General features: G+C 41.9%; 5 protein-coding genes across 10 annotated transcripts; 1 reads left to right on the top strand and 4 right to left on the bottom strand.

Moving 5' to 3' along the window:
- Positions 1 to 215,473: 215,473 nt before the first annotated feature.
- SORCS3 (sortilin related VPS10 domain containing receptor 3) lies at positions 215,474 to 802,158 on the bottom strand. Its single transcript, XM_072739947.1, has 27 exons — positions 801,400 to 802,158; positions 630,571 to 630,638; positions 551,300 to 551,399; positions 497,122 to 497,280; positions 424,228 to 424,301; positions 377,839 to 377,903; positions 359,688 to 359,806; positions 329,382 to 329,471; positions 321,141 to 321,320; positions 311,371 to 311,517; positions 309,816 to 309,918; positions 304,086 to 304,162; positions 300,864 to 300,955; positions 290,870 to 290,977; positions 265,303 to 265,420; positions 264,159 to 264,292; positions 254,934 to 255,047; positions 251,738 to 251,909; positions 249,203 to 249,389; positions 243,743 to 243,876; positions 231,662 to 231,785; positions 230,152 to 230,264; positions 226,485 to 226,616; positions 224,673 to 224,772; positions 223,576 to 223,681; positions 218,168 to 218,328; positions 215,474 to 217,436 (listed from the first exon to the last, which is right to left on the bottom strand). The coding sequence occupies exons 1-27, from the start codon at positions 802,030 to 802,032 to the stop codon at positions 217,372 to 217,374; spliced, it is 3,675 nt and encodes a 1,224-aa protein (XP_072596048.1). The 5' UTR covers positions 802,033 to 802,158; the 3' UTR covers positions 215,474 to 217,371.
- Positions 802,159 to 964,659: 162,501 nt separating this feature from the next.
- On the bottom strand, positions 964,660 to 1,064,201 carry CFAP58 (cilia and flagella associated protein 58). The gene is made up of 18 exons (XM_072738157.1): positions 1,064,015 to 1,064,201; positions 1,059,042 to 1,059,323; positions 1,056,784 to 1,056,932; positions 1,052,409 to 1,052,565; positions 1,051,185 to 1,051,379; positions 1,048,750 to 1,048,887; positions 1,046,420 to 1,046,579; positions 1,042,483 to 1,042,565; positions 1,039,052 to 1,039,243; positions 1,028,119 to 1,028,280; positions 1,027,194 to 1,027,340; positions 1,020,608 to 1,020,748; positions 1,019,634 to 1,019,857; positions 1,016,505 to 1,016,616; positions 1,014,360 to 1,014,464; positions 972,430 to 972,549; positions 969,241 to 969,374; positions 964,660 to 965,367 (listed from the first exon to the last, which is right to left on the bottom strand). Exons 1-18 carry the CDS (start codon positions 1,064,021 to 1,064,023, stop codon positions 965,256 to 965,258), a joined length of 2,622 nt encoding a protein of 873 aa, XP_072594258.1. The 5' UTR covers positions 1,064,024 to 1,064,201; the 3' UTR covers positions 964,660 to 965,255.
- Positions 1,064,202 to 1,079,664: 15,463 nt separating this feature from the next.
- On the top strand, positions 1,079,665 to 1,114,119 carry ITPRIP (inositol 1,4,5-trisphosphate receptor interacting protein). Of its 6 annotated transcripts, none has more exons than XM_072739943.1 (4): positions 1,079,666 to 1,079,879; positions 1,085,940 to 1,086,125; positions 1,098,873 to 1,099,097; positions 1,100,740 to 1,104,414. In XM_072739943.1, the coding sequence occupies exon 4, from the start codon at positions 1,100,753 to 1,100,755 to the stop codon at positions 1,102,409 to 1,102,411; it is 1,659 nt and encodes a 552-aa protein (XP_072596044.1). In that variant the 5' UTR covers positions 1,079,666 to 1,079,879; positions 1,085,940 to 1,086,125; positions 1,098,873 to 1,099,097; positions 1,100,740 to 1,100,752; the 3' UTR covers positions 1,102,412 to 1,104,414. The 6 variants fall into 6 exon arrangements, 5 of the variants coding, with proteins under 5 accessions (XP_072596047.1, XP_072596046.1, XP_072596044.1 ...); XR_003234188.2 differs by lacking the exons at positions 1,079,666 to 1,079,879; positions 1,085,940 to 1,086,125 and adding exons at positions 1,106,991 to 1,107,106; positions 1,112,849 to 1,114,119 and having other exon boundaries at positions 1,086,155 to 1,099,097; positions 1,100,740 to 1,103,037; XM_072739946.1 differs by lacking the exon at positions 1,098,873 to 1,099,097 and having other exon boundaries at positions 1,079,665 to 1,079,879.
- On the bottom strand, positions 1,113,083 to 1,131,810 carry LOC112915906 (glutathione S-transferase omega-2). The gene is made up of 6 exons (XM_025993353.2): positions 1,131,412 to 1,131,810; positions 1,131,031 to 1,131,139; positions 1,128,047 to 1,128,269; positions 1,127,003 to 1,127,104; positions 1,114,491 to 1,114,597; positions 1,113,083 to 1,113,376 (listed from the first exon to the last, which is right to left on the bottom strand). Exons 1-6 carry the CDS (start codon positions 1,131,440 to 1,131,442, stop codon positions 1,113,217 to 1,113,219), a joined length of 732 nt encoding a protein of 243 aa, XP_025849138.1. The 5' UTR covers positions 1,131,443 to 1,131,810; the 3' UTR covers positions 1,113,083 to 1,113,216.
- A 7,361-nt stretch (positions 1,131,811 to 1,139,171) lies between these two features.
- GSTO1 (glutathione S-transferase omega 1) lies at positions 1,139,172 to 1,149,189 on the bottom strand. The gene is made up of 6 exons (XM_025993344.2): positions 1,148,846 to 1,149,189; positions 1,148,480 to 1,148,588; positions 1,144,136 to 1,144,358; positions 1,142,045 to 1,142,143; positions 1,140,553 to 1,140,659; positions 1,139,172 to 1,139,399 (listed from the first exon to the last, which is right to left on the bottom strand). The coding sequence occupies exons 1-6, from the start codon at positions 1,148,877 to 1,148,879 to the stop codon at positions 1,139,246 to 1,139,248; spliced, it is 726 nt and encodes a 241-aa protein (XP_025849129.1). The 5' UTR covers positions 1,148,880 to 1,149,189; the 3' UTR covers positions 1,139,172 to 1,139,245.
- Between the last annotated feature and the right edge of the window lie 4,244 nt (positions 1,149,190 to 1,153,433).

Below are 1,153,433 nucleotides of genomic sequence, written 5' to 3'. Positions count from 1 at the left end.
AGATCTTGGAAACTAGCTCTTTATTTGATACGTCATTTGCAAATATCTTCTCCCATTCTGTAGGTTGTCTTTGAGTTTTGTTGACTGTATCCTTTGCTGTGCAAAAGCTTCTTATCTTGATGAAGTCCAAATAGTTCATTTTTGCTTTTGTTTCTTTTGCCTTCGTGGATGTACCTTGCAAGAAGTTACTGTGGCCGAGTTCAAAAAGCATGTTGCCTGTGTTCTCCTCTAGGATTTTGATGGAATCTGTCTCACATTTAGATCTTTCAACCATTTTGAGTTTATCTTTGTGTATGGTGCAAGAGAGTGGTCTAGTTTCATTCTTCTGCACATGGATGTCCAGTTTTCCCAGCACCATTTATTGAAGAGACTGTCTTTCTTCCAGTGGATAATCTTTCCTCCTTTATCGAATATTAGTTGACCATAAAGTTGAGGGTCCACTTCTGGATTCTCTATTCTGTTCCATTGATGTATGTGTCTGTTTTTGTGCCAGTACCACACTGTCTTGATGACCACAGCTTTGTAGTACACCTGAAATCTGGCATTGTGATGCCCCCAGCTATGCTTCCTGTTCCAGTTTTGGTAGTTTGTGGCTTTCCAGGAATGCGTCCATTTCTTCTAGATTGCCTAATTTATTGTCATATAGCTGTTCATAATATGTTTTTAAAATTGTTTGTATTTCCTTGGTGTTGGTAGTGATCTCTCCTTTCTCATTCATGATTTTATTAATTTGAGTCTTCTCTCTCTTCTTTTTAATAAGGCTGGCTAATGGTTTATCTATCTTATTAATTCCTTCAAAGAACGAACTCCTGGTTCTGTTGATCTCTTCCACAGTTCTTCTGGTCTCGATTTCGTTGAGTTCTGCTTGAATCTTTATTAACTCTTCTTCTGCTGGGTGTAGGATCTATTTGCTGTTTTTTCTCTAGCTCCTTTAGGTGTAAGGTTAGCTTTTGTATTTGAGTCCTTTCCAGTTTTTGAATGGATGCTTGTATTGCGATGTATTTCCCCCTCAGGACTGCTTTTGCTGCATCCCAAAGATTTTGAATGGTTGTATCTTCATTCTCATTAGTTTTCATGAATTTTTTTAATTCTTCCTTGATTTCCTGGTTGACCCTTTCATCTTTTAGCAGGATGGTCCTTAACCTCCACGTGTTTGAAGTCCTTCCAAACTTCCTGTTGTGATTTAGTTCTAATTTCAAGGCATTATGGTCTGAGAATACGCAGGGGACAAACCCAATCTTTTGGTATTGGTTCAGACCCGATTTGTGACCCAGTATGTGGTCTATTCTGGAGAAAGTTCCATGTGCACTTGAGAAGAATGTGTATTTAGCTGAGTTTGGATGTAAAGTTCTGTAGATATCTGTGAAATCCATCTGGTCCAGCGTATCATTTAAAGCTCTCGTTTCTTTGGAGAAGTTGTGCTTAGAAGACCTATCGAGTGTAGAAAGAGCTAGATTGAAGTCACCAAGTATAAGTGTATTATTATCTAAGTATTACTTCACTTTGGTTATTAATTGATGGATATATTTGGCAGTTCCCACATTTGGGGCATATATATTGAGGATTGTTAAGTCCTCTTGTTGGATAGAGCCTTTAAGTATGATATAGTGTCCCTCTTCATCTCTCACTACAGTCTTCGGGGTACATTTTAGTTTATCTGATATAAGGATGGCTACCCCTGCTTTCTTTTGAGGACCATTTGAATGGTAAATGGTTCTCCAACCTTTTATTTTCAGGTTGTAGGTGTCCTTCTGTCTAAAATGAGTCTCTTGTAGACAGCAAATAGATGGGTCCTGCTTTTTTATCCAGTCTGAAACCCTGCGCCTTTTGATGGGGTCATTAAGCCCGTTCACGTTCAGAGTTACTATTGAAAGATATGAGTTTTGTGTCATCGTGATATCTATTCAGTCCTTGTTTTTGTGGATTGTTCCACTGAACTTCTTCTTAAAGGGGAATTTTGAGAGTCCCCGTTACAATTTCTTGTAGAGCTGGTTTGGAGGTCACATATTTTTTTAGTTCCTGCCTGTCTTGGAAGCTCTTTATCTGTCCTTCCATTTTGAATGAGAGCCTTGCTGGATAAAGTATTCTTGGTTGCATGTTCTTCTCATTTAGGACCCTGAATATATCCTGCCAGCCCTTTCTGGCCTGCCAGGTCTCTGTGGAGAGGTCTGCTGTTACCCTAATACTCCTCCCCATAAAAGTCAGGGATTTGTTGTCTCTTGCTGCTTTAAGGATCTTCTCTTTATCTTTGGAATTTGCAAACTTAACTATTAAATGTTGAGGTGTTGAACGGTTTCTATTGATTTTAGCGGGGGATCTCTCTTTTTCCTGGATCTGAATGCCTGTTTCCCTTCCCAGATTAGGAAAGTTTTCAGCTATAATTTGTTCAAATACATATTCTGGCCCTCTGGCCCTTTCTGCACCCTCGGGAACCCCAATTAAATGTAAATTTTTCTTCCTCAGGCTGTCATTTATTTCCCTTAATCTATCTTCATGGTCTCTTAATTGTCAGTCTCTTTTTTCCTCAGTTTCCCTCTTTGCCATCAACTTGTCTTCTATGTCACTCACTCCTTCTTCCACCTTGTTAACCCTCGTCGTTAGGACTTCTAGTTTGGATTGCATCTCAATCAATTGATTTTTAATTTCTGCCTGATTAGCTCTAAATTCTGCAGTCATGAAGTCTCTTGAGTCCTTTATGCTTTTTTCTAGAGCCACCAGTAGCTGTATAATAGTGCTTCTGAATTGGCTTTCTGACATTGAATTGTAATCCAGATTTTGTAACTCTGTGGGAGAGAGGACTGTTTCTGATTCTTTCTTTTGAGGCGAGGTTTTCCTTCTAGTCATTTTGCTCAGTGCAGAGTGGCCAAAAACAAGTTGTATTGGGAAAAGGAGAAAAAGAGAGGAGAGTTGAAGGAAAGAAAAGAGAAAAAGAAAAAAGAGAAAGAAGAAAAAAAGGAAAAAAGAGAAGAAAAAGAGAAAGAAAAATTAAGAAAGGTGAAAAAAAAGGTGAGGGGGAAGCAATCAGAAATCAAAAAGAAAGAAAAAAAACACAAAACAAAACAAAAAAACAAAAAACACGGGGCAGTATCTTCTGTTTCTGTATACTTTAAGTCCCTTGACTTCCCCTGGAACTGGTCCGTCTCACTGGGCTTCTGGGGGAGGGGCCTGTTGTGCTGATTTTCAGGTTTTAGCACTTGGGGGAGCTGCTCTGCCCCCTGCCTGGTGCAGGGCTCAGTGGGGGTTGTTTACCCTGTGAGGCCCCTGGAGGAACAACCGCAGTGGCGGCAGCTCTGCAGCCCTAGAGTCAGCTCCCGCAGTAACTCCGGGGCTCTCTGTCTGCAGGGCCTGGAGGCTCCAGGGCGGGGCCGCTGATCTGCTCAGCTCGTGGCAGAAGCGTCCTTGCTGTCCTGGGCCCTCCCGGCCTCTGCCTGTCCCGGGGGAGGCCGAATCCTGGCCTTGTCCCGGCGCCCTGTGCCCGGGGCCTGCGCTGTTGGATTCGCGCTCCCGCCCCGCAGCCCCCTCCGCGGAGCCGCCGCCCGAGCCCCTCCGAGCTGCTCCGGGTCCCGCCGTGCGCGCTGCAGCCCTTAGGGAGCTCGGCGCACTCTCCCCGGGGCGCAGGTGTCTGTTAGTGTCCCCGGGAGCCCAAGGGCATCCCCGCCCTCCTGGGTCCTGCTCTAACTCCCTGGGAGGCCTTTCCGCCCGGGAAGGTTGGTGCAGCTCCTGCTCCTCCGGGACGGGGCTCTCCTGTCCTGGGGACACTCGCCCCGGCCTCAGCCCGGCTCCTTGCAGGCCCCTCCCCCTTGGAGGCCTTTTGTTTATTTATTTCTTTTTCCCCGTCTTCCTACCTTGATAGAAGCGCGAACTCTTCTCACTGTAGCGTTCCAGCTGGTCTCTCTTTAAATCTCAGGCCGAATTCGTAGATTTTCAGGATGATCTGAAGGTTATCTAGGTAATTTGGTGGGGACAGGTGACTTGGGGACCCTACTCTTCCGCTATCTTGCCCCTCCTCCTAAATAAAATCTTTTTAAAAAAGAGTATTTTAACTCTTGATTCAATGTTTTTAGTCTAAGATGGTTGGGGTGTTTTTTTTTTTTTTTTTTTTTTAAAGATTTTATCTATTTATTAATGAGAGACACAGACAGAGAGAGGCAGAGACACAGGCAGAGGGAGAAGCAGGCTCCATGCAGGGAGTCCGACGTGGGACTGGATCCCGGGTCTCCAGGATCGCACCCTGGGCTGAAGGCGGTTCTAAACCCGGACTGCAGTGTTTTTTTTTTTGTTTTTTGTTTTGTTTTGTTTTGTTTTTTGACAATTAAATCCTTCCAGCACTTAGATGACTTCTGGTCTGTTTCCTTCCAAGTTATTTCTTAAATCCCCAGATAAGCTGTCTTTCCTTACTTCCTCACATATTTGGTGACGTTAGAGGTACTTACTCATAGTGAAGCTTAGCAGATGACACTCTCAGGCCATACCATTAATCTGATATTTACTGCAAATCTAGGTCTTAATAAGTATTTGTTGTATCAAGTTTCTCTCAGTATTATTTGCTGATATACTGTCTATCAACAGTAGGTTTGTTTGTTGCTGTTTCCGAAACGTAAAAGTCTCAAATTTCTGCACTTTCTATATTCTCCTGTATTTTTCCGTGCAAATAAGCCACTTATTTCCTGAGTTAATTTCTGTCTTAGAATACTTTGCAAAGAAAAAAAAAAGTAGGTTGCTAACAGACACTAAAAATTTGGTTAATTCCAATCCCTTCTTATGCTGGAGCTTTCAATTCTATAAGCATATGACCTGCTTCCCAAGTGTCAAAGCTTCAATTGTACCAAATGTTTTGCTACTGTAGTACATAGATCCAATCTTTACAGCCTCTGATATGTTTCCTCCCTGCTCATGGAACAATCATTAAGCCAATGAGATCTACTTAAAGATCTCAGTTTCTGTTAACCCAGAATAAGTAATAGTAGGTACTAGTATAGGCAACCTCAAATACTCCAAAGCAAATACAAGGAAGTTTTAGGTCTCTCTTATACTTCAGTCTAATGCAAGTCAATAGATAAGTAGACTCTGCTTCACTCTGAATGATTTTTCAGAGATCATGAGGTCTAAGACCATCACTTTTAGATTCTACTGGTCAAGAATGTCTTCTACACCATGGCTCTGCCATTCTCAACACATTCTCACATGTGCCTTCTTATTCATCCTGCCATACTTTAGATAACAGGTATGTATGTGGAGGGGTTGAGTGGTGGAGAATTTGGAAAAGGTACACCTACTCATAACTGCCTTGGGCTGGATGTGAGACATCCATTCACATTCCTCAGGCAAAGACTACACAAATCATCTCATCTAGATAGATGCAAGAGGTTTTGGGAAATTTGGTTCAGCTATGTACTTGGAGAAAGGACACAGGGTGGTGAACATCTATCACAAATTGTATGCAGGCATTTTTGTTGTTTATAGTAGAATAGTTCAGGGTACTAAGTCTGGATCACAGAAACAAGAATGTATTTTAATTTTCATCATTCTTTAAGTAGTCTGAAATTGTAGTTTTAACTCCCTCATGAACTATGGTTTCATAAAAGTTTTTTTTTTTCTTTTTGAAAATCTCCAGGTAATAGATTTTTTCCTTTTGTTTTTATTAAATGCTATTTTTACCTCATTGTGAGAAAAGAAAGTGACCCATATAATTCATGTTATTGGGAAATTAATGAGGCCCACATTTGGCCTAATATATGATCATTAAAAAATAAATGTTACATGTACTATTGAAAATAAGGTAAATGAGAAAATGAGAGACTTAACAACCTCCAATTACTTCCTATATCAGTTAAATACAGTTCAACTTCTCATAAAGCTCTGAGTGACCCAGTCTCTGCTCACTTCCCCACAGTCATCTTAGCCACTTTCCTTCCCCTTAACCATGGTGCTCCAGCCACACTGGCCCCGTTTATTCCTGCCTTGGACCCTTGGACCTGTTGTTCCTGCTGCCTCCAGATATAGGGCTGTACGTCCATTACCTCTTATTCAAATGTTAGCCCTCTACAGCATCTCTTAGGCCAACACTGGTGAACACATCACCAGTTTCATTATTTTAGAGCCTCCATCGCTCTCTGAAATTGTTAATTTGTTTATGCATTACTTGTTCTCTGCAACTAAAATGTAATTCTGTGAGAAGGACTTTGCTTTTCTCATGAATGTTTTATTCTTCATGTTTCTAAGAGTGCTATAATAAACACTAAATACATATCTGTTAAATGAATGAACATACATTATCTCACTTTCTCATTCATGCCTACTCCAAGATGCAGAAGTTATGAAGTTGAATCATTCAGAGATGGTTCCTATTCCTTATCTTTCCCCCAGCCCTCTCTTCTGTCCCTCTCTCTCTCTCCTTTCCCCTCTTTCCCTTCTCTTTTTCTTGTTTGTGTGAGTTGTGCATTCAAAAATATATTTCTTAACATAAAACATTAGACTGGGATTTGGTAAATGACTTTCTTTATTCCTTATTTATGGTCCTATTTCCAAATTTTATCTCCTTATGTATCTTTATCTTTTAGTTTGGTAGGAGTGTGGCAAGAAATGTCTCAGTTATAGTGAGTCATTTACTATGTTTTTTCCAAAAAGTCTAGCAGAAGTTTTATCTGTGCCCTGTTCTTCAAAAGTGTTTTAAAATAAAGAAAGCCTATATAAGATCTTGGGGACAAATTGAAGGTTTTTATGCAAATATATTTTTCAAGTGTTTTAGCAGCATTCATTTACATGAACTCTATGGGCTTATAACAAATCTACTCTTAATCTCTTTATGGAAGCTGCACTCAAGAATCTTCCCTTTGTGATATAGCGTTGCATTTGCCTATGGTATCGGGTAAAAACAATTTGATTCCCCTTAAAACTCACTTTTAAATTCAAGTTTCTACACTCTTAATTATCTCCCTATTACTTCAAATGAATGTTTCATTTTTATTAATTAGATTAATATGATACTAAGTCCAGTTCACTTGACATAGCATATTTCAGAGAAGAGACAGCTGTAGTGTGTGTGTTTAAGTAATGGAGGTGAGGGAGGTGGCATAAGGGCTTTTTAGAGTGAAGAAAATAAAATTAAATTCAAACTATGAGCTGTGTTTTGTATACATGTCTCATGAGTGAAGGGTGGTGGCCCAGGGACATTATCTCGTTATTCAGGTCCCTTAGGAAACGGCAGGGTTATTTTCAGGATAGTCTGTGCACAAAGGGCCATGTAGCAGCCTTCAAACTGATATTCATTAGGAATGAAAAATGCCAAAGCAGTTTATGTACATCCTATACCATGTCCTGGTTGGTCTTGATTGCTCTGTCCCAGGCAAGCTATCTTGAAATCTGGGAAAAGTTCAGAATACAAGCCCCCATGTCTTTTTTGTAAGAAGCAGCTCAGCTTAAGGAGTTGGTTGGTTTGGGGCTTCTACAGGATTTTTATAGAACTGTCTTGCTTTTTGAAGAGGAGAACTATTCAATAAGTTGGTGATTTCCTCTTATACCTATTACGTGAAAAATAATTAAGGAAGGGAGCTAGTTAGCTGATTAATTCAAATTTGAATTAAATAACAACTATTACTTTTAACACTAAGTGCTTAACTCTGTTCCTGACTCAGTGCTAGGAGTTTTAAACTCTTTAACTCCCTAATTCAATATGAGGAATCTCTGGGGCTAAGTACTATTATTCCCCTCATTTTATATGGAAGGAAACAAAAGCTTAGGAAAGTTAAATCATTTGCCCAAGGTTGTTGTTACTAAGTTGAAGTTCAAGATTCAGAAACCAGGCAGCATAGCTCCAGGGATGATGCTTTAAATGACCAGTAATTGGATGGATGGAAGGATGGATGGACAGTCAGATGGATAAGTGGTGATTGGTGGATAAATAGATGAGTTGGTTGTTAGATGGTGTCAACTAAAAGTAGGAGATTCAAATGCATTTGAAAAGTGTTTCTTTATTCTAAGCTATTTGTAATGAAATCTAAAAAAATACTGATTTTTCTCTAAAGGGCCAGTTTTTTTTTTTTTTGATGCTAAGCTGATTTTAATGAAAATTTTAAAAATACTGATTTTTCTTCAAAGGGCCAGTTTAAACAATGTCTCCTACTACAGCATTTGCATCTCATGGAAATTTTGGACAGCCTAATCTCTCATTTGTATCTAGGAACTTGCTACACATGGAGTCACCTGTCCCAACTGAGAAGAGCTGGCGGACTGTGCTGTTCATTCATTAGCACCATCTGAGTGCCAAATTGATGTTTTACATTATTTACTTGCCTATCATTAGGAGCAAGGCCAGAGTACTATTCAATTCTCAGAGCAAAACACCCCAGAGTTTCCTCACATACAATTGCACATCATATAATGGTAAGGTTTGTTAAAATGCCACATGCTTGCAAAAATTTTCAATAATTGCTACAAATATTCACCAGAGGGGGGAATGTTTATTCATTTGCTTAATTTCTAATAACGTTTTCTGCTATGGTAATATTTCCTTAGTCTCTTACATTTAATTTGGCATCTGACCAGTTGAATTTATGCTTTTAAGCAAATGGTACAGGCTTTGAATGTTTAGCATCTCATTCATGTTATTTGTTCTTAGATTTGGTACCCATACAGCCTGTTGGCTGTGTTATTTTCTAATGAGAATTTTGTAAAATGCCTTGGAGGCTCATTACAATTTGAGCCTCTTTCTTTCCATTCAAATGAGCCCCATTTTAAAATATAGCATCTCTTGCCACTGGGTGAGTGTTGGCTCTGGAGAACACAGGCTCTTTTCTGCAGAAAACATGCTGCTGCTAAACCTGGGAATATCAGTACTGTGTATGATGCTAAAGCTTGTCCTCCTAACCTAAGAAATTCTTTCCCCACTTTCTAGTGGTTCTTATGTAGCCACACATTATATCTTGTATTTTTTTTAACTTTGTTAAGAAACTTTCTGATTTTCTTTTGGATTTTACTGATGTATAATTGACAAATAAAAATGAAATATATTCCAAGTGTTCATGTGATTATTTGGTACACATATACACTGGAAAATAATTCCTACAATTAAATCAGTCAATACATTCACCATCTCACACAGTTACCTTTTATTTACTTTTTAATGAGGATACTTGCTGTTTAACCTCTTAGTGATTTTCAAGTTAGTGAATTTCAAGAGTTACAAAGTGTTAAGTATAGTCACCATGTTGTACATGAGACTCACAAAACTTACTCCTCTTGGAACTATACCATTTGAACAACCTCTCTCCATTCCCCTCCCTATATCTCATAATTCTTGTATGAACCCTGAGAGTGTTTCCAGTACTCTAATAAGGAATACTGAAGCTCGGAGACATTAGGTGACATATCAACCATCACCCAGTTTGAAATTCTAGGTTCTACCTTCAAACACATATTCTCAGACTCAAAAAATCCCTTGCTTTCTCTCTACATCTTCCCAAGGCACACTAATACCTCACTCCAACGCACCCATGCAACAGCTTTCACTAAACAGCTTTTATTGCTAAAAATTTGTCTCTCCAGTGACTATCACCAATTGTTTTTATTTCTATGGGCTGTACCTCACAGAATGGCTCTTAGCTATCTTCCATTTGAACTCCTTCAAGTATTAGGATATAAAACAAATAGCTTAATTTATTTCCTTTTTATTCCCCAAATAAAAATCTTCCAGTTCCTTTAACTGTGACTCTTTATCTAGTATAATTTATAGTTTGCCCAGCTACCATGGCCACTCTTCTGTGATCAGATTCTGCTTTTGGGTACAGAGTAGAACAATATTAGCATCTTCCTATTTCTAGATACTCTGCTCTTGTTAATACTACCCAAGGTAGCATTGTTGGAGTTTTGTTTTGTGTTTGTTTAGCAGACTTGTGACAAAGTTACGTCACTTTCACTGTGGGCTGACTCCAAGTCATGCTTATGTATTTTGCTAATGAGGCACCCCCGCCCCCCCTCTACCTTGCATCTGTAAGTTTAGTGGGGATGGGGGGACACTTTGAATTAGACACTTTCTGTGCTACATCAGACATTCACTGCTGCCAAGCACTGCTGTAGAGACCAGCTCTGTAAGGTTCTGTTCATCTGCATGCAGAGGCAAACTGTCAGTGACTCCCCTCATTCCTGTGCCACCTGTACCCCTACCCCAGGGCTTCCCTGCAGATGTGGAAGAAAAGGGTACTGCAAGATTCCCATTGGTTTCCCTGTCTGTGCAAGTCAGGAGTGTGAGGAAGTCATCATCTTAAGGAATAAATTTTGACCAAGAAGATATGGGTGTGATGGGCAAATCCTCACCCAAATTGTTTGAGAAGCAATTCATGCAGCTTTTCAAAAGATATCTCTGCAACATCAGTCATTTGCACTGGTGCCCATTCAATGAACTACCCTTGTATTAGCTTTCCTTTCTGCCTGGTTCCCTCTCCTTTTGTTCACTTCTGTCTTTCCCTGATTTTGTTTCTTAATAAGATAGTGATATGTAAGCCTCGGGCTCTGGCTATATTTTCTAGGCATCCTGGATCCAGGCATCCAGGCTAAGACCAATTAACAGAATGTTAATATCTCTCCCTTCGGTTGACTCTATTTTACACTTTAGGATTTCAAATTTTTAAAAGATTCCAATTCTTTCATGGAGAATATTTGTTCTTATTTTTGTTGTCATACTTTTCATTCAGAAAGTAGAACATTCTCAGGCCCCCTGTGTGGTCCGTCAGTAAAGTGTCTTTGCTCAGGTCATGATCCCAGGGTCCTAGGATTGAGCCCTGCCTTCGGCTGCCTGCTCAGCAGGGAGCCTGCTTCTCCCTCTCCTCCCTGCTTGTCCTCTCTTTTGCTCTCTGTCTCTCTCTCTCTCTCTGAAGTAAATAGATAATATCTTTAAAAAAAAAAAAGAATGCAAAACATTCTCAATTATATAGTAAGGCCTTGGCCATAATGATGCTAGTTGGAAGCTAAATAGTTTGGCTATTATTTTTAGCATCAAGATGCCTTTATAACCAAAGGATACTTTTTTTTGTGGAGGAAAGAGGAGAATGGAGGAATAGTAGTTCCATAGAGTTAGTACTTATACTGATGGAAGGAACAAGGGAGATATTTTCATTGCAGGGATTCCAAATTAAAAAGGTGCATGCAGCAGGATTCAAAGGCCCATGGACTCTGTTCTGATAGGTATCATTTGTCATTCTTCAGATTGTACTTGCCAAACCCTATCAACGTCCAGAAAATATACTAATTTTAGTAAGAAAACTACATCAATGACCATTTTCAGTCTGAGAAAATACATCTGATCAAAAACCATGTAAGTATGTTGAAAATAAACCTTACAGCTTATGGAAACTAATCATTTGCTTAAAGAATGTAGCTGGAGGGAACTTTAATATTTTCCAATTCTTGCTTTCCATTCACTTTTCAAATAAAAGGAAACTGAGGTCCAGAGGAGGTAAAGCAGCCTGTTCTGGGTCACCAGGAAAAATTAACAGCAGAGTTTAAACCAGATTGCTAAACCCAAGGACTTTTTCACAACACTCGTTTTTGAGCTTTAAAAGAGTAAGGGCTTTTTATTCTATTCTGAGGAATTCCCACTGGGAATATTCCATTAAACTGTGGAAATGTGGCTGAGAAGAAAACAGTTTGTAGAGCCTATTTTTTTGTATTTTCACATTTTTAAGTCTCTTTTTAACCCTTGAATATAGTATTTCTCTCTTATTCTCAAATACCACGATCCATTTACTTCCCAATCCTGACAACTGCAGCTTCAAGAATATATTCTGAAGCTTATATTTCACCTTTTCCATCCCTAAACCATTGTCTAAAAACTTGCCATATCCTAAAATAGCTCTCAGTTGGTCTCCTTTCTTTTTCCCTCTCACATCCTATACGGATTATCTACATAGCCATCAATTTGATCTTTCTAAATGTAAACATGACAAGACGATTCATTTTTCTCAAACTCTCCCAATGACTTCACACATAAATTCAAAGATGGCCTCCAAGGCTCTATATGGTCTGGCCTTTGCTTACTTTTCCAATTTCATTTTCTAGAGCTATCTCCTAACTCATTTTACAGTAGCCAGTTTGTTTAGTATTCCTCAAACAGACCAATCTTGTTATGTGTGGTGTTCCTTCTTCCCAGAATGGTCCTCTCCCAGATTTTCATTGTTTTTTTTTTTTTGTTTGTTTTTGTTTTTTTGTTTTTTTGTTTTAGAATTCCACTCAATCAGATTTTCATTGTTTGTGCCCTTGCAATACTCAGGTATCTGCTCATGTTATTTCCATGTAGTTCTTACCTAACCATGTATCACTTCCTTCCTGCTCTCTCTATCCTTGTATTGTGCTCTTTATTATAGCAATTATCACCATCCAAAGTTAGATGGCAACATAGTTAATACATACATCTTGTGTCTTGCTTACTGTAATGTAAACCTCAGAGATCAGGAAATTTGTATTGCTCATCTCAGTATCTGCAGCACCTAAAATGATGCCTAGTACAGGGATGGTGCTGACTAAATGTTTATGGAATGAATGAACGCATGCAGAAGGTTATAAATCTTTACTACAGAGAAGTCATTTTCTGCAAACATATGCCATTATGATTTTACTTCCCATTCTCTAGCAGTTATCCTGTTAACTAACTAAGCAATTCACCATTAATAAAGAGTCAATCAAGAAAGCGAGTCTCCAGTTCAAGCTATTAAAGTGCATTGAATTATCCCATGCATTAGAATGCCTGGAACCTGAATGTCAAAGCCATTTGGCTGCAAGATATTTACTGCTTTTGGACCATAGAGATGGTTGTATTCAAATGATCTCATAATAGCAGAAGAGCTCCTGGATGGCCTATTATCAATTATATTATTACTCTACACTCTGTGGGCAATATCTAATTAGTCCCCACAGCATTGCTGGTTGAGAGCAGAAGCAACTAAAAGGACTTGGGGACAGACATCATCATGGGTGGTTTTAACGCATGGATGAAACCAGATTCAAAGAGTAAGCGTACAGCCTATTCTAGTCACTGGCCAAATATCACAGTGTATCCTCATCTATATGTATTTTATTCCTAAATTTCTTCCTTAAGGAACTAACATTTATCAGTAGGATGTTGCATGATACAAAAGTTTTCTAAATGTGCATTAAATGATACATTGCCAGAGGGTGGGCATACAAGAAATTTAGAGGCAACATAACACACAGGATCATTGGAATCAGTCAGAATTGGATTCAAGTGAAGGACCTGCACCTTCATGGCTGCACATTTTGGGGGCAACTTTGTGAACTTGTCTGAGATTCATTGTCCTTATCTGGAAAATTGAGATGACAGAGGTACCCACCTCATAGAGTGCTGTGATGACTAGTAAAAGCAATGCACAAAAAGCAGTCAGTACAATGCCTGACAATGCTTTATATGTCATTTATCATTATCACCGCTTTTTTTTAAAAAAAGATTTTATTTATTTACTTATTCATGAGAGACACACAGAGAGAGGCAGAGACATAGGCAGAAGGAGAAGTAGACTCCCTGCAGGGAGCCCGATGTGGGACTTGACCCCAGGACCCTAAGATCACTACCTGAGCCAAAGGCAGATGCTCAACCATTGAGCCACCCAGGTACCCCATTAGCACTGCTTTTTAAAAACATCAATCACAGGTATCTATCAAAGGAGTTATTGCCTTCATATAATGTAACTCAGACTGTAGGAGTGAAACAGTGACTCTGCCTTATATGAGCTTATGATCACTTTGGTGAAACAAAGTGTGCCTTCCATGTAATGACAAAATGAAATATCATGATTAAAAACTGCAAATATGGTAAAAGATGTAGTCAGGGATGTACAGCACAATAGAAGTTTTTTCAGCTAAAAACTTCATCTGATTTGCCTCACAATGAAGGATGAAATTCAAGGAGTACTGAAAGAAGGTGGAGATTCAGAAAGTTAGAAATGGAAGTAAAGAGATTTTTCTGTGGAAGAAATTATGCTGATTTCAAGTTCCTATTGTCTAGGTTCATTGTTGTTTATCTTGTGATTATTCCTGTGGAATACAGGCCCCCTAGGGACTTTGACTTCAGAAATACTTTGATAGCCTCATTCTGGTGCCAAAATGTACCTGAGAATAAGAGAATCGTATTTATTCAAGGACGTTATTTGACACCAACATATCTAATACCTTATTTTTACATATATTAAGATTCAAGTGTTCCCTACAGTTAGTTGTTTGTTCTTTGTATTATAGTCCTTGATTGAGTGAATGCAAAGAACGAAAAATATTAGAGCTATGGGTAAGTAAGCTTATCTTCTGATGGGAAAAATGACCCTGTTTCTAGACCACACAAAAGAAGTAAAAAAATGAGTGGATGAAATGCTTTTTCCCCAACATTTCTCCTATATGCACTTTTTCCCCTAGTTAAAGACACAAATTACATTGCATTATGATTGTTAAATATTTCAATAAAAAGTGGAACTCTGATACAAAGTGACTGCCCTACATTGGAAAAGGGACTTTTTACAGGGCTTTTACGGAGTGTGACCTCATTCCATTATTAATAATGCACTTTGTGAGTTTTCTTTCATCCATTGATCTTGCTGGAGCTTTGCTAACATTAATTAATCCTCTTGTCATCTCCATGAACAAGGTAAGGCATTTATTGAAAGGCTTGCTCTGCCATGATGAAACTTGGGCAAAAATCGCTTGACGGTGCTTGATGGATGTGTGGCGCCCAGGTGACAGTGTAGAGCTGACTTTTAAAAGAAAAGGGCTGTTTCAACTTTTCTGGCACAGGCTCCTCCATCTCAGGAGCAATCTGACCACTTTCTCTATCTACGTTTATTGGCTCAAATGTATCCCCATCTGTTTGGAGGGCATGCTGCCGAGGCAGGCACTGGTCAGATCCTGGGCGCTGATCTTGGGAGATGAGCACTTTCTGGGCAATATGTGTCCCCCTGCTAAGTTGCATCTGTTTTACCAGATGTCTCACCTCTGGATCCATTGGTATGCCAGCCCTGTTACTATGTGTCTATTTACAGCACATCTGCTACTGTGTAAATGCCAGGCTTCAAAGTAAATGGTAGGGATGTACGTGGGATGTGTGTGTACGTGTGTGTATTTGTTGGGATGGGGGTTGGTGAAACCTAGAGTACAAGTTGCATTATGTACTTATTTAGCACTGCCTCCACTCATGGTAGTGTTTGCTGTAGGCTATAGCTGGGGAGCCTTAAGACACCTGCCTGTAGCAGTCAAAGTGGATGTCTCAAAGTATATTGCTTCCAGAATCAAACAGCATATAAGTGTTCTGTGCTAGAAGTGTGTAACAAAGTTAAAAGGACTACAACATCTCCCCCAAATAGAAGCAGTACTAAGACATATTGGAGCTTTTCGTAGTGGTTTCTGCATGTCATCATTTATTCATTTATTCAACAAATATCTATTGAGCATACGTCTGAGCTATCCAAGGATGAGCTATCTTCATCCATTGCACATGAATAAAGAACTACCAGGATAAATTAGATCTAAGCATCTAAGATGAAAGAGTTGAGTGACCACACAAGATAGTCAGTGGTAGGTGTCCAAGGGAGTCCTTTCTGTGGTTTCCAAGGAGAAGGAAATGATACCTAATGGTGATGGTGAATTTCCATTCCACTCCCTCTACAAAGAAACAATGAAAGTATGCCGGACCCAAAATGGCACTAGGGTCTGTGTTATATTGTCTGCATGGTAATTTACTTTAAAAACAATATATAAATGGTGAAACATATGTTTTCACATTGTTCAACACTAATCTGTACCCTAGGGTCAGTTAAATGAAAACTGCACTCTCATCAGAGATGTGTATGCCAGGGTACGCCGAGGGTATTTAACTAGCAAATGAACTACTGCAAGCAGGAATTGACACATCCAGACATGGTTATTTGGCACTTCATACATCTTTGTCAAAATCCACACCAGAGGGTTTTTTAAATTAGCCTACTGATGTTAGGAATTAGATTTGTTAGAAAGATTGCATGGGCTTTAAGAAGTTTAGGAAGCCAGTAAACTTTGCTATTCAGTGACAGAGCATAACACTTGAGTTCTGGAACATTCTTGGTTTCACATTCCTGTGTCTCCTCTATGGCCCTGCCACTTGACTCCTTACAATGCTAGCTGATCCTGCCACAGAGTTTATTGTTAGAAAAAGCTTTCTAGTGATCCCTGGATGGCTCAGCGGTTTAGTGCCTGCCCGGGGTGTGATCCTGGAGTCCCAAGATGAAGTCCCGCATCAGGGTCCCTGCATGGAGCCTGCTTCTCCCTCTGCCTGTGTCTCTGCCTCTCTCTCTCTCTCTGTGTGTGTGTCTCATGAGTAAATAAAATCTTAAGAAAGAAAAGAAAAAGAAAAAGCTTTCTATGCAAGGTTCTTGTCAGAGTGCCTAAGGATAGAGAGTAAGAATTTCCCAAACCATAGTATAAGTCATATTTTATGCCAGTTTAGTGATGCACGTCTGTACACTAGATTTGCTCTATAAGTTGCTTTCATTGTAATATACAAACTCGTACGAGGCATTATAGTTATCCCATTCACTCCCCAACATTGAAGTTTAACTGTAATTACCGAAAGGACTTGATATTGGCTCAATAGTAAACTGGCTTACATGAGTTCTCTGATGTGAAGAATGGTTAGTAGTTGAATTTATAGCCAACAGGCAGAGGACATGAAGATGAACCTTAAAATATAAAACTCTATTATTCCCTACAAATCATGGTTTACAATTATTGACACGCAGGACAATTAAACCGCTATCACTAAATCAGCAGAGCTTGTGTACAATCTCTTTCTTTCTCCAACCTCTCCATTCTATCTTGTTTATATGCCTGGTGTGAACATTTTATACTATTCAGAGCCCTGAGTTCACTCTTTTCTTGATAAAAAGTTATCTTTTAGCAAAGTTATGGCTGGTGTCCTGACATTTAGAATAGAAATCGACAGATTTCTGAAACAATAATGGTGCCCTCTTCCTTCTGATTCCTACCAACAGATAGTGTTTTAATACTTTTAGGCTAAATTTGAGTTCTCCACACACCTCTTTCATTTACATTTTAGTAATCTTTTATTTTTAAGAATGAAAAATTCAAATGAAAATCACAAGTACTTCCAGATTTATTTATAAGACTAGGTAAACTTTGACTTTGGATATATCGACTCCAGCTTATAAATTCTAGGATTGTTTTGCTATTTCCCTCACGCTTTTCACACGGCGCATTTCTAAACCCAAGGGAATTGGTACAAAGGCTAAATCCAGGTGAAATATTCCCATATATCAGCTCCTCCAGTAATTCTCCCCATGTTTAGGAGAGTTCTATGATAATGCATCAATAACTTCATCTGTAGGGGAGATAGTTAAATCAGTAAATGCATGAGAAACTGGTTGTCAATAATGTAAATCAGGATTTTTTTTATCTTGTTTACTTTCCACTTATTAAAAAAAAAAAAAGAGCTATGGCTCTTTTTCCAGCACAAAATCACAGTACACATTCACAAGACATTTTGTAAGGATATTAACTGTATATATACCATCACTGCAGTCTTGAATAAGACCGTGGCTGGTATTAGCTCTTTTGACAATAGGCCTGTTTGAAATTGTCAAATTAGGTTCAGTCGAGGGACAACCATGAAGATATTTTGGTACATGGCATATAGTCCCAGAACACATCATTTAAGAAAATCCCAAATTCACAGAACTGAGACACATCTGACCCATTTGTTGATTCCATTCTCAAAATGTTAGTCTCTGAACAGTGGCTAATGTAGATGATAAATGCCTTTTTCAATGTGACAATTTTGACACCTATCCTGGTCATATTGAAATGATAGTGGGAAGAAATATTAATAGAACATGCACTTAAGCTCCAGAAATGATCAGAACAAGTAGCAGGGTAAAGTGAAAGAAATACAGGTTTTGGACTAAAAGATTTTCTTGTTCCAGTCCCATCTGATGGAGTCTTAGTTTTCCCATCTCTAAATAGGAACCAAAATACCTGTCTTACAAAGTTGATATGAGGCAAAAATCAGATATAATATGTAGGGGACACTGCAGAGTAAGTGAACTATTCTAAATCTTCTCCGGCAGGCTACCTATTTTGTAGAGCTAGAAAACCCAAAACTTTATTTCAGAGACTCCCTTGCAGGTAAGCCTTCAGTTGCAGTTTTCATTCTGCCACATGGGTCCACTTGCATAAGATTTAGAAAGAAGAAGCAAGAAACAGGCATCAGAAGGCATGCGGAAAAGACAGTACAATGAGGAGGGAAATAGTGTTTGTTTCTTGTGGCAATGGTGGTGAGGGTTCCAGTCATCTGATCTAGAGCACTGCAAGTTCCAAGAAGTAGTCTGAAGCCCAGGGGAGCTTTCCAAGAACCTATTTCTTCCAGTTATTCTCCCTATCTGTGTATCATCCAAGAATAATCCCCTAATCCTCCTGGAAATTGTTATAAGCTATTTAATGTCACTTGACTGATCTCTTCCTATTTAAACTTATGGAAATTAATTATAAGGACTACAGATAAGATCTCTGAGACCATATCTGAAAAAATATTTTGAGAAAGATAAAGACTTTAGCTGTGTTTTTGAAAGAAAGAATTGTATCACACTTATGTTAATTAATTTCAAAATATAAGATCCTCTTAGGAAACAAAGTCTCTAAATCAGATTATTGAGCAGCTATTATATGATCAGTACAGACATTTTAAGGAGAAGGTCTATTTTCTGGGTAGAGGCTAGAATAAAAAATCTTACTAGGTATACATGAATTAGAATTCATAATTCCTACTAACAGTCATTTTCGGTTGTATGCCTTCTTGTCAAGTGCCCTCATTCTGCCCCACTCTCCCTAATTCATATCTCATGTTTGCAGTTAAAACAAATATGTATATACAAGATATTTTAAAGTATCAGTGTGTAAGAATTATAAAAACATATGTACAGGCATTCAGTACAGATAATCTCTCTAAGAAATTGATTACTCAAGACTCTTTCAGTTGTAAGAGAGAGATTCAACTTGAAAGGAGAAAAGAGTTGACTTATTTTTTGTAACCAGGATTTATAAAGGAAGACCTGGTTTCTGGCACATGGGTATAGAAAACTCAGGGCTGATCTTCAGCCCTCTTCTTCCTATGTGTTTATTTCAATTCCAACTGCTTGTGGGAAAGATGATTTCTGCTAGTCTTTTATTCATATACTCCCAGAAACATAATCCTAAAATCATGTTGCCTTTCTTTAAGCCCCAAACAAAATCTACTGGGGAAAATACCACTTGCTAACTTGAAGCATATGCCCACCCTGCAGCCATCATGGTGGCCTGGGTGTGGTTTATGGCAGACCAGCTTGGTTCCCACAAGTACCAGCAGTTTTGAAAACTGAATTGGGAGCCATGTGATTGGAATGGAGCAGAAGAAAATTCCCCAGAGAGAGTTAGAGTGCTACATAGGAGAAAAACAAAGGTCCATTTCAGGCTGTTCCTTGATTTAAAAAAACAAAAAGCATAAGGCATCCCTAGTGCTCCTTTTCTTATAAATTGTAAAGTGCATCTCCAGTCATTCCATATTCTGTACCTTCCATCTGCACCTTTTTTATCCTAACATGCAAATTTCATTTCTCTGAATGAGATAGTCAAGATGTAATCAGATACTCTCCTATAAAAGAAAAGCTATATTATGAAGAACCACTAAACAAAGGGACAACACACACTCTTGATTGTATTCCAGCACCTTTGAAAGGCAGAGCAATAGGACCTGGGAATAGCTCTAGCATATAACATTGATGGCCCCTTACAATTGAAAGCAATTATCTGATCTCATTTAGTCTCCATGATGGTGATGATTTTTACCTATTTTATGAGAATGTAATATTATTATTATTTCTGACTGTTTTATACCTGAGAATACACTTAGGGGAAGGCAAAATAGCTAGCCAGACTCAACATAGAGTCATTGAGTGATAAAGAGAGGATTTTTATCAAGGTAATGACATACCTCAATAATTTGGTCTTTCCATTTTACTCAAATCAGACCATTAGGGGCACCTGGGTGGCTAACTGGTTGATATCTGCCTTTGGCTCAGGTCATGATCCTGGGGTCCCACGATCCAGTCCCACATAGGGCTCTCCATAGGGGGCCTGCTTCTCCCTCTGCCTGTGTCTTTGCTTCTCTCTGTGGGTCTATCATGAATAAATAAATCTAAAAATAAAAATAAAACAACAACAACAACAAGAAATGACTCATGGGCTAAAAACTATGGAAGATAAGCTGTTTAGGTCATTTTAATGAATTCTGGAATGCCTTGAGAATTTAGTATATGGCATCACTCTTTGGGGTAGGGTTTTGTGCTCAATCTAAAGAGGATGATGTCCAGTGGAAAAATTCAGGGAACCTACAAAACTATTAAGTAAGTGCTGAAATTATCAGATTCCTATGGTCTACAGGAGGGGGAACTCCAAGTCTCTCCTATGTTTGGCTTGTAAGAACAATTTTAGGAATCAACTCTTAAATACTGTCAGAGTCAGGAATCCAGAGATCTTCACTGATGTTCTCATCCTAGCTAGAAGTAGAACCTACCCATTTTCCACTGAGAAAGTCTTACCTTGTCCTTAGATTCCTGGAGATATATTTTCAGCATAACACACAGATTCTTCAGCACTGTGTATTTAGCCACTACAGTGCACCAAACTTGCAAAGTAAGTTGTTTTCCATTATTATTTTTTTAATATCTAATGTCAGCTTTGCCACTAATAGTGCCTTCTCTCTCCAGGGATATCTAAGTGATTTTGGTCTCCTTAAAGTTTCCATGTTGTAAGTCATGTTTATGAGAAAAAAGGGGGGAAAAAGTCTTGCATTCGTGTTGTGCAAAATACTATCAAACTGTCCCATTTCTGAGTTCTCACAAAAAACATGTAAGACATTCAGGGTAGATACGGATATCCCAGGTGGACAGATGGAGGAAATGAAATCCCGTGGAGTGAGTGACTTAATGAACAGTCCCAGATCTTTAGGGCGAATTAAGAGGGCAGTCAGATCTCCCCCATCCCATACCTAAGGTTTTTCTATAAGGCTTGTGGCTTCCATATATATATATATATATATATATATATATATATATATATATATATTTACTCTTGTAAGATTTTTATTTATTTATTTGGGGGAGGGAGAGTGTGTGTATAGGTGGGGTGTTGGGTAGAGGGAGAAGGAGAAGCAGACTCCTGATGAGCAGGGAGCCCAAGGTGGGGCTAGATCTGATCTTAGGACTCTGAGATCATGACCTGAGCCGAAGGCTGTTGCTTAACAGACTGAGCCACCCAGGCACCCGTCAAATATTTCTTAATCTTTCTTTTAAAGAAAATCTGGCATTTATATATTGATGCCCAACATATAAAATAAATAATAGGGAAGCTGTTTTATGGAAGTGATGGGCTGAGGCCAGCTTCACCATGGAAACCCCTGGAGCATCACTTCAGAAGTCCTGTCTTGGACACAGTTTGTGACTCACAGAACTAGCACAGGTTCCTGTCTCCTCTCCTCTTTCTAGTCTTTATGAAAATGTGCTAAAATGTTGATTCCCTTCATCCACCAGAAAGGCCCAGGAAGCGTGAGCTCTCTGGGACTGATCATCTCCATATCCAGATAATTGTCTAGGTGGGAAGCATTACAGAAAGTTTAGGAGTTTCTTCATTTTATAATACTACAGGAAGGTAATCAGCTACACCTGAACGGAGGAGGAAATTCCAAAGAATTCAAGTCTTTCTACATAGAATTTGCAAGCAAAAAAGAAAACTGGAGAGGGGTTGTTATAGAGCAAAGCAAACAAATGCAATGTTTAAATCCTTATTTGAGTAAACCAATATAAAACAAAGACATTATCAAAAACCCAAAGATATGGGCAGCTCCGGTGGCGCAGCGGTTTAGTGCTGCCTGTGGCCCGGGATATGATCCTGGATCCTGGAGACCGGGGATTGAGTCCCATGTTGAGCTCCCTGCATGGAGCCTGCTTCTCCTTCTGCCTGTGTCTCTGTCTCTGTCTCTGTCTCTCTCTCTCTCTGTCTCAAATAAATAAATAAATAAATAAATAAATAAATAAATAACTTAAAAAAAAAACAAAGATAAGTATTGGTGAGGATGTGGAAAAAGGGAAATCCCTGTACACTGTTGATGGGGATATAACATGGGCAGCATCTATAGAAAATATTATGGAGCTTCCTAAGGATACTGAAAATAGAAAACCAGAGAATTCAATAATTCCAAAAGATATATACCCAAAAAACTAAAAGGGGGAATCTTAAAGAGTTGTGTGCACTTCTATGTTTACTGTAGCATTATTCACAATAGCCAAGTTATGGAAACAGCCCAAATGTCCATCATTGGATGAATGAATAAAGCAAATGTCACATACACCCATAATGGAATATTATTCAGCCTTAGAAAAAGAAAGAAATTCTGCTGTATGTGATGCTATGAATAAACCTGGAGGTTCATGCTAAGTGAAATATGCCAGTTAATAGAAGAACAAATACTGCATGATTCCACTTACAGGAGATACCTAAATAGTCAAACTCCGAGACAGAATAGAATGGTGATTGCTAAAGATTAAGGAGAGGAGAAAGCAGTGCATTGCTGTTCAAGAGGTATAAAGTTTCAGGAATACAAGATGAATTAGGTTTAGGTATCCTCTGCACAATGTAATTTTTACAGTTAACAATATAGCAATTCATTTGAATATTTAAGAGGGTAGATCTCATGTTAAATGTTCCTACTACAATTTCTTTTTTTTTTTTTTTTTTTTTTTTTTCCTACTACAATTTCAAGATCAAAAAGCTGCTTGATTCAAATAGAAAATTAAAACATTCATTTTTATTTTAAAAACACATTTATAACCAACTGGTGAAATTTGGACACAGTGTAGATATTAGTTGAAAGCTAGTGAAAATAGTAGTAAGTTAATATTAGTGATTAGATAATGGTATTGGATTATTAGGAATCATTGTATCTTAGAAGTATCATCAAATTACATGTCTGTATGATGAATATAACACACAATCTAAGATAGATAAAATAAGATTAGTTATACATTACTAATTAGTAGAGCTGGAAAATAAACACATTAGGGTTGATTAATCTCTATTTTTTTAAAATTATTTATTTATTCATGAGAGACACAGAGAGAGAGAGAGAGAGAGAGAGAGGCAGAGATACAGGCAGAGGGAGAAGCAGGCTCCACGCAGGGAGCCCGACGTGGGACTCAATCCCAGGTCTCCAGGATCACACCCTGGGCCGAAGGCGAAACTAAACCGCTGAGCCACCCGGGCTGCCCATTTTAATCTCTATTTTTGAAATTTGTGTAATAATATGTTAAACGAAAATAAACACAATTCCCAAAAAGAAAATAGGCACAAATTGCTAATACAGCAATAGATCAATGAATTTACCAACAGTCAGCAAAGTATAATTTGCAGGTCCCAAGAAGAATCAGGATGGAGACCAGAATGTGTATATATACACATACACATACACATACACATACACATACACATACACATACTGAATTAATAAACTACCTTTGTGACCGAAAACAAAGGTGGTAATGGCAGCAGCAGAGTAGAGAGTTTTGGGAATCAAACTTAATCAGAGAAAGTGCTTTGAAGAAATAAAATTGCAAATGGCCATATAGTCTTATAATTAACAGTGCATAGTCAGTTTGGAAGTTAACCATAAATTGTTAAAAGGATTTTTTTTTAAATCCTTTTTTCCCTCAAAGGCAGTTTGTCTTCCATGCCTTATTAAAATTATTGTCTGTAGCTCTTTGCCCCCCTTCCAGTGGTAACTTTGTTAGACAAGTCGCAGGTTTTACTCACTGTACCAAGAAATGAAAGCCATGATGTGGAATTGGAGTTGGCAGCAGTGATGCTGGGACGGGTTCAAATGAAGCCCATCACTTGAGTAAAAATTTATAGCCCTGCTTGTGCCGTGCTGTGCTGTGCATTTCAGTTCAGGGCCAGGAAAAAATTTGTCAAGGGAACGTAACAAGATGTATGGAAGTAGCAGGTAAGAGTTTTGAAAGCCTTTATAAACTAGAGTAAATCTTGAAACTTTGGGCTTAATTTCTGAAAGTTGGGCTTCTGGATATAAGTACAGGTCAACAGATGACATATTGTGCAGGGGAAATAAAAGGAAGGCACTTAGGAAACCATGTCCCTAGTAAACTAAGAGGTTTCCATTACACGGCACATACGTGTGAATACCTACGAGAATCAGGCAGGTACCTTTACTGGAATGGCAATCAGCATTGGGCATTGGAAAAAGCTGGATCATGTGGGGTTTTTGTGTTTTTGTTCCTGTATTTGTTTTTTGTTTTTTGGGGTTTTTTTTCCAAGAAAGTGCTCACTGGCTCACTCCCAGCCACTGGTTATTACAATGCTAAAAGCAAGGCTTTTGGGTACAGCTCTTCAGATTTTTTAGGAAGAACCAGAAATTTAGATAAGTATGTGAAATCTTCTGTTTACATAATGTTGGCAATATGTCCAAATTTATTAAGTCCTTGTGGGCATGCCTACCAGACCAAATCCAACTACAGCACATTCTACCTGAAGATGGTAAGTGTGCAAACTCTGGTCTGTGTTCATTCATTTTTTAAAAATCTCTGTCCTTCTATTTTTCCCCCATATTTAACTTGGTTCAGGACCAGCTTTAATATTTTTCTCACACTGAATTTGGTTTTTTGGACCTTTCCTGTTGTTTCAGCCTTTGAAAAATGTCATTTCTGAATCCTCCTTCATTTCGTTTGTGGAATATTGTTCCAGAGAACATAAAAGAATGAAAATGAATGGGTTGAGAGTTGGTGGGAGAAAGTGGGGACTAATCTGTAAGCTTCCTTTTCTTGGGCAGGTAAGACCTTGGTGCTTAGAAAACCCATGTGAACAGTTTCACTTTTATGCAAACTTGCAAAGAATAAACAATAGGTTTCTCTAACCACAGCTGAAAAAAATTGTGAATCACTGTGTATAACTTATACTTCTGAAAAAATTAAGCTAAACTGATTCTTCCATTGGTTAGCTAATGCTGTACTAACATAAGATGGCAACACGGGTATCTCTGATTTTAAAGTGACTTAGCGATGCATGTAAGTGAAGCGTTGGAAGTACTTCTGGCAATGCCATGGTGATTATTTATGGAGCCTTCCAGGCTACAAGGATATAAAGTGGGGCACCCACAGATGCAGAGGGGAGACAGGATGTTACAGAGTGAGGGTTGGGCTGGGAGTTGGAAATTAGGACCGAGTCCCAGCCCTGCTGCCAACAGAGCTGTAAAAACCTCTCTGCTCCTTCATTATTTATTTACTATTTATATCTTGCCTATTTTCAAACAGATTGGAGGTGGCTTTCAATGAAAACCACTAATGTATCTGAACTCTTTTACAAGGTAATAACCTGAGATTAAAAAAAATTACTTACAGCAGCAAATCTAAGCTAAGGGAATATAGTGTAATGAGCACCAAATGCTGCAGTGAGCTCTATGGTGAAGGAGTAAAGCAGGAAACAGATTACAATCCTGTCATCATCTATGGGTCTGACCTTTCTTCTTTACCAAATGAGTAGGAAAAGAGGGTTGGATGACGTCACTTTTTAGGTATTTCCCAGGTGCAGTTGTTTCTGTTACAAAGTGGCACATACATTTCCAAAAAGGATTCCTCATATTCTGCACAATCAGACACTACAGGACTTATGGGAAAATCTGGGGTCAGGTACTTCAGTCATAACCTGTGTACCTTTGTAACCAGAGATCAATAAGAATAAATACCAATGCTAATGGAAATCCTGGCATGGTTTAAAAGAAAGCAAAATCCCAAATAAATAGGTACTATAGTATTTAGAAGACTTTATCAAGTGGGGTCCTGAATATAGGTTCATGTAAGCCTATGTAAAGAAATCTTGAGACTTATGGGTTCAAAGACAAAATGCACACAGATAAGGTAAAATGTAAAATTAGATTTCAAGAGAGAGCAAAGACCATGGTACTCTTCTCCTCAGCAGACTGCTCATGTACTTTCAGTTCAATCACAGAGAAATCTGTGACCAGAAACTGGTCAGTCTCAGATGGTATGTATTTCTAAGCAGATGTCTAAGAGTTTCTGTACTGGACTAGACACACCTGGAAACTTTAATTTCACACAATATTGATTTGGCCAAGAGAAGACCTGGAAGCTGGTTAAGTTGAAACAACACAAAAGCTGTAGGAAAGGATATGGCCACAAGAAGATTACCATCTAAAATTGCAACCTAGAAAGATTGTGAGAGAGAATGTAAGAGAAGTTTGAAAAATAAAACAAAACAGGAGAGGCATGAAAAGTCATTAGGAAATGGAAGAGATAGTGAATATGTGCATGGTGGATGAAGGAAACTGAAACAGGAAATCTTGTTTGACCAAAAGAGAATTCATGGAAGCATTGAGAAAAAAAAAATGGAAGGAAATTATCCAGCCATTCCCATGTTGGAGAATAAAATTCCTTTAAATCAACCAGGGATAACTTTGCTCCCCAGGGGAATCTGGGAACGCCTGAAGTGGTTTTGGTTGCTCCAACTGGAGAGGTGCTACCAATGGGTAATGGAAAAAAGCCAGTTACACAACACAAAGAAAGGCCCCACAACAATGAATTATCTAACCCCAAATGTCAGGAGTGCCACCGTTGATAATCCCTACTTTAAATAAAGATAGGGCCACTTTTGCAGTCTGGAATCAATGCTTTAAATATAATTAATATGTTTCCTTTATTAAGGCAATTTTCCATGACCTATTTTGCTTTCCAGGACCTACATGAAGTTGTACAGATTTTTTTCAATCTCTTATATGATAATCCTTAGACACATCTATTCCCACCAACCTGATCCATAAAGCCTTAAAGAGAAGCTCGGCTCAACCCTAATCCATGTCTGAATGTCATTTAAAATGTTCCCATTTAGATTATTATCTGCCCTTTGCTATAATTTAGTTTCTTTGACCTTGAACAGAGCAGTGTTTTAACTCATAGATAAATGACCTTCTGGTCCTGATTATGACTCTTTCTCTTCCTTCAGTTTGAGCCTCTTCTGATATCCTGAGTTTTATCACTCGCAAGTGACATTCATGAGAGTCAATTAAATGGTGGTGGTGGGGGCACCCTCTAATGTTAGCATTTTCAGTGTACAACCAAGTTTCTGAATATTTGATGGCCCCTCTGTGCTTCCTTAAGACATTACCTTCATGACAAACATAGTTTTAACTGCTAAAATTATGAAAACAGCCCTTAGAATAATAATACTCAGCTTGAAGAAGATGAAATGAATCAGAAGGAAACAAAAGAACTAGAGTCAAAAGCATTGCTTCTAAGAAAGCAGAAGAACTATGTTCTTACAATTATAGGAGGAGAAATAGAGCAACACAAACAATTGACATTGGCATCTCTTTCTCAGGGATTTAGAACAAATTGCTGAATGGTTGAGGTTTACTTAACCTAGAATCTTTTAGTTTGGAAGTCAGTAGAGAACTCACTTGAACCTTTTGGGTGACCCTCTGTGCCCATAGTGGATCTGATTTGAATGGAACACTATTATAGAAAAATCTGCCCTTTTCCAGCTGTTTCAAATGCCAATTGCATCTGAGGCTTCTTCTATAAGGGGACATTAATGTCTTTTTCTGACATTTTTCCTAGTGATTGACATTCACCAGAAATTCCTCCTCAGCCATTGGTTTCATTAACATTATTATTGCTTTTGGTTGGCACTCTTCCCTCCACCTAATCCTGTAAAAATCAGAAGACATTTTTTCTTAAAAGATAAAATTCTCATTCTCGTACACATGCATACCACACAAGAAGCCCCAGGAATACAGGCTATGTAGATGGAGCAGATGCCAAAGAGAGTGCGCTCCCAAACTCCAGGCAGAGGAAGATGTTTACAGTTATAGCCTATACTTCTCACTAATGCTCCAGAACAGGACTGAAAGAGAACATGTTTCACTTCTGTGCAGTAAATATTCCTCACTGAGGACAATAAAAGGCCATTTCATGGACATCACATCTACCCTTTCTGTAGCCCAAATGGAAAGCAGCAATATACAGTGAACTAAAGATATGTCTAGAAAGGTTCACTAGAGCACAATGAAAGGAAATTATAGTAATTCCTTTGCTGTTTTCTTTGAATATGGGCATATGTGTGCAAATGCATGCAAGTCTGTCTGCTTGCAAAAATGAATGCATCTCACTTTTTTGCTCTTCACAGTGGATCCTGAATTTTAGGATTTATGAGCTGTCAGAATTTCAATAAGTGAAAATGTCATCTTATTTCTAATGATATATTTGATTAAGCCATGCGGATATGTAATAGAGATTCTTCAGGAGTTTATTGAAACCAATCAGTATGTTAAATTCTTTCTGTATTGGTAACCAGCATTTACTGAATACCTCCTCTGGGCATCAGACACTATGCCAAGGGTTCTTTCTACACATGTTTTTTTTTTTTTTTTAATTCTCTTGTGTCTTAGAATGATATGTTCACCAAATCACCCCTTTTAAGAGAAATTTATTTTTCAGCCCCCTTCAATTTAGGTGGAGCCATGGGACTGTTGTGGTCAATAAAATGTGGGTAGGAGTAATGCATGCCATGTGCAGAGTTTGCCCTTAATATCTGTCATGTGCTCCTTTGTATACATGCTCTTTCTTTTCCCATTGCAACCTCTGGATGGAGAATATCCAGGGGAGGATTCTGAGGCCTGTAAGAGCACTAAATGAAGACTTCCTGAACTCTATGAAGGAAGACCATTCAGGAAAGCTGGTGGGGAGTATAGTAACTGATGAATCTTTACAAGGAATAAATAATGCTAAGCTACTAAGATTTCATTGCTGTTTCTGCAGCAGCTAAATTATTTGACCTAATATAGCAATTTTTAACTGCAAAAAAGTTGCTGCTATAATACAAAACTGAAATATGTAGTTTTTGCTTGTAGGTTGGATGATAGGCAGGAAGGAGACAAAGAAGAGAGGCTCAAAGGATGGGAACCCATGTCCTTCAATGGCAAAATATTTGGTATAACTCTCTTCAGTCATAGTGTAGAAGGTAAACCACATGTCTACTGAACCAGCAGCTAGTGTGTGTTGGATGCTATTAGATGCTTTGATAAGGTTTTATAAAAAAGAGGTGAACGTGGTGTGTGAGTAGAAATGAGATGGAAGAGAGTCAGAAAGCAATTGCCGTGTTTCTAGAAAAGCCATCTGCTTTTGACACAAACAATAAGAGATGGAACGTTAAAAGGTTTAAGTGTCAGTGGTCCACTAAAACTCAGATGAATAAAATGTCTAAAGAAAACTATTAAATTAGAAATGTGGCTTCTCGGGCAGCCCTGGTGGCTTAGCGGTTTAGCGCCAACATCAGCCCAGGGCCTGATCCTGGAGTCCCAGGATCGAGTCCCATGTCAGGCTCCCTGCATGGAGACTGCTTCTCCCTCTGCCTGTGTCTCTGCCTCTCTCTCTCTCTCTCTCTCTCTCTCTCTCTCTGTGTGTCTCTCATGAATAAATAAATAAAATCTTAAAAAAAAAAAGAAAGAAATGTGGCTTCTCATTTAAGTCTGGCAGCCAACATTATATTGAGAGAGAAAGGGACAATAATAAGCAAAGGTCAAATAAAGGAAAATAAATAAGGGAAAGGAAAAAAATAAAAGTGACCTGAAGGTAAGTTTAGAAAAGAATGTGAGTAGGATGTTTGCATGTGGAACTAACTAATCAAAAGATCATGTGCACATGATCTAAAAACCATAATGAGATAAACACCTATTAGAATGGCTAAGTTTAAAAAGACTGACCATACTAAGTGCTGACAAGAATGTTCAGGGACTGGATCTCTTATATACTGCTGTTGGTGATGTAAGATGGGATAACTACCTTGTAAGTCACTTTGGAATTTCTTAGAAAAGTTAAATGTATGCCTACCATCTAATCCAGCCATTCTGCCCGTAGGTATTTATCTAAGAGAAAAGAAGGCTTATGGCCATATAATGACTTATAACAAATGTTCATAAAAATGGAAAAAAAAACCCAAGTATCTATCAGTGGATGAAGAGATAAATAAAAGTATCAAAAAAAAGTAGGCTGAATAATAAACAGTAAAAACAAAAAAAACATACACAGTGTTATAGGTTGAATTGTGTCCTCCAAAATTCATCAGTTGAAGTCTTGACAGTAAACTCAGAATGTGACCTTATTTGTACTGGATGTATACAGAAGTAATCAAGTTAAAGTAAGGTTATTAGAATGGGTCCTAATCTAATATGGCCAGTATCTTTATAGGAAGAAAATACTTGGACACAGACTCATATAGAAGAAAGACCATGTATACACAAAGAGAAGCAAACCAAGTGAATTGGTTCTATGGTTTCTCTATGAATTCTCTATGCTTTCCTCTTTTAATTTTCCAAATGGCAATATCACTGTGATTAATTTGTCCGTCCTTACCATCATATATTAAGTATGTGAAGAGGAAGGAAATACCTTGTCTTTTAAAGTCATAGGTATTAAATCAGGAAGAGCCATATCTATGATATGAAAAAAGTCACTAATTACCCAGAAATGCTGCTGAGTACAGTGCCCTCATGGATCTTTGAGGTGGCACTAAGAATGATCTGTGCATGGGAAGAGCATAGCTGAGACACTGTTCTAATCTCTCCATACCTTTTGATCTCCTCTTGGGCTCTACTATCTTTGTACATTGCCTTACAGGTACTAAGACAATGTAACACAGGTATGGGGGATGGAATATCAGTAAACTAATGTACTGATGGTACTTCTAATAGTGGCCTCCAAAAATATCTTTCATATCTCTTACAAAATTTCTCTCTTCTTCTCTCCTTCCCCCTCTTCCACTTTGTCCAGACAGATAGAAGGGATCCAATGAGTAACTCCAAGGACTTTTGGGAAGCCCAAAATTTCTAGAGTAGATGAAAGGAGCCCAAATCCCAGAGATACTGCTTTACAGAGCCAAGAAAAACTGCCCATTTGAAGACACTCATAAGGAAATTTATGGGAACAAGGAGTAAAAAAAAAAAAAAAAAAAAAAAGATTTTATTTGGTTAAGCCAAGAATTTTCAGGGTTTATTTGTTAATGAAGCAGCTGGTATTACTTATACTGACTCATATGGTTTCCAATAATCTAGAAAAATAGTTGCCCAATTTTGTACAGTAAATTAGCTAACATGTGGTGGCTTAATCAAGTCTTAGTTTAGCTTTAGCCCAGAAGATTGAAGAAACTTAGATATTATGTCACTGTGGAAATGCATAGAAAGGGGATCTTTCTGAGCCATGACAGCAATATGCATTTGATCTGTCAATAGTGTGTGCACACATGCACATCCACATCCACAATTTGTATGAAATTCTTTCTGCAATCATGTGATGAATCACAGCAATTCAAATGAGTTAAGAATGAGGGAAAAATCACCAAAATCAGAAAAACATTAGTTGACCCTTATCCTTGCCAATTTACAGCAGGTATAATGGATTGTGAACATGAAAAAAGGGGGGGGGGGGAGTCATTGCAATGTTAAATGGCAGTTGCTATAGAATATGTCTGAATAGAAAAATTACTAATGAGGCGGCCCAGGTCTCAAACCAGCCATCCAAATGCCAAGTAGAACTGAAATAGTGCTGCAGAGCAAGAAAGCAGCAACAACACAACCCCAACCAACAGACTTGCCAGCCCATAGAGAGAGCTGAATGGGCAAAATATTGGGTTACCTGGAGGCAGGAGCATTAGACAATCACAGTTCACATAGTGCATTAGTGTCCTAATGAGAAACCTAATGCCAAGCTACTTGCCAGTGATTATTTCCCAGGAAGACTAATCACAGAGGGAATTAAGAAATGAAAGACATTAGAGTTAGCATCATTATAGAAATCAAAGTGTACTTGTTAAGGGGTAGGGAAGAGGAACAACCAGAAGATTTTTTTTTTTTTTTTGCCATGAGTTTGCATAGATTTACTACTTTTCTTTGAATGGTGGCATTACACTCAATTTTACTGCCTGTGTATTATGATCAGATAGAATTGGACTTTTCCTTTCTATGCAGGCATGATTAGGTGCTGACTATAGACATGAACAATAGGCAACTGGTAACGAATGACCCCAGTGTCACAGGAGAAACAGATCTATGATTGTACTTCTCACAGGTATTCGGCAAAGCACGATTTAGTCATTGCACAAGGACTAGTGCATATATGTATCCTCTGTGCTTGCCTTTACAGGGTATTTCAGCCATTATTAATGATACCATGAACAATCTGGAAGGGTTTTATTGGATCTTCCTCTCCTTTCATCTCTCCCTCCCTCCTTTCCTTTTTAATAGATGGAGCTTATATTGTAGTTGATCTTAAAAATACTTTACGTTATCAGAGACGTTGTGAACACCTCTTGTTTTGCAAAGATGAATATCATTGTTGGTATAATTCTAGAACAAGAGTAAACAACATATGACACACAAAAGCACAAGAAAAAAAAAAAAACTTGAGACTTCTTCCCTCTAACGCCAGTATCATAACCTCCCTTCCCACTTTGATCCTGCGTCCTTCCTTACTCTTCTCCACTCTCCCCTAACATGTCCTTTCTACTCCCATTCTGTCCTTGTGCTTCCAGTGACACACCTTGGCAGTTTCTATTTCTTCTCATAAATTCCCAGGGAGTTAGCAGGGGATTTATTTTCCCTTTTAATTTAACTCCTTTTTGGATAAGTTTTCTCAAAGCCCCCTCCCCCCAGACTAGGTCTCTTTTGACTTTCAATGGTCTTTTGATTATGTCTTCATAAGATACAGAGAATGTCTTCCCTTATGCCCAGTGTTGCTCTTCCTGACTTCCTGGCCCCGCAAAGGTAGCTAGTGTGCTGAGATGGGCTTTGATGGATACAAACCCAATGGATGGATAACCACAAGAGCTCTCCTTTTTCAAACCCAGGGTTAAGTCCCAACTCTGCCATGAATTCCCTGTCCTCCAAACAAATCCTTTGACCTCTGAACCTCCACTTACTCAGCTATAAAACAAGGGCAATAACACCTATTCCTCAACTGAATATCACATTACAGATCTCTACATTACAGAATATAATACACTCAAATTACCTAGTCCCAGATTGTGGCATATTGTAGGCCTCCAATAAATATTAGCTTCCTGGCAACTGCAGCCTTTCTTCTTAATCTTGCTATTAAGAACCAGCATGCAGGTTTTTTCGATCTTTTTTTCTCTTCTTTTTTTTCCCTCTTAACTTTCTACTTAATCAGTTGGGGATTCTTCTCTGTGTGTTCCCTTAGATTTAGATAAAGACTCTTGCAGGCCCAGGATGGTTGGTAAAAACAACTTCCCTCTATTTGCCTGCCTAACAAGGATGAATGACTCTATCTCTGTGGTTTATGTTGAATGCCTGATAATGCATCTCCAAGAGAAGCACTTAGCAAGAATACCCATAAATATGGCTATAATGTTTATTCAAACTACTCTATTTGCAAGGCCAAGTATACAAATGAAGGATGAAAACAGACAAAATGTGTCACTAAAATTAGCCTGCACTGTTTGTGAGGTGGATAACAATAATACAGTGTGTTGCTTTTACAGCCTGTGTTCCAAAGAGCTTTAGTTACATAAGAAAGATTTATTGGAAGAATGAGAAATTTATTCTCTTCCATCTTAATGTGATGTCTGCTGGTCGGGAAATGCAGGTCACAAAGATGTATTGCTAAAAGTGCACTCTGTGGAAGGTCCTTTGCCTCCCAAACCTTGATATTTGAATATTACATAAAGTCGATTTATATTCCTTAATCATACAGAAGCATTGCATCTCTTTCCCTTAGCACCATCACAATCATGTCCTATAGAACTGGAATAAAACTCAGAAGTTATTTACCATTAACAAGAGAAAATAAAAGAGAAGAGAATAGCTGTCTGATCATGAAAGAGCAACTCAACTTAATCCATATTGATTCCAGAGCTGGATGGAAGATAAATGGTTGAGACACAAGAAGGCTGATTTTGCCTCAACAGAAGGAAGGAAAGAAGGGAACAAACTAAAAATATTAACTACCCATTATGTATGAACAGCTGCACCTAGAATTTTCATATTTTATCTCATTTATTTGTCTTTACAAGTTGCCAATTTACACTTGAGAAAAAGAACAGACCAGAGATGTTTATGGGGCTTCTAGCGGCCACACAGCTAGTGAAGAGCCTACCTGACATTCATCTCCATGTATGATTGATTCAAAGCACTTCTCATTCTACCATTTTGTCTCTATAACCTCAGAGAACACTTTCACACCTCAGGCTGCTGAAAAATTCAATCAGTGACTGAATGGGTAAGCACTCTCAATCACTAGAAATAAGTGCACGGAGCCTGGAGCAGAGCATTGAAGAAAAGCTCCCCCAGGGGATCCCTGGGTGGCGCAGCGGTTTGGCGCCTGCCTTTGGCCCAGGGCGCGATCCTGGAGACCCGGGATCGAATCCCACATCGGGCTCCCGGTGCATGGAGCCTGCTTCTCCCTCTGCCTGTGTCTCTGCCTCTCTGTCTCTCTCTGTGTGACTATCATGAATAAATAAATAAAATCTTAAAAAAAAAAAAAGCTCCCCCAGTAGGTGGAGATTGGACTTCCACTAGGTTTAATATCTTTGAATATCTTTGTTTTTGTGTTCGTCTCTCTTCTTGCTATTATTCTTGTAGTCAGCCTGTTAGATCTGCATCTTTTTTTAAACAGCAATAATAGTTGTTGTTTCTACCCTCTGTTACTGGTATCTTGCCAAGCACTTTATAAACATGGCCATTTTCAGTCCTTAGCACTTACCTCAAAGGTTGTTTCCTTGTCCTATTTTTTCAGATAAGGAAAGTTGATTTCAGAGAAGGAAAGAAACTTGCTTGAGGACATGCAGGTAAGACATTTGAAAGCTGGGATTCTAATCTAGATCTATCAGATTTGAATGAAGTTTCACACTCTGACTGGGCTGAAAGATCTCAAAATTCTTTGGAAAAAAATTACAGTAGGAAAAAAATCAACACTTGCCATGTGAAGGATCTGCCTCAAAAATTTAGAAGGTCTGAACCTGGTTCAGGTTTTCAGGCATGAGATTAGTTTTACATATTCTGCTAGTGCTTAGCTATCCACAAGAGCTCTCCTTTTTCATTTGTCAGTCTGTCCAGGTTTCTCTTTTACTATTGGAAAATATGACAGGGAGTTAACACCCTGTATCTGTTCATCAAGCTAAACAAACTGGTTAGAACTACTGAAGGAAAACAAGGGACTTGTCTATCCCTATACATATCCTTACCACCCTCCTGATCTCTGAGAGAATGGGCATCATTGCTGCATTCAATTTCATTTATATTTGGTTCCTTAATACATAAGCAAATGCATAAATACATGAACAAGTAAATGAACAAATAAGTAAATAATCAGAACCTAGAACATTTTCTTTGTTTTCATCCCAAAGCATACATTGCTGGAAGGAAAGCATAGGATGCTGCATGGAAACTTCTGCTTGACGTCTATACTCCCTAGGTTTACAGAGAGAGGTGAGTCAATGCACCACAGCTGGGACTAAGTAGGACAACACTTCAACAGGGATCTGGCTTTTTTATGGGAGTCTTCATCGTCACTTTCAACCTTCTTGCTGCCTTCATCCCATTTCAAATCAAAAGGTCTGGAAAGGAATATCTCATGTCTGCTCTTCTTGCTTTAGAAAAGAGTGGAGGTTGGTTCAAATCTAGCAAAGCTGTGCATCTGAAACATCTTTAAGACCTCATACTGGATGATTTTTATATCTTAATTGTTTGTCTGCCAGTTAATCATTAACTTTCTATATGGGAATGAGCTATGACACTATATTAAGTAAACTTACGATGAATTAAATGTATCTTCTTAGTTTTTCCTACTGATCTGTCTACCGTCAGTCTATGTGTCTTAAGTAGTAACCCAAAGGTAACATTAGAATAATTCAAGGAGAATTTACTAAAGAGACTATTTACAAAGTGTGGGTAGAGTTTAGGGAAATCACAGGGGATAGTAACACCCTGCCACATCTCTGTCACTTCTAGGCAAAAGGAGAGAAGGGAGGAAGTGATACTGAGAGCCCAAAGGAGGGAGAGTGGGAAGGGAGTCCCTAAAAACAGTTTTCTTCTCTGCCAGAGGAAAGCTACCAACAATAGTCTCAACAGGAGAAGTGAGATGCCTCCCCAGTTTACATTCCTTCTCTCTGGTCTCCTGGAGCTCCTCATTGGACAAAAGTGACAAGAGGCTGGAAGGCTAAGAACTCATTAATCTAATCCAAACAAATCAGCTTCTTGGAGTAGAGTGATAGATGAAGGACGGTGGAGAGTGAATCTGTAGGGGCCAACAAGATGCCCATCACACCATGTACTCAAATTATACTCCGTAGCCTCACACATACCCCAGGCACCCTTATTGTACTACTGGAACAAAAGCATTTCTCCCCCTCAATTGTTTCTCCCCCTCTAATATTGGTTAAGTATTATCTCACTCCCTAATTGCTTTTGTTTCATATGTGGCTGATTTCTGTATTAGAAATATGTGGCTGATTTCTGTATTAGAAAGCCCTCCTAGTAGGGCTAGTACTACATCTAATATCTTGGAAAGTCTAGTGTTGGGGTGGACCAAGGTGCAGACTGTTGAGGTCAATGTAATGTAATGTGAGATAACCAAAACCTGTACAAACTTTACTTTGAGTGTATAAATGAAATGTCAGTGGATTTAAGCAAATTGACCAAAGTCTCTCACAGGGAATGAAGTTGAGAAAACACTTAGATTTATTCCAATTTTATACATTTAGGTCTTGTGGCTTTAATTTGCAATCAGAACATCTCTCTATATATATCTCTCTATCTCTGTCTCTAGAACACATACACAATTTGGGTATTCTCTCTCTGGGTTAAGATCATTTTGGAAAGGCAATGTTCATCTTCTACAAGAATTCACATGAGGGAATTTGATATTCTACATGAATGTAGCAGGAAATAATAATCTCCTGCCTTTTATTTTGAGTCTCCCTACCGTCTCACTCCCTCTAAATCACCGTGTAATCAATCTGAAGCAGCAACATGCAACAGCATTAAAATTAGGGATGTTTGGAGAGGGAATTAGTCTACTCACTCATTATTCTTGATTAATAGAAAATTATCCTGCTAACATTTACTGTGCTATTCATTTGTTATTTGGAAGTGATTAGCCACAAATAGCAGTTAAGAACAAGTCAGTTTTGTAGTTCCAGCCCCAGCTATAATTACCTCCGCAGTGCCTCTTCCTTCAAACATGCTTTCCTCACTCTGAAAAGAGCTCATACCCTTCCTTAAACGCCACCTCCTCTCAGCCAGTGTGAAATCAGCAGCTTGCTCATATTCACCCAATTTATGAAGACCCAAAAATCATCAGGGAAGAAGGTCTATGGCCCAAAGCTGGGAAAGCTCGGGGTGCAGATGATTCTCTTTTCCAGATTTCCCTGTGACCTGCTTCCTACATCTTCAGCTCTCAGCACATCTCTCATTCACTGACTTTCCTCTGAGAAGGAAGCTGAGGGGGCCTAGGTCAGCCAGGGACCTCGCAGCCCAGCAGGTTTAGCAATCTCTGCCCTCTTTCCTTACTTCCCCTTTGAAATACCCCTTACCTGGACATTTCCTTTCTCTTCCTCAGGGTGTCCTCATGATAAACAGTGTTGCCCTAGGCATTTCAGATTGCTCACCTTGAATCTCCCACTTAAATTTCCTTTTTCTGCATTTTGCTTCCATAGGGAACTAGCTGCACCTCGCTGAAGGTTACTTGAGAAAGAGCAAAAGAACTAATTTCCCAAAAGATGTTAATAATGACGGAAAATTCGGCTTTCTAAGGTGTTCATCATCCTGAGATATTTACATTTTTGTCACTTTTTGGGCCCTAACACAGTAATTCTCAGCCCAAACTGCTCATTAACATTAAGTCAGGAGCTTTTTAAAACTTTCAATGCCTGGGCCCCATGTCAGAGTTTTTCCTAATATGTAGGTTGGAGCCTGAACCTAAGAATGGGCTCTTGTTGGAATTTTTGGAATTTGTAGCAAGATAATGAGAGAGAAGCATCATGCTCATCTATTGTATGAATGATTTATTTATATAACTGATTCCACTAGATTGTGATCTAATTGGTAGCAGAAAACATGACTTATTCATCTTTGTCCAGTACTTAGCAGACCACCTGGCAGGTAGAAGGTATATAATACATGTTTGTTGATTTGATGATTATATTGCAGTGATTAACAGCCAAACCGACCAGTTTGTATCCTGACTCTACAGTTTGATACTGGTGAGACATTGGTACAGTTATATAATCTCTGTGTCTCAATTTCCTTGTCAGTAAAATGGGAAAAAAATAATTTTCTAATACTATTTCAAGTACTATTTTTAAATGTCAGTGGGGCTGATATAAAGATACAACGAGTTAATACATGCGAAGTGTACAGGAGTGGGTCTGGGGCATTACTAATATTTTTATTAGTAGTAAAATTGGATAATATTTCTTCCCTACATCATTGTTCTTAGAATTCATTTTATTCCACCACAGCAGGTAGAAGTGCTTGAGCAAGTGGCTGGTTACACATGCATCTGTGACACCTTATTTTGATATAGGACTTCCATTCTCAGCACTTAAACCTTTTATGGATATTGCCTGGCATCACTATGTGGCATTAGCAACTGACATAGAGAGGTCTCAGGTACTGTCACAAGTCACGCAGTGAGTCAACAAAATAGACAAGACTTTATACGTTTAGGTCAATGCCTCCTACTCCCCTTCTAAGGATTGAGAAGTTTGCACAGCAGTTCCTAACTTCTAAACTACATGCATCCCAAGCAGGTACAACCCTGAGGTCAATTTTAACTTTCTACCCTAATTAATGCAATTTCTCTCAGCCTGGGAGATTGTGCAAATTTCTAAATGTTTCCTCTTCCTTTGCTGAAGAAAAGGTTTCAAGCAAACTATCATAAACTGTCTTGTAGAGGGCACTGGTCAGTCCATTGCTTCAACCTTAAGAGCGGTGACTCTACCTGGGATAGTTTTGCCCCTACCTGGGGACTTCTAGCCATATCTGGAGACATGTTTGGTTATTTCAGCTAGGGGATGCTACTGGCATCTAGTGGGTACAAGTTAGGGATGCTGCTAAATATCCTTCATGTGCAGAACAGCCCTGGCAACAAATAATTATGTTGCCCCAAATATTAATAATTCCAAGGCCAAGAAACTGTTCTCTAGAGTCAAGTCACTACCTGAGCACAGGTTTAAAGAAATAGTGTATTTAAATTCAATTTGCCAACATATAAAATAACATCCAGTGCTCATCCCATTAAGTTTTAAACGAATGTTCTACAAACTGCCAAATAAATTCGTATGTTTACACATTAAAAAAAAAAAAGAAATGGTATAAATTTTAAACATCCCATATACTGGCTTCGTTTATGGTAAGTAAAACTCACGGGAAGAAAAGAGTAGACAAAGTAAAAAATGAGGACAATACAGTAGGACAAAGAGAACTTTGGGCGATAGCATGGACTCCATTTTGATGCTTCAAGATTTCTACATCCCAACAACACAATTTGCTGCCTTTTTCTGACAACAGATATGCTGCACAGTCATTTGACCATTGGCTTCTATGGTAATGATACCCAGCAAGAACACTGAGCCTTAAGAGCAGCTCTGTGGATTCTGTGGTCTGACCTACTGCCCTTCAATGAGGCTAAATTCCCTTTGTGACTCTCAGCTGGCAAGGATTGGGGTCCTGGGAGCAAAAGCCTCGTTTGATTCATTTTACCCTCTAGTTTTCTTTAAAATTGCACACGTCATATTGGAGGGCCCCAGGTGAGAAGAAAAGTAGCAGGCATCAAATTGGATAAAATAATAAAGCAACTGGAGTCACAACCTCTCTCCTCCCCGGCTGCCTTCCTGTGATATTCACTGAGTTTTCTGTCTATAAAGCAAAATCATCTGATGGTCCCTAAACCATTCCAACTTAACATGCATGTCACACTTTAGTAATTATTGGTCGTAATTACAAGTAAGCTATCCTATCTTTTTGTAGGGAGATTATTTTAGCCTTCTAATCCCAGAGCCAATGAGTGGCTCTAGAGTTATGTGGATAAATTATTTGTGTTCATGCATTAGTGCTTCAAAGGAATTTGTTAAGAAGAAAAGATAGAATGTTTTATTTTTTGCAGGTAATTTCTCCTCAATATCCCAAATTTAAAATATTTAAGGTATATCTAGTTTAAAAGCTTATTCAACCTAAAATAAATTAATACTTCTCAGCTGTAGTCAAATTTGACTCTGGAATTTTGGTTTTAATAGATCATTGAAGGTATGAATTTCCATAGATAAATTCTGATCTTCTATCAAGATATATTTTTTCTCTTGTGATTTACCTAGTGTTCTATGATTCTACCTCATAGCTACCTGTTTGGAGGTTTCATCTGCCAAAAGGATTGCAGATGTTTAAATGTATTTCCTTCCTACAAAATCATTTTTCTGCCAAGTTACTGGGAGCAGCCTCAGTGGAGAGAGCCATGAGCCAGCAGTCTAGAGGCCATTGCAAATATTTCCCACTGTTATTAAAGGTTAACTCATTTGCTCCTCAATCTCTTTCAAATCCCAGGACCAAAAGCTTGTGCTGCTGAGTACAATCAGAGACACAAGACAAACAACCCTGCAACATACCAATTAAAAAGAAAAAAGAAAGAAAGAAGAGCAGTGTTTAAAACATGGAGGCAACCTCTTTTTAGCAATGATTTAGTTTTGGGTCAAAAATCATATAGACAAAGAATGTCTTAGTTAAAAATGTTTAATGTATTATAAGTGGAAAAAGACCAGCTCATGTTTTCCTAATCAAAGAAACAGAAAATAATGGCTTCTAAAAGTGGCCCTGTTAAAACTTAAACAGCTCATGTCATTCCTTTGCTCAAAATGATCCAGTGGCTTCCTAACACTGTCAGAGTTAAGACAGAATAGGAGAGCTTATTGGGACCACCATCTCTCTGATCTCACCACCTAATAAACTTCCTCCTCACTCCCTTCAATGATTACAGGTAGACTCCTGCACTTGTACTAGCTGTTCCCTCTGCCTGGAAAGCCCTTTCTCATTACTTGAAGTCTATTCCATTCACTTTACTGAAATTTTATCTCATCACTGAGATTTTAACTAGCCAGCTAACCATAGTTGAACCTCCAGCCATGACACTTCTTAGCATACTTTATTCTTCTCTTAGCAGTTACGACTATTACACTATGTATTTTAATTATTTATCTTGCTTATTTTATATTTCCCACATTTTCATATAAGCATTATAAGGGTAAGGGTCTATGGGAATGGTTGGTGGAATGTATTCCAAGAACAAGGGAGGGGGTGAGTAGCCTCCAATTGTCCCTGTGTAGCTCCTGGGTCAACTGGTGATCAAGTCCTCTTGATGAAAGAAGTTAATCTGGGTTTCACAAAGGACCAGGAAGCTGTTAGAAACTTTGAAAGCTTCACTTATCAATTCAAAGATTCCTTTAAATTGATCTTCTTTGTTTTGTATCATACTTCTTCCCATCCTTGCAGCCTCACTTTCATTGATTCAATGTGTAACCAATAGATTCTCATTGCCTCAGTTCCAGATGAGAATTCCATTAGATTCTCTAGACCTTCACATTTCTGGAAGACCTTCACATTTCTGGAAGACCTTCATTTTTCTGAAGAGAGAATTCAATTGGCCAACCCTGGAATAAGGTGTACCCATCTCTTGTGGCCAATCAACGGTAGCCAAAGAAAAGTGACCATGTAAGGCAACAACAGAGCTATAAGGGGTTCATGCCTATCGATGTAGGGTAGAATTTATTAGATTTTGAAGTATTTTCCAACTGACATTTATACTCTTCCATTGATATGTAAACACACAAGCAGCAAATAAAGACAAGTGTAATAGGAAACGGAGATGGTTCTTTCTACTCTGGCCCTGTTTAAATGAACAAAACCCTGTGTTATGAGAAAAAAATTCAATTCTGTATAGGCACACCCTGCAGGGTATCAGTCTGAAGGACCTGTAGCTATTCCTGGTCATCAATTTTCAATGTCTTAAGAGAGTATTTTTCAGCTTTTTACATGTGTGCCCTTTCTCCTTTAATGCTCAGGAACTTTATCATGGATAATCCCCAAGACAGAGTCATAATCATATTAGCCATTGAATGGAAAAAAATGACAAGGAACTATTAAGATTTAAGTAAAAATTTGAACAGTTTTATATTTCAGAAATCGTAATAGTATCTATATACAGTTAAAAAATAGTATGTCTATGTGTGAGACTTCCTTCTTGGTCAGCAGACATTGTTTTAACAGATCTCTTAAAATAGATCTGCTAGTCCTCAGGGCCCATGGTAAATGAGTCAGGAACTACAGGGCTATATCTACTACACTAAGACCTTCAAAAATTTTGTTCTTCATTGAACTAATATATATTTACACACTTATTCTTTTCTGGGTACTACATTAGTGGTACACAAGATAGACACAGTCTCTGCCTATAGTGATATACATGATTTGCCATTATTTGCTGGTACTCTTAGGCCCTTGGATGAAAATAAGTATTTGAGCACTTATTGAATAGAAAGTTCTGTATTAATCTAATTTAATTATTCACAAAAAATCAGGATGTGGAAACTATTATATTTCTGCTCTATATAGAGAAGAGTGAACTGTCCAGTTATTGGACAGAATTGTCCAATAATTTGGCCAACCTTTTAAAGCTTATAAATGATGTAGCTGGGACTTAGAGCTCCAAAGTTTTCAAGGGAAGCAGGCAGTTATGTAAAGAGAATATTTAAATAGAAAGCAATGGGTTTTCCAATATAGGATTTGACAAAGTTTTATGGGAGCTCATAGAAGAGGTGACAATCTGTGAGTAACTGCAGTAGATTAGGGGCAGGGAAAGGAGGACATTTGAAGACAGAAATGGGTTTGAGCTTAGTCCCTCCACAAATAAATTATACCAATTACTCAACCACTGAACTTCCTGTTGCTTTCATCAGAAAACTGGAAGTAATACACACACATATTTTGTTGTGGTAAGTACCTGATAAATGATAAATATCAAATATATTCCAGGTACTATGTTTGAGAATTACAAGACTATACATGGAAGTTCTGCAACATAGTGTATATTCAATACTATTATTATCATTCCTTATTTTTTCTCTTTCCTAATCACCTCTGAATGTGTACAGATAAGAATTGGGTAAAAACCTTCTCGTCTATTTCAAGAACATGTAATTCATTTTGATGTCTCTGGGACAAAAAGCAGTTTTGACTCATTTCTGTGTTATGGCCGTCTTTAGTTCACTGGTCTGTAACAGTCATAAATATCACTTTGGCCGGGTGCCCTAGAGTCATAAGAAGTGAGGGGCTAATTTTAGGTCTTGACTACTCTGTTGGCAACAAAAGCCTTAATTGGCAATCAATGTGTGTAAGGCCATTTAGGAAAGAATGAATGGGCTGTACGTGGACACTGGAAGCTCATTCATTGGGATCATAGAGAACTTGTTCTGAGAATCTGGTCTAAGAACATGCTTTACATTTCCTAACCTTGCTGAAAGGAGAGCTATGTTTTTACAGAACAGGTGAATCACTGCCAATTTTAGCATTGCTGTCATCCCCAACTTTGTTATTTCTTACTAAAGGCATAGTGGGTTGAACCATGAAAGAGTTCTGGGTTCCAGGCTCAGTTCTGTGTGATTGGATAATTCATTAGCATCTCTGGGCTTCATTTTCTCCCTTCACAAATGGAGAAAATGTGTATTGGAGCATACTTGATCTATGCTAGTTGAGAAAGCTTGTGTACAACAATGAATAGGGACATTCATACATGGACAACTTTCTATATGTAGAAGACAGGCAGGACCTAGGCATACATTTATATTGGCACTTTCTCATTAATTTTCCCTCATTCTCTATTTTAGGTCATGCCATGGCATTGTACTGAAGAAGAAGGGAAGGGGTTTATAAACAAAAGGAGACACATATAACTTGGTATGAAAATCTTTTAAATGTTAGAGAAAATGAGGGTATAGGACTTCAAGAGAACTGGGGATTATGTTGATTGTGTTGTTTTTGCACATATCTATAATTAATTGGCAAGTCTTCAAGAAACATATCTAAGGATTTAGGCTAGGTGTTAAAAGGGGGAAACAGACTTCTGTCCCTTTCTCTCCTCAAGGGACTCAGATTCTATCTAGCTTGAGAAATAGAACAGAACTGCCAAGGTAAAAATAATAATAATAATTTCCTCCATGACACAGTGTATTCTCAAACCCGGTAAGTGACATGGACATTGAGTTCAGATGTAGGAGATATAGAATGACAAGGGAAAGAGTCTGAGCAAATCTAGACATTGGAGGAAAGTATGATTTAGCTTGTCAACAGATGAGGAGAGGGAGCCTGCCTACCAGGTTGAGGAGTAAGGTGAGCCAAGATGCACCATGAGATAAGCATGACTGGATCAATAAATTCTTATGATGAAATAGCAGACAATGAGATGGAGAGGTGTGTATTAGTCACTTTGGGAATGATTTTCAACATCAGATTGAAAGAAATTCAACTGGAGGTCAATGAGAGTTATTTATGATTTGTGGCTGCAACAGATGAGCCCTGGGTATGAAGCAGCCAATGATGTGGGCTTCAGCACTGACTCCTTCTTTGTTCTCTATCCCCACCTAGACAAGGCTGATGTACATGACCACAGCTTGCCTTTGGAGAATTTGCCAGTAGGCCATTGGCCATTGGCCCATTTACCATGTTTACCAAGTTTGTTTTTTCACAAAAATATTTTATTTACTTATTTGAGAGAGAGAGAGAGAGAGAGAGAGAACAGAGAACAGCAGAGAGAGAGGGAGAAACAGACTCCTCACTGAGCAGGGAGCCTGATCTGGGGCTTGATCCCAGGACTTCAAGATCATGACCTGAGTTAAAGGCAGATGTTTAACTAACTGAGCCACACAGGCACCCTGGTCTACCAGGTTTGTAGTGGCCTCTGAGCACTGTCCCATATTTCTGTCCTTTTTCACCTGTTGAATTCCAACCAAACTTATCTGTCCCGAAGCTTCCATTTGGCCTCCCATTCTGTTTCCTAAGAATGGGAAATTGAGTTGGTTAAATTGATAAAATGATTGAGTGAATGGCTAGTAATTGAAAAGCAAAAGACTTCCACAGTTTTTAGACACTGGATGTCAGGTTTGATTCTAGTCAGTAGAAGTAATTCCTTTGCACATATCCAAAGGAGTGATCGTAATAGTGAGAAATGCCTGGAAGGGCAGGAGGAAATGAGAAAATATACCCTCCTTCAGCTTTACCTGCTGCTGAATACAACGGGTGCTCTGTTCACATTGTAGCATCTTCGAAAGTGTTCTCACAACTGTCTCCCTATCAAAAACACTACTCTCTTTCAAAGGTCAACTAAAATATCACCACCCCTGAAAAGCCTTCTCCGATTCTCCTTTATAAGGGTAACACCTAAAAATAATTGGCTGCTGCTTTTTCTCACCATCTTTAATAAAACTGTTTTTCTTATTATCTTTGATTTACAAATGAGAAAACCAAGGTTTAGAGCAGTTAGGGAGTTGTTCAAAGTTATAGAATTAGTGAGTGGTTAGGTTAAAGGTTAAAATTCTTAACAACCAGCTAATCCAGAAAGATATATTTCTTCCTCCTCTATACCCTCTTAAGAATTTTGTTTGTGTCCTTATTATTACAACAACTAACAGAGTCTGCTTTGTACTTTAGTAAAGTGTGTACCCCACAGTTGGCCTTGATAAATTATAGATTTCTGAAGTTTATTTATAACTTCCTCTTATTCATTCTTTTATTACCATAGCACCCAGTGAGTGCCTAAGGAAAAGAAAGTGCTTAGCAAATTTTATTCGAATTATAAAAAATAAGTGAGAAGAACGTATGCTAAATAGGTCCTTAAAAAAAAACAAATTATTTTTGTTTATATTTTTTTCCACTTTTACCTGGTGTGTATGTGTGTGTATGTCTGTGTGTGTTTGTTTATGTGAAGTTCAAGGAAAACTTATCAGCCTAAGTTCACATTGGATGCCTATTATTTTGCCTCTTGTGAATGGTGTGGAGGTGGGAAATATGGCAGAAATAGGTATAGGAAGCCACTGTTATTATTTTACAGAAGGAAAAACCTTGAAATATCTATAGGCTATGTCCACAGAACTCCCAGAGAACAAAGCCAATGAAATTTCTAATATGCATTCCTAACAGAATCACCTCCACATTTATTATTTAGTGTAAATTGTTTGGTAATGATTTTTTTTTTTTCCAGCTTTCTCCCTTCTGGCTTTAGCTTTTAGATAAAAAGCATTTCATATCCCTGGCTCTAGTAGCTCCCAGCAAGCGGTAGGGGTTTTAGAGGAATTTTATCTCTCTTTCTCTTTCCCTAGCCCTGAGGACTATGCAGATTGGCTTTTTATGGTCAGAAACTTCCTGGTCCAGGACCAAGGGAGTGGTGCCCCTCTTCAGCACTCAACGAAGGGACGCCTAGGTGGTTCCGTGGTTGAGCATCTGCCTTTGGCTCAGGTCATGATCCCGAGGGGTCCTGGGATCACATCCCACACAGGCTCCCTACAGAGAGCCTGCTTCTCCCTCTGCCTATGTCTCTACCTCTTTCTGCGTGTCTCTCATGAGTAAATAAAATCTTAAAGAAAACAATCTTCAGTGAAGAAAAATCACCTTGAAAGGAGGTCTAACGCCTTTTTTTTTTTTTTTTTTTTGGCCCAAATCGCCAATATAGATATATAGGCACTTTGTAGGATAAAGCCCTGAACCAAACACTATAGAGCAGCCTCTTGGCTGGATGCTAAAGTGATTCCATGACATTCTTCAGCTGGAAAAGTTGTTCTGAATTTGCTTCTGGAAGTATAATTTTCCCTCTTTCCTCAGAAATTATCTGACTCTTCTCTCTATTCCTTAAAAAGCATAGCATTATGCATGGCCCATTGTAGATTCTCAGATTAGTTGTAGCTACATTTTATTTCTCCTTAGCAGGTAACTCATGCACCCAATGTGTGTCACCTTCCAGAGAGAGTAAAAAGGAGGCCCAAATCAGCTTTGTATTAGTGCTACACTCTGTCTCTGTCCAATTCACAACTTATGCATCCTTGGCTCATGTATCACAGGCTAATAAGCAACAGGGAGATGGTCTAGTGCACAGAATCTAAGGTCAAATAACTTGGAAAAAATCCTAGCTCTGCAGTGTTAGCTCTATAACATTAGACAAGTGCTCTGACCTCACTGAATCCAGTTTTATAAAATGGGTATACAATAGTGCCTACCTCATGCAGTTTCTGTGAGGATTAAATGAAATGACGGCTATAAAAGCACTTAGCATACTACTTAGATAAATTTGAGCTGTTGCATGGTGTTTTTATTACAATAATCAAGTTCTTCCCATTGCCATGTCAAAGTGAAGAGGTAGCATGGGCTGGATTTAATTCCTCATTTAACCACATATCAGATGTGTGAGCTTAGACAAGTTCGCCAATATCAACAAAATTGTTTCTTATCTTTCTGTCTGTGAAATTAAGCTAATAATAGTAATCACTTTATTGGACAGTTGTAAGCATTAAGTACTAGTGCAAATAAAATCCTTAGCATAGAATTTGGCTCTAATAATGCACTTAATAAATATTATAATTTAAAAAATCATAGGAATATGAGCATTATTATTTATTGTTATTATCAGTCAATTGTATGCTTTTTGAAATAAGAACAAGCTTCTCTGGAGCAATCTATCCTTGGCTCTCCTTAAGCATTCAAGTGGTTTCAGCCAATCCAGATGCTGAGCTCCTAAAGCAGCAAGCCAGGTGGCATTATTTCACCACTGGGAAGGAGATGCCAGTGTGCCAGCAGAGTGGCCAGCCATTTGGCTACAAAGAATACTTTCAAGGAAATTCACAATTGTGCTTCTCAGTCCTGGGACTTGTTTTTCCTCCTCCCTTCTTTACTCACTGGATACATGGGTATTCATTACTAATATTAAGAATTTTTTAAAAAGGCTTTATTTATTTATTTATGAGAAACACACAGAGAGAGAGGCAGAGAGATAGGCAGAGAAGTAGCAGGCACCCCCTGGGGAGCCTGATGCCCACATCGGGACCCCGGGAGCATGGCCTGAGCCAAAGGCAGATGCTCAACCACTGAGCTACCCAGATGCCCCATTAATATTAAGAATTTTGATTTTAGGTTTAAATAACCTCCATTGATCTTTCTTTCAGTGTCTCTCTCTCTTGAGTTTTGTTGGGGAGGACAGCTACCCTGCTCTGACTATGAGCCTGTAGTAGGCACCTCTAGTTTATTACATGTCACTTAGAATTACAGAGAAAAGAGGTTTGTACTCACTCTCTCTCCTCCCTCCTGTTCATTCTTCAACAAACAAATGTCTTACAACTCCTGCTCCCAAAGTGTATGCCCCCATGTAATCCTCTTTTTTTCAGTTATACCATTTTTATTTTTTTATTTTTTTATAATAAATTTATTTTTTATTGGTGTTCAATTTGCCAACATACAGAATAACACCCAGTGCTCATCCCGTAATCCTCTTTTCTTAAATACCCTCTTCCTTATAGGCTGTGACAGTAAGTTCTTCTGCTTTACCTCTTGTCTCTTTGGCTGTTCCTTCTCAGTTTCTCTTGTGAACTCCTCTTTCCCTTCCTAGGGAGATTTCCTCAAAGTTTTTATAAAAAAATGAATCTCCCCACAAGAAATCATTAAGTTCTGTTGAGTTTTCGGTCTTATCATTTCTTGAATCCATATATGTTTATTTTCCCTACTTCCACTCCCACAGTTCAAGCCACCATATCACTTACTTGAATTACTGCAGTAGCTTTTTAATCCCCACATGCCAAACTTGTTCCACATCCTTCAAATTCATTGTCTGCACTGTAGCTAAGATGATCTTTCTAGAATATAAGTGTGATCATGTCAGAGCACCACATAGGACCTGTCAATACTTCCCTTACCTCTCTGATTTTATTTATCTCTTCCAAACTCCATGCTCTAGCCATAATGGATTGTGTCTAGGTCTCAGAATGCTAGCGTTGACTTTTTCATACACGCTATTTGCTCTTCTTTTAAAATCTCCTTTTCCTCACCTTCACACACAACTTATCTTTGTATGATCCTCTGAACTTGAGTGGAAAAGTGGCTTCCTCTAGGAAGCCTTTCCCATACACTGAAGTTTTGATCTGGTAACTCTCCTATAATGCTCATTGACTTGCCTCATGAGAGCATTCATCTATGTTGTAATTGCCAATATACTTCCTGTGTCCCTGTATGTAATTATTCACGGCCAACAGGCAAAGAGGAGCTGTAGCATTCATATTCATCTCCATGTCTCCCACATTGTGACTGGTTCCTCCTCAGTAAAGGAAGAAAAGAGGAAAGAAAAAAAGGACACGGCGGAAGGAATGTAACCAACCTCACAAATAGGAAGAGGGGAAGGATGCTCTAACACCCTGCCAGCACAGAATATCTCCAAAGTAATTTACTGGCATCTAAGTGAGTTTTACGCCAGGAAATTCACTGTTTCTTGGGTTACTTTATCACTGCCATGTTTTGATTTTCTTTTCCTGTTTGTGTTTAATTGCCTATTGGCTGCTTTACTCCAAACAAATAAGTAGATTTGCAGTTGAAAAAAGTTGAAATTTCAAGCACTGAAATGCGTTTACCGCTGTAAACAGCATTGAATGCATTTTTGTTTACAGAAAGTAGTATGAGCCTTCCTCCCCCTCACAGTACTCGCATTCTTTGATGCTTTATTCAACACAGCAGCACTGTCCAAACTCTAAACCAAATGTTCCAATTATCCTGTGTTTATATCTCAAAAAACACTAACTCCTACCTGTTAAATTGCAATTATATCCTATTAGCGTAAGTGTCTTAACTTTGAATCGCTGTTTTTTCATTCCCTAATTACAAAATTGGGGAGAAAAAAAATCCACCTAACAGAAAGCTGAAAACAATTTGAATTAGAATATAGCCATCCTCCAGAAATTAATACACATCATCACAGAGATGATCACTGACAAAAGTTAGTTGCTTTGGTGTGTTTAATGTGAAAAGGATTATGACAAATAGTGACCATTCTGATGATGAGTTTGTCCATGTTGTAAGCTCCTGCAACATGGGTATGGGTGGCAGGCTCAGATACCTTTTCAGGGAATCACCTTATTTAATCACTATCCTAAGCCCAAAGGGTAGATACTATTAGCATTATCATTTCTATTTTACAGGTAAGAAGACTAAGGTTTAAAAATGTTAACTTATTTGCCAAAGGCCCTGCCTTTAATTGAGTGAGTGGGCCAGAATTCTAGTTCAGGCTCTGTAACACAAAAGGCCTGTGCTTAACCTCATGCCAAGTGAGATTAATACTCCTGAAGCTTTATCATCTATTATTTAGGTTTGCACACTTCAGCAGACATACTACTCACTTTCTATTTGAGTATTTTGCTCATGATAAGGAAATAAATTAGTTGTCTCCACTCATTGATTTCTTATCTCAAATATCAGAACTCCTCACTTAAAAATCCAAACATGATTTTTTCAAAAGTTATTTTATCAGACGTATATTTTTACTTAACTTTATTTGAGAGAGAAAGAGAGAGAGAGACTGAGCATGAGTGGGGGAGGGGCAGAGGGAGAGGGAGAAGGAGAAGTAGATTCCTTTCTGAGCACTAAGCCTGTGTGGGGCTTGATCCCAGGACCCTGAGATGACGACCTGAGATGAAGTCAGATGCTTAACTGACTGAGCCACCCAGGTCATCCTAGATGGCATTTTAATCTATATGATAAACATTTAGACTTTTAAAATATATTTCAGTATAATTTAGTATTACCTACAAATTCTTAATTTGTAAAAACAAAGTCATAATTTCTCATCAGTCTTCTGCAAATTACATAACCTCATTATGTCTCCATATTCTGATTTGTATAATACAATAATAATATCAAATTCATTGAGTTATTGTGAATATTAACTGATAAAATTTAAGTAAAGCACTTAGCATAGTGCCTAGGACATAGCAGGTACCCAGTAAAGGCCAACTGTTGTTATTATTAGAGTTTACAAACTAGGGGCTGCTTTTACAATTTACCTTATATAGAGTCAACCACTCTATAAAGTGGTTTCAAAGCTAGAGAGCAGCTTGTCAAAATAATTCCTTTTGATGGCTTACCATAAATCTCAACAAGCCACCACAAGTTGTTTCTTTAGAAGATTCATAAGTTTATATAAAGGATAAGTCTGACCTTGCTATCCTAGTTTCTAATTAATTATCAAGGTCTACTTTTCTTTCTGCCTACCTTGCTTATGCACCCACATAGCAGCAGAAAACCATGTGTAGACAAAAGCAGCATGAATTCCATAACAATTTTTAAAAATGAGTTTCTCAGTCACTTTTTTCTTTCTGCATTTTTCTGCCTCATCTGCCAGAGAGTGTATATCTATTTCTTATAATTAGTTGGCATAGGACTCACTCATGCACACAAATACACAAGCTTCTGCCTTTTTGGGTGCCTACGGGAACCAGAGTATGTTTAGGCTTCAGCCTAGCTGGGTCCTGCCTTTAACTGATTTTATCACAAAATGTGATCTTTGACTCCTGATTTTACTAGCTGATGCTTAGCTTCCCTGTTATGCTGTTTTCACATGGATATTTGATGCCTACAGAAAGTCGGACGTGGTAATACTCATCTACATTTTTCTTACAGTTAGGTAGTTTGTGTCACTAGTTCTTGACAGCATGCAGCAAGAAGAAGTGATGTGTCACTACCAGGCTGACAAAGTGAGAAGCTCGTGCTCATACCTCCCCAGCATTGTCTTACCTGCAACACTGACAGAAGAGACCATGTACCTAGATGGCACAGCTCTTTCACGAGATGTTTAATCAGATTGTATACACAAGTCACCACATGGGGAATTGCTTGAAACAACAGTAGACCTTGTGTGAGATGAATACAGAATAAAATTTTTGATGTGCTATTCTAGTGATTTGGGGGATCTTGTTACTGTAACATTACCTATCTTGGCTAAAATAATGAATATCAGTTTTACAGCTCACAAATCCTAGAACAAGAAAATGTTTTTCTCAGTATGTCTGGCAATGTCTTAGTGAGGACTGTCATAGTCCCATTTGAGTTGACCATTCCTGAAGCATCACTCTGACCATGTGATTGAGTGATCTGGTTGGCTGGTCCTATATCATGATCCACACCCTAGATGGAGAAGAAAGGAGCAGAATACACCTGACATCATCACCTAGACTGAATAGAACTCTTATGGAAGAACAGAGAACTAGTTCTCTAAGGCATGCTCTATCTATAATGTAGGGCACTGATGGTTTTTGACCCCCATCTCTGTCCGACATACAATAATCTTTGTATAATAATGTTGAGGGGAGTGATGCACTTGCTTTTTCCTAAAATGCCTGCATGACAGAGTTTGGATTTTTACTTTTGTGGTCATCAAACACTTTACTAAAAGGTAAACACACACAGTTGTGAGTGGAGAAAGTTGTTGAATATGAGTTAGATCTACTCTTTTATTTTCTTCTATTAGCTATATGTAATGCGGCCCTTTCGATTTAATTCAACAAATCCACACAGAGAACTTGCTGAGTAAAAGATATTGTGCTAAATGCCATGGAGGGCACATGCCAGTAGGACAAGCATGGGGGACAATCCGCCTAATATAAGGAGGAACTTGGGACAATGAGTTCCGATTTTCAAAAGCAGGAAAAAGTGAGAGAATAAAGCAGCAATTAGAGTGGGCCTTGAATGATTAGGAGGATGTCGATAGTTAGAACATGGATAAAACGGCATTGCAACCTTGGATACCAGCATGAGGAAAGGAGAGGAAGTTTGTGTTGTTGCTGGAAAGATGAGTTCATAGTTCCAGAGGATACAACCATGGTCCTAACCATCCACATATGGATGATTACAGAAAGTCTAATGAGAACTTTTGCAAGGCACTAAGGAGGGCTAGTGAAACTCAGCAAAGGCTTGTGCAACATGCCATGACTATCAAGAGCAAGAAGCAGCTAAGACATGAAGAGGCAAGGGGAAGAGGCCATTACAAAACCTGAAGAAATTGACAGCTGTAGGAGAAGGCCACTGATAGGATTGTTGGATTTTTGCAGAAGAATGAACCCATTGCCAACATGGGTCATAGGGGGGTGAAAGGGGGTGAGTGCCCAGGAAATGAGGCCAGGATCCAGGCTTATTACCCTCTGATACTTTACTGCTCTGTCTCATTGGCCAAACCCATCTGGAAACTCAGTTAAAATCAGCCTCTTGGATCACAGAACAAGACACACAAGATGCAGATATGCAAGGACAAACAACGCATGGCAGCACAGATGCACAGGAGTAGAGTCACAGATGAACCTGGAAAGGTAGCTTGTAACAAGAACAGGGAAGGCATTGGACTGAAGGGAGGTAGCCTGCATATTTGGGGAAAGAAGCACCCTAGATTTTACAACTCTGGAAAAAGTACAAGAGATTTATTCCATGCAGTGCCTCCGAAAAATTCTCTTGGATGACTCATCACTTTCTAGAATATTATCAGGTATAATACATGGAAAAAGACCCCAGAGTCAGATAGCCTGTGGCAATGCTGGCACTCACCAAGTGAAACTAGTGATTATAGGACAGAGTTTTTGGGGTCTTTTAGCACACTAATGTACACTTGGAATCTGAAGAAGTGAAATATAATAATGTAATATTTCCTAAATGCATTTGATTGTGTAACTTTTTAAATAGAACATCTCTTGATATTATATAGAGCTCAGTGGTGATAATTCAGTAATTGTCACCTGGCATAAATTTGCTTATTCTATTTCATTTCATGATGTATTTTATACTTATCCAACTATATTTTAAGTTACTGGGGAGCAGGTAGGTGTCTGCTAATCCTTTTCTCTTCTACAGCAGGCTGCTTATTGCTAGTGGATTGGAGATGGTGAAGAAAGAAAAGGATTAAAGAGTCAAAGTAGGAGCAGTGCTTGATTGGCTCAGTCAGAAGAGCATGTGGCTCTTGATCTCAGGGTTTGTGAGTTTAAGCCCCACATTGGGTGTATATTACTTAAAAAAAAAAAAGAGCCTACATACATATACTGTACAAGAATGTAGAAAGTCAAAATAGGGAACTTAGACACATGGGTATCTCTAGAGTGTAAGTAGGGGTGCTATGGATGAACAGTAGTCAGAGAGGTATGCAATACTTTTAGAAAGATCAAGTCTCATGGAGGAATCAAGTTGGGAATAATAGTTGTAAAGACTTTCAAAATGGTGTGGGAGCCGTACACTAGGGAAATGCGGCCAGTTTGCCAAAGATGTAAGCAGCTCAGTGGGACAAAGAATGAAAACATCCATGAGGTTAAATGGAGTTTGTCCTCACAAAGCGTGTGTCTTTTCATGTTCCAGGCTCCTCCTCCCATGATCATTTATTTTTCATTCTAAGTTGAGTGTTGTGCCTGGAGCATATTTCCTGGAAAAAAAATTAACCGACCAGAGATTCAATAATCATTTTTCCATGGATTAAGGAGTGATGTAATAGTTCATCAGTATGTCATTCGATATTCAATGAAGAAATGCTTATGGAGTACCTGCTATTTACACAAGATGGTGTTATCTATTCTCTTCCCCCATGTTTTGTAAATGAAACGAGTAAAACAGAATTTGCAGAAAGCCAGAAAAGTTCTTAAATGGGAGATCCAGAAGGTCAGTGAGGAGAAATACTTTTTGGGATACGTATGATTAGACCAGGCCATGCATCTTTTGCATGCTTATGCCGCATGTGCGGCATACATGCAGTTTGCACACAGTGTGCTTACAGCCAGCCAATATCTTCTGTGTCTCATCCCTCAGCCTGTTCCATCCCCAGCTCAGGGAATCTGCTGTGGGCCAGTCCACAGCTAACCCAAAGAAGTAAGAGTTCTAGAATGACCATTTTAAGGGCAAAGTGACAGTGCATTTGGATTATAGCAAAACGTAAAATTCATATTAGAAGAAGCTTTCTGCAATTTTCTTTTTTGTGGGGGAGCATAGGGGAGGATATTGCCTGGTGAGCATACAAGTTAAAAAATCATGCCAATTTCACTAGAATTGCTTACAACCTCAACTCTGGTGAACCTCAGATGAGAGTATTTTAAACTACACTGTTAACATTATAGGGGGCTTCCTTAGAAACTGCAGTGACCCTGAGATGACTGAAAATTTGGAGTAAAAGCTTTGATGTAGTTCATAAAATTGGAATCAAATGAAAAGGCTAATATGGGGCCACTTGAGTATAACACAGAGAGCTTATCCCTGAATTCAGAAAATAAGGCCAGGGAAATGTGCCAGACACAGTGACAACCAGGTTTATGGGTGGGAAAAGTGAAAAGGAGAGTGTTTTGTTTTTGTTACGTCTGTTTTTCTCCTCACTAAGGAATAGAAGGTGGATGGCTTGATGTCTGAGGTAATGAAGTGTGTTTCATCAATTCAGAAATGGTCATCTGTTCATAGTTCAAATACAAACATCTCAGAAATCAGTGTGAGATCTTACATTTCTATAAGTAATGGAAGGTCACAAAGTGGTGGTTGTCATTGCTTGGGCATGTACAAACTTGGTCGTAAATCCTGATGGCCTGACTAGACTCCTTGACACTTTGATCAAAAAACCATTTAGGGATCATTTGAAGAAGGAATACACGGTTGTTATCTTTCTAACAACTAGTTATTGTCTGAAAACCTTCCACTGTCACTTTCTGGTAATGCACTACCACCTGGGTTTGCTGATAGGGCATTGGCAGCATAGAACAAATCTGGAAGAGAATAATGGTGCACTGTTCAGAAATGCTGTGTCATCAACATGATCAACACATTTAAGGTCACAAAGGAAGATACTGTAGAGAAAGAAAATATGGATATTGAGGACTCTGAGTCAGAATGATTCCTGGAGAGCTGGCAAAAACAGACAGGCTTACCCAAAGAGTTAATTTTGTTATTATTTGAAAGGTTTCAGGAAAAAACATATTGATATCTAGAAAGGAAGGCATGTGTCTGTGTTTAATGCTTTTGGTAAAAAATGGGAAATTCAGCTGTTTAGTGTTATATCACCAGCAACTTTGAGCTTCAGAGCCTTTGTGATAAACAATTTTTATGCGTTCAGTTATTTCTTCAACATATAGGTCAGCAATCTGTCTTTTATTGCATGTCTCTTAGGATAGAGTGATCTGAATAATTAAATCTTTACCTACCAGAAAAATAAAAACCATTACATATCGTTGACCAATGGGGAATTAGTGAAAGTATATTAACATGCCCCTAACAAAAGTAAGAGTTTAAATGGGTCATAATTTCAGTTTTCTTATTTTTTAAAGATCTTATTTATTTATTCATGAGAGACACAGAGAGAGAGGCAGAGACATAGGCAGAGGGAGGAGCAGACTCCATGCAAGGAATCTGAGGTGGGACTCAATCCCAGAACTCCAGGATCACAACCTGAGCCAAAGGGAGATGCTCAATTCCTGAGCCACCCAGATGTCCCTATAATTTTGCTTTTCAATGATGATAGCACCATTATGATAGTATCATCATTGTATGTTCAATGATGATAGCATCATTATGATAGCATCATTAGTTATTGTTTATGCTTGGGGAAGCCGCTCCCCTCTGCTAGCCTTTAGTTTCCTCATCAAGGACAAAAGGAGAGAAAGGGTTAAATGGATAATTTTATGTTTTGAGTGTCTAATGCTCCTACTGTGGTAAAAGCATTAACACTTAGGCTGGGATAAAGCCATTACGTTTCTGCCTCTACATGAAGTGTGTGGATTTTTTTAAAGACTTGTTTGTTTGTTTGTTTGTTTGAGGGAGAGAGACAGAGAGAGAGACAGAGAGATTGTGTTAAGTGTGGGGAAGGATAGAGTAAAAGGAAAAGAGAGAATCTTAAGCAGGCACTATGCCCAGCTCAGAGCCTGACATGGGGCTTGATCTCAGGATGCAGAGATTCTGACCTTAACTGATATCAAGAGCTGGTTATTAACTAACTGAGCCACTGAGGCACCCCCAAAAGTGCATTTTCATTACAGCAAAAACAACATAGCTAGGTTTGGCACCTAGGTGACCGTGGACAATCAATCAGTTCTGGGTTACGATTAAGAGCATCCATATGAAAGGTCTATGAGACTCCAAGCTGCTATGATTTTTAACAATATTAAGTTTAAGCACACAAGGTTTAGTGGACAACTTGAAACAAGATATCAGAATCTTTGGCTTTCTCTTATGGAAAACAATTCTGAAGTCAAATCTCAAGCAGTTTTCTAAGCCAACCTCAACTGTAGTGTACACGCACAGAGTAAAACTTTTGTCGTTGTGTTCTCTACTGCCCTTTCAGTGGCTGCCCAACTGATGGACTTCTCCTACTACCTGCATCAATAGCCTGGTCCATTAGTAACTAGATATCAAGTGCCTATTTTATGCAAGGTAGAGTTTTAGAAGTTGGCTTACCTAACAGAGGGACACAATCTGATCAACTTGTTCAAACTAAAGTTAGAGACTTCTACAAAGTGTTGCAGGGTACTCTCTGTAGGAAAACAATTAGAAACATAGATGACCCTTCTGGTAGTCTGAACTCTGTTTCCTCTGTGATTAAGAGTCCAATTAACAAGGCTAGTTTAGCAGTTACAGTAGAATTACTTGCAGGTGCAAGTAATTGTGAAGGTAATTATCAGCTGGCTCCGTTTTTGCCTAGTCAGTAATAATCATACATATGTATTTTTAAGTTTGTTTTATGGGACCTTTTGAGGCACAAAAATGTTACCTATGTTCCCAGGATATTTGAAACCAACAGACAAAAGAGATTTCTTTTAAAAATACAACATCCAAACTTTTTATTGTGTTCAGATCAAAGGAATACTTAGAAAATTTCCACTAATTGTCATTTAGCACTTTATTTTTTTTCTTTTCTGACCATATATAAATATTCTAAGTTATAATTACCTTAAATAAAAAAATAATAATTACCTTAAATACCGATATTCCTGCTTCCATGTTTGAGTTTAATCATTTAGTATTCATGTGGCACATAGGATTTGTAAATCACTTTACAATAATTAATTTGTTGAAGAAAACACAGATGGATATTTTGGTATTCAAATTATATTGCACCCTGGAATTTCCTTTAAATATGTATAAATATATATGTAACCAAAATGTTTTTATAATTATGAAAATCACAGTGATTTTTTTTTTCAAACTGACTTTCTATTTCTGTCTTCCAAAACTACCATTTTACTCTTTTAATTGTGATGTCTTTTGGCAAATAAATAGCAACAGTTCCTACTGTATAAATTTCTTATTATCAGAAACTTTGATCTAAAAGCATTTGGATATAACCCTGAATGAATGGTTTAGTGGATATTTAGGCAGACTCTCCCAAACCAGTAAATTAATTAACAAGTGCATTATTTTTTCTAACATTTTCATTTTTATATTGCTTTGTGTTCCTATGGACTTTCCCTCCACATCCCTCAACCACCCTTTCCTGATCAGTAATAATGTTAGGCCTCCATCTGTTTGTCCCCTCCATCCTTTCTTTCTTCGTAAAATACAGATATTTAGACTAAGAGAAAATAATACTATTTAATCTTAGTTTATTAGAGACACCAAAAAAGAGAAAATGCACACAAAATGTTTGTTAAAAGGCAAAAAGATTTTAAAAATTGAAGTAGAAATTAGTGATATTGGGGGTACCTGGGTGGTAGGGTTGGTTAAGCATTGGACTCTCAATTTTGGCTCAAGTCATGACATGGGTCTTGGAGGCAGCCCCACATGGGGATCCCCACTCAGTGCAGAGTTGGTTTAAGATCCTCTCCCCCTCTTCCTCTGCCCTTCCCACTTGTGCACACGCTCTCTAAAATAAATAAATAAAATTAAAACAAAAACAAAAACTAGTGACATGGATTAAATATTTCAAAATAAAGCCAGTAAATTTGATCAACCCTCCAAAACAATAGTTGAGAAGGGAAAGGGAACACAACACAAAAACAGGAATATACAGACAATATGACTACTGATACATAAGCTACTTGAACAATTATCAGTATATACTGAATGATATTTTATAAGGCTAAGCTAGTAAATCTAGAGGATCTATTCACAATAGAAGTTAGAAATCTAAGTGGGTAAGTGTAAAGATAAATAGAGATGGCTATAGACTTAGTGCCCTCCCCCAGAAGAAACTAGACCCACTTTGTGTTACCAGAGACCTGCAACACACCATCAAAGATAACATAGGGGATCCCTGGGTGGCGCAGCGGTTTTGGTATTGGCGCCTGCCTTTGGCCCAGGGCGCGGTCCTGGAGACCCGGGATCAAATCCCACGTCGGGCTCCTGGTGCATGGAGCCTGCTTCTCCCTCTGCCTGTGTCTCTGCCTCTCTCTCTCTCTGTGACTATCATAAAAAAAAAACAAAAAAACAAAAAAAACATAGTTGTTATATTATTTAAATTATAAGAACTAAGCAAAATACAAAAGTAGCTCAGTCAAAAACAAAATATGCCTGAAAATAAAATTGAACAGAGGGAACATGTGCATTCACACATACACATGCAATACATGGTAGAAAGTTTCTCAGATTTTAGTAACATATGAATTCCTTTCAAGAATAATAAGTCTTATAGAACCCCATTTTGATTTATGTATTTATGTACAACTATATGTGTACAAAAATTAAATTGAAAGCCCATATTAATTACACCTGTTTTACCTAAACCTCCAACACAGAAATACACAGAAATTAAATGCGTACTTTAAAAAAGATAGAGTATAGAGCAAAACTTCTTAGCCACTCAATGTCAACCATTATATTAAGGGGGATAGTATTTAAAAGAGGAAAGGTCTATTTTTTTATATTTTTAAGTTGAATAAAACTGATAATGAGTATGCCTGTTCACATAAATATACTTTTTAAAGAATTGCTAATTTCAGGGTTTGATTTACTAGTTACAAATCATCAGAACTCCTAATTTTCCAAAAACTGCTAATGAGCAATCTTGTACTCTTTAAACATGAATTTTAATTTTAATCAGGTGCCATATAACAGATCTGTAGATATGCCTAGTTCACTTGAAAATAAATTAGCATTGTGAAAATATTAAAGCAGGCATTAAATAGCTATTTTACTTTTTATTGCTGGAATAGGAGTAGACAAAACCTTCATCACTTATTTATAATTTCATTTATTTTTACAAATTAATATATATTAGGGGAAAATATACATCTGTTCTTCTCATTTCTGGGTGCATATTAGAATTATTTGTAAAGACTAAAAAATATATATTGATACCCATACCCCAACTCCATAGATTCTAATTCATTTCATCTAGGGTGAGGTCCAAAAATGTGTATCAAGTGCCAAAGACTTCTGATCACCACGCACACACAAGTAACTTTAATAAATTATTAACTGCCACAATTAAACTCTTCTGGGCTTCATCTGCCCATCTTAATATGTTCTTTAAGGATGACCCAATTCTCTCACTTTTTTTCTACCCATTGTTGTCTGTGTACCTTGTGATTTTCTGTGGTTAAATGCTCCACCACTGAGCTATATTCCCAAATCTTGTCATTATTTTTTTTAATCTATCCTTGGTGAGAAATCCATCTTAAGCACAAAGGCAAAACAGGACCTTGGACTCATATAAGTTCTCAGTTGTAGGGTGGTGACCCTCATTTTCAAGATTATGCTTAAATATAGAATATCATCAAAATATGACACAATATGGAAGTATTTTACCATGAATACAAATACCACCTATAGAATACTTGGGTCCATGTATCTCAGTTGAGAAATATGATTAGAAACCAAAATAATCTATAAATATGCAAATATTCTAGGTAACTAATAAAAAATTGAATCCAACTACACTTTAAAAGATGAATGGCATATTATGATCAATAAGGATTTTTACCAAGAAGGTAAATATAGCTTATTATTTGGAAATCTATTAATACAATTTACAATATTAATGATTTAAAAAAAGGAACTTAAGACAATCCAAATAATTTTTAAAGCATGATGAAATTCACACATTTTTAGTAAACTAGGAATAGAAAAACTCCATTAACTTAGAGTTTCTTAAATCTAGAGCAAGTCTCCTGTTTAATGGTAAAATATTAGAATCATTGGAATTTAAATTAAATACAATATTTTAAATGCTCCAAACTACTATCATTCAAAAATAATGGTGTTGTCAGTAAAATAAGAACAAAAGGAAATGTGAGATGTTTTTTGGAAATTAAGTAACAATATTTGTATTCTACAAGTGATATTAACTATCACCCTAGAAAATCTAAGAGAATCATTTGAAAAAGTTATCCAAATATAAAGGTAACACATGAAAATTAATAGTCTTCCTATATGCCAGTAATAACAAATCAAGGAGCCTAATGGGAAAAAAAAGTTCTATGAGTTCTTTATAAACAAGAGCTATAAAGTAACTGACAGCTATAAAATAACCACTTAAAGAAACATTTAAGGTATTTAAAATAAAACAATAAAATGTAATCCTGGTTTCTGGCCAAGATAAAGTAGGACTAAATTTACCCAATTGTCTTCACCAAATAGAAAAATGCAAAAAACATACATAAAATAGAGATTTTTTTAAGATTGGAAAATAGTCAAATGTCCCTCAGCTTATACCTTGAGAGGGTTTCTAGGCTGAGGTGCAGGGAAGGGGAACCCAGGTGACTGTTGGTATCTTCCAGTTCAGTATGGATACTGGGTTTTCTTTCTTTCTTCTTTCTTCTTTCTTTCTTTTCTTTCTTTCTTTTCTTTTCTTTCTTTCTTTTCTTTTCTTTCTTTTCTTTTATTTTCTTTTCTTTTCTTTCTTTCTTTTCTTTCTTTCTTTTCTTTCTTTCTTTCTTTTCTTTCTTTCTTTTCTTTCTTTCTTTCTTTTCTTTCTTTCTTTCTTTCTTTTCTTTCTTTCTTTTCTTTCTTTCTTTTCTTTCTTTCTTTTCTTTCTTTCTTTCTTTCTTTCTTTCTTTTTCTTTTTTTTTTTTGATACTGGGTTTTCAGGAAGCCTCTATAGTTAAATTTATAACAAAGAGTACCAGAGAGGAGAGAGAAAGAGCACTCTGGGGATATGCAGAGGCCTGACTTCCAAGTCTTCAGGTGAATACATATCAGAGCAGGTACAGGAAGCAACCACTGAATGCTGGGGAAAGATCAGTAAAAAGCAGGCAATTGGGGATTATGAGTATTAGACACATGGTCCACATTGACACACGATCCCCTGTTGAGCATGCAACATGTGGGGTGCAGGTAATAAATGAAGTTCTGGCCTAGATCTGGTTCACAATGGATCCACTGCATCCACAGACAAACTTGATGAACATTTTATTTTCTTGGTCTCTTAATATGTGTTCATAATGGACATGCATGTGGTTGTCAGAATCCTAATATTGCTTCCTCACTAGGAAAAGAGCGATTGTATTGGGCTAGATTAGATACTTTCGAAAGTCCTTCTCCCTAAATAGAGTAGATAAAAAACAATGATGCATCTTAAGTGAAATGATACATAGAGTGTCACTTTCAAAGATGCAAAGGATGGAGGGAAGTAATTCCTGTCCAGTCTTCATTGAATTCACCACTCTGGCCCCTAATATATGATATGGATCACAGTATAGGAAAGACTGTTAGTACAGAATTAACCAGGTATTAACTCCAACTGCAGATTGGTCGTATCCACCTGCATATGGAATGTGACTATGCTGCTGGTGAACACCTATTTCACATTCCTATCAGGAAGGAGAATCAGAAGCAACTTACCTTATGTGAGCATCATATATTTATGATGTTAGCAGGATTATGTTAACACTCCCAACGTTTGTCATAATATTGCCAAAGATACTTGGATCATCTGCAAATTCTGCAGAACAGTACACTGGTAAATCATATCAAGAACATGAATCCGATAAGACTAGAAGAACAGGAAGTAGCAAATCGGAGCCTGTGATCAAACATGCATGCTCCAGAGGTTGACATGTGTGGAGATTTTACCAGTCTAGTGATCTAGGGCATGTGAGGACAATCCCTTTCATAGGAACAGACAAGGTGTATTTTGTAACTCTCATTAGTAAAAAAATAAATAAATAAATAGAAAAGAATTGATAGGCTTCCTTAGGTTTTGAAGTAGCATACTCCATGTTTCTTGGAAACATCCGTCTCATTCATTTACTATAAGACATGTTAACTCTCCAGTAAGAATGAGGCTGAAAATAAATAAATAAATAAATAAATAAATAAATAAATAAATAGCTCCACACAAACTGGCTCAGTTTATGAGAGGCAATCCGCCATGTGGCCTGTATTACCAAGATCCTGATGCATTAGGGACAATGATGCCTCATGCAGCTTATGGAAAGTCCAAAAAGAAGAATCACAACATAGACTTCTATGGTTTGGGGACAGGTTCATCTGCAGCAGATAACTACACGTTATTGGGAAACTATGACATATGCTATGAGGTCCCCACAGACATTAAGCTTTTGAGCATGAGCCATCAAATGACACATGGCCAGAGCTGCCCACTAGGAATTAGATTCTTTCAAATAGCCAAGTCATAGGTCAGGTGGGCTAAGCAATAGTCTATTGTAATATAAAAATGGTGTAGGGGGATCCCTGGGTGGCGCAGCGGTTTGGCGCCTGCCTTTGGCCCAGGGCGCGATCCTGGAGACCCAGGATCGAATCCCACATCGGGGTCCCGGTGCATGGAGCCTGCTTCTCCCTCTGCCTGTGTCTCTGCCTCTTTCTCTCTCTCTCTGTGTGACTATCATAAATAAATAAAAAAATTTTTTTAAAAAATGGTGTAGATTTCCTAGAAATCTACAAAAATAAAACTCCTAGATAATAAGGTCACAGAATGTGATATTAATATACAAAAATTGTTTATTTCTATGTACTAAAAATGAACACGTAAAGACAAAATTAAAATTAAAACCTATTACCAATTACAATCACAAAAAAAAACCCCAAAATACTTGGATGTAGTTCTAGCAAAATATGTGCTTGTATGGTAAAAACACAGCAACAAAATGATTGAGCCAAGAATTCAAAGTTAAATAAATGCACAGACATACTGTTTATATAACTTCTTCCAGGTTGCAAACTGCTGACTTCTTATTGAATCCTCACATGGCAGAAGGAGACCTTATTAGCTTTTTGGCCTCTCCTTAGAACAGCACTGAATCCCTTTCATAAGGGCTGTATCCTCATGACCTAATTATCTCCTAAAGGCCCCATCCCCAAATACCATCACATTGGGATTAGGGTTTAAACATATTTGGGTTGGGGCTCAAACATTCGATTCATTGCATATGTACATACAAAACCACATATACCTATTTCAATCATAAAAAATTTGTTTGTGCATATATCTGAAGTAGGATGATGATTTACCAATTAGTTTATACGCATTGTCCTTCCTCACACTTACAACTTTTCTTTTGCCCCTGGGCTTGGCTTTCTGGGTATTTGGCTGGGAATGAGCTTCTAATGGACCAACTTTCTGTGACAGACACAGCACTGAATGCAAAGTTTTACCAAAAGGAAAATAAAGATGGGGGAGAGAGGAAATCATTGTCTCATTAAGCAGATGATAATTGCAATTATTCACCAAGAATTATGAATCACAAATGAGGATTGCAAAGTCAATTGGGAAACAATTTGGCTATAAATACTCTTATTAAACAGCTTAATGAAATCCGCTTTGCTTTAGAAACTTCCACTCTTGTTTTCATCAAGTGCTTTGCAGAAGTGCAAATCTTGATAAATTATTCCTGTCTCCTGCAATGCAGGAAAAAGGAGCAATGTACTATAATAATCATGTTGATAGTTGCAAGATCTTCTGATGGTAATAATATCCCCTACAGTTCAATTGCACAGGGTTTTTAGTTTTCTCACTCCAAACCATCATTTCATGTGGTCTCACAACACCATGTAATATCAGTCAAGGACAATATTCCATTGCAAATGTACAGCTAAGGAAAATGTAGTATAGAAAGGCATAATGATTACCCTGAGGTCATATAGTCATTGCTGGAGTAGAATCTGGGTCTGCTTATTTCCTCTAAATCTTGCCCCTGAATCACAATACCTCCACCATCAGTTTCAATGCCTTTGGTTTCACATAACTGAAAATCGAGCTCAAACTGACTTCAACATTAACAGAATTCACTGATTTATGTAAATAGGAATTTCAAATGTAGATAGGTAGATATGACAATTGATTTCATCTAATAGTTCAGAAGTGTCATCTCATTTTTTTTCCTCTCTTCATTCATTTTCTGCAGTGCCCTTTATCCTTTCTTGCCTCAAGAACAGCTCAGGCTGTCACAGCATAACTTTCAGCAGCTTCTCCAGAGAGATAGATAGTGGCAGAGAGACAGAAAGAGAACCAATTACAAACATAAGTGTGGACTTAATTCTGATGGGCCAATGTAATTTAAATGCCCTTGCCATATCCAAGTGCTATGACTAAGGCAAAAGCATGTACTGATTGGCTTCAACTAGTGTTTCTGTCTATTTCTTTACCTATTACCAATGGCAAAGAGTTGAATTAATGCTGATTACAGGAAAAATCAAAGCCCAGTTCCAGAGCCAGCGTAGAGTAAATCATACCCAAATTCAAACCACAGAGACGCTACATAATGATGTGGGGAGAGCATTCCCCAAAGGAAAACTGAGTGATATTAGAAAATTCAAGTGGATAGAAACATGAGCTGGGAAAGGAATAAATGAATGTCTACTTTACCTGCAAATGTACCACTCATTGGACAAAAATGAGCAAGCCTGGAGGCTAATATGTATGAATCTAGACCACGGAAGATGCTGGTTAGAGCTAGGACTAAGAGGGCTATAAATGTACATTAGTTCTCATATAAACTCAAGATTTGAAATGGGATGGAGAATGGGATTTTAGGCAAAAAGTAGTTTCAAATAAATCTATGAGGCCAATGATACATGGTCAGTGTCCATGTTTTACCTACATCCACTTCCTCCTTATTTTGCTCCATTTATTGAATCTCAAAGCTTTCTGCTAATATTAGATTGTGTTGGTAGTTGCAGAGCTCACTGACTATTGAACTTATCCAAAGCCATCTGGCTACAGCCCCAGCTGTGTGATCTTATAAAAATGATGTGACTTCTCTGGGCCTCATTTTACTCTTTTATAAAATTAGTATTTTTCTAAAGTTGGTTATAAAAAAAGAAAACTTCATCATCTCTAAGGTACCTTCCAGTTTTAATATCCAATAATGTTCCTGCTCTAGAGATGGGTTCACTTACCTTGAACATTATATTTGGTTCTATACCAAACCAAAAATATTCAGGAGAAAAGCTGAATACCCGTATTCTCCATTTTATCAAACATTAGACTGATTTGCTTGGCTGGGGGGAAATCAAAAGAATCCTTGTGCTTTCCAATTGACCCTGGGCTTCCTATCCCCATTTGCTGACAGGAGGAAGATTATTTACAAATAGGCTCCTACTTTCTTATCCAGGACTTTGTTTTTTATGGTACATTTGGTAGCTGAACCTAAACCATAGTTGCTGTTTTAACTGAAACTGCTGCACGAATGATACTGGATGTTTACTTAAAAAAATTACTGAATTAACCATAACTCATCACCTCCAAACTTGCATCTAGTTTTTTGTTGTTACTAATAATCCTTCAAAAATGTGATTTGTATTTCTCTCTTTTTAGTGTTTGCAATAGATTCCTAAAGTGGGATCAGCAGGTCAAAGACAAAATAGAGATGTTATTTTGCTAGAAGTTGCAAACTTTCTGACCATAGATATTGCATTACTTTGCATCCACAGCAGCAAAGTCTGAGAGTACCTGTTTCCCCATCGCCTCACAATCAGAGTTTCCAAAAAAACAAGAAAACAAACAAAAAAAACTTTGGAATTCTGGTCAATAGATAAGAAACTGCATTGCATTGAAGTTTTAATTTGCATTTTCCTTCATGTAAGTGAGGGTGAGCATGGCTTCCTATGATTAAAAGTCATTTATAATTTTTCCTGTGAATTCTATTAAGCTCTGTAACTTGTAATCCTATGGTATAGTTGAACTTTTTCTTATTTTTAGAAGTTCTTTAAATTTTAACTTTTGTCTGTGACGGTGCACATTTTTTTGCTTGGCATGCCATTTGTCCTTCCTCTTTGATTATAGTGTATTTTTTGGAGATATTTTTGTTTCATTATGATAAAATCAAATTTACATTTACTTATTCAGAGAATACTTTAAATAAGGTGCTGAGGGAATGTCAGAGGATATATTAAGTATGAGAAACTGGAAGGTAGGGTGACAAGACATCCAGGTTTATGCAGATCAAGGGATTTCTTGGGAATGAGACTTAAAGTGCTAAAGTCACAATAGTCCCAGGTAAACCAAGGTGAGTTGATAACTCTATTCAAAAGTTGAGATAGGGATCCCTGGGTGGCGCAGCGGTTTGGCGCCTGCCTTTGGCCCAGGGCGCGATCCTGGAGACCCGGGATCGAATCCCACATCGGGCTCCCAGCACATGGAGCCTGCTTTTCCCTCTGCCTGTGTCTCTGCCTCTCTCTCTCTCTGTGTGTGACTATCATAAATAAATAAAAATTTAAAAAAAAAATAATTGTAAAAAAAAAAAAAAGTTGAGATAAATTTTCCATCTGGGAAGGCCAGGAAAGAGTATTTGGGGTACAGTGAACAGCAGCGACAAAGTTTAAAGCAGAAAAAGCCCAAATGTTTCCTAAGAAGTGCCATAGGACCACTGTAGAAGGAGCATAGCAGTGGAAGAGGATGGTAACCTATTAAAATAATGAGATAGAAGGGTCTGATCATGAAAGATCATTACACCATGGTGAAGTAGGGGTAACTTGCATTTATTGTAAAAGCTTTGGGATGTTATTGACGGGCTTTAATAACAAGAGCGGCATGATCCATTCATGCCATTTGGAACTTGTTCATCTGTCATTGATTGAGTGTTGGCTTTTGGTTTAGTTTTTAATCTTTGCATTCTAGTCTCTCTATAGAAGACCCTTTATCTGCTATACTGAATCTTTTCCTCCTCACTTCAACATACATGTTATCTACTGCCAGAGCCTGCACAAAGAGTGATGAAAAATCCTTGCTGGATAAACAAATGGCAGAAGAATTGAAAAGTGGCCCATGTTCACCTCATATCAATCCTATGAAGTGCCTTTTCAAGGAAAACAACTGATGGGAAAGCTTTTAAAGGCCAGAAAACCCTCCAATGTAATACATTGTCTTTAAATTTACAGCATCTCCGTTTTCATATGTTTCTTTTCTTATGGCTCAAGGGGAAGTATTTTTAGGTTAACCTGATAACTAGATATTTCCCATTTAATTGAACATTGTGAACTTTAAATATAAAAATGGAATGGTTTAATTATCCTTTTTCAATTCCTGTGTTCAAACATATTCTCTCAGACCACTCCTTTCAGTCCCTTAACAGTATATTAGGTAGATTCTGTGATTTAGCCATCACTTTAGATTATTGGAAGATGCACTCAGCCCAAACTGATATAAGTCCCAAATGCAATTCAAATACTAACTCCTCCTTCCCCGCAACAGCCCCCTGCAGGGGATATCGGTTGTGAACAGAATGTGTCATTTTATCTTAGACCCTCACATCCTAACACCTTCGAGGGATGTGGATTGTGTGGTCTGGTTCTAGAACACCTCCTCTCTCCACCCTTCATCTCTCCTCCCACCTCTGTGTCAAGCTCCTCTCCATAAAAGCAGCGGAGAGAAGAGAGTAGGAAAGGAAGAGTGGCAATGGCTGGAAGTATCTATGTTCTTACTCTGAGTCAGGCTAATTCCATTTGTTGTTGATGCTATCCACCAATATGGTGATTTTATGCAAACACAGGAATGGTTTTCACAAGGTAGAAATTGTTTCACTCTGGCCCCTTCATTGTTAGGGACTCCAAGAGGAATAGCTGTAGTGTCTTACAATCTTGAGATTTCCACACATCCAGTCCTCTCTCTCAGAAGCCACATGGGCAGCCATATGGTTCTTGCCCATGATCAATTCAATAGTTTTTCACTTCACTTGAAGTCACAAGTGACTGCTGAGATGTTGTTTCACACTCTACAAGTACATCTGGCATCCATTTTCACCCATATCCATTTGCTAATGTCACTTAGGTCTCCCTTCAGAGAATGACTCCTCTTCCATTGCTCAGTGGCATCTGTGTGGTTGATTTGAGTTTGCTAGGCTTTGTTGTGCCTCTGCTTCAGAACTGAGATCTCATTGATCTAAGGCCATGATTTCACTCTTTGCCTGAGAATTAGGTTGGGTGTGAGTTCCTATCCCCTTCTTTCTAAGCATACTACAAAATGATTCCTGCTTGCTCTGTTGATCTGAACAATTCTGTCTTCCAATATCTCCAGATGAGAAGCAGATCTTTGTCTCTTTGGGAACTTGTCCCAACTCTGGGGAACAAGGGTCAGCCCCCAGCCATAACCTAAAAAACATTTCTATTCCTTTGCAGTGCCTGCAGATTCTGCAACTGAACAATGCCAGGAAGCAAGTGATATGCCAGTGTGCCCTTACCATAGATACTCCAAGCTCTCCTTCTTTGTAGAATTTGGGGTCCCTCTCACTTGGCTTCAATGAAGAGAAATATCTCTACCTTCTATAGGGAAGAACAGTGCTATAGATTCTCTCTCCTCTTCTTAGTTCAGAGACAGGTACAGACAAAAAAGGGATGGGAAAGAGATAGGGCACAAAGGGATGGGGTGATGTGAGACACTAACCGAGATGCTGGTAGTCCATATGGCCCCTTCTCATTAATCAGAGCCAGGCATTTTCACTCTGGGAGGATGTAGCCTGTGTACCCACAGCCAGATTAGCATGATGCAGGCTGGATTTCGGTTCTTATTACCCTCTTGGCTATGTATATTAGAAGCATGAACAACCTACACAAAACAACTATGAGCCATGGTCCCAACGCTTGCAGTGATAATCAGGTATAGAAGGTCTGGTTTGACTACTGCTTAATAAATACTGAAGAAGGGGGTCTGGCCTCAAGTGGCATTTGCTCTGTGTCAGCTATGTCATGAAAATGAAAGGCCAAAGAAAATTACCACCCGGCTTCCTCCTTTTTTTTTTTTTCCAGATTCCTTCTGAATAAGTTTAATTAAATTCTGTTGGACATTGTGCTCAGTGACTTGTACTGATGCTGGAAAAATTGTTATAAAATCATATCCAAGGGCAATTTGAAAGAGAAGCAATTGCTTGTAATGATTGAGAGGAACTAGGCACTTAAGAAAACTAAACTATACTTTAAACTATACTTTAAGGTTAAGTCACATTATCTTCATGTAACATACTCATAATAGCAAAAACATATTTCAGTTAAAAGAACCAAACTCTGGATCCAAATATGAAATGCATTAAGAAAATCATGAAAAGAAAATGTAGTCTTACACCTCGTAAGAATGGAGATGTGGCCCAAATCCCCTTAGTATTGTTTGTTTGTTCATTTAAAAGAGTTTTTTTCTCTTTTTCTTTTAAAACAACACAGATGGAAAGTTACTTACAGCCCTTAATTCAGGACACCATCATTATTGGTTCTTCTATTGTTCACTTGTTTATTTATTTATTCTTCTCATGTGTCTCCATTGTGAATGGTGTTTGTCTCCCAGCCACAGGCCACTATAGGTTTTAATAGGTTCTAAATATATCTGTGAATCTCTACATATTCTTGTACAGGACATGCATTCAGGAGGTATTTTTAAGCTTTTAATTTTAATTATTGTTGAAGTATTCTATTCTTCTATTTATAATTTTTATTCTTAGCACTGTTTTTAAGATAATTCATTTTTATTATGTATGTATGATTATGTGTATGTGATTTTTGCTTCTACTTGCAATACAATATTCCACATCATGGTCGTCCTGTCTTTAAATAATGGGTTGCCTCCAGCATTTAGTATCCTGATCCATGTCTCCTTACGAACCTGTGTAAGACTTGGATTGCTGTGTCATAGGGTTCTGCACACTTAATTTGACTAAGTACTACTATGATGCTCTCTAGAATGGCCACACTGTTCTACACTCTCACCCCAGTGAATTATGGGCTCTCTCCTTTGCCAACAAATATCACCTTTACAACTGGCTTGCCTTGACTCTGTCAAGGGGACATGCAGAAGACTGAATCTACTTAATGAATCTACTTAAACACATATTCTATGCTATCAGAGAAGAAACTGGGATGGAGATGGCTATAAGGTGTGTGAATGGATACAGAGGGAATATTGTAATTATTAATGAAGCTGTTGCAAATTGAATTGGCTAAATAGATGGTGAGTTGATAGCATAAAGAGAGCCCCTTTGCCTTTCTCTCTCTCTCTCTCTCTCTCTCTCTCTCTCTCTGTCTCTATCTCTTTATATTAAAAGTAAGTTTATGGCTAAACATTTAGAGAAGAAAATATGTCAAATGGCCATGAAAAAAAATTTATAATAATACCAAATATAAAACCCTCTGGAAAACTTCTATTTTATATTTCTTTTCAGGTCATGTGTGTATGTGTGTGTATGTATGTGTGTGTGTGTGTATATATATATATATATATATATATATATATATACACGCACATCTTTACGTGGTGGGTTTTAAAAAATTTTTTATTGTTATGGTAAGGAAAGATATAACATGAGATCTACCCTCTTAACAATACCACACCACATACTTAAAAACTACTTAATTATAAGCAAATAAGGTAACTATGAGCAGCTCTCTAGAACTTTCCCATCTTGCATAACTAAAATTTTAAACCCAGTGAACAGTAACTCCCTGATTCCCACCACCTGAATCCCTAGAAACCCTATTCCACTTTGTATCTCTCTCTTAAAACTATTTTCTGATTATCACAGATATATGCACAGATCTTAATCTCAAAATCACTTTTGAATTTATAATTTGAAGTTATGGTGATGATTATAAATCCTTGCAAACACAAATTTATCACAGAAATTTCAAAACAAAAAATAAAGGAGACTCATACCATTTCATATCACAGCCTGATATCTCCCTTGATCCAAGGATAGAAACAACATGAATTCTTAACCTACATTTTAGCAATCCAGCTCAAATATTTGATATTGAGATGGAATTTTTAAGGTTTTCTTCTAGGGAAAATATAATTTAAAAGATCAGGGTATTATGTCAGGTATTGGGGAGGAATCCTTAAATTTTACCTTATAGCATTGTTAGGAAAAGTCATTACAGGGGGGCAGGGGAGCAATTGAAAGAATCTACAAGGACTTGTACACTTTCCCTTTGGCAATGCAAAGGGGACAGGGATGTCAGCTAATTTGAGTTTGAACTTCTCAGAGAGAAAAGCTAAATTATTTGAACAACAACAACAACAACAACAACAACAAAGTGGTATACCTTTTTGAAGTCACAGATCTACCAAAAAAGTGAGAATTTTTAGAACTAACATTCCAGAAAGCAAGGAAGCCCTAAATGGTGAAACCAACATTTGGTACTGTTTCTCCCTTTGAGTATTTGCTGGTCTGAAAACAGGAAGTGAGAGGCTAAAAACCTAAGCATAAAATAGGAGCTAAAATGATTGGCAGTCTATAGGTCTGGGTGTAAAAAGCCATAAAAAGGAGGGGCTCTTTGCTCACAAATGAGACAAACTGGGGACTTGATAAGCTGCATTGTAAATCTAAGTGTGAACTAGATGCAAACTGGCTCCTGCAAGGACTGAAGAGTAGCTTTGAATCAGCTCAGATCCTGATTAAAAGATCTCCCCTAGCAAAAGTCCAAGGAGGACTTTTGGACTTTTGTCTCTAAATTGTGTAACGCAAAATGTCTAGCATCCATTAAGAAAACAACGAAGAGTATCACTGAGAGTCTAGTCAGGAAGCAGAAACCATGCAATGTATTTAAATAGAAATGATTTCATATAAAGAATTTTTCAGTGGAAATTGATAAACTGAAAGGCAAAAGGTAGGACACTAAAGTGTCACTAGGTAGCAAGTGCGGAAGCAGCTACCTTATTTACAACTGAAAGATGAGAAAGAAGATGGAACTATTTTAGTGAAGTTTGGAAGAGAGGTTTCTCAGAGATAAAAATCAGGATATTAAGAAGGGATTGATCAGTGGTATCTCTGATCTTACAGAAGGATTCTTGGGGTGCTGAGACCCGGACTTCTCAGTCCGGATTACTTCTGGTAATCCTGTCTGGTTGGTGCTGGACTCTGTAAGCAGTCACATTAAGGCTGGTTCTTTACCTAAAGAACTGGAAACTGGATTCCATTGGTGCTACTTAAACACCTGCTGTGGAGTGAAGAATCACTGGGAAGATAGCCATAGGAACAGGAAGCAAACTTGAAAGATAAAGTACCTTCTTTTCCCTCCAACCTTCCAATCTCCCTCTAGTACTTCCCTCCAACCTTCCAATCTCCCTCTAGTACTTCCCTCCAACCTTCCAATCTCCCTCTAGTACCTTTATGGTTAAAGCCTCATAGGAAGTCAGCAGGCAAATCCAAAATGTTTTTTGCAGATTCCCACTCTAAGAGCAAAGAACAGTGGATTTTGAGGCTGAGAAGTAATAGCTCAGCAACTGTTTCAGCAAGCATGTAAAACAGCATGATTGACCAAGAGCCAGTGAAAAAGTAGACAATTCAATAGAATCAGAAGGGATCCAGATTTTGCGGTTGTCAAACAATTATTTTCAAATAATTATGATTAATAATATGCTCAAGAAGTAAAACGACAAGATGGAGAGAATTCTGGCAAAGAACTGGCAACTACAAAACCAAATCAAATGGAAGCTAAAAACCCTAATAACTGAAATTAAGAACTCAATGAAAGTTCAACTTATGATTAACAAATAGAAGAATATAAAAGATCAAACTGTCAGGAAATAACAGAAAAGAAAATCACATTTTTCTTTAATGCCATTGAGACCTGAGGGCAATAACCATCTAGAAAACTGAACTCTATAAAGTGATAAAGCTTTCCTAGTGTTGCCTCAGTAATAGGTTCTTGCCCCATTCAATAGCATTCACCAAATATCCAACTAACAAAACAGTATTTGATGGCAAGCAGATAATTTATTTGATGGCCAGAACATGGAGAAGGGGGACTCGTGCTCTAAAGTCATCTTCTCTCCATTAGGTCTCATGGTCAGTGTTTTGTGGATTTAGAGTAATTAAGGGGCTGATAAGCAAGATGGTGTCAGGGTTTTTCAGGGAATGGGGAGGAGATTTCTTCAAATTAGAGTGCCACCTCTTTTCTTCCCTTAAAGGGGCACAGTCAGATCTGTCATGGCTTGCTAGGTGTGTTGTTGTTGTTTTTTCATTTTGACAATTAGATGGTAATAATCTTGAACTCACCTGGGGGTTACCTCATCTGAACTGGATCAAGTGGGCCAAAAACTGGGTCAGGAGGACTTAGTTGGAGCTTGTGGATTCTGACATCTGGCTTCACTTTCTGATAGTAAGCAGCACCTGCAAGCAGGGATGGAAAACTGGGTTATTGTGGCTTATTTGGAGCTTCTTGGTTAGTCCCTGGTGATACTAGATGAGTAATACAAAAGAGATTTTCATGCTTGGGGCCAGTTGCTAATGTTGGAACTGAAGGAAAGGCAAATCTATAGCCAATTAAACATTTTTTTTTTTTTAAAGTTTGTGTTAAAAGACAGAGAGAGCACAAGGGGGGTGGGGGCAGAGGAAGAGGTAGAGAGAATCTCCAGCAGATTCCACACTGAGTGTGGAGTCCAATGCAGGGCTCGATCCCATGATGCTGAGATCATGCCCGGAGCCAAAATTAAGAGTAAAATGTTTAAGTAAGTTACCCAAGCACCCCACCAACTGAACTTTTGATGAACATGTATGTATATTAGCTTGTAGATTTCGAATAAAATGCAAAACTATTCTGTCTAGTAATTATCTTACAAGGAAACTTTTTAGGGGTAAGCAGATATGGAGGCAAGCTGAAAAGCAGATCTTTTAATTTTCCAGTACAGAGCTTCAAATTCTCATAATCTCAAAATCTTGTAGTCTTGTGGATTTACACTCACATAACCTCAGAATCTCATGGTTCTACAGTCATACATTCCACAGTATTGCAATATTAATGTTTCCAGAAATCATAGTCTTACAGTGTCATAATCCCCAAGCTTTGCAAACTCATGGTCTCAAAACCAAAAAGTGTCCTAAATACCTAAGGTCTAGACATCTAAAAATCTAGCAGTTTCACAGTTTTGAAGTCTATAAAACTTGAAATATCACAGTCTGAGTATCTAGAAAGCTTATGATCTTTGGTCCCAAGGCCCTTCTTGAAGAAGTCAAATACATTTAATGAACTTAATCTAAGGATAAAATTTGTCCAATCAAAACTGTAACCAAACCTCACTCAAATTCAATGATTTATAAGATGAACGTTCTCAGTGTATGACAGTGCAAGAAATTGGGAGTTGGACTGATAAACAAAAGATATATTTTTTAGACTCACAACACTCAACTTCTAAGATCTTGCAAAGATTATTGAATGTTGAATGTAACAGCTAAAAGCAATAAAAACGTATTATGGAGCTGATAACATATAGAATTTAAATACATGAAAACAAGAGCATGAAGCGTAGGAGCACTGTTGTAGTATTGTAATATTGTTTGCATATTATCTAAAGATAGGGTGAGAAAAGAAAAGTATATACACACATATATATACTTCAGAGGAACCACTAAAAATCAATGCAAACTATATAGTAATACACAAGATGGGCACTTTGGTGGCTCAGTCGGTTAAGCATCTGACTCTTGGTTTCAGCTCAGGTCATGACCTCAGGGCCATGAGATCAAGTCCCACAACAGGCTCTGCACTTAGCGTGGAGTTGACTTGAGATTCTCTCTCTTCCTCTCCCTCTGCCCCTCCTAGACATGTGTATGCTCTCTCCCCCTCTCTCTCTAAAGTAAATAATCTTAAAAAAATAATTTAAGGGGTGCCTGGGAGACTCAGTGGTTAAGTGTCTGCGTTTGGCTCAGGTCAAGATCCTGGGGTCCTGGAATTGAATCCCTTACTGGACTCCCCATGAGGAGTCTGCTTCTCCCTCTGCTTGTGTCTCTGCCTCTCTCTCTCTGTATCTCTCATGAATAAATAAATAAAATAAAAAATAATAATTAAAAATTTTTCAACAATTGAGATTAAGTGATATGCAAAAAGCACACATAATTAGCCAAAAATTAACAAGGAAGAGAGAACACAAATAGGACAAATAAAAAATGAATAGCAAAATGGTAAATAACCATATCAGTAATTACATTAAATGCAAAGAGACTAAATATTTTATGTGAAAGGCAGAGATTATAAGACTGGAAGGAAAAGAAAAGACCGACTATAAAGGCAAAGATTCTTAGACTGCATAAGAAAGCAGATACACATAAAATATGACAGAAGCTGAAAGTGAATAAAAGAAAAACATAAACCATGAAAGTACAAAGCATAAGAATTTGGATATACTTCAAGATAAAGAGCATTACCAGAGACAAAATGAGACATTTCAGAAAGACCAAAGTGTCAATTGATCAAGAAGACACAACCAATCAAAGTGAGTATACATCCAATAGAGCTTTAAATCCAAAAAGCAAAAATTGGCAAAACCAACGGGAGAAATAAGCAAATCTATATTATAAATAGAGCTGTAATATCTTTTCCTCTGTAATTGATAGAATAATAACTCAGTGAGAATATTGAAGTTTTGAATAACCCCTTCAACTAAAATGAGCTAATTGACATTCATAGATTACTACATGTAAGTCCTGAAAAATAAATACTCTTTTTATATGCACATGAAATGTTCACCTATAAAGACCAATAAAGAGCCATAAAACAAGTCTTAAAATTTTTCAAAGGATTGAACTACAATACTGAACATTGACTACACTGAAATTAAATTAAAACCCAAGAACAAAAAGATCGCTATAATATCTCCAAAACTACAACAAAGCAACACACTCATTCATGGTCCATGAATGAAAGAAGAAATAAAAAAGAAAATTAGAAAGTGTTTTGGACTGAATGATGACAACACAATATATCAAAATTTGTGAGGTGCATTTATAATAGTTCTTAGAAGAAAATTAGAGTTGTGATGATTTTATCAGAAAATAGGAAAGAGCTACATTCAGTGATCTAAAGTTCTACCTTAAGATGGGGGGGGGGGCAAAGAAAAACAATTTAAACCTAAAATGAATAAATGAAAAGAAATACACTTTAGAGCAAAAATCAATGATATGAGAGACAAACATCAGGTAAATTTAAAAACCAAGTTGTTTTTGTAAGAAGGTGGATAAAAATTGCTATCCGATAGCTAACCTGGTCAACAAAAAATAGATAACATGAGTTAGTCAAAATCAAGAATAAAAGACACATCATTATCCATTTTACAGCCATTTAAAGGAAAACAAAGTAATATTAAGAACAGTATTATGCCAATAAGTCTGACAACTCAGATGAAATAAGAAAATTTCTTTCTTAAAAGCAACTTTATTGACATATGGCTGATGTACAAAAAAAGCCTGAGCATCTTAAACATATATGATTTGATGAGTTTGGACATATGAAAACACATGTGAAACTACCTCTACAACCACGGTAATAGACATACCTGTCAATAAAAGTTTTCTTGTGCTTCCCTAAGGGTTTTTGGATTTTTTTTAATAAGAATACAATATGACATTTTCTCTTTAAAATAGTTTTAAGTACACAACACAATAATGTTACCTATAGGCACTATGTTGTACAAGAGATCTCTAGAATTACTCATCTTGCATAACTGAAATTCTATATCCAGTGAGTATGGATTTTTGGCATATTTTGCTTAGATTGTCAGGCATTTTTATAAGGCTTTATGCCTCCTAATATAGTGACAGCATTGCTGAAACAATAAACAAGTTTATTCATTTTTGTTTACAATCTCTCATTTATTCTGCCAAGTAGAAGTTTTGGCTCAAGAAAGCATTCAATAAAGATTGGAACTGAGTACCAAGTATTGAAATAGAAAGATATTTTCATTTGTACACTGGTAATAAGGACTATAAAGAAAGAGCTGACATTTTTGAGGACCCAGGAAACATCTGGTACTGGGCAAGGTGGCTATTTCCATCACATGTTTTGGAGTTTTATGAGTATTGAATGACAATTTATTTCTCACATCTGAAGTCAAAGGGGGAGTATAAACAGTACCAGTGAACTGACATTGTAAAATGCTTTGTAGTTGCACCCTGTACTTCTTTCTTCCTCTAATGATAGAAAGGTAACAGCATGATAAAAGGGGTGTTGACATAATCCTTTGTGACACCTTCATCTAAGTACCAATCCCCATGTAGACTGATGATGTAACCTCTCTCTTCCTCTACTTCCTCCTCTATAAAACCATTACATTATAGAGTGACAGAAAAATTGAGATAACATATGTAAAGTACTTTTCACAGTGCTTGGCATCTAAAACATTCTCAAAATATGGTATATGTTAGTATTAGTACTAGATTAGTATTAGGTTAGCAGGTAAAAGCAGCAAAGGACAATAGTAGTGTGATCTCTAGCAAAGTATGTGGCCCTCTCATGACATTGGTTTCCAGACAGATGAAGAGAAGGTCTTGGCTTTGACTTCTTAAAAACCCATCCAGGAATCCCTGGGTGGCGTAGCGGTTTGGCGCCTGCCTTTGGCGCAAGGAGCGATCCTGGAGACCCGGGATCCAGTCCCACGTCGGGCTCCCGGTGCATGGAGCCTGCTTCTCCCTCTGCCTACGTCTCTACCTCTCTCTCTCTCTCTCTCTCTGTGACTATCATAAATAAAAAATTTAAAAAAAAAAAACCCATCCAGTGCTAAATCTTATATAGTGCTAAAGCTTAAGTATAATGCATGCTTTTACACCAAGGTGTGTACATATATACATCACTGGTCTTTATCTTAAATGATACAACGTGCATTTCTGTTTTCCATTTTCATGTATTTGATTGTCTTCATAGTACCTTGTTACTGGATCAGCACAGTAAAGTTTTAGTAAAAAAAAAGAGGATGTAGGGATACCTAGGTGGCTCAGTGGTTGAGTGACAGCCTTTTGGCTCAGGTTGTGATCCTGGAATCCTGAGATTGAGTCCCACATTGGGCTCCCAGCATGGAGCCTGCTTCTCCCTCTGCCTGTGTCTCTGCCTCTCTCTCTGTGTCTCTCATGAATAAATAAATAAAATCTTTTTTTAAAAAAGAGGATGTACATTAGAAGAGACATGGTTGATTATCTATCTATAGATAATCATCTATTTACACAATATATAATTATTAATTTGCTTTGTCATGTAGTTTGCAAACTCAATCTCATTAGAAATGTCTTCAGTACCTTCCAATGTACATTCCTACAAACTTTTACTTTTAAAAATATTTTTTAAAATTTATTCATGAGAGACACAGAGAGGCAGAGACATAGGCAGAGGAAAAACCAGGCTCCCTATAGGGAGCCAAATGTGAAACTTCGAGCAGGATCCTGGATCCCCACCTAAGCCAAAGGCAGATGCATTGTCCCCTGAGAAACTTTCAGACCAGGTATCTGCCCCAAGCCCACTGAGCCACCCAGATGCCCCAAAATTTCACTTTTAAATCCAACAATTTCTATGGGCTCCCAGTAGCTTTGCACAATTAGAACTTAGTCATATTTTTGCACAGAAGATGGCAAAGTAGGAAAATCCTAGGCTCACCTTGTCCCATAGATACACCTAGAAAACACCCTCACTGGTGTAAATAACCCCCAAAATGACCCCAAAACTGCCAGGACCAACTCTCCACAGCTACATGTAAAGAAGAGGCCACATTAAAGAAGGTAGGAAGGGTGGAGACATGACTGGGCACGAAACTGACCTGTGAGACTGTCTATAGGAGGGAGGGATGCCAGGGGCATGAAGAGAAAGGAGCAGACCCCACATCAGGTACACCAGGTACTCCAGCCATAGAAGACCCATAACAGGAAGCTAAATCCCATAATATTTAGCTTTGAAAACCAGAGGGACCTAATTTTGTGTGTTCTTATAATCAGTGGAGCTTAATATGTGGAACTTTAAAAATCAGCAAGCTTGGCTCTGGGAAACCCAGAAGGGTGGAAAAAAACTGAGTCCCTGTCCTTAAGGAGACAGTACAACAAAATAATCCCACTGAGATAGAGCATAAGAAGCAGCAGTTTCAAAAACTCCTGAGGTATACAGGATGGAGATTTTTTTACTAATCTCAGAACATGTCCTAGAGGGGCAGATATCTTTGGGAGACTTCTCTAAGAACAAAGGAGCTGGAAGGTACCATTTCTACCTGCCCTGGCCTAGATATACAGACACCTGCTGGAACGAGCATGCAGTACAAACACTTTTCACCTAGCTTGCTAACAACAAATCCCTGCACACTTCTACAAATTCACCCTCTTCATCCAGGCCTGGGCAGAAATTTTCCCAGGCAGCTACAGATCTTCTGCAACTCACTGGTGTGGAACTTGCTGGCACCACATGCCCCAACCCTGTATTCTCCTGTGAACTCCCCACTCCCAACACACCCCTAGTAGGAGTTCATCCAAAGTGGTGCCACAAGCCTGGCACTGTGTAAGTAGCCCTGACAGAGGCGAAAATCCCTTCAAAGTGACTGTTGCTCCAGCAAGAGGGGAAGATAACCACACACACATCTAAATGCAGCCCCAGCAGTGGGCTGGGGGCAGATACCTGGTCTGAAAGTTTCTCAGGGGACAATACAGGGAGAGCATCCTGCAGTTTGGAGCTACTACAGCTCTGACAAACACTGGTCTGACTCACCTCAAGCAAAAAGTGTCCCCAGACTGGCCCACTAACAACACAGGGAGCAAACCGTGCTCACAAAAGGCAAAGAGAGCCATTGTAGACAAGTGGACAGAAGGTACACATGGGTTAACCGCAACAGTAGGAGGAGACACCCCTGAAGTGCCAGCTTCTGGGGAACAGAGGGCATTGTACTACAGAACACACCAGGACCTCTTCTTCATAAGGCCACTATTTTTTTTTCCTTGAACCAAAGTTTTTATTTTTTTTATTTTTTTATTTTTTTATTTTTTTATAATAAATTTATTTTTTATTGGTGTTCAATTTGCCAACATACAGAATAACACCCAGTGCTCATCCTGTCAAGTCCCCCACTCAGTGCCCACCACCCAGTCACTCCCACCCCCCCCCTCCCCTTCCACCACCCCTAGTTCATTTCCCAGAGTTAGGAGTCCTTATGTTCTGTCTCCCTTTCTGATATTTCCCACCTACTTCTTCTCCCTTCCCTTCTATTCCCTTTCACTATTATTTATATTCCCCAAATGAATGAGAACATATAATGTTTGTCCTTCTCCGATTGACTTATTTCACTCAGCATAATACCCTCCAGTTCCATCCATGTTGAAGCAAATGGTGGGTATTTGTCATTTCTAATGGCTGAGTAATATTCCATTGTATACATAGACCACATCTTCTTTATCCATTCATCTTTCGATGGACACCGAGGCTCCTTCCACAGTTTGGCTATTGTGGACATTGCTGCTAGAAACATCGGGGTGCAGGTGTCCCGGCATTTCATTGCATCTGTATCTTTGGGGTAAATCCCCAGTCCCCAGCAGTGCAATATGTTTTCTGTCCCATTTTCTCTCTCTTCATATTCTGGGATCACTATAATGTGAATGATATTAAGCTGGATGGTGTCTTTGAGTTCAAACTTAAGTGGCTATCAACTTTGTAATATAGACTACTATATGTATAAGCTATTATATATAAACCTAATAAAAACCTCAAGTCATCCTCTGTGAGATTTCTCTTCATGTCATTTGCCCATTTCATGATTGGATTGTTTGTTTCTTTGGTGTTGAGTTTAATATGTTCTTTATAGATTTTGGAAACTAGCCCTTTATCTGATATGTCATTTGCAAATATCTTCTCCCATTCTGTAGGTTGTCTTTTAGTTTTGTTGACTGTATCCTTTGCTGTGCAAAAGCTTCTTATCTTGATGAAGTCCCAATAGTTCATTTTTGCTTTTGTTTCTTTTGCCTTTGTGGATGTGTCTTGCAAGAAGTTACTGTGGCTGAGTTCAAAAAGGGTGTTGCCTGTGTTCTCCTCTATGATTTTGATGGACTCTTGTGTCACATTTAGATCTCTCATCCATTTTGAGTTTATCTTTGTGTATGGTGAAAGAGAGTGGTCCAGTTTCATTCTTCTGCATGTGGATGTCCAATTTTCCCAACACCATTTATTGAAGAGACTGTCTTTCTTCCAATGGATAGTCTTTCCTCCTTTATCGAATATTAGTTGTCCATACATTTCAGGGTCCACTTCTGGGTTCTCTATTCTGTTCCATTGATCTATGTGTCTGTTTTTGTGCCAGTACCACACTGTCTTGATGACCACAGCTTTGTAGTACAACCTGAAATCTGGCATTGTGATGCCCCCAGATATGGTTTTCTTTTTTAAAATTCCCCTGGCTATTCGGGGTCTTTTCTGATTCCACACAAATCTTAAAATAATTTGTTCTAACTCTCTGAAGAAAGTCCATGGTATTTTGATAGGGATTGCATTAAACGTGTAAATTGCCCTGGGTAACATTGACATTTTTACAATATTAATTCTGCCAATCCATGAGCATGGAATATTTTTCCATCTCTTTGTGTCTTCCTCAATTTCTTCCAGAAGTGTTCTATAGTTTTTAGTGTATAGATCTCTTATTAAACTCAACACCAAAGAAACAAACAATCCAATCATGAAATGGGCAAATGACATGAAGAGAAATCTCACAGAGGAAGACATAGACATGGCCAACATGCACATGAGAAAATTCTCTGCATCACTTGCCATTAGGGAAATACAAATCAAAACCACAATGAGATACCACCTCACACCAGTGAGAATGGGGAAAATTAACAAGGCAGGAAACAACAAATGTTGGAGAGGATGCGGAGAAAAGGGAACCCTCTTACACTGTTGGTGGGAATGTGAACTGGTGCAGCCACTCTGGAAAACTGTGTGGAGGTTCCTCAAAGAGTTAAAAATAGACCTGCCCTATGACCCAGCAATTGCACTGTTGGGGATTTACCCCAAAGATTCAGATGCAGTGAAACATCGGGACACCTGCACCCCGATGTTTCTAGCAGCAATGTCCACAATAGCCAAACTGTGGAAGGAGCCTCGGTGTCCATCGAAAGATGAATGGATAAAGAAGATGTGGTTTATGTATACAATGGAATATTACTCAGCAATTAGAAACGACAAATACCCACCATTTGCTTCAACGTGGATGGAACTGGAGGGTATTATGCTGAGTGAAATAAGTCAATCGGAGAAGGACAAACACTCTATGTTCTCATTCATTTGGGGAATATAAATAATAGTGAAAGGGAATATAAAGGAAGGGAAAAGAAATGTTGGGAAATATCAGGAAGGGAGACAGAACATAAAGACTCCTAACTCGGGGAAACGAACTAGGGGTGGTGGAAGGGGAGGAGGGCGGGTGTTGGAGGGGAATGGGTGACGGGCACTGAGGTGGACACTTGACGGGATGAGCACTGGGTGTTTTTCTGTATGTTGGCAAATTGAACACCAATAAAAATTAATTAAAAAAAAAAAACTCAAGTCAAAAACCAGTAATAAGTATGCAAAAAATAGAGAAAAGAATACAAGTATATCACTAACGCAAGCTAGCAAACTATGAGAGAAGAGAGTAAGAGAAGAAATGAATAGAGAAGAACTATAAAAATAATCATAAAAAAGTAATGAAGGGCAATAAATACACACCTATCAATAATTACTTTGAATATAAATGGACTACCATGTCTAATCAAAAGACAGGGTGAAAAAATGGATTAAAAAGCTAGAAACATCTATCTGCTGCATATAAGAGACTCATTTCAGACATGAAGACACATGCAGATTAAAAGTGAAGGGATGGAAAAGCATTTATCATCCATATGGAAGTGAAAAGAAAGCTGAGGTAGCAATATTTATGTTGGACAAAATAGACTTTAAAACAAAGACTGTAACAAGAGACTTAGGACATTATATAATAATTAAGGGAACAATCCAACAAGAAGATATAACAATTGTAAATATTTATGTGCCCAACATAGAGCACCAAATATATAAATCATCTAATAACAAATATAAAGAAAGTGATCACTAGTAATACAATGATAGTAGGGGACCCTACTTCCATCAATCATTCAAACAGAAAATCAACAAGGAAACAGTGGCTTTGAATTATAGATTGGACCAGATGTATCTAACAGATATATTCAGAACATTCCATCCTAAAATAATGGAATACACATTCTTTTCAAGTACATAAGGATCATTCTTCAGAATAGATTACATATTAGGCCAAAAAACAAGTCTCAACAAATTCAAAAAGGTTGAAGTTATACCACACATCTTTTCCAATCACAACATTATGAAATTAGAAATCAAGCACAAGAAATAATCTGGAAAGAATACAAATACAAAGGTTAGATAACATGCTACTGAGCAATGAATAGGTCAAACAAGACATTAGAAAGTAAATTTAAAAATACATGAAGACAAAAGAAAATGAAAACACAATGGTACAACATCTTTAGGATGCAGCAAAAGCTATTCTAAAGGAAAAGTTTATAGCAATGACAACCTAACTCAAAAAAGAAAAAATAAGGGACGCCTGAGTGGCTCAGTGGTTGAGCATCTGCCTTTGGCTCAGAGCATGATCCCACGATAGGGGTTGAAGTTCTGCATCTGGCTCCCTGCAGGAAACCTGTTCTCCCTGTGCCTATGTCTCTGCCTCTTTCCCTTTCTCTCATGAATAAATAAGTAAATATTTTTTAAAGAAAAATAAAAAATAAAAAAAAACTCAAATAAATATCTTAACCTCATATCTAAAAAGGCTAGAAAGGAACAAACAAAACTCAAAACAAATAGAAGGAAAGAAATAATAAAGATTAGAGCAGAAATAAATAAAATAGAAACTAAAAAAAAATAATACAGATCAATAAAACCAGACGACAGTGTTTTGAAAAGATCATAAATTTTATAAACTTTAACCAGACTTATCAAAGAGAGAGAGAGAGAGAGAGAGAGGATTCAAACAGAATCAGAAGTTAAACAGGAGAAATAACAACCAAAAATACAGAAATACAAATGATTGCAAGGAAGTATAAAAATTATATGCCAACAAATTGGACAACTTAGGAGAAATGGATAAATTTCTAGAAACATATAACTTCCCAAAATGAAATCAGGAGGAAAAGATTTGAACAGATAGATTACCAGCAATGAAATTGAATCAGTGGGATGCCTGGGTGCCTCAGCAGTTGAGCGTCTGCCTTCCACTCAAGGCGTGATCCCTGGATCTGGGATCCAGTCCCACCTTGGGCTCCTGGCGGGGAGCCTGCTTCTCCCTCTGCCTGTGTCTCTGCCTCTCTCTCTCTCTGTCTCTCATAAATAAAAAAAAATAATAATAATAAATAAAATCTTAAAAACAGAACAAAACAAAACTAGATAAAAACACCACAAAAAGTGAACTATAAGCCAATATCTCCAATGAACATAGATGCAAAATCTTCAACACAATATTAGCAAACAAAATCCAATAATACACTAAAAAAATTATTTGCCATGATCAAGAGGGATGTATTCCTCATATGAAGGGTTAGTCAATATCCACAAATCAATCAATGTGATATGTCACATCAATCAAAGAAAGGATAAAAACCATATGATCATTTCAATAGATACTAACATTTGTATGGAACCACAAAATATCCCAGATAGCCAAAGGAACCTTCAATAAAAACAAAACTGGGGGCATCACAATCCCAAATTTCAAGATATAGTGCAAAGTGGTAGTAATAAAAAAAAGTATGGTTCTGGCACAAAAATAGACATATAGATCTAGGAAACAGAGTAGAGAACCTAGAAATGAACCCATGATTATAAGCTCAATTAATTTTCAACACAGAAAATAATATCTAATGGGAAAAACAGTATCTTCAACAAATGGTGTTGGGAAAACTAGATAGCTACATTCAAAAGAATGAAACTGGACTACTTTCCACACCATACACAAAAATAAATTCAAAATAGATTAAAGGTCAAAATGTAAGACTTGAAATCATAAAAATCCTAGAAGAGAGCACAGCCACTAATTTTTTAGACATTAGCTGTAGCAATATTTTTCTAGATTCATGTCCTTAGGCAAGAGAAACAAAAGTAAAAATAAACTATTGAAACTACATCGAAAGAAAAAGCTGCACAGTGAAGGAAACAACAAAACTAAAAAGCAATCTACAGAATGGGAGAAGATATTTGCAAATGATATATCCAATAATGGGTTAATATCCAAGATATATAAAGTAGTTATAAAACTCAAAACCCAAAAAATAATCCAATCAAAACTTGGTAGAAGACTTGAGCAGACATTTCTCCAAAGAAGACATGCAGATGGCTAAGAGAAACATGAAAAGATCCTCAACATCACTCATTGTCAGCGAAATGCAAATCAAAATTACAATGAGAGGTCACATCACATCTGTCAGAATGGCTAAAATCAAAACTACAGGAAACAACAAAGGTTATGGAGGAAAAGGAACCCTCAGGCACTGTTGGTGAGAATGCAAACTGGAGCAGCCACTGTAGGAAACAGTATGGAGGTTACTCAGAAAATTATAAATAGAATTATGAATAGAATACATAGATTATTATCATATGACCTAATAATTCCACTACTGGGTATTTAGCCAAAGATCACAAAACACTAATTCAAAAGAATATATACACCATATATTTATTGCAGGGTTATCAACAATAGCCACAGTATGGAAGCAGTCAAAGTGTCCATAAATAAATGAATGGATAGGGATGCCTGGGTGTCTCAGTTTGTTAAATGTCAGACTCTTGGTTCTGGCTCAGGTCTCAGAGGTGTGAGATCAAGTCCCACATCCAGCTCCATGCTCAGTGCAGTCTGCTTAAGATACTCTCTCCCCCTCTCTATCTGCCCTTCCCATAGCTCATGTGCTTTTTAAATATATATATATATATTTATTTATATATATAATATATATATTTATTTATTTATATATATTATATATATTAAGTATACATATAAAAGATAAAAAATAAAATAGATGAATGAGGAAGATGTGGTATATGTATATATATATACATGCACACATATATATACATATATACATGTATACACACAATGGAATATTACTCAGCCATAAAAAGACTAAAATCCTGCCATTTGCAACAAGATGGATGGATCTAGAGGGTATAATGCTAAGTGAAACAAGTCAGAGAAAGACAAATACCATTTGATTTTTCACATATGTAGAATTTAAGAAACAATTAAAGAACAAACAAAACAAAATAAAACAAAACAAATATAGAGAACTGATAATTATCAGAGGAGAGGTGGGTGGGGTGATGGGTGAAATAGGTGAAGGGGACCAAAAGTACATTTACTATGATGAGTACTGTGTAATGGATAGAATAATCAATATATATATATATGCAATATATATATAATCTCTATATATAATCTCTATATAATAATATATAATCAATATATTGTATACTTGAAGCTAATATAACACTATATATTAATTATACTGGAATTAAATTAATTATACTGGAATTAAATTAATTGTACTGGAATTAAAATTATTTATCTATGTGTATCTATACATGTATAACATGTAATTAATTATACTGGAATGAAATTATATATATATATGTGTGTGTGTGTACAAGCTTAATCATTTTTAAAAAAATTTTTAAAGATTTATTTATTTATTTATTTATTTATTTATTTATTTATTTATTTATGATAGACACACAGAGAGAGAGAGAGAGAGAACGGCAGAGACACAGGCAGAGGGAGAAGCAGGCTCCATGCCGGGAGCCCGACGTGGGACTCGATTCCGGGACTCCAGGATCACGCCCTGGGCCAAAGGCAGGCGCCAAACCGCTGAGACACCCAGGGATCCCTTAATCATATTTTTAATGAGATATCTAGATCCAAAGTTGTTCACATATACCATACGTCTCCATACCATTTGTTGGAACTCCACTTCTAAACGTTATTTAGGAAAATTTGCCAGACTGCAAGTGTTAGTAAACAAATGCTATTAAGTCTACTCTAATAAAAATAAATTATTGTAAAACTTCAACAGTTATTCTGGATCATAAATTACTTGTGATGTATATTCCAGTTGAAGATGAAAGTGCAAGATTTAAAACACCACCAGTAAGAGTGATTATTCTAATGAAGGAAAAGAATGCTGGCACAAGCTTCAGAAGTAAATTTACTATATTTACACCCTGGATTCAATACTTTCTAATTACATGATCTTGTACATGTAACATAACCTCGTTACTATTCCATTTTTATATGTGTAAAATGGGAATTCTTGAAAATGGTCAATACAAACCAGAAGCTTATCACGGTTTCCATGGCAAATTCTGATTAAATACATTTTTTTCTTAGTGAATTATCAATTACTAAAGTTTGAAATAATTTGTGTGGTTTGTTAGTTATAACAAGGATGTGAAATATGAAGGAAGACACTAGGAATAGAAGTTGAGAGAGTCCCAAAGGGCTGCCGTTTGCACTAACAAATAGTTTACCACTATCGCTAGGCAGTTAGTTCACCAGTCAATAAGTTTTCTAGCCCTGATTTCAATTTTTTTTTGTTTCAGAGCCTCATCCCTAACCATTTCTCATTTTTCTATGCTCCCAGGCAAAGACAGCTAAGCTTGATTTCACACTTTCATTGCACTTTGTTCAAATACCAACTGCTGTACATATTCTACTGATTTCCTTACAGATTATTTTCCCAGGAAAACTGAGTGCCTCAAACATTAGGATCACTACTTAGGGTTTTTCTATCAGTTCCACTAAAAACATGGATTGTGGTTTTTTGTTGTTGTTGTTGTTCATTGCTATATTCCCAGCACTTAACACAGTGCCTGGAACATAATATTTATTGATTAACACAATTATGATTTCAGTGCCTAATAAATGTTTGTTCCCAGGAAACTTTTGTGGAATGTGTTAGTGACGGAAGAAAGGGGATGAAAAGAGATGAATGGCTCAATTGAGTCAAAGCTTTTACATGGAAAGAAAAATCCCTCACCCAGATCTATACAGAAAAGTTAAAAATGTCCCAGATGTTACAAAAATCAGAGTTCAAAATAGAATATCATCCTTGGGATGATTTAAATAATATCAATCAAGTCTCTTGTTTCATTTAGGTTATTTTATGATATAGAATCTACACTTCTAAGCATTGCTTTAAAATCATTACTCATTTCTTAGCTGCATGGAAATAGAGGATTTGCCTTTTCTGTTTAGCTCGGTACATGTTAAATCAAGTAGTTTCAGAATGGCATTGCATGCAACTTTAGAAATAAGAACTCCCTGAAAACAACTAATAAGCATCATATTGTCTATGTTTCATTTATCTTGGATACTACATATGTCTCATTAGGGTCAGGACCAAATATTCTTAACATTTTGACTAGCACATTATAGATGACTGATAAGTATATGTTAAACAAACACTACAGGAAAAAGTGAATGCCACAGATGTTTTGATGTGTGAAAGCAGAAAAACACACAGCTTATATTTTGAAAATAATTCTGATATTTTAAGAAAAATGCATATATCATCCCATTAAGATATATGTGGCAATAGAAGTTTCCAGTGTCCAGATCATAGAGGTAAGTAAGCTCATTAATATACATTGTAAAGCTTGGGTCACAAATCAAGATACTACTTTCTATCTTTGTCCATACTGTCTACTGAGTGAAAGGAGCTTGGGTCAACTAGTATTCGTCTATCCATCTGACCACGAATCCATTTGCTGAATAAGTATTTGCTGAATATTTATTAAGGTAAAGATTAAGAACTAGACAGTATTTAGTATCTACTAGTATCTGGTATTTATCTATATATATCTGCCTTCAGGGGCTTAACGGTAGAAGAGAAATAAATTAATTAAATTATTAGTAATAGTAAAATATGATAAGTGCTATACCAGGCACATCCTATGGAAGAGTAGGAACATGTCATTTATTCTAGAGATGATCAAAAAGTGGTCCCTAGAGAAAATGATGTCTGAGCTAAGATCTAAAAGATAAGTAACTTGTGAGAAATTGTTTCAGATAGAAGGAATTCAGTTGATGGTATAAAGACAGTCATTTCAAACTGAAGATAAAGTCTTTCTCTTATTTGCAAGATAGGGAGAGGCTATGGTCACCTCAAGACCTGACTCAACAAATGGAAAAATGGATACAGCAGGTTGGAGACTATTTCACCTTCCTATTATTTATGACTATCAAAAAGTCAGAGAAGTTAATTGTAAGCATGAACATTGACAGCAGTACTCTATCAAGGAAGACAAGTGAAAACATGTGAAATGATTGAATACCGTTTGTCAAATGAGAAGTCAAAAAAAATTGGGGACAGGTCCACAGGTTCTTTTATGCAGAGGAGAATTATCAGGCAAAAAAAGTCAAGGTACATAAAATTCAAACCCAGGGATAGGTGGCATTTATTTTTAAATATATAATTGAGCTTTCTAATTCTTCTAAGTGTCTGAGCCAATGAACACCCTATAGATAGTACTAGTAGAGGCACGCATAAATTTATTGGCCAGCAACGTTCCTTGGTGCCTCAAGTATGTCTTCAACATATGTATCAGGAAAAGATACATTATTCTGAGATATTTTCCAGTCCTACTGATTTCAGATGACAACATCAAAACTCTATGAAATTTTTATTCTCAAAGGCTTGCAGCTATTCCTGGCCTTCTTAGATAAAATAATCCAGTGACCCAAGACTTCTGCTTGCCTCAGAGCTCTTCCATTATCTCTGAAGACTTTCCTTGTAAGCATAAGAATTATGGTATCATGTCGGGAATTATTTTCCCAAATTGGTTCAGAGTCAGGCTATGCAACTGCCCTGGGCTCTATGTTTTGCTAGTATTGATGATATTCCAGGAAAGCTTTTCTCTAGAATAGACTTTAAGCCACCTTTATACTCATTGTATTTATTGCCCAATTTGGGGCTTCAATATTTCCAGACTAAAAGATATTCTCACTTAGAGGTATCTATTGAAGAGAAGATGGTGCCATAAAATTCTTTATAAATGTGTAGCTGATTCTGCAATGCATTCTTGGTCTCATCATTTTTTGGAAAAAAAATTCGTCTTAACCTAGTTTTATTGAAAAATAACTATTTTCCAACAAAATAGATGAGAAGAGCAGCATTGCTTTACATTTTTGCCAATTTCTTTTGTGCCCTGCATAATAGAAGACAGCTGGATTCTCATAATATCAGTTTCTGTATTCAATGTATTGTGATTTATGTTGTTTTGGCTGAAGTATATGAAGAAATTATAGCTTTACACAGATAAGTAGAGAAGACTTTATAGATCTTCCAAAAGATTTGAGGGACCCCAGAATCCTAAGAGCACACCTGACAGGTACTAATCTAACCCACAGTAGGCAGTGAGTCTTTACTGGGTTCAGACACGAATTAAATAAACTGTGGAAGGAGAGGGAAAGAAGTCACAGAGAGAAAAAGATTTAATTGTAAAATTTGGTTAACATAGAAGCACTTCCTCTTTATATTGCTATTTATTACTGGGGAGGAAAATTATGCCTCCATCTTGCCCCCTTTATCTTAACCATCTAGTGGTTTTCTTACTAAAGGTTCCAGTGAACACACAACATCATTTATTGGACAAGACTTTTTAGGGCACAGGTTCCATAGTATCCTTTATAACATCTTTTCTCAGAATGGGGCAAGTCTATCCTTTGATTATTTAGAGTTAAATGAATTTGGCCAGATTTTAAAATATATGTGAAACATTTTATCTGTTCCAACAGGTTGGTACATTTGTGTGTGTGATACTTTAATTTTTTTAAAAAATTATTTTTGCATTTTTTCATTAAGATATAATTGACATAATATTTTGTAAGTTTAGGATGCACAACACACTGATCTGATACATTTAAATATTGCAATAGGATTACCACCATGGTGTTCGCTAATACCTCTATTATGTCACATAATTATCATTGCTTTTTTATGGTGAAAAGAATTAACATCTAGTCTTTTAATAACTTTGAAGTTTATAATACAGTATTAATGACATATAATTACTTTGCTGTGTATTAGATCTGCAAAAGTTATTTAGTGACCACTTATAAATTTACACCCTTAACCATTTCCTGAATTCCTCCACTTTCCAGGCTCTGGTACTCACCATTCTATTCTTTGTTTCAAGGAGTTCAGCTTTTTTAAATTTCACATAAGTGATATTACACAATATTTGTCTCTCCGTCTGCCTTATATCACTTAGCATAATGCCCTCAAGTTCCATACAAGTTGTCACAAGTGGCAAGATTTCCTTTTTAATAGTGGCTGAGTTAAATTTCATTATGTATGTGTGTGTACAAACACACATGCACACACACATCATATTTTTATCTATTTACTTGTTAATAGACACTCAGATTGTCTCAATATATCTTGGCTATTGTAAATAATGCCACAATAGCTTGGGAATGCAAGTATCTTTTTGATATCCTGTTTTCACTTCCTGTGGGTATATACCCAAATGCAGGATTGCTGGATCTTACTGTAGTTGAATTTTTAATTTGATGCAGGACATCCATACTATTTACCATAGTGGCTGAACCAATCTACATCCCACCAACAGTGCATAAGGATTCCCTTTTCTCCACATTCCCACCAACACTTAACTCTTGTCTTCTTGAAGGCAGCCATTCTAACAGGTGTGAAGTGATATCTCATCGTGGTTTTGATCTGCATTTTACTGATGATTAGTAATGTTAAGCATCTTTCCATGTGCCTATTTGTCCTTTGCATACCTTTCTCTGCTCATTTTTAAATGATTTTTTGTTATGAATTGTATGAGTTCTTTATATATTTGGGATATTAATCCCTTATTGGATATATGGTTTGTCATTGTTTTCTTCTACTCTGTAGGTTGCCTTTTTATTTTATTGTTTCTTTTGCTGTCTATTTTAGTTTGAAGAAGTCCCACTTGTTGATCTTTACTTTTACTGCTTGTGCTTTTGGCATCACATCTGAAAAATTATTGCCAGGACCAATGTCAGGGAGCTTCTTCTCTATGTTTTCCTCTAGGAATTTTATGGTATCAGGTCTTAGGTCTAAGACTTTAATACATCTTGAGTTAGTTTCTGTGAGTATTGTGACATAGGGAACCCCAATTTGATATTTCTGCATGGGGTTATCCCAGTTTTCCAACACCTTTTAGGAAAGTTTAGTATATTAGTATGTTTTTTTATTACTTGTTGACATGCATGGATTAGGGATGAGCTGTGAGCTGTACTTTTCATCTATCTTCTGTTGCTACACCAAATAAGAAGATAGCATGGTAGAAATAAGCATAGTATTCAGTAAATATTGGTTGAAATGGAAGATTAAAGGGTTGATTTGAGATGAATCTCTCTACCCAAACATTCTTTCATACCTAGTTTAAGCTTAAACCTTTGTCTGGAGTTTCCTTGTTAGCTTTGAATGAGTCTAAATAATGTGGCGTCCAACCTTGCAGCGGGGGTGAAGACTTCAGGCTCTAGTTCTTGTTTCCATTCTGAAGTGTTGTGAGGTTTATTCTCTCTATATAGCCAATAGCTTCAGGTCTGCTGATATTAAATAAATATAACAATAATTCCCTAGGGACACTGAGAGATAGAGATTTAGTATTTTGAAAATATTTGAAGTTTTAAAAAGAGATATAAGCAGAAAATATTAATAATAAAATTGAAAAAAGAGATGAAACATTTCTAAATAGCACAGCTCCCTTGAGCAGGTTAGTTCAAACCCACTTCATTTAAAAATATATTTACCCCTTATTTTCAGAGCACTTAGTGATATTAAGTGCTACTTTCTTTATATAAAAATAAAAATATTAAAGCAATTTTACTACATTTGGGGAAATCAAGGACACTAATCAGTCCTACTGACTTCACTACAAGTAAAACAAAATGATTTAGGGTATGGTACTTCAAAATACACCTGAAGGCTTCTTTTTTTGGTAAATGTATAAAAGGGTGTTAGTCAAAGATAAGACATATTTCCTAGCTTTTTCACTTACTTGTTAAATATCCATTTATTTTTTTCCAATTCACTGCTTCACCTAAAATCGTTGAGTCTATCTTTTCTGTCTCTTGTTAATTGAATGTTTGGAGTATTACAATAATGATATTCTCATTTTTGGATTTCCAACCCACTATTATGGATGAAAGTTATAACCTATTTAGCTTCTTCAATCACATAAATTCCTTCCAATACATCCATTTAGCTCCAATAATAATGTTTAGTTACTCCCACAGTATCACTGATTTTTTGAGGCAGAGGCATTGGCAAACGTTTAGATAGATAAAACCTAGTTTAAAAAATACAAGGAAAGATCTGTTGACCCACAATGCCCCAAAAGGCATAAAATACAAATAGATACAAATTTGGCTAGAAATAGTGTTCCAGATTTTCTAGAAATCTTGACATATGATATGGAATTAACCTACTTAATCAGCCAACAGCTATTTGCTGGATTAATATTCTAGGTATGCTACTGTATTGAAAATTGTAGAAATTACAATGGATCATGAGACTCTGTCCTAGAGGGACCTGCAATAAAGTAGAGGGAAAAAACACAAATATTTTAAAAGTTAAGAAAACAAAACAATATAAAAACCCAAAGTCACAAGGCTTCGCGGAATGTTCAAAGTACAAACTTGAAAAGGTGATATATTGCTTCCCACTCTTACCTCTATGATTAAGAATGAACAAATTCAAAAGAAAATGCCTATTTCTGAGCTTTTAATTTTTTCTAAGGTTGTGTTTCCTTGGACATCTGTCTGCTCTAACTGTACAAAACTCAGATTCAATTATCCTCTAACATTCTACCATTTAATAAACATGTATTTTTACTTATATTTCAGGTTTAATACAAGCCTCATTTTGATCCATTTACAAAGTGCTAGCACCCAATGGGGGCATTTGGCGAATGAATTATACATCCATCAACTGTCATTTCCTTCATAATTTTGACCAGAAAGAAAGAAAGCCTAATGATGATTTAGAAGTAGGTATAATATTTTGAAGAAATACCACAGAAGATGAAGAAAGAAACAAAAGAAGAGGAAAGATTTGTGTTCAACATTTGACAAGCAGATTCAGGGAACAGTTTACTACTACTCTATAGACAGATATCATTAAAGGAAAAGATTCTATGGAATTACTCAGAAGTATTTACTGACGGACTTTCATGTGGCATTGTACTAGGCATAGGGACAATTCCTGAAGAATGAGCAGTCCTAAAAATGAATTTCTAACAAAAAACTCATCATGAGAAAAATGATTTCTCAGACACCTTTCAACTTAAGATTATGTGACTTTCAAATTCTTTTTTTTTTTTTAAGATTTTATTTATTCATTCATGAGAGATACAGAAGAGACAGAGGCAGAGACAAAGGCAGAGGGAGAAGTAGGCTCCATACAGGGAGCCCCTTGTGGAACTGTATCCTGGGACTCCAGGATCATGCTCTGGGCCAAAGGCAGGTGCTAAACCATTGAGCCACTCAGGCATCTCTCAAATCCTTTCTTAAATAAGAAGTCCCCATTAAATGGAGAAAACATTGTAGATCTCTAAGAACTGGAAATTTCCCAATGCATTCTCCCTCAATAACTTATTACCTATACCAGAACAATGCTTCAAACAAATATCAATGTAAGACATGGTCAACATCACTAAGTTTCACTCGAGATAAAGGTTATCTTACTATAAGTATTCACAATCAGTTCTTTCTTATCTGCATGAAGCTTCTCTGGAACAAAATGTTAGGGCTATCATTTTCAGTCTTTTCTTTTTTTTAAGATTTTATTTATTTATTCATGAGAGACACAGAGAGGCAGAGACATAGTCAGAGGGATAAGCAAGTTCCCTGTGGGGAGCCTGATGCTAACTGGATCCTGGGATCCCGCCTTGGCCAAAGGCAGATGCTCAACCACTGAGCCACCCAGGTGCCCCTATTTTAAGTCTTATATTTTGAATAAAATAAGTATTGTGTAAAATTTGGAATGCATAAAGAATGTAAACCATAAAAAGAAAAAATATACATAACATGTATATCAAAAGATGATGTGTAATTTTACTACATCACAAATATGTTTGTGTATTTTAATCAAAAATAAAATAGTAATGTTGCAATGTATGTCATCTATACATAGGTGTAATAGGTTTTATGTATTGTTTCACAACTTTTTAGGAGTATAACTAGATATTATAAATATTTTTCTACTTTATTAAGATTATTTACAAAATTACATCATGTAGATATAACTTACTGACTCAGTACAAGATATAATATGACTTATTGACTGGTTAATCTACTATTGAACATTTAGGTTGTCTCATCATTCTCATAACTGAGAATGATCCTTATATGAACGTCTTAAAGCATTTGGACATCTCTCTGAGGATTTTATGATTAATTTATAGATAGAGTATTACAGGGCTAAAGGGTGCGAACACTTCTAAAGATTTTGCCGTATCTTGGCAAATTGTTCCAGAGAAGAATAGTCTTGTAGTCTTTCTCATCCTTTTTAGGATTGCTTCCTTCCTCATATCCCAAATAGGATTTTTTTTCAAATTTATGGGTAAAAAATGTTATTTTAGAATTTGTATTTGTCTAATTACTTGTAAGGCTGACTAGATTTAAGTATTGGCTATTGTATGAAGATTTTGGTTTGTGATTTATGAATTGTCTGTGATGATCTATACTTCTTTTTCATCAGAGAATATTTCTCTTGCATGTTTGAAAGAGATATTGGATTTTTTAAAAAGATTTTTATTTATTTATTCATGAGAGACACAGAGATAGAGAAAGAGAGAGAGGAGCAGAGACATAGGCAGAGGGAGAAGCAGGTTCCTTACAGGGAGCCTGATGTGGGACTCAATCCCAGGACTCCAAGATCACGCCCTGGGCCAAAGGCAGGTGCTAAACTGCTGAGTGGCCCAGGGATCCCCAGAAACTAAGGTTTAGAAGGATTAAACAATCCAAATATACAGTGAGTAAGAGACAGATCTGGCTTTCTGAGCAAGGTGTGTCTGAGGCCAGAGCCCTGATTCTTGGACTCTACCTTCTAGCACCACACCTTATATATTACTACAGAGACTTTCCTTACCCAGAAATCAGATAAACATTGATCCATATTTTCTTTTGGTTCTTTTGTGGGTTTATGTTTATTTTCAACTTTCAAAAAATCTGGAATATATTGTTAGAGGTCTCCCTAATATGTGTGTTTATAATTTGATAATCAACTGTCTTATAAATATTAATAGTTCCCTACTGATATGAAGTGATTTGCTATTTTTTTTATTACCAGGTTAGTTGCCCCACCCCTATTAGGATCTGCAGTCTAGATACAGGTATATGTTCTGAGAAGATAAATTTTATTCAGAATCTGAACTAACAACCATAATGACAGTGAAATATATTAATACATTAAGGTCTAGATCCAAAGGGAAATCAGCTGAAGACAGTCTGTTCTTTTAGAGGCTGCCACCAATAACAAAGGGTTGACTCTTATGGTTTTGGACTATAGAAAGGTGAATATAATTCCAGCATTTATTAGGTGCCTGGCATAGCATATATTCCTGAGTTCTAAAGAACCTGACACCTAATTTATCATGTTGAAAGAGAAATACAGGGACTGGGGGGAGAATGCGTTAGAGTTCCTCTGACCTAGAAAGATAAGGTAAACTGAGAGACATGAGGTTCTCCCGTATTGGCTGAATTATCACAAGGGCAGTTCTCACATGCCTACAGAAATCACTCATTTCTAAGGCAAGATCAAGTTCAACTGCTGTAACCAGAAGAGACTGAGGCAAGCCAGGCTTGTCAAAGGGAAGGCCAGAGTGTAAAGGGAGGCGCTCTGAGCTAGCTTGACCCATACTTTGACCCTACAGCTTTTTGCAGCTTCCTCACTTCCAGGCTCTTTCAGGGATTGCTAATATAGAATGTGTTTATTCCTTTTTAACAAGCTATGATTACTCCAAAAAAGAGGCAGATTTCAGAAGGAAAACATGTTAATCTGAGAGGATGGCACATACATATCATGGATCATTGTTTAGAGACCTACCTAGTTGGATCAACATTTAAGTTGAAAGTGTTATTTTATTCAATGGCCAAAATATGGCAGTGATAAAACTGAAAGCTTATATATAGAGTCTGAACATGGTTAAGAGATTTAAATCATTGTCCTAATGAGGGAAGCAAGCATCTGTGAGGAGACAGAAGAGAGAGATGGATCCAGAGAAGGGCCATCCTGTTTACAAGTGTAGGGCAAGCAGAGAGGATCAAAGAGAAGTCGCCAATGAGATGACATCTGGGTCACTAAGGGGTGCACTAACAAACTGGTCAAGCTGAATTGGGTTCCATGGATAGGTAAAATTAGTATCACTAGCAGAATAGAATCTTAAATCAGTTTCTCTCTGCAGTGGGTTTCCCAGACTCCTGTTCCAGCAATTACTTAGGCAATGGGCTACCAGAGACCTTGAGGAAGACTGAGTTCACTCTATGAGGTGCAGCCAGCCTGGTGTTTCTCATTTTTTTCTGGCCCAGCAAATATATGGAGACCTGAGCAGTGGCTAAGAAGCTAGTTCACCAGGGAAGTGAGACCCCTGCTGGCCATATATGAGGTCCGTTATGGGTCTCATATAAACCTGGCCTGGAGTCCCTGTTTGTACAGGCTCCTCTTTGATGGCCTGGTATAACTGTATAGTTATATTGCTATTTGCTTAATAGGACTAAGAAATACTGATTCTGCAATGATGGTGGTCAAATAAGTTGCACACAGTACCTTATATAAATAGATACTTGCATTAATTGTACTTAAAAATATCTGATTGGTTGCAATGGTGATGTACCATATAGGAACTGAAGTGAGTATGGCTGCCTTTGCTGAAGTCTTTCTGGAAGGTTTCCTTGATGGCTATCATCCTTAGCATCTTCTTTCTCTGAACTCATACTACAAAAAAATCATCTAAATAATTAAAATGTAGCATTTGATTACATTTTAATTGCTTCTTCCTATTGTTGCTTTAATTTTGTTGAAATCTGGTTTCCATGACTAGACTGTAATTCCTTTCAAGAGTAAGGGAGCCCTCGCCTGTCTTACTCATCTATCAAAGAGCTCAGCATAGTGCTGGACACCCAAGGCATTCAGTGAAGAACTGCTGAATCTTGGGAACTAGCTACTTACTATCTTCTTTCTGGAAATTAATAGCAACTAGTTGATAAAGCAACTGAGACTGGAATCTCCAAATCTTTTCAGTCTTTACATGAAAAGAAAGGCCTTCTAGGGTAGGCAATGTAAATATTAAATTAGACCAACCTCAAGTGGAGCTTTTCTGCTTAGGAAAGCCCAGCTACCTCAGGCTTCTTTGTCTGGAAATTTAGGGCTCTTTCTTAACATACATGGCATATATAACATGAGTAATGAAAAAGGAATTCTGTGGCTTTGAAAATGCCATCTGAGAATTTGGTAAAACACACCAGAAAAATTGCAAGCTACTTTTGTGTTTGTGTGAATGGTGTGTGTGTGTGTATGTGTGTGTGTTAGAGAAAGAGAAAAGGAGAGAGAGAGGGAGGGAAGATAAAGACAGTAGAAGAGACAGAAAGAAAGTAATAGGAGTGGAAACTATTAACTATATAAACTATATAACATGTATAGAAACTATATTACACATGTGTAAATTATACTTACATTTACAATATAAATATAATTATATATTTATATATGATACATGCATATACGATATGTATAACTTTTTTTCCTAGTACAAAGGCATCCTATGTAAAGGTAGGTGTATAATTAATAGTTTCAATTGATAGGAAGATTAGCCTGTACTTACAACCCCAATAATGCAGGAATACCAATTCAATGAAGAAAAAAATGGAAACTATATGATCATTAATACTTTCAAATGTCAAAATTGTCCTGGGGAAGCTTAGGTCTACATTGTCCTTGTTTCAGTTTATTTTATGGTTTGGTTTTATTTTTGTTTTGAATTACAGATGGTTGCATACTCTTCTCTATACTTGCGGGACCTGAAGATCTAAACAGAGTCCTGGGAAGGTGAGGAATTACAGGTTAGCAGATGGGAGAAGGAAGAGGAATAGATACTTGCTCAGGCCATGCATAATGAGTTTTTATGCTGGATCCCAATTTTTTTTAAGTTTCTTTTTTTTAAGATTTTATTTATTTATGAGAGACAGAGAGAGAGAGAGAAAGAGAGAGAGAGGGAGGGAGAGAGAGGCAGAGACACAGGCAGAGAGAGGCAGGCTCCATGCAGGAAGCCCGAAGTGGGACTCGATCCTGGGTCTCCAGGATCTTGCCCTGGGCTGAAGGCAACGCTAAACCGCTGAGCCATCTGGGCTGCCCTGGATCCCAATTTTTTGATCTAATACTATCACATATGATATGACACAAACCAGTCCACATTTTGGAGCCTTTCTTTTTTAAGCAGCAGTTAAATGACAATAGCAATAATGGCTCTCTGTTTGCGGGAAAGTCTTGAGATCAAAACAGAGTAGAAGTCAAGAATTATTATTTGAAAAGTTAAAGGTTCTGTACAAACAAAGCCCTTGATGACTGATTGGACATGGGAGTCTAGGGAAAGAGAGGACCTGAAAAGAACTTTGTGTTTTTCTACTTTAATTGTGGGAGGAGAACAATGTCATGACATTTTTTTTAAAGATTTTATTTATTTATTCATGAGAGACACACACACACACAGAGAGAGAGAGAGAGAGAGAGAGGCAGAGACACAGGCAGAGGGAGAAGTAGGCTCCATGCAGGGAGTCCAATGTAGGACTCGATCCCAGGTCCCCAGGATCAGGCCCTGGGCTGAAGGTGGCACTAAACCACTGGGCCGACAGGCTGCCCGTGTCATGACATTAAACAAAATAGAGTGCTCACTATAGAGAATTCAGAGAACTGTGCTGGACTGCAGGTGATAGGTTATACCCAGGTAACATTCTGAGCTCTCTACACAACTTATGTGTCTTTATTATTCCTAGAAACCCATCAATAATTACACACTATCTCTGCTACTTTGGAAAGCCTTTTGATGGTAGAGATAGTCTTATATGTATTTTTGTACTTTGGTGCAAGGCCTCGAAATGTACAAGATTTGGTTGGGTTTGGGTATTTTCTCATCATCTTAGATGTTAGTCCCTTTCCATCTTTCTTTCTTCTGGATTCACTATATTAGCATAGTGCTTGGGCTTCTGGTTTAGCCAAGGAGGCAGCTATAGTCTCCTTTTCTAAAGGAGATCCTATCTGTAAAACATTTATATAGTGCATAGCATATAGTAAGTAACATAAGTATTAACTATTATTACTTTTTTAAGAATCAAGTGCTAAAATTATAGGACTATGAATTTTCCTCTGAATAAATTTTTGGCTGCTTACTGTTTGGCTGCATTTTGAATCATGTACTTTCACATTTTTAGTCTGGAAAGGTTATATAGACCATGCTCAGTTTTTAAGAGAGAGAGAGAAAAAAAAAAACATAGCCAGAAAGTGACTTGACCAATATCAGAGTAGTTTCCAGAGTATATATATGATTAGGCTTGCTGAGAATATATTAGTAAAAAAATAAGTAAATCTTCTTTAAATTGCCTTTTGGCTATATTTTGCAGGATCTAATGTGTAAATATCTGAAATTATAACCAACTTTACTATTGGTATTTCTAAGGAAGTTCTTCATTAACCAAAGAAAAATGAAAAATCAAGCAAGTGAAAAAGTGAATATGGAAAATCTCACCCCCATGGTGTCCAAAAGGGTATTAATTTTGTAGATTCTTATAACAAAACCAAAAAAATTAATTACTTAAATAATTATTGAATTTTCAAAACTATTTTAGAAGTGCAGATCTAAGCCTTCCTATGTTATAGAAGCAAGGAAGCCTTGGACAGTTTTAGTTCTTTAATTTCATTCTTGAACATCAATTATAAGGAGAAACTGCTGCCTGGCTATAAAAATTCATAACTAAAGATTGGTTTTGAAAAATCTTCATCCACTCCATGGCAACTCATTCCTTTTTTCTTATATAATCATTATCATTATTATTGGCATATCCAGGGTTTTCCCTTTGGAAAGCTAAAAGAAATCACGAAGAGGCTAGCTATGTACAGTTGACATGCCCTTTACAAAATCTCCATTAGGTGTCTCATTTGGAAAATATGAACCAAATGAACAAACTACAGGTTTAATTTTGTTTCATTAGATTGTGAAGAGACCAACATGAATTAATTAGTGTTAACTACAACACGCTTCACTAATATCCTGCCAAAACAAAGATTTCCTACAGTGCCAAGATGAGAGACATGTTCAGGATGATAAGAGAGAAATGTAAGCCGGTTGGTGCAATTATTATTACAATTACTGCAGCAAAGACTTCTAATTGGAAGGGGATTTTGCATGGGGAGGGGGTGGTAATAAGCTCCCTTAAGATCCTGAGCTAGACATTTAATTTAGGTTTAATGGCATAATTTTATGTTAAATGGATGCAAATTAATTATTAAGGCACATTTATTGTGATTATTCATACAGGCAACAACATTTTATAATGACAGGGACTTTTGAAGGGTAACCCAGTTACTTAGCCCCCATTGGGTTGAACTGATAGTAAATTGAGAAGTTTTGGGCATGGTAAGTGTCCATTTATGTGGTGAAGGAGAGGCTCCATCCATATCAGAGATATGCCATTGGAAAGGTGCTGCCTTCAGGTTATGGCTCTGGCCATTTAAACTTGAGCATCTCTGGTTATTAGAACACCTATTGTATAAATGATGAAATTTTGTAACACTCTGAAGGTTGTTCTCACTCTCTGTATTGCAACATAAATCACAATAATGTTAGCAAATTAGTGGTAACATTTTGTCCTCCAGGCTTCCTAGAGAGCAAAGTACACACACCAATGGAACAAAAGCAGGATGCAAACTACCCGCAATGCTAGACAATGTGTACTTATGTGTATGCACATACAGAAATTACACATTGCAGTGATTTCTAATGATTATCCTGTGCCTTGTAACTATACCAACAAAGTAATGTAATTCAGCTTTTACATCTGGCAAGTGTTCTCTGTGATACTTCTAGCTGTCACTCAGAACTGTCAATGACTTAAAATATTTAAGGTTGCAGAGAGAGTTTATGTTCTCCACCCCCACATACATCCCACATAAGTATACTATACACACAAAGCTTTTAAATATTTCCTGATCGTTTTAGTATTTGCCTAACACATAATTCTTTGAAAGCTGGGGAAGATCTCTATGGCTTGGCCCTTGCTCTTGAGTTTCTAAATGATAAATTCAGAGACACTTAAACACATTATTATAAAAAAAAATAATTATATGCTAAGCATTTCCATGATGTGAGTTAACAGTCACCATTGACTTAGGCAGTTTGGAAAATCATTAATGGAGAATTAAATTATAGGTATAGGAATTAGATAGGCAGAGAGATGAAAGGATGTTCCAGGGCAGGAAATGATAGCAAGGTTGGAGGGGACTTGGACATGTTAATGAGGCAGTGAATAGAAACAAATCTTCACAGGGGGATGTAACCAATAATAAGGTCAGATGGGTGGGGTTTAGACTTTGGTTTAACTTGCTGGCAGATAGGAGGCACCAATGTAAGAGGAATGATATGCATACTGTGACATTTTTTAAAAAGACTTTGTCTACTGTCTCATGTAGAGACACAGCAACTTCCTAGGAGGAGTGAAGCTTTACTAAAAGTAAGCCACTGCTGAGACAGATGGACTTCCCAGGCACTGAGATCTCTTAAAGTAAAATATCCAGGAGTTTTCCCTCTCAATTTAGGAGTAAATTTCCAAACCTGATTTCCCTAAAGAAGGGTGACATAGAGTTCTCCAAAGTTATGCAAAATAAAAGGATTCTTTATGAAGAATTGTCTGCAAACCAATAAGGATTGTACCTCATTATAGAAAGAATTTGTTAAGATCTGACTTGACGCTGCTTGGATAACAGTAGGGGATTTCCAATATCACACCACACCACCACAACTGCCCTTGCTTTACAAAACAATTATCAACATTGTAATTCTATCATTTGGACAATGGTCACCTGCGTGAAACCATTTATGCCCACAGATGCTTATAATAATGAAACAAGTCTTTAGCACTAAGATCCTAAAAATTCTAAAACATGAGATGGCTGCCCTATGGAAAAAGAACTTTATTTCCACAGCTGTGCATACTTTAGAAAACTTCACAGAATGGGAAAATACATTGTCCCTCTTTGGAAGTCTGAAAAAAATTAATTAAACATATTTGGATATTTTAAATTCAGAGAAAAGTTAAAATATGTTTAAAATAAGTTTTGACAAAAAAAAATAAGTTTTGACAACATCTGTTCTTTTCGTATGCTAAAATTTCACTTATTTTTACTTTGTTAGTTGAAGTAGTAGTTTTTGTTCTTTGTTTGCTTTCCCTCTACAATAAACGGGCAACATTATACTAGTATTAGATATTGAGTACTATCTGACCTCTGGCACTTAAAACTTTGAAAAACTTCAAGATTGTTTCTTTGTTTGATCTTCTTTCTCAACTCAACCCTGTTTTCTATCGTCTTCCTTAGTTGGTCACACTTTAGAAAAAAATATTTTACTTTCTTTTTAAATAAATGTTTACATTCTTTACTGTATAGTTTGAAACTGATGATGAAGTGGTTAACATTTTATGATCTCAAAAAGTGAAATAGGGGCACCTGGATTGCTCGGTCAGTTGAGTCTGCCTTTGGCTCAGGTCAAGATCCCAGGGTCCTGGGATGGGGTCCTGCATTGAGTTCCCTGCTCAGTAGGGAGTCTGTTTCTCCTCCCTCTGCCCCTCTGCCAGCTTGTGTGCATGCACACACTCTCTCTCTGAAGTAAGTAAATAAAAATATTTAACAAAAAAGTGAAATAATTGGCTATTTACCTCTGGAACTACCTACTTGTTTTGCTCCCCAGTTTCTCCCTTCTAGCTTGCTTAGTTCTTAGTAGAAAAGATATTTATTTCTGCCATTCTTATAACTATCTTTTTAACCAAATGATTCATGGTAAGTGTGTGCACCCCATGTGATATGTAAGCATGTTTCATATCCTTAAGACTTCTGACTGACTTCCACATACAGAATAGGCACCTGCCTAGAACCAACTCATTTTGATTATTTATTACCATCCCTATTTAGAGGGGGAAGGGGTTTTCCTATCCTTTGTGTGTGCAAATGTAAGCTGACAGAGTCAGGAAATGGATATGAGTTCCCAGAATTGCCATGTGAAGGGCAGACGGGGGACGCAGTTGCCATGTCTGCTGCTGTCCCCTTTCATTCTAGCTGTGAACTTCCTTTGGCTGTTTGCAGTCACAGAGGGTCAGAAGCTGAAGTTAGCTTCTGAGTGTAATGTCTGTTTACAACATTTCACTCACCATGACAAATGGGACCCGGTCAGGCTCACTGTATTCTGAACCCATTCCTGGTGGGTTTCATCATTTTGTTCTTTGACCGCAAGTACAACTCTGAATATATATCTGTCAGGATACAATTCTACAGAGATACTGAAAATTTAACCCTCAGTTAAAAGTGGAACCATAAGATAAATTAACAAAATGCATTTTATGATGTTAAATTCTGATTTTCCTCCTTTCAGAGAAATCATTGACCTGTCAGTCTATAAGCAGTATATTTATGCCTAAATCCTCATGCCACTCAGATTGCTCTCGGTCTCTTCAACAAGAGTCCTCAGTCCATAATCTACTAATTTATACGTGTTTTTTTCTGCAGTGTATTCACCATCTTTCTGCCTATATTACAAGCTATTATCAGGCAAGTTGGGGTGTCTGGGTGGCTCAGTCAGGTTAAGCATCTGCCTTCAGCTCAGGTCAAGACCCTAGGGTCCTAGGACCAAGCCCTGTGGGGGGCTCCCTGTTCAGAGGGGAGTCTGCTTCTCTCTCTCCCTGCCACCCCCTGTTTATGCTCACTCTTTCACTCTCTCTCATACATGTGCTCGCTCTCTCTCTCAAATAATGCATAAATAAATACATAAATACATAAATAAATAAAGTTTTTTAAAAACAATCTATTCTAGGGTAAGTATTCTCTTAATTCACTGCTGTATATCTTCTGATTCCCTCATCCTTAACTTGTTCCCCTTCCTTTATCTTGTGGAAGATTTTGTTTTACTTCTCCATTCAATAAGCATTAATTGATCACTTCATTTCTTTTGTTATCAAGTGACAGTACTTCTAGTTATTTATTTGTTCACATAGCTGAAATTCGGGCCATGGAAAAATCTCATATATAGCTGCAACCAGGATGTTGGAGAGAGGGTCAAAATAACCTTTTCTCTATCTGTCTCAATTCCATCCCTCTTTGTGGCTGCAGGCTCTGCTTGATTTGGAGCATTGGCCTCAGTCTTATTAAAGATAATTTTCTCCATTCAGAAAAGGAAAATAAACATGAGATGTTCAGCTCAGGTGTTCTTAGAGCTTTGGACTCTAGAAGAAGAAAATGTATTTTCCCAAACCCTCTCAAAATAGTTTGGGGGAGGCTTCCCATTAACATGATCTGTTTTTATGCCTATCACTAGATTTAAATGGTCCAAGATCAGACATAGCAGAATCGCATACAATGATGCTTATATGATTCCTGACCAGTTATTATATTAGTCACTGGGGATGCAGAGGTGAAAGACATGTCTGTAAGGAACTTGTAGTTAGTGAAGGAAACAGACCAAACAAAACACAACACAACACCACAAAACGCAGTTCTAATTTGGTGTTGTAATTACTGAATCTCCTTATGCTCAGGGTGTTCTTGGAGCACAAATGTAGGCAAATCAGAGGAGGTGTTATCTCCAAGGATTCCTGGAGGAGCTAAATCTTGCAGAATGCTTAGGGGTTGGGCAAGTAAAAACAGATGATATGCATGGTGCAAATAACCATTAACAGCATGAGGAAAATTTTGCAGGTAAGACTGCCTGACACAGACTAGGATCTGTTAGAAGTCCTGGGGATGAAGAGGAAGGAATGGGAGGAAAGAGATGGAAATTATTAAAAGCTATAACATAATCCTATGCCTATATTAGTAGACACAAATCTAAGAACAGTAGGAAGAATGAACTCAGAGGTAGGGGAAAGGAGGGCAGAGAGAACTGCGGGAGGGTGGCTGCACCGAGCTCAGTGAAGTTGCATAGGGGAGAAGAACAGCAATAGGAAAGGGACCTGAACTGGAGAGCTATGGAGGAGCTCAGAGGGACAAAACTGAGTGACAAATTGGATAGATGGGAAGCATGTTCAAGTTGATTTCTAGGTTTCAGATCTAGATGAACAGAGGGATGACAGACTAGAAACAAGATCTGGAAGGCTGAAAAAGGAAAAGTATTAACAATTATTTACTATACTTCTACAAGCCAGCTGGTCTTCAAATATTACAGAAGTTCAAGGATCATCTGCTTGAGATGAGTTATCTCATGCTTTTTTCTTTGTCTTCTGAAATGATGAAATTCAATGTTTTTGGCCCACAAAAAATCTCAATTTCTCTAGACTTAATTTAATCTGAAGGCCATGGGGAGGCCCCCAAATGCCACCTGAAATGGTATGACCTGTAAGTGGATTGAATCCTGGGTATGAAGAAGGTCTTGGCTAGAGAGAGCCTGGCAAGGATTGCTGTACACAAGAAAGAAGTGATGATATGCAGGAGTTCCAGGGGCTGATAGAAGAGCCCTGACAATGTAAGTGAGCTTATAACCAAAGATGCAGAAGGGCACTAGTTGGCTACAAAAACAATTAGAAAAATATGGTTTCTCTTCAGCTCATATAAATCTTTTGACTTTTATACAAGCAATTAGAAAATGCAAAGCCATCTACCTATAAATTGTGGTTCTGCTTGTTAATCCACTTTACCCTCTTCAACATACATTCCTGTTTTCTTTCTTTGAAAACTTCTATTCATCTCAAAACTTCTCAAAGCTTATGGCTTCTGAAGGGAAAGTGAATATGATACATCCACCTCTAGCTCAATTTTCTTTAAGAAATAAACATGCTTGAAATAAATATGCCAAGAGTCTGTCAAACTTTTCTTTTTCTCATTGTTTTTATCTCTACCTCTCCCATTCTTCTCTCTCTCAATCTCCCTCTTGTTTTTCTATATCACGACATTTGCTTTCTTTACAAAATAAACAAACTGAAATCTTCATCGTCTGACATCTTACTGACATTCGATAGAAAAAACAAGCTGTAAATCAGGGAGCTGAATTACCTCAAGGCGAGTAAGAGTAAAAAGAAAAATTTATAGGATGATAGATCATTGTCACTGATTTCTGTCCATGGGGGCAGAGAATCATAGGGTCCACATGAAATATCATGTGAGCAAAGGCTGCACAGATAAAGCTAATCTTCAGGTGACATTCTCAGAGCTAAAACTAAGAACCATAAGGCAAATCAGCATTCTTAGCCCCCACATCTAAATAAAATCTCCCTCCAGACCTTTGAGTCTGTGGTCCTCATTCTTATCTTTATTCTATTCATACTGAGTTCAAACTTTCTCCCACAGATTGTATCAACTGGTCCCTTTATTCTAACCATATCCCCTGGTCAAGGCGAGGCTCCATATGCACCTCTTCCAGGCAACAACCCCAGAGTAACTCAACCCTATAAAAACTTTTCCAATCAAGAATATTTTGAAGTTGTATAGATAAAACTACAACTTTCTATGCCCACCTGTTTGTTAACCATTCTGCATTATTCTTCTAGCTCTTTCATTCAGCAGCATTAGATCAAGTGTTCATACATGTACTCAAGCCCTGTGTTGATCACTGATGATATAGAATATGTTGAATGAGACATGCTTTCAGGTCTCATAGAATTTTAAGGAAATTGACAATGGCTATTCAGTAAGTTAAATTTTAGCTGGAGATATGAAGAGAATGCTGTAAGAGCACAGAACAGACGCGGGGCTTTCAGGCTAGGAGAACAAGAGGCTTGCTGGAAGGTTAAGAGGCCTCAGCTAAGTTTGATAGAGATACCAAGTGTTACCTGGGTGGAAGATATGGTGGGACATCCCAGAACACTTGGAAAAAAAATGTTTTGAGGGAATTTTAAGTAGGTCCGAGTTATTGCCACAGGGAATGCAACCAGGGGTGGGAAACAGGCTGGAGGAAATCTTAAATAGAAGGTCTCAAATATTGCTACACAACTAATTCAACTTGGAAACTTACTAAGGGACGGAATCCTGGGGGGGGGGGGGATTGTGGGGGGGAACAAGAAATCTGATTCCCTGGGCCCAGTAATCTACATCTTTAACAAGCTCTTTTCCCCTGGTATTGTTCTAGGGCATGACAAGTCTTGAATGTTGAGCAAAGACATTTGAAGGGGATCTTGAAAGATTCAGGGAGCTTTGTAGGGTCTTAAGTAGTACATCAGATCCAACTAATTAAGCATTTGCCTTATCGGGGGGTGTTTTTTTCTTCTTTTTAAAGATTTTATTTATTTATGAGAGAGAGAGAGAGAGAGAGTAAGATGCAGAGACACAGGCAGAGGGAGAAGCAGGCTCCATGTAGGGAGCCTGATGTGGGACTCGATCCAAGGTCTTCAGAATTGTGCCCTGGGCTGAAGGAAGGTGCTAAACTGCTGAGCCACCAGGGTACTGTGGCTGTTTCAATGGCGATTGCAGTGATTCACGTATTAGATTTATACACAATGGAGATTATGTCATACTGTTTTTTTAATTTTGTTGTTGTTGTTGTTGTTGTTTTCCATTTTCCAATCCCCCAAAGCAGTGTTTCTAAACCACTAATCAAATCACAGTGTCCTGTAATATTGAAAAATAAAAATTCCTGGCCTTTATTCCTTACATACTAGATTCAATCCCCCAGGTTGGGATCCAGTATCTACATTTTAATAAATTCCTTAAGCAAGTCTCACATGCCACACAGAGCATAACATCTCCAGAGCATCTCAAAAGAGTAAATTTGTCAGGACCTTTCAGACCAGCCCTTTAGGTGACCACAATGGGTTCTAATATCAACACCTTTTAGCATCTCAAATGCAGAAATCATACTACACTGCATCATCCTTTAAGGTAATATTTACAGCAGGGGTTACAGCAGGGGTTTTAGTATTTCCCTGAAGCACTTAATTCCCCTCCCACAGCAGTTACAAAACAACACGAAACAAAAAGTGCTCATGCAAACTTTTTAGGCTGATACTGGAGGAACAGCAACTTCTAAAAGTCACAATAACCACCTATTAAGATGTATCTTTGAAAAGAGTTGCCAATGCTTCTGTGAAGCTTAAGGAGCTTTTCCTTAAAAGAAATCAAGTAATTCATTTTGAATTAAAGTTAAGCACTTGGCTTAGTTCTCTTTCATTTTTCTTCTTGTAAATCTCTGACTAAATTAATTAAACTGGTGTTTAAAACCGGCAGCCAACCTGACACAGGGGGCCATGAAGCAAGAGGGGTGAATTTAGAATAAAAGTTAGAATCTGCTGCTGGGAAAGAGATGCCTGATTTTCTGTCACCCCTCTCCACACTTTCAGTACACACATGACTGCCTGCCAAGACCTCCCATGCTGAATGCTCCCACTCTAAATCCCACAGCTGACTTTTTCCTCTGTTATATATAAGGGATGACAAATGCGTGAACAATAAAAGGAAGCTCAGAAATTTTCCACTCTCAAGCTTAACAGCGCGAACAGTGGCCATTAATCCCGTAATCCAAAACCGGATTAAGACAGAATATTCAGCCAGATGACAGCAGACAAGTCAGCCCCTACCAGACGTATAGGTGGTCCTGAAATTTTATTCACACCAGATACGATGACTAACTTGATACGTCAACCTGACCAGGATGAGGTATGCCCAGAGAGATGATAAATATTATTTCTGTGTGTGTATGTGAGGGTGTTTCTGGAAGAGATTAGCATTTGAATCAGTAGACTGAGTAAAGATTACTGAGTAAAGAAGATTGCTCTCATCAAATCAGGGTAGTCATCATCTAATCTGTTCAAAGACTGAATAGGATAAAAAGGTAAAGGAAGACAAGTTTGCTCTTTTTGCTTGAGATGGGACATCTATCTTCTCCTGCCCTTGGACGTTGGTGCTCCTGGTTCTTGGACCTTCAGACTGAGATTGAGACTATACCATCAACTCCCCTGGTTTTCAGGCCTTTGGACGTGGACTAAGTTATGTCACCAGCTTTTCTGGTTCTCCAAGTCATGCAGGGCAAATTGTGGAACTTCCTAGTCTCTAACATATAATCATGCAAGCCAATTCTTATACTAAATTTCCTCTTGTAGATCTCTCTATATCTTTTTTTAAAAGTTTTCTTTTCAGTTCCAATTAGTTAACATACAATGCAGTATTAGTTTCAGGTATACAGTTTAGTGATTCAACACTTCCATACAACACCGCGTGCTCATCGTGACAAGTGCACTCCTTAATCCCCATCATCTATTTAACTCATGCCCACCCACCTCTTCTCAGGTAATCATCACTGTGTTCTCCAGTTAAGAACTTGCTTCTTGGTTTGTCTCTCTCTTTCTTTTTTCCCCATGCTCACTTGTTTTGTTTCTTAAATTCCACATATGAGTGAAGTCATATGGTATTTTTCTGTGACTGACTATTGTGCTTAACATGTTACTCTCTAGCTGTAGCCATGTCATTGCAAATGGCAGTATTTCATTCTTTTTTTTTATCAGCCAAATTTTCTCTCTTTTTTTAAAAGATTTTATTTATTTATAATGAGAGGGAAGGAGAAAGAGTGAGAGAGACTGTGTGCACATGAGTGGGGGAGGAGCATAGGGAGAGGGGGAAACAGTCTCTGCTGAGCATGGAGCCTGATGCAGGGCAGGATCCTGGGACTCCAAGATCATGATCTGAGACAAAAGCAGACATTTAATGAACTGAGCCACCCAGGCAATACCCCCCCCTCCAAATTTTATTTTTTATACCTAAGTAAATGACATCTGATAAAGAGTTAGTATCCAACTTATAAAACTCAATACCCCCAAAATGAATAATCCAATTAAGAAATGGGTAGAAGGAACATTTTTCCAAAGAAGATATATGGATGGCTAACAGACAAACGAAAAGATGCTCAACATCACTCATCATCCTGGAAATACAATTCAAAACAACAATGAGATATCACCTCACACCTGTCAGAATGGCTAAAAGCCACAACGTGAGAAACAATAGGTGTTGGCGGGGGATATGGAGGAAGGGAACTCTCTTACATTGTTGGTGGGAATGCAAACTGGTGCAGACACTCTGGAAAACAGTATGGAGTCTCCTCAAAAAGTTAAAAATAGAGCTACCCTATGACCCAGCAATTATATTACTAGATATTTACTTAATATAAAAATACAAATTCAAAAGGATACATGCACTCAATGTTTATAGCAGCATTACCTACAATAACCAGATTATGGAAATAGTCCAAATGTCCATCAACTGAAGAATGGATAAAGAAAATGTGGTATAGGGACGCCTAGGTGGCTCAGTGGTTGAGCGCCTGCCTTGGCTCAGGGTGTGATCCCGGGGTCTGAGATTGAGTCCCACATTGGGCTCCTTGCAGGGAGCCTTCTTCTCTCTGTGCTGCTGCCTCTGTGTGTGTGTGTGTGTCTCATGAATAAATAAATAAAATCTTAAAAAAAGAAAAGGTGGTATATATATATACAATAGATTTCTATATATAGCCAAAAGTGTTTCACGTTAATTTCTCTTCCTTCCTACTTCCTCCCTTCTCATTGTCTTTCAGCTTTCCTTTCTCTCCCTTCCTCCTTTCTTTACTATTGTCCTTCCTTCCTTTCCTCCTTTCTTCCTCTTCACTTAATCAAGCCCCTACTTTGTGGGTGGCATGATAAATCAGTAGTGACAATAGAAGCAAAATCCCTGCCCCTTTAGGGGGCTTGAATTCTAGTGGGGAAAACATATCATATACAATTAGAAAATTAATGAATACAAATAAATAAAGATTGGGACACATGCTATAAAGTACCAGAACAGAATGCTGTGGGAGAGGATAGCAGAGGGGACTTTCAACAAGGTGGAGATGGCAAGGAGTATCTTCAAATGTTGCCATGCAGCAGGGGAGAGAGCCCAGACGGTACAGAAAGTGTGTTCCTGGTAGAAAGGGGCAGTGGCAAAGGCTCCTGGGACGGTGCTCTGAAAATTTGAGTGGAACTTGTTTGTTTCTTGGAGGCCACACACACTCTCTCTCTCTCTTTCTTTTCAATAAGAAGTCACATTTTTTTCTAAGAGTTCTAAATGGAAATTTCACAGGGCTCTGTAAGGGAAAGGTTGCTTTCAAAGTGAATTGCTTACCCTCTTTCCTTGTAAGGTTAAGACATGAGTAGCGTGAGTGCATGTGGATCAAGGCACCAAACAACAACAACAAAACACCATGGGGAAAGGGCTCCCTGTGAGCAAAGCTGTTGCCTTGTCATAATTAACCTTTGTCATAAGCTCTCCATTCAGCACAGTCCTTCCTATAGAGTTGACTACTGGGGAGGGGAAGGCATCTTGTCATCTGCACTAATTATATGGGTTCAGTTATTTGGGTCCCTGAAATTTATTTGACCCGAAGATTAAGGCAATTTAAAGCAAAGTTTGTTTTGGTTCTAGAGTGGGACAGGCAGCAGGGGATGATGATGGGGTGTTCCTAAATGCAAAATAGTAGCAGCTTTGAAATGCCAGCTGGGTCCTGATGGGGCAGAGACTGGGCTGACCCTCTGCCTGTCTGATTTGTGCCTGTCTCTGCAATGTAGGTGATGTGATTCGACACCAATTAGCTGGCATGCACAAAAGTCATCCGTTTCCCCAGTTAGCAGTAACCGTAGAATATCATGCACCTCTTCAAACATGACAAGTCATTGCCTTCGTTAATGCTCATCAGGGCTGACAGGCAGTGAGTTTCAGAGAGATGCTGGAAAAGCAGAAAATGTGATTGGCCACACACAGCATCAGGGAGGACAAAACCTCCTGATGTTTGGACCAGGTGAAATAACCAGGCAAAATTTAAGTTTATTACTGCCCCAAAGCATGAACTCAGAAAGTGTCTGTAAACATCCTGTGCATCTCAGGGGACTCGTTGGACCAGTAAGAGGTAAGATGCTTCCCACAAGACTCCTGACCTCCACACTCCTGTGTAAAGTCTGACATGTTAACTAACTTCCAGAGAACATGGAAGTTTGTAATGTTCCAGTGTCTTAAAAAACTGTGAGCATTCTCACAAACAGGGAACAACAACTTCAGTGCATCATTTTATAATTTATATAAACTGTGTTTGTTTGTTTTAAATCATGACCCTAATGCCTAAAAAAAAAAAAGAACTTTCATAACAGATGTTCATTGTGCCCCTCACTGCCCAAACTCACCTAAAAATCTGCCGTTTCATGCTTTTTGCCAGCATAAGAACTATGGTGGTCCCCATTTCCTCTAAAAGCCCCCAAATCCTCAACCCAGAATTCTCTCAGATTCATATCTCTATGAAAATTTTTCCTTATGAATTACATGTTATAGTTATACTGGTCCTCTTTTTATCTATGATCCAAAGAAAGAAAGAGACAAAGAAAAGATCCACAGGATTTTTTTTAAGATACAGAAATCAGGTATAAAAAATATGTATACCATATGATGCTGTTTTTTTTTTAAACTATATATTTATATATTCAGTTAAAGAAATGGGCTGAGAAATTACAGGCCCAATGAGAAGGAAATTTTCCTTTCTACCTTTCTCCTTTGAAAACTTTAGAATTTGGGACTTTTTAAGATAAGCATGGATATGCATGTATGGATGGTATAAACTTACATGCTATATGTCAGTAGTATGAATACTCAAGCAGGAATGGGGTGACCTCCAAGATTTGTAGACTCCACCAAAATACCAGAGAACCAACACCCAGGGAACAAAGTGAGTTACATATCTGAACAAAACCAGTTTGTTGGTCTAAAATAATATAAATTGGGACGCCTGGGTGGCTCAGTGGTTGAGAGTGTGCCTTCTGCTCAGGGCATGATCCTGTGTCCTGGAATTGAGTCCCGTATCAGGCTCCCTCTGTCCATATCTCCACCTCTCTCTGTCTGTGTGTCTCTCATGAATAAATAAATAAAATCTTAAACAAATTTTTTAATGAAATGATATAAATTAGTCAATGCATATACCCTTCAGTCCCTTCAATATTTACCAGAGAATGTCTAGCTCGTCTTTCGAGTAGGCTAAGAAATGACACATTTCACTCAAGTCAGACCATAGCTGCCCTCAAACTCTAAATTCAAACTCAAAAACTCAGTTGATAGAAACAATATTTATGACCAATTGCCTAGAGGAAGTGCAATTCTGTTACTTCCCTCAATCAGCGTTTCCTAAATGTGTCTCTTGGGACATAAATTGCACAAGATGTCCTGTTCAGTGAAGAGAGAATTCTTTAGTCAATCAAGTTTGGCAAATGCTGCATATTTTGTCCCCCTCTGGAAATTCAGAATACACCACAGAGTACAAAGAGCTCTGAGAATTCAAGAAGTCAAGAAAAATCCTTCCGTTTACTATACTAGAATTTTCCGAACCTGTTTTTTGTTTGTTTGTTTGTTTGTTTTTTGCAAAAGCCAGTGTAACGCACTCAGGGGAAGTGCCAGCTAGTCCTAAATGTACTCCCCATTTACACCCCAAACCTTCTTCCCCAGCCCCTGGGTGTGTTCCATCCTCTGGATCCTCCGTAGCATTGCAGTTACGGAGCTGAAATCCTTGATGCTATCGCTTTATATGTATGCACTTCGAAACATGTTATTTTGATCAATGGGGAAATTATTGTGAAAATTGTTTTTCTTATATCAGGATAGAAAGTCGCTAAATTTGAGCTACTATTAGGAATGCTGAATTCTTTCACAGACTCCCTAAGATAAGCCTCAGAAGGATCCTATAAAGTGAGCATTGTTATTCCCAATCCGTGACAAGGAGAAGAGCCCAAAGGAGCTCCTGCAGCCTTGCCCAGGGTAGCGCAGAGGGTAAACTTCAGAGCTTGGATTCGAACCCAAGCAGCTTGGCCGCTCAGCTCACACTGTAACCTTGTTACAAAAGTGATGCCTAAGGAAGCCCACGAGGGACTGTTCTTAGTGTTTTCTCTACCAGAAATATACTGATTCCTAAACACTTGTTATTGTGTTTTTAAAATATATTGTTCACTGTATGTCACGAAAAAGGCGGGTTTCCTTTTTCCCACTGGTGCCCAAATACCTACAACCTCAGACCTACAGAACTTCAAGGCATGTGTGCAGTGGACCAACCTTGTATCAGCACCATATGACGTTTTTTTACTCTTATTTTCCCCTTGCCTCATTTTACCTCATTTTGTTTCTCATCAGCTTTAATTCATTTTTTTATTGTTACACTGCGCATATGCTATACAAATACAGGCTGACAAGACAGAAACACATTGCATCTCTAGTACCTCCTATACATCTTCTAAGTGCCACAGACCTTTTCTCTCCAGCTGCATCATCATAAAATATCATTATGAAAATAAGCCACGATTGAGCTTCACTCATAAACATACGTTCTTTACTAGGGAGCTTTAACCCAGCCAGTCAATTAGCATACAGTGCATCACACAGGAGAAAATTTATCAAGAGCCCAGTTTGTCATCCATAGATAAGGAAAAGGTAGTTAATGTAAATTGCATTTCTAAAATTCATTCCACTTACGGTTCAGGAAGGACCTTGAGGATGCAATCTAAAGATTGCAATAAGAGTGAGTAACATGTTGGCGACTCTCCGTTTATGTGAGCATCTTTCTCCAGAGAGCACTTTGCTGTTGTCCTATTTACTCCTCCTCGTTACACTTGTTTGGTTGCTCTGGTGTGTTATAAGAACATTGAAACCTGAGCGAACATTAGTGGCAGTTTCCCAGAGCAGTTGCTTAAACTATGTTAAGATCTGGTTCAAACCAAGCTCGTATAAGTATTGATTGCCCCTGTGTGAGGAAGGTGGTTGACCACGCAAGGTGTCGACTTTATTCACCTGGGTAGTAGTAGCGCCAATGACCACCACACGGCCCATCTGTTTCTTCTTCTTTTTCTTTTTAAATATTTAAATTCAATTTGGCAACATATAGTATAACGCCCCACGCTCATCTCATCATGTGCCCTCCTTAGGGCCTGTTACCTGGTTACCCCATCCCCCCACTCACTTCCCCTTCTGCAACCCTTTGTTTGTTTCTCAGAGTTAGGAGTCTCTCATGGTTTGCCTTCCTCTCTAATTTTTCCCCATTCAGTTTCCCTCCTTTCTGTTATAGTCCCTGGCCCATCTGTTTCACTTTCCAGGATAACAGAACTAAACATCGGGTTTATAATTCAAATATTCAACCAGTTGTTTTAAAACAACAAAATAAGGAGCACCTGGGTGGCTCAGTCGGTTAAACGACCCATTCTTAGTTTTGGCTCAAGTCATGATCTTAGGGTCATGATCTTAGGGTCATGAAATCGAGCCCCCTATTAGGCTCTGCACTCAGGTTTGCTTGAGACTCTCTGCCCCTCCCCACTGCTCTCTCACTAAAATAAAAATAAATCTTTTAAAACCCCCAAAATAACATTTTGTTTCATTGTGAAAATTTAAAAATATATAAATATATATTTTGTATATAAATATACAAAAAGAAGAAAATATACAGCACCAAAATGGTCTTCTGGGCCATGGGAATGTGAGTGAATTATATCCAGACTTGGATTCATACACACATGTACACACCATACATACACCATATGATGTAGGCACGTGTGCATGTATGTATGTGTATATGTGTGTGTGTGTGTGTGTGTGTGTGTGTGTATGTGGTTTCACAAATCAGGCCCAACACTCAGGAATATAAACTTCCACTCAACTCCCCAGTGGACTGTATTCCTATGTATGTACCATCACCCAGTTTCTTGTTCTGTGGAAGTATTTTATTTTCCTGCCACCCTGCAGTCTGGCTTGACTGTGTCACTTCTTGCCTTAGCCAATGAAACATAAGGAAACTGATGTGAGAAAGGTAAGAGCCAGCACACAATTCACCACATTCTCTCTTTTCTCTTTTCCATGATTGCTGCCCTGTCAGCCTGCACTTCAGGGTGATGGCAGTGACAAAGCTGTAGCTGCAGACCCAGCTGAGGCTTTCTGGATGTCACGTGACTGGAAATCAACCTTCTCAGGTAAAACTGCTACCTTTGGGAGATCGTTTGTTATTACAGCATCATCTAGCCTGTCCTGGTTGCCATACTACCTTCACAGAAACCAGTTGCAACCAACTTCAAATGCCCATGGCAAAGATATAAAAGTTAGCACTTCTTAAGAAGATCAGACTAGGGGCTTTTGGGTGGCTCAGTGGTTGAGCGTCTGCCTTTGGCTCAGGTCGTGATCCTGAGGTTCTGGGATCGAGTACCTCATTGGGCTCCCCATGGGGAGCCTGCTTCTCCCTCTGCCTATGTCTCTGCCTCTCTGTCTCTCTGTGTCTCAAATGAATAAATAAATAAAATCTTTAAAAAAAGAACAGACTAAATAGCTACAAATATCCACACCAGAAATGGTGCTCACCAGTGCTTTAGATGGTTCTCATCGAAAGCTATAGTTTAAGGTAGGAGCTTGGTTTTTGCTTCACCTGTGACATAACCTTGAGAGAAGTAAAGGTGATTCTTTCTTGTTAATACAATAATATCCTGCTATACTTTGGTATCCCCAAAATTCATATAAGATGTGACATTGTGTTCTTGCAATGATTTGAAATGATCAGGCTTCAGTTTGATTTCCATGTTCCCTCTCCCTCACTCCATAATAAGAGAATATTGTTGCACGCACTGCGGCAACACGATCAGGGTCCTGAGGATAAGGGGATGAGGAAAATAAAAGAAAAGTAAAGAGATAGGGACAGGAGGGACACAGTGGATGATGTCCAAGCAGTGCCAGCTTTATTCAAGGTTTTACAACATTTTATAGCATGAGCAAAACAAAGCCAAGAAGGTGTTTATTTTTAGCAGGTTTGTGAAACCCTCCAAAGTTCCCCTTTCTCAGCATGCAAGACAGACTCACAGGTGCCAGAAGACCTTGGTAAATAGATAAGCTTGTTGCTCCAGGTGTGCATACTTCAAAGGAATATTAGGTATGGTAAACAGACCAGCAAGGACAGACAGACCCTTATTTACATTTATGACCAGGTCAGAATAAGTTGTATCTATTGTGTTATGTGGGCGATCACGTACAAGCGAGCCCTGAGAACCATTGCTCAAGCCCTTTCTCAAGCGTCTACCAACTATTCACCCTTTAGGCTCTTGAGCCTTTTGAGTGAATGAGGGACACAAGTCCGGGCCTGGTTTGGTTCAGTTACTCCAGCTAGTTCGTGGTCGCCCACAAATATTTGACCTTTTCTCTCTGGGAATTAGGACGTACTTGCCAGTTAAATCTGATGTTGTACAATCATGACGTTTGTGGAATTTCTTGGTCTACTGAGATGCATTCAGGTTTATTCCAGATTGGGTGGTCTGATTTATTTTTCTGTGATTCCCATTTTCTACCATTCTACAATATTATTGCTGGGTACGGTGATAAGGGGGAATTTATTAAGAGGCTCTCTGGGGATTCATATAACGAAACCCTCTTAAATAGAGCTTAAAGTTAGATAGTTTTATAGTGGACTTGATACTGTTGTTATAGTAAAATTTGACTTTAATCCACACCCAGTAGTTATAGGAATAAGGGTAACCCAGCATAGGCTAATTATGTCATCCACCACCTGAGATCGTTTTTAAATGGAAGCTGTAATACCAAGAATAATAGTGATCACATAATATTTATTATAATGTCTTGTATTTATGTTAAACCATTATTTTCTGGTGAATGAGACCATATGATGTTTTAGCAACTAACTCAAAATCACATAACTAGCATAGGCTTTAAATACATATCTCTGTGACCCAGACCTGTCATCTTATCTTAAACTGACCTTCAGCTACCCAAAGCGGGTTAAAATAACTTACAAATAAAAGAAGTATGATTTCGGTAGTTTCAGAAAGCTTGTGGTATCACCAGGCATAATAGCCTTTAATAGATAAATACTTGATAGGATGGATGAGAAGGGATAAGATGGTTCATTCACTTAATGTATCAGTCAGGAAGTCATTAATCCCAAACATTTATTGAACACCTACTATCTGCTAAAGACTACGCTAGGAACTGCAGATAAACTGGTTGCCAGCAGATAACATCCTTTCCTTATAGAATTTAGTCTCATGAAATAGAAGCTAAATTCAAATAAATAAATGAACAAACACATAAATAAATACTGTTTCTAAGTTTGTAAAGGAAGTAAGCACAGTGGTGCCCCGAGGATATCACACTGAGGTGAATGGATGTGGGTGAAGGCAAATTTTAGAAAGGGTAGTGACAAAACCTCTCTGAAGAGACGACACTTGAATAGAGACACTTGAGGGATGAAGAGCTAACCACGAATTGCCAGGTGAAATAAAATCTGCAAAAGCAACATCCAGGGCCTGAAGCAGGAGAAAAACCTTGAAGGAGCATGGCTGAGGGGGAGCAGGGGCATCAGATAAGTCATAAGGGTCAACAAGGCCATGTGATGTGGGGACGTCAGGCTCACGGTATGAAGCATGATCTTCGTTCCTAGGGCCATAGGAAGCTATTGACGTTTTAAGTGAATATGAGATTAGTGTTTCTCACATTGAGAGCACAGCACCCAGAGGCATTGAAAGAACCTTCGGAAGTGTTTGACTCGGGTGTGGGGAAGCTAGTTATGGCCAATGAAATCAACCAGATGATATATGCCACATGTGTAGACATAGCCCAAGGCTTCAATGCTGCTTGCCTATTCAAGGTCCTCTTCCCTTCCCCGCTCCTCCTAACCAAGCAAATCTCTCCATCATTTGCTGAAAGCTCCCATGTGAGGCCTGTGCTCCCTACCCCCCACCTTCAAATTTATCCCAAACATCCCAGAATGCTATCTTTGGATTCCTTGCTAGTCTAGTTTACAATTAATTTGAGCCACAGTGTTTGCATGCATCTGGCCTATATCAGTAATCTTTCATACAAACCAAAACTGTGTTAAATATTTAACAGTTGCACAGAAAAATATTTATAAGGATTCATCCCCCTTAGCATAACTATTTACATCTCTCTATACACACATAAAATTTCACATAGTTGTAATCAGTGTTTACATAAAGTTGTGTGGCATTTTTTTATTTACATCTTTTGTAGGCATTTTTCATGCTTCTATAATTTTGATATTTATCATTTTTATGGGTGCATACTACTAACAAGTTCATGTATCATAGTTTAATTAATTCTTACTTAAGAAATAAATATATTACCCATACATCTTCCTAGTCCAAATTGGTTTCTAAACCCTTCTCAGTATGTTTCATGGTTCGTGCATGTTTCTAGAGCACTTAGGACTTTTAAAAAACAAAATAAAAAAATTAAAAATGATCTTTTAAAATGATTATATATTCATGAACATTCAAAAAGTTTTTTCTCCTTGATTTTTAAAATATTTTTTACAAAGTGTGTCATACCACTTTAATTTTTTTAAGTTTTATTTATTTGAGAGAGAGAGAGAGAGCACAAGTGGGAAGGGCAGAGGGAGAGGGAGATGGAATCTGAAGCAGAGTCCACACTGAGCTTGAAGCCTGATAATGGGCTCAATCTTATGACCTTGAGATCACGACCTGAGCCAAAACCAAGAGTCAGAGGCTTAACCTACTGAGCCACCCAGTTGCACCCCGTTTAGCTTTTCTAACTTTATTCCTATAAACCTCTACTGTTTCTTAACCTTTCTCTTTAATCTTAGCTTTTTCTTTGGTTTCATTCCCTTTAGATCAAAGGCCCAGAATGCTTAACACACTCCATTGTACTCCCTCATGCTTCTGTAGTTTGACTCTTTTTCTCTAGGGCTTGGAGCTTGCTTAGACTTCTTCCTTCTGAAAAATAGACATGGTTTTTGTTTTTTTTGACTTTTTTGTTCATTTTGGGGAGGTCCTTTTGGGTGATGGCTTGGACTTTAAAGAAAATGGAAAATATTAAAAATCATGAAAAGGAAATATATATGAAGTTCTACTGCTTCATTACACTAGATTTAATTTATTGGTGGAGTTTCATACTTCTCTCTAGGCATAAGTCCTACCTCACTGTCACTATAATTTGAACATCATGACCTAATAAGCATTGTTCCTACTATTTCAATTTTTTCATGGCCAACATTTTTAATGGCTACATAAGCTTCCTTTGATCATATCACAGCTTTGTTAAGTATTTTCTTATTTTGTATTTTCTAAGTTTTGTTAGGCTTCTTGTTAAAAATGCATTCTTTTCTAAGAAGAAAAGCTCATCCTTCAGGAGTCTTTGAGCAAAGTTTCTACTATTTCATCACCTGATGCTTTGATGCTTTTTTCAGGTGTTTGCATTGAATTTATTAGACTGCATTTTCACCTTCTCCCAGCTCTTCCCTTCCTCCCATGCCCTTTCTGCCTTCCTACATAGCTTGGAATTCCCTATGACAAGCATTTGATTTGATTTTCCCCTGGTTACAAAGCACCTTCTAATCTGTCAGGAAAGCTCATGCCTTACATTGCTTACCCCAGGAGTGATGCCTGGCGAGGCATCAATGATTGTCAAAAACATCACACACACTCTCAAGATGAGCCCAGAGGGTGTTCATTCAGGGAAAGGGAGGGAGGAGGAAGACACACGTCCTCTGTGAGAGAGATGATAAAGTGACCTGGAAGGGCAGCTTTGGTTTCTAGGAGAAACATTCTGCACGGAGAAATGCCTCAGAGGGAAATGGACTTCCCTGATGGATCATTCCACATTGATAAGGGAGACCTGGAAATGGCATTGGCTAAACACCACTACCCATTCAGTGCATTAATGAGACAGCTTTCAGAATTCCCTTGTATAAAGAGGGCCATCAATACTGGAGAAGACCAGAGGTACTGCAGCGGATTAGAGCATGATGAATGCTTGCTGAGGAGATGGGGGTTTTTCATGCTGTTCCTCCTTTTCCTACACACCACTGTCAAAATGCGGCAATACCCAGAAGTCTGAAATCCCACCCCATGCTTGTAAATAATTGTGTAATTTCATTGTAGTAAGTGTGCAAAATATTAGTGGATCATTCACACCACTCAGCTTTTGAAGCTAACCTGACATTCTGATGATAGAGCCTCCACAAAGCTCTTTTAGTCAAGACATTTTATTGCTCAAACAGATGTCCAAAGAAAACACTGTTTTAGATACCATTTTTTTTCTTGTTACTGCCCTATGTTAATAAACAACAAGCATTCATTTACTGTTCATTTATTCATTCATTTATATACCCTTCTACATATTCCACAAAGGATTTGAGGCAGTTACTAGACTAATATTAGAAAACCTTAGAAGGTGAAGGTTTATTAATAGTGAAATTGTATGTACTGTGATCAGGTTAATTTTATTGGTAGTGGCTAGACCATTCTTTCTACTAGCTTATAATGTATCCTGTTCCATAGGATATAATTAATATCTCCTATAAGAATAATGTACATGTGGCTGGCTAATTTTGTAACATCTGACAATTTAGAAGTAAGAAAAGTTTAAAGACTTCCAATTGTACATTGTGAATGTCATCTATGAATTAATCTTTGTACCCATATGATACCACATTAAAATATAAGAAAATAAATAAATATGAGCTATAAATATATAAAAGGAATAGACTAAGAGAGGAGACTTCAAGATGATTTTGGAATATAGGAAGATGAAAGGATGAGATTTTGCTAAGAAACCTGAATGCTTGCTCAGTGGGAAGCCAGCAGAATGCTAGCCAATTAGATGCCCAGAACTTTGGGTACCAATACGCCTGAAGAAAACAGCGAAGCACTAGAGGAAAAATAAAGGGGGAGACATTGATAGTACCCTGGCCTATTATCAGTTCCACCCAGCCATGCAGCTATGCTTTCTCCACCGCAACATGAGGTTTATAAAATTACTTATTTTATAAAACATGTAAGCCAGCATTGTTCTGTTCTAGGGGACCCTAGACACAAGACATCATGGGAGAACAATGATGTGATACAAACAATATGATTGGGTTGAAGTTATCCTATCCACTGCCCATAAATTTTTTAAAACTTTTGCCCCCAAGAATACTGGTACTGACTCCCCCAACAATGACCACCCACCCCAAAATCTGGACCTGGACTTGGCTGCAGACAAAGCTTGTTGTTCTATATTTTTAAAAAAGAATAGGTAAGAGAAAAAGTCAAAGATACAGCCATTGGAATCCCACCCCCACTGCAATTATCAGGACTAACCAAATCACTCAAAATTTTCTATTCATATAACAGACCTTCTAATCAGCTAGTTAGTGCCGGATCTGCCATATGAATCATAGAACACCAAGGCTAGAAATAAGTTTCTAAAATATCCTAGAAAATAAATAAACAAGGTTACACACAAAAGAATATGTATTAAAATGATACAGGATTTTTCAGTAGCATTACTTGAAGCCAAATGAAAATGAAACAATGCTTTCAAAACTCTAAAGGAAAATTCGTTTCTGATGTATGGCACCATAAATGGTCAAATCATCAATCAAGTGCGAGAATAGCAAATTCTATTTTCAGAAATGCAAGGCCTCAAGACTCCCCCTGGCGTATCATTCTCAGAAAACTACTTGAAGTGGTGCCTCTCCATAATGAGGGTATAGACCAAGAAAGACAAAATAGACCACTCATCCAGGAAATATCAGATCAACCACAAGAGAAGTGTAAAAAAAGTATTAAGAGGCTAGATACTCAGTTTAGAAGGCAACCAGTCTATAGTAGAAGTGGAAGTTAGAGGGCCCAGGGTGGAGGATGGTTTCAAAGGGAAAAAATAAATAAATAAATAAATAAATAAATAAATATATATATATATATATATATATATATATATATATATAAGCTCAGTTGCTGTGGAAGAAGGTACTCTAAAGGATTCTCTACTTCTTTTGTAGAGTTTGGGAAAAATGATTATGTATTAAAAATTACACACATTTTTATATAAAGGCAATGATAAACTCCAATATAAAATGTGGTTTTGGAAAGAAAAAGTAGTCATAGTACCCTACTATTGAATGATACCTATGTAGTCATGTAATGTAAGACAGAGCTAAGGGCTAAATCCTCATCTCTCACACAATAAAGTGAAAAAGTGATGCTCAACAGTACAAATCAACAATTGCTGATAGCATATTACTTAGAAATTTGGAAGTCAAACCAAATTGATAGAGATATATGCACCTATATTATTGATAGTAACTGATTCAGATGATCAAGGAATTCAGGTATAAAATGGAATGGGGGGAGGCAAAGAGAAGTGTTTTGTGGAAGCTTAATAGTACTGATTGATTTTTACTTTGCATGTTCTACTTTCATAAATAATTTCTGGGGGAAAAAACATTCTTTTTAAAAGGGGAGAAAACAGTAGACATCTTCAGGTCTTGAAGGTTAAGACATTTACATGGGAGACAGAAAAAAAAGACATTTGTGTTGGTCACAGTATTCCTGTGCATTTTTGTGTGTTTAAATTGTTTTGTAATTAAATCCTTAAGAGTTATAATGGAGGTCAATTCTACAGAACTTGTTGACTGCTTGATGAATGGTTGGTGAGAGAAAGGAATAAATCAGTCCCTTGCTGTGAGGATGAAAGCAGTGCTGTTTGAAGAATCAAACTCAGGAAAAAAGAATTCAAGTGGTAAATCTGTTATTTTATCCAAAAATTCCTTCCCACTTTAAGGTTTTTTCTTGTCCATCTGACTTAAGAATCATTCGTGAGCCACTGTAGCTCAGAACTCTCAATCTTTCTTGAAACAATGGGTCCTCTGTCCCCATCTTTGGAGATGAACACTATATTCTATCTGGCTCTCCTTTGCTCTCTGTGTCAGTTACACACCCAAGTGCGTCTCTCTCTCTCTCTGTCTCTCTCTCTCTCTCTCTCAGGCTTTTACATTCTCCCTCCACACAATTAGACACACAAAGTGTTCTATTTCAGATTTCTTCTCCAAAGATTCCAGGGACTAGGAATAGGGATCTTATCTTTCTCAATAGACTATTAACAAACAAACAAACAAACAAACACCACCTGCCCCTGACATCAAGGAACTGGTCTGTCACAGCTAGGCCTCAGTGTTTTTAGAAGCTGGCCTATTGCTCATAGCAAGGCTATTATTGTCCTGGACAAAAACATTCTTACAAAACACCAACACTAGGCAAAGCCACTGTGACACCAAGCTAAAGTGAGACAAAAATAGGGCCGCTTCGTAACCTCCCATAAGCACAGACAAGAAAAGGTCAATGTGCAACCCACCAAAAGCCAAACTCCTCCCAGCCTGTGTATCAACTACACCTTTATCCTAGCTCTAGGTTGCTTCCCTCAAAAATTAAATTGAGATACCACGTCATGGGATTGTCCCCACTTCCTAAAAGCCTCCCATTCAGGGTAAATCTTTGCTTCCTTTAACTTTAAAAAACATCACTCAACCAAAGCCCAGATCTTTTATCAGCTTTTTAAAAGATTTTATTTATTTATTCATGAGAGACACAGAGGCAGAGGCACACACAGAGGAAGAAGCAAGCTCCCTACAAGGAGCCTGATGTGGGACTCAATCCCGGATCCCGGGATCACACCCTGAGCTGAAGGCAGACTCTCAACCACTGAGCCACTCAGGCATCCCAAGCCCCAGGTCCTTTAATAGATTCTTTGTAGCACTGTCTTACTGAGACTTTCCATTTCCAATAGTGCACGCTCTCCCTTGTTGCAATGAGTCAAATACAAGACTCATTCCATACCGTGTGTTCAGGATGAGCTTTGGCTGCAGGGCATTGATACGATGGAGTTCTTTTGTCCATGGAAGCTTCCTGGTCCAAGTAGAGACGATTCTTCTTGTGAACAAGAATCCCTTTTCCCTTAAACTAGGCCTGGTGTGCCTTGGATGAAATCTTCAACTCACACAATATGCCCAACACAGTTCAGGTACATTTGCTTCTTCCTTCATGACTAAAAAGTGGGGTTTGAATTCAGATGATCAGATTTCAAATGCTGGCCCCACTGCTTACTGTTTCTCTAGTTATATCATTTCTCTGGGTCTCAGATGCCACATCCTAAATCTTGAATAATTACAGTTCTACCCACACTGGGTTGCCATGAACACTGGAGAAACAAGGTTATATGTAATGGGCCAAACATAGTGCCCAACCCATTCCAGTGCTCAACAACTGCTCATTACCTATGTCACCATTTCCCCCAGTGAAATTATTTTGCATGAAGGAATTTAAGATTCAGTTGTGGAAGAGAGGATTATTTTAAGATCTTTTAAAAATGTCTAGCACATAGTAGGCATTCAAACATGCTTTTGAATGAATTGGCTACAACTTAGTTTGTATTTTTTCCCCTGCAGAGCTGAGTATCAATTCCATTTTTACAAAGTGAAAGCATACTAGGCTTATTCAAAGTTTCCTTCTGGTATATTTTTAGTTAGTGTGAATAAACACAATCTTGAGATTGACTTTAAGTTTAGAATTTCTTTCACATGAAGGGCATATCTGGAGTATGGTCAACCACTGAATTTTTTAGAGCAATGATGTATCACTTAAGTTTTTCAATACAAACTAATACTACTTTTGCCTAAAACTGGAAAAAACTCCCACCCTGATGACATCCTACAATGATGTATCACTTAATTTTTTCAATACAAACTAATACTACTTTTGCCTAAAACTGGAAAAAACTCCCACCCTGATGACATCCTACAATCATTTTTAATGATGAAACTCCCGATGAGATTTTTTTACAGATCTGACCAGTAGGTGGAATATTTTCACACAAGCCCACCCACTAAAGTATCACTTGTTTCTAAATATATTTCTTGTTTACCCTTTGAAAAGAATGCATCCATCTATCACTCTTTTGAAATTTGGGAAGGAAGATGCAAAAGTCAGCAAGATCCACCCCTGGCACCCATGATTTAGAACATATTGCAACAATCACATTTGACATTGCTAGCAGTTTATCTGGCTCAACCTTAATTCTGATGTATTGACAAGTGAAAATCTGGCAACATAGAAGCATGGTGTGCAGATTCCTTAATGCTTCAAAAGCTCAATGGAGCTTCCTTCCAAACTATTTCAGCTTCAGCCTTTGCCTTAACTCTATCTTGTAACTCTGTATTTCACAGGCTTTCAACTTTGTTTTGTTATTGTTATGCAAGACCAAGTTCGGAGTTAAAAGGATTTAGATTGATATATATGTCTGTCTGTTTGTGTATATATGTGTGTGTGTATGTGTTTACATTTCCATCTGTCAAAATAACTCTAGTAAAATCTCAATGATGGATTTTTTAAAAATCATGATTGACATAATGTCCTGATTGAAATGCTACTTTTGAGATATGTATGAAAAAAAAATCCCAAGCAAATTAATCCACAGCAGTGGTTCTCAAACTTTTCTGCATATTAGAATAAACTTTAATTTTAGAAGTTCTGATGCTGAGGTTGCAGTCATTACAATGAAATAACAGAGTGGAAACTAATCATCCATATTTTCTGAAACTCCTTGCTAGTTGATTCCAAACTGGCTAGTCATGGTGCTGATTGTGGGTTAACAGCACAGATACTATCTGGAAGCTTATCAGAAATACAGTTCTCGGTCCCTTCCTAGATCTACTGATACAGAATATGATCTGGACCGGCGCTTCCCAAACTTCAATGTGCCTTCCAATAATCTAGGCATCTTTGTCAGAAGACAGATTTGGATTCAGTTGTTAAGTCATAGAACCTGAGACTCTGCATTTCTAATCATCTAGCAAGAGCAATTATGCCTACAGCTATTGCTCTGATAAGGATAATTATGGCCATGGCTTTTAAGTAACTGCTACATGCCAAATGATGAGCTACAATGCAGGATTTTTTTTACAAGCTGTATATAGAAACTATGATAATTTGTATTTAAAAAATAAGTTTGAAATAATAATAAGATAATCTGTATTTAAAAAATAAGTTTGAAATAATAATAAGAAAGAAATGAGGTTCAGAGAGGTAAAAAAGTATGGCTCCAAGCTGCTCAGATTACTCTATGTTGAAGACTCTCATTGCTCAGAGGGATTATGAGTCACCCAATGTGTTCATTATATATATCAGTTATGAAATATTCTGTTTCAGTGTGGTTGAGGTGAGGAGAACCAATAATCTATTATTACCCCAGGAGGTGGTCTGAGTCTCTTCCTTAGTTTCAAGTAAAGGCACCAAGGCAACAGGATGTAAAGTGATTCTCACAGAACATGCCAAACAAATCCAGGAGGATTTCTACTTAGTAATGCTTTATCAGTATTGGTAATATATAGTTAACTGTATGTACTTAAAGTAACAAAGCATACTATTGAAATTAATTTTTCAAGGGATGAGCTTCTTATATTTTTAATAAATGGCAATGCACCATCATTGTGCTTACCACTCTGGGACATTCAAAATAAGTGTAGTACACAGCATGTCCATGAAAGCCACTTTTACAGGAAACAGATATAAGCCCATAAAGTAGTTCAATAATAACACAAGGTGGCATATGGTAGATGCCAAATGAGCAATAGAGGCAGTACTCATAATGATAGTGATACCACTTATTGAAGGACTATTATGTGGCAGATGTTTTACATAAATTGCCTCATTCAATCACTACAATCTATGTAAAGTTATAATTAATATTTCTATTTTACAGATAAGATAAAGGAAGCTCAAGGAGTTATGTGATTTTCCCAAGGACTTACCGATATTAAATGCCAAATTGGGATTGCAAACCTAGGTCTGTGCGACTCCAAATGAAATTCTATTTCTAGAATGCCTTATTGCCTCTTCTATACCATACTACCTCCTCCATATTCGTGGAGGTCAGTGAAGGAAAATATGCAGCAACAAAGAAAACTTTGTGGGGAGATTTTATATGAGCTGTTTTCATAAAGACTGCTGGGATTTAAATAAACAGAGAAGGGGCAGGAAGAGAAATTGAGCCAGGAAAAGAATGATTGGGGAGCAGTATCAGGACGCAAGAGGGTATTCAAGTTTGATATGAATAGCCTGTTTGGGGAAGAAATATGGGAGTGGAGTGCATAAGCTAAGTTCTTTTTTGAAAGACCTTAAAAATCAATCTCAAGGATATTGGTCTAAGAACAATGTGGTCTCAGAAGTTTTCAGGAAAGGGAGAGAAATGACCTTGGAGTTTCCATAAAATGCATAAAACCCCAATGTGATGGTTTATAGGGTGCAAAAGGAAGGAATTTGTGAAGTACTCTATTAAACCACATTGAAGCTCTGATGGAATAATAAGACAATCACATCTTCAGAGTAGAGGGTTTCTTTATGGAAATGGAAATATAAAGCAGTATTGTCTTCATAGTTCCAAGTTGTGGAGATCTAAGGGATTTGGAATCTTCTCTAGGCAGTGGAAAGTCATTATGAAAGTCCATCTTTGAAACAAAAAGACCTTTTTGAAAACAATGAAGTTTTAAATTGAAGTGTTGGCTGTAGAAACAGGAAGGAAAGTACAAATAATGGGAACCAAGAGTCTATAGGAGATCAGAAGGTAAAGGGATTCTGATCGGAACTTTGGTTTTCAGAGAGAAGTCAGAATGACCAGAAGATGGTAACGCCTAGAAGACTGTGAGCTGTTTACCTATTTACTTATATTTTAAATCTAGACTTTGAATTTATAATGTACAGGAAATAGTACCAAGTAGAATGTATTTTTCTTAAAAAAAAATCCATAGTAATAATAATAATGGTTTGTATATTTTCTTGTTTTTTATTTATATATTTTATTTATTGTCATGTTCAAATAACTCTTACATAAATCACCCCACTGACATATTACTTCTCCATAGAATCAGGGTAGAACTTATTACCCACATTTTATCTGTGAGGAAAGTAAGGCAGAGAGAGGTTGAGATATTCACTTGAGCTTACTCAGCCCATGAGTGGCCAAGCCAGAACTGGTCCCATGTGTTATGTCTCCAAGTCTCAGATCAGTCTCCTATAGCAAAGATAGCAAATCTTAGGCAAGAGGAGGCAGGGCTGGATAGAATGAGCACACACATTTCTGTAGCAATGTGTCATTCCTTCAATTAGTCCATAAAAGAGAAGACAATTCAATAAAAGTAGGTAATGGCTTTGCACTTTGTCATTAGATTTAAATTATAGAGGTACTTCTCATCAGTTTCCAGAAAAGGAAGAGAGCAGGAGAAGTGAAAGTTGGATAAAGGTGTGGGGTTTTTTTTTCCTCTTCTTTTTGAAGTGCAAGTAATACATATCTAAATGTGGAATTGCTTTGCATGAATCACTGACCCTTTAATTATTGAGCTCCAAAGCTATTCATCTCCCTGGTCAGAAGAAGTCCACTCCAAATGAAGGCTCTTGGGGTCAACAACTCTCAGATTCTGGTCAGGACCCATTTATGACACCCAAGCATGGAGGTCAATATCACTCAAAACTTGAATTTTATTTAAACTTTCTCCAACTCCAGATGGGCAACGAGATGACAAAACTTAAGACTGTATATGCCTCTGCTTACATCTAACATGGCTTTTCTGGGAGGAAACAAATAAATCAAACAATGTAATTCTGGAGACCTGGATACGTCATCTATAAATTTTATACACCTGAGCAAGTCATTTAATCATTCTATTTCAGTTTCTTATCTGTCAATGGACAATAAAAAGCAATAATTCCTAAATCTATTTACTGATTTATTTCATGCACTGAAGACCTTACTATATACCAAGGATTAAGTTTAGTGCTAAAGAGGAGCATGGAATAACACAAATTGTAGCCTAGATGAAGCTTAGGGATTATTAGGTGAAAATATAATCAAGCAAAACAATTATAAAAATAATCCTATTTAATAACCCTAAGACCTCAATGCTTTAGTGAGCTTTTCTAGAGTGAAGGGATCTCTAAACATAAGACATGATGATTAAAAAAATAAAGCAATTTTGGGGTACCTGGGTGGTGCAGTCAGATAAACACCTGATTCTTGGTTTCTTCTTCTTTTTTTTTTTAAGATTTGTTTATTTATTTATTCATGATAGACAGAGAGAGAGAGAGAGAGAGGCAGAGACACAGGAGGAAGGAGAAGCAGGCTCCATGCCGAGAGCCCGACGGGATCCGTTCCCAGGTCTCCAGGATCACGCCCTGGGCCAAAGGCAGGCGCCAAACTGCTGAGCCACCCAGGGATCCACTGATTCTTGGTTTCTGCTTGGGTTGTGATCTCAGGGTCGAGAGATCAAGCTTGGTGTCATTCCATGCTCAGCATGGAGTCTGCTTAAGAGACTCTCTCCCTCTGCCCCTCTCTCCACTCCATTCTCTCTCTCAAATAAACAAATAAATCTTTAAAAACATATATTTAAAAAATTAAGCAATTTTAAGGTCAGAGGAAGAAAGTTAAATTTTATTGAGCACCTACTAGGTAGGTAGAATGCCAGGATCCTTATATGTATATTCTGATTTAATTGTTTCCTCAAACCACATACTATTTGCAATTATATATGTTTTCCCATAAGAGAATAAAACCTCAGGAAAACTAATTAACTTGCCCAGATTCATCATATTTTGGTGCTTGAAAACCCAAATTATGAAGTTAGACAACATGGGTTCAAATCCTAGCTCTGTCTCTACTCTCTGTGAACCTGGAATGTTACTTACCTTTCCTATATCTCAATTTTCTCACCCATAAATTGACGATAATAACATTATCTCTGTCATATAGCTGTTGTGAGAATTAAATGAGTTCATTGTACCTGACAAAAAGTAAGGGTTATATAAATATTAACTAATACATTATTGTTAATATTAGTTGGTTTGATAGTTAATTTCATGTATCACCTTGGCAAGGCCATGGTGCCCATTTGTTTCATCAAACACTGGACTAGGTGCTGCTGTCTAGGTATTTTTTAGACATAATTAACATCTAAATCACTAGACTTTCAGTAAAGCAGATTATTCTCCATAATGTGGGTGGGCCTCATCCAATCAGTTCAAGGCCTCAAGAGGAAAGACGGAGTTTTCCTGAAGGCTAAAGGAATTCAGGTTCAAGATTGCAACATAGAAACCCTGCTTGAGTTTCCAACCTGCTTGGCTTACTCCATAGATTTTGGACTTGCCAGTCCCCACAATAGAGACTATCCTCTTGGTTTGGTTTCTTTGGGGACCCTGATGAATATCGCTATACAACCTGAATGTAAATCCCACTCAGATTGCAAAAGTTGGTTCAGGGTTTCAATGGGCTTTCCTGTAGTTAAACTTGAAGCTATTCAGTTCGTGCTGCCCTCTTTTACCAATCTGGTTTTCAAAAAAACAAACGAAGATTTTGATGAGTTTTCACTGAACAAGTTAGTGGCAGTCAAGTCCAAAGAGACCTGACTATAGGTCTGTTCTCTTCATAGTCCAGAATGTTCCTTCCCCGAGGGCTTTGTCACTGTGAATGGGAGCACATGTGACAAGTTGTATTTCTTTCATAATAGAGAGAAAAGTTTAAAATGAGATTCTAGACTTTCATTAGTTTTTCTGCTGCCCTAATTTCTTTTTCTCCTTTGCTTTCACACCAGCTGCAGACTTTAATTAAACTGTGGCAAGTCTCCTAAACTTGGCGGGCTTTCCAGAGAAAACAAGGGCATCTCCTCCCAGGGCAGATCTTTCTCTGAGCTCTCCAGCTTGCATTTATTTTCCCAACTGTCTGGATTTGTATCTAGAAACCTTGCACGACCTCACATCTCATTTCCTCCACCCTTTATTCTCTTCTATTTAGCGGATTTCACCAGAAGTTCCTGAGCTGTGTATTACTGCCACGACTAACTCAAAGTAATATTTCATTGCGGTAATTATGGTAAATTACTACACTGGTTTATCATTTTGATTCTTTATTTTAAAGAGCCATTCATACCCACAGGATAAAACCATCATATCTGTATTTATGGATTAAATTAATGCATCCCTTTATTATGGACAATGATAAAATGAAAGGTGGAAAGGAAGCACAATCTTACTATTACTAGGCTGTAGACAATGACAAATATATTAGAGACCATCTCAAAATCTTCTGAAACTCAGTGGCTATGTACACTGGGCTGTGTTTTCCATACCCATTTTGTGATTACCAAACTGTATAGTACAGGGAGCTGAAACTCAGCCCTGCTTAAGTGCCAAGGCTACTTAAATACACCAGTATATGTATATTTTTATTTAAAAGACCATTTTCTTCTGCAAAGTTTATTTTGAAAACTGCATCACTGGACTCCTTCTACCTTATTTTATTTTATTTATTTTTTTTTAGAGAGAGAGAGAGAGATCAAGCAGGAGGAAGGGGTAGAGGCAGAGGGAGAGAGAGAATCCCAAGCAAACCCTGCTGAGCTTAGAGCCTGACTCAGGGCTCAGTCTCACAACCCTGGGATCACGACCTGAGCTGAAATCAAGAATCAGATGCTTAACTGACTGAGCCAACCAGGCACTGCAACGTCTACCTTTACATAATAGTGACAATTTATAGGAAAATTCTAGAAAATGGTTATGTAAAGATACTACCACCTGAATAAATGAGAAGTTTCAATGACTGGACAAATGATGGGAAGAAGTAAGTATACATACCTTCTGCTGAGGAGTGACAAAACTGGGAAATGGTGAAGAGAAGATTTTCAAACCCAAAAAGGTAAAATCAGGAGGTCCAGGAGAGCAAGAATAAAAGAAACTTAAAACTAGTCTTGTTCTAACACCTAACCAGGATTTGCCTAAATTAAAGGGCATTCTTTACCAGATAATAATCTCAAGTGATTGGGCATCAGCTTATCCATCCTGGTTAGGCACTGGATATAAATAATTAAATAAATAGTCATTGAGACTCTACCATGCCTCTGGCCCTCAACTAGGCACCGAATATAACTGTGAACAAGAGAGAGATGGAGCCTACCTGTATGATGCTTATAGTTTAATTAGAAAGGGACACCTTAAATCAATAATCTTTAAATAGCTGATTATATTCAGAATTTTTAGAAGTTCTATTAAAAACAACAACAGCAACACAGGATATATATACCTGTCAGGGGAGATATAATTATCACCAGGGTGGTTTTTCCAGAGTAAGTCTTACCCTCTGTACTGCCAATATGCTGACCTGTAATTTTCCAAATGGGGGAAAACCCGACTGCAGAATTTGTGGTGAGGTGGGAGGACTGTGTTCATACTTTCTCCTGTTTTGTTCTGGCCAAGGAGAAAAACGTCCCATTTTCTGTTCTGGTGTAGGTTTTCTTTTAAGCCTGAGCCCTTGGATCATTTTTTAAGGAAATAAACATGTTTTGAAAAACTGAAAACAAACAAACACAGGATGGAGGTTGTTTTGGCTGGCCAAAAATCCGAACACCCCCCCGCCCCCAGGAAGTTAATTTTCAAGCCAACAAATGAGTAAGGCTTCACACAGACTTTTCTCTCTACCTGGAACTCCTTCTTCCCCTACACATGGCCTAAGATGGGAGGAAGCCTAAGGAAAGTGAAGAGCAGTGATCTTGGAGGACAGTGATGGAGGAGGAAAGGGGTGTGGGGTGAGGGGTCAGGAGAGTTTTAGGAAGACTGTGACAGGGACCCACCGACCACATGACGTTTGAACTCTATTTTCAGAACAAAGAGAAGCAACTGAAATATTTTAAGCAGATGAATAATATGATTAGATTTGCAATTTAAAGACGTGCCCTCTTTCGAGAATGGGGCACTGGTAGAAGAGGTTTCAGACAATTTGAAGATAACCTAGTTGGCAGGGAGAGCCTGCTACATGACAGGCAGTGCAGTCTGTATAGCCTTTGCCTCCACTCTGCCAGGCTGGGATTCAGGGCTGGTTTCATGAGCAAAGGCCCCACACTCAGCTCAGTCAAGAAGCGCCTGATACTCAGAAGGCTCTGCATGAGGGGCTCAGGGCTCTGTGGTATCAGTCTTGAAATTCCTAGCAACTTGGTTATTGATGATATTTTGTAAGCAGAGTTCAGTGCAGTGGAGCATGCCCAGGGGCTGGAAGCCTCAGCTCACATATGGTCCTGACCCACCCCTTCCCCCAGCCTCTCTGCCTCAGCTGTCTGCTCCCAACACCCCGGGCCACACCAGACCTTCCCAGCTCTATCCCAACCCCATGACACCCTCTGCATTCTGGGCAGTGACTAAGTGGTACTGATCTGGAAAGACCTGCATCCCACCATCATCCTTTGTCCCCAGCAGGGGCTATCCCTCCTTAAAAGTGTAGAATGGGGCTCAGGCACATGGTGGCAGTTGTCCCTGCTCACTGCCTAGGGCTGGAAGCACCACATGTGTTTGATGGCTGACCTCAAGGACAATTTTCTCACCCTAATTCAGGTACCCAGAAATAGTTTTGATTTAGAACTCCATCTAATGCCTATTTATGAAATTCTGACCTATAGACAGATAGGTAGATTATAGATAGATAGAATTCTAAATCTAAATTATGTCTCACAAGAAAATTCTGGGCGCCAATTCACATGTCAAGAACTTTGGGGATTGGGTGGCTTAGCGGTTTAGCGCCTGCCTCCGGCCCAGGGTGTAATCCTAGAGTCTGGGTGTTGAGTCCCATATCAGGCTCCCTGCATGGATCCTGCTTCTCCCTCTGCCTGTGTCTCTGCCTCTCTCTCTTTCTGCGTCTCTCACGAATAAATAAATAAAATCTTTAAAAAAAAAAAAAGAAGAACTTTGGGGATTTTTTTAATGGGGGTGATCACATTAATAATAAACATATTGAACACTTACTACATGGTTGACCTAAATCTAAGCTCATCACATGCATTATCTCTATTTATCCTTATAATTAACCTTAAAATCTGTTATCTCCATTTGGCAGATAAAGGATCAAGTCCTAGATAGTTAAGTAACTTGCCTGAGACAAAATGGCTTCATTTGCAGAAATAAGGTTTAACACAAATATAGGTAAATTCCAGGCCACATCTCATTACCAGCCTGGACACCAGTACCAATCAGTCCAGCCTGCCCTTTTAACCAGTTGGGAAGAGCAAAGCCAGAGAGGCTAGAAATTTTCCTAAAGGTCTTATAGGGTAATAATTGGACAATCAATACTGGAACCCGGTCTGCTTCTTAATGCAAAACTCTGCTTAATAAATGATAACATTTCCAAGCCCTCCATAGCCATTGACCTCAGCTTTACCTGAGAGCATTTCTGCTAACAGGAGTTAAGGACTCACTTTGTCTGTGTCCACAGCTCTCAGGAGTGTGAGGTGGAGCTGCTCTTCACTAGTTCACCTTGGGAGGAATGAAGGCATCTGTAAACCGGCCAGTGAGTGGTATTTCCCAGAGTCCTCTGGGTCCAGAGCAAGTTCCCTGATGAGTGGACAGCTGAGCTCTCCAATACTCTCTGGACACTGCCTTGGCCCAGAAATTGCTGGATGAGTATGATGTTGCTTTCCTTTTCAGTGCCATGTTGAGGTGAGTACACTGATGAGGAACCTTCTACTTCTCTGCCCTCCTATTGAACACCCCCCCTTCATGTAAACAAGCAAGAATAAACACAAAGGAAACACACACAAAAAATACAAAGGATATATATACCTGTGTTTATGGACCTGGAATAAGTTCCAAAAAACTCAACTAGTAATAATCATTCATTCATGCATTCATTGATTTTAAAAAAATGTATTTATTGCCTTTCTATTAGGTATCACACCCTGTTCTGGATATTGAGGATTACATCAGGGAACACAACAGAAAATGCAATGCTCTCCTGGATCTGATATTCTACTTGGGATAATGACATGGTACTTAGATATAGAATACATCTAATGGTGATCAATGCCAGGAAGAAAAATAAGCAGCTAAACACAAAAAGGAATGCAGGGGAGCAAGCAAAGTGCTATTTTCATAGGGGATCAGGGAAAGCTTGTCTGTTTTATTTGGGCAGAAACCTGAAAGCGGTAAAGGGCTAAACTACATACTTACCCGAGGGAAGAAAATTCCAGAAAGTATTCCACCAAAGTGCAAAAGCCCTGAGGCAAAAGTTCGCTTATCATGTGCAAGGAAATGTTAGGAGGCCAGTGTTCCTAGAGCAGAGTAAACAAGTACAGGGGGAGGAAAGAGGCCAGACAGGTGGTAGGGGGTGGGCAGGGGCATCACATAAAGCTTTGTAGGCCAAAGCAAGGACTTCGCCCTTTACTTAGAGATGGGAAACCACCAGAAGGTTTTGAATACAATGGTCACATGATCTGAACAGCCTGGACCCAGCCAATGTGCTGGGGGGAGATTGAACCAGGTTGGAAGGGATGAAGGCAGAAGCAGAGTATCCATCCAGTTTAGAAGTCATGGTGATGACTCCCATAAGAAATGATGGTCCACAAGGGTGGTGATGGAAGAATTGAAAAGGAGATATGTTTGGGGTCTATTTGAACACCGAGCTAAAAGGAATTGCTCTGAGGACTGGCTGTGACGAGTAGGAGGAAAAAGATGATTACACAATTTTTGACCTGAGCCATCAGCGCTGATGGGGAATGGAATGTGAGAGCTCAGTGTGGAACTGTTAAGCTTCAAGTGCCTACTAGATATCAAAAAGGAAATGTTGAGTAGACAAGTTTATATATAGTCTGTGGTTTGGGACGGACATCCTAGCTAGAAACAAAAACTTGTAGTTTTTACCATATTGATGGTATTTAAAGCTATACCACTGAATAAAATCACGTAGGGAGAAATATACTCAGAAAAAAAAAAACATAATTAAAATGTGAATACCATGCTATATATATTATATACATTAGGATACAGATTACATGTATAATGTATATAATATATGCATTAGTTTAAGGAATCTTGTAATATCTCTGCAAAGTAGGTAGTATTCATCTCATTTCACAAATGGGAAATGCAGGAAGGTTAAGTGGCTTACCTAGATTAATTCAGGTAGCAAATGACAAAATGGGACTCAAATCCAGGACACTACACTCCTTTAGTACAACTTCCTTGATTACTATAGGCTCTGGACACCACAGTTTATCCTAAGTATATGTTCTTTTCTCACCTGAGACTGAAAGTATTCTTAGGCACCAGTTCCCTAAGTGCAGAGCATCCGAGAGAGGCTGCTGATGGATAATGATCACTGTTTTAGCATCCTCAGCCCTCCTTACAGGCGGAATCCCGCCTTGCCAAGTAGCCAGCAGGGACCTCAAGAAAGGAGGCAATTGGAACTGAATGATTTTGTGGCAGAGGAAAAGGACCACGGAGTTCTATGCACAACCCAAACCTAAATGTTCCTATAGCAGGCTTTGCCCTAGGGGCTGCTGTGAGCAATGGGAAGCAGGGCTGGTAGGAGAACGTGTCTGACTCCCTGGGGGGCAAGACCCCTGGGCAGCTGGGCAACCTCCAGCCCAGCCTCTCCAAGGGTGGTGCTCTCTGCTTCCTAACTTGGACAGCCTGGTGGGATTCTTGTGTTTGGTTCATTTTAACTGCCTCTCCTGAATGCACCAGCTTTTACAGTGTTCACAGCTGTTAATTAATGTAGACCTCTCTTCCTGAATAGCCGTTGGCGTCTTTAGTGAAGTCATGGATTTTCTTTCTCGATTGCTCTGGAGTCACCCCGAGGCTATTAATTTGGGCTATTAGCTGTGGGTGATTTCAAAATCCATATTGATAATGCTGAAGCTGTGGTGGCTGGCGGCTCCATGGGCTGTAAGTAAACAAGCAGTAGCCTCCTCTGTCACCTCTGCTGCAACCGGAGTTTTCTGGGAGCTAAGCTGCTTAGGTCATTTTATAGGAATCCTGCTCCATGGATAACCCGGAGATAATAGCTGGCTTTTGTAAAAAAAAAAAAAAAAAAAAAAAAAAAAATATATATATATATATATATATATATAGCAATATCATGACAATAGTGATAAGTTTATATAATAAATTAACAATATTTTATAGCTAATAATGTTAATTCTCATTGCCTAATAACTTATTATTTAGATCAAATACCACTATAATAATTTTAATAAACAATGATGATAGTTCTTTTTATGATAATTCACTTATGGAGTAACTACTACTTGCAAGGCATTGTACTAAGCAATATTTTTTTTCATCAAATCCTCATACTCTTCTAAGAGATGAGAAATCTGAAATTAGAAAGTTTATGCAGTTTATCCCATCACACAATGAATGGCCCAGGCTCCAACATTTGTCTAAGTCCCAAGCCAGCACTCTTGGGTTTAAATATTAGTTCTACACACTGGCTGTTTTCCCAAGCACTTGAACGCACTTGTTAACACACAGATTCCCACACTCCTCTCTAGATTCCTTCGGTCAGGACCTCTGTGGCAGGACCCCAAAATCTACAGTAGTAACAAGCTCTCCAAATGATACTCACATATGCCCATCTGGTAACTTTGGTTTAATGGCTTTTGGCCACATTTTATGAGTAGGGGGCTCTTGAGCCAGACTGCTTGACTATGAAGCACAAATTCATCACTTATTGACCATATATCATCGACAAAGTTACAGGATCTAAACTATACCTCAATTTCTTCACCTTGTAAAGGAAGGATAATAATAGTATATACTTTAAAATCTTGTTCAATCCCACATTTTGAGCATTTACTTACGTATTAGGCTGAATGTGGTCAGGATGAGATGAATTAACGTGTATCATGGTTCTCTGACAGTGCCAGACATGCAGTGAGTATTCATTATCATACACTAATCTTTGGCATTGTGGATTAGAGACCACAGCTGCCTATGGGCTTAAAGCAGTGCCCCTATATTTTTAATTCTTGAAGTTTAGGATTGGCAATTCAAAGACCTGAGTTGGAACTTTATTCTACCCGTTTCTATCTTGTGACTATAAGGTCACATAGCTCTTTTTAACTCAGTTGTAAAATGGTTAGTAGCACTTACCATGCACCACTGTGAAGAGACAGCGGATATGAACATGCCCATCTTGATCTTGATGGTGCCTAAATGTGGCATGTGAACAAGTGTTGACTTTAAGAAGCACTAGAAAGGGCTCCTCTCTCTTGTAAACCTGTGCCTCCTTGCCATGCAAAACTTGCTCTATTCCCTTGGGAATCCAGCATGGAGAATTTATTATTTGGGGTTAAGGTATTATTTCAGGTTAAAATGTAAATACTGCATATATTTTACAAAGGAGCTCCTCCTCATTGAAATGAGCCAATAGCCAGGCATGGATTGCAGGAAGGATCAGACCTAGACTTTGCCTGATGTAGTTAACATTTTAGAGAAATATTAGTGTAGACAGTGTGCACAGCAAGAGTAAGCATAAACATTCTCTGGCAGGTGTTGCTCAGTGAATAAACATGCTGAAAGTTTTTAAAGCAAGAAATTAACTGTCCCACTCTCCCCCTCCCTTACTTCCTGAGATTATCATTTTTATAAAAGTTTTTTTATTTATTCAAAAGAATCTATACTTTAGGTGTTCATGGTTTTCCTTTTGTTTTTAGGTTGGCATGGCTGGTGTGGTGTTGACAAGTGAGACTAGAAAATGTAGAAGGAAGACGTCAAAATCGCCCATAAACTCACCACACACAGATAAAAACACATCAGCCTGTTTCTTCTGATTATTTTCTATGATTGTATAATCTTTGCACTGTCAAAGTCTTTCTGATGTACAATGCTGCTTTCTTCTTTTTACACCCATTATTTGTATCATGAGCTTTCTGCATCTTTAGAAATCATTTAAACACATCATTTTATTGACAGTCACAGGGTAGATGTGTCATAATTTACTCAAGCAACCTATTATTTGACATTTCAGTACCTTCAGATTTACACTCATTGTAAAAATGGTTGCATTGAATATGATAATGTGTAAATCTTTGTCTTCATCTGCATTTCTAATTATACTATTTATTTAGGAAAGCTTCCTCAAAATAGGGTTCCCAGGTCCATTTCTTTAAGGTTACCAATACCCCAACCTACTTTCCAAGAAGGCGGCCCCAATCTCTACTTCTGCCAGCAGTAAAGTGCCCAATTAATGAAACCTTCCAGGAAACCCTCTTTTTACAAATAGTAAAAAGGTTGAGATCATCATAAAACTCAAACCAGTCAATATGAAGTTAATCTAGCTTTACTATATATTTGTTTGCTTATTATTAATTGTATACATTAACTGGTCTAATTTTAATCCCACCCACAGAATCTCGGATAGAAATAAATGACTGAGAATCAGACTGAAACAACCTCAAGTTCACATAGTGAGAGGATATCCGACTGACCTGATTTATGTGTAGTGTGATTCTCTGCTTCTCTCCCCACTCTCTATTCTATTCACTTATTCCACAAATATTTATTGAACATCTACTAGAATCATCTGTTGATTCAATAAATGATTACTGGAATCTTATTATGACACGGGGCACCAACCAGATTCTAAAGCAACATGGGCAAATAAGGCAAATATGTCCTCAAAGAGCTTCCATCTACTTGAGCAAATAATTACAAGCATGATAACTCTTAGGTGAGATAAGGACAGAATGTCAAATCTATCTGGGAAATGAAGGATGACTAATAATGGATTAGCTGCAATGTAGGTACTAAGAGGAAATAATACACAAAAAAGAATTTGGAAAAGGGAAGCAGGTGACATACCTGAGGAACTGAAAGAACCCCAGTGTGACTATAGCACTGAGAACAGGGGCGAAGCAGAGTGCCTGGTTGCGATGAAGAAGATGTTGGCATAGGTCAGACTTCACAGACCATTTAAAACTCAACATCTTGGTTCAAACACGAAACCGAAAGAATGCTTGAAGTGTTTTATAAGAGAGAAATGAAATGATCAGATTTGACTCCCAAAAGACAACTCCAGCTTCTGTTTAGAGAATAAATTGAAGAAAGAAAAGGGTGCAGACCTAGTGGTCCTTTAGCAGGTTAATGCAATCCAGAAGAGGGATGATGATGTGGACCCCAGGAGGCAGCAGCCCTCATGGATGGAGGCGGGTGATCTTAATATCAATAATCATAGTGGCAAAGCTTTTTGCTATTCTTAATCCCTTACACAGCTGCTGAAAATCTTTCTTCTTGTCCCTTCTCCCTTGCTCAGTGAAGATAAAGGATTGCTGATCACCGTTCGTTCTGTAAGACCTTTCTCCACATAAGATCTGCATTATAACATTTCTCTTGTTCTTTCTTTTCCTTTGGTCACACAATCACATTAACTTTTATCTTAACTCTCAGGGTACATCAATTCAAATTCTTTAAACTGTTGTTTAAAAAAAATACTTTGGGGGGTGGTGGAGTGAGTCCCAAGCTTTGAAAGGTGAACATGAATTCGTCATTTTCCTATCATGCAAGGGGCACTCATATTTTCCTTGGTTTCTGTAGAAACACTGCATATGTTTAATAACCTAGTCATGAAATGCTAGAAGTTTATAGTTTATAAAGCAATATTTCTATTCTGTTTGCTATAATTTGATGAAAATATGATAGGACAGAACAAAGTTGTCTGCAAATGCACTTCTTTTGAGGCATGAATATAGGATTTTTTTTCCTCTGTTAGGCAAGGTGGGAAGCTCAGAATGGTCACTTCTCTGGAACATACCCAGTTGTTGCCATGGAGGGAGGAATAGTATTGATTTCCTCAGACATGTCCCCTGGCTTGATCTTCAATTTTTTGCCCCATTTCTACAGATCACCTCATCTCACAGGGAGAGAAGTAAGGATTAAGGAGATAGCTTGTGTGACTTTATATAGCTCCTCAGAATAAAAGGGCTATATATATTCAATGCATTATGAATCTGATGGTGTTTGCATTCATGATTTTTGCAAACATTGACTTAACCCCTGAGCTTCTTGTTTTCTAATTTTGCATCAAGAGAGGAATCCAGCATTCGACCCCCAAGCAAGATATTTTTGTTAGATCAGGAAAAACAGGAGGAAGGTGGCCTTCAGTCATAGTTTATCTTCTCATGGTCAATTCCTTTCTCTTTTACCAAATGATCACTCTCTGAATCCTTTCTCTCATCTCATGCAGACACAGCCCTACCTCTAAGTGACTTCACGAAATGATTGTGTACCTCCTAGTTACTGCTTGTTACCCTTCCATGATCTCCACACCCAACACAAATCTTTGCTTCTCTGTTAATCATATGCTGGCTTTGGGAATTAAGAAGGAAGAACACTACAGGAAAATCTAAGAGTGATATATTTTCTGCTATTTGCCTCATGATGTTGTACACTGAACCCTTATTGAAGGCTTCTGTATTATGTTTGACGTTTCCTGTTATGTTACGTTTGATGGAAGTGGCAGGCTGAGAGTGACATTTCGCCTAAGTGTGTCAGGCAGTTGGGAGTAGCAAGAGGCTGCTTCGAGTAATTCCATGAAGACGCCTCAACCCTGACCTTTAATTGCTTTCATAGTCCTCAGCCCTGTCTCCTGTGATTTAAAAACCATGATGAGATGGGTCCATGTTCAAGGTAGCTTTGTCAGGCTCGAGGAGTAATCTCACGTTCTCATTTCTTTACTCTTGGCAATCTTTCCTGTGCTGAGCAATACAAGACAATGGAGAAGTCAGGTGTGTGTGTGTGTGTGTGTGTGTGTGTGTGTGTGTGCGGGGGCAGGCAGGGGTTGGAGTGAGACCTCAACTTCTCCAATATTCCTGCCTAGAGCATTATTTATACCTATAATGATGAGGATGGGCCAGGGTGCTACAGACCTGCAGCCACTTGTATCACTTCCCACGACCTGCACTAAAGCTTGAACTCTACCTGTTTAGCCTCCCAGAGGAAACTCTTGTGTTTATTTATTTGTGATTTATGAAATTGTATCCTTGGCAAACTGCTGGTTTGGGGGAGCAAGCACACAATTGGAACCAGCCTGTAAGTCACGTAAAGACCAGTATAGCAATCAACAGCTTTTGTCAGCAGCAGCTGACTCAATGATGCCACTTGCTTCATAGCAATCAGGGCAGGGCTATTTACAAAGATGGGGCCTCCTCTGAGCCCCCAGAGGAAGGAGGTCAGGATTTCTTCTTTTAAGACTCACAAATCCTCTTAGAGAGTTCCATGTTCTTTGTCCTCCTGAGACTTGATTCCTGACAGCCTGGAGAGAAAGTCCATTCCTAAGAACTCTGGGAAAATCTCGGTATAACCACTTTAATATAGAGCCTCCTGTGCCTAGCCCAGGGTGGTGCATGGGGCAGGTGAAGACATGAACCCTTTATTGAATGGGGTCTTCTGTGTAAAGATACACATTGTGTCTCCTTTCGATCCTTGTCTCAAGGACTTTAAAAGGGCAGTTCCCATGGCCTCGTTAGCTGACAAGATGGAGCAGGGGAACCGGCCCCAATCAGGCTGTTGGCTTTGCGAATGAAGGAAAATAGCAAAGCTCTTGCCAGAGAAAGGGTGGTTGGGGAATCTGTGACATTTTGAAAATGTATCTTGCTGTGCTCTTTGTCTAAAACACACTACACAGAAAGTGCCTGATGATACGTCATCTTTATACATAGTTTTCATTATGAATCTCTTTAGAGCTGAAGAATGGTGAAGACCAACCCCCCCACACACTCTCTGCTTTAGCCTCACCACCCTCAGCACCCCCACCAGCCACAAATGCATCTGTTCCCTTTCACTCTCCTTGTCAGAGTGAAGAACGAGAGAATCAAATATGTATTCATTTAAAATTGGGACCACAGTTAATTGAAAGCTGCACTTTCTACCTTATTGACTTTGTTACTTTAGGCATTTCATTGACATATGTGTTGGGCCTGGTGATTAATGAGTGGTGGCTCTCTGTTTTTGCTATTATAATTATGGATGCTACATTCTCTGGGCCTTGGTTTCTTCATCTCTAAAGCAGGTTAACATTTTACCAAGGAGAACTAGTGTGAAGATTAAATGAAATAATACATTATGACTCTCTCTGACATCCCCATAGCTACATAGCAAGGTACTCACCCTCTGTACCTTCATGGGTCCCTCTGCCCCTATGATAGCTCTTTCTGATTTTGATCATAATTATCCATATACTTGTGATCACAACATGACACTAAGCTCTTGAAGGCAGGAGTATTAGTCATCTGGGGCTTCTATAACAAAAATACCATAGACTGGATGGCTTAAACAATATGTATCTCTCACAGTTCTGGAGGCTGAAAAATCCAAGATCATGGCACCAGTAGCTATGGTGTCTGGTGAGAGCCCATTTCCTGGTTTGTGATGTCCATTTTGTCATTTCCTTGCATGGCAGAGAGGGAAGGGTCTGCTCCCTTCATCTCCCTATAAAAAGCACTAATCCCATTATGAAGGCCCTATCCTCATGACCTAATGTAACTAATTGCCTCCCAAAGGCCCCACTTCCAAATACCATCATATTGGAGATTAATGATTTAACATATGAATTCAGGGAGACACAACCATTCAGTCTATAGCACCAGGGAAATTGGCTCTGTCTAGATTGGACCATAGTAATTACCAAGTATTCAAAATTACATATTGTGTGGATGGGGGGGGGGGATGGATGGACAGATGGACAGATGGAAGGAACAGTAAGGTTTTTGGCTCTTAATATAATCTGAATAAAAACAGTAATGTCCTTCCTCTTAATATCACCCCCAGGATATTCTATTAGTATGCTCCTGACAGTGCTTCTCAGATAAGGCTCAATTTCTAGTCTCTTTTTTCTTCTTTCCTAAAGTCATCAGACCCAATATGTGTCTTATTCCTAATAGAAAGCTAATGGCAACTGGCTGTCTAGGTAAGAAAAAATAAAGCAATCTCACAGCCACACTGGCACTAAATTGCTAATGACCAGCACAGTTTAATATATTTTTCCATTTAGAGATATTTGCATTTTAATCAGTGACAGTACCTTAACCAAAGGATGGGTATATAAAGTGGCTTTTCAGGACTCAGCATTTCAAGCTGGATCTTTCTATAGTATCCACCATTACAACCACCACCCACCCACCCATCTATCCTAAGACATTTAAGTATAAAATTAGTTGTGAACCAGAACACCCATGCATCTGCTTTGTTCCCTCCTTGGCCAAAAAGAAGCCTGTCACCAAGCTATAGTATATTCCCAACAACCCGAAATATATACTTATGAAATTATTTGAGGTTTTTTTCCATATAAGGTAAGGGATGGAAGGAGAGCTCTTCCTGGGTGTTTTTTCCTACAATTGAATAGCTGGTCCTCCTCTGACCAGGGCCAGCCCTCAGGCAGCACCATCACTACAAAATGAAGGTAGCCACATCCAGAATCAAACCACAGGGACTGACAATTAGAAGCCGACTTATGAGAGAGAGGTGGGAACATTGAAATCTAGACTCTCCTGGAAAGGGTGGGACATGGGACTCTCCTGTACCTGTGGATAGCTAAAGAGGCTGCCTTTGCCCTCCAGGATTAGCCCCTTGACAAGTCTGGTCATGTGCAGCCAGCTCTATATGAAGCTTAGGACACAAAGGCACTGTCCTGTTCAGCAAACATCTCAGCAAAAGCCATGTAACAAAGGGATATTCTTGCTTCCAATGATGTTGAGTAAGGGAAAGTGAGTTTTACTTTTGTGGCCACTGAAATGATTTGCCCCAAATCACCTATCTGTTAATAAGACAGAGCAGACCCATGTTCATGCCTTAAAAAATTGTATACAGGATTTCTAAAATACTTTTTTTAAAGTTACATTTGATTACAACAAATCAATGTAGTAAGCAGGGTAGAGCCAACACTTCCATTATATAGATAATGAGGATTATAGTGGTTTAGTCACATAGAATTTTCTAGAGGATGTAGTACAAGAGTTCAGTTATGCCAACTCATACTCTGGTGGGTTTTTTATGTTTTTTTGTTTGTTTGTTTTCCTGTTTTTTTGGGGGGGGGCTATTTGTTTGTTGTTTGTTTGGGGGTATGATTTCACACAAAATGCCCTCTATCCTCTTTTTTGCAGTGGGAGAGCAGCGTAAGTCCTGCTCTCAGAAAGTACCCTTCCCTGCCAGCATTTAGCAGGTGATCTTGGGCATTCCAGGTGATGGCTCTGGGCTTCAATTCTCCATCTCAAGTATGGGGAGGGGATGCACCATGTAGTTTTTAAGAAACTTCCCAGCTGCCTTTGAAAAACTGTCATGACCTTTGTTTATATTTCTTGCCAGGCAATACCCCAGCAACAAATTCATACATGGTCTGTCCCTAATCTTCTAGTTGCCCTTACGCCCATTTCCACTTTTCTGATTTCCTACTGTTATTTATGTTTATTTTTGCATCAGGTGCTCACAAGCACCCTGTCAAGAAAGCAGCAGAAGTTTCATGGCCCAGACTTGTAGGTTCTTTGGCACAAGAATTTAGGATATGGGGTCTCAAGTGACAGACCTAAGACTGAGTCCAAGGTTCACTAAGATCTCAGTAGCAGCCTATAAATAGTAGTTCTAGAGCATATTAGTATTAGTGTTCAGAAACCAGGACCTGGGGGGATTAACTGCTCCTCGCTGCTGGCCAGGGCTCAACTTAGTCTAACACAACTATAGGACAGTGAACCCTAATGTAGCAGGGACAGGAAGAGGGAAGGGAGGGAGCATATTCACTATTATAAATGTTACTAGCTTATATTATAATTTAGTATTTGCAAATGTACATTTTGTCTTTGTAATACATAAAGGAGAAACTCTGCCAAATTGTTATGGTTTCTGGGGATGCTTGCACATGCCAGATTTTCCAAAAGGGAAGGAGATTCCTATGTTTCTCCGATGCAGACGTAGGGTTTCAAAACTGGGAAATCCACGTGTAGCTTTGGCATGTGAGACCTGCACAAGTCCCTTCAACTCCCACGGCCTCAGTCTCCTTCCATCTGAAATGAAAGCTGGTCCTCCAGCCTTATGGAACACAGCAGGGGGAGCGAGGAGGCCCTCCTCTGTGCCCTGACTCCCCACCCAGCCCTCTGGCTGCCTTCACACATGCCCTGTGAAGCCGCCCTGCTCCCCCTCTCGTTTGCTGCTGATAGCTGCCCTGCCAGAGGAGGTACTGAGAATTGCTAGCCCTGTTACTTCTTCCCCCACAGCAGGCACCAGGGATGCCCGTCACCGAGCCTTGACCTGGCTCTCTCCGAGTGTTTCTCTAGGCCTGGCTGAGAATAGCACACCTCATCTCAGAGATTTCTGACCTTTTCTCAACGTCTCCTTGCTGGCTGCCTCTGTCCTTTCTAAAAGCTTCATATTGATGTTTGGCCCTAATAGAGAAACGTAAACAAGAGATAGATAAAGGTTAACAATACCCAATCAATGCTGCAGAGAGAGGCAGCACAGGGAGGGATGTATTGAAAGGCCAAATGTAAAGAGAGTTCTATTGACAATTTAATTGCATTTATTCTTTCCCCTTATATGTTGAACTAATAACAGGGCTGCCTGATACCCTTTCATTTTAGCTACGGTGGCTTCTTTTTAGCAGAAGAAAAGCTGACACGCAAATAGATGCAGAATCATTTTATTAATTTTTTCAAACTAACTCTTTCTCAAATATACTCATAGATTGCCTATTTTCCATGGCATTCTAAGGATGGCATTCTAAGTGATTCTCCCAATCCCTGAAATAAACTCCTTTACCTCTTATCTCTTCTTTTTCTGTTATACCTGATCCACCTAGGGAAGCAAAATTCCGCTGCTGGCCCTCCTGGGAAGCATGTCCTGAGGCCCACCTTACAAGTGATGCCCCTGCCTCTGCCCTGGCCACCCCATCATGGCTCCGATTGATATCTGTGCTCCCTCAGTCCAGAACTTTCACCCAAACTCATAAGGTGAGCAAAGTAGATGTTAAACAGTTGATAGAGGAGAAAAGTGAGGCTCAAGTGGATGATTTGCATTTCCTGGGGTAGTACAAAATGTCACAAGATTTGGAGTTAGAAGTTCATCCTTATATCTACATTCTACTATATTTTTCTACTGTGTTACATACTTCTTTTAGTTTCTTATACAAACAGCAGGCAATGAACTAGTCTACCTAAAACACACACACACACACACACAGTAAAAGAAAAAAGGAAGGAAGGAAAGAAGGGAAGTAGGAAGGGAGGGAGGGGAGGAGGGAAAGAAAGAGGAAAGGAGGGTCACTATGACAATAAATGAACCGGTCATTGGCGGGATCCTATGGATGAGGACAAACCTCTCTAATCGATTCCAATATTACTTTTTCTTTATTATAACTTATTTTGCCTCACTCCTTGTTCCCCACACCTCTGCATGTCTATGACCTGGCATTCCAAGAGTGAAAACTAAATATCCTCTTTTTCTTTTGAAGAATTTGGTAGGTTAGAACCTAGAATTGAAAACACAGGGAACAACAGGAGAGTGGCTTAACAATAACAAAGTCTATTATGATAATTCTTCCTTTACTACCTGTTTGTATGATCAGGATTCCCAATATTTGATTTACCAATTTCAAATTATGAAAACACGTATGTGGCAGCATATTGGGATGGCATGGACAGAAACCTGTTTGTTGTTTTGTTTTGTTTTGTTTTGTTTTTTATACCTTGCCCATTATGAGGCTTGACCATCCATGTGGCTTGCAAATAGCACAAGTCATGTCTAGAAACCTTCTATCCCAAGACATGTGTACAGAATAAAGTTTTTATTTGAGTAGAGATCCTGCAGTTCAATAACTACATGGTTCTTTTCAAAAGTAGAGAGAAGGAAATCAAGGTTTCTGCTCCCTCCAGACTGGGAAAGGAGGGCAGAGGGTGCCAACAACTGGGAACCAATCTTTATTCTATGTTCTTCTCCATTTATATGCTGCAGGAAGAGAAACAGCAAAATACTGTTGCATCAAAGAAAATTGCATCAATTTTTAATTATGCACTTAATCATCCTCTTCCAGAAGGGCAAGCTGTCTTTCATGACATTTTTACATATTTGAAGGCAGCACTGTGTGATCACAGGGCAGGATGTTGGGTTTATTAGATGTCACAGACAATTTCAACTGACACTGATGGGTTGATTCAAGGGACAAGAGCCTTTTAAGGGGTGTGAGTGCCAGACACGGAAGAGACATGCAATGCCTGGCCTCAGTATTTTTCTTCTTTTGTTTATTCACTCAGTTAATTTGCTAAGACAAATTCCACGAGGTATCATATTCTAAATGTCAGCAATATAGAAATGAAAGACAGTACCTACTCTGAAAGAACTCACAGTATAATTATGGGTGCAAACATCAATAAATAGGTTAAAAATAAGAGCAATATTAATGGAGGCACAGACAGGCAAAGATTATCTCGATCTGGGCCAAGTAACTGTGAAAGTTTCTGGCTTCCTAGAAAAAGATTTGGCAGGATATGAACAGGGTTTGGGGGGACAGGTAGGAGTTGGGAAAGGAGGCAGTGTGATATTGTGTGTTTGTGTGTGTCCCTTTAGTGCACACTTTGGAAGAAAAGGGGGTGAGCTCCAGTTAGAGGGAACAATGCCTACAAAAGCCTGTAGACATTTTTTAAAAAGGTTAACATTACACCCTACCTGCTAGGGCCGACCAAAAGCAAATATGGTATGCAGATGCTGAATATTGTCCACAGCTGTTTCAATATAGAACCTTTGTTTCTGTAAAGCAATCGACTGCAACCAAGGGAAGATATCAGGATAAAGCTGGGATCCTTGTGGTTGACTCTAGTCTGACTCTTGAAATGTGTCATTTTTTAGAAGTGCCTTAATCTTTTGTTGTTGCTTATAGGCTGGCTTTTTTTTTTTTTTTTTTGCACTGTGGTAAAATACATATAACACAAAATTTACCATCTTGCCTTTTTTTAAATGCACAGTTCAGTGGCAGTAAATACTTTCATGGTATTTTGCTACCGTCCCAACCACCCATCCACTAAACTTTTTCGACTTTGCAAAGCTTAAACTCTATTCACTGAACAATAACTGCCAAGTCCCTGGCAATTACCATTCTAACCTCTTGTCTCTATGAATTTGACTATTTGACTACTCTAATTACCTTACATAAGTGGATAATATACTAGTTGTCCTTTTGTGACTGACTTCTTTCATTTAGCATAGTGTCCTCAAGGTTCATCCATGTTGTAGCACATGTTGGAATATCCTTCTTTATTAAGGCAGAATAATATTTCATTGTAAAGTATATACCATATTTTGTTTATCCATTCATCCATCAGCGGATACATTGCTTTTACCTTTTGGTATTGTAAATAATGCAGCTATAAACATGGGTGTACAAATATGTCTTTGAGACCATACTTTCAATTTTTTGAATATATATATACAGAAGTGGAATTGGTGGATCTTATGGGTCTTTGTTTTAACAGTGAAGATTAGAGTGTAGCTAGGCTGATTTTTGTCTTGCGAGGATCTTTGAATTCCAAGTGAGAAAACAGGGCTCTCATCAAATTTGTATCATTCACTTGACATGTAACCTTGAATAAGTCACTTTAACATTTTGCATCTTAGTTTCCACATCTGTTAAAAAAGGAAGTTGGATTAAATATTATCTGAGCCCATTTTAGCTCTAATATTCCAGTTCTACATTTATGCAGGCTGTGGCTCCAGTCAGACTGATGAAGACAATGAACTCGGTTTATCCATTCTGACCCACTACACACCTATGCCCTTGCCTTGTCCTAGATAGGGAGGAATAGTGACTACTTCTTTTTTTAAAGAGATTTTATTTATTTATTTATTCATGAGAGACACACACACAGAGAGAGAGAGAGAGAGAGAGAGAGGCAGAGACACAGGCAGAGGGAGAAGCAGGCTCCATGCAGGGATCCCAATGTGGGACTCGATCCAGGGACTCCAGGATCATGCTCTGGGCCAAAGGCAGGTGCTAAACCATTGAGCAACCCAGGGATCCCCTGACAGTGACTACTTCTGAGGGCACAACAGTGAGTGGTGTAGTTAGAAAAGTAAATTTAAATGTGCATTATTTAAATCATACTGCATTTTGTTGTCTGGTTATGGGCTAGTACTATATACACAAGGTCTTTTGGAAGAGGCAGTTTATTAATTTGGAGTGAAGTTTCTGGAGCAAGACCATCTGGGTTTAAATCCTGGACTTCTACTTATTAGCTATATGACCTTAGGAAAGTTGTTTAGTGCCCCGTGCCTCAGTTTCCAGACTGTAAGAATAATATACATGTCATAGCATTGTTGTATTAAACAAAGCAGCTAGAACAGAGCCTTCTCCTTGCCCATGGTATTCTCCTTTGGCATTGTTCATATTTATCTCCCTCTTTGGTAAAGTCTGCTTCTCTTTGCCTGGCAAATACTAAGTGTTGGGAATTTATATTCTGGACCTCTCAGATTCTTTGCCTTCACTTTTATTTTGATCCCTGTTTCTCACCCCTTCACTCCCTTACATATGTCCCTAGTTCCTCCCATTAGTGTTATTTTTCTTGATTTTATTCTTTTGCCTCCCCATTTCACCACTCATTCTTCTAATTTATCCTAACACCTTCTGGTCTTTTGCTCGTTTTCTTTATCTTTCTCTGCTCCTACAAGGAGATAAGCTCCTCTCTGCAGGTGAAGCACTTACGATTCTCAAATAAAATGAGGTCACAGATAAGATGCTCCCATAAAGGCCCAGGATACTCCTTAGGGCTCCTCTGAGATCTTGAGGAAAGGAGAAGTAAAGCTTAATTTTAAATAGTTGTACCTGCTTCTCAAATCTCATATCTGTCAATTTTACTTTGTCAATTTATTCTCTTGAATAAGAAATAAAATAAGGGTTTATTCAAGGATCCTTTTTTTCCCCCCAAAGGAATGATTTTATTACATAACAACAATGCCATTTTCAAACTTTAGAGCCATAGCTGTATTTTTTAAATAGCATCTAATATCTATGATTATCCATGATCATCCACAAAATGTCTTTTTATGAGTGGTTTCTTCAATCAATGTGTAAAGCAAAGGTTCATTGTCAGATTTGGTAGCTATCTCTTAAGTCTCTTTCAGCCACTTCTAAAGTAAAAAAAAAAACTCTTTTCCTTTCCTCTTTTAAAAACATTTCTTATGTTTTGAATGAACTGGATGGTCATTGCACATTCTGAATTTGCCTAATTATTTCCTCATAGTGTCATTCAATTGTCCCTCTATCCCCTGTGTTTCCGCCATGGCCTGCAGACTTAATTCCTCCTAAAGGCTTCATTAGATCCAGGTTAAGACTTGGCAGGAATGCCTCACAGGTGGCGCTGTGTAGTGCAGGCTACAATACACCAGGAAACATGTAACGTTTGTCTCACTTTTGGTGATGCAAAGATTGATCGGTGGGTTCAGGTGGTGACAGCCATATCTCTGCATTGTTCTGTGATTTGCCAGCAGAGCCTAGATTAGGTCATTTATTTCAAGTATCATGGGCAGTGACTGTCTAGCCTTCATGGAAACTCAATAAATACTAAATGACCAGGGTGGATAAATAAACACTTCCCTCCTGCCTGGAGCCCACTCTCCCCTTAGATATTAACAATGATGCTGTCATTTACTGACTGCATGTGCAGTTGCCAGGGACTATTCGAGACACTTTACAAATCTTAACCCATTTATTCTCACAACACTCATCCACATTTTACAGATGAAAAACCTGAGATACGAAGAAGTTAATTAACTTGCCAAGTTCACATGGCTGAAAAGTGAAAGCTCAAACTCAGGCAGCCTTCAAAAGCCCACTCTTAACCCTCCCCACCAATTCCTGTCGAGCTCACCTCAAACCTCACTTTTCCCAAAAGCCCAGCCTTGACTGTTCCAGTCCTTTCTATATTCCATGTGACACAATGTAGTAATGAAATTATGAAAGGTTCTATAGCCTGTATTTCTATGCTGCAAAAAGCATACCCCACCTGAAAATATGAGACGTGAAGTCAGGAGGGGAAAACTTATTTTAGGCTGTCACTTTCTAGCTCTTTGTCTTGGGGCTACCTAAATTCTGAGAGTCTAGTTTTCTGCCATAACAATATTTTTCTCTTGAACTTCTTATGAAGGTCCAGTGAAGAACTATGAACTTTAAGGCACTGCCTCAGTGCTTCAATCCTTTCATTCATTCATTCCCTCTCCCTCTTTCATACACAGCCTCCCTATAATTAGACATAAAGTTATCACACTCAGGTGCCACCTTGTCTCTTCCTTTTTTTCTCTCCGATAGCTTTCACAATTATTCTCTGCTTACAACCTTTGCTAGGACACCAAGAGTTAAGCAGACTGCTATTTACTAACCACCAAAGCTTTATTCCCCAATGGACCCTCAGCCCAAAGATGACTCAAGATCCCAACAGGTCTTCCAGCCCTGGAGAGCTGCTACATCTAGCACCCTGACAGTATTAAATAGAAGGCAAAGAACACCATTTCTATCAAAGTCACATTGATTAGGATTCTACTGAGTTACATCATTCAGACATGAGAAATGTGCTTCTCATTCAGAACTAGCCTTGAGGTGCATGATGAGGTTGGCGAGAACCTCTTTGGAATCTAATTTTTTCACTCCTTTTCCCCCTACATGTTGAATTCTCTTGATCCCTGGATCTTCTTCAGTGTAAAACAATCTTTTATTTGTGTGTATGTGCATGTGTTACTATAAAATGAGGTTTACGTTTTATCTATCTCTAGTGCAGATGAGCAATTTGATTGAGGTCTTCAGTTGACTATAATTTTACACAAGGCATTAACTCCAATAGGTAGAAGCCTTAGACATGCCATTGGTGTTAGGGACATATGTGAAGGGAATTTGAGACAGAAACACTTTCCAGAACTCGTCAAAATGATTAAGAATCAGATAACGCCTATTCTACCTATATATAAAGCAATTCCATTCTTAATGTACAGACTGAGAAATTCTGAGTAATGATTTCTCTAGTGAATCTTCAGGAATTGTCCATAAGATGAGCTGATTCTAGTTTAAAGATTATTTGCCACAGTGCAATCAGAATTAAGCTTCTCAAGTCTATTATTTGGGTCTTCAGTTTGCAAAATGACACACCTAATTGTTATGTGTCCATTAGAGTCAATTTAATAAGATTTTTGTGAGCTTCTAGGCACAGTAGGTCACTTAAGCCAAGAAAGACACAGGCTGCCCCTCTCTAGATGTTGCATGTGCAGAACCATGTAGAGAAACAGGAATGAACAAATCTGACCAAATCTTGGCACCAAAACTTACTAATTATGAAATTATTTAACCTCTCACACCTCAACTATTTTTTCTGGAAATAAAAATAATTAATTGAATATCCCAGATATTTTGTTTATTGAATAACTTAAAAGATATAAGAATCATGTTGTAGCCTGAAACTATTGTAACATTATGGGTCAAATACACTAAAACAAAAAGAGAGAGAGAGAATGATATAGACAATGTAAGAAAGTGCATGGCATATCATGGTCTCTCAACAAAGAGAAATTTCCTTTTTGTTTATAATATAGTGCACATTGTGATAAGTTTCATAGCATAAGTGAAAAGTATCACAAACCTATGGGAGGAAATTAATTTAAAGAGATGTTTGTCAGATTGTATCATTATGTCCAATGAGACCCATATGTATAATGCCTTCAAAGACAAATGCCTTCTTCTCCTAGAAAAATGCCTTCAAAGACAAAAGTTTCTAATTGAGACTCTCACCATGTCAGAGAATCTTATGTTTGCCCATGAGAGGGATTTTTTCTCTCTTGGCTTTCTATACCATTCCCTCTCAGCCAGGCAGCCAGCCTATTGGGGTCCATGGACACTATTCCTAAGCTTTACCATGCATCATCCCCGATCAAAACCTATGCAACTTTATGGGCTTGCCACGTTTCAAAGAAAATCTCTCTCTCATCTCTCTCTCTGTCTCTCTGTCTCTCTCTTTCTCTCTCTCACACACACACACACACACACACACACACACACACAGAGTTTTATGGGGTGGGTTTGTTTCATTTTGGGAGCAGTGACCATTCACTCAAACTCCTGGGCTTTTGGTTTCTGTTTACTGTTTTGAAGAAAACATAGATCACACTTTATTTCCTCACTCATTGTTGCTTATGTTTGGGGTTTTTTGTTGTTGTTCTTATTGCTTGATTTTTTTCTTTTCTGTTTTTCCTGTTACTTTTGGAATAAACGCACTCTTACTAAATACTTAAATACTCACTATGTGCTCTGAACTGTTCAGAAATAACCAGACACTTTCCATATTCTGTTGTGTTTCAGAGAAGTGAATAGATGGCTGGTTGAAGCACATGGAAGTCCATATACATCCAAGAAGAGGCTTCTACAAATTTCACATGGATTCTCAGAACCAAAACTACATTGCCAGAAAAGATCCACCTTCATCCTGTCATGCACAACAGTGTTTACTTGTTCCTTACAAGAAAACAGGGTAAGTGAGTAAGTGAATATTTGGGTTCCCAGCAAATGCAAACATTCACTGGTCAACCCTATATGAAGAAAGAGATCCAAGTATATGTACTAGACGGGTTTATCCCATGTTGAAAAGTTTTGTTGGGCAGACCTGAAATGACACTGCAAATTCTGTGCACCAAAGAATGCATCTGTGTCTGAAATAGGATAACTTCATTTCTTTTTAAGACTTAACCTGCGCTTCAGCCATCAGAAAGGACAAATACCCACCATTTGCTTCAACATGGTTGGAACTGGAGGGTGTTATGCTGAGTGAAATAAGTCAATCGGACGACAATCATCATATGGTTTCACTCATGTGCAGAATATAAGAAATAGTGAAAGGGACTATAAGGGAAAGGAGGGAAACTCAGTGGGCAAAAATTAGAGAGTAGGACAAACCATGAGAGACTCCTGGCCCTGGGAAACAAATAAGGTTTGCAGAAGGGGAAGAGAGTGGGGAATGGAGTGGCTGGGTGACAGGCACTGAGGAGAGCACTTGATAGGATGAGCACTGGGTGTTATACTATAAGCTGGGCAAATTGAATTTAAATTAAAAAAAAAGAAAAAACTCAACCTATGCTGCCTCCCATGTTTCTTATCTTCTTATGACTATAAAACTTGCTTTCTGCACATAAAACCATGTGCCAAATAATTGAAAACACAAGTTTATTTGATTACTTATTGCTTTACGAACATATACACATTACAGAATAAAAAATATTTTTCATCGGGTGCCTGAGTGATTCTTGATTTCAGGTCAGATCATAATCTCAGGTCCTGAAATTGCACCCTATGTGAGGCTCCATGCCCAGCTTGGGATTCTTTCTCTCCCTGTCCCTCTCCTCTGCCGCATCCCTGCCACTTGTGCTCACTCTCTCACTCACTCTTAAAAAAAAAAAAATCTGTCTTACCACTTTCTATATTGCTTGCATCTACCTGACTGGTAGCCAACAAGAGCCTTGAGTATGTTCATCTTACCCTACACACCAGAAGAAGCAAAAAAGTACATAATTACACAGAGAACTATACATCTGCTTAGTGTATGTTGTTCTTTTCTCTATCCAACCCCACTGCCATACAAAGACAGATCAGATAAAGTACGAATGGCTTGACATTCTTGAGCAGTAATGTTTTGCTCTATATTTATTAGAATAATTGTTTGTAAACCTCAAGGTTAGATTGAGGATTGAGGGAGAATTTTCTGGTGAGCTACATACAGATCACTATATAAATGTTGGATGATTGTCATTTTCTTTCCCACATTATTTTCACCTATTTTTTTTTATCAAACTCATATATTTTCTTTTCTTTTAAAGACTGAGATCCTAAAGATTTATCCAATCCAGTTATAAACCCCACAATCACAGTCTATAGTCTTTGTGGTCTAAAAAAATAAAATGTAAAGACTTCTAGGGAAGATGGCAGAGCAGGAAGATCCTAGGCTCACCTCATCCCATGGATACAACTAGATTACCTCACATCAGTGTAAATAACCCAGGAAATTACCCAAAGATTGACAGAATAAACTCCACAGCTAAATGTAGAGAAGAAGCCACATCAAAATCAGTCAAGGGACTCAGAGAATAAAAGGATGTAAAATAGGACAGCATATACCTAAAATGTAGGGAGGGGAGGAATAAAGAAAAGCTTCAAACTTAAATGACCATCAACTAAAGATAGATTGCTATATACAGAGGATGTTAAATGCAAACTGAATGGTAACCACAAATAAAATACCAATAATAGATATGCAAAAAAATAAAGAGAAGGGAATCCAGGTCTATCTCTAAAGGAAGACAACTTATCATGAGAGAAGACAGCAAGGGAAGAAAGGAACAAAGAACTACAAAAACAACCATAAAACAAGTAACAAAATAGTAATAAATACATACCTGTCAAAAACTACTTCAAATATAGATGGACTAAATGATCCAATCAAAAGGCATAGAGTTACAGAATGAAAAAAAAAAAAAACAAGACCTCTTTATATGCTGCCTACAAGAGACTCACTTCAGACATAAAGAGACATGCAGATTGAAAGTGAAGAAATGAAGAAGCATTTATCATGCAAGTAGATGTGAAGAGAAAGGGTAGCAATACTTAAATCAGACAGGATAGACTTTAAAAATGAAGACTGTAGCAACAGACAAAAAAAGCATACTATATAATCATTCAGGTGACAAGCCAACGAGAAGATGTAACCATCATAAGTATTTATGCACCCAACATGAGCACCCAAATACTTAAAGCAGTTAATAACAAATATAAAGGAAATAATCAATAGTAATACAATAATAGTAGGGGATTTTAACACTTCACTTACATCAATGGACAGATCAAGCCAACAGAGAATCAACAAGGAAACAGTAGTATTGAATGATATATTGGATCAGATACATCTAATGGATGTATTCAGAACATTCCATCCTAAAACAGCACAACACACACTGTTTTTAAGTGTATAGGGAATATTCTCCAGAATAGATCACGTATTAGGCCACAAAACACATCCCAACATATTATAAAAGATTAAACTCATTCTGTGTATCTTTTCTGACCACAATTCTATGAAACTTAAAATCAACCACAAGAGAAACTCTGAGAAGAGCACAAATGCATGCAGGTCAAACAACATGTTACTAAACAATGAGTAGGTCAGCTAATAAATCAAAGATGATATAAAAAAAATACATGGAGAGAAGTAAAAATGAAAACACAATGGTCCAAAATCTTTGAGATGAAGCAAAAGCTGCTCTAAGAAGGAAGTTTAGAGCAATACAGGCCTGCCTCAAGAAGCAAGAAAAATCTCAAATAAAAAAATCTAATCTTATACATAAAGGATCTAGAAAAAGAAGAACAAAGAAAACCAGACATCAGTAGAAGGAAGGTAGTAATAAAGATTAGAGGAGAAATAAATTAAATAGAAAATTTTTAAAAAACACAACAGGTCAATAGATAGTATCAGGAACTGCATTAGTTACCTCAAAAGTTGCCTTGCAATTACATTCTCTTCTGTTATATTTCTTAATTATGTTATCTTCCAGCAAGATTCTAAATGTGTAAAGCACCATGTATGAAGATTCAATAAGCCAAGAAGGAATATCCTTTTCTTACATATATTCTGCAATCACCATAATGCAATGCTCATACTTGACAAATATTTGACTGCTTAATAAAACCTGAGCATGCTGAAAAGATACACTGACATAATCTATATAAAGGAAAGCCAGAAAAATGTAAATATATATTGAATATTTCCATACATATGAAAAATATATAACATATATAAATATATATTACATGTGTTGTTTTAAAAAAAAAAAGATTTTATTTATTCATGAGAGACAGAGACAGAGAGAGAGAGAGAGACTGAGACACAGGCAGAGGGAGAAGTAGGCTCCATGCAGGGAGCCTGATGTGGGACTTGATCCCAGGACCTGGGATCATGCCCTGAGCCAAAGATGGATGCTCAACCACTGAGCCACCCAGGCATCCCTACATGTGTTTTTATATATTTTTAAACTTTTAATTTAAGTCAAGAACTGAATGGAAGTAAACCATGACTTACCTACAATTCACTATGTTGGGAAGAGGCAGAAGGCTGAAATGAGTGTTTTGGGGGCCAGATGAGAAGGGAAACTCAGCTGATGATGGTCCATCATTCCCATGACCATATCTGAGAGCCCTTACCTAACATGTTTGATCATGAAAAATCTACATACCAGGGAGAATGTAAGATTGCTTCTATCTGGAAAAATGAGGAATCCTGAACTAAGGCAAAAGAAGAAGGACTTGGGAAAGAGGATTGTCCTTCCTTAGTTCACCCTTCCAGGTGGAAAGTGTGCACATTTTGGTTTTGCTATCCACTTCCATTGATTTTCTGAATCTGTCATGGTGTATTTATGATACCATTATAATACATGCCGCATTATTATTTTTTAAACAACATTAAAGTTTAAAAACTGAATAAAAGCTTTGCTCTGTGATTGACCAGATTCTTTCTCAGAATGAAGAAATGGATGAACAAATCACACAGCAAGATTGAGAGTCTATGGGGGACATTTGACACCGTTTCTTTCGAAGGGGGTATTTGTAACAGTATGCTTCCCTGCACAGTTCAGAGCAGAAAATGCTGCTCTAGGTTTTAGAGTTAACTGGCTTTAGTATATTTAAATCTCCAAACTGGGAAAATGACAAACTAAATCAGACTGCTAGTTAGTTGTCTTTGATAGGATCCAGTTTGTACAGTATTGGCCTGTTCAATGTCTTTTAAAAATTGGAGTTAATGGTCAACATTTTAAAATCTGGCATTGTTATATAAGTCTTTGGATTTTTAGTTTTATTTTAAAAATTCAAGATATCTCTAATTCTGTGCAACAATTTGCTGAGTTGAGAAGAGGCTATTTCCTTTAGGTCTCCTATGTTCTTTTTTTAAAGATTTTATTTATTTATTCGTGAGAGACAGACAGAGACAGAGACAGAGAGATAGAGAGACAGAGACACAGGCAGAGGGAGAAGCAGGCTCCATGCAGGGAGCCCGATGTGGGACTCGATCCCAGGTCTCCTGGATCAGGCCCTGGGCTGAAGGTGGTGTTAAACCGCTGAGCCACCAGGGCTGCCCACTCTCCTATTTTCTATAGTTTATCATAGTCTCGTGGGCACTGGAGATTTCCATGCCAGTGGTCATTTAATATAGAGGAAGGTATTTGGGCTTTTTCCAGGATTCTATTTAAAGAAACAAAGCAAAAAAAAAAAATGACTTAGTGTCCATATGTTTCAAGAAAAGTTGGAGACAGCATATGTCTTTGTGGAAATATAGAACACTCTTCCATATGTATAGGTAGGCAAAAACATAATATAATTTGAGTCATCATTATAAAATAAACTCAGCCTACTTCATCCATTTATTATTTAATAGCAGTAAGGACCAGGTGTTTGACTCGTGGATTTATTAGACATTTTTTTAGTTCATTTTTTTGACGTCTTCTAAGTTCAAATACTCTATTTATTTATTCTACAGTAAATTCTAAGTGTGATTTACCATTTTAACAGAAGTAGCAAAATAATTCCCATGTGGACTTATGGAAATGAAGAGTGGGAGAAGATATAACCATACTCTATACTGAGAAGGACATAAAACTACAGAAAGTAAGCAAAGGCTAGAACTCAGATCCCCTAGGTTGCAGCCTAGGACTATTTCTGCTATGATTTCTACCATTTCTGTTCTTTTCCAGATATATTAATCCATGATGGAGGCATTACTTAGTGGTTTGGGTCTCCAAGCCCCCTTTTGCTTAAGAAAAAAAAAAAAAAGTGTACAAATTCCCGAACTTCACAAGAATCTTCCCTTTCATTTTCTCAATGATTTTACAGTTTGCGATGATGGTGTATGATTTTTCTCTCTTCTATATCCCTTCTCAGTTTCCTTTGGAACAGCCTTCTCTCTCTTCTGAGCTCTTAGAGTGTTTAGTTTTTACTGTCACTGAAACTAGAAGTGAACATTTTCTTGGTTTAATAATAGGATAGGCTTGCTTCCCAAGACATGAAGTGATTTTGTTCGGTGCAAAATTGCCTACTGCATTTTGACCATTAATGATTCATGATGCTTTCGATTCTACTTGCAAATGTTGAGTTTTATACTTCCCAGGGAAATCCAGACTTTCTCCCTTTTTCCAACCTGGAAAAGTTACTTGAGCAGAACCCACAAGAGCCAGTGATTCATGAATTTCATAAAAGAGCAGAGGAGAGTACATTTTAGGAGAGCAATATTTCAAAGAGCCCAACGAAGACCCTCCAGAAAATATGTACCCACACTCACAGCACAGAACTAAGGCTCAGAATGAGGTTCCCTTAAGAGAAGAAACATTAGAAAGTTTATTGTTAGAGGAACCAATTCCCAGCCTCTTATTTGTGTGTTTTAAAGTGAAGTAATGCTTTATGAAGCTAGGTAAAAGTGTTTTTGCTCTAAGAAACACTTGTTTAAAGAAATCCTGACCTGTAGATTTGGACTAGATAATCTGAATGCAATTACTCACAAATTTCTCAAGACCAAACACTAGGTATTGCTTTAATGAATGCAAAATAGCTAGATTCATATCTGAATCTGTCAAATGTCTGTCTGCATTTGAAGGAAGTTTGCAAGGTCAAATGGAGCCCAAGATGTTGGGGTTTCTAAATAACAGAAAGCATATATTACCTTTTCTGAGATGGAAAAGTTAGCATGAGATCTTTGACTTCATTTACAAGTTAAGTGGACAATTTCTGTTTCTTAAAATGAATATACTACCTAAGTAAATGATATGTTTCAAAAACTATGTGGAATGAAAAGAATGACTATAATCATATGCAATATATTTAGTAAACAAAAACTCATTAGTAGGGGATCCCTGCGTGGCTCAGCTGTTTGGTGCCTGCCTTCAGCCCAGGGAGTGGTCCTGGAGTCCCGGGATCAAGTCCCGCGTTGGGCTTCCTGCATGAAGCCTGCTTCTCCCTCTGCCTGTGTCTCTGCCTCTCTCTGTCTCTCATGAATAAATAAATAAAATCTTTTTGTATGGTGAAAGAGAGTGGTCCAGTTTCATTCTTCTGCATGTGGATGTCCAATTTTCCCAGCACCATTTATTGAAGAGACTGTCTTTCTTCCAATGGATAGTCTTTCCTCCTTTATCAAATATTAGTTGACCATACATTTCAGGGTCCACTTCTGGGTTCTCTATTCTGTTCCATTGATCTATGTGTCTGTTTTTGTGCCAGTACCACACTGTCTTGATGACCACAGCTTTGTAGTACAACCTGAAATCTGGCATTGTGATGCCCCCAGATATGGTTTTCTTTTTTAAAATTCCCCTGGCTATTCGGGGTCTTTTCTGATTCCACACAAATCTTAAAATAATTTGTTCTAGCTCTCTGAAGAAAGTCCATGGTATTTTGATAGGGATTGCATTAAACGTGTAAATTGCCCTGGGTAACATTGACATTTTTACAATATTAATTCTGCCGATCCATGAGCATGGAATATTTTTCCATCTCTTTGTGTCTTCCTCAATTTCTTTCAGAAGTGTTCTATAGTTTTTAGGGTATAGATCTTTTACCTCTTTGGTTAGGTTTATTCCTAGGTATCTTATGCTTTTGGGTGCAATTGTAAATGGGATTGACTCCTTAATTTCTCTTTCTTCAGTCTCATTGTTAGTGTATAGAAATGCCATTGATTTCTGGGCATTGATTTTGTATCCTGCCACGCTACCAAATTGCTGTATGAGCTCTAGCAATCTTGGGGTGGAGGCTTTTGGGTTTTCTATGTAGAGTATCATGTCATCGGCGAAGAGGGAGAGTTTGACTTCTTCTTTGCCAATTTGAATGCCTTTAATGTAAACTCAAAATGGATGAGAGATCTAAATGTGAGACAAGAGTCCATCAAAATCATAGAAGAGAACACAGGCAACACCCTTTATGAGCTCGGCCACAGTAACTTCTTGCAAGATACATCCACAAAGGCAAAAGAAACAAAAGCAAAAATGAACTATTGGGACTTCATCAAGATAAGAAGCTTTTGCACAGCAAAGGATACAGTCAACAAAACTCAAAGACAACCTACAGAATGGGAGAAGATATTTGCAAATGACATATCAGATAAAGGGCTAGTTTCCAAAATCTATAAAGAACTTATTAAACTCAACACCAAAGAAGCAAACAATCCAATCATGAAATGGGCAAAAGACATGAAGAGAAATCTCACAGAGGAGGACATGGACATGGCCAACATGCACATGAGAAAATGCTCTGCATCACTCGCCATCAGGGAAATACAAATCAAAACCACAATGAGATACCACCTCACACCAGTGAGAATGGGGAAAGTTAGCAAGGTAGGAAACCACAAATGTTGGAGAGGATGCGGAGAAAAGGGAACCCTCTTACACTGTTGGTGGGAATGTGAACTGGTGCAGCCACTCTGGAAAACTGTGTGGAGGTTCCTCAAAGAGTTAAAAATAGACCTGCCCTACGACCCAGCAATTGCACTGTTGGGGATTTACCCCAAAGATTCAGATGCAATGAAACGTCGGGACACCTGCACCCCGATGTTTCTATCAGCAATGGCCGCAATAGCCAAACTGTGGAAGGAGCCTCGGTGTCCATCGAAAGATGAATGGATAAAGAAGATGTGGTTTATGTATACAATGGAATATTCCTCAGCCATTAGAAACGACAAATACCCACCATTTGCTTCAACGTGGATGGAACTGGAGGGTATTATGCTGAGTGAAATAAGTCAATCGGAGAAGGACAAACAGTGTATGTTCTCATTCATTTGGGGAATATAAATAATAGTGAAAGGGAATATAAAGGAAGGGAAAAGAAATGTTGGGAAATATCAGGAAGGGAGACAGAACATAAAGACTCCTAACTCGGGGAAACGAACTAAGGGTGGTGGAAGGGGAGGAGGGCGGGTGTTGGAGGGGAATGGGTGACGGGCACTGAGGTGGACACCTGACGGGATGAGCACTGGGTGTTTTTCTGTATGTTGGTAAATTGAACACCAATAAAAATTAATTAAAAAAAAATAAAAAAAATAAAATCTTTTAAAAAAATAATGAGTCCATAATAATAATAAAGGGAAAATATCATTTACTACCATTGGAGGTGACTATTATACCAATTCCACACTGAAAATTGGCAATTAAGAATGTGGAATAATTCTTTCAACAATAATTTAAAGGGAACAAGATAATAAAATTGCTTAAATAAAAAGTTGATGAGGAATGGAATATTTGTACAGTTTCTAAGTATCACTCCAGACATATATTTGATTTCTGTGGCTGTACAACAAATTACCACAAACTTAGTGGTTTTAAATGACACCCAGTATGCAACATCAGTTCTGACAAGGCTACAGCCAAAGTGACAGCTGGCCTGTGTTTTTCTCTGGAAGCCACCTGTAGTTCATTGCCAGGTGACCTTCTCAAAGACCTCTCACAACAAGGCAGCTTATTTCTTCAAAGACAGCAGAGGACTAAGGGGAGAGAAGGATGGGGAGGCTTCTGTCAATGGGTATAGTTTCAGTTTTGCAAGATGGAAATGTTCTAAAGATCCGTTGTACAAAAATGTGAATACAAGGACACCTGGGTCGCTCAGTGGTTGAGCTAAGCTGCCTTTGGCTCAGGGCGTGACCCCAGATCCAGGGATCAAATCTTGCATCAGGTTCTGAGATGCGAGCAGGGAGCCTGCTTCTCCCTCTGACTGTGTCTTGGACTCTCTCTGTGTGTCTCCCATGAATAAATAAATAAATAAATCTTTTAAAAAATGTGAATATAGTTAACACTACTAAACTGGACACTTCAAAATAATTAAGATGTTAAACTTATGTCATCTATATTTTAGGATATTTTTAAGCCCCAAAAGGAGGAAAACAAAATATCTTTTGATTTTGAGGATTAATATTGTAGAAGTCAATTACTGCCTACCTTTATTAGATGCTCTGGCATTGTTAGCTCATACCAGTCTGGGTTGCAATCAATAGTTCAGGTCCTAAAATACTCTCAATGATGTGACTCAGTAGGGAGGGTTGTGGCTCCTACGTTTTAAATAGAAGCACAAAGAGGTAGAAAAAATTTCCTGGGAGAGAAATGTTCCCAGCCACTGACTGTCCAAGGATAGGTGACAATATTTTAAACCAGTGTTTCTTGAAATTTCACACATATAAGAATCACCTGGAGTCTTGTTAAGTTGCAGATTCCTATACAGGACGTCTGGAGTGGGATCTGAGTTTCTGCAATTCTAACACTCTCCCAGGTGATCTTGATGCTGCTATTTTGAGTCATGAGAACTTAAAGATACTCAAATAATTACCAAAGGTTGAACTAACTATGCAGTATTTACTAATTTCATGTGGTCATAAAAATCACCTGCTACTTTATTAATACCAATGTCTAGGCCCCTACACTAGGGATGATGCCTTAGTTGCTCTTCAGTGGCAGTCTGGTATTTGCGATTTCAACCTCATGATTTTTATGATTAGCTAATTTAGGGAAATATTAAATGATATCTAAAATAGTTTTCAGTACTGACTTCCCACAATTCTGTTTCTCCATATTTCTCCTAAGGGCTAGCTGTAGACTACATTTTCAATGGATACCTCTCTCCACTGCTGGCTTGGTGTGCTGTTTCATCCCAGGGACATTAGAATCCCTATTAAATGGAATCATCCCTCCCCCTTTTATTGCTTAATAACCAAGAATAAGCTCTCTACCCATGAACCTGCTGTCATCATCTAGTTAGATGAATTCACTAAGAGATAGACGTTCATTTTTATAACAACTCTGTTAGGTTTTCATTATTTCCCTCGTTGTGTGGATTAGAAGACAGAAATCAATAGAGGTTAAGTGACTTGCTCAACGTCAACCAGAAGGACTAAGGTGTAGGGTCTGGATTTGACTCTCATCTCAGTCCCGAACCTCATCCCTGAGACACCAGAGTCCCTATCATCTGTGCCGCCTCCTCCTCCTTCATGTACTTGTGAGGTACAGAGCCTACAGGCTGTTTGCATATTCTGCTCTCTCACCTTGATGTCTCCACTTACCTCAGCTTTCTACCTCCTGCTAGGACTTCAACACTCTGACTTTTGCATCTCAGGTCTTCTAGCACTGGACTTCAAGCCCTGATTCTAACCAGTGTCAGATTCAGACTCACTCTCTCCAGTATCTTCCCTTGGTCTTCTTGAACATCCACATTCATCTCGGTCTGGAGGAAAAACCAAACTGAGATGTAATGAAGCTCCTGATGCTCTTTAGAACAGCAGTCAAATATAGTCCCTGAATTATTCTTCACTCAGAACCAGCTGCTCTGTGGAGAGCCTTGAGGTAGGGTTGGTGGGGTGGGGAAATACACACTCATAGTGGTTAACAGAAACTTGCTGATTCTTTTCTATTCCTCAGTGATCATTACTACAAACTGCATGAAATTCTTTGCCTAACTGATATGCTTCGAGCACCAGCCTAGAACTGTTCAAAATACTTGGAGATGTAGGGCTGAGTCCAAATGCCCAGGAATTATGTCCTCATGGAGCTTCTGATTAAATGACATGAGGAAGATACTTTTATCTCTTTTTAAAGATTTATGTATTTATTTATTTGAGAGAGAAAGAGAAGAAAGAGAGCATAAGTGAGGGGAGGGGCAGAGGAAAAGGGAGAAGGAGAGAAGCAGATTCCCCACTGAGAAGGGAGCATGAGGGGCTGAAATCAAGAGTCAGATGCTTAATGGCCTGAGCCACCCAGATGCCCCAAGGAAGATACTTTTAATTAAATAGTCAAAACAATCCATGTTTGACTACAAGTAGAGATCAGGGCTATGAGGAGAAGGAACATAAATTTTGGATTAAAGTTTCAAATGTGTGGTAGAAATCAGCAAAGTTCTGATCAGGTTAATCTCATTTTTCCTTGTATTTTTTTTTTTTTTTTTTAGTGGAGTTGTGATGTTTATAGTTGTAAAAAGAGTTAACATTTATCGAGCCCTTATTAGTACAATTGGTTTCTTCTAAGTACTTGATATGCTTTGTTATATTATATCTGCACAGAAACTATATTAACCCTATAAAATAGCTACTCTCAATCCACTTGAGTTTCTTCATTTGCAAGTGTTGGACAGAGTGGTTATGGAACCCTAAGCATCATACAGCCAGGGAGCAGTGGGTGCAGAATTGAACACAAGTCTAACTGATTCGAATGTTCAAGTTTTAACAATTGTTGATTGTTTGCTGCCTCAGGAAAATATAGTAGACATGGCGTACTGAGAGCCAGGATGGAGAGACAGTGACAAGAATAATATGAGAACAATTAGGTAGACTGCTAATTGGTGAAACGCATAGACCCAAAGGAGATTTTTTTTGATGGATGTCAAAAAGGAGGAAGGGTTTGTAATAGCATCTGCCTGGGGCTTCCTCCTTGGCCCCGTCTGAAATAGTTTGTCTAGTGGACCTAGAAATATGTATGAAGGGGAAGGGCTTATCCCCTGTACAGACAAAAAAATGCCGAGAGAAGGAGCAAATATGCTGATTGACAAAATCAGTACTCACAAAAATCCCCACCAGGTCTGCATCTCTTAATGTGAAATGTAATGCAAATGAAAATAAAGTCTTGCCTTTTGAGTTCAGGTCATCAACGGTTTAAACATAGAACTGGGGAGATGACACTTCACATTTTGACAGAGGAATTTTTATGGGTTGGATACTCTAGATCTAGCAACAGCACAAGGGTACAGGTAAAATCTTTCATGAGACCTGTGCTTCACTCTGAGATGTGTAAAATTTTTAAAAAATCAAATAAAACAAAGGAAGGAGGGAGGAGACAGCATTGCTTTATCTGAGCTGACCATCTATGGAAAGAGGTATTCCAGTATTCCACAGGTTTGGCACCTTCTAGTGAGGTTATATAGAGAGGAAAGAAGCAGGATGGTAAATGCTTGGAAATAATTTACTATGAAGGGAAGTCAGAACTTAAATGAATAAATAAAACAAGGTTGTTGACTGTAGGGCAGATGAGATTCAGGATAGTTGTCAAGTTGTCCTTAGCACTTGGACTGTCTAGCAGAGGTGGCACAACATCATATTGGGGATTGTGGTGGGGGTGTTGATGAGACCTCTGCGCACAAGAAGAGGAAACTATGAGAGAATAATTGATCTCCATTTTACAGATGAGAAAACAGAGGTTTAGAGAGCCAGTAACGTTAGACTGAGTTAAGGGCTTGCCAAATAAATCAAGTGGGTGAAAGATTTTAGGGAAAGCGTCAAAAAGCAAATCAGAAGTCAGTACAAATAGGTGTTCTTTGACTTGGGGGCACCTGGGTGATTGCTGCTTAAGTGTCCAACTCTTGATTTCAGTTCAGGACATGATCTCAGGGTTGTAAGATCAAGCCCCACATCTGGCTCCACAGTGTGTGAGGAGTCTGCTTAAGATCCTCTCTCCCCCGCTGCCCCTGATCCCCACTCGTGTGCTGTCTCTAAACAACAAAAACAAAAAATGAGAATCGTTGACAAAAATAATTATAGATAAAAATGTATTACTGTTATTTTACTCTGTTACATGTTTTCCATACCTAGTCTCATTTCATATTTCTTGCAATCCTTTCTTCATCTTAAAGATGAGAACACTGAGGCTAGGGGAAACTCATAACTTGTGTGTACATGGCTGAGACCCAGCCATATGTAGGTTAAACTCCAGAGCCCATGTTAATAGCCAATCCCTTGTTGCTCCTAATAACATAGAACAGGATCATATCGGAGGTTAGGGCAGAAAGACAAGAGACACTGAGGCCAAGAAAAGAGAAGTATTTGCTCAAGGGGAGAAACTGGTAGAGTCTAGTAAGGATTGGGCTGGAGACACAAGTGGTTTAGATGGAGAGTGATAACATGAAGATCCCATGTCACTAGAATAATCAGGAGTGTGGCAATTTCTGGAAAGCAATGGTTGTAACCAACTCCAGCTAATAATACCCTTCCCTGGGGTGGGATCTTTAGCCACAGCCTATCAATATTGTTAGACAAATGCCTCCCGGACAACCTCATATCCATACCCTTTCAGGGCAGTATCAGTCTGCTTGAGAGGTGTTTTCACCTTCTTTTGCCTAGACAGGTTGTCTGCACTCAGTTTTTAATGAAAAAAGAATCATTAAGGACGAACAGAAGGCATACAAAGTGCTTCTGACAGCAGGGCTATCATACCAATATTGTAATTTGTATTGAGGTAGTGTCTCTCTGCCCAAGCTTTACACAGTTTCTCCCTTGTAGACTTCACACATTTAGCACAATAGACATTATCTTTCTTCCTAGGTGACAGGGAAAGAAAAACCACCATGCATTCTAATCTTGGGCTTAGTTCTAGAGAAACTGAGGCTGATAGGATATGATCTGAGTCTTCAACATCAAAGACCAAACCCTGGAACAGATTCTACTCCTCAAATCTTATATTCTATCCCCCAACCTCCAGCTTGCTGCCTCTGCTACTTAAGCTAGAGGAATCATTTTGTTTTCTAAGTTCTTCATCCCGAATGTAATAAGGCCACTTCTGAAACAGGGCAGGGGCCTATTGGTGGAACAATTGCCCCAAGCCTACCCCGTTGGGTTCTGGCCACAGAGGCCCCTCTTCTCCCCAAAGCGCCAAGTGCCGCATGAGTTCACTTCTTGCTCCCTGGCATCTTGCTGTGCGCTGCTTTATTAAGAGGAATTTACTCTTCAATTTCCTGTAGTGATTTCAAATTCCCAAGGTTACTGCTGCGCCTTACTTTATAGCAACAATTACACACCACTCCCTAAGGTCGTAAAGGATTTGGAAATACATCCTCAGAGGAGCCTTTGGATGTCAGATGCCACCAGCTTGCAACAACATTAACTCTGTCATTAGAAACTCGGGTGTGAGATGCTTGGAGGTGGGAGAAGAGAAGGAGCCCAAAGAGAACAAGGAGAAGGTTCTTTAAATATCCTGGCCTGGTCTCAACGCTCAGGGAGTGCTGTGAGAGGGGGGCTCACAGCGCCAGTAGTAATGAGTGTTGGTTTTCTCTTGCAGAGAGCAGTTTCTGTCTGCAGGGGGTGGGGTTTCTCTCCTCCAGCCTCTGATCACAGAGCCACATGGCTCTCCTCACAGAGTAGTTATTTTAAATGTGTAACATTTTCAAAGAAACTTACTGCTGAGGCTCTTTTAATCTTCAGAGCCAGTTGGCAGGAGGCCTGTATGGAGCTTATTTTATGGTATCCTAACAATGCGTACAGGGCGCATCTCAAGGAATCCCACTCTCCAAATGAGGGTTGAGGACAATGTCCCAGACCATCAGATGCAATTCCTGTGTTTTATAAAGAGGGAAACTGATACTCAGAGAGAGTAATACAGCTCACATGCTGTCACCCTGCAAGTAAACTGGGAGATATTTTTTTATACTTTATTGCTCATAAATCCCACATTCATCACAGAAAGAAGAGCAATGCTGTGACTCATCCACAGGTTCTTTTTTTCTTTCTTTCTCCCCCACCCCTTTTTTTGAATTGCATGTATTCATTAATTCAGCTTGGCTTTATAACAACCCAAATTTAGGAGACTTACGAGTAAAATAAAGCAGGAGTGAGCAGACTCTGGTACTTGGATTAATTTAACGTAAGAGGAAAACAAGATGTGTAATCCCCATTTTATGACAATAGTTGGGGAAAGACCAAGGCTTTTTTGAAGGGCTTAGTGTCAGCGCTGCCAGCAAACATGAGATGAGAAAGTCACACCATGAAATTGTAACCTTCCACGTGGTAACCTTGCCTTTCCCCGATAAGGGGATCAAGAGAGAGAAGGAGCCTCCCCAAATGACACGAGTCAAAATCCCTACATATGTCTTTCTTGTTAGTATCAATGCCTTGTCTCAGTTTGGCTATGAAAGAGTGGTTCATAGAAATGTCTATTAGTAAGTGAATAAATTTGTATTTCAAAGGGCATTTTATAAACAAAGAATATAATTCTTTGCTTCTCCCTCTGGCTCTGATAATAGTAGAGAACAAAGGAGGCTCAGCAATGACTTGAGGTATATATGTCAGTGGCTTTTATTTAAAAAAATAGTCCCTTCTGGAATTTAGATGAGGAAACTTTTGAAATCTAAATCCTGGCCAGAGACTTTACCAAAAAAATTCACTTTTTTCTTTCTTCGAGCAGCTTTTGAGTGAGTACTACAGGCATGGTTTATGTATGTCTCAGTCTTTACATTCAAATAAGAAATGCAGAGACCCAAATTTGAGAGTGGTCATGAAAACGTACAGCACAGTAACTTCTAAGAAATTGAAGAATAAAAGTTCAGGAGAAGATAAGAGAAATGAACATGTGCTGAGCTCCTACTCTGACCAAGGTTTTGATTTGGATGCTCTATTAACATTGCACTATTTTCATTATGAAAGGAATTTAAACTCTGTATATTCTCTGATACAGAAAAGTTTAATCACATGAAGTAACTTTCCTATGGTCTCACCTCTAGAAGGTCAGTCTGGGGTTGGAATCCACGTTTATCTGATTCAAATGCCCAGCACTTTCCATTATTCTGCACGAATTGCTCATTGGTGCCAATATATATATATATATATTGCATTCCCAGAATGTCAAAATTACTTTTTATAGTCTGTCAAAGTAGGCTTTAGTTTATAAGAGACAAGTTAAATTGAGTTCTGAATCAAGTACACAGTTACTGATTTTATAGGGCAGCATAACGTAGTGGTTACCAGCCTGGGCTCTGAAATCCATCCTTGTGATTTGGAGCCTGCTTTAATCCCTTGGCAGTTGTGTGTGGCAAGTACGCCTTTCACCACTCTGAGTCACAGAATCCCCATTATAGTAGTCCTGCTTAGAAAAAGACCGAGGGACTTAATGGGACTTTAATAAAGCAATTTTTTACAAAGGTGTGGACAGGTTCCTGGGAAAGACTTGGTATCTGCAGCAAGTAACAGTACCAAGAGCTGCTACCTTCCCATGGCTGCAAAGACTGATGGAGGGGGAATGTTGGAACCCAGAAGACAAGGGAGAGCTGCATGGAGAGGGCTGTCCAGCAGAAGATGTTGCCTTCAGTTGAGACATGCATCCACCCAAAGGCATGAGGGAGCTGGACAGGAAGTACCCCAACTTCACTCTCATCCCTTTCTATAGTAATCTCCTATTCTATGTTGGTGGAACTGAAGCAGAAGCCAGAAAAAAAAAAAAAAGGAATACCGTTCACATTGGTTGTCTTCCCAAGTATTCTAGCAGGGTGGGGAATGATGGAAAGTTGATGCAAACACAAGCACACAGCCATCAAATGGGGTTAATACAGAACTTACTCTGAGAGTTGTCACCAGGATTTCTTGAATTAAAGCATGTAAAGTACTGAGATTGGTGCCAGTCATGTGATCAGCTCATGTGTAAATCCAGAATTGAAGTGAACTGAGAATGATCCACTCCAACATCTTCATTTGACCAATGAGCACACAGAGGCACAGAGGGAAGTGGCTTGCCCCAAGTTATACAGAAAGACTAACACTTGTCCTCATCTAGTTGCTAGAGACCTATATTTGTCACTTGTCTACCTTAATGGAGGGCACAGACTCAATCTCAAGTCCAAAAAGGTAAACAAAATGGGCTCTATAAAATCTGCACAGCTTGTATCTCCCTGGGACTTCCAGTTTGTTCCCTGTAATGGTGTGCACTCTACAGAGTGGACTGTGATTTCTTGAAATAGTTGTTGAACTAGCTGACTTGAATTTTTCTCTCTCATGGGATTCTCTGTGTAAATAAGAATCTACATGGTAAATCTTAAAGAACCAAAAAGCAAAGTACAGGGACTCCCTATTTCAGACCCATCAGTTTAAACAACAGATCTCTTCTGTTTCACAGTGGCCATCTCAGAGCAGAAAGCAGAGTGAGGAAATTTTTAAAAGCAACCTCTCTTTTCCAAGAACATGAATGCTATATAGGGGCAGCTTTAGCCAAGGTCTTTCATGATAACTTCAGCCAATTATTTAATGACAAACCATTGCCGTTTGCTTGAGATTATCTTGTTTCATTACAGAAAGTCCCTCATCCTGCAACAAGCTTCACCCATGCATCCCACTCCATCCTAACAAGTCCAGGGAAGACCAGGACACTTGGTCACCCTAGATGATTTACAGAGCTCAGATCAGACAAGACCCTTGTGTCTTGGTTCTTGCCTGGTGCTTAATTGTATCATTTTGGAATTTAAATGGTTGCAGTTCTAAGCAATAATCTACATTTACCTCTGGGAATTCTGATAAACATATGCTACTAAATCAAAAAGTAGTCACAAGGACAGGAAAATTAATAGACAGCTAAAAAACAAAACAGGGAGTGGATGCTATTACTACTTTTAATTCATAAAGCACTGAATTCCTTTAAGAGACTGCTCAAAGTGAGCAAGACTGGTGTAGTGGCCACCAGAAAACTGGGTGGGAAATATAGAGGATCTCAGACCCACTACTGACTGGGGCTAGTGACATCAAGAACTGGACATAATTGCTCAAGATGTCCTTTGTGGTATCTTGTAAGGAAGTTAGGCTACTATAGTATACAATATATTAATTCCTGTTGAATTAATGAATAATAAAGGAAGGAGAAAAGTGCCTCCAATGGTATGACATCTTGGAAGGGGTCTTCAGGGTCATTATTTCTAGGTGTTTCTGAACTTAAATTTAAGTAGGTTTCCTTGGACAGCTGCTCTTATCAGTTCCCATCCAGACCCTTGTCCCACATCTGTGTCATTAGGATGCATTAGGCAGAGCTGTGCACCATGAGCATTGTATGTGCAACGTAAGCTTAGTATAGCTCCAGTTAAACTTATAATGGGGGTGAAAATCAAACATAGTCTATGCATATCCAAGACTTTTCTTTTTCCTGAATTAGGTAGTATGACTTCTCAGCCTGCCTTTATTTTTTTGAGTTGTACCATTTGAAGGAGAACTCTGTCATGCCAGAGCAATTAATAGGATTTTTGTGGTTAGATAAAAAACCAGGAGGGTTGATTTTTTTTTTTTTTTTGAGAGTGTTTCAGTAGAAGGGAGAGTGAAATGGGGGAGTTTTCAGAGTCATGAAAGAAACTATGATTCATCTTTACAATATTCTAGAAATATAAATTAGAAAACTGAATTAATTTATGGTTAATTTTGTTGCATGAACTATGCTCTTTTAAACATGGCATCATTATGGGATAGAGACACACAGGTCATGATCTATAAGTTTAAAATAATATTCTATGTGATACTAATTTATACTACTGACAGAGTATGGCAGGGGGCCGCCTTGGGTGGCTCAGTCAGTTAAGCACCAGACTCTGTATTTGGGCTCAGGTATAATCTTAGGGTTGTGAGATGAGCCCTGTGTCCAACTCTACACTGGACATGGAGTCTACTTAAGATTCTCTCTCTCTCTCTCTCTCTCTCTGTCCCTACTCACCCCTTAAAAAAAGGGAATATAGCAGGAAAATAAGCTATTCTGGCGTGTCAATATCAATGCATAGCATAGTTGTTACATCATTGATTACAAAACGCTCTGACACATATTTACATCTATGTAACAGCATACTATTCTGTTATATATTCTGTTCACATTCTAGCACCTAAAATTTTATATGCAATTATTGCATTTTCAAGCAAGTCTACAGTATAAACTAGTCTGGAGAATAAAACAGTCTCATTAATTTAAAGTAAATTATGGCAATTTTGTTTAGTAGAAAGTACAAAGAATAAGAAAACAGAAAGTGTGTGTGGCAATCCCTGCTGGGTCACTGATTTACTGTGTGAATTTGAGAACGTTCATTCACTGCTGTGGGCCTTAGCAACTGAGAGTTACAGTATATCCAGTCTACTCACAGATTTGGGGGATGAGACTTGACCCAAATAAACCCATTGAGAAAAATCTCAAAGCCCTACATAAATGAAAAGTTACTATTATATGCACTGCATGAATGGGGACTTGCTAAAGAATCAAGAAAATACAAGCGTACCTATATCAAACAGACTCTACTTTTAGTCTTCTCATGATGGTGCAGAAAGAACAAAGATAAAGCAGGCCCTACAAACTATAGAGGGCAATTTGGTTCAATGGTAGTGCTTCTATTTTGGATTTGATCATGAAGGTAGTGCTTCTATGTTGGATTTGACAAACATTTTTAATTTGCATTTAAATTTCCTTGAGGTTTATTCTATAATGATTTAGAGGCCATTTCCCATGGCCTTTGACAGCACCTCTATATACCCTAGTCCTTTTTTACTGGGCCCTGAATACATTTAACTGGAGCAACCACTGCATGCAATCTCAGGTCAGGCATGTCTTGGCTCCTTATTTCTGTACCTTTAGCCTCAGAGTTAAACGGCCCTCCAGAATCCTGGCAGAGAACTCCAGCTAGAATCAGGAGGGAGCTCTCTTTTGCACTAAATCCCTAATAGCAGGATTTATTATTCCCATGACAAAATGAAGGAATTACCATAAGGAAGCTTTGGCCTTCGGAGCACATTCTGGGATTAGGTATTAACTTCTTGAGCCTCTAGTTTTGCATCTATGACTGGAGGTAACTTTCTTGTATGGCTGTTTTGAGGACACCATGAGATGACTCATGCTTGGCATTTAGTATAATGTGGGACACAGAGCCAAGCACCAAGTACATATATTTTATCTATTACAATTTTCATCCTTTAGATTAAGTCATTTTCCACAGTCAGAACTCTCAGAGAACTGGATTCCTTTCTTTTGTGACTCTGATAATGCCTTGTAATTACACCTTCATGACTATGATTACTTGCTTAAAAATGTGCTCATCACCTTGTTGGCACCGCATCTGCAGTTGCTTTTGCTTGGTTTCATAATTCCTGCTACCAGCACAGTGCCTGGCACATGGGAGGTACTCAACATATACCTATTAAATAAATACATGAGCTCCGTGGAATTTAATGATCACTGAGGAACAAAAAAATCAGCAAATGTTATTATTTATCATCCACTAGTCCTAATTTTCCCGTCCTAACATCCCCACCCACCCCACCACACAGCTCTGCACAGAATGGCTGGTTCTGACCGCAGAATAGTTCAGGGAATATATTTTACTGCTGATCTGAAGAGCCTGTCATCAGGATCCTCACTGCATCATGATTTGCTTTTCCTCCAGACCGAGATGGATGTGAATGTTCATAAACCACAGGGAGAGACTAGAGCCAGTTAACTCTGAGGTTAAAGGTACAAAAAATAAGGAGCCAAGACATGCCTGACCTGAGATTGCATGCAGTGGAGAGACTAAGTAAGTCTGATGTGACACTGGTCACATCATCTGCTCTTCTCCCCCTAACTCAACATCTTCATTTGTCTCAGTTTCACGTCTCCTGACCAGGACTTTACTTTTGCTTCTGCTCTCTCCAAGTCTTCTAGCACTGAGCATCAACCCTGATATTGACCAGGGTGATTTATAGGTGTACACGTCTATTATACCAGTGGGATTGGAAGTCTAGTCTCTGAGTGACTGGGCTTCAGACTTAGATGAGAATCCAGTACCGACCCCACAGCTTCTTCCATCTGTGCTAACTTAAGCAAGTCATTGACTTCTGTTGGCTTCTGGTTTCTGATCCACATGATGAGGAAAATAACATCAATGTCAGAGTTGTTATGCAACTAAAGTTGTATCTGTTTACAAAACCACTAAATACAAAACCACTAAATAAATAAATAATAAATAAATAAATGTTGAGTGCTGATTCTTGGTTATTCATAATTAAAGGATGTGACACCTTCTGGCAGGAATCTTATTGTCTCTGAGATGAAAAAAAGGGCAAAAGAATAAAGCAAATACCAAACAAATTTTCAGGAAAAATCAATAGCTAAGTTCTGTGGGAAATACAGAGAAATAGCATTGGAAAACTTTCTAAGATCATCATTAGTGGGATCCCTGGGTGGCGCAGCGGTTTGGTGCCTGCCTTTGGCCCAGGGCGCGATCCTGGAGACCGGGATCGAATCCCATGTCAGGCTCCCGGTGCATGGAGCCTGCTTTTCCCTCTGCTTATGTCTCTGCCTCTCTCTCTCTCTCTCTCTCTCTGTATGACTACATAAATAAATAAATAAATAAAGATCATCATTAGTGTTTCCCAAAAATGCCTGATCATAAACATTTCCTCATTAAAATTCACACCCTGGAATTCTACCTACATCAGAATGTCCAGAAGAAGATACTAGAGAGTTAGATTAATAAGGATACCAGGTAAGTTCTTATAACCAAAGTTGGGAAACTCTGCTTTATTTAGTTCAGTCTATTTTGTTACTTGAGCCCTTAGGTGTGTTCTGTGGACCAACAAAATCAACATTACCTGGGGACTTTTTAGAAATTCAGAATCTCAAGCCCCACCTCAGACCTCCTGAATCAGAATCTGCATCTTTAACGTGACCCTTAGGTGAGTCTTAGGGTCACTAATATGTGAGAAACATTGGTCTGAGGTATCACTCCTACTTGCGGACCCCTTCAATGATAGAAAACACCTGCCCTCTCAGGAAAGCTTTTTCTGCCTTGTGGGACCTCCGGCTGTTTGAAAATACAGGAACCATCTCTGAGAGTCTGCACCACCAATAGTCCTTTAGGATCTAAGCCAAAGGTGGCAACACAGACTGGGTGGCAGCTGACATTTCCAGAATACCCAATGACAGTAGGTTATTTTACCCTTCTTGTGTTTCCTGTTATATTTCTTTTTTTCTTTTTATTTTTTTGTTTCCTGTTATACTTCATGATTGGGACAAGATATGCCTGTATCATTTTATTATAAATTAAATGTGTATTTCATAGCCTTATATTATAGCTTTACATAGACTTAAAAGCTATATGATAGGGATCCCTGGGTGGCGCAGCAGTTTGGCACCTGCCTTTGGCCCAGGGCGCGATCCTGGAGACCCGGGATCGAATCCCACGTCAGGCTCCCAGTGTATGGAGCCTGCTTCTCCCTCTGCCTGTGTCTCTGCCTCTCTCTCTCTCTCTGTATGACTATCATAAATAAAAAAAAAAAGAAAGAAAACCAGATACTCTCATTAAAAAAAAAAAAAGCTATATGATAAACATATCACATTTATTCTTCATAATTTAAAAAGATGACTAAGAACTTTCAAAAATACAGGTAAGTTGAAGAATATAACAGTATAGTAAATATTCATATACCTCCACCCATTATATATTTTACTCACTTATCTTAAAATAAGTTACATTCATCGGGCTGGTTAGCCCTTATGGACTTTATCAGGCATAAAGATTAGATAAAGAGAGACACTCAAAAAAAAAAAAAAGAGAGAGAGAGACACTCTTGTACATAGTACAGTGATTATACCTAGAAAAAGTAAAGATAATTCCCTAATATCATCTAATACGGCACACATATTTAAGTAGTCTTAATTTCCACACACAAACACACACACACAAAAAAAAATTTTGTAGCTGGATATCTTTAAGATCCAATTAAGTTTCACACATTGCATGTGGTTGTCTCCTATCTTTAGTCACACTTAATATAGAAGAGTGGTTCACAAAGTTTTAAATCTAAAGACCCATGGGGCACCTGGGTGGCTCATTGGTTGAGCATCTGCCTTTGGCTCAGGTCATGATCCTGGGGTCCTGGGATGGAGTCCCACATTGGGCTCTCTGCAGGAAGCCTGATTATCCTTCTGCCTGTGTCTCTGCCTCTCTCTCCCTGTCTCTCATGAATAAAAAAAATAAAATGTTAATTTTAAAAAAATTTAAAGACCCTTTTACACTCTTAAAAATTATTGAGGACCCAGAGAGCCTTTTGTTTTAATGTTGGTTATATCTACCATTGGTTAACATACTACAAATTACAATTGAGGATTTTTAGATATTAAATATTAATGAATTCCTATAAAATAATGATAATCCCATTACACATTAACACAAATAATGCTTTTTAATGAAAATTACTATATTTTCCTAAAACAAAACAGACTGTAGTAAGAAGAATGATATTGCTTTAGAGTTTACAAATCACTTCAAGTTTTGATTAAACAGAAGACAGCTAGATTCTAATACCTGCTTCTGTATTCTTTCTGTTGGAATATATTGTTTGGTGGAAATATAAAGAAGAAAACATGGCCTCATATAGACAGCCATTTAGGAAATGGAGAAGTTTTGTTTTGTTTTGTTTTTTGAGAGAGAGAGAGAGAGAGAGAGAGAGAGCAAGCACACATGAGTGGACAGGGAAGGGCAGAGGGAGAGGGAAAGAGAGAATCTTAAGCAGGCTCCATGCCCAGTGGAGCTGGACTTGGGGCTCGATCTAATGACCCTGAGATCATGACCTGAGCCAAAAATCCAGAGTTGGACACTTAACTGACTGAGCCACCTAGGTACCCTATTTTAGCCTTTTGAATAATTGTGGATATTCTTCTTTGATACTACACCCAAACCAGAAAAGTGGTAGTTTATTATAGATTAGTTACAATGTAGAGTTTGAGATTGTATCAATGAAAATTCACTACTCTATTATATTATAATTTATTAGTCTATCTTGCATTTTATACCTTTAAATAAAAAATATTGGTTCACTGGCTTACGCAGATATTCCAAATATTGATACATTTCATTATGAAATATCAAACAAGTCATATATATTAATATCACCACTGATCTCATTAGGAAAGTCTTCAAATTTTGTTAATCTGTCAGCGTCATAGTAGCTAAAACAAGTTTTCCAAATTTCAATATTCATAAATTTTTCATTGGTAACAAACATTATCGGTTGTTTTCCATGAAGTGACATTCTTACATTTATTTTTGAAAAGGTTTCTGCCAGATAATTAAGTTGAATAATCCTGTTTTTTTCCTGTCTGTCATTCCTTCAAGTAAGAACAGTGTTCTATGAAAAAAGTGGTTAATTCAGTTTGCAACTCAAACAATCGTGCAAGAGTTTTTCCTGAAAGCAAACACAGTCCTTCCCATGGTGGCAGGCATTCTTTATGCATACCTAATATTTATGCATACCTAATATTTAGAGGTTTGAGATTTAATACATTTATTACTTTTTTCTGCTTTATCAGGACATTTTGAAGTGACCACCCCTCTCCCCCTTTTCCCACTATAATAGCATAGTAGAGAAACACATAGTTATTCCAAGTGTAGTCTGGTGCTACTGCCTTTATTTGTGTGAAGGTATCCGTCATCTCTCCCACCAGCCCTGCTGTACTTTCCACTCCTTCGCGGTCGTTCCCTCATTCTGGACGAGTTCTTCCAATCTAGTTTCCAGTTCACTCATTTTCTTATCAGTTATATCAGATGTGCTGTTAAACGCATTCAGGTTTTAATTTCAATAATTATCATTTTCAATTCTGTTAGTTCTGTGTTTTCGAATTTATTTGTCTTTTATGGCTTTTGTTTACCATGTTTTCAACTCATTCTTTTATTTTTTGAACATATTAAGCTAATTTTACGTTATTTGATCGATAAAAAAAAAAAAAAAAACAACCCGTTAGGTTTTATCCACTGTTGCTTTTTGCACCATGACTGCAAATATCAACAGAGTGAAAAAAAGCAAATAATGTCTTGGTAAAGTTGTGAAAATAGTTTGTCCTTGTGGACCTCAGAGGTCTTCAGGCCACACCTTGAAAATTGCTATACTAATTTGTTCTCTGAGGAGATCTTTTCCCTTTCCCTGCTTCTCTTTCCCCCTCTCTCTCTCACTTTATCTCATCTATTTATCTTTTCATGTAATATAATTTTGCCTTACCTTGATGTTCTGTCCTTCCTCCACAATTTGACTATTATAGGGCTTACTGAAAATATAGATCAGGGTTAAATCATCTCTGTATCTGTAATGACCTGAAAGATCTCAATTATTCTTTACATTTACATCTGCTCTAAAGTCAAGTTTTACCTACAGTGATTCAATAATAGGACATTTCTGTCAGTAACCTAAAATGAAAGACATGTTTGGAAAGATAAAGTTTATACATTTTTACTCTGTGTATCAGATAGGGTACTTCAAAGAAAACATAAGTCACTATATGTATTTAGAACTATATTTTATTTTTTTTAATTTTCATTTATTTATGATAGTCACAGAGAGAGAGAGAGGCAGAGACACAGGGAGAGGGAGAAACAGGCTCCACGCACCAGGAGCCTGACGTGGGATTTGATCCCGGGTCTCCAGGATTGCGGCCTGGGCCAAAGGCAGGCGCCAAACCGCTGCGCCACCCAGGGATCCCTAGAACTATATTTTAATTTAATAGAAGTAGATGGTGACAAAGATTATGGAAAAACTGTAAAATACATATAAATCAGTAGGGAAATCCAGATTTTAGCCGCATCAAAAAGCCATTGCCATTCCTAGGCTCAGGGGAAGGAGGAGGGATGCAGTGCTGTTCTACCCCAGGGGCTGAAATAAGTTCAATACTTAAAAGTTTATGATCCAAAGCAGAAAGTACCTCTATAACCACCAAGAGAAAATGTTCAATAGATTGAATGGATCTGAGAGAAAACAGGTCAAGGATGGACACACCTTGGTTTTGTTGTAATATTGCCATAGAAGAATTTACTTTGTTAGTTTTTTTCCCCCAAAATCATTTTGTAGTAGTTGAGCAACTATTATGTGCTGGTGCCTACTGTGGGCAATGAGGATTGGGTGTACAAGAAAAAGACATAACATGAAGCTGATGATCTGATGAGAAAAGACAGATAAATAACCCCACAAATAACAAGTAATATTAACTATGCAGAAATTTAAAATAAGATGATGTGACAGAGAGTGATTGCATTGCCCTTGTAGATTAGGCATGGAGCAGGGGGTCACTAAGGAGGTGATATTTCAACTGCAATATTGACAAGAGGGATCAGGTCTTGAGGACCTGAGGACATCATTTTTCAGGTCTTAAAGGCAGAAATAAGCTGGACATATCAGAGAAGCAAAAAGAAGGCCAAAGTGGCTGTGATTTACAGATAGAATGGAAAGTAAGAATGAGAGTACAAAAAAAAAAAAAAAAAAAAGGTTAAAAAAAAAAAGAAAAAAACCAGAATGAGAGTGAAGCAGAAGCCAGACTGGGTAAGGTTTTGTCAGTCTACACACCTTTTCATTGTCAAGTTGTAAAATTTTCTTTTATTCTAAATGCGATGAAATGTCATTGGAGGATTTGAACCATGGCCATGACGTGATGTGGTTTATTTTAAGAGGTTCTCTGGAGGGTGAGAATGGTAAGAGCTAACTAAGCTACTCAGGGAATCCTGAGGAAATCCTCTGAAGTCATGAAGAATGACTAAGCTACTCAGGGAATCCTTCAGAGGAAATCCTCTGAAGTCATGAAGAATGGTCTCAAGAATCGAGATGGAAAAGAAGACAATGACCCAGCCACAAGGAAGTTTATGAAGGAATAGGTCATTGGAGCAGGACCTAGGGCAAGGTCTGATGGCATGAATATCCACAGGAGCAGTGGTTTTGAAGGAAGACTAAAGAAGTGGTTTATAAGGAGATGTCTTCATGCTGTTGGGTAATCACATTGTTTCCCATTCAGCTTTCTCTAGAAGAGACTATTATTGCTATTTACAAGGGGACATCCAGATTTCTATTAGGGCAAGAAGGTGAAGAGAAAGCTTAGGGACAAGGGGATCATAAATTAAAAGTCAACAATAGAAAGTTATTCTCTGGTGGAAATAAGAAGTAATTAGTAACTACAGAGAATAGTCTGAGTATGGGGATCCTGGCAATGAAGAGTTTAGGTGCTTTTAGGACAAAGAGAAGAGGGATATGAGGCATGATTGGATTAACCCCAGAAGTGTCCTAGGAAGAGGTAGTAAGTAACCAGGTCAAGCAGGACATACTAATATTTTCTGATGCTCAAGGGGCATAGCAAGCGAAAATTGAGCCAAGGGCCCTTCGGGGTCGGGGTGGGGGGGTGCTATTGGTGGCTGTGATATGGCAGACAGAACAGGCTGGGCTGTGGAAGCTGATGCTTAGTGTTGTTTTAACTCTGAAGATCTCTGGGCTATGACAGCACTTGTGGCCTTAGTCACTGTCTCTCCTCACCAAAACATACTCACGGGGCACATGGCACTGAATGAGAATGAGTGGGTTTCAAACTTTCAGCTATAGAAGCCTTTAAGGGAAAGTTGACATAAAGGCCCAATACAGAGAGTTGAAGTCAGAGTCACCCCTCACTCTGAACCCGACACTCCAGGAGAGCTCAGGTCCCCTGGGCTTGATGCCACATGTTCAACCCACCCCCGAACAGTGCGAACTCCAAACGAATTGCAAATATCAGATTCAGCGTTGGTGTAATTCACACTGCTCTGGCTGACGTCTGCAGCCACGACATATATGGCAAAGCCTCACTAATTTTGAATAATGAGACTAATATGACTCACTAACAAAACTAAATTACAGTCGTTTTGTTAACAAAATGCAATTTTATTACTCTCAAGTAGAGAATGTGTTATAAACTGAGCTATAAATGGATATTATTAAGCTAAATGGAATAAGTTTATGTAAAATTACAACTCACAACAGGCCTGCATAAAGTGGTGATGTATCACAAGCATGTAAATCCTTTAGCGTAAGGGAAATCATTGCTATGGTTGAGAAATCGAAGGCAGAGCAAAAAGAGTCTTTGATTTATTGAGTCCTTGGTTTTCAAAGCTAGTACTCGTAGTTTGAATTCTCCCTCATATATAAGACTCTGAAGAATCAAAGATAAAGAAATTATTTCAATATTTACTTGGAAAAAGTAAACTGTACAAAATTATTGTAAATCTCAAGTGAATCTAGCTGGCGATAATCAAATGCCATTGTATATTAAGGTCTGGGTCCTTGATGATATTTGAAGACAGATCCTAAGTTAAACAAGATCAAATAATTTATATGGGTGCAGGACTCTTCAAAAATTTAATATGATAGCACAGAGCATCTCAAGCTTGAATGTGATTAAAAATAGCCTGGGGGATCATGCTAAGATCCAAATTCTGATTCTTTTGGTTTAAGGAAGGACCTGGGATTCTGAATTCTCCATATGATGCCAGTGCCTCAGGGTCATGCACCATACTTTGAGAAGAAAATTGAGCCAAGGGCCCTTCGGGGTCGGGGTGGGGGGAGAATAGTGCATCTATTCTTTATTTGAGAAAATTGAATAGCTATAGTGTAGCATTTTTGACATGGCATATTTTTTGTGGGAAGACAGATTCTAGAGAAATTTGAAGATTTTTTTAATTCCAAATTTTTGTACACATGGTTTACCTTTACTAAGTAAGGGGATCTGTTAATTTCAGCCCCTTCCCTGTTTTGCCATCTACACTTTTCCTAAGCACTTAGAAGGCGGGGTGGTGGTGGTGGTGGTGGTGGTGGTGGTGGTACTTTCATTATGGGGAATTAAGCAAGTTACATAGGAAAATCAAATACAGAATTCTCTAACCAAATACTCTGATGTTGGCATGGGGGTCCTGTAGTTGGCATGATGTGAGTTTTTAAAATAGTGTATTTTCTTTAGGTAAGCTAATTTTATTTCATTAATGTTGGTTAATCAGTGACCTCACCTAAACATGCGTTTAGAAAATGACTTTGCTTCATTTAAGGGTAAAGCCAGCAATTGCTCTTTGGACTCACAGACTTAGAGAATTTTAAGGTGAGCAGGTTATTAGAGTGTATGTCATCTAAAATTGTTGCCTTTCAGATGAGGAGACAGAGACGCTGCTTCCATTGTGGGCCCAGTACCACCCAGGACATGTCTGGTAGAGCCAGGTTTAGTTCCCATACCTTCAGTCTTCAATGTCAGCCAAAGTGGCTCTTGAATTTAAACTCAAATATTACTGATCTTGTATACTTCTGGCTTATTAAAATAGTTCTGTTTGTAAGTGTATCAGTATAGAATACATGAGTTTTATTTTCCTACTCATGACCTATTCTTTACTATTTTTCAGAGGCTAGAAAATGTGTGTCTTGAATTGTGTTTGGATGAGTAGCTTGAAGATTGAACATCTAGTTGCTTCATCTTTCCTGGCCATGTTCATGTTTGGGGTTTGTATGAGCCCTCCTTCTAAGATAGATTCAACAGAATGGCCACTTCATCCTAGAAAGACACATGTTTAGGGGAAATGTAACACAGGTTCAGGACCATAGACTTACACAGCCTCTGATTATTGTCCACAAAGAGTGCTGAATGTCCCCAGTAATCTGTGAACTAGGCAGCAGGCACGCTCTCCAGCTCCAGTTGCTCGCCACTCAGCTCTGGTGAGCTGGCTGGGATCCCATTCAGGTAATTGCATCCTGTCTGCTCAAATTTCCCCTGCAATTTCAATCAGATATGTTATCCTCCTTAGCGTGGCTGCCCAGAATGATAGTTCAGGATTCCCTTACAGCTGCTAAACAGCTGTTGTGTTCAACCCAAGAGGTGACTACGTTTCAGTCATGGGTAAAATGATTCCTTGTTATTTCTTTTCACATCGCAGAGGCATTCTGAGGCTTAATTAATTAAGATGTGCACAGCTTCCGAGGTGCAAATGATGGTAAAGATGGCAGGCATTCATTATTAAGCATTTTAAAGAGTTGTACACCTGCCTTCATCTCAAAGGAGAATCTGAGGATAATATGTTGCTTGCACTACAATACCTCCTGCTTAAATTTAAAAAGAAAATCTATCAGAAACTGGCATTGGCTGAATTTAGAATTATACAACAAATTTCTTCTTTTTATCATTTTAAATGATCTTCAGGTCTAAAGAAGCAAACATTTCACTTAGAAATGCATTAATAAACTTTCCATTGAGCTTCCACATTACTAAATACAGATGCTACAAAGATATTGAACTTTTTTGTGCTCCATACATCCACCAATTTTGACACATGGCTTTCTATGCATATACCTTTTTTCATGAAAATATGCTGTATTTAACAAAGTATCCCAAAACTTATGGTTTAAAAAAAACCCATCATTTTATTATATCTCATGATTTTGTTGGTTAGCAGTTTGGAACTGCTCAATTGGGAAATTCTGTGCCATATGATATTCACAAGCCTCACTTGTTCGTATTCAGCTGGTAGCTGGACTGTTCTGGAGGTCTAAAATTGATTTATTTACCTTCCCAGTGCCTTGTCAGAGTCAGATGAAAGGCTGGGCTCCATGAGTGACTCTCCATTTAGTTTCTGGGCCTTCATTAGTCCCTCCAGCAGGGTAGTCAAGCTATTTTATGGAAGCAAAGGACTTCAAGAGGCTGAGACAAAGGCTGACAATTCTCTCAGAGTGGACCCAGGAAGGGTACAACGTCACTGTAATTCTCCTTCTTCTTCTTCTTCTTCTTCTTCCTCCTCCTCCTCCTCCTCCCCTCCTACTCCTCCTCCTCCTCCTCCTCTTCCTTCTTCTTCTTCTTCTTCTTCTTCTTCTTCTTCTTCTTCTTCTTCTTCTTCTTTCTTCTTCTTCTTCTTCTTCTTCTTCTTCTTTCTTCTTCTTCTTTTCTTCTTCTTCTTTTCTCTTCTTTCTTCTTCTTCTTCCTTTTTTTTTTATCAAAGAAGTCACAGTTCAGCCCAAATTCAAGAGGGGGGGAAATAGTTTTACCTCCTAATGAGAAGAATGTCAAAGAATTATGAGCATCTTGAGTCTACCATACAGACCATCCTGACAGGGTTCTTATCCATGGCAGTTTCAACACAGAGATCTGAATTTTCCATGAGGGACATCTCTACAGTTCAACAACTAGATGTGAGGATGGACTGGGTACCAACCTCTTAGCTGTAACATTGGCCTAATATACCTTTGGAAGCATAACAAAAGCAGATACTTTATCAGCATTGGCACATAATAAAAGGTGCTAACTGCAATAATTCCTGTATCTGCTCTCTAAAGGATATAATACTGTCCCACGCCTGAATTATCATTTCAAATAAAATTGCAAATAGTTTCAATTATACCAAGTACATTTGCAAGTAGAATTCTCAAAAAGACTTGCAATGTAGATAGCTCAAATATGATTCCTTCTACTTTGTTGCTGAGGAACTTGAAATAAAGAGAAGTAGTTGTTTTGGTGACAAGTCTCCAGGTAATGAGTGCAGAACCACTCAGTCCAGTTTCTCTCCCATTTTCTTCTTTTATGACTTCTATCCACATTTTCTCTCCCAGTTATTTGACTCACAACCTAAAAATCCTTGATGAGGTTCAAGATTCCTGATTTCACTATAATGGAGATGTGTATGCAAGAGGATAAAGCAGTTCTCATGTTAAATCCACATATTCTAAGTTGGACCTACTACTATTACGCCAAGTTTCTTTCTCTGGACATGGAGTAGGAGGGTCTTCCATGGTTGAATGATGTACGGTTTGTCCCACTTGGCCACAATGTAACCAAAGATGTAAGATCATTCCAGTCATCTGGATTTTCTCTTCCTCAAGGAAAATGCATCATCTGCCTTATTGCACTTATCTCTAATTCCTCAGATCCTTCTCAGTCTCAAAGATTCAACTCTAGAAAGACCTTTCCTGCTACTTGAGTCCACATTTCACTCTTTCCCCTGAACTCAGTCTGACGTATGCATTATCACAAATCAGTTACATGCATTCTTTCACTCATCAAAATACACTAAGCATATTTTCTGTATATATTTCTAGGTTAGCTGCTCTGCTAATATTTTTTTTTAATTTTTATTTATTTATGATAGTCACACACACAGAGAGAGAGAGAGAGGCAGAGGCACAGGCAGAGGGAGAAGCAGGCTCCATGCACCGGGAGCCCGATGTGGGACTCGATCCCGGGTCTCCAGGATCGCGCCCTGGGCCAAAGGCAGGCGCCAAACCGCTGCGCCACCCAGGGATCCCTGCTCTGCTAATATTAAACCAATCACATGTGGATCTTGCTTTAAATAGTGAACAGCATTGCAGAGGAGCGTCCTGAAGAGTCATGACATACCATGCATTATGCATTATGGTATAAGGGTATTATATACATTATCTTATGGACACCTCATGACAATCTCCAAGAGCTTCATAATGATGAAGCTGCAGCTCTATGATCCAAGGTCACATTAGTAGTAAGTGGCAGAGACAGGACTTAAGTCCAGAACTGTCTAACTCCAGACACAAAGCTCTTGGCCATCAGGCTATAATGTCTTTGGATAATTGTATTATACACATGCACTTCTATGTATCTGTATATGTGTGTAGACATAGTTTTTTGGGAAATGTATGGTGACATATTTCAAATGTCACATGTAGCATAAAAGAGGCACAGCAAGGTATATGAGACTTTAGATGGAAGCAAAATAATTCCATCTGAAATAAGATTTATGGCACTTGACCTGAGCCTTATCAGGACAGTAGTGAGTAGTTTGGTTTAACATGAGAAAGGGGTGGGTAAGCATGATGGGTAAGAACATAGCAGAACAAACACATGAAAAATATGCTAAGAAGTTTGAACATGGTCATATGGTCATTGCTAAGTTTTTAAAGGTGTTTGATGTGGGTTGTCAAGATCAGAAATGAACTCTTAGAGGATTAACCTGCCAGCATGGGCAGCGGGATGGATTAGAGTAAGGCCATGATATAAATTAAGCCTTGCCCTTTTAATTCCTTCCAAAAGTAATTATGAGTCTATTACAAAAGTTCAAGTAAAGTAAAATTATAGCACTCTATTATATATCTAATCTTGACTTGTTTGTTGATGGTTTTAAAAGTGCATTTCTTGCATTATTAACTATTAATAATAAAAACAGCAACTGACGTTTTTTCAGATACTTTCCTTCTTTCATTAGTCCTTCATATATATTACCCATTGAATTTTAAATGTGCCACTGACTCCATAAAGTTCAGGATTATAGGCTAGCAAAGTGCTGAGGATATAGATGCCATTCAAAAATTTTGGTTAATTTACTAATTAATCTACAAGCAGCCATTCTACCTCTAGTCTCAGAGTAATTCTCCAAGGTGCCTCCACTCATAGTTATCAAAGCACAAATTATAATCATAAAAATGATAATAGTCTCCAATAAACAAGGTATTATGAGTTCTGACATAAATCAAATGATTAAAGCATAATTGTATACGATATATATTATTATATGTGGTTTATACACAAGGAAACTGGGGACAGATAAGGGTATTTACTTGCACTTATCTATCTATTGGGGATGGATCTGAAATTCAAATGCAGGCATACTGATTCTAGAGCCTGTATATACTTACTCATCAAGCTCTCAAATCTAGATTTTCTAGCCTTGGTTCTTGAGTTTAAATGAGACAAGATATTTTACTAAGGGCACAAGAAAGAAAAACTGTATGCTTTTAAAATATATTTTTGGATTCTCTAATCTAAATAGAGATTGGCCATGCACATCTATATCTAGGATATAATTTAAGAACTGTCTACATTGTAAATCACAAGTTTAAACTTAACTGTGTTCTTCCGAGTTTAACATGTCTAGTGGCAAAAGGGGAACTTGAAAACCAGTAGGTGGAAAGAGTCCAAACTCCCTTATCCAAAATGAGACTCAATTTCTAAATCCCCAACAGGTTTTCCTCCTCCTAGCAGCTGGCTGCCAGAAACAGAGTGAGTTCACCACAGCCCTGCACAAGATTTAATGGGGTAATTAAAAAGTGTGCTGAGAATTTGGCCTGAGAATAGGTTCTGTTTTCACTCTGAACATTTTGTGTTGGTGGAAGCAGTTTAGGCAATTCATCATTCGTGCTTGGCAATGCCGGTGACATAAGTCAGTTCTTGGAATGCAGTAGGGGACAATGGTATGGTACCAAGTGGGTAGCCAGGGTTTGACAGCAACCTATAGAAGAAGCTTTAGGGACCTTTCAGCTGTGGCTGGTACTCCTCTCAGATAACTGTTAGCAGCAAGTGGCAGGGGAAAATGGGACTGCCATTCCCCAATCTGCCCAGACTTTGGGGGCTTTTTGTTTTTGTTTTGTTGGCTTTTTATATCCACATGCAGACTCTAACTTCAGTAAGAAAGCTTCATATGATATCCCTGATCTAAGTGATAAATGGTAGCTTTGGAGTATGTGAATGAATAATTGTGAGATAGATCCTCTTTTCAAATGTTGGAGAGCATTTGTATTTCCTTTTCCATGAACTAACTGTCTGTTCTTGCCATTGAGCAGAGATCCACAAACTGCTGTGCTGAGCTATGAAATTGGTGCCCACATACTATGATTGTGAAATTACAAATGGGTTCAGCAATTTGTCAAGATCTGAGAAAAATTTTAAGTGCTTGTTCCCAGCAATTACACTCTTCTGTATTTACCTTACAGATAAACTCACATGTGTGCTACAGGACATTCTTATGACACCTTCATTGTAGCATTTTATATAAAAATAGGAAAACACAGATATTTGTTAATAGATGCCTGGTTGAGTAAACTATGGGAGGACGATATACTTGAAGCCATGATGGTGTAACTAGTATAAGCTTATTCCCCAGCCATACTTATAAGACTAGACAAAATATATGAGGCAATATTCTTCATCTTGGGACAACAAACAGCACAAGATTTTGACCCTGGAGAGAAGTAAGAATAAAAAGCTGAGGCCCACAGTAGTCCAGGCTTCTACTTGGCAAAGATTTCCTGACCATCATCCAGACAGCTGGCATGCATGCAGGCTGTGGCAGTTGTCCTTCTTTTTTAATAATAAATTTATTTTTTATTGGTGTTCAATTTGCCAACATACAGAATAACACCCAGTGCTCATCCCATCAAGTGTCCCCCTCAGTGTCCGCCGCACAGTCACCCCCACCCCCTGCCCTCCTCCCCTTCCACCACCCCTAGTTCGTTTCCCAGAGTTAAGAGTCTTCCATGTTATGTCTCCCTTTCTGATATTTCCTACCCATTTCTTCTCCCTTCCCCTCTATTCCCTTTCACTATTATTTATATTCCCCAAATGAATGAGACCATATAATGTTTGTCCTTCTCCGATTGACTTATTTCACTCAGCATTAATACCCTTCAGTTCCATCCACGTCGAAGCAAATGGTGGGTATTTGTCATTTCTAATGGCTGAGTAATATTCCATTGTATACATAAACCACATCTTCTTTATCCATTCATCTTTCGGTGAATGGGCCACATCGAAAGATATGGCAGTTCTTCGGAGTTGAGGGAACAGTGATCAGAATTTGGGGAGCTGAGATGGCTGGAATTTGCAGTATGGTATCATATAAAAGTGGAGCTGTATTCACAGAAGGTCCCACATAATCTACACAAAAGGTACATTTATACTGGCAAAGAACAATGGAGAATTGAAATTACAATCAGTACTATTTACAAAAGCACACAAAAAATCATGATAAACTTAGGTGTTTCAATATGCTAAATACATAGATTATTTTTATTCTGAAAATTATACAACACTGTTGAGACAAATCAGAGAATACTTTTAAAACATAGAGATATAGCACATTAATGCATTAGAAAGTTAGTAGTGTTAGTGTATCAATTCTTCCATAATTCATAAACAGATCAAATGTAACTCCAATTATGTAAACATGCTAAAATTTATGTGGAAAAACAAAGGAACTAAAATAGCCTAAGCAGTATTTTTTTTAATGAAGAACAAAGTTGGAAGTCCCACATTATCTATTTTCAAGACTGTTATAAAAATACAGTAATCAATACATAGATAAAAAGGACATAAGAGATCAGAAACAGATACACACATATTGATTTTTGACAAGAGAGCTAAGACAATTCAATCAAAAATAGTAAGCTTTTCAATAAATGATGCTGGAATAATTTGACATCCATTCTTTAAAAAAGAAAAAACTGAGTCTGTAGCTCACACTAATTTAAAATTTTACTCAAAGTAAATTATAGGCCTAATATAAAACCTAAATCCATAAAACTTTTCACAATAACACAGGAGAAAAGCTTTGTCACCTTGCATTAGACAAATATTTCTTGGAAAAGATACAAAAAGCATAAACCATAGGAGAAAAAATGTATACATTATACTTCATCAAAATTAAAATTGAATCTCTTTGAAAGATACTGTGAAGAAAATTAAAAGATAAGCTACAGACTGGGAGAAAAATATTGAAAAACATGTATATATCCAATATATATGAAGAATGATCACAATTCAATAAATAGGCAAAAAATCCAATTCAATTCAATGGGTAAAGGAAAAGATTTTCAGCAAATGGTGCTAGATCAACTACGCATCCAAGATATAATAAGTGGGGAGTGGAATTGACTGTCATACCATATGCAAAAGTTAACTTGAAATGAGTCATAGACATAAAACCTAAATCGATAAAGCTTTGAGAAGAAAATATAAGAGAAAATCATTGCAACCTGAAGTAGGCAAAGATTTCTAAGGACACAAAAGAACAAACAAAAAAACATTTTGCTAGATCAAAACTTCATCAAAATTAACATCCTTTGCTCTTTGAAGGACTCTGGTAGACCGAATTATGACCCCCCACAAACATACACCAAAAAAAGATCCCATGTCCAAACCCCCAGGACGATTGTGAATATGTTGCTCTATATGACAAAAGGAACTTTGCAGTTGCTAAATTAGAATACTAATTAGCTAACCTTAAAATAAGTAGATTATCCCAGATTTCTGGGTAGACCCCCATGTTGTCACATGAGCCCTTAAAAGCTAAAGAGGAGGTCAGTAGGGAAAGTTGGAGATATGAAGCATGAGAATAATTTTAATGTTGCTGGTTAGGGGAAACCACATATCAAGAAACGGGACCTCAGTCTTACAACTACAAGGAACTGAATTCTGACAGCAACCTTAATGAGCTCAAAAACATGTCCCCTGCTGGCACCTCTGAAAAGGAACAGACCCCACTAATATCTCAGTTTTGGCCTCATGAGACTCTGCACAGAGAATCCAGCCACATGGTACCAGACTTACGCCCTACCGAGCAGTGAGATAATAAATAAGGTGTTGTTTTCAACCCCCCTGTGTATGGTAATTTCCCACACAGCAATAGAAAACTAACAGAGACACCATTAAGAAAATGAAAAAGCAAGCCATAGAGTGGGAGAAAATATTTGCACCACGTATATTAAACAAAGGACTTGTATCAAGAACATATGAAGAACTCCTACAGTTACATAGAAAAACCTAAACAACCAATTTTAAACTTAGAGAAAAGATTGGAACAGATAATTCGCAAAAGAAGATATGTAAATGCCCAATAAAACCGTGAAAACATATTCAACATCATGAGTCATTAAGATTCAAGTTATACACACATTGAGCTATCTTTGAACACTGATTAGAATGGCAAGGATTTTAAAGATTAACCATACCAGGAGTTGGCAATCATGGTGCAAGTGGAATACTTATGCATTTTTGGTGGGAAAGCAGAGAAGTACACTTTGGAAAATTGCTTGGCAGTTTCTTAAAAATGTGAACAGACAACTACCACGTGATCCATGTGATCCTGCTATTCTATTTTTAGATGTTTACCTCAGACAATTAAAATTGTGTAAAGACTTGTATGCAGATATTCATGGCAGATTTATTTGTGATAACCCAAAACTAGGGGGAAAACCCTAAATACCCATTGAGAGTTGAATGTATTTTAATTTTGAAATTATGGTGTATTTATACAGTGGAATACTATTAAGCAATTAAAAGGAATTGACTACTGGGGCACATGGGCAGCTCAGTTGGTTAAGCATCTGACTCCAGCTCAGGTCATGGGACTGAGCCCCACTTTGGGCTCCCTGCTTAGCAGAGAGTCGGCCTACCCATCTGCCCCTCTCACCACTCATACTTTCTCTCTCAATAAAATATTTAAGATAAAATAAAATGAATGGATTACTGACACATACAGCAAAATGGCTTAGTCTCCAAGGCATGATGCTAAGTGAAAAAAGCCAGACAAAGCATAGTACATAATGTAAGATTATATTATATAAGATGCAAATGAATCTATTGTGACAGAAGCAGGTCAGTAAGTTGCCTGGGCAAGGGGGTGGAGGGAGAGATGTATGACAAACCAGCATGAGAAACTCTTAAGGTGACAGAAAAATTTATTATCTTAACTGTGATGAGTTTCAGGAGTGTATACACATGTCAAAACTCATCAAATTGTACACTTTAAAATTTGCAATTATTGTACTTCAGTTGTGTCTCTCTAAAGCTGTTTTAACAATGATATGGCCCACCAAGTACATCTTCCAGCCAGGGAGGCCTGGCTGTGGTCCAACGGTTTAAATTCTCAGATGTCATGAAAGTCAGAAGGACAGTCAGATAATTAGGAATCTCTCCCAGAATGATCCAAATCAGGGTATTTATGAGAGGCAGGTGGGGAAAGAAGAAACCTTCCTTTCTCTGTCTCTATTGCTGATTTGAGGGAAATTAGCTTCCTGAAGAACCAGATTGTCGTGGCTGACTCTCTTAACCCACCTTGATACAAGCCACTGAGTTATAATCAGTTTGCCAGCACTGCAAAGCCAGGGGGATTTCTCAGGTACAGGACTCAGTTCTTAGGATGCTAGAAGGCTTGATATCTGGCCCCCCATTATTATCAAGCATTGCATTTGAGTTTGTTAGTGGTGGCCAATAGGATTATCTATGGATAAATCTCAGGGACTTTTGGTTTAAAAGACAAAGAAAACCCCTGAGAAATTTTCTAACCAGCCTCAGAGCATCAAGATGACTTTATCACATCTGTGAAAGAAAGAAAATTGTCCTAATCACATCTTTTGAATTTTGTATTCCAGGGCCCGCTTGGAAGCCTATCTATCTGCATTGTAGGGCTAGTTTCCAAGCTCAGGGTTCTCAGGAAGCATAGCTGATTGCTGAGCAGAAATCTAGGAATTGCTAGTGCAGGGGGGATTGTGGCTCCCCCTGGTAGAAGCACCCGCAGCAGAGCGGAGCAGACTGACCTCCATCCTTCCCACAATATGCTTCGGCCCTGGCACAGACACCAGCCAGCTGCAGAGGCTTTGACCCCTTCTCCACTAGCAGAGTCAGTGCCAGGTTGGAAAACAGAAAAGATGTAATCTCTTCTCTGTCATGGTCAGCAAGCTCAGTGAGTACCACAGATAAGAGTTTTCACATGACATCATTCCTATTAGCTTCAAGACAACCCCCTCACAATCCTTATTCTCCAGGAAAAACATTTTAATGCATCTTGAGGACAAATCATTTAACCTTCCTTACAATGCAAGCTAGATATCATCATAAACATTTTATAGTTGACAAAACAAAGGTTAAGGAATTCACCCAAGCCACTAGTCCAATAATTGTCCAATCTGTAATTTGAACACAATTTTAGGACTTTCTCAAACCCATACATTTTCTACCCTACCAGGCACCTTAGTAGATTACTCGGCTTGTTTTAAGTGATTTTTATATGGTGATGCTTCTTTACTTATAGAACTTCAGCAAACATGTTCACACTATTATCTCTGGCACATTTGTAGGGCATTAGAATAGTAAGATGGCATCAGGCTTCACAGGTCCTTGGTGGATTCCCAGGGTCCTGCTTTGGGTTCTCAGTCTTCAGGTTCAGAACTCAATTTTTCCATCATCAGAAACTGATTTACTAGCTACACAGGAATCTGATTGGTAAATACGAGTTCTAATTCATTATTTAAAAGGATAAGTAGACCCAGAAGACAGATTAGAATGTTGGACACAGCATCTCACCCGTTCCACAAATATTTATTGTGCACTAGGTGCCAGCAGAGTTCTGGATGCTTGGGATAAGACAGTAAATATGAGAAAGATCCCTGCTTTCATAGAGGTTACGTTGCCAGTCCTGATAATTTAAATTGCTAGTTGAGCAGGAAGCAGTCATGCAAGCCGTGGGATGTTCAGCTTTGACTATGCAGAATTTGAAGTGTCTATGGGTTAATCAAGAGGGCATTACCAGCAGAGGCAATGGTGTGCTAGTGTTGCCTCATGCCAGCTCTGGAGAGCCAACTGCTAAATTTTCAGTTATTTTGTGAGCTTGTTGATGCCATGGTCAGTGTATTTGTGCCATGGAAACTGGCAAACTTCAAATCAGACCTCCTCTTTCCTTTCTCTATGAGAGCCAGATATTAAAGATTCACTGGTGCATCATTGGGTAGGGAAGCAGAGGACTGAGTATGAAGACCAGGAAAAAGACTCGAACTTCCTTGGATTCTAGAGCCTGTAATTAAGTTTAGGGATTATTACAATACTACATATGGTAGTAAAATTCTTGGGATAGATACAATACCCTAGGGCAGAGTGATAAAAGTAGAAGATTGAGAAAAGAGCTTAAAACACAACAAGCAATGGTAGGGGTGGATCAAAAAAAATAGCCCTAAAAGAGATTTGTTAGGTTTGAAGTATCAGGAAGGAGATTCACAAGGGAAAGCGTAGTAAGACATTTCCAGAAGGAAGCATTCCACTTTGCTTTGTTAATCTTTTAAAAACTCTTGTGTGAAGTTTAGCAAATGTCCCAGAGTTTTGGTAACTGAGGTAGGTGAATTGGTGATAAACTTGGACATTTTCAAGGAGGAATGGGGAATGAAGTCAGGTGCATAAAATGAATGTAGATGCGGACCAAAGTGGAGATAACAAGAAGAGAGGACCAGAGAGCACATGTCTGCTGGTAGGGAGGCCCTCCTTTCTGGAAAAAGGAGAGCAGGCTATTCTTTTCCAAGTTTCACCCCTTGGGTCCCACTTTCTTTGCCTGATGCAGAAAATATCCTTCTATTAGCACTGTCTTCACACGGAGGATGAAGAAGGCAACGGCTTTAGCTCTGCAAAGCAGCCATACCCTCCTGAGACTGATGATGCCCAAATCACTGAACTTAGAAGTTCAACTGCTTATCATTTAGGCTAGGTTTTTCTACAGATGGCTAATCTCATTTCCCGCATGTTGAATTTTTCCTAGCTTTCTGCTCAGAAGGTAATCTAAATTTCATGCTTAGGGAGTACCTTTCTCTTAAACCCATGAACATATGCTCCAAGAGGGAGTATTTTCTCTGCTCATTTTTAACTCATAAAAGATTCAGAAGGCTTGTGGGAGAAGAGGAAGAAGAACAGAGCTGGAGACTTCCGTTGCCTGTTTAGTAACTACCACCCAATCCGCATCTCTCAGAAGCTGCCTTCTCTGCAGATGCACTGAGAGGGATGCTCAAGCTCTGAGCCAGGATATCCCATCTCTGGGTCTCAGCTGAGGGGGCTAGGGATGGACAACTACTCAACACAAGATCATTTCACAGTCTGGACAGAGACAGTAACTTTCTATGACTTTTCTCAAAAAGACAAGCTGAATTAATTAGAATTAATTAGATTTCCTCTCTCTGAAACTTCCCTGTAGGAACCTTAGCTTGAATCCTTCAAGTTGCAGGAGGGTATGCTGGAAGGGAGAGTAAACACAAAAAGGAATAGGAAAGTAGAGGAAATCGGAGATGGGAGATCATGCACTTTTTGAGAGACAGAGAGGGTGAGCCCCATAAGCTGGAGCTTAGAACTGGAAAGCCAGAGACCAAGAACAAAGTCTGATCTAGAGATCATTTATGCAAGACCTCAGTTCATGACCAGAGCCTACTTAACATAGACATGAGAATTTTATCCTAAGACAGTATCTTTTCATGATTGCCACTTGATGCCCTCAACAAACATTTATTAAGAATTTCCTCTATAGTCAATGTTTAAAATTTTTGACGAATCTCCATACTGTTTTCCACAGTGGCTACACCGGCTTGAGTTCCTACCAAATGCACAAGGGTTTCTTTTGCTCCACATCCTCATCAACACTTGTTATTTCTTGTGTTTTTGATTTCAGCCATTCTGAAAGGTGTGAGGTAATATCTCATGGGGGTTTTGATTTATATTTCCCTAATGATGAGTGATGTTGAGCATCTTTTCATGTGTCACTCTTATGTCGAATTTAAGAAACAAAATAAATGAACAAAGAAGAAAGAGACACAAAGAAAGAGACTTTTTTATAAATTAATTTTTATTGGTGTTCAATTTACCAATATACAGAAAAACACCCAGTGCTCATCCCGTCAAGTGTCCGCCTCAGTGCCCGTCACCCATTCCCCCCCCACCCCCCGCCCTCCTCCCCTTCCACCACCCCTAGTTCGTTTCCCAGAGTTAGGAGTCTTTATGTTCTGTCTCCCTTCCTGATATTTCCCAACATTTCTTTTCCCTTCAAGAAAGAGACTCTTAAATACACAGAAGAAACTGATGATTACAAGAGGGGAGGTAGGTGGGGGAATGGATGAAACAGGTGATGGGGATTAAGAGCACACTTACCGTCAAGAGCACTGACTAATGAATAGAATTGTTGAATCGCTATATTGTATGCCTGAAACTAACATAACACTGTAGGTTAATTATACTTGAATAATAAAAAAAGAATTTACTCTATTCCAGACATATAGCGCATTAGGCCCTAACCTCACAGTGCTCAGATAGTTCTCTAGAATGGGAAAAAGAAAAGAAAAACCTCTGTGCTAAGAATTCTTTGGAAAAAGTAGAAGAGGAAAATTTGAAACCATGGCTAAAGCCACCATGTAGGGATAGAACAAAATTGCAATAAGTGAAGGACAGTCTGATTTTCTATCAGCAAGTTGAGGATAGCTCAGACTCCAAAAGCCAACCACAGGGTACTTCGGCTTCTCTGTGTTTATAAACACTGGCTCATCATTTCAGATAGTATAGACCATTTAGTCCACTTGACAGATTGGTTAGTTTCTCTCTGGTACACCATAGTCTGAGCACAACCAGGAGGAGCGTGTTGATTTGGCTTGGCTAATTCCTATAAAATGCAAACACATTTTTCTTGAGAGCCCCAATCCAAGACACAAGAATAATGTTCAGGCCAGAGGCACAGACATTAGTATTTGATAAATGGGAGCTAAGTGGGATGCAATAATTAATTATCTCCTATAATCCTCAAATAGTACCACGAAGTGCATAGTATTATTTGCACTTTGAGATGAAACAAAGTTAAAGCTTAGTGATGTTAAGTCATTTCCCCAAATCACCGGGCAAAGAAGACCCCATTTTGCACCTGCAGTCTTCATTATTACACTATACAGAAGGTGTCATCCAGATTTTTTACCCAGACTAACCCACACCATTGGCAACAGCAAGATGCAGTCTAAGTTCACATTCACCAATGACCTTCAGAATAGCTATGGCCTATGGGAAGGACAATTGTAAAGAATGACCTAGAAAAGGCTGAATGTAATTAAGTAAAAGATAATGTATGGACAGCATAGGAAATATAGTCAATACTATTGTAATAATGACAGATGACCACTACACTTACCATGATGCGTAGTCTAATGCACAGAATTCATGGAAGAAAATCACTATTCTGTACACCTGAAACTAATATAACATTGTATGTCAACTATACTTCAATAAAAGAGACAATATGAGTGGATATCCAGTTGTGTGAATGTGTGACTATGTATTCAGAGTTACTAAAGCAAAAAAAAAAAAAAGCTAGAAATACACAGGACTTAAAGCGATTGTTGGGAATGGTGAGCTGGTCTTAATTAGCAATAATTGAACAAGGTAATGTGGCAGCATTCTCTCTGGCAAACAGAGTTGTTGGAAACTTTTAATTAGCAAGAAAATCTCACAAGTTGTGGCTTGCATCCCTTCCCGCCAGGCAAGCGCAATGGGAAAACAGTTGTGTAGTGACGAAAGCACAGAGTTAAATAATGAAGCAGTTCTCCAGTCCTTGGGAGGGAAGCAGGGCATCCTTTCAAAGTATTCACTTAGTGTTGACTGGAGGGAGAGAAGAGAAAAAAACATATAATCCATTCATACACCAGATGTTCCCACTAAACAATCACTTTAAAGAAAGCTCAGCTTGTACAGATGATAATCATTCTTGAGTTTGGGGGCTCAGCGAACACAAAAGAGCATTCCTGGTAGAGGGAGGCTCGCTGCTGTGACAGGCCACAGTACTCTAGTCCTGAGGCAAGAGGACTCCACTGTGCTGTGTATCCCACTGGCCTCTATGCTGGACCCTGGGACTGCAGCACTCAGCTAGCTGGGTTTGTGGGTGGTCAGAGGACTTGCTTCTCCTGCTCCTTGAGATATTATATTGAAGAAAGTGTAGGTGTCCTATATCTCTTATATCTGTGCAAACACTTTGAATCACAAGAATGGAGATGTCTTGTTTTGTGACCTGACCACCATAGGATTGTGTCTTAGGTTGGGTTTCCAAGAAGGAGAGCTTGAGACAGAGATTTGGGGCAGGTAATTTGTTAAGAGGTTGATCTAAAGGAAGGAAGGAAGAAGGTGGAAAAGAGAGAAAGAATCCAGCAAGGACTTAGTCTCAGATTAGATTTAGTTTTGACTTGATCCCAGGGGGCTGAGGAGCATAAACAATACCACAGGCTTGCCCCATCAATGCATAGGGTTGGGGTGTTGCTTCCAAGAGATATGAGGATCCCTCTGGGGCAGGAGCAGCTGTGATACATTAGCAGCCAACACTCACAGACACTGGTACCAGGTGCACAGCTGCCGGCAAAGAAGTGCAAATACAGGTGTAGGGAGAAGCCAGGAAATTGCCTTCCAACTCATCTCATTGTGGTGGCAGCTCTGAGCCAGTATATTAAATTCATTACAGGATGGGGTATCTCATTTGATACATACAATGACCTGATAAGATAGGCAGGGCAAACACAATTTCTCTTCAGTACTGACTCCTATTTCATAGCGGAGGAAATGTGCCCAGATAGGCTGATTACTAGCCTAAAGAAGCCAGATAATATGAAATGAGTTGGAACTAGAATCTAAGACATCTGCCTTCAAGTTCTGTGCCCTTTCTGCTACATCTCTCTCTGCCTCTTACTGCTCATGGGTAAAGGTGAGAAAAGTCAAATGGTGACAGCAAGCATACCAGAGGTAGCACAAGCAAATGCTATGGAGAGCAGGGACAGATGAGCAGAATTGAGCTGGCTTCACCAGGAAGCCTTGCTGAGAGGTCACATCTGTGCTGAGCCTTTTCTATGGTGGTTAGGATTTAGATGATGAAGGGCCTAGAGCTTCCCAGGCTCAAGTAGTCCAGAGACTAGAATCATCCAGGGTACATCTGGAGTATAGTATGTGAATCCTTCTGGAGAGGGGCTGGATTTGCCTAGGCAGTGTTGGACCATGTGTGTATGTTGGAAAAAGGGTCCTCAGTCCCTGAAGACTGCCTTTGCTCCCATTCATCTCACAGAGTCTCTCCATGAACCACCCCATTCCCTTCTCCAGCTTGTAAATTCAGTTGTAGTTTCTGAGTGTTAATTTCTGAATAGTTGCCTCCAGAGTGTGGAGAGTTGCATGAAATTGCTTCCCATGATCAGATGAAGAAAAATGAAACCCTTTAAACTTAACATTTCTAGCAGTTTCTATGAAGTCATGGTAAGATGTTTCAGAATTAATATGGATGGCTTCAATGAAGTCTAAGTATTTGAATGTCTCATTCTTATCTCAAACACTCCTACCTGAGAGTTTCCCCAGAGTCTCAAGGAAAAAGACAAAGGAAAGCACATTGCCATCTTCTTGTTCCTGAGACCTGGGCCACAAACCCTAGTGCAGAAGGTCTTGTAGAAATCTGAATGATCCCCGTGGCCCAGTCTAAACATTGAGGTTGCCTCCCCATCCACCCTCCCTCCTTCTGCAAGCTCCATTGACATCCCAGAATAGAGTAGTTCAGTCTATGCCATGAAAATATGGAAAGCTGCATGAATTCATGAGGAAAAAAACCTTTTTTTTTTTTTTTGTGGCTGTGGGATGGCCACATCATAGCAACACATTGACCCAAATGACTAGCAAGGGAGGCCTGATCTGTGTCCTAGAATCTGAGAAATGGGATCATTCTCTCTACTCCTTCAAAGAGAAGTGGGGATGTAGGTATTAGTGGGAAGTGTCTTGTTAATAATAAACCATTTAGCTCATGGGACTGAAGGACTTGTACAAGTTATAGTGTCTAACAATAGCTTATAAAAGGCGGACAAGAAAAACAGTCATAGCAGACAGCCTGTATTCACTTTAGAGAGCCAAAAGGACTGGGACATTGACCTGGTAAGCTTTGGGGAAGGAAGAAGTGGATCACAGGGCTTGGCATTGGATGCTGAGAGCTAAGGCCACTAGACGGTGATCCCAACTTTTATTTTTTTGCTTAAATCTTTGTGGGTTTTTTTTTTCCAGGAATAGGTCTATGGTATGAGCTGAAATGATGACCCATGAAAAGATGTATTCACCCAGAACCTGAGAACATGACAGGTCTTTTACTTGGAAAAGGGATCTTTGCAGATAAAATTAAGAGTCTTTGGATGAAATCATCTTGGATTAACTGGGTGTACCCTAAATGCAATGACATGTCTCCTTATAAGAAAGAAGGGGACAGTACACAGAGGAACCCTATGAAGATGGAAGCTACATCAGAGTGATATAGCTATAAGCCAAGGAATGTCAAGGATCACCAGCAGCCACCAGAATCTAGGAGACAGGTGGGGAATGGATTCTTCATTGGAACCTTCAGAAGGAACTGACACCTTGATTTTGAACTTCTAGCCCTAGGACTGTGATGGAAAAAATTCTTGTTTTCAGCCACCTGGTTTGTGGCAGTCTGTTCTAGCAACTCTAGGAGATCACAGCCTGTTAGGTGTACACTCTCAGGAACAACATGTGGATGGATGAACTGCCAGACTGCCTGCAGCCCAGGTACCTCAGCTACCAGGGAGCAAGCCTATCAGCCAGCATTCTAATCTGCATTGAAACATGGGGGATTTCCATAGTCTCCCAGGGCCAGTGACCCCACACAGAAGCTTCTGCCTTTGGCACATCAGCTAGCATCGCTGCTCAAAAATATCCCATTAAACCAGGCTTAAGCACATCTCAGGGCTCCTGGGAAATATGTTCAAATGACAAAGCTGTTCTCCTTTTTGGCAAAGGTCTTTTATCAAGTGATACAGAGTATATTTTCAATCATTCCCATATCACAATGAAGAGACAACCCCTGTTAGCGTGTGTTCACTGTGAAAGAAAAAAAGAAAACAAAACAAACGTAAAATACCGCAGCTTGGTACACCCAGGGACTAGCTGGGCTTTGAGCCTCCATGAATCTTAGCAGTAGCCAGCGAAGTGTAATTCGATCTTTTTAACTTCATGATATATATTCATGTCAGTGGCTTTAAGATAAGGAAAAGACTTTACTGAAAAATGAAATATCTGATGAATGACTTGGAGGACGTTGAATAATACACAAATATTTCTTTCCTCTCAATCAGAGAGATTCCAGATCCTGCTGAGTGAGCTTCCATCCCTGTCACTGCCATTCTTTCATAGGGAAAACAATTTGGGAAGAGGAAAGATAAGAAATCGGGGCACTTGGGGTAGGGGTGAATGTGCAGGGACCAGGAAAAAGTAGGAGAAGAAAAACTCAGCATGTAGTAATTGAAAGATCCTAAAAGATGCAGGAAAATTGGCACATTGTTGATAATAACCATAATAACAAAGTTAATGATAGGCTCTCAGAAGGACCTCCTTGGTCTCAGATTTGTTATAAAGAAAAAGAGCCGTTCAGCTGGCAAGCGTGGCTGAGTTTAGCAATGCAGCATTCGTCCGCCAGCAGCCACCTCGGGGGCTGGCTCCTTGTCTCCTGCATCATCCCAGCCCCCTGTCTCTCCTGCAAAATTATTGGTATGGAGCCTCTTCTCTGCCACTTGACAAAAGAACAGGTGTAAACACTCATGGGATGGTGTGGATGGTTTAGGGGTTGCCTTTTCTAAATTTATTTCGTTGTTTCCTACAGAAGGGAGGAGAGGCAGCACTGGGTTTGTCAGATGGGTTAAAGTAGGGCACAGGTGGCCTGAGGGGTGCAAGGAGCATGCTTTAGGGGGTCGGAGCCTTCCCCTGCTTCCATCCTCCTGGTAAGGAGTCTTTGTGCTCTGCTACACAGGTATCCCAGGGAGGCGCAGAGGAAGCACGGAGGGTGGGCAGAAGAAATGCTGAAATGCTCCCTTTTGATGAACCTGTGATGCTCTGGATGTTTTCTATTTCACTTTCTTCATAAGAACAAAAGAGGAAATGAGGCTTAGGGAGGTTAGAGACTTAACTAAGACCACATAGCTAATAAATACAGAATCCTGACATTGAACCTGGATCCATAGCTCATCAAAGGCAAGATCCTTGTGACAACACCATGAGCCTGTCCCCACAGGTGGAGGTGGTGCCCTAGATCAGTCAGGGGTGAGATGTGAACCCTTAATTCTAAGAGCTGAGTGGGAGAGACTCCATTCAAAGAAAGGAAGTTTGCACGATACATCGATAAACACTCATAAAAAGCGTATATTGTAAGTGGAAAACTGTTTGGAGAACAGCCTCTTTTCCAGAGCTGGCGGGGCCGGTTTGAGCCTCCTCACCTTGCATTCCATGTCTTCCACAGGTGCCCTCACCCAGGCCCATGGCTTCCAGAATTCCAGTTTAGAACCTTGAGCTACCCACCCTGTATCAAAGCATCAGGTGGGTGCTAAAGATCAGGCAAGACATTGGGTTTTTAGGTTCGCTTCTGTTTAAAATGTTTTTCAGCAGCAGGCATCGCCTCCCTCAAGCTAAGTTCTTCATCCCACAGTTCATGCACAATTTCTTGCCATGTTTGATAACCGCTCAGAACCTTAATTGGTGTCGTTTTGTTCCAACATTTGTTAACAACAGCAAATTACTTATGGATGAGGCATCGCCAGTAAAATTGCTAAGCAGAGAAGTTTCTCTACTTTTGTGAAAGAAATAAAAGAGTAGCAGAGGGCAACATAAGAGCCATTTCCTTTGCCAAGAATCTTGAGTAATGATTTCCTGTATCTTTAATACTCATTGCGAAGGAACTAAGTAATTACAGTTTCGTTTTCCATTTATAAAGACCAATAAACCATTCTCCAGCAGATATTATGCGACCATAAGTCTCTTTAGAAGTTATTGTCCATCTTTGACCTATGAACGTCCCTATTTTAACTATGTTTAATAATTAGTATTGCAGAACAGCCTTATCACATTTTTTAAAACTTTATTTAAAAGGACTTGAATAAAATACCTGGAAGCCTGCTAAATCTGGAAATCCATTATGGATATTTGATGTGACTTTTACTTTCTTTCTTTTTTAAATTATGAAATGATCATATGTTCATCATAAAAATTTGGAATAATATAGAAAATAGAAACTGTGCAGATTAGAAGGTCAACATTTTTGTGAATCCAAATCTCTGATTTTTAAAAAATACTATAAGATTTTTTTTAGATAAAGAGAGAGCGAGTGCATGGGGCAGAGGGGCAAAGGGAGAGGGAGAAAGAATATGAAGCAGACTTCCTGCTGAGTCCAACACAGGGCTGGACCCCAGGAACCTGAGATCATGACCTGAGCTGCAATCAAGAGTCAGATGCTTAACTGACTGAGCCACCCAGGTGCCCCTCCCACCAAATCTTTGATTTTTAAATTTTATAGTTGTCCCGTGAGTCCATTTCTCACCATCCCCTCTTTCCTATTCATCCTCCAGTTCCGTCACTCCTTCCACATTCAGAATTCTATCACTGTGCCAGGAGAGAAGGGAAAGGAAGATTCTAGGGGGAAAGGAAGTGTAAACCCCAATATTTGTAAATGCCATTGCCTTTAAGACTTCTTTCTTCACCTCACCATCACCTTTCCTGGGGGTGGGGAGGACGGTATCCCTTTCTACCTCTCTGTTACTTTACTCTAAATGATCCAAGTGCTCTGTCTCCCCCTCCCCCAAAGTGTGACAGAAAATTGAATAAGTATTTACAAGACTGGTCCTAAAATTATAAGTTCCACCAGGGCAGGACGTGGGCCACAAATTCTTACCTGAATTCCCAGCACCTGCAGCAGCATGCACTTTATTCCTTGGTTTATGCTCAATAAATACTGAGAGAAGAGTGATTTTTAAAATGACTTGAATGCTTATCCTCTGTCCCCCATCCATTCTGCCTTCATTACTATCCTCTTATTTTCACTGGTGGCAGAGGAGGGAGGACTTGTCTCCTGGTGTAGGGAGTCCCCATGGGAGAGTAAATCCAAATGCCTCTAAATCTCACTTCAAAAGCCACAGCAATACTTAGAGGTTTATTTCCCCAGATAGTTTCCCTCACCTTTAGTTTTCTAAGGCTGTTGTGTAACAAGTCCCACAGGTGAGGTGGCTTACACAACAGAAATGTATTTTACCACAACTGGGGAGGCTAAAAGTCAGAGGTCAGTGGTCGGCTGTGCTGGTTCTTCTGAGGCTCCTCTCCTTGCCTTGCAGATGGCTGCCTTCCCCCTGTCTTCACGTGGTCAGCTCTCTGTAACCTGTCTGTCTCCTAATTTCTTTTTCTTCTAAGGTTATCTATCAATCAGACTGGACTTGAATTTGCCTTAACAGCCACATCTTAACTTCGTTCCTTAAAGGCCCTATTTCCTGATGTGGTCACATTCGGAGATCCTAGAAGTTAGAGCTTCAATGTATGAATCTCGGGATGACACACTTCAGCCCACGCATCATGCATGGAGCGTGTGACCTAAACTACCAATTGGGAAATTTATCTGGAACTTTGAATTTTCAGTAACATGAGGGTAGAAGAGATAACTGGAGTTCTTTCATTCCATGGGAAACTACTGGTAAGATACTATGTGCCAAGAAAGCACCCCTGCACTTCCTGACCCCCATGCCTCCAAAGCTGTCCTAGCTCCTGTCTCTTTTTGAGTTATGTTCCTCAAACTGGAGTTGATTCCCTGGGCTTCTGATAACCTTCCCGTAAGTTCCCTTTTGCTTGAATTAACCAGGAGCAGTGACTATTTTCTGCAACCATGCAACACAACTGATATAATCTAATAAGTATTTTTATTTTATATATTAGAAAGAGTGTGTGCATGAGTGGGGGAAGGGGCAGAGGGAGAGGAAGAAAGAATCCCAACCAGACTTGAGCATAGGACCCAATATGGGGCTGGATCCCAGCACCTTGAGACCATGACCTGAGCCAAAACAAACAGTAATCTGCCTGACTGAGCCACCCAGGTTCCCCTTAGATATCTTTTTAAAAACCATCTAAAGCTTTGCTCACTGACTTCTGACTATAGAGGGGTTTACCGTCCCAAGACTGTAAAGCTGATAGGGGATCTCCATAAACAGCTTTTGAGCTCAGAGAACTGGGTTTCTATTCCTGGGTCATGGACTGAAAGTGGAAAAAAAAAAAAAACTAGGGTGAATGGAACATTAGCACACCTCTGACTTCATGTCCCCGCTGAATTTTAAGTTATGGTGACCATACATCCTGGTTTGCATGAGACAGTCCTGAATCCATGCTTGGTTTCCCAGAGTAATTACGAATAGTCTTTCTTTCACCCCCAACCGTGTCCCAGTTTGAATTAAAAATGATATGATCACCTTATATTAAGTGTGTTTCGATCATTATTCTCAGTATCCAGGGCAGAGTCAGTGGGAAAGCAAGTTCTCAATAAAAACTTTTCCTTTCAAAGTTATTAAAATTCTAGTTACTTTAACATACAGTGTAATATTGGTTTTAGGTGTAGAATTCAGAGCTCCATCACTTACATATAACACCCAGTGCTCATCACAGTAAGCGCCCTCCTTAATATCCATTTAGCTTATGCCCCCCATACCCCTTACAGAAATCCTAAGAGACAATATATTAACTATAGAGCTCAATAAATACTGTTTAAATGAATGAACAAAAGGGATCTTGCCCGTTATCATCTACAGATACACATTTAATTATTTATTTTTCCTCTACTTGATATCACTTGCTGGGTCTCTATCATTAAGCCAAGAGGTTTTGGAAGGACAGAATCTCGATACAGGGAGCTCTTAGACATACGTTTGGAAGCCTGCCATGTTCCTGTTAGCACCCATGGTAGTGGTGGCAGCCTCTTTAAAAGGGATGCATTGCAAGGCAAGGTGTGAAGCCCACCTGTTGTTAGAAAGTCTGCCAAGATCTGAGCTCCACTGGGCTCAGAATTCTTTTTCCCCCTACCTTCCCTCCCTACTGCCTGGATGAGGCTCCAACTTGATCAGTAGGCAACCAACATGCCACTAATTAGGAGGCACAAGGCATAGCAGAGGATGATTAGCTCATGATGAGCACACACTGCCTAGAGTTGTCTTGTTACCATTATAAATAGATTAGAAATCTGGGGAGCATCTGCATTTTCCCCTCACAGAGAATCTGAAATTGACAGGTTGAAATGAGAATGTGTCAAAGTAAAGCTTCGTAATTGACAAAGATTAACTTTATTTCTCTGGACTCATTTCTCTCCTCTTCCTCCCTCAATGCCCCTCCCACAAAATATCCCAGCTGCCAATGGAAGAAGCCCAGCAATTCTCTAATTGAACCATGAGATTTTGGAAGGTCAGCACATGAAAACTATTCTGGTGCTCCGAGGACCAGGTGTGTGTTTATAGAGACAATTAAGTGCTTCCCAGGTGATTCTACCCAGAAACGAAGGAAGATAGATTAGTGACAAGAACGACAATTCTGTTCTCTGTTGCTTCTGTGTGGCCTCCTTTCTCTTTCCATCTACCATGTTTGGACATACTCTTAATTGCAGCCAGTTCCTGGAGTACTGACAGCAATAGCCCTCTGCAAGAGAGAATAAGCAACAAAAGACTGCAACATAAGAAGAGGCTTCTGGGAGAGGCTCTAGGGAGAAGTAGGATCTTAGTGGGGAGAAATCCTTGGAGCCTAACAGCCTTCAGCTCATGGGACACTTTAGGCATAGATATTTCAGCTCAAGAAGTCTCTGATTTTCAGGAAGCAGACCACATACCTTCTGAGGAGCAAATCACTGAAGGCCCCACTTTATCTGGTTCATTTCTAATAGCTGCAAACAGTGCTGTTCCCCAGATACTGAGCTGTAATGACAGATGGCATGTATGCCTGTCATGATCTATTTTCCTCTGTCTTTGGTTGACATTTCGAAAAGAATCTGCATCTTGTGCTCCCCCTCTGAAAGAGCTCTCCTTGAGTTGTGACCAGAGTTGAAGGCAAGAAACATGTCCTTGGTACCTTCAGATATATAAAATGCATATTTTTTACAAATAATTGTTTCATCTGATTATTTTTCAATGGGTGACACGGAAGGAACTCAAGTCAGTGACCCTCAGAGAAGCTTTGGGAGGACTCTGTAACCTAGAACTGCACACATCTTCACAAAAGCTTTTTAAGAAAAAAGGACAATAAGCAAGAAGCAGGTTATAAATTTTGTAGCCAAAGAAACCATAAACGAGCCTCTAGCCTTTAATTTTATGAGGCATTTTGGGCAGCCCTGATTAAAAGTACCTATTTCTTGCCCCTTCTCCATGGTCCAAGTGTTACCAGAGTCAGGTTCTTGGGCGTGTTAGCAACAAGGCCAAACTCCAACGTCAAAGTTACAAGAAAGTTGGAGCGACAGTTCCCCTCTAAAAAGACACAGGGCTAAAGCAGAAAGTCCTTAGGCTAACCTCCCCAAGAACGCTGGCAGCCTGGCTAATACAGAGAAAGTCCCTGCCCATGTTTCCACTTTGGTCCAATATGTTAATAAGGGGAAGAAAAAAAATGACCTCGTTCTGATTGGTCGATATTGGCGGGCAGCTCCTTGGTGGGCTCTGAAGTCTGGGTCCTCTGTTTTAAACCAGCTTATGTTTGGGGCCTTGTTCTGGTTCTGCTCTGCAGGAGAAGCTTTTTGACAACAACAGCAGAAAGTGCCCCAGGTGCATGATGTTTTTCATTTGGGGTTTACTCCCATGGTCCCTGTCTTAACAAGGAGAATTGGATCAGTTATATATTTTATATATATAAATATATATAAATATATAAAGTCTGCCAATACTTTAATATATAAATATATAAATATATATTTTACAGCTATAAATATAAATATATTTTAAAGCAATAAAAGGAGCTGTGACTTTTGGGATTAAGGTGTAAATAGCTGAGTTTAACTAAAACTCTCTTCCTTCTGAGGGGGAGTTGAGGAGGATGGTATGTATCCCCAGGTAATTCTGATTCTTCCCCTAAAAGTACAGCTATAGGTAAGAGTAGGTGAGAGACTGGCCAGATAATTTTTACAATTTGAGGCCAAGGAGAACAGAGAAAAGAGATCCAGCACAAAAGAACTCCGACCTCTCAGGTTCAATTCATTATTTTCAAGCCCTAGTTATTTTGTCTCATTTGATCTGCGTTCCAACCCTGTGAGATAGATAGATGTCATTATTGTCCATTTATAGATGGGGAAATTGGCCCTGATTATGTCATTATACCTCTCTGGGCCTCAGACAATGAAAAAGTAATGGAGTTTTATTGAGACTTGTAGTCTATGAATAAATTGAACGCTATCTGAGGTTCTCCTCCCGTTTTTGAATACAATGTCCCATTGATTCCACTCTGAATGAACCTATATCTCACCATGATATATGGCCTGAGCACCCGGAAGCAAAAAGCATTTTAAAGGGCACTCTGCTACTGTGATGTTAATGATAATTAAACCAAGTTTAAGGGGCATCAAGATGCAGTAGTACTCAGGAGGTAATTGTTGGGCTACATCTGGTCCCCTTTGGCAGTATAGTTGGAGTTGACGAGAGAATTTGGCAGGATCTAGTATGTGTGTCAGGATGAGGCATCCCCGTTGCTTATGTTTGTTCTCTGGCCTTCTTCTCCCTGAACAAGGCCAACTGCTTTAAAAGTCAAGCAGCATAGCATGTGAAGCTGGGGCCTGGCAATCTGTTGGGCAGCCTTATTTCAGTACAGCGAGTAAAGCGAGGGCGTCAGGCCATGGGCTGCTAAACAAGTGGGTCAGCAGAGCAATGACATGTGGAGGGCTGTGAGCCACTGGAAGATGAACACACTTGGGAAGTTACATTCTAAACTGTTCTGGACACGAGAAATACAAGGGCCATCCTGGCATGACCATCAGGCTTTGTGCCGACGTTCAGTGATGTACTGTTCAGTTTTGCCTCTGTCAGGAGGGTATGTGGTGGAAAGACAGTGCTCCCATATAAAGAAGATATGGGTTCTGTCTTTGGCTCCCCACTAATTTGCGTGAAACCTTAAGGAAGTCACTTTGCTCTCTGTCTCTAGTTTACCCGTCCACAAAAGAATAGAGTTCTCCTAAGTTTGCTTCTACTAACCATCTACCAGTTTTGGAATGTGCTCTCCACACCCCTGTAAATCAAAGGTAGCCAGTGAGGCAGGCCATAAAGTGTTTTCTTTTTGCAAATAGAAATCATGATCCAGAGTGACTTGCCGAAAGTCAGAGATCTCCTAATTCCTGGCTTAATATATTCTTTCCGAGGCACAATCCATCACCACCTTGACTCACAGTGTGCTTTTGTTCCAGATAACTCAATCGGGTGACTCTCTCAGAGCTGCAGCTGTTGCCCAGGAGGAAATGAGCCAATTTGGAAGTGGTTCTCACTTCTGCAAATTAAGGTGCCTCGTATCATGGTAACAGGAGCCAGGGGAGGTGACTTTTCCCCAGTAACTCTCTGGGAGCTGTTTTAGCGGCACGCAGAGCAGTTATTCTCAAACTTCAACAGGAGAATCCTCAGAAGCTCTGCTTAAGGTGCTGATAGCTGGGCTCCACCCTGAGTACTTCCACAGGTGTGCTTATCTGGTTTAGCATCTCCTGAGAGAAGACAATTACTGTGAGAAAACCCACAGAGAAATGACTACAAAGCCAATCACACCCTCTGCCATCTGCCTTTGCCTGTGTGCTATGAGAAATCTGGCAGACCTGGGCTGGTGGTGGACCTACAGGTTCTATTCCTAGCCAATGGCTTAGCCCAAATGAACCAGCTGACTGATGCTCTTTTACCACTGTATTTCATTTTCGTCCTTTTTCATCCAGTGGAGTGATTTTTATCAGCCCTGACATAAACAAACATGGGAAGAACTCAGATCCCATCAGAAAGCAAAAACTATGGCATTTAGAAAAATCACTTCTGACATGGGATACGAATATCAGACATGTTACATTATTGGGAAAGCTCATTATAAACCCCTCCAAGATGTGTAGGCACTTTATGTTGTGAACCACTAGTTAGACCAAAAAATCCTATTTCCTTTAGAGGTACCATAAATGATATCCTCAATATTTGAAGAAGTTACTTATGTAGTATAATTTTTTTAAAGGTGAGTATAACCTAGGAACGTTACACCAAGGATAATACATAATTTTTAAATGCATTCACAAATCAAAAGAAAATTACTTTTGTCTCATCCTACATCTTAATCATTTGAGTTCAGAAAATATGATTCTGGAATGCTCAGCTGGCATCCACAATGTAGGAGCAAATTATCGAACAAAGCTTTCTGGTTTCTTGGGTTTCTGGGATCCGTGGTAATTTATGACATAGTTTGAATACTAAGAAGATTAAAACATGTAACTTACAGCCCTTATTCTAAGTACTTAGTTCAAGTTCCCTTATTATCTAGTGTGTAGAAGGGCCACTCACTCATTCTTCCAAATTCCTTATTCAGCAGTGGGCAAGAAAAGATCTGTTGCTGGTTTGATGCATCAAACAGCATTAAAAAGGTTAAAATAATAATAGTGAAAAAAAGAATATATGTCTTCTCGGTTCCCTTTCCTCTTCATTTCCTCTGCTAAAGTCTTCAAGGCCTGCATGGTCTATCTACCACTCTGGGATCTGATGCCACTTGAAGGCCTTGTGGTGACCAAGCCTTCTGCTCAAAAATCTTGACCACAAATATTGGGTTGGGAAATTTGAAAATGAGCCATCTGATGAAAGCTCCCTACAGGACCACAGCAAATGAATAAGTAGAGTAGACTGAACTATTGTTACTCTTGTTCTCAGTTCGTCATGCCCTCCCCCAGACTGGAATTCTATATCCACACTGTTGTCAGGTATCTTGGTGGTGCCTCATGCCAGAGGAGGCAGAGTCTATTTCCTGGCCTACAGATGCTGGGTGTGGCCACGTGGTGTCCTTTAGTCAACAGAAGGTAGGTGATGGTAAGCACAGTGACCCACAGCCTCACAGGCATGGAGTATTGTGCTGGTCTCACTTGGAATTCTGTAATCAGCCATGAAAAACCATGCTCTGGGTGGCTGCTGGTCCCAGACGATGACAACTCATGGAGGAAACCTGGACCCCAACTGAAGCCAAAATCCTGACTGATTCAGGAGAGCCTGGTCAGTTTTGATGGCAATCATCCAAACCACAACCAACCTGGAGATTCACCAGTAAAACATACATATCGGGGTCATAAGATATTTGTTTTGTTTTGTTCTTGGCCATGTAGCATTACTGCAGTGATAGTTGACTAATAGCACTAGGTGAAGAAAACAGCCCAAAGAGAAAAATCTCAGCCAGGTATGTAGCTTTGATGTACAAAAATACATTTATTTTCAACAATTTCAAAACCACTGTCTTTTTTTTTTTACAGTAGAAATATTCAAATGGAACAATAAAATCAAGAACAGTATATGTACATATACTGTATATATAGACATGACTCATGCATTTGTATTCCAGTATTTAGTACAAGTATTGCAATTGTCTGCCCCATTTAACCCTTGGAACAAAAAAGCAGGATCTTTAGAAACACTCCTCATCCCGATCTATGCTGTAGACGGTCGGATTTCTCTAGGTCGCATTCTCTCAGCATCTCACAGAGAAGAACGCAAAGGATCTCTCACAAAAAATTAACAGGTACAAAATCCGGCCTTTCCTCCCATATATATATACAGTATATCATTTTTTAAAACAAGTGGACTCAGGCTGAGCCTGTAAAGAAAACAATGCTGACGGCATGGCTTGAAGTGACCCTACGGAACAGAAGTGGAGTGTGCGAATGTGTGGAGGGGCTGGGGTGCTGGAAACGAGAAAGCTGGCTTGGAAAGCCACACGCCTCAGGGGCAAGAACTAGCTTAAGGGAAGTGAAGGCAGACATTTGACTGTAAGGAAGTTGTGTACATCTGACAAGCAAATAGCACAGCATTGCTAAAATCATCTTTGACTAATATCGTTAAAGGCTAGCCCCCTATTTGGCCTGCAGGGCTTACATGGACTCATGATGCCACCAATGCCACGTCCCTCCCAACCTCACTGATCATCCTGTGCCCAGATGCACTCACTAGGCCTCGCCAGGTGCCCAGGGGACTTTTCGGAGCTCAAAATAGCCCATGAATTCTCCATAAGGATTATACATTCCCACGGCACCCAACCAGAAAGCAGAAATTGCTGTCACTTTCAGACCTATGGCCAACCTTCTTTACAGAAAAGCATCTTCTCAGGCTGATAAATATCCTCAATGCTTTCCTTTTGGAGGGGAAGCCTTGTTTCCCTACCTGCGTCTCAGTTTGAAGTCTCTGGTGGGCTTCCTCTTGCAACTTCTTCTATGTCACTGATGGCACAAAAAGACCCCTTGTTCTAGGATGTCACTCTAATCCTTCCTTTACTAATTGTCCCAAAGAAGCCCTCCCCCCGCCCCCCTTTATATACATAAGTAGAAACCAGCTATGGCATGGATACAGAGATGCAAGAGTTATGTGTGACAGACAACTGGAGAGCATCCAGAACCCAACACGTCTCGCAGGCCTGGGGGTTGGTCAGCTCTGAGGGTGAGTGCATAAGCCAACACACGCATCTTTCTTTTTTCTGTTTTCTTTTTTACTAAACATTAAATTATTTCTTAGGAAATAAAAAGCTATTTACATTGTAATTATATACAGTAAGCCACCTGTAGCCTCGCTATTGACATGCACGAGGCAGGGCATCTTTCGTAGAGGTGTGCACACTTTCTGCAGCAACTTTCACTCCCCACCAACCCACCTCCTGCAGATCTAGCTGGGAAATGGTCTGTGTTTTAGGTGTGTGTGCTGGGGGGAGGGTGTTAGTGATGATGGGTGGGTGGGTGGGGACATGGGAGTTTAATGAAAAGCCAACCAAACTTAAACAATAAAAAAAAGGGGGGGGGGAAGATAGACCACAAGGAAAAAGAGTCTTCACATGGTCAGTGGCAGAACAAAGCAAGAAAGCCATGGGAAGATGCATCCTTTGCCCTTAGCACAAATACAGCCATTTATTCCTTTTGTCTCATTTTAATCAGCTAAGAATGCCTTTGCCTCCCAAAGCTAAGCATCTGCCTGCTATTTATGGAGGGACCCTTGGTAAACAAAAGGTAAAAAAGACATTTTCGTTTTCCCATAATAATAGTCATAGTAATCATCAAAAATAAAGTCAGAAAGATGGTTGACCACGTGGCTTGTTGGTGTTAAACGCTAGTGCAGTTGGGGATCTCCTTTGTGCTTTCGCTGTTTGCAATGGTGGCAATGCCTCCTGCGGAGGAGAGAAGCAAAGAGGATCAGTTTCACAAGGGCAAGGATCTTCGTCTGTTTTATTTACTGCTAAATATCAAGCTAACTCGAACAGGTGTTTAATATGCATTTATTATAAACGGGACACCTGGATGGTCTATCCTAGCAGCTTGTTGACTTAGGTCACCTGTGTTTAAAGTGCACCAGCTCCCACACCAGCACACAAGGGAGGAGCGATGCCTTGCCATCTCACACACTACTGATAACGACAGTAAGAGGCAACGTGCAGTGAACACTTGTGGTGTGACAGGTGCTATGTTAATGCCGTACTATCATTTCGGTATCACCACAATTTTAGAAGATAGGTACTATTATTCCCATTTGACAGATGAGGAATTTGCCAGAGCCTGTATGCATCTGGTTATTCATTAGGACATTTACTGCTTTTGTTTCATAGAAAAAAAAAATCCCAACAGTAATGGATAGTTGGCCTCATCCCTCCCCTAATCTGACTCCAGCACTTTTAATCTTGGTCTACTTCTAAGGGAAAAAAAAAAAAAAAAAAAGCCCTCCACTTTCATGTAGCCAGAGGTAGCAGACAAATTTTAAAACATGATTGTGCCTCTGTAGTCAGCTGTTTCCCACCCCATCACCTCCAGTCTGGTACTTGCTGAAGGACAGGCCCCGTGGGCTGACTGCCCTTATGTGTGGAGGACAGAGGACACGGGGGCTTGGAGGTACCAGCACACATACCTATGACCCGGGTGTCCAGCTCTTTGTCCAGCAGTTCCTCGGGCTCGGTGAAGTCACTGAGTGTGATTTTGGGGGCGTTCTCACTTTGGCTTACTGACCCAATCATCTCCTGCTCCTTGTCGTGTTGGACTTGGGCATAGATGTTAATCCAAGGGATTTTCCTACAAAAATCAGATTATGATCACAGGATACTCCAACCTTGGGCCATTGGGAGATTCTGGGCCTTCAGGGGAGGAAGAAGCTATTTATAGGATAGGCCAATGTCAGGGAAAGGGGCTGGTCACCTAGACACTGTAGCCATGAGGCCAAGCAACACAAGGCCAGAGACCAGACACCGAGGGGAGATGTAAACCACAGAATTCCCAGAGGAATACACCTTCTTCTGGGGTAAACCAAGCAGGTGTAAACATAAGGCTGATGCCATTGAGCAGGTAGGCACTAGAACCCTCAAAATACTTCTCCATTGTTAAGTTTTTCAAGGAGCTGGACTTTGAGACTCATCAGATCATACCACTGTGAAAAGACATCTTTTTCTAAGATTGTATCAATTTAATCAATTCACATTGGTTTCCCTTATGAAGAGCCAAGAAAGAAAAGGCCTCTAGCCATTGCTACTATTTTTGGAACACTGTCCATGGGCCAAAGATCTGAAATACTTGGGTACTCAGTTTCCTCATCTGCTTGATGGGAATAACAATAGCTTCCTTGTAGGATTGTGGAAAGGAGAAAGGCAAGGTTTAAGAGAAGCTAAATAATCTCCTTCAAAGACACAAAGGTTGTAGCTTTGGAAACAAGGCAGAAAGACTTGAGGTTGGAGGAGTGGGCGGTTGAGACTGAAATTTTCTAGGAGGATTCATCTTCTGACGCCTTTCTGTATCCCCTGACCTACTGGGTCCCAGGTCTGTAGCATCCTGTGAATCCCTCTAACCCAGTGCTTCTCAGACTTTAATGTGCTTCTTTCTCACCCAGGTTCTTGCTAACATGCATTTGTGACTCAATAGGCCTGGATGGATGGGGTGAAATGGTGCATTTCTGCCAAGCTCCTGGGTGATGCTGAGGCTGATGGTCTGATCCCCAAACTTTGAGTTGCAATAATCTAGGACATCAAACTCAGCCCCCCTCATCCTTCTAGTCTTCTCAGGATGGTGTCCTTTTTTTTCCTTCAGAGCATAGCTCTGAGAGGCCTCTCCTGCCCACCCTACCTCTCCTGTGATAAATATAGAATTATGGGACAATGTTTATGAAAGAAATGAATAGGGTGCTGGGTTTAGGGCTATATAAAAGGTAAGTCTGCTGACTTTGTTTCCCATTACACTAAAAGCCCTATATGTGCTGGGTTCATGTTCTCTGTCTTCTCTGCTATAGGTGCAACTTAGCCCAGTGCTTGGCATGTGGTTGATATTCAGTAAGTATTTGTTGAATGAATGAACAGATGACCTCAAAACTTGTGCTCTTTCTATTTCATATAGTAGATCCTCAAACAGAAAGACCACATTTTTACCTTGGAATATTATCTCTAAAAGAAACCTCTCTTGCCCATTAAATGGTGGGGAAATTGGATTGAATTCCAAATATTTCCTGAAGCTCATCAAGGGCAATGATATTATTAAAACTTAAAACATCCAATACCCATCCCAATCCAGAACATACTGTAATTTTCCAAAGGAGAATCACTCTGTTGCCCTAGTACAAGGCAGTGGTGTCTTCAAGCTTCAACCTTCCTTTTCTCCACTCCAACCCCAATTAGGAGAGTGTGGGGCCATTTAATAAGGTTTGCTTGTAGCTAATTAGCTTGTAGCTAATTCATTTGGAAGGATCCAAAAATAGGTATGAAACATGAGTGGTTTCTACCACTCCTTTACATTCAGTTTTTGTTCCTTTACTGGTCACTTTTCATACATTAAGAGAGGTGTCCTTGTGACTCCTACTGGTCTAAACCAGCTCAATATAATTTACAAGGACCTTAAATGAATAGATTCTATGTGAGGCAGCAAATCTCAGGCTCTCTAAATATGTATAATTAAAAATTCATGCTGGCCCTTACTTTCCTCTTATCTAAATAGAAATGCAGCCTAATGACTTAGATTTCTTCTAATCATAAAAGTACATATTACTCATGAACGTTGGGATCAGCTGTAATATTTATTAGGTGCTGGAGGCAGTCAAACTATTCCTGATCACACAAGTTTGTGTACTTCAGAAGTAGTCAGAGTTCACTGCCTCCCTCTTCCTGCTTTCCTGGTGATACTTGTGAGGATTTGGATAAATCTGCCCTTATAAAGACTGTTCTCTTTATTATTTAAAGATAATCTTTAATCTCTAAAGAACAGGCAGATTTTTTGAACATTTTTCATAGTTGGGTGGGAGGGAAACAATTTTATGTCATAATGTTTACGTTTTAAAAACCTGTTGAATTACTTTTCATTTAACATATGTACTTGAAGAACTAATGAGAATATTAGATTAAGCCCAATTTCTGCAGGTAAGAAAGGTGGAAAATAGATTTAGGGAGATCTCTTGGCCTACACATTCATATCAGTTTGATTAAGAGAAGGAAGATGGATCAACCAAGTTACCTATAAAAACCTCCATTTTTATTTGCTCCAGCTCTAAGTGTTAGGAGCCTATAGGAGGCAATTTAGGTCTCTCTATATTTCTCTGAAGCAAGTATGTTTCAGACCATGATGAAAGACATGCTAAAAAAAAAAGGCCAGAAAAATATATAAAATCTCAAAAGTTTTCTTGGATAACCAGAAAAAATTCCCAGATCTACAGTATAGAGAGAAAGTCTTGTTGGGCAGATTTTTCAATAATTAGCTATCCAAGAATAATATCAAATGTGAGAAACGGTGATATTTATTTAAAGGAAGCTTGGAGCTCATGGTAAGTCTCTTCTCCTTCCCCTGCTAAATGGGCACTGGGGGCACTGAGATTTTTCTCAGTGCCTGGCACATGGGGGCACTCAGTAAATGTTTGTTGAATAGATAAGTGGTGTAATGAGTTAATGCTAATGATAACACAGAGAAAAGTATTAGGTCTGAAAACAGCCTGGCCAGTGATCTGGAAACAGAAACAGAACTGCCCTTTCTCTGGATGTACTGAATATTTGCCAGCCAGGTGCAGAGATTTATATTTAAATTAATTAAAGTTAAATAAAATTTAAAATTCAGGTCCTCAGACATACAAGTGGTTATTGTATTGGGCAGGACAGATTACGGTACACTGTCAGCATCACAGAAAGTTCTATGGGACAGCAATTCAAGAAACAAAGGAGGGTCTGGGAAGCACAGATAAGAAGAACCTGACCTTTACTGGTCAGCAGGCCAGGCACCCTACACAGCGCCATCACTATAGAGGTCCAGGTGATGTGGAGAACAAGAAGACCAAAGAAATAAAAGAAGATCCAATAGAACCTCAACCAAAGGGCTCTAGCCCTGGGAGAAAACTTCCAGAAAAGGTAATTGATGACTGGTTATACTTGGTGGACTCCACTGTGCATCCAGTTTGAGTGGTATATGTTCCTTCTGGCCTTAACTACACTATTCACTGCCAGGGACAGAGAAAGAATTGGCTGATACTGGAGATTACAGAGGTAGAAGAATTCAGAGATGTCATTATTACATGGCAGAGATTCAAGAATTCCAATGTACACATTTCGAGATGCCTACATTAATATATTGACTGTCTAGAATGTTTAGCAGCATTGGTAAGACAACAGAAAACCTCCTAAGTCACAGGATGTCTTGCCTTAGTTTGGAAATGCCTGACACAAATACCTTTCTGCAGGACTTCTACTGGCTATTGTCCTCAGCAAGCACGAGATTCTAGAAGCCAGAAGGTGACAAATTTGGTTTAGTTGATCTTGAAGCTCCAGCGACCACTGGGCTTCCCCACAATCAAATCCTTGGATGAATAAAAGTGTACTCTGCATGTAACTGAGGTATATCCATGAGTGAGTGTTGCCTTGACTAGACTGTTTCTATTATAGAATCTTTGTTCTCTACTTGTGATATGAAGGTTTGTTTCCATCTTCAAAGGCAACATAGGCAGGTAGGTTCACATATCTTGATCCAAGATAATAGGGACTCACACACTGGTCTAGTGATTGAGTAGGAAGGTAAAGTTCACTCTGTCCTGATATGGAGAGTGTTGAAGGCTTCCTGCTAGTTTGGTAATGCTGAGATGTATATCGAGGAAAACTTGAAGCCTGAGTTATGCACCACAGGGTAGCTAAGGAGGTCTGGGAGAGAGGGTGGAGGAAGGTACCTTTACATCTGATGGTTATCAAAATCTAAAAGCATTACCTTCAGTGTCTAGGATGACTCCCAGGACCAAGTTTTGCTTTCAGAATAATTAATGACATTTTTACTTTAACCAGTTTTTTTATGAAGCACATCTCCATGCCACTGATATGATTTTTTGAGAGCCTACCATATGCCATGTTATGACACAGAAGATACCTTTGGAAGTCATGTTCTCTGTTACCTGTAGTAGCTTGGCATTGTCAATTATTTAGTATATACCAGGCATAGATAGTATTATATTTACCTTCTATAGCAAGCCTAGTAACTTGTTTTCTCTATTTTACAGACAAAGAGACTAAAGCTTAGGGAGGCAGATTCAGTTGCCCAAAGCTACAGATGTGAAGTTAAAATTGGGTCTGTCTGATTACAGAGCTCATACTCTGAACCAGGACCACCATTTGGTAGAAGTTCTACATTATATAAATAAAGGTACAGAATTATTGATTTCAATTTCATGTTTTAATAAGTATCCTGTGATGTCACTCCTCCTGTGGCCTTCAAATATAATTTCTGAATACATGTGAAGTTTGGTTTTCCTGATCAATTGCCCTTTAGAAACAGGCAAAAGAAGGACAGAGATAAAGGTTGAATATTTTTGGCATGCAAATTTACACAGAGAGACCAGGCAGCTATAATACAAGATAAGAAAATGTGTATTTGTATGTGTCCATGTGGCTCCAGATTTCCGCTGCATTTCATCTAAGTAGATGGTTAAGTAACCACCCTGAACGGGCGTTAGGCTGTAGAAAATCAGCTAAATTTCTAAAAAATTTTTAGAAAAGCTCCTAAAAATCCAAAACCTTACTTTAGAAATTTAGGTGAGGTTTGAAAACTCTTTCCACTTCTCTTGAAGAAAATAAATTGATTTCATAGGTTATCTTTTATTTTCCTAACTCAATATATGTATAAATTGGATAGAGTTCAGATTCTTAAACCCATTTATTCCTTGACCTTCAACCATTCCTGCTTTCCCCCAATGCCAAACAGAGCTTCGAAGATAATTAATTTCACATATTTGGAATGAGTTTAGGAATGTTGGCTATAGGAAGAATCAGCATCCAAGAATCTAGCCCCAATATCAAAATTGAGTGAGAGTAGCCATACCTTTTAAACTTGTAGATCAAAAACACAGCCAGGCCGACAAATACCACTGACAAGAGCATAAGCATGGCCGAGCTGCTGTGCCCAGCACTGGAGTCCACCAACGGAGCTAAGGAGGAAAAAGCAGATGGCTTACTTGGAAGCTACTAGATGGAAGGATTTCCCATTGGAGAAAGGAGGCCAGCTGAGGTTGCATTCTTACATTTAGTCTCCAACTGCCCTGCACTGTATGCTATCTGGGCATAGGAAGTTTGGTTTTAATATGAAAATAGTATTCTCAATCACAGCTTCTGAGGACAAGTAAACCTCTCAGCTCTGCCTGGGGAAACTTATGATTCTTGGTGTAAATTGAGCAATGGGTATCTAGCTGAAGGGAGTACAAGGACTTGAATGCTCTTTCTCTTAGACAGGCTGAGTGCCTGTCGACATAATTATGGGTGGCCCCTTTGCATTAAATATTGATGCAATGTTTCATTTTGTTCCTTTACATTGTTCTGCTAAAACACTGCTGGGTGGGCACATTTAGAACCTCCACATCTGAAAAGTCTTATATTAATATGAGATATTTAGCAAATAGGCTCTCTTAGAGAGAGAGCCCAATGAGACATACACTTAATTCTTTTTATAAATCAATCACTAGAGCTGATCCCTGCATCAATTTAGATTTACCTATTGAAAATCAAAAAGAATTTTAAAGTTATCTCATTTGGCCTCCCAAACAAGATTAATGGAATCAGAGAATCGCAGAATTTAAGAGACCCTGAGGATGACCTGCTATAATCCAGACTGTTGCAGATGAAAACAAACAAACAAAGAAAGAACAATTAAGTCAAAGCCCAAAGAAATTGTAGCTTTTCCCAAAGGTCATCCAGGGATTCAATAGCAAAGCTACCTCTAATTAAGTCTTCTTGCCACCTCAACAGGAAGCCCCAAGAAAGATGTGATTAATCTTTCGTCACCATCACTACACACATGAGCCCTGCCCACAGAGCTATTTTCAGGCATTTGTGGAGAAGTGTCTGCTAATTATCTCCTCCCCTTTCTCCTCAGGATAACAGATCACCATGCCCATTTCTCCCTGTATCCCAGCAGGCACTCACCTAGTGTCAGCTGTGTGACATACACAATGACTTGAACCCCGGGCTTCAGCTCAAACTGAACCAAGTTTTGGTTTAGAGCATTAAACAGCATCTCTACAATCTGGAACAAAAAGAGAGAGAGAGGTGCACAGAAAGACATGGCATGAGACAGCACTCCCTCATGGAGCAAGAAGCCAAGGTCACTAGACAACCAATGACCGAGTTCAGTCAGGAGACAGGATATTGGCACATTTTCATCAATGTGGTTCTCATAGCCCTTGGAGCCCTGTGAGGCCAAGGAAGTAGTTGGTGTTCCTGGCTCATACTGGAGAGCAGAGGGAGACAGAGAAAGGTGCATCCAAAGTCACTTAGTGAATTAGAGTTGATAACAGACATTGATGCTTCACGTAAGCCCTGCTTCAGTGCTTTTTCATCCATGCCTTTATAACTCACCATAGCACAACCTATTGTGGTTTCCAATGAAAGGACATCAACCTATCATTAGTTCTTTAATCTAATGAAGTAACACACACAGTGTAGAGAGGCCCCTGCCAGGATTAAAGTGGGCATGTATGTCCCCATCCCACTCCTCTGCTTTTTCTCTTTGGGAGACAATGGGAAGCAGACATCAAAGCAGAAGCGGCCTTCTTTTTATGGGATAATTTTTCCTCTTTACTTTTCCCCGGCAAGTCTCGGAACACATAACATCGATTTAATCACTCTGTAATTCCCACATGAAAGCCGAGGCCAGCTTGGGCTGTGGTCCCTAACTCTTATCTGGCTGTATGCGCGCCTTAATATCACAGCTGCTATTCATCACCGTAATTACCTATTTATCTAAACGGATGGATATTGTAGCTTCCAAATATAGTTCACACATGCCACTTGCTATTTCAGAATAAAGAGGTCTTGTAAAAGTGATGCATGCATTGAGAAGCTGAATTTATTTCTGGCCAACTTTGATATGCAGCCCTGCAACGCAAGGATCTGCTTTATTTTCCAGGGAAACTAACCCTGCCGGCCTCTGTGCTGTCCGAGGAGGACTGTGGATGGCCATGGGATGAGGTGACAGCCAGACAAGGAGCAGGGGGACACAGAACATGCCTGCACGACTGCCTCGTGTGGGGGCAAATGTGTGCCTTGTGCCGCTGTCTAGAAGCCTCTCAACTCACTTTTTTCTCCCTCTCCTGACTTTGCACCACAGCAAGGCAGGGAAGGGTGAGGCAGAGCAAGGCCCACGAGACCCCAGTAGGAGCAGGGGGTGACAGAGGGAGAATCAGCTCCTTTACTTCAGGGATGGTGCACCGAGCACAGGACCTACAGGCCCCTCCGAGGAGGACGGGAAAGCAGTCCCTTTGGACATGCTTTTTCCTTGGTCAAAACAAGATGAAGTAATCCGTCTCTCATGTTTAAAAGCAGTTCATTTTCTCTCCTGAAGCAGAACTTAGATTGACTGGGAGGGGTCTTTAAGGACAAGAAGCAGGTTTATCCCAGATATGGACAGGGAAACTCAAACTCCTCTCTTTGTCCTGTGTCTCGCCCTAGGGTAGGTCACTGGACAGGAGACCTGAGGAAGCTGCAGGAAAGCAGGTGCGGGAATGAGCACTGCCAGGGACGCTCTCCCTTCTCGTGCAGGGAATGCTGCAGGCTGAGCGCCCCGGTGCATCTTCTGGACAGGGCTGATGGTTCATCGGAGCCCTGGGTGCTGGACAGATGGACAGGCCACTGGGCGGATGGGAGGAAGTCCCCCGCCCCTTCTGCTGTTGGTAAGGCTGTGTGCCCTCAGACGGGGAGGCACAGGCAAGTACCCTAGCCAGGTGTCCCCTCACTTACTTGTTCCAGGTCCTCTTCATTGCCTTTCCTCCTCTCTGTCAAGTTCTTGGGGGGCAGGATGAAGAGCTCTGCTGAAGTGGGGAGGCCAGGGAACACGGCCACCAGGATCTGGTCTTCTGGGACACTGGTTACCTGCAGAGACGTTTAGACCACAGAGTGAAGCCCTGGAGAAGCCAGCCTCCCCGAGTCCACAACAAGGAGTCACACCTGGGTATGAGGCTCATGTATGGTTTTTAAATACAACATGTTAGGCACAGGCCCCAGTATATATTCAGGCTTTCTTTCGGGTTCCCCTTAGAAGTGCTATGACGAGTCTTGCTACCTCCTCTGGCTCTTACATACATTTTTACTGAAACTAAAATACCATAGTGATCTTCAAAATATTGCTTACTGGAAACAATGGCTAAAGCTCCTCCCATATTTTCCATTTTTCTGCACTGAGAGGACTAGAGCTTCTGGCAAAAACATGAACATACCAACCGTAAACAAGGAATACGAGGTTACGAGCAAACGTGGGGAAATGCAAATTTTAAAAAAAGAAGAAGCCAAGCTACATGATTTTTACTTACAAAAGCAGGATTTTTTGTATTAAGTTAAAATTGCTAATATTGGTGAGGCTTCCGTTAAGAGGCTCCCTCATTTGTCGCTGGCGGCACTAAAAATCAATGCACACTGCCGCTTTGCTTTTCAAAAGACCATAAAAATATTCAGACCCTTCATTCAGTAACTGTAACTTGGAGTGTTTCTCCTAAGGAAATGATCCAAAATATAGCAAAAGCTACATACAGGAGGAAAAACATTATTTATAATAGCAAATAAACAGAGTAAAACTCAAATATTCAAAAAATTAAGTAAATAATGGCATAATCACCGGTTAGAATGTTATTTCACCATTATGATGACAATTAGTACAGTCAGCCAACACGGAAAAACACTTATGAAAGCTGCATTCTGATCTATTTCCTTACATTTCTTTGGTTACGACCCTATAAAAACAAAAATGTGTAAGAGTAAAAAAGCAAAATAAAACACTAAAAGTTGTGTTAAGATGCTGAAATCTGAGTGAATTTTTTTCTGTTCCTGAGTGTTTAGTAAAAGGATATTGCTTTTCGATAAAAAGCTAAAGTAAGCTTCTGTCTGGAGGCAAATTCCTAAGGCAAACAAAACTCTGAGTCATCCCCCTTGCCACCCCCGTAAAGAGTCCATACTCTTATTCTTCCCTACGTGCCCCATCGCTGGGTTGACCCTTTTCTTTGTCCCAGGGGATAGTGGTCTCAGGGGGTATCAGTCAGTTAGCAACCTTGGAGGGATTCTGGAGGTGTGTGTCTAGAGTCACTTTATCCCATCCAAAGGGACACCTGAGGGATAGGTTCTTGTGAGATTTAAGGCCCAGGCATCAACCAGTATGGCTGATTATTATTATTGATTAGTATTATTATAATTTCCAAGTCATTTATAAAAAGCTAGTAGTATTTTTTAATAAACACAGTCATACAAAATATACACAACTCTGGATGTTTCAGTCATAGGCGTACAAAAGTAGTCACATTTCCACCCCTTTCTAAAAATAATCTTTTTGGAAAAAGATTTAAGATGAAGATCATCTGGTAGACAACTCCCCACAGGAATGCTCTCTCGCATTATTCTATTTTTCCTCCTCCTTCTTTTCTCTCAGTTGCTTCTCCAGGTCCTTCCCTGGATCATCCTCCTCTGCCTTGGGAGGCATCAGCATTCATGTTGGCCCTGCCCCTCACCTCCCCTGGGTCTAATCACCTCCATAGTCTCAGCTCCCCCACATCTTTGCCCTCAGTAGGAATATCCAATTGACCTTCAGATCCAAATTTTCAATCCCTCCGGTTATCTTCACCCAACTGTTCCTCATGTGCTCCAAACTCACATAAAAGCATCACGTCACTGGGGCACCTGGGTGACTCAGTCAGCTAAATGTCCAACTCTTGATTTTGGCTCAAGTCATGATCCCAAGGTCATGAGATACTGTCCTGCATCAGTGGGCCTCAGCAGGGCCCTCACTCAGCAGGGAGTCTGTTCCTCCCCCTGCTCACTTGCTCTTGCTCTCTCTCAAATAAATAAATATATATTTTTAAAATCACACCATTAGTATCCCTCAAGCATGCTTCTCTGACATGATCCTGCTAAGGGCAAGGCCATCTCCTCCCTGCTCTGGAACCAGAAAGCTTCTCTCCTCCTCATTCCCACTACATCCTATTAGTCACCCATTCTACTATTCAACTTCCCAAGTACCTTTTGAATCTTTCCTCTTTGAGATCTGTTACGTCTGGTCTAGAGAACCGCAGTACTCCTCAGTACTCTTTTTTGTTTTGTTTTTTTTTTTTTTTTTTAAGATTTTATTAATTTATTCATGAGAGACACAGGGAGAGAGAGAGGCAGAGAGACACAGGCAGAGGGAGAAGCAGGCTCCATGCAGGGAGCCTGATGTGGTACTCGATCCTGGGTCTCCAGGATCATGCCCTGGGCTGAAGGCGGCGCTAAACTGCTGAGCCACCCAGGCTGCCCTGCAGTATTCTTTTAACTGGTCATCTATGGTGAAATTTCTCCCCCACCCTATTCACTTCCCACCTCAGGAGCCCGTCCTTTGTACTGTGACCACAATGGGTATCTGAATATAAATCTATTGTCAGCATTTTTTGCTTAACTAAGAAAACATTTTTTTCCAGTTCCCAGGGGCTATTAGGTTTCTGTCAGTCCCCTTTGAGCTTCTCTGATGATTCAAGAGATGCCCTAACCACTCTAGCTCAAGTCTAGAAACACTGGCCTCACAACTTGTAGAATGACTGCCATTTCACCAATATGCTATGCTCTTTCAGTAGTCCATGGCTTTGCACATACTGTTCATTCTACCTGAAAGACACTGTCCTCTGTTAACCATTATGTAACCTTTAAAACTGAGTTCAAGTATTCCCTGCAGAGACCACCCTAATAGCTCACAAGTATCTAATGAATCAGGAATAACAGGCTAAGCCTTCATTTCCCTGGATAGAGTGAATCATATTTTTCTCCACACTCTTTGGAAATCCTGTCCATGCCTCTGCCACTAGTCGCATGTTAGACTTATCTCTACATTTGAAAAACCCATGTTGCATTTGCCATTATCTTCTAGTACCTAGTTCTGAGCAAAGGGATAACAAAACTCTTTGAAAGCTCTCTAAGGCCAGTCTGACCTTGGGTTAACTCTAGAATTCTATTACTCTGATAGTATGTTCTGTTTTCTGGTCTGTATGTAGCCTTCTGATTGTCATACATAGCCAGTGGTGGTCTTGTGAGTCTGAATACCTGGTTAAGAAACCCCCTTGGTGGGCAAAGAACAAGCCCAGTGAATGATATCTGTATAGATTTAATGAGTGTTCCATCTATTATTCGTTAAAGAGGTCAAACTCCTGTATTAGAAAAATTAAGTATAAAGACAGGGCCAATTCCCATCCTCAAACACCGGATCCTGTCTTTCTGTCTTCCCCTGCCCCTTCCCTCCACCTTTCCTTCTCCTTATTCTTGTCTCTCTTTTGACAGAGAGATAATCCTTATATAACTGAAGAATGGTGGTTTTAACCCATAAAATTTTATTCTGGACCAGACCATTTGGTTCTTTTCTTTATACACTAACACATAAGCAGAGATACAGCCAACTTACTTTAACCAGAGCTCGCTTGATGACATTGCCAATATCTTGCCTCCACTCAGGAATGTCAGGGTTGTGGTAATCCAGGTTTGGAGAGAATGACAAAAGTTGGGACTGGAAATACTCTGCAATGACAGAAGATGTATGAGTAGGGCTGAGAGGGGGGTAGCAGGCTAGCAGATGTAAAATCATTGTGCTTTAGGGAAAAGTCCACTCTTCCATGTGGCCTCACCTAAAATTCCTTCCTATCTGTGTGTTTCTTGGCTTTTGAAAGAAGGTGAGACTTTGTGAATGGAAGTAGATTTATGCCCCCACCATGTAGGAGTTCCTAGCAGCTTACACCCTTCTTCTGGTAAAAGATATTACTTGAAATGAAAGTATGAAACCTCCAGAAAGAGGAGTCTTTGCTATTGTTGGTAGTATCATGCCGAGCCAACAACAAAGCATTAAGCTGGGCTCGATGGGATTGGAACCTTGCCTTGTCATCCCCTTGGTTCCTCTTACCTTCCTCCTAGGAACTGTTTCAGGGAATTGAATCAAAATCCCATGTGTAGGGTGTGGGTGATGTTCAGTTTCTTGACCCAGTTAGTGGGTACACAGTCTGTTTACTTTGTGGTAAGTCATGAAACTAAATACTTGTGACATGTGTGCGCTTCTGTATTAAATTTATACCTCACTAAAAGTGTGTGATTAAAGTAAGTCTTACAGGTCCCTGATGAGAGAGCCAGAGTATCAAATTTGCAGAGATGTAGAAAAAGGCATTCACCTGAAGTGAGGCTGAAGAAGTATGTTCTCAGTCAGAGGACTGCATACCTTAGTACAACTTTTTAGAAACCTCCATGTATAGTGGCAGTCTTTAGGGGCCTGGGGGAAGTTGTGTGGGAAGGTTCTAAAAGTAAAGCTTGATTTGAAATAAATTTAATAATTAGGAATGGTTTTCCAGGATTGATAACAGGATGGTGCCCTTATTATCCATTCTTCTTTCTAGTTCTGCCCTCATATTCTTAGCCTTATTCTTGAGACTTTGCAGCCAAGGATGTTAGAATTTTCCAACAATTGGTTATGTGTAGTTCATCTCAGTAACTCAGCTGTCAGTTCTGCAAGGTCAGAAGCCATGACTCCTCTTTTGAAATCACCAGTCCCCATGGTCACAAAGGGTCAGTGCTGCACAGGTGTTATAGATACCTTAGCAGGACATCAGATCTAGATGCTTCTATGACAATCTTTCTAGCTTAGAATCCTTCAGTTATGATATGTATTTGTCTAATGAGATACCCATCAGGCTGTGACGTAGAAATATCTTAGGGGATAAAAAGTGCTTGTCTATGCCCAACTGTGCCAGTTTCTCTCACAGCCTTAGTGTCTATTCAGGAACAAGGTAGAGTACGGAAAACTCTTGTTGACCTACATAATCTCCCCCTGGCCTGGGGAACTTCCAAAGCAGTCAAGGGATGCCAGGAGGGTAGGCAGAGGGGATTTCTTGGGCAGGAGAGGGCATCACAGAACAATTTTCAGTGCTTACCATGCACAGCAATGTCTTTTGTGTCCTGGATAAGGGCATTCCCAGCAGCCACCTGGACAGTGATAGTGTTGGTACCCTCAGCCAGGAATGTGAAGGAAATGCTGCTGTCCAAGGTGATTAGAGGCTAAAAGACAGAAGGAGAAATACCCATTTAGTCCTCTCTGGGATATCAGATTTTCTTCTTTTCTTACAAATCTCAGACTGTCACAAATCTGCATGGTATTTGTGTATCCCTAAGGGATCTGAACTTGAAACAAGAAAAAAGAAAATGACTTTTCATAGCTTCCAAAAACTATGATTATATCCACTATCCAGGAAGAGTATTAATACCCTTGAAATATACTGTAAAATGTAATCCTGAAAAGATACAGATAAGAATGGGCACTCTGGATTTTGCATGTCACTCTGTTCCTTCTCCTGGAGCAAAGTAGAAGCAACATTTGTAACCTATTCCCGCTGGCTCTGGGAATAGATCATTTATTTCTCTTCTCCTCCAATATTGTGTGGCACTTGCATTTCCTCCTGTATTCTCTTGGACTGTAAGACCTTTCAGAGACATGGTCACATTTTATTTACTTCTGCATCACCCATCCTTGGCACATTGCTTTCATATATATGTAAGGTGGATGTATAGTCCAACCACTGGCATTTTCTTTTATTGTATCTGTATATTCCACTTCAAAGCATTCCAACATTTTAAATAGGTTGGAAAATATATAAACACACACATCTGTGACCATTTTAATTCTATTTTTCTTTTTCTGCTTTATTTTCCTGATAGCAACATACAGGGGCTTCCCAAGGATAGAGAAATACAGAATATATTACTTTCCTGAGTATTTGGATCTTGATAAAAGCAGGTGCCTATGGAGAGAAGAATGCAGATCCTGAGGTCAAAGAGTCATTATTCAGTTGTCATCTTAAGGCCTATGCCCTTCCAACTTCCTGTCATTTGCAAGGTATAACATAACAGTAGGAAGCTGCTCTAAGGCACCTCTTAGAGATGCCACAAAAACAGATGAGCAGACTCCTTCTCTTCTTCATGTGTCATGACAGCAATGGGCTAGAGACCAAGAATGTAGCCAGGTGGGGATGCATAGAGCAGCTCTTTAAGGGGATGGGGGTGGGCCAGCACACTCAGGCATTCCTAACTGAACATGGCCTAGTTGTGTGTGCCAGAGCCCTGCAGAGGCTCAAAGATGCAGCTTTCAGACAGTGTCCCTGCTGCAAGACTAGAATTTTTTTCTAGCTCGTAATTTCCAACTGGGCCTCTGAAACATAATTTGATTTCTTCTGCTTTAAAATTCTGGAGTCAGACAGGCTACTATTGCACCACAAGTATTATGCTAAGTGAAATAAATCAGTCCGAGAAAGACAAATACCATATGATTTCATTCATATGTGGAATTTAAGAAACAAAACAAATGAGCAAAGAGGAAAGCAGGGTGTGTGTGGGGAAACCAAGACACAGATTCTTAACTTCAGAGAACCAAATGATGGTTATTAGAAGGGAGGTGGGGGGGGGGTAGAAGGGATGGGTTAAATGGATGATGGGGATTAAGGAGTGAGCTTGTTGTGATGAGCATTGGATGATGTATGAAAGTGTTGAATCACTGTATTGTACATCTGATACTAATATTGCACTGTATATTAACTAACTGGAATTTAAATTTAAAAACTTTAAAAAATAAAATGAAATAAAATTATGTAGCTCTATTATTTTATGACCAGGCTGATAGCTGGAGTTGGGCAAGATTAGAGATGTGACATACTTTCTTCTCTGTTTTCTACATGAAAGAAAGAAGTGAGTATAGAAATGAGGGCACTTGTGTTAAGCACTGAATATTACATGTAAAGGATGAATCAGTAAATTCTACTCCTGAAGTCAATATTACAACATATATATGCTAATTGACTAGAATTTAAATAAAATAAAAATTTAAGAAATAGATACACTCTTTCCTTTAACTAAGAGCAGACACCAGAGTTCAAGTATTCTTAAGGCTCAGTGACATTACACACAAGGGTGTGGTCTTCTGAATTAAACAATGAATGAGTTGTAAGTAGGTTCTGTGATGTACATCAACTCCCATAGTCTGACAGTGGCTGTTGAGTGTCCTGAGTTGAGAAGGAAGCTGATGTCAAGTAGGGTTCAGCATACCAACGTTGGCCAAGGCAGTGGAACAACACGTGTGCCACACAGTTGCCAGTTCTAGTGTAATAAGAACAAAGTCTTGAAACTCTGGCTTTATTCAATTGCTATTATAATAAATTACCTTTAGCAATTATTCAGGAATCAGAATATACAGGATTGATGAATGGGTTAAGGCAAACTTTCTAGTCCCTACTGGTTACCCCATTCAATCTTATCTGTTAGGAGACCTTCATTATCTTCATTATCTAGTCATATTCTTTGGAATGAAAATGAGATACCACAATATACCCAACAAAATGGCTAAATTTTCTTTTAAAATGATAATATAAAATATTATTAAGGATGCAGAGTAACTGGAACTCTCATACATTTTTTGGGGGATGTAAAATGATATAACCACTTAGGAAAAAGTTTAATTTTGCAAGAAACCTCAATAATTTTTCCAAAGTAGATGTACAATTTTATATTTTATATTTTATGACTTAGCAATTGCAGTCTTGAGAATTTAGTCAAGAGAAAAGAAAATGTATGTCCACAAACAAACAAAAATGTTCACGGAAGCCAATTCATAATAGCCCCAAACTGGAAACAGCCCAGGAATTCATCAATGGGAAAATGAATGCACAAGCCACAGTATATCCATACAATGAACACAAAAGCAAAAAACAAATGATATATATAACAGTATGAATAAATCCCAAAACTAGAAGTGAAAGAAGTCTTATATAAAAGAATTCATATGGTATAATTATATATATGAGGTTCTAGAACAGGCAAATCTAATCTCTGATAGAAAAAAAAGGAGTGGTTGTTTTGGGAATTGGAGGTGGGTACCGACAGAGAAAGAGAATGTGAGAACTTTCCAGAGTGATGGTACATATATTTGGTACATATATTTTGACAGGAGTTTGGGTCACATGTGAATGTCTTTGTCAAAACTCAGAAAGTGTACATTCTGGATTTGTGCATTTGATCACTGATACCACCATGGGGGAAAACGTATAAGCAAATACTGAACTCTAGTTAGTGATTTTCAAACTGAAACATTTAGGACAAAGTGTATTGGTGTCTAAAATTTAAAATGAGTGAAAAAAATAAGATTAATTGATGGATGGACTGAAGAACAGAGAGATAATCAGACGTGATAAAACAAAAATAGTAAATGTTAATGGTAGACTACAGAAGGTGGGTATGTAGATGTTCACTGTAAAATTACGTCAACTTTAGTGTATGTTTGAAGTTTTCCATAATAAAATGTTGGGACAGAAAACATGAAATAAATAGTCAATGTGATTTTATTTTCCCTAATTCCATGAATGACTCTCTCTGACCATGGCTGTTTTCCATTGTCCTCCATATTGGATCCCTGTTCTCAAGCTGTCATCTTCCCACCTCTCACTACCAGGTATTTTTCTCTCTTAACAGTTGTCTCTTCATGAAACCTTCACTATTTCCCTGTCATGGAATTTAGAGGTCCATGTGCCCCCCTCTCCTTTCTTTGCATACTCTTGTAGCCTTAGTCTAGTTGGTACTCTGTCAAGCAAAGGCATCACTTTTTTAAAAAAAATAAAAAGATTCATTTATTTATTTTTGAGAGAGAGAGAGCATGCAAGCAAGTGGGGTGGGGAGGGGCAGAGGGGGAGGGAGAGAGAATCTCAAGCAGACTCCCCACTGAGTGTGGAGCTTGACACAGAGCTCGATCTCACAACCCTGAGATCCTGACCTGAGCTGAAATCAAGAGTTGGATGCTTAACCAACTGAGCCACCCAGGTCATCTCTTGTGAGATGAGTGGAATTCTTCTTGTTCCTGCAGATCTGCTCTTCTCTCCATCTGGCTGCTACCCTAGGAGATCCAGGAGCCAAACAAGGGTGCAGGGCTGCAGGACAAAAGGAATGCCATCTGTGGTAGGAGGGAGTGTGCCATCCTATCAGCCATTCAGGGCTCTGAGTCACAGCAAATAGTGCTGAATGGGAACACTTGGTCCCCAGGTGGCAGACCAAAGGCTTCTCTTCCATGCTAGGGAAGAGGCAGGAGCTAATTTTGTTTTCCGAATTGCCTTTGTTTTCATCAAGTGATATGGCATCATGGCTGATTTCACCTTCCTTGCAAAGCTGGATCACTCAATAGGATTTCTGAATTCTTTGTTGGCCACTAATATCTAGTGCGTAATGCTAAATTAAATCAAGTATTGTAAGGTTCATTTACTAAATCTATTAGGCAAGCAGACACATTTATTAAGCCAGACCTCTGTTAATCCAAGCAAATTGGCCTTTCAGAGCCCCACAAATCCAACTGGCGGATGATTGACTTCTCTGTCTCGGTGCTTTGTCCAAGCTGCAGGGCCAGCCCATGGTGAGACTCCTTGGAATAACACCTCATTCCCTACCCAGCTTGTGAGTTGCCTCCCTGCCCACAGAGAACCCTTATGTGCGACAGGTCACAGATTATCCACTGTGCCCAGAAATATATCGACAAAGCTCTGAGTGACTATTTAGTTATGAGATTTCTACTTGACTAATGGAACAAGGAGCTTCAGGGAAATCTTTGGATGCAGCCTACACCAGTTTCCCAGACGCTGTAAGTCAAGTTAATATTGAACATTATAAACCTCCACAGTTTAAATGTATATCTTGAGAAAAGCTGCCATTTCCAAATTGGACAGACTAAGCAATCACTATGCTTGCCTTACTTAAAACCTGCAACAGATTTATATGGTTACATGTAAAAAAGTGTTTATCATATGAAGTGGAAAAGGCAGAATGTATAATTGTGGATATACTATGATTAGAACTATGCAAAACAACCTAAAACATGTACAAAGACCAGAATAAAATAAAGCAAAATGGTATCTATAGATGTGTTACGACTATGGGATTAACGTGAAAATTCATATTTTGGGGAAAAAGTCCCCTCAATCACTCAAACCCTCTCTCTCTCTGTCTCTCTCTCTCTCACACACACACACATACACACATGCACACACACACACACACGTGCACACTCAAGACACATCTAAAAGCTCATCAAAAGTATTTCACTGTATCCCTGGGAAAGTATCTCTGTCCCTGAATCTCGTTCTATCTTCTGTAATCCTATCCTAAATATGGATTTCTAAGACAAACAAAAATCATCATTTCTGCTATTCAAAGCCAACTGTTATCTCTCTTCCCTACCTTTTAGGGTTTTCTCTAAATTTCTGCCCAAATGAATCCTGTGTTTTGTCTGAATCCTTCTACACAGAACACAACCATGTCTTACCTTTCCATACAAATCTCTTTCCCTTTCTCTGCCTCATTTCCACCATTTTTTCAGTGCCAAGTTAAGACCAACTTCATCCATGACTCATTGCATGATCAGCAAGGCGTATATCCACCACCACCTAGGCTGTTTGACTGGGCCGGTAATATTACATCCCTACCACCATACCTTAAAGTATTTATATCTTTATGTTCTCAAACAGATTATTTCTAAATGGAAACAAATGGAATTTACACTGATTTGCATTCCTCACAACATCTGGCACAAAATATGGGCTCTTGAAAAAGATCCACAGAGTTACTGATGCAATTTTGCATCTCCCTGGTAAGTTTGTTGGTTTAAAAGACTATTGCTGGATTTTAGGAATGCTTCTTCTCTTCTATTTGCTTATACATCACACTTGCTCACCATCGTTGCATTTCTGTCCATCATGCCTTCTCTTATAGACTATAATCTCTTTGAAGGTAGAGACAATGTTGTATGTGCTCCTCTATTCTGGAGAACACCAAGTGAAGGGCTAGATATAAAGGCAGGGGTGAATGAATTCTTCTTGAGAGGTTGATTTAATTTAGTTATTTGGGTGAACCCGCCTAATTCTTTTAGTTACCACACACACGCACACGCAACCATAAAACATTACTTTCTGAGGCTATTAGCCTAAGTGTTTTCTCTGAAAAATGGGATAATTTCTCCACCAGTAATGTCCTAATGATTAAATTAAATAATGTGTAGGAAGAGCCTCCTACAAAGAGCAGAAGTAGGAATAAATGCTCAAAATTAGTATTAGCTCCTTTTACAGATCAGTTTGCTATTCAAAGGGAACCAAAATAGCTCCAAAATAAGAGCGCTCACCAGAACACTCAAAGACACTCATTAATTTGCCAGTCAAATATGGCTCATTGGATCAATTATTGGGCAATGACGTCACCTTGATGTGTTTCTGGTATGGTGTTGGCAAGTAGCACTGCAAATATCCCTCTCTCAACTGGACCAAATAACCATTCTTAGAGGTCGGAGAGAAATCTATGGAACAGAGTCAGTTACATCATCAAGATTCTTAGCACATCTAAGTTACTAATATTTATTATTACTAATTCCTACTTGTTTATTATTAGTTACTAATAGTGATTACTATTACTATTCTGACATAATGACCCAAACTAAAGCATAGAGAAATTGCATGATTTGACTAAAAAAATATAGCAAAAAAGAATGTGAGTCTGGTCTGCAACCCAACTTTATCTTATTTCAAAATTACTCTATTCTGGGAATTTGTGCAGCACTTCATGCTCAAGCTCATAGATGAAATTCCTAAGTGAAGGAATATCTCAGGTCATCATCAAACAAAACTAAAACAAAACAAAGCAAACTATAATGTGATTCTGTAATTTAAAATTTACTCTCTCTTAATATGACATAATATAGATCAACTAGATAGATATTTCAAATAATAACTCAGTGATGTTTGTGAATTAGATATTCGTATCCTTGCTCTACATAAAGAAAAAACACTGAGATTTAGATCAGGAGATTTGTCAAAGAGAACACAGATAATCATTAGAGAAATAGAAACTTGGCTTTGCATCACTTTATCCACTTATGTGTTTATTTATCAAAATTTATTAGATACTAATCCAATAAAGGCTTTGAAATTCAGGTCTTATAATACTCAAAGAAAAAAGCACTGAAAGGGGAAAAATGATGCTGTAGAGAAATGCTGTGTCTCTGGCTCCTTGGGAGTTCTAAGTAACTCACTGTGTTGACAATGGCCAAGAACTGCCTCTTTGTGCATAGCAGCTTCAGTAAAGGTCACCAGGTAAATGAGCACTAACAGAAAAGAATTCCCTGGCTGGACAGCCAGAAGTTCTCAGGAGAAAAATGAGCTTAAAATCCTCTGTTTCTAATTTTCTCCTTCCAAAGGATCTTCTCTCTCTCTCTCTCTCTTTTCTTTCAGTTCACCATGTATGCCCACTGTTGATCAAAGCAGGATTTTAGAGTCTGTAACCTCTAGCAGACTAAGAGAGTGATGTCCCTAAAGCATTCTGGGGCTGGGGGTGGAACATGGTAGATGGAAGTTAGGAGACTTGGCTCTATAATTAATCAGATGTTTGTCCTTGGGATGCTCATCTCACACAGGGGACTTTTACTTCTCTAATGTACCAAATAGGGATCTTAATAACTAACTTCTGTATCTCTTGTCCTGGTGAATAATAAGCCCAGAAATCCAAAAGCATCACAACCTATTCTAAAAAACTGATTTGAAAGTATACAGCATGAATAATGTAAACAGAAAAGGGTCCCTTGGGTCCATATGTCTGGTTCTTTTATTAACCCATCCTAACTCCCAGTTTTCATTAAAAGCATCCATTTATTGAGTACCTAGTGTGTGCCAGGGAGATATATAGCATCTCACTTAGTTTTCTTTTTTTTTTCACTTAGTTTTCACAACAGTCGAGATGATATAGGCATTATTCTCTCCAGTTTGTGTTGAGTGAATTAAATTTTAGCTCAAATAACTTCATTAAGCTCACACAGCCAGTATTGTCTCTGTCACTTCAAGGTCCATATTTTCACCACCATATCATGCTGCCTCCCTAAGAAAGAGCAGGGGTGAATTATCTCCCACTCTTATCATGTACAGAGTAAAGTTCTTTTTGGTCACCTCAAACAAACAAAACTATCATTGTTCATTCTTTTTTTAAAAAAGATTTTAGGGGCTCTCTTCCTCTTCGGAGGCGGAGAGCCCGTTTGTGCAAACGTCCAATAAACCCTCTTGCTAATTGCATCTGCCTGTCTGGGGTCTGAGTCTCTGGGGCGTCCGCCGGGACACGCTGGCACCCCTGAGCCAGGGTCCAACATTTGGGGGCTCGTCCGGGATCCGAGACGCACCAGGCTCAATCCTAAAACCGGTAGGAGGTGAAGGCCCCGGTCTTTCAGCCAGGACCCCATGGGCACCCTGATCAGCTCCTGCAGACTCTCCTCACCGCGGAGGAGAGACAGCGCGTCAACAGAAATACGTCCCCGGGGCGGATGGGAGGCCAACCCAGCTGCCTAATGAAATCGAGGATGTTTTCCCCTTGGTTCGCCCGACCTGGGACTACGACACTGCTGCTGGGAGGGAGCGGCTCCGTCTCTATCGCCAGGACAGGCTAAAGGTGCTCCAGATTATCCAGCGCCAGATCTGGAAACCCCTTGCGGCTGCCTACCGCCCCGGAGACACAACCGGCCCACACCCGTTCCAGATCGGTGACTCCGTCTACATCAGGAGACATCAGTCCAGGACGCTTGAGCCCCGCTGGAAGGGCCCATACACTGTACTACTGACCACCCCAACCGCCTTAAAGGTAGACGGCCTTGCTGCTTGGGTCCACGCCTCACACGTCAAGCGCGCCCCATCAACGAGCACCGCTGACACCAGCCAGGACGGACCGGGCGAGCCACCCCAATGGAAGCTCCACCGCACCCAAAACCCGCTCAAGATAAGACTTGCAAAAATTGTTCAATGACAGTTGTTATATTCCTACCTCTCCTAGCGCTCTTCACCTCCGCCAAAGGTGACCCTCATGCCCTCAAAAAGGTTAACCTGGCAGGTACTAACATCTGGGGGTGAGGAGGTCTGGTCTATAACTAAGACCGCCCCCGTGGGAACCTGGTGGCCTAACCTATATCCTGACCTATGCAAGCTAACCATAGGGGCCCCTAGCCCATGGGACCTAGAGGGATACTTCGACACCTCTAGAGCCCCTAACCGAGAAAGCCCTCCAGGGCGACTGGGATTAGACCCATGGGGAGGATGTGGCACGCCTGACAGAAGGGCCATGCTAAGCACTCTTCCCTTTTATGTCTGTCCCGGGTACCACAGAGATCGCAGGCTAAATCCCACCTGTGGAGGAGGGGAATACTTCTATTGTAAAAATTGGGGGTGCGAGACTAGGGAGACACAGGATGAGAGGTCCTCCTCCTCCTGGGATTACATCACTGTCAAGGCTAACTATACTCACCCGGGGTTACCAGGAACTCTGCAATACTACCGCCCCGATTTTAGGGACTGACTCTTACCTGGAGCCCCAGCCGGGAACTTGGTGGGCATGCAACAAAGGCCTCACCCCCTGTGTGTCAGCTAAGGTTCTAAATAGCTCAAACGACTTCTGTGTCATGGTGCAGATCATACCCAGGGTGTTCTATCACCCTGCTGAAACTCTAGAAAATCAGTATGATGAACATCCCACCTGTTTTTGGCGCGAACCTGTCTCCCTAACCCTAGTCGTTATGTTGGGACTAGGGGTCGCTACTGGGGTGGGTACTGGCGCAGCTGCTCTGATCCAGGGCTCACGACGTTATATAGAACTCCAGGCAGCTGTAGATGAGGATCTACGGGCACTAGAGCAGTCCGTTTCTAAGTTAGAACAGTCCCTCACCTCACTTTCAGAAGTAGGACTTCAAAACAGGAGAGGCTTGGATTTACTACTCCTGAAAGAGGGGGGACTGTGTGCGGCCCTGGGAGAGGAATGCTGCTTCTATGCAGACCACTCTGGAGTCATCAGAGACTCCATGGCCAAACTCAGGGATAGGCTAAATAAAAGACAAAGGGACCGGGAGGCCCAGCAGGGCTGGTTTAAAAGCTGGTTTAATCAGTCTCCCTGGTTGACCACCCTAATCTCTACCATTATGGGCCCTCTAGTTATCCTGCTCCTGCTGCTAACTTTCGGCCCCTGCACCCCTACATCCTTAACCGGCTGCTCCATTTCGTCTGAGAAAGATTATCTATTACCCAAGCTCTGGTATTAACTCAACAATGTTGGGCCCTCCAAACTGAAAAAAATAAATGTTCCCTAAGATTTTAAGATTAAAATCAGCCCAAACAAGAGGAGGGAATGAAGAAACCTCCCCCCTTGTAAGTAGGGCCAGCCCTAATCCAGAGGCAGCCCATCCAGGCGCCTTCCTGAAATTTTAGCAACTAAAAGCATTCTGTTTACAATAAGAAAACCATTTCCCCCCACATCCTGATTGGAATGTCCCTGAATAGGTTCATGTTGACCCTCTGTGAAATCAATAACCTGAATGCTATGCGACTCCCGAGGTTCTTTTGTCTTTAAGAGGTTTTTTTTTCCCTTTTGCCTTTAAAAGATACCTGTAATTGCTAATGGGGCTCTCTTCCTCTTCGGAGGCGGAGAGCCCGTTTGCGCAAACGTCCAATAAACCCTCTTGCTAATTGCAAAAAAAAAAAAAAAAAAAGATTTTAGGGCAGCCCGGGTGGCTCAGTGGTTTAGCGCTGCCTTCATCCCAGGGTGTGATCCTGGAGACCCAGGATCGAGTCCTGCATCAGGCTCCCTGCATGGAGCCTGCTTCTCCCTTTGCCTGGGTCTGTTCCTCTTTCTCTCTCTCTCTCTGTGCCTCTCATGAATCTTTAAAAAAAAGATTTTATTTATTCATGAGAGAGAAGCAGAAACACAGACAGAGGGAGAAGCAGTCCTGCAGGGAGCCTGATGTGGGACTTCATCCCAGGACCCTGGGATCGTGCCCTGAGCCAGAGGCAGATGCTCAATCACTGAGCCACCCAGGCATCCTTGCTCATTCTTTTTTTTTTTTTTTTAAAGGAATTACTACACTTGAACTAAATATTTATTTCTACATTCTAGAGATGTCCAGCATTTCCAAGTCTGATATGATATCATTCTTAAATTATTTTTTTTAAATGAAAGGTCTTGGGGTGCTTGGGTGGCTCAGTTGGTTAAGCGTCCAACTCTTGATTTCAGGTTATGATCTCAGGGTCATGGGATCAAGCCCAATGTTGGGTTCTACACTCAACACTGAGTCGGCTTGCCCCTCTCCCTCTGTTCTTCTCCCTACTAACTCTCTCCCTCTCTCCTAAATAAATAAATAAATAAATATTTAAACAACAACAACAACATAAAAAAAAAAAAACATGAAAAGTCTAAGATGAGCAATGCCAATCACATCAAGAATGGCCAAGGAAAATCTGAAGATAGAATCAGGAATAAAGAAAAACATTAACCTCTTACATTTAGGGACCCTCAGCCCAAATATTCCCAGCTCCTATTTTATAAGTGTGGTCACTATTGACACAAGCGTCACCATTACAAGCTACTGGGAGTAGGAAGGATATGCCAAGTTGACAGTCTGGCCCTCTTAGCTCCCTTCTTAGAGACTTGGCAGCATCTGCACCATCCCACCATCTTAGGTTCATCCCTAAGATGAACCCTGACCTCCCTGGGTCACCTAGTAGGTCTTGGAGAAGGGTTCTTTACACGCATTACCCCATCTGATCTTCAAGTCCTGCATTTAGAGATCTAATTCATATTTCCAGAAGGAACCACTGGATGTCAGAGATGCACTTAACATTATATATCTTGTCAGTGGAAAGCCCAGGATTAAAACAAAATAAGGCAAATGAAGTTTTAAAAATATTGATTATGGAAGCAGGTTTCTCAAGGTACTCTTGCTTCCTTAGGATCGTTTGAACTTTCCCTATTATAATAATGAAATGGTAGAGAGGCGTATGTGGTATTCAATTATGTGGATCCGTAGCTTCATTAAGTACTTCCTACTGCTCACATCCCCGGTGCCCCCAATATCAACATGGCAGCTGGAGCACAGGAGAAATTCAGTAGAGATCTACTCAGACATGGATCAGAAAAGGCCAAACCTTTGTGCTATTGCCGAACCACCAGAAATAGGTAAGGGTCCCCAGTTGACTGGGCCACACAACTGCACTGACGTTGACCTCCTTATTTCTTATGGCAACAAATGGCACTCGGAGATGAACATGCTCCACCGGACCTGACAGAACAAAAAACAGTGTTAGTGTTTATGTTCCTGGAATAAACAAACTTTATCATACTCCCAGATTCTTAATCTTAACCCCTATTACTATAAAATATAATAAAACAAGGATCGCCAACTCACAAATGTTGAGATGTGTGTGTGTGGTGCTTGAAATAAAGCACCTTGAATAATGGGGAACTCAAATCAGGCTTCAGACTTTTTGAGTGACACCCGAGATGCATTTACATTTGATGTGCCCAACCATGAATGCTTATGAACCTCCAATCCAAGGCAAAGCTACTTTCCTAGACACTTAGCCAATAAATAGGGAGATAAACAGCAGTCTTTCATTTCTGACAATTAGTCTGTATTGTGAGGTGGGATCAGTGCATCATATGGAGGGCTCTTCCATTATCCCTGATTGTTAATTGGTCCCATCCTCTTCAACCGTCCACCATTGCGCCTTGTCATCTGCAATACTCTGTGGGTGTCGTTCGGAAGCTGGCAAAGCTGTTTTACAAAGAGGAAAATAGGGCATCCCCCTAAATCAAAGGAGAAACAAATGCCAGGTTCCCAAATAATAAAAAAGCTGCTTGCAAAAAAGGTAACCAAATTTCTCTTCTTTTCCCTCAGAAAACTGATATAAGCAGCAACATACAGGAGCATATCCTACCCATAATAAATGAGGGCTGTAATTTAATGCATTTCCAAAATAAAATGAGAAGAGGAAAGAAAATGTTGATGGGAAATATTACTGTGTCAGTGTCACACTCAGAGGTGGGGATGTGATTTTTCAACTCGGGGAGGTTTTCTCCTCTTCCCATACCTCTTTCCCTTCTTTTCCTTTTTCTCTCTTTGCCTTTCTTCCTTCTTCCTCCTTTCCCTTCCTTTTATCCCTCCTACTTAACAAATCCAGAGATTCTAGTTAGCTGTTCACACTCTGCTAGTGCATCACTTCCTGGTTTCTGCTATGATAGCGCTAATGTGCACAAGTGGCTCAAGGTCAAGACTGCAGTCCACACATCTCCTTAGCCTGAGGGCCCTGAATTCTTCTTGCAGGTGGGACATTATCCTGACCACTCAGGCTTCACTGTTTACATCGTGGGTCATTTGGGAGACAGTTCATTTTAAAGGGAAGAAAACAGATGGCTTCTTCTCATTTCTGGTCTGGTTTAAATTTAGCTGCAGGATCCTTTTCTCTATCCCCAAGAGGCTTGACCCTACACAGAGTATTACCCCATCCCCTGGCTTCCTTATCAGAATAAGAACATATGGATGGGATATGTGGATGTTAAAAGTACCATATCATTAATTAGGGGATGGCACTATTTCTACCGCTACCATCACCACCGCCACCATCACTACCACCCCCATCACGGTCTCTGTGTATCATTGGGTAGAAGTCCCTCTAAGACATGGGAGCTCTTCTGAGTCTCATGGTGTTGTAGGTAAATTTATGTTGGGGAAGAAAGTGTTGGGGCAAAAACTGATGTTTAAATGAGGACAGCAGCCAGGTCTGCTTGCCACTCTCCATATTGTACCCTCTCAGACAAGCAACAAGTATTGGAGGATCTGTGTATCCTGACTGAGAGTACTCTCTGCCTACAGCACTCTGACTGGACCACAGAGCTAGAACCCTCAAGGTTTCTTCCAGCAAATAACTGATTCTAGCAAATCATTTCAACCTTTTTGCTTCAGAAACACATTTGGCTAAAGGTTTAATTATTTCCAATAAGAAGATCTGCTCAATTATTTTTGTATGGCTTGGTTGTTGGTGAAAATAAAAGAAACCACAAGGTATGAGAAAACACTGGGTACTTTTATGACTTTATTGACTCATTTTGAGGATTTTGTCTTTCTTTGTTGTTCATGTTTTACTGAACCATGGGGAAGAGAATGAGGCAGTGGGAAGGAGTCCCTGGCCAGCCATGTCCTAGCAGGGAGGTAAGAATTCTGTGTCTCACGGTAACACCTCAGAGTCTTTCTTAGGCACTCAGGTGCAGAGCTAATTCCTCTCTTGCTGGGAAAGGGGCCCTTACCCTTAATGTCAATGCTCCTGTTATTTCTCACCCTCAAAATACATGTAGTTCATTCCCCTGGGCAACTCATCAGAACCTCGGGCCTTTCCACAGTTAAGTGATGATACTGGTAATGCTTGTGGTCCTGGAAATTCTTCTGTGCTTTCTGTCACTCAGGGGCCTTGGCCCAGCCACACATTGTTGGGTACCCATGCCCCAAAAAATAAAAGGAGATCTCCTTCTTCCTAAACCCGTGCCAAGAGAAGGGATACAGCTTCTATGAATTAACATACCATCAAACACAATCACATTTATTCCAGTTCTAAGATAAGCATGTTTGGCTAAATAGAATCTCAAGGAACAAGAACATCTAACAGCTTTTTAGGGCAAAGAACCCAAGCCAGAAGCTCTAGGCTTCAACCTAGGAACAGAACACCATGGGCCAAGGAGAAGATTGCTAAAGGGATTCAGTAGGGAACACAGCAAAATCCTAAAATCCTCACTGTCAAATAGGGCTCTTTTTGATAAAAATCTAATAAGCTGTGTGAGATTGGTTATTATGGGCGGCTAACAACTACTTTTGTTAGCTAATGGCCCAAGGTGAGGCCAAGAGCAGTTTCCACTGTAATAACTGTCTGGTAAATGCAGCCATGATTGATTTGGAGGGAATTATGAGCATGATAAAAGTTTCAAGGAACATTTCCTCCTTCATGCACATAACCCACAGTATAAATCAGTTCCTTGCTATTGTGTTTTTTGCCCCGAAGATACACTGGTCTTTGCACCCTTCAGGCAAGGTCCACTATTGGTAGAATTAGGAATACAGGTGGGGCAGGTCGTTGGGATACAGGAAAGTAAATTTTCTCTGTCTTCATTTTTAAATGCAGCAGAAGTGTGCAGGCAGAAAGTTAGTAGATAGTCCTTAGTAATTGCTATAACAAGTAACATTCATCATGTGCCAAGCTGGTGCAAGTGGTATTTTGTATACTGTGCAGGAAAATGTTCACATAGGCCTGAAACTGCCATCCTTAGAAAGACTTGTGTGCAAGATTAGCCCTTGCTAGCATCTGGAAACTTGGCTCTGAGACTTAACTGATAAGAGTGGTTCACCACACCTAGACCGTTTATGCCAAAATATTCTAAATATGTATTTTCCTTAGGATGTCTGGAATTTTGGTATATGCTTGGCAGTGGATGCCTACTTGACCAGTCCCCAATAAAAACCATGGGTACAAGTCTCTAAGGAGCTTCCTGGCAAAAAGCCCTTCTTACATGTTGCTAGAACTACTGGTTGGAGGAATTTCACGTCTTACATGACACTACAGGGAGAGGACTCCTTGGAGGTCACAACTGGTTTGCTCCAGGCTTTGCCCCATTGCCCTTTTCCCTTTGCTGATCTTGTTTTTTCTCCTTTCGTTGAAATAAATCATAGTCTGAGTATGCTTCTATGTTGAGACTATCAGTCCTTTTAGTGAATCGACAAACATGAGGAGGTGTGGTCCTGGGGACCCCTGAGCCATACACATAATCCAAATTGATTCTCATAGCTTCCCTATAACCTAAATATTAAAGATGAGGATTTAGAAGTTTGTAAAGAGCAAGAAAGTTGACCATATTTAACAAAGAGATATGATCAGATTTCAAGGAGAGTCCATCCTTCTGCTCTAAACCCTGGGTTATGAATACCTTGCACATCACCTGCCTGGGTCTTTGACGTGGTGCTTCTGACACAGAACGAGTATAGTTGGTGTAGTGTGGTCCATTTCTAGCAGCACCTGCCCTCCCCCAGGGACTTGAAGAATGCCATATGTATATCAACAAACATTTGCTGAGTAAATTAGTAAATAATTGGATGTATTATTTATATTTCCTATATGCTTTTATAAGAGCCCCTTGAGTCAAGGTATCAGTTAGAATTAAGCCATTTTAAAGTTGGAGTTCAGAAGACCCACAGTAGAAATAATTTACCTCATGGTCATGAAGCCTGACATCTTTAGGGATATAACTGATCTGTAATCCGGGTGTCCCCCCATGCACTTCCCCAATCACTGTTGGTCCTTGTGCTACTATTAGGATCAAATGCTAAGAGACTAAGTAGCTTACTGTTTTCTAGAAACCTTTTAAATGTGGGTTGTTTATATAGTGGAGTTTGTTATCATTGAGTTGGAGGCACTCTTTATATTCACTTAGACTTTTTAAAATATAAATTTCACCATAAGTAGCATATTACTCACAAAACATCATAAGGTATGTAAATCAGAACTACAGAATTCCTTAGGCTTGTGAGTATCACTTATAAAGACACAGGAAATCAATACCAAGCCCCATAACAATATGTCTTGATACAATATTTTAAAATCATAATATTTAAGTTTCAGTTTACATGAACTAAGTCTCAGGATAGAAGATACACATATCCAGTACAAAGTACTTTGGGACTTCAGCTGTTGTTTGGTTTGTGCCACGCAATAGTCAGTAGCAATGAAATATGTTCTAGGACAAAAAAAAGAAGAAAGAAGAAAGAAGAAAGAAGAAGAAAGAAGAAAGAAGAAAGAAGAAGAAGAAGAAGAAGAAGAAGAAGAAGAAGAAGAAGAAAGAAGGAAGAAGAAGAAGGAAAGAAGGAAGAAGAAGAAGGAAAGAAGAAAGAAAGAAGAAAGAAAGAAAGAAAGAAAGAAAGAAAGAAAGAAAGAAAGAAGAAAGAAAGAAAGAAAGAAAATTTAGAGAATCTTTAGAATTGTTCATAACAGGAATGAACTTCCAGTAACCTTGTATGTAAGAATTAAGTTCTTTTGTGTGTTCAGTACTACATTTTAAAAAAGCTAAACATGCTTCTTTAATCCTTCTTTAGCTCTTCCAGCAGAGATTAGAAATTTACTTCTTTTTGGGCTACCTTCATTCACAGCAGCTTGAAAGTGAATCTGTGGCCATGAACTGGATGGGTTTCTTCTTCCTTTATCCTTAGGAGTCTCCATAGCAAAGATTACCCAAATATGTGTCTGCAAGTACCCAAATGTGTGTCTGCAAGTACGTAATTCCATCAGAATATAGTGGAACTGAAAAGAAGGAGCCAGTTGGTCGTGTTAACCAAACTTTCAGAATAATCTACTTCAGTATCAGAAACCTGAAACACAGTTCAGAATAATCTACTTCAGTTCCAGAAAACTGAAACACAGATGAGCACACATCTCAGTCTTTCAATGTGGGTCATTATTTGGGGCAGTAGTCACACCAAATGCAGTCTCAGCTCTGTATCCCAGAAGTCTGGACAGTGGGATTTGTCAACTGGAAGGAACGTAAGAAAGGAAATGGTTCATGCTACTTACAAACCACGTGCAGGAAGAGGACAGCTGTGTCTGAGCCCAGGTTGTTCTCTGCATAGGCCGTCACCTGGAAGATCCCCGCACTCTTGTACACGTGCCTGATGCCATCCTCGATGGGGCTGAAGTTAGCATAGGACACCGCAATTCCATCCCCAAAGTCAAGCTGGATGTTTGTCCTTTGGAGATCTCCCTGAAAGCGGGGCATAGCTGTTGGCCGGGGCACATTGCCATGGCCCAGTCTGACTCCTATTCAATGCTTGGTCCTGTGCCTTCAGCATCACCCTCCTGAGGACCCAGAGCCTTTCCCAGGGGGCGAAGCACCCTACACACAATCATCAGTCTCTTAGGTGATACCTACTGGGCACTATGGGCAGGTACTATGGACCTGTTAACCTCAGGTACCCAAGCTCGAGGCAGCCTGAGCTGGTTGAATGGGCAGTGGGGCACTAAGAGATAATGTAAAGCCTCTAGGGAGCTCTGGAGTGGGACAGCCAAGGCATTCTCTAGTTCCCTCAACTACATGGTTTCACTATTCCTCTCCTGTGTCAAAAAATAACAATAGCAAAAATAGTAAGAGCTAACACTTATAAAGTTTCTTTTCAGTTCCAAGGAATTAATCTCACAACTCTATAATGCAGAAAGCATTACTTTCCCCATTTTACAAATGGGGGCAAAAATACATAAAATAAGTAGACCAAAGTCTCACAGCTGGTAGTGGAAGAGATAAGTTTGGAACCCAGGCAGTCTGGTTTCAATACTAATGCTTTCAACTACGTTGCTATAATTATAATTGTTCCTATGTTTTAAGATTTAGTACTGTGTTCAAAGCATTATGCTAATCACTTAACACATACTATATACTACACTTTCAAAATAGCTCTGTGAGGTAGGATGATTATTCCCAGTCTAGACATGAATACTGCATACCAGTCAAAATTTTATCTGTGCTCTGTTGACCTTGGATTTTCCCTAACCTGTCTTAGCCCCTCTACCCTGAAGCCTCTTCCAACCATCCCAGCTCACAGATTTCTCTGCTCGTAGAAGGCCAAGAGCCCCCCCAGGTGCCACCTGGTGGTGTGATGGCATCCGTTCAGGTGAGTGCATCTTCCCATCCCAAGCTGATGCTCGGCTTCTTAAGAGCTGATGTTGAACCCCACCCTTATTCTTCCTTCCTCCCACTAGACTGGGTCAACACTTTGGATAAATGCAATTGAACCTGACCACAAAACAAGGATCCTAGATGAGAAACAAGAATCAGTTCTATTTACAAAGACGGTTGATGGAATAAAAAGGGGTGTAGATCATTTTGGAACTGTGAGCCAATCCCTCTGTCCAGTGAATCTGCACTGATCACAGTTTCATGTTCTACGTCTTCCCCCATGGCAACCCAGATGTGAGTGAAATATTGATACGTGCTCCCCTGCCCCCCACACAATGTTGACTACCCTTGAGTTTATGAATATAAATTGAAGTGGAAATGAACTGGAGGCAATTCAAATGGATAAGATCGTGGCTCTTCATATCCATTCAAGAGAAGGTTTTTATAGCTCTGGTCCTGGAAACTCCCTAGTGGAAATGTGATAATGACCTCCTGTGAATGTTAAAGTCCCTTAATTCAAGTGCCCAGTGTGGGTGAAGGCTGAAGAATCTGTCAACCCAGGATAAGGAACCTTCACCATCCTGTACAGTATGGGCCAGACTTTAAAGGTTTCTGAAGTATTCATGTTTAGAGGAAAAAAAAAAAAAAAAAACTCCTGGCCTGCTTTGGTCTCTTTCCAAGATCTGAAGAGCACAGAGCAATTTGCATACAAATTTGAGGGCTTTGTAAATCAGGCAAGCTTTCTTGCCCCACCACCTCAGCAAGGAGTGCCTGAAAAGCTCCCTGGTTTGGGAAGGAGATGAAATAGCTTATATAGGGAGCAAGAAGCGTAAGACACAGCTATTTCCATCCTGGAATGAATGAATGCGGGCTGATTTTACTGTCCTGATTGCAAAAGACACTAAAAAATGAAATAATGGAGAAACTTGCCGATGGAAAAGCAACTAATGTGACATTCTTTATACAAATAAGTTCAAAGGATTGTAATAATCTTACCCCACATTCACACTCATACTTTCAAGACCCTCTGAAAAGGCCTTGTGGGCCTTTTTAATCAGGAAGGTTAAGGGTTAGGATAAAGCAAAACAGGTTCCTGGGAGCAACAGGATAAATAGGAATTCCCTTCTCCTGTTAGAGTTTAGACTATATGGTCTTCTGGTGATAAACCTTCCACAAAGTAGACCCTAAAGTCTCCTTCCACAAAGTAGACCCTAAAAGGGGACCTCAAAGGATACATCTGCCCAGAGACAAGTGGGCCGGGGAACCTGGGTCTGTGGTATGGGAGAAAGGGACGAGGGTCCCTAATATCTAAGCCTTCTTTTACCCCAGGTGTCTTTCGCCATTGACTCTGGTATTGGGATCTGTGGGGATACATGATCTTTCTTTTCTTCTCTCTCTGGGAAGTGAGTTATGACCTCAGAGACCAGGACAACACCTACCTCCTCCATGAGGATGATGAAGGTTGCATTATGCCCCTGTTCTGCCACCAGGCGGCCATCAGTCGTCACCACGTGGAGGCCTCGAGGGGCTTTTCCTGGACACATCTGGGCCTTGGCTGTGTACTTCTCCCTCAGCCCGTCCGTGCAGTTGTTGGACACGATCCGCCGGTACCTGAGGAGTATTGACAGGTGCCGGTGTTGTGGGGCGAGCACGTGTGCACATGTGTGCATGTTAGAAAGAGGGTGTGGGAAAGCCACAGGGAGAGGTGTTTTGCGCAGCTGCTCCTGAAAACTGAGTCTCAAGGAAGAAAGCCATTTAAGGAGCCAAACAAATGTTGAGGAACTGCTATCCCTCCATCTGAGGAAGAGCAGCTCTTTAAACATTATTATTGATCCTACCTGGTGAGCCATGGATCACATCAGTGTTTAAAACAGCCAAGAAAAAGCAATGTCTGACTCACATGCAAGACAGAAGGAGGCAGACCCACCAGTCTAGTGGAGCAAGAGAAGCGAGAAGTGCTCCTCTCTGTAATAGAGGGACTTGTTTTTATTTCCCCAAGGCTGTCTCCAGTTCTGTGTGCCCAAAAAGCAGCCAAAGGATCAGACTTCTAACTCTGATTTGTCAGGAAGCTTTTTCCTGCTCCCCTTTACCCCCAGGCCATCCATCCATGCTTTAATACCTAATTGTCCTGACTCTGGAGCCCATAGGCTATTTTACGACACATTTTCTCTCCTTACTAATATTTCTCTTCCCACTCAATGCAAATGCCAGATCAGAAGCCCAAGTTTGAAGCTCCTATTCAGTCTTACTGATAAATTAGCTCAGAGAGGAAGCTAGTCTAAGAAACCTCCCCACAAAGCACGGTGGCCTTTTAGAACAAGAGCATCTCTGTGCAGTGATGCCATGCCATCTTGCTTGACCACTGATCCCAGCATGGGAAGCCAAGCCAACAGCTTGTCCAAAGTCCTGACCTGCAGGACAGACATTATTTCCACTATCTATAAGGCTGCATACAATCAGCCTTCTGGTAAAACCACGTAATATAAATGCACCATCATCACGACCATCATTATATCATGTCTTCTTTTACCCTGTATGTCAGGAGTAATTAACCCAACCATCCATGTTGCCTTCTTCTAATAGCCCCTCAGTTGAAAGCAGATGAAACAAAATTCTTTATGAATGATATTTATCTTCCACTATACCTGATATTTTCCCACCCCTCAAACACTGCTGAACTACTAGCCCTATATCTCCATCCAAAGATCTCAGGAGGATATTAAGCAAATGCTGTGTGTAGTTACTTCCTCAGATAGAATTACAGTATATCCCCTTGTAGATACACATTATTTTTAATTGCCAGCTGAGCTCACAATGGGTCTAGAGCTATATCCAATATGCTAACCACTTTTTACCTGTGACTACTGAGCACTTAAAATGTGGTTAGTCTTGCATATTGAAACGATACTATTTTTGACATATTAGGTTAAATAACATATATTATTAAAATCAATTTTGCCTTAAATTTTTTTTTAAATTTTTTTTTTGCCTTAAATTTTTTTTTAATGTAGCTACTAGAAAATTTTAAACTACATATGTAGCTCATACTATCATTCTTTTGGTTAGCATGAGTCTAAGGAATCAAGCTTTTGTAATCAGTTTATACTTTCTTGCTGACTTTTAGTCATTTATAGGATATTTAATTTTTACTTATGGCAGATATTTTGGTGGGTACCATATCCTAATGCAAACTTGATATCCTCTACTCTTCTTCTTCAACCTCAACTGCCCAGCTGGTTGACAACTTGTAATGTAAGCAAACATTTAAGCAACCTAGAGATAAGTGTAGACATTTGTAGTAAATCTTTTGAAAAAAAAAAACTTATCTTTCCCTTTCATCTCCCTGATTTATTTGGCTGGCTATTTGAGGTTTTGTTATACCTAAGTTGCTTAAAATTAGGTATACCTATCATGTCACATGATCATAGGGGATGTTGTTATGCAATCCTCTTCCAATTTTGCCCAAGGTGTGCTCTGGCTTGTAATTTGGTGGCCTAGAACATAGCACTATGTTCTCTGATACCATTTCTCTTAAGTTCATTCTGCTGGATCTACAGTTTGAATGGCTTAAATCCCTAAACCTGATCCCTACAATAAAATAATATCAAAAGTGCTTAAGCCCCAGATCAAGCCCCAGCAACAGTCCCCTAAGAACTCAATATTGAGCTAAAAATTCTTGTGTTTCAGCAGCTCATTCCCCTCAGCACATCTCTTCCATCACTTTTTTTCCCCCTCTGTCAACATCACTTGGGTACCTACCAGTATTCTATAACCAGAGAAGGTAAAAGTACTGAGATGGTGAGTAACTGGTACGGCATGGCAGAGGATCCATTGGATGAGTTGAGAATGGAGTCCAGAACACCTTTGTCCTCTGCTACTCAAAGAATAGTCCCAGGGCCAGCAATGTCAACATCGCTGGGCAGCTTCTTAGAGATGAAGGATCTCAGTCCCACCCCAGATCTACGAAATCAGAAGCTGCATTTTAACTAGAGCACCAGGTGATTCACACCACATTGAAATTTGAAAAGTGCTGTCTCAGACCACCAATCCATTTTCCAAATCTGTTCTGGGCCATGGAGGTGGCAGAGGAGAGGGGAAGACAGCAAGTCTTTGAGGAAATATTTTCTCAACCACCTGAGTAATTGTAGGTGAGCAGAGGAAGAAACACACATAACCTGACAATTACAGAAAGTGTGACTTGACCTTATTCCAGGAAGTCCTCGAACAGGACTTTTGAATTTGCAGTTTCAGTTTCCAGCATCAGTCTAGGAGAGCTTCAGTCCATCCATCCCTGGAGAGTACTATCATATGTGCCTACCACTTGTATTAATTTATTTCCCTCAGGAACCCCCAAAATGAGGTGGCATCTCTTTCCAGAAGAGAAGGCCTGACCAAAACAATAGCTATGATCTGCCAGAAGCAAATGGAAAAGGGTATTAAAATCTGGTAATCTGGAATCTCTTCAGACATTCCAAAAAAGCTGCTCTCAGCTAAAGAAATCCTCAGCTTTCTTCAGAAGCCACTTGCAAACAAAGTATCTATGCTCCATCTTGCTTCAACAGAAATGCTATCTTTGATCCCAAACTAGGGAAACAGGAGAATAGTGAATAAAGTTTCTTCAGGTGTTTTACTTACCCAGTGCTATTAAGGTAGCTTTGACCAAGGCTGCAGTCCTTTGACGGGGATGCTGGGTTGTACCAGAAAGCTGGGACACACTGGCTCTCTCCATGTCTCTCATAGCCATAGTCACTGTCCAGAAAATGAATATTGTTCACTGGTATAGATGCACAAATGCTAACACAACCGCAGACACACACAAACACAAATACATCCCTATAGTCTTCCAAAAAGCTGCAATGCATTCTCTCAAATAATCCCAGTGAGAGCAAGTATTTATACTCTGAGAATGGAGTTTTAGATTTAGGAAAAAAAATCCCAAATCATTGGAAATCCAGTGTGCAGAAGGAATAGTGCATTATCAAATGAAGATTCCAGTTTAAACAAAGGTATGGATGTACATGATGTAGCAGGTACACTGGCTGGAGGTGGGTGTCAGGGATGCTAGAAGCTTAAAAGCATACTCTGGATCACAGTGGAGTTACTGACATAAGTGAATGACAACGAGAAGATGATTTTAAAGGTCAAGATTCATTTCTGGGTAAGATTTCACAGGTGTTATTCCAAAATTAATTTCATAGCTTTTATTTTAATTTTTCCTACAAAGTCTTTCTCAAACAGATACATTTGCATTCACATAATACAAACAGCCAAATTGTCCCAAATACATATAACACAGGTTCTCTGTTTCCCTACAAACAACACAAAACTGTGGTTCTTTTCCATGTTTTCATTAAAGCCTAGCTCTAATAAAATGAACTCAGGTATAATTCCCTTCTCCTTTCCTCCCATTCCAAAACTAAGAAGTAACAGACCAGTGTAGAAAGGAGGGCCCCCATATGATATGCAAATGGTGTTTCCTTACTTCCCGAGTTTCATAAGGCTCCCAGATGCATAAATGTCAGGGTAGAAAAAGAGCAATAAAGAAAGTATTATTGCTCTTGAAACCAACCAGAGGTCAGTGAGGGTGGCTTCACTTGGCAGGAGAATTCATGCTTCTAAGTTAAGCATCCAAGGATTTCCTGAAACCCACAGACCAGGAAGAACAATCTGGACATTTGAATATTGATCCTCTGAGTGTTAAGGAAACATAAAACAGCCAGGGAAGTCGCTCTCTCCAGACCTACCCCTCCTTTCTTTTTCTGCTCCCACGTTCTTTGAGCCAAGATTCAATTAAGGCACAATGAAAATGGAGGCAAATTGTCTATGTGTGTGTGACTAGGACAGGAATGAAAGGGAGAAAGGAATACAGGTTTAATTCCACGTTTACTTATTACTCAATATGTGCACTGTCTTGGGAGAGAAGTGCAACAATCCTTGCCCTCAAGGGCTTTGAGTCTTTGGAGAGAGGGATATAACATGCCTCAAACCCAACCAAAAGACAGAATAATACAGCAGGAAGCAGAACATGATAATACAGTATGAAGCGGTGCAGTTAGGAAGCACCAACTGATTGATGAGATTATATGAACTGTCCTCCCAGTGTCACCCCATCCTACCTCCTCACCATCTTCCTCTACACCAAACTCATACCTCAACAGTCCAGGACAACTTTTCGACCCTCTTTGTTTCCACATGTGTTATTCCTGGGCTTGAAGCACTCCACCTTGTCTATTTTTGGTAGTTTGCTAAGTATCCTTCAACATGTAGGTCAGAAGAGGCGGATTCCCCAGACAACATCTTTGTGACCACAGCATGCTGGAAACACCGAAGCTACAGAGACCTCTGATGGTTTCGTTTGTCAATATAAGAGTTCAAGCAGTACTTAGGACGTTGGAGGTGTTGAATATTTACCGGGTGAATAAATACTCCAATTATGTTTAAAAGTAATCACACTGATTATCCCATCGATTGGGTCTATCTGCAGGGAGAAGTGAGCCCACAGGTGAACCTCCAGTGTGGGCCCCAGAAAGCATCCCCAGGGCTCGACAGATGCCTGAGCAAGAAAGGTGGAACTCAAGACCAGCTTTGATATGGCCATGTTTAAATAAAACTGGAAGAAAAGGAGAAAGGGACATGTCTGTCAAGCGAATGTTTTGCTGTGCCTCCTAATCAATGATTGCAGATCTCTCAGCTTGCAAGTTCACTGCGGACTCAGTGCTGTGACAGCTTGTAACTGTTCATGAGAATAGACTTAAAATTTCAGGATTTTTTTCAAGCTAATTAATGGTTGTTAAACACAGCTATTACCAAAATTAAGTTATATAAAATTTTAATTAAATATATTTGAAAAGTAACAGATTCCTTGTTATTTTGCTAAATTTATTTTAATAGTAATATGTATTATGTTATATATAAAATGTTATATATTATTTTTTTATCTGTGCTCTTGAGGTTATTTACATTTATGTACCTGTGTGGTAGAAATACTGTATAATAGTATTTCTCTATAATAATAATGTTGTGCTACTGCACATCTTTTCTCAATTTTGTATTCACTGATGTCATGTTGGTAGCTAGAAATCAGCCACACTTGGGGAATATTTATAAAAATCAGAAAATACTACTAATGAGAACTTATTTCTTTATTTGTTCCAAGAGAGCCAGTAGTTAAATATTTACCAGCACGGCACTGAATATGTTTCTAAGTATTGCTTATTGGTAGAAACATTTGGGCTACAATGTGTCTGCACTGCTTCTAGAAAATTCCCCAGTTGCTATATGAGCTAAATCTACTGAATGTCCTGCTAACCCTGAGCAATATTAGTAATCTCTGAAGGAAGAGTGCCCTCCTAAACAGCTTTGGGAAGGAGAGAAATGTCTTAATGCTCTTTCCTAAATGTAACCATCTTTAGCAGTTCTGTTCAGCTCTGCTACCTGTTAGCGATGCAGTAATTAAAAAAAGTACATCAGGCATGCCATTTTGCCCCAAAGATAAAAAAGCACCTCATTAATATTTAATAACATTAACAGAAACATCACTGGCTGCCCCTAAGCTGTGGACTTCTTCATTAACTTCTGCTAAATGTATATTAAAATCTCATATTCCCTTCAGCTCTGGAGTTTGCATGATTTCAGCAAACAAGCAGTTCCAGCTGCTGTTCCAACTTTCTGGGGGAAAGGTGTTTTTCTGTTGAATTGTGACATTTGGAGAGAATGTACCAGAAAGTCTCATTTGCCTCAGGGAAGTATGCTGCCACAGCTTCTGCAAATACACAACCAGTTTCTTTCCAGAAATAAGTCACCTCTGCATCTTTGTTGATTATAAAAGGGTTTGGAACTTCTAAAAGTTTAGGGGGAAACTCGTCCATTTCCAAGAGATGTATGTCCTCCAGATCCCATTCAGGAAGAAGCCTTAGACCATCTAAAGAAGTAACAGACAAACTTCAGAAATCACAAAGCTTCTGCATATCAGAACTGGAAGGGGCGCTTGTATTCCTTGGGTCCAATCCACAGCTGACAATGGCAGATGGAGAGATAATTAAGACTCCTGACCCTTGAATCAGCACTAGTACAATCCCATGGAGCACAGACTTATTCATCATAAGGGAGGGCCCTTCTGATCCCCAGGAATGACATTCTGAGACTCTTGGAGCCAGCCCAGAGTCATGGTCTCTGCTTGCCCAGCTGCTGGGGCTGTCCTACTCTCAGACCATGCACAGCCCTATCACTACTTCACTGATCCCCTTGGTTCCTCCATTCTCCTATTTGGCAACTGAAATTCCAGGAACAGTCCTCCACAGGTGTTTCTGTCCCATTTTAGGAGATCAGGAAGACAGAAGTTTTTGGCAGGCGCAGAGTGACCACTCAACAAACCAAAGCAACCACAACAAAAACATCAACACAAACAATGGAATAATAATTAACATCAGCAGCACTTTGTTAAGGTGTAAGCCTAAATATAGGCATGGAGAAAAATGATTACACCCAAAACGTTTCAAAAATTGAATAACCCAGCAATCATCCCTCAGATATTTCTCCTTATCAAACCCCATGCTACCTATCTGCCCTCATCCCTCTGCTAATCAACAACTCATCCCTCTACTCATCAACAGTCTCTGCTTTTTTGGAAGTGCTGCCCCTTTTCCTTGTACTTGGCAGCAAGTTTACACAGCTCAATCATTACCTCCTGCAGGAAGCCTTCCACTCTTTGCTCTGACCACTCTGGCACTTACAGGTAGGATAAGTGCCATCTGAAAGAACTTTCTGCTTTACATCTATCCTATCTACTATGGTAGTCACTAGTCACATGTGACTACCAAACACCCGGAATGTGGCTAGCGCAACTGAAGAACTGAATGTTTAATTTTATTTAATTTTAATGCAAATAACCACACGTGACTAGTGACTACTATATTAAACAGCATAAATCGGGATTATAGAATTTAGCCCCTAGTTATTGTGCTCTATATGCAGAACACTAATTGTTAGATGGATTTCAGATTCACCTGCACTTATGTACGACGGCATCCCTATATCTCTTCCCTCTCTCTTCTACATTACCACATGATAAACTGACTGTGTGGATCTGGAACTATACTGCACCTGCAAGGAAAAACTAAAACACTCCAAGACTCAGGACTCTAGGGTCAGAATATTATTATTTTGAATGAGTTACTTAACCTGTTTGTGTCTCCATTTCTTCATCTGTAAAATGCCTCCAATAAAAGACTCTCCTTCCAGAAGCTGGTTGAGAAGATTAAGTAAGATAATCCATCTAAAGGACTTGGTGCATCGTAGGTACTCAACAAAAGTTACTGCTGAGTGAGTGGTTGGATGAATGAGACAAAAGAATGATTAGGTTCAACCTGGTTCAACCTGGTTCTCATTGAACAAAGGTATCTGCATCTCTCAGAGGGCAAGTCCTTTCTAGGAGCCTCATATGACTTCAGAGCAGGTCTCTTATGCTCCTTTTTCCGACTACCCACTAGTGCCTGACAAACTTAATTCTCAGGGAGGATTTATTTATGGCCCTTTACCAGTGCCACAATGGAAGTGGCTCTCTAGAATCAGCATGAGGCTACTAAGTAGAAACATCATTATTTATGCAAAATTCATGCTTATTATTGACATGCACTCTGGATGGAAGGGTACATATTATTCTACAAATAAATGCTTCTGAGAGTCTAAAACCATTCCTCTTCAAACAAAGAAAAGATACAGAGTGAAAATACCCTCCCTTTGTGGATCCTGGCTATATTTCTTAACTTTTCCACCCAAATCAAGACAGGTAATTCATCCTCCCCAGCCCCAACTCCCCCTTCCACCAATCTGATTAAAGTAGGTTACTCCCTCTCCCTGCTGTCTCTGACACTTAAAAGTTGCCTGAACCAATCAAATGAACATGACCTGATTTGGCTTAGGCAAACAACTATGTAGTATGTACATCATAATTACTTATACTAACTGAGCTGGGCTTTTCAGATTCTTTAGCTAATAAGAGTTCCTGGTAGGAAGGATTATTGAGAAGGACACAGGGCTATGAAATTGTTGTGATGCACTGATTTCTAGCAAGAAAATTGGAGACAAGCAAACTATATTTGATGGAAAAATTATATTTTTGAACCAATACCTATGCTTGTTGAAGTTCACTTAAAAGCAAAACAATTTCAAATACTCAAGCCTATTTTCCATAAAAACCACTGTAGGAAAACAACAGAAATTTCAGAAATGAAAGGTCTCTTCCAGGGATGCCTGGGTGGCTCAGTGGTTGAGCATCTGCCTTTGGCTCAGGATGTGATCCTGGAATCCCTGGGTCAAGTCCCAGATCAGGTTCTCTGCAGGGAGCCTGCTTCTCCCTCTGCCTATGTCTCTTGACTCTCTCTATCTCCGTGTCTCTCATGAATAAATAAAATCTTAAAAAAAAAATGGTCTCTTCCATATGTAAAAGTAGTGCATTTTGGGAATGACTTTTAATGTTAGAATAACTAAACTTGGGGAACTGCTTCTTCTGAAACATCAAGTGAATCTAATAGCAAAGGCTTATTTGATTTCTTAAGAAATAGCATGATATAGTGGAGAGAACACAGGATTTAGCCAGACTTGCACTTGAACTCCAGATTTCTCTCCATTATGTGATCTTGGTCAAGTAACTCCCATTCCAGATGTTCATTTTCTTCTCATCAAAATGCCATAGTACCAGTAATGATATCACAGAATGTTGGATCCAGGTGGTACCTCTACCAGTGCAAGTGTGAGAACCAAAGAATACCTTGCAAAGGCTTCTTATTTTTCCCTGCTTTACTCACAGATGCATTCTGATAGCAGTTCCCAAAGAAGGGTTCAGAAATATTTTAAGCAGTGCCACCAACAATGAATGAATGGATAACACCCAAAGGTATGACTTTCTAGATAGGACTCATTTGGCTGCATAAGCTCTGGTTTACTTGCTAAAAACACCATGGGGACCACTTAACTCTGGGGCACAAGATTAACAACAGCTACCATATGGATACCTACACCAATCTGATGAACACCGTACCTACATTAATGATTAGATTGATTCACTTATTCCTCTCTAGCAACCAATGAGATAAATGTTATATATTTGTATTTTATAAATACAATTGTATTACAATATTGTAATTGTATTACAATTATAATACATTTCATATTACAAATACAATAGGATTTCACTGAGAAGGTGAAATCAGAGAGATTAAGAAAATTTGCCAAGGTCACAAACTATGAATATCAGAGCTGTAAATTTTTCCAGCCTAGTAAACGTTAATGGAATTACTAAAAGAAAAATATCTATGTTACAATTTTTCATTCCGTATTATGAGGTTTCCCAACAGTGGGTGAGGGTCTATTATGCTCAGAGAGACACAGCAGAAAATGTAGCACGGCATGCACACACAGTGTGCCTCCAAGGAGTCAGTCTGCAGAGGGACACAAGGAACACTGGAATTCATATTCTGAATATTCAAGCTGACATCAATATGTCACGCATCATCACTCTCAGGCGCCTACTGCATATATTGCTATGACAATTTCGCTGGATTGTGGTTAATAATTGAAAATTAGTCTTCTTGAGTGTAAAAATATCCTGTTTCCACAGGGTCAGAAGTGCCACAGAGAGGACGCTGACATTCAAATTAAATTCCATTTAGCATATCCCATTTGAATGACTCTCACTGAGGTCAAGCTTCCAGAAGAAGCAGGAGTTCAGGGATGAAGAGTAGGTAGGGAGCAGCCACAGTCATCTACCTGGCTTGCAGTTACGGGTTATAGTCCTGATAGAAAGTGAGGAACCAAAGATGACTTCCAGCACAAAGCAAGCTTCAGAAACAGGTTGGACAAGGTTACTTGGCAGGGGCAGCTGTTCTGCACCCATTTGGATTTACTTCTGTTATTCAACAACAGAAAAGCCCAAATGCAACTCTATCACTGCCCTGCCATATTTATAGGCTGACGCCTGAGCACTCAGCTTTGTCTTTTAACCTGGAATGGGTTATAAAAATATTTAAATTAAACTTCAACTTTTGAGCGTGATGCAGAGAAGGAATTCATCCAGCTGGGATCAGAGTGGGATCATCACCATTGGGATCACCCATGCACAGACTTGGGACATTTTTTGACACTTCTAAAAGGAACAACATTTAGGAACACAGTGCAACTATTTAATTTACCATGGCCAAGGCAATAAAGCAAGTCTGACGTTTCTGGCCTCATGGCACTTGCATTCTGTAGGGGTAAGATGGCAGTAATACGGCAATCAGAAACCATGGTCACTCCATATGGTGACACCATATGAAGACCATGAAATAGGGTGAGAGTCAGAGTGTCAGGGTGGAGGTGAGATTAGGTGGTTTCAGAAAGCATTTCTGAGAAGCTAATATTTTTGCTGACATAGGAGTAATCTAGGGGTGCCAGGCAGGCTGAGATTTGGAAGAAAGCCTTAAACTTGCTATTGTTTCTGCTAGGAATAGGCCTGGGTTGATTAAGGTATAGAAAGAAGATGGCAGTGTGGCTGCAAAATGGTGAATGAGGGGAGCATAGTAATAAATAAGGCACAATGGTAGCAGGCCAAATCATCTAGAGTGGAACAAGCCAAGGGAGGAAGATGACATGATATTTTAAGAGAGAGAAGGAGCCACTGGAGAGTTTTGAGTGTAGAATGATAATATCTGATTTGGGTATGTATAGTCTAATTTTCATTGCTGTGAGGAGAAGTTTTAGGCAACAAGGGTGGAAGTAGAGAGACATAGTAGACTGTAGGAGTGTCTGGGTTGTGGGAGAAATGGGCAGAGGTGCTTTGGATTAGAATGTATTCTGGAGGGGCACCTGGGTGGTTCAATCAATTAAGTGTCTGACTCTTGGTTTTGGCTCAGTTCATGATCTCAGGATTGTGGAATCAAGACCTGCTTTGGGCTCCATGCTCAGCAGGGGTCTGCTGGAGATTCTCTCTCCCTTTTTGTCTCCCTCTACTTCTCCTGACCCTGGTCACACTCTCTTTCTCCCTCTTTCTTTCCAATCAATCAATCAATCAATCAATCTTTAGAATAAATAAATAAGTAAAATAATGTGTTCTGGAGGTAAAGACTTAAAAGGGCTTGTGGATGGCCTGGACCTTAGGGTAAGGGAAAGGGAAAAATCAAGCTCTCCTGGGATTTTGACTTAAGCAACTGTGTACTTTATTGAGTTTGGAAAAACCAGTCCAAAAAATAGCTGAAAAACTGCTCCCATTAGTAAGGTTCACAAGAATTCCCCCTTGGCCACCCTGAGTCCAAAATCCCTATCTGCAATTCCAGGGGAGATGGTAGCTGAGTTTGTAAATGGACACACATGTCTCCATCCTAGAAGTCAGTGAGGTCCAAGCTGGAGGTAAATATTTGGAAATTTGTGAATCATCGGTTAAGAGGTGAGATTTAAAGTTGTTCTTTGTGGTTGTTATTAGAGGGAGAAAAAGGTGATGAAAAGAGAGAGTTCACATGGAAAATCAGCATTTGAACAAATGTCTGGAGGTAGCTGTCCAGTCAGAAGCTCTCCAAGCTCTGTCAGTGCACCACCCAACCTCTCTGATACTTTCTCAGAGATGCTAACTTAAAATGAGAAGAAGTTTCCTTGGACACACTTCCCTAATAGAACAGTGAGTTTATATGTGAAAATGTCTCCTCCTGTTCTACTTCCAGGGGTACAGACTTCCATCTGGCCCAGGGACTAGAGCCCTCAGGCCCATAGGCCAGTAAACACACCTCCCATCTGTGGGTCATGACTTCCTTCCTTATCTCCATCTTCATTCCCATCCCCTAACAGGTAAATGTCTGGCTGAAATTGACAATGAGATGCCAAGGGACTCACCATTCAAAGTCCCAGTCGGCACAGACACATGGTTCTGAGACCACTGTCCCTGAGGAGTCTCGGCCCAGGGCACACTGAGCTCCTGGCTTGCGTTTCTTGAATATTTTCCTTTCTCCCATGACGCAGGGCTCCCCCTTAGAAAGAAAGTCCACAGTGAGAGAGGCAGAAAAACACAAAGGAGGTGAAATAAACCAGATTCTCTATAAGAAATATTAGTCTTTTCATTCTCTTTTGGTCACTGTATGTAGCAATCTCCTTCCCAGCAACCATTCAGGAAGTCTCAAGGGAAAAAGAGCCAATCTTTTCCTCCCACATAAAAGGAACATCACAGAGCTATCCCATCTTGACCCTCCACCTAACCAGGCCAATGATGCCTACTTCATCTTGTTTCTTTCCTACTTTCAGAGAAAATGCAAAGATTCTAAGTCATCCTCAGAGATCTCCAGATTGCCCAAATGATCTCAGTATAAGCTGTAGTGGAAAAGAACTCATTTCTGGCAGAATTTTCACACCACCTTCAGAGTAAAACTGAAGCTAGCCCAAAAAATTCCCTTCTCTGATAAACAACCACATCAAAGTCCTTATTCCCAATCAAAGACAAAAACAAGAGGAGAAGTTGGTACAAATTACATGAATCCAATGGTTCTGAGAATGCGTAAGTCTGGCTATGTTGCATAGCAACAAATATCTGCCATTTCTAGAGCCACTCACTCTCATTGTTCCCCTTTACCTTTAGTCCTGTTCCCAGTGATCTTGGGGCTCTTACTGCAGGGTGGCCTAACAAATGTTCTCACCCTCCCCACTGGAAGGTGAGATGATAGACCATACATAAGTCTCCTGGCTGTCTGAGCTTACTTCTCCCCAGGAAGAGCTAAGCCCCAGCTTATCATTGTCACCTCAGCCCTAGGCTACTTGGTGACCTCAATGGGTAGATTGGGATCCCAGGGTGCACGAGGGGCCCTAAAATATCATCTGTTCATGCTGGGCCTGGATGTGTAGACTCCAACCTTTCTTCTCAAATCCACTATCATCTTCAGATGGCTCACTACCTTCTTCCTCCAAATAGGAAGGCCCAGAGATGACCAAAAAATCTTGTCATAGTTCCTCTTCCAAAAAGCCAGTATGCCCCTAATCTGTGGTGTACCTGATTGAGCAGGTGCCAGGTCTGATAGTCCTCCTTGGTGCAGCGCCGACTGAAGATAGATTTGTAGTCCACTTTCACCAACTGCCATTCGGAACGGAGGCTGAAGTGGCCAAAAACTCTAAGTGTTCAGGGGAGGCATGGGAGACACAAGCAGAGAGAGCCCCCTAGTCAATCACTCATGTGCAAGTACTGGAGAGAGAGAGGACTGAATTGCCACCTGGACTCAACAGGTTCTTTCAAAATGAGGTCTCTGAAGGTCAGCTAGGACAAAGGCCACCATTTATATAACTCTAGCCAACTGACATTCAGTATTCACAGTGAGTTTGAAATGAACTATTTTTTAATTGCAAAAGTAATATAGGTGCTTTATAGGAAGCACTGAAAACATAGAAAGATATATCACCCAATAGTTCAAAATATTCCACCCAGATAAAACTTATTGTGTGTATTTTGACATGTAGCCTTCTTGTTTCTCCTTAATGCAAGCACAACTATCTTATCTACTGATGTCTATTGACAGGGACTCAGTTTTTTCACCTATAAAGTAACTTGTATGTGTGTATGTTAGAAGGGGGTGGATTAGCTCATCTAGAGTATGGCTGCCAGTTCCAAAATTCTGACAAAATCTAAGTGTGTTTTAGTTGAAATCTCATTGCTTAATTCACAGGATTACCACTCTCCTTCCCTTTCCCTTAAAAAAAATCACAGTAGCCTCATAAAAGGAACTCATATTTATGTAAAGTAAAGAAGCACACCATCTGTGTGACTTAGACAATCAATACTGACCTTTCCAAAGCCCAGAAGTTGATGGCCCTATAAATATGAATGATCAGTCATTTCTAGAAAAATAGAAAAAAGGACTAATCATCCATACTCCACTTGGGTGGCATGTCTTAAAATGACAATGCAAGGCATCTATCATAGTGCTGTAAATCGGAGACCAGTCACTCTGGGAACCTACACCAACTGAAGTCTTTCAAGGCATTGGATGGCTTCCATGTGGGCAAGACTTAATCAAGCTCCCGGCCTTGGATTCTCCTCTCCTCACAGTCAGATGTTCCTATGGTGAAACCTAAGAGACCAACTCTCCTCAAGGGACAGTCCCTTCTGCACTCTGAAGGATGAGGACACTTTGGGAGGGGTGAGAGCAGACTCAAATTATGAAGTGGACAAAGAAATAGGATCATCTTGTAGATTGTACAACTTATATTACACCTTGGGAAATGTCCTATTGGTTTAAAAGTTAAATACAACTCTTTGGAGTCTTGTCTAAAAGAAGATTAAACAGACTTTGAGGTGAATAAGTCATGAGGATAAAAGGCACAGCATAGGGAATACAGCCGATAATACCATAATCGTGTTGTATGGTGACAGATGGTAACTGCACTTGTAGTGAACCTAGCATAATGTATGAAGATGCAGATCACTATGCTGTACACCGGAAACTAATGGAAACTGTTTGCCAACTATATTAAAAGAACAAAACCAAAAACGTATTGTCTTTATAAAATTCTTAGCTCAGAACTGAGTAGCAGAAGCCATGAGGCTAGATATCTTGGGTTGTGTGGCCAATACCGTATGGAGCAGAGTGAATGTAAGCACCTCACCCCTGGGTTCTCTCTGTTCTCCATTATTCTTTCTCTATTCAGTGGTCTCCAAATCCAATACATTCATGCCAGGTCACTGAGGTACTTCCACCTTTTTGTCTTAATTCATTTCATGGAGGGGTTAGAAAGCAGTCCCTTTCAAATCTCTAACAAAGCAGTTATATCTTAAAAACTTCTACTTCTTTGAAGAGAAAGTTATATTGAAAGATCACAGGAAGAAACAAACAAACAAACAAACCTACAAACAAACAGTGGGAGGAGACTTTGATGAATGTCTTCTGTCTTTATCCATCCCATCTAAATCCTCTCATGTTCAAATGCCATCTCCTCTAGTAAGTCTTCCCTGATTGGAATACTCTGAGTAGAAGAATATTAGTGATGCCAAACCAAACACTTCTACCTATTCCAAATAGTTTACAGTTAAATTTCATGGATCACAAAATACATCATGTCTGATTAATCCCATTCTTTTCTATGAAAGGGTTACCAGGCAGACAGAAGGAGGAAATAGGAGGCACATGATTTACTTGCATATCAGCAAGGCATCTGACAGTGTTTGCCATATTAGTCTTGAAGAAAAGATGAAAAAATATGAGCCAGGTGCCAGTAAAATTATGTGACTGAACAGCACCTAATTAAAGCATTAAAATCAGCCAGGAGGGAGGCCACGAGTAGTCAGCTACAAGGTTCTGCTGTCTGCTCTTTCCTGTTCATCATTTTTATTAATGACTTGAAGACATGAAAATAATGGTCATCATTGGAAATCACATTTTCTGATGACACAAAGCTGGAAGAAATAGTCAATATGCTTGATGGCAGAATTAGGACCCAAATGGTCTTGACAGACCGAGGGGAAAGATAGAATCTAATAACATGTGGAGTAACAGAGAGATGTCAAGTCCTCCCCTGGCCACTATGGAAGTATTGAATAAAGGAAATAATGCATCTCAGGTTAAATAATAGTAATAGTAATAATAATAATAATAATAATGTGGTAGCTTAAGACTTTTCATACACAATGTAATTAATATAAGTAAGTATTTCAGAGAAACTGAAAATATTTAAGATGATCTTATGCATTAATCAATGCATTTTGCAGACTACCTAGAATGAAAGAGGCAATATCCAGGTCGATTTTACATTAACTAGGTCACAAAGAAAAACTGCAGTTAGCTTTGGATGTCACCATTCAAGGATACAGACTATCTCAATCTAGGGTACACATATGGGTTTTGGTAAGAATTTGAATCTCCTGAAATTTTAAGTAAAAATATGGATTGATCGGCCCATGTAAATTTATTATGAGGAAATTATATATATTTTATCAGATTTTCAAAAGGGGTTAACAGTTCCCAAATCCAAAGGACCACTGAAAAAGAGAGTAATAAGATGATGTCCTGGATTGAATAGTGGCTCCTCCAAGGGTCATGAGCACGTTCTGTTCCCAATTACCTGTCAATGTGATTTTATCTGGACCTTTGCAGGCATAAATAAGTTAAGGATCTTGAGATGAAATAATCCTGGATTATCAAGGTGGGCCCTAAGGACAAGCATCCTTGTAAGAGCTACAAAGAAGTGAGACACAGAGAGAGGAGGAGGTTATGTGAAGAAGCACAGACTGGAGTTACGTGGCAACAAGCCAAGAAACATCTGGAGCCCCCAGATGATGGAACATGCATAGAGGAAGGAACTTTTCCCTGGTGCACTAGAAGCAGTGCTGCTATACTGCCACTTTGATCTTAGACTCTGGCCTTCAGAACTGTTAGAAAATTAATTTCTAGTTGTTTAACCACCTAATTTGTGGTGATTTGTTACAGCAGCCATAGGAAGTTAATACAGATGATGATATGATTCAAAAGCACTTTTCATCTATCTATCCAAGAAATGGTATAAGAACACTGGCTGATAACTGGGAGATGATTTAGGAAGGTGCAAGGGCGGGGACCAACAAGTGGGCACTCTGGGGAGATCTCCTGAGTATAAGAAAACTAACAAAATAGAAAAGCGTGAAAATTTACAAAAAGTGAGAAAACTTTCAAATGAACAAACCTCCCCACAGAGAAAAGGAATGCTCAAGACTTAGTAAACACAGTGTCTCAAGCTCAGGCTTACACATTTCTCAGGGCTGCTGCTGAGGAGGATGAGTGCATCCTTCAAGGGCCCAGCCTAGCTGACCCAGACTCTCTAAGGATGTCCCATGATGTTGGTCTTCTCAACTGTCTGGGTTATCTGTTTCTAGGCTCAGAGAGCTCATTTCAGAACTGCACATAAAAATAGATGCCCAGTCATGACTTGCGGACTAACCCAGCCTCTTCTTTTCTGCAATCTTGCCAGGCACGTTCTTTTGTCTAGATTTCTTTGGCTTCTATCCCAGATGTCCTTACACTGTGATTCCCAGGTCTTTCCCCAAATTGTAAATTGATACGCTAATATTTTTACTTGGGAGTGAGATAGTCTGCTCTCCCATGTGATCACTTTTATATGCCAGATGCAAGATTTTAAACACTGAATGTCAGGATTATGAGCTTTGCTCATTTTCTCATTGGACCCCAACTAAGATTGGGGAACCCAAATAAAGCCCCTTAGCAACTTTCAGACATTAATGCATTCCCCATCTCTGTACCCTTTATCAGTTCTGGGAAGAAAAATGTTCATTGTGGACCGTCTCCTGTGGGGCATAAGCAATTGATACACAGTCTCTCTTTTGCATGTAGCTGGCTTCCCTAATTCTGCTCAATATTGCATTCATTCACAGATCTTCTGATTAGAGCCCATTGAAGCAAGGGAACGACAGAAACACAGCAAACTTAGCAGGAAATAAAGTAAGGACTAATTTAAATTCAAGCATTTCTTATCCCTTTGCATAACTACCCTTAGAACAGATGTTAACATTCACAACAAGATTTGTGAAAGTGAGAACCCAGCAGAGAAACCAGGGTGACCATCGTGAGAAACTATGTCCATCACTTTGGGGAGATAAGCACCTACAAGGCAGATTAGGGATAATCCCTAGATCACTTCTAACTAATAATAAAAAAGTAATAATTTCCCAAATACAAGTTTCTTATCCTTTGGAAATGTTCCTCTGAAGTTATAAAGCTCATCACCAATAAAGCAAGCTCATTCCACTTGTGGCATGTTTTGGGGGAACAATATGGCTTAAATGTCAATTTAATATGAAACCCAAGAGAGGGAGGGTGAAGGAACCAAAAGCATGGAATATATAAAAGGATAATGTGATTCTGAAATCAGGTGCTACTTCTTTTAGAGTCATCTGTAACTGTTTCAGCAATACGAGCTCTTTCTTATAAGCTCAAATTGTCCTATTATCTCTCTACCACAGATTCTCCACTATCTGCATCAGAATCACCTAGAGGGCTTGTTAAATATATATAGTTTCATACCACACTTGTATGTTTTGAGTGCCTGATTGTTTACATTTCTAAAAACTCTTTAGGTGATGCTGATGCTGGTCTTAGGACCATCCTTTAAGAAACATACCTCTAGACCACTTATCTAGAATTTAATTCTCCTATCTCTGGTCAATTTTGTGTCAACCAATTAGGAAGTTTCTTAATCAAAGCTGGGAATGCTCCTTGTACTTCCTATGCCATATGGCCTTTCAATGGTATATGCTTGACAAAGAATAGGTAATTGATTATTGAGGAACAAGGAATTTTAGAGTGTGGTTTCATTCTCCATTCTTTCGCAAGAAAAGGTAATTCCCACCATGACCAAATCCAGTATCATCCAGTAAACTAGCTCTACTGGCTTGCAATTACCAAGATAAACTATTTTAAGTCTCCTCTATGGAAATGCATTCCTAACCCCTCTTCTTACATTGTATTTTCACCAACATAACAAAACCTTATCATGTGAGATAATATATGTGAAAATCTTGAAAATTCCAATGGACAACAAATGTTCATTATCACCATCATTCTTTTCTTTTTTTTTAAGATTTTATTTATTTATTCATAGAGACAGAGGGGGAGAGAGAGGCAGAGACACAGGCAGAGGGAGAAGCAGGCATCATACAGAGAGCCTGACATGGGACTCGATTCAGGGTCTCCAGGATCATGCCCTGGGCTGCAGGCGGCGCTAAACCGCTGCGCCACCAGGGCTGCCCATCACCATCATTCTTATTGCTGGAACCCCCACAGACTCATACCCAAGGTCTTGCTCATCAAGAGCTTTTGGTAGGTTTGGCTCAATATTCCTTTTTCAAGGTACAAACTAACCTCAAGTGCAGGGCTCTGTGTGTGTATGTGTGTGTGTGTGTGTGTGTGTGTGTGTGTGTGTGTGTATGATATTTGATACAGAGCTTTGAAGAAAGTAGATACCACCTACATAAATACAAATCACTGCCTGGAAACAGGTAGCCTTCCCTTTAGTTCTCTTGAAGAAGTTGCTCCCAACCACAGAACAAAATTAATGAATTTTCTAAGCCATTTCTCACTATATGGATTTTCAGGTAAAATCAATTAAAATTTATTAATTCTGTTTTTCTTTTTCTTTTTACCTTGCCACTTGGATTTTTTCATAAGGGTTTTTGGCTTCACTTAAGATTCATCCTCTTGGATTTAAATGTGAGACAAGATTCCATCAAAATCCTTGAGGAGAACACAGGCAACACCCTTTTTGAACTCGGCCACAGTAACTTCTTGCAAGATACATCCACAAAGGCAAAAGAAACAAAAGCAAAAATGAACTATTGGGACTTCATCAAGATAAGAAGCTTTTGCACAGCAAACGATATAGTCAACAAAACTAAAAGACAACCTACAGAATGGGAGAAGATATTTGCAAATGACATATCAGATAAAGGGCTAGTATCCAAGATCTATAAAGAACTTATTAAACTCAACACCAAAGAAACAAACAATCCAATCATGAAATGGGCAAAAGACATGAAGAGAAATCTCACAGAGGAAGACATGGACATGGCCAACATGCACATGAGAAAATGCTCTGCATCACTTGCCATCAGGGAAATACAAATCAAAACCACAATGAGATACCACCTCACACCAGTGAGAATGGGGAAAATTAACAAGGCAGGAAACAACGAATGTTGGAGAGGATGCAGAGAAAAGGGAACCCTCTTACACTGTTGGTGGGGATGTGAACTGGTGCAGCCACTCTGGAAAACTGTGTGGAGGTTCCTCAAAGAGTTAAAAATAGACCTGCCCTACGACCCAGCAATTGCACTGTTGGGGATTTACCCCAAAGATTCAGATGCAATGAAACGCCGAGACACCTGCACCCCGATGTTTCTAGCAGCAATGTCCACAATCGCCAAACTGTGGAAGGAGCCTCGGTGTCCATCGAAAGATGAATGGATAAAGAAGATGTGGTTTATGTATACAATGGAATATTCCTCAGCCATTAGAAATGACAAATACCCACCATTTGCTTCAACGTGGATGGAACTGGAGGGTATTATGCTGAGTGAAGTAAGTCAATCGGAGAAGGAAAAACAGTGTATGTTCTCATTCATTTGGGGAATATAAATAATAGTGAAAGGGAATATAAAGGAAGGGAAAAGAAATGTGTGGGAAATATCAGGGAGACAGAACATAAAGACTCCTAACTCTGGGAAACGAACTAGGGGTGGAGGAAGGGGAGGAGGGCGGGGGGGTGGGGGGGAATGGGTGACAGGCACTGAGGCGGACACTTGACGGGATGAGCACTGGGTGTTTTTCTGTATATTGGTAAATTGAACACCAATAAAAATTAATTTATAAATAAAAACAACAACAACAAAAAAAAGATTCATCCTCTTGGGCTATATAAACCTGAGACCATCTCTTTCTTTAAACTCCTTTGGTGCCAACTTCCTACACTACTAATGTGACTCTAGTCAGTTAGTATCCTTTTATGCTCTTGTATTATTACTTCTAACATACAGATGGTCTGGGCATGGTGGCAAGGGTAGGAGGCAAAGATATAGAAGACATCTTTCCCTAGTTCTGTCTGCCACTAAATTAGTTAGGTGACCTTGAGAAAATCACTGCATCTCTCAAGGCTTCAGTCTCCTTAGGGGAGATAACTTTAATCAGTGACAAATACTCAAAGGATGGGATGCAGAAACAGTCTAGGTAGAATCTGACCATTTCAAGATAATTTCTAAGAGTTTATTTTCTTTTACTCTCTATGTCTAACTCCAGGTGTACAAGCCATCTATCTCCTGGTGACCCCATACACAAAGGATTTATCTATTAGAGACATTCATCTTTGTCTCCACTGGCACTTCTTCCATATAACAGATGCTCATTAAAAAATTCTGGGTTGATTAATGGATAGAATTAATCTATCAAAGTCATTCACTTCTTCCAAAATTGGGGTAATAGCTTTATCTGCCCTTATTTCTGGGCCAAAGAACATGGTTGAGCTGCATGTTCTCTGGGGTTTAGAAAGACAAAAGCAATCTCAAGAGAAAAATAGCAGCTGCTTCTCTTGTCTTTGTTACCCTGGACTGTGATAGGATTTCCACAAACAACTATGATTTTCTGGGACCCTAACTAACATATCCTGCCTAATCTACCATCCAGACTTGAGTGCATATTTTGGGGAGAGGACTGATTAATCTGAGGGAGGAAAGTGGTTCACAAAAAATAAAAAGCTTCGTTAGAATTCCATACACATCACGGGTTAGCTAATCATTAATTAAATGATTTCAAAGGGGATCTTGGTATATAATTGCTATAATTTAGGTGAAAACAATGCCACATTAAATGTAATTAGAGGAGCAGCCACTGTAAAGATGTTTTTCTCTTTACAGGAAAACTACTCTGGGTCACCTGATTCTCTCCTGCACAGTTCTCTTTTCCACCTCCAATTATACCAACCTTCATACATAGTTGTAAAAGCCAAGAGAAGTTTCTAGGAAAGAGTGGTTGATTAGTCCTTCAGAGAGGAAGAAGACAAGGACTCATTACTAGAAAGCCACTAGAAATATGCAAAAGAAAGAACGAATTGTGATTGGGGAGTAAGATTAGGACTTTACCGTGGACTAATTTTTGAGAGAACATTTGATGGAACTTAACTAGGAATGATAGTGTGCTGCCATCGACCTGGCTCTGAACCCCCTTTTCCTTTAGTTTCCTCAGGGACTCCTACACCTGCATCTTGGGCTCCTCTATTCACCAATTCCCCCATTTCTATCTGCCTGAAGAAAATCTTAAGAAAGAGAACAAGGCCAAAGTTGACTATGTCAATTCCCTCCTGACTTTCCTTTCCCTGTGGCTGACTTAACTGAGTTCTCAGTCATGAGGCTAGAAACCTAATTCAACACTTGTTTTTGCCATGTTCTTCACTCCTTCATTTGCTGCCTCTTCCAATCTCATTCCAAATGCCACCTCCTCTTAGAAGCATTCCTTAGATATTGCAAGTCTAAGAATCTCTCCCTCTAAACTTTTGACTTCCTGTGTGAGCAGATGGTGACCTTCTCCCACAGAGGCAGATGATTTTCCTCAGTTTCTCTAGCCTTCTGCTTCAGTGACACCATATTCTCTTTGCCTTTGTCTTACTTCTCTAAGTGAACTTCTCACCCACTTCTTCTTCCTCCCATCTCTTAAGTTGTAACTTAAGCCTTCTTCTTCTTGGTTCCTACACTTGACCTTGGCAATCCTATTCATTTCTGCAACTTCAACCTCTATGTAGAAGACTCCCAACGTACGAACTCTTGTCCTTGAACTCTCATAAGATCTAGTCATGAATATCAGGATAAGACCTTTGAATTTGATTCAAAAGCCACAGTAGCCTCCATCTATCTTTGTAGTATTATCTCCTGCTACTCTCCAATGTTACTTGTGCTCAAACAATTCCATTTGCTCCACCAAAAGCAACATGATTTCCTATGCCTGATTTTCCTGTGCTTGGGGTGCTGTTCCTGCATCTTGTCCAATTCCTACCATTCTGTAAATCTAAGGTAAAATAATAGGCAGGGTGATGAGAAATAATGGGTTATGATGAAAGGAGGGGAAGCACAGCTTTTCAAATCTAAATATTTCACAGTGGCCATTTTGATTTCCTCTTTAAAAAACAAAACTACTCCTAAATAACCCAGGGTTTTGTTTCCAAACATATGAGGTTTTTTTCCTTTATTTTCTTTATCATCATCATTCTATTTTAAAATTTTGATCTAATTATAATATTTAGAGAGAACATGATCTCAATTATATCAGCTTTTGGAATTGGTCCAGTATTTCTAGTGGCCTAATAATTATGGTCAATTAAAAAATTAAATATTTGCTTAAAAAATAGATATTCTCTATTTATTGAGTAGCGAGTCATATACAGGTCTTTTATTTTTTTTTAAAGATTTTATTTATTTATTCATGAGAGACAGACAGAGAGAGAATGAGATAGGCAGAGACACAGGCAGAGGAAGGAAGCAGGCTCCATGCAGGAAGCCCGATGTGGGACTCAATCCCAAGTCCCCAGGATCAGGCCCTGGGCTGAAGATGGTGCTAAACCACTGAACCAACCAGGCTGCCCTATACAGGTCTTTTAAATAAAGCTTGCTAATAGTACAATTCACATCAAAATTATACCAACTTTCTGACTCGCCTATTGGTTTCCACATGAAATTTATTAAAATATTCCCCTATGGTATTGCAAATCCTTCATTTCTCCTTGAGTTTTTGTATGTTTTTGCATTATGTAATCATAACACTATACAGGTTTTGAAATTATTCTATCTTCTTGATGGATTATTCTTTTTAGTTTTAACTCAAATGCTAACTTTTCTATTATGTCCTCCATGATCTTCCTTCATCCTCCATTCCTTTCCTTAGAAAGAAACAATAAATGCCTCTTTCCTCTGAATTTTGGTAGCATTTTTTCTCTATTTTGCATATTACCCTTAATACTTCCAATAGGGATCAAAATTCATAAACTATATGTGATGAATGTTTTATCTTTCCTGATAGATTTTAAACTCATGAAAGTTTGCAACTTACATACACGTGCCTTCAACATCATAGGTGTTTGTCATATATTTATTGTTTGAGAGCCAGTTAAATCAAGTAGTCAAACATAAAGGTGTTGGCATCACACAGGGCAAGATGTGAGAGCCAATCCCAGGCCTAAAGAAAGTTCCTTACATATATTAATTAGACCTCATGTACAAAATGAGGATAATAATATTAACTAACAGAATTCTGAGATTTAAGTGTGTTGCATATTTGTGTTTTGTATAAATTAAGAAGTAAATAGTTTTAAACAACTATTAATATTTTTATATAATAGTATCTAATTATGATAATTTGCTTTATGTCCTTTGTTGAATGCCTGATAACTGTGTGGGCAGATAGTGTGCCATACACTTTTATATCCCAGTGATCTCTACTACAAGACTGTAAACAGTAGGTACCCAAGTAAAAGTCAATCAAATAACAACAATAATACTTAGAAATATCAATAAGAGTGATAATTTACTGAATGCTTACAATTTATTAACTACTTTGTATGGATTACCTCATTTCATTTATTATCTGCATTTAAGAGAAAAGGAAACTAAGGCTCAAAGAAGTTAGATAATGCATCCAAAAAGAATTGTACAGCAAGTAGGTGTTGGAGCCAGTCCAACTTAGGCAGTTGCTACTAATGTAACACAGTTTCAGCACTGTACTTTTAGCAAGGCCCATACCTCTTTTTAAGTGTTTTGTGATTCATTAGCAATCATTTGACTGCACAGTTTGGCACTGAGGTATGAGCACGGGGGTCCTCTTAGCACCAGGTCATTATAGGCTGTTTGCACAAAAAGCAGAAATTCCATGAAATACATAAAGCTGAAAGCACAGTTGGAGGAGTAAAAGAGAAATCTAAAGAGAAGATATATCCAGAGAGCTTCAATTATGACCCAATCTTTCTCAAGTTCTAAAGCATCTACTATTTGAGCAATTATGTATTTGAACTTGAAGTATGACCACTTTTATTGGTTCTACCTCTAGTTGGGAGTCCATGGGGCATGAAAAAGAAAGAATCATAAAGTCTTAGTAATCCAAGGGGCCATAGGGATGAACCTTTGACCTAATCCTTTCACAGGTTGGATGGGGAAAACAAAGTAGTAGGCTGCTTAAGAACACAAAGAAGTAGGACCCAAGTCTCCTAAAACCCAACTCTTCCTCCTACACTGACTGCTTTCATGGGAAACACTTGAAGCATGCAGGCAGAGTCATGGTGCACCATATATAATAGTAGTGCTAGGAGTCACTGCTTGGCGGAATGTAGAGTAGACTAGAGATTGTATCTGGGGCTATGGCAAAAAAAGGAAGTCTTCAATCAATCCTTCCTTCAAAAGGAAGTCAACATTTTGCTGGCTTTTCCTTCAGGCTATCATGTCTAAAGGATGCTCTGGATTTTCCAAACTCTAGCCTGCCAATCTGGAACTATAGATGTGTACTCCAGCTTCTTCTAAGAGAGAGGATTTTCTTTGATTTGTTAAGATGTAGCATGTTTCTCTGTACACTCTATTGAATCAAATGAATCATCAGAATGACATAGACAATGATGTCCTTGGTTTCTGGGGAACTGAGCCTGCTTTTCTCCAAAGACAGCTTAGCTGTTCTCACTAAGAAAGGTGAAGGTCAGAGGTACTAGAGTAATGGAGTCTAAGTTTCGCTTCACAAGTGGCTGGCAAGCTAGAAGGCAGGCATAGACCTTTAATTTATAAATGAGGGAGAAACCCTGTGGGTACCAGGGAAGAAGAATTCTTTCACTGGTCCAGGTACTACTTCCACATTGACATGTAGATAAATGTGCCCCAAATCAAATCTTCTGCAATGACCTCGTCTGGCTGCCTGCAATTTCCACTATTGACACACTGGATTTATTTCTCATTCCTCTAAGTAAACAGTTAAACCTGTTGTGGATTCCAGTGAGTCACATACCATCTTCTCTGCCACCTCCATCCAGGACTCAGAATTAGCCATTGCTAGGAAACCACAAATCCCAACTCAGTCCTTTTACCCAGCCTCAACTCCTTTCACTGGCTGGATGTCATTAATTTGAGAGCAAATTATTAGAAACCTGGAAAACAGTTCTGAAATGCCTGCAGATTTATGATGAAGTCATTTCACAAAAGGTCACAGGCAACCCTGCTATAATTAAATCTTTCATTAATTTTTAAAATACACAATAACTTACAAATGCATCATAAATTAACCAGATGACCTTGAAGAAATTATTTAGAGCACTGCTTCTTCAGAAGCCACTATCTAGCAATTTCCTGAATTTTTATTTTATGACTGGGATTTGTCTATTTTACACTATTGTCTTTGATTGGGTTCCAGTAGCCTGTTTTTTTCAAATGATTTTGTATTAATTCACTCAGAGCACTAGTTAGACTGGAAAGTGATGGTGGGTAGTTAAAACTCTCCCTTCCTTTAGGTCATAGCCTCGAAGGTTTAGTAACTGTGACCCACACAATCACCCAAATATACTTAAATGTAGCAGCTCTTTCATTATCTGGGAGATAATTTGTACATTTTGATAAATGATTTTCCTTTTCTCATTAAAAATTAGAAAACTGGGGATCCCTGGGTGGCTCAGCAGTTTAGCACCTGCCTTTGGCCCAGGGCACGATCCTGGAGTCCCGGAATCGAGTCCCACGTCAGGCTCCCGGCATGGAGCCTGCTTTTCCCTCTGCCTGTGTCTCTGCCTCTCTCTCTCTCTCTCTCTATGTCTATCATGAATAAATAAATAAATCTTTAAAAAAAATTAGAAAACTATAAAAATGTATAGATGAGAAAATAAAAGCCCCATTGGAGGTAATCACTCTTAATATTCTGTGAGGTTCCCTTCTATTCATTCCCAGTGTTGTTATTTCTCAGACTAGGATATAAGTGATCATCAGAAACCAAGTCGGGATTGGAATTGCAGGAAGTTAGAGGTTTATGGCAATCTCTCTCTCTGTCTCTCTCTGTCTCTCCCTCCCTCCTTCCCTCTCTCCCCACTATCATGTGTACCCACCACCACCACCACCATTAAAAGCTCATAATTGGATGATAGAAGAGATTCCATGAACTCTAGACCTGAAATAAAACTCACATAAAAATGTTCTTTCTTCCATAGGATGTGGAAGAGGCTTTAGAACATAAACTTCCCATCAGCAGAGCCCTTAACTATCCTGTGTATGCCTCAGTCTAACTCCTGGAACTTTTAGAACAGTGTCTATCTTGTAGTGTGTATGCAAGGCATCCTTTGAATAAAGAACTAATACATGTTTTTGTAATAGGGGTTTGATACATGTAGATCCCTGAGTCCTTTTCTAAAAATCTAGTTCTCTCTGGAAGGCCAAAGTCCCCCCACACCTCCTTTTGCCTCCTGCTCCATTAGGCTTCTTCTCTGCTTCCATGGAAGATGCTCCTGAGAACCAATTTCAAATCAAAGCAGAAACAGTGGTATTGTGAGAAGGCCAGCCATCAGCAGCCCACAGTTGTCACTATCCGGAAATTCAGGCCACATCCCTGGCTACTGGTGTGTGTCCATGCCACCTGTTTGTTTTCACATTAGGGTATAGATCGGCTTAGCACTAAAGGAGGTCAGCAGATGCTATGGAATTGCATGGAGTGAAAGTGAGACAAGAACCAGACATTCATAGAAATAGGCAGGGGTCAGCAGCGAGGGATCCTGCAAGCAGAACCTGTATCAATGGCAGGATGCTCCGATCCATGAAATGGTGGACAGAGGCAGGGATTAGAAGGTTTGAAAATAAGTCCTAGAAGAGGCAGAGAGCAGAGGGGAGAGTAAGAAAGAAACCAAAAGGCATCAGAATTGACAAGGCATGGAAGAAATCGGAGTTTTTAGGATGAATTTAAAGAATCATTCTATGTCCAAACAACTGCAATTATGTTCTAAAAACTTAATAGATTCCTTCAATGGGTTTGAAAGTTTAAAGTCCCTAACAGTGGGTTAGATACTGTGGACTGCTAACCTGTGAATGATTAGTCAGCAGTTGGGGGTTGAAAGGGGAACCCCAGAGATGGAAACAAGAGGGAGAAGGTGGATGTTGAAGACAGGAGGAAATACATGGGAATCAAAAGAGCTGGAAGAAAAGAAAAGGTATACCACCTGGTTTCCCCATGGCATTCTATTTCTCAGTCTCTGACTCTGCGTCAAATCCTGAAACAAGGGCAGCCTGGGTGGCTCAGCAGTTTAGCCTCTGCCTTCAGCCCAGGGTGTGATCCTGGAGACCTGAGATCGAGTCCCACATTGGGCTCCCTGCATGGAGCCTGCTTCTCCCTCTGCCTGTGTCTCTGCCTCTCTTTCTATGTGTGTGTGTCTCTCATGAATAAATAAATAAAATCTTTTTAAAAATTCTCTAAAATCCTGAAGCAAGAGATAAAAGGAATCTTAAAAAGCTTAAAATTCATCCCTTGCCCTTAAATGTCTTCAGTTCAATTCAACGGTATGATTCACTCCCCATGCACCTGCTGAGCACTAATCATGCATAAGCTTCCATGATCAGGCTCTGAGAGAGGACCAATAAGACCCTATGAATCTCCCAGACTGAAAAAGACCTCACACTCCCATTCTGGAGATAACCAATATATACAACACTCAGCAAACAGTGCAAAAATCAAGACAATGGTAATTCTCCATGACCCAGCAATCCCATTTGTAGGTATGTAGCTCTGAGAATTCTAAGGACATACTGGGAGGCATCTGCAGAGAGAGAATAGTACTGTTTAAAATAGTACAACACTAGAAACAATCGCAATGCCCATTGATAGGAGAATGGAGAAATAGACTGCATATTCCTATCATGAGAGAATGCCATAGAGCATTAAAAGTGTCTGGACCAGATGGATATGCCCCAAGATAGGTAATGCTGAGTGACAGACCCATGTAGGAGAATGGTAACAGTTAGATAAATTACATACTTTAAAAACACATAAAACAATACTACATATATTTCTGTGGATAATTAAGTACATACCAAATGTGTCAATACACTCACTAGCAGGATATACATCTAATTCATGGGCATTCACTGATCTGTGGAGGGAGTAAGGGCAAAGGATCTGAAAAGGGGACACTCATGAAAAGACCACCTATTCTGGGAGTCCCCATATCGTAATTAAAAAAAAAAGTCTGAAGCCACAGCCATGATGTGTTAGTATTTATTAATTCCTGATTGGTACATTGGTGCTGATAAGATTATTCTTTGTACTTATATTTATTCCATTTTTGAAACTTTTGAAAAGAACTGCAAGAAACAATATAGGTATGAAATCGTGAATAGAGAATCTATCCTGCAAACCACAAATTGAAAATCTTACAGAAGCCAGAAGGGCAGCTTAAATGGACCATGAGTGAGCTGAAGCACCGCAGCAGATACATGCATATCAGGTGAGAGGTGGGGCACCACACAGCATGCCCAGTCCAAAGCAGGCAGCTGCCATGCAACTCTAGAAAATTGTTAGACTGTGGGCATTTGGGTTCAATGCTGCCAGATGTTTCCAACTTTGCAAATTTTGGCCCCATTAAGAAAAGCACAGACCAAACTAAATACACCTGGTGAGTCAAACTCTGCAGCTGAAGAAAGAAATTCAGTGAAAGAGAATGAGTAAGAGCTGAAGGAACTGAGGAGGGCTTCAGGAAAGAGGTGACCTGCCTATGAGGTTAGGATAAGAAATGAGGATACTTCCAAATGATATCAAATGATCGGCCTGTTCAATGTTTCAGAAAGGTGTGTCCTGGGAGTTTGTGAGTGGGAGAAGTTTATAGAAACTGGGTCAAAAATTCAAATTATATTTGTAACAAGCCACATACATTAAGCTCCATGTGCCCTCTCACTCAGAGACAACAAATCACAACCTGTGGGACAAATCTGGCCTGCTATCCATTCTAGAAGGCCGACAGCTAACAATGGTTTTTACATTATAAGTGGTTGTGGAGGAAAGGGAAATGAAGAATGGTATTTTGTGACATGCAAAGATTTCATGCAATTCAAATTTCAGTTTCCATTGCTAAAGTTTTATTGGGACACACTGATGACCATTCATTTGCATATTGTGAATGGCTATGGCTCCTTTGACCCTAGATTGGGAATCAAGTAGTTGCATCAAAGATTTTGTGGCCAGTAAAGTCTAAAATCTTTAGGGAAAATCTTTGTTGATCCCTGTCTAGGTGGCCAAATTCTTCCCTGCAAGTGACCCATTTCTCATTCATTACACTACAGAGACTACAAACATCGCTAATGTCCCTCTGTGGAGATTATTTCACTTAATTCTCAACATCCATGACAAGAAAGCCAAACTCAGAGGGAGAGCAGGTAAGGTTTCTAAGGTCACATGGATCATAAGTGGTACCCTTAGCACTAGCCTTGGAGCATAGAGCCCCAAAGTCCATGGCTCTTGACCATCATTCCTTCCCACACAGCAGTTTTTGGTCAAAATAAATCTTTTCCTTCCAGGCTGTTGCCAGCCTCCCATACATCCTAGTGACATCCAAAAGCTCCTATACAAGCACACATTCTGCCTCTGTATTCCCTGGCACAAACAGCAGTGTGCTTCCAGGATGATGGAAGTCGGCTGACAATGTGGAGGATATGAACCCAGCAGCCAGCCTGAGATGCAATGGCTTCAGAGTTCCACTGGATTTACCGATTACTCAAATGACTTACTTTGGGCAAAGTAAAATCAGGCTCCTCCAGCAAACAACAGAGAATTGAAAAACAGATCAATGGAAGCAGCGCTGGTTCATTTCCAGCGACTTTATCGAATGCAGTTACTGAAGGCTAAACAATGCATTTATGCTCAGGGTTGGGCCTCTGCGTTGCGCAAAGGCTATATTTAAGGGCATGTTCCCTGCTAAGCATGTGGTCACAGTCTCTTAAGTGGAAAGAAGATCTTCATTTTTTTTTTGTAACCTCTGCATCTTCAGGTTTTGAATAATTTTCTAGGCAAAATGTTCTCTCTCCCCCTTCACTGTGGCTATTAGTTCTGGTGGTGGAACAATGGATCAGAGATTTATGCCAATTAGAATTGGATTTATACAGGGAGTCAGTGAGGCAATTGGCCCTAGACAATTGGCTATAAGCATCTCTAGCTTTCCTACCACTCATTCTCCTCTCTGCAGGCCAGGGACAGTCTACTATTCCATGTTTGCTCATAATGCTCCCTCTCCTTCTCTGCAGAGCCACAAAGCTGTTTCTAACTATTCTATCTTTAATCCCTTCTTTGATATCCAATGGCAACTACAATTTGCCCTGTACCTTCCGATTTCATTGTGGTCCAGTTCTAGCACATGTTCGGCATCTTTTCAAACAGGTTGTGTTTAAGTGGGCCTACTGTGACCTGACCTCATGTCTAGAGCACAGTGGCCGCCCATCAATACTTAGTGAATAACTAGCATGCTGCCACTTTTTCCCCACACACCATGGTCCTTTACTGAGCAAACCTTGGAAAACTCTAGTATCTTTCCTCCAATTTCAGCTCTGAGCCTGATGCTTGAAATTCACATTCTTTGCACTCAATTTGCCTCTTACTGAATGTGTGAGGTGAGCACTGAATTTGTCTGAGCCTCAATGTCTACATCTGCCCAATGGTGGCAATCTAAAGTACCTGGCATGGTCCTTGGGAGGAATCCATGAAATCAAATTTGAGAAATCCTCAGATACCTGGCACAAAAGAAGGTGTTAAACAGACACGGGTTGGTAAGAAGATACTTCTTCTGGCAAGAAATGTCCACTTTCTTCCAGGGAGGCAGGTTTTCCCTCTTGGTTTCATTGTTTTTGTTTTTTTTTTCCCTGAGAGGCTGCCAGGTTCTCCCTGGCTCCTGTAAAAGATCAGCTAATTCACAGCCAATTGGTTCAAATAGTTCACATCAAGAAAGAATTTCATATGTAGCTTTGAGGATGCAGGAAAGCAGTGTTTTTATTTTTACATCTGATTCCATATCTGAGCCATACAAAAAAAAAAAAAAAAGCTTTCCTTAGAGTGTAATTTGGGGCCAAATAATACACCAAAGAGGCCCAAGTGCTCCAGCAGCACAGGCATCTCATCAGCTAGAAAGCCACTGCCTGAGATAGCAATAGGCCCTCTGGCTTGTCAATCATCCAGCCCTATTCTCAGCCTTAAGTAATAAGAATGGTCACATTTCACAATGAATTAGGCTAGACTAGATGGTTCCTGTCAAGGTTACCAGGGAGATGTTGAAATAATAACATTTGAAAAGACAGTGGAAAAAAGAGCAATAAAAGTAAGCAAATCTCATGCCTGCAACCTTGGGACTGTCTTTCTCACATAAATTCCCCTATCAAGCTAGTGTTGGAAGGTACCATGCTGCCCAAGCACTGGCCTCCAGGAGAGGTAGAAGCTGTCAGAGTCTTCTGAAAGGTGGAGGAAATCAGGGATCACTCCCAGGAGGGGCCTCATTCTCCAGCTGCCCCTTTGTGCCCATGCATCATTCCACCCCTTGCATCATCATCTTCCACAGGACACCTCTGCATGCAGAAGGCTCCAACTCCTACCTAACCCCCAGGTCCCCATAACTTGCAACTACTGGATTCTGATCATAGCACTTCAAAATCTAGGGAAGTCACTACAATCGCAATCACTTACCACTGGGAAAGATCACTGAGGATCATAAAATGGACTTGTTAATTCATTCACTTACTCATTTAATCATTTAATACATGTATACTATTAAATCCTTAGTTCAAGCACAAAACTGATAAACATATGACACCCATTAGCAGGATACACAAAGATCCTCCCTCATAGAATTTAAAAGCCATTCATGTGTTTACACAGATACACGCATGTGTCTATCTGCCTGTTTTAAGAGCAGATAAAGGTGGAGGAGGAAATTACCAAAAAAAAAAAAAAAATTACCATTTTCATTAATATTTATTGTTTTAAGCATTTGAAGGAAAACTACATAGGGCTAAGACAGTGTATGGCAAGGAGTCCCCAAAGTGATCAGATGGGCCAAAGAAGGTGTGCTAGAAGAGCTGATTCTTAAGCTGAGACCTGAAAGATACCTAGAAGTTTGGCTGCTTAAGTGTGGAGTACAAGTAAATTCTAGGTAGATACACAGACAAAAACCTCAGGGCAGTAAGGCACTAGTGAATCAGAGAAAGGTGGTCAAAATATGGGGGCCAGAAGTGAGGTCCCAGGCATGTGGTCAGTGTAGATATTTATAGGCCATTCAATGATTTTGAATTTTATTCTACAGGCAATGGACAGCCTTCCATGAATTTTGAGAAAAGGAGTGGCATTACTATATTTTCAATTCCAAGAGCATCACTTTGAATAAGGTCAAATTCCTACACATAACCTAAGAACCCTCACAGTACCAATCCCTTGACACCCAGTCATATGCTCTTATGTGGCTCTTTCTTTTTTTGTGTTCTTTGTCTTGAATCAGTCATTCTTTCAACAAATAATTACTGACTTCTCACAATGTGGCAATTCTCCTTTCAGGAGGAGTACTGATGTCACAGTACTCAACAAAATGATTAAATTTTGTACTTTCTTTGAACTGACGTTCTATTACCTATTACCTGGCTTTCCACTGGTGACCTTCTATTGAAATTTCAAGACCAACTCAATTGTCACTTTTTGTGTGTGTGAAGCCTTTACTCCCTTTTACTCATATCCTGGTTATACCCCTTGGGTTCTTTGATGATTGGTGTATCTCTCTCCTCCAACACATTGGCCTGAGTGTTCTTTGAAAGTAAAAAGAATTGTATTTACCTCTTTAATTCCCTCTAAGAGAATATGAAACATATTTGAAGCTTATTACATAATTTCAATAATTAACTGTGTATTATTCAAAACTTTCCAGGGAAACAGAACCAATAAGATGAATATGTTGACCCTTGAATAATGCAGGGGTAAGGAGCAACAAGCTTCTGCACAGTTAAAAATCTGTATATTGCCTTTGACCCCCCAAAACTTAACTATTAATAATATACTGTTGACTGGAAGCTTTATTGATAACATAAAGTCAATTAATATATATTGTGTGTATGCATTATATACTGTATTCTTAAAATAAAGCCAGCTAGAGAAAAGGAAATCATAAGAAAGAGAAAATACATTTATAGTGCTGTACTGGATTTATTGAAAAAAATCCACATATAAGTGGACTTGTGGGGATCCCTGGGTGGCTCAGCAGTTTCGCGCCTGCCTTTGGCCCAGGTGTAATCCTGGAGTCCCGGGATTGAGTCCCGCGTCGGGCTCCCGGCATGGAGTCTGTTTCTCCCTCTGCCTGTGTCTCTGCCTCTCTCTCTCTCTCTCTCTCTCTCTCTCTATGTCTATCATAAATAAATAAAAATAAATCTTTTAAAAAAAGTGGACTTGTGAAGTTCAAACTTGTGTTATTCAAAGGTCAACTGTATATGTGTGTGTGTGTGTGTGTGAGTGTACACAGAAATATACAGAAATAGACAAAGAGAGAGAAGAATTTGAGATAAGCATTTGGCTTACACAATTATGGAAGCTGACAAGTCTCAGGATCTGTAGGGTGAGTCAGCAAGCTGGAGACCCAGGAATGCTGACAGAGTAGTTCTAGTCTTGAAACTCAAGAAGAGTAGATTTTTTAGTTGGAGTTAAATACCAGAAAAAAACCATGTCCCAGTTCAAAGGCAGCCAGGCAGGAGGAATTCTCCCTTGTTCAAGGAAAGGTCAACCTTTTTTTTCTATTAATATTTGTAACTGATTGAGTAAGCCTCAAAAATATTAGGGAGGGCAATCTGCTTTGTAAGGTTCACTGATTGAAATATTAGTCTTTTCCAAAAACACCTTCACAGAAACATGTGGAATAATATTTGACCAAATATATAGGTACCCTGTGGCCCAGTCAAGCTGATATATAAAATTAATTACCCTAAACTGATAAATATTTAAAACCTCCAAATGAAGGTAACAAGCTAAACCAATAAAACCTTAGTGAGAATGAGCTAGCCTTTCTTCCTTATTGACCACTGCTGAAATACAGAGCTAGGGTTAACCATGAGAAGAAAATTACAGAATTTAAACAGCCCAAATCAGGAGTAATATTTCGTTAAATGGCAAGAGTAAGCATGTCTATTCTCAAATGGCCCCCAGGCCCTTAACCATTGCTTATAGAATATGTAAAGTTTTTGAACCCCTGCTTCAATCCATGTCATTATCATTCCACAAGGGAAAGCACTGGTTAGCCCTGTTGGATCACCTGGTTTTAAAGTCATTTTCAAATGTAAGGCAAAAAATTATAAATAAATAAATAAACAAACAAATAAACAAATAAATAAATACACACACACACACACACACACAAATCTAAGGCAGAGACAGAAACTGCCTCTTGGCAATCCTTCCTGGGCTCACACCAGTGGCTGCCTGAAGAGGTCTGAGAACATCTGGATCATTTTTATACTAGAGAAACTCTGAGTTTAATAGAAAGTTAAAAACAGGCAGCCTGAATTGCTTACACTTGGTTGAGACAACCACTTCCAAACTCATCTTAATTTCATTAAAGGACAAATACCTGTCTGTCCCAAATCCCATGTAAGACTATTATGCTCTACCCTCATTCCTTTTCTACTTACCAGCATTTAAAATATCTTGATAAAAAAGGTAGAAGAGGGCAGAAGCTTTGTCTGTTCTTGTGCAGTCTTACTGGGGAGGAAAGGAAAATAGGAATGCTATCTCGTCTTTTCAGTAAATGGTTTGGCCCTGAGGTCAATCTCCTCATATCCATGTGACCAGCTAAACTCCATGAAGCTGAGAAAAAAATTATTACCATTTAAGATTAGATGAACACAGAATTTAAACTGTAGGCTTAGACTTGCTAGGGTAGGGAATGCCCAATCATGCAGAGATTGGTGTACATGTGATATTGTTCAAAGTAATGACCAAGAGAAGCATGTGATGAGTCCAAAGAGGCCCCATACAAGAAAATGCAGGATAAATGACATTATGGGATGATGAGAAAGCTAAAGAGAGGGATCAGTATGTGTCTTTCATACAAAAGCAGAAAACACCTGACTTTAGGATCATATATATCTTCACTGACTGACCAAGATTCTAGGACCATGTCAGGTTTGACTCTGATGAGCAGCCACATCTAGTTTAATAAATTCAAGCAAACTATACAACCTTCTTTAATGTGTGTACGTTTGCCTTATGGAATTTAGAATTCAATATTTTAACTCCTTGATGGCCATATCAGAGGAAGTCCTAGAAAAGAGGAAGATTTTCTTTTTATAGCTAGTAACTAAGTAAAGGATAGGAAATAATTTGGAAAAATTAGCTCATGTCAGAGATCTTCATGAAAAAAAGATGGTGGTATTCCCAGGATTCCATATGCTTCCCAGAATTCATAAGAAAGCATTTTAACTCTTGGCAGAATATTCTGGGTAAAATGACACAGTCATTTGTACATCACATTAATTTAATATACAAGCACGCAAAATATGGAGATAGGAATTTCTGATTTGTCATCTAGAACTGCTGTGTCATCTACCGCATAGGTACCAGCAATTTTTTAAACTTTTATTATTGTTATTATTTTATACTAGAACTTTATAAAGGTCTTTCCAGGACCCTAAATCCTTGGGATTTCTCTCTCACTGTATCTCTCTTACCTATCTCTCTGTGTATATACATATATGTATAGAAGTGTGTGCATCTGTATACACATACACTTGCATATACATGTATACCTATATATTTACCAAATCGTTTGTATTTTAGAAATAATATTTATATTATACTCCCTTTAAGTATCCAGAACTTATATTACACATTATATCTATTTATCCACCAAATGATGAAGCTTTAGAGTCTAGGTATCAATAATAATATACTGTATCTTAAATACTGTCTATGCTTGTACAGCTACACTTGCATACAATATTGTTAACTCTTAATAAAGTGACTTCTCAGCTTAACAATAAGAGCCCATCTGTTTAGGAACTTTAATTAGAAATTTCATTGGTGAGACAATTCTGTGTAGGGTGTACTTTAAGAAAATGGGAAGAAATTCCTGGACAAAACTCAAATTTTAGACTTATATCCTATCCTGAGCAACAAATTCTACAGGAAATCCTTGCTCACATTTTACAATAGAACTGCCCAGAGAAGTCTTACCATAACATAGGTTCACAGTTACAGACATCAGTTATTAACACAATATACCCCTTGGGAGGATCATAGCAGCTCTTCATATGGTTTGATATCATATGTTTCTACTTTCAACTACAGAGCTCTGGGATTTAACCCAGCACCTGAAACATAGCAGATGCTCAAAAATGACGGTTCAGTCTTTAAAAGACAAGTTCACCACCCTTGGAGTTAAGAGAAAATATTTCCGTGGCAATTTAGAAAATTCAGAGAGAATTAAAGAAGAGAATTTAAAATCACTCTTTGTTGCACTGTCCTAAATGTTTTAAAGGCATTCTTGTGGAACCACTCAGATTTTCTATTATAAATCTTTTTTTAAATAACGAGGACACTGGGAATCCAAGACTTTTTCTGTACACAAGTCATGTAGACATGAGACCCTTGCAGTGCTTCTACTAAATTTCTAAAAAGATTTTTAGCATTTCAAAATTTTGAAAAGAAGCATACGGAATGATTCAATCTTAGAAATGAAGAAATGAAGATCCAACATGGCTAACTACCAGACAGGTAATCCATAGCTACTGGATTGTACAGAATCTTAACTCAGGTACCCTAAATCTGGGATCAGATTTTTGTCCATTTGTTTTGTTTTCTATGATTAGTGTACCATTTTTTCATCACAGTTGAGTTTTTTCTGTCACTCTGAAATCCCAGAGAACTAGCCAGTCAACACTTTGGATGTGAGAATGGAAGTAGAGGGGTGGGACACGGCAAAGTAGTCAAGTTGGGGGCCAGATTATAACATTTGAACAAAATTGTGTAGATTCAGTTATAACAGATTTTTTTTAACTGATACTCTGGGAAAGAGATAAAGCACAGAACTAGCCATTTGCCCTATTTCTGCCTCCTCCTTAAAGCCCATAAGTCTCATACTGGAAAAGAATGATTCAAACTATAAAGACGTTCTTGAACACAGTTTCAAAGAACAGCAGTGTTTCTTAGAGGAAGAAGACCACTCTTTTCCCCAAAACCAGCAGAGAAGCATCCTGTGAGCCCTTCTGTGCCAACTCCACAACACAGCAGATTCCCTTAATTTTGCCCTTTAGACTCCTTTTATTCCACTCAGTGAAGATTAAGGTGTACAATGTTCTAGTCATTTCAAAGTGAGGGAGGCGAGGGCGGTATTGGCTAGTGGAGGGTTACCGTAACTATCCTCCCACATCCCCCTACATATCCATATGCACACAAACACAGAGGTCATCAAGTTTTTAGGGATTAAAATTAGATAGACTTTGAAAATAGTACCAATTTATTAATATTTTCTTTAAAATTCAGAAAGTACTTGGGATCTTTTTACAACTTTAAGACCATCTATTCTCGGGGTAAAGGAATGTAGGAAAATGTTCACAGCAAATTAATCTGAAGTAGAATGACAACTTTGGGTATGTGGTGTGTGTGTGTGTGTGTGTGTGTGTGTGTGTGTGTATGTGACAGACTCCAGGAGTTTCCCTTAAAATATTCCCTTATTTCAGTATGTTGGCTATTTTATTTGCCGTCCCTGTCCCTCACCTTCTGCGGGACTGTCCTGGAAAGAAAGAAGAGATGTCTAAAGACTGTAGCTTTCTGTTTCCTTGGATAAGTGGAAATTTGTTAGAATATCTTAAATACTGTTATAAACCTTAACTGGTTAATTAGGAGCCTTGCTTCTCAGATGCTGTCAGTAGCCTTCTGAATCAGTGGGTACAAGAACACATATTTCCATTTTACAGATGAGGAACCTAGGGACCAGACTAGAATGCTTTGGTATAGGGTTCCCCAGGAAAATCTGTGGCCTCAGTGGAGCTAGAACCCAGGTCTCAGGCTCCTATGGGCCACAGCAAAAGAAGTACTCACGTCATGATTTGGGTCTCCACTCCTGCCTCCACCAGAGCCCCGTCAACAAAGAGAGGAACCGAAGTGAAGCCATACTTGTCCCAGGAGTGGCCCTCGTCAAAACTCACCCTGGGTTGGGAACAAGTACACAGAAGAGATAGCTGAAAATCATACCACACTCCTTCACAACCATTTTTCAGGTTATTAAATTCTCCTCTGTATCTCACTTTCTGGCAGTTTGAATTATCAATAGGTATTCATCTTCAACATCTCCCCATATTATTATGAGATTTGATCAAAATTGCATTTCCTGGCCCAGGCAGAGACAGTACCAGAGATACAAAAATATTTCAACATATTAGGATCAAAAAACAACAAACAAGAAGAAAAAACAACCCAAGCAGGAGGGCTTAGTTGGTGGAGTATCACATTTCAAGTACTCAGAATGTACCCTAAGGTTCAATTTACAGCACAATCAATTTGGTCCTTGGAGTTTCTGACACAGATAAATTGAGTAGTGTGGGGTGTACTCTAGGGGAGGAGAGGTGTATTGTATGTCTTTCATATCAAACTTTAAAAAAAGCCATTTCCCATTTGTTCAGAATGAATGTTAGGCTCATTTTCCCTTCCCAGTGCTACATTCAGGAGCTTTTAGAGGTGGCTGCTGAGTGTCTAAGATGTTTTGGGCAATACTGTGCCATCTTTCATCCAGTGGTAAGAGAAAGGTCTAGCCCTTTTTAGTTATAGCACCTGAAACTCTTTCAAGGGAAGGTTACTAGTAGAGGAGACTGGGGTAATTTTGAGTGCTTGCTTCTTTCCTTTTCTTGATATTATCAAGTACCTGGTCTTCCACCTTCCCCAAGGCAGCTGTATTTGCTTCATTCCCTGTGATCCTTCTTGGGTAGATTCATTCTTAATTCTTCTTTGACTCCATAACTCAGGATTCTCTGAGTTCAACTATAGTAACTCTGTAGGCTTCTCCACTTAGAGTGAGTGCCGAGTGATAACTTCTTAATGGACCTTAAATCCACCAATTCAAAACTATAATCTTGGGAGCTCACGGGTCATATAGGTCTGGTTCATTCAATGATTCCTTAACACCACCCACATATCTTTATTATAATACTTCTTACCTGATGTTTTATATGTATTTTAATAAATCTATGTCTAATTTTTCCACGGAATTGTGAGCTTTTTGAGGTCAAAGACCATACAATTCATTTTTGCATTCCTAGTATCTAGCAGAAAAATGGGCACCTGGTTAGCACTATATAAATATTAAATGAATAAATTAATGAAATAAATAATGATTTACCACACTCTTCCAATCCATCGATTTTTTTCAAGCATGATTTATGCCGGCATCCATGAACTGGATGCAGAGTCTCTCTGCCCATTACCAGTCAACCTACTCAGCCCATTCCCGATATATTTGCTTCTTTGTCTCTCTCACCCTCTCTGTTTCTTTCCATTTCTGTCTTATCCTTTTTAGCATTTTTTTAATTTTTGCTATACCTAAGTCTATATTCACAAAAAAAAGATTAAAAGCAGTCTGATATTTTTTTTATGATTTCACAAGTTATCAGTGTCTGTCTTGACTTCTTTAAAACGACTTTTTTGAGTTATTTTTGACAAGTAAATATTGTATATATTTAGTGTACACCTTGGTATTTTGATAACATGTATACATTGTGAAAAGATCACCACAATAAAGCTGGTCTTGATCAACAGGAGTGACAGGCAGGAAGGAGAAATGAGGACATGTTAGTTGAAGGATTCAAAGTTTCAGTTACGCAAGAGGAATGAGTTCTGGGGATCTAATGTACAGCATGAGGATGACTGTAAACAATACTGTCTTGATTAATAATACCAATTTAAGAACTTGGTAATTTCAGACTTTTTTTTTAAGAGGCTAAAGGTTACATAAGCATCAAGCTGACCCAGAAAAAGCTGGGCAGAACTGAACTGCATTTCTTGAAAATGAGTTTCTTGCCTCAAAAGGAAAAACCAAAGCATGACTGGGAATGGACCTCACCTTTCTTGCCCTGGACCTACTTGGTTCCTAAATAATCATAGCTGTTTTCAAGTATTTTGTGGCCACTAACTAGTTAGCTGGGAGACAAATTTAGGAGATAAGAAAGCATTTGTTTAGATTTTGTTTGGGCAACTTTGGATAAATTGGTTATTGTATTGATAGGAAGAAGCCAAAGTGAGTTGAAGGCCTCTGTCCTTATCTTCTCGGAATTTCCTGACAACTGAAGGTCATTATTAATACTAGCAGAGTAAATAGTAGTGGATGCCACAGCATCCCAGGGAGGGAGAGCCTTCATGCCACTGCCATTAAGAACAAGGCAGAAGACAGTCATTGTTACTTTGTACAGTAAAGACAAAAAAACATGGCGTAAACAAAGAAAGACCATCACTAGATGTGAGATGAAGGTGCCAAGGAAAAACCAAGCCTAGGATGGAAAGAAAAACTGGAAGATAAGAGGCCTGTTGTATGAACTGAGTTCCTATGGAAGGATAAGCAGCATGGATTTAGATGGAAGAATGAGATCAGAAGAAAAACTAAGAAATGCCAAAACTCAGGTGAGAAAGCTAGCATATACGATAACCAAAGTCCTAGGAAGCCGTTATAATCTATGCTTATAAGCATAAGCAAGAGGGCAGCCCTACAGAGTCAGGGTGAGGAATGGATCCTATGATTTTCATTTATGATCAACATGCTACTTGGAAGCTCAGGATTGTGCCATCAGGTGACATTATGAGATCAGTAATTTCTAACTTGAATATTGTGAGCTGAGGTAAGTATTAAAAGCCAAACAAAACAAAACTCTCTAAACAAGACCCAAAAAATATGACATTAGAAAACTATCTTAGGTAATGGAAATTTGGGTCTGGAGGGCCTGCCATTTCTGAGAACTATTTCTTTTTGATTGCTGGGAGTTTTATCTTTTTTTTTTTTTTAGTGCTCTGAAGTAAAACAGGATTACAAAATCACAATAAAAGAAACTTTCTTTGTCAAATATTTATTGATGCCTACTATGTGCCTGGTCTGGCAGTAACCTCTGTTCAAAGGATCTAGTGGTGACTAGGAAAGGGAATGCCCTAGCTTAAGTGGAACTTACATTCTAACTTTAGGAGACAAACAATATTCAGGCAAATAGATTAAAAAATATGAGTTATAAAAAATATGAGTTATAAACAAGTGTCATGAAGACAATTAAAACAGAATGATGTGATAGAGAGTGACAGCATAGCTACTTGGTATTGAAAATTTAAGTCCTCTTTTATGGGTGACATTTAAGGTGAGATCTGAATAATAAAAAGGAACAAGCTACGCAAAAACCCAGGTGAGAGCCATTCCAGAGTGAAGATCTAATGTGAAAGTAAGTTGTCATGAGGAAAGGACAAAAATATGGTCAGTAGCTATAGATTAGTGGGAAAGTAGGTTAGTAGAAGGAAATGGGAGTCAGAAAATAAGCCTGGGCAGACTATGAAGGACCTTATTTCCAGTTGCAATGAGAGAGATATGTTTGGTTTAAATTTTAAAACATAATTTTCACTTCTTTATGGTGAATAGATTGTCAAGAGTCAAAGTGGATACAGGAAGGTGAGCAGGAGCAAAGAGTTACAATTGTTAAGAGACATAAGGAACGGGACCTGGGTAAAGGTTATAGTAGTGGAGAAAGAAAGATGGAAAGGATATTTTTAGAGGTGAAGTCAATAGGATTTGGTGATAAAATGTGTACAGGTTGCTTGAGCAAAAGAAAGAAATCATGGACAACATAGATTTTTATGGTTAAGCACTTGAGATGGGGAAATGGAAAGAAGAGGAAAAGCAAAGATTTCTGTTTGTTTCTATTTGGTCTACATCAAGGTTTGGATACTTTTTGCACTTCCATGTTGTGACACACTGTCAAGGACACCTTTGGATGGATGGATCCAAATTTCCGGGAGGTAATCAAAGTTGGAAATATAGATTTGGAGATCCCTTATAAGACCAAATTAAAGCAGAATGTTTAATTAGAAAGGGGAAAAAAAAGCCCCGCAGCCAGAGAAAGGAAAAGAGTAACTAATGAAAATCTCAAGCTGAAAAGAACTGGGGTCACTGTCAATCATAAGATACATATTTTCTAGAAATGACACTATTGTGAAAGGTAATCAAGCCACTGTGAGTCGAGTATGTGTTCACAGATAGGTGACATGCATAATAGAAGAAACTATCCTTCTACTAAATCCTCAATACTATGTTTAGTTACAATCATTGTAGAGAAACTGACAATCAGTGTGATTAAAGGTAAAAAAAAAAAAAAAAAAACAAAAAACAAAGAAAAACAGGCTGTTCCAGAAACAGGTTATATGAATTGAAGATAGCTTAGGGAAAAGAAGAATAGAGCTGAATTAATTACCATTGTCTTTTAATTTTTTTTAGTAAGAAAGCTTTAGTTAAACAAGTAAAAATAAATCTATTTGTTGACTACTGCAAAGGGGCAATATCTGTGAAAAAATCAGTTGTTGAATGCATAAAAAATCAATTAAAAATACAGGAGAAAATATTTTCATTCTCATAACTGTTCTAAAGACAATAGTCAAATATTTTTACACAAGAATTTAAGCTCTCAAGTATTTTGTCTTGTTCACTTTTACAACCCAGACCTTAAACTAATGCTAGATAAATAGTATATGGTCAATCAATATGTGAGGAATGAATGCGTAAACTCATACAATCTGACTTGAGTTGCATATCTGATCATTTTCCAGAACTTAGAAATGTTAGACAAAGAGGTCTCTTGAGGTCCTTTCCATCTATATGATTCTAAAAATCATGTACAATTCTGGATCAGACCTATTCAGCATAGCTCTGGGCAGCAGAACAGGTACCAATGGGCATTAGTTACAAGTAGATTCACTATTGCTCAGTATAAAAACAGTCGTTTAACAGCTAAAGCCTTTGTACAAAATGGGAACTCTCTGTCTTGGGTATATGGGAGTTGTTGAGCCTTATGGTATTGTGATGAAGTAGGGTGAACCTCTGGGGTGTCATAGAGGTATCTGCTACACGAGGTGTGAAACCAAACTACATATTCTCTAAGACCCTTCCTTATTCCAGTGTCAATGACTTTATGATATTGAGATGGGATCCACTAAAAGGAACAAAATCTTCCAAGAACAACCAAGTCCTGCCCAGAACTCTCTAGCACAGAAATAGTTAAAATGGTCATTGAGAATCAGTGTTCCCCCCTTTGGTGACATGCATTGCTCCATATTATTTGATTGCAAATGCATAAGGTGGTAGCATTTTAGCCACCTAGAAGTTCTTCACAATAGTACATGCACTTCCATTTTTCAGAGGCAGGTATCGGTTGGGACTATTGCTTGCATGTGAATGTGCCTCTAGACAAGACACAAGTGATCACAACCATCTACAGAAAAACAAAGGAACACAAAAAGCCACATGATGTTTCATTTTCTGTTTCCAAGAACATTCTAGTGAAAGGAGTCACTGACAGCTTGCCAGGGCTAAGGAAACAGTAGGACCCCTGTCTACCTGCCGATTAGTAGCTCTGTCTATTGTGAGTTTTCATTAGAGCACCACATTTCATAAGGTTCCATTATTCATTTCACCCTAATGTATCCATGGTCTAAAGATAATACCGGATGAAGGGCTTACCTGAAACAGCACTTAGGTTCTAATCTCTATGCATCCAAATGTACACGGTCACAAATAGATGGGTTCATTTGTATGCTGTTTTGTCTTCATGCATATCTAGCTACCTATCATTTCAATTTATGGGAAACAGCATGCCTTATTAGTCTAGCTAAAGCTTCCTCAGCTTTTCAATTATGACTCCTCTTTTCTCTGAAAGGCAACGTAGCTATTATTTAAATTTGAGAACCACTATACCCTTGTGTAAGAGTGGGTAGGCTGGTGTGGGTTTTTTAATGCAAATATTTATACATCTTTGTACAAAATAATGTCAGTTTGAGGCCTACACAGAAGATAGCAATGAACTGAAAACTTTTCTTGCACTTAAAATGAGCTGTTTATCTCAAAGGTTTTGACTAAATCAGAAGCTACTGGTGATAAAGAACTGCTTGAGTTTCACAAACTTGCAATTCATATGCAGTAGACAAAAATCAGTCAAGAATTTCATAAGGAAGCATTGATGATAATGGTATGATTACGGCCTTCAAAAACACGCACTTAGCCTTTGAAAGAGAAGTGCAAAGGAGAATTCTTGAATGGGTTGTTTCTTGTTGTGTTCTAATACATGTCTTCAAGAGCTGGTATTTAACCGTTGAAGAGATTATTTCAAATAATGACATTCACTGGTAGGCAAGTAAGCAGAAGTCATGAGTAGTGTCCAAGTTCATGGAAACATTTGTAGCATTTATGAAAAAATGGCAATGCCGACATCCTTTACATGGAGAAAATGCTATCTCCAAAGCATATGTGAAAAATCATGTTTAATACTTTGTAAGCTGGAGTAGTCAAACACAGGAGGGAGGTGGTATTCTCATTATTATAAGAGGAAGATGAATGAGAATGCAGCTATATTTTCTGAGCTTTGCAAACATTTTCTATCAACAAAGAGGTATTTCATGGAGCAAGAGAAAACTCAAACTTTGTACTAGTGCCTTTGAGACGCACAATTTTATCCTATTTACACAGCCATGAGAGAATATTAAATAATTTTCCCAACTTGGATGGGTTCCCTCCAGAAATTCCCAAATGCTCCTTTGGGAAGTGATCAGTTCTTGGGTGAGAAACTACTGCAGAACAGACTGAATGGTCTGATGGAAGGATGGGAAGATTAACCCAAACTCAAACTCTCTCATCCCTTCATTCTATGCCAGATATTCTCTCTTCTCCTATCCCCCACAGGAAACACTACAACCAAATTCCTCTTCTTATAACAAGGAAATATTTGTGCAAAAGGCTCTAGAAATCAACCAATAAGTAAGTACTAGGCTCCTATCACAATGAAGGAGAAAGAGCAGGAGGGTGATGGTCAAGCGTGAGATGGTGTTGCCACCCCCTTCTCTCAAGACTTAAGGGGGAGAAATCTGCTCAGCTGTCTCTGTCTGCAGGGCACTTATCACTTTTCTTATCAAGGCATCCATTGAAGTTCTTAGGACATCATGATAGGGACTAAAAACTATTGCCTTTCTTGGTTAAAACACAAATAAACAACTGAACTTGATTTAAGAGTCAAGTAATCCTCTCTGAGAGTTTAAGTGCTATTCAGTCCTCAATAGAGAAGCTCTTCCCTACACAAGGAGGCATGTCTTTGAGGTAGAAGGAATTACCTACAGGCTCAAGTAGGCATTTCAGTTCTTTGGAGTCCTACCCACTCTATCTTACTCCCATTTTTTATTCCAGGCAAATATATTTCCTGAACACTCCCTCCTTTTCCTGAATCCCAGGCTTTGGTCACAATTTTTCTTCCCTAGGTTTGCCTTATCAGTCCTTTGACTCATGGCATTCTTTTTTCAAGAATGTATAAAATAATGTCAGTTTGAGGCCTACACAGAAGATAGCAATGAACTGAAAACTTTTCTTGCACTTAAAATGAGCTCTCATGTCAGCAGCTGCATGAACACCCCCTTTCACACTAGGCAGGACTCCATCCTGTGCTAAGATCCTAGCAATATACATGGCCAGCATGCTTTAGCAGGCATTTATTGGATTTCTGTGATGTGTGGACTGTCTAAGCTCCTTATCTTGACTCTGATCTCCCAGAGGGCTGGGACCATGTGGCTTCTGTGTACTCATTAAAGTATCTGGAAAATTCAATTAAAACAGAAGAGCATCCATGTGTCCATGTCATCCATGTCTCCCCAACAGAGACCCAACTTAGTGCGGCCAGGTACTAGCTGTGTAGCCTTGAGCAAAGAATTTAATATGTCTGCATTTCAATGCCATTATAAATATGTGATAAAAAGAATAACCACATACATATGGTGGTTAAAGAACTAACTTAGATAATTCATGTAAAGGGTTTAGAATGATACCCGGCATATAATAATTCCTCAGAAACTCCTGACTATCATTCGTATTAAGTAATTCCACTGTTCTGATTCTACCCAAAAAGTATATAATCAGTAGTAAAAGGATGATAAAGAATTACAATGGGAACTTGTATATGCTCATTCTTGAGTTGGTAGAGCACTTTTCCTTACAAATGGCTCCATGCATCTTTTCCAAATTTAATATCATAATCTCTCTGTAGGAAGATAGAGCAGTAGGTAAAACCACTGCACTTTATGTTAGCTTGAGCTCTAAGAAATTTATGATATTTGACCACTTTTGACTAACAAAAATGGCAAGATTATGCGGTTTTACTTAATAAATGGCCAAATGGAGAGAAACCTTAAATTCTTGCCAAGGTTACTGAAGCTTGAATTTGGCACCTGGAAATCCTACATCTTTTCCTGATTATACTCTGATGCTTCCCAGTAAAACTCTGACTTTAAAAGGGTTAGTCAGGGCAGCCCGGATGGCTCAGCGGTTTAGCACTGCCTTCTGCCCGGGGTGTGATCCTGGAGACGCGGGATCGAGTCCCACATTGGGCTCCCTGCATGGAGCCTGCTTCTGTCTCTGCCTGTGTCTCTGCCGTGCTCTCTCTCTCTGTGTCTCTCATTAATAAATAAATAAATCTTTAAAAAATAATAAACATAAAATAAAAGGGTTAGTCTCCCAAAATGAAGGATCTGGGAACTAAGCTAGAGTCCATTCTCCAGCTCTGGCTCATCCCAACAACGGTACTCTAGATAGCATATCCTCTACTACCAAATATTCACTCTCAAGTATTCACTTTACTGTATCTGAAGCATGAAATTCTTCTCCTTTGGCATATAAACACACATAATACTTATTCATCCCCTGCCAAAAGCAAAAACAAACAACAGAATCATCATCATCATCAAAATATCTCACAGATCCTTCTCCTCACTGGAGGGTTTTGCATATACACACTCAACCTCATTACATAATCTACTTTATTGAGAGTTATCCGCTGCCTCCACTTTACTCCATTGCTTTTCATTCATTCATTCATTCATTCATTCATTCATTCATTCGTTTCATTCATAAATCTACTGCAACCTACCTTTCTTTTTTTAATTTAAATTCAATTTGCCAACATATAGCATAACACCCGGTGCTCATCCCATCAACTGCCCTCCTCAGTGCCCATCACCTAGTTACCCCCAACCCATCTCCCCTTCCTGCAATCTACCTTTCAATCCCACTTCTCTTTTGAATCAACTCTGACACAGATCACCAATGACACCCTTTACTCCTCTATATATTGCTTAATCTTAGATTGTTTTTCATGGCATAACTAATTTGGTCTGATTACCCATTTCCTTAGCATCCATGCAAGCATTTCTCCTGTGTTTTTATTGTTTAGTCTACTTCTTGGTCTGTTCCATCATTTATTTTCTGCTCTATGTGCTGGTATTCAACAGGGCTCTGTAGGAATTCCTGGTTTCTCCTTGTTGTACCCACTCTTCTGAGGCATTGAGCCCACTTCTATGACTTTACTTGCCATCAGTGCCAGCCCAGACTCTGTCCTGGCCTTCAGATAAATATATCAGACAAATCATCATCTCTGCTTGAATACTCACAGACATCTAAAATTCAACTTATCTAGAACTGAACTTTTTATCTGCTATATGAACCTAATATTCTTCTTGCAGCAGTTTCCATTTCCCGTATTTTAGATTCTTAATCTTGGATGCTTGGACTCATGGGACCTTCCTGGTCTTTTCTACTTATCTGAGCACCCATTCCTACCACCCCACTCTAATCATCACACTTCCCCATCTAAATTATCTGCCCTACCACTGCTACCTAAGTTAGATGATGAGATGTATATTAAATGGACGGATGGATGAATAAATGGAAGAGGAAATGGGTAAATGGGTACAAAATCATGCAGAAAAATGTGTCCCAACACTTTCCACTGAAAAATTGCTCATTAATAGGGTAGGGAGCTGTCCTTACCACAAATGCCTGACTGGCAGAGGTGTGTGTTTCATGGCCACGAGGGCGCCACCCCAGTCTAGGAACCAGACATTGTACTCTTCATCAAAGATCTGGAACAACAACAACAACAACAATCATAGCAACACCTTACAATTGCACAGTGCTTGACAGTTTACAAAGTCTTTCACAAACATTGTTTCATCCAGGTTCTGAGCCTTCCAACAACCCTATCAGGTAATTTGGCAAGTAGTATCAACCCCACTTAGTAGATGAGGAATGGGCTTTGCAGAGAACCAGTAACTCTCCCCAGGCCACTCAAATGGCATTTCTAGGGCTCCTTTCACTAGTTCTATGAACCTACAAGAAATTGAAACAACAAAATGCCCAGCTAGATAATCCAAAGGAAAATAGGACTTCACAAATGCTTCCTCATCTTTGCATACAAGTAAGTTACTACTCATCTCTTTCTTCTTTCTCATCTATGTAGATTTTTTTTTTGCTAATCTATAAATGGTGTCTGCCTTACAGTGTTGTTCATAAACTATAAATGTAAAGACAATTTCTCTAGACATTATGGTATACATGATGACTGAGTTCTTACACTGAGCCACCACCTCCTAGGTTTCCATACAAGCTGGATGACGGCCTAAGTTTGGCCCTTACAGATCTTTACTCTGAATATGCACTGGAACACAGTGCTTAAAGGGACCTAAATTTATTCTTTGATTCATCCCTTTGAACATTATTTATTCACCCATCCACTCATTCATTTACACATTCAGTGATCCATCCATCCATCACCCCACAGGATTTCCTAAATACCTACTCTGATGCCAGGCTCTGAGAACTTCAGATATAATCCCACATGTATCAATGCTTCTATTTTATAAATTATCATATCTCCAACCTGAAACAGGAAAAAAAATTCCCCAGAAGATAACCAACCTCCTACTTTAGATCTTCTAGAGGAAAGTGGAATTGGACAATTTTTCTAGCTCTTAATCACTACTGGTGGTTCCTACTGCCTAGATGGAGAGGTTTGGGATGGTAGATTAAATGAAACATAGTAGAAAAGGATGTATAAACATATTTAAAAGGGAGGGAATAAGAGAAATAGGGTCTTCTATACATATGCACCAGGAAACACCATAAAGAAAAAGTAAATGAATTCTCAGGCCTAACCTCTCAACTGGTTTCCTTTCTCATATTTGCCTTTTAAGGAATAAAAATGTCCACACTAATGGTAGTCTTATGCAAAAAGGATCTCAGGGCAATTCATTTATATATCAGATATAAACACGGACTCTGAGCCTACAATGCCAGCGTTTTCTCTCCAGAGCTCAAAGGGGGCTCTGTAATAAGCCACTTAATGGAGATGCTGGATTGAAGTCTGAGGATGAGGGGTACAACGAGATTCTCAGCATGAGGAAGAGGGAGACACCATTATCTTTACACTTTCCTCTCTACCACTCTGGCCACTGCTAACGATTGCCCTGTCCATCGCTAGAGTGGAAACTGGAATCCTTAACTATTTGGAAAAAGAAAAACCAAAGTAGTGGAAGGAAGGAATACTGCAGGGGCCACTCAGCCAGGTAAGCTATTTCTTGAGTTGGAGGGACAATAGTTTGTTGTTGGAAGCTTCTATACTAGAAGAGTTGATGTTCCAGTTCCCATCCTCAATTGATACTTAAAAGAGATTATCTTCTATTCTGAAGATAAGTTCTTAATTATGTGTCTGTTCTTCATCTACCTGATTACACCCTTGTGGGTAGGAATCTTAACTTAGTCTTTGTTGTATGACTTATTCTTATTCTTAACTTATTCTATATTGTATGTTGTATTCTTATAGTACTTAAGATAGCTGGTTGTGTCTGGTAGATCCTTGGTAAATTTTTCTTTTGATAATCATAGTGGTGACAGTGGTGGCAATGGGGGTGGTGATGATGATGCTGGTGATGGTGATGACAGTCTTCACTAAGGGATCCAAAGTTGGAACTTGTCCAACTAGGTTGCGAATGTGGCTGCACCTACATCAAGACATTCAATGTCCCTCTGTCGTCTTCCTCAGGCGAAAAACTTCTCACATTTAAGACTTAGTAAAATGTCAACTCTTGTAAAGTCTTTCCCAGTTTCTCCAAGTAGAATCAATTAATCTCTTTTCCCTGCAAACTAAAAATGCTGCTAAAATACAAGCAGGCAGGGGCACCTGGGTGGATCAGTTATTTAAGCGTCTGACTCTTGATTTCATCTCAGGTCATGATCTCAGGATGGTGAGACCATGACCCACAAAAAAATTCTCCTACAATTCTTAAGATACTTTCCCTCTCCCTCTGCCCCTCCCCTCTGCCCATGGGTGCTCACTCTCTTTAAAAAAAAATCACTCTAAACTACAGTAAGTTACTTATGAAGCTTTTTCTCTACTTAATTTTGAACTCATTGAGAAAAGAGACTCCAAAATATTCAACTGTCTCCACAGGTTTGTATTTGACACCTAGCTGACATTGTATAAATCTGTGTTGTTCAATACAGTAGCCACATGAGACTATTTAAATTTAAATTAATTAAAATAAAATAAAAAATTCAGCTCCTCTGTCACACTAGCCACATCTCAACTGTTAAGTAGCCACATGGGATGGTATAGACACAGAATATTTTCATCACTGCACAAAGTTCTATTGGACAGTGTGCTACCAATATTGTAAAATTGAATTAATTTTTCACACAGTCATGTATCTATTAAACTGCTTCACACTTACTGAAGGCTGGGCCTACATAATATTTAATCCACCAAATCGACAGCTTTGTGTTTTTAGTATTCTGACCCCTTATCTTATAGATAAAGAAACAGATCCAGCAAGGCAAATGAACTTATCTTCCCAGGTCCTATGTCACATTAATGATAGGAATCATTTCATTGGTTGTATCCCCAGAAAGCAGCCCAGTACTCAGCATCTAGTGGCTGTTCCTTACTGCTAGATGAAAGAATAGAAAAAAAAAAAAAAGAGAGACAGAGAAAATTCCAGTTCTTCCTATTCCTTCTCCAATGCTTCCATTTTATTCCATTTTACTCTATTGCCTATCTATCAGCAAAAATGGACCAAACTGAATGGCTGCTTCAATGTTGTTTTTTTTTGCAACCATAGGACTCTATAGGAAAATCTATTGGAATCTATAGGGAAATGAGATGTTGGCAGAACTTGCCCTAAATGCCTCTTCCCTGTCCCCGATTCTCCCAGTTACCTGTCTCCATGTGTTGCCCCCATCAGAAGAGATGAACACACCAATATCAGTATATGAGAGCTCCGGGCCAATATTGCCTGAAACATAAGCACATCATTTATAATTGGTTGCAGATTTGAGAGTGGGGCAGGGGAGGTAGCAGAGAGTAAAGTTTTTCCAAGTTATGTTAAATGTTGATGTAGAGCGCCTGGCTGGCTCAGTCAGGAAAGCATGCAATTCTTGATCTTGGGTTCATGAGTTCAAGCCTAATGTTGGGTATAGAGATGACTAAAACAACAATAATAATAATCAACTGTTAAAAATTCCTTTAAAAAATAAATACAGGGCAGCCCAGGTGGCTCAGAAGTTTAGCGCCGCCTTCAGCCTGTGTCGTGATCCTAGAGACCTGGTATCAAGTCCCACATCAGCCTCCCTGCATGGAGCCTGCTTCTCCCTCTGCCTGTGTCTCTGCCTCTCTCTCTCCCTCCTCTCTGTGTTTCTCATGAATAAATAAATAAAATCTTAAAAATAAATAAATAGATAGATAGATAGATAAATACAAATAAAGTTGATGTGTGTAGTGCTTTCTTGGTATTATATAAAAAACCCACCAAGATGAAAAAAACAATATGGGAACTATAGTAAATAACATGACAGGAGTGCATCTTTAAATGGTAAGACTCAAAGACCCAATATTAATGAGCTTGGCTTCCTTGAACTATTCATGCTGTAACCAATAGTCTCTTAAAATTGATCTTGATAGGTGGTCCCTGAAGGTGGCAAAGAGTGGAACAATAGACATGCGTGGAGAAGGTGGGCCTAAGGACACTTTACTCCTCACATATAATTGTAGCCTAAGGAAAACTGGTATGCATGTCTGTGTGTCTATGTATCTCTATGTATACATGTGAGTGTGTACCCAACTTAAAAATGTCAACTGTGTAACCAAGTTTACAGGGTGCCCAGAATAAATGACTACACTCAGCAGATCATGACTATCAAGTATGGCAGGAGAAGGCATCTGGTTTGTTCCAATCTTATTGACTCCACTGCTTTACACTTTTATTCCTTCTTTCTCATTCTTTTTCTTCCCCTTGCACATCATCACCTTGTGATTATGTTTATTAAAAAAGGCAGTGATCAGGATTTTCTAGTCTACCTACATTGCCCAAGGTTCCCCACTACGCACGCCTCCACCTCAGAGCCCAGAACAGTGCCCCAAATGTAGTAGTTTATTGCTCAATAAATAATTGTGGAATGGATGAATGAGTCAACAAATGATTAAATCATGTTTCCGATGCTGATGTGCATTTGGGGAGGTATCAAGAACCAGGAAAGTACCCTAAAGATGTAAGAATTTATCATTTTGGGTGATATTTTTTTTCTTTAAAAATAGCAGGAAGGGAATGTTAGCTCCCACACATCTGTAGCCTAAGTAAGAGCACAATAAAAATGCAATAATGAAAATGTTAATTGAGCTCCTGACATTTAATGCTTCAAAATGAGAAATTAAAGCCAGGCTACAGCTTGTCAAGCTCCCATCAGCACCAGGGCGCACACAGCTAGCCAACTTGTTTTGACACTCAGGCTTCCAAAAATAACCCCAGGGCTCACAGCTCAGGCAGTAGGTGTGAGAGGAGCAGGGAGAGGCACGGTGAGCAGCTCTGTGGAGATTTGTCTGGAATCTGGAATTCAACTCACCAGATACGGTTTTTGGAAGACAAAGATGAAGAAAGAAAAGAGGGATGGGGCAGAGAATGTCAACTCCAGTCGTTTGGTGATGGCTGCCTGCTAAGGATTCTGAAGCCATATTTGGTTTCAATAGAACAGAGCATGGTGAGCCATCAGTAATGTCTACTACCTAGGTGGTAGAGAGTGAGAGATGGGGGCAGGAGCATATTTCCCCGTGAACTGGAATCTGCTGTCCCTGTCACAGCTTCTCAGGGTCTATTGCATCACCTACTATCCTCAGTAGGAGCTGGTTCTGCCAATTTCCTCAGCCCATCTTTCAAAGTTCCATCTGACTTATTTTGGAGGTTTTGTGGTGATGAGAATCCAAGGCTCACAGGGAAGTCTGGCTTTGGAAATATCTTCTGTCAGTTGAAAGGAGCCCTGAAAGAAATGCTGCTGACCACAGGAACCAGAAAGTTGGTTCCCAGAGGAAGGGACAGAAAAGATGTTATCCAGGACAACTGGATCTTAGAACGGGGGCAGTTCCTAAGTGGCCCCATGGGTAATCTCTGGTAGGAAGAATTTGGCATCTGGTGTCAGAGAAGGAAGACTTGATGAACATGCTCACTGGCTGAAGGGATACTGGGAAGCTCCCTGAAGTGGCCTCTGGTCAGGTTGGAAGAAGAGGTACCTGTTCCTCACTTACATGGTGCAAAGAGACAGAGGAAGGAGAGACATACAGAAGAACACAGAGCTTCTTCTCTCACCAGCGGCTTAGCTGCTAAATCCTAGAGGTCCCACTGCCCTTTCTGGCAGCCTTAAATAACTTGCAAAAACTCCCATTTCCTCTCAGGGCTACCTTTCTCTTCTCCTGAGTTAAACATTTGTGCAAAACAAAACAAAACAACCATAAAGAGAGGAAGAGAATTTAGGAGTCCTCTGAAGCAAGAGATGCTTCTCTCACTAGTATAGGTGCCCATTTAGGGGACTAAGGGCTCGGTGACAAAGGAAACAGTACACAATCCACTGCAGGGAGGAAAGTGCCTCCACAGTAGAGAGCATGGGTATGGAGCCTGGGGTAGTGAGCAGCTGCCATGAGAAGGGTCTCAGGACTAGGTTCGGCCGGACAGAATAGAACTGGAGCCAGAGTGAGTGTTGTTGTGGGTCCGACACCTCTTCCTCTTCCTCATCTGTGTCCTCAAATGTAAATTGAGGAGAAGAGTAATCCCCTTTTCCACATCGTAGAGCTGTTGGGTAGTCGAGGCACAGAGAATGCTTTGCATGATGTAAAGCACTGTGAAGACAGAAGTCTTGCTGCCTAGCCTGAAAGCACGGTGGTAAGAACCTTTAGAGCCCTACTGTACCTGTTTGCTAAAAGCAATTGTCAAACTCTCCAGACTGAAATTCCATCTGTCTTCTGAGACAGCCCCAAGAGGTGTTAAAGATGAATCCTTTCCTCCACACAGCTCCCCTGAGATCATACCTCAGAGGAAAGGGGAAGAGGTCGTGAGCTGCGGGAGTGGAGGGGAGGGAGCCCAGGTCACAGACACTCAGAGGCAGGTGACATGACTGGATGTGGGAAAGGGCGCTGGAGAGACAGGCTCCACGCAGGCCACTGAAGACATCCTTGGCTGACTTCATAATAATTTTCCTGATAGTGAACAACCTCCCAGGGAGAACTAGCAAGTAGGGTAAGGAGAAGCTGGGAACGAGGAGGCATTTGCCAGCAATCTGGGTCTGGTTTTTCATCAGGATCTCTTCAGCTGTGTTATATCCCTCCCAACATCCCAGGGACATTTGTATGGCAAGGGGCCACACAAAGTTTTAAGAGTTACAAAGGGGAGAATAAAAGGCAGTAGTAAATTCTGATACACAGTTGATCCCTGAACAACATGAATTTGAACTGTGTGAGTCCACTTGTGATTTTTTTTTTCAGTAAATACAGCACAGAGCTATAAATGTATTTTCTCTTCCTCATGATTTTCTTCATAACATTTTCTTTCTTCTAGCCTATTTTATTGTAAGAATACAGTATACAGTGCATATAATGTGCAAAATATGTGTTAATAGACTATGTTATTGGTAAGGCTTCTGGACAACAGCAGGCTGTTAGTAGTTAAGTTTCAGAAACTCAGATGTTTTATATGGATTTTCAACTACTCAGGGATTGGCACCCTTAACCCCCATGCTGTTCAAGGGTCAAGTGTCTGTGGCCAAAAAAAAAAAAATTCTTTCAAAAACAAATCTTTAACTTGTCTATGTTTGTCAATTTATAAAGACTTAACATTCAACTAGTTTAGGGCACAAGATGATCTCAGGTAATATCTACAACTAATCCTATCTCACTATGGCCCGAGCACTTTGCCGGATCTTGACATCCTCTACTATCTCTAATTTTTACAAACTCCCACAAGGTTGGAAAAAGAGAAATCTGTTTTATTAAATGAAGGAAACAAAGCCCAGTGGCTGAAGAACTAAGCAAAATTCACAAGGCCAGTGTCAGAGCGCAGCTCTGAAAGCAGGACACCAGGGCTCCTGAGTACATTCGTTCAGTCAGCATATGCATAGTGTATGCCTATGATTTATGGATTCTGTTGAAGGAGATGCACAAGTCACAGTCTCTGATATAAGAAGATCAGGGTTAAATTTCTGTAATATCAATGATGGTAAGAGCTAGCGTGTACTGAGCACTCAATATGTCCCAGGTACTGCCCAAGCACTTTAAATCCAATTCTTCATTTAATCCTTCAATTCTGTTATGTCAGTACTGGTAACCCCACTTTGCCAATGAAAACATTGAAGTTCAGAGTGGTTAAGTCACACAAGACAATGTCTGGCTATATAGTTGGCATATTAAGTAATATTAACTTTTATTATTGATTACTGTTTTCTTTTCTTTTCTTTTTTTTTTTTTATTACTGTTTTCCATGTTGCTTCTATTCCACTGCAGGGTGTCCTCTAGGCCTTGAGGAGAAGCAGAGAGTGTTGCAGTCTTTGAGTTGGGAGGTCCAAACCACAAAGATTAGGGAGTATGGGGATCACTCCTCAAGCCAGGACAGCAACAAAGCCTGCCCCCATCTCTCACTAACCTGGGCTAAAGCCTGTCCTGAAGCCAGTGTGCTCAATATGGGGATTCAATCCCTACGAGGTTGAGAGAAATGACTGGAATGCTAGAGGATGACACTCGCTCCAGATCTGATCAGCGTGGTCAGTCACTGACATTTTTCAAAGTTCATGCAGCTGGGGGCATGGAGAAGGAAGTCCTGTCCAGGAGACCTGTGACTCCAGGAGCCAGAGCTTTGGCTTGCTGCGACAAGACAGAATGGACCATCTCAGGAAGTCACTGTGCACTTATCTGCTTTCATTAGAAAAAAAGCCTACCCACCAGAGCCCTAACTTCTGAGATTAGAAGCCCGCCTTGCTTTATGCCATCAATGTATTCCTGAGAAGGTGCAAGTAAATCGAATGCATGCTAATCAGAGCACATTCCCCAGAGGCTTTCATTTTCATTTCAGAGCTGTTTTATCCTCCTTTTTGATTGATGTTCAGTGGACAGTGGCTCCAACAATGCAACCTTAGGTCTTTCTGCCCTTTCCCACCAGGCTCTCGGCCAGGTGGTTAATCATGTGTAAACAAACCTTTACATGCACCAGAGGCCTCCTGATTAAAAACAGCTCTGGGGTGAAAGCCTTTGCAAAGAATCCTCTGTGTAAAGAGAAAGCTACCCCAACTTATATTTGGTGAGCTGGCAAGTTCATATATCAAGGTGTCTTAAAGTAAGAATTCCCTATGACAAACAAGCTTTCTGATCAGTCAGTTTACTTTGAGAGGAACTCTGGCCTCTTGCTAAGCACAGGGAATAGCTCTGTGACTACGTGTGACATGCAGTAACCTTGAAGTTACAAGTGTCTGGAGCTCTTTTCCTGGGTCATGAGATTGGCTCTGGGGTTCCATGACCCTGCCTATTTTCTGGGGAGAGTGTCCCTTGCTTTTACCCAATGCTCAAATGAGTCCAAAGAGGTGATAAATACATTCCAGAAACCATCAGGGAGGAAGAAGCACAAGGAATGTCTTTCTTACCTGTAGCCACCACAAGTCCTGGGGCTGTCTCCTTGCTGGAGATTCTTCCTGAAGAATACGGATTTTCAGAGATCTGCAAGTGCAGGTGTAAGGAGCAGAAGGGCTAAAATGGAGAAGAAAACATCTTCATTCCAGCAAACCTCTGACACACATACCGGCCCCACCAGAGATGAGGCTTTCAAAAACAACTGCCCACTCAGATTTGGGCAGGAGACATTTCTGTCTGAGGCAGCCGGGATGCTCACATCAGAAGCTGACCCCATCACAACTGTAGGCCTCCCCTCCCTTACTCATTCCTGCCTCATCCATCAGGGGCCTGTTCACGGTCAGCCTTGTGAAGCCTCCCTGACCATTCCTTCCCACAGAATGATCCTGACCTTCCCCTGTATCTGATCTTGACCATCACATCCAGTTTTTCAGAGTTGTAGGCAGCCTCTGGGAGGGATGCAGAGCGGAAGCTAAGTGAGGCAGTCTCCAGGCCCTCTACCCTCTTCTTCAACCAGATTGTGTCTGTTTCTCCTTTATTATTTGATTCCTGTTTATAATGTTTCTTGAATTTTACCTAAAATTTACCCTTATTTAGGTGTTCTTAAAAAGGATGATTGATTTATAAAGATATATCCTATATAACAAATAAGAACAAGAGAATGGTGAAATTGGGGAAAGAAGAAAATTAGGTTAAGAAAATAAGAGAAAATAAGACAAAGCCATGAGTAAGGCCTAAGAAAAAAGAAAATTCGTGCTATGACCAGTTGCTAGAGGCAGGCACACACTTGTCTCTGATTTTCCTGGCACCCCCAGCAGAAAACAGGGGGTTATATTGAAATCTACAAAAAAGGAAAATCCCTGTCTGCCCCATATCCCCTGTTTTTAACTTAATGTCCAGAGTGTGGTAAGTTGGTAATAAACCTTTTTAACAATGGCAAAAGCCAACCTTGGAAGACTTTCTCACATAGATCCTCTAAGAATGCACAGAGGGTCATGAATTTCACTGTTAATGATCTGTCTTCCCTCTCCACCTAGAATTGCCACACTTAAGGGCAGAGAAAACCTCTTGTACATCATGTCCTCCAGAGTGCCTAACCCAACATTCCATACACCTGGCACCCTGGGAATGCTGGCAGATTAACTGCTATCCCATGTGGACACACCAGCCTGACCTCTCCTGGGCTTGCAAGGCAACTTCTGCTTACTTTGACATCTATCAAGCACTTATCAAACTGCATCATATTAGTATCAGTTAGCAGGTGTGTTTCTACTCCTGAGCTCTTCCTGAGACCCTGGAATGTAGGCACTGTCTCCTAAACATTTATTTATCTTACTGGGAGTTGGAGCACATAATATATTCTCAGTAAAAGCCTGTGAACTTCAACTGAACCTTCCATCCAAATGGTATGGCAGTCTTGAGTCCATAGATCATCGCCCTGGGAGTTGCAGGAAAGCCCTGCCCAGAACCAGCCAAGTTCCTAACACCTTAATGGAAGAAAGCCCCTGATGCAACATCCCCAGGCAACTAGCTTGCCCAGTGGACTTCATGTGAGACTGGGTGACTGACCAGCAGGCAGTGTACCGGACTTCCACGCAGATCCACATCTGGAGCTTGAAGTAGGCGCCAATCTCTGCCTTTGTTATAAGTGATATATGTCTTCACCTGGTCATCCACCTTCTTATTGGCCAAGAATATCCCTCTGATACCTGCTACCTAGGAAAAAGGGGAAGAGATGGAGAACTGTGTTGGGCCAAATGCTGATAACCTGGGAGAAGCCCCAGCATTTTCCACAGGGCATTGAAGGGAAGGGAAGAGGAGGAACGTGGTGAGAAATGCCATATACCATGTGGCCTTTGAGAGAAGTTTAGGATTATCTCTGTGCCCTCTACCGCCTGCTCCTGACTCAGATGTCCCACTGTCCTTTTACCCATCTTCTTTTTCCCACTTTATATGTTTCTGCATTTTGTTCATAGTATCTTATCCTTAATTAACTACTAACATTCTCTCTGAGTTGCCAGTGGTTGATAATGACTAAAGAAGTTGCCCCTTCGGGGAATACATACTTTTGCTCAGGAGGAGCTTGGAGCCAGATTTTGAAAGCATAAAGGTATTATCCTTAATGCTAGAAGTTTAGGCATTCTGATTAGTAGTGAGGCAGATATTTTTAGGCAGATGACCCAACTTGGTGACCTGGCATCCATCTTTGGCTGTGCCATTGGCTTTCTATGTGATCTCGCACAACTTCCATGTCATCTTTGGGTCTCAGCCAATCGTCACTTTGAAATAGACAGAATCAATCCTGCCCTTCCTCTTTTTCCTCAGTTGGCTAACAATAAACACATGAGATAATGCAGAGCATTCTTGCCAGAGTTCCCAATCTATTGGAATTTGCATCCCCTTGATATTTAGAAGGGAGAAGAGCATGACCACAAAACAAGAAGCTAGAGAATGAAAATAAATTTATAATTCAGAAAAGTTCTAGAGTAACTACAGATTCAACTCAAACTTTTATTTCTTCTATGTCTACATTTTGGGAAATAAGAACAGATATTCTGAATGACAACACTCTACATCAAAGAAAGATTCCCTAACTTCCTGTAATAACCCCAGCATGTTCCAAAGCCAAAAGGCAAGTCAAATCACTTAAAAATATATAAACATGAGGTTGACTGACAGGTTTTCTGAAAATAGATATCTCAGAATTGTAAGTGTATTTATTCCCCATTCTTTGAGGATCATGGTTAGCTGAGATAATACCAGTGGGAAAGAATTTCACAGAAGTGAACTCTTTTATTTTTTAATGACAACATTTAGTTGGTGAAATAAGAAGTTTGTTTTAATTTTTGCTCTTTAAAAAAAATAATAACCTGATTGCCCTTGTAAAAGAATGCCAAACCAGATAAAAACAAACAACAAAAATGGACAAAGAATGTCAAGAGGAGAACAGAATTTATCTGGGAAGGACACCACCAGGGGAATTTGACAAATGGCCAAAAAAGGAATTGATTAGATTTCTAACTTGAACAGAGGGTGGGTAGGGACAGAAGCCAAGGTAGGGGGAGGGGCACGGTGTCAGAGTTCTGTCCTTCCCCAGGCAAAGCCTCCCTGCCCTAACTGCTTAAAATCAGTGCCATTTCAGGAAGACTGGCATCTTCTATGCTTATCTAGGGGCTCTGAGGCTCTCTCATCACCTCAGTCTTTAAAACCAACTGCAGGGGCGCCTAGGTGGCTCAGTGGTTGAACTTCTGCCTTCTGCTCAGGGTGTGATGCTGGGTGCTGGAATTGAGTCTTAAAAAAAAAATAAAAAAATAAAATCTACTGCAAAACTGTTTTTCTTAAACCTGACTACCAATTATTTCTCAGAGACAGTGGAATCTGTGTTCCTTTAGAACCAACTGTCTGATGGATGCCTTCTGGTATTTTCTTTAGCCACAGAGCTAGTACCTTTTCTGTTGGACAACCAGATAATGATTCTAGAGAACTCTCCCCCCTGAGTCAGCTGGCCCCCTCCAATGCATACCAAGGGCCTTGGTGTCTACCTCCAGGAGAAAAATATACAAGTCTGACTTAGACTTCTAAGCCCGCTCCTGTGGGGCTCCTGTCACCCTCATCTACTGCTTCCTAGCTGGATGCATTACAGCATGAATTTACTAGCCATTCAGATGCTTCGCTTCTTGTGTCCTCCTGGATGAGTATCTTGGGTAAATGTAATGGTCACTACCATATTTTCTCATTGAGCACTACACCACCATATTTTTGAGAACAAAATATGGAAAATGGGGTCTGAAAAGACACAGGACTGAGAGATTTCCCAGGAAGCTATCTGCAGCTCTAAAAGCCTTTCTCTTGCAGTTGCACATGAGTCAGGGCAATCTCCCTCCAGACCCAAAGAACCAGAACACTTCCAATTTGTATTTGGATTGCTCAAACTCTTACATTATTACTGAATTGCTTCTTGGCTCCATATCGTGTATGAATAGACTATAAGTTTGGAGGGTACTTTGCTTTTGTGTGCCGTTGGCCAACAACTTTAAACTTTTTATTGCAACCCAAGTATGAGATGTATTTATGTTGCAGCATAGTACTCATATCCATATATGCATGCATGTGTAGACCTGTAGGCACAATATATGTCTCTGATGCAAAAGTATCATGAAACACTACTTACCCCACTATATACAATATAAAGGAATAAAAGAATGAGACACTCATTTTAACTCTTCCATCCAAGGAGTGTAGCTGTTGGCCCAGAGTTCAAAGAGAAGGGCACCAGCTTGGGATGGTAGCCACAGAAGAGGGTCGTATAAGTATAGATCTGAATGGCCCACTTTCCTTCTGGGAATCAATTTGAGGTATGAAGAGAACCTGACAGCAACCTCTTGGCAGAGCACTGAATCCAGGTGGCACGGTCATCTGTTGCTCATCTCTCTGGGCCCTTAGGACAAGGAAACCAGGGCTCTGCTGAGAAAAGCAATTACTGTGGTCTGCCTTGAGCTGTCCCTAGAGTGGGACCTGTGGTGAGGGGCCGACAAAGGTGAGTTTGGGAAAGATGTCCCTGTGGAGGCTATAAGCAGCTGTCCATCTGGCCAACGATGGGTCACTTAAGTTCATGATAAAGGGTGGGAAGCAGGCACAAGGAAAAGGAAAGAAATAGAACATCAAAAAGATGGGCAAAGAAACCAGAATACTAAAGATGACTCAGACAGTCTCATTTTATCCATCCTGGTGAGGTCCACATAGTCATTATGAAATTCAAATTAAACCCACAATAAGGTATCAGTAGGCCCCCTTCACAGTGGCTAAATGCACTCACATACCCTATAATACCAAGTATTGGTGAAGATGTGAGCATCCAGAACTCCCATACATCTCTGGTGGGGATGCAAAATGAGAATACCTCTTTAGAAACAGCCTGGTGGCTTTTTATAAATATATTTTATCATATTCAACCCAGTAATCCTACTCATAGGTATTTACCCAAGAGAAATAAAAACCTATGTTCACGTGGATGTTTATAGAGGTTTTATTCATTATCACACAGAACTGGAAACAACTTACATGTCCTTCAACTGGTGAATAAATAAACAAATCAGAGCACATCCACAAAATGGAATACCACTCAGCAATTTAAGAAAAAGGAATGCGTACAGATACTCAACAACACGGGTGAATCTCAAATGCATGATTGTATGTAAAAGAAGCCAAAATCAAAAGAAGATCTACTGTATAAACCCAATTACATAAAACCTAGAAAAGGCAAAACAGGAGAGAGAAAGAAATCAGACTGGTCTGCTAGTGATTTGGGGTGGAAGAATGGTTGAAAACAAAAAGGCCATCAGGGGCGCCTGGGTGGTTCAGTGGTTTAGTGCCTGCCTTTGGCCCAGGGCATGGTCCCAGAGTCCCAGGATCGAATTCCACATTGGGCTTCCTGCATGGAGTCTGCTTCTCCCTTTGCCTGTGTCTCTGCCTCTCTCTCTCTCTCTCTCTCTCTCTGTCTCTCATGAATAAATAAATAAAATCTTTAAAAAACAAAAAAACAAAAAGGCCATCTGAAGAAATATTGTGGGGTGACAGTTCTCTATCTTGATTATGGTAGTAGCACAAATGCATACCCTTGTCAAAACTCATAGAACTTCATATCAAAAAGGGAAAATTCCACTATACATAAATTACACCTCAATTAAAAAAAATGTGGAAAAAAATGCATGGTGGGAAGAGCCTGGACTTTAAATATATATATATATATATATATATATATATATATATATACACACACACACACACACACTTATTTATTTATTTATTGGAGTTCGATTTGCCAACATATAGCATAACACCCACTGCTCATCCCATCAAGTGCCCACCTCGGTGCCCGTCACCCAGTCTCCCCATCCCCCCGCCTACCTCCCCTTCCACCACCCCTTGTTCGTTTCCCAGAGTTAGGTGTCTCTCATGTTCTGTCTCCCTCACTGATATTTCCCACTCATTTTCTCTCCTTTCCCCTTTATTCTCCTTCACTAATTTTTACATTCCCCAAATGAATGAGAACATATAATGTTTGTCCTTTTCCGATTGACTTACTTCACTCAGCATAATACCCTCCAGGTCCATCCACATTGAAACAAATGGTGGGTATTTGTCATTTCTAATGGTTGAGTAATATTCCATTGTATACAGAGACCACAGCTTCTTTAACTATTTATCTTTCAATGGACACCAAAGCTCCTTCCACAGTTTGGCTATTGTGGACTTTGCTGCTATAAACCTTGGAGTGCAGGTGTCCTGCCATTTTACTGCATCTGTATCTTTGAGGTAAATCCCCAGTAGTGCAATTGCTGGGTCACAGGGTAGCTCTATTTTTAACTCTTTGAGGAACCTCCACAGTTTTCCAGAGCGGCTGTACCAGTTCACATCCCCACCAACAGTGCAAGAGGGTTCCCCTTTCTCCACATCCTCTCCAACATTTGTTGTTTACTGTCTTGCTAATTTTCATCATTCTCACTAGTGTGAGGTGGTATCTCATTGTAGCTTTGATTTGTATTTCCCTAATGAGCCTGGGCTTTTTATTCAAATATACATTGGCTGGTTAAAGCATAGTTCTACCATTTTACTATCTGTGTGATCTGACCCAAGTTACTAAATTCTTTGCATCTCTGTACTCTCACAGGCACGAGAGGGGGTGACACCTACCACAAAGAGATATGGCAAAAACATATGAATCATTTAGGGTTATGCGAACCAATACTATGGCCACTAGCCACACATGGCTACTCACCACTTGAAATGTGGCCAGTGGAACTAAGGAACTGAAGTTTAACTATATTTTATTTGAACCAATTTGAACTTCAATTGAAAAACTGATACCCAAATCTTTATCGGCAAACTTTTAAATATGTTTGGAATAACCTGGGTATGTGAATCTACTTTTCTACCACAAATTTTATGAAATGTAAATACTGATTGAGTATTTCTGAAGAAAATTTAGCATATGAATTGAGAGATGTGGGAAGTGTAAAATAAACCCAGAATTTTGTAGATTCAGTATGGAAAAATATAAAATACCTCATTAGTAATTTTTCAAATGGAGCATATACTAAAATGATAATATTTTAGATATTTTGGTTAAATAAAAATATTATTATAATTAATTTCCTCTGTTTCTTTTACTTTCAACACTGTGAGTGATAGAATATTTAGCAGGGCATCTACAGCTTGCATTATATATTTATTCAATGACACCAATCTAAGACATTACCTGGTACGCTGTTATTATTATAATGAGGTATGAGTTGGATGCTTAATATCCAGGAAAATTTTGAAGAATATGCATCCAACCAACAGCTCAGAACATGTTTCTATAATATAACTGAGGGTGTTGGAAAAAATATTAGTTTCTTGATTTATCAGTGGAAAGCAATGAAGAAGAAATGTAGTTTGGAGTTAGTGATGTGAGGAAACCACAACACAGCTTTATGTGAAAAGAGTATCACAGAATAATGGTGAAAACACATTAACAGATTATATTCATTGTCATCACCAAACTGGTTTTGATGGAAAGGGCTCTGATACCTTAATAGAGAGATTATTATTCGGCGGCCTGCAAGAATTATTTTCTCACCTTATTATGTAATTACAGCCCTGACAACATTGTACTTGGAAGCAGAGATTAAAGAAGAATGAGAAGAAACTCTCTACAACAGGAGACTGCTCCAACAGGCCAGGAAACAATGTCTCTGCTTTATTCAGTTTTAGGGAGTTCAGAGGGGGTGGATTCCTACCCATGGTTTCCAAGATCTTTTAGTGTCAAGACCTTCAAGGTGAATTCTCAAGTAAGTTTTCTATTTTCTTTGTCCTTTCTCATGGTCAAGAAGAAGCTTGAGAGGGCCACATGCAAGATGGAGTGATACAGTACTAAGTAGATTTAAGTGGCTGTGCTCATCCCAAGCCACCTCACATCTGTGTTATGTAAAGGTATCTCTGATATTTCAGACAAAGGTAAACAGGTGTAATACCCTATCACATCATAATATAAAGTTAAATATTAACTTGGGATAGGAGATTGCATCATGCATCCAAGTATCATTTCTAGGTATTAGATGTAGGGGAAGGACAGATAGAAATGTTAGCCCACCAAATAAATGTCCAACACTTCAATCTAGCTCTTTTTTACTACCTTTGTAATATTAATCCCCACTGTTCTGCAAAATAATTCAACATTCCATGAAAGTGGGCATTTACTCATCAGACTCTGGTTCTCATTTCATGCTGGGATTCCACCCGACATGCCTTTCTCCCAGACTCCAATAATTTATCTTTTAAGCCAGGTCATCTCCAAGTCTCTCCAAATTCCTCAAGTTAGAGTTAACCTTCCTCTCTAGTGATTCTACAACATGGAAAATCACAGTTTTAATACAAGTTAGTTTGTGATCCCTAACTACCCAATACGGTCACATATCTTTCCAGTAGATTATGAGTCTCAGGCACCAGCTTCATCTCATCAAACAAAATATACTCTATGAGACTGTATTAATTTAGCTGAATTGAAAATGTGAAAGCTTACTACTTTTCCCAGCTGCATTACTCAAGGGCATTCAGAGTCCAGAAAAATTATGGTCTCTTTGTTAACTGGCCATATGGTACACAATCTAAGTTTCTATGAGAGTCTCTAGTGAAGGAGGTTAAAAACTAATGACCCCTAGAGACCAATTAAATTCAGCTTTATCTCCAAATCACAGAATGCAACTCCAGGTGCAAAACGGCATCACCCTCTAAAAACCTTCAATATGGTCACGGTCTAGATAGTGTCAGGATACAATTTATTTTCTTGGTATTAAATGCCTTCTAGATTCTGAACTCCAACCACCTATCAGGCACTCATTCTTGTACCTGTGAACACCTATTCTATGCAATTAGATTGGCTAGCTCATGGCCTTACAAATCTATACTATCCATCTAGTTCTTGACTCATGACGATCATAAAATATGGAATATCTTCCACTTCTTCCTCCCTAGGGAAAAAAGACTTACGATCAGATTGGTAGCATTGCAAAAAGGAACTGGACATATACAGCACATCTGAATGTTCACTATTTTAGGGATCTACCTGCAAAGATCACATTCTCTGTACCTCATGGCAGTGGTGCATCCAGTTCTGGCAGGCAGTATTAGCAAGCTCACTTGCTCCTACATAACTTTTAAAAGCAATCAAACTGACATTTGACTTCCATTTGTCTCACCCTTTGTCTCAACTGACTCCAGTCTGGGCAGGTAAAAACAAAAAAACAAAAACAAAAAACTTTGTTCACTGACTTCCTCCAAGTCTGACAAACTAGACTGCAAACTTCCTGAAGGTATGAATCAGTATCTCTCTTGTCTTCCTCATGGGCTTTAACATAAAGCAGGGGTACCATGAACCTTGATAAAGATTAAACGGAGAACAGCCTCAATAGAACTGGCTTTAGAGAAGTTGCCTTGCCTGGTATCTCTCTTCTCTATAGATAAGATGAACGTCATGCATTTTTTTTCTCCCAAAAAGAATGAAAATGCAAGACTGACTTCAGTAACACAAAAAGAAATACATACATTTAGGCACATTCTTCATTTCGATCCATGCATGCTTCACTTCAGAGTGTCTCACTATTCACAATGACCAAAGTACTCTTTATTACAAAAGGAACAGCACAGTGCCAAACTCACCCACCTTATCAATAGGATCAGAGACAAAGGGATTTCTCAGTTGAAAGGTCATCTGCAGCAATGTCTATCCTGCTCTACCAAGGTCTGGCCACAGAAGAATGAATAATCCTCTTATCTCTATAGCCTCACTTACAGGAACCTGGTTGCAATGGCCTCAGTCTTAGGAACATTTCATCCAAACCTTCCCACCAGAGGTGACTTACTCCCCAATAACAAACTGTATTTCTGCCTCCAGGTATGATCAGATGCATGGAAATGTAAGCTTCCCAAAGCCCTTTACACATCTTAATCATCAGTTTTTGTAATTCTAAAAAAACAAAACAAAACAAAACAAAACAAACAAACAAAGAAAACTGGGCTATTTCCCACACTGAGGCCTTGTTGTTACAGGAATAGGCATTTGTCAACAACCTCCTAGGAAATCACAGTATTTCTCTTGATTTGTTTTACATCCAGGGCCATTCACTTCTCTCTATCTTTTTGAATGTGCTTCTATTCACCCCAGACCTTTGTGAGGCAATCCTACCTTATAACATAACTAGAATCTTATATGTTTCCAGCACCCTCAGTAACTTAGATACCAATGTGGGGATGCTAGAACTCTGATGGGCACTGCTCAGAAGAGACCACTGTAAAGCAGAAGCCCCTACATGGATCCCTCAGTTCTGAAAGCCACTCTCACTCCTCAAAGACGAAAACTTGTAATGGAGCAGCTCACCCATACCATCTGAAGCTACCACTCATGGCAGACAACTCTTCCCTCCAAGAATGAATGATCTCAAACAGCATAGCAGGTATAGGTTTGACCACCAGTCACTAGTGAATGCTGGATAATGAAATATACCCCTTTACTTGAATCAATCCATCATACCAAGGTGAGTGCAGTGGCCAGGACAATTAGAGGTCATACACTGCCACTAGAGATATAAAAAAGGACCACAGCCAGTTTTTCTCTAATCCCTATGTAGAGTCACTTGGTTTCCCAGATAAATTATTCTTGAACTGGTGATCACATTGAAAAACAAAACCTCAACAGAACTGAAAACTCAGGAAGATGATCATATTAAACAACTCAACATAGATCAAGGTCAGTTCTTCACCAGGCACATATGATGCATCTTGTGGCATCTTAGGGAAACTCTCATCCTTAGCAATGATAGTCACTTTTCTTTCCCTGTAAAATTTGTTCATAAAATGTAATTTCCCAAATAGTTTAAGGTATACAAATAGATACATACCTCCACACAGGGTCCATAGAGTTGAATAAAGGGACTTAAGCAAGCCCATGTAGGTCAAATACCTGTGCGTCTGGCTTGTAGTCATGCTTATACACAAAAGAGCATCAGCTTCAGCTACCATTTGTTCAAGTTTGCTGAGTCAACCACCACACTAGATGCTTTTTATACATTATCTCTCATTCTCACAAACATCTCATTAGGTAAATATTTTTACAGGTGAGGAGATTAAGGCACAGGAAGGTTAAATTCCTTACCTGAAGTCACACAATCGCTAAAGGGTATAGCCATCATCTGAACCCAGGACTGGCTGACTGCAATGCTTGTGTTTATTCCATTAAAACTCGTGGGAAAAAAAAAAAAAAAAAAGGCAGATCCAGGCTCAGGATCATCTTGGCTACATACCTCATACAATTCAATAATAATGTTTCCCATTAGACCTCGGCTACTCTTAATGTTCTCCATGGCCAGGGTGAAGTAGATGCCACGCGTGTCTGAGATGTACAGATTGTACGTGTCATTCTGGTTCCATTCTTGAACGGCTGCAAACACTTGGTTCTCATCGGTACTGATGATGTGCATGTCCTATAAGAAGATGGAAAACCTGTAAGGCAGCAGATCTCCATATCTCTCTGCCCATTGGGACCCAGAGTAATTACCATGACTCATGAATGGTTGGGAAAAAGCTTGAGTTATAGGCAATGTTAAACAATTCTGTGTCGGACCAAGGCTATAAATTAAGAGCTTCGTGATTTCTGTTCCTTGCTAAGTGACAGTAAGATAGGTGTAAGGGGCTTTGGTGGGTATCATTTTCCACGGCTTCAAGGGATTCATCCACTTTCATTTTTTATTTTTATACCTGAAAGTTAGTGTTAGTGCTAACGGAGACATACAGCCTTGCAAGAGGAAACTCACACATGCAAAGAAGACAGGGCTTATCCCTGGCTTTAGATCTTCATTCATGTTTTCAAACTTTTTAGTGTAGTGGTTTTGAAACTTCTCTTTGGGATCTTCAGAGTCATGGCGATTGCAAGAGGGTGGCAGGGAGGCAGAGCCAATGGGTAGGGCTCTGGGCTTCCAACACTGTTTTAACCAGATCGGCACCATTTTAATTTGTTTTATCCTGGACTTCTGCATAATATTTGGGGAATAAAAGGTGAGGGAGGCTCTGCTGCTAATAAGATAATATTTGAAAATCATAGTTGCAGAAAGGACACTCAACCTGGAATTTAGTGTTCTGGGTCATAACAGAAACTCTGCTATAAGTTAGCTATATGGTGTGGAAGGTGTTTGTGTCCCTGAGTTTCAATTTTCTCACCAAAACACTGAAAAGATTGGGCTACCAATGAAAATAGCTAACATCGGAGCACCACTCTAAGTCATCTAAATGTACTATTTCAGTTAAAAATCCAAATAATTCTCCCACAGAGGTAGTATAATTTCCATTTTGCTGAAGAATAAACTACGGTATGCAGAGGTTTGCCAACTTGCTTCATGTTACATACCTATTAAGTGACAGAAGCAGTAGAGCTCTAACTTAATTGTTAGCTTCTAACCATTTGGATACACAGCCTCCAGATTAGAAGCTGCAATCCTATGACCCATGAGATGAATATGAATCACAAATACTTGGTCTGATCACAGCCTCTACTGAATACCTGCTGGTGTAGTCTTTTAGACGAAGTCAGCACTCATGAAACTTCAGCCTTAAGTACCCAAAAGTTCTTATGATCTGCCTCTCACATATCAATGTGATAGGTGATGAACTTTCTAGTCCCTGAAGTCACTTTAGCTTGTATACCTGGACTAGAACATTTCCAAAATCAAATCTAACCAGTTCACAATTCAAAACAGTTTACAAAAGCCAGTTTTCATATGTGGCGAAGCACCGTACAAAGATTATCACAAAATCTAGTTCTTGCCCAAGGAATTCACGCTGTCAGGAGGAAATGTTGACACAGATAAACACTTGACATAATGGAAGTGTGGAGGCCAAGAAAAATTAAGGCCATTCCACCTCAAGTTTAGCATTAGCACAAGTACAGCCATGTTAGGTCCCTGGGAATAAGAACTGAACTTTACAGGGAAAACTACAGATTGTCCTAGGCAGGGAATCCCATATCAGAAAGATAATAAAGCTCAGAATGCCCTCGGCAGAGAATCCCATATCAGATCTTAAGAAACTCTCCCACCTTTTCCCCCATATTGGAATGGAAAAAATTCCTCCACCCCTTCTGAAGATCCCCTAGACCAGCCCATAAAAAACCCAGTTGTAACCCACTTCGGGGTCCAAGTCCCTGCTCTGCTCTATGGAATATACTTGGACCCACGCTCAAGCTTGTAAATAAACCCTCATGTACTTGCATCGGTGTTGGCTCCTTGGTGGTTTCTTGGATTTGCAATCTTGGGCACAATAGAAGCAGTTAAAAAATGTATAACTATACAGGTGTATATGCCAAGGAGTAATGGCATCCTGAGAAAGCAGGAGAGGACCCCTGTCACTGTGGTGGTAAGCACCCATACATAGTACGGGCATGGGGAATTAGAGTTGACAGTAAGTAAAGCACCAGGCTCTTACCTTCTTTAACCAACCTTTCCCAGAAATGATTTCAGCAATAAAAGGAGGTAGCAATGTCTATAATGTCACAACTATGGAGAGTTTCTCCAAGATGTTTTTAAAAAGGAGCAAGCTCATTCGATTTAGACAACGATGAGGTGGGAAAAGTGAGATGTGTTCTGGATCTTTTTATTGGAGAATCTGTCAAACCTTCAGTGTCTGGCCTTGAACTCCCTAGGTCGCCTTGACTAAGACCTCGCTAGCTCATTTGTGCTTACATACCTTATGGAATTACAGGTTCCTGCTGAGCTGCTTGAAAATGGAAATAAGGCTTCCTCTTAAAAACCCTGTGATGAAATTGTGTTGTGTTGGTGTGGAATGAAAGCCCAAGAACCCAGTAGGAGGGGAAATAGCAGCTGCAGGAAATACAGATTAAATTCACTTACCCTGTTAAAAATGCAATAGAAATGCCCGGCTTTTCCCAGATGTTTTGGTTATAAAAATGAATGAGCTAAGTTATTTTAGACTAAACTAATGTAAAAAAGTGGGGAAAAAAACAATTTAAAACACTGGGGCATGGTCAGGATTAAATGCAGCCAGGTTTGCTGTGAGTGTATCTCAGTTGGGAGATGTGCTGGGGTATATCACCTGGTGCTCAGGTATTGCAGGCTCTGAGGGATGGAGTGCTCTTTAGCATCTAGGACTGGGAAGTTTGCTCCAGAGATTCTTAATTTCCCTAGATCACTTAACTAATAAATGATATCACTAAGATTTAAACCCAAGACTATCAGAATCAGGAAGCTAACCTCTGTTATCAGTGAGTGTATAACTCAATATGCACCAAAATGACCTGGAGATCATAGCATGCGGACTCCTATGTCCCACTGCCTGAGGTTCTGATTCTGTATGTCTGGTTGTGAAGCCTTGAACTCTACCATCCGAACCAGCCTTCCAGATAAGTCAGGTGCATGCAGTCTGGAAAATCACTCTTTGAAAAAGATCTGAACTATGTGTCCTCTCTCCAGATAGATCTTATAGTTGAATAGGGATCTACCAATAATAACCAGAATATTAAGTTTTCAAGAACAAATAAAAGCATTATCAGTAATATTGGTCTAACAGGGATCTGAATGATAATAAAGTATATTTCTTAAATCCTGTGATCTCAATCTAACCTCTAAGCATGTGTCACCTCCTTCCTACAAAATTGAAGACATTCTTGCTACTCCTAAGAATAGTTGGGCAAGATATAAGTGGTGATGAAGAGAGAGAGCTTCAAGGGGGAAAAGCGGTAAGCCAGTTCTGATTGGGACTTTACTAAATGGGAATTTGGACAGCATCAGATATAACCACATTCTTGCCTTTATTTGGATAACAATTATAAATAACCCTCCCATTAATTTGGAAGAATTGTATTTGCCTTTCACAAACCTAAATGTGAGACTTCGTCGATAAACAATGGTGAAAATACTTCCCCATGATTGAAGCATTTTTGTGTAATCTGGGCTAAATGTAACTTCATTCATTATAAAAATACATAGGTTATTCAGCACCTGCCATGTGCCAAGCATTATAATAGAAGTACAGAGAGGAACAAGACATACAACCTGACCTCAAGCAGGTGCCTCATGGTGGTGGGGATATCATGCACTCTTGTCCTTCTGTGAACCTGACTAAAGTCTCCAGTACAGTACTGATAGGAATACAAAGGCTTATAGATTGGGGAGTGGGGGGGAGGGTGGGCAGGGGAATCCATGGAGACATATGGAACTTGAGTGGCTTGAAAACAGTTTTTCCCTGAGGGAGGTGAGGACAGACAGTAGCCACACCATAAGGGGCTCCGCATGGCACACTTAAGTTTTACCCAGAAGGAGATACAAAATTGGCACAAGATTTTAAGCAGGAAAAAAGGAAAAATTAGCAATGACCAATGTAGAAATCTGGCTGGGGAAGACCAGCTTCATTGCAAGATCACATTTGTCGTGGAGGCAGCGTGAAGGTAGACTTAGTGGACAAGGAGGAAGGCTTATGAAGTGACTGCAATAATCTAAGTAGTGAAACATAAGAGCCTGAACAAAGGAAGCAGGTTTTCTATGAGAACTCTATGAAATGGGTGAGATATGGAGGCAGAAGCCACAGGGGGATAAAGGAAAAGGGAATATCTTTAATATGCTTGATATCTGACTTTCAAAATTCTCTGCTTCTTTTTAGTGTACACATGCAATCATAATTAAACACCCATAGCTAAAAACTTGCATAATCATTTATCCTATGTCAGTCTCTCTCATTAGATGGTAAGTTCCCAGTTAGAGAAGACACTGTGTCTTTCTTATTTATCACTTCACTTCTAGCACTTACTAAGTATTTAGCACTTGGTAGATATCCAATAAAAGTTTTCATATCAATAAAGAGATAGAGTAAGTAAACAAAGGAGAAGGATGAAATTTTAGGGATATAATATAAAGACACCGAGCTCAGTTCTAGAGTTTTAAAATGGGATCTTTCAAGGGAGCTACTTCAAATAGGCAGTCCAGAGTTCAATCAATATGGGATGAGGCTATGGACACAGGTGTCACCAATATGGAGAGAAGGGATGAAGTCACCTAGGAATCATGCAGAATGCCAGAACTTAGGATCATTAACATTTAAGGGTGGCAGGGGAAGAGGAACCAGAAAAAGAAATGAGAATAAAATATTCCAAAGAGAAGAGTATCAGGTATGGATTTTTTTCCAAGTGTCAAATGGAGAAATGTCTATTGCACTTGGCTGGAGACGGTCCCTGGTAACAATGGCTAGAGGATTTTTGGTGGAATAGTGGAAAGAGGGGTACGGGAAAGCAGAAGATAGCTGGAAGTAGGCTGAAGAGTGGATAGGAAGTGACAAAAAAAATTAGAATTACAGAACATTTTAAGAAGTGCGGCTGTGACACAGCAAAGGATTAAATCAGTATTTGGGGCAATGTAAAAATTAAGGAAAATTGTCCTAAGGAAATTAAGGAAAAGGTTAATATCACTGTCATTATCATTATAATAAATTTTCTCAAGCATATTTCCCTCTTCTCCCCTTTATTATTCAAAATGGGATTAAACATATTCTACTGTCAACTAAAAGCAAACCTAGACTTAGGCAGGGAGAGCCTTTATTTGCAAAGACTATTGCGATAGGGAGAACACTCTAGCTGCCGTACTTGCAAGCCCTCAGAGTAAAGTCAGAGAAAAACTACTTTTCACAGAGAAAGTAAAATAAGGCTAGAGACAACCTGGTGTGGGGAGCAGAGTTAGCAGGTGGCAGGACAGGGGGCCATTGAACAGGAAACCGTCCTCCTTATAGTCAGGTGATTTTCAGAAAGCCTGTTAACAAGGGGTTGTTCTGAGTTCTAGGGCTGGCAAGAGTACCCAGTGCTCACATCTGCTCAAGACTGAGTCAAAGTTAAGGGCTTAGGGGAAGGTGAAAAGCCAAACTAAGCCTCGTCAAGTCAAACGAGCCAGCATTTTGTCCAGGTTGGTCAGTGAGGGCAAAGAGTTCAGTTAATCATTTATGAGATAAAGAATGGGAATTTTATCTTGTCGATGGCAGGCGTCTGCATCTTAGTAGGTGCATGGGGATGAGTGTTTTTTGCAGTGAGCCACATCCAGGAACACAAGAGTAGGGAGTATTTCTTAAACCTTACATTCTCCAGAAGCTCAGGGCTTAGTATAGGTCAATGGTATTGTAATACCCATTTCACAGATAAGAAGACCTGAGCTCATGGGTAAGCAAGTGGCAGAGCTGGAAAGATAGCTCAGGACTTCTTGCTCAAAAGCTCCATTGCCTTTATGCCAGGCTCCTGGGGTCCCTGCCCTGTGCCTCCTTGCCCTCTGGTAGTGTGGGTGCCTCCCATGTCAACTGGACTCCCAGGGACTGGTTATGGAGGACTCCACACAAGGCTCCTAATAATGCCATTCATTATTGATGCTGTTCATTTCATTCTCTGCAAAACACTCAAAGCCACGGAGTGCCCCAGGAGAGTGTATTCTGAACAGACAGGCTGGGAGGAGGGAGAGGTGTGAGGGCAGGGATGACAGGGAGCTTCTCCTTGTTTTTGTTTTTAAGCAAGACACCTAACAGCAATCGCAGCTCATAGAACAGCAACAACTTGCTTAAAAGCCATTTCCATTTTTAAACACTTCCACCCCCTCTGTCCTTACCTCCTCCTCAGCCTAGGCTATGAAAATCTGAGCCAATGCTGGCTAATAAAGGGGATCAATAACCATCCAGCTATTTTCACAGCAGCCCTCATATTAATGAAGCTGCTCTGGATGAAGTTCCATAAAAGGGTCCACACGGATGGTACTCCACCACAATAAATTGCCATGGGGTTGCTGATCGTTAATGGAGTGTTCCAGGGTTGTGATCAATTCCAGGCTTCATTTGTCTCCACCTGCAGCCACACTGCCCAGGGGAGCAAACTGTTTGTTTTCCTCGGAAGGTTAAAAATACATAAAATATGCACATGATGCAGAGAATAGGATTTATGCTGGGAATATGGTTTAGAACATGCTTGAAATACTTCTCCAGGGCCAGTACATGGAAATCATCAAGTTACTACAAGGGGTCTTTCTCCTTCTGAAAGAGCATGACAAACTTCAGGGATCCTGCTTGGGTTTAGAATATCTGATGGGTACATTTTGCAACCACAATGCTATATGATGGCCCCATACTAGTCAGTCACAGAGAGGGCAGAGAAAATGAGAAATTGATTCCCGTGGCTCCTGAGGCTACTTAAAACAGTCCTTGCTCATCTCATTGGCCTCTCCATTTCTCTCTCTACAACTCAGTCTCTGGAGATGGTGTTGTAGTCTGTTGAATGAACCATATTCTCTCTCTTAAAATAGGGCCTATGCATGTCTTTTGGCTTCCCAACTCTTGTTGCAGGGTTAACTCCTTAACCCACTTACATAAGCTTAAACCCCACTCTCTTTAGGAAACTCATCCTCACTGTCCATATAGGTAAGTTCCACCTATTATGTCACAATGGTCCTTGAACTTCTATACCTATAACACCCCCTACACCTACAATCCCTGGTTCAGGGACTCCCTTCTCTATCAGAATATAAGCTCCATGGAGGCAGGGATCATTTGTAGCTTATTTTCTACTCTATCCATAGAGCTTAAATTAGTGCCTGGTACAGAGTAAAAGCTTAAATGGGAGAAAGAACTGTTCAATGGATGAATAAAAGAAGGATCAAATGAATGGATGAATCCATGCATGCCTATGTGAATGAATGAATAAAACAACCCACCTTCTTGTCCCATAATCCCTCCCACCTATGTACTCCTCATTTAGCCTTTCATGATGTTTCCCAGCACCAGCTTACAGACCCAAATCTTTGCAACATTACATTTGATAGGTGGCCAATCAGAGACTTGGCTTTTTCATAGCCTCATTAAGTGATGCGATTGTATCCTGTCCATGTTCAGATTGAGGTTCTAAGATCCATTTCCTCCAAGAAGCCATCGTTCACAAGGGATGGAGTCTATGGGGTAAGTTTTATGATTTTCCAAAAAAGGAGTTAAAATACCATCATTTGATATTAACATTATAGTAAATTATTCCTTTTTAATTGCTCATAGTGGAAGAAGGGAGTAGAAACATAGGCAGTGCATTTACATTTGACATTAAAATGTAGAGAGAAGCATGAACTACACAAGACTCACCTGTGCACCTCTACACACACGTATACGCAGTATCTGGGATCCTGCCTAGGCCATTCTGAGCCCCTACCTCTATTTGGCAGGAAGGCTCTGGCAAGAGGGAAGGACCCCCAGAAGAGACTGAGTACTAGCTCCCTTTTCACTGGGCAATGACCCCAGACTATCCAGGATGTATGAGACCTAGGGAATCCAAGCTCTTGCCTGCATGCCCTGCTGAGAGGGGAACACAGAACCCAGGTTCAGGGACATCAGCAGAGACCAGCCCCCCATGGTGGTAAGTCAGGCTCCATGCCAGCTATCTCCCAGGTAGAAGTCATGCCTCCTCACAGCCCAACATGGCAGCATCTCCCCTTTTGTTTTGTCTGGCAGGACCTGGGACAGCAGGTGGTGTGTACCTTGGGCAGGGAGTACTTGGGTAGCTTTATCTGGGCGAAGGCTTCTCTTCGATAGGACACGTAGTAGCTGGCTCTTCCACCAGTTGTTACCTGGAAACACAAAGAAGTCAGATGGGGTCAGGGATCATGGCCAAGTTGAAAAGTTTTAGCTTCTCCATCAACAGCCACAATAGGTTTGTGATAACTTTTTAGAGAATATCCCTTGCTGGCATTTAGCCTCTGGTCCCACAGCACTGAGCTGCTCTTATGTCATGGCACTTAGACAACAGATGAGCAATCACAACAGTATTTCTCAGTGGCTGACACTTTCTGTGAGAGCAGGGTCTCCGCCTCTGGTCACTATGCTCCACATATGTACACACCTAATAAATATTTTCAACTGGTAACAGAAGCCACTGATGCAGGATGTACCCATAATGGATTTATTCTGCCTTAAGAAATAAGTTTCTAATCTATTGCAATCATGACATGATTGTGAAACAACTTTTTTTCTGAATCTAAATAACTACTCTTGGGTAAAACCTCTTGCTACTTTGAAATTAATTTCATTTCTCATCTGAGCACAATCTTTTTCCCTTCATATTTACAAATCCATGCACTGAGCGGGTATTTTTTGGTCCTTTCCATGTATAAGTTATTTAAAGGAATCAAAGGTCAAAGGAAGAACTCTGGACCAGAAAGTGAGAAATCCTAGGTTTGAGTCCCAGCTCTGCCATCTGAGGGAGTCAAGCTCTGTAATCTCACTTGGCACAGATGGATTCTTATAGGAACCTGGAAACCACTCCAAGGAGTGGTCCTCTGGTCGGGGCTTGTTGAAAAGTCCTGCCAACATGGCACAGCTCTGCAGATGGCTGCTCTCAGCCCAATCGTCCTAACTCAGGGGGACATTAATATTCACAAGAGAATATACCATAGACTGTTCAGAGAAAATAGCAGGACCACAATAGCAACACGGCTGCTGGGCCGAGGAGGCAATTACTGGAGGCACCCGCTCTGTTCTCACCAAGCCCTTGCTGGAGATGGGCCAGTCCTCCCACTCTAGTCCAAACCTGGCGCCCATCCACAGCGGCTGCGGGGAGCAGGCGAGGTGTCACATCTTTATTGAAAGCCACCCATTGCTCCTCACTCCAAGAGGTGGCATCTCCCATGGCTTCCCCTTGCTCTTCACAGACTGGAAGCCCACAAATTCTCAGGCAGAGCAAATATTAGAGTCTGTGTGAAGGCAGAACCTTGGAAAAAACTTGGTCAAAGACTTAAGCTATGAATCAAAAGGAGAGACTGGTTTTGTCCCTAGCGTTCAGCACTATCCCTGCATCTCTATTTCCTACTTAGAGCCGTTCATGTCCTGTATTCCAAGATTTCTGTTTTTTTGTTTTTGTTTTTTGATAAGACATCTGTTCTGAATCTATATCGTTCTGGATTGACTTAGAGGCGGGGCATTCACATATTATGATCAATGAGTTGCTAAGAGGTCTTTTTCTTTCTTATTTTTTAAAGATTATTTATTTATTTATTCATGAGAGACACAGAGAGAGGCAGAGACATAGGCAGAGGGAGAAGCAGGCTCCCCATGGGGATCCTGATGTGGGACTAGATCCCAGGACCTGGGATCACAACCTGAAGCAAAGGCAGATGTTCAACCACTGAGCCACCCAGGTGTCCCAAATCTTTCTCTTTTCAAAATAAATTTCAATTGTATAGAATCAGATTAAAATATAATCTTTGGTACTGAATACCTAGTCACTCCTAATCCTTGCTTCATCCTATAATTTCCTTCCTCTCCTTTCCTTTCCCTTCTCTTTCCTCCCTCCCTTCTTTCCTTCCTTCCTTCCTCTTTCCTTCTTTTCCTCCCTTCCTCCTTCCTTCCTTTTTCCAGTCTAGTTAACATACTGTGTTATGTTAGTTTCAGATATACAATATAGTGATTCAACAATTCTAGATATTCCTTGGTGCTCTTCAAGATAAGTATCCTCTCCATCCTCATCACTTTTTTCACCATCCTCCCTGCCCCCAGTCCCCTCTGGCAACCATCTGTTTGTTCCTTATAGTTAAGAGTCTGTTTTGGCATTTGTCTTTCCTTCCTTGTTCATTTGTTTGTGTCTTAAATTCCACATATGGATGAAATTGTATGGTATTTGTTTTTCTCTGACTTATTTCACTAAGCATAATACTCTCTAGATTCATCCATGTTGTTGCAAATGGCTATTTCTCATTATTTTTTATGGCTGAGTGATGTGATGTTCCATTATGTGTATATATATCCATTATGTATGTATATGTATATAAAATATCTCATATCTTCTTTATCTACTCATATGAGTAGATATATATCTATATAGAGAGAGATATAGATAGAGATATCTCATATCTTCTTTATCTACTCATCTATTGATGGCTACTTGAGCTGCTTCCATAATTCAGCTATTGTCAGTAATGCTGCAATAAACATAGGAGTGCGTAACATCTTTGTGAATTAGTGTTTTAATTATAAATTATAAAACCAACACATGTACACCTGTCAGCCTAAGAATTGGAACAGTGGTGCTTAAACTTAAGCTGCATCAGAATCACCTGGGCTGCTTAAAACTCAGACTTCTGGGCCTCACTTACAGAGCCGTTAAATTGATCAATCTGAGGTGAGGTCCACGAATTGTCTTTTCCCATGAGTTTCCAGATGATGCTGATGCTGTTGGTCTGGGGACCACACTCTGAGCAGCTCAGTACTAGAATTTTAATGACAAATGACATACACTTCTGTGGTTCCATGCCCTGCACCTATCCTGACCCTGGCCTCTCTCTGAGATATAGCCACTTTCCTGATTTTGTGTTGACAATGACCATAAAGTTTTTTTTTTTAATTGAAGTGAAATTCCTACTACATAAAATTAACATCTTAAAATGTACAATTCAGTACAAATTTAGCCCATTTGCATTACACAACTTCTATCTAATTCTAAAAGATATTCATCACCCTCAAAGGAGATCTCATACCCAGTGATAAAATTGTTAAATCCCAAAATATATGCTCTGGTCACTTTTCTTTTTTTTTTTTTTTAAGATTTTATTTATTTATTCATGAGAGACACAGAGAGAGGCAGAGACATAGCAAAGGAAGAAGCAGGCTCCCTGCAAGAAGCCTGATGCAGGACTCAATCCCAGGACCCTGGGATCACAACCTGAGCCAAAGGTAGATGCTCAAATATTGAGCCACCCAGGTGCCCTCTGGTCACTTGTCATATGCTTAAAATGCAGCTCTCTACAGGAGACACCCTGAATATTACCAAACATGCCTTGGGAAAGTAAACTGGCATCACAGAGGTCTAGTCCTATCACTGAATGCTGGTCAGAACACAATTAATTAAAAGAAGTTTCTCCTGAGAAGACTCAGTTGGCTCCATATGGAACAAGGTGAGAGCACCATCAAGCATCAGACCAGTACCATAGAACAACACTGGGTCTCCTGGGGTTTCCAAATCACAGTCAAAGGAGAACAGAGTGGTCCCCTCAATAGGGTGATAGGCCTCACCAGCTTGGGAACTCAGCTGAACCATGCCTGATACAATCCTGCACGAGTACAGACTCTCTCTCACACACACACAAGCTCACACACACAACCTGGAGACTTCGTGCTTGAGAAATCAAAGAAGGAGATTATACTTCAGACACACAATTAGACAATCCAAACTACTAAGGGGCTGATGAAGCCCCAGGGACCCAGAGGTTCTTCCAGTATCTATGATATCAAAGTATCTCCCAGTGATACCAAGCTGGCTCCTGCAGTTCTGCTTTGTCCTGGTTATATCCTTCTCTGTATTTCTCTGAACCATCCAACTGATAGTTTAACCTCATTGTAAGATCATGGGTGCATGGAAGGGCTTTGGATGCCACCAAACCATTACAATTTCTCTCTCCTCTCAATTCTTGAACTTTGTCCTCTCTATTCCTACAGCCCTTTCAACATTTACTCTTGTAGTGCACATAGTCCTACAATTTTCCCTCCATGTCTTATTACAGGATTGCAACCTCCCTGATTCCTAGTCAGTGCTGGACTCATGGCAAGTGATTGGTGAATACATAGTAATAAAAGTAATGACACAATGGTCATTGATTGAGTTCATCTATTATGCTCCAGAACTGCATGTAGCCATTATATAAATTATCTAGTTTAATCTTCATGACAACCCTTCAGAGACTATAAGGTACTGAGTGACTTGCTCAACAGAAGATAAATTTGAACCTAGCAAAATTTGGCTCTAGACCTGTTCTCCTCCTCTTGCGACTAAGAAGGGTCTCCATTCATCTTACTCATCTCACTATAACAACAGTACATTGTCTTGATTCCAAGATGTATTTTAAAACATGTAAAAATCTTGTAGTTGGCATGTGTATCTATGTTTATTTTTGTTCATAAGCCCAGGAAATCTGTCATGACGTTGATGGTGTATCTTAAAAATAACGTCTTTGTAGAAGAGAGAAGGCAAGGGAATAGAACAAGATTAATAATGACTACCATGCAAAGAAAGCTTATTACACAGAAAATGGGACAATAAGCAGTTTATATACCATACTTCATTTGATTTTAATTATATATTAAGTAATATATAGTACCTCTACAGGTCAGGAAATTGAGGCTGAGAGTGGTCAGCTAACCTGCTCGACACCACACAGCCTTTTGTTGTTACAGTCAATCTGTGACTCTTAGCTGTGTCCAAGCCCTTAACTAGGAATAAGTGCATCCCCAAAATGTCATGTACAGAGCAGGGGCTCAATATGCAGTGACTAACTGAATAATGAATTGTGGGGATTAATCCACTCAACCAGAGACACTTTGAGTTTGACTTCCTCCATTGGTTAGTAACTAAACCATGGTGGCACTGAAGAACTCTCCATTCTACCCAGTCCCTAGATGGTCACCAGAATTTATCTCTAGCACTCTTCTTTAGGAGCAGAATCCTCACAATGTTGGGATGATAATCAAGCTGATGCATTTGCTGCCTCTCCACTATTATTTGTATGGCTCTCTGGCAACCACATAAGAAAAGAATAAAGTTTAGTGACTATTAATCTATTTTGATGAACTTTTCTCTTCCTCACAAGCAAATCTGCTGGCATTGTAAATCCCAAAGATTATTACCACTTTCCCTTTCAGTGACACCTTTTATTTTACATATGATGAATGTCATCCAATTATTTGCTCTGGGCCCATCCGTCATGCTAAACACTGAATTAGCTGGGTCTTTTCCTCACTAATGGCTGGCTCGTTAATCTGATTTTCTGGATTTCCATTTTACAGGTTTAATTGGGCTCCTGGCCAGTGAAAATGATTCCTTTGGACAAATGTACTGACCATTAAATACATCTGTCTCTTCTGACTTGTTCCCATTCTTGCCGTAACCAAGTCTAACCTGACATATCTTTTATTTTTTCATTTCTCCTTGCTTCTGGATGATGGCATGTCCTGGGGGAGAGAGAGAGATTTGCCAAAGAAAAAAAAAAGGAACCAAAGCACCTGGAGTCATGTTGAACCTGTTTCTGCCATAGACAGAGGAAAACTCGTAGTATCTCTAAAACTCGTAAGTGATCTGAAAAGAGAAGCAAAAATGAATACTTTCAAGTGTCTACTGTGTTGAGTGCCTTAAATTCATGATATTATTTAATATCCACACTAATTATGATTACTATTATTATTGTTGGTAATATTAGTAGTGCCCTAACAGAACATTCTCTGAGTATTTAGCATATGCCAAGCACCATTCCTCTGTACATACCAGCCTTCTATTTTATGTTCAGGTGAGAAATTGAGGAGTAGGAAAGTTACACAATATACTCAAACACACCAAATAAATGGTGGAGCTGGAACTAGAACTCAGGTTTATCTGACTGCAAAGCTTATGCTGGTCCCTTGGACTATGTTAGGTTTCCAAACCTTTGTGGATAGGAATGGATCCCATGTCATTCAATTTCCAATTTCCCAGGTAAGATGCCTACCAACAAGGCAGATCCTTTTACGTAAGGGATCATATCAGTGTCTTAGTCTTGAGAAATCAATGCTCTATTGTTGCACAGGAGTGAACAGTGCTGCTCCTAGAATTTGTGAATAAGAGGGACCATCGTGGAAAGAAATCTGGCTGACACGAGAAATGCAGAAAATGGCATTTAGGAGATTTTACAGCTAGAGGACCTTGCTGGGCCCAATATGATGTGAATAATCTGCCTAAACAAGAGAAGTGGCCACCTGTACAGGCTTCCGTTAGTGACTCCCACACAAGCCTCTGCAGCATTCCCTCCTCCTCAAAGAAACAAAAGGGAAGAGCATAGTTGTTAGGATGCACAATTAACTTTTCCAATTTCTTTGCTCATTAATTCTATTCAGATTATTTAAAATAAATCTTGACATTGTTAGGCCTTTCTCTTCCTTTCCACCTACATAATTCCTTCAAAGATCACATTTCTCTTTCAAGAACAAAGGAGCAAGATTCAACCGCTGGGCTAGGAAGTCAATAAATAGCCATCAGTCTCATCAGGAAGTTGCTCTAAGTGTCGGGATGGCCCCGGGGGCTTCTGCACAGCACGTTACTTTGCCCCTGCCATCCTAAGGTCATTTGCCAAAAGTGTTTTACTACGGCACCACACTATAGGTTGGAAACAAAACTTGTGGGATGGCATTTGGAACAACATGACATCTTACCAGTAAGCCATCTCCTCTGCTAGACTGTTTGATGTTGAATTTAGTGTTTGTCAAACTGGTGTCTGCTCATTTTATGTCCTGGAGGCTGTGTGATATTAATGTAATATGCAGTTTTATCTGCCTGTTTCTAGAAAGAGTGAGTCTATTACCTACCATGCATACACTGTGCTGAGGCTGAACCTCCTTTGAAACAGATTTGCACATAAAATCTTTTATTGGGGCCCTAACACAATAAAATCTTTTACTGGGGCCCTAACATAACAACCCCCAAATAACCTCACGAAGAGTAGATTTGGAATAAGATGGTTGACACTGAAGCCAATATTGTTCTCTCAATTTGGAGAGACAGAGAGAGAGAGAGAGAGAGAGCATGTGTATGTGTTTGTAGGGGATGTGCTGGAGGGAAGATGAATACTGAGGTTGGCCAAAGCAAAAACATACTGACAAAATACCACCTTCACCCACCCTGCCAAGAAATTTCTTGGGACTTTAACTGTCCCTTGGGAATGGTAATAAGAGAGAGAAAAGGTGGGGAGTTAGAAAAGCATGGGGGGAAGATTTGTGTCTAGACCACCGACAGCTCTAGGAAAGGAGTTAGCGTGCCTGACTCTGAGACTGTTACTTTGAATACAGTAAAGGGTCTGGACTTGGTAAGTTTCCAAGGACATATTTTAAAAAAAATACACCTCCTCTGATTTTTTAGCAGTATAGTACATTGGTTCGGATCCCAGACCTGTGTTTAAATCCTGCTTGGGCCACTTGCTGGTTTGGTGACCTTGAACAGGTAATTGATTTAACCTTCCTAATTTCTTCTGGAAAATGGAGACATCAATACTATCCATTAATGCATTAGTATAAGGAGTAAACATAGTACAGCATGTAAAGAGTTTTAACCCTGATGCTGGCACATACTAAGCAGTCATTGCATATTACTCACCCCTGCTGAGCTAGAAGTACAGTTACCTGCACCAGGGTAACATCTTGGGGCCAACTGGGGATTGACCATGGTGGCAGTTTATATATGCAAACAGGAGGCTTTAGGAAGTGCTGGGGTAGCCACACGGGCTACCTGGTCAGAACTGACCAGGGACAGAGGATTGAAATTCTTCTTGTGGTCTTCAGGAAGGATGACTTCATGGAGAAGACTATGAAGCCAATGTGTTTTGTGCCAGAGACTTGACCCATTTGTGGCTGCAAGCCTTATCTTCGTGTTATGGCTTTCATGACTTAGAGGGAGAGCAAGAAGTTCTTAGGACATGTATCTGCCTCTTCAGGATGAAGGTCCTTTACCTTTCCTTTTTAAGTTCTTTTGGGGGAATGAGGGTGGGATGGGGAGTGTAAAAAGGCAAAGTTAAATGTAGAAATAAAAAAAGAGCAGATAACGGGCTTGAATTGTCATCTTGGAGCACAAAAGTTGGAAGCGGCTTGATACTCCCAATTAATGTAATAACAGCTAAAAAGCTAAAACCTAAACAGCCTCTTTGAGTGTTCTAGATCAGGATACCTGAGTTTCCTTAAAAAAAAAAAAAAAAAGAAAGAAAGAAAGAAAGCAATACCCATGGAAACCCTAAAGTGACATGTTTCCAAAACATCTCCCCCGTCCTCTCAGAAATGTCCCTGTTCCTAGTGGACTGTGAACTCCATATGGCTTTGGGAAAGATGCGACTGAGGGGGTAGGAGCAGATTATAAGGATCCCAGCTTCAACAGTCTTACATAACTTTTCTGTTTGACTTAAGACCTCACAAAGCCTTTTTCCTTACTATAGGTGGATATTATGGGGTCAATTAATTGACTGAAATCTTCCCAAGCCAAACACCAGCCTCTGCCTTTGCTCTAGTATCCCAGAATTTCAGAAAATAAATACAAAATAGTGGGACAGGAAAGGAAGGAAGAAGGGTGTAAGGTCCTGGAATACGTAATATCTGTGTTTCTAGTTTCAGCTTAACCAGTTAACAGATATGCAATTTTGCATGGTAACTAATCTCTTAGAGTTTTAGGGCTATTGTTCTATAAAAAGGGAGCAAATAATTACCCTTCTCTTATAGAGAAGTAAATGAGATAATAAAATGCTTTCATGTAACTGTAAAGTGTCCTACAACTGTAATGATTAGAATGTTATAATTGACCTGTAGTATGTACCTAAAAACCCAAAGATGTTAGAATTATTTTCACTAGAAAATTACTATAGACTGGATGTTTGTGTTCTCCACAAATTTCTATGTTGAAACCTAATCATCAATGTGATGGTATGTGGAGGTGGGTCCTTTGGGAGGTGATTAGTTCATAAGGGTGGAGCCTTCATGCATGGGGGCTCCAGGGAGTTCCAGTGTTCCTTCTACCACATGTCTGTGAACCAGGAAATGGGTTAGCTTCAGCCACCAAATCTGCCAGTACCTTGATCTTGGACTTCCCAGTATCCAGAACTATGGGAAAGATTCTGTTGTCTGTATATAAGATTCTGTTATATGGTATATATCTCCTATAGCAGTATGAACAGACTAAGACAGAAATCAAGCTGTGGATCCAGCTACTCACTCTATTGATCATGGGGACACTGAAATTTGCCAATGAGGCTATAGCTATCTGTAGACTGATGGGCAATAAGGGATGTCACAAGGGAAGCAGGAAGTGGATTGGCAGAGATATAGAACAGAAGTGTATTCAGCCACAGAAGATGAATGGCAGGCGTATATAGCCACTTAGAGAATGATTAATTTTATCGATATGTTCAAGATATTTTACATATCCTAAAAGGGCAAGGCAAACAAAGTCATTAATTTTCTAGAGAAGAAAGGATGCTTCTTTGGGACGTGGGATTTCCAGACGGCCTTGGAAATATGTGTGGGCTGCGAGATATGACAAAACTTCGCCAACATGGGATTTGCATGCTTCATGAGTGAATTTTGGGACAGCAGTGGACAGATTTAAACCATCTGTCAACCTGTTTCTCAGGAAACACTGCCACTTCCCCAAGAGAGCCATGAATATTTGTGAGATGCCAACTGCTACTTGGAGCCTCCCCACTGTACTCTCCGTGTCATTCTTTTCCTGTCCAGAAGCACCGCTGGACAGTCAAGCTCTGTGCTCATACTTTGTAGGTACCGTCTGCTCTCCTGCACAATGGCCACGTGGAGGACATGTGGACATGGGACTTTGCAGCCCCACTTTACTGGTAAGTTAACTGACATGCATAGGATCATGCAGCTCCAAAGTGGCAGAGTGCAGATTTGAACTTGGCTCTCGAACCACATCCACTACACTGTACAACTGGAACAAGCCTAAAGTGTCACCTGCAGAGTCTTTCCAAAGAATGGCTAATTTAGGATCAATTGCCTGGAGGGATTTATCATGACCCAGATCATGAGAAGTCTCCAACATCAGTGAATTCACAGTGACCTGTATCACAAACTACCTCCCTAAGGAAGCCTCCCCACTCCAATTTCCCAGAGGGAATTCATCTTTTCTTCTTCTGATTTTTAGGGCTCTTTGTGGCCCTCTTGCTGCCTTATAAGCTGACATTCAAAATTATTGGGAACTGGGTACATTTTAATTCTCTTGTTGTACTATTTTCTACAGTAGATAATGTGCTAAATTCCCATTTTACCCTTAGTTCCTAGCACCCATGTTATAACAACTAATATTTGTAGAGTACTCTATTCTCTGCCATTAGTTTGTATTATTGGAGTGAATCTCATTTGGTCAGGGCACAACCCTGTGAGGGAGGTCTAATTACCTCCACATTTTAGAATTAAGAGGCCTGACTTTAGGTCATCTTGTTACTAAAAGGTGAGGTTCAAAGCCAACCACAGAACTTCTGACTTGAAACCCCAGGCTCTTTTCATGTTGCCAGGCTGCTTCAGTCTGTGTCTCCTGAGTCAAGATCAGAAAAAAAGACAAAGTGGAGATAATTGCATGGGTTTTCACAAGTGGGTCGTGATTTTACATCAAAAACTCCCTTGAGTGTTTGGCAACACCACAACATGGAAAACCAGGGACGATAAGAGAATGTGCTTTCCTGTGGGAAACAGAGAAGCAGATTATGAGATGTTCTTCTCCACCTACTGCTGAATCTACATGTTAATTAAGGGTTTGGTCAAATTCACATCATTCCTTGCATGCTGCTCATGTTTAGACATTTAATTATGCATACTTGCCCCAATTCTACTCTATGTTGTATTTATCAGTCATTGAGCAAAAACATACTCTCAGCACTCTTGTGCCCAGGCTGCATCAGGTACCATGGGAGTCTTAGGACTATGACCCCATGGAATTTACCATTTCTTTGTAAAAACAAGCGTAACATATAAGATGTACAAATGACAATATCAGTAATAAATGCTATATGGTCCTCTGGGCTGGGTTAAGGCTAGGTGCCAAAGAAATACCCCCTCAGAACCAGAGTACTTTACTCCACTTATTTTCATGCTCCTCCTATAATCAGCAAAAAATCAGTGCACACAACACACACACACACACACCCTGTAATATAGAGTATGTAATATATGTGCATGTGTGTGCAATATATTTTATACACATGGAATGCGACCGGCACTGCCACTGCCTTTGGAGAAGAATGGGTTCTTGACACTAAAGGACTTTCTGTTTGCTGAATGGGATGATGGATTTGAAGATGGAAACAATGGAGTAACCAGGATATGGCTGTGGTGTTCTATATATCCAAGGGAGGGATGGGGAGAACTAATGGGGTAAGGTGGGGATGAATCTTGAAAGAAGAAAAAGATCACAGCAAATCTGCAGAGGTTGCAGGAAGCAGGATCTAAGAGGGTGGGTCACTGGTTGTTGGTGCTTCGGAGGAATGCCAAGAAACAATGGGTGCTTGTAGGTTTTTATTAAGTGTTTTTGCTGTGCGGTATCTGACATAAACACCGTGCTTCATTTTTGCTTGACATTTCCAATAAAAACTTTACACCACATTGCTCAATAATCTTATTAAGATTTTATTTATTTATTTGTTTCTCTTTGCAGAGGCGGTTCATATCAAGAATGTAGATCTGCTTCAAGAAAATGCCCAAGAGTTATAGCTGGGTTATCAGAAATTTATCTTTCTGAGTCTTTTTGGCTACTTATTTAGTTCTTTGTTGGAAAATTAACAAAGGGCCTTGCATCAGAAAGCCTAGACATGGATCGGTACCTCCCCCACCACTACTGGCTATGATGGGTCTTTGGGAAAAGCACTTAACTGCTTCTAGACCTCACATTCATCCTAAAATGGGTGGGCACACTCATAACATATCAGTCCAACACACACCAGAAACAAAGTAGTTTTGTGTTCCTCATTCCTTCACATCTCAGGTCCTCATTTCCTCAGTATAAGGGTCTTCTTCAAACTCTCCAATCCTAAGAGTCTGCACTGTCAGTTTCTTCTATAGTCATTCAATGATTCCACAAACATGTTTTAGGATGCTATTTTGTGTTAAAGTTTCTGCTCCTACTTACTGCCCCCTACACACATGCCTTGACCCAATTGGCTCAAAACATAAGAACATTTAGCTTCTGGCTTTCACTTAAAATGCAGAACAAGTGTACTGGTATCAGACAGCCTCGGTCAAAATCTCTGCTCCATTCTTTACTGGCTATGTGATCTTAGTTTGAAAAGGACTTCATCTCTCTATGCCTCTTCTGTGAAATGGAGGTAAGAGGAGGACTTACTCCATAGAACATCATGACAACAAAATGCATTAATACCATGCCTAGCTCACACCAGCCACTCAGTGTTAGCTATTACTATTATCTGTAATTGACTCTGCAAGAACTACAGATTACTCAATAAGAAAGTTAGCCAGGAGGTAAAACTCACAGAAGAATGCAGAGGACAAATCTTAAATAAGATGCTGAGAATCACAGTGTTTCTTGTACGGAAGGGTCTGTTCAATCAACTTCGCAAGGACTCCTATCAGGATTTCAGAGGAATTAAGGAAGCCACCACTTCCATGACTTCCCTCCCACGCACACACAGAATACCTAAGAAGCAATTACATAGCAGAACGAAATAATAAACACAATCATATTAAGAGCACTTTGATTATTTCTCCATACTGCAATCTGGAAGCAATCGCCACCTGGGGCAGGCAGTAAAACTGCAGGCGTTGATTCCAGAGAATTGGCCAGAAGGCCTTGGGTACAGCAGACTCTCCATTCTAATTGCGTTCCATGAAATCACCACTGCGCATTATAACAAGGTGTGCTTCTCTTCTGGAAACATTTCTCAGAGGAGAAGGTGGAGGCCATTTTGCCTGGCCTCTAGAGGTTACAAGGCTAGAGGGAGAAGAGATGGGGGTAAATTCATGGTCCCATCACATTCAAACTGGATTAGAGAAAACAAGAGAGAAGAGAATGGAGATGAAAGAATCAGACAACTTTAAAGTCTAAGAAGCAGAGAGGGGAAAAGCCAATGTTTTTTTTTTTTTTCTATTTTGCAACAGATGTTTCACTTGCAGACCCAAATCTAATAGCAGTTGGTGTAGTAAAGATGAAATAGTTGGAGGAAGAAAAAGAGAGCTAAAAAGGAAAGGATGCGGGGAGTCAGGCTGGCAAAGGGGAAGTGCCTCCCTCGGCTTCCTCCCGCTAGCCTCCGCCCACTGGGGACAGGTGCAGCGTGTCCTTGTCCTGCTGTCTCACCAGCCCTGCAGCTCTCCTGGGCTCCAGCACACACAGCCCCCTGCCTGCAGGCATTCCTCACCAGGAAGGCAGGGGTAATCAGGCCCATCCTTCAAACATCTTCATTCTATTACTTCCATAATCGGCTTCTAATGTTCTGTTCGATAGATGTGAGGCCGACCAGAGCAAGCGCTTGAACAGCTGCTCGGGCCATGGAGCTATTCTCTGTGTCATTGATCACAAAGACAAAAATCAATCCTGGCTAAGGAGAAAGAAGTTAAAAATAAATTGCTGGGATTGATTTCTGTTCAGACCTTCTGACTCCCAGTTTAGAAAGGGGGAGGGAAGAGTGTGCGTGGATCCACCTGTCATGAAATCACTTCATATGTCCCAATCTCAAAAGCAAAACAAACCAGGAGGTATTTTATGCACACACAGTCAGTCACACATGCGTGTGCGTGCACAAACACACAGGTGCACATGCACATAGTTTCCTCTTAATTTATGCTCTTATTTTATTGTTGCCTCCTGATAACTATCAGAGGTGAGAATCCATGTAGATCATAAACTCCCATGAGAAGAGGGCTGGGATTTTCCACGTTCACTACCAAATCTCCAAAGTGGGGTCCTGTGTTTTGTGGACAGCAGTAACTCCGGAAATATTTGTTAAGGACCTGACAGCATAAATGAATTAATGAAGTCCCTTTTTTGCTATGATTGGCTCTTGCAATTAGGTCTATTTCTTCACTGATGTATCTTCATGTATCAATGTATTCTTCATCAATGTATCACAGCATGTAATTACTTTTCTTCTTCATTATTATGAATATTCTCTCTCACAAGACTACAAACCCTCCTATGGCAGGAATTTTTACTTTTTTTTTTTTTGCTTTTTAATTTTTGATCTATTGCACTATCTCCACCTTGTACCCTCAGTAGATGTATGTGAAAGGGAAGGAGGAAAGAATGGTTCAGTGATTCTCTTAAGGGATTAGCGACATCTTAAATATCTTTGGTTTTGATTCTGCCACTGGAGAAATAAGTTGGGAAATACTTCTAAATAACAGTCCCCTGCCCATCAATGTTTAATGAAATGGAGCATCCTGGAGAGTAAGCAGACTTGTGGAACCATAGGGTCAGAAGGGATCTCCGGAGTCAGATACCCCACTGCCTTCCAAACTGGATTCCATGGAGTTCTGGAACCCTATAGTGATGCCTTGGAGGTGACCATAATGGTTGACAAATGGATGGGTGGGAGAGTTCATACAGCCCCTCACCCTCTTTAAACTAGATCCACTCCAGCTGTATCTGTTTTATAAAGGTGACGGCTCAAGGTCACTGAGTTAGTTAATGGTAGACCAGAGTTAAATCCAGGAATACTGTACTGACCACCCCCTGTCCCTGCACCAACCTGCCCACCCCATCCTGTGGCACACTGCCTCCTGCCAAAGTAGGGTCTCTTCCTTAGAGTACTGGCTGGTCCTAATGTCGGACTCCTCAAGTCAATTCTCCACCTGGAGACCTAACTTGAGCCTTCCCTTCTCCAGGAAAGCATCCCTGATCATACCATGCCTCACAGAGCTTCCTCACCCTAAGAAAGAGCCTAGCACTCTCTCAAGAGTTTTTGAACATTGCTCAGGAAGAGTGTCAGTCCATAGAGTCCCACATCCTCACCTAGTCTGAAACAAAATGAAAACAACAACATTGTTGGTCTTGTTTACCATTATATTCCTTTCATTTAGAATAACAGGGACACGTCGAGTGCTTAGCAAATGTTCGTCAAATGGATGAATGAATGAATGATCAGTCCTGGGCACATAGTAGGTGCTCAAATAAATTAAACTGATCAGCCACTGGCTCTGCCACTAGTAAACTCCAAAAAGACTTTGTTTCTGACTGATCATGAGGGCTTTCAGAGTCAGATTCTTAAAAGTAGCTTGCAGAAATCCAAAGCATTTGTTTACCCCATTTAGCTAGCTATGGAGTTAAAGGCAGGGCAATTAAAATTTTTAAAAGCTGAAACTCTGAAATAAATAGATCTGTATCCTAGTTAGAATGGTAATGGGGAAGAGACTGGACTTAATAGTCTGCTTCTCAGTCCATAGCCCAACTGCCTTTATTATCAGCACTGTTGTTTTTACAATACAATTATCTTTAATAGGAGAAGGCCCCAGAAAAGAGATCCCCCTGGGAGCTATGCTTAGGAGAGCGGGTGTGGGTAACTTGCTGGGACTTAGAATGGAAGGATAATTGGGAGATCCAGCCGGGTCATGATTCAGTAGCTCCTCCACACCCAGGAATGGGACACAAAAGAAGCTCTGCCCAGAAGCACATGATGGAAATTGGATAATTCATGGCAAGAGGTACAAGGTAAGTGGGGAGGGCTGGAGAAAGCAGAGCCCGGATGGTAAGATGATTAACCATGTTCCATGCTGTCACTCCCCCCCCACTCCCCCCTCCACTCCCCCCAACCCCCCCCCCCACCCTAGTGATGAGTGTTTGAATAATCCTCTAAGTGCATCTGAGGGACAACTCTCAGAGGTGCGGGCATGATTACATTGTACTGAATCCCATTAAGCCCTTCTTTGGTTAATGGTGCAGAAAGTTTCTGATCTGAAACAAAATTGAAACAGATCCTGACAAACAGTCCACTGAGCAAGGAGGGAGTAAGGCTTTCCTGGCCCTTAGTGTCTACAAAGACAGGGGAAACAGCTGCCTCTTTTTCACTTTTACAGACATCTGGAAAAGTTTCTGGGAAAACCAGCTATTTAGTGTTAATGTGAAGATCTTCAGGTTGGGAAAATGAAATGAGAAATAGATCACTGTCTTCTTTTGTCATCCCTTATAAACCCAGGCAGCTCTGAGGTCATATCCTGAACCTGTCGTCTATGGAGCTCTATGACAGAGGGATTGTCTAAATCTCTCTGAAATTCAGCTTCTCCGTTAAAAACTAAAGAGATTAATATCCATCATAAAAGATCCTGTGAAAATTTAAGTAGAATTAAAGAAAATAAAATGCACCCTTAGGAGACATACATTTGGCACGAAATAAATGCAAGACTCAAAAAATAAGTTCTGACAATTCTTTCAGTTTGTTGATTGGTGGGTAAAAACTGGTGGTGAGGTCAGGTGGGAAGAACATTCTGAACCACGGCTGCTTTGAAAACAGGAAATTGCACATTTTCAAATAGTGGAAGAGACTGAGTGCCGGTGATCTCACTCCTTCGGGCTGAATTACAGAAACACTTGTGATCCCCTGGACAACATCTCTGCTTTTCAGACCAGAATTCATAGGCTGCATCTAATCATGTGAGGCTCCCGGATAATTAAACACTACGAGTGCCACCCTTCCTATAAAATAGACTGCATAGCATCCAAGCCACTACTCTTCCTTCTCATGCTCATGGAGACACTACTAATTAACAGCAGCAGTTTTTCCTACTGAATCACAACAACACAGCCTTCTATATAGCTATTACTAATTACCCAAAGGTGGTACACAAAATAAAAACAATGTGACAGCCCAGAGTCAGACATATCCCATTCATGGACTACTAGAAAAGCAAATACTTGTGTTATAATATAGGGCAAATTACAGAACAATTCTCTGAGATTAAGGGAAAACATCCCTTGGTATACTGGCCTAGTAAATAACAAATATTATAACTTTCATGGAGTTTCAGTAGATCTCCTGGGGAATAACAAGTCTTCGTCATTCATTAGGGACATGCACAGCAAAGCCCTGAATGCAGTGAAGAGATCACCAAGCCTAAAGGATTGATGAGCATTCTGTAAATAAAGAGCCCCTTCTGGAACCTCTCAGTCTCAGCAGGGGACACCAGGGAATCATCACCATCTGGATGGTAATTGATACCTTGCTGGAAGAATCAATGAGATGGGATTGCTCAGAGACAAAGAGAGCTTAGGAAGTGAACAGAGAAAAGGAACCTAGGAACAAACCATATTTAAGCGGTGGGCAGAGGAAGAGGCACCTTCGTAGGAGGGGGAGCAGCAGATGCCAGAGAAGTAGGAGGAGAAGCTGAACCACGCACTGGAAAAGAAGCAGAGCTGAGTGCACTCAGGAAAACATCAGCAATCAAGAGATCCCAGTGCTGCGGACGGTCAACTGTTACTTATGGAGAGGTGTTGTCTGGGTATAATTCAAAGATATTTCAAGAACTTGGCAAAAGTAGTTTCAACGGAGTGGACAATGCAGAAGTCAGCCTCAAGTAGGTTAAAGAGAAGAAAATGAGAAAACAGGATCATGAATATAGACAGCTCTTAAGAAATCTGGCTGCCAATGAAAGATGGGACATTTACAGGGAGGAACGTGAGGTTTGGAGAAAGTTTTGTTTTCTTCTTTTTTTTTAATTTAAAAAATTTAGTAGAAGGATCCCTGGGTGGCTCAGTGGTTTGGCGCCTGCCTTTGGCCCAGGGTGTGATCCTGTAGTTCCGGTATCGAGTCCCGCATCGGCTTCCTGGCATGGAGCCTGCTTCTCCCTCCTCCTGTGTCTCTGACTCTCTCTCTCTATGTATATATATCTATCATGAATAAATAAATAAATAAATCTTTAAAAAACATTTAGTAGATATTTTTAAATATTTCAGGACTGATGGGAAGCCTGAAATAGGAATGAATATGCAAAAGAGATAGGGGACGAAGGATAATAGGTAAATCCAGGTCCCTGAGAAGTTAAAAGGGATGGGACAGGGTGTTTGGATTGAGAAATTTTATAAGGGCATGAAGATGATTCTTTCTACTTTTCTTGGGTAGTTTAATCTATTCACAATACTGAATACATAGTAGGGACTCAGTAAATTTGAGTCATTTTGTTGCCTTGAGTTGGGTTCCCTCTGCCTGGAAATGTAGAGCCTGATGCAAGGGCTGTTAGGCAGGTAGTTTTCTTTTCTTTTTTTTGGAGGGGGGGGGGTCTTTTGTTTGTTTCTGTTTGAGAAATGATCCTAGGGAACAGAAGTGGCAGAACCAAAAAGTAGGGTAAAGAAGGGAGAAAAAGCCATCCCAAGGAGTGTTACTGAACTGGTTATTACTCTGAGTAATTGGGGCTCAATCCCACTGGGGACCCTATGAAGACCCATAGAGAATGAATGAAGCTCGGTATTGCCCTTCTGACACAGGAAGAGAGGAGTACTTGTCCACTGGCTCCTGACTTCTATCAGTCTAATTGGCCCAGAGGATCCTGACACCATCGTACTTCAAGGTTTGTATCTGCGCCAGGATGGCTAAGGGGTCTCTCAAGAGCATCCCATTTGGGGAGAAATCAGCTCAGAGCAAAAAGCAAGAGGTTCACACTGCAGCTGAGGCAAGGTAATACGAGGTCACCTCTGTACACAGTGAGCAGCTGAGCAAATATGAGCCAGGAGGACGTGAGGCAAGACCTAAGAGATGTTCAACATAGAGATCAACTAAATATCATTACTTCCCAATCAGTTCACTAATTTCTGTTTATTCGTGGAAGTGTTTCAAATATTAGCAGCAACTTTTACATCAAGCCACTAAAATCATTGCCTGTATAGGCAACACATCCCAGCAACAGGCTATTTAAAGAACTTCCATTAGTGCTGGCTGTTGAAAACACCTCACTTAAGATTCTGAAAGTGCTTCAGGAATATTCACCTGAAGATGTCTTTATTGAATTTCTTTTGAAGACTGTCTCCGCAACTCTTTCATTTTCCTTTAAACTCCAGTGTTGTAAATGTGTCCCTAATGATGAAATTGCTATTTATTTAACATTCAAATCTCTCCCATTAAGGCCAAATTAACATCATTTAAAATATTGCCAAATAGTTTTTCTTTGAATAATTACACTCTATTAATTTCTGCCTCAGGGTTTTTTTTTCTGTCAGAAAGAGAACTATTAGGGATACAGTAGCCATGTCAGAGAGGCTTTTGTACCTTCCACATTAGGCCCTAAACCAGAAACTTAAACTATCAAAATCCTGGGGAGCTGGGGCCAACATGCTACTTGAAGGTACTCAAGAGTCTTGAAAGATAATTAAACCCCAGAATATCTACAGTTAACATATCTATCATTAGAAGTTGGTTTCTTTGATAACTAGCACTATGGAAGGTATGTGGGAAGATTTTATTATGTACATATGTCGATACATGAGCTGAATCCATGAATAATTGCAAAATGATTTGGGGAAAAGATTTAGAAATCTTTTCTATGACAGGCTTATAAAAACTCTTAAAAGAGAATGTGCATACACAAAAGTAGTGAGGCTGATTTTTGCATGTGGATTAATCTCTTGATTCTTGCATTTGATAGGGCTCTGTAGCTTTCAGAGCATTTCAAAGCCATTATTACCTCCCTTGATCCTCACAAAAACCTTCCAATTTAGGCAGGGCAAGGGGCATCATTCCATTCTACAGAGATGAGGAAATCAGCATTCTCAAAGTCCAAGTGAGTTGCCCAGTGTTCCCTGCCTGGTAGGTGGCAGCACCCTGACTACAATCCAGGATGTAAGTTCAGGGTCCTTTGCCCCACATCACACCACCGGCTACTTGAGTCATAAACTGCCTGAGAGCAGGGACAACGTCTTCTAGCCCTGCCATGCTCTATTGCACCTGAATACTTCTAGGACCTCAAGAAATATGTTAACTAGCTACTATTACACACTAATTGCTAATACTTCTAGAATTCACCTTTCAACTCTGTACAAGAGCAACTTGTATCCAAATTACTGACTGGTTTCACTGTAGTACTGGAATTATCCTAGGACCCCTCATCTTCATGCCATTGCACCACCGCCCACAGAATTCTTTGCTATAGCAGGGACTTCTTGGACTACATCTACACAACGTTACTAGGAGTTGAAAACGTGGATCTACACACTGATACTGGTCTAGTTGTGGATGTTAAGAAGGATTTGGCAGAGTTGGGATGGCCCTCCCTTTGAATTTTCTGCTATCTCCATGCCTCTGGAGTATTTTAATCTTAATTATGGATCTGTTTATTCTCTTGTGTTTTAGATATCTATATCAGATCTATTTTTTTTAATACAATTGCACTCACAGTGAAATTCTGTTCCATGAGTGAATGAATCTTTTTTACACTGAAGGCCACCTCTTGTGTCATGAAGAGGGGATAAGGCCAGGCTCCGTGTAGGTCAGTAAAGACACATGCATCTCTTATGATGGCTTATTAGGGCTCTGTTCTAGTTTCTTTATCACACTCCCTAATAGTCAGGGTATGGATCCTATCACTGAAGGGATTTTACAGCTACCAGTGCTGAACTACCTACTCTCCAGGATAATCACTAGAAAGCTACTCCATAAGGAGAGGAGGCAGGATTGCCAACCTTCTTGGCTCAGAACACAGAAACCAACTTATCTCTATCCCCCTGCCCCTACAGAGGAAAGCCGATTTCTCTTTTATCCATGTGGAACGGAGACATTTCAGGCAGACACTTTCCCATTAAAACAAGGGCTCTTCTGGGAAGGATTAGCTCCTTTTGATTTCATATGAAACCCCAGGCCCTGGGGCCCCCTGCACAGAAAAGGCATTGACAGATTAACAAATTTCACAGTGTTCTGTACATCTTCAGCTCAGCTGAAAGCATGAGATCAAACACTAGGTCCCCTCAAGCAAAACCATCAAGATGACTACCTTTACCTCTTTGTCAATAGAACAATAAAAGGTGAAGCAGAGCCCCTGGGGTCTCTTCTCACTGTAGGAGCCATGTGAGTAGTATATGGACCCTTCAACCACACACAAGATACAGAATCAAAAATAATCATGTTTAGAAAAAAAAAATAACTGGGCCTGAGGAGCTTTTCCTTAGAAGGGTAAATTTTTTGAGGGTGAATTTTTTATGCAAAATTAATGTCATGAGAAAATTATTATGAAGAGGTTACCTGGGTTTTTGGTTATTTAAACTTTACTCTCAGATGCATATGTTTGTATATGACTCACTCCCAGGTAAACAGTTATGCTGTGTATACCTACATAATATTTCTTAATCCGTAGAGAAAGGAAATGTGACTGCATGTCACCTAAATGCCTCGTGGTTCAGTTGTCCACACACAAAAACACTTGACCTTTGAGCCAACAGTGCTACAAAAAGTCTATAGTTTTCAAACATGTCTTAGCAGTAGATTGCTTTTGTCAAATGAAAAAAAAGTATAAAGACCCTGACATACAAAACAAACAAAAGCTGAGTTACCCTATTTAAAGAGGGGTTAAGAGGGCCAGATATTTTCTTCCATTTCCTGGTAGCTTCTGAGACAACTTCCCTAACATTCAATTAAAAACTGCAAAAAAACACATTTGGAAAAAAAAAAAACTACAGAAAGTGCGAGAGCATAGACAGACATCCTTTTCTGCAAGGGCTCTGAGGGCACTAAAACAAAAGAAGAGATATCAATACTCTACAAAACTAGAAAATTCAAGTGGATAAATCCCTTACAATTATGAAAAAACAAAGCCACCAGAGCCCTTTATCCCCACCCTGTTTATTTAGCTGCTCAGGTTGTAGGCAAAGAAGAAAATAATGTGGCTCTAACAAGGTTCCCCTTTAAAAGTCAAACTCTGGGGCAGCCTGGGTGGCTCAGCGGTTTAGCGCTGCCTTCAGCCCAGAGTGTGATCCTGGAGACCCGGGATAGAGTCCCACGTGGGGCTCCCTGCATGGAGCCTGCTTCTCCCTCTGCCTGTGTCTCTGCTCCTCTCTCTCTCTCTCTCTCTCTCTCTCTCTCTCTCTCTGTTTCTGTGTGTCTCTCATAAATAAATACATAAAATATAAATAAATAGATAGATGATAGATAGATAGATAGATAGATAGATAGATAGATAGATGATAGATAGATAGATAGATGTCAAACTTTGGAGTGACAGCAAGCATCTTTCAGAAAATACATAGTCCTCAGTATCCAGCTCTGCCTTAGCCGGGCTCCCTGGAGATGATGCTCATGAGAGTAGGCTGGACCTAAGTCTTGACACACTAGTTTCTTCTCTTGACATCTTTCTTTAGTAGATTGCTGCAGGGGAGAGAGAATACCACCTACCCTGATGCCCTGATACCTTGCTCAGGTATAAACCCTGGAGGAGAAAATGCACTGTTGGTCTGAGGATTTTTGGCTCTCACAAAAGCCTTCTGAGGCAGCTTTATTTCTATGAACAGAATGAGGAATCCTTCCTTTTCCTTCTCAGATAGACATTAATCATTGCAGTACAAATCTGACCTTCTCCATAAAGCCCTTCCTGATCCCCATCTCAATTTTCAAAACTCATACCCTCCAAAAAAGATTAAAAACCCACACTGATCTCAGGAAATTCTATGTGATGCCTTCCAATAATTAAAAAAACAACAATAAATAACAACAAAAAATTAATAAAAGAAAGCAGCCACGTAATCACGAATGGCCAGTAGGAGAAAGGAAGAATAGTATCACCCAGCATAATGCAGGGAAGTTGCTACAATTGACACAATAATTAGTTCTGAGCTTCTTAGCACTGTAAAAGGAAACATGAAATTATCCCGAATAAATGAAAGGAAATAAAAAAAGGTTCACCTCACCTGGACGAATTTCTACTTGATTTTTCTGCCATTTCACTCCCTCCTACAACTATGGTACCTGTCCTTGGATAAAGAAGTTCTGGTGCATTTTGTCCTCTCACACTTAACTGTATGCCTGCTTCCCATCTGCCTAGAAAGTTCTTTCTCCTTCACCTACCTAACTGGTCCTCCTAGTCTTCCTTTCTAGGGAAGGAAGGTACTGACCCTCCTCCCAAAGCTCTTCCTGCTTACTGCAAGAGCAACACATACTTTGCACTAATATTGCTCTCATCACGCTACATTATAATTGTTTAGCTGTTGTGTTCCCCACTGGGCTGATTTTATTTTAATATATTTAAATGAATGAATATAAAAAGGGTACTGAATAACATAATGGATAACTGTTGGACAGCAGTTTTATAAAAATGCAGAGACTTCCACATATGGTCATTTCTTGTGCAGTGAACAATTGCCAATTACCCTAAGTTGTCTTATATTGTTAGTTGGAGAAACAAGATTCCATTGCTTTAAAAAGATAACTAACTGCATTCCCTGAGAATAAAGACAGTGTCTTATCTTTTCAGTTCAGTTCAGTTCAACAAACATTTATTGAGTACCAGTCATTATGCTAAGTGTAGGAGAAACAATGATGAATAAGACATAGTCTTGTTCCTCTTAAAGTTTACAGACCTGGCTAGGGAAACATAATACACATGGATAAGTAGTCAGCAAAGAAGCTTGGTGCAATCCTGATTAAGAATATCAGGGAAGACTGTCTACAGGCAGAAATGCCTAAGTTGAACCTAAGGATGAGTTTGTCTAATAAAGGCACATTCCAAGCAGGTGGAAATTTTTCATGCAAGAAAGGCATGTTAGGCAACAAATGACATGGTGTATGCATGGATACTGAATGGGTTTATTGTTTTTGGAAGGGTAAAATATAACAAGGAAGGTATACAGGGAGCCATAGTGGTTAAGGAATTCCCATGAAGCTGATGGAGTATGCAGGATCCAGATCATGTAGGACCTTGTGGGTAATGTTAAGGAAATTGGATTTTAACCTATAGATGATGAGCAGCTGCTGAAGGCAGAAACATTGATTTTTGTTTTAAATAAATTACTTTGGAAGTAGTGCTGTGAATGAATTGGGGGTGGGGGATCTAGGAACAAGAAAAATCAGTTAGCAAGCTATTGCGACATTTCAGAAAATACATGATAAAGGTTTATAAATGATTTTAAATAGCCAAGTAATAATGGTGCTTCCTTTTTCCTCTCATAAATCACCCTGGAGCAACATGAAAAACAAGAAATAAAAATACAAATTCTATATTCAATGAAAATCTAACCCTGTAATACAATATATATGGAAAGGAAGCCAAATCGGGGAAGAACAAACAGGATACAGACAGGCACCAGGGCAAAAATGCCTATAGCTACTAATCTTGGATCAAGCTAGAGAAATAGCATTCTCTAAAGAAAATACTTCATAAGGAGCAAAACTAACAATCTATTATTTGGAACCAAGTAATGATGGCCCAGGAGTTGGCAGTGAGTTTAGTCTGGGAACTGAGTGGTGACAAGATGCTGGAGAGGTGCAGCTGGATGAAGAAGCAGCCAGGCAGTTTTACCTTATGCGAAGAATCCATTCATAGACCAACTATCTTGAGTTATGTGAAACCTCACTGAGAAACAAAGAAGATACTCATTAAGCTAAAACAGAGCTCTGGTCTATCACCAAGAGGAACCTCCTCAAATAGTCTTTCCAGGAAGAAGAGCTCATGTCATGAAAAAAATAAGTAATGGTTAAAAACATAAAGACAAAAGAAAATAGCATAGGAATCATAAAATAATACAGCAAATAAGAGAGGGAAAGGGACAGAAAAAACAAATAGGAGACACAGAACAAAAATTGCTTCCATGAAACAAATGAAAATTGTGACCATACTGCTATGATTAAAAATGATCTGTATGATGAAGAGATCACTTCTGTAAGAGAAAAATTCAAAGTAAAATACAAGAGCTAAGGGTAGATAATGTTGAGGTAACAAAAAGTAATAAAATATAAGCTGGCAAAGTTCAGGAAAGAAGTATAGTAGCAGCAAAAAAATGCAAAAAAGAGCCTGTACACTCTGCTAAATACTTTTGCATGGATGATGTAGGTAAGACTTTTTTTTTTTTTTTTTTTTTTTAAATATCACTTTGCTCAGGGAGTTAAAGCTGATTAGGAGAGAAAAAATGATGACATCCTTTGCTTTTCCTGCACATATCCTAAGTGTCCTAGAGGATAGGAGCCAAAATAACGAAACTGAAATAAACTACATATTTCAAAATATAAATCAGAAACTTTTGAGAAATTAAAAAGGAAGGAGAAATTGAACCAACTGAATGAGACTTATATTTCAGGAAAAGGAACTGACACAGTGTGATCAACCACAAAGTAAACAATATTTAAATATATTTTTTAAAAAAAGACTTTAAGGCATCAAGGGCAAAATAAATTAAGACATCTAAAAGGGAAAATATCGGACTGGCCTGACATGGTAACTTCTAGTAAGTTAATGAAGCAAGGTTCTCACAGAAAGCAAATGACACATGCATTTTATAGCCTAAAAGGAGAGATAAATATATTTTCAACATTCAAGAATTTACCTTTCTTGAAAACATTACTAAAGAATAAACTGCAGACAACCAAGAAATAAATAGGAAAACTATAGTAAAGGGTGTAGATTTACCTATAAACTATAATAAAAATAAATGCAGAAACGATGGTTCACAGCAGAATGCAAATGCTTTGAATGATTTAATTAACAAAACTGGAGTTGGATATAGATCATTAACATAAACTATTTTTCTACCTTTGTTCGGCCCTGCTTCATAAAATACTTAAGTCTAAAAGAATCATATTTTCAGATAGAAATGCAAACCAAGAGTTATAATATGGCCAACCAAAATCAGGGGAAGGAATTTAAGAGAGAAGTAAAGAAAGAGAAATGCATGGAAATCCATTAATTGTATCCTTGCTCACAAGAGGAAATCAATAGATATTACCCCAAAATAGAAGATTCGCTATTATATTCATAAAGTAGCTAGAACAAATATTCAAAATTATCAAAGAAACACAGAAGCAGAAAAGTAAGGAAAACGGCAGCCCCGGTGGCACAGCCGTTTAGCGCCGCCTGCAGCCCAGGGTATGATTCTGGGGACCCGGGACCGAGTCCCATGTTGGGCTCCCTGCATGGAGCCTGCTTCTCCCTCTGCCTGTGTCTCTGCCTCTCTCTCTCTCTCTCTCTGAATAAATAAAAAAATCTTTAAAAAAAAAAAAAGCAAGGAAAACAGATCTTTAAAAAGAAGCAATATTAACTAAAAACTAAGCATACACTGTCAGAATTAAGACATATCAGATTGATCAATGCAAAAGGCCAGTATCACCTACGAGAAGGAAAGGACTCGTTAGCTACTGCTGCCTGAACAACACACAACTGTACCTGCTGTATGTGCAGTTGTTCATGCATAATCCACTGACATGCTTTTCCTTTATTTTAAACTTAGCCAATTGATAGTTACAAATAATAGCATTTCATCTCCGTTTATTTGGTGGTTGATGAAATTGCATGTTTTTCTCAAGACTATTGGCCTTTCGCATTATTTGGGGCATTGTTATTCCATGCTTCCCATTGCTCTCATGGTTTACAAAAAAAAATCTTAAAACAGCCTTCGAGGCCCTGTGGGATCTAGTGCCCTAGGTCTTCATGTGGTTATCTCTAAACTCTGCATCTAGGTCTCACTTACTCCTTCTCATCTCCCTAATATTAGGGTACTCTGTGCCCTAGTGTTTGCATTGTTCCTCATTTCTGTCTGTACTTACTCCCTGGGTGACTTCAATTTTGCAATTCAAAACTAATGACTATATGCTGACATCCTTCCAACTTATATCCTCAGCCCTGGGTTCCCCATTACCTCTGCTCCTAAAGCCAGCCTCAAATCTTTACTTATTCACCCCATGCCGTGGGGATCAAGACATTATAGGGCCCAACACAACTGGCTCTATGTCCCCCTCTGACTGCTGACTTCTGCCACCCTCTCCTAGATCACTACACACCAAATGAGTTCTTTTCAGGTCATCCTAAATGAAACAGCAATACCAACAGACATCTAACATTCACATTCTTCATGAATTTTCAGCCAGAGCATTATCATCATCTGATATATTTTGTAGATAGACAGATGACAGTACAAGATAGATAGAAAGATAGAGAGCAACATTTACATAGCATTGTTTTGGCACTTTACAGACGTAATAAACAAATAGAATCTGCCCAGCAACCCATGAAGTGAGTACCGTAATTATTCCCTTTTTATAGATGAGTCAAATAAATGTAGTATAGCTCAAGGTCACCCAGCTGAAGTGTGGCCAGCTGAGGTCAGAATCAATATGGGTTATTGGATTCCAAACTACAGGGTCTCAACCACTACTCTTTACAGTCTTTCATATCTATGTCTATATGGAAATATATCTTACATATACATTTTCCCTGTAAATATAAACACCACTTGGGCAGGAACTTTATTATGTTCACTGTCTTAACCTCAGCTCTTAGAACAGGGGCCTGAAATGTAGCAGGCAATCAATAAAACTTTATTGACTAATGGGAACTCCTATCTCCTTCAAACAAAATAAAAATTGATGCTTATTAAAGAAAAAACTTCTAATGGCTGTCAGTCTAATAATAATAAAAGATATTTCATAATAGAAAAAAATCTGGATGTCTGCCGGCAGAATTACAGAAAACTTTATGCAATAAAAGGAAAAATGAATTTTACGAAATCTGAACATTTTAAATTCTAAGTCGTTTCCCAGAAACGATTCTGCCATGTTCATCATTATATGCAGTATTAGCATTAAGTAAAGGGCAATCAGATTGGTAAATTCATAAATCATCTTTGTGCTTCTACCATGAAAAAATCAAATACAGTTAAAGAAATAATAAAGCCTTAGCCTGGGACCATGGCAATGGGAATGGAATGAAAGGAAACATTTGAGAAATAACTAAGGGTGATAACTGCAGGGGCTTGGATTCACTAAATCTGGTAGAGGGTAGTGCCACCAGTGTGTCAGGTTCAAGGAGGACATGCTGATTTTATTTTAGCTGTGGAACATCCAAGTAGAGATATCAAGATGACTATTAGACATAAAGAGCTGTAGTACAGGGCAGAGGTCACAACTCCCTGACTTGAGAGTCATTAGAACATGGCGAGGGGGCTGTCCGGGTGGCTCAGTCAGTTAAGGGTCTGCCTTTGGCTCAGGTTATGATCTTGGGTCCGGGATCGAGCCCCCTTGAGCTCCCTGCTCAGTGGGAAGTCTGTCTCTTCCTCTCCATCTGCCTCTCTACTCTCCTCCTCTCAAATAAATAAAAAAGAACATGGAGATGGTACTTAAGACCATAGGATCTCCCAGACAATGAGTGCCAGGGACAGAGAGAAGCAGGCCAAGGGCCAAAGCTAGAGAAAACCCAAGAATTGTACCTAATACTGTTTATTTTGCATGCACATGTTCAATAATTACTCATGAATAAGGAAATAATAGTGCCGATGACCTCCCAAGATTTTTTTTAATAATAAATTTATTTTTTATTGGTGTTCAATTTGCCAACATACAGAATAACACCCAGTGCTCATCCCGTCAAGTGCCCCCCTCAGTGCCTGTCACCCATTTACCCCCACCCTCCGCCCTCCTCCCCTTCCACCACCCTTAGTTCATTTCCCAGAGTTAGGAGTCTTCATGTTCTGTCTCCCTTTCTGATATTTCCTACCCATTTCTTCTCCCTTCCCTTCCATTCCCTTTCACTATTATTTATATTTCCCAAGTGAATGAGACCATATAATGTTTGTCCTTCTGCGATTGACTTACTTCACTCAGCATAATACCCTCCAGTTCCATCCACGTTGAAGCAAATGGTGGGTATTTGTCATTTCTCATGGCTGAGTAATATTCCATTGTATACATAAACCACAACTTCTTTATCCATTCATCTTTTGCTGGACACTGAGGCTCCTTCCACAGTTTTGACTCCCAAGATTTAGGAGAAAAAAAAAAATTCTGAGATTCTGGCTTTTACTTAAACTAAGAAACACGGATTTTTCTCAAGCCGCAAAGACTTTTCTTTCCCTTCCTTCTTCAAGCTGGTTTTTAAGTGGTTAGCTCAAGACCTCAAAAGTCTACACAACTAATTTTTAAAAAGAAGTAACTCCTCCATCTACAATCTATCAATACAACAAGTAGTCACTGAGCACCCTGGATTTGCAAAGGCTTCTTGTCAGGGCCAAGAATGAGAAGTAAAATGTGTGTATAAAATATTGTCCCTATCCTAAGAGGGTATAAAGTGCAAGTTAGAAAGAAAACAAATCCACTAAGATTTAAGTAATGATTCCTAATAGTCCACGCGCTAGAGGAGAGGCAGACAAAAACAGATGCCCTTGCAGCTGCCCTTGCCCTTCCTTCAGAGGAAGTGAGGCACACCCAACACAGGGGAAGTGAGGCTGATCTGGACTGAAACACTGGGAGTGGGGCAGAGAAAGTCATTCTGGAGCTTAGGTCTGAGCAAACTCTAGGAGATTCCAAAGATCAAGGGTCCTCTAGGAAACAGTGTGCAAAGGAACTGACAACAGAAGGGTGGAAGGCAGAGTGGGGGAGATGAAGGCTGCTGCCAAAGGTCAAGTTCGATTTCTCTCTCTCTCTCTCTCTCTCTTTCTCACACACACACACACACACACACACACACTCTAAGTCACTTGATGGAATATCACCTTTTGTTTTTCCTCATTTTTACTCTTCTTAGCATCTCCTTCCAGTGAAACTCAACACCTAATACAAGGCTTCCCTTGCCTATCTATAAATAAGTCACACCTAGTTTTCTCTGTGACTCAAGAGTTCTTGGGAGCATAGGATTTTGGACTTGGGATATATCAGGGAGTAGTCAGCACTGAAAAGGGAGGCCAAAATTTAGTGAGTTATAGATTTTTTTTTAGAAAGAAAATCCTAGACCTGCCTCATTTCTTGGGGATTCTCATTCCCATGTTAGACTTTGGATAGAAATGGAAAGGAACTTAAATTATAAGTTTAATATAATTATATCTTAATTATATAAGATAAATTACTTAAAGTCAGATCCCACTGGAGATGTGGTTCTAAGTAACCTCCAAACCCTAGCCCAATACTGGTCATTTTAATACCCCTTTGGTATAATAAGACAGCAACCCAACTGAGGGTTCAGGGGGCCACTAAAGATCCCTGTACATGACAGTGACCCATAACACCTTCACCTTTCACCAGACGTCTCGTCCCCCCACAGAGAACAGATCGCCAAAGCAAAGGAGAGCCCACACCCCAGCTCCACATCTTCACAACTGTGGGAAGGCCGCCTTCATTTTCCCAACTTCACCTAAGCCTCCCCTCTCAACCACTGACTGCATTTTCTGGACTCACCTGAATGAAGATATATTCATCCTGAACAACCAGGGAACTGATGTCAATGGAGCGGGCAAAAGGCCCACTCCGAGTGGTCTCAGCGCATTCTTGGATCCTGCAGGTGAGGTAGTGAGCATCTGAAATGGGAGAGCAACACTTAAACACATGGGGAAATGTTCACAAAGCTCTCATCAGCATCCAAGGCTCTGCCTCATAGGAAACCAATGATGCAGTTTAAAACAATGAGATTTCATTCGTGTTCACAAAACTTGTAATATTTTTTTTAAAGGCAATACCTAGATGAGGCAAGGGAGTGAGGAAAGAGTTAATCTTACATCCTATGTCAAAGGGGTAAACTGGTGTAGCTTTCTGGAAGAACAAATCGGAAATATCTACCAGAATTTTAAATGTGCATATCTTACATCAGCTATTCTAATGCAAGCAATGTCTTCTAGAGAAATACTCAAATATTCTCCCAAAGAGTCAAGGGCAAAGATGCTCATTGTGGCATTGTTCATAGTAGTGAAAAATCAGAAAAAGGCTAAATGTCCCTGAATATTTCAATAAACCAAGGTGCCCATATTACAGAGTGCTAGTTGCAATTAAAAGAACTAAGTAGATACAGACACATTACATGATTTCTCTAAGATTTCTGTTCCTTTTCAAATAACCTTTGACAAAGTATTTGCCAGTATAATAGTAGGATACATTTCATGTCCCAAAAAGCCTTGTCTTTATAAATGTATAGGTTTGTGCCACTGTACACAGAAAAAAAAAAGTTTTTAAAAATATTTATTTATTTATTTATTTATTTTTATTTATTTATTTATTTTGGAGAAAGAGAGCATGAACAGGGGGAGGGGCAGAGAGAGAGAGAATCTCAAACAGATTCCATGCTGAGTAGGGAGCCTGATGCAGGGCTTGATCTCACAGTCCCGAGATCATAACCTGAACTGAAATCAAGAGTTGGATGCTTAACCAACTGAGCCACCCAGGCACCCTTGTGCATAAAGGAACCCATACAAATTAGCTATGATTACTTGCAGGGGAAAAGAATGGACTGGAGGAGAAAGTGTTAAAGTGGGATCTTTGCTTTTTATATAATATACATCTTTATTATTTTTGCCATAAGAATGTATTCACCTATTACTTGTATAAAATCTATAAAAGTTGTATCATTACTTGTCAAATCTTCTGAAGATCTCAGTAGGTGAACAGCCCCTCAAGCTACCCAGGAACATGATGGCAGAAGCTGTAGCTGAATGGGAAAATCTTTGACTATAAAATGCACTTTGATGCTGACCTGAGGGTCATCCAAGAAAGACAATCCACTCAGTTATTTGCTCCTTAAGCAAAAAGTACAGGTAAGTCTCTGTAAAGAAATCTGTGTGCACACTGGCTTTCAAAATGGTTTTAACTGAACAGTATTTAAAAAGTGTAAGCGGCCAAAATGAAAAGTTAGGAATTATTTTGATATTAAAAGCAGAGGAGTCTTTGTTATCACCCAAAACCACATACATTATGACATGTATCTAATGGGACTGTTCCCTGGAATGTGCGCCCAGGTGTTCATAGATGTCATGGGCTCCAGCAGAGGAGCTCACAGGCAGTGGAGATAAAGGCAAAAGTCTTAACTAAGCAAAAATTTATAACAATTGAGTTTAAAACACAAGTACTTAAAATTATTCCTGTTTTTCCTTAATTAATTAATTTACCAATGGTTTCAATGAGTCTTGTGCACACAAAACATACTGGGAATTGCTCAGGTACTAGGGAGACAGCAGTGAGTGAGACAGATCTTATATTCAAGAGGACCTGCTGCCTAGGAGGTGACTCACATTATCTGTGGCTAGCTATTTCACACATTTATTTATAAACATTATGTTCATTTAATAAAGAAACATAGTTGGGTAAGAAATGAATTCATTATGTGTTATATTCCTGCTTCCTGAGCATCCATAGCTGAACAAAGTCTATTTTTGTTGGCATTCTTACTTAGAGCATGTCAAACACCAACATCCTTCTCTCCGTCAGCATTTATATCATCTGCCCACAAGCACAAGCCTCTTCACTCTTTTTACTTTTTTAAGATTTTATTTGTTTATTCATGAGAGACACACAGAGAGAAGCAGAGACACAGGCAGAGGGAGAAGCGGGGTCCTCATGGGGAACCTGATGCGGGACTTGATCCCAGGACCCTGGGATCACGACCTGAGCCGAAGGCAGATGCTCAACCACTGAGCCACTCAAGTGCCCCCTTCCGGTTTTCTTGCCTCCAGGTGCCAAATAACCCAGCCAGTTCTTAGCCCTGACAATGCTGCTCCTGAAGCGCTTCCAGAGTCTCTCCCCTTCTCTCCACAAGCCCTGCCACCAGCCTGGGACAAGTGCTGCCCATCTGTGTGGCTTGTTGCATCTACCTCACCACTGGCCTGAATGTGTGGGATGGACCCAAAACTGGACAGGCCCAAGGCAAGGAGCCAGAGTCATCTCTACCACTGAAATCTGAGCTTCTTTCTCCTGGCTTCCAAACAGTTCTGAGTGCCCTGGGACAAAGCCCAGACATCCTCCTGTAGAACAGAAGGCTTTTTACAAGAAGCTTAATAAAATCAAATGCCTAAGGAGCAAGACAGATGATGGGTAGGGGTAAAATGAACTGAGTATGGCAAATGGCAGCTGGCACATGGCCTCGGGTCGGGGATCACTGTGGAGTGGTGGGGACTACAGCAAAATGGCTGACGCAGGTCTCTTCAAGGAGAAGCTGCTCACTGTCCAGCTTGATGTGTAGGAATAAGAGATTTGGTGTTTTGTAATCAATCTAACTGTCCCTACTTTTTTAGGTGTGAAATTGTCTGATTTTTTAAAAAATTGATGGCTAGGGGCCTGCGGGTGGCTCAGTCGGTTAAGCATCCAACTCTTGATTTCAGCTCAGGTTCTGATCTCAGGGTCATGGGATGGAGCCCTCCATCTGCAGTCATGCCCAGCAGGGAGTCTACTTGTCCCTCTCCCTCTGCTCCTCCCCCGCCTGTGTGTGTGTGCTCGTCCTCTCTCTCAAATAAATGCAATCATTTTTAAAATGATGGCTATTTTAAATTTAAAACAGGGTGCAGGCCAAACACTGTAAAGCCAAACAAAACAAGTCTACAACCAAACAAGCCCCAGGAGCCACTCATTTCCCATCTCTATTCTGTAACTTGGTTCCCACCTACCTCTCCAGAGAAGACATAAACCCTTTTCCCACTCTTTCCTGACCCATAAGCAAGACCAGCTTGTTCACCATTCTGTAAGCAGGGCCCGCCTGTGCCTTCCTCCCTTTGTCTCTGTTTGCAGAGAAAGCCAAGAGTGGGCTGGCTTTCCACTGCTGGCTGAGAGGGCAAGGGAAGGCAAGGAGCCCAGGCTGTGCCGTGCAGCATGTGGCCTGCCCACCAGGAATACTCTTGGATCCACAAAGCCTTAGTAATTTTCTCCTAGAATAAGGCACTAAAACCCAGGGAAAAGCTGTAGTAAATACATATAAAGAAACACAAGTGTTGACAAGACAACCTGCTTCCTTATTGCCAGCCAGTGTCTCAGAAAACTCCTTATACAGCTAATCAAAGGTACACACAGGAGGACATCTGTTTGTCCCCCCACACAGGCTCATTTTCCCCTGTCTATTTACTATTCACTCTCACATTTGGACACTTTGAAAAAAAAAGAATCAAGTGTATTTAAGGCCACCCCAAACAAAATCAAAACCTACCTAAACTTTGGCCCACAGCAGGTGAGCTATTCTGCCAAACTCATCCTACTTTTTGGCTCTCCCCCTGCTTGCAACTGCCCAGCATGGAATGAAAGGTCCAATTTAACAGGAAAGCAGCTCTAAAATGAATTTTTCAAATCCACTTAAAATTCAGGGGCCTTGTAGTCTTTATCTGGACTCAGACATTAGAAGTCTCAATTCTTTTAAATTGTTTAAAACATAGTGACATGATAGTAAGTACTATGACACCCACTGCCTGGTGACAACCCAGAATGGGGGAGATGGGGGGAGTAAATTACCAGGCAGACCTGGCCACCAGATGGAAGTGACTGAGGGTGACAAAGGACTCTAGGTGTCAAAGGTGAGCAGAGGACACCAAGGAACTCACATTTCTGAAAGCTCTCAAATTTGGGCTTTGGACATTATCCTGAAATGAGGCCAAATACAGTCACGGAGATTCGAAGATGAAACTGTAAGACATTTGTCATTTAACTTGAATCCCAAACGAGGCTTCTAACACCTGTGGTCCTTTTATTTTCCTTTAATAATACCAGATGTCTGATAAAATGGCAGAGGTCTGGCTCTTGAGTATAACATAGTGTTTAAGAGCAAAGCCTCTGAAGCTAGAATGGGCTGAGTTCAAGTCCTGAACCCACTACTTGCTGATCACCCTTAACTAAGGAGCACAGCTCTTCATCTGTGAAATGTTCATGAGTTAGCATTTTCCTCCAAGGACTGTGATCAGGATTAAATAAGATTATGTATGAAAAAATGCTTTAACACATTGTTAGATACATTTTAAAAGATTAGTATATGTTACCTCTTTGTTGTTATATGTTACCTCTTTGTTGAAAAGAGAAGGAAATTTAACACTCAGTATCTCTCATACCTTCAAATAATAAAACTAATGTTCTATTTGACTATGGAGAATTAAAGCACCATACTACAGGTCCTACTAGTAAAGTCATATTCCAAATCTATATCACTGTTTAATTTATTGAAGTGCTTTGGGTGTGCAGACAAAAAACAGAAAACAAAATATGTTTGAGCTGGAATAACCAAGGAGGACCTAATGGAGGTGGCAACTTCTGTATTTAACCAAGATGGAATAGTCCATGAGAAGGGAATTCCTAGAAAGGGAGTGAAAACTACAATGATCTTTTATATAGGCAAAGCTCATGTAAGGCACTGTATAATCACATGTTAATGGATTAAGTTTGATTAATCCATACTCACAAACTTTTATTTTCTATATTTTCCTTCGAAACGTTCTCAAATGAAAAACTAGAAAGACCAGATTGAGTGAAGAACTCATTTGGATATCTCTGTAAGAAAATTAGAGAGTGATTTCCCCTGTGGTTGAGAGTCAATCATTACCCTGATGATGAATGTATTTCTAAATGTCAAATGTCTTCCTAATGCATTTTGAAGAGCTGGTGTACTCACTGCTCCACTTAGAAAAGCCAAAAGTCAAAGGCTTTGTGCCCCGCAGTGTGAATAGAAGGATCTACTCAGTAACTTTCAAAATATCTAGCCCTGTTTGAATTAGCTCTAGCACTAGCAGACCCCTTAGCGAAGGGCGTCTCCCTAGGGCACCCAGCCTTGATGCCTTCCCACATAGCAGATGTTGGGCCAAAGGTCTCGCACAGAGAGAAGGGGTGGTCTTTAACTGATTCATTCATTTTTGTGTTGGGTCAAGGTATACAGTGATACTGTGGGTATCAGGCACTCCCTGAAGTTCAGCAAGCAGAGAACATTCTCAGAAGAATCCAAGACCAGTGAGGGACATGGGATATTCACAAGTGAACGTTGCCTTGGGTTCTGCACTGGACAAAGGAAGATCTGAGACCTGGGGAATATGCACAGAGAGAACGAAGGAGATAATGTGGCATCCTTAGCCTTCTTTTCTTCCTAAGGAACTATATTTTTGCCAGGAGTTCTGTAGGGCCTAGGGAGGCAGCCTCTAACTTCACCCATCCAGCAAGGCAAGCTTCTCATTCATCTACATCCAGTATTTCTTTCTCTGTCAAACTTTTCCAAGTGTCACCTCCTTAGAAACAGGAATAAAGTCTTAGTCATTTTTGTTTGCCTCCCAAGCTAACTTTACAAAGCCCCAATAAATGCTGGTTAATTGAGTTACATTAAAAACATAAATTTTTTTTGTTATGTTGAATGATATTGTGACTTGTAAAGGTTTGCCTTTGAGAGTACTAAATATTCAAACTATCCTAGCCATCTGGCCTCTTGCCACCTCAGAGAAAGAAACTTTCCATAATTCACTCAACTCCTATCCCTTTGGGTAATACATATGTTGTCAAAATTTGAAAAAGTACATTAAAATTGTGAACAAAAAGCAAATCATCTTCTTGGGTCTTCTCTTAGAGAAATACCCAGGAGTTATTTATTTTGAATAATAATATTAACTCTGTGATACAAATAAGTAAAACCCAGCAGATTCCAGGAAACTTTGAAAAGTTATTTAGCTTCCATAAGCCTCCTTTTCCTTGATTTAGGAGTGGGGCTTACCTGTGTGCAGGACATCACACTGCTGCAAATGCCTATATAGCTCTCGAGACCTAATAGGTACCAAAACCAAATCAAATAATTTAAAAAGTTAGCTTCCATTCCTGCCTATTATGCTTATGGATGTAGAGTTTTTGTGAAACTTCTAATTGCCCAAAGGAGAATTCTAGTGTCTCCTGCTTTCTTAAGGCACAGGGGGAATCTGGTAGTTATAGATATTTACAAGTCACGGTGATCTTGAGTATCTTAGGACTCCTGATAGTGCATTCAAGACTCCTTTCACTCCAATTGCCAAATAAACTGACCCTGACTGAATATGATGACTAGGTGATGATGATAGTGATAATGACAATGATGAATAGATGATAATAGTGATGATAACAGTGATGATGACAATGATGATAATGATGACTAGATGATGATGAGGATGATGATGAGAATGATGAGGACAATGATGATAATAACAATGATAATGGTGATGACAATGACAATGATGATGATAATAGCAGTGATGACAATAATGACAATGATGATCACAGATATGACAATGATGACAATAATGACATGACAATGATGACAGTGACAATGATGCTAGAATGATGACAGTGAGACAATAATGATGATGACAATGACAATGATGACAATGATGATGAGTATGATGACAATGAGGACAACAATGATGATGATGATGAAAACAATAAGAAGTAACATTTTTGAATGTGCACTCTGTCTTCCAGTATTGCAGGAGCTACATGTATCAACTGATTTAATTCTGGCAACAATCCAATAAGGAGTTAAAATTATTATCATCCACATTTCATAGATGAGGAAACTGAGGCACAACAAGTGATTTGCCTGAGTTTCACAGCTTCCAGGAAATGACAGAGCTGGGATTGATATGCAGGCATATTGACACCAGAACCAACTATCCCAACCATTATGTATTTGAACCATGGAAGAAAAGTCAGTCTGAGAATTAGACTGGAACCCATGTTCTTGTTCAGTCATTGTCCCTGGTTATCTATGTGACATTGGGAAAATTGTTACACATTTTAGTGCTTTTTTGAAAGTGATTCAATTTTTCTATTTCAACTTAAAAAAAAAGAAAACCCTGAAACCTTTTATTAAAGATAATTCTATATTCTCAATACAGAAAGTGTATTTTAGTGTATCTGCTCTAGTTGAATGGATGTCAAGAGTTCTGCAATCCTGCTGACTTAACCCCACACTCCATCCCCATCTTGGCCTCTGAATTCTTAGAACACTGCTAGAGCTTGGAGTTAGACAATTTAAGATTACTGAACTAGTCAATAATCCAAGGCTCTTTAAGAGTCAATATTCTGTGTGTCTAGAACCCAAAGTTTAGGCAGTAGTATTAATAGTTTTGCCTTGTGTGCCAAGCCCATTTGATTACTTATGACTCTCTGGAGTCTATTAAGAAATGCTGGACTTTATCTTGGCTCAGTGAGAAAGTGCAGTGATTGATTAATGACAGGTAATGATGGCACCGGGACAAGAAATTGTGGCATATGTGCTACAGGTTTTGATTCTAGAAATTTCAAGGGTGCCTAGATGTCAAAAACTTTCTGCCTATATCCAGGTTCACTTATTACAACGTCACTATGATATGTTCAGATAGTTTATGCTTGAAAATTTCTAATGAAGAGAAACTTATTACTTCATACAGTAGCCCTTGCCATTCTGGGATACTCTTTTTTTAAAGATTTTATTTACTTACTTGCTTACTTATTTATTTATAGAGCACAAGAAAAGGGAGGAACAGAGGGACAAAGAGAATCTCTAGCAGACTCCACACTGAGTGCTGAGTCCAATGCAGGGCTTGATCTCACAACCCTGAGATCAAATGAAGAATCAGACAATTAACCAACTGAGCTACTCAACGCCCCTTGAGGTACTCTTAATTGTTCACTGAACTGAGATCTAACTCACTGTGAATCTTACTCTACAATAACACCTGTTAGCCCATTGATGAAAAAACTAATAACTAATAAAAATGTTTCTTATATTTGTTATTTTTTTCAAGTATATAAAGCACTGGAAGATAAAGGATCACAGAAAGGTTAAGAAAATTCTCCAAGGGGGACACCTGGGTGGCTCAGCAGTTGAGTGTCTGCCTTCGGCTCAGGGTGTGATCCCAGGATTGGGAGATCAAATCTCACATGGGGCTTCCTGTAGGGAGCTTGCTTCTCCCTCTGCCTATGTTTCTGCCTCTCTCTCTGTGTCTCTCATGAATAAATAAACAAAATCTTAAAAAAAGAGAAAGTTCTCCAAGGTCTAATAGCTTCTAGGTGACTGAGTTAATTCTTCAACCCAACCCTATGGCACCAAGATGATGCTCTTTCTATTGACACCCAATTCTTTTGGATGGAGGATACTAACAAAGGTGTTACTGTGGAGTAAAATTTACAGTGAGTCAGGTCTCAGTTCAGTGAACAATTAAGAGTACCCAGGGAGAGCCTGGGTGGCTCAGTGGTTGAGTGTGTCGGTCTTTGGCTTAGGGCATGATCCTGGAGTCCTGGGGTCGAGTCCCACATTGGGCTCCCTGCATGGAGCCTGCTTCTCCCTTTGCCTATGTCTCTGCCTCTCTCTTTCTGTGTTTCTCATGAATAAATAAATAAAATCTTTTTTAAAAAAGAGTACCCCAATGAGCGCCTAGGTAGCTCAGTTGGTTAAGAGTGTGTCAGAAAGGGGGTAATGGTAGGGAGAATTCACAGGGGACATTCTAAGAAAAATGATTTCCAGAAGACAATGGGAGACAAAGTCATTTGAATCCAGAACTGCGTGGCAGAAATTGGTTTCACACTGTTGTTAACCAAACTAGCTGGCTTTGCCTTGATGAAGCCCTGCCAGGCCAACAGCTAATTCAGTGGCTTCAGCTTAATCTGGAAGTCTGACTTCCAAAAAGAAGGACTAAGACTGGGCTAGAGTGAAGACTCCTACATCAAAACAAGAACAGGGACTAGTTTTACTGGGTTATATCTGGTGTCTGGGAGCCAGATTGAGAGAAAGGATGGCTGATGTCACATATGGTACAGAAAAGCCACCCTCTGTGCTGCTCACCTGCAGTCCCTCTAGTCTAGAGTAGCGCTGTCCAACGGACATACAATGTGAGCTGCAAATAACCTTTACTAAAAAGTCAATAGAAAAGTGAAATTAATTGTAACATAGTTTATTAACCCCAAATATTCAAAATATAATGATTTCACATAGAATCAATATAAAAATTATCAATGAGCTATTTTCCATCCTTTAATTCATAGCATGTCTTTGAAACCTGGTATGTATTTTGCACACATGCCACACCCCAATCTGGACAGCACATTTCAAGTACTCAGGAACCCCTTGTGATAAGGTGGCTGCCACACTGGCCAGCACAAGTCCCCATCCCTCTTTCTACCATCCTCCTGGGGAAATCCAACTCATCTTGCACAAGATGTGATGAGCACTGAGTGTTATACACAACTGATGAATTATTGAACACTACGTCTGAAACTCATGATGCACTATATGTTGGCTAATTGAATTTAAATAAAAATTTTTATTAAAAAATGAAAATCCAAAAAAAAAAATAAAATAAAAAAAAATAAATAAAAAATAAAAAATGAAAATCCAACTCATCTCCCAAGATGAAACTTAACCACAGCCTCTTTTGTGTGGCCATCAGTCTCCTTGGCTGTTGGGATATCCTACCTTTGGGTTCCTGTAGCACTTTCTTCATGAGATCAGAAATCAGTGGCTTTCAGCACATTATATCACAGTAACAATCTGTGTATCTATCTGTGCTCCCCTCTCCTGTGTGCTTCTCAGTCCTAGTTGTGTCCTATTTAACTGTATATCCCTCACAACTTCGCACAGTGCAGTTCTGATCAGAGTGGGGTCCACAGACCAGCCATCACCTGGGAGCTTATCAGTATATGGAATGTGTGTTTTAACAAGCTCTCCAGATGGTTCATATGCATGCTACATTTGGGGAAGCTCAGATCTGGTGAAGTGGTTTTCAGCCCTGCTTGCATTTTAGAACCACTAGGACAATTTTATAAAGGACCAATGTCCAGGACCACCCTCCCCGTGTTGTGTGTATGTGTGTGTATTCTCCCAGTGATTATAACTAATGCTAGGTTTTGAGAACCACTGTCCTCTAAATGTGGATTGTGGATTGAATGTGAGAGAGTGAATAAATAGGAAACACACATTTCTACATTGCTATTTGTATGAATGCCCACATCCCTGTCTTGCTCTGGGGACTACACAGAGTAACATTTAATTGTTGTTTCATAACCATATCTTGTTTCTATTCTCAGAACATCCTTATGGGTTTCAAACCATTTTTTTTCTACTACTTATGAACCTCTCCCTCTCATCTCAACATATAACATGGTTTTAGACACATGGAAGTTATCTTGACTTGGAAAACACTTATAATGAGCTATGATTTATTGTGATTTTTGTCTTGAGAGGCAAAGGGAAAGAAAGGTGGCAAACAAAGATGTGTTTGCCCTCCTTATATGTTCTCACTGTTCCAGCCCTGTGATAGCCCAGTCTCTGCATTTTTCACAGCAGGGTAATTCCAGACTTCAACACCAAGTCTCTTTCTTCATACTTATGAGGATATAACTATGTTGTGCTGTAATCCCACCACCATCTGAGGTCAGGGATCCCTAAAGCAGTGTTTGTGAGTGGGCTACCTGGATGAAAATCATGTCGGGAGCATGCTTAGCAATACACAGACTCCTTAGAGCAGACCATCTAACCCAAAACCTCTGGGGTGGATCCCAGGAATCAGGGAACAGGTTGCCAGAGGATCATGAATGCTAGAAGTTGAGAGAAATGGCCATAGGAACTATGCTGCTGTGGAAAGAAACAGAGAATGGAATTTTACTGCTCAAAGCACCTTTGAGGGTAATTTGCAAAACAGTAATTGGCAGATCCAGAACCTGGGGTAAATGGCCTGAAATAGGCTGATGAAGGAACAGGCTCTCCAACATGGAAAAAAAAAAAGGTAGAATAACAAAGGAAAGTCAGAGGAAGGAAAAGTAACAATTATCTAAGCTCTACTAGTTCTTGTAAGATTCTCAGAGAATTATTTTCCTTTTAAACATATGAATCACAAAACAAAAGGGCTAGAAAATCTAAGTTTCAACTGGCTTCAAATATACCAAATATAAAGACGTAATCTCTCCTGAGTTCCTAACATGTCTTGTGTATAACTACGACAAGGCTATCAGCTATTCAGGAACTGCGGGTCATTCATCTGCCTATTCCCTTTTAGAATACAGACTTTGGGGGCAGAGACCATGTTTTATTCCCTCTTTATATCTCTAGAAATCCATGTCATGATTAGCATCCAGTAGATGCTCAGAAAATATCCTCTAAAAGAATTAGTAAGAAAAATGAGTAAATTATTAATTGTTTCATTTTACAATGAGGGGACAGCAACCTCAGGAATTTTAGTTGCTTCCTGGAAACACAGCCTCTCAGTGAAAAAAAAAAAAAAACTGGAATTAAGATCTAGGTTTCTATTTTCCCAGTTTGTTTGCCTATAAATATCTGAAAGACCATTTCTCGGGTGCCTGGGTGGCTCAGTCAGTTAATTGTCTGCCTTTGGCTCAGGTCATGATCCTGGGGTCCTAGGATTGAGCCTGTAACAGGCTCTCTGCTCAGTAGGGAGTCTGCTTCTCCTTCTCCCTCCTCCCTCCCTCTCCACTCACGCTCTCTCGCTTTCTCTCTCCCTCAAATAAATAAATAAAATCTTAAGAAAATAAAATAAGACCATTTCTCCCTGCTTCTCAAAAGGGTAAACATAAGTTGCAAATATGGCCCCCAAAGAGACAGAGCTGGAGGGATGGTAGTGATTCTGGTGCCTACCCCCACTCCAGGACTGCCTAACCCTCTGCCAGGGCTTGGAGAGTGTGCTCCTTCCAGCACTCTGCTGAGGCCCATCTCCCTGCCTTGGCAGTTAGAAAGTACAAGATACCTCAGCAAGCACAGAGTGACCGGCAAGAAAAGATCAGGACACAGAGCTGCAAGTGACTAATAAGCATCTCTGACCAATGCACTCTCCCTTAGGGAATACAGGGTGCAGGATGTCACTGGTCTCATCACAGATGCCACCCTCTGTTCCTCTTCCCTGTCCCAATTAAGGAGGTCAAACACAAACCAGCCCCCTTCTCTATCTTGTGAGTCAGGAGCCAAGTGGGGCAGGATGAGGGACTTAGGGAAACATAGCAAAGCTGCCTTGTGCTCCAGAGATGGAGACATAGCAGTATCAGGAGAAGGGCTCAGTGTTGTGGTCTAAATAAGCTGGAATGGGTGCTAGCTTTTCATCTACCAGCTACTTATAGCTTAAACATGAAACATAAACAGAAGAGGCAGAGAAAAAGGAACTTGAAACAACCAAGTGTTATTGTCTAGTACAATCCTTACCTAAGGTCACAGCTGGGGAAATCACAATTGTAACTTTCCATTATAAAGGTAAAAATGGCCTTTGATGCGTGGTGTCCAATGTGGATCACGGCTCAGGGAGCTACCTAACCATTCCTTCACAGGAACTCCCCAGCATACCTTTACTGGCCTTTTGTCCCTCTATCTTTGACAGCCATGGACCATAATCAAACCACTCTTCATGGGTGAACACTAGGCACATGTGAGGTTCTCCTCTCTATCCAGAATGTTCTGATAAATACTTTCTAATTTTTGAAGTGCCAGATTTAACAGTTTTGTCTTTCTGAGAAGTTCCCCCCAACTTTCTGAGACTATTAGCCATACTCCCATTTGTAACTCAACATATTTTCAAGTCTATGAATGTTCCTGTCAGATTGTGCTAGAATTTCTCAAATCCTTATCTGTTTCCCCAGCTAGTCTACAACTTCCCTGAGGTGAAGATAATACCACATTCACCTCTATGTCCCCTCAGTGACAAGAATATGCAGATTTTAAATAAATGCTGGTTGAATTAAAGAAGAAATAAGTGGATCAAGAAGTTAAGTAATTAATCAGGAAAGATAAGAACTAGAAGCCAAGAACTGTGTATTCTAGTTTTCCCTCACAATAAGTTATATCAATATAATTTTAAAAATATTTATTTATTTAAGTAATCTCTATATCCAATGTGGAGTTTGAACTCATGACCTTAAGATCAAGAGTTGCATGCTCTTCCAACTAAGCCAGCTAGGCACCATTTAAATATATATATATATATATATATATATATATATATATATATATAATACTAATATAGTATTAGTATTATTTTTCAACATAAGCTTCTTTCAGTTAATACACAGCAATTTTTTGGCTTATAGTTCTAAAGTGTTAATAGATATATGGATTTATGCGACCACCACCATAGTCAGGTAGTCAAATATTTACATCACTCTGAAAAATTCCATCATGCTGCTTTCCTGTGAAATATTTTCCCCACCCTGGAAACCACTGATCTATTTCTCTATTGTTATAGTTTTGTCTTTTCCATATGATCATATAAATGGAACCATATAGTATGTAACCTTTTGAGACTAACATATTTCACTAATTATAATGCCTCTGAAATTCATCTATGTTCTCTTACAGATGTAGCATAGCTTGTTTATCTATCCATCCATTCAAGGATATTTAGGTTATTTCCAGTTTTGGATGATTATTAATAAACCTGCTACAGACATTTGTGTACATGTTTTTGTGTGAATATAACATTTCTCTAAGGTAAATATGAAGGAGAAAGATAGCTGAATCATAAGGCGTATGTAACTTTATGAGAAATTGCTAAAATGTTTTTCCGGAGTGATTTTGTATCCCCACCAGGAATATATGAGAGTCTCAATAGTTTTGCATCCTTGCCAGTACTTGGTATTACCAGTATTATATATTTTAGCAATTCTGATAGGTATGCATTGGTATCTTATAATGGTTTTAATTTGCATTTTCCTAATATCTAATGATGTTGAGCATCATATGTGCTTATTTGTCATTTTTACGTCTACTTTGGCAAGTGGTCTATTTAAATTTTTGCCTATTTTTTTTTAATTGGGATGTTTCTTATTGCTGTTTTGAAAGTCCCTTATATGCTGTGGCCATAAGTCCTTTGTTAAATATACAATTTGCGAAAGATGAATGGATAAAGAAGATGTGGTTTATGTATACAATGGAATATTCCTCAGCCATTATAAATGACAAATACCCACCATTTGCTTCAACGTGGATGGAACTGGAGGGTATTATGCTGAGTGAAATGAGTCAATCAGAGAAGGACAAACATTATATGTTCTCATTCATTTGGGGAATATAAATAATGGTGAAAGGGAATAGAAGGGAAGGGAGAAGAAATGGGTAGGAAATATCAGAAAGGGAGACAGAACATGAAGACTCCTAACTCTGGGAAATGAACTAGGGGTGGTGGAAGGGGAGGAGGGTGGGGGGTGGGGGTGAATGGGTGACGGGCACTGAGGGGGGCACTTGACGGGATGAGCACTGGGTGTTATTCTGTATGTTGGCAAATTGAGCACCAATAAAATATAAATTTATTATTAAAAAAAATATATATATACAATTTGCAAATATGCTCTCCTTGTGTCTTCATTGTGCCTTCAGCAGAGCAAATGCTTTTAATTTTGGTGAAGTCTATTTATCAATTCTTTATTTTGTCAATTTTTCTCTTGGCGCCAACTTATGGTCATGGAGATTTTCTTCTACATTTCTCTATATGTCTTATAATTTTATATTTTACATGTAGGAATATGATCCATTTTTGAATTAAATTTGTATAGTTGCAAATCATAGATTGAATTTCACTTTTTCCCCATATGGCTGCCCAATTTTTTCCAACACCTTTTGTTAAAAATAGCATCCTTTCTCCACTGAATTTGTGCCTACTTATTAGTTCTAGGAGCTTTTTATTTTTGTAGATTTCTTGGGATATTCTACATAGAAAATTGTGTCAATGAGGATAATAATAGTTTTATTTTTTCCTTTGCAATCTGTATGAAGTACATTTGCATTTCATTTTTCTTCCTTTATTGCATAGGCTAGGACTTCGGGCATGATGTTGAATATGTTGGTAAGAGTCAATAAACTTCTTTGCCTTCTTTAGAACCCTTATAAGGAAAGCATTCAGTATCTCATCATTAAATATGATGTTAATTGTAGATCTTTTGTAGACATCTTTTGTTGGACGCTCCCTTCTACTTCTAGTGTATTAAGAATATTGTGCTTTAGTCTTTATTCTGTTACTAGCTAGCTGCACGAATTTGGGCAAATTTTAGTTCAGACTACTACATCAGAAAAAAGGAAATAAAATACATCCTGTGTCTTTTTGTGATGATTAGAGGATGAAGATGGGTGTGTATGTGTGATTTATAAGTAAGAAAGTTCTCACTACATAGCACAAAAAAAAGTATCATGCATTTCATTAGGATCTGTAAAATACAACATTTCCAGGTTAATGCAGCCATGTTATATGCATCTTCTAAATAAACATGGGTTAGACCCAACTCACTAAGTTTAAAGAAGATTAACTATTGAAAAATTGATTTTAAAAAATTGAGGAAAGGGAACATTATATATATATATATATATATATATATACATATATATATACATGTATATATATATATACACACACACACACACACACACATACACTATACTTTAACCTAAGTGTGGCACATGACATTTATCCCTATTATAGTTCTGTCTTTCTTTGATTCTTGATAATGGGCCAGAAACTATGCTATATGTTTTACATTTTTAATCTCATAAAATTTTGCAGCAGTCCTGCACCACAGGCCTTATCCAAATTTGGATCAGAATTTTTAAGCTTTCAGAAAATAGGTTTAAGCTTAATGTAAGAAATTACCTTAATAAAACAAAACATAGGAGCTGTCCAGCAGTAGAAAAGGATGTGTCTAATTAAGCCTGAAGTCAGGGGACCTGAGGAGACACTGTCAGAAATTTTCAGGAAGAGATTCCTACACTAGGTAGGAAGTCAGTCAGTCCTACAAGGTTTTACCAACTCTAAAATACTACAACCAGCATAGATCACATCTAAGGCATAAAAAGGTTCACATGGGAAATAATGCCAAGGCAAGAATTGTACCAAAAACTGGTCTGTGGTCATCTTAGAGCTTCTATCTGCTCTCCTACTGCTGCTCTGCTTGCTCCTTCACATCCCTACATCTCACTCTTCCCCCAGTTTCTTTCTCAGCAGTAAGAGTCAGATAATATAATTTTGAACCCAAGCGTCATTACCCATGATCAGTGAATTTGAATATGTGGTATTATTTTCCTAAATCTTTTTTTTAAGATTTATTTATTTATTTTAAAGAGAGAGAAAGAACATGAGTGAGTGGGAGGGGCAGAGGGAGAGGGAGAGAGAGAATCTCAAGCACACTCCCACTGAGGGAAGAGGCTTGATCTCACGACCCTGAGATCACAACCTGAGCCAAGACCAAGAGTGAGACATGCAACCAACTGAGCCACCCAGGTGCCCCTATTTTTCTAAATCTTAAATAGCTCTTCTTGTTAAAAAAACTTTTTTTTTTAAGAGTGTGGACCATCCCACCTCCTTGCCTGCTTCAGAGACTTACATTTAAGGATCAAATAACAGAAATTATAACACAGAAAAAGAAAGAGAGACAAAAATTGAGTATTCAGCAGCCAGGCATATAACAACAGTTGCTGGCTATCTTCTAACCCTTTTACAAAATAAAAAACAAAGCAAATGAAATATTCTCCAAAATGCATGTTTCTGGCATGTACCTGTGTTTGGTATCAAAAACAGTAGGTTTCTCTTGGACAAAGCACATGCAGTTTTAGTTAATGTATTTGGAAAGATACTCCAACACTCACAGCCAGGTTAAAACTGAACCTCTTTACATTTGTATATTGTAGAATTTCTATAACATCCCTCTCCACTTGGTCAGCCTATAACTCTATGAGGTGGGCAGGGCAAGGATGGATAAGTATTCTCAGACAATGCAGGGATTTAGCACAGAGATCAGAGGACTTTTCCCCAGACCCTATGGTTGGTGGGTAGCAGAATCCAAGACCCCAACTCATAATCAGGCACCTGTTCTTCTGCATTCCCCCATCACTATAGTTTCCATAGATTATTTGGCTCTATTGTTGATTGATGCTGATTACATTTTTATCTATTTCATATTGATCACATATTTTCACATATTTCATATATTTTAAGTTGATTTTAAGCTGATTTTTTTGAGTAGAGAACAGCCATAATTATAGTAATATGATCAACTCTTGGGAAAAAAATGCTTAAAATGGTGCAAAATGATACATCATCAGTCAAATTCCATGCAAGATGTTTGCAGGTGCACAATGTACAAAGGGATCACGTGTTCAAGATCCTGGGATTCTACTGCTTGTTTGTAGAACAATATAGGGTTGCTCACCACTATATCTGCAGGGCCTAAAGCAATGCCTGGCACACAGGGTCCATTCCTACATATTTATGGAATGAATGAATAAACAGTTTTGAAAAAAAATTGCTTTTTTGGTAAGCTTGACTATAAGAAGGGTTCATTTTTAAAGCTGGCAGCCCCTGCAACTCACCCTGTGAATGCAAAATACCGTGATGAGCTATAGCCATCCCTATTCGAATTACACTGAAGATGCCAGGAAATTACTAACAGGAGCCTCAAAATTCATCACATTAACTCACATCCCCAGAAAATTCATTACTGAGGGTTTATTTCCATGAAACATCTCCCCTGGGACCAGAGGCCTCTCCCCCTACTCTGGGAAATAGGATGAATATGGCAGTAATGGAGCTCAGGGCTTTTCATCTTCTCAAGCCATTAAAATGCAAATTGGGGGCGGAGAGAGACCTGCAGGCAGATCTCCTCTGGCCTAGGCTGGCGTGTCAGCACTCACATCCGTCTGCAGTCCGCACCTCCATGTGCACCAGGTCTGCCTCCTTATCCAGTCCAGCCACCGACCTGGGGAAGGAAGGAGACACAGAAGCTCAGTGACCACAGGGACAGCAGATGACAAAGTGGGAAAGCATTCAGGGATGATTGTTACTCAGAAAGCCACTTTCTCAAGAGAGGACCCACGGTGTCTGGCCACTGAGCCTGGCAGATTCAGCAGTCACCTGTAATGCTCACAACTCATGAGTCCTGGTACGGTGTCAGGGAGTCAGGGACTCTCACAAAAAACCATAAAGGAGTCTAGAGTCCACAGCGATATAGGTCTAAACCTCTGTCCTCACCTCTTTCCACCACACGGCACTTAAGTTCCCTCTTCCTCACCATTCTTCTCCCACCACTGACCCTCCCATCTTGCCACACCTGATTCCTTCTGGCACTTTGTCCCACTCCGCCCTCCTGCTGGGACTGCTCTATTCCCTACCCTGTTCTGTCCTCTGGGGAGAGTGGTTTAGCCTCCACTCTGGCTGTTTGCTTCAGGGCACTGTTGTCCTCCGAGTTTGAGGCTGTCTGCCCTTCCTCCCACCTGCCCAGGAAACAAGGAATGTCTGGTGACAAACATTTGAAATCTTGTCTGACAAGAACAAAATTCTCCCAGTGATCAGGGTGGGAAACCTTAAGGGTCTATGGCCAAGAGCCAAAAGAAGGATGGCTGAGAATCCTGACAAACTAATTGTTGTGGGCCTCCGACCTCACACACCTAAAGCCCAGGCAGCCATCTCTTATGTGAGATATCCAGGTCAGAAGATGACCCAAAAGTCAGCTAAAAGAGGCAACACAGACATTAAAACATTCATACTGAAGAGATCACATAATCCACTCTCTTGGCAAGCTCTTACAGTCTATTTACTCTTGTTTTAAACATCCTTCTAAGAGGGGCTTTCTGGTTTTCCAGTCTTCAAGAGGTAAGAAGTGGCAAGTTAGAAAGAAAAAGTAGAATTTAAAACAGTGAGAATCAACAGCTGATACCCAGACAGCAAGAAAATAGAAAAATCTATGAAAAACAGACCTAAGAACTCAAAACCCAATCTTCCACACCATAAATCTCTATACTTCTCCCTGGCCCCAAGGCCATTACTACATTAGAGCAGAGTTCAGTATCTGACACCTCTACTGAGGGAAGGAAGGCATAGAAAACAGGCAGCAGGGGGCACATGGCATCAATGCACTCTCTTTATGAAACTGGGTTGCAAATGATAGATGTTAGGATAAACAAAGTGATTTTTTTTTAATTTTTATTTATTTATGATAGTCACAGAGAGAGAGAGAGAGAGAGAGAGAGAGAGAGGCAGAGACACAGGCAGAGGGAGAAGCAGGCCCCATGCAGGGAGCCCGACGTGGGACTGGATCCCGGGTCTCCAGGATCGTGCCCTGGGCCAAAGGCAGGTGCTAAACCACTGCGCCACCCAGGGATCCCCAAAGTGATTTTTATTTGTCCAAATAAAATGATATTTTGAATGGCTAAAACCTGTTACTTAAAAAGCTCATTTATGATCATTGAAAAACTACATTTTCGTTTTTGCTCACCTGAGTTGATCTTCAGGGCAAACCCCTAAGGCTTGAGAGCAGAATGAGAGCCGGTATCACTAGTTAGGTTTGACTGCATGGAAAACCAAGACACAGGAATGTTGCTGTTTGTCTAAGGTCACACAGGGACAAGACAAGAACTAGGGAGATTTACCGACTCCTCAGCCAAGAACAATTCCTCTCATCACTTCTCGGCCTTTTGGCTAAGATCAAGTGAAGAACAATTCCTCTCCATTTGGCTCATCTCCCTTTTGTTTGCCATGTCCTTCAATATCACTGGTCTCCCTGTCCCCCTTTCTTCTCCATCTAACTCTCTTTCTTCAAAACTCACCCTGCTAACGCTTCCAACAGCCCTTTCACCCTTCATCTTGCTGAAGAGTCCTGTATCTGATTCCACAGCATCTTTACCTTAGTGGTTTTCAAACTTGGCTACTCAGGAGAGCCACTGGAGGAGCTCTGATATATCTAGATGCTTGGGCCCCTCCCCAGACCCATGAAGTCAAAACCTTTGGGGATAAGATGAAAGCATCAGTATTTTTTTAAAGCTCCCAAGTGATCTCCATGTATAGCCAAATGTTTGAACCACTGCTTTGCATGGCTCAATCACATCACTCATGCCATTGAACTTGTCTTCTGTACTTGGATATAAACTTTAACAAAGTAGGATCCTGTCTATTTATCTTGGAATCCCTGGCACTTATGTGCCTTGTGTGTGTGTGTGTGTGTGTGTGTGTGTGTGTGTGTGTATCGGGGGCTACCAATGTGTTTATTAATATATTATTGAATTAATAAACACCCAGGCTCCTATGATAATGCCAAAATTTCAATGTGAAACTCACTTGAGATCAGACCCACAGAGGGCTGAGGGCACCAGAATGGACTTTTATGGACTTCTGCTGTGTTTCACAGTCTCCGCAGAATTGCAACCATAAACAACTAAGCCTAACTCTGATTATCAAGTGCTAATGCTCTAGAACATATAGAGCTGAAAGCAATGCAAACACCACCAAAACAAAACAAAACAAAACAAAACAAACAAACAAACAAAAAAACCAAACCAGAAACTATTCCCTCATCCAGGATTCCTCATTCCCTTCCATCTATATAAAATCTTATATAGATTTTAAGGTTGAAATTATGAATCAAGTCCTCCTAGAAGCCTTCCCTGGTCATTCTAGCTCATGTTGATTTCCCTCCTTTGGACTTCTAGAGAATTCAGAATCCAGATCATGTATCTGCTAGCATTTGTATTTTTTATTGTTTGTTTCCCTAGAGTGGACCATGGTTCACTACCTTAATTGGCTATCTTAATACCCCTCTAACCCTTCCATCTTTTAAAGAACTCTTCTACCCAACAAGTCATGTGCTTTGTCCAGGGAGGTCAATCACAGTAGCCAATCCATGTGAACCCCTAGGATGGTATATGATCCGGCATGATCATGACATATCTTTGCTATGGTGATTGAGACATCCCAGGACAATACAGAGGACTTCCTTGGGATTTCTCTAACTGGAGCTGGTAGGAAAGAACTGCCTTTCCTCTCTATTCACCAGGTCAAAATTGTTGAGAGAATTGTTTCCAGTCTGTTAGGAGAATAGGTCTAAAGGAATGATGTGGATATAATACAGAAAGAACTGGCATTGTGACAAGGAGTCTCACAGAGACAGGGAGGAGAAACAGTGATACGAGGACAGTGGCTGAGACAAAGATAGACAGACAGAAAGACAGGGATTTAGAAAGAAACAGAGATAATAGACCAAAATGGCAGCACTGGAGACTCCTAAGCTCCCTTCCTGCCATGCACACACTCAGTGCATAGCTATATACAGAACAATTCTCTCTGAAAGATAACTAGAAACTAGCTGAGTGACTCCTATGCATTGGATGAATGAGAAAACACCTACATCAAAATAGGTAGAAAAGATTGAGACACACTCTTACCATGAACACCCCCTCTCCCCCCCGCCATACAGTGCTACACAACCAGGAGGGAACCTCTAACTGCCAGCTTCTTATTCAGGAGCAAAGGGTTTGGTCTCCACATCCAGCTTCACCACTTTTAAGGCCTACACCAGAGGGATGGGTCCCCAAAATGCCTAGCTCTGAAAGCCAATGGGGCTTGTGCCTACCAGGCTGTAGCAAACAAAGAGGCAATTCTTCATGGTGCTCGAGTGATCCTCGCAGGGACTGCCCCAGGGCTCAATACACCTTCTCCCCATCTTTCCCTGAGAGGGCTTTATCTGCAGACTTTATAAACTGCTGCCTAAGGGCTAGGCTTCTAATTTAGCAGGCTTCAAGGGGCTTATTATGATCCTCCCCCGAGAGGATCACCTTTCCAATCTTGTCTCTGTAGCCCATTCCAAGTGGCCAGTAGCTCTTTGGAAGGAGCTATGCACATGACCCCACTCCAGCTTTAAGGGCTGCTGCCCAGGGGATGGGTCCCCACATTGCCTGAGAGGGATTCATTCAGGAGTCCCAGAGGACTATAGCAATCAAAGAAGAGTTCTTCACCATCTACTTCCCTAAGGTTCAGTGCAGAGGCAGCAAGCTAAAAACACCTATCTCCCAGTCTCTGCCCGAAAAGTGTTTATCTGCATACATTAAAAGCTACCGCCTGAGGGTCCAGCTTCTAATTTAGCAGATATCTGGGGGCTATCAATAATCCTCCTCATGGACTGGGGAAGCTGGCAGACACTTCCCCCACCAGCCTGCTCCAATAATAAAATCAAATCACCAGTATCTCCCTGAAACGAAGTTATACACATATCTGGCACCCCAGCTCTTGCAGCTCTCACACAAGGGATGGTCCTCAGGATCACCTGGCACTAGTAGTCAACAGGCCTTGCATTAATGAGGCACTAGCAATACTGCATCCAGCAAAGAAACAGTTATTAATGGGCACAAGAGCCCCCCCACCCTTGGTGGCTCCCCACCTGGGCCCAGCATTGAGGGAGCTGGCAAAAAAGTCCATTTCCCAGTTTCTCCCTGAAAACTTAACTATGTACTTTCCCAGCTTGTACCTAGGATGCAGCTTCTCATCAGTCTGTATCCAAATAGTGACGGCAATCAGCACTGGCAGGTCACGGGACAGTCAACTGCTAAAAGCCACTAAGAAATAAAGAAGGAGGCCTCAATAATCACAGAGTTGAGAGACAGCTAAGAGCTCAGTCATGCTGATCTATGAGGTTCTTCTCCTACATGAGATCTGTCAAGACCGGAAAAGGTGGTTCTTTTATCTACTGCTCAGAAACCACCACAAAGGGTCAAGGAAAATGTGTGTGTGGGGGGGGGTGAGAAAAAAATTATGTTCCAAACAGAAGAACAAGATAGATCTCTAGGAACTGATCTTAAAGAAATGGAGGTAATAATCTACCTGATAGAGAATTCAAAATAACGGTCATAAAGATGCTTAACTGAGGTCAGAAGAATGATGCATGAGAATAATGAGAATTTCAACAGATAGAAATATTAAAAAGTACCAAACAGAAATCATGGATCTTGAGTATAATAATTGAAATGGAAAAAAAAAATCAATAGAAGAGTTAAACCACAGACTAGATCGAGTGGAAAAAAGAATCAGTGAATTCTAAGATGGAAGTGGAATTCCTCCTGAGGAGTGAAAGAGAGAGAGAGAGAGAGAGAATAAAAAAGAGTGCAGATAGTTTAAGGGACTTATGGGAAAACATCAAGTGGACTAAAGTTCTCATTGTAGGGGTCCCAGAAGAAGAGAGAAAGGGACAGAAAAGCTACTTGAAGAAGTAATGGCTGAAAACTTCCCTAACTTAGGAAAGGTAATAGACACCCAGAACCAGCAAGCCCAGGGAGTTCCAAAACAGATGAGTCCAAAGAGAACCACATAAGATACATTATAATTGAATCATCAAAAGTTAAAAACGAGTAGAGAATCTTAAAAACAGCCATAGAATAATCACTTGTTATATCCCAGGGAATCCCCGCTAGGACTATCATTAGATATTTTTCAGCAGCAACTTAGCAGGCCAGAAGGGTGTAGGATGATATATGCAAAGTACTAAACAAACAAAACCCCTGCTAATCAACCAAGAATACTCTACCCAGCAAAACTGTGCTTCAAAATTGACAGAGATATACCTTTCTAGACAAGCAAAAGCTGAGGTAGGTCCTTACACAGATCAGTCTTACAAGAAATGTTAAAGGGAGTTCTTCAAGCTGAAACAAAAGGATGCTAATTTGTAACAGGAAAACATAAAAAAATAGTATAAAACTCACTGGTAAAGGTAAATATACAGTTAAATTCAGAATACACTAAAGTAATGGTGGTGGATAAATCACTGATAAGTCCAGCATGAAGGTTAAAAGACAAAAATATTAAATTAACTATAATTGCATTCATTTGTTAATGGATATATGTGGAAACAGATGCAAATTGTGACATCAAAATGCAAAATGTGGAGGTAGAGGATTTACACAAACAGAGAAATGCACTGAGAGATAGAAGGTGGCAACTAGATGCCATTGGAAAGTATTTCAATCTGAATCCATTTGTGTGATGGTTAATTTTGTGTCAACTTGATTGGGCCAGGAGGTGTCTAGATATTTGGTTAAATGTTATTATGGATGTGTCTTCTAGTATGTTTCTGGAAAAATTAACATCTGAATCAGTAGACTGAATAAAACAGATTGCCCTCCCAATGTGGATTGGTCTCCTCCAATCTGTTAGAGGCCTGAACAGGACAAAAAGAAGGAGTAAAGGAGAATGTACTTACTCGACATGAATATTTTCTAACTGGGAAATTGGCCTCCTCCTGCACTCAGATAGAAATTCAGAGCACTGATTCTCCTGATTCTTAGGCTTCAGACTCATATTGGAACTACACCAATAACTATGAATCTCCACTTGTAGAATGCAAACTTTGGGACTTCTCAGCCTCCATAATCACATGAGCCAATTCCTTCCAATAAATCTCTCTCTCTCTCCCTGTCCCCCAAGCTCCTATTGGACTGTTTGCATATATTATTGTTTCTTCCATATCCTATTGGTCTGTTTCTTCAGAGAGCCCTAATACAATTTGTCTATTAGTCCCACCCCAACATCGCAGCCTGTTTATCCATATAAACCCACAGCATACCTCTGATAGTGTGTTTCTGTATTTGCTTAAGCCATGAATTACAGAGACAATGATTCTTATTAATATAAAGCCAATTGGACAGTGAGTTTCCTAAGGACAAGACCCTAATTATCTTTCTCCAATATTTACTACCACACACAGCTCAAGATAAGGCATACCTTCAGATTAAATGTGAGGGTTTCCAAATGTGCACTTCAAAGCTGCTCTGTCTCTGGGTCCACAGGAGAAGATATTAAGCTGCTCAGCTGGTCAGAGGTGGAGCAGAAAAACGTGAGTGCTGTAGGTAAGGAGAGTACTCCTGCCCTTTTCCAACACACACAGGAATGCCACTGCCTACTTTCTGCAGTACTGCTGGCATCAGCCAGAGGGTTCTCAACACTGACCCTGGTGACATTTTGGGCTGGATAATTCTTTGCTGTGGGGGGCAATCCTACACATTTCAGAGTATTTAGCAGAATCCCTGGCCTCTACTTTACTCAGCAGCTTCCCTGCAGGCCTGACAACCAGATCTCTAGAGAATACCTACCATTCCCTAGGGTCAAAACTGGCCCCAGTTGAGAACCAGTGCCATATTGGGCGCACTTAATTAATGTCTGGACTCTATGTTTCTCCTGCTAACAAGGCAGCAACAATCAGCACACAAAGATTTCCCTTTCTCACTTAGGCCTACCACTGCTGAGATGCCCATGAACTACTGCTATCCTGGGCCACAATCACCTTATCAGGAAACTCTCTGATTATCATCAGGTGGAAGCAATCAGGTCCCTAATCTTAAAGCCTCAAAAAGCCCCCACTTCTAAAAGCCCAATGTAAGAAAAGTACACACAAACACAGCAAGCAAAGAAATCCTAGATTGTAGATATTTTGTGATTTTTCTGAGGGTAGGCAGAAGTTGCAAGGAATAAACTTGTGGAAATTTGGGGAAAGTGTATATGGTAATAAGGACATTCGTATGTCAGGCATTGTGTTTGGTGTTTTAAATGCATTATGTAATCAACCCTCAAAACGATTCTTTAAGAAAGGTACCATTCATTTCTAAAAAAAAAAAAAAAGAAAAAGAAAGAAAGAAAAGAAAAAAGAAAGATACCATTCATTGAATATTCATCCATGGTAAAATGGGGATAATAAGAGAGATTAAGTAATGTACCTAAAGTCACATAATAACAACTGAGAGTGAGAGTACTATGTGTCAGGCCTTGTTTTATATGTAAATGCTAATCCTGAATCCTTATATCAATTCTATGAGCCTTGAATCATTTTTTCTCCATACTTTCCATATTAAAAGGGTACAATTAGGCATCGAGAGATTAAGCAATTTACCAAAAGGCACACAGTTGAGTAAGCAGCAAAACCACGATTCAACCAGGCAGGTGGCTTTGAGCTAGGAGTTTAACCTTCCTGGTAAGCTGCCTCTCCTGGCTGGTGAGAGGTCTGCATACAGCTAGCTATCTCTCCCAGAATCAAGGACCAGAACCATCTTGCCCCATTGCCTCCCTCTTCCCTTATGAAGCCCTTTATGGTAGCAATGTAGGAAATATATATGCACTCACTCTGTGGACATTTTCAATACAGTGTCTCAGAAAATGTTGATTCAAGACTTCATGAACCAGGAGTCCCTCCTATTGGTGATAGTCATTAAGAAGAAAATGTTGGGAACAGAACAAGGAGGTTGGGCCAATAATAGAGAAGTAATAAATGGAGATCTTTGCAGAAGCCTGAGAAAGAGAAATACAGTTGAGGAAAAGAAAATGTGTGTTTGGGTTTGAGTCTCCTTCGGGTATATGAGGATGGAATAAGCCAAAACTACATAAGAGGTACGATGGAATTGCCATGAGTATAGGGGAGGGGATGAGAGGCATGCCTGCTCAGGCAGGCCAAGAAGGTTAATCCTGGCCCCCGACACCTCTTCCATCACCACCACACAAGCTCCTTCACATTCCCAGGACCAACATGAGGCCAGGGTGGACTGGAAAGCCAGGTGCTGTACCCAGTGCAGAAACAGCAATGAGAAACATCAAGCTCCCTGCCCTTAATGCCTGCAATAAAGTAAAAATGAATTTGCAAGCATCCCATTGAAGTTACATGGAGGGATAGAAACTACCAGAAAGTTTCTAAAATGTATCAGATGCTAAAAGAGAAATTACCATATGTGTATTGCTACTAATGCAAAGTGAAAACAAGTCATCCGTAGTGCCTTTATTTAGTGACAAGTATTCCTGGTTTTAATGAAGTAATCATGAAACAGAATTTAAAAGAACAAAACCAAAAGAAAAAAAAAAAGAACAAAACCATATCAAGAACAGGTATGGATCTATGCAAACCCTTATAGATATGTAAAAATTCCTCAACAGTTAATTCTCTTATCACAAGGTTTTCCTGAAACTTAACACCCATGACTGGGGACAAACCAATCTTATTCCAGTGAACCTTCCCATTCTTCCTCAAGAGAAGAAGTAAGATCAGGCCCCCTTCTGCAAACTCCCCATCACATACTACATACGTGTGCCAACAATGACTTTTAGCTCCCTCGTCTGTGAAATGGGAAGATCATGACACGGATGTGACAGAATTATGGGATTAAATGAGCTAGGTAGTAAACACTTAGAACACTGCCTAACATAGAAAGCATTCTTCACAATTTAGCTACTATTATTTTTTATTTGAAGGGCAGGATAAACTAATCTGCCTTCCTTCCTGCCCTCAGACCTCAGTTCCACATTTGTGGAGAGCTGAATAATAGCATTGTTCCAGGCACTGGACCTGAAAAGTCCCTGCTATGGAAGTTCAGTGTAAGCACCTTTCCCCCTTTTCAGATGGATCATACACCACAAACCAAGGGACCAAGCCTTGCTCAGGATCCCTTTAACAGCCTGCCCTCCTGTCCAGAATAGAAACCATCATACTGAATTGCAATTGCCTCATTCTGCCCGTGGGACACAATCCTTGACCTCACAGGCTTCTGCTGGATCCTCTCTTGACATTTTCCATCACAGTGCTTGGCACATGGTAGCTCATCAATATGTATTTGATGAATGAATGATTACAATTTCATTCAGTCAGACAAACTTTGTAAGGCCCTCTGTGAGCCTGGAGCTCATGTTTGAGTCTCAAAGACAAACCTTTCTTCAGGCCCAAAGAGATCTCACTTTCCTGCCTGGGCCCCAGATCGTGTTTAGCATGTGGATTGCTCAACAGGTGTTAAAAAGGGAGAAAAAAATCTATACATGCATGAATAATGTGTGAGGTAGTTTCCTCTCAAGGATATTTAATTTTATAATAATTAATAAGTCCAACATCAGCACACAAGGATCATGCAAAACTCTGAGAGGAAGGGTCATGTTATTCTCCAAAACTGACAGTCCTTTTGAGCTCTGAGCAAGGATCCAGGACACATGATACACAGGAAATAAGGAGCAACACCAGAGCCACACGTCCAGAGAAGAACCCACATCTGCACCTAGAACCATATACTTACAGGTGTTACTGATGGAAACACTTGAAAAGGTCAAGTAACCTTCAAACATATTTTTGGCAACTAAAGTGTCTGTTCAAAGGCAGTCTCCATGTCCTAATATATAAGTAGGTCAAATAGGGACTTCTCAGGAACTGTTAGTGGCTCACCCAGACGCAACTGTGCCTGAGAGCACAATGCAGGCACTTTAACACTCTGGTCTCGTCCAACCCCTTCACAGAACACTGAGCCTCACCAACCATCCAAAGACACAGCTGGTTTGTATGGTGTGGCTAGATGCCAATTTGGAACTTCATTCAGCCCAGCCTCTCCCTACACACTTAACTGCCATGGGGAAGTGGCAGGCTAGACTTTTGTGCATTTTTCTCTCCCTGTGGATGTGAATCCCAGAGCAAACCTGTTATTAGAAATAAGAAAATTGGACATTGGGGATGCATGAGAGAGGGATCAAGGATAAAACAGTTGGTAAGGTCAAAGTACAAATGCTTTATGAATTGTTCAACTAGACATTTAAATTTACAAAACAATCTCAACAGACTTCTCCAATTCACACATTTTCCCCCTTTATGTCTTTGCTCAAGCTGACTGTCCACTGGACTTCTCCTTCCATTCTACTCTGCATATTCCCTGTGTATGGCCCAACTCACTACCTACTTTCCACGAAAGCTCCTGACCCTGGATGAATAGTATAATTCTTTGAGAAACTTTCTAAAAATACTAAATACTGGTACACAAGCCTTACCCCAGGAGTCCTGTTTAATTGGTATGAAGCAATGGATTTTATACAGTTTAGTTACATCAGGATCTTCTTGTTAAAACAGATGTTGGAGCTCCACCCTCAGATTTGATTGGAGAGGTGTGGAGTGAGGGCCAAGAATCTGGATTCTTAGGAAATACAGAGATGATATCGTAATATGGTCAGGGATCACACTCTGAGAACCACTAGCCTAGAGTATAGTTCAGGAATCAATAGCTTTTAGATGTTCCCAGGTGATAAAAATGTGCAGTCAGAGCTGAGAATCACTCATTAGAGCTCAAAACACAGCCTCCATGAACTCATCCTGAAACACTGCTTCCTTTGATGTGTCAGAATAGAAATTTGGAATCAGACTCTGAGGTGAAGTCTTGGCTCTACCATGTACTAACTGTGGAATCATAGGTCATTTACTTAACCTTTCTGTGCCTCAATTGTCTCATCTGCACAACGGGGAGATAATAATAGCACCCTTCTCATTATTTTTATGAGAACCAAATGAATTAAATGCACATAAAACATTTTGAAGAGAGAGGCAGGTGTTAACACTTAACACTATATATAGTACTTACTATTATAGTGTTCCCATTATTTTAAGTACAATTAATATTTATTGAGTGCCTAATGGACCAAGAATTGAACTACCAATTTAATGTTATCTCAATATTTAAGCAAACTTTAGAGACTTGGTGTATATATATATATATATATATATATATATATATATATATATATATTTTTTTTCCCCCCCTGGATTAGAAAATGGAGATTTTGAGATGTCAGATTATCTAACCATTGGTGCAGAGTGAGTAGAAGGTGGAGCCTGGATTCAAACATTGTCTGTCTTGTTCCTTCTTCAGTTTATTCGTGGGCCTGAATCTTTTCTCTTTCTTGATTGTGCCATTCTCAAATACAGGCTCTAGAGCTGATTAAATCATATTTTCCATTAGCACTGTGCCTTGCTCTTTCCTTTTTTTTTAAATATCAGCTGAGTAGATGAATAAATACACAAATCAGAACAATAACACAAGCAGCGTATATAAGGTAAATGTTGAAAATAACTCCATAACATGGTAAAGCAGATTTCATTCATTTAATTAATTTCTAGGCAATTAAGTGAATAAAGTCTTCATTTCATATTATTATGCTGCTATTTTTTACCATTTATCCTCAAAGCAATATTGTATCTGTCAAACACAGTCATCTGATTTGCTTGACAAATGTGATCTTCCTGTGAAAATGCTAGGGTAGCAAAAAGATGGATCTCATCCAGCTCAAACGAACATGCCCCCCCAGGGGGCACTGTGGGAGCTTTCCTCTCACATCACCAATAATCCCCACCTCCTCTCATATTCACAGATTTCTAGGTGCAGACTCCCATGCCCATGCCTGTACTATATGGCCCCATCTCTTGTCTACAACTGATTAGACTAGGGGTTGCCCCCCAACCCAAGCTGGGTCAAACATATTTCTCTCTCAAATTTTGGGATTGGTTTGAGAGACTACACATAAAGACTTGGAGCAATTTGTCTTGGACACTTTTAGCTGTTCTGCCAGAAAGAAGACAGGAACAGAAATAAGAGCCAGAAAAAGACCACTCTGTGAGATCTGGAATAGAGTCCCTTGTAGGATCTGAATGCATTTATTTTCCTAAATCCTAATAATTCATTTATTGTCTGTCATTCATTCTCTCTCTCTCTCTCTCTCTCTCTCTCTCTCTCTCTCTCTCTTGTTCTCTCTCTTTCATTAAGCCAACCCAAGTTAGTTACTATTTCTTACAGCCACAGGGTCATTACCAATACACCTGATAAAAGTTGCTCAGCATACACTGGGCCTTCTCACATTTGGATTCACTACTGTCCCTTCAGCATTCTGGTCCTCCCAGCAGGAAGGGCCCTTGACTACCATATCAGTGTCTTTCAACCTATGGGCTATGACCCATTAATGGTTCATAAAATGTATTTGGTGGATCACAATCTCAATTTTTTTTTATCAAATAGAGTGAAATGGGATAGAAAATATCAGAGACATCTCATGTGGTAGACTAAATATTTTCCATGCAAATTTAAGACACATAAAAAGGCATGGGTTTATAATGGATCACAAGCATAACATTGCCTACTAGAGAAATGTTCTAAAAAGGAATAAAAAGCCAATATGGTCTAATTCAATATATTTTTATAAGCTCTAGATGTGTGGAACCAAATCTAGCGGGTTCATGAAACAGTGTCAGGACAAAGCATACACACACCAAGAGGTCACGCCAAGCAGACAAGGAGGTTAACTTAACTGGTAAATCTCAGTGGAACATAGCCAGCACCATGCGACATGCTGGTGGTAGTAATTAGAAGTTCAGCTGTGGTCACTGAGGTTTCTTGATTCTGCTAATGCAGTGACAATTCATGAGGCTTTATCTAAATGTAACTGAAACAACTAGGAATACCTTGGCAAGTACTTACCAAATACCTACTATGTGTGAGCACTGAGGGAGTTGCCAGAAAGCCCACCACTTGGCCCATGTGTTTGCTGCATATGTGTGACTACAGCCTGGCAGAGCTCTAGTGAACAGCCATATACTTCCAAACAAGATGGTGTTAAATGACACAGCTCAAATAAGACAAATGTTGCTCATAGAAGATCAGTTAATCCTATAAAACAGTCCAAGTACACTGCAACATTTTCAGAGTGGTCAGCTAGAATGGGTCAAGTCCTTTATTCTAGACATTTGATTTTGGGACTCCCACCTTCAGACCCCTACCTATCTCCTGAGAGTATACTATCCCTCTAATAGGTATTAATGGGGTGATATATAAAGGAACCTTTGAAAAGGCATGGTGGATCATGAAGGGTTTCATAGAGATGGAGAGACAAGGGCTAGACTTGAAAAATGCATGGGATTGGAAAGTCGGAGAGAAAGAAGGGGTGACATAATGCCAGGCACAGTGAGGCAAATGGACAAGCTATAGGAGTGGAATTCTGGGCAGAGGTCATGAGAGATCACTCTGGAGACAGAATAAGAAAGAGCTTGAAGGCCATAAAAAACCACCATCCCAGGAATTGTGAATCGGTTCCTACAAACCAAAGTGTAACATTCCCTTTATTTTGAGTGCATCATCGAACAAAGCCTGTTTCTGAGGTATATTCACTCTATTTCTTTAGAAATAAATTCATACAGATACAACCTTTGTAAACTGGTTTATTTAGAAAAGACGAGGCTTTTTAAAATTTTGCTCTTTTTTTCAGTTTCTGGGATGTGCTTAAAATATTACAACTTGGAACAAGCCCCAAATGGTGATGATTATGAAGATGCTCTCACTCCATCCTTCACCAGGGGCCTGAGTCAACACTCATGGCCACTAGAGGGTTGCAAGCCAAAGCACACAAAATGCAAACTCAGGACGAAAGTAGTGTACACCAAACTATCCCAAACTACTCAAAGTGTGCCATGTGAGAAGAGTGGGAGGAGGCATTTTGGTTGGCAGGAATTTCAGAAAAACTTGGATTAAGAAGGAATACTTCTCTATCATTCCCAGGGTCACATGACAGGGTCTCTTCTGGGTAAAGCAGCACACTGAGTTATTCATTCTACTATTCATATGCAAATGCTGAGCTCCAACTACAAGTCCAGTACTAAAAAGACAATGGGAGGAAGATGCCAAGATGAGTAAGATGAGGTTCCAGCTCTCTGGAAGCCCAGGATGATATGTGAAAAGAGGTAGGCTAATAGAATTTATATGAAAATGTTCACAGAGTGGCGTGGGAGTCCACAAAGGGGTAGGTTTTTAAAAGTGAGTAGGAGAGGTACAAATAGATGAAGTACAAATAGATCCTACTGGTCCACCAGTGTGGCCCTGTGGCTCCCAAGAGCTCCCTGTGTGTCGAGCACAGACACCGAAGATAAGATGAGGGCTAGGAAGCTGGAGGCAGTGGAGGGATGGATAGAGTGGGGCAGGACAAAACTTCAGAGAAATAGACCTATGAAGGTTTAGAGATCAGTGAAACAAAAGCAATTAAAAATGGATAAAACCCTCAATGCCCTGCATTTCCCAAGCTGTAGTCTGGGATGCCATAGTTATGGTTATTGGGATTCCACTGATCAAACTGATCACTCATAATGTGTTTGGGGGACAAGAACTTGTCTCCTCAATAGTCCAGGGTTAAGACAGGAGCTCTGGAGTCATAGGTTTTAGATCTTAATTCTGGCTCTACACCTATTACCCACGCGGCCTTGGCCAAGTTGGTTAACTTCCCTAAACCTCCTATCCTCCCAAACCACCAGAAATTCCTCATTTGGTCTTGGTGAAGGTAAAATAAAATGACAGATGTACACAGTTTGTGAATGTGCACACCAGGTTCTAGGCATCTTACCAAGCATCCAGGGATGGACACACACATGTACACATACGAGCACAACACAGATGCACAAGTACACTCATTTCGACACGAACTATGTAGCAAGTATCTAATAAAAATTTGCATTGCAATATATCAGAAAGACCACTGGACTGAATCGAGGACAAAGACCTGGATTCTGGTCCTAGCCTATTCACTGACCTGATACATCCCTTGACACCCTGGGCAGTTTCTTGCTCTGCAAATGGAAAGGGTTGCCAGTGGGGCATCCAAGGATCCTCTTGGTCTCTGGACTCTCATTTTGGGTTAGCTCCGTGGCTGAGGAGGACTTGGGCATATGAGTTCCTTCTTTGCACTGACAGCTCAGCTATTTTACCCGACTGTTAGGTTCCTCCTTGTTCACCCTGCCCTGACCCCTTCTCTGAGGAAGGACTTTTCTTTTTCTTTTTAGAGAGAGAGAGAGAGAGGGAGAAGGAGAGAGTGAGTGGGTGGGGGAGGCACAGAGGGAGAATCTCAAGGAGACTCCCGCTGAGCGAGCAGCCTGACGTGGGACTTGATCTCACAACCCTGGGGTTGGGACCTGAGCAGAAATCCCGAGTTGGATGTTTAACTGACAGAGCCACCCAGAAGCCCCCAAGGGAGAACCTCTCTAATCCGGGGAGTTCAGTGCAAGGCAGAGGGAAGTCCTACTGAAGATGTCCCTGAGGTGCCATTTCTCACTGGCAGGGCCCCCAGTTGGGGCTTCTCTGAACATCCCCGTGCTGCCAGGGACAGCCTGCCCTGCACCTCCATGGGGAATGAGCAGGGCATGGCAGGTCAAAGAGCCTCTGGGGATTGGTGAGCAGGAGGTTCTCCACCCTTGACAGTTTGCAGAGCACTTTCACATTGTCACCTAATTTTAATGCCTTTGTCTTGAGAGGTAGATGTCATTGTTCCCATTCCACAGATGAGCAAACTCAGAATGCTGAGGTCACTGAAAATCACCAGCCAGAGCTGGGGCTCCCAGCTGGCTCTGCTGCCCCTGAGCCCAGCTCTGCTGCACTGCGGGCTTTCCCGCTGCCTCTCAGGTAAGCCACGAGACCACACAGAATTAGATGCAGATTATGTGGTGCTGACTGCAAGTGCTCCGAGAGTTAATTAAAAAAGGCAAAGGGCATTAAAGGAGATGACTTGGGAGGATGTTCTGTGGAAGTTCTAGAGAAGAAACAGAAAGGAACCAGGTGTATTTATAGACTAATAATGTGCAGAAGAAGGGAAATATGTGCTGCCTCTGGCAATTCTCATCAAGTTAACGGATGTTGCCAATTATTGTGGTAACATTTTTAATTGTATCTTAGCTCTGAAGAGAATAAAAACAGAATTTCCTAGTCTTTGCCTCGGGACTGTTAGGGGCACACATCCTGGTACATTATACCAATGTAGACATGCATGCCCGGAGTCTGCATGGGAAGGCCTTACTCACAGCTGTCCCAGGCCTAACAGGGGGCGAAGGTAGTTAGGGAAAGGGCATCTGCTTTATGAGTTCCTGAGTACAAATGGGTCTGGAAGGCAACAGGCAAATACAGGAGGGGACAGGTCATCATCTTATCTGTCTTCTCGCAGACCCGGTGAAGAGGACGTAAGCACACAGCACCCCAGTGATGATGTGACACTAGCTAGTATGTATGCACTATGCTGTGTTACGGTGGGCTGGTCCCTTTAATATTTGCTTTGTGTCTATGATCTTATTTAATACTTATAGTAATCTATGTGATCATTTGAATAATGTCTGCCTCCCTTCTGCTTTGTAAGCTTCTGGAAGGATGCGGGCCTTGCCTGCCCACAATGGTAATTTTACTTCCTACCACAAAGCAGGTCCTCAATCATGTTAGTTGAACAAATGATCAAAACTCCTGGGGATCCCTGGGTGGCTCAGCGGTTTGGTGCCTGCCTTCGACCCAGGGTGTGATCCTGGAGTCTCATGATCAAGTCCCAGGATCGAGTCCCACATCAGGCTCCCTGCATGGAGCCTGCTTCTCCCTCTGCCTGTGTCTCTGCCTCTCTCTGTGTGTCTCTCATGAATAAATAAATAAAATCTTAAACAAAACAAAACTCCTACAAAGCAGGGGCACCTGGGTGGCACAGTCAGGCAAGCGTCTGTCTTGGGCTCAGGTCATGGTCCTGAGATCAAGTCCTACATCCCGCTCCCTGCTCAGCAGGGAACCTGCTCCCTTCGCTTCTGTCCCTCCCCCTTGCTTGTGCATGCTCTCTCTCTTTCTCTGTCAAAAAAAAGAAAAATCTTAAAAAAATAGCCAGGAAACAAACAAACTCCTACAAGGGAGGTACAATTTTTATCTGCATTTTAGTAACAGGACTGCAGGCTTGGAGCAGTTAAGTGGCTTGTGTAAGTCACGCAGCTAATAAATGGCAGTTGCTGGGTTCAAGTCCAATTCAGATGGGTCCAGCTCTGGAGCACATCGTGTGATGCACCATGGAGGCCACCTTTCTTCACTGGAGAAAGGGAGGAAGGTGAGAATATGACCAACATGTATTAATTAGCTACTCTGCTCTAGGGACCTTATTTCTTTATATCATTTAATCCTGAAAAGGAACATATGAAACATACATTGCCCACAGATTGTGAAGGCAGAAATAGAGGCTATTTTAGCGATTTCTTCAAGATGACTCAGCAAGGGAGAAGAGGGAGGATTCAAAAGACTCCATAACTTAACCTCCACAGAGTTTCCCTTTACTTCATGGCTTCCCAGAGAGTGACACCACACAGGTGAAATTACATCCCCAAAACACAAGGCATTGAGGGGAAAAAAATAACATTGTATGGCTTCTGGTTCCTTTAAACAAATCCTTTAGAACAAATTAGGGACAAATTGTGATGCAGATCATTCTCTGATGACCCCTCCATCCCTGACTGAACCCCTCTTTCAGTTCTTTGATTTCTACAGCCAGTAGATCCAAGACAGTCCCCCAGTTAAGTCTACCCTTCCTGAGTAATATTCTGGGCTCTCAGATCAGCCACCAGTAGCCCATGGATATGCCCAGGCCCTCAGCAAACAGCAGCTGAAGGAAAGCAATTGAATGAGAAGATCTCCTTCAGTAACAAGCAAGGACTTCTCAGAAGGGGCTACACAACAAACCAACAATAACCAGTTATAGTTACTAGGCTGGTGGCAGGCACTGAACACCTACTGCCCAGCATCACTCTTTAAGCAGGGGACAGATGAGTGAAATGTCCCCTCTGTCTGCACCTGGAAGGGATCACAGTCTAGGTGCAGACATATGCAAACACCCCAAGACCTCCACACTTGGGACCTGTACAGAGAGCTCATGCCACAGGTTTTGAGAACTAAGCCTGGCTAATCTGAGAATCAGCCATCTTCAATTCAAAGTCAGCACTGGTCCCTTCCTGCCTGTGTCTCTTCCTCACTCCAACCTTGTTCAGGGCATTTTACTATGAGGCAGTGACAGAGGGTGGTGGCATAAAGCATGCCCTTCTTGCTCAGACAGACCTGGGTTCAAACCCAGCCCCAAGATCCAACAGCTAAGTGACCTTGACCTGCACTTGACTTCTCTGAACCTCAGAATCCTCAACTCTGAACAAGGAATAATAAAAAAAACTTACCTCAAAGTGCTGTCTTAAGACTTAAATTAGATGACAGAATGAAACTTCTAATGCAGGCTTAGGAATACTCTACAAATGCCAGTCATTAGTGTATCTGGTCTTTCTAATGGATCAGCTTTGACCCCCATGACCATCATGACCCCCTATCACCATATTATACCTGCATAGATGCTGCTGTAGGTACATCTCCTGTAGGTACATTTTCTTGGCTAACAAGAAAAGCAAGTGACATCAGCAGAAATTATCTATGGGTAGAGCTATTTAATTGTCCCCCCAAAATAATCCTCCCTGGGGCCCCAGCACATTTCAGAGGCAACATGTGAAAACTCTCAGGCCCTGGAAAACAGAGTCCGAGATGACAGCATCATCCTCTAAGATACTGCTCACACCTGCATCCTGCCACCCGGAGAAGAGCTGCCCAGGGGAAGAGTAAGAAGTCAGACCCTCTGGGACAATTAAAATTAAACTGAACCAGACACTTTGGAATCCTCTCTTGGGATTCATTCTGCCAAGCCTGGGGCAGGGGCAAGATCACTTAATAGGCCCTTTTTCATCTTTAATTTCTCTGATTCAGAAAGTTTACAAGATCAATTGCTAAGCAGGCTAATGTGAGGAGATGAGGCAGCAAGTTGCTCTGGGCCCAGCATCAGCTAATTCCTTAGTTTCTAACTAGAGTCCCCAGGGACCCACTTATATAAAGCCTGAGAACTCGCCTTACTCAATCACCCTCCCATCCCAAATCCTCCTCTATATAAAGAATTTGAATTGCAACCCAGCAAGAATAGCAGATCAACCCCAAGCCAGCCTGCACTTTTCTAGGCTGAGGAAGAAAACTCAGGAAGCTCCTACCTCGTACACTTAGGCTTCTACCTAGGATAGGGCTCAGGAGTCCAGAGCCTGCTCCTCTCAGTCTTCACACCAAAGATCCCAGGGACCTTGCACCTTCAGAGACTCTGTGATGCAGTGAGACATCATGATCTAATCACTGAGCTCTCAAAGTGCACAGATTTAAATTCCATTTCTACTCTTTCTAAGCCTTGGTTTCCTCATCTAGAGATGGGAGTCCCAACAGAGCTTTGTGGGCATACAACTAAACAGTGCCAGTTAGGTGCTTAGCATGGCACCTGCACTTAATAAATGCTAGCGACCATTCACTGTCCATTATGCTGGGGCCACCAGTCTACCATGCTCATTTGAAAAGCAAGTAAAAATGGACCAGCACTAGGAAGCTCCAGGGTTTCACAAGGAAGGTGGACTGTAACCAGACTTCATTTTAGTTAGCTCCCTAGTAGCTGCTGCATCCCCAGAGAGAAGTGACAGCCTTTTTATTCCTTTTATTATTTTCCCTATCCCCTTTATTCCTGTAGTAAGTTAAACCCTCCCTCCTTCAATCCCTCCCCACAGGAAGCCACATTCAGGAACAATGCTGGCTGATGACAGTGTTGCCAAATGATGCTCTGAAACAGCAAGGGAAGAAGCAATAGCTGCCTCCCATTCAGGAGACCTACAATCTCCGAAAGGAAACAACCCAGAAGGGGAAAAGCTTGTACCAATTGTTCTGGAGGATCCATCCTCCAGGACCCTTCAATTTTCCTAACAGGACACTTGCTTCTCTTCCCCCATCATTGTCTGCATATTTTCCTTAATGACGGCAGAATTAAACTGAACTTTTTTTTTCTGCACAACTGGCTCTGAGGGATTCTAGAAAGCCTGGGAAGGAAGTTTCAATTTGTTCACTTGCTGAGAATGAATTCTGCCTCATATAACTCCTGACAAATTGCCATTTTTAAAGGGTTTGTTAATTTCCAATGAGCAAATGGCACATCAGATATCTTGTTTATTCAACAGATGCTCCTGAGCTAAACAAATGGTTCTTGTTTAACAAACATGGAAACATCTTGTCAGCTTTGCCGAGATCATCCTGCTTAACTATCAAGGGAGGGTCTCATGGCTTTTGGAGAAAATATGAGCAGCCTCCCCCCCACTGAAGGTTCACAACAGGGCTGGGGATGGTGGTGCCACTGAAAGAGATGATGTGAAGCTCCTTGATCATGGGCTGGGAAGTGGCTCTCTGACAAAGGACCTGGGGTCTCTCCCTTTCTCTAACAATGTGGATATTTCTGATTCAGTCTGTTTAATCCAGCAATCTCCTCAGTGATGAATCTGAAAACAGCCTTGAAGGAGATCTCATCTGACATATGGAGATGATGGAGCATTGTGCGTAGATCTCAGCTTTGGAGTAAGCCTAGCTTGGAGCCCAGCTCTGTCACTTACTAACCATGTGAACTTGGACTGCTATTTTAACCTCTGTCCATGTAGTTTCCTCACCTGCAGAATAGGTCTAAGGATGACATGAAAACCAAAGATGCTGATGACACTGATAAATGTTCACACTCTTAATCCTAATCACTTTTTCTGAGAATTTTTTAAATGAAACCGAACCCAGGAATGAGTTGCCGGGCAGAGAAAAGGTTGGGAAGAGCCAGGCTCCTGTGTCCTCCACTGTTTGGAAGGAATAAATGTAGAATGTTTGACAATGTGATGGCTCAATGACTCTAGTCAGAAATGAAATCTAAACAGACAGTGGAGTCTTTCCAAGCCTCAAAACTCCAGCCTGATATCATAATTATGTTCAGCCAGTGAGCTAAGGATCTGGCTAGACTAGGAGGCGGGCTGCGATGGGGAGGGCTACGAAGGGAGGGAAAGGAAGAGGCTGGCTTGCCGAGCGCACGAGAGGACACATGGAGAGAGATGATGACTGACCTCTGTCAAGTCTGAATGTGCAAGGAGAAATCCATCTGCCGATGGGTGCAGCACAGTACGAGGTATTAATTATATGAGGGATGGCATTTCAAAGCCTCCCTGCTGGAAAGTATTACAGAGAACTACCTTGGGACAACATCTAACTTGCTGAAAATTAATTTACTCCACAGTTTAGATGCTTTGGAGAGATGCAAAGTGAGGTTGACCCCAGCTGAGCGTGACATTACCATGTCTTGTCTGAATGAGCTGCAGATATTAGCCAACCCAAATGCACGGAAGGACCAAAGAAGAAGCCCCCAGGCATGGTTCATTTCCTGATAGAATCTCCACACTGACTTTCTGAGGTAGACAGCATTATTATCAGCATTAGCCTGATGAAGAAACTGATGCTTAGAAAACTGGCCCAAAATAATAGAGTTTCTAATGCAGGAGGCCAAGATGTCTGTTTCAGGAAACATGCGCTTAACAACTCAGTTTCAAAAGTAAGGTAACTTCAGAGCAGAACTTGAGGAGATATTAACTAGTTTGCCAGGAGCTCCATGCCCTGTCTCCATCGTCCTGGCAAAGAGGGAGTCATGCCCGAAGACCCACAAGGAAAACAACTATCAGAACATGTATGCAGAACAGTGATGAGTGCAGAGAGTAGGTGGGATATGAGGAGCAGTAACAACTGTGAATTTGGAAACATGTCTGGAAAATGTCTGGTGTGAGAAGGCACTCAATGGCATGCTAAAGGGTTTGGAATTTAATGTCTAGGGTAGTTCTCAATTTGATCCCCCGAAAAAGCTGTGGTGGATGCCACTCACATAAGACACAATCAGATGAGCATATCATGATTTTGAGAAAATCTCAAGTCATCTTTAGTGAAACCCTGAGCAGCAAAGATGGACATTCACTGCATGTCTTTGTGGCCTGTCTAGAAAGGCGGCTCTCTACAGTCAGCAAGAGAGACAGAGGAGGCCAGGGACACATTAGCTGTCTCTCAATTGATTTCTATTCATTTAGGAATGCAAGGGTGTAAGAATGACATAATTTTATTGATAACCTTGAATTGTCTCAGATTTACCAAAGAGAGAGAGAGAGAGAGAGAGAGAATCAGAGGAGAGAGTGCTCATCAACATCAGTTATTTATTATTTTTGTCAAAAAATTTTTGTGACACACTTCACAAGTAATCATGACTCACCAGTGTGTCATTACGCTTTTTATTTAAAATTCTTTAATAGTTCTCTCTGGACTTCAACAGCAAGCTTTCACCAAAAGATAACAACATCATTTAGTCTGCATTTTAGAAAACTTACAGGGCAATACAAAGGACTGACTCAAGTGGTAGCAAAGCTGACAGCAGAGAAGAAGCTGGTCCAAGCAAAGATGATGAGCACCTGGTGTAAGAAAATGCTAGAAGGGACACAAAAAAGGGGGAAAACTTGCAGATGTCATAAAATGGCATGGGGATCAAGTGTGTGAAATGGTTGAAAGAATGAATGATGGAGATCCATTGTGATTTGAGATTTCTAAGTTAGACAAGTACATGGAGGGTGATATTGTCATTGAGATAATCTGTGTAAAAAGGAGAAATAATTTAACAAAGTTGGGGGAAGGAGGAGATTTTTCTGCCTTTGGGGAATGCAATATGTTCTGTTATGACTAGTTTGGACTTTGAGGCATTTGAAAAATATCCCAGTAGAGCTGTGCAGCAGTGGGTGAGCAATATCAGGGTAGAGATGTCTAGAAGGGCATGGGAAGTGTGTGTCTGAAATTCTAAGAGAGAGAAGAGTAGGGGAAGGGTTTGGTGGTCACTACAGGAACTAACAGCAGCAATGACTAGTAGTGGGTATGCTTCTCTGGGAAAATAATGGATCTTTTCAAAACCGACAAGACAATGATGTGAGCACCCTAGAAACATTGATTTGTACAGGGTCCCCAGTTCTGGAGAAGCCAATGAAAGATACAGTTAAAGGAATGGTCAGGAAGACAGAAGGAAGCAGAAGGAAGCAGACAACAGTGAGAACGTCTGAAGTCAGGCAGAATGAGGAATGAAAAAGAAAGTACAGGATTTGGCATGAAGAGGTCCCTGATGATCACAGTCCAAGGAGCAGTGGTGCAGAGACTAGATGGAGGGGGTTTAAAGGTGGTTTGAAGGGAAGAAAGCATATTCATCATAATGATTTCATTAAATTTGGCAAAGGAAAAAAGGAGACAAGCAGGGAAGTCACTTGGGTGGAAAACCAGACGGTTTCCTTTTCTTTCTTTTTGTTTTCAGGATGGAAGAGAACTAACAATGTGTTTTGGTGGAAAGGAATAAAGAGTTTGCATTTACTGGACAGAAAGGGTAACTGATGAAGCAAAACCCCCAAAAGGGGGGAAGAGACAGGACAAAAATGTTACCGGGAATTTAAGTTGACTAGGAAAGGACAGCTAGTCTTCCAAAACAGCAGAGAAATAGGGCCAAGTAGAAAGAACTGTGGGGAAGGAGGGTACAAAGGAAAGTAGGGTGTGTTAAAATGCCGTAGCCTCTTTTTTTGGTGAGACAGAAGGCTCAGTGATCGCTGAAAGGAAGGGACAGGGAAGAGGGGGGCAAAGGAGAGTGGTGAGGGTCCAGTAAGATTGGGACAAACCCATGTAAGGACAGGAGGTGAGCCAATTAGAGAAAAACACTGTGGCAAGAACAAGGGCTATTTGGCTCATCAAATAAGGGACGTGGAAGGAAGCAGGTCGTGGCTGGTATTGGGCAATATGATTCTCTTTCTTCAAGCCTGGAGTGACATGTGGTAGGTGCCCATAAAATAAATGGCAGAGAATGATGACAAATTCAATTAGGTCTTTGGGTGTAATGATCCAAATTCAATGTGGCAAATCCCCAATCCCATACCGGCTCTGCTCCTGGCAAGGAAAAAGCGGCAGCCTTTTGTGGCCAGTGAGGTGGCAGCCCTAGTCTGTTCCTAATTTATCTCCAGCTCTTCCAACCTGTAAACCCAGAGCCTTCTCCTCCCTCTTCACCTCCTGAAGCCCACTGTTTCCTAGCAAGATGAAGTCTAGAATAGGTCCTCCTGCCTGGAGCATTGAAGAAGGGGAAGCCAAGGAACTGTTCACAGGGAAAGACCTCAGCCGGGACAGGATGGGGGGCAAGAGCTGCTGCTTAGTATTAACGCAGGTCTTTTGTGCAACACGGTCACAAAATGTCAGCTGTGGACTGTTCCCCCGGATAAGCCCATGAATGAATATTAATCGGAAAAAAAAAAACATTTTGAATACTGGCTTTTTATAAAGCACAATATTTACCCAAGGGACCATCCATTACAGCAGTTAAACAGAGACACTCTAATTCATTGTATTCTAGGGTCTTGGGAAATGGAAATCCTTTAAGTACCTTTACTCTGCTTCATGGGAGCTACTTTTCAAAGTTTAAATTGCTTATATTGCACGCCACTCACTTCCAAAATTCCATTTATAAATCAAAGTGGCTTTTGAGCAATTTGGTGGGAGTGAAATGGATTAAGAAGAACAAACAACAAATATATATATATATATATATGTAGTCATTTGAGTTTATCAGATATTTCTTTCTTTTGCCTTGTACCTCTTTTATAGAGATACTTTGAGCTAGGTCTGGTGTGTTCACCTTTGGCCCAGAGATCAGGTGTTTTGGCAGAAAAGGACATGTGGCTGTCTTCTTAGAATGACCAACATTTGTGATGATATCATGACTTCTGTGTTCTATCAGTGCACCAGAGTTGATCTGCCTAATGTCTCAGAGACCCAGACTAAAAAAAGAGTTCTTTCCAGAATAACATCTTGTCATTCATAATCACTCAACTCCAGCCTCTAGATCTCACCCTGGGTATTTTATAATGCTGGCCCAAAAGTTTCCATCTCACCCAATTAGAAGCAAAGGCTCTTCATGCTGGAAGAGCTCTCAGAGGTCATCCTGTGTGGTTGGTTTTCAAACCATTTGGGATGAATATATATTTCTCAAACTACTGCCAACTGATATTTTTGTAAATGCAATAAAAACATCACAGAATGTCAAATTGCTCTACAAGTTTCTAAAAAACTCTCAATGGATGTACTTATCCCATCACAGGCCAGTGGCAATTTGTGGATCAGCACTGGTCCCTGGACCACACTTAGCAATGAGGCTGGGACCACCATCTCATTCTTCAGGTATGGAAGCTGATGTGCATGAGGAGGAGGCGATTAACCACAAACACACAGTTTCTTCGCTTGAGAATTAGGTTAGTACCAGGACCACTGATGCCAGCCACAGCTACTGAACCTCCTCGTATTCATTCATGTATAGATTAAGACAGATGGACCCAGCAGGAAGACTTCCTACCTGCACTCTACATATTTTGATTTTGTTAAGTTTATTTATCTGACCAGGTTAGGTTCCGGAACCATACACACACACACACACACACACACACACGCTGTGAAGGCAGGCCTTTCAGACTCCCAGATTATGAAGAGTCTGTCTGTTTTACATTCAGATGGCAACTTTTAATTGTTCTTTATTGCTTCTAGCACAGTTAGCAATCACATCTTTAATTCTCTGATTATTTGGTGACCGTCATGTTTTCCCTACTCAGGGAGCAGAGACCATGTGGGCCTGGCCTATTATTATATCTGGGTGCCTAGTACAGCGCCAGGCTACTAGTAGATGTTCAACAGGTGTTTGTTGAAAGAACTACTGAGTGGAGCAGTCATGTGGGCTAGCACTCTGGGGCCATCTGCAGGCACTGTGGAAACTAGCAGCCTGCCCAGAGCTGCCACTGTGTGAAAGACACCAGCAAAGTCCTAGAGCTGAGCTTGGCTCTTTAGGGGACTGGCCGACTTGCTAGTTTTCTCCAGTGTGGCTCCTCAAGGCCAGCAACGTCTGTGGCCCTTCATCAATACATCAGGTAGGACAGTGCTTCCTTCCCTCCCCCCTTCCTGCCGGTGGTCCTGTCTCCTCCTACTTCCTTCCTGTGGTCCTTCTTTCCCCTCTGGAACTATTCCCCGTCTCTAACACTATGAGAGGCAATGTATACAGAGACAACCTAGCAGGACCGCTGCCTGGGAAAGTTTTATAAACTAGTAGCAGAGAGAGCTAAGTACTGTGGGTAGATGATGAGAGAAGTCAGCAAAAATAAACATGGAGACAACATGAGCTACAGGAGTTGCAACTCCTCCACTGGGACCGTGAGTCCTTCATAATCAGATCGTGTCCAATCTGGTCACGGCTTCGCTGGTGTGCTTCAGAGACCTTGAACTTCTCAGCACTTCCCAACATCACAGTGACTTCTGTCTTCGAACCTCCGGCTCCTGCTGCTGCTCTGCCTGAAATGTTCCTCTCTCCTTCTGGCTTTGCTAGGTCTCACCTTGCCAGACTCAGCTCAAGTGCCACCACCCATGAGACATACGCTACCCTTTGGTCAGTCTCCTATGGCATGGATGACCTGGATCACAGAGGTGAATACTAGGGCCTTTGACACCAATGGTCAGGGCTCCCAGCTGGATTATAAGCTCTTTGAAGGAAGGGACCATGGCTGGGAAATATTCAGTGTCCCCACAGGGCTTCAAGTGTCAAACTGTGAATGCTTCAGTGGAACCAGGCTGCTAGGCCAAAATGATGTAATCTTAGGGCATTTTCCTGGTCTATGGCACCGAGAACATGTGAAAGCAAATCCAGGGCAACAAATACAAATAGTGTCACTGAAAGGTATCACGCATTACCTCCCAGGTGGTTTTGCCAAAGTAACACACAAAAGAGGTTTCCAAGACTTGGTTTGCCATTTATAAAATAGGGACAGTAAAAAATAGATAGATAAATAGATTAATAAATAGAACAGGAACAGTAAGGACAGCTGGGAATAATAAGAAAACTACATAATTACTAGGAACAGCAGCGCAATAGATTCATCCATTCATAGGGCCATCATGATTCTGGGTGAGTTATTCTACCTCCTGGCCTCAGTTTTCTTATCTGTGAAATGAGAGTCCCAGGGCTTCTTTCTCTAGAATTCCTCCCCTCTAATCAACCAGGTGTCTTTTAGAAACCAGCCTGCCTCTCCCAGGCTCCCAAGGTCAATGGCCGTTCCAGAAATGCCTGCTGATTTCCTCTGAGCTGCCGGAAGGAAAAGGCTCCTTTTCATTATACAGCCCCATAAATCATCTGGAGTCCATAGGATGTTTAATATGGAATCACTTAATTTAATAGTCATTTTGACATAAGGAATTGTTTTCTTAAAGCTAGAACTGGCTGTAAAATCTCAAGTGATATTTTATGGCTGCCGTATAATAAAATCATTCAGCAATTAGTGATTAATGACATACACTAGTAAGTTTCTCTGTGGTCACCTCCCCCATAGCTGTTTCTCTCTGGTCTTACCCACCCACCAGGGCAGCGATCATAACTGGAGTGATGAACATCTTTTCATAACTAGGGTAGGTTTCTGAGCCTAAAAGACCATCACCTCCATCAAAAAGTGTCCAACAGAGCCTGGCACTGTAAGGCTGAATGGAACCATCAAGATAGACACAATCTATGGCATGGAGCACAGCCAGAAGGCATGGAGAATCCCTGGACAAACTGCCAAGGATGGGTGTTCAGTAGCAGGTTTTGACTCCCTAGGTTTTTCTGTTCTTATGACAGGGTCACCCTTGCCAGGGAAAAGCATGTCAACACTGTGAGCTTGACAGTCTCCTGCACCCTCCTGCCTAGCACACTTCTGCTCTTCACAGTGCTTTTAGCCCTGACTCTCCCATCTCTCTCCCATCTCCAAAGTACATGACACCCCCTCACTGAGCAGGGTCCCCGACACCACATGCTTCTCTGGCCTACCACCCCACAAATACCAAAAGCCAGACTTGACTGTACCAGCTCTGAACTAGGAAAGACCAGCCCCACTCTTTTCTGGTTCACTTTTAACACTTATTACAACTCTATGGACCACACTACTGGTGTTAATCCCATTGGTGTTAATCCCATTGTTTTATGAACAAAGAAACTGAGGCCCTGGGCCAAAGATCACACAGCTAAGAAGCAGTACATCTATAAGTCAAACCCAAGTGGTCGGTGGCCAGCCCAACACATTGGGCCGCTACCATATCCTACCTGCGTGCTTGTGAACAAGAGCTGCCATACAGGTGCCATGGACTTAGCACATCGTTCAATGGCAAGTTGTCACAGTTATTGCTTACATACATATTTATTATTACTACTTTACATTGTTTTTTATTATTGCACCATTATTAATTGTTGTTATTATCAAAACTCATTTCCCTCCTTAGGAACAAAGGGCAGGATGAGGAGTACAGCTTGCTCCCCCTGCTGAAGTGGACACAGTGGCGAGTGGTCCGCAGCCCTCTCTGTCCTAGGCATTCCCTTCCCATGTTGGATATCTGCGTGTGGCTGATGACTGCCAGCTCAGCTGCTCTCTGCGAATTTTCCACAGCTGATGGCAGCCACCTGGCCAAGGTCACACTCTACCCCGAGTGGCAGCGCTCATAGTATGGCCAGTCAATGCGGAGGTATGAAGGCCCAATCCCTTGGCACAAGACTGGATGTGTCTGTAGGGCCATCCCAGCTGCATGGTAGCCCTACCTCTTCCCTGCCCGCCATGTTCCCTCATCCCTCAAAGGGAATGTTGTACCTCAGAGCTCCCAGCTAGCCTCCTATAAACAACAAACCTCTTTTGTAAAATCTTATTTACCTAGGGAATGCCACCTACAACATCCACCCATGCCAAAAAAACAAAAAAACAAAAACAAATTTAAATAACAACAACAACATAGAAACAAACAAAACCACCCAGAGAACATTGTTTCAGTGCCTTTTTACACTGGAGGAAATCATGCCTAAGTCCAGAGCATGGCTTTCCACCAAGTCTGTAAACATCATGCTGAATTTGAACATCCATTAAAAGATTTATTTCTAACATCTATCAATCTGTGGTCATTATGACTTGTCCATATACTTCCAAGTACAATTTGAGTTTTTAAATATTATGAAAACATAAAACAATACTGAAGAAGGATTTGAATGTATTTTCTATGCTTCAGGAGGTTCTTTTCCTCATTTATTTATTTTTCCTTTCATTTCCTCTTTTAATTGCAAAGCATATTTTCTGGAATTTCCTAGAGTCCTGTCTTTTCTTTCCAGGGCTCGCTGCTCCGAGTAAATAGTCTTTTAACAGGCCACCTGGTCTCCAGTGACTTGCCCTTCATCACACTGCAAGAATGACCTTCCTAAAGGCCAGGCCTGAGCATGCCCTGGCTCTGAGCAGAACCCTTCAAGGTGTGTGTGCAGTATGAACTGCAAAATCTTCCACCCAGCACTTCGGACCTCTCAGTGATCACTTGAATATTCTCTTCCAGCCTCATCACCATCTCTTCTCCTATAAGCACAGAACATGAACTTCCTGACAATCTCAACTATTAACAGCTTTCTTTATTTTTTTAAGATTTTATTTATTTATTCATGAGAGACAGAGAAAGAGAGAGACAGACAGACAGACAGACAGATATAGGCAGAGGGAGAGGCAAGCTCCTCAAGGGGAGCCCGATGTGGGACTCCATTCCAGGACTCCAAGATCACACCCTGAGCTGAAGGCAGATGCTCAACTGCTGAGCCAATCAGGCATCCCTATTAACTAACCACATCCCATGCATCCCCACTTTGGAAGCAATCCCCCTGCTCCTTCCCTTGCCTGAAATTTCTGCCCTCACATCACACTAGAAGCCCCAGGAGAACAAACATTAGATGTAACTGAACCTATCTTTCCATGTTCTTCCCAAATGCTACCTCCTCTGTGAAGGCTTCACTGATATCACTTCCCAGGGCCCCTCTGGCTGTACCTTCCTCTGCCACTTCACCATTGTCCTTTGTATCAATTATTTATCCATTTATCTCAATTTTCCTTTGTCCTACTGTATCAGTTAGACTTTGCTGCAAAATAAGCTATTTCAAAAATCAGTAGCTCACAACAATAGTTGTCTATTTTGCTTACACATCTAAGGGCCAGCTGAGGATTGGTTTATCTAGGCTGGGCTCCATGGGAGGCTCTGCTCTGTGCTAGGAATCCAGCAGAGCTTGGCTCCTCTCAGAGGGGTGGGCTTAGGCATGCATCATGTGTTCCTCCATCATGTGGAGCCCCGGGGTGCAAGATACCATGCCATGGCCCACATAAAACGGCAGGCACTTTAAAAGCTTCCTCTTGTGTCACATCTACTAAACTTGAAGAAAGTAAGTCACATGGAGCCCACAATCAATGGCATCAGGAAGTATCTTCCAGGTATAGTAGAAAGACACCACAAATTTACATGGCAGCAGGTTTGGATGTATAATTCTATTACTTAAGAGGGCTCAGAATTGGAACAACCCACAACTGTTCTTTATATCTCTTTATGTGGATGCACAGTTCACAGAGTTGGTACTTAAAACAATCTCTTGAATGGAATAGCTCAGTAAATACATCTAAATGGACATAGAGAAAAATCAATAATCTCATTCATGCCACAGTGCTTATAAAAACTAAAGGCATTCTTTTTATAATGACTAACATCTAGACAGCATTTTGCAGTTACAAAGCATTTTAATAATGTTTTACAGTTTTCAAAGCACACCTAAATGTATTATCTCATTTAGCATGGACTGTGTGCACTTCAAGAGATGCCTGGAGGTGGCCTTGTGTCTAATTGTGGATGTCAGATGCTGCAGAGAAAGGGGAAGGTTTTTGCTAAGGAGACCCAGTCTGTTCAACTCAAAGTACAACATCTGGTAGTCCACTAATTTGCCTCCCTGGTTTTCAAAATCACTTTGTAAAGACTTTCTCTGGTTTCTAAAACCTGAGATGCAAAAGATTTGCCAGGAGAAAGTACTAATGTGGAGATTCCTGAGGTCCAGGTCTGGAGACTCAGATCAAGAGTTCTGAGGTGAGACCCAAGAATTTGTATTCTTAACAAGCATTTCAGGTCAATCCACTGCAAATTCTTCCTTGACCATCAACTGAGAAACAAAATTCTTCCCCTCAGTCAAAGGAGTGGACAGGATTTCCTCTTACACCACCACCTACTGCTGGAGACCAACACCCAGTCTGCAAGAGGATCACAGACTCCCAGAAGCAAAGGACTGGGCCAAGCCTCCAAGACGTTCTGGTCAGCCTTCTGAATTCTAAAGATGAAAACACAGAGAGCCAGAGAAATCTCTGAGTGCCCCAAGGCCTGGTGCCATTCTAGGGAAGATGTAGAATTTGTACCCAGACACCCTATCCTCTAGTCAAATTCTCTTCCCACTATATATCACAAGTCACAGAATTTTCTCTACCCAATTTATTGAGTTTCTCTCTGTTCTGGAAAAATCCTAGCAAATATCACAGGAAGGAAGGAAGGAAGGAAGGAAGGAAGGAAGGAAGGAAGGAAGGAAGGAAGGAAGGAAAGGAGGGACGAAGGGAGAGAGACAGACAGACAGGGAAGCGCCCCCCAGTTAAGTGATCCATGTTCCAAATCTCTTCTTCCATGGAAGTAAAAAACAGTCATAAAACCCGACTCTACTTGTTCTATTTCACTGTTGCTTACTTTAATGACACTTGTTAAACAGGGGCAATAATGCTAAAAAATGTATGAAGCAAGATCTTGGACCTCTTGTTCCCGGTGTCATGTGGACAAGTGCATGGCCACCCCAATTTAACCCCACAAGTCTTTCGGCCTGGCTCCCTGACAATTCTTGCATACTTTGTTACCTTTTATAGATCAGCCTGGTCCCAGGGACTGACCTTTTCAACACTTCAGTCTCTGTGCATCCATCCAAAATGCTGAGTGGGCAGAGCAGGATTCCCCTAGGGGCACCCTCTCTGCCTCCACTGTGTACACTTCTTCCCAAATTACCTGACAGCTTCCCTTCAATGCTGCTGGAGGAAAAGGTTGGAGAGGATCTGAATAGGATGCACTGGCCAGTGGGGACATGTGAAGGGGTGGGGCCTGCCGCTAGTCCATCATCCAAGCTGTCTTCCTAAAGAGCAGGTGTGAGTGAGATGCCTGAAGCAGGATAACCCATCCTGCCTGTTGGTTTGGAGGAGAAACAACAGATTCTTGAATCAAGATTTTGGTCCCTCATTGTAAGCAAAGGGGATCCAGGCAGTAGAATATGATGTTGCTGGATTCAGGAATACACAAACACGTACGCAAGCAGAAAACTGGGGTCTGAGATGCTGACAGTTCAAACAGTCTACCTGCCTAAAAGGAGTGCCTGTTTTCGACATCCCTTTGAGAACAACGCCAGTTAGGGTGTGACTGAATGAATGATCCTCGGTGCCATTTGCCACCAGAGATGGAAGGACCCATGTCCTATGATCCAGTCCCTACAAGTGGCTGTACTCTGTCCACGGAGCTCTATGAATGAGCACCCCAGGTGCCAAAGCCATGCTTATGTGAGTGTGGACAATTATCTCTTCATCAAAACACAGTGAGCCCATTGACAGAGAACGTCACCAGGTAATGTCCTCCATCAATACAATGGTTCATGTAGTTTTGGCCACCACTTAAACTATGAAGCTGGACTTTTCAGGGTGTTAGAAGCATGGAGGAAAGCTATCCGGAAGACTTCCATCCCTATGCAGCTTGTGTAAAATGTAAAGACCAGTCTCGATCAGTGATCTTGCAAACATTTTGTTTCTTTAATAAATGGTTTTCTGGGGGATCCCTGGGTGGCTCAGGGGTTTAGCACTTGCCTTCGCCCCAGGGCATGATTCTGGGACCCCAGGATCGAGTGCCACATTGGGCTCCCTGCGTGAGGCCTGCTTCTCCCTCTGCCTGTGTCTCTGCTTCTCTCTCTGTGTCTCTCATGAATAAATAAATAAAATCTAAAAAATAAATAAATAAATAAAAATAAAACAATAAATGGTCTTCTATCTTCAAAGGAGATTATATGCAGAAGCCTAATGTATAAAACTTACGCAGAAGCTGAGTAGTTCTGGCTAAAGTAGGTAAAGGAGACCCAAGGACTGGATCACTAAACACTTTACAGGCTTTTCTGTGAATCACATGGTCCCGGGGGCAAGTAATCTGAACCCCCGTAGAGCTTTCAAGGACACTGTCAGAGAAATCACCAAACCACATAACATTATAGGGTCCTTTCCACTCCAACTTTTCCATAATTCTTTAGTCTAAATGAGAGTATATCAAGTCAGTGCAATATTTTGCCATCATTAAATGATCTTTATGAAATTATACACACATACAGAAAACTATTTTGGTGAGGCATACATAAAAAATAAAGCTCTAAAATGGGCACATAGTATAATGAAAACTTTGTGATAAATTGCTTTCATGTGTACAAAAATTCTAAGATGACAAGAATAAAAAAATGTCATGTTAAAATATTAAACCCCTAATTTAATACAAATTTTAAAACTATTTTATCAATTAAGATGTACACAAAAATGTGGTTTAAAAAACATATACTAGATATATGTATTTTCAAAAGTTTACAATTTCATAATTTCTCAGTGGAGAATGGAACTTAGGATCAGGATACTAGAGAAGATTTGCATCTGTCCGGAGAAAAACCAATAGCTTATCTACTGACAGTGAGTTGCACAGAAATGCACTTAAGCATCTCAAAAAAAGTGCCATATGTTAATAAATCTTCATAAAACATGTATATCATGCCATTCACCTACACAAAAGATGAATGCCCTCCATTAGCTGGAGTGACAAGTCTAAATCACTTCCCCAGTATGTGAGGCCCTACACAATCTAAATTAAGTCTACTTCCAGTTTTATTTTTCACTGCCTCTGAATGCAGATCCTATTGTTCTGGCACAGTGGTTCTGCCTAGCAGGGGCTAGCTCGAGAAGGCTGTTATGCTTCTCAGAGAATATTAGGCAATGTTAGCATAGCCAGAGACATTTCTGGTTGTCACAACTTGGGGAGGGGTAATGTGAACATTTATGGAATAGAGATCAGATCCAGCTAAACCTTTTACAAATGCACAGGACAATCATCCAGACAAAAATGACAAATTGCTGAGGTTGAGCAACCCTACTCTAGCAGAACCATTAACTGCTCTCCAAGCATATCATGACCTCTGCTTTGATCCAACCATTCTCTCTTCCCAGGAAAACCTGCCTCCCTTCCTCACAGTTCAACCCACTACTCAGGATTCTCCAATCCCAACTCCTTCAAGAAGCCTTGGCTAAGCATACCAGACTAATCAGAGGCCTGCAGACTCTGAGCAGGGATAACACTTGCTCTAATATTCTTTTGGTGTTTATCATTTCTGGCCGTAATCCGTGGGCAATCCACATGGACTTGTTCTTAACATCTGCATCACATCTGTTAAAACACACATGATCTGATACAGCACCATCTTTAATTTATGGCTTTATAAATTTTATTTAATTTTATTAACATCAAGCCAGAAATAATTTTCTCTAAAAATAATTTTAACAAGTATAATAATAGACATATACTGAGAGCTGGAAAAACAGATCAGAAATGCAAACACCAATGATTAGGCAATGGGATTTGAATGAGAAAAATTAAAAAAAAAAGATATTTAGACATACTCAGCCTTGTTTAGTTTAAAGAGATGCCAAGTTCTATTTGCCACCTAATTAATGAGGATGGTCACTTCTTCCAATTCTCTGCTTTTAAGTTGTTTTATTATTAATTTTATAGCTAATATTTATTAAGTACTTATTATGTGCCAGGATGAGAGGACTGGCATTTAGTCAGGAGGCAGTGGTAAGGTATATCAGCTGGTTCCCCCTCTGACTGATGGGGCTTTGGTCGGAGATGGGGCATTGGTCAGTTTGGTATAATTGTCACACAACTATTAAGAGCAGTGCTCTCCTCCTATGTAGATCCTCAAACCTCTGCAAAAAAATCAATCCCTAGTCCCATCCTATCACATTCTCCTAATCACTTAAAGTTAGTTTAAAGTTTAAAAGACATATTTTTTGTACTGTAAAGTATATAATGGCACCAACTTTGTATGCATGCAGGCAAATTACAGCTACACATCATGGTTACCCAGTTCAATCATGCCAATCTGAAGAGAGATTCTGTGTGCAAAACAGTATTACTATGGCACCGGAAGTGAAAAGTCCTAGGGAAAATGTTAACTAGAAATGTATAGGACCCATATGAAGACAGCTATAAAGCTCTTCTGAAGAACACACAGAAATGGAGTAAAAGAAGAGACAAACCATGTGGCCAAAAATGAAAACCGGATATTGAAAAAGATTCAGTTCTCTCCAAATGAATTCATAGCTTTGCTGCAATTCTAATCAATAGTCTAATTAGCTGCTTTGGTGGGGGTGGGGGTAGATTTGGGAACATAAAGTAATTCCAAATTCATTGGGATAGACAAATGAGTAAGACAAGCCAAGAACAACTTTTTGAAAAAAGAAGTCAGGGTTCTACTTTTGTTTTATTTTGCTAGGTCTTGCAGGAGAGGAGACTTGTCCAGTTAGGCTCTATGCTGTATTATAAACAATAGTTAAACACAGTTAAGGTCCAGCTCAGGGCACAGAGGACCAACCAATCCAGTAGAATAAAAGCTAACTAATGCCACGAACATCAAGGTACCTAACATGACTAGAGCTTCTCTTGCAGTAAATCATCAGAGGAAACGGTTCATGGGCACAGAACTAAGTGGGAACATGTTAATTGGATTTTATTTCACTTTAAAAAAATAGAAATTCTATCAATTCTAAAAAAATCCATCAATATGAATAAGATTATTAATTTATTAAAAAAAGATTATTAATTTATTAAACTGATTATAAAATGGTCACAAGATTATATGGACAACTATTATGAGATTTCTGAAGCATAGTGCCAGAGAACCCTCAGCATTTTTATGCTTGTATATTACCTAATGTATATAACATATACATAGTATATAGTATATGTACTTTATACATAGTATATATTACATACAATGTATATTTAATATATAAAAATATATTACATATATCACTTAATAAAGTTGCATTACAAATCAGAAAACACATAATCACAGTTCAAGGACAGCATCTGACCATGAAATAAAAGAAGACATTATAATGGGAGAAATAAAAAGATTTGATCATTTTTTTTAACTAAGAAGTATGTTAACAATCATAAGGCAATTAAAACCCAAAGAACAAACTGGGTACAATATTGAAACAAAATGAGAATCCATATAAAGAACTCATAATAAAGAAGAAGAAAAAAACAGATGGCCACATAAAAGAAATACAATGGCTAATAAATACTTGAAAACATGTCTAAACTCACCGGTCTGATAAGAAATGCAAATTAATACAAGGAAAATCCATTTTTGCATATTGAATTAGATTACTTTTTTAAATTAAATTTTTATGAGGTGTAGTGAAGTGATGCTTTACTAGTTGGGGTGGAAACTGGCATAAACTTTCTGGAAAACAATTTGGCATGACCACATTATATATATATTGCTTTGGCACTCTAACCTTAAAAAGTATAATAATCAGAGTTTGGACAAATAATTCTTAAAGGTTTTCAAAATAACATTCCAATGCCTTTTATTATAGTAAAAGTTTAGAAGTAAGATCAATGTTAAATGATGAATGATTATGTTACATATCAGCCAATTAGAATATAATGCAGATAATATAAGTTTTAAATTGTATTTGGAAAGTGTAGAGGATGGTACAGGAAAATGTTAAAGTACATTTTTAAATATTTTTAAAAAGATTTTATTTATTTATTCATGAGAGACACAGAGAGAGAGGCAGAGACATAGGCAGAGGGAGAAGCAGGCTCCCTGCAGGGAGCCCAATGTGGGACTTGATCCCGGGCCTCCAGGATCACATCCTGAGCAAAAGGCAGACGCTCAACCGCTGAGCCACCCAGGCATTCCTGTTAAAGTACATTTTTAAAAGATAAAAAATCCTATAAACACCATGATCTTAATTATTATGAAAACTTTGGGATGCCTGGGTGGCTCAGCAGTTGAGCATCTGCCTTTCACTTAGGGCATGATCCTGGAGACCCGGGATCGAGTCCCACATTGGGCTCCCAGCATGGAGCCTGACTCTCCCTCTGCCTATGTCTCTGCCTCTCTCTCTCTGTGTCTTTCATGAATAAATAAATAAATAAATAAATAAATAAATAAATAAATAAATAAATTTTAAAAAAAGAAAACTTAAATTTTTACGTTCAAAATTATATTGTAATAGGGAAAATCTCTGAAGATGTACTTGATTTTTTTTAAGTGGTGTTCTCTGAACAGTGAAATTATAGGTAATTATTTTCTTTTTATTTTCCTGCCTTTCCTTTTAAATGTCTACATAAGCTTTCATTGTGTCTACAATTAGGGGAAAAAATAAGGTAAATGCGTTTGTTTCTTTTTAAAATTATATGTGTAGTTTTGTCATTGCCTCTCCATCTTTCCCCACACACCTAGCCCTTTCTGCTCCAGAACCCTTGTTGGTAAGAGATTCTCTAGAAGGTTTGCATCCTTTCCAAGCTCTTCCAGGCTTTATACCCTATATGGACTGGTCTGTATCTCCCCCACCCAAATTCAGATGTTGATGCTCTAATCCCTAAGGATTGGTGTCCTTATAAGAAGAGCCACCAGAGCTTGCTCTCCCTCTCCACCATGGGAGGGCACAGCAAGAAGGTGACCATCTACAAGCCAGGAAGAGAGCTCTCACAAGAAACTGAGTATACTGGCACCTTGCTCTCAGACTTCTGACCTCCAGGAATATGAAAAAATAAATTTCTGTTGTTCATACTGCCCAGTCTATGGTATTTCATTATGACAGGCCCAGCAGACTAATATACACCCCTAGCCCAAGCTGTAACAGAACATTCCTACAGTTCCTCAATGAGAAAAAGAGTGACTCCTGTCAGAAACCCTGTATCCAACCCGCATTTTAAACAGCCTCCAAGCCTTCAATTTGGTGTTTTCTCCTTGGGTTGCTTGGCTCACCATTCTTCTCTTCCTTTTCTCCTTAGGCCTCTTCCTGACTCACCAATTCTCCTACTCCCTATTAGTGAGGCTGCAGAACAATTCATTACTATCCATATGTACACTCTCCCCACTTCTTCATGTAAGGAGCAAGCCCTGCATGAGCAATCTGGGCTTCAGAGTAGTCAAGGTGCTCTACTTTACACAGGATCTCTCCTGACCTGGCCCTCACAGGACAATTACCATCTCAAATCTCCCCAACTGTGAGGACAATCAAACTTACTCTCCTCTGAAAGTTTATTTAACAGTGAGATTCCACTGTCTCTGAGCTGAATGAATATTCTCATGCCTTACACATAATCATCTGGGTGGAATAAGCATTTGTAAGTCATGTGTCTAATTCCAAAGACACCAGCCAAAGCTAGGGAAAGAAGGAGAAATGGTATTTCCATTGTGTTCTAGAATTTTTCTTATACTGGATTAGGTGAGTACTGTGGCTATCTTTGAATTCTGTGTAACACACACAAATATTTTCAGATATGCCAAGGTCTAGTCAAGTATGATGTCGTCTCCTCATAATAGAGAAGTCATTAAGTACATAGCTCCATATGTCTCCTTATTTCCTGTCTGTCATAGAACACATATGTGCTCAGCATCATTGTCACATGAGTCCAACATATCTTGACTTCATTCAAAATGGTGAGCATTCTATCTCCTCAGGGCACTGGCTGACTACCATGTATAGCTTTTGAGTATTGTGCTTGCTCTTAGCATTAACATAGGTCTTCTGAGGCCAAGATGCAACCAGACATACAGAATGGGCAGCCCCCATCAGCCAAGTAGAAACTGATTTCTGCTTGCAAGCTGAGTTTTCACATCTCCCCTCCTGACCTTGCATGTATTATTTTGAATGTAATGCATTTTTAAATTGCCGCACCGTTTTAAAAATGTAAGGGAGAGCTGAATTAAATATTATTTGTGGCATACCCTGGTTTGCAAAGGGCCTCTAAATCTGATCTCTTATATCAGGTCGATGCTTAAATCCCATTACTTGAGATTGCAAATGACTGTGTTTGCAAAATTGTAGATGCACATTTAGAGGCAGCTTCAAAAATTCAGGCCATGATGTTAACTTTGTTTGAAAAGTCCTTGCTTTTCCAGGAAGCAATCTTACATGATCCCGCCTGTTCCTTAACTCTGTCTCTGTCGTGGACAATGTATTAATAGCCTAAAGATGACTCGCCATGTAGTTCTTCAGGAATTATAGTTTAGGGTCTAAATGAGTTCCTGGATGAGTAAAAGGAGGCCATTTTTGAAGCAAAACATAGGATACAATTTCAGAACATGTGAGATCTACAGAGTTCAAATTGAGGTAAAGGTGCAAGAGGGTTCACACCAACCATGTTATCTCAAGGTAATCACTCCCTATTTTTACCTCCTGCTTCTCTGCCCAATGTCTTCTACATCCACAGCTGCTACTATGCAGAGATGGGGAGGCCTAGGATCCAGACATGAGGGAGGTTTTGCCTTAGGGGAAATTAACACTTCTCCAAAATGGCACGTGCACACTTTTTATGTGACAGACTACCATAAAACTTAGCAGCTAGAAGCAGCAAATATTTATTATCTTCCTGTTTCTATGGGTCAGGAATCAGGATGTGACTCAAGTGGGTTCCTCTGTCTCAAGGTCCCTCACAAGGCTTCAATCAATGTGTTGGCCATGGCTGCAGTCTTAACTGAAGGGATCAGCAGAGAAGGAACTGCTTCCAAGCATGCTCATGTGATTGTTGGCAGGGTTCAGCTGTTCTCTGTTGGAACGGAGCTATTGGGCTGAGGCTCTCTGTTCCCCACTGACTAGTGGCTGGAGACCTCCCCCAGATATTTGCCACATGGGCCTCTCCACAGTGCAGCTCACGACATGGCAGCTTGCTTTGGTCAATCAAGCAAGAGAGCACACTTAAGATGAAAACCACTCTGAATCCAAATCTCTGAAGTAACATCTCAACACCTCACTTGAGGTGCTGAGAATAGTGAATAGAGTCTATTCACTAGACTCAAGTCACTAAATTCAGTCAAACTCAAAGAGAGGGAACTATACAATGGGGGTGGTCCCCAGAAGACAGAGACCACCAGGGGCCATTTTGGAAAATGCTTGCCACAAGGAGGAAATATTAACCACAAATAGACTTATGTTTGCATGTGCTCTTGGTGGGAATGTATGTTAGCACACAACTTTGATAATTTTTGTTTTTGAGAGATAAAGAAAGCACATGTGAGCAAAGGGTAGGGCAGAGGGAGAGGTTGAGAGAGAATCTTAAGCAGGCTCCACACCCAGCATGGAGCCCAAAGAAGGACTCAATATTTATGACCCTGAGATCATGACCTGAGACAAAATCAAGAGTCAGACACAGAACTGAGTCACACCACGTGTCCCAGCTCTGATAATATTTTTAATGACAGGTATTAAAGATACTCAGAGTGTATGTATTTTGATGTAATTACTTCCTTTCTGGTGGTGATCAAGCCAAAAATATTAAGCTCTAACAATTACCAATTCCTTCTCCTCCATGTTCTAAGGGATGTGTGCCTGACAAATATTACACTGCTAGAGGGGTGAGGTGAGAGTGATGGGTGAAGAAGCAAAGAACAGAGGGTAGGTCACCAGATAAAAGAGAAGCCTGTGAATTTGGGTACGGAGGTGTAGATGTGGGGAGGAGGAGAGCTCTGGAAGGGCACCGCTCTGACAATAAGCCCATAGAAAGAGATGGAGAAGATGAGAAAGTAACCCAGGATGATTAGGACTTAGGGATACAAATACAGACAATGGAGTTTTAGGAAGACTCACTCTGTGCTGTGTGATACAATGCTTCTTTGCAACCCATTTAAGAAAATGTTCAGTAAAAAGTAGCACTGCACTGAAATGCTTTCAGTACTGAATTTGGGTCATAAATATTTAAATGTGACACTCTGCTGAGACTGGGAAAAACGCAATCAAAGTTTTCACTTGGGTTACCCAGACACTAGTGCAAGAAAACAATCCTAGATGTTAAAGACATGCACAGGGACACCTGGGTGGCTCAGTGGTTGAGCATCTGCCTTTGGCTCAGGTCATGATCGTGGGTTCCTGAGATCAAGTCCCACATCAGGCTCCCCACAGAGAGTTTGCTACTCCCTCTGCCTATGGCTCTGCCTCTCTCTGTCTATCATGAATGAATGAATGAATGAATGAATGAATGAATGAATAAATAAATTAATCTTTAAAAATATGCACAAAATAGTAATGAAACTGTTATTTATGGTAATCAAATATGTGTAAATTTCCAATGGCCAATAAAAATAAAACACAGTAATATCGTATGTATCTTTATATAATGAAGTATTGCATACACAATTAAAAATGATGGTTATAAAGATTTTATAATAACATAACATTTGCTATAATAGAACATTAAGAGGAGAAAAAGTAGATTGTAGAAATTCACATGTAATGTGTGTAGGCTACATATAAATGAGCATATGCAGACAAAAATAAACTGGGAAAAATAAGGACAATAGAAGCTTGGAAAGATATGATTATAATAAGACTTTTAGTCTGTTGTCTTTCCATATCATCCCTTTCTCCTTTAAAAGGCATTTTCCTTGGACCTTCTATCTGTTTTTCCATTTTTCCTACCCTCCTCCATGGCCTTTCTGAAAACCAGAAGAGAAGCTGCTGGCACAGCCATCACCAGAAATCTACAGTGAGTATACTGGCCTTAAAGTATAATAGACATGTGGAGCCTATCCTAACTGTCCCTACACACCAGCCACTAATCAGCCTGCAACCAGGCATCATAACAGCTCAAAAGACAAGTCCTCAAGGAAATTTCTTGCTGTACCCTCTAAAGTGTGCTGATCTAAACCCAGTTCTACATCAATTGACTCCTTATAGGGTTTCTTACTCTCAAGAGCAGTAGCTGTTGCACCCAAACATTCCAGAAAAGGATTAAGAGTTTAAAGTCCCTGATGCTTTAGGATGTATTACCTCATCAGAATACCCTCCTGCAGTGATGGCAAGAAATTGGAACAAAAAGACTCTGATCTTTCAGGAGACAGAATAATGAATGGCAAGTTAATAAGGAAGAGATATTGGAGATATTCCTTCTCTCTTTCACAATACTATACAAGCAAATGGCATCAGACCAGAGGCACTCAGAGGCCAGGCCAGTTACACGAGAAGAAGGTAAACACCTAGGAAGCGTGAGGGTCCATAAAGGCAAAGCTGTGAACCACAACAAGAATTCACATTGGATGTGCAAAGAAAACAATCTTCCCGCTGCAGAATGCACCTGACTGTTAAATATCTCCCAATGGAAGAGTGGAAATACTATTCATTTGCAGCTCAGTAGGGTATTTTAAAAAAAAACAAAAACAAAAGAAAACACATACTTTTCCCCCATGATAGCTTTGCCCAAGCAGATGAGAAAGGGATTATATTAAGACACACATTCCACTTTTGTGCTCTGCTTGCAAATTATAATTGCTGAAGTAGTTGGGGGTGATAAATGGGAACATAAGACAGGCCCGGTGATCTGCCTGTTAACTAGGTATCAAATGAAAAGTTCACATACAAAGAAAAAGTTTTCATGTCAGTCAGTACTATTCTTTGGGTATGCATCGCATAGCTGAATAGCTCTATAATGTAAGATTCCTAGGTGACCTCCCTTGATGGGGTTAGAACATCTGGAATTCACAAAGAAAATTTTATCTCCAGATAAAGCTTTTATTATTGCTGCTAATGAATATTATGCCCCATGCCCTGCCTAACTCAAAGGCACTGTGGGGCACTAAGGAGAAAATGGATAATAATGGCAGCCCCTTACTATTCCCAACATACATTCACAGCCATTACAGCAAATATGAGGCATGTGTGGTCAGTTCTTCCTCCCGCATCCTTCACAAAAATCACTTCTGGATCACAGTGTTTTTTCCACAAATCTCTTCCAGGTGCTACATTCCATTAACTGAAGGCACCATGGGGAAAAAACCCTTTCATTCACAATGGATCTATCCCTACACAATTTCAAATTTCCAAATTATAGACAACAATATTTGGGTGATATTACTTGTGAATTGCACGTTCACTCTATTTGTCCACATACAAAATAAAAGTATTAACATCATCCTTCATTTCAATGTCTTGTTTTTAATTTAGCATGACTGCACTCCCTCCAGTGTGCCCCACTGTTCCCAATACCACATCACTACACCATCCCTCCCAGAGAAGTATTTTTAGGTCTTTTGTTGTTGTTGTTGATTTGTTTTGGTTGTACCACTTCACAAGAATAATGATTCAATAAAGAGTAGAGGGCAGTAGAGATTAGGCTGAGAAGTGGATCTTTCATAGTAAATTAGATCCAATCAATTGTTATCAGATGTCCACAGTTATAAAAATCTCACCATGCATGGGAAACAAATTTATGTCTCAGAAAAATAATATCACTTAGGTTCCATGGTCTTTGGAAATGCTAATAAGCACAATTTTTAATGACTTATAATGTACAAATTATAAATCTGATATGAAAACGGAAGAGATGAAATTGCCAAATGTCCAATTGATCATATCTGGTCCTTTAAATAACCTTATGAAATTGAAAGAAGAATCATGTTCCCATTACAGAGATGAGGGAACCACAGCTTGAAGAGCCCTTATGTTAGCCAGAGCGGGGCTCTACACACCAGACAGATGCAGGCTTTGTCTTTTCTCAAGGAGGTTCCAAATGAATGTTTCTACTCCTAACCCATATAGGCTATGTCTCTTCTATACACATGGCTTAGAGCTTTATATAGATGTGTATTTTGTCACTGGTAGAAAAATGTCTGTGTAAAATGAGCTCTTCCACTGCAACTCCTATGACACCTAGAAGAATAATCATGGCAATTAAACATCAGAAACGAAGAAGTGATAATTATGAAGATGGAATCTCCAGCTACCACTTGGCTAGCCAGTATGGGCACTAACGTTTATATTTCCCCATGGGGGCATATATGAAAGAATCACAGAGTGCAGGAGAGATGAAATACAATTATCAGGACCTGGGGATTTATTCTTTCTGCTACACAAAGGAAGGGGGAGGGCAGACCGCAGCTGGAACCTTCTCTTCCTGTTCTTTGCAAAACATAGGAAAATGCTGCCCCTCATCCACTTAATTTAATTTCCCTCAGAAATGATGACAAGGCTCATCCAGTCTATTGTACTTTCCTTTTCCATCAACTTGACTTCCTAGTCAGCTTATAGCCTCACCATCTCAAGAATCTGTTCCAGAAATAGCAGAGTGATTTTTTTTTTCTTTTCGAGAAAAGAAATTACCTAGGAAGCACGCATCCATGTGTTTAATATGGAAGCACGCATCCATGTGTGCTGGTCCCTCTAGTCACATAGCTGGAATATCAGGGAAACAAGTATTTTCTTTTTCTGCCTTACTCTATTAATAAATCTTAATAGTTCAAAATACAGACCAAATAAGTATAATAATACTGTAGACCAAATAACAATTGGTCTGAAATGGGCAAAATAAGTGAAGATAGTCCAGGTGTTGAGTCAAGAGCACTAAAATCCCACACACACCCACTTAACTGTGTGTAATCGGTACATGGGTACACAGTGCATTTTCACAGGAAACTTCTGCAATTAGCTTTCTGAATTCTAGTCATAGTTTTGTGGGACAGAAGGGGCTAGATGGAGCCATTGTTTTCAAAGATGTTGGTGTGAATAAAGTACTCATCAACATCCCCCACTACACACACACATACACACCATCCCCACAAAAATGGCTATCTCATGAATCTTTAAGGGCATTGAATTAAGGTGCTTAAAAAGAGATATGAAATAGAGACTACTTTAAAAGATTAATTCTGGTTTTGTTTTAATTAAGCATATAATTAAGCATATTAAACACATGGATGCGTGCTTCCTAATCTCTATTCCTTTGGCCATACCTCTGCTAAAATGAAAGCCAGATATAAGTAAGAAGCGCTTTCACATTGCAGCATGGAAGAATAAAATATAAAATTATACCAAATCAGATTTAGCTTGCTACAGCTAAGGTAAAAATAGCACATTCATCTATAGGAACACCAATTAATAAAAACACTTTCTGATAGGGGGAGGGCTAATTTTCCATTTGGAACATATATTCATTCACTCTTTAAAAAGGCTTTTCAAAATGCGCTCCACAGAAGTTGTTCTAAAGGATTCATCATGTGTGACATGAGAAGAGATTCTGTAGTGAAATAAGTTTGGGAAGCCTCTTCAGTCAGGGCTTCTCCAGAGTCTTAAATATCCTAACATGAACCCTGTGTCTTCCATAAGTCAGAGTTAAATAGTCAGGACTTAAAATTACTTGACCATAAAATGCTTAAGGAAGGAGAAGCATTTTGTGGAACTAGTGTTCTTTAGAGTAAATTTTACAAAATACTATTTTTAGAATGGGTACATAAAATGTATACTCTTCTCAAACAAAGGGAGATTAGCACACAGCTAAGTGCACCTGGTCATGACCTTCTCATGGAGCAGCCTAGCCCAGTGCTTCTCAAACTTTAATGTACACACTGAATCACTAGGGACCGTGTTACATGCAGACTCCCACTCAGGAAGTCCTTCTTGAGATTTCTAACAAGTTCCCACGTGATGCTGATGCTGCCAGTCCATGAACCCCACTCAGCAAAGGGCTAGAACACACGTGTCTCCAAGTGCTGAAGGTGTCCAGTATTATCCTGAGTGTTACGCTCTCTGACAATTCTTTATCCAAGAGGGTAGTGGATATGTGGGTGGAGCTTACCAGTAAAACCTGTTGGGTGTGATACGTTCGTGCATAAGTTGCCACCGTCTTCCAAAGTCCATGGAGCTGTAGAGCTGCAAAACAATGAAGTGAGGAAAGCATAAGTATCAAGGGCACTGTCAACATAAATATATGTGGTATCCCCCTGGATAAGGACATTCCAGCGTACTAGACTGCCTAACACACCCAACTAGGCACTCGTTTTATCTAGATAGAAATCTGCTATGTTTATCACGGTGCCTTCTCGAGCACCAAGTAGGTGCTCAATATATATCCAAACAACTGCTGTTTTTTGAGCTGAGTGTAAATCCTTTCTGATGTCACCCATCATTCAGGAGGAAAGCCATTCATAAAATTCTTATTTTTCTTCAAATTCTATCAAGTCTTTAGCTACACAATTTTAAATTTTAAAACAATTCAGCAAAATTTATTTAAAATTATTTATTGAATATCTCCTACATGTAAGGCACTCTGATGGCTATGAAGATAAAGAAGAGGTAGATTCTGTATTCTCAGGGAAATGAAATACATGTAAAAATACTCATCAGCCAATATTATGTGCAAAATATTGTGCTATTCGAGTTTTATCTCTCCCTGCTCCTATATATAATCAAAACGAAATGGACTCTTCACTGCCAATAATGGTACCACACTTATTTATACTGCCATTTCTTCACAGAGATAAGGTCATGCTTACACTAAGTAAACATTACACAAGTGTGGCTTCCTCCACAAAACCTTTTCCAACCACTTCAATCCACTCATCTTTCTCCCTTCTCAATTCACTGCACTCATCTTTGGTTTCCACTGAGCACTTATCATGAGGTAATACGTGGTTATGCCTTTTAGATTGGTATGTATTATTTAGTTGTGTTTATATTCCTTCAATACATATAAAGTGATCACTAAATATCTGTTGAATAAATCAATAATTAACATAGGCATGTAAGGATGGATACCAACTCATGGTATGAGAAAAAATTCTAGAAGAACCTCAAGACTTTGGAAAAATAAAGAACTCCCAGCATGGCTAATAAAGTCAGATTCTACACTCACTTACTTTATGGATGTAGAGTCTGACCCCTTTTTAACATATAAGGGAAAGGCCAGCATTCCTATAACAGACTAGCCAAGAGAATGGGGCTTATTTTTAATTGTGTACATGGAAGTATAATAGTTCTGAGTGATAATGTAAATAATAATAATAATAATAATAGGTGGACCACATTGCTCATTCACATACATTTGAGCCTTATAAGAACACTGTAAAGAAGGCAAGGTAGTTATAACGAACTTGAATCCTTGTTCTCAAGCATTTTCTAATCCACCAGGAATCAACCATTCCCTGCCCTGCCTTTGGCCCTATAACCACTAATGGCCTTTGGCCTAATCAACCACTCCCTATAAACTAGGCACCATTACTATTTTTACTATCTGCCTCTAAGAAGCTGTTCACACCAAGGCAATCAATACTGGTTGGTATGCCCCTCCCCTCATCCGGCTATGAGTCATAAAAGGGGCAGGAATCATGTCCAATTCACCTTTGTCTAATAGTGGTTATACAATGCCATACAGGTGAGCACACAAACCTTCTATTTCACAATTAAATTCAGTTTTATGGATGTTAAGTTTTGGTCAAAAGAAAAGAACTAGGATTTATGTTTTCTGATATCTAGCTCCCATCTTCTTCCATGGAATCATGGTGCCTAGTTTATAATGAGAATTCTATTATGTTTCTGTTCTTCACACTTGCACAGGTGGGGAAACTGGGAAAGGTAGAAATAGATGGGATTCAAGTTTATAGACATGGGGTCAGATGAAGTATCTTGCCATTATCACATCCCCAGTAGTGTTCACCTACGGGGATGCGCTGTCTGGCACACCATACCCAGGTAACACTGCCACCTCTAAAGTTCATAAAGTCCATAATCTTGCAACCCATACAGAAATAATTTTTGTAGGAAATTCTGGTCATCTCAAATAAGATCTGGGGGGACTTGAAGTTTTAGCCCATTTCAATTTAATTCAAATATTTATTGGACATTGGCACCATGAACTACATAAAAATATCTTTTTGTCCAATATATAGTAGAGAGATGTGTGCATGTGTGATATATTATTACATATATATCATATGTAATATGTAAATATATATATTATATATATATATATATTTGATAAATGTCCTACAAGGTAGTTAAGGAGATATATTAGCATTCTGATTTTATAGATGAAGATACTGATGCTTGGTTCTACAAAGTGACTGTAAGAACTATATGAAAACCAAGATGTCAATCCTGATTTAGCTTATCACAGTTTATACTGTACTTGCCAGCTCTACTCTCATAGTATTTACCCAAATTGGGTTCCCATTCCATCAGTAAGTGCTAACTACTATGTGTATTCAACTCTGCATATGGGAAAAATAGGCAAAATTACCCCTTGTCATCCTTTGTCCCCTTCTTTATTCACCAACTTAATGAAGAAAACATACATAGCTTATGCTATTAAATTGTAGAACATACAGAATTACATTCAGCTCTTCAGAAAACAAAAATGACAACCTTTTCCTGAACCTCAAATATACATACAAAGTCTCTATTTGGTTTTGCCCTGTCCACACCACCTAACTCTACAGGTCTAGATATATTGCTCCAGGAAGCCTCATCATTCCATTTCCACCCCTGTTAATATTATCCATCTCTCAACTTATACACAAATGACTTTCAAATATACGTACACAACACCAAAGGGGAAAGTGGGCAAAAGACAAGCTCTAGAAGTAGAGAAATGGGCAAGATTAACAAGAATGGAAATGGAACAATGAGCCTTCCTGGAGCAATATAGCTAAACCTAGGCCTTTGGAGATAGGTGATGTGGACAGCAGAGGGGTTGGTAGAGATTTTACAGGATGAGGAAAAAAAAAAAGAACAAAGATGTCAGTATGGTCAAGGTCTTGAACTTCGTTTATGGAGAAGCTTTTAAGAGGAAGGAGAGATGTGATGACTGTCACTGGCTAAAAGGAGGTGGAGGTTGTCCATTTTCTTGTCTCTCTTTCTATACATCCAACTATTTGTGACTCATCCTATATTTATCTGTATGTATATTTATACTGGAGATGGTGTTGGGATGAAGGAGAGAGTTGGTGAGGACCAGACTACTGCATTGGAAAGGAAATATCCTTATATTTTATTGCAAACCCTGAGATTTCCATCCAGAGTTTTAAGAAATGGGTCACTCCTTCCCATGGCAGGTGTCTGAGAGACAGATGCTCAGACATAAGACACATGTTTCCCAATTAAATACAGAAGAGACTTTGGTTGGAGCCTTCTATAATCCAAAGATACCAGACTCTTTGTCAGGCCAGATTCCAATCATAGAAGCAAAGCCCCACATTCCTTCCAATAAAACCCAGCATGATTATGTCTTTCTCTGCGGTAAACTCTAGAGACAAGCCAAGGAAGAATCATGAGGGTCACCCTGACACTGCTGGAGCCTCAATCCTCCAGAGAAATGATCAGTCCTTCTGTCACAGAGGATTCAGGAGTAGCAGAATGCCTCCGCTACAGCTCCTGCTAGGACTCACCCTTGGGAGAAGCATGGCTCCTCTCGTCTCCTGCTCTTCCTAACGGAGAAAGAAGAGATCAGCTCCTGATCTCCACATCCAAGCCTGTTCCACCTCCTGCCTTTCTTGTCTCTGGTTTTGCTTTTTCAGCTCTTCTGTTTGACTGATGGGAAAAAAATTAAATTGAATTCTCTGCCTAGAGGCTGATTCAGATGAAGAGAAAGAGCAGGCTTCTATTCATTAAGAGCCTTTGGTTAGCTACCTTGTCTCTCCATCTCCAGTAAGTTTCTGAGTCTGAAATGAATTTTATTCTCCCACACACTGGATCCTTGCAGCCTCTCCATTCGTATACGTGTTCATCCATTTCTTCCTTCCTCCCTTCAGTCACTAAAAGTGTATCAAGCAACCACTCTGCTTTAAGCTCTGAACTAAGTGCTTGAATTACAAAGGTCAAAAACATCATGAACCATGGAAGACAGAAATTCAGACAATTACACTGTCATGCAATGTATGTCACGATGGTATTGCTAGTTATCTCTGTAAGAGTAAGATTGGAGGCCATTGGTATTTTTTCTTTTGCATATCTGGGTCTTTAAAATTATTAGGCACATGTGTTACTTTAGTAATTAAAAAAGCTCTAACACTCAATGAGAAATAAAACATTTAGGGGCAGCCCGGGTGGCTCAGTAGTTTAGCACTGCCTTCAGCCCAGGGTGTGATCCTGGAGACCCGGGATCCAGTCCCATGTCAGGCTCCCTGCATGGGGCCTGCTTCTCCCTCTGCCAGTGTCTGTGCCTCATTCTCTGTGTCTCTCATGAATAAATAAATAAAATCTTAAAAAAAAATTTAGGCAACCATTCGTGTTACAATGTCATTTAATGATATGAAAATGCTTATATTAATTATTTTAAAATCTATTATAAAACATGCATACATTGACACTAACTTTATTTAAAGCATTCTAAAAACTTGAAACATATTAGAAGCAATATGCCAAAATATTAGCAGGGGTTATTTCTGAATTATGGCACTCCGGATAACACTACTTTTTAAATCTTTCTATCATTTTCAGATTCCTTTACAATGGATGCAATATTTCAGTAGTAATATAAGCCAATGTTTTATCCTATTTATATTTTTAGAATTATAAATTCTAATCTTTTTTTAAAAAAGATTTTATTTATTTATTCATGAGAGACACACAGAGAGAGAGGCAGCGACACAGGCAGAGGGAGAAGCAGGTTCCATTCAGGGAGTCCGACATGGGACTCGATCCTGGGTCTCCAGGATCACACCCTGGACTGCAGGCAGCACTAAACTGCTGCTCCACCAGGGCTGCCCTAATTTCTAATCCTAATGTATACATTATATGTACCTTCAAAACTACCTTTTAAAAGGACAAAAAATAAAATTCCAATTTCTTTCCATGAGGGACCTGGAATCAGACAAAGCAATATGGGATTTTCCACAGAATCGTATTACATAGGGATCATCATGAGTAGAGGTGAATTCTTCTTAGGACAAGCAATGTATTAGTTCTTACACTGTTTAAATAGTCCTGCATGGTTTCAACCCAACATGTTTCATGCAACACTAAAATGAAGCAGGTTTTCGAAATAATAAACATCCTCAGAAACATTTCTTATTTAGGGGTGCCTGGGTGGCTCAGTTGGTTAATCCTCCAACTCTTGATTTCAGCTCAGGTCATGATCTCAGGTTCCTGGGATGCAGCCCTGCATCAGCCTCTGTGCTCAGCAGGGAATCTGCTTGTCCTTCTCCCCTTGCATTCTCTCTCTCTCTCTCTCTCTCTCTCTCTCTCAAAAATAAATAAAATATTTTAAAATTTTCTTGTTTATAAAAAGTTACATATATGAGACTGTTCTCCACATTCCGCCTCATGGCGCCCCCTCCTCCCTTCAAGGATGACATTCCTGGACCTTTACCAGAGAACAATCTAGATCTTCTCCCTTCCCTTCTTCCCCTATGTGTCCTGATTTCATATCTCTTAACAAGCACGTATTCAGTGGAAAGACACACACTGAAAGCCCTAAATGAATCATTGGAACAGATGGAAAATATGAAAGAACATGTTCTTTTCCTTATTGATCCAGTTATTAGTTCCCTAATTACATCAGCCTGCCAGGGAAAAGCATCTGAACGCAAAAGAACTAGAGGCAATTTAATCAATGTAATATTCCACAAAAGGAACAACAAGTTGTATCTGGAAAGCTTAAGTCCAAAGAATGATACGACTGCATGAGGAGGTTATTGCTTCAACTGTTTCCCCCCAAAAAAGATATGTTGAAGTCCTAGCCTCTAGCACCTCAGAATGTGGACTTATTTGAAAATAAGGTCTTTGCAGATGTAACCAAGTTCAAATGAGGTCAGGGTGGGCCCTAATTCAATATGCTTGATACACTCATAAGGATAAACTTGGACACATAGACAGGAACAGATGGAAGACAATGTGAATACAGGGAGAGAAAGCCACGTGACGACAGAGGATTGAAGTGAGGTATCCACAAGCCATGGGATGGCAAGGACTAACGAATCATCAGAAGCAAGGAAGAGGCAAAGAATGGCTCCCCTTTATAAATTTCAGAGGAACATGGCTCTGCCATGAACCTGGATTTTGGACTTCTGGCCTCCAGAACTGTAGGACAAAAAATTTCTGTTGTCCTAAGTCACCTAATTCGAGGTACTCTGTTATAGCAGCCCATGTGAAACTAACATAATTGATCCTTGAACAACATGGGTTTGAACTGCATGCATTCACTTATACACTTACAAAGATTTTTTTATTTCAATAAATGCAGTCCACTGCTGTAAATTATTTTTTATTCCTTGATTTTTTTATTTTTTTCCTTATGATTTTAATATTTTTCTTTTGGTTGCTTTATTGTAAGAATACAGTGTATAATATATGTCACACACAAAATATGTGGTCATTGACTGTTTACATCATCAGAGGTTTCCAGCTTACAATGGGCTATTAGTAGTTAAGCTTTTAAGGAGTCAAAATTATATATGGATTTTAAACTGCACAGGGGATCAGTGCCCCTAACCCTTGCGTTGTTTAAGGGTCAGCTGTACAAGCATCTTACACCTACCACCAAGAGTAGTGATGACAGATCTTGCTACATTTCTCTGTTTTTATGTCTCTACTCCTATACACTTAGTTGTAAGACCAGAAGTCTGGTGTATGACCAGATTGTTGAATCTGTGAATAAAAGCCTAAATCTCATTTGCCTATATATTTCTCTTCTAGACATTTTCACCACACCCCTAAGGATAGTATTTCCTAAGAATAAATATGAATTAATAATGACCATATGGTGGTAACCAGACATACTCAGAAGAGGCAACAAACTATGCATTTTATGGAAGCTTTTGGTGATCCAGCCAGATTCCCTAGAGCCAGCATATCATCAAGAGGGAAGAATAGTTTGGAACACATTTATATAAAAGCTCTCCCCTGTAGCAAATTCAAACCTAATGTACATCTGTCCTGATTTTTTTTTCTCAAAACCAGTGGAATTTAGGTAGCATTCTACTGAATTGTGGTCATGATGGTCTTTGTCTTTCAAGTAAAATGAGGCTGGTTTCTGATAAAAATTAGCTTTCTGCACTTGTTTCCTTGGTAGCCATGGAGGGAGTGGTAGGGCGTGGCTGGGCTATGTAGGACTACAGGGAGAATCCACTGGGTTTGGTAGTCTTTATAATAGGCAGGAGAGAAACCCAAGTCACATAAACAGAGTCCTTTCCAACATGTGTGTCTTTGGTTCCTTCCTCAGATATCCCCCCCCCCAAAAAAAAAAATCCTCCCTTCATAACTGGTGGGGACAGTCCAACCCAATGTGGTTCTAAGCTCTGGGTATTTAAGTAAGAGCTTCTGTCCTCAGTAGCTTTTTCCCTTTTCCCTTGACAGATATAAGGTTTCTATACCATAAATACATTTATTTATAAAATAAGCATTCACCTAGTCGTGCCGTTTTTTTGTAGAAGGCAACATTTTTTCTTCTTGAAGATTTCTAACCATAGATGTTTTCTTTCTCTCAAATGGTTTAGATCAGTCATTCCTTTGTCTAACAAATATTGATCAAATGTCTATTAACAACCAAGCACTGTTCAATGGGTTTAGGATACATCAATGAACTAGACAAAAGCCTCATCCTCAGGGATCTTACTTTCCAGTAGAGATCAGGAATTCAAATGCCCTCAAGTCTGTAGTGTGAATATGTGAGGGAAGTGTAAGAAAAATGGTACCATTGTCTGTATTCTTTAGACACATGATCATTTTGCTAACCTTTCACACACTAAGAAACTTTCTTCACTTACTCAAGAACATGATTTTCCTTATTTGTATAGAAACATTTGCCACTTTGAGGGCTATTCTGTTGTTTTCCTGCTTTTGATAAAGACACAAGCTCAAAAATATTGTGTTTTCCTCTCAAATTAAGGAAAACAGGTCAAGTGTGATAAAATGTTTGGTAGATGACATTTTCCCACAATACCAGGGAGAAAAGAATCCAGAAAGCTCAGGTTCCATTTAAGAGGGCTTAGCTATTCCTTAACTGGACAAAGAAAGCGAATCTAGTGTGGTCAGGCTTTATAATTTTTCAAGAGGACTGATATTTCAGATTTTTATGAAAAATCTTTGTATTTTTCAGTTTGAGCAAACATTTAAAAAATTTAAAATGTATTGCTGGGCAAATAAGATGTCTTGATCCAGCTGGCCAGATGCTGCCTGAGAGCCACAAATTTGTCACCCGAATCTTAGCATCATTGTTGTACGAATGCCTGAAGGAGAGAATGGGACTATTTGACCTTGATGTAGGGTTATCAGATTTAGCAAATAAAATACATAAAGCCCAGGTAATTTGATTTCAGACGAAAAATGAATAATTTTTTGTGTATGTCTCATGTAACAGTAGGGATCTGCTGATGTTTTTTAAAACATTATTGTTTATCTGAAATTCAAATTTAGCTGTGTTTTATCTATGTGTCCTTTATTTTATCTGGCAACACTCCCTTAAAGTCTCTCCCATTCCATTTCTAAGCATCTGAATCATAAGACACATCCCCTTACACTATGCATCTCAGTTATTTGACATTGGATGTCCCCAAGTGAACAAAAGAAACTCAAAAGTATTGTAAATACTCCCTGTAGCCTATTAACTCACATCACTTTACTCAACTTATTTAGTATTCCTTAAGCACCTAGCATGTGCTAGGCTCAGTGCCAGGTGTGATGATACAAAGATGAGTAACACCAAGTTCCCCGATCTCCAGAAATGCAAAACTTTGATGAGAAGACAAACATGTCAACAGGTAAGTACCACACAACACAACGAGGCCCATGCCCACAGAGGTGGACGACAGCTGAGGGAATGCATGGAAGGAGTGGTCCGTGCTGCTGGGTCGGGCACTGTGCCATGAGCTGAGTCATAATGAGTGAGTAGGAGCTTGCCTGAAGGATAAGTTCCCCCAAAACACTGCAGCTAACAAAGGTGAAAAATTCTGGTCATTAGGAAAGATGTTGGAAATAAAGCAGAAACATTATCTCATCCTCCTCCAAAAGTATCATTTGCTTGGCCCTGGATCAGTGCACATTGGTCTAACTGCCACATCAAAAAAGAAAGAATAGAGAAGGAAAAGGAGCCAAGAAAGGTCATTTAAAGGATCTAAGAGGAAGAGGAGGAAACAACTGCATGAGACTATGGGTGTGCGTGTAAAATGAAGGCTTCGAGATGAGTAGCAAGAGTGAAGACTGTAAGAGCAGGAAAGTAGAGGTAGATACACCCTCATTCCTCGAATTCTGAAACACCCCCCCCCAAAAAAAAAACCCAAAAGAGGCAAGATTAAAACACTGAACTACTTCTAAAAGCATAAAATTCATTAGTAGGAAGTTGGTAAGAAAGTCACAGGACATCCTATAAACCAGATCAGTCACAAATTAAGACTCCATGCTTCTCAGAGTTGTTCATCAAAAAATTTCTGATGGCCAAAGGGAATACAGCATCCCACCAGGAATCTGAGGCTTTGGTTATAAGTATCTGAAAGAAGGATAAATTTCCTCAAATCTCTAAACTCTTAACTTAAATTCCCATGGATATTTTATAGTCTATGCTACCATATATCTGTGCTTAGAATACAAGACAATTTTTTTTTTTACAAATTTTCAGGTGAGGTGGACCCTCTAGAAAAACACTCTATAACCTATTATACTTACTCCCTTGTGCCACTGCCCCTCAGGGGTGCATTTTTGAGCCAAATTTAAAGAAGCGGGAGAAGTGACACCAAGAATGTCTGGGGCAGGGCAGCCTGGGTGGCTCAGCGGTTTAGCGCCGCGTTCAGCCCTGGGTGGGATCGAGTCCCACATCGGGCTCCCTGCATGGAGCCTGCTTCTCCCTCTGCCGGTGTCCCTGCCTCTCTCTCTGTGTATCTCTCATGAATAAATAAATAAAATCTTTAAAAAAAGAAAAAAGAAGAATGTCTGGTCCATCATTAGGGCCCAGGTGCTATTGATGGGAGTGACTCACCTATCTCAAGTGTGTCTCATACAAGGTGACCACAAAAGGGGTTTGGTCATTTCTTGGTACCTATGACAACTAGACTCTCGGACTTGAAATGAGAAGAAACCCTATGGGCAAGATTTCCATATCCTTAATTATAATGAACAAGGGAGAGGAAAATATGCAGTGTGGGTGATGCCATACTTGCAAGAAAGCAATTCCATCTGACCCTGTCAGCTAACATAGCAAGTCTCACTTTGGGAATGAATGGCTTTTGTATGACTCTTTAGACTTATCCTCCTAACTATGACTCCAATGCCAACTGGACATGCAGAAACTAGCTCGTAATGGGACTAATGTCTATACTCTGTCAAAGAGGTGACACCATGCTCATACTCCACCTGTCTTTCTCTCTAGGATTCTCTTCTCCCTGCTTATTTTCCAAGTTCCAATCATACTGGTTTTCATTTAGCTTCTCAAACATGTCATGGACCTTCCAGTCTCAGGGCTTTTGCATGTGCTGTCCCCTCTACCTAAAATGCTCTCCTCCTACCCTGCATTTCTCCCTCTTTCCATTCATGTACTAAACTGCTATTCAAACGTCAGGTATCAGCAGAAATAACACTTCCTAAAGGAAGCCCTTTTTAGTTACCTCCTGCCCAGGTACCTCCTCCTATCCCCATGGCTCTCTAGTCTCTTATTTCATAATATTCATCAAAGTATGAAATTACAGGAACTCCCAGCTGGCTCGGTCAGCCGAGCATCCGACTCTTGGTTTCAGCTCAGGTCATGATCTTGGGGTCATGAAATCAAGCCCTGCGTCAGGCTCCAGGCTCAGCACAGAATCTGCTTGTTGCTCTCCATCCCCCTCTACCCTCCCTCTCCTCAAATAAATAATAAATAAAATATTTTTAAAAATACTAAAAATATATGAAATTACATATTCATGTATTATATGACTGATTCCTATCTCTCTTTGTAGATAGCAGGGTTTGCTACCTTAAAAACCCCAATGTTTAATACCATGCCAAATACAGGAAAATAAATATTCACTGTATGAATACATAAATATTCCTTTCCAAGTCTTTTAAAATGCTATTCTTTCCACCCAAAAGCCCCCTGCTTCCCTTCTTAAATTTGTCTAAAATCTACCCTTCTTTCCATATTAATTCAAACTGTCTCCCTTACATGATGCCATCTATGGGCATGCATGGCCAAAAGAGGCAAGATGACAACAGGAGAACTGAAGAACTACTTTTCAAACCAAATTCATACAACTCATCACCGTAAGGTGCCACTAAGAAGGGAAAAATACCCTATAAACAGTATCTCTGTTCTCAGTGTCCAACCAGATTCTAACAACAGCTTTCTCTTATAAGTTTTTGAATTGCTTTTATTTAATTCAATCTAACAGTGATCCATTCACACATTTGTTTATACAGCAAAACTTCAAGTAGTCTCTTCAAATTGATTAGAGGTTCCTGGATAACAGGAATCCCCTCTGAAATCTTGAATCCGCCCCCTTCAAAGAAATTGCACCTCAGATGCTAGACAACATAGAATCAGAGAATAGCAAACTTTTGTAGCTGAGACTGAATCATCTGGACTGCTGTCTTTATGCACAGGGAACCTACAGCTCAGAGAACCTCGGTGACTTGCCTGCAGTCCCACACCTAGTGAGCAGTGGAGCTGGAATTCAAACCCAAGGTCTTGACTCCCATCTCACTGCTCTTTGTACTGCATGTGCTGTCTTTTTTAAATTACCTGCATGACTTTAAAAGAAAAACAAGTTAATATAACCTCACAGGAACAGCGGCTCATTTGGGTATGCCATGCATGAATGACACTGTACCTTGAATCTATCCAGCATTTTTATTTACAAGTCATTCTCACAATTCACTTTATCCTCTTTTATACTGAAGAGCATTTTTCTGAGCCAACAGTCATATAAAACAATCTTATAAACAATTTACATAGTATTACTCAAATCCATTCTTTTGTCTCCACAATCCTATTCTCTTGACCATTTTGCTTTGCAATCAGGTTCTATTCATTTTTATATATTACGATTCAGAAACATCTCATAATAAGCAGCGCCCTTTGAACACAAAGGTTGGTATTCCTCTGTGAGTTGACTTTATTGTTCTGACTCACATCCCTCCACCCTTATCTGTGTTTTCTCTCTCCTTAATGATTTTGGTTTCATACCATATCCTGTTATTAAATCCACTTGATTACCTATTTTCATGGCCTTTTCACTATATCCAATTTGTCCTTAATTCCTTTCCAGATTCAGATTTGTTTTTCCTTCCTAAAAGCCTGAGTCTAAAAGAGACATGAAGAACTTAAATCTCTTGGCATTAGGTCATTTATTTAATTTAAATTACCTCCTCAAAAGTATCAAAACAATGATACCTGCCCTCAGTTTGGAAGAAATAAAGACTTCACTATCCCTAACATATGAAATACCATTTAAAACATACCTCTAGGTAGACATTTCAATATGCACATGGTTTTACTATTAATATATAGCCAAAATTTTTAAAGTTCATTCAAATTCAAGATATTCAAGGAAAAACAATGTGTACTTCAAAGGCTATTCTTTCAGAAGCATAAGGGGAAAAAAGAAACTAACATTTATAGAGGATTTGCCCCAACAGGCATTTTTGTATATGCTTTCTAATTTAAATGACACGAATTAAATAGTTTGATGGTTATTTCTGTCCACACATCTGGGAGGAGAACACAGAGGCTTCATGGGTTTTGTAATTTTTTAAAAGATTTTATTTATTTATTCATGAGAGACACAGAGTGAGAGGCAGAGACATAGGCATAGGGAGAAGGAGGCTCCATGCAGGAAGCCCAATGTGGGACTCGATCCTGGCACCCCAGGATCATGCCGTGAGCCAAAGGCAGACGCTCAACCGCTGAGCCACCCAGGCATCCGGGATTTTATAAATTTGATCAAGACCTCAAAGCACATTCCAGAACATCTAATTCCAAAACCACTATTCACTGTTTTTTTTTTTTTTATGTTATTTACTTATTTACAGAGAGAGTGGAGGGAGGGGAAGAGGGAGAAGGAGAGAGATCTCAGGCAGATTCCCTGATGAGGTGGAGCTTAATATCAGAACCCTGAGATCATGATCTGAGCCAAAACCAAGAACCAAACACTTAACCAAGTGAGCCATCCAGGTGCCCCAAACCACTATTTATTCTAAAATACTTGGGTGTCATTGAGAAATGAGTGTTTGCAAGGAAACTTCCTGAAGTGTGATGGAGTTCAAATTATGTCCTAGGAGAAGTTGTAGAAACTGAGATTACTAGCACAGAAAAATGACCAAAAAGCAAAGAGGTTTGTAACTGTTTGCAAATGTAGGAAAACATTCTTCCATGGAAGGACAGTGGAACTTTCTTTTGTGCTGCAATAGAGGATAGAAGTAAGACCAAAAGGCCAAATCTAAATGGAAGTAAATACTGGCTAGATATGGGGATCCCTGGGTGGCGCAGCGGTTTGGCGCCTGCCTTTGGCCCAGGGCGCGATCCTGGAGACCCGGGATCAAATCCCACGTCGGGCTCCCGGTGCATGGAGCCTGCTTCTCCCTCTGCCTGTGTCTCTGCCTCTCTCTCTCTATCTCTCTGTGACTATCATAAATAAATAAAAATTAAAAAAAAATACTGGCTAGATGTAAGAAATAATATTCTAATGGAAAGAACTCTCTGAGCGTGGAAAAGCTGCCTCACAGGGCAACAAGTTCTCTAGGGACCTATGGGATGTGTTTGAATGGAAGATGAATGAGCACTTCGATTAAAGTGATACTATCAGGAAGTTAAAGTGTCAGATGGGGTTAACCCAATGACTTCTTAGGTTCCTTAAGATACAGGAGTTTTGAGTCTTTATCCGAGAAGAGTAATCCAAAGAATAGAACCCAAGAGAATATTACTATTGATGTTCCCTAAACATTTGTAAAAGCTGGCAGATAAATTTTCTTCTAAAGGCACTCAAATGTTGTGGGAAAGGCCCAGGACTGTGGGGCAAGTTTGGTAGACGGATTCAGCCTCCCTATATCTACTGCTTTCATAAAGCAATTCTCAGCCCTTCCCCTCAAGAGCTAGAGTTTATTTCCTCACTCTTTGAATCAAGGCTGTCCTTGTTCCTTGTCCTGGCATCAGAATGCAGTGGAAGCAACAGTGTCCCAGTTTTGAAGGTGGTCTCTAAGAAGCCATTTATAATCCCAATCTTTCAGCATACTGTCACGTCTCTCTCAGTGACACTACCTTAATGGGGATTGAAAGATCACACAGAAGATAATCTAGGTATCTCAGTGGAGGCCATCTCAAATCACCATCCAGCCATCTGATCTCTACAGATAAGAGCCCAGCCAACATCAGTATGGTTACCTACTCAACCATAGGTGACCACAGACACTTCAATGAATCTAGCTGAGATAGTAAAAACCACCAACTAACCCACAGATATGTGATCAATAAAGAATATTTACCGTTTTTAAGCCTGTAAATTTAGGGAAAGTTGGTTACACAGCAGTAGGTACCTGATACACAGAGCAAGATTTAAGTCTTAGCTCTATCAATGACCTCACTGGCCTGTTTTGAGGAAGACTTTAAATTTCCTAATCTCAGTCTTCTTTTATAAGTATGATGAAGGGGGACACCTGGGTGGCTCAGTGGTTGCGTGTCTGCCTTTGATTCAGGGTGTGATCCCGGGATCCTGGATCGAGTCCCACATTGGGCTCCAGCAGGGAGCCTGCTTCTCCCTCTGCCTTTGTCTCTGCCTCTCTCTCTCTCTCTCTCTCTCTCTCTCTCTCATGAATAAATAAATAAAATCTTAAAAAAATAAGTATGATGTAGGGCTTTCTCCAGAATAGTGGATCGCAAATGTCTAAGTTATCCAGCTATCTTTTTTAAAATGCATTATCCAAGCATCCCTCCAGAAATTCTGGAATCAGGAAGTCAAGAGTGGAGCCCAGAAATCTGCATTTTAACATGTAATGGATGACTCTAATATACATGCTAAGGAGCCAAACATTGAGAAACTCTGCTCCAGATACTTCTAAGGAAAGCTTAGACATTTATAACTAAGCTCAGCCCTATCTTCAGCCAGACTCTATCCCATCACAGGTAGACAATGTCCAGCTGAAAATTCAGAGCTCCTTATAGATGGAAGTACCACAAGCTTGCTCTGGAGCCTATTAAAGAAGAATGACTTGACCTCAAGGCAGATATCTTTTGGCTCCTGGGAACTCACTCCTAGCTCCATTACAGAAGCCATGGCCTTGACAAAGGAAATGGCAGAGTGTTTCCACTCAAAACCATTCTGTCCAACTGCCAATACTGAATACAATTAAATAGCAAAAAGCATAGCTTCAGCTAAAATGCACAGTAACAGCTGGACTGTATTCCCTGAAAGTACAATGCATTTATTACAGATAATTAGACTTCCCTCTAGATGCAAAAGTGATATGGTCTGTGCACTAAGCAAAAAGGACTTACCACACAGCCTGGCCAACCCTTGCCAAAGCTCTCAAACAGTGCTGATCCCTGGGTTCTAAAACAGGGTAAGGAGGGTGATAGGATAGGGGCAGGAAGACAGTGACTGTTCATGGCTTTAATGATCCAAATAAATGGTTCTAATTTCTGCAAGAGAGTCACCCAGGAGTTTTAAGCAATACTGACGCCTGTGCCCCATCTGAGAAAAATACAACCAGGATCTCTGAGAATATACCACCGGGGCACAGTATTTTTAAAGCCCTTTGGGTGATTCTAATGTGCAGATGGAGTTAAGTACTACTGGTCTAAAGCAGAGGTTGGCAAACTATGATCCATCTGTTTTTATAAAGAAAGGTTGATTAGAACACTCATTTATTTAGAGTTGAGTTGTTGCAACAGAGATCATATATCCAGAAGAACCTAAAATATTTCCTATTCCATCCTTTACAGAAAGATTACCAACCTTGCTCTTAGGTGCCAATCTTTAATACCAGTAAAGGGGTTCTGACAGGAATTTTATCTTGAGTGCCTCCTGGGTTGGCTTTACATCCCTCTGACCTATTTTTCCAACATCAGGAGCTCAAAATCTATAGTAATTTTAATAGGTGCTTAGTATGTATCAGGCTCTAGGTTAAGTGGCTTGCATCATCCTACCTAATCCCTACACCTACCCAGTAGAAAAATTCTGGTTGTCTTCATTTAATAAACAGAAAACAAAGATTTGGATGAAACTGAGTCACTTGCCTCAGAATACAAAATGTGGAAGTTATATTCAGACCAAGATGCCTGATTCTCTGGCCGACGTGCTCAGTGACTAGACAAGCCAAGAGTCACAACATAGAAACAGAGCTTCTGAGCCACAGTGTAGAGTGAGCTTGGGCAGGACACTTCAATGGATGAGGGTAGGAGGTCCTAAAATGCCTACCATATAGGGATATGGTAAGATATTAGGCATCATGTCTAATAAAATAAGAATGCACATTGAAACTATTATTCTGTCAGATGTTTTTCTTGAGACATTCCTGGTTATGCTTCACTCATTTTTTGCATCCATTTAATGAACTGAGTAATTTAGTGAGTACCTTCTATACACTGTGCATGGTTCTAGGTGCTACACGTATAGTAGAGAACAAGATGCTGGAAAACACAGTTTGCTGACCCCTGAATTCATGGAGTTTACATAGAAGTAGGGGAAATGGGCAATAACCAAACAAATAATTACATATACATAAATAAGCAAATATATATTTATATATGTTTAAATATATAAATTAACAATTTAAATGTATAAATTAAATATATATATATACTTATATACTTCTCATTATCCATAACAGTTATGTTCTAAATTGAATTTAAATAAAAAATTAAAATAACAATAATATTTAACTCATGGAATTGTTTTGGGGATTAAATAAGAGAATGTTTTTAACTGCTTAATAAAATATCTGGTACATAGTAAATACTCAATAAAAATCAACTTTCCAAAAAAAAAAAAAATCAACTTTCCTAGCTGCAAAACAAAAACAAAGGTCACCATAAACACTGATGTAGCAAATACTAAATCACTGCTCCCAGGGGAAAAGCAAGGTTAAGTGCTTGTGAATCTCTGGTCACAATTTCACCAAGCAATCAATATGTAACCTTATTTTAGGTGTGTCTCTACTTAAAGACACATTATTTACTGTATATTGTTCATACACTAACATTGAACTCATGGCCATCATACCACAGGAAGGCACATCATAGCCACCTTCTGTTTAGAAACAGCAGCCAGATAGACCCTCAGCACTACCCTCGTGGGCCATTTTAAATAGCAGAACCACCACAGGAAAGCACAAATACTACAAAAAACATAGCACAAGAAAGACTACAGAGAGGACCATTCTTGCAGCATAAAAACTACAAGGAGGCAGAGTGTCTCCTCAACCTCAGCTGAGAAAACATGCATCGGGTGACTCCACTTTTTTTTGCCACTCTGCTCCTATCTACAGATGACTGTGAAAATAATCTGAGTGTTGATTTGGAATTACAATAAATTTTAACAAGTAAGGAAATTCACAAATACAGAATCTGCAAATTATGAGGATTCACTGTACAATGTCATGCAGAGATAAAGCTAAGGAGAGAATTAAAGCAGGATAGGGGATAGAGCATGACAAGCAGTGCAATTTCTAAGGTAGTCCAAGAAGTCTCCAAAGAGTCAACATTTCAGCAGAAACCTCAATGAAGTGACAGAGCACGTGAGGTGACCATCTGGCTAAGGGTGACCCAAGACAGCAGAAGAGCAAAGGTGAAGGCCCTTAAGTAGCAGCATGGGTATCTGAGGGGCTGTTGGGCCAGTGCAGCTGGAGCGTGAAGGTGAGGGAGAACATGGGGGATGAAGGGAGAGAGAAAATGAGAGACAGCAGCATGTTGAAAGGCATGTCTGCCACAGATAGGCCCCCCGAGCATCCTTCTGTGCACAACAGAAATGTACAGAGGTGTTTGAGGGGAAGGTTGCCAACAATCTAAGTTTTCAAGCTCACTGGCTGCCCACCGGAGGGCAGGAAGTGGGGAGGCAACGGGAGAGCAGGGAGACTAGAGGGATGGTTGCAGGGATCCAGGAAAGAGGGGTGGCTCGGAACAGTATGTTGGCGGTGGAGCTGGGAAGGTAGGGGTGACGCCAGGCAGGTCTGGTCATGGGTTGGTTGTGAAGTCTGAGAGTACAAGAGAAGTCACAGATAATGGAGATTTGAGGCTCTGTCCACTGAGTTGGATGGAAAATGAGGCAACTGATCATACTGGGTACGTTCTGAAGGTAGATTTGCCACCATAGTGAAGGTGGGTGTGAGAGAAAGAGACAACTTCAAGAACTGGAGTGCATGGGAAGTGGTGTCACTGACTGCAATTCAAATCTGAGAGAGAAAGGAGTCTGTGGGGGTGTCAAGAGTTGCACACACCAACGTATTCTTCAGGTTTTGTGTGTGTGTGTGCATGTGTGTGAGAGAGAGACAAAGAGAGAAAATAGGTCCTCACCCAATATTTATAAATTATCTGTTGTACATGTTCTGCAAAGAGCTCAGGATTAGACAGAAACAAAACACGGATGCCCTGGAGGAGCCTTGAAGTTTAATGGGAGAAACAGACAGGTCAACAGGTGATTCTCATTAAAAAAATCTCAGTACAGGTTTTGAAGCCAGAGAATGTCAGGCAATGCCCAACACTGCACAGAAAGAACACTGGACAGAGATCCCAAAATCCTAATGGGCAGAAACTCTAGTTTCTCTGAAGGAAGACTTAAGAAGAGATAACTTTGCTGGTCTCAGAAACACACCACTAGAAGAAGCTTTGAGCCCAGGTGGCTCAGCTGGAGATGCCAGTTCTGCAGGGATCTCTCTGGGAAAAGTTTCTGAGAAAGTCAGCCTGGCAGGCCAAGAGCCACTGTGACAATAAATGCACAGAGATGTTTCCTCGCTCGGATGACAGCCACCAGCCACGGGGACCAGCAATCTGCACAGTCCTTCATTCAACTTGCTGGGTGTGTGTCCAGAGGCGCTTGTTGCGTTCAACATGTAACCAAGAGGAAATCTTGGGTAGAGCGGCCAACAAAACTAAAAGCCTTTAAGCAAGGGAACTGCCTCCACACACAAACAAAACACAAATTCCTCCAAGGTCTGAGCAAGGGAGAAATGGCACTCTTGAGGAAAATCCCTGTTGCAGGCAGGATACTTTTCCCTCCGAGTTTGCCTCTACCTTTCTCTTTGGCCCCAGCACCGACAAAGACAAAAAAAAAAAAAAAAAAAGACAATAATCCTTTACAATGGAATATGACTCAGCCATTAGAAATGACAAATACCCACCATTTGCTTCAACGTGGATGGAACTGGAGGGTATTATGCTGAGTGAAGTAAGTCAGTCAGAGAAGGACAAACATTGTATGTTCTCATTCATTTGAGGTATATAAATAATAGTGAAAGGGAATATAAGGGAAGGGAGAAGAAATGTGTGGGAAATATCAGAAAGGGAGACAGAACATAAAGACTCCTAACTCTGGGAAATGAACTAGGGGTGGTGGAAGGGGAGGAGGGGGTGGGGTGGGGGCGAATGGGTGACAGGCACTGAGGGGGGCACTTGACGGGATGCGCACTGGGTGTTATTCTGTATGTTGGTAAATTGAACACCAATAAAAAATAAATTTATTATAAAAAGAAGACAATAATCCTTTCTCTTAGTCCCCTCAGGATAGCTGTTAAAGACCAATATTTTCAAAAAGAACTTACTCTAGAAATCCAAAAGGGAAATAAAGAATGAAAATATGAAAACCGTAAAAGCACTACAGTCACCAAACAGAGGTTCTTGACCTTACAATAGCTAGAAATGTTACTTACCAGACACACGGGCCCTGCTTGGTTGCACATTCTGTCTGGATGCTTCAGGTCCAGAAGACACCTGTTAAAACCTTAAGGAGGCAGCTTGTGCACACACAGACATTTAGACACACTCCTGGGCTGCTTCTTTTCTAGATAGATGTCTGGAGTGGAAACTTCAACCAGGGGCAGTTTGAGGGAAAAACAGTATGGGTATTGGGGTTACTTAATTCCCCACTGAGCAAACAATACAAAACTCATACTCTTTCAGGCATGGAAAAACAAAGACATGGGTTGGGCCAAGATCTGATCTCTTCTTTACCCCTGTCCCTATTGCATCCCTGTTTCATGAAAATTTTGCAATCCAGAGCTGGGGGGGTCCATGAGATCAAAGCTAGCCTCCCCTTTGAAGCCAATAACCCTAATAGATGGGCTTGTATCTTTGCCTGATCATAGAGCAGCTCTACGACCCTCTTATGTTGGTATTTCATACTCCAAGAACAGTGAAAGACAACAGTCCAATGCACTCTTGGACATTAATTTCATTAATGGTTCCAAGAACAGAAAAGTGTGCATAGCCCTTTGACAAAGACCAGGAAGATGACCCACAGAACCATACAGGGTCTACCAATGAGTTCCCAGACCAAGCTTATTCGGGGCTATGGCATATCACCTACAGGTATACATGCCTCTTCTACCATTTTGCTTTCCATTTGTACTGTCACATTATTGTACAGAGAACACTACGTTCTGATAGTGTTGCCATCCAGAGTCAAAATTACAAAGATAAAAGTAATTAGGCTGGGAAAGGAGAAGCTGGCTTCACCCCGAAATGGAGCCTCCTGGCTCCCTGCCTGCTCGGGTAGGTGCCTTGGAACTGCTCCTCATGAAAATGGCTCTCCCATTTTCAACTAAATTCTAGGAGTTGATAATCTCTTGCTATTTGTCTCCCCCAGTCTATCCTTGTGCACAGCTCATAATTTGCCAGGAAACATAGAATTTATTTTCCATTTCTTCCTCACCGCATTGCTCAGCAACTACAGAGGTGCCTCCAACTGATTTTTCCATCACCCCCACCACCGTCCCCAGGCAAGGGACAAAAGTTCCTATTGGACTCATCACTTGGATGTGCTCACTCTCTGTGGCATGATTTATAGAAAGGCAGCCTCAATTACAATTTCTCTTACTCCTTGCATTGACAAAATGCTGAAAATACAGAATTGCCAAGATGGCACGGTACACAGCCTCCGACTCAAACAGCTTTCTGCCATCAGCCTCAGGCACAAGAAAAGCTGCTGTGCCAAAAACAATGACTTAATCCATCAGTGCCAAAGAAGGCAAGACTGGGAGCTGTTTTCCTAACTCCGATAAGTGGCCTCCCCAGTGCAACTTTCCTCTCCAACCAACACAGAACTCTCCGTTCCCTTTCTTCTAAGGCTGGGGGCTGAGAGGCAGCCACCGCTAAGGGCCAAGCAATTGTAGCAGCAGCCAGCAGACAGCAATATTGGGAGATTAAAAATTAAATCTGCATATGTGTTTCCATTTCCAAGCCTCGTTTATTCATAGTAAAAACATGAAACCAGTAACTGAAATGAAAACAAATACACCCCTTATCTACTGGCCTTGGTTTTACTTTTATTCTGTTGGTTTGAGACTGGGGGGAACCCCAAACTAGTGTTTCACTAAGTGAGGGAGTTTGTGGGAATTACTGATCCCAGTGCTCTGATCAGGAGTGGCAACCCCGGTGGCCCAGCGGTTTAGTGCCATCTTCAGCCCAGGGCGTGATCCTGGGGACCGAGAATTGAGTCCCGCGTCGGGCTCCCTGCATGAAGCCTGCTTCTCTCTCTGCCTGTGTCTCTGCCTCTCTCTGTGTGTTTCTGTGTTTCCCACAAATAAATAAATAAAACCTTAAAAAAAAGTATGAGCCTGGGGTCACCTTATACGTGTCATTTGTGGGTAGAAGTGGAAGCAGGTAAAAAATCAGGTCACTCTTGGATGATCTTCCACAGACATTTGATCTTTTTCTTATTCTGTCTCTTCTAAAGTCTCCTTATTATAGACTTAATGATCCTCACAGCACCTTAGAAATTACTGTTTTAAAAGCTCCTTGTTTGGTAAAAGTGCTATGAGGAATAAACGGTCATTTCTAGCTTGCCCAGAGTGCTTCAATACACTGAACCACAGTCCTCCTGGCCATGGCCTTTCACCAACCTCCCAAAATGTCCAAGATGGTTTTCTGAGTAAAACATCTAAGGAGTCATCTCTTGACAACTGGGATGTATTTTATTGTGTTAATTTTTAAAATGAAAAAAACGTTTAATTGACACACTTTATTTTGGGGGGGGAGCAGTTTGTAGTCTACAGAGTGGAAAGTACAGACTGAGAGTTGCCATATATCCTGTCATCTCTCCCTATTATTAACATCTTGCATTAGTGTGGTACACTTGTTAAAATTCATGAGCCAAAATTGATATAGCATTGTTAACTAAAGTCCATACTTTACATTAGGGTCCACTCTTTGTGTACATATTATGGGTTTGGACAAATGACAAATGTATGACATTATATGATATATAATGACATGTATCCATCATGATACTATGATACTTAATAGTTTCACTACCCTGAAAACATCCTCTGTGCCTCATCTACCCATCCCTCCCTTTCCCTCAACCCCTGGCAACCACTTATCTTTGTGCTATCACCATAGTTTTGCCTTTTCCAGAATGTCATATAGTTGGAAACATATATAATGTAGCTTTTACGAATTGGCCTCTTTCACTTAGAAACATTCATTTGAAGTTTCTTCCAGGGCTTTGGTGGAAGAATTGGTTTTTTATTTTGATTTATTGTTGGTTTGTTTGCTAGAACTAGTAACGTTCAAACCCAGGCCTCAAACTAGTCACTTGTAAAATGTCTCCCAAGTTTTTCCTGTCTTAACTGTAATCCCTGAAGCAGATCAGGGACATCATGAAAAAACACAGTCAAACAAAAGTTAGGTACTTCCTAATATTTGTAAGGGTAAAACCATAAAGATTCATTTTATACTTTCCAGTGGATATTTATAAATATGTCAAGTGAGCCAACCAAAACTATCCCATCTCAGGGAACATTATTATAATTACTAGTTATTAGAATTATTCATTATTAAAATGAGAATGTGCCAGAGTTCAGATAGAAAAAGAAAAAAAAGAGGGTTTGAACTCTGTAAAACAGCACAGAAGAGATATTCATTCAACTAATTGGTTAATTCCATTTTAGTGTATGTACATGCTGATGGATCAAGTACCAGCCGGTGGATGCTATCTGATAATATACTAATGACAAGGCTTTGTACAATGCACTTTGGGCATGAAACTGTCTTGAATATGCACCCTGCGCATTAGCAGCATATGATCTGGAGAAGTGTGATGCTTGCAGCAATTACTACAATGTTAGACATGGAGTGCTGGAGCTGGGGGAGGTACAGATCATGGGTGCCATGGGGTTTAGACAAGGAAATTCTGACGGGGTGATATGGGAGCTCATAGCTTGTAGTTCACCCTGAGAAGGGAAAGCCACTGAATATTTGACAACTTTGGAAGAAACTATCTTTTATGGTCAGTATTTATGAGGCCCTTGCCTTAAAAGATTACCTTTCCATAAAAATATCCAGGAATAGGTAAGTATAGGCAGCCCCATGGATGCCAATCAAAGAGGCAGGAAGGTTCCTGATGCAGCAACAAATGCATACTACATGGTCTTGGAAATTAGACACAAGAATTCTCAGAGAGCAAACTTGGGCTCTAGTTTAGTCAACTGAGTTATTAAGCAGAGTCATAAAGTGTTAGAGCTCTAAGGTCTCAAAATTCAAATGCTTAGTCGTCGGTGCTTCTGTAAAATTCAGGGAAGAGAAAGAAAGGGAAAGGAATGCAATTCTATGGTAACCAGTATCTTTCTGACATAGAACAAAAAAAAAATCAGCTTCCACTTTAGTCAGGAAAAGTGGGGCCTTGTATCAAGTTGATCTTTAATTCAGAAATAAGTACATTCCTTCATTTATTCAATTTTCACTCATTCAACAAATGCCTGTTGATGGTCTTCTGTGTGTAGGGTATTGTTCTGGATGCTCGAAGAATAGCAAAAATGATTAGATGGATTCAGTCCAAACATTCACGGCTCTTGGATGCAAAAAGAGTGCACATCATTGGTCAAGGCGGAATAAGTGCTGAACACAGGATGGGGCACACAGTACACACTTGATAAGTAGCTACTCTTAGCATTAGATGAAAGGAAGAAAGAAATGTCAAGCTTCAGAGGAAGTGTGATCATTTTCTGTTGGATGACTACAGAAAGCTTCAAGGAAAAGTGGCATGATCATGGAAGTACATGAGCGTCTGGGTTGGCGAGGTAAGAAAAGCAGGGGAAGGAGGCAGAAAAATAAGCATTTATAGAAATGAAAACAACCCAAACATGTCTGGAACATGAAGCCTATAACAAAGAGAAGTAGAAATGGTAGAGGGTTCTGGAATGGAAGACCCAAATGCTAAATCTAAGCATGAGCAATGGTGAACAACTGGTTATTGTTCCACGTGGGGATGACATACTACATCATGTAGAAAACCACAGACTGACTGAATGACAGTAAGCAGTTATTTCAATCTTTCTTCAGTCATAGCATCTGTAAAATAAGGAAAGGGATGACATCTGGAGAATGATCAAACGTGTCAGTCTTCGGAATGTTAACTTGGCATAGGATGCTTAGAGAAAGAAGAAACTTGGCGGGATATCCGAATCATATGTAGGAAGCCAATATAAGTGTTGTACAATAAACACAAAAACTGACATGATAACAGTGGGGATGGAAAGAAGGGAAAGTCAGTGACAGTACACCAAGGTACAATGATTTTAACATGGGTGACAGGGGCTAGAAGAAGGTAAAGCTTCAGTGGCAGGAAGAATGGATGGATCATGGGTAGAACTAGGGAAGATGAGAATAAAGACATCAGGCTGGAGCTTGACAGATGAGGTGGATGAGTTTTAATATTTCTTCTGTACCCCCGTGAACATAAGTTTGAGAGAGAGAGAGAGAAACTGACTTTAGAGTAAGTTACTATAATTAATCAAGGGAGAATTTGAAAGAGCAGCTATGGCTTCTTCTAGACTCTCCTGAGGAAAACAATTCAATTAGATCATGTTGAGTCTGTCTTGAATCATTACTGTATATTCTGTTTTTTTAAGACTTTATTTAGTCATGAGAGACACGGAGAGAAAGGCAGAGGGAGAAGCAGACTCCCTGGGAGCCTGATGCAAGACTCGATCCCAGGACCCCAGGATCACAACCTGAGCCAAAGGCAGATGCTCAACCACTGAGCCACCCAGGTGACCCTGTATATTCTGTTTTAAAAGTCAGGAGAGAGGCAAATGAAAATATAGCCTCAAATGCAATAACTTTTAAATGCGGCTGAAAAAAATGTCACATCCATGTTTCTACATAAGACATCTTTATTAATCTTCCATTGGTTTCCTACTCCCTACATTTTGATATTTCCCAGCAAATTCAAACTTCCCTGGAACCATTCCTCCTTGAACCAGTTTCTGAGATTTGTGTGGAACCTCCTCCACTTCTACCTTCACATCAGGGTCAGCATGTGATTCAGGTCTATGCCAACTGCAGTGGCCTTGGCAATTAGTTGAGAGGGTAGGTGGCACAAAGACATTCAGAACCAATCCCATGACTTTTTGCCTCTTTCCACCAAGATAACTAAGATACTAGGACTGAAGCCTGGAGTCACCAGTGGCCACACTTGCCCCTTTCTGAGGGGAAAGTTTCCTGAGAACAAAGACAATGTCTGAACAAAAATAGAGCTTAAAGATAACAAAAAAGAAACAACTGCTAGCATGGTCTGATCTCTCAGGCCCAATCATGCTTGGAGCCAAGTCTTCCCTTAAATGCCACAGCTATCCTTTTTTTTTTAAAGGGATTTTTATTTATTTGAAAGAGAGAGAGATCAGGGGGAGGGGCAATGGGAGGGGAAGAAGCAGACCACCTCCACACTGGGAGCCCAATGTGGGGCTTGATCCCAGGACCCTGAGATCATGACCTGATACTTACCCAACCTGAGCCACTCAGGTGCCCCTCCCCTGCCACAGCTATCTTAACCCAAAAACTCCCCTTCCCTCAATGCTCCTTTGAGACAGGATTTTTATCACTTTCATCCAAAATATTCCCATCATACACAGCACATAACCACATGCAACACTGTGTGCGTCATATAGGAACTAAGTCCAGAGAGAAGCATATACAACAGTACAGGCTGCAGTAGCCAATGAACACTCCATGCAAGAGGCCAGTTCTGGGAGGTGAGTTCACTGTGCTTTAACTAATGAAGTTTCTATTGGGCACTGCAGGGAATATAAAAAATGATCTCAGTGCAGCTCCTGCTAGTCAGGGACCTCATGATTTCTTGTAGGAAATAGCTGCATGCCAAACTCAACAAAAGAGTGAACCAAGTTGAAGGTGATGAACAGCAGAGTCTAAGAGGGAAGGATCCATCTTCTGAAACAAATGAAATTAGGAAGGACTGTTTTCTTTTCTTCAAATGTGCACGTATTGAGCAACATTCTATGGGCTAAAACTTCTCTCATTTACTATCTCTGTAGTTCTGTTTTCAAAAGCACTTGTAATGATAATAATAAAAGCCATAAAGCCCATGACCGCTTCCCCCATTTTTTTTTTTTTAGACAAGACTATATAATCTCAAAGCCCATACCTTAACCATTATACTACACAACCTAGCAACCTCTTGCTGCCTGGCTGATCCAAATGGACTTTTCAGTTAACTGATCTTTGTACTCATCCCTGAATCTGCAGAGAAGGTTCTTTATTTGACACCAGTTGGAAGTAGAAAACTACCTTCTTATTCTTTGATTGCATCTTGGACTGCTACAAATCAGTTGAACAGGACTATTCATCTAAGATAAGGCCTTTCTACTACAGTCACCAGAGCCACCTTTGTGTCGGACTCCCCCGATCCACTGCCCACTACACATCCCCTGACAGTACAACCATTTCATGCAGAGACCTGCAGAAGAACCAGATGGCTCCCTCAAACAAATTCCCCTCATTACAACAACAAATAACCTTGATAATTACCCAGAAGTGGCAGAAAAAAATATTACTAGCATGGGAGAACAAGCAAAACTTAATCTTTAAATGAGACGTAATGGAGTCTTTCGCACTGCATCAAAGTCACTGTTAAAGAATGCTGTCCTCAAAATGAAAACACTGCTCTCCTGATTCCAAGAGTCAAATCAGCTTAAACACATCTTTCCCCCAAGGCAGTTTTCAAGATTAATAATATTGTATATGTTGTTTTAGGAAACTTTTTCCCCCCTACAACTCAGAATAACATTTATTTCATGAGCTATGCCAGCCATCCTTTCCCCACACACATGCTGAGTAGAGAGACATGGCAACTTTGGCCAGGACCTTGAGCAATCGGCATGGCAGACGGGAGTAATACTGATTTCCATCAGGGTGTGTCTTCTAGCCAACTCAGCAGCCTTCATCCTTTGTGATAATTTATACAAGGGGGATCACAAAAACCATGATACCCACTTGAAAAAAAAGTTACAGCTCTAGGAGCAATAGCTAATTGTTTTTCTTATTCAGTGATTAGACTGTAGACATGGTGCTGAATGTTTTTAGCTCTGCAATTTTTCCAATGTTGTGTTTTAGCTTTTTAAAAATCCTCTAATGAGTTGTATTCTTATAATATATATGTGATATTTGTAATATGTAATCTGTAACATCAATTGATGAAACACAACAAAACACATACCTGTAAACCTAGCACCAAAAGTTAAGAAATAGAAACTTACCTATGCCACCAAAGCTCTCTGTATACCTCCTGAGCCCTCAGGGCAAGCACTCACCATAACTGGCCTTCTGTTGACTCCTTGCATTTAAATTAATTCTGCTCCATAGGTTTGTAACTCTACACACAATATTATTAGGCCTTGCTTGTTTCTGAAATTTATAAAAATGCCATATTGGAATAAAGCCCTATTTAGATGGATTTTTTCCACCCAGAATTATTTTTCCAAGATCCACCCATGTTCAATGCAATTTTAGTTTGTTAATTTTTGTGGCTGAATAATATTCCACTGTGTCACTAGAACACAATTGTTTATCTCCTGTTTACCTGTTTACCTCCAGCTTTTTTTGATATAACAAGAACTTATGTATGAACATTCATGCATAGGTCTGCTGGAAAACATTTCCCCCGGATTTGTAGCCAGGAGTAGACTTTTTCACTTGTAGGATTTGCATTTAGTTGGTGTCAAATGTATTGCCAGATTGTTTTCCAAAGTGACTGTTCAAATTTAAACTGTTGCCCAGGATGTACTAAGATTCCCATTAAACCTCAATCTCCCTCATACTTGAAATTACATGGTATCTTAATTTTGTCAATCTGATGGGTATTAAATGGTACCTTATAGTCATTCTAATTTGCATTGCACTGATTTCTAATGAGCCTAAGCATTTTTCTCATGTTGGATTGCAATTATTTCATGTTTTCTCTTAAATCTTATTCCTCTTCATTTATTTTGGCAATTATTTTACTAATTTGACTATATTTTCTTTATGAGTTTATAGTATCTCTTTATACAAAAGAGATCCTTATCCTTTGATAGGGACGTGTTGCAAATATGTTCTACAAGTCTATGGCTTATATTTGCACATATCATTTCTGATGCTTTTTTTAAGATTTTATTCATTTGTTCTGAGAGACACAGAGAGAGAAGGGGTAGAGAGAGAAGGAGAGAGAAAATCTTGAGCAGACTCTGAGCTGAGCACAGAGCCCAACACAGGGCTCAATCTCACAACCCTAGATCATGACCTGAACCAAAATCAAAAGAGTTAGACACCCAATTGACTGAGCCACCCTGGCACCCTGATGGTATCTTTTATTGAACAATCATTCTTCATTAATTATGAACTTCAATTAACATAACTTGAATTTACTCAATTAATATAACTTGAATTTACTCATTAATTATGAACTTCAATTAATATAAGTTGAATTTACTCAATTTATGTCTTATTTGAGAAATCCATTCCTATCATAGGGTATAGAAGTTAGTTTCCAAAACTTTCTTCTTAAAGGTTAATATTTTTCTTTCATATTTAAGTCCTAAAATATATATTAAATTTTACTTTTATGTATCATAAATGTCTTTTGTCCCTACACATAAATAATTATCTCAACATAATAATTAAAGAGTCCATCCTATGTCTACTGTTCTGCTAAGCCAACTTTGTTATTATCAGTTTCCCATATATGTTTTGTCTAGATCTGTTCTGAGCTCTCTATTCTGTACCAATTGCCAATCTGCCTGTGCCTCTGTGTGTATGTGTATGTGTGTGCATTGCACACTACAATTTTTGACATCTGTAAAGTTCTCCATCCCAGCCCAACAACACACACTTTCTCCCATTAAAATCAATCTGCCTTATTGTTGGACCTTTGCTATCTTTTATGCATTAGAAAATCACCTTGGTTAAGTTCCTACAAACACCTATTGCTATTCGATTGAATTGTATTGAAATAGAGCAATTGACATTTTTATGCTATTGAGGCTTCCAGGAAACATATGCATGTTATATTTTTCCACTTAGTCTGGTTTCTTTTTATGTCTTCTCAAAAAGTTTTAAAGCTTTCTCCATAAAGGTCATGTACAACTTTATTCCTTTTGGGTAGTAGAAAAAGTTACATTTTAAATTGTCTTCTAACTCATTATTGCTGGAGAATAAAAATCCATTTGATTTTGCCAGGCTTATTAAGTTTAATAATTTGTAGTTTCATTTGAATCTTATACACAGAGAATCATAGTATTCTATGTATAGAGAACAAAGAACATTCTCTGTCCCCACAGAGAATGATTTTCTTTTTCTTATCTTATTATCATGGTTAAGACTCCAAACACAATGCTGACTTGAAGCTACAGAAGGTATCCTTGTCTCACTCCTGATTAAAAAAAAATGTTTCTAATATTTTATAATTAAAAATAATGTTTATTGTATTTTTATTAATAATCTTTATCAGGTTAAAGAAGCACTCCTCTTTCACTTGTTTGTTAAGGATGTTTTTGTTTATTTCTTTACTTAGTTTTGTTTTGTAAATAACTAGTGAGTGTTGAATTCTATTCAAGAATTTTTTGAGTCAATTGAGATGTTAATGTAGTTTTTATCTATAAGCCTTTAATACAGTGAATTACATTTTTAGATTTTCTAACATTAAGTGATATGCATTCTAGAAGTAAAATCAATATAGGCTCTTTTGCATACATGGCTGGGTTCAATTTATCTCTTTGAATCTTTACATTATGCAGTAGGTGCTTTATAATCTCTTTACAAAGTGTCATTTACTAGTGGTATGACCACAGGTAAAGGCATAGCCTCACCTCAGGGCAGTCTGACTCCAAACTCCAAGATTTTAATTATTTGTTCTAACTCCCTGGGTGCTTTGAATTTGACAACTCATGATAACATCTCAACACACAACACTTCTGTAATGTCTACTAGGTATCTAATCCAGTCTCTTACTATTAGAAGAATAAAATCCCCACCAGTTAATGTAATTACACTTGACTGGTGGACCTTGAAAGTCAATCTTGTAGATCTGTGTGTGTGAAGGAAGGAAAAGAAGGATGGAACTGCTGGTACTAAAATGCTCTAAGACCAGAAGGGACAGGTGTAAATGAAGACTGAAATGTCTTTTAGGGCTATTAGGGGGGATGGCTAGAAGTTTTCAGGTTACTATCTTAATGAGAATGGGCCTCCTTACCTCCTTTCCAGCTAGACTTAGGAATTTATCATGTCTGTTTACCCAGCCTCACCTCTACTTAATTTCAACACTTCCTTATTACAGCCTTCACTACTGTCAGTCATTGAATACTTAACTTTAGGTTGCAAGGACATTTCTCAGAAAATACAAGCAAGCTCTCACTAAACCATCCAATGTTCAAAAGTCCATTCTGATTGCCTCCCAAGGATGGCTCTCATTTTGAACATGTATGTTTTCTCAGCTTGCTCCAGTTTCTGCATATCCTTTTTTTAAGTTATTAATTAATTAATTAATTAATTAATTAAAGAGAAAAGGAGAAAGAATGGGAGAGAGCACAAGCAAAGAGAGGAGCAGAGGGAGAGGGACAAGCAGACTCCCCACTGAGCATGAAGCCCAATGCAGGGCTCATTCTCATGACCCTGAGGATCATGACCTGAGCTGAAATCAAGAGCTTAGATACTTAACCTACTGAGCCACCCAGATGCCTCTCTCCATACAGTTTTCTAACTTTAGCCACCAGAACCAAACACCGCAAAGAACTTAAATGAAATAAGAAGAACACATAACTATAGGGATGCAAAAGGTTTCATCCCTTATGTGCTTTTAAAAAGCCTGTCCACCTTCAAGAAATCATGCTCTGAAAATTCATATTATGCTGCAGACCCACAGCAGTGGGTGGAACCCCTGCTCTGGATCTTTTGTTTCCTCCGATGGCAGCCTAGATGAGTTCTTCCCTGGCCACCCTAAACTGCTACTCTCCCATCATGGCTCTCCCTATTCGCTTCTTTGTGTTATTTTCCTTATAGCACTTATGACCAACAGTATATAATATTGTTATACCAACTATACCAAAAGTTGGCCACCTATATAAAGGCAATTATAATGATAAATGTTATGATTTTATTTTTAATTTCATAAATATGGCAAGCTTCATAATGGGTAAGATTCTAGCTGTCTATGTTTTTGTTTGATTTGTTTCCTGGTATATTCAGGTGCCTTGAGCAATGCTTAGGACATAGTCAGTATGCAATAAATATTGATAGAAAACGGAAAATGGAAGGGAAGGAGAGAAGAAAGGGATGATGGCCTCAGTCTTTCACTGTGCAACCCAGACTAGAAAATGATGTTCACTATTGTTGGTCACTAGAGCAGTCCCCCTACTCCTAAAGTGTGGTGGCAAAGGACCTCAGTTCAGATATGCATAGAGAATTTCCCAGGTACAGAGCTATCAATTACAGCCAAATAATAAAGGTAAGAATTGTGTTAACCTTAAAACACCATAATCAATAGAAAGGAATGAACTACAGATATGCACAACCACAAAGAGTAATGTGAGAATCCTTGTGCTTAGTGAAAGAAGCCAGACACACACACAAAGTACATACTGTATGACTCCATTTGTATAAAGTGCTAATCAATAGTGGCCAAAAGCAGAATAGTGTTGGCCTGGGGCCAGACGTAGATGGAAGGATGATCTACAAAGGGGCATGAGAAATCTTTGGGGGAGGCAATGGATATGTTGTCTATCTTTTGTGGTTTTGTAAGATCTTACAACTGTCAAAACTCATTGAACTATATAATTTAAATAAATGTGGTTTATTATACATAAATTATTTTAAATAAAGTTGATAAGGAAAAAAAGGCTGCCTCCTTCCAGCACAGGCAGAAGCAGATAGCTCTTTCACTCAGTCTCCCACCCAAGGAACAAAAGCATTCACACTTTATACAGTTATCAGGCCAGACATCTACAGCATGCAATCTCAACTCTGTAGTATTTTTTTTCCTGCTCACCCTCCCCCTTTCTCCAGCCATGACTCATCCTCCTGAAACTAAGAAATCCTCTAACAGGATCCCATGCATGCAGTAGTTCCACTCATTCATCCATCTCATTAACTGTGTGTCCATAATGGACATTGCTTGCACCATTTGTCACTACATAAGGTTGACCTAACACTATTTGGTCTATGGCAGCCTAAACCCCCAACATCTCTGTGGAGAATCTCACTTTGACCCTTGCCTGCCCTTCCAGTTCTCTCAGAAGTGTTTAAACATCAGAAAAGTACCACAGAAAGAAAAAAAATAGAAAGTGTACTTCCAACAGAAAGATTTTTCATTTAAATGCACTTTATTGTGTGATGTATTCCTTTAATTAAAGTGTGTGTCTGGGTGCATTGGTTGCTATTACAGTGCAATCCCTCATGTTTATTGAATGCAAGAGTAGCTGGGGCAATGCAGTGGAAACTCACATATTAGCTGGAGTGGAACTTAAAGTGGTAGTTACCTGATCTTTTGAGCTTCTAAGAAGTAGATAATCTTCAAGATGATTTTGGTTAATGGCCAAGTATGATGAGATGCCCTCTATCAATTTGAATAGGTCTGGTCTGAAAAACCAATTTCTTTTTCCAAATGTCTTGCTTGGTTCTGTCTTGTTGTCTATCCCAGATTACATCCTTCATCTCCAGAAACACTGAACTCCAGACAGAGGAACCATGGACGCTAGACATTTTCTACAATCTTCAAATAGTGGTATAGTGAAGTGGAATTAACAATCCTGACCATTCATATGATACTTTATGGTTTACAAAACATCTTTATGCTTCTTCTTGGGCTCTTCTTAAGGAGCTTGGGAAGTCAGTGACATAATCTTCCATAGTGACTTAGAAACTGAGAGCCTGAGACCCAAAGGATAAATGAGGTACCCAGTTGCACAGAAAACCACAGAGATGTGCTAGATCCATGCCTTTGACTCTGAGTCTGGTGCTCTTTCCAGCAACACAGAGCTGACACGCAAGTCTGTTCTGCTTCTGCCATGAGTTATGACCGATTCAGAGACCAATCTCTGGATTTCCGTGTCCCTGTGTGTGAACAGAGCTAATATTTCAACATCCCTTCAATTCTTAAATTCTAAGAGTCTTTTATATATGCTTCCATAAACTAAGGAAAGGAAAACCAGAGGAAAGGGGTTTCATTTCCTGATCACCAGGAAGGCTGGTTAATTTTCTTCCCAGTCAGGGCCCTGTTATATCATGAAGAAAAGCTCACCTTTCCTTTGATATCATTTATGGTTTTTCTCTCAAAAATATGGAGAAAAAAATGTCATCATAAAAATATCAGAGTTAAAAAATCACTCAATAATCAGTCACTCCAATAGATCACTCTTTTCATTTCTCCATGATCTCTGTCAGGTCTTGCCAACTTTCGTCTATACATTTCCAAGTGGATATGTCATCTCACTGCTGTTTCAGAAGGAATAAGATACATCCTTTTGTTCTTCTTTCTGGTTAAAATGTCATGCCCTGCAAACTTTGTCTCTCCACCTGAATTGTAAACCTCTTGAGGACACAGACCTTCAATGTGACCTCTTTGGATGGGCCTTGGCATTTCCAGTTTACTGCTAGAAGCACAGAAATACTAAACACACATTTATAGTATGTTTATCCCCTTCTTGAATTTGTCCTTCCACAATTAAAACTCTGCTGCCTTTTTCAGATTCGCCTCATAGAATTACTTTCTCATTTAGGCTCTGGCCTAGCTCTTGATATAGTGGTCAATTACTTACTTCTCCATGTCATGTATTTTATTTTTCAGTATCCCAATGAGAAAAAAGAGAACCAAGCCTACCAGGTTATCATGAGACACAAAGAACATGGAAGAACTTAACACAGTAGCTGGACTATAGAAGGTGCTCAATAAATACATACTAGATATGAGAATATGAATAATTCATGTCTTTGTTTATAGTCCTCCTTAGAGTTAAAGGGAAAAGGGGAAGAAGAAAAAATGTGCAATCAAAACTTGATTCAATGCTACCTTCTCAAAACCACTCAAAGTTGTTCTTTCAGGAACATTCGGTAGGATGGGCAGCATCCTCTAAAAATACCCTGGGAAGTATCTTGCCACCACCTCTTCTGATAACACAGATGCAACAAAAACCATGGATCAAGCATAAATCATATCTTAAAGCCACATCAGAGAGCTGGATACATCCAGGATGGTGTGACAGCCTTCATATTCAGCCAGGTTTGAAAATATTTTCTTGATCGAGGCTGTTGACAGGAAGAAGATTCCTTCATGGAGAATTTCTAACAGACATTAGTGAAACAGGGGCCTTTATTCAAGAGCTGGTTATTGAGTATTTACTATGTTTTTGGCACTAGGGAACAAGAAAAAACAAGGTGTCTTCTCCACTGTTGCTCACAGAGCAAAAAGTAGTGGTTATAATATGAAGTGGTAGATGCTAAGATGAACATGTGTCTGTGCAGCATTTGGAAGGACTGAGGACAGCCTGGTAGAGATCACAAAGGCTTTCCAGATACTTGAGCTTAGAGAGAATTTGCTAAACAGAAATCATACTATGCAACCAGAATCATGCATGGCCAATGACTTCTCTGTTCTTTCTTTCCCATCCCTTAGCTAGCTAAGATAGCTAAGCTAAGATAGATAGCTACACACTTACTTTTTTCTATTTTGTAGGCCAGCCTAAAATCCTTTTTTTTTTTTTCTAAAATCCTTTCTTCTCTGTGACACAGCCAATCATCTCAGCCCAAAGGGACTTCTTCCCTGGAAGGAGATCTCTATACTTCTAGATTTCTAGCTGCTATCTTGATTTCAAATTTATGTCCTTTTACCTTCTGAGCTCTTTGGACAAGGTCATTGCCTGGGGTTGCTCATCATTTTATGGCCTGCACAAAGCACCTGTCTGGTGCCACTCCTATAAATAGACAACCAATAAAAAATCATCCCAACAATTGCTCTTGTTAGGAACTGATCTTATGCTATATATTTTTTTTTTTGGTCCAGAAAACTTTTTTTTTTTACCACTATGCCACAGACAGGCAGGTGGTCTTGAATCCAGTTTCTGCTGCATCACTCACTGCACCCTCCTCATAAATTCTACTCCAACATTCACCTTGGAAAAGATATTCAGGCCTTCTAGACATCCATGCCCTCACCATTTGTTTGTTTCTTTCCTGGGGGGCTGCAGTGGCAGAGGTAGGAATAATACTGGTACTTTTCTCATAACATCATAAAAATTAAATGATATTCCAAAAGTAAGATTTTGATACAGTGCCTGGAACATAGCTATTAATATTTACTGGCATCACTTGGTATTTTTCATTATTGCTATTTGTGTGTGCGTATATATGTTTATGTGTATTTCACCTCAATTAGAAAACAAAGATCCTTGAGAACAGAAATTATGTTACATATTTTATGGTATCTCTCTTAGCACCCAACAAAGGGCTGCACAGAAAGTTGAATACTAATAATTATTAACTGACCAACTGGTTTAAAAACCCAACCTCTAGTTAGTACTTCAGGATAAATTGGAGCCCTCTGTTCCAGGTTGAAGTGACTGCCCTTCCTTGCTTTCTTTTTTTTTTTTTTTTTTGTTTAAGATTATATTTATTTACTTGACAGAGAGAGAGAGAGAGAGAGAGAGAGAGAAACACAAGTGAGGGGAAGGGGCAGAAGGAGAGGAAGAAGCAGACTCACCACTGAGCAGGGAGCCCAAAGTGGGGCCCAATCCCAGGAGCTTGAGATCATGACTTTACCCTAAGTCAGAGGCTTAACTGACTGAGCCACCCAGGCACCCTATTTCCCTTCCTTTCTTGGGAAGAAGCTGCCAAGGATGGCTCCTTACTAGAGTGAAGATCTTATATAGAACTTTCTCAGGTTCACTCATGCAGTTGGTCAACAGGGGAGTCTAAGACACCTGTCCAGTGCCAAACCTTGTTTGAAGTACTGGAGTCCCATCCCACATATATACGCACACACAGAATGAACTGAAGAGCCCAAGTCCTTGCCTTTCCAGAACTTTAATTTTAGTGGGAGAGACAGACATGCCACCCAAGAATTAACATGCTGAATGGTAACAACTCATTATGAAGAAAAACAAAGCAGGATAAATGGTACCAGTAATGGATCAGAAAGAACTTGAACTTTACAGAGAGTGGTTTGGTAAGGCATTGCTAAGAAGATGGTGCTTGAGCAGAAACTTGAAGGTAGCGAGAGCCCAAGGCAATTGAGTAACGTGCATCCCAATGAGCATGCTAGAGAAGAGGACTGGGACAGGATAGTGTTTAGTGACTGCAGCCAGAGCAGCTGGGTGCACAGTGAGTACACAGGATGGCAGTGGGAGATGGGGTCCAAGCACTGCGGCAAGCACGCCAAGGAAATGACAGATGATCTCATGAGCCATGAAAAAGACTAAAGGTTTTACTCTGAGCAAGATGGGATCTACTAGAAGTTTTGAAAATGATGACATAATCCTCACATTTAAGTAAATAATTTGGGTTGCTTTATGGAGAATTGACAGTAGGTGGACAGGGGAGGAAGAGGTTGTAACCCCAACCTATGAGAGGGCAGGGTGATGATGGCAGGACCCAACAGAGCAATAGGGGAGGGAATGAGGAATGGTGGAATTCCAGATGTGTTTTAAAAATAGAGTCAAAATGATTTGCTTAGGGACTGGCAGTAGAGTGTGAAACAGAGAGATGAGCCAAGACTCCAAAGTATTTTTCCTGAAAAACCAGAAGAATGAATCTGTGAGAGGAGTAAATTTGAAAAGGAGAATGAACAGAAATCAGGTACTTGATTTTTGAATGGAATATTTGGCCTATTTAGGAGAAATCCACATTGAGAGGTCAAGTAGGCATTTGGAGATGAACAAGTGGGGGTACAGAGGAGAGATGTGGGATAATCATTAGGGCAACTAAATGGCACTTAAAACCACAAGCCTGGATGAGATAATGATAACAACAGGAATGAATGAGCAAGGACAGAGATGGAAAGGGTCCAAGAACAGGGCCTATGGGCTCTTCAATACTCGGAGACATCAGAAAGATGGGGCTTCTCAGGCCGAGTATCCTGAGAAGGAGCACCCAGTGAGTGGGAGCTACAAAGGAGAACAGTATTCTGTCTTTCACAGAATTCCCCTCCTCTTCTCCCTCTGCCCCACCTTCTCCTTCTCCCTCTCCTCCCTTTCTTCCTCTTTCCCCTTCTCTTCCTCCTCCTGAACACATTTCATTGGCTTTGCTGGATTGGATGGCTTCTATTCATCTTCCAAATCTCAGCCTTTGTACCAATTTTTCAGAGAGGACTTCCCCAATCTTCAGAAGAAACTACCCACCCACCTTGTCGTATCACATAGGTCTTTGCATCCTTAACACTTTGGGTATGAATCCATGCACATACTATGTGACACATGGCAATTCGTATCACTGCATGTTTGTTCACACACACACAGGCACTGAATACCTGCCTATAACAAGCAGTTGCTACCTGCATGCAAGGGTCTCATGTATTTCCATTCACCCAGGGTGCACCTGGCCCTGGGCTGCATGACCTGTGTTCATTCCCTAATTGCAACTGAAGAGCCATACTGCAATGTCTGTACAATTCGTCCCACTTTACACATATGAAAAATGAAGCTGAGAAAGTTGAGTGAGCGGTCAAAAGAAAAGCCAGGTCTAAGTTAAAGAGATACCCTTTCTATCCTCGCTGTTAATAGCTCAGTAAATAGTGGGTGCTGGACTGCTTAAGGGCAGCTGATTACATACAGTGCACGAAGGAGTCGATAAGACTTGATAAGCTGGAGCCTCACATTCCCAGACAACCCCCTACCTTTCCCCATTCTCTCCCCACTGACTCCATTACTTCACACTCACACCACACGGCTGTCCACATCTGTTTATGTCAATTATTCTCCATGTTTTCTCACTTCACAGCCACTCTCAGCCCTTCTCTGGCCTGTCTTCCACCCCCTGCAGGAGTCATCCACATGCATTGCATCAGTCCACCTGGCTTCCTTGCCTCCCAGGTAGGTTCAGGCCTCCCAGGGAGGTTCAGGCACAGGCAGGAGCTCAGCAGGTGAGAAGAGAGGTCACCACCTGCCTTTCCACCTCTCCACTCCCTTCCTGCCTGCAGGTGCCCCATATTTCTGCCATGTGCTCCCCCTCTACAGTTTCAGCTGTTGCATGCCCCCCCGCCCTCCACTCAGCCACTGGGCTCACTCTGGGAAATCTGCACTGAGTCCTTCAGGCACCAGGACCTCACAGCTGCCTACTGCTGCCCTCTAGCACTGCTAGTCCAGGTGCCTGCCCATGCTGCATTGGTTCCCTTAATCCTGACCATTCCTCTGAAAAAGAGTCCCTTCACTCAGTTCTCACCAAAATTCTCACAAGAAGGCTAACCTTCTTCTCTGGATACAAGGTCAAAGTGCATCCCTTTTTGATGCCATCCTGCTGTGGCCCTGACCTCTCCCAGGGTCCTGCACAGTCCAGGCCATTAGGCAGCCCGCAGCATTGTGCCTGCTTAGATTTTACAGTCATCCACAGTGCCATAAAAATCAATGGAACAAAAACCCAGAGAATCTTTATCACACCTGAGAAATTTCCCATAACTGCCCTGAAATTGTCCTGGATCTCCAGTGGTAAAACTTAAGGAAGGTGCTGGGGGGATGGCGAGGGGTAGGCCTGACAGCCACGTGTGAACTGGTGGTAATTCCCATCTTTTCCCTGATAAAAGAGAAATGAAGTGCCCACGAAGAGCTCAGCCTGTCTGAACACAGACATAACACTGCCTGTGCTTCCCATTCTGAGGGCTGCACAGTTTGCAAAAACATTTTCAAAACCCCAGCTCCCGTACGCAGAAGGGAGCCCAGGACATGAATCAGAACATGGTCAGAATGGCAAGGTAGGGGGCCAGGCACCCAGGCTAAGCTCCCTGCCTCCACGCACTCATACTAGGATGCTGGATAAGCATAATTAATGACAAAGTGGTTTGTACAGTGTATGTAAACACACTAAACACCTTGCTCTGCACATTTATCTGACATTAAGTGATTAACCAGTTGCATAAGCTAATATTTATACACGACCTGCAATTGTGCCATGCAAATTAGGCCCCATTTATCATGCAATCGAAGAATTTGAAAAAGGAAGCAGAGTCCAGGGGCATTCTGGCTCAACCCTCCCATTTTGTAGATGAGAAAACTAAAGCAGAAAAGGGAGGGGGCAGGAAAGAGCAAAGGGTCTGGGCCTGTCTCCCACGACAGTCCTTTTTCTGCCACATTTTGCTATTATCTACTAACAAGGAGAACAAGGGATCCGCTTGTCCTGGATTCTTGAAGAAAATAACAATTTCTCTAACTTCCTTGGAGGCCAGAATAATAACGGCTAACATTTCCTGAGCTTTCTCTCTATGCCAGGAAGATACTAAGATCTTAATGTAATAAATGATTTAATTCTCCCAACATCACTGTGAGATTGATGCCATTATTAAGGAATTGTGATAAAGATTGAGGGCATTGATTCTGGATCCTGACTGTCTGGGTTCCTATCCAGCTCTACTATTAATGAGCTGCATGAGTTTTCTGCTGTCTCCACAGCTATGAAATGAAGATAACAATAGCATTTATCTCATGGGGGTGGTTGTAAAGATTACATTAATTAATATACATAATGCATTTATAATGATGCCTAGAACATAGTGAGTGCTCTATAAGATATTCCCTAGTTTGTTGTTGTACTATGTTCCCTATTTTGCAGATAAGGGAAGAAAGGCAGGCATATAATTTTTAAGCCTGTTCAGGAACTCACACAAATACACAGCTGCGAAGGGACAGAGCCAGGTTCCAACCCAGGCTTTCTAATTCCAGAACCAAGGCCTGTTCTCACTGATGCTGTCCAATAGAACTTTCTATAATGATAGAAATGGTCTATAACTATTCTAACCAATAGAGTAGATATCAACCACATGTGGCTACCAAGCACCTGAAATGTGGCTAGTGTAACAAAGAATGGAATTGTTCTGGGTGCCTGGGTAGCTCAGTCAGTTGAGCATCTGACTCTTGATTTCAGCTCAGGCCATGATCTCAGGGTAATGAGATCGAGCCCCATGTCCAGCTCCATGCTCAGCAGGGAGTCTTCTTGAGATTCTCTCCCTCTGCCTCTCCCTCCACTCATGGGTGCACTCTCGCTTTAAAATAGATAAATAAATCTTTAAAAAATGGCATTGTTTTCTTTGTAACCAATTTTATCTTATTTAAATATAGCCACATGTGGCTAGCAATTACTGTTATCAGACAGCTTGCCCCTTCACTACCTTATTCAGTTTGCTGTCCTTATACTCTAGCTCAGTGCCTGACATATGGTAGACACTCTTGTCTCACCCTGCAGTATAGAAACCCTCATTCCCATATTTATGATTTTATTGCCTTCACAAGTCTGTCCTCAATAAAGGGTTATTCACCTCAGATGAATTCATAAATGCCTGAAAGATGAATGGATAAATAGATGAATGAAACTCTCATCTCAGCTCAGTTGAGAAATGGCTCCATATGAAGTAGCTGGATCTCCTGATATCTCCTCCTCTATCATGATGCAGACTCCCCTCCACAGCCTATAGCCTTCTGGCTTCTGGCTTCTCTTAAGAATAGACCAGTGAGCCAAAGTCGGAGGCCATAAAGGTCCTGAATCACTTGTGACCTAAGTCCTACCTGGGCACACATCGTAGTGTCTAGAAGACAACTTGGAACTCGCTGATCTCTAAATTTGATTCTGGCAGCCACAGGCCCCCATGTGTCCATGGAAATTTCAAGAACCACTTGAAACAGTTCCTGCTCTGGTACCTAAAGCATTAAGATGCCTCACCATGGAATCTGACCAGCTACTGTTTGAATCCCAACTCTGTCATTTCTGGCTTTTTACTTTGGACCACATCAATGTTCTAAAACCTAAGCTGCCTCATCTTTAAAATGGGACTAATAGTGAGTATCCTTTTCCAAAGGGTTGAGACACTGAGTATGAAGAGCTTCATGCAATGCCCAGTGTGTTGTTTGTGTTCCTGAAAGAATGTTCCGCCTCTCCCTACAAGGCTATAATGACTGCATCCACCTTTTCTAATTGGCCTGTCCTAACTAATCCTTCCTCTCAGTGATTCTCCCCTGAGGGGGTTCTATAGGCAACTTCCCAAAGAAAACATGTATTCAAAGGGTGAGCAGAAAGCTGGACCTGATCCCACGTTTTTGCATACATTTTTCAAATGGGAAGAGCAATTTCAAGGAAAATGTTGGATAATCACCATCATCATCAAAAAGCACTTAAATGCCTATTTGCAAGTGGTGCTGAAGGTAGAGGACAGAACTACAGTTCTGCCCTGCAGGTCTACTTCAAAGAGTCCCTTAAACACAATCTGTTCTCTACAGAAAATTGCTAACCCCAATGATTTTTTTATTCCTTACCCCTCTAATAACATTTGATTCTTCTCCAAACCTTGAACCATTCTCCTTCCCTAAAGTCCACGGCACTGCTCTTTCCTAGTTTTCTTCCTGCTTCTACCAACATTCTTCCTTTGTCTCCTTTGCTGGCTGCTATACATCTCTATTTTAATACTTATTGGCTATATAACCTCTGAGAACTTACCTAACCATCCTAAATCTCAAGTACCATCGATGAAATCAAAGTGGTGATACCTACTCCTAGGGTTAAAGCTTGAAGATTATACACGAGACAGAGAAGCCACAATGAATTGGACCCCACCTCTTAACAAACATTTTGACACAGTAAATAAAGAAAAATTCAAAATCTCAAATAATTCCTGAGTTTGAAAGTAAATTCCTGTATGTCAAAATCAAACTGAGAACCCAAAACCAAAGTGATAAACAGAACTTTATTCAGTCATGATCCATGGTATTTTGTGAAACAAATATAGGCTCTGAGAACCAAGGGAAGGGTTCTAATATCTGCACAAGGAAAAGATTCTTGTCTTTATGCCCTACAAGGCAAAGAGCTGGAAACAATGCCTATATAAAGTTTGAAGTGTTATCAGCTACATGACATGGAGCCTTGAAATATGTCGGCCACTCTCCAGGGAAGCAGAAACAAACTGACTTCTGATCAGAGCCTTAAATTAGGCTGGGTGAGGTGGGAAGAGTCACTTGAGAGAAAACAAAACCCAAGGCTAGCTACAGCTCTGAATATGAAGTTTGAATGCACATGACCTGCATGATGCAGAAATCTACCACAAACAAATATATATTTAAATTTGTTTATGTCCACTGATACTCCTAGAGCTCAAGCAGAAACAAAAGAAAACCACCTATGGAGGATATTTTATAATCCAGGGCATCTTGTAACAAAGCAGACTAGGCAAGATGAACCGACTCTTAAAAGACACATATAGTCACACCCACACATAAACCAATATAAGGTTTGAAGTTAATAGAATTAATGAATGAATCAGCAGGAGGCTAGCAGGGATCCCTGGGTGGCGCAGCGGTTTGGCGCCTGCCTTTGGCCCAGGGCGCGATCCTGGAGACCCGGGATCGAGTCCCACGTCGGGCTCCCGGTGCATGGAGCCTGCTTCTCCTTCTGCCTGTGTCTCTGCATCTCTCTCTCTCTCTGTGTGTGACTATCATAAATAAAAAAAAAAATTTTTTTTAAATTTAAAAAAAAAAGAAGGAGGCTAGCATAGTAAAACTAGCCTAAGTAAAAACACTTAGCACCTTAGCATGATGCTTAGTATATGTCAGGTGTTCAGTAGTTCCTATTTTCCATTCTCTTTTCTTCTATACCATAAATACTGATTCTAAGATCCTTTCCTTGTCTCTTCATTGGTTTTAGACATTTATTTTTGTTTTTGTTATATTTCATTGATTGATTCATTCACTCATTCACTCAAAAGGGGAGCGCATGACCAGAACTGAATTTTAGGAAGACTGCACTTTATGCTACCACCATATTTATACATTCACTATTGTAAAAAAAAAAAAAAAAAAAAAAAAAAAAACAATTAAAATAATCAGAAGCAATAAGAGACAGGTAGTTGGTCCAAGAGATGGGTAGTTGGTCCAAGGGAAAGGAAACTCTTCTGCCCACCACAGGAGTGTGGCCATGTGGTTAAAAATTTTAAAAAAGGATGAGAGAAGGAGCAGAGGGGGAAGGAGCTGGGAACCACTTAGGAATACCCAGCTCCACCAGTGGACTTTAGTGGGCTGTATCCGTGACCTAAAGCCAAAGTTTAGGCGCTAAAGGTATTCTTCCAAACTTTGTGTGTGTGCTTTAAAGATCAACAGCTGGACCACTGGAGCATGAACCATCCAACCTTACACAAACAGGGCCACAGTTCAGCATTTTCAGACGTTACCAAGTGGAACAAGAAACAACAGCTCTGGAAAGGAAAGGAGTAAGACAACAAGTAGGCTATGTCACCTACTTGAAGGGCTTTCTTAAGGAGATGGGGGGACTTGTGGGTTTCAAAAGAAGAGTGTTTGAACAGAACATAAAAAGAAGCTATTTCCAGTGGAAAACTAAAAAAGAAAAAAATTTAATTTTTAAAAGATTTATTTATTTTATAGAGAGTGAGAGAATGCAATGGGAGAGTGGCAGAGGAAGAAGCAGAGAGAAACCCAAGCAAAGACTGCACTGAGCATGGAGCCGGACTTGGGGTTTGATCCTACGACCCCGAGATTATGACTTGGGGTTTGATCCTATGACCCCGAGATTAGCTGAAACTAAGAGTCAGACTCTCAATCAACTGTGCCACCTGGTCACGCTGAGAAAATTTTAATTTTACATGTAAGGTCTGAGCTAGTCATCAGAACTCTCCAACACCAGAGCTGGCTCCTTTGAGGAACTGATCTCCCTGAAACTAGAAGCATATAAACAGAAGCTGAGTGGCTGGTGGTCGAGCTAAAATAGCGAAGATTGGGGAGCTGGACTAAAGACTGGTCCAGCTCAAAATTCTATAGGAATTAATTAAGACAACAAAAAGCAAAGAGGTTAAAAGAAGCAAAAACAATTATAAAAATATTTGCCACTGAGATTATATACAATGAACTCCATACCAAGAAGTATTCATAAAAACAAAATAGTTTAATAAAATAAATGATAAACATGGCTTTTACTCTCTCCCCATTTCTTTTTTTTGTATATTTTTTAATTGGAGTTCGATTTGCCAATATATAGTATAATACCCAGTGCTCATCCCATCAAATGCCCCCCTCAGTGCCCGTCATCCAGTCACCACAACCCCCCACCCACCTCCCCTTCCACTACCCCTGGTTCATTTCCCAGAATTGGGAGTCTCTCATGTTCCATCACACTCTCTGATATTTCCCACTCATCTTCTCTCCTTTTCCCTTTATTCCCTTTCACTATTTTTTATATTCTCCAAATGAATGAAACATATAATGTTTGCCCTTCTCCAATTGACTTATTTCATTCAGCATAATAACCTCCAGTTCCATTCACGTCGAAGCAAATGGTGGGTATTTGTCCTTTCTGATAGCTGAGTAATATTCCATTGTATACATAGACCACATCTTCTTTATCCAGTCATCCTTTACATGGACACCAAAGCTCCTTCTGTAGTTTGGCTATTGAGGACATTGCTGCTAGAAACATCAGGGTGCAGGTGTCCTGCCGTTTCACTGCATCTGTATTTTGGGGGTAAATCCCCAGCAGTGCAATTGCTGGGTCGTAGGGTAGCTCTATTTTTAACTCTTTGAGGAACCTCCACACAATTTGCCAGAGCAGCTGTACCAGTTCACATTCCCACCAACAGTGCAAGAGGGTTCCCCTTTCTCCACAACCTCCCCAATGTTTGTTGTTTCCTGTCTTGTTAATTTTCCCCATTCTCACTGGTGTGAGGTGGTATCTCATTGTGGTTTTGATTTGTATTTCCCTGATGGCAAGTGATGTGGAGCATTTTCTCATGTGCTTGTTGGCCATGTCTATGTCTTCCTCTGTGAAATTTCTGTTCATGTCTTTTGCCCATTTCAGGATTGGATTGTTTGTTTCTTTGGTGTTGAGTTTAATAAGTTCTTTATAGATCTAGGATACTAGGCCTTTATCTGATATATCATTTGCAAATATCTTCTCCCATTCTGTAGGTTGTCTGTTAGTTTTTTTGACTGTTTCCTTTGCTGTGCAGAAGCTTTTGATCTTGAGTAAGTCCCAATAATTAATTCATTTTTGCTTTTGTTTCCCTTGCCTTCATAGATGTATCTTGCAAGAAATTGCTGTAGCCAAGTTCAAAAAGGGTGTTGCCTGTGTTCTCCTCTAGGATTTTGATGGATTCTTATCTCACATTTAGATCTTTCATCCATTTTGAGTTTATCTTTGTATATGGTGTAAGAGAATGGTCTAGTTTCATTCTTCTGCATGTGGCTGTCCAATTTTCCCAGCACCATTTATTGAAGAGACTGTCCTTTTTCCAGGGGATAGTCTTTCCTGCTTTGTCGAATATTAGCTGACCATAGAGTTGAGGGCCCACTTCTGGATTCTCTATTCTGTTCCATTGATCTATGTGTCTGTTTTGGGGCCAGTACCACACTGTCTTGATGATCACAGCTTTGTTGTACAACTTGAAATCTGGCATTGTGATGCCCCCAACTCTGGTTTTCTTTTTCAATACTCCCCTGGCTACTCGGGGTCTTTTCTGATTCCACACAAATCTTAAGATGATTTGTTCCAATTCTGTGAAGAAAGTCCATGGTATTTTGATAGGGATTGCATTGAATGTGTAAATTGCCCTGGGTAGCATTGACATTTTCACAATATTAATTGTTCTAATCCAAGAGCATGGAATATTTTTCCATATTTTTGTGCCCTCAATTTCTTTCAGAAGTGTTCTGTAGTTTTTAGGGTAAATATCCCATACCTCTTTGGTTAGGTTTATTCCTTGGTATCTTATGCTTTGGGGTGCAATTGTAAATGGGATTGACTCCTTAATTTCTCTTTCTTCAGTCTCATTGTTAGGGTATACAAATGCCACGGATTTCTGGGCATTGATTTTGTATCCTGCTACACTGCTGAATCACTGTATGAGTGATTTCTATGTACAGTATCATGTCATCTGCGAAGAGGGAGAGTTTGACTCCTTCTTTTCCAATTTAAAGCCTTTTATTTCTTTTTGTTTTCTGATTATTGAGGCTAGGACTTCTCATACTATGTTGCATAGCAGTGGTGAGAATGGACATCCCTGTTGTGTTCCTCATCTTAGGAGAAGGGCTCTCAGTGTTTCCTCATTGAGAATGATATTTACTGTGGGCTTTTCGTAGATGGCTTTTAAGATGCTGAGAAATGTTCCCTCTATCCCTACACTCTGAAGAGTTTTGATCAGGAATAGGTGCTGTATTTTGTCAAATGCTTTCTCTGCATCTATTGAGAGGATCATATGGTTCTTGTTTTTTTCTCTTATTGGTATGACCTATGATGTTAATTGTTTTACAAATGTTGAACCAACCTTGCATCCCGGGGATAATTCCCACTTGGTCATGGTGAATAATCTTCTTAATGTATTGTTGGATCCTATTGGCTAGTATCTTGTTGAGAATTTTTGCGTCTGTGTTCAGCAGGGATATTGGTCTATAATTCTCCTTTTTTGGTGGGGTCTTTGTCTGGTTTTGGAATTAAGGTGATGCTGGCCTCATAAAATGAGTTTGGAAAGTGTGAAGGTATTCCATCCCTTTCTATCTTTCGGAACAGCTTTAGTAGAATAGGTACTGTTTCTTCTTTAAACGTTTGATAGAATTCCTCTGGGAAGCCATCTGGCCCTGGACTTTTGTGTCTTGGAAGGTTTTTGATGACTGCATCAATTTCATCCCTGGTTATTGGCCTGTTCAGGTTTTCTATTTCTTCCTGTTCCAGGTTTGGTAGTTTGTGGTTTTCCAGAAATGTGTCCATTTCTTCTAGATTGCCTAATTTATGGGTGTATAGCTGCTCATAATATGATTTTAAAATCATTTGTATTTCCTTGGTATTAGTTGTGATCTCTTCTTTTTCATTAGTAATGATATTAATTTGAGTCTTTTCTCTTTTCCTTTTAATAAGGCTGGCTAATGGTTTTTCTATCTTATGAATTCTTTCAAAGAACCAACTCCTGGTTTTGTTGATCTGTTCTACAGTTCTTCTGGTCTCTATTTCACTGAGTTCTGCTCAAATCTTTATTAACTCTCTTCTGGTTGGTGTAGATTTTTATTTGCTGTTCTTTCTCCAGTTCCTTTAGGTGTGAGGTTAGCTTGTGTATTTGAGTTTTTTCCACTTTTTTGAGGGATGCTCGTATTGCGACGTATTTCCCTCTTATGACTGCTTTTGCTGTATCCCAAAGATTTTGAACGGTTGTATCTTCATTTTCATTAGTTTCCATGAATCTTTTTAATTCTTCTCTAATTGCCTGGTTGACCCATTCATCTTTTAGCAGGATGCTCTTTAACCTCTACATGTTCGAGTTTCTTCCAAATTTCTTCTTGTGATTGAGTTCTAGTTTGAAAGCATTGTGGTCTGAAAATATTCAGGGGACAATCCCAATCTTTTGGTATCAATAGATACCTGATTTGTGAATCAATATGTGGTCTATTCTGGAGAAAATTCCATATGCACTTGAGAAGAATGTGTATTCAGCTGCATTCGGATGCAAAGTCCTGTATATATCTTTGAAATCCATCTGGTCCAGTGTATTATTTAAAGCTCTTATTTCTTTGGTGATGTTGTGCTTAGAAGATGTGTCATTTGCAGAAAGTGCCATGTTGAAGTCTCCTACTATTAGTGTATTATTAACTAAGTATGTCTTTACTTTGGTTATTAATTGATTGATATACTTGGCAGCTCCCACTTTAGGGGCATAAATATTCATGATTGTTAAGTCTTCTTGTTGGATAGACCTTTTAAGTATAATATAGTGTCCCTCTTCATCTCTTACTACAGTCTTTGGGATAAACTTTAATTTATCTGATATGAGGATTGCTACCCCAGCTTTCTTTTGAGGACCATTTGAATGGTAAATGGTTCTCCAACCTTTCATTTTCATGCTGGAGGTGTTTAGGTCTAAAATTAGTCTCAGGATCCCTGGGTGGCGCAGCGGTTTGGCGCCTGTCTTTGGCCCAGGGCGCGATCCTGGAGACCCGGGATCGAATCCCACATCGGGCTCCCGGTGCATGGAGCCCGCTTCTCCCTCTGCCTGTGTCTCTGCCTCTCTCTCTCTCTCTGTGACTATCATAAATAAATAAAAATTTAAAAAAACAAAAAAAAAAAACAAAAAAAACACAAAATGTTAAAAAAAATAAAATAAAATAAAATAAAATTAGTCTCTTGTAGACATCAAATAGATAGGTCTTGCTTTTTTATCCAGTCTGAAATCCTGCATCTTTTGATGGGATCATTTAGCCCATTCATGTTCAGTTACCATTGAAAGATATGAATTTAGTGTCATTGTAATACCTATTCAGTCCCTGTCTTTGTGTCTTATTTCTTTGGGTTTCCTTTCTTTTTACAGGGTCCCCCTTAATATTTCTTGCAGAGCTGGTTTGGTGGCCACATATTGTTTCAGTTTCTGACTATCTTGGAAGCTCTTTATCTCTCTGTCTATTCTGAATGAGAGCCTTGCTGGATAAAGTATTCTTGGCTGCATGTTCTTCTCATTTAGGACCTTGAAAATATCCTGCCAGCCCTTTCTGGCCTGCCAGGTATCTGTGGAGAGGTCTGCTGTTAATCTAATATTTCTCCCCATATAAGTTAGGGATCTCTTGTCTCTTGCTGCTTTAAGGATTTTCTCTTTATCTTTTGAATTTGCAAGTTTCACTATTAAATGTCGAAGTGTTGAACGGTTTTTATTGATTTTAGGGGGGCCTCTATATCTCCTGGATCTGCAAGCCTGTTTCCCTCCCCAAATTAGGGAAGTTCTCAGCTATAATTTGTTCAAATATGCTTTCTGGCCCTCTGGCCCTTTCAGCGCTCTCTGGAACCCCAATTAAACGTAGATTTTTCCTTCTGAGGCTGTCATTTATTTCCCTTAACCTTTCCTCATGGTCTTTTGTTTTTCTCTTTTTTTCCTCTGCTTCCTTCCTTGCCATCAACTTGTCTTCTGTGTCGCTCACTCTTTCTTCTACCTCATTAACCCTCGTTAGGATCTCCAGTTTGGATTGCATCTCATTTAATTGACTTTTAATTTTGGCCTGATTAGATCTAAATTCTGCAGTCATGAAGTCTCTTGAATCCTTTATGTTTTTTTTTTTCCAGAGCCACCAGTAGCTTTATAATTGTGCTTCTGAGTTGGCTTTCTGACATCAAACTGTAATCCAAATTCTGTAACTCTGTGGCAGAGAGTACTGTTTCTGATTCTTTCTTTTGTGGTGAGTTCTTCCTTCTAGTCATTTTGCTCAATGAACTGTGGCTGTATGAGCAGGCTGAATCAAGAATATCAACCACAACCTAGGTAAATTTCACCCTAGATGATTCTGCCAAGGTCAGAGACCAGAAATTGAAAACAAAGATCAGAATGAAATTAAACAAAAGGACCACTAAAGTGAAAAACAAAATTTAAAACAAAGTAGTAAAAAATAAAAGGCCAAGAATCCCAAAGAAGAAGAAAAAAACAAAAAGAAGAGTGAAAAAAAGAAGAGAAAGAAGCAATAGTAAAGATGAAAAAAAAAAAGAAAAAAGAAAAAAGAAGAAAAAGAGGGGCACTGAGAGATGGTGGTGGTGACAAAGTTGTAGTCTTTGGAGGGAGAATGCAGTCTACCTGAGGGGTCCTAGAGGTTTAACCTCTTGGTTCTGAGTATATTAAGCTCTATATGTTAGAAGATGCTTAGTCCCAAATTTATATAAACCAGAAATACTTGTAGAGGGCCCCAACAATGACCACCAAAACATAAATGAGATAAAAGAGGGGGAGAGAATGGGAATGAGGAATCTCACAGAATGAACTAACATGGTATACCACTTCATTCTGTGTGCATGCTGGTCATATTTTATTTTATTATTTTTTTAAATTTTTATTTATTTATTTATGATAGTCACACAGAGAGAGATAGAGGTAGAGACATAGCCCAAGGGAGAAGCAGGCTCCATGCACTGGGAGCCCAATGTGGGATTCGATCTCGGGTCTCCAGGATCGCACCCTGGGCCAAAGGCAGGCGCCAAACCGCTGCGCCACCCAGGGATCCCATGCTGGTCATATTTTAGAAGGTATTAACTTCCGCAATTGTAGAACAAAATGAGGCAGAGAAAACAAAAAACACAAAACAAAAAAAAGAATACCTTGTATATCTCCCAAAATTGAGTATGTTGAAGGGAATCTAGAAGTGGAAAATATATCTAGGACCTGTAATTGTAGAAATATGAAAGGCAAAAATGAAGAAACTTAAAAAAGAAGAAGTGGTAAAATATTTTAGTTAAGGTGGGAAAAGAGAAAAAAAAATAGGAAATTTACAGTCTGATATAAAAACGAGTTGTACTGGAAAACGGAAGAAAAAAATAGTAGGGGTACCCTCTGGTTCTATATACTGTAAATCCCTCGACCTCTCCTGGAGCTTTCCAGCGCTGCTCAGTCAAGCACTTGCTCTGTCCCTGTCCTTCTAGCTGGTCTTCTGGGGGAGAGGCCTGTGGTGCTGAGTCTCAGGTGTGTGCACCTGGGGGAGCTCCCCAGCCCCCCACCAGGTGCACGGCTCAGTGGGAGCTGTTTACCCGGTGAGGCCCCTGTTCCCTGGTGGCCCCACTCTGTCCCAGGCACAGGGTGACACCAGGAGGAACAACCACACTGGCGGCGGCCAGCTCCCCAGCCCTGGAGTCAGCTCCCGCAGTAACTCCCGCAGCTCCCCGTCCGCAGGGGCCTGGATGCTCCGGGGCGGGGGGGCACTGACCTGCACAGCTCGGGGGCGCCTGGGGCAGAAGTGTCCTCGCTGTCCTGGGCCCTCCCTGCCTCCACCTGTCCCCGGGGGGAGCGCAGGGTCCTGGGCTGTGTCCCCCGCGCCCTGGGCTCCGGGGCCTGCGCTGCTGGGATATAACGCTCCCGGGGCCACAGCTTCCGCAGGCAGCAGGCGCAGCCCCCTCCCCTGGAGCCCCCGCCTGCCCCCCGGCTTCTCCCCGAGGCCCCCTGGCTTCTCCCGGAAGCCCCACCGGGCACTCCAGCCCGATACCGAGATGGGCCTGCGGGGTGCGGCACGCTCTCCCCCGGGCGCCCCTCCTGTTAGTGACCCCGGGAGCCTGGAGACCTCGCTGCCCCTCCTGCTCCTGCCCGGGTTCCCTGCTGAGCGCCTCTCCCTCCGGGAAGAATCCCGTGCCTATATTTTAAAGTTTCCGCTTCTCCGGGGCTGGACTTTCCTGTCCCAGAGCATCCCCCTCCCCCCACACCCCGCCTTAGCCGGCTCCTCACGGAGCCCCTCCCCCACTGGATTCTTTTTTATTTTATCCCCCCCTCCCCCGCCTTCCTACCTTGTTAGAAGCAAAACCCCTTCTCTCTATAGCATTCCGGCTGTTCTCTCTTTAAATCTCATGTCAAATTTGTAGGTTTTCAGGATGGTTTGAAAGTTATCTAGGTAAGTTGATGGGGACAGGTGACTTGGGGACCCTACTTCTCTGTAATCTTGCCCCGACCCCCCCTCGCCATTTCATTCTGTAGCAGACTATGAGTGCGCATGCGCGCATACACACAACTACACACACACACACACACACACACACACACACACATATAGACACAAGCCATTCAGGGAACACCACCAAGAGATGCTGGCACAATTGAAACGCTAAAAATGTCATAGTTCTCACGTTGTCATAAATTTTCTCCTCTGTGTATGTTTCCATGATAAAGAGAAAGAGCTGGATAATCTGAGCACTGCTGTCTTCAACTCTGTAATTAGAGAACATGGACCCTGATGAATTGCAAATGGAGTCAGAAGCCCAGCTTGTGACTTAATGAGCAAAGACAGCCCAGTCAGACGTCTACATTCCATATTAATCAATGGCAGATGATTTCTGCTGGAAAATTGTCCTCAGTGACATATGGTCTTATTAGCCAACTATTACCCGGTTGGCCTCCTTTCCCTGAGACCTCTGGCCCTTTGAGTTCTGAGTCCTAGACATTAAGGAGACTGAAGTTCCAAAGAATTTTGGCAGATAACCTCACCCAAGAGAACATACCCCCTGAAGTCTTAGAGAAGTTAAAATTCAAAGTAGCAAAAGAAGAGGAGATTTACAAAGTAGCAAATAACTGCCCTGAGGAGAGGAAAATCAAAGTTAGCCCAGCCAGTTCAGACACCAAATCATATGAAAAGTGGTGTCATCTACTTGCTGTGGGGCCCGGTGTCAGGCAGAACTGGTTTCTGCCAAGCAGAGATATCACAATGAGGAGGGACTTAGCTTATCCATAAAACCATTTTCCATAGGATTCTCACAACACACCTGTGAGCTCTCCATCATTATTCTCATTCTACAGAAAATGAAGCAGGCTCAGAGAAGCTAAGCCATTCACTCAAGGTAACACACATCTGGAAAAAAGAAAAGCATAGGATAAAAATCTAGGAATTTTGAGTTCAAGTCCAGTTCTCTTTCCAGAGCTTAGTATTATATTCCCCAAGGATCCCCATTTTCAGCTGCATATTAACTATGAGGTGTCCTCTAAAGTACTGATTCTTCTTAACTGAGCCTCTTTGTTCATAACTGACTTGTCACCAAGTATGCACTGGGCACCTAATAAGTACACTTAGCAGGTTCCTTTCTTTAGTGAAATCCCCTTCCTCCCCTAAAACTCAACTCCCTTCCTCCCCCAATATTTTGCAGTCTTCAAAAACCCTTCCCCGCTTGTGGCTTCAGGAAGTCACTGGTTCCTAAGGTTCCAATGGCAGCATAGGTGATTCACAGTTTGTGCCTTTTTGCCTCACACCAGACTAAGCCACTTCAGGGAAGGTCTGAGTCTGACTCATCATTATAGTTATATAAGCACTGTATACAATTATTTAAACCCTTCAAGTCTTCAGCAGAGGTTTGCAGAATGCAAAGGTAGGGTCTAGCATAAGGAAAGTGGGATCTTGTTACAGAGCCAAGATATACACACAAAACAAACGTTGAAGAACAGGAAACGATTAAATGCTAAACTGTGTCCTGGATTTTAGCTGCCATAGAGCTAATCTCCAAGGGACAGTCCCCAGAAAACAAAAAGCACACATCTATATCCCCCTTATCCTCAATGCCTGATGCACCTTCTCCTTCCCTCAAGGACTGGAAGCATCCACAAAGAGCTGTTTCTGACGACTATAATAAAGGGGTGCTAGACTCAGATTATCGCCTGGCCTAGAATAGACTTCTTCATTGGGATAAGACCATTAATGGAGAGGTCAAGTTTCATACCAGAGACACAGAGCCAGAAAAACTTTTGCATCTGAAATTCTGAAACAAATTGGATGTTCATATGAAATTGATGAAAGACAAAATTGAAATTCCCTTTAGATTTTTAATGGTTAGTTCATGGTCAAGAAGTGACTTATTCAAATAGCCTTTGTTATTTTAAATAGACAGTTACCAACCTCCACATGGACTGTGTTAAAAAGAAAAGAAATAATTTCCCATCGCTACACAATAAAACACAAATTCCTTAGGTTAATACCAAATCCACCTCCCATCCACGCTGACCACATACTCACTTTCTGACTATACTTCCTTTAATCCCCATCCTGCAGTCTGTGCCCCAGCCAAACTAAAGGACTTGCTAAATTTAGTTACACTTTCCAGGAACCAATCCCCCAAAAGCTACTTTTTTTTTCATCTTCCACTACACTGTTTCCATGTCTCTCCACTGAACTACAGTACACAGTATGATGAGAGGGCGGAAGTTTGTTCTTACTTGACATTTCAAAGTCACATTTTAATAGTATGGATTTTTTTTTTTTTTGCTACTATTAATTCTTGATTCTCACAGTCTCTTAATGGCTTCAAAATACTTTTTCACACATTAGGTAATTTTCACACTTCTCTGTAACTAGTCAAAATAGTTCCATTTTACAAGTGAAGAGTTACCAACAGTGTAGTCAGTCACAAAGGATCAGAATATGGCCGATTTTGGTAATTGTTCAATATGCACTTAAGAACAATGTGTATTCTGCTTTTTTGGGGTGAAGTGTTCTATCAAAATCGATTAGGTCAAGTTAGTTGATTGTGTCATTCAATTTTTCTACATCCTTACTGATTTTTCTTTCTACTTGTTCTATAAAGTACCAAAAAAGATTAAAATATTGAATTTTTAAGTGCCATTTTAAAAATAAGTCACAGGGCAGTCCTGGTGGCTCAGCAGTTTAGTGCCACCTTCAGCTCAGGGCCTGATCCTGGAGACCTGGGATTGAGTCCTACGTCACGCTCCCTGCATGGAACCTGCTTCTCCCTCTGCCTGTGTCTCTGCCTCTATCTCTCTCTCTGTGTCTCTCATGAATAAATAAATAAAATCTTTAAAAAAAAGTCATATCTATTACAATGTTTAGGGATAAATCTAGCAAAAGAGGTGCAAGAACTATAAACTAAAAACTGTAAAATATCACTGAATTAAATTAAAGGAAACCTAAGTAAGTGGAGAGATATAATGATGTGGCTATGAATCAGAAAATATTTGTCAAATGTCTGATTGATCTGTACAATTGATCTATTGACTTGATATAATCTCAATCAAAATTCTAGAAGACTTTTCTGGAAGATAGAAATTGACAAGTTGATTCTCAAATTCATATGAAAATGCAAAATATTTAGAATGATGAAGAGAATTTTCATAAAGAACAACCTGGAAGACTTAAACTTCTGGACTTCAAGACTTTTATAAAACTATGATAATTAAGATAATGTAATGTTGGTTTCAAGATAGAAAACTAGACAAATTGAATAGAACAGAGTCCAGGAAAAGACTTGCATGTACATGGACAATCGATTTCTGACAAAAAAGCAAAGCCAATTCAATGGAGATATTGAATAATAATAAACTTTGTCTCATACCTCAAACACCATACACAAATTTAACTCAAAATAGATCATAGTCTAAATATAATACATTAAGCTATAAATGTATCTAGCCATAGCCATGAACAGAAGAAAAAAATCCTTGTGACCTTGACTTAGGCAAAGATTTCTTAGATATGACCCCAAAAGCATAATCCAAAAATAAATAATTAACAAAATACACTCCATCAAAATTACAACCCTCCTTACTGAAAGACATTTAAGAGAATTAAATGGCAAGCTATGGAATAGGAGAAAATATTTGCAAACCACATATATAAAAAGGGACTTTTATCTAGAATATAGAATGACTTTCAACATTCAATAATAATGCCAAAACAATTTTTCAGCAGGCAAAATATTTGCCCAGAGACTTCACCAAAGGAAATTATATAGATCATAAGCAAGCACATGAAAAGATCCTCACCACAGCTAAGTTACTAAGAGAATGAAAGTTAAAATCACAGTGAGATACAACTGCATGCTTTTTAGAATCTAGGCTAAAATGGAAAAGACAGACCATAATCAGGGATAATAAGGATATGGAGCACCTGCATGTCTCATGTACTATTCGTGGAAGTGTAAAATGGTACAAACACTTTGGAATATAGTTCGCCATTTCATAAACATTGGAAGCTACATCTACCACATGACTCAGTCATTTTACCACTCAGTATTTGTCCAACAGAAAAAAGAGTATATAGCCATACACTTGTACAGGAATGGTAACAGCAGCTTTATGTGTAATAACCAAAACCTGCATTCAAACCAAATTTCCATTCATGGGTGAATAAACAACCCAATTTTGGTTTATCCATAAAATGGAATGCTACCCAGCAAATAAATCAACAAATAAATACTCATACACACAGCAACACAGATGAGTCTCAAAATAATTATGATAAGAGAAAAAGCCATGCAAACAATTGAGCATATACTGTATGATTCCTTTTACAAAAACTCTACAGAATGCAAGTGATCCTATAATCAGGCAAACTATGGGATAGGTATAGGATACGACAGTGAGCAAGTCCCCAACTGTGACTCTGGTGGCAGTGGAGTAATGAGGAAGGGTGGGAGGAAGGAACTATGAAGGAGCACAAGGAAACTGCAGACCAGGGGTGGGTGATGGCTATGCTCATTTTCTTGACTGTAGCTGAGACTGTGTGGGTATCTTCATATCAACACTTATCCACTGTGTATACTTTAACTTCTGCACTTACTGAATGTCAATTATACCTCGATAAAGTTTTTATGGAAATCTGAGAGCGACAAGGGGTGCCTGGATGGGTCAGTCAGTTGAGCATCTGACTCCTGCTTTTGGTTCAGGTCATGATATCAGGGTTGTGAGATCGAGTCCTGTGTCAGGCTCTGTGTTGGGCATGGAGCCTGCTTAAGATTCTCTCTCTCCCTCTGCCCCTCCCCATGACTGCTCTCTTTCTTTCTGAAAAAGAAAAAGAAAAGGAAAAGAAAGAAAGAAAGAAAGAAAGAAAGAAAGAAAGAAAGAAAGAAAGAAAGAAGAAAAAAAGAAATCTGAAGGCAACTCATATAGTGGCCTTAGCTTTACTTTAATAATACATATATTTTTAAAGATTTTATTTATTTATTCATGAGACACACACAGAGAGAGAGAGAGAGAGAGAGAGAGAGGCAGAGACACAGGCAGAGGGAGAAGCAGGCTCCATGCCGGAAGCCCAACGCAGGACTTGATCCAGGGTCTCCAAGATCACGCTCTGGGCCAAAGGCGGCACTAAACCGCTGAGCCACCCGGGCTGCCCATACTTTAATAATATTTATGAGCACTTAAAAATGTTTAACTTCAAAAGAATATTTTAACTCTTTGAGTACAGTAATAATATCAAACATTTCTGAGGCTAGGTCAGAGTTTCTCCCCAATATATGCTATTTTAACAATCAATACTTTCATTTTGTGGCACTTGTCAGAACTGCCATCAACTGCCTATTTGATCAGTGTGTCTCTTTCCATGCCCACAGAGCTTGTATCAGTACCTTGAATTACTGAATCCCTAAGTCCTGGCACCTAGTAAATTCTCAGTAAATATTTGTTGAATGTAATACTTGACCTGGTATCTGTCTGATAAAGAGCAGGCTGTTGATACTTTCAATGACATACACTTAAAGCAAAGAAATGGTTTTTGCTCTCTGTACTTTTCATTTTCCCATTTACCTTATCATTTTTTCACTTGAGAAAAAGTTGTGGGATTTTTTTTTTTTTTCAGTATTTTAAAACATGAATCTGTCGGGATTTGTTAGACTCTGGTCTCTGTTAGTAGGCTCCCTGGGAGTAAAAAAGACAAACACCATGGCATAATTTCTGTGATTTTTAATGACTGATGGTGTGATACCATTAGTGGAGATCACACAAATAATATCAGCTTACGACTTGACAATTAAACTGGCAATGTCAGCATCAAAAAAGGGAAAGAGGTTGTATAAACCTAAGGGTAGACAGAATGCATCACAAGTAATGATCTACTAGTGAATCTGGAAAGCTCCCTTTGGGGTTGAAGCCTCTGGGCAAGAAGGTATCAGAGCCCATCCAGGCCTGATAGACACAGGAGAGTGGATTCCTCAGCCACCTTCCTACATCTTAATTATGAAAACACTCAAGTTCAATATTAGTACAACAATATTTGAAGAAAGGAAAGTTAATATATCTTTTTTCCCTCACTCTTTCCCCAGCTGCCTATTACAAAGCTTCTAGATTACAACCTCTGGTATCTCTACCAAGCACTTTAAATTAAAAAGTCTCCATTTTAAAGAGCCTTGTTTCAATAACTTAGACAGCTACTGCTGGCTGCTGCCTCCGGCACTCAGAGCAGCTGAGGGAGGCAATGGGGCAAAATGTCAGAAAAGCAGCTAACGGGAAAAGTGACCACAAAGGAAGGTCATTATCCCCTCCATGGTACACTTCAGCGGCAATGCATACCAGGGTCTCCCCTCCACCACTGTGTGCTTTTGAGAAACAGGCATCTCCTTTGTCAGGAATGAAACATGCTGCGGGCACAGCCCTCAGCCTTAGATATTCTTTCAGGCAATCAGACTATCAGATCGATGGTGTCCTTTGTCTCTTGTCATGGTCAGAGTCATCAGGCACTCTTCCTCCCTGTGACTTTATGTAGTCACAAAGTCTGCTTCTATTTTCAAATCATACCATAATTTGTCCCCTTTCTTTTCAACCCCATAATTATTACCTTAATGCAAGTCCTATTTATCTCTTGTCCAGGGACAATTTAAGATCATTACATGTTGTAAACACTGAGAAAAACATTGGTCCCACCATCCCTTAGGTACTTATAAAATGTAAAACCATAAAATAAAAAGCTTTCCATGTGCTGAAATGAATAGCTTCTCTCCAGATTTTTCTCAAAAATCTAGGTAAGTTCAGTTACATTTCCACAGGCAACCTTAACTAGGGAAAGCTTTCTCTAGAAAGTCATCTTTGCACTGAGTTTTCAGACTAGCCAGATAAAGAAGGGGAAAAGGTCTCCCAGAGGGAGGCACATGTGCCAAAGTATTCTGGTGTGAAACAAGAGGGTGCATTACCTGTTGCATGAGTTAGGGGAGTGCCTAGAAAGAGGTGTAGGAAGTCAGACAGGATCCAAACTATGATGATCAACGTACTAAGCTAAATTCATCCTCCAAATGACAGGGAAGCCAACAATTAATTTTAAGAACAAACTGATGGCTGCCAAAGGGGAGGAAAGGTATTGGTAAAATGGGTGAAGGGGAGAGATCCAGGTCTCCAGTTATAAAATGAGTAAGTCATGGAAATAAATGCACAGCCTAAGGATTACAGTCAATGGTGTCGGGATAGTGATATAATAGGACAGATGGTAGCTACAATCGTGGTGAACATGGCATAATGTATAAACTTGTCAAATCACTAAGTTGTATACCTGAAACTAATGTATCATTGTGTGTCAATTGTACTCAAAAGAGAAGAAGAAAAAGGAGGAGGAGGAGGAGGAGAAGGAGGTGGAGGAGAGAAAGAAGAAAGAGGACAGGGAGGAGGAGGAAGAGGAAGATCTGTAACACATTCAGGTCAAAGAAATCTCTTTCTGTAACTTCTGGCACATCTCAGATCTACTGACATTTTCAAGTGCAAAGAAAGAATAAAAATAAAATACCAAAATAAAACCAAACTAAACAAATCTAGATTATACAAGCACATAGCCATAGCTCTAAAGGATAAGCTTCCATCTCAGACTTCTTTCACTCTGTTCCCTCAAAGTTCTTCCCAGTGGTTTTCTTGGCCTGGGTGCCATCTTTTCTGTTGTGCCCTCTACGATTTCCTAACTTTAGCCAGAGTCAAGGCCAAAGATCAGTTTGAAACCTTCCTGACCAGTCTCAGGACCTCTCATGTGGCTCTGATTTCCATCTTAGGGATAAGTCCCACCCTCAGTTCATTACCTCCCCTCCATTTCAAATTCTTTCTGGTGGTTGGTTCCACTCCATATGCCTCAAGAACATCTGAGGCTACAAAACAGGAAAGGACTCTTACTCTGCCCTCACACAGGACGGTGGAGACCCAAAGCTCAATAAGACTTCCATCACTCACCAACCTTGACATGTGAATATGTTATGGGTGGACTGTGTCCCCTCTAAATCCATATGTTGAAGTCTTCACCCCGTTACCTTAGAATGTAACTGTATTTGGAGACAGACCATTTAAAGAGTTAGTTAAATTGAAATTAGGTTATTAGGGTTGGCCCTAATGCACTATGACTGGTCTCCTTATTAGAAGAGGAGATTAGGACATAGATACACAGAGAAAGACTATGTGAAGATGCAGGGAGAATATGTCCATCCATAAGCCAATGGGAGAGACCTCAGAAGAAACTAATCCTTGATCTGAGACTTCTAACTTCCAAAACCATGAGACCTTATATTTATATTGTTTAATTCACCTAGTCTGTGATACTCATTAGGGCAGGCCTAGCTAAATAATACAATGTGTGACAAGACAGAGAACTTTTTTTTCCACCAGAATTCCTCTCAGGAGGACCTCTTCTTACTCCAGGACTTCATGGATCAATGTAAAGATGAGTCAAAAGTATAGCCTGGATGGCCTGAATCTGGGTCTGTGGCTGCCTGGGCATCTAAGAAGCAGGAGCAATCAAGCTGAGGATTTTGCCTGCTGTGGGACAGAAGACCTACTGAGGCTTCGGGAAGGGTCAGGAACGGTATCGGTTTCCTATCACTGCTATAACAAATTACCACAAACCTAGTGGCTGAAGATAACCCACATTTATTAATTTTAAAAAATAATTTAGAGAAGATAAGTTTAATTTATAAATATAAATACAATTTATAGACTATAAAATATTTTCTGGAAGTCAGAAATCTGAAATCAGTCTCAGATTAAAATCAAGGTATCCACGTGGCAGCAATTCCTTTTGGAGGCTCCAGGAGAGAATCCTCATCTTTTCCAACGTCTAGAGGCCACCTGCATTCCCTGCCCTCATGGCACCAACTCCAAAGACTATCACTCCAACTTCTGTTTCCATTGTCCTATTTCTTTGACTCTTCCTTTTTTGCCCTACTCTATAAGAACCCTTGTAATTACACTGGGCTCACCTGGGTAATCCAGGATACTCTCTCCAACTCAAGATCTTTAACTAAAACACATCTGCCCAGTCCCTCCTGCTCTGTAGGGAAATTCACAGGTTCTGGGGATTCACAGGTGGACATCATTTTTTTTTTATTATTTATTTATGTAGTCATACAGAGAGAGAGAGAGAGGCAGAGACATAGGCAGAGGGAGAAGCAGGCTCCATGCACCGGGAGCCTGACGTGGGATTAGATCCCGGGTCTCCAGGATCGCACCCTGGGCCAAAGGTAGGCGCCAAACCGCTGCGCCACCCAGGGATCCCACAGGTGGACATCATTGTGGGAGAGGGCATCATGCAGCTTCTGGTTTTCCTCACCAGAGGGTGGCATGACGAAGGAGAGACCAGGAACATGGAAATGTTGAAGGGAATTTGCTGAGTGGAAACCTATGTGCTATGATCCTGAACACCACAATTCTTTAGTGACACTATCTAATCACAAAATGTTTGGTATAGTTGGTTACAGTTTCCCCCAAGAGCAGTCAGTGACATAAGAATTAAGTGGTCTAATTGGGAGGTGGTCTGGGAATAGAGAAATTACCCAGACAATGGAAGGCAGCTGATACATGGTATATTATAAAGCCAGCTAACTCTGTGGGCAACTAAAGCTTACCTGCAATGGGAAATTCTGGAAAAAAAGGTCTATAACACTTGGCTCAGAGAGAAGTGAGGAAACAAGAGGATATATACACCAAATTCTCTTGGTCATTGGCTCAATCAAGACTGTTCCCACATGTTGGCTTCCTGGCACTTCTACTGCATAATGTGCAGAGGAGTGGGGTAGCCTCTAGAGGGTCTGAAAATAGGCTTTCAGCAAAGAAATGCAAATCCTAGCAATCAGATGTCAGTGGGACCACTCTGGAGTGGAAATACCAAATGCATATGGACAGGACATCAACAGTATCTGTTAAAATTAGATTTCTCATGGAAACCAATGACATGGCTGAGTTTTACATCCTCCTTGATGTGGGGTTGAAATAGTCCATAAACATGAGGTAACAGCTGACATCTGGAATAGACAGAGAATAAATATCAGCAGAGCAGTGGCTTCTGTGCTTGTCTTGTACCTTATGCATACAGAACTACCATCATTACAACTCTTCTGTAAACTTCGACACAAAAAGCAGCCTCGAAATCCTTGCTATCTGGCTCCAGCTCAGGACTTCTGTGGAGTCCCCATTTTCAGCATTTTCCTGGTCTAAAGCCAGTATTCCCCTCCTCTCCCACTCCCACAACATTTGGCTTAGACAGAACATCAATCTGCACTGCCACACATCTCTATTGCTCTTTTGAGTAGATGAAAATATATTGGATAGAGTTTCTCCCCACCTACTACTTCCTCCCTTGATTAAAAAAGAAAATTAAAAAAGAAATGACAAAAAGAAAAACCTCCAACTGTTATTTGCTCCTTCCATTTCACTCCTAGTCTTCAGTCCTTCTCCACCCCCAGCCAGAAATCAGGCATTTCTGGAGCTTCCACGTCCACATACATGAGACAATATGCATGCATGTGGATACTTTTAAGTAAGAAGTCAATGTTCTAGAATTTAATTTTCTCATCTCACATTAAACCTGCCATTCTTCACATAATCAGAGTGATAAATGCAGAGTCAGACTTCGTCTTCATGACATTAATACCCATCAGGACTTCAAATGCAAACAATTGTGACATTCGACTTTATAAAAATTACCAAGTGCACCAACTCTGCTTAATTAAACCATTTAAAAGTTGCTTTTGTTACATTTAATGAATGATATATTATACTGCAATGAAACATGCAGCAATACAAATACTTCACAATGCTTCCAATTAAGACTCACTTCACTTATGCCAATTGACAACACAAGTGTTCCACACTTCATTCAGTTTGTGCATTTTAAATGAACTGGTTAGTGAGAAGGGTGCTTCTGTGCTAATGAGTTTTGTAATCAAGGCATCTATTTTAATTTCAAATTGGCTAGATTGGGGGAAATTGCTAGACTAAATGACTGGTACTAATTAGGATTATAAAAATATTCATCATGCCATGGAATTAACATGGGGGTCTGATTTTCCTACATTTGCATATTGCTTGAGTTTTGGGGAAAAAAAATCTTGACAAATTGTCTTCTCTTTAGTAAATTGAACAAACACTATATCTGTTTTAGCCCTTCTTTTCATTTAAAGCATAATACATATTCATGATTTGTAAATGAAGTTAAATGATTTCAACTTCTATCTTCATTACCATATTAAAGATGTTGTCTCCATAAACTTCCTTAAAAAACTTCAAATCATAGTATTACCTATTTAAATGGCAACTCTTTGGTTTAATCTACATATTAACCCAGATGTTCGAACAAATTAACGGGCAGAGAGCAAAAATGGACAAAACCTGGGGAAAAAAAAAAACCAACACAACTGCCTTGTTGTTTCTTTTTCTGCTTGAGGCAGAATTAATTAGTCCTATGGCCTAACATCAGTAAGCAGTTTGATGGCTTCCGGCCTCAAGGTCCCCCCTGGAAAGTGCTATCAGCTAAGGGATGTGACAAAAGAACAACTGGATCCATCTGAAAGCCTAGTCTTGGTATGGCTGATTTTGTTATCGCATCATTACAGTGTTTTCTGGGGCTAGGATTCAGTGTGAGCTGGCCCATATGCATTTCTGCCCAGAGGCAGTGGTAAATCTACCTACTCATGAGGGAGAGTGAGGTGTGGTGAGTCATAGTGGGGGATCTCAGGAAGGCGGAAGATAGAGAGCAGGCCAGGCCCCTCAATGGGTATGTGACCCTGAGCAAGTTAACATTGCTCTTAAGAGTCATATGCTCACCTGTAATTTGGAAATGCTACTATCCACCTTCCAGGCTCCCATGAGAATTCAATATAATAATGTACATAAAAGCCCCTGTCACTGCCCATACATAGGTGATATTTGAAGTCATAAATCTCCATTTCTGAGAAGCACCTATACATCCAATACTGAATAACATAACACAGGCGTGTAAGAGTTACTCAGCACAGACCTTAATTCACTGCATATGTCTACACCCCTTAGCTCCAAAGTATTTGTTTCCATTACAGCTGTCAAATCAAATAACCAAATACTAATTCAATTTTTGGGTATAGTCGCAAAATTCATCTGAAAAACTACCAGAATAAATCACTTCCTTAACATCTATCTATAGTGGATGTTTCTAAATAATAAGACCTATATCTATCACTGAGTTGTAAATAATATAGATTGAGGTTATATCCAACAAGAGTACACTTTTTGTTAGGAGAAACAAACATAATTTCTAGACTTTCACAGTTTAAAAGGGACCAGAGTGAAAAGCAAAGCTTAAGGAAAGAGAAATCTTAGACTCAATGTACTATTAGTTCAGGGAAATTTCCCTCTGCACCACACTACCTCACGAAAAGGTATTTAAATTATGATTTAAGCCAATTTTACCCAACGTGAGCCTATTCACACCTAAAAAGTTTTTTAAGAGCACTAATTACTAGGACTGAACATAAGCTATTTAAAGTAGATTACTTTTCAGAATTTTTTCAATTATAAAAGTAATCTAATGAAATAACAGAAAACTTAGAAAACAAATGGTATGGAAAAAATGCACAAACATAATTCCATCATCTGAAGAGAATCCAGGAAATATTTGGGAATATTCCAAATCCCAATCCTTTTAAAATTTTTCTACTTCCCTCCTTATTTGCTCCCTTTCTTCCTCCCTTTACCTTATTTTATTTTTTGCATATCTGTATTCAGATAACTTTACTTAACATGTCTCATGCATGAATGTGTATGTACATATGATATATATGATCGTATATATGTGTATATATATATCATAATATATATGATTCATATATATCATGCATGTAATAGGACATATATATATTAAACAGGAGCTAAGGTGTATCTATGTTGCTACATGGTCATCATAACCACAATTTTGATGGGTGCATAATATTCTGGCAAATGTATGGACCATGATTTAAAGTCTCTTTTTTTTAAGATTTTATTTATTCATGACAGACACAAAGACAGAGAGAGAGAGAGAGAGAGAGAGAGAGAGGCAGAGAGAGAAGCAGGCTCCATGCAGGGAGCCTGACATGGGATTCAATTCCCCGTCTCCAGGATCAGGCTCTGGGATGAAGGAGGTGCCAAACCACTGAGCCACCTGCGCTGCCCCTGATTTAAAGTCTCTTAATGTTAGACATTCAGTAAGTTTCCATGCAGTTTTTCCCTTTATGAATGACTATGATTAACATAATCATACCTAAAGCTTTGTGGTATTTGGTATTATTCTCTTGGTACAGTCTCAGAACTGGAATAACTGAATCACTGAATCAAAGTTATGAGGATACAATATGCCTTTTTATTTAAAAAAAAAACAGATTTATTTATTTATTTGAGAGAGAGAGAGAGAGAGAAAGTCTTCGGGTGGGGGTGTACAGAAAGAGAGAATCTCCAGCAGACTCCCAGCTGAGCAAGGAACCCAATGCAGGGCTGGATCCCCAAACTCTGAGATCATGACCCGAGCTGAAATCAAGAATTGGACACTTAACCAACTGAGCTCCCCAGGTGCCCCTCAACTTTGCCGACACTAGGTATCCTCCTTATGATACAGAAAGGAAAACATTTTTGAAAATGAAACCTGTAGGGCAGCCATGGTGGCTCAGCAGTTTAGCACCGCCTTCAGCCCAGGGTGGAATCCTGGAGACCCGGGATCGGGTCCCACGTGGGCCTCCCTGTATGGAGCTTACTTCTCCCTCTGCCTGTGTCTCTGCCTCACTCTCTCTCTCTCTCTCTGTGTCTCTCATGAATAAAGAAATAAAATCTTTTTTTTTTTTTAAAGGGAAATGACACCTGTGAAATTAATTGTAGAGGGTAATTTTTAAAAAATTTTCTTATGAATGTTCTGTATAATTGGGCTTATTCAATATCAATGAATTATTGCTTTTGAGGCAGAATTAATTAGACCTATGGCCTAATCCAATTCTCTAAAGTTAATATTTTTAAATTCTCATTCTCTGTCATATCCCTCACTTGCTGTCTTCTAAGGACTTCATCTTTGTCTATTCCATCACCAGGTTAGCCAGAAATCAGCTGCGTGTCATTACAAATGACCCTGACTGGCGCAAAGTTGAGGAAAAAACCAATGGTCTGACATAATATTGATGGTCAAGCAAAGAAGTTTGCCTTCCTGAAAGACATCTTGGCAATGTGTATTGGGAGACCTACAAAGGGGAGCCTGGCGGGCTCAGTCGGTTAAACGGCCAGGCTCTTGATTTTGGCTCAGGTCATGATCACAGAGTTGTGGAATTGAGCCCCACATCAAGCTTTGTGCCCAGTGGGGAGTCTGCTTGAGGATTTTCTCTCTCTCCCTCTTCCTCTGCCCCTCTGCCCTCCCCCCCACCATGCTCTCCCTACCCCACTTTCTAAAATAAATAAATATTTTAAAAAATGACCCTGACTGATAGCAGCCCCCCTAGGGGTGAAAGATAATGACTGCACACTGCACAAGAGGATCCTGGGAAGCCAGTCACATGCTCCTTAATCAGAGTGCTAGTCTCATAGGTTAATTCAGTTTATGAACATTCACTAAGCTCATGAGATGTGCACTTTCCTCTAGGTATGCAATACCTTGCCTTAAAAGGTTTAGACTTTAAAAGGCCATGTGCTGCCATACCAGGGTGAGGGGTCAAAATGGAGGCAGAGAATGAAGGCGGCACAGAAGATATGGTCAGGTCTGGTAGACAGGGTCCTAAGTCTAGAGATGCTTGTCAAGGAAGGGATAAGCATAAGAATTCCTGAGTCCCACAGGAAAACTGGAAAGGGAGGGTCAGAATCAGGCAGAGTCAGAGTTAGGGACACTAGGCAGCAATGGGAACACAAAATATCCGGGCATGTGTGAAGACACAGTCACGCTGTACAGGAAATGGGTGGGAGAAGGTCAAGAAGGCTGTGAAGCTCTCCACCTCCTTCCCACCTGCAGTTATACTCACTTCTTCACCGAAACACTGTGGCTGAGTTTCTACCCTGAGAGCATAACTGCTTTGGAAACAGTGTTGGGGAAATGTCCCTGAGTACCCAAGATAATACATAAATACGCTACATCTCCCATTAATTATTTTAGCAAAAGTCCATTTCCCTAGCAGAAATGTGTCAGCTTACCAAAAGGGACACTTAGAAGGTAAAGGCAGAGCACACACGTCGAGACATGATACAGAAAAGCAGGTTTGGGAAGACAAAACCCACCAGATCCATAATTTTGTTGTAGGTTGTTCCTTTGAGCTAATGTTCTCATGAGCAAAGGTACCATCAGTGGAGACTTTTCCTGCATGACCCTCACTAAATGCAAGTTAATACTGTATGGTCAACTAGTTGGGTCATTCAGAACTCAGCTCAGAGAGATTAATGGTGATATCTGAATAACGGAGAGGTTGCTCCACCTCCTTAATAAAAACACAGGGCCATTCTTGGTCCACTGTTTCTGTTTTCACCTACATGCAAGTGGCCTCATGGAAACCAGTGTTTCTATGGTGATGGAGATCGCACATCCCCACATCCCCACTGTACTGCCAAGCTATCCTGAAGAGGAGTCAGCGTGATGTAGGTGAGTAGGGCTCTGGATTTTCTTTCTCTTAAATGACACAGAAATGGTTTTATAGGTATGGAAGGAACCTTGTGAAACTGCAATGTTTTTCTCGAAATAGAAGGTGCCCTTCGGTAGGACTCTCATTCCATGGAGGATATGCTTCAAAACCACGGTCATCCCTCGTTAATCCCCGGCAGCTTTATCCCCACCAGGTGGAGAGATAGAAAGCCAGTTTCTGCCAATGGCTACTGTGGAACGTTGTCATCACCTGCTAATCCTGGAGCTCTGAATACAATTACATTTCTAATCTGAGGGTTTACAGGAGAATACAAATGAAAGGAACAGCGTGTTTTATATCCAGCATTCCCCAAGTACGAGTTTAAACTTCCTTTGAATTTTCAGGCCCTCCACACTCCAGATACTCTAATTTGCCAGTGTCCCCCTCATGCAGGATGCAGCAGCCCCAGTTAGGGTCCAACCGGCAAAGTCTGCATGGAACCAACGTCGCCTCTTCAGCTGTGGACTCTGTTTTGCCAGTGACCATGCTCAGAACTGCATCAGCTCCTTAACCAGCTTGTCAATCTGTCAGCTACTATTGAACATAGCTGGTAGCCAGTGATGAAAAACAACAACGAAAACAAAAAACACCTAGCTTCCACAACCCCCAACTACTACAACAGCAGCCCTTCATTATGTGTGCTAGTGTTTCCGAAAGTGGTGTTTACGTTGAAATTATTAATTCTAGGCCAGCCTAGCCCAGAAGTGTCTGAAAAACAACAGAGTCTGAAATCCCATGGAGTTCCTCATCTCTGATCTCCAAAGCCAGCTGTATTTGTTAAAGTTTCATTTTGCCAAGAAGATAAATGATAATAGAATTTTGCAACTCCACCTCTCCCACAGAAAAATAGCTGTTTTCAGCTCTGTCGCCTATGGAAGACCCCTGTGCCAGGACATATGCATCTGTGAATACATGAGCATGTGCCCACTTAAAAAAACAAACAAACAAACAAACACACCACCAAGTCTCTTGTCAAAATGAGGGATGTTTAAAAATCCAGCTTTCTAAAGCAATGAGAAAAACACCTACCTATTTAGAGGACTGCAATGTCCTCAAAACCTATCTCAAAGTCTTTTTTTTTTAAATCTCCATTTGAATAATATTATTGAGCCCTCCAGCTAATCCAAAATATCACAACGTACTTTCAGTCATCAGTGAGGGCATAGCCTGCTGGAAACAAGAGAATCCTGCCTCTTAAATAACTGGTAAATACACAGCCCTCCAAAGACGTTCTAGGGCTTTGATTCAGAAAGGAGAGGAAAGGAGTAGCTTTTCTTTTATTATTCCAATTTGGTCAACTGTAACCTATTACTTTTGCTGGTGGTTTTGCAAAGATTCTTATAAAGCATTTCCACAGATTCATATAGCCAAGAAAGAATCTCTTGTCTTTAGTAAGTACTGAGTTCTTTTATATTAAAATGCAAAGTGCCAGGAGAATCTATAGGACAGAAGAGACGCTGGCAAAGGAATTAGCAGGAATTGGGAAGCTCCTAGGATGGCTAGAAGGGAGAACTTGGTCAAAAGCCCAGGTCAATCTGAACAGGAAACAGAAATGACTTTGCTATGTGCTATTGTGACACATCAAAATTGTAGAGCCACAGCCCTCCAAAGGGTCAAGTGTAGGGTGCATCTTTCCCTACCTCCCCACCCTTTTGCATCTTTGGAAGTTGGGACACTTGGGTGACCACCCACAATCTGTCCTTGACCAGTTCCAGGTAGCCACATTTCCTAGTTGACTCACAACCTGCTATCCAGCATCTCGAGTAACACAATACTATGTGCATGTCTCATTTTCTAGCTATCATTTTGTTCTATCCAGAAGATATTTCCTTAATTCTGCAGCAGTGCTTTTACTGAGTGAGATCTCCGGGCAAGTCTCCTGCAGCTTTGAGGTAACAATTTGGAAGGTAAAGCAATTGGATATTGTCCCTTTAAAATATCATTCAATTAGGTCTTTTGTAATACATACAACATAACGAGATAGCCTTACCAATTCTAAAGAAATTGCTAGTGCATTTCATCAAAGGCACAATAATAGAAACATTGATTCACTCCTCACCACAAACATCTCCCTTTGATGCTGCAGTTACCTTCCTACTAACACTTTTCATTTTCTCCAGAAGAAACCAGCTGCCTCAATGCATGCACATTAGAGAAGGTTCCAGTCGGAAATAAGACATTTGTATATCAATCTCAACTCCCCTATATCTCCATCCGCTGCTGCATAGCATTTCTCTTCTTGACTCTAAACCAATAAATTATTCCAAAATAAAGAAAAAGTCTTCTACACCCTGGATGATGAGGGCTAGGTGTTTTATGCCAGCTCTGCAAATGTTGCCAGGGGCATCGTCTGCCTCCTCACACCATTTATTTAAAAGAATGGCAGGGTACCAGTTAGAAACTTTATGGGCCTGAAGAACATTCAGCCACTTTATGCAAAAGATGTCAACAAGAAAGAGTACCGAAGGAATAATACATCCAGAAATGTGCAGTGTGATTAGGAAAATCCATCAACACCCACTGCCACATTTTTAAATATTTTTACTATGTAAAAAAGCAGCCACCAAGGGATGCCTGTTAAGCAAGCATCTGCCTTCAGCTCAAGTCATGATCCCAGAGTTACGGAATGGAGCCCTGTGTTGGGCTCCCTGCTTAGTGGGGCGTCTGCTTCTCCCTCTCCCTCTGCTCCTCCCCCTGCTTTTTCTCTCCCTCTTACTTGCTCATTCTCTCAAATAAATAAATAAAATATTTTTACAAAAGCATCCACCAAGCCTGAAAGTATTTTAAATATGTTATATCCACAAGACTACTTCATGATCACAATGCCCCAAATGTTCTTAGTGCTATGGAGATGGAGGAAAAGATACTCCTTCTAGATATACTCAAAGCATACTATTTGGTTTATTAACCTCTTGGCATGAGATGTCTAATCTAGCTTGTCTCTATATAAGTAAAAACATAGTTTAGCATTTCTGAGTGTCATCTAAATAAATTACCATCCAGCCTTTAATGACAGCCAAAAAATTTATTTTTTTCAATATAGCCTCAAAATTCCCAGCAATACAAAGCATCTAAACTCACAGATTATATGACATTTGGCTAAGTCTTTCATACAATATCCACTTGATGCCATGAAAGAAATGTATATGCAATGGCTTTTGCTCTGCAAATGTCATGTGGCTGTCCTTAGGGGATTGCATTAAGCACCTGGCACCCACCATGAGGCTCCATTAATGAGAGATATAAAGGTTATGCTGAAATTATTGTTTAAAGGTGCTGACATGTCTCTCCCTCCCTCTCTCCCCCCCCCTCTCTCTCACACACACACACACCACATACTGAAAATCACATATTCAAATATATACTGAGGAGTAACTATCTCAGGATTTAAGAAAGAACAGAAGAAAAGAAGCTATTTCCATTAAGGTTAAACTGTGGATATCTCTATGCAAGACATGCTTATAACTATCTATTTTCTTTCATTGATTAATTCCACATTATTACACAAGAGTTTGGCATCAAGTACTGTCCTTAGGACTGCACATCATACTAAGGAAATACAAAGAATAATTCTAAAGTCCCTTTCCTAAGTATAAGTTGATCAGCTCCAAAAGGCTCATTACCATAGCATTCATGCATTCATCTACTAATCTGTTTATCTCACAAATATTTAGTGAGAACCTATTAGGTACCAGGTACTGTGCTAGCACAGGTGCTACGTCAAGGAGTAAAAGAAGACCTGGTACTGCCCTCCTGGAGCTTGCAGTTCAATGAGGAACACAGATAACTGAAAGATTACATTAGTCAACATAAACTCTCAACTATGGCCTATCCTCTGAAAGGGAAGTAGACAGCACTACAGGAAAGACCACTGAAAAGCACTTAACTTTGTCAGGGAGTTTAGGAAAGACATCCTGAAGAAGTAATGCTAGATCTGAGATCTGACAGTGACAAAGTTGACTTCAGGGAAGAAGAGTCCAGGCTCAGGAAATGGAGCCAGGGAGACATCTGGGGGGATGAACTGAAAGAGGGCCATTCAAGGGAAAGTAGTAATGGTGAGTCAAGACAGAGGAGAGACCAGCAAAGGAGGTCCTAGCAGATCCTACAGAGGACTCTGGTCTGTGTTTGGTGAGCAAGGAGAAGATGCAGAAATCCTAAGATCTACATTTGGGAAATAGATTGTTCAGGTTATAGTATAAACACACTGGAAGAGGCTCCAGTCATTGCTCAAATGAAAGATATATCCTATGCTTGAGTGGTGGTGATAATAGAAGTCCATGGAATTAAGAGATGGAGACAGAATGATATGTTACAAATGCTAGGTGAAGAACAAGGATACCTCCTAAGTTCTGACTTTTGTAAGCAACCTAATGGATATGATTAGGGAACACTGGACTAGAACCAGCTATGTTGAAGGGAGAGCAGAAGTCCACTTTTTGGAATATACTGGATCAAGAGACTTCTGAGACATAGAAGAGACAAGGTCAAGTGCACAACTGGATCAATGGATCTTGAGCTCAAAGAGGAGGACTTATTGGGTCATTATATCTTGAATGTACTTTCAGAAAGCCACAAAATGGATATGTTTGGGACTTCCCTTCCTTTGCTAAACTACAAACAATGGTATATTCACATTTTACCAAATCAGTGTGGCATGGTATGCTGGAATGTGCCCTAGACTTAGAATCGGACAACATGCATTTGAGCTCTGGCTCTTCCAACAACTAGCTGGGCAGGATTGAACAAACACCTTAGCCCTTCTCACCTTTGTTTACTACCACCACTACAAAATTACTATGAATACACATTTCCTACTTCACAGGGTAGTTTTAAAGGTCAAATGAGTAAAATTACAGAGGAAACCATCTTAAGCCTATGAAATGATAAACAGTACTGCCAAAAGTGAAATACACCCGCCTGCATATTTTGAACTAAAGAGCAGAAAGGAAAGTTCGTTGCTGCAAACAAAACGAAACCGGTTGGAATGATGAAACATTGTTGAATCCCCTCCAAAATTCAGACTAAGTAAACAAGTGCTTTCCACCAGGTGGTACCTGGGTGACAAGATGTGAATAAAAAACAGTGTTTGTTCACCTTCTGATCCAGACTGTAGGCCAGCACCCAGTCCTCCTGCCTGGGATGGAAGAGCAAGCTCTGGATGTAGAAAGTGAGCCGGTATTTCTGATAGGTGGCGCCCTCGTCAGAGCTGATTAATATGCTGCTCTCCATTTCAGGATCACTAAGAAGCATGATCTAGAGAAAGGAGAGGGGAGAAAATACAGATGGAGTTAGCATGAGAAAATAAATAGAAGAAATTAAAGCATAAATATAAAGTCATCTGTACTTGTATATCACAGCACAGAAAGGGGCGTGTGGGTCTCTATATAAAATATTGGCATTTCCTCCCTGATTTAGTCCTTCATTGCTGTATAGAGCTGGAATATTATGCATGGTTAGGTCTGCATACAAATGAGGCTTTCGTTTTGCGATGTCCATCTTACAGGTACTTACATTGTTGATGTCCATCTTTTAAGTAGGGGGAGTATATTCCTATGATCTTCTGTCCCCTGACCTTAAGACCATTACACAGGCCTCTGTCTGCCCCATCTCTCAATTCTCCAGGTCACTTTTCATCACACCATTGTTCTTGTTGCCCTTTAGTCATGAAAAGGATGCCCCTCTTATCCCACTGTGTATTTTGTTCTTTCTGAACGAATTGTGAGTGATTTAATTGACTTAAGTGTTTTCAATGATCCCTTTGTTCTAGATACTTTCCAAAGCCCACATCCCCAAGGGCCCTGGGGAAAAGGCTGTTGCTCATGAAAGTGCCTCATCCCCAAGCCGAATAGACAGAATGGTGTAGGAAAAAGGTTCTGGCATTCTAGGGAGCAGATTCAAACTCAATGTCTCTGTTCATAATGGGTCACCTTGGAGCCTACTTAATTCTCAGCTTCCACAACAATAACTGAGACAGTATTTAATCCAATAGACACTTAAACACTTGGACTTTTCTCACAGTTGAACTCCTAACAGTCTTCGATACCACTGGCAATTCCATCCTTCCTGCAGCATTCTCTACCAGGGGCTTCCATAACATCATGCTCATCTTGTTACCCTTTTCATCTGTTTTGAATACTCAACTTTCTCTGATCTCCATATAACGTGACCATTGCTAACCCTTCAATATAGATCCTCCTTTCTTTTTATTCAATGTACTGTTCCTCAGAGACTTCTTCCAAGATTGATTGATTGATTGATTGGTTTTACAATTACCATCATTCTGGGAATAACTCAAAACTTCAATGTAGACCTGAGGTCTCCTCTCAATCTCAGACTCAGCTTCCTGACAGATTCTTCTATTTGGATGTCCACATGTCCACAAACACCTCAAACTCACCATGTACCACAATGTACCTCATCCCAAGCCTATCCCCCTCCCACAATGTCCTGCCTGGCTCAGTTCTTGTTCCTATTAATGATTCAATATAAAGCCCAAAACCTGAGATTCACCCTTGACTCTGTTTTACAATCACCTCTGAAAATTAGTCTTTGAGATCCATATATTTTATCTACTAATTAGCTCTAAAATCAGATCCATTCTCTCCCTGCCCATTGTAACTGACATAGTCCAAAACATCATAATCTCTATACTGGATTACTAGAAAATACTCCTAGCCAATCTCAGTGCTGTCACCTCTTGCCCTGTTTCCCAATCCATTTTGTCACAAGGTGGCCAGAACAATTGTCTTATAATACAAATCTGATTCTGACATCCCCCTACTTAAAACCATTCAATGGCTTATCATTGATCTTCCTATATTCTAAAATCCTTAAAACAGCCTAGCAAACTCTGCCCTCTGCTTTTGTCTCTGGCTTCATCAGAACCACAGCCCCTTTGACCTTTATTATCCACCTAGACCTAGCTTCTTTGAGTTCCTCCTGTTGTTTGCTGAGTGACTGAATGAGCAAATAAGTTTATTTCCTCTCAGAGTTTTCCCTGCCTTTGGCTATACTGCCACTCATTGTTAGGGCTACTTCTACACATGGTCTGAATCCCAAGACCCAAAGTACGAAATAAAGCTGAAAACCATTCCCATACCTTATAAAATAAAAGTTATTAAGTAGCAGGATTTTTAAAATGTTACCCATAGTGTATATTACTATTATAAAGTAAGTTTTAAAACAGATTCAATCCCTTTAACTGCAAAGATTCACAGTCCTTTCCCTCTTTTATTCATTTCAGCTTCCAAGACAAGCTTACTTTCTTTTTCTCAAATATTTGCTTTGGCTTCATTGAAATAAGTCATTACTAGTTATCAGCAAATTTTTAAGGAAAGGATGCAGTATAATATATTTTTTTCATTCATAGGTGAATAATCTTGGGGAAACGCTCTGAGATGGATTTTTTATAGACAGAATAGCTTCACCTCCCTTAGCACTGTAAAGGGGTAGGGGCAGCAGATAAAAGCACCCCTGCTGCCCTTGAGAATAGCTCAGACGATGCATCTATGCTCCTCACAAAGTCTGAGAGGAAAAATATGCTGAGGAAGAATGAGGCTTTCATCACCACCCTGACTTGCTTCCCACCATGTGCTGATGGGCTACATAACAGGCAATGAAATCATTTTTCCCTTGGTGCAGAGAAATTAAACTGCTTATTTTATGCAGGTATAAAGAAGCTTCATGCCTATGATTTTAATTAGAAGATAAGACCAACATCATAAATGAACTTTATTTTATATACCATGAGTTACTATATCCTGAATAAGAGTTACCATCAAATATCTAGTGCAATGTAGTCTCTTCCCCCCGCAGCTTCCTTCTGGGTGTATGCATGCATGCACATACCTGCACACACACACACACATTAATCCACACACAAATGCTGCATGTATGTGTGCACATACTCATTCACACATATGCTGATGCTGCATAAATGGGCACGCACACATACATTAATGAATTCATATATAAGGCATATTGACACTGCTTGGTGGTTTTAGAGAGCTTTTGTTGGCAAGAGCACATTTTTATTGCAACCTTTCTCTGACATGCTCATCAAAAATCCTTTATATACCTTGGTATCACTGGCAGTGTCTGTATTCAATCCCAGTTTCTGAGAAGAATGAAATGAAGGGAAACAGAAATCTGTATGTCCTGGATTTTGAATCTGTGCTGGGCACATCACCAGATACTTTATCGAAATCTCACACAGGTTACTTGGTGAACCGAATATCATTAGGATCGTTAGTGTTTTATAGATAAGAAAACCAAGACTCAGAGGAGAAGAGCAACTTGCCTACTTCCTCCTCTGAGCAGCTGAAATGCCACCACTTTCCTGGACCTTGAAATCACAGTACTTTACTATTTTTACCAAAGGACAAGTAGGAGTTGGAGAAGCAAGTCTTTGTCCTTTTCTTAAGCATCTCTAAGAGATCCACCAAAAAAAAAGTAACTTCCAGAAAGCCCCTTTCCTTGTCTGATTCATATCTATCTCCTGCCTAGAGACCATGAAGAATTAAATAAATAGGAATCCAAAGAGGAAATAAAATGTTAGTGCAAAAACAAAGAAAGAAAAAGAGGGGAGCATAATATTAACATAAATATAATACAAGAGCAAATGTCTCACCAGAAGTTGTCTCAAGGTAAAATACAGGTATTGTATATTAATATACAACATGTGTGAAGAAAATCATCCTATATCCACCCAACATTTTACTATGTCACAGGGATTTCAAACGCAAATGCTTAAGGGGGCAAAGTAGGTAAAATAAGCGAATGAAGCCAAAAAGAAAAGACAAGGAGCGGTGTGCAATTTGCCAACATGAAGGGTGCACACCTTCTCTGAAAATATTTGAAATTAGTTTAAAAAAAAAAAACTGTACCCAAGGGATGCCTGGGTGGCTCAGCGGTTGAGCATCTGCCTTTGGCTCAGGTCCTGATCCCGGAATCCGGGATCGAGTCCCACATTGGGCTCCTTGCAGGAGCCTGCTTCTCCCCTCTGCCTATGTCTCTGCCTCTCTCTGTGTGTCTCTTATGAATAAATAAATAAAATATTTTAAAAAGCTGTACCCAAATTAAATATGCCTGTGGACTGAATTTATGAGCTAGGCACGTGATTCTTATGAAGCTGTGATAGTTTTGAGTAAGGGACGGGAGGGGGGTGGCTAGTTAGGGAGAGAGAGGTAGGGGGCTACAGTATCAGGCTCACAGAAATCTCAAAAACCAGAGGTAAGAGAAGAAACCAGACCACCCTGCCCTAGGTGTGTGTGTGTGTGTAGGGAGGAAGGCGGGTCTTTTTTTTATGACGGTCACCTGTGACCAACAAAGGATAACCAGTCCCTAAAAGGAAGCCACTAAATATGTGATCACAAGTCCTTTCTCAAACCAAGATATCCCAAGAATGATAAGACTACAAGCTCCCTGGTCAGTTCTAAATAAAAGACTGTGATGGAGGTCCCCGTTGGCAACTCTGTCTGGACTCTCACTCCTGAGAGCTTTTACTGTATCCTTGCTTAATAAAACTCTATTGCTTTACTCTACTTTGTCTGTGAGATTCATTCTTTTTTTTTTTTTAAGATTCATTTATTTATTTATTCATGAGAGACACACAGAGAGAAACAGAGACACAGGCAGAGGGAGAAGCAGGCTCCATACAGGGAGCCCAAAGTGGGACTTGAACCCGGGTCTCCAAGATCACATCCAGGGCTGAAGGCAGTGCTAAACCGCTGAGCCACCCAGGGCTGCCCGAGATTCATTCTTTTACTCGGTGAGACAAGAACCTTGCTCTCCTGCTTCAGTTGGTTTCTACTGACACAAAGAAATGTACAACCCTTGCCCCTTAATTTTTAATTGCAGGTATATAAGTATAAAGCCTATGGTGATTAATTCCTTTACATGTCTGTGGGTTCTGTATTTGTGTGACTTTGACAATATGAATGGGAAAGAGTTTACACTGGAGATTTTGGTTTTGCATTATTTTGTTTTTGCTTTCTTTTCGCTTTCTTTATCCAGCTTTTCCTGACACAAGACCTGCGGTGAATGTATGTGTGTATTGGAAGGAGAACAGGGTATTTCAAATATGGTTTAGGAGAGTTACTAATACTATAGGCTCTGGGGGTGGGTGGCTTGAGTTCAAATCCTCAGTCAACTACTTTCTGTGTAAACGTGAGGGTATTACTCAATTTTTCCAAGTCTGTTACCTCATCTAAAATAAAAAATAAAATAAAATAAATAAAATAAAATAAAATAAAATAAAATAAAATAAAATAAAATAAAATAGATAACCATTGTATCTAACTCACAATGCTGTTGAGAGGATTAAATGAGGTAATGATTCAAAAAGTTTAGCAAAGGCCCATAAGTACTAAATAAGAGTGAGTAAGAGAACAACGGAAGTCAGAAGCAATGCCAAGCAGGCTGAAGACAAACTGAAGCAATTCGGGGATTATATACCTCCCTTTTGGCTCCCATCATTCCTGAGCTTTGTGGATCAAAATGAAAGGGATAGGTGATTGTGGACATTGCTGCTATAAACACAATAGCCAAACTGTGGAAGGAGCCTCGGTGTCCATCAAAAGACGAATGGATAAAGAAGATGTGGTCTATGTATACAATGGAATATTTCTCAGCCATTAGAAATGACAAATGTCCACCATTTGCTTCAAGGTGGGTGGAACTGGAGGGTATTATGCTGAGTGAAGTAAGTCAATCGGAGAAGGACAAACATTGTATGTTCTCATTCATTTGGGGAATATAAAAAATAGTGAAAAGGAATAAAGGGGAAAGGAGAAAAAATGAGTGGGAAATATCAGAAAGGGAGACAGAACATGTGAGACTCCTAACTCTGGGAAACGAACTAGGGGTGGTGGAAGGGGAGGTGGGCGGGGGATGGGGGTGACTGGGTGATGGGCACTGAGGGCGGCACTTGATGGGATGAGCACTGGGTGTTATTCTATATGTTAGCAAATTGGACACCAATAAAAAATAAATTTATATTAAAAAAAGTATAAAAAAAAAAAGAAAGTGATAGGTGAGGGGTGGGGTGGGAAAGGGGAGTTCCTGTTCAGCGAACAGAGTTTCAGATATGCAAATGGTAAAGTTCTTAGCTGTTCATAGTTAATGATACTGTATTGTACAATTTGAAGAGTTTGATGAGAGGACATCTCCTATTAGATGTTGTTTTCTTTTTTCACCACAATTAGAAAAACCATGAAAGAGTAAAAGAGAAAAAAAACCTATATTTTACATGCATTTTACATTGCTGATAATATTTTAAGAAAAACACACTCTATTAGCATATATCAACATTGCCACAATGAACACCCATCAATAGGCAATTGTGAATTTTCCAAGTTTTTTTGTGGCTTTGAATAACCACTTTCCTCTCTTCAAAGGAAGGTCCCAGCTCTTGAAGGAATTAAACACATCACTGCCCTAGGGGTAAGAACTTCATACAATCAGTCTTTACCAATTTCCCTTGTTTACTGTATGTGAATTGTCTGTATTTTGGATTAGAAATGGACAAGCCTTAGAGTTTACTAACATTTGGAATATCTTTTTTTTTTAAGTGTGTAAAGTTTTTTGCAGGAAATTCCTCGGAAAGTTGAATAACAACAGCCCTAATTATAATAGGGTTTTGCATATTGCAAAGGACACACAAGGAAGTCAGCAATTAGGCAGGGCCATGCTTAGCCAACTTATGCTTTCAAAAACTTAAGTTTACTTGTATCTATACCAGTCAAAATTAATATTGAAGAGGTCAGAATCCTCCCCACAAATCTTTCCACAATGCACCGTTTCCTGTTGCTTGGCATGTCTTACAATACCATTGATGAATATGCTATTTTATTCAATTATAATCTCTCTGTTCTGTGTGCCATCTACAAAATGGGTGAAAGCTAAAGGTTTCTCAGTCTCTCACTCTGCTTAGAAATGCAAAGGAAAAAATTGGAGTTCAATGCTTTGAAAATAGTCTCAGAATACAACTAGACTCCCTCTGAATAGAAAAGGAGAAATACTATAATTTACTGTATAATTGAGTTTTAATGGGGGACACTTAGCACAGTTAGTGTTCAATAAGAAATAACAATAATATCAATACAAGCTCACAAAGAATATAAGAAAGATGTTCTTTAAGTTGACCCCCAAACCAATTGACATAATTGATATGCTGTTGAGTATTGACTTATACATAAATAGATCCTGTTATAGATAAAGCTTTTAATCACAATATAACAACAAACCAGCATTCACTACCACCCCATCCAACTACCCATCTGTCTATCCATCTATCCATCCAACACCTCCTCTTATATCAGTGGTTCTCAACTAGGGCAAGGGTGGAGGACACACTGCCCCCAGGGGACATGTAGCAATGTACAGACACGTTTTAATTGCCACAACAGGGGGGCAGTGGAAGGAGTTACTGGAATCTTGTGATTTAAACCAGAGATGTTGCTAAATACATTATAATATACAAGACAGAACCCCGCAACAACTAATTATCCAATACAAAGTGTCAATAGTATTATTGTTGAGAAATCTTGCATAATATATATATGATATGTACGTACATACATATACATACAAGTCCTCTTTTGAGAGAAATATGTAAACTACATATACATTTTACAGATACACATCAATGCATATTTATGCTTATACATGTCTCTTTCACCTACCATTTATACATGCCACTCACTTTGCCAAGATTAGACTCCTTGTCTTTCTACCTCAACCAATTGCATTAAGCATGCTTCTACTTGTCCTTCATAATTTAACATAAGTTTCACCAAGAAAGCAACAATCACTGAAGCCAGTCGGGGAGAAAAAACAAAGAAAAACAACTAACCACATAAAACAAACAACTGGATTCAAAAATGGGCAAAGAATTTGAATAAATATTTTCCAAAAAAGATGTATAAAAATTGGCCAAAACACATGAAAACATGCTCATCATCAGTAATTACTAGGGAAATGCAAATAAAAACCACAAATAAGACACCATACCTCACATCCAATGTGATGGCTATGATCAAAAAAAGACAAAAACTAAAACCAGAAAAAAATAAGCATTGGTGAGGTTGTAGAGAAATTGGAACCCTTGTTCATTTTGGGTGAGAATGTGACATGGTGCAGCTACCACAGAAAACAGTATGGTGGTTCCTCAAAAAATTAAAAGTGGAATTTCATATGGACCAGCATTTTTACTTCTGGATATATGCCCCAAAGAACTGAAGGCAGGGTCTCAAAGAGATGTTTATACACCCATGTTCATAAAAGTATTATTCCATAATAGCTAAAAGGTAGAAGCAACCCAAATGTCCACTGATGGAGGAATGGATAAACAAAATGTGGCACATACACAATGAACTACCATTCAGCCTTAAGAAGAAAGGTGATTCTGACATGTACTACAACATACATGAAATGCAAGGACATTATGCTAAGTGAAGCAAGCCTGTCACAAATAGACAAATAGTATATGATTCCACTTCCATGTGGTACCTAAAGTAGTAAAGTTCATAGAGCCTGAGAGTGGAAAGATTGGTGGCTAGGGGAATGAAGAATGAAGAGTTACTTAATGGGTAGAGACTTTTAGTTTTGCCAGATGAGAGGCGTCTGGAGACTGGTTGCATAACAATGTAAAAGTATGTCACTGAATATATTCTTAAAAATGATTTAAGATGGTCAATTAAAAAAAAAAAAGATGGTCAATTTTATGTTATGTACATTTTGTCACTATTTTTTTAAAAAAATGCAGAAGTAGGGACGCCCGGGTGACGGTGTTGACATCCAACTCTTGGTTTCAGCTCAGGTCATGATCTCACAGTCCTGGGATTGAGCCCCACGAAGGGCTCTGAGCTCAGGGTGGAGTCTGCTTCAGATTCTTTCTGCCCCTCCCCGCTCACACTGGTGCTTGCTCTCTCTCGCTCTCTTGCTCTCTCTCTCAAATAAATGAATAAAATCTTTTTAAAAACCCACAAAAACAAAAATATACAATTAGACATGAAAGGACATAAAACAGTGTGCTGAGGAAAATTTAAAACTAATCAAACAAACACCATTTGTGGTGTTTTATCCAACCATTATTAACTGAGTCTTTATGCCAAGCTCTATTATAAGGAATAAGAGCAATAATTAAACCGAATGAGAATCCCTGCCCTCAGAGAGCATACACGCCAGTGGGGGAAGAATAGATAATAAGCTAACAAATAAGTAAAATATGCAGCTTATCAGAAAGTAATTAAATCCTTCAGAACAAAATAAAGCAGGATTAGAGACAGGAAGTGCTGAAGAAGGTCTGCAGTTTTGCCAGGGGGGAAAGGCTTATTGAAAGGAGAGGGCATTTGAAAACCAATGGAGGAGTCCAGTGAACTAGAATAGAGGGAAGGAGGTAGGGTGTTGGAAACAGGGTCTGTAGGTGACAGAAGCACCCTGGCTTTATCCTAAGTGATGTGGAAAGCACTGGTGGGCTCTGAGTAAAGCACTGACAGGCCGTGGTTTGTCTCTTGATCCTTTCACTCAGGCTGCCACTCTGACTGCATAGAGCATTGCAGGAGGCAGGGATAGCAAGGACAGCGTTGGAGTCTAGGTGGAAGCCACTGTAATGACCCAGAGGGAGAGGCTGTTGGCCTGGGCTAAGGTGAGGGCTGATGTACTGAGATGCTCTGTCTCCATCTCTGGTTATTTTTTATAGATTCATTTATTTGAGAGAGACAGAGCAGAGCAAGAAAGAGAGCACAAGCACGGAGTGGGGAGGAGCAGAGGGAAAGGGAGAAGCAGGCTCCTCCTTGAGCAGGGAGCCTGACATGGGGCTTGATCTCAGGACTCTGGGATCATAACCTGAGCCGAACGCGGAGGCTTAACTGACTGAGCCACCCGGGTGTTCCTCTGATTATATTTTTAATTTTTTTTTTATTTATTTATGATAGTCACACAGAGAGAGAGAGAGAGGCAGAGACACAGGCAGAGGGAGAAGCAGGCTCCATGCACCGGGAGCCCGACGTGGGATTCGATCCCGGGTCTCCAGGATCGCGCCCTGGGCCAAAGGCAGGCGCCAAACCGCTGCGCCACCCAGGGATCCCATCCTCTGGTTATATTTTTAAAGGAAAAGTCAAAAGATTCTGCTCACAGGTGAGATGTAGGCTGTAAGAGAAAGTGAAGAGACCCATTACAAAGTTTTCTACCTTGTACGTTCATCTCGATGTTGCTTATCATCATCAAAAGTTGGAAATAACTCCTATTATCTGATAGGGTTTGGGCCTTAACAGCTGGGGAAAAAAAGACAAAGTGAGCATTTAGGAGATAGGGAAGCCTGTGAAAGGGCAGGCTGCGGGCTTTGGAAAGAAGAAACAGGGCTGTGTAAAGGCTAGGTTTAAGATGCCTCATAGACATGCAAAAAGGCCCTTAAACGGACAATGGGTAGAACAAGGCTTATTTTCAGAGTGGGCTGGCCTGCAGATAAGAATTTACGTGGCATCAGTGTTTGAATAGCAGTTAGAGATGTGAATCTAGAGACCAACAAGACAGCAGACAGAAAACAGAGCTCTTGTGCTCTGTTGAAGGAACAAAGACATAAGGAGGCACTAGAAAAGGAGTGTGAGAAAGGAAGGAAAACCCAGAGTACAGTGTCCTTGAAACCTGGAACCCAAGGAATGAAAGCCTATCAGCGAAGAGAGTATTCAACTGTGGCAAATGCAGCTGACAGTTAACTAGGATGAGTGCTGAGAACTGACCAGTGAATCCAGCAACCTAGAGGATACCAGTGACCATGGCAAAGGCAGTGGAGTGAAGGAGGCAGACAATCGGTGTGGATGCGAGCAGAAGTTGGCATGATTGTTCTGGAAAGCAAAGTAGCAACATGGAACCAGACTCTTATAAATATTCATACCTTTGATCCTGTCATTTCTCTTCTAGGAATCTGTCCAAGGAAACCATCAGGGACCCAATAAAAGGCTAATGCACCTATATGATCATCTCAGGGTTATTTATAATAATAAAAAACTGGAAACGACACAAATATCTGATAGAATGATTAAATAAAATAGGCCAAACCCATTCCATGGAATACTATGCACCCATTCAGTATGAATTCAGATAGTTTTATGACATGCGAAAAATAATCAGATGCTTAAGCAGTGTGTATAAAAGCAGTCTGAAAACATGGCATAATCTTAATTTTGTTCAAAGTTCTTTATATCTCATGCCTATATTTATGCATAGATAAACAACTTGAAGGAAAAATTCACTACATGTTGGTAGTTTCTACTAGTTTCTACTTAAGATCATAAGTAATTTTCATTTTTTCTTTATACTTCTCTATTTTCCTCAAGTGTTCTGCAATGAGCTATATTACCTTCATAATAATGTTTTTCCCCTCACTCTTCAGGCATGTGCACGTACACACACACACACACACACACACACACACACACACACACACTTCCCCATTAGCCCTGTCAAGAATCTCAACAGGATTATGCTACCCACGACCTGCCCTTGGAAAAACTGGGAAGATGGGCAAGTGCCTGTGCACATGGGGAGCACTGCTCTGAGCACAGGAGAAGTGTGGGGTGAGGGCAGGATATGGAGGGGATGTCAATGGAGAGAGCAGTAAGAGCACCTGCCCACTCAGGACTGGTATTCCTGCCCTGCCCTCTGGAGCAGGAATCTCTGTGCCCATCTGCTCTCCACACTTTAAACTACCCAACCCACCTTGCACTGCAGGATGGGTCTCCCTCAGTCCAGCTCTGAAAACAGGGTTTCCTCTCTAGAAGAGACTCCCGTCCATATCCCTTACATGTCATGAAAAGCAAGCCTGGCACCTCAGACACTTTACAATTGGGTTCCCATGTTGCTCTCAGGCTTGACCACTACAATGCAACCCTGTGCTCTAGTAGCAAGCGTTCCCCCAAAAACTTTTGTTCAAATCACTCTGCCTTACCCTCACATTCCCTACCTTTGCTAATGCTACTGTCAAGCCTGGAAAGCCCAGCATCCTCCCTGCTCATCATTTTCTTCAAGGCCCATTTTCATTCCTTGCCTTTCATGAAGCCTCCTGAATACGCCAGCAGAACAAGCTCTGCTTTCCATGAGCTCCACTGGCAAATGTATTATCACACTGAACTATGGTTTTATTTTTAAAATATTGGAAATATCAGGGCACTTGGGTGGCACAGTCGGTTAAGTGTCTGACACTTGGTTTCAGCTCAGGTCCTGTTCTCAGTGTTGTGAGATGGAGCCCTAAGTCAGGCTCTGAGCTCAGCATGGAGTCTGCTTGAGAATCACTCTTCCTCTTCCCCTCCTGCTTGTGTGCTTGCTCTTTCTCTTTTCTCTCTTTCTCAAAAAGAAATAAATCTTTAAAATAAAGTATCTAAAAATTTCTAACTATTTTTATATATTTAAAAATGTTAGTTATATTTTGTTTCACTTGTATTCATCTCACTTGACCACGTTGGTGTTAAGTTCCTCAAAGGCAGAGAGCTCCATTCATACCACACTCCAGTTTTCTCTGCTGGGCTCAGTAAAGCACATGCCCAGTAAACATCTGATGCGTGGCTGAGTGAACATCACTCAGGGTTTCTGAGTTTGCTTGGCCAACTATTCAGTGCATTGTATTTGTGGCTTCCCAGTGCCCTGGACAGAGAAGCTTGCTCCACCTGAATAAAAATAGTTAGCAAACCTTTACCAGAAGCACTGCTGGTGGCCTGAGCATTACCAGCCCCACCTACAGTATCGTCACTCAGTCACTCAGTTAGCAGCAGTCCCTCTGCTAACTCCAGTACCTCTTTTTTGGAAATATAAATTTAACAAAGCAACATCCATATAATTTTTCAGCAAGGTGTTTATTTCTAATATTTTAGGAAAGTAAGTCCACCCCAGGGAGAGAAGGAAAGAAAAGTTTCACAATTTAAAACGAATAATAATAAAACTGAAGTCTATAGGATTTGGGCTAGAAGTAATTTTCATTACTTGGGTTGAATTATTTTTAATGCTTTGTTTTGGTTTGGTGGAGGGGCTTTGATTTGTTTTGTCTTTGGCCACGTTAGGACCACTAAAGAAAGACACAAGCCCAGCCGTGGACTCCCGCCATCAGACGGAGTGTGTAGAGACGTGGCTTAGGTGGGGACAAGGCATGGGATTTGGCACACTGTTGTCACAGGCACAGATAATGACCAGGTGCTTTGGGAGAGGTTTTGATAAATATCAAACCAGTTGCATCAAGATCCTCCAAGGTGTTTGCTGTTTCAAGCATCCACGCCACTACTGCGCATGTCTGGGAACAAGGTGGAACCCCAGAGTTAAAAGTCACTGCTTCAAACCCTAAAATCAGAAAGGCAGGGGCTATATGAAGAGGGAAAAAGAATGCTCACCAGTACGCATACTATCTGCCACAAAACAAACCCTAATTTATAAGCATCTTGTTAAATCTGCGTGGGAAGGAGATCCTGAAAAGATTCCAGGGTACAAGGGATGGTAAATGGAAATTAATTGCACAGTACCCATTATGACTAATTTAAGAATTACAGATTGTCACTGATATAGTATTTATTTAGTGTGCTATCTTTAGTGTTTAATTCAGTGAACATTGAGGAAAAAAAGGGACAAGGGCTTTCCTAAGTTTACCTGCTCATTCTGTTTTTTTATTTTTCCCTATGGATCTTATTCTTCATATAAGAAGCCCCTGACTTAGGCAATTTTCAGGAACCTAACCTAGATATTTGGGAAGGATTATTTTAGTTAGGAAAGGTAAGATAAGAGGACCTTTCAGTTATCACAAGGGAAACAATCAGGGGTGTGAATAAGCTTGGAAATAACCCACATCCTGTTGGGAGAGGCTGCTCAGTCAAGAGCATCACTGGTACTAGCAGCAAGCTCACTGCACTCAGGGGGCACCACCCCACCCAGGAAGAATGCTGATCGCATGAACACACGTTCCAACTCAACTCCTCACGTCCCAGTCACTGCCCACACTTGGGGGGGGGGGTGCGCAGGAAGGGGCTCACATACAGCTCAATGCTGGATGGATCAACAACGAACAATGCAACTTCCCAAGGACCCTGCCCTGGAGCCTGCCTGAGGAAAGCGAAAGAGGGCACCAATCCCACCCTCCCAGGGGTAGACCCTCAGCTACCAGGAAAACAGAATGGAGCCAGACCGTGCAAGGAGTTGGGATACCCCTGAAGCCCTTGGTCTGTGCTTTCTGTCCCCAGCTCAAGACACCTGCTCTGCATCCCTATCACAGGCTCTGGGTATATTGCATTTTATCATTTGCCAAGTTCTTCAACAGACAGTCTCTCCTTGATCCTCTTTCTCTCCTCCCTGGAGAAGCCAGGCCAGGGACTATCGCCTACAATATTCAATTCCTAGTGCTGAGAACAGATAAGCACAAACTTAGTGGCCTGAAACAATATAATTTTGTATCTTACAATTTAGATGTCAGAAGCCCCAAAATGGGTCTTGCTGGGCTGAAACCAAGATGTCAGCAAGGCTCAGCTCTTTTCTGAAGGCTGTGGGAGAGGAACTGTTTTCTGGCCTGTTCTAGCCCCTAGAGCCTGGCTGTTCACATTTCTTGGCTCATGGCCGATTTTTATCAGCAAAGCCAGCCATGGCCAGACCAGTCTTTCTCCCATCACTTCCCTCTGACTGCTTCCTCCTTCTTCCCCAGTTGGAAAGATGACTGTGATTACAACCATCCATCTGGAGAATCCAGAGTACTCTCCTTATTTTAATGTCAGCTGACTTAACATCAGCCACTTATAGGTTTCCAAGATCTAATTTAAGATGTAGTTCATCACCATAATTCCATATACACTTTAATTCCCCCTTTGCCATGTGACCTAACATACTCTCAGATCCTGGGGGTTAGGATATCTTTGGGAGGCGGGGATCCGGCCTGTCCCACCCCATTCTACAGGCAAGGAACCACCACAGTCAGCACCAGGTGACCTGCTGGAGGTCACAGCTAGTTACCAAGTGGAAAATGGGGCTCAAACTCAGAATGTTATCTCCTGAGTTGAACGCTCTCCTTGCAGGACTGTCCTTTGCAGAACACACAGCAAACGTGAGCAAGAGTGCACAGCAAGGGAATGACAAAGAATGCGCAGGAACAAAAGCAGAAAACAATCAAACAGAAGCATTTACTGTAAAGGTCCCTAGTCCACGGTCTTCTCCCTTTTGTTTTCCCTCTGGCTGCAAATCTGACCCTTTTATCCCCAAACAAAAGAGACTGTAGCAGTCTATGTGTGCATTTTTTTTTTCCTGTGGGGTTTTTAAGAGTTTCTGTTGGTTGTTTGGTGATGCTTCCTTGCTTTCCCGATGTGAAGCAGGAGGGGAGGGAGCAGAGAGGTAGCAATTTGGCCAGGCAGGTACCCTCTATAATGACCCCTCATCCTGTGCCAGGTGGTCCCCAGGCAGGCAGGAAAGAGAAAGCTACAATAACAGTAATAAACAGAGCAGAAGGCCTTGCAGGGAACAACATAATGAGGAGCCCCAGCTGCCTCAGTCAGGGAGGGTGGGCAGAGGCAGGAGATGAGAGGCGGTGGCTAAAAGCTGGAGGTGCCCAATGGTGGCAGTCTTCTACTTCCCCCTGTGACTGCCTGGAGCCTGTGTGTGTGTGTGTGTGTGTGTGTGTGTGTGTGTGTGTGTGTGTGTGTGTTTTCTTTCTTCACCGCTCAGAGGAGGAAAACAAAACACCACACCTCCTCTCACCAACTTTCTGTTGTGGTTAAGGATAGAGCAGCACATTTGTCAAAAGGTCCAACTGCCACTTCTGATTCCAAAGCTCGGCAAAGGATCCACCCCTATGGTGATTTAGATTAATTGCTTCTCATTAAGAGCCAATAAACAAACTGCATTCAAGAGCTCGTCTCCTCCTCAGCCCACTGTTGCAGGGTATAATTGCCGAGAGGGAAAGCAGAGGCGCACCAGAGAGTTGTCAAATGTAATTTATAGGTTTTTAAGATCTAATCATTTTCTATAATATTAGATTAAATGACAGTCTATATTAAAGAGGAAATTACATTTCACCTTGCTTTCTTCAACTTTTCCCTCCTTTTCTAGCTAGGGTTTTCAAAAAGCTCTCATCCCACAGCAAAGGGCCAGAAAATGTCCTTGACGATGTACTTGAAAAGGATCAGCCAATGGATTTCCCTGCACCCAGCAGTCTGTCCAGAGGAACAGAACTAGAGATAAAAGGGAACATACCCTTGCCTAAGCCAACTCTCTCCAGGAACCCACAGAGTCCCTCCCTCCTTACTTCAGCCAGACCTGTGTCATCTTAGCCCCTGACCACATCCACCACAGCTCTGGAGTATTTACGTCGGTGTGTGTGAGGTAAAAAGAGTCCTGGAAACAACATCCTACAAAATCTCATCCTCTTGAGATTTGGAATCAAACAGACCCTGGTTTGGGGGTTTTTCTGTTGTTGTTTTTTTTGTTTTGTTTTGTTTTGTTTTGTTTTTTGTCAGTTAGCCATGGAGCCAATCAGTTCACCACTTTCACTTACAGAGACTCTGTGCGCCAGATTCTAGGATAGGCATGGGGAGCACAAGAGTGAGTGAGAGTCACACCCCATTTCCATTTATTAGCTCATTTATTAGGTGAACCTTTAGTTTTTCTCTGAGGAGAAAAGTAATGGAATTATGCCCATCCTCAACACCATGGTGGGCGTAGAGGGGAAGATGAGAGAGAGAAGTAATGTCTGGAAACCTCCTGACATATATTGGCATTTGGCAAATGTCAGGGCCTTTCTTTCCCACCTGCTCCCCAAGACATTTGAGAACAGATGTTCTCAACCTAGATGGGGGGCAAAAGCACACAATCTATTTGTGGAAGGAGAGGGAGGTCACTCAGGTTGCACAGCTGAGATGTGTGAAGCAAAAAAAAAAAAAAAAACTGTAAAGATCGATAGCCACTGTTGTAGAAGGAGGTGTACAACCCTCAAAGCGTAAGGAAGGAGCAGGGGGGCAGCCATCCGTCCTGTGCCATGTTTGGCATATTTGGTGGCAGATTACAGATAATCAGTTCTTTAGCCTGGAGGTCATTGTGCTTCACTCACTGGTTCTAACAGAACTTTCCAACCCCATGCCCCCAGAATGCCTATACTCTTGAAAAGATTCAAGAGCAATTCACTGCTCCTCAAGCATGCTACTGCCCCACCTTGAAACCATTGCTGAGGCCATTCCTCTTCCTGGAATGTTCTGTTTTACATTCAGTACACCTAAACCCAATCTGTCATTTAAGGCCACACCAAAAGTCTTCTAGGAAAGCTCTGTGGGTTCCTCCCTCTTCACTTCGTAGTGCTTTGCAGAACTTACAACTAGCTGCTTAAATTAGAGTAAAACTGTATGCTTTTTCATAGCAGAGAGATTTCCCCTCATCTACTTATGCCCCCACACAGCCCAATTTAGTATCTTATAGAGGAAGCTCAAAAGACCTACTGGTCTGCCCCGTGAGGTCTGCATTCATGAACATGCCTGAAGGAGCAGTCTTTGCCACACCGACAGAACTTTCAAATAGGGAAACGAGTCTAGCAGAGCCTCGAAATGGCTTGTAAGATTGCATTTCACAAAGGGCTCTCATCACCTCTGCTCTCATCACACTCATTGGCCAAAGCAAGTCATACGGACAAGCCCCCTCCCATTGAGGGGAGGTGTACAATCTTCCCACGGAAGAACCCCAGTAGGTGGCAGGGTGGAGGCAAGGAATATTCCGTACAACTTATGTACTCAAATTCCACCCCTACACATACATGCAAATGAATCGGAAACAGATACTCAAACAGATACAGGTACATTCTTGTAGCACTATTCATAAGGTGGGGCCAAAACATGTGGAAACAGCCCAAATATTCGTCAAGAGATGAATGGATAAACAGATTATGGAACATACACATGGAACATTATTCAGCCATAAAAAAGAACACCGTACACATACATCCTACAATACGGATGGACATGGAAAACATGCTAAGAGAAAGAAGCCAGGCACGGAGGTCGCATAATCTACAACTTCATCTCTCTGAAATGCCCAGAACAGGTAAATCCATAGAGACAGAAATTAGATTGGTGGTTGCCAAACTTCCCACCTTATTAAGAGGTGACCGCTTAATGGTTCTGGGCTTCCTCTTTAGGGTGATGAAAATGTTCTGGAACTAGACAGAGGTGGTGGTTGTACAAGGCTGTTAATGGACTAAATGCCACTGAACTGTTCCCTTAAAATGACTATTTTTAAATTATGTGAATTATACCACAATAAAAAATAAAGTAAGAGAGTTGTAGCCAGAACTGGTCAGCTTCTGCCTCTCCCTTGCTTGCCAAGAAAAACTAGAATGACAATAGCAAGCTAAAGATACTAGTAAGCACCAAACTAATTGCCAACTCACTTGTACAGTGACTGAGTAAACCCTTCTGCTGAATGGCAAATGATAATAATACAACTGGTCTAAACAGGAGCCATGGACGACCACCATCAGGATAGCCCGAACAGCTGTACGAACCCCACAGCCAGCTACCGGCTAGTGACTTTACAGATCTGCTTGCCTCACGCGATGCCCAAATCCCAGCTCAGCTGCAGCCCGTAAAGAGTCCACATGTCCTGATGGAAGTGATAGTTCCAGGTGGATTACCCTTCCCAGCAACAAATCCTATTCTAATTGCCTCAAGCCTCCTCTTCTTATTTCTTAAAAATTAACATTACCAACAGGTTTAATCCACAAGCAGAGGCCCCTCATGCCTAAATGCCATGCTTGAATGCTCTCATTTTAAAGGATGGTATACAGGCTCTTGCTTTATACAGCTTTATGAAGCATGTGTGATAAAAGTACCTCACCCATACGGCTTTTTAATACCATGGCAGTCCATTCAATTCAATCTCATAAAATCCAAGCAATATTTAAGTGTTAAAGGTGACTTTCACTATGATATTTATTATTGGATAATGAAAAATGGGACACATAGCCTTCAAAACTCCAGGCAATGAAGTGAACCACATCTCCTCTAAGCTTTTAATAATAAGACCACCATATTTTTTGGGAGTGACACAAATCCCCAGAGTCCCTTTTGAGATTCCCTCTTGGCAACATGAGTTTTCTTAACAGTTTTTTGTTTGTTTTTGCTTCTTAGTGACCAAATCCCTTATCAGTTACTTAAAATTGGATCTGCCTTTTTTTCTATCAGACTGGACACTTTTAAGGGCAACGTTACCCGTCCCATATGATCAAAGAGTTAGTTCCCCAAGATTCCCAGTCTCCCATTATGATAGATACTCCTAGAGAACCCAATATAGAAAGCTACTAGAACACAGTAGAATTTTAGTCTCTGTCTGTCACTTTCCCAACTCTGGATCTTCCTGGGTCCAATGTCCTATTGCTACTATCCAGCTAGGATGCTTAGTGCCATTCACTGCTCTGTATGTTTGTGTCCTTAGCAGACTGTGACATCTCTGAGAACACTGACTATCCCTGATTTATCATTCTTATCCCCAACATTTAGCACAATATCTCATACATTGCAGATGTTAACAGATATGCCTGAGTGAAATATCAGTTAACTAATTCTGAGAAAACTATTACAGAGCAAGCTCATCCATCCTAAGTATTTCAATACACATTTGATGGGACAGGAAAAATTGAGCTGTCTTCTTGAAATCCCAAAGTTATCACCGATATCACTGTTAGCCAATGTTAGCCATTGTTACCAACATTAGCCAGTAGTAGCACTTCAGAAAAGACCATCAGAATCACCTGAAAAGCTTGCTAACCCCTGTATGTTCCCAGGTCCTATCTCGGACATCTTGGCTTGGAGTTTCTGACTTAGGGAGGAGGATCTGCTGCCTCTAACAAGCACTGAGATTATTCTAACAAATACACAAGTGTGAGCATCACGCCTGTAAAGTGTTTGCAGCAACAATCCTTCTCCAGTTCGTTGCAGAATGGAAATAAACTGCTAGTGCCTGATAGTCCTCCATCAAGGATGTGGCCATGGAGAGTTTGAAGGACTCATACAAGTAAAATGGACTGTGAAATGTAGTTGCAGCCTTCACCATGATGGGTCAGTTTCCTTGGACTCAAAAGGAATCAAGGACTGTATCAGAGAATGATGGGCCCCGAGTGCCACAGGGAAAGAACTAATTACAACAAGGGAATCAGGGCACAATTTGTTAATATCCTGCTTTGAATAACCTTTAATCCCCACTACTGTCAGAAGCAGGGTCCCCAAATATTCCTTGTGTAACTTCCATAGCTACACACTAAGCCTCCAGAAAGTGTGTGTCTTTTCCCTAAAGAGCCTACGTTTTAGGCTTTCTAAACATCACCTATTTACTCATACCATGGTTGGAAAGGAATTAGCATCAACCATGGAGCAATGAGCTGCTACTTTCAGATTCTACATTTACTTTCCAGAATAGAAATGAGCAGGAATTAGCCATTCTCTTTCCTCATTAATAGGCAAGTGTTGCCATTCCTGCTAGTTTACAACATGTTAACATCACTCTAGCTACTCCCTGGCTGTTGTGCCTAGCTTAAGGTGATATCAAAGGGAAGCAAATAAAAGTATCTGGTGTCAGTCAATGTGCATTTAGGTGAGGGAGGCATGCACGTACAGAAGGAAACCTGAATCTAATCAGAAAAGAACACGTACACCTCTCAACTGAGTCCCATGGTGGAAAATGGAAGGCCCCTCAGCACCTGGCCCTGTACCATGAGTGAATGCAAACCCCAAGGATTCTCCATATCTAGACCAGGAAGGGGTCATTTAAGATTTAGGGGAGAAAAAAAATACAGTTTAGAGAAGTGTGTTTCAAACTCCAATAAGCTCATCAATCATCAAAAATCTTCCTAAAATACAGATTCTGATTCTACAGGTATGGTGAGAGGTGTGAGATTCTGCATTAGTGTGCATAAGATCACCTGAAAAGCTTAAGAGACCATTCAAAATCTATGCTCCTTGCTCTGGAGATGCTGATTCTGGAGAGCTGTGATACAGACATATACCTCCCCACAACTCCCCTTTTCTTCTAAGACAGCGTTTTCCCAGTCTGAGCCAAAGGAAAGTGTTGCTTTTCCCCATGCCACGTGGACTAGCCTTTCTATTCAAATGGAAATTTCTAGCAGGTTTTCTCCAAAACCAATTTATGAAACATATTTGTAACTAAACCAGGTCTATAAAAATAGCTTTAAAATCATAATTACAATCATAATAGCTAATATTCCTAGCTCTTGCTATGAGCCAAGCTGTATGCTAAGAATTGTTTACATGCAGCGCTTCATTTAACCCTCACAAGGACCCCACATGTTAGGACTCTATTTTAACCAGTGATTCAAAGATCCAGTGAGGTAAAGAACTATAACCCAAGATCTAGCAGGTAATATAATAGGAACTAAAATCCAATATTCCTAACTCCCAAACTCACTATTGTGTACTGTCCTAAAATTAGCTTTTTTTTTTTTTTTTTTGGTCAAAATAGGCAATTGGCAGTATCATTGGTTGTGGGTAGTGATCACACATGGCTTCAATCCAGAGGGTGACATTTTGAAAAGGACCCTGAATGCGGTAGAAGGTTCACAGGAAATGATCAGAAGGGTGTGGCAAAGAGGTGAACACAAGTACAGAAAAGTAGGTGCGGTGCGCTCAGAGGAGTCCTGGCTACCCTTTATTTTTGCTCACCCTTCACCAGACCCTGGATTCTATCACTGTATCTTAGACGGATGCTTCCTGTGACTCACCTGACGCCTGTACCAGTGGACTCGTGCAGCTTAAACAAAAACTGAAGAAATGGAACTCATGTAAATCGAATCTCATTCCTCCACTGACTCATTACCGTTTCACTTCAAATTGATATTCAATGTGCAATTTAAAGTTTCTCTCCTCTCAGTTCTCCGCCAAGTAGCTAATGATCTGCAAATGAACAGTGAAATACACCAAGGAACTGACCAATAAATTCACTATTCTCTCCATCCTTCCCTCCTCAGAACATGCAGAAACTGATTCAAACGTTTATGTAGTGGGTTTTCTTAAAGGGAACACAAATTTAAACATGCACTTATCTCTATTCAACAAGCCACAGTGAACAAAGACTCAAAACCTAGATCAAGCCAGATCGTTGCCCTAAGATCCCTATTACCTACCTATGTGAAGGAAAATGGAATATATTTGTGAAATGCTGCAAAGAGATTCCAAGGGACAGCATCAAATTTCCGAAGAAGGAAAGATGGAAGTCACATTTAACTTCTTAATACTTCACACGCTGAACCCAGAAGAGAAAGCCTCTGTATTAAAGCATTTCACTCTCTTAACTGAGAGAAATAATTCAGGGTGTCTATCATTCTCCCGAACTGCCAATTCAAACTAAAAGCCTAACTAGCCAGACTTCAGCTACATTCAAAACTATTCTGCTTCCCCTATGGCATATAAACAAAAAAGCTCCTTCCATCACTCGGGTCTCCCCACTGATGCCCAAACACAAACATAGTATCTGTGGAGAACATAGCAATTTAAAGACAAAGTGAACATAGCAATTTTAAATAAAGCCAACTCTCAATTTTCTGCCTCTGGAGTGAGGCGAAGATTATGTGTGCTAAAGGGATCTACTGACTTTTGTAAACATGGGAGAAAAAAACAAACTGGGCTTTTACTGTCAAAGCTTGGTTATTCATACCACAGAGAAGACCTAGAGGGCTGTGGAATCCCAAATAGTGACTTAACAAAGTGATTTTTTCCTTTATGTCCTGGATGGTGGTCTTTTCTGCAACAAATTAGCTCGAATTAGCATGGGCTACTATTAGCACGATTTCACATTTCTTGACAAAGTAAGCAATATTTAATGGGTGGCTGGGAGGGATGAGGGTGGTACCCCTTGTGGAGAACAGTAGCCAATAACTAAAGACCTCCCCCAGGAACACCACTGTGAACAATCAATGCTGGAATAACGGAGGGCGGGCTGGGCTGCAGCTGTCCAGCAGGATAACCTCTAAGAAGAGGAACATCCCATCCCATCTTCACTCATTCACTTCCTGTGTGTTCCTCCTCTTGAGGAGGTTCCTTTCATTTAAGGCTCTTCCTTTGAGCACATAAAGCATGTCACAAAGAAAAAGGAGCTGCTGAGACACTTCAAACCGTAAAGTCAACAACATGAGGGCAGGGCTCTGTTTGGGTTTAGCTACTGTGTCCCCAGGGCCTGGCACCCCGACGGTGCTGTGAAATGAACTGCTCCACGTGCAAGCCCAGTTTCCAGCTGGACCACTTCTCTCGTGAGAAGTTCCTTCTTCCATTCCACCTGCCTCCCCATCGCCCACTTCTCTATAATCACACCTACAATCCACTCGATCTGTCAGGTTTTCGTGCCCAACTGGATGCCTATGTGATGTATGAGGCTGGTTTCCCAGCTCCCGATGCTGGTTTCTCCATTCTTTCATGAAGCACCCACATCCGAATTTACTGGTAATGACTCACTAATTTGGTAAAGCACTCATTTCTGGGCTTTGTATGCCATTCTTTTTTTTTTTTTTTTAAGATTTTATTTATTTAATGATGAGAGACACAGAGAGAGGCAGAGACACAGGCAGAGGGAGAAGCAGGCTCCCTGCAGGGAGCCCGATGTGGGACTCGATCCCTGGACTGGGATCACACCCTGAGTCGAAGGCAGATGTTCAACCGCTGAGTCACCCAGGTGTCCCTTTGAATGCCATTCTTTGCAACTTCTATCAGGCACAACAGAATCCTGTGGCCGAGGTGGTACACACAGCTACCAATCCTTTGGAGAAAAGCAAAGCCCAGGGGCACTCAAGATAGAGCCAGGCAGGGATAAATATCCTGAATCAGCCGGAGAGGTGGACAACGTAGTTGGGAAAAGCATGGAGGTTGTATATGTGTTGTCCATTCCTCAATGCCAAGCCCATCCTTTGCCCTGCTGAGAGTCCTCTATAAAGAGTCCCTTAAACATTCTCATTCATTTTTACAGTTGACAAAAATAGCTCTGGTGTCCTGACAAAGGTGATTTTCTTTTTGAATGCTTATGTCCAAGGTTGGTAAAAAAACATACAAGCCAGTGTTGGGTCAGGAAGTGGTCCCTGGGAAGCACTGCCTTTCTCTGGGGATGGTGTATAACTGACACAGAGGTCAGCCTCACCATCCGGGAGGAGACAGCACCTGGGTGTTGGCAGAGCCTTTATGCTTTTGAACACAGTGAGTGTATCTCAGGAGGAAAGAGAATGAGCGTCTTCTCTCTAAATCTCAGCATTTTCTAAGCTTCTTTGTGTCCCAAATGGAGTATGGGATTCCTAATGGTATCAGCCCTTCTTTCTAGTATCCATGAAAAAGAGAAAATTATTCACCAATCTGCATAAACTATAGCAGGCATGGGTCTTACTGCTAATCTCTGCCATAGAATCTTCTTTTATCAAAGTGCATCTCTTTCCAACAGAGTCCTTCCTTGGCCAACCACATTTTCTCTCCTGAAAGGAGGAACAGGAAAAGTGATGGGGCAACGAGGATGGGGATAGCAGATTAGAACAGGTGGCAATGCTAATTTTTATAGGTCACAGACTGATTTTTCTGAGATGGAAACTGCCATGCCTGGGATCGCAAACAACCCCAACTTGCAACTCCCAGAAAGAAGTAAGTTTAGTTTTAGCACGGATTGCTAAAGTTGTTCCCCCTACTGGTACCTCTGCCTTCCCATAAGCCCACCCCAAGGAACAGGCTGGTAGCTCAGAGGAAGTGAAGGCTGCTATTTTTTGTTGTTTTTTAGTTTTGGGTTTTTTTTTTTTTTTCCGGATGGATTTATAAATTGGTTCTCACACAGAAGAAGAAGAGGAAGGAGAATATCTCAGTTAACTTCATGCCTGCAAGGGAAGGTATGGAGGAGGGGAGAAGCACAGGGGTGAGCAGTCCCTGAATGTGGAAACACTTTCTACCAGTGGAAATGAAGTTTCTGGCTTCTTTTGAAACCATGGAGTCAGTGAGTCTGCAAGGTTACCAACCTGTAAGCAACTTTATGTCAAAGCAAAAAATGGGTCCTAGTATTTACAGAGTTTTGAGTGGCCTGTTTCCACATCAAAGCCCCTGCCACGGTCTGATGATGACAAAGCATTTATCAATTTTAGTTTCTTCTGATAAAATGTATACAACTACTTCCACAATAACCTCACACAGTACTGGGAGAAAGACAGGTGGTGTGAGCCAGGCAGGGAGCAATGTGGCTGGAGCCACTGAAAGACTGTAAAAATGGGGCCCCAAAGGAAGAGACAGACAACTGAGCACCACAAAAAGGAAGTTCTGTATTTGCAACTCTTTGCGACTCTTTTCTCAGTCCCCTACAGGTATCATCACCAGCCCAACACCGGCCCAACACCGGCCTCTTCTTAGCCAGTACCCATAATTGTGCCACCACCACGACCACCAAACCTTTCATTTATGAGATATACTATGTGCCTGTCACAGCACAAAGCACTTTCATGGATTATCTTGTTTGATACTCAGCAACACCCTGGAGAATAAGCATTAATATTATTCCCATTTTACAGATAAGAAAACTGTAGAGGCCAAAAGGCAGGCACCCCAAGAGGGGCCACTTTGGCAGGCAGATTCTGTTGAGCTGAAAACAATCAAGGCCCAAAAGATTCAGGAAGAAACTCTGACTCACCTCCAAATACCTGAAATAATTTAGACAGAGGACCTTCTCTAGGAAGAGAGCTATCACCACAACTAACTATATTATCATATGAACTGGGTGTGGTAGGGATGAACCTAGGAAGGCCTCCTTGATCTAAGTCCTCTCTACGTCCCATTGTTTCTGAGTGGCACAGCAAACATTCCTTTACCAAACATTCACTCTTTTTCATCTTCCTGTAAATTGTATTCCTTCTCTCTGAAGTCCCAGACCCCAACCTCCTTCTCCTTAGTCAAAATGACATATATACTTCATTAAGCCTATCTTTGGAATCTCATGTCTATGTGGAATCCCCCGATATACAAAATTTTATTTTATTTTATTTTATTTTATTTTATTATTTTATTTTATTTTATTAATCTGCGTCATGTCAGTGCCATTCCTAATCCAGTTGAAAGAATCTCAGAAGGCAGGGAAAAATTATTCTCCCCTCCCCCAATACTGAAGTATGCAGAACTCAATCCACTCACTCTAAATAACACTGTCAATAAGTCATACAGCCTAGAACTCCGGTCTGTCTAAAGCCAATGTGGGGACTCTTAAAAAACACAGAAACGAGGGTACCTGGGTACCTCAGTAGGTTGAGTGTCTGACTCTTGATTTCGGCTCAGGTTATGATCTAGGGGTCCTGAGATCGAGCCCGGCGTTGGGCTCCAGGTTCAGCACAGAGCCTGCTTGAGATACTTTCTCTCTGCCCCTCCCCCAACTCAAGCTCTCTAAATAAATAAATAAATAAAATCTTAAAACAAAAACCACACCAATGGCCAAAAGATGGCAACCATTCCTATAGACTGAAGTCAGAGCATAGCACAGAGCAAACACTTGTTTTTCTTTGGTGTGTGTGGTTATTTTTGTGAAAAATGCATGTGCTGCTAAACATAGCAGTCATGGCCCTCTTTTGAATCAAGGCACTTGCTTATCTTTACAAAATTATTTAATGTAAACAATGTATTAAAGTCAACATACATACAAATCACAAAGGTACAGCCTCATGAATTTTTACAGGTGAGTATGCGTGTGCATTCACTTTTGACATAAAAAGGACATTAGCAGCAGCTCAGAAACTCACTGTGTGTCCCTCTTCTCCCAAAAGGAACCATTATCCTTTCTTCTATCAACATTGATTAGTTCTTACCATTATAAAATGTGATGTCAACAGAGCCATAGTGTGTCTTATTCTTTTTTTTTGTCTTGCCCGTATAGCTCCACATTCTATGAGATTAATCCATCTTGTCATTGGCTTAGAGAGTAGATTCACTCTTTCTCTTCAATGTACAGTATTCCATTGTATGAATATTTGACAACTTATTTATCCATTTTACTACAGATAGACATTTGGGTTGATTCCAGATTGTGGCTTTTATTGCTATGAACATTCTTCTGCATGCTATGTGGTGCACACATGCATGCATTTCTGGGTGATATATACCTCAGAGTAGAATTGGTGGGTCATAGGCCATATACACATTCAGCTTTAGTAGCTGTTGCCAGTTTTTCAAAATGATTATATAATAGTTTATATCCCTTTCAGAGTGTATGGAAGTTCTTTACATCCTTGCTTTATATCCTTGCCAACACTCAATATTGTCTTTTTCATTTTAGCTAATATGTTGGTTAAATAAAGGCATCTCAGAGTGGTTTTATTTTACATTTCCCAATGACTGATCAGCATGTTTTCATGTATTTACTGAACATTTAGATACCTTCTTTGGTGAAGTCAGTTAAAATCTTTTGTTCATTTTTCTATTAAGTTGTCAGTCCCTTTTTAATGACTTTAGGAGTTTCTTATATATTCTAGATAAAAGTCATATATATATATATATATATATATATATATATATATATATATATACACACACATATATATGACAAATATCATCTCTTACCAAGTAGCTTGCCTTTTTACTTCTTTATAATGCTTTTGTTGAATAGAAGTTATTCATTTAATTCATTAAAGTTCAATTTATCAATATTCCCATTATGACCAAAACTTTTTGTGGCCTATGTGAGAAATCTGCCAATCCAGAAGCCATGAAGACCATATCTGATGTTCTTTTTTGGAAGCTTTATGGTTTTCACTCTCATTTTTCTATCTATAATACACTGGGAATGGTTTTATGTAGAGAGCAAAACAAGAGTTAAGAATCTTTTAAAAAAATATATAAGAATATTCAGTAGATCAAGTTACATTTTTAAAAAGATTACCTTTTTATTGCTGCATTTCAATGTTACTTTTGTTATAAATCAAGCAAGTGTGTGTGTGTGTGTCTGTGTGTGTGTGTGTCTGTGTGTCTGTGTGTTTGTACCTACACTGGGCTTTATTCCACTACTCAATTTTTCTACCTTTGTACTAATACCATGCTGTCTTAATTACTGCAACTTAAAATAAGTCTGGATATCTGGTAGTATAATTCTTTTTTTAAGATTGTCTTATATATTCTTAGCCCATCACAATTTTCTATAAATTTTAGAATCAGCTTGTTAAATTCAACAGAAAATATCCGCTGAAATTTTTATTGGAATTGGTTTGACTTAGTGTGGGAGAGAATTAATATGTTTAAAATATTGTTTCTATCCATAAGCATTGTTTTCTCTCCAATTATTTAGGCCTTCTCTAATTTTTCTCAGCAGTGTTTTGTAGTCTTCTGTACTGAAGACTTGCTCATTTTTTATTACTTTATTATGTTATTATATCACATTATTTGATACTATTATAGGCAGAACAATTTCATATTTTTAAAATTTTATATTTGCTCATTACAATCACAGAGACATAATTTTTTATATATTGACACTGCATCCAGTGACCTTGTTATAATCACTTACTAATTCTAACGGTTTGTTTGCAGATTTTCTTGAGTTTTCCACATAATTATGTTATCATTTCTTTCTCTCCAAGCCTTATACATTTTATTTCTTTCATGCATTTTGCACTGCCTAGAACCTTCATTATAATGCAGAATAAAAGAGATGATAGTAGACATCTTTATCCAATTCCCAGTCTTAGAGAAAAACATTCAAAATTTCACCATTAAGTGTAGCATCTGCTGCAGGTTTTTTTTTTCAAAAATATATTTTATAGTAAGGAAGTTCTCTTCTTTTCTCATTGGGCTAAGAATTATAACCAAAATGGATGTTGGGTGTAATCAAAGACTTGTTCTGGGCAGCCCTGGTGGCTCAGCGATTTAGCGCTGCCTTCAGCCCAGGGCCAGATCCCGGAGACCCGGGATATAGTCCCACATCAGGCTCCCTGCATAGAGCCTGCTTCTCCCCCTGCCTGCGTCTCTGCCTCTCTCTCTCTCTCTCTGTGTCTCTCATGAATAAGTAAATAAATAAAATCTTTAAAAAAAATAAAACACGTGTTCTATATTAGCTGAGATTATCTTACAATCCTCTCCTTTATTATGTAATTGTGTTAAAGTATATTTGGGTTTTTTTTTTCAATATTAAAGTAATCTTGTTGCTGTACATAGAAAACCCAAAAGACTCCACCCCAAGATTGCTAGAACTCATACAGCAATTCAACTGTGTGGCAGGATACAAAATTAATGCCCAGAAATCCGTGGCATTTCTATACACTAACAATGAGACTGAAGGAAGAGAAATTAAGGAGTCAATCCCATTTACAATTGCACCAAAAGCATAAGATACCTAGGAATAAACCTAATCAAAGAGGTAAAGGATCTATACCCTAAAAACAACAGAACACTTCTGAAAGAAATTGAGGAAGACACAAAGAGATGGAAAAATATTCCATGCTCATGGATTGGAAGAATTAATATTGTGAAAATGTCAATGCTACCCAGGGCAATTTACACATTCAATGCAATCCCTATCAAAATACCATGGATTTTCTTCAGAGAGTTGGAACAAATCATCTTAAGATTTGTAGGGAATCAGAAAAGACCCCGAATAGCCAGGGGAATATTGAAAAAGAAAACCAGAGCCAGGGGCATCACAATGCCAGATTTCAGGTTGTACTACAAAGCTGTGGTCATCAAGACAGTGTGGTACTGGCACAAAACAGACACATAGATCAATGGAACAGAATAGAGAATCTAGAAATGGGCCCTCAACTCTATAGTCAACTAATATTCGACAAAACAGGAAAGACTACCCCTGGAAAAAGGACAGTCTCTTCAATAAATGGTATTCGGAGGGGATCCCTGGGTGGCTCAGTGGTTAAGCACCTGCCTTCAGCCCAGGGCGTGATCCTGGAGACCCAGGATCGAATCCCGTGTCAGGCTCCCTGCATGGAGCCTGCTTCTCCCTCTGCCTGTGTCTCTGCCTCTCTGTGTGTGTGTTTCTCATGAATAAATAAATAAAATCTTTTAAAAAATAAAAATAAATAAATAGTGCTGGGAAAACTGGACATCCACATGCAGAAGAATGAAACTAGACCATTCTCTTACACCATACACAAGGTAAACTCAAAATGGATGAAAGATCTAAATGTGAGACAAGAATCCATCAAAATCCTAGAGGAGAACACAGGCAACACCCTTTTCGAACTTGGCCACAGCAACTTCTTGCAAGATGCATCCATGAAGGCAAGGGAAACAAAAGCAAAAAAATGAACTATTGGGACTTACTCAAGATAAAAAGCTTCTACACAGCAAAAGAAACAGTCAACAAAACTAAAAGACAACCTACAGAATGGGAGAAGATATTTGCAAATGATATATCAGATAAAGGGCTAGTATCCAAGATCTATAAAGAACTTATTAAACTCAACAGCAACGAAACAAACAATCCAATCATGAAATGGGCACAAGACATGAACAGAAATTTTTCACAGAGGAAGACATAGATAGACATGGCCAACAAGCACATGAGAAAATGCTCCACATCGTTGGCCATCAGGGAAATACAAATCAAAACCACAATGAGATACCACCTCACACCAGTGAGAATGGGGAAAATTAACAAGATAGGAAACAACAAATGTTGGAGAGGACGTGGAGAAAGAGGAACCCTCTTGCACTGTTGGTGGGAATGTGAATGGGTACAGCTGCTCTGGAAAACTGTGGAGGTTCCTCAAAGAGTTAAAAAAGGAACTACCCTACGACCCAGCAATTGCACTACTGGGATTTTACCCCAAAGATACAGATGGAGTGAAAGACCGAGACACCTGCACCCCGATGTTTATAGCAGCGATGTCCAGAATAGCCAAACTGTGGAAGGAGCCTCAGTGTCCATCGAAAGATGAATGGATAAAGAATCTGTGGTCTATGTATACAATGGAATATTCCTCAGCCATTAGAAACGACAAATACCCACCATTTGCTTCAATGTGAATGGACCTGGAGGGTATTATGCTGAGTGAAGTAAGTCAATCGCAGAAGGACAAACATAGTATGGTCTCATTCATTCGGGGAATATAAAAAATAGTGAAAGGGAATAAAGGGGAAAGGAGAGAAAAAGAGTGGGAAATATCAGTGAGGGAGACAAAACACGAGAGACTCCTAACTCTGGGAAATAAACAAGGGGTAGTGGAAGGGGAAGTGGGCGGGGGGTTGGGTTGACTGACTGATGGGCACTGAGGGGGGCACTTGATGGGATGAACACTGGGTGTTATACTATATGTTTGCAAATTGAACTCCAATTAAAAAAATAATAAAAGAAAAATAAATAAATAAAAAATAATCTTGCAATAACTTTCCTGAAACAAACCCAATTTAGTTGTGTTGCACTATCCTTTTTATATTTTGCTGGCTTGAATTAGCTAATGTTCTGTTAAGGATTTCTGTATCTATGTTCAAGAGAGGAATTAACTGGTAATTTTTATTTCTTTTAATGCCATTTTCAGGCTTGTTATCAAGGTTATGCTGCCCTCATAATGAGTTGGAAAGCCTTTCCCCCTTTTTTTTTTCGTTCTCTGAAGAATTTTCTAAGATATGTGTTATTTTTTTCCCCTAATATTTGGGCGAATTCACTGGTAAGGCCATCTGGGCCTGGTGATTTCTTAGTAGGAAGATTTTTAAATACAGATTCAGTTTCTCTAATTGACTTGACTCTTCAAATTTTCAACAGTTTTTCTAAAAGCTATGGTTAGCCTCCTAGCAGTCCTTGGGAAATGCTGCAACAGGTTCCACTAGGCAGGTTCCACTCATGATTCTTCTTCCACTGTTCTAATCTTTTATTTTTTTATTTTTTACTTTTCAAATCTTTTAGATAGCTCTCCTACATCCTTATTTCTTTATCTGCATTGCAGCCTCTCTGATGAATAAAGGATGCTTTTATCATTAAAAAAGAAAAACAACCCCTGTCCTATGTAGGGTGATTTATCGAGAATCTAACAAAGCAGAATACACTATTAAAACATAAAATTGTGTCTTCTTTCTCAATGCTTCAGACTAATCATCCTGAAACAAAAGTAAGGTCCCAATTCCCCAGATAACCCTTCAAGACAGGCGGCTAAGTCTTTGTTTGCAAGGACCAGACTCTCTTTTCTCCCAGTGGGAATGTCACAACTTTTTTGCTACTTTGTTTTCAGAGCCAGAGCAAGAAGAAAAAGAAGCTTGTGTTTGGAAGCCAACCCTAAAATCATCTTTGCTTTCTTCTCCAAAGTCTAGACCAGTCCAGGGAAGTTAGCCAGATTGTCTAAGTTTTGGCGCTCCGCTGAAAAGAGCAGAGTCCAAGTCCTTAGGGTCTTATTCAACTGCAGTAAGAGAGCTGAGGTTTTCTGAGTCTGATAAGCACTATCTGGGTGACAGAAATTCAAATGCGGTGGCTATGAGTGTCCACGTAGACTGTAAACAAAGTTGGTGACTGTACAAACCTGGAAGGAGAGGGGTATAGCCCAATTCACCACAAACGGAGGAAAGATGGCTTCAAAGTCAGCCACTTCTGCATGGACCAGACAGATACTTGTCCAGGGCCAAGTGTAGTGAAGAATATCACCATATGAAGTCAGAGATGTTCCCATTCTTCCCTGGATTATCTTAAATTCAGCATTTTTACATGACCCAAGAGAGAAAGCCAGAAAGAATAATTGCTGTGTATTGCATCAAGAAGTCCAGTGATGAAAAGGGCCTGATCTCCCCCAGTATCTTTTATTTTCATTTTTCAACAGGAAAAAATAACATTTAAAATTTTTTTTTTGGCTTATCTTCTACCCTCTGGGTGTTGTAGAGCAAGAGACACCCACGTCCAAATCTCTTTGGATATTCTAGAGTCAGGTCAGGATGAAAACCTATGAGGAAATTAGTGTTTTGAGTAGGTGAAGGCAAGAACTTTACAGAACCTCAAAGACAGTTTGGCCTGTTTTGATGTCCATCTTCCCCAGTGATGCTTCTACCCAGAGGACAGAAAATAGCCCCATAAAACTCCAGTGTGCAGGAATATCAAGTTCAAGAGGATACTCTTAAGGATTTTAGGAAGAGTAGTGGCAGGAACACAGTATGGGGTTCTGATGCTTCACTGCTTTGATTGGGCACTTTCTGGGCCATTGCCAGTTAATAATTGCTTATTGATTTCAGCTTAGTTGAAACAAATGGCAATCCAGTGCCAAGCACTGTGTTAGGTACCAGGAAGCCTGGACAGATAATGCATGGTTCTAGCCCCAGGGCATCCAATGTTTAGCAGGGGAGACAGAAACATAAATGGCTGAGCTATAGGGAGATACAAAGTAGACAGAAGATAAACAGAATGCTGTAAAAGTACCAAGGAGGGAGCCATCAATTCCACTAGAAATGTCCCCCTGACTCAGCTCTCTCCCCCCAGCATAAGGTGCTAGGCTCTGGATTCTGGCAGAGGATGCTGGAGGAAGACTATAAGCTATTACAGCTGGAAGCCATTAGTCCTGTTGCAATGACAGGAGAGGCCAGCAGAATGCTGAACACAGAAGGTGAGTCCAGGATGGAACAGCCAAACTCAGGTGCCATCTGGACCAGGAAAGCAGATCTGGGAAGCTGGGATAAAACCCGAAGCAAAAGCCCTCTTCGTTAGTGAGCCGTCCACAGGCCTTGCCCAGGGAAAGACTGAGAACCATTGACAGGTGGCGGAGATCCAGCTACCCTGGAACTGCCTTGAACACCTGCACCATGGTTTCCCTCCAAAAAAACAACAAGGCAATTGAGCCCTGAAAGCCTGCAAGACATTGCACCAGGCACTACAATGGGTACAAGAATGGGAAAATCTTAGTGCCTGTCCCAAGAGAGCTAACCACATTCCTATAGACAGAAATGTTAAAAGATAATATGCAAGGTGGGAGGAAACACTAAGCGAGTTAGTCAGTAAAAGCCTCTAAGAGGAGATGACCTCTGCATGGGGCCCTGAAGATGGTTAGAATTTGGGTAGTAAAGAAAACGGGAAGGATCATTCCAAGAAGACATCATGAGAATAAGCACAGGAGCTTCCAGGGGAGCTGAAAAGGAACATGGTGTCCCTGAATCCTATAAAAATACAAGAGTACAAGGGAGATGAGGCAGGAGAAAATATCTGGTGCAGGTTACAGGGGAGCTTTAGTCTCCTGCTATGGAGTCTGGCCTGAATCCTGAGGACAATGGGCAATCGCTGGCAGATTTTGTGCAGGGTAGGGAGTGTATAAAAGCAAATTATCTCACATAACACTTCTCCCCCCAAAACACTCCTCCCTGACCAATGAAGGCCATTCAATTGGAATGTCAAAGTGCAGTCTAGTCTCAGGTTATAATTTATCGGCCAACTTTCTGAAAGCCACACCAGCTTGAGAAGGTTTGGGTCTCTGCACTGTATTTATTTCCCAGTCAAAACCTGAAAGCACTAACAATAGAGAAAGAGACAGGCTGAGGCTGAATGGGCTCCTGATGCACAGAGAGCTCTGGAAGTACAGAAAACACATTAAACTGCGGCAAAATGAAAGGGAAAGACTGGAGTCCAAGCTCTGCCAATCAGTCATCCTTCACCGGGTCAAGCGTCTACCACTTGGCCAGCTTCCATCCCCACTGGCACCTGACTGCAAACCGCTACTCGCTGCGGGGCCTTGTAATTAAAGGTAAGAGTACACACAAGCACTGCCAAGGAGGAGAGCCAACATGTGGGGAAGCATCATTTGGAAGTGCCCAATGGCGTGGCAAGGTGTGTACGGCAGTGCGCTTCTGCCACCACTTTGCTGCGTGACCTTCACTCAAGCCCCTCGAGATGAGCAAGATCTGGTTCACCAGCTCCTATTTAAGCAGCTATGGGGAATGGGCATCTGCCTGGAGCTTGGGGAAGAGTTGTCCTTCCAAGACCCAAGCTTGACTTGGCTAGTAGACTAGAGGAAAATCTATCAGCTATTCAATGTCACTTTGCCTCGTGGTTGAGTGCAAGTGATGGGAGCTCTCAGCAAGCCCCAAAGAGAACTTAAAATTGGTTGCAGAACACAGTCGGTGTTTGCTACTCTCTTAGAGAGGAACTTCTTTGGGGATCCCTGGGTGGCTCAGCGGTTTAGTGCCTGCCTTCGGTCTAGGGCGTGATCCTGGAGTCCCAGGATTGGGTCTCATGTCAGGCTCCCTGCATGGAGCCTGCTTCTCCCTCTGCCTGTGTCTCTGCCTCTCTCTCTGTCTCTCATGAGTAAATAAATAAAATCTTTAAAAAAAAGAAAGGAACTTCTTCAATTTTATAGTGGACTCCTCTAATGGATTTAATATTCTGTTTCCTGGCATTCAAATTAATACCCACTTTTTCTCGAATATGCTTAATTTCTAAAGTGAAATCCAACTGCAGCGGTAAAGCATAAAACACTGATCCACTTGGCAAAGTCAAACTCATCTTTTCAGGCCTAGTCAAATGTGACTTCTGCTCTGTCTCTTCCTCTAACCACTCATGGTAGAATTAATCGCCTGCTCTTCTGAGTTACCAATGCACTTGATACATTTCTCTATTATAATATGTTTCTTGGACAGAGCCCAAGTCCCATTCATCTTGGCGATCCTAGTGCCTGGCATCGTGCTGAGCATGGAGTAAGTTTTCAATAAATGTTTGCTGAATTGATGGCTAGCTAGGCTTATGTGCACTCGATCCTAGGTTCAACAACAAGAATTGCAAACAGACTGTATTGTTGAATTTATCTTTGTTTGCCAAGACTTATGTGTGCTCTTAAGCATAAGCCTGTCTCCTAGGATCTGGATCCATCAAAACAACTGCCTAAAAGCCTTCTTACCTGGATGTCCTAGAGTATCAAACTCAATATGCCCCCAACCAAACTGATTATCTATGGTCCAAAGCCTCTTGCTCTGTAGTCCAGGCATGGCTTACGAATATCCCACACCCCCATGCATTTACCCAGCCGCTCAAATGAACTCCTGAGACCTCGTATAGAATCTTCTCTGGCACTTTTCCAAGCAAGCACTAGATTGGGCTGTCTTTACCTCTCTAGCACTTTTCACGGCTAACTCCCATGGCATCCTTCCACCACTGCAAAAATCCATGCCCGTATCAGCCCTTGCCTAGACCATCATGGCAGTCGTCGTTGTCGTCGTCTTCTTCTTCTTCTTCTTCTTCTTCTTCTTCTTCTTCTTCTTCTTATATGCTTTACTTCTAACATATAAGTCTATAACATTTAAAAAATTATATATAACAAATAGCTTTCCATATCAACAAAAATAATCTTTAATCCCCTACACAGTATTCCATCATACTGTTTTTAATTTTTTTTTATTTATTTATGATAGGCACACAGTGAGAGAGAGAGAGAGGCAGAGACATAGGCAGAGGGAGAAGCAGGCTCCATGCACCGGGAGCCTGATGTGGGATTCGATCCCGAGTCTCCAGGATCGCGCCCTGGGCCAAAGGCAGGTGCCAAACCGCTGCGCCACCCAGGGATCCCCATCATACTGTTTTTAATTTACTAATAAATCTCTCATGGTTGGGCATCCAGGTGGCTTCTGATCTTTTCAGCTTTTGTAAGGCAATGTCATACTAGACCCTCTGCTGTCAGACTCGCCATCCTCTTAAACCACTGTTCCCCCAGTGATCTTTCTAAAACATCAATCAGATCCAGCAACTCCCTATTCCATCAAGAAAAAAAAACAAAAACAAAAACAAAAACTCCCTAGCCTGATACAGGAGACCTTCAATCACATGACCCCTTACCACCTCTCTTTCCCCTCTGACACCTCCTCACATGTGCTCCCCCACCCTACCTCACCAATGTTCCTGGACCTTCCTGAATACATTTCCCTCCCGCACACAACTATGCCACGCTACATGCTACTTCCTCTGCTCAGAAAGCCCATCCTTTCCACTTCCACCATCCATCCTCAGTAAACCCCTACTTATGTGTTCGCTCACCTTAAACACTAGCTTTACTCAGAGCCTTCCTGGGCCTGTTAGGCAAAATCAGTGTCTCCTCCTTCTGTGCCCCACAGCATTTATCACCCTCCAGGGCATGGCTCCATGAAAGCAAAAGCCCAGAGCATGAGACCCTAAGATACACTACAAAATAGTGGACTAATTTTCCTTCACTCCAACTAAACCAGCAGTTCTTAATGCTATAAGCACACTGGAATTATCTAGAAAACTTCATATATATATATATATATATATATGTAATCCAGGGCCTCATCCTATCCTAGATCTATTAACAGTCCCTGAGGTGATACCTGAGGTGATACCTTTATAGCTCCCCAGGAAGTCTGAAGGGCAGCCAGAGTTCAGAAGTCCACTACTTAGTGGGGCAGATTTCTCAACCTCTCTTAGGCTCTGTTCCCACAGCTGCCACGTGGGGGTAATAAAGTGCCTAACTCCCAAGGATTAATCATATCATGCATATAAAGGCAGACCCGACCCCAGCACACAGTGAGCATGCTCTGGGCTGGGATTTGCTCTTCATTCATAGTCCCTCCCCAGTGTCCACAGCAAGCCAGCATGCACAACAGTCATTTGGAGGATGCTCATGGACCACATGATTGCTCTACTACTCCGTATCCATCAGCTCCCTGGAACTCCAACTGGAAATGCTGTCACTTGCAGAGATCATTACTGGTAAAAAAAAGAAGCAGTGCAAAAGTGCCCCTTCCCAGAATTGGTGGTTTTCAGAGATAATGTTAAGTCAATTTTGACTTCTTCTGCCTCTGCTGTTGTAAAGGAAACCATAGTCAGACCTTCTAAATTGGTTATAATTCTGAAAGGAGGATAGGAACCCTGAGTGGCAAACTGAACTGGGCATGAGCCGGCACATCCTTCTATCCCTCTGGCAGGACATGGCTGAGGCATATACCAGCAAACCTCTTCTGGTTGTGAGTCTGAGAACACTAGAGGTAGAGATGAAATGAATATACTTACACATCTAGAAGAACTCTTGAAATTTTTAAAAACTCCTCTCACTCAAAAGACTCAGTGGAAACACACTTTAAAAACTACTAATAGCACACCTGTGCCCAGGCTGTGCGTTAAGCAACAGACAAAAACATATGAGACGGGGTTCCTGCTCTTCAGCCGGGGACAGTACTTGAAAACTTATCCACCATCTTCACAGTGGGTAACAAAGCTCTGATGTTAAGTTCCAGAAATTATTTCCAAATCTGGCTTTACATCAAGAATGTCTAGAAGACTGTTTTTTGTTTTTTTTTTTTTACTTTTTGTTTAGTACATATCCCTAACACCCCCCAGATCCATAGAATCAGAATCTCCAGGAGTCTTTGAGGTCTGGGTTTTAATGTTTCTCAAGGTGCCTCACATTATCTAATGCAGACCATCCACAGACTGCCTACAGATTTTCAGGAATTGGAGGCAAAAGTTCTATATGGGTGGAAAAAGGAAGTGAGATATTGGGGTGTCAGGGAAAACCTCACAGAGGAAGCGAGGTACAAGCTGAACTTTACAAGAGAAGTAAGATTTTGGTAGGTGGAGCAAACAGTATCGTTGAGAGCCAGGACATAAAGATGGGAAGGATGGTGAATAGGAAGAGTGCTACCATCTTTATGATTTACGTGACTTACCCCATTTAATCCTCAAAAGGCCCCCATGAGGCACTGTGACAGGCATTGTTGCTTGCCTACACAACATCCATCCATGCCTCTCCTTCTTCCCTCCTAACAAATTCTGTTGAGGTGTCCCATCTGTGTGGGTATGTGCTTGGTGGAGGCCAGCCCCACGCTGGCTGCCCTGGTCTGCCCAGTCCTGGCATGCGCATGTAGGAGGGATGCAGTGCTAAGAGCTGGGGGCATCTGGCAACACTTCCCTCATTCAGAAAATATGTTGTCTTCTATCCTTCTTCTGGACCTTTTCATGTCCAGATGTGATGTTAGAACTGCAACCATCTTTTTCCCAGCACGAGGAAATCAGCCTGAGGACAAAAACCAACCCTCTAGATGGGAAAGAAAGAAAAAGAAAGAAAGAAAGAAAGAAAGAAAGAAAGAAAGAAAGAAAGAAAGAAAGAAAGAAAGAAAGAAAGAAAGAAAGAAAGAAAGAAAGAAAGAAAGAAAGAAAGAAAGAAAGAAAGAAAGAAAGAAAGAAAGAAAGAAAGAAAGAAAGAAAAAGGAAGGGAAGGGAAGGGAAGGGAAGGGAAGGAAAGGAAAGGAAAGGAAAGGAAAGGAAAGGAAAGGAAAGGAAAGGAAAGGAAAGGAAAGGAAAGAAAAGAAAAGAAAAGAAAAGAAAAGAAAAGAAAAGAAAAGAAAAGAAAAGGGGATCCCTGGGTGGCGCAGCGGTTTGGCGCCTGCCTTTGGCCCAGGGCGCGATCCTGGAGACCGGGGATCGAATCCCACATCGGGCTCCCGGTGCGTGGAGCCTGCTTCTCCCTCTGCCTGTGTCTCTGCCCCCCTCTCTCTCTCTCTCTCTCTCTCTCTCTCTCTGTATGACTATCATAAGTAAATAAATAAAAAAAATTTTTTAAAAAGAAAAGAAAAGAAAAGAAAAAGAAAGAAAAGAAACTGGCCCTCAACAATGTCTTGGAACTGATGAATTAACAAGCTGGAAATACCCTACCTTTAGATGTCATCACATAAAGCAATAAATCCCCCATGCTCTAGTGGGGCAAGCAGGGCTTCTGTGACTCATAGAGCCAAAACATCCTAATTGGCATGGGCAGGTGTGATGATTTCCATTTTAGGGAAAATGGCCAGAGGTCTGAAGCATTTAAAACTTGTCCAAGGTCACAGAACTGACATTGTTGAGAGGGATACAGAGGAGAGTGGACAGTCAAGCTCAGAACCACTTGCTGCAACACAAGATTTTCTCCCATGGACACCAGGGGCTCTGGAAAGTTTCTGAGGAAGGACTGGCATGATCAAAATGGTGATGATGCCTGACAATACATGAAAAGTTCTGACCATATCACTTTTTGAGAGGATGATCATGGTAACGATCTGTTCTTCCCTACCTCCTTCTCCCTTACTTCCAGGGGTTGATGGTTGGGCCCCAAGTACTTGCCCTAAGACTTCAGGGGTGGGGGGGGGTACTCGGCATGCAGAAGTTCATAAGCAAGCATCTTTAAGACCAAAGAGGAATGATTTTTATCGCCGCTCAAGAGAAGAGGGTGACATGGAGTACTTAAAGTCACTTACATTTGGCTTAGGGTCCAGTAGAGGCAAGACAACTCCTCTGGACTGCCATGTCACACGGTCATTAACGCCGAGAAATAACTTTTTACAACCTTGCATCTGTGAGGCTGGTCTGCTCTGAGCTATCAAATACTGATGCTCTCTGATTTGGGATCAAGGTGGGGCAGCTGACACCAGGAAATCAGCAGTTTATTATTCCAAGTCGCCTCTGCAGAGCTAACCTGTGTGCTAAGATTCTGCTCTGACATCAACCCACTCCTCTGTGAAGGTCCGGAGCAGAGTCAGGAAATCTTCCATGCATATATATGCTGTCACTGCCTCCCCCGGGATGATTGAAGTCTGGAGGTTCAGGCCAAAGACCACTTTGGATAATTGCATCCTATCTCTCTGCTACTCTTCTTATGTGACTGTCCTTCTTGTCTGGCCCCAGCAGACTGCTTTAATCAGTCAAGTGCCTCCCCTTTTAACATCCTCCTAATGAGAGAAAGGTGCCCTATAAAAATGGGCTGCCAATAACCCACCATCTCGGTCTAGATTCCTATGCCAGAGCCCACCTCGTACTCCATGGCCGGTCTCCCTGCTCTCATCCCTTCTGCTTGATCCTTCCATCTGGGGCTTCTTCTCACCGTTTGGGCTTTAACAGACCTCGGATTTCAACATCTTTTCTCCTTGTTCAATCTTGACTCAGCCAAAGGCAGCCCCTGGTCCAACTTGCCCTCGGGGGCCTTATCTGTGACCACATGGCTCCCCACTGGTCTGAAAGATGGACTTGGCCTCTTCTAATTCCAGTGCCCTAGAACTCTAGGTCTCCCAGACAAGGACGAAAAGCATCTCAAAGCTCCTAGTTACCAGTGTCCTCTGTAACTACGTGTCTTTCCAGGTCTGCCTGCGTGGTGCAGTGTCTTTCTATGTAACTTCATAGGAAGAGCGCTGGGCTTGAAGCCAGAAATCTGATTTCAAAAACCACAGTTCTGCCACTAAGTGCTTGTATAACCTTGAATAAGTGGCTCCCCTCACTGGGACAGTTTCTTTATCAGTTTAATGAGAGGTTTGAACCAGACAACCTTTGAGTTGCTGACCAGCTTCATCTCCAAACAGAACATCCAATGTCTGAGAGAGAGAGGCCAAGAGTGCCCAGCTAAGCTGAGTGTTCATTCATAAATGGACAGAAACAACATGAAACTAGCCCATAGAAGCCAGGTGTCCTGAAGTTAAGTAGTTTTCCAACTGGGGACCAGGGGTCAGTCGCTGGCAAAGCATTTGCAAACATTTCTCATTTAATACTATAAGGTGAGTACTAATATTACCCTGATTACAACAACAAGGAAACAAAAGCTTGGAGAATTTAACAATGTATGCAAGCCACCAGCTGCTAAGAAGTAGAGTCAGGATCTGAACGAAATAGCTCCTTGCCCAAGTGGAAGGAGACCCTCAGGAACCTGATCAGCCCTTACCCTGTGGGAGCTTCCAAATGGGAATGGCAGAGCTTGGCCCTGATGCTTGCTCCTGTGAATTACTGAATGCTAAGGCATTTTCCACAGGCTCTTTACTGCCCCCATGCACCCCAGTCTATCATTTGTCTTATGTTTAAGAAAAACTTGGCCACCCTACACTCCTCTTGCCTCAGCAGAGAACATTCTTTAGAACTTCTTAGCACAGGATCACAGCATTGTTGAACTAGAGGAAAACACATCCCTCTGCATGTCTATACTCCTCTGAAGAGAGGTTCTGGAAGGTCATGGTGCCCATCTAAGGCCAAAAAGGTCAATAAAATGCTGTCCTAAGACCTTATGTTTTAAAATTGGGCAATGTAGGTTTCAAACCTGGCTTGACCACTGTTCACCTAGGAGAACTTGCCTGAGTGTGCTCACCCTCTCTCTTTCTCTATCCTTCTCCCTCTTGCTCACTTGTAAAGCTTGACCACTGTTCACCTAGGAGAACTTGCCTGGTGTGTCCAGAGTGTGCTCACCCTCTCTCTTTCTCTATCCTTCTCCCTCTTGCTCACTTGTAAAGCAGTCATTCTCAGTCTCTCCTCACGCCCTCCTCCCAAAAGGGAGATAGTAACTATATTACCTCATATATTTGTACGTGTGAGAAAAATGTTCATGTAAAACCACTGGCCTGGCATACAGTAAGTGCTCAATAAATGTTAGCATTTTTTGACTTTCTAATGCCCAAGTCAGAGCAAGACCCTGCTCCGGATGTCTAGCAGCAGGTTGAGCATCTATGGGGTGGCCACGGGCACCTGTCACTGGTGCCGTAACTGCTCTCAGAGGTGTTGGCCCCAGCTCAGTCCCAAAGGACAGTCCCAATTAAATACAATGTCTGCCAGTGTGGGATCCAAGCCTGAAGTGCCTGCATGTTGCCCAGGTCTGGCACCACATGGCAAGGAGATCTGCAACCATCAAGACAGATAACCTGTACACCACCAAGAGGAATTGATGCATCTGGATGTACATCTGCAGAGATGAAGGTGGTGTTTCATGGGGGTACAACACTGGAGGGGCTGTTGGGGTTCAGAAGTCAGACAGACCTGGATCTGACCTCCCGCCCCGCCAGTTCCATCTGCCTAATGGGGCTTGTGTGATAAGAGGTAGAAACCTGCTTTGCACACACTGCCCAGGACTCACAACCATCACTTTTAATTTATACTTTATTAAGTGAGGTAGGAGAAATCAATGCATCAGTAAGAAGACACACTAGGCATGTGGCTGGAGAGAGAAAAACGGGGGCGGGTATGCAAAGGGGGCTGTTTTTCATTTTAGAGGTTGAAAGGATATTGTCTAATGCTAGTCTGAGGGAAACAGATGCCTTTCCGCAGGACAGCAAAGTTAGCTACTTGCACATGGGTTCCTTGGGAAGGGGACAGCATCATGGAGCAGGGGGAAAAGCCAGAGGTTCATTTCACCCAGGAAAAGAAAGGTACATTGTTGAGCATCTATTCTGTGCACTGCATGCAGATGTCATCTAATTCTTAAAATTGTTTTTTTTAATCCTATTGGGAGCCCCATTTACAGATGAGAAAACGAAGGTGCAGGCAAGCGAAATGACATGTTCAAGGTCACACAGCTAGTCGGGCACAGGCCGCACTGTGAAGCTCTTCCCTCCACTATCACACCACCTTGCTGGGCACTGGGGAGGAAGCAGGGATAGTGGCAAGCTTCTAAACTGAACACATCCTCCTCTCTCTGGAAGCTAGGAGATCCTTGTGCGCATTTCTCGTAGCTGCTTCCTCTCTGGTTCATTTCTTTCCTCTATTTGGTCATCATAAGACAGTCCGAGCCATTGCTCAGAGTTAGACTCACGCTGTGGAATGGCAGGGCTGACTGTCTGCATCTGCTCCCGGGAGGCCCTCCGTGTGGAGCTGCCAGCGCCAAGCCAGGCCTCCATTTGTCACTGAGGTCAGCATCTCGCTCTGCACTGCCGACTCAGACCCCCAGTGTGCAGGGACACTTGCTGCAAATCTGCCCCCGAGCCATTTGGCAGAGCCAGGGATCCCAGGATGCTTGCTCTTCATTACCCGGCCACGCTCACCAACAGAGTGTGCGCTGAGTACTGACGTCTGTCGTTCTGACCTTGGGCCGGGAATGGGGGGCCGGGCCGGGGGCGAGCCATGCATGTCAGTAGCAATCTCTCTGCTTGGTTGAGCTCACCAAGGAAGAAAAAAAATAGAGTCATTTCTTTCACTGGTGGTGGTGGTGGTTGTTTTTGTTACAGATATCTCTACCTCAGGGGCAGCGAGATCCATTTGCTATATAACTGTGCATCAGAACATTAGGAAGAACACATCACCCTGCCATCCCAAGCTTTTTGTTAAAATTGCTCTTGCCTGCGATGTTCAGAAAATACACCCAGAGGTCTGGGGAGGGCAGGGCAAGGATGGAGAGAGCTGCTGTGCGACGCTTGACACGGGCACCTTGTCAGCCCATCGACTCTCATCAGCCTTCCTATACATAGCTCTCTTGCTGTTGGCCTCCTGCTCAAAAACCTGCTGGGGCTTCCCATACCCCTGCCCTGAGTCCTACCTCCATCCCTGAGATTTTGGGGTGAGGGTCTACAATATTAAATCCCCCTCTGTCTCTCTCTTGACTTGCAACTGCTAAACCCAGTATGTCTGTTAAAACCTCCACAGCCTGCCTCCCCTCACAGATTGTCCTTGTCCTTCTCTTCTTCTCCAAATTGCAAGATTTCTTCCAAAGTCAGCCCGATTTTTGCCTCTACTCTTCACCAGTTCTGATTATGCCACAGGATGACATCTTCCTCGAAGCGTGGTACTTTATTAAGTCCCTCAGACCAAGATACTTTGTGTTTTTTAACATCCTTTAAAGTATAAAATTCCCACAATCTCCAGAGACCATCCAGGCCTGGTGTGGAAGCCTCTTGTCAGTGCCCATAGTGTTTTCTCGTACCCAACCTGACTCCTTCTTGGCCAGTTCAATGTCCTTTCTTTTGGGATGAGCCCTTAGGCTTTCCACTCATATCACTGGCTCTGTCTTCACCTGCACCGTTGCCTGTCATCTCCCTCTGTGTGGAATCCCTCCTCTGAGGCTTCACTGAGTCACTGTGGCAGTCAGCCAGGGTCCCTGGGATGAGCTAGGCAGCAAAACAGAACCAGCATCTCATGACCACCCAGAAACACAGGCTTCCCTTTGATCCTTAGGTCACTCCTAACCAGAGTTTTCCCAGAAAAGGAAGAGGGTTTTTGTTTTTGTTTTTTCTTATTTCTTAACTCTGAAGTTGCCATAATGCTCTTTGTTGACCTCTTTTGAATGCACAGATGCACATGTACACACACATATACACATAAAACCCAAATCCAATAAAAATCAAATTTAAAAAAATAGGTTAGGCAAACACAAGCCACTAAAAAGTGCAGTAAGTGGCTAATTTTTATTATTCCTCTTAAATGCCTGAACAATCTTACTGCAAATCATATCTTTATTAAAAAAAATATGATATACTCAATGCAAACCCCAAAGGGCACTTTGGAGAGAAGCCAGGCTATAGGTTTATATTCTTCCCATTTTCAAATAAAATGCAAAAGAAAAAAACTAGTAATCATTTTAATGAGCCTTTAAATAAATTATTGGCTAGAGCACACTGCAGTAATTTATACGGAGAACCACATACATATATTTGCTGAGAAAGGGACTTTGTGACTAAAGAGTGAATTTCCAAGAATTACTTTAGATTCTCTTTCCTTTAAGTGATTAGTTGGAGTTGATTTCACATCTACTCCATCACTGGTCACACTTGCAAAGGCGGGTGGACACCTGTAAACTGGGGTCTCTCCCCTCGTGGGTCCACCTTCTGCTGATTTCTTAGTTGTCCTTTATTTGCATTCCTCAGACCCCAACAATGTTTGATGCTTTCATTCTCGGGGGGTTATTTCTCTGGGTCACTTTCTGGATATATTAAGAGGAGAAAGGTTTGGACGTGGAATTAGTAAATGAAGGAGGTTTGGTCCAAGATCTGTTATCTTTTTCCTTTTTTCACTCTTTCTTTTCACAGATCTTGCCATAAACACTGCTCTAGCCTCTTGGTAACTGTTAATTTATGAGGCAAGAAAAATGAAGTGGTTGTGAATTAACAAGAATGGGACCATTTCTCTCCATCAGCAGAATAATCCATCTCCCTCAGGCTGTTAGCAAGCTTGGTTTTAAGACACAGGGAAGAAGACTGATGGAGGAAAAAAGGTAGCAGTGTGCCTCTGGGACAGGGCGGGATGTGAGGCCCTTGAAAACCCAGGGTTCTGGGAGCTGCAGGCTCTCCTCAAGGAAGCCAAGAAGCAGGTAGCCCACCTCTGGTCAGAACAGGGGTACAGCCAGGGAGCCGGTGCACAGGGAGGCTGATTCCACTCTGTGATCATGATGCCAGCTCCATCGGAGCAGATACAATCCTCTCCTCCCTTTCTGTAGCTTATTTCCTCCAATGCAGTATTATGTTTCTCATTTTACCCTAAATTTGTTCCCAAAGGAGAAGATAGGTAAATGAGCCTTTATGCCCACTTTACAGATGGAATAACAGGGGCTTAGAGAATTTAAATGATTTTCCCAATCTCTGCAGCTAATTAGGAGAAAGCCTAGACCAAAAATCCTACTTCCTCCCCCAACATCTCTTCCCCAGGGATGCCAGCCTCTTGCTTCTTGGATAGCCATTTAGGGTTGAGCACACTGCTTAACCCCATTCTGCCCTCCAACATACAAAAGGCAGTTTGGATTTCAGGCCCTTGGTTTCTCACCCAGGTTCATCTTAAATGGGATTCCTGCGGTAATAGCTTTTGAGACCAGAGAACTGAGAAGCTACGGATGTTCATATGACCTACAGCTGCAACACACATTCAGTGAGACAGGCGGGGAGTACATGCTCCCAACAGTTCCCTACTTGCATTCACTCACAGCTGGGGTTCTCTATCAGATCTAAGTGCTCCAGCAGCCAAACAGCCTGTGGACCTGTAGACAGCACTGGATTAAGAGTCAGTAGACCCAGTTCCAGCCCTGGCCCTGCTGCAAATGACTTCGTGACCTGGGGCAAGTCCCCAAGTGACCTCTTCTGCTAAATGAGAGCCTGCACAGTCTCTGGGGGCCCTTTTAGCTCCAATATGCAGTGAGTCTAAAACTAAATATGAGCAAAAGTGAGTTAGGTGAGCATGCTAGACCAAGGTAAGTAACCATCAACAACTAAATCTGAGCAGGTCCCTGACCTCTTGGTGCCAGACTTTCATCATTTGTAAACGGTATAATGATAGTACTAACATTCCAGGATTGTTGGTGAAGCATTCAATGAATTAATTCACTTAAAACACTTAGAATAATTTGGGACATGTATGGAACTCTCAAAAAATGCTAGCTACTTATCATTGTTACTGTATTATCAACACCACTGCCATTAATATCAGAGATACTTGTTAACTTTGGAAACAGAAATGAATATTAGCACTAGGAGGGATTTGTCTTACTTGCTCTTCAAAACGTGGCTTATTATACACAGTTTGTGAAGGGAGAAAGCCGGGCTGATGAGATGAGATGCCTGGTTGAGGATGCAGCAAGCAGGTAACCACGACGGAGGAAGTGTGATACAGCCAAGCTGGTCTGCTGCCTGCTATCATGACAGTGTCCTCACACCCGGGCTGCCAGAGCAGATTCAGACAGCATCTCTAGTTCCCTCTCCTGCAAGAGGAGGACTGTGCATGTCTGGACAAAGACAGCGACGCTCATGTGAAGCTCTATCACCTCATGCTGATGGAAGCCTGCGATTGTGCCATTGAGGACTCTGCTGCTCTGAGTTAAATGGGTAGAGCCAGTGGGTTACAGGAAAGCATCCACCTTCTAACCTAGGAACTGTAACTCCAGAAAAGAAGTTTCTAGCCTGGATGGAGGCACTTAGCTGGCCAATACGTGTCCATAAAACCAAGAGCTATGGGGATCACACCTTCCAAGGACTACCCAATGGGCTGTGCACTGAGCCCAAAGTCCATGTATCATCACATATAACTATATAGACCTTTGAGAGGCCCTGTCCAAATGGGGGCCATCTGGACAACCTGAGATGGAAGGAACCTCAAAAAGTGTAGGAGCCAACCTTGCCATTATACAGATAGGGAAATGGAGATTCTGAGTGGGGTCAGGCTTATTCAAGAACATGGTTACCCAGGGGTAGAACCAGGACCAGAAAGGAGAGGTCTGCCTTCTACTTCTACCTTTCCCTTCGATGACACAAAAGGTCTCTGCAATGCAGGACCCCCTGTGTGATTCCTTTGAGTCAAAGGGAAGTTTTTGTGAGTTGCACTCAACTGAGTTGGTATCTCATACAAATCACAAAGGCATCACTGTGGGCCCTCAGTAAGAGTACCCGCTAAGTGCTATCCTTATGCTGGGGCCCCAAAGGCCACTTGGCAAATGCCAACTTTTCAGTTGGAGAATGACTTAGTACTCAGAATATGGCCCATGAGGAACTGAAATGGATTTGGGACAGCCTACCAGGCCCCCCACTCCAAACTCCACATCCAAGCCTATCTGAAACATTTTCAAATACAAAAATTTCATATGGGAATATGCAGAGAAAATCAGGAGATGGTGACAATGATGTCATCGCCACATCCGGCCCTCATTCTCACACACTTACTGTCACCTGGAGCACATGAGTAGAAGCCCCTTTACCAAGCAGCCACCGTACTCCCCACCCAGCCCACATCACTCACTGACAGCCCCTGCCTGGCCCCTCTATGCCTTTGAGTTTGGGACCCCAGGTCTCCACCTGCAGTTGTTGTTCATATACACATTTTCTGCCCAAGCAGATTGCACATTTCGAAAAGCAGGAAAATCCCCTCCAAAAGACTTTGTTCAGAGCTAGATATTTAACAGATTGCTTAACAGCCTGAAATTCTCTCTCCACATTCTCCTTATTATTATTGTTGCTGCTTTGCTTTTGTGTAAGAGATTTTAATACCTGTGAATTGAAAGTGTGCCACCCCACAGTGGACTTTCCCGGATCCTCCAACCATCCCAGGAGACACAGCCAGGGAAAACAGGAGGCGAGTAGTTCAAAATTCTCTGTTTTGTGGCTTTCCTGTGTGTCACAGAGCTCAGGGTTATGCTGTTCTTTTAAGAGAATGATATGGGAATAACCAACATCCGACCACATTCCCAATGCCTCTTTAGCAGCCTGACAGAGGTGGCTTGCTTGTCAGAGAAATCTGACTGGTAGTTCCCACTCCATTTCTGCAGGGCAGCCTGGAAGTAATTATCCTCTTCAATGGTAAATCAATTAGGAAGGCAAGATCTCACACTCTCCTTCTCTTTCAAGACACTGCTAATTCTCTAACACTAATGGGCAGAAAACCCCAAGTAACAGCTACTGTTGGGGTGCTGACTGCACTCACCTGGTCTTTGTATCTGTGCAAGAGCTGCCAACCTATGGATCAGAGCAAACAGCATGGCCTATGGCATCAAGTAGAGCTGAATGGGGGGATCCGGTGCCACTCCTGCTAGCTACTTGACAAAAAGCAAGTGGCTCGCCTGCCCTAGCCTCAGTGTCCTCATCTGTCACATGGGAATAAAAGTGCCAGGCTCAGGGGATTAGAAGTAGAACTTAGAATAGGGTATAGAGGTGAACTCAGCCCAGAGCTTGGAGTTTGTGAGAAGCTCAATAAGAAGTAATTGCCCTATTCTGGGGCCATATAGCCTCCGACCACTCACCCCCCCACCCCCCGCCATAGGCACACCCACCTACTCTGCAGTAATTTAGCCACATTCCCTGGCAGTCAGACCTTCCTATACTCTCTGCCTTTTCCAAAGCACTCTTTCCAAATCGGCAGGTGGCGGCCTCTTTTGAGCCAGAGCAATTAGGCCATAGCAGGCCCACATTTCCCCATCCACCTAAAGATTTGTTCTCAAATAGGCACCCATAGGAACCAAACCCTTCTCTTGTTGGGGGCACAGAGTCTTCAGCATATTTGTGTTGTACACAGCACAGATCTGTTAAGCACAGGCTTGACCTTGGCACATGACATTCTGCATGGACTAGAGAAGAATCAGCTGAGAGTAATGAGTTCTAGGACCCCAGGGACTTTCATCTCCTGTGAGGAGAGGAAGCTGTGAGAAGAAACTCAGGACCCTCCCTGCCCACCATAGCAGAGCCCCTCCTCAGGGTGGCAAACCTCACACACACCTGCTTCTAGAACTAACACACTGCTCTTCATCATGTTCAAAGTGTCAGGATCAGACATCACCTGGACAAGGAGCTACTTGGCCAATGGCTGGAGAAAGGCAAACAGCGACAGATGTAGAATTCACATCACATACAGTCAGGACAGGTCAAGGTCATTAAAATAATGCTGGTGCCACCGTGTCTTAGGACAGTCTAGAACAACTTCAACTGGAGTAGCTCCCAGCATTTCACATCAGTACTCTCATTTAGGAAAGACTAGTAAAGATGGCTAGTACAAATCTCAACTTCCTTAAGGGAGTCCAGCATCGCTAGATGATGTATCCTGACAAATCTGTCACTCACTTTCCTCATCAAGGGGAAAGCTGTTGCAAACCCACCATTTACAAGTAATACAGCCATGGGGTGATCGACATGGAGCCATTTCCTTATCATATCTGCCTTCTAAAGTGGCTGGGAAGATTGGAGGTTATATAGGTTAAGCTCCTAAAGGGCAGCTTAGCATAGTAGGTGCTCAACTAATGCTAAGACTATTACTGGTAGAAGCAGACTATACACATGTAAGACACACTTCTACTTTCAACCTAATGGCTTATTGGCTATCTGCATTTGGAGATTTTATGTTGTCAAAAAACCATTAGAAAGCCAACAACAATATAAATGCAAGCACAATTTACTGTTTTGCCAGGGGCCACAGATCTCTGATGTTCTTGCAGCCTCTAAGGAAAGCAGTAGCCATCTGTTAAACAAATTAACCCATTAAGTAAAAAGCAAGTATTTCCATAAGATTAGCTGAAAATCTGCTGGATTTTTCACTGGCTATCAATGAACATGGGCAGCTACAGAAAATCTGGGTGCTAGAGTATCAGAAGATGTTGAATAAGGCATTCTCTGAGAATCCAGAGACCACAGGTTTTAAACTTTAAGACACAGTTAAGAAAACAAAAATGTCAAATTACAAGGTCATCATGACCCAGAACACTAAGCAATAAGGAAACAAACCAGAGGATTTTCATTTAATATCTGTCATTTTGCCTAAGTGGCTGGATAAGGGTTATTTTTACTAAACCAAATATTCTGGTTAAAATAAGTCACCATGTAAAGTATTTGTGAATTGTCAGCATCCAGAGGCTCAGAAGACAATCAAAAACACTTACCATAAAATGAAACAGAATCTAATTTCATCTTTCCTTGGATGATTCAGAAAGTACTTCAGGATCACACAGCCTCCTTATGAATTAATTTCTACTGCTATTAAAGAAAATAAATAAAACCATGGCAATAGCCTGTCATTTATCTTTCCCCAATCTGAGTGAGGAAAATGTCTATGCTTTTAACTTTCTGGGCAGCAGTGACTCTTAAGTGGGAGTTAACTGTGCTTTGATGGCATTTCTCAGAGAAGACAGACAAAACAGGTTCAACTTTTTGTTAAGTGGGAATTAATTCTCATGAGAAACTGTTCCAGAGAGCCCATGGTATAGATATCACCTCTAGGAAGGAAAAATGGAGACAGCATTTCTGCACCAGTGGTCTCTAAATCTCAGTGTTCTGTTCTTTCTGACCCTCAGCATCTGCTTTAACCAACCCTCTGTTTCCTGCACTTCTTTTTTTTTTTTAAAGACTTCATTTATTTATTTTAGATGGGGAGGGACAGAAGGAGAAGGAGAGAAACAAGCGAAGTCTTTGCTGAGCACAGAGCCCGACACAGGCCTGTATCTCATGACCCGGGGATCATGATCTGAACCAAGAGTCAGACACTTAACCAATGGAGCCATCCAGATGACTACCCCATGCTTCTAATCACCTCTAGGTTGGACCAAGGAGAGATAAGGAAGTGTCAGGAGTAGAGAAAAACAGCAAAAGACCAAAGGAGACATCATTATGAGTAGAAGTCCAGAAAACAGACATAACAGATGATCACCAAACTGGATGCAAACAGGTTATGATCCTTTACATCCCACTTGAGAGACAAATGGCTGACCTATCATCTATAAGAAAATATGATTAATTCTGTTGTGGTCATAGGTCACAGAGCAGTGCTAAAGAGCATCTGCCATGTGTCAACTACCTGCTTCTCCCACAGTGCATACACCCCAAGATGTGATTCCATCCGACCCCAAGTCATTTATGCAGAATGGAAAAAGTTTTATACTGAGTCATGAGAACAACTGGCAATGCTGCCACAAACCAGCTGAGTGACACGGGTGGACATTTATCTTCTGCGGGCCTCAACTTCCTTCTTAATGAAGAGGGCAGGACAAAGGAAAAATTGAGACAGACCATTGCTATTGGATCCATGGATGTGGCACCTAGCTTTCATGTAGGTCAAGAAGCACTGCTTCAAGCTTCCAAGATAGGAGTAGAGTGTAAATTTTAAGCTACTGGGCTATAACTGTATAGGAGGAAAAGGTGCAAAGTGTGGTCTGAAACAAAGAAATCTAGACTGAGAATCAAGAGTCCTGACCTCTCACCTGACTCTGTGGGATTTTTTTTTTTTTTTGGCTTCTGTTTCCTCATCTGTAAAATGAGGTTATTGGTACAGAAAAAGGATTCCTAACTGAGATGTCCTGGACATCCTGGGTCCTTGGGTGGGATTCCAACTATTCACAAACTGCTAAAAACTGTTTCCAGTCTTATGGGCAGGTGCATATTTCCAGAGACGAGATCTAGAGCTTTACTCACTTCTGCAAAAGCACTGAAGTTCAAGAACTAACAATAACTGTGCAGATAGATAAAATCTATGATCCCTTCCAGCTTTGATGTTCAACAAGTCACAAGACAATATGAAAACTATGGAAATGGCAGCAACTTTGGGACAAAGCAAAGAAAAACTACTCCACCAAAGCCAGTAACAGATGATCAGCCATCTAGATGGTGGGCACAGACTCAGGTCTGGGACCCCCTCGCTAGATCATTGGGCATCCATCATCAATACGGAACCAGGAGTCATCCATTCTGCTTCCTCCCTTTGCTGGGGATTAGGGGCAGCAGAAGTGGGAGTGAGAAGAGAAGAGGCTGTGAGTGCTCATGTCATGGGTCTGAGTCAAAGCTGTTCCGCTCTGAGCAGCATCAGAAGTCATCATCCCAGGGACAGCTGGGTGCCTCAGCAGTTAAATGTCCGCCTTTGTCTCCGGGTGTGATCCTGGAGTCCTGGGATCCAGTCCCACATCGGGTTCCCTGCATGGAGCCTGCTTCTCCCTCTGCCTGTGTCTCTGCCTTCTCTTTGTGTCTCTCATGAATAAATAAATAAAATCGTAAAAAAAAAAAAAAGTCATCATCCCACCTTGGCCTCCACCAGGTTGGACTCAAAGGTCAGAGACATCCGAACGATGGATTGAACGTCAGCCTTGCACTGATTCTCACAAAAGAAAGGGCTGGAAATCCATGGGGGAATGCAAACCATATTGCAAGAGGAAAGTTTGGGAGTGCTGTTTTAGAAACACTAAGATTGGGGCACCTGGGTGGCTCAGTTGGTTAAGCATCTGCCTTTGGCTCAGGTCACGATCTCAGGGTCCTGGGATGGAGCCCCACATCCGGCTCCCATTCATCAGGGAGTCTGCTTCTCCTTCTCCCTCTGCCTGCCGCTCCCCCTGCTTGTGCTGTCTCCTCCTCTCTGTCAAATAAATAAAATAAACACTAAAATGTCCTCTTAGATCCCTGGTGTGTTTATAGGGGCTACTGGGCCTGCCTAAATTTCTAAACAGCAGTGCCTTCCTGGCTACAGAAAGATCACCCTGTCTCAGAGTTAACATATGACACAGTATTTATTTTCTAAAACCATCCATCGTTCCATTGATTCCAGGTCCCCTCCTCCCAGCATGTCTCCATGACCCAGCTCTGGCCTTACATGATTTCCTCCACATCCTGGCTAGTAAGTCAGTTGGAAAGTCAGAGAACAGAGGAGCCAGTGGAGCCAAGTCTGCCCTCCTGTGCCTCAGCAGCAGCTCTGGATCAACTTGGTGAATCCAGGAACCACCTATCCTTCCCTTGGCAGATGCAGACTCCCTGTTGACAAGGAGTTCTCTGCAAACAGACCAGCAAGAGGGAGGCTGTGGGAGAACTCAGCCCCAGGGACAAGCAGACCCACTCTCAAATCACAGATCTGTTACCGCTGTCTGACTGCGGGCTAGAAAATGATGTCCTCTCTCTGACCGTCAGTTTCTTCATCTGTAAAATGGGAACAACAATAACCTCTAGCCCAAAGACTGACCGTGAGGATAAACGAAATAAGGCAAAGAAGAACACCTTCCTAGTTACATAATTCTACTGCTGCTGTTGAAATTATTATGATTTTTGCTCGACTGGTGTCATGGCAGTTAGAACTACAGGCAGTGGCTGTGATGTTCATGGCATAGAAAGCAGGCCCTCTCTGACTCCACGCCTATTGGGTTTTCTTCTTCATGCCAAGCCCCGGCAGCCCTGCTACCCCGTGGGGAGTGCTTGGGACCCCTGACCCCTAGACTTACCTTCCTCTTGTTGGTGGGATTGACGTAGAGGTAACTGAGGACAGTCTTCAAACCTACTTTGTCATTTAGCTTTTCATAGGTGGTGCCATAATCCGTTGATCTGCAGGTGAGAGAGAAAGAAAGGGAGAGGTTGTTTTACCAAATGGGGGATTGTGTTCAAAGGGCAGCCAAGCTCTCCTTCAACTTGCACTTTTGTTCCCAAATCACAGGAGTGATTCAGAGATAAAAGGCCCCATTAATTCTGGAAGAGCGATTAGACTAGTGCATCTGCTTACTATCTAAACTCACTCCCCTTTGCTTCCAACCTTTCTCAGAGACCTACTTTCCCACCCTCTGTGAGGCTGTCTGTGGACATTGCTGCTGTGGACTGCCTGCTCCGAGTTCAGCCCAGGGTCCTCGGCGTGCTGCTGTGGAGGGACATGAGTCCTGGCCCGGAGCTGGGTGAGAGGCCAGACTGTGGCCAGACTGTCTCCTGAGGTCACCGGAGTCCAGTCAACCTTATGCCCCTTCCACTGAGCCCCAGGTTCAAGGACCTCGAGGTGGAAGGATGTCCCACCTGCAGAAGCTTAGAGGGTCCAGCGGCCTCACTGGGCTGCAGTGGGTAGAGGGTATCATGCTTTCCAGAGAGGCAATGGTGTGTCAGGGTCAAAAGCCAGTGCTGTGGAATTATCGCCAATAGTCCATCATTCCAATTACCCTGCTGGCTACTTCCTTGTCCTTTGGGCCTAATTTCCAGGGCTCTGACCGTATACCAAAACCACAAATCACGACTCAGAGAACAAAGGCAGGTCAAGCCATAGGCTCCTTCCTCTTCAACCGGCCTCCCCATGGCGGAGGAAGGAGAGCGGGTGGCAAACAAGGAGATCTCAGGAGCCAGCCTCGCTGCCATGCTTTGTGCCTCACTCCCCAACTCCACTCCATATGTACCTCACTCCCTCTTAAAACCACTGGTATCATCAGCTCTGTACCCCATCTTTCCCTCACTGCCTTCTTTGGCTAGATCACAAAACTTCTAAAACCCAGGCTTTAGAGAATCCCAACTCAGTTTTGTTTCCCTGTGGTCACCTGACCTCACGTGTGCCTGCATTTTGCCTCAAATCTCAGTTCCAGACTCTGGCTGGGTGCCTCTCCTAGTAACTGCCTGCTCCTTCCTTTTACCCTCCTCTCCAGAATCTGCTCCTTCCCTGGTGCACAGCTTAGTTTGATGAGCATAGTCACCAGGGCTGGTAATGTGTGATGACCTTTAAGAATTATCCGCACTTCATCTCATTGAGAAAATTCAATGTCCCCACACTCAGCTGAGCTATCCCTCCTCACCTCTGTTAAGGCTTCACTAGCCCTCTTCCCAGTCCCCATCATCCCTTCTCTGCCCTAGAACAAGCTTCCCACCCACTGCACCCCCAAGGCACACTGTGCATGCCTCCTTCTAGCTCTATGATATTGTCATGAGTTCTGTTTCTCCAGCACAACCTCAGCTCCCAAAGGACAAGGAACCTCAGAGAACACTATGGTGAGACAGAAGAATGTGACCTTTGAGCATAGCAAAATCTCTATTTCACTGCTAGATCCTCAGCTCTCTGGCTGCATGACCACACGCAGGTTATTTAACCTGCTACAGCCTCAGGTTTCTCAGCTGAAAAAAATTAGGGAGATTTCATCTCACCAGGCATTTGTAAGGATGCAAAAATAAATAAAAATAAAAGGGTATTCACTTCTCCTCTCCCCCAAATGTACAGAACCAGGCTTTACACATCATACACACTCAGCATGTTTACTGAATAAACAAACATTTCAAGCCCCTCCCTGGGCTACTGGCTCCCACATGGTCAGTGACTGTAAGAACTGTTAAAATCAGCCACCACCCTAAAATTGACTTCTTATCTTCTGTCTCCTGTCTACCTTTAAGCACAGGGAATCACTCCCAATCTTTCTTGTTGCCTTTATCTCTCAAACCCAGCTCAGTCTCCAAGTCTTAATGATTCTATCTTCTAAATAACTTGGACCTGTGGTCTTTCCATCTTCACTCCAACGTTGTGGTTCATGCATCATTATTTTTGCAATAGTCTCCCAACTGGATACTCTTCTTCCAGTTTTCTCCCCCCTCCCGCCATCCTCCATGCTGTCATCAGGCTATATTTCAACCTCCAGGTCTGTCCACCTCATCCTGCATAGTAATCACCCGCAGTCCATGCACAATGAGGACGTAGTTTCCAAGCTTAGTCTTGGCAAACCTGGCTTCGGTCTTCCTTACTAGACTCCTTTCCAGCTACCTGCTCCCTGCCCCTTTCTCTCCAGCCTCACCAAACTTTCTGGAATGTCTTGCATTTTCACTGCCTTTCATTTCTATACATATCATTACCTATGCCTAAACTATCCCTATCCTAGTTCTTTTGCTTGGGATATTTCTCTGCAATCTTCAGCACCACCAATATCACCCTCCACCCAGCTTCCCCACTGGGAAATTAATCATGATTTCCTTTGCGTTCCCATACCACCTCAGATATGTTTCTCTCTTAGCGTGTATCCTATTGTTTTAGTCAAACTATTTTTTTTTCCAGAGATCTCTTCCTTGACTGTAACGCTGTAAGGGCAAGAGCTGTTTCTAATAATAGCCCCAATGTCTGGTGCAAAGCAAGTGCTGAATGCATTGGTTTGTGTATTCTTCACTTTGCTTTGTCTTCATTTGCAAGAATGAAAGAGTGGCCATCCATGATCTTGGTTGGTCAAGTTTTTTACCAACTCCTAATGTCTAGTGGCCATTCAACACATAGCCACACCTAGAAAACACACTGCATACAGTTGGATGCTAGTACAACTGGAAAGGTTTAATCTGGTGCCAGGCAAAGATCTGTGGATCACTAGCAGAAGCATCAAGATTAAGTGACCAATCACCCCAAGATCCTATCCTCTCCAGGGCAGGGAAGGAAACACCCTAATCTCTAGAGGCAGTCAGTTGCATACTTCTATTAGTACAAATGAAACACTGTATAGGATGAATCACTTCTTGGTTCTGCACTCTTGAAGGCATAAAGACAGCATGGTGTGGAAGAAGGACACTGATCCTTGAGTCTGGAAATCGAGGTTCTACAAGTGACTCTCAAACATATGCAAAGTGCTACCGTGGACAAGCCAATTCCTACATGTGTTTAAAGAAAAAAAAATTCTCTGACACCTGTTAAAATGGTAAGGGAGACTTCTTTCAGGACAATGGTAATACGTCTAGAGGGCACTGCAATGGGGCTTTGCAGTAGGAGAGAGACTGGGCTCAACTCTGAATACAACAAAAAGCAAGAACTTTATAGCCAAAGAGAAGAGTGGGGGTCAGTGGATGGAGCATTACCAGAGGGTAGAATAATTCTTTTATAAACTGACCTGACAGGATTCCTACTGAAGGCAGGCCAGGGGATCATGACCTAGGGCACGGTAGGAGATGAGGAGATCAGTCATATATTGAGGGTGGGGGCTTCTGGCTAAACTGACTTAGCAGGATTCTTGGTAAAAGTGGGCTTTTGAGGACTCACCCAAAGGCAGAGCCTACTTGACAAAGAGCTCAGAGGGTCCTGACTAGAGTCTGGCCAAGAAGAGAGTCTGTCAAGCCCTATTCCACCATCAACAAAAGAGGTTGAACTCCCAAAATCATAAGGCCCCATCTGAACCTTAAATATCTTTATGCCACCAACACGGAGCTAAGCTGTGTTCTAACCAGTGCATTTTCTCCCCTCTATACATAGCAAACATCTTTTATAAAGAACTGAATTCTCAGGGCTCCCCGTGTGGCTGATGTCTCAACAAACTTCCTTCCAGAATCCAAATAAACGTCATCAAAGCTAGTATGCTTAGCATCACACATAGTCTCTCTCTCTCTGCAGGCTGCACCACAGTTTCAGAGTGACTCTGCGCTTCTCTTGGAGGGGCTGCTTCTCCCAGAGTAGGGACTTCCCAACAGAAGATCTCCCACCTGTTAGCTTCCTCTGCTTATTCAGCCTCACTGAAAAGGCCTAACTCGTTGAAGACACCTCAGGGAACCAGGTCTCTGTCCTTTCCAGCATAGATGCTTCACACCACACTGACCACGGAGCTCTGGGGAACCCCTTTGCCTGAGGTGACAGGCAGCTTGCAAAGAGGCCTCAGCCCCAGTGCCAAAGATTGCCGCACTTGCAGAATTCATTTTTATAGGAAAGTGGATCATCCTCCACCTTATCGCTCCAGACATCTGTCAGTGGGGTCACTTGGAAGAAATAGGCTCCTTTATCCTATTTCTTTTTTTAAAAGTTATTTATTTATTTATTTATTTATTTATTTATTTATTTAGTTCAGAGAGAGAGAGAGAGCATAAGAATGAGCGGGGGGCGGAGCAGAGGGAGAAGTAGAGTCACTGCTGAGCAGAGAGTCAGACTGCTGAGCAGGGAGTCCGATGCAAGGGCTCGATTCCCAGGACCCTGAAATCATGACCTGACCTGAAGGCAGTGCTTAACCAACTAAGTCACCTAGGCCCTGTTCTTTTTCCTATTTCAAAGCTAACCTCTCAAAGGTTGACACTAGGGTCCCATCACTGAAACATCCAGAAAGCCAGAAACATCACACATGAGCATCGAGCACCTGCCATGAGCCTGGCACTACGCCAGTAACCATTCTGAATCATTCCAAATACACAATGAACCTGGAAGGCAACACATGAGAGGTGCAAGGGCTTTGGGCTTCTGTGCCCTGGATCAGCTTACCCAAGTCCATCAGGCTATTCTACTACGTCCTCCTGCTCTTTCTTCCTGTCTTTTTAATGAATCATTTCCAGCACACAGAAAATACAATGCGATGCCAATCATGTGACCACTACTAGATTTAACAAGTATCTGTGTCCATAAACAACATATAGCCATTTGGAGTTTTCATGTTTACATAAGCCTTATATAGGACATTATCCTGCAGCTTGCTTATTTTGCTCAATATTCAAGTTTGCTGATTTATCCATGTTGACACACCTAGCCATAATTCATCCTTTTTTTTAAAAAAAAAAAAGGTTAATTTATTTATTTATTTGAGAGAATGAGAATGCACATGTGAGTGAGGGAAGGAGCAGAAAGAAAGGAAGAAAAAGAATCCTAAGCAGACTCCACACTGAGCTCAGAGCCCGAAACAGGGCTCCATTCCAGGACCCTGAGATTAGGACCTGAGCCAAAATCAAGAGTCAGATGCTTAACCAACTGAGCCACCGAGGAGCCCCAAATTCACCCAGTTTTAAATACTGTAGAGCATTATAGCTTGTGAATAAGCCATTGTCTATCCATTCAACCACTAATAAAATTTTGATTTTTTTTCTTTTAAAATTTGCAACAGTAAGTAATGTTTCAATGAACATTCTTATATGTGGCTTCTGACATATTTATGAAAAGAAGTTTTTCAGGGGAGTCATCCTGATATGCAATTAGCGCTTCAAACTCCATGCATATCTTCTACTTTTCTTTTTCTCCAAGAAGGCTAAAGATACTCCTTGTAGATACCCCCTGACTCTCCAGCTCCAGCAACAAGCCTTTCTTTATTCCCAGAGCCTAAGTCCATTGCTTTTGACTAGTCTCATCCCAACTATCTTCGATTCCAGAGCATCAGTTAGTATCTAGGGCCCTGAATCCTCGCCCCACTAATGCTAACCCTGGTTTTCCCATTTGCACCACTATGGGTGCAAATGCTCCATGGCTCCATGGCTCCCTCACCTGACCAGGGACCTGCTTGTTGTCTAGCTGGGCCTCCCAGCTGCCAAGCACTCATGCTACTCCCCAGGTACCCAGTGCTCACTGGCAGGCTGGATGCCTTCCACCTTCAACTTCAGAGATGTAGTTGGGTCTAGGCCCGGACCTGACTCCTAGTGAGTCCCGTGACCACTGGGGGCTCTTGGCCTATCCTGATGGTCCTTCACAAGAGCTCTGTGTGGGCCAGCACGTTCTAGGAGAACACTCCAATCTCATCTGCCATAACCTTGGTTGTTCACCAGGGCCACCTTCTCCATGACAACTTCCAGAGCTGAGTTGAGAATACGAAATCCTTTTATCCACGCAGCAAGCTCCTGCTCCTCTAGTGAGCTTCTGGGGGAGAGGCTGGTGGCAACAAGCATATGGGCTGCTATTTTAAAAGTAAAAGAACAGAAAAGAAAAACTTTCAGCCAACGCAGCCAAGTCAGCTTCCCAGTAGAGCCGAGCTTCAACTCAACACCCCCGTCCCAGTGCCACGTTCCTGCCAGAGGTGAGAGGACTCTGGAAGGCACGCTGCCAGTTCTCATCGGCCCACCAGATGTTCGGGATCCGGCGGGCACACCGCTTCCCTTATGCAGCAGCCGCCTTCCTCTGGTTTACCAGCCCGCTCCTTGGCCCTCTCCTCCTGCCCTCCACAACCCCTGCCCCGGATTCCACAGAGCAAAGCTGCAAGGGGACCACAAGTCCTTCACTCCTGGATTCGCTTATCAGCCTCTCCTCTCCTCCAGGACTCCTTTCTCTGTGAGGTCATCTAAATTCAGCCATCACAGGCTTGATTGTTCCATTTCCTGTAAGCAAGTTTATTTTCTTTTATTTCTGCATGAACACACATCTGTTACCTATTGTGGCACCTACTGTGTGCCAGTCACTAGGCTTTGCCTCCCCTTTCAGACACTTGTGAGTCACTCCAGCTCAGGTTAGCAAACTTTTTTTCTATAAAAGGGCCAGAGCAAATATTGTTTCCCTGATCTTGGTCACAACCACTCGGCTCTGCCCTTCGGCTCTAGAACAGCCACACACAGTGTGTGTCCATGCGTGGATGTGGATGTGTCCTAATACAACTGATTTTACAAAAGCAGGTGGTACGTAAATTGGCAGCCCCTGCACCAGACGATCAGCCCGTACTATCTCCACCACCTGACTTTTCCCCTCCTTCTGTCTCTGAGACAACTTCCCAAGATTCCTGCCAGGGTGGCTTATGCCCCAACTCACCCTTCCAGGTGCGGCTGCCACATGGTGTCAAAATGGCTGCCTGAGCCCCACATTCACAGTCAGCCCCAGCCCCATCTAACCTCCCATTTCCCACTCTCCCAATGAGCTGATGGCTGGCAACTGTCCAGACTTCCCCTTTTTTCTGACTCTCAGCTCTCCTCCTACTGATTACATCGTGGGGACTTCTTACAACTTCAGCCCACGCCCTCCTCTGCGTTTGTATCAATGGCACCTTGGAGTTCCCTATTTATTCTCTGAATGGACAAATTTTCTTTTCAGCAACCATTAAAAGATCCTTAAAAGAGAAATAACAAATGAAATGTCTTTAGAATCTCTGAAAGTGCAGAGCTCAGTTCTAAGTGGAGAAAACAAAGAAGATGGGATCTGGGCAACGACGAGGAGGCACGTTGCTGGAAGAAATAGCTGTGCGAGCGGTCTGCTCTCTAAGCCTCAGCTCAGACCAAACGGTGGTGGCTATTTCGATGAAGAGGTATGAGATAACTACTCTAGGATCTGATAAAAGCCTTTGTTCCATAAATGCTTATGATTGTCATTTTTATGAATGTACCAGATTGTATTTTCCTCAAGGCCAATCACCTTGTTTTCTCTTCCTTGATTTATACTCTTTACACTAACAGGGGGTAAAGCATATGAACACCCAATAAATCATTAAAGAATCTTTGGCCACTGTTTCAATTTGGTACCATGAAAGTACAATATGGCCCAGCTGCCTGGAAAATCAGAAGACAGAACCAAGCTTCAAAGTGGCATGCCTTGGGGAAGCACCCACCAGCCATTCCCCCGGAGTATGTTCCATTGAACTACACTGAGGATAGTCAACAATCAAAACCCACAGGCAATTAGGGGCTCTGGTGTGTGGTAAACCACAGACCATTCTAGGGCCAGGGTCAGGAGTTTCCACAAAACAGCTCCAGGCCAGTGGCTGCCCAGAGAGTCTTTATAACTGAAATGGGAAAATCAGTGATGCTCCCTTCTGGCCTGTTCCACTTCTCATCTTAGGGCCAGTGCTCCAAGCCACATTAATCTGTACCTTTGTAACGGCAGGAGCCCAGCCTGTTCACAAATAACTAGCCATATAACTAATTTCAGACCTCAAGCCAAAAGCAAGTCATTTAAATAGCTTCATTCTCCAAGTGAGTATTGGTACCATCCTCTGTTTTAAAAAGCCACAGTAAGGCTGATGCCAAGGCAGAAGTTCACAAAGGTCTCAGTGACCTCTTTGTGTCATCTGACTCCTCAGCTGCATTATCTAGTCTCACAGAGAGAGGCACAATGACACAGAATAATTAATTCATCTTTATGTCCTCCTGCCCCAGCTATTTGAATGAGAGCCACCACTGGGCTTCAAATACAGAAAATTGGGGGTTAGCTGACCCTGAAGACCAGATCATGGAGGATTCATGGTTTATATCAGATAACACGGAGATCCAACAGCAGCACCATCCCAGCACAGGTCAAGGAGGAAAGGTGGACAGCATAGAGTTGGCCAAACATTCAGATCCTTGTTCTTTCTCACTGTGTGAGCACTTTGATTCTCCCTGAAGAGCCTCGGTTCAGACAATAAGGTTGCTGGGTTGTTATTCTGAGGATTCTAAGGGACAGTCTCAATCCTATCAGCCAACACGTCTGTTTGTGTCATACAGCAAGGAGAGGAAAGAAGCCCTCCAGAGAAAAGAAAAAGCATGAGGGGACCCCCCACAAAGGTGTGACACCCCATAATTCAATGAATCTTTGTTCATGTGACCATACGGAAAGCAGAAAGCCTCAATAAGATACAGTGTGTTTTACACACACACAGACATGCACACACATACGTATACTATATAACAACATTAAAGAATAAGGTATATCTGAAAGTTATTGATCTAGAAAAGTCTCTAACATATATCACTACATGCAAAGGGCTACTGAATAATAACATATTAAATACACAAAAAGGACACCCAGATGAAATAAAATATCTCCATTAAATTTATGAGTATGTACACAGCGCATTTAAAAATTTTTACAGCAGGGGCACCTGGGTGGCTCAGTGGTTGAGCTTCTGCCTTTGGCTCATGTTATAATCCCGGGGTCCTGGGATCAAGTCCTGCATCAAGCTCCCCCACAGGGAGCCTGCTTCTCCCTCTGCCTGTGTCTCTGCCTCTCTCTGTGTGTCTCTCATGAATAAATAAATAAAATCTTTTAAAATATTTTTTTAAAAATTAAAATAAATAAAAATTTCAGAGCAAAACACAAATAACTGGTAATAGAAGTTAACACTGGGTACAAGATTGGGGTGGAGGCACTGGCTACCAGGACTTGAGTTTTTGTAATGCTGCAATGTTTTAAAATAAAAATGTATCCATGTATCACTCATATAGGTAAAAATAACTGCAATAAAGGGATTCGTTACCGAGCGGTCACAATGTAGATAGTAAATTGACACATCTGTAGAGGAACCCTATTATAGATAATCATTTGCATTCAAAAAGACCAGCCAACACAATCGTAAGAGGATTCATTTCAGAGTCAAGCAGATTTGGTTTCAAATCCAGCCTGTGGAACCTCAGGCTAATTACATAAGTCTCGTGTTTCCTATCCACTCAATAAGAATATAAATATTGCCTTCATAGGATTACTGTGAAGCTTAAATAGCCCTAATATCACAGAGCTCACTTCACTGTCAGTTGTTGGGAGATCCCATGGTAGAACAATAATCACTGGAGGAGAAACTGTCCCATCCATTTCTGGGCAAACAGCAGCTGAGTTATAGTTACACAACCACCAGCGGACAGGCGAACGCCATCCCATTCCCACCAAATCAGCAGTAAGCTACCAAAAGGCACAAGGGAAGACGGAGGGGTTGCTACACATAATCAGAGATATAGCCTCCAGCAGGTGGCCAACACTTGCAAATTAAAGTCTAGGGAAAACAGAATCAACTTTTTTTTTTTTTTACTAAGTTTTCCTGGGGAAAAAAATAATGAGGCACGAACTAGAAGGTGCTGGACAGTTTGAGCAAGGCATCTCTGTCTGGGGAGTAGATATTTACCATTTCCCTTTAAAATTATATGCAGCCGGTTGGGTCTCTATGACATGCGAGCAATTATGTCTGTTTGTGCACATCCAGAAACCCCCAGGATAGAATGTGCAGCTGCTAATGGAGAAATGTGAACCGATGGAGAGCCTCTGGACCACCCCTAGAGAAGTTCAATTCTGGGTCCCATTCATTTGTAAATCTTTTTCTTCTCAGGGATAAGTGCAATGCCTTGTATGTGGCGGGCACTCGGCGCAGTAATTAGTTACTGTCCATTAACAGAGTGTGCTCCTCCCAGCAGCAGCCAGCCCGGTGAAGCAGAGAGCATGTCCCTTTGCTGTATCCTCCTCCAGGAAGCCTCTCATCTCTCCTGCCTCTGGTTTCCTAGCACTTTGCATCTGTGTCACTCCCGGGGAGCATGGCACCTGCTCTCCAGGGACAGACATCTCTTCTGCTGTTGTTTTATGGCATTATTCAACTTTGTCTGCAGGAGGTTTCTTTCTCCAGAAAGAATAGGTTCTCTGAGGTCAAGGAACTACCTTGGATGTCTCCTTTAACCCCTACAGCATGGTGAATAATGCCATGCAGGGTAGATACTCAAAGTGAGCAAATAGGTTCCAGGAACTGAAATAGTCGCATACAGACAGATTCCATTTTCTTCAAAGATTTTATTTATTTATTCATGAGAGACAGAGAGACAGAGGCAGAGACACAGGCAGAGGGAGAAGCAGGCTCCATGCGGGGAGCCCGACGTGGGACTCGATCTCCGGACTCCAGGATCATGCCCTGGGCCAAAGGCAGATGCTTAACTGATGAGCCACCCAGGCGTCCCAACAGATGCCATTTTGACTGTGAAAGTGTCCTGCTGTCAGAGACTATCAACAAAGCAGATTGTTCCCTCGCACAGGGCAGGTGCTATCAGTTATTCTGTTGGTCATTCAGGGGAGAAAGAAAACTAAAGTCCTCCAACACCAGACATCTCCACCACAGGAAACAGGAGGAAATTCTCAGATACCAAGGAGTGAATACCAGCTCTTCTAGTTAAGGCTATTGTATCTTAATCACCTCATCTCGTGGGCCCAGAAACCTCTTCCTACTCAAGAATTATACTTGATTGTCATGCTCCCTCCATTGTGCCAGCTGCACAACGTTATTTAAACATTCGCCCTGTTGGGACCTATATTCTACATGCCAAATGCTCAGAAGGAGAGACTAGAGCACCATAGGGTATGAAAAGAAGATCCAGGGTTTTTTTAAGCTTTCCTTTGAAAGTCTCAGTAAAAAGGCAACCCAGCTAGAAGTTGGGTTTATCCTCAAGTCACAGAGTATTCCTTAAACCATCACTGTGGCCCCTTGCAAAATTCCCCCTCCAAGATCTGAGCTAGCACCCCCTACACCCCAGGTGGCATGGACTGACTCAGTAGATTGGTTCCCATAGCCACACATAAAAGAAAGTCACATTCTCTGCTCTTCTTAAAAGATAAATGTACTGAAAATTTATGGTCGAATATAAAATATAGAAAAGGATAATGCACAACACAGACATCAATTAAAGCTACACCATACAGAGAAAATCTCAGTTAACATCTGGTGTGGATTTTCCCTAAATTATGTGGATGCGTACATTTTTAAAAATCAGGGGTCATTCTTTGTGTTTGATGTCCTCCTTTTTCACTTAACATATTTTAATCATTTCCCCTTGTTGTTAAACATTCCTCAAAAATTATTTTAAAAGCTTTATAGCATTCCAACACATAAATGTATCAAAATTTATATTAACTCTCTTCTTGGCCATTTGGTCAGTGTCTAGTCAATTTTTTACATGATATAACTTTAGTGTGTATCCTCGTACATAAATCCTTGTGTGCATCTTTATTTGTTTCCTTAGAATAGATTCATGTAACTGTAATTATTAGTTCAAAGGGTACAAATTATCATTAAGGTTCTTGTTATAAACTGCCCTACAGAAATATTCTGGTCAATCTGCACTTCCACAAGTAAAATATGGGAGTAAGAGCTTCACTGCACATTTGCCAACACTGGGCATTACCATTTTAAATTTTCCAGACGTGCATGTTCTAAGATACCAAAGTCATACGTGTTGACACCAAAGCATTATAAAAATATGAGGCCTTAACTGTGTTTTCAGGCCAGAATATCATGTCTTTAACAGTGGCTCTCACACATTTAGGACTCAGGATTCCTTCATACTTTTAAAAATTATTGAGGACTAGACTCTAAGAAATTTAATTCACACATTATACTAATATGTACTATATTAGAAATTACATCTGATAAAACTTTATACTTAATTCATTTAAAAATAAAAACAATACATCAAAAATACCACACTTCTATGAAAAACAACTAGTTTCCAGAACAAAAACAATTTAATAAGAAAGAGTGGCATCTTACACTTTTTTGCAAAATTCTTTAACATCTGGCTTAATGGAAGACAACTGGATTTTCCTATTTATGTCTGCATTTAATCTGGTAGGTCATCACATATATCATGTAGCTTCTAGGAAACCCCACATCACACTAGTGAGAAAATGAGGATAAATTAGTGGCAAATCATATTTTATTATTACAAAGAGTTTGATGTCATTAATCCCCTGATAGGGTCACAGACATTCCCCAGGGGTTTCAGGGCCTCCCTTGGAGAGCCACTGTCCTATGCCAAATGGCGACAGGGTCCCAAGAGGACTGTACACAAAAAGATCTTTTAAAAAAAACTAAAGCTATGGACTTCTTGAAAATCTCCTCTCAAACATTCTTCTCTTGACCCTTTAAAGTTGAGCTCCAGCCTCCTGCATACAGCTTTCTCTTCTACCCTGCCCTGTGATCTTTCCCTGCTCTGAGTCTCTATTGCTTTTAGATTACTACAGCACTGAATGGCCTATACCCTCAGATTTGCACAGTAACTTGTCCTCATCCAAACTAGAAGCTTCTTGAGGTCACCAATCAAGCCTCTGGCACACAGTTGAGCTCAGTAATTGATTTCTCGGAAGAGTGCCACCCTAGATCACCATGCTGTTTAAGTACCATGTACACAGTGCCTTATGCAAAACACTTTATCTTGGAATATTTCATTCACTTCTCAGGAAGTTCCTTTGACATAGGTTTTTTTTTTTTTTTATCTTTGTCATAAAAGGAGGAGACAGAGTCTTAGAGAGGTGAAGGGACTGAGTAAACAAGTGTTGTAACTCGAAAGCAAGGTCAATTGATTCCAAATCCCCTAAGCTCTACACCAGCTCCTGGCTAGTTCCTTAAGCAGTAGTCATGTAGCACACGCTTCACCAAGTGTCATGTGGTAGGGGGTTCACTGACTCAGGTTTTCAAGGCATCTCCAAAGGCACTGCTGACTAGGAGACATGGGTATTGAGGAGGAGAGGGGAGTTAAAATTAGGCTAGAGTACTTGTTCTCCCACTTACTAGAAATATGACACTGCACATTGCCTTATCTTTCTGGATCTCAGTTTCCCCATGTCTAACATTAGCATAACAACTGCCACCAGGCAGAGTTGTTGGGGACACTCAATACAAAGTGAGAAAACTGCATAAAGTGCAGTGCAGGAGCCAGCTTAGTTCCCTGAAACTCTTCCATTCCTTCCTAAGGCCATCTTTCCACCATTCCCTACTTCCCTTCTCAGAAACAAGAATGACTTCATGAAATGAAAGTAGGTGGTTCCTATAGTCTGAATAATTTATTGAATGGAAAAATATTTTATCCCAAACACCTAGATCTGGGGTCTTTGGAGCACAGAAGCTGTAGGAGCCCAGGCCAAAAGTGTCATTGGAAAGAGGACAGTGGTTTTTACCAAGAGACATTCACTCACTGCCAAGTCACGTGAGGGTCTGCAGGGGTCTTGGCTCTGAAAGCCAGTTGCCATGGCGCACTCCTCTCACCATGTAGACATTTGTCAGGCCCAATGTCCACTCTGAGGCACTGGAAGTCAGCCCCTTTCCTGAGATGGGTTGCTCCCATAGGGGAAGAGATAGTACTCAACTGGGCAAGTTAAGGTGCTGAGAGGAGCCAGCACCCTGATTAGGAACAGAGTGTCTCTCAGCACATTAATAAATACCAGGACTGGCAGCAACATGATGCTATTGAGTGTCTCCAGTGGCTCAAACCTAAGCATTCAGCCAGCACCATAAGTTCTGGTCTATTGGGTTTCCAGAATCTTGTAGTTACACATATTCCTTGTTTGCAACCCAAAACAACCCTTCACAGTTTGATTACTCTTGTCTTTTGTAAAATGAGAGGGCTGGAATCAATGATTTCAGAAGTCCCTGCCATCTCCAACCTTCTGTGCATCTGATCAAGCTCCAAATGGATTCTGGTTGCTTCCAAAATGCAGATCTATGCTCTAAGGATGCAAATGTGCCACTGAGGTCCTGCAAAAACTGCCTGACTTAAAACATGTGCCGGATATAAGTGTTCAGCCTGCCAAAGGTCTACCAGTCTATGGATCCCATATTCTAGGCACCTACAGACAGGACAGCAGTCTGAAAGAATCATATAGTCTTGGATTGGCAAGATCATCTCTCATTTAATAACTAGAAATTAGGGCATGAGTGAGTCTTGAAGGCCAAGGGATAAAACCCAACACCTGAACCACCAGAAAATGATAGGCAAAATGACAGAGCAGATAGCTGAAATTCTGATAAACTCCTCTCCTGGAAAGATCAGAGGAGAAGGAGGAGCTTGGGGAGGGAGATGGAGATTAGGAAAACAGCTCAAGAATGCAATTAGATAAAACTCTGTGAGGTCAAGTCCTTATTAAGTCCCTAGTATTCTCCTCCTGGTACTTGATCACTAGTTTATTTTTAAAGATTTTATTTATTTATTTATTTATTTATTATTTATTTATTTATTTATTATAGAGAGAGAATAAAAAAAAAACAAAACACATGAGCAGGAGGGAAAACATGAGGCAGATTCTGCACTGAGTGCAGAGCCTGATGCAGGACTTGATTTCATAACCTGAGCCAAAACCAAGAGTCAGATGCTCAACCAACTGAGCCATTCAGACACCCTTCTATTTTAATAAATAATAAGAGATTAATAGGTAGGAAGCTGTTAGAGTAAATGCAATAAGTGCACACGTTTTAGGCTCAGAGACATGGTGGTTTCAAGGCCTAGCTCCACACCCCTTACAGACTATGTGATCTTGAGTAGGTAACTTAAGCCCTGTGCACTTCAGTTTTCTCATCTATAAAATAGGCAAAACTATCTAAGCCTTACTGCCACACAGAATTTCTTGAGAGTTTAATGAGAAAATACACATAAAGCACTTAATGCAATGTCAACACTACAGGTTCTTACTGAAAGGTGGCCATTATTAATACAATGATGATGACTACAAGGTTGAAGACAGACATTTATTAGGACTAAAAGATCTCAGAGGAAAGGAAGAAAGACTTCATAGAAAAGGTGAGCCTTGAGGAAAAGGTAAAGTATGAAAAACCAAAACAAGGGGCACATGGGTGGCTCAGTGACTGAGCATCTGCCTTCAGCTCAGGATGTGATCCCAGGGTCTTGGGATCAAGTTTCGCATCAGTCTCCCCATAGGGATCCTGCTTCTCCCTCTGCCTATGTCTCTGCCTCTCTATCTGGTCTCTCATGAATAAATAAATAAAATGAGAAAGGAAAAAGAAAGAAAAGAGAGAATGAAAGACGAAATAAAGAAAGAAGAAAGAAAGAAAGAAAGAAAGAAAGAAAGAAAGAAAGAAAGAGTCAGCCAGCCAAAGCAAGCCAAAGAGCATGTCTAAAGGCTTGAAACCCAAAACATGCAAATATTTTTAGAAGATAATTAGGAGATGGGCCAGGCCTGAAAGAAATATTCTTACATAGGCATAAGGGGGCATAAGTTTAGATTAGTAGAATAAGACCCTTGAATATTTCCTGAAGAGCCCAAACGTTACAAGCAATGGGGGCCCCAAAGGCTTTTGAATAAGGCAGGGACACAAAAGAAACATGTTTGGGAAGACTAATCTTTTAGTGATATATATGATGGATCAGTGAAGCACGTCCTCCTGGAGGCAGAAATACTTATTAGCAATCTGTCTCACTAGCCTGATGGCAGTAGGTTATAAGAAATGAAATAGGGACACAGAGAAGAAGCATAATCTGTTTCTTGGACAAGGGATAGAGATGAAGGAGAAGGGGCTGGTGGTGGTAACTTAAAGATTCCAAGCCACCTGAGAGCCTAAGAGAATACTGTTGCCATTGGCAGAAATAAGAGTGGAGCTAACACCTCTGGCGCAGATTATAAATGGACTTTGATAAAGAAGAAAAGCATTTCAGGCTGAGTTCCTTAAAATCAGAGCCTGCATCTAGGATTTTGAAACTTGAAAATTACTGAAGGAGTGCTCTTAGACAAAACCAGTCAGAAGAGAAGAAGTCAAGACAGTCAAGGAGTACCAGACAAGCAAGGATGTGGTTGCAGGTAAAGCTTGATCCAGGTAAAGCGTTCCCCCTGCAGATGATCACCAGTTCTCTTAGAGCAGCTGATGAATGGATAAAGGAGATATCATCCTAAGGCATGACACATAACACTCAACAAATTTCTTCTCTAATTATAATAAGTTTTAGCATGAAGAAGATGGCAATATGTCCACCATACCTCATGGATGAAAAAGAACAACTTTAAGCAACTCCAGTTCTCTGCCCCAGAACAACCTCTGTATAGGAATGTAATTCACATCACCCAAAAATATATTTCTTGATCTGCTTTGTGTAAGCAGCAGAAAGCTCAGTAGTTGTCATTTTCTGGGTTTTCAACACTGGCCATGCAATGTATCTGAGTTACAAAAGCAAAGTTAGGTGAGGCTTTCTAAAAAGGTGGAAGAGATAGGATGTTTCTATTTTAAACATTTGAATATGGATGTAAAAATCTGGCCTGGATGTTCTATTTCTTTGGGCCCCTAACATTCACTGACATTCTAGTGTAGGAGCCTCTCTCTTGGTTGGATCCTATCCCCAAGACTACTCTAACACTTCCTGGATTCTCTATGGCTACATTTTCCTTATATATGGCAGGAATCAGGTTGTGTAACTTTAACATTAGTTTTAATGTTCCAAGTAAGCTGAACCCTGTTTAAGAGCTGCATACTAAATCCTACAGTACAGAATCACATCCAAATGCATATTTCCTCCACAATATCAGATCTGTCTACCATAAACCATGCTTTCCATTTATAGGAAGCTGCTGTTTCATCCTTTGACCTAGAAATCAATCAACAGATGTTTATTACTGAGTGCTTATGGTGTGAAGGGCACTATGCTAGATGCTGGAAAAACAGCATATCTTGGGAATAGTAAATAGATATTCTGGCTAGAGAACAAAGGTAATGGAGGAGGAAAAAGACTGGGTATGCATTTCAGAGACTGTATGCATCCAGGCAGCTATTTGCAGTAGCAAACACCATCAACATTTAGTCACATTTCAGTGACTGAACACTATGTTGGTGTATTTCTCACTCATGTTATAGTGCAATATGGACCAGCAGGGAGGTAGGAGGCCAGAGGGGGCTGTGACCTGGGGCAAAGATTCAGAGACTCAAGCTCCTTTCATTTCAAGGTTTTGCTATCTCACAGATCTTAGGAATTCTCAACTGAACTGGTAGAAGGAGAAATGAGTGAGCACGGAGAATGATGTAAGAAAGAAGTGTTTTTACCAGGTTTGGAAGTGGCATCAATCACTTCTAGCCTCTTTTTCTCTGAGCCAGAATTCAGTCCTATGGGTACATTTAAATGAAAGAATGTGGTCTAGTCTAGTTGTTTGTCCTGGATGAAAATAAAATAGGTGTAGTGAATATCTATCTCTTCGCCCTCTGCCATGGGAACATGATGATAAAGTTTCAGATTTTTGAAATTGGTATTTTGTCTTTTTAAATAAAAGACTGATCAGTTGGGGCACCTGCGTGGTGCACTTGGTTAAGCATTTCACTTCACTCTTGGTTTTGGCTCGGGTCGTGATCTCAGGGTACAAGATCAAGCCCCATGTAGGGGAACCATGTTCACCACAGAGTCTGCTTGAGATTCTATCTCCTTCTCCCTCTGTCTTCTATGTTTGTGCACTCGCTTTCTCTCTCTTTCTCTAAAATAAATCAATAAATCTTGCTACATGTTGGCAAATCGAACTCCAATAAAAAATATATCAAAAAAATACAATGAACTTAAAAAAATTGACCAGTTAATGACTTCTTGCTCCTAAGGACATTCTGAGCTCAAAACTGCCAGAAATACATCCTATTCATCAAAGGAACAGGAATGTAACTTGTGGATTACCTATTCATTTACCAAATATTTATGCGGGGCCTACGACTTGCCTGACACTGTTCTAAGTATCCAAAACATCCCTTTAAAGGAAAAAAAAACAGTCAAGATTCAATTCAATCCCTATCAAAATTCCAATAGCTCTTTACAACAGAAATAATAATAAAAAAACTAACATTTGTACAGAACCACAAATGACTCGAGATAGCCAAAGCAATCTTAAGAATAACAAAGATGGAAGTGTCACAGTTCCTGATTTCAAACTATATTACAAAGCTAGAATAATCAAAACAGTGAGATATTGGCATAAAATCAGACACACAGATCCATGGAACAGAAGTAAGTCTATGCATATATCATCAATTAATTTTCAACAAAGGAACCAAGAATATACAATGAGGTAAAGAACAGTGTTCACTAAATGGTGCTGGGGAAATTGGATATCCACATGTAAGAGAATGAAACTGGATCCCTCTTTTACAACATACATGAAAATCAAATGCAAATGGATTAAAGACTTGAATGTAAGACCTGAAATCATTAAATTCCTAAAAGAAAATACAGGGAGAAAGTGTCTTGACATATATCTTAGCAATAATGTTTTTAATTTGACACCAAAAGTGATGACAACAAAGCAAAAATAAAAAAGTAGGACTATATCAAGCCAAAAAGTGTCTGCACAGGAAAAGAAACTAGCAACAAAATGAAAAGGAAATTTGTGGGAAATTGGATAAATACATGCACATGATAAGGGGTTAATATCCAAATACAAACAGGAACTTATACAACTCGATAGCAAATAAATAAATTAAATAAATAAATAACCCAATAAAAATTAAACAAAAGACCTGAATAAACATTTTTCCAAAAAAGACATACCAATGGCCAACAGGTAGTGAAAAGGTGCTGAACAACATTAGTCACTGGATGCAAATCAGAACCACAATGAGACATCAGCTCAATACCTGTAATACATCTATTACCAAAATTACAAGTGATAAAAAAATATGGTGGGGATATGGAGAAACAGAAGCCCTTCTATTCCACTGATGACCATACAAACTGGTGGAACCACTATGGAAAACAGTATGGAGGTTCCTTAAAAAAATCAAAAATAGAACTACCATTGGACCACCAATTCCACTTTTGGGTATATACCCAAAAGAATTGAAATCAGGATCCTAAAGAGGTATCTGCACTCCCATATTCATTGTAGCATTATTCACATAGCCAAGATATATGGAAACAATCCAAATGCCCAATGAACAGATAAAGAAAATATGGTCTTTATATACAATGGAATGTTATTCAGTTTTTAAAAAGAAGGAAATCCTGCCATTTGTGACAAGAATGAACCTGGAGGGTATTATGCTAAGTTATATAGCCAGTTAGAGGAAGACAAACACTGTGGTATCACTGACATGTAGAAACAAGAAAGAGAGAGAAGGAAGGAGGGAGGGAGGGAGGGAGAGAGGGAGAGAGAGAGAGAGAGAGAGAGAGAGAGAGAGAGAAAGAGAGGAAAAAAGGCAGGAAAGAAGGGAGGGAGGGAGGGAGGGAGGGAGGGAGGGAGGAAGGAAGGAAGGAAGGAAGGAAGGAAGGAAGGAAGGAAGGAAGGAAGGAAATTAAATGTCAAACTCATGGAAACAGACTAGAAGAGTGGTTACCAGAGGCTGTAGGGTGGGAAAAACAGGGAGAAGCTGGTAATAGAATACATTCAGTCTGAAGATGAATAAAGTTTGAAGATCATTTAATGTATATTATGGTGACTATAGTTGATAATAGTGTGCTATATGACTGAAATTTGTTAAAAGAGTACAACTTATGAATTATCACCATAAAATAAAAAAAATTAAAAACAATAAAAGTGTTGAACAAATTTAATCACTCAAGTAGAGGTTGAAAACCTCTACCCTAAAATCCATATGTGTTTTAGAAATGGACAGTGGTGAATACTTCACTACTCTGAATGTACTTAATGCCAATGATTTATACCCTTAAATGGTTAAAATGATATTTTGTATTACGTATATTTTACCACAGTAAAAAATGTTCATTAGAAAGAAGAAAGAAAAGAAAAAAGAAAAAAAGAAAAGAAAAAGGAAGGAAAAATTAAAGAAAGGAAGAAACTATACTTAGGGAGACCAAGTGACTTGCTCAAGCTCACACATCTGGCAAAGTGGGTATTTGAAACCAGGTCTACTTTACTTCAGAACTCAAGTTCTCCATATGCCATACTAGCCCTCAAAGAACACTTCTCTGAGCCAAAGAGACAGATAGACACCTTCAAAGGCCAGAGCAACCCAATTCTAAATTACCTTCTCAATAGTGCTGAGATGTGCAATCAAGGAGATGTAGCCCTCTATTTACCACTTCCACTAGAATGAACCAGCTAGATTGAATATGAGAACTCAGTATGGGCTGAAGATATCTGGGTGTGTGTTAAAGGCTGGCTGGCAGGCATGCGTGGGACTACCCCAGGCAACCCATTCCAACGCAAGCAGGATTTACTCAAAGCATTCCATTCCCAGGACCACCCAACAATTGCTTGCAAGGAAGCAAGGAAGACTGCAAGGAAGACTACGTTCTTCACTGACAAGGGAAAGATGAAATAGTTTTCTCCCTAGCTTCCATCACTGATCCCTATCATCTCATAGTTTACCAGATTATAAAATAATGAGTGAGAGCCATTAGGTCAATTATAGGGGAAGAGGACCAAAGAAATTAAAATCTTGGAATTTAATCCAGCTTTCCAGAAAGATATATATTTCCCTTAAAGAAAAGTAAATTAATAACTTCAACTATCTATGAATTGCCTTTTGAAGAATCCTACAGATTTTAGAACTGATTTTAGTGGCTGGATATGTTGTGATGTATTAAGTCAGTCCATTTCAAAAATGTCCTCCAACAGTCTCTCCAGAGCCTCCAATTCCATGATTAGATATTCATTTATTTGAGTTAAGTAAAATGCATTCATTGAGATCATTGTTGGAAAAGGCAAAGTCCTGAGCAAGGTATCAGATAGTCCATGGCTTTATGTGAATTATATTATTTGAAATTGTTTGGTATAAGAACAAGGACCAGATTTGAAGTGAAATATGGTGGACTCATAGATTTTTACCTCTTAGACAAACCCTGTCTGAAAGATTAACCCTAGTCTCCCAAAGCCCAACAAAGCTGGAAGTGGCATTGCTTTCACATTCTCAGAGGATGGGTCTTTGTCTTGGGTTTGCATGGAAAATAAGCTGACCTGCCCCTAATCAACATGTTGTATGGGCAGCACCCAATGGGACAACCAGCAGGCTAGAGTTCAAAGCCTAGTTTTAAACCCACTGCCTCCCCTAAACATGTTCTCCATCATTCCAATTATAATTCCTAGTGCCTGAGGCCAGGTGACAGTAGACTTTTTCTATTCAGGACTACAGAGCAAGTGTTGTAGACTTGTAGGGAGCTATTCAACTCTGTCATTGTAGCACCAAAGCAGTCTGGGGCAGTACACAAACAAATGGGCATGGTTAAGTCCCAATAACATTTTGTGTAGAGACATTAAAATTTGAATTCCTCTTATTTTTCACATGTCACAATGTAGTATTATTGTTTTTCAACCATTTAAAAATGTGAAAGCTGTTTTTAGCACACAGGCTCTATAAAAACAGGAGGCAGTGTGGATCTGGTCTAGAGGTCACAGTCTGCTGACCCCCACCTATGGCTGCTGCCTACCTGCCCCCTCCCAATTAGAAGCTCCCCTGACCTTTTGCTGACCTCAAAGCATCAACACTCAGATTTCCTTCTAGACCAAAATCTGCACTCTTACTTTGAGTCATGCCTTCTTTAAGCTGTCCCTTGCTTGAACCACCCTAGTCCCAGGATGCTATCCTGGCATTTGTCTTTGGTGGTTGGCACATCCATCTGATTCAATGTAGCTTTAGAAGTAGGAAAGCAAACAACAGGGCTGCCAAATGTTTGGTTTTTTTAGGCCTTAAAAAGATCTGCAGTTTCAGAGTGGCCAAGTTGCAGCTTACCCAATGGACAGACATGCAAGATGCCCAAGCTGGGCTTCTTCCAGAAGAGGATGGGAAGCATCCACCACTTCTTTTTTTTTTTTTTTTCCACAAGACCAGTGAGGAAGTATGTGTCCTGTAAAGAAGGAAACTGACATTTCCAGCAGGGAAAAAGATGCACCAAACCCATCTGGTCAGTGCAATCTGGCCAAGCCCATGTGGCTATATTCATGTTGCCTAAAGCAACAGTTTACCTCCAGGTTGGAGAATGGCAGCAATAAAAAACAAGTGGAATCTAGCCAAAAAGATGACTCTCAATAAAGAGACTCTGCGTAAGAAATGGGATGGGGCGGGGGGATATTTATATACATAGAGAGAAAAGACATTATCTTCTTCTCCAACACATTTTTCTGAAGTTACAAATCTATGGTTTCTATTTATTCCCATTGGAGGGAAAAACAAAAACCCTGAGATTTATGAGCAGTGTTGTTTATTTATAATCCAAGAACTCTCCTCATACCATATGGTTGGGAAATTTACAGAGAGACAACGTGAGAGGAAATTGCCTGCTTAATTCAATGGCCTTGGCAAAGCTAGCAGGCAGAGAGAGCGTCCCAAAGTCTACCTCCAACACATGTGTAAGCATGTAGGGCCATGGAGGCATGCATGCAGAGAGCAGAGGGAGCCCTTGGTTTGCTAGCAAAGTCACAACTTGGTGCAGGGGGAATGAGAACAGCTGATGAGATCAGCTGAGGAAGGGGACATTTCTCAATTCTAGTGCAGAGACATGGACAGAGAGAATCATACAGGAACGGAGGGTGAGGGCGGAGAGACGCCGGAGCAAATAGTTCCCTAGACAAGGGAAGAGGCCACGCAGTGCCTGAGAGCTCTTATGAAGGCAAAGTGCACCCAGGCATATTTGTTTGATTCTTTTCCTTCTTGGTACTAGTGGGAAATAAGGAGAAATTTCTGATTCCATTTCTGCTGCCCAGCATGCTTTCAAAGAAAGGCAATCACTCACTACCTTTAAGGAAAAGATACAAGTTTGTACCTGATGTTTTTCCTTTATAGTCTACCTTCCGCTTTCAGACTTGATGACAAACAGAAAGAAAGGAAAACCCTGAGGCTGAAGACTATTAATACAAATAAAAATAGCATCCAGATTTGGAAAGGCACGGAAAAGGGAGAAAAAAAATACAAATGACATGATAGGGGAGGACAGAGGAAAGCCCAGCTCTTTGAGAAAGTCCTTGCTGACAGCTCCTGACCATGGGACTCCATCCACCTGAGTGTCCACAGCCCACAGGACCTGTCCCTACCACGCTGGGGTTCCACACCTGCTGCCTGCGCTGTGAGCTCCTTCTTCGTATGCATACGGCTGCTTCTCTGGTTCACCTCCCACTTCTGTTTGGATGACTCTCAAAACGTATTCTGCACCCTGAGCTCCCATCCCGCATTCCAAATGCTGTGCAATGAACGACTGCCACTGCAACCCCAGGGACGCTAAAACCGGGCTGAGCACTCCCCCCCACCATGGCACTCCTGTACCCATTTCTCCCCCCCTTTGCAACGCCCTGTCCCCTACCACTCTCTACTTCTGCAACAGGACCAAAACCCCTGAGTAGCCCAGGCCCAAAGCATTACAATCATCACGAATGTTCTCTCCCTCACCTCTAATCGTGGCCAGGTCCCATCAACTGTGCCTCAGAAAAACCTGTTGCATTGATCCTTCTTTCCTTCTGAACAACCCTAGTTCCACATCACGGGCTGCCTGTCCACCCCCCGGACATCCTCCTGCTCAGTCCAGGGACCAAAGTGGAGTCTAAACCACCCTCCTAAAGCCTAGCTGTGAGCACCAAGTCACTTTACACTGGTGTAGTTTATACCCTGTCTGCACTTACCTCGGCCACAGCTCACCCTCAACCCGGGAGGGTGCACACCGTCCAATCTCAGTTATTGCTTGATGCTGAAATGGTGTGTGGCCAAAGAATACGAAGAGCCTTATGCTTTTTTTTTTTTCCCTTTCCTTCTATGGCTATTTGGGAGGAACGTGCCATTGAGAGAGCCTGTAGGCTTATAAAACTGAATTGATTTGACAGTTACAAGTGTGTAAAACAATGATAAGAACGCAGAGGGTGGAGAGAAGAAAGGAGATTACACTGGAGTTCATGACAAACAACAGGGAGGAAGCCCAGCCGGTGAGCAGTCAAAATAATTAAGAGGATGACCCTGAAAGGGCTGTGAGTAAAGCAGAAGGACCCAGGTGAGCCAGGGAAGAGTAATTTATTGACGAGGAGTAGAGACGTAGCTAAACAATGGAATGAATTTGTCCGTTAGGAGTGCTGCAGAAAGGTAGCAGGGAACAGGTGCTGGAGAGAGGCATAAATTTGCCACAGGAGAAAACCCGAGGTCCTTATCAGAATGGGTGAAGGAGTCTCAGAAGAGCAGAAGGCTGACCAGACTACTAAGTGTGTCAGGACTTGCCTGAGAAGGAAATAATTGGAAAAGCAAGGAGCCGCGGTTCATCCTGCCATTGAGACCGCTGGCTGCCTTTCAACATGCAGAACAGGTATGGCAAGGAGTCTTGGCACCTGGAAGGAAACGAGCCCTCATTCCTTGAAATTGATCCCACAGAAGCACCAGTTAAAGGTCCCACCCCAGGGGACTGGGTGACCAAAAGTCAGACGAGGCACAAAAGGGGGCAGGAGGAACAAAAGGCATTAAAAACAACCAGTACCTACCACTGATGGAGTTTGAAAGCCAGGAAATCACACCTTGAGTGACATCCAGCTTGGGTGACTCCCTTGTTCTGAAGGCCAGAACCGACAAGGCAGACAGCGTGGAGACTGGATGCGAGAGGCCGCTGTCATCAGCGAGGTCATGCTTGGTACGGGGAGATTCAACTCCCCAAGTACCAACTGCGTATCTACATCAGCTTTCCATCATGATCCTATTTCACAAACACAAAGTGTGAGCCCTCTGCCTTCCCACTGTGCTTGGTGCAAATCAGCCACTCCACAAGTGATAAAGCAAACAAAATTGCAGCTCGCGTGAAGCTCACAACCTAAAGTGGGAAGGAAAAAAAACACAGTGGGCTAGCATGCTAATAATAAGTATATTCAAAAATGGAAATTAAGGAGCACGCTGAAGGAAATGAAGAGCAACTATGGTAGAGACGGGTGGGAACAAATGTTTTCTAAGAGAAGATGCCATGGACACTGGACCTAGAGCAAAAGGCATGTGGAGTACCCAAGCACTACAGCAGGAAAGGCACATGTCAGGGCCCAGGGGCAGGAATGAGGCTGACCAATTTAAGAAAGTGAACAAAGGAGAGAAAGACAAGTGGTAAGAGCACACTCTGTGGCCCAGCCTCACATTTCACATCAAGGACACAAAGTGGAGGGAGGAATGAACACAGATGCTGTCCTATGTCTCAAGCAGGGAGAGATCTCTGTAGAAGCTTACAGGGAGAACTAACATGCCCAGAACAGAATGGTCAGTCATGTGGCGCCTAGCTGGCTCAATTGGTAGAGCATGTGACTTTTGATCTTAGGGTTGTCAGTTCAAGCCCCATGTGTAGAGATTACTTAAAAATAAAATCTTAAAAAAGAAAAAGAATGGTCAGTCATGTTGGAGATATTTTTATTGATCTTGATTTGCTAAGAGTTCACATGTAAGACTTGTCATTTTGCAAAATCCCTCAGCCAAAATAGCACCTAATCCCAACCAGCCTGATTCATCTCCCTCAACACGGTGCTGAGCTAGTCCATTATTACTAAGGTTTTCTACACTTAAAATCTAAGTTTCCTAACACTAGAGATTGATAGAACCCTGAATGGACATCGTAATCATCAAGCTATAATTTTTTAAAGGGACACATCAACAATCCAGTATATATTCTTACAACATCAAATAGTATAAAGTTCTAAAACTTAAAACAAGAATCTTCACAAAATATTCATGCCGACACACAGTCTACATCTTCTTCCCAGGGGTCACAACCCTGTCTACAGAAAAATGCACTTAACAAATAAGGAGCACAGAAGAGGCAGTGAGATTCTAGGAACTTCTCTCTATTTGGGATTTAAATTTTGTCACCAAAGATCCAGAAGTCAAGTCATTGCCTTTGGAGTCAGTACTTGCAGTGTGTGAAATTGGCTAAAAGAGCACAAACAAGGAAGAAAGAAGTCTGGGAACCAGGGCCTAGTCTGCCTCTAAACTGGCTGAGTAAACCTCAGTACACACTCACGTCTTCTGACCTTGGTTCTATCAGGTATAAAGTAAGGTACAGATGCTTTTTTTTTTTAAGATTTTATTTATTTATTCATCAGAGACAGAGAGAGGCAGAGACATAGGCAGAGGGGAGAAGCAGGTTCCCTGCAGGGAACCCAATGCAGGACTCAATTCCAGGACCCTGGGATCACAACCCAAGCCAAAGGCAGACACTCAACCTCTGAGCACCCAGAAGTCCTGGTATAGATGCTTCTGATTTTGGACATAATGGAGTAACCAAGACTGAATCTACTTTTCCATATGAAACAACTAAAAAATAAATAAAATATATAAAAACAATTGTCTTCAAGTCATTGGACATCAGGTAATGAAGACCAATGAGGCCTGACAAGCAAGAAGCAAATGAAGCTAGCCTTCCAGTTGTCCCAGACCAGGGCAGAGATTTCCAGGCCACATGCAGGGAAAGAAACTTCAGTGAAGCCCAGTAATCTACCTGAGTGAAGCTGATACCATGGAGAGTGTGGGCAGGCAAAGGTGGCTCCAGGTTGCAAGAAAGAGCATTGGAGGAGAGCCAGTAAATCAGTAGAGAGAACTCAAGAGAATGCAGAGGATCCCCCTCAGGTCTCCTTCATTGTCTTCATTGCCTGATTAATGAGCTCATGCATATGAAGAAACCACCCATGGTTGGAGAAAGAACCACCTGAAAGGATTACAGAACAATCCGAGAAGGTCACACAGGGTCAATCCTGCTTAGTGTTCCCACTGGCCAGAGTGGTGACCTTCATGGAGTACCAAAGAAAATACCTCATAAAAGTTGTGCCTCGGTAGTGGGGCAAAATTAGACCTAAGCAACATGCTATCTGATGCCACCTTTTAAAGCCTTATAACACCTGAAAGAATTCAGGTGAATTACTTAAAATTCTTAAAAGAATTACTAATTCCTAATTACTTAAGTGTGTCCCAGAACAGAGCCCACCAATATTTCTAGGAATTCAAAAACATCTAGCACCCAGTAAGATAAAAATTGTAATAGCTGGCATCAAATGAAAAATTATTTGGCATGACAAAAGCATAAAAATATAACCCATAATGCGGAGAAAAAAACAATCAATCTAAACTGCTAGTTCTCAGCTAAGGTGATTTCTCACCCCCTCCTACCAGGGAACATTAGTCAACGTCTAGAGAAATTTCTAATTGTCAAGACTGAAGATGCTACTGGTATCTAGTGGGTGCAGAATAAGGATTTCACTAAATATTCTACAACACAAAGAAAATCCTGCAATAACTAAAAATTAGCCAACCCAAGATGCCAATATTAAAACTGTTGAGAAATCTTATTCAAAACCATCTCAGAAATAACACAAATGATAGAATTAGTAAAAAGGACATTAAAACAGTTATTACAACTATATTCCATATGTTCAAGAAGCCAGGAAAAAGTGTACATGTTAATTATATTTTTGAAAGACATAAAAATCAGACACAAATCAAACTTCCAGAGATGAAAACTACAATATCTGAGCTAAATGAGATTTATGGCAAATTCAACACTGAAGGCAAGTGAAATGGAAACCAAAATAATAGCAACTGTACAAATGAAATACAGAAAAAAAAACTGGAGAAACATAAATAGAACATCAGTGTGCTATAGTACATCAAATGTAATTACAGTCCCCAAAGGAAATGGGGGGGTGGGGACAGGGAGTAAGGGGGAGGCAAATATAGTTGAAATAATAATGGCTGAAATTTTTCAAAATGTAATGAAAACTATAAACCAACATCCAAAAAACACAAAAATTCCCAAGCACAAGAAGCATGAATAAAACAACATCAAAGCACATCATAATCAAATTGCTTAATACCGGTAATAAAGATATAAAAATACAGAGAAAAAAAGATATATCACAAAGAGTACAGCAAAGATATATATATATGACAGCAGATAATAAAGTGAAGCAATATTTTCAAAGTACTGAATGAAAAAGAAAGAAACAAACAAAAAATGATGCCAGATAGAAATCTGGATCTACACAAAGGAATGAAAATCAAAGAAATGGCAACTATATGGATAACTGTCCGTCTTTCCTCTGATTCATTCATTTGGGGATTATAAAAAATAGTGAAAAGGAATAAAGGGGAAAGGAGAAAAAATAAGTGGGAAATATCAGAAAGGGAGACAGAACATGAGACTCCTAACTCTGGGAAACGAACTAAGGGTAGTGGAAGGGGAGGTGGGCAGGGGGTGGGGGTGACTGGGTGAAGGGCACTGAGGGGGGCACTTGATGGGATGAGCACTGGGTGTTATTCTATATGTTGGCAAATTGAACCCCAATAAAAAATAAATTTATAAAAAAATAAAAATAAATAAATAAAACTCTTTTTAAAAACCCCTTTGTTAAAGGGCACCTGAGTGGCTCAGTCCATTAAGTGTCTGACTTTGGCCCAGGTCAGGATCCCAGGGCAGGCTCTGAGCTCAGCAGAGAGTCTGCTTTTTCCTCTCTCTCTCCCTCTGCCCCTCTCCTCACTCATGCTCTCTCTGTCTCTCTCAAATAAATAAATGATTTTTAAAAAATCTCTTTGTTAAAGCAAAAATAATAGCAACACATTGTGAGGTTTATAACATATGTAGAGATAAAATGTGTGCCCACGATGGCCCAAGGGCTAGAATGGGAAAAATAGAAATATGCTGTCATAAGGTTCTTACACCATATGTGAGATGGTAAAATGTCACTTGAGTCTAGACTGTGAACATTTTAAGGCATGTACCATAAACCCAAAAGCAAGGACCAAAATAACACAATTTGAAGAGTTATGTCCAATAAGCCAAAAAAAAAGAAGGTACAATGAAATAACAACAACAACAAAACCTCAATCCAAATGAGGAAGAAAAGCAAAAAATGGAACAAGGGAAAAACGGGACAGGTAGGAAACAAAGAATAAGGTAACAGACTTAAATTCAAATATATCGATCATCAAATTAAAAGTAAATGGTCTAAACATTCCAAAAGGCAGACACAGAGTCATATTGGATAAAAAGCAAGACCCACCTATGATGTCTATAAGAAATGCATTAAATATAAAGACACAAATAGATTAAAAGCAAAATGGTAGGAAAAGATGTAACAATCAAGAGAAATCTGGAATTGCTACACTAACATAAGAAACTGTAGTTTCTGAACAAAGTATATTACCATGGATTATGAAGACCATTTCATAATTATAAAGTACTCAATCTTTCCAGCAGACAGAACATTCCTAATGTTTACATCTGCTAATAGAATTGCAAAATATATGCGATATAATGAGACACAGACAGGGCTAATATTCAACCATAATAATGTTAAAATAATGGAATTTGATAAATTGTTGATGCCCCAGGCCCCCAAACATCTCCCAGCCATCCTTCCCATTTCCCCCAGAATCTTCTTCAACTTGGAAGCTAAAAGGGTAACATCTGTACACCATGGTGTCTCCTTACCCTGCAACCTCTGTCTACTCTGACTAATTGCTATTAACTCCTTAGTATTTTAAATATAACCTCTGGGCTTGGATAAAGGTAATCTCCAAATTTCTTGTCATTTGTGAGGTTTTCTGATTGCATTTATTCAAGCCGACTCCACACAAAGAAAATGTTGAGTGGTAGAGGGGTATTTAAGATCAAAGAAGAATAGACAACATCCTCTCTTGTCACAGGTAGTATGTATAGAGCACATGTTTGCAAAACATAGAAAAGAAGGGTTGGGCCTTTTTGCATTTCTCCCTGAACGCCACAGGGTCTGATGTTCTCTGCAGGAAAATACAAGTGGGAGCAATCCTTGGGCTCAACTGGCACATGAGGCTCTTGGTCCAACCACTCGACCAGTCACTTTGCACTGGTGGTAGCTAGGGATTTATGGATTTGATTTCAACGTTTAATTTTCAGTTTTATTCTCAGTAGCAGGGGAATAAAAGTCAGAGTAAAATCGTTTAAAAGAGGTTAACTGTTACAATTGTATGAGACTCTAAAAAGTGAAAGGAAGGGGAACATTTTTACAATGCTCACTAAAAGAAATCTATGATGTCTCAATGCTGCAAGCAAGAGGAAAAGAGGTCCTGGGGGAAAGCACAGCTTCCCAGCCACCTGCCAAAAAGCAGACCATAAACTCAAACTCTTAGAAGCACTCTCATTGGCCTCATGCTGTGTCCGTGGGCTTGCTACTCCCCATGCTGCTGGGAGGTTCTGGAGATAAGAGAGGTGGCCTGCCTTGCACTAAATGTGCAAGCATTTGTACTTGGACAGTCCATGTGCATCTGGCCACTGTAAATCACGACAGATGCAGAACTTACAACATCCACAGACACATGAGTAAGACAGTAAAGTAACAAAGATGCAGAAGAGGTAAGCATGATTCTCAAAAGTGGTACCGTTTGTAAATAATCCAGTTCACATGGGATCCAATGAAATTCTGGATAGGAGCCACACACCATCAATATTACCACCTGGAGACCTTGAGGCAGAGGGAAAATCCTCAGGTAAGCACTCAGCAACCCGACCCAGAGCAGCTCTACCCCTTCCTATAACTGGACTCCTGTCTAGGAGTGGCATTCTATGTAACAAGCCCACAGGAGCATACCAACTCTTGTCACTGGAAATTTGAAAGCCTCTGTCATCTCCACTTTCCCACTCTCCATGTCTGCGTCTGTTTGGTAATTTCCCTGCAGTCCCACTCCACACCAGCAGAACTGAATGAATCCAAGACTCCCACAAAGCCATGTTCATTTCCGACCCAAGCCCTCGCTTCTGCCGTACCTCTTTCTAGAATGTTTCCCATGACTCCTCTCTGCCCAGCTCTTTCCTAACCATCCTTTCAGCCCTCACCCAAGCAGCTCCCAACCAGCCCACAACGAATGTTTTTTTATTCTGAAGTTCTTTGGCATTATTATACAGTGAAGTGTCTATGCCACTTGCTCAAAGAGAGCTTTAAATTCTCATATAATTACTGATTATGTGCATCCTTTATCTCCCCAACTAAATAATAAATTCCTATAAAAGAGACACTCCAGAATAAATATTTTCCCTACTATGCTTAGTGAGGTATTCATTAAATTACTTGCTAAACAAAGAAATTTGAATCGCTAAGCTTACCCAGATCCTCCTACCCAAATATTCTTTTTGAAAAATTCTGTCAAGCTGTACCACAACTGAGCTCACAGACAGGTGGGTAACCTGCATGTGTTCCACTCAGATTACTCAAAAAATTGAATGAAGAAGTGGTGGGTAAACTGTGAAGAAAAAAAAAAAAAAGAAAAGAAGAGAAAAGAGAAGACAAGAGAAAGAAAAGAAAAACTCTCTAAGCAAGCCTGAAACCTGTCACCATAGATAAAAGTAAATATTTTATTCAGGAAATCTAGGGAAAAAAATTTTCCACTATGTTACAAATTTTACATATTAATTTAAACAAATCACACAATGGCAAATAGGTTCTAAATCACATGCCGCTTTCAGTAGACACCTAGCAATTATCTTGACTTACCTAAAGGATTTTAATTCCAAATCTATGTTAGGGAAAAATACATGCATATACACATGTACATATACATGTAATATATTTGTATATTATATATACTATTATATATAATTAGGTTATAAACAGTATGTATATTGTATATACAATGTATATACATATTAGATATGTATTGTACATGTAATGCAAATTATATAAATAGATATAATTTACTGCTTACGTGGCCTCGGGGCATATTCTATGTATGTGCCTATTCTAAACAAATGGAAGTATAAAATTAAGTCCATAAAGTAAATGGAATGAATTCATCAATTATCATTTTAACAAAGGTATGCAAATTCAATTTCCAGGAAAACTGAAAAGAGAGAAGCAGCACTTGAATAAGCATTTTAGAGCCACTGATGAGAAAGGGATCAAAATAGATTTTGCTGCCTCCATACAGGAACGCCCCCAAATCAAAGCCTCCATTCCAACCCCATTGTATAAAACTATGATATGAAGAGAAATCTCACAGAAGACATAGACATGGCCAACATGCACATAAGAAAATGCTCTGCATCACTTGCCATCAGGGAAATACAAATCAAAACCACAATGAGATACCACCTCACACCAGTGAGAAGGGGGAAAATTAACAAGGCAGGAAACCACAAATGTTGGAGAGGATGTGGAGAAAAGGGAACCCTCTTGCACTGTTGGTGGGAATGTGAACTGGTGCAGCCACTCTGGAAAACTGTGTGGAGGTTCCTCAAAGAGTTAAAAATAGACCTGCCCTACGACCCAGCAATTGCACTGCTGGGGATTTACCCCAAAGATTCAGATGCAATGAAACGCCGGGACACCTGCACCCCGATGTTTCTATCAGCAATGTCCACAATAGCCAAACTGTGGAAGGAGCCTCGGTGTCCATCGAAAGATGAATGGATAAAGAAGATGTGGTCTATGTATACAATGGAATATTACTCAGCCATTAGAAATGACAAATTTGCTTCAATGTGGATGGAACTGGAGGATATTATGCTGAGTGAAGTAAGTCAATCGGAGAAGGACAAACATTATATGTTCTCATTCATTTGGGGAATATAAATAATTGTGAAAGGGAATAGAAGGGAAGGGAGAAGAAACGTGTGGGAAATATCAGAAAAGGAGACAGAACATAAAGACTCCTAATTCTGGGAAACGAACTAGGGGTGGTGGAAGGGGAGGAGGGTGGGGGTGGGGGTGAATGGGTGATGGGCACTGAGGGGGGCACTTGACGGGATGAGCACTGGGTATTATTGTGTATGTTGGCAAATTGAACACCAATAGAAAATAAATTTATTATAAAAAAAACTATGAATCAAGTAATCAAGTTACTTTTACTCAAAAAAAATTATTAAAGATGCATTTAAAGACTATGGAATAGGGAGCCAATAAACATAAACTCTAGTCCTCACACAACTGCTACCTATCTGGGGTATCTATGACACTATCGCCTGATCTTTCCAGACCCTCAGTTTTTCAATCTGCTAAATGGGAGGAACACCTAGGATGTCTTCTCTGGCTATGAGGTTCCTGCTTTACTTTGAACATTACCAAAAAAAAAAAAAAGAAGAAGAAGAACATTACCAAACAACCTATCACAGAGAATAGATGTAAATATGCTCTCTTATTTTTAGATTTATTTATTTATTTTAAAGGGATGGGGCATGAGGGGAGTGAGGCAGAGGGAAAGGGAGCTTGGAGCCCAATGTGGGGCTGGATCTCATGACCTGCACTGAAATCCAGAGATGGACACTTAACTGACTAAGTCGCCCAGGCTCCTTTGTTCTTTTCTAACCATTCTGTTGACATTGCTGTCATTGATATTCAGCTTCAAATCCTATGAGCCAAGAGAAATTCTTGGAACTATTAGGAACGAAAGGAAAAAAAAGTTTAGAAAACACTAAGGTGTACCCAAAACTTTCCCAGGATAAAGGGATCTTACCTGCTTTACACAATATATCTCATGTAAGTAGGGTAGCATGGGGTTGGGAGAGAAGTAAAAAGAAACAGAAAAAGTCATTTCTTGGTTATGAATTTTATATTTGAAGGAGAACCGTTTTCTTCTGAGTCTTAATACCCTGCAAGTATTTTTACAAAGTGATGTCCATTAACATTTTTCTAATCCTAACAAAATTAAAATACATAAAAATATACTTTAAAAGTCCTCCTGAGTACTTAAGACTATATTGCCACAAGGACTACCTACACAGCAGAGCCTGTGGAATAGAAAGGAATGTTTTGAACATCTCTAAAGTGCTTCTTGTGCTCTTGAAACTCAAGTGTATATGCCCCAGAAAGCGACTCGATCTCCTTGGCAGAATAAACTGAAATCTGCTGTCCTTGAGATCTTTCTGAACATGACCCTGATAAAGGCCAAAATGCCTAATTCCAGAATGCACAGTGAAGAAACACCCTTGACATGGGAGACCGCAGCCCACTTGGCTGTAACTATGGGCGTTGGTAAAGAGACATGGCAACAATGCTTCCTGCGTGGGTGAGCAGCACATTGGTCTCCCTTGCCTCATTCTGGTTTGGAGCAGCCTGGTCATAGCATTCCAGCCTCTGGCATGATGGCAGGCACCTAGTGGATTCTCAGTAACTCTTTGTCAAAAATACTGACTTACAAATTTATTACCAGTCTACCCACAATTTCCCGATCTCCTACAAACTTCAATGAGGTAGAAGAAATGGTGTAAGAAAATAAACTATAAGCAAAAGATCAAGGGATACTCTGGGAAAAGAAACCCATCTCCGTCTACTATGATTGGGAGCAAGCACGCCTGGAGGAACATGGAAGAAAAAAAGGCTAGAAACATATATATATATATATATATATATATATATAACATATACATATATATGTATATATATATACATATATATGTATATATATACATATATATATATATATATATATATATATATATATATATATAGGGCCAGATTCTGGAGAGCTTTGCTGATGGGCACCATGTTTATTTCAACCAAATTACTACTTATGGGAGTTCGATACTCTATTTTGAAAATATTTACTTTTCCTTAACACCAGGACATTCTATGAAGTGTGACGGATTTTGTATCCATTTTACTTCTTGAAAAACTCACTTTCTGTCTATACCCAATGGAAACTTGTCCTTCTTTTCTAAGACCAACCCATCACATACACCTCATACAGTATCACCAGATTATTTATCCTAGCTTTCATATCTAACTAATCCTCATACAGACACTGCAAACCCTTCAACAGCTCCCTGAATTCTGCTGACTGCATCCTTAACCCAATATCCAAAGTCCACTGTCCTATCATCTCTCTGGACTTCACAGTAGTGTATTTCCAGGTCTCTCATAGAACATATTGATACTTACATCACAGATCCTAGATGTTGGGTTGCTTTATAATTTGTCAGGTCTTATTTATCATTTTATCTCCTCCAGCATAACCTAGTAGGTGGTAATCCCTCCATGTATGAATGAAGTGATCAAAGCATAATGTGCACTCAATTATCTCTTCTCCAAAGATCTGTATCATCTGTAGGGTTGCAAATTGGAAGCTTCTGAGCTAAGTCTTCCTGAAGCAAGTACTTAAAAATCTGAACTTGAATGATTTCTGAGGGGATACAAATGCTTTTGTTGACCACAGGCCCAACCACTCTGTAGTACCTGTCCTACTTTACCCATTTATTCTTCTCTGTATATTTGACTCTGTAATCCTTGACTTGACTCGGTAATCCTTGACTTTTAATCCATACACATTTTAATCATAATAATAACTACACTTATTATTTACTTGAGTCAGAAAATGTTGTAGGTACTTTTCACATGTTACTGCATTTTACACAATCCAGCAGTCAACAGCAAGGGCCTGGCGCTACACATTTCATAGTTCTGTACTGTCAGCCATTATCCCCAACCCAACAGTAGAATCTACGAAAAAAGAGAGAGGGTCGTCCCCACAGTTCACACACAGAAGGAACTAAAGGTGTAGTTATTGGCTACCTAAAGAAAAGGTGTCATGCCTTCTACAGGAAGTCTAGGAACTCTTGGGAAAGGCAAAGTATCAGTTTCAGGGGCCACTCTAACAAATCCACCTCCCAGCCTCCTTGGAATTAAAAAGAAAAAATGAGTTGCCCCAATCTGGCTCCACGAAACCTAAGATGCTCCAAGTAAAAAGACCCCCACCTCTTTTCAGAGTCCTGAAATGCTCCATAGGATCACCAACAAGAAATTAGACATTCCCCACCTAGACTAGCCCCAGCTGGCTGTTTTATAGAACATCCCTGAAAGACTTGACCCAAAAAGCCATTTTTCTTAGCTCAGCCTCTCCACCAAGCTTTTCACGATGCTAATAAATGAGGTAAAGTTGAAGATTCTGCCTTTAAAAATACATATTTCAGGATTTTCTTTATCTTCCCTTCATTGCCAGTGAATCACTCACAGTCTCCGCGCAAAGGCACTTAATCTTTTCATCTAATGACACCATCTACGGAAAGAAGCTGCAGTGTCTCCATTCACCAATAGCCAGATCAATCATGTGTCTCTAAGAAAATGAAGTCATACCAAGTTGATTTTTTACATTACTGAAGGGGGTCGTTAAGACCTCAGAGACTCTTTCTGCTGATGGGCTCTGATAGCCTATGATTAATTAGGTGGCTCTTTCCTGGAGATGCCCTCCCGCCTCTGCTGTCAAACCTCCTCACCCCAGTGTGGAAACTCCTGAGCTCCCCAGATCTTGTGGCAGCCAGACCGAACGAGGTCCAGGAAAGTTCCCCACACCCATTGGTTCACTCTGGAATAGAAAAATGAAGCCCCTTACTGAGAACTAACCAAGCAGATGGTATGGCCTCTTGTAACCTTAAAATGTGTGCCCTTCCTCCATGTAATTCCATGATGTTGGTCTCCTAAGGACCACGACACCTTCTTGTATACTTCACTGGAAATCAGAAGCATTTTCTTTGAAGCAGAAGAGAGGGGTCAAGAGGAGAAACACTGGGCAACAATGAAATAATGAATTAGTACTCTTTTCTAGTCCAAATGTTCACTAGTTCCTGTGATTCTCTCATCCCAAGCTGTGGCTTGGAGAGGGCCATGGATGGGGAAATTGGAACAGGCTATGATAATATGAACAGGGCAGCACCAAATTGGAAAGTTATCCAAGGAAATATACAAATCTCAGTGTATGTTATGAGCAAGGGAGTGGCCATTTGGATGCTTCTTCCCTAAACAAAATGTGCTTTCTTTCTTTGGGCCTCAGTTTCTTTATTTGTAAAATGATTCTGTAGAATTCTGCAGATGTAGACGATCATGTTCTTTCCTCATCACAAACAAGGAGGCCATATTTACCAGGATTTCCTTTCAAACCCTTAGGTATTCTGAGGATACTTGCTTCATGACCTGATGCTCTAATAGCCATTTTTTTCTTTCTCATTCCAAATAATGGAATGGTTCTGTTCTAAAAGCGTCTAGTGCCAAGGAATTCCTTTTGACCAGGGAATTAGTCCTACTTTTTGGATCATGCATCAAAGCCAAATAAAAAAACAAACAAACAAAAAAGTAACTTGGGAACCACCTGTATAATAAATCTGGGCATTTCATAGTCAGGTTGAGAACAAAGCAGAGGTAGAAAATGAATCAGGTGGATCTCAACCCACAATTTGTCGCAAAGGAAAATTCAGATTTTTTTCCTCTATTCTAAAAAACTGGTGTACTGATCAGAGAATGTGATCTGCTAAAGCCCTTTAGAGGAGAATCTACTATTTCAAAGGAGAATCTTCCTTCTAAATCATAGTATGCATCCACTGAGCAGCTACGCACCTCTGGCTTCAGATCCCATTTGGGGACTGACTTTTTCCCATCTCGGAACAGAGATGCCTGCCAGCTGGCTGCTAACAATACAAACAGCTTTTATCCCATTCAGTCCACATGAAAACCATGTGAATTCCTTAGGGTAAGTATTGTTCCTCCCATTTTACCAGTGAGAAAAACTGAGCTCAGACAGCAAGGTGCCTTGGCCAACACTATAGTAGCTCCTTTGGAATGGAGGCAAGTGCTAGCATCCAAATCTGATAGCACACCACATTCCAGGGCCTTTCTGCTCAGTCACTCTGCTAGGTTCTTGATAAAACTACTATATAGTTCTTCAATCATCAGTAAATCAAAGACTTTGCCTTTAGAGTTGCCAATGTGTGTACTTATCTATATTTAAATATAAGCAATTGAAAAATGAACACTGCCCACCCTTGTATTCTTAATATGAAGTTCTTTAGATTGTTACTCTTTTCTCTATTAAAAGAATTCACTTTAATCAAGAAAAAAGGCTCAAATTCTGTCTGCGTGTTGTAGGTTCCCTCCTAAGTTTGGTCTTTGCAATTGAATATTTCCATTTAAATGCTCCATCAATTCAATCAAAATGTTAATATTCTGATTACAAAGTATTGCTCTATGCATTTCTAACACATTTCTTTCCCATTTCTTTCCCCCAGCAATGCACAGAGCTGGAGGGCCATTTTGGTTTAAAGGGGACAACTGCACACTACTATGCTGCAGTAATTGATCAGTAGAAATATTCCGGGAGATTAAACTACAATCTCTATGCACTTACCCTTATTCCTATCTCTTTTGTATGCTGCACATAGCTATTGCACAGCTGCTAACCCTCCGTGCATTTGTAATGATTGGGGGACCACTAAACTAGCAGCTGTCCTTTTAAACCTGCATTAAACGTGGGTTTAGTGATGTAACCAAAGAGTGTAACTCTTTTTTCATACTTTGCTGCATAAGTGACGCAGAAGTTGGAGCAAATAATCATGGTTTCAACTTCAAGGCATTTCTTTCGGACTACAGAGATGGTATATTTTAGTGAGTCAGATTCAGAGGACCATCTTGGGAATTTTGAAATATTAATCTCTTTCTCCCCTGCATATAGAGTGACAAACATGGTTTTGGAATCCAATTGTGGCTCACATCATGACATTCCCACTATAGAGTGAACTGTGTGTGATGGTGATCTTTTCACTAATGACCCCACAGACATGGGCCACCTCCCTGCTTATCTGCATTTATAATGCTATCGAGCAAGGCAGGGAGGCCCCACAGGGGGAAAGCAGGATTTCTAATCTGAGGTTGGAGAATGTGCTCAAATGTTCTGCAAGAATGCCTCTTCCCCATGGGTGGGGCTGGAGGGTGGCTGTTAGAGGAAATAGTGAAGGAAGTGACAACTTATATGATAGGATGTTCGAGGGACCAAGGAAGCTCCTGACCTCAAGATGCTTCTCCCTCCTGCTCTGACAATAATCCTAACACAAAGTAAAGACTTTGTTCTGTAATTAGGTATTGAAGGCATTTGTCACTGAAAGGCAGATTACAGTCATAAACTCAGTCATACTTGAGCATCAAGACCAGCCAGCAGATTTGGACAGAGCAAGGGCAAGGCAGAGAGCCAGGAGCAGCCCCTGGAGAGGGAGGGAGGTCCCACAGAAGAAAGAAGTGCTCAGGGAAGGAAGATGAACTGATGTCTGATACTTTTCTCTGTATGGCCATAAGAAGAGGAGCATGACAGCATGTGTTGGTAAGCCTCAAAGATCTTTTACAACCCACATCATGTTTTATTTCAGTCACTGGCTCATTTAGGCCACACGTGTCATTAAGCATCTAATAATCAGGTTAGGCTATAGGGAATGTAAGGAGAAGACAAGGTAGGCTTGCTGTCCCCCAGGAACTTATAGCCTGGCTGAAGAGGTGATTTATAATTTTTTTAAAGTACAGGTTGAAGTATAAGGAAGTGAATCCAGGGTGGGTTGGGCCCTGGGGAGAAGAGTTTGAGCTGTGGGATCCTCATCTGCCCCAGGGTATCAGCCAGGTTGACCATCACCACCCCCACCATCCTGAGAATGAAGTGGCAGTGAAATCCAATAACCTTCAACACCCTTCTTCTAGATGTTTCTATTCCTTAACCTTGCCGAGGACTTTGTATAGTGTTGTACAGGTGAAGAACATCCTGCTGAGGGTAAAAATGGTCTGAAACCCAATCTCTATTCTGTTAGGTGGTCTGGAAGCCTCAGCTCAGAGCCATATCTGTTCAGTGGAAGGGGTAAATTCTCAAATTCGCATGCAGGCTCCATCTTCTCGTCAAGGGTCCACGTCCAACTACAGGAGGTACCTTTGTGAAAGTTAGGCAAATGCATGTGTTAGACAATGGGCCGGTGGTGGCCTGGATCATTTTCATGTACATTGCTATGCAGAATAATGGTCCCCAAAGATGTCCAGGCCCTAATCCCTGGGATCTGGGAATATATCACTTGCAAAAGGGACTTTGTAGATGCAGTTCACTACAGATCTTGAGATAGGAAGAGTCTCCTGGATTACCAGGTGGGCCTAAACTAATCAGATGAGTCCTTGAAAGTGGAGGACTTTTCCCAGCCTGGTAGATTCAGAGATACAACATGGGAAAGACTTGGTTGCCACTGCTGCCTTTAAAACTGAAGGAAGGGAACCATGAGCCAAAGAATACAAGCAGCCTTAGCAGCTGGAAAAGGCAAGGCAGCACATTTCCCCAGACCCTCCAGAAAAGAGCACAGCCTGCTGTCACCTTGATTTTAGACCCATGACACCTGTGTCTAACTTCTCTCACACAGAACTGTAAAATAATAAACTTGTGCTAAGCCATTAAATCTCTGGTAACTTATTACGGCAGCAACAGGAAACTGACATGATGGACATGATGACCACCCGCCGGAGTCTGTCCATCCTAAAACTTTCCAAAATTGAGTCCTTGCATGCGGCACAAATTTCACAAAAAAAAAAAAAAAAAAAAAAAAAAACCTGTTCTGAACAGTCTCTTGTATCATGAAGCCGTCCTTGGAAACCACTGATTCTACCAATGGAAACTGATGGAATAGGTTGGCTTCCTAGAGGTTCCTGGAGATTTGTCATAGCTTCAGGCTGAGCCCTTAAAAGACATCCATTAGGACAACGTAGGCTGCATCAGGGGTGGCATCCCCCACCTATGTTGCTAGCCCTTCCAGCAAATGATGCCATTCTCTCTAACCCCTGTATGAAAACCCTCCATATCTGGAGCACACAGAGTGTATTCCCCAGAGACTGAAGCATGATTGATGATGGTATAATTCTACGTACTTACATTCCAACCTACACGATTTAACTAACTTCCTCACGTGTATTTCATCACGTTATTTTAAAACATTTGTGAAGTCACTTGAATGGTAATATAGTATTTCATCCTATAAACCAAATTACTTAACATTCTTTGAAGGGAAGAGTTCACTTTTTTCTCTCGTGAACATCTTTTCCTGGTATAGACATGTACATACATGCATGTGCACATGCACAAACACACACATTTTTAGTTAAAGACAAGAAATAAGGGAGAGGCAAGAGTTCGAACTCTTTGCAGGTTTTGATTGAATCTTCTGGAACATCACGCACTTTCCGTGACAAAGTCCTTTGCCCAAAATGCTCATCTAATGAAGTTCCCGACAGCCCAGCCCTCCCACTCTCCTTTCCCTAATACCACACCATTTATCTCCTTCACAGGATTTATTAGCAACTATAATTATACTGCTTATTAACTAATCGGGTTGTTAGCTGCTTCTCCCACCAGCATGTCAGCTTGCCAAGGGCAGGGACTATGCTTGTCTTGTCCACATGTGGACCCCCAAGGGCACATCACAGTTCCGAGATACAATCCTATACAACATCTCTATAGAGTAGGTAAACAAATATAGTTCTCCATAAAGATCTCCATGACTATACCCTTGTACCCGACCTAATGGTCAAGAAAGACAAAATAATATCATAAACAAATGCAGTTGAAAAAAATCTGTGTATTTCCTAAATGCTGGAGTTAACGTAGGCACCGGGATGACAGTCACAATCTACCAGGCCACTTGAAGTCCTTTCTGGAAAACAGTAAGGCATGGATACATAAATAAAAATTGTTCAAAATAAAAACATCATTATCAAAAAGACCTCTTAAGAAAACAAATTTTATAACACAGAGATTAAAGAGGATTTTTCAGAGTCAAAGTATTAGAAATACAATTTGTACCTTTCAGAACTTTGGAAAATTTCACATGATGACACGGCAAGGGAATCCTCCATGGTATCTGATTCCTTCTCTGGGACCCTCCCTCTTAGTACCCTAAAAACTACCCTATTTTCTATCTCTCATGTGGCATTCCTTTACAAGGCCTTGCCTTGGAAATGATTAATGGACATCTTTCTTTTTTAGATTCCAAGCCCCTTGAGAGTATGACCAATCTCTACCCTGTTGATCCCCCATGCCTGGTTCAGGTCCCCACACACAGGCTTGAAGGGATAAGTGATGATACACTAAATTAATCTCAGTGGGAAATTATATTTCTTGAATGTCTTTTATGGGTCACATACCTGTGCACTGACTACTGACTTATTTAAATCCTCATCAGACATAAGCTATAGCACTATCCATCCTACGGATGAGGAAACAGGTTCTGAGGGGTAAGTAAAATCGCCCACAGACACACAGATCACTGTGGGTTGAAACTGCTGGGGCTGGGCTTTGAAAGATGGAAAGCAGAAAAGACAAAGAGAGGAAAGGGAGAGAGACATCTCAGGGAAAACAACAATATGGGGAGCTCCAAGTCATGCTGGATGGCGGGGGGCAAACCAGTTGGAGCAGTGAGGGAAGTTCCTGAGAAACAGTAGGTGTGATGATTAGAGCAGGTAGATCCGGCCCAGGCGTGGGCCATGTGGTATGCCAGCAAGGAGCCACCATGCTACCTGTGCGTGAGACATCCCTTCCACTACATAGTCAGCAAGTGTAGGAGCCATGGAAAGTTCTATCCAAGATTCTGAATCCCCAACTCAGGCTCTCTTTTATATCACACCTGAGGTGTGATCATTTCCTAAAAGGACCAGAAGTTCTTTTTAAGTCTGTAGTATCACACCCATGGAAACAGGCCTTTAATTGATATGCAATTTCTATGCTTCCATAGATTAATTTGGAGATTGCATAAGTCTAAAATATTTTGGAACCTAAAATATTTGTTAACAGCTAAAAGAAAGGACAGAAACCCAAAGATAAAGGGCAATGATATTAAAATAAGCATCACCCTCCAACAGCCAGAAAAATCAAAGCAAGTAATTAACATCTGATGACACAGTTATCCAAGACAAACTGGCTACAAAAGGAGATGATTACAATCCTTAGAACACATTCCCTTTCAGGAATGTTTATTGCTCCTAGTGACTTACAGCTGAAGTCACAGTCCCCCTTTGTCAGCAGGCTTTGCTGTTTTTCTCAAGAAATATCAGGTCTAACAACCAGGCCGAGGTGAGAAATACGATTTGCTACTTATTGGCATCTAACCTTGACATCTAGAGTAACACTAACTAGAGAGAAAAAGACACGGTTCAAAACTCCCAAATAAACTTTAGGAGCCTATGAACTTATGTTTGCAGTGTTATGTGAAAAAGAGCCACCTTTCTTTGGCTGTGTAAGTCTATTTAGCCATTCTAAGGCTTTCCCATCAGTGTTAGAGGGTCGAGAGATTCAAAAACACTAATAATTACGTCCATTGTAAAGCTTTGCATTGACCATCAGCCTAGTACTTATTCACTCAGACAGGCGTGCAGGTTTTACAATTTAGAAACATTTCTAATATGCACCATTGAGCCCGTGAGACCATCCATTTTCTCATGGACATGGGCAGGCCAGAGGCAATAACTAACTAGGAATTTCATTAGAGCAACTTGGTCTCAGCCACAATTTATAGACTCAAATTTCTTCAACACTTCAGAGCTGAACCTGAAATTTCAGAGCTTCATCTTAAGCAAACACAGGCTTGAAACTTTGATAAGCCAATGATTCCTAGTAATAATAAGTATCATTTTTTAAGAATTCACTAAATTCCAGGAATTATGCTAACCATGTTACAAGCATTCATTAAGGTAATTATCACAGTAACTTTATAAGTGGACCCCAGCATTATGCCCCATTTTGCAGATGAAAAAAATTAAGGTTAAGAGGTGTAATTTGCTCAATGTCACACAACTATTTATGAGAGCAAGAACTTGAACTTGGGACTGGCGGTTTGTGTTTATCACTTTTGTGAAACAAAAGTACAAATGATGGTATTGTGTCAAGATGGCATCCTTGAGCCAATGCATATCCCAAAATAGAAGTCAGAGTGTAATTTTCTTATTGATTGGTCAGATACTCTTGACTAGAAAGGATCTACCAATTGGCAAACATTCACTGAGCATCTCTCTATTCCAAGCAGAGCACTGTCTCTACAGAAGGCTTGATCCTCACCTTTGAAGAAGACAGACTTTTAAGGTAGAGAAGATACATGACTTCAGAACTTGAAGGTAAGGAGCAGTTGAGAAAATGGAAGACATCAGAGACTCAAAAACAGACATGCAGCAGGCATAAGAGTGTGTGAGCAGATGGAAGAAATAAGATAATGTGATCCAATAGGGAAATTTCAAGGTTCAAGTTATCATAGGTCAAGCAGTGAAAATGATGGGAGGACCAAAATTTGATGATGCCAGCAGGTGGTTGACTAAGAGAGCTGAAGACAATGAGGCCAGAGCACTGGAGGCGTCTTCTAATAGGGATGGAGAAGTCATCACAGAGGGTGTTAAAGAACATAATGATGAAGACAGGGGTAAGGAGGGGGTAAGGACAACGAGGGACATGGTAAGGAGTGTGGTGAGGCTTACTTGGGGTTAGGCACTACAACTGCAAAAACAGGCAGGCTGGTTGTCACTCTCCATAATGGCACCTTCACAGAGCTGGAAGACACAGTAAAGCCATTCCCAATTTCACTCATCCTGTTTACATATAAGGTTGACTTCCATTTATTAGGAGAAGTAGTCTTGGGAGTTTTCAGAAGGCCCCCGTGGTTTACATGTCCTGAAACTTCGGGGAGCTTGTCAGTCCACAACAATCAGGAAGAAGAAGGAGAAGTGGCAAAATGCTGGAAAGGGAACAGCGCACACAATTCAGAGGAGAGTAAGGCCTTTTAAAATGTTTCTCCTAACAGAATAGCTCTTGGTGGCAGATATGCCTAACATCAACTAGAACAGCAACATGAGCCAGAGACAAGACAGCAAAGGCAAAAGGAAGTAAAAGAGAAACCCAGCTGAATGCATGTGCCTCTTAGTGGCAGATCTGAATGGCAGATACGTAAACTCAAGCCAAGCACTATCTGAAAATGCCTCCAATGTTGTCATTTATCACAATTTGTCAGCGTGACCAAAGCCTCTCACTCAAACAAAGAATGGGGGGATGAAGGAAGCAAAGGAGATAAACAGGCTACATTCTCACCTCTATTAATGTGATTTCTCTGCTTGGCCATGTGCAGGGTAAACTCCCTTTACTGTGTTAGCCTCACCACACCAGTGAATTTTTAATGCTAATCAACTATCTAACAGTATTTGTATTATAATAATAACCTGGAAGAACTTGTCTAATATCAAAGGACTTAGTGGAACAGACGAATAGTTTCAACACGATATCCATGGGATAGAAATTCAATTAAAAACTGCAAGTAGAGCTGGAGAGAGGTAGTTATAGTTCAACACATACCACAGAGCCCTTCACTGAAGCACAGCTATTAACTGAACTGGTTGAGAAATTCTGTTTTCTTTTATGACAATCTGTTAGCTCGTATAAAGTTAAATTAATAAAAACACCAAGCCGCCTCTGTGGTGGGAGAGCAGAACGAGGCCAAGGGCTAGCTGCATATTTTATAATTATGGATTAAGCGCATTAGGCCACGCAAATTAAAGATACGCCACAATTATAATAAAAATGAGAGATCGTACATCTGCAAACGGTGATCGTATGACTTCTGCATCCAGAAGAGAATGCCAGGGCTGTACCCACCAAAGGCAATTGTTTCTGCTACAAAAGAGGAGGAGATGCCTTGCATGCACACTTTCCTTCTGGATAGGCAGAGCAGTGGTCCTGAAGATGGTCAGGTGAAAGCCAAATGGGGCTGATGACAGACTCTGCTCTATACTCAGAGCTAGGCCCCACTGCTCAAGAGCCTGCTCGCTGCAGTGGGGAGCACTCTTGAAGGGAGTACAGGCTCTCCACTCCATTTAGGAAAAGAAGAGATTCCCAGGAAGGAGGAATCTGGCCAGCAATGAAGGAAAAGCAAAGAACCAGAGGTCTCATCCACTGAGGGCAAGTGGGTCCAGGACATGCAATTCAGCATTCCACACCCCTGACTGCATTTCTGTCTCAGAAGCCCTCGCTCTCTTTCTATTTTCTGCTAGTTTTGAAAACAAGAAGTAAAAGCTCTCCTCGTGAGAATGACTGACACATTGGCATCCCCTGCCTACTGCTGCACAGAGGGTGAGGATTCTTTGGATCTTTCTTTCCTCTTTTCTTAACACATTTGTTGTGTGGGAGCATATTCAAGTATATGGGTGTGTGTGTGTGCACGCACGCACATGATTATAAATCACATTTTGCAAATGGAGTATCTGTCCCTCTAGCCATAAGCTTTCACGCATGGCAAATGATAATGCTTTCAGCACATAACACAATCTTCCTTCTGCCAAGACTCCAGCATATTGTGCTTTTCAGAAAACAAACTTTGCAACCCATAATGTTTGTAATGGTGTGTGGAGTGGGCGTGCCTGTGCACATTTGGGCAAGCACAGGAGACACACACATGAGAATCTGGAGTTCAAGAAACGGAGCTCATCAAAAACCCAGACACCCTAAAAGGAGGGTCAGCACAAGTAACTAGCTGCTTCACCCTCCCTTTTCTTCCTGCACTGGAGGACTTCCCCAGGGATGTCTTATGTGATAACTGCATCCGAATCCCTTGGGATGTCTGAAAAGAAAGGAAAGAAAGAAAGAAAGAAAGAAAGAAAGAAAGAAAGAAAGAAAGAAAGAAAGAAAAGAAGAAGAAAGAAAGAAAGAGAAAGAAAAAAGAAAAGAAAGAAAGAAAGAAGGAAGAAAGAGAAAGGAAGAAAGAAGAAAGAAAGAGAAAAAGAAGAAAAGAAAGGCAAAAAGAAAAAAAGAAAAGAAAAGAAAAGAAAAGAAAAAAGAAAAGAAAAGAAAAGAAAAGAAAGAAAAGAAAAGAAAAGAAAAGAAAAGAAAAGAAAAGAAAAGAAAAGAAAAGAAAAGAAAAGAAAAGAAAAGAAGTGAAAAGTACCCATATCCCTCATTACTGGGCCAGAGTCCCAGGACGGTGGCACCCCAAAACTGGTGTTTGAGCATGGCTGTGTTGTGCTGCGGCCAGATAATGTTGATGCGAGCTCAGTCTGAGCATGGAATCTCTATTTTCTCTCCCCAGGGCAAAGGCCTTGCATGCAAATAGATTCTCAAAAATACTTAATCAGGAGTATTATCAGTCACCACCCCCTCATTTTCCTGACAATAAAATGAAAGTCCAGGAAGGAAAACCAACTTGCTAAAGGTCAGGCAGGAGTCACGGCTAGAACTCAGTCCAGTCTGGAAACAATAGCTGTCATTTATAATTTAACGTATAATTTAAAAGCACTTTGCCAACTATTATCACATGCATTCCTCACGGCGTCTTATGAGCTTCACACGGCAGTTATTATCAAATTTATATTACGGACATGGGTATAGAGGATTGGAGTAGGATTTGGTTGACCAGGTGTAAAGTTCATTTGCTTTATTCAAGCCAAGTAGATAAGTGTCGGGGAAATCTGTGAATCAACCAGAGTGAGTGGAGCAGCCTGAGAATGTGGGACAGAGCTGAAGTCACCTCCCTACCTAAAGCACAATTCTTCCAATTAGTTAAGACTATAATCAGTACTACAAGGTAAAGGGGCGAAATGAAGACCTCTCAGCAGGGTTTGAGTACTAAACAAGAATATCCCACAGAGCGAGGTCTGCCCATCACCCCGGGGACTCCTGCCCTCCCTCAGCAGGCTTCCAGGAAGGGCAGAAACAAGATCACCATTAAGCTATGTCTCAGAGGCAGAAGCTCTTTGGCCTCACCTCACAAACAGAGAGAAAGGATTCCAGCAAGGCAGCTCAAGTAAAAATGGATCGAGGATTCCAAACCAATTACCAAAGCATAATCTCACTCAGATGCGCATGCTAAGAATAATTACTCCCTGTAAGAAAAATGTCTGTTGTAGACACATTGCAGAAGGCTGTATAATTAAATACAGCTGCCAATTCTCATTTATCTTTCCGGAAATTTGCATTTGAAGGTCCACCTGGATTGCCAAAGGCCCAGAGCTAGTGCTCACAATGGGGCAGAGGGCAGAGGCTTCACATTTCTAAAGCAGAACTCTAAACATGACACAGGACCCCTAATGAATTCTGATTCTTAAAAAATTGTTTTGCACCAATTAGTTACAGGGACCCTGTAGATGAGACTGCATGCCTTTCTTCCTCCCCTCCTGGGAAAGCTCCCTCCTTTCTCTTTACAAAATTAAACCCTAGCCATCCTTCAAGGCCTAATCCACAATAGAGTTCTCAGTGAAGCTTTCCCTGTGCCTCTATTTCTTCATCTGCAAAATGGGGATCATTACAGTATCCATCTCCTCCAATTGCTATGAGAATTTAAAAAGTTAATCTATGTGTAATTTTTAAACAGCGCATGGCATGTTGTAATCTCTCAATACATAGGACTGTTACGGGCTCGTTTCTTCTCAGACTTGCCATATCTTCACATCCAAACACACGTGGTCATGAGCATGCAGAGCTGTTTCGCCCACTGTGGTTTCTGCTCACTCCTATGCTTTGTGTCGGTTTCTATGCTCCTTGAGAGCCAGCAGCCTTAAAGCCTTTGGCCTCCCACCATACAACATGTTCAGGAGACTAGTGGACAGCTCTCTCAAACTGATGTGCCAGGCACTGACTGATGGCAGGTCTAGATGTTACTTTTCTTTTAAGTGTTATAATAGTGTTTAACAAGAACAAAAACATTTGATTATGTATAATAGTGATGTGTCACTTTCATTGAGGGGGTGGCCTAGAGCCTGGCACACGGTGGGGCTCGGGAAATACCTATTAAATGAACGCATGCATGAATGAATGAAAGAACACATGATCCCCGCTCACTGCCACTTACTAAAGGAGTCTCAGTGTTTCTCCTTCCCAAGGATTTAGATTGGCCAAGGGTAGTTCCAGAACATAAGATCCATGATAGAAAAAAATAAATATTACTTTGTGTCCTTTTTGTTTATATGTTTCATCTGCAAGATAAAAATAGGCTAAAATGTACCATCCTTTAAGAGCCATTGACACTCAAAATACACATCCACTTTGGATAAAATAATAATAATAATAATTAATAATAATAATAGCATTTCTAGAGCTCTTGCAATATGCTGCCACTGTTTCAAAAAGTCTCTGTGCAACGATCCTTTTCTCCACACAACTCCATGTAGTGTGTGCTTTGGGTTTGAGAAGACATGGCTGGCGGTAGTGCCTGGAAGCTTCCATCAGAAAGAGGCCATCTGGAAAGCAGAGCCAGGGGAAAGTTTTCTGGACAGGCAGGCAGTCCCGTGCACGGCTTTGCAATACTGCGAGGTTCTGTCGGGAAACACCACGCATCAGACATGGCTCAGAAGTTAGAACTCTGCTTGCAGGTTTGGAACTTTGCAAGGTGGCATTTCTCAATGATGGGTTAATATCACGGATGTGCTTTTAATTAATGATCTTTAGTTGTGCATGCTAATTATAAAGAGACATTTCCCCAAGAAGGCAGCCAACACACCCTCCCTCAGCCAGAGAACAAACCCCTAAAGCGCCGCAAAGTCAGAGTAGAGGAGGAAGTGGATGGAGCCACCTCAGCAATTAAAAACAACCGTACATGAAAAAGCGAGGAAGGATGCGGGCGCGTGGTTCTAAGAACCACGCGCCGCCACATTCGTGCGTGCTAATGAATACAGAGGAGCTCAGGGTTGTAAAGCAAGATGAATACCACCCCTCATTAGTGCTGCATTTGATGGCTGTGTAAAAGGGAGAAAATGATCCACTTAAAAAGGGTCTTTAACATTGATGGGTCAATTTTGGCAATTAGGATTTACGTGGCTATCTTTGCACCACGTTGAAATGAGCCACAGCAAAGGCAATCTTCCCTCTCTTGTTTAGCTGATGACCAGACAGCTCTTTGAAGTCCTGGCCCCTCATTATCCTCTGGGTCCCAGCTCAGAAATCGCCTCCTGGGCAGAGCTGGGACTAGCAGGAGGCAGACAAGAAGGCTGTCTCCAGCCCAAATCTTAAGGAGGCCCTTGTGGAATCCTTGGAGTGAGCAGCTCCTTACATACTGCACCCCGGGCACCCCACCGGCCTTGGCCAGTCCCTGCCCCCAGGTGTGGTGTCCCCAGACCAGGTGCATAAATGCACCCCTCCCCACTCCACTCCCATGCCCAGCTAGTATCTATCACAGCACTCTGCAGCACCCTCCGTATCGGTTATCACCTGCTTAGCTGTTTAATCATCGACTATCTATTATGTTCCATCAGCTGCATGAGAGCAGGAACACAATCTGTGTCCCCCTGGCCCCCACGGCCACAGTCCCCTCGGCCTCCCTCGGTGTGCAGCCCACAGCCAGTCCCCCAGAGATCAGGTGCTGAATGGGAACAAAACAAGGGTGTTGAAACCTCCATGGCAAGGTTGTCCCGTGACCCCGGACAACCCCAGAGGATACTCCCAAGCCTTCATTCTTCCTACTTAAAGTGTGTGGAGAGAACCAGTATCCAAGAACAGGGTAGGTGTTCAAGAGGGAGACACTACATAAGAAATATGGGACAAGAAAAAGCACCTGATTTGGCAAAGAGCAGTTCAAAAAATATGAACTCTATAAGCATTAGGATCACCTTCTCCAAATCATGGAGAGAAAAAATGGAGATAATGAATGAAGCCCTCTTTCCATAGGCACTTCAAGATTATTCCAGTTAATACTCACATGAACTCAGATGAAGACATCAATGTGAAGACTGAAGAGGCTCTCTAATCTGTCTGTGAATTTATTTGGGCCTTCAAACTGCGGTTTCTGCCAGCACCAAAATTACCCTCTCACATGACCTAACAAAGCCCCTAGACTGATTTCACTTCAAAGACTCAGGCTATAGACAATACAATGACTGACCATCACTATTCTCAAGAATTCCTAGATCAACAACCCCAACAAATCTACCCTTGAGTAGGCAACATAATCCGACAATTTGCTTTTCAGAAATATATGTCCTTTTGCATATTTTATATAACCACCCTGCTCCTTTTGCAACACAGAGTCCTTAAGTGCTGTTACATGAAACCCCATTTCCCTTGCCTGAATCTATTTCTTCTTGTTCAGACCTTGATGTCTCGAGTCCCTGACCGTGAAGAGTAAGCCATGCTCCTCACACTCCCTCAAAAGGAACCACCACCAGTAGGTCTCCTTTCCCTGCTAGAGCTTTTCCCTAGCTCGCTATTTACTGCTGAAGCTAGGTTTTAAGTGTATTTCCTTGCTCCCCCCCTTTTCAAACTGCAGGGATAATACATAGAAGGAAGGTGTCAACCACAAGTGGATGAGCGTGAGAAGTGAACAGAGGACTACTTGTCTGATCCCTTACACATCTCCCTCCCAGGGAGACCCATGGCCAAAGACAGAAGCACTGCAGTCAGTCTCCATGTGTGAAACACTGCCCTGCAAAGGAGGCAAAAGATGCACGAGCCTTCCACCCCCGGGGACTGTTCTGAGGCAGAGCCTGACTCATTGTCGGGTGCATTGTCCTCAGCTTGTGGGTTCACTTTAGGGAACAGAGAAAGCCCTGCTCTTTCAAGGTCCCTCTCAGAGAAAGTCTTTTCAGACTCAGAGATCACTCCTGGGTAAAAGCCAGCATTTGATTGTCTTCCTGTCTTCAGGTTTCCACTATTTCTATTGTTCCTCTAAAAGGCAAAAGGTTTAGTCACAAATCCTGAAAGACTGGGCTCCCAAGATCTTTCAGGGATACCTGCCTTCCAGTCTGAGGTGTGCTGGTTTTATTTCTGGTCCAACCTCTTGCCTTAACTAAGTGATATGGAGCAAGTCTTCTCCCTTCTGTGAGTCTCACTGTCCTCATCCCTACAATCTGGAGGGAAGGTCTGATGAAATATGCCTCTTTTAGCATGAAATATCAGCAATCTAAGTGAGAGAATGTATAAAGAAAGGGATGCCCAAGGGGTTAATGCAAGAACTGCCACCCAGGGAACTGGAAATCACACATCTACCTGCCTATTTGTCTGCCCTGGCTTCTGCCTGCGGCTTCCTGCCTGCCTGCCTACTTCCCTGTCTCCCTGCTCCCCACCCCCTTTTTTCTTTCTATTGCATGGCTCCTATCCGTTGCAGTTCCTGGTGGTGAGAAAAGGTCATAGGAGCCAATGAGAATTGGTTGTCCGAGACAAAAAACGACCCCTGAGCTCAGTGAATCTGTGTAGTGGTGAAGGCGGAATAGTAGTGAAATAATAAACACCCCTACATAAGCCATAAAAATGAAACGATTGCAAGTGGTACAATATCTTGTGCTGTTAGAGACTGAGAGACAGACCAGCATGGAAACCTCGGTCAGCTAGAAAGGCCAGACAACACCTCTCTGGGGAAGAGAGGCTCAGACTGAAGAATTTTTTAAAATAAGAGAATACAATTAAAAAGAATGAGGCTTGTGAAAAATAAGATCGGGGGCAGGTGGAAAGGGGGAGGGAGGGAGAGAATGAGAATATTGCAGACAGATGTGAGGTCCCCAGGCAGGAAAGAGTGTGGTTTGTTCTAAAGATACTGAAAGAACACCAGCTTGCCTTTGGTGACTTGGGGCGGCATGCATTATCACCCCAGGATTTGCTCCTATGGACTGGTATAAACTTGGTACATTGGTCTTGTCACTGATGCTTTCATAGTGGACAAGAGGGAGCAGGATGGCTGGTCTAATGATGTCTCTGATGCAAAGATGTGGGACACATGCTGGTCCAGCACTCAAGGGCAGACATCACCCAACACAGCATGCCAAATAGCCATGAAAGGAAGATAGTATCACCCAGGAAGACCCTTATGGACAAACCTCCTGAAGCTTAACACTGGATACCACTCTAGGGGTGCACTGGTGACAGGAGTGAGCAGAACCCTGAAAGGACTGAGTGTGATGACTGACGTCATCAGTATATATGATGACATCAGTAAGGTATCCTAAGATGTCCAAAGCTGGACAGATCCCTCTTTGACTGAATTCATCCAGTGATTCCCAAGGAGGCCAAACTCTGGGCTCTGAGGCTGTGGCTGTGATGACACTAAGTTCTCTCCCACTGCTATGGTTCCTAGCAGAGGAAAATCTTAAAGATATTTCTTTTCTCTTTAACCTTAAGACTTTTATAAACATGCAACGATTCCTGACATCTCCGGGCAAGATTGCAAAGCCAGAAGGCCATGCAATAGCCCTCCACACATGCCATCTTGCTCTGCTCATTCTATATCCAGCACTTCCCTAAACATCTTGCCATCAGGGTGTTTAGATTAGAGATCATATCAAAAACTACCTATTTCTGGCACACAGTAGCCATTCAGGATGCACTAACAATTATAACTGCCCCCGAACACATATTGCCCCCACTTACCCCCCAATCTCTTGGCAATGTTCCTTTTGTCAACCCTGATAAGCAATCTGGAAAATGTCTCAAAACAGCCCGTGAATTTCGATAACTGTGGCATTCTGTGTGTGCCATTCTCAGTTATCAGCTGGCTGCCTTCCAACACATGCTGTCACTCCAACATATCCATTTATCCCATCCTACACCATCTAACTTTGACAGAGGACAAGCTAGAACAGAAAACACTGCCACCACAAGGCTGGTGATAGGAGCAAAGGGGACACCAAGAACCAAGTATCCATAGGAGGCTGCCTGGCATTGGGGGGCCCCCGCAGGACCCAAGGCTGCTAGACCCAGGCAAGCTTTCCACACACTCCCAATATGAAGAACAAAGCCACTCAGGTGGATCCTGTCCTTCCTCTACCCAAAAGACATTTATGGAGCGCATGTAACACCCAAAGCACACAGCCAGGTGCTGTGGGTGATCTTAAGAAGCTTAGTAAGAATCCGGTAGAGAACACAGAGAACCAGATTCTAAGGGACTCGAAAGAAAGAAGAGAGAGGGCATTCAAGAAAATCTCCGGGAGAAAGTAGAACATAAATCCCAAAAGTGAAGAGGATGGGAAAGGAGGGAATTCCAGAACAGGAAGTGTCATAAGGAAAGGCAGGGGTGTTAAAAGTGAGGCACAGCCTAGCTGGGAACTTAGCATCTGCTCTGCTGGGAACTTTCTCCTTTCCATCTGCAAAGTAGGTACTAAGGTCCAGAGTAATAGGGTGGAGACCCCCACAAGAGACAGCCCAAGGCTTCCAGCTAAGAAGTTCTTCGGTTATGAAGAAGTCATGAGTCTGATCATCTGAGGTTCACAACCCAAATCTACCCATGTAACCTGAGGCAGATTACGCATTTCATTAACAACTCAGTTTCCCCATCTGCACAAAGGAAAAGTATAATAGTACCTACTTCATAAGGTTAGGGGGAGGATTTGATGAGATAATTGAGCACAAAACAAGCAGATGTTTCCTCAAATGAATGTTACAGCTTATTCAACAATTTTTAGCAGACATTTCCCACCTAAGGGATGGATTTGCTGTCATGTAAGAATCCATGAAAAAGGTGAGAGCTCTTCAATCTTAACAAATAAAGGTAAGAAGGAATGTGATTTTAAGTAAAGATTAGCAGATTTGATTATTTACAAAACGTGAAACTCCCTGCTTTATGAAAAATAAAGCTATGATAACGGGGAAGAAACACAATGGGGGAATATTGACATCAGATTCCATGTTTTCAGTTTATATATTATATTTAAGAGAATATGTACAGAATGATAAAGAAAACAAATCACCAGTAAATAACCATACAAAATGCTTGGAAAGAAAATGCACTGAGGAGTTACAAGCAGATAATAAATAAGAAAAAAAGTTCCATTCACACTAATACAGAATCAGTAGTAAAAAATTAATTAAGGTTCAATAACAATAAATCTTTAAAACATTCATTACATGATGAAACACCCCTGCTTAAAGCTTTTTAATCGTCTCCCATTGTGCCCCAAGTAAAACCCAAACTATTTAAAATGGTTAACAAGACACCACAGGGCACGTCCCCTGCCACCACCACATATCTGAGAGGCTGCTCACCCCTCACCCGCTGGCTTAGTCTGGCTTCTTGAAAAGGCAAACTCGTCCCCCCTCCACCACAGGATCTTTGTACAGACCTGCCTGGAATGTCTTCCCCCTCTGTCATCCCTAACCCCTTGACTCTTGATTAATTTTGGCCTATAGTTCATCCCCAGTGAAACACCCCATTTTAGAAACAAGGTTTTGTGAATACAATTGGTTAAGATGAGGAGTAGAGTGGGCCCCCAATCCAATGTGAATAATGGCCTTATACAAAGGGGAAATTTGGACACAGACATGCACACGAGGAGAACACTATGTGAACATAAAGTCAGAGGTGGGGTGATGCTTCTACAAGCCAAGGATGCCCAGGATTGCCAGCAAACCATCAGCAGCTAGGAGAGAGGCATGGAACAGATCCTTTCTCACAGCAAAAAGGACCAATCCTGCTGACACCTTGATCTCAGACCGTGAGTCAAAAACATTTGTGGTTCAAGCCACTCAGTCCGCAGTACTTTGTTACAGCAGCCATAAGAAACTCATACACCCAGGAAAGCCCTCCCAGATCCTTCAACTGGCTAAGTTCCTGCTGCCTCACTGTCTTGTGGAGACTGTGCTTTCCTTCAACCACCGTAAAGATCACTTGATATCTGCCTCCACTGCAGAAGGAAGCAATGAAGAGGCAGGCAGCGTGTCTGTTTGCTTCCCCCCAATACCTGTGGCATCTAGCAGGTGGGAGCACTCCATAAGCACGTGTTGATTATCTCTGAGGACATGGGAAAAAGCCCTGGCAAGCAAGAGACCTCACCAGAGCCCTGAGGGATAAGGACAAAAGGCAGAGCAGTCCCAACAGGAATGGAAGATAATACGGAGCACATGCTTACTAGGAGCTACCAACTGTTCCAAACACTTTAGTTTACCATTATTACCTCAGGGGTCCTCTCCCGTGCCCAGTTTGGGGGAACTTTTAGAGATTACAAAGTGGGGCCCAGAGAAGTGCCTGAAGCTCACAGCTGGGAAGTGGCAGTGCTGGGATCTGAACCCAGGCAGTACATGCCAGCATCTGTGCTTTGAACCTGTCTGCATAGAGACTCTCGGGAGTGTATGGGTAAGCAGGTACAGGTAACAGGTAAGACCGGCATGAACAGGTAAGCTCTTTTCAACAAGTCCTTTAGGGGTTATTAAGAGAAGAAGTGGAGGGGCACCTGGGTGGCTCGATCATTTAAGCGTCTGCCTTTGGCTCAGGTCATGATCTCAGGGTCATGGGATCCAGCCCCACATCAGGCTCCGTGTTAAGTGGGGAGCCTGCTTCTCCTTCTGCTCCTCCCGGCCATTTGTTCTCTGGTGATGTTCTCTCTCTCAAGCCATCTATCTATCCCAAATAAATAAAATCTTAAGAGAGAGAGAGAGAAAAGAAATTGAGCGCTATCCCAAACCCTTATAGAAGGAAGAGACTAGACCTCCTCATGTTCCTCCCCAAGCAATTCCATAACAGACAGTGCCTTGGGTCTAATCCAGGAGGTATTTTCTTGTAGTCTCCTACACTTGAGACTTGCCCTAAGTGGGCTGTAAATCTAGACTGTTGGGAACCCTCGAAACAACTTCCAACGTAGGTCAGATCTAATGACTATCCACAGTAGGATTAAGTGCACAGGCTCTAGAATCTGAGGGCCTGGGTCGAAATCCCTGCTCTATGACCTACCAACAGCACCGCCTGGGGCAACGTTATCTAAACCCCCTGGCTCTCAGGTTCCTCAGCTGTAAAATGCGGATGACAGCAGTATTTACCTAACTGGCTTATTAGAGGGCTAAGTTAAACATACGAAAAGCACTCCAACCAGTGCCTGGTACATAATTAGTGTTCAGTAAGTGTGAACAGCTGTTAGTATTGATGTGGTTATTACTGTGTCCATTTTATCAGTTCAGAATGGCCTGGATATGTTCACTCAGCAGGAGACATGCATGTTCTTCCTGGAATCCAGGGATACATCATTTTCAAGGATCTCATTACGAAAGTCTTATTCCAATAATTTCACAATAATTTTAGGCCTACTTATTACCTTAAAGCATGTAAACACGTGTGCACTATGCACATACCACACACACACATGCACACTACAGTGTGTTAACTTATCTCTTTTAATTTCAGAGTTGTTGTTTTTCCAGCCTAAGACTTTCGGAAAAGCAACTTTCTCATCACCAATTTGACAATGTATACCAGTCTCAAAATTTCTCCTCCAGAAGTCTATCCTAAGGAAATAATATAAAATGCAGATGAAAACAAAATTTATGTATCTAGATATTCATTACAACATTTTTAAAATAGTGGAAAACTGTAAAACAATCTGAATCTCCAAAAATAGATGAATGAATATAGTTAAGTAAATTACAGAACAGCAATACAATATACTATTATGCAAACATTAAAATTATGTTTGCAAAACATTTTGAGTAACACAGAAAGATGCTTACTCAGATGTTATATGAAACTAAAACACAAAATTGTTGATACAAGAGGATCTCAATTATCTGGTAAAACATGGGTAGATATACATATCCTGAAACAATGATGTTTTTGAACAGGACTGTAGATGGGGACTATTGCTTTATAGCACTCTTCATTTTTCCAAGTTTTGGAAAATTATCTTGATTAGTGAAATTACTGCATAAAAATTTAAATATGCAAAAAGGAGAAAAGTAGAAGCTTAGGAAACTCAATGTTTCTTCCCTGTTGGCCAGAGGCAATCTTATATAACATGTCAATTCTCAAATCTTAGGGAATTCAGCAGAGGAGTTTAAAGAGGATGCCAATATGAGGTATCAAAGTATCAAAGTAAATCAGGATTAGGTGCAATTCAAAATTCTTCACAGGCTGCCTTGTTAATCCCCCACCTCCCCTATCCCCCAGGTGAACACATGTTGAGGAAAGAAATGGAATCATCTTATAAAGACAGGCCACCTTCTTTATTCTCTGCCCTACACTCACAGAATACTGAAGTCTGATTTCAGTCTGAGTGCAGGAAGCCAAGGAAGCAGGGACCATGGTCTCTTCACCAGGTCCAACTATAAGCCAGTCACCACACCTTTACCTCAATGGAATAGAATCCACACTTATACATCTGAAAGCCAGTCAGACACAGGGGTGTAGGGAGGAAATTTCTGGTTTCCCTCAAACAACAGGGCTTTGAGCTTATACCTCCTGCATTCCTCATTCCTGACCCATTAAACAGATCAATCAGACCACTGGAGAGTCTACCAGGGTAAGAAGGTAAATAAACACACTAGCAAACACGTATATGGATTCATAAATGAGCAAACAAAGAGGAAAAACATGATACAAGTGTCCTAATATCAAAACTGATCCTCTGGGGCTACAACTTTTTCCACATTCATTTGCCCTTTCTAAAGCACAGCTATTATTTACAATTGCTGTTCATCAACCTGTGCTCTTTCCTCTTTCCCTCACAGAAAAGGTTCTAAACTGGTCAATCAGGCACCAAAGTCTTCCCCAATGTGACATTCACTTCATGTCCAGCCTCCTCCTCAGCAACTTTGCCTGCCCTGCATCAGCACTTCAACTCTCCAGTCTCCTGAACATTCTCTAATCCTGCCCTGGTCATTTTCTCTCTGGATTTTCATCTATTTCTTTATCTAGCATGCCTATACCCTCCCCCATCAAAGCCTTTCTCTCTCTCCAAGACCCAGCTCATATACTGCTCTCTATGTTAAGCTTCTTCTGATCTCCCAAAGGAAGGTATTAATTCTCAGGCCTCTGTTAAACTTCTATTATATTTATTTCTAACAATAAGTAATATGAAAGGTTTGTATTCTCTATATGTATCTTGCTCTGTCCCTTGACTAGAGATTCCTTAAAAGGGGAGCATCTCTTCTAAATCTTTGCATGGTCCACAGCACTTAACAAAGAAATCGCACATAGTAAATCCCATTGAATGAACTAACCTAACACATGGTCATGGAAGTGCCAAATCCCCTGGACTCAGAGCCCTCCCTGGGAGAACTTCACACTGTCCCATGATGTATTTATTCCATGATGTATAAAAGGAACCTAGCAGAGCACTAAGTACCCAAAAAGCATTCAAAAGCAAATACTAAATGAGTTGGTCAAGGTCAGAGGATACAAGATCAACAGACAAAACACATATATATTTCTATTTCTATTCATTAATAATACACATGTGGAAACTGAAATTAAAAATACAACAACCTGGGATGCCTGAGTGGCTCAGCAGTAGAGCGTCTGCCTTTGGCTCAGGGCATGATCCTGAAGTCCCGGGATCCAGTCCCACATCAGGCTCCCTGCATGGGGCCTGCTTCTCTCTCTGCCTGTGTCTCTCATGAATAAATAAATAAATACATAAATAATCTTAAAAAAATATAACAACCTTTTATAATCACTCCAAAGGAAATGAAATATTTAAGTACACAATTAAAGCATATGCAGGTAAAAATTTTTAAATGCCAACGAAAACAATCACAGAATTAAATAAATGAAGAGGTGTACCGTGTCCATGTATTAAAAGACCCAATATACAAAGATGTCATAAATATGAAAATATAAATCTCACTGGCAAAGTAAGTATATACATAATAATTCAATACTGTATGGTGGTGTATGAATCACTTTTAACCCCAGTATAAGAGTTTAAAGACAAAAGTATTAAGAGTAACTATAACCACAGCATTTTGTTAATAGATATATAATATGTAAAAAATAGTAAATTCTGGGGTGCCTGAGTGGCTCAGTCAATTAAACGTCCAACTCTTGATTTCTGCTCTGGTCAAGATCTCAGTTTGGTGAGATGGAGCCCTACGTCAGGCTCAGTGCTCAGCAAAGAACCTGCTTAAAATCCTCTCTCTCCCTCCCTCGCTGCCCCTCCCTCCCTGTTTGTGCACTATCCCTCTCTCTTTCATAAATAAAAAAATAAATATTAAAATGTTTTAAAAAGTAAATTCTGACATCACTGACATAAAGTGTTGGGAGAGAGAATGAAGCATTGAGATTTTATGCAATTGAAGTTAAATTGTTTTCAGCTTAAAATAGGCTATTAAAACTATAAAAAGTATTATGCAAGCTTCATAGTCACCACAAGGAAAGAAAACCTGTAGTAAATACAAACATAAAATAAAAGAATCACAGTATTCTTTGATTCTTCACTACAAACAATCATCAAATTAGAAAGGAAGAGAACAAAAAGAACTACAAAACAGAAAACATTAACAAAATGACAATAGTAAGTATCAATGATTACTCTAAATTTAATGTTTTAAACTCACTGATCAAAAGGTAAAGAGTAGCTTATGTACTTTTTTTAAAAAGATCTAACTATATGCTGTCTGGGAGAGACTGACTTTATATTTAAGAACACACCCAGGCTGAATGTGGAGGATAAAAAATGATATTGCATACAAACGGTAGCCAAAATAGAGCATTGGGGTGTCTATATTTATACCAGTCCAAACTGTCACAAGGAAAAAGGAATGTCACTGCATAATTTTAAATGGGTTCATTCAATAGGAATATACAGAAATTATCTTAGAGAACCCAACATTAGAGAGCCTAAATATATAAAGCAAACAGATCTGTAGGAATAGACAAAAATACAATGATATTAATAATCTTCGATCTCCTACTTTCAATAGTTGATAGATCATCTAGACAGAAAATCAATAAGGAAACACCTGAACAATACTATAGACCAAATAAGCCTAACGGACATACAGAGAACAACATTTCACCCAACAGCTACACACACAACATTCTCTAGAACAAATCATGGGCTAGGTCGAAAAACAAGTCTTAACAAGTTTAAAAAGATTTAAATCATCTCAACTATCTTTTCTGACCACAATAGAATAAAATTAGTAATCAATAATAAAAGGAAAACTAAAAATTCACCAATATATGGAAATTAAATACACACTTTTAATCAATGGGAAGGAAAAGGAAATTAGAAAATAATTTGAGATAGGGTACCTGGGTGGCTCAGTCAGTTAAGCATCTGATTCTTGATTTTGGCTCAAGTCATGATCTCAGGTTTGTGGGATCGAGCCTGGCATCAGGCTCTATACTGGGTGTGGCACTTGATTGGGATTCTCTCTCCCTCTTACCACCCCCTCCTCTATTCACATGTGCTCTCTCTCTCTCTCTCTCTCTCTCTCTCTCTCTAAAAAAAAAGAAAAGAAAAGAACTTGAGACATGAAAACACAGAACATACCAAAACTTATGAAATGAAGCAAAAGAAGCGCTGAGAGAGGAGTTTACAGCAATAAGTGCCTACATTAAAAAGAATATCTGAAACAAGCTGACATTACACCTCAAGGAACTAGAAAAAGAACAAACTAAGCCCAAAATGGCAGAATAAATAAAATAATAAAGTTTAGAGTATAAATCAATGAAATATAGAATAATTGAATAAGTGAAAAAACTAAGAGTTGTTTTTTTTTTGAAGACATAAAAAAATCTTCAGTTAGACTAAAAAGATTAAGAAATAGGGAAGGCTCAAATAAATAGAATCTAAAATGGAAGAGGAAACATTACAGCAGATACCACAGAGATGAGAAAATTATGAAGGTAAATGCCAACAAACTGGAAAAACTAGAAAGAATAGATTCCTAAAATATGTGCCTTACCAAGACTGAACTCCCTAAAAATAGAAAACTTGAACAGACCAATAATAATTAGATTGAATCAATAATTAAAAAAACTCCCAACAAAAGCCCAGAATCAGATGACTTCATAGGTGAACTCTACCAAATATTTAAAGAAGAACCAATACCAATTCTTCTTGAACTTTTCCAAAAAATAGAAGAGGAAGAAACACTTGCAAACCATTTTATGAGGCTAGCATCACTCTGACACCAAACCCAGGCAGAGACACCACAACAGAAAACAAAACAAAACAAAAAACTACAGGCTAATATCTCTGCTGAACATAAATGCAAAAATGTCCAACAAGATATGAACAAAAATCTAATTCACAACACATTAAAAGGATCACATACCATAACCAAATGGGACTTATTCCTGGGATTCAGGGATAGTTCAACATATGCAAATCAATCAATGTTACAGACCACATTAACAGAATAAAAGATAAAAATCACATGATCATCTCAATAAATGCATTTATTGACATAAAAAGCATTTGTTACAACTCAGTATCCTTTCTCACACACTCACACACACACATACACACAAACACACACAACTCAACAAATCAGGAACAGAAAGAACTGAGCTCAACACAAGGAAGGCCATATATGAAAAGTCCATAGCTAGCTTGCACTCAATGGTGAAAAAGCACTCTCATCACTACTATTCAGCATGGCACTAAAAGTCCTAGCATAACAATCAGGGGAGGGAGGGAGGCTGGGAATAAAAGGCATTCAGGACACCTGCACCCCGATGTTTATAGCAGCAATGTCCACAATAGCCAAACTGTGCAAGGAGCCTTGGTGTCCATAAAAAAATGAATGGATAAAGAAGATGTGGTTTATGTATACAATGGAATATTACTCAGCCATTAGAAACGACAAATACCCACCATTTGCTTCGATGTGGATGGAACTAGAGGGCATTATACTGAGTGAAATAAGTCAATCAGAAAAGGACAAACATTATATGGTCTCATTCTTTTGGGGAATATAAAAATTAGTGAAAGGGAATAAAGGGAAAGGAGACAAAATGAGTGAAAATATCAGTAAGGGTGACAAAACATGAGAGACACCTAACTGTGGGAAACGAACAAGGGGTAGTGGAAAGGGAGGTGGGGGGGTTTGGAGTGACTGGGTGATGGGCACTGAGGGGGGCACTTGGTGGGATGAGCACTGGGTGTTATGCTAAATGTTGACAAATTGAACTCCAATAAAAATTTTTTTTAAAAAAATTGGGGAATATAAATAATAGTGAAAGGGAATAGAAGGGAAGGGAGAAGAAATGGGTAGGAAATATCAGAAAGGGAGACAGAACATGAGAGACTCCTAACTCTGGGAAACGAACTAGGGGTGGTGGAAGGGGAGGAGGGTGGGGGGTGGGTGTGACTGGGTGGCGGGCACTTAGGGGGGCACTTGATGGGATGAGCACTGGGTGTTATTCTGTATGTTAGCAAATTGAACACCAATAAAAAATAAATTTATTATTTTAAAAAAAATTCCAAAGGAAAAAGCAAAATTATCTGTTTGCAAATGACATGCCATTATAATGTTATATATTTAAAAAACCCTAAAGACTTAAGAGAAATAAAAACCATTTTAACTAATAAATTCAGTAAATTTGAGGATACAAAGTCAATATACAAAAATCAGTTGCATCTCTCTCTCTTTATTGAGAGCTAATGGACATGTAACATTTTCCTGGTATGCGACATAATGATTTGATATTGTATATATTGTGAAATGATCACCACAATAAGTCTAATGAACATTCATCATCACTCCACACAGTTACCAACTGGTTTTCTTGTGATGACAACTTTTAAGATCTACAGTCTTAGCAACTTTCAAATATACAATACAGTACTATTAACTACAGTCATCATGCTGTATATTATATTTCCAGTTCTTATTAATTTTATAACTGCAAGATTGTACCTTTCGAACACCTTCCCCCATTGTGCCTATCCCTTCCCACCATCTACCTCTGGCAACCACCATTCTGTTCTCTGTGTCTGTGAGTTTGGTTTCCTTGATTGTTTTTCAATTTTATATATAAGAAGGTTCCTACAGTATTTCTCTTTCTCTGTTTTATTTCACTTAGCAATAACTCCCTCAAGGTCCATCCACACACTAGCAATGAATTATCCACAAAGGAAATTAATAGAACAATCTCATTTACAATAACACCAAAAAGAATAAAATATTTAGGAACAAACTTGACCAAAGAGGTAAAAGACCTATACACTGAAAATTACAAAACATTGATGAAGGAATGAAAGAAAATACCAATAAATGGAAAAACAGCCATGTTGAGGTTGGAAAAATTAACATTGTCAAAATGTCATACTACTCAAAGTGATCTGTTGATTCAGTGTAATCCTTATCAAAGTCCCAATGGAATATTACACAGAAACAGTAAAAATAATCCTAAAATTCATGTGAAACCACAAAAAAACCAAAGTAGCCAAATCAACTTTAAGAAAAAAGAAAAAAATTAGGGGCATAACACTTCCTAATTTCAAAATACATTACAAAGCTACAGTATTCAAAACAATATGGTACTGGCATAAAAGCAGACATGTAGAGACCAGAAATAGATCCAGTCATAAATGGTCAATTAATCTTCAACAAAGGTGCCAAAATACAGTCTGAACAAAGGATATTCTTCAAATAAACAATGCAGAGGAAATGTGGTATCTACATGCAAAAGAATGAAACTAGACCTTATCTTACACCATACACAGAAATCAACTCAAAATGGATTGAAGACTTAAATGTAAGACCTAACATCATAAAACAGCTAGAAGAAAAAAAAAAAAAAAGCAACGAGTTTCTTGACATTGGTTTGGCAGTGATCTATTACATACGGCACCAAAAGCACAGGCTACAAGAGCACAAATAGGAAATAGGGATCACATCAAACTAAAAAGCTTATGCGCAGCAAAGGTAACCATCAACAAAATGAAAAGGCATCCTATGGAATGAGAGAAAATACTTGCAAATCATGCAACATGATAAAGGGATAATATTCGAAATATTTTAAGAACCCCTACAATCCAACAGCAAAGAAGAAGAAGAAGAAGAAGAAGAAGAAGAAGAAGAAGAAGAAGAAGAAGAAGAAAGGAGAAAGGAGAAAGGAGAAAGGAGAAAGGAGAAAGGAGAAAGGAGAAAGAAGAAGAAGAAGAATAGCCCAACTAAAATATGGGCAAAAAAACTGAGTAGACATATAGATAAAACATACAAGAAAACCTACAAAACGGCCAACAGGTAAATGAAAAGATACTCAACATCACTAATTATCAGGGAAATGCAAATCATAGCCATAAGGAGATAACACTTCATATCTATTAGGATGTAGATAAACAAAAAAAGTAGAGATAGTAAATGCTGGTGAGTACCAAGTGCAAAGAGAACTCTGTGTACTGCTGGTGGGAACGTAAGCTGGTACAGCCACTATAGAAAACAGTATGGTAGTCTTACTACCATATGATCCCATGATACCACTTCTGGTTACACATCCATAGCAATTTAAATTAGAAACTGAAAGAGAGGGGTGCCTGGGTGGCTCAGTTGATTAATCATCTGCCTTTAGCTCAGGTCATGATCCCAGGGTTCTGGGATCAAGCCTGAAGATAGGCTCTCTGCCCAACGAGGAGACTGCTTCTCCCTCTGCCCTCCCCATGCTGGTTCTCTCTCTCTCTCTCTCTCTCTCTCTCTCTGATAAATGAATAGTGTCTTTAAAAAAAGGAATCTGAAAGAGAAATCTGCACCCCCATGTCCCCTCCATTATTATTCATAACAGCCAAGACATGGAAGCAACAAAAATGTTCATGATGGAAAAATGAATAAAGAAAATGTGGTGTATACATACAATGGAATATTACTGTCTTAAAAAGGAAGGAAATCCTGCCATTTTCAACAATATAAATGACACTGTAGGACATTATGCTAAGTGAAATAAGCCAAATACAGAGGAAAAATATATGATACCACTTAAATAAGGAATCTAAAATAGGCAAACTTATAGAAGCAGAGAAAGGAACGGTGGTTGCCAGGGGCTGGGGTGTGGGGGTGGGGAAAGGAAACAGGGGGTTATTAATCAAATGGTACAAAATTCTAAGTTATACAAGATAATAGTGTCCTAGAGTTCCGCTGTATAGCACAAAGCTATAGTTAACAATACTGTATTGCGGACTTAAAAATGTGCTAAGATGCAGAACTTGTGTTAAGAGTTCTTATCACAAAAAATAATGATAATAATGAATAAAGAGGATAGCAGGAAACTTAGAGGTATGGATAAATTTATGAAATAGACTGTGGTGACAGTTTCACTTATTTCCAAACTCACCAAGTTGTTTATATTAAATATGTACAGCTTCTTGTATTTCAATAACATCTGTAAAGGGTTGTTTTTAAAATGGGCAAAAGACATGAACAGACATTTCACCAAAGTCAATATACAGATGCCAAGTAAGCACATTAAAAGATGCTCAACATCATTAGCTATCAAGGATGCAAATTCAAACCACAATGAGATATTGCTGCCTCCCTCCTATCATGGCTAAAATTAAAATTAGTGAAAACATCCTTGCTGACAAGGCTATTAAAAAATTGGATCCCTCATACATTGCTGGTAGGAATATAAAATGGTACAGGCACTCTGAAGAAGTTGTCAGATCTTCTAAAACTAAACACACAACTACAAAGTGACCCAGAAATCATGCTCTTATGCATTTATCCCAGAGGGATGAAAACATGTTTGCACAAAGACCTGTACTCGTATGTTTATAACAGCACTACTTGCAATAAACAAAAATGGGGAACAACTCAAATGTCCTTCAACAGATAAAAGGCTAAACCACCTTGGGTATATACATCCGTGAAATACTACTCGGTAATCAATAGAAACAAACTATCAACACACAGCAATCTGGGGGAGTCCCCAGGGCATTGCACTAAGTGAAAACAGTAACTCTGGAAGGTTACATACTGTGTGGTTTCATTTCTTTAGCATTTTTGAAATGAAACATTTTATAAATGGAGAACAGATTAGTGGTTGTTGAGGTTTAGTGACTAAGGGTCTGGGGATAGGGAGGTGGCTCTGATTATAAAGGGGAACCATGAGGGGTGCCTGGGTGGCTCAGCTGGTTAGGTTAAGCATCTGCCTTCGGCTCAGGTCATGATCCTGGGGTCCTGGGATCAAGCCCCATGTTGGGCTCCCTGCTCAGTGGGAAGTCTGCTTCTCCCCTTGCCTCTGCTCCACCCCCTGCTAGTTCTCTCTTTCTCTCTCTTGAGCAATAATTTTTTTTTTAATGGGGGGAACCTGAGAGATTCTTGTCATGGAAGTGTTCAGTATCTTCACTGCAGTGCTGGATAGACAAACCTACACACACACACACACACACACACACACACACACTAAAATGAGAACAACTAAAACCGAAGGGATCTGTAGAAGATTGGGGGATTGTGCCATTGTCAATAAACTTGTGATATTACATTAGTTTGACAAAATATTACCATTAGGGAGACTGGGCACAGAATACACAAGATCTCCGCGTATTATTTCTTCAAGCTGCATGTGAATCTTCAATTATCTCAGTAAAAATTTCAATTAAAAATGTGTGTGACTGCAAATGGTGCAGTCATCCCAAGTAATATTCTATAATCAATAACCATCCTTCATAAAAGGAACAAGTGAGAATTTACAGATGATTAGAAGCTTTTTATCTGCATCTCTTGGTGAGGTGGTGGGAGGGGGAATTTCAAAAATTAAGAATTTTAGACAACATATCTAATCAATCATAATGCCATTATTTATGAAGACTATTGGGACTGTGGTACATTGTCTAAAGTTCTGGAAAACAGATATGGAAATACAGTATCCAAGACTGAGAAAGTAATCACTAACTACACCCTGAATTTAAAACTATTTGAGGAGGGATCCCTGGGTGGCGCAGCGGTTTGGCGCCTGCCTTTGGCCCAGGGCGCGATCCTGGAGACCTGGGATCGAATCCCACGTCAGGCTCCCGGTGCATGGAGCCTGCTTCTCCCTCTGCCTATGTCTCTGCCTCTCTCTCTCTCTCTGTGACTATCATAAATAAATAAATAAAAATTAAAAAAAAAAAAAACTATTTGAGGAGGCAGTATGGCCAACTGAGGCTAGTGTGGACTTTAGTTTTATAGACGTGAGGTCAAACTTCATTTCTGTTACCTGCTGATTATAAAAACCTCATATTCATCTCTACCAAAATGGGATCAAATCCTTGCAAGGTTGCTATAAGTGATATCTTTATCCATAAAGCTCCTAGCACATTCTCTGACACATTATAAATGAATCCTTTAAATCAATAGTAAAAATCAAGGTATGCTTTTTAAAATTTAGTGTATTTTCAGTCTTCTTTACATTAAATACATCAAAAAAAACATGTGATACCCCTGAAGGCTGTTGGTCTAGTATTCCCAAAACCCTTCCCTAGCTTTTTTCTGGTGGTCCCAGTCTCCCTATGCATAGCAATAAACAAGAAAGATAGCCTAGTCCAGTAAATTCTTATCCTCCAAACGTAGAAAATTTGGACTACTTGACACAAGTGGCCCTTTCAATTTCTGTCTCAGGACTTTAAATCACAAGGATGGTTATTGTCACATGATGGCGGCTCACTAGAGAGTAGAAGCCATGACATCCAACTGCTGTGATCTTTGGAGATGTAGAGAATCAAGCCATGACTTACCATGGCCCCTAGAGATGTTTAGGATTTTGTGCTTCCTGGAGTCTTATTGTCAATCTCTCCCTTCAAATGCTGAGTGATCCCAATATCCTTCCAACAAATCGTACATCTTGACTAACTTAGTGATTACCTCTGTGGCTTGCAACAAATTTACAAATGGATAGCCTTCCAAAGTCACCTAGAAACCATTTCCCATTTGTTGTGCCTTCCAATCCCCTCGGGAACCTGGATTCCCAGCTGCCAATGCACCCTCGTAGGGTTCGTCTCAAGCATCACTCCATGGATAGCAACACCTTGTAACCATTGTCTTGTGGCGCCACTCCCTAAAATCAATGTAATTGCCAATTAAACAAGCTTGATGCTGACATAATGTGAGCTAATTAGTAAGTGCCAGAGCTCATTCCAATTATTAACCTTTATGGTTGTCATTTATAAAGATGAGGGTGCAACCATGGATTTTTTGCATGAATGACTGCTTCTCATTCTGAACCAGCCATAAGGACAACAGATAGCAGGGAAAGGTGCTATGCGGAGGGAAAATTCCCCAAAAGAATTTGTCACGCACCTTCCAGAAGCAAAGATGGCCATGACATCTCTTAGGTTGGCAGTTATATCAGAATCAATTGGGGAACACCTTCAAACGATAAGCAACTAGATCTTGACCCCAGAAACTGGCTCAATAGGTTTGGAATAAGGCCCAGGAATCTGGCTTAGCTTATATTTCCCAGGTGATTCTCATGATCCACCAAAACTGAAAATCATTTAGACAAATATCCAAGAAACCCATTCCTAGTCCCTTGGCTGTAGACCTTTTATGAAATATGAATGGTAGCTGAGCTATAAAGACCAGGAAAAGGTGCTTAGTAATGTAACAGCAAGAGCAGGGAGCCACTGAGATTGGAGAGACCTGGATTTGGGTCCCAGGTTTGAAATCACGGAGCACCAACCCGTTCAGTATCTTAGTTCATCCATTCATAAAATGGAATATTCGATGCACAGGCTTCATATTCCTCCCAGAGATATGAGGTGTACCAGGCCTGCATGTGGGCAATGACTACAAATATTATACCAGTTTAAGAGATAAGTACCACTGAAAAGGAGAGCCTTTAAAAGATAAATTCTATGCATTGCATTTTAAGACTTGACTTTAGCTTTAACTTGGGCACAAAGCATTTGGAAGCAACGGCAAAATGTGAAATGTTTCCTTTGTAAGTTCAGCAATTCCTGAAAAGAAACCTCACAGATGTGCAAGAGAAAAGAAGAGATCTTTTCGCCAGTTTATTGCTTCCGAAATAATATCTAGGGCTGTGGTCTTTGTGTGGAAGCTGCCAAAAGCCTCCTAAAGCCATTTACAGTGTATGTCCAATAAAGCAATTGACTGCCAAATGATAAGAAAGTAACTACGAAGCTTGACTAGCTTATCTTTATAGGCATTATATATATATATATATATATATATGCACAAATGGGGTATGTAAAAATCTACTCTCTTATAAACTTGGAAAACATAGGCTCTGTATGAATTGAAAATTCCCTCCCCTCCTTTTTTTTTTTTTTTTTTTTTTTTTTTGGCTTCAAACCAAATTCCAAGGGCCCACCTATCATAGTTTTACACACGTGGACATCTGGCAGGGAAATAAATTAAGGCTTACCTTAGAGAGTAGGGAAATGCATCCATTTATAAATGTTATTTTAGAAGGGACTGTCTGATCCTGTTTACTTATTAACTTCATTAGAAGGCTAATGAATCTACTGCTGAGAAAATGAGAGGGAGCTCAGGCTGGGGAAAGGGATGGGCAGGATTTCACACCCCTTCTCCAAATGGTGAGGTTATTTATGATTGCGATAAAATGGCACTCCATTTGGATGAAAGCGAAAACAACATAAAATAACAATCAACAGACGCGATCCATACAAACGTGTTACATTCTCCCAGCCACTGGACAAAAATCAAGATTTATACATGTCTGGGTCCTGCCTTGTGGAAGAAAAAAAGAGTAGGCCATAAAAAGAACTCCTCCTTCTCATAATAAATAGGAAAACAATAAATCTGTAATCCAGACCCTTTTCCAGCGTTCTCATTTCTCAATTCTCTAACAAAGGAAGATGTTTGAGGGATCAATATTTAAGCCAAACCCCTTTCTCATTCTGTTTTTTGAAACAAACTTTCATAGCTTTAATGATGCTCCCTTTGTTTAATGAATTCAAATTAAGTAGTTTGGAGAGGTGTTCTAGCTAATCCCTGCCAACTGGCCACTGTCCATCAGTGAATAGCACGTTAGCAAAGTTGTGTCTGTGTTGTTGACACTACCTGATTTTTGAAGGAAGGTGGCTGTGCTCAGGAGTGGGGCTGTTATCTGCTGTGCATCATAAATCCCAATGTGGTGTGTTTCTTGTTTGATTTCCCAGATTGGAAGAATCAGTGGACTTGGGAGTTAAAAGAGACTTGAGAAGTCATTGTATCTCACAGTTCTATTTATAAGGAAGCAGAAGGATGGCAAGAGTTATCCAATTTACCAGTAACTGAGATGCACCCAGAGCCCAAGCTTCCTCTGAGTTCCCTGGTCCCCGGTCCTATCTGACGATAAGAAACCACTAAGGCGCTCTGAAAATTATAGATCCCATGTAATCCCCAGCCTTACTAACTTAGAATCTCTTGGGTAGGGACCAGGAATCCAGACTCTTAACACCTTCCACAAGTAATTCTGAGGATGTGCGAAGTTTGAGGCATACACACGATCCTACCTTTGTTGATTACTTAGGAGATAACAAAACTCTTCAACAGGTTCAGATTCCCCTATGGTTACATTAGAAAGAAAATAACCAGCAACAGATGAGTTAACTGGACACTATGTTATAGGAACTTAAAACAAATTGTGCTTTCTATCCTGTAGCCCAAAATCATCATTATCAGCATCTGATGTAAAAAAAATAAAAATAAAAAAAAACAAGAACTATATTAACCTTCCCCTTTTGCCAAGCACAGATGAGTATCCAAAGGAAAAGACTCCAGAGTATTCCCTCAATAGAAGTGCATCGTGTCCAGGGGTGCCTGGGTGGCTCAGTCAGTTAAGTGTCCGCCCTCAGCTCAGGTCATGATCCCAGGATCCTGGGATGGAGCCCCATGTTGACTCCCTGCTCAGCCAGAAGGGAAGACTCCCTGCTTCTCCTTCTGCCCCTCCCCCAACTCATGCATGCATGCATTCATGGGTGCACTCTCTCTCAAATAAATAAAATCTTAAAAAAAAAAAAGAAGTGTATCCTGTCCAGGTATTATGCACTTATGATTCTAAATGTGTTCTGCACCCTGGCCTCCTAAAGACATCAGCACCACACTCATGTAGAGTCTGGTAGAAGCTGCTGTGCTAGGAGGAGGTGGACCTATGAACAAATGAAAAGACCATATAAACTAATGACTAGATTGCAGGCATTCTGCATTCCATGTGCCATCTCACCGACTTCCCACAAAGCTCCCTTACTGTCATCCCATTACATCAGTGAGTAAATGAGGCTTAGAGAAATTAAAACATTGCTCAAAGTGGTGCAGCTAATAAGCATTAGAGCTGGGATGCACATTTAGGCAATATGAATTTGAACCCGCTCCTGTAACTACTACCCATGTTCAATCCCACCTATTACCAGCTGTTTCTGAGAACCATGGGAAACACTCACATGTGATTTTTTTTTAAGATTTTATTTATTTATGCATGAGAGACATAGAGAGGCAGAGACACAAGCAGAGGGAGACACAGGCTCCATGCAGGGACCCTGACGCGGGACTCAATCCCAGGTCTCCAGGATCCCACCCTGGGCCGAAGGCAGTGCTAAACCACTGAGCCACCCGGGCTGCCCTCGTATATGAAATAGTCTTTTCTCTTAGCAGTTTCACACCATAACAGAGAAATAAGACATTTTATTTTAACCAGCAAACAAAAATTAGGTGCCATATTGATCACTTCTCTAAGTCCTTCCTAGAAATGTTTTCATCCTTTATAGAATGAGGTGGGTGACAATCATAAAATATGTAAGTATTTCTATAGCAGGGCCACTCATTGCAGAGTGCGCTGTATTTTGTATATACATATTATTCTTGCATATGCCTAATGTTGTTTCCTAGTATATTAATCTTACCTCTCAAGCAAATGAAACATTCCTTGAGGATAACAAGCATGACATAATTATCCTGCAATCCCCAGCAATGAGCACAGGGCTGCTTATATAATTGATGCTCAATTAATATCTGTTCAATTGAATGCTCTGTGACCCATTCAGGAGCTTTCACCAGATTTATTACTCCTGAAAGCAAATAGAAGGAGGACCCAGTTCTAAAGAGAGGATTTCACAGCCTGTATCATCAGCCCAGCCTTCGGGACTTCACATATGAAGAACCTAGCGAATAGGATGGAAAGTTTTTAATTAACAGCCTAACAAAAAAATGTCATTCCAATCTACAGTTTTGTTTCCATTAATTCACTCAGATTCAGCAGGAATTCCACTAAGGAATTGGGGTGAACAGCTGTAGAGGGAGGGAAACACATAAATAAATCATGAGTGTCATTAAAGTTTGTAAACTAATAACTTGTGGGAAGTCTTAGCAATTATTATCAGGGCTTTCTTGGCAAACAAAAAATTAATAAATCCAAAGGTCTCTATTTTCTATTTAAAAAAAAAAACCAGCATCCTCCAGAAAGGTCACTGACAGAACAATTAGAGGAGGAAATAAATGGTCCAGTCAACAGCTTGCAGACCAGATGAAAAGTCACAGGATTCCCCAGTGGCGGGTGAATGAGATGACTCAATACAAGGAAAGTGACAGGCTGGGGCAGGCTGATGGTGTGATTGATCTGGGGCCACTGGTGCTTTGGTTTAGATCTCCAGGCCTACTTTAGTGCAGCCTAAGGGCTAGGTGTTGTAGATCCAGAAACAAGAAAGGCACAGGGGACCGGGGCCAGGCTCTGGAGAGTCTCACAGGCTGGAGATAAATCACAACACAGTGTAAGTGATGCTAGTCATGAGCAGAGGAGGGGCACCACACTTGAGGAGGAGAGGCAGGGAGGCTGCCCAGGAGGCTGTGCATGGGAAGTGGTAAGCTTCAAAAACACCTTAACCAAGAAACTGTTCATCAGCTCTGGGGCCCCAGGAGAAATGGCTGAGCAGCTTGGTTGATTTTCTTTTCTTTTTTTTTTATTTAAAGATTTTATTTATTTGAGAGAGAAAGAAAGCAGGGGGCGGGGAGAGCAGAGGAACAAGCAGACTCAGCACTACGTGCAGAGCCTGAGGCAGGGCTCGATCTCACGACCCTGAGATCATGACCTGAGCCAAAATCCAGAGTCAAACGCTCAATGGACTGAGCCATGTGGGCACCCCAGGCTGATTGCTTTTCTAAGAGCACAGTGTGGCAGGTAGAGGAGCTAGCATAGAGAAGCAGCTCAACAGCCAGGTATGCAATGATGACCAATTCTCCCTCAGTGTTTTCCATGGGAAGGTACTATGTGCCAGGCACTTTCCCAGGCAACTTACACATTTCATTTCATGCAAAACATCATACCCATGCCAAGAGGTGGGAACCAGGATAGTCCTCATTGTACAGTAAGAAACGGAGGGAGAGAGAGGTGAAGAAACTTATCCACAGTCACTCAGTGGCTAAGAGGAGGAGCATGGACTTGAACATCGGCCATCAGTCCCAGAGCTTCCATTCTTAGTTACTTCGATGAGGAGGAAACTGATTGACAAGCAGCCTCCTGCTTTTAATGCATCTCTCCTCCTTGGGTCAGACGTCTATAAAATCTAGCAGTGCTAGGTGCCAGCATTACTCCTCACTGATGGGAAGCCTCCAGATTTGACATATTATGGACTGGAAATGCCCTGAAAGTGAAGCCCTGGGTCCTTTAAAAAATGTCAGTCCCCAACCTCATTAGTCTAGGAGCTTGAATCCTATACGGAAAATGTCCACTGACTAAGGGATACCAACAGACAGTTGCTGTGCTAATAACCAGCTTACATGGCCATCCCTGTGGTGGAAGAGAAAAAAAAAAAAATGACCCCCTGTCAGTATAACAGCACCTAGGAGTTTTAGAAAGAATGTCACAGGAGCACAAGATACTGCCACCGTATTGAATGCTTTTAAACAGTCTTTTGTCTATTTAGAAGTAGATAGCCTCTGAATTATTAATCCAGTGAGGTGAATAATTATATCACACTGTAACCTGGCAGAGAGTGTCATCTTGTCATGACAGCTGCTGCTCCAGGCTCCTCTGTTGTACAGAAAATTGAAGAAGAATCCCCAAATTCAATTTCAACTTGGTTAAGCATGTTGGCCCAAATCATGAAACTGAAAGGGTGTGTGTTTAATTTAGTTTCTTTCCTCTGCACACTGTATTAGTAAGGAAGATCACAGTGCTCTAGGCTCTCACTGCAAAATACATCCTCATTATCAGGACAGAAAAGAGGATGGGAAATACAGATCTTTAGGGGAGGAGTAGGGAAGACAATGAAAGGTTAGAAGAAACTCTGTGAGGCCCCAGCACCCTGGAAAATTGCCCTGGAGTTTAGAAGCAGCCCTTTTTCTCAGTCCAGCTCTACCAAGGGTTTGCTCAGCAGGGTTTTATCAGACCTGTGGACCCCTAGAAACACAGAACAAAAATATATTTATATATAACATCTACCCAGAGGGAAAGCCTACATTATTCACCAGCATTTCAAATCCCAGTAAGGTCATACCATATGAATCTATCATCTGTAAACTACACTCTGCATTACCCTCTTTGGTTTGGCCCCTTCTGTGAACATGATGAGACCCCAAACCCTCCCTCCCTGGTCTAAGACCAGCTGCTCTCTCTGCCTCCTGTTTGGCTCCCTTCTCTCCTGCAGCCCAGCCTTACCTGGCCATCCCCCTCTGCTAGAGACATTTCTTCAGTTCTCATTTGCCAAATCATCTCCCACTCACCAGTACAAACCCAGCTCAGAGAATCATATCTACAAAAGAACATCCTTGTGTTGCTAGAAACTGATATTTCAATTCCCTCCAATCAGCACAAGGAACAACCATCTAAATCACTCTTCCCCCCTCCCTAATCCCCAGTAGATCTCTACTCATTCATCCATAATACAGAATACATTCCCTTGGTGCCCTATAATTTCCACCACATGGATCCTAGCATCAGTGGATCCTTATAAACAAAGCCAATAATGGAATGAACACTATACAAATACAGAAGGTTATAGTAGTCATTAGTCATTATAACTAAGTGAACACTTTCTACATATGAGTCACTGTCTTAAGGGTTTGTCCATTTATTATTTCATTTAGTCCTTGCAATCCACCCATTAATTCATTCACTGAGCAAGTATTAAGTATCTTCTGTGTCCCAGATACTGTTCTAAGTGCTGAGAGTACAGCCCTGAATTAAATTAAAACCCAAAACCAAAAAAAAAAAAAAAAACTCTCTTCACATGCTTAGATGTTAGAGGGTGTAGGCAGATGATACATCAATTAATAAGTAAAATATTTAGCAGGCCAGATGGTGGTAAGTTACCAAGGAGGAAAATGCAAGTTGAGTAATGGAATGTGAAGTCCTAGGGAAAGGCCTCCCTGATTAGGCGAACAGAGAGGGTAAGGAAGTGAGGCACTGCCCACCCCGCAGAGAGGAGTGGGAAGGGCCAAGGGTAAGGGCTGTCGTGGGGAGAAGGAGATGTGTCTCAGAAACAGCAAGGACAATGTGGTGGAGCAAAGGAAGGTTCTGTACTATCCCCAACTTACATCTGGGGAAAGACAAATGGGTTGAATGGTAACCACCCGAAAAAAAATACATTCAACATCCTCATCCCCAGGACCTATAATCAATCTTATTTCAAAACAGGATCTTTGCCAGGGGCGCCTGAGTGGCTCAGTTAGTTAAGCGGCTGCCTTTGGCTCAAGTCATGATCTCAGGGTCCTGGGATTGAGCTCCACATAGGGCTTCCCTGCTTGACAGGGAGACTGCTCTCGCTCTTTCTCTGCCCCTCCCCTTGCTTGTGTGATCTCACTCACTCCCTCCCTCTCCCTCTCTCTCATTCTCAAATAAATAAATAAAATCTTTAAAAAGAAAAAAAGATTTTACATATGTAATTAAGGGTCTCAAGATGAGATCAACCTGGATGATCCTAGGGGCCTAACTCCAATGGCAAGTGTCCTTCTAACAGACAGGAGAGAAGACACCAGCATAGAGGACAGGGCCATGGGAGCGGACTGATGGACGTGGAAAGGGAATGTCAGTAGCCCCTGAGGCTGGAAGAGGCAAGGATTCTTCCCAGGGCCTCCAGAGGGAGTGTGGCCCTAAAGACACCTTGATTTCAAACTTCTAGTTTCCAGACCTGAGAGAGAACACATTTCTGCTGCTTTCAGCCACCTAGTCCTTGGTACCTTGCTACAGCAGCCCCAGGAAACTGATACAGAGAGGTTATGTAATGTTCCTGAAGTTACAGAGCTCTTTGGGTGGGTGAGGTGGGACCTGAATCCTGGCACGTAGACATCAGGGGGCCCTCAGGACCACTCAGCAGTCTACAGCCTCTGCTACACTCCAGTGAATATACTGGCTTTCATGAGCAAGGACCCACACTTCATCACTTAAGGCCTTGAGGAGCAAGCACCTGGCTTTGGCTCCGTGCCTTCGCCTGGCCCATCCCTAGAACTAGCCAACCTTTCTTGAATTGTGGGCTTCCAGGTAGAGCTCTTTCCCATTGTAAAGACAGGATTTTCTGGATTGTCCCACTATTTGTCCCCAGAACATAGCATGGCAGTCAGGCTTAAGGTATCAGCATAGTATCATTGGGCCTGGACCATCCCCCTCCCAGAAACCTGGGGAAGGTTTCTAAGGCTCTAATTCCCCGGGAGTCCCGTGTGAGTGGAAATAGGCATGGTCTCATCTATTAGACAAACCCTGGTTACTTATATCTCTGCCAATTTTCACTGAGCAGCAAAATTAGGTTTTAGACATCCTGTGCAAATGGAGGCAGGTCTGAGTCGATACGAGCAATTAACCCTAAATATTTAATAGATGCTCTGACTGCTTCCCCTTCCTAGGAAACAGACCCTGGCTAGTCCTCTGCAAACAAACAGGTTAAATGAAGAAGCAGCAAGGCACACAGATAGTCACACCCCAGCCCTGTCTGGTTCCAAGACCCCAGGAAACCCTCAGGACAGGGCTCTGGGGATGATGATGCAACCAAGTGAATGGCCTTTGGGAACAGTGTCCTCCCCAGGGTTTACAAATGACTAAGCAAATGGGAGGGACGCACAGCCTTCCCAGAGTGTGAAGTGCCAACTCACAGTGACAGATGCAACTTGCTGTTGCCTTGTGAGACCGCTGGCACTGCGTGTGTGTGTGTGTGTGTTCATGTATTTGTGCCTGTGTAGTGTACAAAAAGGCGAGGGCACCAGTGCTTCCTGTCCAGAGAAATTCCTCAGGTCATGGTTCATTCAAGCTCTCTCTGACCGAACCCACCCACATCCTTCTCCCTGTCCCCTATGACCAGCATGCCATCAGAGCGGACTTATCCAGAAGACACAATGGACACAGGGCTTAGGGCTTACAGTACTTTGAAGAATCCACAAAAACATTTTCTTTTTTTTTTAATTTAAATTCAATTTAGTTAACATACAGTGTATGATTAGCTTCAGGGGTAGAATTTAGTGATTTGTCAGTTGCATATAATGCCCAGTGCTCATTAGAACAAGTGCCCTCCTTAATGCCCATCACCCAGTTACCCCATCTCCCCATCCCCTCCCTCCCCACCAGCCACCCTCAGTTTTTTTCCTAGATTTAAGAGTCTCTCTGTCTTTATCTTATTTTTCCTTCCCTTCCCCTACGTTCATCTGTTTTGTTTCCTAAATCCCACATATGAGTGAAATCATATGGAATTGGCCTTTCTCTGACTCACTTATTTCGCTTAGCATAATACCCTCTAGTTCCACCCACATCATTGCAAATGGCAAGATTTCGATGAACTTTTAGGCTGAAAAATGTTTTCATATACTATACCAATACATTTATCTTTATACCAATGCTGGTGTAAAATATACATTTCTCTCTATATTAAAATATATGTATTTCCAATATACATGTTAATATATATTATATAATAAACATTTATTATATAAACACATTAAATATATAGTAAATATTTATTAAATGCATACATCAAATTTATTAAAATACATATATATTAAGGAGCCCACGAAGGTCACTATGTGGACCTGATCCCCACATGTGTCTATTCCCTCAAATACAGCTAAGAACCACAGCATCTCATAGACGCAAAGGAACAGAAACGGTCCTTGGGCCAAGACTCACACCCAAGGCCAGACTCCCCCCTCCCCTCCCCAGCAGGCTCTACTTGCTCTGGGCAGGCTCAGCTGATCTCTCTAACCAGACATTTGTTTGTCAAGCAGGAGACACGGCAGGAACGCAAAAGCAACAATGGTGCCAAGCAGAAGGTGTCACAGGCTGCAAACGTGCTAGGGGAATTCACAGGTGGGGCCATCCATTCCACCCCGGGCATTAAAGAGGCCTTCCACGAGGAGGACTGTGTTCTGTCTCTTCCAGAACGTGCTTCCCAACCATGAGGCTGGCATTCTTCGAGTGAGCCGGGCCAGAGCAGCTTGTCAAGAACCTCTAATCCACTTACCTCCACAGTGAGCTCTCCGTCACGCTCCCCAGATTGAAGTCATACAGCTTCGTCAGGATAAGTATAACCTGCCATGGGGATGGGGAGGAGGGCAGAAGAGAGGAACAAAAGGGGAGAAAAAAGGAAGCTTACTTTAGTTTGGGTAACAATATACAGTGCATGTCAAATCACCCAGAGGAGGGCTTACTATTTATCTGTTGAGTGGAGGGGTATTATAGGATCAAGCAAGAAAAAACAATTATTAATTTAATGCATCCCCGTAACTGGTAGCATTTATTTTAATCCTGATGATGCTTTGCATTTGAAATAAAACATGCCAACAGGAATTAACTGGGTATCGACAGTTGTTTCTCTACATCTGTCCCTCTTCAAGGCGACATACCGGCCGGCTGGCTCTGATCACTCATACAGCCACCCAGGGATCAGAGGATGTGCTTGCTTTTGATCTAAGGATGACTCTGACTTTACAGACTTAGACCTAAATGGGTAAGAAGGAACTGGGTCTAATTCTATCCATTTACAGAGAGGTTCAAAGAGATGTTGTGTTTCTATCACTAAGGTCTCAGCAGCCCCATATACTGGAATGGCAGGCAGGCCCAGTCCCCAACATCCTCTAACACCATCTGCCATCTACCATTTGGCATCTGTCCTCATCATGGAGTAAACAGGTCTTTGGACTCCACTGGACTCCAGGACCACTTTCCTGACTCAGGTAAAATTAAGAAACCTGGAGGAAGCTATACAGGAAAGAGAGCTGGACTTTCTGTAATAGGGTTAGCAGTTTCCCAAAATGGTCTTGGGCTGGTCAGTCTGGTCCTATGCCTTTAAACTTCTCCAGCTGGGGACCTGGATATCAGATGTCTCCCTGCCTGCCCCTCATGTGTGTGGGCAGTGGCTTAGGCACAATTCTAAATCTACAAGGATGTCAAGCATGTGCACCTGAATCGATTTTAATCAAAACGCAGGTGCCTAATATACAGCGCCTGCCTGCACACGTGATAATCCAGTTACACATAATTGTGTTTATCTAAATTTAATGCACAACTCATTTCACTTTTCTCGGCTCCTTCCCATTCCACAATTTAACTTCCTCCAGTTCATTTACACAGCAGCCATTAAACTCTTTCCAAGATAATGAATTTCTGCTACCAAGATGGGACTTTCCCATTCTAGGTATCTATTTAAGATTAAAGAAAAATAATCAGCCATTATATTGAACATTTTTATGGCGTTTAACTGACAACAGAACACTCACTTTGGGATTTATTCTCAACCAGCGCCCCATGGGGTCAGTCAGCACCATTTCCATTCCTTTTATGTAAGCTAAGAAAAAATTAGAGGCAAGGATGTGACCCATTATAGATCAGAGAGAGTCGATGGCAAAGTTGGTTTGGGATGTTCAACTTCTCTGCAGGGCCATGACTGAAGGGCTCTTCTAAGAGTGCATTCTTTGATGGAGAGTTACCTGTCCTTTTGACATTACGCAACAGCAAGGAGCGTGTATCTGTGCAGAGAATGCTTCCCCTAGTTACTCAGTGGTCCTTGCATCTCCCGTCCATAGAGAATTTCCTCATTTGTACAATTCAGGGACTCATGAAAGCAAAGGACTTCTCCCCACTCTCCCCAACCAAATGCCTAGGAACGCAACATAATTCTTGTTTGCTGGATTAACACACACACATACACACACACAGCAGAACTCGTATCCCCTTCATTTTACCTTCTTTCATATACAAAGGCATTCTCACAGTCACTATGTAAAAACCTGGGTTGGCTATATGTTGGCCAACTCAAACTCTGGACAAACTAAAAACTGTGCTCTTCTAGAAATAGGTCAGGACACCCATCCAGAAGAGCTCTGCAGGAGCAAATCAGGCCATTTCATTTCTCCCAATATCAAGCCTTCAGGGACATCAAATAGTCTCCAAAAAGTACAAAGTCCACAGAGAAGAAAGAGGTGTAGGGGGTAACCAAGAGAGTTTCTAACAAACAAACTGGGTCTGGAAAGCCCTGGAAAGAACTATTTTCATTCTACAGTCTCCTTACACAGAGTTTAGATCCTCTTCTTTCCTCCCTCCATGTTCTCTGTCCTTAATATGTTTCTTGTATACCTAGTCTCATGTTGGTGTCTGCTTCTTGGGGAACTCAGACAGACAAATCCTTCCATACCTCTATGACTATTATTTCTGCCTTCATGGTAGATACTTTCCAATTCTGCCTCTTGAGCATGCACTTCTTGGTTAGAAATCTTTGCTGGTTCTCTCTGCCTAAGGACTCCAGACTCCTTAGCCTGGTATACCAGGCACTACACATAACACATGCACATGCACACACTTAGACACATGCTCCTCCAACCACTTCTCCACAGTTCTCAAGATGCTGTTTCTGCTTTAACAATCCAAGTTTCTCAGGATGCTGCAAATAAACCAGACCTGATCTCCCATCTCTGATTGCACTCTTTCATGCTGTATAATGTCACCTATTCTTCAGCCTTTTATTACCACCTGCACAATGTGCCTGCCTATTTTTAAAGAAATAACTTGAAGCCCACCTTCTCCAGGCACTCTCCCAGGACCTACCCAGACATCAAAGTCCTCTCTCTTCTGAAGTCCTATTGCATTTAAAATGGAATTACACAACTTGGCACTTAGTCAAACACCATCCTGATACCTTCTGGATGTCACAGGATTTGCCTTCTCAACTAGATTGAGGTAGGGGCTGTGTTTTGTATTTCTGTCTCCCTAGCAGGTAAGCTCAACATGTCAAAGATTCCTAAAAATAATCATTTTGGGGTCAATGAAGGATAATGGTGTTTTAGTGGTAAGTCATAGTCTTCAGATGGGGATGACATTAATATAGTCTACTTCCCTCGTTTACAGATAAGGGACCTGATACTCAGAGAAAGGAAGGGACTCAAGTTAAAGTCTCAATAACATGTGACCTTGACCAAGAGCCCGGAGCACTGCTCTTCCACTCTATGAGTAGAGCTGGGGCTTAACAGTCACTGAAAAGCCTTGCAAATGCAGATGCTCTGGCACAACTTCCAGCAGCTTTGACTTGGTGAGTTCTGGGTAGGGTCCCGTAATCTCCCTGCGGTAACTGGAGAACCACACTTGAGAAAGACTCCATCCCACTGTGATTTTTCTCCCAACTCCGCCATGGTGATCCCACTCCTCCACCATGCTGAGATCCTCATTTAGGAAAAAATATCCCTTCCTTTATATGGAGTTGAACCTTACAAAGAAAGCACACAGTAAGAGATGTATGAGGAAGATGTCTCAGCAAAATCACCCCTACATTCCCTGTAGGAAAGGTCTAAACACTAAGAATTAGGGGTTGGAAACTTCCTTTCCCCCAGGAGCCAGCACAGAAGGACAATAATAAAGCTATGAAAAGATGATAATGTAACCTTTAGCCTTAAGATATTCTGTGCCAAGCAAACAAAACCAAGAGTGAAACAAAGCCTGCCCATTCCTGGCTTCTCTCACCACTCAGGGCCTTCCAAAGGCCTCCAGGGAGGAGGGAATTAGTGGGGAAGAAAACTGAAAGTAGATGTAGTAAACTCACTAAACCCCAGACTGCTGAGCAAGTACCCAGATGAGAAAGAGAAGAGAAGATGCCAGTGTGCCTCGGGAATCACCAGTAGATGAGATGTGGCACACAGGCAGGGTAGCAGGGCTAGCCCAGGTTCCAGAGCAAAGCCTGACTTGACTCCTTTTCAGCAGATGCCCCTAGAGGAGGGTTGGCGTCAAAATCAACAAAGGAAAAGCAGTGAGAAAACATTAATTGAACCCCTACCATGTAGTAAACACTATACTGGGTGCTTCTTAATCCTCACAACGAACTTTTGAAACTAAGCAAGGGTAATAGAATATCCCCATTTACAGTTGAGAAAACGGAATCCCAAGAGCTAAGCAAGTTGCCCCCTCTGCAATGCACACAACTAGCAGGAGACCACCGGCATTCCCACTCATGGCTATTCGACACACCACGCTTGCCCTGCTCTAATGCAATGCTCCTCCATTCTGCAAATGTTTATGTAAGCAGGCTATGACGCAATGAGCAGTCATACAGAGAAGAGAAAAGTACATCCTTGCCTTCAAGGAGTTTAGCATTTGCTCATGAATTTCACAAATATTTTCTAGGTTCCTCTTAGGTGAATTGGAAAGACATCTGCTAAACTGCAACTCAGGGAGAGATCCAGAGCTCAAGGCCCAAGGGTGATGGTAACTGTTGTTTTCTTGGTTCTTGGAGAAGGAAATAGGAAACAGAGATAGGGAATGAGAAAAGAGTTAGACAAACTGCTGGGAGACTCAGGTTTGTCAAATAAGCTCGTTTTTCACAGGAGTGGCTACAATCCTGGGGGCTTTCAGACAGCAAGAAAAATGAAAATAAATTGGAATAATTCATGAGTAAATAGCATAATATAAGCTATATACCTAGAGCTTATATTATAGACTGTGGTAGAAGTCCCTAGACGTGTGTGTGTGTGTATACAAATATAGTTAGAAAGCTCTAGATACATACATGCATATATACATACATAGAGTACACACACACACACATACACACACACACAACCTTAAATTGGCATCTGACATCTTCTCTAGAATTACTCTCTGGTTATTCATCTCTCATAGCTTCCAGCACATAGGATCAATGTGACTTTTCCGTAAGTCTGACTAATCTGCTAGATTGTGGCCTCTCTGAGGTTAGAAATCAGGTCTCATTCAACTCTGCATCCTCAATGCACAGCACATCACCTGACACTTGGCAGGCACTACACAGGGTCCACTGAATGAATTATGGATGCAGGACAATAAAAGCAGAGATGAGATGATAAATGTATTTGAGAGGTACAGATAATGTGCTATAAGAGTTGAAAAGAAGAAGCAATTAAGTCCATTGAATGTGATCAGAAAAGTCTCCATGAAGGAAAGATTACATGAGCTGGAACTCAAAGTATGGTAAGAATTTGGATATACTAAATTGGACCGTGTTCACTTTCTTTCTCTCAGTTTTTAATTGGACAGAGATAGATAGGGAAAAAGGAGGGTGGGGGAGGCTGCCATTCCAGTTACAAGAGGCAGTGTGGAGATAGAACAGCATGGGCCACTAGGAGCCAGAGCACTCATGTGTTGCATGCAATGTCATGTGTACATGAGCCACATGGAGACACAGATCATGCCGAGTTGGGAAAGAAGACACAAAAGACAATGCGATCATGCTGGAAGGACAGAGGAATCCCAAACTGTGGTCAACTATGGGTTGATAAAAAGTTTTATAAGAATGAAGAGAACAGGGGCAGCCTGGGTGGCTCAGCAGTTTAGTGCTGCCTTAGGCCCGGGGTGTGATCCTGGAGACCCAGGATCGAATACCACGTCGGGCTCCCTGCATGGAGCCTGTTTCTCCCTCTGCCTGTGTCTCTGTCTCTCTCTCTGTCTCTCATAAATAAATAAATTAAATCTTTAAAAAAAAAAAAGAATGAAGAGGACAGTAACAAGGGGGGGGGACTATGTTATACCAAGAGACTTACTCTGTGTGTGTGTGTGTGTGTGTATTATTTCTAATAAATAGGGACACCTGGGTGGCTCAGCGGTTAAGCATCTGCCTTTGGCTCAGGACGTGATCCTAGAGTCCCAGGTTCGAATCCCAGATCAGGCTCCCTGCATGGAGCCTGCTTCTCCCTCTGCCTATGTCTCCACCTCTCTCTCTCTGTATCTCTCATGAATAAATAAATAAAATATTAAAAATCTATACATCTAACAAATAATAGAGGGGCTAATTATAATAGGAGACTTACTATATATATATATACATTACATAATACATAATATATATATATATTAAGGGACTATGTTATAATAAGCAACTTCTATAATAAGGTGACAATAAAGGACATGGCTAGCCTTTTACAAAATCAGCTGGTGCTGTCTTTGTTGAACATCGACCTCCACTTTTCTTGTCCCTAGGCATCTAGTGTCTTCTGCTGCCCCCAGATGCTCAGGTCAGCCCTCGGCTAACTTCCTGCTCTTTAGACACACACAGAGTGGTAACTAATGTCTTTATTCACATTCCCCCTTTTTCTTCCATTCACCTATGCCTGACTTATGCCAAGCACAGCATAAGATTCTTGGAGATAAGGTGATCAAAAGAGAAATGGTTGCTGTCCTCAAGAAAGGTAGAGTCATCCTCAACCTGCTGCTTCCAGAATGATCTATTTCAACTCAGAAGTCCAAGTCTGGCAGAATTTCTATACTCTTCCAACCCACTGCCTATGAGCAAGGAGGTACCCACACCCAGAACTGCAAAGAAGTCTCGATCCCTATTCCACCTCAGAACCCTAACAAATCCCTGTGTCTAGATTCACTTACCCACTGAGTCCAGCTGTCAGCCTCCTGGATGGGGCCTAGATGGCAGCTTTGAAATCACAGAGCACTTGCAACCTGAGGGCTGCATCAAAACCCAGTCTCACCATATGCTACCATACGAGACTGAGCAACTAACTTATTTACGTTTTTGAAATCTGCTCCAATTTCCTTAAATGGGGACAATGATACACACCCCTGCCAACCTCCCAGTTGATTCAAATCAAGTAAGGACACCTGACCTGCTTTATAAGCTGTACCATGGCAATATGAGTTGTTAGTATGATAATTATTCTTTAGGGGATAGGAGATCCAGGTGATTTTTATTTGGGGGAGGAAAAGGGAAGCTCAGATTCTAGAGTTGCTAGACTCTAAAAATGACTCATCCAGGGGAATTGGTGGCTCAGTGGTTGAGCCTCTGCCTTTGGCTCGGAGCATGATCCCGGGGTCCTGGGACTGAGTCCCACATCAGGCTCCCTGAAGGGAACCTGCTTCTCCCTCTGCCCATGTCTCTGCCTCTCTCTGTGTGTCTCTCATGAATAAATAAATAAAATCTTAAAAAAAAAAAGACTCATCCATTCTAGACCCCAACTGCAATACGGGAGGCCACAGAGCAGAGTCCGTGCATTCACCTGCCCTCCCCCAACCCAGCTTCAGAAGGAAGACAGGCAGCCTGGGGGGATTCCTGTCCTCTGAAAGGATAATGCATAATCTGCAAATTCATAAATCACTAGGACGCTCTCGCCCGTGAGCACATTCAGTGAAGGGAGGACCTTTAATGCCTGTAAAATTTTACTCTGAAGGAAAATTACTTTAGTTCATTAAACCTTCCTGAAATTTTGGTGCCTTTAAATCCACGGTGCTCTCTGCACATCCCCCTCACAACCTACCACTTCATTCCTGCCCCTACCTGATAGCCAGAGAGTTCTTTGTTTCCAGCCAACTGGAATAAGGACACTCTTTACCAGAAATAGTTGACGATGGTAATGTAACAAGGATGCTAAAATGTACCCCGCTGGGACTAACTATTAAGAGTGTACTTTTCAGCTCTAGCAACTTCCCAGGGTCCTCCTCCCACCTTGAGGAGCAATACCCCCATCCCCAACCAGGGAACAGAAATTGAATATTGGCAGTCCAAGATCTCCAGTATAAGGATGTCTGGCACCAACTGGACAGCCTGAACTGGGCTAGATGTGTGCCAAATCCAGAGTGACATAGAGTGCTTCCTATCTGCAATGAGTTTATGATCTAGTTAAGAGGACAAGGAAATAGTACAAAATATAGAAACTTTATCATATATAAGGCACAGAATTTCACAAAGCTGTTATCCCCTTCCCTGCTTTTTATAAAGGCATTTCACCAACTGTGGCTTCCTGTTTGCCAGGTAGTATGGATTCAGCACTGAAAAAAATAAGCCAGTTTATTTGCACTCATAAAGTTGACATTCTGGCAGGGGAGATAAATAAGGCAGTATGACATAGTCAGACGATGGTGAGTGCTATGAGGGTGCAGTGGGAAGGGGAAGCAAGGAGAATCAAAGAAAAGAAGATGAAGGAGCCCAGGAACATCCTCTAGGAAAAACCTGCACTCCTGCAAAACCTTGAATGAGCCAAGAGGTTAAGTCATGTGGCTATCAGGGTAATCAACATTACAGGCAGAAGAGCAGCAAATGCAAAGACCCAGAGACAGCGCTGTCCCCAGCATATTCAAGAAAAAGCAAGGAGACCAATGAGGCTGGAGCAGAGAGTAGCAGGAGATGAGGTCAGGGAACTATCGGGAGACTTAAATCTTGCTGGAACTTGTGAGCCAACGTAAGGATCCAGTTCTTACTGAGTGAGATGTGGAGCTGCTGAAGGATTTTAATAGAGGACTTTATTTTTAACAGGATCACTCTGGTTGCTCTGTGGAGAAAGGCAGGGAGGGGACACAGGTGAATTAGGACCCTGTTGTAATCACCCAGGTGAAATACAGCGTGTGTTAGAGCAGAGCAACAGCAGTGCACAGGGTAAGGGACATGATGTTTATATATTTTGAAGGTAGTGTCAGGCAGGAGAGCTGACAAATTGGATATGGGGTATGAATGAAAGACAAGAGGATGACCCTCAGAGTTCAGGAATAAGCAACTGGAAGCACAGAGTTGCCATTTTATGAGATGAAGACTATAGCAGGAGGTTTGGATGAAAGATGAGAAGTTTAGCTTTGAATATGAAGTTTGAGATGCCTAAGAGAATTCAAATGGAGAAGTCCAATAGTCAGCTGAATAAATGAGTCCGGAGTTGAGGGAAGAGAATCTAGGACAGAAATATCCATTTGGGAATTGTCTGTAATTAGATGGTATTTAAAGGCACAAGACTAGATTAGATCACCAGGAGAGGGAGTGTGAACGGAGTAAAGATATGAGGATTGAGAGCTGGGGTGTTCCAGCATCCAGAGGTCAGGGGAGTGAGAGAAGGGAAGCCAGCATGTGTACAGACCTCTCAAAATAGGCACAGTGGGTATCTGGGTCTTGCGTGAATGCTCACCAAATGGTATTTACTACAGGAGAGACCCTCAGTAATCAAACAAGATGGCCTTCAATTGAGACCAGTAAGCCCCTTTCCCAAGATATCCCAGTGTTTGCTCTGTGGGCTCCTCTGTGGCCACTGCTGTGGCAGAGTTGGGGCCTTGGCCTGGTGTGACATGGACTTCCTCTAACCAAGGTGACATCGATATGACCATTGCTATGTTGCCCACCTGTCATCTTCAGAAACCAAGGCTGAGCCTCACTGTGGCACCTGGTGGTTGATTACACTGCACCCCTCTCATCACATATAGGGAACAATTTCTTGTCTGCAATTGCTTTCCCTACTCACATTGCTTATGCTAAGGTCCAAATCTTTCCATTTCAGAATGCCTTATTCACTGTCATGGTATCCCACACAACATTACTTCCAACAAAGGAACTCATTTCACAGCAAATGAAGTGCAGTAATGGGCATGTCCACAGAATTCACTGGTCTTACCACAAACCTCATCACCCAGAAGCAGCTGCCCTGATACAATGGTTGAATGGACTTTCAAAGATTCGATGACAACCCTACCTGGGAGCAAATGCTGTGAAGTTGTGACATTATTTTCCATGATGTGCATTTGACCAAATATATGACCAAAATACAATGGTCTGAGAATCAAGAGGCAAACATGGTAGTGGTCCTCTCATTATGGTTCCCAATAAGCCATCCCACAGTATCTTCTTCATGTCCTCACAACTTTTTATTCTGTTGAGAGAGAACTCTTGATTCCTAAGGAGAGAACTGTCAAAAAGGGGACACCTGATCCACTGAACTAGAAGCAGAAACTAATACCCACCTATTCTGAGCTTCTCCTGCTACCACTGAAAAGAAGGAAAAGAAGGGGTTAATTAAGAATAGGGGATGGGTCCCCTGCAGGGGCAGCTCATCACACAGGACAGGAGCACGGGTGGTGGGGAAGGGAGAGACCTGTGACCTCCCAACCTCCCATATAGTTTCTTTTCCTTCTGTGCAGAGGCCTGTAAAGGTTTCTGCAGTCATTAACCTTTGAGCAACTCTGTCTTTCTCTTCCTCACTCCTCCAGCCTTGTACATAATTCTGCATTAAATGTCTTCCCTTAGTAATACTGGAGTCAGAGACCCTCACTGATGCAGAATGGACTACGAGGCGAAAGAAACCCAGGAAAGTGTGTGCACTGGGAGCCAAGTAAATAAAGTGTTCCAAGGGGGAAGGAGGGATCAGCTGTGTGAAGTGCTGCTGATAGTTCATAGGTGAAGACTGGATCATTAGATTTAGGTGAGGGGGCACTGCAGCAGCCTCCAAAATCACTAGTTTACTTAATTTCTTAGTTTCTTAATTTCATCACCCCTCTTCCATCCTTATACCAGAATGAACCTTCTAAAGCAGAAGCTCAATCCTGTTACTTACTGCCAAATAGTCTCCATTGGCTTCACACTGCCTTTAAAATCAAATACAAATTCTTCAGCATGGCACGGAAGGCTTTCTGAACCTGACACCTCTTGACATGCTAACCTTCTTCTAGGGACCCCTGGATGGCTTAGTGGTTGAGCATCTGCCTTTGGCTCAAGTCGTGATCCCAAGGTCCTAGGACAGAGTCCCACACTGGGCTCCTCACAGGGAGCCTGCTTCTGCCTCTGCCCATGTCTCTGTGTCTCTCATAAAACAAACAAACAAACAAACAAACAAACACCTCCTTCTAGAGCCACTTTCCCAAATGACATCTAAATTCCAGCCACACTGGAATACCCATTTTTCTCCCTGTTCCCTGCTCCCGGGCTTTGGCACAGGCTCTCTCCCCTTCTTGAAAGTCCTTCATCCACTCTTCACCTGCCAATCCCCTTCTCGTTCCTCAAGGCCCAGCTCAAATGTCATAAACACTCTCATACCCCACCTGATCTCTAGGATAGAATGGATTCCCTCTTCATCCATGTCCCTCTAACTTGTTGCACATACTTCCAATTATGCTACTTGCCAGATTAGATGAGAATTTTCTATTTCCTTATGTATGTCTACCATCAGGCCATGTGCTACTTCAGGATAGGGACCCTGATTTTCTTGTTATTGTGTTGTAAGAGTATTATTATGCACTTCCCACAGCCAATGAAAACACAACACAGTCACTGAATTGGAACTATTGCCATAAGTGTTCGGAGGAGAAGAGTCTGGTCTGGGGTAATCAAGGTCCTCAGAGAGGAAGAGAGGTATAAGTGAAGATCTTCAGAGATGGGAGGGAAATGGGAAGTTCTCGCCCTCTTCTTTCTGGAATATTTGGTAAACGCCTTCAAGGGTATCTTTTCCTTAGATAACTTATGCAGCCAAGTCTCTCCAGAAGGGAGAATTCAAGGTAGTTTGGGAGAGAACTTTATGAAGATCTACAAGAGGTTAAGAAAAAGAAGACACAAGGGCAAGAAGGGAAGATAGTGAAAACAATCTTCTAAGTATGACTGTGTCCAGTTTTAAACAGCTGTTTTTCTGTAAGGACTTCTAGAAAAGATAAGATATATACCTATACCCGATGGGATGTAGGCTAAATGAAAATACTAGAGCTAATGACAAAAGCATGACTTGACCAAGTAGGATGGCTTAGAGAAGAACAGAATGAATCAGAAGAAGCAGAGGTGAGCCACTGATAATATCCTGAGCACCTACTGAGTGCCTAACACTGTGCTTGATGCTCTATGGGCATTACACAGACAACTGAAATAAGCACAGTGAAAAGGTGATGCCCTTATCCACATAATCCCAATGAGGAAATCGTCCAGTTGGTGCCCAGCACAGATGTGTCTATTCTTGCCTGATCCAAGTAAGAGATAAGAGATTCAAAAATTAGTAAGCATTAGTCATCCCTATTTAAAACAGGGCTATTGTTAAGAAAGTACTTTGCAGAATTTAGTTGCTGAATAAGGTAAGTGACAGATCAAGGAAATGGAAATACAGTGTTGTTGAAACAAGAAGCTTATGAAAAATGGCTGTTGAATAGTAGCAGGTTGTTCTGGTTTTGTATAACTAGCCATTAAAAATTAATTAAAAATCCATTCACTCTCATTCCCTAAGGGACTTTGAAAATGAGAGAGACAATCATCTCCTGGAAATGATTTAGGTAGCATGAAGCCCAGTAACAGGGATGAGGCCAAATGACCCCAGAATTCCCTGCCAATGTCTGTATTCCATGATGATAGTTCACCAGAACTAGAGTTCATTAGCTCAAGGTGTGCCATTAACTAGGAGTCTGAGTTCATACTTTCCTACGTGCCTATCACCACCTCCAGCTGACCACCACCAACACCCCCTGAGGAGGGGACCAAGGGCAGGAATAGAAGTGAGCAGAGGAAAGATGAAGTGCTGGCCCCAAAGCCACTGGAGTGAAGCTTCCAGAGATAATCTTCCAACGTAAAGGAAAATATAAGCAATCTGTTTCCCTGGGAAAGGAGCAAAAGTTCCAAACAAGTCTTGGTGTGTAATCCACACTCTGCCAACTACTCTCTGAATGACCTTAGACAAAAGGCTGACCCCAAGGAGCCTCAATGTCCTCAACTGGAAAATGAAGCCAATATCATTTCTTCCATTGGACTGTTTTGAGGATTAAATGAAAGGTATCTCCTGCCAGGTGCACGGTAAGCCTCAGCATGTATCAGGTCCCTCCCATCCTGGTTTGTCTCTGAGAAAACCAGGTCATTTGCCACCAGAGTAGAAAAATGCCATGTCCCAAGAGGGAGCATGTCACTTCTTTAGTGATGACAACTTGAAGCTTACAAATAAAGAGCAACCTCGCCAGGCCTCTCACTGATGTAGAGATGAAAGCCCAGAGCATTCCCTGAGTGCTGGTGCTTACTTTATGTGGACATGCATTGACAGCCTCAGCAATGGAAAGATCACAGGTCCATCAAGTCCATTTTGCCTGGTGTATGATCTTACCCACTTGTCTCTTTTCATTTCAGGGTCTGTCTCTGCCAATCCCACCCGCAGGAGCATGCACTCTCCTTCCTTCTGCCACTCCTGTCAGGGGCATCTTTCCTTCTTGGATCTCAGAAGCTGAAAGAGCTCTCAGCCAAATCATTATAGCTGCTGACCCCAGTGGATTTTCTGGGGATCAGCTTCCCAGGATTGGAAGTAGCGATCAGCCTGAGGTGCTTCAAATAAGTCCAAGAGCAGGGACTGAACTAGATTGTAAGATACCTCAGGGAAAATACAGCAGCTGTCTTATTGTTCCTGTATCTTCAACACCTGGGACAGTGCCTGGAACACACACACACACACACACACACACTCTCTCTCTCTCTCTCTCTCTCTCTCTCTCTCTCTCTCTCACACATCTATCCCATGTTTACAAGGGCAGAACATATGATCTATCACAACTCATCTTTTATCCAACCCTACAAATTACTCTCTCATGGGCTCTGCACTGTGCTAAACATTGTGAGATAGAGAGACAGAAGATACCAAGTTCCTTGCACTTTCAGTGCAAGAAGAGAGATTAATATTTACACAACTTTCACCTTTGGTGAAAATTGGAAATGGTCTGACTTATACCAGTCTAGACACATTCTACCTAATGGTTCATGTGAGTCTCACAATAACCCTGCAAGGATGACATATAATAGTAATATTAATTAATAGTAATAATTATTTCCAAACTGGGACGGACTAGAGGATGACCTCCATGAAAATGTTTACAAGGGGTAATATTTGAGCTAGCTTATTTTAGAAGGTGAAGAAAGCAAATGTGTTTTTGTTTTGGGCTAAGGATGCATCACAAGAAAACACAAGGAGGCTAGAATTGTGAGTCATATTTCAGGACCAGAAGGTGGTCTACTTCAGGTGCACAGAGAAAGAGATGAAGACCCAGACTGGAGTCTGATAATGATGGTTTCAAATGCCAGGTGTGTAAACTTCCTAATGTTTCTGTAACAGATCGTCACAAATGTAGGAGCTTAAAACAATACTACTGTATTATGTTACAGTTTTGGAGATCAAAATCCAAAATGGGTTTCAGTGGCTAAAATCAAGGTGCCAGTTAGGGCATGTTTCTTTATCCCTTCTTGAAATTGTAGGGAAGAAACCATTTTCCTGCCTTTCCCAGATTCCAGAAGCTGTACCCATTCCTGGCCTGTGGCTCTTTTCCATCTTCAAAGCTAGAAATGGCTCACTTTTTCTCACATTATATCAGTCTCTCACTGTTTCTGCCTTCCTCTTCCCTCTTTAAGGATCCTTCTGATTACATTGGGTTCAGCCAGAGAACTCCAAGATAATCTCTTTATCTTCAACCAGCTGATTACAACCTTATCTCCATTTACTATCTTAATTCCCCTGCATCATGTAACCTAATATAATCACAGATTCCAGACATTGGTATGTGGACATCTTTGGGAGGTCACTATTCCGCCTACCACACCAGGTTAAAGAGTTTCTACTCCACTCAGCAAACAGGTCCAGATATCTAAGTGCTTGAGCAGGTGAATGATTTGTTGGTACCTATGTTCTGGAAACAAAACTGTCAGAGTATGAAGGGTGGATCAGTGAAGAGGAAAAACAGGGAGGCCAGTGAAAAGGATACTGCAATAGTCCAAACCTAAGAGATAAACTATCTGAACTGAGGCCATGACAAAGGGAAAGAAAATAAGGAGGAAAAAAACACTATGAAAATTTTTGCTAAAAATTGCAAATGGGGCATTATTGAAAAGAATGGAATCCAGGATGCATCAGAGGTTTCCCAGAAGTTAATGTACTTCATTGTAATTTGAAGGTGTGTGCTTGAATCCAGCTCCAACAAGTGTTACTACAGGAGGACCATCTTGCCTGCTTTCATAACTTAACACTCATTTCATGCCCCAGGTTGGTGGGATGAGTTTCCAACTCAATTTTCTGAATCTATACATTCTCCCTTTCTTTGGAAACATGCTTATGGCCATAGTTCTCCCTCTGCCCACTGTTGCTCTTGCCCATCTACCTAAGAGATGGACAGGCATTTTGTTTTTGCCTAACCAACTGCCTAAACTTCTAAGAACATCCACCCCTTAGATTAACATTTCTTGGCCTCAGCACATATCTGGTCACCTCTTCAGCACATTCACAAACCATTTGCTTAGATCTCACTTGTAGGTTGCCCAGATCACCATTTTCATCCTGAGTTTGTTTTGTTCTAGATCTTGACCCAGGATGGCTGAGAATTGGGCCATGACAACCACATCTTAGGGCATAACAGATTAGGGGCTGCTCCATTCTTATAGCAGGGAGTAGAGAGGGGGAATAGGTTTTAATCTGTTCAAGTTCTCGAACAAGCACTTAGTCAATGTGCACAAGTCTATATCGTATATACTAGTAAAAGGACCATCCATTCAAGCAAGAGAGTGCTTGTAAATCCCAGACATTAGAGGTAAAGAATATTTAGTGTGTAATCAGGGCCATACCATACCTAGAGAAGAATTGCTCCCCTCTGGTCTTTTATCGTTGCCAGCATTCCCCTAGCAGCCAAACCAACGTCCCCACTAGAAAGTTATCTGGATCACCTAAAATAACACAAGCCTAGACTCTGTCTCCATATAACTCCTTGGAAAAGAGCAGAAATTCCAGCAGCTGATGGTGGATGATTTAAGGGTCCTCTCTCATGTAGCCTAGGACATAATAACAAAGAACACATAATTTATTTGTATTGATTCACCAGCACACATTTGATCATATCTCCTTGTCCTTCCTTTTGCTAAAAATCCATGGCCACGATCCTGAGAAATTTATCTTTTGCAAAATATCTCTGTAAAAAATAAGTTCCTCACATATCTTAGCTATAGCAAAGGAGTCCAGCCAGGAAGGCTTGCCAAGGAAAAGGGGATTGGTCTAAATAATCTCCCTCCATGATATGAAACAGAAAAGTATGCGTGGTAACTAAAGCCTTAGTTTTTCCAACAGGGACCATTAGATATAAAAAAAGAATTTGGGTTCAGATCAGATTCCTGTTTTAGAAGAATAAGGAGCACAGAGAGGCTAGGCTGGTCAGGAGCAGAAACAAGTTTGGACCTTGTGACAGACTGAGGTGGCATGAAAATGCCCAGGTGTTCAGCACTGTTTCCATTTAACCTTGAATGCATAACCTTCTTGTACTGAGCATCTACTATGTACGTGGTTCTGCTCCAGAAGCTAGAATAAGTTAGACATAGTTTCTTCTCTCCAGAGATTCTCAATCCAATGGGGGTGGGGAGCAAGTAAACAAATATTTACTGTGATTTCTGCACTAATGAGTGTGCTTAACTGCACTAACTCAAGGACTCTGGTGACACTTTTAATCCTACAGTACAGGGGCTCCTCCCAGCCCAGAATGCAACAGGAAACAGTGGAGAAAAAGAAATGGCTTGGCATTTTGACCAGGATTATCAACATGGATGGGCACAAGGAACTTTAAACCTGATGTTGAACGTGCTGAGTGATCACGCAGAAAGGAGCCATTTGCTTTGAAACTGCTGTATCCCTTGGTGTCCCATAGAGACATGGCAGCAACAGGATCCTCACCTTTAGCCTATTTAGTTGCCCCTGGCATTGAGAAGACTGGTCTAGAAGACCCCAGAGGGCACATAAACCCTCCCTCATGTGTTCCCCGCCCCCTGTCTCTCTCTGCCTTCCAGAATCCCCCCAGCCACTCTTCAAGCGTCAACTCCAGTTTGCCACCGTTGGCAGAATCATCCATTACCACAGCCATACACATCTCTCCATCTGTGGTCAAGTTATTTCTCACCATCTCCCATCTCATGCGCTTATCTTACAACTTGACCTCAACACTTCTCCCACTCAGTGGTGGAGTTCATGTCCCAGATCTTCATTACTGCCCCAACCAACAGTGTATAGGGGAAGTCGCACTAAGTGACTTCCGAAGCTACACTGTGTGCCCTTAGGATGGTCATTCTCAGGGTCCCAATGCCAAACGTGAGGAAGTGTCAACCAGCCCACAGCAGGAGAGACCACATGCAGGAGCCCCAATGTTTCACCCCACATCCCAGCCCAGGACCCAGTGGAGAGGAAGCATCAATCACCAGACATAAGAAGAAGACAGCCTCCGATGACTACAGCCCTCGCCAACAAGTCAGTCTTGGCTTTAACTCATTCAGTGAGGCTCCAGACATTGCATACCTCATGCTTGATCAAACTCCTTGACCCACAGAATCCAGGAACATAATTAAATGTTATTCTTTTGTATCACTAAGTTTCAGGGTGGTTTGTTATACAGAAAAGGTCCCTAGCATAACATTCAAAAAACACATGCAGCATTTAAGGCAGAAAGTCATTAGACATATGGAATTATTTTTCAAATTATTTGATTCACAAAGCCCTAACTTCCATAGGTGGATTATATACTTCTTGAAAGAACACATTAGAACCTCACGGGCATCTTCCACAGGCATACTAAATACCAGATGCCCCGCAGAATAGTCATCAAGGACCCCTCAGACCTATCCCCTCCTTGAGGAATGCCAGATCTCAAAGAGCATGATCATTCCCCTCAGCGTTGAAGCCAAACATCCAGGAATCCTGCTATATTCCTCCCCAAACCACATACAACCCCACCCCACTCTTCCACTCCTGGGGTTCATCTCCCACCCTTCCATGCAGTCCCACCTCTTCCCCAAGTTCAAACCCTCATCCTCTCTCATGAGCACTATTGCAATTACCTCCTTCTGGTCTCCCCGCCTCTAGTCGCACAAGCCTCTGTTCTGCAAAGTGCCAGGCTGCCTTCCTAACATTCAGATATGATCTGGCCATTCTCAAACTCCTCCCTGACTCCCTACTGCCTGTGTGGTAGAATCAACTGGGACTGGCGAGGCATGAGGACCTTGTCCACCTGCCCTGACCCAGGTCTCTATGTCTCTATCTCTATTCCCTGTAACCAGCCCTTCACCTTGGGCTCTATTTTCTGGGTTACTCATCTGAGCCAAACAACAGAACATGATTTGAGTGACTTTTTCCAATTTTCTTCACGATGGCACATAACCACAGCATTCGGGCTTAATTTATGCACTCTCATATTCTCTGATCTCCGTCTCTCTGTCTCCATCTTACTCCCAGCTGAATTATCTTACAGAGCCCTCTCTAGAGCCTAGGGCCGCACTCTCCAATACCACAGCCATTAGCTATACATGCCTTTTAAATCTAAATAATGAAAATTAAGTAAATAAATAAAATTGAGTAAATAAAAATTAATAATTCAGTTCCTCAGTCACACTAGTCACATCCTAAGCACTCAGCAGTTGGACAGCTAGTGACTCCTATTATACTGGACACAGCAGATCACACATCATTTCTATCATTGCACCAAGTTCTGTTTAATAGTGTTGATCCTGAGATCCTTGACTAAGAGTTGTTCTTAAAATGTAGTTCCCTATTTTCTCACCTAAAATGCAGACTTTAAATCCCCATTACTCATGTAATGGAGAGCTATCTTCTCCATGCTTTCCAGAATCTATGCCCTTTTCTTCTGGGAACAATATGTCTTAGGGGAACCAGTCTCTTCCCCTGATGAGCCATATGGTTCAGGCAGCACAGACCAAGGCACTGACCCTATCCTCAGCTTGAGGAGCTCTATTTATCTTAAGCCAATCATTCACCCAAGCCCCATGGTATAGTGATTGGTTCAGGGAAAAATGGGTTACCAAACTGGAACCAATGACATCTAAGATGAGTCTTGCTGGGGCTTCTGGGAAATAGAAGCATCCCCTTCCTTCCTCAGGAAACATCAGAAAAGACCCATGTCTTCTGAATAATATGGACTGAAGGTGTGAGTTCTATGATACTATGACCATTTTGCTATCTTGAAAGGAGTGCCTGAAGTTGCTGAGGGAACACTGTGTGAGAGCTGAGGATGCAGCCAACACTGCATAAACCAGAGGAGAAATACAGGAATGCATGTCCTTGCTGATAGCATTTGAGCTTCTGTATCAACCCTGACCTGAAGCTACTAACCTCTAGTCTTTTATGTCCAAAAAGCCAACAAATCCTTTCTGTCTCAGTTCATCCATGTCCTTAACTATTACACTTGAACTACCCCAGCCACTCTGTAGGCCTCAGGGCAAAGTCAGCTCCTCCACAAGGCCTGCTCAGACTTCTCAGGACAGACTGTTACTCCTTTTATATGACCCTCAGTGCATCCCAGCATCACAGCAACTCCTTACTAGATTGTGATGTTAATTTTTTTAAAGATTTTATTTATTCATGAGAGACAGAGAGAGAGAGAGAGAGAGAGAGGCAGAGACACAGGCAGAGGGAGAAGCAGGCTCCATGCAGGGAGCCCAATGTGGGACTCGATCCCGGGACTCCAGGATCAGGCCCTGAGCCAAAGGCAGACACCTAACCACTGAGCCATCCAGGTGTCCCATGATGTTAATATTTTTTATCTTCTTACGACATTGTGAAATATTTGAAAGCAAGTTTTGAGCCTCTCGATCATTCTTACAAAGAAGTAAATAAACAAGCATAGGCCTACCTGATACACACTAGATGCTGCTAAGCATCTGTTAGTAAGTAAGTATTTCTACGATAAATGGGAGCCAAGTGATAAATTTCAGTTAATAGCAGTATAGTAGTAGGACTACATCCACTACTTCGTTTCACCCTCAGAGCAATCCTCTGAAGTGCCACCACTATCATTCCTTTTATAGGGATCAACCAGAGACTTGGGAATATTATGTAACTAAGCAAAGTCCCACAACACATAAGTGACAGCACTTGGTATATTCTAACTAAAAAACATGGCTCTTCCCTTCCTCCCAGTGTTTCATATCCCACATTCCTCTTGATTAAGGGTGTCAATGAATTCAACAGTTTTGGAATCAAGGCAGCTTTGTATATACTAGAATCTCTGCTGGCTAACCCTCCCTCAAGGCTGAGTTCAAAGTCAACTGAACAAAATTATTCAAGATGGAACCACAGACTCAACCTCAAGCCAACTGTTTCTTGTGAGCTCAGTGGTTAAGGAAGACACGGGAAACCTCAGATCAGGCATGATGGCAGCATGAAAGACGTCAGCTCTCTGGAAGCAAGGACCATGATACTTCTTCTGCAGTCTCCTCCCACCTCTTGGCTCTCCTGACGCCCAGGCTCCACCTGTACATTTTGAGTCACACTCACTTTCAATTTCTGCCTCCAGACCACATACCTGGCAGGGCTTGGATGGCAGGCTCTAGTTTTTCTTCTAAAATTGGGATTTTGACTCAAAAGAGTAGGCTCAGTGTGAGTTACAGGTGATCTAGTGGAAAGGAAGGAACACACACACACACACACACACACACACACACACATCTCCCACCGTCCAGGACACTGAAGGGTCCAGATGGACAGTTCAAGGTATGGTTCGTCTCCAAGGAAAAGTTAAGCCCAGAATTACAGGAAAGAGATCATTCAACCAACCAGCATGTACCCAATACCTAAAATGTGCCAAGGGCTTCTCAGGTATTGTGGATGTATGAGGGAAAGATGAGGTACCTACTGAGACAGGTAAGTGAATGGGAAGCTGAGAGGGAGGTATGGTGGGGGGGAGAGTCAGAGACAGAAAGTGAGATGGAGATAAGGTTGTATGTGCATGTGTGTTTGTATACACATATACAACATACATGTGCAACAGGTAAGAACCTCTCCAAGTGTAATTAGCGGACCAAGGAATCAGACACATTTAAGGAACTTACAAAAAAATGCCGATTCTGTTTCCCACCCTTGGTGCACTGAGATCTGTGCCCAGAGGTGATCTTCCCTCTGAAACCGCACTGGGGTTGCCAGCTGTTCAAGGGCTCTGTTTCTAAGCATACTGGGATCATCTGTAGGAACCTCCAGTGGAGACCAGATGGCACAAGTGCCTCTTGGAAAGCTAGATTTATTTCCAGAACTCCAGTGACTCAAGATAATCAAGAACTACATGAGAAGGTCCTCCAGGAGTTACTGTCTGCAGGAAGGTGACGGGAGGCACAGGACACACAGGAGTAGGGCTAAGGAAATAGGAGCCAGAGAATATCTGCTAATGACTCCCAAATGTTTATTCCCAGCTGACCCAGAACAAGAATGAACCTCCGCTTTAAGGACCTTTTGCAATGAGACCTATGGGTCAGTAGGAGTCCAGCTTCCTTTTTACTTATGAGCATCACTCAAATGCTCCAGGAGTCTCTGATTATCTCAGGCCTGAACAGCATGAGATACAGCACAAACAAATCCCACCCCTGCCCCAGTATGGCAAGATGCAGGCACTGGAGCCGACAAGCCACCAATGACAGGACATACTTGTCCCACCTTGGAGCTCATCTTCACCAGACAGCAACACCTCCATAGGAGAGCCCCCACTGGGTGCTGAGGATGGTGGGGCTCTGGGCACATGGGAGGTTCTCAACAAATCTTTGTTGGTCAGATGCACGCAAGAGCAAAGCAACTCTATATATTTTTTAAGATTTTATTTATTTATTTAAGAGAGAGAGAGAGAATAGAAACAGAAGAAGGGGCAGAGGAAGAGGGAGAAGCAGACCCCCTGCTGAGCAGGGAGCCAGATGCGGGGACTCTGAAATCATGACCTGAGCCAAAGGCAGATGCTTAACTGACTGAGCCACCCAGGTATCCTCAGAGCAACCCTTTTAAAAAAAGGAGCAAAGCACCCCTGAGCTCCTGGGGTATATCCTAGTGTATAAATTATTTAACAGAGAAGAAATACCCTAGAAACTGAATGTCTAGTAGTTAAAGCCCAAATCCTGAACACAAACATCCCTGAATTCATATTGCAGCACCACCACTTCCTGTGTGCCGCTCCCCACCCCAAGAGCCTCTCTCTCTACCTCTGTATGCCTGCACATCGACATCAGGTCAGTGTGCCTGTTCACAGGCCCGCAGTAAGGAACAAAGAATAAAACCATCAGTTCAAACTCAGTTATTGGCACACAGAAAAAATTGGGCAGCATTAGGTGGTATTAGAATTAGCTCTGAAAGGTTCCATTTCTCTTAAAAGCTAGAGGAGAGAGGGATAAGAAGTGGCAGGAGATGGAAGGTAGAGGAAGGCCATTCTAAGTAGTACCAATCTGAGAGTCCAAACAGCCCCCCAGACCAGGTTCTGTTTTCCCCAGAATCCAGCTATGGAAGCTCAGGCTCAAAGAAGCCAAGAAACCTCCACAAGTCACTCAGCGCAGAGCTGGGATTCAAGTCCAGTTGGACCTCAAAGTCTTTGTCTTTCCTTAATACAAGGTGATATGTCAAAGCCTCTGGTGCGACTGGAAGGTGACTGAGCAGAAGCCCATCCCCTCCTGGTCCCATGGGCACAATTAAAAATCCACTAAAGCTCACAAACTTCCTGCACACAGGACCTGGGACAGGTGTCATCAGTGTAATGTGGAAATTAGCTGAAAGGGAAAGGACAAATATAAGAAAAACAATGAGCAGAGTGATGCAGTCAGTTCTATTTTTCCTTATACTGGAAAGAACCATCTGGGTCTAAGGCCCAAAGCCGTGCTTGCAGACATAAGAGTGAGAGTATCTGAAAGCAAAAAACAGATAGTTTAACCACAAGGAAATATAGAGTGAACCAAGGCAGGACAACTACCCGGTGGCCCAACTTCAACAGAATACAGAAAAGCAAATTAACTCCTTTCTGAAATACCAGGATACTATCTATTTGAATTAGCAAAAATTAATTTTGAAGCTATGAAGTATACACATATTCTAAAGAAACAAGTATTCTCTCTACTGTATGCTGGCCCAAGCCTGCCAGGGAACATTCTTGCAGAATGACAACGCTATTTATGCCCATTACTCTGCTAATTCCACTTTGGGTAATATACTTTTATATTCCAAAGAAATCATTCAAAAGTAGAAAAGAGAAAAGCTATTTGTATGGAAATATTCCTAACACTGCCATCCCTCACAGGGGGAGAGAAAAAAAAAAAAACAATTAAACAACCTAAACACCCAACAGCACAGACATATTCGAGCAATTAATAGCACACTCTATGATGGATTCCACATTGTTTCTACAAATTGAACATTGAAGCTACATGCTTAGATTAATACAAGGGGGGAAATGTAGAAACATACTAAGCCACAAATTAGAGCAAAGAGTGTGCTGATGCTTATTATAGCTACATATAAATATGTATATCTACTGAGAAACCTGTTTGGTATTAATGAGATTATATTCTATAAAGTTATATACATAATGAAAAACTGGTTTTCTTTTAGGTATTGACTTAGCCTAAGGCCCACCTTCTTAAAAGTATGTCTGTTTAATATGTAATTGTGGCAGTGCAAATACGTATCCCTTTATAGATGATCATAAATGACAATCAAGACAGAATAATATTTTTAAATGAATGGTCATGATGAATCTGCTTTGGATATCAATTTCAAATCCTTATTTATTTACATTTAAATGTATCCAAGAATGCTACGTTACAGGATCCCCAGTGGCCAACTTCCACTACTGTGGTTTGCCATTATTAACCGCTGTGCTTTAGTCAATGTATCAACAATCATCTTCTGTTAATACTGTTTCTCTGTCCTGGCTCTTCTTTCATACTGCAAGCTTTTTGTTAAATGTTTTTTTTTTTTAATGTAAATTTTTTTTTTTAATGATAGTCACAGAGAGAGAGAGAGAGAGGCAGAGACACAGGCAGAGAGAGAAGCAGGCTCCATGCACCGGGAGTCCGATGTGGGATTTGATCCTGGGTCTCCAGGATCACGCCCTGGGCCAAAGGCAGGGGCCAAACTGCTGCGCCACCCAGGGATCCCTTTTTGAAAATAGGGACTGTGTCTTCCCTTTTCTTCCAAGTGTATCCACCGAGAGCATCTCTGAACTTATCATTCACAGACAGGGGCTCAATTAGGATTTCATGATGAAGACAAAGGAAGAGAAAAGGAAGAACAATTATCAACTATATTTACAAGATGTAATAATGCTGGAAGACTAAAAATAGGAGCTAGGTACAAATAACTAACTTGCTGTGTTTTATTTTCGCAAAGGCCTAGAAGCAAATAAAATATTCTCCATATTCATTCATCGATAAGTCATATTCAGAATGTGCTAGTGATACGAAGATAAATTAAACCTGGTCCTGCCTGCACTTCCCCCCGAGTATTTCACATTTAGTGAGTTTGATACAGGAATGTACAATAGCAATATAAAGAGCGTGCCTTTGATGGGTGTCAGCATGAAGTTCCGTCAGTAAGGAGAAGGCTCTCTTGGCAGGCTTCTGGGAGGAGGACTGATGCTAAGCTGAGTCTTAAGGGGATGAATACGGGGGAGCCATCAGGAGACAGTGGTTGGTGGTGGGACAGTAAGGGAGCAGCCTTCTGGACAAAGGGACCAACATCTGCAAAGGCAGAGGCATGATGATCAGGAACAGCGAGAAGATCTCAAACACAGGATTTGAGTTAGGGCCAGCTGAGGCTGCTCACCATCAAAGCCTACCTTCTGAGGAGGGTCTCACTCAATTACTTTGGGCGGTGTGTGTCCTTGGAATGGGAAAAGAGGGCAGGAAGATGGAAGGGAAGACACATAGAAAAGGCCAGTGACACGTCACTGAAGGGAGAGACGGCAGAAAGCATCTGAACACCGTCTCCGACATGAAAGGAAAGCTGGTTTCATTTCCTCAACATGCCTAGAGACTCAAAACACCACCACTCCCACTACAGCAAGGGCCTAGCAACTTGGAAGCTACTCAGACAAGAGATATTCCAGCAGGATGTTACGTGATTGAGAGAGAACACAGACCAATTTCTCCATGGTAAATTGTAAAGTTACTCTGGAAGAGGGTGGAAAAAAAATCACACGTTTTCCTAAACAACTCAGAGAAACCCCTCCAAAAAAATCGGACTCCCCCAGATACACTTTATCAATGAAAGAGGCTTTTTTTCCTGCTCGAAGAAGCAGATTTTAAAATATCTAATGTGTTGACAATAATGATCAAAGGAAAATATCCTCTTTCTTTCCTCCTCAGCAAACCTATGAAAATACTGTTGTCCTGGTTACAAATTTTGTTTCATTGCAGTGACGGATTATTTTCCTTTAACATAACTTTTTGCCAGCCATCAGCACCACCCATCCAGGAAGAGAGACCCAGAGGTACAGGAAGGACCAATCCAATTGTCCAGCCTTGAAGAAAAGAAAGCCTCCCTGTGCTGAGGATGTGTGATATGCTCACACCTAGTCACACTGGAAATTAACTGAGGTAGCCACAGAAATGCAATTTCTGGGGTTCAACCATTTGACAAATATTAATGAAGCCTCCTCTATGTTCCAGCACCAAGCGAAGTGTGTGTGTGTTTATGCACATAAAATAAGCTGTCCCCTTTCTCAGGGAGTATTAAATGTAAAGATGTAAAGAGTAAAGATGAGACTTGTAAACTAGACAAAGAAATAAATGTATAATTACAATGAAGTTTCTGAATTAAAAAAAATAGTAAAAGGGCTGTCACATCCAGAGATCAGACGTGCCCTTTAAATGGATCATGAGAAGTAGTTGGTCACTCAAAGAACAGCAGAAAGAAAATCACAGCCCTCGCAATGAACGACAGCGGTGGAGGCCCTGAGGCTGAGAAGGCCCTGGCACCCTTAAGAAACCAAAAGAAGTCAGTGAAGCTGGTGAGTGGCAGATCAAAGTGAGATAAAACTGCGAAGGGGGTGAAGCAGGCAGGGGCCTTGTAGAACATGGAAAAAGAAAACTATCCTAAGGATGATTTGGGAGCTAAAGACCAAGATGCAGGTGTCTTCAAGGTAGAGGTTGAGGCAAAGATGGCTCTAGAGAAAAAAAGAGGTGAGTTCTTCCTTCTGTTGCTTAAAAAAAAAAAGAAAAGAAAAAAGAAGCCTTAAAATTCAGATTCCCACCACCCACCTGTAACACCCTCATCAACAGGAAACTGGAGGTGAAACTGGCCCACATTTCCTCCCAAGTCAACTACTCTGGCTATCCTTTGGGAGGCTCTGCAGGTTCCTCTTTCCCAGCTGAGATTCCCAGGGAGCTGCAGAGTGTCTCCCTACTATCTGCTCCCCCAGCCCTGCCACAGGGCACCCACCAGCCCCAAGCTTCACCCAGACCATCTGACAAGAAGAATCTGATTTTTGGCTGAATGGCTTCTGTAGGGGGTTGGGCCGTTCAGGCTCTAGTCTCTCCCATCCTTACGCACTCAGGGCACAGCGTTATTACTCACTGGAGTATTTCAACACCATGTGTTGTTATTTTTTAAGAAAACAAAGCTTTTTATTTTTGGAATCATGAGCCAAGAGTGGAGGTGGAAAATAGAAAGGAAGTCATATTTTTGAGTGGAAGAGGTTTTATTTGCTATTTTAACTGAGATAATACAACAAAATCCAGGTCAGAGTTTTTTTCATACTGTTTTGACTAAATTAATAAGAAGAGTTTCTATAGCAAACAAAAGCCTGGCATAAGGTGGGGACTGAGCTTGGGCCAGGATGTGCCCCTTCCCCAGCCTAACATGGATCTGCAGGGCAGCTCTCTGAGATAGATGGAAGTCTCCACTACCCCACACATCTAACTCTTGAGGCTGCTACTACCAGGTTCATCTTTTCTGATGCATATCTCTGGGGCAGGCAAGTTCCTTGGTCTCCAAATATCAATCACTTCACTGCTACCAGCTGAAGCCTGCAGCCCTCGGTCTAGAATGCAAGGCCCTCTGCTGTCTGGCTCTCTCACCACCTCCCCAATCTACTCCCCTAAAGGAACCTCTGCTCTCCATTGACTCCCCGCTTCTGATCCCCATCCAGCTCTAACTCTTCCTTCCCCATTCCATAAGGCTCATCCTCAACCCTAGTCCCTCTCTAGAAACCCAGTGAGTAGGACAGAAAGTACAGATGTAGGTGGAATCTGTGACTCTGCCACTTGTAGCTGGGTGACCTTGGGCAAGTATTTAACTTCTGCAATAAGCCTCAGTTCTCTCCTCTGGAAACCAAGTAGGAGGCCCCTGCATTTCAGGCAACTGTGGGGAAGAAAGGAGGCAAAGCACTATTCCTCCTTTGTGCCTCATATCAAGTTCCCTCTCTTCTCAGAACCCAGCCTCTGCTGCCCCACGCTTTTTCCTCATACATGTGCACCTACTGCAATAACCATCTTGTCCTGGTGGTGACTATTTGCAGGTCTGACACCAAGAAGCTGGGGCCTCTGAGAGCAGACGCTCTGGCTTTCCACCTCTGTATTCCCAGGAAATGAGCAAATAAAGGACGGTATCAAACACCTGGCCCAGCCTCTACCACACAAAATGTGACAATAAATATTTTCCTTTCTTATGTGGTATTTTAATATGTTGTCTTGTGTTGGAATTGTTGTGTGCATGCCTTATGGCTTTCACTGCATTTTAAGTTCCTTGAAGCCAAGGACATGTTTTAGTCATTTTTTTTTTCATTTATTTTTAAAGTTTATGTAGAGTAAAACTTACTTATTTTGGAGTATAGTTCTTTGAGTTTTGACAAATGCATCCCATTGTATAACTACCCATCTTAGACATTTTTAGTTCTCTCTGTGTACTTTATCTCTCTATAAGTGTTTACCAAATAAGTGAACAAAAACTGAACAGAGGAAATAATAAATGGGGCACCTGTGTGGCTCAGTGGTTGAGCATCTGCCTTTGGCTCAGGTCATGATTCTGGGGTCTTGGGATGGGGTTCCACATCAGGCTCCCCGCAGGGAGCCCCTTCTCCCTCTTCCTAGGTCGCTGCCTCTCTCTGTGTGTCTCTCGTGAATAAATAAATAAAATCTTTTTTTAAAAAAGGAAACAATAAGCACACAAATACTTGCTGGGAAAGTTTGCACAATATCCACCTGGAGAGTTCTTGAATCACACCAAATCCATGGGCTCAAATTCTAACTTTTCCACCAACTTTCTACAAAAATATTACTTAATATCTATCTGAAATCTTTAAAAAAACGCTTGTACCCTCTAGCCCAGTATGTCTGTTTCTAAGACAATGTACAGACAAAACACTCAGATGCCCACAGTGGTTTAAGTTCCAGGAAGAACACATTAGCATTGTTTATAACAGCAAATTACCAGAAACAACATGAACACCAACAATCAAGAAAAGGTTAATTATGGTACTTCCATATGATGAGATAAAATCGTATGCTCACATACATATTTTACAGTATTGAATATAATGTACAATTGTGCAGCATCAAGTGTAAAATGCAATCTATAAAACACTAATACAAATGTTTTAAATACATATGCATATTTGTACATTCTGTATAAAGACAATGTGAAACAAAAAAAAGTATATAAAGTATTAACCCAATTTCACAGAATAAATGCTCATATATGCGGACATAATCATCAATGCATGATAGTGGATATTTATTTTCATTACATATTTTTATATTTTCTAATTTCTTACAATAGATACTCCAATTTCTTTTATAATCAGAAATGTTCTAAAAATAGTCTTTAAAGGCCTTTATTTCTGCTTTAAAAATCTCATAACCTTTATTTCATCTCTAGATGACTCAGTGGTGGCTAAATTTTAACATTCAATATGTGGCATATGGCTCTGCTGAAATGAGAGGGTGCTTTTCTGTCTGAAGCATGTTCAGAAATAACCCGTCCCACTGGTGGGTGACACATTTCCTGCACACCTACAGGAAGCAGACCCTGTGCCAAGGGGCTGAGGCTTCCACGGTGGTGACATCAGGGGAACGTCAGATAAAGGATGCTGGGCAGAGTCTGGGACGTGTAGAATGGCTTCACCTTCACCACCAGCAGGTGCCTGACTTCTCTTAGCTCGAGACCACGCCTCTTTCCCTTCTGCATCCCCAGCAACTCACAGAGTGGCCAACCCACACAACAGACAAGCACAAAGCGCCTGTTAAATGAGGATGGGTGAGACATGAGTAAGAGCTGGGATATAGGAGAGGGAAGATACACTCTGAAAGTACAGAGGGTCTTGCTTTCCTGGAAGACACACGTGGCCAGCTGCCTGTAGTGATGGCCCCAACAGTCACACCTCTCGGCACCCCATGTTCATTTCGAGTTGTGACTTGCAGCTTCTGTCGTCAAGAGCCAGAAACTGTTACCCCATCCTTTGAATCTGGGTTGGTTTTGACTTGATCTCCCCCCTCTCTAAAGAGGTGCTGGGCCTGAGCCTAGGCCCGAAGAGACACTGTGTTTCTACCTGCTCTTTGAGACCCCTGCCTACCCACCAGGAGCACACTCATGGTTTAGCCTGCTGGAAGGGGGACACTCAGCTGGCCACCACACAGAAGCCCAGCCACTGGCTGGCGTGTGGAGGAGAGCGGATGCATGAGGAATCCCAGCCAAGACCAGAACAACTGACCAGCTGGGCCCAGCCCGAATTGCTGACTCATACAGCTCCAAGCCAATTCAATGTTTTTTATAGCCACTGAGTCATGAGAGATGTGTGACAAATAGACCTTTATTTCAGCTTTTAAATCTCTATTTATATATCTTAAAGGTACCTAAAGCCCAGTGCACTTAAAACAGAACTCTTGTGCTCCCTCCCAGAATCTCTAGTATTCTGGGAATGCCATGATTATCCTTCCCACTGTGTGTGACAAAAATCTAGAAATCATCTTCAAATCCCCCTTGTCTTCACCCACATGTTTCTATATCCAATGCATCAAGTTCTGTTGATTTTTCCACCTCAGGATTCTCCAATCCATTTACTTCTCAGTCTTATCATGAACATTTCCCTAAATTACCATCAATCCATTTCTGCTGTGTGACTCTGTCAACTTACTTTACTACTCTGAGCTTCTGTTTCCTTGACCATAAAATGGGATAATACCAGGACCTGCCTCAGAGAGTTGTTGTGTACATTAACGACATAATGTATCCGAAGTGCTGAATAGAAGATCTGATAGAAAATAAGCCTTCAGTAATGTTAGTTTGTTTTCCTTATTCATATAAGTACACAGGACCCATTATGATGGGCCCCAGTCTTCTAATATGCCAACAGTTGCTACCATCTTGCTTAACCTGACAGCAGTGCAAACCGCCTTCACCCAATGCCCCATTCTCTCGCATGCAGCTCCAAGACAATTCAATGGCTTGGAATTCAATTTAAAGGCCTCCAGACCTTTACACATGCTTTTTCCTCCATTTGGAATGTCTTTCTCAGCCACCCATTACAGATGAACTCCTATCCATCCTTCAAAACTCGAGTCCTATTTTTACCTCCACACTTTCACCTCTCCCTGAGCCCTCCATCCAAAGCTTAGCACTCCTCTAATCAGTCCCTTGTTCACACTATCTTCATGTTCCATATGTGTTCCCAGTGATTTGCACATTATCATAATTTAGTTCTTTATATCCATCTCTATTTATTGTTAGCTAGTTGAAGGTAGAAGCTATACCTTATACCTTGGCAGGTAAAATAGTGCCCAGTACACAGTATGTGCTAAATAAATTACTGGTGAGTGGTGAAATAAAGATCCATACTTACGTCATCCACCACCTCAAAGAAGCAGAACGTACCCTGAATCAATGGAACCAACTTCGTCTAGGAGCTTTAAGAGTCTTAGTTCTTTCAGTGCCAAAGTAACTGGCACCCATGTGGAAAATATTTGCTGTCACTCCCCCACCCAGATTCCAAATTCTAGTTCAAAGCCAAGTGCCTGTCTCCCCGCCAGGGCAGCCCACAGCTTTACTGCAAATGTTTCCCTCAGCTCTCCTCTGTGCATAACCTTAGCTATATTATTTACTACCGTGAACACCATAATATGTATTTAAATATGCTGTAAAGGTCAGACAACTGAGCCATACCCCTTCCCGGGAATCCATTTCACACCACGGCAGAGTCAGGCCTCTCAGCACTCACTCAAACCCAGATTTGAAGGTAAATTATGAAGGCTTCTTTTTACTGGTGTGAGGACAACCTCATCATGCATCATCTTCTATGGAATAATAGCGATAAATCCATCTGTTACAAGCTAGGATAGCAGCAAGTGTTGCAAGCCACAGAATGATTTTAACTTCTGGGATGTCACCCTCACATTCACAAAGTTCATCTATAAAAATCAAGCTGAAGTTTAAAAAAATAAGAAGGGAGATGGAGAAGGCACTTGGCAGAAAGATGCTGCTTGCCCACCAGCACCAATGAGAGATACTCCCAACAGGTGATTCTTGAACTTTTAGAAGACCACTCCTGTGGCCTCCTTCTGGTCTAGTTCTCCCTTTACTTTTCCTTGCTCTGAGCCTTCAGTTTGGCTCTCCTTCATTTAGAGGCTCAAAGAGTTCACAGAAATTGATGAAATGATGGATCCTCCCTCCACAGAAATATACACTCAACATACAATTTTCCACTCAATATCAGAGGCTTTGTGGATCCCCCTAAAGCCTCTTCATGGATCAAGAAACCCAAAACTCCTTCTGTGTCACCTATAATTAAGTTCCCATTCTCTCTATGCCTAGACTTAACCTCTGGGCTCACAGAAAATCAACTCAGAGGAGTCAAGCTAAAAGTAGAAACACCTAGACTTGATCATTAGTATACTGTTTAGAATCCTAGCTCAAATCCTCTAGTCAAGGGTACCAAAGTGAAGCACTGGGACCATGGTTTGTAGCCCCCTGATGACCCCAACAGAACAGGTGCTCATTAGATTTGAGTGGTACTGGAAAACCAAAGTACTCCCATGCAGCACCTAAAAATCAGCTAGGGGTGATAGCTCATGATTTGTCTTCCCCTATTTTGTCTACTTATCTAAACCCTACTTGTTTGAATAAATTAATCAAACTTCAGAGTGTCTAGAGTTTATCTTTTCATAAGGCACACAGGAAGCTCACATACACCAGCCAGTCCACCTCTAGTATTTCTGGTAGAAATCAATTAAGTTTTCCCAAATCATAGGATGTGGCATCTCTTCTGGTTTCCTGATTGGTATCAATTTTCCAAATCTTATCCTATCTCTACCAGGAGCTTTGTTAACTTCTGAATACTGAATGTCAACTTTTAAAATAAGTGTATTGCGATCCCTGGGTGGCGCAGCGGTTTGGCGCTTGCCTTTGGCCCAGGGCGCGATCCTGGAGACCCGGGATCGAATCCCATGTCGGGCTCCCGGTGCATGGAGCCTGCTTCTCCCTCTGCCTGTGTCTCTGCCTCTGTGTGTGTGTGTGTGTGTGTGTGTGTGTGTGTGTGTGTGACTATCATAAATAAATAAAATTTTTAAAAAAATAAAAAAAAAATAAGTGTATTAGGGGTGCCTGGGTGGCTCAGTAGGTTGAGCATCCGCCTCTTGGTTTCAGCTCAGGTCATAATCTCAGGGTCCTGAGATGGAGCTCCATGTAGGACTACACACTCAGCAGGGGGTCTGCTTAAGGATTCTCTCTCTCTTTTTCTCTCTGTCCCTCTACCAGATTGCTTGCTCTTGCTCTCTTGCTCTCTCAAATAAATAAATCTTTAAAAAAATAAGTATATTAGGATCCCACTTCCATAATGCAGCTAAACTCATGGAAAGGGACTATACTAAGCTTAAGTTGGTGGATTTTACTAGTTATCTGACAGTCATAGAGCCCTTTCATCTACTTTAGCCTGTGTATCTGTATGATGTACATAACCAGGCACACCTTGCCTACTTCTGGGGCTGTAAGAGTATGTGGGATACTGTAAATGAGGGCACCTTTATAAAAGTACCAGGTATGATAAAGAGGAAAGAAACTTATGTTCACTTTGTGCCCCTCCTATGAAGCAAGGGCCATGAAAGAAACTTTCAACAATTTATTTCATCCTCTCTACAGTCCATATAAACAAAAGTTTATGGACATGAAGGGACAGCCTAGAAGGACTGAGTTCAAATCCTGATTCTGTCATTTAGTAGCTGTGTTGCCTTGGGCCAAGTCCCTTAACCTTTGATTATCAACTATCTCCTCAATTTTAAAATAGGAATGAGGAAAATTCCTGCTCACAAGTGCTTGTTAGAATAAAATGAAATACTCCCTGTGAAAAAGCTATGAAAACCATAAAGCACTAAACCATTTCAAGGTATTATTAACTAAGATAACAGAACACTTTATCCTGGGATATCTGGGCAGCTCAGTGGTTGAGCTTCTGCCTTTGGGTCAGGTTGTGATCCCAAGGTTCTAGGACTGAGTCTCAAATCAGGCCCCCTGTGGGGAGCCTGCTCCTCCCTCTGCCTATGTCTCTGTCTTTCTCTCTCTCTCTCTCTCTCTCTCTCTCTCTCTCTCATTCTGTCTGTCTCTCATGAATAAATAAATAAAATATTTTTTAAAAGAACACTTTATTCCAACAAGGTAATTACATTGCTGGAGGCAAATGGGAGATGTACACCCACTAACTGGGGGACTGACATCCAAAAACAATTGCTCAGGTTTGAGCTGAGTCCCAGTATTATGTAGTAAGCAAGGACAGAATGGCTTTCCCTGGGGTTTGAAACCAGCTTTAAGAGATAGTTGAAGATCCCTGTGACAGCAGTAAATTTAGTCAAGGAGGGAGACCTTGAGCCCTGGAGGAGGGCCCTCAAAGGAAGAGCTAGAGGAGAAAACGATCAGGAACAAAATACTGCCTTTCATGAGAATTCAGAAACAATAATGAGGTCACTCACCTGCAGTAAGAGCCTGAGTGAGTAAATGAGCCTGGGGAACTCACGCGGGAACATTAAATGTATTCCTTATAAACAGCAACCTAGAGATACCCAGAAAGGGAGAAAGGTGATAAGGTAGAAGGAAAAAGTGCCAGTGATGGGTAATATGGAGGATTACAGAAAGTGCTTACAGCAATGCTTTATAAGAATATTTTAGCCCATTCTTTCTTTAAAGGAAATCGATGGGGGAAATCCAATGCATAAAACAAAGTAAAATCAAGGTGAGCCAGTTGAGGAAAGGTTTAAAGCCTGAATGCTCAGCCTCATGGCACCTCCATCCCCTAAAGGCAGCCTCACTGAGGAACATGAGGAAGTCTTTGGGATCTGACAGTAGAATCAGAAGGCTATTGATTTAGGGATGAAGTCTGTGACAAAGACTTCCAGCTTCCATCTCTCTCTCTCTCTCTCTCTCTCTCTCCCTTTTAGCACTGAAACCCCTCCTGCCACTTCTCGGTCTCCATCCAGCTAGAGATTTCAGTTCCAGCCTCCCTTGCAGCTAGAAATGATTGTGAGATTCCCCTTTTGCCAGTGGAATGTGAGTGGAAGTGGTGCGTGCAGTTTCTGACTCACTTCCTTAGAAAGAAGTTGACTGCTCCCTTTCTGGCTCATTCCTGGCACGGGCATGACAACGGCTAGCATGTGGGAAGCACACACTTAGGAGCTAGTAGAGCAACAAAAATGGAAGGAGCCCAAGCCTCTGGATGAGCTGGTGGAGCAGAGCCTCATCCCTTTCCTGGACCACCCACCTATACCTGGACATGGGAGAAAAAGAAATCTCCATCCTATTCAAGCCTCAGCACTCTGAGTGTCACAGTTACAGATCCCCCATGACCAACCTAAATAAGTATATATGAGAGGAGGAGAAAAAAGGGGCAATAAAACCTTCAATTTGGTGCTTCCTACCCCACCTCCAAGATCTCTGAGCCCATGACTTGGCCCCAACATCAGAATGATGACCTCTTCAAATGAAAAGAAATTCTTCATTGCTTTGAATGGTAACAGATTCGGCTTATGCTTCATTTTTTAGGAAAAGCCATTCAGTAGATGATCTGTAGGTCCCAACCAGATCCTAGGACTAGATTATGGCAGCACAGAGTTCCTTCCCTCTCCTCACTTTTGCTACGCCTGGGCTTCCGATGTGGAGCTGGGATGTGGCAGTCCTGTACATTCTCCACTTCCCAACACTGCTGCCTCCAGAACACTCCCAGAATGAGCCCACCACTTTCTGGGGGAAAATCTCAGCCTAGTAGCTCGTTCTTTAAATCCCAAAGAGATCCATTAGCTCAGGCTGCAAGTGGTATCTCAAACTCAAGAACTTTTACAAGATGTTGAAAAGCAACCGTTGTATAAACCCCTTAAGTCCTAACTCTGTTGCAAGTGCTACTCAGTTTCTATTCTCTTCTATTTCTCATCTTAGATGATTCAGTTGTTAAATATAGCCAGAATCAGGAGATTTTTGGTCCTCCGTTCCCATCACCTGACAGGCTCACCCTCTCTTGGCTTCAGAGATCCAGAATCTTCATGAAATCACTGTTAAATACTAGATCATTACTGAAAATGATGATGTTGAGGTGTATAAAAGAAACTTAATGCCTTGGAATATAAAACCTATTCTAATCACTACATCTAATTACCAAGAAGAATGACTCACCAAAATATTTAAAATGTCTTAAAATATAATAAAGTGAAAAGAGAGAATGTGAGCAATTGCTTAGTGAGCTGGCAATGGAAAGGAGATCTCAGAGAATACAAATCCCATTTTAGCATCAAAGAAGCCAGGATCTTTCAAAATCGTTGTACATTCTATTCTTATCCATGTTTAAACTTAAGACCTTCAGAAGTGAAACTTTCAAATTTTTCAACAGGATCTGAAGCTTGCCCTTGCCATATACTACAATGACACTGTAAGCTTTTACATATCTGTAAATTCATGTACAATTCAAGTGTTAGAACTAAATGTATGCCTCAGTGTGTTAGTTTCTTTCAGGCTCTGCTTCAAAACATACATGCCCAGATGAAAGTCCTCAGATGTAAAAATTATCTTCGCAGCAGATTCATGTCTCACCCTCAAAGATTCCATTTGCACTGCACCACAACACATAATTCATCCATTCATACACTCACTGTTTTTATGGCAGCACGAGTGACAGGCACAAAAGCAATATTAGCAAAGACTGACCAACCACAGAGCTGGCCTTTTACAAGTGTATTTTTCACACTCAAAAATATTTCCAGAGGGGTACCTGAGGGGCATGGTTGGTTAAGCATCCGACTCCTGGTTTTGGCTCAGGTTATGATCTCAGGCTCGTGAGATCGAGCCCCATGGCAGGCTCTGCGCTCAATGAGGAGTCTGCTTAGGATTCTCTCTCTCTCTCTCCCTCTCCCTCTGCCCCTCCTGCTCATGTTTCTCTCTCTCTCTCTCTCTCTCTCTCTCATTCTCTTTCTCTCTCTGTCTTATAACCATATAACTATATAACTAACTGTATCTATATCTATATCTATCTATCTATATATATATATATATATATATATATATATATATATATATATCGAGAGGTAGGTGTTTTTATTTCCATTTTACAAAAAAGGAAATTATGCTTTGAAAAGGTTAAAGAATTTTTCTGAGGTCAGAATCAAATATCTTTCTGGTTGAAGAGCCTATCTATTCCCCTACTCCATCTCCCTCCAGAGGAGGAGGGAAAGTGGAAAATGAATAATAAAAGCTGTGGTGCCTTAACCTAGTAGCCCTAAGCTCCAAATGAGAAAGACCTTATTAATTTCCCTGTGTTTACAGATGAGGAAGTGTGAGTATGGATAAATGAAGTGCCTTCCCCAGATGACACCAGCAGTAAGTAGCAAAAACATGGTTTGAACCCGAGGCCATCTGGCTCTGCCCCTTACCTCTACATTAAAGCTGCCTCCCTCTACTAAAAGAAGTGAAAATAGACAAATCAAAAATGAGCAATGAAATAGTCACCAATCTCTATAAATTCAGGAGAAGGAGGAGTCAGTCCTGGCCAGCTGAATCAGGGAATGCTTCATATCCCAGGTGCTTTTTGAAATTAGTATCTTAAGATGGGGGCGTAGCCTCACCATCAAAATAACCAGGAGTGAGGAAGGAAATTTATATGCACAGGTTCTTGCATCGACTGACTCAGTCTAACCCGAAAGCCCATGGTTTATATTCACTGTTGGTGTCATACAGTCAGTGGGTTTTGAAATGTACATAATTATATGTATGCACCATGACAGCATCATACAGCATCTTTCCACTGCTCTAAACATCCTCCTGCTCTTCCTGTTAACCCCTGGCAAACACTGATCTTTTTACTGTCTCCATGGTTTTGTCTTTTCCAGAAATGTCAGAGTTGAAATCATACAGTACATAGCTTTTTCAGATTAGGTATTTTACTTAATAATATGCCTTTTGGGTTCCTCCATGTATTTTCACAGTTTTGTAGCTCATTTCTTTTTAACACCACATACTATTCCATTGTATGGATGTACCACCGTTTATTCTTCCACTCACCTACTGAAGGACATTTTGGTTGCTTCTAAGTTGTGGCAATTATGAACAAAGCTGCTATAAACACCCATATGCAGGTTTTTGTGTGGACATATGTTTTCAACTCATTTGGTTAAATACCAAATTTTGCTAAATTCAGATGGTGAGAGTATGTTTAGTTTCCTAAAAATCTGCCAAACTGTCTTTCAAAGTGGCAGTACCATTTTGCATTCCCACCAGCAGTAAATGAGAGTTCCTGTTGCTCTACACCTTCACCAGCATTTGGTGTTGTCAATGCTTTGGGTTTTCACCATTCTGATAGGTGTGTGTCATAGTAACAAGTTGTGTTTTTAAAAAGAGCTTTCCTGTTATTCTCATACAGATGGCTCAAGGTTGAGAAATAGGGTCCTTAAAGAAAAAGCGGCCTTTGCCCACCAGCTTACAGTTTCTCATGTGAGGGTTACCAGGGCTGATACTCAGGTGGTACTCACTGGTATAGCCCTCCCAGTTAAAATATGGACATAATTCTAGTAAAAAGCTATTGTTCCAAGCCCTCCCTATGTCACTCTACCACCCAAGTAGCCCCAAACCCACTGCTTAGACCTTCCAGTGTTACTCACATCCTGTACCCAAGGAGCTAAGGCTTGGCCCTGAGAAAACCTCTAGAACTCTGCTCTAGCTACTGCCAGGGTCCTTCCTGACTGATCGAGGCCAGTCTCTTCAAGGTTATTAAATATTTCAAATATCATCCTTGGGATTACCCTATGAGATTACAGACTGTTTCCCAAACCTTCCTGAACCCTGTAAACACCTGCTAGACTTGTTCATCAGGTGCCATTCTCAGAATCATTGATTCAGTAGATCTGGGTTGGGGCCCAGAATCCCCTTTGTGTGTTTTTTTCCTTTTTCTTTTATTTAAATATCCAAGGTGTTAGGTTTTTGTTTTGATTTTTCAATCTCCCAGGGTGATTCTTATCTTTGGGAGAGTTTTGCAATTAAAAAAAAGAGAGAGAGTGGGAAGAAGTATTTTCATTCAGGCTAGAAAAATTCTTCTAAGTCCCAAAAGCACATATTCTGATTATAGAGACATTAATGAGAGATATAAAATTCAAATCCTAGTCCTACCTCACCTGCTATGTGACTTTGGGCAATTGATTTAACCCATATGAAGCCTTACTTCTCTGAAGCTACAAGATTAGGTAAGATAAATGTATGTGGCACATAGGAGTTACATAAACAATTACAGCCAATACCATAAGTACCCAGCACACTTGTGGACTGTCTCTCAACTTAAAAAAAATAAAATTAGCCTTGATTTAGACTCAAGGTTTTACTACCTTTATCAGAACAGCAAAATTGGCCAGGGTTGGCTTAGCAACAGTATGGCTCCATCAAGCCAATGTCAAATGTGGCTCCTTTTATCTTATTTATTTGGTGGGCATCCAACTCACATCAGTGTTTGCTTTAAAATATTCATTTAGAAGAAAAAAAAAAGCCTTTGACTCCATTTTTAGTTAGAAAACCTTTAACTCCAGCACTGTCATTAGTCACTAAAAGTTTCATTTTCCAGCCTTCTTACCTATGCCATTTATTTTTCTATTTTTACAGCAGCAAATATTCTTGGCCCAGCTTGTTGCTTTGTTCTAAACTAAGGAATAAAAAATAAAAAAGGGAAATGCCTCTTTCAAAGAATTTCACCCCTCCTGAAGACAAATGATTCTTGGGAATTCCAGCCCAGCCCATGTCATTAGGGATGAATGCCACCTTGTCATAAGTGGTAGGCTGCAAAGAGTGGGGAAATGGGCAGATAATGAAATTACTGAACACTCAAAGTGTCAGAGACTGACAGACTGGGGCCATCCATCACCAATTATATGAGGCATTAACATGCTGCTTTTCTATCCAGAGACAAAGACAGCAACAAGAATAGTAAATAGTCTGGAGTGGGTCTGTGCAAGAAACCAATAATTTAATGACCTGACAACAAGCAAATACCCTCAAAGTCTGGCCTGCCTCTGCCCTAGAACCTGTTTTACACCCAGCACCTTGAATGATACAAAATGTCAATGTTTCCTAAACACCAATCTTTCCTGCCCTACCTTCTTTGCAGCTACATCTGTGTAACAACTCTACTAAATGCAATGTGTTTCTTTAAATTGGCTCTTCTTACTAAAATTAATTTATTTCAAAAGAAAACTTGGTATTACTACCAAAATGAAAAATCTATATCACCTGCCATAAATGCAGAAGAATCGTGAAAATAATTGCAAAGCAAAGAAAACAAGGCCATTAAAGCCTAGTCAATACTGTCCCCTGCTGTGGGTTCTGAGACTGAAGCCACCTTTTACTGTTAAAATAGGAGATTATCAAGTGTTAGAAAGGTGTTAAAGACATACTATCTTCAAACTGATATTCTTTCCTTGATGTCTGAAAGGGATCAAAAGCAAACTTGAGAATTAAGTATCTCACTGAATGGGCCAATGCTACTCACAGCCATATACCCATGAACTAGATGGATTTCCACTTTAGAAAATACTACTAAGATCTCTGGCTACAGAAGGTATGGCACTGATGGGTTTTTCACAAATACAGAACAAACTATGGAAATCTCAGGCCCTGCTAAATACAAATGTGAGAAAACAACAATGTTCCACCCAGCTAAAAGGAAGGCAACTCATAGAATCCCTCCCCAAGAACATTCCTAGGAAATATCTTAGTTTGTGATCCTTTCTTCCTTTGGATCCAACCGAAAAGGTTTACCCAAAGCCACACCGTCACTCAGGATGGTTCTCAGTCCGAAGTAGGGCAAGGAGGCCTGACTGGTGACCTGGCCATTAGGCATATAACTCACATTATGGAGAAAGCTAAAGCTGGTAACTAGAGCCTTGAATCAGGGAACCAGGATCAAAGAAGTGTTATGGTGTCAGGTAAGACTTGGAATTGGTCTCAACTGCGGGAATGAAATTAGCTTGCGCCAAAGTCTAAGCAGCACCAGGGACAGCTCCTGCAGCCCCAAGCATTGCTTACAAAAGAGAAGTAGAACTGGTCTTTTCTGGCTACCACCAAGTCTTTTTATATACATACATACGTATATGTATATATTTTATTGAATACATTGGACACTTTATATTGGTATCAAGAGGGCAACTACTGGCCCTTAGAGAGCGTTTTTAAAACTGGGGCGGGTGGGGGGGGAATGATGCAACCAGTACTGGATTTAGTGGGCAGAGGCAGGAATGCTGATCATTTTACACTAGGTTGTACCATGGAAAATCATCTCACACCTTACACAGCTTGAAACAGCCACCAGACATTCTTATAGGGAAGAAACTATTTGTCATTAACCAAGCCTAAAACCTAAATTCATTTTACATATAAGCCAAAAGTATTTTGCATAGTATTAATAGGCTTAATTTTCTAAGCACATAACTATTATGTAGGTTATAAGAAGACTGTGTTTTGTTTTATAAAGGATTTTACCAAAAAAAAGCATTCACCATTTTTTAAAAAATCATGTAGCAGGGATCCCTGGGTGGCGCAGTGGTTTGGTGCCTGCCTTTGGCCCAGGGCGCGATCCTGGAGACCCGGGATCGAATCCCACATCAGGCTCCCGGTGCATGGAGCCTGCTTCTCCCTCTGCCTGTGTCTCTGCCTCTCTCTCTCTCTCTCTCTGTGACTATCATAAATAAATAAAAAATTTAAAAAAAAAATCATGTAGCAAATGGTGATACTTGTGTGTGTTGCCAGTACCACACACCTGTAACAGTCTGCTTTTGTAGTTGCCTCTCTGTGATTCTAGGTATAGGAGCAAGCATCTGATGACTTCATTGTATCTCCAGTGTAGTCATACCCAAGCATTTATCGAAATACATGCTATTTTGTTATAAATTACTTTTCGTTTACTTCTCCTTTATATTAAAGTCAGAGCATTATGTCGATTTTAATTATGTATGTAGGCACGTTACATTATCTCTGAATTTCATTTCAGTACTATAAAGGGAGTGTTTCAAAATATTTGTTAAAAAAAGGGGAAAAAGGATCTTATATGCCTGAGAATACTGTTCTCAGTGAACAGCACCATTGTGGTTTGTCTTCCTTGTCTCTATAACCCGCACCATGTCCATGGAGGACCCTCCTTAGGGCAGAGAGAAACAGGCTCCTCATCCTCTCCAAGCCCTATGTGGGTGTTAGGCCATGACATCCAGAGGGATATGGTACTTAACCAAGGAGATCAATTCCAGTGGGATCCCTTCTGAATCCCACAGCAAATCCTTGTCCTGGTAGCAAAATCTATAAGAAGGTATGTAGGTTGGTGTTGTCTATTGAAGTAACTTTCAACTATACGCTACATAATAATCTCAAACTCAATCATTCTCTCTCTCTCTCTCTCTCTCTCTCTCTCTCTCTCTCTCATATACACACACACACACACACACACACACACACACACAGGATCTACCTTGATAAAGCTCCTTGATCTTTTGTTTAAATCCTTGTGATAGAGGCTCTTTTGGTCCACTTTCCCTAGATTTCTATAGCTAATTCACCTCGGAGCTCCCAAGCCTCTCCACCCCATACCATGGTATCCATTCTGAGCCTCAAAGCCCCCTTTATCACTGTTTGTCTTTCCCATCATCAGCAACCATTTGGCTCTTCACCACTTTGGCCACATGATAGAAAATGTCCCAACCAGAGGGAAAACAGGGGAATACCCTGTACTCCAGAGAGCGGATGAGCAATACATGTATGAAATTCTCCAAACCAATATCCCAAACACAATATTTGACAAAAATATGGGCATAAAGTCTGACAGCAGAACAAAGTATTGGGAATCATGACTGTTCCAGAAAATCAGGGATGAATGATCCAGATGGGGAGATCTTAGAACTCTTCAGAGGTAGCTGCTAAGAACAGCAGCAGTTGCATATTACTTTTCCCTGGTCTAGAAACTGAGGCAAAAGATTCAGTCCTGACCCTCCTACCACTGCCAGCATCTTCTCTAGCTTTGCTATTCCTGCCCTGCCTCACTCTACCCCTTAAATTTTGGCCACTGCAAGAGTTCCACTGACAGTTCCCCTCTCTCTCTCCAGACTCCACTCCTGGAAAATTTAATTCATTCTGACAGTTGCCTTACCATCTAAGTGCCAATGCAGCCAAACCTTCCCTCTCCCATTCAGACCTCCTTCCTGCTCTTTAGTTCTATACATACAACCACTTTCTGGAAAAATCCAACCTTTTTAACTACCAGTACTTCAACCACAATATGTCAAAATTGTACACATCCTCCTTGCCACCCCCTCCCAATAAATAAAATCTTTGTTCCTATCTATATTCCTGTCTCAACTAACAGTCATCACTGTCTTCCCAGCACCCATAACAGAAACCTGACGGCCATATTACTGAGTTAACTGTCCCTCAAACTCAGGGCTAAGTCCTAAGAACTCAGTCTTTGCAATGGTAACATGTTACTGTATCCTCCGTTCCCATGACATCAGTCCAGATTTTTATCACCTTTCACCTGGAATATGTAATACCATGGGCTTGCACTGATGGCTCTTCCTCCTCAGAGCCTCCCACCCATCCCCCAATCTCCTAGCATCATGATCCTATTAAAGTGTCTAGTCAAATCTCACACTTAGCTCCCACCAAGCTTTCAACAGTCACCCGTGTGCAGAATCCAAGTTCCTCAACACAGCCCTCCATGACTGTTTCCTTTCAATAAGGAAGGACTAGAAGCATTTGAATCAGTCAGACCTGAGGTTGAATTATAGGTTCACAGACTTGTGGCTGCATGACCTTGGATAAGAACAAGAGTGCCAACTCATTATTTTAATTGTCCTAATTGTAGAGTCTGTTTGTTATATATAAAGTTAAACTTTCTATTCAGCCACTTTAGGTAAAAAAAAAATACCTCCATAGGAGATGTATCCGACATTCAGAATGACTCACTTCTAAAATGATAAAAATCTCTTCTTTTATCATTAATGGGGATAATAATGATGCTTATCCCAGGTTTGTTGTGAAGATTGAAAGGAGAAAAAATATATACATATTACATATATACATATACATTTATGTATAATTATACATACATTTTGCATATATATACATATATAATTATATACACACTGCATACACACATACATGTCTACATATAATTATATGTACATATTACATATGTATACACATTTATTTATAATTATATATACAAACTGTGTATATACACATATGCATATACATATACATTGCTACATACATAAACACACATTTATATGTTTATATGTATACATATATATACAGTTTGTTGTGTGTATGTATATACATATATGTATATGTATATATATTCCAGCACAAATTCCAAGGCTCCTTTCTTCCTTTGCCTAACCATGATACTCTGATGTGGTACAACTCCTTATTAAGATGTAAATTTAGGAAATCAGTGACCCCCAAATCACCCAAAAACCTCAAAATAGACAGTTGTTGTAAAAGACCAAGGAACCCACAGTCCATCTGAGGGTAGAACAAAAAAAACAAAGGATAGGGATACCTGGGTGGCTCAGCGGTTTAGCGCCTGCCTTCAGCCCATGGCATGACCCTAGAGTCCTGGGATCAAGTCCCACATCAGGCTCCCTGCGTGGAGCCTGCTTCTCCCTCTGCCTATGTCTCTGCTTCTCTCTCTCTCTCTTATGAATAAATAAATAAAATCCTTTTTTAAAAACCCAAAGGATAACACACAAGCTACAGAAATTTGGGAATTTTGAAAGGCAGGCCATGTCAGTCCCAGACATTAGAAGTTTCATGAAGGAGGCTGCTTCTAAACTTCTTTTGAAGGAAATAATAACTGCGAAGAACTGTAGCCACCCTGATACCAAGAACTCTTAGAAGTTCACCTGCTAAAGCAGGAAATGTTGCAAAGATCACAAGGACAAACATCCACTGCATTTCTTCTCACTGCCAAGAGCAGCACAAATGCTGTGAACAACCCAAAGGGAATAAAACACTCACTGCCTTCGAGAACCAAATGGTCTTATAAAGCTGTTAACATGTTTAACTAGTGAAGCAAAGCAGAATGGGCTGCAGTGGAAAAGAGAAACCAACCACATGCCACAGGAGGATAAGACTCTAAGTGGCATCAAGGGCACCCCTGATAAACAGGCAGGTAGCAGCTGCAGGGTGAGTGTGGAAGTGCCAGTATGCGTTCTCCATCTTCTTCCCTCCATCTTCTTGCCCACATACCTCCAACAGGATAGGCCTCTGATGTTTTAGGATAACTCTGATGACTTTCTTGGACCCTGTTTTTCTTAATTCAGACCAGAACTAGCCCCAAAACATGAGTTTCTCTTTGCAGGTAATGTAGACACTGGTCCAGGCTTCTCTCTGTGCTTATGCCTCTACTCCTTCCCCTCCCTTCTTTCTAATTTCATTCCAAAGAAGAAACATGACAACTCTGCAGAAGATTACAACCTCTGGTTTTGTTATGGAAAGAGGTATAGAAAATATGAATATCTGCTCTGACCACAGCCACCTAAAGATTACCAATTTGGAGAGCTCCAATTTTTCCAGAGTTGCAGAGAACACTAGAGGATCCATCATGTATCATCATAAGAGCGTCTCTGCTTATGAATGATGAGAAGGGCTCAGGGATAACCTAGCATGGGATCCTGGGTGTCTGCAGCTGCCCCAGCTCCCAACCATACCAGAGCAGCATGAACACCCTTCCAAATCTTCCCAAGTCACCAAAGTACAGTGACCAAAATGCAAAATCTTAGACTCCAGGTTGTTCCAAGTTGAGAGCCAAAGGGCTGGCTTTAGAGTCCATCCTTGAGGAGCCTGGATTTCAAAAGTGCCTTATTCTAGTCGAATCCAAATTTAAAAAAATGTTCAAAAATGGCCACTCCACATACCATTGATCACCACTGGGCTACCACTGGGCTAGGTATCTCTCCTGGGTGGTTTTAGACCCTTAAATTCCACTGAGCCTCTTTTAAGTCATCGTAAATGGAGACAGCATCTTAGCTGGCATACAGGCAGGGGACTAGATCAGATGACTTCTGGAGTTACTGTCCAGCTCCTATTTGCCTGCATAGCAACCAGGAAAAGAGAAGGCTGTTTTCCAACTTCAACAAGGGACTGGTTTTTTGCCAAGTTTGGATAGATGGATGTTTGTTTGTAGGGCTCTAAGTCCATATTGCCTCTAGGACTCAACAAACACCTGCAAAATGTCCAGTTAAAGAGGAAGGTGTCAGTTTCATTGAGCCCAGGGTCTGCCTACAGCCCTACAGTCCATTACAGCACCTCCTTATTTCAGGGAGTCCTGTCTGCACCTTTCTCAGACACAACCACTCTTCCACTGGCCTTGCTGTGAATAGCTCATGTGTATTCTTTCTTTAGATCTCAGTGTGCCCTGGGAGTTTTATTCCCAGCTGTGGGGGGGGGGGCTGGGGCTCCCCATCCTACCTTTCATCTATCACACAACTGGACAGGGGAACAACGCTGTCTGTAGACTACAAAACAGATCAAGAACAGAATTGCCTGAGTCTCCATCTGTAGGCAAACCAGAAGTGCCATCTTATAGAAGATCAAGTAGCTGTGGACTTCAATTTCCTCCTTAAAACAGGGAAGAGAAGGTTGAATTGGGTTCATTCAGAGCTCGCACATGCATTATGCAAAGAACCATATTGATTCTGCTAAAGGTAAATGCCATTAGTGCTAAGGCCACATTTTGCTCATCTAAGTATTCCTTTCTAGCACTGGGAGTAGTATATAGTAAGCAATCAGTAAAAGAGCTGCTAAACTGTCAACCACCCAGTTATAATCTCTGCCTTCAGAGTACTTAATATATCTGTAAGGAAAAAAAGGGACCCAAATAACCATCACAGAGGGTAGATAGTGAGCACTAAGAGACAGATGAGCAATGAAACAGAGTTAAGTCCTAAGAGGGAAAATTGTTTTCACTGGGCATATCAGGGAAAGCTTCAGGGAGGAGGTGGCACATGGGCCCCTCAAAGGGTAAACTATTAAACTCAGAGACAGGAAAAAAGCTTCCCAACAGTAAAATCAAGGGGATCTTTCAGTGTCAATCAGTCCACCTGGGGGTCCCAACTCAAGACCCGAGATTTTTCTCTCCCACTGTCTTAAAAAGAATCTCTCTCCTTTTTTCCCTTTTCTCTGGTCTTCTTTCCAATACAACTTATTTTTTGTTCCCCCTTCACCTACTTCCCCAGCCACTGCAAACTCCTACCGGGAAGTGGTTTGTTAATGTTCTTCCTTTCTTTTTGTCAGCCCTAAGTTAATGGGCTTCTGGCTAAATACTTGAATTTATGCACCCTACATTGTCTTTTCAGCACCATTTTCAGTAATTTATAGGAACTGCTGTCTGCTGCATTGTGTTATTTAAGACTGTGGATGGTTTTCGAATATAGTCTGCACAGTGGTGCTTCTGTGGAGGACAGAAGCAGTGTTATATGGAACCTGGATGGGCTCTCGCTCTCCCGTTCTGGGGATGAAATTCGTGTATGGGTGAGTTACTGAGGAGAGTTATGGCAGCATTGGCACAGAATCCCCTGAGTCATGCCAACCCATTAAGAAGAGACAGGATGAGGGAGAAAGTCCTGAATTATCCGAGAAAGTTAGGCATTGGGATCGCCAAGACCCCTACTAGCCAGAGAAAGCCAGACAGAGGAAACATCGCTCCAAAAGTCACACAACCATATATTCTTTTTATGGGGATGGCAGCAGAGGGCTCAGAGCAAGACTGACTAAGTGTTCACCTCCACATACAGCTACACTTTCAAAGAGCAACGATTTTATTCTCTATGCTTATCAAGTTCTTGTTCTGAATTCACACTGTGCTAAGAATGATTCCATTCATTTATTTAATTTTCTCAGCAAATCTGTTGTAGTTTCTACATTTCCTGGCAGAGAGATATGCCCTGGGAAGAGAGCCTCCCAGATGCAACACTACATCCCAATAACACCCTGTATAACCCAGGTTTTCTAAGAAAAGCCCAAGGCAAGAAGTGTTAGCTTCTACTCTGAGTGAAATGAAGAAGTCCTCACCCTCCAGGAATCTGATATCCAAGAGAAAAAATAAAGAGGAGATGCATTTTTCAATAACTTGAGGCAGAATGCATGAAGATGTAAAGAGCTGGGCTACCTCCTAGCTACCTAGCCAACTTTCCCCCACAGACTCTCAATGTCAATGCCCAGGGAGGATACTTTCTGACTACCAAACATGCAGGCCTGGGCATTACTAAAGGAGGAAGATGGTAAATGACAGAAAGGTTCAGGAAAGGAATTGTAGAACTCCCCAGATCTTGGACAAGGTGTGACCTACAGATTATTTTCAAGCTCAATGTAATTTTTTTTCTAAGTGGGGCATGCCAGTCTGGTTGCCAAAGGCCTCACCACCTTTACTGCCTCCCTTGCTTGGCCATTTCAAACACTTATGTTACCTTTTTGACACCTGAGATTCACAGGAAATTCTGAGAGCCCTGAGAAACAGACTGTCCATGCCAACCCTGCTGAAGGATAACAAGACATTGGCAGAAAAGGCAGGGAGCCTGGGTGGTGGAAACAATGATGTCATTAGGAGGGAAGTTTGAGTTTCTAATAGATGGCACATAACAAATCGGTGTGGTATAAATGCAATTTATGTGGACTATAATGTACTCAATTCATCCCCATAAATGAAGGTAAAATCGTACCTCACCTGACAGGTTCTAGTTCTTACTTATCATTAGCAGTGATAAATCCCACACAATAATGGGAGTTCCTGGAGACAACTTTTCATTTCTGGGTAGCTTCGGTTAGTCACATTCAAACCACAATTTGCTCATCCTTCCAAAAGCAAACCTTGCTAGGCATTATTAGATTTCAAATTCATTTTTTAGCCTTAAGTGATTTTTGAGAAAGTAAGACAAGCACATAGGAAAAAAATCAGAAGCACAAAAGGTCTTATACAAAAAAAACCTTTCCCGCCTCCCTTGTCCCTCAATCAAATCCTTCCCTAGTAGCAAATATTACAGATTTCTTGTGAGTCCTCCCAGAGATCACCCTTCTAGACACTAAGTACATAGTCATAGATCACTCATACTTTTAAACAACTAGAAGCACACTACATATATTGCACTACACTTTGTTTTTCTCATTTCACATTATACCATGAAGATCGGTCTTCATCAGTGGAAACAAATATTCCCCACTCCTTTTAACAGCTGCATAGTATTCTATTTTGTGGATGGACCATAATTAACTTAACCAGTTCCCAACTGATGGATATTACAGTGATTGTTCCAGGCTTCTGTTCCCACAATGCAGCAATAAGTGGTCCTCTGGCTCCATTTTCATTTTCTTTCAATTCAGCCACTGTCTGATTCAATTTCCCCACCTTCTTCACCTAGATTCAGGAGTCTATCCTGAGATAGAACAGATATCTCTTCAGAGCGGTGATTCTCATCAAAATGAAATAAAATAAAATCCTCCCTCCATAGGCCCTTCTGGAGGGTGCTGCTATGAGCAGAGTCTGTAAGAATAATAAATCTCTCTTGACAAGGAGCTGGGAGGAGGCTGCCCAAGCCACAGCAATGGGCTTCTCAGTTTGAGATGTCGACAGGCTATATTGAAAGCAGAGAACGAAACCATATAAATCTGTAATTGCAACCCCATTCTCACAACAGAGAGCTGCCTGCTTGTAGTTGGTTCTTATTACCTGCTTACAGCTGTAATTTCTGTGTGGTCTTTTTCCTTTCCTACACTGCAGTTTTCTGAGGATTCAGAGCTGGAGAGTGGTGCTGGCATTTCTAAAAGGAGAATGGAAAGGTACCAATTATGGAAAAGTGATTTTTTTCTTTTGAATCCAACTGCTATGAACTTCATTGTCCCTCTTCAGGTGAGAACATCACAACCTGGTGCAAGCAGAAATTGTTCTGGGAAAAAAGAAATCCCACCTGCCCATCCTGCCCATGAGCATCAGCTGGTTAGGCTGGGTCACAGTTGAATTCAAAGTACTCACCAACTCAAACAAACACAGACCAGCTTGTCCTCTTCCTAGGCTGCTCAAAGTATATGTCCTAGCCAGAAATGAGGAATCTAGTTGTTTTATTGGATTCATTACAATTCATTATGGAGCCCAAACAATGCAGAGCAAACAGAGGTAACCATGGCATTAACATGATTCACTGCAAAGTTGTTCATCATTCTGTAAAGTTCTTTCTCTATGGAGACTCCACATCAGTAAGCCCCACTGATAGGGATACTGTTATCAAAAAAGCCTAATCCCCTATCATGCTCATTGCTATGCTTGGTAGGGGCTGTGGGTGCTGTGGACTATAAATGGTGAGACAAGTCCTAAAACCCCAAGGTGGAGACCCTGTGTCCTTTGTACATGCCTATAAGAACTATGGAAAGTTATAGAAGTGGCCCCAGTTCTGCAGAGGGTACTGTAAAGGGGAAGTGCAGGGCTTTCTTGGAACACTGTAAAGTTCTGGTTGACTCCTTAGTGCTTTTCACCAACCTTGAGTCCAGGACCAACCACGAGGCACCAATGCAGACTCCGCCTGATGCTGCACAATTCTTTAATCCCAGCAGGCGGACCTTAGACCAGGGAAGCCAGGGCCCATTGAATGGAAGCCCTGATCTCATATGGCTTGCTCCTACCCAGCTCACACTCTCCTTCTGAACCTCAAGCCACTCCTCAGCTTCTGTCTTCCAGTTTCAGTTTTCTTTATATTTTGTCTTTTTAATTCCTATATCCTTTTTTTTATTGAGAGAAAGAAGATTGTCTTTTCATCTGTGACTCACCAGTGGTTAACACTGTTTTTGACAAATAGGCATGAAAAAATATGTGCTGAATGAATTAGTGAATGAGCTAAAATACAAGGAGTTACTAACTCATTGTGGTATCTGATTTGGGGACTACTTGGAGTCCAGAACTGAGGCAGCTCCTCTCCTTGTCCTCCCCAATGATAATGCTCAACACAGAGCTACAGAGCAGCCACAGTCTCTGAGAAGTATCCTGTAAATCAGGCAGGTCAAATTCTGAGCTCACGGACACAGAAGTCCATGCACCACCTCAAATCACACTCAAAATTGTATGCATGCATCTATATGCATTTTTCTGTTAGAAGATCCTTTAATTCCATCAGATTCTGAAAGGGATCCATGGTACCCAAAAAGCTCTACAGTGACAGACTTAAAGAATGAGAAAGCCTTAGACCTGGAACAGTCTCCCCTGCCCTCCCTGATGCCGAGCCAGCCTGAGGGGGGGGGGGGGGAGGGCCACTGCAGGTGTGAGTTTTGCTGACTAACAAGCATCATTGCTCTGCTTTATGGGAACAGATAAATCACCAGGATTTAAAGAATCCCAGTCCCTGGAACGCTCTTGTGCTTGACAGCAAGCACATTTTTTTTCCCACCAAGTCAACATCTCCAGAAGGAGCAGCCAAGCCCTGTCGAAGAAAAAGAAAAGAGGCTTGGAGCAAGATTAAAGAAATAAATAAAGCACAATCTTCAAGCCAGGCAAACAGGCTCGTCCTATAATGGTGCTAAACTGCCTGATTCTGGGAAGGGAGGAAAAGAACAAGGTGGTGCACCTGTCAGCCCTGATCCCAGATGCTCTGCTGTGAGAAGGGGCCTTTCATCCCAACCCACATTGGGGGATTCAGGGAAGCTGGGAGCTGCCTCTGACTCTGAAGGAGCACTGAGCTCTGGGTTTCTGTTCAGGAAATATTACCTGCATGCATCTCCTTCAGCACTGTCCAGAAAATATTCCTCATCATAAAAGGCTTGGCTTGAGTACTTGATTTTGCAGAGCTTTGCCCCACATTTAATCTGACCCCCACCCTGTCCCTGCCTACTTCCAGGACAGGATTTCTCTACCTCAGCATTATTGACATTTGGGGCCAGATAATTCTTTTTTTTAAGATTTTATTTATTTATTTGAGAAAGAGAAAGAGAGCAAGAAGGGGAGCAGGAGCGAGGAAGGGGCAGAGGGGGAGGATGAAGCAAACTCCCCACTGAGCAGGAAGCCTGATGCAGGGCTAGATCCCAGGATCCCGGGATCATGACCTGAGCCCAAAGCAGCTGCTTAACTGACTGAGCCACCCAGGCATGGGGCCAGGTAATTCTTTGTTACAGATGGCTGTCCTGTGTATCTAGGATATGTAGCAGCATCCTTTATCTATAAAGCAGCCTTTTTCACCAGATGCCAGGACCACTCCTAGTCCCACCCCAAGCTGTGACAACCAAAAATGTCTCCAGACCCTGTCAACTGTCCCCTGGAGACCCAAACTGCCCTGAGAATGGCTGTTCTAGAATCTACCAACAGTGTCTCAGGGAACACCAGTACTGAGGGATGTTAGAAGTTGTTACTTAAGGGAAAATAAGATACTGTCAACAGTCTGGGAAACACTGTACTGAACAAAGAGAAACAGGACTCCTCCCTAATGGATTTCTCAGAGTCTGAACAGACCAGGGTACACTATGAATCTCTGAGAGGAAAACATAATAGCCAGAATTTCCCCAAAGGCACTTGGCTACACAGTCTTTTTTATCTCAGAGCATTTAGGATTAGTATTCCAAGGGACTGACTTTTGAAAACACTTCCATAAGGCCAAACTGGAAAGGTACCTCTGAGGCCAACACACGCGGAGGAGGGGGCGGAGGAGGAGAAGCTGACAGGTGCCAGGAACAGCCTACAGACACGCAATTTCCCACAACACAATTTCTCTTATGACCCTAGATTTCATCAACAGAGATTCATATTTTGAGAACAGATCGAGACTTTCAGTCTTTAAGCGTCCTCAAACGTTTTGGAAGAGATTAAAACTTTAAATCACCACCAGGTAACACATGGTAACCAGGGTAAGGCTATGCGAGAACTTCCCCATGGTGACAACTGACTGGGTCCAATGGTCTGTGGTGAATGGGAAACCACAGAGGCACTTGGGCTGGAAAGAGACTAACAGAGGAAAAGGACACTGAAACAAACCTCTCCTACCTTATCATTCTGGCTGGGGCTGTCGCTGAGGTAATATTCACGTTCACAGCCTGTGTGTATGGGCTTCATAGAGGCCGTCTTATAAGAGGCCTTATAAGATCTTATAAGATTTGTGCTTTGTAAAATAGATTTAAAATACTATCATTCTACTAAACAGACTTCCTTGTAATTTCCATGTATTTCAAAGATTATAAAACATTAGAACTGAGAAGGACCTTGATTTATCTAGCCCTATCCTTTTTTTTTTTTTTTTAAGTAGGGTCCACCCTCAGCGTGGAGCCCAATATGGAGCCTGAACTCGCAACTCTGTGATCAAGACCACAGCTAAGACCAAGAGTCTAAAAAAAAAAAACAAAAAAAAAAAAAACAAAAAAAAAAAACAAAAAAAAAAACCCAAGAGTCTACAAAAGTCATTTACTCGAAGCCCAATACATAAAACATAAAACTGTAAATATTCTCACTTAGTATTGGCTAGAGTCTCACCCAACCCTAAACCCCTACCAATCTCCCTTGAAGGACCTTCTAGAAAGCCCAAGCTTCTCAGAGCAAACATTGGAAACACAGTTCCCACATTTCAGAGGCTGGGGAAAGTGAGGCCCAGACGTTATGTGACTTGCCTGGGACCCCAAGCTTCTCAGTAAGAGTCAGGAGAACCCAGGGCCATGCCTCTTAGCCCAGTGTTTTCCTCATCTCACCACATGCTGACTCAACACAAGAAAGAGAGTATTAACCCTACAACAGAATGAGTTACCTTGGAATGGAGTGATCTCCTTTCTGCAGGTACTCCAGAAAGGGCTGGTGACCATGTGTAACGCCTTGTACCACACTGCGGTGATGTGCTAGACACCTGTGTGGTCTCTTCTCAAAGGCTCCCAACATTGCCCCATCCTGCCTCACTGTAGCCACAGGACACTTGGGGAAGCCCACTCTTGAGAAGCAACACAGCCCCAGACAAAGGGTGGCTCCTGCCCATTCTCTCGGGTCCCCAACCCCTGTCTCCTGATGGAGGCAGACCAGCGGAAATGAACAGTGGGTGCAGTGTGAGTGAGTGATCCCTAAGCCAAGTCGACAACTCCAGGCTCAGTGTGTATCAGGCAGAAATATGACAGTGACTGTCAGTCACAGGAAATATCATCAGGGAGGTTTACAATAATAAAGCTGCTTCAGAACTCATAATACAAATGATCCACAAACAAGATGGTATCCCCTGCTCCAGATTACTGAGCTGTGGGAGGGCAGTGCAGCCCAGGCCTGCTTGTGAGTGTGTGTATGGGCACACACACAGCCCAAGACACACAAGCACCTCCAGCTACCTGCACAAACACCACCAGCAGCGTGTCTCCTTTATGTGAAGGAGGCCCTACTGTGCAAGAGGGCAGAGGAAGGAGGCAGACCCGGAAGATCTAGGGAAAGGAGCAGGAAGATTTGCCTTGATACCAAAGACCAATACAACTACAAATGTCCAAATCGAGCCTGATGGTCAGAAGAAGGAAATGGGGGCAACTGACGACCCCTACCCATCATTTGCTGTTGCCTTTCTGGAACAAAGGAAAGGAATCCTAGTATTTGGCAACTAGTAAGACACAGTGACACGGCCAAATGTTCTCTGTGGTTACTGCTTTTTATTACTGTTTCTCATTCACTCTGTGTGTTGCTTTTCTTTTTTTTTCTTGGGTTGTCTGTGTCTGTGTTTTCTCCTAACATAAGCTAGTAGGCAACTCAGAACCCTGTCCTCCAACAGACCTCTGGGCCTCTGAAAGAACCAGAGTACAGCCAACCCTACCCCAAGCACTCCCTTTCTGTGAGCCTCAGAGAGGGCTCCTGGGAAAGGCCTCTGAAATGTATGCACTGGGACACATGTACCACATAGAACTATGTAACATTCTGTGGGGTGAGCAGCTATGGTGGAGGGGACAAGTCTCAGCCCTGGCATCACAAAAGGTTCACATCACAGCTCTTCCACTTAGCAGCTGTGTGATACAAGCTACTTAACATCTTTGGGCTTCAGTTGACTTATAGTTGACACTTGTGAAGATCCCATGACATGTAAAAGTGCATACAAGCTATGAGGCCCTCCACAGATGTTAGATATCAGTGCTGCTACACCTGCCTACAGAGTTTCCTACTGCGTATAATATCCAGTGATACTTTCTGTGCAAAATACATCTATTTTGGTACAACAGTACTCTCCATTTATTACCACCACTAGTAGTATGCACAGCTAATAAAGCTACATACCATATCTCATAACAATTCTATTGCTCTCTGATACTAGAGGATGATATTTTGTCAAGCAGTGCTGGTGGCAACAGTAGTAAAAATAATATTCTATAGCTAGTGCCCGTATGTTGCTATTCTCTCCCTAAGAAGACAGTGACCTCCTGAGGAGAGACCTCATCTGACACTTCTGTATCCCCTGTAAGATGAGGGTCATCCAATAGGCACTGAGCAAATGTGTGATCGACAAAAGACACAGAAAACCTCCAGTGGATGACACCTGGTGGGCCACTGGCCTGGCTCCTAGAAGGGAACTGGTTTGGGAGCCTCCGTTAAGCATATTCCTGCAGAGAGTTCTTAATCCACCCAGAAAGCCAGTTCCAAACCCCATTACCCCCAAAAAGGAAAACCTGCTTTCAGATCAGAAGTCCCTCCAAATCTAAACAGGGAAAAGAACCAGAACCGGCCAGCTCATCGAACTACCTGGTCCATTTGGAAATAAGAGCAGCTACCCAGGGCTCCCGACCCTAGATGGCATTGGCTTGTATGTCATTCAAGTTTGGGCAAAGCCGAGCACAGACAAGTTCGGGGTAAGGGGTGAGAGAGCTGAAGGTCATGCCCAAGGTTACGAATAGCTTCCCTCTCCACCTCTTTCTTGTCACCTTGTCACCTCGGGGCAACCTCCACAAGTCACAGCATGAGAACTTCATCATCATCATTATTATTATCATCCTCATATTGGTATGTGTGCTCACAGATGTCTCTGAGTGTGTGAGGTGCCTATTCTCTTGCATTTGCAATTCAGTGTCTCGAGCCGAAAATACTCCCGTTATCAAATTACGCTCAGCTTTTTTTTTTTCCCTCTGCCTCTTTACTCGGGACAACTCTTTCCCATCCTCCACAACACAGCCAGTTCCTTGTGCCCCCCTCACCCCCATCCCACCACCCGCCCCCCTCCGCCTCCCCACAAGCAAAATAGCAACGTGCTTAAGGTCGATACGCCCGCCGAGCCTCCCTCTGTGAATGACAGGTTAATGATGTGCACATCTCCTTAAATAATTCCTACTTCTAATAAGCGTGTTAGTCAGCATTTACGCCGCCCTCGTCAACTGGCACAGGGTGGTGCAGGGTGAGGCTTGTGTGCTTGTGTGCGTGGGAAGGATGGGGGATGCAAAGGGGCCTCCCCTGCCATCCTGTCTAAGCAGAGACACCCGGGAGGCAGAAGCTGCTCGGAACACGTCACCCAGCAGCAGGGGTCACTGTGCCACACGGGAAAGCAGAAGGCAGGAGACCAGACTGAAGGATCAAAATCTCAGGAGTCGGCTGATCACTAGGCAAGAGAGAAATCATCTCCAAGATCCCAAAATGCCTTTAAGAGACATCAGCTGGACACTGCAGGGGCCACACTCCCCACACTCTCGGGGGGACGCCCCCCTAGATTAACAGTACCGCTTAGGAGACTCCTTACTGTCAATATCTTCTCTCAGATGTTTTCAATTGCTCCTTGATGCAAATTCTCCCAGCTTTTTCAGCCGTGTGCATCTTCTCTAAATGGTTAGACAACAGACATCTGACCCTCCTTCTATCACTGAGAATTTCTGGATATGAGACCATGGTAAGTGTATTAGTGTCCGGAGGCTGCTCTCACAAATGACCACAACTTGGTGGCTTAAAAACAACACAAATTTCTTTTCTTTTTTTTTGGGCGGGGGGGGGTGGGTGGCCAGAGTCTCAAACAGAATCTCCATGCCCAGTGCAGAGCCCAACACAGGGTTCAATCTCACAACTCTGATTATGACCTGAGCCAAAACCAAGGGTCAGATACTTCACCAACTGAGCCACCCAGATGCACCACTCCTCCCCAAATATATTTTCTTACAGTTCTGAAAGTCAGAGGTCCAAAGTGGGTCTAACTGAGCAAAAGTCAAGGTGTCAGCAGGTCTCGCTCCTTCTGGAGGGTCGTGGTGAGAATCCAAGTCCTTGCCTGTTTAACCTTCTGGTGGTCGGCAGTGAGCCTTTCCTCAAATCACTCCAACCTCTGGCCTCCACCATCCTTTCTCCTACTTCTCCCCTGTTATGAAGATTCCTATGATGATGACCAGCCCACCCAGGTAATCCAGGATCATCTCCCCCACCACAATATCCTTAACTAAATCACCTCTGCAAAGTCCCTTCTGCCACACAGGATAAACATACATGTTCCAGGGACAAGGATATTAACACCTGGGGTGCCATGATCCAGCCCACCACAACCAGGGTACCTAAAATGTGCCTCAGCTACAAAGCAAGGTCACTGTGAAGCTAAGGGAAAAGATACTGAAAAAGCACTTACTAGGGCAGCTGGCATATAAGTGGTTGATGAGTGGTAGGTATCACTATTACCAAACACAGTGAGCTCATGTGACAGGTATGAACACAGCTACTATTGATCAGGAGCTGTGATGCAGATTATCTCACTGTATGCTCACTGCCAACCATGAGATGGATGTGGTTGTCCCTCCTTCGAGGATGAGAAAACAGGCTCCAAGAGTATGTGACTTGTCTGAAGTCACACAAATTGACAAAGGGCAAAGCTGAGGTCGAGATCCAGATTTATCTGAGTGGGCAAATAAGTTTAACCAGCAGTGTTACCTAACCCATGATTTCACCAAAAGAAGCTCTGTGGCAGAGTAGCAAAACAGACTCCTGGGCACCCACTAGCAATTCTGATTCTGTGTATAGGGAGTGGGGCCTGGGAAGACAGCTGATCCTTGAACAACGGGGGGATGCCAATGCCCCATGCAGGCAAAACTCTGCATCTAACTTTTGACTCCCTCCATAAATACTAACAGCCTATTGTCAACTGGAAGCCTTAATGACAACATAGCTGATTAACACATACCCTGTACGCTACATGTATTACATACTATGTTCTTACAATAAAGTAAACTAGAGAAAATAAATAGTTATTAAGGAAATCGTAAGGAAAAGGAAATATGATTACAGCACTTTACTTATTGAAAAAAATCTGCATTATAGGTGGACCCGCACAGTTCAAACCAATGTTGTTTAACTGCCAACTGTGTGTGTGTTTTTAACAAGCTAAACATGTTCATTCGGATGCTTGCACAAGTTTGTAAAACAGGAGCCTAATCCACCCCCAAAATAATAACAGTATCCTCTCTGCAGTCACACTCAACTCTCATCTCCTCCAAACACACACACCCACACACAATCAGAAAGGCAGTTTCTCAACAGCACCACTATCGACATGACATTTGTGGTCAGATGACTCTTCATTGCAAGGGGCTCTCCTGTGCATCCCAGGATATGTAATGGTTTCTTTGGCCTCCACCCACTGGCTGCCGTTGTGCCCTCTCCACCCCTAGCTGTGACAAATGTCTCCAGACACTGCTGAGTGTCCCCTGGGAGACAAACCCGCCCCTGGCTGAAAACCACTGAGATGAGGGGTATCAGAAAGAGTTAAGTCCTAAAAGCCACATCATTGCCTGAGAGATGTCCAGTCTCTGGGCAATTTATACCAGTCACTAAGCTGAAGCAAGTGGGAACGGGCAGCAGGAAGGGCACAGCCTGGGAATCCAGAGGATAGGGCTGTGATCCCATTGCCTGGCCAGCAGTGTAACCGAGGAGCCAGTCCTCCAGGGCCGCCAGACACTCGCGCATCCCATGAACTTGGCAGAAGTGAGGAGCTGCTGAATTTCCCATTCTGGGTCTCAGTTTCCCCATTTGCAAAATGAACAAGTTGAGCAACAGTATCTCTAGGGTCACCTTGAGTTCTGAGTTCCCCAAAGGGGATCCCATCCCCAGCCAGTTCTCCCAACCATGAGTAGGCAGGGCCAGAGAGATGCCCTTGGGGGTGGGGGGTGAGGGGGAGGATGCAGGAGGAAGGCGTGGCCACAGACCTCTGCAAGGCCACAGCCCCACTGTGTCCTGGGTGTGTGCAATGAGCCAAACGTCTCTGCCTTCCAACACCCCCATTTTTTCCCTTGTTCTCTGAGCACCTCTATCTCTCTCTCGCTGTAGGTTTCTTTCTCTCTGTCTCTTTGGTGCCCTATAACACGGAGGAACTATGCAAGGCTTTGCGAGGCTTTTTTTCTCACCCCCCCCCCCCCCCCACTGCTGAATAAGCCCAGGTACTTTTATTTTGATTAAAGCTGATACCTTCAGTGAAGACAGAACAGAAAAGTTCTCTGAGTCCTGAAGTAGAAGATTATTACAATTTTGCCTGACCCAGGTTCTCGGAGAAGGATGAGCTGATACAGTGATCTTAGGTAAAGACCCAAGAACATGCTGGTTCTCAGAGGCAGGCACGGTGCATGTTTGGATTCCAGACTGCCCTTTATGAAAAGATAAAGACAACCTTCCATGCAAACTATATTTGATGTAATTATTTGGCAAGAACAGGCACTTAATTCCATTTCGAATTAATCTTATTTCACTAGCAGAGTGTGACCTGAAAAAGAAAATGTTTTAGAAAGCCAACAACAAAAATACTCAAATATTAGGCATAACTGTCTTGTCCCATTTTCAAAAGGCAAATGCAATTGACTTTCAGATGAGGGCTCCTTGCCAACTCTAACTACCCTTGTAATGTCTGGCAACAATCAAGCTGGCCTAGCAGAAAGAGCTCAAAACAGACCTAAGAATTCCCCATCCTAGGGGAGTGCCAGAGAATTCCAGAGAGTGAGGACTCCGTGGCCTACAGAAGGCCTGAGGAAACAGTACAGAGCTCACTTGCTCCAAATAAACCTCCCCTGGCCACTGTGGATTCCCATGAACCCCCTCTTTAAGTGACTTGGTACACCACCACCAAAGCCCCTCACATCCAGGTAGACTTTGCCCTATACTCCCCTCCCTGGCCCTCAACTCTAGCCCAGTGTCCTTGGCACCTAAAATACTTTGCTGAGCATACTTGCTTATATATCTGTCTCCCAGTCAGACTAGAATCTTCCAGAGGCAAGTACAAGGTTCACTCATGCCAGGTCCCTTAGCACTTGACACCAAGTGTTCAATATCTGCTTATTTAATGAAAGAAAAGGAGAGAAGGACAGGAGGGGAAGTGATACATTATCATGCACTTGCCAGGGTCAGAAGCAACAGCTCAGCTCTGCCTTCAGCTTCTTGCTATTCAAGTGAGCACACCTTGTCTCCAAGCTACGTAAGAGTGCTTGGCTTCGGGTCCGTGTCTTTTAATCTGTAGAATCCCATCCTGTTCCCATAGTACTAGTCCAGCACTGGAAACATCATTGCCCGTGCCCTTCTGTCTGGAAGACAGTGGCGCCAAGAGGGAGGCAGTGTAAACCCATTGCCCAAGGCCAAGGCAGCACTGGGACTGCATCTCCTCATTGTTACCAGGAGCACGCCGACCAGTGGCTTGCTAGGTCATGACTCTACAAGCTGAACATCTCTATGCCCCTGACCATTACGGTCCTACATCAAGTGCTAAGAGATGCCTCATCACGGACTGGGTGTGTTGTGTCTGCCTAAACCTCAGTGGGAATCTTGCAGAATCCCGACTTATATATCTTTGTATTCCTAACACCTAATTAAGGCCTTGCTCCATATGGGGAAAGGAGAAATATTTCATGCTTCAATTATTGTGCTTGGTCCCTTAGACATATTCTCTCATTCAGCCTCAGTGAGGAAGGGGCTCTTGCTACCCTCTATTTTACAGATGGGGAAACTGAGACTCAGAGAGTTTAAGTGTATGCTCAGCTAACAAAGAGCAAATTACAGATCAAAACCCAGGCTTTCGGCTTCAAATCCTATGTTGCTTCCAGGGCACTATACTTTGTCTCCACAGTGGACACTCAATCAATGCTGGTTGAGTCAAACTGCAGACCCAGAACGCTCTGAAACTGAATGCACTCACATACCAGGCTCCTCATAGCTTACTGCTGCTTGTTAAAATTATTCTTGGCTAACAAGAAATAATTAGAGTCTCTGGAGTATAGTCCACTAGAAATATGTCCTTGGGAATTAGAACATAAAACAAGCCTAAATAGGAATGTCTCTGCTGGTTGGTAAAGTTCATAAAATCATACAATCTCCATGCTGAGAGGGATGCTGGAGATCATGGAGTTCATGTCCACGCTTCACAGAGAGGTCACCTCAGGCACAGATGGACAATGACTCATTCAAGGTCACACATCAAATCGCAGCCATGACAGGACCAGAATCCACGATGGTCCCTCCTTGCTCCCTCTGTGTTCTGGGATTCCGGTTCTGAATGTCCTGCCTGTTATTTCTCACTGCCCGCAGCCCCGAACCAAGGCTCACAGAAGGACCGCGGGCCAAACTTCTCTTTCTTGTCAGGTAATTGGGACTCATGGCCACAGATGGAAACTGCCACATCATCTCAGCATTTAATCACCCGCAAAAGCCATTTCCTGCCTCGTTTGCTCCACTGCCAGAAATATTATTCTTAAATAATCAATACACAGCAGACACCCCGCGAGGGACAACACTGTCTTCCCCTTTCCTGGGGAAACGGTGAAATCAGTACAGGCCGCAGAATGAGACGGCGAGGCTGCTCAGCCTCTGAGGCATGGGGGTTCACAGTGTGACCTCACAAAATCGCACCATAAACTCCAGGGAGCCTCTGAGGACGAGGACAGCCTCCTCCCCGCTGTCATGGGAAGGGCTGGGACAGTCCTTTCAGTCCAAAGCAAAGGTGGCTCTCCCACTGAGAGCTGTGAGTGCGGGGGTAGCAAGAGGGGTCGGAGAGGACTGAGGGTAACTATAAGGGCACCAAACAATGATTCACGGAGTTTATGCTCTCCCAGCAGGCACAGATCCCACCTTCTTCCAAAAAGGATGGGAACTGGCTTGCGAATGGAACACAACATAGAATATTATCCTCTATAAAGCAAAACTCAAAATTCTAAACAAAAAACACCTCAAGGGACATCTGGGTGACTCAGTAGTTGAGTGTCTGCCTTCAGCTCAGGTCGTGATCCTGGGGTCCTGGGATCGAGTCCCTCATCAGGCTTCTCACAGAGAGCCTGCTTCTCCCTCTGCCTCTCTCTGTGTCTCTCATGAGTAAGTAAATAAAGTCTTTTAAAAAAATTTTTCAAAAGGAGCAGAGAACAAGTATTTCTGGTTCTTGAGGACACTCAGATAATTGAGAGATGGAGGAAATTATCAGAATCTGGTTTGTGTGACTTGAACCTGCAAGGCCTGCAGTTTGAGCGGCTCTTCTCACTTATTTCTCAAATCCATCTCGATATCCCCATGTGAAAAGTGAGGAAGCTGAAGCCCTGAGAGGCTAAAGACCTTGATGGGCAACGCACAGCTTGTGCCTGGCTCCCAAATCTGAGCTTCTCCTTCCCGCCTCTGCTTCCCGCTCTGTAGACCCAGCCCCGGATCAGCTGGCAGGGATGTGCTGGTAAATGTTTAAACACCAGCTCGCTGAAAGAAAAAAATAAAAGAGCCCTGATTTATAGCATTCACCAATTTCCATAGTGTAAATATTGTCATCATGGCCAATTTCAAGCAACTCATGTGCATTACCCAGTTCAAAAACATTCCTGAAAATCCATCAGTCAGTTCTCAAAGTCACGAGGCGTCAGCACGCCGCTGCCGGGGAGGACTCGGAGGCTTCTCAGGGCAGCGCCCGCCTGTCAGGAGCGCACAGCCGGATGTACCGCAGGACAATGGCACGCTGGCATGAAGGGCCAGGCCTCAGCCGCCCTGAGGGATCTGACCCACTGCCAGCCGCCTCTCCAGTCTCCTGACCTCCTCTGCAAGCCCCGGGGCTCACACCTATGCTTTTCCACTGCTTGGATACCTATTCCTTCATTTCTCACCCTAAACGTTGCTTCTCTAGGGAAGTCTTTGCTGAGGTTAGGGCTCTCCGTAAGAAACTCCAACGACAAGGCTGAAATTACAACAATTCATTATTATGCTGATGTGTCCATCCTCTGTCCAGGAATCCCAGGGACATTTACAGGGTCGGAGGCCAAGCACCCATTCCATGAGTCAGACCCACCCGCTTTCACACACAGGGGGGCTCCCATTCCTCAGGTGAGCTATATTTATTAGTTAACCGCATCCACGCAGCATCTGAGGAACAGGAAATCTTGGAATTGGAAGGCAGGTCATCTAATACACCTCCTCAAATCTGAAGGTGCACAGAATCCCAGGACAGTGCTAAATACAAATTCCAGCTCAGGATATCAGAAATGGGTCCTTAGACTCATACATCAAGCTCCCCGGCGATGCTAATGCTGCTGATCTTTGGGCCACAGTGAGCAGCAAAGCTCTCACAGATCTGCACCATCCAGTTAGGATACCCATGCAAGTACTGTGCTACACAGCACCTGGCTCCTGGCCAGTCCCGAGTCAGACGGGCAGCAAGTACAAACTCTGCAGCAGACTTCAAAGGCTTTGTAGAAAAACAGACACAAAATACCGCATTAATAATTTTACGTACTGAAATAACAATATTTTGAGTATACTAGGTTAAGTAAAATAAATCATGAAAAATAATTTCATGGGACTTTTTTTTAATTTTTAAAATACAGTTACTAGAAAATTTTAAATTTCCTATGGTGCTTATGCTGTATTTCTACTAGACAGTTACTACAGGACAGCGCTGTCCTAGATCTTACTGTGAAACACAGTAAACCCCACAAAAGCAGCATTCCCACAGAGTCCCATGGACCTGTACCGCAGCCTCATCATAGGAGTCCTCGCTCCTCTTACATACAGTGAGGACCCACACTCAACTCCAGAAACGCTGAGTTCATCAAAATCAAATACATTCCTTCTCTATCAGATTTCTCAGAACTTTTATCTGGCTCCTGCCCCCTGTGAACTTCCAACAAAAGCTAGAGTACGCTTTGGGGTTTCCCAAACTCCTCTGACCACTCTAAGCAGCAAACTGCCCTAGACTCGCTTTTTTAGGCAAATCCCTACATCCCATTCCAAGCTTGCCAAATTGGGAGTTTCTGGGGGTGAGATCCTGGAATCTCATTTTGTTAATGATCAGACAATTCTGATGAAGTTTTCTTGGAACCACTCAAAGTATTCTTTAACTGCTGCTTGAATACCCCTCATAGCAAAGAGCTCATCACTTCATAAGGCAGCCTGTTTCACTCCAGGGCAGCTAACACTGTTGTTACAGCTGTTACCCACTGGTAATATTATATCACCATCATCATTACCCTAAATGGCCCCCAAAAGAAGAGTTACATGACCAAAGGTCATAACTTATAAGATCAAGTTGGGACTTAGGGCTTGCCAAGCCAAATCCTTCGTTTTACAGCTAAGGAGCTAAGACACACGAAACAGCAAGTCATACTCGAGGTCACACATGCAGGTAGAAGTAGACATCAGTCTCCAAATTAGTGCTTACTCCCAACAGCCCTGCCTTAGACCTTGGCAGCAAAATGACTCTCTGGCTCTGACTAGACATCCTAAACCATCCAGAGGCCAGGTGTCAATTCCTGGTGGGCATCCTTTGCTCTAACAAGACATTCTGAAGACCCTTCCCATCCCCTCTAAGTACCAGAATGAGACCCTGGTAATTCCTGCCAGCCTCTTCCATCTGACACTGAATTTTGCACCAGGGCCCCAGCTCCTAGCAGGCATCTCACTCACCTGGGCACAGTCCCCAGAGCTAGGACAGTGGCTGACCTCACTCCAAGGAGTGGGGATGTCCACTGTGACATGCCAAATACCTCACCAGATACTTATGTTCTAAAACAGCCCCCCCCTCCCAGAAAAAAAGAGTTCCCAGAAATGGAAACAGCCAGCAGCACCCCTATGGGCATAGTGACTGGGGCAGCCTCTAGACCCAACTTCTGTGAACACGGCTTCACCCTTGCTTTTCCTCTGGCTGTAAGCTAATAGAAGCCCAAGAGGTGGGCAGTCCGGGTGGCTCAGTGGTTTAGCGCAGCCTTCAGCCCAGGGCCTGATCCTGGAGACCCAGGATTGAGTCCCACATCAGGCTTCCTGCATGAAGCCTGCTTCTCCCTCTGCCTGTGTCTCTGCCTCTCTCTCTCTCTCTCTCTCTCTCTCTCTCTCTCTCTGTGTGTGTGTGTGTGTGTGTATGTGTGTGTGTCTTATGAATAAATAAATAAAATCTTAAAAAAAAAAAAGAAGTGCGAGAGGCAGCAGTCTGGAAGACCCCTGGGGGTACCTCACTTCCCCCCTGCCCTGCCTTCTCCCTGGGGAGTTATGAGGAACAGACCCACTGTCTGTGATTCCCTCACACATACATCCACTTTCTTAGGTATAAGTAAACTGGTGGTTCTTTGACCCTCTTTCCTGACTCTCATGAAAACTAGGGAGGCAGGAGGTTTGGGAGACAGAGGTTTCGGGCGAGGAAAGAGCAGAGTGAAGCCTGATGCCAATCTACGCAGGGAGGGTGCTCAAGGGTGGAGCTACTGTCTCCGGCCACTTGGATTCCATCACAGAGGGAGAAGGACTCTGTGAGAGGCCCTGGCCCCCACACTGCCTCCCATGTCCAGGCTCTCGCACACTTGTCCGCGCGCTCTGCGCTCTCAGCGTGCCTCCAATGTCAGGTCACTCCAGGGTCACTCGGGAGGAGGAAGGCCTCCAATTAGGCAGAGAAGCAGATGATTTTTACATAGAAAATTGGGCTGGAGGGGAGTGAGGGGTGACTCGTGAAGCTTCTGAATAGCAAATTCTCCATCAGGAGAAGCATCGAATGACTAATAAGCACCAGGGAGAAGGAAACTTCACCATCGCCTTCGAGCGCCTTGGTGGCTTATTATAGGTGCTCTGCATGGTGGCCATGGATACCACACTGTCGAGGAAAACAAAAACTCAGATTAGCAAAATGACAGGGCTTTTTTCTTTTCTATGGATCAAGAGTTCCTGCTCCTCCACCCACTTCTCCTGGCCCCATCTCAAGCACAACCTCTTGTCAAATATTCCTTGCACGATAGAACGCAATTTACACAGAGAAAAAGTAGAGGCCTGGTGGGGTTTTTTAATATAACAAATTCTCAGATTTCTCAAAAAGATGCCTGTTCACCACCTCCTCACTCCTGAACGCCAATCGATGTGCCTACTTATCTCCTCCTGAAGGAGGAAGCATGCCCACACCAAATGATTCTCAAACTTTTGTGCACAGAAGAATTGCCTGAGAGTTCACAAAACAGCAGCTTCCCAGGCTCCTTCCCTACAAACTCTGATTCTGCACATCTACTTTGGAGCTCAGGAAACCGTCCTTAGAACAAGTCAGGCACACCTTGAGAAGCTCTGCTTTAACAGTTTTAAATGACCCAAGTCACAAGAATGTATGTAGAAGTTTCTTTTTAGAAAATATTTGATTCAAAGGGCTCCTGGGTGGCTAAGTCAGTTAAGTGTCTGCCTTCAGCTCAGTTCATGATCCCAGGGTCCTGGGATCCAGCCCCACTTCAGACTTCCTGCTTAGTGCGGGGTCTGCTTCTCCCTCTCCCTCTCCCCTGCTCCCTTCATCTTCTCTGTCTTTCTCTCCCCGCCCCAATAAATAAATAAATAAATAAATAAATAAATAAATAAATAAATACTTTTTAAAACAAGAAAGAAAATACTTGACTCAAGTGCTAATTCTGCTTTATCCATTTAAACCCCTGGGTTCTCCTTCCCTCCATCTATCCTGTCCTCGAAAGCCATGGGCTTTGATGCCACTTCACCTGTAGTAAAAACTTTGGTGAGTGGCACCTACCAGCCATCATTTATATTATAGCCAAGCTCTAAAGGACTTGTAAATCCTAAAGAATCAAAAGGAAGAGGGGAGGGCCACAGTTCTACAGAATGCGGTGACAATTTGCTTTCAGAGTAGAACCCAAGGGCTTGCCACAATCAAGTCCTCTAGAGTCAGCATTACAAAAAGTTATTATTTCTACAGGCCTGGAAACCAGGGTTGCACCCGTGTCTTAAGGTGAAATTTCATTTAGCATAGAGGCTAGAGATCCCAGGGCTACTTAGAGCTTTTCATTTACTCAGTGATTCAGAAAACAAACCTTGCCACTTTCTTGGGAAGGTCATATTCTCAGCTGCTCCAGCACAGATTAGTTGTACCAACCCTGACCACAAACTGAACAAGTATTTACTGACCATCTTCTCTATGGAAAGATGGGCTGATTCAGAACAAGTCACAGAACCAGGTCTTGGAGGGCTTGTACTTGAGCTGGGAAAGTAAGACATTGAAAATCGGAACCGGGATCCCTGGGTGGCTCAGCGGTTCAGTGCCTGCCTTTGGCTCAGAATTCCATGATCCTGCATGGAGCCTGCTTCTCCCTCTGCCTGTCTCTCTCTCTCTCTCTCTCTCTCTCTCTCTCTCTGTATCTCTCATGAATAAATAAATATAATCTTAAAAAAAAAAAAGAAAATCAGAACCACATTCTATGGGGAGTGAGGAAGACTGGACATGAAGCTATCCACCAAAAAAACTGGAGGAATGTAAACCTAAAGAATGGCCACTTTTCTATCTTTCCTCTAAACCCAGAAAAACTAGAAATCTGACATCTATTACCTAAGCAATAATGAGTCTTACCCACCATAATGTAGTACTGGCAATATTTACATTAAATTAAACCCCAGAGGCAGTCATGGTAGAGAAAATGATGGAAGAACACATCACCGAAGACCAATATGCACATATGGGGTGGAGACAGGAAGGAGGTATCACTCAAGCTATAAGAAAGAGTTATGCTCTTTATGTATTATGTTTTATGGCCCCGCATCTCCTTGAGCCCAAGGGGTAGCATTTGCTCCTCTTTCCACTTATGACTTACCCAAATCCTCTTTGTCATGGGCCTTATACCAGCAGCAAGAGAAAGCCAAGGTGAAGGCCCAACTTGCCACCAGGTTGGAAGTCAGCCTCCTCCAACCATCAGCAGTATGAAGGCCCCTTCCTTTAATAAGTCATCTGTCCACAGTTCATCTACCAACTGTATGTCCAGCACTGTGTCTGTGCTTAAGATGCAAGACACAGCCCCTACACCTCCCACAGAGCCCACACAGGACACAGAAAGTAAATAAACCCTGTGAATGCAATGTACCAGGAGAAAGGTATGCAAGGATGCCACTTGACTCACTTCCCACACTGCTCCCCTCATTCCACACGGGGGAGTTGAGGTGGAGCTGCAGCACCAGGAGAAGGAGGCAAATATCAACCACATCTGGTGAAGGCTTCCATTCCATCAGTTCTCATGACCCACCTTCTCAATTCCTCTCATGTATACCACAGCAATCAGACCACAATTTCATCATCTTGGTTCTCTCTAGACTGATTTTATAGCTTCAATGGGTCCACCCCAGACTCGGTCTCCCTCCCATTCTGACTTTCTCCCGGGTCATTTCTCCTGAAAGCAGCAGGATAATATCAGGGTCAAAGAGAAGAGCTGCTTCCAGATACTCTAGAAGATAAGGAATTCTACAGGAAACAGAGCAAATCTCTACCATCTCTGGCTCCAAAAGGCAGGTTGGTGGCTATGGACACCAGGATGTCCTCCACCTCAGGCCTAGATGAGGTAGTACATGCAATGGTTGAAAGCACAGACTCTGTAGCCAGACACCCTGGGTGAGAACCCCAGCTCTGACACTGACTAGCTAGGTCAACAATGTCTGTAACTTCTCAGGGGCTTGGTCTCCTCATCTGTGAAACAGTACCTGACTCAAAATGTTACTATGAAAATTAAATGAGTTAATATTTATAATGTACTTCAAATTATACCTGAAAGAGAGCAAGAGCCTTGGAAATTCGTGTTAAATAGAATAATTATTCTTTTTTTCCTACCAAACACCATATATGAAAGTCATCTAGATTCTATGCCAAATTAGGTCACAACTCCCAGCCTATGCCAACATTGTTGAAACACTACACACACTGTGCAGAGGACCAGCTTGAAGAGGGAAGCAACACTGACTTCCTGCCTACTGTATACCAGCCACTGGTGTGACTATTTTCATATACATTATACATCACTTAATCTCTCAGAGACTCTGGGATGTCAAAATCCTTAGCTCTAATTTTACAGGTAGGGAAACAGAAGGTTCAGAAATTTCTCAGACCTGGTTAGGAAGCAGAGACCAGCTCCATGACAATAAAGATCTAGAAATGTCCATAAACCTCTTAAATTCTTCATGTTGGTATTTGTCTGTTTCCACAGAAAGATTAGGAATTGAGCTCTAAAGGAAATGGGGTTTACAAGGAAGATTGGAGCTGGGGAGACATCCCTCCTCTCAGATCTGTGAGAGATGAATCACATCTCAGAGGTTGATTGTGTGTGTGTGTGTGTGTGTGTGCATGCGCACACACGCGTGTGTGTGTGTGTATCTGAGGTAGAGTGGAAAAAACAGGGTTTCATGGCACCAGAAGAAAGGTAAAGTTAGGAGGCTAACATGGACCTAGAAAAAGGTCCTAGACCGTAATGAGAGGAGTTTCTGGCAGGCTCTGATTCTTGGTAGAGATTCAAACCTAAGTCAATATGGTTCTAACGACCATCCCACCACTTCTCCTGTCTTCTGTCAAAAGCAGACATCAATAATCGATCATAGCACTCATGCCTTCAGGTCTGGAAGCAATCCCAGCCTTCAGACTCCAGGAAGCCCTACCAATCAACCAGAGTTGACGGCTAGATAAAATCTATTTTCCATCCGTTCTCTTCACCATGCTGTCAAAAGGAGATTAAGAAGCTTCCAGTCTTCAGAGGATGTGGAATCTACTTAAGGAATGATTGGGACACAGGAAACAAGTGATAATATATATTCTTAGAATTCGCTGTGTGAATCTTAGTTAAGAATTCTGAAAAAAAAATCAATGGACTAGGCAATGCAGTACAAATTAACTATTCAGACACTAATAATTCATTGCTTTCTTAGCTTAAATTTCTAGAATATTTTGATTTATAAATTACCATCACTTGACTCTCACAACCACCTCACCAGGGAGGCAGGCACCGTATAATGTCTAAAGTATAAAACCCTTATTAGTTTTAGTGGTTTGTCAGCTTTTTAGGTAGACAATCACCTTTGCAAATAATTTCCTTTGCAATTCTCATCCCCCTCATTTTTTTTCTTCCTATTGTTGCATCAGCCAGAACCTCAGAGTCTTGCTGTTCAGTGTGCGGTCTGTGAAGCAGCAGCACTGGTATCACTGGAAGCTGGCTGAAAGTGCAGAATCTTAGGCCGCCACCTCAAGACCCCTCGGAATCTGCATTGTAATAGAAGCCCCAGGTGATGTACAGGTACAATAAAGTTTGAGAAACACTGCTCTACTACCTGTTGAGAAATAAGAATATGAAAAAGTACCCTGATTTTTGTGCTGATTATAATGAGAATGTGTCTCTTTCTTCAACATTATTTATGATGCTTATTACAAGTTTTTGATGGATATCCTATGTCAGGTAAAGCAGAAAATTCTAGTGAATGCTAATAACTATGAAAAAATTAAAGGTCTAGAGAAGTTAGCATCTGCCACAATATCACCCAGCTTGTAAGTAACAGATCAAGCACAGAAGTCCAGGCTTGTGCTGCCCTAATGCTGACTGGCCACCATAGATAAAGATGAGCTGAGAAAATTGTCCATGCCTAGCAGGAGGCTCCCAGCCAACACATATCTGATGGATGGATGGATGGATGGATGGATGGATGGATGGATGGATGAATTTCACTGTACTTTGCTGAGGTTCCCACCATCAACACAAACCAGTGAATGAACGAATGAATGTCATTATACTTCATTTTATATAAGAGGTTTGTTTCTGCAGAGCTGAATGAACATTAAATTTTAGATCCCTGAATATTTGTGAACCACATGATTCAGTGTGCAAGAAGAAATCTCTATTTTAAGGTACTCTGCATTAAATCCCTTCACAAAGAGAGGGGGGAAGATTGCTTCATGAAAATACACTCTCCTTGATAGATTTTAATCAACAAATGTTGATTGGGCACAGCTGTGTGACTATAACTGTCTTTAGTTCTAATAAGGATTCAGGAGACATAATACAGTAGCTTTCATATTTAGCATACACCAGAATCACCTGGGGGTTTATGAAACCACAGATTGCAGATCTAACCCTCTTTCTCCAAGTCTCTCATCTGGTAGGTCTGGGGTAGGGACCAAAATTTAGCATTTCTAACAAGTCCCAGGATAATGTGTCCAAGGATCAGACTTTGTGAATAACTGGCCTAAAAATATCCTCCCTGAATTTAGGACTATGGTTCTTGCCTCAGCTGTACATCTGAATTACCTGGGAAGCTTTTAAAAGTACTGATGCCTGGTTCCTCCCAATGACCAGGTGAATCAGAATCTCTGGAAGTGGAGCTGAGCAATGGAATTTTTCATAGGTTCCCTGGGTGTTTCTAATGTGAAGTCAGAGCTATGCACCACTGATCCTTAGAGTGTAAGTGGGAAGGTAAGAGAGAGATGGAAGAGAGTTCCTAGGACATTGGGTGCCAGAAGCAGCTGGCACTAGCTGGATGGAGAAAGCCAATTGTGCACACCTCTCCCCAACTTTGGATTGAGTCACATCACATCATTGGCTGGAAACTGACCTCTGCAGGGGTATTTACACTATAGAAATTGGCAAGCGCTGCAAATCAGGGTCTCCCCACCCCCTCCCACCTCCCTAGAGAGCCAGTTCTTAAACATATCCCAGCACACCACTGATTAGAAGGTAGATGTGATAGGTACCAAATGAACAGTCAGGTAACAAATAATAGAAAGATAAGAAGATGAAGAAATGCCATTGGGCTGGAGTGGTCATGGAAAACTTCATGGAGGTGGTGAGGCCAGGAGTGGGCCATAAAGGACAGATAGGATCTGTGTGGAAAGAAGGCCATCTGCCTGAGGAGAAAAATAGGGGTCTATGTTTAGAGGTGGGACAGGACAAGGTGCTTCTGGGCAGATTCTTGTTGCAGAAAAGTATTTCTCTGAAAATCTGACTTTAGAAATTTAGAATTTCATAGGATGGGTTTCCATAGAAAAGTGCATACCTGCAGTCTAGAATCATAGATTAGCCACACTTTCTGCAAGGATCATTAAGACAGAAGCAGGCTACAGAGTAATTACCCAGCACTACCAGTGCTTCCTGGAGACCTCCTGACTTCGTACCAGTCAACAGCTTGCATGGTGCCTGAGAAGCACTCTCCAAATTCTCCTGTTGATGATACCAATCTATTTGATCCCATGCACCTCCTCCCAGAAGCCTTTAGGGGGAAAATCTGTATCTTCAAAATCTTGAGCTCATTCTCAAGGGGAGATGGAACCATCACTATCCATTCAGGATCCCGGAGCTTCTGTAAGACGCAGATGCATCTCAGTTTATTGGAAAACCAAGATGTCAGAATGAGAAAAAAAGAAAGTTGGCATTGGAGTGGAAGAGCTTCAACTCTCCCTCCCTCCCCCTAGAGGTCAAAGACAGGCATGCAGGAGCCACCTCTGGCATGCTTCCTGGACTCTTGGAACTTTTGCCCTGGAAACTTTCCATTCCTGTGTCTGGGGAGGGAAGAGGCGAGAGAAAGAAAGATAGCCATGAATATTTCATGCAGTGCCTCTGCTGACTTTTTAGTTCCCTGAACACCCATTAAAGTGCCACTATAATAATGTCATTGTTTGCTCGTCATTTCCTACCTGGCTCTTCGGGAGGAAAAAAAAACCAGAAATAATCATTCCTTGCTCTGATTGGGAGGTCACAGAAAATCACCTACCACTTGTACGAAGGTTTTTGAAGATCAAAAGGCTAAACAATCACATTTTCATTTATTTGGCATCATTCAAGGAGGTAGACTTCCATAGACGTACATTTTCCAGATAAATGAAGCTTACCCTTCAGTGCCGGATTTGTTTTTGAATTTGAACCATTTCAAATGGAAATTATTCTCGAATGGTACTCACTCCCCTATTTTCTTAGACAAAATACATGGAGCAAAATGTAATCTTTTTTGTAGTACTTCAGAATGCTCATTGTGAACAGCCTGCATTTTTACCATGCTGGAATACACAGTGTCTCAGCTTATTGTGATGCGTGGGGCTGCTTGCCCTGAATTAATAGCCTCACACGGATGAGCATTCTGGATTCGTAGTTCTGCTACTTTTTTTTTTTTCTTCACACCTGTCCACTTTCTTGCAGCCAGTCTCCCACCATCACGTCATGCCCACATCCCGCTGTTTGTCTCTGGTGTCCATTCCCCACCCCACTTGCTTCCCAATTATAATTTGTTGCTCTAAATTTGCCGGGACTTGGGAAATTTTAACAACCAACATCATTATAAAAGTATGTAGAAAGAGAATTAATAGGCTCTGAACAAGGGCCACAGGCAGTGTCTGCTAAGGAAACTGCATGACCTTGAGCACATTAAAACTCTCAATATCTTGCCTTCACATCTCTGAGCCATATTTATTTATTTATTATCTCTTGATGCATCCTGGACAGCAGAGTTTGCGTGAGAAGCAATCTTGAATGAATGTCTAGTGACTTCTAGCATTTAGTGATTTTTTTTTAATTAGAATGTGTACATATATTTATGGCTGCTGTTGAATACATATATTTTATTTATTTATTTATTTATTTATTTATTTATTTAACACTGACTGTGTGCTGGGTTGCTCCGGAGACAAAGGTTATGAAATCCTTTATGTAATCAGTTCAGTCTGGCAGGGAAGTAAAGCTCACACAACCCCAGTCCTGCTCATGTCTTCAACCCCCTCTCCTGCTGAGCTGCCATTCTCCAATCACTCTGGCAAGAGTGTGCTGGGACCACTACCCCCTCTGGGGCTTGGCCTTGGCATTCCCCCAACCCAGGACTTACCCTGCAGATCTCTGCATGGCTGGCTCCTTCTGCTCTTTCAGGTTTCAGCTCAGCTATTCCCCCTCTGAGAAGCCTCCTTAAACTTCCCTATGTCCAAGGCTCCCCACCCCCTTCTACTGCATTACTTTGGTTTATTTTCTTTATACCACCCTCTGCAATCTAACACTATTCTGATCCACTCACATACTTATCATCTACTTGTCCCACTGCTGATTAGCTACCTGAGCACAAGGGCCTTCTCTGTGTCAGCCACCAGCCCAGACTCCCCAGGATAGCGCCAGGTCCTCTGTGGAGCACCTGCTGAACTGGGAAAGCAGAACTAATGGTTAGAACACAAAGCAAGTTACCAGGAGGGAAGAGAGAAAACACCCAAGTCTGGGAGTAGGAAATATCTCAAGAAGGTGAGTTCTGAGCTGGATCTCACCACGTGCCTTTAGCACATGAGCAAGGAAAGTCCAATGGTATTCCAAATAAAAGGTCACATATAACAGACCAAAAATATATATGAAAAAAACCTCTACACAAAATCTCAGCCTAATGATTTATTGTCCAAGAATCCCCACATAAGAGAAGCCCCTCCACCATCCCTGCCCTCCTCAGGCAATGATTTCCGACCCTACAAATCTGAGAGAGTGCTCTCACTCTGTTTGGACCCTGCGTTAGTTTCTAGGGCTACTGTAACCAAGTACCATAAACAGGGTACCTTAGACAACAGAAAATTTTTGTATCAGAGTTCTAGGGGTTGCAATATAAGATCAAGATATGGACAGGTTGGCCCCCTCTAAGGGCTTTGAGAGAGAATCTGCTCCATGCCTCTCCCATAGTGCCTGCTGGTTTGCTGGCAATCTTTGGTGTTTCTTGGCTGGTGGATGCATCACCTTGATCTCCATCTTTATCTTCACATGGACACAGACACCTTTATGGAGGTCTAATTTCCCTTTAATGGAGACCCTAGTCATATTGTTTTAGGGGCCCATCCAACTCCAATATGAACTCAACTAATCATATCTGCAATAATCAGATTTCCAAATAAGGCCACATTCTGAGGTCCTGGGCATTAGGACTTCAACATATGAATATTAAGAGGACACACCTCAATTCATAACAGAGCTTCAGATTTAAAATCAGTTTCCCGTGGGGCACCTGGCTGGCTCAGTCAGAGGAGCATGTGACTCTTGATCTTGGGGTCATGAGTTCAAGTCCCATATGAGGTACAGAGATTACTTAAAAATAAGCTTTTAAAAAAGATAAAAATAAAATCAGTTTCCCTAGCAGGAGCTGCCTCAGCAAGGCAAAGGCATGTCAGGGATCAACCTGGGAAACCCGTGGAGGTAGACTGGCCTTCTCAGGCCACTAAGTGGGTTATACAAAAAGAAGAGGCCCCCCTGCCCAGGTTTATGAAGCAGCCTGGGAGAAGAATCATAAGAGGGCTGGGAGGTCGACTTATACTCAGGGAGGGTCACATGACCAAGAGTACCAGCTAGATCACAGGATCAGCTCACAGGTCCCACAAAGTCCTAACTGTCATTTTAAAGTGACGAGGCAAAAAAATAAATAAATAAATAAATAAAAATAAAGTGACAAGGCACACTGCATTTGGAAAACAGGATATCCCAGAGCCTGGGCCTGGAAGAAAGAATGGACAGATGATGGGGAAATGGAGATTAAATTTCTTGCCTGCAAAATGAGAGGCAGGACAATGGCACCTACAGACCTTTCCTGTCATCATTATCTACACTGCCAGTTCCTAGCTGTGGCACAGGTCACACCTGGGAGCCACCATCAAATAGCTGAAGGAAGGAAGTAATAAATGAATGAGCCCATAGCCATAAGGATAAAATGTAGTAACCCTCATTCTAGTTAACATCCAAAAAAAGAAAAAAAAAAAAGAAATAATAAAAAAAAGACCAGGCATGAATCTAGGTTAAAGATCATTGCCCTGTGGAAGTAGTTAAAGTCGAATAATACTGTAGCCACTGCAACAGAGTAGTGCAAACACACTGAGGGCCTAATTAGACTCCCAAATACATATGCACACAGGCCCCATCAGAATTTTCTCTGCCTACAACACAGATCTCAGACCTCTTCTCTCCAATCAGAACCTAGCAGTTGCTGGGGTCCAGTCTAAATCCATTCTCAGGCATGAGGGTGCTCCAGCAATCTGCTTGGAGAAGCATGTATCTCTGGGGCTGAGAATTCTCCTGTTTCCCCGTCCCAGCCTGATGTGAGTTCTTCCCGCCAAGGGCTGAGAAGCTACAGTCAAGAATACAATCAAGAGAAGGAAAACCTGTAATCTTGACTTTCCTTTTGTACTTCAGACAACCATGATCAGCATCAAGGCCGGGGGAGGGGGTGGAGGGTGGCGGGAGGGGAAGGGGGCTGCCAGTGGAAGAATCCAGCACACCTGCACAGTGAGACTTCTCCCAGAGAAAATAAAAATGCCTCTCTTTAATGCCAGAGTTTAAGAAGAACAATCTCTTCAGAAAAGAGAACTCAAAAGAAAGAAAGGGGAAGAGAAAGAAATGGGGAGGGAAAGTTCACACCCCCAAACTGAATTTCAAACCCCCACCACAGAGCAATAGCCAGCTGAGAAAAAGCAAGAGGAAACCCTATTCTCCTGACAAACCCCCAGCCCACCAAACAGGGAGGAGCACAGACACGCAGGCGGGGGACCTGGAGCAGGAGAATGAAGGAGAGCACAGAACTTGGGGCACCATCTCTAAGAGCAAAATGGCAGCCTGAGGAAGCCCCACCCCCCCCACCCCCAGGAGCCAGCTCTGCTACTGCCCCAGCCTGGTGTCTGAAGGACTAGCATTCCTAACCCTGCCTCTGAAAGCTTTGCAAATGAGATGGAAATGAGCTTGCAATGAGACTTGGGATGCAGTGAGAACAGGCGCTAATGGCAATTATTTAGTTTTAATAACTGGGTAATTGCTGACCAGACCAGGAGAGGCCAAAAGGCCAATGCCTTTGCTTTGCCAAGGAAACCAAGGGTTAGGTGTTAACTGCATAAAATTAAGTGGGCTGCTGTCCTGGTCACTTGTAATTGGGCTGTGCTGCTACATCACGTGGGGACAAACCATTTGGGTCAGGGGGCCTCTGGCAGATCCACCTGGACAAAGCAAGCACAAACTTTTATGAGTTGAAATTGGGACCCCCCACCTCCTGCCAAAAAAAAAAAAAAAAAAAAAGACCTTAGCTTGGACAATAGCAGCTGTTCAGTGCTGGAGTGGGTTAGGTGTCTGAAGGTAGTGGTTGATCTTCAATGTGGACATAGACCTTTCAGTTTCAGGAAAAGCCAAGTGACTATCTCAGGGGGATCCTAAAAGTAGGTAGAACTATTAAGAGGTCAAGTCCTTAGCACTCAGTCTGAGAAATCACTAATCTGAAAGTCGGGAAGATTTCCCCATGCACCAGCACAGAGCATGAACACTCAGGATCTCAACCCATGTGCTGCCGGATGATTGTGAAGGGAAGTACTTAACGTTCTAAGGGATTTGTAACGTCACCCTGACCAGTGCCAGAGGGTCGATGCCCTGTGAGGTCCACTCTGATTCCATAGGCAGCCTCTACCCCGCATGCTCACTCTAGCCTCTGACCCTTCCCTGTCTTCCTCCCCTCTCTGGACGATTTCTCCTCTCCCACTCAAACCATGCCTGGTACCTGCCGAGCTCGACCTGACCCCACCCTTACCCTGCCAAGAAAGGCCACTTACGAAGACAGTGCTAAGTGAGCATTACCTGCCCTGCACAGTGATCTACCCCTGCTGCACTCTTGGAGCCCTTGATCAATTTCAAGTTCAAAGGGTGCTTAGAGATCATCCAGTCCAATGTTATGGATAAAAATAAACCAAGACCCAGGCAGGTTATTTGGCTTATCCAATAATTCTTTTGCTAATTTCTGTTTCGTGTACTGGACTTTCATCTGTCCAATATGCTGTATGTTTCTGAAAGACAGAGTTCCTATATTATTCCATATGTTAATCTTTTATATACCCCCTATAGGAGTTCACATAGGACCAGACAGAAGTAGATCCTTAATAAATATCTGTCCATCATTGGACACTTTTCTGTGTGGTTTATTAATGACCTAACTCCAATAATAGTACTGTGGAACTCAGAATAACTTTGACTTCCTCTAACCACACTGACGAAGAGCCACATAACAACCTAGAAGAACAAACCACCCTGGCTGGTGTCCTGCAAGTACCAGGCAACAAGGAAGGGAGAAGGCATTGGTCCTTCACCCTTATCCAGATGTATCACAATTCAGTACCCACGCACTAACTGGGTGCACATCGTTTAGACAAAGCTTTGCCTAAGGGATGGCACCTGAAAGTCAAAAAAGGCAGTCCTTGCTCTTGAGGAGTTTCGATCTAATGGGACAGATAGGATCACAGAATATGATGAGTCCATGCGACAAGTCTGATGACAGAGAAAAGGCAAAGTAGTATCATACTAGATCATTAAAGGGAACTCTATATCTCTCTCGACTCATCAACATGTTCCCCATAAACACAACATGACTAGCTGGACTATTTGCCAAAGCCCCCAACATGCCTCCACATACATTCTCCCTGCCCAAACTATCCTCATTTCCATGTAATCGCACTCCTCTTTGCAACTCAAGTTTCAAATTCAATTCTAAATCATGTAGGGCTATTCCTTTCATCCAGGCTCTCCTTAACTACTTTACCACTTGCTTTCTGCAACAACATTTACTTGGTCTCTTATGATATTTCTTGTCCAGTTTTACGCCCTTACTTAACTTTCATGCACTCTTGTTATTGGCCCAAATTTTTAAATTCTTTAATGGTGGGCCCCAAGTTCTTTTATCTAGAAAATTAACACATGTTTGAGTCTCAGGTGCACAGCAGGTGGTCAATATATCTCCTTGCAGAATGACTGCATGAACGAGTGAATGAATGGATGTGCCCTATCAGTAGTCAGGTTTCAGCTGTTGTTCAACAATTCCAGATAAATCTATCCTTTGGGTGTCTCTTCTTCTCCCTATTATACACTAACACACACAGACACATGATACTATTTTCAAACAGAATGAGTTACCTGGAATGATTAGCCAGAGATCTCTGCTAAGATTAGCTAGGTTACTTCAATAGCACCTCTTCTAATTTAATTTTTTCTCTGGCATTCCCCCTCCAACCCGCCCTGACTCCATCTGGACTTTTTTAGTGCTTGGGGAAAAGGAGAAAATGAGTAAACGAGCTGGCAGGAATAGGGTATAATTCTGCGGTTCAAATTGCCATTCACTAATGAGTGGAATAACTCTTTATTGATGCTAATAAACGAGATGCCAATACATGGGCATAGAGGTCAGGGCCCAGCCTGGTGGGGCCCCAGCAGGGACTGACTTCTGTAATCGGTTTTCATTCCTCTATGAATATCCCAGGCTATAATAGAGCAGGCTGGATAAGAACCATTTCCTGGGTAAATTACTACGTCATAGCATAGCAAGCAAAGCCATGAGCCCAAACATTGAGTTCAACTACCAAGCTCAGGGAAGCTTAGATTTCAGTATCTCTCTTGACGTCTCCCATTACAGCACCTAAAACCAGAAATGCCAGTGGAAAGAGTTTTTCCCCCACTGTTTTGGACTTTGTCTCTAACATCTGCCAGTAGGTGTAAGTGCATAGCAAAAGTCTTACCCTTGACAAGGTTGCAATCTAAGGCAAGCATTAAGGCAGAAGAGCCCATGACCCAAATCTGGCCACATATCCAAATTCCACCTGCAGAGCTGGCCAACAACATCTGGAGAGATTATGAATTAGTAGGTCTTGGGAGAGGTCTGACAGTCTGATTTTTAACATGGGCCCCAGATGATTCTGATGTAGCCAGCCCATGTGACAGACAGGTAAACAACATGGAAGCACTGTGTCATATAAACTGCATGTGCTCTTAAGTGAGGCAGGCCTTGGTGGAAACCTCAGACTCCATTATTTACTGCAAACTGGGGCAGGTTACCTCACTTATGGGTAAGAATAGCTTCCTCAAAGAGCTGTTGTAGGAATTAAAGCATAGAACACAAAATTACTAGTGCAAAGCCAGGCCCTTGGTGCAATTTTAGTAAACAAACTGCCCACAAATGCAACTTCTGAACTCCTCCTTCCCAGACGGTCTGGCCCAGTCCACATTTCACTAAATCATATTAGGTCTATCAAATTAAAGTTCTATTTCAGGATGTAAATATGATGTAGTCATTCCACATACATAAATAATTAGGAAAAAAGATACTTGGGGTTTCTGAAAATATGGTCACCACAGTGGTAGCACAAAATTCCCTAGTTCTAGGTCAGCCCTGAACTTTTAGGTCACTGATCTGAAGAATATCATGATGATGCTGCCTCAGTCATAACATGGTACCACAACATAAAGCCCAAGGACAATGTCATGCTAGAAAATAAGATCATTGACAAGGAAGCCCTTCAAAAACTCGACCCTAGAATAATGAAAGTACCTTTTTAAACCACATTTGTAGGAAACAGAGGGAAAAACCATTAACAAAGTCACACATTAGGATCCTTCTTATATTTCTATTACCAAAGTTAATCATTCATATAGTAACAGGAAATGGGCTTTGGATTAAAGTTAAGTGTTGCTTTCAGAAAATACTTGCATTCTTTCTGTTCTTGTTTTTACACATATTTTATAGTCAGTGCATCCTTCAGAAGCTAGCTTAATGGAAGCTGATGCAGGACCGCAGTGCACAAGTTCTCTTCCTGACATGACCTGGCCCATCACTCTACATGACTGTAGATCACTTTTTCCTCCTATATTTTTTGGCAAGGAAATTTGCTAGTAAATATCATTTAACCTTTCTCAAACAGTGAAGGTGGCCCTGGTTCCATCCATCAAATGGATTCCTCACTCTTAATTTAAAATATTAGAAGGTGCCCTAAACCTTTTTTTGTGGGGGAGACACATGCAAACCTTATTTGGATAGATTCCCCATGGTTGTCTAAAGTCAATGCCAGATTCTTAAAAGATACCTAGCCAGGTACAGCATTTAATTAAAAGAAGGTCATTCAATAGAGTAGACATACTCCTATTTGAGTAGTTAATTGTTAGAAAGAGTTTAATAAACTATTTTTGAAGCCAAAGTCCTAGTTTCCATGAAGGTTTTTTTTTTTTTCCTTAAATCTCTCACTGAATTCCACCAGCTCTTTCCAAGGTTGTTAAAGAGACAAAAACAAACAACTGTCTATAGGCATTCAGGATAATGAAAAAATATTTCAACTTTCTGTTTTAAGTCCACAGTAACCATCTGAAATCCAAAAGTAACTTCATTTTATATACTGCCTCATCCACTCTTTGATCTTCAAATTTTTTTAAAGATCTTTTTTATTTATTTGAGACTTAGAGTGAGCGAGCATGAGCAGAGGGAAGGGCAGAAAGGGAAGCAGACTCCCCACTGAGCAGTGAGCCCAACATGGGGCTCGATCCCAGGACCCTGAGATCATGACCTCAGCCCAAGTTGGACGTTTAATTGGCTGAGCCACCCAGGTGCCCCTGATCTTTGATTTTTAACAGGAAATAGTCAGATGAGAGTAATTATTTCCATGTCACAGATTCAAGTGCTGGTGAGAGGAGGTGATATTTTAATCACTGGGAAGACAGAACAATAATCACAATGGAAAACACCTAACATCCTCAAGAGCTTGTTCTCAACAGGATGGAAGGAGCTAAATGAATCTGTGACCAGCCAGAGAGCTGACCAACCCACAGCAAAACTAAAATGATCTAAGTGTGCCCTTGAACTCCTACTTTTACCCACAAAGGTGACTCCCCACTACCCTACATCTGTGGATTGTAGAACCACACTCAACTCTGAAACCCAAACCCTGTCCTCCATAATTCCTTAACACCAAAAATTTCTTAAAAATCCATGTTTAACTGAAGCTTTTAGAGAAAATGAACCAAAAACCTAATTCCTTCTAGAATTAAACTACTGACCATGGTTTAATATGTGGTCCTTCCATTAGCATTTCTTCAGCTTTTAAGAGAGATGTGGTCTTCTCAACTCAATTGAATAAAACCTAAATGGTGAAATTCCAATTGCTATATAAAGTCAACGAAGGAAAATAGGAGAAAATATATCTGGGTAGGAGTCACCTCCATTTCCTTCTTCATGTCATATTAAATAACTAGGCAGCCACACAGCCATTAATGCACTTTTCCAAAAATGTGATTCTTATAGCTTGTTTTCATCCCAGAATGTCATGAATGAAAGGAATCCTGATTCTAGCCTCTCATTTCACAGATGAAGAAGCTAAAGACCTTGGCCATTTAATGACTTGGCCCAGATCACACAGCAAGCTACAGCCACATTGTATTCACTCACTGTGCTTTACAAGGGCTGTGGAACAATGGATATATCCTAGACTCTTCTGCATCTACTTAACCTTTATGTCCAAGCAGTTGCTAAGCTTCATTTCACCTCAACAATAGCAAGAGCCTCCTAGTCTCCCTGATTGCAGGCTAGCTTACCTCTTGCAGAACAGTGAGAACCCATATCACTCAAAAGCTCCCATTGCAAGATATACCAGCAATTTACAGAAATGTCTGTTGAAATTCACCCTACTTGGTGTTCCAGCTGAGGATTAACTTCCCATAATAGAATCATCAATATCTCTTCTTAAAAAAACTCATGATCAGGCATTCCTATTAGGAATTGATGCCTTATTTTGAACCCCAACCTGTCTCCCTATAGCTGCCATGGATGAACACCAGTTCTGCAATTTGAGACTATATTAAGCAGTCCTAATATTTCTTATACTGACATACTTTCCCTGATCTACAGGCTGCTATCATGTCTCTTCTATGCCTTCTCTTTTTCTTTTCATATTAGTAAGTCCCCCATTTCCTCAAACATCCCCTATAGGACATGGCTTGAAGTCTTCTCATCATCAGACTCTTTCTCCTACATGTCTTCCAATGGGTCCATTCAAGTATTTACCGAAACAGAAAAATTAGTCCAGGCTAAAATATTACAAACACAATATTCCAAACTAAAAAATGCAGAGTACAAAGAAGTCATCCCCGCTCTCATTCTACACCATGCATGTATCAACATAGGTTATGTTTAGTGATCTTTTTTGGCTTATTATATCAGAGTTGACTCATTGGTATCCTTGTGCTTACTGTTTCCCCAGCCATTTAATAATATTTCACTCATGATACTAATTCTCTGAAACAGGAGGGAGCTCATCCGATTTTGTGCAGTTTAATTTTGGGATTTGTAGAACTTTACATTTATCCCTGCTACATTTTGTTCTGTTAGACTTGGCCCAGATCTCTGGTCTATAAATATCATTTTATATCCTGTTTCTGTCTTAGTATTCACTGTCCCTCCTGTCTTTGTATTATTTGCACACTGGATGAATTGGAAAATATCTCCCCTAAACCAAGAGAAACAATACTGGCATCTCTTAAGTAGACAGGAGGATGGAACCAAGGACAGCACCTTACAGCAGGCTACTAGGAGATTATCTCCAGATTAACTTTCAAACGTGGGTCAGTATCCTTTGAGAATGATTTGTGACCAGTTACTCATCCATCTAGTTTCCCTTACATATAAGTACATGTCCATATTGATCACAATTTCACAAAGACATTGTTTAGATATGTTGCTGAGATTGTTTTGCTTGTGTTATTTTTTTTCTCACCTAATACAGCAATGACCGTTACAAAAAAGGCAAGATTTATGCTAGCATGAATTCCTTGCATAAAATCCTCACAACATCCCAGTGATCATCACCACCTCCTCATTAAGGCCACTGCTTCAAGGTCACAACACCCATCATCTGACATCTATCTCATTCTTGAGATTCCTTAGAGTCTTTAACAGTGATCTCCTATGTCATGTCTTTCAGAGCCTTGGCACAAATCTCTTCCATGACAGAGAACTTGAATTTATTTAGATCAGTATGGTATTCTGTAAGTCTCTCTCTTTTTTTGAGAGAGAGAGAAAGAGTGTGAAGGGGGATGGCGTTGGGGTGCAGAGGGAGGAGAGAGAGAGAATCCCAAGCAGCGTCCATGACCAGTACAGAACCGATGCAAGGCTTTATCCAACAACCCTGAGATCATGACCTGAGCCAAAATCAAGAGTCAGATGTTCAACTGACTAAGCCACCCAAACACCCCTTCTATAAGTCTCTTCACACACTCTGTGGCTTTTCTTATGTATCCATGATCATCTACACATGTTCACTCTATGCTGTTCAGCCCAGAGATCATCTTCCTTGACACAGAAGACAAAACTGAAGGGAGAACTGAAGTGTTCTGCTTCCTCTCTGTAATCCATCATTCTAAAGGACCTTCCCCCTGGGCACCTGAGTGGCTCAGTTGGTTAAACGTTTGCCTTTGGCTCAGGTCATGATCTCAGGGTCCTGGGATCCACCCTGTGTCAGGTGGGAGTCGGCTTCTCCCTCTCCCTCTGCCCCTTCCCCAAGCTAGTGCTGTCTGTCTGTCTCTGTCTCTCAAATAAATAAATAAATAAATAAATAAATAAATAAATAAATAAAATCTTTTAAAAACTAAATAAATAAACAAATAAAGGGCCTTCTCCAATATCCTTGTTTCAAAAAGTTACAGAAATCCCATTTTTGTCCTTGGGTTTCTTTCTTTCTTTCTTTCTTTCTTTCTTTCTTTCTTTCTTTCTTTCTTTTTGAAAAACACAAAATATTCTAAATTTTTCCCTTCCAAACTATTATTTTAGGTCAATGCCACCTACTAGTTTATATTACACACACCTTGCCTTTTAACATATTTTCAAACACACTGCTTAAAAATCATGTCTGATGTAGATTAAGACAAAATAAAATTATATCTGATGCTGACAAAATAAAATTATATCTGATGCTGACTAAGGCAAAATAAATTTAATAATTTTTTTCATGTGTTGATTTTCAAAGAACGATATTTAATTCCATTATTTTGCAAGGGACCTATAATTAGTGCAGGCTCTCGAAACACCAATGAGATTATGGTTTTAAAAATATGAAAATCTTTCCATGTGGAAATGCAAGAAAAAAATGGAAAATATCAAACGTGAAAAGCAAGATAATTGACTAAATCCTACAAAAAGTAAAAGCTAGAAGAGTACAGTAGTGAGGAGTGCTGGCTTTGTGTTTTGCAAATTTGACATTTGTTCAAATGCTTTCATGCAGCTCACACTAGGTACATTATCTTGAGATGGTGACCTACTCTGAGGCCTCGTCCTCCTCATTTGTGAGACATGCATAATCCTAGTGCCTGCTACTTAGGGGCTGAGAGAATCCTATGAGAAGAGAAAGAATTAAATTGTACAGTTATTGACATACAACAGGCACTCATTGAGGTCTACTGTATTTTTTACACTCTTATTTGAAATCTAACCTTAATATTAAGCACTTGGACCAAAAATGTCCCAATTTGTAAGGAGCATGAAGTATGAGGTAGATATAAATAGCTTAGGGAAAAACAACCAGAAAAACAACTGGTCACAATGATGTCCAAATTGATAAAGCCATCTGGGCTTGGGCCTGGTTTTATGATAAAGCCATAAGGACAGGGTCCCCAATGTAGGCTACTTTGTGACCACCATGTGCTTGCTCATGCACGCATGTGCACACACTCAAACAAGCACCATTCCTTGCAGAGTGAGGTACATGGTAGGTGCTCAGTAACCACACCTGATTGAGTAGTGATCTCCCCAGAACTGGAAAACAAGAAGTAAATTCACAATTCTCCAGTCTACATGGAAATTAACTGCAATAAATACACTGTCGCCCTTCCTCTGGCTACTGCCTGGCCCACGTAAAGTGGTGGGCTCCACTCCTTTTTTTGCTTCATGACTCTGGGCCCTCCTGGCCACAGCAGATGGTTTAATGGTAGACACCTGGCCAAAGCTGGGAGGAAAAAAATGGATTCTTTCCCCTGGGGATCTGTTAAAAATCTAGTTACATTATTGGTAGAGACCCGTAAGAAAAGTCTACAAACTCCTGCCCCTGATGCTGTGGAATTTCCCTGGTCGCCACCCTTTTGTGGGGTCTGATTATTCCCTGAAAGGATATGGTAATACAGTATCTTTCCAACAAATTTCCTTTTCTTGCTTAAGTGAATCCAGCTGGTTTTCTGTTGGCCTTTAACTCAAAAAAAAAAAAAAGAAAAAGAAAAAAAAGGAAGGGGGGCACACCTGGGTGGTGCAGTCCATTAAGTATCCAACTCTTGGTTTCAGCTCAGGTCATGATCTCAGGGTCTTGAGATCAAGCCCCACATCAGGCTCAGCACGCTGTGGGAATCTGCTTAAGACTTTCTCTCCCTTGCCCTCCGCCCCTCCCTCCACTGCACTCATGCTCTCTCTCTCTCTCTCTCTCTTAAATAAATAAGTAAATATTAAACAAACAAAAAAAAAAAACCTGAACTAATACACTGAGAAAAATGAAGAAAAGAACACTGGTTCACCGGTTTCGACAGCCCAGCCCTCCCCATGGCTACACATGCTCTGGCTGATACAAACAACCAAAACAAGATCTCATCGTTTACTATTTGTAAAACCAGATTCAACAGGCTCGGTAAAGTTATTTAGAAAATAAATTATGGAATCATGTCATCAAAAGTGTCATCAAACTCCATGAGATTACAGAATTTGGAATCAGACCACATGATATCAGAGAAAAGCCAGAACTTGCCAAAAGAGAGATTTGTCTGAGATGAATCACGATATCATGGCAAACTGAAGAGCCAATGTTGGCTATGTGCTAGCTACTGCTCTAATGGGCTTTTTCACACACTAGCTCATTTAATCTTCACAATAACCATGTGGTATGGAGCTACTATCAACCATTTAAAGATGAGGAAACTCAGGGACTAAGAGGTGAGCTATTTTCCCAAGGTCTCATGGCTTGCAGGCAGCAGATTCAAACTCATGGCTCTTGGGATCCCTGGGTGGTTCTGTGGTTTAGCACTCCCTTCAGCCCAGGGTGTGATCCTGGAGTCCCAGGATCGAGTCCCACATCAGGCTCCCTGCATGGAGCCTGCTTCTCCCTCTGCCTGTGTCTCTGCCTCTCTCTCTCTCTCTCTCCCTGTGTGTGTGTGTCTCGTGAATAAATAAATAAAATCTTTTTAAAAAATGGGTCTTAATGTATAGTAAGCTGTGTTCCTCCAGATGCTGGTATATTCAGTGCAGTAATGGAAAAGTGAAGAGAGAAAACTGTCCTGGGGGAACTGTTTTGCAATTTCTGTGTTCATTTATTCATTCAACAGACCCTTACTGAAGCCTCCTACTGTCAGGCACTATGTTAGGTGCTGAGAACAGTCCTAGCATTGCCCCTCTTGTAGACCATGAATCCACAGGCTTACAGGATACATTCAGAGTTGTAGCACAGTATTTTATACCAAGAAGGTATGTGATCGTCTTCAAGGCTCAATCTACACACCACATATGGGAAGTATTTCTTGTCTCCCTACAATCTACAGGTTAGGTTAGCACTCCTCATGGATTCTCCTGGAACCTCATGTATCTATCACAGACCTGCCATAGCACTTTGCAAGGATCTATGTCTCTATTTACTCCCCTCTAATATAAGCTATTTGCGTGTGTGACCATGCTGTTCATCTGTCTCACTCGGTCTGGGATGAATTCCCAGCATATGTAGGTGCTCAACAAATGTTTGTTAAACAGATTCCTCCATATGACCTATTTCTTCTTCAAAAGCCCATCCTTTGAAAATAAAAGTCACAGTAGGATAAACACTTTGAGCAGCTGCTCCACTGACAGAGTTGGGTTTGTCCTAAACCAACCATTCTCTTTCCTACTGTCTTCTTTATGACCAGCCCTGTGCATCTGGGAGGTGGCCCACCAGACAAGGGGTACAGACAGAGAAAGGCTGCCACCTGGGAGGAAGTACGCCATTCTTAGTGGAGCAAGCATGGACTTGAACTCACACAGACCTTGAATCCCTGTTTCTCCACCCAGAAGTCACGTAACCTAGATCAAGTCAACTTCTCTGAGACTTAGTCTTCTCCTTTAAATATATGCCTCAGAGTCATTCTGAAGATGAGATGGGGATCACACAAATGAAGGGGTGAGAACACCGTAGATGTCAACAAATATGAAGAGCCCACCCAGCCAACATAGCATATGTCTTTTAAAAGCATACACTGATCCTTTGTGATGTTTTATAGGCTACTTTTCTATCTCCTCCATTTACAACTTTCTGAGATGGTAGGTTTTTTAATATAGGTATGACAACAGGAGTAGCTGTGAGATACAAATGATTCAAAAGGAAAACCACAGCATTAATTGAGGATGATAGCCTCATTAACTCAGTTTCCGGTAAAATCTTGCATGGGGAGCCTCCCTGAAACCTCCCATCTCGCAAAACCCAAGGCTCACAGCCATGTTCACCATGAAAATGAAACATCACTCCTCAAACCTCAACTAATTTTATGTTTAACTTTTTTAAACAAACCGTAACAAATACTAAGTGTAGCTAATCATTCCCTGATTCCTTTGGTATTCATTCTAATAGCATTAATTACGATAAACACATTTGGAATTAATGTGCATGTCATATGCATATATCAATTCCATTCTAATTTGCCATTGATTAACGCCCGTGAAGCGAACAATGAGTCTCCAGTTTTAATACGCCACTCACGTCTTGGGCAGCACAGCCTTAAAATGGGTCCCAGGCACACAACACCAAACCAGCAGCCTGCAGAGAGGCAAAAGGCAGGCGAGAAATTGCAGGGAGAAGATTCTGCTTGTCCTTCACTTCACAGCATTCATGATGCATTCTGGGGCTGCAGGCGGAGTCCAGATTCTGCAAACCCAGCATTAGGAAACATTCATGAGGGAGAAAATAAGGTTTGGAAGCCAAAGCATGGGCTTTGGAATCAGACAGATCTGGTTTCAAACGATGGCTCTGCTCCTTACTAGTGATGCTGTTTTAGGCAAGCCCCTCCAATTCTCTAAACTTCAGCTCCTACACCTGGAACAGCTGAGATAATAACGTGTTCTTCACGGGACTTTTGAGAGAACTGTGTAAGAAAAAGCAAACACTGCACTATTCTCGGCACATGTTTTGTGTTTTTATAAAAAATAGTATCACTATACTTCATAATCATCATTATTGCCATAGAAAAATTACTATTACAAGCTGGAATTCTCAAAAGGAAGCACTGCATAAATATCACTCAAGCAGGCCCAGTGTGTCCAGGGTGGAGGAGGAGAGGGAAGGAAAAAGATACCTCTGATGGTCTATTCATTTTTCAATTTTGGGGGGATTTTGTGTGTGTGTGTGTATGTGTTTTAAGTAACTGTTTCAGAAGATTGTGTATAAAGAGCAAAGTGATGATAGGGCCAGGGAGAGCTCTGGAGTGACAGCCAGACACGGTGCACAGGCCCATCAAGCTTTGAAGAGTTGGTTTCTCCACTTGGCAATATGGAAATGAGAAGATCCACATCATGGCATTGTGAGGGGCAGTTGAGGTGATGAACTGGGTGAAATCGAAAGCACCATTATGGGAACTAACAGTGTCTATTATTAGCATAATTAGCAGCAGCAGTAACGTCACTCATCAACATCATTATTGGTGAATGAAGGTTTAAGGAAGCTCACTTTGAAATCCTTTCCTTGGAGTCCTAGCCCTTTAGGCATATGCCTGAAGAAAGGGCACTTTTCATTTTCCCATTCTGAGCCTCTCTTTCAAGTTTCCATGTCCACATCTGTACAGGCCAGGCAGATGTCCTGTATTTTCTGGCCCCAGCCCTTTATCTCACAGAATCATACTCATGCACCCAGACCAGCTTAGGAGAGCATGTGGATGGCTCAAAACAAACTCATCTGCTCCCCAGGAGAAAGATCTTAGTCCACAGGCTGCCCTGAGAGCCCACTCTCAGGAACACCGACTTATAGAGAAAATTTCTGTAATTGGGCACAGATCTGGGGCACGCAGCTCCTAACATCTCTCAACCCCACAATGATCCATCTGGTCAAAGACCTCTAGCACAGGGTGAATGCCTAACACAGCACCCCTCCCACCTTGCCTTCTATTACACCATTCCAGTGGTAGGCTTAACCTCCCTGGAGCTTAATAGAGCCTCTCTGGAGCTTCTGTTAAGCCTAACAGGGGACCATGAGACCCTTGAGTAGGAAGACCATTTGAACATAGATTTTTACATCTCCAACATGTTATTAGCACATGGTGGATGCTTAGTTAAAAAATAAATAAAAAACAAAAGTCTGGATACATAACAAGATGGGTATGGTCACCAGGACTCTGGGGGGCAAGTGTGCTACTCTGATGGCTGGATAGTGAATATTGGTACTGCCTTCTAATAGTTTGGGAAAAAAAGGAAAGGCTTTAACTTACTCTGAAACCAAGACTGTCAAGATGAGAAGTTAATATTATTGTGTGGATGGAAATATAAACTTTGCCCTGCCTTAATGAAGCCAAGCAGTTGGCAAGATCCTAGAAGAAAGTTCAAATCACGGAACCTTGCCCCTTTTATGTCATTTCTCCATACAAACCATTTTCCTTGCCTTGAGATATATAGAAACAATGAAATAAAAAACAGTAGGTATCCTTCCTTTATAAACGCTCTATGTGATGCATATTAATCCACTGATCTTCCAGGAGGCAATGCACCTGTGTGACCCTGACACAGGCATCCACTCCTGACAAGGAAACAGGGGTCCATACCATTATGAAAGTTACCTAGAAGACAGATGAAGCAGTAACAAGAGGAAAATGCTGTAAAAAACCAGGTCGAGGCTACATGAACATAAACAAGAGGCCGCTTAACCTGAGAGATCAGAAGATCAGATAAGACTTCCTGGAGCAGGTGGCATCGAAGAAGAGTGAGGAGGTGAGACAAAGCAGAGGGTTGGTACTTGATATATTTAGATCACTGTCTGATCTAGGGAATTACCTGGACTTACTAAACCTTCATTGTATCAAGAGACACAAACTTAAGAATTAAGTACTTTATTCAGTGATATATGAGTGAGGAAAGAAGGTCCCACAGATTTTTAGGACTATTTGGTACAGGCAGATATTTTGCTAAAATTAATGTTGATTATTTCAGTTTTAGATAATGAAAATAGTTTGTCTTCATTAGAATATCTTGCAAAATTTTAAATATGTGCCTTTTTATCTTTTCTAATCATGCTAACAAAGAAATGCTAGGGCAACCCTCTTAGGTCCCCTCCCTCTTCTGGAGCTTTGTACTATCCCTCAATAAACTTTGCTTTGCTGCCCATAAAGAAAGGAAGGAAAGGAAGGAAGGAAGGAAGGAAGGAAGGAAGGAAGGAAGGAAGAGAGAGAGGGAGGGAGGGAGGGAGGAAAATTCTATACACAAAGGGAATACTTTCCATGTTGTCAAAAGTAATACTAACTACCATTTTGTGCTCCACAGTTTTTCCTCTTCACCATTATACACACTGTGTCTCCTTACATCCTATACAAAGGTTTCAGGTGGAATGTTGCTTGATAGTTGAATAAACACAGAACCTATAAATTACCATCCAGGAATCCTGGAATCCTACAGAGGTATGTGAACTCCACGTTTTATTCTGATTGGCTTTTAGTGGAAATGCAATCAAAGGAGAGAAATAGGTGTGGCAGGATTGAGGAGGAAGGTGTGATCGCACCTGTCCCAATAAAAGGACATCAGTGACTCCAGATCCCTCTAGATGCACTGGGTGCCTTCGGCATCAATGCCTGAGGAGAGACATCATTGAAAAGCACCTATGGCTGTGACTCCAGAGAGCGCTGCCCTGTCCCTGTTTCGGGAACAACTCTGAGAGCTCTTCTCTATGAAGTCCAGACCCTGGGTATGTCTAAGGTGCCTTGCCTTTTTGGTAATGGACACTGATAAAAAGCCTTTTCATCTGCCCGGAGTGCTTTCAGTCCTCATAGAAGAAAAAATATTTCAGGCAAACCTTGAGCTGGGCAATTTGGTTCAGCCTCATCACAGGCTCTGAGAATTCACCCTGGGGTGGTGAACTTCCATGCGACCGTGGCTGCATAATGCAAAAGAGATTGAATCCATTTGCCTGAACTATTCTGAAAACCCCTGCTGGCTGTTCTGCAAACACAGCCTCTGCTTTACCTGTCTCAGGCATTCGGAGAGAGAACCCACATGGTCTTTTCGGTTGTCCCTCGTGCTCTGACATCGCTCAGATACAGAGGATCCAGGTCAACCTGACCCTGCCGCAGCCGGTAACTACAACTCTGCCTGTACTGAGTATGCGCGGCTGGCCGCTCACCTCCTCTAGGAATAGAAGCCTGGATCCAGGCATGACCAATAGCTTCTTCTTTTCTCCTAATAACTTTCAGAGGGTCAGATGTGTGAATGCCCAGCAGAGTCCGCCTCCACCAGAGAACCCCGAGACACCCAGCATGGTTCGATAGCAGGAGCCTTGGGTTCCACTTGCTTCTTCACTTTCAGCAACCAGTTCTTAAAGGTAGAAGCCAGAGAGTCGGCTGAACAGGCTGTGGGTGCTTGTAGGGCATCTGCATACCCATCATGGAACTCCCTCTGGATCTTCAGACTGTGGCTTGTGAGTCTCAGGGGAAGATCTGAAGTTGCTGTCAGATCTGAACTGTGCCCTGTTGTCCATGTGAATCAAAACTCACACAGAGTGAGCATTTTCCTGAACCTAAAAGCCATTTCATTTCTCAATGCCTCTGATAGTGTCCCTTTACAGGCACTCACAAACGTGTCTGCCTCAGAGTCTTTATAGCTCCTCTTCTGCTTCGAAATCCCAAGAGAGAAAGATGAAACCCATGAAAATCTGTCGTGGGGAAGCAAATATTGCAATTTGGCCTGAGGCCCCTCAAGAAGATATGTTTCTGTCCAGAAAGAAAGAGCAAGAGGGAAAAAACGCCCAGTTCAAATATTCCCAAGCCCTTCTGATATTACCCAGTGTTTATAAAAGGCTATGTCTGTGAATTGCTGCTTCAAAAGGAATCGAGAACCTGTTTCAGGCAAGTGCCTGAGTTGGATCGGTGTAAAATGTCATGATGAGTGGGTGAGTTGTGAACAAAGAAAAAGTCATCACATTAAAAGTCTGAACACCAAGTAAGATAGATGACAAATAATTGAATCAAATTTCCAATTGAAAAAGCCAAAGGAGGACTCAGACACGGAAACATTTTGAAAAGAAAAGAAGAGGTTCACTTGCAAAGGGTGCAAGGGAAATAGACTTTGGAAGGGCTCATTCTCCAGAGAATATAACAACTATTTAGTTGAATAATATGCACAATTATTGAAGTCATTAAAAATGGATATAACGCCACAGTGTTTTGAACAGGTCTCAGCCCATCAATTAGGAATGCTGTGGTGGGACCGACCCTTCTGGTTCTTATAGATTGCAAGATGTTCTTCAGCCACAACCATCAGGAAACTTAGAAAAAAAATAATAAAAAATAATAATTTATTACTTAAAAGACCTGTAAATTACACAACTCATCTGGGGCCATGGGGTAAGGTCGCAGGTAGAGAGAGAGAGAGAGTGCACACTGGCCAGGGGTGCTGCTTTCATTGGGGTTGAAGGTGGGGGCCTGGGGTTTTGGGGGCTCACCCTTTATTGGTGAATTCAAAACATCAAGAGCATGAAGAAAAAAGCAAGTGGCCCAAATGGTCAGTTACAGAAATCAACCACAATCTCTAAAACCAAGCAGCCTCAGTGAGGGAAGGTGACCTGTGGCTGGCAACATGGTTATTTGACATACCTGTCTTTGAAGTAGATGCCTCTTTAAATGGATGCCCCGTGATCAAAACTTAAGTGAGGCATTCATATTGCAAAAAACAAAAGCAAAAAACTGTCAGGGCTCACACTACACATAGTTCTTTGGGGATGCCAACAATAATATCCAAAACCATGACTGTTAAATTCATCAATGTCACTTTAAATATATATATATATATATATATAAAATGTATAAAAAATATATATATTTTTAACAAGGTGTATGTGGGGTGGGGGCACAGAGGAAGAGGGAGAGAGAAAGTTTTAAGCAGGCTCCATGCCCAACGCAGAGCCCAATGCAAGGCTTGTTCTCAACTCTGAGATCACGACCTGAGCCAAAATTAAGTGTTAGATGCTTAACCGACAGATACAGTCAGACACCCCTAAAATATATTTCTAAATTGGCAGAATAATGAAGTGTGACTGTGCTCCCTAAAACACAGCCCTCCCATGCAACAAAACACACATGTACGTGTGCCATGTCACATACCCTGAGAATATAGCATGTGCACACATGTTCCCCCAGGGGGTCCTTTCCACTCAAGTGTTTATTTCTCTTGGGAAGATAATGGAATGGTAAGAAGAAAGCATCCCTCACACAAGACCAAAAAAATCACTTTTTTTAATGAGCTCACACCCCTTCCACGGCCTTCTTCTCCCTTGTTTGAAGTCAGACCCCAACCACTAGGCTTCTGCACTCCATCCAGTCAATTCACAAGAGGGTCTGGCTGAGAATAAATGATGGGCTGTGTTCAGTGATGACACCCAGAGGCCTGAGGCCCAGGAACTCAAGCATTCAAAAATTAGGATGACAAATTTAGTCCCGTCGCAGGAGGACAATTAAGAAGGCTGGATGGTTTATTTCATAAGTGGGATCCTGGGCAGCCCCAGGATGACAGCTGTTTAACACCGGCCCGAGGGGATGTGCCAAGATGAAAGGACAGTGAGTTCAACCGAGCCTCATTCTGGTATCGAAAGGAAGAGAAAGAAGAAGAAGAGAGAGATGCAGACGGCGGACTGCACCTTGAGCTACTCCCGTATTGTGTTTGGAGGGCTGCAATTTTTTCTGGGGGAGGTGGTGATCAGCTGCCCGGGGGAAAGGTCACATTTTGAAAGAAAAGACAACTGGTTATTAGAGAGCAAATCGGAACCTGTTCCAAGAAAGCTGAAGCCTGGCTGGAGCCCGTGGCATATGTAATAACCGTATCCCAAACAGAAATCCTTATCGGAATGCTCATCCCCCAAGCCGGCTTCCACGGCTGCCTTTTCATCTCTGAAGCCTCCGTCGGGCCAGCGGCTCAGCAGCAGCTTTCATTAATTTCTGCTATCACTGCTGATCTTGAAGCTTTAGCCAGGAAGGGAGCCAAGGGCTTTGTCTTTTTCATAGGTAATTTACAATTACAAGGGCCAGTTTCCTTGAACCCTACCATGGGGCAGAGGGGATTGGGAGCAAGCTTCGTTCTCTCCCAAAGAAACAAAGGGATTGGTAAAAAACCAGACGGTGAGAGCTCATGAATACCCCAGCTCTGGCTCCAGCCAGAAACAAACATGAAAAATAATGAAAGTCCTGAAAGTGAACAGCTGAGGATGCATCTCTGGCTGCATTTGGGGGTAGCTCTCAAAAGCCACCTGGAGTTTCCTGAATCCCAAGTAATAACTTTCAAACTATTTCCTGAGCCAATTTTTGAGAGCCCCGAATGGCTGACATAAGTGCCAAGAACAATGCAGTGGCACAGCTTCCAAGGAGGAGCAGCCCGCCCCCTGCCCGCAGACATTCACCAGGCAGGAGAACCACTTGAAAGCGGAGCGGCAGGGAGACAGCCCCCTCCGGGGGCCCTTCTCTATCCTCATGTTCTTCACTGACTCTTGAATGTATACTCCACCCCTTCCAGAGAAAGAATTTCTAAACCGAACACCCAAAAGTATAGATTCTTTTAGAAACTATAAAAAAGACTTTTTTTTTTTTTAAGGAAAAGAAACCTCACTTGCCAAGCCTATTAATGCTAAGTTAGTAACCAGCCCTGCATACACGTCACATCATTTATACTCCCATCACATACACAAGGTCACTGTTGTTTTTATCTCTGGTGACCAGAGAGGTTAAATCACTCAGTCAAGGTCACAAAGGTAAGATGTGCCTGAGGTGGGGTCAAACCCGGGTCTGGCCAGCTCCGCCAAAAACTGACAAAGAAAGTCTCTCCTGTCAAGTGGTCCTGAGCATTACCGATGCAGGCTATGGATGAGGATATCAGAGGTGAGCCTCTCTGCCCTCAGGCGGACCCCTCGTGATTCATTCTCACAGTGATGGTCGCTAAGGCCATCACGCCTGTGTGATCCATTATGCTGCAAACCCACCTTTCCTGAGGTCCTGGGCACGGCACAGCTTTGTCTGCGATCTGACTGCTTAGTAAATACTTCTGAGGGAGAAACACAAGCCCTGACCCCAAAGCTCTTTCAATCTACTTGGGATGACTGGGCCAAGGTGAGCTCTCAGCTAGATTATAAAAGCAGCAGTTTGTATTTGGTGCCTGGGCTCTCGCTCGCTACCTTCTCTGCCTTGGTCCTCATTTATCTCCTCTTCATCTCCAGAAGCTCCAGACTGCCTCTCACTACTACCATTTCTCCTACAGCTAGAAGAAAAGACTACTGACTAATTCATACTAAAGTGTACAGGACTACAGATGTTCATCCTTATAATAAAGAGGTACATTTCTCATTACAAAAATTGCCATTGCACACTTCAGTAGGAAATGAGACTTACTTCTAGGTAAGAGATGTTTCGTGCATCCCTGAAAAGAAAACACAAAAGTAGACAATTTTTTCACATTTTAGATTAAAGCAACCTAACACATACATACTCATAACACATATACATGCATTTAGGCACACAGACAACTTAAAAATAGTAATATCTCCATCAATTCAATCCAATTATTATATGCTGAGTGCTTCCTATTGTAGTGAGAGAGTGAGGGCAGACTGGCAAGACAAGCTGGACACCGGGACGCTTAAGAAGCTTATAATTTGTCTGGTGTCAGATATGCATGTAAAGACATCGCTGGGAAATATCACAGCCTCAGTTGTTTGGTTTCAGGAGGACACTGAACAAAGAGCAGCCCCATATCAATGAGGTTAGGTTTGCAAGGCTCCTCACCCTGGGGCTCCCATCTTCCTCCCCTACCACAAAATAGGGATTGAGGAAATTTTTTTTTTAAAGGGCAACCTTTGGACACTACACCCAAGTACCAAACCTGGTGCTTCCCAAGAGAAACTGTAGGGGAAACACTGCAAAACTGCTTTATTTAAACACATAAGCTCCTAGGATTATTTGAAGGCAAGCCTCCAGATCTCCTTATATCTTAAACCGAACTCAATGCCTGACTCACACACACACACACACACACACACACACACAAATGTGCTCAAAGAGTTGGTGAATAAGTGAATGAATGAACGAACAAGTTCATAACCTAGGGTAGGCATCAGGTCCAGCGCTTTTGCATCTAGCTGGAGGCCTGGTACAGGCCCTTCAGCCCCTCTGCATCTCTGCCCAGGGGAGAGGGGTGCCAGCCCTCCCTTCCCCACCTCTCAGGGTTCTGGGGAGCATCAGAAAAACTCATGAACTCCAGAGCATTTTCAGAAGCATAAAGCATTCTGCAAGTTCAAGGGTTGTTATTATTCTTTTGTAGACAGCCATGACAATCCACAGCAGTTCCTGTAGGGAAATTGAATCCATCCCTGATTAATCAGCCTGTTTACTGCTGGCTGATTGTAGCCTGACTTGCCCCCACTCTGGATCTAGGGCTTTCTCCTCCACTGTTTGCTGCTCAGACCCTCAACTTTCAGATAGCAGGGCCAGAACGGGGCCTGGAGGACACCCTCCTTTTCCCTAGCAACCTCCACCTGCATGGGGTCTAGTCACCTCTACCCCTACACTCAATACCACTCTGAGCACTCCCAGCTGCACCCAGAACACCTACACAAAGCTCTCCAGCCTAACAGTGCCTCTAGATGACAAAGCACTGCTATGACCCCACGCACCCTCCCTCCCCCGCCCATGCCAATCCTGCTCGTTAGCATGGCTATTTCTTTTCAGGGAAGTGATGAGACATCTCTGCTCCACAATATGCACAACAGTTCAAGACAAAGGCATCTGAACAGTGGCAGCAGCCTGCAGGCAGAAGCAGAGGCTGCTCCAAGCTAAGGAGGCTGAGATTGGAGTTTATCCTTCTATTAATTTGATACCAGCACCCCCACCCACCCCCTGGGGGTACAGAATGGCAAAGCCATTTGGCATTTTGGCGTTTGGCATTTTTAACTTCCTGCAGCAGAGCCTGGCTCTGAGTGTTCCTCTCTCACCAGGATTTATCATAATCTCTAAAAGCAGCGTTGTGCTGGAGTGACTCGCCTCTCAAGTACAAGCACCACAGTTTAGGAACATCATGTCCCGAGACAACAGAGAACACTGACGTAACAATGGCCCTGACCTCATGGTTCTCTATTTCTCTTTCTGCTTCCATAATGTCTGCTGTTAAGCCTCTGAGCTAGCACAATTCTGTGAAAATAAAACAATATCATGTTTTATTATAAATATGTCAAACCCCTTTGCTGAGTCCTTTCTTGCTTTCTTTGTAGGTTGGGGTCCTTATCCAATAAGCGCTCAAGACGGATTTATTGAGGGCCAATTAAACACCAAATCAACAGTAGTCATATAAGGTGATGTCCTGCTTTCCTGATATGTGCACTAGAGCCAGCAAGGATTTCTTGAACACTCGCTGTGACTAACAAGGATATTATGTCCAGGGGTGTCTGGATGGTTCAGTTGCTTAAGTGTCTGCCTTTGGCTCAGGTAATGATCCTGGGGTCCTGGGATTAAGCCCTGGGTCAGGTTCCCTGTTCATCAGGGAGTCTGCATTTCCCTCTGCCCCTTCCCCACTCATGCTTGCTTTCTCTTTCTCTCAAATAAATAAAAATCTTTTTTTTTAAAAAAAAAAGAATATTATGCCCATAATCGCATTTCAACCTCCCAACAACTGGTATCTCCCTGTGTTGAAGAAAGTGAAGTTTAGAAAAATGAACTTATGTGCCCAAATTAGCAGAAAGGCTGAGATGTGAATGCAGGCCTCTGACTTCTGAGACTGTAGCTTGAAGATAGAGTCTATCACCAACAACCAGAATCCTGAAAGGCCTAACGGCACCTGCCTATATTCCTCCCTTCCTTTGTTTTTGTTCTCTCAATGGATCTACTGAGCGTCTTTAGAGGGCCTGCCACATTCTAAGTACAGGGATCAGCATTCCTGCCCTTTGGTTACTCAGTCCAGTCAATCTATGTGGGCTTAATACCCTGGGCCAGTCCATGGAAGGGCAGGCTGTAGAATCAAACTTGGAAAAATACGTGCAGCATAAGGGACTCATCACAGTGGAAGAAAGAATGGGAGCCAAGTCCTAGAGCCTGGAATTTTGAGTTAAGGTGACAGGGAAACTGAGGCTCTCAGAATCAGAGGGGAGGAAGAGTCAGGAATCAGGCAGCCCTTTCTGGAAGAATCCTGAGCAGTGACTCCTGGGAGAGGAGATAATTTACAGTTAGCCCCCAAGCCCAACTCTTTATCACAGGAGGAAGATGACTCAGTCAATGAAGATGCAGACTAAGAAGACACATCAATTTGCATCTCTGCCTCTGGCTGGGACCCAAGAAAACCCTCTGAAAAGGTCACCATGCTATTCCCATGGATCATTTGTTATGCTCTATCCCAGAGCAGTAGCTATCTGTCACAGATGTGAATGTATAGAGGGTGACAGTATTTCTCAAAGGCCCCCCAGGCCTCCTCACTGGGCAGTTGGCTTAGCAGGAACCAGGGCAGGGGGTGAGACCAGATAAGCAGACAGCCTCTGACTGTCTTGGGAACCTACTCACCTATAGTCAAACCCCACCAACCCCCTGCCCTCCCAACCGTATACACACACTCCATGGCCCTGGGTCATCTACAAGGTAGAAAGGCAAGCCTGGACTCCCCACTTTTTCACCCAACAAAATGCCCAAAGGGTCCAACTGAGGAATACATGGTAGAAAAGTGGGAGGCAGGTGGGGGAGACAGGAGGAACTGTGGCTACTCTTTCTTGGTGTCCAATCTAGATGGATCTCTCCATTTACCCCGAAATACCTTCCCTTGATACTTTGCCAATTTTCAGCATTCTAGAATGCAAGAGATGCGACATGGTAGTTTAGACAGAGGCAGAATGGACCAACTCGGTTCATGCCTAGCTGCAGAGTCTTGGTCTAAATGCATCTTGCCAGATCTTCACTTTCCTGATCTATAAAATGCCAAGGAAACAGTACCTACTTCACAGGCCTACACAGAAAGGCAAATGAAATAATCCAAGCAAAGCACTCAGAACAATGTCTGGCAGATAATACACATCCATCTCGCACGCCTCCAAGTCGACTCTTCTCTAGACTATGTATCTTCACTTGACATGATTTTCAACTCCTCTTAGAACCGTGTTCACTCTGTTAGCAGGAACAACAAGAATAAATCCAAGAATTGCTGAGTACCAAGTGTGAACAAAAGCTTTTCTAAGGGATGTTCACAAATTATATAATCTTCACAAAACTTAATAAGGTAATTATTGCTCCATTTGACTGACAAGGAAACTGAGGCTCAGAGAGGTTTAGCACATACGTCGAGGCACACACGGCCTGTCACTGGCAGATTTGGAGGTTGCCATGCTTTTTCCACCTCCCACTCTCTTCTCACTTTTGTTATGTCCCCCTGGAAGTGCTGTGACTGGAACAAGTCACATCATTCCAGGTGTGGCAGCACCAGTGTCGAGGGAGAAGGACTTTGTCCAGCCTCACCATGGGCTCTGAACTTCCACTCATGTAAGCTCACACGTACCAAACTTGACACTTCATATCTTCTGAAATATGAGTCTGCCAAGCCTCTCCATCCTGCACTTGAGCAGTTGTTTTACTTCTTTAATGCAAGGATAAAACCTAACATATGACCCTATTAACCATCATTTTGATAAATTAAGTTCATATTTTCAAGCCTGAACTAATAATTTTGGATCTGAATCTTTTCATCCAACATATCCATTATCTCTCCCATCTTCATGTCACCTACATATTTCTTTCTCTGTCATTGACTAAAGGAAATGTTAACAATGCAAGATCAAGAATAGAACCTTGTAGCTCTAGAAACCTGTCTCTGGCTTAAGAATGCTTTGTTAAAAAGACACTGAGTATGTTCCATGAATAACTGATCCAGCCCAAAGCCTCCTGCCTTGAGCCCAAGGTTATTGGAGAAGTCTTTCCAATACCTTGCTAAAATTAGGACACAATACCTTGCCTACTGCAAGGAAGGGAATGAGCTTAGCTGAACAAGACTTGTTCCTTGCTTAGCACATGATGACTCCTAGCGATTACTATTTACTTTTCCAAGGTTATACAAACCATCTTTTGAATACTGTATTTTAGAATCTTGCCCAGGAGTTTAAACCAGCTCATGAATCTATAAACTAGCTCATACAGACCACTTTAAAAACAGGAATAACTGCCTGTCTCCAACCTGCTAGAACATTCCCACTCTGCAACATTTTCCTCAAATATCACCAGCAACATTATATTACACCAAAGCTTGACATCTAACCCGGGATGTAATTGTTGAGCTCAAGAGGCCTGAGCCCATTTAAGGCAGACGGAGTTCTCCAATAATTGGATCACCAGAACTGGTCATCCACACTTATTAGTGCTGATCTACCCCAGGCTTGTGACCTGCAGGACTAGCCTCCTAGTGAGCCTGCACTTCCACCATCCCTTGTGAAGCTCAGACAAGCTGGGGGTAGGAAAGATCAGCCAGATAGTATTTTCCAGGACTTGTACTGAGATACTACTTGAGCCTGCAAGCCCCGGGAGAGCCCCATCACACAAATTAGTCCTTGATTTCCAGTAGGACAGGTGTAAAAGGCTTCCTGCCTGAGGTAGGACTTACTGCAGTATCAAGATCCTCTGGTTTAGAGTACTACAAGTACTACAACCTCAAGGTCTCTGATTTGACCTAACCTGACCTGTGCACTGTCCTAACCTAATTCCCAAGCCCTTTCCCAGTTTCCACCATTCTCCTATGACTACCTCAGGCACACCCAGACTCCCAGAATCCAGACCCACCACACGCACAGTTCATTCTCAGCCTTGCCTGGGATCTCTCAGCCCTGCAACACAACTCATTCTCCTCAAATTTCCACCGCTCAGGTCTTTGAACAGCACAGAAGGTCAAGGGCTCAACCAAAGTTGAGATCCAAGCAAGGTTTAACCTCTAGAACTCATTTCCTCTAGCAAGGGTAACCTGAAAACTACAGCTGCACCCTGACTAAATTTTTAAAATCACTCGGAAGGATCTGACCTAGAAATTCTACCTCTAAGAATTTTCCCTTAAGGAAACAATCAAGAATGATTTTAAAAAAAAAAAAAGGAGCCACAAGAGCAAAATTTCGCAAACAATTCTAAACGTCCAAGAATGGGGGGGTTGGTTTAAAAAGAAAAAACTGATGCCTCAGCCACAAATGGAATGATAGGTAGACTGATAGATAGCTCAAATAGATGACATACATATTGATAAACATATGATATACATGACATATGAAGATATATACCCTTTAAGAATTATAACAGGATATTTAATTGCATGAGGAAAATGTTCATGATATATTGTTAAAGGAAATAACAGGTTATAAGACAATATGTACCATAAGATCCAAGTATTTTTAAAAAGATACATAAACAGGTGACGATTCGATAAGCAGATGAAAAGGAAGGAGGAAAGATATTAGAGAGATCGACAAAAAGATATTAATAGTAGCTATTTCTGGATACTGCGTTTTCAAGCAATATATGTGTGCTTTTCTATTTTTTCCACATTTTCTGTAAAAATACAATGAATATTATTTGGTAATTGATAAAACTAAAAATCAATGTAGTTACAATACAGCCTTTCACTTCAAAGATAGACTCCATTCCCCATTCATTCATGCATTAAATAAGGTCTAAACACCTACCATGTGAAAGGCCCTGTACCAAGTGCTCCAAATGGTCAAAAGCATGAGACATGGTATTGTCCTCAAATTACGTACACTTAGAAGGGGAGACAATAAGGGAGCACAAACACCTATGACAAAGGACAACAGGAACAGGCTGTGCCATGAGTGTGCAATCAGTGCACAAGCTCAGAGGCCCAACAAAAAATAAATCACCACCCTGGAAGTGGGTGTAATTTCAGTAGGTGGAGATGGCGTGGGAAGGGGGTGACCCACTTATCCTGGTTTACCCAGGACTTTACCAGCTTGAGCCCTGAAAGTCCTGTATTCCAGGAATCCCCTGTCCTGGGCAAACTGAAAATATAGGCCACTCTCTTTGGGAGGTGCACTCTGGCTGAGAAAAGGTGAAAGAATTAAGGCAGGATCAGGCAAGGCTTGTTCCCTGGAAGGAAAGCAGTCTACCTTGAGAAAACATTGCTATAAACCAAATTACAAATGGCTCTGAAGTCTAGCCACAGGGAATGGATTTAACCCTGTGGCAACAGAGAACTATTGACGATTTTAGAGAGGAGCAACTTTGTTTTTTTTTTTTTTTAATTAATTTTTATTGGTGTTCAAATTACCAACATACAGAAAAACACCCAGTGCTCATCCCGTCAAGTGTCCGCCTCAGTGCCCGTCACCCATTCCCCTCCACCCCCCGCCCTCCTCCCCTTCCACCACCCCTAGTTCGTTTCCCCGAGTTAGGAGTCTTTATGTTCTGTCTCCCTTCCTGATATTTCCCAACATTTCTTTTCCCTTCCTTTATATTTCCTTTCACTATTTTTTATATTCCCCAAATGAATGAGAACATACACTGTTTGGAGAGGAGCAACTTTGTAGCAATAACCTGGCACCAGTCTACCTGGCAAACTAGGAGGAGACAAGGACTAAAGGTGAGATCCCAGACCCAAGAGACTCTCTCTGGGGAAGCAGTGTGGCAGGATGACACTAATGACATTTACCTGCAAACGTGAAAAACAGATGAGTGGGGAGAGGCTCTTCAGGTTTATATCCTGGCTCTGGGTTCCACCCATCACCTCAGCTATCATTTTGTTTGACTAAAGGAAGAGCTCAAACGAATAAGCACAGGGTTCACTCCAAGCAAAAGCACACTGTTTAGCAAACTAAAACACCTGTTGCAAGCAAGTGCCTTGACAGTGATGAAGAAACACTGGGCTTCAGCGCTTCTGAGAGGACATGACCAGATGTGTGCTGTGTCTCCTACAGGGGAGGTGTTCTCTTAAGTACAGGATGGTAACCCAATGAAGGGGGTCCCTGGAATTTAGAGCCACTGAATATTAAGGTAAATCTGCCTCTGGTGCCTTCAATTGCCCAACTTGTTTACTTAGAGACCTCCCTGAGCAGAAAGCTCAGCCAGCTGACATGGTCTTACATACAAGCAGAAGAAGAGAGAGCAAGTTTTTTTCAGATGTGGGTTCCTCAATCCTAAAACCCAGTTCCATTTATTTCCTTCACCCCAACACATTCACAAGGAAACTGCTCCACTATCAACATGAGTATAATTCCCATAGTTTCTTACCGCCAACAAGGTTACCTTCTTGCAAAGACCCACCACAAGAGGACCCAGCTCATTTCAATCATCTTAAAATAATTTTTTTAAAAAGCCCTGTCTTATGGGCATGTGATACTTGTACCTTTTCCAGTGCCCTCTAATCCAGTTTTCCTTTATCCTCATCACAATTCCAGAGGCAGGTATAAATGACCCCACAGTCCTCATCTAATGGGGAAGGAAACAGAGAAATGGAGAGGTGACATGATTTCGCCTAAGATTAGACAGTGACACACAATCATGTCTCTCTCTGTACTGCATCCACCATCCATTCTCCACAAACTCCTTGTTTCCTTAGGGCCTGAGTCAAAAAACACAGAAGTGAAGGGAGATATTCCATCCTCCTTAAATTCCAGCCTTACATTCAATTACACTAAAGACCTAATGACCTGAATTAACCCAACCCACCATGAACACATATGTACTAGAGACAGTCTTGTACCTAAGGGCAAACAAAACCAGGGAATGTCCATGATGATGAAAAAATTAAAAAAAAAAAAACAGAGATTTTAGAAAAACAAAAAGGATTTTCTTTTTCTTTTTTTTAATAATAAATTTATTTTTTATTGATGTTCAATTTGCTAGATTTACATGACCTAATACAGTAGCCACCAGCCACATGTAACAGCTGAGCACTAGAAATGTGGCTTATCTGAATGGGGATGGGCTGTAGATATATAATACATACCTGATTTCAAAGACTTCATATGAAAAAAATAAAACATTATTAATATTTTATATTGATCACCTGTTGAAATTATACTTTTTGGAGATATTGGGTAAAATAAAGCATATTACTAAAATCAACTTCACCTCTTTTTACCTATTTTTCCCTGGCTACCAGAAAAATTTTAATTATATGGGGCATCTGGCTGGCTCAGACAATAGAGCATGCAACTCTTGATCTCAGGGTCATGAGCTCAAGCCCCATGGTAGGAGTGGAACCTACTTTAAAAAAAAAGAAAAAGAAAAAAATCTTAAATTATATGTGTGGTTCACATTATATTTCTATTGGGGCAGCACTGTTCTAGAAAGTTTTCTTTTTTATTTTTATGGAGTAGAACCAGAATGACCTGTTTTTCCAACATTCTTAATAGCAGATAAACAGATGTTTCCATAATGGCATATTCCTGATGTTTGCTCCACTTTCCTGGACCTCTCCCAGCCCCGCTGGCCTAGTTTGTCCATCACGTTGACTCACTTCTCAGAACAATCAGAGTTTTCTGTGTTATAGTCTTTGATGGAACTGCTACATTCAATATACCCAATTCCTCAGAGCAGGAGTCTGCTGCTGGAGTGTCCCTCCCTTGCTGGCCTCCATATTTCTTTCTCAGAGCAGAAGTCACCAGAAGAGAGTCAGGGCACAATCAGATTTTGGAAACTCTAAATGTACTTCAGAGTCACCTCCCAAACTTTTCTTCTCTGGTAACAAGGTTCACCATCCCGAGGTTCTGTATACCTTACACCTCATCACCCTGCCCAGCCCTGTCCTCCTGCTTTCCCACTCAAATTGCTTCCAGTTGATGATGTGACCATTTCACAAGCAAAATAGGCAGGTGATGCCTACAATGACCTCCTAACTGTCACTGTCCTTGGGTTTTATATGTGAGCATCAAAGAGAAGATGCTCATAAGCAAAGGCAGCAACCAAAAGGGAGGAAGAGAAAGAAAGACACCTGGTCCTTTTCACTCAGTGGAAAGGACCTATCATGGGCAGCCCGGTGGCTCAGAGCACCGCCTTCAGCCTGTGGCATGATTCTGGAATCCTGGGATCGAGTCTCACATTGGGCTCCCTGCATGGAGCCTGCTTCTCCCTCTGCCTGTGTCTCTGCCCCTCTGTGTTTCTCATGAATAAATAAATAAAATATTTTTGAAAGAAAGAAAGAAAGAAAGAAAGAAAGAAAGAAAGAAAGAAGAAAGAAAGAAAGAAAGAAAGAAAGAAAGAAAGAAAGAAAGAAAGAAAGAAAGAAGGAACCTGATCACAGACAGCAGGCAACAAAGCAGTGTCAGAGATGGGCTGGAAGGAAAGAAATGATGCTCTGGGTAAGAGAAAGAACTGGAAGACAGATGGAAACACAGGCCTTTATTTCCTTTCATTATACCGTGTGCAGCCAATTTTAAGGCCAGAACATACTTCTTCTTTGGTGGGGAAGGGGATCAGGATGATGGCTCCTCTTCCAATGGCAGAGAAACACTTTGAGTGCCTTCTCCTTTCCTTATGGAGAACTGCAGTGTCAACTGGCATCTAACTCACTAAGGACAGCCCTCCCAATAAAGATGACAATGGTCGGCCCCTGGGGGTGGGGGGTGGGGTGGAGAGGACCCAGAGGATCTGGCTCCTCTGACCTGAGACACAACTTCAGAAGACTTGGGTAAGATAAAAGAACCACATTTCCAATCCAAAAATATTCCAGAGGTCAGATATCAAGGGCCTGGAGGAATGAAGATGATTTCTTGTCCCAAAAAAACTATCTGGACATGGCTAATGTCTGCTCGCCTTGGTTCTGATCATTTCTCTTATTTATGTTCAATCTTCATTTTCTCTCCCCCTCTCCTTACCTCTTTCCCTTCCTCCATTCCTCTCTCTCTCTCTCTCTCTCTCTCTCTCTCCTCTCCATCCGTGCCCTTTCTTCCTGAAAAGCAACTCAGGGGAGTGTAGGCTTTGGCAGAGAAAGCTCTGGTTTTGACACTCAGCTCTACTTCGTTCTAGTGGCCTGCCTCAGCATCCCTTCCCTGAGGATAAATATGTTTTCACTCTGTAGCTCAACAGTCAACAAAATTTAACATCCCCTGAAATAGTCATTCATGCATGCATTCAACAGGTGTTTACTGAGAACCTTCCATGTAGGTGTTGAATGTGGAAGATAGAGCATTACCCAAACTAACCAAAACCTTGACCTTGTGCATTTTAAATTCTAGCTGGAGGAAGTGGATCAGTAAACAAATGATCAAAGAAATTAAAAGTCTGACAGTTATAAATTTTGTAGAGGAAAAATGAAGCAGGGAGGAGGAATAGAAGATGTGGTGGGTGCAAATTTTAAGGACTTGAAACAGAGGAAGCAGGTCAAGCAGGCTCAGGGAAGAGTGCACAGCGTGGCAAAAGATGTGAGGAGGGAGCAGCAAGGAGCCTTGTACTGGGGGGGCTGCAAGTGAGATAAGAGGCAGGAGACAAGGTAAGTGGTAAGGACTTGGGAGTTGCTTGAAATGAGACAGGAAGCCAGAGCTGGGGGTGCTGGGAGGTGGGGGGTTGCTGATCCATGTGTAACAGGATCACCTGGTCTGAACACATGGTGAGAAGGGCAGGAACAAGAAGATTGGATCTGAGATCTGAGGCTACTGCCACGATCCTAATGAGAGATCACGATGGCTCAGACCAGGGTTTTTAGCTGTGGCGGTAGTGAGAAGCAGACTTTATCTACTTTGTGGCTCTGCACTAATGTGTGACATACATTTAAAAATACACCTCAAAATAGAAATAGTAAAAGGAAAATGTTCAAAAATAAATATAGAAGATCTACTATTTTGCTCCAACCACTCAGTGAACTACCTTGTCCACTCCCTGGATATACCCCATTTTAGAGAGCACTGGTGTAGATGAAACAAAATAATGTGTGTCAAATACCAAGCACAGGTGTAAGCACACAGGACAAATTTAACCATACTGGTTGATCCTGCCCTGACCCCTACATAACTTAGCCTATGACTCCTTTCCCTACTATCTTCCTGCCTCGGGCCCTCCTGATGCTGTCTATGACCTGGCTGCTTGCCTAGTGTAACTCTTGGCTAATGCAAAAGCTTCCCTCCTGGAAAGGCACCATCTTCTGGGTTGGGAGGAAAAGGTGGGGAATCCCGGAGTCTTAGCCTAAGTCTACAACTGACATCACACTCTATCCGACAGTAGAATGCCCATCCTTCCCAAGGTAGCATGGAAATTTCACCAAGAGGGACCACGTTCTGAGCAAATAAGCACACCTTATCAAGTTTGAAAGAACAGAAATCACACAATGTTCTTAGACCAAACTGGAATTAGGCTAGACATCAATAACAAAAATATAGTTGTGAAATACCCCAATATTTAGAAATTAAACAACACATTTCTCTTCCAAATAACAATGGATAAAAATGAAGTTTCAGGAGAAATTTTTAAATATTTTTAACTAAATGAAAATACAGCTTATCAAAACTCATCAGATGCAGCAAAAGCAGTGCTCAGAGGTAAGTTTATAAGATTTACAGCATATTAAATACATGTGTTAAAAAACAAGAAAGATCTGAAATCAATTATCTAAGCTTCCACCTTAGGAAACTAGAGGAAGAAGAGCAACTCCAGCCAAAAGCAAAGAAATATGAAAAATAAGAACAGTGCTCGAAGAACTTGAAGCCAGGAAAATAATAGGGAAAAACTAACTAAAACTAATGCTGGTTCTTTGAAAAGATCTATAAAATTGACAAACTTCTAGTGAGACTAGCCAAGAAAAAAAGAAGAGACACAAAATACCAATATCAGAAATAAAAGAGTAATCATCACTAGTGATCCCACTGATATTAAAAAGATAATAAATAATTGGAGTGCCTGGGTGGCTCAGTTGGTTATGCATCCGACTCTTGATTTTGGCTCAGGTCATGATCTCAGGGTGGTAAGATCCAGCCCTGAGTGGGACTCCACACTCAGGGCAGAGTCTGCTTGTCCCTCTCCCTCTGCTCCTCCCCCTTCTTGCTCTTCTTTCTCTTTCTCTAAAATGAATACATAAATAAAATCTTTTTAAAAGATAATAAATACATGTCCATAAATGTGATACTTTAGGTTAAATGGACCCATTCCTTGAAAGGCACAAACTACCAAAACTCACCCAAGGATAGAGATAACCTGCAGAGCTCTATATCTGTTAGAGAAATAGAATCAATAACTAATAATCTTCCACAAAAAAAAAAAGAAATCACCAGGTTTATATGGCTTTACCTGTGAATCCCACCAATTACTTAAGATAGAAAGTATACAAATTCTTGTCAACCTCTTCCAGAAAACAGAAGCAGAGAGGCCAACTCATTCTACGAGGCAAAAATTACCCTCATGCCAAAACCAGAAGGAAAAAAAATATATAAGAAAACTATAAATACCCCTCATGAACATAGATGTAAAAACCCTTAATCAGTATTAGCAAATCAAGCCCAATAATGTATAAGAATTCTACAACACAACTAGATGAGATTATCTCAGCTATGCAAGGCTGGTTCAACATTAGAAAATCAATCAACTTAAAGTCATCACATCAACAGACTTAAGAAGAAGGACACCTGGGTGGCTCAATTGGTTAAGCACCCAACTCTTGAGCTCAGCTCTGGTCTTAATCTCAGGACACTGAGTTCAAGCCCCGCCAGCAAGGAACCTACTTAGAAGAGAAAAAATAAAAAATAATAGACTTAGGAAGACAACCCTCATGAGAATATTAATCAGTGCAGAAAAACCAGCACCTATTCATGATTTAAAAAAAAAAAAAAACTTTCAGCAAACTAGAAAGAGAGGAGAATTTCCTCACTTTGAAGAAGCATATCTACTCAAAAACCAATTGCTAATATGATGACATGAGCAAAGGAGAAAACAGGAAAGAATCCCACAAAAGGACAAACAGTGAAAGTGGATGCTTTTCCTGAGTTTTAGGGCAGGCTGAGGAGGGCTGGGGCTCCTTCCTTGTTCCTATCGCCCCATTTTCATTTGGGATGATGACCGCATTGTGTGGGGAAAAGGCTGAGATGAGGCAAGGTGACAGAGCAATGCCTCTGATGCCCACCCACAGCGCACCCTACACTCTGTTGGCTCTCCATAGCACTTAGCACCTGCTACTGTGTTGTGTAATCTATTTTCTTAACTATCACCCACTAGAATGTAAGCTCCAGGGGGCAGGAGTTTTGCTGTTTGAGTAACTGCCATATCACCACCAAACCATTGGTGTGTGCTTATTTTTGTTGAGTGAATGAACCAGTGCAGGCCTCTGTGATCTTTTAGGTGATTCAGGGGCCAAGGACACTGAAAAAGAGGGTCACAGGGTTGGGATGGAAAGGGCAACAGCCATCCTCCTCCTGTGGGCATCTTCTTAGAGAGGGGGCACCACACTGTGGAAGCATCTCCGCCTCCTCTTCCCCTGGACCCACCCACCCTGCAGGGAGACAGCTGCCAGGCTCTGCAGTAGCTAACTGGCTCACCTGGAACAAGGAGGCCAGACCATCCTTCCTCAGCCTCTGCAGCCCTCCCCAAACCTGGCATGGCTCCCTGAGCCAAGAGAACCATATGTGAGGATGGCCTAGAAAACAGCATCGTGCAAACGTTTTCATTCAACGGCAAAATCGTTTGATTTCATTCAAGCTTGTCTTTGCAAGGGCAACTGAAGCCAGCTTGACAGAGAACCATTAAACAGTCTAATCAGGAAATGATCTGGAGAGGCGGTGTGGCAGGGTGGGGAAGAGCCAAGCAATGAGGACCGGGTTCTGGCACAGGTACTCGCTGTGTGGCTTCTGGCAGGACGAGAACCTCTCTGAACGTCTGCCTCTTCCTCTCTGTTAAGTGGGGAAGAACCACTGAAATCTATGTTGCTCTCGTTCTATTATTGTGACTATTGGAAGAATTGCAAAAGGAGGAAAGCAGGGGATCTTCCAGGTGCTGGAGATGTGTTTCGGGGAGAATGAAAATCTAACAGTGGATGGGAACTTGGCTGTCTTAACCACACCACAGGCTCCTCACAAGAAGCATGGGCAAGCAGGAAAGCTGGTGGCAGATAGCAACCTCCTGCCTCCTTCCCATCTCCACTTGTCACGGAACGCACAGGGTACCACTTTAGCTCAAGCACCCCATCTCTCAACTTTCCTCAAGGAATCCCAGAGCCAAACCTAGAGGCCCAGCCTGAAAAGAGATTTCGTGAACTCAGTAGCCTGTGATGCTTCCAAAAATCCTTCCTGTGCAACTCCACCATCATACCCAGAGGCTGGCCTGCAACTGGATCCTAATTCCTGCAGAGATGCTCAGCTTGGTTCAGCTTGGTTCTGGCAAAGTGTCCCAGCCTGGGGCCAGTTCTGGTCCTCCCTAAAGCACAGAAAGTGAGTGTGGCCTGAGCTGAGTTGCCATGAGAGGCGCAGTTTGGGGTCATGGGGTCAGAAAGACCCACATTAGACTCTGGCCTTTGCACAACTACCCAACTATGTAACCTTGAATAGGACGCTTGACCTATCAGAGCCTTGGTTTCCTTGTATAAGGAGGAGCAGCACTTGGCTTACAACTCTGACCATAGTGTCTAGCCCACAGTTACCTAGAGATGTCCACTCAGACCACCCAGGTTCCCAGGTTTGAAACCTGGATAAAATACTCAATGTGCGACCCTGGATGAATTGCCAACTTCTCTGTGCTCCTGTTTTCTCAATCATAAAATGTGGCCAATAAAAGAACTTATTTCTTAGGCTTATTGTGGGTATTAAATCAACTAATCCCTGGAAAGAGTTTAGAAAAGTGTCTACCAGGTTGTAAGTGCCCAATAATGAGCTAATATTTGTTTAAAAGAAAAACTAATAACAATAATAATAATAATAATAATAGATTATTGCAGAAGGAGCTCAAAAACCAAAGCATCCCACTCCATCCTACAGCCTCTTGCCCATAATAGAAAATGGACAAACATGTCCAGGGAAGGACCCTGGTGACTTCCACCTAATCTCTGCTATGTTCTCATCACTGCTATGTTCTATCTACACATAAATTGTGTTTCTTAGCCAAGAGAGGCAGAAAGTGTGCACTCATGTGTGTCACCTCGGCCAGATGCTTCATCTACTGCCTGGAGGAAGCCACAAGGAGCCAGAAGAAAGGGCTGCCATAGAAGATCCAGTTCAGATCAACTCATTGCTCTGAATAGAGTGGTGGTGGGGTAATTTGGCCTAACAATGAGCATACACCTCATGGATTTGCTGTGTCCCTCTGGCTGCAATGCTCTTCCTCCCTTCATTCCAGCTTTTCTCAATTATCACCTCCTGGGAGGTGTCCTCCCTCAACATTATGTGTCTGTTATCCTGCTTTGTTTTTTCTTCATAGGATTTTATGTAATATTTATTCATTAGTTTATCATTTGCTTCCAAAAGCCAGCAATACTCGCCTGTTCCGTTCACTACTGAACCTAGAACAGTGCCTCTTACATATATTAGTAGACACTCAAGATATGGTTGATAAATGAATGAACAAAGTAAAGGTTTTCCCCTGCAGCCAGCTGGCTAGATTACAGAGTTGACACCCTTCTGCCAAATGACTTTTCTCAAGCCTGGGAGGATGGGCTGGGCTGGCCTGGGCTGTAGGGCAAAAGGAAACTGCAAATCCGAGTCCCAATCCTGTTCTTTCTGGTGGATGGTAAGACTTTGACTGCCTTTTATCTTGGAAAACACACTCAGAGACATTCCATCATTCAATTAGAATGTTAAAGAGTTGCAACAAAATTAATTTGCTTATCACCAGGGAAATTAAAATGTCTGCAAATAAATTCTACCCCTCCAGCCCAGTTTCAGGTGGTTGATACATCTGATGTGTTAGCAGCAGTGAGAACCAAGAGCAGAGTACTGGGAAAACTAGTTTCTAGCTGGAAGGGAAAATTCAGCAAAGGTATGAAAACACACACACACACACACACACACACACACACACACAGCCAAGCAAGGCTGCCTGAGTCTGTGTATTAATGTCTTCTCCAAAATGGACAAATGATTTAAGGAACTAAAATGTAGGTTATACAGTTAACATCTCACTCTTAAGCAGAGGAGAATGCAGACATCAACTCTAGCCCTAAATTACTTGAGTCCTGACATCCAGCACAGTACTTGAGAATATAGGCTTTGAAATTAGACAAGCTGGGGTTTGGACTCCATCCCTCACACTTACTAGCTGGGTGACCTTGAGATATTTACTAACCTCTCTGAACTTTGAGTTCCTCATCTGTAAAATAAGGATAACAAAATTCATCTCCTGGATTGTTGAAATAATGTGTGATTATACATAAGGCAGAGTAGGTGCTCTGTATGGGAAATATACTTTAATCATTACATTAATGACATTAAATATTAGCAATGTTAAGAAAATAATAGCAAGAATAAGCATAAAAGATAATGTACCCCAAGTTTATAAAGGGGGATGGTACATATCAAAACACAGAGTAGGTCTGGCAAGAAATCCCATCAAGACTGCAGCTTCTCCTGGAGCTTTGCTCACAGCCCTTCTGTCCCAGATCCACATGGCATTCCTGTTCTAGGCAGGGACAGAGTGAGATGGCCTGGAATGATCCCCAGGAGATGAATGAATTCCATGTGATTCTTTTATAGATCCAAACACCCAGCCGGAATCTCCCCACTACCCTGCTACATCCAAAACCCACTGCAGCCACCTCCTTCCAAACACACAGAAGGTATATGCAATACAAAAGGAAAGCAGTGACTTGGGAAAGAAAGCATGGAGGTGGGGAGGGCTGCTAGCTGCAGGACCAGAACAAGAGAGACTGGAGGTCTATAGGGAAGTGCTCTCAAACCAAAAGCAAAAGTTAAGGGACAGGCAAGACAAGGGGGGACAGAGGATGAGGGGATGAGCTCCAGCATGCCATAATGAGCCTCCATCATAGTGATATGATGGGATGGAGAAGCCCTCTTGCCATTCTCCCCTTTGTAATATGACTCTGTTTCCCTGGAGTCACTAGCAATTAAAAAAAAAAAAGCAGCTTCAATATCTCAAAAGAGTTATGTGATTGCCTGAGGGACAGGAGTACAAAATGAGCTGGAAAAGCATCCTATTCAACCTGGGAGCAATAGAATCTCAAAGGAAGAAAGATGAAAATATGACAGTGGAAAGGGAACTCAAATCAATGTCAGAGTCCAAACAATGATGGGGTTAAAAAAAAAAATGACCAGCCCAAGCCAGCTGGAGATTTCCAGAAAAACAGCAGTTATAACCCAATTTCCTTTCTCCCCAACCCAGAATGCACGCATGAATTTTTGCTGTCTGTATGCACCAAACAAGTTACCACAAACAACTTACCAGTCAAGCAAAGATAAATGGATCTACTCTCCTTTTTTTTAAGATTTTATTTATTTATTCATGAGAGACACAGAGAGAGAGAGGGAGAGAGAGAGAGAGGCAGAGACATAGGCAGAGGGAGAAGCAGGCTCCATGCAGGGAGACTGACGTGGGACTCGATCCCAGGACTGCAGGATCACACCCTGGGCCGAAGGCAGGTGCTAAACCACTGGGCCACCCACGGATCCCCAGCTCCTTTTTTTTTTTAACTAAAGTTTCTAGCATCTACTCTTCCTTTGTACAATGATTCTCATGGACAACAAGGAACTTTCCTTACTTTGCTACCTTGGGTCTCTTAGGAGGAAGGATGGCCCAGGACATGGGCTGGTAAACTTCTATACTTAATTGCAAGCCTGTGGTGGCATGCAGTGCCATCAGGAAGCTGCACCAGGTGACACTGGTGCAGTCCATATTCATTCACAGCTGCGGGTGGGTTTATCCAGGGCACCAATTATCTAATTGCTGCTAATGTTCCGTATATTTACTCAGCTGCAAATTTGCAAGATGGGGCCTGACTCACAAGAAGGGGATAATAATGGGAGATATATTTCCATTTGAAAATTCATGAATAAGCAGCAAGAGCCCTGTTTATTAAAATTCAGATGCAGATAAACAATGAGTATAGTTCCAGGAATAATTGCAGGTTTTCCACAGTTACAGAAAACCAGCTCCTTTGTCAACACTCCATTGTTCTATTTATACCTTGGGAGATATTGCACTGAGTTTCTATAAATACAGTGGAAACTCATTCATCTCAACCTCTCTCACGTGTAAAGTCTCAACCTTCTCAGTAATAAAAGAACTGCATCCCGAGTGTATCTGACATTAGGTCTCAAGACTGTCATAGGCGAATCTTTCCCAATATAAGAGATAAAGAACCGGCTTGGATTGGACTGGGAAGAGGGAGGAGAAGCAACAGGCATTCTATTCTGGTTTCTGAAATAGACACGAAGCAGATACAACCTTGCCAGCTCTCAGTCCCTGAAATGTTAAGAATATCCGAGATTAAAAGCAGAGGAAACAAAATGCCCAAGGTATCGTGACCCCTGCATGAGATGGAAGCTCATCGGTGATACTCATTTATACATTTTCTTTGAATGCAATTCTGTCCTCTGAGGATATTAGACCCCTCTCCTATTATACTGCAAATCTATATCGTGCAATCTTGAAATCTACTTCTTTGATCCCCCACCTCCACAATACTTAGCACTACACTTTGTACCACCTGGAGTTAATCAGAGTCTGGTTCACTGAAGGCCTCCTGATCCCAAGCAGCCCAAAAGATGCCCTGATAGCGGGTCATAATTGTGCTGTCTCCAGATATACTAATATTTATAAGAATATCACATTTTAAGTGTTTTATGTGGAGCAGACATTGTGTGAATTACTTTCCATATAAAAATCTCATCATCCCACCAGCTCTGTGAAGATGGTACAATGAATTTTTTTTATTGACTAAAACACAAAGCAATAAGTGACCCGGCCACAAAGCTAGCAGGCAGCAGACCTAGAACTTGAACCCAGAACTATCTGAAACTAGCAGATACGCTCTTGGCTACCGCCTCACCACATTATTCTGCTTCTTGGATTTAACTTTGAACCACTCCATTTTGTGAATAAGCCCTGGAGTGTCCTATCTCTATGCCATGGCTCAAGCAGATGTTGCTTCTTTCTACTAATTTAACCACTACACACACACACACACACACACACACACACTCTAAAAGCTTCAGTCTATGTCTTTCCATGATCCCTGGTTTGCAAGAGGTGACCCCTATCTCCAAAGTAATCTTCCATGTATCCATATTTACCTGTTTCATGTTTAAGGGAAAAATAATTTTATATAGATACATGTGTATATGTGTGTATATATAATGTATATATAAATGGGGGAGCTGCATATGTGTCACATGTGTATATGTGTGTATATATATATATATATGGGGGGAGCTGCATATGTGTCACATGTGTATATGTGTGTGTATATATATATATATGGGGGGAGCTGCATATGTGTCACACACATACATTAGCTTTTTGTCAGTGTCTTCTCACAGGTAAGGTAAAATTATCCACATGGAAGTGGGGCTATATCAGAAATAGGGCTCTGATGTACGTGCAACCTCCCTCACCAGCTGATGTTCCATATGCTGCAGTGAAACCAGATTCATTAAAAGGGTTTACAACACACAGAATATTAATACAAATGACTTCCTCCAGTGGTATATATCTCTCTAGAAACTCTGGTCCCTGAACATTTTACAGGTTTCAGAGCCAAAGTAGAGGGGGCTGAAATAAGAAATAATAGCAGAAAGAGTATCCAGGGAGCAAAGGAGACACTTCATTCATCAGGAAGACAGCAGTTGTGTTGGAAGGTGGGGGCAGGGGTTTAGGGAGCCAGCTGGCAGGCTCACCCAGAAATCTGTGCCCTGTTCATTGGAGATACATTTCTGTTCATCTCTTCATTTCAAAGACAGTGGGGAAAGTCTAGCCTTTTGAAATGGGTTCAGCACTCCTATAGACAGAGATGGGCAATTATGAGTTCAAATACCAGTGGCCGTATAAAAGTCCTATTCCCAAAAGTTCTCTCCTTCACTTACTGGATCATTCATGCATTCATTTAACATATTATTGAACACCCACTTGAATAGGCACCATAGTAGCTCAATCAAGAACATGCACTCTAAACTGAACTTTGCTTAACCGACCTGCTAGATTAACTGATGCTCTTGTTGTTTCTGATGCCCACCTCACTCACATCCTTCCACATGAGTCACATATTACCCTACTCTCGTATACCCAAGTGTTCCTTCTCCCACCTGCTGCATTATGTGTTCACAAGAGCTAATTGTGTTTGTTCTCAAAACTATGTATAGGTGTCATACTTGTTATCATATTATTAAATTAAATAGTGTGTAAATCAACAGAAAATGAGCACAAAAGAAAATCCATGTTTCTATAAAAGCTTATTTGGATGTTTTGCAAAGGCTTGATAAAGGTGAGACATTTGAAAATGTGGTTGAATCAACTGTGAACAGAAAAAGTATAAAATATTGGGTGTTAGGAAGACTCCAGAATCTTTTAATTGTTTTCCCAATGTCTTCTCACTCCATTAAAAAAAAAAAAAAAAAAAAAAAAAAAAAAAAAAAAACCTTGGGCAGCCCAGGTAGCTCAGCAGTTTAGCTCCACCTTCAGCCGAGGGTGGATCCTGGGGACCCAGAATCAAGTCCCACATTGGGCTCCCTGCATGGAGCCTGCTTCTCCCTCTGCCTTGTGTCTCTGCCTCTCTCTCTCTCTCTCTCTCTCTCTCTGTCTCTCATGAATAAATAAATAAAATCTTTTAAAAAATTAAATTAAAAATTAAAAAATTAAAAAAAAATCAGGGGACGTCAAGGTGGCTCAGCCATTGGGCATCTGCCTTTGGCTCAGGGCGTGATCCCAGTCCAGGGATTGAGTCCCACATTAGACTCCCTGCAGAGAGCTTGCTTCTCCCTCTCTCTGCCTCTCTGTGTGTGTCTCTCATAAATAAATAAATAAATAAATAAATAAATAAATAAATAAATCTTTAAAACAAAATCAGGAACTGAAAATTAAAGATGATGTATTACAGGTGTGATTTATTTTTTTTAATATTTTTTTATTTATTTATGATAGTCACACAGAGAGAGAGAGAGAAGCAGAGACACAGGCAGAGGGAGAAGCAGGCTCCATGCACCGGGAGCCCGATGTGGGATTCGATCCCGGGTCTCCAGGATCACGCCCTGGGCCAAAGGCAGGTGCCAAACCGCTGCGCCACCCAGGGATCCCTACAGGTGTGATTTAAACAAGAACAAAGACCTAGATCACTAACCAGCAGACCAAAATGCAAAGAAAAGACCTTCAGCTTGCCTGTCTTTTTTTAAAAATGGGTAAATAAACATACAGCTCTCAGCTTTACATCGAAATAATATGTTCAGGCTATGTGTGTATTTTTTCTATGACTTCCCCAAATTTCACACACATTTTTCAATTACCAGCAACTGGTCTCCATCGTAGAATACAAACAACTACAATCTTGTGAGTCATGGGCTATAATGGAGCCACGTGGAACGGGAAAGTAGAGGCAGAAGGGGTAAGATGGAGCATCTGAACCAGGCTTGTTGTGGATAAGGCAGGAAAAGGGAAGAGAAGAAACCTTCAGGGAGGAGAATGTGTGTAGCGTCTTTAAGAAGAAGAGCTAGCATGGCAAAGTCGGGGTGAAGGGTATCCCCTTCACACAGAACCACATCTCGAAAGGCACATGGTATTCTGTGAATCTCCAAATGAGTTGGTAAGACTGAAACATCAAAAATATGGTGGCATTCTTTCCACAATGATTTACACACTCTTGGTTCTGCCAGGTGCTGTCCTGGGATGTGCACTCACGAGCCCTATTTCCTTGCTGCTCCAAGGAGAAGGTGATCCATCATATTTTACAAAGCCTCTTCACATACACTTTCCAGAAAGTTGACCCTCAGAAGGCTGGAACCAGAGTCTGCCTGTGTTTAGCTATCTACCGCCACCTCCACCCCACCCTAGATTTCCAACCCCATGCAGGGCCCAAAGGTATTTCTCAGAAAATATCATAGAAGTGAACTGGAACAGGCTATCCATTCTGATTGACAAGAAATCCACACTGCTCAAGATGACCCAGAGTTGAAAATAACTGCGTCATTTTCTCTCCTGTTTGATGCTATTTCCTTTGAAACTGAAATGCTTACCCAACCACCCAAATGCCACTGAAATGGGTGACAGATTAGATTACCTGATAAACACCTCTACACCCTCCAAGAAATTTCCTAGTAATCACAGCAACTGCTATCTTTTCCAGCTGGTTTCTGACAACGTTTCAAAATGAATCCTCCTACACTCTTATTTTTACCCTCGACTAGCTGACTTTAATGGTAATCTCCTTAGGTTGAGAGCCCAGATGGAGTTGAAAATCTCTTTGATTTCTCTCAGAAGGGAACTTTGGTAGGAAGCAGCTCCATCAGGCCACTCTAACACGTTTTGCTTTCATTTTTCTCCCTGCCCTCACACCCAACCCTTATCATTTTATCTAAACTACCCTCCCATTGGCTTTCTTTATAGTGTTCAGCTTCTAAACAAGGAACCCAAAATCTCCCTTCGTCTTTGGGAATATTTTTGTTTAAAAGGGTCAGGAAAATTTAAACTCTTGTATAATCAATCGATTTAAAGTTTTGTCTCTCTACCATTAATGAATATGATCACCTGAGGGTACCACAGGTGTTTTGTTCACCAGTATATCCCCAATGCCTAGCAAAAGCAATGACAGTAAGCAGGTGCTCAGTAAAGAAAAAAAGAATGAGTGGGTAATCCTTACAACAGCCCCATAGGGTGAGCAAGGTGGATATTCTTATAGTTGACGACAGACATGAAGATTAGGTAGTTTGCTCAGGGTCACTCAGCCTAAGACTCACCAATGTTTGTCTAGTGCCATTTTACTAGACCATGTACCTGAACTCCAACATTAGAACCAGAAGATTTTTCTTGGCTTCTACAGAGCTAGCATCAGGCCCCCGAGTTTAGTCCAAGGTCCATAGCTCTCAAGACGGAAGTGCAAAGCCTGGAAAAGGGGCTCTTGGAAACACCACTAAAAATTGGAATCCTGTAACAACACATCTGCATAAGAAACAGGAAGGGAGTGGGATGGAGGCTGCAGAAACACTGTGAATACACAGTGTGCTCACGCAGAGGAGTCCACATGGACCCCAGCGGGCTGTGTACACCAGTGATCTGCAAACTACTGTCCGTGGGCTAAATCTGGTCCTCCACCTGTTCTTGTGAATAAAGTTTTATTAGAACACAGGCTTACCCACTCATGTACATAATGTGCATGGCAGCTTTACACAACAACAGAGTCCAGTAGTTCACCCTGTGACCCACAAAACCAAAAATATTGACTGTCCGCCCCTCTGCCCCTCTACAGAAACAGTTTGCCAACTCCTAGGGTACTAGACTCACTTAACAACAATACCTTGCAGCAGCAGCAGTGGCTAGAGAAATGAAACAAAGTACTACAAATGCACTACAATGTTCAATGAGCTGGGAAGGATCATTTTCCACCCAATACCAAAAAAAAAAAAAAATCACAAACCAATTACTTCAGTACTTGATACCTGCTTAGGAGCCTCTTGTCAATAGTATCTACTCTTGCCTGAACTTTTAAACTAGACATCCACTCCCTTCATTACCATTGCACTGAGGATTAGCACTCACTGGAAAAGCTAGAGAAAACAAACTTTTTACTTTATTTTAAAAGAAAAATCAGAGAAAGGCACATTGTACGCAGTGCTACAAGTAAATGGAAACTCAGCATGCCTTGTAAAATGGTGTAGATCTCATTAAATGATTTCTTGGCTATTATCCTTTGGGCTCACCAATGGATCTGAATGGACTCTCCAGTTAAAGTGAATGCTCAAGGTGCTACTCTTTTGAAAGGAAATAGCATATTGAAATCAGAAAAGATGACAACCAATTGTTAGGAATACGGATTGCAAATGGGGAGTGCCATTTTCCATCTTTAGGCTTTGCCACTGATATTCCCTCACAAATCTCTTACCCTCCCCATGTCTTACATTCCTAACCCATCAAATGGAGAAAATCTTATCCATCTCCCTCCTCCAAACCAGTGATGTGGAAGGGATGCACAAAACAGTGTTTGCTGTGAGCTTTTTAAGAGCCTCTCACAGGGAAAGGCTGTTTATGTGTACACTCCCTAAGCTCAGATTGATCTCCAGGGAGGTGGCACTCAGGAAATATGAACTTGACACAGTAGAACAGAAGCCTGGTAACCAAAAGCAAATGACCTATTAACTCATCTCCTACATGAGCCTTATTTCGAGTAAAGCAACGCACGATGGAAAACTCACTATGGATTACATTCTGGTAACTTCTAAGAGAACTTCAACATCTTCAACCTCTAAGCAAGCATTGCTCTCTATCAGTATGAATATTTTTTTCTGGAATTTGGGGCAGAAATTTGAAGACTTAAGTCACTTTCTCCAGCCAAAGAGCTTGGGTTGCAGTTGGCTGTGAGATCCAGTAGGTCCCTGCCTCTGATAGCCACGTTGTTTGCTGCATACAGGTCGAACCTAAGGCAAAGTCCTTTGGTCCTGGGGGGGGGGGGGGGGGGGGGCTGATGGTGTGAAGCAGAGAGCACCTAAAGCCATAGGACCAAAGGAACCCACCCTATGATAGCAAGCATCAGCTGGTACCACCTTGAGCTGAGCTGCTCTTTCTCTCACTTGCTCGCTCTCTCACTCTCTCTCATTCTCTCTCAATCTCTTTCTCTCTCTCTCTCTCTGGTCTGGTCCATACACCTACCTTTGGGAAACTGCTTCTCCCACTCCACTTTATTCTGATGAGGCTGCCAACCAGAAAGTGCTCTCTTCGAGCCGCCCAGTAATTGGTCCAGTGGTATGGTGGACCCATGAATCAAACAAGAACAACTTCTTCAGAAATAATAGTAAAGAAAGAGAGGGGAGGATGAAGAGGGGAACGAGGAAATGGACACTCTTTTCATCACTGCAAGCTCTGAATTGCCGTCTTACCCACCACATGAAGAATACCTGTTGGGAAATGAAGGCTGACAATGAGGAAAGCAGAGTTAGAAGGAGAGATAGAAAAATCAGAAAAGACTCCTCCAACTGAGCCTGTAGAATCTACCACAACTGAAGCTACATCCACTCCAGACTTCTTAGTTGAATTTAGGTTAATTATTTAGTTTGGCTAAACACTCTGAGTTGAGTTTCTGTCACTTGCCACCCAAAGCTTCCTGACTGGAACAGTGAAGGCACATCTCATTTACCTTCACAAAATGATCAAGGGACAGAATGTGGATGGCTCAGGGCAAACCATCCCACCCCTAAAACCACAGCTCAATGCCTACCCACACACTCAGGCATCTGAAGCACAGCCTTAGGCAGTGCTTTGACTTCATTCTGTTCCATGGCATGTTATGTTTGCAACATGTCAACAGTCTCTTGAATGGTTATTTATTACATTTTTATTTAGAACTGGGTGAGAAAATAATTTCTAAGAATCTTGGAATATATTATTTCTAGACGAAAGCTCACATTGCACCCAGATGCAATTATCCTAATGAGTAACTCAAATCATCCATCTTTTAAAATCTTGCATATTTTTAAAAATCTATTAGCTCCTATTATGTTGTAACAATCAACAATTTCCTGTTATCTTCTCATCTATTTTTCCTGATTATAACTTTTAATACTCTGTATCCAAATTCTTAAATCTTTTAAACTGATATCAAAGACTCTCACATGAGAGTGACTTTCTCCTCCTAATGTCCCACAAGTACCCTAGTTGGCCCAGAAAAACTGATCCCCTCTTTCCCAAACAGACCATCACCATGCTGCCCTGCATTTGTGCAGGTGGCTCTTCTGGCCCAGAATGATCTGGCACACCCATATTGCACTCACTCATCCAGCCAGCCCCATCCCAGCCTTCCTCAAGGACAAATTCCCACCCTCCTCTATGAAACAAGACTAGCCTAAAGTTAACTCTTTTTCAGAGTTTGGACCTGTTTGCTACCTGGCATATACTTTGTAGGACAGTGATCCATATGTAGGATTGGTTTTTTATTCTTGAGAAGGCACCCTGAGGATGGGTCTTCCCTACACAGCACGGCCCCCTTAAAGAGCTCTGCCCCCACATCCATGGATGATAATGATAAGGTGAGGATACAGAGATGATGACTCAGTAATCAGAGACACTAAAACTAAAGCCCAAAGTATTCAATCTGCAAGATATGTTGGTATTCCAGGCTTTTATTCTTATATGCATATACCCTTGGGTATTGTCAGTGCAAATAAGCCCTGGGAATCAGTGATTCAGGCACCTCTGTAGGATGCCCTGGAAGCTAACAAACATGATCCAAAGTAACATGATGCATCATCTCTGCTTACGAATACCTGACATTTCCTCACTAACCTTCAAAACTACTTGGAGCTCGTAGGGCCCTAGAATGCCCTTCATTTTCCCATTCTGTTCATCTGAGTGCTACTCAGCCTTTAAGATCCTTCTGTTGTGAGACTATAGGGACCCATGCTGCTTCTCTGACTCCTCCATCCCACAGGAACCCCACTTCTTCCAAAATCCTATGGAAGGGAAGAATTCCATGGTTTGTGATGAACAACTGGTTACATGCTTCCCTGTGTTATTTAATGGTCTTCTCTTCTCAACTGGATTGCAAGCTCCTGGGGGTAGGGACAATTCTTTGCACAGCTTGGTTACCTTCCCTGAGTCAAAGCCAGAGTTACACAGGGTGGGCGTTCAATAGCCATTTGTTCAGTGAGGGGTCTAATTAAATTTCCTTATAATGACATCACTCCTCTTTCTTCCTAAATGGCTTTATATGTAATTTGTGAGTGCTGATATACATGTGTGTATATGTACCTGTGCTTAAGGTCAGCCATACAGTGAACTGTGAGAGTGACACTAAAAGGGCTGTTGAATGTCGAAAGTAAACAAAAACCCTAAAAATTCTCCCCAAGGAATCTGAACACAATGAATGCATTGGGTGCTCCAAATGATGTGTATCAGGGTACACACTCTGTGTACACAACTTAGATATGTTCGATGGGCTGTTATTTGCTGAAGGAATCTAAGGACTTCAAAACAGGAAACCTGGTCTTAGGTCCCGGCCTTATCACTGATCCAGTAGGAACTTGCATGAGCCAGTAAACTCTGACCCTCAGGTTTCACACTTGTAAAATAGGGCTACTAAGTGTCTGCCCTGCTCCACAAGAGTGCTGTGTGAAGGAAAGGAGGGAGTGCTTCGACAAAGTTATGGTGCTGCATGCATGGACTGTGGATTTGCACGGTCCATGATTTCCTGGAGAGATGCTCCAATAGGGGCCCTCATGAAAACCTCCTGTGCTGAACTTGAGGTAATACAGTACAAAATACATGAAAAAGTCGCCCTTTGCTAAAGCACGATGGGGCAGGCAGCATCAGGTGCATTGGGCCCGCATGTGCTCCCGGATAATAGAATTAAACCACAGACAGGACCATGAATATGCTGAATGGCATCATTAAATTTAGACCTTTCACTTAGATGCATTAATAGGGCTATAGATCAACTATTATGTCAGAGAGTGTGTTCTGGATGCATTTTAAAATTAACTATTCATAGGGGATCATTTTCAAAGTGTATTTACATGTTGGAGGCTCAGCACCCCCACGATGCACCTGTTCTCTTTGAACAGCTCTCTCATTGTGTAAAGCCTAAAACACCTGTGAGCATTTTAACTGGCTTGGGTAACAGCCCTGTGATCATCAGCATATGTGCTCGGATCAAAGCCCATACCCTAAAACTACAAAGGAAGAGCACACCAGTTATCCTAACATCAGCATACAGGCAAAGCCCACTGTACAGGAGAGGTTCTCTGTGACATAAATACAAATGGCAGGCAGGACCAGGGCGTAGGCAATCAGGTCAAAACAAACTTTCACCAAGGAAGACTTTGGTGCACCACACCCTTTCTTATCCAAATCTTTTTCTGATGGTCAATGACGTCTATAAAATCAGGCACCTCTGATTGTGTACTAAGGAAGGCTCAGCCTTTTAATCTCTCCTCAAGCTACACTGAGCCTTGAAATCAATTCAATGATTATTGATTCAGCTACTATTGTGCATCCAACCCTGTGTGAGCTGAGGGTCATTTATCTAAATGGTTTAATGGATGTGTGAACAAGGATATTCACAGCAGCTTGTTTCACTATATTGAAAATCTGGAAACAACTTCAATACCTACCGATGGTAGTTTTAAATAAATGTTAGAGCAGCCATTCAATGGAGTATTGTGCACAAACATCAGAAAGAATGGAGGGTATTTATATATACAGGTCTGGAAAGATGCCCAATTAGAGGAAGTGCAAAAGTAAGTGACACGAGAGAATCTATGATGGGACCTCATTAAAAAATATACACATATATATGCACATACATGCATGAAATGAAATGCAATGAAATGCATCATTGTAAATCTATAGGGATAGGATCATACACATATAGAGAAAATCCAAGGGAGGCATGTGCTAAATTTATGATAGTGGTTACTTCGAGGAAATGGAATTGTGTTGAGAAGCAGGGATGGAAAAGCACCTTTCACTGTTATGCTACACATTTCAGTAATGAATGAATTTCTTTCCATTCTTTTTCTACTTCTGTTATAATCATCTGCAAAAGGTTATTTCAAAACGATATACTAGGCCCTCTTCCATCAGTGGAGCCTCCATTATCCTAACCACTCCCACTGATGACCATCAGCTAAATTCCGTAATGCTCCAGCAAATAAGAAACCACAAATACACTCAGAGGGACACACACAGGCACACACACAGTCTTCAGGGAAGACTGAAAGAGCAGGTGCAGATGATAACACGTTCCCTCTTCCCCTGCTGGATTTACAGCACTTCCTTTCCTCATTAATTCCCCCCTAAAACACTGTTGGTTAAGCTCTTCCTAAAAGCAAAAATATCTTTGGGAAGATCCTTAAGAGAGCATATCACTTCTAGTAAAGTAAAATTTAAAAATCATCATGATAAATTCCCTTACACAGAGCTGATCCAAATGTCCCAAACCACTTCTTATAATGAAGTTTGACATGAATCAATAGGAAGGCTTCCTTCACAGCTCCAAAGAATTCCTACTTTCACTGAAATTTATTAAGCCCTGATCACAACTGCATATTCAATATTTTTCCAAAATACAGAAAAGTGGCTTGAAATTCTATAGCTATATATTTTATGAAATGTTAAAGCTAATAACATGAAAGATACATTTACAGAGGACCTACTGCTTTTCAAGCACTACCCCAGGCACTTAGATCAATGATTTCATTTAATTATCACAAAACAGAAGTGTCTTGGGTTGGGTATCAGGAACTCAAAGAGAGATTTGCATACAGGAGGGTTTTTTCAGGGGAGAGGCTCAAGACAACTGTCCAGGGAGAAGCGAAGTCTGGAGACTTGGGCAGAAGGTCATGAAGTCTCCTTCTTGGGAAGACAAAGTGAAGATGCAGCCACAACAGAGGCCTCAGCCCATCCACAGGAGTCAGGAGTCATCCAGCCTGAGGTCTAGATGCCAGGTCACTTGACCCTCAAGGTGGACACAGGCTGCCCTCAGGGAACAGGTGTGACCTTGGGCGAGGCAGCTCTCATAGACTGAGGGCAATCCCTGGGGAGGACTCAGCTGCCAGCATTCATGGCAGGAGTGGGGGAACAGAGGGAAAAAGAGGCACATCTGGAAGGGAGGGATCTTGGTGATACAACACAACATCCACTGTTTCACTTATAATAACCACGTTCATAGAAAACGAGAGAAATTAACTAGCCCAAAGCAAACAGAGAGGCAGAATTTGACTCATCTACTCCTAAAATTCCTTCCCTCATGCCCTGCTGCCTCCCCAAACCAAGTGCCCACCTGGGGCCTCTGCCTCAGAGAAGGGTCGTTTCAGGTTCTGTTATCTGACAATTTGGATTTCTATGCTGATAAGAATATCCGTGCGCCCACCAAAAGAACAGAGGGGGAAAGTTTTTAATCTATCAAGCCAAAGCTAGTTGTCACCAATAGAGTCTTCTCTATTGGGACTCTGCTAACAACCACACGGATAATCAAAGTTCTGCTATTCCCCAATCACTTCAGCTCAGCAGCACCTCACCCAGAAACGCATGCTCCTCTTGCTCGCACCACGTGACTCACTGAAAGGTTTCATTCCAAACGCAGGCTTGAAAAATCCATTTATTCGATCCCATTTCCACTCTCCATGTTCCATAATAAACTACAAGGCTAGGATCTCTATGGGACAAACTGGATGACAGGAAAATGCACGTCTTGTCTCACGGGAAAAGAAGTTAATAAGACAGGAGAGAAGAAAGCTGAATCAAAGACTCTCCTTGCATATGCTTCCAACAGAGGGATCCACATCAAACCTCAGATCCATCCATCGCCAGCTGTACCTTGTGAGGCAGGTTATCTTGGATGCCTGTTTTCTCCACTGTTAAGTGGAAAGCGATGATGCACAGACCTCATAGGGTCAATGTGAAGATTAAATGGGATGATGAACATTAAGTGCTTAGCACGGTGCATGTGCAGACAGCACTTAGCAAATGTTAGCTCTTGGTTATTACTGTCAGGGCTGTGAATGTAATCATCGGTGCCCTCCCAATATCCAAAGGCAGCACGAAAAGTCAGAATGAATGAAAATGTGGTAGATGGATTTGGTTTTTCTGAACCTTCCGTGAAGTAGGTTGATTTATAAATGGTTTTGCTTTCCTATTTAGAGATACCCCTTAAAACAGCAAGTCCTCCCTCGAAATTCTCTATCCTCTCCGGCACTTCACAGCTCCCACGGTGTGGCCCATGGAACGACAGGAGCTCACCATCACTGGCTGTGTGTGAAGCTCACACACCCAGCGAGAGCTTCCTCTCTTCCCAGTACACACACTGGAGCTCAGCCCACTTGCCTTTGCCTCCTGGCTTCACCAGTTAGATAAAGACTGAATCGATGCTTTCTCCTCTACTGGAGAAGGCAAGGTTCCCAGATCTGCCAGTCCCACAGACGCTACCTTACTGTTGTTAAACCTGTTTGCAAATCCCCTAAGAAGAGGAAGCCTCAAAGCTCATGGGCTCAAAGAGGCTTTGCAGTATGAGGAGTGCCCTTGAGCTAGACCAGTGTTTCTAAGTGTGTGATCCCCAGCTGACCTCCAACAAAATCACCTAAGTACCTCATTAAACATGCAGACTCCCAGGACTCCTCAACCAGAATCTTTGGAGCAGGGCCTCAAACGTTGCATAAACAGTTTTCCAGATGATCCTGATTCAACTTAAGTAGCGCCACCTGCAGCCCAGGATGTGATCCTGGAGACCCGGGATCAAGTCCTGCATAGGGCTCCCTGCATGGAGCCTGCTTCTCCCTCTGCCTGTGTCTCTGCCTCTCTCTGTGTCTCTCATGAATAAATAAATAAAATATTTTTTTTAAAAAAAGTATATAGGCATGTTTTCCTTCACAGCCTAGATCACCAGCCTTGGTGATCATGATCTTTTTCTGAACCTCCCCAATCTCTGAATATCTAACCCCTGCCCCCATATGTCCCAAACATTCACTCGCTGGCCAGCAAATTTTTATTTGACACTTGAAAACATGTAGTCTATTCATTTTTCCATTATCCATGGAGAGATGTTCCATTTTCTCAGGTAGAGTGTAAGCTTCACAAGGACAAGAACAATAGTTCATTCAACAAACACAAGGATCCAAATACGGGGACTCATCCCTGTGCAGGCAGCATGGGGGTTAGAAAAGTCTAAGCCCTTGCCTAACCTTACAGGATCTCACTGTGTATACACAGAAAACTCGACCCATTGCACCCAAAGGCCTCAAAGACATTTGCATCTTGACCACTGAAGCACCTGTAATCCAGACTTATGGCTGGAAGTCACAGACCACATGCTCTTTCTCTGCTGCTACAGACACAGACCTCCCTGCTGTAGTCCATGCTTCCCTCTGTTTTTTTCTCCCCAAGTCTTCCCATATTCTCCATTCTCCCTACTCTTCTGTAGCTGATGAGGAAGGAGAATGAAGGCTCAAATCCTTTCTCAGATCCGTACTGAGACAGTCCCATCTCAGAAAGACTGCCAGGCTACTAAAAAGACCCCAGCACCAGAGGCCACCCCCAGTCAATCACCTGACCTGACCCCAAATCAGATCCTGATCCACTCACAAATATCTGCCTGTATCCACACTGCCCAGTAAGAAACCAGATACTCAGTCCATGCAACTAACCAAAAGAGACACACATGGCAACATCACAAGCCACGTGGTGAGGGACAGAACAGCCAGTGAGTGTTACTATAGCATCTATTCCACATCCTGAGGAAGTAAAAGGAACAGAGAAAAATAGTGTTCCGAGAAAGAGGCGGAAAACTGAAATTAGTGTTGTCTCCAAGGCCAAGGTCAAATGTTCCAGACCAGACACGAAGCAGAAAAACAAAATGGCCCCAGTGAGGAGAGGGATGAATCAGGACATGCTTCCCAGAGTATGTCATGTAAACTCAGATCTGATTTCTTTCTCTTTTATTGGTACTTATCCAACAGAGCCTTCTTTATTTCTCTTTCTCTTAATAATTTTATTTATTTTTTTTAGTTTTCTAAACCCACACACAAAACCACTTCTTCCAACCTTCCCTCCCTAGTGGTTCTCACCCTCCTCCTACCCAGCTCGCATCACAGGAGGCCATAGCCTGGTTGCTAATGCAGTGGGCCAGCCGAGTGCGAGAGGTCCAGGGGTCCCTCTGTCACTATGTGGATGGAATTCCTCTGTTTGGTTGCCATGACACCATGGCGCTGGGCTCTCCAGCCTCGTTACCATGGAGTCCTCCCTTCCCCATCCCTTACCGCATGTCAGGAGGGCAACAGCACTGCCAGCAAGCTGCCCAAGGCTGCTGGCCAAGCCCGTCCTCCGGACGGTGTCCTAGAAGAATTCAGTGGTCTGAGCCAGCTGCAACCACCCACCCGAACCAAAGCAGCCTGCAGAAGCGTTTTCCAGCAGACCCCTCAGAAGGTTAGCTACGTAGAAACAGGCTTTTAAAATCTTTATCTGAAAAACAAAATGCTCTGAACACATGTAGGTGCTCTCTTCCATAAAGAAACCAACGGATCATTGCTAACAGAGGAAAGCCCTCGGCACAGTCTGTCTGGTCCCATGAGGCACATGCAGGGTTCAGCAGGGCCTGTTTGGATCATGGATAACTGGGAAACACCTGTTGCCTACCCACTACCTTCGAGCCCAACACTATACCTTCATCTGCTCAATGTTCTCATGCTGCTGAACAGGAGGGAGAGGAGGAATATGAAAAAAGAGAAATGTATGTTTGTGCAATGAAAATAAATATAAAGCTTCCTGCTGCACAGAAGTGTACACTTCTGAATTAACATCCTGCGCTACATGAGGGTCCAGCTAGCTAGATAAGGGCGAGGCACCCCAGATGAAGACATAAAATCTGGGTTCTAGTCCTGCCTCAGATGTGTGACTGGGCAAAGCATTTCTTCTCCATGAGCCTTGGTTTCCTCCTGCCGAAAAGCTCTGAGTGGAGAATCTCTCAGGTCCCTTCCCAGGTGGCCAGGCTTCACTCTTAGCAGGAGTTCCAGGGACTAAACATTTAGATCCTCAAATTTGCTCCCTATCTCCTCGCCTGGAGGAGTTCCAGGGTCCAGAGAAGGGCTTCACCACCAAGAACAGGCATTTGTGAGTGCTGCCACCGAGGGCCAGATGTATTTATAAGGGAATCTCCCAGCTGCAGGCAAGGGACAAAGGACACTCCAGCCCTCAGTGTGCCAAAACCCAGAGCTGACTCAGGCACTGTAGGTACTCTTCATCAAACATCCTACATATTTTCAGAAAAAGAACCCTTCTGTTGACTAGATTGTAAGTAACCAAACAGAAAATTTCAAAGACACATATATATTAAAATTAAAATGTGCAAAAGGAAAGAAACGATAATGGCACACACTGGAATTATCTGCTCTAAACTTAACTAAGGTAGCCACATACAAGACGGAACGTACAGTTACATAGAAATTGGCCCCCATGTCCCTTCTCCATTAATCACATCTAGGGAATCCTGACTTGGAATTCCTTTTCTCCTGGCCTTCAGTGTTCCTGCTCCACATGCCTCTCCCTCTCCAACCCATCAGCAAATAACCCTGAGTTTAGGTGTGGGGACACAATGGTGACCCAGCTAATAGGGTCTTGCCTTCCTAGGTGCCATCCTCTAGCAGTAGAGACTGACAAAATAATTAGCTAGGGGTAAGGTGAGTCAGGGCAGGCCTCTTTGACAGGGTGACATTTAAGTTGAGATCTGAGGGTTGATATGGCAGCTGTTGTATTGAACAGTGACAAGATGAGGGTATCCCATGATGATCCAATAGCACATGCCAAGGCCCTGAGGCAGGAATAATAAAAATACATGATTCAAAGAACTTTCAGTGTGGATGAAGAGACAGATATGCAACCACAATTTCATAAGGTAACAAGGGCTTCACTGTCACTACACACAAAGCAGACCATAGGAGAAACAGCCCTGAAGGTCAAGTCTCCCAGGGGCTGGTCAGGAGGGCTTCTCAGAGGCAGAGGTATCTGAGCTGAATTTTGAAGGATGAGATCTTGCCAAGAGAGGAGAAACACAGAGTGACAAAGGCCTGAAAGTATGAGGGGTACAGAGCTTTCTTAGAACTAAAAGCATTTCCATTTATCAGGAACTTCAGGGGGTAAGAGAGGAGTGATGGAGAAACAGCAAGAAAGAGAGAAAATGGGCAAATCCTGAAGGGTCTTTTGTGCTAAGGTAAAAAGAATGGGGGCCAGAGTTTTGAGCCCCCTAAACAGATGAAACAACAGAATATTAACCCCATAAAAGGGCATCCCCAACTGCACTAAAGATTATGGCTTTTCTACATGTCACACCCTCACCTTGGGGGCATGCTTGCCCACCTGGAGGGGTGGGGACTGGGCTCATCTCCTCGGGGTCACACAGAACCTAACCCCTGATGTTCCCTTGCTGCGGGGAGGGGGTGCTCAGGACGCTGCCGGGGAGGTTTTGGAGTCAGCACGTGGAGGGGCAGAAGCCTGTGGGTGTGGAACAGCAGGTAACCAAGGATGCGTCAGAAGCCCACCCACACCAGCTCTCTCAGAAAGACTGCTGGGGGAGGGGGCAGGAATGAGGAGGGGAGTGGGGAGGCGATGGGGAGCAGGGAGGAAAGGGGGGCAGAGGAGAAGAACTAGAGCAGGGACAGGAGAGTGGAGTGTGTGGCCCAACACGCCTGCAGGGGGGGGGGCACACTCAGGAGCTTCCAGGAAGAAAACAGGAGTGCTCCCCACTGCCCACTGCCCCCGCTGGGATGGGTGCGGGGCCCCTCGGTGTGGCTGCTCCCTGTGCCCAGGGCCTGTGCCTCCGCACACCCTGATCCACAGCACCCTCCGTACCCCCTGCGCCACCCACCCTAGTCCTCCCACACAGCCCGGTCGGGGAGAGGCTTGATTGAGCAGGGTTCCCAGATAGAGGGCGTTTGGTGGAATTTGAACTTCAGATATACAACAAATAAATGTACTGGCACTTTTATTTGCTAAACCTGGCAATGCTATGACAGACGATTCAGGTATGTGAGTTCCTTTTACTTTTGCTCCAAATTCCTATCCTTTTGCTCCAAAGCTACACATGATGGTGAGGATTGGGGGGGGGGGGGGGTGGAGAGAAGGAGGAGGACTAATGTTTTGAGATGCTATGTACCAGGCACTTTGCAAAGTGAAGTACAAGCCTTATTTCATCAAATCCTCAGGACGACCCTGTGAGATCAGTATTATTACTATTCCCATGGTACAAACGAAGAACCTCAGGGTTAGGACCTGTTGACCACAGCCAGAGAACTAAGATTGGAACCAGGAGAGTCAGGCTCCAGAGCCTATGACCTCCAGCTCTGAGCTCCCCACCCCCCTCTCTCCAGATACACAATGGATCTGGAGCTATGGATGAGCCAAAGCATTGATATGCTGAAATTATTATCTTTCGATTTGAAGCCACTGCCCCAGGAGAATCCTGAAGGGCGTCTCTTCTCCTGCCTCCCACTAGTGCTCCAGGCTCTCCCTCGGCCCCTGCTCCCAGCACATGGACACACTCCAAGGAGACCTTTCCATCAGTCATTTACACCTTAATGTGTATTTGTGTTTGCCATGACCTCTTCTAGACATTTGAACTTGGGGCTGTCTCATATTAGAAAAAAAAAAAAAAAAGGCTCAGTCACTGGTGACATTTGGTCAAGAAAGGGCGTTTGCACTCACTCAGCCACTCCTTACCTAAAGGCAGCAGGAAGAGGGAAGAAACCCAGCGAGCTCCCAAGTGTCTCAAACAGCACTTCACTCCCCAGGCCAGACAGGTTGGGGGATCTTTAAAAGTGTGAGTCATGTGCTCTGATTGATGGAGCTTACAGCTGGGAGAGAGAGGCCACCTTGGTGGAGGGAGAATTTTAAGCAGGACTGGAATGGATGGATGGATGGATGGATGGATGGATGGATGAATGCGGAGCCTGAGAGAAATGGCTCTATGGTTCTGAGAGGCCACTGACTACATGAAGCTCCTCCCAGGAGCCTAGGTCTTTTCCATCACATAGAGTGAGAGGTTCTAAGCACAAGTAGAAAGGAAGAGATGGGATCAGAATAGCCAGGAAAAGTAAGGAGGGGGAAAGCGAAGCAGGAAAACAGAGCAGAAGAAAAAAAAAAAAGTGCCATTCTGAATTCATCTAGTTCCCTCTTAAGGTTCCTGAACCTTCCAGGCTTGTTACACCAGGGTATAACCAGCCCCGTGGGGACCCCAGCTTTTCATCTCTGCAATTTACTGGGTGTGGGTGTTCTAAAGCTCACAATGATCAGCATTTTGTCACTTTATTTGCCCAGGAGGCTGGCTGCAGGGGTGAGTAAGGCAGACGCCTCTGCAGCCTGAGTCTGCAGCACTTGGCAGTACCTGGACCCCCGTCACCCCCAGCCCCAAGTTGGTCACCACTGCTCCTGTCAGCCCCCTCACCTATGCCACCCCCACAAAAAAACTGAGACCTGGAGAGCACTCCTCCAGAGCCCCTGTCGCCTCTGGGAAAGCCAGGCCCCTGTCAGAGCTTCACTTCCAGAGACACAGTGGCTTCCCCCGCGCCTCCTCTCATCAGAGAGAAGCCGACATGGGGGTCTGCAAGAGAAATCAGAGCCAGATGCCCCTCCAGGGAGGCCCCGAGCTGCTGCCACCTGCACTTGCCCACTTTCATCCCATCTGCATTCACTCCACTGCCACAGCTGTGCTTCTCCCTGGCTCTGCCTCCCTCCCACCCCAGGACCTCACTGCCACCAGGCAACAAGGAGCAGACAAAAGGTCAGCAGGAGCATCAGCCAATGGCAAAGGGGAAAGAAAGTCAGAAAAAAAAAAAAAAAACACCAGAAAAGAAGCAAAAACGTACCCCACCTCAGCTCTAGGGGGTCTCACTGGGCTGGTGCCAGCCTCCCAGGACGTGTGGAGGGGAAGGGAGGGGAGACCCCCAGTGACCACTGGGGGAGAGCAGGGGTGCTAAGTCCTTCCATCCAGAAAACAGTCGGAACAAGAAAGAATGTTTTCTCTGCCTCCTACTAAAAAAACACTGCATGGAGTTATGCCTTATTCCCAGACATTTATAAGATTTGTGAGGGCTCAGAGGTGTGGAAGGTGGAGGGCTGGAGTCAGCAGGATAAGGAATTCCAGTAAACTGGGGGAAGCAGTGCTGGGTGGAGGGGTCCTGGACCTGAGGATCAGACAGGTAACATGGGTCCGGATGTGTGGGGTGCAGTGTGCAGATGACCCTTGTAGCCACTGCCTCCCACTCTTGGCTGGGCAAGGAGGGCTGAGTGCAGGCCCATGGCCCTGTGATCTCACTCCAGAAAGGCAATGGAGGCTGGCCTTGACCTTTGCAGCCTCTGCCCACCGAAAGGATTCCGTTGGGGCCAGGAAGTAGTAGACTCGGTGTAAGAGGTGACACCAGGGATGACCTGTGACCTCTTGCTTGGACATGAGCTGTGGTGCCCTTTGTCTCTGCCTCACAGACGCAGTTCTGGCAATGCCCAGTTCAGTCTTCCTTCAGAGCCGCCCTCACCAAACGGCCACCACGGATCCTGTCCATCTCTAATAACCAACACCAACATTTCCTGAGTACTTTCTAAATAAATGCCTAGCGCCGTGCATGTCCATGTAATGGCTCATTTAGTCCCCAGAGAAACCTCCTAAGATAGGTATTACCATCATCCCCACTTTACAGAGGAGCTGCCAGAGTTGCAGAGTGAGTCAAAAACTGTCCAGAGGTCCCACGAGTGGTCAGTGTTGAGCGTGAGGGCTCACAGAAGTCTAGTGAGGGAGCACTGTGCCACACTGCCACACGGCAGCCCACGCCGGTGTGCGAGGGCCAGTCTATGGCATTTGCTAGGGCAGCACAACAAAGGCAGGCCTATCCCAGGTCTTGCTGGCCACTGGTGATACCAAGCCAGATTTTTCTGGTGCTGCTCCACCCCAGAATTACCAGGCTTCCCCATCCCTCTCTGAGTTCCTGTTTGGTTGGGATAAGAGTTAGGTGATAAACACCAGATGGCCCCAAAAGTCACCCATTGTATAAATGCAGTGAGCCATCACAAGAGCACCAAGGCAAAATCAATCAATCATCCCTCCCTCAGGGCCTCATGCTGACAGCAAAATCATCCTGGAAGTTTCCCTGACATACCAGGTAGGTCTTGGTTGGCTCCTCCTCTTCCACTTCTCCATGAACAAGCAAGAGAGATGGCCCAGCAAGGGTCAGACAGTTGGGGCTCCCGTCGAAACATCTGCTATTTCTGAGTCAAAGGTGCTGAGACTCTCAGGTGTTCTGGCCTTGAGAAGTATTGCTAAGGCCAAAGGGCAAACCCAAGCCTGTATCTAGCTTCCTATTTAATCACCATGCCCAAATAAAGGAAGGCTTTCTCTTTCCAAGTCTTCCTCAGCTTCCTGGACCCGTCGAGACCCAGCTCCAACATCATCTTGATTTGAATGGTCCATGTGAGGAATGCAGGAGGGAGGGTGGGAGTAGCTATCCCTACCACCTGGACATTCAGGGTCTTCCTCTGAGTTCTGTAAGGCCCTGAGCCAAAGCAAGCTTAGATGTCATGGGTAAGCAGAGTGCCTAGAACACTGGCTAATAGCCAGTGACCCCCAGACTGGCAGTGATGTCAGGGAAGATCTGAATAGGTAAGATCCTGCGGGAAGACTGAGCAATAGCCTGGAGCAGAAAGCAGAAAACCAGAAGATGCCTGTGTCTGCCCTACAGAGCAGCTTCTGGCTTGCTCCAGGGCCCAGAACAAGGCCCCTCCATCCCAGCCTCCCTCTAGATACTGAACTCAGGGCATCTGAGTTTCCTAACAAGGGATCACTTTAGAATTCTTCTCTTCTGCCTGGATGTCCATTTTCCAAAGACATCAGCAACATAAAAGCATTGGATGACATTTCATCCAACCTGCAATCTGTCCAGCAGCACCCACCCTCCTCTCAGACAACACGATAAGAGGCAAGATGCACCAACCACATAAGCTCTACAGGAGTCAGTTCTTGAGGGGTACACCAAGATCCTTAACCCAAGAGAAGGCATCCCTCTCCTGGAATTGGAACAGGAGAGCTGAAAGTACTTTTGAAAATAAGAGCTAACCTGCTAAGCACGGACAAGATGCAGGCATTCTTCAGACTTGCATGGACTGCCCCCAACGACCCCACAAGACAGTTACCCCATTAATCCCCATTTTTATAAGAAAGGAAACCACAGTCAGGGAGGCTAAGGAACTGGCCCAAGTTCCCAGAGCTGGTAAGTGGAGGAGTCCAGGCCACATGGCCCCAGACTGGGCCTCATATTCACTCATTCAGCAAATACCTACTGGGCACCAAAGAGAACCAGGAGTAGAATCAGTGTGAAAGTTTTGTTTTCCAAGTAAACAAGCTTCTTTCTGGATATAAGAGGCCATTTCTTTTCACAGCTCAAGATATGAAGAAGAGACCGAAAGCTTGCAATCACAAAGGGTTTCCACTACCTTGCTTTGCTGAGTTTCCCATCTCTGTAACTACCTGCCCTGCCCACTCTACCACATGGGAGCTGGAAACAAGAGACAAATTCTCTGTCTTCATGAAGCTTCCATTTTCACAGGAGGAATAGACAATAAATATATTAGTAAAATGTGTCATATGCAAGACAGTTACTGAGGAAAACTAAACAAAGAAGGGAAAGAAGGTGAACCTGGAGGAGGGATGCACAATTTTAAACTGAGGGACGAGGGCAGACCTCACTGAGAAGATAATTTTAGGTAAAAACCAGAAGTGGGTGAGAGAATGAACCATGCAGCTACCTAGGGACAGAGAGCATTCCAAAGAGAGAGAAGGGTCAGTGCAAAGGTCCTGAGGCAGGAGCACTGAGGGTCTGTTGAAGAACAGAGAGACCAGTGCAAGCAGACAGAGCAAACCAGGGGAACAAGCAAAAGGTAAGGTGAAGGACTGACAAGGGTCAGTCATATAGCCTGGAAGGTTGTAGTAAGGATGCTGGCTGTGACTCTGATCAAACCCATTGTGATGGATGAAGAAATTAGGCTCAGAGAAGGCACTTGATTTGTTAAAACCACACAGAGCTAGTGTTTGAACCAAGGCTCTGAAACAAAACCAACCCCAATAGGTCATCCCATCAGACAGAGACCCCAGAGCCTCTTCCTGATGCCCACAACCTCTCTGATCTGGCATCCCATCCACCTCTGACTTAAAAGAGCCACGGTATGAATTGACACGAAAAGGCGAGCTGGGTGCTATTAAATAGGAGGGCTGACAAGGCAGTCAGGGGTGGGGGAGGATGGCAGAGATGGGCCTCCCGATGCCAAGGAAGGGACACCAAGGTGCCGGAAGCTCTGGCAATGGTGAGCTTTCTGGGGCTCCATTATCTCTCCGGCTGTAAAAAGAAACCGCCTCTCTAGAAAGTGGGTTTGTTTACTTGGAGAAAATCCCCAGGCTGGTTCATGAGCATCTCCCCATGCATGTGCTACAAATAAATAACTCACATTTCCCATTTTAAAGCAGGAAAACACGACCCACAGAGTGCAGCATGTGTTACACCTACACGTGAGCGCTTTTTCCTCCCCAAAGAGAGGTTTCACAGGGTGTGCTACTTTCCCCTTGCACTGCCCCCCTGCTCTCTGATTGCCAAGGTGCCCACTCAGGCTCCTGCCATACCTCTGAGGGGACATTCTGGAAGGTGTTTGTCAAGGCCAGGGCTTTGCCTTCCTCATGCTAGCTCCCTAGGTGGGCTCTCAAGAGCATTCTAGAACTCTCAACAACAGCTCACCTGTGGTTTGCCTGCCTCCTAAAGGAGCCAGACCTTACAAGAGGCCTCTAGAGAACCTCAAAGCCCTACAGCAGGAGAAAAGCCTGAAGAATTCATGGACCAAGGCCTCAGAGCAACTAGCAATGGCAAATGGAATGTGGATAGTTCAGCATTCTGTGTGCCAGCACCATTCTGGGCACCTCACATGTACCAATTAGTGTAGCCCTTACAACAGCACTGTGAAGTAGGTTCTCTGATAATCTCCATTTTACAGATAATGAAACAGAGGCTCAGGAAGGTGTAATGACCCACCCAGGGTCATATTCACCCATTGTAAGTTCTAGAGATGCAATGTGAACCCAAATAGTCCAACTTCCAAGTCCACACTCTACATAGCCTCTCTAGAGAAAGGTAGGTGGCCCACCCTCTTCTGGGACGCAGCCAGAGATGAGACTTAGTAGGCAGAGGAAAGAAGCATTGAACGCAGGACCAACTAATAAGTCCTGATGGGGATCACCACCTCTCTGCTACTTCACCAGCTTCCCAGACAGTTACCCTCTGCTCCTCTGGGAAGGCTCTATTTCCTGCTTTATCTTTACATTTACCATGCAGCTCTAGCATGGCTGGTTTGTGTTCCTCCCTCTTCCAGGATTAGACCATGAGCTTCTTGAGGTCCCTGTTCTAGTCTGTTTGCATCCCACTGAGAAGCTCTGTGAGGGCTCATGGTAGTAAATATGTGCTGAGTGAATTAATGAAAAAAATGTGTGAATGAATGAATGGACCTGGCCAGGTCCAGATATTTTAGGCATCTCCTTTGGAAACTTCAAGACAGAATATCACAACATCCAGGTCAAAGCCTCCTATCTGCCTCCCACACAGTCCCACAGCAGAACTGAAATAGATATGTACATATGCTCTCTCTTTTTTTCCTTTTATTGCATTTAATTCCATGTTTCAGTTTAATTAAAAAAACACAATAGCTTAAAGTGTTGGATCCTGATGCACTGTGCTGTTCATGAATATTTATCACTCTGGGCTATATAAAATTGAATAATTATTAGCAATTAAAAGAAGGTCAACAAAAGGCTTTCTGGAACTCTCCACCAAGGGGAAGGGGGAGAAATGGGACACTGCAATGGAGAGCCTTTGGCAAGGACTCTGCAGGATAAAGCAAGTCTTGGGCTGACAAGGCAAAAATTCATTCTTAGAGGGCCATCCAAACTCCTGAAGGAAGTTCCAGAAGGTTTAGAAGCAGGCCTGTTCTACCTGAAAATAATTTATTTAGAGGAGGGAAAAGTGGGCTTAGCATTTAAAAAAAAAAAAAGATTGAGTTAACAGCACAGGGTTCCAGGAAACAATTAGGAAAGGAAAATGTGAGCCTTAGCCAACTTACTCTACCTGAGTGCTTCCTTCTCTCTGCTCACCTGTGTGCCAAGACAAGAAGTCATAAAAAAAAAAAAAAAAAAAAAAAAAAAAAAAGAACCTGGCAATGCTCCTGATACAGAGGAAGTGCTCAGTAAATCATAGGTTCCCCTCATTTCTCTTTTGAGATTTCTCACCAACCCTGACTGGCTCAAATGAGCCACCTCAGTAGTTTTCACTTCTCCACAAGTAAGAGAAGCCAGTTTTCATCCCATTAAATGTCTACTTTGGAAGGAAATTTGAAGGTAGATTCCAAAGTCCTCCACACACCCCAGGACAGCTACCTAAAAAACTCCCCTGAGACTCCTCTAACCACTGCTCCCCAGGGCAAAGCTCCTCCTTATGGTGCAACAAAAACAGCTTCTTTGCCAGGTCTCATCTCCTGTCTAACTTTCGTTCCTAAGGCTATCAAGAACAATTCTTATCCTCCTGCCCAGGAGCCCTTCAAATATTAAGAGCTCCAGGCCCCCAGGTCTTGTCTTCTCCAGGCTAAATGAACCTAACTTTTTAATAGTTTGTTTTACAGTAGGGATCCAGTGTCCTCACCTGTCCTGGTCTCTCAGGGCATGATGCTGTGATCTGTCTTGAGCCTCCAGACCTGAGGGTAACACTGCAGATGCACCCCAGGTAGGGAGATCAGAGCAGGACCTCCCTGTGGGCACGATGCTATTATTTCAGAGTGTGTAAACTTCGAGGGCTACCACAGCTCACCATCAAATCATTTTGAGCACATCATCCATTTCTGCAACAACATATTTTGAGCACATGCTCCAGGCAGCAGACCGCTGAGGTGGACATGGCCCCTGCCCTCAGGAGGCTAAGCGTGGGTGGCACAACTCTAGAGCACACCCAACCACACAGGTTATACCCAGCAGAGGGGTGAGAGGCAGGTAAAAGACTAAGTCTCCCCCACTCTCCAGCCCTGAATACTCTTTCATCCTAAATGGCCATCTTGCCCTCAAGCCCTGACTCCATCTGTCTTTGACCAGGTCCAGATGGCTGTGAGGCATCACCTCGTTTTTAGCAATGACAATTGTGTTCACTAATATTGCTTACTGTGTGCCAAATAGAGCCAAGAGCTTTACAGGTATAAACTCATTTAACCACGGCAGTCTCTGTAGGTCTGGACTCTGCTCCTGGAAGTCCCTGGTATTGACCAGGTCTAGTCCACCCAACCAGTCAATGTCACATGACAGAGTCACTTTACTTTTATAGGATTCACTACTACTAAAACCTTCATGCTACTGTCACGTGTCACCATCCTGAACTCAAAAGCCTGAGGGCAGGATTTAGGAAGGCATGAAATGTTGAGGCTCACTCTTGTTCTTAAAGTATACTCAAAGGTTTATCAATGCCCGGGTAAGAAATCTAATTTTGACATCCTCACATTTTTCTGTTCCAGGACCATGTACATGTGTCTACAACCAACATCAATTATATCATTGCTGCTGGAATGGTCTTTGGAAGTAAGAGCGCCTACTGCTTTAAACAAACGTGTGGTCATGCACCATCCCTCCTACTTTAAAATCTTATACTTAAGAGAAAAAGTTAGAAAAATCTCAGAGCTGGAAGCAATTTCAATGGGCCTCTTGGCTAAGTATGCACACATGCACACACATTCACCTGCTGAATGCTTTGTCTCCAGGAATGGGGAATGGATAGTGCTGACTCATCCATGCTTTCTCCAGAAGGTCATACTCAGAGGATACTGGCTATGGCCCTGGAAAGGGGGGCGGGGGAGGGGGGGTGGATAAAGGTTACGGCCTGCAAAGAACAACAGGGTAATGTCAGATAATGGCCTCATTCTTACCATATTTTGCCCCCTGAACCTCCCCTCCCATGGCCAGTCCTGGAGACCAATGGGCATTTAATAGTTCAGTAATGAAAAATGATGATTCAGGAGCCTTCAGACAGGCACCTTCTCAGCCCAACACTCAGCCTCTTGTTTAACAAACTTTTCTGCAACGTAATAAATGCCCTAGGTTCCCAGGCAGGCTATGATAGATTGGCTAATGTTAGGGGAGCATCTCGAATATATTAAAACACTGCAAAAACACATTTGCATTCATCTTTCAAAGAGTAAAAAACACTTCTTTATTCTGTTTCTTCTTTGGTGCTTTTTTGTGGTTGTTTTATATTGTTTTCACCTTAAATGGAACCATCCTAATTCAGTCAGGACTAGAAAGCCAAACAATAGCCTCAGGATAGATTTTGCAAAAGAGAAAGCAAAACCGACAGGAGAACTGGGCCAGCTAGGGAAAGCTCAGGGAGCACAGCAGCAGCCTGGCTTCCAAACACAGCTAGGTTGGGTCCAGGACACAGGCCTCAGCCACCCGAGATAAGCTTGGCTTGTTGCCACAAAAGGTTGGGCTTGTCTGGGGTGTGGAATGGTGGGTACAGCTTTCACTCCAGGCTGAGCTTGCTCATCGCTCTTATTCCATGTCTACCAGCGAATGTTGGATGGCCATATTTGAAGAGCGTGGACACTGAGACATCAAGGAGGCACCCACCATGCCTATTAATCTCATGCCCCAGCCATTATGATCTGAGAGACGGGGTCCACTGGCACTAGGTAAAAACTGAATTAAAATAAGAGGTAGCCTGGAGAAGAGGAAGCTCCTATGATCTGGATAGAAGGGGAAAGAAGACACATTACCACCATTCCTCACTATAGAGAGCATGAGATTGAGCTGAAGTCTATGATGAAGATCATGACTGAGATAGAGACACAGAAAGAGAAGAGACAGGAAGAAACAGAGAGATGCAGGAGGACTTTGCTTCTGCAACATCTGCTCTCTTGCTTATAGATCTTCCTTTGGTTTACTCTCCCTCTGGGTGCAGCAGAAAGAATAAGCCCTGGTTCTCAGAAGACCTGAGTCCTCACGAAACCTCCAGCCCTCATTGGTCATGTGACCTATTGATTACAACCTACCTCGGTAGGAGGCACCTAGGAAATTCTTCTTTTACTATTATTTTTAGCATATGTCATCTCCGCCTGTTGTCTTTAGTGCCTCTCTGATTCTTACTCATGTTATCATCATTATTACTCCCTCTTATAGATTAGCTTTTACTTCTTTCACATACTTAGCACATAAAAAAAGAAATTCCAAGTGGATTACTGTCCTAAATGTAAAAATTAAAACAAAGCATGTCTGGAAAAAAAACAAAGAAGATATCTGCCTGACACAGGAACAAGCAAAAATTTTATAACCTTAAAAGAAAAAACTGACAAATTTAACTTCATTAAAATTAAGAGCATCCCTTTATAAAAATATACCATTAATAGGATAACAAAGCAAGCCAGACTAGAAGAAGGTATCTGTAATAAATACGCCAGACAAAATATATCAGAATATAAAGAACTCCTATAAATCAATTTTAAGAAATAGACAATTTATTATAAAATGGGCAAAATATTTGAACAGGTGTTTCAATAAAGAGGATATCTAGGGGGCCCTGGGTGGCTCAGTGGTTGAGCATCTGCCTTTGGCTCAGGTCATGATCCCAGGGTCCTGGGATCGAGTCCCGTATCAGGTTCTCCATGGGGAGCCTGGTCCTCCCTCTGCCTATGTCTCTGCCTCACTGTGTCTCTCTCATGAATAAATAAATAAAATCTTTATGAAAAAAAATAGGATATCCACATGACCATTAAGCATATGAAAAATGGTCAACATCCATAGTCATCAAATTAAAAACTACCTAGGATATACCACTACACATCCACCAGAATGGCTAAAATAAAATTTTTATTTTTATTTTTTTAAAGATTTTATTTATTTATTCATGAGACAGAGAGAGAGAGAGAGAGAGAGAGAGAGATGCAGAGACACAGGCAGAGGGAGAAGCAGGTTCCATGCTGGGAGCCTGACATGGGACTCCATCCAGGGTCTCCAGGATCACACCCCAAGCTGAAGGTGGCGCTAAACCGCTGGGCCATGGGGGCTGCCCTAAAATAAAATTTTTAAATAAAACATTACAGATATCAGGCCTTGGCAAGGAAGTGGCAAAGCTGAAAATAACATACATCGCTACATGGAGTATAATTGGTATAACCATTTTGAAAATTGATAGTATTTACTAAAGTCTATTTTATGATACAGTTATTCTACGCTTGGATATATATCAAGGGAAAGTAGAGCATATACACATACATGCGTGCACGTGCAAATGTAAAAATGTGTGCATATAGCCAAAAAATTGAAACAATCCAGCTGTCCATCAATTATAGAATGGACTAAAAAACTGTGTATATCCCTACACTATAATACTTTACAGAAATAAAAGAGAACAAATTAAAGTTCTATATAGCAATAAGGCTAGACCTGAAAGACATAAAGTTCAGTGAAAAAGGCCAGACACAAAACAGAACATATTACACATATTAGTTATCTATTACTAATGAATTTCACCAACACTTAGTGGCTTAAAACAAGAGACATTTACTGTCTCTACCACTTCTGTGGGTCAGGAATCCCGGTGCACCTCAGCTGAGTCCTCCAGCTCAGGGCTGCTCACTAAGCTCTGATCAAGGTGTTAGCCAGACTATGGTGATCTCAAGGCTTAGGGAAAGATTTTCTTCCCAGATCACCCCTAGAGTTATTGGGCCAAGGGCTTCAGTTCACCAGCTATTACCCAGAAGGCAGCTCCCAGCATGGCAGCCAGCTTCATCAGAGCAAGACCCAGCGAAGGACCAGGGAGAATGCAAGCAAAATTCAAGTCAGTCTTTTGTAACCTAATCCTAGAAGTCATATCCTATCACATTTGCCATATCTTATTCATTAGATATGGGTTGCAGGGGCCAGTCCACACCCATGGGGAGGATATTACACAAAGGCATGAATATCAGGAGGCAGAGATTGCTGGGAGTCATCTCAGAAGCTACATACAACACTCTATTATTCCATTTATGTAAATTTTTCAAGAACAGGCAAAATTTGATAGAAATCAAAATATTGATTACTTCTAGAGAGAAAGGCTATTGATGTGAAGGGGTAATGAAGGAGCTTTCTGAGGTGCTATAAATGTAAAGTTCTATAGCTTTATTTCATTTACCTGGTGAGGTAACATCAGTGTAATCATATGTAAAAAATTGAGATGTATGATTAACATCTGTGTAGTCAGTGCATTATATTACACATCGATAAACACATGGTAGGGTGAGGATCTAGTAGTCCCTGCCTTCTCCACTGTTATATGTGAGGATACAGAAAGATGAACTGAATTCCTGAAGGTCAGAGTAACCCCGCTCACCTGGTCAGTGTGTGCATGTCAATCCACATACCTATGCGGTTGAATTTCCCCTGTGGCAGTACCATGTGAAGAGAACCATTTGCTCTTGGAGGCAGAGGACTACACCTGTTTAATTTGCTCTTACAGCCCTAAGATCAGGGTCACACTTGGAAAACCATCTCCAGTACATGACATAGTTCTCAGAAATCTGTTCTATACCAGGAGTTACACATTCTGGGCCCCTTTCATCTATGGAGCCTGTAAACAGAAAAAAAAATGCCAATTATTCTGATCCTTCTAATTCAAAATTTGAAAAATCTAGATGTGATCTAGGTTATCGTCAAAGTTTTGCACTGATTCCAAAAGGGTTAACAAACTATCAGAGAAAATACAAATAGTATATCTAACCCTCTTAATTACGGTGGACTTTGACAATACCGGCACACAGTAAGATTTTATAGGTGTATCTCATGGAATCTGAACATCAGCTCCATAAGAGAAATACTAAGGTTCATGCTCATTTTGTAAATGAAGACATTTACACCTAGAGAATCTAAGTAAATTGCTCAAGATCACTTAGTAAGTAAGAGGTCCAACCAGGATCCAAAACCATGTCTATCTCACTCCCAAGCCTGGGGTTATAATTAATTCATTATATGAATGTTCATGAATCACCTAAAAAAATAAGCCACTTACTAATTCTGTTATGTTCCAGTCATAAATGGTTCTGATAGAATCGATAAAGAGCCCCCTTATCAGTTAGACTGAGATACTCTAGGTCTTAGAAAGAATAAGCTTAGATTGTAAATGCATTTAATCTAGTTTACTAATTAAAAACTGTACATGTGTGCATGTGCACATGTGCACACACACACACACCTGTCACAGTAAGGTATAACAGCAGAGCTCCAATCAATAAGATGCTCAGCTGAGATGAGTAGCCTTGACTTTGGAAACCAAAAAGAGACCTATCTACCGTAAGTGTTAGGAAAGAGATGGTGAGGACTTGAACTCCAATAGCAAATACTCCTAAAAGCTCAGCATGGTGGCACAAATGGAGGGCAGTAGGCTTCCTTAGATCCATTTATTGCCCCAGTGGGGCACAAGCATAGGAGTACCCAGAGGTGGCCTATGGCAAAGCACCTATAGCTCATGGAAACCTGGAAAGCATTAAGTTACAGGCCACCGTCTTACAGACTAGGACCAATTTTACTAACAGAAAATGTTGCTGGACCACATGAATACAATATGAAATCACAATCAACATGAACCATGCAAACAACAGCAAACAAGCTATTGAACTAAACATGACTGGGGACACCTGAGTAGCTCAGTCAGTTGGGTGGCCAGCTCTTGGTTTTGGCTCAGGTCATGATCTCAGGATCCTGGGATAGAGCCCCATGTTGGACTCCATGCTGGGCATGGAGCCTGCTTAAGATTCTCTCATTCTCTCTCTCTCTCTCTCTCATTCTCTCTCTCCCTTTCCTCCCTCTCATGTGCTCTCTCTCTTTCAAATAAATAAATAAATCTTGAATTAAACATGATTGGCTAACTGGGGGGAGGGAGTTCCCTTTTAATTCTCATTCATCATTTATCCATTCATTTAGTAGCCAAAATTTGATAAGTCTCTAAGAATATTTTTTAAGGGTGTAAAACCTAGCCATATTTTTTTTCCTATAAAAAGAACCACTGCTCATTCATTTTCACAACAGATCTTCTAGCCCAATCCTTGGGCAAACCAAGGATCTTTTATATCAGATGAGAATATCTTCTCTCTCTTGAGCAGTTTGCAGTCTAGAGAAAGAGAAGGTGGGGGAAATGGCAGAGGAATATGGCATCAAGGGAGGAGGGCTAGCAGGAATATTTCAGACAGAGAAGCAGGGTGCGGGCAGAGGAGGGCAGCCAGGGAAGAGGGTAATGCCTGTAGTGCGCAGCAAACAAGCTCAGGCAGGTCAGCCTCTATGAGCACAGTGTTTAAGCCCATACCTACTAGATGAAGAGCCATGTTCCAAATTTAATACCATACAAGAGTCAACTCCCGCTCACTCTCCAATACTTCCTCACCAAAGCACCACATTTATTCTCATCTCTACTGCGCAGTTTTAACTGTGTTTTATTTACTTAATAATTGTCTCTGTGTACACACACACAAAAACACTACAAGCCATGTGAGAGGACAGACTAGAGCTTCTACCTCCAACTCTTGGCTCTGCCTTTTCCAGCAGTGTGACCTTAGACAGGTTATTTAACCTCTCTGGTCCAATAGTTCATGAATATTTTATGAGGGGCAAATGAGAAATAATTATAAAATCTAGGGTAGCCCTCATTAAAATTATTTAATTTTCCCTAATACTGAGCAAGAACATAGAGTCCAGGGGCCGTATTCACTAACAGCTCCTCCTCCTCCTCCTCCTCCTCCTCCTCCTCCTCCTCCTCCTCCTCTTAGATGAGGTTTACTCTGGCAAGCCATGGTCAGACTCTTCATTCAAGAATCCAAACAGAAAAATCCTACATTCCTGCCATCACTCGGTATTTTATTGGAATTTCATCCCCCTGGGCAGTCTCAATCCTCTTCTCTCCTCTCCCCCTCCTCCTGCCTGATGCTATGATGCCACAATCCAGTCTCTGTGACTCGGGGATGTTTCCATGGTGACAAGCAGTGATGTCATAAAGGGGTAATTGTTACAGGGCTGAATGAAATCTGGCACTTATGCACCCTGCCTCCTTATATAAGGGGGGGTGGGGCGGGAGACAAACCCTGTGGACGTGTCCCAGAAAATGGGAAACCGAATCACCAAAGGGATGGCAAGGGGTGACCAGAGAGAGAAAAAGTTCCAATCCCTTCCACACACGAGCAGCCCCATTTGGAAAAGAACGGATTTAACAGACCTCACCAAGACAAGAGTCATTTTTCACCAGAGAAAATCAAAGGAACAAGCAAGAGGCAGCGACTACCGGAGACTCCACCTTCTGGTCTAGCAAGATTCAAGCAGAGAGTGGCTTCATCCAGCAAAGCCCCAATGAATCACATATTTATTGAGTAAAAAGCCACAGACTGTTTCCTACCAAAGCCTTAGATCGCCACGTACGTCTGATTGCTCCAGAGACAAACCAATGTGATTTTCAGCCCAACATGTTTTTTATCATAACAAGTCTTACCAAGAACAACAGCAGTCACCCCAGTTTAATTCCTAGAGGAATTCAAACCACCTTGTTTAAGAAAATTCCCAGAGGAGATTGTACACGAAAGAACATCCCATAATGCTGTCTGTCATCTCTAGGTTCTCTAAATGCAAGGCCAGCCTTTGGGTGGGGGGAAGAGTGCCTGATATAGGGGAATATGGTTGGATGGATGAAGTAAGGAGAATTTTACCCTGAAGAGCAATGCTTGGAAGGACAGAAGCACTTGAACTGAAGAGTCTGATCGAGGTGACCATCGTCCACAGCCAGTTCCTTTTCTATCTCTTAAAATTGCAGATTGAGTGATTGCCACAATCGTGAGTGCCAAGGAACAGGTCCTTCCCAATAAAGTTTCCCTTGGTCCCACAGGATGCTCTGTGAGCCAGTGCTTTAGACAATGCATAGTTCTTTCTTCCTCTAGGCAGCTGCTTTTCCTGAACACTCCACTCTGCTGCTGGCGAGTTTGGCCCACAGCGGTAGCTAAATACGTGTGCAGGGAGTGCATACTTTTATGGCCTTTGTCATTATTTATGAACTAACTTCAAAGGGAAGTCATTTCCATCCAGAAAACCTGACACAGGCTTTTCCTTCCCACCCATGCATAGAGATAAGTAACTCTGCTTTCTCACTATCCCGGTGAGCAGGAGACAATGTTTTCCGGATGCCGTTATGGGCAGCACCAAGCTACCTACCGTGTCTCCCAGAAAAGCCAAACGGCCCAGAGGTTCCATTCCTAAGCCACTCTCTAGTCCCCAAACATGTCACCATCTCTCATACCTCCTGACCTTGGCCCATGCTGCCTCTTGGTGGAAAACAGCCACACCTCCATCCTCCCTTCACAGCCCCTACAACCAGAAGATCTGGGTCCAGATCAAATGGCCCAGATCCTCCTCTCTAAATGATTCCTTCTAAGAAGGAGTCCCTCTCCCTCTCCTGTCTATGCCCTCCACTACAGTGAGGGCTCCCTGAGGGCAAGGACTGGTCCTATTCTTATTGAATAATGGGCTGGATCACATGCCCTGGCATCTGCAGTAGACATATGCCAAGGTGAACAGTGGGACAGAAGCCAAGATCCTTGTGCCCTGCAAACCTTCACTGACAGCTTAAGCTCTTCCAAAGAAAAAACTGACTTTTAAAAGTAAGTTTCGGAGACTCAAGTAACTAATGTTATGGACAAGGGTCCCTTAATAAGATGGAAGAGGAGCAGTGTGGTCAACTGAGAAGGCCTGGGACTCTGGAGACCCAAAGGCTGGCTCTGAGCAAATGGTTCATCCTTCTGAAGCTCCAATTTTCTCATCTATAGAGACAGGGAAAGGTGGACATTTGGGCTCAAAGTCCAGTTCTGACATTCTAGCTCACGGGAACAGTATGTGGCATTTTCACATCCTGAAGTAGGAGAATGTTCTACTTCAAGGATGATTCCTCAAGGCACTTTACTGCCCTCCTAGGTTGAGATCGTCCCTTTCAGCCTCCCTTAAAATCCCTCCTCCTGTTTACTGCTCACCATGCACTCATGGCTGGGAATGGATGACAAGACCCCATGAAGGGCAGACTGTAAAACAAATGGAACTGCCCCTCCTCTTCCCAAGTACCTCTGAGCCTAACCTTGGCCAAGGTCCCCTCCCTCCTACCCCCCAGGCACCAGCAAAGCTTTTCCTGGGTCCTGCCTGAGCCTGGCAAATTCCATTATTTTGCAAAGGCATCTCTGTGTACCTGTATATCCTGTCATTCTCCCTGTCCATGACAAATGCCTGATATAAAAATTACCTTCAGAAATGTGTTAAGTCGGGCAGCAAGCACATCCAGAGGTTTGGGGAAGGTGAGAAGGCTGGAGATTGGTGGAGATGGTCTTCATTACTGTGCATCAGAAAAATAAAAGGAGAAAGAGGAGCGGGGGCAGGGGGTGCCAGGGTGAAGAAACTACTGGTTCATTCACCAGCAGCATGCATGTGTTGAAAGTCTATCCTGGTTGCTCAGCAACCAAGAAAAAGCATTTCAGAGAGCAAGGGGCTAATTGGATAAATGAATTAATTAGACATTTCCGGAGTCGGGCCGTAAATGACAACAGGCGTGGGTGGCCAGTTTTTGCTAAAGTGTCTTCCTACCCCTACCTGAGCTTTGGTCCAGCAAATTTAGTGAGCCAGGGAAAGTGGGAGCCAGGTAATAATGTGTCAGAGATGCTGTCCTGGGAGGGGCAGGGGATGGAGGGAAGGCTGCCCTGCACTAAATGACCTTCGAGGTCGCTTTCAACACTAACATTTTATCAGTTTTGCCCTGCAGGGTAGGGAGGGGGGAAAAAAAAGGAGTAAATCCCCACTCTGGCAGCCTGAAGGTATCTTAACAACCTGCTTTCCCACATCATCCTGTGGGGTTTCCCTTTGCTGTATTTAAAGCAAGCAGGTTCCCATGAAAGCCAATAGACGCTAGTTGTAGGGAGTTTGCGTGGGAAATAAGATGTTTTGTTGGTGATTGTTTTTTTCCCTTGCTCTGCTTTGCTTCCTCCTGTTGGCTTCCTTTAATTACAGCAGAACCCCACTGGTTGCTCTAATGATGGAGAGGGCCACTGCGAGGTGGTGCAGAGCTCCTGTGTGAAGGAGGGAGCAGGCCAGAGGCACAGCTGGGGGGGCCAGGGAAGGAAAGGCAACCAGCAGCTACCAGAGCCCCAAAGCTGGGAAGGAGAGACAGCAGGGCCGGCTTCTGGTTTCACGGCCTGAAAGAATTTACTGGGAGCCTCCAGGCAAGCTGCCATGCCTCTCTGAGCCTTTGTTTTCCTTCCCACCAAGGAGAGAGAATGGGTTTTGTGATGGATCGAGAAGGATTGATGCCACTACTAATTGCATCTCGTCCTTGCTCAAAACTACTAAGGGTTGCCCATCGCCAATAAAAATAAAGCCAAAAAAGCCAGCAGGACGTGCAATGCTTCCATAATCTGGCCTCACTTTGTCCCCCTCTCTCCTGGTTCCCACACACACCCTGTTACTCTTATCTCTGACTCTTTATTCCTCTTGCTCCTCACCTAGAAACACCAGAACTTAAGAACACATGCTCAGCTTAGAGACGAACAGGATGATCTAATTGGGGAAAAGTTGAGGAGTTGGAAATGCATCTTAGCCCTAGTGGGGTACTTGAGCCTCATAGTCCTGGGGCCTGGTCCTCATTGCTGGGGCCAGGTGGAGAAGGAGGCTACAGAGAGGCTCTCTGGCCCTGCCTGCAAGGAGCTCTCAAGTCAGGTGGGCCCACGTGGGAGCTGTGGCTTGGTCACTCAGCAGCTGTGTGACCAGGACCAGGAATGTAACCCCTCTGTGTCTTTATTTCCTCATCCTTACAAGGAGGAAGTAAACATAATAGTAGGCACACAAAAACATTAAGGATTAAATGAGATGCTGAATGCGGAGCTTACAACTCAACATCTGGTACACAATGAGAATACAGTAAACGTCTGTGATTTTTATAAAATTATATCATTGTAGAATGAAATAAAAGTTCATCTCCTCATCTCTACACAACCATTCGCTCTGGTTGTCTCAGCCTGTCCCTACACCCAAACTCTATAAGCTCCTCATTTCTATGTCAGTAATATAGCAGACTCCATGACCTGCCATTCTCAAAAGGTATGTTCTTCTATTTCACTATCTATTCTGTAGCTTACTACCTCTGTGACCCTGGCAACTGATGCAACCTCCCTCCATCATGGTTTTTTCATCTGTAAGGGACCGGTACAACAGTAGCCCCAACTTGTAGTTCACTGACATGGGGAAATGAGATGACACATGCAAAGCACACAAGACAGACATCGGACACATAGTAGGTCCTTGGTAAACATTAGATCGTCTTCCCGAAGGTTTCACTCCGGGTGCCAGTGTAGAATTAGCATTTCCATCTTCCTCTATTTACATGTACTTATCTTAGATTTCAAGTTCCCAGAAGACCACAGCAAATCTGAATTGTCTCTGTTCAGCATCTGCCACAGCATGGAAGCACAGTTCGGAATTTACTCACAATGTGTTCTGAACTATTGCAGGATGATATATATTATTTGTAAATACATAAAAGTGCCCGAACCACAATGCATTGCTCATCATCATTCACTACTTATAATGACAAAGATAATAATGAATACAGGAGATAACAACTCAACTATGGAGTGTGCCCGTTTCTGATCGCAGTTACATAGAAATAAGTCTCCCACAAAAAAAGGCTTCACTGAGACCAAGTCCCAAGTATAAGACTGCACTGGACATGCATGGCCAGCCTGTCAGGGCTCTGGCATAATGCACCCAAGCCAAAAGAACACGTTGAGGGTGGAAGAAGGCACGGATCTTGGAGTGCAAGAAGTGTTTTTATTTTCACAGCTGAAGAATATGGAACATGAAGGGGGCAGAGGGTTGGAAATGTTGGCTACTTCTCAGCCCTGAATATTACAAGCCTTCTCCGCATCCCCAAAGACATGGGCCCCTGTGGTAGAGGAAAGGAGAAGAGGGGGAGAGATGAGGGATAGGGCAGGAGAAGGAAGAATGGAGGAACCAACAACCCCCCACCCCCCCACCCCATCCTGTGCTGACAAAGAGAATTCAGAGCAATGGGAAGTCACTGAACCATATTCACAGACTTTCTGTCTGGGCAGTGAAAAAGCTTGGGAGGTAGATAGTGGTTTTTGGTGCTCCACAATGGGAACATAATCAATGCCACTTCAAAACAGTTCAAATGGCAATTGTTATGTTATATATATATATATATATATATATATATATATATATATATATTATATATTAATATATATATTAAGATTTTTTATTTATTTATTCAGAGAGAGAGAGAGAGAGAGAGAGAGACTGAGAGGCAGAGACACAGGCAGAGGGAGAAGCAGGCTCCATGCAGGGAGCCTGACCTGGGACTCGATCCCAGGTCTCCAGGATCACACCCCGGGCTGCAGGCGGCGCTAAACCGCTGCGCCACCGGGGCTGCCCTATATTACATATATATTTTTAAATAAATAGATTTATGGAAGGGAAGGGAGACAGTACAGCTCTCCCCAATTCCTTGCCTCCTTAACCAAAGAAAATCCAGTATTAGAAGCATGTGACCAAGGGGCACCTGGGTTGCTCATTCAGTTGAGCACCTTTCTTTGGCTCATAGCATGATCCCAGGGACCTGGGATGGAGCCCTGCATCTGGCTCCCTGCTCAGCAGGGAGTCTGCTTCTCCCTCTCCCTCTGCCCTTCTCTGCCCTGCACTCATGTGTAGTCTCTCTCTCTTTTTCCCTCTCAAATAAATAAGTAAAATCTTAAAAGGAGGAGGAGGAGGAGGGGAGAAGGGGAGGAGGGGGAAGAGGAGGAGGAGGGGAAAAGGAAGAAGCAACCTATGACCAAAGCCAGTCTTTGGTCAGAGCTATTGCTCTCAGCTCTGAGTAGTGTTCTGAGCCTCAGGGAGGGGTCAGAAAGGAAATGAGCATCTCTGGCCAGAAATGGCATCAGTATTATCCCCAATATCTGTGATACAGAGTCAACCCAAGTATCCATCAAAGGATGACTGGATACAGGAAAGATGGTACACACACACACACACACACACACACACACACAATGAAATATTGTTCAGCCTTAAAAAGGCAGGAAATCCTGTCATTGGTGACAATGTGGGTAAACCTGGAGGACATGATGCTAAGTAAAATAAGACAGGCACAGAAAGACAAGTACTGTATGATCTCACTTACATGCAGAATCTCAAAAAGTCAAACTCCTAGAAACAGAGAATAGTAAGGTGGCTGCTGCCAGGGGTTAGGAGGCAGGAGAAATTGGGAGAGGTTGGTCAAAAAGTATGAAATTTCAGTTATGCAGGATGAAAAAAGTTCTGGATACCTAAAGTACAGCAGGGGTGACTGTAGTTAATACTATATTACATACTTGAAATTTGCTAAGAGACAGATCTTAAATGTTCTCACCAAAAAAAAAAAAAAAAAGGTAACTATATGAGGTGATGATACATTAGCTTGATTGTGGTAATCATTTCACAATGTATGCATATGTCAAAATATCACATTGTACACTTTAAATACATGCAATTTTTGTTCTTTGATTAAACCTCAGGGAAGCTGGAAAAATGTCTAATAAAATGCAAAGGCCTCAGGAAAGAGAACTGAAGCAGGGGAGGACTGATGTTAAAACATGTTTCCAGTGCAGGAAGAAAGAAGATAGTGGAGGGTGATGGGCAGAGGGGAAGGAAAGAGCCAGGAAGGGGAACCAAATACCCTTCCCTGGTCCAGTTCTTATTTCACTTGAGGCAGACGCTGGCTCAGCCCCCAGCCCTAAGAGTAGACATAGGGTTCTGGGGTGTTTCAGATGTCCTTCTGTCTCTGGAAATCCCATCTTCTGCCCAAAACCTAACCCAGGCACAGCCCTGCTTTACTTGCCATTAATTCACAAGCAATAATGGATGCTAGCCAGTAAACAAGGAATTTAGGATGGACTTGTTAGAAGCAAAATTAAACTCTCAGTTAAAAACAAACAAACAAACCTGAAACCCATTTTCAAGAAACCACATTAGTAGCTTAAACCAAGAAGAGGAGCCCAAAGCCTGGGTAGCTCAGTTGGTTAAGCATCTGTCTTTAGCTAGGGTCACAACCCCAGAGTCCTGGGATCAAGGGGAGCCTGCTTCGCCTTCTGCCCCTCCCCCACTGCTCAAGTGCACATGGGCTTGCTCTCTTGCTCTCTCTCCCCCTCCCTCCCTCTCAAATAAATAAAATCTTTAATAATTGAAGAAGAAGAAGAAGAAGAAGAAGAAGAAGAAGAAGAAGAAGAAGAAGAAGAAGAAGAAGAAGAAGAAGAAAAGAAGCCCATATGACATAGAAGGATCCAGAATGTGGATATAAGCCCATCTCTTCTTCCAAGTCACCTGCTTATATCTGAAGATGCTCACTCTCACCTCTTGCCATCCCCACTTCTTCTAGGTGCCTCTAAATGGGGCTGGGTCTGCCCTGTTCTGAGATGAAAAGAGAAAAGGAGAGCCATTGCTATTAGCCCATCCATCAGGCCATTACAGGGCTCTCCTCCCAGGATACATCACAGCCCCCTCCTTCCCCACTCCAGGGCAGGGCAATGGCAGTGTTGAGAATGCAACTTCCCTCTCCCCTTCACACACACCCTCACCATGGGCAAAAGGGCTCTGAGGAGAATACCGACTATGAGGCAGACCATGCTAATCTGCAGAACCTCTTACCATCTAAAACTCCCTTCCAGTATCCTCCACTGCAGGCCAGGAAACTTGCCAAGTCTTTCAGATTCACTAAAACATCACAACAGCTGTGTAAAATAGTGATTCTAATCCCAGTTGTATAAAGGAGAGAACCAGGTTGCAGAAAAGTTACCTGCCCAAACTGACAGTGACAGGTGGAGTGAGGTCCACTGGACCCAAGCATGACTATGCCACCTAGAGTATCCCTCCCCCAGTGTCTCCCCAGAGTCATCAAATGTGTTCGTTCTACCCAAGGCTCCCTTCTGGGAGAAAAAGTCCTAGATTGTATTGAGAACTTCATGGAAAATGAAAGAGCATCAGGGTGTGGCAGAAAGAGCACTGAACGACGAGTCAGGTAGCTAGACATGGGTGTGGTGCTTCCACCATCTTGATCACTCCACAGTCTCACTTGGTCATGCTTTCCATATTTAGAAAAGGATGTGGTTAGATCATAATTTGTTCTTTCTAGCTCTCAAATATTGTCTCTCAACAACAGGTATTTTAAAAGGATCTTGGCAACAATAATGTTTAACCCAAAAGAATGACTCTTGCATTGTGAAGTTTCTAGCAAAAACAAAGACAAAATCACACAGATAATACTTCCTGCTGCCCCTAAGAAATCACACCACAAGTACAAGCAACTTCTGCTATGATTTAATAACAAAGGCATGCCCTTAAATATGTCTGGAAATGTATAGTTTATAATAACCTTTCAAATATGTGATTGCATTTTGATTCCTGAAATGATGAAAAAGTTAAGGAAACATAAGTCTGGGTTATTGACTGATGTGGGCCATTTCGTAAAACTGGTAGGTGGTGATGTGAAGGCTGGTCTTCCAACAACCAGAGGGATACTCCTACATGTGCCTTGAGCTTGGATCTGGAGTTCTATTGCAGCATGAGCCCATCCACACACCTAAGCTGTCCCCATCATCATCATTACCATCATCATCCACAATGATCTTACTGGAGAACATAACAGATCCAAAGTAATAGTTGCTGAAACAATTAATAAGGAAGCCTAGTGCTGTTTCAACACTTAAACCCAAACACCTGCCAACTCCACCTACAAGAAAGATTGGCTCTGCTTAGAGACATGTACACATAGAATGTGTGCCCACACATGGCCTCCCATTATCTTCTCTCCTCATCTCAGCTCCTGAAAACGTACACTGATGAGTCCTTTCTTCCCAGTCATGATCCTTTCAGCATCCCTTAGTCTGGTACTACTGACAGACTTGGCTGGGGCAAGAGACCATCAAGAAATCACAGGCTTTCTCCCCTGCCTGCCTACATTGTTATGGGGTGTGACAATGGTGTTCTACACCATATAATCAACCTTGCCCCTCCAACTCCATTTCTTAAAAAATTCATAAGTGTACAAGAAAGAGAAGAAAATACAAAACAGAACCAGAAGGGGAAAAGGCAATCGTGAAATGAATTTGACTGCAGAAGCTTATGTTCCTGCAGGCATAGTAGATATTAATAATTCAACAAAATATTACAGTAATTACTATACTTTGCAAAATCACAACAGTGCACTTTAGCACAACTCCTACCAATCTCCCTGCAACTGCAATTAATAAATAAAACACAATTCCCTATATTAAATTTGTTGTTTAAAAGCTAAATATTTTATCAGAACTAATATATTTTAAATAATCAGTCAAGACTAAGAAAAATCCCTGGCCCCTCATCTCTCCCCACTTGAAAGTGAAATCCCATCTTCACAGCTAGCGCAGAAACTGACTACAACTCACAAGAATACACTGAGTGTTTGGGCTTGAAGGCACCCATTGAGGGACCTGAGGACCACTTGGCTCCAGCACTCTGCTGGAATCCATGTAGGCTACTGGAAAGAGAAGGGGGAAAGAGGGAAAGATTAATTCTTTTGGACCATGAAATCTGACCTACCTCATTCAGCTCTGGGAAAATCCATGAATTATAGAGGTGAGGGGCAGGAAACCACCAAAGGCACACCTAAGTATAGCCCAGAGCACGTATGAGGCTAATGACCTTGAAACATAGGTGAGCCTTACTTTGTTATACTCTAGTTATGCTCCCACAAATTTGCTACGTCCAATCCATCAAGTTCTGTTGATTTCACCTGCTGTATCAGTTAACTTTTGCTGCACAAATGCTATGGAGTAAACCACTCAAATCTCAACTGCTTATTCTCACAAGAATCACTTATGCTCGTAACTACATAGGGCAGCTGGAGGTTGGCTGACATAGCTAGGCTCGGCTGGGCTCTTCTGCTGCTCTTGGCTAGGCTGGGCTAATGTAGGCCAGGCTTGGCAAGGAGTGGCTGTACAGGACCTGTCTCATTCTCCTCCCCAGACCAGCAAATAAGCATGGACATGCTTCCTCATGGCTACTGCGGAGCACGAGATAGCACGGAAACACCTGATGCCTCTTGCTAACAACTGGCACTTCTTCTGTTGACCAAAGTAAGTCCCAAAGCCAAACCCAAAGTTAGAAGGTAGAGAATGAAGGCCCCACCTGTAAAGAAAGGGCACTCCCAGGGCACAATACAAAGGGGGTTATATCGAGGTGTGAAGAATTATATAGAGAAGCCAACAATACAATCAACTACACTTGCTAAATACTTCTTCAGTTGCCTTCTCCTCACCCACCTCCGTGGCCACCACCCAAGCTATCACCCTCTCTAGCTACGGCGACAGTCTGGTCTCCTTTTCCCCATCTATCCTACAGAGTGATCAGAGTGGTTTTCTTTAATGCAAATTTAATTATAGGACTCTCCTACGTTAAACCCTCCCAATGTCTTAGGATACAGAATAAATTCCTTCCCCTGGACCCATAAGGCCCTACCCATGCCTGTATGTCTAGCTTCATCTCTCACCAGCCTCCAGACCATACAACCTCTGCTCCAGCCACAATATCCTTCCCTCTGTCTCTTCCATATACCTTCTTCCCTCACGTCCCAGACGCTCTGTGCCCAGAACATTCCACCCTCTCCTCTTCACCTAATTAACCCAGCTTATCTTTGAGATCTCAGCTCATCTGCTTCTGCCTCTCTGCTCTTCTCAAGTTAAATGTGCCTGGTGTAATCTCTGATAATATCATGAACCTCTCCTTCAGAGCACTGATCACCATTATATATTTAGAGTCCAGCAACGCCTGGCATATAGCAGGTACTTTACAAATACTTGTTGAATATTGATGAATGATGTTTTTAAAAAGCTATGTTACATTTTTAAAATAAAAAGTAGCTAAAACTACATTTTTGGGGCTAAGTTTTATATTAAAGGTATTCAATAGTAAATGTCTATGGCAATTGCTCTGTAGTGATTCATCCCCCACAACATGTTGCCGATTTTCCATAAATCAGATTGTAATGCATCAGGTCTCTTTAAAGGGTTGTGCGTGACTAACCTGAACGAAGCCACAGGTAGCCCATGCTAGACTCCTCCTTTCCCTACCCTCATCCATCATGAGTGAGAGGGGGACACATATAATCCAAAATTAGCAGATGATACAAAACCAGAAGGTAATCTTAAATCTTTCAAAGATCCAACGGAAATTTTTTTGACCCTAGATTTCTATGTCTAGATAAACCTTCAAGCCAGTGTGAGAGCCAGATAAATTTTTGACATGTCAAGAATGAGAAGAAGAAAAAAAAAAACTATTGCTCAAGTGCTGGGTGACCATGTAATGTATCATCCAAGCCAGGATCTTTTGAGAATTAAAAGCAATCTATCAATATTTATGTCAGGACATATGAATAAGCCAAGACAGTCCTGTGACCTCCCTACAAAAGAATACTGAGGATAAACCTCAGGAAAATGAATATCAGCCCCCCCCCCCAAAAAAAAGAGGCCAAAAAAATAGAAGCACTAACCCAGGAGTAGAATAAATAGTAAGGTGACGACAGGAAGGCAGACCTAGAAAGAAATCGGTACAAATTAGAACATCCAATAATACAACTAAGAAGCTATAATATCTTAGTACAATGGTGAAGAAACAGATGTTTCTTCTGTCTAGGAGGAAGATAAAACAATTAGAAACTTGAGAAGAAAAAAAAAAAAAAAACAGAAACCTGCACAAGAAAGTCACAGCCCAAACTAATGTGGCGGGATCTTCAGCAACTGTCAGAGCATAAAATAACCCACCTGGGGCAGCCCAGGTGGCTCAGCGGTTTAGCGCGGCCTTTTGCCCAGGGCATGATCCTGGAGACCCGGGATCGAGTCCTGCGTTGGGCTCCCTGCATGGAGCCTGCTTCTCCCTCTGACTGTGTCTCTGCCTCTCTCTCTCTCTGTGTCTCTCAACAATAAATAAATAAAATCTTAAAAAAAAATAACCCATCTGATCTTAAAGCTCAGGACATCACACAGGTTTAGTCATGAGGATTGTCAACCATGCTATGGGATTTTGTCGTAGATACTAAAACAAGCATAATAGTCTCAGCATTTTATTGGTGGTTTTCTTTCACTGTGGTCTAGATCACATCTCAGGCATTTCTTAAGTATCCCACATTGTTCTCTGTTCTCTAATATTTTCCCAGTATGTGTTTCTCACATACAAGGCTATATGCTTTTTGGGTGTCTAGTCTACATCACTAGACATTGTATCAGATGCTTCCCAAATACTTCATATTATCTGAAAGGAATAAGGCTGAGCAATCAATACAGGTCAAGTCCTGGAACAAATGTTTTTTTAAACATCCAAATTACACTCCCATCTGAGAATTTTATTATATCAGATGTGACTTGAAATAAATTGTACATCGTGCCTGGAATAGGAAGTCTGAGGTTTTTAACATCATGGTATGTGTGCTAATGGAAGCATTTCACTTGTACTGGGAGAAGGCAAAACAAGGTGGTCGCTGGACATGGTCTCAAATCTGTTGTGGAAGGACCTCTAGCTGCTTACTAAAGGAGAGGTAAGGTGAACAAACATCTTGAATCCATATTGCCCCTGTTCACATTGTTTTGAGAAGCGTTCTTTTTAAAATGCTTCCAGGTGCATTATGTCATTATTTTAACAGTGACATAAAGGGAACAAAGAGGATTGTCCCCATTTCACATGTAAAGAAATGATTGACCTAATATCACATCTAGTTCAGGCTGAGATGGGCCTGCATCAATTTATGCAACTGTTCTGTTTTATAGATAAAGAAACTGAATCCTGGAAAATTCAGTAACTTAATTAGCATCACACTACACAAAGAAAGGAATAAATGAATGAGTGAATGAATGAATGAATGAATGCATAGCCACTTGGGTAAGACCAAATTTATGCATGCTTGAAAGAAGCATTTTCCAGTACTTTTATCATTCTAGACTCTCTCCCTACTAATGCACCCATTTAAAAACCTTTTGAGGATGCCTGAGTGGTTCAGCAATTGAGCGCCTGCCTTTGGCCCAGGGCATGGTCCTGGAGTCCCAGGATCAAGTCCTACATCAGGCTCCCAGCATGGAGCCTGCTTCTCCCTCTGCCTATATCTCTGCCTGTGTGTGTGTGTGTGTGTGTGTGTGTGTGTGTGTGTGTCATGAATAAATAAATAAAATCTTTAAAAAAATAAACAAACTCTTATAGACATATACTGAAGAGTCTTCATTCCCTTACACCTAAGAAATGGTGACCTGCCTAAGGCAGTTAGTGTACATCAGGAATTCAAATTTAGGAGTCTCAGCTCCCAGACCAATATTTTTTCCAAAGTATTACGATGCCCCTCACTAATGAGATCTTATAAAGGAGCATACCGATGGCAAGCTCGGCTGCTCTCTGCCCAACTCCTTACGAACTTCAAGAAAAAGAGAAATTGCACCCATTCCCAGGCAGGAAGTCATCTGCCAACAGGTAGAGGTCAGAATTTTAGGGAGCCTCTGTGTATTATGAAAACCACCACGCACAGGCCCTGGAGTGAGGTGAGGCTCCTTAGCCTTGAGAAATGACAAGGAACACTAATTTGGAGGTGTTGTCCCCTCCTCAAAGCCCAGCACCTTATTCCTGCACTCAGTATAACCCCAGAGTGGGCTCCTTTCTTCTGGAGGGGCCAAGTCAAAAGGAGGACCCTCTCAGAAGTAGGATCATTGACTTCATCTCCCTCCTTACACCCAGTATGTACCATTGGAAAGCCCTGCGCAGACTTTTAAAAGAGGCTGAGGGAAATTCCTGGCTTGGTGTGATGGTTAATTTTATGTGTCAATTTGACTGAGCAGTGGGGTACCCAGATATTTGGCCAAACACTACTCTGGGTGTATCTGTGAGGGTGTTTGTAGATGAGATTAATACTTGAATCAGTAGACTGAGTAAAGCCCATTGCCCTCCCAATGTGAGTGCCCTCATCCAAGCCATGAAGCACTAATTAGAACAAAAAGGCTGAGTGAGAAATAATTCTTTCTCTCTGCTTGACTATCTTCAAGCTGGGACACTGGTCTTCTCCTGTCCTCAGACTCAGACTCAGACTGGAAGTACAACATCAACTCTCCTGGGTCTCCAGCTTCCTGACTATAGATTTAGGACTTCTTAGCCTCCATTACAGTGTCTGCCAATTCCTTATAGTAACTTATTTTATGGAGATTGATACAGATATAAATATAGATATAGATATAGATCTCCTATTGCTTCTCTTTCTCTAGAGAGCCCACAATAACACACTTGGAAATAACCAAGGTATCTCAATTCGCATTCCTCCAGAAACACACCCTGAAACAAAGACTTGAATTCAAGTCGTTTATTTGATCCCAAGAAATATTGTTATGGGAAGGGGGACATGAGAGAGGGATGGGAAGGCAGTTGATAAAGCAAGCAAGTTACCACAGTAGGCAAGTGGGGCTTAATCCCAATGATTCTGGGAGACAGTGTGGAAAACAAGTCTCAGATTTACCCTACCCCAAAGGGTAAGGGAGCTGGGGTATTTATCCACCAAATTCCACTGATCATTGATAAGTAGCTGCTCCCTATTCCTTGATGGGAATTAATTCTCTGACACTTCCTAGCCTGGGCCTTGGGTGATTAAAGTGAGTTCCAGTGGGCAAACAACCCCTGTTGCTGATGGTTAGAGGTCAGGCCAGCAAGCAGAGTGCCAAGGGGATATGTGCAAGGGAACCAACAGATCTGCTACAAATGGGTAGACACTCAACTTACACCATTTTCTATGTAGACAAATAATGAGAACATTCTTAACCAACATAATAACCTAGCATGCTCGACCCTTTAGAGGCATTGTCTCTAAGATTATCAACAACCCAAGTTCACTAGTATCCCAATTTTCAGCCAGTGGAACTGAGGCTCAGAGATCTGTTCAAAGTCACCATTGCTTGGGTACTTTCTCATAACCCAGAAGACATTTAAAAGTTTGGAGAAATCTTCCAGTCAAAAGTTTGCTTTCAAGTATGAGTAGCAGTGACAGCTACACAGTGACACAAGCAACTCTTTTGCCTCTAAAAATAGCTTCCTCTACCTACCACCATCCTGGAAAACAAATGTCTCTGCATCTCCAGTTTTATGGTCTTGAAAGTCTGATTGTAACAAGTTCCTCCACTACATGTAATCACATTCAGATATGGCAGCTTGAGCTACTTTTCTATCCCTGAAAAAAATGTTCGACTCAGTAATTGTTCTCCATCTCCCACTGAGAACAGATTTTAAAAAGAAAAAGTTCATTTCTGATGCCGCAGTGTAATGTTTAACCTGACTCTAACCATCTGGAAGAGAAACTGCCTACCTTACCATAGACACCAGAAAGACTGAAGCACTGAATTGGGCATGTGGGATCGGAGCACTGGTGAGAGAGAGCAGAGATGTCCAGGGGTAGGGCCCAGGCCTGGGGAGGCAACAAGAGGAGGCGTTCCTACACCTTCAAGACACTCATTCTTTACCCAGGCAGCTTTAGGCATTTAAGAGAGTATTTATTCCATTCAACGCAATAGGCTTCTATTGACTGACCACCATGCACAGGAAGTGAAAGGGTGCAGAGGGAGGAAATGCAAAGGAGACAGGGGAACCAAGCCTGAGCATCGCTTCCTGCTGAATTTACTTCTAGAGTATTAATTGGGTCATTAATGGGTGGCATGGACTGCAGAATGGACATATTTGGACAAAACACCCATTTCTTTTTCTCTGTAGGAAGTGGCTGAATGAGCAACCCCCCAGGACTGAACAGCCCTATTGCCAATCAATATGTATCTTTGGGTCACCAAACAACCCCTCACACAATGCACCTGCAGGGTGCTGCTTCTCTTCTTCTTTCCTTTGGAACAATTCCTTGCACAGCATTTTTTTTTATTATTTCATTCTATTTATTTTCACTTCTTTCCCAGGGCAACACTCCCTCTAGTGTCTGTGTAGGGATCTCAGGTTCCATTCTTGGTACACAGGATGCAGGCAACAAGGGAATACAAGCCAGTATCTTGATGAGTACAAATCACTACAAAATAACTAATGGGTTTGGTCAGTGTGATATTTCCAGGAAAGAGGCTGCAGATATTCTGCAGAGAGTTCTAGTCATGGATATTTCCATTTGACACCAGGCACGAACCAGAGAGAGCTAGGAGATCAAGAGGAGGAGCAAAGCTGAAATGTCAAGGTTCATCCTATGGTTTCCATGTACATGAGTCTTTGGCCCTACAGGCTCTATTTGCCAACCAGCCCCAGCAGCCCACTGTTTTCTAGTTTCCTGAAGCTACCTGTCTCGCTCACTTGCTTCAGGAAGTCTTCCAAAGTTAGCTATAAAGTATAATTATGGATGTCCAAGCCAAGTGAAGATACTCTTCAACTTTCTGGGTACCTTCCTTAACCCTTCAATGAAGTCCCCCCAAAATATCCAACATATAAGCTGTTAATGAACGTAATCTTTCACTTTGTTCTATTTGATTCTAACCATTTCTATTACAAATTCTGAATATGAATCTCAAAGGCTCCAGTCATTTGCTTCTCTATTGCTTCCACTATCACAACACAGATGAGACATCACAGAGACTACCTGGCCATTGATCAAGAGGTGCCTGAAGTGAGCATCTCCCAGAGAGTTCTGGCCAAGGCTTTGCGATCGGCTCACTGGAAAACCTAGAGCAAGTACCTCCTTCCTCTGCTTCAATGTTTCCATCTGAAAATGAAAGGAAAGCCCTTTCCAAAATAAAAATAATGACTTAAGTAAGATACCTGGAGGGATACCACAGGCCCAGTACTTCTTTTAAGCACTTTGCCATGTACACAATCTCATTTAATCCTGCCAATAGTCTGTGTGAAAGGTACTATTAATACTGCTCTTTTTGTAGATGAACAAACAGTGAAGAAAGAATAACAACTTACCCAATGTCACACAGCTATTAAGAGACAAAGGCAGGATTTGAATCCAGGCACCTGGTTCCAGAACCCATGCTCCAATTTATTTTATAGAGCTCTTCTCAATAAGTTCTGAGAAAGATTGCATTGGTGATTAATACAATCCGTAAGTATCAGTTCAGACCCAGACCAAATAATCCCACAATCTACAACCTAACAGGATCCTTGATTGCCCTATCTAGCTCTATTTCCAGTTTTCCCCCTAAACTAGGTTCTCATCCAGTGTGTGTGAAGTACCAGGCCCCTACGTAGCAGCAGGCAGATTTACTCGCCAGCAGTCCTGTATGACTAGCCCCACAGTACTCCAGGTCCCTCTCATCCCAACCCAGTGGGGATGGTCTCCTTTGCTCCCCAGCAAGGAGTTAATAACAGAAAGCTATTTGTGCAATCCTAAAGTTCTTAGACTCCATAATTTTTTTCAAATTTACTGCAGCACATTTATTAGCGTACTATAAAGAAAAGCATTTCCATAAATGATTAAACCCCAACTACACTGATCAAAATAAATGAGCAAAATGTGCCTGGTGATGCAACCAGGCTTGATTCACTCACGAACTCAAATAACGAGGTGACTCACAAGAGGCCCCCATTAACAACAGTTAGTAAGATACAGATTGTCCAACATTGAGGAGCTTGATATTTATGGCGTGCAGCCACCTCAGTGGGTGGGCATGTGGATATAGAACACGGCCAGGGGACCCGAGGGAGGAACCCAATCCTAAGCCTCTCTGGTTAGCTTTGTGTGTATAGTCAACTTCAGACTCGGTCTATCCTACCTATAAAATGGGCAGCATCCTACTCCCTCCCCCCAAGGGAAAACACATAAATCCTCTTGGAAGAAAACTGGTCTGTCAACCCCAGGGGAAAGGAGACACTCGGAAGTGAGTAAGGGATGGCTATATAGAGAAAAGGAAGAGCAGAGTCCAGAGCATGGGATGCCATGATTCTGTCTGAGTCCCACACCCCTCATCTCTATGCTGAGTGATTTGCTGAAGACAATTAACCACGTGCACTTCCAACCTTGACATTCTGAGTCTCAATGCCACAGTGTCTCCCCCAGTGGGCCTCTCTCCTCTGAACTCATGGCCAGAAATGACTGCTTGACAATTAACCACATATCACCCCATGGCTTCTATCTTGGTATCATCTGTTATTTACCTTTACTGTTAGCAGTCTCACATCCAAAACATACTGGAAGGCCCTTGAGGCAAAGGCTGTCTTGTCCTTGTTTCTCTCTCCCTCCATCACACCCCGACTGACCCCGCAGTGCCCAGAACATGGCCACACACGTAAGAAACACTCAGCAAATGGTTGAATACCTTCTGTAAATCTATATGATCTCTGAAGTCTAAGAGGAAGAAGCCAGGATTATTGCCAAGTCCCTATTTCTCTCTTCTTACTAAGTGGCATAGGGATGCCTCCAAATCTTGAACTAAAATTCATATATGAAATAATCAATCAAGTATATAAATGCGGTGCTACTAAGACACAGTGTTAGCCTGTCCTCCCCACACAGCTAAGGCACTGTCTAGTTCCCCAGAGTCCGTTCAGTGAGGGAATACTGACCTATGTGACAAGCGCTGTGCCACGTGCCCCAAGGAGAAAGGCAAATCTCACATTGAGGGGTGGGGGAGGTGCCGTGGTAATGATTTCATACCTCATCCCTCACCTTGAAAACACAATATGATATAAGATTAAAATAAACAGGTACTGAACTAAATCATGATCAAATGTGTGGTACAGTCTTTAAATTCTACAGGCAATTAGGAAAAAGGGAAATAAATGCTTTTAAGGAAAGCTCTAGAGAGAACTGCATTTGGATCTTGAGCAGAGCTATGAATAACAGGTGCATCTCAGTAGAGGAAGAAGTATATTCTATGCAGAGAAGACCTCAAGGGCAAAGGCTCAGAGTCGAGAAGGGACTTGGGACAATGAAGGGGCTCCCTTGGCTAGAGGGAAGGAATGCACCAGGGAATAGTTGAACAGAGAGGTGGAGAAGTAGACCCAGGACACACAAAGTGAAGGGGCCTGAATGCCAAGCTAAATGACTCTGGATTTGAATCCAAGGTGAAGGCACTCGAGCTAGAAGGTACACATACTCACTGAAATATGCCTGATTATGATAACTGTCAAGTTAGGAAGAACCCAAGAAAGAAATCACTGACACCTCAAGGGACAAGGACTTCTAATTCTTTTGTAGCTTTTGCTCTAGAAGACGTGAGACTCACTCTTCACCTACTTGGTGGAACGTGGCTGAGTCCCTCCTGCTTGTGAGGCAGAGCTCTCTCATCTTCACTCACTGCCAGCAAAACCAGAGCACCATCCAGACCCTTCTCTCAGTCACCTCCCTGACACAAGGGGGTGAGTATGGCCAGCCAGCTTCCATCTACCCCCTCCCCACCATGACGGTTCCGCTGAAGCCCACTGATGCTCACACTCCCTATTTTCCACCTTCAACTCCATTAAGACCTCTTTTCTCCCAAACTTGTAAAATTATCCTTCGACATTTTCCCTCTGTAAGGAAAAGTGTCTCAAGCCTGTCAAGAGGCCAAAGCAAGCAGAAAATGAACAAATGAGCCAAACCACCAGGCCTCAGGTGTACCCAGCCTTGGATGAACCCCTGGTGCACCTTCCTATCTTAGCAGGTCTGGCTTTCTCACACCTCTCTGCTCCTTACAGGATGATCCAGGGCCCATCTACCATCCAGTTCCAAAGTTCCCCAGTGACAGTAACAGATTTACACAGCCCAAGGGAAAAGCAGTGCTCCCCCCAGCCCCCTGAGCCTTCTTGGCTCTGGAGCCACAAACCCTCCTCTCTTTAAACCCAAGACAACTGGGGAAGCCACTCCCCAGTACTCCTTTGCCAACTATGAAGCAAGTTCCAACCACTGCATTTCTGCAATCATTAAATCAGGCCTCGCAATTAAAGAGTTTGCAAATTCTGCTCACCTTGGAAATAACTGCAGGGTCTGAGAAGCAAATCACGCCCTGTAACCCAGCCATCAGAGGAAACGCAGAGCAGACAAATAGAGACAAATAGCCTTATGTCCAGCCCCCTCCTCTCCCCAGCCCACCCCAACCCCAGATGACAGTGACCAGGAGCAATTAGTGCTGTTATGTCCTGCTGCATTTCCCAGCTCCATCTCAAAGGATAGGCTCCCCTTGTAATATTAATTAAAAAACAGATTCTTTTTGGCAAACCCCTGAAGAATGGCTTATGTGGCAGGCTTCTTTATTAAGCTTCTGAGAAGGCAAAACGCATTAAGATATTGTGACACGAGGATTGTGAGCTGGGACGATGAAGGCAAGACAATCCAGCCAAAAGCTATTTGAAAAATCTGTCTGAGAGCTACAATTAGCTGCTCCAGTGAGTGAAATACAATTAATCTGATCAAAGCTGTCACTATTTTGCACATTAGGAGTAAATATTTTAGAACACAGTCCAGCTGAATTAGTTAAAGGTATGAAATTCCTCCTGGGAGCTTCTGTGTGTTCCACCTCCTAGCATGCTAGGGAAGGGTGATCTGGAGGGGACCTGGAATTATCAGCATTCCCTGCTTCTCTTCACCAAGGTGCATTGTTGGGCACATTAATTGAAAACTATCTGGCAAGTCATTCCAACCAGACACACACTGCAGGGGTAGCAGCCTGCAAATCGCTCTCCACTGCCAGTGAGCTGCTGGAAAGGGATGGGGGTCATCCAAGGGAGAATGCAGCATTCTCAAATCAGCACCAGGAAGGGGGATCCCCCCCACACACACAAGGGTTACTCCAAGGAGGAGGGGGCATGGAGAAGTAGACCATAGCCTTCAAAACTTTTCAGTCTCCAGAGCCATCTGCCAATTCATTGAGCAAGCAGAAGGCATCTTCCTTCATTTAAAGGGGAAGGGCAGAATGATGTGTTTTCCTGTTTCCCCGCAAGCCCTGGGGATGGAGCTCCCACCGGGTGTTTGTGAAACACTCTCTTACCCATTAATCACCAGGAATCCAGCTAGAGATTGACAGAGAGAGGGTGGCAAGTGCCCTTCCAGCATAGAGGCTCCAAGCCCAAGTCCACTCACCGCTCACCCAGAACACCTGGCAGGATAGTAAAGGCCAGAGAGAGACCCTGGGCACACCTGGACAAATGGAGCGGGGCATGCCCAGCTCTGCATGCCTGGCTGCAAACTGTAGGAGTGGAGTTTGATTTCAGTTATACGGGATGACTGAAAACCTCCCCAAGGGGAATTCATGTCAAGTAATGAGGTCCACCAAAGGCACTTGGAAAGAGACCAGGCAACCCCAATGTGCTCACAATTAAAGTGGTGGCCTTCCCAGAAAAGGACACGTTTGGAAGTCAGAAGGTGGAACTCTCTTTTCATGCTGGAAGAGCCTGGTGCTAGGACATCTCCCTTCACTTTGAAACCAATGATGAGGGAAGCTTCCGGAAAGTTTGCATCCCCTGGCTTTTATTTACAGCATCTTCTTTTGCTATCTTTAGGAGAGGGGGAGGGGAGAACAAAGCTAACCTGAAAATGTTGCAGGAACCGGTTTCCCCTGTTCCTCTCATGGGGGGGGGGGGGGTCCTTAAAGTCTCTCAGACACAGAGCCACATGACCATGTGTCCCCCTCATCTCTCAGAGCAGCACAGACCTGATCCTCAATGAAACCTTTCCCGCTGATACTGCCTACACAGTAGGGTGGGAAGAGGCAGGTCCAGCCCAGGTGCTGAACAGGCAGTCCCTCTCCACCAGAAAGAAAGGACAGGATGGGGTCCCTGCACCCACCTGTGTTGCCTTGTCCTCTGCTTGGACAGTTAAGACTGGCCAAGAACACAACCAATAAGCATCCTGAGGGCTGTTCCTGGATTGTCCAGATCTCACTGCTGTCACTAAGGGCTTCAAGACCCACTGGTCCACTCCCCCAGGCACTTCTGCCCCTCTTTCAACTTCCAGCCATTTCCCCAGGGGGCCTAGGGCTAGATTTGCCCCCTCACTTCCTCTACTGCACATCCACATTGAAGATGGGCAGAGAAGGCCATGCACCTAGAACTATTATTTGCAAAAAGCATTCTCTCCAAGTCCCATCCGTAAGTCAACAACAACAACAACAACAAATGGTCCTTAAAATAAAGGCACAGACATAAGAAAACTCTTTAGGCAGAGTGAATTTATATTGTCCAAATGTGACCGTAATAAAGTCATACATATGTGAGGACAGCACCTCCTCCTCCTAGGGACACATTTACTTCCACATATCCTCTTCATCCTCTTCACCCGGTATGACCATGAACAAAAACATACATAGGCACACACAACTCCTCATTATCAAACTAAAATGAAGTTGAGAGTCACACCAGCTGCTGTCAGAGAATTGCAGGCTTTCTCTCTCCCTCTCCCTCTCTCCTCTGGGGACTTTAGAGCCTTCCACACCCACCCCTACCAAGGCACGCGATGCCCACCCTCCACATGCCCCCATTGCCCAGGAGCTGTTCACTCCGAAGCGGTGGAGGTCTTCACTGGAGGCAGAAGGAGCCAGCCACCGCGCCTCTCGGAGCCAGACCGCACAAACCCTCCCAGCTCAGCATCTGTACCTGGGCTGGGCTGCGCTCTGTGTTGGGTGACATGAAGAACCAGGAAATCTGCACTCGGCAGCGCCCATGTGCTGCACTCTACGGACTCCTGGCTTTCCTGTCATTCGCTCCTCACCCCTGTGACACCCCCGGGGGCCCCTTTAAAATAAGGCCAGAATTTCCCCAGGGAAATCTCTACTGCCAGTCAGGAAGAGAGACACAGGGGGAGGGGCAGTGCTTTCCGATCAAATGAGCTCCCCAAAGCTGCCCATACAGACATCCATCATCCTCCAGACTCTGCCCCAGCGCCGGGCTCTGATGTGATCCGGGGAGCCAGAGAAGCGGCAAGGATTTTTGCGCGCCCGGCTGAAAGGGGGGGCCGTGGACGCGAGGGGAGGGGGTGGCCCGCGGGAGGCCGCCCCGCCACCACCCCCGCGGGTGACCGCCTTCCCGCGGTTTCTCGGCGTGGCCGCGCCGCGCTGCGCCCCGGAGGGCGGCGGGATGGGGGCGCCTGTCGGAGCAAGCTCCCCGGGCTGCAGCAGCCGCCCCGGCCGCCCGCCGCTGCCGCTGCCGCTGCGAGCCCGACGCCCGATGCCCGACGCCCGATGCCCGATGCCCGATGCCCGATGCCCGATGCCCGGCTGCCAGCGCCGGGGCCGCGCGAGGGGGCTCAAGGGCGCCACCTGTCGGCACAGCGGCTCTCAGGGGAACCCGGCCGCGGAGGGGAAGGGGTGGAGCGGAGCGCGGAGAGCGCAGGGGCCCAACTCCGCTCCGCGGGCCGCGGGTGAGGCGGGGCGCAGCGGCCGAGCGAGTTTTTCTGCTCCGAGACTTAGGTGTGCTCGTGCACGCGGAAGGGCGAGCGGTGCGGAATGGGTGCTGAGTCTCATTTCACGCTTTGAACTTTTGCTTTTGCTGCCTCTCCTGTAGCTTTCCAGGCAGCGCGGGGCTTTGAACGGGGGCTCCGTCAGGCGCAGCCGGGGCTGGGGCACACTAGGCGCAGCCACCCCCGGGCCGGGAGAGAGCGCGCCCGGGCGGAGAGCAGCGGCCCGAGGGTCGGCAGCGCTCTGGGGGCCCGAGTGGCCTCCAGCGACCGGGTCCCCTTTAGTGTGGCTGGAGGGGCGGAGAGGTGGGGGCGCGGCGGTCGGAGCATCCGTCCGGGTGCCCAGCGGGTCCTTGGCCAATTCAGGCCGCGCGTCCTCGCCCACGAATTCAAGCGCCCGACGGGAAAACGGGCTCTCCGGGCCGAGGACGGGGAGAGGGGCCACAGACCCCTCTCCCGCGCGTCCTTAAGACTCCTCCCCGCCCCCCGCGCCCGCCCCTCGAGCGGCCCCAACCTAGGGTCTCCAGCAAACACACTGCGCGCCTCTTCCAACAAACTCCGCTAACCTGTTGGGGGCGTGGGGAAAGCCGGAGAGACCTGTCCTCTCCAAAGTCAGGGCGCCCCCGCCTCTGCCCGACCCTCGAGCCACCACGAGTCCCCGGTTCCCGCCCTCCGTCCGCGGACCGGTCCGCCGGTACTCACGCTGCTGTTGTGTCCCGACCAGTGCACCATGGCTTGATTGTGGGCCGAGTCCCCGGTCAGCGCGAACGAGGTGCTGGGCAGCCGGAGCTCTTCGGCCGCCGCCCCCCCGGCCCGCGGCGCCTTCGCCTCCTCCCGGAGACCCCTGGCCAGAGGGCGGCTTCCCGGGGCACCGTCGGCCAGGGCGGGGGCCCGGGCGTCCCCGCGTGCCAGGGCGCTGGGGGGCTGCGCCCGGCGACTCCTCCTCGCGCCGCCAGCCCTGCCCGGAGGCGGGATGCCCGGTCCCCACGGCGCGCCTGCCGGCCCCGGCGCCCCGGCTCCTCCCTGCCTCCTTCCAACGCCGCCGCCGCCGCCGCCAGGCTGGGGCAGCGGCTCTGGCCCGGGCCGGCGCCCGAGCGCGGCGCCTCCCCGCGCGGTCGCCAGCTCCTCCGGCCACTGGCTTACCACCGGCCGCGGGAGGACAGGAAGCAGCGCCCGCGGCCGCGGAGCCGGGGCGGCCGGGCGCCCAGGACCGCCCGTCGCTCCCCAAGTGATCTCGGCGCCGGCCAGGACCCACGTCGACAGGAGCAGGAGCCCCGTCCGGGCGAGGGGCGCCCCGGGCCAGCCTGCGGGGCGCTCGGTGCGCGCTGCCTCCATCCCGCTGCGGCTGCCGCGGCTCGGGCTGCCGGGAGTGTGGCGCCCGCCGAGGTGCGGGTCCGGCGCGGGGGGTGTGCGCGCGCCGGCGAGCCAGCGAGCGAGTCCGTGTCGGGGGGAGTGGGGAGGGGGCGGCGGGGAAGGAGGGGGCCCGGGCTGGCGCGCTCGCGGGTCCTCTCCACTCTTCCCTCCCCGCTCGCGGCCGCCCGCTCTCTCGTCCAAAGGGGGGGTCCAAAACCCAGGGGAAATTAATAAATGCCCCCTCGATGCCTTCCCCCCGTAAGATGATTCCCCCCAAAATCTTCCTCACGGAGCTCCTCCAGAAATTTTGTTAAAAAGAGCGTTCAGAGGTAATGAGAAGAAAAAAAAAATCCTCTTTTAAAAGATGAAAATCGAGCCGGATCCAGGAGGAGGGGCTGGCGACGGACCCGAATCCAGAGTCTCTGCGAAATCCAGCCTCCAACCTGCTCCCGCCGAAGAGTTGGGAGCCGCTTCTGGCCGCGTTTGGGGTGGGGGGGGGTTACTCTTCGGGGCTGTTGTGGGGAACGGGGGGTGGCGAGCGGAAGGGTGGGGGGGTCTCGAGGGAGGAGGAGGAGGAGTAAAGTGTTTTCAGCGCCAACTGTTCGGGTTCGGAAGCCGAGGGGGAGACCAGAGGCTTCGCGTGGGGAGGCAGCGCGCGGAAGCCCAGCGCGGGATGGACCCGGGACTCCGCTGGCGGCTCCCGGGCCCGCCCCTCCCGCCCCTCCCGCCCCTCCCGCCCCTCCCCTCCCGGCCCGCGCCCCCGCCCGCTGCGGGGGCGCGGGGACTGCGTGCGTGCGCGTGCGTGCGCGCAGGCGGGAGAGGGTGAAGCGAGGGGTGCGCCGGGGGCTGGCGGGCGCCGCGGGGCGGGGGCACCTGGCGGAGCCCGGGGCCGGTGGGGTGTGCGGGGGCGCGCGGCTCCGTGCGTGCGCGCTTGCACGCGTCTGTGTGCGTGTTAGTGTGAGCCCCGGGGTGGGGGGCCGGGGAGGGGTCCGCTCGGCCGTGGGCGCGCGCCGATCACGCACGGGCTGTGCTTGCATTCCCGGAGCCTGCGAGTCCTCGGAAAGGCAATCCCCAGAGCAAGGCAGGCCGCCGCGGGTAGCCCCCTCCTCCTGGCGCCCTGCGCACCCCGTTGGCCCCCCACCGCCCGCGGATGGACCGTGGTCATTCCTTAAGCCTCGTGGAGGGCGAGGGGAGAGAACAGGGAGGCGCCCCCGGCAGGGACGGGGGTTTCCCACCGCTCCCCGGAACCGCGGCTCTCCTTCCCGGGACCCCGGTCGGAGCTTAGGAAAGACAGTGGAGAGCGTCCGCTCCCACGGGGGGCATCCAGCCCCCACCTTGCAGCCTGGGGTTGAGGTCGCGTCCTCACTCTTCCTAGATTGGTTTCTGAGCCGGCCCCGTTGTTCCTTCGGAGCGCCGGCCGCCAGCGAGAGGGCCCCCGGCGCGGCGCGGCGCGGGCTCACCAGGCCCCCGGACCCCGCTGCAGAAGCGCAGCCTGGGCGCCCGGGACGCAGTCTGGGCTGGGACCCCGGAGCCCTGTAGGAAAAGGGCGACTTCGGAGAGAAGGAATCTAAACTCGAGGAGGAGATGTGGCTTACAGGCCCCAGCACGAAGGGCCGCCCGCCGCCTCCGAGAAGCTCCCGTGATTTCTAGGGGATGGAAAGGCCAGAAGCGCTGAGCTGGAGGAGGGAGGAGGGGTTGTTAGGGAAGGAGTAGGATGGAGAGAGGGGCTTGGAGAGCGTGACCGCCTGGAGGCCCTTCCCCTCCGCCTCGGGAGGAGACGGAGAGTTCCTTTGTGGGCGATGGTTACAGCCTAGCCAGAGGGGGGGAAGCGCGGGAGACGGGGTGAAGGTAAGAGAAGGGAAAGGGAGAAGAGAGGAGAAACGGGGGGGAGGGAGGGAGGCGAAATAATGGTGCGGAAGGAAAAGCGGGAGAAGAGAGGAGGCGAAAGAGCGCCAGGGGAGGACCAAGAGGGGTGGGGGAGGCCGAGGCGGCCTGGGGACCTGAGCTGGCCACGCAGGGCGGCAACCAGTGGCTCCCGGGAGCCCCACCCTCGCGCACGTGCCTTTCCAACCCGAGCTGAAGTCGGGAATTGGGAACCCAGGAGGCTGGGCGGGAGAACCAAGCCCGAACCAGCCCAGAATGAGGCGGGCCTCGGGGTCGGGGATGCCAAAGCCCGAGGGCAGCAGAACGCCCCAAGAAAAGTTGCGGCGCGGACGGCTGAGGTGGGCGCTGGACCCGAGCCGGCCATCCGCGGGTTCCCAGCGCCCCTGCCGGGGAAGGCCCGGCGCTGCAGCCGAGCCGGGCTCGGGCCTGGGGAGGGACGCGAGGCCTCCCTCCCGCGTGGGCTCTGCGCGGAGGGGCTAGCTGCCAGGGTAGAAGTGGACTGGCCTCCGGGAGGCAGGCCGCCCGGAGTGGGCGCTCCCAGAGCCCGGGAGCGGGAGCCCCCCACCCCCCCAGCCGCAGGCCCACAGGGGAGGGGAGCCGTAGCCCACGGGGACAGTCCTCTGCAAGAGCAGTGCTGCCAACTCTCTGCTCTCTCTCTCTACCATCTGACCTGGACCGCGCCTGCGGAAAGGTCCGATCCTCGAGGTGGACTTGAGATGTGACTATTAAGCATTTGTTTGGAAAAAGTGGATGAAAGATTCCAACGTGTCGTATTTTCACGCATCTCCTGCCCCACTTCAGCCTCTAGGCCTTGCTCTATGGATTATCGCCCCCTCCTACCTACAGGCGTTCCCTCCTACACCCTTTGCCTAATAGTCCTTGTGCCCTGTGCTGCCTCCCCCTCCTCAGGCAGGCTCCCAGTCCCCACCAACCTTCTCTAGTGGCCAAACATCTTCAGAAGAGTTCTCCCCTCTACCTGTAGTCTCCCCCTTCCGTGCCTGCCACTCTCTGCTGGACTTTCTGCAAGCTGACATTTGCCTTCAGGTGACTCATCAAAGCCTTACTCCCAACAAATACCACCTAGTGGCTTCCCTGAGACAGCCTGGCCAACAGCCTCCACTTCCTGCATTTGCAAATGTGTTCCATCTGGAAAGATCTCCCTTGGTCTATGTGGTACCAGGGTCTCTGGGGTCCTCCCTGACTAGCCTCAATCAAGCTCAGCTCACCTCTCCTCCATCATGACCCCAATTCTCTGTGCTTCCTTCTCACTCCACCTCTCCCTCTGTGGAGGGAGCTCATCTACTCACCCATCTCCCTGCTTCAGCTGTCACCTCCTGGTTGTTGACTCCTGAATCTACTCTATTCCCTCTCTGGAGCTTCTCATCTGGATTCCCCATTGCTTCCTATACATGCAAGTCCACACAGAAACCCACATGCATCAAGTTCTTTTTTTATTATCATTAAATTAAATTAGCCAACATCATTAGTTTCAGATGTCGTTTTCAATAAGTAATCAATTGTGTGTAGCACCCAGTGCCCATCACATCACGTGACCTCCTTAATGCCCATCACCCAGTTACCCCATCTCCCCACCTACCTCCCCTTCAGCACCCCTCAGTTTGTTTCCCAGAGTTAGGAGCCATTCATGGTTTGTCTCCCTCTTCAATCTTTTCCCATTCAGGTTTTCCCTCGCTCTGCACTATTTCTTATATTCTGCATGAGTGAAACCATATGATAATTGTCTTTCTCTGATTGACTTATTTCACTTAGCATAATGCCCTCCAGTTCTATCCACATTGATTTAAATGGTAGGTATTCATCCTTTCTGATGGCTGAGTAATATTCCATTGTGTGTGTATATCTCACACATCTTCTTTATCCATTCATCTGTCAAAGTATCAAGTTCTAAAAATGATTTTTCACCTTCTCAGTCACCACGACTAGAAATTTAACATGCAACTTTGTCTCCTCCCTCTTTCTAATCCCCATATCCAGAAAAATTATTAAGTCCTATTTTTAAAAGCCTTTTTACCTTTTGTCTGCTGTTTATTCCCAAAGTCACTGCCTTAGATCTGACTCTCATGCTCTCTTGTCTTCAGGTTTTACTATAACTTTCTGTCTTCTCCTTCTTTTCAATTCTTTCTTTCTCCAAGCCAGCCTCCACACCAGTGCTGTCCAATAAAGTATAAAGTGAGCCACATGGATCATTTTTAATTTTCTAGTAGCTTCATTAAAAATTAAAAACAAACTAATGAAATTAATTTTAATAATATACTTTCTTGAGTTGATTACATCCAAAATATTTTCATTTCAACTGATAATCAACATAAAAATTACCAAAGTATTTCTACATATTTTTTTGTACTGGGTCTTCAAAATCTGGTGTATATTTTATGGGTACTTATATTTTCAACTACTAGCTACATTTCAAGGGCTCAATAACCACACATGACTAGTGGCTACTTTTTAGACAGAATAGTTCCATAGATACCTTTTAAAACTTAAGGAACATTATGTCATGGATTGCCTTCTTCAAAAATCTTCATGACCAACCATTGTCCATAAAGTCCAAGCTTCTCAGAATGGCATGAAGGCTCCATGCACGGCCTTACTTCTATGAACTTTCTTACCATATTCCTTGTGTCTATAATCTGCCCTCTGCCACAATTTCCATCATGGTCTGCTCTAAATGTCACCTCTTCCATGATTTCTGCACTGACTACCCCATGGGACCCAAAACTGAGTCCATTATTGTCACCACCACCATCTTCATCATCATCACCAAATTTTACTGCTGTAAGATGGAAGCTGTTCAATATCCATCTAGAATTTAAAAGAGAGGCTAGGGTTAGAATGGACTCTCATTTCCCTTGCTGGCATAATGCCTATTTCAGCTGAGAAAGGCAGGTGGGAGCCAGGATTAGCCCTCAACCAGGTCCAATGGGGAGAGCAAAAGTAGCCCTACTGAGAATGCATTTTCCCTCCAGGCTCCTGTCCCTGTTATAAACAACTGGAGAAAGCAAAATCTATCCTCCAACTTACCCTTGAGATTACACTACTGCCACCCTAAAATGACTTCTTTCAGGTGTTTGGGGGGTGGGGCTGGCCATCACAATGAAATAACACTCTGGGGAACTATTTTTCTCCCTGACATTACAAATACATTCTTATTCATATTCATGTACTCTCTCTCTCTCTCTCTCTCTCTTTGTCTTTTTCTTTTTCTCCCCCACCACAACTCTTTAATATTTTAATAGATCTTGCCATCAACACCCAGGACCAGCACATATAGAGAAGTATTCTGATTATACCTGTTTCTCATATTTTATAACATGTTCAGCACTCCTTCTATGAGGATCTAAAGACAAATTCCTCATAAAACCTAAAACCAAGAAAAAAGTGGATTTCTCCTGTGAAAACTGACATCCTTTTTTTAAAGGCTTTCTGCAAGTGGCTTTGTCTTCTCACTTTGTCATCCTCCTGTCTCAACAGTCAAGCTGAGTACCAGGTTCATTTGCTCTAACTGTCTTTAGAACAAGATCTTTATCCTCTGTTCCCCTTTTACTAAATACCGTTTGTTTTTATTGTTTGATACTCTTCAGTCTTACCATATCTGTGCAGTGTTGATAAGCCACTTCACATCCATTTTGGAACTAAATAGGAAATTAATTAATTGATTAACATCAAAACAGCAGTTCACATTGTAACTTTGTGAATTTCTACAGAGGTAAATGATTATAAAACAAACCCTAAAATGCAGATGACAGTAGTCAGAAGACCACTGGAATCGAGATTTCTTACCAGTGTGTGTCCATGAAGGCGGCAAGTATCTGTTTTGCTCCATACTACAACTTACACCCCTCCCAATCCAGGCATAGCACTGACCCTCCATAAATGTGCAATCACAGGTGAAACAGATGGTGTAAATAATAACACTTCTGCTTGCAGCTTCTAATCATCTGTTCTTTTTAACACGTGTACACTTGCTAAAGAAGCAAAGCTCTATGATCTGATTGATGCTCTTTTCTACCACAGGTGACCATATGCCCAGCGGTCATAGGTATAGGTAGTAACATTTTTTTAAAGATTTTATTTATGTATTTGTTTAAGAGAGAGCACATAAGCAGGGAGAGGGAGAAGCAGACTCCCTGCTGAGTGTGAAGCTCAACAAGGGGCTCGGCAAGGGGCTGGATCCCAGGACCCTGAGATAATGACCTGAGCCAAAGTCTGACACTTAGCCAACCGAGCCACCCAGGCACCTCAGTGTAAGTAGTAACATTAAGAAGCTTGGCTGTTTGGGCACCTGGGTGGCTCAGTGGTTGAGCCTCTGCTTTTGGCTCAGGGCGTGATCCCGAGGTCCTAGAACTGAGTTCCACATTGGGCTCCCCAGGGGGAGCCTGTTTTTCCCGCTGCCTGTGTCTGTTTCTCTCGTGAATAAATAAATAAAATCTTAGAAAGAAGAAGAAGAATGGCCATTTTCAAAAAAAAAATTTTTTTTTAAGATTTTACTTATTTATTCATGAGAGACACAGAGAGAGAGAGAGCAAGGCAGAGACAAAGGCAGAGGGAGGAGCAGACTCCATGCAGGGAGCCCAGTGCAGGACTCCATCCCAGGCCTCCAAGATCACACCCTGGGCTGAAGGCAGGCATTAAATCGCCAAGCCATTCAGGAATCCCCCCAAAGTTTTTCCCCAAAAATTTTTAATTAAAGCTCTTTAAAAAGAAGCTTGACCTTAAAGACATCAAAGACTTTCTGATGAGGAAAAGCAGAAGAGAAAGAGGAAAGAGGGAGGAGCAGGAAAGAACAGAGTCAACCCTGACATTTAATAAGGACTTTAAGTCCTACTCTGTGGCTTCTATGCGACTGCTTTACTTAATTCTGCCGAAGGACGTCTGCTTGGTTCCAGTCCGTAAACTGAGAAACAGAATTGTGTGCAGGTGAAGCTGTGATGTTAAAGATCATCACGCTGATGTTAATGATGAGTATGACCATACCCGAGCACTAACTCTACACCAGATGTGTAGTAACGACCTATCAGGATTCTAGCAGAGTAATTAAGAGTCCAAACTTTGGAGCTAAATTACCTGTGTTCAAATGCCAACCATTCCAACCCTAGCTCTGTGACCTTGGACAAATTACTTAACCTCTCTGTACTTCCATTCCTCATCTGTAAATGGGACTGGTGAAATACATACCATACAGAGTCATCGTAAAGATTAAACAAATTAATGCACATAAAAGAGTTAAACAACATGTGGCACAGATAAAGTGCCAGGTAAGTTTGGCTATAACTGTTCTTACCCTTCTTGACAGTCCTGTGGAGGTCAGCACTTTGGCCCCATTTTACAGATGAGTAAACCTTGATGCAAAGAGGCTGGGTTGCACAGCTTATGAGTGATAGAACTAGGGGTTTGAATCCAGACCTGTCTGATGTGAGAGCTAAGTTCTTACACAGTGGTTTACACTATCTCCCTGCTCTAGATCATACAGCCTAACCTAAGGCAGTATTTACATTCAGGTCTCTTTGGTTCTAAAGCCAGTGTTCTTTCTGCTATGCCACCTGTCTCCCTGCACAAGGACATACCAGGAGGACTAATGGTGGGAGCTGGTACTGATGGCACACATGGTTCCCTCCACATGCCTAGCAATTGAGAAGAGGGTGGTGATTTAGTTGGTGACATCCTTATCTTTGAATGATACCCCTAGTAAGGAAGAGAAAGTTGTGGTAGGTGAATTCCAGGCCTGTGTTCAAGTAGCAAGTTCAGGCTGAAGAAGTGAAGTCAACAATGGCAACATAATAACCTCAAGGAAAGAACACAGCATTAAGCTGCTGAAAGTCATTAACAACTTGGTCAACCCTTGCCTCCTACTCATGTCTCCAAGACAAAAGAAGGGCATCAATCTAATGAGGTGTGTGCAATGAGAAAAAAGGTTGGAGGAAATAGGTTTTTGTTTTACTCTTCTCCTTGATGACTTTAAAAGTAATGCTGCCTTTCTAGAAAATGGTGGTCTCTTCAAGACAGCATGGGAAATGAAAGCATCCAACTGAGACCTTGGATGTTGGTAAAAGGGTGAGCCAGGAGGACATACAGATGGGCCTGGGAAGGGACAGCTTGAGCCGTAGGAGGGGAGCCCATAGATAGTGGTATCTCCTGAGTGCAAGTTTGGATATAAGAGAAGCAAGAATGAGGAGCCTGGGTGGACAAAGACGGGGCAGGGATTAGCTTCCAGGGAAACAAGAACAGCCAAGTAAAGACTGTGCTGAAGCTCAGAAGCAGCATCCCACTGGGGAGGAAGATGGATACCCTCACGAATGACCTAAGGCCATTTAGCAGCAGCCAGAGAAGATGTATCATGGATGCCCAGTTGCCATCCCACCCCCCATCCCCACCCCCACACTTGGGCCGTCACTCTTTCACCCATCCACACTCAGAATCAGGAGCATCACAGGGGCTGTAAGAGAGCTGGCAGTTCTAGGAAAATTGTTCAAGCGCAGCAGAGAGAGCAAAGCAGAGAACTAAATATAGCCTGAAAACAAACATGTGATTTACACCCAAGTTCAGCATCAGGAAGGCAGAAAGAAGGGAGAGTGCTGCTCAGGTCATAGAACCAGAGCCCAGATGAGGCTTCTCTGGAAACTATGCAGGGATTTGCCAGTGCTCCTTGGGAGGTGCAGGCTCCCCGCTGCTGTGGGGTCATTGCCTACATTGCCTTTTCCCCTCCATACCTGCCTAATTGATTCTCAGTGATTCCTTCAAATCTTAGGTCCAGCTTCACCTCAGGAGTCACCCCTGACCTCAGGACCCCCCTCATTATTAGGGTGACCATGAGTGCCAATCTAGGTCTACTCCCCCAGCCTAATTAATAATATACTTCCTTTCACTATCAAAAGTGTCCCACTTTGAACAATAAATTATATGGTCACCCGTCCTACCTATTACATGTTCTCCTGGGACTAAACATCTCTACTTTAAAGCATTACTACAGTTGAATTGTTATGTGTTTACATAGAGATTTTTTTTAATTTTTTTTTCATAGAGATTTAATTAATGACTCTCTCTTCCAGAATACTATAAGACCCATCAGCAAAATAGGTCTATTTTTTAATAGAAACACCTATTTTTTAATGAAACTTTTCATTTCGAGGTAACTGTAGATTCACATGGAGTTATAAGACATAACACAAAGACATCCGATGTACCCTCTACCCAGTTCCCTCCGATGGTAAGATATAACAAAATTACAATACAATATCAATAGTATATTGTCCCTGAAACAGTCAAGCTACAGGACATGTCCATCACTCAAGGTTGTGAGATCGAGCCCCATCTTGGGCTCCATGCTGGACATGAAGCCTGCTTAAGATTCTCTCCCTCTGTCCTCTGCCCACACCACCCCCCTCTCATTCTCTCTCTAAAAAAAAAAAATTGTGCTGGGATTTTAATAGAAATTATATTAACCCGCACATTAATTTAGGGAGAACTTTTTTACAACATTGAGTCCTCCAACCCATGAACATAGTATGTCTCTTTGATTATTTGTATCTTCTTTGATTTCCTTTATCAGTTTTTTATAGTTTTTAGCACATAATTCCCACACATGTTTTGTTAGATTCCCACATACATATTTCATTTTTTTGAGTTATTATAAATGGCATTATATTTTAAATTTTGGTACCATGAATTAATTACTAGGACATAGAAATGCAATTGATGTTTGTATGTTTATCTTGTATTCTGTGATCTTGGTGAACTCACTTATTCTAGAATGATTTTTGTAAATTTCTTGGTATTTTCTATGTAAACAATTATGTCATATTTGACATATAAATGATATAAACATATAAACAAATATGTCATGCAAACTGGCAGTTTTATTTCTTCCTTTTTAGTACATATATATGCCTTTTGTTTCCTTTTCTTGCCTTACTGCATTAGCTTGAACTTCCAGTTGAATTCAACTATGTTGAATAAAAATGATAAGCCTTACCTTGTTAATTATCTTGGGGAAAGAGCATTCATTATTTTGCCATTAAGTACAATGTTCCCTACTGGTATTTTGTAGCACCTTTTATCCAGAAAGTTTCCCCCATTCCTATTATTGTTTTTATCATAAATAGGTGTCAAATTTCAAATGCTTTTTCTGCATCAGTTTGTATGATCAGTTGATTTTTCATCTTTAGCTTATTAAAATGGATTGATGTTCTTACATTAAACCAATCTTGCATCCCTGCAATAAACCCTACTTGGTCATGGTATAAAATTCATTTTATGTGTTGCTAGATTTTATTTGCTAATATTTTGTTACTGATTTTCGTGTCTATATTTGTGAATAATATTGAGCTGTGGCTTTTTTTGTACTGTATGTCTGGTTTTGGTATCAGGGTAATATTAACTTCATAAAATGAATTAGAAAGTGTTCCTCCTTCTTCTATTATTTGGAAAAGAGTATGTAAAATTGCTTTTAATTCTTCTTTAAACTTGATGGAACTCTCCAGTGAAAATATCTGAGCTTAGAAATTTATTTGGTGGGGTTTTAAAAATTATGAATTCAATTTCCTTAATAGTTAAAGAGCTATTCAAATGATCCATTTCATACTGAATAAGTTGTGATAGTTGGTGTTTCTCAAAAATTTGCTCTATTTTGTTAATGTTGTCAAATGTGGGTGTAGTATTCCTTTAGTAGTATTATTAGTAGTATTCCTTTATTATCTTTTGATATCTGCCGAATAGGTGGTGATATTCTCCACTCCTGATTACTAACTTCTTTCTTTTTCCTTTGTCAATCCTCTCCAAGATTCTTGAAGTGGGAGGTTATTGACTTGAGACTTTTCTACTTCTCTAATATATGCATTTAGTGCTATTAATTGCTGTCCCAGCATTATTTCAGCTGTATCCTACAAATCTTGATGTGTTGTGCTTTTATTTTCATTAAATTCATTATTTTTTTTTTAATTTCTCTTGAGACTTCTTTGATCCATGGATTATTTAGGAGGATGTTCTTTTATTTTCATGGTTTTTGGAGATTTTCCTATTATCTTTCTATTATCAATTCCAATGTGATTACATTGTGGTAGGAGAACACATTCTATATTGTTTCAATGTTTTAATATTAAAATATTAAATAATTTTATTAAAATAATAAGATGTGAAAACATTTAAGTTTGTTTTATGGTCCAGGATATGGTCTATCTTGTCTATGTTGAGTATGTACTTGAAAACAAAGTATATTCTACTGTGGAGTGTTTTATAAATGTTGGCTAGATCCTGCTGGTTGACAGTGTTGTTGAATTTTTCTACATCCTTGAAGATTTTCTATCTAGTTTTATCAATTGGACAATTGAAAGGGGTGCTATATTCTCTAGTTACAATTGCACATTAGTCTATTTCTCCCTTAAATTCTGTCAGTTTGTGCTTCACACATTTTGCAGCTTTATTGTTTGATACTTACACATTTAAGATCACTATATCTTCTTGTTAGACTGATCCTTTTGTCATTATAGAATGTCTCTTTCTCTGGTAATTTTCTTTGTCCTGAGATCTACTTTATCTGTCATTAATATAGCTAGTCTTGCTTTCTTTTAATGTCTTTATGTTATATCTTTTCCATCCTTTCATAGTGATATTTGAAGTATGCTTCTTGTAGACAGCATATATGTAGGTCACATTTGCTAGTCCACTCTGCCTTTCATTTTGTATATTTAGACCATTTACAGTTAATGTGATTAGTGATACATTAGTGCATAACTCTGCCATTTTTTTTCGTTGTTTTCCGTTTGGTTCTGTTTTTAATTTATCTTGTTTGATTCACCCTGCCTTCCTGTGAGTTACTTGAACATTGTTTAAATTCTAGTTTGAGTTCATCTCTAACATTTTTGCATATATCTCTGTAGAGCTTTTTTAGTGCTCACTCTAGGTATTGCATTAAACATACACAATTTATCATAGCCTGCTGGTTTTTCTTTTTACCAGTTTGAGTGAAGTATAAATATCTTATTTTTCCTTATAGTTTCTTACTTATAATTGCCTTAAATTTCCTATACATACATTTGAACCATATGAGACAGTGTTCTAGTTTTTGCTTCAACAATCAAAAAATTTTAGAAAACTCAAGAGGAAAAGGAAAGCCTATTTTATTTTACCAATATTTTGGCTTACCACATTCTTTCTTCCTTCCCAAAGTTTTAAAGTTCATTCTTTTATCATTTCCTTCCTTTCTTTTTTAGGATACTTCCTATAGTCATTCATTTAGACTAGGTCTGCTGGTGACAGATCCTGCTAGTTTTTCTTCACCTGAGAATGTCTTCATTTCCCCTTCATTCTGGAAGGATATTTTCATAAGCTATGGGATTCTGTGTTGGTATTTCTTTATTTTCAGCACTTGAAAAATGTTGTGTCACTTCTTTCCGACCTCTATGGTTTCTGATGAGAAATACATCGTCATTTGAATTATTTTCCCCTATAGGTAATGTGTCATTTCTCTCTTGGCTGCTTTCAAGATTTTTTGTCTCTAGTTTTCAGAAGTTTGATTGTAATGTGTCTTGCTGCAGATTTCTTTGTAGTTTTTTTTCATTTGTTTGAGAGTCACTCAGCTTCTTGAATATTTAAGTATGCCTTTTGACAAATTTGAGAAGTTTTCAGCCATTATCTCTTTTAGCACTTTTCTTCCCCTGTCTTTTTTCTCCTCTCCTGTGAGTCCCAGGACACAAATGTTAGGTCTTTTGTTACAGTCCCACAAACCCTGGAGACTTTGTTCTTTTTTATTTTTTTCAATCTATTTTCTGTTGTTCAGATTAGATCATTTCTACTTTTCTACCTTCAAGTTAATTTTTTTTTTTTGCTTCCTCTATTCTGCTGTTGAATCAGTCCTTTGAAATTTTTATTTTTACTTACTATGTTTTCAGTCCTAAAATTTCCATTTGTATCAGTCCTTTGAAATTTTTATTTTTACTTACTATGTTTTCAGTCCTAAAATTTCCATTCGGTTCTTCTTTATATCTTTTATTTCCTTGCTGAAATTTTCTATATTTCCATCTGTTTCCAGCTTGTTTTTAATTGGTTATTGAAGTATTTTTCAATAGCTGCTTTAACATTTTTATCAAATAATTCTAATTTATCTATCATTTCTATGCTGGCATCTATTGTCTTCTTACATTCAGTATGAGATTTCCTGGTTCTTGGTATAACAAGTGGTTTTTTACTGAAACATGGATATTTTGAGTATTAAGTTTTGTGACTCTGGGTCTTATCTGAACCTCCATTTTAGGTGGCTTCTGATAGATCCCTACTCAGGGAAGAGGGTGAGATGGTACCTTGGTGCTGCCAAGTGAAGATATAAGTTCAAATTCCCTACTAGGCCTCTGTGGGAACCTGGGGGTGGTGGGACTAGGCAAAGTTGGGAGCTTCCTGCTTCCCCCAAACTGCTACTAATACTGGAAGGGTTAGGAGTTTGTCTCATTACTGCTTCCCATGTGGCCTCCATTGATACAAAAGCATGCAGGAGGAGGTTGGCTTCATTACCATAGGGCAGAGATAAAAATCCTGACTCTCCAGTAGGCCTCTTCTGATACCACTCCAGTGGGGAGCAGGGAGCAAGCAGCAGGATTGCCTCATAACTGCTGTGTGGGGGTGGAAGTGCTTCTGCTGACATCACAGATAGGGAGGTGGAGAGCCTCCTTACCCTAGAGCAGAGGAAAGTCTTAATTTCTTCCATGGCCTTTTCTGACACTACTCCTGCAAGGGTTGGAACACCTTGTTACAGCCTCAAGAGGGTAGGAGCCTAGGGTTCCCATTCAGCCTTTGCAGATATGGGTGGAAATAAGGCCACAGTTTTTTCTGTGGTTATTAGGTTGGTAAACTTTTATTGTCTGAAAGTTCTCTGCCTTGCCATGCTGCCCCTTTTCTAGTCCTTTGACTAGGAAGATCATGATTTGCCTTGTCTGTGTGCATGGGCATTTCCATTTCAATGGCTTCTTCATCTTCAAGTTTGGGATACTTGAGGCAAAACAAACAAAAAACAAAACAAAAAAATAAACAAAACAAAACCAAGAACCAGAAGCAAAAACAGAGAACTCACATGTCATTCCGTGGGTCTCAAGGTCTCTGATCTGTCATCTTCTTCCCACCTTTCAGAGTCTTCTTATGTTTGCTTTACATATGCTTAGGGATTTTTTGTACACAGCAGGAGGACATATAAGGAAAAGTACATCTGTTTCATTTTCTCCAAAACTGATCACACCCACTTTTTGTTCATCATTGTATCTTCAACACCAAACTCAGTTCCTAGCACCTTCTAGTAGAGCCCATATAAAGAGTTGTTTGATGATTGTATGAATACAACTAAATCCACATTCTCCAGAGTTTAAGGAACCTCCTCCTATATGTAAACTTCTGGTGGGTCTACACTCTCCTAGGCTGTGAAAGAACCTCTTTAAGAAGTAAGTGACCTTTCATTTTCTGTACCAAGCACGTCTCTGAAGGGTTATGTGTCTGTAAAACTGAGATAATCATAGAAACAAACTTATAGGTTATGGTAAGGATTAAATAAGGAATCCACATAAATGCCCCTGTCAAATTGCAAGGTCTCAATAAATACTATTATTGTGTGAAAAACTGATTTTTGTCAGTTAGATTGCATTTTTTTTACTGATTTGCCTTATCGTTTTAGAGGTGATGTCATTTCATTTCTGATTCATTTTCAACCTGACAATGGTCCCCAATGCTTAGTTTCTCAGCTTCCCTCCAAATCTTTGTGACATGCCATCAGTGATCTACAAATGGACTGTCTCTATAGCCAAGGGTCTTTAGAATTCATTGAATTCTGCTGTTCCTTCTTTTGTCCAGCCTTTACATCACCCCCTAATTGTTCCATTTTATAACCTCACATATTGGTATCTCTAAATTCTGCATGTTTGGAGTTGAGCAGAATTAGCTCTTTCCCAGCCTTTATAAAGATTTTCCATTGGGTCATCTTAGGTGGCCCAGTTATAATAATACCCAGTTTTTCTCTTGATAACAGTAATAACAATAGTTGCTGCTTATGGACCATTGATCATATTCCAGGACCTTTTTTCAGAGCTTTACCAGCATTTTCTCAATTCATTCTCATGAGAGAATGGGGATATAAGCTATCTTCCCATTCTCACTTCTAAAATGAGAAAACTGAGGTTTAGAGAGTTAAGTAACTTGCCTAAGTTCAGGGGGCTGCTAAGGGCTGGAGCCAGAACTCCATCCCAGGCCTGCCTGAAGTCCAGCCCAAGTTCTCTTGACTGGGAAGCAGGGCCATCTTCTCTAGCAACCACCACCACCACCACACAAATCAATGATGTTTCCCTAGAGGCTCCCTTTCCCAGAGGTAAAGCAGTTTAAATCCTCAGCAAACCTGACTCATGGAAATAAAAAAATCAAATAGGCTAACAGGAGGAGGTCTGAGTTCTGCTTAATTGACCCAGTTTAATTATTTCCATTGAATTGCTCTACATCTGGGGATGGGTATTTACTAAGCAGCCTGGCCCAGTGGTTCCCTTCAGCACCTGCTTTAGGATGGAAGAAGTTAATTGCATGGAAAGTTCTCATCTAAATCACTGAGTTCCTTATTCCCACCAATGCCAGAAATACATGTGGGTGCATGCATGCACGCACACACACACACACACACACACACACACACACACACAGAGTGCCTTGTGCCAAAAAGACTTTGCTAGAATATGGACTTGCCCATTACCTCAGATGCTGTTTCTAAATGACAAAGTTCAGCTCATTTTGAGGCTCTCACTAGCATAGTTATTCCAAGTAGTTGTAACAGGGCCCTTTGCATCAGAGAGAGAAGATATCAGTGAACAGTATGGTTTCTGGACCCCCCTCTCCAAACAAAGACATCCTCCCTTCCCACCACCAAACCAGCAATAGAATGCAGGGAAAATGTGCTTGGCCAAAGTTGCCTTTTTTCTTCTTTGTAAACACAGGGAGAAGATAAATTACAGCTTCTGTTAGTAACATAATTACTTTAATTAAAATTTAGGGGGTTGGAAAAGCCAATTCTGAATGTCAGATTTCCAGTGATATGTGTTAAGCCAGGGAGAATAGAAATACAGCCCTGTAAATAACTAGCATATTATAACTGGAGTAGTGTGTGTGTTCTATTCACTTAGAGCGGGAACAGCAATTAGATGATAACCAGGATTCCACTCCCTTGCCTCTCCCTCATTGCACACACAGGCAATAAGACTGTGGTGGCTTTTCCCTTCCTTCATCCAAGCAATAGTCAACCTCCAAGGCTCCTCTCAAACTCTTTCTTGAACCATTTCCTGAAGACTGTCCCACAGAGATCCACTCATCCTAATCAGCCCTGTGACTTGTTTTCTGTACCATGCCTTTTTCCTCCTAATTGGACTGATTTCAACTTTGTACTATAGTCTGTCATATATAGTCCTCTAATTGTGTCGTGTTTCCCTAACAAGATTATAAGCTCTCAGGAGGCTCTGAACATGTCATATGAAAGTACAGACACTGGGCAGCCCAGGTGGCTCAGTGGTTTAGTGCCGCCTTCAGCCCAGGGGTGATCCTGGAGACCTGGGATTGAATCCCATGTCAGGCTCCCTGCATGGATCCTGCTTCTCCCTCTGCCTGTGTCTCTGCCTCTCTCTATCTGTCTCTTTCTCCCTGTCTCTCATGAATAAATAAATAAAATCTTAAAAAAAATACAGACATTTGGAGCTGAAGGGGTCTCAGAGACTACACTGCAGATGAGAAAACATAGCTATTTAGGACCTGGACTAGGTTCGAGAAGTCTAACTCTTAGTTCCATGTGGGGTTCCAACCCTTTCTTGGCTCCATGGCACATCAGTTACACCTACTTATCACCCTGGTCAGGTGTGACAGGAAGGGTAAGGAGGGGACCTTTCCTTAGACTATCAGCACTCCTTTAAGCTCCATTCTAGGGGACTTAAATGGGGTGCAAGAAGGCATGTTAGAGGGTAGAGACAGGGAGGGAAGAGAGACTCCTGGTCCTGAACATCATGCTTGTGAAGTAGGAATAAGTTAGGGGTGGATGGGGCTAGGCAGGGAAAAATAGGGGAAAGGCCCAAAGTCAGGCTCCCATAAATCTCTGGGCTCCCATAAATCCCAAGGACATAGAGAGGCCCCAGAGTCAGGCTCCTACCCATCCCAAAGAAACAGAGATAAAGCAGCAAAAACAAAATAAAAAATAAACCTCCCTAGCTCCAAAATGTTAGGGAGTATCTTCCTTTGATGGCTACCAAGTAATCACAGAAACTCACTAGACCACAAAGAAATAAGTCATTAAGGGTGTTATCAATAGTCCTTGCTCAAACCAAGACAGCACAAGAATCTCAAGGCCATAAGCTCCCGGTCAGTTCTCAATAAAAGACTGCCACTAAAAGCCCTCAGTGACAAACCTGTTGGGACCTCTCACTTCTGAGAGCTTTCTCTGTATCTTTAATACACTTCTATCACTTTACTCACTCTCCAAAATTCATTCTTCGATTCTGTGAGACAAGAACCTAGCTCTCCCATATCACTTGTGTCTGTCGGACAGCACAGCTCCTATCATTCAGCTAAGGGGGAGGGTCTGCTCTCTGAAGGACAAGGAGATGGACCAGGCTGGCCCAACTTCCTTGCAGCTCTCTGATCTGGCAAGGGACTGAGCTTGCCCGGAAGTTTTTCTAGCTTCTTCCCCATCTCCTTTCCCATTTGAGGTGTCAGGTTCCCCAGACGCAAGGTGGTGCTTCCAGGGAAGTGGGGAAACAAAAGAAAAGGAAGAAGAAGCCAAGGTTCAATTTCATGGAAGTCCCATGGAGGACAGCTTCACCCTGGTCCCTCAGGGGTGCTCTGGAGTATGTTACCCCTCAGTGTCGTCCCAACCAGAGAACAGAGGGTTTGACCCTCATGATCCCAACTCGTTAGGCATTGGTCAATGACCAACTTGAGGGACATAAGTTCCCTTCTCTTTCCTCCTATGATTGGGCAGAGCAAGCTCCAGGTGCACAAGCACAGGCCTCTGAAGAGAAGCTGCAGGTGCTGACTGTCAGAAATTCAGGAACACTAAGGAGGGGACCTGGGCCAAGCACTGACATTGTCAGTAGTACCAGGACACATTTATTCCATCAACCAAAACTCAAAAACTTAAGGATATGGCCTTTTGTTTTCTGGTTCCATGAAGGGAGGACTTGTATGTAGTTATTTGGACCAGAGGTGGTAGGGAACAGGCAGGGTTTCCATGAGGGGAAACTCCTCTGGGCCCAAGTAAAGGGATGTGGTAGCTTGAGAAGGAGTGCATTCTGATCAAGACCTTGAAATAGCCTCCCACCACACTTAGCATGCAAAGTGAGGTGGGAGCCACTGGGAAGGCTGGCTGGCAGGCTGCCAGGAACTTCCTGGGGTGGCGGGTGGCATTTACTTTGGTTTACCAGGAGGTAGTGGATCATATTATGTAAGAATGCACACTGGTTTCAAAATCCAGCCCTATGACTAACCAGCTATAAGTCCCTGGACAAATTATTTAACCTGTGTAAAAACTGGGGAGTCCTAAGAATTATCTCATGGGGCACCTGGGTGGCTCAGTGGTTGAGCATCTGCCTTTGGCTCAGGTTGTGATCCCAGTGTCCTGGGATGGAGTTCACATCGGACTCCCTGCAAGAAGCCTGCTTCTCCTTCTGCCTATGTCTCTGGCTCTCTCTGTGTCTCTCATGAATAAATAAATAAAATCTTTTTTTTAAAAAAAAGAATTATCTCATGGATTTGTTGTGAAGAATAAATGACAGATGTGTGTGTGAGAGAGACAGATGTAGCAAAGCCATTGAATATAGTAAGTCCTTGCATCAGGTTGTATTTTTCAGGGAAAACCACAATATTATCTCCCATCTCATGTGCTCTTTAAAACCATGCCATTTTCCCATCAAGAGGTAGAGTCTATCTCCCTTCTCTCTGAATCTCGATAGGACTGTCACTCTCCTATAACAAAGAGCAGGCAATTGGAACTGATGTGATTTCTGAGGCAGGATCAGAAAAGTTGATAGCATTTCCACCTGGTTCACTAGGAATCTTGCTTTTGGAACCCTGAGAATGCCATATTGTGAGGAAGCTGGAAGCAGCTCACATGGAGAGAAAAAATGGAGAAGTTCTGAGTCTATATGAAGATAGAGTGACACCATTCAGCCCTCAGCTGTGGTAGTCACTGACCACAATCCAAGCTAAAACTGTTCAACTAAGTCTTCCCAAATTCCTGATCCACAGAAACAGTAGGGGAGAGGGAGTGAAATGATTGTTTCTGATTTAAGCCACTAAGTGGTTATTTGTTACACAGCACAGATAGCTGAAGTAGGACCTCATAAATGCTAGGTATTGACATTCTCCTTTACCATAGCATGTGGCTATGATCCGCAGCCTTGTAGGTTCTGAAATGTGATTTTGTTTTATTCTGGAGAGAGTGACTCACCCTCTCAGGGATGGACTGTCACTAATCAAGGTCACAAGGGATGGATGTACAGCCCAGAAAGCCAATTTACTACCATAACAATTTCAAGGGGGTTAAATGTTCTGTCCTCAGGCCAGGTAATTTCTTTCATGTAAGAAATTTACTTTGGAAGGTAAACTATAATCAGATTATCTGGTGAGCATGAAGTGAGAATACGGGAAATTAGTTGTTCAACTCAAATTATCCTATGTTATCAGGTCAAGCAAACACATGGTGTTATCTCCCTGAAAAGAACCCACCAGCTGGGTCCCACCAGTTGTAGGATGCAACAACCCAGACCTGGGGCTGAGACACCGTTTCCTTCAAATGCCCTTTACCTGACAACATTGGTCCTTCTGTTTTTCTTTTTTCCAGCTTCAATATAGACCAATTCCCCTTCTGAGTGGTACAACATTTCTTTAGTCCAGCAGATAGTCATAGTATTCTACGAAGAAATGTTTCATAATGTTGTGTGAAAAATATAAGTCATATGAATTCAAGAAATACTATATCCAACAAAGTGAAAAAAGGGTTCATTAGTATAGGACTTCTCAGAAAGAAGCCCATATAATGAATATGCTAATTCATGATACAAACCATCCAGAGGAAAATAATAAGACAGTGCATTTTCCCATGCACACATACGTCCCCACCAGTCCCAGATTACAATTTGATTAATGCTATTTTAAAAACAGTTTCAATCAAGATATGCTCTGAACCAGGAATCATTCTGACCACTTAAGTTGTCTTTATATATGACTTTGCTGGCCCATTAGGTTGATTTTGTAATTTAATTATCAGAATATTCTTCTCATTTGCCTTTTGTCCAAGTTCCCTTAAGGGTGTTACTCTGCTGTTCTTAAGGAGTTCTGGATATGGGATGGGAAGGGGGGCAGGGAGAGGAGGACATACACACAGTGATTTATGGAAGGTGCTAGGATAGAGAACCAAAATAGTATGATGCCTACTGGAAATAAGGGAAATAACTTTAGAGAGAGGCAGCATTCAAGGTGGGTTTTGAATATAGAGTAGGAGTTTGACAGGAGTTCAACCAGCAGAGGTGAAAAAAGAACACTACAGGCTGAGGAGCAGATCGAGCTGAAGCCCAGAGAGAAGCAGGGAATGGAGTATTCAAAAAGTTGCCTGGGGTACATGATGGTGGAAGGATGAAGCTGGCAATTCAGGAGTGGTCTAGAAAGCTCTATCAAAGACACCGGGCTTTATATGAAGGTGTAGGGATCCAGAGATGGGCTGTAAAAGAGTGAGTATGAACAGATTAGTCTCAGGATCTGGGAAAAGAACTCGGACACTAGTGTATGGAATGCACTGGAAAAGTAAAATATGGGAAGTGACTTAGGAAGTTACCACAATATCCCACAGGAACATCAGCTGACGCTTAGATAGATGTGGTGGCTCCATAATTTTCTTTATATTTCTCCGTGCAAAGGAGACAGACTATTAGAACATCTGCTGTTAAGAAAAAAAAAGATACTGAGCTCTGTGCTTGGGGCTTTTTGAAAAATCATCACCAGATCATTTCAGGCATGCAACTTCACACAATGACAAAACAAAGAGAAAGTGCTCCTTGGTGACAGCACATAAGCAAACCACATAAATCCAGCCCCGCAGGTAGAAGAATGAGATTCATCCCAGCTCTCAATACAGGGAGACACGAAGATACAGCCAGACATCCCCAAGGCTAATATATAACAGCTGATGTCTCGTCTCTTAATCAATACTCTGTTCTGAACTCTCTCCCATATCACCAGGGGATATTCAGTTCTGTAATCCTGGGGGCCTTCCTTTAAGTGCTGTTCAGAAGTTCCAGGGTTCTTGTACATCTTAAATTTTCAGAGGAAAATCCCTTTGTCTTCAGCCCTCACAATTACAACTGGGTGATTCTGGTCTAAGCTAGTCTGGTCATCCAAGGAGACAGATCTGAGCCTGAGCCCAGAGCTGTTCTGACGCAATGACCAAGGCCACAGTCTTGGGTCTCCCAGGCATCCCCAAGCTACCTCACAGCAGTCCTATGTGGGGAGTTCACGTCTTCCCCTTACAAAACCCACAGAAGTCAGTGAAGAAGCCAGTCTTCTCTACGGCTCGGAGAATCTCAACTCTGTTTCCCTGCCAGCTGCCTCTGCCTCTCCCTCCCAAAGCCCTGATCAAGCCCAGGAGTCAGAAACTCAACTACCTAACAAGCCCTACAGGTAGTGCAAATGAATGGTACCTATCAAAAGTAAGATGACAAAAAGGCCAAGGACTCAAGACCTGGTCAGGAAGACAATAAGGAGTGGTAGGGACTGTGGCTAATCAGACACAAATGCCTTCCAAAGGGGACAGACCCATTGCTGGCACTGCAAATATGGAGCTAATATCTGACTTAGCACCCATTTTCTGGAAAAGGCCTGAAATCTGGTTTTGTTTGTAGAATCTCTCCATTTAAAGATTTTGGCAACAATCAGACTTAAAACTCTGTACTGACTAATACTGTTAAGACTATACCAGACCCATCACTTTACTGACTTTGGCCCTGGGCTGTGATAATGCGAGGCACAACTAGTCTGGCATTCCCCTTTCACAAAGCCTGGGCTTTCAAAAGCAAAGGAAAAGTCTGCTGTAGCCTGGCAACACAGAAGTTCCTGAGGCAAAGGAGTTCAGAGGTTTGTCTATGTTCTATATTCTTGGACAAGCTTTTGAAACCTATGTTGTAGCTTATAACTACAACATAAAGCACAAATTGAAATCTCAATATGGATTCCCACCACCCTGCCTTCACAGAGCAGCCGTAGATCTGGTAAAGTGCCTGTGGGTGGTCGTAACATCCCAAGGCTTCCTGGAGGAGGGAGGGTATGGCTAGGGCTGATATTCAATTAGAACACTAGTTTGATTGTGCCAGCTGTTAAAATATTAAAATATAGGATTTGTTCATTGTCCAAACCCTCACTATTTAAAGCTCTGAAGCCAGAGACATTCAGACAATTCAATTCTCTCTGAACTTATCACTTAAATGTGCTCTGTTCAAACTCTGTACCCAACTAAGTACTCAGAACTGCAGCTTTGAGCTTTATTTTCTTGGGCTTACCCATCAGGTGGCAATGCCCACACAGGGTGAGAGGAAAGGAGAGCAAGGCCTGGAGATACTGTTGAGCAGCTCCCCCAGAGGGCAGCCCTAGGCAAGAGGCCAATCCAGTGGAATCCTCAACAGAATAATAGAAGGAGCAGCTACTATGATCTGCCCTTGAGTTTACAGAGAATGACTCCAAGCCCTCCAAATAGTCCCCTCTTGGTTGTCAACTGTTGATCTCATGCCATGCTTGGGGGCTGGGGGCCTTTTGTAAGGTACTCTGTGGTCAAGCGGGACTCCTCTGATTAAGGAACCATTGACAATACTCTCTGTCTCCCTGCCTTTCCAGTTTGGAGGGGACTCTCCACACTCCCCGAGATATGTCACACCCCTGGATCACCTCCATTTTCTTTTAGTTCCCTACTCTGCCAAACCCCTGCTTCACCCCCTCCCCCACCATTCTTTGGTCCCTGGTAGTCTAGTAGATTTATGGTCGGAATCAGCAAATCTGAGTTTCCTTTTCCTCAGAGCAGAAAGGCTTCAAATCCTTCTACTGCAACAAAGATAAGGACTAATAAGAGCTGCTAATTGGTCATGTGAAAACAGCCCCAGTCTTCACATCTTGCTGTAAGTAGTGTGCTACTCATTTGCTGTTTCGGCTTCAGATACATTCCTTTCCTTTGCCCTGAAAGCTACACTTCCCTGACTGCCTTGCTTAGCCGCCTTCTGGTTTAGCCAGTGAGAGATCATGTTGGGAGACTGGAGGGCAAAAGAGAAGGAGAAATTAAGGTATTTCTCCCCTTCTTTCTGCTTGGATTGGCATCCCTTCTCTGGTTCCAGCTCACAGGAGGCAGTCTTTTTCATAGATCCAGATCCTGCTGGGAAGCCCCTGGTGCTCTAAGTCCTGCTGGATGGCCCCAGCATCCCAGGTCAGCATCTGATCACACCATCTCCTCCCTTTATTCCCTGCACCTCAGAGCTTGTAGAGGCTTCCTGCTTTGTTAATATCTGGGCTGCCTCATGGTCCTGTTTGGCTCTCAAGTTCTCCCAGTGCCTTTGTAATCAATTCCTCATTTCAAACTCCTTCTATTGGACTATCTAGCATGTGCTTTGTTTTTCTGACTATATACTGACTGTTTGAAACAGGCCATCTCAGAATCAGAGCACCAGCTTCTGGACTCCTATTCTTGGTTGCACTTTAGGAGGGCGGAATCAAGCCACCAAGAGATGGACTGCAATGCATTAGCAGGATGTCATTTTAAGATCTCAGCTCTGCCAAGGCCACCACAACCTAGAAGCCCATAATTTCTAATGTGTACCCTAGTCCTGTTGCAACAAATGTTATTTTAGTTGAAAGTGAGAAGTCTCCTTTTGTTTAAAGGGTAGATGGTAGGAAGTATCATATTTGCGTTCTGGAAATTCACACAATGAAAAATAACTCACACATTCTGGAGGAAAAAAAGAAATTGGTCAAATACGAAAACCCAATTCCAATCCCTTACCATTCATGAAGGTACAGGTTGGACCGAACGGTCTTTGTCCTGAGGTATCTCTGAGTTTGGAGATTAAAAATCAATTATTTCAGACTAAGTTTTTTGTTATTGTTTCTCTTTGTCAATTGCTGATGGAAAAAATGGAACGAATGAATTTCTTCAAAAAATATTCAATTAAAAATGTGTCATAATAATGTGTTTTTCTGCTGATGCAACATCCTTCCTTAATTCTCCTGATACTGAAACTCAGAGTTTCTTCCAGAGGGAGTACCAGTGCCGCACTCTCCCACTGTCCCTTAGGTAGAGCTGATTATACCCCAAACACCATGGGTAGTCATGTGACTCAGGTAAGGCCAATTGGGGCACCACAAGCTCAGGGCTGTGGTGATTGATTGGCTCAGGAATAGACACATGACCTAATCCAAGTCAATCAGGTCAAACAGCTAACCTTGAGACTTTTGCTTGAGCAACCAAGAAAGGAGTTTCCTTTTTCCTCACAGTTCAGAGCTGTGAAGATGCAGTCCTTGAGGTCCCACATGGGTGACAACTGCCTCAGAGTGAAATCGGAGAGAAATGCACTGAGAAGAGATGGAGAGAGAGAATCCAGGTCTTGATGGTGTAATTTGGATCTTTTAACCCAGCTGTATCTGAAGTTTGTCTGCTGTCGGATCGTCTATATACATTTTATGTTTTTTTGGTTTAAGGACGTTTGAGTTTGGTCCCTGGCAACCAAAAGTTCTGCTTAATATACCTATAACAAGTAAAGCATTGCATTAGGCATTGTGGAGGGTCTTAAGATGAGCAAGCTCTCAGGCAGTTTACAAAGGAAAGAAATGGATCCATTACTTGAAGCAGACAATGTAATGGGAACAGCAGATAGAAAGCACAACTACTCCACTTCTCTTTTGCCTCCATTATTTCAGGAAAACTAATCTTCATACGGAGAAGGTAGAACAAATGTTTTTTTCAGGGTTCAGAAGTCTGAGATAAACGAGGAGAAAGAAGAAAGCTCATCACTGCTTTGATGAGTCCAAATCACTTTTCCCAACTGAGACACAGTGAAGTGCGCTTCCAGGACTTAAAGATGAAAATGCTGAGCCACTGGGGGTACTCTCTGAAGGGCTGTGGGGAACTGGGAAGTAATCTGGATTTTTAAAAATGGATTTTATTATTTACAGTCTAATGAGTTGTATTTAATCCTTGGAAAATTAAGTAGTTGGTTTTTGAACATAGAAAAATGTGTTCATTTTTCAATTAAATATTTTTTGAAGGAACTAATTAGTCTCATGTTTTTCCCACCAGCAACTGCATATGACAGAGAGAAACAACAGTAACAAAGAAAAAGAAATTATTTTTAATCTCCCAATTGAGAGATGTCTTAAGATGAGACCTTTAGGTCCAACCTGTACATTCATGAATTGTAAGAGATTTGAATTGGGTTTTAGTAGTTGATGAATTTCTTTTCCTCCAGAACAATAGCATGGATTCCAAAAGAATAATTACACCAAACCACTCCAATCTCCTTTCTTTAATAAAATGATAATATGAGCATAAACAGGACCATAACAGACATAATTAATCCAAATGGTGAAGTAGTTGGCAATCTTTTTTCTCTGTTTTTGAAAATTCTTGTTTTCACATAAGGAAACGAGCCATATGATAGTACAGATAAAATGATTAATTATCAAAGCCAAAGAGTGTTTGATCAATGGAGTAATGAAATGTAGAGAGTGGCCTCCAAGGGAATGCTGTGAAGATTTATCCTATTTAAAATGATATATCAGTGATTTTCGTATTATTGATTTTAAAATCATATAAACCTGGGAGAGATTGGTTGATGAAATCAAGATTTAAAAGATCATAACACGCGACTATAATTTATCCTAAAAGCAACAAGATAACTTTTAATATAAAGATAGTCCTGCATTTAAGTTAAAAAAAAAAAACAGAATTACACAAGTAGAGAATGGAGAAGACCTGGCTTAACTGTATTTCCTTCAAAAAAGATGTAGGTAATTCACAAAGTACAGTATGTCACCATCACTATGAATGATAATATAGAAGGAATTCCCTGATTTAGGAAAAATCCTCATAACAATTTCTTCAGTGGATAAAAACCAGTTTACTGAAAACACATACACATAAATACATATACAGAATATTAATAGAAAAAAGACTCAAAAGGCAGCAATTAACTCTGAATGGTGAAAAATATAGGTGATCTTATTTTCTTGTGTTGTTTCATATTTTATACATTTGCTGCAATTACTTTTTATAATGTCATTTTAGTTCAATATGGATCAACAATGTAACATGGCTGATAAAACAAAAAGGAATGCAGTCTTAAGCTGCATACATAGAATTGCATTTCCCAGAAGAGAGATATTGATCAGTTCACTGCGCTCTGTACTGGGACAGCCATACCTGGAATAATGAATCAAGTCCTGGATGTCAGGTCTTAAAGGAGCACTTTGACAATTTGGACTCATATGGGATTTGGGAAGGGCATAAGTGATCTAAAGGTTGCAAGCATGGCCTGTAAAGAAAAAAAGCTCATGGAGATATGTTTGCTTTTTTATAAATATGAAGTGTTCTCGTCTGGAAGGAGCAGCAGATTTGTGACAGATTAAAGATGGCCACGAATTCTTCAATACTTGGGCCATTGAGAGATGGGAATCTTTGTCCCTCCCCTTTAAATGTAGATGGTCTCTATGACTGGTTTGATCAACGGAAAATGTCAGAGTGACACTATGCCAGTTTGCAGGCCCAGACCTTAAGAGACTGGCAGCTTCCTCATCCTGTCTTCTGGCAAAACACATTGCCTTGGGAGAAGTATACCTACGCTATGACCACCAGGCATGAAGAAGCCCACGCTAGCCATTTGGAGAGGCCATGTAAAGGGAAGGATGTCTGAACAGACCCCAGCTGATCCAGCTATCCCAGCTCAGGCACCAGATATGTGAGTGAAGAAGCCTTTGGACAAGCATACAAAGGTTGCCAAGCAAGAATCACTGTTGAGCCCACTAATCCCAGAATCATGAGAGGTAATAATAGTTATTTTAAGTTACTGTGTTTGGGGATAGTTCATTACAAAGCAATAGAAAATCAGAATGCTTGTTAAGTCTAGCTTGATCTTAGTATAACATCCCAGGAGGAATGATTAAAGATTTTTGAGCAAGAGAAGTTACCTTGCTCTTCATGGTAAGTGCTCTGCCAATACAGGGTAGGATGGAGGGGTGTGTGGCCCCTGAGACAAGTTTAGGAGTGACACTCCAGCTCTGTAGTAAGCTGCTAGATAACTTCTACTTGTGAGGAAGATCTGACCACAAAGATAACCAAAGTTGGTTCCATCATCAAGAATTCCCATCTGGGGCAGCCCGGGTGGTTCAGTGGTTTAACACCGCCTTCAGCCCAGGGCATGATCCTGGAGACCCAGGATTGAGTCCCATGTCAAGCTCCCTGCATGGAGCCTGTGTCTCTGCCTCTCTTTCTTTCTGTGTCTCTCATGAATAAATAAACAAAATCTTAAAAAAAAAAAAAGAATTCCCATCTGGGGGGCACCTAGGTAGCTCAGTTGGTTAAGTGTCTGACTCTTGATTTCAGCTCAGGTCATGATCCCAGGGCTGTGTGATAGAGCCCCACATAGGGCTCCCTGCTTAGTGGAAAGTCTACTTGAGATTCTTCTCCCTCTGCCCTTCTTCCTGCTCATACTTGTTCTTTTCTCACTCTCAAATACATCTTTAAAAAAAAAAAAAGAATTTTCATATGGAAAGGGGACCATAGACAGAAGCAAATGGGGGTGGTTTTTATTAGTGAACTGGGATTATCATCCCTTGAGCTGGTGCACATGCTGAGCCAAGTAATGGGGCACTTGTCCCTACTTTGCCAGGAGCTTGCTGTCCTGGTTTCTGGCTTCTTCTCATTTCTATTTCTCCACCTCTCTACTCCTTTTCTCATAGGCTCTGCTTTTGCCTCCAACTCCTTCTTGGCATAAATCACCTGGATTTTGGATCCAATAGACCTTGGATCCAGAGTTTAGGGGCCTCCTCTGCCCCCTAACCCCAAGAATTCTGAGTTAGTCTGGAAAGAGAGGGAAGAAATCATTCTTCCACAGCATCCTGCCCTTAGCAGTGCAAAAAAGAAGAATACCAGAATGCATTTCCCCAGAAATGCATTAACTATATATCCCATATCCTTGAGAGAAATCCTCCTAGAAAACCCATCACAAGAAGATGGTGCATTTCATCACAGATCTAATGGTCTCTCTTCCAAGAGGCACCAGCTTCTTTAGCTATGGGTCTGCCAGGAGTCATTTGTATAGGATGGAGGGAACTTATCCTTGACTCTTCTCATCTGCAAAATGAGGTCTATGGGGTTGGGTGATCAGAAACCACCCCTTCCTGAGTTTTTCCTTCTATGTTTTTCTTTCACAATACCCATACTTGTTTCACTATGAGAATTTATCTCAATGTGTAAAATGTCTATTTGCTCTTTCATCGACTTGTGTTCTACTAACAAGTTCGTGAGGACAGACACCGACCTTGGTCATTACTGTGCCCAGCTCCTCATACGGCACCTGACATAAGGAAGACTTGCCATAAATATTCACTACATAAATGAGTAACTACAGCTTTATTTTACTTTACGTCACCGTGCCTATCTTTATATATAGGTTTCATTTACTGGATGCATACTTGGGAAACTTTCCACACACATCAGACTCAGAGGAAAAGGAGAAATAATGGAACTGTAAGAAACCAATTATCAAAATTTCAAAGTTTGGGCTTGATACAATATTCACAAATAACTAGGGGCCAGCCTGCAGTGTGGTGGATTAAAAATAAATCACTTCCATATGATTAATGTTGCTATCTTTCCAAACATTGCCATTTAGTCTCTGTTGACAGGACATCGGCATCGGCAAGCAGCAAAGAAGACAACTGTTGTGACCGAGCAAAATTCAACAAAGTTACAGTGCTTCTGAGTGTTGGGGTTTTTGTTCCGTGGATTCACATTTAAGACAGATTCTGAGCAGATGAAAGGAAATGTGCCATAAGTGGACTTGAAGAGAAAGGCAGGTGCGTGGCCCCCCGGGGAAGACAACTGGGCTTTCAGCAGATATCAGGATTTGGGGGTGGGTGTTGAGGGGTGGACAGGATTGGGAGGAAAGGAGCTGCAATCTCTGTTGTGGGTGAGTGCAGTTCGGTAGGTATCTTACAGCTAGGGGGGCTGGGCGGGGCTCCAAGTAAAGATTTCCAGATGGTGATGCAAATTAGGAACTCTCTGCAGAGGTGTCTAAAAAGAGCCAATAACCTGGGGAAATGCTTGGAAGCAGCTTGGAGAAAGGAAAAGTGGTGGGAGGAAGGAGGTGGAAACACATTTTTGTTGTTGTCATTAATGACGATGCTAAGAAAGGTTTGGGTTCTCTGAGCCAGGGTCCCAGGTTACCAGGGTCAGACTGCTGACTTTCCCACTTAACACCAGAAGAGAAATGCTCCACTCTTCCAACCCCATCTGGTCTTAAGACCCCCCTCACACCTCACACCTGTACCGTTCAACTTCCTCACTGCAAATGTGTAGGTCTCTTTTCTGCAGCCTCTGCCCAAGGCTCCTTAAACACAAGGTGAGTTTCTCCCTGTTTGCCCTCCAGCCCTCAGACCTAGTTAATGAATGATGGCTTGTGTGGTTCTTTACAGTTGTCTAAACACACCCACCTACCTTGTCTCACTTGATCTTCATGATAATCTTTTTAAGGAACCCAACTCGGAAAGAGGAAAAGCATGAGTGACTCTGAGAGTATGGTCTCTGGAGCTAGACAAAGCTGACTGAGCCTGAGTCCTGTTCTCACTTTTTAGCTGTGGGACTTCAGCCAGTTACCTAACCTTTCCGTGCCTCAATTTCCTAATCCCAGGCTGACTTTCGACCTAGGAGGTGCTACAGGGTTTGGTAAAGAGCTTAGACTTGGGAGCCTGACTGCCTTGGTAGAATCTGGTTGACCATTTGACCTTGGACAAGTTACTTAATATTTCTGGGCCTCAGTTGCCACATTTGGAAACTAGGGATAATGAGAACCAGTCCATCTCAGAGGTTAGGATTAAGCAAGTAAGTATAATATACGAAAATATGTTAGGGTTCAAAGCTAATGGCCAAGAAAGAATTCTTGAGACGTCTTTGATGCACAAAGTGGTGTTACTAAAGCATGGGGTCAGGACCCATGGGCAGAAAGAGCTGCACTGGGGTCATGAGGAGTGGCCTTTTATATACTTTCAAGTGGGGAGGGGGTTAGAGAGAGTGTAAACCTCCCAGGTATTTTGGAAACAAGGTTCCCAGGATCCTGAGGGCACTAGCTATTGTTAGGAAAGATCACTTATTATTGTTTAGTAAACCCTCAGTCATGAAACACTTCAGATGTATATTGGTGAGTCAATGATTGCCAACATATATCTAGGGGAGGGCAGCGATAAAGGAGGTTTCCAAAGGAATTTTTATATATTAAAGTAGACTTACAGGGTCCTGAGGGTTGGACTAAGATTGCAAAAGTGTCAACATCAAGGCAGCTGAGTCCCTAGAGGAACGTCACTCTGCCTTTTTCAAGGACTTGTCCGTGGGCTGTAGGTAGTAAGGAAATTTAATAAGTTTTCTTCTGCCTTTGTTTCCACATCAAAGTACATGTGAAACACTCAGAGGGAAAAAAAAAAGCCTGACATGCAGTAATCACTGTGTGAGCTTTACTATCAGTCTTATTATTCTTTATAAAATATATTTTTGTCCTGCTCCTAAAAGTGACACATCAGCATTGTAGAAATCCTGGGACATCTCTGTCTTGCTATTTATACTTAATTATTTTTTTAAATTTTGTTTTATTTATTTATGATAGTCACAAAGAAAGAGAGAGAGAGAGAGAGAGAGGCAGAGACATAGGCAGAGGGAGAAGCAGGCTCCATGCACCAGGAGCCCGACGTGGGATTTGATCCCGGGTCTCCAGGATCGCGCCCTGGGCCAAAGGCAGGCACTAAACGCTGCGCCACCCAGGGATCCCTTAATTATTTTTTAATAAGAGTCTTCGTGAACACTGCTACAAAATATTCAGCCAATGCCTCCCTCCCCCCATTGTACCATCTCCTCCCCCTGGGCTGTCATAATAACTGAGTGAGGACACAGAGAGGAGAACACAGATCCAGCTGCACACTGTCCACCAACCACTTTTCCCCTTCCCCAATGACAACAACAAACAACCAAGAAAGAAAAGGATTCAAATTAAGGCCAGAAGTGTCTTCCTCCTGGCTGGTTGCTTATTCCTTTCACCTGAGTGTTGTTGTTCAGTTGTCATTTTAATTTGGCCTCTCTGCATTGTCTCCCTCTGGCAAGTAGCCACTCCCCTGCAGAATCTAGGAAAATGACAAAGTTCTTATGGTGTGTATTGACCTGGAAAAAGAGAGGAAGAAAATAAACATCCATAATTTTTCCAGGAGAGGGAAGGAGATGTCTTGTCCATCCTTCTCTGCTCCTGTGGCCTCCCTGGCAACACTAGAGAGGCTCCCTCACCTTTTGCATCCCTTCCTGAATGTTAGAGCTGACCAAGTGGTACTTCAAATCACATCCCTTTGACCTGGGTGCAGGTGTTTTTCTTAATTAGGTCAAGAATGGAAAACCACTCATGTTCTATCTAGCAAGACAGTTTGCAGGTGGAAGAGGGCACAGTTAATAATAACATCAGGAAGGCAGGCAGAGACCAGGATGAGCAGCCACCCCATTAATGCCCATGTCTACTTATGCCATTAGTTCCCGTCCCAGGTCCCAGGGATGCAACTGTTTTGTAGATGGGTTCTCCTCATGAGAACCCCAACTCACAGAGCCAAGCACCCCTGCTTGGGGATTCCAGTGGCGCCATCTTATGTTCTCCTCCAGAGTTTCTTGTACGATGTGACAGTGTTCTGATTAGGGTAGAGGAAGTAAATATTCTTCCAAAACAGAAAAGATGTGCGTGCTTCCTCATTAAGGAAGAAACTTTATTCATTACCAAGCCCACACTTAGCACAGACTTTACTAATATTTGTTGAATGAATGGTGTTAAATTAAGAGAGTTCTCAAGATAATAGGAAACATTGATTGTGCTTTCTCTGTAACAGGTGCAATGCTAAGTCTTTACATATCTTGTCTTATTTGATGCTCAACCCCAGGGGATAAAAGACACCCCCATATAAGAGAGGACGACACAGAGACTTAGAAAGGTTGAACAATCATCCAAGGTCACAGAGCTGGTAAATGGCAGAGCCAAGATTCAAACCGAAATCTCTCTGCCACCAAAATCCACTCTTTTAACCACTGACAGTAATAATAAAGGTAATGATAATGGTTACAAGCACTATGTGCCTGGCACACTCAGCATTTTACATGTATTAATTATATATGTATATATATATATACACACACACATATATACATATAAATGTATATATATAATCACTATATATAGTGATTATATATAACTATATATAATATAACTAATATAACTATATAACTAATATAACTATTATATTATATTATATTATATTATATTATATTATATTATATTATATTATATTATATATATAAAATTACTAAAACATTAGTATATTTGTGCCCTTCTAACAGGTGAAGAGATTGAAGCACAGAGAGGCTAAATGACACATCCAAAGTCACACAGCCCTTAAATTGCCTGAGCTGAGACACAAACCCAAGCAGTCAAGCTTGAAAGACCCTGACCACCCCTTTGTTCTCCACCTTACCTTGTTGCCCTATTATTCACGATGACCCAAGACAACATTGAGTGGAAACTTTTCTCTGGCAGGACTCTGATAAAGGCCCAGGAAGACACTTTAATCCAATGTCAAAATCTGTATTATATTCTTATTTATTTGGCTCAGAGCTTCCTAGAAACTGTCAGGGACACAGCAGAAAACACACATACCTTTACTCTTTAGAACCTTAAAGTCCGTTCAAGGCTGAGATTCTGGAAGTAGTAAGCCTTTACTGAGTACCAGCTAGACACTAGCACTGTGCTAGGTCCTTGTGATCCCCTGTTCCCTATTTCCTTTGACCTGCACAACCGTCCCAATATGGGGAATGTCCCATCTCGAGATGTATCCCAATAATGGGAGACTATTATTCTCTCCCATTTTGAAGGCAAGTAAACAGTGGGTTTCAGGAGAGAAAGAGGTTTCTCAGCTATCGACTCTGGCCCCACCTGATCAGAAATCCTACCAGGCCCGTCTTCAGGTCATCCAGCTTCACACATAGCAGCAGTCAGTCCTCACACATATATTTTCTTTTTCTTTTTAAAGATTTTATTTATTTATTCTTAAAAGACACAGAGAAAGGCAGAGATGTAGGCAGAGGGCGAAGAAGGCTCCAGGCAGGGAGCCTCATGTGGGACTCCATCCTGAGACCACAGATCACAGATCACGCCCTGGGCCAGAGCCAGGTGCTCAACCACTGAGCCACCCAGGTGTCCCTATTTTTTTTCTTAATATTCACCACACACACACACACACACACACACACACACACGAAAATCCTAGCTGTTTAAGAACTAAATATAGAACTGATTGCTGGCTTCAGTGTTTATTCTAATCCATGCAGGTTCATAAAGTCCACTTAAGACCAAAATAAGGCTGACTCACATATGTAAAAGAAAATCAGCTCATATTTACAAGCTTCATAAAACCTGCTGCAAATACTTAGGTAGAAAGATACAGCAAATGCATTTACAACTTTAACCCAAATGTCTCACCAGCAGTAGTCTGGAGGAGGCTCAAAGAGAACTGACCACCAAGAAAGTATAAGGTTCAAGCAATCTGCAAGAGTAATATATTCTAATTACTAAATGAACCAGGCAATCTAAGAATATTGGATTCAAATGTTCAAAAACACTGAAGAACTCCATAAAAGGAGCTCATGACATGTTTAAAGGACCAGACTCATGGACACACGCACACACACAGGCACACACACTATCGCGGAACAGAGGTGATTACCTTTCTGCCTGAAACATTTGGACAATTGTTGACATTTCCAGAGCACTCTTTGTGCCCAGCCTAGTGCTACCCAGGCTCATCATTAATGAAACCAACAACTACTATTCAAGCTGTATTACAAAGCTGTAATCATCAAGATAATATGGCACTGGCACCAAAACAGACACAAAGATCAATGGAACAGGACAGAGAACCCAGAAATGGACCCTCAACTCTATGGTCAACTTCTCTTTGACAAATCAGGAAGGAATATCCAATCGAAAAAAGAGTGTCTTCAACAATTGGTGTTGGGAAAATTGGACAGCCACATGCAGAAAAATGAAACGGGACCACTTCCTCACACCATACACAAAAATAGACTCGAAATTAATGAAAGACTAAATGTGAGACAGGAATCCATCAAAAGCCTAGAGGAGAACATAGGCAGCACCTTCTGTGACCTTGGCCACAGCAACTTCTCCCTAGACACATCTCCAAAGGCAAGGGAAACAAAGGCAAAAATGAACTATTGGGACTTCACCAAGATAAAAGGCTTTTGAATAGCAAAGGAAACAGTCAACAAAACCAAAAGGCAACCTACAGAATGGGAGAAGATATTTCCAAATGACACATCAGATAAATGGCTCGTATCGAAAATCTATAAAGAACTTACCAAACTCAACACCTGAAGAACAAATGATCCAATCAAGAAATGGGCAGAAGACATGAGCAGACATTTCTCCAAAGAAGACCTACAAATGGCCAACAAGCACATGAAAAAATGTTCAACATCACTCAGCATCAGGGAAATACAAATCAAAACCACAATGAGGGAACCACCTAAGACCAGTCAGAATGGCTAGGATTAACAAGTCAGGGAACAACAGATGTTGTCGAGGATGAGGACAAAGGGGAACGCTCTTACACTGTTGGTGGGAATGCAAGCTGGCAGCCACTCTGGAAAACAATATGGAGGTTCCTCAAAAAGTTAAAAATAGAGCTTCCCCTATGACCCAGCAATTGCACTACTAGGTATTTACCCAAAAGAAACAAACATAATGATCCAAATGGGCAACTGCACCCCAATATTTATAGCAGCAATGTCCACAATAACCAAACTAGGGAAAGAGCCAAGATGTCTATTGGCAGATAAATAAAGAAGATGTGGTATGTATATAAAGAGAGGAAAAAATAAATCATCAAAATCAGAGAGGGAGACAAACCACAAGAGACTCTTAATCATAGGAAACAAACTGAGAGTTGCTGGAAGGAAGGGGCATGGGGGGACGGGATAACTGGGAGATTGGCATTAAGGAGGGCATGCGATGTCATGAGCACTGGACATTATATAAGACTGATGAATCAATGACCTCTACCTCTGAAACCAATAATACATTATATGTAAATTAATTGAATTTAAACAAATTTTTTTAAATACTAAAAAAAAAAAAAAAAACCAACAACTACTGTGCCACTAGCATCTCTTACTTACCCTGCCCCAAATTGTGCATTCAAGGAAAGGCAAGACTAGAAACACCCCCAGGCACCTGGCTGGCTCAGCAGGTTAAGGTTAGGCATCTGACTCATGATTTGGGCTCAGATCATCTCAGGGTCCTGGAATCAGCTCTATGCTGGGTGTGGGGATGGAGCCTGCTTGGGATTCTCTCTCTCTCTCTCTCTCTCTCCCCTTCTGCCCTCTTCCCACTTTCTCTCAACAACAAATACAAAACAAAAAGAAAGAAGAAAGAAAAGAAAGAAAGAAAAAGAAGAAAGAAAGAAAGAAAGAAAGAAAAAGAAATTCCTTTAAGAAACCTACCATGTGACCCTCATGGCTTAAAGAAGAAATTGGTCGGGGGTTATTTGTTGAGGGCGATCAAAGCCTAAGTGACCGAAGGAAATGACTCAAGTTGAAAAGGGAGATTTGTTGACAGAAAGAGCAGCTTCATGAAGAAGCAGGAGCAGGGATTACAGCCAGCTCCACTCCCTTTCTCCTCCCTGGGGCCCATTGGTTCGTTCTTTCACCTCCATTCTCAAGGCTCCTCTCACCTCATCTTTCTCCATCAGCCTCTCTGCCTCCACATGGTTAGCCATGTGAAGAGTGCTTGATCTGACAACCATGCCCAGCTGTGAGGGAATCAGGAGACTGCTCCAGAGAAACACTCAGAGCCACTCAAAGTCATGGCTTCCTAGGGGAACGGGTGCCACCTTGAAGACTCCACACCTGTGGAGAAGGAGTGGGTCAGCACATTTCACAAGAGCTTTAAAGCTGGCTCCCTGAATCCGACCCTGTCTTGGGAGAAGGATTCTCTGCGATGGGGCCACTTTGCAAGGAGGGGTCATAACTCGGAAAGATAGATACTCCACCTTTTTTGGATGTCCAGGCTTTGGTAACTGCATTTCCTTGGATATGGAGAGGAAGAAAAGACCTGTGTCTCTGAGCCTGCAGGTGACAACACAGCCATTGCAGGCTGCCTCAACAGAATTTACTGACTTACAATATTCTCTATTCTGCAAGCATGAATGGAGAGACTGCAGCAAGTCTATACTCCGCACAGGGGGACCCAGAATCAGGAAACACAGTCACCAACCTCAAGGACTCTGAATCCTACCAAAGAGTACAGACATTATTCCTTTAACCAGCCATAATCTAAGGTGAGAGTGGAATGTGCCTAATTGCAGGGATGAAACTAGAGTTCGTTAAAAAAAAAAAAAAAAAAAAAAAAAAAAAAAAACTGCATGCAGGCATTTCAGCCTCACATCCTGCCTGAGAGACACGAGGAGTAACCTAGGCTCAGAGAGGCTAAGAAACTTGCCTACAGTCACACCATTGGTTGTAGGACTTGGACCCTGTTCCTTGCCAGTCTTGGAAGGGTGCATTGCCCGAGAGGGTGCAGAGGGCTCAGGGTACAGAGGGCCCAGAGAATGGAGAGGAGGAAGAGGGAGGAGACACAACTGCATTGCTGAGATTTCCCCCAGCCATGCTGGGAGAATCATTATGCAAAATTAAATTACTAATGTACTTTCACAGTCAATAGGGCCTGGGGAAATAGATTTTAGAAGATTTGTTTGAAGAAGTCACAATAAGAGATTGACGATGACAAAGACAGACCGAAGAAGTACCAGGAGCAAACAACCAAACTACGTTAAATGAGCCCATTGAGTATAGGAGCAAACAGACCCACACACCTCAGCCAGCCCTGCCCTGCAATGTTATATGGTAATTAGCTCCTAATGACACCCCTGGGTTACCCAGAAATAGATAAATTACATTGACATGTTGTCTAAAGTCAATAGAAGATGCAGTCGGGATTCTATTGACTTTGCTTCGGTCTTGGGCTAGCTGTGTGATCTCGGAAAAGTCACTTAACTCTTCTGGACCTCAGTCCAGAAACAAGAGTCATGGCAACTCTGCAAGTCTGAAAAGCAAAGTCTGGAGACTTTGGAATCTCCCCCGGGACCATCCTCAATATCTAGACAGTGATTCCAAAGGGGCTTTCTTGCTGTGCCCCCTCTGCTCCATTTCCCCAGAAGCCCTATTTCACAATTCCACGTTTGCCCAGGTTTTTACTGGTGATAGCATGACCAGAACTGTTTTTAAAAACAAGGCACTTTGCTGCTTATGAAAAAAAAACATATTAATATGGCAAAATTATTTCTACTCAAAGCATGAGTCATGCTGTTTGGATGCTAAGTGACTTTTGCTATCCATAGGCAGCAAAAAAGAAGATGTGTGACAGAAAAACCATCCAACTTCTACACAGAGGATGCTGGTCCTGACTGTGGCCCCGGATGAGCTACCTCTGCTCTGCTGGAAGCCTGCCCAGTGCTGCGGCTTTGGGGGATTTTCTGTTTGTCTCGTTTGTCCTGTCCTGTGTTCAAGGGTCAGAGCCAGTCGGAACATGAGATTTGAAAACCCCCACTTCCTTCCAAGTTCAGTACCAGAAGGGACAGCCTTAGAGATCGTATCCTGGGAGTGTTGCTCTTTAACTTCCAGAGCACACTGCTTAAAACCCAAACTGTGGAAGGAGACTTGGTGTCCATCAAAAGATGAATGGATAAGGAAGATGTGGTCTATGTATACAATGGAATATTACTCAGCCATTAGAAATGACAAATACCCACCATTTGCTTCAACGTGGATGGAACTGGAGAGTATTATGCTGAGTGAAGTAAGTCAATCGGAGAAGGACAAATATTATATGGCTTTATTCATTTCGGGAATATAAAAATTAGTGAAAGGGAATAAAGGGAAAGGAGAGAAAATGAGTGAAAATATCAGTGAGGGTGACAAAACATGAGAGACTCCTAACTCTGGGAAGTGAACAAGGGGTAGTGGAAGGGGAGGTGGGCAGGGGGTTAGGGTGACTGCATGATGGGCACTGAGGGGGGCACTTGGTGGGATGAGCACTGGGTGTTATGCTGTATGTTGGCAAATTGAACTTCAATAAAAGATTTTTTTAATAAATTAAAAATAAATTAAAAAAAAAAACAAGTACCCAGGATGCCTGGGTGGATCAGTGGTTGAGCATCTGCTTTTGGCTTAAGGCGTGATCCTGGGACCCTTGGATCAAGTCCTGCATCAGGCTCCCAGTGGGGAGCCTGCTGCTTGCTCCCTCTGCCTGTGTCTCTGCCTCTCTCTGTGTATCTTTCATGAATAAACAAATAAAGTCATAAATAAATAAATAAATAAATAAATAAATAAATAAATAATAAGAAAAACCAAATACCCTTGCGGGAGGCAGGACTTAAATCCACAGATGGTAAATAAATTTCATGTAAACTACTAACAGTTGATCAATTGGTAATGACTGCCTGGAGCATTGTACTGAGAAAAAATATTAAGCTGTTCCCCAGGGTGACAGTCAAAAGATTTAACAACCCACCAATCAGCATAGACACGGGCCGCAGAGCCGGGGCAAGCTGCAGCAGCCCACCGACCTAACCCCAATCCCAAGGCTTCTGGGCCCTTCCAGGTGCCCCGTGGGCTTGGGGCTTCGCTCTTCAGCTGCCGGCTCAGTGCCCAGAGGGGCAAGGGGAGCCCTCCAGGCCGAGGATCCAGCAGTGGCTGCAGGCGTTTAAACCACCTGACAACAGGTCGCCTGTCAGCGCCATGTGCCCCCCAGGTTCATGGGAGGCCGCGACAACGGATTAGCCTGGTCAGCCTTACGCGGAGAGGAAGGAGGAAGAGTACAGCATCCCGTCAAGCATTTTCTCTCACTTGACCTAAGGCATCTGCATTTTCCTCGGGGGGGGGGGGGGGTCATCTGTTGCGGCCACTGTCGATTCTGAGTGGAGACGAGGAGACAGTCGAGAGGGTGCACCTGGCTGTGGCTACACTGGTGTGTTCTGCACTGTCAGTGACCCGCGGACATGAAATCCCCAGCACTCATTGGTCATGATGTCGCTTTACTGGCATGAGCCTTGGACAGCTAAAAATGACAGAAATGCTTCTCCTCAGCTGCATTTAAAAGTATGGGTTGGGGCAAGCCTATTGGTCTGACACAGATGGTGGCCTTCAGACCTTAGGAGTCCTGGAAAGGTGGTCGAGCTCTCCTGGCCCTTCTGGGGTGCTCATTAATTAGCAGCGATTGCTACAAATCTTAGGCAGGGGGCAGCTCGGGGGAGGCCTGCCTCTTGGACGCCTGGGCTGGCAGGAAGAGCAGGTCTCTATCTACCTGTGAAGGACCTCTGGGGCCAAGGACCTAAGTCTCTCATGCCTCAGTGTGCATCCCTGGGAGTATGTTAAAAAGGATTCAAGGGTCTGCTGTAAGATTCTAGTTCAGCAGAAATCTGCATTTTAACAGCTTTCCAAACTGACTCTGTGGTAGGTTATGGATCACATTTTGAGAAACCTCCAGTAAGTGGGGATGAGACTCCAAGAGGCTTCTGAGGAGAGAGAAGCAGATAATAAGATGGAAGAAGACAGTGCAGTGGGGGCATGGGACAACTGACAAACTCCACCCACTCCAGCTTTCTTAATAGAGTGGTGGGGCTACTGCCTTCATTAGAATAATGAATCAGGTCTGTTATTGATACAGTGACATGTGCTTGATGTGCATTCATTGCCTCACAGCAGCAGCCACCTGGAAGGGGGACACTCATTTTTAGGTTAAGAAACTGAGGCCAACACCGCACAACTTGAAGGTGGTAAAACCGGGACCTGAAACCAGAAAGCCTCACTCCAGAGCCTGAGCCCTCATCACCAGCCTGGGCTGCCCATGTTTGAGGACAATTCTGATATTCCTGAGATAATAGCTCATAATATTGATTAGCTACAACATAAAAATACAACCATCAGCTTTTCTCAGTTTATTTATTTTTTTATTTTTTTAAGAGAGCATATGAGCAGGGCAGAGGGCGGGGGAGCAGGAAAAGGAGAGAGAATCCCAAGCAGGCTCCCCTCTGAGCCCACAGCTCAACACGGAGGCTCGATCTCATGACTCTGAGGTCATGACCTGAGCCACAGTCAAGAGTCAGATGCTCAACTGAGCAAGCCACCCAGGTGCCCTGGCTTTTCTGGGTTCATAATGAATACTTCTGGTAGAAAATATAGAATGGAAAATAGAACTGACTGGCTAAAACTGTACATAATAAATTTCATTATAGTGAGAATATAACTAAAGAACCTTATCTCCTTGACACAATTTAGATTTGCAAAATTGAGCCCGAGAAAACTGGAACTGAAAAAAGTGAAATCAGCCATCATGGCAAAAGCTATAATGGTCAAATAATGAAAAATAAAAACCCTGAGCGACAAACCAAATATTCATTGTACAGTATATATGGAATAGAATTTCTCCTAATGAAAACCAAAATGGTTAGAAATGTTTAGATTCATCACATAGCAGAAGGTGATCAAGAAAATAAATGTACTTACTAGAGTTTGTTTTCTAAAATCATTTTTCGACAAAAACTAATGTTAAAATGACCTTCTCTGTACACAAAGAATCAAAATATCCTCAAGTGGTCAAAACAGCAGGGAACAAGCTTTCAGGAGGTCACACTGGGTTATATTTATAAATGTTGCCCATCACCGGGGCAGCTACCCTAGGCATTCACGCATAGGTAGGATCTGTGTAGTAGTCAGGACATAAAAGCATGCGGCAATGGGTCGGATACCAGAGTATCCCCACGTCCTCTCCCAACAAGGTGCTGCTACTGTTCCAGGGAATCCCAGCTGAGAATCACTGCTGAATCTACACACTGTTTTTTTGTTTTTGTTTTTGTTCTTTTTAGTAGGCTCTGTGCCAGTGTGGGGCTTGAACTCATGACCCTGAGATCGAGTTGTCTGCTCTACTGACTGAGCCAACCAACACCCCTTGCACACTTATTCTGATGCAAGTGTACAACATTCCCCACAAGGGCAGCAAAAAGATGTTTGAGAAACATTGCTTTAAATATTAAGACCGTGCCCTACCTCCTTGTGTGTCTATCCCACCCTCTCCACCCTGGGCATTTAAATATCTGTGCACTGTTTGTCAACCACTCCCCTAGTATACACCATGGCTGTTGCTCAACTGGACCTCTACAATAACTTCACCAGGCATCCTATTTCCACTCTGCCTCTTTAGAATCATTCTTCATTCTGAAGACAGAGAGATTTCTCAAAAACATAAGTCAAATTATGCTCCTCTGCTTAAAGCCATTCAATGGTCCCTGTTGCACTTACAATAAAGCATGAAATCCTTATCCTGGTTTACAAAACCCTTTACATTCTGACCCCTGCCTACTTCACCATATATATCATATACTGCCCTTTCATCTCTCACCTCACTCCTCCTGCCATGCTTTTCTTTTGTTCCTGCTAATTCCCACCCCACATCCTTTGCACCAGCAGCTCCCTCCACCTAGAGTCCTTGGTCCCGATCTCGTCCTGGTTGGCTCCTTCTTAACGTTCAGATGTCGACTTACGTGTCATGTCACAGGGAGGCCTTTCTTGACTCCTGTTCCGGTCCAAGACATCATATAGTCACTAATGTTTCATCCTGTTTTAATTCTCTGCAAAACACTGCATTTCATTTTTTGGTATATTTGTGTGTTCCTCTCATATCTGATCCTTCTGGTACATTGTGAAGCTCCATAAGGGCAGAGTCTAAATATATCTTGTTTACTACATGTAAGCACCCAATATCTGTTTATGAATATAATGAAGGGATAGAGGGGTGATTGAATGAGCAAGTGAATAAATGAAGTACCTTAAGGCTGTTGAAATTTTAGGAGCCAGTGTGCTGGGAACACCAAAGAGAAATAAAGCTAAGACACATCTTCCTTCTCTCAACCCAAGACCCTCTTCAAAGTCTCCTTTTCCAGTAGGAAGCCTACCCCATCTACCATGCCTTCACTCTCCTCTGAACTTTTGGCCGTCATTTACTTATAGTTGCAGTTAGCTCTTCGTTCCTCAGTGAAATCACTTCTGCTGCTACTTTGCATTATGCTATTGCTCACCCCAACTGCCCTGAACTGGATCTCCCCAACTACAGTAATCTCCTTGCCAGTGTGGGCTATATTTTTTGTATATTTTTTGTAACCTTCAGCTCCTCGTGGGTACCTAATAAATATTTCATGAACCATAGGAGTTCAGGGCTCCTGAATCAGAGAGACCACCTTCTGGAAACTTCCATCATGGAGGTCAGAGAGCAGAGGCCTAGAGACTTGCCCAAGGTTGGGTGACCAGCTAGACATAGGATGCTCCCCCATCTGTGTCCTGTTTCTGAGGCCAGTTTTCTTTCCACTGCATCAGTGGAGACCTTATTAGAAATACAGATTCCTGGACACACACACACACACACACACCACCAGACCTGAGACAGGCCCCAGCAGGAGGTGTTCAACATGACAGTGGTTATTGTGGCTCTAGGGGCCCAAAGGTGGTGCCACTTGCATAGCCCACTGTTAGGTTGAACTGTATGAAATCATGGCATTCAGCAGCTTTTGATACACAAACTGGAAATTTCATATGGTTCAACCTAGTGATATTTTCTTGAGTGAGAGGTGTCAAGGTTAATGGGAAAAGATGCAGAGAAGAAATGATAGCTCTCTGAAGAGAAAAAGAAAGAAAGAAAGAAAAAAGAAAGCCTGAGAAGGATAACAAATCGACTCCCAAGTGGAAATTTCAAGAAGACAGGGAAACTCCCTTTGCTGGACACAAAGCTGCCCAAAGTGCCAGGAAGGATATGGCGTATAATTGGCCTTGGCAAGTTCCTCATCACAGAGAAGGTTATGCACAGGAAGAAAAGCTTTTAGCTTTTTAAGTAATCTCTACACCCCACCTGGGGCTTGAACTCATCACCCTGAGATCAAGAGTCACAGGCTCTTCCGACTAAACCAGCCAGGTGCCCCATGGAAAGCTTTTAAAATTGGCATTTATCAAGGGGATTGTCTTGCCAAGGACTGCTTTAAGCACTTTATATCTATCACCTCCTCCTGGCAGCAATGTCACAAGGTAGGTACTATCCTGTGCCACTTTACAGATGAGGAAATTGAGGCAGGGAGAGAGTAAGGAACCAGTCAGAGGTTGTGGAGCATAAGTGACAGAGACTATGTCCTCACCCACCGATGTTCTCAGGAAAGTCTTCTGACCACTCAGCACAAAGAAGCGGTCTCCAGCATGGGGAGGGCAGTTGGATGAAAGACCTTTCAGGAAACCTCTGGGCCTGGGGTTTCAGGTTTCTAGGATGCTGAGTGGGCAGTTCTGGTAGATGACTGTCTCACCGGTGTCTTTCCCCCCCATACACACTCCTCACCCCTCTCCTCCCCACCACGGTCACTCTATGGCTGGGGGACATGTAGAGTGGCTCCAGGACTCTGAGGTTAGGACTCTGAGGTTAATCCTATTGATTATTCACCTGGTACGCAGCAAGCCTGGTTGGTCTATCTGCAGAAGACAAGGTTTCTCATATACTCCTCTTACCTGCCCTGGAGAGGGACATTTCTTCATTTTACAGACAAGGAGACTAGGTCACCAGAGAAGGGCCTGGCCTCAGCTGCTTAGCTGTTCCATAACAGAGCCAGGATAGAAAACTGGGTCTGTCTGATTCCAGAGTCTTGTGCTCTTTCTACAAAACAACAGAATACTTAGGGAATATTTCCAGATAGCAACAGGGCCTGTGAGCTGAATGGAGCTAAAGGGAAGAAAAGGAGTTTTTAAATTCTTGATTCTGACTGCAAGTGCCCTATGCTTCCTGTAGCCTGGGCCCCTGCATCGGAGAAGCTGGCCACCCAGCCAGGTCTATCCCATGTGACATATGACACCTCAACCAAAGCCATGAAGTGGGATAAGCAACGTGCAATTTCCAACTTTAATTGGTCAACTAAATTGGAAAATCACTGTCAGACAGCAATTGGACAATAAACAAAAGGAAGTCAGGTTGCTCATGAAACATTTAAAATCTAGACCTACCCAAGCCTGATCTTCTCTCCAGGTGACATCAGTAGAAGCAAGTACTCAGCTGTCAGCTCCCTTGCTCCTAGGTGAGCACTGCCTGCCTGCATGGCCTCGGGGAGCTCCCCTGCACCCCAGCTCCGGTTCCTGCCACGGCAGGGGACAGATGCTGTTTCCTTTACACTCCTGATAATGATAGCGTTTACCCTGCAGGTTCTTCCGGCTGGCTTTTGTTTTATATGCACCAGGAGTTCTCAGTTAGTCTCTCCCCCACCATCTGCTGGTAAGGGTGATGGCATTCATGGTAGCAACTACTCTGGCTCCCACCTGTCCCTCTTAGAATCACTGAAAAGTGACACAGAGCCTGGCCCGAAGACCAGAGTCACGGTCTCCCCACCCAGGAAGAGAGCAGAGACAGCAGAGAACACAGTCAGGGGCTGAGTTTACTACCACGTGAGAGTCGCTGCCACAGTTCTAAGGTTGATTTACCCACGCCCAGCTCAAGGGGCCTTTGCCTTGGCAAACCCAGGGTCACCCGTTCACCTTCCTGAACATCTGCTGAGCAAGGGCCCTGGCCCTAGGAACCTCGGCTCTGCCTGTGGACGTAAGGAGGGAAGCCTCAATGGCTTGACAGCCCCAACATTCAAGGGAGCATGAACCATGTTCCTGAAACTATTCTTCAGGATGTTTATTCACAGATGTTCAATTTAAATGTCCCTTCATCAAATACAGTGACACAAGCCCACTCCCAGGTGTTTCCCCCAAAGAAATGAAAATCTGTGTTTACAAAGCACTTACAAATATCCAGAGCTGTTTTACTCTGAATCATCTAACATCCCTCAGCCGGTGGGTGGGTCAGCAAACGGGGGTGCTCCATACGAGGGACTCCTACCTGGCAGTAGAAAGGAACCAACTGCCAATACACACAGCACAACTGAAGCTCAAGGAACATTATGTGAAGGGGAAGAAACCAGAGACACAAAAGACTACTTGCTGTATGATTCCATGTACGTGAACCTTTAGAAAAGGCAAAACTGTACCTGTAGAGAACAGATTGGTGTTGCCAAGGCTCGGGAGTTGGGGGAGAAGGATGGTCACAAAGGGTCATGAGTGAACTCTCCGGGCTGATGGAAACATCCTATATCTTGATTGTGGAGTTAGTTACCTGAGTGTATCTATTTGTCAAAACTCATTGAACTGCACTCTTCCATGAGTGAATTTTATTGTGTGCAAGCCATACCTCAATAAGACGAATTATCGTTTAGAAAAATCAAATAGGTCGTTTTTAAACCACAGGACTTTTCAGAGCCTTAGATATATTGCTGTGCATTTTAAATCTTCAAGATGAAGCTAAGATGTCCAAGGTTTAGCAAATTCACTTGACATAGAATTTAATAAGTTTTACAGAAGGGAGCCTGGGTGGCTTAGGTGGTTAAGCATCTATCTTCAGGTCAGGTCACGATCCCAGGGTCCTGGGATTGAGCCCCGCATTGATTGGGCTCCTTGCTCAGTGGGGAGTCTGCTTCTCCCTCTCCCTCTCCCTCTGCCCCTGCTCATACTCATTCTCTCTCTCTCTCTCAATCTCTCTTTCTCTTACATGCTCTAATAAATAAATAAAAATCTTTAAGATATAAAGTTTACAGAATACCAATTAAAATCTTGAGGAAACAGGTAAGAGGAGATCGCATTCGAGAATTGCCCATCTGGATAAAGCATTGCCCTCTCATTGTTTCCTCTTAAAACTCAGACCCTCTTGAGAAAGGCAGTACATTCGGCCAGACATCTTCCTGGGTGTTGGGTTAGCAGACAGCTCTGCAGATCAGAGAGCCAGGGCTCAGCAGGAGCACAGAGCATGTGCAGAGGGCGCTGAGCAGGGAAGGAGGCACCGGGAGCCTCACCACAATCCCTGGAAGCTTTGGCCATTGTCCCTCCATCCAATTGTCAGATGTCCTGTAAGGCACTCTGCCCAGCGCCAGGGAAACAAGCCACCTACGGTGCCCCCCTCCAGTAGCTCACAGCCTCACTCTCATCAAGAGCTGCTGTCCCAGGGCCCCCCTTGCCCACCCTCTCAATGATTTTCTTCTCTGGTATCTCATTGCCTGACACTTGGGCTGGCACATTCCCAAGGACCTCCGGCCAGTGTGGTCATCAGCTCTCACCAGCGGGCCGTCCCAGGCTCACTGACCACGAGTTGTTGGGCACAGGCCTGGGAATTCAGGCAGGTGGCAGCAAAACGAGAGAGTTTTCCATCTTATTTCATCTCCAGCCCTGTCCAACGCCTCCCCTGGGCCTGCCCATTACTCTGAGCTGAGGGGTACGAGACAAGAGAGAAGACCACAGATACAGCTGCTGTGTAGAACACGCCAGCTTTGTTAGGTGGAGGAGCCCTGGCCCAACTAGCCCTGCTCTCTCTGCCTGCCTGTTCATCTTCTGTCTCTCTCCTGTCTACCTGACGTGGCCACCTGGCCCCTTTCCAGAAATGGCCATACCCAGGGAAGCAGAGCACAGATCCAGTTGAGGCCCTGGTCTGTTTCCAGAAATTGAGCTCTTCATTGCTGCCATATGCTATTAAGTTCCTCCCCTGCCCTGAACCGAGGAAAGCAGGCCGACCCAGAAGGGTCACAGGCTCTCTCGCCCCTTTCTGTATTCCATGCTCCTTGCCCCACATCCAGCCACAACAGATCCCAAGCCTCCAAGGCTTAGAAACCAAAGTGCCCAGGAGATGGAGCCAGACGTGCTAATACATGACTGCCCCTTGTCTGCACTCCTGAGATTTCTCAAGGGAGGTTTAGAGAGGGCACCTCCGGCCCAAAGAATTTCCCTGGAACTCTCTGTGGCTGCAGGGAATTGGTCAGGAGTTGAGGTGCCCACCACTTCCCGCTCTGTGAGAGAGCACCACCTCCTCTACAGGAGCCCAAACCCTCCTAGGCACTCCCTGGGCTCTGAGGCTGCCCTGGGCCTCTGACCGGTGAGCTAGGCTGTGAGACACATCTCCTCAGATCTCACACAGGAGCTGGGAACACTACCCCAGAACCATAGTCCCCTAGCAGTGGTGGGAAGAGCAAGACTGGAAGCCACGAAGCCACTGCAGTGAGAGCAACACGCTTGTCACCACCTCCCCAGCCAGAAGTTCCAGGAGGGTAGGGGTGGTTCTACTTTGTCCAAGGCTCTGTCCCCAGAACCTAGAACCCCTAGCGGGCACTCAGTAAACGTGTGTTGAATGAATGGATGGATGAATAAAACCCATATGTATGCACACATATATTTTAAAGAATCTATTTAAATTTTTTGAAATTTTTTCAGGGGAAGAAAGAAATTAAAAAGGAAAGCCTAGACGCCTTAGGTGATAAATCACATACAGGAATCTCCTGGCAGCAGACTATGTGAGGAAGCCAAGGAATTAGGTAGTCCAGTCATTTTCAATTTCTTTCTTCACAACAGAATCGTTATTCCAAATGGAATCTTCCACCACTCACCGCAAGAGAAAAGTGGAGTTGCTCCCCTATGAGGCAGGAAGGGAAGACCAGAGCTCCCTGGAATCAACCCCTTCAGCTCTCCTCCAGCCGCACTGCATCTCCTTCCTGGCGGAGGCCCCCCATTCCAGGAGGGACCAGTGGCCACAGCCCCACCCTGCACACCCAGGAGACAGGGGGTCCGCTCTGCACTCCCAGGAGAGAGGGGTGTTGGGAACACGGAGCCCTGCTTCCAGATGGACAAGGCCCCACCCTGCTCCCAGCCCCAGGCTCTGCGAACCCCACCCCTGCATCCAGCAAGATTTCTTTCTTTGTTGCATAAGCCAGTTTGAGGAAGGTGTTTGTCAATTGAGGCTCAAGTGACCTTAATCAATTTAGGTGATCTGTTGTGGGTGCTCTCCCAGGTGCCCCTAAGGCTTTGTTTTTCCCAGCATTTACCCAGAGAAGCCCCAATTAGAGCCTGTGGGCCTAGTATGGAGAAGCGGTCAGCATAACACCCCATGACCTTCTAGCTGACCAGCACGTTTCCAGCCTGCAGGGCAGGGGCTCTTCACACTCCATGAAATCAAAGTTAACCCCCTTACTCTAGAAAAAAAAAAAAAAAAAAGAGAGAGAGAGAGAGAGAGAGAGAGATTGGGAGGAGGAGGGAAACTCTTTCATTTTTGGCAAAATCTAAATGCAATTCTAACTCACGAGATCCATGAGAAAATTGACGAGAGCCAATCCTTTGCGCAAGGCATGCTCTGATTTCATGCCGACAAATTATTTTTTAAAGGGCATTAATATCACAAGCTGATGACTTTTAGCCCTGAGCAAATGATGCATTTTAATGTTTCTTTACACATAGCTCTCAGCCCAAGTGAAGCTGTCTTCGGCAAAGCATTAGCAAACATTTACATTTCAAAATTCAACAGAGGGTTGTTGTTGGGTGTTTCTTTCTCTCTCTTTTCATATATGCCCGGACGGAGGAATCGTATTTCACATGTTAAGTGGTGTGCAGCATCCGTTTCTAACCCCTGGCATGCCGTTAGGAGACAGTGGCACCTGGTTTTCAGGCCTACAATCTGAAGATGGATTTTGAAAGGGAGAAATACAGTGGCTTCATCAAACACCATTACTTCGGTGGCAGGCAGGCTGTTTGTGAAATGGCAGTGGGTTTTCGGGTCCTTTATTTCCCCGGCACAGGGGAAGGCACCAGGCGTTTGATGCCTTCTGCTGTCTGAAGGTCAGAGTGGGAACCTTGGAGAGCAAACAAACCCAACCATTAGTGTTTATTTTTCCAGGTGGAGTCAAAGCCAAAAGGACAGTGATACCAGGGCTAAGTGCGAATCACAATCAATCAGGGGTAGGGATTCATTTTCCATAAACTCAAATCGGTTAAGAGTCACAAAATTAGAGGTCTGTAGCATGCCGCCAAGGTCTGTCACATTTAGTCATTCTACTATAGATGCAGAGGTCCTCACTCTAGACCAAAGCTTTCAGATGCCCCACAATATAATGGTTTGAACATGCAGACTGTGCAGGCAAAGACGTATGTGTTCGAGTCCCAGCTCAGCCACCTTCTAGCAGTGAAAGACCTTGTCCAAGCCACTCAATCTCTGTTGACTTTCGTTTTTTCATCTGTAAAATGGGAATAAGAGGGGTTGCCCATCTCCCTGCACTCCTGTTAAAAGGAAACATGATAATGCATGTGACGGGGTCAGCATGGCCCCTGGCTCACTGTACATACATGATGAGAGCTACCGGGTCTTGTCACCATTCCCTCCACAAGGAAACTTGCCAACCAGGTCACTCCAGCATCTCCATTTCTCACATGTCCTCCTCTCATAACCATCCAGGCTAATCATTCAGAGAAACAGGATGATAAAAATGAACACTGTTCTAAAATGGGATCACGCAGATAGTTGAACAACCTACACACTTACGAAAACCTATTGGACACGCACAGTGAGGGAATTTTATGGTACGTGAATTAATACTTCAACACAAATCAACAACCAAGACGGGAAAGTTACCCAGGTTCTGAAAGGTTGGTTGCCAAAGATTGACAAATGGGCTGGAATCTCCCGAATGTCTGAGATTTAGGGTCTGGTGGCCAACACTCTTGACTCCTCCCTTCCTGTCCTTAAATAGAGAAGGCAACCTGATGTGCTTCACCCTTTGGCTCTGCATCCCAAGGTGGGGACAGCTGATTGTGAGCCCTGAAGACAGGGGTGCCAGCTCCTCTCCAGAGGGGAAATCTGTGCCCGGCTCCCCCCTTGGTGCTTCCCTTTCCTTCCCAGGTGACATTGATGAGAAGGAACTCAATGAATATGAATGGTGCAGGGAGGGGGGGGACCGCTCACAGAGAAGCCCAGACCCAGGAGCCATCTCATTACTGAGCTAAGGGAAAGCTACCAAGACAACGCAATCCATTCTACCTAACATTCACTTGCCCTGACAGCGCATCTCTCCCACACACTTATTCCCCCAAATATTTATCTATCTTGCTTCCCCTCTGGGTACACAATGGGCCCTAGCTGGCTGTAATGGAGATGGCATTCTCCTGAAAAATGCCTTTTGCTGTGTTGTGTGCACTCTGTTATTTGGGGAGAGGCAGACGTCTGGATGGGGCTGCAGGATGGCTGTTTAGAGTCCCCAGGGCATCTTTCAGGTGCTTCCTTTCATTCTCCATCTCTGTCCCACTGAGGTGGGCACAGTCCAGCCTGCCTCAGTGTGACCATGAAAGGAAGGAGGGGACAGCCCTCCCAGGTGCCTGCAAAGGGCACACCAACTTTTCCACTCTCTTTTGAAGCTGCCGGTGGCTCTGCTTTCTAATTGGGACTGCCTGCCCCAGTTCCTCTCCCCTTGGTTTCCACTTTCCATTTCCCAAGGGTTCTGTTCTTTGCTTGCATCCTAATGAGTATTCCCCTGATAAACAGGAGAACAGTTCCTGACTGTGGTTTTTCCAACAGCCTCTCAGCAATAACATAAGGCAAACGAAAAACCCAAGTGAGAATCCCCACGGCCACCCCCAGAGAGCAGCTAAGCTGGGCCTACTGTAACTGCCCTGGCTGCAGTCAGGCCTGCCTTGGGCCAAGCACCACCGACATGGCTGACCGAGCCAGCCAAGTGCTCACAGGGCAGCAGGCTTACACAGAAGTGGAGAGCAACCAGGAATCCACCGAGGACAGGGCCATGGACCAGAGGATGAGTCCAAGACAGCCCATAGACATGTCCTACCTGCTGATTGGATAGGTCCTAGCGGAGCTTGCTTTAAAGATGCCCTGACCTGCCCATATCCAGAAATCCCCATCCTATGTTCCTTTCACAATTTTTCTCTGTACAGAATAGCCCCATGCCAGAGTTTGCCAAAGCCACCCTACAGATCTCAAGGTCCCAAAATAATTCTGGTTTCCCGTTTCAGGCCTCAGATGTTCTCATGTCCTGTTCTGGAGCACATGCAGGATCATGCTCTTAGCATTTCCCTGGGCTTTCCTGCCAGCAATGAGGATCCCTCATCCTTCAGAAGCTGTCTGGGTGGCTGTCCAGGTCTTGCCTTCCTCACTCTCCAACAAGCGCTCACATGTTACATTATTCTGCCCCCAGAAGGGCCAGTTTCTGAAGAAGACAGAGAAGGGAGTTTGCAACACTGCAAACAGAAAAAGCCCAGGAAGCTTCCCCGAGATTGCATCTACCTATACATTCCTTCCCTGGATGACTTCTCTATAAGTCTACACTTCCTCCAACCAGATCTTTCCTCAATAAAACCCTTCACTCATTCTCTTGAGTCAGCCCTTAATGAGATTTAGCACCAAATGAGTCCCTCTGACCAGGCCTGTCTTGCCTGTATTGGCATCCCAACCCCAACCCCTGTACCTCCACCACCCTGAACCCTCCAACCAGAAACATGGCAACCATCTCTGGAATCCCAGAGGCCAGCCATATACCTCCTGCTTTTTCCTAACTGGTGAAGATCCCCACCAGGCACTTAGTTCCTACCCTTGATTGCGAGTGTGCGAATGACCTCATTAATCAAGTGCCTCTCACCAGAGCTCTGACTTATAAATCCAGCTGCCCCCTGGGCATCCCCATGTAGGAATGTTGTAGCATTATATACCCCCCCCCATGACCAAAGAGGACACTGATCCTTCCCATCTTGACCCTCCTAAAGCCCTTCTCCTCAATAAATCTCACTACCACCCACCCAGGGCTCAGACCTTTCTCTCTCACACCTCTGGTGGCAATCTGCCAAAGAATCCTACCAGTCCTAACTCCAACAGATATCTTGGTTCTATTTGCTTTTCTTCATCTTCACCAATGCCACTCTGGCATGAAACAGCCTCCAAAGACCCCCATGGCGCTTGGAATAAAATCCAGACTCCCTTCCATGATCCACATGGTCCTACTAATCCACAGCATGCCTTTCAGACTTCATGTCCCACCCACATTCAGCGAATGACCAACAGAACAAATGCCTGCTGCATGGACATTATCTTCCTTTGCTTCTGAGGGAGAAATTAAAATACCCATAAGGTAATCTCCCTGGTTCTGACAGCGCTAGAACCTCACCCCACCCAGTAGCTTCCCCCACAACCTCTCCAATCACAGTAAAAACTAGAGGCATCGCCTCAGTTGTCTAGCCACAGTGTTCCACCTGGGGCTGAAGATTTACCTTCCAACATCATCCTTCTGAGTTCACACTATTACCTACTCCCTGCACAGCAGAAAAGTAAGGGATGGAGAGTAATGGAAACTCTTTGGTGCCCCCTTGTGGTCATGTCTAGTCAGCCGGCTGGGGATGCCCATAGAAATGCTGGCTTCTCTGGCAGTTTTGGAGGTGGAAGTGAAGGGTACACTGGGCGCTCTGCAAAGGGGAGTCTGTAGCTGAAAAGGGAAGTACTTCCAGATGCCAATCCTAGACATATGCATCCTCCACCCATTGGGAGAGGAATCCAGGATAAGATGCCTGCCAGGCAATTTCTCTGCATCTCAGATTCCTGTTTGGTAAAATAAACATAATAATTCCTGACCAACATTCTACTGTGTTGTGGAGCTACCATGAGATCATCTTACTTAAAAAGGCACAAATAGCTAAGATATTATGCATCTATATACTCTAGTACTCAATCTTGACAACTCTAAACCTCTCCTCCTGCGCCTGCACACTTGCTTATTCATATAAACTTTCTGTAATCACCAAATGAATCGGGTAGGATGGGAATGAGGATGTACTTAAGATAATGTGTGTCTGACAAAGAAGTACCCATATGCCACTCTTCATCATACAAAAAATGTCCTGGAGAAAAGTCTGCCAGTAGGAAGACTTCACAAGTAGTGAAGCAGAAAGAGGGGAGGGTGGTGGTGTTATCTCCCCCAGAGAAACCCAAGGGTGGTTGTTGGGTTCCAGCATTTGCAAAGGAACGGAGCCCAAGTGAAAAGCCAAGTATCTATGATTAAGGAAGCTAACGTTAAACTCTTATATTTCCAACCCTTTTAGAATTCCTATCTTAAAGATATTTATCTTTGCAGCCTGGAGTCTAATAGTGTTTGACTCCAAACAGTACCTGCTAAGTAGACAGCGCATGCATGCATGCATGAATGAATGCATGAATGAAATAACTTGATTGAGGAAATATTTGCAACATGTACAGCCTCTAGCTTTGAAGCTGCTTACTTTCAAGTCCTATCCAATCCCTGAGGAGCCTTTTCAGAGCTTTCTCATATCTCCTATTTTGAGTATAGTGAAAAGGGTACTTGGCTAATTTTGTCATGAATGCCTAGAGTCTCTAATTCCCTCTCTCTGCACAGCTAATTTTGCATTGTCTGCCTATCACATTGTCTGTCTGATTAAAAAAAATCTGCCTAAAAAAATCTGCCTAATTCTAACAGTGAAAATGGATAACTTTTTCTTCCAAACCAGTCGTTCTTAGCTCTGGCTGAACATTAGAATAAGCTTAAGAAGCATGTACCCACCCCCCACCCCCAACACCCAGGTCTTATCCCAGACCAATTAAATTAAAATCTCTAGGGGTCAAGGCCTGGGCATCAGTGTTTTTCCAAAGCTCTCAGCATTTTCTAACACACATCCAGAGTTAAGAACCACTGTGAAGGAGTTGGCCTTTGCCCAGAGAGCAGAGACTCACCAATTATGCACGAAGCAAAAGCAGGCTATAATGTTGCCTTTCACGTACCCTGAGACCCAGGCCAGGAAGAAAGGATCTTGAGCCCAGGGCTGGTAAAGAATTCCAGCCCTCACTCCTCCTTGGGCAGCTCTCTCGTTGATGGCAGAGTGAAAAGGGGACCCCAAGCAAGATCTGCCTTCTCCAGATGGGGCAGGGACAGCAACTCAGAAGGAGGTTCCCACCAGTGTAATGGCTCCAGCAGACTCTAGGGTGGTCCTGCCCACTCAAGCAAGCCTGGAAAGCAAGCCATGGTCATGGTAAAGGTGGTGGCGAGGAAGGGCTCCCTTTTATGGCACTGGGTGGAAACCTGGTTTACAACACAGATAACCAGACATCCAAGGAGATTCTGCATAAAGAACCCACAGTTCATTTTAAATTAGGTCTCCAACAGCCTCTCATATATTTCAAACGCAGCACATGAACCTAAAGTCAATCTGCTGCATTGTATTTTCTTGCTTTTTATTTATGGCCTTAGGCTTCAACTAATTAAAGGGACAAGCTGGTGACAAAGAGGAGACCATCTTCTTATAAAAATTGTCATTAACATAAGGCACTGCTTCCCAAATTTGCAGCATAATTGAGACTTTCCAAATCTTACCTATAGGTTAGGAGTCTTTTTAAGTTATGCATCTGAGCCATATAAAATAAAGTTTCTGTATTAAGGAGCAAATCATGGCTGTGTCCATTTCTTCTACTCTCCACCACACTGTTTGTGCATGTAATGTCTCCATGGTCTTAAACATTAGATGGCTGCCTTTGAAAGCACGGAATAAATATGAGCACAATTCATCACTTTGCCATGTTCAGACAGTGATCTGACCATGTCCTGCTGGCTCTCAGTGAGAACAGCAGTCATCAGCTCATCAACAAGCTCCAAGCTGAGATCAGAAGTCCCACCCCAGACACAGGGTACCAATCGCTTGTCACTAATGGATGGGAGCATCACCAGAAGGGCCCTTTGTGTCTGAATGGAAACACGGAGGAGAGGGCCCTGTTTCAGGGCTCTCTTCAGGCAGCTCCTGACTGGCAAGCCAGAGAATAGAGGTGCTGGCTGAAAGAGCACAAGGCTGATCGGCATTCATGTTGACAGCATTAGCCGGATGCAAGCAGGTGCTCTGAGCTTGTCGTCCTGGGACGTCTTGCCCAGGGCAGAGGCCTTCAAGAGGCACTTTTGTCCATAATGATGCAGGGAAGGAAGAACTCTTCCTCTACTCTTGAAGACCTCCCAGCTGGACTCAGAATTAAATGACATGCTCAGATGAACAGGAGAAGAAAACCCAAAGTTTTATTACGTGCACAGGAAGGCCCAGTAATGACATTGACACCTAAACAAATGACCGAGGCAGGTGGTTTTTATACTTTCTAGACAAAGAGGCAATAAATCCTTGGGAAACTGATGACAAAGAAGCCTGACTTTGGGAGCTTCAATTAGTAAGGAATTTTAAACAGAATTTGGGCTGTGGCAGTAAATTAGTAAAAAGTAGCAAGTATTGCTTATACAGCATTCTGGGCGCTGGCTTTCCTAACACAGGTGACAAGGAGGTTTTTATTTCCTGCTACAAGGAGGGGACCTTTTACAAGGGAGACTTATTTCCTGATTTCATGGGGACAGAAGAGGGTTTGGGTGCCCCTCTTGCACAGACTGTAACTTCCATTAACATAATCAAAAGTAACTTTTATTTAAAATACTCAAAACGCCAAAGTGGCACACTTTGGGGTGGCCTGCCCTTGGCTCTTACATGGAAAATGAGTTAGAATCACTAATTTTAGTTTTCAGAGGGCTCATCCCCTAGGATCTACAGGAAACTAGTCTATATTTTTTAAAAAGCCTTGACTTCCCCTTGCCTCCCTACCCTGTCCTCAAAATGTGCTTGCTACAGGAAGAACCTTCAGTAAATATTTATAATAAAATTCGCAAACACCAAGTAAGCCATCCTCCATTAAAAAGCAAACCTAGGGATCCCTGGGTGGCGCAGCGGTTTGGCGCCTGCCTTTGGCCCAGGGCGCCATCCTGGAGACCCGGGATCGAATCCCACGTCGGGCTCCCGGTGCATGGAGCCTGCTTCTCCCTCTGCCTGTGTCTCTGCCTCTCTCCCTCTCTCTCTGTGTGACTATCATAAATAAAGAAAAATTAAAAAAAAAAAAAAGCAAACCTATGAGAAAAGAGAAAAAGAAACCTAGGATAGATTCTCCTCTTCTATAGAATTTTTGTGCTGAACTCTCATTCATTACAAGCTCATGACCTGAAACATCACTGTCTTGATGGGGCTTTTCCTGCTCCCTGGAAGGTGTTGTTAGGAGTCTCAGAGATTTCTTTCTTTCTTTTTTTGTATATGTCTTTACTGGGGTTCGATTTGCCAACATATAGCATAAAACCCAGTGCTCATCCCGTCAAGTGCCCCCCTCAGTGCCCGTCCCCCAGTCACACCATCCCCCCACCTACCTCCCCTTCCACTACCCCTTGTTCGTTTCCCAGAGTTAGGAGTCTCTCATGTTCTGTCTCCCTCTCTGATTTTTCCCACTCATTATGGTCTCAGAGATTTCTTATATGAACCCAGTTGTTCTTTGGTGGAAGAGGGACTAGAGGGACACATGGGTGGCTCAGTGGTTAAGTGTCTGCCTTTGGTTCAGGTCGTGATCCTGGATTCCAGGATCGAGTCCCACACCAGGCTCTCCGCAGGGAGAGCCTATGTCTCCCTATGTCTCTGCCTCTCTCTGTGTGTCTCTCATGAATAAATAAATAAAATCTTTTTTTAAAAAAGAGGTAGAAAGGCAGAGAATTACAGAGACCTACACACAGAAAACTTTCAATAAATGTTCAGTGAATAATGAAACAGTGTGTTGCATGGAATGTGCCAAGAATTCATCTTCAAGCTCCTGCCTCAGTGTCCCCTGCATGGCACCACCCACAGGGAGGCAGGTCAGGATGTAGCCGAGACCACCCTCCTGCTCCTTTGCATATATAGGTTGCCACTGAAGCCCACTGTGGCCAGTGCACCCCACCTTGATGAGGCAATGCTTCCAGGGAGCTGGAGAGACAGTAAGTCCAAACCCGTTTTGGAATAGATCATGAATCCTTTGGTGGAGCCTCAGATTATGTAGCTACCTGTGATTATGGGAATGTTATGAGAAACAGATTAGATAAGGGATGGCTAAAGAGAAAGAGATGGTAGGAAATAGATATTCTTCCGGTATCAATGCATATCCTACATGAGGAGATGCTCCCACTCCTGGAAGCCTGAGGAACTGAGCCTGGATGGGGAATAGCAGGTTCACTCGTCTGACCTCACATTCCCTCCAGGAGACACTCACAATGAGTATATCAGTCTGCTCAGGCTGCTATCACAAAATGCCACAGAAACTGCTTTTCTCAAAGTTCTGGAAGCTGGAAGTCCAACATTATGATGTTGGCAGAGAAGCCTGAGGCCTCGCTACTTGACTTACAGATGCCTGCCTTCTTGCTGTATCCTCACATCATCTTTCCTCTGCGTGTGCATGCCCCTAGTGTCCCTTTATGTAACTCAGTGTCCTCTTCCTATAAAGACACGAATGAGACTGGATTACAGTCCACTTTGACAGCCTCACTTTAACTTATTGTCTCTTTAAGGACCCTCTCTCCTGTAAAAAGCAAAATTCAACCAAGTAAATTTGAAGATCTAGTTGACTTTATTAAACAATTCATGAATCTGGTAGCATCCGATCTAGCAAGTAGAGGGGAGCTCTGCTGAGCTAAACAAAAAAGTTTTTAAAGGCAGAGAGAGGATGAAAGAAAGAAAGGAAAGAAAGAAAGAAAGAAAGAAAGAAAGAAAGAAAGAAAGAAAGCAAACAAACTCATTCACAAGACATTATTTAGGCAAGGTTGCCCTTCCAAGGGGAACAGAAGGGGCCTATTAATAAATTTCCTAGTGTTGATCAGGAAGTCCTTTATTGACTGCCTGAAGCTTACATTCATGGGGTTTGAAACTGCAGTTAAGTATCAAGTCTTGGCGGGCACTGAGGTGGACACTTGATGGGATGAGCACTGGGTGTTTTTCTGTATGTTGGTAAATTGAACACCAATAAAAGTTAATTAAAAAAAAAAAAGTATCAAGTCTTGGTTTGCTGACTTGGGGGCCTTGACCCAATTGACACCTGTGGTTTTCTTTTTAACACTAGAAATATAGTCACATTCTGAAGTACTGGAGAATCCAACATATGAATTTTGGGGGAAATGGATGAAATCTCTCTCTCCCCATTCCCATTCCTTCTCCCTCTCCCACAGGTAAAGTTGAATTTTCATAAGGTCAATGCACATGCCAGCAGCATGAGAGGTTTCTTGGTTCAAGATCCACTCTGAGTAGACGGCAAGTAAAGTAAATCTATCAAGCTCAGGGGATATAGTGAGCTCATGGAGAGCCAAGAAGGTCCACCGGTGGGTAAGATGGGGGTTGTGACTTCTGAGAGTACCTTTCAACAGTTACTCAGGAAAGGAGTAAACAATCTAACAGAGGGAACAGGGCAAAAGCAGCATGAATGCTGGAGTGGCTAGGATGTGTGCAGATGTGTGCTGAGTGGCTAGAGGAATTGAACGCGGCAGAGGGTTCACACCATGGATGCAGGTGGGAGACGAGCCTAGAAGTAAAATCAGATTGGACCAGATCTCAAAGGAACACGAATGCTAGAACAATGAGTATAGAATTTACCGGTAGATGTAAATCCATTCAGAACTTTAACATCTAGGAATGTCACAGTGAGGGAAAGGAAGGGCCTGCTTGATGCAAAAGACCAGTCAAAAAGATATCATAAGGTTGCAAATAGCTGGAGACCTGGAGTGACATGAGACTTCCTGCGATATTCTGCTCAAAATCAATGTTAGAAATAGCTATTATGATCTCAGTCTGAATACCCTCCCCCAAATTACCAGAACCATCACGTGACTCATCAGCTTCAAGCCACTAATCAAAGTACAAAAGCCAACCTCATGCCAACAAAAATCAATTTCTGTTTTGCCCTTTGCTTTACAAATGATCTAGATTTTCCAAGTGCGGTAGAAGAAATAAGGTAACTTTTCCAATAAGATTATTTCATGCAAGAAACAGTCTCCTTTTCAATAAATAGTTTTAAATCGTTCTCCCTGGTTTCTGAATTACACTACTCTCTGAAGATATATAAATATCAGGTAGCAGTTTTATTTCCTGTAAGTGGGGAGCTTTGGTTTAATAAGGAGGAGAGAGGCAGGGTGATAGACTTTCGGAGATGAAGCAAGATCTATTAGATCATCTCGGCCATTTCACTGGGCCCGCCCGAGATTGCTCCCAGCTGCATTGGCATATTCACTGCTGCTCAGGCTAGTCCAGTTTTAAATGATTTAAGGGTAATATATTAAAGGCTCATGACCAGCTATAAAGAGGTGCTTCTTCCTGAGACACTAGCAGAGACTTGGCTGTAATTATGGATGGATGCTCATCCTACCAGAGGTCTGAGGGCACCTTGCTGCCCTTCAGGCAGTACTACACCAGAGCCATGGAAGTCACACCCATTTGGGCTGTGGTCATCATCCAAGGAAAAGTACAAATGCCATGTGCATTTATCACAACCTGAGGACGATCATGGGCTGTGCTGCTGACATAAAGAATTGCATTCTTACTATCCATGGCAAGGAGATATGGTCATTCTGTTCCTTTCTAAACCTGATTTATATACAAGGTGGGATGCGTACCTCAAGAAGCTGGTCTTGGGATATAGCGAGAAATGGGGCAGGCATAGTTACCTTCTCCTCTTCCTTATTAAGAGTTACAATCACCTCCACTGAGCCCTGGGATTAATCCATTACAGGACTGGGAGTTCCAGAACTAGGAACATCCTGACTTGTACACCCTCATCACATCTTAGGTCCCTAGGATCAAAATGCTCTGAGTTTAACCATTTGAAAGCCTTGGTGGCATGGTCCAGGGCTTAGAAATAGAGGAGCAGGTAAAAAGAAATGGGGTGACTCAATCAAGGGACTAAAGGTCACCAGTAGTCTCAAAATACATCTTTAGAATCACAATAATCATCATTAGATCTAGCAAGCACTTGCTACACATCAGACCCAAACATAATTTCTCCTTTTATGGTATATACTTGGATACTATTATTATTTTATAGCTGAGGAAACTGAGGTTTAAGGCAGTTGATTCACTGCCCCTCCCCTTATTTTCATAGCTCTCTCCCCCACCCATCCAATCAGCAATATTTGGGCTCCTCGTAGGCTTGCTGTCATTACTTTTCATTTGGGTCACTGAGGTGGGGCATCCCTTGAGTGCATATATAGGAAGGCCTGGGATCAATGCTGTGGGATTTATTTATAGGAGGTAGTAAAGGTCACACATATGACTAATTCCATCTAGGTCTTCTTTTTTTTTTTTTTTTTTTTTAATTTTTTTATTTATTTATGATAGTCACAGAGAGAGAGAGAGGCAGAGACACAGGCAGAGGGAGAAGCAGGCTCCATGCACCGGGAGCCCGACGTGGGATTCGATCCCGGGTCTCCAGGATCGCGCCCTGGGCCAAAGGCAGGCGCCAAACTGCTGCGCCACCCAGGGATCCCTTATTTTTTTTTTTTTTTTTTTTTTTTTTTTATCTAGGTCTTCTTAATAGTAACTCCAGGAGAAATTTCTTCCAGCCTTGGTACTTGTTACAGCTACAGGTCTATTGAACCACTAGTTTGTGTTTTACCTTCAGACATTGCAAAATCTACAAGTGATGGCATTTCACTTTTTGCATCCCCAACTAGGAACTTGAACAAATTTCTATCCTGCCTCTATTAAGTGTGTGAGACATTATTCTATGTACTTGGGGTAATTATTTACTCCTGGTTTTGTTTTCCTTCTTTTTTCATTACGTTTCCTGCCTCCACTTTCCTCACTTATTTTTTCTCTCATTGACATTATATGCATCTTTATAAGTTAACATAAGCAATTTTTGAAATGAGATGAGATACAAGTGTGTTTTAAGGCACAAAAAGATCTGGAGGGTGAATATAGAGATGTGTATGCCTTGTGAAAATCCTAAACTTCATCCAGCTGTATACTTATGAATTCATATATTAAGAAGCAAAATGGTGGACTAGGTAGCCCTAAGAGACTATCCTTCCACAGAATTTTTTTTTTAATCAAGGAAAGGCTATCAGAATCAACTTTGTCAGAACTCTGGAAAACAGACCAAAGTTTACAGCATCAAGTTAATTCTGAAACAACGAAAATGCAACTTTAAAATGGTAAGAAAGCTTCGTGACTTTTTAGTTACCTTTTGACCTAGCCTGTCCAACTTGACAGTGGTCTTGAAAACATTATCCCATGTTACCTGTGGGGTCCCTGGTTCTGAGGGAGGGCAGCAGGGCTTGTTCACATGGAACTGTGTTTGTCTGTTGCAACCTACAGGGAGATCTGCAGGGCTGCTGCAAGCTGCGTGTCCTTGGTAAGCCTAACACAGAAAGCACTCAGGGTGGAAAAGGCAGTGTGCATTCCTTAGAAATATTATGAAGCAAATGAAAAAACCTGAAGCCACCTAAGGCAAAAAGTTATTGTTGAGGCATATAACAATGTACTAAAGACAGGGAATCAAAGCTGAGGAGGAAGTTTCCTTAGGAAACTAGGGCACTCAAAAGTCCCCTTGTATACTGGGGATTTAAGAAAGCCATGTATGTATATGCTCAGGGTAGAATGTATGCCTAGAAAAAACCTGAGAAGACCTATACTTTCACCTGTGGCTGATCTCTAACCTCAGTGCAGGTAGGAATTGAAGGCTAAGGAAAATTTTTAAATGATCTAATAGAGCATTGAAGGAGCACTCCTATACAGAGCCAATCTTCATAGACTGGGACACATTTTTAATATTTGACTCTTTGAGGGTTTTTTCCCTTTTTCTTCTCTCTCTCTCTCTCTCCCCTTGCCGCCCCCCTCTCTCCCTCTCCTTTTGGCTTCTAGAATTCAGGAAAATCTTTGTCGAGATTTTCCTGAATTCTAGCTGAGCTCAAAAGAAATAGAAACTTCAGAGACCACACATAAAAAGAATGTAAAAATAGTTTAGAGAAATTTCTAAGCAAATAGATAAAGTCTACAGCAAGCAATAGAAGTAAACGCTGAAGAAGATAAATATGATTTATAGAGTTATTACATTATAATGTTAAATGACCATTTTTCAACAAAAATTTAGGAGGCATGCAAAGAAAGAAGTATGGTCCATTCACACATGTACACACACAACATTAACAGACACTGTCCCTGACGAAGCATAAACATTGGACTTACTAGACAAAGACTTTAAATATACTGTTTTAAATATGTTCAAAGAGCTAAGAGAAAGCAGGAGAATAACTATGAATAAATAGAGAATATCCATAAAGACATAGGAGATAAAAAAAAGACCCAAGCAAATTCTGGAGCTGAAAATCTTAGAAATGAAAAACTTACTAGAGGTTTTTGATAGCATATTTTAGCAGGAAAAAGGAATTATCAGTGAACTTGAAGATAAATCCATTGAAATTATCCAGTCTAAGGGAACAGGGGAAACAAGAATGAAGAAAAATGAACTTAGCCAGAACCATGACAATCTTAGAAGAAAACTAAGGAGCAAATCTTCATGACTTGGATTTAGAAATAGATTCTTAGCTATGACAAGAGCACAATCAACCAAAGAAAAAACAGATTGGACCTCATCAAAACTAAAAACCTTTGTACCTCAAAGAATGTTATCTAAATAGTATAAAGACACTATTATTTATATTCCCCAAATGAATGAGAACATACAATGTTTGTCCTTCTCCGATTAACTTACTTCACTCTGCATAATACCCTCCAGTTCCATCCACGTTGAAGCAAATAGTGGGTATTTGTCATTTCTAATGGCACTGAGGGGGGCACTTGACGGGATGAGCACTGGGTGTTATTCTGTATGTTGCTAAATTGAACACCAATAAAAAATAAATTTATTTTAAAAAAGAAAAAATAAATAGTATAAAGACAAGCTACATGGTGGGAAAAAGTATTTGTGAATCATGTATCTGATAGCAGTCTAGGGCCAGAATAGAGAACTATCGAGCTCAAAAACAGAAAGATGAACAGCCGGATTTAAAAATGGGCAAAGGACATGAACAGACATTTCTCTAAAGAAGATGTACAAATGGCCAACAAGCACATGAAAGGATGAGCAACATTGGGATGCCTGGGTGGCTCAGCAGTTGGGTGGCTGCCCTCGGCTCAAGTTATGATCCCGAGATCTGAGATCGAATCCTACATTGGGTTCCTGCAAGGGACCTACTTCTCCCTCTGCCTGTGTCCCTGTGTCTCTGCCTCTCTCTCTCTCTCTCTAATAAAAAAATAAATCTTAAAAAAAAGGAAAGGATGAGCAACATTATTAGTCTTTAGAGAAATATAAATGAAAACCAGTGATATACTACTTCATATCCACTTTGGATGACTATTAAGAAAATCGCAAGTGTTGGTGAGGATGAGAAACTGGAACCTTCATGTATTACTAGTGGGAATGTAAAATATCCAGCTGCTGTGGTGGTTCATCAAACCACTAAATATTGCTACAATATTTACCAGCAATTCCATCCTAGGCACATACTCAAAATAATTGAAAACAGATACTGAAACAAATATATGTACACATATGTTCATAGCAGCACAATATCCAAAAGGTGGAACCCCAAATGTTCTTCCATGGATGAATGGATTAAAAAATTATGATATATATATAATTTATATTTCATATATATTTTATTTATTTCATTATATTTCATTTCGTATATATTTCATTTATATGAAATAGAAGAGGTGGTAAATCCACAGAAATAGAAAGTAGATTGGTGGCTGCCATGGGTTAGAGGGGAGAAGAATATAGGAGGTAACTGCCTGCTTTTGGGGATGATGAAAATGTGGGTGGTGGTTGCACAACATTGTAAATGTCCTAAATGCCACTGAAAGATTCACTTTAAAATGGTTAATTTTATGGGATGTGGATTTCACCTCAATTAAATAAGGAATAAGCCAGATAAACCAATTAAAAAGTTTATTATAAAACAAAGCTATGGAAAGTAGAAATCAAGGCCATTCATCTTTATGTGCCTTCGTCCTGGTGATCTTTAGCATAGGCTAGTACATAAAGACAATGAACAGTGTCTGCTTGGATGAAGGAACAATTTGGAGAAAAGTTATAAACTTGGGGGACTCCAAAGTCTCATAAGATCTTTCTTACCTTTCATTTACCCTTTTTATTTGCTGTTTAAATGTTTTAGATTTTCTTTTTTTCAACTATAAAAGCAGTATGTGTTTGTTACTACAAGCCAAAAATTGACAAGTATACTGAGTACTCCTACCACCTGCCCACCTTACTCCCTAACACTGCCACCCTGCACTCTTCAAAAACACCAGGTTTCTGATATTAACAGATTAACAATCTGGTATGGATCTTTCCACTGTTTTCCTCATGCTCATTCAAATATTCCCCAAATGAGGTGTGCAATCCATCTCTCAGTTATTATCCTGGTATTAGTATTCCAAGGATGAATTCCTTCTGGTGCTTTTATTCCTTCATCTTCTCTCCTGAGATGCTGGGGGCCAAGAGGGAATGATCAGGAGGCATTTTCCCAGGTCAAAGGAATGACACTTCCACTGCTCATGGATTGTTTAATTATACAAAAGTAGGAGTTTGATTTGAAACTTGAAGTGAGAAAGCTTAAGTGGGTGAGACATTTGGCAACACCCATTCTCCCACCCCTAATATAAGCTATTTATTATTTTATAACCATTCCCATTTGTCAGCCTCCCAGCATGGATTTTATCCAAAAGTATTTCGACTTTTATCAATTCAAAGATGGATTTTCGTCACCTTCTAGTATTTACTTTTTTATTTTGCTTATTGTCTGCCTCCCCCACTAGCAGTTACCTCCACAGAGCAGAGATTTTAGTCTGTTTTGTTTGGCGCCAAATGCCCCCAGCACCTAGCATACCTGCCTGGCACACAGTAGATGATCAGAAGTATTCATTCAAAGAAATTCTACATCTCCTCTTTTGGGCCTCTTATAAAGGTTACATCCCTCTAGAACAAGTTAGGGGGGTATATATCTGGAACATTTCCTCTTCCCTCCTTCCTGGTTTCCCTCAAACATTACAACTAACCAGGGGGGTGAGGGAGTTAATTAGCTGACAAAGCTCAAGCTTCCAGCTTCTCACCTTGTGGATCCCCAGTGAAGTTTAGAGATTAAGGCCCTCTATGCACATCAATCACAAAGCTCCTCCATGTGATCTCATTGGGTTCTGAGGTTGTACTTTGGGAGAGGCAGAGAAGAGGTATCATCATATCACAGAAAGATATCAGGGAGGCATTTGACTGTCAGGAAAGAGCTGATATCAGAATCCATGGCTCCAACCATTTGTCCGAGAATATCTCCATCACCAAGAGAAGACCCACTGCTCCCTCACAAGGCTGCATGTTAAAACTCCAACTGAGTGTCCTATTTTTCTTCCCCAGTGAGCAATGTCCCCAAACCTATTTTGAGATCAACAGAGTACAAAAGCAGAGGCTCAAGTTTTTTTTCAGAAAAGTATCAGTTGACCAGCTACTTTGTTGAATGCCCCTCAACTTGGGTTTGTCTGATGTTTTCTCTTGATTGGACTGAGGTTATATATTTTGGGCAAAAATACCATAGAAGTGATATTTTTCCATGGAGGTAAAGCTGTGCCCTCAGTGCTATACTCTTTGAAAGGGTCAAGGTCATAAAAGGCAAGGACAGACTGAGGAATTGTTAGAGTCTGCAGAAGATGAAAGAGAAATAGCAACTAAATGCAATGTAGGATGCTGGATAGGGTCCTGGGATAGACAAGGAACAGCAGTAGAAAAACATTCAAAGCCTGTAGTTTAGTTAATAGATTGGACCAATGTTAATTTCCTCATCTTGATAATTGTTCTATGGTTATGGAAGTTGTTAGTATTAGGGACACTCAGGGAAGGGTACAGGAAAACTATTTTGCAATTTTTTCTGCAAGTGTAAAATTAATTCAAAATAGAAGATTTTTAAAAGTGGTTGTTCCTTGTGGGAGCTTTCCTAGGCATTTGTTACAAGGGCATTAATCCCATTCATGAGGCTGTGCCCTCATGACTTAATGATGACCTCACAATGACCCCTCCTTCTAATACTATCACCTTGGAGTTAGGATTTCAATATATGAATTTTGAAGCATTCAGACCCTAGCACCAACAGTTTCTGTCCCTATTTCTTCCTGTAATAGATTAAATCATGGACTCATCCTTATAGGTGGAAATGAAAAATAGGAATAATTTGGGTCCAATGTGACAATGACTTGAATTTTGAGGTTTTGGACATTAATAGGGCAGTGGAATGAGAAACACATTCATTTTTAGAAACAAACCCAAGGATCTGGAGAAAGATTTTTAGACTCCGCCCCACTTTTGTGCTTATAATGATATAACCATGGATTTCAGAGGCCATTGAGTACACCCTTTAGTCTCCGCTCCTCATAGTGTCCAGGCCATTTGGGTCACTGAACTGGAAAGGTGATGAGTGAGATGCTCAGAGCCACCTCCCCTGGATGCTGAAGGAGCCATTTTTCATTCAGTCCCTTAAATGTCTCTCAGCATGAGTGAGATACAGCCAGCTACCTTGTTGCCCAACATACCAGGGAAGTGTGGCTGTCCCACATCTGCTTAGCCCATATTTTTAATTGCTTAATAATAGTGAGTGGGCTTTCCTCCTCCCCTCCAGCATAGCAGCGTAGGGGGCTTTGACATTCTGGGCCTGGTGCGTGGGCAGGAAACACAGATGAGGCTGTGAAATGTCAACCTCCCACAGCTTCTCTCCCAATTAATCACAGCGTCATATGACAGGGCACACCTCCAATGAGGAGCACTGGGCTGGCAGTCCCCAGAGCTCAGCCCCAGCCCCAGCTCTGGCTCCACTGCCAAATTAGCCACATGATGTGGAGGAAGTATCTCACCCTCCGGGATAGTGATTAAAAGCACAGACTCAGGATCCTGATCACTTAAGTCCACCTCTGACTCCTTTACTTGCCAATAGTGGGATCCCAAGTAAATGATTTATCTGATCCACACGACAATTCCCTCATCTGCAAAATAAGCATGGTGATACCTACGCAGCCAGGTGGCTGGAAGAACTCAAAGTCGAGCACAGCGTGAGGTATACATTAATAAGTGTTAGCTGCTGTTATTATCCCAATTCTAGTCACCTGATTCGATCCAAAGTTCCACAGGAAATAGTTTAAAAGATGAAGAACCCATGGAATTTACCCCCAGCTACTCAGTCTTATAAGACAGACAGAAGACATTTGGGAGTGGGGGAGGTGGGCTGCCTGGGACATGCCCTGTAACAGAGGCAGGTGCTGGAACTGAGTAAGGGCTCTCCCTGCATCCTCTCGTTAACCCTCACAACCATCTGGTCAGCTCGATCCCATTGTATAAAGTGGGAAGCAGAGAAGTTAAATAATTTGCCTGGGATCACATAGCTTCTACGTGTCAAAGACAGGATGCAAACTCAAGTCTCAAGTCCTTTGCTCTTAAACTCCATGTCACCAGGGGTTTGGATGGGATTTGAGGAGTGCCTTACAAAGGAAGTGGCATTTGAAGAGACTAAGCCTCCACATTTTTATTATGGAAAGACAGGATTTCTGGAGCATCTCCCAGCAATGCTTCTTAGCTACATGGGTGAGTTTTTTTAAACTCTCTGAGTCCTGGTTTCTTTGTTCCTGAATAATTATAGTGCCCACCATGGAGCTGACAGAAGGAATCAGTGAGTTTATGGATGTGAAGCTCTTAATAGCACCTGGCACGTGGAAAGCAATTAATAGATGTTAATCTGCCATCACTGCATCATCTTCCTCATCATCGCCACGGTCACTGTGTTTAGTTGTCTCTCAGCTGACAAGGCCACCTGTTGGTAAAAAGGGAACCTCCGTTTTCACAAGCGCTCTCAAGATGGTCCTAACAGCTCCCTGAAACGTGACAATCAGCCATTTGTTACTGAGGTTAAGTATCTGTTCTGTGCCCGGGGTCTCCGCGTGAACATGAAAGCCACCGAGAGGAATGAGTAACACATACAGTCCTTAATAGCATTCAGTTAGTTATTTAAGAGGGAATCCATACCCGAGGAAGGACAAAGAGAAGGTGAAGCAGAGATGAAAAAGGCCCCTACAAGGAGACCCCCTGGAAAGTAGGAGGGTAGAGCAAGATACTGTCTCCTTCACAATTCCACCTAGGGCTGCCCTTTCCAGATCTGCCAAGAGGCCAAGCAGGAATGGTACATGAGCTGGGCCCTCATTAGCATGTACTGCTGGAGTTCAGAGGGGTGAGTGATGGCTCCCCCAGAACGGAGGCGTGTTTGATGTAGGCTTGTCAGCCCGGCCATCCTTCACTGGGACCTGGGGCCAAGATTCATATCCTCTGTCAGAGGCTCATCCAACACCCTGAGCTGGCCTCCACTGGAGTCCAATTTGTATACTCTCTCTCTGAGAATGGCAGGCAATTTTTCAGGGCCTAGAGATGGGGAGACACACAGCAATGTTCCATTTTTCCTGGGAATAGCTTAGGGCCTAGAGTCAGGATAAATTAAGAAGAGGGAAAAGGAGGGGAGGATTCAGAAGGAATGCATCAACCATGGATTTTTGCCTGTTTTCTGCCATTGCTGCCTCCCTCTCCAAGCCCCATCTCAGGTTTTCTGGACAGTATCACTTAGAATAATGGCATGTTATTTAATATCAGTTTAAGATACTAGTCTGTCAGACTGTGGCTTACCAAGAGGAAATAATGCCATGACATGCAAGATCAGATTCTTGAGGAATAAAATCCCCAAATCAAGATGAAGCAGTTTGACTATTTTAGTTTGAAGCTTTGTTTTGCGGCTCCTCCATTTTGTGTCTCACTTGAATTGCTTTGTCTTTAATTCAATTCATTAAGTCCCTAATAAGTGCTAAGGGCTGGAAGACCTAGGGTGAGGAGCATGGCCAAGTTCTGTGGCTAGAAGCCTGCCCACCAAACGCAGGGACCAGGTCTGAGTGGCTCACTCTGTGAGCCTGTGGCTTCCCTAGTCTCTGCCCCACAAGTAAGTGCCTCTTCGTGCTAAATTTCAATGAGGCCTTTCCCACAAAAAAATGATGCAGAAACCAACAGGAACGAAGTCTTGTTTTCTTTGATCTAATCCATTCCAGGGGAGTATTTTCCTCATTTTCCATTAGAATTGGAGAATAGTAAAGATGTTACAAAAATTGATACTACCTGTCAGATGACATGATCACCAGTATGTGTGGTACCAGCAGAAGGGATTCTGGCCTCAACACCACCAGTTAATGCTGGTTCTGCCCTCAGGTCCCTGTGTGACAGTGAAGCCCCTACAGATCTGAGCCTGCTGCATCGTGTAGGGATGGCTCTTCTGCTCAATCAATCAGGATACCAGCAGGAGCTCAAAGATGCTTTAAAACAGAGGTTCTCACTTGGGGTGCCTGGGTTATGCTCTCAAAACCCGAAGCTAAAGAAACAAAATGGTGGCCCCCAGATGTGGGTTTGGGGCCCACACAGGGTTTTAAAGAAAATTGAATTCATTGAACATTTTAAAATAAGGAGATCTTACATTTGAAAATCTGGATTTTCAGCTGCTCTTAAAAAATAGAAAATCTGACTGACATCAGACCAGAAGCTCAACCTGAAAATAGTCTTCTGTAAGAAGAGTGGTTTTGCATACTTTCGACTGAGTCTGGCCTTTGTGGGTCACCACACTTCTCACTACCATCATCTTCCTCTTCTAAGCCACCTCTCTGGACCCTGTAGATGTGTGAATGTGTACAAAGCGACCAGATTACTTAGTGGTCAGGGCAGCATGTGCCCACCACCAGCTAGGAATTTACACTGACAGGAAGAAGCTAGCCCCCACAAATTCTGAGGAAGGGGAGCTCCAGGGTGTGGAGAAGGGCAGAGGGAGGGATCAAGGAAAGGAGTTAGAAATGGATGTGGCCCTACTTTCAGTCCAGCGCAGGGGACCTGGGGGAGTCAAGCAGGGGGTGGTAAGGTGAGCTCATCCTATTGCAACAAGGGCTTTGAATGCCAAGTACTGTTATTCTCAGCTGTTCATGCCACAAATTCCAGATATGATATGGGGGTTAGGGACTAAGGCTGCCAGGCTCATCTGGACACACATTTCCACCTCCCATCTTCACAAGGAGGCAGGGATATAGGCCTCAGGAAGTACAGGGCTACATACCAAGTTCTGGAAAGCACCCTCCACCTTCACAAACTTGTCAGCTATAGGTTTTCTAAAGCAGCCAGAGGCATCCTACAAAGACCCTGCAGCAGCAGGGGACATGCTTCTGGGTTGAATTCTCCCAAAGTAGCTCAGGGGAAATAACAGAAGAAAGAAAGAAGGGAATAAACCTCCTTTCAGCTTCATTAGAGCTCTTGCTTAACCAAGCTAAAAATAAAACTAATTGCTTTTGCTATTCTAATGTGAAAAATCAGTTTTTAAAGGATCAAAATTCTCTCTCCATGGCTGGAGAAATCATCGAATCGGTAATAGACTGACTGCCAATGAATTATGAATGTCGTAATCAAGCCTTCTTGGAAGGCCAAAGTCTTGGTTACAAATGGGCACTATAATTAGAATGATGCTGAAGCTGCCTAAAGCCAACCCCCTTTTGTCTTTTTTTTTTTTTTTAAGATGGAAGAGGCACTACTCTTCTTCAGGTATCTGGCTTTTTCCAAATGATGCCTTTGTTCTCACCATTAGAGGAGACACGGGAGAGCATGGAACACCATCCCTTTTCCCTCTAAGAAGCCCGGCCAATCTCCCCCAATGGTGATGGGGAAAGTGCTTCGATTTTCTCCTTGCCTAGAATTCTAGAAATTAAAGGTATTCTAGGACAGCAAGCAGCCTCTTTTCAAATCCAAGGGGGCTGAGGTATGGGCAGGGCTCAGTGTCCTACATCTTTGTGGGAATCACTCTGATCCTGTCCTTGTACTTGAACAAATAGCTTAGCTCTGCAGGACTGGGAGCTGGAGGAGACAGACATGCATATCAGGGAGTAAAATGAGAGAAGGCCAGCCTTGCAATGAGAGCAATGGGAATAAAACTGCCTCCCAGCATCAGCACCAAGCCCCAGCCAGGAAGAAGTGGTCTCCTCACAACACTTACACAATAAGAAAAGTCAATCTAGATGAACAGGGCCAATAATAAAATATCCCACCATGGAAGAATCATCTCAGAAGGGATCACTCTACCTTGCTTTCTTGAGGATGGATCTGTTTTAAGAAAAAAAAAAATCTAGGAGTTTCTAGTTGCTCCTTTCCCCCTCAAATCCTTTACCTTTGACTTGGCCTCTGAGATGGGATCCATTCTAACCAGAAAGCCCCTAAACCAGAGGTACTTCCAAGAGCTTGTCTTAGCATAGGCATGGACATGATCAGTTGGGGGAAGGAGGTCAGGGCTCTCCTTCTCTGGAGCCCACGATTGAAGGTTGATGAGCCCAGCTCCTCAATCTCTTGCCACTTGCTGAGCACCACCATATGGCCTTAATCAGTGGTTCTCAGCCCTGATTGCACATTAGATTCACCTGGGAGACTTTTCTGTGTTGCTGCCCAGGTCATGTCCCAGACCAATTAAATGTAATATCTAGGAGTGGCTCCAGGCATCACTACTGGTTAAGGCTTCTAGTGATTCTAACGGACAGTCATGGTTGAGAACCACTGACTTAATCTTTCCCCTTCTGGCACCTATTCTCTGTCTTTCCTGTCCCTCCTCTCATTTCCCAAACTGCCACTAAGGAGTTTTTGTTAGAGACTCCAGAGGTAGCAATGCTTTCATCTTGCCAGGTCGGCACCAGGTCCTGAAGCATCTCTGTATGGTACCCAGAACAGTTTGCTCCACACCCCAAATCTTTCCATTATAAAAGACTTTAAGGCACATCTTACACAGGGTTGTGAATATGACTTATCCTCAGGCCAACTTCCTTGGACCAGAAGTCACTCCCTAGGGCACTATATTGAGAAAATCCTTCTCAATCGGACATGTTGGGAAAAAATACCATCTTCAGTGATCAAAGTCAGCCAAGAAAGCAGGAGAGAGAAATGGTGGTACAGAAACTGAGTATTTGCCAGGTCTCAAAAATTTCCTCATCTGGCTTATAGGAAAATGAGAGCCACAGAAAAGAAGCGACATGGCCATTAGCCAGTTCAGTAAATCAACAAGTTAGCTTGAAAAGTTTGGTCTGTGTCAAATACTGCAGAACCTTGTTACTCAAAGTGAGGTTCATAGAGCATCAGGATGAGCATTAGCTGAGAACTTGTTAGAAACATAGGCTCTCAGGCTCCACACAAGACTAACTGGATCCAAATATATAGTTTAACAAGTTCCCCAGGTGATTCTATTTGACAATGAATTTCGAAAAGTTCTGTTGGAGAGAAGATGGAACAGACGATGGGAATCACAGCAGGGTCTGCATGGTCTGGAAAGGAATATAAAGAACACTCAAGAAAAGAAAATGCCAAGTTGTATAAGAGAGCAGAAATGCTATCTGGTTCCAGAAAAGAGGGATATCCTTGTAAATGCAAGAGCCAGAAGCTTCTGAGAGAAGGAAGTCTTTGGGGTGGGTGCTAAAGGATGGATGGAGTTCAAATAGGCAAAAGGAGCCCCTGACACTGTCCAGTGGCTCTCCTCTTCTCACCTCTGGGAGCCCTCTGTCACCTTCTCTGCTGCCTTAGCTCTGGATGGAGACCAATTCTGGTGGGAGTCTTCTCTCCCCAGTGGGCTTGGGAACTTGAGGTCAGGGATGGTCTCTTCTCCCTTCCCTCTGCCGTACAGATCCACACAGTGACCAGGCCAATGTCATTCAAAACATTTTGAATGAATAAATGAGTGATTGAATGAGCAAGGAAGGACTGAAGCCACACCTGAAAAACACAGAGCTCAGCTCCATCCTGCCCCTCTCCATCACCACCACCCCAAACTGACCCAACGAAATTTAGGCTTGTGCCCTCAATTACCAGGCCATAACTTTGAAAAAAAAATTCAATCTAGCGCCCTAAAATTCATCCAAGTCTCGTCGGCTGCTAACCATCCCCAACACTCACAGATGAATCCCAGGAAAAGTAGCAGAGAATAAGGTTTGAAGAGAGAGTGTGGAAGCCCTGCCTAAAATTTTATGGGACACGGGTAACAATAACTCTAGAGATGTGGTCCTCCCCTAGTCAAGATGTTCCGTCCTATACAACAGCATTCAAAGGCCCTGACCAGCCAGTCTGCAGACCGTCCTTACCTCCAGTCCATCCCACAGAATTAACAGATGTGGAAGTACTTTGTAGAGAGTAAAAAGATGTACAGTGTAAAGAATGATCATATCAGTATGATGAGAAAACCTCAAATAGAATCTTGAGAGATATTTTCTGTACATGTATTCTTTCACAGCCTTGCATTTGTGAACTCTGAAAAGAGAGAGAGACAGTATGAGCTCTGGGGTGATATTGTTTTCAGATCCTGGCTCTGGCATGTTTTAGTTGTGTGACCTTGAACAGATTATTTAACTTCTCTATGCCTTGGGATCCTCATCAATAAGAGGAAACTCATAATAATGACACTTATTTCATAAGAGAGTTCCAGGGATAAATGAGTTAATGCATATATGAGTTTCCTAGAACATACTACATATTCAATAAATGTTGGCAATTAGTGTCTGCTTTTGGCTCCTGCCCATCTTACTTTCCAGAGCCCACTCAGCTATACATATTTCATTCTATGCCCACTCTATGGATGCTGCCCCTGGTTCCCCAGGCCAACCCACGTACATCAGCCAGACCTGGCATAAGGCAATAACTCGTGCTTTAAAGAAATCAGTGCCCTCTAACATTTTGCTCTTTACATCCACCATTCTCTTTGGGTATATTCTCAGTAAAATGGAAGGAGAGGGTTTGATAATCTAAGTTATATGGAGGTATTACAGACTTATAGATGTCTATATTCTTTTAAAGGCACCAAATATCTGCTCTTTAAAAAGGAACCTAACGATAGCAATGCCTAAACAAAAGGGACTAAACATTAGCACTGGGATTTTTGGTACAGTCCCAGATGTTTTCAAAATAAATGAGGGGAGAAACCTGAATGCCCAACATGGGGACAGCCCTCCTCCTATAAGACCAGGGAACAAGGGGGATCCCTGGGTGGCTCAGTGGTTTAGCTCCTGCCTTTGGCCCAGGGCATGGTCCTGGAGTCACGGGATCGAGTCCCGCATCGGGCGCCTGGCATGGAGCCTGCTTTTCTCTCTCTCTCTCTCTCTCTCTCTCTCTGTCTCTCTCTCTCCCTATCTACATGAATAAACAAAATAAAATATTTTTAAAAAAGACCAGGGGACAAGGAGTCTCTAGGAGGAATTTCAAGGCAGATGTATGATTTGGTTGGTTTCTTATTCCTGAACTACCAATAGGTGGTCCTCCTACAGTTACAGACCACAGGTACCACCTCTGCGGCTAAGGGTAAAATCCCCATTGGCATAGTGAACTCCATGAGCTGACCCTCCCTGAGAAATCTTCAAGCATAAGCTAGCCAAAATCTCTACCAATTTCTCACCTCTATCCAAGTAAAACATGTTCCTTCTATATGCAGGGAAACATGGTACTAACAAGCAGGAAGGCTTAACTGTGTTAGCCCTGCTTTCTCTAGAGCAGACCACATGTGTAGGGGAAAGCCTTGGGAGAGACTACCCTTGGGTGATACAAGGATAGCTAGGGCAATGGAAGATTACCTCTAAGCAGCATCTCAGGCCCCACTCAAGGGTGGTTCAGAAGTCTAGAAAGAAGAGGTGAAATTTTATTTCCTATCTCTCCTTACTCGGCTACTAAGAGTTCTGATATCTCCCTGTTCTCATCATGTCATATAACTGCACACACATGTGCCACACACAACCAATACAACCATATTAGACACAACAAATACACCAGAGAGCAGCAGAAGAAGCTCCATACTCTGAGTGGTATGGATGTCACCTTTGTGGTGAAAAGGTGTGAGCAACAAAGGACTAGCTGACCCAACTCTCTCTTTTTACAAAGTAAAAAGCCACTGAGTCTCAGTAACGGGACCTCTCTTGCTGTAGATCACAGTGAGCCTGAAGCTGAGTTAGGACCAGACCCCAATTCTTTTTTACTATCTCCTGCTGAGAAGTCTTCTACTGGGTGACCTCACACGGTAATTTCTGGTGGTGGCTAATAATAGGTACTAGAAGGATAGGTGAGCCTACACTTTGAGGGTTCTTCTTCCCTCATCTTGACTTTATGCTGAGCCTCTGGAGCAACGTAGCCTTGGTTATGTGCACATTCCCCATCTGTCTAGATACTGCTACTAACATGGTTCCTGCTATAATGCAGCCTTTGCCCCATCCTCTGACAATCGGCAGGTTCTCATGGCTGCATCTTCTCCTCAGAAGCAAAGGCTTATTTGCCATCTGGAGATGTTCCCAGTTGAAGAGCCTCTATTCCAATATCAATACCATCGGAAACCTCTGGCCATAACAGAGCTAGTATTCCTTAGGGAAGAACCTTGATACAGTCAGATCTACCTTCAGAGAAGGGATGGCATATAGGGGAGGGGACACTCCACCTGTCCACAAATAGCAGCCAGCAGCCTGTCTCCCCATGCTCACACACTCATTCCCTCTACACACTCTACAAAAATGGAAGACTGTTCAGGGGAGAGAATCAGTAATTGTGGAAGAAAAACAATGGATTCTTATCTGAAAATAGGGTCTCATTCATATCCTCTATTAGCACCAGCTACATTCTTGATGAATGCATCACTTCTACATGCTGTTCATTTTCTTTTCTGTAGAACAGGAGAGAGTCTTGAACTCGGGAGGGAGATGAGGATGGAGAAATAGGGCTGAGAGAGAACCGGAAGGAACTGCTGTAGTCCTGTTTTTAAATGCTCCCAAAGAAACAAAACGAAGGATCTCCTTCAGACTAGAAGGACATAAGATGCGATTGGCAATCGAGCAGGAAGGCTGCAATCTCCCCAGGGAGATGGCTCTGGAAGAGGCTGGCTGATGTGAAAGCTGGGGGTGATGAGGATGAATGTGGCTGAAAAATCAGAAAGAACTCAGTCTGAGATCTAATTCCTCCCCTCACTTGCTGTATATTTTAGACTAGGGTCTTAAATTGTACAGTACTCAGTCTCCCCACTTAAAATAGGATCATAATATTTGCCTCATGGGAATGTTATTAAGCTTCAATGAGCCACTGAGTGTCAAGTACCTGGAACACAAGAGACATTCAGTAAATGGAAGCCAATTGTATAATGACTTTTTAGTTTTCCTTTAAGGGTTTTTAATCTCCCAAACCAAGAGTCAGCATGTTTTGCTGCAGTGACTTTCAAATCATTTTAGGGAGCAAAATATTTTCCTCGAAATAAATCAAACAGATAAAATTAGTCCCATCATCCCCTTCTCTCCTGAAGGATCTCTTGACTGCCTCTAAACCCATAAGGAGCTGTTGGGGCAGGACAAATCTGAAGACCTGAGTTCTAATATCTGGCATGCCACTAACTCCCAGGGAGACCCCAGAGAAGCTATTCTACACTGAGTCTCAGCTCTCTCCCTGTTAAAATGAGGAGTTTGGGGGTGTGACCACTAATGACACTCTAATTTCTTTAACTCAAGGAAGACTCTGGTTACTGGATCTGATTATTGGCTTTCCTGTCTTTTCCTCACGCGTATCCCAGTCAATCATGCTGAATAACTATTATCGGTACTCTATGGGGTAGCTATAACCCCACCACTAGGGTGCAATTAATTCTATTAAATGAAGCAATATCGTCTTGTACTGGCTTGGTCTGTACTGGGGCACTTACATGCAGCAGAATGTCACATGCTAAAAATCAATCATTACACAGGGTCCTGGAATGAAGCTGTGGTTTTGGTCAAAAGTGACATTATCTACTTTAATGCAAAGACCCTGAAGTATCCTCCAAAGGGAAGTCAGGAGCTGGGGGTTCTTGGGATTTTAAAGACCACATCATTTCTCTTTGAAAGTGAATAAACATCCATAACCTGAGGACTACCTATTATGAAAGAAGAGGGAACACTTAACAACTAACTGAAGGCTTAAATTTGTATCCAGAGAATGTATTAATAGGGGGCAAGTTGTCTGATATAGAGAGAATGGCAGGAACTTAAGCAGGAAGCACGAGAAGGCAAAGTCTTGAGGAGCAGGCAGACGGGGAAAGGGGTAATGGAGGGGCCTGGCCCAGGACTTAAGGAGTCAAGAAGTCAAGTTTGGGTCTGGACAAGATGAATAAAATAAAAGCCAAAGATCTTGCCATTCCAGCAAAGCCTGTCTGTCAAGATCTGCAGGCAAGGCAGAAAGAGGCTTAATGAGAGGCTGAAAATCAAGCTGTAATTGTTAAAATATAGCTAAGGCATGGTGTAGAAAGTGCCAGAATTCTTCCCGGTCCTACCATTAGCATATTCAAAACTCTGTTTTGTGTATCTCCCAGAAACAATAGCAGAAGCAAGTGAAAACACATTTTAGAGTCCTCTGGAGACAATGAAGTGTCTAACAAACATAAGATGCTACTTATTAAGGTATTGGACTCAATCAGTGCTTGAGATCAGTATCAAGGACAGCTGGCAGCTGAGCTGCTTTCTGGGTCTTCCTTCAGCTGGGAGGGTCTTCCAGGATAGGCCTTACCCCTGAAACAAATCTTGAGATTTAAAGAACTTATCAGGATAGGTCCAAATTGCTTAAAATAAACGCTAAACGTAAATGTCATGTGGCACACATGCCACATATATGTATTGCATGTAACAATGTTTTCCCAGTAAATGATTGGCTCAGGTGGGGATCTTACCTAGTGGATTACATGGAGTTAATTCCTCAGTGTCCCCTTGGAGCTGAGGCAGGAGCCTTGAACCATACCAGCAGATGATCTAGAGTAAGGATCAGCAAAATTTGTCCGTAAGTAGATATTTTAGGCTTTGCAGGCTCAGTGCTGTCATTGTAGTGCAAAAGCATCCGTAGTCAATCTGTAAACCAATGAGTATGGGTGTATGCCAATAAAATTTTATTTACATAAACAGATGGTGGAATGGATTTGTCCCATAGGTTGTTGTTTACCAACCCTTGATCTAAAGAGTCAGTTGTAAATCATTTGAGGCAGGACTGGCAGTGCTTCACTATTGCATACCCAATACATGACCCCATTTGGTTGTATACAAGGGATGTTTAAAAAGTATGAACCATCCTTTCATCATCTTGAACATTGACTTTAGCCTTTATTTCAGATATCCATTTGGAAGAGCTCAGATAGTCCAAGCCAACCAGTGGAGAATGTAGAAAATATCAAGAGAAGATACTGGACTCAAAACATTTATGGAAGAGAGAACCATGGACATATGGCATCATAGAGTTGGCTTTGCAAGAGACATAGTGCTTTAACAGGTAGAGATATTTCTAATAATAATGAACAAAAGTAGACCACTGAGGACTGAATGAGAGGAGGAACTCTGACTGCCCCAGAAACATTTTGAGTCCAGAATGAGAAGGCCAGGCCCAACATCAATCGGGCATCCACTTCATGCTCAGACCATCACTGGGAGATCCACCGTGTTACTGTGCTTATCCTCACCTCTCCCTCTAATGGAATATTATTCATCCTAAAACATGAGATATCCAAGAGGCAGAGAAATGAAATCCCTGCCTGAGGCCATGAAGCTACTGAGTGAGGAAATCAAGATGAAAATAGAGAAGAATTGAATGTCAGAGCCAGGGCTCCCCACCTAACTCCCCGACCACCATCATATTCTAAGGCCCGAGTCACTTAGGGGTGCTAGGGGCTTGTTCCTGTGAAAGTCTAGTGCAGAGAGCAACCCCTCTCCTCCTGAAAAATCTCCATTTCAACTGGGACTGCTGTGGCCAGCCAACTCCCTTCTAGAATCTTCTGCTTATAGCTACCCAAATTGGGAACCACTTGGAACCACTCCCTCACTCTAAGGATGCTCTCTCTTCCTTCCATGCAGGCAGCACCATGACCTTCATGCAGGGCCCTGGAGAAGGCAAGGTTTGGCCAGAGGGGAGCTCCGGGGGGAGTGAGCCTAGAGCAGAAGAGTGTGTCTGAGGGGCTCCCGGAGTGACTCCCCGCCGCCCTCCTTGCTCAAAGGGAGCCTGGATGGCAGCTGCAAATTGCCTATGAAATCCATTTTTCAGTGTTGCCAAGTGTTGGGTGGGAGGCAGTGTTTTGAAGTAAAGCTATAATATGGCTGCAATAAAAGTTTACCGGCTTTTATATAGGTTCCCAATAATGAGGGGAGAGCTTTCTGCAGCTCAGAGACTGCCGTGAGAGGAAAAGCAATTCCTGGCACCACCTCTTTAAGCGAGAATCTGCCTCCCCCACATGGTTCATAACTGGGAGTTTTTCCCATTTAAAGGGGATTGCATCAAGTTCCATATCTCTTTCATTCCTCATCAGAGCTTGTAATGATTCCTCAGGCTTCTGAATGAAGAGTCATAAAGTGTAACTTTGCACTGGAGATGGGTGGTGAATTTTTATGCCCACAAACCTTGGAAGAGTCAAGAATTGCAGCAACAGAGAGGTAAGGAGGTGAAGAATTCTGGAGTGTTCCAGGAGTTTGGAGCTGGGGGCCAGGGGCGTGAAGAGAAAGTGTGTGTTCCATGACCTTGAGAAATAAGTTGGGGCTGGATCAAAGGGTTGCTGCCCTCCAATAAGGGCTCTAAGAGGTGTGGTATCCACGAGCTGGTCAGAAACCTGAGAGAAAGTGTAGAGAGGAAAGTGCCTGGGAAGAGAGTACAAATGGGCAGCCCGAGAGAATGACTGGCTGCCTGGAAGCAGAGAGAATGCCCTCAGAGATGCTGGTGAGGGGCAGCAGAGGGGCGGGGTAAGGGGTCTGCTGGAGGGAGGCCAGGCCAAAGGCAGGTGAACCCAGTGTATGGCCAGGAGGGAAGGCTGCTCATGGTCTCCGCTCTCCCATGCTACCCAGAGAGCGAGGGCTCTCTTTGCTACGCAGGGAACTGATCCTCAGCTCGTGCTGAGATGCCTGTGGGATGCGCAGCAGACTCATCCAAAGATGAGTTGGAGCTATTCACTGGCTAATGGGCATCACGTCAAACCTCATTAACAGCAACATGCCTGATTTCAAATTTGTGATCATTTGGACACAGATGAAACTCAAGTTGACATGTGAGCTTTCAATGAAAACAGTTTGTTACATGAACTGCGATGTGAAAGGGTGATGGGCAAGAGGGATAATTAACCTCCTTTGAAAACGTCCCACCGATTTCAAGAACTTGGCATGACGTTAGCTCCTCTCTCTCTGCATCCAAACAATGTCACTAGCAACGCTTGCTGTCTCACCTCAGCACAGACGCAGTGGACCCTCCTCCTCATAACATGTTGTCGGTCGCTAATAGGTGCTGTGGCATGTGCTTAAAATAGCAACAGCGACTCTTCTTCCTTCCAATGACCAGTCCAAACCACCATCCTCTCTCTCTGTATGGGGCCTTCTCAGCCCACAAAACTTCCCCGAAAGCAACTAGATCCTGCGCCACCCATGTGCCATGTGCAGGCTCCCTTGAACGATGAGTTCTGCCCCATGCCCACTCTTACAGCACTAACTAGACACGAAGTACTTGAAGACCAAAAACGGGTCGTACTTATGGCGATTTGACCCATAGGTCACCGAGAACTGTAGGTTGGCTAACTGAAAGAGAAGTGCAATTTTCTAGCAAAATCTTTACATATGGATATTATGAAATATTAGGAAGCAATTTTAAAAAGATGAGTTGGAGCTATATATATTCATTGATCTGGAAAGACACCCATTTCAGTTTTAGTGGGGGAAATTGATACACGTCGTGTGATCCTACATTTGAAGAAAAATACTTGTTGGGGTATTTTGTAAACATTTAAATGTGTTTGAGAGTGGAGAAGAGTATAGACACCAAACCGTTAATGTTTGTTTTCTCAGTTTAGGGGATGGAGGGAGGAGTCCGCCGTTTCCTTTGCAGGCTCTGTGCTGTTAGGTGTGTTGAAATGAGCATTCATTACTTTCTAATTGAGGGGGAGTCAGTAAACGCTACACATTGGGCTTTACACGTTGTGCAAAGTCCAGCTATGTCAGACTTTGCACTAACCCACACAGCACTGCCTCTTTTCCATGAGGCTGAAGGTCAAGCCCGGGTACGGAGGGACCTAGCAGATTATGTGTTCCTCCTGCCACCTCATGCGGCATCCACACAGTCTCCCTAGGGAACTTTTTAAGAGATCTTCTTAAGAACTCCACAGCCCCCTGCATTCCTACCTTTGAGATTCCATCCCATCACGTGCTTCTCCCCGGGGGTGACCATGAGTGGATCTGTTTCTTGCATTCCAAGAGCCCTGTAGGAAACAGGAGATAAGCTGTTTTTCTTTCCAGATGCACTCTCCACCCCCTCCACCTTGCTCAGTGCCTCCCAGAGGCTGGCATCCATGGACTGCATCAATGAGACTTCCTCACCCACTGGGTTGGGTTCAGCCAGCAGGAAACCTGAGGACAAGAGGCCAGAGCAGGCTGGGCCTTCACCCCCAGCTCCGTCGCAGCCCAGCCCCAGATTAACAACAGCTGCATTGCTCTACTGAAAATCACAACTCCTGTTGGCAGCCCTTCTGCAACTGTCACTTGCTTGGGGTGTGGTTTCTGCCTCATGTCGGGTGGGGGACAAGTGTGGGAAGAGATTCTTGCTGGTCTTAGTCCCAAGGTGCTTTCCATCCCTTGCTGGTTTCTTCAAACCCCCACCCTTGTGACCTGTCCCTTCACTGTACTCTCTTCAATCCTCCTCTTAAGGGTGTGCCATCTGCTTCCTGCTCAGACTCTGAGCCTCTTCAGGGCTCTCTGCTTCTAGCAAAGGGCTGCGGGGGGCTCCAACACAGAACCAGAGCTGTCTGCAAACCCTGTCCCTGCCATGAGAAGCTTCTCCATGCCAGAGACAAGTACACCTTGGAAATACCTCTCTCCAGCAGATTGCCCTGAACCTAGGGGGGCAGGGGCTTTGAACCATGATGTCTCTCGTTTCTCTGATCCACTAGCCATGGAGAGTTGGCAAATAAGCCCAACTCACCTCCCAGCAGTCCATTTGAACATAAGAATCTAGGCGAGCTAACAGAGATGGAAATCTCCATGCATCCGCACAGGCTAGAAACAGGGGTGCTGTGAAGCCAGCCACTGTAGCCAAATCACTCCCAGAGCAAAGTTCTGCTCCTGTGCCTCTCACCCAGCGGGTGTCAATCAGGCAGAGAACAGGGAGAGAACAGATGCAAACAAGCCAACTAAAAATACACCCGTAGCAGACTTCGTTAAATGTGCAGGAACATTCTCAGTCCCTGGGGCAATGATGGGACCTCCGGATCTCAAGAGGCAGAAGAGGGATGGCAACTAAAGTAAAACCCAGTATAAAAACAATAGCAGTCATGACAAAAATATACACCCAATACGAAAAGAAATCCAAAACTGTTCATGATCAAATCCTATGGGATACTAACACCTAATTATTAATCAAGTTGAACCAGAATGAGCTATGGCCTCGGAATCAGCTTCCTTCCACTGTCCGAGCCCATCATTCACCCTGTGTGTGCTACTAACCCCATGCTCTCCAGGAGATGCGAAAGGGGGCCCATGTCAGGACTGCTTCCAGACAACGCAGGAGGCTCCAACCAGGTGAGGCCTGAAGGCCAGGCACAGATGACGACAGACAAGCAAACAACCCCTCCACCAGCACCCACCACACTCCCAGCAGCAAGAAAGCAAAGGATGTTCCTGACTCGGGTTTAGAACCACCAGGAAAATAAAAGACTGGTTTTATATCCATGAAGGCCAATGTATTACCTTTATTTGAATGAAAACACTGGTTGCATGTTGTAGAAGTTCCGATTAAACTGGCTGAAGCAGGACTGATTGGCTCGTAGAACTGAAAAGTCTAAAGGTATTTCTGGCATAGCTGGATCTAGGTACTCAATGGATGTCACAAGGAGTCTCCAGGTCTCTGCCTTTCAGATCTGCTTTCCTTGGTGGGACTTGATTCTCACTACTCATGGGTGCCCCCCAGAAGCTCCATACCTGTTGTTTAGCAACTCCAGAGGAAAGTACATGCTGGTTCCACAAGAGTGCCCACAATAGTATTGGATTTGAGTTTTAATGGTGTGACTGTGTCACCTGCCCATCTGTATGTAACCAATCTCTGTGGCTAGGAGAATGGAATGCTCTAATTAGCCAGGTCTGGGTCACATGCTCACCCCTGAGTCTTGGAATAGTCTCGCATATAGTAGGCATTCTGAAAATGTATGTCGAATGCACGAATGAATGAAGGGCCCAGAGATGTGAAAGTTCATGCTACACTGGGAATCAGTGACTTAGCTACTGTGGGTCAAAAAATGTGATGGGAAAGCCAAGAATGAACAGATAGTATGGGATATGGTGGCCACAGGTAAGGTACTTGACCAATTGGTCTACATGCTACAGGACACGTGGAGAAGCCCAGATGCGCCATCTGCCTTCTGGAGCTTACAGCCTCATAAGAGTCATGTAGCAGCCATCCACATGTTATGGCACAAGGGAGATGCTCCTGTAGGGGCAGAGGATGTCTTCCCACCTGGAGAGGAACAGGGCATCAGAAACCTTTGGTGCGAGGAGTATATGCTCCATTTGGGGTTGGTGAGCACGAAGAGTTTGGACAGGTGAAAGCAAGGACAAGCACTTGGGGCAGAAACGCTGCACCATGGGGAGGGGTTGGGGTGGGTGCGTCCTGCGAGGACAGGCCTATGAGGGGCCCCCGGGAGGTGGAACTCTAAATGGGCTCCGGAGGCCCCAGGGGAGGTGGGGGAAGGCTAGGGCTCCGGGGCCGAGGACTCAGAGCTTTATTCCGTTCGCTGTGGCGCACTGCTGCTGCTTCTTGAGCCAGTTCCTCTCAGTCACCAGCCTGAAAATAGAATCTGCCTTTTCTTGGGGCTTAGCAACTCAAATTCTTGGTTTTAGGAACTCGGCAGGATCTCATCTCCCTGGCTGCTGCTACAGGAGCCAGGAACCCCGATTCCTCTCCAGGGGCAGCCTCCTCAGGCTGCAAATCGCCCTCCCTCTGACTTTCAACCACTTCCAGGGACCACGGCAGAGCTCAGAGAGCCAGGCTTGGCGCCATGCGTGATACACGCAGCTCTAACTGACTATTGAAACCGACAAGCTGTTAATCCGGTGGCTGCCAGCAAAGCCCCATTCTCTCCACTGTTTAATCTTCACTTATAATGACAAAATTCATATGTTCCTGAGCTGCTCTCAGCACCCCCCCCCACCTCCTTCCCCAGACCTCTCCTGCAGTCCTGGCACAGGGGAGGCGTTCACAGCCCCCGCTTTCCCTCCCAGCACCCCCCCCCCCATGGTCCTCTAACTGAGGCGTACCAGAAAGTCTTGGTCAAAGCCAGAAAGGATATCACTTGACGGGGGTAAAGTCTGTGCCGGGGAAGGCATGGATACTCAAGGATCCTTGTGGGGGTTTGCCCACCCTGCCAGTGATTGGTCCAGTAGGCTCGGAGAACTTGCTCGGTTCGATGACATTGGCCTTTGCTGGCCCCCAGGGCAGGGCCCCTGAGCAGCGGAGAGCCTTGTCAAGAGCTTCCTGGGGGTAACAGAGGAGCATCCCCAGAGTCAGTGTTGCCTCCACCCCCAGTGAGCAGCTTTACCTGGGACTCACAGAGCCAGCACTCACCTGGCTGAGTTAGAGGTGCCTCGCTGTCCCCCTCACATCAGAGGAACCACAAGCACAGGGCAGACTGGGACCTCATTGCTCTCACTGTCTTTCTGTCTGTCGCCTGCTCTTTGCCCACCACGAGGCCTTCAGTGGCACCTGAGACCCTACTCAGACTGGACCCTCCCCTTCTCTGCGGTCCTGTTCTTCATATACCCCCACTTCCAGGCACATGGAGATGCCTACTGTGGTCCCAGGTACCTCCTGTCCTCCTCATCCCTCTGCTCCCCATGACAACCTCCATCAGGCCACCCATCCTGCCACCATCCCCTGCTGAGAAGTGCCAGCTCTCCAGTTCCTCCCTAACTTGCGATCTCAAATGTTACTCTTCTGCAAAGCCTTCCCAGGTTCCTGAGCTCACCTGGGAGCCCTTCCTCCAAACTCCTATGGCAATGTTTGTGTTTCTGTGGACACCTCTGTTCTCCTTTGTATTGCAACAGCACAGCATGGAGTTTAGAAAGTAAAGTTTGCTGTGCGGCCCTAGAAGATGGCTCTACCTTAATTTCCTAATCCATGGGAATAGTATTCCTACCTCAGAGGGTTGTTGAAAAAAAATGACGGGGCCAGTATCTTAAAGCATGTATCTGGTGTACAGTGACTGTTTAAAAAACAGCAGGTGTCTTACCATTGTTAGGATGGTTGTTACTATAAATATCCTATTTCTCTTACTGTGCTGTGTGTTCCTTCAGGACAAGACAATGTCTTATTCCTACTGGAATCCCTCTCATTGCCCAGTATATTTTCTGGCATGTGGTATGCACTGATTAGTTGATAAATGAGTGAATACGCAAAAAAAAAAAAAAAGAATAAATTGCATAGGACTGGCTTTTCTGCTTGGATTAATTAATATTTTAACTCTTTTTCCTATTGGCCCTTCTTTACACACATTCAAATACTCCTCCCCCCATATCCCCTCATATATAGACAGTGTAGGCATATCAGATGCCTTAGTCATCGAAGGAGGGCAGAAATAAGCCTCTGGGGAGAACGGCAAGGCTACTTTTCTGGATCCATGCTGCACAGAACACTGCAACTCGTTCTTCTCATCATTCCGTTATTTCACTCATTTAGTCAACAAACATTTGCTTAGCACTTACTCTGCACCAGACCCTGGGCTAGGTTCCAGGGCAAGATAGGCATCATCTGGCCCTCACGGTGCTTGAATCTAGCAGAGAAGACAGACCTTATGATGAACTCAAAGAGCTGCAAAATTATAACTATGACATAGGCCATGAGAGTGTCATTTAATAGGATCAGCTGGCCTATCTGGGAAGGGCAAGCAAACAGCAGTACACAGCCCAGGAGCCCTTCTTTCTTATTTATAGCACTTCCTGTGTGACTGTACCCCAGGGCTTGCCACTCATATGAAAGACCATTCAAATGATGCTTCCCACCAAAACTGTGCAATGCAGAAGCCTGAGAAAGACTTCTGGCAGAAGGCATCCTGGGCTGAGCCCAACAGAATGAGTAGGAGTCAACCAGAAGGAGCAGAAGAGAATATTCCAGCCTGTGTCATGGCCCTGAGGCAGGAAGAAGCAAGGTGCCTTATATGACCAGAAGGAAGACTGCCATTGCTGAATCATAGAACACCAGAGACAGGAGTAGGGCAATGAGACTGGAGGGGACACAGGTACCAGACAATGTGGGGTTTTGCTAGTCATGCAGAGGATCTGTGTCTTACTCTGCAAGTGGAAGGAAGGTGGACAGGGTCTTTCATCTCAAAGCCCAGCTTCCCAAGAACTTTCCCATTAGGGGCACCCATTCATAACACTGACCCAGTTGGGATGGGCCTGACCTTCCATTTCCCTTCTGTCTCCTGACCTATAAAGCCCCTTCCTTGAGCCAGAACCAAGCCTCAAGATCTGCCCCCACCTAATAAGCACACCTGGTCATTAGGGGCACACGGGTCCCCCTAGCTCCAACTCCACTTCTGGAAACTTCCTGAGTTGTGTCATTCAGCAAACACAGATGAAATTTGTTGGAGGAATTCTTTTCTGGGAATTAAAGCAAATCCAGAGTGAGAGAGAGCATGGTTCCAAATAAAGATGGGAATGACTGAACCTGTCTTCTGGACAAAGCTCCCCAGATTCCTGAGCTGCTCTTCAACCTTCTACCATCCTGGCTCCACCACCCCTGGGAAGCCCAGAGTTTTGCCCCCACCACTTCATCAGGGACTCCCAGAATCAGCAATGATACTCCTGAAGCAGCTCAGCCAAAACCAAGGACAGGGGCATGTTTCCTCCACGTACTGATTCACACACACACACACACACACACACACACACCACCACCACCACCACCCCCTCCACCCCCCCCCCCAACCCACCCCCACCCCCGAGTAGCACAGTCTCAGAGCAGCATGTTGGTAATTTGTGTTGAATCTGATCAGCTTAGCCTTCTGAATTTCTTGAAAGCTGGGCTTTCTCTGAGCCAGTGGTTCTCAAATTTTTGAGTGTTAGCCCCTCCAGAGGGTTCTACTTTCCTTTAGGAGAACCCAGAAGTAAATGTGTCAGATCATTTCACAGGGTTTATGGGCTCCCTCAACCCATCCTTGGATACCCTCCTCCTGAGTAGCTTCAGATGACACCCTGCCCTAAGCCTCCACTTGCAATGGCAGAGCAGGCTTTGGACACCTGGAAACCCTCTAAGACAGCTTCTCCCACCCTATTCCTGAGACAGAAGGTTCTTTTCTTCTCTCTTCTCACTTCCTAGAACCCATACCTATGTTTTCAAGTCTACAACCAGAGATTCCAATGGATGAGTCTTAGGAAAATACCAACTGTGAAAATCCCAGAAGTATCCCCAAAGCAAATCTTTGCTACATCTCTAGCCTTTGCCCAAACCAACATGAAAATTCCTCTGTAGGATTTTAATATGGACTGTGCAAGAAAAAAAAGAAAAGGGAGGGAGAACTTTGGGAAATAGGTTTGGAAAACAGTGAATTTAACAAAGTTAATTCTGTTTTCTTTGTTCAGTACTTCTCAGAGCCTTTCATATGTTAATGTGTTACCTGGGCCTATTTGACCACAGAACCCTTTTCACAGAGCTTCTCAGTGGTACACAGAAATAACTTATGTATTGCCATCCCAAGCCCTTTCCAATACCAGCACAGAATTAAGTAGCTCCTCCAAAGGGCCCCTACTCTCCCTCTGGGGAGCTGGGAGCAGAGATTTGAAACAAATGCATTGGTTGATGGAAAGCAGTGATTTTCATCCTTGGCTACATATCAGAATTATTTGAGGAGCTTTAAAAAACATACTTCTGCCCCAACTCTACCTCCAGAAAGTCTAGGTCTTTTGTCTGGGGTGCGGTTTTTTTTTTTTTTTAAACTGTCCTCCAGGTGATTAAAATATGTAGCTAGGGGTAAGAATGTATTGAGTTCTTAATGGATTGGTTTTCACTAGGTTCAGCTATAAGCCAAGAAGTTAAGGTGAGATAAGATAACTTAAATAAGAGTTTATTTCTCCCTCACATAAAAGTTTAGAGGTAAGTAATCTAGGGTTGGTATGGTGGTTCTGCTCCATAAAACCCTCACACACTAAAGCTCCTGCCATCTCACTGCTATACCATCTCTAGAGTGTGGTCACATCCTAATGGCTCAATGTGGCAGCTAGAGCTCCGGACATCACCTCTATGTCTCCCAGGCAGCAAGAAAGAAAGAAAAAAGGAGCAATGAGTGTGTGCCCACTTCCTTAATGATGGTGTCCTACACTGACAAATGGCACTTCCACTTCTATCACTTTTACTAGAACTTTGTCACATGGTCACACCTATCCACCAAGAAGGCTGGGAAATATGATCTTTATTTGGTTGGCCACATGCCCAGAGGAAAATCAGATGTTCTATAGAAGACAGAAAAAATACATCTTAGAGGACAACCTGTCACCTCTGCCATGAGATACAAGAAGTTTAATTAGTACTTTAGTTTAATTAAGCATCCTCTCTGGCTATGCATGGGTGGCCACAAAGTGGCTAGTCTAGTCCTAGAGTGGCAGAGGAAAGGATTCATTTGGCAAGAAGGATCATCCAGGAAAAAATCTTTCCTGGGACCCTGGTTTCACAAATGGACAAAATGCACCCCGATAGAGGCTGTGTGACATCTCAGAAGCAGCAGAACTGGGATTCAAACTCCGGGCTGTCTGGATATGACATCTGATATCTTGGTTGCCTGACAGAGGGAACGGAAGTATGACAACTTTTGCCTAGAGCAAAGAGCCACCCAGACACGTACAACCCATAGCCCTCAGAGGCCTTACTTTAGTGTGAAGATGTAGCTCTCGTGTGGTTTTCTAGAGCAGGGGCTCTGGAAAGGACCTCTAGGTGCTGAGTGACCCCCCAGTGTCTATCCTGCTCAGTTAAGGCTTTGCCTTCTGCAGGTCTCTGGGAATGACATCAAGTGGCCAACACCAGTACTACTCAGTCCATGGCAGCTTCTTTACCTTCTTCCTTGGTAGGGAAGGGAGCGGGGAGGGGAGGGCTGGAGACCTAGCATGAAGTTATCCCATGGAGTGGAATGGAGAGAATTGGCATGGAAAAGATCCGCAGGGTAGGGCTCTCTCTGGGAGTGGGGCAAGGGTGAGCCTCTGCTTTCTTTCTTTTTCAGATTTGATCCATGCTCTGGATTTGATCTTTGCTCACCTCCATGCTGGGCTCTCTTCACTCAAAGGGTCCCCAGGTTTAGTGCTCAGCCAGGTTCAAAACATGTCAGTGAGTGGCATCTGCTCTCATTCATTAGTCAAGTGGAGTATTGCAGGCTGATGACATCCAGAGCCCTGGGCTTGACCCTGGGTGGGAGACAGGGGGCATGACACAGAGAGGTATTCCTTTCCCTGAGAGCTATTAACTCATTAGACAAACAGAAGTAATCCTAATGAACCTCCCAGACAACGATTCAATTACATCCAAGGGCATGTGCCAGCTGTCTTAAGGCAGTTTCCCAGAAACCAACATACGACACCTCTGCTTCCATCTCATCTGCCAGATACGAATGCATCCACCCTGAACTGGGTCAGCTGGGCTGGAGCAGGTGGGTGGAGACGGGTAGTGCAAGAAGGGTTCATAAAACACCCAGACTGGGCAAATATGCATGCACATGGGTGTGTGTGCATGCATGTGCCTGAGCGTGTGCATGGGCACGTGGGTGTACATGCGTACGTATGCATGAGCATCTTCAGACTGGCCTTTGCCAAAAGTGTCAAGCTGCAGGCTCATCCCTGCTTCCATTTTAAGTGGCCTTCTCCATCTTTCCTCAACACCCCCGGCCTCCCTACCCTCACCTCTCTATTGCCTGCCCACAATACACTTAAGAACCAGAGACCCCTTTCCAGCCTCAGAGATAACTGGTTATTATGACTAAAGGCATTAGCTCTTACCTTACAGGAGCATCTTTCTCTACATTTGAGAAGGGGCAATACTTAACCCCATGGACTAGATTTCTAAAGGGAGTTAGCACCTGGAGGGGCAGATTTTCTAGCCATTTTACAATTGGGTAAAAAAAAAAAGTTAATCTCCTTTAGGTCATGCACAGTGCCAGGCAAATTATGTCCATCATCTTATTTAGCCCTCATACCAATTCTGCAAAAGACACACTCTCAGCCTCATTTCTCAGAAAGAGAAACTGAGGCATGGAGCCAGGAACAGGGCTTGCCCAAGGTGACCCAGTGGTGGAGCAGAGGTATTTTTCAGTACCCTATGTCTCGATGGGGATAAAATGTTAGAATGGGGATGGGAACAGATGGCCAGACATGCTCCTCAGAGCCCCTCCAGGCACAGACACACAGAACTACTCCTCTGTCCAGGCTGGCCCCACATCTATCAGGTCCAAGGTCCTTCTAGAGCCCCACAGCCCTTCTGCCTCCCCCATTCCCCTGGATCCCCCCTCCCTCTCTCCTCTCCCCTTTCATTTTGGGAAGTAATTGACGAGGTGGGATTATTTGCCCTTGCATTCACAGGTCCCAAAATGAGGTGCTGATTTGGGGCTATCCCTAAGCAGTTTTTAAGAAAGCAATCTAAACGGAATCAAGTGTATTTCCCAGTCTCAAAATTTAGCTACAGAGTCATTTCTCTGGGTAATAATGATAATGAAAAATGGCCTCCAATTATTCAAAGCCTGTTTCCATGAATAATTCAGGAGCAAGGGAGCTGGTTCCTTACCTGCTTGCCACAACACCCTGCATCCACTCTGACCCTTTCCTTGCTCCTGGGGTGCTTCTTAATTTCCAGGAAAAAAAAAGACTGTAACTCTCTACACACTGGAGTACCAAGGCTCTCATCACCTGGAAATGCCAGGTAAGATAACCACCAGTAGAACCCACACCATGTGCCTGGCACCGGGCTAAATAAGCACACTTGGTGCATTGCCTCTTGCAATTCTCAGGAGCTGGTATTATCCACATGTACAGGTGAGAATGCAGAGGCTCAGAAAATGAAAGAAATTATTCCAACATCATACGACAAAAAAGTGATAGAGTAAGGATCCAACCCCAGGAGATGCCAGAGTCTGAGCTCTGCACCACCACTGTCCATTCGTACTAAGGGGACATGGCCATTTCCTGGTTGCATTCCTGACCACCCCTCTTCTTGCCCCCACTCACAAGTCCAAAGCAGGGAGCTTTCTTGGCTCATCCCAGTGCTTTAGGATTTACATGGAATCATCCCCCCTCCTGGAATGTTGCCGGACTCCCCAGTTTACAGCACTGGCTTCTTGTAAGATCTGTTTGGTGGACAGAAACCTAGGAAATCTTTTCAAATCCTCTGGCATCCAGACGCAGGCTTTACCTTATGCCAAGTCCAGCTCCTTGGAGGAAACTTTTACAAACTTTTACGTGTAAGTGAAAGCAGCCTCAGCATCCCGCATCCCCTCCCTCATCTTCCCATCACTATAGCAACCTATATCCCATCATAACTGTAGGAAGAGTAAGTTTGAAATAGCACTTTTATTTTTTTAAGATTTTATCTATTTATTTGACAGAGAGAGCACAAGAGAGCACAAGCAAAGGGAGCTGCAGAGGGAGAAGGAGAAGCAGGCTCCCTGTTCAGCAAGGGCTCGATCCAGGGCCCCAGAATCATGACCTGAGCTGAAGGCAGCCGCCTAACCAACTGAACCACCCAGGTGCCCTGAAATAGCACTTTTAGCTTTCTGACCCAAGATGTCTGTGCTTGTCTCTGCTCTGGTTCTTTACCATCTCCTTGTGAGACTGGGCACACGGTCCCCTGCTCTACATTCAGCACAGGGAAGGGGCCAAGTCAGCCAAAGAAGACCAAAGCCTAGACACCTGATACCAGGAGAAAGAAGGCACAGTCGACTCTGTCCACCCCAGTCCTGAAGGGTCTTTAACATGGCAAAGCCAGCCAGCAGACAACTTGTACCCATTCCCTCTTCTTCCTTAGAAACAGAACCCTGAGATTTAGTCCCACACACCATCTCCAGGAGTAAAGACCCCTTACACAGCTAGGTTCTAACCACATGAAATGTAGCAGAAGAGTGGTGGGAAACTTCCAGTAAGTCTTCCTTTTCTTTCTCTTCTCATTTGCTATCTAGTATTCAAATATGCTGGCAGTACAAGACCAGAGCCACTGCCAAACAGGCAGGAAGAGGGTCCCTGACCTCATTCTTCTCTTGCCTGCCTACCACCTGCTCATCTCTCCCATTGGCCAGACCCACCTGGAAGATAGACTTGAGCTGAGTGATGTTTAGTAGTCAGCCTCTGGGACTCAGATAGGGAACCTCCCACCAAGGCAAGCATGACTCCAAAAGACCCCTCACCCACTTCCCCCTTTAGGCAGGATCCAAATAGCTCGAAACATTTCTGCTAGAACCCTTACCCTTTGCCTTTGAAACCCACCTCAGCACTCACAACCAAAGACAATTGAACCTGCAGTGCAAAACCTACAATTTGTATACAGACTATTATTTGTGCTTGCTAATTCTTTTTGTTGTTATTGTTTCCTTTTTTTATTGTGGTGAAATATGTATGACATAAAATGTACTAATTAAACCATTTTTAAGTGTACAGTTCAGGGGCATTAGGTATATTTACATTATTGTGTAACCATCTCCAGTACTTTTTCATCATCTCAAACTAAAACTCTGCCCCCATTAAACACTAACACTGCCTCCAGCCCCTCCTCCACTTCTCCTACCTCCAGACCCTCCTCTAGGCCCTCCCCTACTTTTCCTCCCTCCAGACCCTCCCCCACTTCTCCTCCCTCCTGACCTTCCCCCACTTCTCCCTCTAGACCCCGACAACCACCACCCTGCTCTTTCTCTTAGTTTGACAACCCCAGGTACCTCACATAAGCGAAATCATAGAATATTTATCCTTTTGTGACTGGCTTATTTCAGAAAGCATAAAGTCTTCAAGATGCATATAGCTTATAATATATATCAGAATTTCTTTTTTCTTTGCAGACTGACTATATTCTACTATATACATAAACCACATTCATCTTTGCATTCATCCATAGTTGGACACCTGGGTTGCTTCCATCTTTTAGCTATTTTGAATGATGGTGCTCTGAACATGGGTATAGAACATAGTTCAAGTCTCTGCCTTCAACTCTTCTGGATACATGCCCAGAAGTGGGATTGCTGGGCCATATGATAATTCTATGTCTCATTTTTTGAGGAATTGCCAGACCGTTTTCCATAATAGCTACACCGTTTTACATTCCCACCATTGCTGATTCAGTTTTCAGGGTTGTGTTCGTGACATTTTATGTTCCCGTGCTATTTCCTCATCCAGACAATCAGTACCTCCAAGGCAAGGACAACACCTTCTCTGGCCCATGGATTTGGCAGCAGTAACTATTTATGGAGAACCCACCATAGAGACACACTTCCAATCACCAATCACATTAATAAAGATGACCCAGAGTCTTTCCTAGATTTCAAGGAATCAAGGTTTCCAACCTAGAAAGAAAAACAGCCAGAAAAGAAACACAGTGACATTGGCTGTCACAGAGAAGCAACGTGCTAATTCCCATCGGGGTATTTAAGGAAGGCTTCCTGGTAAAGACAGTACTTGAATCAGGTTGTGAAAGAAAAGAGGGATGTCTCCAGCCAGCAGGGAGAACGACAACCCAGGTGAGAGACACAGGGAGGGCGACGGCATGCGGTCTGAAAGCTGCTGGTGTGTTCCGGGGAACCGCAGGAGCTCGGAGGCCCAGCACCCAGAATGCAGGGGCAGAGAAATGAGAGGCAAAGTCACTGAGGTGAGTCGGGGCCAGGAGTGAAGACCTCGTTAGCTGCTGTGGTGAAGAGTTTGGGCTTAATTAGGAGGCAGTGAAGAGCTGCTGAAAGTTTTTGAGCAGGAGAGGTTATAACCAGAGCTTTGTTTTATGATCAGGAAAGTGCAGGCCATATGGAAGGCTGGGTTAGGAGGGAAGAGATTAGGAGCAGGAAGCCAGGTCGGGAGGCCAGTGCAAGTTGGACACGCACCTTGCTAGGACTTTAAAGCAATGCTGCGGACAGATGGGGTTTGTGTTGGGGACACTGGTAAGAGAGCACTGTGCAGGGGACCCCGCAGAATGCAGGTTCATTCCCTCGGGGCCGAGGGAACCCCCTGGGAGCTGCCCTCCCAAGCCTCTCAGTTTGCATGTGCCATAGCCTCCAAATTAAGAATTATTCTGCTTTCTGTGGGGCCCACTGAGGCAGCAGTGAAAAGCTGCAAAGGCTAGAAATAGACCAGCTGGGCTGGGGCAGACGGAGGACATGGCAGGCACACAGGATGCCCTGGTAGGAAGAGCTAAGGGGAGGCCAAGCCAGGATCTCTACGGACTCCAGAACCTGGGAACTCTAACCAGCCTCTGCCCTCCTCAAGGGCCAGCAGGATGAGCTATGATCAGGTGGGCTGGTGACATCACTGTGGAAACCATGAAGGTCTGCAAACTCCTGTACCCTGATCCTTTGAGAGAACTTCCCCCATACTTCCCAGCATCAATTTGGGCAGGAATAAGAGAAATAAGCAAGAGCCCAGATCAGACGACATAAAGTATGTTTTCCACTCATCAAAATGCCAATCTATTATAGTCAGAATGGAAAAGCTTCAAGTTCTATACCAAAGAAGGGGATGCTCTTACAAGGTCATCTTTAATCTCCTGCACTTGGAATAGAGCTCCACCACAGGTGCCTAACACCTGGCACTCAGTATGCCTTGGCCACACGAGGGAGGAAGGCAGGTCCGGCCCCGCATCTCAAAGCTCTGGGAGCATGGCTGTGGATTGAGGACGATCGGAGGATGTGGGGCTGAGCGGCAGGACCACTGTGCACACTCCGGCAGGTCGTTCACAATGTGAGGGCTTCTGGGAGCTTGGAAGTCTTTTCCTAATTTGCACAAAGGTTTCATATGGAGTAGCTAGGACCCTGATAAGACAAAGATTTTTAAGCTGCTTAAAGAAATCATCTCCCATCTCTGATGTTCCAAAGTCAAATACTTCTGTTATTAGCTCTCGTAGCCCAAGTAGCTCCATGTGTAGCACCTGTCACGTTTACAAATTTACATCTATTTGTATGAATATTTATCAATGTCTGTCTTCCCTCTGGATCATAATCTCCAAGAAAGCAGGGAGCAAGGGGCGGCTTTGGTGCCTAGCAGTGCTTGGCTCATAGTAGATAGTCAGTCAAGCCTTAGTAAGTGAAAACCACTGTCCTTCCTGGTGGTCACCACAAAGCTCTGCGGTGACTTTTGTGCTCCAATCCCTTTCTCCAGCACTGGGCTCCAGTTCCTCAGAGACCTGCTGTGGATTAGAAGTTTGGCCGAAGCTATGACCCGGCACCTCCAGATTTTGAAGATAGCTCATTGTGTGAAAACTCTCAAGCCACAGGCATGGGTGGAAACCAGATTAGGCTCCCTCACCTCTGGTGTCCCATCCCGCATGCTGCTGGTAGTGCAATGAGCCGGCCAGGGAACCCTGTGACAGAATGATGGAGAAGTCCAATTTTCTAAAAGGCATCGAAGTCGGACGCTGTCTGAAATCCACACACCCTCATGCGCACTCGTGGACATTACTTCAGGCTGCAGAGTTACGCACAGAAGTCAACACTGGTAAACAACACGTTTTGTACCTTTGGGCAAAAGCTGCCACTTTTCAAAGAAACTCAATTTCTTTTTTCCACCCACAAAAGCTATCATCATTCAGGTTTTAACAGCCACAGGCTGGGCTTAGATGGGAGGATGTTTGGGGGAACTCTTATCCCTCCTCCACCTCCCTTCAGTATTCCACTGGAGGAATTATCAACTGATTCTTCTAGTTGCGCCTCGATGTTCCATTTCTTTTCTAAAAAGTCCACACCAAACAACACCTCAAGGCCATCTATGTTTCTCAGCCCATATTTTAGGTTAGCAATTGTATTAAAAAGCTGCTGCTGCATAACAAACATCCTCCAAATCCCAGTGGCAACAACAACATGTATTTTTCACTCTCAAGTCTGCAGGTTGGCTGGGCAGCTCTGCTCCATGAGTTTCCCATTCTCAATGTGGGGCCTGGCACCAGTCAGGTGATGCTCAAAGGACAAGAGGGCAACTCAACTGCACCAGCACATCTCAAGCCTCTGCTTGCATCATGTCTGCTCACATCCCACTGGCAAAGCGCGTCCAATAGCCAAACCTAACGTCAAAAGGCAGGGACATGCAATCCACCTTTGTGAAAGGAACAACGAAGTGACACAGCATAGGGCATGGATCTAGAGAGAGCTAAGCCCATCCCTGGTAATACGGAACTATCTGCTTTCCTGCTATTCACCAGGTCTCCCATTTGCTGAGTTTCTGCTACATGAAAGCACTATGAGATATCAAGTTGAATCGGATCCAGTCTCCACCCTCCAGGAATTTACAATAAAGGAAACAAGTGAGTCCATAAAAAGGTGACATTTGAATGTGAAGCAAAGAGCTGGGGAACAGGGGAGGAAGTAACACATTCTGCCTGTGAAAGTCAAGGAATACTTCGCGGGGGAGGGAACATTTTTTAGGTACAAGAATGCTTTTGATGGGTAAAAAAGGAAAGAACACTTAGCTCTCAAGCCAAGGGCAAGAAATGCAAGATCAGTGATGATGTCTAATGTATTCTTTTGTATTGTAAGCTGCTTTCATAATACTGGGTACTAAAGACACAGAGGGTGCTAGATTGCCAGCATGATAGTGCTGTAGAGGATTCGAGAGGTCACCCAGTCCAATCCTTGGGTCCTCGGGACCCAAGCTGTGAAGCCCTGAGGACCCCAAGATGAAGAAGGCCCAGTTCTTGGGCTTCAGATTGGGCAGTTCTCACCTCAGCACAGAGTTAGGTGTGTAGCTTGTGAGAATGGTGAGAAATCAATGGGACCAACTGAATTTAAATTAAAAAAAAAAAAGAAAGAAAGAAAAAATTAGAGAAGAAAACAAACCATAAAAGACTCCTAACTCTGGGAAACAAACAAATGGTTACAGTAGGAGAGGAGGGTGTGGGGAAGAGGTGACTGGTGACAGGCACTAAGGAGGGCACTTGATGGGATCAGCACTGGGTGTTATACTCTATGTTGGAAAATTGAATTTAAATTTTTTTAAAAAAGGAAAAAACATAGAAATCAATGGGACCAGTTGGTGACACTCAACCATGCAAAGCAAGGTGAGGATGAATGTGGCAGCCTCAAGGTTAAGAGAAATGCCAACAGACTTCTTGTCAAGGTCCACACTGAGACTTTTCCTGGAAAAGGAATTCTCTCCCTGTATGCAGGTGTCTAGAGTGGAATTTCCCTTGAGGCCCCTGGGCTCCACAGCATCTAGGTGAACCTTAGATCTTCCCAGAACTTAGAAATTAAGAGTACAGGTACCTGGGTGGCTCAGTCAGTTAAGCATCTGCCTTCAGCTCAGGTCATGATCTTGGGGTCCTGGGATCAAACCCTGCATTGGGCTCCCTGCTCAGCAGCGTCTGCCTCTCTGCTCATGTGCACTCTCTCTCAAATAAATACATAAAATACTTTTTTAAAAAAACACATTAAGGACTGCCTGGGTGGCTCAGTGGTTGAGTGTCTGCCTTTGGCTCAGGGCATGATTGTGGAGTCAAGTCCCCCATCAGCCTCCCTGCATGGAGCCTGCTTCTCCTTCTACCTGTGTATCTGCCTCTCTCTTTGTGTCTCTCATGAATAAATAATAAATAAAATATTTTTTAAAAAAAGACATTAAGAAAAAAAAGAAGAGAAAAAAACAAGAAAAAAAAAAGACATTAAGAGTAAAGTTGCCTCTTCAGATCCACCTGTTCTCACTTACATTGGGGAAATCAAGGCAACCTGGTAGATCCTTCGCTCACTGATGATCCAACCTAATAAATGCTCAAGGGCACCTGGAGGTTAGGTGACCAGAAATTCTCCAGGTGGAGTCTAGGGATGGCCATGAGTGAGTCTGCAAGTAATCTGAAAGGACATATGAGATGTATGTTTTCATAAGTATAATTTTGGAGTAAGAATTCGTAGCTTTCATTATAGTTACATCCTCAGAACAATGAGGACCACCCCCAAGAAGTAAAAACTTGATTGATCCATTCCTTCCTTCATTTCTTCAACAAACACTTACTAATGCTGACCACCCAGAGGCCATGTGCCGAGCACCAGGGATTCGGGGAAGATGACACATCACCCCAGCCTTCGGGTAGGACAATCCAGACATCATCATCTAGCTCTTTCAACAAGTCTGTTGGACAGGTTGGCAGCACTTTATACCCTTTCATAATGTGAGACATTATGCCCAACATCATTGCTCACTATTCGCCAAATCCTTGCCCCCTGCTTCCCTTCTTCCCTTCATGCCCTTAACGAATATTTAAGGAGCACAAGTTTTGTGGCTGGCCCGGGCTGTGTCTTGTTTAATTACTGAAACCATGGTTTGGACTGAGCTAATTTTAAGTCAATTCATCTCTATGACAAGAAAAAAAAATATAAAGCCTCTCGTCATCTCCTCTCCACCACTCGTCCTGCCACCCTGCCCTGCCCCAGTCAGGAAAAGCTTTGTTTTCTCCTTGAAGAAGCTGTAATGGAGACTCCCCCTATGTTTATGGTTTATGGAAAGAGAACATTAGAGAATTGCCATGGTTACAGGCCCCATTCTGCCTGCATTTGAGGACCAGAGGGAGCTGGAGGGAAGCATAGAGCAGCAGCCCCTGGTGCCGCTCAGCCCAGAATCATCATAAAAAAAAAAAAAAATGTTTACATCAGAGGAGAAATTGCTTCTCAAACAGCAAAGGGAAACCGCCAGGCTTGATGAGATTGTTACATAGGCTCTTGGCTGGGCTGCTTCCTCCTCATGCCCCCCTTCCCCCTGCCCCATTATTATTTAAGGTGGTATTAAATCAGGTGAGGGGAGCAGATGACAAAATGCAACTGGGTGTCGGTGGCTCTGGCAGGACGCCCAGGCTGAGCTCACATTTCTGCCCCTCTGGCTCCACCAGCCACAGCAGCCTTGGCTGCCGGGGTTGGCACCTCCCTGCAGGCCCTATTGAGCACAGCCTACTGAGGGCCCCATGGACCCTGCTCCATCTCCCCAGGGACTCATGTGTGCTCCAGGGATTATTCTGATTCTGAAGCAGAACCAGGCCAAGCTAGACACAGGCAACCGGGGTCCTGATGCAGTTCTGTATCCTTGGGAAGGTGTCTTTGCCTCTCTGAACTATGATTTCCCTTCCTTAAAAATGAGGGACCAGTAAGCATCCTGAAAGCAAAGCAGTGGAATGCCCTTATAAAGGCTCAGGCTGCCTGGGTTCAAATCCTGACTCTACGGCTGGCTCATGGTATGACCTTGGCAAGGTGCTTAATTTGTCTCTCTGTGCTTCAGGTCCTGAAAAATAGGACCGACAACAGCGCTGACCACATGGAGCTGTGGGGACAGGCATGGAGTCACTCGGAAGCAGGATGCCCATGCAATGCTCAGCGATTGGGCGCTGTCATCCTGGGACAGCAACCTGTTGAGTCTCCTTCCTTTCAGAAAGCCCAAAAACTAATACATTTCTTCAACCAGTGGTGTTACTTGGGCTTCCAGATGGCCGACGAAGCTGGTAGCATTCTAACAGAACGATTTCGCACCTGTCTTCCTTCACCTCTTCCACACCCCAGCCCTTCCCTCTGAATGACCCCACGGATGGGAGGCTCATCTCGAGGAGATCTGTGGGGGTCAGAGGAGGGCTCAGTGGGAGCTAACCGAGGGGGTCCCAGAGTGGGGAGCCACCAAATTGCATTTGTTAACAACCAGGGATGCGTTCCTTACTGCCTGCCCAGGGAGTGCTTGCTAGGCCCAATCCTGTCACAGTCCCACGGCCATCCTAGGGGCACACGCTCTCACACGTGACACCCCACCCCATCTCATTCAGCTCCGTGTGGCCAACCCCGGCTTTGACACTGGGTTAGTTGGGGCCTGACCCTCAACCTCTCCACACAGTTTCCAAACACGAGCCCACTAGGAAAAGGTCTATGGCCGGGGTAGAAAATGCCGTGGGTCTTGGACCCCAAACCTTTTGCAATTTCTTATCACCTACTCCGTTCCCTGTGGTCTTGATGACATGCCTGTGAACTTTGTAAAGTATAAAGTGAAAAATCCAAGCCCTTCCACTGTGCAGAAACCAGAAAGGAGAATTTGGAGGGCAAAAGGCCGCTGTGTGAGCGTGAGGCCCAGCAGCCCCAGCTCACACGGAGACCCTTCCCCCGAGATGGCCCTGGAGCAAGCACAGTTCAGTTCCCGAGGCGGGATTCTCTTCCCTGGGTGGGGGGGTGCATTAGTCGGTGGTACTAATCAGTCCGAGCGGCACGTGCCACCGGGGCAGGCAGCAGGAGCCCAGGGGCTCAGAGACCGACTGCCTTTCGTCCTGAGCCTCATACCAGGGCTGCGCGCAGTACCAAGTGCTCCTCACAACCACCTCATTCCATAATTACTAAAGTTATTCCCGTTGTGCAGAAGAAAAGGGAGTCCAAGAGAGGTTAAGTGCTCCCTCCAAGTTCCCAAAGGGGAAAGTGGCAGAATCAAGATTAAACTCAGGTGGATCCTGGAGTGGCTCAGTGGTTAAGCACCTGCTTTTGGCTCAGGGTGTGATCCTGGGGTCCTGGGATCGAGTCCCACATCAGGTTCCCTGCATGGAGCCTGCTTCTCCCTCTGCCTGTGTCTCTGCCTCTCTCTGTGTGTCTCTCATGAATAAATGAATAAAATCTTAAATAAAAAAAAAAAGATTTAAACTCAGAGCTGCCCAATCCAGAATCCAAACCCCTACTTGGCGCCCACAGCATCCCTTCTCCAGGCCGGAAGAACTCTCATCGAAGCACAAGGCAGGGGTGCTACCCCCAGAGCCCATGCCCTCAGCCCCCAGGATACCTTCCCTCTCCTCAAGGAAGTGCAAACCAGTGGAAGGGCAGGGCAGCTACATAACCCGCTAAGCAGCACCCCGTGACTGTCCATCAGTGAGGGATGGAGCAGGAGGTGCAGACGGTCACAGAAAGAGACCCCCTAAGTGGTCCTGGCTGCACACCTGGGCGGGGGCGAGCTTCAGGACAGACTGGCCACAGCACAGGGGTCGGCCCAAGCAAAGGCAGAGGGAGGAGGGGAAGTCAGGCACCCTGAGATGCCAGCGAGAGGAGTCCCCCTCCAGGGAGCCGTAAGGAGTAGTGGGGTCTCCATGCTGAGTGTATACGGACTTCAGGGCTCCAAGAGTGGCTGCGGGCACGGAGCCCTGGCCCCCCACCTGTCCTGCCCCTCAGACCAGGAAGCCTGAGCCCTCATGCCTCACCCACCCCCCACCCTCCAGTCAGAAGGAAAAGCAATTTTCCATATTAATGTATCTGAGTCCCAAACCTGCTGACCTGTGAAAAACCCTTCCTAGTGATTTATTTGTTGCTTCTCACTAAGACAACTGCCATTATTTTAAGTCACATATGTAGCAGAGACACTCTCTCCCTTCTGGGGTCAGATTGGGCTTACCATAGAGGCCAGAGAAAGCTCAGAGGAGTTCCCTGGCCCAGGGAAGTGTTACTTGGCAGGGCCACTTACACCTCAGTGGGCAGGCACTTGGCCAGGAGGGCCCAGAAGGAGAAAAAAATCTGGGTCCAGGCCAACAGCCAGTAAAACAACCTTTGGAAGACTCAGTTTACCTACCTATGAAACCAGGGCACCTGTGTCATGGCAGACATCCTAGAAGAGCTTTCAGGGACTCCACAGTGGACTCAGCTGTGGTCAGGATGACAATCTTGTACTTAAATAACCTCGCTTTTTCTCAGATAACAGTAGAAATAATGATATCCCCAATATTCCCACCCCACCCCGTTTCCTCTTTGCTGCTAAAGTGTGGGTATCATCGCTTCTCAGCCTTTTGGCTAAGATCAAGTGTAAAGGGTGAGTATCAGGAAATGGATATTAGAGATTGATTGGATCAAAAACAATTCAGAAATGGTAACTTAGCCCACACCTGGTACATGGCTATAGGGCCCTTCAGTTTGCACGGAAAGCGGGGGAATCACCAGGGGGAATGGCAAGGCCCTCCCACCACCCAGGGCCAGAGTGGACAAAACAGGAGCCCTGCCATCTGAGTATCTGGGCTTAAACCAGCCCCCTGTGTCACAAGGCAAGTTGTCTCACGTCTCAGGTGTGCCTCCATTTCATCATTTGTAAAATGGGGATATTAAATGGCCACAGCAGATACTCAATTAACATCTCTCCCTTCTTTGATCTCACTTTTTCCACCTGGTGAGTCTTTTAAAGCTCACTTCTGCACTGAAACCTGAGCTGTCTGCCCCTCTACCTCTATGATCTGCTAGTACTGCTTACTGTGTACAAACCTTTATTATGCCATCAAATATTTTCATATTGTTTTCAGGGCAGATGTGCTGTCTCCTTAATAATAAGGACAGTGTCTGGAGGGCAGAGCTGCCTTTATGTGTATTGTTGACCTCCTCTGGGATCTGGTACAGGACCAGCACAGGGTGGGAACTCGAACAATAGGTGTTTAGCCAGCTGACCATGGAGGTGGAAGGGGCTTGTGGGTCAGAAAAGTCAGTCTACTGCATTGACCAGGTGAGGATTGGCTCAATGTGCACTGAGGATGTGGCCTGCCATTGCCTACACATACAGGGGATGATGGATGGATGGATGGATGGATGGATGGATGGATGGATGGATGGAATGATATAGCTGGCTGGCTGGATGGATAAGGAATGGCTGGAGGATGGGTGGATGGCTGGAATGATGGCTGGCTGGTTGGGTGACTGGAAGCATGCATGGACATATAGTTGCATGGACAGAATGACCTTATTCTGGGAAGATTTCCCTGGCCTCTTGGTCCCTTCAAGTTTACCCTTGAATCTTTACCTCCTTTCCTCCTCCACAGGCTCAATTATTCCTGCCAAGCTCTACTCTAAGTCTCAACAGAAAGGTTGGTTAGCTTTCTCACTTGCTTGTGTTGTATAAATAAATAATACAAAAATAAACCAGTGTCATGTCCCAAACATTTCTACCAGTGCTATCAGCCTAATTAATATGACTGCTTGGCAGGCACAGGACATCCTGTCACCCTGAGCTCCCTCTGAGCCCCCCACAGGTCATGCCAGGCCTGGTGCAGACTGCATCAAGCCCCAGCCAGCGACCTCCTCTCCTGCCCGTCCTGGAAACACAAACACTTCTGCTAAGTTTAGTGTGAGGCAGCCCAATGTCATCACATGCCTAAGAACTTGGTTATCAAGATCACGTAGGAAAACAGGCTCTGTCTTTGAGGAAATGCTGGCATGATCCCTTTAGAGCTTCCTTCCACTGCCTTAACTCAGCCCAACCCAGAGTCCACCCCCCAGTAAGCTTTCCTGGATTCCTCAGCCCACCCCCACTCCTCATCTGTTCCCTCCTCTGGCCTTGGCAACCTTCTGACTACTCTGTGGGGAAGGCAAACCTGTCTCTTTCTTCCACTCATATTTCAACCTCAGCCCATCAAAGAGGGCATCTTTCATTAGTTTCTCCCCAAAGGATATTCTGGGAAACACCTGAATGGTACTCCTTGAAACTGTCAAAAGTTCCCCAAACCAACAAAAGTCTGACAAACTGTCACAACCAAGAGGAGCTAAGGAGACACCATGACTAAATGTGATGAGGTATCCTGAATGGGATCCTGGATCAGAAAAAGGACATCAGGCAAAAGCATAAGGAGATCTGAACAAAGTCTGGGCTTTAGTTATTAATAATGTATAAATACTGATTCATTGCTTAGGACAAACATGCCATACTAATGTAAGATGTACCAATAGAAAAACTGTGTGGGGTCTGTGGGAGCTCTCTCTTACTATCTTTGCAATTTTTTTATAAATCTGAAACTGTTCTAAAATCAGATTATTTTTTTAAAAGTTAATGGAAAGATTTGGGGCCCTCAACCCCACCCTGATGCGCTAACACAAACACCTACCCCTCTCCCAGGGCAAAACACGTTCAGACACTGTTTCACTGCCATTTGGTGTCCCAGAAGTCCAAGTTCCTCTAAGGAAAGAACCAAGTCTTCTCTGTCTCTTACTTCATGGATAGATTCTCAACACAGAGCCATGTATGTAGGTGCTTAATAAATGCCTGATGATTGTTTAAAACACCCCAGGACCTCAGAAAGCGATGGAGGTGGGAAGAGCGGGTAAGTGGCCCAATTTTGCATATTAACATAATATATATTTTCCACAAGGAACCCAGCCTACAGTGAAACACTAAATGAGGCAAAGTATTGCAACTTCACAATTAGCTGCCCAGTTCAAATAATAAGTCACTCATAACTCTTAATGCATGATCATACTACTTAATACTTAATGCATTGAGCACTCTTAATGGGCAAATCTCATTTAATCCTCAGAATGACCCTAAGCAGCAGGTAATTAGGATTGTTATAATCCCCATTTTACAGATGAGGAAAGTGGAGCTCAGTGAGATTATGGGACTTACTCAAGGTCATAGGGCTAGTGACCAATGGAGTTAGATTTTACCTTAGGCAGAGCATCCACTTTAAGCCAGTACCACAGCATCCACTTTCACACCAACTACCTACCAACCAACCTGCGTTATTTATTTCAGCATGTTTCTCAACAAGCTCTATGGGTTCCATGTCCATATGATTGCAAATTTCAACAAATAGGTCAAAATAAACAAGGATATCTAAAAGTGTCTGCCCAGACCAACAGAGAGAGGTTGCCCAGAGCTTCCATAATAGCAGCTTGTCTTCCACAGCAGATGGCCTGTCTTCGTTCTGCTGCTCTGTGCTTGTTTTGGTCCTGGCTCTGCCGTCAGGTGGCTGAGTCCACCGAGGTCAGCTTCGGTTTCCTGCCTGTGCAATGATAAGGCTGGACAAGCAGACCTCTGACACCCTTTCCATCTCGGTCTTAGGCTCTTCAGACATGATGGGGCCCCCGAGGGGCAGGCCTGCCTGCGTCAGAACCCTGCCATGGACCAGAGAAACCAGTGTCTGGGGAGACAGCCTTGCCTTTGACTTTTCATTCCAAATGCTTCCAGCTAAGTTTCTCAAAACCCCATCCCATCCTCTTCTCCAGCGCTGGGATCTTGGCAATGACCCAGGCCCCTAGCACAGGCCTTCCTGGATATCTGTCCTTCCATGTCAGAAGGGAAATAGACCAGCCACAGCAATCCTACCCAGATGCTCTTCCTTGTTTTAAATCATGAGAATAGTAGACTACATAGATTTTTAAGGTTGAATCACATAATCTCCAGGATGGCAGTCACTTAAAAAATAATTCCATTCAGAGCCATCTAAAACAGTCAGACTCATGGACACAGAGCAGCATGGTGGTGACCAGGAGCTGGGAAGAGCGAGCATAGGTTTTGCAAGATGAAAAGAGTTCTGGAGATCGATTGCACAACAATGCAAATGTACTTAATGCCCCCGAACTTTAAAATGGTTAAAATTCATGTTGTGCTTTTTAAACTGTGGCAAAAAAAAATTGTTTTAATTAAAATTTTAAAAATTATAATTCATACGGAGAAAAGAATTTAGTTCAAACCATCACCACAATGAAGAGTTCACTCCACTTCACAGCATCCTTTCTAAGAGGTCAACCCATCAACACCACTGACACTCGCTCCAGGTGTGCTCTGACCCAGGCACTGGAGTGGGTGGCAGTAGGGAAGAGAAGACTGGGCAGGGAGCAGGGGAAACACAGACATGTGTGGTTCTTACCCTCTGTAACTGTGCTCAGGAAACAGAGGCTCATATTTTAAACATACACACAGACAATCTAGGCCAGTCCTCACCCCTCCCCTGCTCTCTTCTCTATAACAGGGCCCTGGAGGAGCCACTCCCAGGTTCCTCTATCAGCTGGCTTCTGACTGGGTTGACCCAACGGGATGCCTTCGCAGGAGCCTAGCAGGTGGGAAAAAGAAAGAAGTCAAAGTCTCTCCTCCCGTCCTTCTCCTCCCCTCCACAAAGTGTCTATGGCAACAGATGCTTCTCCTAACTGGCTCCTTCTCCCATCAGAAACACTTGCCCCATGGCTCCAGCTTCCACCAGATGACAGTCCTGTCCCCACTCCTCGGTTCCCACAGCACCTCTTCCCTCTGACTCTCTAGCCTAGAGGGGGAAGTCTACTTCCCGCTGTTGCTAAGCTCTGAGTTGCCTCATTATCCTTTTGGGCTTGATGTTTCTCCATCACATTGTATTAAATGTCCAGCATTGTGAAAATTCACAGTGATGTCTACTTTCCTGGTTGGACTCCATCTCATGACACCAGCTCCCTGTTTATTTTTTTTTAATTAATTTTTATTGGTGTTCAATTTACCAACATACAGAAAAACACCCAGTGCTCATCCCGTCAAGTGTCCGCCTCAGTGCCCATCACCCATTCCCCTCCAACACCCGCCCTCCTCCCCTTCCACCACCCCTAGTTCGTTTCCCAGAGTTAGGAGTCTTTATGTTCTGTCTCCCTTCCCCCCTTCCCTGTTAACGTGAGACTATCAAGCCTGGGGGAACCTGGGTAGCTCAGTTGGTTAAGCATCTCCCTTCAGCTCAGGTCATAATCCCAGGATCCTGGGATGGAGTCCTGTACTGGGCATCCTGCTCACTGAGGAGCCTGCTTTTCCCTCTGCCTTTGCCTACTGTTCCTCCTGCTTGTTTGTGCTCTCTCTCTCTCTCTGTCAAGTTAATAAATAAAATCTTAAAAAAAAAAGTTTTAAGGCTGTCAAGCCTAGAAGGCAAAGGCAAGGCCCCTGTGGTCTATTACTTTCCATGAAAATCATCAATGGGCCTGTGCTCCAGAGGAAGAACTCTGAGTGACTAAGGAAGGTGCTCAAACATCCTGTGATCCCAGGGATTTGACCTGCCAGTTCTAGAACTTCCCATTTGTGACTCAGGGAGCCTACCACTCACCTCCGAGGTATTTGGGCAATCAATGGCCAGATGTGCTCAGAGACCACTGAGCAGAGAATAGTGGGTACCTTTAGTGGAAGAGGGGGTCTGAAGCAGTTCAGAGAGGCCCTGAGAAATGCCAGTGACCTCCCATTCTCAACCCACCCCCAGTGAAGACACATAAACCCTTATCAGGTGTCCAGGGGTTTTGCAGAGCAGCATTTGGGGCTCATTCCCTTCCAATCAGGAGTGATGATCAAACAATGGCATTGTCCACAGTGGTGACCAGTAGCCATACATAGCTCTTGTTAATCTTAACTTAATTAAAATTAAATAAAGTTTAAAATTCAGCCGTTCGGTTGCACAAGCTATATTTCAAGTGCTCACCTGTGGCTAGCAGCGGCCGTCCTAGACAGCGCAGACACAGAGCATTTCTGCGTTTGGGGCAACGCTGTTGGTAGATAAAACTGCCTTTGTCAACAGAGAAAGAAATGAGACTGCATAATACAAATTAACCAATTGCATTTTAACAACCAAACATTCTCCTAGTTATGTGTGTGACCAAAGGATGATTGTATTTTTATGCAGAAATGGCTTTTGGTTGTATCAGCTGAGGGTTCAGGCAGAGTGGAAGAGACAGAGATGATTTTCTAATGCCTCTTCTGAAGCTATATGAATTGAGAGCTGATAGGATTAATGTCAGGATGTAAACCTACCAGAAGCGAGGAGCTTTTTAGAATTGAAAGACAGATATTTACTTAAATGGGAAAAAGAAGAAACAGCATGTTTACTCTTTACTTGGTTCTCTTAAGAAAAGAAAAGAAACAAAAGCAAGCCAGCTAAAACGTATTTAACTGCAGCACAAGTGCAGTAGGCCAGGAGACACTGGCCGTGGGCGAATGAGACAGGATATTTAAACTGTCTGCCCTGACAAGAAAATTAAAGACAATTGAGCACAGCGCTAAGCCTGGTTTCTTTGCATTGTACCTTCTCTTGCTGCAGCTCCTAGCTAGCAAGAAACAGCTCTATTTCCAGTTCATTCAGAACCTACAGCAGTCCCCCTCTTATCCACAGAGGATACCTCCCAAGATCCCCAGTGGCTGTGACCACAGATAGTACAGGACACTATATATACTACAAGCGTGACTCATTTTATCGCATTTCACTTTTCTGAACTTTGCAAGTGATGCATTTTTTACAGGTTGAAGGTTCATGGCAACCATGCATCGAGCTTCTTTCAGCACCAGTTTTCCAAAACCATTTGCTCACTTCATGTCTCTGTGTCACATTTTGAAATATTTCAGACTTTTCATTATTATTATATTGTTTAGGGTGATCTGTGATCAGTGATCTTTGATGTTACGGTTGTAATTGTTTGAGGCACCATGAACCACGCCCATATAATATAAAGAATTTAATTGATGAAGCATGCACTCAGACTCCAGCCATTCCCATATCTCTCCCTCTCCTCAGACCTCCCTTTTTCCTGACACAGGCTGTCAGCGAGTGTTTTTGGACCAAACAGTTGGCAGAGTTGTGAACACAAAGGAAGAAGTCTTGAAGGAAATTAAAAGTGCTACTCCAGTGAACACACGAATGATAAGAAAGTGAAACAGTCTTATTACTGATATGGAGGAAGTTTGAGTGGTCTGGATAGATGATCAAAACAACAAACACAATATTCCCTTAAACCAAAGCCTTGGCCAGCATAAGGCCCTGACTCTCTTTAGTTCTATGAAGGCTGAGAGGTGAGAAAGCTGTAGTAGAAAAGCTTGGAGCTAGCAGAGGGTGATTCATGAGGGCTGAGGAAAGAAGCTGTGGCCACAACATAAACATGTGAAGTGAAGCAGAAAGTGCTGCTGTAGGAGTTGCAGCAAGTCATCCAGATCTAGCTAAGATCATTCCTGAAGGTGGCTACACTCATCAACAGATTTTCAATATAGACGAAACAGCCTTCTACTAGAGAAGATGCCACCTAGGACTTTCATAGCTAGAGAGGAGAAGTCAGTGCCTGGTTTCAAAACTCCAAAGGACAGGCTGACTCTCTTGTTAAGGACTGATGCAACTATTTTAAAGATGCAACTTTAAAATAATTTGAAGCCAATGCTCTTTGACCATTCTGAAAATCCTACGGTCCTTAAGGATTATACTATATATTATATATTATATATTATATATTATATTATATACTATAAATGGAACAACAAAGCCTGGATTACAGAACATCTGCTTAAAACATGGTTTACTAAATATTTTAAGTCTACTATTGAGAACTACTGCTCAGAAAAGATTTATTTCAAAGTGTTACTGCTTACTGACAATGCACCTGATCACCCAAGAGCTCTGACTGAGATATACAACAAAATTAATGTTGTTTTCATGCCTGCTAACCCAGCATCCATTCTGCAGCCCGTGGATCAAGGAGTCATTTGGACTTTCAAGTTTTATTATTTAAGAAATATTTTGTAAGACTATAGCTGCCATATATAGTCATTCCCCTGATGGAGTTTGGCAAAATCAATTGAAAACCTTCTGGAAAGGATTTACCAGTCTAGATGCCATGATTTATAGGAGGAGGTCAAAATATCACTATTAACAGGAGTTTGGAAGAAGTTGATGAATCATAACCAACAACTCCTAGAACCAAAGAAAGGTAATCGTTAACATTAATTCAATATTTACCATTTCGAGGCACACTCTACCAATCATCGTGTCATTTGATCTTTGTATCAAATCTGGGGAAGGAAGCACTGCTAGCCTTTCCAGTTCACACATGAGAAACACCAGGTACAAAAAGGCATGTCTGTCTAAAGTCTCAAAAATAGTAAAGGGGAGATTCCGGGTTCCAACTTGGAGAGTTTGCTTCCAGAGGCTATACCCACCATCACCACACCACACATAAGAGGAGAAAAGTCCTAGATTCAGCAGATGCCTCTGACATCTGTATTAATTACACATGCCACACAAAGATGTTTCCAATTCAGCCAAAGCCTGATTGCACACCTACTGTGCATGGGCGCTGGATAAGATTTAGATTCCTTGGTTGCAGTTCTAGCCCTCCACGATTTTATGGATGTACCTCTTTCAGGCACACAGAGAGGCTGGTCCTTCATGGATAATGCCCAGATCATTTTTCTTTCAAAAAGCATAGAAAAAAAATAATGACACATTTTTAGCAAGAAAGGAGATGCCAGAAGGTAATTGCTTTCCAAATTACTGTAAGTTATAAATGGATCAATGATTTTCTCTAGCGGTGGAATCAACAGTAATTAGCAATATGCAAATCCCACCCTGAGCCCTTTGCTGCCCATAAGGAAGGGGGGATGAAGTGAAAGCAGTGGTTTGCATTCATCTGGAGGAGGCCCAGATGGCCACACACTAAAGGAGTGTGCAGGCTGTGAACTGAAGGAACTTGGGGGGCTACAAAGTAAATCTGTGTCCTGGGGAAGTTTGGGGGGTGGGGCCCGAGGATGCTCTCAGAGCTCTTCTAGCAAAAGTTCTGCCCCTGCCCCAGGTTGGGCCTGAGTGGGAGTAGCAAAGAAGAGTCTGGATCATATGTATAGCAGGATTGGGAGAGAGGCGGGGAAGCTGTCAGGATTCATTTCTGAGTGGAACTGATATGCCTGTCACCTGAAGGAAGAAGTTGGCCTCAGGGAGCAGGTGGCAGTGGGGGAAGGGTGTAGTGAGAACTGGATGAGAATTCTGGAAGCTTAGGCACTAGTCCTACCTCTGCACTATCAGCCTCGTGGCTTAGAGCCGGTTGCTTCACCCTGTAGGTACTTGGTAAAAGGAGAGGATTGAATCAGGTATTACTTAGGGTTCCCTCCTTTCATTTATTCATCCACCACAAACATTTACTCTACCTACAGTGTGCCAGGCACTGTGCCAAGTACTAAGGACAGAAACGCAAATAAAACTTGTTCCTACCATCAGGAGCTCTCAGTTTGCCTAGAGCAGAGGATGTGTAAGCAGATCACCTTTTTTTTTTTTTAAGATTTTATTTATTTATTTATTTATTTATTTATCTATTTATTTGACAGACAGACAGAGACCGAGAGAGCACGAGCAGGGGGAGGGGCAGAGGGAGAGAGAGATGCTGATGCACCGCTGAGCAGGGAGCCCAATATGGGGCTCTATCCCAGGACCCCGGGATTATGACCTGAGCCGAAGGCAGACACCCAACCACCCAGGCACCCCACCCAGGTCACCTTAGTGATGTATTCTAAGTACTCCAGGTCACATGTGAATAGGTTCATTCCAAAGGAATCTGGAAGGCTTCTTGGAGAAGGTGACATTTGAGCTGGACCTCAAAGAATGATTCTACACTTCATTTCCAAGCAATTCAATTTTAACTCACAGAAAATTTAAGGCAGTGCTTCTTGAGCTTGTATAAATATATGAATCATTGGGGAACAGCTATGAAATGTCCATTTCTGGGGCCTGTCTCTCATAGATTTCTATCGGCCCATCTGGGACTGGGACTGAGCATCTGCATTTTAGCAAGCTCACCAGTGATTCTGGGGCAGTTGGTCCATGCACCACATTCTGAGAAAGGACTGGTTCAATCCTTCTTGATTCTATCTGTATTGCTACAAAAAAAAAAAAAAAAAAAAAAGTCCTAGGAGCTATTTCCAGATACTCAGCATGACACTTGACATTTGACAACTCCTGAAACTTCCATATAGGTGTCCCCTCCCAAAAAGCAAACTAATTGCTACTGACACAATAGTGGTGCCACCAAGAACATACAAAGAGCCTCTTTAGAGTTGAAGCCCCATGGTCCATTCGTTCTGTGCAAAGGGCCAGAGACGCAGCATCTGTCCTCCAGAGATGCCCCTGAGGCAGTCTGGGAAAATGTCCCTAAGCCACTCACCTGGTCCCTCCCTGCTGACTGGCTCCCTGGAGCACCTAGTGTTCCTCCCTCCAGTTCCCTGTTTCTCTCACCCCTGTCCAATAGAGGGTCTGCATCCAACTCCTGCCTGGGAAGCAGAGGGGAGGAGGACATTTGGTAGAGAAGGCCCAGACTGTCCCGAAGAGAATGTCCACCCCCAATCTTCACCTTCAGACGGTTGGTCTGCACTGTCAGGCAGGCCTCAGCTCAGATGTTACTTCTTCTGAGAGGCCTCCCCTGACTAGCCCACCTCACACCTCGTCAGTCTAGCCTCGTCCAGCATATTTGGGATGGTCCTTAAGTGATGACCTCGATCTGTCACCTCTAGGTCTTCATGCTTCCCCAGAGTCTTACCCCCTTGGTTCTAGGCTGCTCCCGAGACCTGTTTTAACCACAGAATATGCAGAGGGGATCCTATGCCTTAGGAAGTCCTGGCAGTTTCCACTTCCAGGACCCTAGGCTTCCACAAGTCTAGGGCCTTGAGTTAGAAAGTGCAGCTTCCCTCCTGGAGAGAGTAAGTGCAGGAGCCACATGGAGAGTGAGAGGCCCCAAGACTATGAGGAAAGAGAGAGAGGGAGGCCCAGCTGACCTGGCTGATCCTGACCCCAGAAACTCACCAGCCCAATGCAGCCACACAGGTGACCATCAGCAAAATTTGCAAAAGAACCCCTCCTGCTGAGTCCAGCCCCAATTGTAGAATTGTAAGCAAATTGAATAAATGTAGTGTTTTATCTTTTTAAAGGTTTTATTTACCTATTTGAGAGAGAGAAAACACAAGCAGGGGGAGGAGCAGAAGGAGAGACAGGTTCCTGAGCAGGGAGCCTGATGTGGACCCCGGGATCATGCCTGAGCTGAAAGGCAGATGCTTAACCAACTGAGCCACAATAGTGCCAGGTGTGGTGTTTTAAACCACTGAGTTTTAGGATGGTGCATCAATTATGCACCAATTGATACCTGACACCATATCACTTTGTTTCACCTTCTTCATACCATTATTACAAAGAAACAAAAAGTCTCTGACTGCTTCCCCTAGAAGGCAAGCTCCCTGAGGGAAAGTGCTGTTTGCTCAATGCTGTATCCCACCACCTGAACCTTGCCTGGCCCAGAGCAAGAGCTCCCCAATATGGGTTGAGTGAATTCACCACTGCTCATCTGAATCTCAGGCTGGACCAGAGGAGAAATGTAAGCTAATAATCCAATGCCCAGGAGCCTCTGTACCAGACTGAGAATCAGAAAGACAAGTAGATTTTCCATTAACAAACTTCACACTAATCAGAACAAACTTTAAGGGCTAGAAAAAAACATTGAGGAATTTTATGCTTGTTCAGAGTTGCCAGAAACAGCTGGCTTGTGAACAGCAAGCGCTGCAGCTCCTGGGGTCACAGGATGCAGCAGCCGAGACCAAATGTCCCCGGCGCCAATCTCTGCACAGTTCCAGAGCCAACAGCTGGCCTTCTGTGCTCCCTTTTAGCTCTCCACGCTCAGAGCTCGCCCACCCTGAGTAATGACACTTCCCCAACAGACCCTCAACTGCCACCTCCCTCAGAGGACAGCCAGCTGCTGATGCCAGAGGAAATCAGGGTTCCCCTCCAGGGTGGGCAAGCTGGCTGCACATGGGACAAAGGGAAACAGTGTGGAAAGACACCTCCTGGCTGCTTTTTTCATAAATGGCCTCCTGACACCAAGCCCCTTCTTCCCATCTGCATGCACTTCTGGTCTCTTTGTCCTTCCCTCCCTGTCTACGTTTGCGAGGGCTTGAGGAAATTTTCTCTACAGGCAGCAACTAGCTGCTAGAAAAGCAAGGGAGTGAACAAGAGTGCCATCTGTCAGGATCTTCAGAGCCCCTAAATCAGTTGACAATGGGATTTGGGGGGGGCCACCCCCTTATCTTGAATTTTGAATATCTCTAAGTTCCCTTGTCTTCTCTTTATGGGGATCCTCTCAGCACTTTTGTGAAAGTTGAATTAGGCAATGTATTTAAAGTAGCGATTCTCACATCTTGCTGCACATCAGAATCATTTGGAAGACTTGCTAAGTCACAGGTTTCTGGGGCTCATCCCAGAGTTTCAGTAAGTCGGGAATGAGGCCCCCAAATTTCCATTTCTAACAAGTTTCCAGATGATACTGATGCTGCTGGCTTAGGGACCACACCTTGAGAAACATCCATTTAACATAGGAGAAACATAAACATGAACATCTACACACACACACACACACACACACACACACACACACGGAGCTCAGATTTCTCTGGAATTGTCCCAATTTTTAGTCAATAGAAATATATAAATCATTTTACACTATCCCTCTTACAGCCCTCAAGGGGCTGTCAGAAAAGCAGCCTTGCAGCAGAGTGATTATAAAGGAAGCAGAGAGTAGAGGATAAATATTTCAAAAGCCCAGAAATTGGTGTTCCTCATATGTCCAGAAAGAAGCTATGGAGTGTCTGGAGAAAAGGAAGAGGAATCACACATCTTCTGAATCTGTTAGCCAGGGAGGAGTTTAAGGCAGATGTGGGCTTTGGGAGCCGGGGACAGTTAGTGCACCAGGTTTGAAAGAACCTCAGTTCTATAATCTATGGACTTCCTATATCACAACCAGAGTAGCTCAGGCCCCCAGACCTCCCTCCAGACCATGGAATCGGGATCTGTGAAGGGGAGCTCTAGGACTCTGGTTACATACAACCCCAGGTCAGACTGCTACACCCTTAAGGAGTTCCTTCTTAGGGTGACCCAAGTGTCCTTAATTCGCAACGGGCAGGGAAAGGGCAAATGGACAGTTGGTGTTTAATGTAGACAGAATTTCTGTTTGGGAAGATGAAAAAGTTCTGGAGATGGATGGGGGTGATGAATGCAGAACAGTACTAATGTACTTCATGCCACAGAACTATACCCTTGAAAATGGTTAAAATTGTAAAGTTTCTATTATGTATACTTTACCACAATAAAAAAAAAATAAAGACCCATCAAGGAGACAAACATGCAATCAATGAGCTAAGTTGTATCTGATTAATTACAAATTACCTTGATAAAGTTGTTATAATGTGTTGGATGGAGTGCAGCAAGACAAATGAGAGAATGTTTTGAGGTATCCCTGCCTTATTTATGGGTGGTTTGATTCTGAATAAGGCAAAAAGATCTTCAGCATAAATAGGAAGCAATATTCCTGGTGAATACCTAACACCCTTTGCTTCTTTTCTGGGCTCCCAGACAATATTCTGATCTACGGTGGGGGCTTTCTCAAGCACCCTCATTCACCCCCAGCCCCCAGGACGCAATGTTCCTACAGGTGCATGTGGCTGGGAGAACTTCTGTTGTAAATTTCCACACCAGCACTCCACACTCCCCTACACACCCCATTCCCCTGGGAGCAGAGTCCCAATTGGCCACAGCAGACCTGTTCCCCAGAATTTCAATGCCAAGCCAACTGAAAAAGCTGAAGTTCTAAACCTACAAAGTGGAAGATGCAAATGATCCCCCAGAGGATCACAGATTCCAGGAGGCCCAGTCTGACAAGTAAATTATCAACTCCATCCACCTCCTTCCCCCGACACACACCTGTTTATAATGAACGTATAAGTCAAACACAGGAAAAGCTCTCATTTTGCCCAGGAATGGAGGAAGCATTGTCTGTTTATGCTTTCCAAGCGTGTTGAGGGAATCTGGTCCCACTTTAATTTAACCTCCTCAGAAGAATAATGGTTGCATTCTCCAAACACCAGGCATCTCACCCTTTCCCTTCTAAACGCCTACTGGACCAACCAGATTAAGGAGTCAGCCCTCAATTATACATGGCCTTGTGTCTTTTCCTAGCATAAATCACTTGGTAGGGTACAAAATTTGAGGGTTTTGTAGCCAGAGAGCTTCAGGTTGGAGATAAGCCCTGCACCTGCAGGCCATATAGCTTTGATTCTGAGTCTTGGAATCAGCATCTATATGCTTAGAATTTAAGAAACCTAAGCAATTAAGGTAAAGAACTGAGAAGGTGAGTTACTATGGACGCAAGAGTGCCCGGCCCTATTCAGGCACACGGCAGCTACCCGCTGAACACACTGCTGAGCTTCCAGACAGTGAGGAGCACCTGCTCTCTTCTGCTCCCCCGGCACCCGGTTCTCAAGCTTGGCTGTACAGGAGAGTCTGGTGGAGAGCTTTGGATGCCCAGAGATCCCAGAGTGAGGCTCGAGGATCTATTCTTCAAAAGCTCCCCCAGCCACTTCCCTGGAGCAAACAGCACAACACAGAGTTCAACAAATGTTCAAGAAGGACTTAATCAATCGATGGAGATACAGAGCTCTGTGATCAATATGATTGACAGGGAGGGACTATTCCTTGCAGGCATCATTATGATTAGGTTCTATTTTAATCGTGAGAAAACTCCATAGTATATTAGATGCCTCCAGAGGGGCACTAACTAAGCTGCCAAACACTCAGTCTAAGGCCACGGGTCCCAACAGAGTTTCTGTTAATTATTCGACAGCAGTGTCTCTTCATTTTCTGAGACTCTTTATTAGAGAAATAACCATCTTCTCTGAGACATACCTTGTTTGCTGTGGTTGTGAAAAATGAAAGGGGTCATGGAAGAATTTGGGCAGGAAGATCTGAGAAGCCCAGTGGTGTATAAATAGATAGCTGGATGGTTACTAAAGTTGATAGCCAGAGTCACGTAACTAGAGAATGGCAAGGGGCAGGGTGGAAGGGAGACCTCATTAACCGCAAAAATCAGAAAGAAAGAAAGAAAGAAAGAAAGAAAGAAAGAAAGAAAGAAAGAAAGAAAGAAAGAAAGAAAGAAAGAAGAAAGAAAGAAGAAAAGAAAGAAAGAAGAAAAGAAAGAAAGAAGAAAAGAAAGAAAGAGAAAGAAAGAAAGAAAGAAAGAAAGAAAGAAAGAAAGAAAGAAAGAAAGAAAGAAAGAAAAGGGCTGAAAGTAGAGGTGTTGAGCTGCCAAGGGAAGGTTATTCTGGACGAGCCGGGATCACAGCTGGAGCAGCTTCTGTGGGTCAGGTCACAAGGGAGGAGCAGAGAGCTGGTCATCTCCCACATGCATCTGCGGTTTTCCGCAAAAGTAACACAAGAGGTGGGAATGTTCAAGGCATTTAAATGGCCATGGTCTCTGTCTTCCATACCTATGCTCAGGGTTGTGTGGCAGCACTCCCTGCGGGCACAGAGGTCTGTAGAGCTGACCCTGACCCTCTCCACACCATTCATGAACATGAGGGGTCCTCTGTGATATGAGCAGTAGTCAAGGCGAGACTCAGAGTGGAGCCAAGGGCCCAGATGAGCCCAGACCCCAGGCAGTAATCCCTAGCTGATGTCTGCTCCCCAAATCCCAGCTCCTTCTTTGGCTCTCCAAGTTTTCCTGGGTCCTACCTTTGACTTAAGTAGGGATAGCACTGACTCCTGATATGTCCCACAACCTAAGGAGGAATTCATTCCTCTTGACTTGATTCATTCAGCTAACACATGCTGTGTCCTACTCTGTGTCAGCTAACAGGGATGTACAGAGAAGGCAATGTCAGATGAATGAGTGAATAAATATTCATAATAAAACTAGTAATAACTAGCATATACTAAACCCATGTCATAAGCAAGGCTATGGGCTAAGTGTCATATATTATCATTTTATTCTTATCCCATGAAGAAGATATGATTATTCCAGTTTTACAAATCAGGAAACTGAAGTTCAGAGAATTTTAACAGCTAGGCTATATAGCATATAGGAATCGGTGGAGCTGAAATCTAAGGCCACAGCTGCCCGCTCCAACATTTGAAGGTCTTAAAACCTAACTGAACAATGAGGTAAGGGTGCAGGGTGATAGGGCGAAAGAACCAGAAGATGTAGACAGCAGCAAGAATAGAGCAAAGGAGGGAGAGGGCACAGGCCAGGGAAGCCAGTGGTTCCCTGCTGTGAGGCCGGTGGGGGATAGGGGGTGGGGGTGGGGAGTCCAGGAGCATGGCTCTTTCTGGCTCAGAATAACTCCTGCACATTTGGCTGGCAGTTTTTTAAGGTTTGATTCTGACTGCCTTTCCATGTGGAATGTGTACCATCCCTAGTGTCTGATCACAGTCTGATTTATACAATAGTGATTTGCTCTACTCGTCATTTTGAGGTTGCTGAGAAAAGATATGGGCCCCCGGATAAAATTCAACCCCATGGTGAATTTACATTACAACATTCTGCTTTATTTTAAAACTTCAAAGGGACTCCTTTCCCTTAATCTATTTGAAGATGTGTGTGTATGCTCATGTGTGTGCTTGTGTAAAAATCTGCCTAAACATGAGGCCCCAAGCAGAGGATTTGGAGAAGTTCCCCATTTTCCCTCAAAGCAGATATGCATATAACTTAGAGGACACAGTGGTCTTGGGATATCTTGCTTAAGAACAGTGGCCATAATATATTAGTATATTCTGTACCCTTTAGAAAGGAAAAAATCTGGGGCACCTGGGTGGCTCAGTGGTTGAGCATCTGCCTTTGGCTCAGATCATGATCCTGAGGTCCTAGGATCGAGTCCTTCATTGGGCTCCCTGCAGGGAGCCTGCTTCTCCCTCTGCCTATGTCTCTACCTCTCTCTGTGTGTCTCTCATAAATAAATAAATAAAATCTTTAAAAAAGAAAAGAAAAGAAAGGGAAAAAAATCCATCAGTGATTGCCAGGAATTTCTAGTCCTTACAGGATTTTCCCAAAGATTCTTCATAACACCTACCCATGAGTTCCTTGAGTAGGAAAGAAGAAATAGAAGTACATGAGTACATGTACTGTCAAAGGAATTGAGTATTCACCATAGCCCACCAAATCTAAAATGCCTATAGGGGAGTATCAAGCACCCATACATCACAAACCACGTGTGGAAAAGGGGCTAGAAATGTGCTTCAGAAGACACGATTGCTTCTCTGGACCAGTCGTGACTCAGATCAGAGCTCACTTAGAACCGTCAGCTTCTGCAGGTAAAATAGCATCTTCAGGCAAGGACTGAGCATAAGGTATAGGAAGGGATTCAAGGGAGCATTTACTTCCCATACCAGAGTAGTGCTGAAGACTTTGAAACACAAGTAACCCCAGCAGATACCCAAATCCCACACCCCAAACCAAGTTCTATCCCATCTGGATTATTAACCTGAGCAGACTTCCTTCAATAGCATCACAGGGTACTAACATGGTAGAAAGTCCTGTCATATGGCAGAGGAGGTGAGGGATGCAAGGAAATAGAATGCATACTCATTGCCAGGAAAGTTGGAGCCAAGTAGGTCTGCTGGAGATTCCTGATTTCAAAGAATATCAGTGTATCCACAGTGGCTCTCATAGATTGTTCTGGAAAACCTCTCTCTTCCAAGATGCAATATCATGCCTTTGTTATCAGACTAGGCCTTCCAGGAGGCAAATCCACATTCTCTGATACCCCATTCAGATAAGTCTTCTTGAGCATAAAGGGCCAACTCCTTCACTGGCATCTTCTCACAGAGCCTACTACACAACTCTGCTCACTGGGGAGATTTTTTTTTAATTTATTTTTTATTGGTGTTCAATTTGCCAACATATAGAATAACACCCAGTGCTCATCCCATCAAGTGCCCCCCTCAGTGCCCATCACCCAGTCACCCCCACCCCCTGCCCACCTCCCTTTCCACCACCCCTTGTTCGTTTCCCAGAGTTAGGAGTCTCTCACGTTCTGTCTCCCTTTCTGGTATTTCCCACTCATTTTTTCTCCTTTCCCCTTTATTCCCTTTCACTATTTTTTATATTCCCCAAATGAATGAGACCATATAATGTTTGTCCTTCTCCGATTGACTTATTTCACTCAGCATAAAACCCTCCAGTTCCATCCATGTCGAAGCAAATGGTGGGTATTTGTCGTTTCTAATGGCTGAGTAATATTCCATTGTATACATAAACCACATCTTCTTTATCCATTCATCTTTCGATGGACACCGAGGCTCCTTCCACAGTTTGGCTATTGTGGACATTGCTGCTAGAAACATCGGGGTGCAGGTGTCCTGGCATTTCATTTCATCTGTATCTTTGGGGTAAATCCCCAACAGTGCAATTGCTGGGTCGTAGGGCAGGTCTATTTTTAACTCTTTGAGGAACCTCCACACAGTTTTCCAGAGTGGCTGTACCGATTCACATTCTCACCAACAGTGCAAGAGGGTTCCCCTTTCTCCACATCCTCTCCAACATTGGTTGTTTCCTGCCTTGTTAATATTCACCAGGGAGATTTTTAAACCACAACATCAAAGAACTGAGTGACTATAATTAAATGTGTGTGTGTGTGTGTGTGTGTGTGTGTGTGTGTGTGTGTGTGTAGCAAGTCCAAGATTCTCAGCTTGGACTTTTTTTGACTGACTGATTTCTTTCAAACCCAAAGGCCAAGTTAGATGGTAAGAAATTATTAATAAAATTTGCATTGAACTGAAAATAAGAATTTCAATTAGCAAGTAGCTACACACACACACACACACACACACACACACACATAAATACAGCAAATGGCAACATATAAATACCCATTTGCTTAGATGCATAGACAAAAGGATACAATCAGATGAATGGGGAGCATGGTCCCATGTTGAGCCTAAGCTATATCACCTATGGGATTCGTTCATGTTTTGGAATATCTGACAAATTGGTGATGCCTCTAGGAGATCATCATGAGATCTAAGGAGCTTTTGGCAGTGAACTTCCTGAGGGAAAAGGGAGATAAGGAAAAGCTTGACCCAATGTCAAGTCCTCAAGGTAAGAGAGGACGTTTGATTTTGCTGATAGTGCAGAATCTGTCACTTGGCCCTGTCCTTGCCCGGTCCCTGAGCTGTATCCCTTGGGCCCAATTAGCTAATTAACATCAGCTGACATCACAAAGCATTATGGCACGTATGTAGTTTTGTGTGCATTAGTTCATTTAGCCTCTAAACAATCCTGAATCAGGTACTACTACTTTAATCCTATTTCACAAATAAAGGTGTTAAAGCTCAAAGAAGTAAAGGACTTTCTCCAGCACAATTACTGCATGGAAGAATGAGGCTTCAAACCCTAATCAGTTTGAACCCATTCCCCAGATTCTAACCTCACACTATCCTGATCCCCAGGGAAGAGAGGACCCTCAATAAAAAAATGAAAGAGCCAAAAAAAAAAAAAAAGAGCCCTATGCCTGACTGCTCTTTAAGGCAGCAGCTGCAGGCAGGGCTGCTTGGGAAGCACAAAGTAGAGACAGCTTTTCCCTCCAACTGTGCCACGGACTGCCATGCTTTAGCACCTTAAAAGTTCTGGAGCATTTACTGATGCTTCCATGGGAGAGCAGGTGTTCACAGAGGGAGACTGTGGTGCTCTGTGGCATAAGGTGGTGGCGGTGGGGAGGCGGAGTGCCCTGTGGCCATGGCAGTGTCCGGCAGAGGTAGACATACACAGTTGGCCCAGGGGCAGCAGCGTCCCATGGAAACCTACAACAGCTGACCAGACTCACCGATGAGCTTCGTGGGAAACTTCCTGGGTACACCCGAGAACACTTGAGGGGCCCAGGCAAGGATTGGGGTCCGGCATTAGGAAGAGGAGACATGAGCTAAGAAAACATAGGAGATTACTGGTGACATGACCCACTGTTAACCCCAGGCTGTGATGGCCTGAGGAAACAGAAATCCAAGAGAGAGGAAGAGAGAGCTATCTGATCCTCAGCTTGGACTTTTTTTGACTGACTGATTTCTTTCAAACCAAAAGGCCAAGTTAGATGGTAAGAAATTATTAATAAAATTTGCATTGAACTGAGAATAAGAATTTCAATTACCAGATGCCACCCTCCCCCTAAATTATCTGCTCTATTGATGAGAATCTTTGGCTTAAGTCTTTACAAGCATTCTGACCATCTCTGACCATCCAGGGAAATATCTCCTGTCTCGAGGAGCAGAACCCACATCCACCTCCATGTGATCTCATTCCTACCCATACAATGTAGACAAGACAGGGTTAAAGGCTCAGCCCTGCTTTGTCTCAGCAGATGCCATGTGGAAAAGTGCTGGTCTGGCAGTGCCCTGTGGCTTCAGCAATCAGGCAGGGTAGGCTAATTAGTCAGTCTGAGATCCATGGGGGAAATGCTGACAAACTCAATAAGCAGCAAGTGCCTGGCCCCCAGGGGTGGGGGTGGAACCACATCAAAACAGAGGGGCAGCAGGTCTGGGGGCGGAGGAAGGGCAAACAGGTGTTCTCCAAGGATCCCTTTACCTACTGACCTCTTCAGCCTTTACTCCAGACATTATTTTCAAACAACATTAAAGAGGTGTTACCTGGAAACAGACCCATAATTACAGAGAACACACTGGTGGTTGCCAGCAGGCAGGGAATGGAGGGATGGGCAAAAAGGAGTGAAGAGAGGTAGGACTTGCAGGCTTTCAGTTACAGAATGAATAAGTCAGGGAGATGAAATGTGCAGCATGGGGAATATAGTCAATGATATTGTAATAGTGCTGGATGGGGACAGAAGGTAGCCACACTGTGGGGAGCATAGGATTCTATAACATACAGAATTGTCCAGTCATTATGTTGTACACCTGAAACTAATGTGGATCAACTATACTTCAATTAAAAAAAACAAAACTTCAAAACTTGAATTATATGATTTAAAAACAAATTGAAAAATAAAGAGGTCTTACCAAGCACCGGGCACTGTGGTCATGCTTTCTCAGGCACCTATGCCTTTGAAACGGAGGAGGAGTGGTGACAGGCAGATGATGCCAAAGGTTCTAGAGCATTGCAGGATGCACACAATACAATATCATCCTGGAATGTTGATTTCCTATCCAATGATGGAGGAGCAGAGAGAGCACTATTTTATATCAAAACAAGCATGGGCATATTATAAAATACAATGCAAGCTCTGCAGGAATGTTTTAAATTCTTTTTTTTTTTTTTAAAGTAGGCTTCATGCCCAGCATGGAGCCCAATGTGGGGCTTGAACTCACGACCCTGAGATCAAGACCTGAGCTGAGATCAAGAGTCAGATGCTTAACCAACAAAGCCATCCAGGTGCCCCAGGAATGTTTAAAATAGAGCAGAAGGCTATAGGATTAGAGCTACACTCCCAGACATCACCCCCAGCCCCGGGGCACATGCTCAATGTGGTCTGGAGTTGGGATCCAACAGTGGAAAAGCAGAATATATTTTTACTCCTTGTCTTTAGCAATTCTTAGGGTTACATTTCAGGATCTTCTTCTCAAATTTAAATAATAATAATAACTGCTTAATGACTTGCCCAAGCTCACCCAGCTCATGACTGAGCTGTACAAACTCAGTGTGTCTAATTTTACCACCTGATTCGAGAAGACAGTTGGGAGAATCTAAAACCCTATTCAGACCACAAGGAGAGCACTGAGGCTCTTGAATTCTTTCCCAGATTTACCAAGAGCACAGAGAATACCCTGGCAGGGAGAGAGAGATGATTATCTGAAGAAACAACTAGACAGGCCCAGAGGGAGCACATCCCCCCAAATCCAAACAGCCCCACAAACAGAGCATCAGCAAACCCTGAAACAAGCAACAGTTGCCCCTTCCCTTACAAGTAGGGTGTGATGGACACTGGCTGATTCTGATAAAAAAATGTGTCCCTTTCATTTTGGGTAATATACACCTTTCTTTTGAGATGGTTGTGACTGAAGACATCCCAGAAGCCCCCCAGTTGTGAAACACTGATTTCCATTGGATATAGTCACACACTTTCTGGACCTCGGTAGAAACATTAAATTATAGTAGTTGCCAAGCATTTCTGAAGGTTAAAATTCATAAAGCTTGAGCCAGTTTTTATTTTATTGTCATATCTTTATTTTACTTATTCCCTTGCATGTCTTCTAAACGGAATGATATGCCATGGGCAGTGAAAGGCAGGTCTGCAGGCTGCCTCGTGAACCTTGCGGGGGTGCTGGGGCGGGCATCCCTGGAGGGCCCAGAGCCTTCCTGCCCGAACAGCCCTGCCCACAGGTTAGTGCGGTGAGGAGGAGCAGAACGTAGGCGGCTGTGGAATTCACGCTCTCAACAGATACTTATGGGGCCAAGCAACTGCTCTTGGCACTCAAACCTAACAGTCATAGTGGTGCTTTCAATGAGTAACAGAAACTGAGGCAAATTCACTCTCCAGTGTCAATATTACCTTAGTAACAGCAACAGGAACCCAGTAACTGTATTCTTCACCTGCTACTGATGTAGTTCACCTTCTCGGGCCTTACCAAGTATCCCAGCCCGTAAATAAAGATGGTAGTAACAGCCTGAAGTATAGGGCTAGGACAACTAACGAGCTTAAAATCAGTAATACAATCAATCAATCAATAAAATAAAAAAACACAGAATAGCATGTGATAATGACATGGGCTTGGATCAGAGGCCTGGGTTCAGGATGTGACTCTGAAGTCAGTTATCCTGTGAATTGCAGAGAAAGGTACTTAGAACAACGTCTGGCACGTATAACCTCTCCATCGATATTAGCTCTTATTATGAACAATAAGATACACGGGAAGATCTAGAATTGACTGTTCACTGAATGGTACTTCATAAACAGTCAATATATGAACTTCAGTTGCCTTTCCTCTTGCCTCCTCTTTCTGGAGGAGTGATCGAAGCGGGGTGGGGGGCACAGTGAACATTGATAAAGCTGTGAGTCCCATCTCTGGCTTCACTACAGACCAAAGAAACAGATGATTTCCAGCAACCTTTGGTTTTTGGATCCGTTGTCCCTGAGAAGAGCTGAGTGGTGCTTGCATCTTGAATGAACTATGCTGGCCTCAGTTACCCAGGCACATGAGAGCTTTCGTTTAAATTTTGTATCACTTGTCACCCTTAATAATCCAGACTATGACCTTGAGTTCCCCATTGGATGGGGCAGTGGATGGAGCTCTCCTTACATGATACAAATAAATAAATGAAGCCGGGGGAGGAGGAGAGAGACAGTAAAATTGTGTCAACTGAGTTCAAAGAAAATCAGCTCTGCATGCTCTCTTCAAATGGTAATGGACCAAATCCACCAGGTAGATGTTAAGTAAAAGTCCAGGCCTGGAAAGCACACACACAGGGGGACGAGAAAATCTCTCATCACAGCTCCTCCTGTCCTTCCCACTGGTCTTCAGCTGGGTGGAGGGGGCTCATTCTTACAAAGAAGCAACACAAAGGAGCCAGTTGATGATCAAAAGGGAACAGATGTCTCCACTTTCTCCCTGGCACCTTCAAGCTGCTTTCAGCTTAATTAGCCAACTGTGCTCCCCTCACACCTGGATGGGAATCTGGATGGGCTTCTGCATGGGAAACTGGAAGGCTGAGCAAACACCCACTGGGCCACCGGTGAAGGGCAGTCCACACCCTCTCCGTCATCCAGACTCCCTCAGGGCCCCAAGAGCCAGCTGCCTTTCCTAGGTCTCTGGGCTATAAAGGGACCCTGGACTGATTGCAGGGGCAGGTCTGAAAGGGAAGCAGGCTCTTAAGAAAGGCCCTTACTTCTAGCTGACCCCTCAGCACCCAAACTGTACCGTCCTTGTTCCTTTGGAGAGGAAGAGCAGGATCTCACAATACTGGGTGCCTCAGTATCTTACATGTATGAATTCATTACCTCCTGGCAAGAATGCTAAAATTGCTTTTTTTTAACTGATGAAGGAACAAAAGCACAAAGAGATTAATATGCCTCAGGTCATACAGCTACCAAGTAGCAGAACTGGGATTAAGACCCAGGTATTCTGGGGGCTCCTGGGTGGCTCAGTCAGTTAAACTCAGGTCGTGATCCCAGGATCCTGGGATCAAGCCCCACATTGGGCTCCCTGCTCTGCGGGGACTCCACTTCTCCCTCTCCCTCTGCTGCTTTCTCTCTTTCTTATTTGCTCTCTCTCTTTCTCTCTCAAATAAATAAATAAAATCTTAAAAAAAAAAAAAAAGACCCAAGTATTCCAACCCTAGAATCTGGGTTCTTCACCATGACACTAGAAACTTGACGGGTGAGCTCACCAGCAAGCAGAGATGGATGAATGTATTAGAGGTCTGAAGACAGACATATGGATGTCATTCAGCCCATCAGGCCAGAGAGCCCATGTGGAGCCAAGCTGCCCTAGAGAGATCTGCTGAGGAAAGAGATGCGATTCTGCTCTGGCAAGGTTTACTGATTAATAATAATGACTCATGTTTGGTGCACACTTACCAGAACCCCAACCTTATATTACTATTTCCATTTTACAGATGAGGGAAACAGACTAGAGGTGAACATGCACAAAGTCATACAGATAATTTGAGGTAGAGCTGAGGCTGGAGTCTAGCTCTGTCTCCAAAGGCAACAGTCATTCAGGTACAGGGGCCCATCAAGAATGGGAGAACCTCTCCCCAGACCCCTGTTCTGTGCTACAGAAACCTCTGAGCCAGAAGAGCTAGACTTGACCCTTGCCCCATCAAGCCCACCTTTGGCTCCCCTTGGCTTCTCCTGGGAGTATAGCAGAACCCTGGCCTCAGCCCCTGACTCCTGCCGTGCAGCCCTTCTCCACCAGGGAGCTGGGGTTCCCAGCAGCATGTCTTCCTGCAGACATCTGTCTTCTCCAAGCTCCTAGGAGAGTGGGCAGGTGCCTGGAGGGACCTGATCCTCCTGGCCTGAAACACCCCTGAGTCTTCCATGGAAACTTGTCCAGCCTGCTCAGTCCCCAAACCCACCTGTCCTATCCCCCCACGAGACAATAAAGTTGGCCCACCTGCCTCTCGGGGATGCTATCTGTGATTTCAGATTTTTGTAAAATGGCTCCTTTGGACTTTTTGAGAAGGCTCTTCAGAAGCTCTGAATTTGGAGACACATTGAGGGTTTTCAAACACACAAACATCATTACCCACCATTGATAACCTTTCTTAGTTTGCGATCTGCTCTGAGATTAATGTAGCTACTCCCACTTTCCTTTGGTTAGTGTTGGCATGGTATGTTTTCCTCTATCCGCTTTTAATCAATACACATTACACAACTTTTTTTTAACAGTGGGTTGCTTGTAGATGACATAGAGTCAGGTATTGTTTTTTTTATCCACTGTTACAATCTCTGTCTTTTCGTTGGTTCCTTTAGGCCATCGATGTCCAAAGTGATTATTGACACAGGTGGATTACTATCCATCACATTTGTTAGTGTTTCCTATTTGTTGCCCTATTCTTTGTTCCTGTTTTTGTTTTCCATTCTTTTTTTTTTTTTACTCTTGTGATTTTAACTGAGCATTTAATATGATTCCGTTTTCTCTTTTTAGTATATCAGGTGCACTCACTAGTGTTTATGAAACGCTACCATGGTCATTCCTGTCCAGCTTTCTTTCTGCTAATCCAGACTGTCTGTTCTTCACTGAGTCCATTCCAGCAAGCCACCTTCTGCTCTCCATGGGCCACGGTGGGTTATCAGTTATTCCGTTAACAACTTTATTTTGTACTTAGTCCTATGTAATTGCTGAGCTCTGCCTTCAGTAGTTGATGATCACAGTTACCATTTATTGAACATCTATTATTATGCACTAGTCACTGCCCTGGATGTTCTTGACTACTTCAGTACAGAGGTGTTACTATTCCAGCTTCGGTGATTGGCTGCAAAAATATCCATCATTCTACACTGTTTTCATTATTTTTTTCCAGAAGAAATTAGGGCAGTCCAGAGTCTGACTTGATATCTATACCCCGATAATACCTATTCTTGACAGGTTAGAAACCTGGCTTCCTGCCCTTTGATTTCCTCTTGTGTTCTTTTTTATTTTTCTTGCCCCATGGAGGAAGGATCACTTGGCTTTAAAACCAGGAAGTACATATTGTAATATTTTTAATTAAATGTTCTTTAATTTTAAAAATTTACAGCAGAGGCATTTGAGGATAAGTATTGAGCAGGATGACTTCACCCCTTCTGGGTATTCTGATCTCATCTTAGCTGTAATAATAATATTGGAGTAAAATGATAGGGGGTACAAAACATTTTGGGGGCACCCTGTCCACAGTTGATTCAATTAGCGGTGGCCATCTCGCCCATGTGATGACCTTTGGTTTGTCACTTCTGGGAATTTGAAATGGAAACTTTGAGACTGAGCCATAGATGAGAGCAGGTCAGAAGTGGGCTTAGCTGAATCACACTAATGGTGAAGCACTAATGCAAGGTCAGGGCATTCTGCTGCCACCATTGGCCTGGGAATAGCCTGGTTCCCACTCCTCCTGTGGCCCCAGATTTTACTTGGATTCCAGCAGGTGCATAGCCTTAGTGTATTCTTGCCCTACTTAAGGGACTTAAGGAGTCCCTACTCCAGGGACTCTATTCTTAGCAAATATATGATGTCTAAGATAAATTGATTTTGCTTAAAAAAATAAAATGCTCAACATTCATGGAAATACAACAGATATTCTCCTCTGAGCTTCAAATAATACACTGACTATAATCAAACTCACAGGCAGGTGGATATGGAGTTCCCAGGCTGTGGCCAAGCTCTGTGGCCAAGGCTGAAGAAGGGACAGAGAGCTGGGAGGCAGCAGACTGGTCCTATTCCGTCATGGAGGAGGGAACGGAAGTGAGAACTTAGCCCCAAAAGGAATGGGAGGAAAGGAAAAAGGGGATCCAACTTTTGTTCAGTGCTTGCTCCTCATCTGCTGCCAGCTTGCTGGCTGCCACAAAGACAGCTGGTCGTTTTCTGGACTGAGCACTTCTCTGGGAGCTGGGAAATAAACCACAACCAAACTCTCGCTGACACCTTTGCCAAGCCAATAAACCGCAGTTCGTGGGAAAGGTAAGCTCATCCAAAGACAGTTTTCACTAATGAAGAACTGTGCAAGATATGAAAGTCACTTTTTAAATAGGAGCCTTAGGATGGCTTTCGAAATTTTATGTATCTGTATCTAGAGTGAGGGGTGCTTATGTGCACATGTGCATGGGCTTTGGGTGGGGGTAACTCTTTGGAAAGAAAAGCATAGTTTTAGAGAAAGCCACTTACTGTGTGTCCTCGAGAATTTACTTAAACTTTTGAGCTTCAATATCTTTATCCATTTGGGACGCCTGGGTGGCTCAGCAGTTAAGCGCCTGTCTTCAGCTCAGGTCGTGATCCTGGAGTCCTGGGATCGAGTCCCACATCGGGCTCCCTGCATGGAGCCTGCTTCTCCCTCTGCCTATGTCTCTGCCTCTCTCTCTCTCTCTGTGTGTGTGTGTGTGTGTGTCCCATGAATAAATAAAATCTTTTAAAAAAGGAATTTCCTCTTTAAAAAAAGAGAGAGATAAATCACCCCATATGGTCATCATGAGGATTAAATGATTGACTAAAGTATAATGCCTGGCACATAGTAAGCACTCACTGACAGCTTTTTCTATTTTTTAATTCAACTGGACTTGGGAATTCTTCAATTCCAACCACAACCCCACTACCCCCGCCAACTCCCTGCTGTCTGCATAGGATAGAAAGTTCCACCCACATTAACCTTAGCTCTCCACTCTTTAAACAGAAACTCCACAGCCTACTTCTGCTACAATTTCTTTCCCTGAATAAGGAAGTTGTTCATGGAAAGCATCAGGAAAGGAAGCGTTAGGGAACGGGATGATGTTCATGGACATTCATCTCAACACTTTGCCTCCCTTGCCTCTTCCCTCCCCAGCCTCATCCACTATCAGGTCCCCCAGGTCAGCTGATGTGTCTAGAATGAAGGCTGCACTCGGTCCACATAAGAGTAGCCTGAACTCTGGTCATACAAGAATTTTTGTCCAACCAGCTCCAGGTTTTCTATGTTAATACAGCCAAATAGATTGACTATTTTTTTAAAAAGTCCAGAATTCTGGTGCCTCTTGAGAAGTCAGACATCAGGCCACACTGGGTTCTCCTTCCTCCATCTCAACAATAGGCCAGCTGGCACTCCGAGGCAGCTGCCTATGCTAGTCGAGGCAAGTAGTCGCCAGTCGACCATAGTCGTCACCATTCCCTGTTGCTTTACGTTGCTTGCCTGGCCCCATGCCATCTGCAACATCTGGTCCAGAGCTCATAATTAACCCTCCTTCAGCCTTACATTCTGTAAGAAGACAAACAGCATGGGATTCCAAGAAGTCCCTAGCATGGTGCCATAAGAAAAAGGACAGTGTTTTGCCCACCAGACTTTCTCAATAAGAAAATAGCACTGGTTGGGGAGTCTGGCACCTGGGGTGTGTAAATTCATCCTCCCCCTCACCTCTCTGGACTTCAGTTTCTCCTCCAGTGACTTAAGACACTTGGAGGAGTGGGACTCAGAGATTGGCTCTGGCACTACCTCGTCATAATGCAGAGTCACCAACCATCTGGTTCATCTGGGAGAGAGCTGCATGATGACCCTGGCACCTGGCTCAAAATTCAGAGTTAGTCCTATCAGAAAGAGGCTGAGCTGATGGCGGGAGGGCAAACTCGGGCAGCCACTCTGGAAAGCAGTATGGAGGTTCCTCAAAAAGTTAAAAATAGAACTACCCGATGATCTAGCAATTGCGCTACTAGGCATCTACCCAAAGAATACAAAAATACTAACTCAAAGGGATACGTGCACCCCAATGTTTATAGCAGCATTATCTGCAATAGCTAAACTATGGAAGCAGCCCAAGTGTCCATCAACTGATGAATGGATACAGAAGTGGTACACACACACACACACACACACACACACACACACACACACTGTGGAATATTACATAGCCATCAAAAAGCACGAAATCTTGCCACTTGCAATGACATTTTTGCTAAGTGAAATGGGTCAGTCAGAGAAAGACAAATACCGTATGATTTCACTCATTTGTGGAATTTAGGAAACAACACAAACAAGCAAAAGAGGAAAAAGAGAGAGAGAGGCAAACCAAGAAACAGACTCTCAACTACAGAGAACAAAATGATGGTGACCAGAGGGAGAAGGATGGGGGAAATGGGAGGGTGATTAAAGAGTGCTCTTACTGTGATGAGCACTGGGTGTTGTACGGAAGTGCTGAACTAAATTGTAGTTCCCCTGAGACCAATACTACACTGTAGCTTAACTAACCAGAATTTAAATAAAAACTTAAAAAAAGAAAGAAAGGAACAGGCTGAGCTGAAAACTCCCAGTTACGGAGCCTCCGCAGGAAGAAGGAGAAGAGCTAGAAATCTTTGTCTCCTGCTGGGGCGGCTCATTTACCACCAAAGACGCGTGGTAGGTGGGTGTCAGAGGAAGTGGAGGCCCTGGCTGGGGCTAGGCGAGCAGTAAAAATTTGAAGTAGAGAGAAAAAAAAAACATTAAAAGCAAGTGGATGGGAAGATAAAAGGAGGGAGAGAGGCTCTGGGTAAAGGGCTGTATAATTCTGTACTAAAATAAAAATTAAATCCCAGGGGGATAAAAATACTAAAAAGGGTCATCAATTTGTGTCATGACTTATTCTGGTGTCACCCTAGCTCCTAGAGACTTTTGCATCCTTGGCTGTGCCCTCCCTGCCCTGCCCTGTGCTATCTGCTCCCTCTCCCCTCCCACCCCTCCAAGCCCTGGCTGCTTCCAAATGAGCCCTCAGTTCTGTAAGCTGTTTTCTTAGATTGCATCTAACGCAAAATGTTCCACTAGAATAATTTTGTTTTCATTTCACCAAGCAAGAGAAAAGACCTGAGATGCTTTGAAAAAGCAACCAAGCCCAAGCAGTTTTAATAGGCTAGCGGGTAGGGTAATAGGAGTACTTTAACATAGACTTAAAGTAGAAGCTCCAGATATATATAGAGAGAGAGAGAATGACAGAGAGACAGCAGCACAGAGAAGTGGGTTTTGGAGCATCCTTCTCAAACTCCCATATCTCACCTGAACTCTAGGACAGGCTCTAGAAAAGGGAATGCCCACAACCAGAACCTCCTCTGTCAACAAAACCCATCAAACAGCCCTGGCCTGGCACCCAGCTGGAGCCTTAGGCCAGTCTCATCAGACATAGCCTCAGTCTTGTATTCATTCAATGAACATTTGGAGGGCTCTAAAGACTGGAAGCCCCTCAAGGTCAGAACTATGTCTCTTTTGTCCGCTAATGTGTGTCCAGTGCCCAAAATGGTCCTGGCACATAGTGGGTTGCTGGTAAGCATTTGTTAACCAATTAATTACTTTTGTGCCACACACTGATCTAGGCACAAGGGGACATGATGGCGAGTAAAAGAGGCTTAGCCTCTGTCCCATGGGGCTTACAATCTGGCTGGAGAGATAAAGACCTTCAAAGACCATTACACTACAGCATGGTAAGTTTGGGGGAGTGGGGGAAGTTCCGAGTGCTATGAATGTGCATAGGAGGAGCATGTAACCCAGATTGAGGGAGGTAGGGAAGGGTTCCTGGATGTGGGGGCATTCCATTTTTAACCCTTAGACACGAAGGTTAAAAGAGTCATCCAGGAGAAGTGCCAGGGGCGGGGGGCAGGGGACAGTGGCTGCTGCATGGAGAGGAAAGAGTGTTCTGAAGGCTCGGTAACAAGACTGAATGAGATATCCAAGGAACAGAAAGAGACCTGGGTCAACCAGATGGTCGGAGACAAGGAGGTGAATATTTGGAGGTGAGGGGGAACAGATCACTTTACACAGGGACTGAGAAGCCACACTATGGCATGTAGACTTCATCCTAGAGCAGTGGAGAGCATTCAAGAGACATTTATTAAGCAACGTGTATGTCTCAAGTCTGGTGTTGGCATTGGGGATTCGGAGGGAAGCAAATCAGTGGTGATCCTTGCCCTCTTGGACTTCAGTGTAGTGCAGGGAACAGATATGAATCCAAAAATAACTGAATAAACCAACGTGTAATCATGAAGGGAAATAAACAATCCAGAATAGCCTGCCAGATCTTCCTGCGACTATGAATATCTATAAATACAGCATGGCCACATATGCTAGTGTGCACTTACGATGCCACTAATGTGATTGAGCAACCAAATGTTTCATTTTATTTAATTTTTTTAAAGGATTTTATTTATTTATTCATGAGAGACACAGAGAGAGAGAGAGGCAGAGACACAGGCAGAGGGAGAAGCAGGCTCCATACAGGAAGCCCGATGACAGACTCGATCCCAGGGCCCCAGGATCCTGCTCTGAGCCAAAGGCAGATGTTCAACTACTGAGCCTCCCAGGTGCCCCCATTTTATTTAATTTTTATTATCTTAAATTCAGATTTAAACAACCATAGGTAGCTAGCAGCTACTGGATTGGACGGTACAGAGAAAAATGAACTCAGATCTGAGAGCTCATAACAAAGGAGCTGGTCTCAAGTAGGGAGGAGGGGGAGCATTCCTGGGGATGTGACATGACTTAGGACCTCAGTTACAAGATGACAGATGCTGTTGATGGTCCTGTCTCAAAACCCCTAATATGTGGTGGAAAGAACACTACAGCCAGTGGCTGTAAAAATTTGAGATCTAGCCATGGCTCAGGGGCGTACACACTGGGCAATGCATTATTCAAGCCCTCTGAGCCTCAGTTCCCTGATCTGTAAAACAGGAATGATAATTCTACCTAATTCACAGAACTGTTATGAGGGTCAAATGAAAGTACGCATGTAGAAAACTTTGAAAACTATAAATATCATATGAATGTAAGATATTTTAGTATCTTTTTGGCTCATTCCAGGAGAAATGTACACCCATTATAGAAAAATCAGGAAATATAGAAAGATTCAAAGGCAAAAAGAAAATTGTAAATAACACATCTTAGCTGTCTCTTCAGTCACTTTTCTTTGCATAGGTGTGCATATCTGTAACTTTAAAAACAAATACCTAGAGCACACCTGCATGCTGTTTTGTCGTCTACTTTTTTTCCCTAGCAATATGTCACGAACATTCCCCCGAGTCATTAGTTTGCTACAACATGGTTTTCCATGGCTGCAAAGTGTTCCATAGGAAGTTGTCGTTTTACCTTCAGAGCCCATTACTTCCTTCATCAGCAGGTTGAGAGTGAGTGGAGGGAAGTCCTCTACTGCTTCCCCTCCACCACAGGATGTGCCAGCACATTCGAATTCACGGAGCCGGGCTCCTAGAACCCACTGCCTCAGTGCCCCTGAACAGACCGAGGGAGGAAGCCTCCCAGGGCACTCAGCTGATCCCACCTGTTTCTGTGCAATCGTTTCTCCTGGCCCTGGAGCCAAGCCAAGCCCAGACGGCAACGTTGCCAGATTCACCAGTGATTACACATCGGCACTTGGCTCCCAGGGCTGAGTGGGTGGACTTCTCCAGGGGGTGACCGTCAAGCCCCCCCGCCTCAGCAACCCACCCCTATACCAGGCTACGTGGGGGAAAGTGTGCTTTCTTTGTTACTGAAAAACTTCACTGGACTTTCATATTTTCAAAGTTCAGGCGGCCTCGGACCCCCTGAGCGGCCCTCCTGCTGAATTGGTTTTCAGACTGTGCCACTTTAAACATGATTCAAGAAAAATTACCGGAGCCTCCACTCCATCTGTCTCTGGAAATGGTCTTTGTGCTTAGATCATTTGCCAGCGACACTCCATCTCCACAATTACCTCGGCTATTTTATCTTTATCTGTCCGGAACACTGAAGGGAAGCAGCAGATAACACCATCATTTAAGTGACTTGTTCAGCTTAAATACTTTTGCACCTCAGAGTGTGAAATACCCCACTGCTGCACTGGCCTTGCCCCAGGGATGAGCCCCTGCACTGTCTGTGGGTTTTAAGCATGATAAAGAGAGGCTGCTGATGGAAGAGTTACATCATAACTGGGCTGCATCCTCAGGAGCGCAGTGATGGTACTGAACCCCTGTCACAGCTCAAATTGCTTCTCCCCACTCCCTAATCCCCAGCTGGCCTTACAGCCAAGGCCAGTATCCTAATCCTCTAGCACCAGTGTGTCTTCTATGCAACTGGAAGTGTCTGCAGTGGATAAAGCTGAGGTGTGCCTGAGACATCAGGAGGAAGAAGCAAGGATCAGACAGGATGTTACCCTACCTGGTACCTACACGTGTATCTTTTTACATATTTACTATATACACATACTATAGATGCCAAGAGGAAGAAAGATGCTACTGCGTGCCTCCTGCCTGCAGGGAGATAAAATATCAAAAGATAATGAACAAAACCAGGCAGTACATGCCAGGTTAATAAGAACAGCTAGCACTTACTGAGCTCTTACTGCGTGCCAGGCATTCTGCTAAACACTTCATCACATTTTCTTATTTACTCCTTGCAACTATCCTATGAGGTGTGCATGATGAGCCTCATTTTTCAGATGAAGACATTGAGCTGTGGTGAGATTAAACACCTTGCCCAACGTCACACAAGCAGTGGTTGCAGCTGAAGCTTGCTGCTTTGCGAACAAGAAAGATGCTGCTGCTTCCAAAGGTAGCGTTATGAGAAAGGAGAGAGGGCACAGCCCCATTTCTTTTTTTTTTTTTAAGATTTTATTTATTTATTCATGAGAGATAGAGAGAAGCAGAGACATAGGCAGAGGGAGAAGCAGGCTTTCTCCCTACAGGGAGCCCGATGGCAGGACTCTATCCCAGGACCCTTGGGATCACGACCTGAGCCAAAGGCAGACGCTCAACCACTGAGCCACTCAGGCACCCCGCACAGCCCCATTTCTAATAAAGCCAAACTATCTGCCCATTTCAAGTGTTAGGACCGGCGGCTGACATGACCAGTGGGTGGTGAACACAGTTCTCCATCCACCCAGTTCTTCTCTAGAGACACATCCCTATATTTCATATCCAAGGTGTGGTCCTTCAGGGTTTCTTTCTTTGTTTCTATTCCTTTCTCCCTTAAAAATGAGATTCCATTCTTTCCACTCAAGGACTGAGTCAAACCCAGCAGGAATGCCAGCCACAGGGACCAGGGGAGCATCCTGGCAGTCAAGCCAGGTCATGGATCAGAGGAACCAAAGACAGATATGATCTGAGAAGTCACATGAGTTCAAGGTAAGGAGGGATAAGGGATAAGGGATAAGGGATAAGGAAGAGCCCCAAACAGTACGGGACAAGCCACCTCAGATCTTGGCCCCAAAGGGAGAGAGTCAGTGCAGACATGAAACAAGATGTGAGGTCTGGCTTAGGGTGTGAGCCCCAGTGCCAGGCGCTGAGACAAGACTGAATTTAAACATAAGGAAGCAGTAGTAGGGGAATGAGAACTGAGATAAGGAGAGGAAGGAAGCAAATACAGGGCATTAATAAGAAGTTTATCATTTGGGGCAATTGGGGCTCAGTTGAACTGGAGAACTCCAGGAGAAGATGTGGAACATACCTCAGAACTATCCCACCAAAGAGGCGAGAGAGCTGGGGTATTAGTCCACCAACACATTCAGAGAAAGAGTTGAGGGCTGCTTCCTTGTGACAGGAGTCCCAGCCTTTCAGCCTGTCCCACCTGCTCAGGCTAAGCAAGCTCCTCCTACAACCAGAGGAAGCCCACAGGCACACCATTGCAGGGGCTTGCAGAAAAAAGCCCTGGTTGTGTATGCCAGGAGCATATGACAAGATTAGAGCCAGAACAAATAGGAACTGGGAGGGGAAGAGAATAAGAACACAGTGAAAGTCCTCATGCTATAGGGAACAGAAGGCCTATGAGCTCCTGAGGGCAGCCTGGCTAATGATCAGACGACACAGGGACAGGCAAGGCTGTGGATACAAGGGTAAGGGCTGGGCTGATGGGAGAGCCCTCTGGCCCTTGTGGACCCGCCCCCCACCCCTCAACCAGCCCCTTCCCTATACAAGGGATGAAATGGGCAACCAACATCCATATCAGACCCTGAGCAATGAAAGTATCCCTTACAAGTCCTTGGTCCTCTTGCCACCTTCTAGCTCTCTCTGTACCCCGGCTCAGCTTTTCAGAGCCTCCATTCCCCATGTATTGATCCCTGGGCCAGGGCAAGGTGAGTTTGCTGAGGTGACACCTCCTCTCTGTCAGCCCAGACCTATGACCTGACTCTGTGACAGTGGCCCCAGAACTGTCACTCTGCAAATAACTGTGGCCAGGGCAAGAGAGGCAAAAGCCAACATAAGGATCTGAGACAGACATCTGTAATTTCACATTTGGAAAAACGCAAACCTCTAAGCAGAAGCTCTACTTCAATTTTCTCACTTTGTTCCTCCTTAACCTCAGACTGAGGGGGGAATAAACCCTTTTTGATTTGTAGACTGAATTCTTTAAATAGCCAGCTTGTCCTCTTTTAAATTTATTTTTTCCTTTTGCTTGGGGCAGTCACCAGGGGCTCAAAATGGGAATTTGGTACCTTGGTCAGATGGCTCAAATGTCAAAAGTTACTATAGGGGATATCATGCTACCAATCCATCTTTCCTGCTAATCCAAAAGTCAAATAAGTCCATGGAGGACTTTTTTTTCCTAGAATTTCAGGCTCCCTGAGGACTAATTTCTCTGAAAGCTGCATTAAACTAATAGCACCATAAAAGGCCCATTGTGAGATGTAATTGGTTTGCAGGACTTTCCTATAAAAATAATAAAAAGACTGACAAAGGCAGTTTCCAAAGGTCAATTATCTTTGTGTTGCTTGAGTTGAATGGAGGTCAGTCCCAGAATTCCATTTTATAGGCATATTAATCAAAACTGGGCCTGCCCTACCCATCTGACCCTATCAGCTGTCAGAGAAGTCACAGGTTCCACCTTATGCTCGTTGCCAAAAGGATGCTTTGGGCTCCTCTTCTCCCCAGATGAGATTGGCCCATCACCACTTTGAGAGCAGAGCTGGAAGCTGAAGTTTTTAAGGGAGGAAAAATGATACCCTGAACACAAAAAAGAAGAGGTAACTCAGTGAGTCAGGCAGGTGTGTGCCAGGCAGTGTGCTTAGAGATAAGGCCCTGTCCCCAAAGAGCTGAAAAAGTACGTTAGTCATGATTCTAAGTTATATTTAACCAAAACCAACTAAAACTAGCTTCAGTAAAAGTGAAAATTTAGTTAGCTTACATAACGGAATTTTAAGGATGGCTACATCCAAGGGCTCAAAGACTGCCAACTCATTGATGACAGAAAGTTCTCATTATTCTATCTCTCTCATCTACCAATTAGTCATCTATCTATCTATCTATCTATCTATCTATTTATCTATCATCTGCCTATCTATCTATCACCTATGATCTCTCCCTATCTCTGCACTACTAATTCCTACTCTCAGAAAAGCTCTCTGCCACATGGCAGGCAGGAAGGTATCCTTGTTGTCCATTTTCCCCAGTGAGCTACTTCACTATAAAGAGATTTTTTTCCTCCTAACGTTCACATATCAATTCCAGGAAAACAAAACAAAACAAAACTCTGGTTAGCCCTGTTTGGATCACATGCCCACCCCTGAACCAATCATTGTATCCATGAGGTTGCAATAATATGATTTCTCAGGTTGGATCACATGCTCACCCCTGTGGCTAGGAGGTCTAGAGAGAGGGCATAACAACATATTTGACAACTAACCAGATCACATCAAGTAGAGAAAAAAGGGGGGTTCCCCTGATGGCAAGATGTTGGCAGACAAAATCCTGCCCACCCAAAGAAAACTATCCAACTTTGAAATGTACTCAACCAGTTAATTTAAGGTATCTTCATTCCAACTACTCTATTACTCTATTCATCTCTCCTTTCTCTCACCCATCCATCTATTTATCTGGCAAAAGAGTTGGTTTCATAGGAACAAGATCTTTTCCTTCTTGCCCCTGCTCAGAATAAAATTTTTTAAAAATTGCTATTTCCAGGGAGGGCCTAAGTCTCCAAAAGGATGAATTATCCTCAAGCTTTAGAGTGTCCAAAACTCAATAAAGATACACAAAAAAGTATGGAAGACTATACAACCATACGTTAACATTGGTTATCTCTAAGTGGTGTGCGTGTGGCTCCTTTTTTAGTTTGTTTATCATGTTTTCCAAGCTTTCCATAATGAAAATGTATTGCTTATATAATTTTTAAAAGGAAAAGGTAATGCTAAAAGCCTCTCAATCTCATTCCTCTGATACTATGTGCACCAAGCAATCCTTTGAGGCTTAGATGAGTTTCCCAAGTCAACTTTGCTACAGAAGAGAAAATAGTCTAACCATCCAGAGCGCTCAATAGCTATGTCTTTCCATAATAATAGTACTCCATCATGCTAATTTATCAAGTCTTTCTTGAGTCTCAGACTGCTCACAAGATGCTGGCCCAACATCCAGCCTCTTCTTGGCAAAATCTGAAGGCGGCATCCAAAACCCTGGAGGATAAAAGTGTTTATCTTCTCACAATAGCCCGGTGGTGGCCAGCCACATTTGCTGCTGGCCACAGAGCCATTACTCATTAGTAGCTAAGTAAAAGACAGTGCACTTCCTATCATCTTCATGAGGGGGTAATCTTTTGATGCAATCAGCAATTGTCCACACTGAGCATTAAAGGAATGTGCCCTTCCTGTGAACAGCAGCAGAAATGTTCTAACTGGGGTCGGGGGCTCCATTAAGAGTCATCTCTGTGTTGGGGATAAAAGTGGAAATTATCAGACCTTTGAAATAGCTTAAGCTTAGATCTTAATATTTTGAATAGGATCAAAGTGCCTTGGTATAGTGCAGTACTTTTCATGGAGTGCTTTGTCACACAGGTATGGAAATACACATATATGCCAGCCAAAAGTATTTTAAACTTTTATACCCAGATCCATCTTAGAAGAAGTAGGGTTGCTGATCAAATAAGAAATACAATTTTTAAAGTATGTTGGTGTTTCTCAGATGTGAAGCCATTAAATGATTGAACACCAAGCTACGTATGTAATATTCACATGGGCTCTGAATCTGACATAATTCCCAAGGAAAACAACTGTCAGAAATAAATATTTAGGGAAGCCTGGGTGGCTCAGCGGTTGAACATCTGCCTTTGGCTCAGGGCGTGATCCCAGAGTCCTGGGATCGAGTCCCACATTGGGCTTCCTGCATGGAGCCTGCTTCTCCCTCTACCTATGTCTCTGTCTCTCTCATGAATAAATAAATAAAATCTTTTAAAAAAGAAATAAATATTTACTATTCACCCTCTGTGATTTATACATATTTTTCAAGAAGTACCTTACAACCACCCTACAAGGTTTTGAAGGTGGGAAATCAGTGAATAATACTAGTGATTGGAAGAACCATAGTTTAATCCAAGCCTATCTCAAGTCTGTCCTGTGCTCTTCTTCTTTCCGTGACACCAATGTGACCTTTCCAGCACCCCCCCACCCCCAGCTATACCTGCACATAGTGTGCACATCTGTGGGCACTGTGTGCATGATATGCTCGTGTAATGCTCAGGTGCAGTATTTCCTGCATTGACTATATATTAATATGCAGGCAAGGATGCCAGCTGAGAATAACTCAAATGAAAAAGGGAAATAGATGGTAGAGTTAACTCTAAATGAGTAAAATCAATTTAACTTAAAGAGTCCTTCTTCCATTGCATAGAAAGTGGCAGCTGAGCAATGGGCTCTGGACAAGCTTGGCCATTTCTGGCTTAAATACGACCTCTTCAGAGGAAATTTCCTGAAGTGTCAGGTGGGCATAATTCTAAAATGTAATGCTAAACGTCAGCAGGGAAATAACCCTACTGGTCATAAATCCCATAAAGAAATAATAAAAATGTCTCTGACTAGATAACAGCACGACATGCCAATGTTCCAGAAAGACAAACATAAACATAAGTTGCTGCCTACTTTAAAAAAGAAGTGTTAGTGACAAATTCACTTTAGCTGCTTTGCGGAGTCCTTGCTATTAGTGCCTGCAAAGTTACAGGGCCCCAGGGTCTGATCTCAGATACTGCCTTCCAGAAGGGGTGCTAGCCAAACTGGGTTTATTTCTTCTAAAGCTAAGACTGGGGAAAGTACAAATCTTTCTTTAGAGGTTTATAGAAAACAAGACTGGCTTATTCCGAGGATGGCTTTTTTTGTTGTCGTTCTTTATAATAACAAGAGGATTTGGATACACACTTGGGTTCATGAAGTATAAATCCTGCTTAAATCTATAGAAGTTAAGAAGATGTGTGGTGGCTCCATGGAGCAGGAAGCAGCATCTGTGTCAAATCGTACTGAGCAATGTTCTTTGTTGTCGGGAGGTATTGATAAATCCCTGAGTCTTCAACAAGGGGAGTCAGGAATAGGAAACTCATTTCAAATCATATCTCAGGTAGGCGTCTGAGTCAAAATAAGATGAAAGTCATTAATTTTTTTTCTATTAAGCCACCAAGCACAAGTGGAATAGTTCTCTCCTTTCCTTCTTTCAACTGAATTCTGTTAAGAACAAGGGCCAAGACTCCTGTTCTAAATCTTCAGAGAATGACACAGAATTGTTCTTTTCCTTTTTCCTTAGCAAAACAACAAGGTGTGAACAAAACTGTCACTTAACATGGTAATTAATACAGGGAGGTATAATTAGCTGCCACAAGCATTTCTTTCTCGTCTCAGATACCACTGATGCCAAGGAGATTAATGTCTATATCACCGTTAGGGTAATAAGCCCACCTGATGGATAGGTGTGCTCTGCTTGTCTTGATTTAGTAACACCACGTCCCAAATTAATTTCTGAGTGATTTCTTCATAGATGAAAAGAGTCACAGAGGCAAAATGCTTCCTCAGGCAAATCTTCACATCTGTAAACATAAACAGCCTTATAACAAACCACATAAACGTGGGTGACTGCAACTCAGGGCAAAGCCAACACAATCTCTAATGATAACAAACTAAATAGTGAGTACCCCTTCTTTAACCACCTAAACCAAAGCCACTCTTGCCGTCACTCTGCATAAAACGGTACAACAACAACAAAAAAGATTAAAACACTATCTTTGGCATGCTGTGTTTAGATGAGGTTGTGCAAATTATTTATACTACATCTGGCTTTCCTTTTATTTCAAGAAAGCCAATGCTGTTCAATCGGAAAACAAAATCCAGCATGCAGCTTGCCTAGTGATAAGCATGCTGCTCCTTTAACTGGATCATTTCATCACATCCTCAACCCTCTTTGTCCATCTACAACAAAGCACAATCTGCTGCTGGTCCCTTACCTTGTGCCACTACCCTATTATCTCCCTAGGTCTCTGTCCTGCTCACCATCCCCTGTAGCTCATACATGTAGCTTTTGCTTCCCATATTTTTTAAGCAAGCTCTATATCCTGAGATCAAGTCACATGCTCTACTAACTGACCAAGCCAGGTGCCCATATTTTTTTAATGATTACGAGTTTTAACATGGTCTTCCCTGTATTACCAGTTATAAGGTAGAATACTTATTTATGAGTAAAATTTCCATTCCATCAACTTTATTAATTCTTCAGGAAAACAGGGTTGCATAATATTTGAGTTGTGCTTCTTCCAGTGTCCCTGCTCCAAATGTTCTCCAGTGCACAAATCCTCTCTTTGATAGCCCTGAGTCATGATCTTCTCCCCCTTGCTAAAACACTTCAGGTGAAAAGAAAGTCAGTGCATTTGGGGCCACCTGCTACATTGCCACACTGCAAACACCTGCATCCTATGCTGCCTTACATTCACTGGAGTCTGTCTCCTACAGCTTGGGTGGTTGACTCTGGTTCCATTCTCAGGAGCTCCATAGATTATGTCAACTCTTCTATCCTGGTAACCCCTCAATCAACTAGAGACAGCAACTTGGTCTCTCATAGCAGGGTGTTGGCCTCAGACAGCTGAAAAAGCCAAAAATCACACTAGGTAGCTATGTGGGACCTTGGGGAACCAGAAAGAAAATCATCCAAGATGATCTGCAGTGACTTGGCACCACATGACCTTTGGCATAAGTAAATGAAATTTACTGGTACCAAATCTTTCAAATTTCTAAGAGAAGTATGAAATCTGTATTTTTATGTGAGATTTCCCAGTTTTCCTAATTTTTAAAAGTTGACAACCAAAAGAAGAAATTATTTCAAATACCATGCAGGCTAAATGAAACACATATGAGAGCCAGATCCAAACTACAGAACACAAGTTGCAATCACTTCTCTAAAATGTTCTCTTCTCCGAATTAAGTATATGGAGGTTTAAACAACAATGGCAAATGTCGTCTGGTATCCCTTTTTATTTTTGTTGTATACACTGGCCTCCAGAAATGATTAAGTGTCTTGCTGAGCACATTTATTTGCAGCTATCTGGAGGTTTGTTGTTTGCTTGCTTGTTTGTTTGTTTGTTTTTAACTAGTTTAAACAAACTAATCCCTCAAGCAAGCCTGTCTGCATAAATACAAGTTCGATGGCTTTAAGCTATTTAGATAATTAGCCAACATCACTCATCATCCATTCATGTGTGGCCTTAGGATGTTCATTTAACCTCCCTGTGCTTCAATTTCCTCATCTGAAAACTGGGACAAATCTTTCTTGGTAGAATTTAATTATTACCATCCCTTCACAGGTTGAGGTTGCATTAGAATTAGTGACTCTCTTCCAAAGAACAGTGTGGAAAGAGAAAAATGGTAATTTCATGGTAGAGAAACCTGGCAAACACTACCTTAACCAAATGATAAAGGTGAACATTGCCAGTGATGCCATGCGGCTATCATGTATCACATGATATGAGGAGATTAGAAGGGCACTGCACCTCTATGGTACTCTTCTTCAAAAACCATAATTCCCATCTAATCATAAGAAAAATATTAGACAACTTCATATTGGAGGACATCTATGAAATCGTGATTAAAGAGGAGGAAGTAGAGCAAATGTTGTTGAGAGACTATTTGAGATTAGGACAGGAAAAGTTTGCTGATTTGACTGTTTCCAGAGGTGTGGCTGGAGACTGAAATTTGATTGGATTTAAGCATTGAAGGGTTGAAGAGTAAGTGGAACCAAGGATAGATAATGGGTTCAGAAAGGTTTTCTGAAAAATAAAGAAGAGAAATTGTGATACAAGCTAAAGGAAGATGTAAAATCAAGTAGAACTGTTTGTTGGTTTTTGATGGGCCATGCTGGTAACTATAAGTTGTTGAGATGTCCTATAGAGTAGAACAGATCAATGATGCAGTAGAGAGGTAAATAAAACTTCCTGAAACAGCAAGTCCTTGAGGAAGTAAGGAGGTGGATCCAGAGCACAAGAAGAGATGCTGGCCTTGGTTGAAGTGGAGATATTTCTTATCTCTTAACAGGAGAGAACTAATGACAGGTAAAATTCCAAGCAGATGTCTAGGTTTGTTGGTGGAAAGATTATGGCTTCTAGAGTCTCAGTTAAGTAGGCAATCCATGAGTTTAAAGTAAGAAGGTAAGGAATAAGGAAAGGGAGTAAAAAGAAGGCAATGGGTGCACACATAAATAGGATCCTTGCCAGGCCATTGCAGCAGAGAGAGGATATGGGTTCCTCTCCCAAAGACACTGGGGTGTGGCCTGGGTTCTTAAAAGCCTTTGTGATGGCAGCTATTACAATTATTGTTACACTTAATAAGTTCCCATGCATCATCACAATGGGAAGGAGGAAAAGAAATTGTCTTTGTTTAAATAGAACAGTGTTATTATGGAACTAGAGGAAAGAGCTCCTGGCATTCTGTCTCAGATTAAGTGTAAGAAAGGCTAATCACTTATGTAAAAGAGACAGAATTGGCACAATACACTTTAATAGTCATTCAATCTTCTAATATCTATTTAAAGAGCATAATAGGAGACTTCACAATCCAGGGAGGATTCTTGACCATATCCATTCAGGCAGTAGTTAAGCAGTTTTCACAATGTTTATTATCCATTCACCTGACCACATAGAACAATATTTTAAAACTCTCCAAGTTGTTATTAGGGCAAGGACATGATTTTCAGATAATAAAAATTAAAGCTGGCATTTATTGAGTACTTACTATGTGCCAGGCACCTTGCAAATATCACATGTGGTCTCCTGTAATCCTCATAATAATTCTGAAATGGATTATTATCCCCATTTTGCAAATGAGAGTTCAAAGGCTGCAGAGGTTACTTAACCTGCCTGAGATCAAAAACCTATACTTGGAAGAATATGAATTCAAATTAAAAATCTGTCTGGTCCCAAAATCTGTGTCCTTTTAACCACTATGCCATCTTGTCTACTTACAAGATTCCATAAGACATAAAAGGGAACAGGGTTATGGGCAAAAAATGGAGGAATCAACCTTATAGAAAAAGTAGACATGTTCTCTTGTTTGATAGAATAAAAGAGAGAACAGGTATCTGGGGGAAAGGATGTAAAGGAATTGAGAAGTAAAAAGAAAACACACAAATTCTAAAGTTTACACGGACACTTTTACATTTCCTAAAGTACTTGGCACAATAAGTTATATACAATAGAAACTTAAAACATACTGTTGACTCAACATACTTTCAATCGTCATTTTTTCACTAAATGAGAAATTTTAATGGAAATAGTTGATTTGCCAAAGGGCCCACATTGTGAAAGCTTCTGTCCATCTCAAAAATTTTCATATTTATTGCAATCATATTGTTTGTACAAATAGCTTAGAAAACATGAGTACTAGAAGGAAAGAAGGAAGTCAGGGAATGAGGAAGGGAAGGATCATTCTTCTGACCAATAAAAGCCAGCTAATAAATGGAGAAGGAATAATAGAATAAGAATATCACTATTTGGTAAAATTAATATTTTGCCAATATTAATAATTGCTGTTGATTAAGAAAGAATCATCAATGGAGCTAAAACTAGTAGGTACAGTTTAAAGAGGAATAGAATATTAACATAGTCTCAAATTATTTACTACTAGATATTTATTAGTTACAAGAGTTGAAGAGTAAATTTACAGTGGAGAAACATGGTGATGCCATCTTAAAGCAAACTCAAACTTAATATGGTCGGTAATGAGATCAATCATCTGCCTTCCGATCTGTCGCATTGAGAAGAATTCAGCATAACTTCTGTGACATTCTGGACAAAAGTATATGACCTAAATGTAGCCATAAGAAAACATTAAACATGGGGCATCTGAGTGGCACAGTCAGTTGGGCATCTGACTCTTGATTTTGGCTCAGGTCATGACCTCAGGTTTATGAGATCAAGCCCCTCATCAGGTTCTGCACTCAGGTAGAGTACACAGTGCTTGGGTTTCTCTCTCCCTCTTCCTCTGTTCCTCCTTTCTCCTCTCAACTAAATGAATAAATCTTAAAAAAAAAAAAAAAAAAAAGAAAAGAAAACATTAAACAAAATCAAATTGAGTCTGAAAAATAATCTTTAGTGCCATGAAATACAAAGACTAAAGATCTCTTCTAGGGGAAACAGGCAAGATGGCGGCAGAGCAGGGTCCCCAAGTCACCTGTCCTCAACAAATTACCTAGAAAACCATCCAATCATCCTGAAAATCTACGAATTCGGCCTGAGATTTAAAGAGAGACCAGCTGGAACGCTACAGTGAGAAGAGTTCGCGCTTCTATCAGGTAGGAAGACGGGGAAAAAGAAATAAAGACACAAAAGGCCTCCAAGGGGGAGGGGCCCCGCGAGGAGCCGGGCTGAGGCCGGGGCGAGTGTCCCCAGGACAGGAGAGCCCCGTCCCGGAGGAGCAGGAGCTGCACCGACCTTCCCCGCGGAAAGGCCTCCCGGGGAATTGGAGCAGGATCCCCAGAAAGGCGGGGACGCCCTCGGGATCCCTGGGGCAGTAACAGAGGAACTGCGCCCCGGAGAGTGCGCCGAGCTCCCTAAGGGCTGCAGCGCTCCGCGGGACCCGGAGCAGCTCGGAGGGGCTCGGGCGGCGGCTCCGCGGAGGGGGCTGCGCGGCTCCGGGAACAGCTCCGCGGCGGCGGCTCCGGCAGAGGAAGAAGCTCCCCGGAGGGGGCGGCGCGGCTCCGGGAACAGCTCCGAGGGGCTCGGGCGGCGGCTGCGCGGAGGGGGCTGCGGGGCTCCGGGAACAGCTCAGCGGCGGCGGCTCGGGCGGAGGAAGAAGCTCCGCGGAGGGGGCGGCGCGGCTCCGGGAACAGCTCCGAGGGGCTCGGGCGGCGGCTCCGCGGAGGAGGCTGCGGCCGGGAGCGCGAATCCAACAGCGCAGGCCCCGGAGCACAGGGCGTCGGGACACAGCCCAGGATCCGGACTCCCCCGGGACAGGCAGAGGCCGGGAGGGCCCAGGACAGCAAGGACGCTCCTGCCTGGAACTGAGCAGATCAGCGGCCCCGCCCGGGAGCCCCCAGGCCCTGCAGACGGAGAGCCCCGGAGCTACTGCGGGAGCTGACTCCAGGGTCCCAGAGCTGCCGCCCCACTGTGGCTTCCTCCCGGGGCCTCACGGGGTGAACAACCCCCACTGAGCCCTGCACCAGGCAGGGGCAGAGCAGCTCCCCCAAGTGCTAACACCTGAGAATCAGCACAGCAGGCCCCTCCCCCAGAAGACCAGCGAGACGGACCAGTTCCAAGGGAAGTCAAGGGACTTAAAGTACACAGAATCGGAAGATACTCCCCCCTGTTTTTTTTTGTTTTGTTTTGTTTTGTTTTGTGCTTTTTTTTCTTTCTTTCTTCTTGATTTCTGATTGCTTCCCCCACCCCACCCCACCCTTTTTTTTCTTTTTTCTCCTTTCTTTCTTTTTCTTTCTTTTTCTTCTCTTCCCCCCCCCCTTTTTTTTTCTTCTTTCTCTTTTTTCTTTTTCTCTTTTCTTTCCTTCTCTCTCTTTTTCTCCTTTTCCCAATACAACTTGTTTTTGGCCACTCTGCACTGAGCAAAATGACTAGAAGGAAAACCTCACCTCAAAAAAAAGAATCAGAAACAGCCCACTCTCCCACAGAGTTACAAAATATGGATTACAATTCAAAGTCAGAAAGCCAATTCAGAAGCACTATTTTACAGCTACTGGTGGCTCTAGAAAAAACCATAAAGGACTCAAGAGACTTCATGACTGCAGAATTTAGATCCAATCAGGCAGAAATTAAAAATCAATTAAATGAGATGCAATCCAAGCTAGAAGTCCTAACGACGAGGGTTAACGAGGTGGAAGAACGAGTGAGTGACATAGAAGACAAGTTGATGGCAAAGAGGGAAACTGAGGAAAAAAGAGACAAGCAATTAAAAGATCATGAGGATAGATTAAGGGAAATAAATGACAGCCTGAGGAAGAAAAACCTACGTTTAATTGGGGTTCCTGAGGGCGCCGAAAGGGACAGAGGGCCAGAATATGTATTTGAACAAATCCTAGCTGAAAACTTTCCTAATCTGGGAAGGGAAACAGGCATTCAGATCCAGGAAATAGAGAGATCCCCCCCTAAAATCAACAAAAACCGTTCGACACCTCGACATTTAATAGTGAAGCTTGCAAATTCCAAAGATAAGGAGAAGATCCTTAAAGCAGCAAGAGAAAAAAAGTCCCTGACTTTTATGGGGAGGAATATTAGGGTAACAGCAGACCTCTCCACAGAGACCTGGCAGGCCAGAAAGGGCTGGCAGGATATATTCAGGATCCTAAATGAAAAGAACATGCAACCAAGAATACTTTATCCAGCAAGGCTTTCATTCAAAATGGAAGGAGAGATAAAGAGCTTCCAAGACAGGCAGGAACTGAAAGAATATGTAACCTCCAAACCAGCTCTGCAAGAAATTTTAAGGGGGACTCTTAAAATTCCCCTTTAAGAAGAAGTTCAGTGGAACAATCCACAAAAACAAGGACTGAATAGATATGATGACACTAAACTCATATCTATCAGTAGTAACTCTGAACGTGAACGGGCTTAATGACCCCATCAAAAGGCGCAGGGTTTCAGACTGGATAAAAAAGCAGGACCCATCTATTTGCTGTCTACAAGAGACTCATTTTAGACAGAAGGACACCTACAACCTGAAAATAAAAGGTTGGAGAACCATTTACCATTCAAATGGTCCTCAAAAGAAAGCAGGGGTTGCCATCCTTATATCAGATAAATTAAAATTTACCCCAAAGACTATAGTGAGAGATGAAGAGGGACACTATCTCATACTCAAAGGATCTATCCAACAAGAGGACTTAACAATCCTCAATATATATGCCCCAAATGTGGGAGCTGCCAAATATTTAAACCAATTAATAACCAAACTCAAGAAATACCTTGATAATAATACACTTATACTTGGTGACTTCAATCTAGCTCTTTCTACCCTGGATAGGTCTTCTAAGCACAACATCTCCAAAGAAACGAGAGCTTTAAATGATACACTGGACCAGATGGATTTCACAGATATCTACAGAACTTTACATCCAAACTCAACTGAATACACATTCTTCTCAAGTGCACATGGAACTTTCTCCAGAATAGACCACATACTGGGTCACAAATCGGGTCTGAACCGATACCAAAAGATCGGGATAGTCCCCTATATATTCTCAGACCATAATGCCTTGAAATTAGAACTTAATCACAACAAGAAGTATGGAAGGACCACAAACACGTGGAGGTTAAGGACCATCCTGCTAAAAGATGAAAAGGTCAACCAGGAAATTAAGGAAGAATTAAAAAGATTCATGGAAACTAATGAGAATGAAGATACAACCGTTCAAAATCTTTGGGATGCAGCAAAAGCAGTCCTGAGGGGGAAATACGTCGCAATACAAGCATCCATTCAAAAACTGGAAAGATCTCAAATTCAAAAGCTCACCTTACACATAAAGGAACTAGAGAAAAAGCAACAAATAGACCCCACCCCCAGCAGAAGAAGACAGTTAATTAAAATTCGAGCAGAACTCAATGATATCGAGACCAAAAGAACTGTGGAACAGATCAACAGAACCAGGAGTTGGTTCTTTGAAAGAATTAATAAGATAGATAAACCATTAGCCAACCTTATTAAAAAGAAGAGAGAGAAGACTCAAATTAATAAAATCATGAATGAGAAAGGAGAGATCACTACCAACACCAAGGAAATACAAACGATTTTAAAAACATATTATGAACAGCTGTACGCCAATAAATTAGGCAATCTAGAAGAAATGAACGCATTCCTGGAAAGCCACAAACTACCAAAACTGGAGCAGGAAGAAATAGAAAACCTGAACAGGCCAATAACCAGGGAGGAAATTGAAGCAGTCATCAAAAACCTCCCAAGACACAAGAGTCCAGGGCCAGATGGCTTCCCAGGGGAATTCTATCAAACGTTTAAAGTAGAAATCATACCTATTCTACTAAAGCTGTTTGGAAAGATAGAAAGAGATGGAGTACTTCCAAATTCGTTCTACGAGGCCAGCATCACCTTAATTCCGAAACCAGACAAAGACCCCACCAAAAAGGAGAATTACAGACCAATATCCCTGATGAACATGGATGCAAAAATTCTCAACAAGATACTAGCCAATAGGATCCAACAACACATTAAGAAAATTATTCACCATGACCAAGTAGGATTTATCCCTGGGACACAAGGCTGGTTCAACACTCGTAAAACCATCAATGTGATTCATCATATCAGCAAGAGAAAAACCAAGAACCATATGATACTCTCATTAGATGCAGAGAAAGCATTTGACAAAATACAGCATCCATTCCTGATCAAAACCCTTCAGAGTGTTGGGATAGAGGGAACTTTCCTCGACATCTTAAAAGCCATTTACGAAAAGCCCACAGCAAATATCATTCTCAATGGGGAAGCACTGGGAGCCTTTCCCCTAAGATCAGGAACAAGACAGGGATGTCCACTCTCACCACTGCTGTTCAACATAGTTCTGGAAGTCCTCGCCTCAGCAATCAGACAACAAAAAGACATTAAAGGCATTCAAATTGGCAAAGAAGAAGTCAAACTCTCCCTCTTCGCCGATGACATGATACTCTACATTGAAAACCCAAAAGACTCCACCCCAAGATTGCTAGAACTCATACAGAAATTTGGTAGCGTGGCAGGATACAAAATCAATGCCCAGAAATCAATGGCATTTCTATACACTAACAATGAGACTGAAGAAAGAGAAATTAAGGAGTCAATCCCATTTACAATTGCACCCAAAAGCATAAGATACCTAGGAATAAACCTAACCAAAGAGGTAAAAGATCTATACCCTAAAAACTATAGAACACTTCTGAAAGAAATTGAGGAAGACACAAAGAGATGGAAAAATATTCCATGCTCATGGATTGGCAGAATTAATATTGTAAAAATGTCAATGTTACCCAGGGCAATTTATACGTTTAATGCAATCCCTATCAAGATACCATGGACTTTCTTCAGAGAGTTAGAACAAATTATTTTAAGATTTGTGTGGAATCAGAAAAGACCCCGAATAGCCAGGGGAATTTTAAAAAAGAAAACCATATCTGGGGGCATCACAATGCCAGATTTCAGGTTGTACTACAAAGCTGTGGTCATCAAGACAGTGTGGTACTGGCACAAAAACAGACACATAGATCAATGGAACAGAATAGAGAACCCAGAAGTGGACCCTGAAATGTACGGTCATCTAATATTCGATAAAGGAGGAAAGACTATCCATTGGAAGAAAGACAGTCTCTTCAATAAATGGTGCTGGGAAAATTGGACATCCACATGCAGAAGAACGAAACTGGACCACTCTCTTCACCATACACAAAGATAAACTCAAAATGGATGAAAGATCTAAATGTGAGACAAGATTCCATCAAAATCCTAGAGGAGAACACAGGCAACACCCTTTTTGAACTTGGCCACAGTAACTTCTTGCAAGATACATCCACAAAGGCAAAAGAAACAAAAGCAAAAATGAACTATTGGGACTTCATCAAGATAAGAAGCTTTTGCACAGCAAAGGATACAGTCAACAAAACTAAAAGACAACCTACAGAATGGGAGAAGATATTTGCAAATGACATATCAGATAAAGGGCTAGTTTCCAAAATCTATAAAGAACTTATTAAACTCAACACCAAAGAAACAAACAATCCAATCATGAAATGGGCAAAAGACATGAAGAGAAATCTCACAGAGGAAGACATGGACATGGCCAACATGCACATGAGAAAATGCTCTGCATCACTTGCCATCAGGGAAATACAAATCAAAACCACAATGAGATACCACCTCACACCAGTGAGAATGGGGAAAATTAACAAGGCAGGAAACCACAAATGTTGGAGAGGATGCGGAGAAAAGGGAACCCTCTTACACTGTTGGTGGGAATGTGAACTGGTGCAGCCACTCTGGAAAACTGTGTGGAGGTTCCTCAAAGAGTTAAAAATAGACCTGCCCTACGACCCAGCAATTGCACTGTTGGGGATTTACCCCAAAGATTCAGATGCAATGAAACGTTGGGACACCTGCACCCCGATGTTTCTATCAGCAATGGCCACAATAGCCAAACTGTGGAAGGAGCCTCGGTGTCCATCGAAAGATGAATGGATAAAGAAGATGTGGTTTATGTATACAATGGAATATTACTCAGCGATTAGAAACGACAAATACCCACCATTTGCTTCAACGTGGATGGAACTGGAGGGTATTATGCTGAGTGAAATAAGTCAATCGGAGAGGGACAAACAGTGTATGTTCTCATTCATTTGGGGAATATGAATAATGGTGAAAGGGAATATAAAGGAAGGGAGAAGAAATGTTGGGAAATATCAGGAAGGGAGACAGAACATAAAGACTCCTAACTCGGGGAAACGAACTAGGGGTGGTGGAAGGGGAGGAGGGCGGGTGTTGGAGGGGAAGGGGTGACGGGCACTGAGGTGGACACTTGACGGGATGAGCACTGGGTGTTTTTCTGTATGTTGGTAAATTGAACACCAATAAAAATTAATTTAAAAAAAAAAAAAAGAAATGCAAAAAAAAAAAAAAAAAAAAAACATCCTTTATCTCATTGACCAATTTCAGTTAAGGAAAAAAGTTGCAACATATGCTACTATAATTAACATATGTTAATTTCAGTTTTTGGAAATGGTCAAGATATAAGTCAATGTTCGGTTATGAAAATGTTCATCAAGGTGTAATTTTTAATATTAAAATTGTATTTCTTTTTTAAATAAATAAATAAATAAATAAATAAAGATCTCTTCTAGATTAAAAGGAGTTTAAAGAGATATGATATTGAATTTTCATTTGCTATAAAGAATATAAATGAGGCAACTTACAAAAATCTCAATAAAGTCTATGGATTAAAAAATAGTGTTATATCAGTTTAATTTTTGAGTTTGATTTTTATTGGAGTTATGTAATAGAGTTCCTCATTTTTAGAAAAAACACTGTCATATTTGGGAATAAAGAGACATAATCTCTACAGTTTACTCTTCAATGGTTCAGAAAAAAACATAAATAGATAAATAAAGTGAGTATAATAAAAATTGGATAATCTGGGTGAATGATATCAATGAATTTTTTGCACTATTCTTGCAACTTTTCTCTAAGTATTAAAATAAAAAATTGTTTGAATAGCCCTCTAGTAATCCACATGCAATTTACCTACCAAAACAATCTTGCCCACTTTTAAAAGCAAGACACTAAACTCTAGACACTCAATAGGGGAACACATTATGTAGCAACTAATAAAAAACTACCAGATATGCAGGGGAACCTGGGTGGCTCAGTCAGTTAAGCATCTGCCTTTGGCTCAGGTCATGATCCCAGGGTCCTGAGATCAAGCCCTGCATTGGGCTCCCCTCCACAGAGAGCCTGCTTCTCCCTCTCCCTCTGCTTCTCTCCATCCTGCTCATTCTCTCTCTCTCTCTCTCAAATAAACAAATAAATAATAAAATCTTCAAAATATTATCTGATATGCAAAGATGCAGGAAAATGTGACCCAAACCAGGAGAAAATTTAGTCAATAGAAAAAGTCACAAATTACAGCAATGATATATTATAGACAAGAATTTCAAAATGGCTATGATAAATATGCTCACGTATGTTAAGGAAGCATGAACATAAAAAGGAGAGAGAGGGAAGATATAAAAATAACCAAATGAAACTTTTAAAGCTGAAAAATACAATATCTAAAATAATAAATTTATTAAACATTGTTTAACCACAGAATAAGAACTGCACAAGGAAATATTAGTAAAACTTAAGACTTGCAAAGGAAACTATACAAAGTGAATAACAAAATAAAAAGGAGGGAAAATAGAGAATTTAATGCCTACTCAATACTATCAAACTAATATAAAATAATAATAATCCCAGATAGAGTGTTTCCAAAAATATCTGAGAAATAATGACCAATTTTTTTCAAATTTTATGAAAACTATAGCCTCTAGATTCAAGAATTTCAATAGCCCCCAAGCAGGATAAACATAAAGAAAACCACACCAAAGCACATCATAATCAAATCCTAAAAATCAATTATAAAGACAAATTTTGTAAATCAAAAGACATATTACATTCAGGGAAGCAAAGATAAAAATATTTGCAGTCTAATAAAAAATAATACAAACCAGAAAACAATTTAGCAACAAGCAAAGGAGGAAGTTGGCAAAAGGATACAAACTTTGTTATAAAGTGAATAAGGTCTAAGAATCTAATGTATAACATGGTGAGTGTAATTGATAACAAAGTATTATATAATTGAAATTTACTGAGTTAGAACTTATATGTTCTTATTCCCTCCAAAAAATAAAAGGCAAATATATTAGGTGATAGGTATGTCAATTAACTTAATGGGGGGAATCCCTTCACAATGTATACATGTCAAATCACCATGTTACATACTTTAAATATCTTACAATTTTATTTGTCAATTATACCTCAATAAAGCTGGAAAAAAACCTCAGTACAAAGCAAACAGGAAAAGAGAAACAATGAACAGATGGAACAAATACAGAGTGAATAGTAAGATTGTAGACCTAAACAATATTGATAAATGCATTAAATTTAACAGGTCTAATTCCTCCAATTAAAAGGGCAAGATTGCCACACTGAACTTGAAAAAAACAATATCCTACTATATTTTATCTAAAATGACCATTTCCCAAAAGGATAGCAATACCTTAAAAGTAAAGGATATGGGGGTGCCCGAGTAGTGCAGTCACTTGAGCATCTGACTTGGTTTCAGCTCAGGTTGTGATCTCATTGTTGTGAGATCAAGTCCCACATCACACTCTGCACTCAGCACAGGATCTGCTTAAGATTCTCTCTCCCTTTCTCTCTCTCCCCCCTGCTTGTGCTCTCTCTCTCTCTCTAAAATAAATAAATCATTTTTAATCCTTTTTTTTCCTTTTTTAAAAAAGGAAAATGATATGAAAGCTATAATATGAAAACACTATGAATAATAAAGCTGGAGTGACTATATTAATACTAGACAAGGTAGACTTCTAGACAAGCAATATTACCATAGAGATATTTAATAATAAAAAGGTCAATTTTTCAAGAAGACATAATCTTAGGGGCACCTGGGTGGCTCAGTTGGTTAAGCATCTGCCTTTGGCTCAGGGCATGATCTCGGGGTCCTTGGATAGGGTCCCAAGTCAGGCTCCCTGCTCAGTGAGGAGCTACTTCTCCCTCTCCCTCTTTCTTGTGCTCTCTCTCTTTCTCTCTCTCTCTCACACACACACAAATAAAACCTTTAAAAAAAAAACATAATCCTAAATATTTATGCAGTGTTTAAAGCTTCAGAATCCAGTCAGCAAAAACTAACAGTGAGAGGATAGACAAAGCCACAATCACATTTGGAGATTTGACACTCCACTCTGAGTAATCAATAAAACAAATAAGAAAATCAATAAAAATTTAGGCTAGCAACAGCTTGACCTAATTGACATTTATACAGCATTCCATCCAACAGAAGCAAAACACATTCTTTTCTAATGCACATAGAACAAGAACCAAGATAGTCCATATTCTAGACCATTAATTTGAAATAATTCAAAGTATACAGGATGGTAGGGGATTGGTCAAAATAGGTCATAGGATTAAGGAGTGCACTTGTCATGATGAGCACTGGGTGATGTATGAAATTGTTGAATTACTGTATTGTACACCTGAAATTAATATAACACTGTATGTTAACTATATAGGAATTAAAATAAAATAAGATAATTCAATTAAATAAAGTATACAGGACATGTTCTTTGATGACAACAGAATTAAACTAAAAATCAGTAACAAAAAGCTATCTGGAAAAGCACCTAAATGTTTACAAATATAAAAACATGATTCTAGGGGATCCCTGGGTGGCTCAGAGGTTTAGCACCTGCCTTTGGCCCAGGGCATGATCCTGGAGTCTGGGGTTCGAGTCCCACATCAGGCTCCCTGCATGGAGCCTGCTTCTCCCTCTGCCTGTGTCTCTGCCTCTCTCTCTTTCTCTCTGTGTCTGTCATGAATAAATAAATAAAATCTTTAAAAAAAATTCCCATGTCCAGGATGGAATAGGAAACCTTTGTTTAGATCTTAGCAATGTAAAATAACATTTTGAACAATTTTAGGTCAATAAATTCAACAACTTATATGAAATACACAAATTCCTTGAAAGACAAATTATAAAAAGTGACACAAGATAAAACAGAAAAACTGAATAGCTTTATATATATTTAAAACCTTCACACAAGAAAAATTATAATTTCACAATGGCTTTACTGGCAAATTATATTACATATTTAAGGAAGAAATAATATCAACTCTATACAAAGTATTTCAGGAAATAGAAGGAGCATCTCCCAATTCAGCTTATGAAGCTAGCAAAATCTTAATAAGAAAACCAGAGAAAGATACTATAAGAAAACTATAGACTAATAAACCTCATAAATATAGTTGTAAAAATCCTTAACAAAATATCACTAAGTCTAATTCAACAACATATAAATGCATTAAAATGACAATATGACAAAGTAGGGTTTACCCAAGAAAAGGCAAAATTGGTTTAACATTTGAAAATCAAAGTGATTCACCATGTTAACAAAATATGAAAAAAAAAACATATAATTATCTCAACACATGCAAAAGAAGCATTGAGGAAATTTGATATACATGTACAATTAAAATCTCTTAGCAAACAAGAAATAGAAGGGAATTTCTCCAAACAAACCCAATAAAAGGCATCTATGAAAATCCTTACAGCTAACATTGTACTTCCTGATGAAGTGCTCTCCCCAACATCAAGAACAAGGGAGAGATGTTGGTCTCACACTTCAATTTAACATTGTACTAAAATTCCCAGCCAGTACAAGTACAGTAATTATGAACAAGAAAGAATACTGATTGAAAACAAAGAGAAACTGTCTTTATTTTTAGAAAACATGATTATGCTCACAGAATATTTTACATAATCCCAAAAAGCTATGAAACAAATTAATGTCCTTGAATACAAACTAACATACAAAAATAAAACAGTTGCATTGCTACATACTAATAACAAATGGAAAGTAAAAAAAAAAAAAAAAATTAAGATTTATTTATTTATTTATTCAGAGGGAGAGAGAGAGGTAGAGACACAGGCAGAGGGAGAAGCAGGCTCCACGCAGGGAGCCCAACGTGGGACTCGATCCCGGGCCTCCAGGATCACACCCCGAGCTGCAGGCAGCGCTAAACTGCTGCGCCACCAGGGCTGCCCTGAAATTAAAAAAATTTTTTTAATTTTTATTTATTTATGATAGTCACACAGAGAGAGAGAGAGAGGCAGAGATACAGGCAGAGGGAGAAGCAGGCTCCATGCACCAGGAGCCTGACGTGGGATTCGATCCCGGGTCTCCAGGATCGCACCCTGGGCCAAAGGCAGGCGCCAAACCGCTTCGCCACCCAGGGATCCCCTGAAAGTGAAAATTTAAATACCACTTGTAGTAATATCAGAAAATGCAAAATACTTAGATATAAATTTAATAAAATATGTGCAATGTCTGTACACTGAAAACTACAAGAAGTTGCTGAAAGAAATTTAAAACTAAATAAATGAGAACATGTACCATTGATTGAAAGTGTCACTATTGTTAAAATGACAATTCTCCCCAACTTCATCTATAGATTCAGTGCAATCCCAACCAAATTCCCAGCATACTTTGTTGTAGAAATCGACAAGCTGATTTTAAGCTGTACATACATATGTAAGGGATCTAGAATAAAAAAATAATTCTAAAGAAGAAAAAAGTTGGGGCACCTAAGTGGCTCAGTTGGCTAAGCATCTGCCTTCAGCTCGGGTCATGATCTTGGAGTCCTGGAATCGAGCCCCATATCGCATTCTCTGCTCAGCAAGGGAGTCTGCTTCTCTCTCTCCCTCTGTCACTCCCCCTGCTTGTGCCCATGCTCTCTCACTCTCTCTCTCTCTCTCTCTCTCTCAAATAAATAAATAATTTTTTAAAAAAGAAAAAGTTGAAATCTTACACCATCTAATTTTAAGAGTTACCATAAAGCTATTGTTATCAAGAGAGATAGGTATATGGGAGTACAGAACAGAACAGAGAGTTCATAAACAGAACTAGTCAAATAGTCAACTGATTTTCTACAAGTGTGCCAAGGCAATTCAATGAGAAAATGACAGTCTTTTCAGCAAATGGTGGTGAACAACTAGATATCTATATGGAACAAAAATGAACCTCTACTCTAACTTCTATACCATACATAAAATTAACTAAATGAATCATAAATTAAAATATAAAAGCTAAAACTTCTAGAGAAAAACATAGATTAAAAAATCATTGCTGTCTTGGAATAGGCACAAATTACTCAGGACAAGAGAAGTATAAACCACATTAAAAAAAACAAATTGGACCTTATTAAATTTTTAAATGTCTGCTCTTCAAAATACACTGGTAAGAAAATGGAAAAGTAATCCACAAGCTGAGTGAAAAATATTTGCAATCCATCTGTCTGACAAAGGCTTTGTATCCAGAGTATACAAAAAACTTCTACAAACTAATATAAAAAAAATAGACAAAAGATCTGAAGACACTTCACATGCAAACAACCAAAAGCACATGAAAAAGTGCTTGATATTATCAGGAAACACAAATTTAAATATCAGATACCACTATGTATCTAAAAGAATGGCTTAAAAATGCTGACAATACTGAATATTCACAAGGACTGGAGTAGTCACAGTTGACGCACATTGTTGGTAAGAAGGTAAAATGGTCCAATCAGTTAAGAAAATAGTCCAGCAGTTTCTTACCATGATAAATGTCCACTTACCTTTTGATCCAGCCATTTCATTCCTCAGCATTCACCCAAGAGAAATGATAATATTTGCTCACATAAAGACAGGTACATAAATGTTCAGAGCAACTTGATTCACGATAACTAAACACTAGAAATCATCTGAATTCCCATCAACAGGTAAATCCATAGGCAAATTGTATTATGTTAATGTAATGGGATATTACCCAACAATAAAAATGAGTAAATCCCTGATACACATAACAACATAGGTGAATCTTAAAAGCACACTACATAAAAAAAAAAAAAGGCACAGAGTAAATACTGTATGATTCCACTTACATGAAATTCTAAGAAAGATATAGCTAATATATAATGATGAAAAACTGATCCATTGTTGCTTTGGTTGGATGGGGACTGTGAATATTAATGCCAAAGGACATAAGGACACTCCTGGAAGGTGGTGATTGTGGCAGTAATTATTGGGTATATGTATTTGGCAAAACCTACTAACCTTTATACTTAAAATATGTGCTTTTGTTATATGTAAATTATATCTCAATTATATCTTTGATTAAAAAATATATATATATATTTATATATGCTTATTTTAAAAGTCCAGAAATATATACTCAAGATTATGAAACTGTAGAATTTCAAATGTAACATTCAAAACATTTAACAGTTGGGAATTTTAACCATCAATCAGTCAGAACAAATGATGGGCATGAACAATTGGAATTGCCAACCCACATGAATGAGAGGAGCATTGGCCCCAGAAAACACCAGTTATCAATGGATGGTGAAATTGATGATGCCCTTTTCTTCTTTTTGCTCATTTGTATCTTCTAACTTTCTACCCATATTTTCAATCAGGCACTTTAAAATAAAAGGGAAAAAATCTTTAATTATAAAAAAGAAAAATGGTACCCTGTTGATACCACATTTCGTACTGTTATAAAATTCTAACGGGTTTCAAAATCTTAATGGAACTTTTAAATAATAGATATGAGAAATGGTGTACTAAAACAGCATTGAATTAGGAGTTAAAAATGGATAATGCCATAAAAATATTTCCCATCCACTACAAAGAAAATAGTGAGATATATTTTTAAACTATTTTACCATTTTAATATTTTAAAATGCCCTCCCTTTGCTCCTATTCCAACTAGATCTCCATATAATTGATTATGTTTACTAAGAGACCTAGTATCTTTCCTCAAGTAGTCCAGGCCCTGAAATGCCACATTGCTCAAAATTCATTATATAGTATTTCCTGATGGGTATCTTGGCCTAAGTCAAACTTCAGAATCTGACTGAGCAAGCCAGGAGATCAAATGATAATTATCAACCCTGGATAAATTTTTATAGCAAAATTACAGCCCATGACCAGAGATTTGCTACTGCCTCCTCTTAGTATAACCACCTCCGTCTCTATGGCTTATCACAGCAACAAACCTTTGCTCTAGGCAATTTCTTTAGAGGTAAGCACGATAAAAACCTGTCTATAAGAGCAGTTGCTGGGAAGCTATGATCAGCAAATAATGACCAGCGAGTTCCCTTTATCATGTCTCTCTCCATCCACAGAGAAACCCTACCAGCTTCCCCATCAGCCCAGTGGAGAGTCAATGGCTAGTTTAGCAACATGACTTCTCTCTGAAACTCTGAAAATCCCAGGGTAAAATGATGCTACTATATGATCTCCTAATGTTGCTTTACAATGCAGTTCAAATTTGTGATTTTAAAAGCACCTCAGCGCAATGTGAGTTCACAGTTATCTTTAATGATTTGCAAATCTCAGTGTTTTTAACAACTCATTTTTGTACGGTGGCTATGGTGGCAACACCTACACCTAAATAGTTATTGCTTATAATACCCTTGGCTGTCAGGGTGTGCAGTAAATGAGAAGCAGTGGCATTACCTTCCACCTTTTCAAGCCTTAATTTACTCCTTCTACATGAACATAAGCAGACTGAGCCATATTGAGCTGCCCTGTCATCTCCTGGGGACTGTGCCATCTTGGCTCATGGGACCTCTGTCATCCACAGAGGCTGACCACCCTTCTCTATCCCATGGAGAAAAACAAAGAGATGGCAGCTAGAGGCCACCAGCTCTTTCCCTCTGGCTGGAAGCTCTGATTTCTGAAGTGAAGAGTCTGTCCCCAGATCACAGTTACAAAAAATATATACAGAATTTTTCATGAGGTACCCAATGTGGCATTTCTGCAAGATATTCAACTATAAATCACACTACCAGATCCAACTTCATCCCCATATTATATTGTCACAAACATTGTTCTCTAATTTCAAAACATAAGTTATCTCTAGGTAATAGCAATAATAATGGCAGATATTCATTGAAGTTACTATGTGCCTGATATTGTTCTAATCTTACCTCTGCATTAATTCATTTAATCCTCAAAACAACTCATTGTTATGATATGTCAGAACTCAAACCCAGCATCTGCCTCCAAAGTTTTCACCGTGGTAGGATAGATCAAGAATCATAGACCCCTTTTCCGTAAAGAAGTGAACTTCTTATAAAGCCACCCAAGGACTCAGAAGGAAGTTGGCTATAGATAAACTGCAAAATGTCCTTGAATGGACTGGAAAACATCCAGTGGTGTACATGTGTAATAACTACCTTGCTTTACCTTACCTGCAAGTCTTTTGTCTAAACAAAAGATGGCCCTGTTGTAAGATATCACCAGTGATTTTCAAAACTGGAAATGGTCCCAGTGTGATTCTTAGGTTTAAGCTTCCCTTGGCAAATTCTCCAGGGTCCACACCTGTCCTCCACACTCCTATATGACACACAAAATTTGACGACCACACCTCACCACAGGGTCATAAGCTACAGTAGAGGGTGATTCCCATCTGTCCTTCTTCTCCCGGAACCATGCAGGAAAAGCAACAGAGCATGGCACTGCCTAACCCCCTTCCCCCAGCCCTTAGCATTTTCACTGCTGACAGTAACGCCATTTCTGTCTCACGCCCGCCCCCAGGCAGCCAGACCCTGCTTCGCCTGCAGACAGAAGGACTCCTTCAGAGCAGTCCTTGACCAATGATTGCCAGCATGGCATGGAGGTTATAAATATCCCAGCTGCCTTGTAACTTTCTTCCCCCACAGGGACAACTCTGAGCTGAGATTCCATTGTCTCCAGAGCCCCCTTGCGAAATGTAGCTGAAGTCTTCCACCATGGAACTTGACTTGAGATTGCACCCTAGATGATTTCTTTCCCTTCTCTGATCTATTCCTCCACTGTTAGTCATGAGATCACTTCATAATAAATGACCTCACAGCCATCACTACCTTGGATCTGTTTCTGGGGGTGAACTGAGAAAGACGGCAAAATATGCAGATGATCCCTCTAAAATCTCACCTCTCTATAATCTGAACAAGCATTCTGGGGTCATTAAGTCTCCTGCTCCTTGCAGTGGGAAACTTGGTCCCATAGCAAAATGGAATGATCCACTTATATTGTCCTTATCTCTGAGCTGCTTACTCCTCTATAATTTAAAAAATTGCAGAGGTCAAGTTCTTGTGAGAGAGATGACCAGATTTTCCTCGCATAATATTCCTGAATGGACCCTCTTAATGAGGGAACTTTGAACTGAGGTCCACATAATTGTGGCTTCAACAGAAAGACAATACAATGGATTCAATGACTCTAATGTTGGCCTGAAGCCTGAAAGCCAAACAGATCCTTGTCCTACATAACTGTATTCTCCAAGTGGGAGGTCTTAGAAACACCAGGCCTTCAGAGGATGCCAGCCCAAGCCCCTTATTTTAAAGTCTTGGTTCCTCGGAATCAGATCTTTATGTTAAACATTTCTCAAAGTAGTTTTAAACTTTAATTACATACTCTACCAAAGCAAAGATCAAAATCTCTACAAAGGTTCTTTTTTATTTTTTATGATGAAGTATTTATTAGTATGTCTCTTTGGAAAAGATTTTCATACCCCAGGCCTGAAAAGAAATTCCACATAGAAATCATTCTCAAAATACTTTGTAAATACTTGAGAGTTTGTCTTTTTTTTCCCTTACCTCATGCAATGACTTGTTAATGAGGAATAATTACAATAGATTCTTATTAATAAGAACACACTGCATTTCAAAAATATTTTTAAAATGTAAAACCTACACACCAATGTTTATAATAGAGAAATCCAGATCCAAAATTTCATTTTTAACTGAGTGTCTAGATATGTGGTGCATTTCAAATCAATCAATGTGGTAGTAACAAAAGATTTGCTTTATGCAATGCATCAGCTTAATTGAATGATATAATTACAGTCTGTTAATATCCATGAGGACTGAGTAGAATGTCATCACTCTTAAATGTACATGATGATGATAGTTTTGCATTTCTTTTCATCCTGGAATTTGAACACTGATTTCTCTAAATATTTGGGATCCAAGGGATTTGAAAGAGATTCCTCCAAAATGTTTCGAAGCGAATTTCATGAGCTATTCCAATGCCAGGAGCTTCATCAGGTTAGGACTTCACTTTGGATGGCTTGCTGAGGGGAAATCCACCCCCAGTAAAACGAGGGCCAGTTGGCTTGGCCATTGAGAAGGTGTTATCCATGGATATTCTGTCCTTATTTCTGAAAGACAGGAGGGGAAAGTTAACTTCCTTAACATCCTTTTCCGCTTATAAGTTTGGTGTTCTCTAAATTCCTAGGGTGAGTTAGCCACTAAAACCTGCTTTGATTAAAGCTTCCAGTTTTAGACAAGGTGGTTGTTTAAACCTAATTAGGTGTTCATTGATAACACATAGAATTAGGAAAAGACACAATTAAATGTGCCCTCCTAATGTTGATCTAAATGTGGACATAAGACCTCATTATAACTCAATCACTGTGGACTTGAGACTTCCGACTTGTAATCATCTTCCTGTTTTATAAAACATTTGTTTAGTTCCAAAGATCAGTCAGAAGAATCTTTCTCTTGGCTCAGTTATAATGACTAATTCATCATTTACCAACTTTTATACTCCAAAGTTTCAGTGGAAACTTATAAATATTTACCACACACACACAAGGTATCTTCATCAAACTTGGATATTCATAAAATACAAATTTTCCTGTAACTTTAGACAAGCAGCAGTTATTATTAGAAATAGTTTAAGTTACAAGAAGGACAAATAAGGTAGTACATTTGGCAATAGATAAAGGAAGTTCTATCCTAAAATCTACAATGTATCTCCTACATAGATCTCCTTTAAATACACACACATATACACAGGCATTCACACGTACATATACACACATTCACACACTCACACGTTCAGGTCTCCTGCAGAGGTAGCTTAAATTTACACAAATTCCCTATTGTGTATTTAGGGGTCTTATGGACAACATCTCTGGGCTCTCTTTAAAAATAAAAATTAAGCTAATGACTAAGACCAAAACCAATTAGACTTGACAACTAGAAATGATTTACCTTAGGAGAGAGAATTCCACCTTTGGGGAAAGAATCTGTCTAGTTCTGCAAACTCTAGACCATCCTGGGCAAAGGGAACCAGAGGCAGATGGGTGAGGGTGCAGGTCAGGATGGAAACATGATGAAAGGGTGTTTGAGAAAAATGAAAGAAGGCTTAAAGGTAAAAATGGCATGAGTTACTCTTTTATAAAGAGCAAGTGTAGGGAGAACATCCACAGAGTTTATTCTAAATTATTCCATTTGGAAAGAACCTGTAGAGGATTAGTTAATCAATCCAGTAGTCTCTTAGCAGGATTGATTTCATTATTATAAAAAAAAAATCATCCTCCATAAGTAGGACAAAAGCTTTAGCCTTAAGTGGATCCAGTAAAGAGGATTCTTTCAAGTACTTGGCAACTTGCATCCCTGATGGCTGGAGGATGCAGGCAGCCCCCTTGTCTGGCCCTCTCTTGCCTTCAATACAGTAATTTTCCCTCTCTGAAGGAACTTCTGCTAACCGCTGCTGGCTTGCTCTAAGTTGACTGATGGGACGATGCCCACTGCCTGTGTAATGTATCTGTAGACCATCACATTGACCCCCTTCAGCCTCCTGCCTTCCAGTCCACACCCTCTGGGCACCACTGTTCTTGCCTCAGCATACTTTCCTTCAGCCCCTGAATCCTTCTCCTGTGAACTCCCCTCTCTGTCTACCTCCAGTATATGGATCCCCACCAAAATGGAACTACCAATGATGCCCTAACCAGGTCAGAATGGCTATAAGTAATGAGCATTTTAGGTAAAAGCAAGGATTCTATAACTGTGCTATCCAATAGAACTTTCTGTAATGATGGCAAAGCTCTCTATCTAGAGCCCAATGCTGCATCCACTACCTCCATGTGACTATTAAGTAGTTGAAATGTGACTAGTGCACCTCAAGCACTGAATTTTTTATTTGATTTAACCGTAATTCATTTTAATCTAAATATCCAGAAGTGGCCTAAGGCCAGGTGGCACTGCAGTTCTAGTGGATGCATCACTGGGAGGGACTAAACCAACAGAAGGGCATTTCTGTTGGCTCAACAGTGTTTCTGTGTCCAGAAAACTGTGTGGAGAGTGTATGGGAGGAGTCAATACAGTCAACAGACCAAACTCCAGGGCCAAGGTGGGGAAGTTAGTTCTGGAAAGATAACTACTTAGCCAAACTTACTTTTTTTTTTTAAAGATTTTATTTATTTATTCATGAGAGACACACACACAGAGGCAGAGACACCAGCAGAGGGAGAAGCAGGCTCCATGCAGGGAGCCTGACACGAGACTCGATCCCGGGACTCCAGGATCACACCCTGGGCAGGGCAGATGCTAAACTGCTGAGCCACCCAGGGATCCCCTAAACTGACTTTTTATTACTATATGAACTAGATTGCTGGTCTCCAAAATGGACGCATGTACTCTAAAAGATGAGTAAGATGACCTGTCAGGAAATGCAAAGAAGATATTTAAGATTCTATTCATATTTTGTCTTTCAAAAATTAAAAAAAAATTGTTTACTAAAAATCACTGAAAAAATGGCAATAGTATTTTGCTTGCAATTTCTACAAATTAAAATATATTGGAGATATAAAACTCTCCTAAAATAAAATTTTCAATTTAAAACTGAAAACAAATATATATATTTAATGTACATGCTCATACATGGGAGACTACAAGTTCAAAAGTGTTGTACTGATAAGAGTGTATGATCAAAACTCTCAAAGACCACTGAGCTGTGCATGTGCCCTACGTAGGAACTAGTCTTCAGCATGATCCTGGTGTCCTAACAGAAACCACAGTGTCTCCACCCAACATGCACTGATTCACACCATTAATACACTAGTTCTCCAGCTGTAGCATGTGTGGGGATCACCTGAGGAGTGACTGAACTGCAAATTCATCCAGAGCCCATGGAATGCAAACATCTGGAAATGGGGCCTGGGGGCCTGAATGTTTAACAAATCCCACCAGCTATTCTGAATCAGATAGTTGCCAGACCCACACGTTAAGACAGACCCATTGAAATTAGCAGGATTTTATTCTACCAAGAAGCTGGCATCTAAATGTGGAATAGGGGGATATTCTGATTTACAAGCAGGGCAACTCTTTCCCAGCAAATCACTTTGCATCTAGTTACTGTAAATAGTTTGCCATGAACAAATCACAGGCAGAGGCACCCCTTTCACCATGTCCTCACAATACCCACGTGGATGAAATACCCAACTTGACTTAAGCACACGATGTGAGCCACTACAGAATTAACTAGGTGAGTTGGGTAATGCCATACAGCAAGCCAAGGTTCAAACCCACTGATTCATTCAGGCCCACTCTCTCACCCTAGCATTAGGCAAAGGATGACAACCAAATGAAGAGACATCTACCCTTCCACCTGTAGGCATCCTGAAATGCAAAATGATAACCTCAAGTCAAATTATCATCTCCTAGAAGAATCAGAGCTCACACCATGCCTCAGCAGATACTGAAATCAGTTACTAGACATAAAGACAGTTCAGAGACAGATCATCTAAAACATAGGTAAAAATTATCTGTGAGCAACTCATCATTACAGTGACACAGCTGCACTGCATTCTTGGAAAGAACAGCTTTACCAAACCTATACCCCTTAGCAAAAGTACCTGTGATTTTAAACATAGATGTGCTTTCATTCATACAAGCCTGATTGGGAACCTCATTTACAAACATTGTTATGGCATGATCATCTCCAAACCATGAGAACAATGTGGGGGAAAAAAATCACACTATGCTTCTTCTGCTCCATATGAGGTCCACTGATGAGTAGAGAATAACAGATACCGGTTAGAGTCCTAAGGAGAGGCTTTAGTATCAGATGAGACATGCATCTTGCTCTGACGCAAACCAGTGGGGACCTGTAGAATGTCATTTGTTCACCCTGTGACTTGGCTTACCCCAGCGGATTCTTTGACTCTGTGACCGTCTGCCGGTTTTTTTCTTATCTGCAGGTAATAGGCACAACTAAATTAAAAGAACATTTAGTTAATTCTTACCTCTGGATGTATTCTTTACGTTTCTGAGCTAGATATTTCTTCTTTAAGTTCATCAGTTCATTGGTAAGCTTCTCGATCTCATATTTGTATTCTTGGCTCTGTGATTCATACATATTCAACTCTGAAGACAAAACCTAACGTGACAAAGAAAGCAGCATTAGCAGAAGATACACAGGGGCACCTGGGTGGTTCAGCTGGTTAAGCGTCTGCCTTTGGCTCAAGTCATGATCCCAGGATCCTGGGTCGAGCCCCACATCGGGCTCCCTGCTCAGCAGAGAGCCTGCTTCTCCCTCTCCCTCTGCTGCTCCCCCTGTTTGTGTGCTCTCTCTTTGTGTCAAATAAATATATAAAATCTTTAAAAAACAAAAAAAAAAGCAGAAGATATGCAGTGAGACAAGATCCTGCTACGATTTACCTCAGTGAAGCTAGAGATGCAAACTCATGCCCAAGTGTAAGAGCTAATCCATCCCCTTCTGCCAGTTGCCAGTTCCCAAGATCTGCATGGAGGTAAAAATCTGACTGAGGTCTGAAGACTCATAATCCAGTGGCAAATGGGGTGAAAAGAACTCTGCTTAAAAGAACTATTAGGGCTACATTCAACAGGCTCACACACGAATGATATAATGTGTTTCAGGTATATTGTGAGCAGAGACAGAAAAACTCCCAGGCACGCAGTATAAAATTGCTTTTAAAGCCTTTTTAGGGATCCCTGGGTGGCTCAGTTTAGCGCCTGCCTTTGGCCCAGGGCGTGACCCTGGAGTCCCTGGATGGAGTCCCACTTCGGGCTCCCTGCATGGAGCCTGCTTCTCCCTCTGCCTGTGTCTCTGCCTCTCTTTCTCTCTCTGTCTCTCTCTCTCTCTCTGTCTCTCTCTCTCTCTCTCTTCTCTCTCTCTGTCTCTCATGAATAAATAAAATCTTAAATAAATAAATAAATAAATAAACAAACAAACAAAGCCTTTTTAAAGAGCATTCAGGGAAGTCCTCACCAGGGAGAGTGATTCATTTGAAGATTATAGTAAAAATTATTCCAGAATCATCCTGCCGCCACCACCGCTAAGTAGGCATTCAGCTTACATGCTTTCCTAGGCTGCTGTTCTGCTAAATGTCTATCATCTCTTTATTGCGCTCTTTGGAACTCTTCACAGATTCCTTCTTTCTCCCAGCATGGCAACATTCACCTCAGAGAAGCAGGGAGCTAAAGCACGTGTAATAGGAACCCTGATTTTCTACCTCTTCCACTGTACTGTCCAATAAATGCTACTGGTCTCAGTTGAGCAAGAAGACTGGGAATTTACTCATCTGAACAGGATGTGTAAAGCATGCCCAAGCTAGGGGTGCACCCCACAGAAACCAAAGAGAAAGAAGAAAGGTTACCATTCTAAGAGGCACACAATAGACGAATTTGTTTTTCCTCTTGCTCACTATTTTAAAAATCTGCACAAAAGGGAGATCTTTGTCTTTTGAGTGTTCATCTGCTTCTGCACTCTCTCCCTTAATCGCTGTGAAAACGATTCTGACCATGCTATCATGAGCTGAAGAATAGGACTTTCATGTTGGGAGAAAACCTGCCTTGATCATTAAAAAATTAGGAACAAAGACTCTGTTTCCAAACAATGAATATAGCGTTTCCTAAAAAAAGCCCAGAAAATGAGGACAAACTAGCAGACAGGCTCAGGTCCACCACCTCTGAACCTCTTCCACCAGGAGTCACATTTCATCAGAGTAAAATTCTGAATTTCCTGAGTTAAAGGGTTAAAATACCAGAAGGCTCCTGTGAGCCATATAATGCAATCTAGCGCTGAATGTAGCTCTCTGACAGCAGTGTGAAGACAGACGTGTGCTTTTCTAATCTATACCCACTCCTGAGAAAATGAGCTTTTATTTTGTTTGGAATATACAATTGTTTAAAAGGATAAAAATAATCAAAAGATTATGCCTCGTGCAAAACTCAAATTACATCTCAGGATACTCATATGCAATAAACACTGTGAGTGATAAGTTGAAAATTAATGTTCTAATTACACATTTGTTACATCTGCCTTTTTAAAGTAGGAGGAGGTGATTTTACAATGTCCTATTTGTGAAAGGATTGGTACTATAGGGGGCATCTACATTACCTCAGGCAGAAAGGCAACATTATTACCCTCCTTGCAGCAGATAAGTGCCAGAACTCAGCTAGTGTGTGCTACATTCTGTGCATGTGTGTGTGTGTGTGTGTGTGTGTGTGTGTGTGTGTGTGTGTGTGTATAAGACTTCCCTGACATGCCAAGAATATTTAACCACTTGCTTAGGAGGTACAGCTCCAGATATGATGGGAACACACAGTTTTTGAGAAAACTTTTAAAAGGCACATGTAATAATAAAACATTCCATCTCCCCAGCTGAGGTTCTGAAGTCACTTAGAAGGGAATTTATGCTAACAGAATTCTAAAATGATTTTACCTTCCTTTCATAGCGACTTACTTGACAGATGGTCATGAAGGAAGGCCCTGGGGGCTAGGGACTAGCCTGTGCTTTCTGAACATTTATTGCAGGTGGAATGGAATAGCAAAAACCTCCTTCGGCACAGTGGTCCGCTTCAGTGGATGATGGTGTTGAAACATTTCCTCTGTTCTTTCCCACTGTCCAATATCTCTCACTCATCTTGAGATCATCCCTACACACCCCATCTCCCAAACTTCCATTCTGTTGCCATCATCCTCTCTCCAACTTTTTCTCTATTTGCTGACTTCCCTCTTTCAGAAACAGAGACCGTGGGGTCTATTAGTCTAGACACAGGGGGATAAGGCTGAGATGTGGTCTGCTTCTCCTGCGACTGGAATTCTTTAAAAAAAAAAAAAATTAGGGATCCCTGGGTGGCGCAGTGGTTTAGCGCCTGCCTTTGGCCCAGGGCGCGATCCTGGAGACCCGGGATCGAATCCCACGTCAGGCTCCCGGTGCATGGAGCCTGCTTCTCCCTCTGCCTATGTCTCTGCCTCTCTCTCTCTCTCTCTCTCTCTCTCTGTGTGTGTGACTATCATAAATAAATAAAAATTTAAAAAAAATTAAAAAATAAAAAAAAAATTAAAGCCAACCTCTGTGGCATGTGGCATTTGGGAGACTGGCTCCTTGAACTGAGGCAGTGGACTCATCCAGCTCCCTGGTGTGCGGCTGTCCACCTGCCAGGAAAAAGCAGAAGTTTCCACTTACTTTCAGCTGCTTGGTCTTCTCCCGCAGCGTGTGGCGATAGATCTGCAGCTGCTCTGCAGCCTCGGGACCAGGCTGCCGGGCCAGGATATGCTTTAGTTCCACATAGAGTTTCTCCTTTTCCTGGTGAAGAGCATAACCACAAGTGAGATAAACAGCCCCATCACGACATGGAAAGTGCCTGTACCAGCATATGGTCAGGAGAACTTGGGACCATCCTAAGGTACTCTGGAGTGCCACGCTGATTACAGTCACCATAGATTCTATAGAAGTGCCTCAAAACAACTCTGGCTAATAGCTTAGGATGTGCCTGGCATTTGAATACAAATAATAAGACAAATGAGGAAGGGAAAGTCTCTCTCTACCTCAATTTCCGATCATGTGACTGAGAGACAAGGGCAGCGATGGAAGGTTTGCACAAGTGTCGTGGCCAGTAAAAGTAGGGAGTAGGGGAGTTTTCACAAAGATGTCATTTGAATTGTTGCTTGAAGAATGAGTGGGAGTTTTCCCCAAGCAGAGAGAGGAAAGAAAAACTTTTTAGGCAAAGGTTCAGAGCCAGGACAGGGGAGAAGTGAGTCTAGTCCAGCACGTGCACTGGGCTGAAGGAGGGAGCAGTGGAGAGAAGAGGTTGAGCTCCTAGGTAGGTTTCAGGCTAGGGGTTTGGGAGGAAAGGATGAGGCATGTCTGGAAAATAGCTCCAGCAGTAAGGCAGAAAACAGAGTAAGGGGACTGCTCAGGGCACCAGGATAAACAGAAGTTGAAAACAGGTAGACCTAAGGTAACTAGGATTAAAAGGAGGTAGATATAATGACATTCCTGAGGTAGAATCAGTGGGATTTGGTGAAAGATCAGACAAGTGAGAAAAGAAGTAGCAGAGCCAAGAAAACTCCAAGGCTTCTAATATGGACACCTTGGGGGCTGGAAGATGGTGGTAATGGATGCAGGGATGTAGGAAAGAAGGAGTGTGGAGAGGGGGGAAGAAACTCTTCCCACATTCTCTTCTGATTATCAGTGGGGTCTGGATATGCTGAGCTTGAGGTGTTGTGGGCTATCGAGGAGTTGAACTGAAGTTGGAACTGGAGATTGGTCATGGCTAGAACCACAAGAGTGGCTCTATCAACCCCCAAAGAGGCTATCTCCCAGGACAATGAGATCTTTGGGAGAGTCAGCATATCAGGGGGAGGCAAAGAAGAACGACCCAAAGAAAAGGGGCAAGAGAGAGTAACTGAATGTCCCCCAGCCAGGAAATGGCAATGTTTAAAAAAAGAGGCATAGGGCACCCGGGTGGCTCAGTTCATTAAGCATCTGCGCTCGGCTCAGGTCATGATCCCAGGATCCTGGGATTCAACCCTGCATTGGGCTCCCTGCTCAGCGGGGAATCTGCTTCTCCCTCTCCCTCTGCTCCTTCCCACCCTGCTTGTTCTCTCTCTCTCTCTCTCTCTCTCTCTCTCTCTCTCTCAAGTAAATAAAGAAAATCTTTAAAAATAAAAAAGAAACAAAAAGGGAGGCATGATATGAGTGGTCAGTGATACCACTGGGCAAAGAGAAAAAACAGGAGAGGGCCATTGAAAATGGCCTTGGGGGAGGCCTATTAGGATGACACCATGACCTTAGAGAGTTTGCAATAACACTAAGGGAGCAAAAGTCACACAGCTGGAGAACAAATCAGAAGTAGGAAGTAAAGAAAGTTAGTCTTTTAAGAAATATGACACAGGAAGAACAGAGATCTAGAAGTAGTGTGAGAGAATAGGTAAAAAGAAAACTAGGATGTGCACATTTGTAGAACTACAAGAAAGGGCTTTCTAGGAACCCAGAGCAAATCATAATTTTGTAGCTGAATTTAACCAAGAAACAATATATAATTCCCATTTGTACCCTAAAGTTTAATTGCTTGTAAGGTGTTTTCAGATTCTTGAACTAAAAAAAACAACATACAAAGGAAGATTTATTTCTTAGGCATCTCAGTTCTGCATTCCCATTTCTCTAAACTGCAATAATTTGAACAAACATTGATAAAGACTAGTCTGTCTACTCATTTGTCTCTGTACATATTTATTTCCTTAAGGTAATTATGTTAGAGAAAAAAAATATAAGTAAAAGCCCTCTCTCAATAAGTGACACATCCAAGCAAATGGAAACTAATTTTTACCTGGAGCTAAGTATTCTTAGCGCTGTCATCAAATAATCTGTTTTTAACAGAGGACATGAGAGTCAGTAAAAAAAAAAAAAAAAAAAAAAAAAAAAAAAGTCGGTAGAAGAAAATTCATTAACTACTCATTGTTACCATTTGTTTTAGATTTTTCTTCCCCCTGGCTGAATTATAGAAATTTTATCACAAATAACATGACTCTACTTTCAAAAGAATGCATGCAACTTAAGAATTAGTTGGATAGAACAAGATTCTGGAGAAACATGTATCCAAAAATAATACTCACCATTTAAGAAATAATCCCAGAAATGACAAGGAAATCCAAAAGCCCGTGCAAGAGAAAACTTGAACAAATAGAATTACAAAGTGGTGATTTTCCTTTGTTGTACAACACCTCTCGTCACACCTTATAATATAATCTTCCCAGTAAATGGATGTAGCAAGCAATGGGAAAGATGTCAGAAGGTGAGTTTATTTTCTATAGCCACTTAATGCCTGCTCTGTTGGAGAAATAACATTTCTGACAAGGCTTCAAGATTCAATTTGGAGAAGGTAATAAATACGTGGAGAAGCCCATGAAACTGTTTTGTCCGTTTCTTTCAGCTCCCCTTCCTCTATACCAGAACACAGGTGGGCTTGAAAAGTAAAGAACCCCACGAAGACAAGGAGGAAGCAATCTGGTTTGGGATATAATAATGTCTTAAACTGAAAAGATCGTCTTACTCCAAGAACCTTCAAATGTTTCCCAGGCGTAACACTTTTCAACCACTCTTGGCAGGAAGGAAAGAGACACAGAGGAGAGAGGCTAGAAGAAGCAAATATTGCTACCTCATCTCATAAGTGAGAATCCCAAGGTCAATAGGAATGAATGGTGTATCCAAAAGCCCAAAGTGTGACAAGTCAAAACACAGCCATGATATACTCGGGAATCACTTTTCCCATGCAATGCCTCCTCTGGGGCTTGAAATATTATAACCCTGAAAGAATCTGGAGGAAATCGTGCTACCTAATTCCTAAAGGCTACACGATACTATCAGTAGAAGAATGGAGACAGAAGATGAAATTGTTTGGGCAGCCAGATGAGAGCACGTAGAGATAAGAGCATGACTCAACTCCTGGCACCCGGGGCCTAGACCAGTTGAGTGGGCTCCACCCACGCCCTCTAACAGGACGTGCAATCTTCATGTACAGGGTGAATGAGGCCACCATGTAGCCTGTCTTCCCCTATCTCTGCTTCCCAGTTTTTTCCCAAGGCCATAAAAGGAATTGAAATGGATTTATTCTAAAGAATAACTGAGCAACTGAACAGTGAGGACTCATAAGTGTGGAGAAAAGTGAAGAAGCTTAGTGAATTACCATTAAAACTGTTGCAGCACTCAAAGTCAAAAAGTTCTAAGTTACATCATCCAGGCCAAGTGAAGCATGTGTGTTGGCGGTGGGTGGAGAGAATGCCAAATGAATACCAAGACAGTGGAAACGAGGAGAGCAGAGGGGAAAGGAGTGGGGGACAGCGGCTGAAATGCATTACCAGGCTTCAGTGTGCACGAATTTTGGTCTGTGTTTACAACAGAAAACCTAACTGATAAAACCAAAGTGAAGACCGGTCAGCATTAACATTCTAGCTGTGTGTATCATACAGATTTGTATTTTGGGAGAGCGTTCTGGTAATTTAGATAAATATGGAGTGTTTGATGGATTGAAGGTCTTAAGTACAATTGTTTTCCAATTTATTTCTCTCCTAACCCTCTACAAGGGCCAACCAAGCTCTTCAAACATTGTGCAATGGTGTGTATAATAACCCCATTTAGAGACAAAGCGTGCAGTTCTATTATAAAGAGAATCTATCTTATGCAACAGAGAGACCCATTAGGCTGTCCGATGTATATTGTCTCCATAAGCCAGCAGTGGCAGAACCAGCTGCCTTGTAATACATATCCTGTCCTTCTTCGTTAAGCTGCACTCATTTCTTTTTAAACCAAGTCAATTAATTTGTCACTGGGTTAGAAGCACCATATGTCAATGAAACATCATAAGAAGATCATAAATAGTTTATTATTTCCCCACCAACAAAAAAAAATGCATCTTCAGGTTGGCATTTCTTTATTTATTCAGAGTGTGTTCACAACGCACATCAATATTACTTCGTAGCATGCCTTACTCTCTAAATTATTTTGTGAACAGCTATACTGGAAAAAAGCTAGACTCTTAACATCAGGAGACTAGCTCTCACTTTGGCTGAGCACGACTTGCAAGCATAAAACATATTATGTCCATCCTCGAAATGATGCTCCCTTGCTAGGCATCCCATCCTCTCAGTTGGACAGACTGTCCGACATGGTTATGGATTCTTTTGCTGCAAGAGTCTCTGCCAAGTTATGCTGGATAACAGCATGGCTCATTATTAACATTGGCTGAGCATAGTGGTAAGAAATTAATTGCAGTATTAGCCTCAAATAATGCTGTCATTACATGGTGACAGTCTGTAACCCCAGATTGGAAACTCCAAACATGAAGTCACTCAGACTTCAGGTGTTTGTATTTTATCTGACAATAAATTAAAAGCCTACATTCTGAACAGTCTATGCAAATAGGAGTCAGTGCTATTCTGGGTACAATTCAGAGGAAGAAATGGAGTTTCTCACAGACCTTCTTTCCCCACTGAGCTACAATTTCATATCCACTGTCTGTTTATATTCCCTGTCTTTTGCTTGGCATCTTCATCTGAAAATAGAAGATAGTTCGCACTCAATGTGTACCTTAACATCTCTTCTTCAGCTCACCTACTTGAGGCAATAACTTATTAAGAGGAACTAATTTATTCTGTTTTAATCTAAATCTGTGCTTGGCAAATGCCAGTGCATTGATTCTGTTCACCCTGGATTCATCAATTTGCTTGGGTGAGCGTTGCAAATAATTGTTTCACCCTGAGAACTAGCTAATTCATGTGAATCAGGCAACCTTGCTCCTGCTCTCAAGTCACATGCTTATCTATACCCACCAGGGTGAAAGCCACTCACTGAGATGCTTGGATACCATGTGCTCCAAAGAAAGAGACATCACCTTATCTTCACTCTAGCTCACCTCTGGGTTCAAGATGAAGTTGGTTTAAAAAAAAAAATCCCTCAATCACTACTTGTGGGAGAGCCAACTCCACAGAATATATAGAAAATCTTTTTTCCACACTGAGGGGGGCACTTGACGGGAGGAGCATTGGGTGTTATACTATATGTTGGCAAATCGAACTCCAATAAAGAAATATATTAATTAATTAGTTAATTAATTAATAAAACAAATAATTCATTGATATTAAAAAATAAGAAAAAGAAAGTCTTTTTTTCCAAAATGTCAAAATACCATTTATATCACTTCAGTATTTAATACTTATGAATCCATTCTTCCTCGTTGCATTATGAGCCTTAAAGGTCAGAACAATGGTGGCTTTTTCTGTGTGTCCCTCATACCTGCTATTGTGTTCTACTCATTCTAGGTGTTTGATAATTTTGTTGCTTGAAATTATATTGTCAGCAAACTATGCCTATCATATTTTAGTAATACACATCAACAGAGGTGAGATATATTTATGTTGAGAACTTTTACTTAAATTAGAACATTGGGTAACAACTCCCAGTCAGCAGAGCTTATATAATTCACCCTAACGAGCTAGTTGGTCCTATAAATCATATACCTTTGAGTGAAACCTTATCATCATGCATGCTGTGTATAACTCATGAAAACAATTGATATACAGCCTTGATCTCTTAGTAAAATGTTTATAGTGGTTTCTGATAGTGCAACTGGTTTCAAATGTTTCTTCTAATTCATAAGAGTGGCAAAGGTATTTACATTAACTGGCTCTGAAGCTCTGCTTGTATATGTATGTACATAGAGACACATGAAAATGCAAGCAAACTAAATAACACATGTAAACCAAATAATGTGTGGACTTTTTAAACAGCCTCCTTAATCACAAGAATCCTAATTGCACACATAACTTTCTTCTACAATTAAAAAATATGCATTACACTTTTTCCTGTTTGGTTTTAGTTTGTTTTCCACTTTCCTACCCCCACCCATAATCCTTAAGAAAAGACTAAAGCCAAATTTAAAATTTTAAGCAAAATTGCTTCCCCCTTTATATGAAGGCAACTCCAGAACACCATCTAATTTATCTAGAAATGTCTCTTTTCGTTAGTAGGAAAATAAATTAGAAACTCTGTAAACATATTACATTTCTATCTAGCTTTAGGAAAGGGAAAATAATGGCTGATACCTTGGGGCTTTCTTGTTTATTAGCTTTATAACGAAAATGTCAGCTAACCTGAACTCTGGACCTATCTTGTTTATGGTGTCATGAAGTGGTAAGGCCCCCTGGAGAGGCTGGGAGATGCTGGATTTGGGGATGAAACAGAATTACACAGCTGAGTTCCTCATGAGAAGGAAACTGTTTGGTTACACAGTGGTTCTTGGCTCTGGATGTAGATGATTAAGTGTTTTATGAGGCATAGGAGAAATCTGCACATGCTAACCTTCACCGTTTTTGTAATAATAGGGAAAATGCTTCTGGTGCTTTCTAATGTAAACAACACAAACTTTCTTGAGAGATCTCCTTGCAATGGGTTTTGTCCCAAATGCAAATATATGTTTGTGAAGTCCTGGACTGTATAGAATTGCCTAGACCAGCCTGAACTTCATTACCAAGACTGCTGGCTTGTTTTACCCTTGCACCTTACCTCACAACTTAACATATGTGAAGAATTTGCACATATTAAGTAATGATGGTGTTGACTTTTCTTAAAACCTATAATGAAACAGGTCTAGAAAAATTCAAGTCCACTAAGTTTTTATTTAGTGACAGCACTACACATATGATTGTGCTAGTTTCATACAAAGATAAATAAGGTCCAAACTTCAAGGAGCTCACTTTTCAGCAGGAGAAAAACAAATAACTAAGTTATAAAATAAGACAGAGTATTGCCAGGTCTCCAAAGAGGTGCTTGGAGTAGTGTGCAGTGTGTGGGTATGTCCAAAAATAGAGACAAAATTCATTTGATGGACTGTAGAAAGGGAAATATTTCAGATGGATCTTAGTGGGAGTAGTAGTCATAGCAATAATATTTGCATTCATGAATTAGAGAAAGGACTCATTACCAAAGGACAAACTTAATTGATAAAGCCACTTAAAGGTGATCCACCTAAAATGTGATCAATTTTCATTATAAATAGTACAGAAAAAGGTTTGAGACTTTTTCCCCCTGAAAAATTGATCTAAAAGTCATTTTAAGAATATCTTTAATTTTTTATTTGAGTATTTTGTCTCATAATTTTAAAATTTGCATTTTAATTATAATAATGTACAAGTACTGGATCAATTAAAACTATTGGGTTTGGGGGCACCTGGCTGGCTCAGTCAGAAGAACACACAATTCTTGATCTCAGAGTCCTGAGTTTGAGCCCTACATGGAGTATAGAGATTACTTAAATAAACTTTTTTAAAAATTATTGTTTTTTTAAGATTTATTTATTTGAGGTGAGGAAAGGGGAGGGGCAGAAGGAGATAGGAAGAGAATCCCAAGCAGAATGCATGCTGAGCTGACACAGGGCTCAATCTCACAACCCTGAGATCTCCACCTGAGCCAAAACCAAAAGTTGGATTGGATGCTTAACCGACTATGCCATCCAGGTATCCCTGGGTATTTTTCTTACATAGCTAACAATATTACAGTACAATTTTACTTCCTTCATATGTCTTACTTCTGCAGTACAACTCTTTAATTTTTTTATTATGTAACAACCATACGAAAGAATATACAGTATATATGACTATAAAGCATAACAATAAAATGAAATCCATTATGGATCCATCACACAACTTATGAAATAGAATATCATCAATACCCAACATTTGTGTAAACCCTTCTCCATCCCATCCCTGTGCCTACACAACTGCCACCATCAGCCAAGGTAAGCACCATCTGAATCTTGTTACTGTCATTCCCTAGTTTTTTCCATTTGGTTTTATCATACATCTATTTTTTTAATTTTGCCTTGCTTTGAGCTTCATAAAAATACATCTTGGCATGCCTAGTTCCTTTGACTTGCTTGTTTTACTCAAAATAATTGGTAAAATATTTATTGATGTTGTTGTGCGTCTTCCATACATGCATTTTGTCTGATATTCTGTTGGGTGAAAATTCCACAATTTACCCATTCTCCTGTCAGTGAGCATTTGGGTTGTCTCCAGGGTTTTGTTTATATCAATAATGGTGCCATGAACATTCTTGTGCATGTCCTCAATTACAAGGCTTCCCAGCATGTAGACCTATAAGTGGGATTACTGCGTCTTAAAGATATATAAATGTTCAACTTTGTAAAAGAATGTAAAATGAAGAGGTTACGGATCTATACCCTAAAAGTTACAGAACACTTCTGAAAGAAATTGAGTAAGATACAAAGAGATGGAAAAATATTCCATGCTCATGGATTGGAAGAATTAATATTGTGAAAATGTCAATGCTACCCAGGGCAATTTACACATTCAATGCAATCCCTATCAAAATACATGGACTTTCTTCAGAGAGTTGGAACGAATCATCTTAAGATTTGTGTGGAATCAGAAAAGACTCCAAATAGCCAGGAGAATATAAAAAGAAAACCAGAGCCAAGGGCATCACAATGGCAGATCTCAAGTTGTATTACAAAGCTGTGATCATCAAGACAGTGTGGTATTGGCAAAAAAAAACCAGACACATAGATCAATGGAACAGAATAGATAATCCAGAAATGGGCCCCCAACTCTATGGTCAACTAATATTCAACAAAGCAGGAAAGACTATCCACTGGAAAGAAGACAGTCTCTTCAATAAATGGTGCTGGGAAACTTGGACAGGCATGTGCAGAAGAATGAAACTAGACCATTCTCTTACACTATACACAAAGATAAACTCCAAATGGATGAAAGATCTTAATGTGAGACAAGAATCCATCAAAATTCTAGACAGGAACACAGGCAACACCCTTTTTGAAGATACTACCCTACGACCCAGCAATTGCACTGCTGGGGATTTACCCCAAAGATATAGATGCAGTGAAACGCCGGGACACCTGAACCCCAATGCTTATAGGAGCAATGTCCACAATAGCCAAACTGTGGAAGGCACCTCAGTGTCCATCGAAAGATGAATGGATGAAGAAGATGTGGTTTATGTATACAATGGAATATTACTCAGCCACTAGAAACAACAAATACCCACCATTTACTTCAACATGGATGGAACTGAAGGGTATTATGCTGAGTGAAGTAAGTCAATCGAGGAAGGACAAACATTGTATGTTCTCATTCATTTGGGGAATATAAAAAATAGTGAAAGGGAGTAAAGGGGAAAGGAGAGAAAATGAGTGGGAAATATCAGTGAGGGAGACAGAACATGAGAGACTCCTAACTCTGGGAAATGAACAAGGGGTGGTGGAAAGGGAGGTGGGCCGGGGGTTGAGGTGACTGGGTGATGGGAACTGAGGGGGGCACTTGATGGGATGAGCACTGGGTGTTATATGTTGGCAAGTTGAACTCCAATAAAAAATATACAAAAAAAAGAATGTAAAATGATTTTCCAAAGTGCTATATAAAAACCCCCAACGATCTGCACCTTTGCCATTGCTGAGTGTCACCAGGCATCCCTAAACAAAAGACTCAACTAAAAGTCTATACCTAGAGTCCTATCCCCTGAAATTATGAAATAATATATATTAGGTGGCCAAATTGGTGGTAATTTATAACAAGGCAATAGATAACTAATACAGACATCTTAACTTTTGTTCCTCTAGAAGTAGTAAAAAAAATATCTCAAAGTGGTCATATATTTCATTTCCTTGCTTATAAAAATAAGGTTGAGCATTTTTTTAGTTTGTTCATAATTTGTGTTTCCTCTTCTGAGAAATGCCTATTTCACACACATTGTTTTCCTGTTTTCTACCATTGTCTTTTTCTTACTGATTTGTAATTCTTTATATATTCTGGATGAAGGTATATAAAGTTTGTGCCTTGTTTTCTTTATGACTTCTTTTGAAGAGCAGACATTCTTACTGATAAGGTAGTAAGATTTATCCATAATTTCTTTTATGGTTAGTGCTTTTTGTATTTTAGTTAAGTACTCAGATCAATTATTTTTAAAAGACTTCCCTTAGCAGAAATATTCAAAGCCTTCATTTATTTCTCCCAAATCCCCTCTTAATCCTTTGATATTTAAAACATTGTTTTGAGGTACCTACACTTAAAATTGCTTGATTTTCTCTTTTACCAGATGCTGATTTGCCATTGCCTTTGATATGATTCTAGAATTTATCTAGTATCACTTGCATTGACTTCAAGTGATCTGGAATCTTTTGCAAAGCTTACAATTGCTTTGCATTATATTTGCATTTCTTGTTGGCTGATAATAACACTGGACACTGGACAATTCTACCAAAAAAGAGAGACCAATGATACCAAGATGTGCAGGAATCACTCACATGATGCTGGAAGGGACATCTGAGTAGGTAACAGCCATATAAATGGCAAGCTCATTAGTGAATATATTGATATTATGAAAATATTAACTTTTCTGTACAATCTCAGAATTTGGTAGAACTGGACAAAAATATTCTAGAAAAGAGTAATAGAAGCAGTCACAGCAGCTCTCATCTACAGAACAGGTACTATGGGTATGTCAAGCATGGTGCTCAGTTCAAATGTGGCATTTCTTTTCTTCTTTAAAATTTTATTTATTTATTTGAGAAAGACAGCATGAGTGGAAGGGAGGGGCAGAGGGACAGAGATAAGCAGACTCCCTGCTGATCGAGGAGTCCTACTGAGCCCCCCAGGTGCCCCGCAAATGTGGCATTTCAATAACTCATCACAGGAAACCCAAGAAGTGATTGTTATTATCTCTATTTTCCAGATGAGAAAGTTGAGGCTCAGAAGTGTCAGTGACTTATCTAAATAAAACAACTAGAAACTGGCAGAACCACTATTTGAACCTATAGAAAATAGAGCATGTCACAGATTGAGAAAACCATATTTTATAACTAGATGTGTGTATAGATACATAGATACAGATATAGATAGAGATAGATATGAACAGGGGCACCTGGGTGGCTCAGTAGGTTGAGCAAAGGCCTTCAGCTCAGGTCATGATCCCAGGGTACTGGGATCAAGCCCCACATCGGGCTCCCTGTTCAGTAGAGAGCATGCTTCTCCCTCTCCCTCTGCTGTTCGCCCTGCTTGTGCTCTCTGTCAAATAAATAAATAAAATCTTTTTTAAAAGATAGATATGTATAAATATGTGTGTATATGTATATATGTGTGCATGTATGTATATATCTCCATCCTTGTTAATTTTTTTAAGATTGTATTTATTTATTCATGACAGACACAGAGAGAGAAACTGAGAGGCAGAGACACAGGCAGAGGGAGAAGCAGGCTCCATGCAGGGAGCCCAACATGGGACTTGATCCTGGGTCTCCAGGATCACACCCCAGGCTGAAGGTAGCGCTAAACCACTGGCCACGGGGGCTGCCTTCCATCCTTGTTCTTAAGCATTACTCACACTGCTTCCTATAGTGGGGAGTAAAAGAAGTGGGAAGTAAAAGAAGGGAAAAATATAAGCAAAAGTATAAAGGTTAGGAGGTGAGAACATAAAAGCATCCAGTAATCCTGCAGTGTATGCAAGAAAAGTTGCAAGCAACCATATATTACTCAACTAGAAAAGAAGACTATATGTGTCTTGAATGACAGATCGATGAGTATGTTTCCAACATAATAGGCAGTAGGAAACCACTGAGGGATTCTTGGTGAATAATATATTATGTTAATAACATTAATATATTATTTGTTATTATATACATGCATTACTGTAATAATTTATAAGACATATGTAAAATAGATTTAAAGACTGAGATTAAAAAGCACATATATTTAGATGTTGTGATATTTTCTTCCAACACTCAGTAGATTGTCTTAGGCCATCCACATTGCTGAACACTGGTCTGAGATAACAGAAGTGAAGACTTACATCAGAAGAGTGGCTGAGGGAACAAACATATAAGGTTAGAAATAGATGCAAGAGCATGGGAAGATGGAATTTACTTGACTCAGCAACTGACCTGGTGGGAGGTGGATGGGGGAGTCAGAAATGGCTCTGTCATTTCAAGCCTCTAGATGCCTGAACAAGCTGCCACACCATGAATGTGCATATCCAAGCCAGGGAAGGAGCTGGCTTCAGGAAAAAGATGGTGAGCCCGATTTTAAGGAGTCAACAGGACATCCTTTTGACAAACATGTATTAAGGAAACTGAGGTTCAGCAAAGCTAAGTAATTTGTCCAAGATCACACACCTACAAATTAAAGAGCCAGGATTCTAACCCATGCCAGTATGACTGCAAGCCTGGACGAGCACACTCTTGGCTTCTTCCAACCCATCATCAAACACCCTGCCTCCACTATTCTCAGTCACCAGTCAAAACAGAGGGATGGCCAAGGTAGAGAGGAATCAGGAGAGAATAGAGCAGCTGTATAACTACACATCGACAATGACAGCTGCATAAAGAAAGGACCTTACATAGTCAAGTTATTAAAACATGCAATGGGGCCAATGAAAGGCAGCTAAGGGAAATCTTGCTAACTTGGAAAATTCCTTGGAGTAGTACATAGTTTTAAATAAGCCAAATTCAATTTTAAAACAAATACTCTGATGGAATTACATACTCGAGTTGAAATAACTCCAAGTAATTTGGATTTTGTGATTAAATCCTAAAAAGCTTCCAAGTAATCAGAGGACCATGACATGACAGAATGGGCTCAGAGCAGAGAGGGCTCTGTCCTTGCTCTGCTCCTTCATGTTCCTTGTGTGCCCATCACACTAAGTCATTCTCCCTTCCTGATTCACCAGGTTCTCTCAAGCCTTCTGGCCTTTATACTGGCCACCCACTCCTCTCTACTGCCCTCCCCCCACTTCCAGCTCTAGCCCTTGTCCAACACATCTCAGCTTTCAAAATGCTGCTCAAAGTAATTTCCACTGGGGAGCTTTTCCAATTTCCTCAAATTAACAGCATCTTTGATGTTACCACCTGTTGTCAGGTATTTTAACCTTGGGTGGATTTAGTCATAGAGTAGTCCCCACTTTCATGCAGAGGATATGTTCCAAGACCCCCCAGTGGATGCCTGAAATTGCAAATACCAAACTCTATAAAGCCTATTTTTTTCCTATACATGGCTAGCCCTGATAAAGCTTGGTTTGTAAATCAGGTAGAGTAAGACATTAACAACAAAAAAGAACAATTACAGCAATATACTGTAATAAAAGGTAGGTGCATGTGGTCTCTCTCAAAACATCTTATGGTGCTGTCCTCACCCTTCTGGTGATGATGTGAGATGAGACGATGCCTACGTGATAAGATGAAGTGAGATGAATGATGTAGGCATTGTGACTTAACCTTAGGTAACTACACCAGCTTCTAGACAATGGTTGACCACAAGTAACTGAAATCATGCAAAGTATAATTGCAGATAAGGGGAAACTATTGTATTCTTCGGATTATAGTGCCTTATCATCATTGGTTCCTCTTTAACTGTATATATAGCACAAATAATACTACAGTAAGCATTTCAGTGTGGCTGAGTTATGCACAACTGAGGGTTTTTTTTTTTTATCAACTCCTAATGTTGAATTTCTGAGCCACATTAGGAGGCCTGTAATACATAGTACCAAATTCTGTTCTAGAAAGTTGGCATCAACACAGGGGCACCTGGATGGCTCAGTCAGTTGAGTGTCCATCTCTTGATTTTGGCTCAGGTCATGATCTCAGGGTTGTGAGATCAAGCCCCATGTTGGGCTACACGCTCAGCATGGAGTCTGTTTGTCCCTCTCCCTCTGCACCCTCCTCCACACTCTCTCTCTCAACTAAATAAATAAATAAAATATTTTAAAAAAGAAATGTTGAGGGGAGCCTGGGTGACTCAGTTGGTTAAGCATCTGCCATCTGCTTAGGTCATGATCCCAGGGTCCTGATATTAAGCCCCATGTAGGGCTCCCTGCTCAGCAGGGAGTGTGCTTCTCCGTCTCCCTCTGTCCCTCGTGCAACTTGTGCCTGCTCTCTGTCTCAAATAAATAAATAAATAAATAAATAAATAAATAAATAAATAAATAAATAAATTTGAAAATCTTTTTTAAAAAGCTAACATCAATGCAAACTCTACCCATGGTATATAAAAATGCTTATTGCCTGCATGTTCTCACCAGTACTAGGTATCATCACTCTATTTTTCATCTTTGCCAATTTGATAAGCAAAAAAACAAGAGATAATTATTCTTTTAATTTTCATTCTTTTCATTACTAGTAATGCCAATCATATTTTTATGTTTATTAGCCATTTGTGTTTCTTCTTTTGTGAATTATTTACTTATGACCTCCAGCAGTTTATTCACAGAGGTGATTATCTTTTACAAATCAGTTTGCAAGGGCAGCCCTGGTGGCTCAGTGGTTTAGTGCCACCTTCAGTCCAAGGCCTGATCCTGGAGACCTGGAATCGAGTCCCACGTCAGGCTCCCTGCATGGAGCCTGCTTTTCCCTCTGCCTGTGTCTCTCTCGCTCTCGCTCTGCGTCTCTCATGAATAAATAAATAAAATCTTTTTTAAAAAAAGCAAAAAGCAAATTGACTTGCAAAAATTTTTTATATATTAAGAATATGAATCCTTTCTCTGTCATATTCATTGCAAATTTTTTGCCTTTCCATTTTTAAAGTATTTTCTTCTGGACTGATGATGTTCTCAAATTTTTATGTAGGTAAAGCTATTCTTCTTTTCCTTTGTGATTTTTGCCTTTGGTATAATACTTAGAAAGTCTTTGCCCTTCCCCGAGGTACATACCCTAGAGACATGCTTATACACGTGTACAAAAAAACTTGCACAGGAGTGCCCACTGGAATACTTTTACAGTAGTGAATGTTGGAGGAAAATATCTAAATGCCCATCACTTAAAATATAGGTAGATATAGTAGAAATATACAATAGAAGGGTGCCTGGGTGCCTCAGTCAGTTGAGTGTCTACCTTCAGCTCAGGTCATGATCCTGGAATCCAGGGATTAGCCCTGAGTCGGGCTCCCTACTCAGTGAGGAGCCTGCTTCTCCCTCTCCTTTCTTTCTGCCCACTCATGCTCTCTCTCACTCACTCTCTCTCAAACAAATTTTTAAAAAATTATCTTATTGTGGTTTTGATTTGTATTTCCCTGATGGCAAGTGATGCAGAGCATTTTCTCATGTGCATGTTGGCCATGTCCATGTCTTCCTCTGTGAGATTTCTGTTCATGTCTTTTGCCCATTTCATGATTGGATTGTTTGTTTCTTTGGTGTTGAGTTTAATAAGTTCTTTATAGATCTTGGAAACTAGCCCTTTATCTGACACATCATTTGCAAATATCTTCTCCCATTCTGTAGGTTGTCTTTTAGTTTTGTTGACTGTATCCTTTGCTGTGCAAAAGCTTCTTATCTTGATGAAGTCCCAATAGTTCATTTTTGCTTTTGTTTCTTTTGCCTTCGTGGATGTATCTTGCAAGAAGTTACTGTGACTGAGTTCAAAAAGGGTGTTGCCTGTGTTCTCCTCTAGAATTTTGATGGAATCTTGTCTCACATTTAGATCTTTCATCCATTTTGAGTTTATCTTTGTGTATGGTGAAAGAGAGCGGTCTAGTTTCATTATTCTGCATGTGGATGTCCAATTTTCCCAGCACCATTTATTGAAGAGACTGTCTTTCTTCCAGTGGATAGTCTTTCCTCCTTTATCGAATATTAGATGACCATACATTTCAGGGTCCACTTCTGGGTTCTCTATTCTGTTCCATTGATCTATGTGTCTGTTTTGTGCCAGTACCACACTGTCTTGATGACCACAGCTTTGTAGTACAACCTGAAATCTGGCATTGTGATGCCCCCAGATATGGTTTTCTTTTTTAAAATTCCCCTGGCTATTCGGAGTCTTTTCTGATTCCACGCAAATCTTAAAATAATTTGTTCTAACTCTCTGAAGAAAGTCCATGGTATTTTGATAGAGATTGCATTAAGTGTGTAAATTGCCCTGGGTAACATTGACATTTTCATAATATTAATTCTGCCAATCCATGAACATGGAATATTTTTCCACCTCAATTTCTTTCAGAAGTGTTCTATAGTTTTTAGGGTATAGATCCTTTACCTCTTTGGTTAGGTTTATGCTTTTGGGTGCAATTGTAAATGGGATTGACTCCTTAATTTCTCTTTCTTCAGTCTCATTGTTAGTGTATAGAAATGCCACTGATTTCTGGACATTGATTAAAAAAAGAAAGAAATACACAATAGAATCATCCATAGCACCTATGTATATCACCATGGATATTTCTCAAAAATATAATCTTTCTTCAGTCTCATTGTTAGTGTATAGAAATGCCACTGATTTCTGGACATTGATTAAAAAAAGAAAGAAATACACAATAGAATCATCCATAGCACCTATGTATATCACCATGGATATTTCTCAAAAATATAATGTTGAGTGTGGAAAAAAAGAACAAAATGAATAATAATACATATACTGTAATGCCACATGCATAAATATAAAGTACACCAAATAACTCTCTATTTTGTAGATGCATCAATTTGTAGTAAAATCATAGAAATACACTGAAGGAATATACATCAAATTCCTGATAGTTGTTGCCCCTAGAAAAGTCAGGAAAGAAATAGGACTTCAAGGGGGTCCACCCAAACTGAAAAGGCTACCCTATTTATTTTTTTAATCTAAAACAAATGTGGCAAAACATTAATATTCACCATTCTGGATTGGCAGGTATATTTGTTCTTTCATACTTTACTTTTCTGCATTATAATCTTCCCCCAAATGAAAAAATAGGGGATTTCCTCTACCTTCCAAGAATATATAGAAATTCACTTTTATTTTATTCTATAACTTTCTCGATATATGTAAAATTTAGTATGAGGTATGAAGTAGAATTCTAATGAGTAACTGAAAATGAGAGAGTGAATAAGCAAATGAATGATTCTTAACGACTAAATAATTCTCTGTCACTTCTATGAGCACCATCATTCAGATTATATAAACATACTCTGCAAATCAGAGAGAATTTAGTAGCCAAACTGAAACTCAATAATTATGGCCAAAAAGTAGATATATGCCAGTCAGTATGGTAGCCACTTGCCATATGTGGTTGCCAAGCACTTGACATGTAGAGTCTGAATTGATAGATGCTCTCATGTTAAATACATACCAGATATTACAGACTTAGTACCAAAAAAAAAGAATCTAAAATATCACATTAATAACTTAAAATTCATTTCATGTGAAAATGATAATTATCTTGGATATATTTGGTTAAACAATCTATATCATCAAAGTTAATTTCACCTGATTCTCCTTACCTTGTTGTGACAACTAGAACATTTACAATTACAGATAAGGCTTTTTATTTATTTCTTGTTGGATAGCACTAAAATAGAGCAACAATGTTGCTTTAGATCTAAAATTGTAGAAGAAAAAAACATGCCCAGGTTTCACATTTGCCTAATCTGAATGCAAACCAGCCCCCTCTTTATATAAATAATGGTATGAAACTAGATGAAAAAGTATGAGGTCATTACACTGCACAGCTGACAACTTGGAAAATTAGACCTTACACAAATTGTTCCATAAAGCACTTAATAAAATTTTAGGGAAGTGGAAAATTTTGTATTAAGTTCTGTAATACAAAATAGGCTCATTTCCAAAAGTAGACCATAAGGCGAGAAGGTGACGTGAAATACCAGAAAGAAATGACATTCTGTGGTCAGTCTCCTAATGTTTCTGTTGCCCCGTGGACAACTGCTGAACCAGCTCATGTTACTCAGTAATCCTGGGGTACCTTTCTTTTTAACGTGGTCTCCGTTTGTCTGGACAGTGACAATTCTAATGTAGCCTTATTGACACTAACATCCGGATGTGGACCAGTCACAGAGAAGAATCATGGTCAAGGAAAGCGACCAAAAAGTAATTTCAGACTAACTTCTGTAGATGCACCAATGACTGTGAAGGGGGGCGCCAATGACTGTGAAGGGGGCACCAATGACCGTGTTGGCACCAATGTCTATGAAGGGGGTATATTATCCACATCAATACTTAAACCCCTCTTCTCCCATAACCTGCAGCTGTTCTCACATCCTCAATTCCAAAATTCCTAGGAAAACTTCTTTCATGTGCTGCCCACATATTCCTTCCTTCATTGTTATCATGACTATGTATCTCAAAAGCCCGGGGAACTGTTCTGACAAGGATAGATCTCTCCCCTGAGTGGGAAAGAAGGATTGCCAGGAAAAGAGCAGAAAGCCAGAACTATGTCTAGCGACAGAAGAGGGAAAAACTCTGAAAAAAATTTGACTTTTACATTTGGTGTCCTATCCACACCAGCCAAAGCTAGGAGTTCTATTTTTTCTTTAATCATCGAGACAGTGTGGTATTGGCACAAAAAAACAGACACATAGATCAATGGAACAGAACAGAGAACCCAGAAGTGGGCCCTCAACTCTATGGTCAACTAATATTCAACAAAGCAGGAAAGACTATCCACTGGAAAAAGGACAGTCTCTTCAATAAATGGTGCTGGGAAAATTGGACAGCCACATGCAGAAGAATGAAACTAGACCATTCTCTTACACTATACACAAAGATAAACTCAAAATGGATGAAAGATCTAAATGTGAGAGAAGATTCCATCAAAACCCTAGAGGAGAACACAGGCAACACCCTTTTTGAACTTGGCCACAGCAACTTATTGCAAGATGCATCCATGAAGGCAAGGGAAACAAAAGCAAAAATGAATTATTGGGACTTAAGATAAAAAGCTTCTGCACAGCAAAAGAAACAGTCAACAAAACTCAAAGACAACCTACAGAATGGGAGAAGATATTTGCCAATGACATATCAGATAAAGGGTTAGTATCCAAGATCTATAAAGAACTTATTAAACTCAAAGAAACAATCCAATCATGAAATGGGCAAAAGACATGAACAGAAATTTCAGAGGAAGACATAGACATGGCCAAAAAGCACATGAGAAAATGTTCCGCATCACTTGCAAAGCCAGGAGTTCTAAATATATGCATTAATTGAAGATTCACAATGGGGAGCTCAACTGATTAAAATATCAGATTTTAGAAAAGAAAAGTGAGGGCAGCCCCGATGGCTCAGTGGTTTAGTGCCACCTTCAGCCCTCAGAGTGATCCTGGAGATCCGGGATCGAGTCCCACGTCAGGCTCCCTGCATGGAGCCTGCTTCTCCCTCTGCCTGAGTCTCTGCCTCTCTCTCTCTCTCTCTCTCTCTCTCTCTCTCTGTGTGTGTGTGTGTGTGTGTGTGTGTGTCTTAGATGAATAAAATCTTTAAAAAAAGAAAAGGAAAGGGAGGGGAAGTATAAAAATGTACCTTGAGTCATGTTTTACTGAGGAGTAATTCAAGTGGGATCAGGTCTCACAGAATAGAAGGATTTCACAAGTCAGAGAGCATTACTAACAGTCTATATAAAAGAAGAATTAAGTCTTCTTCAAATAGGTGCCATTTGAAGACTTACTGATTTTCAGAAATGACTCTTACAAAGGGACTGTAAATAAGAAGGAAATTTTTTATAAATTTTGGAAATAGAGTCAGATATATTGCAACAAGCACTGGGAGTTTTTTTTGTTTGGTTTTGGTTTGGGTTTGGCTTTTCTCTGATTGAAATAGTCTACCTGAAAGTCCATGACCAGTTTAATATGAATGCCACTAATTCCAGAGCTGGCTTGAAAACGCGCCCTAAATCCATGCTCCCCATCTCTGAATGCAGACTCCTAGCCCGCCATTGCTCTCCCTCCTTCACTGCCATCACTGGGACCTGCAAATCACTCAACCCTCCCACTTGGCTCAGCCCATTATCCTCCTCCTGGCTTTATGGTTCTGCTTCCCCCCACCACTGCCCTAGAGTCACATACTCCTGAGTGCCTTCCACAACACTTTCAGCCCTCCTCCCTGACCTTCTATTACACCTGGCAGGTATGTTCCCAGAGAGTATGGTCCTCTCTCTTGCTGACCATTGCTCAGCTCCCAGGCCATCCAGCACTGCTAAAGGGCAGTGCAGGATGTACAGAGCAGGGCCATTACAGGTTCAAGTTAGGTACTTTGACTTCTTCCTTCCTTCCTCTCAGAAATTCTCATATTCATTTCTTGTGAACATCCAGATACCATCTGCTCAGCGGCTTCTTCAGACCTCTCTCCTCTGGCCCCCAATTTCACCATGGACACTCACTCTCAGCAGGTGACCTGATCTGAACAGACAGAAGGCATCTTAAGAGACCCCAATCTTGGGGCACCTGGGTGGCTCAGTGGTTGAGCGTCTGCCTTAGGCTCAGGGCTTGATCCTGGGATCCTGGGATCGAGTCCCACATCAGGCCCCCTGCGAGGAGGCGAGGAGCCTGCTTCTCCTTCTGCCTATGTCTCTGCCTCTCTGTGTGTGTCTCATGAATAAATAAATAAAACTTAAAAAAAGAGAGAGACCTCATTCTTCATCACAAGGCACCAGTGCTATGTAAGTTCTCACTCCCTTCCTGTCCACATCAAATGAAGAGGTGGTGGCCTCCATCTTCTTTCCTGGTATGTGCATGTGAATAACATAGGTAGACTCTACCCATGCACATAAATCCACATATTCTATAACCCTGCACACACACAAACACACATGCCTACCTTGAATCTCCTCCTCTCCTTCTGTGCTTCCTCTTCGCACTCATGCCTGACATAAACATGAACTTCACCCTATCTCTAAAATGTTTACCAAGGATTATAAGAGCACATGTCACTCCATTACACTTGGGGAGTGGGGCTGCCACAAAAAGGAACAGAAGCCTTGCCTGGTTTATTCTATATTTCTATATATCTTGAATCTTTTATAACAAAAAAAGTATTTATATAATGTATGTGTTTAGTGTTTTTCCTCCAGTCTTTCAGAGCCACATGTCTTACATCAATAACCTAAATCTACTCCCTCCACTCTCTCACCACCTCTTCCTTCTGAGCCCTTGGCAGTCAGGCTCCCATATCCAACAACCTCTCAGAACTGGACACTCAAAGGGCACCAGTGAGTGCCACATCCTTCCCTGAGTTCCACCTCTCTCTCAGGAGATGCCAACAGTGATAACCTACTGCCTTCTTGAAATTCTCTCCTTCCTTGGCTTCTTTGAGACTGCCCTCTGAGTTCTGCTGCAAAATTGGACACATTTCCCTGAAAGGCTCTGCAAACAGCCGAACAAGCTTCTTTTTCTTCTAAAGTTGAGGGAAATGACAGGCACAATAGAATGGGGAGGCTCTAAATGTGTGTGTGTGTTTGCTTATGAAACATCATCCTCTAAATACTACATACCCTCACACAGCCACCCTCCCCACTGTCCTCACTTTGGGGAAAAGCCAAAGATGAGAAGGTCACTCTAAAGGTCTCATAACCCTCAGAGTCAGCCAAGGGGACTTCCTGTCAGGCATCCTCTATATACATCCCCACCGCACAGGCTACAGAGCTGGGTCCCCCTTTCCCAGGCTGATTCACTCAGCTTTTCTCCACTCTTTGAGGAGAGGGCAAAGACCATGTCCTACCTGAACAATATTTTATTTTTTTAAGATTTATTTACTTATTTGAGAGAGAGAGAGAGAGAATGAGGGTTGGGGCAGAGGGAAAGGGAGAGAATCTCCAGCAGACTCCCTACTGAGCACAGAGCCAGACACAGGTCTTGATCCCACAGCCCTGAGATCATGACCTGAGCTGAAATCGAGAGTCTGATGTTTAACCAACAGAGACACCCGGGGACCCCCTGAACAGGATTTTTAAAAAACCAAGAGGGGTTTGCTGCATGGACAAAGCAAGGACAGATATTCTCTGGGAATTTTATTTTCAGGAACAGAAAAGAATAACTGTGTGTAGAGACAATTAGAGAAACCTTTTGAGTATATGTTAGAAATCAATGAGTGTAAGCATGAGGTAGAATAGGTGCGAGTGCTTTGCAAAACGTAACTTGCTAGACAAATGTTAGATGCTTCCATCATCATCCATCTCGAAGTTGTTGAAGACCAAATAAGACAATGTATGTAAGATTGCTTTGTCAACTGGAAAAAGCAGTTTAAAATTTTTTAACTGTAATTATTATGTGATGTTTTGCCTCAGGCTAGATTAAGAGTCTGACCATGGCAATATTGAAGAAAATTAAAATACCTGCTAATTTCTTTTAAATCCACCTTTCTGGAGCTGTTTATAAACTGCGAATTCTAATTAATTTCCATTTTCTCACCTCTTTTCAGATGAACTGATTACAATAAACCTCAAACTCTATTAACAACAGAGGCAAAGTTCCTGGTGATTGTTAGCTAGACCACAGACTTTGGAGTCGAGGCCTGAAAGTCATCTTTTGTGCCCTGCCCACCATAAGAAGGCCAAAGCTCTTTCTCTTGTGACTATTTCAGTTTTTTTTTTCATTTCAATCTCCTTGGGCATCATAACATTATGGTTATACTGCAGTAGTTTCTGGGCCTTTCTCTCTATATTAGCTCTCTGATTTCCAATCCATCCCTCCTTTGGGTATGCAACAACCCAAATTAGTCCAATTAATTTATTAAAATAACTAATATTATAAACAAAGTGATGAGCCAAGAAATAAAAACAAATTGAATATTTATTGGAAAGGAGGAGGAAAACCATCACTTTTTAGAAAAGACATGATTATATAACTAGAAACCCCAGAAAATCAACTGAGAAGCTACATAGCAGGATGAGCTAGATACAGATAAGTATGAAAAATCAATAGCTTTCTGATATGGCAGCAGTAATATGAACAGCCATGAACTGTGCAACTGAAACATGTAATGGGAGAAAGACTTTTTTTTGCCTTAATTGCCAATCTGTACCAGAGGTAGAATCCAGATGAGTGACACGGGATTAAGGGATTACCAAATCTGTATAGTTTTTCTGTGATGGTAACTGTTACAGCAGCCTTCATGCAACATGGGTGTTCTTCCCGTTTTGTTTTATTTTCATCTTCTGTTCAAGATTCAAAGAATCTCCTGGTCCAAGTTTCAGCCTGGGCAATCTTAGTGGGGTGGGTGGGTAAGGAACAGGCACAAGAGGACCAATGTGATGTAGCTACTGGGCCCCAAGGCAGTGAGTCACAGGCAGTATCCTGGGAGTTATCACTGATCAGGATAAAAACTGACAATCATTTTTGACTCTTCTCCCTTGACCTTCACAGACATTCAATGGTCAAGTCCTTTCAGTTCATCTTTTTAAAGATCTCACTGGTTTACTCCTTTCTCGTTATTTTCAGTGCCTGTCCCTTACCAATATCCTCAGTAACTTGGGCCCAAATTACAACTGTCCTTTGGTGCTCCTTCAGCCCAATCCTTGACCCCTTGCCCTTTCGGTCTTTCCTCCTGGTCACTCCTCTGACTAGTTAATATCCTGCAGAACATAGGCCTGGAAGGCTAGCCAAGCTGGGATAGAATACGGATTCACCTCTCACCAGAGACTGCATGAATTTGAAACCTAGTTCTACCACTGGGTCACTCTGTGACTTTGACCATATTACTTAATCTTTCTGAGCCTCAGTTTCCTTATTTGTAAAACTGGCCTACCACATAAACAGTAAAAATCATTGTGAGAATTAAAAATAATACGTAACATAAAGAATCAGTCACAGGATTGGACACATAATTATACAATAGGCATCCAAAACCTATAATTTCTGCCATGGTAGCTGCAGGCATTATCACCCATCTCAGAACTTTGACTCTTTATTTTCCCTCAACCTAAAATGTCCCTTTCCCTTGTTTCCAAATATGCCTCCCGCAAGAACACTTCCCAGGGTGGCTTTTTCCTGGGTGGCTCAGTGGTTGAGCATCTGCCTTTGGCTCAGGGAATGAACCCGGGGTTCTGGGATCGAGTCCCATATCGGGCTCCCTGCAGGAAGCCTGCTTCTTTCTCTGCCTATGTCTCTGCCTCTCTCTCTGTGTGTGTCTCTCATGAATAAATAAAAATAAAATCTTGAAAAAAAAAGAACACTTTACATTACAAGCCCTTTCTACATCAATGCCATCGATGTCATGTGTAGTCAGCTCTTACTACCCTACGTGACTAGCGCTGTCCTAGACAGTTCATTTTTTTTAAGATTTTATTTATTTATTCATAATGGACATAGAGAGAAAGAGAGAAGCAGAGACACAGGCAGAGAGAGAAGAAGGCTCCATGCCAGGAACCCGACGTGGGACTCGATCCCGGGACTCCAGGATCGTGCCCTGGGCCAAAGGCAGGCACTAAACCGCTGAGCCACCCAGGGATCCCCTGTCCTAGACAGTTCAAATGAGTTTTCTTGTTCAGTCCTCACAACAACACTGTGAACCAGATATTATTACTCTGACCATTCTACAGCTGGGCTCTGAGAGGGTAAGTTGCTTGTTCGATATCACAAAGTTGGGCATTGGTAAAACCAGGACTCAAGACTAGGTCTGAGCCCCCTTGCTACCCCATTTTTCTTCAACATGTATTTTCAGGCAATGGTTGGATAAGTAATTTTAATGTAACAAAATCTGGCCCAATCACATCTTCTTTGTCTGTGAGGAAGCCAGTTCTTATTCATCTCCCCTACTCTTACCCCTTTGGCACTTACAGCTGTTTTAAACAACAAACACCATATTATATTCTCTCCTAGACAGTGTCTCTTCTGCATAATTGGACACTCACTATTGTCAGTATCCAGTATAATGTAATGATGCATAATTGGGTATTGTTCACTAAGTGGAACCATAAAGTGATAGTCTGGATTTTTTAGACACTGCTCATAGAGACCAATCTCATTTTTTTCCTAGATATACCTCAGAAATCTTCTGAAACAGAATATAAATTTCTTGCACGTAAGGACCATGTCTTCTATTCCTTTGTGTCTCACAAATTCTTGCAGACATTAGAAACACCCCCAAAATACCTTTTGGTTCATAACCTGTCTTCCAACCAGGCTCTCTTAATTGTGGGGATGATAGATCCCTGGACGTATGCAGGACAAAAGGATTTAAGAGGGAATTATTTTCTATTATTATCTCAAAACAGATAGCACCCTCAGACTCTATACACACTGGGAAAAATATTTCCAATGGTCAGAAGCCAAAAGTAAACTCAGTTTGAAGGCATCAATATACTGCTTAATATGCTACATATTTGGCATCTATTCCAGAGAAGACTGTGTCTCAGGAACTCAGCAAAGGTCTCCTGGGCATATAGGCAGCTCTCACTCTGTCTCCTACAGATTAAATACATTCAGGCTAGGGAATATACATTTTTTAATGCATGAAACATGAGCCAGACTTGACACCCATCTATCAGAGCTGCTTTAAGGATAATAAAATCAGTGCTGCCATTATAAGGAGAGGAAACTTGATAACCCACTGGAGATTTCTTCCAATCTAAACGATTCTATAAATTCCCCTAAAATCATAAAAAAGCATATTAAGGATTCATGTAGGTGTTTGGACTATAAATACAAATTAATTTCTGCTCCAGCTGCAATTTTTCTCATCCTTGTAAGAAGCACCTCTATCTCTGAGGTATTTCTGGGTGAGAAACCAACAGAGTAGCTAAAGATAGACAGGACTCCCCAGGTGGGTGTTTGTTTTCCTCTAATTTCACAAATAAATCTGCATCTTGAAACAAACTGAATTGAATCTTGCTGCTGTCCAAAAACATTTATCACTGAAACTCTGTTTTGTTTGAGGAGTAAAATATAATTGTATACAGATTCAATAAGAATCTAAATGTTCCACTGAGAAATTCTTTATTGAAAATGTTTTGTTTGGACTCTAAGTAATCTATTTATTTCCATTTTAGGTTACTAGTCATATTATCGCATTTGTTTTTACTAAAAAAAAAAAAAATCCTGCTTAAACACCTCTGTAATGAAAAGAATTGAATAGTTTCTATCAGAAACTCCTATGATTCGCCCTCTCAGTTGGTTTTGTGAAACTTCCAACTGACCCTTATAAAAGAAAGAAAATTAATTCTTTTTTAACATCCCCTCATCTATGAGAGCTCAATAACTAGAAATCAAAAGAAAATAGTAAATAACATTTTTTAGATATTAATTTATCAACTAATACATTTTTGGCTCACATATTTGCTCCAATTCAATGTGAAGTCAGACACCAAAATAGAAATGAACAAATGGATTGTGGATCATTTTTCCAAATGCATGGGGATAAATGCATTTCCCTAAGGAAAAATGCTCAGTTATGACATCACAGCTGTTTCTCCTATAAAAAGAACTATGTCCTACAGCAAACTATAATTTCCCAAATAAAGGGAATAAAAGATTAAAGAAAAGAAAAGCATGTCAGCAATAAAATCCAAGGATAGCAACCAGATGCCAGGCACATTAAAATACCATATCTGACAAAGGATTGAAAAAAGAAATCTTATACCACTTGAATGCTTAAATGCAAAGTGTTTCCAGTCAAACTCACCAAAGATAAGAAATTGGGATATGTTGTTGCAGTAATGGCTGGATGTCCATGATGTTTTTTTAAAATTTTTTATTTATTCATGAGAGACAGAGAGAGAGAAAGAGAGAGAGAGAGAGAGAGAGGCAGAGACACAAGCAGAGGGAGAAGCAGGCTCCATGCAGGGAGCCCGACGTGGGACTCAATCCCAGGTCTCCAGGATCATGTCCTGGGCTGAAGGTGGCACAAAACCGCCAAACCACCTAGGCTGCTCTGTCCATGATCTTAAACAGTCATCTCCTCCATTTATCTTGGCCATGTGATTTGCTTTGGCCAACAGGGAAAGTGTGACACTGTATATGTGAACAATGCCATTTAGATCAACCAGCTCCCAAAAACCTGCTGCCAGCAGAAACATGAGTGGGTCCAGGCAAGCCCGAGAGAACTGGCTAGGTGCATCCAGTCCAAATTGTCAACTCATAGAATCACAGCCTAATAAACGATTGCTGTTTTAAGCTGCTAATTTTTTTGTTTTTTAAGAATTGCTTTCTTTCTTTCTTTCTTTCTTTCTTTCTTTCTTTCTTTCTTTCTTCTTAAGATTTTATTTATTTATTCATGAGAGACACACAGAGAGAGAGAGAGAGGCAGAGACACAGGCAGAGGGAGAAGCAGGCTCCTTGCAGGGAGCCCAACATGGGACTCCATCCCGGGTCTCCAGGATCACACCCCAGGCTGCAGGCATCACTAAACAACTGTACCACCAGGGCTACCCTAAGCTGCTAAGTTTTAAACTGGTTTGTCATACGGTAAAAGCTAACTGTTACCGAGGTCATCACAGAAACTATTTATGGCCTACTCTCCAGGTAAAGTGAAAGGCTGCACTAAGGAGATGGGTGGAGCAGTTATTCCTGAAAGTGAGTTTGCATATGAAATGCTCAATTGTTCTACTTAAGCCCCTTATAAGCTATGGTTGTGGAGACCTGTCTAAAAGCTAGATCCAGGGATGCCTGGTTGGCTCCGTGATTGAGTGTCTGCCTTCAGCTCAGGGCATGGTCCCGGAGACCCAGGATCGAGTCCCACATCGGGCTCCCCTCGAGGAGCCTGCTTCTCCCTCTGCCTGTGTCTCTGCCTCTCTCTAAGAGAGGCATAAATGAATAAACAAATATTTGAAATAAATATATAAAATCCACATCCAAAGTACAATACCATGACACTAGCAGCTAACATCTCTTAAGCGCAAGCACTGGGCTATGGGCTTGGTAAAGATAATCTCATTTAATCCATACAAAACCTCATGCGAAAGGGATTATTATCATCTGTATTTTACAAATCAGATACTGCAGCTCAGGGAACTTAAGTAACTTGCTCAGGGCCACACAGTATTATGAGTGAGCTTGAACTCACAAACTTGATTTGCTCCAGAGTCCAAGCTCTTAATCACTAGGTTTTCTACCTAATACCCCACCCCCACCCCATCCCCCACAGAAGGCTTCTCCAGTCCACTGGGCTGAGAAATTGTCTACACCAAGAGACCTATTCTCTTCTTCCTGGATCCCAGACGGCCAGATAGAATAGACCCAATGAGGCTGACCCACCTAGTCAAAATCAGAGAAGAGTTGGAACAGACAGTGGACACGCTGGGTTTTGCCCTGGCCCGCTGCCCTCCGACAGACACAGAGACTGGGAGAGCCGGGGAGCTTCAGCACATGGGCACGGGCTATGCCACACAGAATGGCCTGGCCCACCAGCAGTATGTGGCCCAGGCCTCATGAGTATGTACCAACCAAGCAGCAACGCCTCCCTTTCCAGTCTTGCGGAGATGTGGAAGGGGGTGGAGCAGAAAGGAGTCATGAAAGAGCTAGAAAAATCAGTGGACAGTTGGGAAGAAGGTCCTTGTTTCTTGCGGTTAGAGAAAGAGTTCCTTTGAGGAGAGGAACGAGGTTTGATGTCTGCTGTGCATTTAATATCTGTCTGTCCTTTGTTAATGAAACCTCTGGAAGCAGGCCTGCTATTTCTTGGATTCCTGACAATTTAAACGGCCTCAATTCTCTTACTGCTGAGATGAAAACAAGACAGAAGAGAAGTGAGTCCATCAAGATAACCCCGCTTGAAAACCACTTGTTTCAAAGGGAGGAACATGACCAAAACCCTTCCTAAAGCAAATCAGAAATCCAGTGCACCAGGTGGCTGAGCATCTCCTTGGGTTGGCTGGAATTACAAGTGTTTAAGGTACTCACGGCTGAAGGTATAAACTGGTTTTTAACCTCTGTCTGCCTAAGGGAGCCTACCAGAGCCTATCTCTTTTTTTAAGAAACTCCTAATGTTTGTGGGACTCTAACACCCCAGGAAGTTAGTCCTGGCACACTGATAGAGAACCAGTGAGAGGGAATAGAAGGTGGGTGATAACTGAGCATGTGTGAAGGGACACAGGTTGAGAAACATATTGACCTTAAATGAAGCTGAACATGATTTCTTAATGCCACCAAACATCTGCATATTAAAAGCCTGCTCCCGCCAAGGAGACAAGCGGGTCCTGCACAATCACCCTTTTTCTTAGGCTGCCATACATTTTCTGAGGGCCCACAAACCTCTCCAGCCTTTAGTTCCTTCATCTGTTAAATGGGGCTGTTGCAAAGATGAAGAGGTTAAGCCAGAGCTCCTTCATTTTAGATTTCTTAGATGTGAATAACTCCCACCCACCCACCCTACCAAGCTCTTGAAAGCACCAGCATGGTCTTACTAATTTCTTCTGCTGCTAAGTTTTAACATGAAATAGAAAAAGACTAACAGATATACTGATGTAGGTTTGCTCTGGTCCAGGGACCGCTCTAAATGCTTTACATATATTAATATAATCTCTCGAGCAAACCCGTGAGACAACCATGATTATCCCTACTTGACAAGTGAAGAAATCAAGTCACCACAGACAGGTTAAGTAACCCACCCAGGGGTTCAGAGCTCGTGGCAGAGCCACGCATTCCAACTATAGTAATCTAGCAATAACATCCATACTATCAACAAATAGGAAATTGTCAGGAGTGTTTACCAATCCTTTCCTTTCATAAAGGAAAGGAATGCACGAAAAATAAAAGAGAAGGCCATTTCAAAAACTACATAACATTTTACATCTCCAAAGGTAAGAAAGAAGAATGCGGGGGCGGATAAATGCAGTCTCCAAAATTAAAAAGTAAAATCGGCCTTATGCTACCCAGTCATTGTGCTCATGACATTTCAAATCAATGAAACACTCGTGTTTGGGAACATACACATTCTCCCAGCCCCCACATTAGCACTCGGGAGCTACTGAGATATGATGCAGAAAAAGCACTTCACAACGTGCCCATCAGACATTAACGGTTGCCAAGGCGCTGTAAGATCACAAACAAGCTGCCCTGGAGCCCATCCTCTTAGAATTCACATCAAGGCCCTTGCACAAACCAGATATGGACCAGCATACAGGCCACATGGATGTATGCACATCTCTGTTAATGGCCAGCATTAGTGCTCTGTTTTCTGAACAACCCATCTCCAGTTGCTCCTCATCCTCGCTGACACATGAGGAGCAGGTGCAGGAAAGTGGACATCCCCCAGGAAGTCTGAGGACGAGGTATCAGCGGAGAAGCAGCCCACAAGGAGCATGCTGGGGAAGAGGCCTCCTCAACGATTTCTGACACTTCCAATATTCTTTGGTAAGGACAGCAAGACTTTGTTGGCGGTGTCTCCCCCTCTCATCTCATTCTCCTTCCCTTTGATTTTGAAACAGAACAAAAATCTGCAGATGGGCTTCTAGCCAGCAGCTTTTGCTCTGCCTTTCTGTCCCCCGGTCTGTCTGGTGAGGGAGCATCTCCTACAATTTCAGCTCAGCTTTGCGGAGGATGAACACGTTATCTGACAACAGAGCGGGCTAGAATTATGTCTGGTACAGACTATACCACCAGCAATGGGACGCAGTATTAAAATGCTGCCTTCCATATCTCAAAGCGGTTCTTTAATAATTGACCCATTCATTTGGAATTGGGGAAGGGGGAAGTAGTCATAGAAATGAAATGTTCAGTGGCTTTACTAGGACTAACCATAGAATGGTGGTGAATGGTTTTGGTCTGGCTTCCGATAACTAAGGTTTAGAAGTGGTGTCAGTGAGTCTTTTCTGCAAAAGGCCAGAGGTAACTTTTGTGGACTTTGTGGGCCATATGGTCTCTGCTACAATTACTCAGCTCTGCTGCCCTAGCACAAAAGGAGCCATAGACAATACATAAATGGATGAGTGTGGCTATGCACCAATACAACTTGATCTGCCGACACAGAAATTTGAGGTGTAGGGATGCCTGGGTGGCTCAGTGGTTGAGTGTCTGCCTTTAGCTCGGGACATGATCCCTGTCCTGGGATCGAGTCCCACATTGGGCTTCCTGTGAGGAGCCTGCTTCTCTCTCTGCCTATGTCTCTGCCTCTGTGTGTGTGTGTGTGTGTGTGTGTGTGTGTGTGTGTCTCATGAATAAATACATTAAATCTTTTTAAAAAAAGAAATTTGCCTTTGGCCCAGGGCGCGATCCTGGAGACCCGGGATCGAATCCCACATCGGGTTCCCGGTGCATGGAGACTGCTTCTCCCTCTGCCTGTGTCTCTGCCTCTGTGTGTGTGTGTGTGTGTGTGTGTGTGTGTGTGTGACTATCATAAATAAATAAAAACTTAAAAAATAAATAAAATAAAAATAAATAAAAAAAGAAATTTGAGGTGTATTTCTTTTCATTTTTACATGTCATGAGATGTGATCATTTGATTTTTTTCTAACCACTTACATGCATAAATATTATTCTTTGTATGGGCCATGTTGGGTCATCGTTTACCAAACCCTGGTTTAAAACTGCAGCTCTGGCATTTCTTAGCTGTAAACTCTTAGGCAAGTTTTGTTGTGAAGCCCCAGTCCCCTCCCCTATAAAACAGAAACAATAACAGCACCGGCTCATCTGGGCTTCCTGTGGATACAGTGAAAGCAAAATGCTTTAGCGCAAGGCGGCTGGGCACGTACTCAGTGTGCTATAAATGTGAGCTGTGACTGCCATTCCCCTCCACTCTTCAAAACTCTCTGCAGCTTCTGCCAAATTCATCCAGGCTGCCATAAAACAAGATCAAGGTTTTTCATGTCTCTATCAACAAAGAAACATTCTAGACTTTTCATAATAACAACACTAGCCATTGAGAGTTTATGGAGCCCTAAAACATGCCTCAAACCCTGGATGCACTCATTTTTCAGTTTCCCTTCTAGGTCTTGGTCCCTGGAGTTCAGGAGCTGTGAACCAGAGGGTGAGGTTATCTTGCCCTAAACCAGAAATCATGATATTTTTTGAGCACTGGCCAATTCTTATGACGACAGGCATTCCTCTAAGAAGGACTTCATACAGTTCCTTCCTATCATCTTCACAGTAACTGAAGGATGCCGATAAAGTGATGAGCTCCAAGTTTCACAGAAGTGTTTCAGGTTTCAGAGGAGATCTGAAATGTTGGAAGGTTATGCAGAAAGTAAGACCACATGCCTAGTAACCAGGTGTTGTGGGGCTCCTTCCTGAACCATAGCTCTTGCAAAGAAAGGGTGACTATCTGAACCAATATCCTATACCCCTGGGAATCTTGTTGAAATGCAGATTCTGACTCATTAGGTCTAGCAAGGTCCTGAGATTCTGCATTCTAACAAGTTCTTAGATGATGCAGTGCTACTGGTTCTAGAACCAGGCTTAGAGTAGTCAGGCTCTAAATGCAGTGAGAAATGTGAATTTTGCCCATTAATGACCAAAGTAGTCTATACAAGATGAATCAGTGGCATGATTTTCCATGGTGAAGAGCCTTTGGAGCCAGACTTCTGAAGTCAGACTCATACCTCCACCAGGTGCCAGATGTGTAGCATTGGGGGCAAGTCTTTCAACCTTTCTGTGCCTAATGTTTCCCACCTGTAAAGGGGAAAGGTGACAGCTCTCATCTCTTGGGGTGTAAGGATGATTAAATGAAATAATCCATATATAAAGCATTTAGAGGAATGTCTAACACATTCTAAATGTCCAATAAATGTAGGATAATCAGAAGATCCTTAGGATCCTAAGAAGCCTTATGAAAGAATCATCCAAAAATGTACTATGAGAGGTTTGTTCCCCTGTACAGCTAATGACTTGAGCTGATCCATTCAAACTCTCCTATCTTTCAGGCCATTTTACAGTTAAATAAACTAGACTTGCAGCCAGTCAGTCATAAAATTAACTTACAGGAAAAGTTCACCTTGAAAGGGCAGGACCCAGATGCCAACAAAGAAGCAGTGGTTTCCAGTTCAGTTCATTATTTATTTATCTGAGGGGCATGCCCATTCTCTAGACTGGTAACACAAAGAAACAATGGAGAATGTATATGATAATTTCCTAAGCCACACAAACCTGAACTTTATCAAAGTACTTTTCTTGCTTGGGTCATTTCAATGTGTCACTTTGGTAGGTAGTGGGCTCCCATGCATCATAACCCCCTAAAGTAATTAACTCTTCCAGTGATATGCCGCTATTCTATATATTAAGGGAAATGCCTCAGTGTTTTCATCTATATGATGAATGTTCTGAGTAAGATAATCTAGTGCTCATGTTGTGGGGGTCAAGCTTATTTCCTTCCCCCAAATTGTACCTCCTCCTCAGGTGCATCACACATTATTTCACCCTCCCATCTGGCCAGCTGTTGTTCACTGTGTGCTCACCACCATCCCTGAGGTCTGTGTGTGGGGAAAGCACAGAGCCTAACACACAGGAACCATGCAATAATGGATGGCTGTGATTAGAGCAAACTTGGGGTGCCATCTTTTAAACAAACCACAGTATTACCATGTCATCTGGTTATTGGATATCACCTGGAATGCCAGGTTGTTGATGGGATGGGGGAAGGCCAGATGGGAATGTGGCTGGGAAAATGCCACTGCCTTTTCTGAAGTTGGATTGCCAATTTACCATTCAGGTGAGAAGCTAAGTGAGTAAGGAACTGGGAGGAACAGGGTCTACTGGTTGCTGGTCTTCAGGACCTGTCAGGAAGACATATCTCCTACTGCAGCCCTGAGTCTCATCCTCTCAGCCCACCTCAAAATTTCAGCTATGGATGAAATGCCTGGCACACTGGCATGGCCATCATTTCCAGAACACTCTGGCAGCTTCTGCCTCAAGTGCAGGTGGAGTCGGCTTTTCTGCCTCAGGCCAGGGCTCCCTCAGATGTAGGCATGGATACAACTAAAATATCTCAGTCTGCTTTCACAAGCAGCCCAAAGCCCCCAAGGGCAATTTTTAACCAGGGGGGAATAGGGGTCAGTGAACAATATCCCAGTCTATCTTCCTTGACAAGACAACTCTTCAGTCGTTTCAGTGTGGCTCCTCAGAGAAATTCCAGTAGAACTGAAACTCAGATATCCACAGAGTGACCAGCTGTCTCCCTCCTTCTACTGGCTTTCCTCCTTTCCAGTCTCACTTTCCTACTCTCTCATTCCAACTTCCCAGGACCACCTCCCAAACTACTGGAACCCAAGCCAAGTCTCATTCTCTGATTTGGAGAATCCACACTGAGACCCCGACCACACCAAAGTTTTCTCAGAGTCCCATAGGATCCTGTACAGAATCAAAGCCCTTGTTACACTGCATTGTGGCTGTAGAGCTCCATGGTCTTCCAAGGCCAAGATCAAGTGGAATCCTGGAATCCCAGGTGCCCTGGCACATAGATGGCACTCAGTAATTATCAGTTGAGTGGATACCAGCAATACATCTGCTGCCTGTGCCCTGGAGGGCCAGGAGGCAACCCTTTGTCTTTGTAAGAATTCAGGGAATTTAAAAAAAAAAAAAAGAATTCAGGGAATTCTTTTCTGTTTTAGAAAAGCTTAAAAAATGAAACTAAGACAGAGACATTAGCAGCAGGGGGAAAGATATTTTAAGAAGGTTCATATTCTATTATGTCCACCAATGCCTGGTCCCACAAAACATACCCCAGGTTTGCCCACCTTTTTGCTTGCCTTCTCAGAAATAACCCACCTTCATTCACCTCTGACCGTCTATCACCATAAGACACCTACAGCCTTTCCTTCTCCTCCCTCCTCATCTCCTCTTTCTCTTATGATTTTTATGCTCTGTACTTCCATCAAGGAATCACAACAAAGGACTAGATCAAAGAAATTATAACAAGTAAAAGCTGATTTGCTGCTGCTTTCTCTTAAATCTCTTTCTCCCATCAGGCCTTGAAGCCAGAGGTGGCAAACAAGCCTCCTGTGGGTCAAGGGTGGTTGGAAGATATGTTTCTGGGAAGTCTATACACTGTTCTAAAGTTGCCAATATTTAAAACTCATTATAGGGAACAGAAAAAAAATTCACATTTCAAGCTATTCTTGAAAAGTTAAAGATCTGATGACATGAGAGCATAGTGGAGGGTAGGGTTAGCCACTTCCTAGACAAGGGATCTGCAGCCCCTATGTACTGCAGTCCCCAGCATTGCCATTTGCCTCTGATTCTGAGGCCCCTGTCCATTTTAGTTTGCCATTTCTAATCATGATACACAAAGTTTAATGTGGTCTTTCTTGTTACCTGCCTGGTCCTAAGGGGGAGTATATTTGAGTTTGCTGTTCCATATTTAAACACTTAGAAAAAACAAGTCCCAACTGCTATTTATGTTTCTTATATGTTTAAGTGCCTCTGGCAAATGTTAGAGCTTCCTACTCTAATGCTATTATGCCATTATTTGGAATCCCATCCTGATGATGATGATGATGATGATGATATAATGATACTTAGGTAATGGATAGCAGTCACTCATGGCACATATGCCTGCCTAATCCTACAGATGCTATTTTGTTTTTTAAAGAAGTCATTAACACAGAATGATTCAGAAGACATGAAGACTAAATGCATTAAAAACAGAAAGAGGGATCCCTGGGTGGCGCAGCGGTTTGGCGCCTGCCTTTGGCCCAGGGCACGATCCTGGAGACCCGGGATCGAGTCCCACATCGGGCTGCCAGTGCATGGAGCCTGCTTCTCTCTCTGCCTGTGTCTCTGCCTCTCTCTCTCTCTCTCTCTGTGTGACTATCATAAATAAATAAAAATTTAAAAAAAAAGAAAACAGAAAGAAGAGGATACCAGGAGGCATGTCTCAGATATGCTTGCATTGCCCTTACTCTTTTGAAGGGAATAGTAGAGTGGACTGGTAGGCAAAAGAAAAAAAATCTTTCCCATCCACACCTTAGATTCCAATTCTCACAAGAATGCAGACTTCTTCATCTTACCACTGACGCTATAAAGTCAAGCTCAAGAACCATTTTCATCTTAACTCTGAGCAAGGGGAGAACTTTGAGTGCACCACATGAATTAGCATGCTTAGGCACACTAAAAGGACACTGACAGTTTGCATCAAGTTTATAGATCCATAAAGTCACAGTAAATACCAGACTCCCACAAAGTTAGAAGTTAGTAACAAAAACGAAAAGGCAACAAGAAGAATAATTACCATAATGTCTCAGAGCTCAAAGACAGAACTTAAATGGCTATAAGACATACCACTTACTGAACGACCACCATTCTTCCAACATTTAATCAGTCACTAAACAAATAACTATCTGTGTGCAAGAAACTAGGAATGAAATGATCATCAAGACAGACACAGGTACCACTTTTGTGAAGCTTATGGTCTAGCAAGAGTCATTAAACACAGAGTTACAATTATTTTGTTAAGTACAAGTGTAAGGATGGCATGAAAGATAAGTCAAGACATAGGAACAGGTACCAGGATACCTAACCTAGGAATAAGGACCTCTCTGAAGAAAATAACACTCAAGCTAAGGCATAAAGGTTGAGTGTAGGAGTTGCCCATGCAAAGAGTCTGTCCTTCATTATTGAGCACTACTCATGTGCCCTGCTACCATATCAGGCATTGGGGTTAGAGAAATGAATTATCAAGTGCCTTTCCTCAAATAACTCAAGTCTATTGGGGTAAATAGGCTTCTATCTAATCTGCTGCTAGAAAATGATGGAATCTCTTCATTACCATGTAACAAATTAGTCATTTAAAAAATGTTCTGATACTCAGAGGAATTCAACCAAAATCTTCCTAATTGCAAAATGTTCTAAGTGCAGAGAATTTCTCAAATAATTTTAAAAAACAGATGACACTAAGAAACTGTCCAAACCTGTGGAGCACCTGGGGCTTCCCCAAAATTACAAGGTATGTTGTCTGGGGATATATGCAAGCCCCAGAAGGAAATGTGCAGCAGGGACAGAGCAACCCAATCATCCAAAAGAAAAGTTACATGAGGGACTGAATAAAGGAGAGTGAGGCTGGGTGTTAAACCTTGAACTGTAAAAAAAATTGTTTTGTGGTTAATAATGTTAACAATAATAGTTATGTTAATGAGAACATTGTTAAGGATAACCAAGCATACTGGCAAATCTTATGTGTACTTAACAAATTCAACTCTGTAGGTAAGTACTGCTACTGTCCCCATTTTATGAATGAGAAAACTAGAGATTAGAGAAGACAAAAAAATGGCTATTAATGGTCATATGGCAGAACAAAAACCTGACAATGAAAGTCCACAAAGCATGAGAGCTGCTGAGTAAAACGACACATTAAATTAAAAAAAATTTAAAAAAACGACACATTAAATTAAAAAAAAAAAAAAAAAAAGGAGTGACTGAACTCACCGAACAAGGGGCCATAAAATGATAAAAGATAACTTGGTGCTAGGCCTGTGTGAAGTGGGTAACTGGTACTGAGACTCCTCCACATAAAGTTATAGACTTAACAGGGTTACACCTTTGGTGAAAGAGACAATAGATGGAAATCTACCCACTGGGATAGGAAGACCACAAAGAAGTCTAACAATGTCTCCTAGGCTTTGAGTGAGGAAAAAAACTTTGGCTGTGTGGAGAATTTATATTCATGGCTCTTCCATCTCAAGTCTTTGGGGTTCTAATATACATAAACCAAGTTGTCCAAGAGGCCCCAAGGTGAGAATTTAACATTAAAATTATCCTAAGCAATTGATATCTTCTAGGGCACCTGGGAGAAACAAATGAAAGGATGTAGACTTAACCTGAACCATTCCCAAATCCTGTAAACAAAGCTTTTCTGAAAATTAGTCCACAATCCAAAATTACAATACAAAAGTTAAAAGATCCACTACGAATCAAACTCAGTAGTCATGTATACAATAGGAAAGACCACCAACACCTTCAACTAATAGAACAAGCAGATGAAGACTATAGAATGTTTAAATTGATTGAAGACATAGAGAAAGAATAAAAACATAATAAAAAATCAAGACACTATCAACAAAGACCAGTCATATGGAGGGAAAAAAAACCCTCTAGAAAATAAAAATAAAATCATTGAAAACAAAATCTTGTCCAATTGTCTACTAGCAGATAAGCACACCTTAAGGGAGACTTAGTGAGTAAGAGGACAAAGCTGTGAAAATGTAAAATAAGAGATAAAGAGAAGAAAAATATCAAAGAGGCCAGTAGATAAAGAAGAATAAATGAGAAATTCCAACATATATCTGGTAAGAGTTCCAGAAGGAGTGAATAAAGGAGATAAAGGAGACACTATTTTTTTTTAAGATTTATTTATTTGAGAGAAAGAGAGAGAGAATTTGTACATGAAGCCAGGGAGGGGCAGAGAGAGAAGGAGAGAGAAACTCAAGCAGACTCCAAGCTATATGGGACTTGATCTCATGATCATGAGATCACGACCTGAGCCAAAAACAAGAGTCAGATGCTTAACTGGACTGTACCACTAAGGCACTCCAATAAAGCAGATACTATTCAAAGATTATTCAAATTCAGATTCAGGAAACAGCAAATCCTAAGCACAGTCAGCAAAACTAAGTTCTTATCAAATGCATTGTGCTTTTCCAGGACACCAAAGACAATGGGCAGCTCTAGCAACCAAACAGAAGCAAAGGCAGGATGCCTGAGGAGGAACACAAATCATGAGTCTCAATGACATCACTAGAAGCTAACCCAAAGGCCTGTCAGCTTGAAAGTATAAACAGAAAATAGAATTTCAGCTTATTTATGAGTATGGCCAAAATAAAAATATTTGTAGATGCACAAAGGACAGTATTAGCCTCTGAAAATTTTATCACTGAAATAACTATGAAAGGATGCACTTTCAAAAGGAGATGGAACCTAGAAGTAAGGAATTGGGGATATGAAGAAAGAGAAAACAGAAGAACTGCGGGGCACCTGGCTGCCTCAGTCGGTGGAACATGTGACTCTTGATCTCAGGCTTGTGAATTCAAGCCCCACGTTGAACAAAAGAAAACAAACGAACTGGTCAACATCTTGATAAATCTGAATAAATATTCATTGACTCCATAAAATCATGATGCTGACTAATGCTGGCAGGACTACAGTGGGTATTTGGAGTTAAAGCATCTAGGTCCTCATGTTATTAAGAATAAGCATATGGATCAACATCAACTATGGATTGGTTTAGACTTGATGTCCACTATGTGTGTTCAATTTTTGAAGAAATCCATAAGGCAGAGAGTAAGAACTACATTGAGCAGTGGTAGCTATTCAGAAAATAAATGGATAAACCAGGAAAAGGAGAATAGGGAATAATGAGGAGAGAGAAGTAACCAGTGGAGTGCAAAAAGAGGGAATAAAGAAGACTTAATCCAATAGAATATAGGAACAGACCTTTTTCAAGTATTAAAAAAATCAGGGCAAATAATAGAAAATAAGTAGGTAGAAATAAACCTAAAATTATCAATAAATACAAGTAGGCTAGATATACCAATCAAAAGACAAATATGTCAGATTGGATATTTTTTAATTACAAGATACCCACCTAAAATTTAAAGACACTAAAAGTTTAAAATTATATAGTACTTATGCACAAAAGCCCCAGGTAGAGTTATATTAATATCAAACAATTTTGTAAGTAAAAGCATTAAGGATTGATAATACTAAGGGCACAATTCATCAGGAACAAATAACAATTGCAACATTTTACTCACCTTATGAACATTATCCAAAATGTACTTAAAGCAAAGAAAGTGACATAACTACAAGGAGAAATAGATAAATCTCCAAACTTTTTTTCAGTGATTATGTAGACAAAATGAGGAAAGATACAGATCTGGACAACACAATTAACAAGGTTGATCTGATGAACATCATAGAGACTCATGAAGCTTGAACATGTAGAGAACATAACACTTTCAAACACATAAGCATCAGTTAGAAAAACTGACCACTTTAGTTGGTCCCAAAGCAAGTTTCAACAAATTCCAAAGAATCAGTAGAATACAGACCACAATGCAAAAAAAAGAAAAAAATGAGAGATCAGTAACTAAGTGATTACCTAAATGCATATATATTTGGGGATTTAAACTTATACTTTTGATTACCATAAGAGGAATAGCAGGTATTACTTACTCTCAAAGGATAAGTAATTCTGAAAACAGAAAATATTTAGAACTAAATGAAAATGAAAATACCATATTGCAAACCCTGTTGGGAGGAACTCCAGAAATCATTTAAAGTATGTTTTATAGATACAAATGCTTCTAATAGAAAAGTAGATTTAACATTAATGAGTTGAGCACCAGTCTTGAGAAGGTAGAAAAAGAGCAGAATAAATCCAAAGCTTATGGAAGGAAAGAAGTAATAAAATTAAAGCAGTCAATGAAATACCAAACAAACTTACCACAGAGAGGTTTGGCAAACACAAAATGTCCTTTGTAAAAGCCAACAACGCAATAACAACTGGGGAGGCAAGGTAATGCGCTGGTACAGCGTGTGGGCTCTGGAGGGGACGGTCTGGTTTGAGCTGCCACTCTGCCACTTCCCAGTTGCATGGCCGTGGGACGTGACTTGTGGCTGGGTTGATGGAGTTATAGCCTGAAGCCTGAACTACCCACCACACCTCGGTGCCCACGCACTAACTGGTTATCCGTACCACAGGACTTCCAAGTTGTATACTCCGGTGGGAGTATCTTTCTCCCATAAAGAAACTGGGTGTTAATGCCCCCATTTAACGGGTGGAAAAACTGAGGTTTGGAGAATTTATGTAAGTCTCCCTCAAGTCATGTAACATAAGGCATTGGAGCCGATTCAAGACCAGATCTTTCTGACTCCAGAGTTTGCCCTCCTAACCACTATGCTCATCTATAAGAGAAGAGGAATATACCCATGGGCCATTCAGCATAGCCATGCTCTGGAAAGAAACTCACTATATATATATATATATATATATCTCCAACCTCACGGACAATGTCTTTTTAAAGTAAAAAGTGAAAGAGAAGAGGCAAATGCCTTTTGCTCATGTATAGAAGTTCCTGCTCTTATTAATGGTAACTCAGCAGTTAAGAGCATGGGCTTTGGAATTAGAAATAATAAGGATAGCTGCAATATTTATTAAACACTGTGTGCCAAGCATAATACTGAGCTCCTTCCATCTTCACAACATCCCTTTCCACAAGTTCTGTTATTATCCTATAGTACAGATTAAGAACTCAGGGGCAGAGAAGTTAACTTCACGTAGCTCTAAATTGGCAGAGACAAGATTCCAACCCAGCCCACCTAACATGGGAGCTTACGTTTTTATCCACACTGCACGCCTAGAGCCCAGCTTCCTCATCCACTGATTGGAGGTGACAGTACCCCCACCCAGAACCGTGAAAAAGAACTGAGACACGTAGGGAAAGCCACCAGGACAGTATAGGCTGGTGATAACAGCCTATACTTGCAAAGACACAGGCCTAAAATGATGTTAGCATTCCTGATTACTCCAGAATAACTGAATGCATAAAACCCACAAAAAGAAGTCTTTCCTTCCAGTTCATCTCACAAATCTTCAAGAGGACTGATCATCTGTGCTCTATGTGAAAGCTTATTTTCAAAATCAAAATCATAGCATTTCCCATTTTATAAAGATTTAAAGAAAAGTATTTAAAAGAATCTGACAAATAAAACTGTAGAGAAGTGGGGGATAAAGGCTCACAGCACCCAACGCAGTAAGTCTAGCCTTCAACTTAATTTTCCAGAATTCTTGAAATATCAGTGATGGCAGCATAAAAGACCAATTAATCATGTTGTTTGTTCTCTGTGTGTGAGTCACTGTTGCCATCTACAGTTAAAGATGGGGCATGCAATGCTGCCAAATAGCTAATTCTAAAAGCAGTCCTAGAGAAGGTGATGCTCAGAAAACACGCTTCCTCCCTGAGTCCAGAAAAGGAAAATGCTACCTGCAGAAGCAGCTCTTTCTCAACCACTTCTTCTGTCTTGCTGATGAGACGCTTCTGCAGGGTGTGAATCTTCTGTATCAGCTCAAAGGTACTGGGGTCACTGGCCTGTTCAGAGGCAACAAAGTAAAGCAGCTGAGATATCACCAGTTCAAAACACTGAAGTTTCTATGTAAAATAATTATTGTCTTATTAAAATGTATTGCAAACCTGCAGACCCCATACAGAGAGAATTAGGACCAAAAAAAAAAAAAGCATAATAGATTGCAATGGCCATCAAAAAAGAAATGAAGTTTGGCTAATATCTTACCTATTGGCTCTAGTTAGCCAATAAATGGAAAATTAATATGTTTGTTCCATCAGGGAAAACAATGATTATACTAATAACAATAATGATAGCTACTATGCATTATACCTAATTCTTTGCCACCATCCAGACACAATGCTAAGTGCTTTTCGTACAACATCAAATTTTAGGCACACGAGTTCCTTTAAGACAGTATTAGTCTTCCCCTTTTACAGAGAAGACAACCGTGGGTCAGAGGATTAAGTTGTCCACCCACACTGGTAAGGGTCAGAGCTGGATTCAAGCCCAGATGTGCCTGGCTCGAAAGCCTGCAGTTCTTCATTACTATGCTCTGAGGCTTTTCCTCCTATGCCCTCTGTTTCCGAATGAATGAGACAGGCTTCCCTAATTTATTCAAACTCAGGATTCTCCTTTGGTAATTGCCAACAAGAAGATTCATTATAGCCTATGATGAGGAAGGTTTCTAGGATGTGGACTTCTGCTAATAATTGGCAACAAAACACGACCACGGCATTTAGCTCTCAAACGGGGTTATCAATCCGGAAAGCTTTGAGGCACTTTCAATAACTATCTATGTACAATTCAAACAAACGCTACAGTTATAAATTGATAATCTGTCCTCTCGACTTTGAGCCAAAGTTCTGCTTTCAACTGTACTGACATTTTGAATTAATCTAGCAGCTAAATATTTTCATCTGCTTCCCTGAAATTTTCTAATTTTTAAATAGAAATTGACATTGAATTGGAAACTGTAAAGATTTGCTTGAAAACACATGGAATAAATGAATGAGACAGTAAATGAATTTTAAGTCTTCAGCTCTACTTCCCCAGACACATCCATATTATTGTTAGTTGACACCACTCTTGGCATTTAAAGAGGAATAAATGAGGGTCAACACCAAGGGAAGAAAACATTCCACTGAGTGTGACTTTGCTTAAAAATACTAAGCAGTGCCAACTGATATCCATATATTGGGAGTATATCTGGCGCACATTCATCTGGCAAGACTGGATGTTGTTAAAATTCAAGCCTCATGTTTACATAACAATTTATAATGCATTACCCTTAATGCTTTCTTCATTAAAAGGAAAAAATAGAAGTGAAAACCAAAACTGACCTGGCTGGTTGTACTTTCTTATGTCATATACGTCTATCCTCCCAAACCCTAATTGTTGGTGTGGTCAGAGCCCCTCCTGGCACCCACATGGCTGGCTACAGCTCTGGGAGATGGCCATCTGTTTTTTTCTTGAATAAGCAGGGCTTGTCTTTACCTGTTATCTGCAGGGCTGATGGTAATATCTATCAGGAAGTCATAAAATAAAATATGAGGTTTGTTATCCATCACCTACCAGTGATACTTTGGCAGTGTCCCCAGATCCTAAGAGAAAGGGTTTGGCTAACACAATGCTAGTCCAAAAAAAAAAAAAAAATAACTAGTTGACAAGAGCCTTGTTTCCTGCTGCAACATAAAGAATGCAAAGACAAACTGAAAGAAGGTATAGATGCTGGTGGCCAATGTGGCTGAAGACGGTCAGCAACAGAGACAGGCAGCCTGAGGATAATTGGTTGACCAAAAACTTCTCAACAGGAAAAATGTCTATTGGTGAAGTCAGTTCACAACTTCCCCTGGGTCTTCTTTAAACAGAACGGATCTTGTCCAAGACTTTTTAAACAAAACCCAAGTAAACCATCTGGTTTGGGAACAACCCAATTTACCTTTGATATAGACATTTTGCATAGTATTAAATAAAACCAAGCTCCTTCCTGTGCATTAGAGAGGGGACAGTGTAGGGTAGGAGAATGGATCTGAGGAGGAGAGGAAGGCTCCGCCAGGCATTACCTCAAGCTTCCTCCACCTGTGCACATTCATGGGGTTCTCCAGTTCCTCCTCCAGGGCTCGACATCGTGTCCTCTCCTTCAAGAATTCTCTTTGCATGTGGAAAAGCTCCTGCCTGAATATAAGACAAACTGTCTTTTGCTAAGAAATTCTCCACCCATTGTCTACGGCCATACCACCCTGAATGCACCCGATCTTGTCTGATCTTGGAAGCTAAGCAGGGTTGGGCCTGGTTAGTACTTGGATGGGAGAAATTCTCCACCCATTTGAAAAGCATGTCTTTATGCGGCTATAGACATACAGCATCTTATATAAAAAGTTGGCATCAGGGAGACTTCTGTGAACACAGACCAGCTTCCAACCTGGGCCAGACACAGATATTATCAATCCTTAAAGAGCGCAAACTTCAGCATTAGCTTGAATGAAAGTACCAGAACTTCAGAATCATGATTCCGAAAGCCCGAAGAATTTACAAGTCAATGGAAAGAACAGGGAGGAAGTGAATTATGAGAATTTCAATATACTTTAAATATCTCTATATAAAGGACAATCTATCTTTTATGTTTTACCACAAAATATGGCACCTGACTGCAGGACATTGAAGCTCTTGTGATAACCTGACAACAATTAGGGCAGTGCATTGCACCCTGACTTCACATTGGAATCACCTGGCGGGGAGCTGTGCGACCTACCTTTGCCTGGACCCAATCCCCACAGAGATTCCGCTTTAATTGGTCAAGCATGTTACTTGGGTTTCATAGGTTGTAATGTCCTCCTGGTAATTCTAATGTGCAGCCAGAATTGAGAAAAATCAAGTTAGAAGTGATATTGGCTGTTCCACCACTACACAGATGGCTGCAAAAGTCCTGAAGTACTAGCTCTGGCTCAGAACTACTTCTCCAATCTGCAGGAATTTCTAGCAAATAGGCACCGTGCTAGAGCCATTCACAGTGCTCTGTGAGCTGGCTGCCACCCTATGGAACAAGCTGCTTTGTTGAGGGGTGGAGAAGAGGCAAACACTCACATTGACATGGGCAATAAGGATATTATTATCTGTCCTCGTCTGCTGTGGGTGTGCAGATTACTAATACCAAGCCATCTCTTTTACTTAATTGCTTCATTTAAACCAATAATACAACTTCCCCTCATTAGCAAGACAAACCATTAGAATTAACTGCATGATGTTCACTCAACAGGGAGCTCAGCACAAGCTGCTTAGAATTAAAAGCATATTTTTAACACTTCGATCTTCTAGAGTGTCGTCAGAAGAGGAGGGTCGGAGTATTAGCTACTATTACTGACAGCTTATTTTGTTCAAGACTCTGTGCTCAGCACATTGTGTTTTTTTCATGTTTAATTTTAACTACAAGTTTAAGAGAAGTTAGGGGATTTCCCCAAGGTCGCACAGCTTGTGGGTGGCAAGGCTGAGATTGGAATTCATACCTGCCTGCCTCCAATATCTTTAGTAAGTTATCTTTCCATTGAAAAGAAAAAATAAAATCTATTATCCACAAGCCAGCGATACTGACTAGGAATGGGTAGAACTTGGTCCTTTGTGTATATAATAAAAATAACTCATGGCTGGCAAGTTTAGTGATGATCTTCGAGATCATTAGAATGAATCTGTTTGTCTTCAAAATGTCAATGGTGGCATCTCTGGGTAGTAAACTTATGTGTGATTTTTTAAGCTCCTCTTTATATTTTTTCTCCATTTGCCACATTTTCTACAATGAGTTTGTACTACTTGCATCATCTGAAAAACGAGTGACTCTAAAAAAACAAAAAGTATTGATCCATCTTTGATAATGACAACTTTCCTTGCTATTCCTGAATATATTCACTGCACCTAAATATCAAAACTATCTTCTAATTCAATTTATTTAAAAAGCTGATGCAAACCGTGTCCTTGTCCCAAGGTGGTCAAGGATACTGTTCATCTACAAATCCATGGGGAATAAGGTTAGATACAGAGACAACACCAGGCCTATTTTTTGGTTTCCTGCAATTGCCTATATAAAACATGGTGATGTTTTCCCAAAGGGGAAGTAGATCTTGTATAATGCAAGATTTAAAGCAAGAGAAGGCGCACTAAGCTAAAGTGAAAGCTGCAGAAGATAAATCAAGAGTGAGATATAAAATTTGGCCACCTTCTAAGGAAACAGAGTTTTCAAATAGTGATTAAATTTTTCCCTTCTTTTCATTCTGTGTATAATTCCAAGAAAAAGATGTGCAAATGTTACCAGGATTAAATTTAAATATTGCTGCTCCATCGCTTACATGCTGCCTTCTTAAATTCTAAAGAGCTCATGGGGGAAATGATTTTCTGAATTGTAACTAGGTTGGGTCTGTGATTTGTCTTGAAATTTCTTTTTTAACATCCAGAATACAAGGACGCCTGGGTGGCTCAGTGATTGAGCACTTGCCTTCCACTCAGAGCCTGATCCTGGAGTCTCAGGATCGAGTCCCACATTGGGCTCCCTGCATGGAGCTTGCTTCTCCCTCTGCCTATGTTTCTGCCTCTGTGTGTGTGTGTATGTGTGTGTGTGTGTGTGTGTGTCTCATGAATAAATAGATAAAAATCTTTAAAAAAAAAAAAAGAAAAGAAAAGAAAATCCAGAATACAGGGATCCTTGGGTGGCTCAGCAGTTTAGCACCTGCCTTCGGCCCAGGGCGTGAGACTGGAGTGCCTGGATCGAGTCCCACGTCAGGCTTCCTGCATGGAGCCTGCTTCTGCCTCTGCCTATGTCTCTGCCTCTCTCTCTCTCTCTCTTTCTCTCTCTCTATGTGTGTGTGTGTGTGTCTTGTGAATGAATAAATAAATACAATCTTTTTAAAAAATAATAAATAAAATAAAATCCATAAGACATTTATAAAAAATCTTTTTGCACTCACTTATATTCCCTTGAGAGGAAACTAGTCCATTTTGTGTGTGTGTGACATAGACTGGGTACAAGGTAGATTCTAAATTACGGAAAAGTTGTTCTCATTATTTGCTAATAATTCCATCATATAAAACGTTAATTTATACAACTTGATAAAGACTTTCCATGACCAACAAGTAATGAACATAAGGTCATTTCAGAAGCTCCCCATAGACCATAGTGCCCTCACCTCTGAAGGGCTTCCTATTACCTGAGTTCATCAACATTAGCCACACTCCTGGCAAGAATTCCCTTTTCTCGGCGAAGTTTCTTAATCTCGAGTTTGAGAATTCTCATGTCCTCCACCCTCTGGTTGTACTGGCTCTCGCCTTTATTCAACACAGATTGTTGGATCTTGATCTTCTCATAGAGCAAAGCCAATTCGTCATTGCGCCGAACAAGCTGAGACCCAAGGATATCTCTCTCGCTGATGACCTAGAAAAATAGGGAAAGGCATGGTCATCAGGGAACAAAAAGTCTCACTTTTCATTATGGCAGCCTCTTTGATTCTGTCAAAGATTTCTCAAAGGCCTATGTGTGCCAGGCATCCAGTGGGCAATATCCTGCTACACAGTCAACACTGAGCTCCTCCCATAAATTTGCTGTCCCATTGGAAAGAGAAAGAGTACGACAAATTATCCATCATCATCCACTATTTCTTGGCCCATAGCTGTTTGGGGTGTTTGATTTTTTCCCAACCCATTATTTTATTGTTTAAATTTGAATGATTCTATGGTGGGGTAGCTCTTGCCAGTTTCCACCACTCCTTACTGTCTTACACTGGCCAATTTGTCTTTTTTTCAACCTGCCAAATCTCTGAAAGCATTTAAGTTTCTAATCCCCTAATTATACCTTTGAGTTTCTAACTCCAGAATTATGTAATTATTAGTTGCAATTACATGTGAGCAGTTAGTCTTGTATTAGAATGTAAGCTCCCTGAGGACAGGGACCTTACTTTCCTGTTGGCCAGTGCATCCCCCGGTGCCTAGGGGATAGTAAGTGCTCAATATGACTTGAATAGTGAGTGAATGTTTCATAATTAATCAACAGAAGATGGCCTTTATTACTGTTCTTCCAATAGACTGAATGCAAGAGCTTAGAGGAGAATGAGAATTCATGAAAAGTTGAATCAAACAGTTATGTCTGCTGATGAGGTTTGCAGGTCCAATGAGGAGATATTCCTACCTGGTCTAATTCCTTCTTCTGTCTCAGCCTCTCCCCATCAGCCTCAGCAATGATTCGCAGGAGTTTTCTCTCTTCTGCTTCCTGCTTTTCAATGAAGTGTTTGGTCTCCAGAGCTTGTTGTCTTAGTTTCTGCAGCTTGGCCTGACAAAGAGTGAAAGATACAGACAAATTTTTGCTCTAGGGCAGTAGGACCTGGGTCTTCATGGCCCAGATTTAGAGGCACAGTTGTTCTTATATTCTCCTCTGATGTTTCATTTAACCTGGCTTGATCACTCTCACAAGCAAAACAAGCTCCACACACATACATGCATACACACAAGCCTGTAAAGAAACAGCAGTGCAAGTTGGTGGGAATGTGAACTGGTGCAGCCACTCTGGAAAACAGTGTGGAGTTTCCTCAAAGAGTTAAAAATAGATCTGCCCTACGACCCAGCAGTTGCACTGCTGGGGATTTACCCCAAAGATACAGATGCAGTGAAACGCCGGGACACCTGCACCCCAATGCTTATAGGAGCAATGTCCACAATAGCCAAACTGTGGAGGGAGCCTCGGTGTCCATCAAAAGATGAATGGGTAAAGAAGATGTGGTCTATGTATACAATGGAATATTACTCAGCCATTAGAAATGAAAAATGCCCACCATTTGCTTCGACATGGATGGAACTGGAGGGTATTATGCTGAGTGAAATAAGTCAGTCAGAGAAGGACAAACATTATATGTTCTCATTCATTTGGGGAATATAAAAAATAGTGAAAGGGAATAAAGGGGAAAGGATAAAAAATGAGTGGGAAATATCAGAAAGGGAGACAGAACATGAGAGATTCCTAACTCTGGGAAACGAACTAGGGGTGGTAGAAAGGGAGGTGGGCGGGGGGTGGGGGTGATTGGGTGACAGGCACTGAGGGGGGCACTTGATGGGATGAGCACTGGGTGTTATTCTATATGTTGGCAAATTGAACACCAATAAAAAATAAATTCATAAAAAAAAAAAGAAAAAGCAGTGCACATTACCGTGATCATGTTTATTCTATGAGTTGTGCCCTTGAGGGATTTCCATCACTTTTCTATATACGTGTAGCAGATGTTTCATTGGTATTCAGCAGCTCTTCCCTTACCAGCTAAACAAGGTGAGGATTCACAAAGAATAGTGCCAAGGAGGATGTAGGGATGAAGATGGGGGAGGACCTTTGTACGCACCAGCTCCCGTAATGGTCCTAACACCACCAGCATATCAACTAGAAAGATAAAGCCTGTTGCAAGCAAAAATTAAATTAACAAAGATGGAGCCAACTATCTACCTTATAAAAGGTCTTGATGGAACAGCAGAGATGTCACAGTATAAAGAGATATATAGATCCTATTCCTAAGATGTTTCCAATCTAGATGAGAAAATAAGATATACAAGTATTATGTGAATATTAACAAGTCCAAGCAGTGATTTTTCAGTATCACGCAGTGAATTGATGCTACAGGAGGTCAAAGTACTATGGTTGTTAGGGAAGCTTTCTGGAGAGCTCAGATCTTGACGCTCTTGAGGTTATATGGAAATAGTAAGAGTCATGGGGACAGGGTACCATGAACTGGTCAGTTTCAGAAGGAAAACACATCTCATTAAAGGACACATTCGTTCCAATTCCACAAGTGCTTGTGACCTAAATACCTCAGGCATAATACCAGGCATTTTGCAAGCTACTCTTATCCCTACTCTTATCTTATTTTATAAATGCAATGAGTAAATGACAAAGAAAAACAAATTAGCTTGCCCAAGGTCACACAGCTAGTACACAGCAGAGTTTATTCCAAACCAGATCTTTTGATTCCAAATCCTGTGCCCCCGAAGCTATCACTACCCAATTATTCCAAGCGAAATACAAAAAAGTAAGACCCGAAGGATTCATCATCCATTAGAAATGACAAATATAACCAACCACATCACAGTGGAAATGCTATCTACTGGGTGAAAAAGGACATGGGAGTACCCAGGAATTAGCTTCTAATTCCTGCCTGCCTAGGGATTAGAGGGAGGAACCAGTGAGAGCTTTGGCAACTGACAGATATTTCCTAAGTGGAGAGGCTTGTGTTGGGGGAAGGTGTTAAACAGCCAAGCATGCAAACTGTAAAGTACCTGGTGTGTTCACCACACAGCCAAGCATCCAGTGTGGCTGGATTAGAGTGTTAGGTAGGGAATAGCAGGAGGTAAAACTGAGCCAGACTGGGAAGGGTTTTGTGTGGCACACACTGTACAGAGTATGCAGTGGGGAGCCACTGAGGTATTCACACTAAAGGAAAGAAGAGTATGTCTTGAGAGGTCCTAGGCCCACATAGGAAGGACAGACCAGGTCAGCACAATAAGAAACAAATGAGAGGAAAGCTCAGATTTCACCCATGCCTGAAAACATAAGGGAGATGACAAAATGATATTAAGTCCCCAACTCTTAATGGCTAACAGGTTGGCAAATGACAGTAAAAAAGTAATACATTTTTCCTTCAAGGAAGCATTGGGACCTCCCTCCCCCACCCACCCAGAAAGTTCACCAAGAGATAGAAAACCTCATATTTGCAAGTGCCTGTGACTCAACCCAACTCTAGTTGAGTTGGACTCATGAAGACCAAGAACCATTAATTCCATACCTCAAGCTTTTGTTCCAACAATAGAAGATACGGCACACCTAGGATCAGACATATAATGTCACAAACGAAATGTATCTGGCTAATGGGAAACCAAAGGGTTCTTTTGTGGCATTTGGTTTGTTCATTCACAAAATATGTTTTGGTCCAGGGATAAGCAAAAGGAAATAAGTATTGAGAAAAGATCTTCTCTAGTATTTACCACTTTGGGGGATTGCCTGTTGGGAAAGAGAGCAAAGAACCAGCATTTCTCTTTCTATCATCAGTTACAGTGACAATGAAGACAGCCATAAGTACCTGTTTGGCTCATGTTTTCTTTAATAAAACTTTTATTTTCCCAGATGTGCAACATTCCCTTCCCTGTTCCTAAGTGCCAAAAGCTGATCAGAATCCATCAGCAGAACAAAATGAAACCCCTGTTATATTAAAATGCAATCAACGGTGTGTAAAAATATCTGTCTGAAATGTAAAACCATTCACGCGTTTGGCATTGCTGTGGTTTTTTTTTTCATAATATATCAAAATTCTGAATGGTCTCCTTATGTCATAAATTTATGGGCTGTAAACAAGATGTGGCATTAGACTATGGCAGCAAATGTTAACATCAACAAAATACCTTGAATCTAATGCATTTAGCAGCTATAAATCTGAGCTGTCTTACCCAGGAAAGATGGTAACTGCTGTGTGCCCAAAAGCACATCAAGCAATGTTCTGGGTGGACCGTTGGGTATCCCCATTTCTCAAGGTGTTACCAGTGGTATGAAGTTGTAATACACTCACAGGACACACTTGTTAGTCACTGACTCCACAATTAGTTTTGTGGCAGGTGTTTACAGAACATATATCATCCTATTTGGCTGCAGGTATAAATCATATCTTAAGAATCAGACTTACAGGTGTTTCACCCATTTGTACATGATCCCAATATTCACTGCATTTCACAGAAACCATCCCTTTACATCTAAGACCTAAAGTTTTCCAGCCATGGGAATAATTAGGCTTTCCCTCTCTCTCCCATCCAGGTCATCCCAGTAAAAGGATAAGGTGTCCCGAAGCCAGTCACTAATGTGATGCTGGGCTCTGGACATAAAGAATCTGCTGCTGAATTATTCACCAGGAATCAAAGTGCTGTCAGAATGATGTGGGATGATTTGGAGATGATGAGGCAGATCAGGGGCTTGTTAGGACACTCCAAATGAGATGGCTCCGTCAGCACTGATGAAAGAAGGCTGGGACGGAATGGGCAAATGAACACACATGCAGCGATGTCTACGAGGACTATTGACATTCTGTCATAACCATAATGTGCTGACAATGTCTAGAATACTGAGGAGTCAGTAGGGCCGGGTAGCAAATGAGAAAGAAAAAGAAACATGAAAGGAGCAAGATGTTTCTTTTGAGGGGGATGAGTGAGGACAAAGATGATCTATTATGGACAACTGTTTGTCATCTTGGAGAAGTAAATTAGGTTGTCCTGTCAAAAGGTGTCTCATGGTCTACCACACAGGGTGGGGGAGTATGGGTCTTGCCCTTCCATGAGGGATTATGTGCCCACAAAGCTTTGTAGAACCCAATAATAATAAGCTAAATGTCTCTTGGAGCAAGGTTACTTGAAAATCTGCCCTTCCCTCCGGGGTTTTGGTTTGCAAACTTCAGATGCATGAAATCCAGAGACCTGTGTGAAACGTGATTCAAATATGAGGCTAAAAAAGTCAAGAGGCTGAAACTCAACATTTGAGCTGTCATATTTTTCTAAAGAATGTCAAACAGGCTTCATGATAGGCCAAAATTATCCAGTCGAAGCACCATTGCAAGTCACCCTTGGATAACCTCAAAGAATAAATCAAGCGGACATCCTTTTTCTATTCCTCGTTCTTACCTCAATGGGAAATGCTAGGGAGAAAAGTCATTGTGGCTTCACAATAAGTCCAAAGCAATCACCTTTCTATAATCGATGGCTCCAAACTCTCCAGACCCTGGATTCCCCATTTAGAGCAGACTCTCCAGGGTAGAAATCTTTTATACTCATCTGCCATGTTCACCCACTCCCGGCTCTGCTAGTCCTGGACCAAAAAACAGAGCCCTCTTGCCCTTTATTTTCTTTTATTATGTTGCTTATTTGGAGCTACACATGCATGATGATGGAGGACATCACTGAAACAAATATTAACCAAAGTCAAACTCTAGAGAATTAGGAATAATTGATCTGTTACCTAGGATATTGTTTTTTCTAAAGCAGAATTTGGTAGAAGGCAGTTAGTTCCACCTTGGACCCCATTATGGGGTAATAATCTTTTGAAAAGAACATTAGCTGGCTGGGGATGTAAGAGATGAGGATTGATGTCATCCTTTAAAAAGAAAAATATGATGTACCAAATAGAGTTAAATGGAAGCCTTGCTAACATAGGGTCCATGAAGCCCATGGGTGAAGCAATATTTATAAGATTCCTCTGATTCATTCAATGGTAAATAAACACATCCCACTACGGGCTCTGGGATGGAACAAGTTACCATCTGCAAAATTATTGTTACAAACAAGGATAACAGGGGTAAAGATGCAGGCTATTTTCCAATTTAAAAAAATATATTTATGTTTCTTCATATGGAAATTAATTTTAATGCAGAATTTTTTATTCCTTTTTTATCATAAGCTAGAGTGGAGAGATGAAAGTCTCAGATAAATATCAATTATCACATCTTTTCTGTTGTATTTTGATCTTTCTTATACCAAATGTGCCTTGATTTTCTGTAGTAGTTTTATTTCCATGAAGACCTATCATTAAGTTGACAAAACCTATTAGGAAATTGAGAGTGCACATTTCAATCTATGGCATTTTGGAATCAAGGAAATTTGGTATTAAAGTGTCCAACACCAGCTACACATTTTCAAGATAAGAACTATCTTTCAGGGATGCCTGGGTGGCTCAGCAGTTGAGCGTCGGCCTTCCGCTCAGGGCGTGATCCTGGGGTTCCGGAATCAAATCCCATATCGGACTCCCTGAGAGAAGCCTGCTTCTCCCTCTGCTTATGTCTCTGCCTCTCTCTGTGTCTCTCATGGATAAATAAATAAAATCTTCACACAAAAAAAGATTTATCTTTGAAAACTATTATGTGCAGAAACCAAGACACCAGGTCTCTCATTTGCTATAGATAGTTCCTCCAAGTGGCTCATAAACATGCATGAGTATTCTGTATATACATTTTCAAAATGAAAGTAATACTTTCATACTCTAAGAAATTCCTTTTTAATTCCTTGGTCAAATGGATTAGAAGGGAAATCTTTTGGATTAGATAGGAAAAGAAAAATACATTAGGTTTAGTGAATGTGTATAGTAAAACAAATTTGGTTCAAGGATTGAAATTATACCATTTGAAATAATGGTATAATTATTTGGTATGTATACTTGGAAAACGTTTTTGTATTAGTAGACATACAACGTGCTAAGTTCATAGATTTAAAAGGATTTGTCTTAGTAACAAATTTGAAGACAGAGGTGGTTCCCTGGAAGAGTGGCTAAGGATAGTGTGGGCAGAAAAGTCAGGTGCACATAAAGCAAACAACTATTAGGAGCAGAGGAACAAAAGGTCTTGCCAGCACCATCTTAGGAGGAGTTTGGGAGAGTGGGATGTGGGTGTTGGACTCAGGCTGTAAATGCAAAGGGACTATAGCAAGTCTGTAACCTCCAGGACTTCTTGGGCACTGCCCACCTGCTGTGTTCTGCTGATGTGATGGTAGCAGCACAGGTGAAGTAGGTACTTATGCATCTCCACTGGCCTCCTCCCCCTTCCACCTGGGAGCACTCCCCATAAGGAAGCCTGACCTAGAGGTAGTAGAGCTCATCCTCCTGGGTCCCTGGTTGCTGTCCCTGTCCCCTTTCCTTCAGTGAGCAGGAAGCCTGCCGCAAGTGGGGCAAACAGACAGACTTCTGGTCCATCGCTTTCTTCTAAGTTCTGTACCTTCAAAGTTTCCTTCTCCTTCTCTATCCGCTGCTGTTCCAGATGTAGCTTCACAAGTGCTGACTCTTTGGCTGAGATTTCTTCTTTCAGCTGATCTACCTGATGGGTCATAATCTTTAATTTTCTCTTCATCTCTGTTATTTCATCCTAACAAAATGAAAGAAGGAATCTTTGAAAGTGAATTAAATAGACATCACCATCTGTATAGAATTCAATACATATTCAATAGCTTTTAAAGGAGGTTCTCTCAAAACAATGGTCTGAACAATTACCACTGGGCTGTTCCTTTGTGTCTTGTGCCCATCAACCACCAAGTACTTCATAGCATTAACTCTCAAAATATTCTCATGAGATATATACAAAGTATGCGTAATGACTATACCATACACAACACACATACAACAAACACATACATACAACACACAAAACACAACACACTACATTCTGCATGCAACACATACAACAAACACGCAACACACATACAGCACACACAAAAACACAACACATGACAAACACACACACACAATATGCACATCTATTCCTCATTTTATAAGGAAGAAATTGGCCCCACAACAAACATTATAACTAAAAGATTACAAAGCAAAGATCTGCAATTAAATGACAAGAGCATGCTGCTCCCCTCTGAGTCATGATAGCTATTAGCAGCTCTAAAAATTAGAAACAGGAGAATGGCAATTCTACATAATAATTAAAAGCAGGACCATGATCTTCACATCCCATCGAGTTGTATCATTTCCACTTCAAACAACCTGATAATTCTGCACGAACTGATCTTCTCTTTCAGGTGAATTCCCTGAGATTTCTTGCTTGCCCTGTTCTAAATTCTGCCATCAGGAAAACAGAAACTGCTTTAAACCCAGAAGGGGGGAGGAGTCAAATGTAAAGACATAAATATATTCTTTACCTGAGCCTCAATCAGATTTTTGCTATACAGATTCCTGTCTGATCTCACAGCTTCATAAAGGTTCTGTTGCTGTTTTAATTTAGTCTCTGATTCAGCAATTTTTTTCTTGTAGTCAAAAATCTGCATTTCACGGATTTTTATGTCTTCCATGTTCATGAGGAGCTGGAGAAGAAAGAAGTATATGAAAGGGTTAAAGACCCAATCTGTGGTTATCAATTTGGGACAAACAGATTTTGATCTAAGGGTAGCTGGTAGAAATGTTCACAGCTGGTAGAAAATCTGACTGAGGCTATAATCACTGCGGTACAACACAGAAATTCAGCCCAGCTGATTAGGGGCAAACATACATTTTATCACACTAGAGTTCTGCTCAAGCATGAAGGCTTAGCACAGTTATTTTGTGATCACAAGAGGAAAAAAAATAAATAAAGGAATTCTTTGAATTCTGAAAACCTCTCGGGAACACCCACCCACCAAAAAACAAAAGAAAAAGAAAAGGCACGGGTTTAAACAGATCTTCCCATGGAGCACTAAGAAAGATAAGAGATAACTTAGCTGTTTGGCCACACTCACAGCTTTATAAATTTAACCATCAGAAAGAAAAGTGGCCTTTGGACATCGATAGTAATCAAAATGCTGTCTTGCCAATGTCAAACTCGCTCCATCAGGGAAACTCAAAGGACTTCATAAAAATGCATTCAGTTGTGCTCAAAACATTTCTAGGCAAGATGAGATGTGAGAATAACTGCCTGTTTTTTGCAAGTATGAAAAACCCAGGCACCGAATTCCACCGTGAGCCAATAACTTCTCAACAAGCAATCCATACCATTGAAATTACATAATCATGACTCTCAGCTGCAGTGTCCACAGAAATTGATTTTTTAAAGACAAACTTTTTCGAAAATTCCTTAAGAAGAAAAACTTTAGCAAGGAGGACTGATTGAATCAATGGAATTATGGTCTGGACAAAAGCTAGAACATACAAAGAGAAAATTCTCCAGAGTTTTACTGCCTCACAGTGGCATTCCCTTAATTAATGATTACAGCTAAAGGAGATAAACAGCAATGTGACAGATAATAGAGGGCAGGGCATGTCCTTGCAGTCACATGGCCAGGGAAGTTTCCTCTGAAGAGGAGGCATTTTATCTAGAACCTAATGGTCAAAAAGTACTTAGATCTTTGCCATGTTCATAGTCAGTGGGACTCAAGTGTGGGCTACCTCTGAGCAACATGCTCCCAAATCACTGCTATATATAAACCTTTCGTTCCATCTGTGGAATTAGTATGCCAGAAAATACGTTCCAAGAAACTCTAAAGTTTTCCCATCAGAGGTAATGATGCCTCGTGTTTAATATGTTTATCCTTTATATCTTTAAATAAACACCTTTCAAAGTTTTCTTAGATATATTTAAGGAGGGATGGGATTAAATTTTAGTAAATGCATTTTTGGCATATATTATTTTGTACCATTTTTTTCTTATTGGGTCTATTAATTTGATATACTTACTAATAAATGCTTCCCTTTACAAGTATTTTAATTTTATTTCTTTGTACAGAGCCCCATGTGCCATAATTTTAAATAAATTCAGCAGTGTGAAATATTTTTTTCCTTTTACCTATTTATCTGGACCTTCCTTCTCTCTTCTACCCATATCAACCCCTTACCAACATATAAAGCAATGATTAACAATTTAGTATGTATTCATCCACATTTTTCTTTGAACTCCACATATTCTTCTACTCAGGCCTTCTAGCACAGTAATAGCTAATAGTTCTCAGACACATTCTACGTACCAGGCATTCTATATGTATTAACTCATTTAATCTTCACAAAATCCTATGAGATGTGCATTATTATCACCCTCATTTTACAAAGGAAATTTAAGTCAAAAAAAGTAAAAAAAAAAAAAGTATTATCATCCATAGCTACTCAACTAGTAAATATTCAGACACAGGGATTTGTTTGTCTTCCTTTGTCTTGCTTTTCAGGTTTTGTTTTTATTTTTTAGCAAAATGTGATCTTCTAATATATATTTGTATGCTTTTTAATCCCTCAATAATACTTGGGAGAATCATGTAGAGTAGGTCTAATTCATTCTCTTTAAAGGTAGTTTAACACTCCACAGTGTGGCTGAGCCATCATCTCCTTAGCTCTTCCTCTGTAATGGGCATTAGCTTGGCTTCCACTTTTTTGCCACTCTGAATCCTGCTGCAATAAACATCCTTGTACATGTGTCCTTATGCACTGTGTTTTCAATTCTGTTGGGATGGATTCCCAGGAGTGGAATATCTGGCTCAAAAGACATATATATTTTTAACTGTAATAGATATTGCTAGATTGCTTTCCAAAATGGCTGTAACACTTTACATTTCCATAGTGCCAGCAATAGTTTTCTTAATAGAAAACTATCCTTGCGGTTTCAGGATAAACCCTCTTTGGTCATACTGGATGATTCTTTTAATGTACTGTTGAATTTGGTTTGCTAGAGTTTCATTTAGAATTCTGCGTACATATTCACAAGTGATCTAAGTCTATAACTTTCTTTTCCATTTTATTTTAATCTCAAGGTTTCTACTAGTTTGGTAAAGTGAACAGAGTATCTTTCTGTTCAGCCATTCATTCACTCACCCATTTATTCATTTACTCAATAAACATGTATTGAGAGGATTTATCTCAAAGTCCTGGTATGGAGTTCCCAGAGTTCCCAGTGGTCAGTCTCCCTGCTCAGTGGGGAGTCTGCTTCTCCTTCTGCCTCTGCCCCTCCCCATGATGTAAAGAACAATAAGACACATTCCCTATCCTGAAGGTCACCTCTAGTGAATGACTCCACCACAGAATGTGTAGTCAAGGAATAAATAGAGCCAGGACAGGAAACTAAGACATGCATTAGGTGTTATGAGAGAATCAAACACTGGAAGGTTGGGACACCTGGGTGGCGCAGTGGTTGAGCATCTGCCTTGGGCTCAGGGCATGATCTTGGAGTCCCAGGATCAAGTCCCCTATCAGGCTCCCTGCATGGAGCCTGCTTCTCCCTCTGCCTATGTCTCTACCTCTAAATCTCTATGTCTCTCACGAATAAATAAATAAAATCCAAATAAATAAATAAAATCTTTAAAAAAGAAACACTGGAAGGTTAATAGATAGTTTCTTCTGAGAATGGTTGTACACATATAATCTGAGCAGTTAATATTTCGGATTTACATAATTTGTGGGAACTACCTCTTCCTTTTTATTCTTCAGCCATCCCAACCAAGGACTCACATCAGACCCCAAGCTGTCTCCCAGACCTGGAGTCTTTACTCATTATCCCCACGGAAGGCATGGGTTCTCTATCAATGCAAGCAAGGTCAATCAGTATCACTCCCAAAAGAATGCAAAGTGCCTGAGCAGCACCTTTTCTAAAGTTATGTAGCCAGAGAATTATTTGATTCTTCAAAGTCTGAAAACCTCAGTTCTAAAGTTTTTGGGCCCTCTGCGAGTGTTGGGGATAATTCTTCAACTTTTTTAGTGGCTTCCATAGTTAATGATCTTCTCACATTTACTACTTCTCTTCAAGTCAAACCTTGATGTGTGTACGTATTTTTGAGAGAAGTACCTATTTCAACCCATTTTTTAAATGTATGCCACTAGATTCGTACCAAGTATTTTTATATGCTTTCACTGTTTTATCGTTATTAAAGGTGATCGTCCACTTTGTATGTAAATAAAGTAGCAAAGAGTAAGAATGGTTGAAGGCCTAGAAGGAACAAAATTTAAAAATCCGACACAAGGAGATTTGGAGAAAGGGTATGTGGATTGATCTGAAATGAAAATAAACCTCTTTACTTTTCCCATCATTTCTTTGATCCCTATATGTAGATTCCTTCAAAATGAGTAGCAGGTGGTCTTTAAGGTACCACCACTGGTAACTAAAATGTGTAAGTTTTAGAAATAACTGTAAAACCTAAATAAGATATCCATTACTGGGGATCTGTCATTTGATTAAAAAAAAAGGGGGAAAGGCACTATTTTGGACTAAAATTTAGCCTTTCTGGGATGCCTGGGTGGCTCAGTTGGTTAAGCGTTTGCCTTCTGCTCAAGTCATGATCCCAGGGTCCTGGTATGGAGTTCCCAGAGTTCCTAGTGGTCAGTCTCCCTGCTCAGTGGGGAATCTGCTTCTCCTTCTGCCTCTGCCCCTCCCCCTGCTTATGCACACACTCTCTGTCTCAAATAAATAAATAAAATCTTCTTAAAAATAAAAATTAAAAATTAAATTTAGCCTTTCTATGGACATGATCATCCTCTTTGGAGCCAGTGAAATGATTGGATTGAAAATACTTTGAACGGTATCATCAGCATTCAGAATATCAAGCAGCACACATCAGAGAAAAGAAAAAAATTGCTCCTTCAATCACTTTAAGAGATGTTATAACAAGAATCATCCCTTTCAGAGACAGAATAATGCTCCAGAGAAAGGATATGGCCAAGGGCATTTCTTTTGGGGGCATCCAGTAGCAAGGTTCATCTTTCTGCACATAACAGTGCAGGAAATCACAGGGCACTTGCTTCTGGCTTCTTGAAGCTGGGAATAATAAGAACTCATCATGATACAAGGAAAATCAAAGGTATTTTAGTTAAATGACAATGGGAAAAAATATTGAAACTAAGGGAAAAGACAATTTACAAAGCAATTTAGTTCTAAGTGTTGAAACTCAATTTGTTACGATGGAAATCATTCAAACCAATGTCAAATCCTGAAAATTCATAAAATGTGTGGAGTGTTAAATAGGAGCAAAACCTTTAGTCAACAGAATGTCCCCTGTTGCAAATGGCATATCAGAGAATATGGGATGCCAGATATAGGACTGGAGCTTAATTAATTGATTACACTTCAGGTACCTCAAACAACTCATGACAGAAATCACACCTAAAAATAAAAAGCTTTTGTTACAGGTGGAGACTTGGAGATCCCAGCCTTTGTAAGCCCACTTCAGACTAGCCCAGAAAATGCTTACAGTGCACTCTGACGGTACCGTCCCAGTTTATAACCTACTACCTTTTCTTTTTCTGTTAAAACAACCTGCCAATAGAAGGAAGAGTGAGATAAAAATCAATAATGCATGCTGGAAATCTGCAGCATAGTCAAAACATCACATAGTCTAAGGCAGGATAAGAAAGTAGGTCACTGAATTTGGAGCCCTTTAACTTACATTTGATGAAATATCAGTATAATAAACTCCTCCAATAAGTTTTTCTGACTCAATGTCAATGGTTTGAATGCTGACAATGCCTTTACCTTCATAATGAAACTGAAAAACTCACTCTCTGGGGGAAAAAAAAAACCCTATGTGGTCAGGCAGGTGAGATTTTTTAAGACTTCTCTATTTTTCTTGTTTTCTTATTTTATTTTTATTCTCCACCTTAGAGAGGCACGTCTTTGTTTCTGGGGGGTTTTTTAAGGTTTTAGTTTTTTAAGTAAGCTCTCCACCCAACGTGATGCTCAAAATCACAACCCCGGTATCAAGAGTCACACATCCTACTGACTGAGCCAACCAGGCACCTCTGTTTCTGTTCTTAATAACATATTACATCATATTATTAAATAAGAGACATAATCATATCTACCTCAGAGGGCTATTATGAGAATTTAAGTCAGAAGATCATATATTTGCTCCATCCTATAAGTACCTAGCAGATCACAATTTAATAAATAAAAATTATCATGATGTGTTCATATTCTGTCATGTTATGTAATATTAGTACTTAACAAATCAATTTGATTTTTCCATGGAACAAATTCTGCAGGAAAATAGTAAGCCCTAGTATACTAATTTTAGAATGACACATAAAGCTTATATTTTGTCTATGAAAGATCCTCTGTATAAAACTTCAAATTAATACCAAACAGGAGCTTCCTTTCATCATGAAGTACCTATTTAATCAACAATATTTTTTTGATCAACTTTCGCTTTTCTCACTTACTTCTAAGCCCTTGAAAGCACGTTATGATTCGTTTCTTAGAACCTCTGCCTGGAAGAGTTTTGCATGACACTGTAACAGGCAAATAAGGATCCTAGAGGTAAGGATTCATTGTGAAAGGATGCTTTTTGGCATATAAAATGTCTGGAAAGGAAATAGCCAGTTTAATATTTAGGATGAGAAAGGAGGGGTCCTAAAGTGAGCCAAGTGCATAATGTGCAAAATGTGCTATGGATGTAATGATTAACCAGGAATGGTTTTACCCAGAATTTATAAAAGTTCAGTAAATGTGGTGGACCACAACTTATAATGCCATTCCTGGTGCCTCGTAATTTAACTAAATAGTAAAATTTAGAGTGCAGCAGAGGAGAAAGCATGAGGATAAAAAGTGCTGAATTACTGTACTAGATTATCTTAGGGTTCTGCAAATATTCACTCCCTCTCCCTGTTCCTACCATCTCCACAGGAAGAGTCTTCCCCTTGCTGTTGGACCTGGACATGTGATTTGTCAAAGCCAATGGGATGTCAGAGGACATTAGGCAAGGAGAGAGCCCTGAAATGTGCCCGTGTGATTGGGTTTGTCCTTTGCTTTCCTTTCCCCATGAGAACACCATGCATCTTGGTAGACCAGAAACATGTAGAACAAAACCAGACCCAATTCACAGCTTCAAGCCAAGTGCAGGCAAGCCTAGCCTAGACCACCCGACTCCTACTCAACTGCAGATGTGTGAGAAATAAGCATTGGGGTACCTGGGTGGCTCAGTTGGTTAAGTGACTGCCTTTGGCTCAGGTTGTGATTTCAGAGTCCTCGGATTGAGTCCTGAGTCGGGCTTCTCTCTCTCTCTCTCTCTCTCTCTCTCATAAATAAATAAAATCATTTTTAAAAAAATAAAGCAGTGCTTATTTTTGCATGCCAGTGAGATTTGGTGGTTGTGTATTATGCTGCATTATTATGGCAAGTGTTGACTGAGATAAGCACATAAGAAAAGGTTTGGGATTCTGAGCCATCCAATTCTGGCACAGAAAAGGATCTTCTTCCTCATTTGCAAATGCCAAGTTAAATTAATAAAATATAATGTTGGGCTTTCAGTATCTAAGATTTCACCTTTCTTTCTCTAAACAGAAAGAACCAGAAGGCAAATGTTGACACTGTGTTTGCAGCCCAGAAGGCAAAAGAGACCAGGCCGCAAGTCACTCATAGCTAAAATTGCTAAGGATAATTCAGATAAGATTGTCCATTCTGGCAACATGCATCCAGTGAATCTAAAGTGAAGGAAGTCCCATAATAATAAATATATTATTGAAGAAGAATTTAATATAAATACTTAAAAGTAAGTCTTTGAGTCGTTAAGTCAGATCTCTAATTACACTTTCCATTCACTCCTTCAAAAAATATTTGGTACCTATCTAGAAAATAAGTAATATGAAGAGCTCAAAATCAAATACCAATCCTTCTCCTATGCACACTGATAAAACTAGGTCAAACCATGTACATGATTTTGCATTCTGTTTTTATCAGATTCATATTGTGAATGTATTCCCCATTTAAAAAATATATTTTTCAAACACATGTTTTTAATGATACTTAATATTTTATCAGGTAAGTGTGGCACAATTTATGTTAAAGAATATTCTTTTATATATTTTTCTGTAAATTGAGTTCTTACAAAAGAAATTGCTGAGTCAAAACTTGGGACAACATATACTCACCCCAGAGATAGATGAAAACAACAATTTTGTGACATTATCCCCAACCCCTGGTATCAGTCGTCAACTCCCGATAAACAGAATACATGAAAAGGAATGTTCTCTTTATGGGAATAAGGGGTGTGTGTGTGTGTGTGTGTGTGTGTGTGTGTGTGTGTGAGAGAGAGAGAGAGAGAGAGAGAGAGAGAAAAGAAAAAATAAAATATGGGGACGGGCACATGCAGGTCCTGAGTAAGTAGCCCGGGGGAACCTGGGTAGCTGACTTGGTTAAGCATCAGACTCTTAATTTTGGCTCAGGTCATGATCTCAGGGTCTGAGATTTTATCCCATGACAGGCTCTGCAAAGCCTGCTTCAGATTCTCTCTCTCCCTCGCCTTCTGCCCCTCCACACCCCACTCACACTTTCTTTCTAAAATAAATAAATAAAATCCTTAAAAAAGAAAAAAAGTCCAAAGATGATGCAAGTTGCTGTAGCAGCTGATATATGCCGTCAGGGGTTAAGAAAGAAATAGAAAAAAAATGTAGTTGATAAAGAATTTGTTAAGAACTTGTGCTTAAATAATTTAGTGCTACATTATATGATCTTGTGCAGTTAAACATCAGAGATTATGAAAAACAGTTACCAGCAAAACTTGGTACCTCTACACTTTGACAAGGAAACAAAAAAATAGATAACCCTATGTTAAAATCCTATGTTAAAAAATGACAGCATCCTTTTTATCACTCATCAACTATACATTTGCTTAACTTTATTGGTGCCTACTATTGCCAGCGTACTGGAAATGAATAAATGAATGAGATGAAGTCCTAGTTCCATGAGCTCACTGTAAAGTAGGAAAAACAAATATGCAAAGAAAATAATTGCAGGATGATAAGTGCCATTCCAGAGCTACCAACAAATCCATAAAGGAGAGAGTCGGAGCAGGCCTGACCCCAGAGATGAGGATTATGAGCCAGGTATTGAAGGATAAAGAGGAGTTTTCCAGGCAGAGAAGGGAAGGAAGGACTTTGCAGAGAGAACAACAAGGTTGGACTCTGTCCCATAAATCACAGTAGACCAATCGCTTTGTCTTGCATGGATTAGAGGTATGTACCAAAATACCGACTCACTCTACCAGGTGGGACCAGGGCAACTGGCCTCCCTGGGGTAGTCCTCTCCAGCTCGGAACCATTTCTCCCTTCTTCCCACAAGATATGGACATATTATTTTCTACATTTACTAAGGATACAAAAAAAATGTTAGAAAGCACAGGCCCAGGTTGCTGAGATGTGACCAAGGTTTATAAGGCCAGGAGTGATACTAAGATCACATTGGAATTTTTAACCGTGAACTTTGAAAGTGTGATGGCAGCCAGGGGTAGAGAAAGACTGAGTACCAGGAGGGTGAAGGAGGAGCTGCGACAGATGATATGTTCAGATATGTTTACCGTCTCACCATACAGTGCCCCTCCCTTAGGAGGATTATACTCCTACCCAGGGATGTTGGGTTTGGCCATTAGACTTGCTTTGGCCAAGGGAATATGAGTGGACAAGCCTGCCTTGTGCCCTTCCCTTACCAGCAGAAGCTCTGAGAGCATCACAGAGTCCACTATCACAGTGTTTTCCCTCTGAAAGAGGCCAGCATATCCCAACAGAATCAGCTTAGAGTAAAGGGAACATGAAGCAGGGTGGCAGCTGACCCTCAAAGGCCATTAATTTGAGCCAAAAATAAATCTTTGTTGTTATCAACCACTGAAATTTAAGGGTCATTTCTTACAGCTTAAGCTAATGGATGCAGAGCCTGATGGGCTAGGCTAACCCAGACTGTGGAATATGAGTTCCTGAACTGACAACTGATGGTTTTCTCAGCATCAGGAAATCAATCAATGGTGCTTGTAAGATGATTAAGTCAGAAGAGAAACACACTGTATTCCAATGGCCCTCAATTAGGGCTATGAGAATCACTGGGGGATCTTTGACAAGGAAGACACGTCCAGCCAGGGCTAGACTGAGCATATGTATTTGTGTTCTTCCAAACTTATGTTCAACAGACATCTGCTCAGCATTTATTTAGCCTAAGCAGGAAGAAGCTGATTTTCTAACAGGAAAGCTGGTCCCCCACTTTGTTAATGTTTATCACTCAAATGGTGGCTGTCCAAAAAAAAAAAAAAAATGGTGGCTGTCCTTGTCATCTTCACTGAGATTCCACTCCAAAATAAATAAATAAATAAATAAATAACATACAAGAACATTGGTAAACACTGTAGATTTCACTGAGGAGATGAAGGAGAGGGCTTATGGTGTAAAGTAGATAACATTTTACCAGGAGGTAAAAAAAATCTCATTAAACTAGTCTTTTCTCCCAAAACCTCTTCTAAGCCTCATACTTAAAACTTTCCTCCAGGGGCACCTGGATGGCTCAGTCAGCTAAGCAGTTGCCTTTGCCTCGGTCATGATCTCAGGGTCCTGGGATCCAGCCTAGCAGACAGCTCTCTGCACTCCCCACCCCATTCATTCTCACTCTCACTCTTGCAAATAGCTGAATAAAATATTTTTTTAAAGCTTTCCTCCAATACCCCCTCCTGACATCATAAACCCCCTCTCATGAAACCTCCTGCTCTATGCCATCTGTGAATGCACTGAAGACAGCAGAGTCTAACCACTCATGCTTAATGCTGGCAACGTGCTAAGACAACTGGTTCAAGTAGAACCAAATCCCTGAAGTCATTCTTCAAGATGCCGCTGTTCACAGGAAGTAGAGATCTGGGACTTAGCTACTTGATGTGTGAATTTCTACCACTGGTGAGCTTTCAGGTTCACAATAGTTGCAAAATAGAAATGTTCTTTGAATGTGTGAACATTTACCTGATGCCAGGAGTCACTCACATCTTAATTTGAGACCATTTAATTAAGATGCCTTTCTCCTAACAACTAGTTGGAAGTAGTTGGTCAGAGGGGACAAAGATTTCAAAGACAGATGTGGAGGGTGAGAACAAAGGGTATGGAGATGGTGATGCTGACAGCACCTCCTCCCAACCTATACATCCAACCCAGGTAAAGTGCACAGGAGGAGCCTCAAAGGGGGAAACAGGGATCCCCTAAGCTTTGTCCACTTCACAATTTGGCCCAGATCAGCTCTGGGACAGCTTCCCTTCTGTCAACATCATTTCTCTTAAATTCTCATGCAACCACAGGCTCAAATCTGAAGCAATTCTCTTTGCTACAGTGTGTGACAATCAGAAAGGATGTGCTTTGTGCTCCACCCACACCTTCAAGGAGTGACTTTACCTTTTGGGTAAGGTCACTGGCTTTATCGATGTACTGATCTCTCTCCTTTTCCAGCTGAAAGATGATCTTTCTCTGCTTCTGAGCCTCATCCTTGTAGTTCTGGATTTCTTCTTCCAGATTCCTCTTGGCTTGCTCATGGAGCTTTACCAGGTCTATCTGTTTCTGGGTCGCATTGATTGCCTTAAGCATGTTCTAAAAATGACAAAAGAGCAGCCACATTACTGAAAATGTGTGGGGATTTGGAGATACATTTATCCTGTTTCATCCCTAAAATAATTAGATAATATTGTTTTTTGGGTGAATAAAAATAATCATATTCTCTACAGCTATTATGTTAATTTTGCACAAGGCAAACCCATCCGTAAATATACTAAGTGACCACAATGTCACTAGGAAGTGAGTACTGTCTTGCTCCCATTTTAAGGGTAGGAAACTGACGTTTAGAAGTTAAGCTGCTTGCCTACAAGTTCATACAATGGGGGAGTGGCAGAGCCAGGATTTGAGTCCAGGACCGGCTGACCCCCCAAAGGTAAACTCCACCCCAGCTCTAGCTTTGTTCCTGTGAGCTTAGAACAACTGAATCGAATCATGTAACAGGGCTTTGACTACAAAGTAGAATAAAACCAATGTGTTAAAAATGCAAATATCAGTGTCTGGGCAGCTCAGTCGGTTTAGCATCTTCCTCGGGCTCAGGTCATGATCCCAGGGTGCTGGGATAGAGCCGCATCAGGCAGCTGCTCAGCGGGGAGCGTGCTTCTCCCTCTCCCTCTGCTCCTCCCCAATGCTTGTTCTTTCTATCTCTCTCTCTCTAATAAATAAAATATTTTTTTAAAGACGCAAATGTCTAGAGTAAATGTATGATCCAACAATTTCACTCCTGGGTATATGCACCCGGTAGAGCCAAAAACAGGTGTTCAAACAATAATTTGTATATGAATGTGCACAGCAGCACTAGTCACAAAAGCCAAGAGGGAAAAACAACTCAAATGTCCATCAGCTGATGAACAGTTCATCAAAATGTGGCCTATACACACAGTGGAATATCAATCAGCCATAAAAAAGGAACGAAGTCCTGATACAAGCTATAGCATGGTTGAAGCCTTGAAAACATTCCAAGTGAGAGATGCCGTATATAAAAGATCATATATAATATAATTCCAGTTACATAAATATTCCAAATAGTCCAATCCACAGAAGAAGAAAGCAGAAGTCAGAGTTGGTCAGGGTGGGAGAGGCAGAGGGTGGGGGAATAACTGTAGCTAGATAGTGGTGATGGTTGTGTGACACTGTGATGGGACTCACTGTCACTCATGGTCTATCCTGCCTTACACGTATTTTACCACAATAACACAATGAACCCAGTTTCTAAAAAAATGCAGATGTCTCTGTCTCAACTCCCAGAGATTCTGACTCAGTGGATCTAGGGTGGGACCCAGGCACCAACATTGTTTTTTTTTTAAAGCTGCACTAGTGATTTCTGATGCTGAAATGGAAATTCCTTTGTATTGGCTGCCCAAGAAGCCAGATTGTCCCCCGAAAATATGGATTCAATAGTAGGGCCACTCTGGCAGCCACGCTCATGCAAGAGGACTCACTTTTCTGACCATAGGTATGAATGGACCAGGGACTTTTGAAACAGGGCCTTTAGCTCTTTGCAACTCAATACAGGATGTAAACCTGGGAGCTGTTGGTGATGCCTATCGGACTGAGAAGCAGGGAGGCAATCTTCCCTGAAAGAAAGGAATGAAAGCAAATCTAGTGGTGGCAACAGAGGGCTTTCATGTGTCCCCAAGAATGTCAGGTCAGGCTCCCATTAGTTCATGAGGCCCAGCTGTGTCCTTGGGTTTGATGAGGTACCTGGTTGTCCCTTCCCAAATCTCTAAGCAATACGTACCTGCAGACAGGTCTGAAACCACTGGAACATAAACACATTACACCTCACTTGGGTGGTGATGCAGAAAATAGAAAAGGTCAACTTGATTTTCAAGTATTGAATTAAACATTCACTCTCTAGAAGACAAAGCCACTTTAACATGACACTGAAAGAACGAAAATATATTAACATTGCCCCTTGTCGAAACCATGCAGCTCATTCACTCAGTGAAGATGGCATTTCAAGTCAGTGGGGAAGGAATGTATTATCAGTGAAGGTTGATTGCATACCTGCAGAGGGTCAGGCACTGCGCTAGGCACTAAGGATGCACTGGCCAGAAAAGAAAAAAAGTATACCCTGCCCTAGAGGAGGAACTGACATTAGTCAAATCAAACAAATAAATGTAAAATTAATGTTGTACTACATGTCCTATTGCAGCAGAAAATCTATTGGTCGTCTACCAGTATACAAAAAATATAAATGCATCAATGTATGTGTTAAAAATACATTTAAAATTCTAAATCAAACGAATTGTTTGCATGTGCGAATTTATTGAATAAAGTTTCCAGGATTATGCAAAAAACAACGATTTTCTAAGAAGTGCTCAGCATGTAAAGATATGTAATCTCCTACTACTTCCTGAGATCCCTACTTTGTCTCCTTTTAGCTTCCAAAGTGGTCTATTTTGTCAATATTTGTTCAACGCTGGGAAACCTAAAGAAATAATGAAAGTTGAAAAAATATAGGTTGTTTCTACTTGATGAGATGAAGCTGTCTTGGCCAAAGGCCATAGACTGTTCTGGAAGCAGCCTCCTCACTCTATACCTGGCCCTTGGATTTTTTTCTCCCTGGAGGAAATCCCAGGGCAGGAAAGTTTACCCTAAATCCTTGAAAGTAGTTAGCCTGCTAAGAGTGATTGTCAATGGAAGGAATTCTCTGGACTCATTTGAAGAGGAAAGGGGTGAGGGTAGGGGTCATCCCTTGAGTGGAGGCTTTGCAGGCCTCAAGCTCCCACAAGCCCTCCCTCAACTTTGGACCAGACTGAGCTCAAAGACTAAGAGACGAAATGGCTGGAAACTAAAACAAAACCTACCACAGTCTAGGAAAGAAGACGGAGGGAAGGTTTACGGCATCAACCAGCCCTTCTTAAACCAAACTCAAAGGTAAAATGGTATTAGCACTCACTTGTATCTTCTGGATTAGCAAAAGTTGTAGATCATAGATATTAAATTCAGAAATTTTGATCAACTGTTTAGGATGCCAAATAACACACTAGCAATAAACTCAGAATCCACACAATGCTCTTAAATCCTCTGCTCTTTTATATGGTAATTCCCCCAAGTCCCTTTGTGCTCAAGGGTGATAATGCAGTTTCAGTTCTCAGCCTGTGAATGGTGGCCTGTGTGTGGCAGCTTGGAAGAAAACGGAGCACAATTATTTATTTCTAATCCACTTTTGTTCGTTTCAGAGTCTTCCTTCCCCTGCACAACTGGTTATAGGCAGATATCATAGCATTAAAGAAAGATATTTATTTACCATGCCATGGGTACAAGCTCACCTTATTTAATATGTCCCTTTCTCTCAGAAGCTCATCCATTGCTTTCTTATCAAGTTCTGCTTGTTTCTTTGAAGCTTCCACCTCTAAATGACGAAGTAGAAAGAGAAGAAGAAATATGGAGCTGACCAAAGAAAGAATCTGCCAAAGCCAAAGCCGATGTGACACAGAAACTGCTTTACGTGTTTATCTGCAGCTATAAAACTACTATTTATTGAGTCTTAGATGATCTTCACTATAATTTAGTGAAGGAGGTCTCCCATCCCACTGAACAGATGGAAACTGAGACTAGTGAGATTAAGCCACATGCCAACCGTCTGCAACTAGGTGACAGGGCTAAGGCTGGGAGCATGGTTTCTCTGAAGCCAAAAGTCCTTGCTCTTTTAAATCTTTTTAATTATACATGTAATTTGGGATACAGAAACAAATGACACATTCAAATAAACTAGAGGGAAAAAATTTCAAGTCAACCAGAATCTACTTAGGATTTTAATAGGTCTCTTTCCAGACTTTTTCCTTTGCAAATATATGTGTGCATAAAAATATAGATATACACACATTCATATATATATATATATATATATATACCAAAAGTGAATTATACTGCACATACTGTTTTGTAGCTTGCTTTTATAATTAACTAACATAAAATAAATGCTTCTATATATTATAAATATGCATCTACAACAGATTTTAATGCCTCTGTGATAATTCACTATATGAAAATGCATAATATATTTAGTCAATCCCCCACCTTAACATTTAAATTGCTTCCATTTTACTTATTTATTTGCAATTATAAGCCATAATTCTGTAAAAGTTCTTGTTCATTTGTTACTCTAGAAGAGGAAGTCCTGGATTGAAGGTGATTAAAAAAAAAAAAAGGCATTTTCTCCTACTACCAAATTTCTTTCCAGAAAACTGATAGTAGTTTTTTTTTCTAATAGTAGTTTAAATCCACACCCAAAACACCTGTGAATATTATGCTCTCTGATCTTTGACAATCCAATAGATTATTAAAACCATATATCTGTATTTATTTACAGCTCTGTGATTAGTAATGAAGTTGACTACTTTTTCATGTTTAATGAGAATTTATTTGTGTTTCTGTTTTTAAAATTGCCCACACTTGCTCTTTGCCCATTCTTCTCATGAATTGTTTGTCCTTTTCATGGATTTTTAAGAACTCTTTATATAATAAAAACATTAGCTCTTTGGCAATGTTTTGGTCAATTTGCCTTTATAGAGAGAAATTTTGATACATTAAAAACCCTCAGCTTTTATTTCATTAAATCTCTCAATCTTGGCCTTCTGGTTTCCACATCTGGTGTAAACTTTTTATCCCAAAAAGTAACTTATTGTCATGCTACCATTTTCTTAACAATCCATACTGCACTGGTATGAAACAACACCATTATTTTAATGATAACCTTGAGTCTTATTGTGTTTTTTCCAATCTCTTCCATTGATCCGTTTATGAGGCATTTTCACTACACTCTTTGATTACCGAAGTTTCATAATATTGAACACCTAGTAAGGCAAATGCTCCTTCATCACTTCTCTTTTCCAGAATTTTATGGCTATTGTCACCTGTTTATTCTTCAGGAGGAACTCTAGACTCAGTTTTCAATTCCCAACAACATAACTTACTGAAATTTTTATTGGAAATATTAAGTGTATAGATCAATTTAGGCAGATTTATATCTTTATCATATTGCTCTTTTTCATCCAGGAACTTCATATATCTCTCCATTTTTCAAGTCTTCCTTTATACCTTTCAATAGAATTCTGTAGCATGTTTTATATACATGTCTTGCAGTGTCCTAGTAACTTTATTTATAGATATTTTATTACTTTAGTTACTATTGTGAGAGGGGGTTTTTCCATCATATATTCTAACTAACTGATTCTTTGTATGAAAGGAAAGTATTGATATGTATATATTTATTTTATAATCTGCCACCTCAGTGAACTCTCATTAGTTCTGGCAGTTTATCAGTTAGTTCCTTGGGCTTTATGGTAGAAAATCATAACACATGGAGGACTCGTGCTCCTAACTATTATGTCCAATGTCACTCTTTGATTGGACACATCAAAAGGAAGAGGCACCTAAGAAGAAATAATGATGCTAATGAGATAAAATAAAATATGGTTATATGGTTATAAAATAACCATAGGAGAGAGCATGATAATTTCTGTAAACATGACTTAAGGATGAAGAATTGGGTTGAACACTGAATGAATAATTATTTTTCAAAACTTAGCAGGCAAAAGTATAGAAGTTTAAATATGCGAGTGTTTTAAAAGTCACTAAACCAATTACAAAATATGATCTAGTAATTCTATTTTTCTTCCTGTCACTGAAGACATTAGATTGTAAACTCATGCAAAATCATAAGCACCCTAAGGGCAATGACCTCCATGCACTCAGCCAACATTAGTGCACTACACATAGTAGGCACTCAAGCCATTGAATGAATGATGGAGAAATTATCAAGATAAGCTGCAACTATACCTCAATAAAAGATTATTTCCTGATGTTTTAGAAGGAAAAATATCTGCATTTTTCAAAGGCTTACATAACAAATACAGTTGACTGTTGAACAACATGGGAGTTAGGGATGCCAATCCCCCATGAAGTTGAAAATCCACATATAACTCTGACTCCCCCAAAATTTAACTACTAATAGCCTCCTGTCTACTGGAAGCCTTACTGATAACATAAACAGTAGACCAACACATATTCTGTATGTTATATGTATTCTACACTATATTCTTACCATAAAGTAAGCTAGAGAAAAGAAAATGTTGTTAAGAAAATAATAGAGAAGAGAAAATACATTTATATGAACTGTATTTATAAAAAAAAAATCCACATCCAGGTGGGCCCACACAGTCCAAACACATGTTGTTCAATAGTCAACTGGATTTTCAATAGTCAACTGGATAACTTTACCTAGATATTTAGCTTTTGCCTAACTTTTAGTGAGACAATGTATGTTTTTATGTTCTTAGGTATGTTACCTCCTTCAGTGACCTACAACTCATAGTAGCCCACATAAGTTCAATGACATGTTTCTGCCTCATATACTCTGGCATAATTAAATTCAAACCTGGGTCCTCTGTCTCCAAGTTCAGAGCTATTTCAGCCAAACCAAATTTGACTAGCATATCCTATTTTCAATCATATTCTTTTTCAGAATAAGATGGTCTTCTATCTTACTTCTTATATAAACTGTAATATCCTGGATAACAAGAGATGCCATTTGGTAAGCACTTACTATGTGTTAGGTACCATCCACAAGTGCTTTATGTGTATTAGCTCATCTCATCCTCCAACAAGGTGGGATCTGACCCCAGGTAGACAGTGACTCCATAGTTTGTATCTTTAATGACTTTTCTGTGCTATATGGCCTTCCATGGCTCTTAAACTTTTCCTCCACAGGGCAATGTGATAGCTGGTAAAACAAATGTTTACCACATGGTAAAATACTAACAAAGAAGTTAGGAGCCTTTTATTTTTGTTCCACTGATTCTTTGTATAATAGTGTCCCAAATACTGCTAGTGGGGGACATTCATTTTAATTTATTCCCCATCTTCCATGAGAAAGGGGACTAAAGCAGAAGGTCATGTAGAACTAGGACCTGAAGGTATAGATGTTATTTATTCCAGTGACAAGTACTGAGCAATACTTTTGGCTGAATTTACATTGTGCCAATATAGTTTGTTGAAGAATTTTTTTAAGGTAAGAAAGTTTAAGATATGCAAAATTATGTCCCCTGCATATTGGCTGCTTACCAGCTTGAAAGTTATTTTATTGATTACATTTGGCATGGTTTGTGTTTGTATGCATAGAGCCCTGGATTACCAAAATACATCAGTCATCTATGAAATGTTTGCAAAGGAATAAAACAAAGTGCAAAATGGTTCTTGTTGTACCTCTCTCTAATCCCAAGATCTGATTTTTTAGAGTTTCCTTGTTCTGTTCAACTTCTGACTTTTGATCTTCAATCTGGTGCAATTTCTTATGGATTTGTTCTCTGATTTTGTTGAGCTTCCCGATGTCAAGCCGCATCTGATGGACTTCTTCCTCTTTGGCCTGTAATTAATGAGACAGAATTAACCAGAGACACTCAGTAGATAAAGAACCAGTGACTAGATGATGACAAACTCAGAACCAATAAAAGGAAATTGTTCCTATGTCAGTGTAAAGTTGTTCTATGGGTTAAATAAAAACACAGACTGTTTGATTTTGAGAGAAATTGAAAAAACTATTCTCTGAATAAAATATGTGGCTATGTGGGATCCCTGGGTGGCGCAGCGGTTTGGCGCCTGCCTTTGGCCCAGGGCGCGATCCTGGAGACCCGGGATCGAATCCCACATCAGGCTCCCGGTGCATGGAGCCTGCTTCTTCCTCCGCCTGTGTCTCTGCCTCTCTCTCTCTCTCTGTGACTATCATAAATAAATTAAAAAATTAAAAAAAAAAGAAAAAAAATATGTGGCTATGTAAGCTAAAAAATAATGAAAAAGACTGATTAGACCTGATGTCTCAAGGTATCACTGAATTGTTGAATCAAATAGGATAAGAATGCTGAGTATCATAAATGTATGAGTTTTATGTACAAATGGTGTATTTGATTGGCAATTTTTATGTACTCACAGAGTAATCTGTCTCAGAAGATTATTAACATGCTATAAAATATTCAAATACTCTTTTGAACCCACGTGGCCACTGTAGTAGAATAGCATATACTAGAGAAAGGGCCCTGCCTCCTCAGAGGATGTTAGTCAGTGGGTGTACATACAGATAGGTGGACAAGGTGACATGAATAAGCAAGTCTACATAATGGCAAAAGGTACCAAAAGAATAATTCTAGCAAAAGAAAGCACCAGATTTTTGTCAAAGGACTTCAAGTTTTATGACTTTTTTTCAATTTAAATTAAATTCATTTTTTTTTAATTTGCCATTCTTAGACATTGCTGGAAAAGCAATCAGTGATTCTTCCGCAAATAAACATTAGCAATTATCTCCAGCTCTTGACAAGGAAGAAACTGCACTTAGCTGGGCATGCTATTCTCGGATTATTGCTAGAAGTAGAATCCTATAGGTTCAGAATCTGATAACAAAAATATTCCATCTTTCAAGGCGCCCCATTCATGTTATCAAAGAAGAGAATTAATGGCATAAGTATTTTTATTTTAATTTCACCTAGGGGCTAATATATTATTTTGCCTTAAGTAGTCATTTCATTTCTGCTTCAATTTATAACTTTCTCATAAAGAATGGTTTCAAGTCAAACCATTCTGGACTGCTTTAAATGCTCCTCTACCTCAGATTTATATGGTCTAAATTAGCTGAACTAAGGCCCTTTCCAATTAGAACGATAGGATGTTCTAACTCAATAGTTACTAATCCAGACCCTGTGGTTAGACTACAGAAAAACCCTGGAAATCTTACACTGTATTCCAAACAAGATGCAAGATGTGCAAATAAGTGTGGTGTGTGTGTGTGTGTGTGTGTGTGTACATGCTCTCATCAGATTGTCAAAAGGGCTTACGATGCAAAAACTGTTATGATTCACTGATCAAATCTATATATCATTCTTGATCAGTCACTCATTTTGTGCCTAGTATCCTAACATAACTGGAGAAGGGTTTATGGATTTTTTTAAGAATCAGTGATAAACATAAAATCCTTCTGTTAAGTGTGTAGGTATACAATATGTACCCAAGTATAAAACTGTTATCCAAACATAAGATTCAAGCACTTTTCATTGAAGACAGGGAGAAAAATGGGAAGCTTGTCTTGAAATTTGCAGTAGATGAAAGTAAAAATCATGGTTGTACAATCCTGGAAGTAGATACCCAATAACACCAGTCCATCCCCAGCCCTGCCATTCCACCTTCTCCATACAAGTAGTAAAATATAATCTGACTTCTTTGCTACTCACTCATATAAATGATATCTAGCTCAGGGCAACTAGTTATTTCCAAGGCTAAGTTACAGAGATGAGCATCTGGGCTTGCTTTCGAAAAAACATTTGCATAATCATATAATCGACATTCAGGTTTGTGGTTTTAGAAGAATGGAAGTCATCAAATTATCTACTTCCAGGCAGAAAACCATCACTTAAGACTGGCGCCTGCCTCTAATATATCAAGGCTAATACAGGTTACGCAACCAAGGGGTCCAACCGTAATGGTAAACCTCTATTAATAGGGAATAAAGGAGGGAGTGCTAGGGAACAGATAGGTCACACGGTGTTTACTTTGAGCTCCGATGCCTTCTGCTGATTTTCCTGGGATAGCTGCTCACAAACCAGACTGTGTTGTTCATTCTCTTGCTGAAGTTTAGAATTTCTCATCTGAAACTGCTCCAGTTCCTTTGCAGCTCTTTCGTTCAATATCTGAAAGATGCATGACGAGCTGGTTAATGCTTTTTAATCTGATCACAATATCTGCATATCCACGCAGGAGGCCCTGCAAATCTCCTGGGATGATCATAGCAACCACACTTCTTTTTTGTCTTTGTAGAAATTGTTCTTTATCCCCGGTGAAAACACTAATGCACTCAAATATGATAAATGTTAAATGGCTGAGGAAAACAACGTCTTCTAATGAATAACACAGAGAGCATCATTTTTTTTTTCTGAGAGCCTTGGGAAGTCTTGTTCACAGGTGGCGGATAAATATTTTAATGCCTGTTTGCCATTTGGCAAGCTTCGCATATGCAACAATTGCTATAATCATTGCAAATGAGCCAGAGATTCAAACGGGTTTTATCAGTTGTGGGGCTGGGATGCTACATCTTCAGAAGCAGATCCCGCATTAACATGCCTACAACATTTTTGTGAGCAGAACAATTCACTGACACCAACACAGAGACAATTCCTCTTAAATCCAACTGAACTCAAAACCGTGGAATAGCAGTGCAATGATTTCAATCTACCTGACTTTAGTGTCAGTGTCATTTCCTCTACCCTACCTTGACTATCCTGAGCAGACAAGGTTTTATTTAAAAAAAAAAAAATTTTTTTAAAGAGGATTATATTTGGGGGAGACGGGAGTCACTTCTATTGGCAGACTAGTGGGAGGATGGAGACATATCAAGTGTGCTGAAAGGAGAAGAGAGAAGATAGTTTAGACAATTATTCCAAAATATAACTTGATGTAAGCAAAAGTTAAACACGGAAAGAATCCATCCAATTTCCCGTCAATAGGGACTAAATAAAACATAGCCGGCTATGCTAAAAATGAAATTATGTTTTACGTGAGTCCTGGATATTGCTAAACAAAGAACTGTAGTTTGATCATGATGTTCAAAAACCTCTCAAATTTCACGCTCAAAGAAGTCTCATGTTTTTCTTGTGGATACTTGCACATTGTATATTACCTATCTGATTTCTGGCTTTATACAAAACTAATGAGGCAATTGGCAAAGAAACGTTTTCTAATATCTATTTTGTAAGTGATAAAACACTGTGTGGTTTGGCAATTCTTTGGAACCTTCCTAAGAGAAAATATTTTCAAGAAATGACTTTTCTCAATTACATGAATTGCTTCTTTAAGAAATGAGAGAAGAGGGGCGCCTGTGTGGCTTAGTCGGTTGGGCATCCAACTCTTAATTTCAGCTCAGGTCATGATCTCAGGGTTGTAGGATGGATCCCCGCCTTGGGCTCAGCAGGGAGTCTGCTTCTCTCCTCCCTTTGCCACTCCCCCAGCTCCCACACACATGTTCTCTCTCTCTGTGTCTCTCTCTAAAATAAATACAAAAATCTTTAAAAAAAAGGAAAGGAAAGAGAAAAGACAGACCAGAATTATTACTGTAACTCAAATGTTACCTTAAACAGCTATTTTAGGGGAAATGTTAAAAGTAGTACGATTTTAAAATGCATAAAGACTGAGTATGGTTTCCTAAAATTGAAACTTAAAAATAAGCCTGTTAAAAATGAATCATGTAATGGTCACACAATGATTACTATGAGTGTGAATGGCCCATTGAGTTCTGTCCAATAGAAGTTTTAACAGTGATATGGATACAGCACACTCTATCTGTGCTGTTCAGTATGGTGAACACTTGAAGTGGTACTCATGCAGCTGAGGAGTTAAAATTTTAATTTTACTTAATTTTAAATAACTTAAATTTAAATAGCCACACGTAGCCAGTGGCTACCATACTGGACAATGCCGCCCTATAACTACATGGCAACATAAATGAATCCCTCAAACAGAATACTGAGCAAAAGAAGTTAAACACAAAAGAGTACACATTGCATTTCTGTAAAGTATAAAAACAGACAAAACTAAACTCTGCTTAGAATTCAGCATAGAGGTGAACTCTGGGGGAGCATGTGACTGGGAGGGGGCACAAGGGGACATCTAGGGTGGTGTATATTGGGGGGGATACAGGTGACCAACATGTGTTTAAGTGGAGAAAATTCATCAAGCTATACACTTGTGACTTACACACTTTCCCATATGCATATTATAGATCCATAGAAGATTCAAAAGAAATTAACCCATTGGAGCTGGGGGGGGGGGCATATCTACCTATACGAGCTGTCCAAAGAGCAATGCAGTGCTAAGTGCTGTATTGCTCACATCTCTAATGAAGGAAGTTTGCTGCTTTCCAAAGAAAACTCCAAGTGCTCCAAAGGCACCCTTCTTGTTGCAAGGACCGCCGTACAGCCCACACCCAGTGCACCTTCTGTTCCTTCAGCTGCTGCTCCAGCTTCTGAAGCTCCTCCTTGCTCTTCTGCACGTACTGTTGTAGCGCCTTAATTTCTGTCTGCCTGGTGTCCATGTCTGTCTGAATCTGCCTAAGCTCCTTCTCTAGTTTCTCCTTCTTCCGGGACTCCCGTGAAGCTTCATTCTGACGTTGCTGGATTTCTTGTTGGAACTAGGGACACAGAAAGGACAGAGGAAAGAGATGAAGCCCATACCAGGACAGGTCTCACCCAGCCAAGCTTCTCCCTTTCTCAAATCTTACATTTTCAGGACAGTCCCCTTGTAGTAGCCTTTCCCCTGCAGGACAGTTATCTTTGAACCTCAATGTTAAAACTTTCCAAGAATATTCTATATTGTTTTTCAGACACTTCACACCAAATACCACCTGGATGGTGGGAACAAATCCACAAAGAAAGGTATAAAATCCAATTAAATATGGAAGCCCAGAATTCTAGAGAAGTTAAACATGGAAAGAATTCATACAATTCTCTATTAATAGGATCTAAATAAAATGTTTCCTGCTACCCTTACTATGAAATTATGTTTCACATGTCCTGGATGTTACTAAAAACAGCATTATAGTTTTATCATTATGGCCAAAATCTACAAAAAATATTTGTTATGCTCAAAGGAATCTCATGTTTTTCTTCTGGAGATTGCACGTGTGAATCATCTACTTGACTTCTGAATTTATGTAAAAGTGTTCAAAAGGAGTCCTTACAGGACCACCTGGGTGGCTCAGTGGTTGAGCGTCTGCCTTTGGCTTAAGTCGTGATCCCAGGGTCCTGGAATCGGGTCCCACATCAGGCTCCCTGCAGGGAGCCTGCTTCTCTCTCTGCCTATGTCTCTGCCTTTCTCTGTGTGTCCCTCATGAATAAACAAATTATTTTTTTTAATAAAAGAGTCCTTACAAAGGAGAAGAGCCTATTTCCACCCTTCCCAAAAGCAGGGCATCCTGGCTATTTCCAAGGATATCCTCTTGGGCCAAAATTGTAAGCAGTGCCCTGTCTTAGTGACTTCTCAGACACACAATGTTGAGAGGAAATGCACAAGTATAACTGTTCTTGCAGAAGTAAAACCAGAGAAACAACCAGAACCGTGGATGCTTCGTTTGGCCACAAGGCAGTAAATCGAACAGAGGAACAACACAGGAAGGGCTTCCGGAAGGTTCTTTCATCTTGCCCTCCTTGGCAGAGCAGACCTGACTGATGACCTGCTCCACCTCTTCTCTGCCTCGCTCCATTTCCTGCTGCTGTTCAGTGGTCTGAGCTAAAGACTCTCGTAATTTCACCACTTCTAACAAGAGCTGGTCTCGCTCCTTCGTCACTTCTTCTTTGAACTTCAGTAAATCTCGGATGCTGAAAAAGAACAACACAGGACTCAGACTAAAAGGCCATCTGCTCAGGAGTCCTTCATATTATCCTCTGAGCTCATGTTCATAGGCAAGACTCCGGGACCAGGACTAACACTATCCAGGTGTGAAAGAGAAAGATTTTTATGCCCTGTCATGGACACAGTAGCTGCTCATAAGTTATTAACTGAAAAAGAAGTTCCAATAATAATATATATAATATGATCTCTTTTCTTATCTTTAAAGAATTACACTGTCTGTGTATATGCATGTATATGTGTTTTGTAGGCATTTTTGTGGAAGTCCAAAAAAAAATTGAAACTGGTGACTGGTTATCTCTGAAAAGTGTAATATAGGGTTGGAAGAGTTGGAGGGATAATTTTTCCTCCTTAGTTTCCATGCCTTTGTATTACTTGAATTTGTTACAGTAAGATTATATTGCTATTGTTTTGTCTTGTTTTCAAGATTTTATTCATTTATTCATGAGAGACGCAGAGAGAGAAAGAGGCAGAGACATAGGCAGAGAGAGAAGCAGGGAACCCAATGTAGGACTTGATCCCAGGACTCCAGGATCACACCCTGGGCCAAAGGCAGACGCTGAACCACTGAACCACCCAGGCGTCCCAATTATATTGCTATTGTCAATTCTTGTAATTAACCCTAAGGAGATATTAATTTAAGAAATTATTTGTTTACTATGTTCGGTGGAGGACTGTGATCACAGCCATAAAGTCTAAAATGAAGCATAAACATAAGCAAATAATATGCATTGCCAATTTTCTCTCCATTCACCCATAGAGATTAGTTTCTCCCAAAGAGATGTAACCCAGATAAGACATTCCTAAGAACAAAATTTGGAAAATCATTCATAATGCCAGTTATTGGAGAGTATGTGATATTTGTTGATTTAATCATAAACAGTTACTTCTACATTTCAAAAACCACTACGTATGATTTGACATGACTTTCCACAGAATTAACATTTTGAAAGTAGAAAGACTATGTCTGATCTGATCTGTGCAGCAGAATTAAGGTCTAAAGCAAGGCAGCTATGTGAGAGTCAAGAAAGCAGAGAACTTGCACTAGAGGCACTTGCCACTGGCAGTCATCAAATGACTATTGGAAGCACAGTAATCCGACAATGTTTACTTACCAATAACTTTGATAGAACATAACTATTTAATAAGGACACTTCAAGACCACATTCAACTTCTCCAAAAACAAAAGTTCGAATTCTAAGACTACTATGAAGACAGCCTAAGCACATTATTAAAGATATAATTCTAGTCTGGATAGTTTCTTCAGTTCTTCTCCTCACCATGTTCTAATTCTCATTAATACTCACCCTAACTGGGGCACCTAGGTGGCTCAGCTGGTTAAGCATCTGACTTCAGCTCAGGTCATGATCTTGGGGTCCTGGGATCAAGCCCCACATTGGACTCTACACTCTGCAGGGCACCTCTTCTCCCTCTGCCCCTCTCCCCACTTGTGCCTGTTGTCTGTCTCAAATAAATAAATAAAAATCTTAAAAAAAAAAACTTCCCCTAACCGATCAGTTCCCTTACATTGCTCTTCAGTAGTTGCTCTGATGATGCTTGACTTCTTTGATGAGAAAATATAGAGTCCATTATTACAAACACTGCATCTTCTGTTTTTCCTATTCCCTCCCCTAATACCTGCACTTAGAATTAACTCTCAATATTGGATAAATGCACCTAGAAAGTATGAGAAAACTAGACAGCAGTTAGATATAGCTAAAAATGGCTAAGGAAGTGTGTGCTCTTTCCTGACTAATTAATTAATGCAAGGCTTTGCATGCCCGGCACAGTGCTAGACTCCTAAAGGGAAGGTAAAGTTGTCTTCCTTCAAGGAATTCACAGCCTAATGGGTAGCAAAGCATATCGACAAATGTTTTCTTTTTTTAAAAGAAGATTTTTTATTTATTTATTCATGAGAGACACAGAGAGAGAGGCAGAGACACAGGCAGAGGGAGAAGCAGGCTCCACGCAGGAAGCCCAACGTGGGACTCGATCCTAGAACTCCGGGATCATGCCCTGAGCCAAAGGCAGATGCTCAATCGCTGAGCCACCCAGGCATCCCTCAACAAATATTTTCAATACAACGTGATCAGTGCCATACTGGAGATAGATGTTGGGTTCTATGGAAACAGAGAAAACAGTACTCTCATGCTTAGTCATTGGTTCTAGGGGTGGGGAAGAGGTTGAAACAGAGATGCTGATACTGATGAAATTAGATGGTATTTGGGATCCCTGGGTGGCGCAGCGGTTTGGCGCCTGCCTTTGGCCCAGGGCGCGATCCTGGAGACCCGGGATCGAATCCCACGTCGGGCTCCCGGTGCATGGAGCCTGCTTCTCCCTCTGCCTGTGTCTCTGCCTCTCTCTCTCTCTGTGACTATCATAAATAAATAAAAATGTTTAAAAAAAAAAAGAAATTAGGTGGTATTTGAGATGGGTCTTGAAGGGTGCATAGTTGTTTACTCTGTGGAGAAAGAAAGAGAAAGCATTCCTGGCATAGAAAACAGCACGTTCTAAGGTGTGGAGGCATAAGCAAGCATGGTGTTTCTGGGCATGAATCTAGCATGGCAGATCTATGTAAGGAAGGCCCTGAAAGACATGTTCAAGATTAGGCTGCAGGGTTGCCTGGGTGGCTCAGTAGTTGAGCGTCTGCCTTCGGCTCAGGTCTTGATCCCAGGGCCTTGGGATCAAGTCCCACATCAGGCTCCCCACAGGGAGCCTGCTTCTCCCTCTACCTATGTCTCTGCCTCTCTTTGTGCATCTCTCATGAATAAATAAATAAAATATTTTTTTTAATGACAAGGCTGCATCCTTTGGGAATGGGAAGCTATTAAAGGTGTTTGGAACATGTGCTAGAGATGGAAGCACACAGGCACACATTTCAGAAGCCTAAATCTGATATATGGAAGATAGTGAAGAGGGGAGATGTCTCCTTGAAGGAAGGAGACTAATTAGCAGTCCATCACTAGATCCAGCAGAAAATGAGAGGCCCGAAGCAGGCATTAGCACTGCTGATAGGGAGCAGGGAAAAATAGAAGTGATACTTAGAAGACAGAATCAACAAGATGAAGCTTTAAGGGATAGCCTAGAACCTATTTCCTGGCCTAGAATCTGAGAAGTAAGAAGGATGGTGATGGGTATAATCATGGGGTTTGGGGGGAGGAGGAAGAAGCTGGAAATTGAAGCAGAAAGGCAGCCAGTTCCATTCCACACAGGTTTGAAAGAAATAAACCTAAAACATTTACTCATTTTGAAATTATTGGGGATCCCTGGGTGGCTCAGTGGTTTAGCGCCTGCCTTCAGCCCAGGGTGTGATCCTGGAGACCCGGGATGGAGTCCGGGGAAGGGCTCCCTGCATGGAGCCTGCTTCTCCCTCTGCCTGAGTCTCTGCCTCTCTCTCTCTCTCTCTCTCTCTCTCTCTCATTCTCTCTCTCTCTCTCCCCGTGTCTCTATGAATAATAAATGGATAAATCTTAAAAAAAAAAAAAAAAAAAGAAGAAGTTGTAGCCCATATTCCTTCAGAGTCAGAAGTTTAACAGAACCACAAATTAGTGGGCAGCCCGGGTGGCTCAGCGGTTTAGCGCCACCTTCAGGCCAGGGCGTGACCCTGGAGACTCGGGATCAAGTCCCACGTTGGGCTCCCTGCATGGAGCCTGCTTCTCCCTCTGCCTGTGTCTCTGCCTCTCTTTCTCTCTCATGAATAAAAAAAATAAAATCTTAAAAAAAAACACACACACACAAATTAGGAGTTCTTGGGTATGGAGAAAGGGAGCATTAAAAACAAAAAATAGGGGCACCTGAGTGGCTCAGTCAGTTAAAGGTCTGCCTTTGGCTCAGGTCATGATCCCAGGGTCCTGGGATGGAGCCCTACATCAAGCTCCCTGCTCAGCGGGGAGTCAGCTTCTCCCTCTCTTTCTGCCCCTCCCCCTGCTCATGCTGTTCGCATGGAGAAAGAAAGAGAAAGCTTTCCTGGCATAGAAAACAGCACGTTCTAAGGTGTGGGGGCATAAGCAAGCAATTAAATAAATAAATAATTCTTTTGTAAAATATAGCAATAGATGGAAAACAATCTCCAGGAAACCACCACAGAAGGAAACTCTCTGTAAAACAAAAAACATTCAAGGTGACACTGCAAGCCCCAAGGCTGTTCCCAAAAGCAAGTTCAACATCCATCAAGAGTCATGACCTACTTGCTATCCTGGTCCATGGACAATCCAGACCCCTGCTCCACTAGTTTGGTTAGGTTCACTATTTCCTCTTTCAGAGCAAGGATCGTTTCCTTTGCCTTCTGCTCTTTGTCATAGGCCGAGTCCACCATCTTCCAGGCCTTTTCAATTTCCTATATGGGCCATGGGACATCAGTGAGAAAGAACAAACTAGGATCCAGATGCAAGATAAACTGAGTAAACAGAATGATAAAACAACTCCAATATAGTAATCACTTGTGGGGAAAGAAGGTTACATATTATACATTATGCATTCCATTTATATTGACTTACTGAATTTCTCAACACGAGCTAGTCAATACTAAACAGCAGTTTTAGGAGGGGTTCTGGCTCACATCCTGCAAGGGCTGCTATAACTAGGGGGATATTTTTAATAAAGATGTTAATATAGGTTTACAAAATTAAAAATGAAAGTTTGTGCTTTCCAAGTCCAGATATTTTTGGGAAAAAAAAAAATTAAGGACTGACCTTAGATCTAAGCTTCGAATTTAATTTGAAGCTCCTGACAGTTCCAAATAGAAAAATCTGTTTTGTCCTCAGGTCCCAAGTAAGTGGTCCTGGATGGCAATGTCAACTTTAGAACAATTCATAGCAAGGTAGTCTTCACTGTCATCTAATTGTATACAACAGCTTTGGTGGTTCCCATTCCAGAAGCCCATGCTCAGGCCTTCTCATCAAATGCTCACAGGGGAAAAAACAAAGCCCCTAGCTGGAAATGGAAACAACTCATGCAGTTTGGGTTTTCTTACTGTTGTGAAATGCAATATGGAATACTAACAAAATACTTAAAAGTGAATTTCAGCCATTCAAATAAGTGAACAAAGCAAATGTTGCAACAGCCATGAGTTTTACCCTGCCACTCAATTTTCTTGCAAAATTTTGTCAAGTGGAATGTGAGTCCTTTATACATGTAAGAACCTATAAGCTGAAGGTGACAATACCCACTTTCGTGTTGACAAAGCATAAAATTGGAAGAGAATATTTACATAAATTCGTACTCACATTAGAGAGAGAAATGAGTCTTGGGTAACTTCACATAATTTAGTGATTCAAAACAATTATAGGGTATTTTTTTGTAGCAACCATATGTACTATTTTCAGCAGAACAAATGAAGGATATTTAAGTGAAAATGCAATTCTATGAAGTTTTGTCTCAATCAATCACCAATTATATTTTAACCAGTTCATGATTTCCATTTCCAATTTTTTAATTTACAATAAAAAAATTTTTTATCATCATAGAATGAGTTAAAGCCTTCTTTTATTGTTTTTTTTTTTTTGGACAAAAGGAGAAAATGGCAGTAGGGAGAAAATGGCACTTTTAAAAAGGTCCTTTCTAAGAAAACAGATGTCATAATATGCGTTGGTGTTGGAAATTCACTTAAACTGGGTGGTTTCATTGTATGATATCAAGGAGTTTAAAAACTTCATGAGTTATTTCTCATCACTAGGGTTTTAATTATAAATTAAAATCTCTTAATCTCTCATCACCTTGAAATCACAAGGAACATTTACATTTTTTTTTAAGATTTTACTAATTTATTCTTGAGAGAGAGAGAGAGGGGCAGAGACACAGGCAGAGGGAGAAGAAGGCTCCAGGCAGGGAACCTGACGTGGGACTCGATTCCGGGTCCCCAGGATCACACCCTGGGCGAAGGCAGGTGCTAAATGGCTGAGCCACCCAGGCCGCCCAGAACATTTACATTTTACCCTCAAAATAATACAACACACTTGAAAATAAAAAATTAAAGGGTAAAACAGAACCATATTTACTAAATATCTCCCAGACTGAATCCCTGCTCTCCCATTATGAGAAACTGGGAGGATCAAGGAGGAAGCAAGATCGTGAAAATCACTATCTAGGAATTCTCAAGTTAATTTCTCCTAAAAGAAGGGGAATAGCAAAAATATGAAAATATCGTTTAAAAATGTTTAACAAGCTATCATCATGAGATATTTAATTACTCATCTTATATCAAACAAGACATACCAAGGTCCCTAGTATTATACTTAGTTACCTCTAATTCTTTTTTTGCTAACCCAGAATTTCCTAGAAACTAAGCCAGTAAGGTTCTATGAAATATATAAATCACGTAAATTTTCACCTAGTAACTCATTTACTACCAGCCAAGAGCTGCCAATATAAAGAAAGAAGGATGTTTTAAATACAGGATGCATTTATGGCAGCTCTGCCTGGGTTCTGTTTCTACAAGATCACTGACCTTCTTCAGGGATGCGATGGTGGTCTGATCATCCTGGGAGACCTTCAGGGCAGTGGCAACCTTTGCAGAATTAACCACAATCTCTGCGTTGAGCTCTCTGCATTTGGCCATCAGACGCTTTTCATTGTCATAAGACTTTTTCATGACAGCATGAAGTTTCTCATATTCAATTCTAAATTTCTCCAGACTTTTGTCTCCTGAAAGTTCATTGAGAACCTCCTGAAAATCCCTTTCGATTTCTTCAAATGCAGTTTCTTCCAGTGCGAGTTTTTCACTTTTACCCTGTACAAAAGAGCAGGGGGGAAATGAGTATTGCAACATATACATCGCTGCTATTTGGGAATTGCTGTTAATAGCTATGAACACAAAACCTTCACAGAAGCAAAATAAAAGTCACTGACAAAAAACTACATGATGGAAAAACATTTTGTTCATCCCCCGATGCATGCATATATGTACACATGTGTGTTAGGGTTAAGATTTTTAATAATAATATTATTATAATATTATTATAACTAATTATTATATACATTATATAATAATAATAATAATAATAATAATATATTTCCTACCACATGGTATCAACAAGCAGATTACATAGGATCATTTATGTTAAATACTTGGCCAAGTGCCTGGCAAACAGGAGGCACTCATAAACTTTGATAGCTGTTAGGATTATTCCAAGCCCTGATTTTACTTCATTCCACTTCTTACTGGCCCCAGGACTGTTATGGTCAGCTATCAGGAGATTTTGGTGTTGAGATCATGAAATCACACATACAATGAACCCCATCTGAAATATGGAAATAGTATCCTAAAAGATATTCCATCATTTTTATTTCTTAAAATAATTAGGCACGATTATCTCCACAAGTTTATGAGATGCCCCCTATGCCATGCTCACAGGGCTTCTCCAGATTTGCTTTTTGTGCTTACTGGACAACAAATTTAAAAAGAGAGAGAGAGAGAGAGCGAGTCCAGACGTACAGATGTAATTCAAGCAGATCTGGCTATGAGATGAAACTTAGATGAGAACCTAGGAGTCAGTTATATAAGAATTCTTATTTCTCTAGTGTTAAGAGTTTAATTCGTCCCCCAGAAATATATGTTGAAGTTCTAACCTCCAGTAACTGTAAATGTGACCTTATTTGGAAGTAGAGTCATTACATATATAATTAGTTAACTTGAGATCATACTGGAATACAGTGTGCCCTAATCCAATAGGATTGGCTTCCTTTAAAAAAAAAAAAAGATTTTGTTTATTTATTCATGAGAGAGACAGAGAAAGAAGCAGAGAGACACAGGCAGAGCGAGAAGAGAGCCCCATGCGGGATTCAATTCCAGGACCCCAGGATCACGACCTGAGCTAAAGGCAGACACTCAATCACTGAGCCACCCAGGCACCCAGGACTGGTGTCCTTATAAAAAGAGGGAAAATTGTAACTACGTGTAGTGATTGATGTCTAAACTTGCTGTGGTAATAATATATATATATATATATATATATATATATATATATCAAATCATTATGTTGTACACTTAAAACTAATACAATGTCACATGTCAATTATATCTCAATAAAACAAAAGTATAGGGGTGGGATTTGGACAGAAATACAAATACAGAAAACACCACATGAAGACAGACACAGGAATTAGGCTGAGGCAGCTGGAAGCCAAGGAAAGCTAAAGATGGCTAGCTACTGTCAGAAGCCAGAAGAGGCAAGGAAGGTCCTGCCAACACCCTGATTGCAGACTTCTAGCCTCCAGAACTGTGAGACAATAAATCTCTACTGTTTAAAGTCGCCCTGTTTGCAGTATTCTGTTATGGCTGCCCTGGCAAACTAATACACCTTCTTCTTGTTAGACACAGCACAAAAATAAAATAAAAATTTAAAAAAATAGGGATGGTTAATATATTTATTATAATATAAATGGTTAATTTATTTGTTTAGTTATTTAGCAAATGTTTATTGAACATTTGCTCTGTGTAAGTTGATAAAGCCTGTAGGAGGCACAAAGGTAAGGAATAAACAGCTCTCCCACAGGGAATTTCTACATTAATAGTTGATGGGATATGTTTTCAGGGAATGGAAGTAAGGAATTTGATATCTGCCATAAAATGGTTTCAAAATTCTACAAGATGGAATTATTCCCAGTAGCAAGAATGAAAGCCAGTTTCCTAAAGGAGGTGGTATTTGAGCAGGCCCAGAAGGGAGAGTGAAATTTTCACAGGTAAATATGGAGAGAAAAGATATGTCTGGCCCAGGGCAAAGCTTGAACAAATGCTCAGAGCCCAGCAAGTATTCAGGATTTGAGGTTGGTTAAGAAGCTCAGAGCGGCTGAAGTGTAAGGGGTATGATAGCGAGAAGGAAAGAGAAGACTAGACAAGGAAATCAGGGCAGATTGGAGGACTTGAATGGAATTCTAAGGGATATGGAGTGGATTAATTGTAGGCCATGCAGACTCATGCAAGACTTTGGAACTGATAAGGTATGAAAGGTCTTATTTATGGATGCATCATTATGCTTTGATGTTCAATCCTAAAAAGAGCTTCAACATCAAGACTCTATTGCTAATCAAAGAAATCAACTGAGATTATTTCTCTAATCCCCAAAATAAAGTAAAATTTAAATTCACCCTGCAGATTTAGGGTAAGCAATCTCATTTACCTTCTGCTTTGACAAGCCTGTCTTGCCCAATATAGAGAAAGTCTACATATTTTTGGTTTCCAAAAACACTTCTGTTGATTTCCAAAGATGACACCCAAGCAAAAGAACCCACATCTTAAAATAGATGTAGAGTAACAAGCATATCTATAACATTTTTGCATAACAACATTAGTACTAATGTTAAACTCAACAGAGGTTTTCTTCCTGACTAAAAGCAGCTTATTGCAAACATCACATTATAACCATTCCACAAAGGAGAGGAAAATCGTATTAAGAAAATATGGTGCTGCTGTTCCCCTGTGTTTTCTCCCCTTGTTGATGCTAAACATGAGCACACACAAAAAATTTATCATGGCAATGTTCTCAATTCCATCCCTGTAAATGGTATTAATGTCAGCCTTTGATCACTAGCCTAATGATTTGTTTGCAGACGAGGTTTTCCCTGTACATCTGGCACTTACCACAGGAATGGAAAAACATCAAACAAAGAAAAGTTTTTAAAAAGAACTTTTATGAACAGATTTGTTCATATTGACATTTTTTAAAAGGCACCATGCTAAAAGCACAGCAAAAATAGCCTCTGAGCTGTGACCAATAACCAGTTGATGTCTACACTGTCAGAGCATATAATGGTTTCTATTTTGGAAGCACAATTTCAACATAAACTAGTCAGAAAGGAACTGTGATGTTCCTTCATTCAACACCTATCTTTCGAGTGTTTACTATCTGCCAGGTACTGTCCTGGGTGCTGGGAATACCAATTAGTGGGAGAACGACAAGGAAAAAGGACAGGAGAGCTGCAATGATAAATGAGGCCAGAGTGTTAATGGAAACTTTGGAAGCAGAGGTGAGGAAAACCTGGCTGACATCGAGTGAGAGAAGAAAAATAGAAGAAGGGAAGAAATGAGAGGAGATCATGAAGGGGAAGGGAGACTGGGAAATCATTTGTTCATGGTGTGGGTATCTGGGGCTTATGAAGAAGAATGAAATGAACCAAGATGACTTGTGAGGGGGAAAGGATGGGAGTGCTCAAAAGCAAATGAAGAGACAGGAGATGGAGAGGAAAGGAACATGACCAAGCGAGGGAAACGGGGTGAATATGGTGGCCACCGCCGTGCAGATGTGAAAGGGACAGAGATCAAGGAGCTCAGGAGTGAAGAAGAGGAGGGTGGGAGAGGGATTGGATGCTAAGAGAAGGAGGAAGCTCTGTCCACAGAAGGAAGGAGCTTATAAGGAGAGGCTCGATGTGGAGGAGACAGAATGAAGAGGATGTGAATGGTGCAGAGGAGATAGAAGGAACTAGAATAGGGGTCAGGACATGACGGTGATGACCGATGATGGAGGGACCATGCTGATTTCATGAGCACACAACCTGCCAGGGTGCACAGGAACCCTTTGCTCAATAAGCCCCACCCTTGGTTTAATGCTCTGCTATCTCCTTTTTAATTTCTTAATAATTTGTTAACAAGCGGCTCTGCATTTTCACTTTTCACTGAGCCCCACCAATTATGTAGCTGACCCTGGTTGAGACTGACCTTGTGACAGGGGAGATGAGGGAGGACTTTGATGGGACAGTGGAGGAATAGGGTAGGATATGACGAATGGGGACTGTGACCAGCAAATGACAGGGACTCCAGGTTGTACAAATCACAAACGAGGATGCTAATGGGAAAGGGTCAATAAAGGGGCTGCAGAAACGACCCCTCATTAGTGAGGCTAAAGATGGAGGATACTACGAAGTGAGGGAGTGAAGGATGCTACAAGATTTTAACACAGTGATCAATGACGGCACAGGGCATCCTCCATGGGAGAAGAGCTTAATGGAGATGTGTTCACAGCAGGTGATCAGATGATAGGGAATCGTGGTGTGACAGGCAGACAGAGGTCAGTGAATAAGGGTGACAGTGGGATCTATGAAGCCTTCTTCCAGGTCCCCCAGCCAGTGAGACATCAACATTTCTGCGTCTCTGTCCTGTGGTATCACCTTACGGGTCAAAGGGGCGGGTGCCTGTCAGGTGTGCGTCTAGGAATTCAGACGACATTTCACACAGCGCCAACTTTAAGAGTGGAGGTGGGAGGTGTCTACCCAGTTGAAGGTGAGACAAGAGGTAGAGGGGCCAGAACCAACGAGACAGAGGGGTGGGGTGAGGCTGCGGGTGGGGATAGAATGCGGGATGGCGGGAATGCGGGAATCCGTGGATGTGACAGGGGATAAGCCGACAGGGGAGAGGGACGACGGGGAGGGGAGGAGTCGGGGCGGAGTCGAGCGAGAGACAACAGAGAGAGAGGCACGACTCCTAACCTCGGCCATCCTGACGCTCTCTGGGGGTGGCCTCAAAGCCTGCTGTGGTGACCGCGGAAACTGGGCCCGAGTCTGAGGAAGGGGCTGTGCACTCCCCCCAGCGTCTATAAGGGCGCCAAGTTATTTGTATCCCGCGCAGGGGGGCAGAAACCCGGCGCTCGGCGCGTCCTCCCGTCGCCTGGCAACCGCCACGCCCCCTAGGGAAACGGGGATGGGGAAGGGGCGGGGCCTCCGGGGCGGGCGCCTGGGGCGTTCCTTAGAGGCGTATGCAAATTACCCGGAGTGGGCGGGGCCAAGGCTGCGACGGGGCGGGGCCTCCGAGAGGCTGCGCGCAACCCCAAGGTGCGTGCCCGAGGCGCCCGGGGAGAGGGCAGGGGCAGGGGCAGATCCCGGAGGCCGCTAGGGCCAGCCAGTGGAAGTGTGGATCAAAGGCTTCGGGAAGGACCGGCAGCCCCCCTCTGCTCTCTGTGACATTCGGTCGCGAGAACAAGAAATCATCTCAGTTCAAGTCAATTCAACCCTAATGAAGCAGCTGCGGTACGCAAGACCCGGAGGGGAAAGCAAAATAGAGAAAACACAGACCCTGCTTTCCAAAGGTTGAGTCACCAGTGGTGACAAGAATAGGGTACAGCGCTCGATGCACCCTAGGAAAACGAATGTGGAGCCACATTGTGAAAAGCTACCTTTCATCCGGGCCTTCGCTCCCAAGACCGTTTCTTCTCCCTCTCCCCCTCCTCCACCACCCCCTATAGACTTCAGGTACTGAAAGGTGGATTAAAAAACTTGGTTCATGAAACGTGCAAGACCCGGCTCTTGTTTTATCTTTTCCCTCTATCCTCATTCTTACTCTCACCCTTCCTCAGCCCCATAGTCATTCATGCTGCTGTGCATGGATATGGATTTTTGAAAAGTGTATATACCTTTTTATTGGTGTATTTTTAAATGTTTCATAAAGCTATTGGACTTTAGGAATCATCTCATTCTCTTCTTTTTTTCACTCAATATTCTTTTTCTGCATCTGTCCTTCTGTGGTTGGTGTTGCAATCCTAGTTCATCACTTCTGATTGCTGCATAGCCTTCCATATTGGACATCCACCCAAGTGACTTCATTTCCCAAATGGATATCAAGGCTACCACCACCTCTCCAATACCACAAACAATGCAGTGATAATCATCCTTGTGCATGGTCTTTTATGGACCAACGTGCAATTCCGAGGAAATATATGCCTAGGAATGAGATTGGTGAAGTTGCAGGGGATGCACAGGGCCATCACATTGGGTTATGCAATTTGTCCAGTACAAAGACATCCAGCCAAGGGACCTGTGCCACAGCCCCTACTCTATCCTGTGCCATGTGCCCTGCTGAAGGAAGATGTGCCCTTTTCTTCCCACAAAAGTTCTATTCTTTGGACAAGTCATGAAACTAGAAGAAGGCTATAACCACCCAGAGGATATGCCTTTTTCAAATTCATCTGCCCAGTGGTGGGCACTGTTTTCCAATGTACTCACCTTCACCAAGTACTGCTAGATTGCACACCAGAATTGCTGCACCATACTCTGCTCCACTGCATAATATAAGGGTTTCTGTCCTCCACTCCCATCCTTGCCAGCACATGGTAGTTTGTTTATTCATAAACACTCACATGGTGTTTACTAAGTACCAGATACTATTCTAAGTGCCTTGCAAATACTGACTCATCTAATTAGCCAATTTTATAAATTCTGTCAATTATCATGGAAGTAGTGTCAACATATTTTTTTTTTACTTTGCATCACTCTGACTGCTAGTGAAATTGAATATTTCTTCATGTATCTATAAGCCATTTGGGGGTCCCCTTCTGTGAATTTTCTATTTATAGCCTTTGCCTATTTTTCAATTGCTTTTTTTCTTTTTGATTTGATTTACAAGAGGTCTTTGTAAAGTCTGGACATTAATCTGCTTTCAAAGACTAGAAACTTAGCTTGTAACATCCTCTGTAAGACAATAATCCTTCATTTTGTAGCCCGTCATCTTTTTTTCTTTTTTTTTTTTTAATTTTTTATATGCCTTTTCAAATGATTTAACAAGACATTCTCAACTCCAAGTTCAGGAGGGTCATAAAGGGATTCTCTATCATTTTCTTCCATTAGTTTCATAGTTTTATTTTTTAGCATTCAGTTCTTGAGTCCATTTGGAGTTCACTCTTACATATGGTGTGAGATAAGGAGCCAATTTTTTTTCTCAATGGAATGAGCACATTTTCAACATCTTGTTCCCCTAACATAGATGGGTCTGTTCTGAGCTCTCTGGTTTTCTCCTATGCCAGTACTACAAGGTTTTATTATGATGGTTTTATAGCCAGTCATCATGATTGAAGGGCAAGTCCCCCACCCCTATGTCTTCTGTCAAAACTGCACTGGCTTCTCATGAACTTCCATCACCCCATATAATTTTCAGGATGTTTTTCAAGTTCCTCATGAGAAATCTTAATTGGAACATTACTGAATTTATTAATTAACTTGGGGAAAATTCACATTTGTATAATTATATCTCCTTTGTGAACAGAAATTGTATATGTGGTAGACAAACATGACATAATATGGTTGAGGCATAATGTGCATGGAGGTGATGGGAGAGGTGGCAGATGAAGCTGGAGAAGCAGTCTGCACCAAACTGCAAGCCAAGATAATAGAAATGAAGTAAACATAGGGCAGTGAACATGACTCAGACTGCTCTGTGTGTTTATAGGAGACCTGATCACATATGGAGACTATCAGGTTGTGGGACCACCGTGATCCAGAGAGACTCTATAACATTCTCTAAAGTACATAACAACAAAGAGAGACTTAGAGGGCCCTGACCACCCATATCTTGTGCTGGAGTCCATTGTGGTGCCACATATCTTCCCATTTCCCAAAAATCACCTGAAGGATTGTTTTACAAGTAGATGATCTGCCAGGGTGATAGAAATTCAATCCAGAAAACACTTTTTTAAAGCACTGGCTACATTGTTCATACAAGGCTGGCCTCAGGAACCACAGAGTTAAGTAACGCAGAGTCACTGCCCTTTGCATTCACAATCTGGCTTTGGGAGAAAGAGAGAAAGGAAAATCTGCAATTAATTCTAACACTATATGATGCCATCATCTAGAACATGGCATATCAACAGCAAGCACTATGGGTGCTCTGGCCATCTAGACACTGATACCTGAGAGCATTACTCAAAATATGGGGACAAAAGGACCAGAACCAAGGAAATCAGGGATCCACAGGAGGTGGAAAGGAACATGACGCATTCAACTCACAGGAAAGGGATGCAGGTGGACATCATCTTGGATGGATGAATGGATGAGAGGATGAGTGGTTGGACAAATTAATTTATGCTGATGTAAGAAAGTGCTTCATTTCCACTTTCCCAGATTACTGAGGCCCCTGCTCCCCTTTGTGGTTGTAATAAAAAGGAGCACTAGGTGGCATCATACTACCAAAAGTCCTTACCTTTTAAAGTCTCAAGGAGAAAACTCCCCCACCAAGATTGAGTCAGCTCCTAATCTTAGACAAGAGTGCTTCTAACAATTTCATTTCTCATAACATCCACCTAATTTATTTATTGAGCATCTACTATATGCTCATCCTATGCTGCATACTGTGGAGAATAAAAAAGGAGCTGAAGAAAGGATCTCCTCCTATGGGAACATAAGGAGAAGCAAAACATGTATGGCACCCCTCCCCTACACAAAAAAATTTTCAATACAGTCCAAGGCTGGGTGGTGAGCACTGAAATGAGGATGTTGAAATATAATATCCAGTGTAATCTGGCCCCTTTGACTTTCTGGTGCCTTCTCCCACAGCTCACTTCTTACCCCAATGGCTTCATTCAATTCCTTGTGTATGTCACATTCTCTCCCACTACTTGGAGTTCACAGAGGCTGATCTTTTGTCTGGTATGCTAACCCTCCCTCTTTACCTGGCTGACTCCCATCCACCCTTCCTTCAGATCTCATTTTCTCAAGATCATTTCTGACCAGCCCTCAACACCAGATTACTTTTACAAATACCATATCTTCTACTTCTTGGACCCTCCAACAATGGGTAACTAATCATGTATTCATAGAAATGATTGCTTAAAATCTGTCTTCTCTAACAGACTATCGAACAATAAGAAGACAAGGATCATGTATACCTTGTTCAGCCCTATCTCTGCTGGTGTTATAGGCTGAACTATGTCCCCCTAAAATTCATATGTTGAACCCCTAACCCTCACCTACCTCAGAATGTAACTATATTTGGAGATGGGGCCCTTAAATAGGTGATTGGGTTAAAATAGACCATAAGGGTGAGCCTAAAACCATCAAAATTGTGTCCTTATAAAAAGAGGACATTTGGACGTACAAAGAGACCAGAGATACACGTACACAGAGGAAAATAGAGTGAGAAGGGTATCTGCAAGCCAAGTAGAGAAGCTAAACCCAGTGACACCTTGATCTTGGCCTCCTTGCCTCTAGAACTGTGAGCAAATAAATTTCTTGTTGTTTAAGGCACCCAGTCAGTGGTATTTTATTATAGCAGCCCCAGGAAACTGATATAAATGGCCATCACTCCTCTCAGTTTATAACTATTAAGTAAATGTCTATTGAATGAGTTCTAAAATAAGGAAGAACAGTGAAGGATGGCATATTAGGAAAAGCTACATCGTAGACATGGCCCTTGAACTTGACCTTAAATGAGAAAATAGAAGGAATCCCAAGTATAGGAGGGACCATTGGGAATAGATACCAAGGCAAGAATGCAAAAATCCTGCTACAGGGAGGGTGGGGTCCGTCTCAGGGGCAAGTGGACACTAATGATAAGAGAGCGTGGGTGAATGGTAGAGGTTTGGAGGAATAACAGAGAAGTGGCTGCAAATGCAAAGACCAGGAACAGCCAAGGACACACCCGTTTGCACTGCCAGATAACTTGAATATATGATCATGAACTGTAATACCTCTGCAAAGCTCTTTGTTTAAACCTGGATATAGTGCCTTCTACCTACACGGTATCCTAGTAGGTTTTCTAAACTGTGTGTTGTGACTCGGTAATAAGCACAGCATTATATACATAGTGCTCAACTCCTCTCTAGCACCCATTGAGGATATAAAATGAAACTCCAGAAAAGCAGAAAGAAGAAAGAAACACTGTAGCCCTACATGGAAATTCCCAGCCTGCAATGCAAAGCAACTATGCCCTAAAGGAAACCTCCTCTATGGGATCAGAAAGGTCCTGGAGGCAATTTGGAGGGAGTCTGAGCAGTCCACAATCCCCTTCTCTGAGACTAGTAACTCCCACCAGAAAATATGTTCCTCCTGGAAGCCAAACTGTTGTAGATAACCCTCTCTGGCTCCCTGGGGCCATGGCTGAAGAGGTTGGGGTGGAGATCTGACCCATGTGAGGCCAATTCCATTACTTTTCCTGGGGATTTATAATTGGGGTCAAGTTGCAAGCCACTCATTGCTGGGGCCTGGAACTGAGCATGCGAAAACGAGGAGAGGCAGAGAAAAAGGTAGGCTGCATAGAAGGAAGAAGGAAGCAAATGAATGTACAGGGGAAGCCACAGGCCCAAGAGAAGAGAGAGTGGGGGAAAGGGGCCTCCTTGGCTGTTGATGCCTCTTCAGGGCCTGGTAACAGTTCCTGGGGAGGCATGGCAACACCTGCACTCTGGAGCTTTGCCAGATACTACCTCCTAATAAATTCACCTCATTTGTTTAAGCTAGATGGAGTTAGTTTCCATTGCTTATACCCCTCCTGAAAACCCAAAAGCCTTGACCAACACAAATCCTGTTTATGCAGGCATTCTTGTGATGTTGCTTGAATTTAGTATCCATGAAATCTAAAAACTGTATTTGGGGCACCAAACAACAGCGTAGAAACTGCTCCAGTCATCATATCTAACATTTCTCCTCCAGGCTGTTGAGAAGATTAAAGGCCCACGTGTTACAGAAAATTGTTAGCATTTATCAGCCGACCCCCTGCTCACCTTAGATGACAGAACAGAGTCCCAGTTGGCTGGTGCTCTCCAAAACTGTGCGGGGCTATATTTTATTCCTTTAATCTGCTCCTTTCCCAGCCTGCTGCGGACCTAACTTAACAGAACATTTGTTGAACATTTGACATTAGTTCCCAAAGGGTCTCCATACAAACTCCCCCCTTGATACCAGCAGAGGCTATGAAGCTCAGGCAGATTTATCAGGAAGATTGAAAGATTGGCCATGAGGTGGAAGCAGTCGGCGATCTGCCACCACAGGCAATAATTTTTACCAAAAAGGGATGACAGTGTCACAACCACTCTGTCATCCAGCCTGCCTTGCATTTTACTGGTTTAACAGCAACTGTGTTTCTCCCAGTCAGATTACTTTCGGGTATGACTGGCTCATTCAGTTGGTGCTTTTGCCAGAAAGGCCAGCTCAAGATTGCAGTTTGATGCCTTTCTAGAGTCAGTAAGGACGTACACAAACCAACTGGCTAACCAGATTAGTTAAAAAGACAGAGGCGCTCTACACAAACTGTTCCCAGTACAAATGAACAAATAAATTGAATAAATAAATGAGTGCACAAATGATTTTTTTAAAAATCAAAGCACAAATCCCTTTGATGATGACCCAATGCTCTTATGTCTGCTATTTCCAGAAAATGCCATATTTTCAAACACCTCTAGACTTAACATATGCTGGTCCCTTGTCAAGAATATCCTACATCTACCTTCTTTGCCCAGTTAGACTTTCAAAACTCAGTGCAGGGTCACCTCCTCCAGGAAGCCTTCCCTAGTTACGTATTCCTCCCCTATGTTGCTAGAAAACCTCTATTCACTACAATACACAATATTGTAGCCATGTGTTTATTTCTGTCTTTCCCACCAGATTAGAAGGTCCAGTTTTTTCTTTAAAATATATCTATGGTGCTGACCCGTAAGAGATACCCAAAATAGAAAGTTGTGTTTCTTTTTTAAATTTATTTATGTATTTGACAGAGAGCACAAGCAGGCGGAGTGACAGGCAGAGAGAAAAGCAGACTCCCCACTGAGCAGAGAGCCCAATGTGGGCTCAATCCCAGGACCCTGAGATCATGATCCAAGTGGAAGGCAGATGCTTAACTGACTGAGCCACCCAGGTGCCCCTCAAAATAGAAAGTTTGATGAAGGAAGGAAAAAATGCAATTAGCTCATACTTTCAGGCACACAGCAGTTACTTTGGGGAGTGATTAATGACTAAGGGAAGTTAAAAGCTATTGGAATACAAACATTTGAGATTCTAAGATAGTTAACCAAAATCATCTCCAGGTACACACCAGGTCCCCCACCAGAAGTATTAAGGATTACAATAAAATCCATTTATCTCCTTCTTTTCCCTGTTTTGATACAAGTGCCAAAGTTTGAACCAAATCTTTTTTCTTACCCACAGGGCCAGATGCACAGTAGGTACTCAATAAAAGTTGACGACTCACTTTTCATAGCAGCAGATAGGCATCTATAAAATGAAAGTATTTGTTATGTTAAAGGAATAAACTCTCCTTTCTACCCTGTGGGTAGGTTTCTTTCTTTCCAATATCTGCTGCCAGATCTACTAAATAATTTCAGCAGCAGAAAATGACTGCTGAGCATCTACTGTGAACAGGTGTTCTCAGAGGCCACAATGGGAGGGAGGCAAAAACCTCGAGCTCCTCCTCCCACCCTCCAAGGAGCTTGAAACCCAATTGAAGCTGAGCAGGACTGTTCAAACCTCCAGGACAACAGAGACCAGTCTAAATTGACATTGTATTTTTAGAATCTAGCACCAGAGTCTGCCAACTTTTCCGGTGAAGAACCCGATTAAGAAATATCGTGGGCTTCATAGGCCACAGGGTCTCGGTATTCAACTCCGCTATTGTAGTGCAAAAGCAGCCACGGACAATACAGAAATGAATGGGCCTGGTTTTGATCCAGCAAAACTTTATTTACAGAAACAGGTGGCACTCCGGAGTTGGCCTGCCAGCCATAGTTTGCCAACTCCTGATTTAGCACAACGCCTGGCATGTAGTAGGTGCTCAAATATTTATTGAATTAGTGAATGAGTAAGTGAATGAATATGGGAATGACTGAAGGCAGGTTTTCCTAAGGTTAGAGCATGGTGATTTAAAGTCCCAGGGTACCATCTTTAGACATTAACTACACGGAGAGCGATGAATACTGACTAACCAGAAACAAGTTTGATAGAAATTATTTGACAGTTTTCCCCACTCCAAGTGCTGTGTGCGGTTGGAAATTTGACATTTATAAACCACTAACAGCTTTCATAATACAGATGTGAACTAGAAAAGTGATTTAAAGAAGGATTTTGGGGGTACCTACCTGTGTGCTGAGTTGGTTAAGTGTCTGCCTTTGGCTCAGGTCATGATCCTGGGGTCCTAGAGTCAAGCCCCATGTCAGGCTCCCTGCTCAACGGGGAGTCTGCTTCTCCCTCTGTCCCTCCCCTTGCTCATGCTTGCGTGTGCTCTCTCTCTCTCCCTCTCTCTCTCTCTCTGAAATAAATAAAATCTATTTTTTTAAAGAAGCATTTTTGGGGGACTCCTAGCTGGCTCAGTCAGTGGGGCATACAACTCTTTATCTTGGTGTTGTGAGTTCGAGTCCCACACTGGGTGGAGAGATTACTTAAGATTAAAAATCTTTCTTTTTTTTTAAAGTAGGCTCCATGCCTAGCAGCCCAATATGGGGCTTCAACTCAACCCTGAGACCAAGACCTGAGCTGAGATCAAGAGTCAGATGCTTTACCAAATGAGTCACCGAGGCACCCCAATAATAAAAATCTTCTAAAAAATAAAAACAAGAAAGCACTTTTTTCTCTTACTTTGGATCATGACTCATTAGTCGGTTGTAACCTGCATTTTTTTATTTTCAGGAAAGGGTAAGAGACCGGTAGAGAAAGAAGAAGGAATATACCAGAGTATCTCACATGCAGTAAGCATAAGGATTGTTTTTAAGTAATCTTTCAATTATAACAGACTTTTATGTGTGAGTATATTGGGTTCTGAGGTAAAATGTAGTTTCAAAAAAGTTTGAAAAACATTTTAACCATTGAAATCTCATTCTTGGGGAAATTCATTGTAGTTGTACATTTGGAGGGGGTTTACTTTAAACAGAAAGATACAGCATTGTAATTAAGGTCAAGATTCTTGAGCCAAAGTGCCTGCTTCAAATCCTGACTCTGCCACTTAATAGCTGGGTGACCTCAAGCAAATTACTTAGCCTCTCTGGGCCTCAGTTTCTCCATATATTAAATGGGACTGCTAATGATACCTTCTGTGTGCAGTTATTATGAGAATTGATGAATTGTTAAAGTGCTTAAAGCAAAAGTATAACCACATCGTGTAAGTTTTCCCTATTATATTGTCACTAAACAACAATGTGACCTTGAATATGTGACCTGGTTTCTCTGGGCTCCACTTCTGTTGGTAAATAATCTCTCACTTGCTGGTTCCAAAATCCCTAGGAGAGGGAGGAATTTCCAGCACAGACTTTGAGGAAAGAAATAGCCAAATGTAAATCATCTATCCTGTTCAACTGACACATCTGAGGTCTCAGCAAAGTAGCCCGTTCCAGTGAAATGCTCTGTAAACCACCGTGTTATTATCTCTTAAAACTACACACAAAGGTGAATTCATGATGGCAAGAGATGGACTAAATCAAAGAAAATGCCCTATTTTTCTCATCCATCATTCTGTTCATGACTAGCATTGGCTTCCTGTTTCTCCCATCATCATGTATTCTATTCTACATATGGGGATAACCACAGCCGGGGGTGAACAGGAAATCTGTCCTCATGTATGGGTTGGTTTTTTTAAATGTTCTTGACTGTGAAGCACAGTGTGAGGCTGCCCTGCAATTGGTCTGGTGTTGGTCACAAGTCACCTTTCACTGTAAAATTTGAAGTCACAGCTAACACCTGAGGTTATAAAAAGAGTTCCATTTACCTTCACACACACACACACGCGCGCGCACACACACGCATGCACACACACGAGAACCAAGCCAACAGAAAAATGAGTAAAGTTATAATCAACTATCTCCAAATGAAGAAATAAAAATGGCCAATAATAATGTTCCATTTAACCTCACTAATAATTAAAGAAATACACATCAACACATTGAGATATGTTTTTTACTTATAAAAGAAGCACACTAAAAAAACAAAAATAAAAAATAAAAAAAATAAAAATAAAAGAAGCACACTAGGAGTACCTAGGTGGCCCCATTGGTTAACCATCTGACTCTGGATTTCAGCTCAGATTATGACCTCAGGTTGTAAGAGGGAGCCCTGCATGGATCTCCAAGCTCAGCATGGAATCTGCTTGAGATTCTCTCCCTCTCTCTTTGCTCCCCCGCTCTTGTGTTCCCTTTCTCTAAAATAAATAAGTTAATAAAAGTTTATTTCCAAAAGAAGGAGAAGAAGAAGGAAGAAGAAGGAAGAAGAAGGGAGAAGGAGGAGAAGGAGGAGAAGGAGAAGAAGGAGAAGGAGGAGAAGGAGGAGGAGAAGGAGGAGAAGGAGGAGGAGAAGGAGGAGAAGGAGGAGAAGGAGGAGAAGGAGGAGAAGGAGGAGAAGGAGGAGAAGGAGGAGAAGGAGGAGAAGGAGGAGAAGGAGGAGAAGGAGGAGAAGGAGAAGGAGAAGAAGAAGAAGAAGAAGAAGAAGAAGAAGAAGAAGAAGAAGAAGAAGAAATAAAAAAGAAGCACATTAGTTGAAGTAAGGAAATAGCCTGTGCTGGAAAGGATGTGGGGAAACATAGTTCACATACCTTATCAATGGCAGTCTAAACTGAAAGCCTTGGAGGACGGGTTTTGCAATTATGTACATCACCTTTGACCAGACCCAAAAATATCAAAGGATTCAACCAAAGCAGCCACCTCTATACAGACTTCTCATTTAAGAAAAATAAATCCCCTATTTCTTTAATTCTCTAGTAGTCTCAAACACGTATGAAATTATAGTCAGGTATTCTATTACTTGCAACCAATCACACTCCAAATTGACAAAAAAAAAAAAAAAGATGAAAGAAGACATCCTTATCCTGCACTAACTTGAACATGACGTTTCTAGTATTTCTTCATTAAGCAGGACACTGGTTTGGGGGCCAAATGTCACCTTTTATTTTTATCATGCTACAGAAGTTGTTTCTCTTTTTAAAGATTGTATTTATTTATTCATGAGAGACAGAGAGAGAGGCAGAGACATAGGCAGAGGGAGAAGCAGGCTCCCTGTGGGGAGTCTGATGTGGGCCTCACTCCCAAAACCCCAGGATCACGACCTGAGCCTATGACAGACACTCAACCACTGAGCCACCAAGGTGCCCAGAAGTGTTTAATTACATTTTGATATACTGCTGAAATTCTGTATCAATATTTTAGTTAGGATTTCTGAAGGAGTATTTGTAAATGAGATTAGTATGTCACTTTTCTTTATCCCCCCCTTTAACAATTTTATTTATTGGGACACCTGAGTGGCTCAGTATTTGGCTCAGATCGTGATCCTGGGGTCAAGGATCAAGTCCTGCATCGGGCTCCCCACAGGGTGCCTGCTTCTGTGTGTGTGTATGTGTGTGTGTCATGAATAAATAAATAAAACCTTTTTAGAAATAAATATTTTATTTATTTATTTATTTATTTATTTATTTATTTATTTATTTATTTAGAGGAGCAGGGGGAGGGGCAGAGCCCAACAATGTAGGGCTCCATCTCAGGCCCCTGAGATCATGACCTGAGCCGAAACCAAGAGTTGGGCACTTAGTAGACAGCCACCCAGACACCCGTTCCCCTTTTCAATGAGTTATTGTTACTGGCTTTTTGACTGATACATTATTACTGCCTAACAAGAAAATTCCAACCATTAAGATTTTTTAAGTGCAAATGACTAAACTTTTTATTTCGACATATTGCATTTGTACTTTTCAAATTTGCCTATTCTTTTTTCATAGTGCTATGTTCTACTGTTTTTTATCTTTCTTATAATTTTATCTTTGTAATTATTTTGAACAGAACTATTTTATAGTATTCTTCAAATTGTTCGCCTCTCTCTCTCTCATTAATAAATAAATAAAATATTTTTAAAAATTGTTCTATTGTATCAAGTTCTTAAGAGTCTAATTTTCCTGTTTATTACACCTACCAATCCCATTCCTCATGCAGTTCATTTCCTAGTTTATAATTTCTCATTATAAGCTCATCTTCAATGAGGGTTGTTTGTGCTGTGAGAGATCAGAAGAAACAGCTAGGTTTTTGCATTCACGTCTGACAGGACCAAGTCATCACTCTGGAACCAGCTTTGATATTTTGTGTTGACTTCAGGGTTCCCTCCCCACACCAGTTGTGTAGATTAAGGCCTCACATCTGTGCATAGTGGTTTCCATTTCTACAACAGACAACTTCAGTTCATCCAAAGCCCCAGACAAACCACAAACTTCCTTGCTGGGCCCCTGGATGAGTGGGAGAATTTTTTCTCTCCATCTTCTAGTCCCTAAGATCCTCTGCAGGGTCCCAACTGTGGGCAGATCCCTACCTTTTTAGAACCCAAGGCCTGAATGAGTCCTGAACTCCAGTCAGCCATTTGGGTTTATTTAAAATAAGTCAACTCTCCCGAGGTGTTTCTGAGTTCTCTCTTCTTGCATCAACCCTAGGGCTCCCCCTTTCTTCCTTTCAGTCATTGCTACCTTTTTTTCAGCTGTTCTGTGTTTGAAGCCGAGGGTCATGAACTCTTTGATCACTACTGTTCCCAGAAGTTGAATCTTTGTACTTTCCTGTCTTTTAAAAACCCTTTCTAGAGTAAGCACAAGGTGCTATGGAATCTACATGATGGGGAGGGGGATTCTAACCACGGTGTGGTGGTTCAAGGAAGAGTTCCTGGAAGAGAAATTGCCAATTTTGAAGACCCAGTCCCCTTTAGCTAGGAAAAAAAAAAAAGGCGTGTGTGCATGGAGTGCCAGGTTGGAGAAAGAGGTGGGTGACGGTTGCAGAGAAGATAGAGCACTTGTGAATATTTAAGGGTTGGGGCGGGGAACAGATCCCATATCACATTCTGAGAAGCATGAATTCCAAGAACTACAAGGAGTTCGGTGTGGAACGTGTAGTGAGATATGAGGTTGGTGTAACTGATGTGGAAACAAAGGCAGAAGAAAACTTGTTAAATTCCCTTACTACCTACAGCCCATGGACAAGTCCTTGAAGCAGGCAGAGTGACATTCCTCTAGGGACTCAACTGCCTTGATGTCGATGTTGGTACTTTGCTAAGGGCAAAAGGCAATCTTAGCCAGACCCCCAGAACCCTGTAAGTCTACTTTACCATATAAAAATTCCTTTGGAAACCTTTATCTCTACCCTCCACCCCTCGCCCCCAAGATACTTGTTGGCAATCATCCCCAAGCATATGACCCGATAACATACATACATCTGAAAGGTCTCCTGGGTTTTTACTAAATAATAATAATGACCTTTACCTAACAATAGCTATCCCCCTCAGGATCCCGGAAACTTTGTTTCCAAAATACTTGGGAGGCTAAGGCTCTCTCTAATCCCCTCCCAGCTTGAAGGTATATAATGGGCCACTCCTCAGTGACCTCAGTGCAACTCTTTCTGCCCACAAGTCTTATCCCCACATTTAACAAAACCACCTTTTCGCACCAGAGATGTCTCAAGAATTCTTTCTTGGCCCTTGGCTTTGAACCCTAACATCTTTTTTCTGCATCAAAATAAGTAGAGGCTAATTCATGAACAGCCTGTGTGCCAGGTTAGGATGGTGGATTCTGTGCTGAAAGCAGAGGGGAGCCAATGCAGGTGACCATTAGGTCACTCAGAGTGAAATCATCCGGTTTGAAAGAAAGACAAATCTAATAAATATTCCTTATATAAATAAATATACACAGCCGGTTAGAAATTGCTAGAACGACTTTGCACACAGGATGACAATCCCAGAGGGCATCTGAGTACTAACCTTCATGTTCCAGCATACAGAACCCTGAACTCTTACCCCAAGGATTATAAGGCAGTGTAGAGGTGCTCAGGTCAGTGTCCCTACCCTCCAAGAATTCCTTTTGCCTGCTTTAGGGAGAAGGAGTACCCCACCCATCGAACTTGACAGACATTTTGGCAATACAAAACCCTTTCGCAAACGTTTCCCTAGATTCCTGGAGTCAAGGAGGAAGAATTTCTTCTGCCCCCTCAAGATCCTTCTAGCAAGACTAAGAATCAAACTGACATGAGGCAGATTTTTTAACAGGAGAAAATCACATTTAGGTGCCTCTGTAAGGGGGGATCCCACCCAGACAGGGAAATTCCAAAGACAGTGATAGCTAAGGTGAGCCCAGGAGAGGGGTTGGGGTCTGAGGTTACAAAGGGAGAAAGACTATTGGCAGGATGGTGAAATAAGTTTGGAAAACAAAGCTTGCCTCATTAAGCTTCTTAGGTAAAGAGGAATTCCTCTTAATAGCTCTAGCGCTGGCTGGCCCCCGGGAGGGAGAGGTAGAGCTTTTCCAGAATCTGCCCAGGCAGGGTTCCATTGCTTTTAACTCAAAATAATGTTCAGGCCAAATGGGCCCATCTCGGAGCAGCCTGCCCTAGGGCCCTGCAAGCCCGTTCCCCCATCCCTCCCCATCAGTGCCCCCCAAACTCCGCCTAACTGTCCCTGATGTAAGGAAAGCGCTAGGAGCAAGGCAGAAGCTTGAAAACAAGAGTAACCCGGGCCAAGGGCCAGGGGGTCTATTTTTAGCACTTTGTCTCACTGCCTGTTTATCTTCGAGACTCAGCCTAATGTCTTCCAGGCGAGTGCTCACGTTATTGGGCTGGCTCCAAGAGGGAAGGGCATAGGTGACCCGAGAGGCCCCACCGCAGCGGCCCTGGTGATAACCACTTGGACAGCGTGTTCTCCGCACTCCCCCAGGCTGCCCTCCGTCGTGCTGGACTCCCCCAAAGCCACTTAATGCGGGATTTGCTCCAGCCGTGGCCGCCACTCCCCCTGGCCGGGACGGCCGGCGGGTCACAGGAGGAGAAGCTACGGATTTGGCACCGGGGGGGGGGGGGCACCTGGGCGCCGCGGCCGCCGGCCCTCCCCGCCCCGATGCCCGGCCCCGATGCCCGGGGCCCTGACTTCACACGCGGGGTCTAACGCTACGGCGGCGGGCGCGGGGCCCGAAAGCGCCCTCTGCAGGGAAGCGCGCGGGGCGCATCCTTTGTGCAGCCTCGGCCCGGAGCAGGGCACTGATGCCCGCGGCTCCGCGTTCATCCACTCGGGCCGCGGAAAAAGAAAGGGGCCGGCGTCGTGTCTGGACGTACAGTTCCCTCCCGAGGACAAAAGCGGGGGGGCGGGGGGCTGGAATCCCGCCGCTTGTAAACGCGCCGCGGAGAACTCGCAGCCCCGGGCAGCGCCTTAACCCCCGCCCCCCGCCCGCCCGCGCTGCCTTTTAAGGTCGTCCTGCTCGGCCCCCGCCCCCCCGCGCCGGCGGACTCGGGAGGCCGGAGCCCGACTCGCCGGGTCGCCCTCCGGGTCTGCTTGGCCTCTCGGGGGTTCCTGTGGGGGGGCGGGGGGCCGACCTCTTGGGGCCGCCTCACCGCAACTCGCACGGTCCTCCTTAAGGAGCTGCGGCGGCCCGTCGCAGAGGCGGGTGTTTTGTTCTTATAAGGAGGAAAAAGTTTCTGTGACATCCAGGAAATGAGTAACTCCGCCGCCCTGGGGGCCGCGCGGATGGAGGCGCGAGGGCGGGAGCCGGCCGCGGAGCCGCCGCCCCCGTCCTTGTAAGCGCCCGGCGGGACGCGAACCGCGGCCTCCGGGCCCTGGGGCCCCGCGCGCGCTGCGGGGCTGGCGCGGTCCCCGCGGAGGCCGGGAGGGGACGAAGGCCGGCGTGAGTCCCGAGGGCGCGCGGTGCACGGGAGCCGGGGCTGGGGGTGCGGTGGAGGGGAGCCGGGGCTGGGGGCGCGGTGGAGGGGAGCCGGGGGTGCGCGGTGGAGGGGAGCCGGGGCTGGGGGTGGAGGGGAGCCGGGGCTGGGGGTGGAGGGGAGCCGGGGCTGGGGGTGCGGTGGAGGGGAGCCGGGGCTGGGGGCGCGGTGGAGGGGAGCCGGGGGTGCGCGGTGGAGGGGAGCCGGGGCTGGGGGTGGAGGGGAGCCGGGGCTGGGGGTGCGGTGGAGGGGAGCCGGGGCTGGGGGCGCGGTGGAGGGGGCCGGGGGTGCGCGGTGGAGGGGAGCCGGGGCTGGGGGTGGAGGGGAGCCGGGGCTGGGGGTGCGGTGGAGGGGAGCCGGGGCTGGGGGTGCGGTGGAGGGGGCCGGGGGTGCGCGGTGGACAGGAGCCGGGGCTGGGGGCGCGGTGGAGGGAGCCGGGGCTGGGGGTGCGGTGGAGGGGAGCCGGGGCTGGGGGCGCGCGGTGGAGGGGGCCGGGGCTGGGGGTGGAGGGGATCCGGGGCTGGGGGTGGAGGGGATCCGGGGCTGGGGGTGCGGTGGAGGGGAGCCGGGGCTGGGGGTGGAGGGGACCCGGGGCTGGGGGTGGAGGGGATCCGGGGCTGGGGGCGCGGTGGAGGGGAGCCGGGGCTGGGGGTGGAGGGGACCCGGGGCTGGGGGTGGAGGGGATCCGGGGCTGGGGGCGCGGTGGAGGGGAGCCGGGGCTGGGGGTGGAGGGGACCCGGGGCTGGGGGTGGAGGGGATCCGGGGCTGGGGGCGCGGTGGAGGGGAGCCGGGGCTGGGGGTGGAGGGGACCCGGGGCTGGGGGTGGAGGGGATCCGGGGCTGGGGGCGCGGTGGAGGGGAGCCGGGGCTGGGGGTGGAGGGGACCCGGGGCTGGGGGTGGAGGGGATCCGGGGCTGGGGGCGCGGTGGAGGGGATCCGGGGCTGGGGGCGCGGTGGAGGGGAGCCGGGGCTGGGGCGCGGTGGAGGGGAGCCGGGGCTGGGGCGCGGGGCGGCCTGCTGCGTGCCCCTCCGCCCCAGGCGTCTCCGCTGCAGCCCGGGCCGGGGCCCCCGGGTCGCCTGGCTGCACCCCCGCGCGGCGACGGTCGCTCCTGCCCCGGCGGCCCGTTACTTGAGTGCAGCGTGCGCGCGCGGACAGACAGACGGGCCGGGTCCCCGGCTCTTCCCCCTCCTGCAAGGAGGCAGTAGGAGGGCTGCCTGTTTTCTTTCTCGGTTTAAGGTAGTGAAGTTATGGGGTGACGGGGCCGGAGGGAGCCTCCGCAGCTTCCTCTTTCGGGTCTGTGAGTGGAAGAGACCCCGCGCAGTGCAGGACTTTCCTCTTGAGGCTGCAAATCGCCTGACCCTTAACCCAATCGCCACCTCTCCCCACTGTGTCTCCAGCTTTCTGGCTTCCAGGTGATGGGACTCAGAAGCCCCAGGGCCGGGCTTCCCATCCCAAATGCTCCTCTTTAGAAATCAAAATGCTGCCAACCAACGAGGGGAACATATTTTACGGAGCCACTCAGGGATCACACATCCCCGCCTGGTGTGAGAAGGAACCGCCTTCAAAACTAGAAGAGCTCCAGATGCCGGGCAGATCCTGGACCCTGGCCTTTGGGATCTGAATCAGTTTGAGAATCCCGTTCTGTTTTCTTGTTACTCTTTGGGATTTGACCCAGAGCCCTTCTTGCCTTTTACAAGCCAGTTGTGCCCCGGAGAGGCTGCCAGGTAAAGCTGATCTGAGCCTGCTGCAGTCACAGGTCCAGGTTAGCTGTGAACATGGCCCGGCAGACACAGGTGGAATTGCTGCTGTTCACCTCTTTACTATTAACATAATGGGCTGTGCTTTGGAGCCCTCCTTCCAGCCTACGTGCCTAAGTGGCTTTCATTGTTTGCTAATTCCCTGTGCCTGCTGCTGCTCCAGGCCATTCTGCCCTCATATTTTCCACTTGTGGGTAACCATAAAGTGGTTCTACTGACTCTCTGCTCTCCCTGGGTGGATGGCTTTTGTTCAGATGCCATCCCCTAGCTCCGTAATTTGCAAAGATGCAGCAATTTCAAGCTCTGGATTTCAGGGGGCAAGGATCTGAACTTTTAACCCGATGCCATCATCCCAGAAGTTGTCACCTTACCAGGAGTGGTTCCCAGCTCCTGCAGGATTCAAAGCGAAACAAAGACCAGGGTGTGGGGGTGAACTTTTTATCTGAGGACAAGAACAGGGAAGAACATCTAGCAGGGGCTTCTGGCAAAAGTGCCCACCTGAGAAAGTACTACCTGGGAGAAAGCTGGTTTTGTATTTTTCCCTTCTCAAACGCCATGGAGTCAATAAAGAGAAAGAAGGTGGGGGATTCTGTCTGATGGAGGAGGTACACATCTCAGTTGGGAGGCAGTGACCAGCAGAGCCCCTACGGTGAGCTCAGTCCTCCAGGCCCCCTCCAGCAAAGGATGGCACTGCCAAAGGGAAGTGGTCCAGGGGAGAGGGGCTGGCATGGCAAGGGGGGGTCAGCAAAGCGCATCTTGTGAGGGAGAAGGGAGTGAACCACCCACATTTGTCTCCAGGATGAGAAGCCCAGGGGGATGAGGCCGTGGCCCTCAGGAATCTCCACCACTGTCACTTGAGGAAAAGTTTGCTCACAGACGCAAGGGTTTGCTCAGAGACGCACCGATAAGAAGCAGGGAGATAGCTGTCACTCAGAAGTAAGGAGTAACTTGGCAACAACTACAAGTTAGTAGTGCACTGCCATCCCTGCCAGCAGAGGCAGGTGGCCACTAGCAGTCAGGAAGGAGAGAGTACAAAACTGTGGCTCCACGTTTGGGGCAGACAGGTCCCCTCAGTAGGGACGAGGTTGCAGTGCAGCCTGTGGGGTTTTGACAGAGAAATGTCCTAAGTGAGAGGCAAGCGCTCCAAGAGTGCTAGGGAGCTGAGAAAGTGGGACCTTACTTATGGCTGAGACCAGTCTATCTCAGACCAATCCCCCTCTAATCCAGTCTTGCTGGGGAGAGGGATATATCTGAGAATGCCAAGGGTTGTTAATAATCGCCAAGGCTATTGCTAGCCAGTTCCGTCCCTTGTGTGAATTAGAGTAAGATGCATCTTTCTGCAAGAGGGTGGCACCTTGGTGACATTTAGGATGCCATGTTGGGGGTCTCATCTTGATGGACATGGCCCAGGCGCATAGCTGGGCAAGTGCTTGTGAGCTGGATCCATCCTTACCATACTCAGGCCAAGTGTTCTTGAGCAGTATGTCACCTGTGCAACCATATGCAGCAGCCTAGACGACCAACAATTATTGAAGGCCTAACATTTATTTGCCAGGATTTTTTTTTTCCCCAAACCACTTTCCTTTCATTAAGTCATTTAATCTTCATAGTAGTCCAATGAGGTAGGTGTTGTTACCCCTGTATAGATGAGGAAGCTAAGACACAGAGCAGTGAAGTGTTTAGGAGCCTGGAAGCTGAGTCCCAATCACTGAACCTAGAGTAAGAAGTCGGTTAATTTTAAAAAGCTAGTTTGCCAGGTGCCTGGGTGGCTCAATTGGTTGAGCATGCGTCTCTTGGTTTCCACTCAGGTCATCATCTCGGGAGTCATAGGATCCACGCAGGGGCAGGCTCCATGCTCAGCAAGAAGTCTGCTTAGGAACTTGGGGTCCTCTCCCTCTCTCTCTCCCACCACTTGCACGCTCTGTCTCATTCTCTCTCATAAGTGAATAAATCTTAAAAAAATAAATAAACTTGTTTGGTTGGGAGCCCTAGTGGGAAGAAGGGAAGAGCAAGCCTCTTGTATGATTTGGTCTTTTCTTTGTCAGAGGAAGAAATACCCCCTCTCTGCTCAGAGGGAGGAAAGATAGAAAACTTATCTGGCTGCAGAAAGATAAGGGGAAAAGAGCATGCTCAGCCTTGATGGCTCATGGAGGCCAGGCCCAAGTATCAATTGACTTTCGTCTTTAATTGCTGGACAGTGTGAGGTGGCAAATCCAGTTTGGGGCCTGACGTGAGAGTGATGAGTAAGTGCCACCTGGGCGTTGTACAGAAAGAGAAGGCCAGAGCTACATGGGGCCCCTGACCAAGGCAGGAAATGCCCTCAGGGGTGGAACAAGTTGGCGAGTGTCCAAACATGCTGTCCCAGCTCTTCCCACCTCCTGGGCCCCATCTGTCCCCTCTTCCCTTCCCTGTCTAGGCCCTGTTCACCTGTAAATGCCCTTCCCAAACGTGTTCAGGGAATCTTTCCCAAAATTCCATCTTATAGCTACATCTATATGATCATTTATTTTCCACACTATACATTTTAGCATTTAATTAGCTGGAATGAAGCATTTTTACTATATACTATCTATAGATCGTATTTTAAATAAATTAGCTGCTGGGCCATGAGGATGCTTCGAAGTATCCTGGGAAGGACCAGCTGATACCCTGCAGATTTCGCATAAAGGGAGCTGTTTATGTACATCTTGTCACCTATCCCAAGCCTAGCTCTTAGTTAGCTATGCTTATTCAGAAACCTCATCTCCACAATTTTCAGAGTATTTTGGACTTGGACTACTGAGTCACCTCGAGAAGCTCCCAGAAGTGGGTATGCAAATTAGAATGCTAGTTTATTAATTGGGAAGACTTGTGACCATCACCATCATGCAGACTGTATCCTGGCCGAGCCACATAGGAATACAAAGATCCAGGCAGCTCATGCTTGGCAAAGTGGGGCATGGAGTGGTGTGTGTAATATAATGGGGTTCTCTTGACGTCTATGGCCTTCTCATCAGTGGAGAGATACTTGCCAGATAGACCAGTACTCCAGTCAGCCTGGCTATCTAGATCTTTTTGGCCAGTGCCTTGGGGGCAGTGTCTACCTGATAGGATTTCTCCATTTCCTCTTGCATAATTTTGCTTATTTCTATGTTTTAAATTTTTTACTTATTCATGAGAGACACAGAGAGGCAGAGACACAGGCAAAGGGAAAAGCAGGCTCCCTGTGGGGAAGCCTGATGCAGGACTTGATCCCAGGACCCTGGGATCGTGACCCAAGCCAAAGGCAGACACTCAATCACTGAGCCACCCAGGTGCCCCTAGCTTATTTCTGTTTTACTTAGCTCCCAGCTACGTAGTTTTATTTGTAAAAGTTAACCACTATACAGTTTCAGGGTTGAAGGCCAGGCCATAGGGATAAGTGCTGTATGCAAATTAAGAGGATTTAGCGAAGAAACAAGATCGCTAATCACAGATGCTTGGGGAAGTGAAAGACCCCAGATTGGCCACTTATGGCAAGCCCCTTTGTGAGCATAGGCATGAAGCTGTACTAAGGCACTGCTTGCCTTGGCTGTCTCAGATCAGTTAGCCTGCCCAAATGGCCTCTTTGGAATTAAAGGGCTCTCTGTGATCTCTGGTCAGGCTCCCTCACGGCTCATCTTTAGTAAGCTACAGTCTCTAGGTGACCCGGTGCCAAGGAGTTGTGACCCTCATGGGCTTTGGAGTAGGGTGGACTTGGTTGAGTCCTGGCTCCACCACCCAGTAGATCGATCTTCTCTGTATTTGGGCAAGCACTTTGACTATTTCAAGCCTCAGTTTCATCCTTGGTAAATTGGGGATAACCACTCACAGGACATGTGTAGAAAACACCAAGCCCTGTACCTGGCATCGGCTTCTTATCTGGCTAGTATGAGCTCTGAAAGACAGGTCGAGTTCAGTCAAGGATCCACATTCTCTGCCGAATTGGGCCTCTGGCTTCCCCATTAGTGCCACTGATGTCTGGCCAAAGGACAAGGCTGTAGGGACCCAGACTGTCTCAGAGGCTTAGAAGGAAGTTGCTCATCGGTGCCCTTGCTGTGGTTTGTTCAGAGGTGAGGACACAGCTGCTAGTCCTCACCTTTCCGCCAGCTCTGGGGGAGGGACAGCCAGGTTTGAGGCTTGGCCTGAATAGGCATCCAGAGGGGAAAGAAAGGTGAGGTCTTCTGGGAGAGGAAGAGGGTCATTTGGGGGTGCCTCAGAGGTGTATAGGGCCCTCCTCAGGAATTTGAGACCTGTGATATTTTCTTGTAGAAAGCGTACTGCCCTTCTATCCGAGTGGCCCACCCCCTGACATCAGCAGAATGGAAGCACCTGGAAGGTGACATCACTGTTGCCCACGGCAACACCTCCACCTTAAGGCAACTGAGAGGAATAAGAACCACTCCAACTGTAGGACTGATGTTGAAGGGAAGGAGCATAGAAGGTGTGACATCCCAGGTGTGTTTCTCAGGGGCTGGGCAAGGGGGGCAGGTAGGGGCTGCATTTTCAGAGGTCTGGGCTGTGAGCCAGTTGGTGGTAGGCCTCTGGGCCTTGGGCTTGGCCCAAGGGAATAGAGCTCAGTGCTGAGACCAGCAGTTTTGTGTAGTTCTCAGAGTTGTGACTTGAAGCAAAGAGTATGACATCTTACAGTAGCTTCTGGCAGCTTCCATGGCCTTGGGTTTCCCTTCTACAGCCTGATCTGGTGGGGGAGAGTGGTAGGTAGGGGAGCAGTGATAGGGTGATCAGAAGAGTGGCGTTCCCATTTTCTCCACCCTCACCCCCAAAGGAAAGTGGGAAACAAGGATGCCCACGTCCTGGCTACAGGAACTGACTTAAGAGAGACTGTCCATTCATTGCTCGAGTATTTCTTGTGCTCCTGCAATGTGCAAGGCAACGAATGTGCTAGGGATTCATTGACCTCATGGAGCTTTATAATCAAATGCACGCAGAGAGAAGGAATATCTGGGATCCGCAGCTCCAAGAGCTGGTACAGCTGGGAACAGAAGCAAGGTCGCACAGCTCACCTCTTGCCAGCTCTAGCACACCACAGTTTCAACTTGGCTTAAACTAAAGCTACAGAATCCCTTCCTCCCCAGTAGTTCATGCAGGGGTTCGGAAGTGGTTGAGATACATCCAAAATTTGGAGAGTGCATTAGAGAAGATGGGCACAGGTATCAACTGCGTCCTGCCAAAGAGCAGAATCCCACAAAGTCTGAGTGTCAAGAAGTGAGAAGACACCAGGCCAACCACCTACTCCAGGTCTTCTGCTGTGACTCACTCTGGTATTAGCAGTTAGGGCTCAGTTTCTCAACCGGTTAATAGGGATAATAGCAGCCAGTACCAGAGAATGAATATACAGAGCACTTTAAAATCCTCAGATAAGGATTTTAAACCTTTTAAACCTAAACTCAGGTGGCCCAGCGGTTTAGCACCACCTTCAGCCCAGGGTGTGATCCTGGGGACCTGGGAGCGAGTCCCGCCTCGGGATTCCTGCATGGAGCCTGCTTCTCCCTCTGTCTGTGTCTCTGCCTCTCTCTCTCTGTCTCTCATGAATAAATAATAAAATTTAAAAATAAATTAAAAAATAAAATCCTCAGAAGTCCTGGGAAAAAATAGAAAGCCCACAATTTTCAAATGACTCTCTTCCAGGTGAATGGCAGAGTGGGGCACTCGCTGCCCAGGAGGAGGGCTCAGCTTTGGAGCTGTCCTGGGCTACTCCTACTTTCTCCCCCAGGTCATTTGCCTTAAGTGGGTAACAGGAGAGTTTCCTTCTAACTAACCTGCACCAAACCATAGGGAGGGCGTTGTCATAATTCTAGCCCTGCTTGTTGGTACAAAACCATGTGCTCATAACAAACTGTTCTCCTGGGAGCCTGTTTCAATAGCCTTCTCAGTAGCAGTCAGAGGACCCGCCTCAAGTTCATGAAAAGGTCCTTTGTTTGCTGAGACTTTGTTCCCAGTCAAGTGAAGAGGCTGGAGGCTGAGGAGTGTGGGACTGCAGTGAGCCTGGGCTGGTGGGCATGAGACAGGGGATGCCGAGGTCTTACCCCTGAGTGCCCCCCCAAAATGCCACTTTCTTCCTGAGGCCTCCCCACAAAACACACTGTCCAGTGTCCAAAGGGCCCTCCCTCCCTTTTCCCAATACACTGCCCTTTTGGCTGAAAAGCAGTCTCAGACATCCCAGGTCGCACACCCAGAATCTCTGGGTGGGAAGGACCTTGAAAGCTCATTAAGACTGATTCCCTGCTTCATATCCAGATTTCACTTAAATTGTCACCTGCCTTGCCTTAAATGGTACAGGGAAGCCCAGAGGCACTTGTAATATTTCACAGATAATTAGGTCACTGAGCAACACAACATCATGGGAAAACCAGAGACTTGAAAGTCAGTCCTGAGTTCAAATTCCAAAGCTGATAATGAGCAAGTAGCCTCTCCAGTCTTTTTTCTTAAAGATTTTATTTATTCATGAGAGACACACAGAGAGGCAGAGACATAGGCAGAAGGAGAAGCAGGCTCCATGCAGGGAGTCCGAGGTGGGACTCGATCCCAGGACTCCAGGATCACGCCCTGGGCCGAAGGCAGGTGCTAAACCGCTGAGCCACCCAGGGATCCCTCCAGTCTGCCTCAGTTTCCTTATCTGTAAAATGAAGATATTGCCTCTCGTAGAGGCTTATTGTGCAGATGAGACTCAAAGCATTTTGCAGAATGCCTAAATCTTAGTAAATGTCACACTTGGGCTGCTACTTTTTAAACTCTCCCATGGGGCATCAAGGCCACAGGGCCAGTCTGTTCTTTTCCAGAAAGGGAAAACTGCTTGCCATTTCATCAAGCGGTGCTTTTCTGCTTCTTTTCCTGAATTTGCTTCAAATCCCATATCCTCCATTTATCTTACATTCCTGTAAGACTCTCAAGCAAGGAAGTGAGCGTCAAAGGGAGAAGCAGCTGGTGGTCAGATAAACTTGTGTTGGGGTTCATTCCTGGGCTGTGTTCTTGGTAAACTCGGGCGGTGAGTCAGCCTATGGTTCAGCGAAGGCTGTCCAGACCTGAAGTGGCTGAGGTCTGTCTCTGGGGGCCTGCATCTGAAAGAGTTTTTGCTCACATTCCCCAAGGCACTTACCACTGTCAGCACTTTGCTTTTCTGACTGCAGAGCGTTCCCAGGAAGAAAAAACTTAGAAGTTACTTAGTCAGGGATCTCCCACTACACCCCCATTTCAAATTCGTGCTCCTGGGAGTAAAAGCAGTGAGGTTTTCCCCCCAGTCCTGACGTCATTCATTCACTCAGCAAGCATCACAGGGTGCCTGCCCTGTAATACCGGACATCAGGGACTGACAGTGGTTTCTCCTTCTAGCTGCTCCGAAGGACCTAGAGGAGGGTCAGTGTTGATGCTGCCAGATTGGGGGGTGGGGGTGGTGGCAGGCTGTGAGCTCCCCAGGTGCCAAGCTTCCTGTCTCCCTCTGTGGCAGACCCTGGGGCCTTTGGAGAAACAGGGAGGCGGAGGAGACAACCAGGCCAAGCCCCCAGGCATCTAGAGTGCCGCAGGGATGCGGGTCACCCCTGTTTCCCCAGCAGAGTCCCTAAGATACAGGAGCAAAGCAAAGGGGAGCCCTGGCCTTATGACCCATACCAACGCAGATAAGCGTGTCCTTTAGGGAGCACGACCATGTATGTGACCACCATGCCCGTCGTTACCGCCCGTGAGAGACTTGGGGTTCAAACCCGGGCCCTCTGATTCCGGAGTCTGGCCTCTTCACTGCTGTACACTAAGCCTCCGCCAAGTGTTAAGCTCTCCTGAGCTGAAGCACCTTGGGCTGTTTGTTTCTGGGTGGCCTTGGGGCGGAGTATGTCCCCGGGAGGGAGGTTGGCAGTGTCAGCGGCTGCCCGCTGCCCGCCCCGGCCTGACCCGCTGGTACCTGCCCGTGGTTCGGGCACACCCACCGCGTGCCCGGCGCAGCCTCGGGCAGAAGCCAGGGCAGAGCACAGGTGTCACCCTGGTCCCCTGTGGCTGCCTCCTGTGGTTGTCGGTGTTTTGTCTAATTCAGGGGAAGGGGACTCTGTGCAGCCATAGACGATTCTGGGGGTAATTTTGCCCACTTCCTGGCCTACAGTCTAGGCCCTCTGCTTTCCTGGACGGGGAGAACGGGTTTGCCCTGACGGAGGCGGCCCTGGCGTGGGAGGGCAGGCGGGCTCTGGGCCTGTGGTTCAGCCCAGGTGCCTGCAGCAGAGCGCAAGCAGAGAGGCCCGCTGCAAGCTCTGAAGTGTTTAACTACTGGGTTGGCCTCCATCTTGCCTTTGTGTCTCTTTATAAAGATGAAAGGGGTTTGCAGGCTGTGTGTGTGTGTGTGTGTGTGTGTGTGTGTGTGTGTGTGTGTGTGTGTACATGCAGGAGGCCCAGAGCTCTTCCCTTCCCCACCGCCTCCCCCCCCAGCCCTGCCCAGCTGGGGCCCAGGCATTGTGTCCAGTACCGCCCCAGCCACAGGGGACCAGGGTGGGAGACAGCCTGGGATTTCACTGTGTGGGGGCCAGAAGCCCTCAAGCCAGGATGTGAGTGAGAGGGAGCCCGATGGGGACTGAGGAGGTAGGGAGCTGGCCTTTCTGTGGCCATAGAAAGTCCTGGGCGCCCTTGCCCTCCCCGGAGAAGCCAGGTCATCTTTATGAGCTAGTCTGTTCTCCAGGGGATCACCAGGAAGGTGGCGCCCAGCAGCCTGTTTCATTCCATCCATCCCCAGCTCATGTGTGAGAGGGGAAGCAGGGTGGTGGTGGAGGCACGGCTTTGTCTCCACTTTGTTTGCCTTCATATTTTCTCTCTGGTTCCTGCTCAGCCCCTCAGATACCCTCCCCATGGAGGCAGCATGTTTGCTGCTGTTGGAGCCTGCCCATGCTGCCCGTCCACTACTCTGCTGGGAGGCTGGGGGTATAGAGGACACAGGGTGCAGGGAGAGAGGGGGGACAAGCCTGGGGAGCCTCGGCATCCCCCCTGACGTGGGTGTTCATGTTCCTTCCCAGCTGGTGCTCCTGTGGGCGAGATGGGGCCCAGAGGTGGAGGGAGATTCAGGGAAATACTAGCTCGAGCCTAGCCAGCATGTGGTGGTAGATGAGGGCTGCTTCGTCGTGGGAAATGGTCACCTGTGTGTTTCCGCTGGTCACATGTGATTTCAGGTCCAGAAATGCCAGGTGGGAATCTGGGGACCAAGGGAGACGCTTCGGTGCACGCTCGCAGTAGGAAACGCATCCTTCCCTAGAACGCAGGACTTGTGCGATACCTTCTTTTGAAAGCGGGTGTGTCTCCAGAGCGCAGGATGTGAGCGCACTGGTGGGTCCCCAGGATGCATGGGTCCATGGAGCATGGAGCAGGCCACCTGTTTGGTCTCTGCTGGGCACTTCGGGGGATGTCAGGACAAGCCTTCCTGGCTCCGGGAGTCATGGGGTAACAGAGCTCAGGCAACTCACTGTGATAAAAGAGCAGGATGGGGTGAACCAGGTGGAGGGCAGGGTCTGGAGCTGTGGGCCTAGCATGGCCTCTGGCTCCCCTGTTCTTTTCCTGTGAGACCTTGAGTGATTTTTCCACCTCTCAGCTCCAGGGGCTCCTGCCTGTGAGGTGGGGCCGCTGTTCTCCTGAGCTGAGCTAACTACAGAGGGAGGCGGGCAGCAGGGCGGGGGGTGGGGGGGAGTCCCTGCTATCGGACCTCTCTGGCGATGCCATCTGCACAAGGCACCAGGCTTAGCTGTACTCAGAAGGGCTTAATACAGATGCCATCTGCTCCTGCCCGCCCCCCACCCCAACTCCAGCTTGGTCTCCTCCCTTTCAAGAAAGAAGGATCTGTCTCAGGAGTTAGGGGTGGAGAGAGATGGGGAAGGCCCTTGGAGGCAGTTTCTGAGGTGTGCTTGCTGTGAGGACCATTGAGTAGGGTTTGGGTTGTGTGGTGTGGACACGGTGCAGGGAATATGGGGCAGTGTAGGAGGTGTTCGGGGGCAGTCAGTAATCTGAAGTAGCCAGGGCAGGTGGGAAGGGAACGGAGGGGACCCCCAAGGCTTGGTGGGACCAGGCCCTGAACATCAGTCTTAAAGCTCTGACCTGTGTCACATGGAAATTAGAAACCAGTGAGATGGAGAAAGGAGAATTCCAGGGAAGAGGAGGCCACCTGGGGTGGCTGGGCGTTAGGGAGGGCTCAGAGGAGCCGATTCCAAAGGCTCATGCCAGCCAGGATGGGGAGCCCCCAGCTTCGGCTTCGGTGCAGAGGAAAGGCTGCCTTAGAGGTAGCTGGGGATCAGAGTGGGACGAGGAAGCTGTGTTGGGCTTCGAGACTGTGTTGTTCTCTGAGGGCTGCTTTGACAAAACACCATAAACTGGGGAGTGAAACAACAGAAAGGACCCTCTCAAAATTCTGGAGGCCCGATCTGAAATCAGGGCCACACTGCCTCCGAATGTTCCGGGGGGGCTACTCCGTTGTCCTGTCCAGCGTGCCGTGGCTGTAGGCCTTCCAGGCTGTGGCAGCTTTGCTTCAGCCTCTGCCTCTGGCTTCCATCACCTTCTCCTCTGTGTCTGTTTGCTCCTTTTCCGTCTCTTTATAAGGACACTTGTCACCGGATTTAGGGCCCACCCAGGTAATGCAGGCTGAGCTCATCTCAAGATCCTTAATTTAATTACATCTGTAGAGACCCTTCCTTCCAAGTAAAGTCACATTCACAGGGCCTGGGTGTTAGCATGTGGACCTACCTAACTTTTGGAGGGTCACCATCCAACCCACCACAGGAACTGTTGGATTCAAAGTTCCCTGGGGGAACAGGTGAAAGAAAGCTGGATGTGGGCCCGGATGAAAGGCTGCCAGGGGAGCCCTTTGCTGTCTCTGGGGCCTGCCAGGCCTAAGCCTCTGAGACTCCCCGGAGTCCGTCTGTCCCAGGACACGGTGATTTCCCATGACGTGCTATGGGGACAACAGACACCGTGTCCTTCCTGGGAGATTGATGGTTTCCCTGCCTTCTCCATCTGTTGCTTGCCAAGGGATATGTATGGGCTGCTGATGGAAGAGCGGGAACAGGAAGGATGTGGGCTCTCCCACCCACGGCAGCCGAATCCAGGCCCCTGTCCTTCCTGCGCTCGGCTGGTCAGCTGCCTCACCCCAGACCAGAGGAGGGGGCTGGCTTCCTGATGACTTTTTGAACCTCTCCCCTCTGAAAGTGGGCCTTGAGGAAACTTAGTGCTTTGGCCGATGTGACTTTGGCTGGTGTGACTGGGCACCCCCTGTGAGTCTGGCCAGTGCGGCCACGGGGCGATGACAGCAGAGCTCACCTTGGTGAGAAGGCTGTTCCTTTCCCAGCCTAAACTTTGCCATGGGCTCTCTTCTACTGGGCATGGCAGGGAGGGGAGTTTTCTCTCCTCCCTGTTCTCTCCCCCACCCCTACCGGGGTACAGTCTTGACCCCTGCTTCTTCTGAGCCCAGGTCCCTGCTCACTCAGGTCCCCTGGGTTAGGGATGGGCGGTGGGGGTCCAGTTCTCCAGTCCTGGGGACCGTAATACCAAGTGCTCCTTAGTGCACACCCTTTAGGCCAGTTTGCTTTCTTCTAGTCCCTGGAGAGGCTGTGGAGAAGGCCTGGCACATAGCCAGCCCTCATAAATGCCGGTTATGATTATTCTGGGGGCGGCTGCTGGGATGACTGGGAGACGCTGGAATACAGTCAGGACCGGGTTTGAGGAGAAAGGTCGAGCCAGGGGGGCTATTTCAGGGAGTCCTATTCACAGAGGAAATAGTAGATGGTCCTATTGCCAAGGAGGAAGAGTGAGGAGAGTCCCAAGGTCAAGGACAGCCTTGAGGATGCTGAGGAAGTGGGGAGTTCCAGTGAATAGCAGAAAGAAGGCACATAAAGGGGGCTTGTGGACCAGGGCCCATGGACTTTAGGTGGCCCACTGACATACTTTGTGTAGCTTCCATGGTTTTCAAAGAATTTTTGAAATAGCACCCAACATTGTAAAATTGAGGGATGTTGATAAAATCCAGATTTCTGGCTTCTCTTGGGGGAAAAAAAATAGATCATGCCATTCTCCACACACAGCACATGCCATGTGGTGCCTCTCCCCTTTAGAAAAAGCACGTGGGCCCCATTTGACCCCATGCGCATCACTTGGATCTGTAGCATCTACAGCCTTGACCATTTACTATGGTCACCTCTCCCCTTCCCCACCCCTCCCCCACGTTTGGTCTTACAACCCCTGCCTTCAGGAAGGGTGACTGAAAGCAGGTAAGGGAAGGACCTCAGTGGCTGTGAGGGTGGCAGGTCTGAGGAAGGTGAACTTGGCTGGAGGCCAAGACAGAAGTTCTGCTGAGTGGGAGGAGTGGGGTGAAAGGTAATGGAGGTGGCTGTAAAGACATGGAGAAGAGGAGACACTGGGGGCTCAGAACCTCACCCTTCAACCCATTTCTCAATTACGCTTTGTTGGTTCTCTTCCTTCCTCTTTCCTCACTTCCTTTCTTTGCCTGTCCTCCATCTCCTACCCAGGCTTGAGGCCCCAGGCCCCAGCCCCCTCTCCAGTGCTGCTCAGCCTTTCCCCTACCCCACCTCCTCCATTTGGGGTGCAGGCAAAGAGGAACCTCAGCAAGAGATGCCCTCATTGTGTCGTGGGCCAGGCTGCAAGGCCTTTCTCCTCTCCTGTAGGAGACTCCTGTCCTAAAAGGGTGGGAGCCATCTAGGATGAGTCTGTTTACACCGCACCCCCAGCCCTGAGGGGAAGAAGGAGTTTGTGGAGACATGTCATCCCCGCAGTGGCCATCTCCTCCCTAATGCATGATAAGTCAGCTCTGACTGGCATACTGGGCGCCTGCTGCATGCCCTGCCCGAAGCCTGGTGCCCTGGAGGAGGCGAGAGGACATTCAGCTTTGGGAACTTGCTAGAACTGTAGCCAGGAAGGCAGGGACTGGTGGGCAAAGTGACACAAGGGGGAGCGGGAAGGTGGCCTGAGCTGCAGGAGTTCTGAGATGGGCGAGGGAGGCCTGCCGGTGAGAGCCACAAACCCCTTCCTTACTCTGCATGTATTTTGTCCTCCCTGAGGAGGGGCCGCTGTGCTGGGCAGGGAAGCTTGTTTGACGGCAGGGCGCAGCATGGGCTGGGCTAGAAAGCAGCATGGAATCAGGGATCAGACAAGCCAGACCCCAGGAGAGCCTCACCAGGGCTTCAGACAGACTGCTTGCTCTCTTGCTCTCTTGCTCTCTTGCTCTCTTGCTCTCTTGCTCTCTTGCTCTCCGGGGCCCAAACTCCACCCCCAAGACAGACACAGGGTCAGACTCCTGCTGTGCATCAATAGTCCTTTCCTACAGTAGTTTCCCGATGATCTGAGTGGTTGCCGCTGGCCTGGCCGTGATACCTGGGAGGTGGCAGGGCTCACTCATCCCTGGGAGGATGGAGGGAGCACTGAGGGAGGGGGACAGGCTCCCTGCAGACAGGGAATCTGAGAAGCCACACAGTGGGTCTTTCTTCACAAGGTAGGATGTTGCGACTATGGAACTAATGTTCCGAGAACCGAATGACAAAATATACTGAGAGTGCTTAGCTTCATGCATACCGGCTGTTGCAGGGCACCTGCTGCCACTTCTCTGGCCTGTCTGTCTCTCCATGTGGGATTCACCCCACCAGCCTGAACCACACCCTCCCCGCCCCACTCCTGCTCAGAGGAGTCTCCTTTTTAGGTCTCTTTAGTTTCCTCATCTGTAAAATGGGGCTTAGACAAGCATACACTAAATTCTGACTTTCTTAAATTTGTGGCTTGATTTCCCCCAAACAGTCCTGTACTTTGCCAGCTGGGACTGAGAAAGTCCAGCTCAAGACCAGGCACACAGCCCAAAATTAATGACAGCTCTGTCTTCTTTGGCCTCTTCCTCAGAGGGTGCAGAGTCTCAGCAGTGGGAGAGGGACCCAAGAAACCCCCCAGGATCTGGGCTACAGGTGGCTTCCCCTGCCATCAACCCACCTTCCTTTATTCTATTTATAAGGAAACCACTCAGCTGTTCCTTTTAGCTCTGACGATGATGCTAGGGCCAGGGCCGCTTGAGCTAATTGCATCTGACAAGCTGCGTGGGGCAGAGCTCTGGCGAGCTGCAGGATTCTGGGCTGCAGGGGCACCGCAGGAGCCGCACCCTCCTCCTGCTGGAGGCCTGCCTGGCTTGGGCAGGGCTGGTTCTCAGACTTGAGTGGGTGCTGGAACTACCCACAGGGCTCCTTGCGACATAGGTGCTGGGCCCCAGCCCTGGGATTTCTGATCAGCAGGACTGGGATTGCATCTGAGCATTTGCATGTCTAAGTTCCCAGATGATCACGGTGCTACATTTTGAGAACCACTGTCCCAGGGGACTGCTGGCTGCTGAGAAATGGGTCCTGGGCACCTTTGCTGCTGAGGCCACAGCCACCCAGCCCTGAGTGGGGGTGGGTGGGTGACAGGTCAGGAGGGGTGTTGATGACCACGCGGGGCTGGACAACAGGCTTTGACTGCTCTCACCGATGTGGAGCCAAAAGCTAGCACAGCCACGTCTCCGCGGCAGGGGGGACATAGGGAAGGTCCACAGACATGGAGGGGTCCCCAAAGAACAGAAACGAAACTCCCTCTGCATTTTCATAGCCTACAGCTCATGTGCCATTAACGCTCCCCAGCCCATTCAAGTCCTGTGAGGCCCTGGTGGCTGTCTGCCTCCACATGTGGGTTGTGGCGCTCTCCGTGCCTGGGATCAGGCTGGGCTCGTGGTCCTTGTGCATAGTAGGTGCTCTGAAAACACAGCAGGGTGGAAAGAACGTGGACTTTCTGGGTGGAAACAGAACAGACTGTATCTCAACCCAGCTGTGCCTTTTCTAGTCGTGTGCTAGAGAATTGCTTCGTCTCTTGGGTTTGGTTAACAGGTTTGTGAAACAGGGATACCACCTACCACTTGGTCACAGTGCACCCAGCACAGCCTAGTGAGGGTTTGATAAACAGAAACAAATCTCTACTAGACAACTCCTAGTGGCATTCACTGGATTAAGCTCTGATTGGGGTGCTGGAGGGCTCTGGGGGATGCAGGAGTGATCGACCCCAGGGGATAGGGAGGGTCTGAGGCTTCTGGCCAGGCACAGAATAAGGGTCTGAGAAAACCAATGGTCCAGGCTGACCTGACCATCTGCAGCCCTCTGCCCCAGCCCCTGCTGCCTCGTGACCCTGGCTCTTTGCCAGGCTAAGTTTAGCTGTGACCTGCATGGGCCACCACACTCTGTGGGCAGGAGCGGGGGTGGAGAGGAACTCAGCAGGTTTCCTGCTGCCTTCCTGGCAAGCAGACAGACAAAAGCCCGAGGAGTGACCCAAGTTAATTTTCAAGCCAAACCCAACTGGATGCTCAGGCCACGTGTATGGGGCAGCCTCATGGGGTGAGAGCCTTGGGCCAAAACAGAAGTGGACAATTTGAAATTGAGAGGAAAGGGGCTCTTTGGGAAGGGGTGTGTGTGTGTGTATACATGCATGTGTATCCACAGTTTGGGGAGAGGCTCCCAGATACCTGCCTGTCCCTGTGGTCTCCAATAAAAGTCACACCACTCTGGTTCCTTCTCCTTATTCTTCTGGCCCTGTGGCCCCCAGGGCAGTGTTCTCTGTGGCTTGGTTTGGGGAGGGGAAGTAGAGGTTCCAACTTTGCCCCATCTAGTGAGCACTGAGCAGCCACAGCCTGTTCCCCACCCCTTAGGGTGCCATAGGCAGAGCTTGCCTGCCCAGACGTTAAAAGGAGCAAAATGACAACTGGGATCTCATCTGATCCCTGAGAGGGAGTTGACGTGAGTCAGACTCTACCTCCAAGAGGATCCAAGGCTCCAAAGGCTTCTCCCCTTTGCTGAGGGGCAGGGTGGGCAGAGTGACATGCCAAGGGACAGCTATGCTAGAGGAGCATTTTGTGCTTTCAAAGCACTTTTGAGCGTGCTTTCCTCCGCACCCCTTAGCACTTGGCAGGGCTGGGGTGCTTAGCAGGTGAGAAAACAGAGGCCCATGGAAGCCTAGAGGGGAGGAGCTAATGTAGGGCATCCACTCTGTGCTAGGCACTGTGCCAAGCACCTGAACTGGATTATCTCCCTTAACTCAGCCTTCCTGGGAAGGAGGATCTTCTCTTAGCTCCATCTCAAAGGTAAAGCAGTGGTGCCATGAAGCAAGACCACTCGGCAAGGATAGAGTCACGTTTCAAACCCAGGCCTGTCTGTTTCTATAGCCCAGGCTCCTTCCACTTCGCTACCTCATCTCCCTCATGCTCGGGTGAGTCTTGTAACCCTACTGTCAGTGTTACTGTGGGATGCTTGCCTCCTGCCAGGGTACCTGGTAGGGGCATCTGCATGGCCCATCAGGAAACTGTACAGGCAGGGCCCTTGCGTTTCCCCATCCCATCTCCGAGACCCTTTTATAAACTTGCTCAGGGGCAAGGATTTCGCTAAGGGCTTTATATGCATGATCTTGTTCAAGCTTTCCAACATCAGGTATTATTCTTTCCATTTCACAGATGAATAGACTGAGAGTCTAAGAAGTTAGGTGGTTTGTCCAAGGTCACAGAACTAGTATGTGCCCATGCTGGGTTCTGGAATCCAAAATCTATCCTCCTAACCCTTTCCATACAGAGTTGATGGCTCCATTTGGTCTGGAGCTCTGAACCTTGCCTGTCCCAGTGCAAGGAGGCCATTACAGCCGTTGCACAAGGCACGAGGATGCACACAGGTAGCCCCGTGGAAGCTGTTGGGGAAAGAGGAGGCTTGACGATGGCACTATTCCCCAATTGCTGGCATCCTACCCTGAGTTGGTGTGGAGACCAACATCCTGGGTCAGGGGCCACCCAGGACTATTACTGTGACCTGTCAGGGTCTGCTATGCCCAAAGGGGACTGCCTATAGTACAGGGACCCTCAAGGGCCTCAAAACCTCCAAATTCTCTCCCAGCTGGCTGCTGCCTGGTGCTGTGCACTGCATACCTTTATCTTAAAACCCTGATCCACGTTCGGAAGCCAGCCTCGTGGCTTTGCCTTGGACCACCCTGGCAAAACTTTCCATTGATGTTTCTCTTGTGTGGAAACCAGGGCTGACCTGCTTCTGCAATTATCCAGCAAGCCACTCCTTGTCTTAGGGAAGAAAAGCTGGCTAGCTTCCCCCTGGACTTTTTCCTCACCCCACACCCCTTCCGATCTGACTTCCTGTACTTTCTCCTGTCCTCCCTCTCCTCCTCAAGTCCACCTCTGGGGCCTGAATATGTGTGCACGCTGAATTCTGCTACCACTGGATCCCGCTTTTGGTTCCTGCTCGTTGTCCAGCTATGTGTGGGATAGAATCGCATCTGAGAAGCAGGCTTTACCCACCTGTGGCAACCCGGGTCGTGTACATCCTGGCACTGCTGGCTAGAACCTGCAGAGCTGTCTTCACCTGATGACACACACCTGTTCTTGGCACCATTAGGGTAAGAACCAGAACAAGTGGTTGGAAGGGTGTAAGTGCAAGGTTAGGGAATGGGGCTCAAGCAATGTGGAGAAGCGCGTGTTGGCATACAAGGCTGGGGGGTGGCCAGGGGAACCTTCTGTGTCTTTTGTAGTCCAACAACAACCTCATTTGGCCATTTGCTCTCCTAGCGGAGGTCCCAGGCAGAAAGGGGGCAGGGCAAAGCATGGGAAAGGCCCATTGTTACTTGGCAAGGTTCCCCTCTGGGAGAGGAGAGGGTATAATGTGAGGCCTACCCCATAAGACTGTGCCTCTCAAACTTTAATGGGGATGATATTAAAATGCAGATTCCGGTTCAACAGACCCAGGATGAAGCCCCAGGTTCAGCGTATGTAAAAAACTCCCAGGATTATAAGGGGTGGCTTGAGATCTAAAAATCCATTTATCCTGGAGGAATGGCATGTGGAGACACAATTTTAAGAAGTGAGATTTAAGTTTCGACGACTCATGAGAGTAAAGGAAATCCAATGACTCAGTCACTCTGGTTATATCCAAGATTGCCCTGGGGAGAGACCTGGGAAAAGTCCAGGAGGTCAGTGTCTGAATTTGGATGAGGCCTTATAGATCAGAAGGAGAGGTGTGCTGTGGGGGAAGACAAGGACCCAAAACTGGTTCAGAAACACTTGCCATTCAACCAATGTATGCTGTGCACCATCCACGGTGCTGTGTATGCAGTTTGCATAGGTCACCACATCCCTCAATACTGCGCCCTGTGGTTACTACATATAGCTTTCCTCCTGTCCATTAAGGAAAATGGGTCTCAGAGAGGTGTGTTAACATGTCCGAGGGCACACAGCTAATCAGTGACAGAGCTGGCCTTGGAACTCAGCCTTCTTATTCTTAACCACTAGGTTTTATTGCCTCGAGCAAAGTCATATTCGCTACGGCATTCACTGGGGGGAGGTGGGTTGAAGTGTAGGAAAACAGCTCAAACTGACTTAAAGCAAAGCAACTATGGACTTACATGACTTTATGAGTCCAGAGACAACAGCTTCAGGCATAGCTGGATCCAAGGAGTCTGCTTGTATCTATGTTGGCATCCCTCTCAAGCAGACCCCCCTTTGCGGGAGCTGGAGAGCCATGAGCAGCGATGATCCTGCTCCCTGGCAAACCTAGGCCCCAGGGCCGTCTTTCTCCCCATCGGCCCCAGCACATCCTATCTCTCTGTGTCTCTCACATTGGCCGGAGTGAGGTCCTATGCTCCTCCCTAAATCCACACTGTGGAGACAGGGGTGTGGAATAGTTTGGGCCTGGGTTATATGTTCACCCCTGTAGCTGGAGTTGGAATTATCCCCACCCGATCATGGACAGGGACCACTGAAAAGGATTGGCTCCTGGCCAAAGTGGGTTGTGCTTCCAGAAACAGGACAGCTTCCATGGGTTGCTTAGCCAGGATTGCTGGTGTGTGACTTTGTAGTTCCCTCTTCCAAGGCTGCACTGAGACACAGCAGTGGGGGAGGAGGGAGGGGACTGCAGGCTGAGCGGGAGAAGACCTGTAAGACAGTCACCAACGCAGTGGGACAGAGCTTGGTGTGACGGTCTGGGGAGGAAGTGGCACGGAGGGAAGCTCGGTGTGACCACTGATCTGTCTCTCTGTGTGGCAGGAAAGTTCCAGCCATGGCTCTGGGGCTCTTCCGGGTGTGTCTGGTGGTGGTGACAGCCATCATCAACCACCCACTGCTGTTCCCCCGGGAGAATGCCACAGTGCCCGAGAACGAGGAGGAGATCATCCGCAAGATGCAGGCGCACCAGGAGAAGCTGCAGCTGGAGCAGCTCCGCCTGGAGGAGGAGGTGGCCCGGCTGGCAGCTGAGAAGGAGGCCCTGGAGCACATGGCAGAGGAAGGGCAGCAGCAGAATGAGAATCGCACAGCCTGGGACCTGTGGAGCACCCTCTGCATGATCCTCTTCCTGGTGATCGAGGTGTGGCGGCAGGACCACCAGGACGGGCCTTCCCCGGAGTGCCTGGGCGGGGACGAGGACGAGCTGCCCGGCCTGGAGGGCACCCCGCTCCGGGGCCTCACCCTGCCCAACAAGGCCACCCTCCACCACTTTTATGAGCATTGCATCCGGGGCGCCACGGCCGACGCGGCCCGCACCCGGGAGTTTGTGGAAGGCTTCGTGGATGACTTGCTGGAAGCCCTGAGGAGCCTCTGCAACCCGGACACGGACATGGAGCTGGAGGACTTCATCGGCGTGGACAGCATGTACGAGAACTGGCAGGTGGACAGGCCGCTGCTGTGCGACCTCTTTGTGCCCTTCATGCCCCCCGAGCCCTACCACTTCCGCCCGGAGCTCTGCTGCTCCCGCCGCTCGGTGCCCTTGGGCCGCCAGGGCTATGGCCAGATCAAGGTGGTCAGGGCCGATGAGGGTGCGCTGGGCTGCATCTGCGGCAAGACCACGCTCGGGGACGACATGCTGTGTCTCCTCCACGGCAGGAACGGCGCGGCGCGGCCCGGCGGCGAGCTGGAGAGCCTGCTGTGCGCCGGAGACGCCCCGTACCTGGACACGATGCGGGTCATGAAGTGGTTCCAGAGGGCCCTCACCCGGGCCTGGCACCGCATCGCCCACAAGTACGAGTTCGACCTGGCCTTCGGTCAGCTGGACCGCCCCGGCTCCCTCAAGATCAGGTTCCGCTCGGGGAAGTTTATGCCCTTCAACCTGATTCCTGTGATCCAGTGTGACGACTCGGACCTGTACTTCGTCTCCCACCTTCCCAGGGAGCCCTCGGGGGAGGCCCCGGCGTCCAGCACTGACTGGCTCCTGTCCTTCGCGGTCTACGAGCGGCACTTCCTCAGGGTGACCTCGAAGGCCCTGCCCGAGGGCGCCTGCCACCTCAGCTGCCTGCAGATCGCCTCCTTCCTGCTCTCCAAGCAGAGCCGCCTGACCGGCCCCAGCGGGCTCGGCAACTACCACCTGAAGACGGCCCTGCTGCACCTGCTGCTCCGCCGCCGGCCGGCCGACTGGAGGGCCGGGCAGCTGGACGCTCGCCTGCGGGAGCTGCTCCGCTTCCTGGAGAAGAGCCTGCTGGAGAAGACGCTCCTTCACTTTTTCATTGGCAACCACAAGGTGCCCGACGGCATGGGACTCCCGGAGGCCGTTCGCCGGGCCGAGCCTCTCAACCTCTTCAGGCCCTTCGTCCTGCAGCGAAGTCTCTACCGCAAGACGGTGGACTCCTTCTATGAGATGCTGAAGAACGCGCCGGTGCTCGTCAGCGAGTACTCCCTGCACGTCCCCTCAGACCACGCCGGCCTGCCCCACAAAGCTGCGGTCTTGTAGAGCATCCAGGACCCAGAGGGCCAGGGCGCGGGGCATCCCACGTGTCCACACCCCGGGGGCATCTGCAGGCCCTGGCCCAGGACGATGGTGGGCTCTGTTGGGCGCATGGCCCAGCCCACCAAGGAAGCCAGGCCCCGCGGCACGGAGGAAACAGAACCCCAAGCCGGAAGCCGGTTTGCCCTCGTGCCACCGGGGCCTACCGATGAGGCTGTTGTCTGGGTCTGGTCGATCCTTTGCAGCTTACTTTTGGATCACCCCATATGGCCAAGGTGACAACAGAAATACTCTCTGGTCACTGAGGTAAAGACAGCACGAACATCGACTTGGGTGTGACTTTTACATTTACTTGAATATCAACAGAGGGTCTACAGGAGTGCTGATGGGGACACGTGTTGAGACCCTGCACCCTGACAGGATGGGACAGTTTTGGGAGTTTGCAACCTTCCATCTCCAGCCTGCACAAGAGGGGCCCACCTGTGGCTGCCATTTTTTAAACTATTTGGAGAAAAGACATAGGAGAAGTCCAAGGCCCAGAGGGGCCAATGTCTTTGTTGCACAGAAGTGGGTACTTGGTGGCAGAGAGAAGTTTCGATCAGCCACTTTTTTAGCTACGTGTCTCGCTCAAGGTGCGCCCCCTTCTCCCCACCCCTTCCCCCAGGGTGCTGTGCCCTGAGTGGCAGTGGTGCCACACACCATGCTAGGGACAAGCTCCAACAGCTGGTCTCTGATCATCTGTGTGGTGGGGGAGGGCAGATACTGAAGATGGAAGCTGCAAGAGACACAGGGTGACTGGGGCAAAGGGTGGAACCTTGTGCCCAGGGTGCTGGGCTCTGCCTCTGATGCCCAGTTCAGAGAAAACAGCAGAGCTGAGAAATGAGGGATACCATAGCACTGAGTTTTCCTCAGCAAGATCCCAGTCCTAGAGCCGAGCACGCCTGGAGGCAAGAGGATACCCAGCTCCATCTATGGGCCCCAAGACCTGTTTGTTCCAGTGGGGCGCTCCCACCGCATAAGAACCCCCCTTTCTGGATGAGCCTTGGCAGCCACACAGATGACCAAGACCCAGAGATACTTGGCTGCCTGGGAACATGCAAGGACAGCACTGCCAACCCAGCCCCTGAGCCCCGCAGAGGTTACCTGGTCACTGAGCAGGCACCAGAGCCAGCAGTGGGAGCGAGCCTATCTCCGGGCCTGTGTAGGGGGGTTGGGAAGCCACTCCTCCCCCACCTGTGGCTTCACTGGCCCTTTGGGACTTTCTCTCATGACACTGCCTCATTACCCTTGCAGCAAGCCAAGAACGCCTGAACCAGCTCTTGGGATCTGCTCTGGGGTTCCAGCTGGCCATGCCTGCCAGACAGCATACCCAGTTCCACAGGGGTGTCAGGCTCTCCGTGAGGATCCTGTCCCTTCCCTAAGGGTGCTCTCACCTGGCCCCAGGGTTCTGGAAGATGGATGGTTTGCCTGACAGGGTTCACTGGCAGCAGGAGGCTCGGCTGTGATGGGGTGCTGAAGCCTGTAGGAACCATTCCACGTGAGCTGCAGTCAGACCGTGCAGACTTGGGTGTCCCCAGCACCACAGTGGCCCGGTGCTGCCAGGAAGGATTAAGCTCACATGGCCCTCAACAGCAGCCCACACCCCCATTCAGTTGTGATGTGTTTCCAGAATCAGGGGGGAATTTCCGTATTTATTATTGCCCGTGCCTTGCCTTTCCCCTTTCATCCTTATCTCGTTGTGCTTAGAGGAGACCCCCAGCCAGGAACCAGCCTCCAGAAGCTAAGACCAAACCTGAACCTCCCTCGGCTTCCCCTTGGCTTCCAGGGGAAAGTTCACTGAAAAACTACCTTCTGGCCCCTTGTTTATGCAGAGATGACAACTTAGCGGGACGGGGGGGATCTTTTTTGTACCAAAGCTGCTTCTGAAGCAGAAAGCAGCAGGGCTCTCAGTGTTTCATGCTGCCTTATTTATATTAAAGGAAGAATTAAATTCTTGCAAGAAGTAGAAACTGGTCACAGTGTTTGTTTTAACTTCAGGAAGTCTGTGAGATTCCCAGGGCAGAGTTGGGGAGCAGGGAGGGTTTCCTGTTGACCAGCGGAAGCTTTCACTCCCTTCTGATTCTTGGGCTTTCAGGAAACTTTAAAAAAAAATAACAAAATAGAACATTTCTAGCCCATCTCTGAAGCAGCCTGCAGAGTTCCAGAAGGGGAACGTGGTGGCTGCCTGCACCAGACCCGATTTCACAGAGCTCAAAGTGCAAACACTTGGGGACCTACAAAGGAACACACAGCTTGTGGTTTTTGAGGAAAGAGATTATCTTTTAAGTGGAGGCTTTAGTACATGAGGGCATTTAATAGGCTTTCCCACAGAGGACACCCAGGCCTCTTTCTCTGAAGAAGCTCTCTCCTTTCCCAAGCATGCTTGACCTCTCTGGGCATCCGCTCACTGCTTGCTGCACCTCTTGACAACGCTGAAAGGAGTACAGCTACGAGGCCAAGACATCGAGTAGGTTGGGAAGGGCCAAAGAAGGATGGAAACACACTGCTCACTGGTCCAAAGGAAAAGCCAGCTTAGAGCCTGCTTCTCCGGCTGTGGCCCCGCACTACGTGCCTGGGTTTCACACGGGTGAAGGCTTCTGGCCACACTGCAGACTTGAGTGAGTCTCTAAGAGTCCAGCACAAGAATCTGCATTTTGCCAAGCTCCCCAGGTGATTCTGAAAGCCCAAGAACCGCTGCTACCTGGGCGGGGATGTTAAGGATTAGGCCCTGCCTGAGAGAGCTTCTGAAATATGGATAGGACCTGAGCAGGAAAAGTGTTCCAGCCAGAACCATGGAGTGAGGGTGGGAGAGCATGATAGGTGCAGGCAACATTGAAGTAGCACCTATTTTGTGCCAGCCGCCCTTCTGTGTGCACTTACGTATCTTAACTCATTTCATTCCCATGTCAACCCTATGATGTGGGTGCTGTTAAAATCCTCCCATTTTCCAGAGGAGGACGCCGAGGCACAGAAGGGTAAGCAGCAAAGCCAGGGCTGAACCCACACAGGGCTGGTGTATATGTGGACAGATAATGAGAAGTTTTAGCACATGAGTTTGAAGATGTTGGGGCTGATCACAGAAGAGCCTTCGAGGCAGAGCCAAGGTAAACTTGCACTTCATGCAACAAGCCAAGGTGAACCATTGTTGATTTTTGAGTGAGACAGTAACTAGATTTACCCCAAACCTCAAAGTCCCTAACTATGTGATCAGTGCTGTGTCAGGTGCTGCAGGGATTTATGGCCCGCATCCAGGGTGGGGTCGGTGGCATCTGTGGCAGGGTCAGTGAATGTCCCGGAAGTTCTAACTGAAATCACCTCATAGGCTGTGATTCAGAACATTCTCATGCTCCACGTGGTCTCCATCTCATGGGATAGAGCTGGAAGGTTGTTTGTTTTGGCTTGCAGACCGGGAGCAGAGAGCGCCAATGACCACTTGCCTTGTCCCCACCCTACTTCACCCTCCTCTTGCCTTGCCCCGGGACCCCCACCCTGGGAAGGGCATCTTTTTGAATTAACTTTTCTCATTGCCATCCAAAAATAGCTTGTTTTTCTGATTACTTTCTCTCTATATAAAAACAGTAGACTCATAATAAAAAAATTCAACCAATGACAGAAAAATTAAGTAACAGACAAAAGCACCCACCCCTTACTTTTCTAGTCATTACCCAGCCGGAACCAAGATGAAGTCTCTTGTGTATCCTTCCAAAATTGTTCTGTGTTTGTATCACATGTGTGCATGCATCCCTTTCCCTTTTATATAAATTGCATCCTACCATCTAACTTTTCTTAGATACCATTTTTCAACATTTGATTCTACCCTATTTTTCAAAATAGCTGCTTACTATCTCCCTGTATGTGCAGACATACCCTAATTGACCCAGCCTCTCCTACTGAGGGACAGTTACATGTTTCCACTTTTTTTGCTATTACAAACAACACACCAGTGAACATCTCAGGGCATAAAGTCTGCTTTGAAGTGATCCTCCCTCCTGGTCATTGCTATAATATGTACTCACCAACTTGGTACATATGGATTCACCACCAAGTATCTTACCATATTTATTCCATCATTATGACTCCAAAGCAAGGAAAAGGCATTTTTAGCCAAGTACTGAACCACCCAGCTTGTGTTCTACCCTGGGTCAGGTGCTATGTGGGGAATAGAAGTGTAAGACGAGGGATCTGTCCCCAAGGACATGAGTCTTTTGGGAAAGGCAAAACTGATGGCCCAAAAATAAGCCAGAGAACAGCAGAGAGTGTTAAGTCTTTGAAAGTGAAATTATGTGGCTCTTAAGGCCTGCATGGCAAGAGAGAATTCGAGGACCCCCAGGTCAGCTTTGAGTTTGGGCTGTAACAGTCTCAGCTCTCAGGAAAAGGTGAGGAGTCCTCCCAAAGAAAATCAGATCAACTTGATTGTTTTCCTGTCCCCAGATGCATGTGTTCTGTTCATTTGTGCTCAGGGCTACTTTGTTTCCTCCTGTACAATGTGGGGCCCCTGCTTTCCTAGTATAAGTGGCATTTCTATTCCTTTAATGTTCCTCTGCAGCCCCACAAAGAAACCAGGAAATAAAGCTGTCAACAACAAACTCTCTTCCAGCAAGATGGAAGTGCATAAACCTCAGAGATGTTCGAAGACCTTTCTTCTTTTCTTGCTGGGAAAAGGTAGGTCTTAAAAGTGCCAAATGAAATTTTCAGGACAGGGGTGGGGTCGGAGGCTGGGAAGAATGTGCTCCCATCTGTTACTTTAAAACCCACTGATGAGTGATCTCGTAGGTCTCTCTTAAGGTAACTTTATTTAAAATAGAAACAGGGATCCCTGGGTGGCGCAGTGGTTTAGCACCTGCCTTTGGCCCAGGGTGTGATCCTGGAGACCCGGGATCGAATCCCACATCAGGCTCCTGGTGCATGGAGCCTGCTTGTGTCTCTGCCTGCCTCTCTCTCTCTCTCTCCTCTCTCTGTGTGTGTGGGTGTGACTATCATAAATAAATTTTTAAAAATTAAAAAAAAATAAAATAGAAACAAAGCTAAGACCCACTTCCCACCACTTCTCACAAGCCTCTCTTGGGCCTGTCTTCCCACCTGGCCAGAGATGACTCACACAGCCCCCAAGGCCTCACTATTATTTCTGAAGAGTAGACTGGATTATGTTGGACCAGTCTCTCAGGATGGTGGTTGGACCTCCAGTGGCTGATGGTTGTGTTGGGTCTCCTCCAAAAAATCGTGGCTAGTGTTGAACCAGCCAAGGACAATGAGTCAGCCTATACATACCCCCTCACCCCAGGAATCTGGGCTAACCAAGATGACAGCAGAGACCTTAACTAGAGCCAGATGCAGGGCCAAGGAGGTTGGTGGCAATCTGCCCTCTTGATATCCCAAGCTTTGTCCAGGCCAATTCCTAGAAGCCCTCTCCCACACATTTTTGTCTTCCTTGCAACATTTTATAATCTGACCAGCCAAGGGAGCTACTGAAGCCCCACCCATCCAGTACCAGACTTCAAGCAGCACTATCGCTCAGCCTCAACATTCCATGACCCAGGAAGAGACAAGAAGTGTGGACCTCTGCCCTATCTCCATGTACCCACTCAAAATGGAGCCCCACGTGTGAGGCACTGCCCACTAGATACCCAATTTCTCCCATGACAAAGCCATACAAAGAGCAGAGAGTCAGATTCCAGACCATATAAGTACCACAGGCGCTAAGAGCCTGGGCTCTGTGTTCAGATCCCAGCTGTGCCATGTCCTAGCTCAGCAAGTCTCATAATTTCTATGAGCCTAGGTTTTGCTTCAGTTTCTTCTAGAAGATGGGTACTGTCCACTTCATAGAGCCATTGAGAAGATTGAGTAAAATGGTCACAAATGAAGCACTTAGCTTGGGACTTGGACAATAAAACCAAAACAAGCAGAACAACAACAACAAAAAAACATAAACAGAAGGTTTTCTATTCTGACTCTACCTTGGTTCCTTCCTCTGCACTCCTGAAGCCTGGCTTTAGGCTAGGGCTTCACAGAGCCCCAGTGAGCTCTTCCTCTGGCTTCCAGGTTAAGCAGCTCTTGCTGCCACTACATCTGGGATGTCCACTCCCCACCCCATACCTGCTACCATCAGACTGTCTCAGATAAAGTCCCCAAAGGGGACCTTTCTCTTTATCAAGTGAATGACCAACTGCCACTTATTTTAGGATGGAATTTTAAAAATAATTCCTGCCCTTACCATCTATACAGTTTCTAATTATTTATCCTAGTACCTTCCTTCTATGGCAGAAATGCACAGAAGCATGCAAATACACACACACTCACACACAAAGACTTAACTAAATCCCTGAGCATAACCCAAAAATTCCACAGCCATAATCCCAGATTCATCAAAAGCTGCTCCTGCTAACAGATCATCATCCTAGGTCCTGAAACCCATCTTTTGCTCCTAGGAGACAGTCGGCTCAGGCTACCTGGGGTGGGCTACACGTCAGAGTCTGCCTCGATGGCTTTGTCCTGGGCCTGACAGGCTTACAAATGCTCTTTCCATCCTGCCTCGATGCTAGGGAGCCAGTTGACTCTTGATTTTTCAGCTACACCCTCTAGTGAGGCCCTCTGCCACCGACAAGGAAGCAGGCCAGCCAGGGGCCTCTATCTACATGGGGATTCTTGCAGTGCTGGGTCCTTGGGAAGAAGTGACAAGACACAGTATTGCTCCTGGGGCGCCTGTATGTTCCCTGCAGCACTCAAGCTACCTAACAATTGTGCAGGCCTTCGGTCATTTCAAATCCCTCCTACTTAAACACACTTCAAGAGACAGAGTAGCCGGATTCTGAGTACTTCTCCACAACACGGGAAATGGTATTTATTTTAACCTTCCTCAACAGTGTAGCAAGATCCGGGGACTCGGTGATCAGCTTGGAGGGCTAGGAAAGGGAGGAGGAGACAAAAGTCCCGGCTTCCAAGGGCTCACAGGTCATTTGAAATTAAACCCACCTGCACGGAACCAGAAAACACTCCGAACCATGAATCACTTTGTTCCACAAAGTCATGGGAGAATGGACACAGGTCAAGTTTGATCTTTTGCAGAAGTCTCACCATGATAACAGGGTTGCCTGCCACTCACTGGGCATGTACCTGGCAGGTGCTGAGCCCTTTCATGGATGGTCTCATCATTCTTCAACAACCCTATGAAATAGACACTTCATGGTCCCATTTTACAGATAAACTGATGCTCAGAGAGGCTAAGCAACAGAATTTATTTTTTTTAAGATTTTATTTATTTATTTACAAGAGACAGAGAGACAGAGACACAGGCAGAGGGAGAAGCAGGCTCCATGCAAGAAGCCCAATGTGGGACTCGATCCCAGGACTCCAGGATCATGCCCTGAGCCAAAGGCAGGCTCTAAACCGCTAAGCCACCCAGGGATCCCCTAAGCAACAGAATTTAATGAGTGGCCGAGCTAGGATGTGAGCGCAGTGTGCCTGACCAAACAGCTCTATTCTTACCCATGCTGGTACACTACCTCTTTGCACAAAGAATTTTCATCTGAACTTTGCAAGAGAAAAGGATGGTTGAAAAATAAAAATGAAACAACCAGATGCTATTCTGAGGAAGACTGTAGAGTGGAGGAAATAGCATTTGCAAAAGGCTAAAGAGCTCTGAGTAGCCAGAGGTGAGCAAAATGTTTGAAAAAAAAACAATGTCCAGCCTTCCAGGGATTCACAAAGGAAGGTAGTGGGAAATGAGCCTCTAAGGTGGGCACACTGTCCAGTTTGTGGCAGGGGGAGGGAGAAAGGGACTGAAGCTTAGTCAACTAGAAAGCCCCAGGCAGCCTGGGTGGCTCAGCGGTTTAGCGCCGCCTTCAGCCCAGAGCGTGATCCTGGAGTCCCAGGATCGAGTCCCACGTCTGGCTCCCTGCATGGAGCCTGCTTCTGCCTCTGCCTGTGTCTCTGCCTCTCTCTCTCCTCTCTGTGTATTCTCATGAATAAATAAATAAAATCTTATAAAAAAAAAGAAATAAAGAAAACAAGAAAGCCTCCTACCCCCTCGAGCAGGATATTTGGTTGTTTGTGAAGATTTTAGATAAATGGAACCAGATCGACATAAACCATGAGAGTAAAGCTTGGTTCTGAAGGCAGAGCAGAACAGAACTCCTGCATCAAGATGGCCATTGACTTTGACAAAGGAAATGTGGACCAGGCAAGACATGAGAGTGAGGAATCAGGTGGAGAGACACCCCACGCACACTCTGCCACTCCCACGTGCCACCAAAGCTCCAGAGAGCAATGTGGAGGCACACGCAGAAGAAACATTCCAGCTTCTACCTTATAATTCAGATTTAATCCACCTGAACAGTTAGTGACTGTATTGTCAAAGATGAGAGAAATTGAGAGCTAGAAGCAATTTCACGTAACACTGATTCACCATCTGCCCCCCAAACCTTCCCGCCCCCCCCACCACTGCCAGCCCAGCTGTCCTAGTCACCCCACCGACCCCCAGACTGCATCAGGATGTCACTGGACTCACTCCAGTCCAGAACCTCTAAGGAAGAGAGCTTCACAGGACCTCCTCTGGTCGTGGACTTGGATGTTAACCTCGTGTGCGATGAGGCTCTTTCAAATGTGGTGGTTCAAACTATTTTTCTCTTTTTTTGCTCTGTAGGACATAGAGAAGAGCTTTCACCTTAAATCTGTAGGTTTAACATGCTTTTATAAGATAGATACCAATTGTTAAAAGTGGTTATCTCTGTGACACGAGATGGTGGAAGGATTCCGATTTTTTTTTTTTGCATTGTTGCATTTCTTTTAAAACCCTGATATATTATTTCTTGCCCTCTCCCGCAGTAAAAGACATGGTATTTTAAAAGCTCCTCACGGAGCATTATTTAATTGCCTCCTCTCCAAGCTAAATCCTCGTTAATTTTATCCAGAGGTTGACAACTGAGTCCTCTGTGGGGCAGACAGGTAACATAAAGGAACAAGAAGGGAGACGTGGAAGGCAGTGCAGGTGACCATGGCAAACTGCAGAGAGCACGCCTGGCCGAAAGGCATCCACATCCTCAACTGGGCTGCGAGCCACCAGCCTGCAACCTCTCCCCACGAGCACGTTTCTCATCCTGTGTTTCCTGGTTTTTCAAGCTTTCTAAATTAGTATGTAGAGCCCCAAACAGAACATCTTTGGTTTTGGTCATCCAAAGACATGCCATTATCTGTTGTGTCAACAGCAATTTTGGTCTCATGCCAAATACTCGCCAGCACACAGGATTTACTCCCAAAGAGACTGATCCGTCCCCAAGTCCTAGGAGAGGCTACAGGGGCCGAGCAAAGATCCCAGGAAAATGTGACTCGCAGACTGTACTATGCATTGGCTCAGGTGCCATGACAACAAGGCCCATCCTGAGCAGATGCCACAGCAGACTGCCCCTGTCACGCGGCGCCTGTTCTGGCAGCCCAGGCTACCTCACCAAACAGGCTTGCTTCTGTCCAACTGGCTCGAAGTCACACTGGTAACTATTTACATGAGTCAAAATCCACCCAGAGGCAGCAGATGGCCAGGCCGGGTTGAGACGTGGGGAGAAACTGGGCTAGTTGGACTGAGTCAGAGGCAGGGGCTGTAGACAGCCCATCAGTGGGCACTGACAAGTCAAAACATCACTCCCACTACTGCCTGGCCTTTCACATGGCCGGGAGGCTGAGAAAAGATTGGGCATGAACACAGCTGAAATGATCACAGGCTGATCCCTAGACCATGATATACAATGGCATTGGACAAGCCTGTCCCACTCCTATGGGGTGAGTGATGGAAGCTCCCAGCCTCAGGTACCCACCAGCACCCCTGGCCACCCTCCGGGGATCTTAGTCACCTTCAGTGCTGAGCAATGCCGGGCAGAGTCAGCAGAGGTGCCACACGAGGCCAAGACAAGCATTCCGACTGCCAGACAAGCAGCTCCAAAGGACTAAGTTTAAAATCTCAGCCAAGATGAGTGGAAGGACCAGGGGCTCCTGTGTTTTTGTCATCTTTAGCCCCCACATGGCCCAGGGCTTGGTACACAACAGGCAACCAGAGGCATCTGTTGGGATTTGAAAGTGTGTGTGACGCAAATCCAACAAAGTGACCTTTGCCTGTGACTGGGTTTGGGGCGTGTTTATTTTTTTTAAGGCAGGATGTCAGCTATAGAACATTTTGTGAGCCATTCTGAGCCCTGTCAGCACCGGTGAAATTCTGACGTAGTTAGTTCGGCGGAGACAACGGGTGTTTCATTTCCTGCTTTGGAATTCCTTTAGTCATGAGACCCTTGGTGTCTCCTAGGCCCATGCCAAAGTGGGAAGCCGAATGACACTCACATGCCCATGCGGACAGCAGCTTTTGTGCGCCAAATGGAAAGTATTTGGACCTGAAGTGTTTTTCTTCTTCCTCCTCTTCTCTAGCTCTCCTCTCACCAGGAAGGTTGTGGATGGTGCCAATCTGGAGTGATGATCATCACAGATGGGCAGGCCTTGAACCTCCACATCTGGAGGTCAAACTGGACCAAAGGTCGAGGAGCCAGGAGGCACACAGGCTCCCAAATGAGCTTGGACATGAGCACCAGGCACTAGAAATTTCTAGACAATCACTAGAAGGTAGGGGCCAGAAGAGTCATACAAATGGATTATCAGAAAGAATACATTTTCTGTCTCCATGTTTATTGGGAATCTCAAAGAAAATGAACAGAGATTGACTGACCCACCCAAACAATTCCTGATGCAGAGGCACGACATGCTTGGGAATTCTGGATGGTGAAGGAGTGGATTGAGGCTCAGCAAATTAGCCCATAGTCAAAGGCATCAGGGTTGTTCTGAAAATAAAGATTCAAGAAGCCCAAGAAAATGCTCTTATCTATGAGAAGAGCGCACACTGTGGGGTCCTGCTTCATGGCTGCTGTCCAGAGCCGAAGTGCTGGCGTGTGGTTCAAACAGCTGCAGGACAGGAAAGAACTGTTAGCTCATCTGAAAGGGAGGCCATCGGGAGACATGGCGTGCACTGCGCTCTGGATTTACAAGATACAAAAGACTGGTTTACATGGGCAATAAAGTTATCTTAGTTATCTTATTATGAAACTGACCATGATCATATACTGCAGGAAAAAATCTTATTTTGGGCACGGCTGTGTATGCTTTGAATGACAGAAGCTGTTGTTGGTTTTAGCAAGAGTTATAATACTTGTGGACCGACTGCTCTGGGGAAAGAAGGTGTCTGTGCTTTGCTGCTTACCAACCGAAGTCTGAAAAGAATGAAGACAAGTAGTTCCCAAAAACACTTTTTAAAAGTCAGCAAAACCAACATCAAACCTTGAAATAATGGAGCTGACTGAGCCCTTTCAAAGATGGATCAGGAGACTGAGGTCTAGGATATACAAGTGGCTTGCTCAAGACAGTACAACTGGTCAGTGGGAAATCTAGGTGAGGGTTTGAGCCATGGTTCAGTACTCTGTCCCTAGGGGACACAGGTTTTGGTAATGTTTATGTTGAGACACTGTTTAAAATATCTAAGTATGGGGGCATCTGGATGGCTCAGTGGTTGAGGATCTGCCTTTGACTCAGGGCGTGATCCCCCGGGGCCTAGGATCGAGTCCTGCATCGAGTCCTGGCAGGGAGTCTGCTTCTCCTCCTCCTGTGTCTCTACCTCTCTATGTCTCTCATGAATAAATAAATAAATTAAATATTTAAAAATAAAATATCTAAATATGTTCTATCTGACCTTCCTTCGGAGGTGTAGGAGAGCACTGCTGGGTGGATTCACATCCACATATTGTGAGGGTACAGATATAGTTCTGCCTCAGCAGGACCTGGTTCCCCAATGCCAGAATTGTCCAGCACCCACCCTGTGACTGGCTGGGAGTAGAGCAGGTGCCAACTCAAGTTCAACGTCTCAGCATCATGGGAACAAAGCACTTGTTCTACCTGGGGACCCGACATGGTCTCCTGAGTCCACTGGGTAATTTCTTCTACTTTAAACATCCCTACATCTCCATGGTGAATGGCTGGCCACTCTGTTTGTTACCCAGTGCAACCCCACAGTCAAAGGTCTTACTCGGCAATTCCATACACTTCCAGCCGCTCAAACCAGGGCCAAAAGAGGTAATCAATCATGGATATACAGTCTCCACCAAAGAAGATGGTGTTCTGATAGCCAAGAATCTATAAGTTTAAACAGAACAAAAGCAAGTTAATTTACCTACCTGCTTACGTATTTACAGATGCTAAATACAAGTATCAAATTGATTCCCAAAGGGGGAGAGCCAAGGCTCTGATTCTCCTTCCAATTTGTTAGACAACGTGTCTTCTCTTCTCCTAAGGTTTCTTCCACTTCCTTTAAGGTCAAACTCCCAGCCACACTCAGCCTTTCCCCCCTTTCAACACTGGAGCAACAGGGTGACCTAGGGAATTTGGAGGAAAACCTAGGCAGAAGGAGCCTAACCCCTCCCTCTTAGCCGAAACCAGGTTCCTCTGAATGCTAAGTTTTCTATGGAGGAGCTCAGTCTCTGGAGGCAGGGGGGCTGCCCGTTACTGAGAAGGAGGGGACCACATTAGGAAACCTGTTCTCCAGAATCCACTTTATCCATAATTAAGGGGATACCCTAGTCTATATGTCTCCCCCTTTAGACTTATTTCTCAGTTGACTCAAAACTAAGGCAGGAAAGGGGTGCCTGGGTGGCTGAGTCAGTTAAGCATCTGACTTTTAGTTTTGGCTCAGGTCATGATCTCTGGATAGTGAGATCGAGCTCTGCATCAGGCTCCATGCTAGGTGAGGAGTCTGCTTGAGATTCTCTCCCTCTCCCTCTGCCTTTACTCCTTCTCTCACACACATGCTCTGTCTCTCTCTAAATTAAATAAAACTTAAAAAAAAAAAACTAAGGCAAGAAAGAGCAAATGCTATTTTAGTGGACTCCTTCAAATTCTAACATTGCCTTTATATAATATTTTCTCTTTCTTTTTTTCTTTCTTTCTTTCTTCCTTTCCTTTCTTTTCTTCTTTTCTTTTCTTTTCTTTTCTTTTTTTTTCTTCTTTTTTGAGCTCTTTGAACTTCAGACTTTTTGGCCACTCAACACTATCAACTTTTTACATTAAAATAGAATTTCTTGGGCAGCCTGGGTGGCTCAGCAGTTTAGCGCCACCTGCAGCCCAGGGCATGATCCTGGGGACCTGGGATGGAGCCTGCTTCTCCCTCTGCCTGTGTCTCTGCCTCTCTCTCTCTCTCTCTCTCTCTCTATCTATCTATCTCTCTCCCTCTCTGTCTCTCATGAATAAATAAATAAAACCTTGAAAAAATAGAATTTCTCATTAGCCCAAATTTACCCAGATAGATATACTGCAACAGATAAACTCTCAGCAGATAACTAAAAAATGGTTTAAAAAAATAGTTGAAAATTTTAAAAGCAAAAATGCTTACTAGAGGTTATTGTTGGACCAGGTCATTCTAAAGAGAAAAGATGGTGCCAATTATGTAATTAAATCAAACAAATAACTTTCTCTGACCCATATAAATCATAGTCAACTACATATATCTCTATAGCTATAGAGCCAGATTCCTCTATCCTTTATCTGGATTTTGTATTCCTATCTCTATTATTCAAGCTTGACTCTTAATACTCCAGACCAGCTTTTAGACTCTCTGATATAGTCTAGGGTGTTGTTAAGAAGGTCAGCCCAGGAGCAGGCTGACCTGGTCCTATCCTGGGCTCTACCTCCTATTCAATATGGAATCCTGGACAACGTACCTACCTCTCCTCCAAGACTCAGTGTAAAATGGTGGTAAGTTAGTGCCCACCTCAGAGGTTATGGTGAAGAGTGCCGTCACCATGCATGAATTAACATAAGCTTTTATAATGAGAAAGCACAGAGACAACCAAAGTTTACCTCTAAAGAGAGCAGATGCATCTCTGACAGAAAAGATCAATGCGATCTCCCACCTGCCACCCTTCCCCACAGAAGAAAGCAAATCTTATTGCCCTAAAGTCCAAGTTTTCATAATCCCTCAATATGGCATGGAGGAGTTCCCATTACGCGTGTCCTGGAAGTCTGAAAAAATGTGAGGTAGCACCACTTTGTTCAAGAAAACTAACAAGATGGTACTAAACCAGCAGAGTCTGGCCAATGAAAACTGAAAAACAGAGGCTATTTTAAGGCATAAGGAAAACATCTGACTTACAACAGAAAGGAAGAAATTGTTCAGTTTTCATGGATTCCAGAGAGCATCAAATCTCTTTTATGTTCAGGAATGGATAGTGATTACCCAAACTTTTATCACTGGCTTGGAAACATACTTCCAGCTCATTATTGGCCTTCATGGTGCAAATCAGAACAAAATCTAAATCGATCAACCTTGGAACATCTGTATAGCTCTTCTCTTTACAGAGCAGCGGTGCTCTTGGAAAAGTCCTTGTCAGAACAAATCACATATGGGCATTTATTGGAACCTGTGACAGGTCCTTTGGTAAAGTGATATTTTGAAAAAGAATAACTGCTTAGTCATTGATATTTATTTAGTATATATTTTTAAGCTTTTTATTTACTTAAAATAGAAGTATGTCCTTAATATACATGATGTTATAAATACAATCAATTCTTATATAAACTCTCAATAATTCAAGTCCAATCAAAGTACATGGTACAATAAAAAGATGAACATATGGATGGAAAAGATGTGGCATCACTTTGCCAGCCTCTCCCACCCCCAAAATACATATTCACATTCCCTCCAACTTTTTTTTTTTAAGATTTTATTTATTTACTTGAGAGAGAGAGAAAGAGAAAGCGAGAGACAGAGCATGAGCGAAGGGAGAGAGGCAGAGGCAGAGGGCAAAGCAGACTTGCTGCTGAGCAGGGAGCCTGACATGGGACTCGATCCCAGGACCCAGGGATCACGACCACAGCCGAAGACACACGCACCAACAGAGCCACCCAGGTACCCTGCCTCAGACTTTCTTAAATCCAACTGGTTTTTTTTAAGATTTTATTTATTTATTCATAAAAGACAGAGAGGGGCAGAGACACAGGCAGAGGGAGAAGCAGGCTTCCCGCAGGGAGCTTGATACAGCACTCCATCCTAGGACCCTGGGATCATGACCTGAGCCAAAGGCAGGTGCTCTACCACTGAGCCACCCAGGGGCCCCAAATCCAAGTTTAATATCAAAATTCCTTAGAATTCTTGATACAGCTGCCGATTCTTGAGTCTTGCCTCAGACGGGCATTTCTCTACTGGGTTTCTCATAAGGCAAGTCTAAAAGTCCCAATAGGAAAAGCCATCTTCTGGGGTGCCTGGGAAGTTCAGTTGGTTAAGTATCGGCCTTCAGCTAAGCTCATGATCCCAGGGTCCAGGAATGGAGCTCCTGAGTCGGGCTCCCTGCTCAGGGAGAGTCTGCTTCTGCCTCTCCCTCTGCTGCTCCCCCTGCTTGTGCTCATGCGCTCCCTCTCTCTGTCAAATACATAAAATCTTAAAAAAAAAAAAAAAAAGCCATCTTGCTGTAAAGTAGCACAAAGTGCTGGCTTCTTTTCAGAGTGATGTAAAACATGCCAGTGATGTAAAACATCCTGGCCAGGCCTCCTTAGAGGTCTCTTGAAATCTTTAAGACCCTCAGTGGGAGAGCTCCCTTCCATGTGAACCTGATGACCTTCCAAACACGTGCAGTGGCCTTTCCCTTGAGAATCAAAGAACATCAGGACTGGAAGGGTCACTGGAATTCTGCTAATGGGACTCCCCTCCCATTCTACCATTTATCTACACCATGCTCATTACACAAGGGATTGGAGATGCAATGTTAAAAAAAATATGTGTACCATAAAATATTATATATGAAAAATAAGAAAACACTAAGATCAGAGAAAGCAAAAGTCTAAAGAGGAGGTCAAAACAAGGAAGGAAAGGACATCAAGATATCAAGCCCGGGGTCCCACAGAGTTCCTTAAAGAAAGCTTTGAATTTGACTTGAGTTTCCTGGCAGCCAAAGGGGAGAGGATTGATTCTTGCCTCTCACGGGGAAGCACAAAGGGCCTCTCGCTTTTCAGGGGATGAAACAGTCCCAGGGAGGTCAAGGAGCTCTTGGGTAGTGCAGAGCTAAGACAAAAACAGCTTTCTCCTTATTCCCAGATGAGAGCCAGCCCTTGTGTCACCGAACTTTAAATATGTAAGTATGAGGATTCTAAGCACAGCAGCTTTGCCAAATCTCTTCTGAATTCTTTGTTCTTTCAATTTAAGTATCAGCAAAAAGCTTAGAATCAGCAAACTCTGAAAGCCTCTACAGCCAAGGTTGCCCAGCGATGAGCTTCCCTGTGAGAAGTACTTCCCAGTCCTATTTTCTCTCCTCAAACAAGGGCCTGGCCAAAGTACCTACCCCGCTGAGAGGCGAGACACAATCACAGTAGAAAAACCTGATGGAAAAAAAAAAAAAAGAAAGAAAAACCTGATGGAAATTCTCTCCCAGGGCGCCTAGCTGGCTCAGTCTGTAGAGCACGTGACTCTCGATCTCCCGGTTGTGAGTTCAAGGCCCACGCTGTATGGTGATTCCTAAAACTAAAATCTTTCAAAATTCTCTCTTTCCTGTTTTATTCCATTGATAAGAAGGTGCTTAGGAAACTTTATTAAAATAGTTGTCCTGTGTTCTGTTTAACCTTAGTCCTCTGCTTACAGCCAATTAGCAACTCTGACAGACTTTAGGATAAACAGTGAAATAGGATAGTGGGATAGTCAGTAAACTAATAGTCTTTCTCTTCAGTGGCTTATCCTCCCTAAGTGTTGTATCATCACTAATGGAAGAGGAAGCTGTGCTATAGCTCAACCCACTCAGCAGTGGTTATACTAATATCCAACATCATTTTCAAAACTCTGAGTTCTTTTTGTCACCCACCTACCACATAATTGATACTGGCCATTCTTTTTTTTTTTTAATTTTTATTTACTTATGATAGTCACACAAAGAGAGAGAGAGAGAGGCAGAGACACAGACAGAGGGAGAAGCAGGCTCCATGCACTGGGAGCCCGACGTGGGATTCAATCCCGGGTCTCCAGTATCACCCTGGGCCAAAGGCAGGCGCTAAACCACTGCGCCACCCAGGGATCCCTGATACTGGCCATTCTTAATGTTGAATAGCTTCTCCCACAATAGAATCCCTCACTTTCAGAACTACTGTCCTCGGTATGCCAAGCAAGATAAAATAACCTGCTTAGAAAAGATGCTTTTCTTTCAAGGTTCCAGACATCTACCCCAGGCCACACACAGCCAGCAGAGGGAGGTAAGTCTCCAGCTTCTAGCTCTCCACTTTCCTAAAAGTATTAACACATCTCCAATCCAGGCATAAGAAGTAGGATATTTGGGGGGAAAGCCATTTTATATCCTGCAATATATTTTTTTTTAAATCTACTTTTAAAATCTTCTGTTCTCCAGCTCACTGAAAAATGATTAGATAGCCTTCTCTTGCTTTTGAATGTCAAAAGAGATAAGGAGTGAGCATGCAGATGAAGCAGGAGGGACTGTTGGGCATGAGAAAGGTACAGTATTTCCACCCCTTGAACATGAAAAAGCTCGGATGGAAAGGCTCCTTCTCTTCTGCAAAGGCCTCTCGGGCTCCCCCAGGAGGACCCAAAAGAGGCTGGCGCCAGAGAGCAGGTGGAAGGACGAAGTGTGTGGGGCTCCCCCTTGTGGCCATCGATGTGAGGCTCCCTGGCCGTGGCTTCCCCAGGAAGTTCACCAAGGAGGTGAAAGAAATTTTGTAAGGTTTTGGGGAGAGAAGCAAGATCACAAAGAGAAGCAAATCCCAGACTTCCTCACGCCAGGCATTCTAAAAAGCTTCCATCTACGGTCTCGGGTAGTGAAACTTGGGATCAGCTTCACTAACTGTGCTTAACCTTGAAGAGGTCGCTGCCCTGCACCACTGTCATTGCCTCCAAGGAGGACACAACGCGGTGGCTTGCAGAGGTGATGCCCTCCTTGCTGGAGAACAAAGAAAGCTTTTTTTTTTTTTCCTTGATGGAAATAGTTCCTAAAAAGCAGAATCCACCACCCACCCACCCACCCAAAGGACACAAAACCACCTGCCAATACATGCAGGCCAAGACAAAGCAGGCCCTTCTCAAGAAGCAGCAACAAAGTACTCCACTCCAGGGCAGAAATCACTGAGTCCATAAAGATAAGATAAGGTTCTCAAGATTCAAAGTTTGGGTCCCTGTTGCACTGAAGTGCAGCTGAGGTTGAGCTAATGAGAATGAACCAATTCCCTGTAAAATGAACCAAAGGTATAGGAACAAACTTGGAATGCATATAAAACCATTTCTCCTCTGGAAAGAAGCCTTAGAGGCAGAGTCTGGGACAGAACATGCCCCTCCTGCTGCTCATCAATTATGACCTGGAATCCCCTATGAAGATTCAGAATGCAATTTGTCAATATTTGGGGATTAAATTACCATCCTGAAAATTCTATGCTGGAGAGCTCCTGGGTGGCTCAATTGGTTAAGCACCTGCCTTTGGCTCAGGTCATGATCCCAGGGTCCTGGGATCAAGCCCCATATTGGGCTCCCTTCTCCATTGGGAGCCTTTCTCCTTCTCCCTCTGCTGCTCCCCCGCTTGTGCTCTCTCTTTATCTCTGCCAAATAATTAAATAAGACCTTTAAAAAAATTCTATACTGGAATCCACTTAACTGGCTTACTTCTTTTGTCAACATATATGTGTACAATAGTAGTGGGGGAAGCTAGTAGACCAACACCTGACAAGTCAAATACCTTTAAAGTAATGGATGGTGGATGAAAATATAAATGAATGTTTTTAATTTCCCCTAGAGGGGAAGATGACTTCTTACTCATAAAAGCTGTGGAAGAAATCACTGGGAAGACCTATAGCACAACATTGTTAAATGTTATATTTCTGTTACGTACAAAAAAGATAAGCCAAACTAAAAGTTAAAAAAAAACCACACAAACACACGTTTTTGAAAAACAGGCAAATATCGTTTAAATATAAAGAACTCTTTAAAAGGAACTTTTACAAATAAACAAGGAAAATCACAAAGATCTTAATAGACAGATGGGTAACAGACTATTTTCACAAACAAAATACAAAGAGATGGCATACTTTGGGGGAAAATCTTCTATTTCACTAGCAATCAAAGAAATACAAATTAAGTCAACAATGAAAAACTACTGCTTCTCTCCAAAGCAGGCAAATATCTTCTTTATTGAAATCTCCTAACAGTGAAAAGGGGAAGTGCAAAGAGAATTTTTATATACTGCTGCTGGTGGGGGCAAACAGCACAAGTCTTTGGGGAAGCAATTCAGCAACACAGAGCTCAAGTCTCTAAATGTTCATCCCCTTTGATCTGGTAATTTTGTTCCTGGAAGTCTGGTCCAAGGACATATTCTCAAATAGAGAAAATGTTTTTTATGCAAAAAAAAAGCTGCTGTTTCTTGCAGCACCATTCATTCACAATAGTAAATGACTAGAAACAATCCACATACTCCTAATGGGAGTGCTGGATAAATAATTCATTTATACACATGGCAAATTATGTAAAATGAAAGTGATTTTTTTTCTATTTTTAAAGATTACATATGTAATACAGAAATACATTCTTTTTTTTAAAAAAAAAGATTTTATTTATTTGAGAGAGGCAGAATGAGCAGTGGAGAAGGGTAGACAGAGAGAGAGAGAATCACAGACTCCCTGCTGAGCAGGAAGCCCACTGCCAGGCTCCATCCCAGGACCTGGAGATCATGACCTGAGCTGAAGGCAAACACCCAACTGACTGAGCCACCCACGTACCCCCAGAAATACATTCTCATTATTAAAAAAAATTCAAATGATAAAAAGCAGCATAAATGGCAAAGATCTGCCCTTGCTCATTCCTGCTTTTATCCACTTTTCTTTCCTAACCCAGTACTAATCACTCTCCCAGTAGCAGCCTCTACTGGGAATGTGATGTGTATCTCTCTAGGCATTTTTCTAGACATCTATTTACATGTATATCTTCTATATCTTCTAATGAGATCATTCCATCTCTATTATTGTGTAATTCATTTAAATATTTCCAGGCAATCTTTTCACATCAGTACACATGGATCTACTTCATTCATTTTATTTATTTTTTTTACTTTTTTTTTTTTTTACTTTTTTTTTACTTCATTCATTTTAAACTGCTGTATAGAATTCCCCAAGATGAACATAATTTATCTAACCATTCCCTGTCTAATGTACATTAAGGTTTATAATTTTTCACCCTCATAAACAATGCTTCTCTAATAAAAGCTCTTATACATATAAACAAGCATTTTACAAGAGTTTATAAAAATATAGAAAGATATTTACATCATAATGGTAATCCAGTTCTATATGCAGTACAATTTTAACTGCATAAAAATATACACAGCAAAAAAGGACAGAAAACAAAAAGTCCAAAATGATACCAGTAGTTGTTTCTAAGTAGTGGGATTATGGATTCTTTGCCGTGGTTTCTATATTTTTCTATATTTCCCAAATTCTAATGAACAAGTACTTCTTTACAATTGGAGAAGAGTAAAAGTAATCTCTAAATAATTGGGATAAGCATTATTCTATTATTTACATGGTGGTAGATGGTATAGCAGAAGGCTACTAACAGAAATATAGCAAATATTAGTTTCCTGAGAAAGCAGCTATCAGAACTGGACAATGGATGAAGTTGCCAAAGTAGCAATAGCACTAACACCACTCAATTAGCCATTGTGAACAGAGGATAATCAGTTCTCTGGTGTGAAAGGATGGTGGTTGCAACTAAAAATGGCATATTAATTAGTAGACATGCTAAATTAGCTGACAAACTCAAGAGAACTGACAACATATATCAAACACAAAAACTTGTGTACAAATGCTCACAGTAGGATTATTTGTAGTAGCCAAAAAGTGGAAACAACCTAAGTGTCCAACAAATTATAGATAAACAAAACATGGTATATCTATCCATACAAAGCAATACTATTCAGGAATAAAAAGGAATAAAAAAAATGAACCTTGAAAATGCTATGCTAAGTAAGGAAAGCTCGTGAAAGGCTAACATTGTATATTTCCATTTATATGAAATTTCCAGAACAGGTAAAAGTCATAAAGACAAAAAGTAAATTAGTAGTTGCCTATGGCTAGAAAAGTTTTGAAGAAATGGGAAGCCAAATGCTAATGACTAAGGGATTTCTTTTTATGATGATGAGGTGTACTAGAATTAACAAGTGGTGATGGTTGCACAACTCTGTAAATATACTAAGAACCACTGAACTATACACTTGAAAAGGGTGAATTTATGGTATGTGAATTATGTCAATAAAGCTGTTATAAAAAATAGCTAGTAACAATGAATTTAGTTTGTAGACACAATAAGTTAGTTGATAATAAAATAAATTTAGCTTATAAATAGTTTGCCATACTCAAAAGGCTACAGAAAGTTATTTTTGGTAAACAATTAGCCAGATACAAACTCTCTTTCCTTCATGTTCTAGTGACATCAAAAGAGAACCAACTAAGCAACAGATAATTTCATTATCGAAATTAATAAAAATTAAGAAAGAGAAATAGCAAAACATAACCAAGACAATATTGTCTTATCTATTGGAGAATAGACAGATTAAAAATTAAGGTTATGGAAGAAATTTTGAATCAAGAAAATATTTAACTAGAGATGCTTCTGAGTGATATAAATACAACTTATACAAATTTGACCTCAGCTACACACACAAGGCGTGTAATCAAATTTGGCAACATGGGAAACTGCATGGAGATACCACAAGGCAGGTTGAGAATGCCAAGAATTAAAAACATCAAGTGTCCTGTGGGCCTAGAAGCTGAAGGCCTCAAGTTATTAGCCAGGTTCTCACTCACCCAGGGTTTTTCCAGAGTTATCTACGATATCACCCTTCCCATTCCCTTTTATTGAGTTCTGCTGATGACTAGCAACAGATCAAGCAACAATCAGAATACAGAATTCATAAGCACAGAAAGTGAATTAGAGCAAATTCCGAAGCATCAGAGAAATCTGGCCAAATTTTGTCTTTCACTTTCACTGCCCTTGTACGTAAGCTGACTGCTGAATGAAAACATTCAGAATGGCAAACACACACACACACACACACAGACACACACGGAGAAGAAGCAGGAACAGCAGCACTGAAAGGGCTGGCACATTCAAACCCACAAAGATAAAATGAAGGTGGGCTCAAGTGTTATTCTGATATGGCAAAGTCAACCACAAACATTAAAAAAAGAATAAAGCTAAAAAAATGAGTGCCGCTGAGACTGATTCAGTAAAGGCTAGGAAGTTGGTTTCAAAACAGAAAATCTAGTTACAAAATGACATCCCCATTGTTTTAAAACTCACAATAATGTTCAGAACAGGAAAGCACGTGGGGAGGCTGCTGGTTTGATCATAAAACAGCAGTCAGGCATCTCATAGAATTGTGAACATATTACAGGAAAATATGGTTATAGAACAAGCACAATGAATCTTTAATTTTGATGGAACTGGTTTTCTAAAAAAATTAAAATTCAGGGCATTGACTTCAAAAGAAAAAACTGTCAAAGTTCAAAGCTGCAAAAGGTAAACTGAGCCTTTTGCTTGAGGAGAACATGGCAGAAACTGATGAATCAGGATCTTGACTTGCTTATTCCTCAGAAGGACCATGTATATTTAATACGCTTTCAGCTCACACAAGATCTTGATTATAAAAACCATGCAAAAGAGTTGCACAAGTCAGGGAACATTCTCATCAAAATGACTCTGATAAGTTTCTGTTTCATTAGAATCTCCCAGAGTCAGTATACTGGTATTTAGAGGATTGAATCAAATAATTCAAGCTAACTGGGCATGTTTCAGATTCTGATATTGCCTACACTGTATTTATAATTCTTGCTAATGATGGAACAAAACCACATTCAAATCTGCTAGAACAGGGCAGCCCAAGTGGCTCAGCGGTTTAGCGCCGCCGTCAGCCCAGGGCCTGATCCTGGAGACCTGGGATCGAGTCCCATGTCAGGCTTCCTGCATGGAGCCTGCTTCTCCCTCTGCCTGTGTCTCTGCCTCTCTCTCTCTCTCTGTGTGTGTCTCTCATGAATAGATAAATAAAATCTTTTTTAAAAAAAAATCTGCTAGAACAATGCTGAATACTTACTCAGAGGTCCTTAAATCCCATCATTGAAAGCTACCTACACATGGACTAGTTAACAGGTTATTTCTAGGACTCAGCTACTGAAGATAAAGTGGAAATGTGTTATTCGGTGATGTGCGGAGCTGACCAATCACCAATCACATCTCTTCTCAACCCTGAGATTAGAGACAAAACATTGGTAGGTCAAAATCAGCTTTTGATGGGAATATTTTCTTCACTGAAATCAGAAAATGCTATAAATCAGAGCTGCTTTTTCCTCTTTCAGAGAGTCATTTCTTATAGATGGTTATTCATCATTCATAAATACTGCAAATGCACAAATCTAAGATAGGCAGCTGGAAGTGTAAATAAATTTAATCTGCTTCCACTTGACAAAGGTCAAATGGAAGAGTATTAATAATGAGCCTTCCTTTAAGGGGAAAAAACAGCATTCCGATAGCTGTCAACAGAGTTACAACCCACCCATAAAGGGATTGTATCAGTTTCTAGAACAAAGATAAAGGACATTGTAGAACCACCTTCTAGATTATTCTAGAGGTAAGGGGTAAGCAGCTGTATTACTGCCAGGTTTGGGAAGGGTCTCCTGGCAGAGATTGCTCCTTGCCTACCCATAGCCACTTTCCTCTCTTTCTTAACCACAGAACCCTGATTTTATCCAGGGTGTCCCCAGCAAAAAGACTACATTTCCCAGCTTCCCCTGCACATAGTTATGACCCTACAACTAAGTTCTGATTTAAGTAGATCAGAAGAGATTTAAGTGAGATTTAAGTAGTCATTGAGCAAGAATTCTGGGAAAGCCTTTGAATAAAGGGGCATGGCCTTTTGCCATTTTTTCCCTTCTCTTCTCCTTCCTGCAACCTGGAGCTTGGATGTGATGGCTGAAGTTCCAGCAGCTATGTTGTCATTTTGAGGATGAAAGACTTGTATTAAAGATGACAGAATAGATGAAGAGAAAGAGCCTCAGTCTCTAGGAACTATTAAAAAAAAAGGCCATCAAACTAGCCCTGAACTGCACTACTTCTGGCTTTTTTGTGTAAGAGAATAAACCCTTATAAAATAAATTTACAGTCAGTAAATTCCTTTTACTAGTAGCCAAGCAAAATCCCTAACAAATATAAATCTTAGCCTCATTGGCAGAAGGTACAGAAGCCATGCAGAGCTACTTAAGGAATGTGGTGACTCAGGGAAAGGAAGAAACTCATCACAGGCCCTTCCCCCTTCCTTGCCAGATTTTCAAGAAAAATTCTATAGCAAGTGAGTGGAGGGCAAGTACCCACAAGTTAAAATTAGATGAGTAGTAGCTGAGCTTAACCAAAGTCTGGCAAAAAGAATAAGTCTGTGAATGCAGGGGCTGTCAGAGTGACCAGGCTAGGGATCTTGCATTGCTTTTTACCCTGTATCTAACCAGGAGAGGGGCCCCTTTTTGTACCTCTTCAAGATTGCAGAATTCCTGACGCAGGGCTAGCTTCAGATCAGTGCATTCTCTCCCGCATCTCAATGCTACCAGACACTCCTTGGTCAAATGTGGGACCTAATCAGAGAACACAGGTTCTTAGTGGAGAAGTCTGAGGAAACACTTGTGCTCCTGCTCTGCCTAAAAATGCAGCCAGAGCTTTATCACTCCAACTTAACAGGCTAACACCCACATCTGGGCTCTGCACCTCCTCGGAGGGTCCTCTCTGTGGTTCCAGGAATCCACTGTCCAGCACCCTGGTAAAACAGGGTGCTTTAAAGGGGGTTCTCCAGTGCTCCATCCTTGTTCAGCTACTCCACACTCTACAAACTTAGGCAGGACACCTAACCTCTCTAAGCCTCAGTTTTGTCATCTGAAAAATGGATACATTAACAGTACCCTAAAGTGTACTAGTGAGCGTTAAATGAGTTAATCTTTATAAAGCAGGTAGGATAGTGCTTGGTACAGCATAAATGGTCAAGCCACGTAAACCCTTAATGTCCTTGACTTCCTTTTATCTCTTTTCAAAGAGAACCATCATAAAATTTCCCCATCACTTTTTCTTGTATTATCAACAGGTACCGACCTCTTTTCTCTCTCCTTCGCATTTCCTGGACAGTTGGCACTGTTGTTCCACATAAAGGGCAATTCCCTTTCATCCATTACCTTCTTCACACCCCAATATTTTTATGCCTGAAACTTGAGAAATACTCCCTTTAAAGCCCTACCAGTTTTCAGCTCTTTCAACATTCCTCCCTTGGGTCACACGGTCATAACCATGCCATAACCATACCCCTTGAGACTGCTTGTCGAAATAGAAAATTGCTTTAGGCCTTTAATCTTTAATATTAGAGGTGACGGCCCTACTATTATTCCATACTAGTTATCCTCCTAGGATGTGCGTAGTATTACAACACAACAATTTGACCAATGATATAGCTTGAAAAATGAACTGAAGTTTGAGAAAGAAACACAAAGTAAAATATGCTGTAAGTGACTTTTTTAAAAAACTGCATATACCTTATAGAATAACTCCAATAACATCTTTTGGCGAGCCCGCTCATAAGGATCATATGGATACAGCTTTCTTCCAGGATAAGCATCATCCAGGTATTCGCAAGCGATGACAGATTCGTAGATCAACTGACATTTGCTGTTCTCCAGGACAGGAATTTGGCCAAAAGGGTGCTTCGTATAGTACCATTCAGGCTTGTTTCTCAGGTTAATGTTGATAACTTCATGTCTTAAAAAGCAAAGGGAAAACAAGACAACAAAAACAAGAGGCTTACGCAGACAGAACCTCATTGGGAAGGTAGAAGCAATCAGTTTATAAAATTTAAGTTTGTAGTTAAGTTTCTCAAACTTTAGGTGTTTACAAAGAAAATTACATAGCAACATCACTGTCTTCATTCCAATAGTTAAGATGTCCTAAATGTTTTCTCTGCCTTGTCTCATGCACTCCTCGGGATTCCTGGCTCCAGGAGGTAGAACCTCCTGCCCATTATCATTGCTGCAAGGACATAGTAGAGCCAAGGAGAGCCCGGAAGTCTGACTCAGAGCTCATTCACTTAACCATAGCATTACAGAGTTTTATACATTATAGAGCTTGCAAATACAAATCTGATATTAACAGGTCACAACCGAATATGGTACAGGTTAGCAGTTATGAGCTCCCATTCTAGCATCAGACTGACTGGGGTCTGGATGGTCTACCCTGTGATATTGGCCAAATTCCTCTATCTCTCTGTGCTTAGTCCTTAATTGTAAAACGGGAGTAATAATTGTACCCACCTCTTGGCATTGTTGTGAGGACTGAATAAGTGAGTATGTCTACAGTGCTCAGGACAGTGCCTAGGTACATAAGCATCAATAACCTTCTTATTCTTCTCATTATTAATTATTATTAGAGGCTCAAGCCTATAAAGTTACCAGAAGTGCTCACCTATGTTTAAAAGATTAAAGGAAACAAATGAGTATATTCTTTGCTTAATCAAGGGGATTGTCTTGAATCCTAAAGCAGTGGTTTTCAACAGAAAGTGATCTTGCCCCATTCAGGGACACACGTTAATGTCTGGAGACATTTTTTGGTTGTTATATCTAATGGGTAGAAGGCAAGGGATGCTGCTAAATGTCCAACAATGCACACAACAGCACTCCACCCCAACCTAAACACACATACACACACAACAACTACCTGGCCCAAAATGTCAATAGTGCCAAGGCTGAGAAACCCTGCCCTAAAGAAATATTTACCTTAGTTCCTAAGCTACCAATTTTTCACTAAGGGTAAAACATCAGGCTATTGTTTTTTTTAAATAGGTAACTTTAGGGCCGACTAGACTCGAGCAATAAGGAAAAATCTGGAAATGCATGCCATATACATTCAACAAAGCAGAATTACATTATTTTGTTTAAAGATATCTCTATAGGGATGCCTGGGTGGCTCAGCAGTTAAGCATCTGCCTTCAGCTCAGGGCATGATCCAGGGGTCTAGGAATCAGGTCCCACATTGAGTTCTCTGCAAGAAGTCTGCTTCTCCTTCTGCCTATGTCTCTGCCTCTCTCTCCATGTGTCTTATGAATAAATAAATAAATAAATAAATACAATCTTTTTGTAAAAATCTCTATATTAGTATAGGTTATAATATAGTCTCTATATTAGTATGTCTCTGACATGAGTCTGAAACTCTGAAATTGTCCCTTAAAGGATGGGATCTCCAAGAGTCAAAAGCCTGGAATAACACAATCTTAACATTTTGGCTTTGAGGCCAGCTGCATTTGCCAGTCCCTATTCCAGACCTCCTTTGCAGGTGCTAGTTTTACAAAATTCCTTCTGGAAGAAAATGTACCTATTTCTGAGTATGTCAGAACCTTCAAGACACCTCTCGACCAAAGTTCTTTCTGTTTTCATTGTTTGGAACTATTTGTTCAGTCATTCAGAAAGTATTTTTAAATACCTATCTGGCACCAGGCTTTCTTCTAGCTCAGGAATAAGAGAGGCAAGAGCCCTACCTAGGAGAACTTACATTTAGTCCCGGTGGGGGTGTGGGGGGTTGAGTGGGGAGGGGGTGAAGCTGGGGCAGCGGAGGAAGTGCGGCTGCGCAGCGTGGAGGAAAGAGGAATAAACGGATAAAAGGCTGGGTGCGGGAAGCGCAGTGGAGGAGGAGAGCCGTAGGTGCTTGGGGGTGGGGGGTGCGCGGGTGCTTGGCTGGGGGTGCGGCTGGAGCAGTTGGAGAAGGCCCGGGAGCCTCCGCAGCGCCCCGCCTGCATCGGCCTTGCAGACCAGGGAGTTGTCCCAAGACTCTCACCACGGACCCTGCTCCTGCTCCGAAGAAAGCTCTGCAGTTCAGGACCGCCCACTGCAGAACCCACCCTCGGCTAACCGTTTACTGATCTATATTTTTTAAGATTGATTGATTGATTGATTGATTGATGACACAGAGACACAGGCAGAGGGAGAAGCAGGCTCCATGCCACCCTCGGCTAACCGTTTACTGATATATTTTTTTAAGATTTATTTATTTACTTATTTATTTATGACACAGAGACACAGGCAGAGGGAGAAGCAGGCTCCATGCAGGGAGCCCGACGTGGGACTCGATCCCGGGACTCCAGGATCAGGCCCTGGACGGAAGGCAGGTGCTAAACTGCTGAGCCACTGGTTGATTGATTTATGACAGAGACACAGGCAGAGGGAGAAGCAGGCTCCATGCCACCCTCGGCTAACCGTTTACTGATATATTTTTTTTAAGATTTATTTATTTACTTATTTATTTATGACACAGAGACACAGGCAGAGGGAGAAGCAGGCTCCATGCAGGGAGCCCGACGTGGGACTCGATCCCGGGACTCCAGGATCAGGCCCTGGGCTGCTGAGCCACCCGGGCTGCCCCCGTTTGCTGATTTGCCTCGTTAGAAAGAGCCACCAGAGCCCTCTGAAGCGAGGGGCGCCCCGCAGGTGGAGCCCTCGGCGCGCGCGTCGGGTCCCCGCCTCCCGCGTCTCACCTGATGCCTTTGGCCCGGAGGACAAGGCGCGTCCTGTGCGCGTAGGGGCAGAACCTCATGCTGTAGATGCGGATCAGGCCCTCTGGGACCGGCCCCGGGGGGAGGCTTCCTGTGCAGGGAGCGGGGATGCAGAGGCCCGTGAGCCCGCGCGGAGAGGGGGTCACTCGCCTCCCCGGGACCCCGAGGGGACCGTGCACGCCACGCCTCCCGACACACCTGTACGACTTTTGTGCAGAGGATCCCTTCAGGCCCCTCCCCGCCGCGCTGGACTGGGGGCCAAGGCCGAGCAGCACCGCCCCCCCACCCGGTCTCCAGAGCCAGCCTCCCCAGCCACGCGGAGCCCCAAGCCCCAGGCCGGGGACCGCTATCGAGGGGACTCACCTTTCCCGAAGGTCCTGCTCTCATCCTCCATGGTCTCTGGGCTCTTGCGCAGCGTGCAGTGGTCGCCGCGGCCGCAGGCTCCCGGGACAGCTGCGCTCCAGCACGCCCCTCCTGCCCCAAATTCAAGTTTTGAGCGACTGAGCTCGGGGCGGGAGTGGGGGCGGGGAGGGCCTGTGGGGTGGCAAAGGGGGACAGAGGAGAAGTGATCTGGGACGGGAGCTAGGATAACTTAACCAAGAGAGCCACACCCCCAGATTTGGAAGCCTAAGTGTCGGGCTGGGCAAGAAACCCCTGAAAAGTAGCCCTTGCCTTGAACTCGTGAGTAGTGTATTCACTGGGGTCTCTCTTCCACATCAAAAAAAATCCCTGAAGAATGGGTATTTAAGCTCCAGCAAGTCTTTCAAGGGAGTTCAATAAAACTTGACCAGAGTGATGATATGTTTCCTTTCCCATCCTAAGCCCTCCCTCTGCATCTGGAAGACAACTGGACACAACCTCCCTATAACAAGTAAGATTTGTTTGCTTATTTTATATAAAGCCACATTCCCTCAGTATAGAGCAAGTAAGGAAGAAAAACTTGGTAGTGTTGAGATCTTGCATAATCCTTAAAATTTGTGCCCTGGACATAGCTCTTGGTTCACCCTAGTTCTGGCCCTATTTATGAGATTTTACCCTGCTGTGGAAAACAGGTGATGAATGGAAACATTCTTTACGTAGAGGCAGAAACAAATGTATATGAGCTCTTTCCACCCCCAGCATGCATTTCAGAGGAAACCCTTTCTGACTGCTATGGAAAACATGCCAACAGCCCAGCATTGTGGGACCACTTGGATAGCTCTTCCATCTACCTTAAGTAAAAAAGATAGCTGGTCTTTGCTTTGACCCTGATAGACTGAGATCCTGAAATTCAGCAGGTGCTAAAATAATTCCTTTAGATTTGCAAGACTTAGTTGAAATAGGAATTGCTTGTCAAGGGATTGTATAAGATTGATAGGTAAAGAAGGAAAGAAAAATATATGTCCCAGGCACACTAAATGATTTCCATTGACTACCTTATTTGATTCTCATGATTACTCATTTAGGTATCTAGTATTATTCCTATTTTACAAAATAAAAAACAGCCTCAGAAAAATGAAATTATTTGCCCAACATGACCAGCTAGTGGGGTCAAAGTACTTTAAAAGTCCAAAGCCCGACTAATTGTCTTGACCTCTAAAAGTGATCACAGTATGAAGAGGAAATATAAGTCCTGGAAAAAATGTAGCACATAATAGCTGCTCAAATGTTAGCTGAATCTAAATATCTTTATTAAAATGACAGAACCTAATTATGTAACTTATGAATGGATAACGTCTGGCCTTCAGAATTCCAATCTATCCAGAAATTGTTGGTTAGTAGGTTAACTATGTTTTTTCTAATGAATAAGAATCTTTTAAAATCTTCAGAGTGTGACTCAGTTACAGTTTTTGCTAAGTCAGAGTGACTTCATATGATTTTGAATAGTTGTCACTTTATAAGAATTGGAGAATGGCAAAATGTTTGAATAAATGTTCTCTGAAAGGAAAATGCATATATGTCAGCAAGACATCTGGTATTGGAAAAGATAAATTGACTTGCTATGCTAATAATTTTGCATTTTGGAAGACAAATTAAGTAATAGGATAACTATTATTCTGGAGCTAATTTTGATCAAGAAGAAAAAATTAGGTGGTAAAATGAAAGCAACAAACATAACCATGTCATGGGAGAGCTTCTGGGTAGACAAGGAGATGACTCCTAGGCAAACAAATATATCCTCACATAAAGTAAGCAGCTTTCAAAGAGTTAAGAGAAAATGTATCCAAATTCTAAAGGGGGAGGATCACAAGAGGAATGTGAAATTGACAAAATAAAAATAAATTATTATTTACACGTATTTGGTACTTTATGTGTATTCACTCATTTAATTTTTAAAACAGTCCTATAAGAAGTCTATAATTTTGGGGCAGCCCCAGTGGCTGAGCGGTTTAGTGCCGCTTTCAGCCCAGGGCTTGATTTTGGAGACCCAGGATGGAGTCTCACGTCGGGCTCCCTACATGGAGCCTGCTTCTCCCTCTGCCTGTGTCTCTGCCTCTCTCTCTCTCTCTCTCGAATAAATAAAATCTTTTAAAAAGAAAAAGAATTCTATAATTTCATTTTTTAAATTTTTTTTTATTTATTCGAGACAGAGAATTGCTTGTCAATGGATTAACATCCATCTTTCCATCCATCTTATCTCAACTACTTACTCTACGTAAACAGCCATAGACAATATATAAATGAATAGGTATGGCTGTCTTCTAATAAGACATTATTTATGAATGCTGAATTTAAATTATATATATAATACAATAAGTTTTATATATATGTGTGTATATATATATATATACTTTATTTTTAGAGTAGTTTTAGGTTCACCACAAAACTGAGAATACATAGAAATTTCCCATATACTCACTACCCCCACACAAACACAGCCTCCTCCACCATCAATATTCCCCATCAGAGAGGTACATTTTTACAATCACTGAACCTGCATCTATACATTATTGCCCAAAGTCCATAGTTTTCATTAGGGCTCACTCTTGGTGAATTTCATATAATTTTCCTGTGGCACAAATTATGGTTCTTCTCTTGTTTTGTTTTTTTTTTTTAAACCATTTAAAAATGTAAAAACCATTCTTTGCTCTTGGGCTGTACAAAAACCAGCAGTGGACTGGATTTAGCCTGCTTGCCTTTGTTTCCCCATCCCTGCTCTATACTGACAATGATTTAATTAGCAATGGACAAACTGAGAATTCCATTTGTAAAGTTAAGTTACTGGATCACCCTTTTACTATGCCAAAAGAGAATGTACTTCCAACTTTCTTCTCCTTATTCCCATCTTTTTTTTTGCCTTATTCCCATCTTTTAAGGGAAACCAACTCTAAGAGTTGGAGGATATTATTTATTAAAAGTATACCTGTGTATGGGAAGCCACATTCTAAATTGGGAGTATATTTAGTGTAGTTAGAAAAGAATAGGGAGAACAATGGAAACACTTCTTCCTCTGAAGGGAAGCAATGTAATGTCAAGATTCTCACTTGGCACTGTATTTAAACCCTGGCTTTGGCACTTAGGCAAGCTCTCTAACCTCTCTTGGATCTTCATCATCCTCATCTACAAAAAGAGAACACAGTACCTACTTGATAGGTTTTGAATATTGAATGTAATTGTGCACATTCTCAGCATAGTAAGAGCTCAGTGTGTGCACTTGAAAATTAATAACTAATAATAGTGAATAAGAACACATGTTTAATAGCATAGTGCACTCCAATTTTGTACCTAGAAAGATGAAATGCACTGCAATTCTGTTTTGTCAAGTGCATTAGGATGGAAATTCAACTCAGAATACTTCTTTCACCAGTTACCAATTTAATGCCAGTTGAATGGGTTGAATGCTGCAGGCTACATTTCAGTAGTGTGGTTTTTAATCTTACCACTGAATGCTATGGTTTCCCTGGAAAGATTTGAATTATGACCTTTAAACTTATCCCCATTTCCTTTCTTTTTTTTTTTAAGATTTTATTTATTTATTCATGAGAGACACAGACAGAGAGAGGCAGAGACACAGGCAGAGGGAGAAGCAGGCTCCATGCAGGGAGCCTGAGTGGGACTGGATCCCGGGTCTCCAGGATCAGGCCCTGGGCTGAAGGTAGCACCAAACCGCTGAACCACCGGGCTGCCCTCCCCACTTCCTTTCTAAGAACTGATATGTACCTCTTTGAAATCCTCTAGGCAAACTTTCTATCTTATGTTATTATATCATGTCTAGACCTCTATTATACTGATTAACTCAAGCAAAAAACAAATAGTAATATGGCCATATGAAACCTACTCTAAAACATTTCTAGCCACCTGAAATATAATCAGATCTGTTTTGAAAATGTGGGAAACTTTAGTCATGGGTAATAATGACTCAAGCCTTCTAGGAAAAGAATGCCACCACAGAAATAGTTTCTTTCTTTCTTTTTTTTTTTTAATTTTTATTTATTTATTTATGATAGTCACACACAGAGAGAGAGAGAGGCAGAGACATAGGCAGAGGGAGAAGCAGGCTCCATGCACTGGGAGCCCGACGTGGGATTCGATCACGGGTCTCCAGGATCGCGCCCTGGGCCAAAGGCAGGCTCCAAACCGCTGCGCCACCCAGGGATCCCTCTTTTTTTTTTTTTTTTTTTTTAAGATTTATTTATTTATTCATGATAGACAGAGAGAGACAGAGAGGGAGAGAGAGACAGAGACAGAGACAGAGACAGAGGGAGAAGCAGGCTCCAGGCCGGGAGCCTGACGCGGGACTCGATCCAGGGACTCCAGGATCTCGCCCTGGGCCAAAGGCAGGCGCCAAACCGCCAAGCCACCCAGGGATCCCAGAAATAGTTTCTTTATTCTAATTACACAAGTCTCTGTTTTAAGAAAAGGAAAGTGGAGTTTGCGTTTTGCAGTTCTTAAAATCTTTTTTTTTTTTTGCCACATCAATCTCTGACAGTGGCAGGAACTGGAGGACATTCTCTTAATATTTCAGAAGCCTAATTTACATGAAAAATTCTGTTACTGGGTGTTCAAAAATTGTTCACCAAGTTCAAAGAGTGAGATAAGTAAGGGAAAAAGCTCTGTTTTCAAATAGGTCTAAACCCAGGACTATTTCCAGAAAGTTAGGATCATAAGGAATCCTATGTTCTAATGCCCTTGGAACGTTTTTGTTTCATTTTTACTGAGATATAATTGACATACAGCTTTGTATGAGTTCAAGATACACAACACAATGACTTGATTTACCTAACTGGTATGATTACCATAATAGGTTTAATTAACATCCATCTCCTCATACAGGTAAGGTATATAAAAAAATTCTCCCCATGAGATTTTTAAGATCTACTTTGTTACTTAGCAAATTTCAAATATATCAAACAGCAGTGTTAAATCTCATTGTACACTACATCCCCAGGACTTATCTTATAACTGAAAGTGTGTACCTTTTGACCACCTTTATCAAATCCTACATCCCTCCTCCACGAAACACACACACACACACACACACACACACACATACACACACACACAAACACACAAATCTGGGACATATCAAATAAAATTACTAAAGTTATCAGAAGCGGAACTTCACCTCCCCATTAGGTAAACCTGAGTCAAAGGAGACTTTTTAAGTACTAGATTCTGCTTTCCTATTCCTATTTCTCTTTACAGCTTGGGGAATCACAGAAAAAAAAATTAAAACATTTTAACATGATAACATTTGAAGGAGCAAAGGCAGATTTTCAAGATCCTGAAAACAGCCAAAGTTAAACACCGTAAAATCAAACAAAACACTAAGTTTGGAAAAGGAACCTCAATACTTCCTGTTAAGTCCCAGACATATGATGTGTCATAAAGTGGATTCTATCCTCTCCTGGCTCAACCTCTAAATGCTAATGACTAAAGACAGACCCAGGTGGAAGCATATGTGAGTTCTTCTCTCCCAAGGACTCTAAGAGCTCAGGCTGGATTTGAATCACCTTTTTCAGCATTACCTAGGTTGGTGACCTTGAGAAACACACATTTTTCTTTCTATGCCCTTTTGATCCCATCCATAATTTGGAGGCAATAGTACCAATATATTCTATGGCTTGGGGAGGATTAATTCAGCTACTGGTTGAGAGGCATTCCGTATCTAGTAAGCATCTAACATCAGCTATTATTTTTATTAGTATTGGAACATAGCAGGGAAGTCCCATAAGTATTCGTAAAGTGAAGACATTCCCGGGGACCAAATGCTGCACCTTCCAGTGTCCTGTAATGTAGCTAACCCAGGGGTGCCCCGTGCAGGACTGGGAATCCTGAGCTGAGGTCCTCTTTACCTGTCTCCAGCCAAATCAGAACAATAAGAACAAGTCAGTGAGGTTTTTTTTTTTTTCCTTTTTACGTTAAAGGGATTCGCTTTAACGACCTATTCTTTAAGTCATAGACCTTGTGCCTTTCCTGATGTTAAAATCTTTGATGAAACTTTGATGAGGTTAAATCGTCGGATTTTTCTTTTAGAAGGGTTAGGCAAACCCGAAATTCCTGAAAAACCCCCAAATCCAGAATTGACCTCAAACCCCTTCTCCCTTCCAATGCCTCGCAGACCGGACAGACCCCGCCCCCCCCGCCCCCGGGACCTCCCCGCGCCGGGCGGGGGGACCGGACACCGGGCGGGCAGCGGCGGCGGCCGCGCGGGGCGGGGGCAGAGGGAGGCGGGGCCCCAGGCGAACCCGCCCCTCAGACCGCGATCCTACCCGCCAACTGGCCGCGGCGCCCGGAGCTCCAGCCAATCCTTAAGGCGTTTGGAAGCTCCGCGGCCGAGCAGTACGCAGCCGAGCCAATGGGCGGCCGCGTTACAGGCTGCTGGACACCGAAGTCGCGAGTCCTCGCCGTGTCTGTGTCTGGCCGCCCTGGAAGCCCGCTAGTGGCTGGCGGAGGCGCCTCGGCGCCGGGGTCTGCATCCGACCCGGGCCTGGAGGGCGGGGCAGGCGGCCGGCGGCAGAGATGGGTCCGCCCGGGGCCTGCGCGCTGGTGGCGGCCGAGGGTGGGCTGCGGGAAGCCTTTTGTGAAGTCAACCGGTTCTCACTGCCTCTCAGGGCGCGGTCCCCGGGTCGCCTGCATCACCGGGGGGCGGGGGGCTCATCTCAAATGTGGACTTGGCGGCGCACCCTGGACCCACCGAGTGGGACCCCGGCGGCGAGCCTCGGCTGATTGTTATGCGCTCTTACGTTTCAGAATAAGTGGGGGCGGGCAGCCGGGCCCAGCGGCTTAGCGCCGCCTTCAGCCCGGGGCGTGATCCCGGGGCCCGGGATCGAGTCCCGCGTCGGGCTCGTCCATGGAGCCTGCTTCTCTGCCTGTGTCTCTGCCTCTCTTTCTGTCTGTGTCTCTCATGAATAAATAAATCTTTAGAAAACAAAAATAGGGGAAACTGATGGGGCGGGTGGACAGCTCCCTGATTTTGATGGCAAGAGTCGTGTGCTGGCTGTGCTCTCCGGTCTCTCTGCCAGCATCTTGCAGACTCAACCTCGGGATCTGGGTGAAATCATCTGTACAATGAAATGATGCTCTCCGACCTGCCTTCTCATGGAGGTGATGGGATGTTAGAAATTAAATAGAAGCCTAGTGGGCTGTGGAATTATATGCAAGATGGCGTGAATGTTTTTGAATTACTCATTTAGATTTATACCGAATTGATGGAGGCTGTCTACACAGTATATATTTACATTTATGGGACCCCTGCTGGGGTATCATACCCAACACGGGAGTTGGCAGGAAAAATCTGAAGGAGATTGAGACTGGCGACTGGGAGACCAAATAGGACTCCTACTTACCTGACTTTGAGGTGCTATGAGTCTAGTCTTCAGTGGTGACAATGGGAATAAGAAAGGTAGTGGGGTTGATGGAAAGGAAAGAATGAGGATTGAAGACTTGAGAGGGCAGCTCTTGAGACGACAGGGTATTCAAGTGGAAATGTCCTATGGGCAGTAAGAAATCTAGATTGAAGTCCAGTTCTTACCAGAGACGATGACTTAGAGGTTTGCAGCACACACTGATAAAACCCTTAGAATCATGTGAGCATCGTGAGACAGGAAATGTGCTTACTTTTCTACAGGAGAGCCTCAAGGAAATCAGAGACGGTAATCCAATGAGACGTGAGAGTGTAAAAATGTGAGATGAGAGAGAGGTAAAATGAAAGCTCATTTTTACTCATATTAGTGAAAGAAAATATCAGACATTTCATTGCTGACTCTTGCCCCCATCAGAGCCCATAGTCACAGGCCTCGGGGCTGTTCTGCAAGTAGAGATTGAGGAATCCTCGAAGGGTGTCGGCCTCATTGAGGAGGGCTGATACGGCAGGATCTTCCTTCATGGCTGCCATCCAGAGCTTAAGTTTTGGAGTGTGGTCTACACAACTGTGGGGAGGGAAAAGGATGAAGATGTGAGCTAGATTAATTAGGAAGGCCTTGCAAAGCCTCCTGTATCAGTATCACTCTGCAGTTTCCTTTTGTTTTCTTCTAATCTTTTAAAATATTCCTTTAAAATGCACATAATCAGGGGATGTCTGGGTGGCTCAGGTAGTGATCCCAGAGTCCTGGGATGGAGTCCCACATTGGGCTCCCGAAGGGAAGCCTGCACCCTCTACCTATGTCTCTGCCTCTCTCTGTGTCTCTCATGAATAAAGAAAATCTTTGAAAGAAAAATAAATAAAATCTTTTTTTAAAATGCATATAATTAGAATAGTAGATTTGATAGATATTGTAGAGGTCCTTGTTTCATGGAAAAGGAATCTTAGAGTGAAGTGACCTGCTCAGTTAGCATGAGAATTTGTCCAGGTAGACTAATAACTTTTTTTTTTTTTAAGATTTTATTTATTTATTCATGAGAGACATGGGGAGAGAGAGAGAGAGAGGCAGAGACACAGGCAGAGGGAGAAGCAGGCTCCATGCTGGGAGCCTGATGTGGGACTCGATCCCGGGACCCCAGGATCACGCCCTGGGCCAAAGGCAGGCACTAAACCACTGAGCCACCCAGGGATCCCCTAGACTAATAACTTTTTAGAAGGAGAACATGAAAGACACAATGAATGTTATATATTTATTATTCTACAGCCAGACTGTGACTAAAAGTAGCCCTGAATACCTCTAAGCTCTAAGAATTGGGAGTAAGCCAAGGTGGCTGCCAAACTTCAAAACATGGAATTTGGAAAATAGTGTGGGAATCCTTCTGGTAAATGGGAGGTAGTATTGGTCATATAATCCTGCATCACATGCTTATAAAAATGTCCATCCTTACAGATTTTTAATTGGAGAGGAGGGAGTAAGTTACTTTTAAAACATTTTACTACATGTCATAGGACTCTCTGCCCACCCCTCCCCTACACACTCCAGGAATGGAGAAGGATGGTGAGTATATGCCCTGGATGGTCCGAGATGCTCCTCCTGTTGCTTGTTCCCATTCATACCAATTATATAAAATATTTTAATTTTTGTTCAGAAAAAAAGGTCAATATATACTCTTCCAGTTATCATTATCTTAAATTATGCACAAAATATTCAAATGTCTTACTCATTTAACTCCAGAGCTTCAAGCCGTTCAAACCAGGGCCAGATGAGGTAATCAATCATAGAAAGAGAATTACCACCAAAGAAAGTTGTCTTCTTATTGGTCAGAACCTGGACATAAACAGCATAAGAGTACTTGTTATTTGTGCACTTAGTAAGATTCATCATTAGAAATGAGTAAGGCAAGTTAAGTACAGCAAGTGAGAGCAGCAGCTTTTACTGACGTATTCAAGCTGGCTTTTTGTTTAAACTTTAGAATCTCCTGGTTTGGGATGAAGCCAGCAACTGATAAAATGAACTGGAAAATAGAAGAAAAAAAAAAAAGCAACAGAGTACAGGATCTTTGTAATACATATACCCAACAAAGGACTGGTATTCAGAATACAGAGAGAACTACTGGCAATAATAAAAAAGACAACTCATTAGAAAATTGGGCCAGACTTGAACTTCACAAAAGAGGATATTCAAATGGCCAAAAACCATTTGAAAAGGTATTAAATTACATTAGACATCAGGGAAATGCAAATTAGAGCCAAAATGTAATACCACTACATACCCATCATAATGGCTAAAATTAACAAGGCAAAGTCAACAAGGGTGTGGAACCACTGCTGGTAGGAGTATAAACTGGTGCAACTGTGTCTTAACAGTATGAACTAAAGCTGAGTGCGTGCATACTCTAACCCAGTAATTCTACTCTTTGGAAATATGAACATATGTTCACCAAAAGAAAGGTCGAAAAATGTTATTGCAGCACAATTTGTAATAGCCCCAAAGTGGAAATGTTACTGTCCATCAGGAGTAAAATGGAGAAACAAACTGCTATCATATGTTGAAACAGTACACAAAAGATAGGAATGAACTACATACAACATAGATGAATCTCACAAATCTAATACTGTATGAAAGAAGCCAGACCCAAAAGAGTGCATATCATATGATTCCATATGTAGAAAATATTAAAACAGCCAAAACTAATGTTTCTTGATATGGGTGCTGGTTCCATGACTGTTCATTTTGATAAACTTTACCTAAAAGCTTATTAAGCTTATTAAGGTGTTAAGCTTTATTTTATAAGGTGTTAAGCTTTATTTTATAATGGTGTTTTGGCTTGTATGTTTAACATAACAGCTCATAGCAATCTGTCATAACCTCAAATTCCTTTTTTGATGTTATTACTAATTGCCACAAAGTGATTTGGGGAAAGGGAGTATAAAGGACAGTATAGAAGGAAGAAGACAGGGCAGCTTGGGTGGCTCAGTGGTTTAGCACTGCCTTTAGCCCAGGGCATGATCCTGGAGATCCGGGATCGAGTCCCACGTCAGGCTCCCTGCATGGAGCCTGCTTCTCCCTCTGCCTGTGTCTCTACCACTCTCTCTGTGTCTCTCATGAATAAATAAATAAAATCTTTGAAAAAAAAAAAAAAAAAAGGAAGGAAGAAAGAAGACAGAGGATACAATGTTTCATTTACTCTGACAAAACCCAGAAGAGATTACCTCCTCTAGCTTGCTGAATTCCTTCCGTAATTCTTCTTTTAGGCCAGAGCCATCTTCCTTATTTTGTCTTCTCAGAAAGCCTGTTACCAAAGATGGAACCTAGACAGAGAATAATTTTGTAGTTATCGGTGTGATGTAAACTATACCAACTTCCTCACAGAAAAGCATGATGGAACCCTCGAGTCCCAGGTCAGGGTGTTGGAGACACCTTAAAAGCTGCACTAATTTCTGTGTTCCCAGAGGTTGGATACTGATCTTAGAAACAGTTCTGGGGAGTGAGTGCTGTTTGGTCAGGATTTTACTTTAAGATTTTATTTGTTTATTTATGTGAGAGAGAGAGAGAGAGAGAGAGAGAGAGAGATAGTGACCAATAGCACAAGTGTAGAGGGAAGGGAGAAGCAAGTTCTCTGCTGAGCAAGAAGCCCGATGCAGGGTTCGATCCCAGGACCTCAGGATCATGACTTGAGCCGAAGTCAGATGCCCAACTACTGAGCTACCCAGTCAGAAATTCCCCAGTCAGGATTTTATACGTTGCAAATAATAGAACCCACTTTGGTGAGTTTGAGCCAAAAAATGTCTTAATTAGACACTGAGTAACTCATAGAATTATTGAGAGTCTGAAAAGATAGGCTGGGAACTAAGCTGGAACATTCTGGAAGTCATGCTCAGAACTGACCTGATGGGAAGCACGCCCTGCTGCCAGGGATTTGAGCAGTAAGTGCACTAGTTCTTGCCCTGCCAGAGGATGGGCTCTGAGGTAACTAATGCCTTAGCCCTGCCGCTGTTTCTGCTCCGGGATTTCATCTTGCAACCACGACTACGGCTCCCCAAAGCCTGGAGCTCTGCTCCACAGCACTCTCGCCAGCAGAACCGGTGCCCCACACCAAGCCTGTCTCCTCACATTGCTCATTTCTGAATCCAGCTCTACCTCGTCCGTTTCTGACAGAAGAGCCTCGGTCCCAGGCCTTCACCCCAACTGCAAAGGGCACTGGGGAAGAGAATCTTTCTGCTTTCTACCTCGGGGAGGACGTGAGAAGGCTGTTCACCAGGTGTAGCGTCAGACGTGTGGTGGTCGTGCTGGAGGTGTTTATATCTTTTAATACTTCAGTCTTTGATATCATTTCCCAGTTTAAGTCAACGGGTGCTTGTAAAAATATAGGAGAATGTCTGAAATCCTATGCAGGTCAGTACAGCTTGCCCTCATTGAACCGAAGGTTTGTAGGCAGCACTTCTGTCCACAGTTCCACCTGGGCCTACCTGGTTTTTTATCCCTGCTTTTCCTTAAATGTCTGCTTCATATATTATCAAGTCCCTCAACAATGCTCTTAATTTCTGCTTCCTTAAAAATTTTATTTGGGGGGGGCGGTGCCAACGTAGCTCAGTTGGTTAAGCATCTGCCTTTAGCTCAGGTCATGGTCTCAGGGTCCTGGGATCAAGCCCCGAGTCAGAGCTGAGAAGCAGGCTCCCTGTTTTATAGAAACTGATTTTTATCCAGAAGAATGGAGCAATTACTATACTCCTTTTACAAGTGAGAAGCCAAGGCACAGAAGTAAATAAGTAACTTGCTCGGAGTCACACAGCTAGGGAGTGGCAGAGCTGGTCGGAGACTGAGGCAGGGAGCCAACAGTGATGGGAACGCGGCCTCCGCCGAAAGGAGCTCACAGCCCCCGTGCAACACACAGGCAAGAAGGCAGTCACTGACAGAGAGGAGTTAGCACATGGCAGACCCTAGGGCTGGGCACCAACCCAGCCCGGACACGCTTCTGGAAGGCAGCAGAACCTGAGCAGATACATGAGAGAGAACTTGGAGATAATCAGGCAAAGTGAGAAGGGGGAAGAACCTCCCAGCAAAAGTTTAGGAGGAGGTAGGGAGTCTGGGAAAACAAAACCTTCGGTGTGGCTAGAACACAGGGTCTGAAGAGGGAAGAGGGCTAACTCTGGAGAGTTTGCAGGTTTGCAGGACATGTCAGAGCAGACAGCAGCACTGCTTTGTTTTCCTTTCCTACATCACTGAATCACAAATGACAACACTGACTTAGCTTGAAAAGCAAAGTTTCTTCAGAGAGGAGCTGAAGTTTCTTATATACACACCTTGGAAAATAACTCAAACACCATCTTTTGGCAAGCTTTCTCATAGGGATCATCCGGCAACAGCTTCTTCCCTGGATATGCTTCATCCAGATACTCACAAGTGATAGGAGATTCATAGATCAATTGACCCTGACTGTTTTCCAGAACTGGCACTAGGCCAAAGGGATTCTTCTTAAAGAACCACTCAGGCTTATTTTTCAGGTTGATGTTGATGATTTCATGCCTGAAAGAGACATGGAAAACAATGAAGAGAGTGGCACTTTTTTTTTTTTTTTTGTACTTCTGAGTAAATCCTCACTGGTCCTACCATCCACTCAACTCATCAGACCCCAAATTTAGGATTCAACTCAGTCTGGATCCCTTTTCCCTTGCTCCCTCTTCCTCAAGTCAAATGGATCATCAAGACTTGTCAGCTAGACCTCCTTATCTTATCAACCTCTCAGTTTGACGACTGCCTGCTTCCTTGTCCAAAACATTATTTGCCAGCTGGACATCTACTGTATTCTCCTCCCAGCCTCTCTGCTTCCACTGTGCCCTCCCCACAGTCCATTTTCCACACACAAAAGTAAATTGGATCAGGCCACCCTCCTGTTTGCAACCCATTGATTGATTCTTATTGCAATGAGGATAAAAAAACTAAACTCTGTGGCATGTACTCTGGCCCCTCCTTTCCTGTCATCTGTTTCCTAGGAATTGGCCGCTGGTCATTACAATCTGGCCACACTGGCCTTTTTTATATCCCTTGAATTTGCCAAACATGTTCTCACCTTAGAGCATTTACATTGTGTTCCTCTGCTATCTCTGCCTGTCTTCAGGCCCTCCCTGACTACTGTCTCTGAAGCTGCTGAGAGCCTCTACTACATGATCATTTTGTTTCACTTTCTTCATTGAACCGATGACATATACCTGAATTACTTTGCCCATTTATTTATATGCTTATTATGTCACCTCTCAAGAATGTAAGCTCCATGAAAGCAGGGATTTTATGTACCTTGTGTGGGACCCAGGAAATTTAACAAAAATCCCCTGCCCCTGGACAAGCAGAGCAGGACTAACTCCATTTTGTGCTGCACCCGCCACCTCCTGTATCACCCCCACATGACCTGCTTATTGCTTAAGGCGCTGCCCCACCCTAGTCAAGCCGCTGAGCACACCCTTATAGGAAATCGGCTCATAACAATGTAACTCTGCCTTGTGCCCACCAAAACTGCCTGCCAATTCTGACCAAAGTAATAGGCCAGCTCAAATGGATACTAGGGTAAAATGTAATTCAATCGGCCACCTGTGTGTGGACTGACATGACTGCAACTTTCTGTGTGTGTTAAAATCCCATTGGCCACTGGCCCCTATAAAGCTGCTACGCCTCTTAGTGTCGGGGTCCAAGTCCCTGCTCCACTGTGTCGGGTACACTTGGACCCAAGCTAGAGCTTGTAAATAAACCCTCATGTGTTTGCATCGGTGTCAGCTCCTTGGTGCTTTCGCGGATTCGCAATCTTGGACACAGCACCTTGTTCATATTAATAAACGTGTACAAGAATAAAATTTCAAATACATTTAAATCCTATGAAAACAATAAAAATGATTTCGGATAGGGTTGAGTAAATATTTGTTGAATGGATGAATGAATAAGTGGAAATGCCTCAAGATTGTCAATAACATAACCCATTTTGGACTAAGCAGTATTCTAATTGTAAATTATATAAGGTAACTAGCCAAATTGTTTTCACTACTTACTATATGAGAATCAATATGATAAAATTCAATTCCTTTTGCTAAATTGAAAAGAAGGTTATTAAGGAATCCAAAAAATCCACCCACAATATAAAGTTTCAGATTAAATGTCCATGCACTGATATTTTTTAAAATGTTACATGGGTAGGGATGCCTGGGTGGCTCAGTGGTTGAGCATCTGCCTTTGGCTCAGGTCATGGTCCAGGAGTCCTGGGATCGAGTCCCACATCAGGCTCCCCTCAAGGAGCCTGCTTCTCCCTCTGCCTATATCTCTGCCTCTGTGTGTCTCTCATGAATAAATAAATAAAATCTTTAAATGTTACATGGGTAAATCACACTAAGCAAACCAAAAGGGAAGAAACCAGATGAAATCCAAGCTGTATTCAGACTGTAACTAGATCTAACTTGTTTCCTGCCTGAGAGATTGTAGAGGAAATGAGAGAAAGGAAAGTTTCATATAATTGTTAAAGCCAGGTCCATGTAATTGTCCAAGCTGGGTAACTGTTCAATAGAACAAGTTAGTTACTAAAAACTAATATACTCCAACACCTTTTGTTTCCTATTTCCCCATCCACCTCAGTCATTAGAACAGTGTTTAGTTTGAGGATTTAAATATGTAATCCCCCATGGAAACAAGAAGGGCTGGATTGAACACTAGTATACATTTGTGTATATAGAGGTTCATGTGCTGACAGATTATGAGTCATCAAAAGAAATCCAAGGCCAATCCCTGCCAAGGAATTAACATTTCTGAAATCTTATACCATGAAAACAAAAGGTAGAGCCTGGCTTTTGTGATAAAGAAGGTTCTTAGAACACACATGCATTTGGTAACCTGACATTATGAGTCGACAAGTCAACACACCTGCTGTAACAAGTTGGAATATGTACTTTAGAGAAAACCACGCTTTGTTAGGTGATACCATGTAGCAAAAATCTAGCACCTCTCTAACAAAAGTCTTCTGGGCATCAAACTAAAAACTGGTCCATGAATGTAGAAGACCTCTGTTGTTTGCACTACCTGCCAACTGTTTTCTCCACCCCCATACACACACTATAAATCAGTTCAATTTTTCCTTTAGAAAACTATCCCAGTAAATAAGGTAGGGTTGTTTTCAACCTAGAGTTCCAGAGGGGCACATAAGTCAGGACTTTATGTTTCCCAATCCAGCTGTTCTTTGCTCCTGTACTTTTCAATTACATGAGCACAAGATATATCTTTTTTCAATCCTATTTGAATAGGATTACTCTTAATTTCTTATTACAAGAAATTCTAATATGGAAAATATTGTAGTATTTGGATAAAACATAACATTCTGGATGTTACTAAATGTTGAATATTTTGCTATGTGTTCAGGATCAATTTCATCAGAATAAGATGCAAATCTTAGTGAAGTGATGGCTAATCTGAAAATATATTTTTTTCTTTGGAACGTATCTTACATTCTCTTAGGGAAAATTATTGTCTGCCTAATTCTTTCCCTAGAAGACTAAAATTAGTTTATAAACCCTAAGCACATGGATAGAAAATTTCTTAAGAATGAGGACTAGGTTTTAAACTTCTTTACCACAGGTACCTAATGTCTGCTCAACAGATTCCAAAGATCATTGGAAGGAAAGCAACTCCAATGGATATTGGTGTCAGGAGCCATGTGACTGTTGTATATTCCCCATGGATAACCAATACTCAAAAACTATTTGGTTTTGGGAAGCCCGGGTGGTTCAGCGGTTTAGCGCTGCCTTCAGCCCAGGGCCTGATCCTGGAGTCCCGGGATCAAGTCCCACGTCGGGCTCCCTGCATGGAGCCTGCTTCTCCCTCTGCCTGTGCCTCTGCCTCTCTCTCTCTCTTTGCCTCTCATGAATAAATATTTTTTTTAAAAAATCATAAAAAAAAAAAAAAAGAATGTGATCCAATCCAATCCCATGTCAGGCTCCCTGTGAGCAGCCTGCTTCTCCTTCTGTGTCTATGCCTCTCTCTGTCTCTCATGAATAAATCAATCAATCTTTTTAAAAACTTTAATTGCAAAGAGGCTTCACAAAAGATTGAATTTTTAAGCATATACACTTTGACTCAACAACCCAAGCTACAGAAATATGTACAGTATAGTGACTCAGCACCCTGCCTGAAGGTCAAGGCTTGGACTCTGCACTGGGGTAAACTGCCAGCTATTAGGGAAGGGACTATATAATCAGAATAACAGCAAACAGTATCACGTAAGATGGGCATGCATGTACAAGTGTAGTGAAAGCAAAAGGACAGTGAACCAGGAATCAGTGATCTACCAGAGCTAAAAGAGCGGCCGCTGGTCATTACCTGTCAAGGGATCTCGGCCTACCACCAACTTCATGAGAACCTCAGCTTTTCAGATCCATAAAATGGTTAGGTTGATGGAAATGGGGTATCCCAGACTGGTGTAATCTGTGGCAGTCCTCCCACCCCTCACCTGGGAAGTGGGTTCATAATTTGCTTTGTCCTCCAAAAGTCCGAGAATAGTTTATTTTGCAGCCAGGGAAGACCCTGGGGCCCTATCTGAGATTGCCCACCCGGCCGCCCCCTACCCCAGCAGCCGCTGCCAGGCCGGCTGGGGGAACGGCTCCCACCCGAGCCCTTACCTGATCCCCTTGGCCTTCAGGACCAAGAGTGTCCTCTGGGCGAACGGGCAAAACCTCATGCTGTAGACGCGGATGAGGCCCTCGGGGACCGGCCCCGGGGGCGCGCTTCCTGCGGGGCAGACGCGGAGGCGGTGAGCTCCGGAGGGCGGCGGGCGCCCCATCCCCCATCCCCCATCCCCCATCCCCCACCCCCCCGCCGCCCTGGGCCGCCGAGAGGTCCCGCGCGCTGCGGCCCGGCCCGGTGCCCCCCGCCCCGTAGGGGACCCAGGCGGCTCCGGAGCAGCCACTCCAGGCCACGCGGCTGGGGGCGGCTGGGGGCGGCCTGGAGCCCCGGGAGCCCCCCACCCCCCGGCCGGCGCGCCTCACCCTTCGCCAGGCTCCTGGCTGACCCTGCGGACATCGCGGCGCAGCGCACGGAGCTCGGGCCTCGGGTTTGCAGGCGAGTCAGGAAGTGGGCCGCCCCTCGCCCTGCGCTTCCTCCCTCCTCCTCTCCCGAGCGCACGCCTAGGCCCGCCGCTAGCTGGGGGCCGTGCTGTCCCGCCCCGCGGAGTCCCGGGCGCTTGAACTAAACCAGCGCCCCGCGATCGGGGCGGGCGCCCCGGCTGGCTCCCTCTCCCGCTCTCCGCGGGGAGGGATGCGCCGCCCCCGAGGCCTAGGTGCGCCGCAGGAAATCGCAGCCGGGAGCCCACCTGACGCGCCCACCTGGGCCTAGGGCTGGCAGCTGGGGCTTGTGCCCAGGAGCACCGTGCTGGCCGCCAGGCGCCCCCGGCCAGAGGCGCAGAAGCAGCTCGACACCCTCAGAGCCATCCCCCCCCCCCCCCCCAGAAGCAGAGTGGTCCCCAGCCCTGCCTCCACGCAGGTGTATGCCTCCCCCTGACCCTGACCCTGACGGCCCCACCCCGCACCCGGCTGCTCTCAGGAGGCACGGGTCTGGTTGAAGTTCCCCCTCAGCCCCAAAACTCTCCTGATTTTCCTGATTTCAGGGCTCCTGGCCCCGGGCCCAGAGTTCCTCACAGTTGAGAACTTACTCTGCAAAGATACCTGTCCATGGCCCGGTGCCAGGTCGCCCAGCCATCCGTACAGCCTTTTCCTTTCCTTGTCACTATTAGCTTAATATGACTACTAGGACGGCCATTGTTGCGACTGTCACCTGTAGGACACATCTTTATTAGTATTTTTTTAAGATTTTGTTTATTTATTCATGAGTGACACAGAGAGACATATGCAGAGACACAGGCAGAGGGAGCTCAATGCAGGAACCGACCCCAGGACCCCAGGATCACGAACTGAGCCAAAGGCAGAGGCTCAACCGCTGAGCCACCCAGGCACCCCTTAAAATAAAATCTTTTTAATTTTAATCCAAAGGAAATAGCACATATGTGGATATTACTAACAAAATGATGGTGCTGCTTTCAAAAATCTATTAAAACTTTGGATTTTGAAGCCAAGTAGGGGGGCACAGGCTCAAAGTCCCACAGGTGGGCTGAGTAGATTTAGACTTGTAGATCTGGGAAAAATATCTGGCTGGAGCCACTGCTGAAACAACCCCTTCACTTAAAGGGTAGAGAAGAAGAGGTCCAGGGTACATGGTAGGGACACAGGAAAAGAGTAGTCAGTGTTTTGCTCCTCTGCCTAGATTTGAAAGCTGGTAACTCCTGTGCCATTTATTTGCTCAGTGTTGGTGTCTGTTTTTATTTTGATTTGTTCTGAGAGAGGCAGAGAGTGAGGTGATAAGCACACCAACCTTGCAGCCTTCCTGCTTGGGTTTGATCCTGACTCCACCCCTGTATTACTTTGCAAGGCTTAGGTTAACAAAGTACCACAAACTCAGTGGCTTAAGCAACAGACATTTATTTTTGCAGTTCTGGAGGCCAGAAGTCTGAGATCAAAGTGTTAGCAGTGTTGTTGCTTCCTTTTGAAGACTGTGAGGGAAACTGTTTCATGCCTCTCCCTTCACTTCTGGTGGCTTCCCTGGCAATCTTTGGCATCCTTGGCTTGTGGAAGCATCACCCCATTTCTGTTTCACCTTCACATGGCATCCTCCCTGTGTGCGTGTCTATGCCCAAATTGCCCCTCTTTAGAGGGATACTAGTCATATTGGATCAGAGACCCACCCTGCTCTAGTATGACCTCATCTTACTCTAACTAATTACAGCTGTAATGAACTTACTTCCAAATAAAGTCACATTCTGAGGTACTGGTGGTTGGGGTTTCAGCATATGGATTTATGAATTAATAATTCAACATATGAATTTATTATGAAACCATATGAATTAGAATAACCCCTTATTAACTGTGTGAATGTGGGCAAATTCCCTTTCTGTTTTATTTTTTTTAATTGTATTTATTTGAGACAGAGAGAGAGAGAGAGAGAACATGAGTAGGGGGAGAGGAAGAACAAGAAGCAGACTCCTTGCTGAGCAGGGAGCCTGGCAGGAGGCTTGATCCCAGGACACTGGGATCATGACCTGAGCCAAAGGCAGATGCTTAACTGACTGAGCCACCCAGGTGCCCCTCCCTTTGTGATTTAATTCCCTCATCTGTAAATGCAGTGCTAAAAACTTCTTGCCTCCTTTATAGAATTTGAAGAAGTATTAAATTAATAAATATATAGAAAGCACTTAGAACAGTTCTTGGCACAAAAGAAATGTTAAATTGATGCTTATGTTACAGATACTAAATGAAAAAAATTAAAGCCCATTTTTTTGCTAAAACATGTGTCCTATTTAACTCTTTTTTAGAACACTAACTTTTTTTTTAATAAAGGATTGAATTTTTTTTTTAATTTTTATTTATTTACGATAGTCACAGAGAGAGAGAGAGAGAGGCAGAGACACAGGCAGAGGGAGAAGCAGGCTCCATGCACCGGGAGCCCGACGTGGGATTCGATTCCGGGTCTCCAGGATCGTGCCCTGGGGCAAAGGCAAGCGCTAAACCGCTGCGCCACCCAGGGATCCAGAACACTAACTTTTGATGTCTTTTAGCACATTTATGATGTCACACAAATTAACTCTATAAATTTAAATCTCTGATTGGCCAACCTAATAATTGCAGGTCAGGGCATTATTTGAACACTTTTTTCTTTAATGGCTTGTTCCCTAATTAGCCTGAACAGAGTAACATTTTGTTGTAATGATTTGAAAAATCCAATTAAAATGTTAATTGCTCAAAGGAAGAAATTGAAAAGAAACTATATTGTCCCAGGAAACTACTGTCCTGAAGTACTGCTGTGATTTATAGTGGATCATCTCCAAGCTTTTTGTGTTTGTGTACATAATGTAACTATCTAGATTCACAAAGCTGTTAGTCACAGGTGAAAGGGCACAGTATTTCACTTTTTACAGCTGTCATTGTCAATAATTAACTTGAGGGGGCTAACTTGAATTACTTCTACTGGTTGAAAATCAAGACTTGGAGGTTCTGGTGATAAGAAACAGTTTTCAACCTTACAAGTACCACCTGTCTTTTCTGACCATATACAACCACCTGATACAAAATTCTTTTAGGACTTTTCAGGAATATAACTTGGTGTTTTTTGCTTGAGCTTTCTTTTTGTTTTGTTTCAAGTTTTTATTTAAATTATAGGTAGTTAACATATAATGTAATATTGATTTCTGGAGTGGAATTAAGTGATTCACCACTTACATATAATACCCAGTGTTCATCACAGCAAGTACAATCTGTAATACCCATCCCTCATTTAGTCCATCCCCCATCCACCTCCCTCTGTCAACCCTCAGCTTGTTCACTATAGTTAAGAATCTCTTATGGTTTGCTTCCCTCTTTTGTCTTTTCCCCTTTCCCCTATGTTCAACTGTTTTGTTTATTAAATTCCACATATGAGTGAAATCATATGGTATTTGTCATTCTCTGACTTATTTCACTTAGCATCATACACTCTAGCTCCATTCACATTGCAAATGGCAAGATTTTATTCTTTTTGATGGCTGAGTAATATTCCATTGTATATATATAATACCACATCTTCTTTATTCATTCATCAGTTGATGGACATTTGGGCTCTTTCTATAATTTTTCAATTGTTCATAATGCTGATATAAACATCAGAAATGTAATTTGAATAATTTTATACTTTTTAGTATGTGATCAATTAAAATTAATAAGCTATTTTTACAGAGTGAGTTAGGAATAATAAAAGTTACATGAAGTGCTTCACTCATTGTTTTAACTAACCATATTTAAAATTTCTTTGAAAATTAGGAGCCCTTGCCTTCTTAAAGAATTAACATTCTATGACAGTCCATAGCTGCCTTCATCAAAAAGATTCCATAGACGAATACAGGCTGAATGACTGAAAAATTTACTAGGGCCCAGAATGAGGTCAAGTAGGAAAAAAAATCATTATAACCCTCATAAATAAGATGCCATACAGGAATAAACAGTCCATAAAGAAAGGAGCTTGAAAAGCAAACAAACAAACAAAAAAAAAAAAAAAAAAAGGAAAAGAGGGTTGTAAAAGTTCACGGAGAGTACAATGGATAAATAATCTGTGGTATATTTATATAATGACCAACTATCCAGCAATGAAAACTAAAACACTATAGCTGCAGCTATTAACATAAATGTATCTCAAAAACACACAATTGAGTCACAAAAGTGAGTCACAAAATGGTATATATATATAACATGACTATGTATATTAACTTTGAAAACATGCAAAATGAAAGGTGCCTGGATGGCTTAGTCAGTTAAGTGTCCAACTCTTGATCTCAGCTCAAGTGTTTATCTCAAGGTTGTGAGTTCAAGCCCTGCATTGGAAAAAAAAAAAAAAAAAAAAAACAAAAAACTAGAAAAACAGAAAAAAAAAACATGCAAAATGAAACCATGTCAGTTATGGCCCATGTATATGGGGTAGAATTGAAAAACAAGGAGCAATAAACAGAATTTAGGAGAGTGAATACCTCCAGGGCAAGGAAGAGAAAAAAAAGGAGAA

This window comes from Vulpes vulpes, chromosome 15 (genome assembly GCF_048418805.1).
Source record: "Vulpes vulpes isolate BD-2025 chromosome 15, VulVul3, whole genome shotgun sequence".
Lineage (NCBI taxonomy): Eukaryota > Metazoa > Chordata > Mammalia > Carnivora > Canidae > Vulpes > Vulpes vulpes.
Note: the sequence above shows the minus strand (reverse complement) of the source record. Positions and strands in the feature narration are given on the sequence as shown.

Bases quoted from the DNA above. Each gene is read 5' to 3' on its own strand.
- SORCS3 (XM_072739947.1), bottom strand. From the start codon at position 802,032: ATGGAGGCAGCGCGCACCGAGCGCCCCGCAGGCTGGCCCGGGGCGCCC. The intron at 265,421-290,869 runs GTGAGTACTTCT...CTGAACACTTAG, and splicing joins GTGGAGACCCAAATCATGAC to AGTTTTTGGCCACTTCAGCC. The intron at 251,910-254,933 runs GTAAGTAAAACA...AATACTCCTCAG, and splicing joins AGCTACCTTAATAGCACTGG to GTACCGGCGGATCGTGTCCA.
- CFAP58 (XM_072738157.1), bottom strand. The intron at 1,046,580-1,048,749 runs GTAAACACCGTG...CATTAATTACAG, and splicing joins AGAAGGCATCGGAGCTCAAA to GCCAAAGAGGAAGAAGTCCA. The intron at 1,020,749-1,027,193 runs GTACAGAACTTA...ACTCTTTGTCAG, and splicing joins AGGAGAAGGAAACTTTGAAG to GCCAAGCTGCAGAAACTAAG.
- ITPRIP (XM_072739945.1), top strand. From the start codon at position 1,100,753: ATGGCTCTGGGGCTCTTCCGGGTGTGTCTGGTGGTGGTGACAGCCATC.
- LOC112915906 (XM_025993353.2), bottom strand. From the start codon at position 1,131,442: ATGGAGGATGAGAGCAGGACCTTCGGGAAAG. The intron at 1,127,105-1,128,046 runs GTATATGCAGTT...TTCTCTGATTAG, and splicing joins TATTGGAGTTATTCTATAAG to GTCCCACATTTGACCAAGGA. The intron at 1,114,598-1,127,002 runs GTACAAAAAGGG...TTAAACTTATAG, and splicing joins AATTCTGCAATCTTGAAGAG to ATTCTTGGCTATCAGAACAC.
- GSTO1 (XM_025993344.2), bottom strand. From the start codon at position 1,148,879: ATGTCCGCAGGGTCAGCCAGGAGCCTGGCGAAGG. The intron at 1,144,359-1,148,479 runs GTAAGGGCTCGG...TGTCTCTTTCAG, and splicing joins CTGAAGGCCAAGGGGATCAG to GCATGAAATCATCAACATCA. The intron at 1,139,400-1,140,552 runs GTAAGACATTTG...CCCTCCCCACAG, and splicing joins GAAGCTCTGGAGTTAAATGA to TTGTGTAGACCACACTCCAA.